Genomic DNA, 996,521 nt, shown 5'->3' with positions numbered 1-996,521 from the left:
TTGATAATTCAAAACAGTCATGAAAATAGCCGCAGAAATATGCAAACAGGAAAAACTTCTTAGCTGTGTAAATTACCAACGAAAAGTTTATTTTTACAGTTTCCACTTCCAAAAATAGTGATAAAACATTTGCATTGTTCTTAATTAAATGATAATGAGATAAACAATATTTCATCAGACTATTTACTTAAGTTGTAGGTGTAGTGACGTGGAAAGTTTGTGAAGCCTAAGTCTCGTGACCTCGGCAAGATAGCGTTATTTACCAAACATAATATAATTTTGGTAAAACAAACTAATGCAGACGTGAGATAGACTGAGATAGGAAGAATCAGGTGATTTATAAAGTTACGTAGAGCCTTGGAGCTGCAAATACATAGGTAGTTTTAGATCAAGTACCAACTTACACTGATCAGTATAAAAACTATTTGATTAAAGTCCGGTTACAGGCAGAATAAGACCTGACCTTCCCCTTTGAGACACAAAAAATCCTTACTTGCTGTAGAAGTGTTTACAAAGGTTTTCCAAAAGATAATAAGATATTTTTAATTATTTAGTTCGATTTAGTTAGGCGTGATGCTCCTATCCCTCGTCGTAAAATTAGACTTATTTCTTATCATTGAGTCCATTTTTTTGCTCTTGTGAGTATAATACACAGGTCACTATTCAGTATGCTTTGACGTAACGTGTTAATCACCATAAGGTTTCTAAGGGAAAAAATAATGAACAGCATAGTGGCTTTCAATACAGTTGTCAACTGAGATACTGAGATATTGAGACTCGATCGAGATATTACTTATTCCAACCAAACTGTTGCGAGACGCAACCAGTTTATAATAGGTTATCTTTGTTTGTTTATTTTTATAAACACTTGCCAAATCGTGTTATCTAATCAGTTGCTTATAACCTTCGTTGACCTGACCTATTGGGAGCGAAGAAGCTGCCTACAACCAGTTTCGAGGTGATGTCCTTAGATGGATGATACCATTGAGGTTTTATTACGTAGTTGTCTGTCCGTGACTTCATCTTAGTTGAAATATTTCCCGTGATTTACTGCGTCGTAAAGTAGTCTGTGTAATTAGATATAGATAAACAAAATCACCGCTTATTCTCATAGGGACAGGCACAGAGCAAACGGCATTTGCTACGATTCCTACAAACTTGTTCGGCTACATTTACTATCTTATATATATATCTTATCTATACTTTTCATACAGGACGCATGATATGGGATATACCTGATCTTTTTGAAGGACGCTGTCAAATTATATTTTTAATTTAGATGTAGTGTTATCGCGAAGATTGTCTCCAAAAAACAAAATGTCTGCGCCGAAACGTTAAGCATTTGAAGGTAAGGTATTCGCGTTAATTCCCGTTTTCTATTATATATTAAACAAAATGCCTGAATATAGATTCACATTTCAGGGATACTCTTATTTGTCTTATACTTTACTTTATGAAGATAATAACTACGCAGGTATATATTACCTTGTAGTAAGTAGTCTTTACAATCGTGTTCAGCAATCATTGTTGTTATTGTCATCCACTCGGCTCCGTTCCAAACTCCTGTCTGCGGGAATCTTTACAAAAGGTCAACAACTCTTGATTTAGGACTGCACTCTGTAGGCCAGATCCCACGATAAGACTAGTCGCTAGACTAACGAAGTGGGTCGGAGATAAAAATCGACTAAAATTATACCGTTAGGTAGATATGTTATTTAATAGGTATCTTTAAAACTGTTGAACGTACATTTTTAATGAGAACTGATAGATTCAGGGCCAGTGCACGACTCGTGGGTAAGTTACAGATAACCTACCCGATGGTTAAGTGACAGCAAATGTATTCTGTCATTTCTTCCTATCTTCCTTTCGTTAAGTTAAGCGATACTTAATTGATGAAACCGGCATTAATTATCTTTGATTGTCTGTTATTTTTAATACAGGGATAAAGTCCGTAAAATAAGGATCGATGACATAGTAGTGGCGTGGTGACCACCATAACCACTGCTCCACAAAGGCCGTCAAAATTTTAAGATTCAAGAAACAATTTATAAATTGTCAGATTACATTATCTCCATTAAGGATCGGACTAAATTATTCTTTATATAAAATTATCTGACGATTAAAATATCTGCTCTACCGTAAGCAGAAGTTGTACTCAAAAGAGGTCACTAATAAGAGGAGTACAACAATCTCAGCATTATTGTATCTTACGACATCCTTGGGATCACGCAAACATCACAAAGAATCAGATTAGATCTGACACGGCCGACATTAATAAATGTTGACACTTTTTCTGTGTTCTTTTTAAAGTTATTTCTGTAAATCTTTTGTTCTTCTGATGTTCGATTGTGTAAAGTTTTGTGCAACTGGCCCAGTTTTGTTTGGAACTTGTGAAATATGTTAATAAATGTATGGGTTAATAAGAGTAAAGTTCGTGTAGTTAGCGAATAATTTATTATGTTTTCATATGGATGGTGTCTCCAGGCGCTAGAATCATTCTCATCTTCTTGAACTTAAATAAAAATTCTTTCCTGAAAAAATATGCTTATACACGCTATAAGAGGGATTACAGGTTTCTGTCTGATACAATCTAAGAAATGAATTTGTAAAAAAATGTTCTGGCGGTTGCAGCATGTTCGTTTTGGTTTCATGTTGAATAATACAATTCTTAGGAACTTAGATTTTCTTTGGATCTACTAGTGTTTATACTTGTAAGTGCGCAAATTTTAGATTTAGAAAAGTAAATTCTTGCTTTACAACTAATTACGTGTAAAGGAATAATTGCTCAACGATGATATTCCGAGTTGTTTGAATAAATGACCACCAATCAAACCGCCAGGAAATTTAATTCAAATTAGGGTTTAGTTAAAAAACAATTAGGTTAACTCAATATGAAAATAGAAGCAGTTACTTAACGTTAACTACCTACATGTTTAGAAAAGTTATTCATGAGTCTATGAATAGGTAATCTAATATTGCAATACTGTTGAAACGCTTCGGTGAATTCTTGGTATTTCATTTAGGGCTTCTCCTTGTCGAGTAATACTAAAATATTTTTACGAGCTGAGTTTTTCATCATAAGGGTATTCTTATATTTTATTTGACTTTTGATAGATGAATGATGAATTAGCCAAAATTATTCTTAGAATAAAGATAAGTGATGATGTTAAAAGTTGACCAATAAAACTCCTCTGCAACAATAGACACTGAAATATTCAAATAATATTTATGATCATTACTAAACTACATACTGAAGTAGTTTTATTATTCGCATTACAATAAAGTTACTGGTAAGTTTTTAATTTGATAAGATTTATTGCTATTAAAAACAATGCGCTATATTTTATCTAGCTGTCACAAGAATTTTCCCACCAAAACATACAAGATTACGCATTTAAGATGGCCGCTGCTGCACATTTTTAATGTCAGTAAAATACGACTTTTTGTGATATTTTATGCAATGTAGGCGTTTTTGATATCCCAAGCAAAATAAACCATTTACTCTTATCGGCAAGTGCTATGTATAGAATTTAGAATAAGGCCATTTCGGCCATAATGAGGTCAACACGACCAAAATAAACAAAACGAACAGACTGTTTTATGGTAAACAAGATGCCGTGATTAAATATCTTATGCGAAAAGCGTTGTTTGAATTAAATAAATCGTTTGCTTTGTAATCTACATTCTTTATTAAACAAATAATTGCTTAATGACCATAGAATTACATAACTAATAACTAAATTAATCTATTTGTATATGACATTAAGAAGGTGAAATATTTAGAAATAAATATGATGTTTATAACCAATAAATTACATTTTAAACAGGCACGTTATGACTTATACATATTAACGGACACTGGGCAAAAAATCATGAAGATATTAACCCTAAATCAAATCGTTGGCTGCCTGTACGACAGTTCTAATGGCTCGCTAACGTGCATTAAACATAAGCAATATGTTACAAGCAATTGAGAACAGAATAATGCCAATATCATACTATAAATCAATTATGTAATAAAGATAATAAACAGTAAACGACCGATGCAGGTCAGTTTTATATTCAAACACATACGCAATATAAAAATTACGCATAAACTTTATTCAGTTCACTTGGCATCGTCCATTATTTACGATGGTCTATCGACAACCCCATTAATGCACGCCAAACTTGTTCGTCTAAAAATAAAATTACTAGACTATCACTTGCAACGTTCAGTCATAAACTTGCTTTCGTAGTGAACGCATGTGTATTACGCATTGAACAATGCTTGTGAAACTCGCATTTCCAACGTTATCGTCTGATTACCCGGACGTCGACATGTTGAGGTGCAAAGAGGTCAATAGTTTTGCCACCGAGTGCATCTTGCCGCGTCGCCCGAAAAGAAGTCTCCCGCCATTGCCGGAGGACAAGGAATGCAGCAATTCGGAGCTGAAAAAGACTTGCAAGATGGTGCACAGGAGGCGAAAACATAGAAAACAGTGTCTAAAGCTACCAGCACTGCCGGAACACGACGAATGTTGAATTGTTCCTGTTGTATTGGAAGGATTTCCAATTTTGCTGCGTCTGCCTGTCACGTGCAGTGTTGCCACGCCGAGATGGCCCTTTTAAAATACCAAACGGATAGAATAAGTACAAGATATTAAGTTTATTTAATAGTGCATTCGTCAGTTTGTATTTCGTAATGTTTGTTGTTAGAAATGTTCGTTATATTATCTGTCGGCAAGCCGGTGAAAGTATGTAGTTGTTGAACAGGTTTCAAGTGTTTTGTGATTAAGCTAGTCACGCTAAAGGTGCACAAAAACCATAATTGAATCCTACTAGGTGAGTTACATACAAGATTTCTGATTATAATTAGATGATTGTGTAAAGTTCTACAACAGAAAATATATTTAATGTATATTTTAGTTTGTATTATTGTGTGTAAAGTTGAGGCCTATATTTTATTTATTTTGATATGTTAAAACCTAGATCTGGCTGATAAATATCGTTGCTAGTATAGTTAAGTATAGTCTTATGTATAAAATTTCCTTTGCCTAAGTAAATATTGAAATTACTTGAGATAAAAATGGCGGGAGTTTGTGCGATATTGTATTTGGTATTTTAATAAAATAGAATAGAATATTGAATTGATATTCATTTAACTTTGAAGAAGAATTCAATCGATGTGTAATTGTCGACATGGCACTGAGACATTGATAGCTTCAAGGTGAAATGTTAAATGAGTGTAGGTAGATACGAATGCTAATGTATTCTATTGAGCAATATTAAGCTTCGATTTTGTTTATGTAATCCAAGCACATAATAAATAATTATAGTTACAGTGTGAAATCACTGGTAAAAGTTTGTTTACGAGTTGTTATTCATAATTACATGTTGAGTTGAAGTACTCTGTCATAAAAACTGTAATAATATGTCTTTAAGATTAAAATGTCCGTGGTTTAAAGCGTAAATATGAATATGCAATAAAAATGTGAAAGAAATTTTGAAAAGTCTATAAAAAACTGTTATTTTCTGCATTTGTCTTATCTTGCCTCGCAACTGAATATAGTTGACATAATTTAGATTAATTATCTTCATGATAAAATATGTTTTCACGTCTTAAAACTCGCCATATGTAAACTAATTGTGTTTGCTTTCTTACTGATAAATATATTTAGTCTAACAGTTGATAATATTGTGGAAAAATTCTCTAAAATTTGTTGATTCTTTCAACAGCGTCATGGCAATTGTTTTTGTAGTAAATGCTAATATTTGAACACTATAATATGTGTACTGTTTTAAGCTGAACGTCCACCGCCAGCTAAAATAAGTCACTTTAGCTTAAAAAGTTAAGCCAGATAAGTACACAACAGCTGTAAGTCTGACAACCAGTGTTACCGAGGGGTATCGTGTTATAACCCAGGTAACTGTGTTGTGGAGGTCCGATTAGCAGTCGTTCCATGTAAAATACTGGTATACAGCAGCTTCTGGCGGGACCGGAAGGGGACTCCAACATAGTTGGAAGGATAGGCTGATGATGATCCATTCACCGCAAACTATGCTGGCTAAGCTAATTAATTGGAAAGTAAGGTGGAGCTAAACTTAACTAGTGTTTTTTTATCCGGCGGTGGTCGTTCGGCTTTTTGAAAGTATGTATGTATTTAATGCATCAGTAGTTATGTCAAACTGTGATATGTAAATAAGTGTCGTTACATGTAATTAAGATGTATTTTATAAGTGTCTCTTTCTTTTTTTTAATAAAATTATTCACACTTATTTTTGGTGTTTATTTTCTTGATCTTTAGAAGGTAATAGTCATAAAGTTAGCTATATTTTGCAGGATATACATATACATAGATAGTACCTACATACCGCTAATATTGAGAGAGTAAATCAAATGCCTTATAAATTAGCTAGGTACACAAATATTATAATACCTGTTAAAGATGGACAATAGACATGTTTAACATACTTACATATTTCATTAATATAATATGAAGGTAGTTATGTGTGTTATATTAATTGGTTCTTGGTTAAATATTATTTCTTTTACATTTGTAACACCAAACAATTAATCTACTACAATAAATTTTACGTAACAACTTTTACGAAAGACATTTTACAGTCACAATACATTCTCGAAGAAAGTTCTCGGCAAAATATTGCACATTGTCCCTTCATTTAGTACCTACATACATCTAAATTAATGTTTAAACAACTATAAATAATGATAACAGCATTATAATAGCATTGTAACAAGCATTATGGCTTGTTTACTGTTGAAAGATATCGAGACATGATTGATACCTTTGCTATTGACCATTCATCTTAAATGGCTAGTGACCCTATGGCTTGTGGCCTGTTTCGTTATTTTAAAGGTTAATGGAAATTGCATCATGTTTTTTGTTTATAAATTAGTTACGTCATTAATGGGATATTCGGTATAGTTAAATGACGTTAAGGAATTCAGAATTAATGTATTTTTTTAACAATTTACGTTAGCTCGGCTCGACACACCTTTGGGTTTGGCTCATTTACACATGCATATGCATACCACTATTTGGTAAATTTAATGTACCCTATAACTTAAACATATAAGTAAGTATGGTATAAGTAAGTATAAGCAAGTATGGTACTATCGAGTACCTATGAGTGTGGTAAGACTTTCATGGGATGTTTCAATCGTTACCTGAAATAAACAGCATACAAGTTGTCTGTTCGTTCTTCTCATTTGTTCAGTATACCTACCGTTATTGAACAACATTCATTCATTCATCTTCAACGCTTTATCATTCAATAGCCAAACGAATGTCATATTACGCAACTATTTCATTAATACATACTTATACTTAATACATGATTGGGTAATCATAAAAACCTTTGCGTGTTTCCGTCTTATGCCAGTTTCAATCGCTGGTTTTACATGTTAATTACATACACGTACCAATAATGCAATCAACTGGAAAATTATACGCACTTACCTATTTATTATGAACCTTTTTATATACTATTTGTTATAAGTAATCCTACTTGTATCTATACTATCTATACTAATATTATAAAGCTGAAGAGTTTGTTTGTTTGTGTGAACGCGCTAATCTCAGAAACTACTGGTCCGATTTGAAAAATTATTTCAGTGTTAGATAGCCCATTTATCGAGGAAGGCTATAGGCTATATATCATCACGCTACGACCAATAGGAGCAGAGTACCAGTAAAAAATGTTACAAAAACGGGGAACATTTTTGACCCATTCTCTCTTATGTGACGCAAGCGAAGTTGCGCGGGTCAGCTAGTGTATATTATAAATGCGGAATTTTCTGAGTACGGATGGTGTTTGTGTTTAAAAAAAAAATACTCTACGGATTTTAAAGAATGAATGATTTGGTATACTGGGATTTTATAACCTGGATTAACACATACGATAGTATTAACCTCAGGAAATATTTTTACTCGGAGGAAGTCGCAGGCAGAAGTTAGTAAGTAAAGAAGTAAATTGCAATTGCTGTTCCACTGCAGGGTATGAGCCCCTCAGCCTGTGGACTCCTCGTCTTGTGAACTTTGCATACCTTCAAGAATTATTTTGAAGAACTTAGTCTTGCAGTTTTGCTAGGTTTTGTCATGATGATTTCATCAATGCAAGACAATGTATTGTTTGGAAGTACTTTTTACAAGCTTTTTTTTAAGTTACAGGGCAAGATAGTTTGTATATTATTGAATCCATAATTACTGAATGGATTTATATGAAAATAGGCACACAGATGATCATTAATTGAATAAACAAACGGGCACGTTTTTTCAGATAAATGTTTTCACGATATGTCGCGGATAGAAGCTTAGAAATTATAAAAAAGTTGTTTATTACAATTTCTTATTTAAGGAAAATACTTTGTTTCGAGGGACAATATACCTGTGCAGGTATTTATGTAGGACAGTACCTCTGGTACCACATACCTGTGGTTTTTGTGTTCAGTAAACAACGATTGCTGATGTAATCGATTTCAAAGTACCTAAGTTTTTATTAGGTTTGTTTACATGTATCTCGTGTTTACGTTACCTTGTTTACAAAACAGTAAATATATTCAGATTCAAGCATTTCTAGGATGTTTTTTGTTTCTCTTTAAAGTCTAGACAGATTACAGTGAAATGTGAATTTTATACCATTTGTATCTCGACTGTTTTTGTTTACAGACAGCCGTAAATGGGAATACCAAATCGTTTTTGAAAGATTTTGTTCTGAACATAGTGATTAGTATATTAGATTTTTTACATTGTTATTAGGTAAACTATATTCTGGAGTGCTAAGGACGTTACATAGTTAAATCTGAATATACTGTGAGTTGAAACAAGTCATATTTTTGCTTCGAAGGGCCTGTATATAGTGAGTTTTAAATAAATGAATTGGGATAAGATACTTCGCCGGCGAATATAGTGATTTGAAAAATAGCCTTTGCTTAGTCGTTGGACTTTTAACACGCGTTGCAGAAAAAAAAGGGTTAAATTAAATTTTAAACCTTCAAGAATCAAACGTACTAGAAGGTTCTTGTGAAAGTGAGATTCTTTTTTGTTTTGTTTTCCTGCATTATTATTCTTATTAGCAAACTTGAATGGAATATTCAAGTGCAATAATACGGAGGGTGTCTTATCAAAGTTATCAATATTGATACAGATTAACGCTAAACCATTTTCGATAGTGTTCGTCATCGTACATGACACGGGAGCGTGTTTCACATAATACATAATATATCTTAATATATAAAATATACATGTCACAATGTTTGTTACCGTACTCCTCCAAAACGGCTTGACCGATTTTCATGAAATTTTGTGAGCATATTGAGTAGGCCTGAGAATCGGCCAACATCTATTTTCATACATTTTTTATTTATATGGCAAAACAACGTTTGCCGGGTCAGCTAGTTTACAAGCAAAGTTAGCAAGAACTGCTGATTTGAATTGAAAAACTATTTTTGTATTGAATAGTCTCCTTATTGAAGAAGATTAAACGCTATATAACATCAAGCTGTGGCTTATAGGAATGGAGCAGAAATAAAACACGTAGAGAAAACGTCGCGAGTGGCGGCTTATATTTAATTACGTATGTTTTATTTTATTGCTGTATTGTTTCCTAGAACGACAGTCAGTGCTATGTAAATAGTCTCGCCATATTGACATGGTAACGACATGGTTCTGATAATTCTTAGTAATGTATGAGGTGATGTTAAAGTTACATAGTTTAGAAGTAAATAACTGAGAAATAGCAAGTTTTACTTTACATTTGAGTTGCTGCTTGTAAAGTTTTATACCTTTTTGGAATGATTTTCGCCTATCTACAAATAATAAAATGATTTCCCTTTTAAAATTTGCTTTTTAATTGAGCCTCTGTCAGTCAGCAGTCTTGATTTTTTTGACATAAGAAAAGATTTTGATCTTATAAAGTCATAAAAGGTGTTTTGACCTAAATTCATAAAAGTGCTTAACCTCCTAACAGTAAAGTTATGTTTTAAAGGGTTAAAGTACAAAGTATAGGCACCACTATAGTATGAACCTAAAAAATGTATTGGGAAACCCAGCTTTGAAAATCCGAAATAACAAATTCTCCCGGTCGTTTCTTTGTTTATTATTGTATTCTCTTCAACACGGAAGAATTACGGAAGTTATTTCATAGACTACCTTGACCGCGTTAACAGTTTAGGTGAAGGACACTCGGCTGTGAACTAGAAGGTGGCCGTCTATGGTAGTTACTGTGACTTGTACATATGATTCAAGGTTAGTTTATGGTGACGGGTGTAATTTCACCGTGGATGGATAAGATAATTGGGACACGGGTTTTCACGCGATGTGGTTTAATGCTTTACGCAAAATTTCCAAGTTTGGTTGATGATCGTATTTTCCATTTTTTATTTGTAAATAGACGCTTATAAGACTATATAAAGTGCGTATCTGTACGCAATAAATAATATGTCTATTTCAGGAAAAGCTGGTAATACATTATTGACTTGATTGAGTTTTATGATATTTTAAGTAGTTAGGCGAAACCCACAAGGAAGCAAACTGTTTCTGAAAAAAAAATCCTAGATTATAGAACAATTACTAAAGCTTTTTTATATGAACCTAGTCGGCTATTTTGAATATACGAATAGTTGCTAAAACAGACACAACCAATTAATTCTTCTAAAAACGTAACTGGATCAAATTGTTGGAATGCGCCATCACCAGCTCAAATATCAAAACAAAACTGGTTTAATCCTGACAAACACTAATTACTGTACGAGAAACATCCCGAAGTATAAACAATTGTAATACAAACTAATTAAACGAAAGCGTATAATCTACGTTCAGGAATATACCCGAACTGTGCTATACGCCCACTCGTTCGTAGAATCATCGCATCATTGCGTAAAACGGAACGCTTTTCCCGCCTAATTTTAGGTGTTTTATAACGTCATCACCACTCCTTTTCGGCGAAACATTTGAGCTTTGTTTAATGTAATTGTTGGACGATAATACCAAATTGTTATTTGATTAATTACAGTATTATGTTCTTCGTTGAATTACTTAATGAAGTTATGCTATTTTTAGTAACATCAGTATTCAATCGCTTAGGTACTTTTATACGGTAATTGTCTGGTTAGAATTAACGCACGGAGTTTTAGGTTTACTATAACATTACTTTTAAATTTATGTTATTGTAAAATATCAATTTAAATAAGTAGTAACTAATAATTTTAAAATAAAAATTTTAGTATTTTTGAACAAATCACTTTTCATTAGCACTTCAGTTGGAAACAATAAAAATATCTCCGTAATTGTTGACTACATTCTATTAGAATAATCTCGCAACAATGATTCATTAAGGACTAACAATGCGAAATAAGGACAGTGACAGGATCACTTTCGGAATCAGGATGACTTTCTAAAAGGATATAAACAAGTCTTGCTTAATCCTTTTAACTTACACGTGACCATAGAGTGCACATTTCCATTATTTATTGTTAATCCTTCGTAGAATTGCAGCTGACGCAACACGTACCTTTTTAAGCGGCTGTTTGTTTTTTATCTGTGCCTAGCAACGATGAGTAAAAGTTGGCGCCAATATTTATCATGTTTTAGGTTATCTTTTTAAAAACACGATTTTCTTGATAAAAAAAAACATCTGATTTAAATGGATGAATACACAATACCTACAGTATTGATAACAATGTTTGGTTTTGTTATTGTTTTATGATAAAAGTGTACCTTTTGTAACAAATAAGTGTACGGTTTTCTCAAACTTTACAGAAGATCAAAGAACATAGACGCTGAACTAGTTCAGGTTTTCAGGCGATTCTAACCAATAGACTGGTTGATTGATGAAGTATCACTGTAAAATTGTTAAAGCCTGTTCTAAAATTGTTAACCACTTTTTTGTATGAAACCAACACAATTGGTAAAAGTTTGCAAAACTAAAATAAACTTTTATCAATTGTGTTGGTTTCATACAAAAAAATATTGAAACTAGTTCATGTTCTCACTGCCAATGTGACCCAAATTAATCAAAGTTACCCAGATTGAGTGTAATATGTTAAAAAAATGTGCTTGATTTGGGACTGAGGAGTTCAGGCAGTACAATGTCTGCCGGGTAAAAAGTAAATTAAAAAAGAAATTGATAGTTGCTAGCTTTACCGTCACTGCATTAAAAAAGACAAAAAAGTATCGTATCTATATCCGTATTTCAAGGATTAAAAACGTAATCTATGCATACACAGTTACACAGTCAACCATTTTTTATCGACCTACCTTCCTTATTCGTAGAATTATTTACTTCTATGAACAGTTGGTAAAGTAATCAATGTAAAAAACTGTTTTTACCGGTTATTATAGGTGCCTTATCGATGTCGATGTTCTGAGAACGCAAGTTAATAATAGATTTCTATTGAAATAGGTGGCACTTGAGGTTTTCACGATACCTATCCATGCAACTTAGTTCTACTAGATTAAATTTAATGACGAGGTATTCTGCGTTTTTATAAATTAGGTGCCTGCTTGAAATTTAATGATAGCGTTTATGGTCATGGCAACCATTGATAACGCGGAACTGATACTCGTACAGAAATAGAAAATTGACTTTTCTTTCTTTTTCAGAAGAGAACTGCATCATCAAGCAAACATTTTTCTTTGAGCTAGAAAGGCGTAAATGATTTTATGGTAACTGAGAAAGTAGCTATCTCCCATATAGTTTTTTCCTAGACGAAAACGTGATTTTTCCTTCTAGCATTTAAAATATAGGTCAACTTTCAGCAAACAAAACAAACAGATCAAAAGCAGAGATTTGTTTCAACGCTGATTTAAAAAGCATTATGACGTCAATGTTATCGTTCGGAAATCGATCATTAAATCTGACAGGTGTGTCATATGCTTGGGACGTGTGAAAAGGCGGGAAATTGGATAAAACTTATTGTTGCGTAAGATATATAAGTGTTTGTTATTTGGGTTATGTCAGACTCAATATTGTTATACAATTTTGCGATAACAACGTGACAATGAAATAAAGGAATAACAGAATAGCTGAATGTTCTATTAATATTTGTAGAGTACTCGATTACTTAACTCGATTGAAACTTGAAATATTAGGTATATTATGCTGGGTTTTGATTTTTATTGGTATTCATAAAAATGACAAGTTAGTAGATAGCTTCGGCATGTATGATTGTTCTAGATTTAACCCGTGTATTTCTGAAATTAACCAGATAGTCAAGACACAGTCAGCAGCGTCACTAATGTTCTAAATTCTGAATTTTGTAAGCCTCTAAAGTTGTTAGCGTATAGACATCGTCTCTATGGATTAGATCGATATTGGTAATTCTTACAAATTAAGCTACAAAATCCAATCTAATTGCATTAATAGAACGTACTATCGTAGCATCCACTTTCAATTGATTGCAATGATTCTGATTCAAATCATAGCAAATATGAATAATCATAGCAAGTAGTATCCAAAAGCGTTTTTAACCACATGTCACCCAACTCACAACAAAGAACAAGCTTCAATCATTTCCAGTTCCATTCAGTTGGAGCTAAAAGCACGTGTTGAACACGATGGTGCACTTCCAAACAATTTGATTCAGTTTTGTGCGGTGGGTTGTTGCACGATTACCATCTATTCGTGACGATAGTCGTTCGGCCACGTGTGCCACCACGTTTGCTAATATAGGGCTGTTACGGTGGCAGGTTTTAGCCGGATTTTATGGGATAAACGTCGCGTGTTGAAGAATGTGTTAGCATAGTTCACGCTAAACAACATTCGGCCTGAACGTAAGGGAGACCTGGGAGTAGAGAATACAATTTTGTTCTTGAGAGATCTCAAAATTGGCGAGATCTCTCAATATTGTTATTTATAATCTTGAGGAGCTTAAACCCCAATCTCGCGAGATTTGCATTCCCTTATAGCAATACTATAAGTTGATCGGCAGAGTCGGGAAAGGCCCCAACGGAGATAGCAACACAGCAATCGACCGAGTGGACTGGAAATCCAAGTGACCGTTGCTTAGCAGTGCTCCATAACCCGTGCTTGTTTATTTTTGGCCTTATTTTTATAGTAGTAGTATAAATAAATATAAATTACATATTAATCATGAACTTAATCTATATCAAGTCCTACACGTTCCAGCTCGCTGCTTTGTTCCGACAGCCAACAATTTTAGACCCGCGTAAGGGCACGCACCTTACTTTGATGCTCATAAGAGTTCTTTAAGGTGTGTAAGACGTTTGGTAGACCATTTAATTCTGTAATTTTTTATTTTACTTAATTTTACTCGGGTTTAAAGACCCTTTCACCTTGATTTTAAGTACTTGATTGCTCTTTGATAACATCAAAGAGATTTTAATATTTAGAATTTGTGTGTAAGAGAGTAATTTCGTTTCTTTGCTGAGAGAAATCTCTGAAAAAATATAATTCTCAAAGCCTTACACTTGAAAGCTGATTACTTAGGCTTTTAATAATATACATAGAAAAAAAACAAAATGTCTGCTTTCTTTATAACTAATACAGAAATTAAGTAAATAAGTTTAGCGATTTTTATTGCCTATGTGCCCCGATCGGTAGTGTCACCGACTGCTGATCATGGGGGTTCGGGTTCGATTCCCGGGTCGAGTTAAGTACTATTGGTCTTCTCTAATTTATATTAAAATAGTTCTCAGTAGTAGCCTGGAGTGCGGTAATATGCCTGTTAAATATGCTATTAAAATTAGGGAACAAAAGGTTCACCCCCAATCATTGTCAAAGATTTTTGACAGACGTTAACAGTAGGTAGTCAGTAGCTTTAAAGTCTGAATCCAGCCTTACCGAAAGGTATCGTGTTATAACCCAGGTAACTGGGTTGTGGAGGTTAGATAGGCAGTCGCTCTAAAGCGCTGTAAAATACTGATATTCAGCTGCATCTGGTGACATTGAAAGCCGACTCCAACATAGTTTGGAAGAAAAGCTAGGCTCAAGTAAAAGGCTTGCCCCCTTTTACATAGGACTGTCTTTGTTAATGGCGAAATGTGGGTGTATTTCATACACCTTCGGGTAATATAATGTACTAGCGTTTACCCGCGACTTCGTCCACCACCTGAGTTTTCTCATAGAAATGCGTCATTTTCCCGGGTGAAAAGTACCCTATGTCCTTTCTCGGGTATCAAAATATCTCCATACCAAATTTCATCCAAATTGTTCAGTAGTTTAGGCGTGATTGAGTAGCAGACAGACAGACAGAGTTACTTTCGCATTTATAATATTAGTATGGATTTATGCAAATTTACGTGTTTTATTTTTGCTTGAGCTTTACGAGTCTTATATAACAGTTGTTTTAGGTGGCATCCATAAATTAGGTAATCTGTTAGTGTCAATCTCAGTTCCTAGACCAGATTACTCGTACGTCATAATCCTCCGGAAGCCTGGCTAACTGCGGCTGTTTGCGTGTTAGAACGTTATTTGTCACTTGCCGTACTCCGATTCTGTACTACTATCGACTACCGACAACCGGCTAGCTATCGAAATTTTGACATTTAGAATGTACTGCCAAAATGTTTCCTATAACACCCGTCAGAGGCGCTGATCAGATTTTCATACAAAATTTCTCGATGACAGTTCGGTTGTCGGTAGTCGATAGTAGTAGAGAATCGAGGCACCGTAATCGGTGAGGTATAACATTGCATTTATCTGTATCTGGGGGCACGGAAGTGCCCCCGCAAGTCGAGCAAAAAAAAAGCGGCACGGCCGTAACATCCTTTTCTCGAAGCAATTCGGGCTATTTTTGACACCCCTATAATTTCGTAGTGGATAAAACAAGAAGCCTGGATTTTCAGCAACTAATCAGTCATTGTATAAACACGGTATATTTAAAATTTCAGCCAATTTGAACCAGTAGTTTAAGAATGACAACTTGTTAAAATTTTGAATTTTGTCACTCACTGATTCACTGACTCACTGACTCACCGATCATCAAAAGTCTAAGGTACTTCTAGCAGACTTAGAAGCTTAAAATTTAGAATACAAATAGGGTTTAGTGTCTTAATCATGGGAAAAATTAAATATTTTCTAATTTCGGTCAAGTTTTCTAAATACACTAACTGCAACAATAACTTTGTAATCCCATATAAATGTATAAGATTACAAGGTTAAATTTGCAGTTAATGAATTAAATTATTATTTCTGTAGAAAATAAAATAAATAGGTGTAAATATGTATCTACTATATGAGACATAACGGGAGGGGGTATAGGGTGGGTAAGGGTGTTTAGCCCATGAAACTGAACAACATTCCCATAGGAAAATATGTTGAATTATGAAAAAATACGGCTTTCCATACAAATTGGACTTATGTTTGCTCTATTCGCTCTACAAAAAGAAGTGAGATGCCATCAAAAACATTCTGTAAAAACCTCAAGTCTCGCCGTAAAAAGTTGTGAGATCTATATAATACCAAGTCGATTAATCTATTTAGTCTCTACTTAAAGGACCTTCTGTCTTAAGTTATTACGTATGTTATTATCATGCCAATTTAAAAAAAAATACCTTTAAAACAAATAGATCGACTTGGTCATCGCAAGAAAACACAAATTCGCCATTAACATTTCAGGAGCATTAACTTCTCGTCGTGCTGTGTAGTGTGATACATACTAATAATCAAATCATGCGATGGCCAGGTCGGTCTATTTGTTTTAGAGGTATTTTTTTTTAAATTGGCATGATAATAACATACGTAATAACTTAAGACAGAAGGTCCTTTAAGTAGAGACTAAATAGATTAATCGACTTGGTATTATATAGATCTCACAACTTTTTACGGCGAGACTTGAGGTTTTTACAGAATGTTTTTGATGGCATAATCTTTATTTCATCATGTTTTAAAGCAAGAATGTGTTACACTTGCATATGTAAAACCAATTATATGTTATTAAGTAATTAATTGTACAATATTTACTTGCGTATTTGCCTTCTTTTGTGATGCGAACCAAACGTTTCGGGATAAAATTCCGCAACTCACATTTGATTCCATTGCCTTTTATTCTTCTTGAGTACATACTAATACGAATTTAGTATCGGAATGCTTTATAGTTGCTGCCTATGTTTCATTTTAAATACTTTGATCAGTATTTGATTAAAGTCGTTGTTTCTACCCGAGACTGCGTAAAAGTTCTTACCTCATTAAGACATGCTCGATCTAAAAAACTTTACTAATCAAGTCGTGCTTATATTCAGCCGTTCAGTGTATTTTTGATTAGTTTGTCTCAACTCGATATTAGTTCCTCAAGTAAAAATCGTTAAACAAAGAGTCAAATAACATAGTTTTCTTCCGATTAATCATACACATACTTTTTAGCGCCCGTGAGATCAGTTATATCATTATTATTGTTCAATAGCTCGATTCTCTACCACTATCAACAACCGACAACCGGCTAGCTATCGAGAAATATTGTATGAAAATCTGATCAGCGCCTCTAACGGGCTCCGTAGGAACTATTTTGGCAGTACATTTTAAATGTCAAACTCTCGATACTCGACAGTACCGACTGTAGAGAATTGCGCTACACATATACATTCCACATTTCTACATAAAATCACGCCATTTTCCCATAGAGGTAGGTATTTTTATATTAATAAAAAATATTCACATTAAGTTCTATTATATTATTTTGTAATTCTTTACCTTCTTATTATTGATTTAGAATTACATAACCTTTTGTTTGGCTCTTAGTTTTATCAGAGAGAAAGATAAATTGTAGTCACATTTACAGCACTATTTTGATAAAGGAATCACATGAAAACATACTGATTTGTTGTCAGTTGATTGGGCCAAGTGTTTAAGATAAAACTTATATATGACTGAATCATAGATTTGTGAAAGATTCGTCATTTGATAGTGGGTGGAGTCATGGTCAAGGAGGTTGCCAACTCAATAACCAGTGCCTTCTTAGTTTGTGTAATGCAAAGATGCTCTTTTAGGTTTTTTTGTAATCTGAAAATTAATGTTAGCAAATACTAAAGGACTTGTAACATTTTGTTTAAAATTTAAACCTTGCTGAAGATGCTAACCAGGGGGGTATAGCAAAGATATCCATCACCAGAAGGGCTATCGCGTACCTCAGTTGTCATCTATTTGAAAGCCACTATGCTGAACATTGTCTCCTTTAGACAATAGGGATTTAGGGACAATTACATGTAACATCAAATCAGTAATGTATTGTATAGTGGCTATCGGTATGAAGTACACTAGTTGTCAAGTTATCAGATCAGTTAAATACACAGGTCGCTGTTTTGCTAAACTGATTTAAATACAAAATCTTGACTTTGTATTTAAATCAAATCAAAAAAATAAAAAAAAATCTATAAATGGTGTAAAACTGGAAATACGTTAGGTACAACTTGATGTATCTATGAGCTAGTTATTAGTAATCTATACTAATATAATAAAGCTGAAGAGTTTGTTTGTTTGTTTGTTTGTTTGTTTGAACGCGCTAATCTCAGGAACTACTGGTCCGATTTGAAAAATTCTTTCAACGTTAGATAGCCCATTTATCGAGGAAGGCTATAGGCTATATAACATCACGCTACGGTCATTAGGACCGGAGTAGCAACGAAAAATGTTACAAAAACGGGGAAAATTTTGACCCATTCTCTTAGGTGACGCAAGCGAAGTTGCGCGGGTCAGCTAGTACGAAATATTCAGTGTTTAATGCAGTTAATGTACAATCACAGACATGTACACTTATTACATTAGTAATGAGTCAGAACACCCATTCTTGTTTTGTTCGTAATCTAGTACCTGTCTCACAAGTGGCAACAAGATTGTTCTCAACAAATATGTTATCAAACGTGTCGAGTGCAGTGATAAATACTGTAATCCATACTTCGTTCAACCGATCTCATAACAATGTCTGCAACCGTTAAGTATGGCTGACTGAAATGACACTGATTGTTTTAGTATCGATATCGGTGCAGTATGTAGTTAGGACATCAATTGATGCAATAAGTGGAAGGAATCGTTCTCAAGAATACCGTTTATAATAGATAATTAAATATTGGGAATGTGTACAAGTTTATGTTAGTACAAGCTATATATTATTGCAACGAAATGAGTGCGATATTTTTTGCTTAAAACATAGTTTCAATATGGAATGTAATATGTATTTTAAAGTACACAATTTATCATTAATTTTATCAAATCAAATAAACTAAAATTAATGAGAAAAACAGCACCGCAATAAAAAAATTGCGGTCACAAGATCAACACTTTATATTATATCAAACCAGTCTATAACGGACTCGTAACATGCCAAAGGTCCTTTGTAACTTAGGTTCATCTCCTACAACTGAAAGAACTAGAATCAGGACGAAAAAGAAAACTAAAAATAAAGGACTTTTCTTACGTCATTATCAAGAGTCTCTGAAGACAATACAACATTAAAATCAAAGGTAAAAAGAAAACGGATTTAGGTTTCGAAAATTGCTTTACGTATTTGCTTAGTACAAAGTAAATCAATAGCTTTGTCCACAATTCCCAGAACAATACGCTTTGGAAAACTGGAAACTCTTTTGCTTTATTTCCCAAAGCGAGAACCTTTACACAGTCGTAATTGGAATTTTGCCTGAATTTCTACCTGAATGTTTGCAATTCTTGGTAACAAAGGTATTGTGGAACTAGATTTCTAGGTAAAGAAGGCATTCTAGGTAGTTCGTAACTTCTGTGAATGTTTTTCCAACATGCAAGGGCTTTTGTCGGCCGATTGTGTATATTTATAGACCTAGAATGACTGTTGCAAAGGAAGGAAATGTGCTGAAAGTATTTTACTTTGTAAAATTTTGTAGTTCATTTTACTGTAAACTGTTTATTGTGAGGTTTATACACCGCCATCCATGGTGTAGTACGGAAATAATGTCTGTTGTTAATTGAAATGGAATACAGGCAGTTTAGAATCAACCTATAGCAACGACTGTTTGACTGCCTCTGGTGCGGTCGGTAGTGTAACCTACTACTGACCACGAGGTCCCGGTTTGATCAAATTACTAATAGTCTTTTTTGTTTAATTAGAATATACTTATAGGAGAAATAAGACTACGTACAACAAAACGCTGGTCCCCTATAACATGGGACTGTGTTTCATACATGTCTGCCTACTCTTTTACAGCGTTACGTTAACAGGCGTGATATTAAAAGATTTGTATAAGAAAGAAAGAATAAACAAATCTATTATGAAAATACGATCTAAACATAGTAACGTAATCGTCTTGAAGCTTACGTTCAAACCACGTGTATATATTTCATTCAATACTTGTCCATTGGGAAATTACGTAATGCAACGTATGTTCGGAAAGATGGATATGATCTGTATTAAGTCCGCCTACACGAGCCCTTTCTATGATATATCATGACTATTCATATTGCGTGGGGAAACTCTCTACGTATTATCTTATTTATAAATATTTTATTGTGCAATCAATTTATTGTTAGAGGAAAGATATATAAAGCTGAAGAGTTTTTTTAACGTGCTAATCTCAGGAACCAATGGTTTGGATCAAAAAATATGTTGAATAGTCTATTTATTAAGAAAGTATGATTACTAGGAATGGATCAGCAATAAAAATGATGACGAAATCGCGGGTGGCAATTGCCATAACGCTATTGTAAGGAAACCTGTAGGTCGGAGAGTAGTTAAAATACACATTATAAATAAACACAATATAAGTCTGTATTAAAATTAAATCTATTTTTCATAGGGAAGGGACGTTTACAGAGCAGAAGGCTAAAAATGGGATTAATTTGAGGTAACATAGGACATTTTAAATCTGAAGGTGTGTTTTATTAAGTCCATATTGATGGTATTGTATTCTCCGATAACACTAACAACTAGCACAACTAATTATAAATCAAAGTAATTAAGTACAATTTTCCATGAGCGATTTCATGGTCTACAAAATTACAGGAAAATTTCGATGCGATAACTGTTGTTATAACAGTTATTTTAAGAGTTAATTGTAACGCTTTGATTATGTTGTTAATTGGAACTTTATCTCATTGTAATGTTTTTCTATATTTGCTTTCGTATAATGTAAAGTGATGTAGTGTATTGGTCATACTTATGGCGTTAATTAGTTACCAAACTAAATAAGTTCTGTAGGCATCAGTGCGGTCGAGTTGCAGATTGGTGGCCAAATAATTACTTGAAAACTAAAAATGTTCCTGCTTTGCAAAGCGTGAGAAAGTACCGACGGCATTATATTGATTGTCCTTATCGAAGGAGAAATAGTTAACAATTAAAATTGTTGCAGACTGCTTGGCTGTGTCTGATGATTGACTACTTACTAGTGACGGATAGTTAACATAACTATAAGGTTCCCAGTCTTTCTATCAGGCAATATATTCCGAAAACTTAGTATTTAGCCTTGTATGGAAGATTGGCAGCTGGTGGGGTACAACTACAACAAAATTTAGAATAGCTTATTTAAAGTGTAAAGTAACCAAAACGATAAATTTTAATCTAGATTTACAGTGCAAGAAAAAGCTCTTTCCGAAGTTTTACAACTATATTTAACTTGTGGTACAGAAATCAGAGTAAGTACATTACAAACTTCGCTATTTGTAGCGTTAAATTACCGAGTCCTTCGACCTCATTAAGAGGCAATTATCAAAACGACAACGGCTATTTATTATCACAATCGCCGTTATAATTTATAGTTATTTATAACGTTATATCTAAATCGGTTAGTGCACGCGTTATTCATGACTTAGAACAATTAGAGCATGATTTAAACCGTCAGGAAAAATAGGAGTTATAATATTATTGTATGGTCCGTGTAGAAACGTGTTTAATAACTCAATCAACACGTTTAATGGAGATTAGAAACTCGGAAGAAATCATACCTCATTATAGAGTTACTGAGGAAATATACGGAGCATATTTATTTTCTAAAATATAATACAATACAATACATGCGCGGAAACTACCTATTTGTTTATCACACGAAAGTAACATATTTATGCTACACATCCAGTGTCCAACTATTATGTAAAACGTCATCATCATCACATTAGGTTTCCTATAACCTCGACTATGATCGCCCATGGGCTGCTCTAAACAAACTTCAGCAATCTATACCAGAACTTATATGGTGCTCACTGGTCGATGAACAATCGAGTGGGTGAAATAACCTTAGCGAGGATATTCTAAAGTATTCTAAACATTACACCGGTGGCGGCATAGTCGTGTTTTGAGCTGAGCGATCAGCGATCAGCTGATCGACGTTTTACGTGTCTGTATGGATGACTTAAATTACTGAAAATTTTCATCATCAATTGCTATTATTCTCAAGAAACAATAATTTCCTGATTAGTCAACGATAACACAATTTCTTGCTGTTTTTGCTCAAGAATTTCCACGAATCGGATGAAGATACCTTGTTAATTTTCTCTCAATAAGGATGATTTAATTACGACCTAAGTAACGAGTCTCTTGAGAATAAATTACTTAAGAGAAGACAAAACTTTACTCCGTAATTCAATTGAGAATTGATTGAGTTACTTTTAATTAATATTCGGGAAGCGGATTTTGGTTGATTGGATAGAATTTGCAATGATATATATACTTCTAATGTTTAAACGTGTATAGATGACCTGAGGAAGATCGTAGGAAGCCGGTGGATACAGGCCGCATCAGATCGGTCACTCACGAAATCTATGGGGGATACCTATGTATGTTCAGCAGTGGGCGTCCCATGGCTGAGATGATGAAGATGAGGAAAGTCTGTTAAGATAAATGTATGTATGAATGAATATTTTTAAGAATATTTTTAAGCCAGTGACAGGATTTTACAAATAATTGCCACGGAAATACTTTAGAGCCGGGATTTACACTTACTATACATTTTACCCTTTATCATCTATCCACACGGAAGGAGTTGTTTGCGGTACAATTATGGTTAGTATGTACTCCTACAAACTTGCGAACTATTCAGACTTAGTAATACCTTATATTTATAATCGTAATTCACCGATTAATTTGTTTGTAGCCTTCAAAAAATGATTAATTATCCACTAACCTCGAAATAATAGTTAACTTTACGGCATGTTTCTATAATCAACATAAAACGTCATTTTTATTACATTTTTCAAGGACATTTCACACATGATAAACGTCAATAATTTGTCGTATTAAGTAATAGTTACGAACAAAGTGTGTAATTCACGATAATAGTGTAATTTCATGCACCGTACTATGTACATAATAGTCGTTATCTAAGCTGTTCTAAAGTAGTCTCAAACCTGTTAAATGTATTATCTTACTATCCAACAACTTAGAAGAGAGTGCAAGGGTCGCTGCTGTTGGAGGTATACAAATTCATAATTTAGAACATCAATGACCTACAGGTTTATGCAGCTGACGAAAACTGATCAATACAGCTACATTATTCTAGTGGGCAATATTTTTTTGATAATTATAGTGTCTCTACTAATAAAACTGAATCCAGGGGTAATAAAAAGCAATTAATCAGAATCTACGCACTAAAAAGACGTACACAGATCTTTTCTTGATCAAAAAGGTCAGTATGCATAACATTTTTATATTGGACTACATTCATACAAAGTACACAAGGTCGAAAAAACGATGGCCCATGAAAGGAGGTTATCTTTAAACACTTTATAACTAAACAATTATCATTGGGACTACGCAAATAACAGAAATATATATCCTCAAAACCTTAAAGAGTAATTAAGGCAGAAAATGCAAATCATAAAATAACACAACTAAACTAGATACCATTACTAACACTCTTATCAACAAACCAGACGCGTTCACATCAAATGAGGTGGAAACAGTCTTCACATCTCTAAGTAAATATTGAGCAATATGCATACAGTATTGCACTTTGCACCGTCGTAAACGCGAATGCAATGCAAAGTGATTTTAATGACCCACTAGCCAACTTTGTAAATGAATCATGGTTTCTGTTGTTAATTCTGACTAGAAGATATAGAAGACAGAAATATATGTTGTTTAAATCTATTTTTCTATCCAGATGACTTCTATCTACTGTTGGTTATAGACTCCCTTGACACGCCCCTTATTCAGTCCTTCACATTTGACAATCTAGTTCAAGTAAGATTTAAGAAATCACTAGCTTCTACCTGTGATATAGTCCGCATGTCTATCCAGGGTACAAAATAAGAGTGTATGAAATTTCGTCAAAATCCGTTCAGTGTTTTTGTGTGAAAGAGTAACCAATATACATACATCCATCCTCACAAATAGAATGTTCTTGTTACATGAGATTTTGAGTAGTTGAAATAAATAAAGTCAACAACAAAATTAGGTGAAGTCAATATAAAAATTGCATAAACATTGCACATATTGCAATTCCGGGCGATTTATATCACAAGTGCTAATTTCGTTTTAAATTGCTTCATAATCTACGGTCAATAAGTAAAAAATTAAATACGTCTAAATATATCTGACTTGTTAATTTTGTAGTTATTATTTTTTATATCGGCTGATGACATCAAAAGTCATAATAATAAGACAGCACACACCCATGTCTCAAGATACAGTGACGATTACCATTGCTACGATTGCGTCATACACAGCGTGTCAGCACATCCAAACATTCTCAATTACAGTACAATAAACAAACAATTAGTAATGTGAACAGAAACCTCAAATATCAACATTGTTCTTGCCAAAAACGCAACATAAGAGACAAAGGAAACGATTTCGGAAAACACTACGCACTTTACGCGTTCAAACTGTTTGTACTCGTTTATATTTAGTAGTAGCTTATAAATAGATGTTATCTCAATGTTTGTAAATACAGGTTGATAGTTTGGAAAGACTATATTTAGATAAAGAGCTTTGGGAAAATTCCTTCTAAAATAAGCAAAAGATTTCTGAAAAGAAGCTCAGTAATGTGCGCCTCTTTTTTGGATTTATTATAGCTTAGGTTTTGTGCGCGACATTGTTCACATAAAAAGCTTTCTCAAGGTTAAAAGTTGGTAAACTATCTGTGTACCTTTCATCCAAATCCGATTAGTAGTTTAACATGAAAGGGGTAACTGACATACTAAAATAATAATAGAAAGATAGATAAGATATTACAAATAAGGAAATGCTTTAATAATCTGAAATATTTTAACTAAAGTCAGCGATAGAAGTGCATCTCGGAAAACTGTGTCCTTATTTTCAGTACATATAGCTCGCGTACAGAAGTAATGTAAAGGGTCATTGAACTTCAAGTACGCCCTACATTTTGAAAGCATCCTAAACCGAGCGACAAACGTGCGGAGAAGTATTTTAGAAAACTGCGTCTCATTCAATCCATAAAGTTCGCATATGAAAGAGAAAGGCCGTTAATGACAGAGAGCGTACTACCTACTCATGTTCCATTTAACAGTTGTATTAAGTTAGGTCAAAATATTGTTTTTAACCCAAGTCTTTGTGTAATAGTTTCTTATTTGGCAAACTTGCGTCAGTGGGATATCCCAAAAAACCGCGTGGGTGTTGTTCAAAGAATTAATACACGGAAACATCTGTCTATAGTCTTACAACGAATTGCAGATAAACAAAGAATGTTTCCTTAACATTTAGAGAGTGTTTCAAAGTTTATTAATAAGATTTTTGAGAAACTATTTGCTAAATAAAGTGATGCAAGAGACTGGACTTTTATTTCAACATGGTTGCTTAGCAGTCGAAAAAATGCAACGTTTTTTTTTGTTAAAATACCTACTTGATTTAATATTGTGTTATTGCGAGGCAAAAGGCCAGAAACGCCAGGAAACTAAACAAAAATAAAGAGATTAGAAGGGAAAGGGATAGGTTTCATATCTCTTTAATAAAAACTTAAAATGGCTTCTGATATTATGTTATGAAGTGGTGAAACTGGATCTTAGTTTTGTAAAATTATTTGTTCATAAAGACTCTACTCTGTTTTGTTACATGTGCCTTCCTTGGATCTCAATTTGCTTGTATTTTTTGGGAAAAATCTAGTTGATTTAGTTAAAATGTGTGTAAATGTGTAGGATGCTAATGTTTTATCTTACACGATGTTTTTGATTCATTTAGTGTGTTTATATTTATTTAGGCTGGTGGTCTTAGCCTTGTTAAGGCATGTAAATTGATACCAGCTTTTAAAATGTTTAACGAATATTATACACTCTTGCATTACTTGTATATAGGTAGGTTGATTAGACTTGTAAAATTATATCGTTTTAAATATCAGTAAACAGATACTATTTCTGCATTTTTTTTTAATCCTTATAGGAACTCCCGAAGATTAGGATTATATTATTCTGCAGCGTGGCAAAAGCATTAAGTTTTGTTTTAACCATTGCGGTTTTCCCCAGGGAAGCATAAATGGAGGGTCCATTTATGCTTTTTGATTCACAAACGTACAAGTACCTAACTGAATTGCAGCGCGATTATCTACAGTTGGTACTGATGAGTTTCCAGAATTTGTCAATTAATGTACTGAGCAATTCGTTCTTACGGCACCCGGTAGAGGCGCTGGTCAAGTATATGTATATACAATATTCTCGATTGCTAGCCGTTCGTCGATAGTCGATCAGCGGGCTTATCACGTATCTCAGTTGACAGCTAGTGTACGTCAAATTGATGGTCACTATAAAATACATTGCTGCTTTGATGTTACGTGTTAATCACTATATTCTAAGAGAGAAAACAATGTACAGCATAGTGGCTGTCAAATGTTTGACAACTGAGATACGTGATAGCCCCCCAGGTTAATGAAAGATAAGTAATATTAGATCATAGTATGCAACTTACTAGAATATACGTAAAATCAGACCATAAATTCACGAGTTGCAATTCTCAGAACGTTTTTGATAAACCACGTTAACGACCTGTTTACCTACAATATTGCAATGCCTAACAATAGATACACTTTAATACAGTTCCCGAAGCTGTTTATATGAGGTTCGGAGAAAACAATTTACGTATGTATAATTCAACAACTTACTAGAAAGCTTTGTATGCAAGGTTCGCGGCTGTCCGAGGTATACAAAATTAAGAATTTGGGACATCAGTGACCCGTAAACTTATACAGCTGACGGTGACCTGTTTGATGCAGCTATTTTATTTTGGAAATGCACAGAATTGGTAATTATAATCTTTATAAATTGTGAATGCCGAGGTTCTCTACGAAATAGTCGGATTGTACTAACTACAAACAAAATATTGGCAAGCTACCCATTGAATTTGTATTAGATTTTCAGGAAACTAACAAAATTTCGGGTGAATATGTTCATTGGAATAGTGGAATAGAGGAAAATGATTATTTGTATTTACTTTTCGATGAAGAGTTTCTAGGAGGTAATAATTCGATGGCCGCTTTGGAATGCTGGGTTTTTCCTTTTGATAGTTTAGTAGTAATGTTGTTATTGATTCCGTATTGTTTTATTGTTATTTTTCTTGGTGTTTCTCTATTCTTAGAGAGATTTTTGAAATGCTTGGTGTATTGGTAATGCTTTCAATAGAATAGGTATTATCATTTATATTGGATTTAAATCCTAGACGCGATGAAACTTTATGTGATTCATAAAGTATTTATTGGCAATTTTTTTGCCACTGCTATTGGAAATGATTGAGTTTTGGAACTTCATGACCTGGGAAAAAGAATTCTCGAGCTTTAGTAAAAAAAAAAATATATATTTCTAATTTTGCTAAAACAATAGTTCTCTCAGGCATAATTAAAAAAAGAAATTAACACTCACCTAAAATAATAACTATTATAATACACGAACTCATGACTTTCAATTAAGGTTATAGTGTAAGGTTCAAGCCACTTGGATGTGAACCCGTGACCTCCCGACATGACCAGTCGTTACCTGGCTGAAAACTTGTATTATGTAGGTCTTCGGTTTATGTATTGTTTGTTACTATATCATTTATTGTTTAGTAATAATTTGTTCTATTGTGAGAATTTATTGTGAGGTCATAGGTTTGTTTGATTTTCAAGGTGTTATTATGTGTTCTGGTATTGTTTTCGATTTGGGTACACCATTTGGTAGGTTTAATCCAAACTCTCGGTCTTTTTCACTTTGGATTTTCAACTGGTTATAATTTAATAGAATTGGCACTCTTTGTTATGATTCCAGTAAGAAGTCATTTCTACTTACTTCTATTTTATTCATTTTGGCACTTGTTGCGCCTACATTTCTTAGGAGGAAAATTTATAAAAAATGTTTTGCATCTTAGTTAAAAATGCAGAACAGATCGTACACACGGTGAAAAGATTACAATACCTTATTTATTACTAACGTCTAAATTGGGTACATCATACAATACTAGAGGTGTGTCTCTTGGAGTTATGTTTATGATATATACATACATACTCTCAGCCCCTCCCACGTCACTCCTCAGACATATAAAGTTTTAAATGAAATTGAGTGCCAACATCGTCAGTTCCAGTTGACATGTAAACACGTTTTATGATACTTGTCACGAGTCCCTCTTAACACCTTGTTTACATTTTAAAACAATGAACGTGATTATTTGTAACTCTGTGGAAATTTTATTGTGTTTACGTTTTTTTAGTAAGTTTTAACTTCTTAAACCGTTAAGATTTTGCAAACAGTATACGCATGGGCTACAATCTGTATCAGATGTGAAAATGCATGAAATTATTCAATAACAAGTTTGGGGTCTTTCTCTAATGAGGGATAGCTACTATAAAATAGGAATGATTGGCGTATAATAATATGACAAGAGACTTATGCCTACAGTGGGTACGGAAAAAGATGCAATCAAAATCAAATCATTTATTCATTTAGGTCAAATATTAACACTTACGATAGTCGTTACAATTACTGAATCTACCACTAGCTGGGAAAGGGAGTAGGGCCTTATGAGAAGAGCTAGCAAGAAACTCACGGCCACTCTTTCAATCGCCAAATGCACAATATACTCCTCTAATATCTTAAAGAAAAAACATGGTACTGTAATTAGGTTTCTGATTTGTGCTAAGTGCGGTCATCCTATTATTCTTGCTTTTTTTCTCTCGTTGCCGTGGCTCTGCTGGGCAAGGGTCTCCTCCCGAACGAAGGAGGGGTCCTTGAGTCCACCACGCTGCTTATGTAATTCTATCATAATTACTTTAAAATAGATGATCACAGATACACAGTAGCATGTCGTAAGCACACTCATTTGTTTATTTAGACTTCAGAACAAGCTTCAAATAAATACAGTGAATATTGAATCAAAGCTGAGTGGGTTTATTTCAACACTTAATTTTAAATATGAACTGTTTGTAAGTAAATCATCGGTTTGTTTGTTTTTGTTTAAAAATACTCGTGATGTGGACGTTCTGATGAATTCATATGACTGTGAGTCAAGCGGTGAAGAAATAAGATATGATCTAAAAGCTGAGAGAATTTCTTAGTTGCTAGGATTTTGTAAACGGAATAGAGCAAATTGTTCTTTTTATACGTTATCTTTACAAACTATTTAAGCCCCTTTATATATAAATTTTAAGTACCAATAGATTTGACTCTATCTTTTGATCCCTATTTATATATAGATATAATGATAGCTAAAATGAACTATCTTCGCTTTTTGACACCTCGACGTGTTTATGTCAAACATCTAGAATTAATTTTAAAGAATGTTTTTAGTCACCAAGACTGGATGTTAAGAAAAAAAAATCGGCTAAAAAAAGAACACAAAACTTCAGCTCAATCGTGTAATATTGCAATCTACTCGATATGTATTGTAGTTAGTTACTTGCAAAACGTTTTAAGACAGAGTAACCATCTGCTCCAGATGATATCACATTACATTACATTGTGTCATCCTCATGTCACATTCATATGTGTCATTCAACACGTGCTGCAGCTAATGTTATGCCAGATCTACTGTGGCTCAAAACAAATGCATCACTTTTGCTGTTTGTTTAGTAGAGACTAGCTTTTGCTGGCGACTTGGTCGGCGTGAAAGTTTTCCCGTGGTAAAAAGTATCCTATGTGTTAGTTTAGCGTAAAGACCATCTGTATATCAAATTCCATTAAAATCCGTTCAGTCGTTTTCCGTGAAAGATTACATACATACATCAGACCATATAATAGTCGTACTTTGGGTTGATTTTATTTAAGTTTTTATATTAAAGATCAACGTGTTTCAGCCAATTTACATCTTGCTCAAACTAGAAAAATAAAAACCTCCATACAAAATTTCGTAGTTTTTGTACTTATCGCGAACAGGTAGACACGGCGCGGAATTTTTTCACATTAAGTTGAAAGTGGAGTTCTTTACCTCTACCTACATAGCTTTACCTGAAACATGAAGATGAGCCTTACCACTCCGTAGTAGTAATTTTGTATAGATGAGTAAAATATAGTTATAGAAACATCCAGTACGCAGTAGAACACTATTAAAAGCGAACATTGAATAAATATTTGCGTGACCCAGTGATAGTAGCCTCAGTTCACAGTGTACTTTGTATCTGTTTATGTTTAGTATTAGAATAACAGCTTGTTTATAATAGAAAATATGAAATACGTGTTGCAACCACACCTAGTCTTTAGTCATATTTTCACGACGGTTTTCTACTATAATTATAGTTTTGAGAAACAATTATAATCTACTAAAGTCTATGTTTTTAGGTGAGTCACGTTAAAATATACTGACGCGAAGATTTTTTGGGTCCTGCAAAGCTTGGCTTATTGAGTCTGGCTTTATGAACTTCATCAAGGGACGAAAAATAAAATTAAGAAGTTAACAAAATTAAGAACTAACTTTATTAAGCTTTTAGAAGTTTCCTGTGTTGAAACTACTTAAGTACTTAATATAATTAAGCCCAAGGATTTGATTTCTTTGCGCCCTTGCCCATGTATAACTACAAATTGTTATTCGAAATAGCCCTGAAGAAACATCTAGATTTGATCTCACACCTTACGTAATACTCGATAGATATTCCCTATAAACGTGCGCAATAATCTTAATAATACAATAAAATGCACACTATATTGATCACGTACGCCACATACGTGAATCTTGTGGAACGACCTGGATGCATAAATATTTACCGCTGGGTAACGATCGAGCGCTACGCTTTGTACGCAAACGTTGCATTACTACATTTATATGCTTGTTCAAATAAATACAACATGTAGGCACGAGCCTCTACAGTCGGTACTGTCGAGTATCGAGAGTTTGACATTTAAAATGTACTGTAAAAATAGTTTCTACAACGTCCGCTAGATTTGATAATCACTTTTTCGTACTTTTGTTGATAGCTAGCCGGTTGTCGATAGTCGATAGTGGTAGAGAATCACGTCACTCGATACTCCTCGGGAATAGAGGTCTGTTTTGGGTTGACGGTTGTTTATACTATGGTATTGAAAAGAGATTAACCCAATAACCTTCCACTGCTGGGCAAGGGTCTACTACCCGATCGAAGGAGGGGTTACGCCTTGAATCCAACATGTCAACAAAGTGCCGGTTGGGTGACATCTCACGTCTAGTCTAAATAAATGAATTAGGCTAGAATAACCATTAAATTACTGACCTTTAGACACTGGCTGGGAAAGATAATTTCCCACGCTAATCGTAACTTGTGTACCACAAAAGTTAAAAATACCTTGGCTACACCTAGCATAATCCAAGAAAACTTATAATACGTTATATTAGCCGGCTAGTAATAGATAACATAATTATAGTATTAGGGTGTAGTAGATTTGCAAGTTTGTTACACGTCTATCATTAATTCATGTTTACTTTCAATCGGCCTACTTTCACAACCGGCTCGCAAATTAATAGTTTAGGGAGAACCCGCATGTTGGGCTATCATGTATCTCAGTTGAAAACTTTTTGAAAGTAATTGTACTGTACATTGTTTCCTCTTGCAGATTATAGTGATTAACACATGACATTAAAGCAGCAATGAACTATCGAGTATCGAGAGTTTGTCAATTTAAAATGACTAAACAATTAGTTCTCACGGCACCCACTAGAGGCGCTGATAAGATTTTCATACAAAATTTTTCGATAGCTTGCCGATTGTCAATATTGGTAGAGAATCGCACTTCTGCGCGGCTATCACGTATCTCAGTTGAAAACTCTTTGAAAGCAATTATGCTGTACATTGTTTTCTCTTTTTACACACGTTACGTCTAAGTAGCAATATATTGAATATTGACTATCAATTTGACGTACACTAGTTGTCAAATGAAATACGTAATTCGTACTGGTTTGTGGGCTTTTACCAACGGTAACCAGTAATTACTGATTCGGTTGAATGTAAATGAGAAAGGATAGGACAAGATGCGAAATGTATTATTCATAAGTTCTAAGATGGATGTCATTTCTATGTTGTAAGGGTGGTGTAGGAATACATTTGGGTCAGTGTAAACGTTTCAGTAAGCATAGGATATTTTGTTATAAAGTTTATACAAAGAAACGTAACGAAATCAGGTGTATCTATACTAATATTATAAAGCTGAAGAGTTTGTTTGTTTGAACGCGCTTATCTCAGGAACTACGGGTCCGATTTAAAAAATATTTCAGTGTTAGATAACCCATTTATCGAGGAAGGCTATAGCTTCATCTCTTATCTTATCATCACGCTACGACCAATAGGAGCAGAGTACCAGTAAAAAATGTTACAAAAACGGGGAAAATTTCAACCATTCTCTCTTATGTGACGCAAGCGAAGTTGCGCGGGTCAGCTAGTATGTAATAATATATGTATATCGTTAAATTATTGGGCATTATAAAATTCGGCTTACAAAAATAATAACAAATTAGTAATTAATTATTAATTTATCAGCATTGATATTCTAGTCTCTATAGATGCAAAACATATTTTAACATCCAAGAAGTAAATTCAGTTCAAGAGAGTGATTTCATTTTATTTGTTTCAACATCATCTAAAATACCTAGAAAATAAAAAACGGAATTTTATACTTTTTATTTTCTTACGAAACAAACAGGATGAATTGCTATTATTCTTTAAGCCTAAACAAAAACAAACTACCACAATACTGAACTTTATACTCATTTAATCATTCTAGGTTAAAAACAACTTATTTTTCAAACCCAATTTCTCCAGGCACCAACGTATACAAAAATAGGCCAATAAATCTACAATCGAGGAAACAAATATACACTCATTCTTTGAATCGGCTTTTCGGTTCTTGCTTTTAGTTTAAGTAATGTTCATTTATTTATATTTTAAATCGATCTAGTAATGTTGGAAATAATTTTATAACGGAGAAAATAAATTGCCGGAATCGAATTAGGAAGATTGTCACTTTTGAATGCTAGAACTTATTTAGGTGTACCCCAGTGAAGTGTTCTTATGCCGTGAGCATTTCTTTCCAACTTTCTCTTTTTCTTAATAATGAAGATTTATTGAATAAAGATAAATTCCTGTAAATGGAATGGATGTAGCCACCTAACTAGCAAACTAGATGAAGATGTGTCACAGTACGAACTTCTAATATAGCAACTTATAAAGTCTCATTAAATATTATATTGCTCAAAACTTAAGTCCTAAAGAGATTAGGCAAATTACCACAAATGCATGTTTTTGAGCGTCGCCATGGCGTCTATCAACGATCAAACTGATTCCTAAAATATGTCAAAACAATCAAATATCAAATTCCTTTTAAATACCACAACAATTTGAATTGCAAGATATAATGTGAAAGAACACAACCACATTGCATCAGCTGTCTGAAGTCTGAAATTCAATCACATTCCAAGCTCATACAGTGTCAATTGACAGGTCAATTTTGGTCTATTTCGGTGTTCCGCACTGTCACGTGTCATCTTAAAATAGTTTATCAATTTTGGTGTAGCAGTTCCAACGATTAATTTATTCTTGTATGTGATATTAATTCCCAAGAGCATTGGTTGTAGTTCTAAAGTGGGACTGATTTAAAACATTGTTAGATGTCATCATTATTGATTTGACTCTTTAGTTCAATGTAGTCGATTGTTTCATTCTGATGTAATAGTGATTTTTGTTTTATGTGAAGAGTTACATCATTTAGGTGTTGGAATTCTTCATCTGGTTTGGTTGTTTCTTCAATTGACTTTGATAGTAAAATCTTGATATAATTCTTTAACTTTCTATATCATAAAACATTCCTTCTTTGTCTTTAATTTTATGTTCCTTCACTAAGATTGTCATACGAAATTGCCTTGCTTGGCAAAGTTACTACCAAATGGTAGACCATCTTAGGTCACCTAGGTATTCCACGGTTACTTCATAATGCCTCTGGTAGCTCTGGTCTATCCATATGTACGACTTGGTAGCTGGTACCATGCCATCTTATAATACGATATTCTCGTACTTAGAACAACGCACATAACAACGAAAAGAATGACATCTTGCATCATATTTTTTGATATTTCGAATAAAAAATCATGTGCGTCATTAAATCCAAGATCTATTACAATTCAATTTGCAATGAAAATATCAACAATATATAAAATGCGGAACAGTCAAAGCTTGAATCTCTTTAATCAGGTTACCGGCGCGGCGCGGCCACATGTGTTTTGTTTTCCTTGATAGTGCCAACACTCTGGCGCCGGTCTCGTGAGTGCATGTCATCACAGCACTTGTGTGGTCACCGGAATTATATGCTGTTACGTCATATTTAACTTTAGTTCGTTGGTTTTCTTCTTCTGTAAAGATTTTAGTGTTATGTTATGGGAGCTAAGGTAAATGCTTGGATTGGACGTTAACACATAAGTTGGCATATCTGCGACTCTAAACCTTCATTAAACTATTGATATCTGATTGAATTTTGTTAGTTTCAAGTTATGTTATAATAGTCGTAATATGTAACTACATATTTTTTGGTATTAAATAAACAAGTAAATTAATCTACATATACCTAACAAGCATATAAATATCCATAAGTACCTAAGTAATAGCAATGCCAATAAAGGAAAAGTCAGGTTCATTGAACTTTTAAAAGCAAGATTATCAATTACTCTTTTCACTGAAGTTCTTTTTTCTAAACCCCTCTTCCCTTCTCCTTCATAGAAAAAAATATACAATGTATGTAGTGTAAAGCACAGTTTGATTCTAAACTTTTGACTGTCTTTAATAAACATACCTTATAACGTAAATATAGAATTTATAGTAGTTTATAGTTGTCAAGAAATGCTCTAGGTATATTTGCCAGTAGGTATAGTACTGGCTAGACAATGAGCCAGCCACCTGGCACGTTGGCACCTCGCCATCACTTAATGCAACTTTGTCGGTCACTCATCATCGTATTTGTGCCAAACGTGACTCTACGTTTACAATATACCTAATTATAACTGGATAGTGTGTATATAACTGCATGAGAAGATATTTATTTACCCGCGACAAGATTATTGCAGATTTATATTTTAGTGTGTAATGAATGCAATCGTTGGATAAAAGTTAGGAAAGCTGTCTTTTATTTGAAATGGATAAATATATCTTCCAGTCTGTTGGATTGCCTTGCATCAATTATCTAAATACTATGTTCACATATTTTGTAAATAAGCAAGTGAAAATTGACCCGCTATCATACAACCACCTTTGCGAAAATTGCCATAGGTTGAATTTTTACACAGAAAAAGTGTTTTCAGTGTGTTTTACGAAGTTTGATTTAAATTATGTATTTTTTATCCCCCATCCAATCCCTTTTATATTAAAAACACCTGTCTAAATTATTTTTGATTTTCTTTCTAGTTGTAATAACTACAGAAAATCTTCTGAAAATCTATTTGTATAATATTTAAAAAGACATAAATTTGTGGTACGGCAACAGCTGCTGTGTAAAAAACGAGATGACTAACTGAATGACACACCGTATACAAAACTGTGTGAAGTGTAACATTAGCACGTATTTCCCGCACCAATGTTGTTTTCATTATTATATCCGTCTGTAACTTCTAATTGTGACCTTCTGGGACTAAAACCTTGTGTACAAGCGTATGAATAACTAAGATCTTCCTTGTTCGCGTGAAAAGAGTTCCCTTGGTATAAGTGAGTATACCGTTGTATACTATATCATATCAGAATAGCTTTTCTTCCAACTATGCTGGAGTCGGCTTCCAGACTCATCGGATGCAGCTGGATACCAGTGTGTGATATTTACATGAACGACTGCATATCAAACGTCTACAACACAGGTACCTGGGTTATAACACGATACCCTTCGGTAAGACTGGTTGTCAGACTTTCAAGCTTCTGACTACTGTTAACGACTGTCAAAGATCTTTGATAATGACAGCCGGGACCCACATTTTAACATGCCTACCGAAACACGGAGGAACTCGATATGTAACTAAAAGATGGTCACCCATCCACAGAAAGACTTCGGCAAGCGTAGCGTAACCTCAGAGGTTAATCTGCTCAGCTGTTGTTAACTAAGCCACGAGTTCCTCTCCTCTTGAGTATACCATATTAATATGTAAATCCAGGTTATAAACTATATGTGTCCATTTCTCTGCTCAGTAGTTTCTGCGTGTAAGAGTAACAAACATACATAATTCCATCCTAACTTTTTACATTTATAATAGGAAGTCGAATTACCTGCAATTTACAGTTTCTCGTAAACTAGTTAAATGTTGCTGTTTCAGTCTGTTGACAGAATTTACGCCGTTGTTATCGTTCTAGCAGATTCTAGATACTCATTGCTATAAGTAAAATACAATTAAATTGTAATTATCAAGAGAACGTAACAATTAAAAGTTACTGCGAAGAGAGAAAATGTGCTCTGGTTTTTAGAAATGAGCAGTGTTAAACGGTTTACAAAAAGTTATATAATAATGGTCGTTAATGGTCTTACCGTTTGTATTTGAAATTTTAATTGACTTTATCGTTTACAAATGTCCAATTCCAGTTATGTAACTTACCCAGTAAGGATTTAATCATTTTACGTAAGCCTGAAAAAATGTGAGAAAAAAGGAAGAGGGAGGAAATGCTACACCCCCGGTTTTTTGAGTAGGTACATTTAGCGGTAGTTTATCTATTCAACAGCGTTTAAAGTCATATAAAAATACGCTATTGAATAGATATCAGAAACCGGGAGTAAATGGTATAAGTATATTATTATGTATTAATGGCATACCATTATTACTTAATACATACATATATTATGGCATTAAATGGTTATAAACAAATTTGTACGCAATTTTTTGTCATATTCGCTTTCCACGTCATGACACAGTAACCTGTTTCACAGCTGAAAGGTTCAAAGTTCAGTTGTTAGCATGACGGCATGACGACATGACGGCATGACTCACTATTTACTTGAAACAAGGTTTGTTTAGAGTTGTCCTAGAATGTGCAAAATTAGTGTCAATTGCTCTCGTTTGCAGGGCTGCTACTGTTCCACTGTGATAATTTATACATGAGATGAATCAGTTGGATCTTTATAGTTAATAATAATAGCTAATAAAGTTAATAAGCAGTGCTATTTTGCATTTTTTTTGAGGCATTTTGATTTATTTTGTAAAGAAACATGCAGCTATCTCTGATTTTATACGTGAACGATTTACGGCTTTTTACTTCAAGATATTTTTTCAGGGAAAATAGTATAAGCTAAGCATCATTTGAGCCTTACATTTCAGATTCATCATGAATTCTAGAAAACAAATCATCTACCGTATACAAAAAAAATAATCATTGAAAAAACCTAGACAATAACTATGAAGATACCCAAGGCCAAAATAAAACTAGCAAGATATGACAGCCCTGCTTCCCTGGGCAACAATTTGTTTACACATCAAATTACAATATTTTGGTGTACAGTAAATATGACGTGATCTCACCTTTTGATGTCGACACTAAACATATACGTCATTGCCTTCAATCAGGTGTTCTATGTACTTTACATGTGTTTTAAAATGCGTGGGAGATTGTTTGTGTTTATTTTTTTCTTTTGAAGTAAAAATAATTATGAGTGAAGACTTCCTGGTGAATCAATTTCTAGTCAAGGTTTAGTATAGTTTTTTTACTAAGGGAGTTTTTTTGGGGAAAAGTAGTTTTCGAGACAAAGCAGTTTTCAAACAAGTATTTATCGCATTCGTGTCGCATTAGTGTTAACGATGAAAACAAAACGTCGAGAAGAATAGAGTTCTTCAAAACAGTTCTTTAAAGAATGTAAAGTACTAATTTTAATTTGGTCAGCGATGTGGATTCAGTTCTAGCTCTTTTTCATCACGTAAGAAGACAACAGTAAGACAGTATTGGTTTATTATTTTGTATATTTTGCTATTAATACTCGCGAGAATCAATTTCAACAAATAAAGAGCTACACAAATATGAAACGGATATCAAAATAAGTATTTGCATATCTAATTTAACATAAATTTTCGATCTAGAATATCGTGAAAACCAGTTTTATTTATACAATGGCGATTATCATATTTATTTTTGCAGAATACAAAAATATGTGCATAGAGTGTTGGCCTTCTAGACTTTGTGTTTCCGTTTAGCGGTTCTGAACGTGAGATACTAATAGATGGACTAATTTAGGTAAACTAGATTTGGTTGGTAGACCTTCAGGTAATAATATAATAAAAAAAAATAAAAATCATTTATTAACAGTCCACAGTTGTACAAACATAAGATCAGTAACTTAAGCCACACTAGGCATAGCCTGTTTCGTGGCCAAAGATTTAGATATGGGTTACTCATCCACAGTAATATTAGAAAAACATGTATTTGAGACTAAGGTCAAACTTACAAATAAACCAAAGCTTTTTATAATTCATAAAAAAAAGATGTTGCCCTAAAAAAATAAGTGATATTTCGACGTTAACAATAATTAAGACCACAGGAACATGCCTTTGCAACAAAGTACTTAACAAGGCACCTTTAAGGCAATTCAGAAAACAAGAGCTTAGCTTGAACATTCTAGTTTTTTTTAACACTATGTATGCAAAAAGTCACTACTGTTAAATATCGGTCAGGACGACATTATTACCTGTCAATTATACAAAAGTAGCGCAATTACAATTCCTGAAACTATTAACTAAAACTCGGCCACAACCAAGGGCAATGACAGCTGCGCAGTTATTCACGACCATTATAGACCGATTCAAACGAGTGGCGAGCCACAAATTCGAGGATACATCAATCACCATTATCTGTTAGCTTGCAAAGTCCTTAATTAACGGGTAAGGGTGCACACATAGCTATTTATTTAGCTACTAGCTTTTACCCGCGACTTCGTCCGCCACCTGAATCTTCTCCGGGTAAAAAGTAGCCTATGTCCTTTCTGAGGTATCAAAATATCTCCATATCAAATTTCATGCAAATTGGTTCAGAAGTTTAGGCGTGATTGAGTAACAGACAGACAGGCAGAGTTACTTTCGCATTTATAATATACGTATGGATTCTTTGTATGAAACTATTGACTGAAAAGCACTGTGCTTGTATCTCCTGTGAATCCAATATCAAGCAGCATCGGTGCAGCACCGTAAGCACGGTGTCACCTGTAGCGCGATATACTACAATCGGTACTACCTGCGTTTGACATTTAAAATTTACTGCAAAAATAGTCCTTACGCCCCCCAAGGCGCTGATTTTCATACTAATTTTCTCAATAGCTAGTCGGTGTGTAAGACAGTGTTGGAGAATCGTTTCTATATCCGAGTCTTCGTTTTGCTGACGTCCTTACGTTAGTTCGACGCTTGTTCTGATGGCGGTGAGGCGAAAGGCAATACGGTGACGATGCTTTTCCATGTTGATATGTGTGCTATGACCGTAAGAATCCCCTCTGAGTCAACCAACACTGGAAAACACTGGTTTTTTATAGAGGAACCTAGCGTAAGATATATGATATGACAAGAACGTTTTTATTGGATGAAATTGTATATGACATTAATTATAATACTAGATGGATGGAGAGTAATCACATAAGGTTGAAAACTTTGCAGAAAAAAAAATGCTTGTGCCCACCAGTGGGATACTAAAGTTAAAAATAAACGAAAAAGGTATAAATTTTTTTCAAAGTGATATTTTAGTACAAAGATAGTGTAAGGAAGGTATTGTGAGAGTATTTTAGAGATGCTGACCACAACTTATAATTATATTATGTATTATCTATATTTACGAAATCAACAGGAAATTTGGGACGATTTGTCTTGAAGAAGAAGATTTTAAAATTCCACATAAATAAATATTATTTTGTGTAAATAAAGATAAGACATAAAACTTTGTATATCAAAGTGTCGTCTCATTTCCTTAATTTTGATAAATCTAATTGAGGAAACAGAACACGTTAGACATCTTTAATGTCTTGAACAAATTCTCACATATTTAGGTAGATATCAAAATTGCACTTGTTTTACAAATCAGTCTTAGCAAAATAGAAATAAAAAAATGTTCTATAGTTTCACTTTAAAGTACTTTATTTGCAAAATGGACATGCGGATAGAAATTAAACATGCATGTTTTACATTCGATTTCTTGATGTTTCGGCACAGGTCATACTAAGCATGGTTGCCAGTTAACTGATTTTTTAAGGTCTTTAAACTTTCGCAGTTTGTACATATAATACAAGATTGATAACGGGTCTTTAACACGATTCGAATTTGAGGCCATATTTGCTGCCTGACGTATCCATCTGCAATTTGATCGATATAAAGAATCGAAACCTTAAAATTTTCAACGTATTAAGGCCCGTTAGCAATTTTGTATAATGCGTACAAACTGCGGTAGATTAAAAACTAAAAAATCAGTTAGCTGGCAGCCATGGCTAGTATGACCTGTGCCGAAACATCAAGAAATCCAAACAACTGTATCAGGTTTTAGAACCAATACTTATAAGGTAATTTCGTCATTCAACCTCAAGCTACTTAAATTGATGTTTGAATGACGGCATGTCGTGTTCTGATGAGCACGATTAATTTGTACTCATTACAGTGGTTTAGTCACTGAGCGTCGAGGTCTGCGTGCTCTATGCTTGATGATGATTGTTCAGATTGATGCGGTTATGAAGGCGAAACAATCAAGGCTTCTACGAAATTATTTTTGACGTTGTGGAATGATGACTGGGTTTTTTTAGTCTTGGGGATTGGAGGAAGTGGTTTTAATTGGTTATGAGCAGGATTTTTCTGGTTTTGGGGTTTCTTGGTATGTTTTATGTGTTTGGGTTTGATTCGTTGATATTTTTCGGCATCTTTAATAAACAATAGACAAGGAAAAGGATTGATTTTTGTATTTGCTTAGTTGCTTAATTCTACCCATATTACCCAGTCTGAAAAGATGGAAGAACAAGTTAAGTAAGAACTTAGTAAAAATGATACGTATGATAACAGTTTCAGATAAGTAACAACAAAATGAATTAATGTATAATAAGAATTCCTAATAATAATTTCATAGTTGTCTATCTGTAACATTCATGTCCGACAATAAATGCTCATAAAGTTTATTTTCTAGAATGATTGTAATTTGAAACGACTTTCTTTCTTTAAATTCATAGTATAGTAGCACTTGAGAACATTAATTGTAACAGATCGTTCAAGGCCTATCTATTATTGTGATGTAAACATTTGTAGTAGATAAACGCTATCACGTTGTTTCTGGCGTGATTTGGCACGCGTGTCTGTTCCATCGTGCTTACTCTTCATACTACGTTGATATAATTGTATACAATGCCGGGCAATCTATACTATATAATCTATACTAATATTATAAAGCTGAAGAGTTTGTTTGTTTGATTGTTTGTTTGTTTGAACACGCTAATCTCAGTGGTCTCTCACTGGTCCAATTTTAAAAATTATTTTAGTATTAGATAGCCCATTTATTGAGGAAGGCTATAGGTTATATATCATCACGCTACGACCAATACGAGCAGAGAAGCAATGAAAAATGAAACAAAAACGGGGAGAAATTTCACTCATTCTCTCTAATGCAAGCAAAGTTGCGCGGGTCAGCTAGTGTAGGGATATTTATTCCAAATATTCTAAAAAAAACCCTTTTCAAACAAAAAGTTTGATGATTTGGGTCAGTTACGTAGGTTTTTGTTGACGGCAATGATTAAACAGCTATGAATGTACAATATTTTCTTGAATTAGACCGTTTGCTACACGTTCGATTATATGAAAGCAGTAAGGTGTCGGATAGGCAGTCGCTCCATATAAAACACTGGTATTCAGCTGCATCCGGTGAGACTGGAAGCCGACTCCAACGTAGCTTGGAAGAAAGGCTAAGCTGATATAATAATTGAAATCAGTCAGAAATGACATACCTACACCTTTTGCATTCCCGTAAAATATATAAAAGCAGACATTATAAATAATAATCAGTGTATGACATGTTTTTCTGCATGTTTACTGCATGGCCCGCCCACCAGGAAGGAAAGCGGGGGTCTGTCGGGCTCGGCTAGACTTTCCGGCTAACTTGGGCATACCGACTAAAAACCTGACGATGTTCCTTCTGAGGTTACCATAAGGTGGCCAGGGCGCAGTACCTCCAATCGGATACTCCGCGTCCCAATGTTTTTCGTAAGTCTAAGATTTTCGCTAAATACTTTCTTTTATAAAGTGCGTGAGTATTATCTACTAAAAAGAGAGTTTTATCAAAACTGAAGATTTTAGTTACCATGTCGACTATCAAGTTTTGCTTTTGTTTGTTAAAAATATTATTGTTTTATCTTAATGTTTGTTTGTAACCGGTCGGGGTAAAGGTCAACATAAGTTTTTATTTACTTAAGATAACTATCATTTGTTCGTGTGGAAATTTCTTTGGCTAATGTAAATATTTTTGAATTGATGTCCGTTATTCATAGTTGATTGCAATACATAAAATACATATTATTATGGTATTCTGATACAAATCAATAGTATTAGGGTCAGCGCAGACCAAGAGGAGCGCAGCGGAGAGGATTTTTTTTACGCGCTAGAAAATCAACTTTAAATTAGTAAAATAAAGTGCATAATTGCTTGAACCTGACAAAAAATGCTCGCGCGTCCTCGAGGATGCGCGGGTATCCCCGCGTGGCATCGCGCCGCCGCCGGCATCGTACGAAAAATTTCAATGATGTTACTGAGTTTAAAGAGAGAGAACGTCATTTTTATTCTTCTTCAGTCAAAAGAGCAATTATAATCATGGCCCAGTCTACTATCGTTGACGAATTTTCACAAAAGCTGGCCTGTTTAATGAAGAATGGTAACCTAGAACGCTTTCCTCGCGCAGGCTCGAGCAGTCGCGAGCATGCTCGAGCATCCGCGAGCCGTAAAGAAAATGCTCGAGACCGCGCGAGGATTATTCCGGTCTGTCTGCGCTGGGCCTTACTGAGCCTGCTTATTTTTTGCAATTATTTGGCAAAATTCACTTCTATTTTAAGAATTAGAGAAGAGTGGAGCCTAGAAGATATAGATATTGAAGCAAAGAAAACTCGGAACCGAATTCCAACTTTTCTTTGATTCAATATCTATATTTTTCATCTCCTGACCTGAGTTTTCATTTCCGGTTACGCCTATAAAGTAATATTAGGAAATTCGCAACATTTTCATACATTTAGTAGCTACAAATAAGAAAGAATCAGTTAAGTGTATCTAAGTGATAAAACAGGCATTATTTATGCAAGCACTTAGCATAATTATATACTTTTTATAACAAAACAAAACAAATCATCCAAATAATAAAATCTTGTATACATAGTAACTATTATGTATTAATAAAATACGAGCATTACGTGTTTGATATATTTATTGACAGAGAATGCCAAATCGTTATATGATTAATATATGGCATCTACCATAGAGTAGAAGGAGTTTAGGTGGAGTTTAGGTTCACCACATTTCTCCCCTCCTAACCTCTTAGCTGTTCTGCTGAATATAAGATGCAGCCAACACCGCCGTTGTCGGTGCGGATCTCATAATGAAGTCGGCCTAGACGTCTTGTGATAGTACCAAACTGCCAATGGTGCTTAGCACTCGTGTAGTCACGGGCCTGTACTCGTTCGCCGACTTCCAACTGTCTGACCTTGATCTCTTGATGTTTTGATGTAGTTTTTTTATGGGTGTTTCTAAACATGCAGTGTAATGCTGTTCGAACTTCTCTTCCAAACATTAACTGATAAGGTGTCTGACCATTCAAGTTTGGTGTCCGTCTGAGGCGAGTTTTTACCATGACAAGTTTCTCTTGAAGATTACCCCTTTCTCCCTCTAAGCTTCGTAAGATTCTCTTGACTGTTTGTACGTATCGTTCAGCTTGTCCATTGGTTGCAGGGTGGTATGGAGCAGAGGTTTTGTGCGAAATCATACAGTCTTTTAGAAATTTTTCGAACTCTCCCGATACGAATTGTCGGCCATTGTCTGAGACAAGGAGTAGAGGTGTTCCATAGGTGCAAAATAGTTCTTTCAATTTTTGGATGCACCAAGAGCTTGTCGTTGATTTAGTAGGTATAATCTCTGTCCATTTCGAAAATGCGTCTACAACTATTAAAAGATAGTATCCGTAAACAGGTCCGGCAAAATCAATATGAAGCCTTTGCCAGGGGCCCTTTGGGTGTTCCCAGTGGTGTAGTGGTGCTTTCTCTGGTTCATTTTGTTGTAATCTACATGTTCTACAGGACTTAACTTTTGTTTCGATATCATTGTCAATTCCTTTCCAGTATACAAAACTGCGGGCCAGTAGCTTCATTTTCACAATGCCCGGGTGACCGAGGTGTAGTTCGTCCAGCACTCGTTCGCGTAATGTTTTTGGGATTAAGACTCGCGTTCCTCTTAGTATACATCCATCTTGTAAAGTAAATTCATTATCATTGTAACCGAGCGTTTTAAGTGATCGGCCAGTTTGTAATGCGAGTACTAATGGTGTATAATCGGAATCAATACTTGTCTCTTTCGCTATGATATTTGGGTTGACATCAATGGTATGTATTTGTTGAAGTTGAAAGCTGTAATTCTGGTCCATTTTGTTTGCCTTTGTGTTTTCTACTGGGAACCTGGATAGGTAATCTGCATTTGAGTTGTTAGGCGAAGTTCTGTATTCAATGTTGTAGTCAAATCCAGATAAGAAATGAGCGTAGTGGAATAATCGCATTGTACTCATTGCTGGTAACGTTTGATGAGGGTGGAAAATTATTGTCAGTGGTTTATGGTCTGTCACTAGGATAAATTTTCTACCGTAACAATAATAAAAGAACTTCTTCAATCCCCAGTATATGGCAGTAGCTTCTTTGTCAATTTGGCTGTACTTCTTCTCGCTATCCGATAGTGTTCTGGAAGCGAATGCTATCGGTCTTTCTGATCCATCTGGGAGTCTATGTGATAGTACTGCTCCGATTCCCAGTGGAGATGCGTCTGTTGCAAGAACCAAGGGCCTCTTGGGATCAAAATGTATAAGTACTCTTTCGCTTAGAATTTCTTTTTTAATGTGTATAAAGCTCTGTTCGCATTCTGTAGACCATCGAAAACTAGATTCTTTCTTGAGTAAGTTGTTCAGTGGATTCGTGATCGATGATAGGTTGGGTATAAATTTGTTGTAAAAATTTGCCATTCCAAGAAATGTCCTCAATTCTGCGGTGTTGACTGGGCGTTCTGTTTTAATTATTGCGTTAATCTTTTCTCTGTTTTTGTGTAGACCTTCTTTGTCGATAGTGTGTCCCAAATAGTCGATGCTTGTTTTGAAAAAGTGGCACTTATTTTTGTTTACTCGTAGGTTACTTTCTTTTAGTTTGTCTAACACGAGCTTAAGTCTCTGTAGTAATTGTTCTTTGTTGATGCCTTGAATGATGATGTCATCAAAGAAACATTTTACACCTTCGAGATCTTGAAGGAGTTTATCCATAAATTTCTGCCAAAGGCTCGGCGCGACCTTAACGCCGAACATTAGGCGGTTCACCTTAAAAGTGCCTCGATGCGTACTTAGTGTTTGTAGCATTGCGCTTTCTTCATCCATTGTCATGTTGAGATATGCCTGGGTGATGTCGAGTGTACAGAATAGTTTACCTCCGTTCATCTCTGCAAATATATCTTCTATCATAGGTATTGGATATTGTTCATCTTGTATGACTTTATTTAGTGTAACTTTATAATCAGCGCACAATCGGATACTCCCATTCGGTTTGACAACTGGTACCACTGGAGTACCCCAATCAGAGTGGTCGACTTTCGTGATGACACCCTGTTTGCATAGTCGCTCGATCTCTTCATCCACTTTGGTTTTTAAAGCGTACGGTATTCTACGTGGTTTGATAAAAATTGGTCTTGTGTTTTCTTGTAGATTTAGGTGTCCTCTGTAATTGGGTATTTCGCCTAAGTCGGATCGAAATACTGATGTCTTGTAAAGTTCCAAAAGCTGGTCTAATTCTAGATTTTCTGATTGCTGTAAAGTTTTTATATCTGCTAAATTTAGAGTTTCGAGTTCTTTCATCCAACTCCGGCCAAAAACGGGGTCAACGTTGTTGTTGATGAGGTATAATTTACCGTGAAATTCTTTTCCTTGGCATCTGCATTGAACGTATGCAACACCTGCAGGTTCGATTACTTCGCCGGTATATGTTTTGAGTTTTATATTAGTTTTAAAGATTCTTTTGCCGATTTTCAATTTTCTGTAGTCTCGTAATGACATAGAAGTAAGTGTGGCTCCAGTGTCAAATTCCATTTTCATCTTAGCATGTTCAATGTGTACCGTTATCATGTATTTTTCGGATGTTTCACCAGATATAACATTAATATCATTCCATTCATCATCATCGCTTATCGCTGAGTCGTTTAATTGATTTATATCCGGTGTAGTCTTACTGGGCTTCGCATCTGAGCGCCGTTGTAGACACACACTAGCTAAGTGTCCGACCTTCTTGCATTTATAGCATGTTATGTTTATAGCGCTACATTTCTTGGTTTCGTGATTTAAACCACAGCGGAAACATTTCCCTTTTAAATCTCTTGGTGTGATTCCTCTAAAAGGAGATTTTTTTGAATTATTGTAGGAATCAGTGGAAATTTTATTGATATTGTCACTACTTGGTTGTTCATTCGGAAGCATTGATGTATTTTCTGCTTTACTCATTTCAATAGATGTTGCAATCTGTGTCAGGTGTTTAAATGTACATACTGTTCGGTCTTGTAAAATTTTTGTACGTGCGTCGCTATCTTTCAATCCTCTTATGAGTTGAAGAGATAAAAAGCTTTCTGAAATGTTTTTCTGGCAGTGTTGACATTTAAATTCGCAGTTGGTAGTGAGCTTTTTTAAATCTGCGGCGTATTGCGCTACTGTTTCATCCGATTTTTGAGTTCTCGATATAAATTTATGTTGTAGAACCCATTTGCTAGGTTTTGGGTCTAAGTAGTCGTCAAGTGTTTCAGTAATTTCGTTAAATGTCTTATTCAATGGTTCGTCTGGTGCTATTAAATCACATAATTTTTCATGGAGTTCTGGTGATAATGTAGACAGAAGAATATTTGTCTTCATGTGGGGCTCAGTAATTTCATTAAGTCTAAAGTACACTTCCAGACGTTTTTTAAAGTTATTGAACGTTTCTGATTCATGTAAAGGATTAAATTGTATTTTTGGTATAATCTTATGGTATTGGTATATTCTATGTTGGTCTTCCTGTCGCTGACCTTGAATAATGGTTTTTTTTGTTAACAGTTTTGATACTAAAATAGTGTGAAGTTCTTCGAATTCGTAGCCGTAATTTTGTTCGTGTAAATACGCTGTTTCATCGTTATCATCTATGGTTTTGTTTTCTATCTTCTCTTGTAACTCTCGCAGTGCTGTTATGGTGTCCTTCAAGGCTGCGGAGCGAGCGGTGATGTCCTCGTCAGACATCGTCGCCCTCTGCTCGATGTAGGTATCGAGTCTGGTGAGCATCCCACGTAGGGTGCTCCGTTTTTTACGTAGCTTTTCCATTTAGGTTCAGTTTTTCCTCGTCGCCAATATTATGTATTAATAAAATACGAGCATTACGTGTTTGATATATTTATTGACAGAGAATGCCAAATCGTTATATGATTAATATATGGCATCTACCATAGAGTAGAAGGAGTTTAGGTGGAGTTTAGGTTCACCACAGTAACTACACATATAATGACGTCACAGATGAACTGACTTTATGCCAATGCCACGCAGAGGTCTTTGGTACGATTCCGGGGTTCGACAAAGTGCTATTGATCTTTTCTTATTTATATGGGACTATTTCTCATTAGTAGCTCGGAGTTTAGTAAAGTGGTTGCAAATGACTTGCCTCCTGCTACATGGGACTAAAATTGTAAAGAACAAAACATCTATTAAAATCTATTAAATAACAAATAGGCAAAGGTAGATGAAATACACCCTGTATTTCATCCACCTTTGCCTACACTTTCGGGTATAACAGACGTGATATTATGTACGTATAATAAAATCTTATACACACAGTAACTGCATACATTATGACGTCACAATACACGAACTGCCTTTAGTCTACCAGAACTAGTTTCGGCTGAAAGTGTAATTCATGAGTGTACGTCATAATGTACGAACGTGATCGCTAATAGGATAAACAGATACAATTACACACAAATTGTTTGAGATGACATGTTTCGTCTATGACGCATAGTTGTTTAGTAATCATGAGGAATTTGAAATTTGATGAGAAGTTAACTGAAAAGGCCTCAATGTTCTTAATTAATACGTAAGCTTTCGAGGGCTGTTATTATTTTCAGAGTTCCCGTGAATTCAGGGAGTAAAGTCGTTTATCCGTTTGCAAACTACTTTTTTCTGTTATAAAACATGCTTGCTGTCAATAATACAAAGAACTGACCCTGGTGATTAAGGTAGGCATTCAGGTCAAATATTAATTTTCAGTTTTCTATGAAAAATATTAAAAGACTGTCCTAGAGTTAGACTTGTATCCTCCAGGCACTAGATCAATCGGACGTATTTCAATAAAATAGACTTTTGAGCTACCAGAGAGTATTTAGCTGTGAGTGCAAGTTAAGTAAGGAGTCTTTATAACCTAATATTACAAAAGAAAGGATAGAGAGCTGTTTAGGAGTAAAAAGCGAATTGGAGGAGAAAGCTAAGAACACACTTCCCTTTGGGATTCATGGCAGAGACAGAGATGGAATCCAAAAAAAAATCTTGTAGGTAACATAATTCGTTATATTTTGGTATACATTGTAGTCGAATCATATGATTAGCGGGTCAGAACTTACGTATCTTTTGTTCCAGATAAAGTAGAGGTCATCGCATACCTACGCACGTTATCGTGTAGGTAATATAGTAATAGCCTATTTTGATATAATTAGGTAAATTCAGCTATCTCTGACGTAGGTATTATAGGTAAGAGTCGTAGGGTCATAGACCCTGATAACGAGTTATTCGTAGATTATACATATTTACTTAAAACTGGTTCTTTAATTTTTGTCCATTTGAGAAACCTAGGACTCTCGATAAAATAACGGAAGATTAAAAAAACTAGGCGTTTGTAAACGTCATAACTTTCTTCAAAATGTACCTACACGCATTGATATTTTTGTTTATGCAAATACTGACAAACATGTCTTGAACCCTATTACTAAGCCTCCGATGTCTGTCTGTCTTCCGGCTGTATCTCATAAACCTCGATAGCTAGAAAGCTAAAATTTTCAAAATGATGTATTTCCGTTGCCGCTATAACAACAAATACTAAAAATTCAAATTCTATGCTCTAGAAATCTTAAAAACTTTTGTACAACTCTACTTAAAGTTGAAATGGCATGCTTTAGACGGGATATTGTACGTTCTACGTTTTTGTACAAGATAGACTTACAACCACTTCAAAAAATATTTTTTTTCCATTTCTCTGTTTTTTTTCTTATTGACTGAAGGGTGAACGTCATCAACAAGATACCTATCACTCAATGCATTCATGACATTTCATAATAATCATAACACGAACTAGTGATAGAAACAACGGTAATTTGGGCGTTTCAAACTGAAAGATCACGTTTCCATCAAGGCTCCTTCTCAGACAGAATCAACAAGCATCATGTTTGTATGTTTGTATGTTTGTACAGCCGCACGACACGAGCGTCTGACTTTCATTCTAATTTGTACATGTAATATTGACTTTATGCAATTTTTGTACACAACTGTAAATTAACTACGCTTTACTTTTGTAGGTATCGTTATTGCGGTGTAGGACACCACGTATATCTTAAAATGGCGAACTTTGTCGCTCTGTAGCGCGATTCTGAACAGTCGGTAGTGTCGAGTATCGAAAGTTTGACATTTAGAATGTACTGCCAAAATAATTCGTACGACACCCGTCAGAGGCGCTGATCAGATTTTTATACAAAATTTCTCGATGACAGTTCGGTTGTCGGTAGTCGATAGTAGCAGATAATCGAGCTACAGATGTCAATAAATTTCCGCCTGTAACTATGTATTTTTAAAAAGAAATTCCCTTTATTTTTATAAAGGCTCCACTAAATAGAACTGAGTTGTATACATTAATAAAAATTCTTAGAGTAAAATATTTTTTTATGAAACTGAAGGCGTACTTACGTATTGTTAAAATTCATAGTATCTACATTTATATAAAAACTTTAAAAAGTTTAGATTTCTATTAAAAAGTAATAGATTTGCGTATTTCTATTTGGCTTCATAGACTAACCTTTAATTTGTAAAGCGAAAGTTTGAAATTAGGTTAACATAATCCACGTTTCATATAAAATAGGCCACATTACTTTCTCACGTGAGGAAGCTGGGCAGAGTAAAATAAACATTCTTATCTATGAATAGTCCCACCCGTGGCCGTCCGAAACCGCACACGTGAATGATAGGCCATAAATAGTTATCTATTCAGTTATCTTAGTACTATGAACATAGTTTATTGATTAAAAACAAACTGTTAAAGCGTATTTATATGGACTTTGGTTTATAACTCTTGGGTCATCTGGTTCTAGGTATGTGTCAATATAAACACTGTGTTTGTAAGAATAAACCCCAAACAGTAATAGAAAACCATTTTTTTTTAGGATTCCGTATCCAAATGATTAAAACGGGACCCTATTACTGAGACTTCGCTGTCGGTCTGTCTGTCACCACGCTTGTAAGTATAACTTTTTGTGTTTAATACAGAATTTAAAATGACTACAAATATTGATGAACTTTATGATGCTTATTAATCTTATTTCAGATCCGAAATACAGTACTGTATCAGCATTGAATTTACGGCAAAAAAAAAACGTAATTAAAAAAAAAAAAATGAACGAATAATAACTATACAGCCCTGAAAACAGACCCACAATTCACTTGCCTTCGGAAATTACTCCATCCTTGATGAACATCAGCCTTCACAAATATATACACTATTCATAATGTAATACACCATGTGCATAGGTCATGGCAGCGGCAGCCCATCGTCCATGGCGTACCCTTGATCAGCATCGATCGGTGACCCACATAACTCACATAAGATATTTATTGCGTAACCTCTAAGGTGTAGATGAATTACCATCGGTTTTGTTCAGCTGTAGTTTAGGTTTAGTGATACGTAAGGCTATGACTAAATAATAATATGTTATATTGTGCAGTGCAGTTTAAGCTATGTGGTTTGAAAAATAACGCAGAATGGTAAATGGTGAGCAAATAAAATAGTGAACATTTTAAACATTGTACATTGAACCCAAAGGTGAAGGCTGCCTTTTAAGAAATTCAGTGCAAATTTGCTTTTAATATTATTGGTGCCATGTAAAAGGAGGCGCACCGCTTGCCATATACTGGACACGTTTCTTAACTCAATGCTACTATGACGTACATTCCAACACAATTTCTGTGGTGAACCTAAACTCCACCTAAACTCCTTCTACTCTATGGTAGATGCCATATATTAATCATATAACGATTTGGCATTCTCTGTCAATAAATATATCAAACACGTAATGCTCGTATTTTATTAATACATAATATTGGCGACGAGAAAAAACTGAACCTAAATGGAAAAGCTACGTAAAAAACGGAGCACCCTACGTGGGATGCTCACCAGACTCGATATCTACATCGAGCAGAGGGCGACGATGTCTGACGAGGACATCACCGCTCGCTCCGCAGCCTTGAAGGACACCATAACAGCACTGCGAGAGTTACAAGAGAAGATAGAAAACAAAACCATAGATGATAACGATGAAACAGCGTATTTACACGAACAAAATTACGGCTACGAATTCGAAGAACTTCACACTATTTTAGTATCAAAACTTTTAACAAAAAAAACCATTATTCAAGGTCAGCGACAGGAAGACCAACATAGAATATACCAATACCATAAGATTATACCAAAAATACAATTTAATCCTTTACATGAATCAGAAACGTTCAATAACTTTAAAAAACGTCTGGAAGTGTACTTTAGACTTAATGAAATTACTGAGCCCCACATGAAGACAAATATTCTTCTGTCTACATTATCACCAGAACTCCATGAAAAATTATGTGATTTAATAGCACCAGACGAACCATTGAATAAGACATTTAACGAAATTACTGAAACACTTGACGACTACTTAGACCCAAAACCTAGCAAATGGGTTCTACAACATAAATTTATATCGAGAACTCAAAAATCGGATGAAACAGTAGCGCAATACGCCGCAGGTGTGCGTTCGCGCAGCGGAATGTTGTTGAATTTAAAGATATTAATTATGCAGATATTTAGTGTATGACGTCGTATAATTGTGTATGGTAAAAAAAAAATTGTGTACGCAGCCATTGTGGAGAAATTCACCAAAAACTGATTCCGCTGGGCGAACGTTGTCCTGGCGGAACTTATTTTAATCCATAGACTTTAGAAGAAAAGAGGTGTGTCCAAAAATTAGTGTGTATTTGTGTGTAATTGTGTATGTATGAATAAAATGAGTGCATGCATAAACTTCGGAGAAATTCAAGTTTCCGCTACGCGAACGTTTGGCCATTAGCTAGTTTTCATATAAAGCGCTTACATAGAGAGCTGTAGATTTTTACATACGTTGTTTTGAATTTGTTTATATTTGTTTAAAAAACAGATTTAGAAAAAATCGTAGGGCTTAAAAGATAAAAATATAAACGTAAAATACACTTAATAGGTCTTAGTTCTTAAAGTATGCACTTTGGGGTCTAGATTTTCACGTTTATACAAACCTTGTAAGTATCTGAAACATGTTGCCAAGTATCAATGATGTTCCGTTAGTAATTAAAGAGTTAAAGGACAATTTTACCATGAATAGATCACTGTTTACAAAACAGTCAAATATCACGACGTTCTAAAGGAATTGCATGGTAAAATGTATGCCAAAAATTAGTTTATTCATTCAACTATTCACATGCAAAATTTCATGTCATTAAATTTAGTAATTAAAGAAATCAATTAAAATACTGACGAAGCATCGAAAACCTACATAACCCGACCAAGTTCGGATAGCTACAAAAAAGCGTCCATGCAATATATTTAGGTAACATCCCAAAATTTACCGTATAATACCGGTATTGAATTGGTATAGGTGATAACACAATTGTTGTTTCAATATAATTTAAAGGTCATTTATTTTTGTACACCAAATTGTTGTTCAATTGTTCTGATTTTTCAGCTCCAGAATTGACTGGAATAATTCCGGAGTTCCGATAGATATTCACATTTTTTAAAAGTTAATATTTTGATTTAATTATATTCTTGTGAACGCACGTAATTTAACGTCTGTGGAATATTCCACAAACTGCTAGTCGAACAGGACGCGCGCGGCTTCCCGCTTGAAACGGTACTTCCATCCTTGAAGAAAAGAGAGGGCAATAATATGTAATATACTTAATAAAAAAAATTTTTGTACACGGATATTTAAATAGAAAAGTACTTGTTAATTGAAGATTTGTTTTTATCGTAGATAGTTGGGTTATTATTAAAAAAATATTTTTAATTCAAGAAATGCAATTGTTTTATTTTTTCCTAACGCTTGTGTACGGAACTGTACCATATTAGTAAATACTATATTGGAAGGTTAAGAACGTCTCTTAGATATATGGCTGGGCCGCTTTTTTGTAGCTATCCGAACTTGGTCGGGTTATGTAGGTTTTCGATGCTTCGTCAGTATTTTAATTGATTTCTTTAATTACTAAATTTAATGACATGAAATTTTGCATGTGAATAGTTGAATGAATAAACTAATTTTTGGCATACATTTTACCATGCAATTCCTTTAGAACGTCGTGATATTTGACTGTTTTGTAAACAGTGATCTATTCATGGTAAAATTGTCCTTTAACTCTTTAATTACTAACGGAACATCATTGATACTTGGCAACATGTTTCAGATACTTACAAGGTTTGTATAAACGTGAAAATCTAGACCCCAAAGTGCATACTTTAAGAACTAAGACCTATTAAGTGTATTTTACGTTTATATTTTTATCTTTTAAGCCCTACGATTTTTTCTAAATCTGTTTTTTAAACAAATATAAACAAATTCAAAACAACGTATGTAAAAATCTACAGCTCTCTATGTAAGCGCTTTATATGAAAACTAGCTAATGGCCAAACGTTCGCGTAGCGGAAACTTGAATTTCTCCGAAGTTTATGCATGCACTCATTTTATTCATACATACACAATTACACACAAATACACACTAATTTTTGGACACACCTCTTTTCTTCTAAAGTCTATGGATTAAAATAAGTTCCGCCAGGACAACGTTCGCCCAGCGGAATCAGTTTTTGGTGAATTTCTCCACAATGGCTGCGTACACAATTTTTTTTTTACCATACACAATTATACGACGTCATACACTAAATATCTGCATAATTAATATCTTTAAATTCAACAACATTCCGCTGCGCGAACGCACACACGCCGCAGATTTAAAAAAGCTCACTACCAACTGCGAATTTAAATGTCAACACTGCCAGAAAAACATTTCAGAAAGCTTTTTATCTCTTCAACTCATAAGAGGATTGAAAGATAGCGACGCACGTACAAAAATTTTACAAGACCGAACAGTATGTACATTTAAACACCTGACACAGATTGCAACATCTATTGAAATGAGTAAAGCAGAAAATACATCAATGCTTCCGAATGAACAACCAAGTAGTGACAATATCAATAAAATTTCCACTGATTCCTACAATAATTCAAAAAAATCTCCTTTTAGAGGAATCACACCAAGAGATTTAAAAGGGAAATGTTTCCGCTGTGGTTTAAATCACGAAACCAAGAAATGTAGCGCTATAAACATAACATGCTATAAATGCAAGAAGGTCGGACACTTAGCTAGTGTGTGTCTACAACGGCGCTCAGATGCGAAGCCCAGTAAGACTACACCGGATATAAATCAATTAAACGACTCAGCGATAAGCGATGATGATGAATGGAATGATATTAATGTTATATCTGGTGAAACATCCGAAAAATACATGATAACGGTACACATTGAACATGCTAAGATGAAAATGGAATTTGACACTGGAGCCACACTTACTTCTATGTCATTACGAGACTACAGAAAATTGAAAATCGGCAAAAGAATCTTTAAAACTAATATAAAACTCAAAACATATACCGGCGAAGTAATCGAACCTGCAGGTGTTGCATACGTTCAATGCAGATGCCAAGGAAAAGAATTTCACGGTAAATTATACCTCATCAACAACAACGTTGACCCCGTTTTTGGCCGGAGTTGGATGAAAGAACTCGAAACTCTAAATTTAGCAGATATAAAAACTTTACAGCAATCAGAAAATCTAGAATTAGACCAGCTTTTGGAACTTTACAAGACATCAGTATTTCGATCCGACTTAGGCGAAATACCCAATTACAGAGGACACCTAAATCTACAAGAAAACACAAGACCAATTTTTATCAAACCACGTAGAATACCGTACGCTTTAAAAACCAAAGTGGATGAAGAGATCGAGCGACTATGCAAACAGGGTGTCATCACGAAAGTCGACCACTCTGATTGGGGTACTCCAGTGGTACCAGTTGTCAAACCGAATGGGAGTATCCGATTGTGCGCTGATTATAAAGTTACACTAAATAAAGTCATACAAGATGAACAATATCCAATACCTATGATAGAAGATATATTTGCAGAGATGAACGGAGGTAAACTATTCTGTACACTCGACATCACCCAGGCATATCTCAACATGACAATGGATGAAGAAAGCGCAATGCTACAAACACTAAGTACGCATCGAGGCACTTTTAAGGTGAACCGCCTAATGTTCGGCGTTAAGGTCGCGCCGAGCCTTTGGCAGAAATTTATGGATAAACTCCTTCAAGATCTCGAAGGTGTAAAATGTTTCTTTGATGACATCATCATTCAAGGCATCAACAAAGAACAATTACTACAGAGACTTAAGCTCGTGTTAGACAAACTAAAAGAAAGTAACCTACGAGTAAACAAAAATAAGTGCCACTTTTTCAAAACAAGCATCGACTATTTGGGACACACTATCGACAAAGAAGGTCTACACAAAAACAGAGAAAAGATTAACGCAATAATTAAAACAGAACGCCCAGTCAACACCGCAGAATTGAGGACATTTCTTGGAATGGCAAATTTTTACAACAAATTTATACCCAACCTATCATCGATCACGAATCCACTGAACAACTTACTCAAGAAAGAATCTAGTTTTCGATGGTCTACAGAATGCGAACAGAGCTTTATACACATTAAAAAAGAAATTCTAAGCGAAAGAGTACTTATACATTTTGATCCCAAGAGGCCCTTGGTTCTTGCAACAGACGCATCTCCACTGGGAATCGGAGCAGTACTATCACATAGACTCCCAGATGGATCAGAAAGACCGATAGCATTCGCTTCCAGAACACTATCGGATAGCGAGAAGAAGTACAGCCAAATTGACAAAGAAGCTACTGCCATATACTGGGGATTGAAGAAGTTCTTTTATTATTGTTACGGTAGAAAATGTATCCTAGTGACAGACCATAAACCACTGACAATAATTTTCCACCCACATCAAACGTTACCAGCAATGAGTACAATGCGATTATTCCACTACGCTCATTTCTTATCTGGATTTGACTACAACATTGAATACAGAACTTCGCCTAACAACTCAAATGCAGATTACCTATCCAGGTTCCCAGTAGAAAACACAAAGGCAAACAAAATGGACCAGAATTACAGCTTTCAACTTCAACAAATACATACCATTGATGTCAACCCAAATATCATAGCGAAAGAGACAAGTATTGATTCCGATTATACACCATTAGTACTCGCATTACAAACTGGCCGATCACTTAAAACGCTCGGTTACAATGATAATGAATTTACTTTACAAGATGGATGTATACTAAGAGGAACGCGAGTCTTAATCCCAAAAACATTACGCGAACGAGTGCTGGACGAACTACACCTCGGTCACCCGGGCATTGTGAAAATGAAGCTACTGGCCCGCAGTTTTGTATACTGGAAAGGAATTGACAATGATATCGAAACAAAAGTTAAGTCCTGTAGAACATGTAGATTACAACAAAATGAACCAGAGAAAGCACCACTACACCACTGGGAACACCCAAAGGGCCCCTGGCAAAGGCTTCATATTGATTTTGCCGGACCTGTTTACGGATACTATCTTTTAATAGTTGTAGACGCATTTTCGAAATGGACAGAGATTATACCTACTAAATCAACGACAAGCTCTTGGTGCATCCAAAAATTGAAAGAACTATTTTGCACCTATGGAACACCTCTACTCCTTGTCTCAGACAATGGCCGACAATTCGTATCGGGAGAGTTCGAAAAATTTCTAAAAGACTGTATGATTTCGCACAAAACCTCTGCTCCATACCACCCTGCAACCAATGGACAAGCTGAACGATACGTACAAACAGTCAAGAGAATCTTACGAAGCTTAGAGGGAGAAAGGGGTAATCTTCAAGAGAAACTTGTTATGGTAAAAACTCGCCTCAGACGGACACCAAACTTGAATGGTCAGACACCTTATCAGTTAATGTTTGGAAGAGAAGTTCGAACAGCATTACACTGCATGTTTCTAAACACCCATAAGGAAACTACATCAAAACATCAAGAGATCAAGGTCAGACAGTTGGAAGTCGGCGAACGTGTACAGGCCCGTGACTACACGAGTGCTTCGCACCGTTGGCAGTTTGGTACTATCACAAGACGTCTAGGCCGACTTCATTATGAGATCCGCACCGACAACGGCGATGTCTGGCGCCGACACCTCAACCAGGTGTTGGCTGCATCTTATATTCAGCAGAACAGCTAAGAGGTTAGGAGGGGAGAAATGTGGTGAACCTAAACTCCACCTAAACTCCTTCTACTCTATGGTAGATGCCATATATTAATCATATAACGATTTGGCATTCTCTGTCAATAAATATATCAAACACGTAATGCTCGTATTTTATTAATACATAATAATTTCTAATCATACAAAAGTATAATGCTTGACCTGGGAATCAAACCCGAGAGTTCAAAATCGGCAGTTGCATACACCAATGCTAAAAGTTGCCTATCGTAAGAAAAGTAAAACTCTTGTTTTACAAAAAACCATTATACATTTATGTACTACACTCGCAAGCGACTAACAAATAACACCTTAGTATGAGCTCGTAACGTTATTACCTATTCAGCATCATAATGCAAGGACCACTCAATTTTGTATTGTAATTCGTTTCACCTAGTTATGAAGGATGACAGGTTGGAAGTTTGATCTTGAATACACGATTATTTTATAGTACATGATTAGGTAACTGACCTACTTATGACACATGTTACAGTGCCTCGATTCTCTACTACTATCGACTACCGACAACCGAACTGTCATCGAGAAATTTTGTATGAAAATCTGATCAGCGCCTCTGGCGGGTGTCGTAGGAAACATTTTGGCAGTACATTCTAAACGTCAAAATTCGATAGCTAGCCGGTTGTCGGTAGTCGATAGTGGTAGAGAATCGATGTACTGGAAACTACATTAATTATTTAACCTTTTTGATTCAACGTCTTATTTAATTTGATAGTAAACTTTCCTGTCAGCACTTTTGTGCACTGATTCGAATTTAACTTTTCTTTATTTAGAGGCTTTTATTACAGTTATATGTTAGCTCCGTTGTGACTTGTTTTTAAATAGTAGCTATGATATTATATTAGACAACAATACTACAATAAGTGACTATTGCCCGGTTTCCGAGTACATTTAGCGGTAGTTTATCTACTCATTAGCGTTTTTTTAAATATACCTCAATTATTATTTGAAGTAAACTAAATGGATCTATTTAACTTTGATATCTCTTCTCTTCAAATTACTTTGTCCCCATCGAAGGGACTAACGCTAATACTGAAATAACTACTTTCCTAATATCTAAGGATGTTTACAATAAAATAATCTGTAATTAGGAATATACTTACATTTGTTTTTGTATATACAATGGGCTAAATACTAATGAATGTGGTCCAAATTTGTATAAATTAGATGTAACAGTCTAAACAGCAAGTCACGCTGATCGTCAACTTTCGAAACAAAACACGAATGATTGTCTGTTACAATTGATTGTATCAAAATAAATGTCATCAATGAATTGGGATCATACAATCTATAATAGGCATACAGCAAGTCATGTCTATCACGATGTTATGTCATGAAATACAAATAATTCACTGCTGGGGCGAAAGTAATTCTGTCTGTCGCTTCCTTACGTCTAAACCATTGACCCCCGGTTTATAAGGTACATTTAGCGGTAGTTTATCTATTCATTTAACGCTATTTAATAGATAAACTACCGCTAAATATACTTAGAAACCGGGGGTGAATCGATTTGGATGAAATTTTGTGCAAAGATAGTTCGAGACAAGAAAAAGGACATTTTTTTTATCCGTAGCAGTCCCACTGCTGGGCAAGGGTTTCCTCCCAAACGAGAGAGTAATTACGTCTTGAGTCCTTTACTCTGCTAAATATGCGGGTTTGGGACTTTGTTGCATGCCCTCAAGTAATGTATTGTGTTAAACAATTTTCTTAAAAAGGACTTAATATAGTCTTTAGCCCGGAAATCGCACGGGAACAGACTTTCCCGCATTAATCCCGTAACTACAGTTCACGCGACTTGAGTCACGGGCCAGGCAATTGTCGAATCAAAATAAATACAATCAATGAATCTGTAGTATGTTGTAAGATATTAATAAAAATATCACATGAGCAGAGTATTCTATATTTTGTCATATGATATTGTGAGTAATTGAAACCACAAGATTTCGATCGCGTGGTTTTCATTGACGGCGACGAAGTTACGTCGCGCCGGCGCCAACATGTTTAAAGGTGTCTCCTACAACCACAAGGGTTAGATATTCCTTTAAGTTTATAATATAAATAAATTTAACCCAATAATGTCCCACTGCCGGGCAAGAGTCTCCTCCCGTAATGAGGGAGGGGTTAGGCCTTGAGTCCACCACGCTGGCCAAGTGTGGGTTGGGGACTTTAAGTTTACGTGTCAGGAAACCTGCTGCTTAAGGTAATTTGTTATGTCCATTAAACTAGACTGGTACCAGCTAAGGAGCACGGTTAAAAGCTCATATGACATACTGAAATATTTTTTTATACCTTACTTTCAAGTTAAATCTCAGTCGGTTAATATGGACCCTGCACCCTACGTGGACGTTGAAATGATATCTAGTAACTATGAGCCCTCTTTTACTGACGTAGCGTAGCTGTCTAAGCTTGTTAATTAATTAGTGAAATTAAAACTACTTTACTATCTTTCCAAAAACATTTTCAAAACAAAAAACCCAATTAGTTACATTTACTCTACTAAAACACATTAAATAATATTTTTATGTCCGTATTTCCGTAATGTCTGTCGTAAAATCCTAAATACAGTGATAAAATCCGGACCAAAGTGTCAATATTGTGTGTATATTGTGTCGATCGATAGAAACATCTTAATACTTTGTGATAGTTATAGTTAAGGTTGCCAACTTAATTTAACGAAATAGAGTAAAATCTGATTTTAGAAGAGGAAAATAAAGAACCCAGTGTCAAAGTTGTTCAAGCCTTAAGGGTCTTTTGTCATGGCTTAACGATTGTTATCTTAATTGACAACGACCGGGATCGGTTTTTAACGCGCCCTCCGAAGCACGGAGACGCTCAGTTCAACCATCACTTGCGGTCACCCATCTATGGAATGACTGCGCCAACGGATGTTTAACCCACAGATCGTTTACCGACCGGTGAGCACAACTGGCTATGAGCGGCTTGTACTATGGTAACCAAATAACTGATAAACATACTTATATACTTCTAAATACATACTTATATAGATAAATTGACATCCAGGCTCAGAACAAATACTCGTGCTCATCACACAAAGATTTGTCCCGGGTGGAATTCGAACCCACCACACGCAATAAATCAAACAATAAAACCTTTATGCTTAAACACGAAACAAGGAGAAGAATTCCGGGAAAATACCGTATTTCCTGGCATTCCCACAGCCCTATATGTAGTGCATAAGTGCGTAGAAGCCCTTTGTTTACCTTATAACTGGAACATAAAGTCATATCGCGCCCTGATTGAGCTCAATCGTTACATTTTACGATTATTTGTGTAGTGTACTGCGTAGTAGCGAACATTTATGTGTTTAAGAAATCCGTGATATCCAGGTTTGGTTAGAAGTTGTTACTATTTAGTTATTATGAGGAAAACAAACATATTGACAAGCATTGCGATGTCAAAACAATTTGGATGTAAAGATAAATATTTAAATTCGTCGAAAGGAAAAGTGATACGATTCGATTTTAACTGGGAAAGAAGTATAAACACCATTATGCTTTTAATTTAATGTTTTTTGGATTTTTTTATGATAAGAGGGGTGTAAATGAAGTAAGATAAGTTTGTATCGATTGGAGCAAGTGGCGTTTTTTGGGGTCTGCTTACTCGTATGGGAAAATTGTATGATTTTTGCTATGTATATAATCTTTTGACTGTAATTTAATTCATAAGACATGGAATACAAAAATACAACATTTTCTAACATAGAACAACGATGAATTGTTTGAATGAATTTCAAACAATTTAAAAAGACATGTTTATGCATCTACCCACATACAGCAACCTACATTTGACTAACAAATCCACGTGCATAAAGTTTAACCAAAAACCATTACCGCAACCTTTAACGAACTGAAAACTAAATCAAAAGCTAAAACGCAATTTGTATTGCGTCAAACTCAGGTTCAAACGACGGAATTGTGGTCATACACCACATCCGAACATAGTCACTAGGTGTATAATATAGATTGTTTACTTCGGGTACTGTGTTAAGTATGTATAGACGAAATTAACGATGTTTTCGTACAATTTTCATTGTCATAGTAAAGATACGTTGAGTTAATAAAACGTTTTAATAGTTTGTGTGTTTTTCGTGTGAGTCTATTGTTTTTGATTTGCGTTCATTGAAGCTATCTAAAATATTAAAATGAGTTTTTAAACTGTAGTGGCTTGTCTGTAGGATCTTAAACGCGATAAGATTTTTTTTCTTAAGCCCGACGTTTCGACCGACTTAAATTGGTCTTAGCTGGTAGTTTTTGATATTAAATAAATAATATAATAATTGTATAATTGTAGTTAAAATAGTCGCCTAGTTATTCATAACTACAAGTTTTAAAACATATAAATTTCTTTAGTATGACATTATACATACTGTGCTCATCAATAATCGCTCATTTAGGTACATAAATCTTGCTCGATTCTATATCATTTAGCACAATAAAACTTCCTATAATAAAACAATATTTTCTACCAACTACACTCTTTTTTTAGGTACACCAGACCCATAGGTAAACTGACATCACCAGTGTTAAAACAAGCATGACGTTATCGTATTCTAAAGATTCAACGTACATTTGACGTCAGAAACTACCTTTGAAAGCCGTTTATCTCGATATATAAGTTTACGAGCATCGTCTTTACAAGTTTGTCGAACTTTCACGATAAACCCAAGACTTTCCGCTATGAAATATAAAAGTTTGATTGTACTACTTCTAAGAAAGGATTTCGTAGTTGTCATTGCAAAGTTTTTATTAAAGGGAACTAGAAATTCGGTACCAATGTTTTTAGGAATGGTACTCATAAATGAAAATACGGTGTAAATCTTTTGTTATTTAAAAAAGTAACAAATTTATTAACATCGTAAACTTTAAGTCATTTTAACCACTATTTTTTTTCCAACAATCGGAAAATAACAATAGTATACGTTTCGTTTCAATTTTCAGCAGGCTAAAGACTCGTAGCACGATTTTCTAAGGGCGATATTATTCACTAGGAGCTTTTGACGTTTAAAATTACTTGAAGAACAGTTTTATAAAATCTGCTAGGGGTGCTAACGAGTATATCACGCAAAATGTATCGATAGCTAGTTGGTTGTCGATAGTCAATAGTGATACTAACTCGCCCTTCTACGTTCACAGAAACAACTAATGTTAGACCGAAAACTTAAACAATGTACCATTATACTGATACGTAGACTGCATTAGTTAAATGCGTTCACACTCGTGTTAAATTTCAGTAATATCCCGAAACATATTTGTGTCACTTGACTCACGGTTGATGACAATGCGTGGTCGAAATACACGCATGAAATTAGTCAACGTGGAAACACGACTGCATTTAATTATATGACATCAAATGGGAACATTAAGTAGGTCAAAAGTAGATATCAAAAAACAAAACAGAAGATATGAGAAAATGTCTCTTTTGAAATAAGAGTATGTAATTTATCATTATTACATACATACATACAAAAGGCAAGGCAAAGGGGTAGACGGAGATATATTACAAATACATCCACGTTATTCTTGTGTAATAGGGGGTGAGCCAGTTGCCATGTAATATGGGGCACATTACAAAATTCCGGGCTTACTATTCAGAAACATTTTAATATTCAATTCGTTTCTAAATGACAAACAAAAATAATATCTCATTTATAATATTAGAAAATATAGATATGATTGCTTTCATTTTTGACGTAAGCAATTCATTTCGGTACAAAAATACTGAATGAAAAATCCTCGAAACATTTTTCATAGTAAAATCAATAAAGTTCATTGAATACTGAGATTATGATAGAACATAACAGTTGTTACGTCAGTCGTGATCCAGTTCAGTAATGGGAATAGACCAGGGGGTTAATGAACCTTCAGTTGTTCAAGGATACGTGTAAGGAGTATTTTCGTACATTGTTATAGACCGTGTCCACATGGAGCAGAATCAATAATGGACAGATTAACTTTATGAGTTGAAGATTTGGTACCATACCATGGTACTGTATAGGTATATATTCTTTATGAGTACTACTGTACCCCGCCCGATAGTGAATTGAAATCAATAATCACGTAATAGTAGTTGCAAATAAGAAGTAGGGATTGAGTTGAAGGCTTAAAGCTAAACGGATGAAGCAAGGTACTTTAATAAAAATATATATTAAGTAATGTAAAAGTATTGTTATTATTAATTAATTACAATTTTAAAAAACCTAAAGAGTCATGAAAGTTTGGTTAAAGATTTTTATTCCTTGGCTTGGTTCAGAGACCCACTATTGGTGGTTCAACCTTGTTTATGCGGGTGACACTCATGGGTTCATGTACCACCAATGTTAATTTTTGCCGTCAATAAATAGTGACAATTTAAATCTGCTGTTGCATATTTATAACGCTCCATAACAGAAGCCTTGGCCAAAGAAGATCAGGTATCTAATCCTTTTAAGCAGAAGACTATGATGTCATAGCTCTTCATCTTTCAATAACATTCGATCACACGTTCACGTGTACAATAAATAAATGGTGTTGAGTTATGACATCATGACTAGTGCACGACTCGTAAAATACATGTGTATAACCTTTATAAATAGAGATGATATAACTTTAGCCTAGAAATTTGGAGTATCTTGTTAAAATAGTTTGACTACTCGATAAGAAGTGACTATTTCAAATACTTAACTAACTTGTTGATGCACTCAGATGCTTGTAATTCATTTAGCTCTAGATTATAACAATACAAAAAAGCAAAACTTTCATGAAAACTTGACGACGCAGCATTGACGACGGATCGCAAAAAACTTTTACACATTTCATATTCAAATCTTTCCTTGCTCTAAATGTTTCTTATATCACTATTTAGATCAAAGCTAAATTGTACTGTAAGAAACACTTGTATTATCTACCAACTTTTTTGTGCCGCTTATGATAGTTACTAGCAGTATGGTGAAATAAGAAAGATCATACAAATCCTTTTTAGATAGAGATTTCTGACATTCCGAACACGGGTTCGGAATGTCAGACACCTCTATCCAAAAAGGTTACTTAGGTTACTATTTGAGTAAAAACCAAGTTTGGGTACGGACCCAAACTTGGTTTTTACTCAAATAGTACAGTGTCATTATTAAAAAAATATTTTCATTACTTTCAGCCAAAACTTCATCAAAAACGTACCTAACATCCTCAATTCGAAGACACGTAACAAATATCTTCGAAGAAATACCCATATCACTCCATTAAATAACCAAGAGTAACTCATCCAAAAATACCTGTAAGTACATACATAAAACATACGTTTGATACCACACGTGAGTACTTCTCTTACGTCAGAGCTCGTATTTAGTCCACCGCTTGATGTAAACTAGATTACGTTACCCAATCACGGGATACGGTTCCCGGTAGTGCTAAGAACCTTTGCAGACTACCGACTGTTGAATGATGGTTCGAGATTTTAAGAGTAAAGACTTGTGTGAGTGCATTCTGTCAATTTTGTATGTATACGTTGAAAAGCTGAACAAATTTAAACAAATTGTATGGTCTGTGCTCTACTTGTTACTGATCAGCCCCTTTTCTGGATAACTGAGTTAGTTGACAAGTGGTCTAAACTTTAGTCTTTGTTCAATTGTAATTTGATTTGAACATATTTTTTTAATATGGCGGTAAAGAAAGATACTGAGCAGTGATCAAAAATATTATAATAATTGAAAACCAACTATGAAGTTAGTTACCTTAAGAAATCCGGTAAACCAATCATGTGATTATGGGCGCTGTATTTCAACCGCATTTATAACAAAGTCTGTGGTCTGCGTCGGCTCTAACACAATAATGAATAAACCCTGGGTTTGGCAGCAGCCTTCAAAATCTAATATACATGGGATTGAGGCCACAGTTCCTGGAGGCTATCTATAATTCAAATTGGCTGCGCTGCGCTGCTCAAAATAGCCTCAGGTTTATTACGAATGGGGTTTTGAGGTGGTACAGTGTAGAACATTTTCATTTTGCTGCACGAGTTAAAGTTTAAGTTGATGGTAACTCATGTAAAACATTACCAAAGTCAACGCCGTAGTTCGTGAAAAAACCTCGTTGGATCATCATTTAAACCGACCTCGTAGAAAGGAGTAGGTTTTCAATACGATATTTTTTTTATAATCATAATTCGTCTTGTAGTACGTATTCGGTATCCTCGGTCTTAGAAGATACCGAATACTTTAGCTTTGACTGTAACTCTAAAACTACTATCTGTAAATCACACAATTGCATTGTAAAACGATAATGCCTCCCAATTTCAACCACCAAAACTGCACATAAATAGCGCTTGATATGAATTAAGGTACGTAGTCTTTCTCATCTGCTACGACGCATAAAGAGTAAAGTACTACCAGACAATGAACTCTAAATAAAGACAAAGGCGAGACGTTCAACTCTATTTGATGATGATTGATTCAGCTCGGAAACCCTCAGATCCGCTTCCTCGTCTCGGACGTCATACAACACCATTAAGTCCGATTATCCAATCCATTATTTCCTTTCAAAAATAACTACCATACGACCGAAATAGATACAGTAAGTGTTAGGTTCGTTGCACACATAACAACTTGTAAATAGCACCGACTTGTTTGATATTTTCTGTGCAATATTTTTTACTGCAATGTTGAATAGTAAATTAGCATGCTAAAAACATTTCTCAGTGCCTAGGCTGTTGGAGGTTAGACGTCAACCAGCCAGGTCAATAACTAGATGTCAACAAGTGGTGAGCCAGAAGAACTAAGCCAACTTGTCTATCAGTGCTGTAGATTCACATTTGCGAAGTGATTCACATATTTTAAAATAATTAGATACATTAAAAAGGACCTAAAATTAAGATTGTTTTTAGTAGATTTTGATTATTATTGTGTGGACTTATGAACACCTGTGCTAGCAGGTTTTAGCTTTTAGCGCAAACTTAAAAATTTAAAGCTCAAAAATCTGAGTACTTCAGCAAATTTGTAACCTTTTGATGTAAATCAAAAATAATAAGGATACATTTAATGATACGATATATGTGTGCTACGATCTCAAATCAGTCCTCTTTCCGTTTACGTCAGCAATCGTTATAACCAGTAACTGGGCTACTACAACTGGGTTACAGCTTTGTTTTCACCTATTTTCATGCAAAATGTTTCATGTAACCTCCTTCTGGCTTGCAGTTATTGCGGCTGTATAGTTGACGAGTATCGCTTGATATTGCAAGTTTTAAGAGGATGAAGATAAGTTTGATTATGGGATGCTTTTGACGTAAAATAAGTATTAAGGTATATTGAGAATGTAGTTCGATTTTCGTTTGTAATGAAAGCGTAGTTTAAATTGGATTGGAGTTCTGGCTTGTAATCCATTAGTTTTGTTAAACTTATACGGAGCAGGAAGTAGCTTTGGTAAAATTATTATAAGACAGACCTAGATCAATTTATCGGTGTGTTTTTATTAAAGACTAACCTTAGGGTTCTAATCACAGTTCATGGACCAATCTTATTGCTAAATAAGTTTTTGGCGGCATGCAAAATCAACAGTCAATTGGTTTGAGTAGTTTTTCCCTTCTTTCTGGGAGGAGACCTTTGCCTAGCGGAGGGGCAGTATTAGGTAATGTATATTATTATATAGTATAATATGTTTAATAGTTTCATTTTCAGGAAATACAGTACATATGATTGTCACTCTATTATTACGGAACATGTTTTATAATTTGTCGTATAATTATGTGGTGTTGTGTAACAGCTATGTAGGTGATTCACATGTTAACACGTGTTAGTTCTGGATTGAATAACACATCCTGATTGCTTGTCAAGGTCTGGTTGCTAATGAAGTTAATTTCTGGAAAATCCTAGCTGAAAAAATGCGTTTTGATAAAATTTTAGAAAACTAGTAAAAATTAAACAAAATCAGTATTATTTTAAATTCACGTGAACCTTGCAAACATACAAATAAATAACTGTCACAAAATAAAGTCCTTTTTTTTGAGACCTCGCGTATTGGGTGGCCATTTTATTAACAGTTTTTTCTGTTGTGCATATGAATTTGTGGTTATTTACGATATAATATTGCATAAAAATTTAACGTATTACCTAGACTTGACATATCGGTACAGTTTACCCGTCTGACTTTTTCAGTACTCAGTAAATAATTTTCCCCTGTAACAAACAACAAATCCTTTATCAACTATCATTTCAGCAATCCTAAAAATAGTCTCCCAATTTCGCCATGACGTTACACAATCAAAATGTTCGTCGATTACTTCTAATTATGTGTTATCAGTTATAATTCGTATCAATATAGCCTGCGGTGTGCTCCAGTAGTATCCAGATATCAGCCACTTAACAAAACCACTTGTAACCGGTTTACAGCGGTTATAATCTGTCTATACAAATTGGAATTGCTTCAAACTTTGTTATTAAATACTAGAGCATGCTCGCGGGTTTGTTTCACTTTTTTAATATAACGACTGATATACTTCAAGTTGTAAGCTCAGGAGTAAGAATTAAATCGGCGTTTCGCCAATTATATGGTTGATCTTATATAGTAAAAGGCGAGTCCGTCCTAGTTCTCCATGATAATTGACTAGTTAAGAAACCGAATTTCAAGTGACTGTTGAGAGACACAATTTTTTGTAGAATAAAATTTTGCTGTGCCCTGGACTTGAACGTGAGACTTTGTGGTCATAAGTCGCATACATTACTATTTGGCATATTTATATAGTAACCAAAAAATAATTTGTGAATAGGTCCAATCGGTAGTGTCTCTGAGTATGGGGTGATTTACTTTAAACTTGTTTACAAATTAAACTCTTACATTTTATCAACTTTTATCACGACTTCATGACCTACTGTATGGAATATTTCCAAAACAATGTTTACCGAACATTTCTAGGAATTAACAAGCTCTTATCTGTAAGTCGGATACATACTTAAGTGACACTTAAGAGGTGTATGACATACACCCACGTTTTGCGAATGTGATGAAAGTCACATGTAATAGGGGGCGAGTCTATTGCTGAGCTATTATGGGTAAACTTTAAATAGTATCGAAAATAGAGAATGTATCTAATACCTACTCATAAGTAATATTTGATATCATTTGTTGCCATATTATACGCAAACAAATAAAATTTATTATTATTTTCTATTTTATTCTATGAGCTGTAGAAAAGGCAAGCCTTAGGCTACCCAATTTAATATTTTATATCCAAGGTATAGGCTTATAATATATCCAAAAACATTGGAGAAAACTATAAACAGCACTTTTTCAGACTCTGGAATTGAACCTGAGACCTCGTTTCCCTCCTGACAGGCTACAGAAACTGCCTCGAACTTGAAGTTACATAGAAAATAATGGGACAGTAATGGGTTAAAAAAATATTAGAATATTTTTGTTGAAGTCGCCAACCCTGATTATACTGTTGATATTTATAGTACTTATACATAGTTATATATTGTAATTATCGAATGAAAGCGAAAGGTACTGTAGTAGACTATTATTAAATCCATTTTATCTATTCAATGATAACCTTAGATACGCTTTAACGAATACTATTGTTCAATCTAATCTAGTGATAATAGTCTAGAGTAAAAAATAACAATTGATTACTTTAAGAACTTTCGTTATTACATTTTTTTGAAGAAAATGTGTTTTTAGCCATAGTATAGTGATAGTTAAATAGTTTACAGGATTTAAATTTTAACTCGTTGTCTGACTAGCGCTCTTTTATAATCGGATATAGTCCGTATTGCTTACAGTTCAGGCACAAGTCAGTTGTGATTCATAAATATTCGCTATTTCGCCAGCCAGAAGTACGGATATAGTTCCCAAATTAAGAAAATATCGATCGCTGGTTTGTTATTAGTAGTATATCATCTGCACTTTATGACTTCACTAACCCCCGGTTTCTCGGGTCCATTTAGCGGTAGTTTATCTATTCGATAGCGTTTAAACTCGTACAAAAAAATGCTATTGAATAGATAAACTACCGCCAAATGTACTCAGAAAGCAATCATAAGTTATCTAAAGGACTAACGTAACGTTTTGAAACATCCTGCTCCACTTTCTCGTATTTTCCGTCAAACAATCAAAACCCCGTAACAAATAAACCACAAAAAATGACGGCCTTTCAGTCGCCTACACTGTACGCAGAGGCGTAGTACTATCTACCACGTGACGTCCAACACGCGGCTTGCAAAAATACCGCTCACATTGTTTCTCTCCCGTCACGTGAAATTAAAAAAACATTACCCAAGCCAATTTATTTTAAAACGTCTAAATATTATTGTAATGCTTTAAGGAAATTCGTCTACACGTGAGGGACATAATATTATGTGGATCGAGGAAATAATAGATGTAAAGTTTAATATTGGTTTGATAAAGTCCTGTTTGTTTTTAAAAGATCTCATGGATGGCCACGTGCTTCCCTTTCTCTACATCCAGTATGCTTACCACGTATCTCAGTTGACAACTAGTGTACATCAAATTGATGGTCACTATTCAGTACATTGCTGCTTTGACGTACCGTGTTAATTACTATAGTCTAAGGGAGAAGACAATGTACAGCATATTGGCTTTCGAATAGTTGTCAACTGAGATGCTTGATAAACCCCAGGTTAGTAAAATGAAAAGTGAAACACTTCCTCTTCAAGTGATGATAGAGATATAGTAACGATAGTAGTAAACTTAGGTCTTTTATATTAGCACAGGAAATTTGTTTATTTTCTTTTATGCAGGTTGTTCTAAACCCAGATGCGTTAATAAATAAAATTCTACATCAACACCATCATCATCATCATTCCCAATTTGTTTCTACAGTCTGCAAGACATGTGCCTTCTCTCAATTACTTTATTCATCCTAATATGTACCACTCATACGTTTTCCTACAAAATTCTCAATTCTACATATCAAAAGGTAATTATCATTATAATGCTTAATTTATAACCGAAATAGTTATTCTACTCGTGTACCACCCAAAGAGCACTGTACTCATAACTTTCTACACCAATTGACGCGCAGAATTTCACATTCTGAAACTAGTTGACCCTGAAAACCGTTTATTTCAGTGATAACAGACTAACAACGTCTAATGTAATAGAATTAATTGTCTCATTCATAAACACAACTAAATGCCGGAAGAAATTCGAACAACTGTTTTATTTTAAAGCCAATTTACGCATGAACACTATATTTTTAAATTTAACTCTTGAATCTGTTCAGACACACCTTTTTGTGTGTTTTTCTGTGGGTGTGGTACAGAAATAATTTATTTGACGTCAAAAGGCTCGTTACTTTTGTTAATAATAACATTACCTGATTACGTCTGTGCGTTTGTAAAAATAAATTAAATCCATTACTGTTTTGCTGCAAAGGAATGAGGTAGTTTTGTATTGTGCGTTTTTTAGATCTTGTTATACCGAAAGGTGTAGGCAGCTTTTGGTAGAAAATTCTGTCTTAGTAATAGCTAATTTATTCATTACAAATAGCTTATCTTGTCCCACTGCTGAACAAATGTCTCACTCACCCATTTCTTCCGAAGCTCCGACCAGTGCTTTTCAAATGCATCATTCATCCCGACATACGAGTGGTAGATTCGGTAATTGTAACGACTATCATAAGTGTCAATATTAGACCTAAATGAATAAATGGTTTGATTTTGACCCAATTGAAGTTGTTGATCTTTATTTGGGTCTCCCGCGTCTGCGATGTCCATCTATTTACAAATGGTTATTTATTGTATATTTGAGCTGTGGCCTATCGTTACATATCGGAAATCAGACCTTATGAAACTGCGGGATTTTATTGGGAATATACCAACATGAATCGGAAAATCTTTAAAGGAAATCGTTTAATAGGAACATTTGATAGTAAGAAGAACAAGTAATAGCAGTCTTATACACTGAAAGTAGTTCTACTGACGTGGTTCGCTAAAGTTTTGGTTGTGAATGTGACGCATTTCGTGAGAATGGCAGTCTTATACAATAACTTGTTTTAAAGAGGCTGTCAGTTAAGGTTTCTGTAGTTAAGATACAGAAATATTTACTTGACGTCATAAAGCTTATTATTCGCTTGCATCAAATCATCTTGTCTTAAAATAAAAAGCTGTATCACTTCCTCCAGCCAATATTTGCGTCAGATGTTAATTAGCTATCAGTATATTTTTGAAAACACTCAGGTGTGTGTAAAACAAGTAGATTTTTCTTCACATGATATTTTTTCGATTAAATTATCGTTTTCCCCCACAATTATTAGCTCAAATTAAAATGAACGAATTCCTTTTATAATTAGTTATATCTTATTATCATTTGTTCCAACGGTGAAGAAAAACCTCGTAATGCGACCTTGCATGTCTGACTCCCGGTTTCTGAAGTACATTTAGCAGTTGCTTATCTATTCAGTACCGTTTAAACTCATATAAAAAAAACAGTTTTAATAGCTAAACTACCGGTAACTTGGCATGAGAGTACTATAACACAGTTCTTAAATAAATGCTAAGTCCCTAACCGCACACTTGCACTAACCCCTTTTCATTACGGAAGGAGACCCTCATCCAGCAGTGGGAGAGTTATGACTGAAAATTATTTTATTTCGAATTCGTTTCACTTTTAAGAACTATCAGCATAAATTAACTTTCAAGTTCAATTAACAATACATAAAGACTAATTAACACGGATCATAAGACATACAATATGATAATATCATCATTAATATGTAAGTACACATACCGGAATATAATTTTAACTTGTTGTTATTTATACCCGCATTGTCGTTACATATTTATCATATGTATCCGTGTATATTATGTACCACTAAGTACTAGGAAGTGTCTGTAATTCTTTTAACACTTTGGCCAAGTCAAAGCTTGCGCCTAATATCCGGATGGTTAAGGCTTGGTTACATTGGTAAGAATTTCCCGAAATATATAAGTAAATTACGCAATTTATGTATATAAAATAAACTCGCAGGCTGTATATAGTGCTGAGGTGGTAGCAAAGGTGATTAAAATTCTTCAATTAGCTCTTTACGAGATGTCAAACATGCTTTTTTTGTCTTCTTCTTATCGTATGGTAAGTGGTCAACCTAGTGTCAAAGTGTCAAAGTAAAATGTGTAGATCATATAGGTAGAAATGGTAAAGCATGAAATTTCCCTAAGGAATACTAAATTTGACATTAAAAATGTACTGCAAAAATAGTTACTACGGCGCCCGCTAGAGGCGCCGAAACGCTTTCCATACATTTATTTTTTCGATAGTTATCCAGTTGTAGGTAGTCGATAGTGATAGAGAATCGCGGTATAATTATGGTCCGTCAGTAGGTACCTATACTTGTATTGTGGCAATCTCCCTCTTACGTTAATATAATTAGCAGTGTCCCATAAATGGTAGTGTTTATCCCTTTCTACCGAAAAAGGGACCAACGTTACTTTGGGAAAATATGAGCCTTAAATTGGTTATCGACAGTTGCATATTTTGACACGGGAATTTAAAATAGTCACAGAGCGCTCGTGGACAAAAATATTTGACATGTTATCAATCGTCTCTTAGCCGGAGTTATGGCAACAATTCAGAGCGGTGTGTTGCAGAAAACGTGACCATTTCACAACAGTAGTTGGATACTAATTCATCACGTGTAGAATGCCTACAAACGATTAGAATACCACTACCGTGCCAAATATTGTGCTAATAGCATTTTGAAGATACATCGAATTGGTATTCCATGGATTTCAAGCATGTACTTACATTAGGTTTTTTTAAAATAATTGGGAACTGGCTTCAATCAAATATCTGTGTTATCTACAAATTATTCTAATTCTGATACGATTTGTATATGCATTAAATTATTTAAATGACAGTACCTATCTATCAAAGATCAAAATCATATGTATTTGCTGTTCTACTATACATAGTATTGTACAATATAACGTAATGTTCAATATGATTGATCGTTAAGCTTATATTGTGCAAAATTATGAATCCAGCAAACTTTTATTTTATTGTAAACAAAAAAATCCCAATGTTTGTAAGTCAAGGACCATCAAATAAGTTAAAATTAATATCAAAAATTTGATCGAAATGCGACACTGTCTTATCGTAATATTGCCATCACTCTATTGTCACTCAGATCAAATAAACATTGTGTACAAATCTTTATTTAAGGAAATGCTTGACAGCAACAATAGCGCACGCGATGAGAATAGTTTACGTTCGGTGTGGCCTCGCCTTATGATAATATGCTCTATATAGACCGAGCGGAGGGACGGACTTGGCTCATCGTGAACATAATTAAAATATTGCGCAGTTTCTTCGACCTTTACGATTGTATTGCTTATTCATTGATTACAGAATCCCTTTTGCTTTGATCAGACTTGTATCTCGAAGACGAACAACGAAGGATATTTTTTTATAGTTACTTGTTTTTTGCTTTAGTTAATAAAGACTTTTGTTTTAGCTTGTGAATTTACCACTACTCTTAAAACCTTAAAGTCGTCACTAAATCGTTATTTAAAGTTATTTTAAATATGATTACGATCTGCTATCGATTTCGTTTAAGTCTAAACCAAATTAAAAAATGTTAGAAAGCATCTGAAAAATCGTCCTAACTCCTTAAATGTTGCAATATTATACTTCGGGTACTGTATTTTTTATAAATTCAATTCCCGTTTATACGTCAGCAGAGATTCTAACACTATAGAAAAAAATCTAAGCTTATATAAAAACAAGCTGATGCGCAGTACTAAAAAAAATACAATCCTACCCTGCGTCATCCGACAATGGAGTTCTAAATATAACAGCAATATAAAAATAGTTTGTCATTGGCTAAATGCACGTGCACAAAGATTATCTCAATAACAACTGTACCAAACTATTTGCAAAGAAAAACAAACGTATACGATCTCCTTGGGAATTAAAACAGGCAGATTCGTAGAAACGTAGTTTTTTTTTGTTAAGTGACAGTCAAGGCTGAATGATTTGGTTGTTTGCTGTCAAAATCTAATAGGATTCTGTTTTTTTTATCTGGCTGGGGTTTTACACTGCTTATGTTAAGAGCTGGAAAATCGACACTAAATTCAAGTGAATTAATAATTGTATTATATGTTATGCGAAGGTAAAATTTAAGCAGAATGGAGGAAATGCGTTAAAAATTATAATTATAATTTTAAACAGCCAACGATTTGAATACTCGAAATAAATTTATAAGGTAAAGGATATTTGAATTAGAATACAAAAAAAAGGTGGTTTTTCTCAGTCATAAATATTTCGGGACAAAAAAGAAGGAAATGTTATTTTAGGTTTATTTCTCACAATTTTCCCCTTTCTTGATTATTTTTGTATATTTATTTTCCTTTATATTTCTAAATGAATCATGTCCATATACAAATATCACCCAAACCTGTCGTGACAATGACCTTAGCAAAACATAATCGTACATTCTCACAGTGATTCAACGATTAGTCATATTTCCAAATTCCGCCGAACCCATAAACTCATTATCAATAAAGATTTCACTAATACATAGTAACACAGTTCATTATGTCGTTCGATCAAAGATTATTTAAACCAATAAAATAAAATATAAGTACGTAGAAAGAAAGTTTTACGTCGCATTTGTATTAAAATAACTACAGTTACTCACAAAAGTCTTAAACAAATTATTTTAAAGAAAACTAGGCTCTTATCGACTGTAGTAGAGTTAGGTTAATTAAAAATGACAGCTGTCACAATTTAAAGTGACATTTTAGTGACTTTATTTAACTCTGTACGAGTTACTTGGATTGAAAATCATTGACGCTATGCACTACCAATGCTGTGCTGGAAGTAGGACTGTTACCTATTTCTCCTTTAGCTGAATCACTGAAAGAATTTTCTTTATATGTCTCTGTGGACTTTAAAATTATTTTAAGTTAGTATTTGGATACATTATATGAAAGGGTGCGTGTTCCTATTTATGGACACGTAAAGTTCTGAATTACGGGCTTGTATCTTCTTCTATCTACTAATAGAAAATCCAACTACATGAACATAAAATTACTTACCCTGAAGATTTTTTTTAAAATGTCAATTTAAGGGATTTATAGTCCACTTTCTCCTCGACTGTACATTTGATACAAAAGTGCAATCTTATCCCTTATCACAAAGTAAATACGCAGTGATAAAAGAATAATTACAATAAGTTCCTTTTACAAGATTAAATAAATACTTTGTTCGACTACGCAATAAATACTTATAAATCCAATGATTAAAACTTCCTTCATTTCATTCAACCGTAGCTGATGTCTGAGTTTTTATTACGTTCATTCTACCTATTTTTTAAAAAGCCCTCTTTTTGAAACATCTTTAATATTCCAAGTTTTCCCGAAATCGTTCTTCTACGCATAATTTTTCAAATTTTATTGCAAAACTTTTGTTTCGTTTTGAAACAATTGCGTAATGTTGAAATTCTTTTAACATATTTTTATAGTTAAAAAGAATACGCGGCTGTCAGCCATAATCAACAGTCCCGCCCATCATTACACACTTAAATTACGCAGAAAATTAAAAGTAAATTAGCGATGTTATGGAACACACCTTATTTGCGTTTCACAGAAAGTCAATTAAGGGCGAATTTCGACGAAACTCGTAAATTGTGGTCCCATAGCATAAATTCTGCTTAATGAATGAACAAGTGAATGAAATGTGTCCCACCTCTAATTAGTGACGTCAACTGGGAGTAAACTGAACTGTCATTAATGTTATTAACTGCGAAATAGGCAGACATGTCTATTCCGTTGCCTTGACCTACTTCGATAAAATGAAAAAGAATAATGCGTAGTCTGTGGAAATATGAATCATTTATAATCTATTTTGAAATTGTTAAAAGTTTTTTTTTGGGAAAAAGATTGATTCCCAAATTTATTTGTTTTTTATTTTTAAAGGCACGTGTCTTTACGTTACTATGTGTTAATACATATTGATTAAAGTCGACCTGACATTTATTCGGAGTTCTCTTTACCCATTTTCTTGTATGTAGGTAAATCCAGAGATAAAAATTAAAAATAAAATGGTCTGCCTGTACTTCTGATTTATTACAGTAATTATTTTTTTATGTTATCTACATATATCCCACAAACATTAAAGAGATTGTAATGTGTTAATTCGTATTCGAAAATAATCCGAGACTATTGTGACAGCTGCAAACATTATTATAAGTACTTTTAGAATGGTTTATTCTTTCTAGCTTATAATGTATTGTTATTAAATAGGTTTTAACAACTACTTTGATTGCCCCTGTGGCGCAGTCGGTAGTGTATCCGACTACTGATCATGAGGTCTCGGGTTCGATTACCGGATCAAGTAAAGTTCTATTGGAATTTTTTTCTAATTTAAGTAAGAATTTTTCTTATTCGTTTGGCAATGTATCCGGCAAATAGGAATAGGTTCACCCCTGTGACATGGAACTAACATCGTTAATGGCGAAAATTGGGTATGTTTCATACACTATTCTGCCTAAACATAGAGGTAAGACAGGCGTGATATTATGTATGTTTAAATAGGTAACTACTACGTTACGTCGATGAAAAATTAATGGTGGCAAATAATGTTGTTCTAATGTCAAGAATGTTGTCAAAGTTCCCGCCTAAATTCTTTTTTTTTGCTCATGTCATTATTTCAGACACCGGTCACCTCTTACTATAGAGCCTATATAGAGATAAGATATTCTGCCTATAGAGCCAAATGAGAATAAGGTTTTGCTATGTCTGCTACTTACGGTCCCAAACAAATCGTAAAAGTAAATCGAATGGAAGGGTGAATGTTTTGCTAAATAGACCAGAAATCCAGGTTCTGGCGGGCGGCCAAATGTAGTACAATTTTTAATAGAAAGAAAGCTTACCTACTGAGATTTTATTATTGTTTTTATTTATCTTATGGTCGTAACTGTTTTACAGTTGTAGGCATCAGACAGACTTATTTTTAACATTAATTGGTTTGGTGGCGTTTTGAAAATTCGCGAGTAATTTTGGTAAGCATTTCCAAATACCAAAAAATTGAAAATGAGTAAAGATATGTACAGGTATAAAAATATATAATTAAAAAATGCAATAACTGAATACATCAAATTTTAGCTTCTTCGCATAGGAGACCAGACATACCTACACACTCAATCATATTGGTGAAGTCTTGCATAAAGATAAGGTACGTGGTACTCGTACCCGGCGGTGCTGTATGACAAGATGTTTGTACGTGAATGAAGTAAAGACATTTTGTCGTTAGTCTCGTACCAAGTGGTGCTCTCTGGTCCCATTTTTATCGCAATAATTCAGGTGACAAATTACTGACGTCAATATTTATCTTAACAGAAAGTAATTAAACAAATAAGCTTTGATAAATCATAATTAACACCTGTTTTCGATACGTAATCTTTGTCGACTGAAACTAAATAATTGATGAGTGAGATGAGAGACACTGATTAAATATAACGTAGTCATTATTGTTTTTAATATAAACGCACATAACACACGTATATAGACACAAATATCAAATAATTGTTTGTATATAATGAATTTTATGTATTTGGCGGTACATAAATGTAAGTATATACATATATCACAATTATAAGTTTGACTGGTACATAGGGATAACGAGTTATATCTCAAATTAGTCGGTTAGTGGGTTTATGTCACAAAAATATAAACTGAAAATCCCATTTGCAAGTAAATAATAACAATTGTATTACATAAACGCATTATTTTATCGTACTAAATGGCTGAATGAAAACATTACTTTCGTTAAAATGTGTTAAAATTATCTTTGGCCTGACCGACTAACGATTTACAGCATTTATTTCAAAACAGAATTCGTGTAATTTACGTAATATCGTGCTATTTTTATTAACTACATAATATGTTTTCTTTAACGATGTTTTTATCTGTGAAGTAAATAAGATTTTGTAGGCGACTGTTTTTGAATTGCTGTTTACAAATATTATTCTAAATTCTAGAGATTGGCATTGCAGGCTTTTCAAACTAGTTGCTTCATGCAACTACCTGCAGAAAAGTGGCACTTATCAAAAGTTTTCAGTTTCAAAACTTTCATTGACACTATAGTATACGATTTATCTAGATAAAAATTAACATTTCAGTGTTAGTTCAATGACAAATAGCAAACAGACAACTTTTCACTGCATTAGCGGATGAATGAAGTTCTTATTTATACATTTTTCATGCTTCCGCGGTGAACCTTGCACACAAAGTTCTCTATTAAATTGCCGGACCACAGTGCTGTACATACAATAACTAATCAAGTATTACATAAACAAATTAGTTTTCCGTTTGAAAAACTTTATTTAAAATGACAACCGTGTGAAGCGGGGAAGTGTGTGAACGTTCCGTTGCGCACAATTGAAAAAAAAATCACAGTGTGTTGGATGTTTTGTAAACAGCCAGTAGTGATTGTTTGGTTTGAAAATAGAATGCCTCGTGTGTGCCTGTGTAAACTTGTGGACTGTTGCTATGCTAATATTGGAGACGTTGTAGATATATTTTGCTAGATTTTATAGGACGGTAGGCGATGGTGACTAAAATTTGATAATTTTAGTTTAAAATCTAAAGTAACTAGGAAAAGTCTAGGCCCGATTTCCCCTCTTCTAAATATGTATTAGATTTGTCACTTTATATACAGGTCATTTTCGGAATATTTTAAACTTATTTATTAACTGTGAAAATGGCCTTTTGTGAGGACTGTATTTCATACCCTCCTGAAAAAAAATAACGGGAAAGTTACAAGAGTGGTCAGCAACTTAGAAAAATAAGAACCTTTAGACTATGTTAAGAACACTGTTTATATTTTCTTACCTAATAAATAATATCGATAAATATTCCATTTTCTACACTATAACTCTATATCGCGAGAAAAATAGCAATAGATTTTATTTATGTATTAAAACGTTCTATAACGTAAAACACATTTCGGGCAAAAAAACATGTGCGTTATTCACAATACAGTTGTTAAAAAAAATACATAAAGGAAACGTTTACGGCGCGTTTAATGTTTCAACAACATTTTATTACATCCAAAAAACCTTTATTTGTCTACCTTTGCCAACTGCCACCTGTCTAAGGGCCCCATACAACAAGGTTACCAACCTCAAAACGTAACACGATCTTTGCTCCATACAAAGTGTCTATTTAGTGTCGCCACTGGCTAAGTATAGTCACAAGCATTTTCATTCATCGTGGTTAGCGGTCAACCTATGTCTTTACAATCTATCAAGACTTCAATTCTTAATTCTGTGTATATCTAAGATAAAGTAGCAGTATCAAATAGGCCCCTTTCACTAAATAAAGGCTGCGGGTCACTGACTTACTAAATTCTGAATGGTGTGTTCCTCCGCCATGTGCGAACTTTGTTATCTCTCTAATAAGTTCTTAATGTATAGTGTTAAAGTTGTTCAAGCCGCCGTATAGCTTTTGACGTCTGTTGGATTAACGTCCGCTATCTCATGACAACAACCGGGAACATCTTTTTACATGCCCTCCGAAGTACGGAGACGGTCAGCTGCGGCTGTCTATCTACAGAATGTCCGCGCTTAGGCTGCTTAACCAACTTTACCGATCGATGAACGCAATTAGCTATGAATGCCTGAAATTTGCAAACCTACCATTATGCATATAATAACATAAACAGGCATGTAAGCTATATACATATTTTTGCTCGCAACATTACCAAGCAACCTCTAGACTGGCGCGGGAATTGAACCCGACCTTGGCGGAGTCAAAGTCAATGTCATTGAACTATTTAGGTCGAGTAACTCGGTACTGCGCGGGAATTTGGCTGTTAGTGCATTGAATGATGAATTGAGAATGTCGTTGGACTGCGCAGTTGTATAATATATACGGGAAATGTTACGAAATAATTATGTGATGTAATTAAACAGATTACTTGGTTGTTTTTGTTTTGTTTGTATTTTTGTTTATGTTTAGGACCAATCACTACACAGTGTGTTAGGCTCACGATTGTCCAAATATATTTATCGATATAGGCATCTAGTCTGAACTGCTTGCGACACCTTAGTACCCTGCCACTCAAATTAGGACATTTTCAGAGATTCTTTAAGTTCAAAGTCTTAAAATTGTTTATTTTTTTTGTTGGTACAAAAAAAAATGGGCGGACTAAAACACCCATTTTTACATAATAAAATCAAAGTTCATCATTTCAAAAGGTATGTTCTAAAATTATTTTTACGAAAATTAAAAAACTCTATGTCTCTTCTCTTCTATGTTACCGGGAATATTAGTCGCGAAGGCGTGGCATTTTATTAATAGTAATTGGCATACCAACAATATAAAAATACGGCAGTTAACTAGGGGTATCAATTTGGTCCAGGGTCCATCCACTAACTCACGTTTTGTAGCGAGCGGTGGAAAAATCCGCGACAAACATCGTAGCTCTTTTGTGGTAGTCTTTACTATGACTATTCAACCCCAATTGATCAGTAGAGGTCAATAAAATGTTTATAACTCAATAAAGACGTTTATTTGATCAAAATTGTATAGAATTTCTGCTAATGAGAATAATTCCTGCTATTTTGTTGCTTGCTGTCCCACGAGGCTTTATTTTCGCTAATTTAGTAAGTACACAACTTAAAAAAAATTATAAAATGTGTCTCACTGCAAACGTAGAGTAGGTAAAACTAAACCCAACTATTTATGGATCACGCATAATATCTATTTCATATTAAAATCAGAGCCACGACGTTTCTAGCACAAGTTCTAACTAGTAACTACCCATTACGATTGCCAAATTTTATTTATTAAAATTGGTAACTTTATTTAGGAGCAAGACTACACAAAATAATATAAATTGTCTAAATCCTATTTTTGGAGTTACGCACTTTAATAACTAACCGGATCATTAATAAGTTCATGTACACCATTCTAGAATCATCACCACGACACACGTCCCATGGCTACCAGTACATTCAAATAATACGCTACAAACATCACGTTCTCTTTCACCTTCAGATATACCTTTCAACGCCCTTATCCCACTTGGCAGACACACACACCTTCACTGTAAAGAGACGATGTTGGACAATCCTTCCCGTTTGAGTAACATTTGGCCGAGCTTCCAGACTTAATATAGTGTTTACCGGAAAGTAGTAAATTTGGCGTTTACCTTCGAAGATACTGGCATACTGCCAGGATGGGGTAAAATACTGGAATCAGGGATGTGGAATTATTAATATTATTGGGAATCGAATGCACTTGAGACCATTTTTTCGGGAAAATATAGCACCTATTATATTAAGGTTTGATGACGTGTGAAGCCGTATACTAGTGAAATAGATTTTGCTGTGATCAATACGTATAGTAATGAACACTTTTTGTGGAAAAAATAATGTATTTACAGCTGTAAAGAAAATCTATTGCCTTCATATGTAAGTATGTATCGAATTGCAATTAAACTTGATGCGTAGTTAAAATATAAGATATAAGATACTAGTAAGTATCGCAAAATATATATTATTAATTAATGTAAAGCAGAGAATACAAAAATAGCCGCTTAAACACAAAAAAAGTAAACAAACTAATTCAAATTAAATTTCCAGAACAATCTGTACAATTATTATGATAGGTATCCCATGACAGTACACCTTGTATAAAACTGTTTACTAAGAACCGTTAAGTATTTCGCTCGAAGGAATTTGTTCAAAGCGTCACTCTATTGTACACCTGGTCATTGACCTGCCTCAATGTTTTGGTCGATTTTCATTCTTACTTACAACTGGTTCTAACCGTCTGACCTCCATAATTTAATAAAAAACATTGGTTCTTTGATACAATAAAGATGTAGAGCTTTTTGAATGTTGGTTTTGAACAATAACATCTCGAGAACTCCTGGTCCAATTTGGAAAATTCATAAAATTGTAGAAGTTACATAAATCTTGAGTGTTCATCTTCGTGAAATTGCCTATGCATTTATTTGTAAATTACACGAAGAGGCAGTCGCGGGGTGAGTTTATAGATACATATTATGTTGGTTTGAATAAGAGAAATACATTGAATAATATCAAGCCTTCGGGCGGCTTGAATAACTTTGACACTAGGTTGACCACTAACCAAACGATAGATAGATAGAGGAATACATTGAGAATGAAAGCCACATTCATCACAAATCTTGGCTATTTAACTCACACTACGTCTTTAGGGAGTAGACACTTTAGCCGCTATACATATAGAGTAACACAGTAGAGCAAAGCTAGTCAAATAATATTTATAAAAGAAAACAAAAACTACAGTCTTCATCACAGTGACCTTTAAATAACCAGTGGAGTAAAAGCATGTTAAAAGTAAATAACTAAAAAATGTAACAAAACATCAGGAAAATAAAACTAATTTAAACGACAACCCTGAGTGAACTGTTTGTTTTTTGTCCTTTTTTGTCGTTTACAAACTGCGCAGTATATGAGAGAGATGGAAGATGGGTTGTACGTTATGTGCTGTATCATCACAGGTTGTTATATACGATATGCGTTTTGAAAAATGTTTGACTCATTGTTTTTTGGTTTCAAGTGGTATGATAAAAGGAAAATTGTTGTTTTTCTGTCTCATCATCGCAAGCTTTATATATATTATTATGCAATTATGCAATTAAGTTATCCTGTCAAGATCTTCAGGGAACTTCAAAGACATTGTTGTGTCAGGAAAAAGTTAAACATTACTTCCGGTTATGTTACGGGTGAAGAAATATGAATCTAATTATAATGTGAAATTAAATTTCAGGTGAAATTTTTAAACAAGGAAGTTTTAATAGTTTTTGCGAACTCGTTTCCAATAGATACTGGTCTACTGTTATTTGCCACATTATGTAATTATATGATATTTTGGTTGAGGTGCTATTGCCAAATTGGTAAGAAAAACACTAGGACGTATCCTGCAAGAGTTTGTAGAGCTTACAAAAAATCGGAATGGAATAAAATTTACGCCAGGACGCGTTAAAATGTTATCAAAATGACCTAGCGAATCTGGGTTGGGTGACCAATGTAGACAATATCGTGTGGATATAGCAATAATACGTATATTTATAACTAGCTGAGCCGCGCAACTTCGCTTGCGCCACATAAGAGAGAATGGGTCATAGTTTTCCCCGTTTTTGTAACATTTTTTACTGTTACTCTGCTCCTATTAGTCGTAGCGTGATGATATATAGCCTATAGCCTTCCTCGGTAAATGGGTTATCAAACACTGAAAGAATTTTTCCAATCGGACCAGTAGTTCCTGAGATTAGCGCGTTCAAACAAACAAACAAACAATCGAACAAACAAACTCTTCAGCTTTATAATATTAGTATAGTATAAATAGCTATATATTTGGAGGGCGTGTCGTCTGCCCGTCAGCGTAATGGCGCGACTTTGGCACACGCCGCGTTTCGTCACCAGATATTATTGACACTCTATCGACATTTCCAGATTTATATTATTAGTTTTGGCCACCATTCCGTCTGTAAAGGTCAGACGGTGGATTTTGTGATTCATTTAAATAATAATACGAATGAATTTAGTAAACTAAAGTCGCGTGATCTTTCGATGAATTCTGGAAATTCTAGGGATTTAAGAAGTTATTACTTCTATTAATGAAAGGTTCTTACGATGGTAAGCTATTTCAACCATTACTCGCTCCATTTTTTTTTTAAACTTTGACGTAAATGACGCGTGGAAGCCTCTACCTCGCAGCAGGTTGAAAAAGATATGCAAACTTATAATGATGAACTCTGTATAACTAAAACAGTTTGGGAAAAATACTAGCTGAAAAAAGATGTGAAAGCCCATAAAACCTTTAAATAAACGTGACGAAATTAGGTAATAATTGTATTTTAAGCATTTAGGTACAAGCATTAAACATTTTATTGCAGTTCTTAAATATATAGCCGCGACAAAGATCATAAAGTTTATTTTTGTTATAAATATCTGACCGACTTGTAAATTAGGTTGTATATTAAATAAAATGGTTTATTATGATAATTTGGAAATTACTTTGGTATTAATTGTCAACCTATGTGAAAAAGATATATGTGTATGAAATTTGCAATAACCTAAATCTATGTAGTTAGACGGAAAATATTCAAAGTCATGTAAAATGCCTGTCTGTCAGTTCAACTTTTGTCATCAAGTGTTAAATTAGTCTCCACCTGTGAAACAATCCGGTCATTAACATTTTACGTGTTCGAAGTACTTTTATAGTTGTCTACAGAAAAGGGTATAAATTCTTGTAAGCGTGAGCAACTTCGTCACACTTTTGATAACCCTTTAATCCTTCCTACCTCTATCAATTTTATTTTGTTACAATAACTACAATCTTGAACATTTTTTTAAGAATAGACGATTTTATCCTGTCGCGCGGTTCTCTTCTACTATCAACTGACGAAAACCAGCTAGCTGTCGGAAAAATACATGAAAATTTGTTCAGCGCCTCTAGCGGACGTCATGGTAACTATTTTTGCAGTACATTTTAAATGTCAAACTGTCGATACCACCGATCCTAAACAATCGCACTACTGTAGAAGACGTTAAATTACTTTATTATAGTAATCAGTGCATACGAACAAATTTGTACGTTGTGCAGATACTAGTTTGTATATATTATTATATTTGTTGTCTGCGTGAGGATATTTGCGTGATGAAGTCACGCATCTTGGCAGCTGTCACCCGACATACTGACATTTAGTTGCCACTCATGCTGCGGTGTTGAACGATGGGCTATTGGCACTGCTTGTTTATTGTTCGATGCGTTTTGACACTTTGTTGTAGGGAATGTGACGTGAGTGTGAATTTGATGTTGTTAGTATGCAGTTATGTTATTATTATCAGCCTTTACGGTCTTATTGTAGGGTAATGGCCTCAATACCATCCTTTTGTCAACATATTATTTAGGTATGTCTTATAATGAGAGAAGAACGTTCAACATTTTTCATAAGCTCCCACCTTTTTCTTAGAAATCCCTATTCGACAGCTTCATATAATTTCTTCATTCTTTATATATTAGACCTACACAGGTATTATTACCGAATATCTGTGTAGTTAAAATTCTCAGGTTTTTATTGATAATATTCCATCACAAATTGGAAAAAGGCAACACCACTTTGCTCGTCTTTGAAATCGATCTTTGCTCATGCGATCTATCGTATTCAACATCACTACAAGGGCAGTCACATGTCATATAATAAGAAATGCATAAGTTACTAACAACTATACATAACGAACTACATAAACACTGCCTTAATCTTTCCTTCTATTTACTACATAAGGAGTAACAATATTACTCAAAGCCTTGTATAATTTCTATAATTTTCTCAGTCAAGGTCCTTTAACAATAGATTAACATAAGTGTACATAACAACTATTATGTACTAAATTACTTGTTTTTATCATTTACTTGAGAATCACGTGAAGAAAAACGCCTATTATTTGTGTAATTGTCGGTTAAGGTGCCGATTGTGTTTAAAATAGCACTCGGTTTAGTTTAATTATATTGTATATAGGTTAGAATGAGTTGTTTAAGGTTTCTTAAGTATTATTGAGTAACTTGCTATAGTAAGAAATATAGAGTCATATTGTTGTTTCAATAGGAACTCGCTAGAAGATATTATTAATAAGTTTATTTTGACATGAAATATTTTTTTGTACTACACGATAAATCTGGCCTCTACTTGTAACTTTTATTGTCTGCCTTCCGACATACTGCGCCAAAAAGAGTCTAAATACTTTGGTAAAGTCGTAGGTCCGATTAGGAATCGAACCTACGACTTCCAACGCAGTGGTAGCGGTGTGGCATCTAATTTTACCATTGCGCCTCGATGATAATCTCTAATTTTAACCGACATCATTTGCTCAAAATAGGTTGCACAAAGTACATAAATGTTACAATTGTTCTTTCGGCTGTTAGCTACATATTAACAATTCCTACTGCTAAGAAACATATAACTCGAATACCAGTAGGTATATAGTTACGGCAGAACTAACAATTTAATCTGCTATTTAAATAACTTACTGGAACAGAGTTATAAACAAAGGCATGTTATTTTTAGTGTCCACTCCGTATTATCGCAATTATGTAGGTGTTGCCATGAGATTTATCTACTTTAATAACTGTAGTTAGCGAATGGTTGTGATAATATCCTGGACTATATAAAATACCTACTAAGTGTACGACCATAGTATTATTTTACTATATATCTGAATTAATAATTTGGGTAGATTTCCTGTTATATGTATAAAATCACGCATATTTAAGAGATAGGTAGAATCCAAAGCACGCCACTTGCTAAAGTCCCTACAAACTTCTTTAACATTGTTCTCTGCTAGTAAATAAAGAAAATCGTTATCGTATAATAATTAACTCAAAATTCGGAATAAAAGACTCAATTCTATATAAAACGTTACAAATTGTACTATATTTAACCCTCGATTTAAGCCGCATTTTACGTAAATCGTATAAAACATCTATCAAAAAAATTATCCCTTTTATTGTTCAAGCATTGAAACTTCAATTACTTAAAATACATATTTGTTATTGTGCATGCCCGTTATTTTCGCAAATAAAGTCCGGTGCGGTTATTTATAGCACAGAACTCGTTATTAAATGTTTTTGTACAATATCGAAATATTACAATAACAAGTGGTTGCTATGTGAATATAATCAACAATATTATTACTAGCGCTTATCAAGTAGAAAGTTTTACTTTATCGCGTGTTGTTTGACCTTGCCTCACTTGTGGATACCTATTGTTTAATGAGTTATTTATATGCTGGATAATTTTGTATAGGGACCAGTCGTATATATTATTTTTCCTTTACTCTTAATAATGTTAGCGGGTGTAGGTTAGTGTGGTCTTAATATTGTAAGGTTAGGTTACCTATAACATTATTAAGACCACACTACACCTGTTTTCTTTACACCTATAAAGAAACACGGGAAATGGCAGATAAATAAAATATGACATTTAAGTAGAGTTTGCGACTGCGGTGCGTATTTGAATCCAGTAACGTAATTCTCTACAGTTTGTAAAATTGAGTAACGTGGTTTTGACATTTAAAATGTACTTCAGAAATAGTTTCAACTGCTCCCGCTAGAGTCATTAGATTTTTATACATTTTTTTTCGATAGCTATATTTAAATGTCAAACTCTTGATAATCGAAAATACCTACTGTAGAAAATATCAAGACTCAGTTAAAAGTTGTTTCTCACTTTTTCCGTCAAAAACTTCTCGGTAATTTCCCGAGAGTTTGGAAACTAGTAACTTTGCGTTTCGTAATACTCGAAAAGCTGACGGCCTCGACACTATGTACGCCTGTTCTCAAGTAGACAGTGTTTCTGTGAATTGCACGTGCACTTGGTCACTACAACTCCTTTACTGCCGAATATTAATTAGGGTAAAACTTCGGTACATTGTACATGATATAATACAAAGTCTGTTGCGTGCACTGTCTGTCCCTATGTTTGCTTAGATCTTTAAAACTATGCGACGGATTTTGATGCGGCTTTTTAATTGAAAGAGTAACGGTATTTTGAAAAATAACTTTAAATCGGGCAATGCCGGGGTCGTTAGTATAGTACAAAAATCTGGAGTCTATAGCCCCTAAATAATAATACATTTTCCTTCCACAGGTTATGTTATTGTATGTTTCCAGACGGTGACTAGATTATTTAATATTATCTCTGTACCCACAGTCAAAACAACATAATATTATTATCTGTTTTGACCAAAAACATCCTTATTGGATTCGAGTTCGGTGAACAATATTTATTTGGGTATGAGTAGTTATTGGACGGGTCCAGAAATAATTTATTCTTACGTTTCAATTGCAAATTGTATTATTTTATATAATTACATATTATTACCTGTGACGATAGTAATAAGATGTGAGTGTAAATTAGCCCCGTAGTTTTGTTTTTCCTATATGTTTTAGAATCCATGCTATATTTTACGCTTTTATCATAAACCCTATACCCAATCATTGGAATGTCATCGCATTTCTAATCTTATGCTGTATTATTCAATCAAATCAGAGATGGCTGGATAATCAAAACGCGTTCCAGAACGACGGGTCAGAACTTATCGCTATTTAGGAAATTCGGGAATTCGGAAGCTGAGGAGGCCAGGCAAGAAAAGTAAATATTTGTAAGTTATTTCAATTATAATAAGTAAAGTAATAGTAATAGTAATTACTGACCTTAGACAGTAAAGAACCGCAAATATTTTTTTTGCGATAAAGCGTTAACTGCGCAGTTGGGAGAAACCCAATATCTCATTATAAGTTGACTGTTTATTTTTATATCACAACACTTTAATCCTCAAAAAAACATTTTTACCAATACTTTTTCTTTTAAAATATCTTTAAATTTTAAAATCAGGGACCAAGTTTTTTTGTAAACAAGGAAAGTTGAATGGTAAAGAAATAAAAACTTTTTATTTTCTTTTACTACTGTTTTTGTGCATGTCTATGTGTATGTGTAAATGACGATGATGACTAATTTATATCATTAACATGAACCTTGTACATTTCGTTAAAGGATGATTCAAGCTTACTATACCTCTATAAAAACAAGTCAAGCATTGTATAAAATTCTAGATTAGTATTGAAATAGGTTTGCGATAGCAAACTTGAAGAGACGTTTTCTATTTTTATTGTACAAATGTTAAGCATCACCCTTTCTCTTTTTCTTTTACTTTTGTAACTAAAGTATGTTTATAATATTTTTCTAGAAAACGCTGATTTTAAACCCGAAATAGGTACATCTTATTCACTGTTGTCTAAAGTTCAGTTTAAAACCGCATATTTTTAAACCAACAACAAAAAAGGGCCAACCCATGCCGTTCTAAAGTCCAAAAACAACAACATTGTTAGTATATTATCACTAGCTGACCCGCGCAACTTCGCTTGCGTCACATAAAAGAGAATCGGTCAAAATTTTCCCCGTTCTTGTAAAATTTTTTACTGGCACTTTGCAACTATTGGACGTAAAGAATTTTGCAAATAGGACAAGTAGTTCCTAAGGTTAGCACTTTTAAACAAACAAACAAACAAACTTACAAACAAACTCTTCGGCTCTATAATATTAGTATAGATTAGTATAGATATGCTCCGTACCAATATTTCTAGAAAAGGTTGATTTAAAAACCCGACATATGTACATCTTATTCACTGTCTAAAGTTCACTTTAAAACCGCAATTTTTTAAAACAACTACAAAAAAATACACAAATGGCCAACTTATGCCATTCTAACGTCCAAAAACAACATCAAAGTTAGGCTATTAGCATTAGTTAAAGTCACGGACCTTCTACACGAAAATAACAACTACATGAGTCATGCAAAGATCCTTTGAACTAAATCCGATACGAAACGTGTCAAGTGGTCAAGCCGTATTTTCCTCAAGGCGAGACATTATGACTAATCTATTTGACATTCAATCATCGATTATAGCTCCTTAAGTGATTGAATATTAATTGTTACGCAAGTTTGTGTTGGAGACACAGTTACGAGCGAAGATCCGACTTATATTATAAATGCGATATTTGAATGGATAGTTGACAGTCAATGTCGCCAAAACGACAGACCGAATTTTCATGGTAGACAGATAGTTTATAAACCGAAATATACCGTGATGCCTGCTTGATTACCTACTCAAATTTCCGTAATAACGTAAAAACGGTCATGGACTAACAGCAAAGTCACCGACCCACCGGCATAATGTTGGTGAAACTTTATTTCAAAGGAATCATGTCAGTGGTTTGTAGAAGACTGACTTTGAAGAACATACGTAGATGTCGATATCAAGTTTGTATAAATAAATCGCACAGTAAAATTACTATGGTAAGTTACCTTCAATATAAACTTACACACTAACCATTTATAGTTGAACGTTGAACAATTTGAAAATAATAACACTATGTCTTTTCATACATACATATTTCATTTGTAATTTATGACAGTGAATAGATATTTTTGCTCACAACTGTACATCCGGTAGGTCAGGCCTATAGGGAAACGGTAACAACAATTGCCGCAATTGGATCGCATTTGAATTGTAAATGTTCGGTTAAATACCTTTGTATGAGTAAAGGTTTTCCTCCACTAAAGTAACTGAATATTGATGTTTTCATAGTATTTTTTCATTATTTTGTTGAAATTTTCCTTGAGGAAAAAGGTTGGCTTTTCGCTCCGTAAATAAAGAGAGCGTTCACCTTTTTGAGTAATGGTTTCGTCGAACATAAATATAAAACTAGCTTAGTAGTTGTAGTACAGATTTTGATGCAACGATAAATATTCTGCAGCCCACTTTTGTATAAGGCATTTTTTTCAGAATTCAAAATTATGTAGGATTTTTAACATAATAGACGTTATATTTTATTATTTTCTATATTAAATGGCAATGAAATTATTATTTAATTGTTTTCTCCGGGAACTATGTAATTGTTGTTTTGATGTTTAGTATGTGCATGGGTTAAAATAGAACTAGTTTTATACATTATTTATTAAACCTTCATATTTCTCTATGTATTCCGCTTCCACTCATACTTTAATTAATAAATCACCTCACATAAACTAAAAGGAAAACCAAAGTATGTCACACACTGTTCTAGAAAGATTCAAGGAAAACGTTTAATCACAAAGTCTGTAGATACTTGTAAATATGCAGATTATAGAGACCTTCCTAATCTTATCCTCTATTAAGGCTTCTCATTGTTTTTTTCTTGATTTGTTTACTTTATTGTTTACTGGTTCCGTGATCGTGTAGAATACTGTAGAAGGAAATTTGCTACGGACTTTTCTTAGGGAAGAACTATGCAGAATGATAGTTATAGCAAGAAGTAAATTACCCTTATAAGATAGTTGAGGAACAATGGTTTTAATGTAAGCATAAAAGACGTAATGAAAATTAGATCAGTGAAATTTCAAGCTCTTTTTTTAGAATTAAATATAATGTTACTTACTAATAAGTCTGCTAGACGAAGTCGACTGCGTTGATACGTGGTACCTGTCTTATCAAAAGCTTTCAATATAAAGCAGTGGCACGATTCTCTATCACCATCGACTTTCAACAACTGATCGCTATCGAGAAATATTGTATGAAAATCTGATCAGCCTCTAGCGGGTGCCGTGGGAACAATTTTATCAGTACATTTTACATTTCAAACTTTCTACCCTAGATAGTAACGACGGTAGAAAATCATATTACTGGATTATGAAGTGATAATGCTAGAGGTAATATTTTCAGTTTTTAATTAAAGGGAAATTTTGACCTTTCGACAGTCCACCCTTTATCCTATTGTTTTTCTACAACTTTCAGGTCCAGAATAAACAAACAACCTATTTTCGGACAAATAATATCAAAAATAAAATTCAAAACATGTAAAACATTACAGATTGAACGATAATATAACAAAGTATGCCAAAACCAAAACAAAAACACACAAACACGTGTTCATTAGATAATGATCACTGAAATGTAATCTTGTGACTTGTAACAATTGTTTCTTATCGTGTACTGTGAAGTATCAAGATTATCTCTCGGATTTATACATTTTTGTAGTTATATCGGTATATGTTATGGAAAATCTTTTCCGTAATGCATGTTAAAGGAAGGAGTTTTGTTTAAATTTTAAATATTTTTTTACGACTTATATCGTTAGAACTACGTATAAATATATATAAATATCTACATGACGTTTATTGTGTGATATAAACTGAATACTACCGTATTTATGTCCTGAATAACTTCAATATCAAATTTTTAAGTTTACAAAAATAATAGTTATAAATCCAATCTCCATCCTAGCTCAGTTGCTGAAACGTTAGACACTTTTCGAATACATTGTCAGAATTAAATGTTTAGGTAGATACCGGAAAACATCTGGAAAACGAATATGAGTTATCTTTCTTTTACTCTAAGGATCAAATTTTATATCGCCAGTCAGAAGCGTCAAATATTTTTATTCAATATTCAACGACCGACAAACCCTTACATGTTCTATATTATAGTTAAATTTGCGCACGTCGCATTCATAATATCACTAGTACCTACCACTTCTATTCAAACTACACATTAGTTCATACATTCTACATAAACATTTACTCAAATTCAACCAGTTGATCCTCTTACGTCACACACAGTCTTACAATATTAGCATCAGTACCGTATTTTTTTGACAGTACATAAATCAGTTGGTAGATCAAAGGTACCCTTGTTTAATGGTCCTGCTGATTGGCTCACAGTTTGGCAGTCAGCCATATTGCAAGCACCGCAGACATCGTGGCTACATACAGGGAAATCTGTAAAAATAAATGTGATGGGATCTTATTTGGATTATGTTGATATGCTTGTGTTGATTGAGAGAGTGTGCAGTATGGGTAATTCGTTTTTGTAAAAAATAATATTTTAATGGTATATTTTGGATGCAAATGAGGTAAGGGAAGTTTGTAAGGGTCGTACTAAGTGGCGTTGTTTGGTCTCCCCAATACCTATAGGAAGAGAGCGCGATATTATGTCTCTATGTATGTATGTAATTATTCTGACTTGCGATCTAAAAAATGATCCTACTTGCTTCAATTCAATCTTTAAAAAGACAGTACATAAAAAAGCGCAATTCATTTACAAATAAAGTTTTCATTTTTTTTTCACAGCTGAGCACAAGAATAGTATTCGTTTTCGCAATTCAACCCAGTTTTATTCCATAACATACCTTACTGCCAATACCTCCAGCGATACCAAAATATGCCAAAACTTGAGTCACAAGACAGTTTTTATCTCACGTATCGAGATATAGTACAGAACATAGAATTTCGCACTCCATATCATCATTATCACAAATTCCTTGTTTTCCCACATACCTAAATCTTAGTCAGATGTCTCAGGTCTTATGTTATCAGTAGGTTTACTCTGGATACTCGAATTCGATTCCAATCGTGTCGGATTCGACTGAATGTCAAAATTGTACTTTTAAATTCTAAACTAGTATACTATTAAATGCTGACTGAGAATTAAAATAATCCGAATGAAACAATCTTTGTTTACACAATATAAAAGCTTCACAACGTTAAGCTGCACAACCATTAAATACCCGGTTTTACTTAACGTTTGGAAAAGTGCAATACCTGATAGGGGATACTAAGTTTGTCACCTGTACAGTGTACCCTAATTTAGAACAAAGCAATAAAATATGATTTCATTTGATCTTATTGTTTTCACATAATACAACAAGGTTGATCAAAGGTTATTTGGGAGTTTTATAAGTGTACGCCTTGACATAAGCTCGAACCCGACACGATCGGAATCGAATTCGAGTATCGGTGGTAACCCAGCAGGTCACATGTTTGTAAGCAAGTTTGTTCTCTGTCTAAGACAATCTGACAATCTATAATGCGTTATCTTACTGGGTGTGTCTCGATTAGCACTTGAGTTAGATACGTGTTGTTTGATAATGTTTTATCGTTGTTATTGTACATTGTAAATAAGAATAAGTATCGATTACACATGCCGAGTACGATTCCAACTATTAATTAGTTATAGCATTTTGATGTAATGATAGGTCTTTGTATGGAGAGATTTACAATAATTTGGAGAAATCAAGCCTTCAGATCAGTGTAAGAGACGGGAAATTTCACAGACTAACTACTAGAAAGCTTATAGATACTTAAAAAAACTAAATTGCTTAATTCAAAATACCATTATCAAACAAAAAATATTTAACTGAATTAACCCATTAATGTCTCACTAACCTACTTGGTCAAGGGTCTCCTCCTAGATTGAAGAAGGTTTTGCCTACCAAGCTGGTTGCTTTCTCTTAGGTAATATAAATTATAATTCTTTCAGAAATAAAGGCATAATCATGAGTTTGGTTCACGTTGTTCATGTATTGCACAATATGCCCGTAAAATACATCAGCTACTATATTTACTTTTATACCTATCTTATCATAAAAGGTCTTCCTGTAATGCATCATACAGGTTTCAACTCCAACCCACATTTGCCCATTCATAAAAACTTTTACATTTACAACACCGATATATGATTTTATCTCTGAACATTCTAGATTAACAATAATGGTGGAATATTTCGCTTTTATTTTAACACTCAACGTGGGCGTTACTATATAGTGCAAGTTTTTATCAAATAAATAAGTTGTTTTTTCGCTTTTTCTGAAACGTTTACTGTCGGAATATTACTCTTAATTCTATATGATGATTCGTGTTTACGAGTGTTTGAGTGTTATTATTTATATTGTGCTAAATTAATAAATGCTTGAGATGATTTAGTATACCTACTTTTAAGTTTTAATATAGAAATACTAGAAAAAGTCGTAAACTAGTGGTTTCAATAAAAAAAAATACAATTTCGAGTTCTCATTGCAAAGAAGCGTGCCTGCCTCCGTGGCGCAGTGGTTTATGTCACCACTACCATTGCGCCGGTCGGCCATGGGTTCGATTCCCACATAGAACAATTATTTTTGCGTTATTTGGGGTCTGGTTGTACTTTATGTCCGTTGTTTGTATGTTTGTGAAAGTCCCTGCGACACAAGAGCAATTCTAGTGCGCGAATTGCCTTAAAATAAAGAAGTTGGTCCTGTTAACCTGTACAAAATATGAAAGTCATGAATAATCCCGCGGGTTCACTTCGAGCGGGTCTAGTAAACCAGACTCTTTATCCGATGCCTTAGACTTCAATATAATATATAAATATATAAACACATAAAGAAACACTGTAGATCAACAGACACGCTCGTACCACAAGTGTTCAATGTCATTTGAGGTCATTGTCTAGGTCAAATATCAGCAGACGGATTAAACATTATCGTTAGCTATTATGTCTCACAAAAAACTCTGTTTGTAGCATTTAATCTTATACACAAGTGGTCTTAAGATATATCGTACATACCTATAAATCTGGTTTAAAATTATAAAGGTTTTGTTTGTTTGAATACACTAGTCTTCGGAATTAATACGTATATATAGTGTATAGTATATACATATTGTCACTTCTGTTGTACTCGAAGGTGTTTGATATCACATTATCAGCAATTGAATACACTACCAACCACAAAAAGTATGTTTTTCAGGCTAACTCTTTGTAGCCTGGATTATAAACTTTTCGAAGAAAATTAAGATTATTGTATCCGGTTTTTTTGCTAAGAATGGCAACTACTGTACGACGTTACGATCTACAATAGTGAAGAAAGCACATTTAGTCGCTTTTTACTAAAAACTCATCGGTTAATATACTGAGCAAAATTGTCCACACCACAGCTCTAGTCTTGGCGACGTCTTGTCTGCTATTTGTCCCGCTGGCACAGTATGTACAATGCCTTACAATCACTCCCAAAACTTTTTATATCCCACAGTCAATGCCCCAATTATAATACCTTGAAGTTCCTCACGATTTGCAATAAACTACATTAATTGACGTGAACATTTGCGTCACAGAGCTGACATCGTTCTTTGCTGATTCTCCACTCCTGAGTGTTGATTTCAAAGCAATCTGGTTTAAAATATATTGCACTTATTATTGTGTATTTATATAAAGCTTTCATCTCCTTATAATTGAGTGAGTTCTTTATATTTCTTGGTACTTTTTTGTGAGTGGTCGTGGCCTAATTGTTTGGATGTGATCAGTGTGGTACGGCGATGTAAGGTTTGTTCTATATTTGGATGGACCACCGCTTTTAAGAACGAAAGAACGTATTGAGGATTATATCTGATTTGTTGTCTTTAGTTAATAAATAAATTAGTAGGTGATTTTATTGAAAACAAAATACATTTTTTTTATTCAAGGTGTACAACAAATTAGTAGAGATCCTTGTAATTCAGAATTAAGAAGATCAGTGACACGTAGACTTACGCTACTAACGCTTGGATGTTTGATAAAAGCTACTTTATTTGAAAATACATAATAATTTTAGTTATAATCCAGTCAGAGCGCGGATACTAAGGTTCTCAAGTAAGTGGTCGTACTATAGCAGCTAGATGGATAGAGACTGCAGACATTTAGGAGCTGCTTCAAAATTAGGCTTTAAATACGACGTTAGCCACAACACTCGCTCAAGAAAGACAAATATTAGCCAAGTCTAGCGGGATTTGTTCAAAGTCTAGGTGAACGTAATTTGTGTGCATAACGGTCCATAACATACGATTTGAAGATATGTTGGCTGAATTGCACACACTTCAAAACATGATTTCATTGGATTTTTCCATTAGGTCGATGTAAAAGTTTCTGTGTTAAATCGAATCTAGAATTCCTTTGATTAACTAACCATAATCTGGACATATCACATATTTGAAGATAGTCTGTTAGATCAATCACTACTAAGCGGTTAACTTTCTACAGTTTATGAAAAAAAATCTTACAATTAAAATGATGTGAAATTCGAATGAGGCAAGGAAAGCTTCTAAGGATCGTACCAAGTGGCGTTCTTTAGTCTCTGCCTACCCCTATGGGAGAAAGACATGATATTATGTATTCATATATCTTATTAACTAAATTTATTATGACCATATTTTATCATTTCGCAGTTTTTGTTCGCACACGTGTTCAGGCTTTAAAACTTGATTTATATATTTGAACAGGTGGTTGGAGAGTTTCCTCTGTTCCAAATGTTCATGTTTGTTGTGGTTTGGCATTGTCTATGGTGGGAAATACACCAGTACTAAGCTTGTAATATGATCAGTGTTCCGTCATGGAAACTTTTGAAAAGAAGCTAACGGTATCAAAGATCAACAGACGGTATTAAATCCATTTATGCCACAACTACGTGCCTTTTCAAAAGGCTTGCAAAACTCGCTTTCGAGCTGTTATAATATTACCATAGTCTTTTCTACATGTATATTTTGCCAATGGGAATAGACGACCATGATCAGTTTTTCTCCTTTTATATAAACGTGTAAGATTTGTGGTACGATATTTTTAAATTTTTATACCACTAGCAAATTGAGTTGTACAAGACACCCGACCAAAATCATTAAAAAAACACTACACCAAACTCCCTCCTCGTTAAAAGTTCTTTGACGTCATTTGGAGATTAATCTGTCGAGACATTTAATACCTTCCCAAATCCCCAAAGGTTCATTACTCTTTTCACTTCTTAAAATCATCCAGACGTTGATCGAAGCCATATCCCAGGATCCACAAATAACCCCATTTCGGAGACAGCGCGGCGTCCGCATGACCTTAGCGATATATTTTTTTAGAATCGTAATGACGCAAATCCACATTTATTCCTAAACCAATATTTCAGCTGTCTTGTCTAAAATTGTATCGAGGACGCGTAGTGACAATCATGAGTCGTGTTGACATCGTAAGAGTACGAGAAGCGAGCTTACGCAGCTTATGAATCCGTCATGAGATTTGGGAGGGATTGATGAATATTCGCTGCAATTTTCGTCAGGGTATTTTATTAATAATTCAGGTATAATCATGTATCAATCAGGGTGATATATAATAATTAATAAACATGTATTATAAAAATCCGGTTCTCGAAAAAAAAATACTTTAGCATCACGAACCAAACAATATAAATATCGTTGATGTTGACAAAGTAACACATTGTAAGGATATCTCACAAACCACTGGACAAATCTTGTCTAGATAAAATTTAAACGGGACAATATAGGAAACACCTATCGAAAAGTATAGAATATTTTGCCACTATTATCTACAAAGTAATAGAAAATTCAGCACCAAATTATAACAAAAATAAATACAAAATTTCAATAAGTAATATGAAAAATTACATGTATTTGACTGACTGATCGAAATTTTGTAAAATCCGTGAATTACTTCTCGGTTTCTTTAGATTCAATTCTTACAGCTGTATAAACAGAGCTTCTGTAATGAAAAGACATTCATTCAAATTCAAATTGCTTTTTTCAGGTCAAGTTTTCAATAAGGCGACGTTTACCATTATTTTATAATCGTTGATGATTTATGAGTCCATAATGATCATTGGTAGAGGTTAAGGTGGTCGCCACGCCACTACCATGCGTCGAGAGGTCATGGGTTCGATTCCTACACGGAACTAATATTTCTGCAATCCACAAATAGTTTTTTTGAGTCTGGTTGTACTTTGTGTCCGTTGTTTGTATGTTTGTATAAGTTCAAACCAAAAGCGATTCTTAGTGCCGGAGCTATCTTTTTTTAAAGAAGTAGTAAGTAAGTCAATAATTAATAGGTGATAGTAATAGTTCCTCCTTTAACCTCGGGTAACCTTTTTTTGCGGAGGCAGGCAGAAGCTAGTAGAATATAAAAATGAATTTTAAATACTATTTCCAAATCTGTAGAAACATTCATGACATCAAATTCGTAGGTATTCTAAATACATACAGTAGCTCGATTCTCTACTACTATCGACTGCCGACAACCGACCTGTCATCGAGAATTTTTTTATGAAAATGTGATCAGCGTATCTGACGGGTGTCGTAGGAAATATTTTGGCAGTACATTCTAAACGTCAAAATTTCGATACTCAACAGTACCGACTGTACAGAATTGCGCTACAGCAGGTGTTACTTTGTAATAATTTAACTGTTTGTTATACAAATCTTATAGTTTTGTTTCTATTTAAATTGTTTTGTTTGTGTTAGTTTTAGTGTTCGTGTTAATCGTTCTCTGTTTTAGAGTTCAAGGTTCGCTTTGAAGTCGTTTCTTTGAAATCTATTTATAGTTAGTTACGGATTGATGTTAAACCGTTGATGATTTAATTTATTTAAATTGGTATATAAAAGTTTATATTGCCATGTTATATGTTATTTGTATTCTAGCCCATGTAATATTGGAATATAGTCTTCATCTTCTCATTTCATTTTATCTTCATTCATCTACGTTGTCATTTATTACTTTTCGTATAGTTTTGCTAATATTGAACATTAAACAGTAAAGTTAAAAATCCTTGGAAGTTCAATATTCTGACTCTTCAAAAAAGGACCAACAGATAGATAGACAACTTAATCTTTTGCAAGTTTTGACAACTATTTGAAAGCAACTACGCTGTACATTGCTTATTTCCTTTTGATTATAGTGATCAACTCGTTATGTCAAAGCAGTATTGTACTGAATAATGATCATCATTTTGACGTGCATTAGTTGTCAAATGAGATACGTGATAAGCTGCCAGCTAGGGAAACTGGCTCGATAATTTGTAGTTTAAAAAATAAAGAATAATCCTGCGTCTTTCTGTTAATTGTCCTGCTAGCTGAAAGAGACGCAGAATACTAAATCAATAAGTGCAACAGGGACACATATATATATAAAGCTTTAACAAATCCAGATAAAATACGGATTTTCCTGCTAAAACTTAAGACCTTCATGACCTGAAGTGGAAATGGGTCAAGTGCGATCGTTACGACTGTCTTGTGTAACCGAATTTATTTTGTAAACAAAATATTTTGCGAAAAATATTTGGGTTTTCGTGAAATTTTCCTGTAATTTACCTTGGTACCCGTTTTAAGAGATATTACATACACGCAACTGTTTTCGTATCAGGTATATAGAGACATCAATTGCTACGATCCCTACATACACAATAAGTTCTGAGAGCAAAAAAAAAATAGTAACAGGATTAAACTTTTTGGAAAAGGATAAATTTCTTTTGCTTTATTTATTTTATATCGCTATCTACGAGTACTCGTGCTGTCTTTAATTTTTTTTGTATTATTTCCATGGATATAGACGGGAATGGGAATACTACTTGCGAGGATTCTTTAATTTACGTTAACGACCTCCTATCTATCTCTACCGCTATTTCTACCTATCCTAGATTTATATCAGATTCCGAACTAGGCAGTAACACAGTACAGTACCTAGCACAGTAGGTAGTAAAAATATTTTTTTGAATATTTCCATGTCACAATAATTGGACTGGTAAGCAACCAAGTTGTGAACCAGTATAACGCTTTTCTGAAAGGTATCTATATAAATAATAAATCATTGAAATGTATGCATAACTTTAGAACAACAAATTGTATAATTATTTTCTTTGTTGTAAATGTTTGTAACTGTCAAGACTAGATTTGTATGGTATCGATGGGAGCAAAATTCCCATAGGAATGGAATCAACGGTATAAAATAGTGCTATACCCAGACAAAGTGGGCCAATGCACTAGTTTTATATAGTTAATTTTGTAGTTTCAAAACTACGTCATAAATCTCGAATATTCCGAACAAGTTAACCTCGTGAACTTTAGACACGTGAATGCAGAAATGTACGTCAGTGTTGCTGTCTCCCTCTCTCATGCAGGAGGGACTGAGACAGAAGGTGTGGTACAGACGAGGATATCGATTAAAGCATCCCTTGCTGTCCTTTCCTGGAATAAACTGACACGGGGTGGAGGTGAAATACAATGTAATATGGATGCAAGTAGGTTGCATACATTTTGTTATGTGAGTTTGACGTTAGTTGGGAAGGGCAAAGGGAATGACATTCGTACATTATTATTAGCAAATGTCTAGTGAAAAATATATTCTTCTTCCTTTTAAAAATATTAGATTGATTACAATATGTATGTTCATTTCTGTCTTGATTTAGATATTTTCCCGACCTTTTCTGAAAGTATCTGAATGAAAAAGATTCGTGGTTTCCTATTCGGTTGCTCTCATACATTTGGACTAGGACTAATGGTTCTTTTTAAACATTAACACTGTTTGCGATACGAAACTTCGTGTACCAGTTTTCCTATCCCCAACCAATTTAAACATCAAAACTCGTTAGAAGACACAAAATTTTACAACAGAGGAAAGTTCTGAGACGTATTGTACGAAAACTCAGACGTTTGTTAGCCCATTACAAAAAGCTTTAAAGACTCACGTGTAACACATCGTGGGCTGGAAGTTGAGTCACATAATACTTGTATATTACTGTATATCTAAAAATTGACTCGAATCCAACACTCCATGTACAACAGATTGTTCAGGAAACGTGTAAAAACTAATAAAAACATCGATTTCTTGGCAGTGAGTTTCATTGGCTGTTATATGTAAATTGTAAACATGTTTAGTATATTTGTTACTGATTTGAAACACTTGAGTTATGATGAGTAGCTTTTGCACGCGGATTTGTTTACTAAGACTTTTTAAAGTTTATGTCCTTCCCCTGTGTATAATGTCATTACCCTGTCCAGTATAGTCTTAAGCGTTTTCTTCAGCCGCTTTAAGCTTAGTAAGCCGCATAACTTATGGCTTTTATAATATGACTAGCTGACCCGCGCAACTTCGCTTGCGTCACTTAAGAGAATCATAATTTTCCCTGTTTTTGTAACATTTTTCACTGGTACTCTGCTCCTATTGGTCGTAGCGTGATGATATATAGCCTACAGCCTTCCTCGATAAATGGGCTATCTAACACTGAAAGAATTTTTCAAATCGGACCAGTAGTTCCCGAGATTAGCGCGTTCAAACAAACAAACAAACAATCAAACAAACAAACTCTTCAGCTTTATAATATTATTATTATATTATTATTATTATAATATATATAATATATATTAGTAATTAGTAATTAGTAATTTTTTTTTTTTTTTTTTTAATAACCCATATCTGTCCCACTGCAGGGCAAGGGTCTCCTCCCAAACGAGGGGGAGGGGTTAGGCCTTGAGTCCACCACGCTGGCCAAGTGCGGGTTGGGGACTTTGCATGCCCTCAATAAATGTATTAAACAAATTTTAGGCATGCAAGGTTTCCTCACGATGTTTTCCTTCACCGTTAGAGCAAGTGATAATTATTTCTAATACACACATAACTTCGAAAAGTCATTGGTGTGTTGCCTCGGATTCGAACCTGCTACCACTTGCGTGAGAGGTGCCAACTTAAACCACTCGGCTATCACTGCTTTATACATAGTATTTAGTAATTAGTAATTATTAATTAGTAATTAGTAATTAGTAATTAGTATAGATATAAGCCGCAACGGCATAAAATGATTTTCAAGAAAGTATATAAGATGAAATCCTTTCTGGGTGTCTGTCTATTCGCGAAGTAATCGATATCGGATTTTCATGCGGCTTTCAACAATCCCAATTCACTTTTCATCAATCCCTGTCTATCAGTTCTCGAGGAAGAGGAAGGTTCTGTGTAGAATAGCTTTTTATTCCGGGCAAAGGCTAGTGTGTGTCTGAAAAATAAAATTTAAGTTAATTGGTTCAGTCGTTAAGCCGTATAAATGTAACAGACAAACAGACAGAATAACTTTTTTGTAATGATAAATGTATCGTATTAACAGCAATAAATGTGACGTATACGTGTGTTGACAAACAGAGTATATTTTTCTACGAGTAATTGTGTTTGAGATGACTGTCCAGGAAGAGTCGAGGTCGCACACGTGTCTCGTTGAAGAACAAGTGTAATGAACGGTAAAAGAAATATGGGAGGTCTTGGGAGGCATTCAGAGGATTTACGAGTTGTTAAGTCGAGCATGGGTGAAATAAGGTGTATGAATATGTAAGCCATTGGCTACTTACTAAGTGATGAACAAAAATAAGATTGCTGGTCTGTCAAATCGTTGCGTTTAGGCATAAATGCTGTCATATTGAATTAACTTTGTAGTTTGCTACAGATTTCATGTTTGCGATACATTGTTACAATTCGCTTAAACGTAAATGCATACGGTATTATTGCCATGATAATATTGTTATTAATTGCCTCATTTGAAATTCTCCGCCCTTTACCGTATCTTACGCCAATAACGTTAGTCTACTCTGTCACTAAGTAATATTGATTGCCTAATTTGAAATTCGGAGTATTCCGCCTTGCACTAGATCTCTCGCCAGCCATGTTGTCTACCTCATCATTAAGTACCTACATAAAGAGTGATACAATTGTTTGTTTGTTTGTCGTATGGTGAGTGGTCAACCTAGTGTCAAAGTTGTTCAAACCGCCCGAAAGGTTTTGACGTGGCTTAACGACTGTTATCTTAGTAGACAACAACCGGGGCCGACTTTTAACTTGCCCTCCGAAGCACGGAGACGCCCAGTTCATATACCACTATGCGGTCACCCATCTATGGAATGACCGCGTTAATGGTTGCCTCACCCACAGATCGTTTACCGACCGGTGAGCGCAACTGGCTCTAAGTGATACAAGAAACAGCGCAGTTTCCGGATAATGTCAAATATTGGCAGTATATTATTTTCCTCATTGTTGTTTAAAGTTCTGTCGAGCTGCAAACAAGAGAGGACCTAGAAACGATACCTACAATCTTTGGTGTTCCAGATGATATGCACAGAAGTGGCCTGGCAAGAATATAAACATTTGCAAGTCATTATCATTTTCTTGATATAATAATAATGACTTGCAAGTTAATTCGTCCATTTTCATAATATCACTTCTTTAATAATTTTACTATGTAAATTGATTTTATGTGCTAGATTTTTATACTTTTTATTTTGGTATGTCGTCTTTAATATATGATTAAGCGACTTTTATATTACCAACCTTAAGTGCACGTTTGGTGCAGTGATTAACGTGGTCACCTCGCTGCAATAACCGTAGCGCCGTATGTGATGGGTTCGAATCTCAACCGGGATATTTTTTTGTGTGATGAATGTGTGAATTGTCAAATGAGATTAATTTATTTTATGAATGAATTAAAATCTAGAGCACTTTGAGAAACCATAATTTTCACTTTGCCTGGGCTTTGACAAGAAAAATCAAGATGAACAATACATTATTGCATTTATTCGCATTTATTATTTACGGACTAAACGTAAGTCAAAACTACGTCATTTTAATTATGTCATCAGAGTATTTTTTACAAATTAACTCCCATTACCAATTTGTAACTCAATGGCACTCATCCAACCCCACTTCCTCATATTTGGTCTATACCACAAACCATTTCACCCAGACATCATGAATCTCTTCTAATAAATGGCCATTATGTACATAAAACGTAGGTGTATAAAAATAATGTCGTAAGATATGATATTTATTCAATTCTTGTGTATGAGTCAGCCACGGCCCCCGCAAGTCTGTGGATTTTTGCCATATCCACTGATTTATAGGTTCTAGCTGTTGTGTGTTACGTGAAGATATTAGAAGATGCTGAGAATATGTTGGCTTTTTTATTTGGTAGTTAGCGGTCAAGCTAGTGTCAAGGTTTTTGATTTTGTTTATGGAGTATAATAATTGCTGTCTTACGTCCAGACATGTTATATTAGTAAGAAAAGCTATGTTTATTTTTCTTCTTATTTCAGTAAAGATGCCTATATTTTTATAACAAAACTCCAAGCAGTGGCAAAACTAACCACGCAAGTGGTCGTAGGTTTAAACATGAAGCAACATACCAGTGACCCACGGGTGTATTAGGTACTATCGTAACTTATTTAGTTCGCTAAAACAAATATCGTAAATTATCAAACTCTCGAAGATTTTAAAACAATTCTTATAGAAATTCGTTGAGGTTGACTTATCCGCAATATGATATAATCAAAGCCTTCTTTCTCATTATTGTGTCCCTTGCTTTATTACATTGAAGGTTCTTAGAGCATCGTTTCCCGTTTATCATAAGCAACAGTGACATAGTTATTAAATCATTTTTCAAGATCATATCCGTTGATACTTGTCCATCTAGTTTTCACTTATTTTCACTTTAAAAGTGTTCTTAGCAAGTTATAATTATGTTCAGAAACTGGTTAATACGGCGATAGTAATGCGAGTTTCGATATTAATATACTAAGAAAGTGGTTTATAATCCAAGGCTGTATTCGTGAAAATGTGGAGCTAGATTTTTTGTCTCTGGAATTTATCATACAATTTTGGAAAATCGAATCTCTTTTGCTCATAGAGGTTAATTTGTGTAAGTCCTTAAATACATACACTAATTTTCTTAATTTCTAAGCCATCTTGACATCGATAGAGACTATGCCACTGACAGGAAATCCACATTGTACACAGTGTTAACCATGATTTAGGTATACAAACACTGTCTTACTAATAAACGTCTCGTATTTGTTATACCGTTTTCTGTCACTTTCAAACAATTTTAAAACTGTATATGAGTGAAAAAGACCAAACACTATAAATAAATATAATTAGAGTTTACACAACGTTTATCAGTTAGACAAGCAATACATGAACAAAAAGAGCAGCAAGCTAAGAAATAAAGGATATTTTGTATTTGATTAAATTAGAAGAGTAAAATACAGCAATATGCCACAACAATATCCTCTTTCAAAAACAGGATACGTCATAACCTTTCTTATCTTTCAGTCACAGGACTTGTCGTAAAAATACGTCGGTTTTGATAAGGCTACCTAAAGAAAAGAAAGCAACAGGGGGAAGAAATACGTCATGAGAATCGTGCGGTAAACGTTTGACGTGATTCAGAACAAAATATTTTAATATTATGTAATGTTTTGGTTTCGTATTCAATTATATTTTTGTAACTGTGATATAAAGAACGATTGATTTATTTTAATTATTCGTAACATTATTACAAGATTGTTCTTTTACTGAGAAAATCGAATTCGATTCTTAATTGGGTTGTTAAGTCGTGAATTGTTCAACCAAAATGCTTGAGTTGTGTATTTTATTTTCGTTAAAAATGTTTGGATTAAAATTGTGATAGACAGAAGCACTAAGGCACTATGGTGTCACTATGTCCCATCTCTTTATTAAAATGTGTTTTTTACATCATATAAAAAGTAATTGAGACTGGCAGTTAACTAAACTTTAGTGTGAATTTCAACGTTGATCTGTAAAAGGCGGTTTTCAACTACTTACAATAATGATAATTTGATACTATAAAAAAAATGTATGTTACCTACAATTGAACGATGTATATTCAACTAGCTGACCCGCACAACTTCGCTTGCGTCACATAAGAGAGGATAGGTCAAAATATTACCCGTTTTTGTAACATTTTTCAATGGTACTCTGCTCCTATGGGCCGTAGCGTGATGATATATAGCCTATAACCTTCCTCGATAAATGGGCTATCTAACACTGAGAATAGAATTTTTCAAATCGGACCGGTAGTTCCTGAGATTAGCGCGTTCAAACAAACAAACAAACAAACAAACAAACAAACAAACAAACAAACAAACTCTTCACCTTTATAATATTAGTATAGATAATGAAAGTAACAAAACACCAGTCATCGACTAATCCTTTTCACGATTGAAAACAATATTATTTTATTCACAACAATCATTTCAAAGCACTTCAAAACATTAATACACACTTTGAAAATGAATGGACACTCAATAAAATAATAGCAAACGCGTAACACTTAAGACTGTATGGCACCAAACATATCAGTATGACTAGCTTACCCGCGCAACTTCACTTGCGTCACATAATATAGAATGGGTATATTTTTTCCCCCGTTTTTGTAACATTTTTGACTGGTACTCTGCTCCTATTGGTCGTAGCGTAATGATATATAACCTGTAGCCTTCCTCGATAAATCGGCTATCTAAGACTGAAATATTTTTTAAAACGGACCAGTAGTTCCTGAGATTAGCGCGTTCAAACAAACAAACAAACTCTTCAGCTTTATAATATTAGTATAGATTACAAGATTCTACCCAGATTTATGTTTGTACCACTTTCAGCAAATTTACAAGGAAAAGATTAAGGCGTATTAATACTAAGTCGGATTTTTTACCAGATTGGAGAAGCTTTACTTTCGAATCCGTGGATCAGTCGCGTATTACTTAGAAATAATATTATCCTTTTCAAATACACGTTTAAGAATTTTGCCATATTTTGTAATCTTCGGCGTTTTGATTTTGCTTTAAATGAAGAAGGATGTTTTCTAAGTTGACTGCCTTAAAAAACGAAAAATATTTTCATTTACAGTCACGTACCTATTTGAGTTTACTGGTACGTTATATTAGAAGCCCTTTTATCGATTTTGAAGAAATAAGTTCAAGTTCAATATACCTCTATGGTATAGAGATTTGATAGATATTTAGACCTATTATGATGTTACCATTCATCAGGGATATATACAGGGTGTCCCAAAACTCAACGATAATCCGAGACAGGATGAAAGGCCAGGTCATACCGGTTCTAGAAAAAATAAAAAAAAATTCCATATCACTTAGTTCAGCAATAATAGACATTTTTCAAAAAAGTTAAAATTCCACACCCTTTGGTCGCATTTTCAAGTCCTGTGATCACCAATGTCACAATTTCGCTGCGTTTTTTTTTATTTCGTGATCTTTATTAAATATGCTATTAATCGTAAAACAAACTAATGCACTAAACATTGTTAATTTTCTAAAAAAAGTTAAGTTTTAGTGAGTCATGGTTCACAAAAATATCGTTAGTTAACTTTGACGCTTCATATTAGAAAAAAAATGTACTACACTACCCTTGGCAAGTTATTTCAAAAGTTGGCGCATTTAATCAAGATTACAAAATGGTGCAACACTTGCCACTTTTCTTGCCAATAAAAATGTTATTTTTATTTGAACGAAGCATGTCCTCACAGATGGATCGGACGCAGTGGTTGAATTTTATGGCCTCATCGCTGCCCCGATCTAAACCCAGAGATATTTTTGACTGGGAATGCATAAAAGAGAAAGTCTATTCGAAATAAATACAAAATCTATCAGAACTTCGCCAGAAAATTGACACAGCGTCAGAAGAAATAATACCAAGGAATTTTGCACAACTGGTGAAAAGGTCTTTTTTAAGGCGTTGCAGAGCCTGTATTTGTGCCAGAGGAAAACAATTCGGAATTACTTTAGTTTATGGAGAAAAATTAAATAAGAACCATGGGTCGTTCAAAATTTTTTTTAATTATTAATACCTATTATGTTTATTACATTAAATATTGGTTATGGACTAACTCAATTACCTCTTTACTAAAAATAATTGCTTTCCTCTGGCACGAATACAGGCTCTGCAACGCCTTAAAAAAGACCTTTTCACCAGTTGTGCAAAATTCCTTGGTATTATTTCTTCTGACGCTGTGTCAATTTTCTGGCGAAGTTCTGATAGATTTTGTATTTATTTCGAATAGACTTTCTCTTTTATGCATTCCCAGTCAAAAATATCTCTGGGTTTAGATCGGGGCAGCGATGAGGCCATAAAATTCAACCACTGCGTCCGATCCATCTGTGAGGACATGCTTCGTTCAAATAAAAATAACATTTTTATTGGCAAGAAAAGTGGCAAGTGTTGCACCATTTTGTAATCTTGATTAAATGCGCCAACTTTTGAAATAACTTGCCAAGGGTAGTGTAGTACATTTTTTTTCTAATATGAAGCGTCAAAGTTAACTAACGATATTTTTGTGAACCATGACTCACTAAAACTTAACTTTTTTTAGAAAATTAACAATGTTTAGTGCATTAGTTTGTTTTACGATTAATAGCATATTTAATAAAGGTCACGAAATAAAAAAAAACGCAGCGAAATTGTGACATTGGTGATCACAGGACTTGAAAATGCGACCAAGGGTGTGGAATTTTAACTTTTTTGAAAAATGTCTATTATTGCTGAACTAAGTGATATGGAATTTTTTTTTTATTTTTCCTAGAACCGGTATGACTTGGCCTTTCATCCTGTCTCGGATTATCGTTGAGTTTTGGGACAGCCTGTATATATCTTACGGAATTAGTTTAGTGTTTTTATATTGATTATTAATAGTTATCTATTTTCTTCTCTACCATAATAAATTGTTGACGCTCTCTGTGAAACTACCTACTAGCTACTTCTGTGAAACGGGAAATAGTTGTTTTATGCATGTAATAATTAACTTAATATTGTATGTTAACGAAAGCTTTTGAATGATTCTTAGCTTAATATTCCAAGTTAATGAAAGCATTTTAGCGATTTTCCATTCCAATCCGTGACTTTATAAATACACCTTTATCTCTATATTTATTACTACAAGCAACATATTCCTCGAACTGTTTAAATGTGTTCGATTTTCTGGGTCAATGTTTTGTGAAAATTCTGAGAAAACGTCAAACGTTTGTCGATCTCGTTATGATGGCGAGAAACGATCGTAATGTGTCAACGTCGGTGATGGTTTCCTTTGAAAATACGTGATTTTATGCCATTTTTCTTATGAATGGTTGATTTACTGTTGATATTCGCGAATTCGTAGAACTTGTTTGGAATGATAGATGTTTATATTAAAAGAATTTCGGGTGCAGACAATTATGACTGTCAAATAGTGATTTTCTGTGCTCGCGCAGCTTTCGTATCTTCGCTGGAACAGTTTGCTGGTGAGGCATTGATTGAGCGCCGCCTCGTCGTTCGAGTTGCCTTATTTTACACGAATGTATCAATATACGATAATGTCCATCTAATTTCGTCTTCGCATAGAATATATTCTTCTTCTATCCTTTCCTTATCCTGTATGGATATTATTATGATATAGTCGGATACACTAGGCATATAATTTTAGTCATTATTTCTTCATGTAATAATTGTCTGTCAAGGGGTCTGTTTACTATGATTTCTTGCAGCATCGTCTTCTGCCCGCAAAAATATATCGAATTATACTCTTAACAAAAATACATACATTAAAACGTTTTAAAACATATTGTTGTTTAGATAACTTTAAAACTCTTTGAACCCTTTTATTTGAAGTGTTATTCTCACGTAAATCATTTACTTTGATAAAGAACTCAAAAATAACAACCAATTGAACAAGGCACCAAGGAGTCTGGACTTCGTCTCACACGCCAATGACGTCATAGAGTTCATTGACCTCAACAACGTGGAGAATTTTCTTACGGTGTTAATTTGAAAAGGGCGTATTTTACTTTGACAGTTATAAGACATGTTACCTTTTTGAATTGAGTATTTTTTGTTTTCTTAGCTTTGAAGTTCACATTAAAATTTTAAGGACGCTATTATTTACTGAAAATTACTTTATTAAATAAATTATGTGGTTTTTACAAGAATTATTCAGTTAATTGTGATGTTTCTTGGGTATTTTATGAGATGGATAGTTAAATATACGGGTATATTGTGCTATTAAGTTGTTTAAATGGGTAGTGGGGAATGCAAATCATTTTTATTATTCAGGTATATTAATGGTAGACAGTTAAAATGCTTGTAAATTATGCTGATGGGACTATTTGCGTGGTTATACATAATATACATAGATACTAAATATAATACATAGTTGAATAGTACTATAGCGCTAGATATTTTTATAGTTTTATGTGGAGGGGTGCTAGATTAATATACGATTTCACACGATGTACATTGTTTAAAAAAAGTCAATTTGGTCTACTGACGTACTTATTAAATGTTACTATAATTTGGCTATATATAGATTTATTCCACCACGACTATACTTTACATTGTTTTCTCCTTTAGATTATAGTAATTAACACGTTACTTCAAATCACCAATGTACTCAATAGTGACCATCAATTTGACGCACACAAGTTGTCAACTGATATACGTGATACGCATATTGCACCTACGTCACTTTAAATACTTGTTGTTAATAAAAATCTCATATTAACTTTAAAACTGACCAATTACTATCTGAATCCGCTATCAACATAGTAATAATAAAATAAAATACCTACATAAAGCGAAGTTTTCCATTACGTATGAGATATGAAACATCGTATGTTGTTAAATAAATAATACATTGGCCTATATCGCCTATTTTTTATTTACAGTTGTACACGTGTCGGTTTAGTATTTTATAATACCATGCGAGTTGAAATGTGACTCGAAATTGTAATACAAAGAATGAAAGCTTTAAAAGGTTACTGATTTTAAATTTTATATTATTTGCCCGTGGCGGGACACGGGTCATATAGAATAAAACATTTCTTTCTTTCAACAACTCATAAAAAAACTGTCATGCAATTTTAAAATAAGAGTGTTTTGACTTATAAAACTTGGAAAAATATTTCAGATACCCGATTTCCATATGGGGTGATTCAGGCTATGTGGTGTGTTCACTAAAAATTACCCAAGTTGGCTGGCTGTACTGAGTACCAAGATTTTGACATTTAAAATGTACTGCATAATTAGTTCCTACGGCGTCCGCTAGAGGTGCTGATTAGATTTTCATACAAACTTCTCGAAAGCATAACGCGTCTCTACCATGCGTTTTTTTCTTCTGGTGTAGATGAAGAGGCTCTTGGATCAGTGTGTTGTCTAGGAAATCGAACCTGAGCCCTCACTATTAGCACCCGGTTACACTTCCGAATGCGCCAAAGAGGCAGTCTTAGAAGTTGAAGTAATAAGGTTACTAAATAAACAAGTTACCTACAAGTAATTATGAACGGAACGGTAGTATAAAATGAAGTCAAACTTCCTACGGATGTGCTACTAACAATCGATGGGAGCGCAAACTATTTGTTGATAGTTATCAAACATCCGATACGATTGCAATCAAACATTATTTATAACTGTACAGCTATTTATTGGCCTGTCAAATGTCTAATATACCTGCTTAAGGCTATAAATATGAAACAACGTGTTGTTTTTTTATGTTTTCTGAGCCTTTCAATTGATGAGAATTGAAGTTCATTAAGAAATTGGTAGGGTCCCTTAAAGTTAATCTAATTTGAATGCATCAGGTTCTGAATTTACCAAAATATTAAAGTAAAACGAATTATAAAATATAAATACTTAGTAAGGTCCGTAGTAGATTTTTTTTATAAAAATATTCATGACAAAGGAACAGATTTTTTTTCATTTTATAGTTGTGTTGGTTCATCAATGTGGTAAATAAAATATCAATAAGTTAAGAGCTAGCGGCAAAAGAAGAGTGACACTTAGAGGCACAAGATTTGTTGTTTCAATCATAAGCACATACAAAAAAATATGTGATTAATTTCGTCTAATTCTCATGAAGGCATGATTTATAACGATTTAATTAATACATCTTCAATAAAAACTGGTTCCATTCGAAGTTTTCGTATTTTCTATAATTAGATACATTTATTTATACATTTATATATACATAAATAAATTCATACAAAGCACGTCTTTTTCCTTGTCTCTGTCCCTGAGAGAACATTACTTGGTAAGATCCCTACAAACTTAACTTGCTTCATTCACATCCATACATCTTGTCATACAGGACCGCCGTTTACGCCACGCACCTGATTTTTAACCGAATTCAAAGAGGAGGAGGTTCTCAATTCGGCTGGTATATGTATATTTGTTTTCTTATGTATGTACACAGATTTCGCCGCGGTTTCTAAACCGATTTATAAACAAACTAGCTGACCCGCGCAACTTCGCTTGCGTAAGATAAAAAGAATGGGTCAAAATTTTCCCCGTTTTTGTCATATTTTTTATTGCTACTCTACTCCTTTTGGTCGTAGCGTGATGATATATAGCCTATAGCCTTTCTCCATAAATGGGCTATCTAACACTGAAGGAATTTTTCAAATCGGACCAGTAGTTCCTGAGATTAGCGCGTTCAAACAAACAAACAAACAAACAATCAAACAAACAAACAAACTCTTCAGCTTTATAATATTAGTATAGATAAGATAAGAATAATAATAACAAACAAAAATATGTTTACAAAACAAACCACAGGGTTTTCCATAGGAATTTACTACATTGGGATAAAAGGATAATACTAGTATTATTGTTTTATCCTAATTATTATAATAATATACTGTTATGGGAAAACCGTTGTGCGAGGCAACATTTTAATTACATGGGTTTTCGGCTTTTGATAATGTTAATTAATTTAGTTTTGTGATAAGTTAATTTAAAGGTGTTATGTTAGAAATAATATTTGAGTAGTTTTATTTTTATATATTCCTCTGATTATTTAGATATAAGTCTAATAAATACGTGGTGTGTACAGTTATGGATTCGATTCTCAAGAAAGGTAAACGGCAATTAGGTACTTTCTTTCATAATCTTTTAGAACATGCTAGTCTGGAGTTAAGTGGCCGATTTTAGAAAAGCGCCACCCTTTTTCAAATATAAAAAAAATAATTTTAATTTTTTAATTAAACAAGGGCCACCTCCCGTGATGAGGAAGAGGTTAGGCCTTGAGTCCACCACGCTGGCCAAGTGCGGGTTGGGGACTTTGCATACCTTCAAGAACTGTTTTAAAGATCTCCCGGACATGCAAGGTTGCATCACGATGGTTTCACCGTTGGAACAATTGATAATTAATTCTAATACACACATAACTTTGAAAAGTAATTGGTGCGTTGCCTTGGGTTCGAACCTGCGACCACTTGCGTGGTACCAACTTATAACACTTGGCTATCACTGCTCAAATACGAACACTTTATTCACATCTGCTTATACCTTTGGAAAAACCAAGGGAGCGTTATTTTTTAAATAAAAAGCTTAAGTTTATTTGAGTAAATCTTTACTAAGAATATAATTAGCAATGTTTTTAAGACGCTACGTCGTGACGCTGCGACCTTCACGGCCGAACAATTGGTAATGATAACCTAAGGTTATATATAATCTGTGTGAAATATCCGGGAGTCTTAGATATGGAAACTTCGAGAAACTTAACAAAAGTTAAGCTAATCTGTTAGTAGGATTCGATTTTCGGGTCGAGCAAAGTGTTATATTAGTTTTTTCTAATTAGTTATTGATATTAGAATATTTATCAATAGTAGCTCGGAGTTAGGTTATTTGCCTGGTTTATGACCATAGGCTTGACCCAATTTACATGGGACTAACATTGTAGACGGTGTACAGTCTGCTTTACATCTGCAGGTGTGATATTATGTATATAATCATATATTTAGCTGCTAAATGTTTATAACATTTCCAGAAAACAAGATAAAGAAAATATAAAAGAAGCAAGTTACGGTATTTATGACGAAATAATTTGCATTGATAGCATAATTTAAAGTCATAAATATCCAAATTATCAAGAAATGCATTTAACGGACGTCATTGAAAGCATAAATATTTCATAACCAATTACGCAAATCACAAAACAATAACTTAGATTCTTTGCTTATCAATAAAAATAATAATATTAACAAAAAAACGTTGATAAAATGTGTGTGTATGTGTGTTACGTGTATGTTACGTAACTGCTTGTCCCGTGCGCGGAGTATCGCACGTCACAGTTGATTGTACAATCTTGAGATAACTGGCTTGACGCTGACTCTGTATCGTGTTTTAATTCATTAATTAGTTTGTTTAGTAATAACGTAGATGCAAGGTTATGTTCATTGTATTTTGAAAAGGTGATGGGTTTGTTTTATCTTCTGACGTTTTTCAAAGATTTTCCAGTTTTCTTAGGAAAGACACTATACTAATAGTACTACAACTATGAAAAAATGAACAAAACTGAAATTACGATTTAGTAGGTGATTATAAATTTTTCTTTTTATTTAAATCAATTTTCAGCAATTCATAAAGGCAGCGTAGCTTTAAATCAAAAATGCACAAAACGTGAGTTACGATTTTATTCAGTTAAATAGTCTAAATAATCTTTTTCTCAGTGATACCATAAGAAAATATACTCCATGTTTTTCAAATCACGTCTCGATCTGCCAATAATATAATAAATGGAGATAACGAAATAGGCCTCAAAAGAATAAGGTCGCGACTCATCATTACCAAAGATTTATCTACAATGCAATTTTTATTAAAATAATATACAAATACTGCAATACCTAGTCAGCTAATCACAGATTACGTAATCTAGTATAATCCAGTTATGCTACACAGTCAGCGAGACAAGTGCAATGACGATTATGTGTAATTCGATGCCAGACATGCGCCGGCGCAGGTGATACAGCATTATTTTGTTATAGTTGAATGACTGATTGATTGTTTGTTTGTTTGTTTAACATATTATTTCTTAATCTCACACAGAAATGTTTGTTACAGGCTTACAGGTTAGCTTGAGGCCAGCGTCATCAAAGTAAAATGCATGTTGCGTTAGTGTTAGTTATAGATAAGTAATATATAACGCGAAAGTATAAAAGTTATGTTTTCTAGGTATTTATTCAGATTTTTTTGTTTAGGCAATTTCATTTCACTACTCGGAGCTGTGTTTGGTAAATAACTATATGGCTGGCCTCTCATATATACCTCCGAAACCAGCTAATCGAAGAAAAGGTAAGTTTTGACAAGTTGAAACAAAAACCAGAGCAACTGCCACCAAATAATTTGAACTGATTTTCGATAGCATTTGGCTGTTTACTAGAATCCGTACCCTACCGTTGTTACTAAGTTACAGTGTTCACATAATCAAGTAATGTATCCACGAGTAATTGAATACGTTTAGTGACATGTGTCAGATTGCGGCGCCAGCACTTGTTGCTAGGCTTATTAGATCATAGCTACACGTGTTTGTCGTTATAGGCTTAGTACTGCATGGCTAGAAGCAGAGTATAGTTAAATAACTAGGAATTTTATGATTGGCAGAGACTTTAAACAGACTATGGTTGAAAAATTTGTGGACTTTACGCCCAAAAACTTAAAAGCGTGGCTGTTTAGTGTCTAGAAATTACATAAACTCTCCGGAATACTGTAGCTCGATTCTCTACTACTATCGACCACTGACAACTGACCAATCATCGAGAAATTTTACACAAAAATCTGTTTAGCACCTCTACTGCGCTCCGGAATAACTATTTTGGCAGTACATTTTAAATGACAAACACTCGATACTCTACAGTACTGACTGGAGAGATTTGTGCTACGGTTCTGTCTGTATGGTTAGTTTTGGCCAGGCAATGGTATTATGGTTCATTATGGTCATATACAGCCCACGACCGTTGACAGCTACCGCGAGCTCCCTATGATTCTTTTATGACTTCCAGTCTCGACAGATGGTGCTGGATACTACTATTTTCCCATGGAGCGACTGCCTATCTCCTATCGCCTCTCAAGCTTCTGACTACCGTTATCGACTGTCAAAGATCTTTGAAAGTTATTGAGAGAACTTATCAGTAGTTATCCTACTATTATGTGAAGGACTATTTAAGTATAAAGGTTTCCTCAAGTTGTTTTCATTTACCACAACTAAGTATTAATTTTCCTCCTAAATTACCTTTAGGTATGCAAGTTTGTTTACCATGTTTTTCCTTAATGCTGCTTCTTTTACCTGTCCTCAAACTAGTAGTAAGTAGTTATTATGACTCAGAGAATGATCGTCTCATCCTTTTAAAGGTAAATAAATACACAATTCTGTTTATAGTATAAGTATAGTTACTATAATGTTATGTATGACAAGATGTAGGTATATGAATGAAGCAAACGAATTTTGGCAAGGCTCGTACCAAGTGGCGTTTCCTAGTCTCCGCCTACCCTATGGAAAAAGGCGCGATTTTGTGTAAAAACTAAAATTGCATTCATTGTATGCATAATAATGTGAAAGGATGAATACTGAAAAATATCTCAATTTCAAGTAACGCTTATTTACAGTACATTTTCAGTTGTAAATTAGGTATTTAGCACAAACAGATTATTTTTTCCTTGATAAAAGGTTCAAAATCGACTCCGTAATTTTGGATATTGTACTGTACAAACAAGGTTTACCTCATCATTAAGTTATTTATATCGACACAAAACTAATAATATAATTAATATTTTGACTGCATACCGGTTTGTTTAAGATCAAATAATTTAATGACCAATTGGGTTCTTGACTGGGTTAAAATTATTAAACATGTACTCGTAAAAGGTTCATGTAAAATGATCAGGGGGCCTATCACGTATTTCAGTTGACAATTATTTGAAAGCCACTATGCTGTACATTGCTTTCTCTTTTAGATACTAATGATTAACACGTTACGTCAAACCAGCAATGTACTCAATAGTAACCATCAATTTGACGTACACTAGTTGTCAAATGAGATACGTGAAAAACCCGCTGGCCACGTTATTTTTTTCGTAAATAATGTTGGAATTGTAATTATTACATACTGAAACATTTTATTTGATACTAACGAAAATACGGAATCGTGACGTCACTGCACTATATTTCTATAGTAGCTGATTTGACTGTTAACAAGTACCCAATAATTATTGACCTATTTAAAGTCCTGCGATCAGTAAAAACAGAGTTAGGACTGAATAACATTAGTTGCATAATAGGTTTTCTACTAAATGGTTGAACTATATTTGTACTGCTTAGGATGCTACTTTCGAACATATCAAGGAAAATAGAACCTTACAAAAGGTGTTTTTTCCTTCTAAGTGCTGTTTTTCCTCATAATTCTAGGTGTTTACTTACAAAATGTTAAATATATAAACAGGAATGTTATTGTTATTTTTGCTCGCAGTTTGACGCAAGAACTGCTTATCCGATTTGTATAAGGCATTCGTTAATGTTTAGTTATCGACTGTTTTGGAATATTGGACAGTTTTCCTTACTCCAAACAGCTTATAGTTCAGTTCAGAATGCAATGATATAAAAACATTGAAAATTGAGGTTTTGTTGCAACGGATAAGGAAATAACAACACTGTTAAAAAGAAAAACAGTCACAAAAGATGTTTAAGGCTCGACGCTTTTGAGGAACCTAATATTTTAGGTAAGATCACAGTTATCTTGGACAGTATTGTGGTTGAAATTGGCCTTTAGGAAGTCTATTGCAATTAAATAAAAACCTCCCTATCTAGTTGTAAAAAAAAATATAAACGAGCAAATCCAAAAGCATAAACAAGTCTTTTTTAAACCTAAACAAAATCACTTGAAACCTAAATTCAGCAAAAATAATTTTGTACAAATTAATGCTTATTTACGTAATATTAAATTAATAGCAATTATTGCAATTCAGCGGCGTCAAGTGTATATCCGGACATTGTACCTGCGCATGTCTCGTCTCATATTACGAAGGCACGTGTCAATAACTGGTACATGCCCAAAATTGGGTCCTGAAGAAAGAAATGAAAGGAGTTTGGTACCAAAAATGGTGAAGTAAGTGGTCACTAGTAATTGACGTTTTACTTACAAATTGTACCTGTTTTATTACCTGGTTGTTAATTGATGAAAGGCTTTTAATGGAATGTTAAAATGCACTTTTAAAAAACTGTAGTTATTCTGAAAAAAATACTGTTTCTTTTCACACAATAATTACTTACAATGGCAAAAAGAAAATAATATTTATAATTTTAGATAGGAAATTTTCTTCGTTCAATTATTTTATATACTTAACTTAAATTACGTACAGGTAGAACAGAAGCACCTAAATCAAGATTAAATTTATGAATACTAAAGCAATGGAAAAGCGATAGCAGCTTCATTCCCAATCTTTTACCACTATTTGTGCCGCAATATAATATTCCTATCAATTTACTACCTGAGCAATAATATGCCGTTCTTCTTTTTCTTTAACATTGGTACCGTTTTTAGAAGTTTTAGTCTAGTGGAATCATCTCTGCTTTCACTCCAAAAAATATTTTTCCTACCTGTAATTTTGCCCAATAACTCTACAACATAACCCCAATAACACAACTTTCATTTTTATTATAACTATAAACCTGAGTGCATGTGCCAAAACCAGTGAACTACGGACACGTGTGTTCACGGTTTATTGCCCCTACCACGTGGAGAGTGTACGATTACAATAACTACACAGTTTTACGATACTTTTATAACGATACTTGTACCGTACTAATTGATTTCTCTTATCAGACAAGCCAAGGACATCTTGCCTCCTGCCGATTTGCCTCTCGTGTTGTTTGAAATTTGTTTAATTGCTATTTAAGTAATTTTTCAACTCTTTTGCACTCCATCCATACCAGACTTACTGATTATTATGGAAACAGAAATAGCTCCTTATTCGTTGTTTTTTACGCATTTATAAACAAAATATCCTGTGCCAAGCTCTGCCACTGGATAGACAGGCTTGGAAGGAAAGAGGTGAGGCTTTTGCCCAGCAGTGGGACACATAAGGGGCTCATAAAAAAAAACAGACTACTGCAATGATAAATCAAAAATAACTTCTACCCAACTTCTTTTTTTCTCTATTAATCAGTGAAACAAAGTCAAGCAAATTAAACTCAACGATAAAGTTGTGAACAATCACTGTTATATTCGCTAAAATTAATTGGTTATTCAATTTTGTTAAATAAGAGTTGACCGCATCCAGTTCGTTACGTAATAAAAAACTATAATTTAAAAAAGAGGAACGAGCGCCTAATTAAAAACCAAATATAGGAGTAATTATTGTACATGTTAAGTATATCGACCTTGAAAGATTCTTGACCCCAAACAGAATTAAAAATCGCATATTATTTAACAAACTACGTTTCATACGCAATTACGAAACTTGATTTAGATTATATTATCATATTCGTCAACTATGATATGAAATCTATACTAATATTATAAAGCTGAAGAGTTTGTTTGTTTGAACGCGCTAATCTCAGGAACGACTGGTCCGATTGGAAAAATTATTTCAGTGTTAGATATCCCATTTATCGAGGAAGGCTATAAGGCAATATATCATCATGCTACGACTAATAGGAGCAGAGTACCAGTAAAAAGTGTTACAAAAACGCGGAAAATTATGATCCATTCTCTCATATGTGACGCAAGCGAAGTTGCGCGGGTCAGCTAGTATGATTATAGAATTATCTGCGACGTAACACTGAGTCTTCTGAAGGTTAAATATAAAGTTTCATTGAATGAATATTATTGAATTGCGTTATAATTGTCATGACCCTGTGGTACCCGTGATTCTGATTATTACGTTCATTCATCGTTTAGAACGAAGACAAACCCTTATTGATACAAAAAACTGTATTGGTTTTCATACATTTTAATCTTGATTGCTTTTTTAATCACCAAATGTAAAAGCCGCCGCTTAGATCATGCTATAGTAGTATAAATAGTACCGTCGTGTAGAGAATTTCAGATGCATACTATTTTTACGGACTTAAGTTATTTGTCAAAAATCGAAATTCACAAATGCCTCAGAAAGTAGTTTATCTCGTATAAACCATCTTGGTACACATACACGTAAATACATTAGTTTGTCTCTTCAATCAATGGCCCACAATTCGTTACGATATTTTTTATTAAGTTTATGGGAATATTAAAAACGACTTTTTGTCGATATTGACAACTATGCCCTTACAAAGTAAACGATAATTAATCAGTACTGTGGCCTTTACTAATCGTTTAAAATGAATCTATTAGTGATTTCAAGGTTTCTCACGATGGATGACAAACAAAAAATCATTATCAGCACATCAATGCTGGCTATAGGCGTGTCCGATAGAACTCATCAACGCCTTCAAATTCATATACTATATTTAGTCAAGGAATATAATATTAGGTCGAGGAAAAAGTATTTTCGCATTATAGTATGTATGAACTTGTAATAAAATCTTTTCTCTACACAAAAAAGCTTAATATTTTGGGTACTTAACAAGCTCACTGAGAGAAACCTAATGAACCGTGTACTCATTTGTGATTCTTGAAGCCAAAGAGATTTTATTACTAGTTCATACATACTATAATGCGAAAAGACTTTTTCCCAGACCTAATAGGTATATTATTCGTTTATATTCCAGGTACGTCTACCCTGAAGCTTTACTTTCACATACTAAGGACATATTATGCTAAACTTTTTAAAAGTTTAGCATAATAATAATAATAAATACATACATAACATCACGCCTATTATACCCGACTGTGCAGGCAGAGGTGTACGAAAATACACCCATTGTGAAATATTATTTTTCTTTGCTGGACCGGGGAATCAAAACCGAGACCACTTACAGACAGCCTATTCTACCTATAGCGCTATGGTGGCAATGATCTATAAAATAAGAATAAAAAAAATGAACTTTATTACGTCTAGTATTTTCTTTCCCTTGCATAATTGAACGTAAAAACTCGTCACCAAAAGATAACGTTATCAGGTTAAATAATCATGGATTTAAAACATAATCAACCGTAGTTAATCTCCGTTTACTTACCGTAGATAGCAAATTGAATGCCGTTAAGAAAACCTCGGTTATCGCGGACTAAATCTTTTATTGCTCTGACTCACGGCAGGATTTTTAAACAAATATTTTCTGTAATAAAATCGTTTTGTTGTTACGTGATAAGTCACTGGGCTTAAATATACTTTTTTGTTTGTCTGTCTTAGTAATACAGGTATACTTTCAGCTGTGTGATTCATATTACGAAAATAGTAAATTTTTCATGCGGAATTTTAACCTCAGGATATTAAGAAATATATTATAGATATTAGCCCCAGACACTCCGGTTCTGGTTGAGTTTGTCTCCAAAAGTCCTTAATATATTAAAAATAAAAGAAAAGCTTATTAAAATTAATCAAGTACAACGGCTTTTTGGCCTTTTTTTTCTACCCATGCGATTTTTAAATATCTTTTATGCTCCAGGTCTCATATTTTTTTTTTGGTTTTTGGAATAAACCTTCCAAACCTTCGAACGAAATGACAAAACTCGTCTCGCTGTCGTAATAGATCTTCATTCAAGCTTTTGCGAGTTGCGTTCCGAACTCTACGAATTACTTTTTCTAACTTTAAATATTTTAAGTCATCCCAGAATGATGGTCAGAAACGCGATCATTCATTTTAGCAAATAATAACAAGTTGCAAGTGTTTTCCCTTAATTATTGCAGGTGTAGCAGTATCGGAAAACCCGCGCATCAAACGGTCTCGTGAACGATTCATGACACATCGTTTAGTAATAATTACGTAATGGCCGAAACAATGTCTTTATTGACATTCACACGGATGACGAGAGGAGATTCTTCGTACCTCGAAGTAAACATATCTTGAGAAATATCCTCACAATTCGTAACAACGCCCATTGATAAATACCAAACATCACTGACTAGATTCTAGTTATAAAATTCCCCTTTCACATGATTTGAGTTTAGGTGAGAAATAAAATATCTTCGTAGAAATTTACAGCGTCAATCTTTTTTTTTGTTTACGACTATGGACTATGGACCAAGTTCGATTTCTGAGTTAGGTCCTATTAAATTAAGTTTATTTGTTGTATAAATTCTAGGGGAAGGATTCTTCTTGTTCGGTAAGAGTTTTCTTTTAAAACAAGAGAGGGTTAGGAATTTAACCTACTACATTTCCTAAATGCGTGGTAATTTTTTGAAGAAGGTATAATATAGGGATAAAAAAATGCTTAACTGTTGGTATTTGTTTTTTAAAAATATTCCTCTTTCAAGATTAATTTTGAAGTAGGTATATAAACTCATTTGATACACAGTTCGTTATATTTCATGTAGTCCCAACAAAACAATACATTATAGTCATTCATAACATTCTTTACATATTTCAATCGGTCACGAGGCGCCTCGAGAGAAAAAACTACAAAAATACCAAAAAATGCGATTTTAGACCTTACAGCATTTTATTAAGGTTCATATTAACTTTTTAAAAGAGTATGTTGTGATTATGTGCCAATTTTGTGTCAAAACATTTCGTTTATTTCAAAACCTTGGCCCGATGTGTTTGAAATACGGAGAATCTGCACTTATTGAAAATGTATTTTGTTTTTTTCAGACCACTTATGCACAATAACAACTACACATGCAAGAAGTTATCATAAACACATTAACTAGTCATATTTCTGCCGTACTTCATTAAAATTAACAACGAATTTATAACTATTTTTCAGGAATCGGATCACAAAACGCGGACAGAATAATTGGTGTTAAAAAGAAAGAAAGAAGTAAGTATTTTTGACATAACAAATACGAAACTACGAACATTTTACAAAGTAGATTTAACGAACAAAGATCGGTAATTATCAAATGCATACTGAGAACATCGAACAGTCTTATACAAATAAGAGGTTAAGAAACTTTTAGCCAACAAGATGACGTAAATTCCTTCTCATTTTGCAGTTAAATCCACACTCTGCAGACTATCAATCAAGAAAAACATAAAGAGCCCTATTCGAATCAATAAAAACAAAGTAATAAGTGCCCTTGGTACCAAACATTGAGAGGTTATTAGGGCGCAAATCCATTGTATTCAGTTGATCGAATGCGTATGAAGTAATGGACCCAACATGTATGAAGTAATGAAGCAATGGATGAAGGCCGGATGAAATGCTTTAGTTTTGGTATGACTCAGTTACTATGGAGTGTGCACAATGCACATGACGTTTTAAAACGGGTAGATATCGCTTTTAAAAGCGTATTTTTTTTTGTTGTGGCATCTTAATATTAACGGTCCATATTATAATACGCTGATGAATCCGAATTCTGTGCAGAAATTACATTTGAAAAGACTTATATTGGATTTCAGTTTAACCTACTATCAAAAATTTTGATTGAACATTTTCATAGAAACAGTTTCATAAAATAAAAAAATCATTTTTGTATTTTGAAATCACAATCAATTACTTGATTTGATATATAAGGGAGTACAAGAACGAGAAATCTTTTTTATTTAAGGAATTAAGTTTCTTTGGGGCAAGTTATAGTAAAACAAAGACTTCATAAAATTCATGACAGCAATACACGTTGTCTTTCTGCACTGCGTTTGTCGATCGTTTCAGTAGCGTTCGCTCTGCGTCTTTACAGCGTTTGAAGTGCAGTGAGCTATCGCCTTAAAGGTCGTAATGCCGACGACTAGACGTCTAGACGAAGGTATTTCTTTACAAAATAAGTTTTTAATTGAACTAGTTTTTAATTCTGCTTTGCGGTGATTCCATTTTGTATTTAAAAGGTTTAATGTTTTGTGTTTGAGGTTCTCAGTTAAAACAATGTCGTTTTTATTTTGATAAAATACTTTAATTAAGTAATTACTTTGCCGATGGGGTAATTGACCTTTTTGATAAGTAACATTAGTGTTGGTTTAATGAACGGGTATAATTTTGATTGAAATCTTTACAGTAGTTTTACATGAAACATTTTTTAACCTACCTAATTAACTTACAATATTATAAATAGACTCTTTTTAAGCGCTTAAAGACTTGTAATTCCTAGGGTATCTAAACCTTATTCATTGCCTTTAGTTTTCGGACAATTTAGCTGAATTGATACAGCTGCTGACACAACAGATCCAGTAAATTTTTGAACAAAAGTTGACTATAATTTTTTTTTATATTCTTGAACATGTAATAATAGTTTTGTATTAATAAATTTATGCAAGAGCGCATCTTTTATAAAGCATGCATAAATTAAAATCTTGGGCCATATTTTATGTTGTCTCAAACCTTTAGACTTACCTATACGAATAACAATAATAAGAAACAGAATTTAAATGAGTAGGTAACCAATATTTAACAAAAGTCTGAATGTCGAGACGCGGTTTGACATTGAATCGAGATGATTACATACAAATTGTAGACAAAACCTGATTTGTATGCTTTACGGTTTTTGTTTGTGACTTTTTTGGTTAAAGACCAATGAATTTTATGTTTTAGAATTCCAAAAAGAGGATTTGCTTTAACGTTCAGTGATCGTTGAGTGCAAAGTAGATGTGGAAAATTTCCACGGATTTAAATCTGTAGAAGCAAAGGTTTCGAGAATCAATTAATATTTAAGTAAAAGTAGGAATCTAAAATTGGTTATTTCTCGTAGACGTGGGAAGTCAAAAGCTTGTATGGAATAAATAAAACTATAATGTCATGTCATGTCTGTCTACACAATTTGCATTCGAAAAAGTATCCATTGATCCATAACAGTTTTTAACTAAGAATTAACCATTTACTAAAATGTATTGGGTTATATGCGTTTCAACAAAAATTGCGAAAAGAAAATTCCATAGATAAAAAAAAAGATTTTATTTTTTGGTTTATTCAGCTTGAACAAGAATACAAATAATTTTATTACCTTTAAATACAAGACACGCTATTCAAACCATATATTTAAACAAACATGGCACATATTTATATCACTAAGACCTTGCGAAGGTCCAAGGTGACGCGAATATTCCCAGGCTCCTTACGTGTGGAGTGCGCACATCCTCGCCAGTAACTCAGTGCTGACACACCCTCGCGCGTTATGGGTCAGTGTCGTGACCGAAATAGAACCAGGATGTCCACCACTGATTTGGATGTAGGGCTGACAGATAGTAAGGAATTTATATTGAAAGCAGATATTGATGAATTAAAGTTTACTTTACATATTTACTGCTTATGCTAGTGTTTCAATTGCCTTAATAAAGAGACAATTCGGGAAAGCTAAATCAAGATAGAATTTATAAAAGCAATTCATAGATTCTTTTAAAAGTTTTCTAGTGGTACGATACTAATAGATTCTGTCATTGTAATTTGTCCGACAAAGGAATACGAAATTTCAAATACCTTTGCTGAAATATTTACTAAAATTGTCTTTCATTATTACCATGTTTAAATCTGTGTCAGAAAAATGGTGTTATGTATGCGTTTTCATTTCAAGGAATACCCAAAACGATACCTACTCTTGCATAAAAAAATTAAAATATTTTTTCTTTAACATGAATGCTATCTATTGTTAGGTATGAAGATTGTTTAATCTAACTAATAAATAGGTACTAATACTTAACTACATATTTAAGGAGTAAAATTCTTTAATCATTAAATAAATAATTGTCTAATACCGACAAAATTACTAAACTCCAAAAGAATGCCAACTAACAAAAATTACGAAATCTTTATAATTTTGAAATCATTGCGCATATTCAAAATTATTTATAATTAGTTATTTGAATTGAAGGACGTACCGTGAGAAATATACGTGTGAACAACTTGTACACATATAAATATTTTAAATTCATTACTTAAAGTATATATCAAATTGTATTATTTCGTAACATTTTATTAATGTCCTACCTTCCTTCCAGCCGCACGTGTATACTTACACTCATTGCGATCTTTGGGTTAAGCAACCTTGGCGCGGTCATTCCATAGATGGGTAGCCGTATAGTGGTATTCGAACTGAGCGTGTCCGTGCTTCGGAGGGTACGTAAAAAATCGATCCCGGTTGTAGTCAATAAGATAACAATCGTTAAGCCATGTCAAAGGCCTTCGGACGGCTTGAACAATTATGACACTAGGTTGGCCACTAACCATACGATGAATAAAAATAGTGTCCTTGCGATGTTCAGCCATGACGAGTTTCATTGAAACTAGACAACTGCGCAGGAGTTTTACTTTGGTCATAAATAAGTTTCTTCCATTTTTTGTTTGTTTTCATATCCCAATGAAACGATTAATTGAGACGACCGGTGAAAAGTCAGACGCAGTACCGACACGACTACTTTACGTACTCTACAAAGCACGGAGATCTTTCAAACCAATTTCCAGAATTCGAGCAATCACTGAAAATTCACAAGACAAAATTCTCACTTTTAAAACTCCCAGCAATATCATCATCAATATCAATCATTGAAAAATCACAAAAAGTACTTTTCCAACCGTTTCTTAAATATGTATGATATAACTACAGTTTCAAAAATACCTCTATGACGTAAACACACATACATACAGTGTCAAGAGTCCCCGATAATACAGGATTTACCGTAATAATTCCATAAATAGAGCAAATCTATACAATACATTTTCTCCAGTACATGTTTTATAGGTTACCTTCAAAGCAACATGTTAATAAATGCACCGTATGAACTACTAACGGTTGGATAACGGCTCCAACTGAAAATTATCACAAAACGTAGAAGACCTTAATACATGAATTTGAAAATCGACGTTATAAAAAACACACTGAGCTTACGTCACTATTTGGTCACTTTTGAGGTCAAATAACTGTCCCTGATTGGCTATAGAGGTCATTTCGAACTATGGGTTCATGACCTTAATATAAACTTTGGTTTATAGTTAGTATAGGAAGCCGAATTTGAAGGTTATAATTTCCATTGTGCATAGTTTGCTGGCGCGAAATTAGTTTCAGAGAATAATTATGGGGTTGAGGTTGGTAAACTTGGTCGCTTTGTTTGAATTAATGTATAGCTAAATACGGTAGCTAAATTAAATTAGTAATTTTACCTTTGCAGATATGTATATTTGCCAGAAAAATTATTTGCATGAAAGAATTCAGTAAAAACTTTTCTATTATATTACTAATTAACTAACAATACGTTTATAACAGTTGTAGTTTAAGTTATATAATTATTATATTAGATGGACATATGTTATCCCCTTTACTCGCTTGGTTGTCCCACTACTATTCAATATGAATTTCAGATAATTATTATGCTTAATTCGAAAAATCGTAATAAATAAACGTTATCGCTTGGTTAAACCCAATGTTTGTACGATACACCAGCAACCACGTGACTCCGTCCAAAGCATGCTTAAGTAATGTACTTCGCAACGTAATTTAATAATCATGCAATATAATAGTTTGAAAGTTAAGATAAAAATAATAATTAACAATGATTCTTAATTCACGTGAGACCGGTTCACACTTTGAATAATATAATAACTTACTGGTTTTAGTGAGTCATCTTAATAATAATAGTTGCCACTTTCATAAACTTTATATTATAAAAGCGTTTTATTGTCTGTCCTCCTACGCAATTTACCTGTAGCGCAGTTCTCAACAGTCTGTACTGTCGACTATCGAGACTTTGAAGCTTAAAATGTACTACCAAAATAGTTTATACAGAGCCCGCTAGAGGCGCTGATCAGTTTTTCGTACCAAATTTCCCGATAGCGGTTGTCAATAGCCGAAAGAAGTAGAAAATCGAGCTACAGTTTTGAATTATTTATATCTAATATTCACCTATTAACAGTGTTAATAACATAAATAAATAATCCCTAATAATAAAATAACAATACTTACTTTATTTTTCTATCTATAAGTTTGTTTATCCGTTTATAATTATCAATCTATTTACTTGTCATACTTTTACGGTTAAATTACAAACCAATTTTGATGAAAGTCAGCACAGCGACATCTATAATATCCTGGTGACGGTTATGGAATACATTCCCCAAAAAACTTTTTACGTTCGTCTGTGTAACACTTTCTCGGCTAAAATACATAACCAATTAAGCCAATATATGCGATAAACTACATTCCGGGTCATACAAACACTTTTTCTCCAAACTTCCACGAGAACCGCGCGCAAAAGCAATTTAGAAATAAAAACCGTAATTATATTATACTTATTATCTTTCGTTAATAATTAGATTACACATGTTTTATGTCATGTCACGAAGCATTACATCATGGTGTAACGTAACCTAAGTGTGTTGGTGCTTTGCTCTCGTCACTGCATCTCAATAGACGATCAATAAAACATTTCTTGTGATCGTTTCTTGAATAACGTGTTTGATCCCTCGATACATGTTTTGATGTAGTCTGAAACTGTTTTAGATGAACGTTTTGTGTCGCGAGGACGTCACCATTATGCAAACAACGGACATAACATAATAGATAATAATATTAGATTTGTAGAAAAGAACTAGATGACTTGCGCAGCTTCACACAAACTTATAAAATCCTATCTTTACCAGGGTGATAATCACATATCTCAATTAACAAATATTTGAAAGCCACTATGCTGTTGTACATTGTTTTCTCCCTTAAAATAAAGTGATTAACACGTTACGTCAAAGTAGCAATGTACTGTATAGACACCACTAGTTTGACGTACACTAGTTGTCAACACAGATACGTGATACGCATACTGATAAATCATCTCCATGTTAGATGTCCGCAAAATCAATTCTTTGCTCGTGAAAACGGCAATACTTTTTTTGACATGACAACCTCTTTGTAATGGGTAGGTAGGAATAATGCTAAGGAATACAATAATAATTATAGATTCAGGAACTGTAAAACAAATTACTATTGTGATTTAAGTTAAGCGGCCATTGTCCTGCAAATAGTGAAACCTAATTATCTGTAAGTCATACAAGAATTTATCCTTTGTTTACTTACGATACTTTTCGACCTTACCTCTGCCTCTTTCCAAGCTATTGGTAGATTCAGTAATTGTAACGACTATCATAAGTGTCAACATTTTACCTAAATGAATTAATGATTAGATTTTTTCTACCATCTCACTACTCAATTATTTACCTTCCATACCACACCATCTACAAAGTTTGTTTACAATGCAATCAACCGTAAAGAATAAATGCCGGTGAAATAAAACAAGCTCTTACAATAGATGAATCATTCATGCACTCAAGGAATACACTCCTTAGTTCCTGTGTTGCAAGGGATCTCGTGTGCGTTGAACCATGTCATTGAGCCTACATTCCAGTCATGATTGGGAGGAATTCCTTCTTATTTTGACACGGTCTGGTGACGAAACGATTAGAAACTTTGAGGCCTCAGGTAACTAAAATTGTCCGTATAAAGAAAGGCAGTGAGAAATAATTTTGAAAAGCTTGGTAATCTAGAGTACCATGTGTCAGATGATGCTGTAGAAATATGAGTACTACAAAGTATAAGACCATTTTAATCATGCCGAGTATCGTTGCATTTGCTTTCTGAACTTTTTGTTGAGTTCGGTTGCGTTTAGCTATCAGAAGTACGGAAAAAAGATCAATGGTCTTAAACAAGAATCATGATAATATCAACAAGCAATGATATATGTAGATCATCAAAAATAATTTCACTCATAAGAAATCAACGAATTGACTTAACAGGCAACCATTTATAAAATATTAAAACATTCGGCCTATTTTTGGTATTTACCCAAAAAGTCTTTAACCTAAAATATGACCACAACAAAAAATTTGCTAAAAAAATGACACCTCGTACAAAACATCGATTACTCCACACCACGTGTTATCAAAGCCATGACCTAGAGCTTGATAAACGAAATCGATATGACAGCAATATCTCGAAGGTCAGACATCATTGTCACGGGACTCATTGAGACAATTGTCTCATTTTAGCGACTAAGTCATTGTCCTGTAGACCACACTAGTGCGCTTTCATTTTTCTTTTTGCTTTTTCCTTAATCTTAACACTTGCAAGCTCGTAATCAAAATTTTAGTCTATTAAATAGATGCACCCCAATACACATTAAACAATACAAAATTGCATCCTTCAAAGAACGCAAGCTAAGGCCTAAAAATTTAACATTTTAATGAATTATTTTGATAAGCTCAGAGCACACGCGTACGGTGCATGTTGACGTCTAACCAAAACGCACAGGTGCGGACGATAAGCTGTTAGTGACCTTTATTGCGTGACGCAAGACGAATATTTTTTTCTTCTAGTATTATTCGTGATTAAAATGGTTGATTTTGACTGTGAATATGCCCTTCTCGACAGACCATATCAGGCATGAGCACAAAAATGTTCAGGTAAAATTTCACTAAGTCATTTGTAAAATTTTAGCGCCATAGAATGCACTTTAATGTCTACCGAGTGGTAACGCTGGTAACGAGTGGTAACGGTGGTCATTAACATCTAAAAATTAATTTAAAATCTAAATTTTAGATGAACAGGAAAGTGCACTAGTGTGGACTAATGTCTTCTGCAGAGTTATTGTCCTACATAGTTCTGTATTGAGACCCGGTTCACTTTCAGTTCCTGTCTGATTAGGATCAAGGAAATTGAACGATATATTTAAGGCGCTATTGTAAAGACGACGTGACGTCGACGAGACGACGAGAATAGGTATGGAGTTATTGAACCCAATTTTGTAAGTAGGTAGGTTATTTTTTTTTGAGAATGATTGAATGGGTTTGTTACTGGTTATAACCAAACGACAGTAAGTATAAAACTGTAGGGGCAAATATATAATAACGGTAAAATACCGACATGAATATAGTTGATTGAAACGTTCTCTTATTTTTCCATAGAAATGAATCGAGGTCTGGTTTTATTACTTAGTAGAGAGCCGCGATGCACCTAAATTATATTTTCGTCGATGTCAAAATTAAAGAAGCCATAGAAAACAGCCAACAACGAGTTATGTATGAAATGTGAAACAAATGTCATCAAATGGATGAAACAAGCGCAGAATCGCAAAAATGGCGTACTGAGGGAAGGCTTTATTCTTTATTTAACAGTGGGTATAAATGGCTTAAATTAATCGATAGATAGCGCCCGCCCTACAAGTTATGTAAATATTATGATAATATTTTTAAAATTGCGGAGTAACTAGACAGATTACTTGCAAAAAGTAAAGATAAAAAGGCGTCTGCAAAAAAAGGAGATATCGCTTACAATGATTATTAATTTTTGAAACTGTTAATTAATATTGGTGAAGTGTGATTTACACTAATTACAAACAAAAATTTGAAAAATCATTATCTTTAACTAACAGCGTGACTTAGCTTTAAAAACAAATATTTCCTATTTCAATATCGATTCGTCACAATTTTACTATAGATATTTATCGCCAGCATAAATATTTTACAGTTGCAATGATAATACGTATAGATAATAATACAAATATTATCTTATGAAAGTCTGGCGCCGGATAACAAATCGAGAAACCAAAACACCACAGAATGTTTTTCAAAAACTTTTTGACAACTGATAACGTGGGGTCAGGTCACCAAAATTGCGTTACCGTCAGTCATTGTTCAAATATTTTTGGAAACAATGTAACATTGTTTGACCCGTTTCCGGAATGTTGTATTAGTCGAATGTTTGAAACTTTTGAACAATGGTGGTCGACAATTTCGGGATAATTTCTACCAACGATATTTTTTACAGACTTACTTTATCTTTTCACCATCTAATTTTCGTGTTGAAAAAGCCATATCGCCGTACTACCCATTAGAAATAACATTGGGCAGGAGAAAAAATATTAGGAATTTAAAATTGTACTAGATTTTTTTTACCAGCTTAATCTACAATTAAATTTTGATCATTCTTGAAGAAAGACCTTCGCAGAAAGGGCTTCTAGACTTACATATTGTTAGATTTCACTATGATAAGTATATTACGTCTGCTATTCGTGTAATAGATATCATTATAGTAAAAAAATACAACAGAAAAAAAAATAGAACAGTTTTGCAAGAAATGTGTTTTAATTAGTTTAATTCTTTCTGGAGATATATTATTACGTCCTCCAGACAATTAAACAAAATATTAATAAAACAAAACCAAGGAAACACACACGTTAAAACCACATGTAATTCCCATAGTGGCCACAAATGACCGGAAAACAAAAGCCAATCAGTTAGATAACATAACCTTGAACGTTTGGTGTAAAAACCTATGTTTTATCAATTTTATACACCGGCTGTGTCGCAGTATGATGATAAAAACTACCATTGTTGCGTATAAGGAAGTGATGGAATACATCGTCATTATGACATAGGCTTACAGCTTTTTTAACATCTGAAGTGATAAAGACTGCGTATTATCATGATATTTATAAGCCATCCAAGGGGTTTGAAGCATGAGATTTTAGATAAAATTTAAACTTAAATCATTGAATCTAGCAGACTCAATTACGGATCTAGTGAGAGGTAGTACCGAAGGCACATAGGTCCTAATAACTTCGTTTTGTATGATAAATTAAAATATATAGCCAGCTCATATCTACTCCCTGATTTCGATCAAATACGTAATTTTGTCTCCATTGTGTCATGTGCTTCTTCTGATCTAAATCATATATTTATGCTCCACACTGCCAAAGCCTTCATATAAAAGCAGTTAAAGCCAAAATTTGCTGTGATGCGTAAATCATAACCATCGCGTATTTGAAACCATCTTTAAAAAAATCTCCAGATTCACTTCATTCAATCAATTCATTTCGCTAAAATAAAAAGCCAACCAAAATAGCACAGCCCTAAACATTCACTAAGAACAATCATCTTATTTTTAGACATCCTATTTTTATCAATTGAATGATGATTGTTTTATCTGACCGTCTCTGATCGTGTCCTGGCGGCGAAGTGACCACTTGACGTCAGAAGTTATTGTATTTATGCGCAGTTTCGGCTTCAATAGCCTGTTATTTATCTGGTAATGTAATAAGGATGTCTGGTTCGTATTTATTTATTGCAATGATAAGTAGGTTAGTGTGTCGATACACTGGACAAGAGTGAAGCTAAAGAACGACGATTAGCGAGACCTAAAGGAGGAATCTGAATTCTACTGCTGAGGTAACTGAGTGACTAATTATTATTTGTGTCAAGTAATTTAAAGGTTTAATACATACTCGACAAGAAGTCCTATCATTGGTATGTAGTTACGAGTGATATCCTAGATTATGTAGTGACATACCATCTAAGTGAAGACAAGTGTTTTTAGAAAAGGACTATTTTGTCAAGCAATTTGAAAGTCAAGTACTTTAGATACACAAAACACAAAGTACCGATAAGTACCGTGAAATCGCGCGATGACTTTTAATGTCATTACGACTGATTGGTTCACAAAGTTTTGAAAATATTAGAATTTTTTTTGTTTTATTTTTTTCTGTAAGTTAACCAGTTCAATGTTTATAAAGCTATTGGTTAAATTTATTTGTCGATCGACTTAAGTCCAGCTTAAGTCAGTAAGCTGTGTAAGTTATGGGAAGGCCCTCGATCAATATTAGACTTCAGTAAGTATTGGAATTTATAAACTTTGGCAACGGTCTGCAGTTTATTAGATTATAAAGTTTTGCAATAAATAATTGTTAATATAAATAAAGATACTCGATTGTTATAAATATATGGAACGGGAATTCCCTTTTCTTACTTACTAGTTATCTTATATCTGTATGATTAACAGTCGTAGTATTATAAATATTATTTTACTTGAACGCTTTTACGCCATTGCAATTATCTTCTTCAGTAGCCTCACACTTCAGTATTATATGTAATTCAAAATTAGTAAAAATATCAAGAAGTGTTATTTCTCCAAAACATTTACGTAACTAAACTCTCCTAATTCCCACCTAAAACACGGTTCCCTATCTAAAAATCTAGTCCTAAAATACGATATTAACGATGATTTATTCAAGACGTCATGACATTTAGAAACCAAATAACTTTATCTAACACCATCCAAGAATAATAAATCGGAATAGAAATACAGTCAGGTAGAGTCCTATATTTAGTGAATTAAAGTTCAGCAAGTCTGAACCCATCTGACCTTTAGAGCGAAACTGGCGGCTATTTGTGCGATGTAACAGTTATATCATTGGATACGAATACTTTATTTAAAATAGATAGGGACTGAAATAGCTGTTCCTGTTTGATTTTAGCGATAGTGATAAATATTGAAGTAGATATATGCCCGGTTTCTGTGTACATTTAGCGGTAGTTTATATATTCAAAAGCGTTTTTTTTATATGAGTTTAAACGCTATTGAATAGATAAACTACTGCTTAATGAACCTCTGAATGAATCGGGGTTAGTGATTTAGAAACCATCTAAGATCTTTGTGTCTAAAGTTTGATTTCTGAGATAAACTTATCATCATTGGTATAGCCTTCCTTGCGACAATTTTGGAATCGGCTTCCAGTCTCACCGAATGTAGCACATGTAAGGAGTGAAAATAAAAGATGGGTCACGGAAAGAAAGTAACTTGAATAGCTCATTTTTTTTTATAAGCGCTTACGGTACCGCGATTCTCTACCACTATCGACCTACTACCACTACCGACAACCGGCTAGCTATCGAAAAAAAATTGTATGACAATCCGTTCAGCGCGTCCAGCTGGCGTCGTAGTAACTATTAGTCAGTACATTTTTCAATGTCAAACTCACGATACTCGATGGTTCTAATTCCAATTGTAGAGAATCGAGCTACAGAAATCGGGATTTACCCTCAATTTGTCTGCATGTTTAGCAAAAGAATTGACATCTCCAACTTGTATTCGAATCCCACCCAAGACAAATATGTATATTTGTGTGATAAGAACGTAACTCCAGTTACTATACCTTGTAATTTGAAATCAGATGCCGGCCGTGTGAGTTGTCCAATGATATTTATTTATTATTTATTTATAAACTGCGCTGTTGTTTTACGTCAATTACATTGTCATAAAACATTTCCTCTTACCTATATTAATTGAATAGTCTATTAAAAGCTTATTGACGTACAATCTAATAATAATTGAACGTAGTACGTGGGTGCATATCGTGATCTGATCACGAGTACTATGCGTAAATAAACAAACTGTACGCGGAACTGTTACTAGGGACTGTTATTTGTGTAACAGGTTCCGGATAAAGTATTTAAACAATACTAAGGTATTATGAAAAAAACGAATTGGTCTGTTCACTATTGATACAATTAGGAGCCTAATAGTACAGTTAAAAGCCGGGTTTAGAATGTTTACAGTTCCAATTAGGTACATAATTAAATTTATATGTTGTCTTGTAAAAAAAATATGTATACTCCAATTACTGTCCCACAGCTAAAGTTGTCTCGTACTGTATGTAAGTGTATATAGGTTTATATAATTTAGGCCGTCTCTATGATGCTGTTCAAATGTTGGCTGAGGACTTTGTATTTACAAATGTTTTAATTATTCTCAGGTGAGCCAGTGTTCCTGTAATATCTCCAAAAAATATACATATGTATATCTCTACAACGCTGCATCTTTTTATTTTGTCACAAGGAAAAGAATGAAGTGAAAATTTAGGTGCAACAGGTACATACCTAAACTAGTTTCGTTTTGAAACATGGCTCCAATAATGGAACTCTAAGGCTTAACCTAGTCTCTCATTCCGAGAGGACACTCGTGCCCAGTAGGACAGTAACGGGTTAATTCTTTTATATCAACTATCACAAAGCAGGCCCAATAAACACAATACCTCAGTGAAAGCTCAAACAATCCTACCGGAGATACGGCAAACAATACACATTTAAAACAAAGGGCTTTTGTTCACGCTCCAAGGAACCCTACCTTCGCAACTGATCTTAGAACTATGACGTATCGATGACGTCACTATTATCAGCCAAGATTTTCTTCCAAACTGTGTTGGAGTTGGCTTCCAGTCTCACACGATACAGCAGAGTACCAGTGTTTTACATGAAGCAACTGCCTATCTGACCTCCGCAACCCAGTTACCTGGGTTATAATACGATACCCTTCGGTAAGACTGGTTGTCAGACATTCAAGCTTCTGACTACTTTTAAGAACGGTCAAAGATATTTTAATGAAGCCAGCCGGGAACCACTATTTAACGTGCCATCCACGGAGGAACTCGATATGTATAAGATGGTCACCCATCCACAGAACAATCTCGGCAAGCGTGGCTTAACCTCAGAGATCGATCCGCGTGGTTGTTGTTAACTTAGCCACGAGTATCAATGACGTCACCGTTTGGTATTAATAGTTGATGATACCGAAATATCGTGATGTTTTTTTCTTCACGTACAGATTTGGCTTGTTGCGTCAATGTTTGTATGTCTCGTTAGACGTATGGATTAAGGTCTGTTTGTTTGCAATTGTGTCATATTACAGCTATTAGTATGACGTGTTCTTACGATTATTTTTTAGATAATCGATTGGGTCTATGAAGAGAACTCGGTTTGGATGTGAAACTTGAGTTTGTGATATAATTTCATATAGGCTTCTTATCACTGCTACCTTTGTGTTTCAACAATGAGAATAAATGATAACTCCTGTAACACTCAAAACTATACAAAAGTATGTGCAGAGATACAACTGTGATAACATTGGTCCCAAAATTATTTTGATTTTTTGTGTTGTTGTTTTTGTCATGTTGTACATGAAAAAATCGTAACCGGTGCGTGCTACTCATAATCGGTGGTCCTGTGTGAAAAGATTTATGGATGAGAATGAGAGAAGGGAAGTTTGTAAGGATTGCAACAAATGACGTTTTTTGTCTCTGCCTACTACCTAAGGGAAAAGACCCCAATCTACATGACCAAACATAGATACTTCATATAAGACTATGTTTCCTTTAAAAGAAAACTCCAATATTTCGTAAGGAATACCTACAAGACACCCACATGCTAAACCACGTTTTTCACGAAAAATAATCTGCGAAAATGCCTATTATACTACGAATTACGGTGTAACCTATATCCGCGACACGTGGCCCATTTTATTGCCTATTTGGGCAGCCGCCAGATGCGACATTAACTCGGCTATAACAATGGAACAATGGGCCGGACATACGGTCACCGTTTCTGCAAAAATACGTTACTTTCTTTTATTATTTTGAATGGTTTTTGCTTGTTATATCATTGAGAATTTATGATAACCTTTTTTGTTATGTTCTAAGCAGGTTCAGAGGTATGTCTGTTACGTAAACGAGTGTGTTTAAAATAGGTCCTTAGTATTTTGTTTAAGGAATCAGCTATATAATGGTTTGTGATAGTGGCTAAGGCTAAAATAATTTTACCTGGATATCAATTTATGACTTTTTAGCCTAGTAAATAACTATTCTATGAGAGAAATCAGGGAAATAATATCATTGTGATAAAAGTACATGTTTGATGTTTTCTCAGCAAATAGCCCTAGTCTTTCACGGCTTATGCGCAGAACTGATTTAAAGCTCCGAAAATTCACAACTCCGAAAAAACAATTTTGCTTATAGGAATAAAATCATTATGCTTATTATCATGGAGATGGATTATCCATTACGTACTCCATTATTCATGTCATTAGCAAACAAACATACATACATAATGACAGTACCATACTTACCATTACCTAGTAAGTGAAGCCACAAAGATAAATTCTCAGAATTCGTTTGCGGTAAAGCCTCGGATTACAAGATTCATCGGATCAAAGAAAATCGTCAATATACGAAAGATTCGTGGAATCTAACTAAGCAGAGTCAAAGGAAACCAATTTCCTTTTTGGTGGAACTTATCGCTATTTCTTAGGTATTTTAGAAGGTTCTGTTGAGCCTTTAGATATGCGTGGAGGATAAATTTGTATTTATCGAATACTTTTATTTGTTATTTTTGTGGATTTTACTGCTTTGTTTTACGAAATATTAGTTGAGTGTGCTTTAGATGGTTTAGGCTAAACATTTCTAGACCTACTCTTCTCTCTACTCTACTTTCGTCTTTCATGCATGATGATAATTATCATCATATCAGCCAAAAGACATCCTCTGCTGGACATAGACGTCCTTTACAAAATTCTACAACGATATTGCATTTATAAATTATATATTATATTTTATCTCCTTACTGTTTATTTTCATACACGCGCACCGGGCACTATCAGATAGGAATAATGTTACTTAGAATTTTGTAGGTAAATTATGGTCCAGAAAAATTGCAAGAAATCCTAGAAAAGAGAAAGAAGATAAATATAAACTTATGTACCTCAACATGTACTTAAGTCAGTCTTTATCATTTTAACCTGTATCGTAGCGACAGAAATAATAAGTAACTTAAGACTGCATATAGTTCCTGTATTTGGGCGACATATTTTTGGAGCAGACGCACTGGTCATGATAGTGACCGTATTGAGAAGGACAATTTTGACGTAAATAAGGCTTTTATCAAGGTGAATGAATGAAATGATTCACAACAAAGAAACGTGCTATACTGTCAAGGTATTTTGATGTAATAAGTGATAATGTGAAGTCATTATTTGGTTAAAGCACGTATATTATGATGAATGGAAGGAAAGATGAGTTTACTGAATACTTCAACGTATTGTAGTCAGAATTTTGATAGGTTCGGAGATATAATCGATTACATGACGTATACTGATATTAACAATATAAAAAGAAAGTAACTCAGTCTTTTTGGCGGTCTATCGTCGTCTCTATTAGTTTTTATAAATGCGTTTATTTAGATGTAAAAATAATGATTATTACGGATAGTTTTCTACGGGGAAATTCATCTGACTATAGCGATTCTCTAGAATCGATTAGGTTAAGAGTTTGACATATCAATTGTACTGCATAAATAGTTCCCACGTTGCCGCTAGAGGTCAGATTTTTATTCAAAACTTTTCGATAGCTGGCCGATCGTCAGAAGTCGATAGCATATCAAAATTTATCAAAAACTACTATCAAAAGCATTAATAAGTTTTTTAAAAATAAAACAAAATTCTTATGACGTTAATACAGATTTCTTACCAAATAAAGTAATGTTTATAAACATTAAGATCAGCGTAAGTAAAAGTGCGCACGCGCAGCACTGGACCAATAAAGGTAAGGTCAAGTTTGTCGCAGCGGCTTATCGACTGTGTACACACGGCCTTATTTGGTTATCGAGTTAATTTTGGCTGCAGTCTTGATGCTCAATGAAAGTAAATATTTAATTATAGTATTCTGTAGGATTGTTTTTAAGTAAAATGTGTTGTAAGATATTATGGTTGTTGATAAAAAACTATAGAATTTTATTTTCGAGTATGTTGACTGTAGAACTTCTCTGTAAAACGTACAGGCTCGGTTTTAATTTTATGTTGAAATTTGATGTAATGATGATGAAATCGACCTCTAAAAAAATATAATTGTACTGTATGAAAAATCTTTATTTGGAACCAAAAAGACATGTAATGTAAAATAAACTCTCAATAAAATTGAAAACTAATTTAACAAAACTTATCCTAGCAACCTATTACCATTGTTTAAAGTTAGATAACAGCATTTCAATTGTTATTCAACCAAATGAAGCTAAATGTATGTTAAACCAATCTAAGAAAAAACAGTAATAATAAGTAGCTGTAAATTCTGTATTCTCTAGAAGAAAACAAATAAATATTAATGCACAGATTACCTATATTATAAACTAACGTGTTTTGTATAAATATACACATTATACCGACAAACCGGAAGGCCTAGAATAAATGTGAAAATAATAGAAAATTCTATGTAATATAACAGTAACTTAGACGTCTATTTCTTTTAAGCTTATGTGTGACCGCGTGTGGTGGGTTCGAATCCCACCTGGTACAAATTAAATTTGTATGCTGATGCTGAGACCACGTGGTTAGCAGTCATATACACTACCACCTAGATCAAAGAGGCAATATTTTTTTAACCCTTTATCACCCAACTGCTGGACAAAGAATTCATCCCGAACAAGGGAGGGGTTAGGCCCTCAGTCCCTCAAGCTGGCCAAGCGAGGGTTAAAGACCTAGCCCGCACTAACAAAACTTTTAGGCATGTTAGTATCTTATAGACACTTTTAGATAAGGATTTCTTTATTTAGATCACCTTATGATATCGATGTATCACCGTTGAGCAAGCAGTAGTTCGATTTCTTTTTCATGAATCTATGAACAAAAAATATCTTCGTTTCCAATGTATCTAATTTTTGCTTTTACCATAAAATATTCCAAAACGTATACCGTATGACTAAGAGTTACTTAACACAACGTGTGACCACGCTTGATATCACGGAGAACAGTTACGATATTTTATTCATACGATAGTCCCACGGCACGAACACCTGGACGAAATCTCAATGGTTATTGTCTACTTTTGTTAGGATATTCTTTTGTGAACAGAGTAAGGGATAACGAAAGTGAATGGAAAAAAAAGCAGCAAAGATTTGGGGATTTTTTTTTTGGTTTTTTTGGAAGATTTGTGAGTTACGATAATGGTTGGATAGTAAATTCTGATAATATGATGTTGCAGTGGCAGAAATACATTCAAGTTCTACTGAAAATGGGGTCCGTTTCGTGCTAGAGAGTAGAGACGCTAATCAGTGGCAAGATTCTCTACAGTCGGTACTATTGAGTATCAAGAGTTTGGCTTAAAAATGTTCTGCAGAAATAGTTAATACGGTCTGGTTACAGGCGCTGTTCATATTTTCGTAAAGGATTTTGCGGTAGCTAGCCGGTTGTCAATAGTTGACAGTGGCAGAGAATCGTGGTACAGTTTTTCATACACAATTTGTAGTAAGTTTGCCTTTATTGATAAAAGTTGAAAAGCGTTCCTCTGCATCTAGATTTACTATTAGTTAGTTAGTTAGAAAAGGTAAGCCAAGGATAGCTTAACAAATTAAATTATTTATAATCGTGATTTCCTTTAATATTTTTTCAATAATTCATGAATGAAGCATCCAAAACAACACCAATTACAAAGCTGTTGTGTTGATGAAAAAATCAATTCATTATGCTTAAAATGGAATTGATTATGACATTGATGTTTTATACCAACAACACAAACACACGAATTGTTTGCTTTGTTTTTAACAGTAGCTAACAAAAAAGTAACCAGCGTAGTAGTGGTATATAGTAGTAGTTTAAAAGTAACTTGCGATCGTCCTTAACTTTTTCCGTGGACTAAAGTTTTCACAACATTCTTTGTTACTGCTCCACTCCTATTAGTGATAGCGAGATGTTATATAGCCTTTAGCCTTTCCTAATAAGAAGGCTATTTAACACATAAAGAATTTTTCATTTCGGTCCAGTAGGTCCTGAGATTAGCGCGTTTAAATAAACTAACTCTTCAGCTTTATACATAATTAGAACCATAGACAACACGCGTTGAACAAAAAGGATCTTAAAAAATACAGTAAATTTGAGTTAGCTACTAAAAAACATCAACCAATTTAAATATTTTAAATAAACACAAAGCATACGTTAGAAACATTTACACGTTTCTCTCGTCTGTTTCCAAATTACCATATGTATGGAAACAAAGCATAAAAAAATACTTCCATACAAAATGTTGGAATAATATCTGTCTATTTAGTGACGACTTTAAACAATAACATTACCACTTTGGGCAATTGAAACTAATTAAAATATGTTTGAGCCAGTTAAACCCGGCTTATGTTTTCATAGAATTTAATTAGAAGTTATTAATGAGCAGATTTTTCCGGTTATAAGCAGTATTTAAATGGGCTTTCGGTTCTGCGTGAAAGATCAGCAAACATAACATTTATAATTCCAAAAAGACACATACGAAATGAAAACTAGATCACTTAAGACGTTATGATTCTATAGCAGTAAAGCGTCTTCAATGAATGCAAAGGTGCTCAGTAGAAAAAAGATGTCAGTAGTGTAAAGATGTGAGATTACTTACGACTTTTTTCAACTGTGGATAGCGAAATTTTAATTGAAATTCACACGGTTTCTACCGTTTAACTGAATACACATTTGATTAAACTACTTTTACTGATATTATCGTGGTTCACAGTGATACAACAGATTATTTCTATACCTTTAAGAATTTAAGGTAGCAGTTTGAAATTTTACCATGTGACGTGATTAAGTGACTGACGTGAATAGTAATTTGATCAGCACCATTCAATAGGATTATAATTCACAAGACAGAAAGCAGATTAATTGATTTATTGGTGTATTATAGCATGTACAAGTAAGAATAATTAAACTAATATATTTCAATTTTTTTTTCTATCAGCCGCGACAACTTTTGTGACCAAGAAGTATTAATATAGACTCTCTTTGGAGTTAATCTAACAAACAGATAGTTTGACCTTCCAACACCAGATGAGTGATGACCGAGTAAAGAATCTGGGAGTTTCCCCTTATACCAGTGGTTTCCAACCAGTGGTCCGCGGACCACCAGAGATCCATGGAAGTCAAAATATGGTCCGGGATTGATTTTAACATTTTAAATGTTCAGGATGATAATTACACTTTATTTTTAATATACTTACACAGTGGCCCCTGTTAATATAAAAGTGGTCCCGGACTAAGAAAAGGTTGGGAACCCCCGTCTTATAGGTAGTACCTTTAAAATCAAGTAAAATGTGATTAAGGTACCTAACATGGGCATGAGATCTTTGACAGTAGATATTTCGTTCTTCAAAATTTGACCTATCACTTCCAGTCAGGGGTCTATCAATAAATTGCCAATTAGCCCCAATTAGAATATACAATTTAGAACATTTTATAACCTCTTTAAATGCTAACCATATTAACATGGCCGTGCGACCTCTTTGAGCTAATAATGAGAGAGACAATAACAGCTTATTACACGGTCTACTGGATTTGGGCTTTATGAAATAGAACAAGCATGTATGATGTTATGGCAGACATATAACTGAGAAAAGTTATGAAGGTAAGTTTAATTATACTATACATAATAATATGTATATTAAGAGACCAAATATCGTAACTATAGTGGCACTTACCGTTTAGTTTTTGTGGTTAGGACACTCATTTTGGCTTGTTGAGTTCGCCCTTTAATAGATAAAATTATATATTAGAGTTTTATTTATGAAAAAACAATATTTTGCATTTCAATGTGCGATTCTCTGTAGTCCGTATTATCAACTATAAGAAATTTGACAATTTAAAATGCACTTTAAAAACAAATTCTACGACGAAAGGTACTAACAATTTTTTCCTCAATAGCTAGCGGGTTGTCGTTAGTCGATCGTGACGGAATTCTTTCAAATGTAGGGACAACGAATTTATACTGCGATTTTACGTACCTATACTTATCGTGACTTTCTTGATGCCATCCAAATGGACTCTGATATCAGTCCAACCTACTTTCCACCTCAACAACAACAGATCATAAACCAAACAATAAATGTAAATATCACATGGCCACATATTTATTAAACTTTACACCAAAGGACGTATTCATACACACCAAAACGATCCAAGACCTGCCGTAAGAAAGAGATAGCGCTATACAAACCATATAGCGCCGTCTCTTTTTCGCGATAGAACATGGGTCGCATTAGCAGAATTCGGCCCCAGGATTTGGCCACTAACCAAAAGCGGGCAACATTGTCTGCATACAATTTTATTCAACTATGATATATTATTTTTGGATCGGCATCAGATTCAGTCGATCTTGTGAGGTTTTATTTGTGATTCGGCTAGACAAGTGTAGTTTTAAATTAGATGCTCGTACGTCAAAAGGGTATTTTGGTGATATTTTCTCGTAAGAATAGAATTATTTTATCTGTTCTATGAATATGATCATGTTATCGTCGCATGCGAATTCGTATATTTTTGTGCTTAGTACCTAAAGTTTGTAAAAATACTGGCATAAAAAACTAAAGGTATTTACGAAAATATTATACTATAGAACGAAAATTTCTATAACAAAACATTATAATATAGTATCTACGTTCTACATTATATTATATCATGGACCTCATGCCTCTTTCCTATAGGTCTTCAGAACGCCATTCGTCACCACTTAGTTTCAGGCACACGAGACTGCCCATTACGAGTTACAGGCTAAGTAATAAATGCGGCCACTGATCTTAGGGACTGAGTCAAGCCCAAATGTTACTTACCTATCTCACTAGCCGTCTACCAAGCGCCGCGCCATTGACTGGCCTGTCTGTATCGCATTCATTCTTGACTAATTTTCACAGTTTTAACAGTACCTGCGGAAACCCATATGCATTTTTTTTCCGAATAAACCAACTTGTTAGTGAATTTGACAAAATATATACCTAGTCAATTCAGAAAACGAGTATCTCCAATTTCAAATAAAGCACACGTTTTGCCTACAGTATAATTTATTGAAATCCGAACCTAATAAAATGTTAATCGTATAGGAAAGTTTTCAAACAATCAATTTACAACGTACTTAGTATACGATACTGTTACTCAATAGTTAGGTATTTTATTACCTAGAGTTCACGTTTAATGCATTTGTAGTACCTACGGTCACGGTTGTTCCTCCACGTGTATTTACTACTATATTATTATTCAAAAAAGTAGTTATTTTTCTTATGAGTTGCAATTTATTCACACCCCGATTTTTGTGTTATACGTACATAGTATCACTGTCTGCCATACATTAAGGTGTAAACAGAGGTTTAAAACACGTTTCCCCGTACACAATATTAGTAACCGGGCACGTTACTAAACTCCAAGCTACTGTTAGTAAGTGTTCTAATGTAAAGAGAATACCAAATAGCACTTTGGACGACCTGGAAATCAAACCCGAGACCTCATGATGAGCCGTCGGATACACGAACGACAGCGCCAAAGAGACAGTCAGCTATTTTCCTTCAGCATAAAAGCAAGTGACAATTATTTCTGCATAACTTTGGAGAGGCCATTACCTATACCACTTGTGTTTATAAAAAACTATTTTATAACAAATTAAAAATAATGTAGGCACATAATAAATCAATATATGGGAAAAAAGGTTATAATAATATTATTATTATAACAAGTGAGTGCAGTGTCCACGTGAAACACTTACACGTGGTGTGCGATGTCGTAAGAAGGCATTGTTTTAATATTGCATAATACATTTCAATTATAACTTGTTGGTAGGTATAGATAAGGTAAGATACTGTAATAAATTAAATGTTAAAATATTGACATAAATACATACATAATTTCAAGCCTGTTTTACCTGAAGGTGTTAGGCAGAACTGTATAGAACACACCCACATTTTGGCATTTTGGTACAATATTAGACCCGTGTGATAGGGAGATAGCTATATACCGGGCAAGTTACGAAGCTCCGGACCATTACTAAGAAATACTATAATACACATAAGAAAACTAGGTCTATTGCACTTAGCCCGACCCGAAAATCGAACCCACAATCTCGGGATTAGCACAAATATATGTAGATAACCTTAAACCTAATTATGACGATAAAATTACCGAAAGAAAATTATCTTCCTAATTTTAGCGTTTATCCACCAGAGCTCTTCATTTCTCAAGGTCGCAAAGTAACTTACTTCTCCGATTAAAGTAAAAAGCTAATAGCCAGTCATTTTCTCCATAAGTATGTTGAGGTCAGCGCACAATTAAACCTAATACCTATAGTTTATAATAGATAATTAATTATACTATAATTACTTGTTAATTTAAATGTTATTAACTACGATCAAGCGATCAGTATATTTGAATCAATTTTAGATCTGCAGAAAGCAATTGAAACGAAGATGGGCCTGTATATTGTCCGTCTTCTGATTCTGGAAATAAAACTTTTATCGTGTCAAAATAATGGGTCTTTGGGCGTTTCGCACCACACTCTATTCGCCCCGCGGTGCGAATCGCCCAAGTACTGTTTCTGAATGGGTCCTTTCGCACCGCAGTGGTTGGACCGGGGCGAATGGCCTAAGGTATATTTTTGAATAGGTCGATTCGGACCGATGACAAAATGAATCAATATCCCTTAAGTAGCTCTGATTTGGACTCATAAAATTCCAATCGACAATTCATACAGGTGAGAAGAAAAGTGGTAGCTGAGAAAAATTCCTATGGCATAAGTTTAAACACAATTTAAACATGGCATAGTCGTATTGATTTTATTAGATAATGATGATTTTAAATACTACAAAAAGAGAAATCAACACAAAAAAAACACAAGTTTTAGTAATATGGCTACTTTTAACTAACTTTGGATAATCACAGATTATGATGTACATTACAATCTTCTTATAACTAGTCTAATTTTCAAAATCACAGGAACTAACTTTAACATTTTATGTTGTTATGTTGAGTAATATTTTGTGTTCGGTTGTACCATAGAACATGCATTCAACAACTCAATAAAAAACTTGTGGTCCGAATCGACCCATTGTAAGAAGTTATTGGGCGATTCGCACCGCGGTATGAAATGACCCATTCAGAAATGAGACTTGGGCGATTCGCACCGCGGGGCGAATCACTTGCGGTGCGAAACGCCTAAAGACCCAAAATAATGCCCCCGGATCACCCCGGCCGGTTGAAAAAACATCAGCTGAATTCAGTATGAAGTCCAGAAATCGGTTATTGAAAAATAAAACAGGCTGTGCCGACATTTCTTAACGTGGGACAAGGACAAGACAGAGAAAATAGAGAAAAGATTCTTGGAGGACAAGAAAAAGAAGAATAAGGAAAAGATCCCGCTATTTCAAGAGTTTTTGATATTAAAACGAGGGCGAAAAATACTTTATCCGATTCAACTCAACGGTTAGCAGTTGCGGAATAAGCACATAAACATATTATATGTACCACCTAAGTAGTTATTATATTAATAAGATAATAAATACATTAATTATATTAAAGATATTATTTGTCGTCACATAACGTGACGATGTCAATATATCACTAGAGTTATCAGCGCGAAGAAAACAATAAGGTCAACGTACGGACATGCGTTGCGAATACAAGTCAATGTAGATTTATAATTAACTTTATAAATGTATGTTTTATGCTAATTTTATTTAATTAAACCGCTTATTTACCTGTGTAAATATAGGTGGCTAATTATAAATTGGTTTCCATTGGTAATAAGTGTGTGGAACAGATTTGTCACTAAAAATAAAAATGTACAACTTATATTATTCGATTTGTAAAGAAATTTATGTTTCTCGCACCTGGAATACGTGAACACGACCAAAATCTGAATCATTTCTCATTCTAAAAGAGAACAATATTATAGCTTATTATGTTGGCCATTTTTAACCCCTAGCAATTACAACAAAACGTATAACAATAACGTTAATATATATATTTTTTAAAACCCATCTTTGTCCCACTGCTGGGCAAGGGCCGAACCCGAACGAGGGAAGGGTTTATATTCCAGTCGTATATTTACATACATATGTATGCATAATGCAGTACCTGGGAATGAAAAACCGGCATTGATATCACATTCCTTCAAAGTGTGATTATACCTGCCTGGCGTCTACTCAGTCCTATCCAACGGGGAAATACATCCCTAATTTGTTAACATAAAAATAAACGTTTTATGCAATAAAATGGCAACTCCTTTATTCAATATTAGTTTTCCCTATTGACATAACAAAGTGTAATTATAATAAAACTCATAAACATTCAGTTTTTCCCCCGTTCTGTGATGAGCTGACGATGACATAATGTTTGTTTGTTTGTTGTAACTAACGTCATTAACACGCAATCAAGGACACGTTGTCATAGACTTTGTCTGAATGATTTGTTATAATCTATTGACTGTTAAAAGATGTGTCATTGAAACGTAATATCAAAGATGATGTGAGGATTTGTCGATAAGTTATAAAATTTTTGAATCTTATTACGTACGTACAGTTTTGCCCTCGTATTTAACCCTTTGTTGAACCACTTTTCGCCATTGATAGGCGTTAAGGTTTTATAATATTTATAAATAAACTGTTATATTACTTAAAAAGTAGTAAAGACAATCAGTTGTATGTCACTGATTTATTTATTTTATTTTATGTCACTATATGTATATAGACTGGACTAATAAATCAATTTAATTTCAGGAAATCAAGACTATCATTGTCTTTCACTGTTAAACCATATTTTTATTAAGGCAAAGGACTATGGGCGGAATCGTCCCCACCCATCAACAAAAATGAAATGTAGCTCAATTGATATATCTTGGCAAGACGATATTTTTATACTATGGCGACATTGCCCAAATGCAGTTCTCATAGTATCTTACGTTTAAACAAATATCTCGTTAACGTATTATTGACGACTAATTCCAAAATACATGCTCATTTATTTATTATAGCTGGGTATATAATTATATAGCTGCTAGCTAGTATATATATAGCTGGGTACAAAATAACCCCCTCCCCCCGCTCTCCAACCCACGATTTTAGATCTGATCAGATTTTAATCTGCCAGCGCATCTGTTAGACAGCATTATAATTGACGAGTAAAAATAATTATTGAAATATGAAATCAATAACATGTATTAACCATATAATGGAAATGATATAAGTATATACATATGAGTGCCTCTGTGGCGCGGTCGGTAGTATATGCGACTGCGGTGCGAGAGGTCTCGGGTTCGAATCCTGGGTCGGGCCAAACAGTATTTTCTGAGATTTTCTGTTAAGAATTTCCTAGAGATTGCCCGGAGTTAGGAAGTTGAGGTCGAAGACCTCCATGTCTCGGAGAGCACGTAAAGCCGTCGGTCCTGCGCTTGACCTCTCACTGGTCGTGTCGGTTATCCGTCCCACCAAACTATGAGAGTGATGGAGGCGCCCATAGCCAGTTGCGCTCACCGGTCGGTAAACGATCTGTGGGTTAAGCAACCATTGGCGCGGTCATTCCATAGATGGGTGACCGCATAGTGGTATTTGAACTGGGCGTCTCCGTGCTTCGGAGGGCACGTTAAAAGTCGGTCCCGGTTGTTGTCTACTAAGATAACAGTCGTTAAGCCACGTCAAATGCCTCTCGGGCGGCTTGAACAACTTTGACACTAGGTTGACCACTAACCATACGACAAACAAACAAACAAACATGGAATAGAGAGTGTACCTGTGTATTGTGCACACACTTGGACACTATAAACAAAGTCCGGCACAGATGGCCAGTTTCAATGAAACTGACCGCCGTAGCCGTATATCGGCTAGGAGGACATTATTATACATATGAGTTAGTACTGTAATATAACAATAATGTTAAAATAACCTACAAATGTAAAATAAAAATATACGTTAAATAATAATTAGAAATTGTTTTTTTTTTTAATATATATTCCCACTGATTTATCAAAAACAAAGGATTTTAATTAAATAGGGGGCACTTTATGAACGCGTTGGTATCAGTTCCATGTTTGTTAGTAGGTGGGGACGGAGCCCATACATTTTTGCCCATAGTCCAATCTTAATGTCGGAAAGAAGCTGTTTCTTCCGTTTATTCATGCGTGATTTATACTTACACGTAAGAACAAGTCCATTTATACTTCATCTTGAATTTACAAGTCATTTGTACCGAAACAGTGAGAGACAATGTTTACATTGCGACTGCTTTCACAAGGCCGTTAGCCGAAAACAATGAGACGAACAAATAATGGATATAAATAGATGTTCCTTTAGATAATTACGACACTTCCCTTGTATTCCTTCCATTGTATTTTTAAAAGAGGACTTTTAGTAACAAAGCTAGGCGACTACCAAGCTAGGTTAGGTTCTAACCATGAATTTCGGTCATCATTTACAATCATTTTCAGAACAATAGCGAATAGTTTGCAGCGCGATTTATTTTGACACTAATTCGACTCTTATAGACGACAATAGGAAATTATTTCCTTTACTAGTACGACTAAAAACAGAAACAACCTAACAGTTTTGAACGTCTTTTAACTGTCACTATGGAGACACACACCTTCACCCTCACCTCATTTAAGTACAAATTATTTTACATTAATTTTTTAAGAAGGTAACAAAGAAGTATTGAGAATTCATAATCGCACTGAAGATCGAATCGGTTCTACAAAGGTACTTCTCAAAATACTATCTTAAAAATTCAATGTTTGTAGATTAAGTACCCAAAATATTATCTTTAACAGAATTCATAGCTTCAACTCTGTAACTAAGTACACACTGAACACTGTATATTTCAATATCGACATTTTCCCAATGCGTGTAAATGTAAAAATAGCGATATCTCGTTCAGATGACATCTTGAGATTTGTCTGCAGATGTTAGTTAGATTAGTTTGGGTTTTACACAAAGATAAGAATATAGTAATACTACACCTACTCTTGTTGGTACATTATCTAAGATCTTAGATTGCAATCTTTTGACGAAGATGGATTTATTGTTATGATGATTTCTTTAACAATATTGTTACCAAGTGCCTTAAGGAGCTAGAAAAATGTATGAAATAGTGCATTTTAATAGGTAATAGTTAAAGAATATTTTACATATTATTATAAAAAAAAAATTGTAACAATCACATGCTATAATAGCTAAAGCAGTTTTTCCTAAAACAACGAACAGAAATAAAAGAAACATGGTTTTTTATTTATCCTCTTCTCCCCCCAGTTACGAAACTTCGAAATGACTTTGAAGGATCATAGAAGCGGGATCCATTTTACCCCACTGTCCTTATTTTAGTTCAATGAACTCTTCATGATAGACGTCTTCCCTTGAACATTATCATATTTTTTTAGCGTACGTAATTTTCTTTTTAATTAAAAGGTTATCATTTAATATTTAAAAAATTTAGAAATAGTAAATCTCGTTCGGGATGAAACCCTTGTCCAGCAGTGAGACAGAAACCTGACAATCCTAAAAAAGTTAGGAAAATTCCGCTCTTCAAATAATGTCACTGGCTTGAAGCGTTCGAGAATATGCTGATTTCTACTTTTATAGGTAAAAAACAAATAGAAACGCGAGAAGGACACATTCGTAGCCACGTGCACACAAATCGTGCTGTCTACGTGTATTATGATATAGGTACATACATACATACATATGTATACACAGTTGTGCATATAATACGCTATATTATTATGTATAGATGTAAGCCGGTTGCTATCCGATCGATTTTATGTAATACATAAATATAGCGAGTAATTCTGTGAATGCCTTGTGTATAATAATAGAAAGGGAAGTAATACTTTTGTGTTTTTCTTCTACTGAACAGAGTGACTCAATTCATGTAAAAAATCATCCACTAGGTCAAAGGTAAATCATTATACGAGATGGATATATCCTGTATAATATGCAGCATGTTTAATTAGAGCAAATTTATAAAAGGTATTATGAAAGAATGAATAATGAAATGGTATGTATTTTTTCAATTAAATTCGCTTCAATTCATTTTAAAAATTAACAATACTGCGTTTCAGTATTAAGAATTATGACGTATATTGAAATAAATATATAATAACGTCAACAGTACTATCTCTCTATCAATCAAATTGCATAGAGCACATCGTTCCTATAAACATACAGTACCATCGAACAGTATTATTATTATAAGTAGATGTAGCAAAGGTCAGAGGGTGTGGCTCTGTGCTATGTCTGTAATGCATTTATACGTTGCTTGCCAATCCCCCGCGCGTTTGCGTCTGTTTACGTCTTCATTTTAATAGTATTATATCGTGATATTTAGAGTATTTCCTAGGCTGAAATATAGGTTACTTTATTACGGAATAATTTAGATTTTTATCGATGAAAGAATTTTTAAAATCGGTTTAGTGGTTTCAGAGATAATACTTTAAAAACTATTACACGTATATTTCACTTTTTGTTAATAATTGTTAGTGTTATAAATGAAGGGACAGTTTCACAGCTTATGCATAAATACTTGATTACCTATCCCATAGATAGCATGACACTTCATGACAGCAAATGAATAAAAACATGACTGTCAACTAACCCCGTTGATAAACTATCTAGTATTTATTAAACAGTGCTGAATCCGGTCATAAGAACAAACACTTAATTTTCTTTTAGGTCGATTATAAATCTATATATCGTGATGTTATTGTATACTTTTAATGACCGAAATAAACTGTGGTTTAGTAAATTTTCCACTATCGTAGAGCGATAAGAATGTGTTAGTTTTTGTTAGATTAATTATATTATCGAATTTCAACCGTTGAAATTATACCTACAGTTAAAAAATTACACTCACTTTTACATTATTTTGAGAGCAACATTTCATTTGAATAAAAAAAATCGCTTATAAAATTGCCTATCTGATAAAACTGCACGGAAATACCAAATAGTTATCTAAAGGTAATAAATCCACCAGATAAGTCTCCATTCTCATTTAAATCCTAATAAAATTATTCTAACCTGTATGCGAAAATTTGTAACTAAGGATGTATGTATGTTTGTTACTCTTTCACAAAAAAACTACTCGACGGATTGTAATAAAATTTAGTACACGGATAGCCTAAAACTTAAGTTAACACATAGGAAACTTTTAACCCGGATAATTTATGTAAACAAAGTCGCAGCAAAAGCCAAGTTATATCTAAATGTATTTCTAAAATGGTTGTTCCGTATAAAATACTTCCCAAAACACGATCGTTTTACGATGACTTGCATAATGTTATATCAAACAGGTTATTATAATTTTTCCGTGACACAAAGCTAACATAACATAGATTATTCTTTGTGGCTATTATATTTAATTTCACATGTATGTAATTGTTTGCATGTAATTTGCAGGCTTGACCTCTATTCGTTGTTATGTCAGTAAAATTGTTGAGAATTTTAATAGGTAGGTATATTATTTTACTAGCTAATGCTAGGGACTTCTTTCATATATCAATACATTATAATACGTAAGATAAGAGTAATATAAAATAATATTTAATAACGAAATTCTAAATCCCGTATATATGACTGTTGTCGAGAAATGCGAAATCTACTGAACATATTTGCAAGATGTTTTCATCAATAGAGTAGATCAGAATAATTAATGAGAAAAGTTGCGATAAATAATTTACTAAGATTTTTTGTAAATTATCAAAAATATTATGAGAAAAAGAAAAAGGAAAATATTATAATTGGTGAAGATAATGTCACTCGTTTCAGTTTTGTCTTAAATCCGCTTGAAATCTACAATTCTACATACATAACTCTCTACTAAAGTAGTTGCTAAATTCCTAGGCCATTTCTAGTCAGGGATTAAACTCATTAACGTTTCTTTCTTTCCGAATGACAATCGTTTCAATGATTTTGTAAAAGCGTATCGAATAATTAATTTCGCATAATTAATATGAATATGTAGTTTGTTTTATTACTGTTATTTTATATAACAAATAACGATCGTGAATCATTTGTATACAATAAAGCAATTATTTTGTTGTGAATATCATTCTCTATTATTAAGTGTAATTTCCCAGTTTTGTTGACTATGTTTGTTGTTGGAAATTTACCTTATTGCTCACATTTTATTCATCTTCTTTACCGCTCTTAATGTTGTGTGTTTTGTTGTTAAATTGCATAAGAATTGTTGTTATTGTATTGTTAGATAACATACAAACAAAACGATCTTTTGTTTGAGAGCGCTGACCCAAAACATTGATTTGTATCGATACTATTATCTTGCTTGACTACAAGATTTATCTAAGTCTTTTCTGTGTAATGCGAAGTAGGATGTTGGCAAAATTCTCTAAATACTATTTTCTTTCATAATATTGACATTATTAACTTGTTTGGTTTACAAATAGGCGTCGCTAAGTCACAGAAGATTGATGTTTGCGCCATCCTATCATTTGTGAAATACTCGATTGCCTTACTTTGATTATTTATGTATTGACATTGATAAATTGTTTACTTGTTTTTGTGTAATTAATCGTGTGTGTTAATAGTTATTCCGATATCGTTATTTCATCATTAGTGTTAATGTTGTTTGTCAGTAAACAAACTTTTAATCAAGTGTTCATAGACCTTGTTTCAGATAAAATACAACTGCGTAATGCACTTGTGTTTTCTTTAGCACAACTGAGCGAAAAAGGAAACTGCCCTTGATTTTATTCAATGTTTGTGAATGATGTCAAGGTGTACTTACGTAGTAATAAAGTAAAGACGTAAATCAGATAAAAACACATTTTTATTCCTCAAAAACTTATTCTAACTTACACCTACATTGGCATAGACTTTGGCGTTACAGCGTTATTTGGTTTCACTTCACAATTGTTCCGACACTTTTTCCGTGAGCGTCAAGTTCACTAAACTTCTCCTGGCGGTTCTAACTTCACGGTCCACCTTCAGAGCTTCCAAGGCCCGAGGGTTGAAGCCGAACAGCCGGCCGGGGCTTCATAACTTCATCCGTGCTTCAGCGGCCTGTCGATCAAGGCTCCTCGTCCTCAGACAGGGACGGCAGAGCCAAGGTGCGGCGCAGCTTCTCACGCCGTTGCGGGGAGATGGACTTCTGACGACGGAGGCCTTCGGTGTGCAGGACGTAGGAGCGCTGCTCCTGCTCGAACACCTCCTCGGAGTCATCTTCCACTAGCGCGGGTAACGCGGTGCCGCGAAGCTTCTGCCTCCTCGGGCAGTCCGTGGCGATGGAGTCCATCTCACGGTGCTTCAGCGACGGGTACACATCAGCGTACAGAGCGGCAACAGTTTCTAGTTTCACAACCATGTTGGATACTTAGAGTGATTTGTAATGTAAGGGAAAGGTTTTTAGATCGCGACGTGCTCTCTTCGAGTGCTCGTGGCAGAGTGCGGGGCGGCGGAGCGGCGCTCGTATTTATACCTCTCGCCAACCGTGATAAATTGGTTTGTGTGCACTCCGACTGGCGTCACAGCGCGTCTGTGTGTTTACGCTAAGGTTCGCGTTCACTTGAGCCGTGTAAAAACCGTTTCGCTCGTAGTACGCAGAACACACCTTTGTTATATTTTTACGTCTTTTTTCAACGTAAACACGTGGTTTCTTGATTGCCTTTTTGCTGTAATGTAGTTTCTCAGAACATCTGCTTCTTATACTTTCATGTACGCGAATCGCGGTCTACGAGGAAGCTGGGATTTCCGTCTGATTTTCGTGCGCGGATTTCGGCTAATTTTCTTGGTAGTGCAACTAAATTAGTTTTGGGCGGCGAGAGGAATCGATCATGTAATTTCCTACTCCTAATTGACTTCCTATAGAGAATTAGGGGCTTTGTCGGAAGCTGGCACCATTTTCTTTTCCTTCAATCTTATGACCTGAATAAAGACACTACACGAAATAACATCTAATAAAAAATCAGTGTCTCTATGCATCTAACCTTACAACATAATGGAGATGGGCAGGTATAGATGCATAATGCGCTGAGCTTGACCCGCTTCGCTTGAAGCCGTACAAGTGAGGATGGTAACACTCCACCGGCTTTCTGACCTTCGAATACAAATGGACGTCATGTTTCCACTGATCCTTGCACATTGCACATTAATGGTGCATTTATAGTAAGACGGTTCTCGAAAACGTTCGCCCTGTTTAGTGCAGGTATACTATATACTAATATACTTATACTATATATACTACTATAATGTAATAATATTATAAATGCGTAAGTTTGTGAGTATGTAAGGATATTTGTTACTCTTTCAGGCAAACACTATTGAACCGATTACGATGAAATTTGGTATGTAAGTAGCTGAAGACCCATAATAACACACAGGGTACTTTTTATCACGGAGTATTGGGATTGGGATTTATTTTGTCCACACAGTCGAAGTCGCGGGCAGCCTCTCGTAAAGTATATATGTGTATAAGTACATAAGGGTTTCGCTGTATTGTGCTGACGTCAAACTTAGTGTTATTTGCGCTGGACGAAAATTTATGCTACTCGTAATAATTATAGACTTGTTTAATTTGTGTTTTAGAGGTTTATTTAATGTAACTGCAGATGCGGTGCATTATTTATCTTTACTATTATTATGAAGAGAGAATGAGAATATTGCAAGGTTTTCGAATCTCCGCTGATATTAGAGATATCGTTCACTATTTAAAAGATACTATAATAGTATACCAGAGGACTATAGTATAGACTGATATCTATACCCTATATACCCTATATACTATGTATAAAGCTGAAGAGTTTGTTTGTTTGAACGCGGTAATCTCAGGAACTACTGGTTTGAAATGAAAAAATATTTTTGTGATGAATAGACCATTAATCGAGGAAGGCTTAAGGCTATACAACATCACGCTACGGCCATTAGGAACAGAGTAGCACTGAAAAGTGTTAAAAAAAACAGGGAAAATTATGACCCATGCTCTGTTATGTAACGCAAGACGAGGCGGACTACTAGTTTAACTATCGTTGAATAACTTAATTAATAAGAAATTCGTAAAAATAGATTGTTAAGAATAATATTTAAATTAAACTAATTAAAAATAAAATTTCACAATCACATTCAATGTCTTGAAAAAGTCCCTGATCTAATCATACAAGATAGTTAACTATCTATTTCTCATAATAAAGATAATTATAGAAACATTACTTCACTTTTACATACATCTAGATAATTAAAAAAATTAATGTATAACAAATAAGTAGTTTTAAGATTATTATTTTGATAACAACAACAATCTGATAAGCACTGATGACCTAAATTTGTGTTGTGTTTCGGAAATTGAAACAATACAATAAATAATTAAACATATTTTAACGATTTTCATCACACCTGCTATGTCAGAAGGTGTAGGCACGGGTGTATCGTAAGCTAGGTTGACTGTCGGTTGGGTTCATCTTCACGTATTCTGTTTTGTCACCCGGCTAGGCAGTTTAATGCCGAACTGACTGTGTATAGAAAGAAATATAATCATGTTTCATGTTTTATAATTTCAGTAGATAGGTTTTAGTTTGTTCAGTAGATAGATTAATAGAAAGTAAGCCTAATGCCATATCATATGCCATTAAGAAAAAATCGGTCAAGAATCGGAAAACCCCATCGAAATTTTCCTGCATGCCACATCCGTCCACAGAAGCATGGAGAAGAAAAGTTTTCCAGATTAAATATTGTTTGATTGTATAATAACTTGTGATTAAATTTTAATTTAATTTAGATAGCAGTTTAAATGCCTTCGGTCATAAACGTTAATTGGTAACATTTTACATAATGTTTTAAATATTATGTCAATTATCAGGCCATTTAGCCAGATACAAGTTCTTGAAAATTGACAATATTCATTGATTGGTAATATGATGCAAACTTATGCGTTACAAATTATTGTGTTTAAAATTGGTCGGTAAAACTGCACATCGTGCCTTCGTAAAATTGGTTAAGAAGTAAGCACTACTAAAAAAATTACTAATAGTCTAGCATAAAACAAAAGCATAGTGTATGCTTGTATATTATCTTTATATATATAATTCTTCCGTAAGTGTGTATGTCACTGAACTTCTCTTAAACGACTGGAACGATTTTGATGAATTTTTTTGTGTGTGTTCAAGGGGATCTGAGAATGGTTTAGATTTACAATTTTGTCCGCTGGACAATGTTTTTTTGACGTGTAGACAGGACAACGTCTGTCGGGTCCGCTAGTATATCTATAAAATTGTCTAACTAACGCAAGTTCCGTCAGTATGTCTATCAATTCCGTCGGTAAAACCCACGCCTGGTAAATACTCATGTTTCGGCATTCCCTGCACTTTGTTATTGCAACTACTAATTGAACTAATTATAAAAATACGTGCTAAAAGGATTTTAAAGGTTACTTTTAAATTTGTTTTAGTTCCGTAAACAGTTTATTTAATCAAATTGTATTCGAGAAAAATAATTTACTTTGCAACTGTATCTTTTTATTTCAATATAGAGTTACTGTTGAGGTTTTTAAACTTTCGCATTGCGTGTTTATTATCAACTATTAGAATTAACATGTCTTAGGGATCACACACTGGATGTTTCGGCATTAGACACAAGACCACGGTCAATGTGACCTACATATAAGTGTCAAGCGATCTAATGTAATGCACGTTTGCGTTGAATTGTGTACAATATTACGTAATATTCTTTAAAAGATGAAATACCCATTTCGGTATATCCAGATCAAAAAAACCTTGTATTAGAAACTAACTCTACTAACATATTCCGCAACAATTTACAAGTAATTTTGAATGTCAAACGCCTAAAACTTTCAGTGAAAAACACAAAGAGCACACAGCTAGAGCTAGCTAAGACGCAGTAAATAAGTATTAAAGTAAATTGCATATGTAAAGACATTACTACGTCGTAAGGCCAACGACCTTTATTTGTTTACTTCCTATACATACACGTTACGTATATAATATATAATGAGAAATACATGAGAGAACATAGTCCGATTTCGGTGTTTTGTAATAGAATGGTCAGTGCGTGATTGAATGCTGTATTCGTATTTTGATTATTCTATTGTAATAATTGTGTTAACTTTAGAGTTGTCTTGGTAACATAATGTGTGTAAATACACTTTTATGTAAGACTACATAGTAGTAATACTTGTTTAAAGTACTCTTAGTAAAATATGAATAGTAGGTAAAGTGACAAAACCAACGCTTTTTACTCTGTAAAGAAGTTTACTTTATGGATCCATTAGCTTATACCCGTGGCTTTACTCTGTTTGTTAAAGATTTATTAGGTTATAAACTTTGGTTATAAATTGGCAGATCATGCTAATAATTTTTCAAATTCAAATTCAAATTCAAATGTCTTTATTGCTAAAATTGTGGTAATACAATAAATGTGATCTTATAAGTAGGAAGTACAGCACAATCAAATTCAATTGACCAATTGACATATTTTTCACTTTAATAATATTAATTTATACAGCGTTGATAAATACGTAAAACATTTTATTGTTATGTTATGATTTTTTTTTGGGTGATACATATGGGAAATTTATAAACGCAAGTATTTTATAACCACACAAAAAAACCCTTATATCATCCAAAATTCCCACCAAACATCAAAGGCAAAGAAAAATACATTTCTTGATCCGTCTCTCTCGAAGCTCATATATTATTGATTCTTTCCTACATTGCCCTCGGAGTCAATATAGTAGGACACAAAATATCTACAATAAAACGTCGGGGAACCCCTAGAGGGTCCTAAAGTAACCCCAACCCTAAAACCCTCTGATAAAGAGGGGTGCAGAAATTTATGAAGGGTTGATCTCTGTTTTTTAGATGGAGAGCAACAAACGTGTTGTACATACAGGTGTAATGTGAGATTTTTGGGAAAAAAATAGGGCTCTGGGTTTTTATGTGTCTCGAAATTGTGTTTTGAGGATTGGATGTTGGGGATAGATAATAATCTTGAGCAAATTGTGTGAAAATATTGGTTTACTTTTACGAACCATTAAAAATTTTAAAACATTGTATTAAGACTGCTTCAGTATGAACTTTTAAATTGTTTTATGTTTTTAGACATACACGTAATATCATGTCTTTTTCCCGTATGGGTAGGCAGAGAAAAAAGATCGCCCTTGGTACATCTTTATAAACTTCCCTTGCCTCATTCACATCCATACATCTTTTTAAAAAAGAACTTAAAGAAAAAAACTTGACCACGGATGCACGTTATACGACACGTAAAAATATCTTGATATTGTTGTTAAATTACTTACTATACTAATATAATGAGTTGGTAACAGACATCCATATTTTACAACATTGCAAAGTAGTTAACTAATATACTGACCAGTTAAAATTAACTATAATCCATTTACTAGTTGAAAGGCCCGGTTAACTAACCATTAATTTAAGTGACAACGACTGAAGTTAGACAAAAAATCTTTTGAGTGTTTTAGTACTCGAATATATTTTGTTAAAGTTTAACTCCAACAAGACTGTTCTATCGTTCTAAATTGGTATTATGTATCTAGTGAATATATTTATGAAAGCAACTGTATAAGAGCGATTTCCCAATACTATCAACGAATCACAACTTTTGTAAGAAAATATGTTTTTCACTTCTCAGATCTTGTTTCAGTACTCACTTGAGATAATGAGACTAGAAGATCAGCGCCTCTAGTGAGTGTCGCAGGAACTATTTTCTTTTTAATTGTGTCACTCTTGACACAGACCCTTTCGGGCCCAATAACGAGATATCATCCACATTTTTAAATAAATATACTTTTAAGATAATGTTATTTCTAGTAATCTTATGACGAGTTTATTCTTCAGGTACTACCTGTCTTTTTAGTCCTGAACCCGTATTTGGCCAGCGTGGTGGACTCAGGTCAAACCCTTCCCTCATTACGCGAGGAGACCCTTGCCCAGCAGTGGGACATTATTGGGTTAAATTTATTTTATTTTGACTTGTCTTTTTAAACATCTGATAACGCGAAAGTTTAAAAAGTGCCCAATAATGTTTTTGAAAAAAAAAAACAAATATGTTAAGCACATCGTAATAACAGTGTTACTTAACATTGATTATAGCGCGTTATCACTGCAACAGAAACCGTATGAACTATAATAGCAGTAAACGGAGGTGATAATTACTTAAAGACAATCGCACTCCTTTACTAAGAAAATTACAATTTATCGAACAAATATGACCTAACTCTATTACAATGGGCTTGTCCATTACTATTACGGATCTTGGGAAACTACTAGAGTTTTCAGTCGATACATTTTCCCATAGAATAATTAAAAATATGTTCGTTACGTTTTCCAACTTTTTTCATTATCATTTTATGTAATGCGTTGCATATTGTGTAATTAAGCTCTACTGTTTGTTGGATAATAGTTCAGTAGCGCGATTCTGAACAGTCAGCACTATCGGGTATCAAACGTTTGACATTTAGAATATGCTGCTAAAATAGTTCCTACGACGCTCGCAAGAGGCGGTGAACCGATTGTCAAACAACATTTTTCGATGGCTAGCCGGTTGTCGGTAGTCAATAGTAGTAGAGAATCGAGTTACAGAAAGATTAATTTTGATGTTCTAAAATAATGTCCGCAGTTTTGTAGAAAGTCCTGTATGCAATTCAGAATATTGAACTTCAATCATCCGCAGGCTTATGCAGTTGACGGTGACCTGTTTTATAAAGAGATTTTTTGAAAATAATAATTACTTAAACTATAATCTAGACAAATCCTGAATTTCAATTAAGTCTCTTTAAGTTTTCGGACTATGGCGTGATAGACTAAGGTCCGACTTTTATTAATCTAAGGACGCTCATGATCAACTGTGGAAGTTATAAGTTAAAACCCAGCAATTCATATTAAAGTTTGAACAATGTAACTGTCTTATGTACCTAAACTGTATAAAACAGTATTACGAACAAGTGACCTCTTGCCTTATATAGCAAAATGTGTGAATTGAAATCATCACTAGTGAGTCATGCTGTGTGAAATATTTTACAAAGTAGATAACAAAGCGGTATTTTTACAGTCAAATAGGACATTATTTAGGTTATTAGGAATAACTGTTTACGGCCTGATTAACAGTACTTTAATTCAAATTTATATGGTACGTAGGATTTTATTTTTTAAGCAACATGCTTAAAAAACATAGCAAAAGATCCACATTGTATTGTCAAAAAGGTTTTTTTTAAATGCTGCCTTAAATAAATTTGATGAAGATTCCAGTGAGAGACCCTGGGCTTAGATTAGAGGTATAGACTGTCAGTGCAAAACCGTGATTTTATAAGAGTGTTTACTTAATATACTCACTGAATAAACAATAGTAGCAGCTATTCTTGAAAGCAGGTATGTAACCCTGTATGTTGTGGTAAGGAAAACCACGGTATTATTATTAGATAGTCATATTTAGTAACAACATTCCCGAAACCATTGCTTTAATTCTTATGTGCGTCATTTATCACTACATAGTATAAAGCAAAGTCGCTTCCCGCGTCTGTCTCTATGTCTGTAAGTATGTTTGTATGCTTAGATCTTTGAAACTACGTAACGGATTTTGATGCCGTTTTTTTTTAATAGATAGTAGATAGGGTAATTCAAAAATAAGGTTTATGTGTAAAAGTCGTAAAGTATTTTTTGTAAAATAATTGTTTAAATCGGGCCAAGCCAGGGCTGGCCGCTAGTTTGTTATAATGCATGCTAAATTCAGACCGAAACATTACTTGTGGTTAAGATTTAATTATTTGTTATGACTAATAAGTCATTCAGCTACATTTTAGTTGTTATAATATCGGTGAGGTTTCATGTTAAATGAATAACATGAAAATCCATATTGAGCAAGTAAATACCAACTTAATCATTGGTTTATTACTTCAAGTCTTTCCAGTAATTTCTTTAACCGTTTATATAATAATTAATTTATTGCTTATTATTATGCGAATAACGTTGCGTATTGAGTTCTATATTTTTATAGCTTTGTATATTATAGTTTGTTCTCTGAATTAAGAAGAAACTCAAGAAAGCTCTAGTGAATCTATTCCTAAGAAACTACAGAAAATACTATAGATACATAATATCACGCCTGTTATACCCAAAGTTGTATGCAAAGGTAAGTAAGTATATGAAATATACGCACGTTGCGCCTAAACAATGTTGAAATCCCTTGTAAACGGTTCTCTACCGTTATTGACTATCGACAACCGAATAGCTATCGCGAAATTTTGTTCGAGTAATTTATCAGCGCCTCTATTGGATGTCATAGAAACTATTTTTGTAGTATATTTTAAATGACAATCTCTCGATACTCGATGGTGCCGAATGTAGAGAATCGCGCTAAGCACTCGGTTACACTACCGACTGGGTTACAGAAGTGTTAAAAAATGTTATATTCATTGTTTATGTATGGACAAAACATAATAGAAATCAAATTCAGTCTCATTTTGATCTAATTTCCGGCTTTCTTCAGCCTATCTACAATATAGTACTTGACTTTAAAAAGGGGTCATGGCTCAAATTAATTTCAGTATTCTATATCACTGTCTGACCTAAATTACTAATTCGGTTTGGCTTTATATTAGACTCTAGACTGATCTTATCACTTGATAAGATATTGAAGAAATGGATGTTCTTTGTAAAATTGGCCAGTGAAGGTGAAATGTAGAGAATTATTTGACAGAACTTTTTGGTTACAGAAGAGAACTCTTTTATGACGATAAATTCTTGAAACAAAAAAAAAACTAATATTATCGCGATCAAATATGAAACCCCTTTAAAAGCTAATCCAAGAACTTTCAGGCACGGATAATCTATCTAATTATAATTTCCACTTGAGATCAATATATTATTATATGAAACTGTTGATAACTGACTGATGGACAACGAACAGTTGAAGCTAATAAGTTAAAATTTGGTATGAAGATTCCATACGCAGTGTAGAGGAGCACCAAGAGATTTTCCGCACCATTTTTTGAAAATCCCCCAAGAGGGGCAAAATGGTAAAAGATTTTCAAGATCACCAATAAAAAATGCTGCGGGATAGACAATGAAAGATCAACGTTTAGTTTTAACAAAAAACTTTATGCACTACACACTAAAATCCCACTCACCCATCTTTATCCCAAATAACTACCTAAAAATATTCCGTCCTCCCTACAGCCACACCTCTCGGGAAGTACTTTAAACAACCTCTAACCAGTTCACACACCTTCGAGGAGCACCTCCGACGGTTGAACCTCGTGACCTTCCGAGAGGGCGCGACGCCCAGACGTCTGGCCGGGCCTTGAACCGCCCGCCAGTCTGGAGCCGGGGGCCGGGATGAAAGCCTTGGACCGACAAATTTTATGAAAAAAAATGTGTTTCAAAAGGATTTTATTTCGATTTAGTTTGTGGGCGACTAGATGAAAAAAAATTAAGTGATGATAGAATAACAATCAAAAATAATTTTTTAGTTACTGAAATGTCCAACTCAGAATATAATATCAACATCTAACGTAACGTAAATATAATATCATCATAAGTTTGTACCAGGAGATAAGTATAATTTTTGATCGTATTCACTAATGACATGCCGTACATATCGAGAAGGCCGTAGCATAGACAGTTTCCCTTGAATCGTGTTCCCTTGAATGAAGTCTCTCCTGAATACTCAAGTTTGTCAAGTTACGTTTTAGACGAAATCGTCTAAATCGTTCATAAAAACAAAACACTGTTTTCAATATCTTCCATAAGTCGCTCCCTTGAACTGTCAATACTAATTTTAACTCTGGGAACAACGAAACCTAGCAGTGAAATTAACAACAAATTATTTGATAAAGGACGACAGGGCAAGTCACAGCGCATAATCAAATTGACATAAGCTCTCAACCTAAATGCTTACTTTAAGTAAAAGTATGACATAATTTTCTGTTCCATAAATATATCAATAATAGCTGACCCGCGCAACTTCGCTTGCGTCCAATAAGAGAGAATGGGTGAAATTTTTCCCCGTTTATGTAACATTTTTTACTGGTACTCTGCTTCTTTTGGTCGTAGCGTGATGATATACATATAGCCTATGTCCTTTCTCGGGTATCAAACTATCTCCATACCAAATTTCATGCAAATTGGTTCAGTAGTTTAGGCGTGATTGAGTAGCAGACAGACAGACAGACAGAGTTACTTTCACTTTTATAATATTAGTATGGATTTCTTACAAATAACAATTTATATGACGGTAATAAAGTTCTGTATATATTTATTTCAATCGCTTGTGGCCATGGAAGCGATAAGGCCCTCTATAAAATAAGATTAGAATTATGGCTTGCCGCGATTTCGCCAATGGTTTCCATGTGTGTATTAATGTCAAGGCGAATTTTCTAATATTGATAGTTTAGACTAGATATTTTTAGGTTGTTTTTACAAAATATTGATAGGAGAAACCTTGAACTAGAAACTGAATTAACTAAAACTAGCTTACGTCGAAGGTAAAAGTATTCAAGTACACTAAAATCCAATTCTTTAGTGTTTACGGAAAATTAATCGACGCCTCAAACTATCTCCAAAGAGCGATTGTTTTTCTAACTCCATTGTAGTTTAGAATTATTTCCACTCCGTTTCCAACACCACTTTTTATTCTCTGTTGGATTGCCCTTAAAGGTTAAACTCAGGCATCCCATTACAGGACCTATTACACCTACGTTTTGCCATTTTACTAAGGCATCTCTAATAGTCATGTAACACAAGTCAAACTATTACTTTCTCCCTACACAAAACTCTAAAACAACCAACTTTCTTACAGGAAAACTAAACAATACATTAGCTGAAAGACGTTTCACTGAACAAATATATTTGTAAGACTTTCAAAACTTACATGATCAACATAATACCATTATATAGCCCAAAATATCCTAGCCTAATCTATCTTGAATACAAACAAGCTATACAAAAATCTAGGCCACAATATTTGCTAACTATCCTATGACGTCAGAGCTCGTATTTGCGTTCGTCCGCCATTTTGGGAGGAGGGAGGATGGAAGTACGTCACAGTACCCCCTATTCTCCCTCCCCTATACGCACATAAACGTGCTTTATTACGCTGACTTGCAGAACAATTAACCTATCTCTGGAACTGAGAGAATGTTCTCGTCAGATCGTCGTGTTTTCGTGAGATGAAACGTGGTTTAGAACTTTCAGTAGCTTGTTTACGCATTTGGCTGTTAGACATTCGGGTCGGGAAAAACGAATAGATCCTTCTAAATAAATTACTAACAGATATGTGGCAACTGTTAAGATTATGCGACGATTATAAATTTACTATACCGTTTTTATTACCCGACGTTTAACCTTTTTCATTGTATTTGGAACTAATTTTGAACAGAATTAATTAGCGCTAGTCGCGATAGTTTAATGATTAAGAATTTTTCATATCGCCTTAGTAAAAAATCATTAGTGGTTTGTAATTGCTCTGCTTATTTTGGCATTCTGGCGTTCAAATAATTAGTTCACAGAAATTATATATTAGACTTTTTATTGAATATTCACCTCTTACCTACGTATTTTTTTATAAATATACAATATTCACCTCAAGTCAACGTATTTTTGAGATGAGTATCGTCAAACGGGATTTCCCTTTAATTAATAAAATCAAACAACCAAATGAGGTTTGGAAACAGCAATCAATATTTGCGTCAACAACGACGAAGGCACTCTAAGCCTTACCGGAAAGAGTGCACTAACGTCATCTTCATTAAGTTAAATACTGCAATATAACTTAATTGCGGTATCATTGAAGATATAGACGTAAATGAGATGTTTCCTCGTTTGTTACTTTATTGAAGGAATCCGAGGTAGCGGTAAATTAAGGTGATGATAAAAAGTTGAAAATTATCTTCAAAGGATTCTGATTTTCCTTCCTTATGGTTTATACTATGTATATTATGTAGTCTTAAAAAGAAAACCCAAATGTTTATTTATATAAATATAAGCTTTCTCATTTGTAAATAGAAGCAGGGAATTAATAAATCTTAAAAACGATCACTATAATTGTTTCAATTGATCAAAACTGAGGCAAGATTCCATTGACTTCTGGAAGTCATGTTTGTATCAGTTAAATTATTACTGTCTTACCGGTTAGAGAAGAATTTCATGAGAGTAAATTAAACTTATTTTTGACGGAATGCAATATTCCAAACCTGCTTTTGGTAGACTAAAATACTAATTGATTTTTAACTATGAGTGGAACCCATTATTGAAGAAATAGCAATATTAGATTAAAATAACAGACTCTATTTTTATTGTTTTTATAACATCAAAAACAGTCAAAACGCTCTCGAAAATTCACAATACTTATTTTAACATCAAGCTTTTCTAAGGTAATATTCTCTCATGAATACGCCCACGCAACCAGTATCACAATAAGAAATAATCACCCGACATTTAAACGTTAATAATTCCTTATTCCTCCATTTCCTTGAGGCATCGTAAAGTACTATGTGTAAGACGCTCCAGGGAAATGAACCCGGGTTATACAAGGGTTTGTGGGCGTTTCGGCTTCCTAAAATATTCTTCTCCACTGAGAATACATTAATAGTAGTTATGAGATGAGGTTTTAAGGCTTTTTTGCTCGTTTTGACCGTATGTTTCGCTCGCAAAGAACGGTAGCCTTTGTCCTTAAGCTAGACTTGCTATCATTATTTAGTTCAGCTAAACGTAGGTATATTTTATACACTTCTGTCTACAACGAACTACTAATTATGTATGTATTTATTTATAGTTTATATCTTTTACATGAGATATATTTTTTACCAAAAATAACTTAAAGAGTAGCAGACAATTTGCGTGTTATACCTACTTGTACAACTATAGAGGTATATTGTATACTTTGTATGGTGTTATTATCTATGTATATTTATTCTATTAATGCAAAAGATTGCGTAATTGTTATCTAATCACGCCAATATTACTAACCTAATTTTGATGAATAAAAAATATATTGATAGTTAAACTTTAATAGTTTATCTCCTAAATAATAAACGTTTTACCACGGGAAATTATTTTGACGTAGACGAGGTAAAAAATTGTTAATTTCTTAGAAAAATACTGTTGCTTCAACAAGTATAAAATAAAAACTAAAACTTAGAAGGTTTTTCTAAAGAATTCCCTCTTTTCTACACCTAATGGACTTTCCTTTTAAAAGTAAATCACCGAACACTTTCAATAGAAAAAGCAATCTAGATTTTTCCGCTCAATAAAGAGAACCTATTTGAAAAACCTTTTTTCGTTAAAGTTTGATTTTTTTGTCAATTTATCATATTCACGTTATTTTTCATCTTTTATACCTGACAGGTATGTACCTAGGTCCTGAATACTTTTTACCGAGCCTTGTATTGTTGTCTCAATTTAACACTGGGAAAATACTACTAATACTACTAATAAAGCAATCAATAATGACTACTTTAAATGATTGAATTGATTAAATAGAACTCGAACCTTCCTAATTAGCAGCCACCACTACCGTTTTTGATCACGGAGGCATTTGATTACAAGATAAAATCAAATCATGTTTGTCAAATGTCGACACACAATATTATAATATGATAGTTTACAAACACTGAACCTACCACCAACACAAATAGGGACATAGACCGAAGTACAGCCTTATGAGAAGTACTAGTGACTTCTTCTTCTTCGTCGTGTTAATGGCTTTTTTTTGTAGCCTCCCCGCGGCGCACCCTGGAAGCAGCTAGGTTCGGTAACGCAGAACCTAGACTGACTAATCCTTTCACCACAATGGTACAAACTCGCTCAAGCACTAGGCAAAACACCCGTCCTAGTGACTAACTTACTATAGTTACGGTACCTATTCGTATGGTTTTATTCCTTATCTCAATACCTATATACCTAGTGTTAATAAAGTCCAATAAATAATAAAAAAACACCTTGATATGGACAGATCCATTATCTTGATAATAATTGTCCCGTGAACAACTCGTGTTCGTACGGAAAATCACTGACCGCAGGCGCGAGGTACGTAGGCAATAAAAGTGTCGATTGATTTGAAAGAATACTATAAATTGATGCACATCAACGCATGGTTTCTTCCTATGGGGAGTTTCCTATTCGTATTACGGAAGATTTTCTTAGACATGAAGTTTGAAAAGTAGTTAACGACGAAATTTCGTGATTACTTTTTGGTTTTTAGGTCATTTGTATCCGTCTCTCTTCAAACGAAATAGGAGAATATTTTTCAATAATTTGAATGGTTTCTTTCCACACGTAACAGTAATTTGTAAAGCCTATATACATGTTTTACATATTATTATGTCTGCGTGAAACTTTTAAAACCGTACCTACTTTGAATTACCCGATATTATTCTATTTAGTCAGGGGTCTATTTTTATACTGGATCTAACCAAGAAATCAACTTGTAAAAGAAACGTATTATACTACTGGCAAGTACAATTTCTTTGTTGACATTATGCACTTACCGTCCATTACAAAAAAAAAAAAATACGACATTTGAAACGTTATTTTGTCTCAAATCACTTCCAACTACGTCGTAATCTATTTACCGTCAACTAAGTACTTCATCTAAGATTAACATGACCACGTTAATTCACAATTGCGCATTACTCCGTGTCAACTGGTTTAAAACCGTGACTAATTCGTGACGCGTAACTGCGTAGTTAAGAGGTCTACGAACTCTGCTACGTAGAGGTGGGTTCGTAGACCCTGGAAGCCTCGGTAGGTTGTAAATATCCCGCAAAACTAATGAAGGTATTCTTGTGGACGGAAATGAAAAATTAGGGTGATATTTGTTGTTTATGTTTTGGAGAAAGAATTTAATGTGTGGGTCTAATATTAGTTAGTTATTTATTAAGAAGATGTTTGCGTTTTAGTTTTTGGGATGTTGTATTCAAAACCTTTATACTTTTTTGGAAATTATTGTACTGATAAAAAGTTACATTCCTCCGAAAAATATGGGCTATTATTACATATTATGTACTTTCATAATGTCTGTTATACCTAAAGGCTTAGATAGAGGTTTATGAAATACAAAAAAAGTTTCGTTTATATTATCCTGAAAATTATCATGAGACCATCATGGGGAAACCTACAGTTCAAGATATGACGAATTTACGTCTTCCCTTAGAAATTAACCTAAAGTTTGTTACGTCATCTCGATTGTATTATAAGTTTTAAAACATATTTCTGAATTTTCAGAAATTACAGCACAGGGCTTTGTACGAAATCAACTGTAACAAATAAATCTTTTGAGAACACGATAAATATAATGTTCTGTAGTGTTACCGTGAAACAGACGCGTCATTCATGCGTTTCGATTTTATTAGGAAATTCGGGGATTCGAGGAAACGTAAGTGCGAGACGTACTTTGGTAAAGTTTGCGACTGAATATATGCTAGGAGTTTTTATAGGGCAGGAACATGATTTTATGTCTGTTAGTACAATTTTTATTAAAGGTAATTTATCTAACTTATTAAAACATCATGTCGGAAAACAGAAAGGATACCGATATGGGTTTTTTTCTCAGTAGGTATTACTCAACTAATGGAATAAAAATCTACAGGATAGTTGGTAATATGATTTAAAGGATATTTTTTCATACTGTATAATAATAATAAAGGTATGGGCTGAATTGCGTATATTCCGCAAGTGTTACTCAATAAACTTTCCTTATAAACAATACAATAACCAATAACCCATTTTGTAACGCAAAAACAACATAAATTTCAAGGAAAAGTGCAGCCAACAGGTACAAATTAGGTCGTAAAAATTTATAGCAATAAGCCTTTTTATATAGTGCAAAAATAGACGAAACAGTAGCTCGATTTCCTACCACTATCGACTACCGACAACCGGCTAGCTATCGAGAAATTTTGTATAAAAACTTATCAGCGCCTCTAACGGGCGTCGTAGGAACTATTTTGACAGTACATTTTAAATGTCAAACTTTCGATACTCAACAGTACCGACTGTAGAGAATCACGCTACAGTAATTGGCAAATAGTTCGCCTCCCGTGTAAAAGTCGTTGAGTAACCTCGGTTGGCGATCGACCAAATCATATCTGAGGATAATGCTCTCTGGTTTTTACGATTTAAGAGTTTTCGTGGGAAATGTTCTATAAATATATATTATACTGGTGACCTGATGCCATTTCATAATAATAGAATTTGTAGAAATATTTTTATATCTTCTCACCTGATTTTCTGAGAAGACGTAGGTTGGAAGCTATAAATTCTTGTGGATTGTTATAGGTAAGTACTATGACGTATACGAAAAGAAGGGCTGGCTTATTGCTGATTACACGGTATAATATCAACGTACTTACAAGAAACTCTCGTTAATATTACGTTTTAAACAGAAATAATGGAATCAATTAAACAAGAATTATTTGGAGATACGAGTATAGAATTTACTTTATCACCTAAAAGATACAAAAAGGATCCGATTTAACATTTAATGGCATTAATATTAATTGGTAAGTGACCTTCACTATTACGAAATCAAAAATTTGATTGCCGGGATAGGCAATTGTCAGATTTCCCAATATTCTATCAAAAAAAATGTTAACCACTATTCAGGGTTTGCTTTTTATTTGTTTAATATACATATATCAGTAGGCTTATCTCATTACGTGGTACCAACTGGCAGTGTATGCATTTCACACTTCCATTACAACTTTTTATGTAACAAATACGATTTAACAAAAAAATCTTATTTTATATTTTCTTATTCTTTACAATAGATTCACAAGTGCGTATTACATAATAACAGCAGTCCTTGAATTTGAACCTGAGACTACTAAATAGATACTCCGTACAGCTGTTTTCACACAACACAATAACTAACACGAGATTTATAGGTTTTCTTCGTAAATTGCGTTCATTTATCTTTTTAGCTTAGTCTAGTGTAACGGGAGTTTACTAAACCATCGATAAACATACACTTTAGTTCCTGGTTACTATCTATCGTAGATTGGAGTGGTGCCAATCTATACTAATATTATAAAGCTGAAGAGTTTGTTTGTTTGTTTGTTTAAACGCGCTAATCTCAGGAACTACTGGCCCGATTTGAAAAATTCTTTCACTGTTAGATAGCCCATTTATCGAGGAAGGTTATAGGCTATATTATTATATCATCACGCTATGACCAATAGGAGCAGAGTACCAGTAAAAATGTTACAAAAACGGGGAAAATTTTGACTCATATTATGTAAAAATTAAAATAATAGCAATATGTTCATTACAATTGTATTAACAAGAATATATGTACTTCAAGGACAGTGGTTAAAGTAGTCGCCACTGTGTTCGGGGGTTCGAGTCCCACACGGAGCAATATTTTTGCAATTATAACTTTAGGTTAGTGTTGTTGTATTTAGGTCGTTGTTATCGTATCGTTGTGTTTCATGCTTGGTCGTGGCAACGGTGGTGTTATCATCCGTACTTAATATAATATTATAAATGCGAAAGTCACTCTGTCTGTCTGTTACTCAATCACGCCTAAAATACTGAACCAATTTACGTAAAATTTGGTATGGAGATATTTTTTATTGATTATTTGATACCGGAAAAGGGACATAGGCTACTTTTTACCCCGGGAAAATAACGCATTTCCATGGGAAAATTCAGGTGGCGCTAGCAGTCACGGGTAAAAGCTAGAATTTCTATAATCTAGTTTCCAGCCAGGTTTTTATTTAAATAAGTACAGTTCGTATGCTCTGGTCCTGTCTAGGGCATGGATCAAAAAAGAGTAAAGTCATTTAGACCATCGTTTTGGGTGTTATTACCCAGTCTGGGCACTTTCATAGACTACGTATTATTATTATTCAACTTGCCCGGTCATGGTCAATAACAGATTCAATAATAATATTCACAAACATTCTAAAAGACAAACAAACTTGTATAATATGCATACATTTACATGATAATACGTTGTCTCCATGTAATGGATAGAACGTGCGCAGGTTTGCGTACGCAGGACTGGAACATGGCAAATAGGTTTCATAAAGGAATCATCTATGCATTCTTGTACCATTGTTACTTAACTACAGAACCGAGAGAGATGATGATGATGAGATGACTTTGGTAGATTGATAGTGTTCTCGGCCATACGGAACTGGACAAGTGCGCAGCTACAGAAAACAGAAGCTCGATTCTCTACTACTATCGACTACCGACAATCGACCTGTCATCGAAAAATGTTGTATGAAAATCTGATCAGCAACTCTGACGGGCGTCGTAGGAACTATTTTGTCAGTATATTCCAAATGTCAAACTTTCGATACTCGACAGTACCGTCTGTACAGAATCGCGCTACAGATACAAATGAAAGTATAAAATTTTAATGTCACCCGTTGTTTTTTTACGCGCTCGCAACTAAATCGAATATGAAAGAATAAACTAGTGTTGATTTAATGAGTTGCAAGCAATCGGTAGCCATTTTTCCTCAAAATGATTCTGAGTGACTCTACTACCCCTTAGACAATAGTTGGTACAAATATTAAATAGTAATTTTCAGGTGGATTTTTTGTAATAAACAATTGTAGTGCGATTCTCTACCACTATCGATTATACACAACCGGCTACCGTAGTAACTTCTATTGCAGTACATTTTAAATGTCAAACTCTCGAGTTCCGACTGCAAAGAATGGCGCTACTGTACAAAATTATTATATAATCTTTTATAACAGGCCCAGTTCCTCTTTCAGACCATCTCAGAGACGCATACTATTATGACGTGAGCAGACCAATTAAAATAAAGTACAGACAGACTTCCCAAATCACTCGAAAACTTTTTCATATTTAAATGAATGAGTGATTTTTATGCGTTCCTCATTTAGAGCTGCGATGCCGAGAGCGTGTGTGGCCGCGTGACTAAACGTATCTACACAGTAATAAGACATAAGCCAAAACTAATATAATGATCATCTTTTCTTTGAGATTATGAAATTATTATCGTTTGTGTAGAGTTTTCTTCTTGTAGAAAAGAAGCATGTAATCTATTTTATAATGCGTGTAGGTGTACAATGTACAAATACCTCCGTGATCCAAGACAAGAACTGACCGTACATCTCGGTCCTAGGTTAAATTCCCGGACAACCAATTGGACTTGTTTCGTTTGAAATTCTCCTGTAATAGTCCGAAAGGTCGTTAAGTAACCTTATGTAAATGGAATGGCTCACTATTTATAATATTATTATGGGATCTTTAAGATATGCTAAGAAGGATATATGAGATAGAAAAATACCTCTTTGAGCAAAACAGGCATAAGATATAAAAACCATTTCACAGGACGTTAAATTAACGAACCCATTCAATTACCTTTTTTCATTCATTATTAAGGGACTCATTCACCGTTTTTTCATCAATTAAATAGCACATTACATTCGGAATACTCTTACATCTTCTCACGAAGGTTTCGCACGTTACCGGTCCTATTTTTTACAAGAACAATACTAGTACTTGAGGCTTATTTTCATTGGCAACACTGGCTCAGGTGTTCGCTCACACGGTTTGTTTTGCACATGTTGTCCGGTCATTGTTTACTGCAAACCATTGGCTAGGGTGTCGCCTTCTATTCCCGGGATGGGCAGTTTACTTATTTATCTTGTTGTGTCTGTCTGCAAATTTTTAGTGTAGTGGGTTCGATTTCTGTACTAGGTGATGTGTGTTGAGGAGTTCTGCTTTTGGTAATCGCTTGTAATTTGATGAACGATAAGAAATTTTATTATTAATAATTCGTCCTAAAAAATAGCACAGCCTAAAATCAAGGGCCGTACTTTAATACAGCCTATTTTACCATAGTCTTGTGGTAGATCAATTTGGGATAAATTGCAGAAGTTTTGAAAATTTGGGATTCCATACATTTTAATTCGCTTTTTCCCAATTTCAGCTTTCCCACATCATATCTTTATCATTCGCGCCGCCATCTTCGACAAATGGCGCCGAAAAAAACAACAAAACCTTACAACATTACCATCATTGACCTAAATAAACCGATAAGAACCAAAACAAAGACGTTCCCACAGCTTTCTCAATAAAAACTAGCCTAGTAGTCGTCAAGGCTAGCCACCGGCCAGGTCTAGACCAGTCTGAATCTAGATGTACTATAAATATACACGGCCACTGTCAGTTATGGCGGTCCCATGAGGAATGGTATTATTATAGAATGGTAAGTTTGTTTGGGGCCGTTATTTTATACAGGCTGAATTTGATGGCTAAGTAAAATACTATCTGATCTGAATAAAGTCGAATAGATAAGTTGTTTTTATTTGTTTTCGAACACCACATTTTAAAGATTATAGTTGCAGAGTTATGTATCTAATATCTTAATGTAGAGAAAGAGACTGAAAGAGAAATATTTACGAAGGAGCAAACATAGATATATGCTATACACATAAACCTTCTTTACGTTACGCAGTCGATACGATGCTAGGTACTTTGAATACAATCGACGATTCTATCCGTTACCTACTTATTATGATAATTATAAAAGCAATAAATACATTATTGCTTGTATTATCATAATAATGAAAAATATCATATAACAATAATACTAGTGCAAAATTTTATTTCCTACTGAAGTACCTTCAAAACAATATACAAACCGAAAAAACCAAAAAACTTTGGCAATAAATTGAATAACAAATCATCCTGTAGGTGTGTCAGTGAACAGTAATGAATGGCATAACTAAAGTAATATTAATGAAGTAGTCATACTCGTAGCACAAGGAACCTTAACTTTATTCCCATGGCTATTTAAAGACTATGTTTTATTCCTTTGAGACCCGTTTACAACTATGTATTATGCCGACCAAAGCGTTTTTCCATGATAATTATTTTTCTTAAGAAGACAACTCCCGCACTTAGAATTACTCTTTTGTCGCGGGGACCAGACCCGAAACAATTATTTGTGGGTTGCACAAACTCTCACGGATCGAACCCACGACCTTTCGACGCATTGGTAACGGCGGCGTGGCGACCTATACCTCTGCGCCACAGACGCAGTCTAAGATCATTAAATCTCCCATTTTTCGATTGTTCTTACCGACTCTCGATATTTATCCCTAGATGAAAGACATCGATAAATTACACACCAAAAAGGTGTTGTTAATTCGTAGTTTTACTGATCTAAAGTTACTAAAATCAGTTCAAAGCTGAAAACGATGGATAGTAAAATTTTGTTACTCTGTTTGTCGCTTTCTTTTCCATTCGTCTGGTTGCCAACTTGTTATAAATCGATATAGCTATAGTTTACGAGCCATCTAAAGTCTGTCTAAAAACACCTACATTTTATTTAAATACGTAAACAATCTTAAGTATAAGCATTCAGATGAGAAGTATTCCTAAATATCATAAAACAAAATTTGAAAAGCTACTTGTCAAATACTTGTCTAAACGAGGTCACCTTTGCAACTTGTGTAGCCCATAAAGATACTGCTTCAGTTACCAAGAGCAATAGAAACTCATCATTAACCAAAAGTTAACCGAAAGATCTAATTACCAGTTAGCAACTAATCAACAAATAATAATCAATAGAGAGTCTAAGGGGCCTCTCATTATTAGTCAGTGTCATCGATACATCGGGACAGTAACACTTGGTGACACCTTCCAGTTACGTCCACTCGCGACTAATATGGCAGATAATAGAACATTATCCAATAATGTACGTTATGTGATGAGGATGATCTTTGAGACCACTTAAAGGCAAGAGGGGAAATTAATCCCTAGGTTCATTAACTTCTTTTTATTTCTTATCTTGTCTACTTTAATGAAGTACTATTGCCTTTTGTTATAAAACAATTTTCAACTAACTTTCAGACTGAAAAATACTGTTAACATCAAAAAATTTTGAGGGAAGGATGTACAAACAAAATTTGAAAGAGTTTGTATAATACAAAACTACCTTCGATCAGTCCTAAAACATTAATGGAGAAATATTAGGTCGGGGAAAAAAGTCATTTCGCATTATAGTATGTATGAACTTATTTTAAAATCCTTTCTCTACACAAAGAAGCTCGGTATTTGGGTATCTCACGAGCTCACTGAAAGAAACCTAATGAACCGTGTACTCATTTGTAATTCTTGAAGCCAAAGAGATTTTATTACAAGTTCATACATACTATAATGCGAAAATACTTTTTCCCCGACCTAATATATTTGTTTTGTATGAAAAGCAAGCCTAGCAATAGCTGGGTCACCATTTACATATCCATCTATGTTATTCTGAGGTAATACTATCCTCTCAGCAAAATATGACATAGTAACACAAGTGTCATATTTCCAAATCTCCCCAACTCACCCTATCGACGTGAAGGGACATTTGATACAGTACATTATCCCGTGTCTCGTCGTGACGTCACACCATTGTTACTATGTAGCTAATGTTAGCACCGTCACTGTCTGTGGGCGTTATGTAATGGTGGTCTTATGGGACGTTCTATCTGGATTTAACTTAATGAGAAAATACTTCAGTGTGTTATCTATTTCAGAAGTAAAAATAGATTTTATTCTTAGTTTTTTTTTAATACGTTTCGGTTTCTTTTATGTAAGTAGGTTCTAAAATAACTTGGCAACTAGTGTCAACTGACAAATTTCTGAAAGGAAACTTCAATGCTTCACGTGCACCTAGAGTGTAAAAAAGTGTCATTCGTTCTCATTACTAGACAGTAGGATATTTATTTACCAGCTTCTTAATATAAATAATGTAGCATAGGTCCATTTTAACCATTTATCCTGTACAATCTAAACTTAAACATACTCTTCAATTACCTTCTTTTTTCCATAGTGACAAGAAACTCTCATTTCCAAGTCTCCCCAACTCACCCTATCGATGTGAAGGGACATTTGATACAGTACATTATCCCGTGTCTCGTCGTGACGTCACACCATTGTTACTATATAGCTAGTGTTAACACCGTCACTGTCTGTGGGCGCTATGTAATGGTGTTCTTATGGGACGATCTATCTGGATTTAACTTAATAAGAAAATATTTCAGTGTGTCATCTATCGCAGAAGTAAAAATAGATTTTATTCTTAGCTCTTCTTAAATACGGTTTAGTGTTCAATTAGTAGTTCAATGAGTATCTAAAATTACTCGGCAACTAGTATCAACTGGCCATTTACTGAAAGAAAAATCCTGAATTCTTCGCGTGAACTAAAAATCGCTCCGATAAACAAGAGTATTCTTTCTCGCGACTTAATAGAAAGAAGGATTTTTATTTACTAGTTTCTTGATATTTTCTGTTGATACTAATAATATAGCATAGGCCCATTTTAACCATTTATCCTCTACAATCTATATTTAAAACACACCCTTCAATAACTCTTTCCTTCATAACTCCAAGAAACTCTCATTTCCAAGTCTCCCCAACTCACTCTATCGATGTGAAGGGACATTTGATACAGTACATTATCCCGTGTCTCGTCGTGACGTCACACCATTGTTACTATGTAGCTAATGTTAGCACCGTCACTGTCTGTGGGCGTTATGTAATGGTGGTCTTATGGGACGTTCTATCTGGATTTAACTTAATGAGAAAACACTTCAGTGTGATCTATTGCAGAAGTAAAAATAGATTTTATTTTTAGTTTTTTTTTTTTAAATACGATTCGGTTTCTTTTATGTAAGTAGGTTCTAAAATAACTTCGCAACTAGTGTCAATTGGTAATTTTATGAAAGGAAACTTCAATGCTTCACGTGCACCTAGAGTGTAAAAAAGTGTCTTTCGTTCTCATGACTAGAAAGTAGGATATTTACTTACCAGCTTCTTGATATAAATAATACAGCATAGGTCCATTTTAACCATTTATCTTCTACAATCTAAATTTAAAACACACCCTTCAATAATCCTTTTTTCCTGCCTAGTTACAAGAAACTCTCATTTCCAAATCTCCCCAACTCACTCTATCGATGTGAAGGGACACTTGATACAGTACATTATCCCGTGTCTCGTCGTGACGTCACACCATTGTTACTATGGAGCTAATGTTAGCACCGTCGGTTTGTGGGCGTTATGTAATGGTGGTCTTATGGGACATTAGGTCTGACTTTATCTTTTTGTATCTAGGAGAAAATTATTATGGGAATAAGCTTTGTTTTGTTGCCGAAAATAAACACTCAGATATACATGAAAATGTTTAGACGATATTTTTGGAAGAAGTTTTTGGTAGCTTTATTCGATGCACAACTGTCACGTTACATTATCGATTATTACAGATTCTCTTTTCGTTGTAAGTCAAAAAATAGATTTTCCGTAAGAAAATCAAGAAAAAAAAACCAACCCGTTGATTAGGTACAGTTAAATATACACAGAAAAAGAGTTTTGTCAATTTTTATCCCACTGTTTTGGTCAAAAATAATGAGAGTCACAATAGTACAGTAGCTGCGTGCAAAATACCTTTCCCGCATTGGCCTTTTCAGCCACGAACGAAAGTGCACTAATTCTACCTGACGTCACCTTAATCATCTGCAATAGATGTATTCAGGCCATGTGGTGCGAGCTGTGTTTGGTTGACAACAGAAGGAACAAATAAAGAAAAAATAATGTGTATTTTTTGAGAATCAAATATGTACAAATAACTTCATAATGTATATTTCAAGATTCTGTTGTCTCATGATTACTGAAAAAAAAGATTTTTTACGTACGCAGCATGATTAGCAAATAATTATATTTACAACAATGTCAAAGTGAAAATGTAAACAAAATGTCCCATTATGTCAGTTAATCGTACTTGAAAAATATTTACAAAAACTCACGTAATAATGGAGGAAAATTACAGCAAACAGCTAAAGGACAAAAACAGTTATGAAGGTTTAAATTGTTGTTTACGCAATTGCGTTCGTTCATAAAATTTTCGATAGGTAGGGACTATTGGACGCGATTAAACATCAAAATTTTGCCAGTTGGACATTTGGACTACTAATTAAATTATTGACTTTATATAAGTGACTTTAGTTAACTGTAGCGCGATTTTCTACCTCTATCGACTGTCGATAACAGGCTACCTATCGAGAAAATTTGTATGAAAATCTGACTTACGCCTCTGGCGGGCGCCGTAAATACAATTTAAATGTTAAATTCTCGGTACTCGATAGTGCCAACTACACGGGATATCAATAATAACAAGGAAGAAACACAAAAAGGGCCGATTTCATACATTTGCTGTCACTTTAGCTCATTTTTTTAAAGTACCTATGTTTGTAACAGAAAACCGTATTCTTTTACATGTCTCATAACGACTAGGTATTACCTATTCGATGACAAAGCTTCCAATGACTTGAAAAACACTTTCATAATGTCTACTCATGCTTCAGACTTCAAACTTGGAAATATATAAAACAACAAAGGGCTTTCCACAGAAATATATACAATAATTTCTATTTATTACTTTAAACCACTCTGAATAATAAATTCAAAGTGCAAAATGTTGTGACGTAAATATACTGATTAATGAGGAAATCCCTTTACAGGTAGCCGATTTATATATGTTATGTGACACGTCTCATACAATTTCGAAGAACACGAAAAATTCCGTCTTCACCACATCATGGCTACATCATGGCTCTCCGTCAAACGGTTTATTGTCTTATAATGGAATATTAAAGGCAAAATATATCTAAATTTCCCCTAAAGACTATAACATAATCCTTCCTTCCAACATTTTCAATGTAACTAGTGCAAAAATTTAACCTATTAGGACTATTTCGCCAACATCGCGACGGCTAAATCTGCAAAATCTGCAGCTGCACTATTCATCTGGAACCACATTTTATCTCTGCGTCGTGGTGTGGTTGTGGTACGTGAAAAACAAGCCTTACTGTCCAACTGCTGAACGAGGGTCTGCTTTTAACAGGCATTGATTTTGACAAGCTGGCCAAGTACAAAACTTTGCATTAATTAACATTTAGTAGGTAGAGTACGACCAACGAGCTATATGATGGATTTGAAAACTGCGTATAAAGGAAGTTAATCCAAAATAGGTTGGTGGTCAGAACTTTAGCCTCCGGGTCATAAGGAAAAAGTCCTATGACGTACACACGTAAAACATTACGATGTTTACTATTAAAAGGTCGTAAATGATACCATTACTTTATTTATGGATCAATCTACGTTTCCTGGACATAATTTGATGTGCTCTTTAGTGTGTTGGAGTTGAGTCAATTTTGATCTTTTTATGTTATGTAATTTTGTATGACTGACATCCTGGCAGTAATAAAATTGATGTTTTTTAATAGTTTTATAATTATGTAATGTAGACACTATAGCTGCAAATAACTAGCAGTATGGGTGGCATTTGAGCTGAGCTTTACCGACGTGAAGGGTGTGATAGTATTCCTAAGTGGTGATTTTCTACCATTATAGACTTTCGGCAACCGAGTAGACATCGACAAACGTAATTTTTGTAATGAATTGAAAAACTGATATCGCTCCTAGCATATTTTGCAAGATCTATTTTTTAAATTTTAAGCGCTAAATTCTGCTCGTTGTTAATTAACTGAGCGGTTCTAAACTAGATATAAATTCGGTTACTCAACTAAGAGCCAAAAGTCCAGGTCAAATAGTTTTTTTCTTACCAATGAAAGTTACGATAACTAAAACTACCTAAAATATTTCAATAGATATGATACCGGAAAATTATTATTATTTATCATACAAAAGTTTTATAGTTTCCCAGAACTAACTAGCTGTTATCTAAAAACTGAATGAATTGATACAAAATATTATTGTTTTCTCTTATCTACCGGTCGCTAACAGCCGATTAATGGCACGTAAAAACCCCGATTAATTACTTATCTACTGGTATCTATACACTGCGTATGACAAATATTAATTACGTATTATTTTAATATCAACTGCACGAGGTTTGTACTTCATAGGATAAAATCATGCATCTGTTGTGCAATTCATTACAGTCTGTACTGTCGAGTATCGAGAATTTGACATTTAAAATGTACTGCCCAAATAGTTCCTACGACGCCCGCTAGCGGCGTTGATCAGATTGTCGTAGCAAATTTTGTTGAAAGCTAGCCGGTTGACGGTAGTTGATAGTAGTATCAAATTGAACATTGATGCCCGTAGCGTTCAAGATTCCCGATATTTGATTAAAAAAATGATATGCATATAGTTTGACCAACCCGGGCTACAATAAAAAAAATATCTATCCATTATGTTAAATTTGAGAAAGTATATTTATTATATACCTACTTTCAAATGAAAACAGATTAGTCAGTGGAAAGAGAAACAGTTTGTTTCGTTAAAACACAGCTAATAACCCTGACAGCTCTATCGAAACAAAAGGACGAGCCTTATCACACCTAAAGATTGGGACCAGTCGTCTATTAAGAACAATTACTAACTGGCGTGTACTTTATAAAGTTAAACAAAAAACAACAATAGCAATAAAATAAACAATAATATCTCATAAATAATTCCTACGTCGTAGAGATGTTCATAGAGATAGAATTATGTTCACAATAATGCGTATATTAATGAATTAATGAAGCACTGTTCAACACGTGCACCTTATAATATATTCTATGTATTGATTCATAAAACTGTTGTATTATTGATCTTTAAAACACCTGTGTAAAGCTTTTTAAACGAGCTTGTCTTATATATTATTTTCTTCTCTCCATATAATTTGCTCTGTCTTTGAATGTGGAAATAATTATTAAAATCAAGTAATTTTTAAATATTGAATAATTCAATATATAATTCTTGCTGATATTTGACACTTAGGTCGTGACGACAGATAATCGTGTAGTTTTAGGTGTCGTGGATTATATGTTTAAATGGAGGTGTTCACATATAGAACGACGATTTTCGTTTTCGATCGTTACGACGTAGCTTAGTGGGAACGCGCCCGTAGATGTTGTTAATTGATTCGGAACTATCTTTATTAAATTTAAATCATTAAATATCAACTTGAAATTCAGATCAAATTATTTTAAATGTCAGCGTGGAAGCCATTTTTATTTAATATTTTTCAAATACCAGTTTTAACGGATATTCTGTCTCTTGAGACGAATAATTAATTCTGTAACATTTATTTATCACTTGTCTCATTAAATATAAGTCAAGATAAATAATAAAAGTTAGCAGAAGAACAATCAAATAATAAAATAAATAATAAGATCAAGAAATTAAGTTAAACATATTATTATAAAATCAACCTCTAGCGTTTGTTGTAGGAACTAGTTTTATCTGGATGTCCAAATGTCGCTAGGTTCAGTAATAATAAATTGACATCGTGGCACATTAAGTATTTGCGTATTTCTTCTGAATTAATATCAACATTTGTTAGGTTTTGGACCACTCTTAAAGCTCAATTCTCTGATACTATCGACTACCGACAACCGACCTGTCATCGAGAAATTTTGTATGAAAATCTGATCAGCGCCTCTGACGGGCATCGTAAAAACTTAAAAAAAAAACGGCAGTACATTCTAAATGTCAAAATGTCGATAGCTAGCCGATTGTCACTAGTCGATAGTGGTAGAGAATCGAGGTACTGTAACGCGATTTCGCATATCAAAACTGTTTCTTCGACGCCCGCTAGAGGCGCTGAACCGAATGTCATACAACATTTTTCGATAGCTAGCCGGTTGTCGGTAGTCGATAGTGGTAAAGAATTGCGTATAAGGTATCTTTACAACTGGCAACTAGTGTATTCAGAAACGTGTTCATCACTATAATCTAAGAGAGAAAACAATGCGCAGCATACTGACTTTCAAATAGTTGTCAACTGAGATGAATAATAATACACAATAGCGTATTACACAATATTATTGACAGTTAAAAATTTATATTGTGTAATAAAAATATATAATATTATTGCCGATATGATTGCGCAACATTTTTGTACATAAAAATAACCGATGTTCTTCACATTGATACACGAACAAAATTAAACCTTATAAATTGACATTAGTATATTGATTAATAGAAATTACAGGAACCCCCTTAAAAACAAATAGGTACATATAATTTTATAATATTACGAGTATATGCAAGTCATTTAAGTCCATATTTTATTTGTCAGTTCAGGATTCTTTGTAAAACAACGAAATCAGCATGTCAAAGTGAGAGTTTAAAGGTACATATTTGTCTTCTCTGTGTGTATTTGATATAAGAAAATAATACTCATGATGAAAAGCATGTATAATTTATTTTTAAAAATTTACTGACGTTTTCTTAAAACATCGTGATGAAACTTTGCATAAAAGATCATCAACAATTTTCCTGAGGCTGCAAAATCATAACCCGCACTTAGCCAGCGTCGTGGAATAGGCCTAACCCCAACGGTAGCAGACCCTTGCCCAGTAGTGGAACCTTGCCAGTAGAGCAATGGGTAAAAAAAATATCGAAAACTCTTAATGTATGTAACCTATAATGATCCCTTATATGATGACTTTGCAATCTTTGATCCGTAGACGTGCGAGTTTTCCAAATTACTAGTATTATTTAAAAATGCTGCATCAATAGTCTATTAATTTGTGATTAAGTCTAAAATTATTCAATTTATGGTTTATTGAATTCACAGTGTTTTAAACTTATAGCTTATTTAAATAACATATGTAATTGCTTATTATGGCCACTCCTACACATATCTCATTAATCGTTTACACGTATTAATTAGATATGACATCGAAACATTAATTAATTATGTCATTGGTACAAAGATAATGTAATACAACGATCGTGTGATCAATCAGAATCTCGTGATTAAATTACAAAGTAGCATTTTCAATATCGAGGACCGATTTTTCGAGAAATTATTTTCACTGTTCGACAGATTCTCCCACGCCTTTTACATATTATATCATTTATTTATTTATAAGGCATTTATAACAGAATAAACATAAATAATTACAATGGCCGCCTTTACACACACGCTCTATCGGGCGTTCTTAGGAGCGTACAGGTATTTGCAGGTGATTTTCTTCGCGGGCGCGGACAGATGAGCGTGGCGCGCGCTCTTTCCTTTCTCCTTGCACACCCTTTACAAGCACGCTCTTTCATGCGCGAAAGAGCGTGTGTGTAAAGGCACCTAATAACTTCTGTAGTTAATATAAGGGCGTTTGCTTATGCCAATTACAGTCATTCTTAAAATGTACGACACTTATATAAAGTACTAGCTGACCCGCGCAACTTCGCTTGCGTCACATAAGAGAGAATGGGTCAGAATTTTCCATGTTTTTGTAACACTTTTTACTGTTACCTACTCTGCTCCTATTGGTCGTAGCGTGATGATATAAAACATGCTCTTTTTTACGAAAAATATTCTCAAAATTATTTATATCTCTTAGTATAACGAAGTCGCGCTAAGACATATCCGCCATTAAAACAGTTGCCATGGCAACGGAATTTTGTTAATTCAATGTCATTATAATATTGATTTTTCGCGACTTCGTTGAATTTTCTGAATTTTCCCGGGAAATGCGTCATTTTCCCGGGGTAAAAAGTAGCCTATGTCCTTTCTTGGGTATCAAAATATCTCCATACCAAATTTCATGCAAATTGGTTCAGTAGTTTAGACGTGATTGAGTAGCAGACAGACAGACAGACAGACAGACAGACAGACAGACAGAGTTACTTTCGCATTTATAATATTAGTATGGATAAGATATCTGACAAAAATGTAAAGCCTTGCACGGATTAAGCTATGGCAAACCTTAGTTATAATAATATACAAATGCTAGTCCATACCGGGTCAACTACTGCAGTTAACGGATCCACGGGAATGGCTCAATGGACATAGAAAAATTCTCCCTGAAGGAGGCAGAGAAAGATTTGTGGTACAAGAAGTAATCTACAAGAAAAATGTAGTGAAACTATAGTAAGCGCTTCTTGTTCCAATCGGTTCGGCAGTTTCACAGATCACTCTCTACAAACATGCTAACAAATAATTGAACAAAGTTTACCTTCTTATTAGCTATATAAACATTATTATACAAACAAAGATGTATTAGATAAATAATTCAAATGTCATTTGCGTATGATTTAGTTATAAATATTCAACACTTCAATGTGTTCGTTGACCTATTTGACATACGAAAAGACGTAGTTTTTATTTTTCGTTTCACTCATTATACTGTTAAGTTATGCGAGTACAGATCTTAGTGAAATATTTGTTTTCTTTCGAAGAATTCGTTGAAATATTTTTTAAATACCTTAGTAATTTTTTGCGTAAATGGAAACTCCGTGAGGGGACACCCTGGAAAGAGATAAACCGATTATAGGCGAACGATGTCTTGCAAAAAGATTAGTAGCGGAGTACTCGTAACCGGCGGTGCTGTATGGCAAATTGTATGAATGTCAGTTAGGCATGGGAAGTTTTTAAGGGTCGTACCAAGTGGCGTTCTTTGGTCTCTCCCTATCCCTATGGGAAAAAAGCGTGATATTATGTGTAGGTATTGTAATTTATGCGTAGGAATGTAGACCTTGATTTTATTTTCGAGACATTAAAGAGTTAGTCCTTTTTGAAAGCTACTATTTGAATATTTACTTTATTTATGTATATTTTTTTGGGATGTATATTCTTCCTTAGAAGAATACGACTTACCAGCAGGATGCTGGCTGAGTGAGCTTGACAATTAACATTAACTTAAAAACTCCCAATCGCGCCTACCGTTTCCTTACGATTTTTTCTTCACGGTTTGATCAATTTTTTTCTTCTAATGCACATTGACTTCGAAAAGTGATTAGTGTGTTGCTCTGCGTTTGTCCATGTTGTCTTATCTTTATTGCTAACCGCAAAAGTGATTTAAAATAGATGGTTATTCCAAAATAAAAATTGGAGCTGTGAAGCTAAATTAAGTTTTTAAAATTGATGGACACTCTAAATTGCGTGGTCATTTACTGTCGTTATGTTAAATGAAATCAAATCATTAAGTAATTGTCATGGCAATAATCTGACAACTTTTCTGGAAATATGTTTAATATAAATATAATAGCAGGTGGTAAAGAACCGTGTTTACTTAGATATTGAAGTACCAAGATACATGTTAATCACTAATCAAAGCAAAACTAGCAGAAACCCTGAAATATTTTAAAGTAAACAGGAAAATATGTAAATTATAATAAAAGAAAAAAAGCATTTAGTACTTGTACTTAATGGAAATTTCTATACTCATTAATATATTCTATTAGACTGTTAATAAAAACAGAGTTTATACAAGGTGGAATTTACCTTACGCCTAGACGATCATAAATATTCATAATATTATTTATAACTTACTAGGGAACTATAAATAACGACAAACAACATAATTTTAATATTCTTAGTAATTGTTCTTCAAAAAGGTCAAGTGCGTAATGTATGTAATCAAAGGTAAGATACTACGTATGAATGTGAATGAAGGAGGATTTTGTAGGGATCACAAATAGTGACGTATTTTGACACTAAGTTTGCCTATGGGAGGTGGACTATGGGAGTTAGATCGCATTTTATTTATTGATAGAAATATAATCCCGTCCGAAACGCAGTGGTTATAATAGTCACTACGTAGTACTTTTACCCCAGAAAGTCAATTTTTTTTAGAGATTTTTTACATTGTCCCTTTACACACACACTCTATCGCGCATGAAACAACAATCGCGCATGAAAGGGTGTGCGTGTAAAGGAAAAGGAAAAGACCACGCGCTGCGCTCATCTATCAAGCCCGCGATGCTTTCCCTCGCGTAATCCTGTATGCTCCTAAGAACGTGCGATAGAGTGTGTGTAAAGGCGGCTATTATTTAGAATGTCTAGTCCTGTGCTGTGTTTTAAATCTGTCTGAAATACGACACTGTAACCGACAAGGCTATTCATAAACTAGAAACACGTAACTTCAAAAGCAACTAGCTCGTCTATACTTTTATCAATACATGAATATTACACCACTCCATTACCTAACTCCGTTATCACAAAATTGAAATCCAATCCCGTAACGAAAGTGTGCGTAAACAATTTATTTAGTTGACGTCGTTTTGCGTCAGACGTACAAATCTAACATCCGTGACACTTGGAGAGCCTTATCAATGACGTTATCAGTCGCTACCATGTGATGACGTAGTTTGTACGTAAGTGGCTTTGTCTGAAAACCGTCTGCTTTAGTTTGTTGTGTAAAATCATTAAAGGAATAAAGTAGTTATACTAGGTCGTGCGTTGGCTGAGACGTTTTGTGTATCGCAATAAATACCTAATTAGATTCTATTATGAGTAATGTGACGGCACATAAACCATCGTAAATCTATAGTTATGGTCACGAGCAATACAGAATAGTCTTTGAAAGTATCGGTTCTAAAAAGGTTTTTACCTCCGCAAGACACTTTAAACTATTATGTTACTTTTTATTGGAATAGGATCACGGAAAAACACGTCATATTCATCAAAATGCAAACGCTGCATATTTTATGAGTTGTCAAATTACCACGAGGCTATTGATAATTAGGAATTGCATAATATATGACCGTAAATAAGTTTACCACAGACGCTTATTTAATTACTTATTGTAAGTTTCCTAAAACACTTTATCAACTCAATGAAGTTTTAAAGATTCGATTTCAAAAGCAAGACGCAGTGTTCAAGGTGATTTATAGCGGGAAAATAAATGGAATCAATCTTATATCAATCATTTGTCAGTAGACTAGGAAAACTCCGTGATGTTTTCAAAACTGTTTATGTCTGAAAATAGCATTTTTTCTGCTCTTTGAATATTTTGTTTCAGGCGATCAAAATAAATAACATTTTGTTTAGTTCAAATATGAGTGCTGATGTGCAGATGACTTTGAAAAAATCATATCAGTCTTGACAGAAAATATTTTGGTATTTTCCGCATTCAAGTTAAGTCTACTTTGTTACTTAAAATTTTTCTTATGGTGTTAACGACCATTACCTACAATTTATACTTACATACATGTATAATATCACGACTGTTATACCCAAAAGTAGCAGAGGTAGGTAGATAGGATTTATACTTATACCCTATTTTAGGTAATGATTGTTAATTGCTACAACCGACAGTGACAAACCAACACAAAATAATCTAGAAAACGCATCAGTTTAAATATGAAATACAGTACAATAAAGCTTTTGCTTTTCCATACATCCATTTTATAAATCTTTCAGATCACCCACATACAAAAATCTAGCTCCATTTTAACACAATGAACCAGACAATCTCCTAGATGCGCGTAGCCGCGTACACAAATCATAATGAAACAATGTATTACAATGTGTTACGTACACACGATCTATAAAACTTATTAAAGCACTCTACTAAGTCGGTCGTTGCTGACGCACTTACATAAAGATGAACGATAATTCTGCGCGTAAAATCGCACTGTATCGCTTTTGATGATATTAATCGTCCTGGTTTAGTTTCCGATAGATTTTCTTTAGAATACGTAATGTATTGTGAAAATGAATATACCGTTTTGGTTTGTTTTATTATGCTCTTGTAGGAAAATACGTTATTACGCGAATATGTTTAACGCAAGACGGGATTGCATATGGCTGCTTTCAGTTTTATTCATTTAGAAGTACGGGAATATTAATTGTCTTTAGTTAAGTTATAGTGTTTGATAGAAATGTTGAAAGACAGTTTGCCGATTTTTGTCGATAGCTCACGATAGGTAGAGACGATTTTTGTTTTAATCTTTACTAATTTAAAGTTGTTGGTTGTAATTGAAGATATATCTAAAATCGAAAATTAAATCGAATATCTGCTAATTATTGGTAAAACTCTACAGCGATATATTGGTTTCATAACCTTATGAATATACATATGTATATGTACTAGCTGACCCGCGCAACTTCGCTTGCGTCACATAAAAGAGAATGGGTCATATTTTTCCCCGTTTTTGTAACATTTTTTACTGTTACTCTGCTCCTATTGGTCATAGCGTGATGTTATATAGCCTAAAGCCTTCCTCGATAAATGTTCTATTCAACACAAAAATATTTTTTCAATTCGAACCAGTAGTTCCTAAGATTAGCGTGTTCAAACAAACAAACTCTTCAGCTTTATAATATTAGTATAGATATGTAATTTCATAACTTCAATCGGACTGAAAACTGGCGATCTTTCATCGCATGTTCTTTGCTATGTCGTAAGTTTACACTAAAGTGTTGCCATTCCATCAAATGGAAATAAATATGTTTATTTATCGTCAGTTTATTCTATAAAATACAAATCGTAATGATTTTTAAAATGTATGAAATGAGATTATTGACCTTTCCAAATTTTTTTTGCAGATAAATCGTTTATTTTTGTTCCTCTTGGAGTAAATTTTGTACCAATAAATTATAACCTAAATTCATTTAAACCTAACTTCATTACCCAAACTTAATCTATACTTATAATAAATCTGTAGAGAGGTCAATTCTGTACATTGAATATATTTAAAAAAAAACCAATGGGGGATGTTTAGTAACGGATACTGATACCGAATCTGCAATTTATAATTTTCTTTTCTGTCTGTCTGTCTGTCTGTCTGTCCTCCGTCTGTATGTGACGCTATCACGTAAAAACTACCGGATAGAATGCACTGGAATTTGGTATATGCATAGATTAAGTAGTGGAGCAGTTTCTAGGATACTTTTTATAGCATAAAATTTCAAAAAAATTTAGAAAATTGAAAATCTATACTTATAATAAATCTGTAGAGAGGTCAATTCTGTACATTGAATATATTTAAAAAAAAACCAATGGGGGATGTTTAGTAACGGATACTGATACCGAATCTGCAATTTATAATTTTCTTTTCTGTCTGTCTGTCTGTCTGTCTGTCCTCCGTCTGTATGTGACGCTATCACGTAAAAACTACCGGATAGAATGCACTGGAATTTGGTATATGCATAGATTAAGTAGTGGAGCAGTTTCTAGGATACTTTTTATAGCATAAAATTTCAAAAAAATTTAGATAATTGAAAAATATACGTAGAAATCGTTTGAACCTGCGTTTCCCTATAGAGACCATAGATGGCGTTACAATCCATTTCACAACATTCGCATAAAGTTAACGCGGCGCCTGCCGTATCGATACCTGTTGTTCGCACCAACCAATAGATGGCGTTATAGCTCGCAACAAAGCATGTTTTTTCTAATTAATTTGTTTTGATGGCTTTATTGTAAAAAAATACCTTTGAAACATGCTATACATTTATAAGATTTTTAAACATAAATGTTGTATGATATATTACACAAAAATGTTGGTTTACGTGGGTCCGGTGCGGTCGGGATATCCTAGATGGCAACCGAGTAATTTCGTTTGTTGTTCGCCGCAACTAACAGATGGCGTTGTTGTTCGAAACACATAACCAAATTAATTGGTTGCATTAAGGAAATAAATTGTATAGCTATGAAACAGACTACGTGGTAAGTTTTAAAAAATAAACAACGGATGATATATAAAAAATAATTACGGGTTACGCGGTTTCGGACGTATCATCGCAAGTAAACATTATTACGCGTGTGAAGAGCTCCGGCGCAGATAGGTCTGTCTGTACCTATTATAATATTCTGAATCCAGACGGGTAAGCAATGGTCAGTCTATAATAAGGTATTATATTTTACACTGTAAACTGGTACGGATACAGACGAGAGCGGAAAAGAAGGTAACCACAGGAAATCAGGCCTGCCTGAGCCTGTGTCACATTGTGTGCCCTTCGGGTCCCTTTCGTATATAACCATTAGATGACAAAAGAGTTGTTAGCATTTTTATGTGTATCGAGTGCTTCGCAATTCGCGTGCTCAAACGAATAAGCAACAGTACGAAATTCACGCGAGCGGAGCCGCACGGGTCAGCTAGTTGATAAATAACACAATATTTTAATTTATCCAGCTAGTAGGTATATGTGTTTAGATTTTGTTCTAGCTATTTACTTAGTGTTTAAAGCTTAGTTAACAACAGCCGCGCGGATCGATCTCTAAGGTTAAGTAACGCTTGACGAGGTTGATTTGTGGATGAGTGACCATCTTATACATATCGAGTTCCTCCGTGTTTCGGAAGGCACGTTAAATTGTGGGTCCCGGCTGTCATTTTCTAAGATCTTTGACAGTCGTTAACAGTAGTCAGAAGCTGAAAACCAAAGTCTGACAACCAGTCTTACCGAAGGATATCGTTTTATAACCCAAGTAACTGGGTTGTGGTGGTCAGATAGGCAGTCGCTCCATGTAAAACACTGGTATTCAGCTGCATCCGGTGAGACTGGAAGCCGACTCCAACATAGTTTGGAACAAAGGCTAAGCTAATATATATATGTATATTTACTTAGTGTTTCAATTATATTGAAATTATATTTACGCATCCATTACATAACATTGAAAGTTATTTTTATACTAAAGTGGTACTTGGAAGGAGGTTCAAGAGGCTAGTCACAGACGTAAACGGTGACAAAGAACTCATTCACTCACTGCAGGGAATCCTTTTATCTTGAGTACATTGACGTCACAATCACATTTAATAATAAGTTATTCTATAAACCTGAGCTATTTCTAGGTGTCTTTATGACGAAGGATATCTTGAAGAAGTACTCAGTGAATAATACCTATAGATACTAATTTTATAGAATACTTTAACATGAGCATAACTCTTAATATTTTATGCCACAAGACACTTAAAATGACATACATGCAAATAGCAGGATCATACATACTCACTACAGTCACTACAAGTCAAGTCTTGATTCCATGGAAATACATAAGTAAAGACTTAAAAACTCCACTTCGTGCCGAATTCAGGGTAAAAGTCTTCTTCCTTCTTCCAGCAAATTATAAATTTTTAAGCAATTATAAAATATCGACAAATACGAATAGCTGTTTTAATGCCACAATATTCACATTAAAATTACTTATATACCACATTACTTTGCAAGTAAGTTGACTTACTAACCCTTCCTATTAACACTTAAATGTCATGAACTTCACACTATAAATAAGTAGTAATTAATTGTCTCCATCAATAAATAGATAGTATTAATTACGTATTTCGTAATTCTAAACACATGGGACCTTGGTGATGGTCATTCACAATGTCATCGACTGTTCGTCGTGATTAGATAAATAGATACATTGTATGGTACATAGATAAATGGAATGTGGTAACTTTACCATTAATGTCACCAAAATCGTATTTATATATACATAGTGTCTTCATAACTTTTAAACTCTCGCGTTGCATGTTTAGTGTATAATAGGATATGGGAATTAACTTGAACTAAAAATTAACGAAAATTAACGGGACCTTGCCGTGGTCGCAGGCTGACTAGCGTTCGGCTGTTCGCGTTAATTCCCGTATTCTATTATACATTATGCCTTTACTCTATTGTATGTATGCAACTGCAGGTAATTATGTATGAGTACTTCTTAAGAAAAAAAAACTTCCTAAAATTGTTACTATATCTGTCATCGAACCTAATTAAGACGGCTTTTAAACTCAAAAGTTCAAAAGCCGCGTAATTGAATAAAAACCTGGAACTTCCGACCAAAAGAAGTCTCTCAACCTCAGAGAGAGAGAATCCTGAAATGGTAATCATTACAACTCCAGAGGTTATATTAGGTCAGGGAAAAAGTCTCTTCGCATTATAGTATGTATGAACTTGTAATAAAATCTCTTTGGCTTCAGGAATCACAAATGAGTACACGGTCCATTAGGTTTCTTTCAGTGAGCTCGTGAGGTACTCAAATATCGAGCTTTTTTTATTTAGAGAAAAGATTTTATTACAAGTTCATACATACTACAATGCGAAAAGACTTTTTCCGGACCTAATATTTCACCTGTTGAGTACACAATATACGTGAAAGTATAGTTAAATTTCTATTTCCGTCTACAATTTCATTACAGCATTTGAACACCAATACCTTCAGATCAAGCGACTAACAGAACAAAGCCCTTTTTATTTACAAATAAAAGGTGAACGTACACGTTTTTACGTGAAGCTATAAAGACAACAAAAGGTTTTATAGTAGGCGTTAATAGCCGCCCGCATGATTACGTAAACATACGATCTACATCGTTATTTAAATTTAATCAGATCGGCTTGTACTTTTCAGGAGTTTGTTACAACAAACGTAAGTATAAAAGGTACCTTGAATTGAGAATGTCTGCCATTTGTAGATAGTAGTGAGGTAAGCCCAAGATACCTATGATACTTTGGGTTTTAAATTTTAAAACTGCATGACTAGATTAAATAAGAGTGCTAAACTGGCGCGTATGTTCTTGTTTTTCCATTTTTTTTTGGAAAATATAATCTATATTTCACACTTTAATAAATATTGAGTAGTATGGCAGATTTTTTTACTTCATTTCTTAAGGACATGCAATCGACCCGCACTTTATGGTACTTATATGTTAAAAAAGGGAAGATTTGCAAGGTTAATCAGTAGTCATTTGGGTAGACTAGTTAGTCTAATAATATATCGAAGACGCTTTAAAGAACTTCGGTTTCATAGATCAAACTTTTCAGCAGACACTTAGCTTGAAATAACATAAAATTACCTTACATACCTACCTATTTAATACCGCATCGGTTACAAAGCAGAAAATCCTTTTAATAAATCAAACAGTAAACATAAATGTTAATCTTTAGATAAATCAATTAATAACGCCAAAGAGTAAACATAACCTACACACAATTTCCAACCATATCACACACGTATACAGTTGAAAATTCTTTGTTATAGTGGCTGAGGAAATCCAGCATTAGCATTCACGTCATCACAAAGTTAATGCAAGTAATACGAACTTTTTTCAGTACAGCATTTTACATATTGCGTCAAAACAAATTAAATCAGTAACGACATTTTGTACGGTGAATTTTAAGTGTTATTGGTTTTCATTGATGACGTGCATCTACGTTGTCACATGCACTGCAGGGGGCGTATTGTAGGGACGTAGTAGCGTTAGCGTTTCCTTTTATGGAAACTTTTGTACTAATGCCCTGCTATACTCGTAGCTCTTAAGTTAAAGATTGGTCTGCTCGTAGCCGTAAATCATAATGTAGCATCTTAGCCCCTATTGGAGTCACAAAATTGGAAAATACCTCTAGTCGATTAGCATTTATTGTCTTGTCGAATACAATATTTTATTTACATATCTACATGCATAAAATGAGTACCTTTTCACTATAGAATAATTAAAAAAACACCACTTGCTATGCTATAGGCTTTTTTTACCTATTTCATATACATTCATGCATGTTATTATACGATTCCCGGAAAATAGGCTCTTGACCTCTCTGAAAAACAACGTCCATACTTTTTCTCATTCTTAGAAATTATCTTCACTCTTTCACCGAGGGAATAGGAAAAATGATGTTACCATGGACATTCCTATTAGGCGAGTAGCAATATATCTGCGAGGTTGCCATAGAAACGGAGATGTAAACAAGCCAATTATACGCGCAAAAAGTACGCTACTTATGAAAAAGCTGTAATGAACCGTGTAACGAGTACTGACGTACTAAAGGATCAGATAATGACAAATGGCTCTTTATTATTTATGAAACCGTTGCCAATTTTTGTTTTGGTTCTGAGAGTCTTTGATTTCAGGTTTACGTCGTAGGTAGTTCTAATGATATGTGAGTTGGATATTATTTTTGCGCATTATTTATTAAAAATATTTGGAAGTATCTACTAAATGTTTGTGGTTAGGTTTGTCATGAAATCACAACGTCTACATTTTTTTATTAAAGATGCATGCGCCCATGATCACGACTCTTCATAAACAGTGGTTGAGCATCAAACGAAATACGTAAAATATTATGAACAACCGAACGCCTTAAATGACATTGGGTTCTTATCTAAAACAAGCCCTTTATTTCTCAACAAACAGAGACGGTAACAATTTGAGATAGAATTTCATTATTTTTCTTCTTCTCCTTCTACGCTTTTATCAAACTCTAAATGTCATTATAACGATGTATGGGAATTAGCATCTTTGTTTAAATGAATATTATTGATAAAGCTGAAAAAACACTGTAACGTCAGTGTTTTTTTCTTACTGTTTGTGAAAAAGTTAATATTTGCAGTTTCGATTACGTTACAATAATGGCCATTTAAAAAACTGCTTCTATTTTTTATTTCAGAAGTTGGCTGATACAATTTACTTGTATAATTTCTACAATATAGTTGGAAGAAAGGCTGATGATGATTATTTTCTATTTCACAAAGCTATGTTTCCCTGACCCTAATTACGAAATACTGACAGATTCCTAAGTTTCACGAGCATAACCCCAATCTATTGACGTACACCCGTTTTATTGCAGTGGAAATCGAGCCTACGACATTATTTCATGATGTTATTGTTAGGATAATGTAAAAACTTTAAGTGCAACCACAGATTTAACACTATACTGCGTATTTTTCCTTTCAGTAAGAATTTCAGTAATAAGCAAGTTATTCGTAATACGTTCACGTAAACACAAACATACCTGCGTCAAATGTTATTATTTAACTAAAAATACTTCGCGACTCCAAAAATATGCTAATCTATTTGTTACGGCTGTTTCCACCGTCACGTCAATTTAACATTATCATAACATGAACTTTGTCAACAAATACTGATCTAGAAATTACTCACGCTAATAAGTTGGTCATGTTTTGAAATATTTGTAATTCAAGGTAGTGGAATAAACTGTTTGCCTTCAGTAGAAGAGGTCGAGGGCTCGAATGCTAAAGCATGTAATTCTTACTTAAGAGTCACTTATGTTTTTGAAACCAAATGGAAGTACTACTTTCCGGAAGATTCTTTATACGAGTCTTGAAAGGATGCAAAGTTAGTTAGTGTTATGGACAAATATCTAGAAATATAAATTAAACTCATTAATGTCCCAAGGGCTGGGCAAAGGTCTTCTTCTTCTTATTGTATGGTAAGTGGTCAACCTATTATCAAAGTAGTTCAAGCCGCCCGATAGGCCGTTGACATGGCTTAACGACTGTTATCATAGTAGACAACAACTAGGACCGACTTTTTACGGGCCCTCCGAAGCACGAGACGAGACGGTACAAATACACCTATGCGGTCACCCATCTATGGATCGACCGTGCCAAGGGTTGCTTAACCCGCAGATCGTTTACCGACTGGTGAACACAACTGGCTATGGGCGCCTCAAAGCAAAAGGCAAAAATCTCCTCTCGAAATGAGAAGGGTAAAACGGTGCGTTAACTTTCAAATTCTCCGTGGCGCAGTGGTTTAGGTCACCACGCAGCAACCATTGCGTCGGGAGGTCGTGGGTTCGATTCCCACACGGGACAATTATTTGTGCGATCCACAAATAATTGTTTCGGGTCTGGTTGTGCTTTGTGTTTGTTGCTTGTATATTTGTAAAAGTCCCCGCGACACAAGAGCAATTCTTAGTGCGGGAGTTGTCTTTTTAAAAAGAAAAAAAAGAAAAGAAAGAATTTAATCTGTAGTGGTCATGCAAATGATGTATTAGCAACACGATTACCACTTGCATATCTAATTAAATCGAGATTTAAATCACCCACATTTTCATAACGATTTCTTAAATTTCATAACTCTTCAGACACTATTTGATCAGGTGCAACACACGTGTTATTTCGTTTTCCAACTGGCTACCGTGTCGATTGATTTTGTACTATTTAGTTTTATAATTAAACACTGCGTTAAATTATGAAGGTATTGTTTTTGACTGTCTGTGCGTCCGTGACCTTCTAAGTATTGTGCTTCTATTCTTGGAAATGTGGCTCTAATTGAAGGTATTCTTGTCTGTTGAAAGGTTTGCCCTAATGTGATGTAATGTAATAATATGTGCATACATCTATTAATATACCGGGGCTGTTTGCGAAGAGACGTCGGTTGGCCTTTTTGTAATAATGGGTTTAGAAGATTTTTTCTTGAGTGTATTTCGTACTTGATCGATACTATTCTTCAATATGTTTGCTGTAATGGCATTATAGTCGTTTTAAGTTATAAATTTTTATTGGGTACATAATTTTGCCGATGCATCACCTTAATATCGGGGACAACCCAATAAAACCCAAACGATTGTTTTCACATCGCTCTGAAAGTACATAACTACATACCCCTATCTAATAACTGAACTAAAAGACGATTGATCTAAAAAGATAATATAATCTGAAATTCAATAATAACCATCACAATTATATACAGCTAGAAATTGAGGTCAAAACGTATATGTTACAAATCTTTTACATTAAATATAGGTACATTCAAAATTTTTACGATAGCCAAATTCATCATTCGTTCTTCAAGAACGACAATGACGTGCCATCAATCGCAATACATCTTGAAAACAAAAACAAAAGAGTTATTTGTAATTTGTACAAACAAGTCAAAACAAACATAACGATCATTAGTAATGATGAATGTTAATACTAATATAAAAACATTAATTACGTTGTGATGATTTGTCCTTGTTTACACTAAATACGTTTTAAGAATGTAACGTTTTTTCACATGATTATGTACAGTACAATATAAAAATAAATAAATAAATATGTCTGCAGGTTTAACGAAATCTTAAATGGTTTAAAGTAGAATATCTTTTACTCGCATTATGTTAAATTACACCTGTTTTAGGTAAGGTACGGTAAGGCCAGGTTCAGCAACTTGTTCAAAATTTTACTATGTTGCTGGTAATGCCTCGAAGTAATACCACTACGAGGCCTTGAGTTCGATTCCCAAGACAAATTTCTTGAATTATTTCAATTATTTTTCTAGATATATAGAGCTCACAGTGTACATGTGTTGTATCTTCTAAGTATAATAATTTCAACAAATTATTCGCTACAAGGTGAACAAAATAACAATTATCATGTCAAGATGGGAAACAAATAACAATTTGTATTGAGTACTCTGAGGTATGTTTATTCAAAATTATATTTAGATACTTGTTTCTCAAAAACAATGGAAATAAATTGAATAAAAGACACATATAATTTAATTAAAACATAATTGAAGATATAAGTCGCAATACTAAACGCAACACAGTCTAAGTTGTGAAGATTTTTTTTATAAAGTTTTTATGAAAAAGGCACAACTCTCGTATCTTTGAATTGCGAAATCTACATTTCGTAACTGCATTAAATTCAAAGTTATCTCTAAGCCTGAGGTCTGCATCACACCACTTCTTATCTACGGCCACGCGATAACCGTTATCAGTATACAAAGTATACAAACTAACAGAACTACCGGCAAACCGCCCCTTGAGGAAGCCATTCATTTAAACGTTATATATAAACTAGGGTATAAATAGCTACGAAGACAATAATTGTAGTATCCATATTAATATTATAAAGCTGAAGAGTTTGTTTGTTTGTTTGAACGCGCTTATCTCAGGAACTACGAGTTCGAATTAAAAAAATATTTTGTGTTGAATTGACCATTCATCGAGTAAGACTTTAGGCTTTATAACATCACGCTAGGACCATTAGGGGCGAGGCGGGGCGGGGGAGTAGTAACGAAAAATGTTACAAAAACGGGTATAATTATGACCCATTTTCTCTTATGTGACGTGAGCGAAGTTGCGCGGGTCAGCTAGTCTTTTATAAGGATCTTGGATTATATAATACTCGTAATTGCTTGGAGGATGAAGTTACGAGTACAGTTTAGTATTAAACTATTTGTTATTACGTCTTGTGTTGTCTGCTTCGCGAACAATTTCAGTTGCATAATATCAAAATACATGTATAAAGGGTAAGGATTGACTTAAATCACGCCTTTATCCTATGAGAGTAGGAAGAGATCAAGGAAGATCATAATGTGATGATCCGTACAAATCTCTTTTTGTTCACATTTAAAATAATACAGTAGGTAAATCAGTGAGCAAAGACCAAAGGACGCTACTTGATATTATATTTGCTAAACCTATTTGGCTTTATTTGCAACCATACATGACGTCAAATTAATATATCATATTCGTTTAGGAAAGCAACGAACGAAATTTTTCGAAAGAATATATCAGATATTTTAAAGTTTTTTTTTGTAGTTAACTAATGATAAACAAGACAAGACACACAGAAATGCAAGCTCTATGTAATTTTTTAAAAAACATTATTTGAGTATAAATTCAAAAAACCTATTAAGTATTATGTAAAATAAATAGTAAAAACAAAACACATTCTAAGTATTCACGCATTATTTTTCGAAATGGTGACGAACAAAATATTACCCACTTGTGTTATAATAATATATTATTATAAATAATATCCTTACACTAATGTTTACAGTATAGTTAGTTTCATGATTCACTATTACTCCATTAGTAAGACTATTTCGGCGAAACGGAACATTATGGTAAAGTAAAATAACAAAAACAGACCAATATAAAGGTTAAACCTGCATAAACAAGTTGCTAAATATGGCTAAAGGAAAGGCCTAATTAATAACTAATTAGAAGCTATAGGAATATCAATGGGGATTTGTGTGGTTAGATTTCTATAAACATGTCTTAAATTAATGTTGACAGCACGCTTATAGGTAGTAGTGTCATAAAATTTAGGCTTATCTATGTATACTAATATTATAAAGCTGAAGAGTTCGTGTTTGTTTGTTTGTTTGAACGCGCTAATCTCAGGAACTACTGGTCCGATTTGAAAAAAATACTTTACTCTAGAAGGCTGAAATATTTTGAAAATTATAAATCATGTATCAATATAGGCGTAGAGTTTCTGCTGTTAAAGATAACTAGAAATGAACCTAAAATGTAAACCTAGATAAAGCTAGCTGTTGATCAAGTTAACTACAACATTTCATTACAAATCTCTTAAACAAATTCAATTTAATTATTGCAAGTAAATTAATACAATTGCTGTTCAAGTCTTAAGATCAGATAGCACTTTAGTGGATAACTTCTATGAGTACCACGAATCTAAAGTAAATAAACATTTACGTAATTATTCGTATTCTGAAACTTGTATATAATAATATGATAAATACACTTGGCAAGAAATAACATTTTAATAGGCGCCCAAAGCCAGTTGCGCTCACCGGTCGGTAAACGATCTGTGGGTTAAGCAATCCTTGGCACGGTCACTGTATAGATGGGTGACCGCATAGTGGTATTTGATCTGGGCGTCTCCGTACTTCGGAGGGCACGTTAAAAGTCGGTCTCGGTTGTTATCTACTACGATAACAGTCGTTAAGCCATGTCAAAGGCCTTCGGGCGGCTTGAACAACTTTGACACTAGGTTGACCACTAACCATACGATAAGAAGAAGAAGAATTTGCCATGTTTTATTTTATTCTGAACTGTCAAAACGCGTGTGGTTTTGGGTCTTCCTGTATAGTTTCATTAAATAACTACCTATATGAGTACCTATATGATGTTTTAACAATGTGACTAATATTTGCGGTCATTTTGACCATCTGTCGAAACAAAGGATATTCCGGAATATCATACGATGGTTACGTCATGACATAGTAATGTTTCATTACTATGAGTACCTATTTACGTTTATGTATGCTTTTGTACTTGTACATGGTAGTAGTAATAATATAAATGCGATAGTTCAGATGGATGTTTGTTAATCCATCACGCTCAAACTAATGAACACATTTTGATAAAGACATAATACTTGCAATCAGAATTAATACACGATTTTTCACTTCTACGGACGAACTAAATCGCGGGCAAATGCTCCAAAACCAAAAGTTTCCAAAAGTCCAACAACTTAGTAAAGCCTTGCTGGCGAAGGTATATTTAATTCAGAATTTAGAACATCAGTGACCCGTAGACTTATGAAGCTAACAGTGGCCTGTTTGATACGGCTACGTTTGGGATATACACAATATGCACAGATTTTTTACTATAAAGTATAACCTAAAGTGATCGTCCATGCCAAGTGTCTCTACTTACGAGTAGTTATCTGAATAAAGTCTAGTATAATAAATTGATGTTATGACCTATTGTGAGTATATGCTATTTTCATACAGTTTCCGAATGTAGAACTAACTCCTACATAGTGATTGTGTAACAGAATATCCAGATGATTATAAAAGACTACTTTTTCAATTTACTACAATTGATACTATTTTTATTACTAGTTTGATAGCGTAATGATAGCCTCGCTATGACACGTATTGATTTCCATACGAAACAAATATTTGTGTGATTCATAGATAGAAAATAACTAGTTATAGCCACTTTTAACCAGAACCAGTGGATTGATAAAAAAAAGAAATTTAATCTATTGGAGTTTTACAATAGCCTACCAGTCAAATCAGCTACTCTTTACGAAATGTCAGAAACACATTTTAGTACCTATAGAAATACGACGCAGTGGCTATGTCATATTTTCGTTGGTATCAAATGAGTGTCTAATGAAATGTTTCAGTCTGTAATAATTACAATTTCAACATTTACGAAAAAATCCACATAGTACGAGTTTAGTAATTTTTCGTTAACCCAGGCAACTATCCTATTTATGGTTCCAAGGATACGCTATAAGAGTCTTTGGTCAGCTGAACGCACTGCCTTCTGAGGCCCTAGGCCCATCTGCCACAATTAACTTTATTCATAAAGATTACTGTATTGATAATAATATATACAAGCAAAGATGACGATAACATAAAGCACGGCCTAATTTACAGGAAGTCCATGGGAGAGGTCTAGGTAAAGAAAACTATTATCTCGACAAAATCTTTCGGGTGCAGTGAGGAGCGGAAGCGAGTATGTATCTACTAAGATAAGTAGCAGATACTATCTGTTATCAGAACAATAACACTGATAACAGGTTTATTATTATATCCTTATCACTAACTAGTATTTCGCACGTTTTATTTATAGACCAAGAAGTCATGTTGGGTTTTTAATTAAGTAACGGAAATGGATGTTTGTTTTTAGATGTCTAATGTTTTAAGGCTAATATTTATTTAATTACGTAATATTAGGTCGGGGCAAAAGTCTTTTCGCATTACAGTATGAATGAACTTTTTCTTCTCTACACAAAAAATATCGATATTTGTGTACCTACCTCACGAGCTCACTGAAAGAAACTTAATGAACCGTGTACTCATTTGTGATTCTTGAAGCCAAAGAGATTTTATTACAAGTTCATGCATACTATAATGCGAAAAGACATTTTCCCCGATCTAATATTTTGACGAGCTGATATGATATTATACGTAGTAATATCCGCTAGTGATTTGTTCGCAAAAATCTTTTGGCTATTGGTATTTTCTTGCCTATCTAAATAGAAAATATCCTGTGTAAAATGTGAGATTTTAAGAATAATAATTATAAGTATTACGAGTACTGCTATTTTTCAATAGCAAATAATCTCTTTTATATTACGAGTCGGTCTGGTGTAATACAGAAATGCAACTACTTAAGAACTACTGTAGCGCGATTCTCTTCTACTGTCGACAACCGGCTAGCTATCGAGAGATATTGTATGAAAATCAAATCAGCGCCTCTAGCGGGCGTCGTAAGAGCTATTTTTGTAGTACATTTAAAATGTCTTATTTTCGAGAGTCAATACTCGCCGACTGTAGAGAATCGCGCTACTGCTTATGCATAGCGATTTTTAGTTAACAAAGTAAGTATATTTTTTTGGCATAGAAAATAGAACTTTCTAACCCTTTCACCTTACATGCTATTTATTTACCTTATTTACCTTACATGCTATTTGTTTGTTTATTAAACTATGTTTAATAAACAAACTCTTACACGTGCATGACCAAAGTAGGTACATCAAAAATCGCAGCTTAGTGATAAATACAGTTGAGAAAAACATATCTTTACTTTGTTGCCATCTACAACTTAAGTATCAACTACATACACACATAATATCACGGTTGTTATACCCGAAAATACAGGCAGAAGTGTATAAAATACAACCAGATTCCGCAATTAACAATATAAATCCTATCCCATGATATCTACAGGGCACGTTACAGAACTCGGGGCTTCTATAGAGAAATGTCCTTTCAAAAATCAGAAAACACTAACAGTACTCCACCGGGAATCTAACCCGAGACCTCATGGTCAGTAGTCGGATACACGGCCGCTTCACAGAGGCAGACATCTAATCACTTATTTATATAATTCAATACTTAATGAATGAGTAATTCCACGTGTGTCGTTACATTTCGTCACACGTTATCAAGAAGCGTGCCCGATAGACGCAACTATCGTTAATTAGCTGAGGAAATTAATTACGTATGAATCATTTGCATGAAACGATAACTTATTATACCTTTTAAGTATACGGTTACAGTTACGACCAGGACTAGCTATTGCTATTTAGAAACGGTTACCAGGCGGTAACGTCACTAGAACTGATGATTCTTTTTTTATTTGTTGTAAAATTAAAACTTTATTTTATTTTATTATCATACATTGTTTCAGTTTTTAGTCAGAGTCAAATTTAATGCAGATTTTCGGCCACAATACTTTTTTTCCAACGTATTATTGAGCTATTGAGAAGATATAAATTTATGCTATAGACATTATCGTTTTCTGCAAAGTGGAACGATATTGTATTTAAAAATTATCTTCATAGAATTACTATCAAATCGCTTAAGATCTTTGAACTTAGAAAATATATATGTATATTTATTCTCTGCATTTAATAGATAAGAAAAAAATCCCGCCGTTTTCCTTCGCCACATCTTCGTACATACAATCTGAAGCGAAGTACTACATTAAATATTTTCATTTCATTAAATTTGCTGATTCCTTTACTCTGTATTTATTTATAACCACAGCTACTTTAATGACAGTTGTCAGAAAAAAGCATTATACTTTCTATGCTATAGAGTACCATAAGAATTTAACTCCTACGAAACCAATATATCACACTCAGGTGTTTGCCTCAAATTTTCCTACGTCAAACTTCTATTAAATATTTTCACCGAAAACCATTGTTTATTTACATAGCGAAGCACGTAATATCACCCACATTGTTCGTCCTAGAATATCAATCAGTAGTTTTTCATTCACGTCTTGTTTTCACAGGTGTTCGCTTGTCTGTCGATCTGTTTGCGCAAACACGTTTATATTAGTATTTGTGTGGTTATTGCGTCTTTCTCTTGTTTTTAACAGCTGAGTGGATGTGACTGTTAATGCGTAGATTAAGTCTTTAATTAGCTAGTTAGTGTTCTGCGAAATATATCTACGTTGTTACTGCAGTATGAAGTATGATATGTTGTGACTGAGCCCAGCTGAGATTTGTTGCCGGTTTAGTATACAATAAGCAAGGTGTGCGGCTTGTAGTACATGTATCAAGCCGCTCGCCGCCAAGTGGTGGTGAAAACGTGGCGAAGTCACACGCGGCGGTTTAGTATGTTTGCCAGCCCTCCTGGCTACAGAGTCCCAGATAACATATCCCTCGACTCCACCCAGAGTACAGGTGTATGCGTAATGTATTCCAACATGATAAAAATGGTTTGGTAGACAAATTCCCGCAACACATTAACATGGCCAAATAGCCTCAAAACATCTAATGATTGGTAGCTACAAGAAAACCTGATTTATCTACACTCTACCATATATTATCTCTTCATCGTCTAGTTTTGTAGTACTAACGATGTTAATATAAAGATGCTCAAGCCAGCCGGCCGCTGCAGTTTGTTATGATTACCGGAAAACGGAAAACTTATTAATACCGACCTTGGCTTGAGGTCGAACTAGCACGTTGTTGTTTATCAACAAAACTGGACAACAATCGTCTTATCACGTTCTGATAACAAACATCCGTAATTTTCCTAAACATTACAAAAGGCTTTCATAAAAACTGTGTCACAATTGAAATGTTTTTGAAAACAAATTGAAAAACAAAGTTATCTATCGAATATAGGTTTGTTTTGAAATAATGTTTTTCGTAACAATGCAGTTGTTTTTGATGACTCATTTTTAAGTAAATAACAACAGTTTTATGAGTCACAAGAGGCACTTGTGTATGTCTGAGTCACTTTACTTCATTCATGATTTCTTACATTTTCATAGAGGCTGTAACGTGAATCATTTGTTTTTAACCGTGAAATAGAGCAAATAAAACGTGTGATAAGAGGTAATATTGTGTAACGTAATGTTGTGCAAATATGTGCAATTAATCACGCTGATTAAATAGAAGATTGTAGTCTTTTACAGTCCATTTACAATGGGAAGCAAACGATATAAGCGCCAAATCGTATGTTGTCTCAAATACCTTCTCTCTTACCAATGACGTTTGATGATTTTGTTACTCAATAACGGCAATACTACAAGGATTTTGATAACATTTTTGGTACACAAATAATGTATAACTGGATTAACGTTTTCGATATTTTTTGTATGCAATTTTTTTTTTAAATTACCGACATAGATTGAAGTCACTCCTAGGAAATTAGTGTAATGCCCTAGTTTAAATAATTCGGGTTTGAATCAAGTGCTGCAACCCGCTGCTATATCCCGCGCAAAGATTACGTAAGGCGACATTTTAACCAGATATAGGTACAACAATACATTGTATTTCATAAGCCTTTAAGGTATTAATATTGTGTCCTTATTGCATCAAAACAACAGCAAATGAAACTAACTGTTTATTTGTCGTAATACCTAGCACAGACATTCATAAAACTTTGTCAACAAAACAAATTATGTGACTCCTTAACTCATAACCTGACCTCAACAACACTGACCTATTTCAATGACATTTCGCATCAACAGGAATGTATTTTCAAAGAACTTTACATCAATACGAAACTGACATCAAAACAAATGTAGAAATAAACAAGTTTGAGATGAATAATAAGGTGTAATGAAAACAATATGTCTGCGGGTAAACAGACAAAGGTCAGGAGTTAACGCGTTGATTGTATTGAAGGGTATGCATCTGTTGTTTTGTTATATGTGTTAATGTTGAATTGTGGTTAGTGAGGTCTAAATTAAATGAAGTAGCTAATACATAAACTATGCTCGTCAAAGCTGTGTTGTTTGATTTCAGTCTACTTCTTTTATTTATTTTACCAACAGGGTATAGTTACATGTAACGGTTACAGTGTGTAAAAGTTGTATGACATAAAATATTGGAATGAATCTGTCCCAAAGAACAGACATAAAAATCACTAAACCCAACTACTAAATAGGCACTTACTGTATTGGTGTAAATGTTACAATACTATTTTATACTGTGTTGATATCCTAATCAGGAATCGTTATGCAATAATTAATAGTGGGCCGGTGAACCCCACACAGAGTTTACGGGAAAATCAACCAGTGATTTACAAAGTATACTTTCATAAATTCATACTTTATACGAAATAATAAGTTCAGTGAATCCCATTCTCAAAAAACATTGATGATCACATGCTATAACCATTGAAAAAAGAATTTTCAGGAACTGGACAGAAACAGGAACATTATTAGTAATACGTCCACGAATCGTTTAAAAACCTATTACACTCAATCAACACTACATTTCAGCGGTACATTGACTGCATCATTCACTCTGATTCTATGAAGATTACAGTATGAGTCAAATGCTTCTGAAAATTCAGCCGTTTAGGTACCTACTTATTGATTATTAGCTATGATAGTGAGTCGGCCAGATGTTAAAAAAGTACCTGTTATTACGTGAAAGAAAACCACGTGCAAAAGGCATGTTCCTGAGTCATATTTTTAATAATGTTCATATCAGCGATATGAAATCTATGTATCTATGTTTACTAAGAAACCGGTTTTGTGTCTTTGCATAATCCGATATAATAATGTACCTAAAATAATGTAATAACTAAACAATGAAAAGGAATAATTACGATACTTACGGTACTGGTAACGCCATCTATGAACAGCAAGAGGAAGCTTATGTAACTTTTCGACTGAGTTGCGGTATTCTACGACAAACAGGGCCCTCTGTATTTCTTATTCTGAGGTCCTTAGCGTAGTTTATACCTTCCTCCAAGTGCCTCTAGGGTTAGAACATCTATTGTTGTCCCTCCAGACTCCAAATTATTAAAAGGACCACTTTTTGCCCTTGACTTCCATAAACTTCATTGCTTTCTCGTCTATCTCTATGGAAACTGAGTTTACTATCGTTTATTCTATAGTATAACTAAGCAATTAGATAATTAACCTCGCTAATTAAGTAAATAAAAGGCTGGTATTGTATAAAATTGGTATAATAAATGTATTAACAAGTCTATGACGGCGTGTGTGACACGCGTCGTAAGGTACAATGGTTGGCATTTGGCTGCGCCCGCGCATCGGACGCGACATGTGTATCAACGGCGGACGGTGTACGCCGATGATTTCGCGCGCTGGATCTTTTTCAGGAGAATCTGGAAGTATAACATTGATTTAGTTTAGTAGAATGACTGAAGTAGAGTATAGCAAGGACACCCTTTTTACATTGATTTTATAAAGTCTTTTGTCGCTATTACGCTCCACAAGAGCGACGCAAACAGCGATTGCAAGATTGTCTACGAAGTGTATCGAAAGTTGAAAGTTTTCCAAAAGATATTCTCTAAGATCATTTGTTCAAGTGAAATCTGGTTAGGTGGTCAGAAAAGATCAAAAATGGAGGACTAACAGTTCCACATAAAATAGGAATTTGTTTAAATATATGGAACTTCTAGAAAGCCATTTCTAACACCAATGCAAGACAAAGACACAAGACCAAAAAATGCATAAAAATTTACTGAAATCTAAAATATTCCTTACCATATTGTCATGGTCGATCTGCCGCTGCTGATTCTTCCTTGAAACAGCGGCAGACGGCACCGGCCTCCTGGGCGGCTGCTCTCGTGGGGGTATGGAAGACTTCCTCGTGTTCCTGGCGCTCAGGATCTTCGTGAGGAGGATGTGGTTGTGCCTCTCGATCTCACGCAGTCGCTCGTTCGTGAACGACATGTTGATTCTACGAGTGGACGGTACGGATACTGATCTGTAACGTGAATTATACAGTTAGATAATTCCGAGAGCATCGACGTATTTTTTTTAAGATTAAGGTATTGTAAGTTTTCACTGAAACGATTAATTGTCGTTCTTGGTGGTAGAGTATCGTGTTGCCTAAGTATATTAGTAATTTTATATGCTAATATCTTTTGCTCTGCTATACTTTCCGTGACAAGGCATGAAACGTTAGTATGTTCGGTATGCTTTACTATGTAAAGCAGTAACATAAGGTACTCAGAGTAACGTAAATGGTAGTCCGACAGAAATATACGACAAACTCGGTTAGAAGACTGGAGAAGAATGGCCTAGAATCTCATTTTACGGAGATATCCACCAGTGGAACGGAAAGAAAAAAAAATGCAGGCTGTGTGATCGTGATGTTGTTTAAGAATTATTTGTATATTTGTCACTTTCCGTTATCTAGCTACCTACAGTACCTACTTAAGTTTATCGCACGTAGTTTCCGTGAACAACAGCTTAGTTACCGGAATTGTGTCCTGTGTAAGTGCTTTGGAATTTATTTGGGCCATTAACTGATTACTTCGAAACAAATCTAATCTCGTATTGGATTTAGTGATGAAACATAAAAAACCTAGAATGCACATCGTGACACGTTGCACTGAACAAACATTTATTTACCTAAGTGGTTTTGTCGAATTCGTACGTAAGAAACATCCGTGAACAAAACAGACTACCTACTTAATAGTAGTCTAGTAGTGGTGCCTACCCGTAATTTACATATTTTAGCAAAATAACAAATTTTGGACATATTCGCATAAGCTTTTATTCTGACAAAGTCTCTTACCCGAAACTCGTAGATCTCCCAGATACAGACGCCGGTTTATCACTAGACATACAAGACTGACTCTTGGACAGTTTCATAGAAGACGACTTCGTCATTATCTCTTCATTTATTTCACTTATCACTGTCTTAGACTCAGTCTTCACCGACTCCTCTTCCTCCTCTTCTTCTCCCTCACTCTTGTCTTCCTCAAATTCGTCAGAATACGCGTCTTCTTCATTATAACTCTCTGATTTCTCATCTTCTGACTCGTAGACACAAGTCTCCACGCATATGTTCGAGGGTCTCTTCACCGCCCCCACGATGCACCCCATCTCGGACAGGTCCTTGGAGAGTTCATCGACCTCGTTGTTATTTTCCTCCTGGTACCGTTTGGATTTCATGGTTTTAGAGTCGCCAGATGAATACTCTGTGTCGATATACTTCACGTCTACTTTCTCTCGGCGTGACATACTGAGGAAGCGTGCATATACTGTGGTCTGCGGCTAGAAGAGAAGTAACAAACTAGTAGCTACTTGTGCGGGGTAACTACGAGAAGATAAAATTACACGTGTGCCAGTACGTCTGCTAATTACAATATTAACCTTCATGGATTTATTTGGTCGTAAATATTTATATTACATCGTGATGCGTTACGTACAGCTATTAAATAGGTTTTAATGGTTCGTCCCGACCACCACCGGACGTTCAATGACTGACCGCAGGAGTATTTAGTCTACGTCAGAATATTTGATGTTCTACACGTGCCAGTGGCACCTACATGTCTCGTGTTGACTTATTGATCTGTTCTTACTACATAGTTGAGTACTTTGTGGAAACTAGGACGTTCGGGGCTTTGGGGGCTTAATGTACACAAATACACAATTTTTAAAAGTAGTGCGATTCGTAAACTGTACATCACATACGTAGTCATAACTCATTTGTAATTTAAGGAAAATGTAAATATTCTAATCTTGCAAGAGTATCAGTAAGATTTTCTATAAATTTCTGCTTAGTTAGATATCCTTTAGAGACAAATCACAGATTGACTCGTCTTTGTTTTGGTCGAAGTTTTGAAACGTAGCATCATATAGCTTTACAAAGGAATCTTTCTCACTCTACTAACATGCAATAATTGTAGGCATTAGTTAGGTAAGTATAAATATTATTAAAGTAGGTAAATACAATAGCAAAATATCCTTACCACGTGCTTTTATATGCAGATAAAAATCAGGCGCCTACTAAAATACTCGTAGCAAAATTATTTATCTACCAACTGTTGCTCGATTTGTTACTCAGTCTTATAAAAAATTTAATTAAATGTAATGTTACTAGAAAACGGTTGTCAAAGAAGCACAAATAAAGATCACAAATGAAAAGCTCCGAAAATATCAACAATAGACTCAATGTCAAAATGAATTTGTTTGTAGAATCTTACAAGTGTCTCCTCGGGAACCATAAACGGCCAGTATTTACCAAGATTTTTTGGTAAAAGTTATTTTGACTAGAAACTTTGTTTTTACGTTATTGCAGTATTATTTGGTAAATAAAAACTTTCTGGAAAATCAATACTGCACTTAGCAACTGCTAAACAAAAGTCGCGCGGTTTGGTAACTAAGTTTGCGTTCCGTTACTATGTGATGTTCCTCTACACGCAAAGCAGAATACTTCAAATGATGTTGATTATTTTTATTACTTTAAAGAAAATTATAGTATAAATATGTTAATTTATATTCTACAAATTAAATAAATAATACTATAATATTTTCGAAGCAATTACACGACTCGTACATTGATTTGTAGAAACGAGAATATCCTCTTGTTATCATCGGTCGATGTTGACATTTCAGAGGAATCATTCACTCACTCGTTCATATGAAAAGTACCTCTGGCTGAGAGATTCGTGTGTGCGAGATAATGATTTTTTGATAAATTCTGTGTTATTTAGTTAGATTATAACAAATTTATCGTTAACAATGGTGACGATTATAAAGAACCAACTGCTAAAACATCTATCAAGGTACGTACTTGTCGTGTTTTATTTGAATACGTATGAATACTATGGTTTTATGACTGTGATATTATAATTAAATTATTATTCAGTGATTAGAGTAATTACACGTTAAATCATTGTATGTAGCATCTCACATGTAGTTCTCGTGATGATGAGAATCGTAATTAACTTGGCAAACATGTTGCGCTTTGTTAGATATATTTATGTATTTGTTATTATACTTACGTACTTATCTACTGTAATGTTTCTAAAATGTCTTTGACACCCGAACAGATGATAAAGCAAACATACGATTATTTAAAAAGTTAATGACAACCACAGATTGTGGGAAGACCTCAACATTTTTTTTTATAGAAACTGTTTTTTTTTTTCAAGTTATTCTTATTGGAAGAATAAGTTAAACAAACCTGCCAGTGACGTGTTTCTTTATCACTTGGTCAAATTTGTTATTTGCTAACTTATTTTGTATTTTAACACATGTATTTGTTTCAAGGAATCTTCGAAACCTTGAAATATTTAATTTATGTCTGTATTGTTTTTCATACTTAGTAGTTACACTTCATTGATAAAGATGTCTAAAATGTTAATTTGATAAGACAAGTAATAATTGCCTAATCGAGATTGTAGTGTCTATCATATATTATTTTTAATATGAACAGTCTTACATACATTACTTTATTTACATTTTAATTTGTTTAAATTAATAATGCATTTGAGGAAATGGACAGGAGTTTATAATAAATTACTTATTAATTAGCTTATTTATATATATTATTATATTGAGTTCAAAGGTTCACTCCTCTCATTCTAGGAGGTGACCTTTGACCTGAAATGACTGGGTCATGTTATAAAAAAAAAATACATTTACCTATCCTTGTTAATTTCCATTATGTTATCATAGTTTTTTATACTACATATATGAAACAACTTAAATGTGTCTATGTTTACTGAATGTAGACCATATGTCTCCCATATGTATAGTTTAATGTACATACTAAATTATAAACACATTGTATGTACAGTAATACAATAAAATAATTTTAGATTTCAACCACCCACAAGGCATTGTAACTCCAAAAGAAATTTAGTAAAAGTATTTTTTTTATACACAGTATACAGACAGTATTTACAACAAACTCAGATTTATTACTAGCTGAAATAAACTCAAAAATAGCAAACTCAAACTCAAAGTTACCAATTTTCCATAATAATTATTGAAAAAAACATAATTAAATAGCTTAGCTAATTAAGATATAAATATGAAATTGTATTATTAGTTTAGTTTTCCTCCATCTGTTTTCAATAGTATTATTACACAATTGCATCATTCCATTCCATCACTTTCACATCTGTAATAAGGTTTTATTTTTACTATTATTCTTCATCCTTTGCCCAAATCCTTATCTCATCTATATTGACGTACATATTATGAGGTAGTCCATCTAGTGCACCCATTCAAATAGCACTTAGCCTTACTCACCTATATTACATAGGACAAATTCCATAAAAGTACAGTAATACTAATCTATCTATTTTTCTAACCCAGGTTCACAAAGAATCTGTCACCAGAACAGATCTCCCTCTCAGCATTGCGAGGGTCTGGTGAGCTGCAAGACTTGACATTGGACGAGGAGTTGCTGACAGATCTGCTGGAATTACCGGGATGGGTGCGCCTCACATCGGCCAAGTGTAACCGAGCTTCCTTCAGAATACAATGGACCAAGCTCAAGACTGTCCCTATTGTTCTGGTGAGTACCTTGTTGTTGCCCTTAAGTTAGATATTATTTGGGAAAACCCTTTTATTTCAAGTACATAGTTTGGTTTCCCATAAGATTCCTGATAGATCAAGATGTAAAATTTACTATCTCATCTAACCCAATATTACAAAAATTGGTAATTGAGCAACCTATTCTAAAATAAATTTTAATCCCATTTGCCAAAAATCATGACTCAGTCATAATTTTTTGCAAATGGAAACATTCATGGCAAAGCACATAGCAGGTACCTAATGCTAACATCTTTTGTCACACACAGCTGATGGTAAATTACTAATATAAGGTTGACTCTTATTTGTGGTTTATTTGTATCTAAACAATAAATCTACGAAAGACGAAACCACTATTTAAAACAACTATCCTAATATAATATATTCTAAAGCTAAAAACAGAATTTAACTATTTTGTTCACATACAAAAGTAACTGGAGCGAGAAAGTGACTTGTTATCACTTAAACATTCATTCACTCTAATAGCATAAATAGGTATGCGTTATCAACGCGGTTATCGCTGTAACGGTAAACACTCGATGACATTTTTGTTTGATAATACATTTTATTGTAATTTTTACGGTTTATAAGTAAATAAAACTCCCTTTACGCAAATATTTTTTTACATTTAAATAAATCGAATTACGATCCTGTCCAAACCGACAGCTTAAAAAAATATTTCGTTACTGATCAACACTAAGGTTTCAAGGCCAAACAGCAAAATCGATTTTAATACAAAAAAAAATTAGCGCTTGTTCGTTTTTCCAAAAGTTAATGCAAGTGAATCCCGTACAATAAATTGTAGATTTTTTAAAATAGTCTTTTCGTCTCATTAATGATCAAAGACCTCTCTCTTGTATTTCCATTTCCTTCGGTCGTTTGATACGTCTTGACATATTATATCTAGGAACATCAGAGTCCAAATTATATTTAGATCTGAAAGATTTCTTAAAATAAAAATATTTTAGTATATTTATTTTGTCCTTCATTTCCAAACAAAAAGCTTTTATTTCGCAATATAGTCTCTTTTTCTTTGCGGAAGTGGCGTCCACGTGTACAATGCTGTTTGTTCTATCCACCCACGGGGCATGCCACGCGACCCTTTGTCTCCTATTCTAACTTAAATCCGACTTTTATAAGTTAAAACAATTGTTTATGGACATCCTTTTATCAAAACATTACATTTTATAGCTACTTAATTAAGCTTGAGAATTAAAATCGCGTCTTTAGCGGAAAAGAGTCATAAAATAATACCAATCTTAAACCACTTAAGTCTTTTTTATACCGAAATTGCAATACACTTACAATGGCAAGTATTACTGCTCAGTAGAAGAATGACGTAAGAGATCGTTATCATAAGTCTACTTATACCGTTCTTCCATTGCAAAGTATCTTTTACATTGTAGCTAAGACTTGTGCTTGCTATGTTGGCAGCAAGTGACACATTGTCACCCGAATAAGGCAAGTTATTTTCGTGACTAGAATAATAATATAGATGAAAAGACGTGTATCGCAATTTCAACTGCGCTATCAATTATGGATTCAATTAATCTCTGAAGAACTTGTTATGTTATTGCCTGGATCTTTTGGACAGCAAGAATTGTTAACAATGAGATCCCAACATCCAAATTAGGGAATGCAATCCCGACTCGAGATCGTCAACTCGAGATCCCTCGCGATCAGAAATATCAATCCCGCGGGATCCCGAGATTTTCGGGATCCCGTCTAGTTAGTAAAAATAATACAATTCGAACGGCTTGTTTAATGTAATATGTGTGTGATAGTGTGATGAATGCAATAAATTATTATTTGAAGGAAAATACAAGCCTTTATTTTTGAATATTACTAACAACGTAACATAATTAACAGGTGTAATAACATGAACATAATCAAAAAAGTAGGTGTAGCTCCAGGAGATAAAATAAAAAGTAATCACATGGCATTTTGAAAGTAGCCTCTTAAAATACAAAGTGTATCAATAGTACGAGCTTCTAATCGGCATCTTAAGTCTATTGCAAAGTAGCCAGCTGCTGAAAATGCCCTCTCCGACAATCCCGAACGGGATCTCGTCATATTATGCTTCGGGATTGATCCCGAAAAAATACACGGGATCTCGCGAGATCGGGATCCCGCGAGATCGGGATTGCATTCACTAATCCAAATTCAATCTTATCCAGTATTCATTGACTTAAAGCTGCGAGCTTGGGCAATGAAAGAGGAAAAACTGGCGCCATGAAACTACTAACTAGTCATGCTTACAATTTGGCTTTTTTTGTGGAACATACGTATTTTCTATATACCTACCTAATCTGGGATTCTCCATGGGTCTATATTATTCTTGTATTAAGGTGACTGCATTGAAAGCAGCAGTAGTCCAAGCCGCATGTCTACCGCGTTCGTCGTCCCTATTTTTCAATTAAAACAATTCCGTCTCTTCCGTGAATCATCGAGCAGTTCCTAGACTAGTCTACCATTATTGTTGTAAACTTAATTAAATAAAGTGCTCACTAATTTCCTTTTGAGTATCGTGTAATAAACGTATATACGATTCAATTCATTCAATTATCAATTTGTACAAAATGCTAGTTTCCTTTATCTTTAACGTACAAGGGACAATAAATGAACTGTCTTTTGCCTTCAACAGTGTCCGTGTTGAAAGATTTTCTGAAGTAAAAAAGTAAAAAGGTACCGTAGGAAAATAAATTAAGAACATTTTAATATAAAACTATCGATACTCGATAGTACTGATTGAAGAAAATAGCGCTGCAGGTTGCGAACAAACTGCATAATCCATTCCATAGTTTCAATGTAAAGAGGTACCAAACATCGACACATCTGTACAAACTTTTGCACTCATAACATAAGTACGTTACCAGCAACAAAATAACAAAATTGCGTAACGATATTAACTTCATAGCCATTAGAATTTTACCTCAACGTCATCGTATTATCGCAATAACGGTTTGAAAACGGTTGTTAATTTGGTTGCCTACGACGGCTACGATATAGGCACAGCCTTCTGTATGCGTCCGCAAAACCGCAGGATACAAGACGGATATTAATGTAGGGAATCTCTGTTCTCTGTTATATTATGTAATACTGCTTCTGTGCTTTGCGTAGCATTGATTTTCCTGGATAAAATATATGAACAACGTGAATTTTCACTCAAAGACGAGCTTTCAAGCTTTTAACATTTGAAGATACAAAATTTCATTGCTTGGACTTCTAGTCAAAATTTTTAAGGGCATATTTCGTCTACAGTCTATATCGAGTTGCAGCGTTTGTAGAATTGTCGGTTACTTACTTAATTTTATTCGTACTGAAAGAAAGAAACTTTAACTTTTTATAATAATACCTAATCGATATGATAGCGGCAAAATGGTCCTTATATTATTATGTAAAATAGGTGTAAGGCGTTGCCAGAAATATTACATTTCGACAATATGCCGTAACGAGCTGACCCAATATTCTTGGACCTTTTCAGATTTTTTCGGTCAGCACTCGATAAAGCTATTATACTTTTGTACGGCTATCTATGTGTAATGTCATTGTTCTACGTCCCTTATTATGTTCTTGGGAATAACGTTATTACGTGTAATGAAATAAAACAAATGTCTGAAATGCCGATGTTTGTCTTTGAACAGGGCTCTTCCTTTTATGTGGTTAGCGGTTAGACTGGTCTTAGTTTTCTGCCCACTCGAAAATATGGCCCACTGTTTTCTAACTAGGAATACCTACAAAGCCTTGCTTAGGTAATACCGTGCTTAACCGTTGTTAGAATCAAAATTAAGCTAAGGAAAAATAATCGGGATAGGTATCTATACCTCATGTATAGATATCCCCATTACTTATCCTTAGTTTTTCATCAGCGTAGACCACGTAAACGCAATGACAACGAATGTTCACCATTTATCTGCGTATACGCTACTAACCCCCGGTTTCTGAGTACATTTAGCGGTAGTTTATCTATTCAATTGCGTTTTTTTGTATGAGTTTTGACGCTATTGAATAGATAAACTACCGTTAAATAAACCTCAGAAACCGGGGGTTAAACTGTTATTTACTAACTACCTTTTCCTACACTAAATATGTAAATGTGGTTATTTCATCGACGATGTCCAGTACAATGTTTCTTAAGAATTATATAATTGTGAATACGATTTTATTTTTATTGTAAATCATAGTTTATAATACTTACTTTGTTTAATCATGTGAAATCTCTTGTATGAATAAATAGTTACATTTATATATAAAAACAATGCATGTGTAGAAAATCAAATAACGCGCATTTAAAACATTGGTTCTAAAAAGTTGCTATAAAACTCTAGCCAATCTCTAAAGCCAAACAAACAGCAGTAACATTTTTAATGGTAAAGTTAGAGTTTACGTTTACGTTTGTTAACAAGGATTAGTGCGACACGACGTCCGACCTTTTACTTTTAATCGCCTTTGTGACATTAAGACTTTGTACGTTCCGTGTGTGTCTAATGTAGAAAACACTATGTTTTACTTATTACTTTACGCGGATTTTCTGTTTGTTTTGACAAATTAGTGCTACAATTGGCTTTTAAGGTTTGATTACTTTTTCTACTATTTTTGTCTAGATCTGCCTTATTAAGTCGAGATATGCCAGACTGCCTCCGTGGCGCAGTGGTTTAGGTCGCCACGCCGATACCATTGTGTCGGGAGGTCGTGGGTTCGATTCCCACACGGGACAATTATTTGTGCGATCCACAAATAATTGTTTCGAGTCTGGTTGTGCTTTGTGTCCGTTGTTTGTATGTTTGTAAAAGTCCCCGCGACACAAGAGCAATTCTTATTGCGGGAGTTGTCTTTTTAAAAGAAGAAAAAGAAGAATATTATTTTACTGATAGACGTCTGAAGTTGTTATGTCCCACTTTCGCCGCTTCTAGATACTATCCATGAGATAGTTTATCATATGGTATTTTCATTTATTTGCTGTTACGTTATTTGGCAAATAGGATATTTGACAATTAGGTTCAAATTATAAAGCCGAAGATAATAAACATAAGCTTCTTGTCACATTTAACTAGTCCAAACTTAATGAAAAATCTAGCAAATCGGAGAAACAATTCAGTGCATAGTTTAATCTTAATTTGCATACAGGCAATTTAAACTTACGAAAGCCAAAGTCCATGTTTATGTGTTCTTTTCAGAGAATTACTATATATCAGCGATAAGTAAATATTTAAATTAGCCGAACAGGTGCAACGTGATTAAGTAACAAATACGAATTCACTGGGTTAGTGGGTAGGAGGACTTGATAGGCGGTGGACTGTATCTTCATAGTACGCAACCTGATTGATACTTTAATTGAACTATTCTTAAGGAAGATGGTCCTTCTGATGGCTTGTGTCTAGGCTGTTTAGGTTTTGTTCTACTTCTATCCTTTTTATGAATCATAGATTTTTGCCCCCGCCGAAAAATAAACCGCTCCTAACGTCACTATGCGTCCATCTTTCTTTTAATTTGCTGCTGCCAGTAGCAGTTCATCATTTGATTTACTGAGCCAAGCTTCAAGGAACTTGTTGATGACTTGAAAGACTTTCACAGCATTTGATTCAGTCTAAAGTATCAAAATTTTCCTTTTTCTCTAACATCTACCGTATATTCGTTTCATGATTCTTCAAATGGAAAAGAAATGTGAATATTTTGAGCAATTCTTTAGATACTCCAAGAAAATCTAGCTTTTGACTTAGCTATTCAATATTCTATGCACTTATATGCAATAGTTATACAAAACAATTTCACACTACTAATTATTATCATTATACCGCCTCAGTTCTTAGTGTCGTTAGCGTACTGCCGGCTTTGTATGTTTGACGTGAGTACCTATTATAAACGTTATTATGTAAATTTGACTACGGCATGGAATTGGATAACGTGTATGGAGAGATTGCTCTTTATATGTCATGATTCGGTTAGCATATTTAATGTATATTCATTAATATACATTTTAGTAGTGAAGATGAAAGCTGCTGTTTACTGGCTCTAAAACGAAGGATTAAATGGCTCTGAAAATGAGTAGTGGGATTTTCTTTTTACTATTTTCTTTTTGCCATTATTCCAATTTATGACATTCATACATAAAATGACGTATTCTGCCAATCTTCTTTCTTATTAGCTTTTCTTCTCCTATCCATAGCACCGTAACAACGCGAGAATGACTCTTTGACCTACAAATTATTTGTTAACTCTTCTTTAGGGCGGGACTATAAGAAACACGGTAAAGCTTAGGAATCTTGACCATAAAGCCTTTAGAAATCTGGTCACATGTTTTAAATCAAAATTTTACTGGGGAAACAAACTTGATGGATTTAAAAACGTAATTAAAAATGCACCAATGAGCGTCGTCCGTGGCTGTAGTTAGATAGACGTGACAGCCAACTAATCTGTTCAGCCAGCACTAGCTTAACCTTAATTAAGTTAACCCAGTTTCCTTGAATACGTATTTAAATGGGACATCGTGTTTTGCTGATGATGCATTTTTATGGTCTACTACTAGCTGATATCGGCTACGTTTCCTGCTTTTTTCAAGGTATTTTATATAGCTCGTTGCACGTTCTCTGCCTACTCCACTACTATGGGAAGAAGACGTGATTCTTATTTTCAAGGTATTTCATGAAATTCTCCTTTCACGTTCTCTGCGTACTCCTATGGGAAGAAGACGTGATTTTATGTATGTATGTATGTATGTTCTTTTTCTAACTCGAAAACATGATGTTAAAAGATTTGGCAGATTTTTCTACAATTCACCCAATGTCAACCTTTCCTGAGAAACGTATTCAAATACATTTAAGAAAATGTTGATACAATTTCTTAACTTTGACCCCAAAAATTCCTCTATCTTCCACTGAATATCTTCAAAATTTACACATATTTTCTTTCAGATACTGAAAGAGCCAGTTTTCTAATTACATACATAATAATCACGCCTGTTATACCCGAAGGTGAAGGCAGAGAAATGCACTCACCTTTCGCCATTAACAAAGTTACTTTTGTAATTATCACTGCAGTATCATAATAGAGTAGCGTATATAACCCTATTTCTCCTCGCCTCTTATGTTATAATAAGAACGGTAACACTATTAACTATCATTTTACTTACTGATTACTTGGGTAATTGGGTGGCAAAGGTCAGCGGGCAACTGTTCCGTGTAGAAGAAAACCGGTTTCAGTGTTTAGTTCAGACATTGAGTTGATAGTAGCCAACTGCTTAATTCATAATAGTTTCTTATATTACATTTCGTAGAGGGCTTGCTGTTGGAAAAGCGAGCTACCAAAAGTACTACAAATATTTTAAGCCAATAGGTACATATGCATTTGCAGCTTTTGAAAATCAGAAAATAGTGCTTGATACGTTGATGCGTCGTTAAGTTAAGAGTCTCTCAGAATTGAGCAAGACCTGGTTCCCCGTAGGACTTTCTAGGATTAACTCCTAAAGGGTGTGAAGAATTGCAGGTTTCTGAAAATTAAGCTCAAAGATCCATGCACAATGCACGACCTCCTCCTTACGTCTATAGACAACAACAGCCAAGACACCAACCCCCGATGTCGGATAAACATAAGAAATACCGTGATGATTCGCTAGTTCCACTAAGCATTTCGAACAAAAACTCACAGCGTATCTCCTTTAGCAAACCCCCACACGTGCCTAACTCTTAAATAAACGATATTCCTAATATATTGAGCGTACGTGCTAACGCCAGTTCGTGTAATAACAATAATACATGTAAACCGGCTACTAGATGTAGCTACGTGCTGTACGATTTACAGAAACGCTATGTTGCATGACGTAAACATTGTTTGTTTACTTGTGTTTGCACTTTTTATTGATTCTGTATGTAACTGGCGCGTTATTGTTCACTATGTTTACGGGTAAACAATGAGTGTAATTGGGTGGCTATTTGATTCAAGATCAGTGTATACTTTTGTAGTATTTGTACTTTGATATATTCTGCGGAAGGACATACATCATGCCTTGTGTCTGTTTGCTGCTACAGTTGCTACGATCCATACAAACTTTGTTTTATCCGCGTTCATACATCTTGTCATACATACAGTTATGAGTAATACTGTAGAAAGAAAATCAAGGGTAAAGTTTCGCGTGGCCTGTCTATAGATTGATAGCATACCTCGGCATTCAGTTTGAGCTGAACCTGAACGTTTTTTGTTAAAACGGAAATTGTTTTACTAAGCCTTCAGTTTGATCAACCTTGAAATTACATTGACTTACCAGTTACCACACAAAAGATTTTTATATCGAGTCTAGTTGATCTTTTGGAAAGTTTTTCTAAGCATTTGATTTGTAGAAATTGAAAGAAAGAGGTTAAAAAACGTTTCTGCTTTGATTATAACAATGTTTGTTCTCTTGTAGTAAATATTTTAACGGGTCATGCTTTCTTGACAGACTTTGGTAGCCGGTAGCCGTTTGTAGTCGGTCCCTTACACTCGAGCAACTTTGATGAAACTTAACTAAGGTTTGCTTGCTACAAACTTTGTTTGCCTCGACCCGTTTTAATTCAATTCCAAGAGGGTCCTTTTGAAAATTAACACACGGACGGTAATTTTCAACGGAACTGAAACTTGATGTTGGTTTACGTTTTTATTATGAAGTTTTCTTTGAAGAAAATGGTTATAAGTGCATATTTAATTACGAGTACGCAGAAAGTTAAGCGAATGTAAATTGTAATGAGACTTAAAATATTTTAAGTCTCATTACAATCCATTATAAGTGGTTATAAGTGGTTAATATGAATAAACTCAACGTGTTTTTATCGCCATGTAAAAAGAGTTACATAGAAGTAGTTTAGTCGTAGGTATTTGATGAAGCCTGTGTCCTTTGCTTTTGCTCGCTATCTTTCGTTTGATGAAAGGCACATAGATTGTTTATAAGTAAATTATACTAAATATAACCCCTTAATGTCCCACTGCTTGGCAAGGGGTCCTCCCGGCATGAGAGACAACCTTTGAGTCCACCGCGCTGGCCAAATGCAGGTTAGCGACTTATAACCCTTATTAGGGATTGTTAATACTTAAACCCGTGAAATCTTTTTTTACGAACAAAGTTGTGTTCAGAAGCCAGTTAGTATAATAAAAACTCTTCTTCTCGTCTTTCAATCAGACTCGTATCTTCAGTAGTTGTATATTTCTGTGAATTCCTCATGTTTATTGTACAATTACGTCGCCAGTGTCCCACGTTGGAGGCAATCAGTGAAATGTTACGCCTCAATTGCCTTTCACATGTAAATTCGCTCCGATTGTTCAGTACTGTGGTTATGTGTTCTTATTTTGTGAAGGCTGATCATTTGTATGTGCATAATTTGTTAGTAATATCACGAATTTGTTTTTGATATCAATAAATTAAGCTTTGAAATATTAGGTTTTGTATTGATGAGTTTGGTGAAAACCCCGATATATCTAAGAGTTATTGTTAACTCGAAAGAGGGCCGCTCTCAAGCCTGCAACAGTAATTACATATTTGTGATTCCGGGAAATCTGGCTATCGGAGAAATATCCTAGACAGTTCTTGATAACATTTATTTGAATCGTTTTATCTGAACAAAATAGCTTCGCAACAATTCATTCAAGGTCACAAAATAATTGCAGCAACAAACAGCTACGTACTTACTACAGAACTGACAAAAAATCTATGTATCTTAACTATTATACTCAACTCCACCACTAAACAGGCTAGCCAGCTAAAACGTGCGTAGACAGGTTTTAAAAACCTTACGATCTCCGTCCAAAAAGTCTAGCCTTTTTTTTCCCTGTCCTTATCCCACGTTACGCGGGATCAGCACAATATGTTTTCTTGGTTTGGCCCATGTTTTTACAATTGACCACCTGCTTGGCGGCAACACTCGTTGGGAATAAAGTGACTTATGATGATGCTCTCCGACCGATTTTGGCCGCGGCGACCACTTCAATACCTAATCTTTTTAACGTTGATGCGCCCTAAGATGACTGCTACAGCCAAGCTTTGCAGAGAGCTCTCGGGCACGTGAGTTTTACCGCTTACTTTTTAAAGCCTGGTTTAGTGTCTCACTGCTGGGCAAATGCCTCCCCCCTTTCCTTCTAAATCACTCTATCGGCGGCAAGTTCCAACCAGTCTTCAAATATGTTCAGGTCATCCTGTCATCTACGTTTTATAACAATTCATCACAAAAATTAAAAGTAACAGAAAGAAAACCACGAAAAATGTTTCCAACGTCAACGCAAGCCTGAGTCGCCTAATTGTTGAATATTACAAGAAAAATCCTGAACAAACAGAAAAAGTAAGAGTTTTGGTATCTCGCAATGAATAATGCATTGACTAGACGGTCCACTGAACGCGACGACCTTCATCTTGCTACAGTGATTATGTTTTGTGTATCCTGTTGGTACTGGTTTAAATTGATGACTGTCTTTTCACTGTTTTAATATTGATAAAATGAATGTATAGAAGAAAGATACGTGTAGATGGATTCGTGCCTTTAAGACTGAGTGAAGAGTACGGTGCACATTTAAGGCAGGCGGGGTACAGATAAAATTGTCTTTTACTTTTAGGAGAACAAACTTGACTATCAGTGACATAGTTCACACTCAGTCTAAAAAAAATCTTCCGTAGATATAAAGATTCATATCAAATATTATACTCGATTTATCTAACAGAATCATGTCTGGAATTTGAATATATTGCATAAGCAAGTCATGATAAAACATATAATTATAAAAGGTCTTATGACTACTTTTTTGACAAAACCAAAGTATGTACAGTTTAAGTGAGTTATTGAAGTAGTAGTAAGTATACCCCTTACCATTAACCCCTTTTTTAACTTAATTATTGTATAATCATAAAACAACTCTTCCATCTATAGTCAGCGTTGGTGCTTTGTTCAGTTATTTTACACAATACAAATATTGTAATTTCTTAATTAATTAGTGTATCCCAATTAATAGACTGTGTAGGTCGTTCTAAGAATTTCAACGCGAAATTATGTTCGGATCCTAGCCGCTAGCTGTGGCCTTACAATAAATTAGTTTTCTTAATAATAACTAAAAGTTTATTTATGTATCTGTATTATAATAATATAAGCAGTGGTAGCCGAGTGGTATAAGTTGACACCTCCCATGCAAGTGGTCACAGTTTCTACCCGAGGCAATACACCAATGACTTTTTGAAGCTATGTGTGTATTAGAAATAATTATCACATGCTCCAACGGTGAAGGAAAACATCGTGAGGAAACCCTGCTTGCCTAAAATTGGTTTAATACATTTATTGAGGGCATGCGAAGTCACCAACCCGCACTTGGCCAGCTTGATGGACTCAAGGCCCAAACCCCTCCCTTATTACAGAAGGAGACCCTTGCCCAGGAGTGGGACAGTCATGAGTTAAATTTATTATTTATTTATATTATAGTAAATAAAAAAAAAGTTAATCAGTCAACCACAAAAATAAATAACAGAAATATTCAACAATTAATTAAATATTTAGCATCAATTATTTAAACCGCAATTCAAATAATTTACAGTTTCCTCTGAGCATTGTTGAAATCCTTAACTCATTGTTTCCGCTTTTTGATAACTGCTTCAACAGTGAACAATAGAACAAGAATGTCTGTCTATTGTCTGGTCAAAGTATTGAATACTGCCAATTGCTACTTGTGGTAATATTGTGGAGTTAAGTCCTATTTTTGGAGGTCATACGACGACTCGCTGGCTAGTAAAGAGCCTTGGATTGCACGATTTACCTTAAGTATAATTGAAATTTGAGAAGATTTCCAATAAAAAGTAACCGTAGAAAACAAGTAATCGTCGACGGTATAAGACTGACGAGTAAATGATGCTCTAATCAAAATTTTGGGTGCCTCCGTCACCTGCGTACATTGCAAACAAGTCTTTCTACTAACGCGATTGACGAGAGTTTAAGGTAAAATGCGTGTTCGCGTTAATTCCCGTATTCTATTAAAAATGCAATGCGAGAGTTTAAAAGTTATGATTTCTACTAAGTTGTTGGACTGCAAGATAGAGGCGAAATCCGAGAACAAGCAAATTAGTTGTCCACTTGCCTTATGAAAGAATTTCTACAAATAAACATTTTTTATTATTTTATTATTATTTTTTTTATTATTATTTTAAAGACAACTCCCGCACTAAGAATTGCTCTTGTGTCGCGGGGACTTTTACAAACATACAAACAACGGACACAAAGCACAACCAGACCCGAAACAATTATTTGTGAATCGCACAAATAATTGCTCCGTGTGGGAATCGAACCCACGACCTCCCGATGCAGTGGTATCGGCGTGGTGACCTAAACCACTGCGCCACGGAGGCAGTCAAAGCATCCTTCTGTGCATTGTGCTAATTAGATCTCTCTTTGTTAAAAGCCTTTATGCTTTATTCTCATACTTTGAAATATATTTTACTAGGAAATAACTCTGTCTTTCCGGGTGTAAACACATTGGCGAATATTGCATGAGTGCAATACACGCATTACGTTTTAAAACGCCTCCTTGACATAGTAACTTAATTGACATTCGCGAATGATATTGAATGCTGTAAATCGATATTGGATAATCACAGAAAGCTATGGGTACTATCGACTAGCAAGCGTTTGACATTCAAAATTTTCATCGTCGTTTAAAAATAATTTAAAGACCATTAGAGGCGCTGATTAGTATTTCATACACTCGTCGATAGCTAGCTGGCCATCTTCAGTCGATAGTCGTAGGAAATCCCCCCTTTAAGTTCAGAGAGCTTCCAAAGTGCAGCGAAAATACGAGCCCAACGCAATTCTTACACGGAAAAGACTACTTAAATAATACGCCTGGGAAGTCTTCCCTATCTCTTACGCAGTTATATTCACTTATAAATACGGCCTCTAATGCCGTGCCAAGCCCTGACAGTGTGCTTTAATAACATAACTTTGCATAATGCGTATGTAAATCGTGACAGCACTGTCTTACATTACTGTTGAAACTAAAGTTTTGTTCTACAAGTTACGGTAGTTTGTTCAACTAAGCCTTAGTAGTCTATTGGGACTGGAAGGGAAGAGGGTTTTGCTATGACTGTAGTCTTGTCCAAATGTTTTGTAAGTATATGATGAAGCCTAGCTTTATATTTGAATTAGGAAGTAAGAGATTGAAAAAGAAGTAGATATAATTCAACTTCTTATTGATATTTTCCCAGGTTGTTTTATTTTTGTGTTAAACCTGGTGACAAAACCTTTCAACTGTTGCGTTATTTGAATTGTTTGACGTTTCAAAGCTGATTACACTGGCCATGGACCCAAGATTCTGTATTGTCTTAGAAGATGCTTAGAAAAATGTTAGTTTATTTTCCATTCAGTGCCGAACTCTACAAAAACTGTTATAAAAACCTATAGTTCAATCAATCGAGCAAGTTTTTTCATAATATTACAACAGTCTAGAGTCTAAATTTTCCCTTTTACTATAAACAGGATAATAAACACCTATACAATTCTCAGAATCAATGATTAATAGCACGTCTATCTGTTATTCATGTACCTACTTAGAATTAATATACCATATTTACATTGATCCATTAAATATGCATGGTCTCTATAATGTAAACAACCGTATATTTTAACACCTTTAGATAAGTTTTGGTTAGCAATTAACCTGACGTCTTACACTTTCATTACAATCTATCTACAGAACAAATTCGAAAATAGTTGGTAATTTCCGATCAATTAAATTTTATTCATTCAACTGTATTTATAACAGCGGGCGCAGATAGATCGCTAATGTTAAGATACCATTGCCAAAGTTGTTCCGTGGATGGATGACCATATAACACATACCGAGCTCCTCCATGTTTCGGAAGGCTCGTTAAATTGCGGGTCCCGGTAGTAATTTTCAAAGATCTTTAACAGCCGTTACTAGTAGTCAGAAGCTTAAAAGTCTGAAAACTAGTCTTATTAAAACTAATATCTAATTTGAAACTAGTCTTATCGAGGGGTATCTTGTCACCCAGGCAACTGAGTTGTGGAAGTCCGACAGGCAGTCGCTCCATATAAAATACTGGTACTCAGCTGCATCCGATGAAACTAGAAGCCGACTCCAACATAGTTGGAGAAAAGGCTAGGCTGATATTGTATTTTAAACACATAGCAGTTTTTAACTTGCACTTTCGATCAGAAAAGTCCAATCAAAATCCATTCAACAATTCTCGCCTTACGTCCTACAAACACACACAAACATTACATTGAATAATACGCTTGAGGAAAAATTACCAGTTTTTATAAGGATTCCTTATTGTTTCGTCTAACACGTGTTAGTCACGGCTTTGGGAATACCAGTCGCGGAATGAGCCAATAAACGTATATGAATCTAAAGGAATGGCTATTTTTTCGTTTTAGTATACTTTATACTTGCGTCAATAGATTTTGTTACGTATTTAGATATTTTCAAACATGAATACTGAAGTCAGATTATTTTTATTGTTTAAGTAGCTTTCGCCGGTAACTTCATTTGCGTAAAAGGATTTTCCGTGATGAAAATTATTACAAAGAAACTGCTACACAGATTTTAATGAACTTTGGTATACCAATAGCTTTTAACTTGGATTAACTTGTAGGATACTATTTCCCCGGGAAATCTTTTCATGCAGACGAAGTCGCTGGTAGCAGCTAGTTTTGTTATATACCTACAACTTTTCAAACATGAAATTGGGAACATTTAAGTCATGTTATTCTTGAGCATTTTGTTTTTATATGATTACTATCTCTACCTTACTTGTCCGATCCTAAATGGATACCCGTGTCCAATAAATATGAGACAAATTGCGGTAAAGTACTGCTTCGGTCGAATATTGAATCAATCAGGCTTAGGAGATGTCTTCCCAAAGTATTTCTTATAAATATATAAAATAAATTATACATTAATGGCCCACTGCTGGCCAAGGGTCTCCTCCCGTAATCAGGAAGGGGTTAGGCCTTGAGTCCACTACGCTGGCGAATTGTGGGTTGGGGACTTCACATTCCATCAAGAACTGTTCTAAAGAACTCTCAGGCATGCAAGGTTGCATCACGATGTTCTCCTTCTCCGTTGGATCAAGTGATAATGATTTTTGATACACGCATAACTTCCGAAAGTCATTGGTGTGTTGCAAGATTCGAACTTGCAACCACTTGCGTGGGAGCTACCAACTTATACCACTCGACTATCACTGTATAAAGTATTGCTTATTCAATGTTAATACACGAACTGGTCTTAGCCTATCAAGTTTCATAACTTCATACTTATCCCGCGCCGTTGTAAAAAATATAGTACCACAATAACAAAAGTCAACACTTTTGTTTTTTCTCGGAGATTTTCCCATACTTTTGTGACCCCATAACCTATTTACCATAACGACACACTTCGCCGGCAATATGGCTGTAATATCAATTCATACGGGATGAGAGACGAACTTTTGACGACATCATAAAACAAACGGCCCGTACAATGTTTCTATTTATAAAAATCTTCATAAAACGTGTTTTTATGTTCTTTCGGGGATTCCCCTTAAAGTATTTTTAAAGATTGCCATTATCAATTAATTAAGTAATTGTTTTATCATTCATTTTTGTTTGAAGCGCTTATAGCCACTTACGTTCCTTGTCGAAACGATCAGTGAGTTAAGCAATCCATGGCTCGGACTTTCGACTCTCGAGCATAGTATTTGAGCTGGGTGTTACCCCTTGCGTTTAGTCGAACCCGGTTTAAGATAACGTAAATAGGTCATATCCATGTTCGAGGCGCTCATAGCCTGTTGCGCTCACCAGTCTGTAAACGATCTGTGGGTTAAGCAACGCTTGCCGCGATCAATCCACAGATGGGTCGCCGTCTGGTGCTATTAGATTTGGACGTCTCCATGCTCTAGAAGATGTTAGATCGTCTCAAATGTTATCACTTTAACAGCCGTGAAGCCATGTCCAAGGCTTTCGGTTGGTATGAGTAACTTTGACCACTAACCATACGATAATTAAATAATAATCTCCTTGTTTGAATAGGTGTGTTGTCCAATTGGTCATAATTGGGGTTTGACCTACATTGACCGATACGTATCTTGTTTAATGGCATTAATTTTAAACTGACCAGGTTTTTAAATTTTAGAACCGCAACTAGGAATTTTTTGGTGTCCTTTTCGATTATCTAATACTTATTACCAGCTAGCAATGGACGAAGATACCTACTTAACCGTTTATTAGCCAAAAAAGTAAAGAGTTACTAAAGGTAGATAGAAAACTATGATTATAAAAAGAAGTAATTAGTGCTATAGTTCTCAAATCCTATCAAATGTTGCTATATTCTGATTACTAAGTACTCCAATTTATTGTAAATTATAGTTAGCCTGTACTGCGGTTAACGTAATTACCTAGGTTTCCCGCTGCACTTAGCTACCGAAGTGACTTGCATTTAATGCTATTAGCTATGTGAATACTGATTCTGATTCATATTAAAGTCTTAATAAAAACATGATAGGTTGTTTTACACTTTTAAGCTATCGTGACTTGGACTAGTACCTACCTAATAGAATGAAAACTAGTCTAAACTTTTCTCTTTAATGAAGATACTGCCAGCTGACATTTTCCTTCGGCGCGAAATTTTAAATGCATTCAACTTCTTTCAGTTACCACACTGAAAGAAAACTGTTACATACTCAGATGCTTGACAAGGTCACGTGCTCCGAGAACTCCCTCTTCGCTAGATTTGTTCATTTGTTGCATGGTCCTGAAAAGTTCTAGAAAGGCGAAGCAGTTTTAACACCTGTGAAAAACTACGAATTCTGGTTTCCCCACGACGTTCTTGTATAAACATTATGATAGACTTTCTGACAAATAGTCTCATACTACTAGTCTATTAATACAGTTTTTAAAAGTGCAATGATTGTTTTCAGAATCTCGACGAGGTGCACATAGCGCTGGAAGTATGTCAGGAGCCGCGCGTGATGAATCCGAGCGCGGCCGGCGCGCTGCCAGTTCCGGGCAAATATAGCTATATACATAAGGTAATGTGAGCAAAACTGTTTGATTCATTTCCGTAATTTAACGAATGAGATGTAGAGTAGAGTAGCGAGTAATTTAAACGGTAGGAATCTTCGTCATGAATTTGACTGACCAAATACTCTTAAGTCTTATAGATTACAGTAAACTAATAAGTGGTCGTTAAGTACTTATTGGTTTTGAATATTTAAAAGGTATTTTCTTGGCCTGTTAGGCTGTCAGTCTTTCTGTTTCATAAATCTTATGTTATCAATAGGTACTCTTTTGTCTTAAGTACTCGTATGATTCTGTTATTACATTTTGACGTTTTTCAGGTAATAGATGGAATATCAGTGGCTGTGAACCACGTGCAAATAGATTTTAATTGCGAAGCTTTCACCAGCAGTGTTCAGGTAAATATTACAACATATTCAAACTTCTTATTTAATACATTTTTCGTTGACATATTGAAAAGTATACATTTTGAGAAGGATTTGAGCTTCAGCTCTTGTTATACGAGTAGAAAAGCCTTAATCAATACTAATATTATAAATGCGAAAGTAACTCTGTCTGTCTGTCTGTCTGTCTGTCTGCTACTCAATCACGCCTAAACTACTGAACCAATTTGCATGAAATTTGGTATGGAGATACTTTGATACCCGAGAAAGGACATAGGCTATATATCATCACAAAAGGAGCAGAGTACCAGTAAAAAATGTTACAAAAACGAGAAAAAATTTCACCCATTCTCTCTTATTGGCCGCAAGCGAAGTTGCGCGGGTCAGCTAGTAATCAATATATCATCTACTTGAAAAATAAATTACAATAAGTGCGTGCACGTATACGCATTACGCGCACGTACATCGCATACCATCCGTTTAAGCTTTGTAAGAAAATATCTGCTATAGCTGAAAATACGTCGTTTCACTATATTATTGTTATATTTCACAAAGAAGAAGAAGTCTATACAGACATGAGAATTAAATAATAAAGTGGCTATTGTTTTATGACCAACTTTACAGTATAGATTATAATTATGTGTTAATTACACCGATGAATCATGAAAATGTATATTAATTCCTACTTGAAGTCTTATCAAGCTACAACCTAATTGAGTACTAGAACAAAAGGTTTATTATTATACAATAAATCATACATTGTTTATAAATTAATTATAATAATAATCAAGACCAGCATTAAATTGAAAAATAATAATAAGTAATGAGAATCATTTTAGTGCTTATTGTTTTAAAGTTAATTAAATATTGATTGATTCATTATTCGACTTGGGTTTTCCCGTAAGCAATTTTAGTTTAAGTTATTGATCGTAAATAACAAAATAACTGCAAAGTTACTCCCTCTGTTAGATTAAGAAGTAACCTCCATAAATAAATGTATGATACTTAATAGAGTTTATAAATAAAGGTGTGTGTTAATATTTCAGATCTCAAGAGTGACGGTGGAGTCCCGCACGCCGGAAGGTCGTAAGGGTGACCTAAGACTGACTAGAATCAAATCACCTGACACCGGACAACTGCTTATATTTAAGGTACCATTTACAGCAATATTTTTCATAAATTTGATAAAATAAACAATCAAAAACCCTTTCCTATCTATCTATTTTCTATTATACGTGTCATAGGCAAAGGTCTGGCCTATTTCTTCGTAAGCATGCATACACCCTGAAAGTTAGAAGTTTTTTTTTTGCGATGTATAATTTTATAGTGTAATGGTTACAGCCTTTACACCTGTCCCAAGTATTCATTCAAGAAAACAATTATTTGTTTAATGAACATGTCGAAAGTAATCGCGGTTTTACTATGTTATTTCTGACGCTTTGATATCTATGTTTTCAGGAACTAGAATGGCAAAGTGCGCGTATAGAAGCGAAGGCGCATGGTGCAGCCGCCGCGAATCTACCGCCTTTGCGACTGCTGCTCGGAAATACACACTGTCGGATCGTTATCAAAAAGAGATTATCAGGTAAAATATTATGAGCTCCTTCAATATTAGTACTAAAATGTCTTTAATTAAAAATAGTAAACATAGCTTTCCGTAGATATTTTTTAACTGATGTCTGTGGTGTAAACAAGTCGTGTCATAACGTGTCATTTTGAAACTATGAAAATATTTATACATTTGCGTCTTGTGATAAGCAATTGACAATATAAAACTTTGTAGTTTCGCTATTCACCTATGTTTTAATTGTAAGTAGAAAGCTGCTTTAATGCATTGTTTCAGACTGCTCAGTAGTCGGTTCTCGTCTGGCCATTTGCCCTGAGCCTCTAGCGTGGGCCCTAACAGACGGTCAGCTCCGCGCCGCCCTAGCATGTGCTGCGGCGTTGGCACAACCTGTACGACGGGCCACGGCTGCTGCTACTAGAGCTAAAGCACTTAGGAAGGTCAGTTTATTTTACACTTACGATGATAAATTGCATTGCAGTCTAGTCAGTAATCGAAATAGTATTTTAGCGGTTTATTCCACTTGTAATCAACTCATGGTTACTACACTATGCAAAAATGTGACCGTATTTGTGGCTGGCTGTGGCTTTAGTTTACATTACAGGCAGTTCATGCACATATACGTCACATACGAACATACTCACACAGTGAAATTAACAAGTTAATACTTGTAAAAGATACTAGAGCAAATTCGAGACTTCGAATTTAGCAGTAATGAAATTGCTGAATTAATTTAATTATATATTCCTCTATCTGACGCCACCTGAATTATCTGCAATAGATGGACACAGGCCAATTAATGAAAAAATGAATGAATGAATGAAATTGCTATGCTAATAAATCTTGTTACTTCTCCGTCAGATCGAAGAACCCCGGGAGCCAATCCCTACAAAGTCAACGTCTGGTGAACGAGATATATTGGCGCGAATGTTCGCCAAACATGACGTGCGAGAGACCTCGTACCATCTGCTCGCGCCAAGAATCGACCTGCATCTGTGTGATGACCCTGGATGTAAGTAATACGCACTAATATCGAAGTTATTGTATTATATATATTTCACGTGTTTTGAAGAAAAACACGGATATCTGTTGAAATAATCGTATGAACGTATGCATTTTGAAGTAACGTATACGCACGTGCACGTTTATACGTGCCGTAAATGCGTATAGGTAACGAGCGTATCGCGAGCTTTAAGTCGTGATGTTGTAAATTATCCAAACTATGCATATAATATTGTTATTCATTGAAATTTCTACGGCACTTTTTTATAACCTAATAAGCTAAAGTTTAAGCTTATTAGGTTATAAATCCAATATTAGTCTGAACCGAAAATATGCATTACTTTTGTATAAAATCGAATCCCTTTTTATATTGTATCCTATGTACTAATAAATCTGTCTGTATATTTACAGTGGGTAGATCAGAAAAGCCGTCGTTATCAAACGGTGGCGCACTTCAAGTAACTCTAGTAAGCATGCAGGCAGATCTGTTCCCTTATCACAAGGCTTCTGACGACAGGAGACATTGGAGAGGGTACCGGTTAGTACACAAACGTTACTTTTTAATAATACTAGTGTTTTAAGTGTAAAGGAAACATTTCAGAAAGTTAATAAATAGTATTTTTTTTATGAAATTAAACTTATCTAACATGCTTTTCGCTAGTTGAAGGTTTGAACACTCACGTCTCTCTTATTCTGAGATCTGCTTTTGTATAGAGTCACTTTTATTAACCAAGCTATCTGCATCTATAATTTTCATACCTATAGTATTTCATTTAATTCTATTAAACAACACAAAGAGCGTGGTTTTTCTTCTAGTACTAAAATAATTACTTGTCCAACGATATTTAACGAATGTTCTGCTATTATGTTGCGTAGGCAGTCGCCATAGACGCAGTTTATATATATCTAACATAAGTGTATATTATTTTTAGAGAAGCAGCGACGCCACACAGTCAGTGGTTGTCACAAGCTCTGTCTTCCTTCTGCACCACGCTGCTCGACTCTCTCGACCCACGGCCGCTTACACCTAGTAATAAAGTAAGTAATCATTCATCAAATTAATAGATCTCTATAAACAATAAACATGTATTGATACTTTAATCAATGCGTGGAAAAGATATGTGCGTTGTGCCATTCGTTGTAGATGTAAAAATGAAGGACCCAACGGGTAGTATACGAGTTTTTGACATAATAATATGCACGCTTTGTAAGTACATACGTATTTACACGTGCACGTTCCGAAAGGCACAGCTGAAACAAACAATTTAATAAGAATGCACTTAATATTCATAATATTTATTTACAACTTTCTATACATTAGGAAGTGCTTATATCGATAGCACCTTCATAGCCGCTATTTAGTGTTACATAGTTACTGAATTTATAATGAATATTGTTCTGTTTGGTGTTCAGACGAGCCAGAGCGAGAAGGTCGAGGAGCCGGTGTCGAACGGCATCAAGCACAAGCAGCCGCCCACACAACACAGCGCTTCCTCCGCTCCGTCCACTAACACTACTACCTCACAAGGTAACACGCTCATCTTAATATATTTAATTCTTCTGTAAGTGTGTATGTCACTGAACTTCTCTTAAACGACTGGACCGATTTTGATGACATTTTTTGTGTGTGTTCAAGGGGATCTGAGAATGGTTTAGATTCACAATTTTGTCCGCTGGACAATGTTTTATTAATTAATTTTTAATTTATTGGACAGGACAACGTCTGTCGGGTCCGCTAGTATTAATCTATAATTTTAAAGTCTAGTGTATGTTACTGCTGATAGCGAGGTTGCAATTCGACTCCAGTTTCGTAGTTGTCGGCGAAGATATATTGTCTTATTTCTGAAATTTTTGATGAGATTATATGAACTAAGATTTCTGATCATTATTATTGGTTTGGTTACAGCATCGCCGACGAGAACGCGAATACTGCAACAACTCGGCAAGCTGATGACCACGTGTCTTGTACTTAGGATAGACGACTTCACTGTTTATAAGGTAAATATCATTTATGAAAATATTAGAATTGAAACTAAATGATAGCGGCCAAATTATTCCCGAAAACCCGCTTTCACAAATTCTAAGTTTCTAACACATAACTTGTAACAAGAAAGAATGTGGACAGTTGATTTCATACATTTGTTGACACTTTACTTAACAGAAAGGTTATCTAACACTTATTGATAAACTGTGATGCTGGGCCTAAGTCTTTGTAAAACCAAGGTGATTATAGATGAAAGGTAGTACATAGTTTCGCATGGCATATGGCAGGTATCGACGGGCTCCAAGTCCCGCGAGGCGCCGCGGCCGCTGGTGAGCGCGGAGAAGGCCACGCTGCCGGGCGACGCGGGGCTGCTGCACGCTGAACTTACCTTCTTCTATTATCCGGGAGACGTGTGCTTCCCTGGTAGGTCTACAATATCACTGTACTGTAAATTTGTAAATGGCTATTTTGTTTGCCCAGGGATATGATTGTGATAATCTCATAAAGGCTAAAGAAAGTATCAGAAACAAATGTTTATACTAGAACGTATCTGCATTTGAATATGCAGGAACGTATACGGGTGTATACGTTCGTACGATTTTTAATGGGGATAAGACACGTGATTGTATTATTTGTGAGCTAGAAATTAGAGGGCTTAAATTAGTAATCCATAAAACTAAAGCCCCAAATATGGTGTCTTTAAATGACTTGTTACTTTGAACCCATGATGGTCCTACTACTGGGCGTAACTGTAGTTAAATCTCCTCCCTGATTGAGAGAGGAACTTTAAATATATGATCACCTTAGAACAGTAATTTTTTTTTAAAATAGGTACTAGCTGACCCAGCGAACTTCGTCACCTAAAATACGCAAAATTAAATGTCTATTTTTCAATATTTCTTAGAGAATTTCTTAATATTTTTTTCCGTGAGAACCTTCTCCTAATAATAACAAATACAACACAAAAAGAATTAGTAAAATCGGTCCAGCCATTGATACTCGAGAAAGGACATAGGCTACTTTTTATCCCGGGAAAATGACGCATTTCCCGGGAAAATTCAGGTGGCGAACGAAGTCGCGAATAATTAATATTATAATGACATTGAATTAACAAAATTCCGTTGTCATGGCAACCGTTTTAATGACGGATAAGCCTCCTTATCGCGACTTCTTTATATTAAGGGATATAAATAATTTTGAGTAATTTTTTTCGTGAAAAAAACATATTTTGTATCATCACGCTACGACCAATAGGAGCAGAGTAACAGTAAAAAGTCTTACAAAACGTTGAAAATTCTGACCCATTCTCTCTTATGTCACGCAAGCGAAGTTGCGCGGGTCAGCTAGTTTTTATATATATAGATCTGTATAAACAAGACAATTTTATTTTCAGTGCCAGCCCCTAAAATGTACGTGCAGTTATCACCAGTCCGTATATCGGTGGACGTGCCCAGCGTGGTGTGGCTGGGCGCCTTCCTGCCGCACGTGGCGCGCGCTCTCAAGCAGGAGGAACCCGAGCAGGAGGAGGGACTGCCTCCGCCGTATATGGATGTTCGGATGGAGGCTATTATGCCCAAGGTACGGCATATATGGTACTTAAGATATATACTTACTAAAAACTACCGGGTAGCCATAGTGAAATTCGGCATGAAAAATTAATTAGCCCTCGCGTATTCCACAAGATGAAGAGTAATTTATAAAGTTTAATGCTCCCTACTACGATAGTACCGAGTGTAGAAAATCGTGCAGTAGGTGAAATATTTTGAGTTGGTTCAAAACTTTCATGTACTGCGTTTTCGAATACTATGTCCAACAGTGGCGAAGGGTCAATATTTATAGAAGGCAAGCCGGAGCTATAAGTCATTGTCTAGGTATAGTACCTACATATGGACATCGTAAGAATGCCGACGTAAAAATAGCGTATTACTGCATAATAACAATAAGAGAGTATTATCTACATTCAACTACAGTCTCTTATTTCTCTTTCTACAGTCTAATAATACATAGGTACCTACCATGCTACCTAATCATGCTTGTTTTGTATTTAGTTATAATATGTTAATAAACAACCAGTGCACACAATTTAGAATGTATTTATCAGCAATAAAATACCAAAAACATTACACAAAAACATACAAGAACACTTTTATAGAAATGACTTTAACCTATAAATCTAACAAAATGAATATATTGTACTCCAATGGATACATGCAAAACAATTACTGTTTAATACACTGATACATTCACAGTTATGCACAAACACATTTACTAAGGAATAATGTTGTAATAAACACAAATATTCTAATTTGTTGTAGAGCGCGCGAAAGATGTAAACAGTAAACAAACATAACCTAATGTCAAACTGGTGAAGAATTTAATGTTCGACTCATACTTATGCAGGATGCTTAGCTTATATTTTGCCATCTCGCTGTTGCACGCGGCTCGCACCGCGACAGAAACATGCGTAAGATCATGTGTCCGCCGCGGCGCGAGCGCTGTAGCGCGAGGCAACCCGCTCTTCCTCCGGCTTGCTCGCCACTATGCAGCGCGGTGTAAAGCGCGATCCAAAAGGTCGTAAGCGACATCGCCGCCATAGTTTTTATTGTACGCGATTCCCGATCAGCGCCTCCGGCTTATTTCATTATTATTACTTCACGTTGCGTTTTTAGCGGCGCGTAATTTTTAAAGGGTAGGCGTTTTCGTACTATTTCGATTAGATTAATGATTCTAGTTAAAGATTACGTTTTAAATATTGATGATTATTTATTAATTGTGTATTATTTGGCAATAGTAAACTCTTAATTTAACACTAATATTAGGTCTGTCCAGAAAGGGAAGCCGGTAGGAATCGAGATGTATGGAGCCTTCGCCACTGATGTCCAAACACGCTTGACATCAGTGTCTCTAAAGTTCGTATAGTTCAATAAAACAATATTTATTTTTTCTTGTTGCAGATTGTTCTTGAAGCAGGATCAGAACACGTCTCCCAACAGCGAGATAGGCCCAAAGAGTTACAGATATGTACTGCCAGAGCAACACTTACGAACGTCAGAGAATCGCCTAGAGCTAGTGAGTTTCTTATACCAAGAATGATATACTATAAATATATTCAGACAGACAGGATTTAAACATTATTGTCATAGATTTGTGTGTACAGTGTTTTCTATTTAGTACCATTGGTTAAAATTGCGAATTCTATAAAACGTGCAACACACTCAATGCGTGCAATTGGTTTTTATAGACCGATTACAAGATACGTGTGCGTACTAGTCTTCGAGCATTGTACTAAATCGACAGTGTTTCCAGAGAATAAAATGAGTTCAAAAATAAACGATGTTAAAATGAATCCTTGTAATTTTGTTACAGATTCAGCCGGTACGCGTGCGGATTTAGCGTCTATACTATCAGCGTTACGTAGATCAGCGCCGCCTCGCGGACAGTTCCCATGTGCCGTAGACGACATGGACCCCATACATGAACAGTTTATATTACATGCTGACAGTGAGTATTGTTTCATATGGATAAAGACAAGATGTATGGATGTGAATGAAGTAAAGGAAGTTTGTAAGGATCGTACCAAGTGGCGTTCTCTGGTCTCTGCCTGGGAAGAAGGCGTGATTTTATGTCTGTATGTAATGATGTGTATACGAATTAATTCTAATATAAATGTGAAAGTGTGATTATTTGTCCGTCGTTCACTTAAGAGCTCTTTTCGCAGATTTTATAAAATTTAAAAAGGTCATATATTATGCCTAGAAAAAGAAAAAATAGGCTACATTTTTCCGAAGGTATAACCGCGAAAACTGAGTAAGAACATCATAGTTACGTATACCCCTTGACCAGACAGCAATTTGCGACGCAGTGAATTTAAAACTGTATTAGTTGCTTAGTTCAGCGAGGCATAAGTAGATTATATAATAGAAGCTAATCATTGTCTGTATCTATTAAATATCAAATTGTTTCATATACTTTATAGATCTGGACGACATAGACCGCGGCACATCCATCACGCCGGAGCTACTGTGGCGAGAGAACAGGGCTGTGTGGTGTGCAAGAGTCGAACCTCTGTGGGCAGACTTCTGCGGGGCGCGAGCTACTAATTATAAGCCTGCTCCGTTGTTGGATGCCACGCCGCTCACTGCATGGGTATGTTGATATTGTAGTTGATTAGTGTGGATTTACTTGTTTGTATTAAATATAAGAAGTGGTTACTCAACCTTGATTATATCAAAGCGTACCTAATCTGGGTTTGTCTTTTAAATTTCTTCTAGCAAATGCCGTATAAATAATCTACAAAACTTAACAATTTAAAAGACATATTTATGAGCGATGTTGTATAAAGACATTAAAGTATTAATATGTAAACAAACATAGTCAAAATATTATATATTGATTTATATATTGACTTCATAGAAAATGATAACAAGTTTAGCTTAAAGTTTTTTAAGTGTAACATTATTTTATTTTACAATAGATATGCTTTGACGAGAACATGTCTCGTATCTGGGTGGTGGCGCGAACATGCGGCCTGGCGGGGTTGCAGCTCAATCACTACCAGATGCTGTTCCTCATGAGACAGCTGGAGCGCATCTCCGAGATGAGCGCCTGGTTAGCTCATGATGCTGAAAGACAACCTGATGCTGAAGAAGGGTAAGACACCTTTACTATTTTCTTCATCAGTTTTTATAGTTTCTTGGGGTATATTATTTAGAGAACCCTACTTTTGATAAGGTACTGGTATAAAAACTTCGCTATCGGCTAAAAATAGTAATAAAAATATTTTTGTTAAATATTCACCGCAAAAGTAACGTAAGTATAAAAGGTTTGAGCTAAATATTGCTTGACCAATCGTAATCTATTTTTCGTATGTTAATAAAGTATACATTAAAATTAAAATTTCGTTTACGTCTCATGGTATAATGCACGTATACTTCTGTATACGTACTTAACTTCACATATAGGGCACATTCCGACTATGTCGACAGATAATCGTGTAGTTTTAAGTGTCGTGGCTTTTATGTTTAAATGGAGGTGTTCACATATAAAACGACATGATTTACTGTTGTGTACGACATTTTTTGCAGTAACGACAGATTATCGTGACAGTGGGGACGGCTAGATACGACAGTTACTAAACGATATTTTTTTTTTGACGACAGACAATCGTTATAATGGGAACAGCTAGAGACGACAGTCGTCCAACGATAAATTAATCGTTGCGACATAGTGGGAACGCGCCCATACACAAGTGCGTCAAAATTTCAATTCAAATACCCTCACAAAACAACCCTGCTTACTTTTTTCTGTCTTTTTCTCAGGTCAATAGTAATAGGCGTAGTGGTCCCAGCAGTGGAGTTAACATTCGTGCTTCCATCCAACTGTCCGGGACAGGAGTCTTCCAGAGATCTAGACAGCGTACCGCTTGACTCTTCTAGCTTGCAGGACCTTAAAATGGGTGAGTGACACTATAATTTTTATACTGATATTGCTAGTAAATTATTCTTGATTGATGATTAAAAAAATGCATTTGTCGCAATCGCCTAAATTGAATTAAAAACCTCTATTAATCTTATTGGCCGTCAAATCCAATTCTTTTGTGAGATGAAATTTAGCGCTTTCAAAGGCTGACTAGTGGACCTAACTGACCATTATAACTGTATTTAGTGTTGTTCACAATTACCAGAAGTAATTAGTTTTTTAATTATCACTCAAGACTGTACCAACATGAATTGATTTATTGTAATTGGTCTCTCTCCTCTGCCTCTACTTAATTACTCTTCAACCTGTTCATAGTATATGTAGTGAAAGTTAATTAATTATTATGAACTATATATTCTAACTGTCACTGGATAAACTATGTATTCTTATTTAAAGCCTGTTAATTTAATACTAACACGCGAGCAAAGCCGCGGAAAACTTTTTGTTAGTAATAATTTATTTTTGTTATTACAATCACTTTAATACAAATGAGACTTAAAAACATAAGACAAAAATACATAAACAATTACTTTTAAAAATTAAGCATACGCGTAAGGTATACGCGCACGTATGTATACGTGGTTTTACAACGCCTAAAATACAGTAATAATTCATAATTGTATTGCAAAACTAAAAGGTGTTGAAAATTGGGCATCTATTTCTGTAGTATTTTACTTTATACATCGCAAACCGGATGCGTGCATCTACAAATAAGCGTACGCGTTTTCAATAGCCTCAGTGAAAGTCTGTTAGTGCCCGCAATTTGTATGTTTGTTAAATTACCTAAAGGCAAGGGTATTTTAGAGTGCCGTTCTTTGGCCTCTGCTTATACCTATTGAAAATAGGTGAGATTTTATGTATGTATGCAAAAAATATTTTATAGAGGAGTCAAAATTTAACAAAATTATAAAATTTAACATATAATTTATTAAAGTGATTGTGTTATATATTTGGTTTGTTTCTTGGTCCCTCCTTGGTCGCCTTCTCTTTGGGGTGTTCAGAGCATCAGGCTATATCCACTTTAGAGGCGTCCACACCGCTCGAAGATAACTGCTGTAAGTCAGGTTTATGTACAAACGCTTATATTTATAATTACAGCACAAATAACACATGGTGGTGAGGAATGGGGCACTAACTAGACATTATATTATTATATGCAATAAAATTGACATTTATAACATTATGTTTTTAAAGAAAACACGCTAACAGTCTGCCTCAAAAACTGTAGACTCATTTTCACGATGTTACAAAATGTCGTTTGCTACATTATTTCTTCATTAAGGCTATAATTCTCATAGTCTTATGAAACTCACAGCAAGAGTTATGCACTGTTAAATAGTCGGAGCGCCTCATGAAAATGGCATGGGAATATGATTCGAAACATTACTACTACTACTACTTTCCTAGCTACTTTCTTACCTCTTTTCTTCTCTATTTCACGCTTCTACCTTTTATCTTTTTCTCAATTCACACAGTATTAACTAATATATAAAGTTATTTATAGCCATATTTTTTTATATGTCGAGTCGGCACTGCTAAATCTTGACAAATCATCGCTACAAAACGTTTTAAACTCATTGCCGTCATTGTCAAATATGCAATCATTAGGCTGCCTGTCCACCGAAGCGGAGCAAGGCTGCGGTGCGGAGAAACGGATGAATACTAACCAATAAGAGTGCACAAAATCTCCTCTCCTCGTGAGTAGTTCTCTCCGATTGGTTAATATTTCTCCGTTTCTCCGCACCGCAGCCTTGCTCCGCTTCGGTGGACAGGCAGCCTTACCAGCGGCACTTTTACTAAGCAGCCGAAGCTTTGAAATTAAAAGTTTAAATGTTACACTATTCATTATTTAAAAAACTAAACACAAAATATATTTAATTCTAGCATTAAATCAGACTCATTTGACTAATTAAATACGTACTTATACAGCAGTACTAATGTGCTAATATTCCAGTAGGTTCAGAAGCGACAATGGCGCCGTCTATGATGGACCGTGACAGCGGAGTGCTGGCCACCACGTCGGTGGAGGTCTGTCAGCCGATACCTATTGAAGAACCACCTCCTCCTAGTCCTGGACTTAGTTTTGGAGGTAAGTTCACAAACATGTGGTTTGTTTTTGACTTCATAACCTATGGCGCGTGTGATGATACCTTATAGCTATTATTTTCATAAAATACAAAGAAAATCTAATAATTAATGCGATTAGAATAGACTTAAAGGATCTTAATGAATTGGATAAGCAACAGAAATCGACACATAAAGCAGGAATTTAAGTGAAATTGGGAAAACATCTGTATCGAATACTATGACGTAGATACGAGACAAAGGTGAACAAATAAAATGATCTGCATTTAATACCATTTTGTCTGTTGTCCCTACGGGTTTCTTTATTTCAAGCTGTCAGTAGAGTATAAGCCACGTCAAAGGTCTTCGGGCGGCTTGAACAACTTTGACACTAGGTTGACCACTAACCATACGATAAGGTGTAGAATATTAAATTAATGTTGGTTCTCAGGTTTCTCATCAATGCGTCGCGGGTTCACGTCGCTAGTGACGTCGATCGACAGCGCGTTGACGCGAGACGACACGCGCAGTGACGCAGCGTCCACCGCGTCGTCCGACAGTGACCGATACGTCGTCGTCGGACTCGCCGCCGAGTCGCCTGATGATGCTGATATGGCATTCAGGTAACAACTTCAAACTGAAATACATTTAGAGCTTTTGATAGCCAAAGATGAATTATAGTCCAACTAGCTGACCCGCGCAACTTCGCTTGCGTCACATAAGAGAGAATGGGTCAGAATTTTCCACGTTTTTGTAACACTTTTTTAGTGTTACTCTTCTCCTATTGGTCGTAGCGTGATGATATAAAATATGTTTTTTTTTCAAGAAAAATATTCTTAAAATTATTTATATCTCATATATAACGAAGTCGCGCTAAGGCATATCCGCCATTAAAACAGTTGCCATGACAACGGAATTTTGTTTATTTAATGTCATTATAATATTGATTATTCGCGACTTCGTTCGCCACCTGAATTTTCCCGGGAAATGCGTCATTTTCCCGGGGTAAAAAGTAGCCTATGTCCTTTCTCGGGTATCAAAATATCTCCATACCAAATTTCATGCAAATTGGTTCAGTAGTTTAGGCGTGATTGAGTAGCAGACAGACAGACAGACAGACAGACAGACAGACAGACAGACAGAGTTACTTTCGCATTTATAATATTAGTATGGATTTGATTGAAAAACACAATTTATTTCTGAGGTTTGACTGATTTTCTTTCTTTCGCAAGCTACTCAAATTAATTGATGAAAATCTTATGATCTTATGTTTGATCTTTTTGTGTCTTTTCACAAAGAAATCAAACGTTTTAAATTACTTAGATTTTCACACATCAGTATATGAATGAATAGCTATGGAATTAGTTCATTTAAATCGAGTGCCCAATAAATAACCTACAGAGGCCGAAAAGAAATTAGTTTTTATTATTAAAAAAATATCAGTGAACCACTTCTAATACATTTTTTATTTATAATAATATTAAATTATTATTACAGAGAGTTTGAACACGGTCGTGCATCAAGCGGCGTGGAAGTAGCAGCCGAAGTGGTAGAACGTTCCTCGTCTCCCAGCGATCATTCCGTCACCAGCTCGTGTAGGAGACGAGATGTGGTATGACTAAGTCTTATAATCCTGCATACAAACTGATAGAATTATTTCAAGCATTAAAGTTGTAGGCCTGAAAGATCACTGTACTGAATTGCTTGTGGCGGCTAACACAACTAAATGTGAGATTGAAAAAGACACAAATTATGTTACGCATGCATAAAAGATGTTCCCCTTTTTCGACATTGTATATATTAATATTCAACTAAAAGTTTTTTCTTTAACACTTAATCCTTCTTTCGTGCACGCACTGAGTTTAACGTACACGTGCAAACTTACGTGCAACTTTACTTCTACGAAAACTATCACTAAAAATGTTGGTCCTACTTCTTAATCTTAAAATGTATCGTAACCAAAACTACAATAGCGTGTATAAACTACAGATATCAACAAGTACTTGGCGTTTAAACAACATCCACATAGTACAACAGAGCGGTGGCGGGAACACGTCACTGCGGCTCGCGGCCGACGACCTCAAGTCCGACGAGTGTTCCGCCATACCGTGGGACGAGTTCCAGGTATGTGTTTATAATTTAATGCTGTTTTTTAATATTGTTGGCTGTTTGAGGATGTTGTATGTGTATTGTAAATGATTGAGACGGGATTTTGAAGAAGTTTATTTCCTTGAAAGTGGAAAATTGTACGGATAGTTGATGAAAATTTGTTCTGGTAATTGAAATCTGAAGGTTTGAATTACGCGTTTTCTAGTTAAAAACGTTATGTTTAATTGACAATAAATGTTAATATGAAATTTGGTGCGAGAGTTTGTCGTCAGTTAGTTAAACTAAATTCGAATTGAATTTCTCTAATTAGGTCATATTCCGACTCATCTTTACTTACATGGCGACATATGACATATATGTGACAGACAGTACAAATATTTTTACAGTATGCTACAACTACCTCGAACAGCCACAAATAACGTTTGATGTTTTAAACACACATAAATTGTATTGGAAAAATGATACAAAAATATATATTACTTGAAAATCTTAACATACTTTGTCTATTAATTTACTGGTAAGCCTTTTGTTTTCTACGGAATCATTTTTCCAATACAACAAATAAATGTACTAATTTCATAAGAAATCACCTTTTAGAACATTTTTTTACACCACGACTCAATTTTGTTCGAAATAAAGATGAATCCAAATAGTTTTGAACAGTATTTATTAAAGTCTCACTGAACACAGTCGTTAAGTATGGCAGTTTTACAAACGAAGCATGAAGATAATTACGGTCCTGTTTATATTTATTTTTGAAATACATTTTAATTGACATTGATGTAGGTAGACAGTGTTATTGATGGTACAGTTAGTAGTACGATTTCATTCGTCTTTCACTTACTCTTCTAGTGATACGCCTGTTTAATGCAGCGAATTTTAATTATTTTATTTTTATGTATCTTTCTCTAAAACACTAGGTATGTTTTTATCAGAATTACTAATAGGACTCTACATTCGTGACTCTAAAATATAGGTTCGAATAGACTTAACACGGCACTACTGTGAGTGCTAATTGAACGATATAAATATGTAAGGTAACGAAATATTCTTAGTCTTATATATTAATCGTTTTTGGATCGTCCACATATTTAAGTACGTACGCGCTTGAATACGTACACGTATACGTATACTCGCGAAAGGTTCTGCGTAAGCTCTGAAACATAAAAAAGAAGAAGGTTTACGCAGATTAACCGCCTACTTGCATTTATTCCTGAAAGCTTCAAGAATTACTATATAGGGACATTCTCAAAAAAATATTTCATTGAATTAAAGTGGAAAACGAATGAATTTTCAAATAAAAGTAAATCAATAACATTGTCTTCCCTCGCTCTAAACTTCAATCCTGTCCTTATCAGTGTAGGATTGAGTTGACGAGTGATAACACGAGGTGTGCATGATCGTATCATACCATAACCATCGTATATTGTACCCGAGGTGTATCGCTGTAAGAAATATGTTGGGCTTTGGGTGTACAAGCGAGCTAATGTTGGGCTACGGGCTATTCTCTAAACTCTAAGATAGATTAATGACTAGTTAAGACTGAAACATGCAAGAGGTTTATCACATCCTAAATCTGCAAATAGATTTAAATAAACTCCATATTCTCAATTCCCGATTTGCAGATTGAAAATGTCATTCAGTTAAGGCATTATCATGATTTATTTTTCGATGTTTTTATCGTATTTTAATACGATTGTTACTTAGGAATAACGCATAATTAAGCAAGCTGTTTCCTAAAATAACATTCAAAATACTTACTTTTATTTTTAACATATATAGTGGTTCACGATTCTTCTTCCAAGCTCTTTTATCAATTATTGTGCTGCTAGTTGGCAAAGCCTGGCTGTGTCGCCCAACAATACCTCGCTTCTAAACCTTCCCAAAACTGGAATGCATCCATTTTATCTCTAACTATATGTGTCTATGTGTGTTTTTTCCTCTATGGCAATTCCCGCCCGCTCGGCTATCGTCAAACGAAAGAACCGTCTCAAGGTATTTAACATAGATCTTATAGATCACGATCTATGGATCATTTGACACGATGTAGTGGTATCATTATGTTGAGTGCCCATAGTTGTAGAGGATATGTGTCGTAGCCAAGGGGGTTTGTCTGTGTACGAGTGAGTGAGACGGAGATGTTTCTGTCACTGACTAATGTACTAACTAAACAGTGCTTGCTTGCTTCTGAAACTGATAAAGTTATATATACAAGAAGCCTTACTACAGTTTTTTGGTGTTCAAATAACCACATAAGTTGAAGGTACCTTAGTTGTTGTCAGTTAAATAAAATGGCGATTATTTAAACGACCATGTTCTGATAAAAAACCGCTGATAAAAAAAATATTAGCGTTTGAAATTAAAATATAATAGCAAATTGACAATAAGGAGTTGTTGAATAACAATTTTATTATATCTTTGACCTTAGCTAGAAAAAGAACAATAGCCAGCATTATTCAGCTCTTTATAGGGTTGCAAGCGAAATACCTTCAATACATGAGTAACAGTAAATTATTAAGACACAAGCCTTTATTCCACTAAAAAGTGACAAGAAACATCTTTGCAAACCGCTTCATTGCTATCTTTACACATCTGCCATTTTAGCCACACTAACGCCATCTGACGGAAAGGTAGGAAGCAAACCGCTAACGCACGCAAACTTTACACTGTTATAATGTTGGTCCAATGTTGGAACAAAGCTTGGCAGTTTTCTGCCTAAATAATGCATGCTAGTAATATAATTTAATTGATTTGTTATGTACTGATGGAATTAATGACTTTAGTATTCTAGTATTACTTTGTGACTACTATACTAATTTAGAAAAGTAAAATTAACATATTGTTTACAATACATAGGTTAACTTAATGATGAGTATGAGCTAGCTAAAAGTGAAAATTCTTCTTATTTTCGCAGACAATATCGGTCAATTTATTGATCTGATAGACTACTCAAAGCTAGTCTGATACAAATGATACAGACAAGTAAATTAAAACACTACAAACTTATAAAAAATAAGTATACCTTTTTAAACATTTTGAACAATCCAAAACAGTACATTTAACTGACATCCACAACTGTCACTTTGACAGCGTACGTCAAATGTCAAACAGCACAGATAATAAAGGAACACAGTACACATAAATGTTGCATGTTTGTTGTCGCATGCGCACATCCCTTCATCTTCATCCCGCACTAGTGATACGTTTGTCGAGTGTTGTGTTGTCTTACTCTAGCCCTTACTACCGAACGAGTACAAACATATTTGTACTAGAAAACGCAAAAAAAAAACTAATTAAAAAAAACGAAATTATAAAATAATGGAGGTAATGACCGGTGGAGGAGTTTGGGAAAGTCTGGTATAATAATGGGACAGTATGGGTTTAAATGTTTAAGTGACACGGATTAGCTCCTGGTTAAAATGTTGCATTTTCATTAAAAAAAAACATTGTATATTTGCAAATTGCAAAAACATTATATTATTATCAAACGCTGCTTTTATTTAAGTCCTCATTTCTATGATACAGTACCATGACAATATTCAATTTTGTACCGTCGTATTTAAATTACCAAAGTGTTTTCTGTCGTGGAGTCTAATATTAACTTCACATCTAAAACTTAACACACACGTAACACTCATCATGGGATTTCAGAACAAACTTAATGTTCTACAACTCTTCATATAAAGGAAACCGATTAGAGAACACACATTGCACACTTATCAAGGGATTCGGTACAAACTCTTTACATTTTACAACTCAAAAAGGAAACAAAAAATGCCTTTACATTACAAACGACTTGCCATTTAAACGTTCGGCAGTACCGGCTGTACCCCGTGTGTCGTGCCCCCCCTCCCTATAACCGTGCCATCTGAACACAGAACAAGTTTTCGATGCGCGCGCGCGCGTGGTCCGAGCCCGCCGCCGACGGGGACGAGCTCGCCGCGCGCCCCGCGCCCAATGTCGCCGCCAGGCTTGTTAGGACGCAGCTGCCGAGGCAACCAGATGAAAAGGTAAGAAAAGAAATATTATTATATTGTTATCATTAGTTAAGCTTCTGTTGCCTGAGTGACAGTGTATGTGACTGCTGATCAGGAGGTTTTGACCAGGAGTTTTGCGGTTTTTATAAAAAAATTTCATCCACAACTACTCTAGTCTCGGGTTCAATTCCCGTGGCGGACAATGTTCTTAATAATAAAGCCCGTTTGGTCACACGCCCAGTAAATGACAGTAAGCTATTACAAGAAATCAATTCATTATTCGCTACACTTTAAATTATAACAGGCTTGGTATTAAAGTGTTTTTGCACTTTTAATCAATTTTGAAACTGTATTAAATATGAGCCAAAAAAGAGAAAATACTGTATACAATAGTATACATAAATAATAATCAGGGCTTCGACGATTTTTATTAGAAAGTGTTAATTTATTCTCAATCTGTTTATATTCCACAGGGTCAAGTATCAGGTTTGGCTCCGTATGACGAGTTGCTAGAGGCGCGAGTGCGTGATCTGAGCATAGCTCTAAATATGAGCACTGCACTAGCGCTCGCTGAACTGATAGAAGATGAAGTGGTGGCGCCACCTATGCCATTGGAAGTAAGTAATACTTGGAATATATTCCACCAAATAACATTATAGTAAATTTTTTCATTAGATTATTGAATGGGAGACATTTTTGTGATGAAAATTGTATGTAAAAAATGAGATTTGCAACATTAAAGCTTCTTAAAGTGTGAATAAAATTACATCGTGTGATGTTGGACCAATATGCAAATATTTGTGTCTTAAATTTGCTTCAAAATATACTTTCCTAGCTACTGGAGCTACATAAACTCTTAGCAGCTTCAAATGAGAACCAAGTACTCCCTCATATACTTGTTTTATAATAAAAACCGAGATATTTTATAAACATGTACTAAACTTTCAATTTCAGGTACTAATAGAAAACGTAAAACTTCACCTAATAGAAGACCGTCCTACCCGCTCAATTTCCTCCCCTCCACCGCAGCCCTTAGACGTAGACCTGACAACATTACGTATGACCCGCGACACAGCTGGGGTCGTGAGACTCGGACCCCCAGTATCGACCCCCTCCACTATAGCCTCCCCCGCCACCCCCCAGCCGACCCCAGAGCTGGACGAAGCCAAGGATAAGATAGACAGGCTGAATAGAGAGAATGAGGAGTTAAGGAAACGACTGGTCACGTTGAGCAGGATAGCTGAGGATAATCGCGAGTTGAGAGCGTGAGTTGGTTTTTATGTTTTATATTTTTGAAACTGAAGCTGTTGTTTACGTTCTTGTAAGTTGAAGAAATTAGGTTTAAACATATATTATGTTTGTCATTTCTCATCGCTTAGGACGATTTTCAGTTTATCTAGACAAAAGGTTTAAGTCTCTACGGCTGGCTAAGTGTAGTGCTTTCGAGCCGTTTTCACTCAGATTTTCCAATTAACTGTGTGTGAGTGTGTCTGTGTGTTTATTTTTATACTTGTAATAACATCTAGTTTCTAGGAATTTAAGCTCAAAATCTTGTTAAAGCAAATCAAGATGATGAAAAGATAATGGTATTGTTTCAGTAAAGTGGAGGAGGCGTCCGTGCTGCGGCAGTGCGTGCACGCGGCGCAGCAGGAGGCCGCCAGCCTGCTGGCCGACAAGCAGGAGCTGCTCGAGGCCATGCGGATATTGCAGGTAACACCATTGTATCCAAGCATAAAGGCTTACGTCAATTTGACGACCACTGTGCAGTACACTGCTGCTTTGTCATCACGTATTAATCACCATAATTAGAGAAAAAAGTCATGTACTGCATAGTGGCCATTAACTGAGATACACACTAACTCCCCCGGCCATGTAAGTAGGCTATATAGTTTTATAGATGCTTCCAGTATTCTGAGCTGAAAGTACTTATAGTACACATATTCTTCAATTAATTCTGTAATAAGTATTCATGTATCCGTCAGAAGTCTATTTTACACCGTAAGTTTAAACTTGCTTATTTATTAAACATTGTTATTCCACTGGTTAAAAATGCGTTGGCTTATTGAAAATATGTAATGTATTGATTTTTTTTAATAAAATGTCTTTCAGGAGCAGTTATCAGGTGGATGTCGCGGAAAAAGATAGCGGTCGCGAGGCGGTCCGCCGCAGGGCTGCCTCGACTGCACGGCGTGCTGCGGTGACCAGCAGACGTAAACGTGTACTTTTGACAACCCTACATCCCTTGTACATACTAGATGCTCCCCATATCTATATGATATAGATATTTAACTATACGATGGATATTACTCGGTGGAAAATACTTAAACAATATATGACCTAACTACTAACATTTTTCTCATACGGTGAAATCAAAGCCATCAAAAGTCTCTTGCTATGATCCCAGCTGAGAGATTATTGTGTAAAGGGAACTATCAGAAATTGTATATTTCCCATGTCAAGAAACCTAACTTACCCTCAGTAGGTATTTACATTAAATAATGAAAACGATAGCAGTATGAGCTAAGGCCACGAAAGAGACCTTTTGCTAAGCAATGGGATGACGCAGTCTAATAACAATTTTGACTTAAACCAGACGATTTTTGAGACAAATATAAAACTGGGTTGAGACGATAGATCAAGTTTTGCAAAAGCGTATACGCATACATTTCAGTATACGTAAATTGCGTACGAATACGAACGTGAAACAAGTTATTGCACGTTATACGTGCAATAACTTGTGTGAAATTTTTCAGTATTTTCCTCCGAGTAGTAAATAAATGTTAGTACATAGTATGATGCCAATGAATTGTCAAATATAAATAGAATTTGAGTAAACGTCTGCGATTTGTATACATGTACAATATATACTATGGATTTAGTTCCTGCTTTGTGTTATACGCTTATACTAGACAATGCAAGAAGGATTTAAATCGTCTTATTTACTGTGAAACTTATGACCTTTTTCCATTGAACATCTTTTGATTATCAATTAATTTTGTTTCTTTAGTGTTGTATGTTTGTCTCGCTCGAATCTACGTTGTGATGTACGATAGAGCGAGAGAAAACTATAGCTTGAATAACAGTCTTTGCGCTAGGCTTATACAGTGCGTTGATATATTTTCGTTCAGAGTTTTATAAAGTATGAAGATTGGTGAGATTTTAACGCATATCGAAGAGTCATGTAAGATATAAGAGAGAAAAAGATACAGGTTTGTGGATGAAATTGGAATAATAAATAGAGTGCAATATAATTTTTCAATTACTTTCGATACTTATGCATATGCTTCGGCCCTGATTTGTAAACATGCTGATATCATCACAAGTACTTATTGTGCGCATTTATGATTAATATTAAGACATTATACAGTGTTTGATAACACGCCTGGTTACACCCTAGCACTGCCATACACCCGATGCTATCATTTCGAAAGAACTAATGAATTTAAAATCACTTAGGCCCCTTTCGCACTAGCGGTTAACCGCGAAAGCGGCTAGCCGCGCGGTTACAGTTTAGTATGCAACCGCTTGTGATTGTACGCTCTTAACCGCTATTAATTGTCAGGCTGTTGGGTGCAACTCCGTAACCGGGGTTAACCACTAGTGCGAAAAGGGGCTTAATGTTTTGTAATGGCGGGTCTAATTTTGATCACTGAAAACATAGAAGAAGAAGAAAAGAATTTGAATTTGAACATCAGCTTATTTTGATATTCATCATTATTCTGTCAAACATTGTGAATACATAAATCAATTTTTTTGTATATCTTGGCAGTCTTAGGGCTAACCACAGTCTTCCTTTAGCATATCATAATACATTCGTGTATTAGGCTTGAACACATATTCGGGCCGACACGTCGATTCGGCAGTATTTATCGAACAACAAAACCGACTCGAAGCAATTACTGTTTAGCTTGAGCCGATCGAGTAGACCCCATCGTCACAATTCGGTTTAAACATTCAGACGCGGCGATGTGGAACGGCATTTTTCATCTACATATGTTCGAATTTACCGTTCGGCTTAGCCGTTTAATGCCGAACCGAATATGTGTCTAGCAAGCTTCACCCAAAAAGTGATACTGAACATTTGTACATTGCCAAAATAGTTTCAAATTGCAATATTTTTTTATACAATAAATTTTATTTTTTTAATTATTTTGTTTTTATGCGATTTTCTGGGTAAATTATGGATTGGCCGTGATCTTATATGTAAAATATTATTAGGTCGGTAAACTGCGGTATTTAGAATAAACGCTAATTTATTTGGCTGCGACTTAATATTAAAAAAAATATGTAGATAGGTACAGTACAGTCAGATTATAAATTTACAAAATCATTATATAAATTGGTAGTACATACAATCTGGCTGTATAAATACGGTATATACATAATAATCACAAATAAATTGGCCATATGCGTATATAATGTATATTTTTAGTGTAAGTAACAATGTAAAATGTTGTATTTATATTTTCAGGCCCCAATCCATTGTAATTATTGTCCTCCGTTTTTAATGTAAGCGTATTTCTTTTAGGACGAAAATGTCCCTTGAGTTTATAATTCGCACCATTTAACTTTGTGTCTGAACAAATAATTTTGCAGAAGGCGAAAAATAAATACAAGTATTCGAGAGCCTCCGTGGCGTGGTCGGTAGTATATCCGACTGCTGATCATAAGAACACTAGGTTATTCCAATGTGGGGCGAAGTTCGATCTCTTCTAAATTATATTTAAATATTTTTCAATAGTAGCTCGACGTTAGATATCTTTGCTGTTAGTGGCGAAACGTGGATGTATTTAATACGCGTCTGCTTCTGCTAAATCTTCATGTATAACAGGCGTGACTTTATGTATGTATGTAGGCACAAAGTTAAATAGTGCGTTTTATACTCTGCGCGATAATTAGGAGGCTCAACGCAAGTTTGACTTGAATAGATTAAAAAAAGTATGTAAAAATGTTGACAGTTAATAAAATTTGGAAATGCATAATTACCTCATTAAAATTATAGTTAAAAGTAACATTTGTAGATTATTTTCGTAATTTTTATCTTATAAAAACATTCATAAGTTAAGAAAAATTGTTACAGTTACATAAAAAAGCAGAAAATGTTTCGCTAGCAGTTACATTTATACTTTTTTCAAGCTACTTAAAATGTTTTTCTAACAGACATGCTCTTGAAAGTAACTAGTTATTTGGGTTCCGTACCCAAATAGTACGAGAATTCTATTCTGCCGTCCTCTAACTATAATGCCGTTATCTACAAAAACAATGTTCCGAGATATTTGATAAAAAGGGGCGAGAAAAGAAATATGCAATGCTGTTTCGTAACTATCTGGAAACTGCGATTTGAAATATCTTTAGCAGCATCTGGAAACAGCATTGCATATTTCTTTTCTCGCGCCTTTTCGCGAATATCTCGAAACAAAATGCCGTTTTCCACAAAATTGTTTTAGAGGACGGCAGTATTACTAAGCCCCCTTACGCACTGGCTATTAGCCGCGCGGTTACAGTTTAACATGTAATCGTCTGTGATTGTATGCTCATGAATTCTCATATTAAAATGTAACCGCTGGTGCGTTAGGTCGCTAACCCTCGGTTTCTGAGGTTCATTTAGCGGTAGTTTATCTATTCAATAGCGTTTAAATTCATATACAAATACTACCTAAGATAAAATACCGCTAAATGTACTCAGAAACCAGGGGTAAGATTTCGCTGTTTGTTTGACAAAAGGCTGTATCTCATGAACCGTGAAAGTAAGACAATTGTATTATTTTTGATCGTGAAGTGTATTCAACATAAAGCAATAATTAAGGAACAAAAACTAATGGGGTACTGTATAATATGTTACGAGCACTATTGAGGCTTTCGATGTAAAATATGGCTGTTTTGCATAAAAACAAAACAGATATTATATGTTGGAGAAAACACAGCAATGATTATGAAGAAGCAATCCCTATGATTCTGAATATTAGTTGTTCAATTGACTAAATGTCGGTCAAATCTGTCAAATACCTGCTCTTTCCGGTCACCAGAGGGCGGGGGACTTACTTTACCGCCAATATCGCTGTCAGCGCCATTGCAGTCTTCATCAGCAAGCTCCTTGATTCATTGCTGTGTTTTCTCCAACATATAATATCTGTTTTGTTTTTATGCAAAACAGCCATATTATATGCCTTCGAAAACACAGCAATGATTATGAAGACCTGTTTAATATCTGCTGGTGAACAGGAATAACTAAACACAAGAATGCAATGTGAAATAAACATGTTGAAAATTCTGAATTTAAAGAAAAAACACTATTAAATTCAATCTCTTTTATTAACTTAAAAATTAAACAGCATTAAGTATAATTTATCACTTTACCAGACTAAGATTGGCAATTATTTCAGTTTTATTGCAGAAATCACTTTCTTACTCATCTACAGTAACAAAACATAAAAAATTTAATTATGTAACTAATTAAGTATAATTATAACTTTTGAACACAAAAACTAAGAATAAATCAATTATAACTTCACTTCTTATATCCTAACACAACCATAAGCAAAGTAGACTCAACATCATCAAATGACATGTCTATCAGTAACTATAATCAGTAACTATAATTTAACATTATAAATTCACTTAAATCTTCTAATTCTTAATCTCTATTGACTGGAAGATTGGTACTGAGATCATCTTGGAAATAACACTACTAAACTATATGAAATTACTAAATAGGTTTAAAATTATCATATAACTGACCACCTGCAGTTTCTTCATTGACATCTCTAGTTACCTCTTTACAGTAATATTTAGAAAAAGTCTCCATGCACCTCCAGTTTCCTCTCTCTAATATTTCTTGTACTGGTCTCCTATCTAACCATCCCCGGGAAGCTACAGCCGATCTAATACTACCTGGAGCGGCATCTATCTTGACTAATTTGAATACTGAACGCACCCAACCCGCAATTATTGTCTTGGATGCTGACTTGATCTTCCCAGTGACAGAGATAAATAAAGATCTTATCTGATTATTTTGACTTCTTCTGGCCTCTGATGCCTTAATATACTGCTTTATAAGAGTGACTGGACAAACACTACTGTCCTCATGTCTGAGAAGAAGCCAACCTGATTGTCTATGAGAGCTAGAATCAGTCTTTGAACCAAAACTGGGCCAGAAGGTTATAGTGTCCTCAGTCTCTGAAAAACCTTTATCACCAAGTTCTAAGAGGGTAAGGTCATGCAGTCTTCGGCCAGAAGCTAATAACAACACTAGAGCTGTTCGTCTACTTATATCAAATAAGGAACCTGAACAAGAGGATGTTTTTAACCAATTAAATAGAATCTTAACGTCCCATATTGGCGTCTTTGGTAAGGGCGATCTAGGAACTGAGATGGCTATTGCCTTTAACACCTGTTGTATGAAAAAGTTTTTGGACAAGCTATCGCCAATGGTCGCACAATACGTGGCTATAGCAGACTTGTGTAACAAGATCGTATTATAGGCAAACTTCTTTTCAAGAAATAAACTAGCTAAAAATCTGGCTACATCTCTACCATTAGGGTTCTTACAATTGATGTCCTGTGCTCTACACCATTGTACCCACCTCCTCAACGGGGCATTATATGTGCTTAAAGTTGAAGGACGCCAACTCTTCTTCAGCAGTTGCTTCTCCTCCCTGCTCCAGCTAGCTATGTCTTCCTCCCACCCCCAACTTTCCACGCCTGGAGGTTCAGCCTGTCTACCTGGGAAGGAACCTGGCCCGTTGTCCAATCCACCAATACTTCTCTGAGGTTCTCTATTAAGAGCGGAGGGGCTAGTGCTCGTGCCTGGAGATCGGGGTACCAGAAGCACTGAGTCCATTGAGGTGCTATTATGACAAACGTCCCGATTGCACTGTTCAGGTGTTTGAGTACTCTGGGTATCATGCTGGGGGGAGGGAACACCCATGCGTTCTGATACTCCCACGTTCGGCTGAAGGCGTCGTAAAAATCTGCCGAGCCATCTTTTGAGTTTAGCGACACGTACCTTGGTACTACCGCGGTCTCGCCTGTTGCTAGCAGGTCTATTTCGGGAATACCCCACCTCTCGAAAATTTTTGCTGTCGCTGGTGGTAACAGATGCCACTCTGGCACTGGTTTTCCTCTTGAAAGGCAATCTGCTATACCGTTGAGAATCCCTGGGAGATAGAAGGCCGTCATTGTTATGTTCAAACGACACGTCAATTCCAGTAACCTGGTTGTCAGACCTAGTAAATTTAGAGATCGAGTTCCGCCTTGATTCCTGATGTATGCCACGAGTGTTCTGTTGTCTGACTGAACTAAAATGTGCGCATTTTGTAACTGAGAACCCTGGGATCTGATAACTGCAAAGACGGCATACATTTCCTTCATATTGCAATGCCATTGTCTTTGGTTGAAGGCCCATCTGCCTGAAATGTACTGGTTGTTCAGATGTGCCCCCCAGCCCGCATCCGCTGCGTCTGTTGTCAAGAAATGGGTAACACTCCTCTTGATTAGTGGTGTCCGACTGTCTCCTACCGTCCTCAACCACCACTGAAACTCCTCTTTCACCGCTGGACACAAAGCTTTTCTCTGGCCTCTCTGGGTGAATCTCTTCAGAAAAAGCTGTGTCTTGCGACAATGTATTCGGCCCTGAGGGACCGCATGGTTGGCGAAATTCAACATGCCTAGGATACGCTGTAGCTCTCTCAAAGAGCAGCTGTTGCGATTCAAGATGTCTGTTATAGTTCTCTTTATACTGAAAATCTTTTGAGTGGGTAATGCTATTGTCTGCTCTTGGGTGTCCCAGACCAGGCCTAGGTATTCCAACCTGTGTGTAGGCTCTGTTATTGACTTCTGGTAGTTCACATGCCAACCCAGGGATTCCAATAGGACCAGCGTTTCCGCAACCTGGCCCACTAACTTGGAACGGTCCTGAGCAGCCAGAAGATAGTCGTCTAAGTATACTAGGACCCTTATACCACGGTCTCGTAGTAGACTGGCCACCCAGTTTGAAACGGCTGCAAACGTTCGGGGTGCCGACGAAAGGCCAAATGGCAGAGATGTTAGTTGGAGGATTTCTCCATTGTAAAACACTCTTAAAAATCTTCTGTGAGTCTCCGCGACACTCAGATGAAAATAGGCTTGGTGAAGATCTATCTTCACCAGCCAATCGTTGTTCTGCAGGAAATCTACTACATCCACCTGAGATATCAGTTGGAAGTGCTTCGTGGCAACAAAAGAATTTAAAGCCCTGAGGTCGAAAATTGGCCGCAAGCTGCCGTCTACTTTCTTTACCAGGAACATTTTTGAAAAGAAACCTGGATTCGGATGAAGGGGTTTTTCTAAAACTCCCTTGCTCCTTAGCTCCTGAACCATCTTCGTCATCTCTGGAGTAACCTTTGTGGCTAACGAACCTAAAAAATTGCTGGTTGGGTATTTCAGGGGTGGCTTTCTTAAGAAGGGTAGGTGGTAATTTGAAATTGTCTTTATAATTAACTGACTGGCTCCCAATTGGAGCCATCTCCCTATGGATGCTCTGAGGCATCCCCCCCTGAAAGCCCGTTGACAGTCAATTGTCCTTGGTCTTGGGGTTTGAACCTCCTGTACCCTGGTTTGAACGACGGGGACGAAAGGGCTGAGTCCTACGAGAAGTATTCTTAAATTTGTTCTCTTGCTTTCTAGTCCTATCCTTATCTTTGTTGGCAAACCTCCTATTTTGAAATGAATGATCACGTTCTGGAACTTTCTTTTCCTTTAAATAACTAGGGTTATTCAACCAAACTTGGGATCCACCAAGAGATTTTATCAAAGGATGTAGTGCATCTCTACTAAATAAGTATTCCGAGGAAGGTGGAATCTTCTTTAAAGCGGCCTTAAGGTTTGTATTACTAATTTCCTTAAGAATACGATCACGCCTGATTTCTATAGACTCTGACCGCTTTCCACAAACAAGCTGCATAATTGTTTCAGAATTCTTAAAAATCTCTGACCCGTGACCAAAACTACTAGAGAATTTTTCGCATAAAGTAGCTGGATCTAAATCCCGAGGGTTGGCACTGGCCCACTCAAGAATAGATTGCAGCCCTGACCTAAGTAACTCTCTTTGTTCCAAAACCTTGTTTGATAATCCTGCTAAAAAGGCTTCAGTTGGAGCTAAATAATCCTTACTCTTGTTGCAATGACAAAGCTCTTCATTAACACTAAGACCTGTAAACCCGGGAGTTGCTAAACAACTCTGTAACAATCGCTTATATCTTATACCTCGCCATGCCTGAGAATCAAAGTATTGTAACTTGACCAATTCACTAAATCTATCTTTATCACTAGCCGGAATAATCTTTCGGTCGTCAATATTCGTATTTATGCAACCCCAGTCTAAAGCCAATGATGGCGGCTGAGTTGGAACCGTTAAAAAATTTTTTGAACTACTCGCCGGTGCTGAACCCTGTGGTTCCGAAGTAGCACCTGGGGCTACCGAACTGTTGAATAACTCCTGTTGGTATAAGTAATTAGAGATATACGAAACTTGGGATACTAAAGAGTCTATACGAGGATCGGAATTATCATGTTTGTACTTACGTTTGCGAGACGTAATTCGAGCGCGTTTATTGGGCAGAGGGGATGCTGTGCCCTCCTCAAACTCCGAGGATGAGGAGGAACTAGTATCTGTTGCTCCCGAGCTTGACGATTGTTCTCCCAATGAAGCAACAAAATCGTCTCGCTCTACACTCTTATCTCCGCCACTTACTGGTTCCATCGTACACTGCTGTGTTGATACTCACTTTAAATCACTTTTTCAAACCGAACTATTCACACTTTACACAAATTTATTCGATAAAGAAAAAGTTCAACTTATTCGTTCGAATCACAAGAATGCAATGGCGCTGATAGCGATATTGGCGGTAAAGTAAGTCCACCGCCCTCTGGTGACCGGAAAGAGCAGGTATTTGACAGATTTGACCGACATTTAGTCAATTGAACAACTAATATTCAGAATCATAGGGATTGCTTCTTCATAATCATTGCTGTGTTTTCGAAGGCATATAATCTTGTATTATAGATAAGTACGACATTTCTAAAAAAGCACATGTTTAATGTTTGTGTAATGCGACATGTGACCTTTTAGAAATTGCGTACTTGATACTTGTAATCTTTCAATATTATTTTAGTGCCAAAAGCGCGGACTGTATTTTTAAAATAACTGTTGATTTAGTTCTTTGGATTGTTTTCATAATACAGTGTTTGTTTTAGTACATGAATGACTTAGGCTAGTCAAAAGTTTGACTGATACCTCCTTGTAAAAAAATATATCCATTTTAAAAATCAGGTAAAATGTTTTATTGTTGGTCCAGAAAACTAAATCAATGCATAATTACGTTAATTTAAAAAGAGTTTGTAAATAAAAAGTTTTATATTTTTTTCGAATGTAGCAATTATTTTTTTATTTGGGTAATTTTAATGGATTGTACATAATTTATTGAGGTAATGTGATGTAGCTATTTTTTCAGATCTTTTTACTGTTTATTAGAATTTAGATTCATTGTGAGGACTACATTCGTATTATTTGATGGCGTGTTCGGATACATTAAGAACTTGAAAATATAAAAATGTTTGTTGAAGCCAAGATAAGTATCTCCTTATGTACAATTTTAAAAAGGTCAAATGTTTTATGTCTGATAAACTGCGATAACCTGGACAAAACTTTGGAAGGAAAGGGGGTGAGACCATTGCCCAGCAGTGGGACACTCAACGCGGCTAAAGAAAATAAAAAGGGAAATGAGACGCTCTTTTTAAAATTGTGTATTTGAAAGTAAAATATACAGGGTGTCCCAAAACTCAACGATAATCCGAGACAGGATGAAAGGCCAAGTCATACCGGCTATAGGAAAAATAAAAAAAAATTCCATATCACTTAGTTCAGCAATAATAGACACTTTTCAAAAAAGTTGAAAATCCACACCCTTGGTCGCATTTTCAAGTCCTGTGATCACCAATGTTACAATTTCGCTGTGTTTTTTTGAATTTCGTGATCTTAATTAAATATGCTATTAATCGTATAACAAATTAATGCACAAAACATTGTTAATTTAATAAAAAAAGTTAAGTTTTAGTGAGTCATCTTTTTCAAAAATATCGTTAGTCAACTTTGACGCTTCATACTGAATAAAAAATGTACTACACTACCCTTGGCAAGTTATTTCAAAAGTTGGCGCATTTAATCAAGATTTCAAAATAGTATAACACTTGCCACTTTTCTTGCCATTAAAAATGTTATTTTTATTTGAACGAAGAGTATCCTCGCAAATGGATCGGACGCAGTGGTACAATTTTATGGCATCCTCGTTCCCCCGATCTAAATCCAGTTGATATTTTTTACTGGGAATGCATAAAAGAAAAAGTTTATTCGAAATCAATACAAAATCTATCATAAATTAGCCATAAAATTGACACAGCGTCAGAGGAAATAAATGCAAGGAATTTTGATTGACCGGTGCAAAGGTCTTTTGTAAGGCGTAGCAGAGCCTGAATTCATGCTAGAGGAAAACAATTCGGAATTACTTTAGTTTCAGGAGAATAATTAAATAAGATCGGTGGTTCGTTCATTGTTTTTTTTTTTAATTATTATAACCTATTATGTTTATTACATTAAATATTTGTTATGGACTGACTACATCTTTACTAAAAATAATTGGTTTCCTCTGGCACGAATACAGGCTCTGCAACGACGTACAAAAGATTTTTTCACCAGTCAAGCAAAATTCCTTGCATTTATTTCTTCTGACGCTGTGTCAATTTTCTGGCGAAGTTCTGATAGATTTTGTATTGATTTTGAATAGACTTTTTCTTTTATGCATTCCCAGTAAAAAATATCTACTAGATTTAGATCGTGGGAACGAGGATGCCATAAAATTGTACCACTGCGTCCGATCCATTTGCGAGGATACTCTTCGTTCAAATAAAAATAACATTTTTAATGGCAAGAAAAGTGGCAAGTGTTATACTATTTTGAAATCTTGATTAAATGCGCCAACTTTTGAAATAACTTGCCAAGGGTAGTGTAGTACATTTTTTTTTCAGTATGAAGCGTCAAAGTTGACTAACGATATTTTTGAAAAAGATGATTCACTAAAACTTAACTTTTTTTAAGAAATTAACAATGTTTTGTGCATTAATTTGTTATACGATTAATAGCATATTTAATTAAGATCACGAAATTCAAAAAAACACAGCGAAATTGAGACATTGGTGATCACAGGACTTGAAAATGCGACCAAGGGTGTGGATTTTCAACTTTTTTGAAAAGTGTCTATTATTGCTGAACTAAGTGATATGGATTTTTTTTTTTATTTTTCCTATAGCCAGTATGACTTTGCCTTTCATCCTGTCTCGGATTATCGTTGAGTTTTGGGACACCCTGTATAATATTAATATCTGAATATGCCCATTACTCCTACTTAATATAATAAAAAAAAACTATGATATCTTTGAAAAATTCAGTGAGAAACATTTTAGAAGTAAAGTTTTGATAGACTAATAGGTATTTATATACATTTTAGTGTAACATTAGCCCAGTTCAGTGGTTTGTATACAGTGTGACGTGAATGGAATTACGCTGTTTGTGTTTTGTATTTTAGAAAGAAAACGCCATTTACTTTATTACATGAGACTAACTTTGGTAATGGCGGCCACACTTTCAGGTACACCAGGCGTGGTATTATATATTTAGAAATTGCCAGATATCAAATCAAATCGTTAGTTCATTTAGGTTAACACTTATAAAAGGCGGAGACATTGCAATTTAGGCTACGTCTTTTTTTAATTTGATGGTTTTGAAATGCATAATATTTAAAATTCCTCTGTCTTTCTAAGATACAAACATATTACAGCGGCTATAATATCACTTGTTAAAATGCAATGTATTACATTCGGGGTAGCTCTATATATCTTACTATACATTTATCTCTTTTCATATGTGTTAGGGTTTAAAAAAAAACTTGTGCCTGTATTAATTAGGTACATATATCCGCTTTATGGTTGTCGCTGCCTTTTTATACTCTCATCTATTTAATCGATGTATTTGTAAGAGAGAAAATTGTCCTTATTTGTCGTCTTGTATTTCACCGGTTTTACACCTTCTGGATAAGTACTAGATAGCATAACTGATGACATTTTGGCAGCTGACGTTTGCTGTCAATTTGACATCAGTTAAGCTCTCAGACTTATTTATAATCTGTGAAACTTATCTAAAAGGGTTTGAAATGACATTTAGTTTTAATACTTTTTTTGTACTAGGTATGTATAGTTATGAATGAGAGAAGCTACTTTTTGTTTGTTGTAAAATTAAATGTCATATTAAATCCACATCTTCTATGTTTTTTGTAAGTGTTGATTGAAGCCGTCTATCCATTGGTATGCTGTTTCTTCGGTGAATTTTAGTATGACGAACAAAACCGTTCAGAAACATGTACCATAATGTTGTTGCGATTTGTTTAGTTACGAAGGAATTGTTAAAATTAAATTCAATATTCTATATCTGTGCATTTTATTTTGCTATCCTACATTTACTTATTATACATTACAGGATATAGTACCTACATTCCTCTTCACCGTATTCAATGATAGCGTACCCGGGCTGTTTCATGCCTGCCGTGAGCTTATTGATGGCCAGCAAAGTCAAACTTTGTTTTGAACATATGACTGCAGTCGGACAAACAAGTCAGAAATTTGCATCGTAAGCGTATGTGCAACAGTAAGGAAACACCTAAAGACAATTTTAGTATTTTTCATAATCAGAACTTTCCACTATGTCTTAGTAAACGATTTCTGGGTCCGCTTGGTAAGAAGTGCAGGGCGAAAACTTTCGCGCTTCTATCGCCAGATAGCTAGATCAGACAAACAAGAATCCGCTGTACTGGATCTACGTGATTTTTTTTTTTAATACTTGTTCGGCAATTTGTGTTTAAGTTAGTTGGCGGCACTTATAATGTAAAAATGAAAATATAAATTGTTTTCTACAACGAAGTCCGTTTTTACAATTCCAGTTCACTGCAATAAGTACCAACAGTCATAAACGTATATTTTTTAAATAATGGCATTAGTTTAGAAAGAAATAGAAATCAAAATAAGCCTTAAAAATAAAAAAGGGTAGATGAAATATCTTGAGGAATATCCGAACGCTTCGATTGACATATAGAAGTTTGTGTTGCCAGTTACATAATATTACCCACAACTAATGGTAGAAGAATGAACTTGTGTCCTCGAGATCCAGTATACCGTCAAATTGTCTGTCCACCTTAAAAAATATTCTGAACGTTTATGAAAACGTCGTTAAAATTTATATAATATTGGACATGACAATTGTAAAAAAACCGATTGTTACAAAGTGAGAAGGAAACATAATAAAGTTTTTTAAGACGATCGTCAGTCATGGATATGATGTATCTTAGAGTATGATATATTACAGATTAAATGGATAAATGAACATCGCCTGCTGGCTGTGCCTGTATTCTTTATAATAATTTTGAGCAATATATAACATGTTTATTTATTAAGGAACCGATTATATCGACATCGAAGACATCTAGATTCTAGACCGTAGCGCAAATAAAATTTGTACATAGTTCAAAAGTAAACATTTTACCAGATAATAAAAAAAGTAAAATTATATAAGATAAATCTTACTTACTTATTACTTCTTTAAAATATTTATCAGTACTTTCAACACTAAGTTGTTTTAAAGCAAGGGTAAATTAATATTATGTTCTAGCAATAAAGACACACGTGAGACTAGAAGTGGGAATAACGTGACTTTCAAAATGTGGCAACATTTTTAGTGATGGCCGATGTTTCAAGTTGAACGGAATGCCAACGACCGTTGCCGAATTTTAGTGTTGAAATTATACAAGTTTCTCATAATTCGGTGTTTTTTATGTGAATATTGTATATTATTTTAACTTTTTGTGTGAAATTGTGTGTTTATTAGTGACTAAATTCTCAGTGTTGTTCGGTAAAGAATGTTTGTTGTGCCCTCGGTGTAACAGGATCACTGGATAGTAAAATATTGGATTACGGATTTCTGTTTATTTAATTGTTGTGGACAAAAGGTGAGTTGACGTCGTATGATTTAGTCGTTACCTGAGCTATTTGAGTGTCGAGTGTCGTTTTTTTTCTGCCACGAAAGCTGAACGCGTGATAGCGACAAGCGTTCGCCCGGGCGCGAGATAACGGAAGATTATAGTAGATTGCAAAGATTCTGATAAGATTCCTTGGTTCACGACATTGCAGAGCCTTGAGCACACACCATAAAGCCAGTTTTACGCGTTGAACAAGCCTAGTGTACACAGAAAGTTGTTTAACAGTAACAAACACTGAATTGAACATGCTTCATGCTCTATTTCCCACTGAAAACTTTGATATAAATTAAGAAATCGCAGTGAGAGGTATTTACGTACCCATTAGTTATTTCCGCAACACATTCCCACTTAGTTCTGCACCACAAACTTGCTAAAAAGTGTTTTCTTTTATACAAACAGAGCCACAGAGGTTAGAAAACTGTTTTGAGAATTTAAATGTTGAACTTTATGTTTGAATCGTTGTTATTCTTATTTGTTTGATTCTGTGTAATGAATGAATCATACAAGTTTGAAAATAATGTAACATTTAACTTAATTAACATGACACATCTCTGTTTATTGAATCACAATAAGAAAGAAGGTTGTTATTAGTCACTAAGTTATTACAGAGTTATTTGGCTTTGAGCCTGTGTCTGATGGTCATACAGAACAATAATTATTTTCTCAGGTATTTATGACATAATGACATTTTTTTCTGATCAGAAATTTTCCCACAGTTGTAAAAAATACTTCTCTTTATAATAAAAATGTTACCATGATGTGTAATATTATTTTTTATAATGGTAAACATTTAATGACTGTCTTCATCACTTGACCTTTGCTTCATAATTTAGTAATAGGTATTCTGTTTTTTGAACTAGCAATTGCATATCAAACAACTAAAAAATCACCTTGCTATATAATTATCAACTACTTGAAATAGTTCTATTTTGAAAATGTAGCACAAATTTTATTTCATATACCTACCTATACATAATCTCAACCCTTTTCTCCCAGAGGGATAGGCAGTGACCAAAGAAAACTAAACTTTCTTTCAAAATTTAAATATTTGTATGATATAAAACCTATTTGAATAACTTTTAACCTTGGTCTTCATGAAACATTAGAATGAACAATTGGGTATTGATATTACTATCATAACCCACATGTTACGATAGTGTTTGATGACATCACTCACATGTGGCACCTTGGCAAGGCCATTGTCTGCCAAATGTTTAGTACATTTATCATGTATCAGTTATGGGTATAAATTCTTTTATAGTACAATAGCTTGTTTCTTGGAGGCCTGCCGTAATGGTATTTGCCATCGAGATGCTTTGATTGAACATGGGTTTTGACTGTATTTATGTGTAGGTTACCTGGTTGTAGATGTTTGAGAGATAATAATAAACAAATTGATCAATACAGTTTTTGATTACACTCACTGCTGTTTTGCCTAAGAATAGAACTCTGTAATTACAATGCATATGATTAGATAATTGGTTACCCACTGCTTCACTTTGGCTTGGAAGTAAATTTTGAATTACAGTCCCACTGCTGGCCATGGCTCTTAGTATGAAAAAGGAATTAAGTCTGAATCTACATTTGACAAACTCTTAAATAACATTTATTTGTTGCATAGTGACAAATAACAACCTACTAAAGTATACCTACTATGTTCCACTGTTCCACACATAATTTATTTAATTAACTGTTAAACTGTTTATGCAGTATAGTTACTTTTAACTAGTTAGTTCTTCAAGTTTGGCAAACTTTATGGTCACCTATTTGGCAAATGTCCATGTTTACAATCACAATTTTATGACTCTTGTTGTTTTTTACATAAACCTAGATACATTTCTAGTCAGATATCTCATTATTATTTATTATCTCTTCAAATGCTATGAACTGTTCTATATCTAGGTTCATACACACTAGCGAAATGTTATACACAGTTATTTTTTACGATTCTAATAAAATTTGCTTATAGTTCCAATAAATAATGTTTTTCTATTGATAAAGCTGTTATTATAATTTTATTATTCATTAATTTTATGTTATATTTTATGAAATTTCTGTTCCCACAGCCTGACCACGAAATGTGTTTATTATGTTATAAATTGTACAAAAAATATTGAAATATTCACGTGATAGTTACGAACTGGTCAGTCAGGAACATTTAGTGAAAATATTTAAGACCAGCTTACTCAACTGTCATTAGCTCATTACCAAATTAAAAAGTAATTAACGTCCATTTATTTCGCGCAACTAAGCACGCGTCGCTTCGAGTGTGGACAAAAAACGATAATGTACAATTATTCAAAGTCGGTCCACATATGAATCATATCGAAACGTAATTAAAACTAACATTTACGACGAACGAATTGTAACGGTACTTGAAATTGCCACTTGTCTTTTTTTTCTGAATAATTTAAAGACATTTATTTATGTTGGTCATACACGATCAAGTGACTGTAAACTTGTATTGTGTTGATGATTAATATTTGTTCTTTTGATAGGCTTTTTTAATTATAAATTAAAGCTACATTGTCCCCAACAAACATGGGATAGTCTTTATCAAAGTAAGTCGAAAGATCTTTGAAAATTGTGGACAAAACCGGGACAAAACGTACTAAAATAATTAACAGTATTATACATTTTTTATTTCGTAATTTCCCCCTTTGCCGAGGTCACACTTGTGTCCGATTTGGAAGCCTGAAAAATTCCACCAGTCCGTCTGACCTTAAATTACAAGCATCGCTAGTTAGATTGCGTAGATGAGGCGGTAATCGAACCGTGTAATTATTCGTAATCGATAGCGTCAGTTTACACCGTAAGCCGGCGAAATCTTCGTAATCTTTTTACTTTGAGACTGTAAAAAAGTTAGCTTTTAGGTTGAGAAAAAACTAGTGCTATAACTGTGGGTAGTTGACCAAACTGCTGTTCATTATTGCAATAATTTGGGAGGTAGATCGTTGTATTGTACAGCAGTGGCGAAGGGTCATTTTTTACAAAAGGTAAGCCGGAGCTATAAGTCATTGTCTAGGTAGGTATAGTACCTACCTACATATTAAGTACATCGTAAGAATGCCGACGTAAAAGTAGCGTATTACTGCATAATAACAATATGAGAGTAATATCTACATTCGACTACAGTATCTTATTTCTCTCTACAGACTAATAATACATAGGTACTTACCATGCTACCTAATCATGCTTGTTTTGTATTAAGTTACTATATCTTCAGTAGTAACACGTAGGTAACACAACAGCACATATTTAAGTAAACGTATATCGAACGATTGATGATTGTCTCGCACTGGTTGTTTAATAACTTATTATACAAGCAATTTAGAATGTATTCATCAACAATAAAATATCAAACACATTATGGATAAACGCAGAACACTTTTATTGTAATGAGTTTAACCTATAAATCTGACAAAATGAAAATTTACTCTAAAAGAAACATGCAAAACAATTACTGTTTAATATACTGATACATTCACAATTATGCACAAACACAATTATCAAGGAATAATGTAGTAATAAACACAAAATTCTAATTTGTTAGAGAGCGCGCGAAAGATGTAAACGGTAAACAAACATGACCTAATGTCAAACTGGACAACGTTCCACTAATACTTATGCAGGATGCTTAGCTTATATTTTTCATCTCGCTCTTGCACGCGGCTCGCACCGCGACAGAAACATGCGTAAGATCATGTGTCCGCCGCGGCGCGAGCGCTGTAGCGCGTGGCAACCCGCTCTTCCTCCGGCTTGCTCGCCACTATGCAGCGCGGTGCGAAGCGCGATCCAAAAGGTCGTAAGCGACAACGCCGCCATAGTTTTTATTGTACGCGATTCTCGATCAGCGCCTCCGGCTTATTTCATTATTATTACTTCACGTTGCGTTTTTAGCGGAGCGTAATTTTTGAAGGGTAGGCGTTTTCGTACTGTTTCGATTAGATTAATGATTCTAGTTAAAGATTTCGGTTTAAATATTGATGATTATTAATTAATTGTGTTTTATTTGGCAAAAGTAAACAATTAATTTAACACTAATATTAAGTCTGTCCAGAAAGGGAAGCCGATAGGAATGGAGTTGTATGGAGCCTTCGCCACTGTTGTACAGCAAATAAAAGACCTTAACGTCCATTTAATTTCTAGGTACCTTAGTTATAGATCGATTATAGAAATCAACTGCTATGCAAAAGGCAGAAAAATGTTGCCAAATAGCACATCTTAAGAGTAACCTATCGGAAAACCAATAGTAGATTTGATAAGAAACATACAGAGCAAATATTCATAACATATTAAGGTGTAGGTATAGCTAGTTGCTAACACTGTGTATTTTCCTTAAATATATTAATCAGACTCTAAAACATCTCACCTTTAAACCCATCCTCTAAGTAAAGACATCACGGGCTTGCAGATTATCTTCCGAAACGCCCGGCGGATTATATTTAAGATTAATCAACGATGAGGCGTTAACATGATAATCTTGGAGGCCTAAAGTTTTCACATTACATGCATTCCTATGATTAATGCTCTGATAAAACTTTAAACATGGTTTGTTCTGTTATTAGATCGATAACCTATCAAATCCTTCTGATTTACTAAAAGATAGAATTAATCTAGCCACGAGAAAGCCTTCTGTTTTATTAATTCACGTCTAGGTAGGTTAATAAATTTGTACGAGAAAAAGCCTATACATATGTATTGAGTTTTACAATAAACACGTTTATCGTGTCGTTTAAAAATAGCGTTTTAATCTAAGAATAATTGTCAGATAGGTAAGTAGACTTTCTTATCACTTTTATAACTTAAAATATTTTTAAACGATATGGGCGATAATTGCTCCAATTACATCGTTTTTGTGTTAATATTTATATGACCCTCCGAGTCATACGTGACTTATAATTATTTTATACATTTTCAAGACTACAATGCATCTGCTTATAATCGAAAAACTTTATAACGAATAAAAAAAATGTAATGACAGTTTTTAATTTTAATAACCGCATAACTCAAGGCAAACTGAATCAAGGCCTAACCTCTCCTTCATTACGGGAGTAGACACTTGCCCAGCTGTGGGGGTTAAATGTATTATTATATTACCGCGTCAAAACTTCCAAATATTTGTCCAGTCAGGTATTATTCCGTCCTAGATGAAAGGCCTCTGCGGAATTTGGGAATGGGATAACGGGCGATTCAGAGAGCAGTCGGCGGACGCAAGCCAAGGTCGATGTGCCTGTCGCTGGACCTGTTCTTACGACAACCGCTTTGCTAGCAAACTAACTAATATCAGTACACGTTACGATTTACACAGTACGAGGCGCTCATAGCCAGTTGCGCTCACCGGGCGGTAAACGATCTGTGGGTTAAGCAACCGTTGGCGCGGTCATTCTATAGATGGGTGACCGTGGTATTTGAGCTGGACGTCTTCGTGTTTCGCAGGGCACGTAAAAAGTCGGTCCCGGTTGTTGTCTACTAAGATAACAGTCGTTAAGCCACGTCAAAGGCCTTCGGGCTTGAACAACTTTGACACTAGGTTGACCACTAACCATACGACAAACAAAGAACAAACAAGTACACGTTGCTTTTTTAGAATGCCGTGTAAGAGCTATAGGTAAATATTGAAGGGCGTAAGCATTGCTAGTTAAATTAGTTCCGTCTGATTGTAGAAGTTATAAAATCTATACGACTATTTATGTTTACAATTACGAACAAATTTTTATTCTGACATATAAGCAGAAGTACCGTTATATCTTACCGACCCATTCATGATAGGTTTTCGAGATTATAATATCAGTTCTATAGAATATAACGATACTTTGCTTTATGCAATGCTTATTGTTATAACTGCGTGGAAAACCCGGTAATTACAATAGATCCTGTCTCGATAATTATAATCTATTATTTATAAACTCACAACGACATTAATCATTGCAGTGACAATCTCCGGTTTGTCACATATCTTTTAAACGCCTGCGACCACGGCGAGTACAACCTGCGCCGAAGCGTTAGACATTTTAAGGTAAAATGCGTGTTCGCGTTAATTCCCGTATTCTATTATACATTAAACATGCAACGCGAGAGTTTAAAAGTTATGATCTTTCAAACGCTTGCATAGCAAATAGTTCTGTCTCAAATCAACTGAATTGTAAAGTATGCATTGTCGTATAAAACTTGTAAACTCAACGATACTTTTTGCCAACTAAGTACTAAGTATCGCATTGTGCAATAGGAGCCACGACAACTTTTATTACTGTTTTATTGTCACCAAGCAACGAATGACTCATTCGAGGACAAGTGGAACATTTCTGACATACTTCTTGCACCAACCAATATTATTTATCATTGGTTTGTTTACTGCAATCTTTAAATAGACTAATAAACACAATGCACGGGCATTTGTCATCTTTATGATGTGAAACTTAGTCGAGAACGTGACTTGTTAAAAAGTATTTCAATAGATTCTTCGCTTCTTACATAAAATCACATTAAAGATAATTTATTGTAGTCTTCACTAGCAATATTGTAAAATTACTTGTACCTAGGTATATCTCCGGTGAAATAAGTTTCTCAGTAACCCAGATAAATGAATACAAGAGCAGTCTAAGTACAGGTAATACCTACGAGTTGTTAGGATACTTTGTTAGGACTTCCCGGAGCTTAGTATTACTGTATTACCCTGAATAAGGAAACGTGAGGCTCACATTTGAGGTCGTTACTCCACATAACTGGGGACATCCTTACGGCATTCGCTTACACAATACCGGCCTTGGTACGAGAACGATGAACTTTGCTAAAGTGAATAATATCGATCGCCAAACGTTTGGTTACCGCCTCGCCTTTTTTGCTGTCCCAGTACCTCGTCATGCGATTGTGATTTGAATATAACCACTACCTTTTGATTAAAACAATATATCTAGTCCAACCATAAAGAAATCTACCTATAGATACGTGACAGTACAATTCTCTCCGATAATAAATTCCAGCCGTGATTCATAACAGTCTACTTAACTTCGCAAAAATAAAAATAAAACCAAGCCTCATTGTGCAGTAAAATGGAAAAATTGTAAGTCACAACTTCGCTAGCAAGACAAAAGAATATCTGAACGAAAAGACTGACCCAATTTCCGCCGGAATATTTTTAGATCAACCTCTTTTCAAATGCAATTTCCGTGCCAAAAACAATTTAGCAAAACATCTCGAATATTTTAAGATTAGTTCTCACCTTCAACGCGGCTTAGGTTCTATGTTTTAATAACAGAAACGTTCAAGCTCAAGGCGTTTGTTTCATTAGGATCGTTTATCATAAACCTCGACATGTCAACGACTCGAGAGGCTCGGAATAGAACTTCCTAATTACTTAGTTGTCTCAAATGGCAGTTACGACCGCTACTCACTCAACATGGTAAAAAACCTTGCCCCTGACTCATTTTGCATTGCTAATATTATAACTGGTTATGGCATATGTTTGGGGGGAGTCCACAACCCAGCATATATGGTTACTAATGGATTCCATTTGAATCGATCTGACGAGGATTAGTCTTGAACGCTCGACGTTAAATTCCATTTACGCACTTGAATTGGATACGTCGTTCAGAAATTATATTAAATATCCGTAGAACGGCGCCATTATTATTGCGAAATTCCTTACATATTTCTGTTGGAGGTCGTTCATATTGTTTTGGGATTTCGCTCCAGCTGGGTTCCGCAAGCTTTTTCAAGATAGCGTCGCTCTCTCTCGTGGGATCTAAAATGATAATGATTCGTATCACTTACCTGCTTGACTACACCGTGCATTCTCATGATTATCGTAATCATCCAGAGTGCAACTAGGCCAACTCATCTATTATAACGCGCGCATCATCATGTGCCTGTCAAAAGTGTGCACGCCATTGTCGTATTAGGTAATGGCATGAAAGGCTAGTGGTCGAAAACCTCTCGGTCAACGTGTGTGATGTTACGTGAAAACCTTGGTGAAATTGTTTAATTTCGAAACTGCAGTGATTCTGCGGCCGTCGAATAACTAATGATAGTGGAAGCACGCTCCAACGCGCGCGTATGTTGCAACACCAGCAGGCACCCAGGTTATTTCCGGAAGCGCGTGGAAATTGTACCGTGTGCGGCTTGTCCGTCCGCCGCCGCGCCGGTTTCTGCAATAGACCTTGTGTTGCGATTTCTGGACGCTCGTAAAGTTTCGTTTCCTGGACACCATTTCCCTCGGCGATTGTATCGGAAACCTTTATTAATTAAACTGTCTTAAGAACAATTTGTTTTGGGCTTGTCTTATCCTTTAATTATGGATTCAAATGAGGGCGGATAGAAACTAAACTCGTCCATTAGAGCTGTTAAACTTTCAGGGTTCGGTCTCGGTGTCCTTTAATCTATCATTAGCATAATAATAACTTTAGTAAGTTTGAATTTAATTAAGTAGATAAGCGGTATTTCGATAGACGGTGTATTCGTGGCTATGAATGGATCCATGTCGTGATTAGATTTTTATGGTGGCATTGTAACCGCGGCCGCACCTCGCGGCTTAGTATGCGTGAAGTTGGCAAGATTAGAATAGCCCAATTTGTGGTGGAAGCCTACTTATTTTTCATTTGGCCTAGATGCTTTAGGAAGCTTTTCTTTTGAAGTTTTTATGTTAGAGATATTATAGTATCATTGAATACAATATACGTTCAGATTCCGGGTTATTCCACTTAACTCCAAAAAAACGTTCCACTTTAACTCCAAAACAGTTTTAATAAATATTTTATTTAAATATAATTAATTCCACCTTAACTCCAAGAAATCAGCAGAAGTAGAGTCAGCAGCTTAAAATATTTAGCCATACGGATGACATGGATGCAGAGGGAGCAGTTCGAGTCGCTGCACTACGCGCAGGTGGGGCGCGTGAGGGCATTCCTCGCCACCGTGCGTTCTTCCTTGCTCGCGTCTCCTGTCTCCCACGACGATGGACGATCTGACTGCAAACACGACTTCATTCGTCTGCCTAAAATAAATTTTCCACGCGGACGAAGTCGTGGCGGCCTCTAGTGCATAAATAAAATAGTATTTACAATTTATTATATTATACAGAACTTAATACCTTATACTTGTTATGTTTTGTTCAGGCTAAATTTATATTACAACAGTAATGAGATACAAGAAACTACAGTCCACCAGACGTGGAGCTATGTGCCTTCTAAACGCATACTTGCTAACCTCACTTCTTGGGGGGTGAATGCTGGCTGATACAACAGCGCCTCCACACTTTGATGGTCAGGCCCTGAATAATTATAATATTGAACATCCAATCTTATTACGTAGTAAACATCACTTGACTAAAATTATAAGAACATCGAAGCGAACAGCGCGTGTATTCCGACAACGGCACCATTTAAAAATTACTAGGACGTTTGGTATATGGGCTTACACCAAAATATCGTCAAGATATAATTTTTGCTGCTGACTCTACAAAAACTCTTTTGGAGTTAAGTGGAATTGATGTAGGGAAATATTTCTATCTGTAAATTATTTTTTTTTATTGCTTTGGAATCAAAGTGGAAATAATGTATGGGATGTTAAAGTTTAGAGAACAATGGATTTGGAGTTAAGTGGCATAACCCCAGATTCCACCTCTAAGGCCTTATAATCATACATTCTTTCTCTTTTCTTAATGATGAATCCTAGATCTATCGCGTATATAGTGGAAGCAGTTAAGCATAGCCAGAGACAACCTCAGATATGTGCTATACATAACTTGTAAGTAATGCACTTAGTAGGTAAGTAATAGGCCACCTCGACGTTGTGGTCAAATACCTTTCTTGATTCATACAGAGGTATTTGTTCAAGGAATTCTAAATAACCACCAGCATATAATTGCAAGCATTTAATATGAAACGTTTAATATAATGCACCTGTGTTTATTATAGGAATTGAATGGATAGTCTATGCCTTGTTCACATATTTAACCTCATTTACTTACGTAATATCAGTGTGATAACTTCCAATTAAGTAAGAATGTTGTAGGTACTTTTTCTACATAGAGACAGGACTTTCTACTACAAAAGCTGCTGCAAATGGCTGGACTGTACTGCACGTTTGTCTTTGACAAATAATTATCTCGGTGCCCCTACGTAATTTAAAAATAAAATTTACCGAAGTGGGTATTATCCTTAAAAATACACTATATTTCTTCCGATACAAAATTATTTAAGAAAAGGCCTAACTGTACTCACCATTGTTATTAAAATGCTTTAAAACAATACACGAAGCCCGCATATTATACAATAGACTAGACCGGCTACCTACCAGTAGATAAAGATATATCGATACACTAACCCAGTTACACGACTATTACGTTATCGTGGACAATGCTAATTGCTGAATAAAAAGTTACGAAATGCTCTACTGGTTTTGAATATGCTTATATTTATTTGGCTTGCTATGCTTCGTAGACGGTTAATTTAGATCATGTTACATTGTACAAAACTGGATTTGTCTGGGCTGAGGTGCAGATTTTTAAGACTCCATATAGGTCTCTTATATCCCTCTAGCAGATATCGGCTACCGCGGTCAGTTTTGATACCATTGAAACTGGCTTACGGTGCAGGAATTTGCCTATATATGTCCATGTATGTGCTCAATACACAGGTTTATTCTCTGTTCCTTCACTCTCATAGCCTGGTGGTTAAAAAATAATTTCTTTATTTCCTAACCATCCAGAAGAAGTATTCTAAGCAGGAACAAATTCCTTACACTTTATGGGCATCTTGAAAGTGGCTGTTTAATACTTTTTCCAGTTTAACTACAAGCCATTCAACTTCCTCTACGACAAGTTTGATGACTTTAACATATTCATGGCAACTCGTTATACGCTTACTGTTTTTATTTTTTACAACAAATTCCATTCGTAGGTCTAAAATGTCGTTTACCTTTTAAAAGGATGCTCCAAGGTCTCCCCTACAATCAAAACACCAATAAAACGTTGAAACTTCTTCCTTTATTGATCAAATTCATACTTGTTAGTTACACGTACGTGTATTATAGTCCTCGGACTTGCTTCTAACGTCAATTTAAGGAAAATACGACCTTTTCTTATAATTGTTAGATTTTATATTTGCTTGTAAAGGTTCTGAAGACACATTTAATAAAATTGTACTTTCTGCAAAGGTGTTAAAGTCCAGATTTCTTTGTTTTAATGTCGATAGGCTTTATATGCGTGGGTCGGCGGTATTTTAATGGGACCGCGGCCAGTCAGACATGTTATTTTAGTTACGTTTCGCTTTCCGTTACCGAGCTACAGGAAAGAGATTAAGTATAAACAAATTGAATAATTGGCGACGGTTTGACATCAAATTAAGATGTATTCGGTCAACGGAGAAATGAGAGAACTGTTATTATCGAAAGTTGTAATTTTTATTCACCCTCGGGCTTTTATCGTGTTGATTGTACATTCTGTTTTTGATGAGAATTATAAAGACTGTGTGTTAATTAATAGTCCTCAATACCTTTCAAGTAGTAATACAAATAGAAGCTTTAAATCCTCTTCTAAAACAATAAGTGATTGAATACATACTTACATATGTGGTGTACCTACTAAAGACTTGTTCTCTTACTTTATTCTGTAAGAAGACTTCAGCAGTAGGACAGTTGTTGTTTCCATTTACTACTTATTAATGAGTAAAGAATCTACTATTAACTACAACGTCTTTACGTCGACCAATAATCTTGTTCTAATGCTCAGCTTAAACTAATCCAATTGATGGCAAGATATCAACTTACCTTGAAAAGGCAAACAGAAAACTTTAAACCTATATAAATATGCTTAATGAACCGTTTCGTACGGTTAATCTTTAGTCAACATTATGTTGAAATTCCACTTGGTAAACACCTTTTGGTATGTCGAAACCGCACTCACTTTTGCGGTTATGAAGCGTTGTTCTCAAATATTATATGTGCTTTCAATAACGTGTTCAGAGTATTTTGTAAATAAATGTTCAGAGCTGGTTTTAAACAGTTTTGGATGGTGATCTAATTGTGCAAGAGTTATAGACTATTTTATAGATATCCCGTCTTGCTCGGTACATACCTATTCCTTGCATTTTCATAAGAATTTTTATGTATGTTTTTTTGGGACTGATCACGTTGCTATATTTTTCTTTCGAGACCATGCTGTGAATAGAAGCAGGCTTTTACTCTTTTAAGCCTTACGAGGTGTTTAAACGAAGTTTCTCCATCATTATTCAGTATCCTTCTATTGCAGATGATTTAGGTAGCGTCACAAAAATATAAAAAACTAATTCTGAGTAATGAAAATGTTTTGCTGCGGCAAAAATCAAATCGTTTACTGTGACATAATAATATCTTCTTTCTTAGATCCCAATTGATAACATAAATTCTACATATGCAAGAGTGTCCGATATAGGGCAGCTCTGTGTGAATATATTACCGAGCCTATTTGGACCTTGCGGTAATCCCCTCGTTTTCAAAGGACTATGTGATCAAAACTAAGCCTGTAGCCTTACGTAAGCTGTTTGTTCTAGTTTTAGTCGTTTCAAGGGTAATGGGAGATTAAGCTGCTATCGTGAAACCCTTTTACCTCAAGTACTAAGAGCTAATTGACCTTTGTATTCAATTATGCACTCTTTGAGAAAAGTTCCTGTCTTTTGAAGATTACCCCCCCGGTTTCTGAGGTACATTTAGCAGTAGTTTATCTATTCGTTTAAACTCTTTAAAACGCTATTGAATAGATAAACTACAGCTAAATGTACTCAGAAACCAGGGGTTAGTCAAATCCTACTAGTGGGAGTAACATAACGACTGTTAAGTAGTTCTCTGTTTTTAAATATGAATGATTATTATGTGACTTTTCTTATATGTATTTGGCAGCCTTTGGTACGAAACATAGTACATGTGACTGTAGGCCTTACGACATTTATGTTACTCTCTGTCTACACCTTCGGTTATTATAGACGTGATGTTTTTTTACGAAGGCTGTATAAATGATATAATCATTACGTGGTAGTATATTAATAGCTTTTGAAATTAATTAATTAATTCTATAAACTCCATTTTATTGTCCATTCTCGTTATAAATATTGTTAATATCAGGTAATTACAGTTACCTGCCTAATTAAAATGTTGTTAATAGTTTTTGTATCAAATTACGGTGAATATTTATATTAAGTACATACTATACACTAGGCACTAGGCAGGTAGGAAATTGAGTAATTACAGTATATTTTTTAAATTTTGTGCTATGATTGTTACATATTGTTATCTTCACAAATATTTTGGAATGTTTAATTGACCTAATTATTTGTATTGTTTAATCTACGTATCATGCGAATGATAAGTGATTGTACAATGATATGATATCATTAGTAATCAACTTTATATTTAGATATTGCAATAATTAACGCCTGTTTCACCTTTATAAATATAAACAACCTTATTTTATAAGTATTTGTGGATCGCACATATATTTGTTCCTTGTGGGAATCAAACTCACGACCGCTAGCGGTGGTAGTGTCATAACAACCACTCTATCCACTACGCTATAGTCGACGTAACATCACATACATCTGTACACCTTACATAACTAGGTTGATACCATATTTTAAGGGCAAGGGCTTTTCAGGTGCCTATAGCCCTTAAAAGATGGTAATTGTTAAGTTAACCAATACTTATATATAGGTAGTCAACGCAGCTGTTACTGACCTATTAATAAATATATATTTCACAAAGTTAAATGTAATATTCCGTTTTCGTTTGTGACCTTTTATTAAACATCTCGGTGTCTCGGAAATGGAAGCCCTTTTTAGCACCGATTCCGAAAGCTATTATCCGAAAATAACAATTCAATTTGTTTCATTGTAACTTTACTCGGCCAATTTTGAGAGCTTGGGTGTTAAAATTAAAAGCATTCGGTCCTTTTTGGAATAGAATTATTAATGAGATTTGTGTCGCAACGCAAAATGTCGGATGTCTCAAGCCCTTTTCCCTTAGCTAAATGACTCCAATCCATTATTCTACTAATTGTCCCTTGTCTGTCATTTATTTAACAACAATATTATTTTTAATTTTTGAGGTACTTAATTCCCATGTGTTACTAACGTTTGACCTTGACACTGCTCACAGACTCAGAATATATTTGTTTGTAATACATCGATGTCTTCCTGAAAAATAGGTCCTTGGTCTTCCCCTTGATATTATAATAACGGGTTTTCCTTCTTGAAGTTAAGCAGAAACGATAAAGTCAAACAGAATTTACCTACTTTTTCTAAATAAATCAATATTATCGGACAATTCAAACACGGTTATTTGATTTCTCAGCTTGGACTATGGTAATCAAATAACTAATAAACATACAAAACAACCAGGCTCAGAAGAAGTTCTCGTACTCATCACACAAAAATTTGTTCCGAATTTGGGATTCAAACCCATCACACGCGGCTCTACCGTATTTGCGGCGAGGTCACCACGTTAACCACTGCACCAAACGTGCAGTCACTATGGATTGAATTTGTCTTATGGTGCCCTTATACAGAGGTCATTGTCACATGTCCCGTAGTGAAAACCCAATATTGAATTGTCCAATAGCCGTTATTTACAAGGCGAGTGCACAACCTTCAGTTTTCTATTGAAATTTAATTAAATTACGAGGTTGGACACATGTGCACTGAATATATTTTCAATTATAAGATATCCTTGGCTTTTAATAAACAATGTGATTTGTGAAAATATTGATTGTGATTTGATACTTATTATTAATGGATTTAGTTTCTGATGTCAATTTGTAGGTCACTTATTGTGATGGTTCTAAGTGTGATAGATCGTTGTGAAATGTTACTTCAAAATTACACCTGTCTAAATAATATTGAATCAGATATTCTTTATCGATATCTCTGTTTACATCGCTTTGGTAATAAAGTAGAAAATATTTATATAAATAATGCAACTTTTGATGATGCGATCATGCGATACCTCGTTTCTGTGTGAAATATCAAAAACTACCAAACTGACTCACCCTTTACGAAGATATAATTGCTTAGTCATATCGCTACTCTTTTACCATCTTCCAAGAATAGATTCCTCGACTATACAAGACGATGATTACTTAATATGCTGTATACGATGACTGACGCCTTCTTCCGCCGAACGCCACTCATCTTGCCAATTTGTAGTTCTGCACGCAAATTATTGCCAACCTCGATCCACATCTGTCAAATTGTCAGCGTAGATAACAACGAACCTGTATTTAGTGGTTATAGTTTGATATGTGGTTTAGAAATGTGGTGCCTGGATTTGTTGCCTGCAAAGCTATAGTTTTAAACTGGAATGGTGATGTGCTTCAGGAAAAGTAGGAACCGACTTGAAGGACTCATTCTTACGTGTTTATTAAGTTAAGTAAAACCATGGTGACTTTTGTACAGACTACTAGAAAACTGTTCAGGAAAATATCTCCGTGTTCCAGGTATAATTCTAAAATGCACATGCAAAATACTTGGGCGGTGGGGAGGTAAAGACTGAGGATATTACCAAATATGTACGTATTGTCATACACAGTCATCAATCACTTTTGCATGTACAAACTACGTTTCTTTTTAACCTAGTCTGCTTCATACTCCGACAGCCATTCAACAAAACCACAATTAAATAACACAAATGCTGTAACACTTGTTACAATTCATTGTTTCACCGCACGCCACGTACGGACAACAGTTAGCCGGCGGGCCGTTAATCATATCCGTGCTTTGATTTAGGTACACCGTCATAAGTTAAACGAGCGGAAAAGTGGCTTTATGTGGAGAAATTTACATCGAAATTTATGAGATCCTAGCGTGGTAGTCCACTTTTTCATTTGGTAGAAAATCGTTTTGGTAACGCTTTGATATTTATGTGGGTAGGACATAAATTTCAAAGCGGGCTAACTAGATGGCCATTTTATTGAAGTTATACTTAATGCGAAGTTTAGGATCAAAGATTTTGTTGTTCTGGTTTCACAAATTTCAATGTTGTGTTCTCTTTCTATCTATGGGATAGGGGAAACTAGAAGATAGCTGTCTTCTAGTCACTTCTGGCTACATGGCAGCCAGGTTTCGGACAAGAGATTGTTGGTCATTGTCGCCTTTATATCATTCTTATTGAAACATAAAGTACGAATTCATACTGACTAATTAAACAACTATAAAGCAGAAGCGTTAGTGCTAAACCTTTAAAACTAAGTAACTGCTTAAGCTCCCAGACACCTGAACGGTTCTTTGAGTGAACGGATTAGTGTTCGTAGAAAGTTGAAAAAGTCCATTAAAACTGGACGCTTCCCCGCTCCTGCATAATCTCTTTATGTTAAAAACTATCGTTTCACTCTTTTTTCAGAGCTTAAACTAGTCTCTTTAAAAGAAGTTGCATTAAACTACTGTTAAAACTTTTCAATTCAAATTAAGTGCATTTGTTAAATAGTTTTTCTCGCTATATTCTTAAATGACCCCCGGTTTCTGAAGAACATTAAGCTGTAGTTTATCTATTCAATTGTGTTTAAGCTCATATAAACATGACAGAGTTGGAATAGATAAACTACCGCTAAATGTGCCTCAGAAATTGGACAGAGAACTATGCTTCCAAACGCAGATAGACACAGCGAGCAGTTATTAAGGATTGACTAGTTTAAGCAATTTGAACGAAAATAGATCTTGGTGACCACCTATCTACCAACTCTTAGAATTGTTCTTTAAATAGAATTATGCGGGTAGGTGAAAACAAAGTAGAAGCATCCTCCTTACAAACATGCTTTCTGAATCTTATTTTTTATTATAAATCATTATTAGAGAATTTCGCTTTCGCCTCCGCTCCGCCTTCGGTACTCCTTCGTAACCTAAGACCGAGTACACCTCGTATAGTAACACGGCAACTGACACAGTCGTCGCTAATACAATTTAGAGGATTGCGGTCGACACCGACTTAGCACTCTTGGCCTCGACTCGCTGATCCGTTTGCTTACATGTATACAGGTCGTGTGGAATTTTGCAGTGTTCTTTTACAATGAATTTTTTACCGTTATTAAAATTAAAGTTTGAATGAACTTCAGACAGACCCCTCTTAATGTCAAAGTTTACTCCCACTTGTGTGATGTTTTTTGTTCATCACTACAAAAATCGTAGATCCAAAATAAGAATGATCATAATAAAGATCGACAATTGATCCCTAATGAGAGTCCCCAATGAGACGGATGAAGAAGAATTCAAGTGAATTTCTTCGTGTTTCATTACAAATCCTACTTTCTATCTCCAATGCTCCGATGAGCAGACCTTCATAACGGTAAAAAATATTTGAACACACAAATCAAAGTAAACGATTAAAGTTGAAGGCTGATTAACTGTTGAACGGAATCTTTTGTTGACATTTGCACAACATTTTATTGTGTACATCTTTAGACTAATGATCTCTGTATTATGACGACATTACTGTTGCTATAATACTATTTAAGCAGGGTTAAAATGTCCCCTAACATTATTTGTCAGTTAAAACTGGTTTTATCAAAGTGACAAAGCAACTGTCGTAAAATTCACAGCGAATCTAAGGGCTCAGTCCGTTCAAAGCAACACCTGCGTTTTAAAATATTCAACCACCCTTTCTGTACCCACCACAAATAGGTACAGCACACTACATTATAGTAACAACAGCGCGGGAATTCTCCAAACGAAGAGCCTATTCCGCTCTCCCTAATCATTAAAACCAGCACCTTTTGGTCCCAAACAACCTAACTTCGAAACGACCCACAGAAAATTCGACTTTATTTATCTAAAGTTAAGGTTGGATTTGGAAAAATGGGTTGTTGTTACATAAAGTGCTATGATGAATGGATGACGAGACGAGGGTTGGCCAAGGACGTCCATTGTCAAGATCTGGCCCGGTTTGCGGGATGAACTGGCACCCAGAATTATAGCACTTGTGTTGTGGATGGAGGTCAACTCTGTTGTTTGGATTAAAAGCGGTATTACGGTGGGGATCAGATGGTTTTTAAGCTTATGGGTCGAAAAACGGAGACTCGGCTCTTCATGATGTTATTCATTAGGTATACATTGTACCGGATGAATTTGGTTCCCGCATTTCTGTGACTTAAAATAAGAATATTAAGATAAGTAACTACCTTAGGTAGTTTTAAATCTAGTAATCTAGGCCAATTATTTTGCCTGTAATCAAAACGAAATCAGGGGGTTACCTAATATTTATTATAAGGCTAGGTCGATCTTCTAGATTTCAGTAATAAAGTATTACTAGATATTATGAAATAAATATGGCACATGGATAATCGTCATTTAATTGGAAAATAAGCACACATCAAATTACTTTAATAGAATCCACCATTTTAGATCCTATACCGTTATGCGTATTATTCAGACTAGGTTGCCTTAACTAATTGAAAGTCAACTTATTCTATCATTATTGTCTCTTAACTGCGTTTAAATTGTCGTCGACTAATGATCTACGCCAACGAATTTACGTTCCAGAAACACTTAACTTACCTAATTGTTTTCTGCTGTAACGAGAAGAATTAAAGAAAAGGAGCTGAATACAATTTTGTTAATTCATTTAGGTCTTGCTCTAGACCAGTGGTTCCCAACTAGTGGTCCGTGGAAGTCAAAATATGGTCCGCGAATGATTTCAGAATTAAAAATTTTCAGGATGATTATTACACTTTATTTTTAATATACTTGCATAGTGGTCCCTGCTTACAAGAATAATATAAAAGTGGTCCCGGACTAAGAAAAGGTTGGGAACCCCTGCTCTAGACAATTGTACCTACCTATATCTGGGAGTTAAGGAGTGGTATCAATCGGCAGGCACTTATCAGACAGAAACTTACTTCGATAGGGAAAAGCTCTGGGAGAAGATAAGTCAGAATTATCCGTTGTTATTTTGATATAATTAAGTACCTACGAATTTATGCCGATGATTCTAGTGATCAATACACCTAACAATGTATTTATACTAATTGCGAAGCAACTATTTTAATTAAAGTGGCTGTATGAGTCACACAACGTACCTGCACAAATTAATCAGTATCGGTGTAACTACAGCTGTGTTTATTGTTTAGATTTCATCACTATGATGCTGTTTTCGTCGATGCACCCATAGCTATGTTCATTTGAACTAGGTTTTACCTTATTAGTTTATTTTATGAGTTAATTGTAAACATTAATGTATTATTTTGTCCTGTTTGGATTACAAAAGCGTGCTATTTTAGGTTTAATATGTGCGAAGGGCCGTTAAACTATTGTATAGTATTATACTCCAAAATTCATCTGGGAATATAACTACCTACCTACTCCATATAGGTGCCTACGTTTAGATAATGATACCGAGATCTCTACTTTTGATTTATGCGCAGTAAAAGCGTTTGTGTGTACCTTCGCTTTTACCTTGACATATTTATTATACATAAATATGTATGAGTCCCATACTTTCCGTAGTCCGACAAACCTGAATACGCTAAGTCGGTCCCAAAAGGGCAGATCTATCTTTTGATCTCAGATGTACAAGAGAGCACGCAACTGCGTACTTTAATAATTTATTCCTGTTGTAACAATGGACTAAAAGCTCAAAAAAGGTAGGCAAGTTTCCTGTTGAAATACTTGCTAACTTCGCTCATTCTCTTTGAAACACTTATGTAGGGTAGCTCAAGATTATCGCGATGTTTCAGCCGGTTTTTTATCCCGCAAGGACAAAAGAACTTTTGTGCTGGCTGTGATGAAAGTTATTCAAATATCTTCGTGGTCGAGAAAAATAAGGAAAAAATGTTTAGTGTTTTACTTTAGGACGTGTTGCCTTATTTTGCGGGTAGATCGAAATATAAATGAAATGAATGAAATGAAAATAATTTTATTGTTGGCAATAAACAAATATAAACAATAAAAAAAGAGAACAATATGTGCACGTATTGCCAACAATGAGGCCCTCATTCAGCTATATGCTGCAATACCACGAAGATATTGCAGCGCTGGTTTTCAATGAGAGCCTCATTTTGAGCGATACTGTTACTTATCTGGTTACTACAGCAAGTATTAGGTCTTACTTAATATTAATAATAATTAATAATTGAACAATGATAATTAAAACAAAGATAATTAAAAACAAAAATACCGATTGTGTATGTGCGTGTAAATATCAGTTAACATAAGACATAGCTTAGTATACGATTAATTTGTGTTATTGTTCAGAAGTTGATTCTGCCCTCCGTTCCACTTGCGTGTGATGTATCAATATAGTATTGGTGTTTTTTTTTATTATTTATTAACGCACAAGTAAAAAACAGGACGATTTCATTCATAGCCTTGTAAATTAATCATAGTTTTGTAATCAGTAGTTAGTTAAATTTTCGATTGTAGGAAGGAGTAGATCCTTTGATTACAGGAGGAAGGATATGAAAAACAATTTTGTAAGGAAACTGGCGCTATGTCCGCCGACGATCCTGAAGGTTTTCGTCAGTTGCGATTAATCAGTGCTTACGAATGGACGTGCGATTTCTGTGCTTACTTTCTCGATAATGGAATAAAGGTTTTTAAAAATATATTTAAAAATTGTCTACTATTCCTGGAATATTTCGGTGTTTTGGTGTTCTACAATAACATGTTTGTATTTTGTTAATTTTAGTTTTATTATTTTTAAATGTATGTATTTTTTAATGTCCGGGCATCGTTAAATCAATCTACCCGATTATAATTGGGTTTTCCTGTGGAATACAACTCAGACTTTGGAACCGTGCCCGGAATACAAAAAAGCAATAATGAGCCTACTTCTTATGGCAGTACTTGCGTTAATAAACGTGATTGAAGATACTGCTATGAGCTTCGGAGTCCATGTAACTGAGTACATGAATCCTCGTTTCCATGACTGCTAGCTAATTTGAACGTAGTACGCGCATCGTAAAGTGTCAATTGAGACAGATCTTCATAATGATTGTATGCGAGCCACACTCCTGGCTACCAGCCAGAACTGAAATACTGTTGTGATTCCCACTCCTACACTCTCTTTTACACGGTTACTATGTAATGATTGAATATGATTCAGTAACTACCAATTTTTGTATGAATATCGTACTAGAAGTTGCTGTGAGTATGAAGTCGCGTGGTTTGTGCACTGTACTTCTCGGTATCAAAATCTGTATTCATCAGTATTTAATGTTGCTTGTATAAATGTACAGAATAGAAAAGTACAGACGCTAGGAGATCTGAATCACTACTAAATATATCGTGAACAGCCGATGCTGAAATGCAAAATCTATTCATGCAAAATTCCAATCATTTGTCATCAATAAAGAGTATGTTCGTGCCACATGCTATCACGAAAACTGTTCATAATAAAGTAATTAAAAATTGTGTTTTCCTTAATGTATATTGTGTTATATTTACTAAAACGTGTTTCCCTTTTGTCCCCAGATCTAGTGCAATTAAGTGAAGTGTGATCATCGATGAGACTTGACTGAGTCTTTGAAGACAACAAGCGTCGTCACGCTGCTCGGTTTACTTACATGTAAGTTTATTTATGTGCTTCTTTTCAAATTTATAAATAACTGGACGTGAATATATAAAGAATTGAGCTTAATACTTAAACATTCTCCTTTATCCTGACTGAAAATGCTGGGTCCGGGAGTTTGTTTGTTTGTCGTATGGTTAGTGGTCCGGGAGTATCTATTAAGAATGGAAGTCCATGGATGAATTTTCTTAAAACTTTAAAGGGCTAGACTCTGTTCCTGACATTGTACGAGAGTAATAAATATATGCGAGGAAAAGATTAGGGCTTCCCTAGATCTAAAATTATAGATAACGATAATTTTAAATGATGCTGTTTGTTATTCAGATTTTTAGGTCGTTGCCACGTTGTCTTATTGATAAAAATCTGGCCAGTTGATACAAATGCCTATGAAAGAATCCACAGCTTATTGATTAAATGGTGAGCTGAGGTGAGCTGATTGACGAAGGTGTAGGTAGTGATAGATCACTATAACAGTTGCTACAATATATGTATCTCGAAATTAATGGACAATTCTTTCGTACCCAACATGATTCATTCTTAGCAGGAGTTGAAAAAAAGCTAAGTAAATATGAATAATATACAAAGAGTAAACAAACCAATTATGACAATCGTGTAGGTTGCTATTCTTTATGCATGAGGTCGGAACATTGGCTCGTACTTGAACTTGACCAGATGCTGATCCCAAGTCGTGTCTCTATTATTATAATAGATCTATTTAATACGTAACTTTACTTTGAAATCGTTATTATTTAGCATTCCTTTAGCTTTTTCGTATTATGTTGAATGAAAGCTTTTGTTTGTGAGTCATCAGTTGAGCCGTTTTGGCTATAATTTCCAGGTTATTCATACAAGTGTCAATGGCCCATACGTTGACCTAATTGTTTAGGGTTTTCAATGCTTGCTTTTTTATGTAAAATCGGGAAATATGACGAAGTCTTACCAATTAAAAGTGTTTTCGTCAATAATACAAATAATTATGTAATTATGAAGTATAGGTGTCGGTAACCGTCAGTGATTCTCTTTAAACAGTAATAAATTCTTCATAGAGAGACAACACAGCCTCGAAAAATATATCATTATATAAAATAGAGACACGTAGCACACATTTGGTAACGGTAGACCAACTCGAATGAGACGAAATCTACCGTACAAATGCCAAATTGGGCGTCCTACCCATAATTTGTACGGACCAATTGTAGGCACCCCCAATCATGTAATAAAGCACGGTCGTTGCACCCGGCGTCGCCTGCGCCCGCGCCGCTGTGCGACAATTTACGACGGCTCGTTTTGTTGTCTGTCCGTCGCGGATGGACGGAGATGCGCCCAACGGATGCGACCAGGGTTGACCACGATGTCTAGTCTAATCTCTTTATCACCTTTTTTTAGATAAATCATTGGTGTAGTGTTATAACTCAGTCATATTTTGATACATATTTTTTCCTAAAAATATTTTTTTATTAATATCTAGTAAGATGTCAAGGTCATGCCTAAGTGTATTCTATAATAGCTGTTTCATTCTGTACTCTAAACTTAGATCTGTAAAAAAAACAGTGAAGGTTTTTGACTCATAATCAATTACAGCATAATAAAATCAGCGTATCATATGGGCGCAGTCTTTAGTCACTTTTACGTAGTAATTTGTGTTATCTAACATAGTATTGTACAACTAGTTTATTGTAGGGCAAGTCCACTTCAAACGAAGAAACACTTAAGACTGTAAACTAGTAGCTAATCTTGCTCACTTGAAGCTTTAACTTCCCATATAAGCCTTTTCTAGTGATAGCTAGGAATTACCTTTTTATGGTAGTTTTTTTACAATATAGTAATTTTTAACTTTATTTTTTAATAGACAGAGTACCATAGTTGCGCAGGTAACTACATTTATTTTTGGAAAATGTCCCCTTTGACCCCTTATTATAATGATGCATATCACACTAAAAGCAGAAGAAATGGTAATCCCTTGAATAGACTTGTAACATCCTTATCTTCAGTAGTCTTCAACGTCACTTACCATCAGATAAGATGGGAAACAGATGCTAAATACAATATTTCATTAAAAACCTCATCACATGCTAATGTTTCCTCCAGCTATGTTTCCGTCTACGTACGTCTTGAACTGTTCACGGCATTTAATTTTTAACTATTTTGCTATCATTAAGTTTGCCTTTAACACTGTCATCCTTAAAAAAACCTATGCAGTTCAACGACCTCTCGCATCTTGTGCTTCACATCACCCATGATCAATGTTTGTACGTGCCCACTGAGGCACGAAGACGCTTAGTACAAATACGATTAAGCCAGTGCCACCCATCCATAGACAGACTTCCGCTCGTGTGTTTACAAACCTGCGTTACGTCTTTATCAATGAATGAACTTTTGAAAGAGTAGAAAAAGTGATATCATGAGCAATAGATGACCAATGTGTCAATCTTGTGGTGGCAGATTTCAGGAGACTGCCTTCTGTTCATCACGCCAAAAGTAGTTTATACTACGCGAGACACGTAACCCTCGAACGGGAAGAGAAGTGTGTTTATCTTTAAAAAATATTACTTAAGTAATGAATGATATCGTATTTTTTTCAAATTACGCATAAATAATAATAACTGGTTTCATTATGAATGTAATATTATCAAGTTGAACCTCTGAGCTTACAATAAAAGCTATTCATAATTTGCGATAACGCTCTGCAAAAAGGGATTCCCCAGTCCCGACATTATTTTCAAACATATCTAATCAGTTTTTACACTTCAGCACTTACCCATACTTTTCTACCCAACAAAGAACCAATAAGTCATAACCATTAAAATTCATAGCTCAATAATAATAGCTAATAAAGCATGTGTTTATATAGCAGTCGTGTCAATTAGTATGCTGGCTACATAATATATTGTTTACAATAAAGAGGCTAGCTCACGACCGCTCGTGGCGTACGAACGTGTCGTTTGAAATTACGTGCACTTATGTACGTGAAAATCATTAGTTTATCGATTATGTTGGCGATAATGAGTGTGTGGCGCCAATCCGAATCACAACCTATTTGAACGTATTACGTAATAGAGTATTGAAATATATAATTTATATATTACAAGGGGATTTCCATAATCAAGAATATTTATCTAGACGTTTTAGCACGGGTCATCGTAAGTTGACTGGTTTTTGAAAATCATTTTAAAGGACAAGATGAGAAGGAGGAAGAAAGGAGAAGAGAAGAAGAGAGGAGAAAGGAGATGATGAGATGGTTTCGTTGTGGAGTGATTTATTAAACGTAATAGTTATATAACTTTCTGGTAGAATTTGATGCAGTAAATTATACATTCTGGTATATCCTTATATTTGGTTTATTAACAAATGACGAGTACAAATTTTATGACGCTATCAAAACCAAATAATTTATCATCACGTAGGTCAAATAGTTCGATTACTATACCTAGTTGTTACATTTACTGAATCAACCACTAGTTCGAAAAAAATGGACCCGTACAAAGAAAAATAAAACCTATGTCCATTTTATTATAAGTACAGCACTTGTTAATGAAATTATTATACACTATATTTGTTAGTAAAATAGTGTATACTTATTGTTCAACCGACCATTACACTACACCTTAATGACGTGATGAAAGATGAAAGTGTATGATTGACATTGTTGAGTTATGATGGATTGTTCTATGTATCGACGTATTAATACACGATGATGCACAGAAAATACACACCTAACTTATAAGAACAAATGCAATAAAACTTTTTATATGATCATTTACTCGTATTATTTTTGCTTAATGGTCGTATGTGCAGAGTAAAAATTCTTGATCAATAGGCTATTTTATATTGTAAGAGAAATTACTTATCAGAATTATCAAAATCATTTAAGACTTGTTTAATGCCTAATGGATAAGTGCCCGATGACCTGAGCAAATGTATGAAAAAAATCAATCGTACATTTTTCACTGAATAGTCTTACAAATACCAAAGAAGTGGTAAATCCGTTCATTAGTATAGAAATACTGACATAATGATTGTGACGTCATACGTTCAGTAATTCCGATATTATAACGTCAGAAAAATATTTTAAAACGTTCTCTATTTCTCTTGTTTTTCAGTAACAGTTGAATATGTTTACGCTCGTATTTTAAATTGGGTCGTTATTTTCACCAAAGCTAATGTGCGAGCTGAACCATGTAACGAGAGTAAATTGGATTTTACTTTTTGCATACAACTTTTACACTTACGTAAATGCTGTTTTTCAAATTCTGTTCCGGCTTGATTTTATACGTCGCTAGTACGTATAAAATCAAGCCTTGTTCTCATGTGCTGAAGGCAATAAAGATGACTGGCTTCGATATTTACATATATTATATACTATTACTATTCTCTCTCTTTACTTGTATCTATAAAATATTTTCTTTAATCAACAGGATATAAATGTCCCTCAATTTCCTTTCTATTAGATTCCGCCTAGTCGCACATCATCCAAACAAAACCATTTACGCATAACACAAAACATTCCACACAAATCAAAGCACTTGTCCTCATTGATACCAATTGACATCACCGACACCCGACAATTAAATCGTGTATCAATTCACGCGAACTTTATTTGAACGATTTTCTAGTTTAACAGACGTGTTAATAAGCGCTTCGTATTGGCGCACTGTTACGCATGCGCGCATGTTACGTGAACGGCCGCGCGCACTCACGCGCATGTCGCTAGGCTACCAGAATGCGCGCCGCCGTCTGCCGTTTTTTTGCCGTGTCGTGTATTGTGCAAGCATGGGAATGAGATTATAATATGGTGTGATGATTGATTTTGTTGTAAGAGGTCATGGTGTTTGTAAATTTGGTTTATATAAGATCTTTTTGTAAATCAACTTGTTTTTAAAAAAGGGAATAGAATAGCAGAACGAATCTAATATAATCGCTTGAAAAATGGCTTTTGTATAATTTTTAATACCTAGGTTTTATGTGTTTACACTTTAGAAACTCGTTTTTACATAATGTCATCGTTTTACCTGCTCGGAATTATATTTTATTAAGGTATCAATCATTAATAGTACATTGGAATAATTGCGTCTTTTATAATATAGGAAAACTAAAATATCTACGTTTTGCCACAAAAGCTTATCTAAAGAATCTTTACACCCACCATGTCTTAACAAGTTATCTTAAGCCATGTAATATACGCCAAGCTACTGATCAAACGTGTGCAATCTTTAAATTCCTCTTTAAACATTTATAACAGAAAAACCACACTTTCATTCATTCTCAAGCCAATTTTACATCAATACAAGGCGAAATAAAAAACACATAATTAGAATACTAACCAAAGACAATGTAAATCATTCGACATAAATACAAAAAGTGCAATCATTCACGTATTGTATCCACACATCGATTGGAATAGACCAGTGTTTCTGAACCTTTGGTCCGCGAGTCCGCGACTAAGCGCCTTTTTTTCTTTACTCAGCCTAAGATTCTTTTACATTAGACATTAGAATTAGTAAATACTAGTTGACCCGGCAAACGTTGTTTTGCAATAAAAAGAATAAAGTGTCACTTAGGGGCATGAAAAATAGATGTTGGCCGATTCTCAGGCCTACTCAATATGCTCACAAAGTTTCATTAGAATCGGTCATGCCGTTTCGGAGGAGTACGGTAACGAAAACTGTGACGCGAGAATTTTATATATTAGATATGCTAGAATAGAAAATACTGACTTACATATTTACCAAGGGGTATCGTGCCCAGTAAACTGGGTTTTGGAGGCCCGATAGGCAGTCGCCCCATTTAAAATGCATCTAGCCCAACTCCACCTGTTAACACTGGAAGCCGACTCCAACATAAAAGAAAAACTAAGCTGATGATGATCTTAGTATCAGATGAACTTTTTTTGGTTCTTTGTTTGCTATGGGCCCGCAGAATGGACAAGTTTGAGAAACGCTGCGATAGACAATGTACCTAAGTTTTTCATTACCACTTGTTAGATAAGAATGTGAATTTCTACTTGCGCGGGCGCAGACGACCTCGTGACGTAACAATGGTGGCTAAGGGCGTGCCGTATACTGTGAATTAATTTAACAAGTTTATTATGTCATTGTGTTTGAAGATAGTTTCTCTGAGTGGGTTTATGTTTGTTAAGAAAGTGAAAATGAGGGAAATGATTTATTGATTTAGTTTTTAGAAAAGATTGAAGATTTCGTTTTATGGATAAGTTTTTTTGACCTTTAATTTTAATAGCGTTTAAGACCCGTTACATTATAATATTATGTGTACAAGTCGCGAAAGTTCAAAATCGTTAAGTTTGTTTGATCTTTTGTTTTTTTTGCTACAGTTTTCCCTTTATACTCTCCGTCATGTCCAGAAGCTCGGTTTACTTTCATTTTGTACTTGTTGCATATTGTGAACGGCTCGTGCAAAAGCCTGTCAATTTCCTTTAAAGGCGACTAAATGAATCGTTTGGTCTGAACTAAATTACTGCCTTCATTAACAAAGCTTTTAACTTGGAACAATAATATTTCATTAACAAGAGAAAGTAGTTCAATATCAAAGTCGGCGCAGGTTGCCATTTCCTTCCGTAATAAAAATAAAAAATGATCGGATATGTTGGGTTATGTTCGGTAATTTTCGTAAATATTTTCGCTCATGTTATCGCTTCGACGGCCGCATGTATGGTTCCCACGTCGAATTGTTATTTGACATGCGAATAACTAATAAGTTGGCCGAATGTATGTACTTACTTTCACTATCACTGTTTTCGTTATTCATTTCTCGTATTTCGTATTATAATTTCTGAGTAAAACGCTTTAGATCATTAATCATGATATTTGATCTGATAGAAGCAGATATTGATAGTTACTTCTTTTTTGACGGAACATCAACTTTTACTCTCTATAAGCAGGTATAAATCATTACTCATTTTTATGTCCTGGTTTTTAGCTTCCAATAAATGTAATAATAGTAAAATGTGCAATGTTACTATTTTACATTCACTAAGCTCCGATTTGCTGTGTTAAACTCCGAATCATTTAAAGGGTAACGGATACGTATCTTTCTAATTAATGAAATAAGCGAGGTTAATAGGAGCTATCAACTTTGTTTTATGGTTAAAACATTGGAATTCATATTTACCAGTAAAGCAAACTTAAAAGGTCCAGTTAAAAGCTATCAAAATACAATTTATTTCCACGTAATACTCGTAAATACAAGAGCTACATGATTCCGCGAAACATGTCGCATTGCACTACATTGAGTAATTCGGTCGTTACAATGAAAAGTTGTAATATTTAACGACGCAATAACCAATCTTTATTTTTATACCGTCCCTCTTCGACATAACTTTGGTTTAACGATATAAATATGGTTGAAAACGTATTTACGTAATAAAACCCGTCATTCGGGTGAAATAAATACTACATTCGCGAGAATGTGTTTTATGTGTTTTGAATCTTTTCCTTAAAAACTATCTTAAATTAGTACTACATAATATCAGTCGGTAATGAACGTCGCCATACAGTTTACTTAGGAATAAGAATTCTTGACGTTTCGGCGCCCCGTTTACACTATCCGTGGTCGTAAACTGCTTATCCAGTTGCTCAAGGACGATGCCTGAGTAACAGGCTTGGCTAGCTTTCTATTAGTAAAAGAATATTTCAAATCGCATCAGTAGTTTTGGAGATATTCCGTATAAAAGATACTAAGTTAACCTTTTTATGATATTGGAATAATAATAAAGTTTATTATACTTAAGTCGGTGTTGGGGTCACAAATTGAGGACAACTATGAATACCGATTTAGAATTTATAATTATAAAGAAGAGAGATTTGATTAGTTCTCACGATTGTAAGCTGGTTGTAATCGATTGATAGCGTATAAGATTCATTCATTAGAATATGAATAGATTCCACGGAATCACGTGTCATGTTTCGGTCTATCCTATCTAAGATTATACAATATCTACCTAGTAAACTTGGATTGATTGCTTTTAGTGTCACGTTGCAACCAGTTTTGAAAAACTTTTTAGCAGTAGAATAGATAATCCTACTAGGAATGTCTTGTAGAGCGAGCAAACTCTTTTTTTGCGTGGCTTATGTATTAAGCATACATCTGATTTGATGACAATTCTTAATTTTAATTGTTGGAGTTGTATATGTATATTTATTTATATATTGCGCTCCAGCGACTTATTCTCTAATTTAATATTAAATAAGCTCAACATACAAAATGAAACACGGCTTTATGTATAAGTTTACCCAAGCAACTGAATAAAACCTTGATCTTTTAATAAAAATGCACCAAGCACAACAACTCGGGTGTTTATAAAATACCACAAATATTACGAAAAGTATGCGATCGACACAATTTTAAAACCAGTACATTATTACTCAATATTTCTTAATTGCATCCCATTAAATGTTATTGCAATATTTCTATGGAAACTACAATACTTAATGGTAAATGATAATGTCCTATAAAATTATGGTGTAACTAATTGTTAGGCTGTTTAATGATGAAGCTAAAGTTTTATGTTTTAATGTTACGAAACTTATTACTTTACTAATATTGGTTATCATATTCTTTCTTTATTTTCTTTCTTCTTGTATACGAATGTGTTTGCAATATTTTGCTTGTATTGTTGTTGTAGACTAAACTTTACTATAATGTATAGTTATCCTATCTTGCCAAATCAAATTGGGCTTACCAATTTCATTCAAAATCTATCTACACTTGTGTCTAAAGTGTGACGTAAAGTTAGTGTAATCGTAAGTGTGATGCTTTGGAAGACTAGTCACCCCATCATCCCATGCAATGTAAATAGGTATTGGTAACAGCAAAATTATTTATTTGAATGTTTATGACCTATACAATGCATACTTAGCTGAGAATAATAAACACAGTCATTTAAAGCATTTTACAATATTCATCCATAAAACATTACCAAAAAGATCATCCATTCTCTTTGCATATAACCACAGTATTCAGTGTCGTAATAACTCAATTATATTCGTGTACCGATTGTTTGGATGTGGTCTGAACTGTAATCGCACTGGATTGTACTGCGGAGGTGTTTTCACACGGCTATCACGGCTAGACTCGGCTCTGATTGTATTATTGTATGAGGGACACTTATCACTAGGCGTTAATTCTATGGACTACGCAGTTTTGTTGAAGACTAAGTATAGCGTAGGATTTTTTTATTGGAATAGTCAGTTGGTCTAGTTTTATCAGTGACAATTGGAGGTATGTTAGTAAATTAATTGCTTTAGTAGGAAACACATTGATAAATTATTATACATTTAATTTAACACAGATACTTTGGATATATTTCAACTTACACAGTACTAATATGTACGAGTTATAATTATTTTGTTATCATGCTATCATGCTAACCAATTATCCGCGTAGATAACGCGGATAATTGGTTATCCTGTAGTAATGTGATGTAGGAATTGTAAACAATTTAAAAGTTTGAATAGTTAGTAGGGAGCCTTGTAGAAACGATTCGCGGCTGGTAGAAAAATAAAAAAATCTTAATTTAGGACACCTGTAACCCAGAGACTTATGAAGCTAACGGTGACGGCCTGTTTCATCAAGCCATTTTATTTTGAAAATTATTCATTACATAAATCGGGCATGCCAATGCTACTTAATTGTCAGACTATAGAAGATATTTTTTTACAGCAAACTTCGTACATTTATATCTATAGTTTTATAGATTAATTTCACCAAGTAATCTAGTCACGCTCACAGTTCACTGGTTCAACAAGGCAAGCCGGTCGTCACTCAAATCGCAATGACAGTTTAAGTGTTATTTGATCTGAATACCTCTCGGCTTAAGACAAAAGCCTTGATCCCTCGGCATTATCTACAGGTGTTAATTCATTAAATGTACCATTGAATTGTCGACATGAACACCTGTCTGCAACTGTAACTGTGACACAATAAGCCTGTACGCTATAACGGATTGGTTCTCTGTTAAATGTTTGAGTCAGAATTATAGTCTATACAATAGACCTTACCACACACTACTACTTTTTATGTTTTTCTCGTTACCTATATCGTCTTTAAGTTGAGAACCTAGATCTTTTTACGTTTAAAATCTAAATATTAAGGCCAAATAACTAGCCTGCCGTAATGAAAATTCGTTTTACTAGATAACCTGGTGTCTGACCGATAAGTCCATTCATAAAAAAATGTCATTCGCCGTACAAATTGTGACTCTTCAAAAACATCAATGTGTTGATGAATCAGCAGAATTTAAATTTCTACTATAATAGCAAATTATAATCACTGGTTATGTCAACTTATGATTCACAGTCGATACAGTCAAGGTAAGCCGTAGCATGCGGTGGCAAGCCGTGGTAAGCCGTGACTAATTTGTGTTTACGTTACGTTATTGTTTGCCCATGTGCTTCTCTTCTGATTGTTCACGAGGTTTATTATAATCGTGGTTACGTATTTATATGTGTTATGTCAAGTATGTATGTGTATCTATATGTTATCGAGTTCAAGCGATATGTGGATAAAAATGAAATTTCGACGACAACTTGACCTTCACGCCTGTATTTCAAAACATACTGCAATTGTAACATAGGTTATGTATCGTTCAGAATATTCCTCCTATATATTAGGGATTTCAGTAAACAAATATTCTATTTTTTGTGGTTGTATTTCACGGAGCATTATTACCCGGGATCTCAATATCGACAACAGTGAAAGACGGTGTATCAAGAAAGGGCTTTAGTGAACCTTGTAAGTTCACAGCCGGCTTGAAGCTCCCTCAGATCCGCCTCCACTACATCCTTCCAGCGGTACATACACACAATAAATAACTCATAATACAGCTATAATCATTACACACTCTCCATACTAGGATAGAAAGTGAGAAGCCATTTATTACATTAGCAACATCATAAGTCTGCGTACAAGTATGGACAGTTAATAGCACAAGATAAACGTGGAACGTAAACGACATACAATGACACGCGTTCTGTAATCAACCGCAAACGGTAGAAACGTTTAAGAGATTGTATTCACTGGACTGCGTTTATGCAACGATTTAGGCTGGGATTTTGATATGCGCACCTAGCACGTGTTAGATTTCTGGAGTTTATAATATGCACGTACTTGTGGATGTCTTGGTTGTTAAATGGGCGATAGCTAACGACTGTGTATGATAATTTTGAAGCTTAAAAGCTGTTTTTATTTAGGTGATAGTCTAAAGTTACATTTGTTATACGCCTCAGTACTCAAATATCATCCGAATCCATGAGAAGCAGTGAATGGACATCGGATGGAAGCTAATGCGATTTTTGAATTCTGCAGCGCCCATACGATTTTTTTGTAGTACCACTATCGAAATTCGAATTGATAATTGTATCAGAATGTTATATATTGTAAAAAGCGCGTATGGCGTATCAACGAGTACACACTCTAGTGTGAACAACTTCTTACACCTGATGATCCAACTTTATAGCATGCGCAAGAGCACCTATTAACCATTTGTCATAGTAATTGACGTACGATTAAAACATTCCTTATTCGTTTGCGGCATAACTATTTTATACATACATTCTTACACATTAGATGTATTTTCATGTTAAACTCACAATGTGTTGTGTTATCTAAGTTGCCTCTCCATCCTTTATTGTGCAACATTAAATACCAATGAATCTGCAATTAAAACTGTTCGAGCATGTTTATTGCCCATTGCACTAATAAAACGTGTATTAATGTCGATGTTTAGATAATAACAAACACATTAAATAGGAAAAGTAAAAGTTATATCATTACTGCATATAGTTATTTTATACTTTTACGAGGATATACTAGTGCACATTTTATTACAACAACTATAAGCCTGATAAAGACAGATTAAATCAGGGTGTCGACAAAAATTTAAGACGGTTTTAAAAATTTAAATCAAATTAGATTTTGCAAAAAAAATATTAGTATATTTTGACTCTCTAAGGAATCAGCTTATTTTTTTCTTAAATCAGCCTAAATCTTTCTAAAAAAGCAGCCTGAATCGGACACCAAACTTCAGATTTCCGTGACACGATAAATAATTCTGCCATAGAATTCGCTATGAATGAGTGAATCACCAATATTTTTGCAAAAGCAATTGTCCCGCTAGTTACACAAACCGCTATGGAGCAGCGGAAATGCACGAATGTTGCCGAATCGGGCGGAGAGGCGCGTGCGCATCGTACCCCTGTACCGTTAGGAACACAGCGCGCAATGACATTGCGACTAAACTATTGAAGGGTCAACTTATAGTGGAACTGGGTGGAAAATTGATATAGAATTTTGAATGGTAAAGTGGGATGAAAAGCGTATTAGAGTAATCAGGATAGGTGAATGGAAATGAGAGAGAAAACAAATGAGGTTACACAGAGGACGATTGGACGGAAGCCTGGAGAAAAAATTGTTTAATCCTTTGTTGTCCTCCCGCAGGGCAGGGGTATCTTCATCAGGCCGAAATTAGGTCTTAAGGATATTAAATTTAATACAGGAACAAATCTGAGTTTTAAAATCAATCAGTCCACATAAATAAGATTGCAATCTTATAGTACAAGGATAATCATAGATGATAAATTCTTGATGATATCATAGACTCTATTGTTAGGTAGGTATCCTTCAGTAACTAACATTTCAATTACGTATTCATACGAACATTTTATTATAGAATATTACGCCTTACAATCGCCACAAATGTTGGTTTCATAACACATCTGTATAAACCTGCAATAAAAACCATTATTACATAAGTAAAACAACTAATTTCAACTAAAATGGTATACATCATCTAGATCTTCATAATAAAAGCTAATTAATACGCGCTCAACGACGGTAGATCACCAGTCTCTGAGTAATACACGAACGCTCTCCGAGTAATACACGAACGAATGACGGATGTATGCGTACGCGATGGCATAAACTACCGATCGGCCATTGGTATGGGAACAGTGAAAGTGTGTGTCCAAGATATTAATAGTGTTGCAGTTTATACGTTATGAAATTGATTATAGTATATGAAATTCTTTGGTGATGGGAAATAGGATGAGCTTTCGATGTGTTGGAAATGTTTTGGATTCTTATTTCATCACTTAAACTGTGGCTCCGAACATTTTTCTTAGTTAGCTATTCGTAATTGTTTCGTACTGTCAGTGGTCGATTTAATGTCGAAGTTGTTTAATGCGCCCGAATCATTTGCATGATATGGATCAAAGCCTAATATCTTATATAACAACCAGAACAATCTTTTAAAAATCCACTGAGTCTTAAGAATAGTTTTAATTCCAATAAACGGCCACCTATTTATGGAATGTCTAGGGCAAATGTGACTTACTAATCAAAATCAAATCATTTATTCACTTAGGTCAAATGTTGACACTTATGATAGTCGTTACAATTACTGAATTTACCACTAGCTCGGAAAGGGGTTAGAGCCTTATGAGAAGAGCTAGCGAGAAACTCACGGCCACGGCATAATTGTTTACCGATCAGCGAGAACAGCTATTTCTCAAAATAAGGTTATTTTTCAAAACTGATACTTCACCTAAATCAGTTACGTCACAATCAGGTTCTCGGTAAACAAGTTGGAACTGAAATTGATGAGTCACCCATGAGTTGAGTTTCCATCGACCTTGCGGCCACTTTACAAAATTCTTTGGCGTAAAAAGCGGATATTGGGGCACGCCTCGCGCCCTTGTCGAACCGGTGGCCTGTGACATATTGTACCTACCTGATTTTGACTGATGGTTATTGAGCTTCGCCGGGATACTGTATTTAAGTTATGTGTTTAAAGAGAAATTGTGAAGTTTATGTTGAAGAGGGCTTATGCAGGTTTTGATATTTCTGTTTTATGAATGAAAATGATGTTCTGTAACATGTAAGTATTTCTGTTCTGTTTTAGTAGATGAACAGAATTGTAAGGCTTCAGAAAATAGTCGGCATTGCTAGAAATTATGATGTGATGAACACTTTCAAAAAAAAAAAAAAAATATTTTGATTATGTGTGTTCAAAAGATTGAACTCAAAGTGATACATGGAGACACCCAATGAGCTAGTATATTACTGGGTCAGGTGTTATAATAGATTGAAATAAAGGTGCTGTAAATCAAACTTTGGTTTTTACAACACGTAAACTTCTTCGGAAAATCCTTAGATTTAAAAACCCCTTCGTCATTGAAATCTCCTATTTATATTACTCATTGGATTATTAGATTGGTTAACTGAATTGAATATTGATTTATGTAAATAACTCTTCAATGAAATACAGTCATTTGCATTTTAATATGGCACAAACAAAACTGTCCGTTCTACAAAAAAATATACAGATCTAATAACTACTTTTGGTATAAAAAAGAGCGTGTCTATTAAAGTTTGGCGAAGCTATTTAATTTGTAAAATATTGTATCTTTTTGAAAATATAACAGATTTAGTATTATTTGTATCGGTATAAAAACTCTTTCCTGATAAAAATAAAGTCATCTCATTCTCTATAATATGTACAGTCACGAGCAAAAATAAGTATACACCGCCAGAATTTCAATCGTATTTTGTTTTGTGCGGAAATATCAATTTAAAATTTCCACTGTACCAACAATGTTAAACAAAAAAGCTCGAGAAAATAAACACAATGTCAAGTATTATAATATCGTTTGATTAGAACGAAGCCGTTTGATTGAATGAAAACTCGTGAACTGACCTACATCTGAGCAATTTCCGTCGCACACTAACAATAACCATTCTATTCGTAGATACAGATCTTGTTTGTTGTCTGTCTATTTATATTTATACTGTTAGATTATAAAACATGGCTTTGATAATATTAAATGCTTACTTTAGACTTGTTGACCTTTCAAGAAAATATTGTTTTCTTTTTAGGTATTTTACTGTATGACGGTGTACTCACAAGACTGATTAGAATGTTAACATTAGTCCCTCGTGATTCTAAACAATTTATTCTTACTTCGCCTTTTTAGCAGTAAATTCACTCTGTAGGTATCATTGACCATCATTTGACCTAAATGATTTGATTATTGATTTTTTTTAATAGTTATGAGTGAAACGATTCCAACATTCACTGGCTGCCCAATATGTACGGAAAAGTTCACCATTTTTATTATCATGCATAAATGTATCATATAAAAGGATTTTTATGTTGTATAATATTTAATACTTAACAGTTCTACGTGATAATTTGTCTACACTATCCGATAAAGGACTGTATAGTAACTATTATAATATTTTATCAACAAAAATGTTCCAAGTCGTTTTTATATCAAAACCACGCGTGAAACTCCATTCGTTTCAGAGCGTACGTACAGCCGTAAATAACTTAGTTATGTAAACGTATGACATTTTATTACATAAGTACATAAACACGATCCAATATGGCCGCCAGTATAGTAAATACTCGTAAGTTATCGCGTGTCGAATTTTAAATATGCATTTTTAAGTTACAACGTATTTAAGTACATATGACGTGATGGTAGTAAACTGATTATAAAGTTATTTTATAAACATATTCTATATTACCATCAACTACCGTATTCCCAACCATATCATAGTATAAGCCTTTTAAATATAAAAGTAGTATATAGTAGTATAATAGTTATGACTGTAAAAAAGCATCAATGTTTTCGCATATAAGTGTCCTTCCGAAACATCGTTCTAAAAGAATGAAAACCATTATGATTGTAAAGTATAATAAAAATCATAAATATTTCCGCATAATAATATGATGTGCTATAATCCTATATGAATATCTCTATATTAAAACCATACTTTTAACTACTTAACGTCTCTAAATATACGTCGTTATTTTATGTCAATTCCAGTAATCTAAAGTCCATAACGCGCAAAGCTATTCAGTCGTCAGCTCAACCATTCCACGTCTCCTCTTAACGAGCAAACCATGAAAACAAATGTTGGCAACTTAAATCCCGTTTTCTTTACTCATATTTCTAAAAAAGGTACTTTGTTTGTTTGTACGCGGCAGTCGCAAAGCGACTAAACTATTTTGTCTTTACTTTCAGCGAGCTATGTTACCCTTTACTAACATAAGCACTATTGCCCGGTTTCTGAGTACATTAAGCGGTAGTTTATCTGTTCAATAGCATTTTTTGTATGAGTTAAAACGCTATTGAATACATAAACTACCGCTAGATGTACCTCTAAACCGGGGATAAAACTTTTTTTTTTTCGTGGGGATATACTTAATGCGTACACTGCACTGAATGGAGCGCAGGGTTAGGGTGGAACTTCCACCAGAGTGGCGGGTATACTCCGAAACGTAAGAGCTTTCGTCTATAATAGTCGTCATTTCTACAAATAATATCATTTCAAAATTACGACATTTAAGTCTCCCTTTTAAAATTAGCAAAAAAGTAAAAAAAATCTTCGTATGTAACGGCAAAAGTCGCGAACAGAAGCTAGTCGGTCGTTTGACCAGTATTGACTAGTATTGACCAGTCGTACCGCAAATATGAAAGCCGACGCGCTAACAGTGAGCCGCGGAGAAAGGTGTATAATCTCATTACAGGGTGAAGGTAATTCTTTTAACTGACGGCCCTTGTTAGGACTTGTGTGGTCTAAATACTTGAGAGGAGCGATTATAACCATATTACTGTCATTTACTGTATTTTGTTAAAGTACTACACTAGTAAAGTTATGGCTTGATTCTCAGACTGGTGATTCGTTTTGTAATGCCATATTGTATTATATATCAGCTTAGCCTTTCTTCCAAGCTATGTTGGAGTCGGCTTCCAGTCTCACCGGATGCAGCTGAATACCAGTGTTTTACGTGGAGCGACTGCCTATCTGACCTCCGCAACCCAGTTACCTGGGATAACACGATACCCTTCGGTAAGACTGGTTGTCAGACTTTCAAGCTTCTGACTACTGTTAACGACTGTCAAAGATCTTCGAAAATGCCAGCCGGGACCCACAATTTAACGTGCCTTCCGAAACACGGAGGAACTCGATATGTATAAGATGGTCACCCATCCACAAATCAACCTCGGCAAGCATGGCTTAGCCTCAGAGATCGATCTGCGCGGCTGTTGTTAACTAAGCCACGAGCTCCTCATATTAATGTATCTTCCTCCCTCCTCCTATATAAATGCTCCTCATATAAATGTAATGCCATATTGTATCTTCTGAAATAATCACCAAAAAGTAAGAGACTCGAGGTACTAAATAGTGTTAGATTTTTTTTTATTTATACTTTTACGCTTTGTTTGATTGCCTACATAATGCTGCAACTGTTACTTTGAAACTGCTGTATCTATGAGACTTTGTAGATCTCTTGATAAAAACATACGTAATTTCCACATCAAACCACGTAACATGAATAAATACGATTATAGACGAACAATAAATCTTTCAAGTACAAAATTCCTATTTAAAAATCACATTAACGGGCTGTTCGCGTGTACTATATTGTATATTTATTCATATCAAACGATAATCGCCAATTAACACTATTTAATTAGACGGTTACCGAACAACCGTGAAATGCGATTATAAAAATTTACAACTTTCTTTGCTTGTCGGTAACTGCTTTAGTACTTTTTATGGTATTTATTGCGTAAGTATTAATTAGTGCCTTTCGTAGGATATATTCGTGAAGTTATGTGATAAATAGAATTATACATTAAAACGCATAAAGCTTCAGTTATCTCTAAAGTAACAAGACGCGATAGTCACATGGCAGTTACTACATGCGATCTGCATGTAGCATATTTAAACCACCCTAAGGTGTCCTTAGTCTTAGTCATTACGTACTGACGATAAACGCAGTCCACCACATTTGATAGCTGATGGTATAGAAATAAGATAATAGGTATAGAAATTAAGGCTCTGTGCAAAGAAGGCATGGATAATCCTATCAGTCTCATGCCATTTGCTCTTAGTCCGGGAGCACTTACAAGATGCATACAAATAAAATAATTAAACACAAACCAAAACAATACACAATTGATAAGACTCGTTTCTCCTAACTACATCGGACTAGTACTGTAAATGGCGGAACGTGTATATATTTCATGCAGCTCTGCCTACACCTTTGGGAATAACGATGTTATTTAAGTAAAATTAAGACATTCCCGCTACATCTTATACCTTGGGTAGATAAAACGCTGAACAATAAACCGTAGCGGCGGTCTGCGCGCGCGCATTGTCAGTACATCACAAAACTAATGTGTTGACACTGAGCGATACTGTTCTGTAGTTACGCACGTATACTGCCTCTGTTACGTACACTATTGTTCTATAATGAACGGCAATAGTTATTAATTGCTTTTTACGTAGAGATTTAAAATTATTCTTATGTTTTAAAAAAGGTCAGGTGCGTAGTACTCGTAACCGGTGGTCCTGTATAGCAAAATGTATTGATGTGAATGAGGCAAGGGAAGTTTGTAAGGATCGTATCAAGTGGCGTTTTTTGGTCACTGCCTACCCTGTGGAAAAAGGCTTGATTTTATGTATTTAAAAGAAATAATCACCATTGTAGTGTCTGAATAAACTAATTTTAAACAACTAGTTTTTTAGGCCTTTACATCTGATACGTTGGCAATACGATGGTGAATAGTGTAGTAATAGTAGGAAATGTAAAGGATACAGTTAGTTTGTCGATAACATGTATGGGTAATTTAGTAATTTGTGCTATTCATAGTCATATTAAAATTCAGAACTTCATTTAAGTAATATAACTATTTTCCAGCAACTTTTATATTTCGCATTAACTTCGCTAAATACTTAATTATATTGACCTCAAAGGTTAGGGTTTTAATTCTCATTAACAGCGCATTTCTAAAGATCCATAAAACTACTTGAAGCTTCTATCTGAGTGGTTCTTGATTATAATCAATACTGGTTACAATATACTTTCTGGTGTAATGAAAATTTTACTAGACAACTCGAAAGTACTTGAGATCTTCAGATAACAAAGTTGCAACATGCACTTTATGTAAATGGCTGAACTATCTTCCTAGTAAACTAACTGGCTGCTAGGGCTAAGACTAAATGAACGGAATTTAATAAACATTTCTAATCTTATCTTCTATCAAGTTGAAACTTATTTACATATTTTAATAAGCGGACCCTATAAACATTGACCTGGACGAACGCTGAGCCTGATCGCAACTTATATCTTTGACATTATATTTCAGTCAATACACACAAATCTTTAATGAATTATATACTGAAATCTTGCTTATGAATCACTCTTTGGCCATTGAAATGTAAAATTATTAAGGCCTTAGCTTGCGTTTTCTTTTTAAACAAAATTTTATTTTTTTATGTTTAGACCTCTACACATAAAAATATAAACTTAAGTTAAAGGTTGTGGGGTCGCCATCTTTGTCCCCCTTGCGTCCTCTAAAAAACGCTCCTCTAAATGTAACTTTTCAATATCCTATCTTGTGGATAGTGAAAACAGCATCAGATTCCATTCAGTAGTTTCGGTACATATCACGGACAAATAGCCGCTATGCAACTTGGTTTTATAATAATGTTGTAACAAAATGTTCATTACTAAATTCTTCTATTTATGTTCATCCGCCACCTGTTTCAGAACAACTGTTACTCGATGTTCAAACTGAGGTATTTTGATTGTAATCGTTTCCCTTGCTTAGTTTAATGATATCTCCAATAATAATGTCGATGCGATCTTATCGATGTGTTCGGGTTGCTTAGATTCTTGTTAGTTTAAATTTTATTTGGGGAATAAAAACTTGGTTAACTTTAATGTGTTCCAATAATCATACATTTGTCCAGTGGATTTCATTTGGCAGACAAGATCATGAACCATAAATTAAGTAATATACATATTTGTCTAGGTTCTTCCCCATATTCCACTTTTGAACAATTTTGATGATTTTACTGATGTTTCCCTGTATCAGAAGAAGCGAATTTTAGTCAGGCTGATGATGCTTTTTTAATGGAAAACCCCGGTTGTAAATTGTCTCCATTACTGGTATTTCTACAAAACTGTGTATTTGCAAAGTCTCTTGCGACATTAAAATCTTATCTTTTTACAAACACTACACCATAGTCCTTAGAATACACCTTCTAATGGTTATCTCCTGTTATCGTTGCCCTTCACATTCTTTTTACCGTAGAATATTACATACAAGAACATAAAACTATCTCAAAACCATTTCTACAGTTAAATCTTAGAAATTATAACTGTAAATACATTTTTCGAAAACGAAAGTCGTTCAATAAAACATTTAATTGCCCATCTTCGACTATGGTTAATTGCAGCCAGTCCGAGGTTTGATTACAGTGTGGTTACTTTAATACTCCACTGCTATGTGCAAGTGGTGTTTACGTGAAACTGACTTCTACTGTAATGTTAGTTATTTTTACTTGCATACAAATACGGTAGATTATATAGGTATTGAAAATATAACAGCGCTTGTCTGCTTAAGCCTTTATTATTCTCCGACAAATTTTATTGGAGGGTAATGTTCTTCCATTATAACATATTAATGTCCTTCTGTGATTCCGAGCTCTCAATATAAGTGAGGTAAAGGTGTCTACAACAAGGCAAGTGCCGGGTGGTAAACTCGACACCCTTCAAGAACCGTTTAAAGACTCGTGCGTGCAATTTCATCAGATCCTTTACCTCTAATTACGTTTATACGTCTACTTAATACATATAATAAATGATTAAGTGAAAAATTAAGTGATATACATATTAAAATCTCGGAAAAGAATAGGCTGTTGGGTTGGCAGTAACGCTTTTTAAACAATTTTAACTTTTTTAGTCCTTAGTTTGTTTTAATGGCCAATCGTCATCATTAAAGTGTAATCTAAATCAAGAAAATTTTGGTCAAAAATACTCTTTAATTTAATATCACTTTGTTAGCATCAGCTGCGGAAAATAAATTTAACTTTTCTTTGTTCCGGTCTCCGCGTTTTTAAAGCTTTCAAACTTTATTAATTAGTAAATATTTATTTTTTATATGAGGAAGTTTTTAATCAATATTTTGTAGGTATTTCTTTCATCTATGCTATGCTCCTAGTAAAAACTTAATACATTATAGCCATCGGCAAACCTTTACAAATCTGGTACAAAAATATCAACGGTAATCAACCATGTGAAACTAACTACACCAATGCCGCATGGTTATCAGTAGACCGGTCCAATAGTAAATCAAATGGATTAACAAAAGCTTTCAAGTAATATTAATCTTATAAACGACATAGTGACCTTTATACCACAGAGAAACGCCATTATAACAACTAAAACTTATTCGACGCGTCTAAGTTCCTATACATTCATAAATTTCCCCTGAACACTCCATAAAACATTTGCAGAGATAATAAAACAGGTTTGTAGTAAGAAATTCTAGATATTAAACATCTATTGATAGAAAGTGTTCGTTTTAATTAGATTTCTGTTAAATGATTCTCGCTCAGTCTAGCGGTATTGAAGATATTATATTGAATCAATGTCCAACGGCTATTAACGTAATCATAAAATAATTACTGGTTATTAAAATTTCCTTTTTATACTACTGGTCGGAAGAAAAATAAAAAGCCATTTTATTTAACACTAATGTTAAGAAAAATTCTATTGTACTGTTCTATAGAACAAATGAAAACTATACTAGCTGTCTTTTGTTCATTAAATGTTATAAAAAATAAAAAAAATAATTCGTACCAGTATTTCAAAGTTGGTCACTCGAGTACGATTGTGGTGATCATTAATTTTACAGAGGGACATAATGTCGGCCGCAAAAATTTGAATGGGTGAATAAATATTGAGTTTAAAAACACAGGCTTTTCACTTGTTGGAACCTATTTGTAATTTAGGCACTGAGTTTATTTTGTTCAAGCAATGTGCGCCGAAGTAAAGCCATTAGTGTTTCAAACCTGTGTCGAAGCTTTGCTCACTTAATTGAGTGCACACGCATAATTAGTTAGCCATTAAATTATGCTTTTAACTTCACCGTTTATGCATAATTGATTACTCTCGTTCAGATACTAAGGTACAGAGTTTCTTGCGTTATAGTATAGTCATAAATATTAAGATTTCTCGTTCCTATCGGAACGGGACTTGAAGGAAATGCAAAATAGTAATTTAACTAACTAGACTTATTAAGACAAACGGCAGCAGAGATGACCAGTTTGTTGTAAGAGAAGTATCTGCTTTGTAGTTAGTATACAGTATAATTATTATGATGGCACATATCCTGCTACAAAATTAGTTATTGCCGGCTACACATGCTCTTGAATTCTGCTGAATTTCAGACTTACAAATTATATTATTGATCATGGCAGATATTTGAAAAGCCAACTACTTATGTATAAATTTACTTGTTTACTATAGTAACGTATACTTATTGTGAAGCGACAAAACAACGTCCTGACTGTAAACAAATACAACACATTAAACAGAATCAAGATCTAAAAGTGGCCATACAAGGCGGTCGGTATCGTAATAAATAAATTAAAGTGTGGCCGGCGTTGGTCGCGCATCGCCGTAAATCGGCCGTTACGTATGAAGCGTCCCTTCCTTGGGGCAGGTCCGAACGACATTCCGTCGCGGCCATAGATTACAGCTTTATGACAGATGCGACACTATGCACTCACCTTTATATCTTTGACCTACGAGATACGTGTGAAATGGATGTTGACATAGACGTGTCGTTTGACATTTGGTTTAGAGGCTATTATGAAAGGCTGTGTTTGAAATAGTTGGGAATTATTGTTATACGTCTTTTATTCGTCTTAAATCGTTAAACGGCTCTTAAAATCGATGGGAACTTTTAAGTTATGATACCTTGTTTGTTTACCGACGTTTCGATGGAGTTATATCGATCATGGTCACGGACTCAACCTAATTCTCAATGCGATTAGAACCTGTTTAACAATTTAGTATTCTGTGTACAAACCGCGATTGCTTAAAAACTCTTATTTCATTCGTATGTTATTATTTTCACTTTAATAACTAATCGGTCTAGGTCAAAATGACCTAGTGAAAGTCTTAAATAAATTACGTACCTACTTTTTATACGTCGAGTAGAGACATCAGTCATCATAATTTTATGTGATCCAGTTAGCGTTGAAATGGTGAAAACTATTTCTTCTTAGAATATGAATTTGAATGATAGTTGTAATTAAATAATTCAATACTTTTCGAAGATTAAAATAAAAACTTCTTAGAAACGCTCGATTGATTAACTATACATAATTACACTATTAAAATATCCTTTCACAGACTTTCTTAAAAACTTCAATCTCTACTTATATTACCATATCTAAAACGTTTTATCTTAACGCGATCGTAAAATTATATTGCAAATATTCACAAACACAATTGACCTCAAACGGCTATTTTAAATAGAGTCATTAGGACCTTTAGGCACTTAGAGTTCAGTGACCTGTCTACGTATTTATCTAATCACTGGTTGTATAATACAGGTTTAATGCATTAATTAGATGGTATGGTATACCGCAATTTGTTCCTATGGACCAGACCCCGGGGGGTAAAGGTCTTGGCTTGTGTTACGGTATTTTGAAAGGCTGTTGATTATGAAACGTGATAATATTAAGGTTTACTTTCAGGTTTGCGTTTTTGAGTTTCTATTTCAAAGGGTGTGAAAAGGTTTGGGGTAAGGGTTACTAAAGAATATGATTATTCATTTGAAATCAAGTTGCGTTTTACATTTGGATGTTTTTCAATTAAATGTAGATTTGATTGATTTGTTGTATTTGCGAAGTTTTTTAAGGATGTTTTTGATTTGATTTGAAGTGTATGTTGCAAGTTATAAATAAATTAACAAACTGAGTAAGTACTATGATCTGTTATTAAACTTAAGTTTGTATAAGTAATTCAATTCAATATTTTACTTAGTCGTGTTATTTTTATATTTTTAAGGTTATCTTGTGTTGATAATACGCAGTTGGTAGTTTTAATCTAATGTTTATACTATGTTAATTTAATTATAATTACAAAACACAACTTCCGCGTTACTAATAAAATTTTAAAGCCGTCCTCTCCTTGTCTTTATTGATGTGATAAACAGAACTATATATTTACATAAGGTACATAGTGATCATTGGGCGTTCCTTATTGATTCGTTTAATAGCTATGAATACAAATGTATGAACTACGAGTAGGTGGTTATAGAGATGATGTAAGATTCCATATACTGGTTGTTAATAATACGTAAATTAGGTGTTTGTTTGTTTACTTGATCACTATTTATGTCTCCCTTTATCTTAGGATTTCTCGTAATGTAAAGTAAAAAGAGATGAAGCTACAGGAAAAGGATTGTTCTTTAAGCTTGTAAAGTAAATAGTGTTTTAAATGTATCTTTTATGAAAGTTGGTTACTTTTGTTGTATTATAACTGTTGCGTTTTTATTGCTTTACTTGATAATAGATTTTTAATTTCATCTTAGTTTACAGCGGAGTTTTATATTTATTTCTGCATAACTAAATATTTTAGGCCAGGTATTATTTCATACAAGACAAGGGAGCTCGTTTAACCGTAATGGAGAATGTTAACAAATTTGGATTATTAGCTCTCCATATTCTCTGTTAAAAATAAAAAAATACTAGTGAAGAATTACTTTGATACGTCAATTAGTTTCCGATTTATAAGTAAAACAAGTTGTAACCGCGCGAATCGGTGTGACGTCATTGTACATTACGCTAAGTCTGGCTCACATAGTCTTTTTTAATAATATTTACTATTATTACACTCTAAATGTAATAAGCAGACGAAAACACAATAAAATACTGCATAAGCTATTACATCTACGGCTGGAGACTTGATATTAAGCGGGACGCGGCCCGCGCGGCATGGTGTACTATGACGTCACGCTGTTAGCGGGACTCGATATTTTTTGAAACTTTGAATGCTTGTAAAATCAAAACTACTGGGTATTTTTGACTAAAACAAAAACTAGTTTTCATGTACATGTACAGGCTTTACTGAGTCAAAATTTCAAGCGATTTGGCATACCTAGTAACATTCTCCATTGTTTAAAATTAATGACACTAAATACACAGTTCAGCTTTGAAAGTTTTCCCAAACAAGTATCAAGAAAGTTTTACAACTAGCGATTATTGATCGAACTCCCTGTAACCTTTGAACCCAATTAGCTAAGTATTTCCAATAGGATAGTCAAAGGAAAGCACCAAAGCACTGAATTGGAAAGTTTTGTACCCGTTTTAAAAATTGTACGTAGGTACTAAGTTGAAACTTTGTGTATTTACTGTCCAAAGTTCAGGCTACCTTGATTACGTTTGTTTTGAGTTTTTCGTTTGAAAATTTGTTCTTTGTAGACAGATTTTGTCTGTTCAATCAGTCCTGCTGAAGTGAATTAGGATTGACCTTTTAAAAGATTGCATTTTTGTTAGGTAGCTTGATAATGTCAGATTTATAACATCAGATGTGTTGGGAGACAAAAATCAAAAGTTGAATAACACAAAGGTAAAAATAAATGACCGACTGATTGCATAGGGCAAGTTACTGTGGTCCAGAAGAGGTCGAAAATGGAATGGTGTATATAAGAGGCTAATGATCCTGCTAAAACGATTAAGATTGCACCTAGTATCAGTCCATAAGAACTTTTACCAGTCATTTCTTCGGTTTCAGCCCTTGCATGTAACTGGGTGTTTCGGAGTGTGAAACATAAACTTGTGTTGTATTTAATCTCTGACGGTGCGTGTTAACAAGATTAGTGTTAATTGTGCGCTTACGTTAATTGAATTGTGGAGCGAACCACGTTGAAGTTACTTAGTGAAACGTCGGGACATCCCAGCCGGTGTGGACTTTTTGTTGTGGGTAGTTTTTATTTGTCTTTAGCGCCGTAGAGCTCCCAACTAAAGGGTCCTTTAGTTAGGAGTACCAGTACAATCATTTTTTTTATTTTGTTGTTTATTGTATTGTTACTTAATCTTGATATTTCGATTTCGCTCGATCTTACAAAGTAGTACAGCTAGTTAAAATTTCGACCAAATACAATGAGAAAAACAATTTCTCAAATACCATTAAATAAATAAAATTTCAACTGGTGATAACAAATAGATGCCTTATTGTCTGTATCTTTATTTAGTTAACCTAACCCATGCTTAACTTAAAGCCTAATCCTTGTATCATTTCAAGAAGATACTCGTTCTCACCAACACGTTTAATGTATTTATGAGTTCAGTCGTAAAAAAGTCAGTATCAGATGAGACATCAAATGATTCAGCAGAAACGTTTATATCCTTGTAGAAAACATTCCCGTTACGACTTATACAATAGAATTAAATGTTGTAAGTTTGTTGAATGCTTTCGACCGGTTCAATATTGGTACGCTTGATTGAACATTCTGAACTTTTGAACGTAAGCTTGAATTAACGAGATCATTATAAGTATTTACAACTGTTTGTACTATGTACAATAATTTACTTTTTAGAATGTTTTTATTGTTAATTTTGCTGTTAGGATTTTAGAAAATTAACCTTTACACTTTACTGTAACTTATACATACCGTGCCTAAATAATATTTTAGTTAGATCTATACAACTGACTGTCTTTTTCTTTTTTGGGAATGAAAAGATTTATTAACGCAATTGTCGAATAATTTCGTATCCTGATTCATAAAAAAGACACAAAGAAATCACCACTGTAAGTGCTTGTTCACGTTGGAACTCGCGGGCGCGGTGGCGGTCGCGAGCGCGGGGACGTGGCGATTTGTGTTCACGTTGGCCGCCAGGCGGGCGTTTGGCTCAAACTGGCTCAAACTGGTTGAACTTACTTGACGTCGCGAGTGAGTCGCGCCCGCCACCGCTAGTTCGACGTGAACACACACGAACATCTTCACTTGTTTGATATTGGCGCGAGCGCGCCACGCGGGCCGCGCGCGACGCCGCTAGCTCGCCCGCGACTTAGTGCTTGTTCATGCCGGCTCCACATTATTGCCGTGAATTCACGCGCGTATTCTCGCCGTGAATTCACGGACCGACTCCATGCCCTTCACATTCACGGAATGCTCACAATAGTTCGAAGCCCTCCGCGAAATGGACGTAGAAGCTGCTGCTGCGATAACTTTATTTGCTGTGTCCCTATACCACTATATAGATGTCAAAAACAAGAAAGTTGTTGTTCCTCACACCATTTTTCTATAATCTGAAAATTTGAGCGCATTATACGGTCCGTAGGTACCCCTTTATAGTCCAGAGTAAACTGCGCTGGGGCCGTGAATGTGTATGTGTATGCGTGAACGCCGCGCGAACCCTTTGTCACGGGACTTTAATACCGACTCTGATCGGGGAACAGGCGTGAACGCGCGTGGACCCCGTGAAAACCGTCCACATTCACGTTCGCGTCTGTTCACGGAGCTTCACGGCAATAATGTGGAGCCGGCATCACGTTGGAACTCGCGGGCGCGGTGGCGGTCGCGAGCGCGGGGACGTGGCGATTTGTGTTCACGTTGGCCGCCAGGCGGGCGTTTGGCTCAAACTGGCTCAAACTGGTTGATCTTACTTGAAATCGCGAGTGAATCGCGCCCGCCACCGCTAGTTCGACGTGAACACACACGAACATCTTCACGCGTTTGATATTGGCGCGAGCGCGCCACGCGGGCCGCGCGCGACGCCGCTAGCTCGCCCGCGACTTAGACCGCGCGAACGGTTTGTACGTGAACACTTCGGTACATCGCCATATGTTTGATATTTCGCGACCGCGCCCGCCACCGCGCCCGCGAGTCAACGTGAATGAGCACTTAGACCGCGCGAACGGTTTGTACGTGAACACTTCGGTACATCGCCATATGTTTGATGCCGGCTCCAGATTATTGCCGTGAATTCACGCGCGTATTCTCGCCGTGAATTCACGGACCGACTCCATGCCCTCCACATTCACGGAATGCTCACAATAGTTCGAAGCCCTCCGCGAAATGGACGTAGAAGCTGCTGCTGCGATAACTTTATTAGCTGTGTCCCTGTTAATGGTAATGCTCTAAAAAGAGCATTTCAGTTTCATTTTGCCAAATATACTCGCGCGACTCCATAGCGCGCGCACAGACACTGCAAACGACCCTTTATAGTCCAGAGTAAACTGCGCCGGGGCCGTGAATGTGTATGTGTATGCGTGAACGCCGCGCGAACCCTTTGTCACGGGACTTTAATACCGACTCTGATCGGGGAACAGGCGTGAACGCGCGTGGACCCCGTGAAAACCGTCCACATTCACGTTCGCGTCTGTTCACGGAGCTTCACGGCAATAATGTGGAGCCGGCATCATATTTCGCGACCGCGCCCGCCACCGCGCCCGCGAGTCAACGTGAATGAGCACTAAGAATTAGTTACATTGAGGGTTGACAATATTAGGAATAAGTTCAACTTCTGATTAAAGTCCGACAAACTCATTTGAACTTACCAAAATACATACAAGTTGCCATCTGGAAAAAACCTATTAGCATCAATTCAACTGTCAATTGCAAATGAGTTTCCTAATAGTCTGCGCGGAGTGCGTAGGCGTGTGTAGTTCCCATTCCTAACTTGTGTAGGGAAAATCGTATTAGTGAGCTCACATTACCGTAGCCGTTACGATCGCTACTCGCTCGTGGACCCCAACCTTGACATTATTAATCGTTTTGCCGATTTTGGACCTTGGTAATTGTAGTAGATAAAACCTGGCTGTATGTTGTATGTAAGTTGAGTGCTGTATTTCACTTACCCCTGGTTTCTGAGGTACTATCGAACCAACTGATTCATGACCCATTTTGCCGATAATTCGCTTGACACCGTCAAAACAGTAAGAATTTCGTCTCTATCGTCAAAGTTGCACTTAGGACATTTTAAACATGCATACGACTGTGTTATGATGTATCTACGACTACATACAACTTTGACCTTTGTTATTACAGGGCGTAGATACGTTTTCGATAAATCACTCTTAATTTGAATGTAGAATGTAAATAGTCTAAACTCTTTTCACTACGTAAAAACCTATTTGTGTCAAATATCAAATAGCACGTCATTTAGAAATCTGTGAAACGATTAGGGTAACCACTATAGTCATTGCCCATCATACAGTGATTGCTAATGTTAAGGAATAATACGTTTATTTTAATTTCTAAAGTAACCAGTTCAAATTAATTGCGATATATGTCACTTTTAGAATATTGGTAACATTTTTAATTTCTAGAACTCATGTCCGACGTTTGTGTGACAGGTGTGTAGTTCGAAAAGAAAAAGTAAAAGTTTGTTGCAATATTTGTTAAGGATAACACATTTGAATTAACAGTATTCGCTAGTATTTCTGGTTTTTAAGTGTTTTATATTGAATTAATATAAAGTTATTGAAAGGACTGATGCTATTTCCGAAAGAATAATTAAATTGCGTTTATAATAGAGTTTATGTCAATGTTTTACTAAATAAAGATACTATTGACCAAAATTGTGTATCAATTCCTTAACCGGGTAATAACTATGCTGGTTACCCTATATTATTGAATTTTTATAGTTACATTATTTCCTATAATGGCTGAATAAACCATGCCCTGAGTGGGTATCGAACCCACTCCTGACGCGTCGCAGTCGTAACATCAACCCACTACGCCACGGAGCCTGTTGAAAACGGTAGCAAAGCATTATTGTATTGGCGCACAAAGATTTGTACAATAATGACAGATAACAAATTCATCACCAAGGAAACGAAGGTTCAAGCCAATTTCGACCTACGCGTATATAGACGCGTTTTAGAAAATGAGCACATGGTGGGTCATGATTCAGTTTGTTCGATAGTACATTTAGCGGCAGTTTATCTATTCAATAGCGTTACGCTCGCTTATTAGCGTCGCTCATACAAAAATAACGCTATTGAATAGATAAACTGCCGCTAAATGTACTCAGAAACCGGGGGTAAATGATATTTCGACGCAGTGCAAAATAATTTTGCATTTGGATTCCTATGTGACCCTTAGAGACTATTTCACGGTTTGTAAGTGTAAAGTTATAAGTATTTCGGATTCGCGTTGAATTACTATTTGATAGGGTGATCAATGAGAATAAACGGTCATAATTCCACCTGATAAGCTAGGCAATACTTGTTCATAAATGGTGTTCTCTGATTACTGATACTCGGGTTTCGGCGAAAAAATGCTAATATAATGATACTTGAGTCGATACATGTATATTTTAAGACCTACCTGACACGAAAGCCTTCGATAGCACAGGTGTTAAAATTCTTCTCTAGTCACATATTTGTAAAAAACTTTAAATCAATCATAAATTAATTAATTCTCGTAGTTTATCACACGATTTCAAACATCAACAAGCGTGATTTACGACGCATTAATATTCGACCACCAATGCCTTATTTCACACAAATCAACATGAATAAACATAAATTCTGTAACAGTCAATTCAAAATTCATTCGCACGTTTGGCAAAGTTGTTAATTTAGTACAAATTTCAATTAGGTTTCGACAAGACGTTCAAAGCTTACGCAACGTATTCAAATAGCTGGGAAGTTTCGAGTTACTTTGTAACACTGGGTTGAATACCGACGGTTTTAGCACCTGCTGAAATGACATGGGTTTATACTTAACGAATATATTTATTTGGCTTGCTTAGTGATGTGTTACGTAAGCAATATATTATTAGTTTGACTAATGTTAGTTTCTCCCGTCACGTCGTCTGTGACAAAAGACCATCTGATTATTTCTGAGAGAACATGCTGCCTATTAAACTCACGAAAAATTTACTTATTATTCTATTATTCTAGACTTATTATTCTAGTCTTTTTACTCAAGCATAACACCAAAATCAAAAATGGTTGACATCTAACTACAAGTGGACCTTTTATAAAGCTTATGAATGCAGGATAAAACTTATCCGATTGTCATGAAGATTGTAAACAATGGAATAGAGATAAACACAGAAAAATAATAAGAGGTGTTGATTAAATATTCGTCTTCTTTTTAATGTTTTGCGAGCTTTTGTGAGTTAATCATGATTATAATATATCAAGCCCTGACGTCTTTCTTATTCTGGAAAGAGACTTCCGTGGCAGTGGGATAGAAATGAGTTTAATCTGTTTAGATTTAATGTTATTGAAATAGCATCTCTGTCTTTTTAGGTATTTATATTTAGCTTACTTTTACAGTCGTCTAAAGGCATTTGACTCTACGACACAAATAAAACAGCTAGCGGTAAGTAGGCACAACTTAAACTTTACAATAAAAAACCTGTAGACAGCTTCGACACTAGTAAGTAAAACCAAAATGCCAAATCATAACGAAGACAGAATGTTCTTAAATGTTCGTATAACGTTCCTGTTCAAAGATATCCTTGCTATCCATCAGTAAGTTGTCTGACAAGTTAATCCCCGGCTCCGGTTATCTTTCGGACACAGTTGGTTAGTTCTTCCCTCCGGCCTCGCACTCTTTGTGTACTCACAATGGCGTCACATTGTCTGTGCCTCTGTGCTGTAACACGTGGCTGTTTGAACACGGATTTAGGAAGGAAGGAATAAATATGGTTGTATTTTCAGTTAAAAATTTAGTGTGGCGTATTTTTCTTTTTCTTGCCTAAGTAGCAATAGAAAAAAAACGAACTCGTGAACTATGAACACAAAAAAAATTACAAATATTATAAGTACCTGGTCTATTACTAAACATGTTGTCGAAACAAGCGTTGAAGATTCGTACATAGTCAATTATTCTTTCATGAGGTAACTTTTTCACTTCATGGGGAGGGGGGACAAAATAAATTTAACCTTATCATACTTTACTTACTTAACACTTTAAATAGCGATAACATAGAAGAAGTCCTTTAAAACATCATAAACCAGATTTTGATAACGCAGGCGTGATAATTTACGGCAGTAATAGCATTAGATATGTGTTGTATAAGTATAGGCCGTACATAAATACAATTTACCGATACAGATCTTATTGAATACGCTCACACGTTTCTCTGAACGACTCTCTAGGGAACTTTTATATTGATAAAGTTAATGCTTTGTAGATATTGTTCGGTACTGATCCTACCTACATCCTAAATAAATATTTTCACCTATAGGTACTGCTTATGGTTCTAGATCATTGGTATAGAAGACTTTTTCATAAAAGAGAATTTCGTACCTACGATGTGAATCCGTTTTACTCATAAATTTTAGAAATATATCTGAAGAAGATTCATTTGAAAAGACGTCATAGTTATGGTTTTACATATGTAGAGCGATTCTCTAAGTATCGAAACTGTTTAACTGTCCTGCTGTTTGCATTTTGATACATATGGGACCTAGAGGCTTACTCCAGACGAAGCAATTGAACGAAATACCACAGACGTTTGCAGACAAAAATAAAAACAAAAAACAATCAGTCGTCCGAATCTGTCAGAATAGTCGGGGCGTGCTCATGACGTGTCTCTTATCTCACATGGACACAGTCCCCTGTTCCCACCCCTATCTCACCCCCTACCCTCGTGTTGATGACGTCACTAGGTCTACCGCCTCGACCACTGCGCCGTATATATGCGATACTAGATGAGTTGCTGAGATTTCAATGTTAAACAGAGAGGGTTGAATCGTAGTGGACTTGCCCGATTACTGAGCATGATATGTATGAAAACCCAGTATTATGCCAACGCATGTTCGCTTCACTTCAAAGAAAAGTTCTTGGATACGTATTTATAATCCTGAAGGTATTTTAAATATACTAGTAAGTAAAGCTACATATATACGGTATATAATGCTGTGTAAGTCAACACATAAAATTACATCGCTTTCTATCGTAGCAATAGCATACGATTTCAAATGTATTTGACTACATTGGAACAGACATAACTAAATTGAAGCTCGTGTTAGTTCTATCTGGGATCTGCAAATGTGTTATTGGTGAATTTGCATACATATTACCCACCTATGTCTGTGAAGACCACATACAATCTCGGAAACTGGATAAATAGGAACTGTATAGATTTAGAGAATGTTGGCCTGATTACTTTGATTCGGGAGTACGGAAAACTGCATGAATTTGGACAGGAATAGAGTATTCTTGTAACTGATTTATTATTTTTAGAGGTTGGCGTTTTCCATGATACATGTAGTTACAAGTGTACGATGTAGTTTTTTTAAAACAAATTGAAGGTGCCTGCTGAGTAGACAAAGATATTGTTTTATTTTTAAGTTAACTACTATATAACTACTTCACTTCTCTGGCAATCTAGTAACTAGCTAAGCTCAAAACAGGAGTTTCAATTACAAGAAAAGACGTACAAAAACTTAAAGCTTTTGTTTACTACGAAACTGACGAAATACTTAAGTTAAATTAATTGTTATGATAGAACCAAAACTATAACTAATTACCACTAGGTATACAAGTTCGCTTTCCAGTATTAACTCCGGTTAAATACACGTCCTTCTCAGTATTTCTCCCGAGGCTTCTCCATACCGATATTGTTATTGTTCCTCTAATTAATATCCTTTATACAATAACCTTTGACACCTTAAGGTACCGCAATCAACTATTACCTACAACGAACTACTACTACTTACAAAGAACAATGAAACCAATAACTTTAGGTTCTTAGAACAATTGTTTAAGCTTCTGTTGTTTTGTTACTGTTCAAATTGGATATTTTGAAGTTGGATTTCAACGAAGAAATCGTTGAAAATAGTTCGGAAATGTTTCTGTCTTATTTTCATTGGAAAAGTTCTTGTTCCTACTATCTGGATATGTTACCGAACTCTGATACTACTGATATACCAAGAATTTCGTATTCTCTCATTTTTTATTACTTCGATCAACCATCATTATCTAGAAATACGTATTCTGCAATTGAATTCATCACCTCTGTTACCGACAAATCAATTTTAAAGTAAATCTCAAAATACATATAAGTATTAAAGAACTATAATATCGTACATATCTCTATCCCTGTCACTCGTTTTAAGTGTGAAAGAGACAAACATACACCAGTCGCACTTCTCACGGGAACTGTCTTCCTAAGTTAGCTAATACACGTGCAGTTTTATGGGTTTCATGCAGGGGAATGCAGCTGGACCAACATTAGTTGTAATGGCGCCTTGTTCGTGAGCCTTCCGCGTTCGACCGACTTTGTGTGCTTAGTTTGATATAAGTGTGAATGATTTATTATGTTCATGTAGTTTACAAAGATTTGTGGGTTTTTCTTATATGTAGCTATTACTTTACACTTTAAATTTGATACAATTAACTATGAAACACTTCTGCTCTAGAAACGTTTATTGTATAACTCTTATTAGAATCTAGCGGAATTCAAAATTTTGTTACAAAGTGTATCAAACCCATTTTATGTAGAGGTAATTGAATCTGTTAGTTCATCATTATACATAAGCCCGTGATAGTCATGTGATCATAGATAAGTAGTCATATAGCTACGAATTTAAGAACTTCATATTCTGAATAAACTACACTTTCAAATTCGGCATATGCAATATATTTATATACTTTCTAGTCACACACAACTGTCAGTTAATTGTAATTGAAACCTGAATTAATAGTTCCATTTCCTATTAGATATTAATAGGGTCTAGTAAACAAATAAAAAACTACAACAGGTGCAGAACAGATGAACGTAACTAGCAGATGTTAGAACTAGACAAAAAGGTTTAATAAAATCAACCACCTGTCTTAAATTCTCATTAATAGGTAAAGAATATTATTATTACATTGTTAACGACATATCACCTTATTTAGAACGTTTAATGTAGACGTATCTATTTGTAATTGACTCTAGTAATTGGACGACTCTATGTTATTATATTGTCTGTTCTTTGTAAATGTGTAAAATGTTCGCACACCTTTTCTTCAAATTATTTTCATCATTCTTTCGTTTGATCAGTTGGTTATTAGGTCCTAAGTTTAATGTAAGTCTTTGTACATGTCTGCTAAAACTTAATAACAACCCGGTCTTTCTGTTCGGAAGGCCCTCAGCTCAAACCTCATCTTTGGAATAATCGTGGCTAATGTTACTTAACACAAGAAACTTTTCGATCAGTGAGAGCAACGTGCTACGAACGATCATATTTGTAGTTCAATATAGAAAAATCTATGTGTAAGCACCCATTATAAGGTTTCTTTCTCTTTATATAGAACTGTACATATGCATATTTTTTCTTTTATAACTGGTTACATAAACAGAGTCGTTTACGTCAATATCTTCGCATCATAAAAACCTCTTATCTGCGTAGAATTCCTATAATTACCGTCGCATCTCCTCCATATAAGTCATTTTATAATAAGTAGTAGTAATCTATAAACATCAAGTACATAATAAGTCGATTGTAAGACTATTCTTACTGCAAATTCACAATTAACTAATACAATAGGCACTGTGTGAAACACACTAACACGCTAACTTGCATGAATCAAGTCTAACATTCAAGGTCGTGTTCTTACAAATTGATCTCTACACACGATAAAAACAACTCTATACTCAATTTCCTTTGACACAAAGTCGAAATTTGATTGATTTTTCTCTTAGTAAGTGTAATAATTAGTGGTTTTTCGCCATTTACAATTTTAAGATACCATTCGGTGTTTGCGCCTTCGATAGGTCGAGAGTCTTTTGCTATAAATGTCTGTGTGAAGCCTGTGGTTCGAGCCTTGAAGTTCTATTCAATTGTGCCTGTGGATGTGTGTGTTTGTTTATTTACCAAGGTGCTTACAATGAGTCGAAAAGTGTCTGGAGTGGTGCCAAACAGTCGATAGTTTGTTTTTATTTTGTTTCAATATCACCTATTCGGTAACATTTTTGCATATCTCGGAAAGTTTCAACGTTCCCAGTTTTATGGATAGAATTGATGTGAAATAGAAACATTACGTGAGATGAACACATTATGTGTAATTGAGAAAATCTCGGCGCGTCAATTTGCGGTGACCAAACCGTGTTTCTTGGGAATTTTGTATGATGCAATCATTTTGTCGGATCAAAACAGTTTCGACCTTAGAATAAAATAGAGGTTATAAACTATGCGAAAATCTTAATAAAAAAATAGGATATTGTAGCAAAAATCTGTGATCACAAAATCAATTAATACATACCTTGCAGAAAAAACATCTGTAGCAATTGAATGATAATAATTCTCCTTTAAAAATAAGTCTTAAAATGATTCAATACTCCATAAATCCATCTTACTTATATTCCAGTGTTGATGAAAATGAAATACCTCCGTTATTAGAAGTTCAGTGAACAATATTTGAAAACAATAAGCATTTATCCGATGAAACGTCCCCTCGGGACTTAAAATCGTTGACCCATTTTTCAACTTCTCCTTTGACTTTGCAAATTGTGTTATACATTTTCATTACGACTTATATCCAGTGACTTGTTACGAAAATAAAGTGTTTATAAATATTGTTCCCTTGAGATTGTAGAGTCTGTAAAGTTTATTTTTAAGACTTAACTTTGATGTAACTATTTTTGTGACATTTTACTTTGTCTCATGAGGATAGTTTCTTAGGTCCCGTGTAATATTCGCTCGAAATAAATGACTACTAACTTTAGCGACAGTTTATTTTTGAGTTAAACTCTAAAGTCTCTCGAAAAAGGACTCAAGAACTCAAAGGAACCTATAAAAGAACCGCAAAACTATAGCGTAAATACTATGGCTCAAAAATACGATGCCATATGTAAACAGTAGCAGAATCCTATTACAAAACATTGATGACATTATCCAAGCAAACAAAATAAGCAAACGCTAATGCTTTCCTCACGACTCATTGCAAAATCTATGCTAAATAGTCGAGTATACATAAATATTTGACGTCTGATGAATCAATATTACAATAGTCTAAGAAAATAGCACATCGAATTACAATCATCCTTCTCTTTTACTCTTCAGCTTAACTTCACAAAACAGAAAGAGATAGAAATAATCATATTCAAATGAGATCCTTAGTGTCACATTGATACAATGTTATTATAGCATCTGTATTGTATGCTATAATACAATATTTCGTATTGGAAGAGAAACGGTCATTATGTTGTCTTTGAAAACGATAACTGCTATTGACATTAGTATTATGATATTTGATACTACCGCCATTTCTCTTTGATAGACTCATACGTGTCATAATTTTCAATACGCTGTAGACTCTTCTATAATGAGGAAGCTTCCTATCGTGTCTATTGAAATAATTATAAATTACCGTACTAAGTGGCGTTCTATGTGATTGTCCTACTTCTATAGGAAAAAGGCGTGATATTATAAATGTATGTGTGAGAAATGATAATTTCGATTAAAACATTTAGGTGTATAAACTGATAGCCAAAGGTCACAATTCTGATTCTAGCCTAATGTTTTTTTAATATTCAAGTTCAACGAACTATACTAAAGAGTCTAGTGCTGCGATTCTTGAAATATCGAGATGAAATGGGTCTTTTAGCGTGTGCCAAAGTAATAAACATTAGTGACGGTCCGTCATCGCCACATCATATTCTCTCACTCATTAAGCGCCGTATTAAAATTCAAGGTTTCATTTTATCTTTGTCGTGTAAAGGTCCTTCTGATATTACGTCATTTTAAATATTTTTTTGTATTAACGTGGACGTAAATTCCGCAAAGACACCGTCACACGATCCTAAAGATATGATTTTTATTTCGATTACATTATTTTTCCTGTTAGTTTGAAGTTGCCAGTTGAAATATTCTATTCGGTTCTCTGCAAGGTAAAGATTTTTTTACATGATTTTAGATAAAATTATTTTCTACTAGCTGACCCAGCAAACGATGTCTTGCCATATAAATTTAAAGAAAAAAATATGGGGTATGAAAAATAGATGTTGGCCGATTCTCAGAATCGGTCAAGCCGTTTTGGAGTAGTACGGTAACTAACATAGTGACATGGAAATTTTATATGTAAGATTTTATTCTTAAGTCTTTTAAATTCTTGTTAAATACTATAATTTATACCATAATTTAGCCGGTACAGGTTTTTATTCATATCTATTATAAAATCTTCCACGTCGGTTTTCATTCAGCTTCTTTGCCACAAAAAGTTTGAATAAAAACGTTACCTTTGTATTCTTGTATCGGTATCTAATTATATTTGTAATTTATGATTTTATAGCTAATTTGGTTTTTCAATGAGTTTTTGTAGAAAAATATGCCTGAGTCTGTCGTAGATGGCACAAAACTAATTGGTATTTTATTCATAGTTAATTGAATATTGTTCGTGTGACAAAATTGATTCTTGCCAACTGCGTTGGGAATAAGATGTCTACGTTAAAGTCTTTAGTTATCGTTACGTATACATTTTCGAATGGTATTCATCTAGAATTATAGATTGACCCTTCAGTCGACAAAAATATAGTGTCGTGAGCACGTTCTGATTTGTCGAGTATAGCCGACCGTAGTGGTCAAAGGGTTAAGAACGTAGTCGTATCCACGTTAAAGTCTTCGCTTATCGTTACGTATACATTTTCGACTAACATCTAGAATTATAGATTTTCTCAGCACATGCCCTTAGAACCGTAGGCGTAACGTAGAAATATTAACAACCAAATATTTCCATCTACAAAATAAAAACAATCTATCACAACTCCAGAATTCTTAGAACAAAAAAGAAACAATCACATAGTTCCACCTGATCATTGTGAAGTGATCCGGCGCGAGTGTTTACCAATTACCATACGTGTGAGTCGCCAGTGATCGGCGCGTGCGCATCGCGCCATGACTCGGTGCAGGAGGAACCGGTGTAAGGGGAAAATGCACCATGTCCTGCAATATGTTAGGTAATGTAATTAAGTTTTGTGATTTTTAAGGTGTCCGATTTTTTGAACTGATTTGTTTTTTTTTGTAAGTGAAAGTGTGTTACAGTTTAAAAACGGTTAATTTTTTTTTTGGTTTCCCATTTTTTTGAAGTGATTTGTTTAATTTCTTGTAAGTGAAATCGTGTTCTTATATTTTTAAAAGGGTGTTTCTGCGTAGTAATGTAGTGATAAGGTGTATGATTCGCGTTCGTGATTTTTGCTAGAGTATTTCTTTAAATACGTTTTCAAGTATTAACGAAGAGGGGAAGGGGGGGTATTTTTGGTGGTGTTGTGTTAAGGATTATTTTCACACGTAATTTTCAGTTTTATAAACGTGTTTTCTACGGCGTTACAATGTCTGGCGGGTATCGGCTGAGTGTCGTGCTATTTATATGCAACCGTGATATCATTTCTTAAATACTCATGTTTATTTTTGTAATTACTACTTTTGTGAATCACGTGCTATAATATTGAGAGCGGTGAATATAAAACGGATGACCTATTTGTTATTAATAGGGATGTCAAATCTCTTAGTGTTGGATCTTAAAATATGAAACTGCTCAATATTTGGAAATAGATCTTCAAGATCTAATAATATTTCGGAAACTAATATTTCGGTGTTACAGCTGTTTTTTGGCCTTGAACTTCTCCAAATTTTAAAATGAATTTCCATTATTCTGAACAGAGCAATTTTGGGTATCTTCTTAGTTCGAAGGTAACGTTTGGATAGCAACTCAGGGACATAACTTAAAATGGTTTTTACCTTCAATTGAACTCCGGCTAGAAAGTGTCAGAACCACCGTAGAATAATTGTTGTAAAGATTGTTTCAATCTTAAAATCTACTCTTTACATGTAACCACGAAAAACCAAACCATACATTAACCTTTCACACTATATATAGTAACTACAACACATGTATCAATATTCCTATTATAATTAAATCAAGCGGCATCGCAAGGTGCTGTTCAACCTTGCACCTGACATTCACAATTAAGTCATCGCGAGCTACATATGTACTGTACTGTACATATGTTGTACGCAGTACGTCATCACGCTAATTGTGTTAGTGCACTCGCGTTTGTTAACGTGCCTTTATAATAAGGCGGCTTGGGTTTGTTTAATTGCGAGATGTGATTGGTGTAAGGAATCTTGTGCAGATTTTTAGAAGAAAGTGTTCTGGATTTGGTCTTTTCTTTTTCTTGTGTGGAGAAATAGAGGTTAAAAGTTCTTCTTAGCGTGTCGATGGCAAACAAATTATAGTATATTATTAAAGCTTACAATAGTGTGTGACACTTTCTGTCTTGTTATATACTGCCAGCCCAGTATTCAGCTACGTGTACGGCGTTTTCTGGGTTAAAAGTCACAAAAACATTTGATTTTTTGGTATATAATATACCTAATTTGGATTGGGCTTGTTTGGACGCCTTTTATAATAGACAGAGAATAATTTATTGGTTTCGTATTTTAGTAGACTTATTAATCTGTCCATTCCCAGCTGAAGTCTCAACACTTAACACACTACCGACTATTGTTTTCTTTCATATGGCTTTCGATATGTACTTCCCATAAGGATAGGCAGAGACCAGAGAACGTCACTTAGTACGATCCTTACAAACCTCCTTTCCGTCATTCACATCCATACATCTTGTCATACATGACCGCCGGTTTCGAGTACTATGCCTTCCTTTTCTTTACGCCTTCATTTTTACAAAAAGTCGTTAAGACTCATTTATCCAAATCACAGCAGAGATTTGATCAGAATCATCTGATTGGATGTACACACCTTCAGACGGTCGCAATTCAACTAGATAGCATCTAAGTGGGTAGTTAACTCGATTGCTTGTTACAGCAGCCCGTTTAGTACGGATTTAAACGTGTTAAGACGCCTACTACATTAAACAGATGTATTTACTCGTACCACGTACATAGTTTACATTCTAAGAGGAATTTTCTACGTCTTTTGTTGTTTGAGCAGAAATTATTTTCGGTCGTTGTTCTCACCTGTTATTAAAATTTGAGACCAATGTTGCCTTCATCAGCTGTTAAATCAGTTTCTATCTAAGATTTCTTTTAAGGAAATATTTAGTTCTTGTTATGACATAAGATCTGCAAATACATACCTACGTATACTTATCTAACTTAATTCGTTAAGGGATAATGAATTAAGTTAGATTCTTTTGATTGATGATGTCCAATTTTATGACACAGTACGAATTGAGTCGGAAAATTGTTTGAAATTAATATAGCTACAATATTTCTAACTACGGAAAGGTATTCTAGGCGTATTTTACCGGAAACTAAACTCTAGTATAATTAACTAGAGACCTACGTCTAAAATAAAGGAAACTTCTAATAATGACTTTTTAATTTGCTCATTATAATAAAGTACCTAATAAAATACCTAAGCTAATTTACCTTGTACAGATTTATGATGACATAATCTCCTCACCTTGGATCGCGTTGGACAAACATGCTCATCTTAACGGCATATTGTATTGTGTGTATTATACTTAAGTCATCTCGAGATACTTCTACTGTCACTGATAGATAAGGAATGTTTTTTATATAGTCATCATGGTTATAGTCACCTCATTTTGAAAAGATATTTGTAATTGTGTGATCATTATTATCTTACGTAGCCTGATTCTACGCATTGCGGAGAGTAGGCCTCTTTTTTATCTTTATTGTGTGATTATGAGATAATTAGAATACAAAAAAGTATGAATAAACAGTTGTCTAAACAAGTGTTTTGTCATGTTTTACCATGAAAAGGTGTTTTATATTAGGCTTATAGGTATACTTTTTATACACACTTACTGAAAACCACCAACGATCTAATAAATGACGGCGGCAAGTGTTGTTTAACTTTCGTTTGCCGACCTGTGAGACAAAATTGTAAAATTTATTTAAAAAAAGAAGACTTTTGCTTCGATTGCATCTTATACTCCACAAACATCATTCGTATGACGATATTTAAAATTTCGTTTAAAAAAATCACTTTGAACAATTAGCTTGTCATCCTCTACAGCGTAAATTCCTCGTGTTCTCTCATTCACACTTAACACAGATCACACACAAACAAGCAAATAATATATTCAATCACCATATAATACCATGAGATTGATTTTAATTTCAAATGCACATACCATCGCGATGAGGCAACGAAGGTTACGTAAACCTTCGCTGTTAAGAATAATATATGCTATTACATATTTATTTATATGAAAAACTAACTCATGGCCTGTGATTTTGTCCGCATGTAAAAAAAACAAAGGTAAAATTGATAATATTCTATGTGGCGCGTCGTTTCATTTTATGTACCAGAATATAGCAAAAAGTAGCTATGTAGAAGACAAATAATAAAAATGCTACGATCTAATTTGCTTCGTAGCACTTATTTCTCGCACCGAGCTTAGTTTTAGTGGAAACGGTCGCGTCGTTTTATAGCAAAGGTATTACATTCTCGCAGCATAGCTTTATAGCACATTTTTTTTATTATTCTGGTGGAAAGGCAAGCTAACTGTCGCGTACTATGAACGATACAAGTCATAAACTATCTGTGTACCAAATTTCATCAAAATCCATTCAGTGATTACACGTGAAAGAGAAATTAAACATATTAATGCAAACATCCAAACAAACTTTCATTTATTTCATAGGATGTCCCGTGGTTGTAATTATGCTGTCATTATGACTGCCATTAGTTTCTTGTTGGTAAGGTCAAGGGCGCAGAGGTTAACTATACGCTGTACAGGTGGATTGACGTGTTTATTTATTGCTATACTTTGTGGATTATGTTCTTGGGTACGCTTTTAATGAACATCAATATGTATAAAACTCTTTCGTTACTGACTGACTGATGGACAACGCACCGTCGAAACTACTGAGCGTAAATAGTTGACATTTGGTGTGAAGATTCCTTAGGGAGGGTAGAGTAGCAATACAGGAGCATTTCTTGAAATTTCACGCGGGCGAAAGCTGCGGGCGGAATGTATATCTGAAAACCCTTTTGCTATTATTATTGTATACTAGTAACAATAACTTTAAGGCCGATACACTGACGGCCTCTACTGTCGTAGTATTATTGATATACTACGACAGGCCATCAGTGTATCGTTATACCCTCGAGCCCCTAAATTAATCTTAAGACCTTTCTCATCTGCATCTTTTTCAATAAGACTACGAAATCTATATATTAATAATTAACTAAGTTATATTAATATATTCCCCGGCGTGTTCGTTATACATTACGTTTTTCTGCTTCGCCATCTTACAGTGAATAACGCACCTTGGCATAATGACAGTGATGGATACCCTCGGGGAACTGTCCGGGATTCCTTACACGCGCTTAATAAATGCTAAGGAACCCAAGATACACCTTCCTACGCTTGATTATTTATATTTCTTTCTTTTGTAAAAGTCCTTCTATATTTTACTGTTACGCATATTTCCTTATATCTTTCAATGTAATAAGATCAGCTAAGGCCGGTCAATGTTTAGAATTCGTTCTCTTTCGTTAAGGAGCCGTATATGTCAAGAAATTTTCTCCCTATGCTTTACATTAGCAGCAAAGTAATCTATTGATGTCCAAAATAAAATTATTTGTTGATTTTGACTGTATGAAACAGGTTAGCAAAATTTTTTTTTAAGTCCAGTCAAGAGCCTACGTTTTGGCAGTATTTGGTACTTGTATTGGACCACCAACCTTTATGAGAAAGGTAAACAAAATTTATTGTCAGGTCCCAGGTCCAGTCAAAAGTCTACGTTTTGGTAGTATTTGGTACTTATAATGGACCCCAAACCTTTACACAAGGAAAAGATGAAACAATTTACTCTGATACCTATTTTGTATTGTCTACAGAGGGGCGGTGTGTGAGTGTCGCACCGCCATGTCACACCACAGCGACGAACAGGCGCTGCTGACAGTCGCCTCTGACTCGTTCTGGGAGCCTGGTAACTACAAACGCACGACCAGACGAGTGGATGATGGCCACAGACTATGCGGGGAGCTCCAAGCCCTGGTGCAGGAGAGGGCAGACATAGAAAAGACATACGCGAAGAGCTTGCGGGGGTGGGCGAAGAAATGGAACGACCTTATTGAGAAAGGTAAGTCTTTTGTCTACTCCTTGTGTATTCTGATTGCCTGGTAGTTCAAATCATGTGACGTGAATTTCGTTGATGAAGTTTATTGACAGTGTCCGGGAATGAAAAGCCAATATTTTCCTTGTATTTTTTAAGTCTGAATTGGTAAAAATAAAGTTAAGTAAAATTTCAGATTGGACAAGATATAATTATCCGTTGAGGAAAACAATTATAATTGTATCCAGGATAACAGTAATTATTTAACAATCTGTTACGTTACAATTGACATACAAATTATTATTTTCCTTTCAAACAAAAAATGTAGTTTCGTACTTAAATAGCTCAGGTTTCGTTAATAATTTATGTACCTACATACCAATCATTTAAAAGGTCATTCGTAAAAGTAGTGATTGTAATAATTCCATACACTTTCCATCAAAAACTCAGTTCCCTACAAAAACATTATTCAAGCAGAAATATTAATGTGCTAAGCATTAATTGTCGCGATAAGCACCGATACACAATCAATCTCTCTCGTATCGTCCTAATGTACCAAATGAAAATGTTCCATTGTGTTTTTGTTCGAGCCAAATAACAGGACTGTATCAATATCCCGGCTATTGTTGTAAAAGATAATTGTATAATATCTGTATTTACAACTGCGCATTGTGGATTGTTGATTTTTTGTGCTTTACTCGTCATTGTTCTGAATTTAACTTGACTGTTTAACCTGGGTTTTATTTACGGTAACATATAACCCTAGAAATATAATATTAAAACATTAGAAAGGGTTTTATGTTGTATTTTTCTATCTACTTAGGGTGAAAAATTCACATGCAAACGTTTATGGCCTGATCGCCAATGAAAAAACTGTTGTCTTATTGACAATGTCATATTTTGATGGAATAAACATATTTCTTCCAAGGTTACTCCATGCCATGACTATATTCATAATGACAATAGAATTTTTACATACGTATCAAATTGCCAAATACTTTATATATTGAAATCTGTGTGATATAAACAAACTAGTATTAGAAGTATTTTAACTGGTAAATAAACTAATAAGCGAAATTATTAAAGGCTAGACTTTACTGTCCTCGTAAAGCTAAACCACCTAGCTTTAATTAGACAACAGCAACCCCAGGCTGAGCTAATTAAACCGTCACAAGGTTTTAGTAAACAAGCGAGCGCGATCGATATGTCGTTACTTTAAATCTTTTGTAGCATTGCTAAGTTTACGGTAATTACACTAATTAGACCAGAAATGCATGACTGTAGTTTAGTTAAGAACACCAATCTGTTGTTGTTTGTGTTGCTGTATTTATCTGGGCTATTCCATAGCTATTTCTGGCTAGTCTATTTGGGCAATTGGCCCTATGGATATATGAGGATCTATTTAATAGAGACTTTCTCTAAATCTTACTTAAGAGTTCTATAGCAGCTTCCTTGCGTTGATAGCATCGTGATTTGAAATTAATTAATTATATATTAGGCTTTGATTTGATCTTCAATTTTCAGTATTAAGAAGTGTTCGATCTTCTATTATCTTCGATGATGGATCAAGCATGAACGACCATTATCAAATTTATCAATTATGACTATTGTATGACAACTATCGTGTTAAATGACTCGATGCACCAGTACATTGCTTCTTTATTTTCTTTTGGTTACTATTTAATACCTGTTTTTATAATTTCAAATAGAATGTTGCAGTCGCCCCTCAGACTCTGGCCCTTTGAGTCCGAGTGATCTTTATCTCCATATTTAAAAAAAAACAGGTTCTGCAATATAACTCCGGCTTGCTCCCCTTTTATAAAACTTAAAAGCATTTAATATCAAAGCCATTCTCAACTAACTGTTCATCCATAAATTCCTAAAGTAGTCCATACAATTATGTATTGCACGGTGACACAGTCACAATGCCGTGGGAATGTTCTCTCTTCGTGTGAAATACAACCGATACACATTCCACGACGACTATCAGCTTTTATATAACACTGTATATAGATCATATCTACAGACATTACCAGATCCATAGGGACCCTTAACAATCACTCCAGACTCTGGACAAATCCTGTATCATAACAGGTCCATGGGGACCCTCGACGATCACACCAGACTGTAAACAAATCCCCTAGCTTCGTAAAATAAAAATATTTGATACAATTATACAAGATACTGGACAAATCCCTCAGCATTGTACATTGTACAATTCAGGGTAATTATATGTTTTTGATGAGATGTAAAGATGTGAATAAAGCAGGGGAAGTTTGTAGTATCGTAGCTAGTGGTGTTCTTTGGTCTCTTACTCTCCCATGGGAAAAAGGCGTGGTTTTATGTAGTTATGATATGTTTATTTTTTACAAGAAAGAGTATGCAATAATACGAGGGTGTTCATAAATAAGTTGTTATGTGTTGACGTATTAACGGACGAATTATCCCCAACTAGCAACTAGTTACAATTAATGGTGTGTTTTGTGCTAATGTACGGCACATTGTGGCCTAATCCATTATAAACCCTCTGGGATAAACGCTTTATATGCTTGCATTATAATTTAACATGAATATGTACGAAGAGGGAGCAACGCCTTTGGTAATGTAACCAATGCGTAGAAGAGCCTTTTTGTCAAGGCTTTATCTTAGATGGGTCACTGATTGTCAGAGCATTTCGCGCATATACACATCGTAGGGTACTTTTTTGTTTGAATAGCCGTCGTTTAATAAAAGTTTGTACCAACTCTCAAAAACCAGAAGTACTAGGTACATTTTTATTATATTGGCTCTTACTGCAGACTATAAAATTAGTGAGAATAGTTAAACATAACTCTCGATACATACACCCTAAAGACAGTTTCAAAGCTAGAGGAACTATTAACATCGAGATCTTAGTGATCAGCATTGTAGATCGCCTATCCATACTAACAGTTGTTGTCATATTACGCATATAATAAAGCTTCAATTTATACAGAACCCTACCTAAGAAGCACGAAAGGTTCTTTAAACCGGATATTTATTCATGTATTCCTCATTGATTAATCAAAGGACTCAAGATGTCGACGTTATGACATGAATGCGTAATGTTCGCATCAAAAGCTGAGCAATATGATTCTTCATTATGAATGTTCTTTTATAATTAAATTGATATTGGTTCCTTTAGAGATCATACGCCTATAAAATCACATATTCTTGCTATATGCGGTAGGATAGAGAACAGAGAACGTTTAGTGATTTAAAACAAAAAAAGGTATTTTTCAGACATCGCTTTTCTAAATTTTAATGAAACGGCGAATTGTTTTATTAATTGTGCTTATTCTCTTGCAAGACGAACATAAAATCAGTATTTTTCCCAAAGACGAAGGCAAGAACTCAATGATCACCATTTGCTATCATCTCTGCAAACTTCCTTTGCTTTATTCACATTTGTATCTCGCTGGTAACAATTACTACGTTCTATTACAATAAAATACGTTATTAAAAGTCGTGGCAATAAGCTAGGTATAATATATGTAAACTTACTAGACTAGACTTACTTTACCAAGCGTTAAGCAATTTCAAAAGACAAAAATATGCTCATGTAATTTCTTCGAAAAGATTTTAAATGAAACTGTTCATGCAGCGTTATTAATTGGGAAACAAAGGAAAAAAGGGGTTGTTGTCCAACTGGTTAAACTGGGCATTACGCCACTAGAATGTAAATTTACTGTTATTTGTTTACCTTTAAAATGTACTTATAAATATGAATCGTATTTTGTCTGCCAAATGTAGTTCTGAATGGAGCTGCAGCGCCAATTCTTACTAGATAAGTATTTGAATGGCATATTTTAGATTCTAGTAAAATAGAGTGGGATTTGAATAAGGACATTGACCTTTTTAGTATGTCTGTGTCTTATGGGTTCATCTGAGAATTATTTTAACCTCAAGCTAGTATTTTTAACTCTTAAGTTATGCAATATAATTTAAATTTTGTTCCAAAATCGAAGTTGAGTATTCGTCTTTTTTAAGGAGCTAGTTATAGTATAAACTTCAGCCAGCTCATTTTATCAATATTTAGAATACATCAGCGTAACCAATAAGAAAAAAAACTTAGTACTTACACTAGTGTAACCAAGAGTCGATTGCTGTTATTTTCTAATAATGGACTGATAACTCAGTACAAATATTACATCGCGGTCCATACATTTTGCATGAACGAATAAAATTTTAGCCAAAAAACATTTGCTGCAATATTAATCTTAGAAATTCCGTAAATCCTTAGGGGATGATCAAGAACCACATTTTCTTAAGACTGGTTGACGCTACACGCCTGAATATTTAATTTTCAATTCCACCCGGCGAATGTGTGTAATGCTTGTTTCAAACTTTCGGTTCAAAGAGTCTTACTTCGGAGGTAAGGACCTGTTGATGGGAGTGCTTTTTCCATTACCTATTTATTTTGTAATTCACCACTTTGCTACATATTTATCCTTTTTTAGATGTTGTTTTTTTTAAGATATCTACCGCTCTAAGAGTTGCTCTTGTGTCGGACTTCTACTAACATACAGACAAGGGACACAAAATACAAGTGGTACTTAGTGCAGTCTTGTGACAAGTCTTATGTATTGCAGCCCTAAAAGTTACGTTCAGTATCTATCGAATCACTACAGGAACTCTTGTCCATGTAAGAATTTAAACCGGTATTTCACGCTTTAGCTATATAAACTTTGTAGATTTGACAATCAAGAACTGTTATCAAACTTCCTAATGATATTTCATCATATTTTCCGCACGTAATAATACAATGTTTTTGTGTCTTACATAAACTCAGTACTATCACTTTTGCGATTGAATCGCAGTAAATGTCCAAGCTCCAGCACTATATTACAGTAGTCATAGCATTAGTTATCTATTTATACGACTTCTCTGCCGATACAAGTGTTGCGGTACTCGTAATCTTATTAGGAGTTGTAAACTGTACAGCCCAGGATCTAAGCAATATCAATAGAATGTTTTACGCTTATGGCAGCTCCAGACTTGTGCCGTACATGCTATAAAGAATTGTGCCCATAGGTCTCAGTTTGAGGAGCATTCCTCTCTCAGTGCCAATGTTTAGATCATATGGTTTATCACCTTAACTATTCTATTTTCCTAAAGCTTGCTTAATTTTTACGGCATCTACGCTGGCAGCAACACCGCAGATGTAAAAATTAAGTGCTGTAAGAAAAGACTCCCTCTTTGAACGCCGCTTATTCTTCTCGACAGCCATCTAACACTCGCATTCACGCCAATCCGCGTCCGTTCAAGGCGGTAGTGTGAAGTCACCATTTGAAATATATTCAGGCTATGGTGAGGTTTGCCATAGTTGGGAATATTCGTCGTTGTAAACGGCACGTACGATACCGGTTCCATGGTAAGAAGTGGACCGTGTTCCGTATACCCTGGACTTCGTAACGTAATTGTGTGGCATTCTCTCACTAAAAGTACAATTGTCATCTATTGAGATATTATATAATTTACAAGTTTAACTCAACAATTAAAATAAAAAAGTACCCTTAAGTTTGTCAATAAAAAAATAACGAACGAATGGCAAATTTATCCCGAAATTTAAAATTACTCTTTTTCTTTTTCTTGTTCATTCGGGTTCCGTAAGACTATTGCACTAGTTTTCACACACGGTCTTTACTTAGTAGAACTAGCAGGCACGTAGCATACCGTTTAAATATGAGGAAACGGACCGTTTAGCGGAGGTTAGAGGTTATGACGTTTGCAGTGTAAACGTATGGCTACATTAGAAAAGCAATGGCTACCTTAAAGTCTGTACACATTCGTTTTGATTTATGGAAAACGTGGAAATGTTGAAGTGTTAGTAAAACTATGAGGAAGTTTGTATTTTGTGTTTTCACAAAACTTTTCGCTCTAATAGAACTATGCATTTTGTTTGTCTGTAGTCCCGCATCAAAAATAATTTAGTAAGACGTGCCGTTTAAAAGGGAATTAGACCTTAAATAGATTTCGTATTACGCAGGCTTATTTTAACAAACAGAAATATATACATTTGTCAACATATCGTATATTACATTCTTTTAACAAAACATTTAATAAAATAGACATATTTTTTTCTAAAGTTGTATATTATATTATTATAATAATAAAAAATATGTTGCACAAGACGCATGACGCAGGTTTACACGCGTTTTACTGTTATAACTGGAACGCTGACTTTGCGAGACGTGGAAACCGCTAACACGAATTCTTTGAAAACGTTTGAAGTTTAAGCACATGTGCAAAAATAGATTTAGTTAAAGTAACATTACTTTTCTTGTAATATTTGTTGTTAGGCTCTGTATCAGTGATATAGTGCAAAACTACCTATTACCGAACGATCACGTGGTAATTTAATCATAATCTACAAAATTCAAATATAATTCAGAATGAGGATCTACATAGTTTCAATATTATAGAATGCAATATGTAACTATCACGCATATCGATTCGCAATCTCAATTTATTTCACTGATAATAGTAAGTAGGCACTAAAAGAAGAGAAAAAACTAAATTCAAATATTTTACCTCAGATTCCATTATCAGCAAAGTATTAGTGCCATGGCCTTGACTCAATATTGCATCCCCGATACCATAATCTTATTCGTATCGCTTATCACACTTTTTATTACAAATAAATGCATAAAGACCTTGTTCTCGATATCGCGATAATAATTTCCAAAGCATTCTTTAATACTTGCACAATTGTTCTGAATATAGAAAAATTGATTAACAAATTGATTATTATAATTATTCGATTCAGTTGGATCGATAGCTGATTTATCGATTAATGATTAAACACTTGATAATTTAGCTTAACACTCGTTTATTCTTGTGGCTTTGGTTGTGTACCTAAATGTCAATGTCAGTCAAACTCATACAGTATTTAATTCCATCTGAATGTATGTAAAGCCTTTCCAATGATAAAATAGTTATTGCTGCGTCAAGACAGATAATATTTAAACAAAACCTTGCATGCTTAAGAGTTCTTTGAAACTGATTTAGTAGGAATACAAAACCTCAACGTTCACTTAGCTGGCGTGGTGGACTTGCGGTCTAAGCACTATCATTTTAGGGAGAGCCCCTTGTCCAGTAGAGGGACAACAATGGATACGAATTAAAATGCGTGCACAAACAAATAGACACGCAGATAATAATTGTAGTATTAATGATTTATTATCAATATAACCTATTTCTTGATAGTAATCTTAAACAGTAGTCATTAATTATAAGATCGTGATCGTATTACTAAAGAAATCAATCTAACAAACTTGCTGCTTTACATGCTACTACATTATCGAACGAAAACAAAATTTTCTTTATTGTGCAATCGAATGTATCATGAATAAGTTATTTATAATGAAATGGAAAGTTTGGTCAGAATTTCAAGGATCGGTAGCACGATCGTGTATTCGAATCACGGACGAAAATTGGTCGATTGAAACGCGTGCGCAATGTAACGTGCCGAGAGTGTTGCTTAGGGTTTGTGCACATTTTAACTTGGTATAAACATCGCTACGAATTGTACGAAGGCTGTTGAAGTTTGTTTATACTCTGGCATGGTACTTTGACTAATCATTATACCTCAACAAATTGTAATATTGACCGATTGATGATATACATAGTTTCTTCGGCTTATGCCCGGTTTCTGATGTCTATTTAGCGGTAGTTCATCTATTCAAACTGTCATGTTTATATCAGCTTAAACGCTATTGAATAGATAAACCACCGCTAAATAGACCTCAGAAACCGGGCATTAGTGTGTAGTAAGGTCGTTATTGACTTTGTTTCTACTCGAAAACAGGAGTTTTTAGTAAAACTAGTGATAATTAAAAGTCCTATCCAGTCTGTCAGTACGTCCAAATGTGAACAAACCTTAACACATCTCATTGGCCGTTTTAAATATCGAAAGTGTCGCGATTGGCGCTATTGAATTTAGAATGGTATGCGAATGGGTCATCGAGTCGGTGCAGCGTTACGTCACAGTCAATCTTGTTGTTATGAAATGCACTTGCGAAAACCGCAGCCTACAGACTGATGGTTCCTACTTTATAGTCGTACAAATTAAAAACATTTAAGAATTGTAGAGGGTATTAAGCACACGGTTGTCCAATGATATAGGCTAGTCTGGAGTGCTGACAACATGTTGGTACCATTCGATTTAACTTAAGGCATATTATTGTATGTATACTTATAGTCCTAAACTTCAGCTTTTTTTGTACCAGACCGTGTAGGCGGGACTGGCTAACTTAATTAAACGTCAATACTATTGTAGTAAAATGCAATGCCTTTAAAACCAAGTCTTTCGTTATGTTTGCAAACTATAAATTCAATAGTGGCGAACACAAACACATTCCAGTGACAGGACATGACATGAAGAAAATTATTCCTATGATTGTTGAAGGTGTTGGTATAAATCACTTCGATGGGATCCCGTACGCTCGTTGAAACTGTAGTAACCTAATGTTCCCATAGACTGACAGCAGTGCGTAATATTTCTTAGATAACATGAAATATAATGTACTAGATTATGTCTCAATGTGTCGTAGATACCGTTGGTCTTCTTTCCAGTTAATGGTACAGTTTAAATTGTGGTGGTATGTGCTAGCAATTGCATCAAAAGAACTGTTTTCGTACACCTTCAAATGTTGTGAATTTCTGAATTAATTGAAACCGGTATGTAATCGACCGTTCAGAAGAATGAAATACTTCCATAGAATTATTTATTTCTATTCTTTAACCTATTCTTGATAGATCTATACGAAAATTCATTTTGTGCACTTACTTGGTTACCGCAATTTTTTTTGACACAGTTTGTATTTTCCCGTGCAAAGAGACTTCGTGTCAAAGAACTTAACATTTTAGACGTGTAACTTGTTGAAAGTTGAAGACTCGTGATTTTTCACTGTGTCGTGAAAATTAATATTCTCGTCGAGTTGTTCAGTTAGACTGCAATCTACTTGCTTTATCACCTCGCTTGCTTGCAAGCGAAATCAGAAAGTGAATCGGTTAAAAATATTGCGCTTTTACTTGTCCGGTTGACATGTAGATAAATAAATAACAAATCGAAATTTTTAATAACAATTTCTTACGTTGGTGTTATCAAAATAAGAAATTCTTCAACATATGTACATATAATCATTTACAAATGAGCTTACATCTCTTCAAACTCAGTTTTTTTGTTTACAGCCCTAGTTTACTCCATACTTAACTGTTCGTAAATGGCTTATTAATGACAAAAATAAAACATCAAGGATGAATATACCACTTCATCACTTTTGGCATCAATTCAGCTCCTTAAACCATCAGACACCCCAAAAATGGGCCTCAAAAGTTTCACTTTCAAGCCTGTGAAAAATTACAAGTGATTTATCACCACCATCGACTGCACTAACCGGTCCTTCACTGCAAGTGCAATGAAAGTTATTATGACATCGTCCAAATTGGTACCGGTGATAAACTGGGCAAGTGGGCAGGTTTGGCCCTCGCGTGTGTGACATTTTGATTCGATCTTAAAGGAAAGTGTAATGATCGGCTGGATGATGTTTATGGTACCGACTTTTTATATAATTTAAATTGAGCCTTTGATGGTATCCTTTTTAATGTCGTGGATTGCCTATATGAGTAGTAGACTGTAAATATGACGCTGTTATGTCATTGAAATTTCTAGGAACGTTTTATTCAATGTAGGGCCATTTTGTATGCAGGTTTTTAAGGTGTAAAACGGTCTTACAATTCTAACTTCTTTTAAAAATGTTACTGTGGAAATTCCTCTGTATGTCTGAGTGTAACGTCTTTTAAAGCTATACATACTATTGAATGGTTTTCGGTGAGCTTATTTATTATACTTATCGCATGGATGGATATATGCGTGGTACCTATCTATGAGAGACAGGACTGGACTGGACAGAATCTTAGGTCCTACGATATTTAAAATCTTACATTAAAAATGCACGTTCTTTTCTATCAATTTTACAAGTACAGTAAAACCACATTTCACGTTTGAATCTAGTTTGAAGCACGAGGATCTGACCTCGGTTGAATCTGAGCCAAAGTTATGACATGCTTCGGTTAAGTTTAGCATATATTCTGTAATCTCACGGAGATTTGCCCGAGCATCGCAACTACCGCTTGTAGTTCTAACTTGTTCCTTCATAACTTATATACAACCTTGTTGCGCTAGTTTTATGCGAGTCTTGGAACTTTTTGACGGTTTAAAGTAACGGTTAGAGGCTTTCCGTATGCATACTTTAAAGGTACTGAGTAAAGAGGTAGTTACGGAAAGTCTTTTAAAGTGTATTTTTTATGGGTTTACGGCGAATTCTCTCTCGTTCGGATGGAAACCCAAACCTCTTCTGTAAGAACTACTACAATTTTTATATTTAAGAAAAATTGCGTTCAGAATCAATTTCAGGGCCAATGGTTATAGCAATTACTATGGTCACAAAGATAGTTTCTACCTGTATTTTTTCAGATAGTATGATGCCACTTGTCACAATTTGTGAATAAAGTTTATTTTGTGTCACCTTACTGATTAGTTGTTTTCCTCCCCAGGCCCAGAATATGGCACAATGGAAGCAGCATGGAAGGGCGGCATGGTGGAGGCTGAGCGTCTATCAGACTTGCACCTGAGCGTGCGCGACCGGCTCGTCAATGACGTCATGGCGCAGATCAAGAACTGGCAGAAAGACACCTACCATAAGGTCAGTAACTAGATCAATGCAGTACGAGAATCAACACAGGCAGACATTGTGCTAGGTAAACGAATATATTAAAGACATTATGCATCCTTTCTACAAGGTTTAGGATTTAGGAATTCTTAATACTACTTGCCATACGTATTTTCGTTTTTTATAATGTCATGATTCAGACGATAGAACAGATAGCGTTTTTTCTCTATGATTTTTCGTGAGATAAAACACCTATAAAAAGATCCATGTACTAGGTAAAGACAGTCTGCCAATTCCCCAGTTTTATGTTGTTAAAATTGTAACCTAAGCCGACTTGAATTGTCCGAGATTTCCAAGAATATTTTCTATTATTTAATTCTCATACTGCATAGTGCTGGTGAGATAAATGGTGCGAAAACACACGGCTCTTGAACTAACTTGTTGTTTACGTGTCATTTACTACTTCCACAGTGTACATACTTATATACTTGTACAGTATATATACAGTTGTACTCTGATTTACTTCGCGACGTTTTGTTATAACGATGTTGGAACTATAGTTTATTGCGCTTTCATTTGTATGAAAGCTTTCCTTTTATTGTTTCGTTAATTTGTTACGGATAAATGGTTAAGTTGTTAAGAATTATAACTGGAGGTTCATGGCTGTGTTTATGAATATGGTATCCATAAAGAAATACTGTGAAGTGTAATATTTAAACTGTTTTTTCTAGGCTCGGGTAGTCTTCTAGTATATGCAGAGTTAGGCTTTAGTCTGTAATACTAGGTAAGGCAGAGTAAAAATTCGACGTTTTACTTTACAGCGCTATTCTAACTACGCCATTCGCGCTTCGTTTCCCATTAGCAATGATGGTCATAAAAAGTATACACACAACTTCGAAATGCCTGTCATCTTTTCGTATAGTGTACTTAATCCTTTTAAATCAATAGCAGGGTTATATCACTATTACTTCACACATAACTGGTGCTTTAAAAATCGTGTTATCAATCAATAAATGAACAATCCATGACAGTCACACATTTATAACCTCAACAATAAGGTCTAATGTCCAATTGTTTCAAATACGTAACTTGGCCAGCTCGTATAAGATCCTAAGTTATGATTACTGTCGTCGGCAGTCTGGCTTCGTGCCAAGCTGATAAACTATTGGTGTAGATGGGAAGTGTGTGATGGACTCCAATACTATGTTATAAGGTTTTACTGAATATTTATTGTACGTGGTTTGAGTATAGACTGTTATTGTCCTAGCAACCAGCCTGTAACATAACCGTTTCTGTTTTAATATATACTTTTAAATGTCTCTTCAAAGCACAGCCAATCCAAAATACAATTTATAGACTGACTTCTTTCTACAACATTTTCTTTGTAAATAGACGAATAGCTTGGTAAAGTTTGGTTGACTAGATACTTGAATAAAATGTGCAGTAGTAGTAATTAGATCAATAATTAAGGCAAAGGGTACTGAAGAGAATAAAATAAACCTTTTAACAAAAAAAAAATGATCACCTTACTTATCTTGTAAGTGCATTTTCTGTATATAACAATAAATCCATCACTAAGATTTATACAGAGGAAGTAAGAATTACTCAATAATGATCACATTTCAACCGCATATCAACAATAATTACGATATCTCGCCTCTCATCCGCCATTCCGAAGTAATCAACTTTTATTAGCACTTTCCTTTTCCTTTTATATCTAAATCAATAGGAAACGAACGGATGAAAGTTTTATGTTCATATCAATATTCATTTTCTTGTTGTTAATTTGTTTTGATTAATTGCTAACTTTGATAAAATTAAAAATATTTAAAATTTTATAAGGAGTTCATTTAAAAGTATTTTTCCCGTTTTCTATCTCTCTTTGCCCAGAAGTTGAAAAAGCACTTAAACCTCGAACTTACTTTTACCTCGTAACTATCAGGTTTGTCTTGGTTTGCACTCAAAAAAAATTTGAATGCTTATTTTTGTGCTAGACGAAGGCTTCTTACATTCCTTTTTATCTATAGTCTACTTTTCTTAGTTGAAAAAACTAATCGGGCATTTTGAGTAAAAATATTGTTTTCTTATTCTCTAACTGAAATGAGATGCGCCTAGGTAGCGATTAAGTTTTTTAATCATTGCTACTGGAGAAGGGTTTCTCTGAGCAAGGGAGGAGCCTTAACTCCACCTTGTTGGCCGCGGGTTGCAAACAAAATATAAATAAACTTTCACAGAAGATTTCCTCATAACTATTTATTGGGTCTAAAAACGATTGGACTGTACAATAAATATGCACGTCCATGAATACCAATCTAGATGAAAACGCCTTTCTAACTTGAGACCTGCGTTTAAATTGCACAAGTGATGTGTTGATTTTATTAACATGGCGTAATGGTGAATAGCATAATGAGGAGACATTGACAATGTAATGAGTGATTCACTGCTTAGTTTATTACTTAGTTAGTATTACTTGAAATACATGAGGATAGGTGGAATACTTGTGTAATATGTTAACCCCTTTCTTCGCCTTTCTTCCTCACGTAGACGTCGGTTGAGGGTTCGTACAAACACAATGTTCTTAGGGACCATGCACACTATGACGCTGACGTACGAGATAGATGTTTCTGTGTATTAGGCGACGGACCATGCGCTTAACCTTAGTGTGGAAAAGGAAAGGTAGCCGTCTAATCCAATATCCCCATTGTTTATATTTTACTGTTCAAAAAATTCCTTGATATCATAAACATTATCGGTTTTTTATAAAATGACAAGTGTAGTTAATAAATCCGCATTGTAATGTAAATAGACATCGAATGACGTAGGCGTAATTTCCTTTGAAAATGATCTATATCTATTGTTACTATGAAAGATTATTAGTTAATCATACCTATTTATCAATTTACAACTCTTTATTTAGTTACGAAAGTGATAATGGACATTTTTACCGGTATTACATGAACGGGTGTAGATATTTTATGTGTCCTTGTACCGAGTATTATTGTAATCCATTGTTTTTTACCGCGATAATCCACTCTGTTATCAGAACCGGTCATAAGTCGTGTCATATTGCTTCTTGTAATCCGGCTAGATAAGACTTGATGGAAATTCCAACAAAACCATGATTGTTTAATATGAAACTAATTGTTTGCAAATAAAGCACGAATACTTCAAAGAAATCCTTTTTACCGGCGCTTTTCAACCGACTACTGAAACTACCATAAGTTTACAATGGAGATAAACACTCGTTAAACAATAGTGACGTATAAGATTTTCTCTCGTAGGTTTTAAGTAAGTAGTGGCAGTGGCTGCAATATAATTCTTAATATTCTATCTATCTCTTACATCTTATGAAAAAGCAACTTGCGGACGTAACATCAGGCAGTATCAAAATAATCGCTGAAAAAAAGTATTTTTTGCAAGACGCAAACAAAGTTCACCCATCAAAAGGCGTTATTTATACGACCAATGCATTTGTGAAATCTTCAATACTCAAACTGTCAGGCTGTATACTACATATTATCTCTCGCTGTAACTCCATACCGCTGAAAGTTCCCGTCTCTACTACTTTATAGGGTTGCTGCAAGTCCACAACGAACTTAGCAGCTAGATATTCGATATTGTCCAAGTTTCGGAAACTAATTAATTATTGAATCTTACCCGTTGTTTACATGAAACAACTATGTTTTTCAAAGAAAATTAATATTGGTTGAACTTTGTTACTTCTGGAAAGTAGTATTATTATTCTAAGACTTTGTTAAATAAACTTGTTATACAGTTTATAGTTATAGAGACTTTCCTGGAAAAGTAACAGTTATTTAACAAAACATAGTAACAATTTTCTTCCTCAAGCGAAGCGTTATACTCACTATATATTACTCCTACATAAGAATTCCTATCCTTAACACAGTACACACACAATATCGCTTTACAGGTTTAATCCTATTTTGTGAAAAAAACATTGCTAATATCTAGTTATTTTAAATACCTATAACATTGTTGTTGATAGTATCACTGGTCAGAGTACTAACGAATACTTTTTTAGAAGTACTGCAGTACTGCTTATTCCTCATACTAGGAAGAGCTTACATAAAAATATGAAACATAGCATATAAGACTCCAAAACTCATCCACATAAGGCAAGTACATACATTATTTACTATGTACCAGCCCTGCCATACATAGTGTCTTATGAATAAACCAGGTGGCGATACCGACGCGAGTCCGGTCGCGTCCGTGACAGACGGACGGAAGCACGCCTTTATGTAATGCGTACATGTAATCGTGTGTAGTGTTGTTTATTGTGAAATACATACTAAATTGGAGCGGTTTGCTTTCTTTTGAAACTGTAGGTGCCATATTGATGAGATGGACGTTTGAGCGCTTTAATTGAGACGTGACTCGGGTGATAAGAGGGCAAAGACAGTGAAAAAAAAATTATAGGAGAGGTGATACGACTTAGTTAGTTGCTTAGGCATTGATTGCAATGAAGAGAAACATATCAATATTACGTTAAATAATTCAATTTAAAAAGAAAATTAGAATTTGCATACTGGCTAGTTACCCAACTTCAGACAGATGCTTAAAAACGTTAAGCAACTTCGTCCTTATGCTGAAATATCCTTTCAGAGAAGCCTAGCAAGCTGACAAACTTACACTGCTCATTCAGAGTTTTGTGTCTTATTTGATCAGTAATCACAATATATTACTACAACAAAGTAGGTAGATTATTGTTATTCCGACCTTATATTATGTAGGATTATGCTATGCATACCATAAACCAAGTAAACAAACTCACTTTCGCAAAGCAACGATGACAGTATGACATACCTACACAAATATTTTCCAGACCAAACGATCCGCTACAACAATGGCATGCCCTATTAGCATAGGACGTACATCACCCACAGTGGTTGAAACAAAGTGCAATATATTTACATAAGTGCCTGCGACAAACATAAACTTATGTCGATGGACTGCGCTGACGCAATATCAATGTTAAGAGGTTTTAGCTCATTAAATATGGCATGCCATATCGCATCTGACTGTAGTGTGTTTATTCATAAGGTCCAATAACTCGACGAAACTATTTCTAATGAAAATTACAAACAACTGTCTTTTCATGGAGCTAACTTAAAAAAATACTGTTTAATTGAAGGGGATATCATTGGTTTATTTTATATAAGGAAGCTAATTTACCTAAGAATCATTGCCTAGCAAGTACAAAAAAAGAAATTATATAAACCATGTTCTTGGAAAACAATCAATCAACATAGTTTCACATTGAATTTTCTTTTTACATAAAGAAGATGTGCTAACTACTTTGCCATTAACTCATTAATTTACGTTCTATGCGCAATATCATCATATTTTTAATCAAAGATCTTCATACTTTTATTTCAACACGCCTAAATAACTTCACAGACAAGTAAAATCAGAGCCTTTTGACCCTATCTCGAGATGAGATAAGATCAGATAACGTGAGACAATCGTGTCAGCCTTCAAGATCTTGTGCTGATAAGACACGGTTAGATAATCGCCTGTCAATAATTGACTTGTCTACAAAAACTATGCATTTTGATTACTTGTTGAGTTCATTTGAATACAATTCAAACAGTAGCTGGTTGTGGGACGTTTTTTATTGGAGTAAATTATTTTTGAGTAGTTAGATGATGTCTACTTTTGTACCTCTAAGTTACGTAATAAGTACAACTGGTATAATAAGAGTTAGCACGAGACTCTATTACTGTACTGCGATAGCTGAATTATGTGAAATCGAATGTTTATTGATACGTGGTTAAAGGTTTTGAACGCGCTATAGAATAGGTATAGTTAAAAACCTAGTTCAACAAACAAAATTTTTCATTGGATCTGCTTTCTTGGCGATTTCGTATGCCATCTATTGTGTTTGATGCTTGAATATGATTTAGATTATGGTTTTAAGTTTGTTGTGAAATATTGGAAATTGTAGTCAATTAATTCGTTTCTTTAATACTTTAAGTTTCCACTTCAGTGGAAGATCTACGGTGTTGCAGTATATTTTACACAGTTCGAACATATAATAGTAAGGATTGGACTCTATGCATCAGCCAGACGTCTATACGGGAACGTTCACGGCTAGCTATTGTTTGCTAAACAATCCATTCTGTGCTTGCACACGCACGTATCTTTTAAGTGAATAATAGATATTAATTCCTTTATCGCTACTACTAAAATACAGACCTTTAATGTGTTAACTTGGGGTGAAATTAAATCCATACTAATGAACATTCTGTCGGTGTGTTTCACTTTATGCATACCTATACCTATACTCATATTTTTTCTCAAAAATCTAATGAAAGGTAGAACAATGTTATGGTCATTGGTTATGATTGAAATATTTTAAAGTAACTCGTTGGCAGTTGACATACACCAATATAAGATCAAAATAAGAAATACTAGTACTATTCTCACCCAATATAAACTGAAAATTTCGTATCAAAAATACCCCGTTCTCCTCGGATCGCTGACAATACAATCTCGCTATATAATCCTACCTGATGCTGCGTTCCTCTGATCCGACGTAATGAGACCTCTTGAACCGAATCCTCCCTCTCGATGTACAGACCCTTAGACAAGTACCCACTTGTAGATAAATAAAGGAGAAAATAGCCTATTGGAATGTTCTGGAACGATACCTATTTTATTAAAAAGGTCGTAGCTCAATTTGGATGTGTTATCTATAAACCCATTGTTTGTTGGTATCTTTCAGTTCTAAACTATGACTAGGTATCTGTGAAATTCTATTCTTTTGATGTATAATAGCTTTAGAATTATATACTTTTGACCTACATTAGTTTACTACATTAGATTAGTTCTCTGAGATATTCTGACTATTCTTGTAATGAAGCTAATTTGTATGTTCAAATCATTAATGGCAATGCGGCCAGCCTTTTGGGCACGTTTCCGACCGATAGCGATGCGGACAAATTCTACGACGCCCCGTAGAGTTTGAGTCAAAATAAATTGATAAGTTCTCCTCTCCACTAGATTACTACCTATATTATTACTTTCCCTCGTATTTCAAGTTGAAGTCAAGCTTGCGAGTGTTTCTTTAAATTAAATAGCTGCAGTATATCAAAGTATAATTAACCTCACTCCTCTTACAATAAACTGAACTCCGCAAAATCCGCAACCACAAAACGCGGTTATAATCGTCAAGATGTAAAAGCGGGATTTCCTTTTACGAGTTTAGTACCAAAGGTCCGGAAACCACACATCCCTCTTAACCTTCATCAAATTCGTCACGTCGACGTCCCTACAGGAGGGCTATTACGTAAGGTACCTAGCCAGGCGAAAAATATGGCCACATATCATTATTCCAAACCTTATGCAGCTAGCAGGGCGTTGGAAGGATCAAGGATCGGCGCCGGCCCTATTGGATCTAGGTACCTTTTACCTTGCAGTTGACAACTATTTGAAAGCCACCATGCACTAGATTGTTTTTTCCCTAAGAATACAGTGATTAACACGTTACGTCAAAACAGCAATGTATAGTGACCATCAATTTCACGTATACTAGTCAACTGATAGAGGTGATAAGTCCGCAGGTTGGGTTGTGACGTAATAAGCTACTGCTGACGTCACCGTCTGCCTTCTATCGATAAAGGAAATATTGCCAAGGCTCGGATAGCGGTCTATCTACATCTGTTATGAGTGCTTTTTATGGCTCTAGGGTTGTTTTTGAGTGATAGCAGATTTTTAGTTTTGAAGAAAGTGTCTAGGTTGATTTAGTTGCTGTAAGTAGGTTCGATTCCCACACGGAGCAATTATTTGTGCGATCCACAAATAATTGTTTCGGGTCTGGTTGTGCTTTGTGTCCGTTCTTTGTATGTTTGAAAAAGTCCCCGCGACACAAGAGCAATTCTTAGTCCTTATTTATAAATAACCCTTAAATAATTGTAAGTTTCACAATTCAATCATTAACGACGCCTTTGGTTACGTGCCTCAAAATGACCGTTATTAATGTAGCATAGTTTATAACTAGCATATTGTTGTTGACAATTTACAGGTTTAAAAATGTTTCACAACTCTGTCATTTTGATTTAACCCAATCCCAATATTAATAGGCCACATTTAATTGTGGCCATAAAAACATACTTGATTTTTTTTTTTCATTAATTATTAGAAATACCTCGTTCTCTCCTGATAATGACCTGCTATATCAGTGCACAGCTTTATTAATGAGTCCCATTACACATGACGCTTTGGTTAATTGTGGGCCCGCCCTGAGAGAAAGACCCCTAGTACCCGTACAGAATAATTGCATTACTCCCATGAAAATTGCGTTGCGTAGAATATTCATCTATCAATTTACACAAAGAAGCGATCTTTAATATTCTAGGGAGAAATGATGCGATTATGAAATTAATATGAGAATTCTACACTGGTTTATTTATAGATTTTCTATACTGGGACATCAGCATTGATCTGAAGCTGTTGGTTGTCTTTGAAGAGCGTACAGCAATACAGCAATTCTTGATGATATATGCTTAAAAACCTTGCGCATTTTGATATTTTTGGGTCTTTAGGACGTGATCATGATCCATGTATACGAGTTCTTCAAACGTAGTAACTTAAGGAGGAAATATAATAAAACAAACATTTTAATCACCATCTCCCAAACGAATAAAAGACAATGACAAATATTAACCTTTCAACTCAAACTTGGAACATGAACGAGATAAGAGTTCTATGAAAACAATTCAGTACCTGAAAGTTTTCAACCTAACGACCCAATCATAAGTTTGTCGCGCACATTGAATTTAATATCTACTACAGACGACTGTCGTATCAAATTGCTTATACGGTCTCTAGTACTTTGTCTCCGCGATGTCGAGGAAATTCAATTAGGTTTTAAACTTTCATCTTTCTATAAAGTTAAGTATTGTTCTTGTTTTGTTGTTGTATTATGTTTCAATTTTACTTTGTGTGGTTGAGTTGTTTCCGCTCAGTAGTCGGTAAACCATCTGTGGGTTAAGCAATCTTAGCGCGGTTATTCCATAGATGACCGTATGGTGTTATTAAAACTGAGCGTCTTCGAGTTTCGGAGGGCACGTTAAAAGTTGGTTCGGGTTGTTGTCAAATACGATAGCATTCGTTAAGTTAAAGGACTTACGGGCACTAAAATAAAATGAAATAAAATCTACTGCGCGACTTTGCTTTATGATGGACGTTAACGTTGTGTCTTTGTAAGAGTAAATAACTTCCTACACATTACACCTGTTTAGCATTGTGCATATTGGGCGTAAGACATGTAAAATCACTTAAGGTTATTTATTTCTTTGCTTTGACACTGATTTACGATAGTTTTTCGATGATTGACATGACAATATAATAATATTGGAATAATCGCCACTTGAAATATGGTCAAAAAATATTTTATTCACCTAGCTGTCGTCATTTCACGTCTGGTCGAGATGGTTTCTAAACTAGCATAGTATTTTTTAGAAAATTTCCGTCTAATCTCGTAAAACTTTTACAGCATTTAGAACATGTCTCGCTACAACCCCTAAAATAAATGATTAAAGTTTTTTCCATTGCGGCCAACATTTTGCGGTAAAATAAAACATTTCTACTACACGCACGCTTAAATAATAAAAACTAAGCTCTAAGACACCCACACGGACTAGGCACGTACAGCAACCATTTTAGTTATATACGATCCTACGTACTCGGAATATGGAGCACTATTGTTGAAAAACTTTATATGCTTTTTAATTGGATGAACAACGCAGTATCGGACTCCCTCGGGTATTGTTTTATGAGTTTGGGTAATAATTGGACAATATTTGGTTATCTTTATAGCCATGTTTTGGGTTTATTTGTATAGTCTATTTTAATAATGACGTGCATTTTAATAACTGACTATCATAATTACGAGAAAATTTTATTACTCAAAATACGGAAGCTAAGAAAACAAACCAATGAACCTTTTCCCGTCGTGCAGTGATTAAGGTAGTCACCACGACACTGCTAGTGCGTCGAGAGGTCGTGGGTTCGCTTCCTACACGAATCAAATATTTGTGCGATCCGCAAATACTTGTTTCGGTTCATAGTGTCCGTTGTTTTATGTCCCGCTAGAAGTCCCCGCTACACAAGAGCAATTCTTATTGCAGGAGTTGTCTTTTTAAACAAAGAAAGAAAGAAAGCTAAGTATTTTAAGGGCTATCGTAAACTTTGTCAGCAATTATACAGAGAAAAACCTATTACAATCTTTTGCGTCATTCAGATTTAAGATTTTTACCATACCATTGCTTTATTTCAGCAAACATCATCATAAACCTAAATTACCTTATTACTCAAAACCCAAGAATTTTAACACTACTAATAAAATTAACTTTGTTGATATAAATGACAAATAACATGAAGACACGCAAGGAAAAATAGGCTTTATTACATATTATGAAGTGTTCGTTATGTAAAAGAATTTAGAGTGAAGCCAAATGATATTGATGTATTAAGGTCGATTATTGTATGCTGTATTTGTTTCATACCATTTGAATGAATGAATTGTGAATTAAAGGACTTGATTGTATTGACACGAAGTAACGACACTTGCGTTTATTTTCATAAAGATGATCTACTATCTTCTTCGTACCTATATTTGTACCTATCTTTCTATCTATGTATCCCACTTCTACCCACTGTTGAATATAGGCTTCCCCCTTCGTACCTACTCCATTTTTTACGATCCTGCGCTTGTCTTATCCATTTTATCTTCTAGCAATACCAAAAATCTATATTTAACTACTGCAATTTAACTGTTATTTCTCGGAACAATATTAGTAAACAAGCACATTTGTAAAACTATTTTTTTTATCTGTAGATCCCAAATTATTCAATCACGTATAGAGGCCTTATAGTTATAATACTTGGAAACATTATATCCAAGAAAATGGAAGAATTTGTGCTTGGATATCTAAACCATAGATAGGTCCTAACTATTGTAGAAGAATATAAATCACTTCGTTACTTCTAAACCACCCACAGTTTCCTTAACTCTTACACCCAGCTGTTAAATCCTACTCACGTATCAAACAGATCCGAACAAATTATGCCTACGTTGAATGGCATACGTCGTTTTTAAGTATACACTTGACCCATTAAATTCATATTTACATACATTTAATAACTCGTTGGAAATATAATCACCATATTATACAGTTTGCTAGACCACCTTAGACGTAAACGTATTTAAATTTCACATTCAATGTTAAGATTCGCTCATACTGGGTTACATTGTGTTTAATATTGTATCACCACATCGTCTGTTCGTGGTAAACACAAAAACTACTGAACGGATTTTGATGCGATTTTTAGCAATAAACATAAGGACGGTTTAATTGTGATTGAGCAAAGTTAACCCATACTATTCCTCTCCGGCCTCATGGGCAAATGAGATTCACAACTAATTGCCAAAGAAGACCTAACATTTTTGCTACCCAACTAGGTGCAAAGACAATTGATTTTTTTCTACTGCATGGCATGGATGTGCTTTCGTGATGAGATTGGGTTAAGTCTGAATCTACATATCCTCAAATCTACCATACTAGGCAGTTCGTGGACCTTGCAGTCTTTCTTTGAAAGTTTGTATAAATAATTGTGATTTTTCAACTATTTAGCGACGATTGGTCCTGCATAAGAATTGCAGACAGCTATAACATAGTCCAAAAAAAATACGGCTGGGTTGAGAATTTTCTCCTTTTTTGATGTGATATCATATCGCTATTAATTCCAGTGTGAGTGTATCTCTGTATTGATAGTAGGTACCATCGCCATCGAAGCAGCAGGTGTGCAATAGTTTCAATAACCGACATAACCTGTTACAGTAATATTTTTAGAATAGCCTACTGCGACGCACAACGAATAACATACTTTTTGTAAACCCGTTTACTTATCTCACCCGTTATTTCGTTCGGTACAAATATTTGTTTGCAATGGCTTTACATTTTATTTAGTTGTATTTTAATTAAAATAGTTGCGGAAACCATGTAATATTTTGCTCACAGAGGTTCAGGTTAGGTTATTCTTTACTAAATATTGTGGACTTCTCAGTGCCGGCAGCTTCTGGCATCTGTAGAAGAGTTCTGTGTTTCGATCGTTTGTTCAGAGTTTCCATGTTTTGTAAAACTTTTATATTTACTTTACAATATATCTATTAACGGATAACTAAATGCCACATACCTATTATAGTCAATTACACCGTATTTCCTATAGGCAGAGACTAGATCATTCATTTGATGATATAAGTCTAATAACTATTGGTTGCAAATTAAGTGATTCAAAAATATTTCCTAGCCCCCAAATAACAAAAAAGTCGCATCAATTTATTTGATACTTTATCGTTTTTAGGGTTCCATAGGTACAATATTTATAACTTTACCTATTGTTTATATATTTAGTATGGTTCATAATACATCAGTCTATTTATAACACAGTAATATATTTCTCTGTTATTATCCTCGGAATAGAAACGTTGAATTGTGACAGTGGATGTTTTATTCATAGTCCAACTGTTGCATGCTGCTTACTTTATGATATTTGACTTGGGTATTCCATTCACTGTTTATTGAAATAAGCAGTAACAGCCTCGTTAATAGTTCTATCTTAATTTTATTAATTTAAAATTACTGGTTAGCTGTTGAGGATGGGTCTTCTCACGGAATTATTAAAAAATAGTATATAACAGTTTCATAGCTTGGAAACGGTTTCCTCCCTTAATGAGAAGGAGGTAAAGCTAAGACCATCACGGTACTTTAGTGTGGGTGAGTTTGCACGATGTGAGGTTCGACGAGATAATATAATTATTTGTGATAATAACCATGCATTGTTTGGCTTCTCAATATAGTCTTTCGACCATAGTTCACCGATTTGAGTCTAACATTAACTAAAGCAACTTTCATCGGTTACGGTTCACCGACTGGGGTTTGTCTTATTGATCATTATGTCTCAACTACAGTAGCATTGTAAACTACCGAAAGTTTAATTTATATGACCTCAAGCTTCATTTACTTAACTATATTTTTAATTAAAATATGTTAGTAATTTAGGTCCCTTTCATAAGTAAATAATAACAATCTACGCAATTTCCACAGCCTAATAAACAAACACGCGATTTAGCAAGAAATGCTTTAGTTAATTTAATATCCAGTTAACATGCCTTGTTTAGTGCAATTAATAAATTAGTTAACTTTATTGAACGTAAACCTTCGTCAATTGTTACACAAGTTATTGCGTAGGTGTTTATTTATAGATGGTTATTTATGTATATGTTACTGTAAAAGCCCGAACTGTGGTAAATCCTAAGATTTTCCGGTAAAACCTAAGATTTACCAACTCTCAATGGTAAAAGTCCGAACAAGCCAGAGTTTAAAAACTATGTTACGATATATAAAAAAAATCTCCTTCATAACTATGTTTATAACTATTTCACGGTATAATTATATACTGTGACATAGTTATAAAGAAGGAATTTTGGGCATAGCGACATGGGTAGGTTAGGTCAGAAGGCTAAGGCCACCTTAGCCTTCGTCGTTATTTTTTTTTAACCACCCAGAAGGAGGAGCCCCGCGAAGCGGGGCTCCGGCGACATCTCGATATCATCAAGTGAATATAGGTAAAAGTTCGAAATAAAAGAATTGTTCGGACTTTTACCATTGCGAGTTGGTAAATCTTAGGTTATACCGGAAAATCTTAGGATTTACCACCGTTCGGGCTTTTACAGTAACATATACATTTTATTTATGATCATAATCTTATTTATCGCGAATATTACTAATTTAGATTCTAAGTTATGTTTGACTAGCGGCCCGCTTCGGCTTACGCGGACCTTAACAAATTATACACTAATACCTTTCTTGAGAATCAAACTGTCTATTTGGTAAGAACCGCATAAAATCTGTTCCGTAGATTTTGAGTTTTTCGTAAACGAGCAGACAGACAGACGCGGTGAAAAGTTTAAAAATATTGTAGCGATAGTGATTCTGGTAATTCAGAATTTGGTTTGGATAACTTCCTTTCTTAACCAAATTGATATTTTAGGTATTAATACACAATATTTGCTACAGCTTAGAGTTATAAATCAGGGATATGTATCCTATAAGATTCTAGTAAAAAATAACCATGTATTTGTTTATAAAACTTTGCGTTTCGTAGGTTTTATACATCTAATTTTATTTCATAGAAACCACTGAACAGATATTAATTAAACGTTATATCTGAATCCAGCGCACATCACAGTATAAACGATACGATAGCGAGATATAAATGAACTCGTTTAATCTAGAAAAGTGCTGTTTTTATACCCGCCAGTTTAATAACTAGGAAAGTTTGTTTTATAGAATAAAATTGCATATCTCTGTGATAAGGATAGATTCAACGTTCGCTTAGCGTTTGATTGTACTGTGCTAATATTTTGTGTATGACTTGCGTAGACTCATTAAAATAAGACTAAGTATGGCCTTTGTGTTTATTTTAGAATGCTAGAAGCAATATTGAAGAATTTCATAAAAAGAACGATATATTACAATATTTTATTAAATTGACAACGTTAGCCTAGTCTGCGATTCCCCAAACACAGAAATAGATTATTAGGTATTTATATTATTTGTAAACCGAAACTTTACTAAACAACTCATAAAAGTGCGTTAACTACATTTCATAGATTACTAAATATAACCTAAACAATGAACATTATTATTCCATAATCTTATGAATAATATTCAATCGAATTTATTAAGTTAATATAACTTTTACTCTAAATAAAGTTAAGTTAACTAACAAGCTAAACAATAATTCTGTCGCGATTTAGTTAACCAATGTCGTGGCTTGTAGATCAAATGAAATCAGGACGACTCAGTACAAACGCCTTGGGACTGATTAGATGATTGCTTGATGCGAATTTATCGTATCAACTCTTGTACCATTGTGAATGATATATGGTTTCAGTTGAGCTTAGGTTCTTGTAATTTAAAGTGAGGAAAACAACAAACAACAAAAAAAAATTGTTTTTGATAGATTCTTGTTAATTTCAGTTAAAATATTAAAGTTTGTGTGATCGTTATTCGATGATGAAAAAGAAGCTCTTCAAAAAGTTATTTCTTGCAATAATCGTTATATCAGGGCCTAGTTGATAACGCTGCAGCAAACTATTCAAACAAATATATGTGTTTTATACAAGCTTGCGTATCTAATATGCTGTCCATCATAGTGCTGCAGAAACATCAGAGAAAGATGCTCTAAAACAAGTTAGATTCACTTAACCAGTATGCGAGAGCGAGAATCAAGAGACTAGGAATGGAAGCAGTACAAAATACTACCACGAGATTGATCAGGCTACAATTCTTACCTACTATTAGCGTGTAAACAGTACTAAAACATTAACTAATACAAATAGAAAATTCACCGTCCGTTAACAAAGTCCACACTTTCGTTCGCCGCCAGAATGTAATGGTCAAGCATTGAATATGTAACGTTATCGCGAAACGTGCCCGGAGATGTAATCGTGGAGATATTTAAACTCAGCACGCTATACGAATCTCTAAGATTATAGAGTTGAAACACAGAGTCTGAAAAGAAATTTTATATCTCTCTTGTAAAAGTTTAGGCATATTTTGTTCCTTGACTTTTTTCAGTTTGAGGACACGTAGTTAATCTAGCACAGTTTAAGGCACCTTGAAAGAAAAGGCGGACCCAAATACGCTCTTGGAACCATTCAGAGGTCTTTGGGCAAAAAACAGTATGCTAGGGGCAATTGTTACGTGAAATCAATTTGTGAGGAAACTAGATATGAGCAATTTACATATGTCAGTAATTCGATTGTACTAATAACGCATTCCTTAGAATCTGACTTCTGAAAACATGCTGAGCTCAGATCAGAATGTTGTCTTATCGATTTTATCATTGTAACAATGCCCGGGTTCTAATCTTAATATTGTAACTAATCACTTAACTTGATTAAAAACCAGATGCTATATTAATTGGTGTACTTTGAGATACTTCTGCTCCATAGTATCTTAAATAACCAATTTGTCCGTCATACCATTTCAAAATGGTCTATTTCAAAACTGGAAATACGTCCGACCTTTTCTTAAATAAACACGGCAGCTATTTCGCTATGTAAACATATTATGTCAGAAAGCAATTTCACTTAACTTTGTTTGATCGACCTGCTCCTCAATATAATAAAACCTTATTATCTTTTACCCACAACTCTTCAATTCACATTACTCGTTTTCGTTTAGTTTTTAACCGTTTTAGGAAATGAAAATTAACTTCCTTCAATTGTAATTTGCTTATGCAAACAATGTAATAGTTAATTAAGGTAGTGATTACACTACTACCATTTTTTAAGTGCTGTAGATGTTTTAAATCTAAGATATCCTTTATTTCGCATACTTATTACATGTGTTTAAAATCGTCACAGGTTTTTTTGTTATCTACCACCGTTTCAGACAAGCTGATGCTTGTGAGAAGAAACAGCCAGAAAATCACTCATCCGAAGCCGATAAAATTGGAGAACTTTATACTTTTTGAAAGAATTTATTGTCAGTTACAGAAAAATTTAATAATACAATACTTATTCCACAGTGGTATTCGGTAATATTTCACCTTAAAAGTAGCACAAAGCGACAAACATCTCTATGACTTATACATTTTCAGTAGTCGTACAAAACAAGTCGACAGGTAACTTCTTTCGTGTTCAATGAACAAGAACACGATAACAAAGCAGTTTTCTACTTATTTTTGTGAATTATTTATCACGACGCCTCTTCAAAGTTAGCGCTGGCACCTCGCCAGGTATCGGGGGAAAGAGTGAAAATAACGCCAGTGACCTTTGAACAGCGGGCTCGCCTCACCTTGTCCGAACAAATGATACTTGTATGGACAATTTTATTGTTAGACTATGAAGATGTCTGCCTTTTTAGGGATGCGACGTTTTGTTAAAAAATGTATGTATGTAGTGAAATTCGTGTGCAAAATTATATGTGAGTTGTTTGTGTTGATATTTTATCAAATTCGGTCGGTTCGTTTTTGCGTTAAAGATCCCAAGAACTCATTCATTCATTTCAGCATTTATATTCTTTTGTAGAATACTAGAAGAACTGCGCAACTAAAAAATAAATGACTTTATCATCCAGAATCCTATTACAAAAATTCATCCATTAAAATCCATTTATACTTGCAATCTAAAAACTAGTTCACACGATGCTAATCATTGTATCATTAACACGCGAACTTGATTAAAGCCGAGTACACATAGCGATGCGTAATTTGCGCGTAATGCCAGATAACTGGGCGCAAACGCGCAAATATGCGGAACTTGCGCTCTAAGCGCTAATCGTACATCAAACATGACGCACACGGGTTAGTGTGTACAGGTATTTGAACGTCTTGTTGCTAAGGAGCTGTATGAAGGAAGAAAATACTTGAAAACAGCTTAAGAAAAGTTATTACGAACGGAATTCTTTAGCGGCAGTGGCCCCGCAAGTCGAGCAAAAAAAAAGCGTCACGGCCGTACCATCCTTTTCTCGAAGCAATTCAGGCTATTTTCGACCCCCCTATAATTTCGTTGTTAAGTAATATTATGCCCCTTCGTCACCGCATATTACATTAAAATTTCTTTAGTATAGGTAAATTTTAATCGTTAGTGTATAATATGATACCCGTTTTATGCACCAATCAATAGCTTAAAGTTGTTAAAGAAAGAATATAGGTAAAGGTACTACAAATTCTGTTATTGATAAGTTAGTTATTGTACCTATATGTTATTTGGTTAGGTTCAATTTGTGAAACACTTTTGTTATTCTTAAAAGCCTTATTTAATATATTAATATCAGTCTTACAACATTATCAAGCTTCATTTTCATTATCTTTATAAATATAATTCTTCTGTAAGTGTGTATGTCACTGAACTTCTCTTAAACGGCTGGACCGATTTTGATGAAATTTTTTGTGTGTGTTCAAGGGGATCAAACATTGTCCGCTGGACAATGTTCTTTTATTTAATTTTTATGGCAAAACAACGTTTGCCGGGTCAGCTAGTATAAGTATAAAAATAATATACTACACACTCGAATTTTATCCAAAAATTTTCGTATCAATCCCACAATACATGCATTGTATCTTTATCAACTCAGAATACTGCAGTGATGATATCACAATATGGAGTACAAATAGGTCCATAGTATGACATTATCGGTGATAACGCGTGATTGATAACAGACTGCACGCCGATACGATCTGATAACGACACTCATGTTTATTTTAATACCACGTATCTCAGTTTGTGGGACAGCTAGTATTGCGGATAAATATGTATCAGGACATTTTGTATATCTTACCGCAGAATTTCTTCGCGCGGGAGATACTTGCGTTCATATCACTATTTTCATTGGTTATAAAACATGCTGAGAACGGTAATTTGTCCTTCTTGGTTTTAGCCTTAATCCAAGCTTTTTTCTCTACTTATAATATAATGCTCTTGCTGGTTGATAAAAGATCAATGTAAACGAAAATCTTCGGTCTAGAAATTGTTGGTTTAGTATCATTCAAAAATGTTGTAACCTTTAAAAATCTCTATTGAGTATAGTAAACATGCTGCGTATTGATATAGTCAATATTTAACTGCATGTTGTCATTTCCACGAAAATGACGCGTTATTCAAACGTATTTACATTTGTACTAAACTCAATTCGCGGTTTCCGTTCAATAGAAAATTGAATTTCAGTATACACATATTGAATGGCCCTCGAAATAGACTCGATATATTCCAACTGTACCGTCTGAAACGAAGGCTTAATTACAATATCCAATCTATTCATATTGGAGTTTCTAACTTAGTTGGTTTTACAATGTACAGTTATTTATTTTAATTAACTTAGTATATTTTCACATGCTTTAATTGTCTTACTTCTACTGAAATTTACCTTTGATTGTGATTGAGGTAAGAAGAGCATACAATTTCTTTTGTCTAGTGTAATTATATTATATTGCCTGGCCGATAAGCATTTGGCCAGGCAATATGATGTCGCGTCGCATTGGAAATATAATATTCGTAAATCTCGACATTGCTTCCAATGTGTCTTTAAATTTTAATATACAATTTCAAAATAGGCTCATCTCACGTTACAAATTTAGAAAACATGATGTGCTGGTTTCTAAAATTGTGGGTATATTAAAATATATTTCGTGGTTTTCTGAAGTAGTGTGTGCAAATTACCGCAAGCAAAATTTCGCAATGGACCGGCGTTTGTGTTCCGTTTCCAGTGTAGTGTAATACCGGTGTGTTACCCTTGACGTGTCCGCTAAAATATTTGAAGAATTATTACAACCTAATTACTTAATGATTATGAACCACGACGGTTTAATGATATCGTTATACTGGAAACGTTTGAAATATCGCCGCTAAAAAATAAAAGCGTGAAAATAACAGTGATCGCATTCACCTTTTATGCTAGTGGTTTGGGATTCAAAATCTAGTGAAAACATCAATTATTTTTCGATATTTTAACTGCACGTTTGGCGCAGTGGTATAAGCGGTCACCTCGCCGCAACAACCGTAGCGCCGCGTGTGGTGGGTTCGAATCCCACCCGGGACAAATCTTTGTGTGATGAGCACGAGTATTTGTTCTGAGCCTGGATGTCAATTTATCTATATAAGTATGTATTTAGAAGTATATAAGTCTGTTTATCAGTTATTTGGTAACTATAGTACAAGCTCTGCTTAGTTTGGAATCAAATAACCGTGTGTGAGTTGTCCAATGATATTTTTGATATTTATTGTGTTTGTTAGGAATTAACGGTAAAGGAAAACACGGCAAAACATTGTTTAGATTTTAACATATGTAGTTCTTAAAATAAAGCGAAGTCACCTAAATCCGAAATGCACGGTGTGGTAAACTAAAAACGACACCCCTCTCTCGTTACTAGATATTAATAAATGAACCTAACTGTGAGACAGTGATAGGCTAAATGTATAATTATAAATTCGTAATTTACTATAGTCATCGAAAGTAGTGTATATTGGTATGTGGTCTACATTGTTATATGATCAAAATTTGTTAAAAACATGCTAAAACAAGATATGCACAATCGTTTCAGTAAATATTACAAATAATTGCGTCCGTAAATGCCAGTTCACGATTGTTATACGACCGGCCATCATCTGTCGCAAGGTTATACACACAATACAGATGATAGTGCTACAGCAGTCCGACACGAAGTGCTTAGCGATCCTATTATTATGACGACTTTGTGTAGTTACGATGCAACATTGTAACTAAACACTGGTGTACGATAAAATTCATAATTAGAAATTATTGTTCTATCGGTGAACGAAAATATTGTGAGGAAATGTTGTAAATCCGACAGTAATTTGAACAGTTTTTTTTTACAAATTACGTCCCCAATTTGCACTTGGCCACTTAGGCCAGTATGAAGGACTTAGGTGTCCAGCAGTGGGACTGTTTTTAGCGCTTTCGTTTTATAGGCCAAAGGCATAAGGTAGAGATGTATAACGAATATTTTAACACAAGTGGATTAACCCAATTAGCATAGTATAATTAGCATATTAGTTATCAGTCCGATCCTGGAAACAGATTCAAAATTTTGTGATCGTTGAACAAAGTAAGAAGTTCTTCGGAATTTTGAAAGGATCTCTACTGAAAATCTTCAAAAATGTGACGCTTTTTGAAGATGTTTATTTTGTAAAGATTATTTTGGGATGGTCTCGGGCAATGTCGTGTCGAACTATAAATATCTAACACGTTAAGTTTATTTATACAAGAATAACAGGATGTAAATGACTTTTAATATAATTTATACAAAACATTCAAATTATTATCTAATTTTATTTTCGAAAAGCTACAACCATGTATCACTCGATATATCTAATGAAACGAAAATTTACCATCCAATACATTTAACACTCTCAATTAATTAGATTTGTCATTGTTTATACGTCTTTTCCTGTGGCCAAAGCAGAATTAAAAAAATATACTTAGTTGTTAAATTATTTTTTACCTTTACTGTTCTAAAAAACCTGCTTTATTCATAACATTTAATAGTTTAGATTGACGCATGGCGAAATTTCGACCTCATGAAACAAAATTTTTGATACTTACAACTACATAAAGCCTCATTGTTTTATTGCCTAATGTAATGTACTAAACACCTTACCTAGGTATCAAAACAAGTTAATCTACGTAATGTCTCAATAGTCTTACATAATTCACGGATGAGTTGGTATGCAACATTACGATGCCTCTCAACGAATGGACAAATGCATTGTACTTACTTGAGCAAATATTTTACTGCTTAGGTGAAATATTTGTGGTAAAGACTTGTATTAGAGTGTTGTGTTTGTTAAATTTGTGTGAGGAAACTGCAGATATGAGAGTTGTTTAAACACTCGCATAACCCTAAAACTTAAGCCAGCGAAGACCACTACTTTGAATAGGTAAGCCCCATAGTAAATAGTGGGACCGTAATGGTATAAATATTATTTTATTTTGTTAGTTGGTCTACAGTTGTTGGGTAAAAGTCCCCCGGCAGCATTTATGGATAAAAGTACGCGGCTTCCATAGCAAAATTACTTTAAATAATAATAATTGTATTTACATTTGTATCTCCTGCGCAAAATAAACAACAAAGAAAAAATAATAAACGATGCCTAACATTGGCAACGCATTAATGTCAAGAGATCATTAAACAACACCTTAAGCTTTCCCATATATTTTCGTATCAAAAATTGTAAGCGTAAAAACAGCGAATCACTTTTTACGTCGCCGCAAAGTGTTTTAAAACCTTCAGAAATAAGCTCTCCATTATACAGAGTAATACCCTGAAAAAAAGACGAAAAGCCGCTTTTAACGCTGAACAAGCCGTACAACATAGTATCTCCTGAAACTTTTATGTTCGACACCGCTCCACACATTTCGCTAAACGTTTAAAACTTTGCCTTATTCTCCACATTTTCGTGGAACATTCGCACCGTATTTACCTTTATTTTTATTTATTTGTGTACACAAAAATACTCTGTGTTTTGGCGTTTTCATTGCGAAGCTTGCACAGGTTTTCCATGTTGATCTGTAAAAAGTAAAGTAAAGCGAAACGCCGAGGGGTGCAGACGTTTGTTTTTTCGTGTAAACTGTTGCTGGGCCTTGCTTTTGAAGTGTTTGGCTTAGAAATGTTGAGGGAAATCGCTCTTGTTTTCGTTGCGAAAATGAAAATATTGCTGTGTTTGTTTAATGACTACGATTGAGAGTAAGTACGTATATTCTAAACAACATGTGACTTTACTGTTTTATGCGTTCATTAAAAGTTGATAGCAGTTTTTTAAAGCAAAGTTCTTTACCATTTTCTCTATTATATCACGCAATTTTCTGCCTTGATTGTTTTATAAAGCCAAGCCTGGGTGGAAGCCATGACTACTTATCAAATACATCTTGTCGACAGGCATATTTATAGCTTCTTTCACAACAAAGCTCAACATTATATAATGAGTAAAACATACCAAACTAATCAGGAAGCAGACACCAAACACTTACAATGCAGCCCGTAAACGTGAGGAGACAAATAACTTTCTAGCGAGACTTAACGCAGGCGTATGCGGAGGCACGCATGTTCGCGCTTAACATAATTGAATCACATCAACGTGTCATGGATACGAGTAATGGAGACTATTTTAAGATATGCCATTGATAGTTGGACTTAAGTGGAGAGAGAAATAGGTGTTAGGAATTGATAGGACGCTTGGTTGAAACTTTTAAGAAAGTTTGTTGTGTTACGTTGGAGTACTGATCGGTGCGAATAAAAATGTGTTTGCTATTTTGTATGGTATTACAGCAGAGACAATGCAGTTCCGAAATGGGTTTTTTCCTTTATTATTATCATGAGATATGCTGGTAACTTATAATGTTTTAGTTGAACTTTCAAAAGACAGGTGACTAAAAAAAAAAACAGAAAAATTATCTTCGGCTTTTAGTTAGTAAAGGTGTCATTTTAAACTTCAAGTCAATGTTTTAATGACCCAGTACATAATGAGGCTTGTAAATAATTAACACAGAAGTACGTTGGACACTTAAAGGCCAATCGATCGTAATTTTCATGACATAATTGTTCAAACAACGATTATATCGATTTACGCTTTATTAGTCTAAGAAAATGTATGTCACTATAATAAATATGAAGAACCACGAATTTCTTTACAAATGTACGAACAAATTCTACCGTATGAACGGTGATAAACGAAATTACAATAATTTGTCTTGTGACATATTCAGTGCCATTCTACAGAGATTCTTATTTCTACACTTTTATATATTCTTCTATATTCTCGAAGTGAGGACATACGAGAATACCACGTAATATTACTAAAAGTGTACTCCAGTATATGTCACCATTTTCTGTGAAATACAGCTTGTCACACTTTGAAAAATTCAGCGGTGAAAAGTTGTTCTCCCGTTACAAAATTTTCTTTAAGAGGTTTCAATGTCAGAAGGTGTAAAACTAAACTTTTAAAAGGTCCAAAGTTACTTAGTTTCTTTTAACATAAAAGGCTATACATCTAGAACTTGAAGTATTTCGCTTGGTGGTATACTTTACCTTCCCACAAGGAACGTAAATTATGATTAGGTATCCTGAAAAACTTTGCGTATGTTCCAGGCGTAATAAATATCTATTTATCTACATCAGTAATTTAGTTGAGCTTATGAAAATAGAGTATAAGTAGGGTTTCTCTTTTAAGGCTTCCAGAAAAATATTGGAGATTATTTTTACATGCGAGGGCGTCTTATCTTAAAATACGTTTAAGGTTTTAACTTACTGCACAAAATCATTTAAATCTATCAGCGCGTGAAGTGTGCTGCAACAAATAGGTTACCGTAGGGTAATCTTTAAAAAATCTCATAGCATTTAAGACCATATGTATACAGAAGCATGTTGTCTAATCTTTATTTCTCATTGTCCACAGTCAATGATCCAACTAAAAGAACGCAAAGAAATGGACGAGGCGTTCAAGAAGGCGCAGAAGCCATGGGCGAAACTCTTGCAGAAGGTGGAACGGACCAGGCTGGAGTACCACACGGCGTGCAAGCAGGAACGGACCGCGCAGAATCAGGAGAGGAATGCTAGTGGCGACAGCTCGCTTAGTCCTGATCAGGTCAGTGGTGCTCAGACTAGGTGGTACATTACGGGTAAAATACGCTTTTTAAGGTAAAAGGGAATAATAGTCAATAGACTAGGTATAACTAAAATTCATGTCTCGCTTTCGACTTGATTAGTACGTTATAATCTTGGATTAAGACTACTATGATATACGAAAACTGTCCGAAGATAAATCTTGGTACTGTTTTCTCTTCTCTTTCCACTCTCGTTCTTTTCTCACTTCGAAGTTTCACTTGTAAGTGAGAAAAGTAAAGTAAATATCTGGTAAACGGTAATTGTTTTTACAATCTTATAATACAGCCTCACTAAAACGGAGAAATGGGGCTTTTCGCTTTACTAAATTAGCACTCAGCTTGTTCTAGGGCTTTCTTTGATCATTACCATCAAATATACTTTTGAAGGAGAACCTTCAAAACATCTCCACGAATTCAACATAAATACAAAGAATTCGTTTCATATTTCGTTAACAATAAATAAAATAACCGTACACTCGGTTACGAAGCTTCAAACAAATATATGGTTGGTATTGTAGCGTTCGTTCATTCGTACATATTCAGAGCCAATAATCCGCACAGTGTGTTTGTTTGAGCTCGAACCACTGTGAAATGTTTACTGGAATTCACCTAGGAAATACGCGGGAATATATTTTACGAACATTATTCTGAACTACATTTATATACCCCGAGGGTACTCACGATAATATTGTGCAAAATATGATAGACTATTATTTAACTCTCGGTTAAGTAAGGGATAAACTACCCAATAGAATAAGTGACAGAAAATGTAATGAAACTGCATCTGGTACATAACCACTTAAGCCTTTTTTTAGCTGTATTTTTTAAGATTTCTTTCCCCGTAACGTCTAATATATGAAGCACTAGCTGACCCGCGCAACTTCGCTTGCGTCATATGAGAGAGAATGGGTCATAATTTTCCCCGTTTTTGTAACAATTTTCGTTGCTAATCCGCTCCTATTGGCCGAAGCGTGATGTTATAGCTTATAGCCTTCCTCGGTAAATGGTCAACACAAAAATATTTTTTCAATTCGAGCCAGTAGTTCCTGAGATTAGCGCGTTCAAACAAACTCAGCTTTATAATAATTGTATAGATAAGAGAACCTCGTAGCTAAGTAACAACCGCGTGCATCCATCTCTAAGGTTAAACTACGCTTGCCGAGGTTGTTCCGTGGATGGGTGACCATATACTATAATATAATACTCATAACTACTTAAAAGAATATACAATTAAACTAACACGAAATTGTACCAAATACCACTAAATGGGTATAATATTAACATTAAATACGAAAATAATGTAATTAAAACTACTTAAAAGAATATACAAACAAATTTATTATAACTAACACGAAATATTTAGTGGAAACTATTTCAAATAATATCAATTCGAAAGAGTATAACCTCAACTGATTAGAATAACGTAAGTAGCATAATAATCAAATTTCGGTTAAGAATCTCCAAAGCGTAGGCTTACCCAGCTACAACATAAAACGTAATGATAGTGCGATTTAATATTGCCAGTAGCGCCATCTAGTGAGAGCGCCAGTGCAACCGCAAAGCGGTGGAGCGGTTTCTTCCGATTGTCGCTGTTTTCCATGGGAATGAGATATTTTCCCGGAGTAAAAAGTAGCCTATGTCCTTTCTCGGATATCAAAGTATCTCCATACCAAATTTCACGCGAAATGGTTCAGTAGTTTAGGCGTGATTGAGTAGCAGACAGACAGACAGACAGACAGACAGACAGACAGACAGACAGAGTTACTTTCACATTTATAATATTAGTATGGATATGGATTTTCGTGACCTACTTTAAAAAAAAAAAGAGATGTGGATGAGAGGATATAAATCAGCTATCGTAATATTGTGTCAGAAAACAGGTGATGATACCAATATTAATTTATGATTCAAACTGTTACTAAATATCCTTTAAATATTCATCAACACTTTCAAAACATTTGCTAATATCAGCAAATATATAGGAAATATCAAAGTAAAATTAAATGGATAGAAATATTGAATTATTAAATTTTGATTTCCTTAGCATATTCATGTATTTTTCGAAATAATTTAGACTTGTGGTTTCAAAATGTCCAATATTTTGGCATATCACATTGGAATAATATTGATAAGATGCAAGATGTAATATTTGAAGTATCTGTTTCCGTATCACGAGACTTATCATAACAGATTGCACGCTAGCCAAGGTAAACACAGTTACCTAACATAGGATTTAAATAAGTATAAGTTTAAATTGGTTTAAATCAACAAATAGTTCTACGTTACCATACGTAAAAGAAGGCTTCAACATTATGCTTGTTAACAAACTTTATAAGTTTGATAAATAACCGGACGAACGGATAATCCGGTACGAATAACGCCGCGTTACACGATTCGCTTCGGTAGGACTGGTTATATCTATTAATCTTCTGACTACTGTTAACGACTGTCGAAGATCTTAGAAAATGACAGCCGGGACCCACAATTTAACGTGCCTTCCGAAACACGGAGAAACTCGATATGTATGTAATGAAATGACATTTCATTAATCTGTGGTTTTCAATGACGGATGATTGTCAGATAATTTTGTGCAAATTTATTGATATAAAACTTTTGATTTGATTCCATTTAAGAAACGATGTAATTCAGGAAGTGATATTAGTAAACTTTAATTGTCGTTTTATAAGATATTTTATTCAGGATTTTCAAAAATAAACCATAATTTGTTTCTCTGAAAACACAAAGGTTTGTTTTATTTCATACGTCTTTACAATAACAAAACAATTATCAATTTCTAACACTATAACAATTATCTCACCTGAAAACACAAAGAAACGACAATTAAAGTTTACTAATATCACTTTAGTAGACCACTACACACGATATGCATTTATTACGACTTCAAAAACACAGAATGCAACTGACTTTATAAAACTAACAAAAAAAGTCCTAGAGACAGATGAGATTGGAATAATTTTGACAGATCAATATCCGGGCATCAATTCACGAGAATTTAAGCAATATTTGCAGGAGAATAACATCAAACTAATCTTTACAGCTGTCAATACACCATTCTCTAACGGCTTGAATGAGAGATTAAATCAAACTATTGTGAATAGGATGAGATGTAGAATAAATGAGAAAAATAATAAGAAAACATGGACAACAGTAGCAAGAGAATGTGTACAGAAATATAACGAAACCGAACACTCTGTTACAGGTTTTGCACCAAAATATCTACTAGATGGTACAAATGTCAGTATTCTACCAAATGAAATTAAAACAATAGAAAAAGAAGATAAGTGGATTGCTAATAGAAGATTAGCATTAGAGAATACAATAAAATCCCACAAGTACAACAAGAAAATATTTGATAGAAATAGAAAAATACAAAAGTTAGAGATAGGAGACAGTGTATATGTAGAAAATGGGAATAGACTGAATAGAAAAAAATTAGAAGAATTAAGAATAGGCCCTTTCAAGATAGTAGAGAAAATATCGAACTCCATTTATAGGATTGACACTGGCAACAGAAAAACGGAATCAACTTTATTCCACGTAACAAAATTACAACCTGCCACAACAGAAGCTGAAGAAATGGAAGTAGAAGAAAACGAATATGAAAATAACTTATAGATACCTACATTATGATATACTATTATTGGGAATTTTCTTTCTTAGGGGGGGAGATGTAATGAAATGACATTTCATTAATCTGTGGTTTTCAATGACGGATGATTGTCAGATAATTTTGTGCAAATTTATTGATATAAAACTTTTGATTTGATTCCATTTAAGAAACGATGTAATTCAGGAAGTGATATTAGTAAACTTTAATTGTCGTTTCTTTGTGTTTTCAGGTGAGATAATTGTTATAGTGTTAGAAATTGATAATTGTTTTGTTATTGTAAAGACGTATGAAATAAAACAAACCTTTGTGTTTTCAGAGAAACAAATTATGGTTTATTTTTGAAAATCCTGAATAAAATATCTTATATGTATATGATGGTCACCCATCTACAGAACAACCTCGGCAAGCGAAGCTTAACCTAAAAGATCGATCAGCGCGGGTATATACTGCTAAGTATCACCTTGGAAAAACCTCTGCAAGTTGACTATCAATTGATAGAATAATATGTAGATATTATGTATTTCACATCAGATGAGGTGTTATGAATTAAACATGCTACACTGACGCATTTTGTATACATATTCATAGTTTTGTAAGTATTTGTCATTATGAATTACTAATAGATTGAGGCGCTTATAGTCGGTCGGTGAAGTAAGCAACCTTTATAGAGGTCAGTCCATAGATAGGTAGGGTTTGGTAGGTAGTTAGCATCCTGGCTGATTAATTGTGTATGCTGGACTTCTGAATGCTTCAGATAAGTGTAGGATAATCTATTCGTGAGATAAAATGAGATAAAAATTTTGAAAGCAATTGTCAAAATTCTACGTGATTAGCATCTACTTAATCAGTAGTGCTAAAACCGTGGTCTAGCCACTTTTTTATTATAATGATAACAAAAATAAAGTCCAAAACTCATTGAGTGGCATGTGAACGACTTTGATTTCTAGTGAAAAATCAAAGATAGTGAGTAACTAATAGTCCTTATTAGACGTGGTATCTATCACACATTTTAAGATAGTTAGTTCTAGGATGTTTTTCAAAATTAATCAATATAAATAAACATTAAATCGATGAGTTTCAAACACTTTCTCCCACACTCATCCGAATGACGTACGCTTTTCAGTTCCGCATATCGTTTCGGACCGGCGGATATTCGTGAATCACTCGGCATCGCAATAACGCCCGCGTTACACCCGTGGAATGTCGGTGCGATGACCTGTTTTGTACATTTTCTAACGAATTCCGATCAAATATGGGTCAGTTGGGTTTTGATGAGATTTCAGCTGTTCAGTTGGTACTTAGTATAGATCGGTATACGTGTTTGTAGCTATAGATATTCTGAAACAATAGGTGCCTTTATACACACGCTCTTTCTCGCGTGAAGCACCAAAGGAAAGAGCGCGCGCCAAGGTCATCTGTCAAACCCGCGAAGAAAACATTCGCGGGCTTGACTTGTATGTGTCTAAGCAGTACCTAAATAATTATAAATCTGAAAGTTCAATTTCACTGAAAAGGTGGTAAAGTTTACAGTCAAACTTTAGAATGTGCTCAGCCTCAGTCTATAGTCGACTGGCTGAATTATTCAAGACTAATAAATACAATATACATAGTAAACATAGCTTTATTGTTCCAGCTCTTTATACTGTTTCGGAGAAAACAACCAAAGTTATAAACAATACAATTATATTTCTTCCAATTAAAATAATTTATATTAAACTTCGTGCTTACTAACAAGCAAAACTTGCTACAGACTAAACAATAAAGCTTGCTACACACGTATTCGGTTTGGAAATATTTATCAAACAAAAAAAACGATTCGACTCACTTGTTCGGCTTGTGCCAATCGGGTTTATCTACACATATTCGGTTTTGCCGCCTGACAAGTGCCCGTTTTCTGAGTACATTGCCGTAGTTTATCTATTCAAAAGCGTTTTTTTATATGAGTTTAAACGCTATTGAATAGATAATCTACCGCTAAATGTACCTCAGAAACTAGGGGTAGGCTGTATAATGCCGAACCGGATACGTGTGCAGCATGCCTCATACACTCAGCTTCCTCAAACAATTCCACTCAATAGCTATTATATAGGTATTATTATAAATTCTATCCATTAACTAAAATATAATACTAGCCAATTATAGCGTCGTAAAATTAGAAGCAATCATATGAATGACGGCACTCCCTAAATGACTTTCTTTTAATCGTGTAGGCCTACTTATGTTCTTTACAATATCTTTAAATAGCAAATAAATAACTATACAACTATTATAAAAAGAAAGCAAAACTTTAGTAAAATTGTTTAATGTTGTAGGTGTTAATCTTAGGTTACACTAAAAACACTGCCTGAATTTAAAACTTAGGTAAATTAAACTCGATGGATTTATTTATAGTTTGCATATTAAGTACGATTTAATGTGGTAATTAACCAAACCCAGGCGAAAATGTCTCGGGGTCTCTATTTCCTATATATTATAGTCTGAACACTTGCCGGTGACTATGCGAATATTACGGAAGAATTGCAGCCGTTCCATGTGTTGGACACCACACAGATATAAACAAAGCCTTAAAAGAAGAGACATACAGACTAAGATTTTTTTTACTGCTCTGATTAAATACACAATGTTTAGTCTTTATCGATCAAATAAAAAATTGATTGAAAGTGAAAAAAAAACTGTTTTAATCGGAGCTTATACTATGTCTTTTTAGCAGGACAGTAAAACGATACTTTTCATAGATTTTTGAGAGCCGACATGTCTGCTGACACGGTCTCTTCATGTTCATTTCTCTCAGTTTAATATAGCAGGTATGAACGGAACTTAAATGGGTATTATAGGCCTACTTTATGTTATCTTAATAAATTGATGTTAGTAAAGAAAGCTACGCCCCGAGGCTAAGTTACACTTTGTGCTTTGAAACTAAAGAAATCAACGATTAATTGGTTTCATAAATTTTGTTTATGTATTCGTTTTGGACATAATGTCGGTCAATACTTTTAAGTGAGTAATTTAACCCGTGCCCAGCAGTGGGACAGTAATGGTTACCACTTACTTACTTATTAATATTTCTACGTCTATTTAAAGACTGATTTCTTTTCTCTTAGATGGGAAGTATCAAGGCAATCATTCTTTATTTCTTATTATTATTTGCCTCTCACTAGTCGTGTCCGTTTTGCCGTCACACCGGGCTATGAGAATAAAATAATAAAGAGTACCTGAGTATTGTGCTCACACTAAGACTTGGACACTACAAACAAAGTCCTGTACAATTGTCTGGTTTCAATGAATCTGGCCGTTGTAGCTGAATTTGGCCAGGAGGACATCGTTATCCTGATACTGATTTGGTGTTTAATATAATAGGACATCCCTGGGAAAGGAATAATATTCAGACCTTTTTGTTGAACAAAAAAACATGCCTGCTAGCAAAGCCGACAAAAGCAAGTCTTAAAAAAATTATGACAGATTCCACTTATTTTCCTATAAAATAATATCTCCCATCGTCCAGTCTTGTCTTCATTTAGTACTGCCATCAATTTAAAAAGTTTCAAAGAAAAGTTGTGTTCATTAAGCGAGGGGCTCCACAAAGACGGAAGACAAATTGGAAAAGTGTTGACTTTTTCACTTGCCCTTGACAGTTTTTGAGATGGGTCGCTTTGGGTCCGAAGGAGTTGAGTCTATATTTTTAACTAGATCTTTTGTTTGTAGATGTTTGGTTAAGCCACTAACGTTTTTTTAAAGTATAAGGACAACGTAGTTTAAAGTTAATTCGATAAATAAATTTAAAAATGTACACTTTAAAAAGGAAACTTACTTATTACGTGTTGTTAAAACGATTATGAAACCTATGATTTGTAATATAAAATATTTTTTTATTTATTATGATTTGTAAAGTACAGTTGGTAAAATATTATTATATTCATATGCATTCCGTCATTAAGGCTACAGGGCCAATTTTGTGTTCCAAAAAATACAATACGTTCTTACTATCATATACTTGTTATTTGCATACTTTTTAAAGTCCAGCATACTTGTAGCGGCTCGCTACATACAGCGACATCTACTGGGACCACCGCGCAACCAACCACCACGCGCAGTGTGACTGACGTCACAAGTCCTAGATCGCGCTATCGAAGTTTGCATTGCAACTGACTATATATACAAGTTCCCGACTACAACAGTCGGGCAGCCTAGGCCCACCAGGCACGATCACCTCGCCTGGTCGGAGGATCCTCCCTTTGTGTCGGAGGAACATGATCACCTCGTTCCTCCACAGTGGTGACCCCGACGTGATTGGAAGCAGCCTTCACGAAGATCAGACCAGCAGCAGCAAACCTTCGCACCCTCATCACTCCTCACTCCTACAGCAGCAGTCGTACAACTCCAGCCAGCATCTTCGGCCACACCAGGGCACTCCACGAACATGTCGCTCACGCACATGACTGGCTTACCCTACGGCCTCAGCGGCATCCAACCTGGGCATCATCGTCACGCTACTCTGACGCACCCAGGGCACCGCAACGCTTCGTCTCGACTCACCGCAGACAACAAGCACCTCGCCCCGACTCACTGGGGACACTTCACCGCACACCGCACCTCTCCGACTCACTGGAGTTAGCGGCATACAGTTCCGACTCACTGGGACTAGCGGCATACAGTTCCGACTCACTGGGACTCATCAATGCATGGCACTGGAGAGACTGACTGACATGAAGAGAAGATCGACCTACGGTCTGAGGGGGAGTGATGTAGCGGCTCGCTACATACAGCGACATCTACTGGGACCAGCGCGCAACCAACCACCACGCGCAGTGTGACTGACGTCACAAGTCCTAGATCGCGCTATCGAAGTTTGCACTGCAACTGACTATATATACAAGTTCCCGACTACAACAGTCGGGCAGCCTAGGCCCACCAGGCACGATCACCTCGCCTGGTCGGAGGATCCTCCCTTTGGTTGGAGGAACATGATCACCTCGTTCCTCCACATACTAAGTAATAAAGTGTTCACTGAATCAACCGTGTAACAGAGCTCATAACTTATGTACAAGCTCATTAACCAGGAACATAACGCCTTTAACTCGTTTCTTTAATTCGCTTCACTTAACCAATAACTACATTGTAACGAACGTAAATTTAATGTACAAAACTCTTACTGGCATTAGGCAGAATGTTTGTGTCTGATCGTTTGCAGACTTGTACGTTTGCTAACAGAAGCTAGAAATAATGACTCAATGAGCTACGATTAAGGTAAAAATAGACGCAATATATTGGAGAAAATACAGTTTTACTGCATTTGCAGTGCAGATTTTTAATCGACGTTATTGCTCAATCGAGCACAATATATTATTTGTGACGAGCGCCTTTGTGATGCAGTTTTGCAGCGAAAAAATTGACTTTTATTCAGTTTTTATTTCATGCTTACATCATATCGCAAGTCCCGTCGTATCTCTTTTCCAAAGTCATCAATAAATGCTTAATATGAGATCTCACTCAGTTTTAAATGTGTTCAAATTGTATAGCTATTAATAGTCTAAGCAACGTCGAGCCTTTAACAAGTGTATAGAACTAAGCTTACAATATGCCGCAGACTATAGTCTCTATACAAAATATCCCTTACACACAGTACACAGTATATGTAAATGTAACAAAGTAGATGTACCCGCAGTGGTTATCGATCCTTCCTCAGTCCAAGTTCTTCGTATACAACTTAACTCCATTTATTTTCTTGTTTCCAACTTTTTATGCAGTAGGCCTGTTGCAACTTTGTATTCAATTTATTTTCTTAACTCACATTTTAAGTTTGTTCTTGAAGGCAAACGAAGCCTGTTACTTTTATTAAAGTGTCTGTCCTGGAATAAATTATTTCTTTGTCGTATTGTCGTATATTTTATAAATATGCACTATGCAGATTATATGATGACATACGATCAGAATTCAATTTGTGGCTGGTATAAATTGTCAAAATCACCCGTTACTAAAGCAGAAACCTAACTAATACTATAGATGCAAAAGTCTGTACGTAAGTCTATTTCGATGAATTCGGAGAGATAGTTAAAACCCGCGATCATAAGTAGCAATTGTTATTAATGGGACTGTAATAGGGGATGAAATGTAGCATGCGAGCGAAGCCGCGAGTACAACTAGTAATTAAATAAATCTTCTTTTGATACTTGCCTGCAACTGCCACTTTTGATTATCATTATCCAGACTAAGACCGCTTACTAATTCAATATGCTACTCACTCGACTTCTCTCTTTATAACTTAGCAAATATTAAACATAACTTCTTGTAATCTACAAAGAACAAATCAGTATCGATCGAGCAGAGTTCTTTGACCAGTGTCCCCATTCGGCAGAATATCGACCGACCTCACACGAATTATTTACACACCTCCACTATTGATTCCATCGCCACTTCTTTACAACTTCATTATTAAGGCTTCAAGTGACTTACAATTACATGTTTTATAACAAATAAATTATAGGTTTTGATACCCAAAGTTTGTTTTACAAGTTTTAGTTCGGTAACTGTTTGAAAGGATACTTTAAACTGCCATTTGAAGTATCGTTTTCGTGTTTGGTGATACGCCTACAGCGGACTTAATCCAAAAATATTTTATAGTTGGAAAACTTAGTAAAGGACATTGTATGTAATCACGGCTGGCAATGACATAACACATTGCGATTATAAAGCGTCAGTGATCCGCTGTTCTAAACATCTGACGGTGGTCTATCTAATGTAACTACTTTATATTTTAACTACAGAAAATTATTAATTGTTATTTAGATAAATCGTGCATTTCAAGGCTCTCTGATAACTAAACATGTCCAGTGCACTACTAAGTATATGCGTATCAACATGCATCACACTACGCCGATTCATCTCCGTTCCTAACTCGATCGCGTATGGCCATCGTGAGCCTGGCAATCACGTTTCAACTTTCAGTGATTGACGCTTTAGTGCCCCGTTCAGTAGAAATTTCTGTTGACGAACTGTCTGTTCGACATTCATAACGACATTTCGCTGAAACAGACATAAGCATAACTTCCTATTTTGAGTGTCGGTTTGATCTACATAAAAGAGCTTCTGGTGACTACAAATATAAGTGCTTCATGCTAGTTCTTCTTCAGTAGGTATGCTAAATAATACATGACACGTATGTAGATATAAAAACGTGCGAACTACGTCATGATCAAAAGAATGAAATGAATGTGACAATGTGTAAGTACGAGCAAGAGACTCCGATATAATGACATGACTTAGTTCGCAAGTGTCAAATGGCCCAAGTTATAGTAACATTTTTTTGCGACAGTACTTTCCTACACTTGTTTTAAATTGTTAAATCGTGTACAACATGATGTAATATTTCAAAGAACACCGCCTTATCATATTCGCTGGCGTCATTGCTCACTCTTATCAGCGCTATCACTATGCAGAAGAATACAATCTTGTTTTTGCGAGAAACTCACAAAACACTTGTATAAGATTATCTCAATGATTTTAGGCCTCGTATAAATTTTCAGTAAACATGCATTATCTTATCAATTGCTTGCTTATTTCAAGGGAAATAGACTCCACCTTACTTTTGCAATTTTCCCCTCTTACTGCTTTTTTATACTTACACAAAAATCATTTTAAACCTCCTCTATTCCATTCTCGTGCCATTTTTACGAGTAAGAAGTAAGTTTGAGACGGTAATTAATACGGTTATACCCAGTTGTGGTCACCGCTGCAACGTGGTAATTTGGGTGAACGATCTATAGGTTAAGTAAATCTTATTGCGGACATTCTATTGACAGCTTGACGACTTTGCCACTTTGACACTAACCAATGAACAATACGAAAAGAAAATGGATCAGCATTAGAAACCTTAAATAGGAACGTGTCAAGGCCGTATCCTAGGAACTGTAATTTACAACGATACTAGAATTTTTCTTTCAAATTTGACGACGCTAATGTATGTCCAGAAAGCGCTTTATCAGACTGTTCATATAGTTTTCAGCAGAGGCCGATGTAAATAAATAATCGGCGTCTGGTTATCTCCCGAAATAAAACACTTGGCGATGAGTGCCCACGTCATACGCCCACCGCCTGTTTATATCTTGCCGATATTAGATACACGAGACTGTGTTCACATCACGAGACCAACGTATTCTTTTCTAAGGTTTGAAGTACCCGTGAATGAAAAAGAATGCGAGTGTAATTTACTTTTTATATGGATGTAGCTGCATGTTAGACGCAGTGGTTAACGTGGGCTCGAATACCCTATCCATAATTAAAAATAGTACTTGTACCAGTCTACAAAGCATTGCAAGCTATATAACTTTCATATAAGAACACAATCATTCCTTCAACAATCAACCAATCAGACTGCACTCAGCGTATGTACAATGTACATTGTACATATGTGTGCCATGTATGATAGTGGCCTAATTAATACTAGACCAATACTTAGCCTTCTATTAAAACAACACCGTTTCGGGGTAGTAGTGCTCAAACAAAATATCTTACTACATAACAAAGATTCAAACAAAGCCATTGATTTTTATTCGACATCATTCCGATTCCGATACGCGTCGAAGACACAGCCCAATGCACTCTAGCGACCATTTGAGTGATAAATGGTAACGTTTTGACCCTTTCCTTCCTCACATAGTGACCCTTCTACAAGGACCTGTCGATGACAATTTGTATTTCCTAGTATATGTAGGTATAAGAATATTTGTCTTTAAGGTTTTGGCGTCGCATTTCGACATTTTCATGTTGAAAATAATTATAATGGACTAGCTACTGACTACGATTTAGTCTACAAGGAAATATTCCTTAGGCTTAACAGTACCTTATGTGTTAAATCAAGTTATAAACTAATATTATGGCGAATTCCCTTAAAATGTTTGTTCGGTTGTTTTTGTGTGAAAGAGTATCAAACATCATATCCATCTTTACAAACGGTCCCATTTATAAACTTGTCTGCCTGTCTCAGTAACTGATTCCCGCTGGTCCTTTTAGGTTTGATTCTAGACAATCCTCGAGAGGAGTAAAGTTTTATTGAGTTCTAGTCACTACTAGTGATGATAATTTCTCAGTAAAAGGCATAAGTTTTATGCATTCACTTGTACATCCTATATGTTTACGTAAACTATGTTGTATATTTGCAACTGTTATATAGACATTTTAGATGTTATATGATTCTAGTATTAAATACACACATAATATCACGCCTTTTCCCAAGGTAGCAAGAGACCAAAGAACGAAATTGTACATGTATTTAAACTCATTGGTTGTGATACGTCTTTACATATACGCTTGTTCCGATCATTTCAGGACAAGCATATTGGTGATCCTTGCCAAATATAAAACAAGATTTTCTTCCAGATTCCAAAAAAATATCTTTACGACAAAAAGCTACTTCAATTCCTAAGTTAGCTACACAAAGACAGATATACCTACTATCCTCAAAGTCAAATTTGAAACTGGCGATATAACTTAATATTATCTCGGCGCCGCTCATCGCTTTGAACTCGTAAAATATCGCGTCAAAAGCGAACGAAAAAATGAATAATTAAACGGGCGACCTTATTTCCTTCGAACTGTATCTACTACTATACTAAATTGATACAGTTTTATCGACTGCCGTCAAAAAGATGTGATATAAGAGCTAAATTTGATTAGTTTTGTAACTAAATGTTGTTCAGCAAAATTAGATGTATCGAGTAGTTTGCCCAAGCTAATTTCGAGTTAATAGAAACCTGACTTCTTTAGCGCATTGAAGAATCTTTTTATTTTATAAATGTGTTAGTATGTTTGCTTAGTTTAATTTTCATTCTTATTTATACGGTATAACCTATTGAGCTAGGCAGAGCAGAGGCAAGGCAAGGCAAGCATAGGCAAGAAAGAATTAGGCAAGGTTAGGACCTAGGGGGAAGTCCCTTGTTACTAGATACACAGGTAGAGCCGCGGACTCAAACTAGTTTTACTTAGGTAAATTGTGTCGTGCTAGAAACTTCATATCTAAATACAAATATTAATAATAATATGTAGAGTAAAGTGATTAAAAGCAGAAACTAGTCAGTAGTGAGTGTTATTAGGAAAGTTATCTAGGAATACACGAATGTGAAACATGTTTGTGAGCAACACTTGAAATTTTAACTGGGTTAATATTCTGTACGAATATGCGTACCGTTTCCGTGAATGTTGCACATATTCAAATGTATGTTGTGTTATCCTTGTTGCGTTTTACAAATAGGTACAACGTTTTTGTTGGCCTTTAGGTTAGCTCAAAAACCAGTACAACTCGATGCGAATGAGTGTGTGATACATCATCGAACTCTTGATTAGTGCTCAGCTCAAACTGCCTCCGTGGCGCTAATCACGAGGTTTCGGGTTCCATTCTTTTTAATTTATAAGTATTAGAATATTTATTAACTGTACCCCGGAGTTTGTATGTAGCTCATAAAAGTCAAATTTATAATTGGATATAATTTAAGAGGCTCAAACGTCAAAACCGTTTTCGTTTTCCAACTATTATGTTTTCGTACTGGATTTTATTTGACCTTTTACATATCATAATTTTGTCGAAAAAGGTTACCGAACAAAATTGCCGCCACAATTTTCAGAGACGATAGGCGTGGCTTGAAGTATTCTGACGTAATCTCGCCCTATATTCAGATTTATTTGTATCTACTATCGCATGCGGGTTTGCCCTATTTTTACTCATATATAAAAGAAGCCAACCTTATCTTCTTAGCCTGTGAAATCTTTAATTTTAATAATATTATTTTTAACAAAGTTACGGTTCTTACTCAACCAAAACAAAATTACTGAATATAAATATACATACATAATATCACTCCTGTTATACTGATGAGGCAAGCAATGGTTTAACCATTTCATACACCTCTGCCTAACTTCTCAACATTTTTGATGAAACTTTGCATTGTTGCAGCTTGTAAGCCAGAGTAACACGTAAACTATAAGAATCCTAGCTTTTGTCTGTGACAAAGCTTATAAAGGCCTGGTTTTTGAGGTACATCTAGCGGTAGTTTAATCATATTTTATTCAAACTGTATTTTTTATATGAGACTAAACGCTATTGACGCTATAGACAAAGTCTTACGCAAGTGCTAGCGTAATTTATCTGAGAAAATATTGAACAAAGTTTCGGGTCTATAAAAATTGAACTAAGTTTCAATGTTATAATATTAATTGCTACAGAAGTAGGATAATATAAACTTTGTTATTGCTTTTGGACGTGTTTCAACGAGGGGATTTTCTGAAAGGAATAAGCAAAGAAAGACTTTTATCATCCGAACTAATATAAATGCAGAATTCTTTATTAAGACTATTGTTATTTTGATTGTGTATTATTTTCAGTAGTATCTTTCAATATCATATCTCTAGGGTTAAACTTCCCCTTGTTTACAGCCTTCACCATTTCCCTCACACTATTGTTCGGTGTATTTTTTAACATGATACAGGGAAGTTGCAACTGCAAGGAACATTTGCAGCTTAAATTTCCTTCACAGTGATACCTCTGCTCTTGAAAACGATAGCGTGAAGTTAGATATTCTTCCTTGTGGATTACACTATTATGCTTAAAAGTGAAAATTGGTAGTTCAGGCACCAGCGCGTTAACACTGAAATAAGAACACTTATTTGTAGCTACATTGTCCCCGACAGACAAATCAAAACAAACTACCTTCCACTCTCACTGAAACAATTAACGTTTCACCGCATTGAACCGTGGTATATCATTATATCATTACGTGCCACTATAATCTGATACTGATTATTCAATAGTGTTCAGCGACAGCTGATCACGAAGATGCGCTCACGCTACGGCTAGCCATGACATAGTCGAGATGCGCGTCATCGTCCTAGATCCCCAGCAGGTAGCTTGGTCTCATTGTCCTCTAGGTGTGACAATAGATAGTTACTGTAATGTAACTTTTTGTTTGTGTGTGTTTTTTATGGTTTTTATTATGCAAATACACATTTTATTTATGCGTACAGTTACAATCAACATCACCATAATTCAAAATTTTGTTCTACTACTGGGTGTAATTGTCTTCCTGTGTGTGCCAATCGTATTAAAATTTATTAAACAAAACTATGTTTCGGCATCATATATACTGGTACGATCGGGGAAATATAGAAAGAATCCGATTAATGAAAGAATACTTTTAGGACTAACTTTCATATTTTGTAGATAAGCAACGGAAACATCTTGTAAAACAAAACAGACGGCGTCAGTTTTAAATGAGAAATTGATAAAATTCTTCCAATAATCTATCAATTTGATGGCAAATTTCCAACCATTGTTCATTACATAACCTGATTTCCTCATCAATTCCCATTACAATTGGGTCCACGTTACCTTGCAGATAAAATTGATCTCTCCAATTATTGTACACACACATATCGCAATGTCACAGGAAAACCGTCATTATCAGTCAAAGGGCAGGACAGGCGATGCGAGACGACTAAATTGAACTCAACCTTTCAATGACATACTGAACAGTATCAAAATTATCTTTTATTGTATGGCTATTTTATCATTAACCATGGTATATAATCAAAATCAAACTATACTATAACAGGTATGTGCGTATGGCGCAAAGGTTAAGATGATAACTTTACGTTAGCTTATTTAACTCTTGTTAGTCATAGCGTCATGTTATGCCAATAGCCTTCCTCTATACATATTAGACTATTTAACACATAAAATATTTTTTCGATTCGAATCAGAAGTTCTTGAGATTAGCGCGTTCAAGCAAACAAACTCTGCAAGCTACATATTATCGGTATAGATTTCTTCTACATCTTGTTAAAGACAATTAAATATTATAATGAAGAATGGATACTCCATTCTAAACTTATTGCGGCCAAAATAACTTTGTTTCTCTAATAAACAAGAATATGAAGTTATGTCCCGAATAAGGATAAACCTAAATAGAACCCAGTGGGACGAAGCCGTGGGCAAACGATAATCCCTTTCATAAACTAAAGAAACTTATTTGTAAACTTAGGTGCTGTTTTACACGTGCCACGACTTACCTACTAGAAATATAATAAAAATCTATTGTTTTTAATCAGTATCTAATAAAACATTGAACATGAATAATTGCGATTTGCTTTTTATGAACTGTTTATTGCAACAGGAATTTTCTTGATTAGATTTCCGTTTATAAGCCGCTCTTTGCGTTTCAAGTTATTTCTTTAACTAAATAACTTCTCTGAGATCATTTATTCCATAGATATTTTTATATTATACACTTATTTCAATTTATTGAGATTTAAGTTAACCTCTCAAAGTAGGATGGCTTTAGGGGTAGGGATCCATAATAAGCTCAGTAAATATTATTTACAAAGTACCTAACTTTGAAAATAAGAGAACTTTTGATTCTGGGTTAACCACCATACGAAATAAATATTGAAACTACAATTCTTTACAATAAAGATATAATTTTATGTGTTTACAAGTGGCGTGTCATTTATAAAGCAACAACCATGACACACAAACAGTATGGCGTCGAGACCCATCACGGAGATGTATTGTTTATCTTTTATACTACTAATTATGTACACGTAATAACTGTAGGTCGTATCACTAGAAGACAATCGCAAGATTACATCTTGTTTGAATTGCAGTTATTTTTTGGATGATAATTTACCCAAATTCTTTTTTTTGTTATAAGAAGGTTTTATATTGTTTTTAACGTCGGGTATCGATATAGGTTTAATTGCGGCTGAAATATATCATTATCCTCATCACCTGTCTCTGCTCACTGCAAGACATAAGCGCCCTCTCGTTTATACCAGGCATCGTTGTTTTAAGCCATGTCCTGGTATCCCCGATAAAATCAAATGTAATTAACGATTCATTCGCAATCCGCCCTGGTTTTGACGTAATTATTCGTAAAATACAATCCGCTATCCGAAATAACATTTATCCTATTCTAAAATAAACAGAGCGACTGGTTAATGTGTGGAGAAATTTGGAAAATATAAACAATATTTTCAATTAACTTTTTACCATAGAACTGCACCACATTAGACGTTTTCCCACATTTATCAAAGAGAACTAAAGCAAAGAGAAAACTGTAACAGACACCAACTAGTTATTAAACATAGTTGTCACGAACGCTAAAACACTAATTATCTTGTAACTAGACGTCCAGCGAACTATACCGCAATTCTCTACCACTATCGACTATTGACAATCGGCTAACTATCGAATCGAATTTTGTATGTGCATTTATTGCAGATTAGCGCCTCTAGCGGACGTTGTAGGAACAATTTTTGCAGCACATTTTAATTGTCAAACTCTCGATACTCGACGTTTCCAATTGTAAAGAATCGCGTTACTGTAAACGTAAAGTATGAAATGTAATAAAATGTAAGGGAGTTTAATTTTTTTTGAAAAGTTAGTATACATGATGAACCAGCTTTAATTTTTATGTATAGTGAACCTTCGGACTTCGCAAGCTTGTGATAATGTCAAGTTTTTATATCGACTGATATGACCGGGCAAGATTCGTTTTACGGAATAATGGAAGGTTTTCGGACAATAGCAAAGTAAATTTATGTAAGATTATTGCGGTTTTATACAAACTATAGACAAGCGCTACGATAAAAAAAGTACTATCATCTATACTTATAATAAATCAGTAGAGAGTTCAAGGTCAGGTTTTTTCCTGTCTGTATGTTACGCTATCACGTAAAAACTACCGGATAGAATGCACTGAAATTTGGTATATGCATAGAATAAGTAGTGGAGCAAGTACTGGGATACTTTTTATCGCATAAAATTTCATAGATTTTTAGAAAATTGAAAAAAATACGTAGAATTCGTTTGAACCTGCGTTTCCCTAAAGAGACCATAGATGGCGTTGCAAGCCATTTCACAACATTCGCATATAGTTAACGCGGTGCCTGCCGTATCGATACCTGCTGTTCGCACCAACCAATAGATGGCGATATAGTCCGCAACACAGCATGTTTTTCCTAATTAATTTATTTTGATTGCTTTATTGTTAAAAAAATACCTTTGAAACAGGCTATACATTTATAAGATTTTCAAACATAAATGTTGTATGATATATTACTCTAAAATGTTGGTTTACGTGGTTCCGGTGCGATCGGGATATCCTAGATGGCAAATCGAGTAATTTCGTTTGTTGTCGTTGTTCGCCGCAACTAACAGATGGAGTTGTAGTTTGTAACACGTAACCAAATTAATTGGTTGCATCAAGGTGATAAATTGGATAGCTATGAAACAGACTATGTCGTAAGTTTTAAAAAATAAACAACGGATGATATATAAAAAATAATAACGGGTTACGCGGTTTCGGACGTATCATCGCAAGTATACCTACATTATAACGCGTGTGAAGAGCTCCGGCGCAGATAGGTCTGTCTGTACCTATAATAATATTCTGAATCCAGACGGGTAAGCAATGGTCAGTGTATAATAAAGTATTATATTTTACACTGTAAACTGGTACGGATACAGACGAGAGCGGAAAAGAAGGTAACCACAGGAAATCAGGCGCGCCTGAGCCTGTGTCACATTGTGTGCTCTTCGGGCCCCTTTCGTAAATAACCATTAGATGACAAAAGAGTTGTTAGCATTTTTATGTGAAGGTGTGTAGTGCTTCGCAATTCGCGTGCTCAAACGAATAAGCAACAGTACGAAATTCACGCGAGCAGAGCCGCACGGGTCAGCTAGTTTGTTAAATAAATTAGTCATACTACAGACTTCATTAGTACTCATTTTCATCTAACTGCAATAACTTAACTCAGGTCATCATGACATGCCATTCGACCATAAAACTCTTGTATAATCTAACATACATAATTCAACACAAAACAATAATGAGATTAAAAAAGTCGTGTAACTACATCAAATGATCTGCAAGTCCGAAACCGCTAATTTGTGGCACACAGACACAGTAATCGGTTAAATTCCAGCACAACTTATGTGATTGGTAAAAAAGTTGCGATTACCTCGCGTGCTCCAATTATCATGTTCTGTGAGGGTACGGTCTCTGTGCAAGCGAGTATTCCATCTGTGGTATAATTGCTTGCACGTTAGTACTTATGTAGAAGAAAATGATAGTAGAAAACATTACATAAAATCACGCCGCAATCCCTTTTGCCGTAGGTAGAGACTTGTGATCTCTTCAAACTTCCTTTATTTTGTTTACGTTCATATACTTGATGATAAACATAACCGCTGGTTTTGAATACTGTTGTATAAAGTATGTACTATATTAGCTTCAAAAAGCATTTGTGACATCCTGTCACAATTGCTTTTAAGTTTTTTTTAAACATAACTGGTTCTTATACATTCTTAGTAAGCGTGCCACAAAGTATACGGGTATTTGTTTCCGTACTCACCGTTTCTCATTATATTTAAATTTAAAGACAGCTGAATCTGTATAATATATTGAAGAAACCGTTTACCGTTTCGCTTATCGCTTCCCGCTCTCACTGCGTACCCCCACATGCGCAGACGCAGAACATGTATTAACAAGTCTATTCCCTCGTTCCTCGCTACAGTTGTTCAGATTTATGAGCCAGTTATCAAGCGCTCTTGTTAAAAGTACTTTAGTGGTGCATTGATACGTGCTTTTACGTGCTCGTAAATTACTCCTGACTTTAGAAAAGTGTACAATTTCGTTGTCTCTCTCTTTTAATGGTGTTTTATATAATTTTTTTAAACGCCTTGGAATAAATTATTTTTACACTTTTATTTCTGTACAAAATTATTGATAGAATATTCCGCTTGGGAAATTTTCACGTTAAATAAGGTCCGTTTTCTACTCAATCAAGAATCAAAATCGAATCATTCATTTATGTCAAATACTGAGACTTATAATAAAACAATGATACAGAGAGTGAATTTACCGCCAACTACGTAGAGCAAATTAAAGCTGGCAAGAAACTCCTAGCAACTCTTTTTAAAACATGCCACAGCCAAAACTGCAGAGCTAAAGTTTTTTCCTATTTAGGCCATCCCTGTTTTCAGGACTTAATATGCAGCATCAAAGACATAATAGCTTTAAAGAGACGACTATTCTTTTTTTAAAAACAATTGCACTACTGTAGAATAATATATCGCCTTCTAATCAACACTCAAACCCTTACATCAGTTACACAACACATTTCACTCAGTATCATTCCATAGGTACTACAAAATGTATTACTCTCAAAATATTCATGCATTTACGTAAGGTACTTGTAACTCACGTCTTTGATAACGCTGTCGTTACTGACACAATCGTGCCGTTTGATAACTGATAACGCTTATCATTATCAACTTATGAACCGTAACTCGAGAATAACTTCGAGAATACGTTTTTATTTGCAACAATTGTATAAAATAACAAATTCAATGTATTTTTTTTTGAGAAGTGTGAGAGAAACAGTTTTTGTTGATTATCTGCGAATAGTATTGTCGTTTATTTTCGCCAATAATTTCTAAAGAGCAAAATTTTATATTTATTCAAAAACGTATCTCAAAAACGTAACAATAATTTCTTTAATATCTAATAAATAACGTAATAAAAGAAAATAATCTAAATATCTTAAATCTAGTCTTAAAATCTGTAATAAAGTTAATACCTTAATTTTAGTAAACTAAAATTTGAATGTAGGTACAGTCACGAGCATTAATATGTAAATAGTACATCGCAATACCTGTAAAAATCGTTCCAAGTACACAAGCACTAGGAAAATACTCTTCTTACGGAAATTGCGTATAAACACCAGTATCCTTGACAGTTATTAGGGCTATTGGGCTGTTTGAGCGGCTATAACGTTCCCCTGCCATCATTCAGGGCCCATTTGAGTGCCACCATTGTGAATTAATACGACAACCTTTTGCTATTAAAGCTTGCTGTTTGAAGTTCAACTCTGAATTTTTGTTAGGTCATTCTACTAGTATTTTTAGCTATGTTAAATGTTTAGTTTTGTCCATATTTATTTTCCTAATTAATTAATACTAAGATCTCTTGCACTGTATCAACTTTCGAACGTATCAGTATTTTTAAAATAGCTTTCGTAACATCTAAATGGTGGTGAATTGGAAAAAATTTCGAGATTTACAGGTGCTTGTTTGTAAAATTACGCTATAAGTTTATGATTGAAATGAGTATTTTTTTTATTGATTAGTTACTTTTCTGATTAAAAGAGAGGATCCATATTTTTGCTCATGACTGTAAATCAATATCTTAGTTCAATTTTCGAGTTTCAATGACTGTACATAATTATATCATTTCGACTTTCGAGTTCAAAATTCCTCCGATTCAAAAAACTCAGTCATAAGACCTCCTTATATTGACTATTCAATTACTTACCACATGTTATAAAAGTGCAGTTGTTAGATAACATTATATAAACGTAACAGTGTACAAGTGTATGTTTCCGATATGGTCACGCATCGCCCGCCGTCTCGAGTAATCGCCCAAATTATCGACACTCCACTTCCACATGCAATATACAATGTACAAATGTTTTGCAGAAGAATAACTTCTCACATACAGACTGCTCTTTCACAAACAAATCTTTTCTCTACGCAAAAAAGCTCGATATTTGGGCACCTCACGAGCTCACTGAAAGAAACCTAATAAACCGTGTACTCATTTGTGATTCTTGAAGCCAAAGTACCCAAGTATTACAAGTTCATACATACTATAATGGGAAAAGACTTTTTCCCCGACCTAATAATAATATGATGCATACAAGAACAGTCGAACAAAAATGTTACCTACTGGGAAATATAAAAAAATCCTTCATTTTTACAAAAGTCGTATTATGATGCCTCACGTTCTAAATACATTTCTCGATTATAATAATGCTGAGATTTTAATACTCTGCATACTTAAACGCTTGATTTCCAATTTGTGGTTTGTTTTCGTCATTTGTGGTGAAAAGATTTGGGTGGTCGCACTTCTGCACTACCACACTAGTCGGAGTCCGAGTGTCGTGAGCTTATACGAAAAACTTAATCCACATAAATATATAAAATAATTATGACCTTATCTTAAATATGGAAGTAAATCATATACGAGCATCACATATGAAAAAATAAAAAAGATTGAGCTCTTGAGTCTCTTAACCATTGTCTAATGAAGGAACAAAATTACACATTATTTTTATTTTAGGATTTTTAGTAAGTCTGACAGCTAAAATCTTGTATTTTATCGGAAAATTTCTTTCCCGAATGTTCCATAAAACATTTTCCCTACAAAATCTTTAAACAGTAAACAACATTAATACTATTGCATCTTGCTATCTATTCACCTGTGCTCGGCATTGGAACGATTACGCAACACTATTATGTAGCCCACATCCGCTGGGTTATTGATGTATGTATCCAACTCACTGAATATATCTTGAATAGACTTGCATCTTGGGATACTATTCAAAACATATCTTGTATCTAAGGCCTGATAGACTGGAATCAATTTGGAATAGTGGTTTTGGGAATCCGTTTGACGTACTAAAATGGGTTCTTAAAATTATATTTTTAAGTTGATATTAGTTTATTAACATGGACCTTTATTCTTTAAAACCGTACCGTATATTTAAATGCGTATTTTCCGAAAGTATTTTTGTGCAAGACGGCTTGCGCGAGCGACTTTCAATAGATTTCCTTCAAGTAGTGTTTACTGACTTGCAGCAAGTTCCACGTGATATACGGTACGTAAGATACGGTTGTTTTTTTTGCTGTCAGTGGTGACAGTCGTCAATTGACTTCTGCACGGAATTGCGGAAACTATTGTCAGAGTATGTGAAACATCCACGATTCAATTGGTCGGTTTAATTTATAAAAAATAAGTAAAAGTTTGGGGCATATAAACTAATTGAATACCCGTATGCACGTATGACTGATGTGCTGCATTTATATATTAAATAATTCTTATATTTACCTATTTACTCTGGTTTCTCTATTAATTATCCGTTTTAGTATCTGATTGACGTGTACCCAAGCAATTTTAGTACAAATATAGTACCCAAATAATAATAGATAATGTACTTACCTAATTCTGTTACAATTGGCTTAAGAATTTACTCCAAAAATGTTTCAAAATCTGTTTTTCACGATGTTTTCCCTTGCAGGGTGAGAACTCCAAGCGAGGACATGAGGTACGTTTGTAGTGTGAAGCCTTAACGCAGCGGTACTGCTTTAATTATGCACTTCGGATATCTTCGGCTACTTTCGGAAGACACGAACACACTCCAACTTTATAAAGAGCATAACCGTCATATTTGAAAATGGAAAGACTACCGATGATTCACGAAGGTTTCCGATGGTTTACGAATATTTCCGAAGGTCTCCGAAGGTCCACGAAGATTTCCGAAGTGCATTTTTAAGATGGTACCATTGCGAAGTGTTGTGGGCTTAAGCAACGCTGCATGAATAGAATACGGTTGCAATTTGTTGAAATCACTACGAGTACGCAGCATGATATGCGTTACCACTGTACTTTACCATCGACATACCATCACGACTGTTTGAAACAGCGTATATCATACACTAGTACACTCATCGTAATAACAAGATTTGAAAATGTGTAAAAACCGTTTCTAACGGCACCTAGATTTTATGATCTTTGAGATTATGTAGGTAAACATAACTTTAAATCACGTAAAAATTACTACTTAACATTACGCCTTTATTGCCTTTTACATGTCCTACAAACTTGCAAAAATTGTGCAATCGTAGAAAAAGAGTAAATTGTTAGACAAATCTGTGTCTCTAATATACACATTTGCACAAAAAAGCACTAGTTATAAAAAATACTCCGGACTTTAAAACATAAAATAGTATCTTGATTCTACGAAACATACTTTTCTTACAATATCTAACCTCATTTTCAAACTTAGAGACTAAGAAAGAGGTTATTTTGCCCACTCCAAAGATAATAATCTATCGTGCTCCTTTGGGAAAAAGTATATTTCACACTTGAAAAACTTGTTACAAAACTTTTAGCTGTGAAACGAGTGTATTTCCTTAAGTTTATCTACCCTTAAAACTCTCCAAACTCAAACTTTACGACTTGTATTAAACTAGGAAACAGTTTCTTAAACAATGATGGATAAAGGCTGGTTTTACACCAAAGATGTTGAAAGACGCGATGCGAGGAAATATTCTACTAAATGGATTAGCTAAGAGTCTTTGACAATGAGCTAATTTCATTGGTGTAGTTTTGTTTGTTCTTTTGCTTGGCTGTCTTGCACATCTCTGGTCAAAACGCAGCCTTAAATACAGTGCTTTAAGCTATTACATGTGCCTTTTACAATTTCTGTGCATACGAATGTTGCTAACATTTTGAATTGAACAGCTTTGCATATTTCATCGCAGATTATTTAGGTTATTATTACAAGAGCCTATCAGAGGTCCGTCGGGTTGAATACCTAGTCGCTCCGGGTTACAAGAAAGATCTACTCTACAGGTTTAACTGCATATTTTGTCAGACGCGTTTTAATAGCAATTATAAAAACATATTTATTTAATATAACAATGCGGTTTTTATCTAATATACCATCTACCAGAAAACTCATCTATTGCACTGTAGTCTAGTAGACCCAATAATATCCAGAAAACACCACGGTTTCCTCGCGTAAGCACAGCAGCATAGGTCTTCAGTAGACTGGAGCGTGTATAGCTGTCAATACGAAGACATGCCACGATCTATCTGATCAGGTAGGAAGAATTTACCAGAACGTATCATCTTTACATCTAGTTAGTGGTCAGCAGAAAGATGAACCTAAATTGTTCAAGTCATACAAATGGCAGCTGTATCATCATCAGCCTAGCATTTATTCCAACCATGTTGGAGTCGGCTTCCAGTCTTACCGAACGCAGTTGAATACCAGAATTTTATATAGAGCGGCTGCCCATGAACCTAAATATACGATAATAAACATTCAATGTGTATTTCGCGTAAATAACTGACTATACATGTAACATCTGGCAGGCAGTATCAGACAGTTTCACAGAATCACTTCCCATGGCTGAGCCAAGTGAGCCAATAACATAGTTTCGATGTCGCGGCTTTCTTTCCCCTCCGCCGCCGCCGCCAGCCCCGCCACGCTGTCTCGCTGCGGTTTGACTAAATCATTCTAATACTGAGAGAAAAGTTAGACTTTTTGTTTTATGTGGCTTTTATAACGTTATTGACATGTTCGACAATTTCGTTTGATGTATTACGTGGAAACTTTTAGGTTTTTGTTACGTGTTACGCACATATTCGGTTCGGCAATATTTATCGAACAACAAAACTGACACACACATTTTCGGTTTTGCTGTCCAGGTAGGCCAATCTAGGCAAGCCTAATCTAAATTTCGGCAAAAAAATTTCGAGTAATGCACGAGTATTTCAAAATGATAGGATACTCATCCATTTAGCTCACATACCTATAATTGGTACATATCTGACAGATCCTTCTTATTTTCCTTCCTTCACTTAATTTAAGTGACAAAGTTGTAGGTATAAGTCATCTGATCTTTGGCATAGCTTTCATAATGATGTATTCATTGAAGGTAGGTACTTGGAGTTAGAAAATAACTAGATAAGCATTTCTGGGTATATTGAAAAAATATCCATTGGTAATCTTTTGTGGATTGATCAAATTTTTAAAAATTCTTAAAAATACAGCGTTGTTCGATTTCTCGTAATAACTTGCTAAAAATAAATTTGAGCTTCCAACAACAACCTTTTTCATAATATCAATCATTCGTATATTTTGAGCATAGGAAACGTTTGCATAAATTATGTGAAGTCATCAATATCTTTATTCAATCAGAGGATTGATGAAAATTCACGGAAAAACGTTTTTGTTTTGAAATTTCACGAATAAATAATACCTGGAATATGTTGTTTTATAAAAATGCGGCTATGTTTTTATTTCTATGGATATTGGACAAAGGATTTCAGAACAAAAGCGTTGCCAACAGAGTAAGCGTTTTTGTATATTGTTCTAAACAACAAAAACATAATAAATCCTTGTAATAGCTGCGAGAGTGTACGTTCAATACTGACCAACACTTTTTTAATGGACTTTGTAATTGCGGAAAGCACTGAAATAGGTTTCCTTTTTGTATGTTCTATGAATTATGAAAGTGGATAAAAGTCGGAAAAAATGCCTAAAAAAAGGGTAAAGGTATTTTCATTCTTCAGGATCCTAAAAGATCCATCCAAAATTAAATAGGACTTCCACATAACTTTTTATATGCTTCAAGAAGTCTAAAGTCATTGTCGGCCATCAGTAATAGAAATTTAGACTTAGGAATTGTCATCTAAATATTATTGAAATTCGATTTTGAAAATTTTCAAGACAATCTCAATTCAACCAGTTAGATCAACAATCTATCTCAGAGTGAGAGTAGATAGGAACAGTATCTCATACTGGAATAAGAACTCTAGTCATGCTTATAATACAACATTCCGTTGATGTCTACCGATTACTTGAACAGTAACCGCGTTATGTGCGCGACTGAACGGAAATTGAATCATAACTGTCGCGCTGTACACAACTGTTATGTACAAACGTATATACGAGTATACAAGTACAATTGTAGCAAACCAGTGTTACGTCTCTCTCGTTTTATTATTGTACTGATTACTCGGCTCCTGCAGGTCATAGCGTGATTTTATAGCCTGTTTAGTAAAATCTACATACATACAATACATATAAAAATCACGCCTTTTTCCCATTCCCTTCTTCACAAATACGCCTGATATACTTAACAAAAATATTTTTTGAAGTTTGTCTGGTAGTTTCAGAGATGACCGTTGAAATGAAAAGCTTTTTTGTTTTTTAATATTAGATGGTGTTGCTTTTGGGCGTAGGGTACTGTAAACGACTTAGACACTTTACTTTAGAAACTGTAAAAGGCGTAAATAGGATTTGTGTCGATTATGTCGTAAACTAAAAGTAAAAGTGAGCGAATAAGTGCGCGAAAGTCATATTTTCGGAAACTATTTTGAAAGTATATGGAGTCCAAAATCACCAAAAATCCAGAAAGCTAAGAATACCAAACCCAAAATCTATCTCAAAATCGTCAATCGAAGGCAATAGTTAGCCGCAAGTATCACCATCGTAACATTTCCGATATGTTTGTGTAGGGTCGTCATAGTTGCCTCGTGTCAACAGTTGGGCACAAGTTGAAGTGAACTCGTACTCGACAGTGCCACTAACTAATATTTGAATAGATTACACCAACAAACCTTGGACGTGAAATGTTTGAGTTACATTATGAGCCAAATATGTCGCCGGGTTGTGATTTTAACTTAACTTTTACGTAGTAAAGAATTTCATGTCTGAAAAGTTTAGGCCTTGGTATTTATAGCAACTATGCTGCTGAAACTGTTTTTTTAGGTTAAAAAGACACATACAAAACATAATCTCTTGTCATGCTATTACTAATTTGATTAGTAATGATGAATACTTAGTAAAATGACACACAGAAAACTATTGAAACGTTCCAAAAAACTAAATGTTAAAAAGACAAGGATGCTGTAATCCTCCGATTGTATCACAAACTAACGAACTTTTCTAAAGAAATGTAACGTCTGAAATAGTTAATTTTGGAAAAGATATACAGGTTTGTGCTAAAGCGTAGATATAATAACATCTTCATTCTGCAACGACTCTTTCCTAAAACAAAAAACATATTATGTACATTTTCTTTCCAAAAAACACTTAACAAAACATGTCATGTAATACATTACCCGTAAACTTCGCTAAACGTAAGCCCCTCGTCACTCGCAGCCCGTGATGGACATTTGATTGCCACAATTACTCCTAATCCTATTAAAACCTTACGGCCCACAGATTCTATTTTTAACAACGAACCTGTTGTGATTGTTTTTTAATTGGCAGTTTAATTAAACAGATTGGACAGATGGACACCGACGCGTATTGTGTGGGTAGATGGATATCTCAATGGTAGATTGAGATTACAGTGATTGCGGAATCTGTAATTAGTTTAACTATAGACAATATGCAATTTAATTACAATGCACATTGTTTATGTTAACTTTCGTTATCTTACTGCTGAGCAAGTGCCTCTCCTTGTGAGCTCCGTTCTTCTAGAATTCTTCTGCTTGACTACCTCCATAGCGCAGTGATCAAGGTCACCACGCCACGGTCGTAGGTTCGATTTCCACACAGAACAAGTATTTGTGCCATCCACAAATAATAGTTTCGGGTCTGGTTGTGTCCGTTGTTGGTATGTTTGTAAAAGTCCCCGCGACACAAGAGCAATTTTTAGTGCGGGAGTTGTCTTTTTAAACGAAAAAGAAATCTGCCTACGTGTTTCAGTTTGTTCTGCCTCTCTTATTCCGCAGGAGGTCTGCTGCGGCAACGTCGAGGTGATATGTAACTCGTCTCAATCATAATAATATACTAGAAAAAAGAATAAAAGGTCTTCTGCTATGTAATGACCAATTGTTTCTTGGAATTAAAACAATAAATGTTGTAGCTTCTACCCGAGTGCTATTTGTATATTTATCTACAAGCGATGAATCAGTTATAATTGCTAATGGTAAATGTGCAGTAAAACACGTCGTTTTTATTATATCGTGCTTAGGTAATAAACATCGTGTTGTAGAGTTATTAAAATGGTGCATGCAGCAAAAGTAATGTAACTCCGCGGTGAGTTTTAACTGAAAGTTGGCATCGCATGAAAATAATTGGCCAGGTAGTCGTTATATTTCCAAAAAAAAAAAACGTCTTTTTGTAAACCTGAGCTTTGAGTAGGGATATGTTGTTAAAATCTTATTAACAAGTCTTATTGACATGGGATTATGAGAACTGTAAGAATGGACTAGCAAAGACTTACACACAACCAACAATTTTTGAATAGAATTCGTTTTTTTTTAACCTATTACTCAGTCTCTGTGACTCCTTGCTGGGCAAGAGTCTCCTCCCAAATTGAGGGAGCGTATAGGCCTTGAGTCCTATTAAATACTTTCGAGTTTAAAATATCATAACTGTTGCTTAGCATTTTAATCATTTTTTTGGGAATGCAGTTTACTCTTGATAAAAAAAATACACAATTCAATGCTGCCTCTCTTCAATTGCGATAACAACTGCAGTACGATTTTTATTTCTCTCTTCATCCAGTAAAACAACACGTCTCCCAACAAATAGTTCCCTACGGCGCTATACATACATACATATACACACGGTATGTATGTTACACACGGCCGGGACAGAAGTCACCAATGACGTTTAATTTCCTCTCGGGTTCGAGTCCAGGCTGTTTTCTAGGTCATTGCCTGTCCTACTGTTTGTTTGTGTCGATGTGTGACATGTAAGAAATAGTGTAGTAGTATTTTATATTTTGTTTCGATATGTTGTTTAAATCGAGGTATTTTCAAGCAGAATCAGAATATTTTTGTGGTCTATTTCTTTGTACTTTATCCGCGCGGTTTAGTGACTCAGGGCAGAATTTTCATACAAACATGCTCTCTTCTAACCTTTTCTATTACTCCTTTTTACCCTTAGAGATATGTTCTGTCTCAAGTCTATCTCTGTACCAAATTTCATTATAATAGTTTCAGTGGTTAAGACTCTGCTGTTTTGTCTAAAGTAATTAAAAATGAAACTATGAAAGGGAAAAAGAATCTATCGCTAATAAATATTTTTATTATACTCAGAAAAAACACATGGAAATTTTCCAGAGCTATAACAAAATCAATTGTTTTTCTTCACAAACAATATCTATTACCAATATCAAGTAACTTTATAATTAAAAGTTTTTACATAATTTTCTCTGAACAGATATAAGATACGTATAAAACGGTAAAGTGTGAGGGTAGGGTCGTAAGGGCCCGAGGCGTAGCACGTAATCTGCCGCGCAGGTACCTCGGGCCCACAGTTTTGTCGCATCATTGATTCGCACCCCTGCACGTAAAGCACTTACCTAGGGCTGACACGTGCACATTAATACGTTTCTGCAAAACAAATTGTATGAATTTTAATGACAAATGGGGTTGTGGCTAGCCGGATACGGTTTTGGCATACTTTTCCCAACCCTTGCGTTTAATGTAATTTTGGACGGAGTAGAAATTGTTGTTGTTGAAAGAGGAATTTGAAGTTATTAGTCCGCAAAACATGAGCTCCTAATATGTTAAGATTGTGTCGTATTTAGTGTCGAAGTATTCTTTAACACACATCGTCATCAGTAGTAATATTCTCTGATTTAATGATCTGTGCAACGCCAACATAAAGATTCAAAAGTAAGAAAGTATGTCTATCATTTTTATATTCTCGGGAAATGTGGTCGTAAAAACGCACAATGGAATAATGAGCAATTAACAGACACTAAGCAGTTCTTTAAGTAATTTATTTTACGTCCCATCTGCAGTTAAGTCGTTCTGACCGTCGTTTTTGTAACATTATCTGACGGAAGACCCTCGCTGATCCATTTGCTAATTTTTACGTCACATTTACGATCCAATTTTATAGCAGTTTTACTATCTATAAGTGCGTAAAAATGCTATTAAATCGCTTCAGTAAGTAATGCGTAAATATGGCAAAAAATATTCAGTATTTTTGTACCCTATCAGGTGGGGTCAATCTATTTTGAAACAGCCCGAAGGTGTGATCGAAATTCGGTCTGTAACTAAATTTGCGAGTTAGTTAAACCCTGGGCTTGTTTGTCGCTGAGGTAGCCATGATGGATGGTGCTTGAGGCTCGATACCGACGTCTACTTTACTTCCGATACAGACCTCTTGTACGTAGAGAACGAAGATTCTCAGCTCGGAGATGAGTTGACTTTGGCTATTGATTTATGGACACAGACATCGCAGGTATAGAAAAAGATTTTTTAACTGAAAGACAGTTTCGTTGAAAATTCTTCTATATGTATATCATATCAAGCCTGGAATACCCTAAGGTAGGTAGGTAGGCAAAGGTGTATGGAATACACCAACGTTTATCCACCAACAATCATACATCCCATGTAATAGGGGACGAGCCTATGGCCATGTACCGGGCAGGTTACTATTACCAAACTCTGGGTTACTATTGGAAAAGATTCGAATATGATAATTTGTGTTGAGAAATATCAGGACTTACTTGACCACTTTTCTTTTTACATATTTAATTACTATTTTTGTTATGACTGAATTTTCTTTATTTTGTTTCTATTATGTTATCTTACTAATAATTTTGTTTTTTATTTTCAATGTACGCAACCAAGCGGGTGCTACTGGTAAGGTTACGTGTATAATTGTGTTGCATAGCGCTAGTGTATAATAATATAATTGGCTATTATGCCATTACGCGGTGCGTCGCCGGTCGCTGCGTGTGCGCGTTGAACACAATGTCTGAAGCATTCGCTCATGGTCACCCTTCATTTGATTGTAAATTAATAATACTATTGTTTTGCTTAATGAGGATTATTTTAATTGTTTTTCTTTTGACTTTGACAGATGATGCGATATTGATAAGTGGTTACATCGTTTTATTATAAAAGGACATTGAATAAAGATACAGAAGGAATCGTGCATTAGTTTTCACATCCATATGTTTCGTCGACCACGAAATTCATTCATTTATTGATAAAATATAAGTTTACAGTTTATCACCAAATCACTTATATCTATACTAATTGTACAAAAGGTTAGGCTAGAAATCTTATTAAGTATCTAAACAAAAAAAAACATTGTAGATAAAATGCTATTCAACAAATACATACTATACATAATAACATTATCACTTTTATCTCTTGAACATGTTCAAATAATTAGAAATACCATTTAAAGTATCATGTATGGAGTCAAAAAATATATATTTTGTACTACTAATAAACGTCGTTTAAACTCTGATTAGTTATACAATTTTTTGTCTTTTTCACTCATGTACAGTTTCAAAATTGATTGAAAGTGACAAAACATCATAGTTAATCAGGGCTTACGCGATGTTTATAAGTAAGACAGGAAAAAAAGACTTTATTTCAACTTCACTATAGTATCTTATTTATAAATTCCCATTTAAAGCAATAGGTTTTCTAGTGTTTAAGTAATTTTGCTCTTCCTATATAAGGCTGCTAATATGATCGTATTAATCATACTATCCTGTATAAACCCATGCATAATATTATAATGCAACGGGTCTTAAACACGATTGAAAATTAAAGGTTATAAAGAACCGTTACATTATAATATTAGGTCGGGGAAAAAGTCTTTTCGCATTATCGCATGTATGAATTTGTAATAAAATCTGTTTGGCTTGAAGAATCACAAATGAGTACACGGTTCATTAGGTTTCTTCAGTGAGCTCGTGAGGTACCCAAATATTGAGCTTTTTTGTGTAAAGAAAAGATTTTATTACAAGTTCATATATACTATAATGCGAAAATACTTTTACCCCGACCTAATATTATGTGTACAAGTGGCGAGAGTTTAAAATCGTTAACCCACTCATTCGTTACTTCCTTTAAAAAAAGCTATATTATCACTAATCAACGTAATTAATTAAGGTATAAAAACCTCAGTTTAAAACGTATAATATGTCAGTGTGTTTGTAATAAGTAAATTAGCTCGTTGTAGCACCTAGTACCTACGTACTCTCAACGCTGGCGGCGACCCGCGATTTCATCCAATTAGTGGTGACGCGACAACCCTACGATAATAGGGCTACTGCGCGTATATTACTGCGATGTACTCTCATATATGGTTATATAGTTGTTGCTATATTTTGTGCTATAGTATACTAATGTTTGTTAAACATAATATTTAACTTTTTTCGCGCGTTTCATGAAAGTGATTTTTTGTAATGCGAGAAATGTTTCCCTCTTAAACAAAAGTAACAGATTTTAGTAGCTATTTCAATAAAGAGTATCAATTTATTCTACCAAAAGCTTTGAATAAAATCTAGTCTCACTAATATTGTCATATGACTGAAGTAAATAGTCAGATAGTTATTTAAAAGTGTACGGCGGAAAGTATTCTTGCAGTAAATTTTGCTTCTGAAGATAGGAAAGTGAAATGTAGAGATGTATGGCCGGATCTTATACGGGAGTATATTATAATGTATGGCATGTTATGAAACGCGAAATGATTTAGTTCCGCGCGTTATCTGCGCACTTTGCTACAATATCAATTAGTGCGAACCCTCGCCAAGCTAGGGTTACCAAACGATACAAAAATTACAAACATGTTTTGATTTATTTTATTCTATCTAAATCTAAAAAACAGTTTGATAAAATTGAGATTATTTTCGGAATGTGTATTGAGTAATGAAAAGTTAAGATTTTTTAAAAATTAGTCTTTATTATCTTACAGCGATAAAATTAAACAAAAAATTCAAAATACGTAACAAAGCATACGATTTACAATAATAATTACAAGCAAACTGCGCACAAATTAAACAATTCCTAAATAATCTTAATATATACAAAACCATAGTCACCGTACCTACAAGTTGGTATGTCTATATTGTCTATACGTAGACATGCCCGTCGCCGGCGGACGCGGCAATTTGCGACGACCTCCCCCCCACCGTCTCCCCCTCTCGCAATTTTGTAATGTTTATACGGACGCTACCGCACACACACCCTGTATATGTGTTTTGTGTTTGTCACGCTTTTGTTGGAGACACCCTGTATCCTCAGATTATAGGGTTTATCGGGGGTTGGGACTGATTATGATTGCTGGTTAAGGGGTTGCCTTTAAGGTTTTTTATAAGATGTTACAAATATTTTTGGCGCTGAAATATGTTAGATTGATCAGGTCTGATATTTCCAATATAAAACTCCTTTAGTTAAGGAATCATTTTGACATTATGTGGAAAATCGTTTAACAACGAAATTTCCTAAAAAAAGAAAGGGTTTTTTGCTTTAAAAGAAAAGAGTTCACGTAGATGTTCATTCAGTAAACTAGAATATTTACTTCATAATAATATGTGCTTCATGTAAATAATTAGATTATCTCGTGTAGTCTCATCGTTGGAAATACTCATATCATTGTCATAATGAGTGAAGACAAAACTTTACACGCATCACATCCTAATCGTCTTACAAAAACATAGTCGAAATATATGCTTCATCACGCAACAGATTATTTATCTCCTCTCGTTATTTATTTTTATTACATACTTACAAAGTGATTTACAGAAACTACTGCAGAATTTTGCTAATCAATGTGCTGATGCTGACTTTATTATAATTAGCTTGTCTCGTATTTGTCGCATCAACAAACAACACTATTTAAGTTTTTGAAACTATCTCGGTTACACATAATACAAAATTGCTAACGGGTCTTAAACTCAAAGAAAATGTTAAGGTTCACGCCTAAAATTTCTCATCGTGACAGTCAGCCCGTGACCACGGTCTGACTGACACGGTCGATGTAATTTAATCAAAACAGCAGCAAATAAGGTATCGTTAACCTTAAAATAGCAAAATAAAAGGAGAATCTTTAAAAAAATTGAAGAGACATTTGCCCAGTGGGACAGCACAGCCTAATAAAAAACCCTAAACTGCTCATCGATTTTAAGACCCGTTAGCAATGTTGTATTAGACCGCACTATAACATAACTATATCAACCACTTCTAACAAAACTCCTTCTATTCCAGGTGAAGAAAATGGCAGAACGCGTAGCCAAATGCCGTGAAGAGGTATCTAAAAGTAGAGAGAAGTATCAAGCTGCACTGGCCGAGATCACCGCGTACAACCCTCGTTATATCGAAGACATGACGGGCGTGTTCGAGCGCTGCCAGCAGATGGAGGCGCAGCGGCTCAAGTTCTTCAAAGATGTGCTCTTCAGCTTCCACAAGTGCCTCAATATTAGCCAGGAACCGACGTGAGTATGAGATTGTTTTGGAGTACAATGTCCATCGTCGAATAAAAGTGTTTTGTTTCTTTCACTCCTTAGCGAAATGAAAAAGAGAAACATATTAAAAAAGCTTTTTAACTAAAAAAGGTTTATAGTGTGTTTATGAATAAGAGGGTAAGTATACACCTGCAGTCTGAGTGCACTGCAGGGTTATGTGTCTCTTCCGCCAGAAGGGCGGGCATAGAATAAAAAAGCTCTAGGTAAAGACCTACATATTCGATGTTCGACACCTTATACGGGACATTGAGGCGTCATACAACACATACCTTACCATATGAAACAACTATTTGTGAATCGTACATATATTCGTTCCATGTGAGAAACAAATCCACGATCTCCCGAGTAGTGGCGTGGCGATCACCTTAACCACTGCGCAAAGGTGGCTTTCAAAAAATTAACTAGAAGTTTACAGATTAAACTTTCTTTTAAACGATTTCGATTAAACTAAAGGAAACTTTATTAATTCAACTGCTACCAACAAATTTCAGATTACCGCAAATATACGAAGAATTCCACCACACGATAAACAACGCAGACCACCAAAAGGACCTGAAATGGTGGGCGAACAACCACGGCGTGAACATGGCGATGGCCTGGCCACAGTTCGAGGTAACGCACCATACATTGCTGGCTATAACCCCCGCCTGCTACTTCACCACCCCACTTGTCCCACAGAGCAAGCAATGTATACTACTCTATGCGATACAGTACTCTGCATCTAATTAACAGTATGCTTTAGGTAGGATAGTTGCATTTTAGGTACGTATGCATTTGTTTGCGGATTTTGTTAAACCATGTGATAAGGAAGAATCGAATTACTGTGTGTTTCTTCTGTGTCTAACTAGTATGAATAAAACGAGAGATATTATGATAAAGTTACGTTAAATAACATAGGTTGGATATGATTGAAGTAATTATTGCATCTTTTATTACTATTTGAAACAAATAAGCCCATAAGCTTAAATATTAATTTATTTTTAATTGAACATAAGCCTGCCAAAGCGTAGGTAAACTAAATAAAATGTCGGTCGTATAAAATGGGCCAAGACCTCGATATTTTGAACATTAAAAATGAATATTACTGAAATAGAATTATTCTAGTTACAAATATTTATTTCTTTTTAATAGAACATACATACATAAGCAATCTCGTGTTCCGGTTAGGTATTTTAACATGGTTTAATAACAATCTGTACAATTAGACTTATGCAATAGTCTTACTAAGGGCATTTAGTCGTACTAGTATGAAAACTAAGCATGTCTCAATAGTTGACTATTCTAAATTTTCCTTACCTTGCTTAGATTAATATTATTTATTACTTTCTTAGAATTATAATTTAAGTAAAGATATTCCTCCAAAATTCTCTTTAGACCCTCATTATTTAATAACTAGCTTTTTCAAAAGACTTTACCGTTAAAATCAGTAACTTAACTAAAACGGCATCGTTAAGGCAATTACAATTTATAGAATTAAGTATTTTTAATTAAAATTTGAAATGAGAAACAACCGATTTCTTAATCTTTTATAATATTAGGCGAAAGAAAATCTTCTCAAAACATTGGATAGTCCTGTCCTAGTAAAAAATCAAAATAAATTCTAGCTAGCATAAGTCTGACACCGATCGAAGTATAAGATAGATACGTACCGACAATCACAATCTTTACCTCGTAAATAGACGCGTTGCAACAACGGATTTCCTTTCAAAATAAAATGTTTATGCATTTATAACTATGTAACCTTAAAAACTAAATATTTTTATAGCAACAGGTCAAGTTCACCACGATCGTTTTAATTCATATTTTAATTAATTTTCGCAATCGTCCGTTATAGTTTTTAGACCGCGTCCAAAATTTTAGATAATGCATTTTTTTACGCACGGAAGTGCAGTAATATGAGTTTAGGAAATAAAAATTCCAATCATTTTATGGTATTATACAAAAATATAAAACTTATTAGTAGGTCAGTCAGGTTTACACTCGTACATAACATTTTAAAAGCGTGTTCTTTATGAAAAATGTATAATTAAAGTAGGACACTCAACAAAGACACACAAAATCAATGTAATTACAAATCGAACTAAAGGTATCGTTAATACAAGGACGATGACCCCTCAACGGATCCGATACGTAACAAATACTTGGTGGAAGCGAGTGAACTGATGAACCGAGTGCTTGCGACCGCACGGCTGCCACTACAGCGACCTTCAGCGACTGCCTGGTCGGAGACCACAGCCGCATGGTCGCAGTCGTGGTCGCAAGCGATCCACCGCTTGAGGCTCGCGCTGCCAGCCGTGTGCTTCGGTGTGGATGAGAGGTCGTGCCGCGTCGCCCCATCCGTCTCCAGTAGCCAGATATATGGAGGCAGCAAGTTTTACAGCAACCCATTGATGGTACGACCACGGTGTAGGTTCGGTGGCTATATGCACTACCGGTGATTAACGTGTGGTCAATACCACAGTATAAAAAACTTATGAGCAGTAGAGAAATTTCGATGACCTTTCGAAGTTTCTGGACTGTTTCTAAGCTTGTATTTGTACTGTGTCAAATATTGATCACATAATACTTCGTGTGGATAGAAATGAGCACGGCTTATCGACTAGGTGATCTACAGTGGATTTTGTGGATGCGGTATTAGGGAAAAAACGGCTACTTTTTGTTTTATACCACGGAACATTAATCTCGTTGCAAGTTGCATGAGTATTGTTTACACCAAATTGTATATTTATATCTTAATTATGTTCTAAAAAGTAAGTATGAACTATTTAAAATATTGTTAAAAATATTGGTTTAATAAAAACTGTTTATATTTTCCACAAAGTGCACTGTATATCGCCTGTCATAAAGCCAGCACTCAAACGAGTCACGAGAGTTGCAAACGCACTGAGGGGTAATTGATGGTGTCACACGAATATACACCGTGATGGTTCGTGTTAAAGAACAGTTTTGTTCATAGATGATCATTGCACCTCTCATGGAGCATTCACACTAAGTCCGGTGACAGGACATTGACATTTTGGATGAAAGCACTACAAAATTGAACAAAAACGATACACAGAGATACAGAAAAATTACTAAGTTGACGACAATGAACAATTGACTGAATTTAAATCAGAAGTTTTATTGAAAAATGCACTCATTTTCACTCTCATCCACACTGAAAGTACGGTATGGTTGCAACGAATGATACAACATAGCAAACGTTAGTTTCGCACGCAAAACACGACTACCATTTCATAGGTATACGTTCAAAAAACGACAAAAATCGGCATTGTAAATATTTAAATTAAAAATAATAGTGTATAGACGAGACATTGAAGCTTGAACTTAGTTTTATTTTTCTATTTTAGTTTAATGGCAATCCTGACATACCTTTCCGCCAAAAATAAAAATTTTAGCAATATTTTTTTATACTTCCCAAGAGTTCTTAGATTGGTTTTTAAAAGTGTTTCGTATATAACTCTTTAGGATAAAACCTTTGTTCAAAAAGGTCCCTATGTTTTAGTTTTTATTGTCTAATAGCATGTCTTTCTTTCTTTCTTTCCCCTCCAACTAGTTAGTTATCTTCTAACGTACACAGGCTTTCTATGGACGTGTTATTTGTTTATCTAATTTGTTTAATTATTTTTTTTTACTTTGAGTTTGCATTGCGCAACGACACGTTGGGAATAAATAACAAAAACTATGCATTTATAAAATATGTGAAGATTTTGACACTTAGACCCAAAATCTGAAACTTTGTTTGAACTCCAATGATTGTTGAGATTTTCTGTAAGAAAACTTTTCAGTATCAGTCCAGATGTTTTCCAAAAAGTAATTTTATGTCGAAAAAAATAAATAAATATGCATAGTAGACGAAAAAAATAAAGTTTATCATCAAAATTGGTATCAATAATATCATATTCCCAACGCATCGTTGCGCTCGCCATGCCCGCTTGTGACCGGTGTATCGGTGACCCAGGAGTACACCGAGGAGTTCCGAGACATCGCCAAGGGCAAGTCGAAGGAGAGCCTGCCCACGGGGCCCATCACCTTGCTCAACCAGCGGCCAGTCAGCGAGGATGTACGTTACTACAACATTTACGTAATACGCGACGTTTTATGAATCACAATGATGGTGTACTCCAGCCGGGTTTTATAACTTGGCTCTGTTCTTTCAAGATATTTTATTTCAGTTTTCCGGTTTGAGTTCAAAAATTGAACCGGGTAAAATGTTTAAAAATTGAACCAAATTAATTGTTTCTTTACAAAGTATAAGTAAAAATTGTGTCATATTTTATGACTATAAAACTTGTTTTTACTTTTTAAATAGAATAATGAGAAAAAGTTTATTCTTAACAACAATAATTTCGACCAAGGGTTTCAAATGATAAACTGTATCTACAGTTTTGTACGTAAACCATCGCTGTTGTACGTAAAACGACGTGCAAGCACGCACCACCATCGACGTGCGATACACATAGTCTGAGCACGAACAACCGTTCGTTCAGTCTACGTGTACACGATTCAAATGAGAATGAACATCTAACGCGCTGCATTGGTCGACCGTACAAAAAAGCTTTATATTTATTATTATTATAGAAATTTAGTTTACTAGTAAAAGCATGATTCGGGTCTAAAAGTAGTTTGAATGGATGAGGACATTCTCATTTCGATCTTTTTTAGTTTTAAGCGCTTTTTTATGTATTTTTTATATGTTTTTTTTTTTATATAAATGTTGCATGATGGATGTTCCGCTTCTGTCTACAGTTTATGCATATTGGCATGAATTAACATTTAACATACGTTATTATTATAAATTATATCTCTTTATATATTTTGATAAATATCTAAGTAAAGTATATGTTTTTACAAAAATAATCCCCGAATAAATTGTCTATATTATTATAATATTTTATACGAAAATATTGAATGGAATGACCAATTTTTGGCGCCAAAAATTCATAAAATAGTAAAAAATTTTTCAAGAGTAGACGCATAACTAATCACAATATTCAGTCATAGTTTTATTGGTCCTTCCATTCAAGTAAAAAAATAAACAACCCAACAAAAAATCTCATACTAATATGCCTGCCACATGTATTTCAGGAGCTGCCGCCAATCAACGCCAACAACAAAGCAGTGAAGGCCACCAACCACACGGACGCGGCGCCCCCGCCAACAACTGTCGCCAACAACACCAACAACACCAACAACACCACGGCCAACAACACTATCGATAAGAAGAGCATCAGCGCACCTATTGCAGTCACGTAAGTGTAACAACACTAGTTTACTTTTCACTAATTTCAAAATTTAGTGTCTCTAAATATTATTAAAAATCAATCTTTAGTATGATGTGGACTTTTTAAACTTTTGCCAAATGGCACTGGAACGGTTCTGTGAAACACTGCATTAAGGCCATTATGCTTAACGGATACAGTCAACTTGGGTAACTTTGAATCATTTGGGTAACATTGAACGTTGGAATTTGAACTAGTTTCGATTATTTTTTGATATGAAACCAAGACAATTGATAACAGTTTGCAAAACTAAAATAAATCTTTATCAATTGTGTTGGTTTCATATGAAAAAATAATCGTAGCAAAGAGCGCGCTGCTTTCCCGCGTGTATACCTGTATGCTCCTAAGAACGTGCGATAGAGTGTGTGTGTATAGGCGGCTATTCCCTTCCTTTATATCCTTTCCTAATCCTCATTCCTATTCAGCATCGAACGTTTGGAGATATTCGCGTGTGGCGCGGGGTACCATCCCATGGGAGGTACAGCGTCACTCGGCGGCCACCTGGTGCGGCTCGCCATGCGCCCTGACTGCGGGAACGCCTCGCGGTTCACTATCTCTGATATGACTGACCATTACGTACAGGAGTTAGTTTGTTGATAATTATGTTGTAGATTTATTTTATTGAGTAGTTAGTTGATAATAGGTGTAAGTTTGTATTTGAAGTTGTATTAAACTTGAGATAAAACTAGGGACTTAAAATTAATGTATTAGGTAGAAATGTATGTCATTGTGTTATAACATCGATTACATCTATGAAATGTTACTATACCTACATTTCCGTCCAGATTTTCGTAACGACTCATCAAGCATTGATAATTTTAAATATAAATATTCAACTATACATTTACTCACTTACTCATTAAAATATATGAAGCTGTGAAAGGCTTATAAAGTGTTTTGTTTCTTTCACTCCTTAGCGAAATGAAAGAGAGAAAACCTATCTAACCTAACTTCATATATTTTCATTATTAAACTATCATTCGGCGTTTTCAGAACACACAAACATTGAACAAATAAATAAGTTTTCAACATTTATAATTCCAGTAACGGAACAGCAGCCGCCCCCAAGTCCAACAAGACGTCCCCCGCCAAGGACAGCACGAAGGGCCAGGAGAACCCGTTCGACGAGGACGAGTGGGACGAGGAGTCGGGCGGCGCGCTCACGGACACGGGCGAGCCCGGCGTGCCGGTGCGAGCGCTCTACGACTACACCGGCGCCGAGAGCGACGAGCTTAGCTTCCGACAAGGTATACACGGACATATTTATTATTATTGTGGGTCTATATCATCCCACTGCTGACCAAAGGCCTCTCCTATAGCTTTCTACTGCAAATCTCCGGCGGTCTGTATCCATTTCGGGTTCTCAAACTCGTCTCTCCATCTTTTACGAGGTCTTCCTCGCCGCCATTTCCCGGTTGGCGGGGTCCACTTATTTTTTATATACATGATATTTAATTATTTTCTTCTTATTTTATTTTTGATTGACACTGTATTGAGTGTGGGCGTAGGGCGTTATCCACAACGCTGGTTAATTGGGACAGACAAAACGCTTTCTGGAGGCGACGTCAGGCAGGCATGAACTGTGTTGTTCAGCAGTTTAGCTAGTAAAAATAGATTTCTAACTTGATACTGTTTAGTATGATTTCTTAACTTTCATTTGTTAATATGTTTGTTTTTTTAGCACCTCACCGCACTTTACCAATTAATAATTACCAATTATTTCATTCCGTGACAAAATATCCGTATTTCTGCCTTGCTAATCTAGTGATGTTTAATTTTTCAGGTGACTTATTCGAAAAGTTAGAAGACGAGGACGAACAAGGATGGTGCAAGGGTCGGAAGGACGGCAGAGTGGGACTGTATCCGGCCAACTACGTCGAGCCAGTGGGCCACTAGCCCAGCGCTGGGACCACAGGCCCACTCCGCCGCGATTCACCGTAGGCCAGCCACACACACTGTCAACACGAAGTGAAGCAATGCTGGCCTTAGACCTGATTGAACTACCGCTAACTTGTATAAATTACAGAGTCTACTAATAAAATCACTAGGTGGCGTTGTTACACACACGTAACAACACTAGGAATAATGTTGCTAGCAGCAAAAATGTAGAGTGTCTATAAAAGATGTTATAACGACCAGAGATATCGAAGAATACTAGGACAAAATAGAGATGGGTACTATGTATAATGAACTGATAAAAAATATAAATTTAATTTGTTTAACAGTAGATAGTAAATAGTCGACTGATGTTTAGCTGGCATACCCGTACATACAATGTATGTATCGCTCACGCTTTCACCTAAGGATAATACATCTCATTGGTACTACTTACTCACGTAAGTAACACCAATGTGATCTTCAAGCTTGTTAAAATTGCACATAAATAATAATATCGATGGAATATAGCTTCTTTTCATGAATATTGATGTAAATAATGATTAATAGATAAAGTACAGTTAGTGGTGTTCGTTCATTTCTCTGTGGAAGTAAATCAATCATGTATTATGTTACGATATCATATTGTGCGCGTGACGGATTATAAAATTAGTTTTATTTTGTATTCGCGAGTCACGATGTAGTCATTATAATAGTAACAGGTTTAAGTACATTCAGCTATAACATATTATATCGTATGTGTTAATCTATTATAGCTATAGAAATTAATTTCATACAGTAAGGGGTAGCCGTCAGCTTTAATACGTCTTATGAATGTCACCCGCGCGACATCGAACCCCGAACCTTGTGGTATGAAGCACTTTTTGATGTATTTAACGAGACGCTTTTCTAAAGAAAACTTTTGGACCTAAATTTTTGTACGTTTCTATGTGAAAAATCCAATTCATTTTTTATCGTTCAGTTGAAAAGTAAGACGGTTTTGGATATTTTTGGATGGAACTCTTTGTAGGTACAATATGAAAACCAAAAATTGTTTACTTGTATATTGTAGTGACAGTGCGCGTCCGATGTCACAGACATTGCTGTATCTGAGCTGTTTCCTTGCTGAGTACATGCACAGTAGATGTACCGTGCACGTGCCTCGTACAGAGCATGCACAGTAGATGTACCGGGCGCGGCGACGACGCGACGAGGTGTATCGACTTGTAATTAGCAATAATTTGACTAACTATGCGGCCGCGCGTCGACATAGTGTATCGGTTGTGTATAAATGTAAAGAACAAATGTTTTGACTTAAGTAAACTCAAACTATTCTATTGCAAGTTTAGTTTCAATCGATTAGTTGAACGTAGTCGGTACATCTCCGATATATCGACGAGGAACTTAGCTAAGCCAAAAAGTGTACGCCAATATAAATAATTAGATAACAGAATATACTTTTAGGCGGCAATGGGATTTATATTTTTGTGATATATGGTACTCAGTGACACTGCACTGTAGTTTGTGTTTATGTACATACACGATTATTATGTATCTCGTCGTGCTTATAGAATATTTATTTCCCATTGTATATAATGTAAAATGCATTAATGTGTATGTAAGAGAGCGCGGGGCGCGTCGGACTGAGCGAAGGCCTAATTTTGCGTAGCGGCCCGTTTTCTAACTTCCATTTACATTCACACGCGCCCCGCGCTTAGGCTAATGTAACAATAACGATTATTAATTAATATATTACGAGAAATGTTTAATCTTTTCTTTTTCCCTTTTATACCTCGTTTTAAATATTGTTGTATTGTGTAATTATTGTGTGGGGAGTGATCACGTCGCGGTCCCGCCTCGGCTGTCGCTCGTTAGTCCGTAGCTGTTTTGTTTTCATTGTTATAGGTTCAGCGACCATTTGTGAGAAATTCTTTGTATTATATAATTATCAAAGAGGGTGGTTTTGGACCACATATGTTAATATATTATGAATATTGGTAAAATAAAATTGTTACATATGGTACTGCTGTGTTTTATTCAGTTTCCTTGCAAAAATACCTACATTAACACAAATAATATTTTTTACCACGTAATTAAAAATTTATGAGATAATTTTAACTTTGAATGTAATAAAAAAACGAGTTGACAATTTTAAAAATCTCTTTATTTGATGGAACGCAAGTGCACTGTCACAGGTTATCGCAGCCTACTGCCGTACATTGTGAACAAACTTAACATTAACGCAGAAACATCAACAATTAAGGATTTATCCCCACAAATAATACATTAATACATAAAAAATAATCATTGTGATCTCCTGTGACGAGTTATTAGCCATTATTACATATAATTTCAGTCAATATAATGTCGACAATTTTGGTACACATAGCTAAGAATACACATCTATTAACACGTATTGCACGGACATCGCTGAACGTACAGCAATAGGCTTGTATTCACATGTTGTGGTGATGTCACGGTCTAAGCCAAGCTAAACACTACATTTAGGTACTTTCAGGACAATCGCTGTGAAGTGGTCCTGACAGTGTGTGTTCACAAAAATATCAACACTATTCATAAATATTATAACATTTTGTATTGAGGACACTAACTACAATAGTACTTAAGATTAAATTCAACATCGAATGATGTTAAAATAGTCAATTTTAAACATATAACCACCTCACAGCTATGCCTGTACTCCGCGGCATACGAAGCTTTACACTTCCTGCAAAATATAAGGCGAACCAATATTGCTATCGTTCACAGTGTAGCGGGCGACAAGGCGACATCGCGCGACATCTAGCGACGCGACACATCGCAACGTGAGCAACGTTATGTGCACTTTGTGCATATTTGGCACAAGTAATCTCTTTGCGCGACTACTACTAAGGTCACAGGTTCGAGTTTGTAGCGGCACCAATCAACTTTTACATGATTAATAGAAAAGTTCTAATTAGTAAATTAGAATATTAATGTGTTGTTTCATCAACTTTAGTTGTCGTATCAATACTTAAACTTTAATAGATACATAGTCTATAATAAGCATGATTTTTATAAGAACATTCAAGAATCAAGTCACATTTTTCCTGTCATTCTACCGCTACAAACATCCCTAAACCGCGCGCACACAATCATAACCCGCCCGTGATAAATGCATTACAGAAAATTAACGTATATATTTACAACAACTACAGGTATTTACATAAATAAAGGGGTTGCGACCCCACCCTGATATGTGAACATAAAACATGTACTTATTTACAAATCATACAAAGACAGTATGTAACAATATAGTGGTGAGATTCGAACATATATTATTATATTTTACATAAGAACTGTATAGCGTTCTAATGTATTTATAGTAAGGTTGTAACGGACCCCAACCTAGTCTTCCAATGAATAAAACTTTTGCACAAAATTACGTTAATAAATGCGCAAAATTTAATGCGAAGTACTTAACAAAATTTTCGTTTCCAACCAGTCTCAATTCTACAGTAATGTGTAATTGTCATCAGTTTAGGATCCGTTACACACCCTTATGTATAGTTGTGTACGCGGGAATATAGTTTAAATAATAGTGAGTTGACTTTACGTTGTGACAATATCATAAAAATACAATCCGTACTAGAATGCACAATTTATATTACGCTTAAAGTATGTCACCATAATGCCATCAAGTATATGCAACAAATATTTTACTGTCATTTATGAAGACAGAAATAATGGGCAACAAATTATTTGACGCTTATCAAACAAGTTTTGAAAGAATTACGTCAAATTAACTAAACCAAAAACGTTTTTAGTCAAGTATACAACATTTTTCAATAGTAAAGAGTATTTTGTATAGTCACAACGTGAAGCTTTGCTCACTGAACGATAATACATGTATAGTATAAGTATAGCTAACAAAATAACTAGACGACTGTAGGACTTTACACAACATACACGTAACACATCGTATTTACATCTCCACGTACCATTATACTAAATTATATCATATATAAATAACGCTATGCCTGCCCTACCTAATGTACAATGATTTTGTGAGATAATTATTATAAGCCATGAAAAGAAACACGATCAACATTTTTTACGATACAATAGTGTACGCATTCGTGACGTCACGAACTATAATTAAATATATTCGTTAATGCCAGAAGATTGGCTCTAAACTCGAGTAAAACCACTCGCATTTGTAACTTAACAAACACATTAAAACAAAAGCCAATCAGTTAAAATTACTGAATCGATATTGATCAATTATGGCTAAATTGTAAATTTCAACTCGGAGAAGGACAGTTTATGATACGTGTAAAAGCATGGTCATAATAAAATTAATTTAAGGTTGCTCAAAGATGATTATTAACTTTCACTTATCTAAAATTTTCTCATTTTGAGAGCCAAATCTTGCCTATTAATAATAGCTTAATGAATCATATATTTCATATTCTCTCACAAAATCACTGCGCAACAACCCGAGATCATGCCATACATATAACAGAAGCGTTTACACCGGCGAGTACGGAAGTAACCAAGATACGAACAATTTATACAAGCTTGGATCAACTTCATTACACCTAGTTACAATTACTAGAAACGCTGGAACGATTCTGACAATATCTTTGTCATTTATGGCCTCCATCTTGTTGAGGCTTAATTTTATATATATTACCCTTATTTGAACATCAATTTATTCTCTTGTTGTTTCAGAAACTGTAACTGTTTTACTAGATAGTCTCATGTAAGAGCCATGTCAGCATGTAAAATCTATTGCCATATATCAGGCACGGTAGCAAACTCTAAGCCATTTTAGATAAAAAAAAACATTACCCAACCAGGGAGTCAAATTCTGGCACTTGTGATGAACAGTTTCATGCCACCACTTAAACTATAGAGACAGTGACCATTAAGTAGACCATGGGAGTCAAATCCTGGAACTTGTAAGTAACAGTCGCATACACTGTCAAAACACTTACAATGACTTACATCTTTCAATTTGTCTTCTGATGTGCATAACCACATTTTGAAATTTAAGGATAATTGATATAAAACCAAACCTTTCTCTACAATCCACGCAGTACAGCGAGCGTCGAACCTCTCGTAAACTTTCGAGTACCGATAGTGTTCGGTATCGAGTCGTGAAGACTGTCGTGACACATCCCACGTGGGAGGTGAGCGGTACTGTCCAGTTCACTGTAGACAAGCTTGTAACTTCTCTATCCACTCCTGAGCAGCGTTCGCGTCGCTTGCACAGAAGTTGTACGTACGACGACTCGTGCGCAACTGAAATAAAACGGGATAAATTAATGTGTGAAACGGTGAAGGATGCTCCCGGCAAGAGATGAGTACTTCATTCAAAAGAATCATAAAATAGAACATTTTACTATTATTGATATAATACTCACATCGAAAAAGGAGCGATCGTCGCATTTCTTCGGCGGTCCGGGAGCTGGCGCCGCTTGCGTCACTGTTATCACTTCTGCTAGATCTGAAAATAAAAACATAAAAAAATATGTATATATTATATTTGTTGGGTATACAACGAGTTGGGAACAAAATTAGATTTTGCAGAAACAGTATAAAACTTACCAATGAAGCCTTTGCAATGTGAGTCTTCCATCGCGTCATAGTACCGCAGTTGATGCTTGATGGAGTCCAATACGAACCATCTGAAATAATATTTTCATGGTAAATATGGTATGGTCATAGGTAAAGGTTAGGATATATAATATTATGTGTACAAGTCGCGAGAGTTTAAAATATTCAAAGGTTTGTTAAAATCCTCGGTGTACCTTTGTTTCCATCCCTTGAGCAGTGCTCCGCGCTTGTACAAGTGTCCCTCGTGCGTCCTGTTCTCCGCCACGTTCGACGAGAACTGCTCGTAGTACTGCTGAGACGATGATTGTAATGTCGCTACACCTATAACGTCAATCATTGTAAGCAAATAGAAGAGAAAAAGACTAAATATTTTCATCTCGTTATTTATACGCAAAAATAACTTTCGAGTATTAATTTGGGTACTTTAGTAGTCATCCAATTAATTATTGAAGGAATAATTGGTATTTTGCAATTTTGGTAAGGTAACTTTGGATGACATTTTATTTATACAAGTATATTTAAGAAATAGCATGGATTAAGCATAGCACGACGTATTACAAGTGGTGTATACATGGGCGTACACTCATTTGCACGTATATGTTTATTCGTATACGCATAATAATCACACTTTTTTTTTTTAGTGTGTGTGGTAAGTATTATACATTAAAGTGTGATGTCAGTATGTGTACGTGTACCCACCGGCGGCGAGCGGCGGACAGAGCGTGTCGGCGTCGGGCGGCGGCGGCGCCTTGTACTTGGTGCAGGGCGGCGCCCACATTGTGTAAACATTATAGTGTGATGTCAGTATGTGTATGTGTACCCACCGGCGGCGAGCGGCGGACAGAGCGTGTCGGCGTCGGGCGGCGGCGGCGCCTTGTACTTGGTGCAGGGCGGCGCCCACATTGTGTAAACATTATAGTGTGATGTCAGTATGTGTATGTGTACCCACCGGCGGCGAGCGGCGGACAGAGCGTGTCGGCGTCGGGCGGCGGCGGCGCCTTGTACTTGGTGCAGGGCGGCGCCCACATTGTGTAAACATTATAGTGTGATGTCAGTATGTGTATGTGTACCCACCGGCGGCGAGCGGCGGACAGAGCGTGTCGGCGTCGGGCGGCGGCGGCGCCTTGTACTTGGTGCAGGGCGGCGCCCACATTGTGTAAACATTATAGTGTGATGTCAGTATGTGTATGTGTACCCACCGGCGGCGAGCGGCGGACAGAGCGTGTCGGCGTCGGGCGGCGGCGGCGCCTTGTACTTGGTGCAGGGCGGCGCCCACATTGTGTAAACATTATAGTGTGATGTCAGTATGTGTATGTGTACCCACCGGCGGCGAGCGGCGGACAGAGCGTGTCGGCGTCGGGCGGCGGCGGCGCCTTGTACTTGGTGCAGGGCGGCGCCCACATTGTGTAAACATTATAGTGTGATGTCAGTATGTGTATGTGTACCCACCGGCGGCGAGCGGCGGACAGAGCGTGTCGGCGTCGGGCGGCGGCGGCGCCTTGTACTTGGTGCAGGGCGGCGCCCAGGCCTCCGCGCAGCGCTCGTGGCACGCCGCGCCGCAGTCCACGCAGCGGACACCCGTCTGGAGCGTACACAATGATAAGTTTATCGTGGAAACCTCCTTCATCCTCCAACCTTCATTTATGAGTGAATATCCCGGAGCACGTACCTTGAGCGGCCCCCACAGCAGGTCCTGGCAGTGGTCGCAGCGCGCGGGCGCGGCGGCGGCGGCGGGCGCCCAGCGGTGCGCGGGCGCGGGCGGCGGCGGCGCGGCGGCCAGGCGCCCGCGCACCAGCACCTCCAGCGTGCCGCGCTTGTGCCAGGCGAGCGTGGCGCGCCGGACCACGCCCGACGACATCGACGAGTTGCGCTGGGGGAGAGGATATAAACTTATTATTCTTTCCGTATAGGCTTCGAGAAAACGCTACACAAGGTACTCATTGCGTCGCTCTACGCCACAAAGCGTCACGCGACGCAATTACCCTACACCACGCAGCGCGACATTATAAATTAATATGAAATGAACACAAAAACAACAGAGCGATTGAGCGTCATCCCTTATTAAATCTGCAATCATCAACGGCATGTCCAAAAATATCGAGCGGGAAACGCAAGCCGATTTGCATCCACCCACCCCGCTCGCAAAACGATGTGTCTGCGGAATCTGTTACTAAAGTCATGTAAAGTATCTCACCTGTAGCTCCAACGTGTTAGGCAGTTCAAGTTTATCCCATCGCACGCGCCACTTCTGCGGCAGGTGACCAAGTTCTAGCTCCAACTGTCTGATGCGCTCCAGTAGACCGGTGAACGCGTCCGGCATACTACGGGCTATGCTGTCGTAGCTATACGGAAAATGTATTTATATTAATCTAATAATCCAAAGTTAAAATAAATGAGTATATTATTAAATAATAATTATACAGAATTAAGTTTGTAAGATTGTAAGATCTCATAATTTAACAAAACCAATAGTTTTGTTAAATTATGAGAACATAAATATAATTGTTTTAATAGATTTATGAATGAAGCAAAACGGCATGTGCCATGCGTGCACACTGCACGTGCAGTTTGGCAAAAACAGTCTTGAAACAGATCTAAAATATAAGCTTGTTATATGGCAACACTCCGAGTGTCCCGTCATATTAGAACATGTTATGTTATTTCGTATGTTTGTGGTTGTTAAAACTGTTTATGTCCTGCTATAAAGGGTTGCCATTAAAAGCGACAGTGGCGCCCCTAAAAGCACTTTTTTGCCAAGCTGTATATGGCTTAATATGTATACTTATAATAATATATTTTCCATTTGTAGGCAATGTAGCACCCGCATTTTTGATGTTTGAAACACAATTTAGATATGAATGATTAACTTTTTTCTTTAATTTGTTCTATATAACCAATGGAAAAAAGAGTAGTATTTATATATTGTATGAAGTAACGTACCCCTGCGCCACCAGCCTGCGCGGCGCAGCAGGCAACTCATCACTGGTGAGCAGCTCCAGGTCGTAGGGCGCGCCGTGCGACAGCTCCTCGCTCGTGTAGTACTGCCACAGCTCCAGCGCGCTCACGCACGATACTGCGCGGAGCACCTGTGTAATACGGATGTTTAATATAGCGGACTGGTCAGGATTGTCGTGATAGTTTAAAATCGTTGACCAGTATTGAAAAGAGTAAAATTGAATATAATTAGATGATAAGGGGCTGAAATTTTGTATAAAGTTTATAAATATGCCTCAATCGATGAATTATGAACATGACTGAGGTATTTTTCTATATCGGTATCGAAAATTAATTGCCGTGATCGAAAATAAAACCACCAATTATCTACTAGAAATTTTATCTTACGGCTCCTACACACAATGCACTGCCATGGCCATTTGTTGTGCCGCGCGGGTTACGCGGCTGGCCGGCGTCATTTGTTCCTAGCATTTGAGCGGTTATGTTGAGTTTTAACAGCTTCGCGCGGCTTGTGCCGCCGGCATGCGTGTAGTAGCCATTAGAAAGATGAAATCAAATTGCATAATTGTCAGTGAAGACCCGAGGTCAAACACAGGTTATTTGTTTCTTCAAAAATCTAACCTTAGACCACGAAATTAGATTACTATAAACTTACAGGATTATCCAAATCGGGCGTGTATAAGAAGTTATAAAACAGCGGCGACTTCTGATGGTGTCGGTCGATGTAGTCGAAGAGCGAGTGTCCGAGCTGCGGGGTGCGGGGGCCGGTGCCACCTAGGGCTCCGCTCCCGGCGCCACCACCACACTCTTCTTCTGAACCACCCCCTGTTTCAACACCTTGCTCGCACAGGTACACCTATAAAAAACACAATTTAAATAAACATTGTTAGGTTAAAATTGACTGAATTATACAGGATAGCCCTCGAATTAAGTTATCAAAAAAATGTATGTTTGAAATTTTTTTGAGAAAATTATTAACGGGCACGTGCTTTTAGTAAATTCGTTCAGTTTTGTTCGAAACTTCGCTCTTGAACACATCTTTGATATACACAACATAACGGACCATCCGTCCGACATTTTTTTACCGTTAAATGTATTTTTAATCAATAACAACGAGGTATGTTACATTGTAGAATATAAATTATACCTAAAATAAAGTCTGCTAAAGGAAAAATAGTCTCAAATTTAACGAGTTTATATACAAACCATTCTATTAGTATCAATCCGTTTATCATCAGCGGCCGTGATGCCGAGCTCGGCGCGCTGAGCCTCGTTGTCCAACAAGAAGGTGCGGAACCGACACGACACCGTGTGATACGCGATGAAACGTAGGTAGTACTCGTTGAACTCGAACGCTAAGGGAAACTGTTTTTGTAGCTGAAAGAAATACAGTTTTGTTAATTATCATTGGTTATTATTTATTCTGTATTCCAAACTAAACTTAAATTGTTCTAAATATATAATCCAAGACAAATATCGATCTCAAAATACAACAAATTATTTGAAAATTATTGGTTCACTATAACATGAAATTATGGAATTGGTCCTCAGATTACTCATATCAATATTTTTTCATATTCTGTTGAATTTGTTTAAAAATCTAGTAATTTATACATTTTGGATAGTTTATCATTAATAATAATCGAAGACTATTAAGCTACAGCGTAAATTAACCGCCTGAATACAAAAGAAAAATGCTAGTCAATCAGAAGACGTGCACGTACAAAAACGTAGACATCCGTATACGCTCGTAACATTCTTATTAGCTACAAAACACGAGTTAATAAACTATAATTCAGTAATCCATACTAATATTATAAATGCGAAAGTAACTTTGTGTGTCTGTCTGCCTGCTACTCAATCACGCCTAAACTACTGAACCAATTTGCATGAAATTTGGTATGGAGATATTTTGATAACCGAGAAATGACATAGGCTACTTTTTATCCCGGGAAATGCTGCATTTCTATGGGAAGACTCAGGTGGCGGACGAAGTCGCGGGTAAAAGCTAGTAAATATATAAAACGCAATCTCTGTGTATGCCTTACCTGATGCACAGCATCTAGGAACATTAAGAACGTAGGCGTGAATCCTTGCTGTGGCTGTGCACCTATGTTCGATCTCTGTTGAAACTTGTGTCCCAATGCTAGCCATTCTTTCTCCACTAGGATACGGAAACCTTCCAGTGTTCTGTAGTATGGTTCGAGGCATATTTGAGCTAGTGATGATATCTGCGAAGAGGAAAGTGGTTAAGTATATAAGAATAATAATTCTAGTCTCTTATCTATCCATCAGTTTCTATTGACGATCAAGTCAAATTAGAAGTATCAATCTACGATACACCAATTGAATTGATACCTGCTTAGATGCAGCCTGTTACATTGAGTGAAACTGATTTGCAAGATTATTTATAGTACTTTCTGCTTTTTTTTTTGATCTGATATCTACAAGAGTGAAACAAATTAGTAAATAATCTCTTAAACGAATACGGCAATGTGGCGTTGAAACAACTTTGCTAAAAAACTTTTAAATTAGTCGTGTTATGTTATTCATACCTGTGCAGTGGCGTCCCAGCCGTCTTCTAACGACAGTAGCACGGAGGAACCTTGTAGATCTAGCAAGTCTACAACTGCCCCGGATAGTTGGAACAATTGTCGCAGCTGCCATAGCCAACCTGACTCTTCTATTAACCTGTGATAAGAACAAATGTATTTGTAAAGATACTAGAGTGACATCAGATTTTTATTAATAAGAGTTCATTTTCCTAACTTTCATTAGGTTCAAATGTCAAGAATGTAGTATTAGATGAAAAGATTTTTTGTTTAATTTTAACAATGTTTATTCTATTTCAAACATGGGTGTAGCTTGTGAAACATGTCTTTGAATCATTTGTTAAAAGAAAATTTCAAAAAGCGTAATGTTAGGAACATACAGGCCTATAAAAGAATGAAATGAGATTTTATTTGCAAGAATGCAGGTACAAAAATATATAGAATTTGTCACGTTAGTATTAAATAACGCGTACGAATGTACCTGAGGAAGCCGGGCTGGTCGGCGGCGGGCGCGGCGGGCGCGGAGGGCACGGCGGCGCGCATGAGCTTCTTGAAGGCGTGCTTGGTGCTGCGCGCGTCGGGGTACTCCACCGGCACCAGCTCCGCGCCCGCCACCGCCAAGCTCGCGCCCGCGCCCTTCTCGCACACTACATATAGTGCCGCCCGGCGGACCCCGCCCGCACAGCCCGCCTCGCCGCATACTGCACGATAATAACATAAAACTTGCAGAAAATATACATTTTTGTAGGTTGTCAAAAGGGACAACAAAGTAAATTCAGATCACAAAACTAAAAATGCATTAAAGACGGGCACGTTGCGTACGAGTCACGGTTACGTAGTGTAAATAAAAATAGGTTTAAAATTAAGTGTAGAAGTAATGACACACGACATAAAAGTAACATCTGTCTCAATAATAAACATAAAAGTAACATCATTTTATATTAAAAAACCTGAGCTATGTAGGGTATAAAATCGTTATATAAAAGGTTAGCACTGGACACTTCAAATGTCAAATGGTTACATATTAGTATTTATTACAAAAAAAAGTTAAATGAACTAAAAAAATAGACTTGCGACACTTACCAGAATCAGCATCAGCGGTAGACAGTCTCTGGCGGGGCGCGTAGAGGTCTAAATGCGAGGGCTGCCTGCGGTCCTTGAGCGAGCCCCATCGGCCGAAGTGCCGCGCCGTGCCGCCCTTGCCGCCGCTGTTACGACCCAACACACTGGCACAATATATTCGCTGTTTTATATGTACACCCGGACCCGTGTGACTTGTTAGCGGTGATCATGATTGTTAATAACTTATGATGATAATTTTATTAAGGTTTATGCTTGTTGTCAATAGAGCACCTGGTTATTTAAAGCATAAGATATGGTTGAGTTAACGGTTAACGTGAGCGCCTTTATGAATTTTAATAAACTTTATTACGAAAAAAACTATCAAAACTTTAGTGAGACATAAAAGAATTTGATAAACAATAAGAAATCAAGCATGTACGTGTGACGTATACGTACACATGTCACTAGTAGTACATGAAATTATTTTGAGTATAAGACCTAGCCTCCGTCACAGAATTTAGCTTTAATAGACAATCAAAAAGGTACAAGCGTCGTGATTCTCAATATGTAGAGTTATTTTCGTAAAAAACCGCACCCCGAATTTCCCAAGTATCCCAAGTTCATGTAAAATAAAAAAATGCAATAAAGCAGCTTTCAGTGCATTTTGCAATAAAACAAAAACCCCACGAGCTGCCATATACCATTTCATCTAATGAAGAAACCTGGATAAACTAAAACATGACTACAATGAGAGAGGTTTAAATCAATGGTTAATGATAAAAATGTCAATATTATAAGAAAATGATTGTCTTACCCGAGAGTGCCGGCGGCTTTAGTCAGTAACGGTGTATGCGTGGCTTGCTGGTCCTCACAACATAGTAGGAGTGAATCCAGGCTTAGGCTCGAGTCCTCTAAGTCACCGCGTGATGCGGGCGTACACGCTACTAACGTTGCTAGATAACGTTCCTGTAGAAGATATATATATTCAGTACATTGTTGATGAAATCTTGCTATAATCAGGCCGTTACAAACGTGCGAACTACGTCATAATCAAAAGAATGAAATGAATGTGACAATGTGTAAGTGCGAGCGAGAGACTCCTATAAAATTACATGACTTAGTTCGCACGTTCGAAATGGCCCGCGTAACATTTTTGAGAGGAGTGGGGGGTAACAACTACCCCTGAATCCCTCCCCCATTCAAACTCGGTGACACTTTTAGTGGGACTGTAATGTGTTAAGATTATAGCCTGAAACGAAAGTATGCGTAGTATTTATTAGTGTAGGTACCTGTTCTAAACTGGAGGTAGTTTCAGTACCACTCTGCGCGGTGCCTTGCGTTTGATGACTTGATTTTAACATGCCGATAACACCTTTGTGATGTGGCGCTGCTGACCTGCACATAACAGAACACAGTATAGAATTGATTCTATAAGAAGTTCACGTAAAATTAGGACTAACAAAATCTAAGGTGAAAACCACCCTATCGATAAAAGACGTGTTTTTTTTTGTTTTGGAAAGCTCTAAAATATCACCAGATTTTATTGTGCCAAAGATAACATTCGATGCAAAAATGACAAACAAAACAATTTAAGAGAAAGTAATCACGATTAATCAGTCAGTAATATACAGTAATAAAGCATTATGTATGGTAAATTGTTTACCTAGATAGTGTTGCATGTGTCCTAGGATGTCTCCACGTGATAACAGGTAAGCGTCCCTGTCGATAGCAGCGAGCGATGCGTCGCAGAGAGTCATCGCCGAAACTCTCCGGCACGGGGATCACTGCTGGGTAACTGAGCAACAAATATGATGGATATTTAGTTTATGTATGTAGAAGCTAAAGTATTTATTGTAAAAGATACGAAAGTGTTAAATAACACGAAAATCTATGGCAATAGCTGGTATAGATCCAATTTTTTTTGAGCAGTTTATCTGTCGTATGGCTAGTCACAGTGGTTAACCTGGTGTCAAAGTTGTTCAAGCCGCCCGAAAGGCCTTTGACATGGCTTAACGACTGGTATCTTAGAAGACAACAGCCGGGACCGACTATTTACGTGTCCTCCGAAGCATGGAGACACTCAGTTGAAATACCATTATGCGGTCACGCATCTATAGATAGATCGCGTCAAGGGTTGCTTAACCCAATGATCGTTTACTGACCGGTGAGTGCAACTGGCTATGAGCATCTCAAATAGCAGTAAGATGTCAGTTCAAATATGGTGGAATTGTAAATATTCAAGTTTACCTCCTGCAGATGGTGTAGGGCGCGTTGGCGTGCGCCAGGCGGAAGGGCGGCTGAGCCAGCCCGCACCTGGCCCAGTCCCGCGCGTACACGCGCTCGCGCACGCGCTCCAGCGTGCGAGCCGCCGGGCTCTCCGCGCTCTCCGCGCCGCCCAGCTCCAGCTCCTCCACTGGACAACGTAAACAAACTTATACAACACCATATAAAATAGAGGTATATTTGTAATAAGAACTTCTTTTTAATATCTTTTACAGTAAACCATGTTAAAAAATTAATTAAAAAGAGAATTGGCGGTATTCAAGCGCACGTAAACTTGGAGACGTACGTCTTCATAATCTACCCGAAAATAATTGATTTCATACTAACGACAGAGCTTTATTCACACCAAAGTTTGAAACTTATAGCAAGACTTAAAAAGCTAGTCCTGGATTAATTGCCATATTTCGGTTCTTCACTTCAGAAACAATGATAACTTACAAACCTAAAACAATTTTAAATTAATTTAACTTTTTACTTACATGACAGTGTATCAGCAGACAGTGAAGACATGAGTGGTGGTGAGGTGAGTGACCGCGCGTCAGCCGATGGCAGGACATACTTCTGACGTTTGGACGGCTTCGGCTTGAGCCCGGCTTTACGAGCAGTCTTCAATAAGGTCTTCTTGGCGAAACCCCTAATAAAACAATATTCGATATTTATTATCGATAGGATTATTATAAGTGAAGTTTAAAGATTCGCAGACATCCTCCTTTGAAAAGTATTCTCAAAAAGATTCTAAAATGACTAACCTTTCTCTTTAAATAATTATAAGCGCCATTGCGTCTCGTATTTTTTAACAAAATATCCTATCTAAGCAAAGCCGATCAGGTGCACCTATTATTATCTAAGTAGAAATAATCTTAGCAGGATTTGTTTCAAATCTATTTAGATATCGATTGATACAGCATTGAGTCATTAATACAAATAACTGACCAAAGAATAGTTTAAACAAGTATTTTTAGATAGTTTAAACGAGTTGAACGTTAAAAACTTTTCCAAAAAGAATAGAGATTTTTCATCGTTTTGTAGTTAAAGTTCTTAATGGTAGTACTTACTTGAGCGTGTGATGTTTAGGTTGGTTATGTTTAGGCGGCGGCTGCGACCGGGGCGCGAGCGCAAAGTGCATGAGCGGGTGCTCGGGGTGTCGCAGACGAGCCACTTGTTTGCGGAACGACTCGACAGCTTCGCTGCTCACCTCCTCGTCTAACGCCACCTAGTGATAGACAATGTCAACTTTTGTAACAAAGGGAGGGACAGAACAACTAATCGTTATCAATAGTTTTGAAATAAAAGGACTTTTTCGATTACAAATTTAATACAAAAGATATATACATATATTGCCATATTGCTTTATGTGATATTAGAAACTAGTAAATGTCGTGCTTTTATAAACTTATTGCGCAGTAACCACTTTAGAAACCAATACTTAATTTTACAAGGTAACATAGTTGCGATATAAACCTGAATATGGAGGTGATATTTAATAATGTCTTAAACAAATAACAAAACTCGATCTAACTGTTAACGCAACAAGGTTTGTTGTTGTTTAATTTAAGTTTATGCGTTCTTACCTTAATAAGTTGGAAGGTAGCGGACCGCAGTTGCAGTCCCTCTTGCAGTGATTGTTCAAGGTGCGGCAGGTAGTGCGTGCGGACCGCCTTCTCCCGCGTGAGCGAGCACAGCGGGAACGAACGTACCACTGTCTGTTCGCACGCTGTGGACATGCACGTGATAGTGTTACACGTATTATAGGGGTAGGTTGGGAAGAGATTTTTTATTTACCCTCGTTTCCAGATTCAGGGAAAGATGACACGTAAATTGCCATTGAATTAAATAACTTTACTAATAATATTAAGGCCATTATAAAGCCACAGACAACTTAGTTTGAGTGGCAAAAGTTTTTTTATAGCCGATTCATAAGGTAAAGATTTTTCTGTAAACTCGATACCGAATTTATAGTATACCTTCTTAGTAGTTTATCATATGAAAAGTAATGTTGAATTCTTTCTTGTAGTATACATCGATAGTAAATGCAAATAAGAATTAGACGATTACTATGCAGAGCAAATTTTTGGTAGCCTTGAGTGTAAACAACTCAAGAAAAAGTAGCCGTTTATCATTTTCAGCCGTTCGTCATCATTTTGATTTGTGGTGCATGAAAATAAGCTCGTAGAACTTTGAAGTTCGTATCTAATACAATGGGATTTGAACTCACGACCATCAACTCGATTAGCTCGTTACTAATCATGTATCCTTATAGTTGAACTCACCATAAGGGTCGACGGGCGTGCCCTTGAACACGATCCTGTAGTTGGTGAGGAACAGCGCTCCCTCGGCCGGCAGCAGCGGGCCGGGCCGCCCGTCGCTCACCAGGTAGGCGCGCAGCGCGGGCACGGCCACCGCCTCGCCCGCCACCAGCGCCGGCGCCACTATGCGCGGCTGCGGGACAGATCGCATGGATGTATACATGTTCTTGAATGCGGATTTATGTATAATAACTTTTAAACTCTAGCGTTGCATGTTTAATATGTAATAGGATACAGGAATTAACTCGAACACGCATTTTACTTTAAAATGCCGAAACGTTATGCATTTTAAGGTAAAATGCGTGTTCGCGTAAATTCCCGTATCCTATTACGGATTTATGTATGAAGATTTGGTATGTACCTACGATTTTTCTTTTGCATCGCAAGCCTGTTCGTGTAAATGTGTAGGTATGTTCAAAATTAACGATAGTATTTTTACATTATGGTTTAGAAAATCTGTACGTGATTAAATAGTTTTTACTTTTACCTACCACTCATAAGTAATGATGAGTTTTTATGGATTTCATGTCTTGAATTCCAACACCCCCGAAAGCGTTATTTTCAGTATCTACGTGTGTTTACACAGTTGATTCACTTTCCATTGTAATCTGACTGTATACGTATTATATGTATCCTTGGCTTAGTGTACATGGATATGACAAAAATGTTATGATTGCAAAAAAGTGTATATGTGATAAACTCGTGCCATTATAAACGTGCGAACTATATCATAATCAAAAGAATTATAGAAAAGTGACAATGAGAAAGTACGTGCGAGTCTGAAAAATGACATGACGTAGTTAGCATTTGTAATGGCCCAAGTATTTTATTACTTTATTGCAATGTGTGTGGTGCAAAAGTGTAGCTTGATGATTCCTTAATACGTCCAAGGTATCTTTGTTAGTTATTAAATGATAAAAAATAGCTGTGAATGATTTTTAGACTTTTCTACGTCCATTAGCAACTGTTAAGATATAAAATGAAGTAAATATGATGATATGATTTATAAATATAACAACAGTATTAGCGTACTATTATTTCCAAAAATAAGAAATAAAAAGTGTTGAATAAGAAGTGTTTTGTCACATTTAATCAATTTTGAAATTGTATAAGTGAAAAAGAGCAAGCCTAAGTCAGTAAGTTTTGAGACAAAATATTTGGCTATATATTTTAATATCTCGATTGCGATGCCAGTATTAAAACTGTATTAACTACCTAATATAATGTGTAAAACATTTAATTGAGGAAAGGTTGACGTCACTAATAAAATTAAAAAAACGTTTGAAAAACAAAATGCGTTTATTCTGATCGATAAACAGTTAAGCGTCATACAAAATAATACAGAAATATGGCATGCATGTCGTGTTTAGTAAGAAAAGAAAATATTATTAATTATACACTGCAATCAATGGATGATACATTGTTTGTCACAGTCTACTAAGAAATCATAAAAACAAGCAAGAGCAAAACAAAACAAATTATTTTTGAGACTAGATAACGTATTTGGAATGTATATCATTTTAGTAGAGGTAGAATTTCTACCTTTAGGTTTATAGATAGGGCGTCTTTTCAATGTCACTAACTTCATCATTCAGACAGATAGGAAATTTGCGTATGTACGAACGTCGTACGTACGTGCGTGTATCTATACGAATACGTACACGTATGTAACGTGTATACAATAGATGTTGATAATATTAAGAAGTCGATTCTGACGTACGACGGATTCTGAGGTACATTTAGCAGTAGTTTATTTATTCAATAGCGTTTAAGCTCATATAAACATAACAGTTTGAATAGCTAAACTACCGCTAAATGTGCATCAGAAACCGGGCATAAAAGGCGTACAGAATATAAGCTTATTGACATCAAAAAGACACCCTACAAATCAACACTTTGAATCATCAAATACAAAACACACCAAGCCTATAATACTTCACAACTCAATCGGCAAATCATCGTTATAAATAACAAGTGTGTTTCTGCCTACCTTCTGTACAGGGGGTAGGCGGCGGGACTCCCGGGCGACCGCGTCTAACGTCTCCAGGTGCATGTGCACTACGCCCGGGATCATCTGGTGCAGGCAGCGCACGTGGTCCGCTGTTACACCGCCTTCTGTACACACCTGGGGGACAAATAAATGTAAACATATGAAGAGAAGTTTGTAGAGATCGTAATAAGTGGAGCTGTTCGTCTCTGCCTTTCCTAATTATTTTTAAGCCTGGCTATCTTTAAAACATATTTATTTATTTTCAGACAAATAAATATATAAACTAATTAACTGTTTAACTCATAGGTCGGTAAAAGGTCAATGGTAGCGGCAATTGTATAGTAGCAGTAGCTAGGAGAGTTTGGAAATTATTACATTTTTGAGGAAATGTTGTAATGTTTTAGATCAATCTCCTAGTCAAATTGATATAGTTACAGGCCTATTAAATAAATCCTAGCAAATATTAAAGTACTCTGAAGTTTAACTTACTTTGTCAACAAATCGGGAGACCATTTTGATGACATTATTGCCGGCTTCTCCAGGATCCGCTTCTTCGAACCCTGACTCCGCGTCCACACTGTCTGATTCCGCCACACTAAAAAAACATTAAATTATTTTTAAACATTGCTTATCACTTTCTAGGCGTAATTACTTAGTGATAAAATACAACGGATTTTATCAAGTCAGCTCGATTTCAGAGGTAGACTCACTCATATTAGGAATTTTGGAACGATGGGTAATGCGTTGGGCACATAGCAGTACCTAAGCAAAAAATACGCTGGCAATATAATGTAATGTATGGTCGTAAAAACTCACTTAGTGAAGTTTAGGGGTATTATTTGATTTCTATTTGCCTGTATCATATAAAAGCAATAAAGTCTACTAGTTACCTATTAGTAATACTATTGCTAGCTCTGTCGGCATCGTCTCCTCTCGTATCAGCTCTCCGTCCAGCGCCCTCTAGCGGCAGTAGGAGGTAAACCATCCTGTTCGCGTAGTGTATCGCTTGACTGTACAACGTTGATTCTTCGCTTTGTATTATTTCTCGCTGTTTCTCTGTTTAAGTGAGAAATAAATAATATATAAAAATGACAATATGTGACTTTTCTTTTTTACGTGAATACGTAATATGTGACTTAGGACAAGGTGGGGAAAGGAATTTTACAACCTGTAATGTTCAAATCCTCATTGAAATAAGTAATCTTGTACACAGGAATGAACATTATGAAGAATTCTTAGACAATTTAGGCCACATTTTTATAGCCAGAAACGGAGAAAACATTTTTGTTCTGAATGTATTGAAAGTGCATGCCATTGCTCTTAAATGGGGAATTGTATTTTTAGATCATTTTTACAGTTTTTTCTTTACCTTGTGGTAAGCTAGGCCATAGCCTCATTTGTTCCGCGGCTATCTCTAACGCACTCGGTTCCTGTGCTTTTAGTAGAGATATGTATTCTTCGTCGTCTCTGTAACAAAAAACATAATATTTATTAAATTTATATACAAAACAGTACAGACGCACTCAATGCTTGAGGCATTTTTGCGAGTCTACGTAGAAATGGTACAGACTTAAAACGTTAAACATGTTTTTGTTTGTACGTAATAGCACCTGAACAACTTGCACGCACGTATCACGTACACGTATACGCGAAACTAATAATCATATGTACTAATCAAATAATTATGTTTTTTTTTAATAGAATTTTCTTGATTTACTTTAATATTATGAGAAAGCATTTCGTTACCTTGGACTAGGAACCCTCTGATGTGTTGGACTAGGTAGGTATAATGCCTTGATATCCCTCTGTACGTCTTGGTAGAAAGCAGCCTCCCAGAACTGCTGGCTCGTCCATACAGGATGTTCCTGCGAGCAAAGCATAGGATTTTATTTCTTTGATACTAACCACTAATTTTTTGATAGACATTCTTAGAATAAAGTTCAAAAAGTATATCCAAAGGATTGCGGTAATTAAGCACCAAATTTGGATTTTTTTTTGTTACGTAGGTATATCACCAGATAATAATATGTTAGTCTTAAGTGCAGTATTGATGCAATATCCTTGTTGCTGTTATCTAGAACCAGATTCCATGGAGCCACTTGAGAATAAATCTAAATTCTATACGTATAAAATACAAACCTGTATACACATGTAAGCGTACTGTATGACGCCGGTGCACAGCTTGCGGCAGTACGCAGTGGCGAGGGGCAACATCGCCGCCGCTATCGTGTGCTCGTCCAAAGCAGTGGCCGACTGCAACGCGCAGTTCATTAGTCTGCAACAATTGGATAATTCTTTGTTAATAAAAATTAATCTACCCTGAAGCATGTAGTACTATAGTCGTACTATGTATACCTAAGATTGTGTGAATTAGGAATGATTGTCATTTACTCCAACGGTATAGGAAGAACTTCGTGATGAAACCTTGCATGCCTAAAAATTATTAAACGCTTTTCTAAAATTCATGTAGTCTCCAACCCGCACTTGACCAATGTCATGGACTCAAGACATTCGATTGTGTCAAAATTTTAAGGCAGATTATTAAGAATAAACATCATACATCCTTGAAAGACATAATTGCTTAATTCCTGATTGCATTCATCAGTTTCTATGAAAAAGTCTCCCCTATACATTGTAGTTTTCAACAAACGTCATAAATATAAAAAGTAGAACAAAACAAAACGTATCTAGAATGTTAAATATATCATCTACGCGATTCATCATCACATACCAATGTTTTACAGCATCGCATCATCAGATATAACACAAATGGCCAGTGAACATGCTACATTTTAAATTGTCCTTACAATAATACATGAAGGACAACTTATTGTTTGTTCGTGTTCAAGCAAAAAGTTCTTGAAAAGTACAGTTCCAGTGTTCTTGTAGCAATGGTTTCGAAAATTAATTAGCATTAGAGATACGATGATGAATAACTCAAAAGTAGGAAGGTCCGGTCATCAGTCTATACTTAAATGAAACCAATTCGTGTACCAATCTTTGTCCCATTGCCATGTCTCAAATTCACGTTTGACCGAATCTTCAAACGCCAATTTAGTTTTGTTATCTAATCTAATACATCTTTACATTTTAAAAGACTTTCTAGATACAAATTGGATCACTGAAGCTGCTTTCTTATAGCTAGCTACCTACATTCAGTTGCAATACTGTGTGTATGTAAATAACTGCTAAATAAAAAAATGAAACTGATAAATAACTTTAGCCATTCTACCAGTAGGATATACCGATTGAAAAACCAATTCAAACCTGCTATGAAACAGTTCTTGTCAAGGTGATACCCTTTTCCACTTTCTAAACGAGCAAAGTCAGGGGTCGAAAGCTAGTAATAGTTTATATATTGAGGATGATCATGTAAATAGAATCATTTGCAGAGGAAGGTCAAACAAGTAAAATGTTGAGAATTTTGGTATTGGGTCTAGTACTGTTCTACGCCTTAGTTCAAGTGCAGTCTAATGGCGACATAGTAAGTTGTTGATATCAAAATATATTTTATTAAAAATGTTTTTTTTTTTCTAAAAGCACAATTTCTATTTAGCCTATATTAGATGATGATTTAGACATTTAAAAATACCACCCAAAAATATTTATGTTCTAAAAACCACTTATTTGAAAAACCGCAGGTGCTCCTTCCTTATGAGTCAAAAAGTGTAATTTTTCTCTTCTGTCCAGGGTCCAGGCTTGTGGAAAGTGAAGTACATAAAGAAATGTGAGACGGATGCTCATAAGTTCAAGTTCGACATCAACCAGAAAAAGATAAACCGCACGCACGACGGATTCAACGGAAACATAGTGCTGGAAGAAGCCTTCGATGACAAATTCGGAGTAAGATATTTTATAATTTCAAATAAAAATGATCAATTCTACATATAATTACTAGATCCCATAAAGCGCTAGACGCCGCAAGGCACCGATTTGATTCCGAAAAGACTGGTTTCTGGAAAATATCCATGGAACTAAAAACTCTATTCAAGTTGGAAAAATTGCCTCGAGTCTTCAGAGAGCTGTTGGATCCTAACTTACAGTTCTGTTATTTTGTCTAAAGCCATATCCGCCTGCCTATAGTTTATTTCTAAAATCTTTACCAATACAAACCCTAACTTCTCTTCAGGTCCGCGTAGACGTATGTAAGCATGTAGACGGCGGATGTAAACAATACCAGGTGCTGACTGACGATTGCGCTATCAGCTTCATGAAAAAATATGCCGAAGGAAACGTGAAATCCTGTCTCGAAATAGCTGGTGTGGAGCCAGCAGACTTTCCGGTCGAACAGGTGTGAGAAAGAGAAAACAATACTTATAGCAAATAGTAGATAATAATTGATCTTTAACTATCACCATTTCTATACTTTTTCGTCGTTTACTTTCTATTAGTCATGGCTATTTCTACGAACAATTAAAACGTTGACAAAATATACTACTAAAACAAAAATATACATATGTTCCGTGTGGCTAATCTGATGCATCGGCAATGCAAAACTTAACCATAGCAGTCCAGCTTTAGCTAATTTGTTATTTCTGTGATAACCTGAGAGAGCCTGTTAATTATGTATTTTGCTTCTATTTCAGGGTGAATATGGGCTGAAAGACTTCGTATTTAACTACAGCGAGCTGCCAGAAGATGGAGTGTACGGAGAGTTCTGTGCCATGTGTTACTTGCTAGAAGATACCGTGGAGGTAGGCTGCGTCGAAGTGCACGTTGAATTCAAGGAGGTTGAAGAAGATGATTACGAAGAGTAACAAGAAAGCTAATTATTAGTATATGTAGTGAAGAATATGTATTTTAAACTTTTCAATGAACAACTATTATGAATATTGTTTGATTTCTAAATTACATATTAAATTAATCATGTGTTTTTAAATTAATACATCTCACATTTTGCAAGCTTGTTAGTAGGTACCGAGAGGGTTGGTCCTGCATATGGGACGCTCACTGTTGACCCAATAAAAAATAAAACAAAAATGGTCGGTGTCAATAACAGCACTGTTTATGACATGATCATAAAAATAGGACTGAAATGACAAGAGACAATTTCCTCTTAACTAGAAAATCTATATACAGAAAGCTGTAGATGTGTAATACTAAAAGGGAATGAAGTTATAATAGAGAGCATGCGTACCACAAATTTGCGTACTACAAAACCACGCGAGATTTAAACGTATCAAACGCACTTAGAAAGTTAAGAAGACAGGTGAGATATCCGGAAACGCATAACTAAAGAAAAAAAACTGAATCGTTCCCCAAACTATAAAATAAAGTAGAGCAATTGACGTCGTTTAACTGATATTAAGCGACGGCTAAGACATGCGTTCGGGCTTAGCCGGGTGGGTTATGTGGTTTGCTAGTTTTGACCTGGCCCATACAGGTAAAATCCTAAAAACATTTTAAAAAACGTAGTGTCGTAGACAGTTTGAAAATTACCACCTGTTATAAGGTAACTTACTACTTAAGGTAGGCTTACTTAAAATACTATCAGGCGTAAATGTAGAATCCTTTTCGAGTAACTAATACGTATTGCGTAATAATGAATTGGCGTTTGTTATTAAAACTACTCAAGGAATATGAAAAAAAAAGAAATTCTTTTTGCCCCGCTGCCGCTTTTTCCTAGGACATCGCATGATTATTAACATTAGCTAATGGCAACAGCGAAATACGGACGAAAATATATAGCTCTTCGATAAATTTATTGGAGTCTATTGTAGAAGAAGAGTGATTGCAAACGGCCAGTTTTTTGGTGATTTCTGACAATTCTCTTCAGTCATCATATAGATAGTTATAGTTTACCATCCTATACTAATCGTCAAGGTTAGGAAACAAAGGATAGACCTTCACCATAAGATTTTGAATCTAACGATACGTTGTCACAAAACGATGTACCTTTATATCATGTTAGCAACACAATATCAGATATTATCAAATGACTATTGATCATGCCATATTATTAAATTATTCCTATACATTTACTAAAAAATATATTATGTTTGTTTGTTTTAACCATTTGCTGAAGTACCAATAAGGGTCGGTCTTCACAAACTGCTTAAGGCAACATTTAATTATTCTGGCTTTTAAAGGACAGTAACTAACTTTCAGCTCTTTTTCCCACCTACTTTAGGGTACGACTGTAATGTAACGAATTAAGCTGGATACTAATTAATTCAACCTCAAAGCGACGAGATTAAGGTCTACGCAACTGCGTTATTACTCTGTACTATACAAACATATTTTAATGTTATTCTTCTTTACCAGTTGTCCATGTAAGTAAAGTCACAGGTCTGTACTACATTTGCTTTATATATTAGGCACGCTGAAATCAACAGAATCATTACACAGAGTTTCATCAACATAACAAGAAAAATGTTAAAAGTTCTGTTATCGTTATTGGTATTGCAAGGAGCTTTGCTATCGGTTGATTGCGCCGGTGATATTGTGAGTTTCATTTGTACTTAAATGCTTTCGAAAGGCATATACGAATAGTAGTTTCGAATGCTTACGTGTAACAAGATAGACAATTTAGATAACCAAGAATACCTTTCAAGTGGATGACAGCAGCAGTGACACCTACTTACAGAAATCGTATCAAGAATCGAACACTTCATCTTCACAGCATCCGGTAATTGTACTAGTAACTTTATCATAATACGAATGTTTTTATATTATCCAGGGTTCCGGACTATGGAATGTAAAGTACATAAAGAAATGTGAACTGGAGAGCCACGAGTTCAAGTTTGATATCAGTCAGAAGAAGATTAACCGTACGCACGATGGATTCAATGGTTATATTGTATTGGACAAGCAGTTTACCGATCAGTATGGAGTAAGTTTAACTCAATATACGGGTGATATCTTCAGTAGTCACTTAATTGCAAAGCACGCCACCATGATAAGATTTTTTTTTACAAAAAAAGCAAGGATACGTTGATTTACGTTCACATATTTTTCTTAGAATTTAAGTGCCCACCTAAATGTTGACGGATAGAAAGTATTGTATCCATTTAAATTATAACTACGACAGAAATCGCCTCGAAATACAAGCATTTCTTTTTTATATTTACAAAATTTTCTAATGCTTTTTCGTGCCCTTTAACATGTGTATTTTATTTTTTAGATCCGTGTGGACATCTGCAAGCACGTAGATGGAGGATGTAAGCAATACCAAGTGCTGTCTGACGACTGTTTCATCAATTTCCTTAACAAATACATCGAGAACAACGTGAAGACTTGTCTCGAAATAGCTGGCGTCGACCCCCCAGAATTTCCGATTGCCGCGGTAAGTCAATATTTTGTTAAGAACTTAGTAATGAACGTTAGAAATAACAACAAAAGTTGTTACAAAATTAGATAAAGGAATAAAACTCAACCTTAGCCATTTGGCACAGACCAGCACTGCAATCAAATTCAAATTATCCTTTATTTTGTTAACTGCATGCAACATTTTATTGTCTTTCAATCAATTTAGAATCAAAGATGAATACAGCTTTGTATGTGCTTTCACGTGTCTGCACATGCCTCTAGCTAAATAGTACAGAGTATCACTTGTTTTTAAGATTAGAATGATGATGACGAATGGCTGAGATCTAATAACTGTGCTAATGATATTTGTGAAATTGTAGCCAAAAGCAAATCAAGATTTAACTCTAAGTTATATTTTCATTTTCAGGGTGAATACGGCTTCGAAGACTACGTATTCGATTACAGTGAGCTACCTAAAGACGGTGTTTATGGAGAATTCTGTGCCATGGGTTACGTGTTAAAAGATACCACAGAAGTGGGCTGTGTGGAGGTGCATGTGGAGTTCAAAGCAGTAGACGAAGAGTGCGAGGATGATTGTGATGATGAAGAATAGTTCACATATTAATTTAAATAGTGTGTTCAGAAGAAATAGTATAGTGTGTTCAGAATCTTGAATTAACAATAGTTATTTTAGCTTTTTAGCTAACTGACCATGTGTTTTAGTTAAGTATTATTTTTTATTATATTATTAAAGTGGTGTGTTCATTTTATTTCGCGTTTTTCTTTTTTAACTGCTTTTTATTATATTTTGAGGCGGTGCTAAAGCGTATAATACGTAACTTTATATACATAAAAATGAAAATATTACAAATCTCACCGTGAATTTCGACATAGCGTTAGCTGCCATCGCGCTCAAATGTACCAGTAAGTACCTAGCAAAGTACCAATAGGAGCATCTGGTATAATAATTATAAAATTCACGAAATTCCTTTGCGATTACATCTCACAACTATTTGAAATATCCCATTACGAAAATGCATGTCAATACGATAATGTATTGTTGACGGAAGTTCGAAATATTTGCACGAAACTTCTCCATACTGAAAAGATACTACAGAGCTTGATTTACCATGATACATTACATAATTATAAATATTGAAATGGGTTTCACTTATTGTTTGTTTGAACGATAAGAACACCTGCAGAATTACTATTGGTATATTTTTTGCTCAATCATTTACCTAGAATATACAGTTTAAGGAATGTCTTAATATTGTGTATGGAGAAATACACAAATAAGAGACTCCTGAAATCATGCTCATTATAAATTGAGTTTCCATTCAAATGAAGTCACGTGAAAAATCTAGCGATAAAGTTATATATTAAGAGTGATCGAGTTGATAGAGTCTTTATACAGTAATTGTCTGTTCATCAAAATGTTAAGGTTGTTCATTTTAGGTATATTAACATGGGGTGCCTTTGTATTGGTGGACAGCGCTGGAGACATTGTAAGTGTGTAATAGAATATATTTTAAATGCAAGCCCTAATACCATGACTTATTCTTGAAGATCATAGCAAGAAAATGCAGTAAAAGCAGTAAAATCAGGCTTATTTTATATTCCACAATTTTCGTGAAATGTATCAATTAAGACCCCACTAACGTGATTCATTAAATTAAAACCCAATAAAAATATTCAGCCTCTTTCAGGCTTTTGTTACAGCTTTAAGTAAATGCTTGTTATAAATACGCAATTCTAATGGTGACATTTATTATTTCCCTAATTCGAAATATGTGTGTTTTTGTCCAGGGGCCCGGCTTATGGCACGTGAACTATATAAAGAAATGCGAGCAAGATAACCACAAGTTTAAGTTCGAAGTCAATCAAAAGAGGATTAACCGCACACACGACGGATTTAACGGTCATATCGTATTGGAAGAAACATTTACGGATACGTTTGGGGTAAGGATATAACAAAAGAAACACATATTATACAACAGCAGGGGAACTCTTTTAGGGATTCTCATCTGCATCAATGTATAGAATTTAAAATTCTAGTTTCCGTTACTGTAGCGTACGTTTAATATTTGTAATAAGTTTTTATGACAGTCAGATTGTTTTTGTACGGTAATTAAATGAATACAAGAGCTTTTTGAGTATGTCGTCTTACCCCCGGTATCTGAGGTACATTTAACGGTAGTTTATCTATTCAATAGCGTTAAAACTCGTATAAAAAAAACGCTATTGAATAGATAATCTACCGCTAAATGTACTCAGAAACTGGTTAGTCATACTTCTAGATAAAATTTCTGCTTTCATGATACTAACACACGCATTTATCAAAATTTCCCAGATTCGTGTCGACGTATGTAAAAACGTAGACGGCGGATGCAAGCCATTCCAGGTGCTCTCAGACGACTGTTTCGTTAACTTCGTCAATAAATACGCCGAGGGCAACGTCAAAACTTGCCTTGAAATGTCAGGTGTGGACCCACCGGAGTTCCCTGTGGAAGCGGTAAGATCGTAGCCACATTGAAACTTCTACAAATGTAACGTTACACTTTAAGATTAACGAACATTTGAACTCACTACGCTTTATAAATAACAAACTAAATCGTTTTGGATTGTTATCAATGAATCAATTAGACTTGTTTGACTCTATCAAAGGCCTTTGATAGGCCTACAAAGCAAATTTTGCTAACAATTATAGTGAGCACAAGGAACAGTTAAGATTGTACTAGATCTCGCGAAGATCATCGTTTCCAGCATTCTGGAAGTTCTGTTTTGGAATTCTATTTTAACAAGTCCTTCACAATAGGGAGACATAGTTAGCTCTTCTATAACCATAGTTCTAAATGATTCGTGCCTATATTGTTTACTGGCCGATCAATTTCGATAGTCATAGATATTTTTTAATTTTCAGGGTGAATACGGTTTTGAAGACTACGTGTTTGATTACACAGAGCTGCCGTCTGACGGCATGTATGGCAGCTTCTGCGCCATGTGTTACATGCTCGATGACACTGAGGAGGTGGGCTGTGTCGAAGTGCACGTCGAGTTTAAAGAGGTCGACGAAGATTGCGACGACTGTGACGATGAAAAGTAGATTTGTAGCTGTCACAGCTTATTTACTAAATATCATAAATGTCTTTGCATTGTTAAAATATCGTGGAGTACCTAAGTGTCGAAATTTCGTGATCACCTTTATTTAATGTTCTATTTTTGATCCCTATAACACAAAGATTATGGCAATAAATAATTCTTGATTAAAGATACATGGTATTTTCAGTTATTGACCTTATTCCTTTTTAATTTGAATATTTGCGAGCTAAGGCAGGTCAGAACAGCTCAGAAGACAGGACATAAAAATAAGTTATGAGACCTTATTTTTATGGCCGTTTATCACCATACTAATACTTTAAATGGCTCACAAATGAGTACAGATCTAATCATACTCGGTAGAAAATATAACAAAAAAAAGAAAATAACACATACTAGTTAGACTTAGTCTAAGAAAGAAAATAATCAAGCCAGTATTTTTTGGTAAAAGCTGAGAACGTCTTTCGTTGTACGAATAAAATCAGTATGTTACTTAGATATTTTGATTTGAGAATAACAAAAATGAAAAAGAGCTGTTACCATCTAGAGTTCTATTTACCAGGCTTTTGTAACCATTTAGTCTGCACTACAATATTTTAGTTCGGGGAAAAAGTCTTTTCGCATTATAGTATGTATGAACTTGTAATAAAATATTTTCTCTACACAAAAAAGCTCGATGTTTGGGTACCTCACGAGCTCACTGAAAGAAACCTAATGAACCGTGTTCTCATTTGTGATTCTTGAAGCCAAAGAGATTTTATTACAAGTTCATACATACTACAATGCGAAAATACTTTTTCCCTGATCTCATATATGCAGTCCTAAAAGTAAGGGAGTACTCAAGTACTAGGATGGACTACGATGGACCGTGATACAATACATACACAGCTACTCACGTATCGTATTACGGTATTGCATCCTCTCGCCGCTAATAAAGAAGTCAAGATTCTAACAAGGTAATAATCAAACCCTTCAAAGTTGCTGCATGCAGCCATGGGGGAATGGGTCGAGCATATTATCACTCAAAAAGAAAATTATAATTCTATTTTTTTAAATCTTATTCTCGAAATGAATACAAATTTCAATTCAGTTATGCACGTTTATCTTAGCCTCTATACCATAAGTGAGATGTTGTTTGACACAAGAGAGCCCAGGTAGCAGAATTTGTCTACTACTTCCAAAGGTGAACCGTCAAGCAATGTTACGCTTTAAAGATAGTGCAAAACGAGACATGTGCACTTTCAAAACATGAACATTCAACCTGGGAGAACTCAGCTAACGATCGTGACACCTAGAGACATGCCTTAGCTGACGGTATCACTGCCCACGATACCACCTGGCTCAGCCACCTAGCCCAGAAACGTGTCCTACGAAACCAACGCACCGCAACCATCTCATCTTCCTCTGGTACTTTTATCTGTCGCAAATGTGGTCGCGGTTGCCACTCCCGCATAGGCCTTTTCAGCCACGAACGAAAGTGCACGAATTCTACCTGACGCCACCTTAATCATCTGCAATAGATGTATTCAGGCCAACGATTGATTGATTGATTGATACCATAAGTGTCTGTACTAAATTCGTCGAGCTCACTCACCATCTAGAACAAAACTCGAGACTTAAGTAACCTAGTGTGATATTTTAAAATACGATAAGCTTAAACCGTGCTACTAAACACAGACAAATACATAAACGATATTTTAAACATTTCTGTTACTAACGAGAGAGCAGCAACAAGCCTCTCACCAACAGTATTGTTCGTGTGACATACATCAGCTTGCGTCAGAAAAGAACATATACCTCACCCCTCCATCACTAAGCAATTTAAGAGCTTCTCCTATAATTAATCTAGGAATTAATAATATGTATTCAACTTCCGATCCATGCAGATTGATAAAATCTAAATTATGATAGCGCTCTCACATGTTAGGATCACGTTATTTAAGTGACTACAAGTGAACCGCATTTGACATTGTTATAGGGGCGAGAATGCACGTGACTTTATTTTTAACGGTGATAACCGGTGCCTTTGTATCTGTGCGATGCTTCGGATTTTTGCTTGTAAGTACTGACCTATAAATCAATATTTTCGGCGTATAACGACTACGTACGAACGTATACGTGCACGTCCGTGTACGTTACATGTATTGCTATGGAAACATGCGAAGGGGATTATGGAGACGGGGTAATAAACATCAAATCATCCTAACCTTCTCAAAAAAGAGCAGTTAAAAAAGAGAGTGAAACACCTTTTCACCGATTGTCAATAAACTAACAGTAGTTTGTTGTGTGACAGTACAAATGCTACAGACTGCATGTATGAAATATTCAAAGTTACCCTTCAACTTCCTCAGGGTCCAGGGATGTGGTTGGTAGAGAACGTGATGAAGTGCGACGACGCAGACCAATACAAATGGTACGGTAACATCACAAGAAGAAAAATGAACCGAACTCACGATTGCTTCGACTTAGACTTACACTTTGAGGACGAAGTTAATAATAACTACGGTGTAAGTACAGCCTTTATGGTCTGAAAATATCCATACTTATGTTATAAATGCGCAGATATGTCAGCTTGTCTGTCTCTAACACTTAAATAACCAAACTGACACAATTCATCAATAAAATCACGATTCTAATATTTTCCAGATCCATATAGACGTATACAAGAAAGGCGACGGCGGCTACCGGTACATACAACAGTTCTCAGATGAAAGCGCGTGCAGTTTCCTCAACAGATACGCCAGGGGTAACGTGGAGAAAGCATTAAATCTGGCAGGTCTTGATCCACCAAACTGTCCTTTACCAGCGGTAATATTCCTTACTAACTTTACTAATTCACTTCACATAAACAGCAGTTCGATTCAAAACCAGCTAAAAATCGAAAAGTTTCGAATGAAAATATGAACAGCGCCTCTATCGGGCGCGATAGTAACTATTTTTGGTAGTGTATATTAAATGTCAAACTCTGAATACTCGGTATTACCGACTGAAGAGAATCGCGATACCGAATAGATTTTAATCCGTGGAAGGTAGACGCTTTCAACAAGGGTCTCCTCCCGGAATGAGGGAGGCGTTAGTAGAGTTAGGCTTTGAGTCTTCGACCCTGGCCAATTTTGGGTTAAGGACTTTTACTTTTAAGATCTGGTTTTAGATAGGTTTAAACCTATACTATTAAATTTATTTAATATTGTTTCCAGGGTGACCATCATATAAGAAATTTTATATTCAACTACAAGGAGATAAACGAGTTGGGTCTGTACGGGTCTTTCAAAGCGCTTGTCTACTTTATGCAACGCGGCAAAAAGATATCGTGTAACAAAATGTTCCTCAGATTTGAGTAGAGATTAATAGAATGTTGACGTTTTGTTTCATGGACTGATCGTTGCAAATAAAGTCTTTAAGACAGTACATATTGTATTATTGATATTTTTTTGTGCCCATTCCTCCTACTCCTGAATCAGCTTTTTGTCTTGCCAGTCCTCTTCTAAGCCTTTAATTTTGTAAGGGTTAAAGATGTGATGATGGCCTAGTAGTCAAAAGGCTGTGGGTTTTAATCCTACCGCATGAATTCGTTATGTTGAACATACAATATGATCAAAAAGTTTATTAAAGTATAGCTTTGAAATATTTTTTCAATGGATTTATTCTCTGTGGTCGAGCAAATACCCCTTAAAAAATTACATCATACATTTTGATCGTAAAACGTTTTTACCATTCTTAGATGATTCATTTGGCATACAATTTGTAATAAACAAATCGGCGGTTTGCAACAAACTACTTGCACAAAATGCGAAACTATTCCATCAACCATCTAAAACATTATTAGAATATAAACTATTTTCGGTCAATGTTCACAGATCACGCTCAGCCATTTTTTCCACTGGGGAAAGTACATTACTTTTTGAACTTCAGTGAAAGCTGTATTGAAAGTTAAAATGAACATAATATTATTATTTGTGCTTATGATAATGTGTGCTTTTGTTTCAAATTCATGATAGTGAGTTTTTTTTTACCGTAGTAAGAACCCGTAAAAACATGTAAACTTTCTGTGGGGTGGTTTAAGATCGAATATTAAACTTGATTTTAAAGCTATGATCAACTGCCTTGCCCGATGTGGAAATTAGCAAGCCAGGGAGAGCAATGGAAAATTCTAGTTCTAAATAGATTCTTAACATAGCACATAGGGTCACTGTGTAAACCGAAAGATGCTTTGGACCTTAAAATAAAATTAAAAAATATATACTTCTACGTCTAATCTATAAGTAAATAAAATTATAAGCAAAAACAGTTTTAGTTATAATAGCACATATGTACCTCGATAATATAAAAGTATTAATTAATATTTGATATTGCTTTCTGCATATCGTTTATTGTAACTTCATTATTTTTTGTAAAAGTCCGCTTCTCTAAATCAAACGTCAAAGTTTGGCGAGTTTACTTGCAATGAACACTAACTGTCATGTTTGTTTGAACAAAATAAATACAAAATAATAAACTGGAAATCATCGCTGCCATAACGCTTAAAATTTGACCAGTTTTGATTGACCTATAGGGTGAGACCCTATATTAAATAAAACCCAGAATGGATACAGATTTTGAAAACAGGCTACAGTAAATAGCTATGGGGTTGTTCTGTATGAAATGAATCGACAGGTAATCCATATGATAGCTCGGCAGTGAGAGAAATAGCCCTTTGTGAATAGTGTCTTAATTGACAATTCTAGTAAAAAAAAGGTCGTGATTTTTTTGTATTTACTGGCAACTAAAACTTTTATTCATTTATTCATCTTTACAACTATTTTTACAGGTTTACCCCAATACAATAGTGCAGGTACATCATATTCATTATTTATCCTATACTTACTTCCAATTTATAGGACTGAGATTAGCTAGAACACAGTGTTATCTACGATAGCCCATATCACACAGCCAACATAGAAAGCAATTTCAATAAAAAAACTCTCATTGCTATCAAATAATCTAGTTATTTTATAATAATGGTTTTCACTTCCGATATGCAAAGGGAAGAGATAAAATCAATATTTTTATTGCATTTTTGCATGAAACATATGCAACTATTTAACTCGGTACAATGGAAATGTGGTTGTTATTTGTTGTTAGTGAATGAAAAATGAAGATTATAATATTTTTATTTGTTTTAGTATGTATTTTTGTGTCGGTAGCCTGTTTGGGGGATATGATTGTAAGTTTAATAAAATTTACTATGATTCATTAGTTCTTCACCGCTAGCCATTATGATTCCGTGATTTTTTTAAGATCCTTAAGTCCTTTTTGCACAATTTTCGTTTTCACATACTACTTCTATTAAAAACATTTTAAAAAATTGTCAATACTCGACTACTCGACTAAATGTAATTTATAAATCTAGTTTACTGAAAAACTAAAAATTATGAATGCACTTTATTTTAAAGTTGATTTTCCAGTGCGTTAATAAAATCCTATCCGCCGCGCTCCTTTCTGTCTTTGCTGACCCTTAATCCTTCCCATTACTCACCTCCACCTGTAATGTGAAGGGCTAAACCACGAGTCGCACATTTATAAAGTACCTATGTAAATAATATCATTTCTAGGGATCAGGTCGTTGGATAGTGACGAACGTGGCACAATGCGAGGACGCCGACCAGTACGAGATACTGATGGACCTGAGTCGTAGGAAGATGAATAGAACTCACGACTGCTTCTCTTGCCATCTCAACTTTGAGAGAGTCATTAACGAAGAATATGGAGTGAGTGAAAATCATTTTATTAGGTTTGTCGTTGTCTGGGCGGTAGGGTATGTGTTAGGTAGTAAAGAGGTTTTGGGCCTAATCCCGGGTCAATTAATAGGTATCTCCACTTTTCGTTGTATGTAACGTAGCTGGGCTACAGTGAGACTTTGACTTTTCTGGTATTGACTTATGTGATATTTGGCAAAAAGCTTGCATCTCAGAAAATTTGTTGATGTGTTGTAATAGTCACCCGCTAGCACAATTTGATGATTGTAACGACTAATGGGGACTAGATGGAAACAACTAGAAATAAAGCCTTAGGGCGCGTTCCCACTATGTCGTAACGATTAATTTATCGTTGGACGACTGTCCTCTCAAGCTGTTCCCATTATAACGATTGTTTGTCGTCAAAAAAAATATCTTTTAGTGACTATCGTATCTAGCTGTTCCCATTGAGTTGTCATAGTTGTTACCCTACAATAAAACCGAAATAAATCAGCAATGACTCGAGCCCATAAGCATCCCACCCTCATAAAGGATTTGTCCTGAAAGTTCTATTATAGCAATCCTAAATTGAAATGATGTTGCAATTAAAAATTAATTTTATTTCAGGTAGAAATAGAGACGTATAAGAAAGTGGACGGTGGTTACAAGCTCTATCAGAAGTATATGTATGAGAACGCGTGCGGATTGATCAAGCAGTACGCGCAGGAGAATATGGAGAGGGCACTTTCGTCCGCCGGCATTGATCCTCCAGACTGTCCTATACCAGCGGTAAATATAACATGAACTCTATCTTGCTTTTTAGAGTAAAAATAAGAAGAAATATTTCCATTATAGTATTTATTTCACGAATGTCGGCGACCCGTTGACTAAAGTTGGCGACTTAATGTTTTATTTTTAAAGAATCTCATCAGCGATTTGTAGATTGCCTCTGAAATTTAGCCGCCGACTATTGAATAACCCTAACTCTATTTTAAAAATAACTTCAAACTAAATTATAAACAAAATCGACTGTCGTTTATATTTTTTACTCTGCGTCAAAAAGGTATCTGTTTATTGGTTACAATATGTAACTTACGTAACTTATTTAATGTATAATAGAATACGGGAATTAACGCGAACACGCATTTTACCTTGCATTTTGCGCCGAAACGTTAGGCATTTTAAGGCAAAATGCGTGTTCGCGTTAATTCCCGTATTCTATTATACATTAAACATGCAACGCGAGAGTTTAAAAGTTATAATCACGTAACTTATAATTTCTCAGTTCATTGCGAAGACAGACCTACTGACTTTTGCTCTACTTTAATATTAATTATAAATCTGTTTACAGGGAGACTACACTATAAAAGATTACGTATTCAACTACGAGGAGTTAAAAGATGACAATATGTATGGATCTTATCAAATCGTGATGTTTTTAACTTTGGAGAAAGAACGGTTATCCTGTATAGTGTTATACTTGACTTATGAAAAGAAAAATGATGATGATGACGATGACGATTATGATGACGAACGGTAGATCAATTGAAAATATCTGGACGAAATAAATAATGAAGTATTTAAATAGCATTGTATTTTTTTTCACCGGCTTCAAAATTGAGGAGGTGCGATGTCCGAATTATTGTTTCCTTTTTTATTTTACAATTAAATGCTTTGCCTCTTATTTGTTTCCCTCTGGATCAGGCAATGTCTAGTGGCAATAATTAAGTACCCACACATTGAATAGCGGCCACAAAACTCGTCCGCATTTTGTGTTGGCGTGTAATAGCCGCGATTGGCCTTCAATATGTTCCTTTTTTTTGGTATATAGAATTTGTTCATCTTCTTTAAAACGCTCGAAGTTATTGGACACGGGTAGACGTCTGTTTACTTTATTGAAAACACTGGGTTCAACTTTTAACGTGAATTCCGGAAGCACGGAGACGCTCAATTCAAATACCACGAAGCGACTAGTCACGGAATGATCGAACCAAGGGTTACTCAAATACACAGACCGTTTATTCACCGGCAATCGCAGCTTGCTACGAGTTTCTAACGCCCGGTTTCTGAGTACATTTAGCGGTAGTTTATCTATTCAATAGCGTTTTTTTTTGTATGGGTTTTGTCGTTATTGAGTGCGGCACTTATAGCTGTAGTGTTACCTGACGACGAGCTCGAACTGGTGGTGGTGCAGCAGGTGCTTGTTGCTGGGCAGGCGCGCGGCCAGGTCGCGCACCAGCGCGTGGCGGGCGCCGGGGGCTCGCAGTGCCCGCAGCACGCCGGGGAACGACTTATAGCTGTAGTGTTACCTGACGACGAGCTCGAACTGGTGGTGGTGCAGCAGGTGCTTGTTGCTGGGCAGGCGCGCGGCCAGGTCGCGCACCAGCGCGTGGCGGGCGCCGGGGGCTCGCAGTGCCCGCAGCACGCCGGGGAACGACTTATAGCTGTAGTGTTACCTGACGACGAGCTCGAACTGGTGGTGGTGCAGCAGGTGCTTGTTGCTGGGCAGGCGCGCGGCCAGGTCGCGCACCAGCGCGTGGCGGGCGCCGGGGGCTCGCAGTGCCCGCAGCACGCCGGGGAACGACTTATAGCTGTAGTGTTACCTGACGACGAGCTCGAACTGGTGGTGGTGCAGCAGGTGCTTGTTGCTGGGCAGGCGCGCGGCCAGGTCGCGCACCAGCGCGTGGCGGGCGCCGGGGGCTCGCAGTGCCCGCAGCACGCCGGGGAACGACTTATAGCTGTAGTGTTACCTGACGACGAGCTCGAACTGGTGGTGGTGCAGCAGGTGCTTGTTGCTGGGCAGGCGCGCGGCCAGGTCGCGCACCAGCGCGTGGCGGGCGCCGGGGGCTCGCAGTGCCCGCAGCACGCCGGGGAACGACTTATAGCTGTAGTGTTACCTGACGACGAGCTCGAACTGGTGGTGGTGCAGCAGGTGCTTGTTGCTGGGCAGGCGCGCGGCCAGGTCGCGCACCAGCGCGTGGCGGGCGCCGGGGGCTCGCAGTGCCCGCAGCACGCCGGGGAACGACTTATAGCTGTAGTGTTACCTGACGACGAGCTCGAACTGGTGGTGGTGCAGCAGGTGCTTGTTGCTGGGCAGGCGCGCGGCCAGGTCGCGCACCAGCGCGTGGCGGGCGCCGGGGGCTCGCAGTGCCCGCAGCACGCCGGGGAACGACTTATAGCTGTAGTGTTACCTGACGACGAGCTCGAACTGGTGGTGGTGCAGCAGGTGCTTGTTGCTGGGCAGGCGCGCGGCCAGGTCGCGCACCAGCGCGTGGCGGGCGCCGGGGGCTCGCAGTGCCCGCAGCACGCCGGGGAACGACTTATAGCTGTAGTGTTACCTGACGACGAGCTCGAACTGGTGGTGGTGCAGCAGGTGCTTGTTGCTGGGCAGGCGCGCGGCCAGGTCGCGCACCAGCGCGTGGCGGGCGCCGGGGGCTCGCAGTGCCCGCAGCACGCCGGGGAACGACTTGCGCGCGTCCGCGTACCGACACTCGAAGATCGCCGCGATGCATGACCGCAACACCTGTGCCATCCAAGTGGTTAATGCACAGCAATAAAATGTAGTAAAGATAAATTAAATATTTAATCCAAATTCAACCTCTAGGGCTAGTTCAGACACGGCGGAATCTGTGCGGAGCGACCGCGCGGTTCTATATAACATGGAATCGTACCGAACGTTCACATAACTCCGCGCGGTAGCCACTCGACCGCCGGAATATGAATTCGCGCGGTCGCCGTACGGTTGTGTTACTACGACGCGTCTTCGGTGCGTTCAGTAGCTACGCGTCGTCCGCGCGTAACGCACGCGTGTCGATGGATCGTTTCGACACCGAACTTTTTATTGATGAAAAAAGGTATCAAAAGATGCAATTTCATCATTGAACGAAGCGACTCACGCACGCACGCACACAAAATGTTTCGCCTGATTTCGACTGATACCATAAGAGTTTAACGACACGAAATAGAGTGCTAGCTATGCAGGCACAGTGTATAATCAGCTCACAGCCCGATGGCAAAATCTATACACATAATAAACCATTTACACAAGCCCGATCAGCAAGCGACCGGCAATATAACCTAAGCCAAAACTTCAACACGTAGGTAATAAATGGCCAAAATAATATTGCTGCTACTTGTAAAGACGGCTAGTGGTACACACCTCAAGACGTCGAGCAGAATTTGTGAGCAATAGATGATTGTATTCCGTAGCTCCAGTAGGCGGCGCCGCGGGTGGAACTATGCGAGCTTGTGGTGGCCGTAATGCCGATAATCTGTAATACAAAATTGATTGATCATTAGTACACAACTCTCACACCAATATACAAATAAGTATCAAGTGAGTTTTAATATAAAGAAATTTCAAGCACGTAGACGATAATCTGTTAATCATAAAAGTCATTTAAATTCAGAAGAGATTTAGATTATGCTCATAATAGCCGCAGGTCAATAACCTCCAAAGCCACATACGAAAGGCACCTGCCTGTTTAGCGAAAAAATAAACTATGCTGTTTTGGTACTTAAAATCAAATGTTGTATCTTAAAAGGAATATAACGTAAATCATCATACTTGGTTTGACTAGTCCTAGCTTGCACCTCGCGCATGACGTCACGCACGCGGGCAGCGTCCAGTGGGGGGAGGGGGGGCTGGTGGATACGAGATGATGCTCCTTCGGGGGGACGGAGGATACGCTGCTGGAAGGCCTGAGGAATAACATAAAAATATAAATCACTATAATTAATATAATAAAAACAGCGTCGTTTCAATGACATAAAAAAAACGGTTGTGTTTAGTTTTGTGATGATTTTTACGGTCAGTATTTGTAACGGTGATGTTATTTAAAAAAAAAAGCAGTGCATGGATAGGCAAAAGTTACAGTCAATTATGTATATAGTCTTTCTTATCAATATACTAGGTACTGTACATACCTGTGGATTAGGATTTTCGTTTAGGTGTAACTGCATCGCTAGATCCTGTATATGTTGCAACTCCAGTTCGGGATTTAGAGCTTCTAACCTAAGTTGTTCGGGTAAATTTCTGAAAAACAAAATACTTAGCGTATAAATAATTTTCTATTTCAAATACAACTATGCCAAAAATGTATATTCCAAAAAATCAAAGTAGATGAGTGATTTCATGTATGTACGAAGTAGCTTCCGTCCGCGACATGAGACACAAAAAAATTTCAATGGTAAAAAGTACACTATGTTATTCTAGGTTATACTAACTAACTAACTATCTGTACATGTATAAAATTTCGTTAAAAACCGTTGAATAGTTATTTCGTTAAAGAGAAACTTACATAATATCGATCCTTTTCGAACTTTCGCATTCATAATTCAAGCTTTAGGGTTACTAAAAAGATAGGATACTCACTGCACAAGTTCATCCCATATATCCGTAGCCCTCCATGGCGGACCGCGCTCAGCCACCAGTCCGTTGAAGAACATGGAGTCCAGGAGACGTACAGCGAACTGGCACGCGGACAGACCGCGCGCGCCCAGGAAACCCATCTTGTGGAATGTTAGTACGGGGGACGGGTGGATGCGGATTATTGTTAGACAGTGCCTGAAAATATAGAAGAAATTGTGAGTGAAATATTTGAGAGAATATATCATGTATTTTGACTGAATAGTAGATGCATTTAGAATTAAATAATGTGGTAGAAATAAATAAATAGAGCAGTTACTACACTCCAACCGAAAATTACATTAGACAATATATTATTATATAGTTATGTATTATACTTATACATATTGTTGCAGATGGTTTGATATTTTCATTATTACGAAAATGATTTCAGTATTTTATGTCTTGATCAAAGAGATGTTGTATTCCATTCGTAGCTTGATAAAATTACGGAAACAAAAAAAATGTTGAGATGCTACACGCATAAAATAAATAGCTTTGTTTTATTTATTTTACAATAATAATCAATTAAAAAGTAATATGACAAAATAACTTCCACGTTTCGTGTAATAAATAAACTTTTATCCAAATGCTAGCTATCTTTCGTACCTATATCCCTGCAACAACTTCGCCAAAGTCCTCATAAACACAGCTCTGATCTCCTTATCCAGCATATGTGGCAGTGACGACGCGGGTGGTGGCGGGGCGAAGGCCGAGTCCGCAGACCGCAGCTCCGGCTGCAGCACGAGCGCCAGGGCCTCTTGCAGCGAAGACAACAGCTTGCCTTCCGGACGGGGAATGTTCACACCAGCCGGTATGTGTAGAGATCCTACGTCTAAGTCTGCTACTATTACGTCCAACTGGAAGAAAAACATAATAAATATAGTTTTTGTATATTGTATAATGTTTGCATTAGTACTTGTTATTCATTTTTATAGACTAAACAAGTGGGTTTAAAAATAAAGTACTGTGTATATTAATCACTGAAGAACTCTGTACATGACGTCTTGCTATTGCTACTTAAACTGGTGCTTAAATTCTACGTACACACGCCTCCATTTCTCCGACTACAGTCAACAGTGGAAGACTTAGGGGTTAAAAATCGGAAATTGCTTCTTTTACACTAACAATCATCGTCTAGTAGTGTCTTTTCGGAAGTATTTGGCCCATTACAGCATATCGTGTAAAAATCAACCGAAAGTGTGAGCAAGTCACATTTCGTAATACCACCATAATAATTTAACTTACCAGTTCTGACACCTCCTCCTTCAAACTGGAATGCACTCCAATGAGGAAAGGCGTCGGCGTGGCGAGCACTTCGGCCAGGCCGGCCGGCAGCAGCGGTATGTACACGTGCGCGTAACGGAACGGGAACATGAGCGCGGCCAGGGCGCGACACGCGGCCGCCAGGCGCGCGGCTGCCAGAGACACGAGGAGGACTTTGTGCTCGCTCATCACTGCGCACCAGAGGGTAACGGAGTTGTGGATACCTGGAATGAAGAGTAAGTTAGGTTAATTACACATTTTTATACGCGATAATGATTAGTATAGGTATCTAGAAATATTTTGATAATGGGTAAAACATTGAGCATGTCTACTGAGATGAAGACTCAGCAAACAACTTGTAATTCACAATTAGCAAACAGGCAGCCATTTCAAGACAAGTTGAAATATTTCAAAATGTTTAACTTTTTGTTAAGAATTAACCAGTTACCCTGCTTAAAAAGTCCATAACAATATTTTTAAAATCGCAGCCGTCATGGTGCCATTGAGAAAAATACGCGTGAAAGTCATCAGGTCAAAAAAACTTCTTCACCAGTAATTTCAACAGTTTGCAAACTCCTTACCAAGTAACCTAAGCAGCATATAAACAGCGGTGTGTGTAACAGGCATGGGCGGCGCGGCGGGCGGCTGCAGCGCCTGCCTGTCTCCGGCGCCGATGCTGAACCGGACCTGCGGCCCGCCCGCGTCCGGCACCAGCACGCCGCCCACCAGGTTACCGACCAACGTCTCTAGAGGTACACCTAGGTTCTCCACCCATACTGTGTAGATTATTCCTAGGCAATTCTGTAAACAGAAAGGTATTTAATTAGCTACAATAGATATCATTTGATGAAAAGGGTGGACACAGGTAATGTCCATTTGCTAGCTGTATTCTAATTTCTAGACATGACAGAAAATCCAGTAGGTAGTGTTATCTGCACCAAGCCTGACTGGACGTCTCATGCAATCTTTTAGTAACGGACCTCTGATGAACCAAACTTTGGTACTCCGGGATATCTTTCACAATCGCTTAGCAGAAAAACTCAATCAACAGGAACTTTTGTTACAGGGTCTAAACCTTTGTACAACACTGGGTATATAAATTGTACTTACTCTGAAGGTGTCTATGTAGTCCTGGCGGGAGACGATGACGAGACACTTGGGCGCGTACATGATGCTGTGATGAGTGATGTTCGACACCGGCCGAGAGGACTCCAGTGACTCTTCGTCCTGGGAACAAAGAAGAAAATAAATTAATTCATATATCGAAAAATGTTAATGGAAAACAGCAGGGCGGTATAAGTCAAAAGGAAGGTTATTTAGCAACGGGACATTCCGATAGCCTAAAGAAAATAGAAATTCTTCCTATAGTATGAACTTGTTAGAACAAGGCCCAACTGTTATATCACTACAACTGTCCAGCCTCTTCACGATCATTCTTATATTGAACCAAATAAGCAAAACCTCAAAACAAAAGGCAGAATTTCAAAATTACTCAGTTTTTTATCTCATGTTGAAAACCATAATAACTATCATAAAACATGCCATAACCAGCAGAATTAAACCAAAGCGTGGTGTTATTAAAATGTAAAATGAGATTTTTTGATACCCTCTCCACCCCCCTGGGGGATGTTCGAGGGTGTAGCGGGCGCAGACGAAATTTCATTTTGTCGTATGATGGCCCTAGACACGCAATAAACATATTTTATAACGTAACACTTACGCCGCAATTGAATTTGTAAAACGTTGTAAAATATGATAGATGAATTTTTGAAATATGATATTGAATTCAGGATACATTATGTGTAGAAAAAATAAATATGTAGAAGGAGGAATTTTCAGGCAAATCAGTTGGTATGTTAAAAAGATATTTATGAATAAGACTAGTAAAAATATATACTTGAAAATATTTAAGCGATGTTTGGTACCCTATCTTATGTACGGCACATTTAAATATGGAAGTTATGAAACTACTCTTATATTAAAGTAATAATAGTAAAACTATAAATAATGCATTACTTTTGAGATTATTCCGAAGGACATTAAAGCACTTATTGATAAAACTCGAGTGCTTATCGATAAATGGAATATCGATACAGTTTACGATACCTAGTATCCGAGCTGAACAAATGCACTCATATTTAATTTTTAAATAGGGCATGGCGATTACTTCTGCGTATTCGAAGTAAATCGATATTTTTTGCGTATATATCAACGAACGGGTTGGCAACGGATAAGCTTCCACCCCAAGAATTACTGGCAGCTTCTAGGATATCTCATAAACCTAAAATAGTTCAAGATAATGCACAATAAGACTGTAGATAGAGGTACTTAACACGCATCTATGCACTGACAAGAATTTTGTGAGTGCTATTACCACATCTATAGTATAAGTACGGTTTATTTGTTCCTGTGCTTCTTGTGAAAAGATCTACAATAACAAATAATCCCACATCTTCTACTACCAATACTATAAGGTTAGCAGTTAGCAGTGAGCTAATCGCAGGTCGCCGGCGCCGCTTCCGCCGGCGACGCGGAAGCAACGCAATCATAATAATGATGAGTTCGACACTGCGACACTGTACACAAGAGGTTTTTTGCTCAGGGAACTTTATAGCAGCCTGTATGAGCGATGAAAAGCCGGCGACTGGAATATTATGTGGGAGACAAAACCATAGGCGTTGGAGCTTTTACTACGTAGATAGTTTGTTTTATATATTACCAATTTTTCTATTCTACCCGTAAAGAAAAGTAATGTATTATTATTCTTTACTTGGATACAGTCTAGTATCTTTCCAAAACTATACTCTATTAGTTCGGCTGTATTTACGTTAAAGACGGCCAAAGAAAAAGAAATCATCACAATTTATAAGATTGTGTACATTATATTATGCTTCAGTTATAGACTAGACTAATTATAAGGAATGAAAAAGGAAGGAAACTGAACTATTTTAATCAGAGACTTGAGAATTTCTATAAATAGATCGTTATACCATAATAACTACTAACTAAGTGTTAACTCATAAACAAACAAGGTAAATCCACGTGAATAAAAGACCACACATGAGAAGCTAATGTGGACTTGTTTGAACACATGCCGTCGGTAAATATTAGTCAAGTATCTTATTGCGTCACTTTTAATGTAACTGTACTTAACAGCTTTTATTAACGATAACTAATATAATACGATGAAATAACGCAATCAAAAATATTCAGGACGGTCTTTGGTCTGGCGTTTTGGCGCAGGCAGGCCATCTTGCCGAAAGTAAACTTACTCTCTATGTATAAGTCATACGATTTGATATGGAATAATGAATTAAACGTGACACGTCCGAAATACAAAAAAGCGGTGCAAAAAGTCAATTAAAACACAGGTCATATCGGAAAACGATCAATCAAAACATGCTGTGACAGGGTTGGCATAATTAAGTTGATTCAAATTAAAAAGGTTTGGTAAAAAGTATACTGGGATACATGATGTGGTCTACCAAAAGCTTTACCAATGTGAATGTATTCCATTACAGGTAGACCAAGAGATTGCTAGGTAGTATCATGTTAGTATTTCATTCTTATATAACATACTACGTAAGGTAGAGCGTGTATGGTCGGTATAACACCAAAATAAATCAAAATTTGAAGGATTATAAACGCCAAAAACATTCGAGTAAAACAATAAATTTTAATAAAATCAAAAGCAAAGTTGCGTCGACATCAAAACACTCACTTCGACGGCTTCCGTGTTAGAAACAATTACCATAATTTAAGCTCCATTTATTACGAAAAACACGATAAAAGGGAATTTCAGAAAACACAGAACACTTTGAGGGTATTCACAAAAGGTTTAAAGATTCATACAAAATGAAAATCCTTGGTTCTCGAGTGTTCCGAGTGGTTCTGAAGTAAGGTTTAATCCCCATTGAGTTCTTAGTGAAGTGAACTTGAGGTTAACAATGTATGGAAACTTTGAAAAATATTTGCTTTTGAAGAATCCGAAAACGGATTTCTTTGTTTATATCCTTTAGTATAATTGGTAAAATGCATTGTATATTCTACGCTTAAGACTTTTGAATAATTAAAATGCGACGATATCATCCAATTATTACCATGGATAAGTTGGCTGCGATCTCTGATCCCAAGTTTTAAAAGGGACGACCAGCTACAGAACGAGGTAAATAAAATAAACTATTTAAAAAATCAACTGATCAAGGACGCTTTCGAAAAATACTTCAAGAGGCTAACACCTCCAGATACAACAAAGCAGCATTTGCACAAACATACAAACAAATCCATCACGAGTTCAAAGGAAGCTTTAAATCAGGACACCCATGCGGGCTCTTATTTCACACACCACCCTGTGGGGTATCCGGGTCAAAGGGAGACAAAAGCCTTGTAAAACAAAAGACAAGCAGTGGTTGCCAAATATCGTAGTGAAACGGGATCAACGACTTGTGAACCCCAATACTTACATAGGTCAATAGGTAACGAGAGGTTACAATAAGAATACGGATAAGAAGAGAAGGATAGAATTTCGTCATAACGTGTGTGGTTTAAGTAAATTGTTTTTGTATACAGTGGCTAATTTGCAAAATCCGGGACGCCAGAATATGCATGATTTTAGGTTACGGCTTCATCAGTTCGCCTTCTGGAATCGTAAATTGCCATTGTACACTATAAAGTCTAAATTGTATATAGGCGAAACATCAGAGGATGCTGGCATTTAAAATCATAGTTAGGATGACTTTTAAACTATAGGTTGGAGATAGTGTTCGCCGAAGTTTATTCCATGAGAATGAATGATACTCAATATACGCACTGACTTTCTGAAATATACGTAGTATACCTCTAGTTTGACGTTATTATTACTTTTTTCAGGAAAGTCCATATTATTCATTGTTACAAGAAATCGTTTAATTATTATTTTCAGCAATTTTAATTCCACGATTCATTTTTTTTTAAATAAGGCGGACTCAAGGGAAAAAAACTAATTATACTTTATTTTCTTTATCGTTAATGATGTAAGGGGCACGTAAGATTTTCATTAAGTTAAAAATAAGGAACTACGTCATTAAGTTGAGAAGCGATGAGGAAACATCCCTTGAACAGCTTCTTTTTAAATTGAAGCCTCTCCCTTGGGACCGAACCTCTGTTCATTTATCCTGTACAGAATTTTGGACGCTTATTTATTTATTTATTTATTTATTATGGATCTCCAACAAGAAATACACTTTACAAAAACAACAATTTTTCTTTCTTATGATGAAAGAAAAGTAGAGTTCATCATTCTATATGACTAGGCGTTGTGTTTTAGTATTCTGCTATTTTCTTCCTTCTTTACGATCGGTTGCTGGTTGTTAGTTTAAGAAAGTTTGTCAAGACATTTTTCTTTGTCTTTCTACAAGTATTTTTTTTTAATGGAAGTTAGTAAGTACCTATTTGAGGTGTCACATTTGTATCTTTACGCAAAAGCAAAGTAGTCCCTTCACATTTTTGCAACAGTGTTGTAGTAGTCGTTGTTGTAACAGAAATCCGAAAGAGGGGCCTTTGCTCGGGACACAGAAATAAGCTAATTAAAAAACACAGAATAAAGATACACACATATACAATTCAATATAAAAATAACGTTATTTTTGTCTGAAAGTAACACAGAGTAAATCTCCAAACCACCAATAGTCTTCACAGACCTCAACTAATAGGTACAATAAATCACATAGCACTAAACAGTGTTCAATAATCGTAGCACCGTCATTGTTAACATAACATAACTAATTGATGTACACACGGCACGCGAGTGAATGCCGCTAATGGATCAATTAATCGCATTCAGGTGGAGGTGCTAATGCTAGCGGAGGATTTAACGCTATTAGAAGCAAAACATTTCCATGGTCGACAATTGAGAAGATTTTACAGTGTTGAAAATGATAATGGAATGGAAAATGACAATGTTAGGAACTTATCGAGAGTTAAAGATTTGAGTTTTACGAATGAAAATTGCGATTCGAAATGCATCAGCGTTTTTTGACGACCAAATTTGAGCTTGGCTAGTTAAATATTTACGAAGTGCACAAGACGATAATTTCAGAGTTTTTCCGCAGAATGAATCTAACAATATCTTGAACACGATTTTTCGAATATTTAAGAGTACAAATTTATTGCTTAGCTAAATACAAGACTTCGGCCATTTACACAACATTGATCGTAATTTCAGTAACGTCTGTAAATCCAAAGAAAACGCCATTATCATTAAATCGTTAAACGCTGTCTTTAAGACCCAAGCTTAAAACACATCGTTGATGATATAAAATCATAATTTATACAATAAACACAGTTATACATGTAATTCAAGAAAACTTATGTTTACTTGCGTTCATGTTATGTTGGTTGACACCAAGTTGTTAACTAACGAATACACGACAAATTATGAGTCATCCGTACAATTTGTGATTAATCAATGTTATTTATGACTTTTTGGATAAATTATGGATAAGTGACGAATAACTTTTCTGATAGACAAAAGTGATAAGAAATACATAAAAATACCTGTAAAAAGTTCCAACCAATATGACAAACTCAATACAAATCTTGTGATATTGTACCCTAGAATAGTTTTCTATATTACTACCTTTACAACATACAATACAGTATTATTATCATAGCACATATTGGAATATGCAGAGCGTAGTCACGGAAGTTCTCGTAAGTCTAATTTTAATCTTGCATACATCAAAACCTAGTCTAGTCGTTTCTTATAGTGTGTATACCTTTTGCTAGCTACACAAGTAGTAAAAACCTCTAACCTATAGGACTTGCGACAGAAGACACTTTTAGGCAAACAGAATCTCCGAACGAGACGATCCAACACAATTTAATCACAAAACCAATCTCGGATCGTGTTACCTTATACTAAAACGTGTAAACGCCGACTGTGGACCATACATCACACGTTATCAGTGAAAACTAAACCATTTTCCCTATAGAATAAAGTTGAATATCTCTTGCATTGATTAGAACAAAGAATCAAAAGTAATACTAAGTCGTATAGCTATAAATATAAGGGTGAAAATCGTTTGTATTGTGTACAATGCACTCAACACTAACCATCGCCGTTTCCTGCGTTCAAAGCGCGGTTTACTTACACAGTTCTGCATGTAAACAAACTTTTCTAGATAATTATACAGAGCCGGGATGTGGATAATTGTAAACATTAACATGTTGAGAAATTGGTTATGGTGTTAATTGGGTGCAGCACGAGACTGTGGCGCCGGGCGGTGCCCCCTTTGAAAAGATTAAACTGTACCTAATATCTTTTCTACATTTTTAAAATACAACTCCCGCACTTAGATTTGCTTGTGTCGCGGGGACTTTTACAAACATACCAACAACGGACACAAAGTACAACCAGACCCACAACAACTACTTGTGAATCGCACAAATAATTGTTTCGTGTGGGATTGAACCCTCCACCAATGATGCAACGGTAGCAGCGTGGCGGCCTTAACTACTGCGCCACGGAGGCAGTCCTATCCTATGGTTCGTAGCTTTGAAGTGATCTAGGATAAGTGTAGTTCCTTCTTCGCAACTCAGAATAGGACGATACTGAGAGACTTTTGATTAACGGCAAAGAAAGCATAAATATTGAACGTAAAAAATTGATAAGCCCCTCGTGGTTCAGAGTCACGAGTTATTGAGTAACTGTAAATATAGCCTGAAACTTGCAAACAGTGATTGAAGATACTTTCAAAGCTCGAACCGCATTTGGCCAGCGCGATGGACACCAAGAAACATCATTCTAATTCCGGGAATTTAGATAAAATTACCAGTTATCTATAGAAATTAAAATGAATCACCGAAATATACGTGCATAACTTTTGAAAAACTACATTGGATAACTTTTTAATATGTTTGTAACTGTCGGGACAAGGTTTGTATGGGATCGATGGGATCAAAAATGCCACGGGAATGGAAACAACGGGATACAATTGTACTATAGCTGGACGAAGTTGGGCCAGTCTTCTAGTTTATTGTTATTACGAATCAAGTGTATTTCGTAAATATACTAAATTATTGTAAAGCGTATACCAAATACTGTTTATATACTTCTGATCTAATTGCACTGCAGCCACGCAAGGCGCATTAAGTCGAAAACTTTCAAGGCGACACGTTCACTCCAAGTTGCTACTGTATGAGTAGCAAATGGACACTTGCGCCGATTATTGTATTGCGAAATATCGTATCTCGTTTTAACAATGGATAAATAAAAAGGACAAAAGTCACGTTTTTATATGAAGTAAATTATTTATAGAACGTATTTCGTAAGTGAAGAAAATTGTAGTTTTATCTTTTGTATATGTATGATTTTGTTTTTTTTTTTAATTCCGGCGTTGCATGTTAGACATAACAGTACCACACTTAAATATCTCCTTTTTGACTTAACGCGAGCAGAACCACAGGTCAATTAGTTAATCATATCACAACAACGACAAACCCAAAAATTCTGCAACGAACAGAAAAATAGACGACGAAATCGTTTAATTTCAGCAATTTCATTGACAAACCATCCTAAAAACATCATTTAGCTCAAAACATTCCCACGTACCAAGGTTGTACGCGACATCTAAAACGCAATTCCTTCGAAATCATAAAATACAGACGCGCAATTTATAGAACAATGAACATTTTTACGTCTAGCCTAGGAACTGGGGCGAGTGGTGTGACGACCCAATTATTTTAATACCTACCATTATGCTTTTGACATACTACTGTGTATGTGCGGTTTAATAAGAAATGACGTCAGTTTCCTTAATAACTATAGCAGACAGTCTGGGTATCCGTAAATGTTTTGGTTCTTCACCCAGAATCCTAATCTCAGTGACTAGAGTACTAAAGATTAATATTACGAAGAGGTAGGTATGTAATCTTTATTATTTTCAGGAAACGCAATTTTTGTTTACAGTTAACATTGTTACTTGTAGTCAAAAGATATAACAATTCTAATCAAATGGCGGTCCCAATGTATTTGTCAAAAATATAGCTCGACATCGAAACAAAAAATCTTTTATATTCTGTAGTTTCTTGTCAATTTGTCATTACGTTTCGCCGTTCTTAATCACTGCATCTAAAAATACAATCGAGCAATTTTAATAGCCAATTTTCTCTTGAACAAAACTAAACAATTTCCCTTAATACTGTCGCAAAATATTGCTTGTTTACAAGCTTCAGTGGTTTGCATATTAAACCATATTAACATAAATAATTAGCGTCTTATCATGCATGCATTACCGCAAGTTTAGTGCAGCGATTACAAAATGCAAATGGCTAAACATTAGTTGCAGCGATCGAGAAAATAGCCATCCATTAGTTAACATTACTTCCAATTAGCGGCTAATTTCTAATGTTGACTTTAAAAGTATTTACATACTCCTATAACATATTTTCTATTCTGTTCATTTATATAAAAATGTGCGTATTTTTCTGCTACAATTTACGGTAACCTATCTACAGTTATCAATACAAAACAAAGCGGAAACAGCTCAACTAAAATTCATGTTTGTTCCTTTCCCCGGGATATTTTTAATTTGAATTATACTATGAAGATAGAGAAAAGAAGATGAGGAGAGTGAAGTAACCTTTAGCTTTAGCTAATATTGTTTACATTGAATCATTTTAAATTAATGATATTCATGTCTAAAAATCTGTATATTTGTCGATTCCACGTGACAAACAAAACCTCTAAAACTGTCAACTGATTAATGTTTTTAAACTCTCGCGACTAGTACACATAATATTATAATGCAACGGGTCTTATACGCGATTGAAAATTTAAAGGTTAGGATACCTTATTTGCTGCCCGACGTTTCGATCGCATTACAACGACCGTGGTCACGAGCTGACTGATGTGGCTGCTAAGCGTCGTCTTCTTGCGGCGCGAGTTTCGACGCCTACCCTCACTTGGTTTTCACTTAGTGTACATTGTTCGGAATTGTCGGTACTTCGACACACAACACTAACGACGTCTTTACACTGGCGCGTTACGTCATGCCGGCGACGGCTGCACTTGCTGATGACAGGATTCCACGTAGATGATAAACGGTATCCCTCTTCACGGTTGAAATTGGTATGTTTTTTGATTTCAACCGCTTCTCGTACTATCCTGGAGTAATAGTGACGATCTGTGGAGAGGACCCGGGGTTGATGTAGCTCGATCCAGTGATTGGTTCCTGCTTCCAACAAGTGCTCAGCTATCGCGGATTTGTTGACTTGCCGGTTCTAATAAGGTATCCTAACCTTTAAATTTTCAATCGCGTATAAGACCCGTTGCATTATAATATTATCTGTCAACTGATATCAAAAATTGCACCAACTAATTCATACTACATTCAGAATCGTATGCAAACTAAGTCAGAAAGCCAGTGCTATTTCACAGTACGATAACTGTAATCGGTGGCTGTTCAAACAGGGCGTATATATCACGATATATTATTATGTACACACCTGTGTGTGGATTGTGGAATCAGTAGGCACTTTGTGGTGCTTGCATGTCCGGTAAATGGGAAATATTTGGAGTATGTAGTAGTAAATAGTTGCGGCTTTACAAGGCCATTTAGTTTGTTTTCCATGGATGTAAATAAGCGGGAAACATTTGGTTTATTAAACTGTATGTTGATGGACATATGAACATTTGATTAAAAGACAGGGTGGTGCAAAAAATAACCTTTTGATTCTTCTACGTAATCAGAAGCATGGTGAATGATTAACAATATAGGGTGTAACCAATGGCTTCACTGTCAATCGTAGACTTTCATTAACTTCTATCGTTCAATTGACCTCCAGTATAAACTATCGAACAATGTCTTCGTAGTATAATACAAAGTCGCTTTCGTATGCTTAGATCTTTAAAACTACGCAACGGGTTTGATGTGGTTTTTAATAGATAGAGAAATTCCAAAGAAATGTTCATGTATAAATATTTTAAAGGCTTTAGGCAAATTGGACTCAAGGCCTAACCCCTCCCTCATTACGGGAGGAGACCTTACCCAGCAGTGGGACATAAATGGGTTAAATTTATTATTTTTATTTATTTTAGGCAAATTAACTTTTTGAACCGTGCCAAATCTGGGCGGGACGCTATTCCTACCATAAACTTTTCATTTAACACATAATATTAAGTAAAGTGAACTAGATCAAAAGCTACGACCATTTTATTTCTACACCCATAACGAGGGCCTCACAGCTCAATTCAATTATATCTACGAATAAAAACTCAAGCCACAACAAGATCGTATTGTGTTATAATTGGAGGAGGCATACCCACTAAAATTATCAAGTCGTGCACAAAAAGTAGTAGTTCTAAAGATGTTAGTATTATGTTAGTTCGTTTCATGGGGTTTGAAATGTATTTGTAGATATTACTAGCTCTGGCCCAAATTATGTGTTAATCCAGGTTATAAACAATCTATGTACCTACTAACCAGGATTCGTTTAGTGGTTATTGCATGATTGGGTACCAAGTTATTAACTTTCGCATTTATATTTTACATATTTCACACTGTAGAGCCGTATATTAAACCGGGTGTTTTTACGGGAGGTTTGATAAGCCAGCAAATGGCCTGTTTGTACGCTATGACGAAATTTAAAATGATATTCCATTTACTCTCATGTCGAATATAGAGGAAGAACTACAACACTTAAACGTTCAATCAAATGGATATAGGTAGATCTTTTAGTGCCTATTCTAATCTCGCCTAACTGAATTCTCATTCGTAATGTCAATAATACATGAACTGAAAAAATGTGACCGATAAGATTAGGGTATCTTAATTTATTCGTAGAGTTGATTAATCGTTTAAAACTTGATATCTTTATACAAGATATCTCACTTAGCAACCATAAATTTAAACGACAACATACAAGTCACTTGTCTTACGGTAATAAGCACGCCTTTGAAGCGCCCATAGCCAGTTGCGCTCACCGGTTGGTAAACGATGTGGGTTAAGCAATCCTCAGCGCGGTCATTTCATAGATGGGTGACCGCATAGTGGTATTTGAGATAGGCGTCTCCGTGCTTCGGAGGGCACGTAAAAAGTCGGTCCCGGCTGTTATCTTCTAAGATAATAGTCGTTAAGCCATGTCAAAGGCCTCTCGGGCGGCTTCGACAACTTTGACACTAGGTTGACCACTAACCATACGACGAACGAACGAATCACGCCTTTTATACCCAAAGGTGTAGGCAGAGGGCCGATATGAAAATAATACACCCACTATTCGCCATTTACAACATCTGTCCCAAGTAATAGGTGCCAAGCCTATTGCTATTTACCGTAATTCGCACGAAAGCAAACTCTACTATTATATAAATAAGAAAAGTCTAAGGGTACTGCGTGTCATAACAAATACCATAGAAAACCTTTTGTTTTCTTCGATAAACCTAATAATGTTGTTTAATGTTGAGACAAAAACTTAACTAGCTTGTACTTAAAGGTTCACACCCGAAAGCCTTCCTTTCTTTCACTCCACGGAACATAAGCTATCATACTCCAAAATTGACTAAATTAGCTCAGTAGTTTAACAGTGAAAGTGTTCCAGACTTTTAATGAGTACAAAACTAATTAATATCCCTTTAACTACAAACACGAAACTAGTAATAAATTCGACTAACTAGTACAAAATGTCAAAAGTTTTATGAAACAATTAACGTGTGTAATTAAGAGGGCGTCACACTCTAGGTGACGCGGGTTCGACTCCGGCCGGTCACTGGGGACCGTGTGACATAATTACTACGCATGACAGATGAATTGATCTTGTGATATGAGGGTGTGGTCTAGGTGGAGGTGTGTAGGCTCCTTTACAATAAAAACATAATAATGTGACGATTCTGTTAATTACACAGCCGGTAATTACACGATTTGTAAAATATTGAAACAATTCTTCTCTAAAGGTATCCTTGATTTATATAATTTGAGTAGTTAATCCCCTCACTCGTTCCCTGAGACCCTTGCCCAGCAATGGGACAGTAACGGGTAAAAAAAAAGTCTACTCACCGCGCTTTACTAAATTCTCAGTGAAAGAAAGACTTAAGTGATCTGAACGTTCACACCATATATTACTTTCATCCGTCAAAAGCTCGAGTCATCTAACGCAATCTCAACCGCCTAGGCAATACACAAGGACATTGACCCTGCCAATATCAATACAGCAACCCTGCTCGCTACCCTACAGCTAACTCTAGTAACGGTAGCTAACTATAGTATCTATCTACTCTCAGACAAGAGTGATAAATAACGGGGAGATTAACACGATCATGTATTATTTACTTATGCTGTTCCGACCACGTTGCATCGTGCATGGTCTGCGCTGATTAAATATTCATACTGTGCGAAAGTTTCTGTGCAAAGTAGGTAGGTTAATGCTAGGTTATTTGACGCGTGATTTACTAATGTTCATGGTGCCTTTGACACTTTTCGGGATGATTTTTGGTACGCACATACATGTCAAAAAAAGCATTTTTTCAATGAAAAGAACACTGTTGTTCTATAACATTAATTATGTCAATATCGGGTTCGCTAAACTAATTTTAAGTAATCAAACCGCCGTACTCCGTACGTATGTAACTTTACTGTTGCTAGTCATATTCTTTATAATTTGTATTCATATTTTTTTTTTTAAATGCGTCTTATTTACAACCCCCTTTTATTAAAGTGGCTTAAAATAAGTTCAAAAAGAAGTTTAAAAGATGTAACAATCTTACATATTTAAACAACAAAATTTTGGACTACAGACTTTAACATATTTGTGCTCTACACTGTACAAGCACATTTTCTCAAGAGTCCTACAACTTTGTAGCCCATCATTCTCACTTTCAATCTATCAGCACAGTACAATATTTACATGGCTTATTTCATCGTTGCACTGCAATTCTCATCATAACAGTCAGTACACATTTGGCCACAATATGCGACCCACATACCGCGTCCAGTGCGCCCGTCGAACAATTCCGTCTTAGGCAAGGACGTTGACCTCAAACCACGTTAATATCAGTACAGATATAGGCGAGACGAGTTTATCGCGATATATTCGATACACATATTGGGAATTCTGACGATAAACTTATTCCGGATGTGGTGTAGATTTGTTTAGTATTAAGTCTAGATTTAGATTTACACAAATCGAAGATTTGCCGTCGAGATTATGTTATAAATCTGGTACATTTATGTAAAGTAACTAAAATGCTACATTCACTCCTCTGCATTCTTATCAAACGAGCTGTTATCAAATATGCACGAGTAAGTCGCATTATATGAAAAATAAAAACAATAGACATAATTTTACGATAACTAACCACTACTGATAAAAAAATAACATATTTCTACACGTTGAAGCTGCATTAGATTTTACAATTTGTTGTTTTTACTCTACTATAACGAAAATGCTTGTAAGAAAATCAGCACGTAACAAATTCTCAAAGACAACATATTATCCACCTCCTTACACTGACCGAATAATCCCCAAGGGAACTGAGTACTGCACACTGCAGTTTACATACACTTTAGCCAGTAAAAGCCGAGCTTCGTACCAAGCTATAACTCAGAACAAACTCTCATGGGAAGACTCACCATAGGGTATAAATGAGAGTGGCTTCCTCCCTTCTGCTAATACCGTGCGTCTAAGAATCTTGCAATCTATTGTATTATTTATGTGTATTTGTAGGGCGTTCTAATGATACGGTTTGTTGCTATCAAAGTTTCATGGGAGCAGTTGCTACAGGGTGTTTTTGTTGCCACTATTATGGACCTTATTTCCGGATCATAGCTAATTCCGACGATCAACACATTTAACCGATTTGAAATAGATCATGAGTTTTAATAAAATAGGCAACTAACCTCTGCCCTTCGGCTCCATACGCGTCCAACGCTATTATTGGTGCCAAACATAATTAAAAACCAATCAGTAATTTCTAGCATCCATCTTTTTCGTGTTCATAATATTAGAAAAGGCAACCATTTCAAGTGCATGACTAGTCATTTTTGCAGATAAAGAATGCTTAAATATTCGGGCCAAAACTTTAACCTACGTAAAAAGAACAACGATACACTTTTAATACCGTATCGTCCATAAAATTACAATAACGATACCGTTTTATATCGATTATAAAAACGCCTGTTGTAGCACAATTATGTATAATCGATATTCGATATACTACCAATAGGTCTATAGTGACGTAATCTCGTAACGGACGGGACTACACCCGCGCACATTCACGCTCGTTAATAAATAATAACCCATCAATGTCCCACTGCTGGGCAAGGGTCTCCTCCCGGAATGAGGGAGGGGTTAGTACTAGGACCCTTTGATAACAATGAGAGAAAGGCGTGAGGTTGTGATGATAAATGTAGGGCATTGTTGAGTCTGTGAGAGGTTATGGTTTGGAATTTGAAAACGTTTTTCGTGGGGTTTACTAAAAAAATTGTTCAGGCCGCCTTCCTACGTTAGAGATTGTCGCAGTAAAAATAGGGGTAATATAAATATTAATATTAATCGCTCAGCCTTTCTTCCAGTCTCACCGGATGCAACTGAATGTCAGCCTCTCGTCCTAACCCTCTGCGTTATAACACGTTACCCCTCGGTGAGACAGGTAACGAATGTCAAAGATCTTTGAAAATGACAGCCGGGACCGATATAATTCAAAGAGCCTTCCGAAACACGGAGGAAATCGGTCTGTTAATAAGGATACCCATCCAAAGGCTAACCTCGACAAGCGTAACTTAACTGCGCAACTATTGTTACTTCACGAGTCCTTCTTACATTAGTATTAATAAGAAACTGTTTATGAATAAAATGTCAATCATCTGTTCTCGCAATACTACGAGTAACATTCCGACTGGAATAGAGTACTGAATGGCAAATTTTCACGTGTCAAAGTGCTCAACTGTCACAAATACGCGTTGACGTTTTTATTTCACAATTCGCTGGTGGTTGAGCACCGTGGGCACTCGGCCGTAGTTTATGTAAATACACGTCTGATGCAGTGGGGACTGGGGTGCGGCGCGTATCTCCGCCGTCGCGTGTACCGTGCTATGTAAATGTGTGACGTCATTATGTAATCTTTTATTATATAGTATTATGCGGTTAGTGTGTTGTTGTTATTACGTTGATGGAACGCTATGATTGGTATTACAGAAGTGTTTAATTTAAAATTTGGTGTGCGAGACATTAAGTTTGTGATACAGACTCCAATCGTTTGTGTATAACTGTGCCTAAAGTACTGAACAACATTGTTAAAGCTAAAGGAAAATCTGGGAGGCCGGAGGAAGTTAGAAAAATAGAAAGAAATCAATGTCATGAGACAAAGTGAATCCATTCTTAAATGTTAAATACCCTTCAATAAGCTGACATTACTGGCTGATCAGATTGGTCAGTTAGGGAGCAATGGCAAAATTTTGAAAAACATTGCTTTTCTTACACTTTTTACAATGCAACATAATTAACAGATTAAAAGTAATATCTAGCAGTCAGCCAAAATCCTCAGAACATCAACACGAAACTGAGAAATTCGCAAACGAAACACGCTACGAAATTTCTGGCAAACAGAATACAAATACCAAATTAAGCCTGACGAAAACTACATTCAGGAGTTTTGTACTTCTGTAGGTACAAGTGAATCAGTATTCCGGACTAGTCACGTAATACCACCGTTACTACGACATTTTGAGGGTAGAACGCGTTTATCTGAACAAATATCAAGAATATTCAATACAACGTGAAATATGACCGGATTTTTTTTGGTTTTTATTTATAAGTAAAACTAGGGTATGCTGATTTATTGTTTAAATTTAAATATGGTATAAATAATTCGGATTGCGTAAACTTCAGAGGATTTCGTTGAATTGACTTCAGTTTAAGTTTGGCAACGAAAAAGTGCACAAAAAGGAGTAGAATTTTTCAAGTATGTCAAACCCTAGAAGTTACACCCTTTCTTCTGAAAACCAACCCTATGCTCGCATATAATTTATCTAGTAAGACTAGGTACTGTACCAATTCAGTCTTTCTATGATTACTTTGCTTGTGACCCTTCAGAAATCACATCTATCGCTACTTTCTATCAACTTCTCTTCCAATAAACTATTATTTTCAAACATCTACAAGCACCACTCGTAACTTCCAAGTCTCCCCAACACGGCACGCACCTGCCTCACTTGATTGTTCCCTTCCGCCCTTCACAACGTAGATAAAAAATATCTCCCTACTACCTACCATATGCAGGCGTGCGTGACCGGTAATAAGAAACAGTGGAAACACGACTGTGGAGGCATAAAGGTAAGGCAAGGTGTCCAGGAATAGCGATCACTATCAACTGGATCGATTCTAATGTGGTTCTTATGCAGATTCTTGGTAAAAAAAGGGGAATAGGAAAGAAACATTTCTTTGATATTTTTTCGATAAGTTACCTTTAATTTTGTAATCTACATAACTAATACGCCCAAATGTTGTACAAAGCACGGAGTGGTACAATTTTAAGGCAGGTAAAAAAGCCTTTCCTTTCGTCTCTTTGCATTTGACAGTAGTTGATTGTCATGCTACTACTTGTAATCATTTAAGTAATTGTTTGTACAGACAAATAGCCTGGATTTGATACACGTTGTAATCAAAGACATAGTAATATTATAGTCTATTTATTTGTAAGTTCAAAGTACTACGCACCGGTCATAATTTATTTAACATGTTAACGGAAATCACTAATCAGCAGAATCGGTAGACGGAAATCCTTCGAGTAAATTTATAATGGGCATACCCATTAAAATAACAGATTAGTTGCAGCAAATGTTAATTTTAGTATGTATTATGTAAATTAACTTTATCAGGCACATAACAATACATATACGTAAGATTGGAAAACAAACACAATTATATTTATTTTCTATTCTAATCTATACTTGGTAGACACATACGAGGCCTGCCAAAAACTATTATTTCCGAAAAAACATACTTCCGGTATAAGTAAGACACAATTCCATTTATCCCGTTAATTTGACGCACATGCCTGTAATTTACAATTTACACTTTCTAACATAAGTAATCAATAATGACAAAAGTATTCATTTTGAAAAACACAAAATTGTAAAGCTATAAAGAAAAGAAGACAATCAAAGGGCATCGAGTCCTCTTATTTGTACATACAATATCCTTTCCTAAAACATATTTAATGTAATTTTTTATCAAGTTATTAATAACTATATGAGTGAATGGTTTCCGCAGTAGGGTATTATTTATAGTATAGTTTTACGAGCAGTAGCAGCGGATGAGCGAGCGGGTGTTTCACTATAAAATGTATTCTCGATAGTGTGAACTAGATAGCTACCATCTTTGATCGTGGAGAATGATTGGATGGTAATAAATCATGGAAATAAGGGCGTGAGTTGATATTGTATATAAACACTTTCAGTTAATCGGACAGCAACTTTACAAAGTAAAAATATTGTGGTAAAAATAAATTAACAACAAGACAACATATCTAAACACTTTTGTTTCTATCAATCATTAAACTATTGAATAATAGCTAAATAATAGTCATTGTAATTAATAAAAAGTAATTTTTCTAAAAAAGGTATTTCGGTACCGAAAGTTAATACCGTCAACGTTTGACACCAATAAATTATTTGATGACTGAAATTAAAATTCTGAAATTCGCTAAAGATAAGAAATCCCCATAACTTTAACTGCAATAATAAAAATACAGTACTAAAATAAATTATGCATATTTTGCTACTTCCACTCTGTCAAATTCAATCTATTTTGATGGCTAATTCATAATCATATTTGACCCAATCCAAAGGTGGCGAAATATTCTTCCAAACTTTTGCTGCCAAATTACAAGTTCGTTCCCTACGTAAATTCAGGAGGTATTTGCTTTCCGTCAAAAGTTTGACTTGACTGCACAAACTTTGACCCATTTTGAATATATTTAAGGCCATGAGATACTAGCTTAGTGGGGCTTATAGCGGGTATTCTTGCTTATACAATACTTTGGTAATTGTCTACCCCAATATATCACTACAAAATAAATTCATTACATATTAAAACAAGTTCCACCAAATAAACACAAGTACCTACTACTGAACGAACTTACACACGAGAGATAGGCAGAATGATTCACGAGCAAAGCTTTAGTAAATAACGAGTACAACTGATAACAGTATTATTTTTAATCAGTGATATAAAAAGATGAAGAACATAGAATTTTTTGGTTCCGAAACCCAGGAGAGCAATGTCCGCTACTAGCTATTCTCTTACTCATACACATTACAACATCTAATAGGTACATCGAACAATAAAGGTACGAAATACCGTTGCGCTCTTTTTCTCATCTGAGTCACTGCTATTTCATTACAGTCGATTAAGTGTTCATCAGTTTACGTGTCCTGTCTAGTAAGGCTTACAGGATATTCTACGCTGTAATGCTCAAGTTTATCATGTATAAAATCAATAAAAGGGATGCAAGAAAAATAAAAAAGAGTATAGCTACTAATACACACATAACTTCGAAAAGTCATTGGTGTGTTGCCTCGGATTCGAACCTGCGACCACTGGCGTGGGAGGTGTCAACTTATACCACTCGGCTATCACTGCCTAGTAAGTACTAGTAAGTGCCTGCTAAGTATTAGAAATAATTATCACATGCTCCAACGGTGAAGGAAAACATCGTGAGGAAACCTTGCATGCCTAAAATTTGTTTAATACATTTATTGAGGGCATGCAAAGTCCCCAACCCGCACTTGGCCAGCGTGGTGGACTCAAGGCCTAACCCCTCCCTCATTACGGGAGGAGACCCTTGCCCAGCAGTGGGACAGTAATGGGTTACATTTATTATATAGCTACTTATGACATTCAATCGAGTTTGATACCATCTTCCAATCAAATAATTAAAACACAGGTTTACTTTTCGGATATTTCTGTTGTATTCAGCTTTCAATCTTCATTTTATCAATTAAATGCTAAGCTCCCACGCCCCAAAAGCTAATCCCAACACTCATTATGTCATTTAATTTCACGATCTATAAATAAGCTACTTATATCGTAAAATCGCTATACCATTCCGCGGCTTTAAGTCCGCAATCTTAATCGCAACAAACAACTTCGCTGTCACAGCGAGTTATCTCAACTGTGCACGAATCTTGTCAAAATAAGTCAGAAAATTCAAATCACCTGATCCCCCACGCGTTCTGTAAACATTTGAGGAGGGTAAGGTACCTGTTTACTTCCGTTACTAAGAAGGTACGTAGGCAAAACGACAGCTAGTGACAAAAAAAATGTTTACATGGAAAACGAAACATGTGTGGAGTTTTGAGTGAGTGCACTAAAACAAAAACACTTTGTTTTGTTTGAGTAAACAATTCGTCTGTCTGCAGAAGTTGTTTCAAAGGAAAGAGATACGAGACGAAAAATGGCTAAGCCTAAATTCAAGCAGTGCATCGCTAGAATTTCGGCTTAGCAATTTCTCGAAAGTTGGAAGCCGTAGTATGCGTATTTTCGGAGTATAAGCAAAGTATTGCATAGAGCAGCCGTATTTTCAAGACATATTATAGCTATATTTCGTAGCCACCAAGTTTCAGAGATTATTATAGCTATATTTCGTAGCCACCAAGTTTTGTACTAGACTGAATGATTCTTTCAATGATATCCGTACATTTTTTGGCCGAGAAACAAAAAGTTGGATGATCAACAAAATGTACATATTTGCTGAAACAAATAAGGTATTTTTTGTCATACTTTGCGGAACATTAGTCACGCAGCGAATTGACCAATCACAATTGAGTGCAACGTTTTGACTTGCAGAACGAATTGCCACTTAATAACGTCACTGTTTAATAAAGTTCAATTATAAACATGTATGACTGGACGTGTTCACGCAAACTAACACGACTTTTAACCCAGGGTTACCAGGTTCTATTGTACTCAACCCCTTACACTACCATTCTCTTCCTGTTTTATTTTCACAGGCAGAACAATTTTCAAAATGACACTACTATTCTGTCTAAACATCTTTTGAGAAATCTCAAGCTACCCCTAAAGTCACCCCAATACCCGAGACCGGCAAGCTTTTCAAAGCACCCTTCACCCTTAAACATCTTAAACCACAAACCAAAACCTTACTTCCGTTTAAAGATTAACAACAAAATTGAACAAACCTTTGAGGAAGGATATAAAGCACCCCTTATTGTTTCAAAGGTTAAAAAGAAACCTTCTCAATTGTAAACAACTGATATTTATTCATCAGAAATGCAATTTCAACTTCGGAAATGGCATCGCAAAATCATCACATGCTTACATATTGGACCTTTGACTTTTTACTATCTAATAAGGAAGCAATACGGGCAATGCCGTCGATCGTAAAAAAACTGTCACAAAGATTTATGTAGAGACAAAGTTTACCATCAAATAAGTAATCAGATAAAATAGGATCGTATGGCTTTAGCTGGCTTTCGAAGACGGGAGTGATAATGGGAGTAAGACAGTGTACGCTTGGCTGTTAATACTGGAAACTAAAACTGTAACTCAATAGTAGAAATAATTGATAGCATCTCGATAAGCTACTTCGATTCTGTGTCATTGCTAATAATACAAACTTACAACTCAATCACAACGAAAACTATCGCATGATCAGGTACTCACTTCTCGAAATGTTTAGACAGTAACAATACAAAGAAAAACACAGCTGTTATTTTTTTATCGATCACGCAACTGCCAGAACGTTCCTTAAGGATAGGGAAGAAAGCAACCAAACTTGTAACCGCATTACGGCATAAATATCTCCATATCATGCACAAACGCAGACGAACAGGTACCAACATAAAGGTGACTCACGATGCCATCAGGCCCATTTGCCAACAGATTGCTCGCCGTGACGAGAATGCGATCCACTCCGCTGTCATTAACGATCATACACTTAAATCCACCCTTTATTCCTACACACCCAAGGTCGATATTTCTATACACAACACACGAAAGCAATTAGGGTCGTTATCGTGATGAGTAAGATTATTGGCGGATTCTTGTACAACGAATTTTTTTTAACAATTATTTTGTTCGTTGCGTAAGACAATTAAGTTTTGAATACAGTGTCACGTTTTTTACTTTGGTTATTTTAATGTAATTAAATAAACACGCGTTACGCTTAAAATATTGTGTTAGTCATACTGGTGTGACTATCTAGTGGAAAAACTCATCTACTATGCGCTAATGAGTTCATGATTGTATTCACAATATAGACATGTGAAATATGAGTAAATGCTGATATTTTGTTAAAGTGGAAGTAAGACTGAAAACTGGTCTAAGCATAGAAATGATGAAGTCAAAGAAACTCCATAAAAAAAAACGAATATTGTGCCTAAATTGAATTACCTGATACGTGAGCACTGACTTGGGCCACTAAGAGTAAGCTTAAAAAATAGGGCAAGATAGATTACTAAATAAAAACTATGTACTATTGAACCGTCAAGGATGAAAAGTTTCATTAATCAAACTCTTTAAAAGTACACCACTCGATAATGTTATCACTGACAGTAATAGTTACTAATAGTCTGGACAAACTATCATTCAATTCCACTACACAGTGACAAGCATTCCGTTGAAGTTTGTTGCCATTATTTCCAAGTAATAGTGGGTAATGGTAATAAATGTAACGAATGACCTAATCCAACAACCCACGGACCACGGTGTTGAATTGGAACGACTGCACCTGTTCGTTAACCTGTTCTAACAAGCTGCTAACGAAGTAGACAGTATCTTGAGTTATTATATTTGCTGTTAATGTAAGCTTGAAATGTCTAGATTTATTACAACTTTGGAATATAGGAGAATATAATATACTAGCCGACCCGCGCAACTTCGCTTGCGTCACATAAGAGAGAATGGGTCAAAAATTTTCCCCATTTTTGTAACATTTTTCGTTGCTACTTCACTCCTATTGGTCGTAGCGTGATGAAATATAGCCTATAGCCTTCCTCGATAAATGGACTATCTAACACTGAAAGAATTTTTCAAGTAGTTCCTGAGATTAGCGCGTTCAAACAAACAAACAAACAATCAAATAAACAAACAAACTCTTCAGCTTTATAATATTAGTATAGATATTCTCTGAATGCAGATTTTTAACACCTAAACTATAGAAATAGTTTAAAATGCTGAAAGATGGGCGCTGAAGAAATGCTCAGGTCCTGCGCGGGGCTTTTTTATATAGTGGACGGACTAGGATAATTGGGATTCAAAAATAATCCTAATCTGACTGTCATATCACAGCTGTCATATCAAACCTGCTGCTAAAATATGACAGAATTCATAAATGTAGATAATGCATAAAAAGCTTGCAGAGCTCCTAATACGTGGCGTTCTTTAGTCTCTACCTAATTTTGCTTATCCTTCATGCAGTGGGATGATGATAATATAGACTTCAAGTTTCCTTGCATTGAAGGGTGCAGCATAAATTATTTCAATAATACAACATTTTACTAAACTGCAATCGCGAAAGTAGCAAAGAAAATGTATAACAACTTCCTTGTGCTCATGTAGGGTGTAAGAGAGACGCAGTTAAGGTACAAAGCAGAAACATCGCATAGCTGTTTGGTTAACCGCAACCTCTGAGTAACACGACACCCCGCGTACTTCGCACTTGTCGCCGCATACTGCTTTATATGTTTACTTCAAATTTCAAATTTAACCCATTAATGTCCCACTGCTGGGCAAGGGTCGCCTCCCGTAATGAGGGAGGGGTTAGGCCTTGAGTCCACTATGTTATGTCTATGTTTACTACTTAGGTGTAATGAATTTATGGTGAAAATTTTCTTGAGATTCTTTATACGAGGTTCAAGCTGTTATATTAATGTGTGAAGTTGAGCTGGTCCAATATAAGGATCTCAACTCAACGTAAACTAGCTACAAGCCGCGAAAATACCTTATGTAGAGTAACAAATTAAGGTATGTATTATCAATTCACATTCGGCTATGAACTACAAATGATAATAATATGCTTGTTTAAAGCAATATGTAAAACAACATCTTTCAGAAACAATTTCTTACAGCACTCCATATCTCAATTAGTACCAGAAACATCACAATCCTTCTGTTATTACCACCGGAAATAGGCTTACTATAAGAAGCCTACTCACAAAAAGTATTGCCAATTAAAACAGCGTAACAAATCCTCTTCAACATAAAATCTTAATCAAGACCTCCACTAACTAGCCAGTACGTAACAGTAGTTAACAAAACCGCAAAGCTGTTAAACTGTCAGTATATAAGTTACGGCTTCAAACAGAGCAACACAAACGCCGGAAACGTACCATAAAAATAAACAGTGAGTGTGTTCAAAGAAAGCAAACCTATAAATTGTGTGCTCGTCTAACTGGGGAGGGTAAACTAGTAGTCTTTGAGACGTAGGGAAAAAACTTTACTAACATCATTAAGATTGTAAGAATCACAGATAGGAAAAAGTAAAGTTAGTAGCTCATATCGCTCCTTGAATACAAAAGGGCCACAAATCGAAATCTATAAATTTTACAGGACAAATTTTTGAAACTGTTTTTTTATAACATTTCATATATTTATTTATTAAATATAAGATGTTTATATATCATTAGATGCGTATTTTTTAGCTCTATCATTCCACAAAATAAACTTTGTAATAGCTGTTACCTATTAAGAGAAAAAAGCATATAAGTCCCTTTTGCATTCAAAATTTGAACCAATATTATCAGAAGTATGTCAAAAATTAAACACAGTTTTACAAATAAAAATGGTTAATTGTACTTTTTTGGTAAAAAAACCGTATCAAAAAGTTTAATAATAATTACTTAGTAAAACAAACTGAATAGACCAGGAAAACATTGTATTAAACAATCTAAATGAAAAAATCTTAACTTTTTATTAAATAAGTAAAATTATTGAGATCAACTTTGTGCGTAACTTTCATTATTTAGTAAAATTAAACATCAATCATCATCATCAATCAATGGGTAACGTGACGAGTAGACTGAGTGCAGCAGGAGTATTAAAGAAATAAGATAATAGAAAAGGTTTTTGAGTTTTATAAGCCTTTATATTTAGCATTCGAGGATTATTCCAAAGCTTTTGACAACATTACTCATTCACACTCCATCCAAGTCCTACTTAAAGATACTATGTAGAATCGAACCTTCATACATCATACTCATCAAAGCAATAGACAACAATATCATTCCAAATCCAAAGAAGCGTGAAACAGGGAGACCCGCTATCTCCCAAATTATTTACCAGCACCCTCAGATAAATTTTCAGGAGCCTGGCGGTGTTATGGCAATCAAAAGCATAGTTGTAAGTGGTAAACAGTTAACAAACCATTGTTTTGTAGATGACATAGTCCTCTTCTCTTTTTCGGCATCGGAACTCGAATCAATGCTCAAAGATCTGAGCACGGCAAACCTTCAGATTGGACTGAGTAAGAACCGTACAAAAACCCAGGTTATGACCAACAACACAAAACGTAGGGTCGAGGTAGACGGGCACGTCATAGACTATGTCGACGAGTATGCTTGCTAGGGGCAGATAACCTCTTTTAACAACCGACGGGACAAAGAGTTGGACAAACGTGTCACAAGTGCCTGAAAGAGATCCTGGTTCAGGAAAGAGCTAATGAAGGGTAACCTTCCACTGTCACTGAAGTGAAAGCTCGTCGACATGTTTATACCTACTACCCGTCCTTACCTACGCTGCCCAAACATGGTCCCTTACGGAAAACCAGAAAGAGCCAGAGAGCGATGGAGCATAGTATATTATGCATCAAAAGAACAGATCACGTCCGAAATTATATACTGCGTTCCCAAACTCGCATAGCCGATGTAAGGGAGAAGACCGCCTGGCTGAAATGGAACTGAGCCGGCCACGTTATCCATATGCATTCAGAAAGGTGGACCCGCATATCTACCAACTGGATGCCAGAAGATGGTCATAGCAGACGCGGGAGACTTAAATGGAGATGGTGGGATGACCTAGACGCATTTGAAAAGGACTGGTCGGATCTTGCCCCTGAAAGAGGAATTTGAAAAGAAAGGGTGCCTCTTTACTTTGCCTGCATCAAAATGTATTATTTTGTTTTTAAAATTGTAACGAAAACTAAAATTATTATCATACCAAACGGTCATATTTCTGGCCTTCCCATTCTAGCACGCTAAAAATGATTATTTATTCCACAACAATTTAATGCAAAAGGGACGTATTTCAAAATATGCTACTGTTATATTACAAAATATAATAACAAATACTAGTGTTTGAATGCAAAACAGTCGTTTTCAGAAATATGACACTTTTGCATTACAAAATATGGTAACAATTAATACTATAGTTAGAATGTAAAAAGGACGTTTTCCAAAATATGGCAGTTTTGTATTGTAAAATATAATCACATTAACTTGAAATTTTGCTCCCAACACAGACATATTTTGGATTGTGGCACTTTTTCATGCAACTGCCGAGCATTTGCGTTGAATCTCCGGGCGCAACTCAAAGAGTGGCTCTTTTGCACTGACATTACCTGTCAAAGTGAGCTAATGCAAAAAGGGCAGTAAGTCAGTGCAGCCATAATATAAGCAAAAATGATGGGGGTTTTTTTTTACTATAAAATATAGTCGGTTCAGGTGTCATTTTTGCAATAAAACGATTTTCATTTTTTTTTGAGTTGTGGCCCTTTTGCATTGAAGGAGCGAATTATGTGTAATGAATGGGTGCTTTTAAAAGTATTTGAAATCCTACTTGAATCTAACAATACATAATTTATTTATAACGAAAGTTATGTTTGCCTCGGAAACAGTTGATGCAATTTCTTCTAACAATACGTCCAAAAATGTTTTCGTGACCATTGCTTTTTATAGTTCCTTTTATATATTAAAGACCCCAAAATATACCTATGTTTACATGAAGAGTAGTCAAAAATAATTTTTATAAAGGTAAAGTTGGCAAAATCATACAATTCCTTTCATAATCGTTCAGAGCCTTATCAGGACTAATATCTATTTTTACCCCTACCACATGTTTTCAGACATCAACACATGATGGAAATGATATCGCAACATTCGAGTCAGCGTCGAAGCGGAAACGCTCGGCGTTGGCGTGGAGCAATGTCACTCGGTCGGTCAGATAGTTCAGATACCGCGATATTAACGTAGGTTGTGCGCTCAGATTGGGTCAATGCCAATTACATTGGTAAGGGATAAGTAGCTTGTAAATCATAGTAATAGTCTAATAGCCTTAATGCTGGGCAACTACTGTGCACTACTTTCAGACAATGATACTTGCTTAAGATAAATTAATGAAACTAGTTTTTCATTCAATCTCTCTCAAACCAATTATTTGTCCAATAAATCTTAGGCAACATAATACTTTGCGACAATTTGCGACTAGGATATTACGGGTATTTATTCGTTTACCTAACGTAAAAAAAATAGCTAGGTAATTAGTATTTCAAAGAAAATCTAACCAGTAACATGCAAAAGCTCAGGTCAAATACAGTTTGTCATCTGTCGTATGTTGTTTTCACTAGAACAATAAGTGACACCAGGAAGAAGTCATAGCTGGTTATAAGTTTGAAGTACTGATTTATGCATTGGTCTTCACATCTTTTAGTTAGTGCTAAAGAAGTAGACTCACCTCGTCGGCCGGCTTGGTGGGCGTGATGGCGACAGTCTCGTTGAAGCAGAGACACGCGCAATAGTGTCTGTTGGCGTCCACGTCCGTCAGCACGGACACGTAGAACCGCGGCTCCGTGCGCTCTGTCGATAGCGCCCATCCTTGCGGCTGGCAGAACTGGGGAACAAATTCTATGGTTAATATTCTGATAAAGATAGCAATGAAAAACCTTTTTAAAAGAGTGAAGCAGAAAAATATTTGTGTAACTTAATAAGTTACCAATCCCCAACATGCACTTGGCCACCGTGGTGGACTCAAGGCTTAACTCCTCTGTCGTTTGGGTGGAGACCCTTGCCCAACAGTGGACAGTAACGGGTTAAAAAAAACTTAATCAGACAAATGGATGAAGAGTATTTAACTGTCAGTTAGGTACTGGGAAAATCAATCATTCAGCGTTCCTCTAATATGTTCTTTACGTATTCTAACAGCAACTCGTACCATATCAAGCTTTTTAAAAGATCAAAACTTAACTGTAATACATAATATCTAATAGCCTCCACCCTCGTGACCTTTCAGAGACAAGTATCGTTAAAGTATCAATATTTCAGACGTGACCCCGTTCATCCGAGACCCTACACTTATTGAAGTAGTTTGGGTCCTTCCACTCAAATGCCTGTTCCTACCTCAAGTTATTGCCGGGACGCCCGACCACCTTCTTCCCATACCATAGGGTATTATACTTTCGTTATTAAAACTATAGAAAATATCGACTACCAACAATATTAATACAATAACCGAAAGGAAAAATACTCGTAATTTTCACTGCCAAGTCACTGATTTGCATGATAATTTCGTACTTCAATCAATATTAAAACTAGAGGAATATGCTGAGCGGGGCGAAGTATATTCTAGTAAGTGAACCTTGCATTACATTTAAAACCAGATCTGGTACTCTAGGAGTTTCATTACATACCTTCTTTCCACTATATCCTGCCGTTCAATACTTTAGTAATGCCTTCTTTATTAACATGAATTGTATCATAACAGTTCTCAAATAACAATTATTTATCGTCCTTCGTCTACCGCAAAGGTCAACGAACGTTCAATCTTATAGGCGTATTTCCGTACTACAGTCGATAACGGTACCTATTCGCAATAAACTATAGTAAGTAACTCTTGGTATTCTCTGAACTAATGTCTTTATGTAATCGCGGAGACGTGCCAGCGTTGTAATCGTTTCCGATTAACCATGTTTGTTTAATCAATACGGTTGTACATCGAACCGGCTATTTGTAGAATCGTGTGAAGCCGAATAAGTTTACAATACTGGGTGAGCACGTTTGACATCATTTCGTTGTACTCAGTTGCAGGTTGACATTTTGCAATACTCCATAACTTTAGTTCACTATATATCTATATATATAAAATTCTTTCGGCACTGAGTGACTGACAGACAACGAACAACCGAAACTACAGAACGCAAGAATTTTGGCATGTATGTTCCTTGAAGAGTGTAGGACAGAAGAGCACTAAGAGAGGATTTTTGGAAATTCCACGCGGGTAAAACCGCGCTCGGAAAAATAGTTAATCATAAATGGCATGGAATCGGTAGTTCTATTCACGACATATTATTATTTGTAAGTAGATTAGAGAGAATCGAATGAAACCACTTTTATAAGAACTCTTGTGAAGTCTATCTGTCTGGGAGTATTCAAAGCTCAACAGCGCTTATGAAAATTCAATTTTGAAACATTGCCAGGTACTTTCACAATAGGAAAATCTGAATTCACACTTGAGCCGAACAATTTATTCAAGATATTGTTTTGAAATCAAACTACCTAGCAAGTTCTTTTGCCTGCCTGTATCTTATGGGACTACATTCAAGACGATCCGGGTTTTATTTCCGAGTCAAATCAATGATACTGAGATTTTAATTCTTACTGAAACAACCTCCAGAGCAGTCTGAAGCTTGGGACAGTCTCAAGAAAATAGGAACTAATAATAAATTAATCGACAAAACTTCTACCTCTGGCTAACCCTTTCTACATAACAGTCGGCGATGTCAATCTAGCCTGTCCGCCTACCTATTACTAGTGTAAGTGCAGCCTTGTATTCCAATAGGCTGTACTCGTATCAGACCCAAGTCCTTTAACTGTCGGTATCAAAGCAACAGTCAACGCGTATCAAACACTGGCCTTGCGCTACTTTATAGTGAACACTCGTTTAAATCAAATGAACTTTAAGTTAAGTAAGTACATATAGTGCTGCGTAAAGGTCTCTAGTTCGAAGTTTGCACCTGATTTTTTCTGAGAACTCATTAGTTTAGTTTTAAAGAAACTGTGCCTTAAAGCGACTATCGGTTATATTGTTAAATTATAAAGTATTTTCAATGAATTTATTACATTAGTGCATTGCTTATCTCAAGTTTCGGTCACGCGTACATATTAATGAAAATGACACATAGGTCGTGATAAATTGATTACTCATACGATTACTTTTCAAAGCAGCAAATCAAAAACACTAGCGGTACAATATTCTCTAATTTTAGGGCTATTTCTTATTTTTTAGTATCACAGGCAGGTTCATATTCCTTAAAATGCACATAGAAGCTGTTACCACGACTTAGTGAATATTTAAGAGAAAAACAGACCAATACAATGAGTGCCGAAGATTGAGTGCTCTACTTAAATCAATAAAAACAGGATGTTGTACAAAAACAATACCTATCTACTTGGTTTCAAATTATTCATTATTTATGTAACAACTATGTACAATTTGTTAAACAGGCTCCTTAACTAATAAAACATAATCTATTTGTATAACTAATGACAATAGTTTCAAATCGGAGTGCACTTTGTCCATGATAACAATGTGTGTAAACCCCGCGATAAACTGATTGTTTCCTAGTATCATAGTTAACACATTGTTATTTTCAAAATGTGTTTAATCAAACGGACTGGATCATTATAGTATTAACTGACGATAACTTCCAATAGAATTCAATAGGTTACTTTAGAAAGGCGTCGATACGATAGTTTTTGGAACGTTTATTTATTAGACAACTTATGTTTTTCTTTTTAAAAATGTCTAAGCATTTCTAGCTTAGCATTATGATATGAGAACCAATTTTCAAATCAATTGGCCAACCTAAAGTTGTTTAAGCTGATGCGCCCCAAAATTCCAATTGCTATCTTAATATACAACCGATAACTTGCAAAGCACGGAGACTATCCTTTCAAAACCTACTGAGCAGTTATCTATGATACATAAACTACTTTAAAGGTTACTTTCTATGCCGATCGTTTAACTACACTATCCTTTCAGTACAAATAGCAACGAACTCGCTTCCCAATCTAAAATTAAATTAAACCAATCAGCCATTTCTCTTTGCACTCACTTCCAACTTTCATCTAAAATGGTATTGTACTAAAAGGGTACATTCCTAGTAAAAGCTGTAACAATAGTGAGTCGGCAACAGTTTTCTTGTGCCTTTTCTCCGAAGAGATCGTTACTCTCCCACTTACTTCACAGGAATGTAATGGCCGACTGCTATTTGCAGAAATGGAAAAGTTCGAAGGAAAACAGACTTATGTTGGATTGTTTGCAAAAAAGTTTCCGTGTAAGCCGTTGGTAGGCTTTAGTTTTGTAGGCTTGCAGATTATGTGGAGTATGTTTGAGTAGATGGATGATGATATTATGCTGGTCAAGTAATATACTAAGTTTTCTCACACGAATATATACTACTGGCTATAATTAAATTAGATATATCGGTCACATGCCGTCTGAATAGCGTTTTCTATTATGGCAGTTAAATATTATTACGGAATTTATTTCTGAGGCGTCAAAAACAGAAAGCTTTAGAAAAACATGACATATGGTTGCAATTATAATATTAGCCTCGGTTTTGTTCTGAATAAGTGTCCGTTATCACGTGGAATTTTGACACTAGTTAACATTAATTTGCTAGCACTTTATCTTTCGGATAGGTTATAACATACTTATCCAGAAATCGTAAAATATCCCTTAGTCGGTTAAAGAAACTATGAACTACTTTTATTATTGTCTCCAATTCTATATGTTCAGTATAAAAAACAACTTTCTTTATTCTTCATTGAAACTTTTATTAGCAACAAAATACTATTTTAACAAGATTATTTAAATCGCCGGTCATTAACCTACAAAGTGAGATGTCGTTGACAGTGGGACCTTGACCACGTACCGCGGCATCACACAAACAATAAGAGTTTTCCCCATAACAACACGTTGGAATAAACTCGTTAATCTCGAGTGGCAATTAATGACGTCACTCGAACACAACGCGACGTGACGATAAGGGCGGCTATGTGTTGCATTGTGAAATTGTTTATTACTGCGTTTCGAAATAAATTTTCATAACATAATTTTAACGTTAATGTTGACCTACATAGCTAAAGAAAAAGATTCTGCCTGTTTCTACATATCAGAATCAATCAATTAACAGTAGTCTAAAAATACTTGTGATAAGAAATGTCTAATGCCTATCCAGTTTCCAGGATGGCTAACAATAATGACCTAGGCTTTTGCATAAAAGCTGGATAATATTTCATTTTCAAGTGCGCGGACACGTCTAACCCCTCGCCTGAACCGCAGATCGCCACTCGGTTAAACAACAACAAAAATAGTCTATACTTCATACTATAAACCATGACATTGATGTAAATCCATACTATAAGCCATGGCATTCGTTTAAAAAAATGGTCATTCTTATCACAGCACAGCAACAAATCTCGAAAGTCATTCAAACATTCCTTGGCATCATAATCACTACAGAATTTCACCAGTCGCTTCGGCGTCTCAGGAATTCCGTCCGCGAGTCATTAACGACGGGACATGTCAAAATCTAGACGTGCCTATAAAAAAAGTCCCACTGCTGTGTATTATTCACATCTGACAAGTGATAGATAAGTGCCGGCTGTTTACGATCACGCGTTATAATTGATTTCATTGCGGTGTGTTATTCGTGATGTATTTAAACTTCAAATTATAATTGTAACTAAATATTAACCAATATCTTTAAATTTTCGCTGCGCTTATGACCTCGAAATTATATGCCGTATTTGTAAAGACTACAATGTGTCCATGTCCACTGTCCATCAAAATTGAAAAAATAGAATAAATACGCATTCATTATCACAGACCATCATCAGTTCTATCAGCCACATAGCCATACATCCTATGTAGTTTACTTAAACTAACAAATTTTTCAAACACTTATTTTACCCATGTATTATTAAAATAGTAGTAAACTTACCCATCCTATACCGTCGTGGAAGGGAGTATCGTCCCAATTGGTCTCAGGAAACCGCTGGAGGACTACGCCACTGTTCAGACCGCCCCCTGAAACAATGAAAATTTACATGAAAATCACAGATTTAACTAAGGATATCAACTATTGACATTATAATCAATTTACACGTCCATTTACAGAAAATGTTTAGTTTATGATATTTTCAGACCAGTAAATTTCCAAATTGTACTGAGTAATATTCATTAACAAAAAGATATATGTTGGCAGAATACTATGCATTTTGCTATAGGATCCCAGCGGCATAGGTGTGATGAAAAAATACATAAAGTACTTCTTCTTTACTTTTCACCAGGTTTCGATGAAAAGTGGATCGTAATAAAATAATGGATAAGCCTATTCAATACTTAGTCACAATTTTATCCCAAATAGAATTGCTTTAATAAGCCTTAAGCGTTTTATCGCTAAGTTAACTATAAGCAGCTAAAGCCTCTGAAAGCTTAATTATAAAACTAATGAGTAAACCGGTAATATACGTAAAGAGGATTAACCAGAACTCGCGATAAGGTAATCTGCCGGTAAAATAAAGGTCGGCCACTTATTAAATAATCTTTTAAGGTCAAGTTTATCGATACTGACTTACATTACTTGCATTATGCAAGAGAGCAGTATAATGCGAGCATACAACGACATTAAAATATCAGCTGAATTCTTCGTACGTTTAATGTAAGTAGGTACCACATTTTAAATTATCTTACCAGCTTTTTAATTGTCTACCCGAATATTTGTAAAGGACGATACTCTAAAGTTGTCATGCCAGTAGATATTGGCGAATTAACATTATATGCCAGGACCAATTATTTAATTAACAGAATGGTTTGTTGTTGGTAACCATCAGCCTAGCCTTTCTTATCAGTAACCAGTATTTTACATGGAGCTACTACCTATTTGATCTCGACAACGCAGTTACCTTTATAGGTTATAACACTACAATATAGGTTATAACACCATATCCATCAGTAAGACTGGTTAGAGTTATAGAGTAGGCAATACTCATAGTACATCTGTGAGTATTCCTACTATATAGGTATCTGAAGGTTGCACAGGACTTTAAACAAAACACTATCACTACAGAAAATATTCAACTCAACATCAAAGTTAATAAAGGTCATTACCTCACTTTCCCCTTTTCATAAGAGTCCACGAAACAACAATCTAAGCGTTAAAACAATAGAAACAAACACCGTGGATCATAAGTTTACGTCACAGCAGAAAGTAAATCATAACATCAAGGTATTTAACGTTCTTAGAAAGCATGGTTCCGGTGGCGCGCCGGCGCAGGCCCTACATCGAGAACAATGTAATCGACGCTATATTTATGCGTAACGGAACGGAATTTGCATTTTACATCGCGAATGGAATGAACCAAAGAGGCTAGTGATGTACGTGATATCGAATCGAGGAATTAAGAGTACACAATATTATCGGTAAATATGCAGAGAAAAATATGGCTTTCCTCATCAGGGTCATCCACTGTGTTTTTTTAATGCAGGGCATCAGCCTTTTAACAAGAAAATTATACGACTTAATTTATATTTTGCAGCAGATTATGAAGAAAATATTTAAAAAACAATAGCAAGTGCAGCATTGAAGAAAAGTGAGTAGTTAATAGTTATTTTACGTCAAATATCAACGCGATCTCGCTAAAAGGACACAAATCTGTACCAAAAATCGATAGTTTAAAACATCGACAACATTGCATTGACACCACAACGGTCGGTCATACAATGAATGTAGAACGGTCACTACAATAAGTGGAGTCTCCATATTATCTGTGGCACACGTCAATACACCAAAACATTCGCTTATTGTTGTAAATAGGTTGTCTCGTTTACAAATGAATGCTAGCTACCGTGTATAGTTTTAAGGTTAGTGTAATAAATAACAGTTAGGTGTATGAAAAAAGTTCAGTGTCAGTGTTAATGTGGAGTTTACCTCCAAGCACGAAAAAGAAAGTATGCATACACATAAAATCACGTCTTTTTCCGATAGGGGTAGGCAGAGACCAAACCCCGCCGTTTACTAGGATCCCTACAAACTTCCCTTACTTACAGCCAGATTTACAAAAGTAACAGCCAAAGTAGAAATAGCAGTAATATTTGTCATTTTTATTTTACCACTACACCTTGGTTTTAACTTTCTGCTGTCATACAGGACTGTCGATTGCGAGTAGGTAGATACTACGCACCTGATAGAAAGAAAGAATCTAATAGATAGTATTTTAACACTACAATGTATTAAAAGTATAAATTAAATATATTTTGGCTTTTGCGATAAAAATGAGAATTAATATTTCTGACTTAAATTTCAATTCTTAAAAAAATTCACCAAAATAATTCTGACGCGAGGGCTTTTATATTTTTTCTCAGCTTTAAAGGGTGTCAATGCCCTTAGCGAAAGTTCATAACACACTGGCATTGCACGCAAATAACATAAATAATTGAAGGGAAATCCTGTTGGAAAGTTTTTAATTTGCTTTTATTGGAAACTGAATAACGAAAAGTGAGTTTTATTATGAGCAATCTAGGTATAATGACTCGTGTAAATTTATAGTTTAGTTAAGCATATTTGCGTTATCCTGATGACTTAACTCGTCATAACGCTGGGTAATAATAAATTGAAGGTAACAGAACGATATATAAGTATGTAAGTAACGATATATAACCTGTATGTAATGCGTGTCTTTGCTATGAATATTGTAACAGGCTATAATATCAATTCAATTATAGTAGCATCCATGCTAATCTTATGCTTTTGTTTTACTTTCACGCGAAATGGCAGCACGAAATTGGCATGATACCTACATTTTTTTACTGGGAAACAGGCTACTGTTTTAATAAATAAGTAATGCAGACGAAGCCGCAGGCTTAAGCTTGGTAATCCGTGTATAATTCCTACCAGCTCAAGTGTGGCTAAGTAGGTTATACTACAAGTCTAACCTGATCTAACAAGAGCTTACGGTTAATGTGAAATAATGCGGTATGTATTCAAACTCGTTTAATATCCAATGGCAAGTAGGAAAGATTTATCACAAGCAATCCTTAGAGCACGACTTAAATGGAGCAAAATTAACTCTATAAGACAAACCATGTTTTTATGAGTTTTGGAAGTCATTTCAAGGCAGTCCACCTAGAGCACCCGTTCTAATAGCACCTAGCCTAGTCCACGAAGAGACCCTGTCAAATTTAGGTGAGTAAAGCTAGGTGCTATTCGAACAGGTGCTTTAACTAGATGGACTACCTCTTCATTTCACCGTAACAAAATATTTTAAAATAACCTTATTTAATTATCAAATTATCGTTTAATATGCAGCTACTTGCTTTAAGACAAACCCAGTACATACAAGGTCTGAATACACTATTAAACTTAAGTTCTTGAACAAATTCGTCCGATTCCAGATCCTTATCAAGCAATTATTTCGGTACTTAATATGCATAATAATGAAAGGCACGATTTCGGACGATACAATGACAGAATAACAGTCATTACACACGGCTATAAAGATAAATAATTACATCGTGAAGAAGAACCACTCTTATAAAACTACCGCGCATATTTTAGTAGCTCTTGAAAACCAGTCTCGTTTTTTAAATAAACCTGTGTTTATTGATCCCTTTGATAAAGCTGGAGTTTCATAACATAATAATTAATGGTTTTGCCTAGATTTGCTATATATGCACACGACACTATACTTATGTATGTATATTATACTGTAGCTTATTTAAGCTTATATTCTTAAAGTATACAGGAATAAATTTTAAACCGTTTAAGCGAACCACCGAGTCCTAAATTTTTAGCGTTTTACAAATAACTCCGTAAACCAGGTAGACGTCACTGGCCTGTATTCATCAAAAGCAGATGATTAAGGTGGCATCTTGTATGATATAAATTAGTGCACACTGCACTTTCGTTCGTGTTTCAAATCATAAATTATGGTCCAATACATACAGCAATTTCGGAGATTACTCCTTACACACCGTCGCACAAATTCCTCAGATTATTTTTCCTTAGAAAACAGTAGTGTATAAATTACATATGCATGTAGCATAGATGAGTAATTATAAGTATTATGATTGTAGAATCAATTTCAAGGCTTTTTTCTTAAGACTGTGATGAAGAATGAACACAGGTGCGTGCGCGTACGCATAACGGGAAGTATCCCAGTAAATCTTGTTGTAATTGTGATTGTTATGATGCAAAGAGTAACTGTTCATGATAGACATAAATATGTGGAAACTGACAGCTTAAGATTGGAGAGATAAGATTATGATCTATAGATACTACTAATGGAAGATAAGGTAGGTAAAAATGGGTCAAAAGAGATGCTGTCTGATTCTTCTTTTTCAAATTTCATCTTACTATTCCAAGTATGCTTACAGGTTTAGGTTAGGTTAGTGCACGTTTTTGTGTAAAACGTCTGTTACTGATTACAGTTAAAATTTGAAACCTAAATCAAGGGTACCTCCTTTTTTGCTTTTATTCCTACTAGCATTATAAATGCGAAGGTTTGAGAGAATGGATGTACGTACATATGTTTGTATTTCACAAATTAGCACAAAAGTTACTTTTTACATCGGAAAATCTAGTTACGCGTACGATCTCGCGTGCAGAAACCAGCGTTAAATAAATATAGCTCTATTGATCATTTTTCTTCGGTATTAAGGCAAAGTAACAAGCATTTTCTTTGGTAATTTATTCAAATTCCCGAATAAACAAAGAAGTAAAACAAAATTAACATTTATTATAGCTCCTTAGACCCTCAGCGCCACTCACCAGGTCATCAAGAGCTCCAGAGTATAAATTCAACAACAAGCGCTTGTACCCTTGTCTTTTATTTGTGTCTTTATATAGCAACATGGCGTCCAAGTGGGTCAAGGACAGACGAACGAATGGGCAGACGATTTAATTAGACTAACGTTCCTGGAAGACTTAGAACACTTGCAAATTATGTAGTTTAATTAGTGATGTTTGTTAATAAAAATACAAAAAAGCTACTGGTGTGGTTTTTAAAAAAAAGGCGCAATTTTGTTTAGTTCATGTACGTAGATTATTATATACCTAACTGGTATGCGAAAGATTTAGACAAAATAAAAGTAAAGTGATCAACTTTTATACTGATCTGAAGTCATTGTCCAATAGTAAATATGGATGGTAGCCTAATCCAAAACGGAATAACGGGTTGGCCACGCGCAATTTGGTCATCCAGGCTATGCTCTAGATCGGTATAGGCTAGAACAGTATAACTGTATCAAGAATTTATCGACAACACATGATGGTCAAAATGGTGTAAAGCCTAGAACTAAAATCTTCAAGGACTGCTTTTTCCCCTTCCACAAATACATAATTCTTGAACGATAGATTAAAATTGTCCATGTGGCTTATATATCTGCTAAACAGGCTAGGATTCTAGCCTTTACAAACAGAAATATTCCACAAGACTTATACAATTCAAATCGCAATCCATCCGTTTAGTAAGACGAAGTATTCCGTATTGTTTTGTAACAAAACTTGCAGAGTTTATGCACCTCATTGAACGTGATGGCTTTCCGCCCAACTGGCTATGAATACCGTTTACCGTTCTGATCTTAGGTCCAGCGCACATTGGCGGCACGGTATGCCTAAGGATTGTAGTTAATTTCAATATTGAATAAATGTTTGTAGTATGTAATGTGCTTAGTAGATTCTAGGACGCCTCAAGTATGACATCGTGACGTTTAAGTAATCATTGAATAGCGTATGTCATGTACTGCACGTACCCAAAGGCGATGCCGTGGCTTTCTTGGGCGGGTGCAGTACCTACATGACATTCCTATCCTAGGAATGTCGTCGTAGTTATGGCAAAGGGTGCCGCGAAAAGTCCATGACATTGCATGTATGGATGCGGAAAGATGTCTTGCTGTGTTTCCTTTGAGCGTAAGGCTCTAGGGTAGTACCCCCACAACATTATTAAATGCAACGATTACTACAAAGTTGTAAGCGATTTGTTAAGAAGTAGTTGACTGCACTCTACCTAGTTGGAAAGTTGCCCATATACAGTAGGATCTATAGTATTATGTTAATCAGGGATAATGTATGAGTTTAGATGCCGGTTTCTTCATTTACAGATATATAAATAATACAACAATAACTTGAAAGGTCAACAGTATATATATAAGAGAAAATCCGTCCAAACCCCACTTACTTATTGGCTACCGGTAGTGAAACCGATCACATATTATTATTTTTACTAGTCTCGAGGATTGCTTCCGGCAAATAAAGTTTATCGATTTGTTTAATAACTTATTTATTTTATGATATATTAAGTTTATTTACTAAGTATATTGTATCGGTTAATCTACAGGCAAGCTTTTGCTTTTAGACAAACTTAATTTTAAAATACTCGATAAGCTGAATACCTTGGTAACCAAGTTAGGATTTCAGGCACTAAAAAACCCAGGAATAAATATTTTCAGGAGATTTATAGAACATTCACCTTACATTTTAAGCTGTATATAAAATATTACCCAGCGCACGGCATTTAGCAGGTTATTTCAGACTGAAAACTTATGAATAAAACATTTTGTTGTTCCACCGGGCTTAGCGTCCGGGGTCCGGTATTCCTGCCTTTTGATTTACATGAAAAATATAGTCATGCGAGATATTTTATAACATAAAGGATGGAAAATATTTTTGAAAAGAATATTTCTTTAGTAGTTGGGGATATTTGTACTGATCTCGAATTTGTGGTAATAAATTACTGTGTTTGTGAATCTCTAGTTTAGATGTATTATGATATTCGTTTTGCAGCAGTAAGCATGATTTATGCTATAGTTCACCCCATACAAAACATTGGGTTTCTTGTCTACATGGAAGATCGTACATTTTAAGATAATGGATTAATACCATTTTAGTCAACTTTACGATCGGGTCACTTAAAAGAAACGCTTCGAAAATCTTTCAAGCGATATTTTAAAAAAACTTATTTCGAGCCAACCAACGGCAAAATATCCATGTAAAACCACAAAATATACAATAATCCATTTATCAAAAACATCCATCAAAAAATTTAAAAAATAACCGAAAGTTGTAAGTAAACAGAGCTATGTGCGTACTTCATTATGTATTCATCACAAGCTTTGAGTTTCCGAGGACGCGATGCATATTGCCAGTCACGTCTCGGGCGACGTTTTCAAATTATTTAAACATACTAACGCGGTTTTTTTTACTGTATATTCACTTCGCTACCTGTTATACGCAGTAATGTAACTTTTTACACAGAAAGAATGCGATAACTGCTCGTCAATCGTACCGACAGTACAAAATGGAAAGAAATGCTACTTTATTTTAAATTCCTTAGGTTAACTTTGCACAGTCGTATTGCGTGTTAAAGGCAACAAGAAAAGGTTTTATGTTTCAAGTGATATTTTGATGCATAGAATCTGTTTAGGACTAGAAACTATACTCAAACTTTTAAGTTAGAAGTTAAAGGAAGTTTGTAATTATTCTAACAAGTGGCATTCTCTGTTCGCTAGGATATATATATTATGGGAAAAATCGTGATTTTATATATTATGCATACGCTATACCCAAAACTATTAGTAATACATAAATAGTTTCAAATATCATAATTTTATCAACATTTAATCTAGCCCGTATTAAAGTTTTCGTCTCATATTTCAGACAAATGGTATAATCTGAGATATTTTTAATATTTTCATATCTTCCGTATAACAAAGCCTTGACATTAACGATATTATTGCCTTATTCTTTCGCACAGAACGAAAGATAGATTGGTTATTAAAACTCGTTCATCGGAAAGTGATTACGGGCCGATTCGTACGGGAAATAGAATCTTAATCATAGCATGTTCACCTGCACGAACTTCATTAACATTCATATGTGGTAAAACGTAGCCGTCGTTTTTTATTCCGAATTACATCACGTTAACTGTACTATGACGTCATAGTGCTGTAATCGATTCAGTATCTTGGGTGTGAATTGGCTGCAAAATTAGATAGTTTTGTCCTTGAATTAGTTACGTATTATTTATTTACTTATTGGTGCTTGTTGAGTGTGGATGTGTCCCAAAGGAGAGATAATATTATAACAAGGTCACTGCGGTCTGTCTGTACAATATAACTGTCTGGTTCAGCATTTTAGGATGAATAATTTATTTTCGGGTCAACTTTTAGCAATTAAGTTTTATTTTTTTGTCAAATGTAGAGGCATAACTGAAATGTTGAAAATGTTGTCATATATGACTTCATTTCTAAATAATATGGGTGCAGACATTGACAGAACATTACATCTTTAATAGTGCTTATTTTCTTTTCGGATTATAAAAGAGTCCAGCGTAAAATATAAATAAGCTTTCCTCACGTTTCTTAAAGAAAATATTAGCACATTATATTGTAGAAGTATAAATCACACAATTCACCACACTCGGTAACATAAAGTGTATAATATTTACCGCTCTAAGTTAACTAATAGCCCTTTACAAGTGGCTTAGTAGTGTTGGGTCCGAGCCAAAAGTTCAAGGCACTGAGCGACGGCGTGTGGAGTTTTTTTTTAATTTTGTTGCCTTTATCTGGATTACTATGTTAGTGCTGCAATTGGCTGATAGGAAAATAGGATTTCTGGATTGAAGTGCTGATGGTAAATAGGTACAAAATGTCTATTGTACAAATGTATGCACGCTGCTTACGGTTAACAACGATACTATCTAATTAAAGAAGCATGGTTCGAACAAAACTCCCAAAGTTTAGGGTATAGCTAGCGCTTCTGAATAACATATTGAAGCTCTTTAAAGCAAAATAAGAGTTTTCTATTGAACTAGACAATACAAGAGGTTGCATTAATGAAGTGCCATTTCAATCTTAACTAAAGAAAAGGTATTCAGTATATATTTAAATGTCCGCAATACCTGACCTTACTATTTCCAAAATCTTCAAAATGTTTTAAGCATTCCTATCATTGAATTTATTCACCAAAATCGGCAAGAATCTAACCAGCTGGTATAACATTAGCATCTTCATAATGCAATTAATCGTGAAATATTACAAGGTTGTTGTTCACGGTCATCTGGTCATCATCCATTAGATATACCTTGGCATTCATCTGCTGATTGTTATTGCAATTTAATTATTTACATCACGATCGAGGCTTCCTGAAGACGTAGCTTATATTTAAGTATAGCTTATATTTAAGTAGACATTTTAACTGATAAAAGCAAGTCTTAGCGTATGTCCTGCCATGGGTAAAAAAAAGCTGTCACGAAAATGACCTGATACCTACCTAATTGCTGTTGTTAGAACAAACACATGATCAAAAACCTTAGGGACAGTAAAGTTACAGTTTATAATATTAGGTCGGCGAAAAAGTCTTTTCGCATTATAGTATGTATGAACTTGTAATAAAATCTTTTCTCTACACAAAAAAAGCTCGATATTTGGGTACCTCACGAGCTCACTGAAAGAAACCTAATGAACTGTATACTCATTTGTGATTCTTGAAGCCAAAGAGATTTTATCACAGTTCATACATACTATAATGCGAAAAGACTTTTTCCCCGACCTAATATAAATGAATTGCATCTAAAATAAGGAAAAGCGGAATTCAATATAATGTTTGAGGTGTAAATAGACATCGAGCGACATTTAAAGCCTCTATAAATCTAGTCTGTATTGCTAGTGTTCAGATATGACTCATTTTGATACCTATCGTTATTGTCCTTTTAACATAATATTGTAAACAATGATAACAGGATATACGCCTATTTATTTATGGTAAACAAATGACACCTGGGAGACTATTGTGATATGAATTTATCTGTAAATTAAATGCAATGTTTAGTTCGACCCTCTGATACTAACTATTTAGTATTTTGATTTTTGATCAATTGTAATTGTAATTGACCACTAAATATCGGTAAAATTTATAAATCTAATAATAATATACGGTAATTATGAACGTGATCAAATAACTTGCCCGGGAATAATTGCTGTTTTGAGGCAGGTTGCACTGGCCGCTGTCACAAGCTCAAGAAAATAATTATGCAATGCGAAAGCTTAAAAGTATTTCTAAAAATATACGATAATTAAAACGAATAATTAATCAAGTTACGTTTAGTCTTAGTTAAATGACCTCAATACAAAGTTATTACCTTTCTCCAAAACAATAAAAAACACGTTCTACAATAGTGAAAGTGATCAATCGAATACAAGTTACAGTTACATACAACAACACAAGTTTTCTTTTTATACATAACTCTCATTAGTATTTACTACGATCAGTCGAAAGTGACCTCGAAGAACGTTATTCGAAGCGGATCCGGTATTTCTAGAGGAATCCGGATCATGGTACTTGGAGTAGAAGCTCGAAATAGCAGCCAAGCCAAGATCTTTGCTCCGAAGCTTGCTAGTTATAGGTATCGATTGGATACCTCTCTTTCGAGTTTTGCATTCCTTATTAGGGATATTACAAGGGAAGACTGTAACATTTTTACAAGCCTATCTACTTAAATAATAACAGCAAAAGTTTGCGTGTGTATTTCAAGGATAAACCGCTGAATCTATTTTGATGATATTCATGGATATAGTTGAAGAACAAGAATTAAATATATTTTTATTTCCTCTCTCCTAGCTTCCTGGCCTTCATCATAGGTTTTCACTGTAGCCTGATTTTTTAATTTGTCTACCAAATTACACGAAACGTTGTGGGGCAACACGTTATAGCTATAGATTTATTATTAAAGGTCGTTGGTATACCATTAATATGTGTTAAAATCATTACACTAAAGAATAATACCCACATAATACGACATAATACAATTTGTACCCAACATTATTTGCCATTAAAAATAACGATTGCGACATTTTTTTTATCACAATCGCTCCACTGAACATTACGTATCACTTGTATTCGGCAAAGGACAAAAACTGTTCAGCCTCTAGGCATTTTTTTATCGCTGGCAACACACAAGTTTAACGACAAGAAAAAGAGATTTAGCAAAAAGGTTTAGGTAAGTGTTGACTGAAGAATTTGTCGCGAGGAAAATCTTTTATCGTTTTATTTGACGTGTTTTCAGAAAACTATAACGATATCTGAGAAGTTTTACCGTAATATTTTTACGATGATAGCTAACTCCTGCCCACGATTACGGCTGCATGAAAAGATTCCCCGGGATTAAAAATTCTATAAATCTGTGAACTAGTGCTTTTTCGTGAAAGAGTAACAAACATACATTTATCTATCTTTACAAAATTTCGCATTTATAATATTACTTTTTTTACCTACCTACCACAAAACAACCAGTCAATGTGTTCGTTTTTTAACAACTGTTAGAATCTAAACCCTAGGGCACAATCAGATATCTATCCACCTGACCTGAAACTATTCAATAACACACAGCCTGAGGCCAACAGTCGACCTAACTGCAAACCCTGGTACAAAGTATAACCATTTGAATTGCATAACTGGAAGGTAAACCAGTTACAGTGGTGTTTGGAGGCCGAGCGGCCGGTTTTAGTGCAGCATCCTACTGCGCCACGGATTTTCAACTGTTACAAATTTAAAATAACAATGACTAAGTTGAATTTTTAATCATATCTTATTTTTAAGAGGATTTCAGATATTTTAGGTGATACTTATTTTAAGAGATAACTAAAATGAGCCTTTTCGAATGACTTGTACAGATGCTCTAGTGTAATAATAATCTATTAAATTATAAAAATGACAGGATGACAAGAAATCGTCCAAGATGACGATTTAACTAAAATACGAATTACGTAAGCATCATATTATTTTAAAACAAGGTTATATTAATACCTATTAAAATAACTAAACAACGTAAAACATGTTTAAACTTAAGGAAACTAACGGTTACGAGAAGTGTGCAGGCAAATAGGGAAGTTGGGGTACCATCGTTAACACATAAAATACCTACTCATACTTTTATCGATCCACGGAACCGCGGAATACCTATATATCTCGCTTCTTTTCCTTTAGTAATTAAGTCAAAACATATATTTCTCTAACTATATAAAAAATGGAGCAAATACATCATATAAGTTAGCATCACCCATCGCCACATTGGTTTAACAGAAAACAGATCTCGAATTCTTGTTATTTACACATATTTTCATTCTTGAATAGTAATTTCCTGTGCCAATCAATTTGTAAGGTAGCCTACATACAGAAGAATGCCATTCTTTTTACGAAAACCTAGATTCTTAATTATTTTAGTACTTGCAAAGTTTGAACCAGCAAGGCAAAGAGCGCGGTAACTAAACAGCACAAATCGTGAAAAACGTACATAAAAACCGAAAAAACAACAATTTTCAACGTAACCTTTAAAATCCAACAATAGTATTAACAATAGTGCACTTTTTATACATTTCCTATATAAGTGACATCATAATTACGTCAGTGTTCGCACGATGCTACGACGGCGACGTTAGTCACACGATGTACAGAACAAATGCAAGATCATTGTTACAAGTTCGTAATGTACCATCATTAATGTGGTTCAGTTTGTTTTTTAAGAGTATAGTATTACTATTGGGGATTGTTATTGCTTTTCTTGAAGCGCATAAAGCAATATACACCAATCAATTACCTAACATTGAAATACGGTTACATTTCTGTTAGAACAAGAAATGATTCTTGCTTTGATCCACCTATATTTTTAATACTTCTTCCAACTTGACGCAAAGTCAATTATTGGCTAATTTTATTAGAACTCCTCAAAGAACTTGGTATAATCTGTTTGTCCTTAGTTATAACAGTAGACTTATAAAGAAATAAATGGTTTTGAAATTTAAAACTAGCAAGGTGGGTAAACTGAATCCCACATAAAACGCGTATGAAAATTTTGAGTGTAGTTTTGAAAATGCAATAACATTTATTTGCTGAAATATTTATTTTTACAGTTAACTAATTTAAAAGTTTACATTCCTCTCATATTACCGTTCCAACCTTAATAAAACTACGTAAGTAACCTACTGCTTTTATTAAAAGTATCAAAAATAACCTTCGGCGAGTCCAAATTCAATTTCCTTAACGTTAAACATAATAGGCAATAAAAACTACGCAGCCTGAGCACTGCGTATGTATTGTTAGTATATAATATAGCTAGTAAGTATATAGCTAGGTCATATTGTTATCTGGAATTCGTTCAGCTGTACCAGGCAAGGCATAAATGATGATTTATTTTAACTATAGTAATATTTTTGAGGTAAATTTAGTTCTTTTGTACGGGTATTCTACGAAACTGAAGAACCTATTAAACATTACAATTCTTTCAATAATAATTATTACTTAGACATTGTACATGGCTAATTGGTGCTAGTTACTTTTATCCTAGACATTTTCCTAGCCATACAAAAGGACGAAAAGTAGACCATACTATTATTATCAGGGAAGACCTTCGTCCGTACGCATCGGCATTTTAATGACTCAAGTCAGTCAATGCACACATATTCGTAATAGTGAACACAAAACAGGTAAGTAGGTACGTAATTTAAAATACAGTATTCATTGACTGGAAACATTCAATTTCTATGGTAATATTGGAATGAATCAGGCAACTGTTTATTTCTGCTCGAAGACTAGTGGACAAAGGGCGTGGAGAATAGATATTTTATACTTTATAGACTCGAAACCGTAACAGACCACCTGCTTTAAATCTATTGGTGGTTTTTAGGGGCACTGATTAGTCCAGAAATAGCGATATTTTGCCGATAACTTAGACTAACTGGTTTTATTATGCAAATAAATAATCAGCTACAGAACTGCACACTGAATTAATGTACAATTAATTGTAACTTAATCTAAATCATATGACCTAATGAAATATCTTGAGATCTACCTCTTACCTCTGTGTTGCATGATCAAAATGGGAACCAGGAAAATGTCGAAAAACCACGCTATTATCCCTTACTATTCCTAGCTCCTAGCTTTAACTGCTAGTTACTACTACTGTTTCTATATGTCATTTTGCCGTTTTACACGAGGTTCATCATAAAGCATTACCTTCTTTATTCTCTCTCGAGAAGAAGAAAGAGACCTACTTTATACCGAGGTTTCAACACGATTTTCAAATATACCTTCGTCCAAGAGTCAACCATCCCACAGCTTAAATAAACCGTCACATGATCAGTACATGAAATGCAATCAATCAAATCACTCAACAACCCGTAAACATTCACTGCTAAGTATCTTCTATCGTCCGTAGTGCGTTAGTGCGTACCATCGTGAGTGTATCGTGGCGAATTCTTCTCATGATTTATATGAACACCGTGAGATTGTAGTTAACTGAAGTAGGTAAGTAGTCCGGATTTAGAAAACAAGATTCGAAGCATTATATTTATAGTACAATTTATTATTGTGACATCGAAAACCTACTGTGTAAAGGGCTGTAAAATAATGTACATCACTTGCAAATAAGTGCTGTATAACGAGCGCAATAAATAATTCAACAGATTATGTATGAAAACATCTTCAAAGATTTATTCCCAGCTTATTAATTAGGTGTTATCTACAGCTGTAGAAAGCAAATAAGGTATTTAAAATTATCGTTTGCTCAACTAGTAGAGTAGATTCTTGAATGTTATGATTCAAATTATGTACGCTTATATTACATACCTAGGAAGAAAAACCAGTATCAATTTCTTAAATAATAACAAAACAAAAAGACTATTTCCCCAACAGCAAAAACTCCAAAATCGATAGCGTGTATCATGATAAAATTCCACGCACAATATTATCGACGTCGAACTAATTGTAATGAAACATAATTTGGTTTCACCGCACAAAATACGGCATGCATTCATTCAATTATGCAGCCGCCGAACCACAGAGGACTCAAAGGGCCTTTCAGCAAAAAAATATGGCGGAATTTCCCCCCAAAATTTAATGGAGATATGACGAGCTACCTAATAAGTGGTGGTTCGATACTTCGTAAACATAATTATACGTTTTTGAGGGCGACGGGCAGGGCTCGTGAAATAGGTCAATCACATCAATTACTGCTCGGCCGAAGTTCATTACGCACTATTTTGGGACGCACCCTATCTATAGAATAGATACATAGAAGCGTGTCGATCGACTTACCTGTGATATGTACGTGGCTACGAGCATATAACGTTACCAGAAACATATTTTAAAATTTGCTAAGCATCAGAAAACAAGGATGGGGGGCCCTATACTCAACAATAAAATGGAAATGGGCTAAACAGAAAGATAGATCAGAAAACAGTTTGAGTTAGCATACTCTAACTCCAATAATACGTGATAGTTCAATTGATAGCTCAACGGTTCATTATAAATAAACCCACCCTGACAACCGCTTTGATATTATTTTTATGCCCTTAAGGCCCATAAGTACCTAGGTACTTGCAATGAAATAATATGATTATTTACAAAATACAAGGTATGTTATGAGGTAAAAGCGATACATCATTCATTAGTCATTACGGTAAAATCCTATTGTTTTGTTCACGTATTCACGATACTGTCTGTAAAAGGAACAAGTAGTGCAACATGTTATTAGTTTACTAAGGTCGTATTTATACTAAAAAGAGCATACTGTATAAGAAAGAGAAAGGGCAGAAGAACCATTTTTAGGGAAAGTTTCAAAGCTTATTAATACAAGTCGTAGAACTGAATATAAAGCTAGATGTGAGAGCAAATGGATGAAAACTCTATTTGATACCTACTCATTCTGAAGTGGACCTTAAATTTTAAAAAACTAGTCCAATAGTTTTACTGCATACGTTTGACTATAAACTTTGGGATGGGTTTAAACCAAAAGAAGCAAAGGCTCAACTTTATGTTGAATCCCTATTATAGTAGAGCACTAGAGCATAAGGTGAACGACATCCTATTCATTCAAAACTAAAACAAACTGCTCTACTGAAAGCTCATAAAATTTTCATAGGCTAAAGCAACCAAATGTACAGAAACCTTGAACATTGGGAGTTTTCCTATTGTTTTCAGAACAATGTACTTGCCACAATGAAGATACACAGTGCTTTAAATATTAAATGTACGGTTTTATTTTTTTTCGTCCTTTTAAATTCGCATTTCAACCCCATTTTTCGGATTTTGTTAGCCTTTTTTCGTACTTTTATAGATACAATATTGCCTGAAGCAGACGGACACTAGATACTTAGATATAATTTTAAAAAAACATTTAAGTATGCCTACTTGATACGTAATTGGGTAGCAAACTATACAGTTCTATTACCACGTAAACATCCCAAAGAATAAATATCATACATTCATAAAATCACGCCTTTTTCCCATAGGGATAGGTAAAGACCAAAGAACACTAGATACGACCCTTTACAACTTCCCCTGCCTCTTTTACATACATACTACCAATTTTACAGAACAACTACAGCAAGCCCATCAAGGTTAAACTATCCAAACATAAATAATGGTAAACTAAACACGATAGCAATAACGACGAATGTCACCATCAATAATGAGCAGGTGGAGGAAACGCCGCAAGGAAACTGCCACGATTGACTGATCACCTTCGTAATCACGTCAGTCTTGCTTCATATCAATTGCAGGACGGGTATTACCATGATATACTATTTACCAGTATTAGTGTTTAATTGTTCGTCGATTGATGCGTTTGATTGACGTCTATCAATCATCAATTTATTTTTTTTTACCCGTTACTGCTGGGCAAGGATCTGCTTTCGATCGGCCTGAAGTCCACCACGCTGGCTTAATGTTGGACTGGTTGAACTATGTGTCCATTATTTGTATGTATGTAAAAATCCCCTCGACAGAAGAGAAATTCATAGTGGGATAGTTGTCCTTTTAAAAAGTAGAAGTAGTAGTAGGAAAACATCGTGATGAAACGTTAGAATTGAATTGATCTGTTCATGATCTACTTAACTATTAGAGCAATAAAAACGATCGACGTCGATTTATCAATCAAATCTACCACTGCTTGACGACCAATCGATCTAAAGTCTAGATAGATAGGTAATACGTAATACGCAACTATCGATGGATAATCAACCGATCGACAGTCGATTGCTGAAACCGATAGCATTGCTACCTTGTTGACAGTCGATATAAGAGATAAATAATACCTAGGGTATTTATTGTTTTGAAAATATAAGGCCTGAAATATTGAGTAGACAATCTCAGAAAATAAGGATAAGAACCTCTCAAGTCAATGTATTAATACAAAATTGCAGTTCTTTAGTAACATTGAAAGTTTCTTCGCACAAGAAGGGTAATCTGTTCAGTAGAAACGAAGAACCGGCTTTACGAAGCCCTCAGTTCCAGGAAGTACCGCGAGGCTTTTTGTTCAAACTAATGAGCGCTCGGCGAAAGGATCATAATTTTTACAATATTAATAAACTCACGTTACCAGTTTGCAATAGAAAGTTTAATTTCACTTCAATCTAGTTTTGTAGATGAATTATTAATTAAGTTATATGATACGCCTATTGGTAAAGCGAAATAGATATCTTACTCGGCGGATTAGTATCGGAAGTTATTTAGGAATTGGCATTCGATATTATCATAGGTTGTTAGGAATTGCTTGAATGTTTATCTTATGTTAAGCATAAGACGTCGATATATACCCGTACTTAACTAGAGAAAGCTAAAGATTTCAGTGTCAACGTTTATCACCTTATCTCAATAAATTTCCCCTATAAACTTGAAAAATCGTGTTTATGTCATGCAAGGTAAGGCCTCTCGGGGACAAATACCTGGACATCATTGCTGAATTCAACCACGACACACCTTACAAATTAAACGTCGGTTTTAGAATAAAAATTGTCAAAAGAGAACCAATAAGAAGTAACTCAAAAATACAAGCAAAATTAATATGTACTCATTATCATGACGTTCGTATCGCGAAAAAGATGCAATTAGCAGTATATAAGATGAGATCAGACTCAGACTATTTAACGTGGAACGCACCAAGGCCGAACGAATTAGGCATCAATTCTAAGAGGCGCTCTATGAATCTATTCAAAGTAATGGCTGACTATATTGTTCTTGATATGGTTAATAAATTATTTTCAATTGTAAAGGATCCTTGGATGTTTTAAGTAGGTAGGTAGACTTTATAGATTAGTTGTTCAATGATTGGTTAAAAAAAACTTTTTTGTTACCAACGAAAAAGCGTTATCGCCAATTAAATTTCGCGCAATGTTTTTATTTCTTTTGCCGTGATAACATTAATTAGTTACAGAAAAACAGATGAAAATAAATATTTAAGGGGGTTCCCATACATCAAATGTGACATTTTTTGCAATTTTTATAAGAAATAGTATGAAATCCTTCGTGCGCGAATTCAAATCGGATTTGGTTAGTTTAATTCGCATTTTTTTGGGGGTTACCTTTAGCCAAAACCAGGCTTCTTAAAAACTATTTAGATAAGACTGGTAATTATCACTTCCTTTAGCCAAAATAAAAAAAACAACCAAGTTCAAAGCCCAGCTGAAACAGTAAACATTCTATTTTTAATTTTAAACAACATTCCACGTTCCACAAACAAGGAACTGTAAGTCTATGAACTAACCTATTTAAAACACAGGCATTGGTATGCGGTGCAAACAGCCTATAAAATGAAGCCACAGATAACTAAGACTGTCAATGAACTTGATGAGTCATGAGTTATCTATACAGTTAATTGATATAGGGGTATGATGGTTTAATATTAAATGTATAATTGAGGGACTTTATGAACAATTACTGACAGGGATACTTTATACAATTACCTAGGTGTCTAGCTACCTCAAATACAAAACTGAACTTAGTGCATACTAAAGCTATTATATTAGGATTGGACTAACATTCCTATGATAAAATACTAAAGGAATATTTTAAAATGATTTTATAGATATATTTTCCTTCATTCAACAGGTAATTTTAATGCCTATACTGTGTATGGAAAATACATTGAAGCCAATGCAAAAACCCCTGTATTTTGAGAATAATGATTTTTAAAATATGTATGCATTTTTATAGTGGAATTTATTGGTTGTAATTAAAATATATTAATGTTCCCTGTAGATAAAAATTAACAGTCATAATAAACTAGGTAGGTGACATAAATATCTATAAATAGGTGTGTTTGTGATAAAGAGAATATTTTAACAAATAAATAATATTATAAGTAGGCATGCTTATTTTCACTGATAGTTGTTTCCTTATCAAAGAGCTATTGGGTTAAACAGTGATCTAATTTAATTTATCCAATTAATATGGGCAAATAGAAATATCTTCCTACATAGTTCACACATTCACACAAAATTATTTTAATTTTGAAAAATAAATAGCAGTGTCTTTGATAAAAAAAAAAAAATTAATTAGGTAGGTATAAAAAACAAATTAATATGGAAACATTTATGGTAGTATTCATGTACAAAAGCATTTGTATTAATTTATTGCAAGTTAGTCATGAAACATGCTTCCATAATGGTCAATGCCCATAAAACATTAGCTTTCTACCAGTTATTGTCTCTATGGCCAGTTTAATTGTGTATGTGCTTGTTACTGGCCACTTTAAAAAAGTAATTTAGGAATTCAGTCTTTTCTCTGAACAGGAAGGTCCTATATTTAAAATTCCTTGAGTTGAAATATGTAATGATTTTGATTTCATTTTTAATTATAAATTTTAATGCAGGAATGATCTTTCAATATCTGACAAGTGTAATTTAATTAGATATAAAGTTGTTATGTACTTATGTACATGAGATAACGCTAATAGTTGAACAGGTAGGTACTAAAGACATCTGATAAGAAATCTCAATTTCTTCAATACTCTTATAACTTGTAAAATTGTAATTGGGTATCAGGAAGATCATGGTCTGCCTTTATCTAGATAACTTCAGTAATATAATTTATGCAAAATTTTAAACATTTATGATGTATTCAGTCTGCCGTTTTTACATTGTTCGTTTTTCGCGCCACATACGTCCGCGTAATTGTACGTGATTAGAATAATATGAGGGTAAATTGGTTGAAACATACAGCGATACTTACTCTCCTTCTCGTGGTCGAAACCCACTATTACGAAGTAGTCGACGAGCCTGGACATGGCACTCCTACGGACACATTCCACCACAAATACAACAAATACACTTCGTAATTGGATTACACCAATTTACACACATTTTATACACAATACCGCTCGTTTACACATATTCATGGCACAACTCGGTCACCGATACCTTCGTATATAAAACAACCACAATTTTGCACACCATACACTTCACGGAATGTAAACAACACTTTCATTAATCGCGAACTAAAGAATTTCAGCTTCAATCCGAGAAAGATTATAGATTGTCCTGTCGAAGAGGTTATGCACTAATCCATGTAATAGTACAATATTTAATGAAAATTTAAACTAGATGGGCACGTCCACTTTAGATCTAATTAAAAAGGTAACGGTTTACTCCTACAGTTGTAAAATTCAGAATACTTTTTGTTATCAAACGTCACTGCGGCCGCGGCCCATCGCTCGTCCGTCGGACATTTCTAAAAAAAACTACTGAGTAAGGTACATGAATTCTACCATTGCCATCAATTGCCTATGTTTACTACCAAGTACAAATCTACACCATACCGATTACCGAGTTTGTCGATATTTATTTACATTTATTCAACTGAACGTGCGTTTATCAAAAAATATTAACCATATATGGTATTTAAAACCAAAAGTCTTCTGCTTGCTTTAACATTGCTTATGACAAAGGGGTTAGGTAATTTAGTTTCATAAGCAGACGTTTAGGGTTGATAAAAAATATTAAATGAGTGTAGAACTTTATGTTAAAATAAATAATAAGCGCCCAATTTAGATGGTTTAGAAATATATAAACTATTAAAAGTAAAAAACGTGTAAATGCTATTCAGATCTGAGCCAAGCCTTTGCTAATGTTCAGCCAAGCAAGCTCATAAATCATCTTCATTTCATGTTTTACCTATTGTATACACTTTCTTATTTTTATCACCCCTAAAATCTCCTGGTTAACAGACATTGGAAGAATATAGAATTAATTGGTTAAAAAACTGCACATTTGACGCAGCGGTTAACGTGGTTGCCTCGCTGCAATATTACCGATGAGCCGCGTGTGGTGGGTTCGAATCCTACCCGGGACACATGTTTGTGTGATGAGCACGACTATCGGTTCTGAGCCTGGTTGTTAATTTATCTATTTACGTATGTGTTTAGAAACAATGTTAGGTAAGCATGTTTATCAGTTATCAGGTTCCAATAATAATTATTATTGTATTTGTTGTTTCAAATTTTCCCAAAATTTCTAAAGTCCCGTTTAGAATTTATCCAGGGGATCCCATATAAATATAATACCTACATAACGAGAGCTGAGTTTACACACTTTACACTTCAACGTGTGGGTATCTTTCTGAGATATAGCAGTTGAACTTTGCCTTTTTGGATCTAGAAAGCAATAAGCTTAATTTTATGCAAATAACAATGAAGTAATGTATCAAATTTAATACCGCAAATCGTGTAATATATTGTCTGACAAGTTTCGCTAACTTGTACTCTCCATTTATTTTTCTACCAAACTCAGAACTTAATCGTGCTTAGCAACATTTTATACGTGACGTCTACAGTTTTGTTTTATCTGTGCTTGTCAAAATTCGAAAAAAAGCCAACGATTTAAAAATGATTGCTAAAAGCATTCTATCTCTTTTTAGATTAAGGATAATATAGAAGGTCCAAAAGAGACGCTACGTATGATAAATTATACTTTTGTATTTAGTGTTATTATATCGACTGATAACGCAAACAATGTACCAAAATATTATTGATGTTTGATTTGTATTAAATTTATTAACCTTATTGTTGTAAATTCGTGTAAAGCGCCACTGAAACAATGTCGGATGCCCCAAGTCAACAAATACCAGGCTTGAAACAGAAGAAAGTCTTTAAAATTATAGTTCTTGGTGACTCAGGTGTTGGTAAAACATGTTTAACTTATCGGTTTTGCGAAGGACAGTTTTTAGATAAATCGGAGGCTACAATCGGTGTAGATTTTAGAGATAGAAATATTAAAATTGGAAACGAAGAAATAAAGGTAAATATAATTTATTTTTAACACGTAATTATATGAACTGCTACTGCGTATTCACGCCGTCGGTTCATTAGGCTTTCGCAATTTAAGCACAGTAGATATTGTAAGAACTGTTATTTTCTCTACCTTCTTCCCGTGAAATAACTGAAACTTAAAACTCTGCTGTTCATAAAAAAATAATAAAGAAAGAAATGGCGTATCCGATACGCCCCTCAATAAAATAACACTTAAGACCAAGAGACACTCTAGGCCCACTTTACTGCCATATTTATCAATACTCTGCATAACAGATAAGCATGCAATGCTAGCATACTATGGTGGATAATATGCGGTTACAACTAAATGGATTGTTGAGGGTTCATATATCAAATATTCATACATACTTAGATCACGCCTCAATGTGAAGACTAATCATGCTTTATAATATTTAAGTTTTTAAAGACAGATTCTTCTTAAGACAGTTGCATAGAAACAAATACCAATAATGTGTTATCTTGTTGGTATAACATTTTCACATAACACAAGTAAGTCACACTCTTATGATTTACATTACAGTTGCAGCTATGGGACACGGCAGGTCAGGAGAGGTTCCGCAAGTCAATGGTGCAGCATTACTACAGGAATGTACATGCTGTGGTCATTGTATATGATGTCACTAAACCTGAGACATTTCATGTAAGACATTAACCTGCTTAATTAATAGATGGACTTTTAGTTAAATGTGAGGAGAAATAGAGGCTTTAAGTCTGCCTATTATTATGTTGGGACCCTGAGTATTTATTTTGCAATGCATGGTTAGTATGAACTTCAAATCTCCTGTAAAACAACATTTGCATGGTCCCAATGAGTAGGAAGAAAGATTCTGCTTGATGCTGAACTTATTGTAGTATTATAATGTTAACGAAGTCATTTACATTTACAATGATACAAATATTTCTCCTTTTCCCCAAAGGGGTATGCATAGATCAATGCTAACTAAAGTCATCTATTGTTTAAATACACAGATAGACTTTACCATACACACTTTAGTTTAAGTTTCAAGTTATAATTACTTTGCATCTTATCCTGCTTTATTAATTTCAGTCAATAGCAAGTTGGATGCAAGAGGTAGAATCTCATGGTCTGATGAGAGCTCCGCGCGTCCTGGTAGGAAATAAGTGTGACTGCGGCACTCCTGAGTCACGACTAGCGACCACATACGCACAGCGACTAGCTGATAAATATGGAATGCCTGTAAGTTGCCTTGTACATAATTTTGTCATTTTTTATTCAAAAGCATCAAAAATGTCATAACAATTTGATATAATATTGAAAAAATAGTGGAACTAAGAACAACATCATTTTTAAACCATTGAAAATAAAAACAGCTTAACACAAAGTTCATTAAGATAAAAGACTAAATTTATATTGACTATAGTTAGTTAATATATAACTAACTGTACTCAATATAAATTTATTAAATCTAATGTTATACCCATTGTTATCTTGTGAGTTAAACTAAAGCATTGATAATGTTCAAAAGCTGTTTTTTAATGTTTAATATTCACATAAAATCACACCACAAGTAGATAATATACAATAATAATATGTATTATTTTAAATGTTAATTATAAATTATTTTAAATGTTAATTATAAATGATTGTTGATTGCAGTTGTTTGAAACATCGGCACTACTAGACTCGGAGTGCGACAACGTGGAGTCTATATTCATGACGCTGGCGCACAAGCTGTACTCCAAACAACCACTCAGGGTGGTTAGCGTTGAGGTAATAATATACAACCATTATTTACTTCGACTGTTTATTCATGAAAGAAGCAAAAGAAGTTATTTATGATTGTACCAAGTGGTGTTCTAAGTCATTAGCCTACCTTATAGGAAAAAGGCGTTATTTTATGTCAATGTAGTTTTGTTTATGAATCCAGGCAAATTCTTAGTGAAGTTATCCTAAATATCCTCATTAAAATTGTAGTGTTGTCTATTTATAACACCAAATCTCTTCTTCGATTGACAAATATTAAGAGCTATCATTTAAATATTCAGAATTGAAACTAATAACACACAATATTTTTATATTTAAAAAATTTAATGTGTTTATTTTCCAGGGCGAACACGGTCCAGCAGTGGTAACACTACCACGACAGAAACGTTCCACAAACACCACGTCCAATGACAGTTGCCTGTGCAGCTAAACTACGTCACTACATACAAACTACGTAATGTACTACTCACGGTATTCAATATCCGTCTATAATACAACCCTATGTGTGAGTGTATGATAGAATATTTTAACTAAATATTGTATGAACTTGACTACTTTTATGATGTATAATCATGAGCGTAACTATCAGTCAGAAAAACATTACTAACTGTAAAAAGATCAGTTAAAATTAAATATTTAACTTTAACGTAAAAGTGTTTTTTTAGCTCATGACTGTACATCTCAAAGGCTTACTTTCCTTTACGCTGTTGTTAGTGGAGTACCCTGTCGGTACTTTACTAAATAAAAAAATCTACCTGGTGTGTCAGCGTCGCAGTTCAGTATCACATACTACATCGTATATAAGAGGTCAACGTCAGCGTAGAAGAAATTAAGCCTTAATTAATGTAAAATAATTTACTATATAGTTCAAATATTGTATGCAAATTTGACTGCCATCCTTTTTAGACGCCAAGAGGGTCAAATATTGACCTAAAAATGTCAAAGTCAAAAATAACTTTCGGCCACTTATATGACCAAACTTAGGCTGTGTCGTACAGGATTTTATTAAAAATATAGAACTTAACAATTTTAACGTCGTAAAGAATTTTAGCAGTAATATTATAGTCCCAAGTAAGAGGGAGAATATTAATTAATAAATAATGGCTGCTTATTATATTACTTATGCCCAAAATAAGTGCGAAATCTTTATATTTCTTGACATTTTAGCGCAGATTACACTGGCCGTGGTCACCAGCAACCTAAACATACTCGGCTGGAATGTTTAAATATGCTTATTCGCTATTGAAGTAATATCATCATCAGCATTGTCCAATGTCCATGTATTGCAAATGATTTTGGTGGCGTCAAATAGAGGAATATTTGTATCGAAGAAACATCTTCGTTCGTAGCTAAAAATACATATACGGGAGTGAAAACCGCGACCGCATTTAAGATCAAAGAGCCTGAGGTCTTTAAAGAAATGTACTATCAGAAAAATATTAATTTGCTATCTATAATGAGTAAAGCCTAGGGACGTTATTGCAAGGGGGACCTGTGCCCAGCAGTGGGAAAATAATAGGTTGTTCAAGAGCTAATTATGAACAATTATAATAATTTAATTGCTTTTCTATTTATTGCTTTTATATTGAGTATTATATCATTCCATGACTATTCATTTATTTAAATGCATTTGTGTAAGGTGTGAAAGATATGGGTGTCACAAAGAAAGAGAAACAAAGAGTTTCTGGCAGCTTGAATGTTAATAAAAGAAAATTATTTGAAACCCGTCTATTAAACCGTATTTTGATCACGAAAATATGATGAAATTTTCATAGATAGACTTTAAAATTATATATTTATTTGAAAAACAATAAATAATGCCCTTTAGCATGCTAATTAACGCAACTGACTACAGAAAACTCAGTGTGTATATTATAATTTTATTTAAATTTTAATTAATAAACTACGCCTACAATTATAACTCTATTACGCATTCTTGAAGGTTCCTTATATTTTGTAATATGTGTTATATTATAATCTTATCGTAAAGAGTTCGGTAGCTATACTAGCTAGTTTACTAACAATAATATAGAAGTAATAGATAACAAATAATACCAAAATTTATCGTCCGAAGATATCCAAAGACTTTACGCTAAAATTAATAAATTGATCTCAAGTAAACAACTGAAATTATTATTAACTCTCAGGTTTTTCACAAGAGCACTGAAAGTGGCTTATATTTATCCAATTATGTTGCAGATCCAAATTAAGATAGATTCAGTATTTTTATGAGACATAGAGAGAGAAAGATAGTTGTTATGGATCTTGTTGTAGTTTGAAGTCTTCACTTCTGAAGACCACATGGTTTAAATAAATAAATGGATACGACCCTTATAGAGCGAAAATTCTGACTTGAGATCTATTTATTAAAAAGGCCCCTAGAAATACTCAAATTAATAGTATTGTCGGAATTTTAGTGTAGAAGCTAGATATTTGTGCACACTGCCTCTAAATAGTAGTCAGTACAGATAGAATACGGAAAATGTATGCCCCAAAATTAGATTATTATTATTAAACCCATTTTACATGAAGAAAGTAATTTTTAATACAAAAAACTGGTAGCATTTGTCACGCTACTACCATATTTAATTGTAGATGTCACAATTTAAAAAAATATATGCTACTAGTGGCATACATACCATATAGTTTTTATAAAACAGCGATTAATCACCTTACTTTACCCTGTCCTGTGGTTGCAGGCAACCCAAAAAATGTGGCAATTAACAAAACAGCAATATAAAGTGCCAATCTTAGGCAGTTATAAATTTAAATACTAAGGGCCAGTTTCACGATTTACGGATAAGTGCAGGATAGCCTATCTGGTGGGTAAGCTTGCAGTTAATCAAAACAGCTGTCATTATCCATCTGATAATATATTTATCTGGCTTATGACTAAATGTCATATAACTAACCTGGTGGTTTAAGTCGGCCCAGCCTTTCTTCCAACTATGTTACTACTGAATACTAGTATTTTACAAGGAGCGACTGCCTATCGGTCCTTCACAAAATAGTTACCTGGGTTATAACACGACACCCTTCGGTAGGACTGGTTGTCAGACATCTGGTAGATAAAGTGACAGTAAGTAAATCTGTCAAAATTCACCTTGATAAGTTAAATGGTACTTATTCGTAAGTGTTGAAACTGGTCGTAAATATAATTCAGTTTAAAACTATTTTGTAATGTGTGTATAATGTTCAAAGTAAAATATAAATTGAAATATTGTCTTCAAATATACTTTTAAATGATTATTGAAGATTTTATGAATTTAAAGATTGTGTGAAATGTAATACTTAATTTATTTTTATATAAGTCTAGTGTTGTAAGAAGGTACTGTACGATTCGTGAGATCATTGAGATTATAAATCATTTTACGTTGTTATCAATTTGACTTTTATTTTATCATAATTTTGACCATACATCTTGTCACACATGACCGCCGATTACGAGTACTAATCACCTGGCCTTTTTGCAAGACATCGCCGATATGATCTGCGTTTGTCTTTCTAGGGCGTCCCGACATTCTTTGGTATCTGCCTACTAGAGATGAAACGGATAGCAGTTTGGCCGGATACCGGATACCGGATATTCGGCCTACCACCTGGCCGGATAGCCGGATATCCGGCCGCCGAATATTCGGCAGAACTTAGAGCGCTTGTAGACATCCGTTTTTTTCACCGGAGAACGGACCGTGTTTTTTGCCGGATAAGCGGTGGCGTAGGGTATATAATATGTGTACACGCACCGGACATCGGTCCGGCGAACAATTTACGCCGGATGCACCACCGCCTCCCCTCGGCGCGACGGACACCGGTCCGGTGTAAGAAAGAGCGGTCGGATCATCCACGCGAGTGTATTGGTGCGTGTTGACGCTGCCGGACGTATTGCCTGTTTTCTGTAAATTGTGTGCCGTCTACCTGCGTTCTTTTAAAAAATGCCCTATGAAAATCAAGTTAAGCCTCAAGAACTGATGCAGCAAGATGATTCCCAATCTTCAATTGTTACTGAATTAAGTTCAATCACAACGCCTGATTACGATTTCGATTTTTTCTAAAAGTCCTTAATTTATTTTTTGAGTATAATAAAACAATTACTACCTACCTACTAAATTTGTTTTAATTAATACAGGTAATTCGGTATGTAACGTTTTTTTTTTTCGAATGTCCGTTATTTGTGTAATCCAATCTTTAGGAAATTTTAAGAAACTATTTTGAAAATTTTTGTTTTCGAATCGGCAGTTTTATTTTTATAAGCCTTCAAAACTTGTATGAATGACCTACATATATCCATACTACGCTGCAGAATTTTTGTATAGCGAAGGTCATTGCACATAAAGTTTGAAGCTCCATAACATTAAAACTATCGATCTACTATTCGGCCGGATGTCTATCCGGCCGAATAGTAGTTATCCGGTATTCGGCCGGATAGTATTAAGACCGCCGGATAGGCCGGATACCGGATAGTTACCGGATATCCGTTTCATCTCTACTGCCTACCCCTATGGGAAAAATATATTTTATACGCAATTTTGACTATTAAGGTAAAAATTTGAATATTTGTATTTACGTAGTGTTCACTTATTTACTTCTAAGATTAAATATTGCATATTAATAATTATAAAATTCAAGAAATTTGCTAATAAAATAGCCAATTTATATTCCCTCTTCCCTTAAATATTTATACTGTAATTGTTTTCAAGAAAAGCTGTGGTAATGTATAAAAGTTTCATACAACTTTCAAAAAGTAAGTTCTGACCCCGACGTGATTTGAACACGCAACCTTCTGATCTGGAGTCAGACGCGCTACCGTTGCGCCACGGAGTCGTTGTAAATGAGGTTCGAAATTACCGTCCATTTATACAGCAGTGTCTAGCTATAAATAGATAGCGTGGGAAGCGGACAAATTTTCGATTTTCAGGTAATGTGCAGCTGGGATCTTTTTATTCTACTTCGACTTTCTTTGAGATTTCATAGTTTCTGAATAAGTATTGATTAATTTATGAGGTGGAATTCTAACAGTTATGTGCAACTAGTCATTAGTGTTAGGGAGCCGAGGATGTAATAGCTACGCTATGAAAGTATTTGACCGTTACCACGAATACAAAGCGATGTAGCGGTGCGAGATAGATGTGCTGTCAAGAAACGCCGCCGCAATAGCACCACTCGCGACTATCCATAGCATGCATCCTTCCATATAGAAAAAACATATCTCAGCTGAATCCGTTTCCACCAGTGCTATGCTATATGCGTCAATGAATATGATTGGTGAATATCAAACGCATCCATAGCAACATAGCATCGCACATCTTTGGTGGAAAGGTACCTACTCTTATTCAAGTAGGTATACTAGTACTGCTACTACTAGTACTATACCTCATTTAGGTATTTCACATGTTACTATTGATCTAGCGATGTAATCTCAAGCCCATCATTGGCCGTGGCCATTTGATCAATATGTCTGATTGTTTTACGTTCGGACGGGTTAACTTATCAATTTCATGGCTGGCTAACGGCCGTTAATAAGGTACAGTGGTTGATTTACGCAGAAACTACCTGGTACGATTACTTTCTCCGATTAACCCTGCAACTTCAGTGTAAGGAAAAATAGACAAAACACTAACCTGGATCCAAGGGAACAGGGGTGGAAGGATACCGCCAATGACTATCGAACGGGGCCGACCGGCTGACAATTCTTTTATGTGTTGATTGTATACAATAGAATTCACTTGAGACCCTGAGTTGAGGGGGTTACCCCCGGTTTTTGAGTACATTTAGCGGTAGTTTATCTATTCCAGTGTTGGGCAAAATTTAGTTTGATTGATGATTGATGATTAAGATTAAATTATTTATTCATGACTAATGAATAATGACTAAAAAAATTCAATCATGAGTCGTGATTGATGATTAATTAGTGTTAGTGTTAGTTATTCAATCATGACTAAAATTTTAATGACTAAAAATAATAGTTAAATAAAACTAAGCTTTTCAAGTCTACGTTCCATGACTGTTGATTTGTTAATCACAGGTTTTTAATTAAAGCTAGTTTTACAACAGAATCAGTTAATTTTTTTTTAATTTACACAGGTACACATTTGCAAAAATAAGTTCGGGCTAATTTAGTTTAAAATAATTTAAATTGCTTTTTAAAACTACGCGTTTTGAAAATCAAATTTTATAAATAATGGAATTATCTTCTTTCAGTCAACTTAAGGTGGTGATCAGTTATAGTTTTGTAGATGTGTTCAATTAAACTAAAATTATGTCACCTGAATTTTTTTTTTTTAGTTTAATCATCATACATAAATACAATAAATTAGTCATCAGTCATTTAATCATTAAATGATTGATGACTAATTTATTTAATCATGATTATGATTATTATTTTTACTCATGATTAATTCAATCATGACTAAATAATTCATGACTAAATTAGTCATGACTAATCAATTGATTGAAAAAATTAGTTGATTGACCCAACACTGATCTATTCAATAGCGTTTTTTTTGTATGAGATTTCACGCTATTGAATAGATAAACTACCGTTAAAAGTACTCAGAAACCGGGGGTTAGTGATCCGATTCACTTATTTTTACAATTAATTCCAATTTACTTTTATTCGATGTTATCTTGCGCGCGATAATTTGCTACTACCGCCATACTGGTTTTGCGTTTATAAAGAGAATGCGAGATTTTGAATCTCTTGCGCATTTGCAATCCACCAATCACAGATGAGTTGACAGATGTGCCACAATCAGGAAAATAATAAAAAGAATTTGCGTATGTACGAAATTTATTTAATTTTTGTACAGATAAACTCTATATTACTCTTGATAATTATATTACATACCCTTGTTTTGGAGACTCGGAACTAGTCAAAACAGCAACCAGATGTTACAATGTCCGTGCAACTTACTCTGAACATTATGACTTAGAGATGTTAGAAAGAACGAATATTTTGTATGTGCTGTGAAAATATGCTTGAGTGAAGGTGTTCAACCAAATCTAGATAGCCTAGTTATCAAGCTAGGAATATTATTGACGATAAATAAAACACATGAATAATTTCATTATATTAATTTAATTAATAAGAGAACATAGACAGCGTTCGCCGGTACAACCACAGGCGCCGCCTCGCTCGGCGGACCTACATGTAATACTAAATGTGACGATCACATCAACACGGTATCACATCAACGATAAGTCTGAAAATACAACAACGGATACAGGTTTGTTGTTTAATATAAATTATACGACATATTATATGATTTGAGAATATCTGCGATTATCTGACTATGATTGTAACGTGTGCCGATTTGGAAATTAAATAAAACCGTTTTTTATACTCTTCTGTCTGTATCTTTGGATATAACAGGCATCGTTTATCGTTATTTTAAGTACAAGGAATCTTCTGCCGATGCGTTCTGGGTTTGTTACTACTTTAATTTACATAATATAGTTTATATATTTGTATTATTTCAAATCGACACACTGCCTACTCCCACTAGACTTAAGAAAAATATTTCTGATCTGTTAAAGACAAATATTATCAAATGAGCATTACAATCTGCTAGCCAATCATAAAGGCCTACACTAGCGACTTATTGACGCGTTTGCGATTGCAAGTCTTCAAGAAAAAACACTTTATACTTTAAAAAAGATATAATATATTTGAGATTTTCGACAATTATTTAACAGTTAAACATCATAACAATTAAAATTTATGAGATCTAAAAAAATATAACAGTCGAAAATCTTCAGAATAAACATTTATATACTTCATAAAAGAAGTTTTCAAATGACAAAATTGAATGTAAACTTTGGTAATTATACGCGCGGGTGTTTTGAAACCGCACTTTTACAACGAAAGTATATGAAGGTCGCACTCCTATACAAATATTTTCATCAAGTCTTTAATGGCTCTCTGAAGAAAGCATTTTACATGAATATATAATGTACAAGTTATATATAAAGGGCAAAGCGTTACTTAATATTCACAGCAACCATTATGTTATTAATTTCAAAATCATTAATACTATTACAAATTAATAGCTAGTACATGGAAATCTCTATATAATATATTTGAAGGCATAAACTAAATCAATTTTCAGACCGACATTGTTATAATCTAGACACATAATGAAAATTAAAGTCTATTAACTATGAATGTAACAGCAAATCTCTTAATTGAAACAGCGACTATATAGTCTAATTTCTAATTGAACATTAAATTTATATAAACTATAGTAAAATGAACAACACACGGACACAAAAACCTAAATTATAAACGATTGCACTAAGATCGTATTAATTAGGAACTAAATTAATATTATTTAAAATTAATAGTGGATTTTAAGGCTACGATTACTCCCTTATTCATAAACATTAAACTCTGTCCCTTTTATTCCCACTGTAATTAGAAAGAGAGAAAATATGCAAAGCACTGCTTTATTTATAATGCGAGCACATGTATGCTTGCTAGTCGTGCTACACACATGTTCGGCTCGGCAATATTTATCGAACAACAAAACCGACTCGACTCTCTTGTTCGGCTTGTGCCGATCGGGTTCATCTACACATTTTCGGTTTTACCGCTCGGTCGATTAAAGACGAACCGAATATGTGTGTAGCAAGCATTATTGTTCTCTTTCACAACACAATAGAAATGGATGTCAAATATATTTATAAATAAGGAAGATAAACGTACAAATACCGATGTTTTAAAGAGTTCAGATGATAATAACTCCATGGATTATAATATAACTAGATAAACTAGAAAGCTTTTTTCATACTTGAATATGCAATTTCGAAAAGAACTTAACTCTCGTCTTCGTAACGTGAGATACGCCATTTTCGAAATAGCATACGCATTTGCAGATCTTTCTAGAAAATATTTGTGGCTCCAAAAGGCAGAAGTGTTAACTTATTTAATAAAATATTATTACAATCGCGTGATCTAGTGCAATCTTTGAAAAGTATTACAATTTTAGCGTACAAAGGCGTATTGTAGATGATTTATTAAAATACGTTACAATTTCATGTTGTCGTCTCGCTCTTATTTACTGAAACTAGAGTGAGATAGATAATGTGGATCGTTTTTAAACTTCATTTAGTGAATTTTCTGAGCCGATTCTTTTCCATTTGATGTTATTGGGTAAATAGTTTTGCCAAAGACGAACCCATCACTCATTCTGGGTGTTTTTTACCCAGTAGTGGGACAGTACTGGGTAGACGTTATCAGAAAACTGTCGACATTTCTCCAGTTAAGCTATCCAGTACTTATAAGTAATTTTCAACATTATTGTAACGTAATTACTTTGAGCCTTTATCTATAAAATAATGTTATCAAAGCTGTTTCATCTTAACTTGTATTTGAAAAAAAAAACACGCCGTAAATGACTATTAGATTGTTATATTGAGTCGAAAATGTGGAGATATGCGTAAGATAGTGTACGTGGCAAATTCGGTTCGGCAATATTTATCGAACAACAAAACCGACTCGAGGCAATTACTGCACTTGTTTGGCTTGTGCCGATCGGGTAGTTTCCTTCGGGTCCGATCGTCACAATTCGGTTTACACATTGCATTTATCCCGAATCGAATCTGCGTGTAGTAAGACTAACCCAAAATATATAGTCAAATTTAGTGTTGTCTCACTCACTCCTATTACATATCTAATTGAACAGAAAGGGATAGACATCAACTATTATAAAAAGAAATATTACTGGTTTTTTTAAAGGTTATATTCTCTGGTCTCCGCCTACCCCTATGGGAAAAAGGGGGGATATTATATATGTTTGTATGTATTACACAAAAATTCCTATCTCCTATGGAGTTATTTTATTTTACAATTCTAAAAAACAAATGTTATTGTGTTAACTATTTATGTGAAAGTGTGTTTGTCTATCGTCAAAACGGCTGCTTAGATTTTGATGAAAATTGGCAGGGTGATAGATTTATATCGACATAGGCTACTATTATCAACGACAAAATTTACAACGCGGGCAATGCCGCATACATAAGTAGTTTTACAAATAACTTTTGAGAATTAAATAATCGTTTAAACCTTCTGAAATCAAAATATATTTCGAATCTTCCTTTTATCTGATATAAATTACATGGTATGGACTCAAACATATTATCATCAGTATCATCTATATTCGGGTCATTACAAACGTACGAGCTATGTCATACGTAATTTTATTCTCCTCTTGCTCATACGCGGTTTACGAACGATTTATAACATTATCACATTCCTATAATGTTTAATACTATAACGTAGTTCGTACGTTTGTAATCACCCGAACTGGCTTTTTTAGGACACGGGGATAATAATATATATTTAAACTGTCTAGTTTTATCGACAAATGTATATAAGTAAATACTAGTACATCATATTCAGCGTGTTGAAGTACAATCACGAGTAAAAATACATACACATTTTCAAATTCCATGCAAATAGCAATTAAATTTAGCTGAGGAATCAGTTTTTCATCTACCCGCATAAATATTTTTACTAGTGACTGTACAATCTTTGATACAATCAGCTGTAAGTCTCAAAGATCTATAAAACGATAAGGTGTTATCACAAAACGACAAGGTCTACCTATAGTATCATTGTGGTGTCCTTAGAGAGGGTATCAAAGGTTCTGCCATGTGGTGGTGACGAGCACGTTCGTGTCGAGGGCTCGGGCTATACGCTCGTGGAGGCCGTGGCTCAGCCACAGCATACGCATCGCTTCGTAGCGGTCCGGGCATAAGTGCAGCGGGTTGCCTCGGCGAAGACCCTGGAAATAAAGTTGTAGAGTGAATTGATTGAATTTGAGATTTTTTTTGTGCGTATACGTTTGTATACGTATTTACGTATGATATTTGGCTACGTCGGTCAGTTTAATTGAAACCAGCTAATTGTGCAGGACTTAGTTAATAAATGTGTGTAGAGTAACTTCTGTTTAGCATACAAATATTCAAGTGGAATTTGAATCCACAGATTCGAGGCAAACACGCTGTTCGATGACTAAGTTCAGTGACTAGTGTTCGCTCTCGTCGAGGGAGCATTTGGCACGTTTGCCTCTGGATCTCCAGGAGGTTCCCTGTGGTGTTAGAAGGTACCTGGTCGGTCTCGCCGTAGGAGTCGAGGTAGGGCGCGGGCAGCTTGGCGCCGCGCGCGGGCGCCGCCAGCAGCAGCAGCTCGCACTCGCGCACGCGCAGGAACACGCCCGCGCCGCCGGGAGTATGGTATGTTAGGTACCTGGTCGGTCTCGCCGTAGGAGTCGAGGTAGGGCGCGGGCAGCTTGGCGCCGCGCGCGGGCGCCGCCAGCAGCAGCAGCTCGCACTCGCGCACGCGCAGGAACACGCCCGCGCCGCCGGGAGTATGGTATGTTAGGTACCTGGTCGGTCTCGCCGTAGGAGTCGAGGTAGGGCGCGGGCAGCTTGGCGCCGCGCGCGGGCGCCGCCAGCAGCAGCAGCTCGCACTCGCGCACGCGCAGGAACACGCCCGCGCCGCCGGGAGTATGGTATGTTAGGTACCTGGTCGGTCTCGCCGTAGGAGTCGAGGTAGGGCGCGGGCAGCTTGGCGCCGCGCGCGGGCGCCGCCAGCAGCAGCAGCTCGCACTCGCGCACGCGCAGGAACACGCCCGCGCCGCCGGGAGTATGGTATGTTAGGTACCTGGTCGGTCTCGCCGTAGGAGTCGAGGTAGGGCGCGGGCAGCTTGGCGCCGCGCGCGGGCGCCGCCAGCAGCAGCAGCTCGCACTCGCGCACGCGCAGGAACACGCCCGCGCCGCCGGGAGTATGGTATGTTAGGTACCTGGTCGGTCTCGCCGTAGGAGTCGAGGTAGGGCGCGGGCAGCTTGGCGCCGCGCGCGGGCGCCGCCAGCAGCAGCAGCTCGCACTCGCGCACGCGCAGGAACACGCCCGCGCCGCCGGGAGTATGGTATGTTAGGTACCTGGTCGGTCTCGCCGTAGGAGTCGAGGTAGGGCGCGGGCAGCTTGGCGCCGCGCGCGGGCGCCGCCAGCAGCAGCAGCTCGCACTCGCGCACGCGCAGGAACACGCCCGCGCCGCCGGGAGTATGGTATGTTAGGTACCTGGTCGGTCTCGCCGTAGGAGTCGAGGTAGGGCGCGGGCAGCTTGGCGCCGCGCGCGGGCGCCGCCAGCAGCAGCAGCTCGCACTCGCGCACGCGCAGGAACACGCCCGCGCCGCCGGGAGTATGGTATGTTAGGTACCTGGTCGGTCTCGCCGTAGGAGTCGAGGTAGGGCGCGGGCAGCTTGGCGCCGCGCGCGGGCGCCGCCAGCAGCAGCAGCTCGCACTCGCGCACGCGCAGGAACACGCCCGCGCCGCCGGGAGTATGGTATGTTAGGTACCTGGTCGGTCTCGCCGTAGGAGTCGAGGTAGGGCGCGGGCAGCTTGGCGCCGCGCGCGGGCGCCGCCAGCAGCAGCAGCTCGCACTCGCGCACGCGCAGGAACACGCCCGCGCCGCCGGGAGTATGGTATGTTAGGTACCTGGTCGGTCTCGCCGTAGGAGTCGAGGTAGGGCGCGGGCAGCTTGGCGCCGCGCGCGGGCGCCGCCAGCAGCAGCAGCTCGCACTCGCGCACGCGCAGGAACACGCCCGCGCCGCCGGGAGTATGGTATGTTAGGTACCTGGTCGGTCTCGCCGTAGGAGTCGAGGTAGGGCGCGGGCAGCTTGGCGCCGCGCGCGGGCGCCGCCAGCAGCAGCAGCTCGCACTCGCGCACGCGCAGGAACACGCCCGCGCCGCCGGGAGTATGGTATGTTAGGTACCTGGTCGGTCTCGCCGTAGGAGTCGAGGTAGGGCGCGGGCAGCTTGGCGCCGCGCGCGGGCGCCGCCAGCAGCAGCAGCTCGCACTCGCGCACGCGCAGGAACACGCCCGCGCCGCCGGGAGTATGGTATGTTAGGTACCTGGTCGGTCTCGCCGTAGGAGTCGAGGTAGGGCGCGGGCAGCTTGGCGCCGCGCGCGGGCGCCGCCAGCAGCAGCAGCTCGCACTCGCGCACGCGCAGGAACACGCCCGCGCCGCCGGGAGTATGGTATGTTAGGTACCTGGTCGGTCTCGCCGTAGGAGTCGAGGTAGGGCGCGGGCAGCTTGGCGCCGCGCGCGGGCGCCGCCAGCAGCAGCAGCTCGCACTCGCGCACGCGCAGGAACACGCCCGCGCCGCCGGGAGTATGGTATGTTAGGTACCTGGTCGGTCTCGCCGTAGGAGTCGAGGTAGGGCGCGGGCAGCTTGGCGCCGCGCGCGGGCGCCGCCAGCAGCAGCAGCTCGCACTCGCGCACGCGCAGGAACACGCCCGCGCCGCCGGGAGTATGGTATGTTAGGTACCTGGTCGGTCTCGCCGTAGGAGTCGAGGTAGGGCGCGGGCAGCTTGGCGCCGCGCGCGGGCGCCGCCAGCAGCAGCAGCTCGCACTCGCGCACGCGCAGGAACACGCCCGCGCCGCCGGGAGTATGGTATGTTAGGTACCTGGTCGGTCTCGCCGTAGGAGTCGAGGTAGGGCGCGGGCAGCTTGGCGCCGCGCGCGGGCGCCGCCAGCAGCAGCAGCTCGCACTCGCGCACGCGCAGGAACACGCCCGCGCCGCCGGGAGTATGGTATGTTAGGTACCTGGTCGGTCTCGCCGTAGGAGTCGAGGTAGGGCGCGGGCAGCTTGGCGCCGCGCGCGGGCGCCGCCAGCAGCAGCAGCTCGCACTCGCGCACGCGCAGGAACACGCCCGCGCCGCCGGGAGTATGGTATGTTAGGTACCTGGTCGGTCTCGCCGTAGGAGTCGAGGTAGGGCGCGGGCAGCTTGGCGCCGCGCGCGGGCGCCGCCAGCAGCAGCAGCTCGCACTCGCGCACGCGCAGGAACACGCCCGCGCCGCCGGGAGTATGGTATGTTAGGTACCTGGTCGGTCTCGCCGTAGGAGTCGAGGTAGGGCGCGGGCAGCTTGGCGCCGCGCGCGGGCGCCGCCAGCAGCAGCAGCTCGCACTCGCGCACGCGCAGGAACACGCCCGCGCCGCCGGGAGTATGGTATGTTAGGTACCTGGTCGGTCTCGCCGTAGGAGTCGAGGTAGGGCGCGGGCAGCTTGGCGCCGCGCGCGGGCGCCGCCAGCAGCAGCAGCTCGCACTCGCGCACGCGCAGGAACACGCCCGCGCCGCCGGGAGTATGGTATGTTAGGTACCTGGTCGGTCTCGCCGTAGGAGTCGAGGTAGGGCGCGGGCAGCTTGGCGCCGCGCGCGGGCGCCGCCAGCAGCAGCAGCTCGCACTCGCGCACGCGCAGGAACACGCCCGCGCCGCCGCCGCACGCCACGCAGTGCGACACTACCGCGCCCACGCGCTGCACGTCCGTGCCGCGCCCGCCCTGCACCATACAGCGTACAAGATATAATACAACTAACGTAAAAAACAAAGAAACTTATCAAAAAACAATGCCTACACGAAAAACTGACTAAATCGTTAACCAAAAGATTGCAACGCAATAACAATAATCTCCCTAAAGGTATCGAATTCGAGCTAATGTCAAATCGCAACTTTAGATACGCAGCGCATGATCGAACACCAGTTATTATTGAAAATAACGTGAATCTAAGGGCACGGTAGTGCCCCCGCCAAGTCGAGCCAAGCGAAGCGCGAAGGCTTTACCTATCTTTTCTTGAAGTGTATCGTCATTTTTTTAACCCTCATAGAGTTGGTTTCCGATGTACCAGATAGTTCTTATCCAGGATATGTTTTCAATAATAGACTAATTAAACATACAAAGTCTCAATTGAATAGCTCTCATACTTTACAATTTATTGATATTTAAAATACACCGATTCCTAACACTTCAGAAAGTAGCCCAATATGTTTACTGATATGTACAATTTGTGAAGTTCGGGTCGGTAGAATTCCGCCGTGTAGATTTAGAGGCTCTACATGAGATCTCAGTCAAGCAGAGGAGCAGTGATAGCCGAGTGGTATAAGTTGATACCTCCCACGCAAATGGTCGCAAGTTCGAACCCGAGGCAACACACCAATGACTTTTCGAAGTTATGTGTGTATTAGAAATAATTATCACATGCTCCAACGGTGAAGGAAAACATCGTGAGGAAACCTTGCATGCCTAAAATTTGTTTAATACATTTATTGAGGGCATGCAAAGTCCCCAACCCGCACTTGGCCAGCGTGGTGGACTCAAGGCCTAACCCTTCCCTTATTACGGGAGGAGACCCTTGCCCAGCAGTGGGACAGTAATGGGTTAAAGAAAAAAAAAAAACATGAGATCTGTTACTGCTTCACTGGGCAAACCTTATGTGATCGGCGTCTTGACAACATTTTACATAAAATGTTTTTGGTGAGATCAAACTATCCAAATAGCTTCACTTTAAACCAGAGTTCAGATATGCTTTTATTGCCTTTTATCCATACTTCCATAATAATATTATAAATGCGAAAGTAACTCTGTCTGTCTGTCTGTCTGCTACTCAATCACGCCTCAACTACTGAACCAATTTGCATGAAATTTGGTATGGAGATATTTGATACCCGAGAAAGGACATAGGCTATATATCATCACGCTATGACCAAAAGGAGCAAAGTACCAGTAATTAATGTTACAAAAACGAGGAAAAATTTCACCCATTCTCTCTTATTGGACGCAAGCGAAGTTGCGCGGGTCAGCTAGTTTTTAAATAAGTAAATATACAGCCTATTCCAGCCGAACTTTTTGCAAATTAAAGAACCTAAATAACACCTATTTAGAACATGCTATGCAGTAACTGAATGAATATATGAAATAACACATGGACACAAACAGAAATAAATCTTCAGAGTAGTTTTTATACCTTCGAACAATACCAGTCATATCTTCTACTCTTTGTAAAATATCAAAATCTAGTTTTAGTATAGTCATACTGATATATTGATGTAATTTATGATGTAAATAATATTTATGTGATCAAATGAGAGTATAATATATTATGTTCTTTGTCTAAGTAATAAATAATATTATCTTCAACATTATAAACTTCTAAATTAATAATAAGCACAGCCTAAGAATTTAGAGCAATATAGTAATGCAAGTTTTTTAAATGAAGAACCCCTATTACATGGGGCTAACATAGTCGATGTCAAAGCGTGGGTGTATTTCATACACCTCTGCCTACACCTTCGGGTATAACATGCCTGATAATACTTCATCTTTACTTCGTCATTGTAACTTCCTCTATAAATTATTTAATTAAAAATATGTTTAATTTTAATGATAGTGACTAAACCAAGACTTTCGTAAAAAAAATATGACTTAGCCAAATTATAAATTTACCAAATACAAAAGTGAAAATAACCTATATTTTTCAGTTGGCAAAGTAAAGACGGTATTAAAAATAAAATGTAGACTCACCCTCGGTATATCAGCTTGGCAGCAATAGCTCTGGGAGCACAATATCTGTCCGCACACGAGACACATGGTCGGCTTCTTACTGTCCTCACGTTCGGAATTAGGACAAGAGAACTCCGACACGATATTCATTAACTCCGAGAAATCATCCGGTAAAGATATCAGTTTTGGCGGGTCTTTAGGTTCAAGTACTACCGAAGGCTTGATCAAACCACTGTACCAGTCTTGAGACAGCTTCTGCCAATCCACTATCCGTCTCCTAGCGTCCAATGTGTCTGCTAACTCCGAGAAAGTCTTTGGCAAGTCCAGGTATCCACACATAGTGTCCCACGTGTCTCCACCGACTACAGTCAGCTCGGTCGGAGGCTGTATATCACTCAAGAAGTGGAAGAACAGACAGCAACACCTTAAGAACCTATGACACTGACTTTTGACCTTATCCCAAACATCTTCCGGATTCAATCCATTTTCTAAAGTACCTTTACGTAAAGTATCCATTAGAGGTAATAAGAATTGTAGTTCGGGGTGATTTTTGTATTTTTCCATTTCAGCTACAGATATGCTTTTGCAGAATGTAAGGTCTGTGACCATTAGGGCTCGGGTTAATTGTGCTCTGAAGCATTGGAGGGTGATTTGTTTGGCGAAGTTTGTTGGTCGGGCGGGGCCGGCGCGCTTGCAGAATAGCGCCGGGGCGGAGAGAACGAGGGATACTAGAGTACCGAAAGGTTCATGTGCGAGAGGCGACGTTCGTTCTAAAGTGTTAAGTGAGCTTAGTGCGTGGTGTGCGATATGTTTGGGCGAAGTCCAAGTGCCTGGTAGTGAGCCTGCTAGTCGTATGAGTGCTTGTAACGTGTCTCTATGTCTCGCGGGCAGGTCGCCCAGTAATGGTCTGTTTTCTGCCTGTAGTACTGCGTTGGTAGCGATCACTGTGTATGATGTGGCTCGGTATATACCCGCGCTTGATGCTAAGCCGCCGTATTCTGAGATTGGAAGAACCTGTAACAAAATGTTGACTTAGTATTTGCCAAAAACGCATTATTTTCAAATGAAGAAAGGGTGTTTTCATTGACTTTGGTGGCATTGATTGATTTCGATAATTCATTAAAGACAAACTTCGGAAAACAGTTACTAACACACGATGATTGTTACCCGAAATCAGTTTTCAACTCATTCTAGCATCGGTCGAAATCCATTGACGATCTATTGACAAACTCTTATAGCAGAGCAAAGACATCAAATTATGTTGAGGACATTTTAAGCACGTATAGTTTTAAGGAGGTATTATCGTAGGGTTCTTGTTACATATCTATAGTACATATACCATTAATAAATACTAATATTAATCACTGAATAATACTTACATTACCAAAATCTTCGATCAACGTCTTGATCATATCATTATACGGAGGTATCTCTCCTTCAAAATGTGCCAGGAACTCTCCAGACAGGAGGTTTTCAGCGTGAGTGCTCACGTACACCTCCGACTCATCAGCGGACTCCTCCTCCATGTCGGAGGACATCGCCCCCACGGAGCGCGCTCGCGCTTGACAGTGCATCTCCTCACAGAACTCCGTGCATATATGCAAAGCTTCCGAGCTCACTTGGTGTTTGAGCTCAAGGATCATGTTGACGGACTGCTTGTACATGTCCTCGGCCAGCGGGGGCGGCGCGCCGGCGGGCAGCGCGGGCGCGGGGAGCAGGGGGAGCGCCGTGTTGCACAGGCGCTCGCACAGAGGACACAGATATTCGCGCTTTTCCACGTCGAAGGCGGCTGGCTGACGGCCGCGGTATGGTCTGTAATAGAATAATCTTTTGAAATATACGTAAATTATTTTTTTATGATTTGTTTTTCATTTGCAGGGAACTTAGCAAGTGGCGTTTTAGTTAACCCCATTTACGTTTATATATTTGTCATGTTGACTCATTAGGTGCCTTTACATACACTACACATTCTTTCACGCGTGAAACAACAACGAAAAATGCGCGGCGCGCGCTCTTTCCTATCGACTTACATGTCGACTAATAGAGTCAAAAATACAGCTAAACAGATTGTCAACCTTAAAATAACCAAGTCCAATTTTATCACCATATTTCACTACAAGAAGCATATTATTTCTTGAACTAAAATGAATCGTATCTTTTAAGAAAGTCAATAGTGCAGTGACCTCCTGTTCTCCTTGTCCTGCACGTTGTCGACGTAGTTCTTCCAGCAGTGCGCGTGCAGCGTGTGTCCGCAGCTGGACACGTGCGGCTGCAGGCCCAGGCCGGCCGGCAGCCACGACGCCTTCCACGCGTCCGGCACGCGCCCCACGCCGCCGCGCCGCAAGCGGTTCAGCACTGACGACGGTTGCACGAACGCTACCAGCACTAGCGGGTCCGACTTTATGTCCACCCGCGCCTGGAACAAATACATATCATTATTATTCACTCGAAATGATTTTTTTACACAAACATGGAAACTAAGAACTATTAATACATAAAATATTATGTATTCTATTCTACTATATAGTCAGTAGTCAATCTAAATTGTTCAAGCCGCCTGACTGACTGCCTCTATTGAGCGATCGGTAGTGAATTCGACTGTGAATCATATTAAAGTCTGTGGTTTCCGTGTCCGGCAAAGTGTTATTAATCTTTGCTAATATTATATTAGATTTCTTAATAGTCTCATGGAATATGGTAACGCGTCCAAAATGTAATAACAGGCTCGCGCCCTATCACATAGAACTAACATATAAACGATGAAACGCCAAACTTAAACCTATAGGTATGACAGGCTTCATTAATTTTGCATACAAAAAAGTTACAATTAATAAAAAATAATAATAAATAAACGACTACGCACTTCTTCCTGGCACATGATACAGACGCGGGCGGGCTCGGGCACGCCGCCGCCCCACACGCCCAGCGCCGCGCCGCAGTACAGCGGCCGGAGCTCCTGCTCCTCCGGGGTCACCTGGTACAATACACATTATTTCTTAATACAGCAATACTAGCTGACCCGACAAACGTTATTTTGTCATAAAAATTTAGATGTGGACAACCCTCATCACTTAGGGGTATGAAAAATTCCATCCACACATTATTAGATGTAGGTTACCGGGTTTTTTTTAGTGACAGCACCACATAACCCGGGTTTTCCCACCCAAAAAGATCGGGTATCGAAAAGGACTTTTTCCCCTCGAAAACACAAAAACAAAGGGTATGAAAAATAGGTAGTAGCCGAATCTCAGGTTCATTAAATATGCATATAAAATTGAGTAAAAACCCATATTAGCTTTTAAATACAAGCTTAAATACTGAATATACTTCTTACCTCAGTAGTAGTTTCTTCAAAAAGTGTTGCGTTGTTTGATATGAAGTTGTTCATCTGTGTTTTCATTTGTGCCATTAGTTTAGCTCGACGCTCAGCCGCTAGCTTCGCACGGCGGCTCTTCTCCGCTTCTATATGATTAAAACATTACATTAGTTTCTATATATTAATACGTGGACGTTGGACACCTTTTTACGAAAATTTGCTCCGACGGAGAAATATGAAATTTAAACAAAGCATATCATACCATCATGCATTTGTCAATTTTTCAACAGACATAGAGTACTGATATATACATAGAACACTGTTTTATACGTTTACTGTGGTCTTATTAAATATCAAACAGAACAGTTTAATCTATTAGAAGGATTGGGATATCATATCCGTGTTTCCAGGCGCAAGTAAAGCCGACTGTCTTACTGACTTGTTTCGTTTCTGACAAATATATAAATTGAAATTGACCTTTCAAGCTCTCACAGCTGGTCTGTATTCTCAATAATTAAAGATTTATAAAATGTTGTAAATCTAGATCGAAACAGTATTATATAGAATATTTACCAGCAGCCTCATCGTTGGCAGGCTTCTCTTCTTCGTCTACGTCCATATTCTCGCCGTCACCCATGTGTTCGTCGTTCTGTCCGAGTAGTGACCTGAAAAGACACAACACAATTTCTGTTAAGTTGTTGTTAAATAGTTATAGGCTAGAAAGTTTGTATAAAATATATTTCTGCGAAAATTGGATTATTGTTTTGGTGTTTGAGGCATGTCGAGGGTAGCAAAAGGCCTCAAATGAAAAGTCCAGTAATTCAACTCTAAGCCATATTCTAGTTATGTTACCGTATACCTTTTGTTATTCTATTAGGTCGGGGAAAAAGTCTTTTCGCATTATAGTATGTATGAACTGGTAATAAAATCGTTTCTCTACACAAAAAAGCTCGATATTTGGGTACCTCACGAGCTCACTGAAAGAAACCTAATGAACCGTGTACTCATTTGTGATTCTTGATGCCAAAGAGATTTTATTACAAGTTCATACATACTATAATGCGAAAAGACTTTTTCCCCGACCTAATAAGTTAAGCCTCTTCTACTGCCTTAAGGTAACAATACTATATGCGTTACAAATTGTCATCTTGTTTAAGATCCGTTCAGAAATGTAGCACAATAGTACAAACTTCATCTTGTGCAGCACCCAGCGCAGCAGGTGGCGGTGCGCCTCGACCCGGGGGCTGGCGGCCAGCTTGTGCAGCAGCGCCAGCAGGCCGGCGCGCGCCGCGCTCTCGGCGAAGGCCAGGAACTCGTAGTGCCCGCTCTCCTCGTCGCGGAGCGCGTAGCCGATCAGGTGGAGGGCCTAGGAGAACAATTATATTTAGTACTGTAGACTAGTTTTATTGGGTAATAGTGTATTATAATAAAAAATTGCGTCATGACATCTTTTCGTTACTAGGTGGATCCACATCAAACTATCCAACGCGCTCCGATCGCGCGGCTATATCACACTAAGGAACGGTCGGCGGATACGCTGAAGCTTCAAACACGAGCTAATTGCGATTATGGATCAAGGATCACGGGATCTCTAAGATGCATCGTTTCGGGTAGCTCCGGTAATAAATACTTTGGATCTTTTAATTTTAGTACGTATAATAGTACACGTTTTGTATAAGCGTTCAGTTTTCATTAACAAGTATAAACACATGATGATCTATCCAATGAGCCTTATGCTTGGGTATGACGCAATATTAATGTGCACGTGACTTTCAAATTGCTTGTATAAACTAATACGAAAATCACGTTTGGTAAAATGGTACTGCAAAATTTTGTACACAATATTGTACACACTCAGATATTTCTTGAAAAATAGGAAAATAACACCTCACAGTACTATATGTATATATATGACACACATATTATTTAACTACACACCTTGTGCACTTGCGTCTCGGAGAAGGAGCGCGCCCGCAGGTCGAGCGCGCGCTCCAGCACGGCGCGCAGCACGTGCAGCGCCGCGTCGCTCTGCAGCAGGTTGGCCAGCAGCCGGAACGGGGCCGCCAGCTTGGGCAGCGCCGGCGGGGGACAGCACTCGGGGAGACCTGGGCGAAAGACACAAATTAGTATAACCTTGTAAGAACAAAAATGTATATCTACTAACATCGTAAGAGGGTAATTTGTATTATTAAAGTGGCTCATACAAATATGAGTATATTTCTTACGGTATTTGTCACGTATACAAGAATGTAGTAGTTTAGATATCAGCCGTAAAAAAAATATGACTATGATTGGTACATGAGCAGTGTTACACATAAAGGATTCGTGCCAACAAACAGTATCCAAGTTCAATTGTCAAGTGTTGTCTCAATTTTAAGCATTCTATGAAACTGTTCTAGACCTATATTAAAAATGCATGTTTTTATCAGGCAAATATATAAAATTAAATTAAATATGCAAATGGACGAAAAATATGGTGGTAACAGAAAACTAGGTAAAATAAACAAGTAATGCCCTCACCCGCAGCCTTCCTCCTAGTCCTCTGTTCCTCTTCACTCCTGGACAGCTCCTCCCTGGTGTAGTGGTAGAAGAAGGTGTCGTACTCGTCGTACAGGTGCGGCTTGAGCTTGTACATGCCGCGGTTGTTGCCGCTCGACGGCTTGATGAAGTCTGCCACGTCGTGGATCACGGCTTCCAAGCCAGTCTCGTGCAGCTGGTCTTCGGGGAGAGACCTGGATAGTATTTTTTTTTTGTAATGTACGTTATTATTTAATAAAATTTAAAATTACAATTTGATGTATGGAGTCAATCCATAAATGTTCTATCATAGTAATTATGATGATAGTAGAACAGCATTTAACCTAATATAACAATTTTTTAGAGTAGATATAAGTAGTAGTCGTGTAATGGAATAGATAATGTCACTTAATCAATGCGGGTTTCTTTTTGTTTATGTATTCGCTAACTAAAATAACCACGATTTAGGATATTACACAAAAAAATATTATTCTCTTACCTATTAAGTTCGGAGTGCGGCATAGGTTTGACGCAGAGCATCTGTATGATCTCCTTCTTGGTTCGGTCTTCATTGGTCACTTCACCCACGCCGGGTACGTGGCGGGATCCGACAACTGTAACATAATACAAAAAATATAATAAACTGAATGTAGTTGAAGTCTCGAGTTCGTGTCCGTTCTTCACAAAAAGTTATTCCTCAATTTTTCTTTCAGGAAATTGTTATGAATGTTGAAATTAAATTATTAGTGGACTGAAACATTAGATTAGGCAAAGATTTGATGCTGACGAAAATACGACATTGTGACGTCGCTGTCATCGTATTTCTATACCAAAATGTCTTTTACCGTTTCATAAAAAGAAGCTAATTTTACTGACAGTGAAATCTGTAGTAAAATGCCGAATGAGGCAGTTTAAAGTCGTAAACCTCCGAGCCTCAGAGAACACGTAAAGTGTGTGACCTCTCACTGTTCGCGTTGGTTAAACATCCCGCCCAGCTATAGTAGTAGTGCACACAACTCTCTATTCCATTACTTGAATACTGTAGACACAGCATCCTTCGTGGTTTCAATAAAACTGGCCATTGTAGCCTAACATAGGCAAGAAAGACATTACGACTAAACTAAAAGTACACTTATCAGTGACCAGCAATTTTGTCAAATAAAGAATTAAAAAAAACTAACCAGTGATAAGTACTCCGAGGAACTCCTCGACCATGCTGATGGTGTGGCGCAGGGTGTCGTCCTCAATCCCGCGCTGCTCAAAGTCCGTGGCGGCCCACTCCAGCAGGTTGAACTTGTTCAACACGTGGATTATGAACTCGTTGCTCTCGATCAGAGAGGCACCGATCTACAAACAAAGATAAATTAATTTAACCCAATAATGTCTCACTGCAAGGGTTTCCTCCCGGAATGAGGGGAGGGGGGTTATGGCTTGAGTTTACCACGCTGGCTTAGAGTGGGTTGGAGTATTTCATATATTCAAAAACCGTTGTAAAGAACTCTCAGGCATGCGAGGTTTCATCACGATATTTTCCTTCACCGTTGGTACAAGTGATAATTATTTTAACTAGCTGATCCGCGCAAACGCATGAAGAGATAATGGGTCATATTTTTCCCCGTTTTGGTAACAACGCCTTCCTCAATAAATAGCAGATCCAACAGTAAAACATTTTTTCGATTCGCACCAGTAGTTCCTGAGATAAGCGCATTCAATCGAACAAACAAACAAACTCTTCAGCTTTATAATATTAGTATAGATACACACATAACTTCGAAAAGTCATTGGTGTGTTGCCTCGGGTACGAACTCTCGACCACTTGTGGGAGGCGCAACTTGTATTATTAATATTACTCATAATCTGCAATTGTCCCATACCTGCAACATAACAACGTCTCTGTCCAGCATCTCGGCGCGACACTTGACGTTCTGGTAGAAGTACAGCTGGTTGATGAGCGCGAACCCGTTGCGGCGCCACATGCCCGCGTGCACTTGACCTATCATCGCCATTGTTTGCAGCACCGGCTCTGTGGAAGAAGAGTTGTTTTTGTATATGCTTGTGATGGCTGTTAGGACGTTTTTTGTGATGAGGGTATTTGGCAAATTAAATCTTTTATGATTAATTTGATTGAGGTGATGGGACAACTAAAACTATTTTGTCTCTTGTTCCATGACGGGACCAATGTGATTATTCTGGTGCAGTAGGTTCCATTACTGGCTCCATCACAGAAGAAATGGACGTGAGATTTCGGTTTACTGTAATTTGTTGGACAGTTAAACAACTAACAATGCGGATAAATAAAGACTGGTATAAAGCAAAAATATTATATGCAAGTCAACTGTAATGTTTTTAAAAGAAAGTGATCTCGTAAATAAGATTATAAGACGTGGCTTAACGACACCGCCGCTATTACACCTACATTACCTACACTCCTCCCTTATCTCCGTCATTTATTTTTTTACAAACTCGCAGTAGCTTACTGCTACGACATTCAGAAACAAATTTACTTAACACGTGCTATAATAAACACATATAAAGTCACCCCTTAGGGGTAGATCAAAGAACAATATGTGATATAATATTTTTACCGATGAGTTCATCCGGCGTAGGCTTAGGTCTGTCAGGTCGCTCGAACTCCCTCGAGTGGTAGGACAGGCCGTGCTGGTGCAGCAGCAGGTGCAGGCCCGCGATGTAGCGCGACAGTGGCCGGTGGATCGACACCGCCTCCACTGATACGTCGTACGGTATCACTGACGCGCTTTGGTTGCCTAGCTCTGGGGGAATGAAAATGTAAGTTTATATTAGTTTATTTGGGGATAAGACAATGTTATTATAAGGCTAATTTCAATAAGAGATTGGAACAAACTACTGTTTTTTTAAATGTTCTTTACAAACATTTTGGAATAAGGGTTTCATATATTACGGCACCAAATCTACTGAAATGATATGATAATTATTGTAACAAGGTAATAGTATTTTATAAACCCAACAAACCTAAGAATAAAAATCCATATATTATGAAGAAAACAAAAAGAAACAAGAGTAATAAGTTCTTCACCTTTATCTTTTTCGTTATCTGATGATATTGATGTTGCAATGATACAGGTTTATAACGTGATGAAAATTTAAAAATATATTTTTTTACACATAAGTTTCAGTGACCTACCAGCTACCCCTATGTATGTAGATTGTAATCTTGGATAATTTTTTTATAAAATTCTACTGAAACTATGCCCCACAAAACCGCTCATACGCATTTTGTCCGTGGAAACCAAACCGAACTAGCATTCCTACAAGTTGTAAATAGTTTCAAACAATGACGTTTTAATCTCTCACCTCTTACAACTTTAGGCGGTGGTGTGTAAGTATCGCTGTGTTTCTTCAACGCCATGCGGTACACGGCGGTGGCGAGGGTCTTCTCTGCCGCACACCATTCTAACGACAGCGTGATGCTATGCGCCAGTTTCACGTGGAGATTGAATGCTGATTCCCATTCCGGCTCGTATTCCATGTGTTGACCCACCTGAGGACGTAAAAACATTTTTAGTAATATTTGTGGTGTTGAAGTATAAAAAAACTAAAATATTCTAAAGGTATTTTTAAAATGTTGATCTTTGTGGAATGTCGTACTGCGGACTATTAACATTGTTCTGTACCCCGAGTTCTCAAAACATCATGATTCTTACATATGGCTATGTATAGCCTGTTATACCCGAAGGTGTAGGCACAGGTGCAAAAAAGTGGACCTTTTATAGAATAGTCGAAGACGCAGCAGTTATTTAGATTGAAAGTACGTCACTTTATCTACCTGCGGATGGCATGGGTTTGAGTCCTATACAGAAAAAAATATTTCTGTGACCTCAGAATACTTTATGTCGATTGTATTGCAATATTTATTATGCGGAAATTAACTTTAAAACTAGAAAATCTCAATAATAACATTACCTGTCTAACAACGGAGTCCATGCCCTGCATCATGACGAGCAGGTTGAGCATGAGCGAGATGCCGTGCATGAAGCCCTTGCGCAGCTCGTCGTCGAAGCTGGCGGGCACGGAGCTCAGCAGGTACTTCACGTCGTACAGGATGAACTGCGCGCGCTTGAACGCTATCGGCACGTGGTTGCGGTCGAATTCCAGACGACCCTGGAATTAAATATGTTATGTTATACATAAAATTTCTATGTCACAATTTTAGTTATCGTACTCTCCGAAACGGCTTGACCGATTCTCATGAAATTTTGTGAGCATATTGAGAATAGGCCTACATCTATTTTTCATACCCCATAATGACACTATTAATTATTATTATCATTTAACACACCAATGACTATTCAAAGTTATGTGTGTATAAGAAATAATTATCATTTGTTCCAACGGTGAAGGAAAACATCGTAATAAAAATAAAAAATACAAGAAAAAAAACACGGGGACACTCCAATACATATTTTTTTCATTTTTAATATTTGTTGTTATAGCGGCAACTGAAATATACATAATTTGTGAAATTTTCAGCTTCCTAGCTATTTAGCCTAGCGGTTTATGAGATGGAGCCTGGTGACAAACGGACAGAGGGTCAGACAGACAGCGTAGTTAGTAATAGAGTTCGGTTTTTACCCCTTGGGTACAGAGCCCTAAAAAGTAGTTGATACTTACATTATTACACCGGGACATACACTCGCTGACGAATGTGTTCATGACGACGTAGAGCGCGTCGTGCTTGGCGATGAGGTGGTGCGCCAGCGTGGGGGTCGTGTACAGCTGGACCGATAGGGAGGAGATGGAGAACGAGTGGTCGTGGTCGTCGCGGATGAAGTCCTTTAAGATCGAACCTGTAGCAAAATATATGTACTTTAAATGCCGCCAAACAATTTCATTACATAGTAGTCATTAGTAGTGAATGATTTTAAAGCAGGAATTCATTACATAGACAGGACCATGGGCAAGTCTGCAGTCATTCCCACCAGACTTCGCAATTAAAGGTGTGTTTCATTAGTGTCGGAACGTCAAGACAATTTGGCACACACCTAAGTAAGATTATGTGCCGATAGGGAGGGCTATTTTTTTCGATCACCAGTTATGTAGGCTAAATCAGTTAACCGAGTGTCATTGTACATTGGATCATGTAGTGACATTGGATCTACGTTCTGTTTGTTTCCTACTACAACTCATTTGTGTTCAAGTTGTTTACCGGCACCGCTGGCAACTAAAGAATATTCTTTTAATGCTCCTCCTGTTATATCTATATACTCTGTCAACTTAGTACAGAGCCTCGGATTGCATGATCAATCTAAAGTTGAAATAAGATTGTGATGTATGACTAACCCCCGGTTTCTGAGTACAGTTAGCGGTAGTTTATCTATTCAATATTTTTTTATATGAGTTTTAACGCTATTGAATAGATAAACTACCGCTAAATGTACCTCAGAAAGCGGGGGTTACTAAAGTAACCGTAGCAAACAGGCAACCTGCATGAGTCGTCGTGTGAATGACGTTGTAAATTAAACATTTTGTATGCGTCCGCCATCAGAACCTTGTCCGAACTATAAGCCATCAGTAAAGAAAGATCACTCACCATAATTCTTAGTGAACAAAATGGCCATGCTCCTCTTAGTGGTATAGTCCATGAGCGTGGTGGCAATGAGCAGGCGGTGCCAGGCGGTGCGCGCCGCCTTCCACATGCGCGAGTCGTTCTGCATGACGCCCACGGCCACCCCGCCGCCCGCCACGCAGCTGGCGCCCCACACGTCCTCGCCCAGCGCCACCTGGCTCACGCCCAGGCGCAGGCTCTGCTCTTGACTCACGAAGTTTTGTAGCCTGGTGGAGTGTGTTACATATTGTTAATAAATATACAATATAAAAGTCGTGTAAGCTCGGATTGGTCGCACAGTGTTGCGTGTTTTTTACTGATACACTGTTTCGAAATTTATTGAAATGTACAGTATACAATAACTGATCAGATCTTACACGACCTTTATTAGTAAGACAGATAGTAAAGTTTGGTACAGAAATTGCTAAAATTGTTTTTTTTTATGAATTCTGGAAAAACCTGCTGCTCGACTCGGTAATCGAATCCGACTTACACGAGGTTACACAAGGACAATCAACGCATTAATATGTAATAATGGCGCAATAATCAACGCACTAAAAACTTGCTCACGAATTGCTCAAAAACCGCAGTAAAATCCGTTCAGTAGAGTCTATAGCGAACAGACAAACTTCGTTGGCGTCTTAACATAATATAGACTAGATATAATATGTAGTAGTAATGACAGGAGAATAACACTCACCAAGTCAGCAGCTTCATGGCGAAGGTCTGGTGCGCGATGACGTGCGCGTGCATGACCAGCACCTTGAGGCTGGGCCCGTGGCGCGACGTGAACCTTTCGAACATCGCCGTCGAGCTGAGCAACAGTACACGTCACCCCCACTACCCCATGGGCACGACTTTACCTTACGCTAACGGGAACTTGGGTTTTTAAGTACTTTACAAGAGTATACGGGGAAGCTGGTAGTTTTATAAGTTTCAATTTTACGTATATGGGGTGTTTTAAGTACTTTGCCGGAAATTACGGGGAAAGGTTGTGGTTTTATACGTAAAAGTTTCGAATTAACGTATATAGGATTATTTTTGTAAATTACAAGTAAGGATATACGTATAGCATTCATATACGAGGGAACGTTTGTAATTTTATACGTTAAAGTTTTGAATTTACTCATATGGGTTTATTTTTGTAAATTATAAATAGGGCTATACCTAAAGGCTTCTAGTTTAGTATAGTTTATAATGTATACGGGGTCTAGTTATTATTTTATGTACACGGGGAAAGTCTACTTTGGAGTACGTTTGCACGTACACCGTGACAATCTAAGTTTAGGTCCTACTATACGTACACGATAAATAAAAGTAGCGAAGCAAACAATTTTCATTATATGGATTGACTATTAAGAGACCGTAACCAAATTTATGTATACGGGCAATCATTCACGTATACTAATTAATACGTACTAGGGCAAATTAATAAAAAAATTACTTTATCGAGTTCTTTAAAAAAGGTAAGGGGGTGATATAACTGTTGTATTATACACAAATAAATCAATAATTTTACCAATAAGCCATTGAACACTGAAAGCGTTGGCAAAAGACATTTTTTAGCATCAACCAGGGTTATTTAGAAGAGAGATAGATAGATGTTTTTACTCCTTCACTAGTTGGTTGTAAAACATCCATGCAGTTAGTAAAGACGTGCCCGTTTTTATATAAAACACAGAAGAAATAAGCGAAAGAAATATTATACAAGAAGCTGATGTGGTCTTACAATTTAGTAGAGAGCCTTATGTACAAGGTTTAAGACATACAAACTTCGGAATTCACAACATCAGTGACCCTCAGTGAGTCGCTTGTTTAATACAGCATTTGTTTTTTAATGTAGTGAATTATTATTTATAATCTAGATATATCATGCGTTGACTCTCTTCTAAGTTGCTAGACGAAAGAATGTAGCTAAATTACGTAGAATAGTGACGTTATGATGGAGCCCTTCACCAGATGAAGGTAGTAATTCTCGCACTTTTGGATTTAGAAAATTATAACATATAATAAACGTATGAATACTTAAACCAAAAAGTTCAATTCAATGTAATAAAATTGTTGCATGAAAGACAAACAGTTCGAATGATGGCGAAATAAATATGGTTACTATAATCTTGAGTAAACTACCGTAGAAGTAGTGAAACAGATATACATCGTAAACTATTTGTGTATATTATTATTTTAAGAAAACTCTAAGCCCCCTATGCACTAGTGGTTAACCGCTAGTGTGTAACGGAGCAAAGTAAAATAAAATGAAACTCTAAACTCGTTAAAACATTTGACTGACGAAAAATAACTAATATTGAAATGTATGAAACTAAACAACGATTATTGAAAATAATGACATTATTTTATTGTGAATTGATTTTAATTTACAAGCGCAAGAAAAAGATTATACACACACCTGAAGCTCTTTAGTAGAAAATGTAATATTTATAAGCGCAACACACTTAAAAAGACCTTCCACCACAGAAAACTTAAATATATTTAAATTGTAATATTTGATTGAGCATAAATACTTAGTGAAAAAACCAGCGGGTTAGCTTACGAATTAGACCCTTCGAAAGCGAAAGGTCTCTTACTTATCACGAAACTTTTGAAAATATTAGTCATTAAAAATTTTACATTACTATAATAACACCTTTTCTTAAGACTGCTATATCTTTTTACCCACACAGACGTAGTCGCGGGCAACAGCTAATTATTTATAAAAACAATCATGTTTATTGTTGGGTGCCCCATAAATATATATTTGTTATTATTTCTTGTTATAGCGGTAACTGAATATGAATCACAGTAATTCGTCCCAATGTCTGTCATTTACGCTAACCTAACAATGCCTTTTATACTCAAGCAAAATATGCTCAACCAAGTATTTAGATAGACAATTATAAGTAAATACTTACATTTCTATATCGGTCTTGAGTTTGTCGCATATCTGGAAGGAGTTGCACTTGACGAGCGCGCGTCCCTCGCGGTCGATAAGGCTCACTAGTTCCAAAGAATCGCGCTGACCGCATTTCGTTACTCGTACTAGAGTTGTTATTACCTGCAATGGAGAAATATCCTCTTGATATTACAAAATAGAACGGCTTTTTCCCAAAGGGGTAGGCAGAGACCAAAGAACGCCACTTGGTACGATTCCTACAAACTTCCCTTGCCTCATTTACATCCAAACATTTTGTCATACATGACCGCCGGTTATGAGTACTACGAACCTGACCTTTTTGTAAGACATCTACTATATGATCCATGAAATATATTCAAAGTTTTATAATAAATAAACTGTCACGCGGTCAGCAGTGTCTCTAACTACTGATCACGAGGTTTGATTCCCGGGTCAGACAAAGTGCTATTGGAAATTGGAATAGTAACTCGAAATTTGGTAACGTGTCTGGCAAATGGCAATGGGCTCGCCAATACGCTCAACATACTTTGTTAATGCCAAATTTGTTACAAACATGATTAGCTCTGAGTATGTTACCTGATCAAAAGTGTGAGTTTCATCATTGTAGAGTACTGTGCAGTAACAATCTGGTTGGTCCAGTATTTGGAGAAGATCGCGCTCTGCGTCTTTCAACCTGAAACATAGAAGAAACAAAATGTAGTTTTCCGACTAAAATATTAGTCTTGTGTAACGGACACTATTTGTGGCGTGTACGTGCTAACGTATACCATAAGTGTTACATAAACAAGTCAATTTTAAAATGTCGACATTTGTACACATCTAAACTAATATTATAAAGCTCAAGAGTTTGTTTGTTTGTTTGAACGCGCTAATCTCAGGAACTACTGGCCCGATTTGAAAAATTATTTCAGTGTTAGATAGTGCATTTGTCGAGGAAGGCTATAGGCTATATACCATTATGCTACGACCAAAAGGAGCATAGTAGCAATAAAAAATGTTACAAAAACGGGGAAAATTTTGACCCATTCTCTCTTATGTGACGCAAGCGAAGTTGCGCGGGTCAGCTAGTATAATATAATAATGAAACGGGTCTTACCTTTAAATATTCAATCACGTTTAAGATCCGTTGCATTATAACATTACCGTAACATGTCTAATCGACCTAATAAATCTATAAACAAGGTCACATTCTACGAAAAATCTTTCGATATTCGGCTACAGCGACAAGTTTCATTGAAACCAGACCAATGTGCAGGAATTTGTTTATAGTGTCCAAGATAGCACAATACACAGGTACACTCTAATACCTTTCTATCATAGCTCGGCTAAACCGACCAGTGAGAAGTTAAAGAGGTAAAAAGTATATACCTTAAGTCATTAGGTAGTCCAGGCGCATGGTCGTGTGTGAGCAGCCGCAGACAGTACGACAGACAGACCGACGCAACTATCTTCATGCGCTCCACTACGTCTGGTTTAATATTCACTTCCGCTTGACTGTCTTCTTCTGACGCCTGCAAGGAAGGAACAAATGTTTCATAATTCATTTTAACTTTAGAGGTACGGGTCCGTCTAGCAAATCGTCACTTTTATTCCACCGTCCGTCAGCCTATAGGTTTCTAAGAGTGCACAGATATAATATGTACACAATGTAAATCTATAGCATCTGCTTAGGTTTTATCACGGCACGATAATTAGTACATGAGTACTTGGGGTCGGGTTCACTTGCATCGAACGACCAAGCACTTTGATAGCATCGGTGGCGCTGTGATTAAGGTGGTCACCACGGCATAATCAATGTGTTAAGAGGTCTTAGGTTCGATTCCCACACATAACAAATATTTGTGCGATCAACAATAGTTGTTTCGGGTCTGGTTGTACGTTATGTCCGTTTTTTGTGAGTTTGTAAAGGTCCCCGCGACACAAGAGCAATGCTTAGTGCGGGAGTTGTCTCTAAAAAAATTGAGGTAATTTTGATACATGGCATGATATGTACATCACAGCTTATCAGACAGAAGCATCTTCCATAGCAATTATCATCGTGAAAATAAACACTGCTACACTAAAAAACTCATTAGCTTCTCATAAAATCCATTAATATAATACATACAGCATGTAATTCACAGAAAGGATCCCTCTTCCACGCCTCAGTATCGCCGCAGTCGCAACAGCCACCGCCGCTGGACTGACCCATCTTGTACTTGTGGTGCCTGTGAGCTGATACCTTGAAGCACTCCACGCATAACACGCATGTGTTGTCCATACCTGGAACATGTAGGAGTAAATTAAATACTGCCATCAGTATCAATCCCATGTTCAGAAAGTTGGTGTTCAACTACAAAAGCTAAGATAACTTGATTGGTAGACTGAGACTTAAACCTTTAAGATAATATAATTAATGTTACACTAAAAACTCATTTTAGATAGATCGCGTTTTCACTTGTATGCAAACATTCCCTAGTTAAAACTTGTTTTTACTAAATGCTTTCGTTAAAACTAAAAATAACTAGTCAACATGGCGTCTAAGATACAGGCTCGGCCTAGTTTAGACGCTAGTACCCACTTAACTATAATTGTGTATTTCGATATGTACGGCAACATCTTGTTTTGTTTTGTTTTGTTTTTTCCTAATAAACATTTTTATTTATTTATTTATTTATTAACACTAGAATTTAATTCATTTCACGTTTTCCTCAATAAATAATACTTTTTGGACTTCACAATCTTAGCAGCTGTGGGCAAAATATCTGGTAGCGGAAAAAACTCCCACTCCGTTCAATAAATGTTTGAAGACAGGATACATTTAAATCTGATCTTCCACTGAAAGCGGTTTCTTCGTAAAAGTAACAAATTGTAATCAGCCGATTGGATGAAATTCTTCGTCTTGTATTAGTTGAAATGAAGCTAAGGATTTATTTTCAAAAATTTAAGTTAATCTTCTATAGTTCTTTTCGTTATCTCTTACCGCATTCTCTGCAGCTATAAGCCGGGTCTCCCTGCTTGAACACTCGTCCGCAGAGCGTGGACCGCCTCGGCATCGGTGGCTGCGACCCATCGCTGTTGCCCCACACGAACTGTTCCAACGGCTGGATCAACAGCTTTGTTGCTAGCTCCTCGTCGAAAGACCAGTCTGAAACACGTGGGTCACTACTGTTAGCTATGATAAAAGTTGAGGTTTATAGCATCGCGATACATTTGGTTCGTTCTTACATTGTATCGTGAACCAAATTAATAAGTAGTAAAATACGTTTTTTTATCAATGCTGATTCTGTTCTGATTTTGTAATTTCTAAGTTGCCAGAAGAATAACTGGATCTAAGTGATTTAATAATTAATTTTCAATTTATAACAACTGTTTATTTGAGTTATTGGCATCGATGTTATTCTTAGCATTATGAGGTGCTGTAAAGACTAAATGGAGTAAGTGTTTTTGGATTAATGAAGTAGAATACAAGTAGTTGCAATGTTTGCATCATAATTCTAATTCTTATAATAGAAATCGTCGTCAAAATAACATTATTTTATGCGAAATTAAACTTTATGTGATGTAAACAAGAAATGCATTAGCCTCATAGCCTAATACCTACTTCTAAAGACCATAAATTTCAGAAAAACCACTTTATATTTGTAATTTGTGGATAAACAACATTGCAGTTACACTACTGAAAATTTATTTTTAATAACATAAAATCGATTTAACTTAATAAAATGGTCAGTAGAACAGCTCCACATGTTTGTCAAAGAAACTAAGGATTAAAACATTTTAAGTTCTAAAAAAAAATGGCAATTTTATACTTTGAAAACTCCGTAAAGAGCCTTGGCATGCACGATCTTTCTAGATTACAATTATAATTCTGTTTATTTACCAGAATCTGCGGGTCATTGTTGTTTTTAATTCCGAATGTTGTCTACTGTATCAGCCGCGAATCAAGCATATAGGGCTCTCTACTCAATTTTCGGACCGGTAACGTTAAAGCAATCACGAGTACAGGAAGTACCTACTGTTTACTAGAAAGAGTCCCTTAAAACTTCGCGATCTAGTTTATTTATATCTATCACTACACGGCAACTGTTACACTTATGTCACTGATTACACACAAAGAAATATAAAGCCTATGGTTTCTTATAACTTGTAATACAAGCCAGTTATGCATAATATGTGAAGGTATTATTATATCGTAGGTAATATACTTCTTCCTTTATGATAAGGACGAAACCCTATCAAGAATTTGTCATATGACAATAAAGCTGCTATTGTCCAGTTAAAGATATTTCCTCATTAACATTTTAACTTAAGCAATTGGTCTTTACAAATCACGATATTTTCCTCCTCGGAGGTTAATGACCTGTGATTCTGAATCAACAGAAAATCGTAGACCATGCCTTTAGTAACATAATACATATTAGACAGACCATAATCTTCTCTTATATACTCACACACTGCCTAAGGCCTGAAGGAAGCCTTCAATAAATACCCCACCATGATCAAGTGTATTCAAGTGGCCGTGAGTTTCTCGCTAGCTCTTCTCATTAGGCTCTACCCCCTTTCCGAGCTAGCGGTAGATTCAGTAATTGTAACGACTATCATAAGTGTCAATATTTGACTAAAATGAATAAATGATTTGATTTGATTTCAACCAAGTGGAACTGTTATTCAGCACTGCATATTACCAGCAGCAATATATCGATTTATTCACAAGTTAAATGATTTAACTCGTCCTCCATTTGACTTCATTAAGTCAACGACACAGCGGACTAAAGTCACTGGGTCAAGTACGAAGAAGCTACGTCCGAACTGCTGCTGGCTTGCCATCGACCCGTGGTTGATGCTTTGAGTACAAACGAGTGTTGCAAGTAACTTTGCTAAAATAAAAGTTTGTGGTAATATCTGAACATATTCAAGCGCACTGTGATCATTAACATTTTTGCTAAGTTTCTAGGGTCTAGATAGAAAAACATAACTTAAAATTAAAATACGCTTAGCAGTAATACTACAGATTGTTCACTCACCTAAACAACTCCTATTCGGCTGGGGCGAGTATATCCTGGGGACAGTCACCCTCCAGTGATCGAGGAAGTGCGCTGGAGCCAGTGCCCCCTCCTCCATCTTCGTCTTCCATAGCTCCACGACGGCATCAGCTCGCGATGGCAACGTGAACCTGCCGACCACTTCCTCATCACTCATTGTCACTAATATCCACTAAATCAGGTCAAAGTTATTCCTATCATATTTAGGTCCGGCCTAGATGTTCACAAATCTTGAGGAATGGCTCCGATAACTTTGTCTCGTGATTAATACTTTTCAATCAGTCTTAGTACGATTAGATTGTCTTAAGCCGATTTGAAGGGACTATATTAATTTTTGAATTCAGGTTACGTTCTTTGTTGTTTCACTTTTACAAATATTTGTATCACGATCAATATAAAGATACAATCAGGATGATTTTACAATGTTTGTACTACTTTGTTTATAAAACACAGGTCTGTTTTAATATGAAAAGTTTTAAAAAGAACCACAGAGTCATTACGGCCTACGGTCACGGTGGCAAACAGTGCACTGCCACAAAAACTGGCATCACGCCACTATGAGAATCCATTCTATATATAAAAAATCTAAACAAGAATAAAGATCAAGAACAAATAAAAACAATAAAAAGTTAATACGCAAAATAACATTTATTCGTTCTTGTATAAAGTTCAAAGTTGCATGAACAGGTGACCCGTAAGTTAATGATGATATAAATGAGTCATATTGCCAAATGTTTGCATTCTTAGTACCTACTATATATCATTTAAAGGCAATGATTGACTTGATTATTTATTTCAATATGCATAGTCCAAGTAGACTTTCAAATCAACGTAATTTTAATTCATAATCAGCTGTCTTTTTTGCTATGTTTTTGTTTCTCAATTAATGTAATAAGGAAGTAGTATTATCTAAATTATAAAATCTAGAATTATTAACATATTTAAGTCCACCAAGTTTTTTATACGAAAAAAAAATCTTTGTGATATTAGCAAAGCATATTATTCTGTTGCCTGAGATATTATATTACTTAAATTAAATGGGCATATTAAAAATGTTCAAGAAAATAAAACTATAAATAAAATTACACTCAGAAAACATAAAATAAAACAAATAGGTTATAAATGTCAGCTTATTATCATGAGCACAAGACTAATTCGACAAGGTACTTGTATTAGGACCACTCTAAATAAGCCGACCCTTATTTCCATAACGAGTTTTACATAGATAGTTATTAGTACTGTGTAATTAAGAAATTAGAAGCGTCGAATGACCTGTAGTGAGATAGAAAAGGCGAAGTAAATTGTAGAGGAGAGCTGTAGAAGAGATGACTGGCGAAAAAGGGCAAGTCCTATACTAGGTACATAAAAGTTGGAAATGATAATCGTGTAGTTATCTCCATATAAGAGTAATGTGAATGTAGCACCGCGTTATGCAGAAAAAAATTTATTTTTAAATTAAAAATATAAAGGATATTAAACAAATGTTGAAAACAACATTCCAGAAATCTAAACCAGGTGAATATTCTGGCATGTTCTAGAACAAAATCTTAAGCTATTAATCCCAATACATCGTTTAAGCAAAAAATATTAAAAAGACAAAATACATTTTTCGAAAGTTCAAGCAAATACATTACTCCAATTCTTCGCAGTCGGATAAAAATAATGCCGATAGACGCAAACACCACCCGAAATACTGAACATTTATTAGTGTAATTTTAAACAAAAAATAGGCCAGACATTCTTTATAGTTGTGAAAAACAGATTTGCACAGCCTAGTTTCTGAGATAGCGACGGACAAAAAGTATTTGCGGCTGGACTTTGGAATGAGAAGGTTTTATTAAAAACTCGTTTTTTTTTATTGGATTGATATTTTTAGACATAGGAGCTATTTAACTATGCCTGGCAACAGGGCTTACTCTTGCTTTCTTGACGTAATGTCTAAGCATATCGGTGAGATACAGTTTTTTTTTATTTTCAGAGGCTGTTCAGTCTGTTCACGCATGTCGTGCGTGCCTTACGGGCAGTGTAACGAAAATATTTAAACCGTTCGCTGATAGAATCAGAACGATACACATAAAAAACTAATTATAATAACTTCTGGCACGTTAGTATTCCAAGGCCGAGAAAGAGTTTTCTTTTTACGACAGCCGAGGCCTTTATCCAGTTGATGCCTTCAATTATTATGAGAGCTCACTATATTTTCTTTGCGTGTCCCATTGCATCCATCATCTCACTTACATAAGAACTCTTAAAATTCTGTCAGTAATATAGTAAAAGGCAATTTAAAGGTTTGAATCTTATATTTCGACGTTTCGACGCAGGTTACGCTTAGGCATTTTAAAGTAAAATGCGTTATACTCCCATTGTAGTAGGTTCTTCAGAAATTCATTTTTGTTTTTTTTTTTGGGGAAATGATAAACAGTTTCGAGCTTCGAGGATAATCAAACCTTTCAAATGATTATAAACTGTTGAATTTGATAAATTTAACAGCTTAATATAACATGCAACGCGAATGTTTAAATGTAACGATCAAAGTTTTGCTTTTAATTTATCTAACGATCTTACAAAGGGAATTATCCCAAACTCTCTAACATGAAGTATTGATATTGTATATAAGAATAATATGAACCGGATGGACAGTGTCAGTCAGGTAACTGAGTAACTTGGTACGATAAACAAGAATTTAATGTAAGCTGTTCGTTTATCTTAGTAACTCTATACTTTCGTTTTGCTTGTTCTTCCTATTGATAAGAACGTATTTGTAAATTACTCATAACACTCTCATAGGGTAGGTTTTATAGATTGCACTGAAATATTATGCGATTTTTTTTATGTATTAATTACTTTAATAGTCGATTTTTCATTGCCATTCTATTAGATTAATACTATTTCCTAACGTGCTTGATAGTTCCGCTACAATGTCAACAAATAATCAGCCAAATTATTTCTCTCAAGCAGACTTCCCCATTTCCATCCATGATGTCATGCCAAAAAACAAAGAATTCCCATTTTCATCAGACATTTTGGAAATAATAGTTTGTCTTCGACGGTCAGATGTATTGATAAAAACCTTTTAAAAATCGTTTAGGTAGTATTCGAAGATTACTATCAAAGAGACAAAGTTGTGTCAAAGTTAATGATAATATACCTAGTGTTAGCTCGGAAGGTTGTTGAGGTCGTTGACATTGTTATTGTGTAATAGTTCTAGAAATTTTAATATAACACTAATGACATTACTAACGTAAAAACTATTGCGTTGCATGTTTATTGTTTACGTAGAAACTAACCTCAAACAAAAAATAATACTTATTCAATTACATTTTTAACTAATTAACACTAGATAATGATGTTAAATTTTAAAAAAACTATAAAAGACATGAAGCAGTACTCTTTTTTTCTTACTTCATATCTCATTATGGTCTGCTAAGGATGCTTGCTAGTCTTTAATATTTTTCTCTCAATTCGCTCTGTCCTATAATACATCATCTTCGGATACCTCATCGTCACTTTGTCTTTTGCGCTAGATTTTTCCGAAAATATCAAATTGACTTAAAAATATACTTTTTTTTTACTAATCTTAATAAGCCTTACAAATTATTATGAAGACATACTAATTATATTCTAACTTTATTAAAATATTTTTTTGTTTAGGATCCAGGGTACAAAACATGTTAGAGCAAAATTCTGGATTGCGCAATATTATGAAAAGGCTCTCATGCCTATTAATTACAAAGTAAATAAAACATAACCATTAGGCAGGTCACTGATACATTTACGCTATTGGCATAGTTTGTTTGTTTGAATGCGCTGATTTTTTTTTGTGTAGTCTATTTATTGAGGAAAGCTAGGCTGTATAAGATCATCCTTTGACTAATAGGACGAGATCAGCAATACAAAAAAATGTGTAGAAACGGAAAAATTCCGCACGGACGTAGTTGCGGGCGGCTGCTATTTTCAAGATATTTGCTGTATGTTCAAACGCAATAACTAACAAAAATGAAGTAAGGTACTTCTTTACGTGTTTTACGATTCCCCAGTAGGGCGAAAGTACTAATAAGCTTTTCGAATTAATATTATAATACTCTCGATAGTCTGGAGTTCCTTAACGTGCCAGGTATTTGGTCATAGGCTTGACAAATAAATGGAACTAACATTGTTAATGATGAAACTGGTTGGTGTTTTTCCCTACACCTTCGCTACTTATATATGTCTACAAAACTATATAATATCTCAAATGAGCTATCACAATTCCATACATCGTGATTGAATTCGTACTCTGTTGCCAAGCTATCATCTAAATCCAACACATTGATACGTGTATTTCGTACAATATTATTATTGGCATGCATAATCACTTCCTTGTTTGCAATCTTTCACGTTTTATTTGTTGTTAATTTTATCTGCCTCACTATATGCTATTTTTAGATTGTTAATTAGAATTTCAGGTATCAATAAATCTTGTTGCGATGCATTAGTGTGTTCAATAATAATATAATTAAAAGACTTGACACGTAATAACTGGTATTAATCACGAATACAGTGCAATAAATCCTGCACATAGTAATATCAACACTAGACCAGGTAATATAGCAGACCTTTAAATAAAAAAAAACAAACCTCACCTGCTGTAGCGCAATTCTCAACAGTCGATACTGTGAAGTATCGAGAGTTTGACACTTAAAATGTACCGCTAAAATAGTTCCTACTAAGCCCACTAGAGGCGCTGATAGGATTTTCGTACAAAATTTCTCGATAGCTGGCCGGTAGTCGGTAGTTGAAAGTGGTAGAGAATCGAGCTACTGATAGTCTAGCTAGATTATAGATCAATTTTTAGTTCTTATTTAGATATAGTGATGATTGTTCTTCAAAGAAAAAATAGAATCGTATGCAAATATTGTTCTGGAGGAATCAGAAATGTCTTTACTAAATACAGGTCTCTCTTCACCAACAGTGTATTCCGAGGCTTAGAATCTAGATCATTAACCACAAAAACTCGGTCAAACATCCCTGCACCGATATTTACACCTTATGGTTTATCACATAAAGTAGAAATTCGTTTGATGGTGTCGTTGGCAGATTGCCAGTGGTAACCTTTTCAGCATCACTACCTGTTCCCCGTGCAGACCTTGGGCCCGACACTGAACTCATTCCGCGAGGTCGAAGTTCACGCGAGCAGAACCGAAGTCTCGAATGTGTTATGTAATTAGAAACTAATAAATTGTGCCGATTGATTGTAGAAGATATAGGTAATAAGTTTTTTTTTATTTTCGTAAAGGTATGTTTATGAGAAAAATAGAATTAAAAGGATGAGATTTGGTAAATTTTACACAAGGAACTGCAAAAGATAGGGGAAAAGTCACGGCAGAAACTAAAAGATTAATAATATAGCTTTAAACTAATCCCATTTAGCACTTTATGTTTTGTTAAGCACGCTAGAGAACATTTTTATAAATCGTCCAATGGTCAGAGTTTCAAAAACGCTGCTTTATACAACCAGCATAAACCGACAACAGACTAGATTTTCATAATTAACGAGTAAAAAGAAATAAATATAAATGTAGACAAAGAAGAGCCCACTGTAGCAGAACTCGTCGGAAGAGCCAATTATGTATTGCACACAAGTACTACGTCATCAAAACATGAAGACAATGCATTCAGAGAGACAATGGACTAATATAGATGTTTGAATAAACCGAGAATAAAAGTTAATAAGAATCCGCGTTCGTTCGTGTAATAAACTCATCTCCCTTTCAATACCAATATGGACGCCATAAAAACTGGAAATTGGAAAAGCTGAGTAATCCGGAAGCGTTTAAAACCGACGAGGTTCTCGATTCCTTATAAGAGAATCATGACATTTTGTTAATTACAATTTATTATTTTAAGAATTTGTCGAACTTAAAATTAATATTGTAGCCTGACCAATTACGGACATTCGATTTCATGTGATCTGTAAGAATCTAGAAACTCCATTGCGAAATTAGCACACAATATAATTCTTGTTCTAAATATAGAATAGGGAAATAAACTGCATTGCGGAAGTAAATGGTACAAGCTAGGGAGGTCGCTGGAATACTTATATGGTGATCACATTATTTGCTGTACTGCACATGATTTACACCTTGAATTTCCTTTTAATATAGCATAAGACTTTTGCACCAGACTGAAGTAAAATTGCGCTATAATTTAAGCGTCAATTTCTTGAAAACAAGAAGTGATATGTGATTGACTGTTATCCTGTTATACTGTGTATTACTGACTACTTGAATGCAATGTAGAACTGCCAAAAATATGACTCAAGACTGCAGTGACAGAATTTCCTCAGCTTATATGGCAAGGTAAGGCGATGCTGTGAAAATGCTGTCTTATGCACTTTGCGGTTGAAAATTTCATACAAAGCACACCGAACTTCTCAAGTTAATATGCTTACGATTAGTTTGCAAGTGGATGATTGCTGTAACCCCCTGCGGAAGCAATTCCTCTCGCTTTGCGTCAGGTCTAGTAAGATATTATTCAAAGACAGAATCTATGCAGGCTTCAATCAGTTACGTATTATTATGTAGCTTAATACATACTAAGAAATGCAGACGACCTCTTCAGTCAACCGGGGTGTAAATGACATAAAGAAAGCTACCTATAGAATGAACAAACGAATACAAAATTAGGTGGACAGTAATCAAAACCCCCTACTTCATTCAATTGACTTGTGGGTACAATCTAATTGTGATCGAGTGGTGGTTTGGTTGATAGCGTCAATCGTTTTTAGCCTTTTATCTGTTGGTTTTAAACTACCTGAAATAACACGTAAAAATACATAAGAATAACTTATTACAGCCATACTGCTGGGTAACGGTTTCTTCCCGGAATAAGGTCAGCATTGAGTCCACCAAGCTGGTCCAAATTGTGGTTATCAAGGCGTTAAGCACTTTTAACCATTTTACCGTCAACGAGAGATTCATTCAACAATTAATACCCCTTTCAATTCTGTTTTTTTTTTATGTAAGAATTGGCATCTTGAGCCGATTAAATAACTGATTTAGCGATAGATACGCTATAATTGCTACAAATAATGAGACTCAATATTCGCTAACACACTGACTGAACGATACCGGTCAGGTAACTCATATTAGAAATGCGCATTAACTCTACTACTTTTAATAAAATGTACAATATTATAATTTTAAGGACTATACCTACTGAAGGCATATTCAAAATTAACTAGCGGACTGGCCCGTCCGGGTATAGTACAATTTTATCCAGTTGATTCTATTCCCTTGGCAATTTTCTTTCATAGATCCCATACAACCCTTGTTAAAAAGATATTAAAAATAATTATCTTTAGTTGTTCAAAAGTTATGCACGTACATTCATTTCGGAGAATCATTTTAATTTATATATAGTAATTTCCGTTAAAGCTAGCGTACTGACTTGATTGGTTCATTAACATGACAAGGAATCTATTTAAAGATATGATTTGTTTGCGATGATCTGATAGTAATGGGAAATATTCGTACCTTGATTTAGTCGCACGCATTTTTTTTGTATAAGTTTTAACGCTATTGAATAGATAAACTGCCGCTAAATGTACTTAAAAATCGGGGGTTAAATATTAAAAAAGCCATCCGAAGTGGTTACGACTTAATGTCTTTGCCTCGTGAAAATAGCTGGACTCATACTTGAATGGTAAACTTAAGTCCCAGACTTATTATGGGAAAGACCTTTGCCCAGCATTTATATAATTGTAATTTTTTACGGTTTCAACGTAACGTATGCGTCGGTTTGGTCTTATTAGTTTGGAGACATTGGCGAACATTTTATTCGACCGAGTAAGAAATGTCTTTTAACATTTTTCCGTTCACAAATGGTCAATTTGGCTATTGAATTAAATGCATTTACTTGTATGTTACTACAATAAACTATGATAATATTTATTAATTCGTCGACGTCACGTACACGAGTGCTTTTTCCAATAACTCGAGAGCCATCGCACCGATGATAAATCGATATGTTATGTTACCGAGGTGCTGTTAATTGATTTCATTTGAATAAATATTTACCTAAAGAGTAAGGAATATTAATAGCATAACGGAAATCTTTATGAATATACTTTTGAGAAGACTTCTATAATAATATTATGCTCGTATGTTTGTTCCGTATGGACGCTAAAACGGCTGAACCAATTCAGATGCAATATTCCGGGATATGATATGGATTTTCCTACAATCAAAATCACAAGTTAAGCGGCGACCATTAGCTAAAGAAATGTAATTTTTAAAAGATCTCAGTAGCTGATTCCTTTTTTTTTTCGTTTTTTAATCCCACTGGTGCCCACCAAAGGCCTTTCCTTTTCCTTCCAAAATTCCCTATCTTGTGCAATTTTCCTGCACGATACTTGTATTCTATAAAGGTAGTTAAATCGTCGTACCATCTGCGGCGTGCCAGCCTAGATATAGTTTCATCTCTTGGCGTCCACTCCACTAATTCATTACTACTGAAAGAATCACGTAAACTTCAAAATCCATACTACAAAATCTACCGAAAAAATTCAAAGTAGAATTGAATAATAAATCAGTTGAGAACGTTCAAATCAATACTTGTATCTAAGCAACGTCTAATTAATAGACATCATCCCTGTTAACAACACGATACCTGCGCCCCGAGGCGAATAACGAAGTCTCGACGACGTCTCCCGTTTATCAAACTACCCTACTAATTGGAATGGACTGATATTATATTTCCGCAATCTGTAATTATTCAGTTTGCTACGAGACTTGAATATTTTTAACGATGAAATGTTGCACTAATTGAAAATTTATAGTTTTGGAATTTGTTTTAATAACGATTTTAACTTGGTGACGCCCGCAGTTTTGTAGTACAGTGGTGAAGATAGTTAAAATACTCCTGCTACAGCACGCGACGGTCATGGGTTCTATTCACACATGGAAAAAATATCTGTGAGATCTACAAATAGTACAGTACAAACCTAAGTGTGTTTGTTGTTTGTATTTTTGTATGGGTACAGGGTAACAATGCTTAATTTGGGAACTAAATTAATTCTTAAAAGCTGGAAGTGCCTTTTATAAAGACAAATTGAAAAAAATGCGAACCACTAATTATAAAACAAACAACTAACGAACGTGAAGCTAAATTCCGCAGTCTAACTGGCCTGTTTTAAGTAAAAAAGTGAGAGTGTAATAACTCCGGAACCATTTACTTTCACTCTAAAAAGTGAATTTGTAACAAAATCAAATGCATAAAGACATGTTCACAGCTGGCTGTTTATACCATACATAGCTATTATTTAAGATCACACTGTAACATCTGGTCAAGAATGTCTTTGCCTATGGATCTGTCCGATCAAATAATAGAGACTTTTGGGTATGTGATGCCGACCTTCTCCAGCCAAGGGCGCCTTCACCACAGCTGCACTGTCTGACAGTCTCGGCCCACTTATATCCCAGATTTCTATATAAAAAGTCAAGTAGACAACCTTTGGATTTCTTTAATTGCCTAAACCCTTCCTGAAATTACAGTCTCCCGCGTAACGTACTTGAATACGAGCGAGCGCACGCACGTAGCGTATACGCCCGTCTACGCTACGTATATCACCACGTTATTCTTCACACCATATTTTTAAGAAATATCGCAAATCACACTCGTGTAAACACTCCGGAACAATCTTAATACAAATCGTGTCCGTCTGGCGTGTTATCAACAACGTAATTATAATAAAACGTCGTCACTGATAACTCATACTCGTGTATGACTTACGTATGTTACCGTTTTAGTTTAACGTTTCAGTTTTTAGGAGAATACATGTAAATCACTGAATAAACGATTTTAAAAAAAAGTTACTCTTACAAGACGATTCGTACAAAACTGCCTGACCCATTGTCCCATGTGTGCGGGAACGCGACGCGAGGCGACGCGAAATGGAGAATGTTAACAAATTTGGATTTTGAAAGCGGGCCGCGGCCCGCGCGGCATGGTGTACTTTGACGTCACGCTGTTAGCGGGACTCGATATTTTTTAAAACTTTGAATGCTTGTATAATCAAAACTACTTGGTATTTTTGACTAAAACAAAAACTAGTTTTCATGTACATGTACAGGCTTTACTGAGTCAAAATTTCAAGCGATTTGGCATACCTAGTAACATTCTCCATTGCAATATACGAAGAAACGTCACGTCAGCGTTGTCTTGCGACAAATGTGACTTGCAAACGCCACAGACATATTTAAAACCACGGCCTACATCACTTCTATATAGCAGTTTGCGACGAAACGGGATAGTATTTTGAATGCCTTATTTCGCGTCGCGTCGCATGACATCGCGTCGCGTTCATCGTTCTCGTTATGCTCCGCACTTTCATACAGTTTTACTTCACAGTCTTAATTTGTTTGAGTAAAACTCTTTACACACATACTAGTTGGTAGGTCTGCAGTGTCGAGAAAAACCAGCAAGTAACAACGTATGTTAGTACCCAGCATAAGACACCGTCTGAACGACAAAAGCGACGCGACACCGCAAAACAACGGCCTACCTTACTTGCCTCTTAGGTAGAACTCTGCGACGGGACGCGAGGATTCTCCGCATCCGTTCAGATCGCGACGAGTCGCGTCGCGTCGCATTGCGTTCCAAGCGCGCATTGGACAACGGCTCAGACCTGCGAATATATCTTTGCAATAATAATTACTACTGAATTTCACCGAAGTGAGGAGACAAAGAAAAATATTGACATCAGAATATGATGCTTTACAAACGAAAGTTCCATGAAAAGTTACTTTTCGGGATAAGACTAATGACTCAACTACCAGCAAGTAATATTGACAAAAATCGATTTATTTTCGATAATGACGTAACAAACAAGTTCGGGCAACCATATTCGCCTCTTTAGGTCATCGCACTTTTTAGATGGAAAAAAAGTATTCTAGTATCCTTCAAAGACTAAGCAAGTGTGCAAAACCTAACCGGTCTAACAAGAACAACTTAGTATTAATTATTCTAAAAAATATGATACGTATGAGGATTTGATTATATCATCGTATTATTTTAGTTGTGAAGCGAAATACGCTCGTTAACACAGTTCTACTTCCATATTAAATGTTCGTGAGCATGAAATATTATACAATTGTTACGGAGGAAACTTATTATAAAAAGTTATCTTCAGTCTAAGAAATTTTCGGATATTCGGTTTTAAAAGGACTGTCGTAGCTTTCAACTTTTTAGTTGTCATGATTAATATTGAATGTCACACGGAAAATAGAAGCAATTTGGTAGTTTAAAACGCCTAAGTTTGCTCTATGTTTCGGTACAGGGTTTACTAGATGGTCTGGACGTTGTCTGAAGCTGTCAGTTTAATATTATTTCCTATGAACAACCGACATTTCCGAAGTTCATCATCGTGTTTTTTCCGTCAGTGACAAGTGGTTCGTATATAAGTAACTGAATGTTTTCGGCCGAAAGAAGACAAATAACTCCTCTTCAAAATTTCTTATTGCCTCCAGCCAAAACTTATTTTATTTATTTTTCTTGTCCTTATCCTGCGTTACGTGGCATCGGCAAATGTTTTCTCTCAAAAACATGCATCCCTGACCAAATCTAAAAAGATTTCGCTGATGTTTTTACAACCGGCCGCCTGCCTAACGTCGATCCATCTTGGGAAGAAACGTAAAGAATAACCAAGTAACGTCATGGAATAAATCAATTCCAAAGTTCCTTATCACGCAATATAAACTAGCAACTGTAATGCTTACCGTTGACATCGGCTTGTTTATTTATTACGCGAACAAATATTATGATAACTGCAAACATATTGAGACAGTAGCGTCTTAGTAAAGTTCTTTAGCCTTATATCAAGAATGTGTTCTATTCAATCATAACTCTGCTGTTTTAAAGATCTCTCTCATAAATGTTTATTGTCAATCAAGATATTATAGAGACGGAAAATAACGAACTACCTACATTTTGCTTCGAGCCTCAAGCAACTGATTCCTTGAAAGGTATTTCTATGAAAAACGGATGTATCAGTTATTGTAGTGAACTACCATTTCAAGAAATACAATTTATAGACAGTAATGAAAATTATTTTTAATTATCTCACAAACATTTGTTACGTAAAACAATTCATACAAAAACAATCTACACATGACATTTTAAACACCGATACGTTTAGTATTTCTCATTATCAGTACTTTAATCTGTTAAAATATTTATACATCAGTATTAAAATTTAAAAGGTTACCTGTCGTGAAGGTTGAGCATGTTATAATCTGTCCGTGAATTCTGGCAACACTTTGACACTAAACGGAGATATAGGCGGGTTACTTTGACCACAGACGCACAGTCTAAATTACGATCAGGCACTGAGAGATCATCACTATCATAGTCCTCTTTCATTTTATAACCAACAATAAAAAATGATTCAGACGTGTATATTTAAAAAATTACAAAATGTAGTCTCGTGTTTTAATAATACTAAGTGTTTTTTTACAAAAAAGATTCATGAAAATTTAGTTTTTCGATAAAAAAAATCACGACCGGATTTTTCGCGAACACATTCGTACACAAACAGTAAAAGAAGGTTAATTGCATTTATCTAAAATAGGAAATGTTAGTAACGAGACGTAATCTTATCGTAACATTATCTGTGTTTGTGTGACAATGTCCTTTAAAAATCAATATCAACGATTGATTATTAAAATTTTCAAGGTTTCAATACGTAATAAGCTTTTATTTGAGCTTATCCGAATGTCAGTCGGGTCGTAAACGTCTTTGGATCTCAAGGGCGGAGTATCAAGGTGGACTTGTAAACACAGCTCGCACGAACAGCAATTTTTTGCTTAGTCACGGCTGTTTCAGTTGATACTTGTACGGAAACGTCTCTCGTATTGAAGTATTCAAGACTTCAAACTGGTAATTTTAGGTTTATCTATTTTCAGTGTTCCAGGTACGATAGCTACAGGCACAAATATTTGAATTCCTACAAGCAAGTAGGTACGCATTTTTGAAAAAGCCACGTCTTATGTCTAAGTAAGGTACATTTTGCAAATTTCTAATGCAAATTACAATAGAGTACTTGCTAGAGTTTTATATTCAAGTTGAAACATCCCCTTATTTCATTTAATGAATAGATTTTTTTGCATAATTTCAATTAATAAATAATTAAAGAATGAATGAATCACTTTCATGAGGCTTTCGAACTCAAAAAGGTTATCAACTCAGAACTAAAACAGTCCCAAAACGTCATCTCCAAAATTTCCTTCCTTTTCATGACGATATTTTATTCTTGTTTCACACTCATATTCCGAGAAACGTCATATCCAGGATGACAATGAGAAAATCGGATGCAGCCGGCGATTCAAATCGCAGAGTTCAAAGAACAGAAATGCATTCACATTTCACTGAAGTTTTATTTTTGCTGAAGTGAATCGTATCGTGGAAATTTTCAATAACTGTATGTTTGAAAGATCCTCTAGATTAAAATCGATATACAAAAGATATTATCTATACTTATAATTTTAAAATATAAGGTGGTGCAGTTGCAACAATCAGTTGAAATCGAGTTCTGCGATCAAAGCGTGTGAAAAATCTTGAGAAAAGTGATTGTGTATGTCATGGATTGCAATCATGAAGACAATTTGATAGAATGGTGTTTTTTCTTTCCAGTGTAGTCAACCAACTTAATGTGGGTAGTTTTTCAAGAGACCAGAAAGAGTTACCCTTGGCTGTTACCTCGAACAACCGGGCCCGTTTCCACGTGCCTCACACAGCCAAATACGAGTAAATAAAAGTGATAATATGATAATAGTACTTAAGAGTCAAGTGGTAAATTGCTGCGTGGTGTGATGAGTACCTACATATTCAGACATGATAAAATTTGTCCGAGAGCGTTACAAACATTTGTATGAAATGAGAAATAAACATTCTATATGATGACTAGGTTCAGACAAAATCTATCGATCTCGGAATTTTATCCAAATCGATTAAGCCGTTTTGACTTTTGACGCGAAAGACGCATAAAGCCTCGTATCCACTAGGCAACATTTGACGCGCGACATGTTGCTCAACATGTTTCGCAACTTGTTGAATGTTGACGCGGAACATTTGTTGAACAACGTTGTCTGTCCACACATTCTTCAGTCGTCGACAACATGTCGCCAGAGGAACTTGTGTTGATTTCAGCGGCAGTGGTTATAATTTTATCGAAATCAAAAAGAAGATTGTTGTGCGTCACGTCTCCACTCGACAACAATTGATGCTCAACTAACGATGCACTTTAAACAAACAACAAGCCGCGCGTCACGTTGCGCGGTAGCTGGCAACGTCGCGCGCTGTTGTGCAGCGTTGCCGTACATGTTGAGATTCACGTGTCGCGCGCCAAATGTTGCCTAGTGGATACGAGGCTTAAACCTACAAAAAACACTTTACGCTGCAACGCAACGTCATCACCACATAGTATAAAACAAAGCCGCTTTCAAATGTCTGTCCCTATGTATGCTTAGATCTTTAAAACTACGCAAAAGATTTTGATGAGGTTTTTGCAAAGACAGGGTTAATGAAAAGAAATTTTTATGTGTAAAAATTTAAAATGTTTATTTAAATAACTTTTTAAACTGAGCGAAGCCGTGGGTCGCTAGAAAATACAGGCGAGTGATACTGCGAGACACAGCTAGTCATTGACAAAAATAAAATCAACTTATTTCAAACTACCCACATACATCATAAATAAAATCTCTGTAGACGTTTAAATGTGTTTAGAAGAATCCGACAATTTGTTGATACAGTGGGGTTGTTGAACTGTAAATATAAACGTAGCGGGGCGACCTATTTACGCGAACTATCGACTAGTTGATAGTAACGTCACGTTACCTAGCTTTTTAGTACAGATTAACGATTAATCTATACTAATATTTTGATAGAGATAACTTTGTTTAGACGGTTCATTCGCTAAAACAAAAAGGTTTTGGAAACACCAAAAATATCCGTAGGTGGACATGATTAACAAATACTTATATTTAATTCATGGAAAAATGTTAAATGTACATAACGAAAAATAATATAATTAACTAGAACACGGAAACGGATAATATCAATATATTATGTGTAGCAAATTAGTGAATACTGGGTGTATGTAATGATATACGCAAGAGATGGTACACCTTAGTTTATTCAGAAGATGTTTGGGAAAAACGCAGCGAAGTTTTTAAAGTTAGCAAGCTTGCCTTCATTTCTTCCAGACTCTTTTATGACTGTCAAACAGTTCGTTACCCCAAGACAGATAAAATGTGAGGAGACCCTCTTAAAATGAGAAGAAACGTAAATTTGTCCTTCTTGACTTTAAAAATATCAACCTGACCAAAAATCGTTGAGAAAAATGTGCAATGCAGAACAAGGGAGCTATCATGTATCTCAGTTGACAACTATTTGAAAGCCACTATGTTGTACATTGTTTTCTCTATTAGATTATAGTGATTAACACGTTACATCAAAGCAGCAATGTACTGAATAGTGGCCATCAATTTCACGTACTTGTCAACTGAGAAACGTGATACGCATACAGATTCTGCAATCATTTACTTGGTAAATAGGTAAGTCATATGTAAAAATCATTATGTATAACTTTTATAATTAAAAATCACCACACAAGTTCCTTGGACCGTGTTAGTCATTCTATTGACCTTACATTTGTTCTTGTGTACTTTTGACACCTAGACACGTAGTGTCGCTGACCATTTAATAAATTTCTATCGTAAATAAATAACACTATTTAACATAATGAGTTCAATGAATTTTCAATTTTTTTATTGTTTCAAAGCAAATTCGTGTTCATTTCCATATGCATTAATACATAATAAACTAATTACTTTTTAAAGTTATTTGTAACACTGCCAAAAATAGAGACTACAAACTTTCTTTTAAGAATTTTTTATTATTTTTTTAACGCGTTACTGTCCTACTGTCGGGCAAAGGTCTCTAGGTAAGAGCTTAGGCCATGAGTCCACTACGCTGGGTAAATGATAATGTAAAAAAATCAGTGATTAACTAAATATTTAATTTCAATCTTGATTTATTTAATTTCCAACACACAAATCATCTCGCTCATCAAATTCTGCGCGTAATATTTTATCACTAGCGGACCCGCGCAACTTCGCTTGCGTCACATAAGAGAGAATGGGTAAAATTTTTCCCCGTTTTTGTAACATTTTTTACTGGTATTGGTCGTAGCGTGATGATATATAGCCTATAACCTTCCTCGATAAATGGGCTATCTAACGCTGAAAGAATTTTTCAAATCGGACCCGTAGTTCCTGAGATTAGCGCGTTCAAACAAACAAACAAACTCTTCAGCTTTATAATATTAGTATAGATATGATTCTGCTGATACATAATAATAATACAATATCGATAAGGTCGTTGTTACATGTGCTAGATCAAAATCTAGATTGTCTACATTTTTTACAAACACGTGCGTGAGGACTCGCGAGAACAGTCTTTTATTTCCTTCAGCGAAGATATGATCAAATTTCAAAAAGTCTAAACGACAAAATAACGATTTAAAAGATTTTTTGCTTAAATTCTATGAAAATAAATATATAACTCAGACATTTCCGAGATGCTATTGACCTTTCCAAAAATAATAATACGTACCTATATTTCGCTAGCCACATAAAGTCATTGCAATCCATTTTAACACTTTCAACCCGCACTGTATCACTATCACTGCTATTGAAATACTGAAATACACTATTATACCTAAACAAAAAACACTCGAAGAATCTGGGCAACTCTTAATTTATTCAAAAAATTCAAAAGTAGCGTTATATTTCATTCAATTGTAACGGTCGACTGTTCATTATTTTCTAAAATTCCGTTAAAGAGGATAATTAATTCTAGACATATAGTAAACAATTGAAAATAGTAATTACTCATTTCAAATAATGCGATACAATACCGGTAGTTCAATTCGATTGAAAAAATCACTAACCAAAGTACTGTGACATAAATTATGTAAAGGTATTTTAATTTTAGCACGCAAAGGTTACTATTTTCCCTACTTAACAGTAAATACAACAAATTCCGAGTTCCCAATTGTAAATATTATACCATTTTATCATATAGTGGCATTCAAATCCACTGAACAGTTTCGAAACCGATTCGGGACTAATAATAGAAGCTAATCCGCACTTATTTATATAGATGCAAAACTTGTTTTTAAATATACGATTTACATGACCTGACTCATTGTGATAAGACTTTCAAGATTGCGGGAGAACTACGACTTTTTGATTAAGAAATAAGAGTACAGTTAAAAAAATAATCTATAACACGATAACTAGCTGTAACTACAAATCTTCTTTATCTTGTCCTTATCCCACGCTAAGTGGAGCCGGGAATCCATTTTTTTTTCTCAAATGCTGTCAACGGATTTACAGGAAATCATCCTTGGGAATAGCTTTCACTATCTGCGGGCTAATGACGTATCTCAGTTGACCACTAGTGTACGTCAAATTGATCGTCACTATTCTGAACATTACTGGTTTGACGTACCGTGTTATTCACTATGGTCTAAGGGACGAAACAATGTACAGCATAGTGGCTTTCAAAAAATTGTCAAATGAAATAAATCAGGTCATAAAGTACTTTATTCTACTAAAAGAGTAATGTTTTAGGAGGAACAAATCCTTATAGTCCGTACTTTCACGGTCCAGCTTTAAAATATTATAAAACAAGTGATACTATTACGAATAATATTATTATAGGGGTGATATCTGAGTGCTTTTAATTAACAGCTAAGTGGATGTGGTTAAAATGCATTATAATTTGTACCACACAACATGCACTTCAGAATGCTGAAGCTATTTATAAATATGTACAGTTTTTCAGTCGATTTCAAAATTAACTAATATCGAGGCATACGACTAACTGAAAGACGAAAACCAAGTTATGTTTTTCGCCTTCAGAAAGGCAATATTATACAGCTGCATTCTATTCTAGGAATCATATCATATGCTGTTTAGGAATCGTAACGTAATCCGGGAAAATGAGTCTAATTTATTTGCAGGCTTTGGCTTTTATTTCACATTCGCATAAATATAAAATACGTAGGTCCAATTTCACAACTGAAGCAGAGTATAGGATAGCCTACCTTAAGACAAAATGACAGCAAACGTATGATTAAAACTGTCAAAATTCTTCCTCATAAGCCAACCTAGTCTTAGCCATAAGCGTATACATTAATACGTTATACTTAGAAGCTGTATGTACCTGTCAGGTGGAATCATGTCGGGAGCGTCCTCTTCCATAGACTCATCGCCGACCTCCACCTCCAACTGGACTGCAGGCGGGGAGCTCATGTCCTACCCGCTATCAAACCCTGCAACAAACAATAACGAACATTGTTATTAAGTCCTGACAGCCTCCGTGGCGCAATGGTTTAGGTTGCCACGTCAAAACCACTGCGTCGGGGGGTCGTGGATTCGATTCCCACACGGAGCAATTATTTGTGCGGTCCACAAATAATTGTTTCGGGTTTGGTCGTGCTTTGTGTCTGTTATTTTGTATGTTTATAAAAGTTCCCGCGACACAAGAGCAATTCTTAATGCGGGAGTTCTTTTTAAAAAGAGAAATGTCATATTCATATACTAGCTGACCCGTGCGGCTCCGCTCGCGTGAATTTCGTACTGTTGCTTATTCGTTTGAGCACGCAAATTGCGAAGCACTCGATACACCTACACATAAAAATGCTAACAACTCTTTGTCATCTAATGGTTATTTACGAAAGGGACACACAACGTGACACAGGCTCAGGCAGGCCTGATATCCTGTGGTTACCTTCTTTTCCTCTCTCGTCAGTATCCGTACCAGTTTACAGTGTAAAATATAATACCCTATTAAAGACTGACCATTGCTTACCCGTCTGGATTCAGAATATTATTATAGCTACAGACAGACCTATCTGCGCCGGAGCTCTTCACACGCGTAATAATGTATACTTGCGATGATACGTCCGAAACCGCGTAACCCGTAATTATTTTTTATATATCATCCGTTGTTTATTTTTTAAAACTTACCACGTAGTCTGTTTCATATCTATGCAATTTATTTCCTTAATGCAACCAATTTTTGGTTATGTGTTGCGAACTGCAACGCCATCTGTTAGTTGCGGCGAACAACGACAACAAACGAAATTACTCGGTTTGCCATCTAGGATATCCCGAGCGCACCGGACCCACGTAAACCGACATTTTTGTGTAATATATCATACAACATTTATGTTTGAAAATCTTATAAATGTATCGCCTGTTTTAAAGGTATTTTTTTTTACTATAAAGCAATCAAAATAAATTAATTAGGAAAAACATGCTGTGTTGCTGACCATAACGCCATCTATTGGTTGGTGCTAACAACAGGTATCGATACGGCAGGCACCGCGTTAGGCCCAGCGCAGACAGACCGGAATAATCCTCGCGCGGTCTCGAGCATTTTCTTTACGGCTCGCGGATGCTCGAGCATGCTCGCGACTGCTCGAGCCTGCGCGAGGAAAGCGTTCTAGGTTACCATTCTACATTAAACAGCCAGTTTTTCGAGAAAGTTCGTCAACAATAGTGGACTGGGCCATGATTATAATTGCTGGTTTGGCTGGAGAAGAATAAAAATGACGTTTTCCCTCTTTAAACTCAGTAACAACATTGAAAGTTCTCGTACGATGCCGGCGGCGACGCGAGGATGCGCGGGAATACCCGCGCATCCTCGAGGACGCGCGAGCATTTTTTGACTGGTTCAAGCAATTATGCACTTTATTTTTATGATTTTAAAGTTGATTTTCAAGTGCGTTAAAAAAATCCTCTCCGCTGCGCTCCTCTTGGTCTGCGCTGACCCTTAACCATATGCGAATGTTGTGAAATGAATTGCAATGCCATCTATGGTCTCTTTAGGGAAACCATGGGTTCAAACGATTTCTACGTATTTTATTCAATTTTCTAAAAATCTATGAAATTTTATGCGATAAAAAGTATCCCAATACTTGCTCCACTACTTATTCTATGCATATAACAAATGTCAGTGCATTCTATCCGGTAGTTTTTACGTGATAGCGTAACATACAGACAGGAAAAAACCTGACCTTGAACTCTCTACTGATTTATTATAAGTATAGATGTGATATATGAATATGATAGGTGGAATTTGCTCTAGGAAATCTTTTCACGCGGGCGTAGCAGAAGCTGCTACGATGCACGCTGCAGAAATTCTGCTACGATGAAAAAGGACGTAGAAAAATTAAATTAACATACCGATTTTTGTTGTTCTCTACAATGAAAGCTAACGGAAACATCAAGAAAATTGAAAAGTATGTACCTAGCTAAGTAGCGTATTTAATTCGTAAAATTTAAATGAATTCGTCACACCTCTAGATTTGTGTTTATAAATAGATGAACTGTGAGTGTTGAAGCAATTGGAAACAATCAGCTCATGACCTCAAGTGTAATGTTCTTATAAATACGTTGACGTCTTACGGGAATTCTTTACCTGGTTTAATTTAATACGGTACTGAGCTAGATGCTAACGAACTACTAAAACACTTCATAGCTACTCGTAATGGAGAATGTTACCTAATTTTGATTTTTAGCACTCCATATTGTCGTTTAAAAATAAAAAATACTGGTGAAAGAATTACTTCGATACGTCAATTAGTTTTCGATTTATAAGTAAAACAAGTTGTAACCGCACGACGCTAGCTCTCGATGACGGTGTGACGTCACTCTACACTTGCTCAGTCTGGCTCACACAGTCCGCTTGCGGTCGCGCGCTCGGTGCGTTGAAATTATTCCTAAATACTTTTAAAAATGTTCAATTCAAATACTAGGAAATCATATGTTGTGCCTAAATGTAATTTAATATTATGTAGGTAAGTACATTAGTAATAATAAATAACTTCATCTTATAATGAAACAATTTCTAACCGGATTGATCGCGAGTTTATTGATTTTACTGTGGCAGGAAAAATGAAAAATCGATAAGTATGCGATTATTTCGGTTAAAAACTGTTTCATTATAATATGCAGTGATCTTAAATATCTAACATTATTACTTATTATACCTATGTATAATATACTAGAAGCCGCCCACGACTTCGTCCGCATGAAAACCTTTCCCGCGTAAATCCCGATCCTTCGGGAACTCGAGGATAAAAAGTAGTCTATGTGTTATTCTGGGTCTTCAGCTATATATCAAATTTCATCGTAATCGGTTCAGTCAAATTTGCGTGAAAGAGTAACAAACATCCATACATACTTACATACGTACATACATACGTACATACATACGTACATACATACGTACATACATACGTACATACATACGTACATACATACGTACGTACATATATACATACATACATATGTATATACGACGTACGTACACACATACGTACATACATACATACATACATACATACATACGACGTACGTACACACATACGTACATACATACGTACATACATACATACATACATACATACATATGTACGTACATACATACATACATACGTACGTACGTTCACACATACGTACACACGTACGTACATACATACATACAATGACATATGTATGTCATTGTATGTATTACTTATGTATTTATGTATGTACATATGTACATTCTCACAAACTTTCACATTTATAATATTAAGTAGGATTTCGGAAGCAACAAAACCTCTATTTGTTTCACAAATAATTCGCCACCATTATTCAATTTATTTCAGTTAGATTATCCGATTGCCCTTTTTAAAATCCTTTATCCATTTTATTAATCGAATAGTATTTACTATTATTATGTTTTCGTCCGCTTATGTATAAAATAACTTATTATTTTATACATAAGCGGACGAAAACACAACAAAATACTACGCAAGCTATACTAAGACTACCAAAATACTAAGCGGGACGCGGCCCGCGCGGCGCGGCAATGTAGTATGACGTCACAGCCGCTCACGCGGCTGTTAGCGGGACTCGATATTTTTCGAAACTTTGAATGCTTATAAAATCGAAACTATTTGGTATTTTTGACTAAAACAAAAACTAGTTTATATGTATGCATACAGGCTATACTGTGTCAAAATTTAAAGCGATTTGGCATACCTAGTAACATTCTCCATTGCGCTTCCCGGTCGGTAAACGATTTGAGGGTTCAGCAACTTTACCGCTGACATATCACAGCTTGTCCGTGCTTCGGAAGGAACGTAAAAGTCGGTCACAGTTGTCGTCATCGAAATAACAGGAGTTAAGACATCTTAAAGGCCTCTCGGTCGACATGAACACCTTCAAAACTAGGTTAAGCAACAACTTGGTTAACCATACGGTATAATACAAAATAAAACGTGCGGGACTGCTTTTCGTATTTGATTTGTATGTAATATTTTTTGAATATTTGGTCATTATCGGGTACCCGGAGTCTTTTTCCCGATTCTCTTATCATAACATGAGTCAACCGGCCGGCTAAAATGAGAATCGCCACTGATTAAAATATAAATTCATAAAATTTTGTATTATACCTACTTATTTTCGAAAGGTTATCACTTATCAGCCAATAGTTCCTTGGTGTCAACATTTAAAAACAACCCGAAGGTAGAAAATGCGTACTAGGTAGGTATTGTAGTTGAATTTCAATAAATATTTCTTCGGAAGAAAACTTATGGCCTTTCTTGTTTGAATAATCGTCGCCTATTTCATATCGACACACAACAAAATCATGCCTGTAATATTTACACCAAATAGGCAATACTGTTAAATCTTATCGCAAATATAGAAGAAATAACATTCTTGCCTTTCAAGCACATAGTTTAAATTACAAGATATCAAAATGCATAAATCATCCATAGCGGTGTGAAATTGTAAAGCGTGAGAACGTGTTCCATTGGCTTGTCATTTCATGCAAGTGGATGTAAATCATTTGAGCTGCATCGTGTGAAAATGTGCTAATCCGTTACAATTACATTTTATTCAACGTTTAACAAAGCGCTTTATAGGAGGAGAAACATAACAAGTCCAAAGATTCATAAATAAGTAATATCATAAATTGTAAAGTAATATTTAACTCGTTAGATACGTTTTCACGGCTAAACTGCATAAACGATATTGATGAAATTTAGTATAGAAATGCTTCAAGAACCGAGGGCAAATATAGGCTAATATATTTGTTAAAATTATACTTCTATGCTGCTAAAATCAATGATGACACACAGAAAACATCCGACGCGGCGCGGGTCATCGTTATACCATATCTCTTTGGCAGAATATTACTATCTATGTTTAGACAAAAGCACATTTTACTATAAGAATTACTACGTAGTTACGCGTATGTAATTGCGTATGGTGTATAAATAACTAAAACTCTCAAGGGCACAGTTGTGTCAATATACTATTCGGAATTCCAGACGGATTTGGGAAAAGCTAAAGACGCACTACAGTTATCGATATGATGACGTCAGGCGGGCTTTTTTTAACCCACTACTCGCGAAATGTGGTGGAACTTTACAGATATACAATATTTCAGAATGTAAGGAACAAGGTCCTCTCATCCTGGAGCCATAAGACGGTCACATCGAGATTTACAGCCAGTGTAATCTGTCTCGAAACGAAAAATCATCATCTAGGGTGCATGGAACTCCTTCCATGCACCATAGATGATGATTTTACGTCCTCCCCGCGGCGCGCCCTGGAAACAGATAGACCGGTAACGCAGGTTCTATGCTGGCCAATCCTCCCAAAAACTTTGACTCACTAGACTCATCAAAATCATCTAGTTATTAGGCATGGCCATGTGTCAATATAAGCGGAATTCGATAGTCCGTAACGTTTTGACTGAATGAGGAAAGTTGAACATCATCATCAGCTTGGATTACGATCATGAGAACCTTAAATAGAGAATAACCAGTAGTTTGAAAAGAGAAGTAACAATAATCAGGAAATACAAATTATCAACAGGGACCAAGTGCCAACAGGATCACAAGACCACACTGAGCACTCTTATTAGAAATAAGATATTATTTATACCTAATTATTATTTATTATCAATGAGTCAGGTGCTCCCGTATTGAGAAAATACCCATAACTTAATTTCCTTTTCATAGATATTTAGGCATTAAAATCTTAATTGGATGCTTGACACTTACATTTTAATAACAAAGTATTTTAATTTTGGTAGCTAGTATAGGTAAGTACTAAGTACTGAAACTGTAAATGTGAAAACTAAGCAGCAAGCATGTAGTTTAATTTCTGCTTGACCTAACAAAGGTACATAAAAGAAGATCCTACCCATATTATATACTTTATTATCCATATTATAATGTATTTGTAAACAGATAGTCATGTTCATTAGGTCATAAGGTACGGTCATTGACCTTGTTTCCCAAACACCTTGCCCGAGTTGAACACTCATTAATTATCATAATATTATTGATGAATACTAATATCAACTTTATTACCATATAATAAAGTTATTTCTTGAACTATGAACCTTTGACTCATAATAATTATTATTGTCAATGGCCAGAAATATATTTTTTAACTGTTTCTGGAACCCATCGCTGGGCAAGGGTCTCCTCCGGAAACAAGGGAGGGGTAGGCCTTAAATTCACAGTATAAGTTAGAAATAAAAATGCTTGTTAGAATTTTATTTTATTAGTCTTATGTCTGAATTAGGTATTATCATTAAGGCTAAAGTTTTACCCCATAGTCAGTCTTTTAGAAATGCCTAAATATTAATACTTTTTTTCTTATAATTCATATCTTGCTAAACTAGCATTAAAGACAAAGGGAATTTATATTATTGTTCATACAATAAAGAGGATATATTTAAGTTAGATTAAGAACAATAAACAATACAACTATTTAAAGAGTAGTTAAATATGGAAAATCCTACATACCTAATACTGGACCTGTAAAGCTTTATTTTTTTTTCCACTGTTCAGTAAAGAATAATTTTATTACCAGTGTTATTATGACAATAATTTGAGATATGTGAAAAAAAACAATTAATTCATTACAAATTATAACAGTAGAAAAGATTTCTACACCTAGCAAATTGTAGTTTTAATTTAATTCAGTATTTGTTATTTAGTCATTTAGCATGAAGATAATTGAAGTACTGGCACCAAGATAAGCAGAGTCTTTGAGAAATCAAAAATGTTAACTTATTTAGGTAGATAACTCAGGTTATGAGGGAATGAAACTACCTGGCTCAGTAAGATTTTAATATTTGTAAAGAAATACTCAGATTATGAATTTTCTAGGCAAGCTCTTATCAAAAATAAAAATATGATAATGACATCAAATAAATTAACTGCTAAAATTACTTCCTCATATTTCAAGAAAGATAAAACCAAATTTATCAACTAGGTAGGTAATCTTAGATTATGTCAGTAGATACTAGGATTTGCCTGCAACTTCACTTGCCTAGTAAGATTACCAAAAGTATAAAGATTTCCTAGTATTATGAAGTATTTGATTAAATATATCTTCCAAATCTGTGCAGTGGTTTTAGCAGCAAAATGTAACAAGACAAACACTTTCACAAACTTTTACATGTTTTAACATTTTTAATCTGCTATTAAGATCGCAAAAATCTGCGAATGTATGGTTCAGTGTAAGGGATATTATTATAATCTATATCAATTTAAACATGCATAATGTTAGTGTTAACTGTTTAGATAAGGAAGTCAGGAAGTTATGACATTAGTAGATAAGATTGCACATTACTATTATGTACTATATCAATTAAATCTACATATCATCGAAGCGTGCTTGACGTAACATTACGTTTCATAATTTATCCAAAGTGCAACTCAGACTTACTTTTATTTGCATCAATCAATCAATCAATCAATCAATCAATCCAATTAAGATAAAGGAACATGCAATAAGACCAATAAAATTCTACCGATATTTACTTAATAATTACAAAATTATGTAATAACATAAAAATAAAATTATTCCTGTAAAAATCATGACAAGTGGTGAGCTGTTATTTAATAAAATTTATTAAAAATAATCTTCTCAATTTTCATAACACAAGACCGATCATTGTATAAAGTTTTATATAAATATTTACATTTAGTTCGTACAGAACAATGGAAAATGCGCACATTTCTACGCTCATAGTTTCATCGCCAGTTCTTGAAGGAATGAGAAATTATGATCCGAATTTAGATTTGAATGCATGATAAAACCAAACTCTCACTAAATGCGCTGAAATTGTCGCAAGAAAATCCACAACAAAAGAAATATTCATTACCTTCACTTTCTCGAAATGTGTTAAATCATGCAACTGTCACAGAGCTTCCACTGAGAATCGCACAACACACATTAAACTGTTCAAAATTAAACAACAACAACGGTTCACAAATGCACTTTCATCACAAAATTTTCACGGCAGAAAAATTTCATGACCATTGGCACGAATCCACGAAAATTTTTGACATTTCATCACAGTCCGATGAATACACATCAATGAATTTCCGAGACAAAGGTGAATTTCGTATATATTACGATCAAATAATCACTTTTTAGTGAATTTGTTTTATTAATTGGTGGGTATGAATTAGAAATTATGATTTAGATAGTTTCTAAACAATAAAAATAAAAATATGCAAATCTATCGACGGATACTCGGCCGACCGATTGTGCTAGTGATGTGCAGTGGCAAACAAGTTTACCGGTATGATGAGATTTTTAGTAGTACCGGTTTTTAATCGACAAATTAAAAATAATTTTCAAGTTAAATCGTTCATGACATGACACAATTATATTATTATAAACTAGTCTTTTTAATTAATATAAACCTATTTTAATGAAAGAAGAATAAAACACATCAATTCAAAAATTAAACAGACAGTTGAGGACTGGGGTTTACTATAGGAAAAGATGTCTAATATGAAAAATCCTGAGTGTAGACCCAATGAAATGCTGTCCACCCTTGTGAACTTGTGAAGACCATACATAGAAAGTCCAGTAAGACCACCATGGTCCACACTACATATAATTGATTGATAGCTTTTAGACTTTGACGTTGCGTGTTTATTATTTTATAGAATAAATACGCTTCAGGGTGATCAAGCTGGTTTATAAAAGTTAAAGGACTTTCAGGGCTGGAAGAAGCTGATCGGTGCCGTATCGCATCGTGAATATGCAATAAGATCCAAGTGTTAAGTTGCTAGTTTCAAACACGATACAATATCATTCGTATTTAATTCAAGTAAAAAGTACATGTACATTCAGTTTATTTATTTCTATAGATAACATTATATGCTTTGAAAACTAACACATCTCTACTATTACAATAAATTATTCCAAAAAATTAATTTACTACGACTTAGGCTTAGGGGGTGTGGAAAAACCCAAGGGAGGGTATTTATTTAATATTTGCTCCATGGTTGAAGGATAAAACGCCATGAATTTGAATCGTTCACCCATCTTCTCAGGGTCGACGAGCATATCATAGCACATTTGAACTTTTTCTCGATCTTCATCGGTTTTTGCGTTCTTTAAGAGAATCTGAAAATATATGATTTTATCGGTAAATGTATTTCAATATCATAAGTTCATAACATTAAAAAAAGAGAGTTTGCGAAATAAACTTTTATGTGCAATGGTTCAGTAGGTTCATTCAGAGTGTTGATTTTCTGAAGCATAATAACTTTGGTTTTGAAGTCCCTTAAATGTGAAATGCTTGAAGCTTGACCTAGACATCGTATTAGGAAAATGCAGATGCTTCTGGTACACCCAGAAGCATCTGCATTTTAACCTCCTAGAAGTTGTAACCAATATGATCTATAGCCATATCTTTCTGATTTCATTACCTCTAATCTAGCAGGAGCCTGACATCTCTCAAGGAAGTCCTTCTGCTTCACAGGTCCCATGACGAGCGCAAAGTTCTCGGCAGTCGGTATCTTCGCTGCTGCTATCCTCAGCTGGTGGAAGTCCACGTCGGCTGTGAGGTCACAAGTGCCAGGGTTCTCTAAAGGGTTTACTACTTGATGTTTGTGGAAGGCCTAGAAATAAGGCAAAAATAACTTTTATTTATTTAATTTCCACGTCATTCAGGAAAATGAGAGTTACACTGACTCTAACTATTTTGACGATATTCTGAGCAGTGGCGCATTAGGCGTGTTGTCAACACTGGAAATAAAAATGTCTGGACACTTACCTAGGACGTTTCACTGTGCCCAGTTCAAAATAACGAGAACCCAACTGGCAAGTCAGTAGCATTTATAATGTTAAATGGAGCTCTAGTGGCACCAACAGACGGCGACAACAAGCCTTATTACAATTGAATCGAAATATAAGTGACATCACAGTCTTACCCTAAACGTATCACCCTTCTCTCCTTCATGTCCATAATCAGCTATCAAAGCTAATCCACCAAACTGGTCTACTCTATGAGCCAACTGCCTTGCAATACTCATAGCCCGGCCACTGATCTCCAGTTCAGTTTTATCGCCAGAGTCCAAAGGAGGTCTGACTAGTGTCCTAACTGCATTGTTGGCTTCTGCTGATATCCTATAGTACAGTTTATCTTGACCGTCGATGTCGATGAGGAGTTCTCGCCAACCGTTTTCGGTTTTCTAGAAGAGATATAGTATTTCTAAATTAGCAGTTAATGTTATGGTTTTTTTTTAAAAGTAATTATGAACAAAGGTCAACACGTAAGTTACGTACGTATACGTGCACGTGATTCTTAAGACCCAAATATTAGTGAAGTTTTAGGCTACTATTTTATTAAATATAGATGTTTAAGAATAAAATATTTTTTTTATAAATGCATATTTTGTGAGAGGTTCTAAGCATCTACTACAGATAGCATTGCCGCTATCAACTGTTTTTCAAATAACTTACCTCAAACTTGTGTATTGGGAGGACATCAAAGAACTCATGAGCTATATACCAAGAAAAGTTATTTGGCACCTTCTTCAGGTCATTGTACCAATATACCTTGATGCCACTGACAGTCTCACCCTGGAAGTAAAGTAAAATTTATTACATAATTTGCTGGCAGCAGCTGTAATGACTTGATTGCAACATCTGTTAATTATATAAATACAAAAAACTAAGGAAAGCACTTTTGTTTTTTACTCTGGATCAGAACTTGTAAGTAAGTATTCGGATATTATATACTAAAACAGTTTTAATCTACTGGTAAGCAGTAAAATGACAGAACCTTACCTCATAATTATGCGGTGAGTCAAGATCCACCTCCCGGTGAGAGATACAAATTCTGTTAGCTTGTATTGATTGCATTGTTGATGAAATTTCAACAAGGTGCAAGCTCACATCTGGTGCTCTATAGCCCAGATTATTTATCACCTAGAAACAAGTAAATTCAGTAGTGAGACAGAAGGAATAAATAAATAAATATCATTGGACAACTCACACACAGTTATTTGATTCTAAACTAAGCAGAGCTTGTACTATACTAACCAATATCTCGTAAACATACTTATATACTTCTAAGTACATACTTATATAGATAAATTAACAACCATAAATATTGATGACTATTTTCTTTTAGATGTAGCTAGCATGAATGAAGTTGTAACTTACCCTTAAAATATCTAATAACAAAGTGCCTTTACCCGGTCCTAGCTCTACAATCTGTAGCGGCTTCCCTGTACCCATCTTTTGCGTCTCAGCATAAAACCATATACCTAATATTTCACCAAAAAGTTGAGATATTTCGGGCGATGTGATAAAGTCTCCTTCTTGACCAATTACTTCTTTTTTCATGTAATATCCCTCTGTAGGGTTCGTGGCAACGATATGCATGTAATCAGCAACACTTATAGGTCCAGCAAGCCTAATCTTCTCCTTCAGAATTTCCATTATACTTGGTGTAGTTCCTGGAGCAGGCATCTTAAGGGTTTTCGGGTCTGGACGCTTCACTACCTTGTAACCAAATCCCCTAGATATAGTTTGGGGTATCAACAGTTTGTTGCACATCCTAAATACTTGCCGAGAATTCATTTTTGTTCAGAAATAAATAAATACGATACCGAATAAGAGGTTATGAAGTTTGTTTTGAAAATGTCATTCTATGATTTTGACAGCCAGCTGATTTCGAAAAATTATTGATTTTTTCTTCGCTTTCAGACATAGCAAAACATAATAGAGATTTTTACTAGGTTTGGTACTTAAAAAACCTAAATTCATTGAGAAAAGTGATGCGTTTTGTTATTAAGCATAATTTTAAATATTATGTAATCTGTACTGTTGTGGTTTAAAAACATGTGTGTTCTGTGGTGTAGTGCTGCACTTTTACCGATTGTTATCGAAAATATTTAGACCGGTTGCGTTTGTACGTTTGGATACATTTTTATCGAAATATAATCTGGGCGTCTAGCGTCTGTTTACATAGGATTGTATCAGAAGTATATTAGATGATTTTTGAAAATCGTAATTTACAGGATGCTCATTTCCAATATTATTTTATGCAAGCCAATAGCATGTTTTTTTTCATTGCGGGATATTGTTTTTGAACTAATATAGTATCATTTTGATAACTAGTGATGGATTTTGATGTGTGTATCCAACAAATAATTTTTGCGAAGTGCGAAACTGTCAGTCTGTTACTGTCAAACCTGAAAGTGTCAAAACTGGCAGGTGTATATAGCGCGGTGGATTACTGAAAATCAATGAATTTAATTTATTTACTCGTGTAATTGCCTAGTTTTCAGCTTATGTAACATTAATAAGTATATTTTAACCGTTTTTCTGAGCACATGGTGTTCAGTTAATATAAATTCGTTATCTGTGCATTGTAAAGGTTATGTTTTGGTTCACCACGTGAAAAATACCGACCATACGTCGTAGTTATACACAATCTTTAGTTACAAAATCTATTAAAATGGGGCAAAATGATGACGAGTTCTATTCAGGGGTGGACGATGCGAGAAATAACAAAATAAACAAAGATCCACCAGAACGTAATGGCCGAATAATCGTAAGAAATATATCCTTTAAAGCCACGAAGGAAGCTTTGAAGGAGCATTTTGCCAAGTTTGGAACTGTTAATGAAGTAAATTTATTGAAGAAACCTGATGGAAAGCTTGTGGGATGTGGTTTTGTGCATTTTGCGGATGTTGCAATGGCTGAGAAGGCTATTGCTGCGACAAACAAGAAACCATTCTTGGGTGAGTACAATGCTTACTTTGTTATGGTTTCTTTAGAAAGATGGTGGTATAAACTTTGTTATGCTACTACAAAAACACACATCATGAGTAGAGAGTAGTACAGAATTAACAAGTATTTAGCTAAGGGATTAAGAAAATAAGAAATTGAATCATGAAAAAAAAAATTGAAATTGATGGACTACATATTACAAAAAACTAAATGTCAGAAATAAGTAGATAATTATTCTTAAAAAAATAAACAATTAATGAAAGAAGTTCAGTAACTAGAATGACTAATGAATAAACAAATGTGCTTATTTCAGATCGCCCAATACATGTGGCATTTGCAGTGCCAAAGAAGAGTTATGTACAGAACATGACACAGAATGCTGACTACAAGCCCAGGTTTAACAGTACTGCTTCTGATGATGATGAGAAACCTAAGTTTAAGAGTAAGTTCTTGATATACAAGTACACTTCCCTATTAGTAATAATGGCAATTTACAATCCGCCTAAGTCCCAATTTCCTGGCCATTGTTTAACAATATTTATACTAACCATGTGGAATAATCTATTCTGGTCTAAAAATATCAAATGGAAGCTGGTTTTAATTTTACTGCAGCAAAGTACTTTGCAAGATGATACAACAAAAGTACTTCATACCATTTTGATTGTTAATAAATTACTGAATTAAAAAATACATTTCTACACTAACTACCTTAAAGTAACCATAAGATAGTACAATATGGTTGTTTACAGTTACGGGATCATCATTTTTCTTCTTTATATTGCAGGAGAAAACACAGAAGGCACAGAAAAACAAAAAGAAGACAAAAACAAAGTAAGAGTAAACCGCAATGCTCGTCTTATAATACGTAACGTCTCATTCAAAGCTACAGAAGACACTTTAAAAGAGCATTTTGCACCTTATGGTGATATATTAGAGGTCAAATTGCTGAAGAAACCGGATGGAAAACTGGTGGGATGTGCGTTTGTACATTTTAAGAATGTACCAATGGCAAAGAAGGCTTTGTTGAATACTAATATGAAGCCATTTTTGGGTAAGAATTTTTTATAACTTTATTTGAAGATCAAACTTAGAATAAATGTTATTTTAACATAGATAAGAAATGACATAGTTAATTCAAATAAAAAAAAAATTTTGTTCACCAATTATAATAATATGCTTATTTGAGCACCCTGAAATTTTGTGTTTGTAAATAAACTTGCTCTGTTTTACAAAAAAACTCGAAAGAAGGACTAGATTTAGATCTAAAATCTTTCATTCTCACAAATATGTTTTTTTTTTATAAAAATCCAAACACATATCCACTTCAAATTCGTAGAATTCTTCCTACACAATAACATTCGAACTTCTTACTAAACTTCTAACTTCTTTAATTACTGTTACCATACATCCATACTTAATATTTTTCCATAATTCCTAAGGGCGTCCAATATCAGTGGATTGGGCAGTGGCCAAGAACAAATACATGCAGCACCAGGTGAACCAGCAGTTGGAGATGGAAGAGAACATCAAGAAGGAGGATTCAGACAGTGATGATGATGACCAGAAACCTTTGAACATCTCCGGAGAAGATGTCAAGGCTGAGGTCAAGAGTGAGAGTGAGTGATTCTTTATTTTGTTATAAGTATTTTGCTTGAGGGAAGTAGAGATAGCTTTTGTTAAGTAGACATATTATTATGTATTATTCATCAATTTAATGAAAAATGGGGCCATTTCTCGATTTAAGAGAGGTTCAATACCAAGTTAAGGTTGGAATTATTTACTGCTGGAAACAAATGAACAGAAAATGTATTGTTCTTTTCCTAAATACAACTATTCATACTAAAAAAAACTTACACCTTGTTCCCATAGAGAGTTCAAAAAGCAGTGGACTACTTAATCCTAAAATTCTTGCTTCAACCACATTTACTCATCTTACACAATCTTAAAATCATGGAATTCAAAAGATTCAAGGCCTAGCTAGAACCTAGATTTAAATCTGAAGGACATTTAAATCTGAGGGACAAGAAAATAATCTTTGTACTGCTTTTTATAGATTTTAAGTTTTTGAACAATTCTTCTGTAATTGCAGGTGAATCTGATGCTGATTCAGACAAAGAGAGTGGCACAGAGGACGAAGATGATGATGATGATGATGAAGATGAAGAACAGGAAAGTGATGAGGAACAAGGCTCAGAGGATGAAGACAAGGGTGAAGACAGTGAGGATGATGAACAGGACGAGGATGTGGAAGACGAAGAGGAAGGAGACTTCAAACAAGAGAAACAACGGTATGTATAGACTGCTTGTGATAATATGAGGTATTTTCCATTTTCCGTTCTAGTTGCCGTGTTGGTAGAAGGCTGTAGCTAAGTGTTCCTTAATTTTTTTAAAAATAGTGTTAAGGTAAATCCTGGCTACCTTTCCACCTGATCTTTAGGCTTGTGTTTAAGTATAGGTTTTAGTAAACAACTAATGTAAAGGATTGATATAGAATTTTGATAAATTAGCGTCACTTTTGAGATGGTAATAATACGAAATAGTTTCGATGTGAATGTTACTAATTTGTTTCCGTATAGAAAATCAATGCAATTATTAATGAAAGAGTATGTTATAACAATTTATACTATTCAACATAATTGGTAAGATATAACCAACGTAAACTCTATGCAAATGGACATACAATTTCAACAATATTTTTTTCTACACCCTATGACAATAATTTTTCAACCAAAAGTAAAAAATCTTTTCTTTCACAGTACAAAACTGAACGACGCAGAGGACGGCTGCACGGTGTTCATAACGAACATTCCGTTCAGTGTGGACAACGATCTACTGAAGGAGTTCGCTGAGAGGACCGGCCCCGTCAAGTACGCGCTCATATGCGTCGACCGTATGACTGAACACTCTAAAGGCTCGGGATTTGTTAAGTTTGCTGTGAGTAAAGATATACTGCCAATACTCTACTTAGTACCGTTACTGTTACGTCAAGTCATTTCAAATTCTTATTTAAAATATCCTTTATCTCGCTCGCACTAACACATTGTCAATTATACGTTTCATATGAATATGACGTAGTTAGGGCACGTAGTGTGTGGTTGTCCCGCAAAAATTACTGAAAGGATTATGATGAATTTTTCAGACAGTTTTATAATCAACAATATAACCTGGATTTAATTCTTTCAATATTTAAAAAAGGTTTAATTTTAATTAATATATTTTGATTGCGTACGAGTACCAACCATTCGCCAATGATTTTTACAATTGCCCTTTAATTCCAGGATCAAGAGCACGCAGACGCCTTCCTCTCGCTACCATCAGATCAGCTGAAGCTTGAAGGTCAACTTCTACAAGTAAAACCGGCGCTGAAAAAAGAAAACTTACAGAAAGGAAACAAAAAAGAAGCCAAGGATAATAGGAACTTGTATCTTGTTAAGGAAGGAGGTAAGTTTACAAAACTACGTTTTTTAAACTTTTTGTGAAGTTACCTAATTTTTTTTATATATTTTTGCTTGTCATCTGGGCGGTGAAAGAGCGCTGTGTGACTCGAGGTTTCAGATTGGATTCCCGTTTTGGGCAAAGTGCTTTTAGCTTATCCTCAATGATATCCTGGAGTTTATAAACTTGACCTATAGGCTTGGCTAGGATTAGAATCAATAGAACCTTGTGCGACCCGGGAATCGAATCTGAGATCTTTGCGTGGCAGCAGCATGTAATACCGACCACGCCACAGAATTGGTCCATCTTTTATTGAAATTAATTTTCGAATTATAATAAGTCAATATCAATATCTATTTGTACGCATCTAGTCTGATGATACTATTGATGTATAGTAATTAATGCCTCTTCTATTGACAGTGGTGGTAGCGGGCACGAAGGCAGCTGTAGGAGTGTCAGCGTCAGACATGTCGAAGCGACTCGCGCTGGAACGTAGCAAGACGCAGATGTTGAAGAATTTGAACAGGTAATATTATATTTATATCTTATTATTCATTATAGGTAGTTTCTGCCCGTGACTTCATCCGCTTGAAAAGATTTTCTGAGGTAAAAGTAGCCTATGTGTTAACCCAGGTTTATTATGTTACCCGTGTACCAATTTTTATCAAAATCGGTTTGGTAGTTCTGGGATTAACTAACATCCGAACTTTCGTATTCATATTTTCATATTTTATCGCCTCATAAACACCTGAATGACATGACGCTTAATTATCTGAGATAGACAAAACTTATTACTACTACTTACAAGACTATTTACATGATACATGACACTTTCCCAACAGATTCGTATCCCGCTATCGGCTGGTGGTATCAAACTTGCCGGCTCACTTCGACGACAACAAGCTGCGGCGCGTGTGTGTGAGTGTGGGGGACAAGCGCGCCACCGTCACTGAGTGCCGGATCATGAGGGACCTCCGGACTCCGCCCGGGAAGGATGGGAAACATCCGTGAGTGTAATAAAATGTCTGAATAGAAAAGTTGATATGCAAGACACACACACACACACACACATATTCCGTACGGCATTTTTTGGCCTAGCCGAGCAGCAGAACCGAATATGCACAAGCCGAACAAATGAGCCGAGTCGGTGTTGTTCGATAAATATTGCCGAACTAAATAAGTGTGTAGCAAGCCTTAGTAAATATCTATTATTCCTCTTTAATAAAATAACATTAGGCATGTATTTGGAGTCTATATAAATACATTTTCGATTTATGGGACAGACATGTTGTTGATTTTTAATTAATGCTTTAATAATCAATATTTAAACCGCAGCAAAGTTTTAGTTACGTGTCTTTAGTAAAAGCGTTAGAGGAAACAAATAATTAATAATAGCTTGTTTTACATCTTTAGGTCAAAAGGCTACGGTTTCGTGATGTTCACTCGCCATGAAGACGCTCTCGCATGTCTAAGGAAATTGAACAATAATCCAGACATATTCGACAAAAACAATGTAAGTATATACCGAGACGAATATTTTTTGATTTTTTACTTTAAACTAATTGCCTAATTGTTTGGAACTGGATAAACTTTGGCTTTTGTCTCATAGAGTATTTAATTCGAACTATTGTTTCCACAGAGGCCAATAGTATCATTCTCAATAGAAGACAGAACAGCACTGAACGCAAGAAAGAAAAGATTAGAAAAGTCCATAGCAAATAATCCATTAGCTAGAAAAGATGGCAACGCAGACGACAACAACCCAGGTAATAACAGGAAAAATAGTAAACGGAAAACCAATGTGGCGCCGGATGAAAGCTACGCCGCAGCTAAACGAAGGAAATTCGGCAAAAATAAATTTAATAACCAAAATAATGATAATGGAGAACATTCTGGAAATTTCGTTAAGAAACCTAGACATGATGAAATGGGGGAGTATACAGGGTTAACGGCTAAAGAGGGGGCTCAACACAAAATGAGGAGTAACCATAAACTAAGGGCACAAGCTGATATCCATAGACAAACTGTCAAAATGGAGAAGAAGAAGAGTATGAGATCGCAGCGGTTGAAGATGGCGGCTAAAGAGAGAGTGAAACTACCAAAACAGAAGATTAATAAGAACCCTAATAAAAAGAGGAATAAGAAATTTAAACCTAAGAATAAGTATGAGTTACTTAGGGGCTAGTTTAACAAATCATCTCTCTATAAACAGGTATATTTTTGTATAATAGAATACGGGAATTAACGCGAACACGCATTTTACCTTAAAATGCCTAACGTTTCGGCGCAGGTTGCACTCGCCGTGGTCGCAGGCTGACCTCAGTCTGACCTCATTTTAAGGTAAAATGCGTGTTAGCGTTAATTCCCGCATTCTATTATACATTAAACAGGCAACGCGAGAATTTAAAAGGTATATTCTTACCTTATTGAAGGTAAACTTGGCCTTCAAATTGACCGAGCATTGTTTAGATTTACTGGATCGGAGATTTCCTGCACAGTGATTGGTCAATTTGCGGTCTCTTCCGCCAAGCTCTGCTTTAATGGAAACGCATCCTTACGATGTACGGCTACTGGTTTCAATTAATCAGTATATTTTAATTATTCCATCGATGTATCTCCTTCGAGGTCAGAATTGTTCCGCATATTTTGTTGTAAATAAATTATAATCTAAAATGTTGTCTTTCTTTTAACGCCTCTTATTACTAGTAAAGAAAATATCCAAAATTAAGTACATTATTTATTTACATACCAGTAAAAATGCAACTTCACAAAGCTTAAAATATATTATGCGTGTTTTTCTATGAAACTAAACTCATAAGTAGACCTGATTTAATTGAAATTGTTTTAAAAATGCAACAAACAGCGAATGTTCCATATTTCTTTGTCAAAAGTACTTTTGACCGCAAACATTTACAAGAAAATAAAAGTTTGTAGTGTTAAGATACATAAATAAATGCACTATTTTAGCGTGTGTGTAGAAGCGTATACATCCGTATACGCACTTGTACGTGCTAGATTGTATACAGCATTAAATTGTCAGTTAGCAAGTAAAAAGTGTCAATGTATAATTAAATAGTAGAAAATACCAGTAATAGGATATTACTTTAGAATAAAGCAACGTTTAGCACGACTTAAACCATTGGTGAAGTTATTTCTTACCCACTGTTTAGTTCCACGAAGCACATCAAATAATGGAGAACCTCTTGCTTCTTGCATCATATTGACTTGAAAGTTCTGAATTAAGTTCAGATTGAAAACACACGATTCTATACAATCGGTACTACCGAGTACCGAAGGTTTGACATTTAAAATTTACTGCAAAAGTAGTTTCTACGACGCCCGCTAGAGGCGCTGATCAGATTTTCATAGACTCGATAGCTAGCTGGTTGTCGATGGTCGATAGTGTCTGTGGTAAAGAATAGTTAATTATTATGGCCTGACTATACATACTATGCTAGATATTTATTTGTCTATCCTCCCACTAATATTATGACTTTAACACGCCACTCTCCTTCAAGTGAGAGTACAATATCTCTCGGTATTCTTCCGGGTGACGCAGGTAATGTTGCACGTGCGGTGAACGGTCCCAGCATTTGAAGTTGCACTGGAAAATAAAAAAGATACGTTAGATACATTTAGAGATAATTTAATTACGAATTCTATGTAACTATACTAACACTAGAAAGCTTTCACTAATTAACAGTTGAAGTCTCCTAAAAATAATACTCGATTATATTATTGTTATTTCAAGAGTGATTTAATATAGCCATAAGTATTTTTTTAAAACGTGGCTGATATTAATATTACACGTAATGTGACATTAATGATGTGATTTGCTTGAATAAAACATCCTTATTTAACTTAAATTCACTATACCTACCTATATAGTCGTATATTAGTGACATTCAAAAATTATGCATTGTAGAATTTATTTATTCGACATTCAGAAGTCAAGTAAGGTAATTATTATTATACTAAAGTACCTACTTATACAAGTATGCTAATGTCTAATCGCTTTCTTATAATAATCGTTCCTTTTTTTCTTTAATTTGTTAAGAATGGATCTTTAATAACGGAATTCGGTCACTGGGATTATGCATTTGATTATGGTTAGATTAACATTTCGGCGCCCTGAGGCAATATCCTACTGGTATCGACTACCGACGATAAGAACCTCTAGCTGACGCATTAGGAAGTATTTTTGCTGTAAATTTCAAATATCAAAACTCACCATAACACCGACTGTAGAGAATCGCGTTTTATGCTACACTGACCGCGGTCACATATTTACTGATAAATAAATAGAAAATATTTCAGTTTACCTTGATGCCCCTCTTCTCCCAGGACGCAGCAACGGTTCGACTTCTCTTCTCAGCTCCTACCGGGTCAGTCTTGGACACGAGGAACAAACCCGGAGCCTTGCAAGGGTTCGCGTGGAACACCTCCGTCGCCTGAATGTAGTGTTTCGTCGCCACGTTGTGGAATATTCTCATGTGACCTCTGTGGAGTAGAAAAGTTAATACATTATAACATCGGCAAGGAAAAAGATCTTTCGGTAATTCCTACATGCTGTCGGAAATGGTCGTAAAATATCGTCAAGATGATAGTGTATTAATACTAGTGGCCATAAGGTCGGGTTCGATTCCCTTGTCGAGTAAAGTGCTGTTGGTCTTTTCTAGTTATAAAATATTTCTCAATATTAACTAGAAGCTTGGTAATGTGTCGTGTAAATGGCAATAGGCAGCGATGTATTTCATATATCTCGGCCTACACCTTTGGGTATAACGCGATGTACTTTATAACTTACTTTATATAAGCTCTGAAGGTCTCCTGCAGGAACTTATTCTTTGGGAATACAGCGGTGGGGAAGCCGACAGGGATCTCGTGAATGTCTGCGCCGGAATCCCACACCTGGGCACCTATGCGGTCTAGCACTGGCTGGAACCTGAAAAGATGCAAAAACATTAAGAAGAAAGAAACCGAATTCGTTTTAGATTTTGTTTAAAAAAATACGTCATTTTTCTACTTAAATTCGTTGACATTCAAATCTGCTCAGAGAACGGTCAGAATTCCGGAATAGGTATAAGTAGGTACCTAAATATAGCCACAGTTTGGTGATCATTCATACACGATACAATAGGTACATCTTTGGATGCAGTAATTTAAAGAAGTGCCACAATGTCTCTCAGTATTATTTAGTTTGTAAGTCGATAAAAAGATAATAAGCTACGTAATAACTTACCTCTTCTGATCCTTGGTGGTCTGCACTAACAGTTCAGCCCAGACATACGCGCCGACAGAGAAGCCGTGCACCACCAGCGGCTTGGAGCTACCACACTCGTTTACTTCCAAGAACCTTAGTAGGCGATCTGCTATTACCTAAGAAAACACTACTGATTAACAATCACACTTATTGGCTTCATTATTTTATTACGCACAGTTTTAACTTTTGTCTGTACCTAATTGGCGAAATTATAATCCAAATCTTTGTTTCAATTTCCGAATTAAGTATAATGGTTTTCAAAAAAACGAACAAGGCAGATTTAAATTCGCTTGCTGAAGTACTTACCTAAATACTTATCCGCGTCGATATGATATTGGATCTGTACCGAAAAAATTGGCTTAGTGCTTAGCTTATCTTGAAAGGTTTTATGAGTCAACCAGTCCTTGGAGCAATTTGTTGAGGATTTTAACAGTAAATTGGTTTGTTTATCTACTTATTCCGAACTTATTGCGAAAATATTGCAGGTTGGTGAACTATCCCAAACCGTATGTGAAAGTTTGTGAAGTTGATAAGTCAAGGAACCTACCTGTGATCCCTTGACCGGCCACATGAGCTGCCAGGGCGAGCACGACACAGCAATGACGTCATACCCGTGTGTTAAGTACAGATCTGCGTATTTCTTCACATGCTTCGGATTGGCCAGCATGAAGTTCATCATGATACATAGCGGCTTGCTTATTCTTCGGTTTAAGCTGTAAGCAAACAACTGGTTAAAAAGGACCTTACTTTCTAGCGCCTACTTAATAAATCTAGTGATGGACTTTTACAAACAATAAGAAAGGGAAAAATTAAGACCATACGCGACACATATCTACATAATAATGACACCCACAAGTTTCTTTTAGGAATGGAACGCACAACTCCTAAATATACAGAATTAAGGGCATCTGAGAAATATCGCAAAGTAAAAAATATTTAAGGTTCTACATTTTTATTAAACTTTTCTCACTGCAATTATTATGCAGTTTCGCAGTGTAATATAACCTTGGCGTGTTATTTAATCACAAAAAATATAAGAATATGACAACGTAATTTATCTAAATTATTATCTAATTTGCATAATATTCCTTGAATTATGTACAAATTGCAATAATGCAGCTAGTTATGGTAATTTTCTATTATTTCATATTTTCATGACGCTGAAACAAACGTTTTTTAGTCATTGAATTTAAATTACAAGTTTTCTTAACTTTTTAAACAATAGAATACTTGGGAAGACGATAAGTACTTACCTAATGCGTGGAAAATAATTAGTTCTAAACTCATGAAAGTTATTGTTTAATTAATACCAAAAGGAAAATTCGTTCAAATCAGTCTACTAGCTATACTATACTACTATCGCTCGGGATATCCTGGATTCTTTTCACTTAAAAACCCTATATTCTTCTCACTTTCGGAGAGATTATTATGGAAACCAGATCTTGTTTTGAGATATGTACCTGTGTTATTTCTATTTTAATTGAGTATTTTTGTAAGAATAGAGGAAAAGAAATAAGCATGAAAGTGTCACAACCCGTCACAAGCAAGATTTCACTAGTGGTTCATTCCTAGCAGTCAGGTTTGTGCAAGCGATAAAAGTACTTACTCCATAGTCTTAGGGTCGACTTTAAGTTTGACATCGTCGTTACTAAAGTGCTGCATGTTTTGGGTAAGGTTCTGTGTGTGTACTCCGCGGTTCACTCCCACTATTGAGATAGGCGCACATGAGAGATGAGGCCGAGTGGACTGAGAACAAATTAAAAAAGAAATTATCTGTAAGTATAATTAATTTAATTTATTTAAGGTGTGGTGTAGGTATTGTACGCACTAAGGCACTTGTCCCACCGCCGACGATGAACGAGTAACGAGTGCGTAGTTGTTTAATGACAGCTGGTTGCTCTCTCGGCGTGTGTTCTAATCATGGAAGAATTAGTACTAACTGGAAGGATCACTAAGAATTATAACATTTTCAAGATACAAACTATCCTTAGTGTGCATCAAGAGTAATAAATAATGTATAAAACTACTTTTGATTGTTTTTATACCAAAATTATGTTTAATGAAACAACAATTACCGAATTTAAATTCAGTAATAATCTTAAAATTACCACCATAAGTTACAAACATTATACAGTGGCAACTGTTAGAGAGGGACAAAGGCTCTTAAAAGTAAGTCTCACTCGAGTCCGTTTTTCGAACAGACATAAAAACAAAACAAAAGTAAACTCTATTAACGAGCAGTAAAGTATGAATTTATTTGATATATTTTTCTTAGTGATTCTTCCAGTCATTTTTATTATTCCGTGGTTCTAATCGTTGGGCGAGTCCATTTTTGACAGCTTGTCGCTTAGCAACAAAACTAGTAAAGCGGCAGTGTCATCAACTATTAGTATATGCATCTCTTTTATTTACACGGAATGTCATATCTATTGTACGTTTCTTGAGCGAGAAAATAGTCGATAGTTAATCGTTTACTCGCTGTTGGTGGGACAAGTGCCTAAAGATCTTTGTGAGTCTGTAGTAAGTAGTTAAAAGTTTCTGTCACACAAAATTATTTGGTGCGTAGGTACTATAGCTACTAAGTTGTGGGTACTAATGTGTTGACAACAGAGACAATGCACAAGCAGACTCCCAAAAATAATTTGTTAATAACAAAAATACATTTTCTGTAAGAGAATCGAAAAAATGTTCATCACAAAAATTCTTCTGTGTGGATCTCGAACCCACGACACGCTTGCAGAGTACCTAGTAGTAGATTGTTGACCATCTTAACCATAAGATTCGGTGATGAAGAGCACCCATTTGGACATCCATTTTAATGAGAATCCTACCCAAGTTTACAGCTAAAAAAACAATCAATGTTTTACGTTGCAGTCATGTGATTGTTCGCAGCCATACATCTTTATTGATGTCATATTACATCGCATAGTTGTGGTTGCAAAATTATATAACCAAGATCAAATATCACAGGGAATGCAAGCTTAAAACATTGCGGTTAGGGAGATAGTCGTCTAAGTTGTAGCTGTTAGTAGACTCGCTACGTATTAAAAAGAGACCGATGGAACTTCGTGGGATTCTTTGGGTCCCATACAAATTCCCAAATGAGCTATTAGATATTCTCATTTCCAGAAGAGACCCATGGCCAATGCCTAGTAGGGCAGATTTTTTCTTTCGTTTATACCACCTCTAGAGTCGGGTTTCTAGGCCTGGGACCTAACAAAAATGTAATGAGTTAAGTTAGTCTTAAATCGATCACGCTCATGATTACTCCACTATATTCATTACATTCACAAAACAGCTGTTTTTCGTAGATGCGATTCCTTCTCACCTCGTAAACCTGTTGTTAAATACTACTGTGTACTTAGTCATATAACAATACTCACATTCAAATTGTTAATCAACCCTCTCCCGTGTTTGAAAGTCAGACAAGCAACCGTCCGAAGTCTACACACCTCCATCGCGACCTCTGTCTGGATCTACAAGTAAACAAAATATACAATTCTAATTGTCTGTGTATAATTAACAAACGATAATTAATAATTTTGTATACTTATGTCAAAATTGTAACTGCATTGAATATGTAGAACATCTTCAACTGCATAACATAGAGGTTGATTGATTTTTTTAAGCTACATTTTGCTAAATTTCTAGCATGCACGGCTCTTCAGTTGTCGTTAACGGGTATTGAAAGCAATGAAATCGGTGAATTTTGGGGATGATTGTTCCCTAATACGCTAGAGTGCATATATTATTGAAGCATCAGCGTTCATTAGTAAACATGCGTATTCATTTTAGGTAGTAGGTATGTTCGTCAATTGGGGATTGTTGCTATTAATTCCCATCTTTAAGACTTGCTGAATGAAATCGAGTAAGAGTACAGAGAGTATCTAAGAATAGTGTAGTTTATAACGAAGATAGGTAACGATAAGCAACGTACTTTCAGTTTAATTTGCTACAATGCAAGTTACAAGCGTTAACCGTGACAATCAATAACTCACGCCTACATTATTATGTTAACTGAAATACAGATTTGTATGGACCTTTGTATACAAACGTCTGTAGGAATATCTTGATTGAAAACATCGATAAATCATAATAAGTTCTGTCTGTGGGACCAATTATTCTATTTTGTTTATTGTCCCCTCCTGTAAATCGTTTGGTTGGGAATACGGCGGACCCTATATTTTAGGGACGCTCACCCTTTGCGTACGGACTTCACAAAAAAAAGAACCGTGTACGCAGTATTTAAAAAATCAATAATATAACAATCTTCTACAGAGAAATTAACTTCTGATAGCTATTTTATAGAGTGCGATAGTGAAAGATAGAATTGTCCAGTCATAGTCATTGGAAATAGGTCAATTAAATTGTAAATTGAAAGAGTTCGTTGCCTCTCAACTAGTCTCAACAGTTGCTCATTTGAATCAAATAATTGTACTCAAATACAAGTTTTAAATACTATCCAAAGTTTTCACTTCCTTATTCAATGTGAGGTTATGTTTAACACAATATAAACATACATTTTGTAATCCCTCACTTTCGATTTCGGTTCCGGCTACTATGTTGGTAGAATAATAAACACAGCATACATTATACTCTACAATGCGAATACCTACCTTTTTATATTAAAAAATCACTTTCGAAACACATAAATTGGGATCACAGTATAAAAATATTACGATATAAATAATCACAGTGTTAAAATGTCAAGTAAACGATTGTGGAATGTGGGCCGTGCGCCTGCGCACTGCGGACGTGTGGTGCGCGGGCGCTTCCAGTCGCGACTGAGCCGGCGCACACGAATTAGGTTCAAGGGTATAATGAGGAAGCCAAAATATGTATTAGCTAGTCTGTAGACGCGGTTGTCGCTTGGTTAGGTATATGCTTCGTATATTAAAATTTGTGAAAGAGTATAACTTTTTAGACAGGCGCTTGGTTTGTTATTGAGCTAAAAAATATATTGCGTGCTGTTGATCTTTACGTGTGTAGGTAGGTAGGTACTTATAAAAGTGACAAATTCCTTTGTTTCTTATGGGAATCCTAGCTTAAATTTACCCCCGATTAAAATTTAAGTAAATAACTATACCCTCTTATATGCTGAGAGTTAAGTATGATTCCGGTCTCAACCAAGCCATTATTTTCTGGCTCCAATATGTAATTCGGGCCATTTTAACCTACCCGTTATCGAATAATTAACTAAGAGAAATTATGGAGACCAATTAAATTTATACTTTGTAACAGAGAATTGTCCGAATTGTCTATTAATTTCTGCACAACGTGCAAACAGACTGACAAACGTACCGATACTATTCTGTTATAACTTGGTGGTCCTTAGATCATGAAGGATGGAATGTCGTTGTACCTATGGGTTAAAGGAGTTAAATAGACTTCCTGTTGTCAACTGTCGTTAAGGATATAGGACAGTATTCGTATAGAATGTAGAAGTCTATTTTTAGTATTTTTTAGTAGTAGAAAATAGTACTGCGATTTTTACGCCATTGTAGTAAAAGAGAAAAATGAATAAGTTTTATTTTATCTTAATTATTTCCACGCTGGAACTAGAGATTAATTAATGATAACAACTTAAAATTCATTTCACTTTTTTTCATGTGGGAATGGGAATCAAATCCACGATTCTATAGAATATGGAACGGTCGAAGCGAGAAACCTTTATTTATAACGCTACTTTTTCGTGCTATTTTCACATAATAGTAGTAAATGAATCTTTAAAAGTTTCACATTATTATATTTCGAAGTGCATCGCTTCTGTCTCACTAACCCCTGGGTACTTACAGACATAATGTTATAAGTAATCAGAGAGTCAATGACTTAAGAATTCTGCACCCTTAGTCTTTCGTATGGCTTTCTTTGAAGCTTCGATTAGTTTGAGGCCATACAATCTGTGTACGAGTTGTAAATTTAACTTGATTATGTTCCACTTGTATGTATAAAGACAGGTCATTGAGGTTTTTGAGTTTTCTGGAACTCCATGACTCATCGCTTGAGTTAGAGAGAAAACCCGGAATTGGCAACACTAATATTCGGACAAAAGTCTATGTCTGCGTGGACACAATCTGTTTATAACCTGTAGTTCAGTTAGTTTTCCAGAATACTAGGTCATTTATGTAGAATATGTGTTTCAGTATGACACATAATTAATTTTACTATTTATTGTATGTATAATATTGTAGGATAGACAATAGGATTTTTTCAGACATGGTTTTTGTTATCATATATTATTATTAACATATGATAGGCGCCCATAGCCAGTTACGCACACCGGTCGGTAAACGATCTGTGGGTTAAGCAGCCCTTGGCGCGGTCACTCCATAGATGGGTGACCGCATAGTGGTATTTGAACTGGGCGTCTCCGTGCTTCGGAGGGCACGTTAAAAGTTGGTCCCGGTTGTTATCTACTACGATAACAGTCGTTAAGCCATGTCAAAGGCCTACGCCAAAGGGCGACTTGAACAACTTTGACACAAGGTTGACCACTAATCATACGAGAAGAAGAAGAAGATTAAAATAAAGGTACAAAATAAAAAGCATTATTTAGAAAAGTGTATTTTACTATAATATTAAGCTACAGTGCATACTTAAACTAACACTATCATATAAAAATCTTACAAACTAAAACATGATAAATTCATAGGTTCTAATACTTTAGGCCTGATTCACATGATACGATACATGACGATGATAAAGGCGCATTTACACTGTATAGGAAATGACAAAATAAAATTGTCGAAAATGTAAATGACCCGAACCAAAAAAATCACCCCTTAAATATAAAATGTTGGCAACACTCAAAATAGTGTTGCCATAAAAATGATTTTATAAATGAATGTTTAGGTTTCGTGTCGATAAGTTTATTTCGAAAATATATAAAGAAAAAATACGTTCAAAGAATAGTTATTAGAAATAACGATTGGAAAGTATTTATTCGTTTAAAAGTTACGGTAATAAGGCACGGGCTAAGTCTGTGAAATAGTTTAAAATTTATTTAAGTAATAGATAGGTAACGTCCGGTTTCAATAACATATCTTGGAACTACTAGATAACATCTGTAATATTTCAAGACAATTCCATCCCTTACTAAAGTTATGATATTGAAACTAGCCGTTGCGTTGCAAGTTAGTAAATATACCCATGATTGTTCCGATCAATACATTGGTCATTCAATTTTGCATTCTACGGGATCAACCCTCATCACATAAGAGATACATAACTTAATTTTTTCCATTATACAATAACAATTTTGAGAGAGAAGAAAAATTACCAGTATATTTTCTTGTAAGTTGAAAATCAGTTAAATCTATGGAGTCCGTTTTAGCTCCCCCATACATCTCTTATTGAGGGTATACTAACAAAATACTTCAAAACTACATGACATCCGAAAGACCCAACTATGAACAGATAGAGAATATACCTTAATATAAGGAGTGAGAGTTTATAATCGCATGCGCATCTTCTCCGGCTGGGAGACGAGGCCGTACGCGTCGAGGTGGTGGTAGAGGGCCGCTACGTATTCTTTGGGGTGATGCGTGTAGTGCTGCACGTGGGGGGATTTGTCCCAGCACTTCCAGGTACACTGGAAAAAGGAAATTAGATTGATTAGTTTGGAAAATTTTTGTTTTAAGTATATAGGAGTATATTTAACTGTGTGGTAAATGTCGAAATATAATTCTTGAGAAAAAAAAATCTCCAGCAATAATTAATGTTTATAACAGTTCGTAAGTGATTAACGTTTTTAAACTCTCGTGACTAGTACACATAATATTATAATGCAACGGGTCTTAAACGCGATTGAAAATTAAAGGTTTGGATACCCTATTTGTTCACCCGACGTTTCGATCGAATTACATCGATCGTGGTCACGGGCTGACTGATGTGGCTGCGTCGTCTCCTTGTAATTCGAAACAAAGTCGGGTGTCATCAGTTGGGTGAACAAATAAGGTATCCAAACCTTTAATTTTCAATCGCGTTTAAGACCCGTTGCTTTATAATATTAAGTTTGTAACTAGGTCAAACAGAACTAGTTTTTAACATATTTGGAAATCATGTGATTTTTTCTTCCCAAAATTTTAATAGAAGACCCGTTTGGTGTTCTTTTTCGTGCATTAGGCCTCAAATCTTACTGACCTTTTCTGAATACACAAGAAGCATTATATCAGGACAGTTCTAGACTGCTCTGTCATTTGGCAAGCCTAAACACACATATTTAATAAAAAAACTAAGTGTTATATACCTTAATGCCCATCTCGACCCAGCTATCATGCACGCTACGATTGCTGCGCTCGGCTCCGACGGGATCACTGCGCGACAACAGGAACAGCGCGGGCGCGCGGCACAGGTTCGTGTGGAACAGCTGCGACGACCTGATGTAGTGCGACGTGGCCGCCTCGTGGAATGTCTTCATGTGGTATCTGGAGTAAAAGATAAAAGGATATTGTGAGTAATTGGGTACTACTGAAAAATTATTACACTTGTACTCGTAAAAGGTTAATCTAAAATGCTCAGGCTATTTTTTTGTTAATAATGTTGAAATTGTAATTATTACAGACTGAAACCTTTTATTATTTGATTCCAACGAAAATACGGTATTGTGACGTCACTATACTATATTTCTATTCTATAATGTGTTTTTAACATTTCATAAAGAGTAGCTGATTTGACTGTTGTCAAATACCCAATTGTTAATTGTCATTGTGGCCAGCAGCGAGGTAGTATATGTGATGGCCGCACCGAGGATTTATATTGGTATGGTATGGATAATTAGCTCTTAAGGTGGGTAATTACGCTAGAGGAGCCGAGCATGAGCATAGCACAAGTTCATGTAAAGCAACAATAATTATACTCTGCTTTGTGTTCCGCTCCTGCTCGGTTGGTCTACCCTAGACACATCTTTACATGGATATGTTATTCAAGTGCTTACGCGGTTACGCCTCTTCTAATAAGTCTGTCAGGTACGTAAGCTTTTCATATGATAATTTACTTTAAAATAAGGAGTTATCGATCATTCAATTTTTGGTTATTTTAAGGTTTCTACGTAATTATAATAAGACTCTAATTCTCATTAATATACTACCTGTCCAATACTGAATCTTAACATTTTTATATCACAACTGTATAACGAACAAGTTAGATAAACTGTCTGGCATTGAGCATTATCAGTGTGTTGTGTACTGTGTGTCATGTGTCGTGAGCCTAGGAAACTAGATATATTCGTTATCAATGTGACATAGTTACTTTGTAGGGAACATGCACTTTGTAATTATTGTGTATATGAGTTTATTTTGTTTGCATTATTAATAAGGTATTGATTGATTTATTTACTTTAATTACACTCTTTTGAATTTCTAGAATTCTGTTTTGAAGAAGTTCTATAAAAAGTATACCTAGGTACTTTTGGCATAGATTTAGCAAAGAATTTTCTACTTTTATTCAAAACTATAGTTTTGATTTTAACGCATTCAGGAAAATTAGAAAAGCAACAGAAAGGGTAACGGAAAGTTATTTATAAATGTGCTTAAAGTGTTTAAAGTTTGATAACAATTATCAAACTTTTTTCTGAATTTTACGTTAAATAATTAGCATTTATCAAACTACATCATAATTTACTGTTTAAACGAAAACAATAGGAACCTACAACATTTATTATTTAGATAATTTGAATAACAATCTTACTCAATCTTCACCAACCATAAATCTATTACTACTTATATTCTCTTAGATAATATAACTACATGTACAAAATCGCCTAAACAGTAGGTCATTGACTCTTACAGCAGGTCGTTTTTATTGCCGCCGGCCGGCACGTGCGGCCTTGATGGTCAATCGCGCGACTACACCAATATTGTGTTATTTATCATTATGGGATATTAAACGAGGTTTCATTGTGGTTTCTTCCGATGGAAATGTATTATAATCGAGTTGCAGCGTTTGTAGAATAGGGATGTTTCCAAGGTAACAGAACAGAAATTATAACTAGTCCGCCAGTCAGAAAATTTAAAAATATTAGTCACGTATTTTTTTTTCATCAAAAACCAATAAAGTGACTTACTTAACAAGCATTAAGTTATGGAGTTGGGGTTAATGACGTCACGGTGCTGTATATTTTATACTCTAACGTGACGTCACGCGACTTTTCAACTCAATGTATCGATGTAATAATTTGATTATGCACAAAAAATATAAATACGTGAGTAATTATTTTTCACAATCTACTAGATGGACTAAAAAAGCAAAATTAGTCGTCAACCCTATTGTACTGCCTTTCTACCTTCCTTTCCCTACTTTTACCGTCAATTCTACAAACGCTGCAACTGGATTATAACGAGTATTATTTCAAAAAGACGGTTAAACCCCATAGACGGAATATCCCCTGATCTTATATCTTAAAGATACTTTTTTTGATACTAAAAAGACTTTTGCTCAATAGAATAATATTGAATACAATCTTTATTTAAATTAGGAGTTGTACAATACAAACTTATACTCGCTAAATACTTTACTAGTGTAATTTTTTACATTAATTTAATGCTCAATAATTAAAGGTTAAATTGAAATTAGCTGTTACGAATTGGTTGTTAATTGCATATTTACTTTACACACTTCAATTATTTATGCGACCCACAAACAAATTGTTTCGGGTCTGGTTGTGCTTTGTGTCCGTTGTTTGTATGCTTTTAAAAATCCCTGCGACACAAGAGCAGTTCTTAGTGCGGGAATTGTCTTTTTTAAAATGAAAAAAAAATATATCTGATGTAAGCGAAATTTAAAAAAAAATGTTAAGTTATAGAAAATATTTATTTTCCTTGATTGCCGAAAGACTGTCGTGTTTATTCAAAACGTAACTTAACTTAGTACAATCGGTGCTAATAAATAAATCATTGATAAAATAAAATCTCCCGCATCTACCACACGTTTCCCACGCGTCGAAGTGATAGTGATAACGATTGCGCAACTGATAACAGTATCCTAAATACGATTAAGTGATAGTAAAGTCTTTGACCTACAAATGACACTTTTATTTTTGATAATGTTTTATTGACATTAATCGAGCGATTAAGTATTTAAGTTTTTTCTGTAACACGCACTTTTTGTTGATAAGTGCGTGAAGGAAAATAGAGAAAAACATGTTATTAAGCTGAGACAATTCTAGAAGCTAGAATTCTAAAGTTTAATGTTACAACACAATGCTTAGTTGTCGCTCATACTATTAAACATTGGTATCTATTTTATGTTCCGTTGGTTTAAAGGTAGTCTACAAGTCACCGACCAAATGCCTATTAAAGATCAGAAAAGTCTGCCTGATCCCGGATTCGAAGCCGAGACCTCTGCGCGGCAGTAGCACACACTTCAGACACACCACAGAGGCAGTTTAGTAATATAATATTAATAATGTATTTATTACTACGTGTTTATTACTTACTCCATATAAGCTCTGAGCGTCTTCTGCATGATCTGGTTCTTGGGGAACACGGCGGCGGGCACTCCGATGGTGAGCTCACTGATGTCCGCCGCGGAGTCCCACACCTGGGCCACCACGCGGTCCATTACTGGCTGGTAACTGGAAATTGAGAACAAAAAATTAGGGTACGAATCAATATAAATATTATCCATTTCAGCTGTCCTATTGTTCAAGATTGGATCAAGGGAATTTTTAAACACACAGGCTCATCCGAAAAGATGCACAGGGCCGGCCGCCCCTTCCACCCTCGTCTGGCATTGAACAAAAATGAAGCCTGATTTAAAGGAGAATGGGCAAAATAGTATGGAGCCTGGGCGATCCGCGGCCAAACTTGATTTTGGTATTTTTTAATGTAGTTTGGTCCTATAATTACTGTGTAGAAGTTTTATTGCCGCGACGCACTTATATGACGAATAAAATACATTTTTGTATTTGAGCACTTTTAATAGTATAAAACATATTTTGGCTTATATTCGGAGATTAAATAAAAAGTACTATTTCTTATATTGCATACAAATATAGACATTATTAATATTCGAACTATCATAACAAGTAAATATTATATAAATATCGTAAGAAGTAAACATCTTGCTCTTCTATAACATATTCACTGAGACGACTTATCTGTTGTTCATGATCTTCTTCTTATTAGAAGAAGCCTGTCTTGAATGCTCAGCTCAATAACGAGGCGTTCATAGCCAGTTGCGCTCACTGGTCGGTATACGATCTGTGGGTTAAGCAGCGTTGGCGCGGTCATTCTATAGATGGGTGACCGCATAGTGGTATTTGAACTGAGCGTCTCTGTGCTTCGGAGGGCACGTAAAATGTCGGTCCCGTTTGTTGTCAACTAAGATAACAGTCGTTAAGCCATGTTAAAGGCCTTTCGGGTGGCTTGAACAACTTTGACACTAGGTTAACCATATAATAGATAGATAGATAGCATACTAACTACGAGCTTACTTCACTTCATACATCATCATCATCTTCTGACAGATTAGTAAAATCGTCGAAAAAAGGCTGATCGCCGGTGATACGTTGGAATGCTGCTCTTTGTCTATTCATATTGTTACGGTTGTTGTTTATAAGAAGATGTAACGTTATTACACAACGTTCAATGCATTACAGACACGAAATAATCGTTATTATGTTCTATAAAATTCTATTATATTTACATGTAAATATATTGTTACCTAAAAGGATTGCAATGAAACGTTCTTAGTAAAAGTTGTTCCTAGTTATCATTACTTTAATTTGACACTACTTTCATTAATGGCCGCCGACCGCCCAGAAGTGCCCATTCTCCTTTGAACTGTATTTCGGAAGTCATGTTAAAAGTAGACTAAAGCTGTGGCGTTGGAAAACTTGCTTAAAGAATAAAGAAAACCAGTGATTGGACCTAGAATCCCCACATTTTGATTATCTTCTTTTTTAATTTCACTCTTTCAATTTGCCTTTTAATTGTACAAAACTTCTAAGGACCTTTCGGGTCCAAGGGTGTATTTAAATACTCACAGTTCAGGATTGTTCATGACATGCACGCAGACCTCGCCCCACATGTAGCCGGCTACAGAGAAGCCGTGCACCACCAGCGGCTGATCGTTCTCGTTCGCCGCCATGAACTTGATCATGTCGCCGGCTACCAACTGTGTAGAAAAATGAGAAACATTTTTAAGTTTTGTACGAAAGACAGGAAAGTCTCGTTTATACAAAGAAAGAAAATTTATATAGAGTTTAGAGCAAAAGTATGGTTCTCACATCAATTCTAAAAACACATTTAAATCTGTCTATAATATGTTTAAGAGCCACTATGTACATGTAAATATTTACATAAATAGATATTTCAAATATATAAATTTATCAATAAATAAGTTGCTTCAGAAGTTTTAATGAGCGTTTAACATACACACCATTAGAAGTGACAGATAAGTGTAAACTAACACGACTACTAACTTGCCAATATTTTTTTCTGCAACTTGACACTAAGACGTACATCTTCATTACGTATTTCATTCATTACCTATCACATTTGTAGCAACATCTAACAGTGAACGATGTAACTACAAACCTTGGCAATCTTAAACGAGAACGAACAACATAGAGCACAAGCGGACAAGTCGATCACCAGGCCGGGTACAAACCTGGGAGCCCTTGAGCGGCCACATGAGCTGCCACGGCGTGCACGAGATGGACAGCACGTCGAACCCTTGCTCCAGGTACAGCGTCGCGTACTTCATCACGTGCTTCTGACGAGCCAGCAGCCAGTTGATCATTACGCAGAGAGGCTTGTCCACGCGTTTGTCTAGCCTGGAGGGAAGAGAGTTTTGTTATTTTTTTTTATCTAAAAAAGACTACTCCCCTACGATTATGAATTGCTCCTGTGACGCGGGGACTTACAAACATACAAGCAAAGGACACAAAGCACAATTAGACCCGACAGTTATTTGTGGATCGCACAAATAATTGCTCCGTGTGGGAATCGAACCCACCAGCTCCCGACCCATACTGCGTGGCGACCTGAACTACTGCGTCAGGGAGGCTGTCTAGCCTCTTTCTGTGTCCCACTGCTGAGCAAAGGCCTTCCCCCTAGATTTTTAAATATTTAATTTGTTTCTAAATATAAGTAATTATTATATGGTGCGTTCACGCGTTTATCTAGTACATGAAGGTAGATTTATTTGTGAAGTATGAAATTTTCAAGTAAATGGTTCCTATTTCTAGCTTCTGTCAGAGTATTTGGTCGCGTAGAGATTTCCCAGTGTAAAAAGTTTACTAGTTATGTGACTGCGTGTTAGTGTAGGTTGCTATCTGTCTGTATTAGTTTATAATAATGTGTACACGGTTTTTTGCGTCTTTACGTAAGAAAACAAAAACTTTCACGTTAAAGGAGAATGGGCAAATAGTATGGAGCCTGGGCGATCCGCGGCCAAACTTGATTTTTTGTTTTTTTAATGTAGTTTAGTCCTATAATTACCGTGTAGAAGTTTTATTGCCGCGACGCACTTATATGACGAACAAAATACATTTTTGTTTTTGAGCACTTTTAATAGTATAAAAACATATTTTTGGCTTATATTCGGAGATTAAATAAAAAGTACTATTTATATTATTGCATACAAATGTAGACATTATTAATATTCGAACAATCATAACATGTAAATATATAAATATCGTAACAAATAAACATCTTGCTCTTCTATAATATATTCACTGAGACGACTTATCTGTCTTGAATGCTCAGCTTAAAAACGAGGCGTTCATAGCCAGTTGCGCTCACTGGTCGGTAAACAATCTGTTGGTTAAGCAACCGTTGGCGCGGTCATTCTATAGATGGGTGACCGCATTGTGGTATTTGAACTGAGCTTCTCCGTGCTTCCGAGGGCACGTAAAAAGTCGGTCCCGGTTGTTGTCAACCAGTGTTGGGCAAAATTTAGTTTGATTGATGATTGATGATTAAGATTAAATTATTTATTCATGACTAATGAATAATGACTAAAAAAATTCAATCATGAGTCGTGATTGATGATTAATTAGTGTTAGTGTTAGTTATTCAATCATGACTAAAATTTTCATGATTAAAAATAATAGTTAAATAAAACTAAGCTTTTCACGTTCCATGACTGTTGATTTGTTAATCACAGGTTTTTAATTAAAGCTAGTTTTACAACAGAATCAGTTAATTTTTTTTTTTAATTTACACAGGTACACATTTGTAAAAATAAGTTCGGGCTAATTTAGTCTAAAATAATTTAAATTGCTTTTTAAAACTACGCGTTTTGAAAATCAAAATTTAAAAATAATGGAATTATCTTCTTTCAGTTAACTTAAGGTGGTGATCAGTTATAGTTTTATAGATGTGTTCAATTAAACTAAAATTATGTCACCTGAATTAATTTTTTTAGTTTAATCATCATACAAAAATACAATAAATTATACATTTAATCATTAAATGATTGATGACTAATTTATTTAATCATGATTATGATTATTATTTTTACTCATGATTAATTCAATCATGACTAAATAATTCATGACTAAATTAGTCATGATTAATCAATTGATTGAAAAAATTAGTTGATTGACCCAACACTGTTGTCAACTAAGAAAACATTCGGGCGGCTTGAACAACTTTGAAACTGGGTGAACCATATGATAGATAGATATGAGTTACGATTATTGTTCATTTTGATGGCATTGCAATCGTTATAAGAAGATGTAACGTTATTACACAACATTAAATGCATTACAGACACGAAATAATTGTATTTGTTCTATGAAATTCCATTATATTTACATGTCAATATATTGTTTCCTGAAAGGATTGCAGCGAAACGTTCTTAGTAAAAGTTGTTCCTAGTTATCATTACTTTAATTTGACACTACTTTCATTAATGGCCGCCGACCGCCCAGGAGTGCCCATTCTCCTTTAAATAAGCTGTTTACTTCTCGGTTTTAAATGTTATTTTACAAACTCAAATATACTTCGAAATGTGCAATCATTCATTATTATGCATCTTATTTTAACGGCAGAAGTATTTAAAAAAACCTACACGCAGATACTATCTGGATAACTAATATTTACTGGTAATTGAATCAACAACCTTAAGGAGCAGTGATCACCTTAACTACTGCGCTATGAAATCCACTAACTTTAAAACATATTCTTTGCATTATTGTCTTAAATTACTAGATGTATGGATGTAAATAACCCAAGGGAAGTTTATAAGGATCGTACTAAGCGGCATTCTTTGATCTCTGCCTTCCCCTATGTGAAAAAGACGTGAATTCATATACATATGTATTGTCTAACAAGTTAGGTCACAATGCCTACATAAATGTGTACCGTTGATTAGTTAGATAGGTATAGATTGATATAAATAGCTGTAACGGCTGACAGCATCACGTGTGCCATTGTGGCCTGATCTTTGTCTGACGAAACACCGGACGTATTGTTTTATAATATCATTCACGTGGTTTAGAAACTAGGTACAGTGAAGGGTACTGATTAGTGGCGGTCTCATTACTATTGCCTAGAAAAGCGTGATATTATACTAGCCCATACAGTTTTTTTGTGTGATCCATCTTTGATTTTGGACTTAGATACATGCCTATCACACCTGTTTTACCCGAATGTGCAGCGGCAGGAGGTGTATAAAACAACTACGTTTCGTCATTATCAATGCTAGTATCCTGTAATAGGTGGCGAGCCTACTGTTATATTCGATTTGATTGACTTGTTTATTCAGTAAATAAAAAAATATATAAAGTATTTTCTGGTCAAAGTAAAAATCCGCTATAAATTAACAAACACGAAAAAGATTATGACCGTATTTCTCTTTTGCATATTCACTAGCATGCGAATAATTCAATGTAACATAGTACCTATACTATCCTTACGATATCCTATAGCTAATTATGTACTTCCGTTTATCTTTATTATCCTACCTAATCGCAATGAAACTGCAATAAAATACATACATATCCTGTTTTACCTACGATTTCCAGATCAAAACCAACGGCGGTAAAGTCTTATATGAGTTACATTTCCGTACTCTACAGTAAGTGACCTTGGAGTCAGTTTACAAAAACAAACAGCTTAAACTAGACGAGGTAGCGAGCCAATTGCATTGAGTAATTAAAGAGTTAGGTCGTTCACGTGACGGGCTAATAATACCTACAAGACCTAAACTAGTGGTTAGTTGATAGTTAACAAAAGAACTGGCCCTCACTCATTAGCAGATCCAGGATTTAGGAAGACATTTGAGTTAAAAACGATGGCTGATTTTGGATATTTGAAACTCTTTAGACTTGCCCCTGTCTGTATAGAAGTAGTGTGAGACTAATGATTTTGGGATGGCCAAAGTCCCCTAGACCCTAAATGGCCTGGCTCCACGGCGTTACCAAAAGCCTGTTGCAGTCCATTTCGTGGCCAAGCCGTGGCCTGTCGTGGACCAAGGATCTTTGTTTCAACTACGTTTATTTGACCGCCAAGAAAACGTGGACTTTTTTAAGTAGCAGTCTTAGACATGGAGAGTTTTGTCTTGGCAAAAATAAGCATTTGAAAAGTAAATTATGAAACTTATAAAAATGCTTCTATTTCTTTTTCCACAAAACTTCATCTTGTTTGCAATAGGTACTTACTTCAAGGTATTAGGATCGGCTTTTAGCTTGACCTTCTCGTTGCTGATGTACTGCATGTTCTTGGTGATGTCTTGCGTGTGAGCGCCGCGGTCGAGGCCCACCATCGCCACGGGCGCGCAAGACAGGAGCGGACGGAATGAGGCCTGTGGAAGGAAGAAGAGTTTGAAGGACCAGCAGAAAAAAAAGGTAAATGACTTGACTAGAGTATACAGAGAATCAAGCTTAACCTCGACAAGGGTTTTACCCCCGTTTTCTAATATACATTTAGCGGTAGTCTATCTATTCAATAACGTTTGTGCTCATATAAACATGACAGTTTGAATACATAAACTACCGCTAAATGTGCCTCAGAAATCGGGCATTAAAATTTAGGTCACTCAAAACAAAATCCTGGTTTCGATAATATCGGACTTGAAGATAAAATATAGATTGCAAGTAAATGACCACCAAGTTCAGCTTCTTAAACGTTCTTTTGAGTTGTTTGTTTGTTTGTCGTATGGTTAGTGGACAACCTAGTGTCAAAGTTGTTCAAGCCGCTCGAGAGGCCTTTGACATGGCTTAACGACTGTTATCTTAGTAGGCAACAGCCGGGACCGACTTTTTACGTGCCCTCCGAAGCACGGAGACGCCCAGCTCAAATACCACTATGCGGTCACCCATCTATGGAATGACCGCGCCATCGGTTGCTTAACTCACAGATCGTTTACCGACCTGTGAGCGCAACTGGCTATGGGCGCCTCCTTTTGAGTTGATTTGATGTTTACAAAACACAAACTGTAGCCAAATTAATAGCTAAGTAATCACTTAGCTATTAATTTGGCTACAGTTTGAAATCCTTAAATGGACTTCGCTGATTCTTCGTCTGGTGATTACTAAGACTTGAAAAATACAGAAACACACATACAACTGTGTATTGCCTAGCAGTTAAAACTATTGCCAATAATGTTCCTAACTGTCTCAATGAGTCAATAAATTGGAGGCCAATACATAATGTGTTGCTCAATATCAGGCGTTTATTGCCACTATTGGTAGCCAATTTGAGTAAATATGTTTTGATTTACAAAACGGAAATATAAATTACATAGGTGGTAAAATTACTAGCATACCTATATAAAGAAATAGATTAGTATTCAGTTGCGTTTTGATTTATTTTGGTAATATTTAAACTGTCAATTTCCAATGATGAATAATTTCAACATTCATTTTCAGGAAAATTTATTTATCCAGGTCAAATACTAATGGTTAGTAATCATTAGAGTATATTAGAATCGATTAAAATAAATATGTTTAATTCACTAAGTTTTAAACAAGAGAGAACCAACTACAGATTCACTGTAACCAATCTTATTGATGCTGTATGAATTTCTTTCTTGCAGAAATCTAAAAACATGGGATATGGCTTGCAAAAATTAACTTGACTTGACTTTGACTTTGACAAAGCTATTGAAACGTACGGCTTGCGGGATTCTCCTGTACCGCTAGCAGTCACTAAAACGATCAGGTGTGCAATCCCATAATGCACCAGAAGGTAATCTCTTCATTAAGATATGGCCAGACAACGGTCAACCCAAATCCCACCTGCATTCTTTACGTTACAATTCATCGCAGAAGATATAGAAAAGAACGAAAATTCCTCAGCGAAATGTAGCCTAGCTTAGCCTAGCCTTAGCCTGCATACAAACAATACACTGAAAGTAATTGGTCACGTAACTCCGCTCCACTACAGTGCAAATACAAGTTCAATGTCAGCCCGCCGGTCAAGTGCGAGCCGATAAAAAACCCACGTGCTCGCCGGCTGATAATATGAATCATTAATGTTTATCTACTGAAGCGATTATAAATGGATCTCTTATATTTCAATATTGATTGTGGTTAAAGGAATCTGTTGTAGAGTTTCAATCATGCTTTGACTTCGACGAGAAAGCCACTGTCGTCCAACAACTTAGAAGAGAGCCTTTTATGGAGAGTTCGCGGCTGGCGGACGGAGGTATACTAACATTACATACATAAAATCACGCCTTCTTCCCATAGGGGTAGATCAGAGACATATCTATACTAATATTATAAAGCTGAAGAGTTTGTTTCTTTGTTTGTTTGAACGCGCTAATCTACTACTGGTCCGGTTTGATATTTATTGCTATATATCATCACGCTACGACCAATAGGAGCAGAACACCAATAAAAAAAAATATTTAAACGTAAATAAATATGGTGTACTAGGAGGTTGCCCTGGTTCGTCCAGCTGTAGTACAATTCTATCCCGTTGATTCTATTCTCGTGGGAATTTTTGATCCTATCGATCCCGTACAAACCTTGTCCTGACAGTTACTATCATACAATATATGTTAATATCATACAGTTACTATACATAAAAAATTGAACTATCCAAAGTAGTTTAGTTGTTCAAAAGTTATGCGCATTCATTTTTATTTATATAGATAGTTTCAAAATTAATTAACCTAAGGACAAGACAAGACCTTAGTCTACCGACTATCACAGTGATAGTCGGTAGACGTAAGACTGGTAAGATTTGCGTATGAAGTCTCTTCTAGTTACAATTTTTTTAATATTTTTTTTTTATTTGGTAGAAGGTCTTGTCTTGAAGATGGATTTATCTGTCCGGAAGCATTATTTTAATAAATAATAAAAACTGCATATAATAGACATCACTTTTTTACAATAGGCAATAAATAATCGGTTCGCAGACGTTTTTATTTTACACCTGTTCAACATTAATTAAATGTCTTGTCATTAAGAGGCTGTAATTATTTTTTATATTTAAAATATCATTCTAGTAACACTCGAAGACGTAAGCAGGGTTGTATGAGATTACGCATTTCACTATTTACATTCCACCAAACTTAAGGCTTCAAATTAACATCTAGTTTTGCCCGACCGGCGAATTAACCTTGAATTAAGCTGTTGTATACATTACTAGACTTACAGTGAGTATATATAATGTGACGCATATTGCATTTTAGAGCAGATCAGAGGAACTAAGTTGTTTTGTATAGCGGTATTGTCGGAATGACTGCATTTGATGATAAGCGGAAATCATCGTTTGTTGATGTCATTTACTGGTGAACTTGAATGTATGGTGTCTGGTAATTATATACTTACTGTGTTTTTAAAATACATCTACTGAAGGATTAAAATAGGCACCTGTGGTTTCTACATATAAACTGAGCTGTCAATGGATAAAAAGTACAACTAGACCCGAAGCTACGTGTGGATCGCCATTATCAACGGGACTAGTGGGATAGACCCATTATTTTGTATTCGTATAGGGTTCGTATTAATAGTTTTCAGCTTCTGAGAGTATGCAAAGCTGCCAAACCATTGAAGATCGAGGTGGTCTCAAGGTCTAAGCTCATTTCGGGAGGAAACCCTTGTCCAGCAGTGGGACAGTAATGAGTTAAAAAAAAGTGCTACCAAAGAGTACCAAGTCGATACCCGGCTATTATTATGAACCTTAGGATGCAAACGCGCATTCTACAAACGATATTGTGCACTTTATTCACAGTGAATGGACAATAAACTGTCCACACTACACTGCACTCATAAATCTAGGTTACAATTGTGGTCATATCTTTAAGATCCACGGAAGAGACCGATGTTCCCCGAGAATGGACACGAAATGGACTTTGTATCTCGCCTACGTTTCGCAAGACTGTGTCTATTGATAAAGTGAGTTAGGAAATTGTCACATACTGAAGCAATATGCTACAGTACATGGCCTATACTCACATAGACTTAAATTAAATAGCTGGTTGTTTCGGAAAATAATAGGAAGTGCAGACGTATAATAATACAGTCGAATTAAGAAGCTCCTCCTTTTTTGAAGTCGGTAAAATACCAATTTCTTAGCTTAATTTTAGTTCTAATACAGGTCCTTTAATTTTTTTTTAAACGCTTGAATGCAATCATCATTTTTGCTTCGATTTGCTTGAACGATTAGGAGCAAGTTGCACAAGCTGTTATAACAAAACGCATTTTATATTATTTATCTTATCAGTATTGACTGTAGATACAATAAAACAATGCAAAAGTTTACGAACAAAATGCTCCTACAAAGTCCTACATAAAAGTGCCGGCGCCGGTCTATAAATTTCAATACGCCACTGACCTATTGACTTATGAGAAACTCAAATAAAAAACCAGTAATGTCCAGATCAAACCGATTAATTTATTTCCTAGCAACGAGCACGAGAATGCGTGGCGCATATCACTCGGCCAAATCGTGTTGGCTCTCGATAGAAATGGCTGGTAAGTCTGGTAACTTTGTTGTGGCCGCGCCGCGCGCCGGCTGCCGGCATTTTCCACGCACCCACGTGGCCGGCCGGCGAAACACGTAGATTGTAGTACGTTTGTATTTCTACGGTTTTACGACTACTGTATGAATTACCTTTTAATATAACACGACTTCATGAGATGCTGATTTGCGATAAGAAATAAGGTACTTTTGACTGATTGAAGCAATTTACATCGGCCGCGATAATAGGACTAAAAATCTGGTTGGAATGTTGAGAATAATGTAGGTAGGTATATTGGGCGCCAAATAACTTTGTCTGCAAGCAGGTATGAGAAAGAAAACTAAAACAAGAAACCTAGGAGCAAAGTACGGCCGATTGTAGAATCAAGCCCACTTCAATTAAACACCAGAACTATCGTTTACTGGCACTTGTAAAAAGACTTAGGGAAACTAATAATACTTAATTTTTAAAATAATTACACAAGAGTTTAATGTGAAGAATAATTCTATGTTCATACGAACATCTTTCATCTTTCTAATCATCTCTCCCATAAGATATCAAAGGTAGTTTTATTAATTCTTAGACATTTTCACGTTCACGGTATTATTATACACTTAACCTATGATATGAGGTGATTGCCCACGACAAGGATGACGCAATAAGTGCATATTATTTACTCACCTTCTGCCAGTAATATTTATTATTTGTAAACATGTTGTGCGCACACGCACTACGACTAAAACTGGATTAGAAACCTATTTCCGCAATCTTTTACTATTGAAACTAAAGTTCATAAGATATTATATTTTCATCTTTAAGAGATTTTGACACAGACATTGATAGACAGGTATCAACTTGGACAAATGATTTCAAAAACCTATTCGACTTACTAAAATTAGTCGGGTTTAAACACCGAGTATTAAAGTTGAAAATAGTGTTACACGTTAGTCTAAGAGTCATGTCAAAGGGTAACAATTATTTCTAGAATTGGTCTTAGAATAGTTATGATCGTGACCTATCTCAAGAAACCTTTGTGTGTGCATTCAAATTACTATACAGGAGAGACATACGCTATATTTAGAATACTTAGCTTATAAAGGGAAGTCGGATATTAAGAATAAACGACACATGTTTCTGGAGAAAAAAATGCATATGGGTACGGTTTTTAATGAAGTTTTTCATAAAAAAAAACCATTTCCTACGTAATTTTCATGGCCGCTTTTCCTCTGGAAACTATCAGTTAGGTTATTAGACACTTATCTGTCTTCAAACTGTCTTTAAAGATCGTAATTTTTCGTTCTATAGAAATAAAATAGCTATCAGTAACATAGTAGTTAGCTATCAGTTCAACACATATCAACACAAATCGTGATACTATTCTATGGTGTACTCTTTGCGTGCTCATTGCATCGCCACGTGACCGTGACGTCACAAGCGCAGTTGCCAAGTGCACACACATTAATACGGAAACTTATCTACTTGTATGTATCTATGTACGCAGTTGATAGGTCCCACTTTGTTGCGTTCTAACTATTTTAGTACCGGTTTATGTCTAGCTGTGTTGTGAACTAAGAAATGATTTATGTGTCAAGGTTATGGAAAAGTCTAGATTTTTATCCAGATGTGCTCTGAAAAGGGATTAATAGATTTTTATAATTTGTTCCCACTTAATCCTTGATATTCTGCAGAACAGCTTTTTGCTTGTCTTCTAATCCTCCACCCATTGGTCTTTTTCACTTATAACGAACAATGAACAAATTGGGCTTGTACAAATAATATTTTCTAGATCTAATTGTAAATTCAACCTATTCTTTACAGGGCAATCTACTATTGTACGTAGGAAATTATGCAATTATTTATAGGTACTGCTATATAACAAGATACATCCATGCATCAGAGAACATAATAATTCGATGCACTTCTATAAAAAGAAACTACATATGAGACGTAAAAAATCGACGTAAAGAATTGTTAGTTGCGAATTATACAAGACAGCATGAGAAATTGGAACCCTTAAGACAAAGAAACTGTAGGTGCGATTCTGTACTACGGCAAGGACAGAGTGTAAACAAAAATAGAATCTAGGGACTCGTCCTAAAGCACGCGCGATGCGATTACCGCGCCGCGGTGACTACTAATTATTTTATTATATCTAGACAAAGAATAGTAGGATACCCTTGGAAATAGCGCCAGGACAAAGAAGTAGGTATTAGGTAGTCGTTTGTTTTTGTGCCGTTCGCGTGTAGCGGAGATCAGAGAGGCTAGAAGTAAAACGTTGAAACGTTAAACGTTTACAGACGCAGAAACAAAATTTCAGAAATGATGCGATTGTAAAACATCTTTACCTATTTGATTGGATAGCGCTAAAGCAGCCAGTGCTAAAAGCATATGGGCACCCAGTAGTTAATCTCTGATTCTCGTGAGTTAATCGTGTCAAAAATATTGTTTTATATAGTAGATATGAACATGTTAAGATAGGATTCAGGACCCCCGTAGCTGTATTAGGTCAGAGGCACTCTCACTCAGATCGTGGGCCCTTGCCATCCTTTAGTAGCAATTCTGAGCTTTGAAGACCAAACATTTTTATTAAAGAAAGGATACTGTCTTTTAATCATGTTCCTGATTTTTTTGAAGCAATATTATGACTACGGTGTACTACTACACTATCGGTGAAGTCAAAATTGTACAATTCTTCCCAATGTGAGATATACGATGTGCGATTGTGTAATTGTAGAAACGAGTCTTAATTGCCTCCGTACACTTGGTACAGAGCTCTTCTATTGGTCAATCATTGATCGGTATGTGTCGACAATGTAAGGTTATCATTATGTGCATGAGAGAAAAGTTTGCTGCTATGAAGATACCGAATAGTTGCTCATATCGTCATATAGATGTAATGGACTGATTGGGTATTTTTGGTCTTTGATACTTCACATCTTAAGCTTTAGAACTTGTTATTTATACTAGATACGTTGAAATGGAACTCGAAAGAATCTGTTAATTTTCTCAGACTTTCGTCAAAGTAGACATTTTCAAAATCATCGCCTTGCCAGATTCAGAAAATGTTACCCGTTTAATCACAAATAGATTTTTGTTTTTTTCAACGTCCCACCCCCGGGGAAGGGTCTTCTCCCAATCGAGAGAGGGGTTAAGCAAGGTTTTATCACGATGTTTTCCTTCACAGTTAGAGCAAGTGATAATAAATAAGTAAGTAATAAGTTTTTAAGTAGTTAGTTTATGTCTAAACAATAATATTATTGTAGACGATAGTTGTGAGTGATGATAATTTATCAACAATCTAAAACAATGGGTTGAAGGACAATCAATATTCTCGCAAATTGTTCCCATAATATTATGTCTACGGTATACGTAAAGGTTACATAATAAGTACATAATAATGTGTCACGGCTCTGGAAAATTCGATTCCCGATCGAGACAATTCTATTAATATTATTGAAGCTTGTACAGCTTCAACAGTACTATTAAGAGTGTTGAGGCGCTCATAGTTAGTCGCGCTCATGGATGAGTGACTGTATAGTGGTGTTTAGACCGAGCATCTTCGTGCTTCGAAGGGCACGTCGGTCCCGGTTGTTATCAATTAAGATAACACTTGATAACAGTCGTTAAGCTATGTCAAAGGCCTTTCAGAGGTCAAAGGCTTGAACAATTATGACACTAGGTTGACTACTAACCATACGATAACATAAAAAAGAGTGTTATCATGATTTCTCAGCCTCAGTTTTTTAAAGGAATGCTTGAAGTTGATGATTGCAGTTAAAATAATAAAATAAACTTACGAATTTCCCATTGCCTCGTAGACCACCTTTGCTGGATTTCACGGCGAGCGATACAGCATTTTTCAACGCACTCATTTTCACTACCTGTAACAAATATATTTGAGGATGAGACAAACGTTAGACGACGATGATTATAATAATATACGCACATTTGGATACACAATAAAGCCGCTTTGAATTTAGTCGCTACGAACTGACACCAAAATGTACCAAACCAGGATTAGGTCCATTAACTTCGTCACAAAAAGGTCTAGTTGCAGTCAAATGCATATGAACATTGCAAGAGCAAAAAATGTTACTTAATTTGTAACTTCTCTTAATTTAATAAAATAGGTGACTCATTTCTAGGGACCGGTTTTCCTCGTTACATATCTTTTCAAAGGGTTCCCGTACATTATCTGATTATAAATCAATTGTAACGTCACGATTTAATTATCAATCCTAGTTTTCTGGCAGTCACACACGTGCAGACAGATAATTTGAAGGAAAGATTAGATATGGGTCGCGTGCGCATTGAACGTAGTCCACCACGTTAATGAATCATGAGTGTAAATGACTATGAAAAACTATAACTACAAGCGCTTATATTTGACCTACCTCTGGTTTCTGAGGTACCTTTAGCGGTAGTTTATCTATTCAATAGTGTCAAGACTCATATAAAAAAACGCTATTGAATAGATAAACTACCGCTAAATGTACTCAGAAACCAGGGGCTAGCCACTTACATACATAACATGCAACGTGCATTTTAGATATATCTTCAATAATTTTCCCCGTTTTCGAAACATTTTTTACTGGTACTCGATGCTCCTATTGGTAGTAGCGTGATCATATATAGCCTATAACCTTCCTCGATAAATGGGCTATCTAACACTGAAATGTTTTTTCAAATCGGACCAGTAGTTCCTGAGATTAGCGCGTTCAAACAAACAAACAAACAAACTCTTCAGCTTTATAATATTAGTATAGACTAGCTGACCCGCGCAACTTCGCTTGCGTCACATAATAGAGAATGGGTCAACATTTTCCCCGTTTTTGTAACATTTTTCACTGCTACTCTGCTCCTATTGGTCGTAGCGTGATGATATATAGTCTATAGCCTTCCTCGATAAATGGACTATCTAACACTGAAATAATTTATCAAATCGGACCAGCAGCTCCAGAGATTAGCGCGTTCAAATAAACAAACTCTTCAGCTTTATAATTATAATATTAGTATAGATTAGTATAGATACTAACGCTACGGCCAATAGGAGCGGAGTAGCAACGAAAAATGTTACAAAAACGGGGGAAAATTACGACCCATTCTTTTGTAATGTGACGCAAGTGAATTTGCGCGGGTCAGCTAGTAAATAAGTAATATCATTGGACATTTGATTCCAAACTTAGCAGAGTTTGTACTATGGTAACCAAATAAAGTGTTGTAAGTTTACGATTTCAAACTCTCGTGACTTGTACACATCAAGGCAACGAAAATAGTCTCGTAACCTGTAATTTTGGATCGCATTTAATACCCGTTGCATCATAATATTACGTTGTGACTTTATAACTTACAATATTATATCTAAGTTTGAAGAAAAACGTGCCTTATCAGTTTTTACTAAACTACGCATTTTTTGTACTGTTTTAAATATTGTGCAGACAAATTGATGTCGATTCATGTTTATTACGCACTTGGTAGTTAAGCTTGCGGCTAGACATTACGCGACGAGGTAAATTTATTAATAACTCATTTATGGTATACTCTTCCATACTATAGATAAGACATAGGTATAAATTGATAATAAATGTAACCCGTTACTGTCCCACTGCTGGGCAAGGGTCTCCTCCCGTAATGAGGGAGGGTTTAGGCCTTTAGTCCACCACGCTGGCCAAGTGCGGGTTGGGGACTTTGCATGCCCTCAATAAATGTATTAAACAAATTTTAGGCATGCAAGGTTTCCTCACGATGTTTTCCTTCACCGTTGGAGCATGTGATAATTATTTCTAATACACACATAACTTCGAAAAGTCATTGGTGTGTTGCCTCGGGTTCGAACCTGCGACCACTGGCGTGGGAGGTGTCAACTTATACCACTCGGCTATCAATTGATACCGGAACTTAAAATGACTTTTCAACAAAGACTTTACTTAATAGAGGAACGACTTCAATTCGATTTCGATTTTGTACGTGACTACGACCGGTGTAACTCGGTTGAAACGTCGGGCAATAAATAACATACCTATAATCTTTTAATTATCTCCACGCATGAGACTTATCGTGCATCTTAGTACATACTAGAGGAAGGATTAACTAATCAGCTACAAAATCTATATCAGACGATTTTACAATAACAAAAAAGCGTAATTACAAATGCGTATTGCGTAGTCATCGTATAAAATAGGTGAATATTTTCAAATGAGTATGTAAAGTTAAATAGTAGTTGTAAAACAATAAGGAGGCATGCTGACTCGCTGATCTTTGACCCGCGGGCAGACGCGGCTTATCACAGATACATTCATAGTCTACTTGACGATGATTTCATTTCTTTGTTCAGGTAATATTTTATAAAAAAAAAATTATGTCTCACTGCTGGGATAGGGTCTTCTCCCAAACAGGAGAGAGGTTAGGCCTTGACTCCATGACGAATTTGATACACAGATAATTTATAACCCAGCTTAACATATAGGATACTTTTTATCCAGGAGAATCACACAGAAAAACACAGCTTAGTAGCGGTGGCCAGAAGCTAGTATTTAATACTTTATCTATTATGAATTGCAATTGAGACAATAAAGCTAAATAAAGTAAAGTTGAATCATTTTATCTGGACTTTGAACCAATGCAATTAATGCATCTCTTATCAATTATGCAACTGTAATGGTAATGTTACATGTAACTGAAAAAGTTATCATGTAGACTTTACAATATGTATATTATTTATTATTTTTTATTACACCTTTATGTGTCCCACAGCTGGGCAAAGGTTTCCCCTCTTTCCTTCCAAACCTGTATGTCCCGTACCACACTTTATCATTAGTAAACAACATCTCTACAGTTTATTCAAATAACCAATAGGTTGATAGACCACATGATTAAAAAAAACATACCAACATTGGCAAATATTGGAGAATGTTTCCAATGCTATGCACAGACTCTTTAGTTTATTAAGACTTTGTATGTAATAACTATTAATTGAGTTACTGCACTTCATATTTCAAATTCAAATACCCTTTATTACATAAATTCCTTATAGTTATAAGTACAATATTTAAAATCCTCAAAATATATTTAATTTACAAAGATTGCTAAAAAGCTCTTGTAGTAGTCATAGGATTTGCCTGCATATTCTGGGTATAAGATCTATCACACCATTAAATTTTACCGGGTTTGTTTACAATTTAAAACATAATAATATGTAACAATATTGAAAAAAATACACACAACAAAAAACATCACATAGAAATAAAAATTATTTATATCCATGTTGTAGAAAGTGGCCAGTAACATAGTAAATGAAAATTGATGCCAAACATGTAACTGTCCATCACACAAATAGTATCAAGGACAGATCATTTTAGATCAGTATGAAGATAGTACTAGAAATAAAAAGGTATTAGATTATTAGATAGCTATTTTCTTTTTTTTAAAGTGACTATGGTCCGCAAGAGTGCATAAAAATATCATAGTTTATTTTTTCTGTGTTTAGTATTATAGGAACCTAATGATTTTATTATCCTGAATAATGATTGAAATAAAAAAAAAAATTGTGCCCCGAAAGAGTAGATATTTTTTGTAATCATAAAATATATTAACAGAATATTTCCCTAAATTTATACAGAAAGGATAATTGTTTTTTTTTTCTTAAATATCATTTATGTATAAAATTGTTAACATATACATAAGTGATCCAATTATTGTAATTAGAAGAATATTAAACTTAGAATCGCCGGTGATTTGTAATGTACAGTTACACACAAGAGTAGTAATTACCTACATTATCTAGTAACCCATGATTAATATGAAAATAACAGTTAACATTTTAAACTATTATTGCAATGCACAGGAAACTTATATATTAAACTAGAAATCTATAATTCTATATTAATATTCCGACGCGTTATCGTAGGTTTCGAATGGAAATGGAATTTATTCAAACACTTATTTTAATTGATGTAGTAAACTCACACAACTTACCGGAAATTACTATCTGCTGAGTATTAATGAAGCGAAAGAACTTTGAACTTAAATTTCACTATTCTCCACAATTACCACTACAAAAACTACATACAATATTTCACTGAAATAGCATACACGCATCAAGTGCGTGATTTGACGGCCGGAACGGAACAAACGAAATGAGATCTAATGAGACGGCACGGTTCAGAAACTTAGTACGACTTGATACGAATATAACTTTTAGATAAGACTTATGGAGATTTAATTTATTTTGTTAGTAGTTTGGTCTAAAAATCCTAAACAAAAATTGGTTATAGATGATTATAAGCTGTAATCATATGAGAATTGAACTGCAGCTTCTACTAATTTCATATTTTCACAGTCCTGTCCACATACAAAAAAACATTTGTTTTCAAAACGAAACCGTCGACATCAATGTCATATGTCAAGTGTCATTTATCTGTCACAATAAACTCGCGTGTCGCACTCGTGGTGTTCAGCAAAATATTTACAATTTGAAATAAATTATGTTTATATAGTGAAAAGAAGGAATAAATAACATTCAACATGAACGAAAATGACGGAAAGGAATTCACACAATTGGGGGTCAAGCCATGGCTGATTAAACAGTTATTTTCTTTAGGTTAGATGTGCTGTTATTTTGCACGTAAACTTCGTCGCATTTTTCTACTCAAATTTCAAATCACTATCTGAAATATTGTTATTCCGAGGAAAGATAGTTGCGTATATCGTCGGTTGGAGTGTAGCAAAGGGTGTGCAAGGCGACTAGGACTTAGAAAAATTTTCGAAAATTTTCAAAAATGTTATATATTGTAATTCTTTTGCTTTTATCGTATAGATTGGCTAAAAATAAGCACTTTTTGTCCTTTGAGTTTTTTTGATCCGACCCACCGTTTGCCGACAAAATGGGTTTGAAGTTATCGTCTGTTAATAATTCCTTTTGTTAAAATATCCATGTTATGTTACATTTTTCAGGTATAAAAAGTCCGACGCCCATTCAGAAAGGTTGTATACCACAGATATTGGCTGGTGATGACTGTATAGGCGCGGCGAAGACGGGTTCGGGCAAAACGTTTGCATTTGCACTACCCATATTGCAGAATTTGGCTGAAGATCCTTATGGAATATTTGCATTGGTTCTTACTCCTACACATGAATTGGCTTATCAGGTAAAAACATCTTCATCTCAAACACATTCTGACTGAAATTATAGTTCTGATTACTTCATTTCACTGTTATAAAAAAGTAGAAAATAAATGGTACCCATCTACAATGGTACTGTAAAAATTTCACTACTTAGTGGATGCTACACTCCAACCAAGTGTATTAAACCATAAACGAAGTTAGCAGAGTTGAAGTGATGCTTAATTCAGGTTTCCCATCTGCCTATATCTAGAATAGAAAAAGTTTTTATAAGAACAGAATCATATCATCTTATTTATTATTCTTTTAGATTGCAGACCAGTTCAGTATTCTCGGCCAGCCACTCAAGCTCCGAGTGTGCATAGTAACTGGAGGTTCTGATCAAATAGAGGAGGCTCTCAAGCTATGCAAAAGACCACACATAGTGGTTGCTATGCCAGGGAGATTAGCAGACCATATATCAGGCTGTGATACATTCAGTTTGAAGAAAATCAAGTATTTGGTTCTGGATGAGGCAGATAGGTAACTGTTATGTATTTAATATGTTATAAACTGAACTTCTCTGTATTTTTATGGTAAATTAATATGAGATAATCTCCAGACTTCCAATAACTTGTGTAAGTTAGTAATAACTTTCCTTGCAAATCTTCTTAGTATTAGAGAAACTTCTCTTTGTCAGAGAATAAACTGTATAAATATCCATGTAGTAGTTTTCTAGTTTATCTTGACAGATACAGATAGACATGTTGGATACTGTTTCTTAATATATATTTTAGTGATTCATATTAAGTTAGACATAGCTTATAACTATTATAAACTATCATCTTCATTTCATAACATGTTAGAGTGATTGCTATGGTACTTTTTTAAATTTCAGGTTATTCAGTGAATCATTCCAAGACGACTTGGAGACAATATTCAATGCCCTGCCAGCCAAGAGACAGAACTTACTGTTCTCTGCTACCATTACTGATGATGTCAGGGAGTCTAAACTACTGCCTTTGAATAAAGATGTAAGTGTTTTAATAACAAGTTACAAAATGCATTTCAAAATATGCCATGTTTATTTGTAATACTAATACTAAGTACTAATGCTTTCTGACTTATGTATGATTCAGTTTTTAAGCAGATTTTACAATAACTTATTGTCATGTTTTAGACTCACACATTAATATTGGAATTTAACTAAAATTACTTGTGCTTTATATCTATTTTGGACAACTCACACATGGTCATTTGATTTATATTTTACGTTTATTTGATGTGAATGTGTGATCATGAAAAAGTATCATGTATTAATACAGATTATAGACTATGTTCCAAAATCCATCAAAATCCATTCAGTTTTGGCTTTATTGAATAAAAAAGATCTATCCACTATGTTGACATTTTAATTGATTTTAACAATAGTAGGATTAAGTCAGGGTGATTAATATCAGTATCAATACACTATTTAACATTAATTAAATTAAATGTATACAACTAATAATCCTGGTTGTTAATTTATCTATATAAGTATGTATTTAGAAGTATTATAAGTATGTTTATCAGTTATTTGGTCATAGTACAAGCTTGCTTAGTTTGGAATCAAATGACTGTGTGTAAGTTGTCCCACGATATTTATTTACACATGTATTCCAGCACTTACTCACCTGGTCCGAGACAGACACTCAACTAACAGTGAATACGTTAGACCAGCGATACGTCGTGTGTCCGGCGTACGCGCGCGACGTGTACCTAGTGCAGACCTTGAGGAAGTACCGAGAGACCACGCCCAGTTCGCACGTCATCGTGTTTACTGATACTAAGAAGTGAGTACTACTTTACTTTTACTTACTGATCTATGTGACTTAAAGAATACTTTTTCACGGATTCTTTGCATTAATTTGATGACTGTTAAAATAATGTTTGAAAGTAGTGGTTCTAGACATGCAAACAGTACCATAACTTCGTCGTATGGGTCAAAATATGTCAGGATACTTGCAGCCCTCTCAGGCCTCTCGTATCGACCATCTCGCCACCCTATATTTACTTCACTGCGTGAAATTAAATGCGGTATTTTCGTGGCTCGTTTCTTATAATAAGTGTGTTGATGGTAACAGAAAAAAAAGATCGCCAAAACACACATTTGTCCGTTTCTGTTGTTGCTTACTAAAGGAACTGTCGTTAGGTTCATGTCTCTGAAGTCTGACATAATTTCACTAGCTCTAATGAGACACAGAGACAAACTAACGTATTACAAAAGCATCATAAAAACCTTTTACATTATTACTTATCTTATATTCTACGTCATTCAAACTAAACTAAACCCAAAATTATTCTTCCACAGAGAATGCCAAGTCCTTTCAATGATGTTGAACGCGATATCGATGGACAACGTGTGCCTGCACGGGTTCATGCGACAGCGGGAGCGCGTGGCGGCGCTCGCGCAGTTCCGCAGCAACCTCAAGTGCACACTCGTGGCCACGAACGTCGCTGCCAGAGGACTCGATATACCGACAGTTGATCTAGTTGTTAATCATAAACTGCCGCTGGAACCTAAGGAGTATGTTCATAGGTATGATGTCTTTTTAACTGTAAATCTTTTACGATAAGGTTTTCATTTCGTATTGAATTGTGCAAGTCGTATATTGTTGATTTTCCAACCAGGTTACGGTCTCAGCCTGTTCCGCGGCGGAGTGGTTTAGGTCGCCACGCTGCTACGATTGCGTCGAGAAGTCGTGGGTTCGATTCCCACACAATTATTTGTGCGTTCCACAAATAATTGTTTCGGGTCTGACTGATAAAAAAGAAGGTTAATTTAGTTTTCTAAATGGTAATAAGTGTGGTCTCAATATTTTAAAGTAATTAATAACATCCCCCAGAACTTCTAATGCAATGACAATGGCATAGGCGTCTATCATGTACCACCTACTAATCATAATAATGGTTTTTAGGGTAGGTCGTACAGCTCGAGCAGGCAGGAGCGGGATGGCAATATCTTTGATAACCCCATACGATATCCTGAGACTCGGAGAGATAGAAGACGCTATCAAAACTAAGCTTACAGAGTATAAAATTGATGGTAAGTTTCATTCTCACTAAGAACGTATACGTGTACGTGTACGTCGATGTATTAATACGTGCACGCTTGTTTGTAAAAACGATCATGATAATAATTAAAAAAAAAATTGGTAAATTTTACAAGCATATTAAGACTTATGCTAGGAATTCAATGAATTCCGACTGAAAAGACTCATAAGTATTCTGGATTCATTCTGGGAGTTAGGTATTTTATTATGTTATATGCCTCATTATTTGGGCATTACCACTATGAATATTCATTATGTGTGGATGAAAATTATGAAAGAAAAGTCCTCACATCTCCTTGGTCCTCTGATTAGTTCACTCTTTACTTCCAGACGACGAAGCAGTAAAGATCTTCACAACAGTGAGTGTGACTCGTCGTGAGCAGGAGGCACAGCTCGACAACGAGGAGTTTGAACAGCGCAAGCGCAACTATCGCGTTAAGCGATGGATACAAGCGGGCGTTGACCCTGACATGATGGAGGAGGGGTAAGAATACTTTTAATACATTAGACTACTATCTTAACATTGAGTCCCCTCGACGCAGTGGTTAGTGTGGGTGCTACGCCACAACAAATGTCTCAGGAGGGCGCGGGTTCGGGAAAAGTGTGGGAAGACGAACACGAAACTAAAATGTGCGCCATTGACATTAATTGTTGTTTTGGGTCTGATTGTACCATGTGTGTATGTGTTCTCTTCCTAAAAATGAAGCCTTAAAACTCATTTTCACTCTCAGTTCGCGTGAATTTAAATATCTGTTATGTTTTTAGACTCTTAAAATACCTGATGTATCAATATTTACATAATTACTAGTCATTTAAAAAACACTTTAATTTACAGTTTGGAAGAAATGCGCCGCAAACGAATAAAGGCAGCCAAGAAAGCCAAACTCGCAAAGCTAAAACAAGTCCAATCTCAGATCAAAAACGAGGATAGCACTCAAGATAGATTACATAATGAGACCGAAGACATTGATGCGTCTATCAAAAGTGGTTTGAAGAAAGTAAATAAAAGTTTAATGAAGAAAGACGATAGGTTTAAGAATGTAATTGGAAAGATAAGTAAGATTAAGAGAAAGGCGGATAATGTGAAAGCTAAAGAAGTCAGCGATAGTGCTAAGAAAAAGAAAGTTAAAGTTGTTAAGTGAATAAATATGGTTACACTATTTTGATTTTTTCTATTTATATATCCCAAAATGATGGTTGCGTTTCAGACCCGTGTTGGTTATGCTCAAATCACACATATGGCAGCGGTTGCGTGGCGATCAGATTAAAATTTTAATAAATCGAAACTTAATATAAAATTTAGAAACCAAAATTGCTTGCATAGCTCGAGGCACGCCCGTTTTCAATTCGGTGTCGCACTTATTTTTTATTGTTTTAATCAAAAGTATTGTCCCTTAATTAGGCGAGGGTTCAAAAGGATAAACGGGTTGGTTCTGGAGAAGTCATCACGTGACTCATAGACGATCCCTAAGGTATCATAATAAATGGTGAATTATAATAAATGAAAGTCACTAACTAAGTAGTTAATAATTTATTTATACATTGTAAAATTACAAATAAATATAACAATAATACATTTCATATTCAAGCATTTTCGCGTCGATGGCAAATGATTTGGCACAAAATTTAAGCTTTCGCGTGTTATCTTATAAGGCCTGGCTATTTTATACCTTAAGTAATAGAAATATTCATGTTTTTACGACATATAAATACACTTTTGAAAAGAAAACTATGTATGTACCTATATTTAAATCATTTTAACATATGGTATAAATATTACAAAAAGGTCTTTACTTGGTTATTCGTATTTGCGTTTATCAATTATTATATACCATACATTGACCATATATGTATGTACGTATGCATGATATATAAATGATATGTAAATAAGATATATGTGTCGCAATAACATGTCACAAAATCATTAATATCGCAATTTTTACTATACAAAATTCATATAATGATTCTTATAATTAATTGTATGTGTTTTAGTTCGAAATAGCGCTACGTGCCATATGTACGCTAATAACTTGATAAAGTATCTAAATAACATTAAAATCACAATAATATTTAACTACACTACTTAATGGAATAACGATTGAAACTTAAAAAAGTAGAACGTGATACAATTTTGAGCAAAATTATAAAAAAAAAAATCTAAATTTTGTTTTCTAAGTTCATTTTCAAATACCCACTTAGGTGAGATTTTATTTGGCTATTTGTATTTGCGTATACGGGTGTACGCATTTGCGTATTCGGTTTTTGTGTTTTCGTATACGTCATGTCTCATTTACTTACATGACGTATTTTAAAGAACTATGAAGTTTGAAAAACACAAATACTTAACCAAGTAAAATCTCACCATTTAAAAAAAATGCTTACAGTACTACTATTTGATATCTCTTTTTATCATCAAAGTGGCAAAAAGAGATAAAATATAGCTAAAGAAAGGCCGCTCTCAGACCTGCCATAATGTTACACGATCAAATAAAATTACTGGCACAATACAAACCCTTATTGGTCAGTAATATTGTACAACTAGAGTCCGCCTACGACTTCGTCCATATCAAGCCCTTCCCGTGTAAATCCCTATCTCTCGGGAACTCCGTGATAAAAAGTAGCTAATGTGTTATTCTGGGTCTTCAGCTACCTACACACGAAATGCCATAGTAATATTTGCGTATCGCATTTATAACATGAGTAGGATATTTGACCGTGTAACAGCGGCCTAACGTTATAGTCAAAATATATAAAAAAAACTTAAAAATGATCAATAACATAGCCCTTACTGAATAGAAGTAAGGCCGATATATGTTTTAAAACTAGTATTCTATACTTTTGTAACGGTTATATAATGTTATAGTATAAAGTATATGTATACTGTCTCACTGACAAACATCGTGTAAGCTCTGATTAGTTATAGTGTTTTGTCTTTTTCTCTCTTAAACAGTTTTAAAATTGAATGAAAGTGACAAAACACTAGCAAATCACCTACACGACGTTTTAGTAAGACAGATAATGTAAAGCGTTATTTTATTTAGAATTTGAGGTTATTTTCGCTGTAAAAGCGAGTGAAGGGATATCCTATTGATTTATTTCCAATACACCATACAGGCCGGCTAGACGAGACGGAGCGGAACAGAGCTCGAGGAAGTCTTGCATTCGCTTCCACGACTATCTTATTGCTTTTGTATGAGCAAGTTATAATTTATATAATACTTTGGAATACGGAAGGCTTATATTTTGATAAATTATTCCTCGATAACCATGTTAAGGGTCCTTTCCTCGGCCCCGCTACCGTATAACATCTTATCTCCAAAGTACGACTTGATCTGTATTTTTGATTTAAGGATTTCTATGAAAGCTTATAACAAAATGTAAAGTTTCGTAGACAATTTCAAAGCGGAGACGGCAAGTCACTTTAAAGCCTGGTTGCCACCGCGAGCGGAACGGATCTATTAAGATTTAAACTCGCAAGCGCAAACCGCATACATTGGGATTCCATTTTGTTAGAAATACAAATATACAATTTGCGCTTGTGAGTTTAACGAAGTCGGTAATGGGCCCGTTCCGTTCGCGATAGAAGCTTAAGACCAATTGAAAAGACAACTGCAACCATTACACGTCAAGTCAGTCAGATTGAAGAGTGTGCGGTTTGCTGCCGCAGTCTGCCGTCTGCGGTCTGCAGTCGTCTGCAAAATTCTACTTTAACAGGTGCCCAGGGTTTCTGCTCAGTACATTTTCTTATAAATTGTTTGTAGTACATATTTGAAGGCTAGTGTACTTATCCTTTTAAAAGTATAGTGAAGATTTGCATCTTTTTATATAAAATACATTTCACTGTATTAAATAGGAAATTAGGTTAGTGCATATATTTTTAACCAGCAACCAAAGGCTGGCTTCGCCAACAAAGTATTTACTAAAACCTCGTTAATCACTTTGTCTATTGGTGAAAACCGTATGAAAATCTGTTCAGTAGATTCTGAATTTATCGAAAACAAACAAATAGACAGATGCGGCGGGAGATTTTATATTAGGTATGTGTAGCGATAACTTTGATGTTTTTCAAGATGCAAATCTTAACTATTTTAGTGAAAAATGTGACTGTATATTATTGCTGTAAATATATTTATAATTATATTAATATCGTGCAGGACGTATCATGATAATAATACAATATTTATTTGCGTTTATAAGGCAAGCATTAGCTTTTTATTTGCCATTAAAATATTACTTAATTTTTAGATAAAGACATCCAAAATTTTAATACTTTTGGATGTCAATAAATCAAGAATTAAGTTTTAAACCCCCCTAGCGTGCAAATGTGGAACTAACAGTTAAAAGTTTCTTCAGAAAGTTGACTTGAAATATTCCGTCAAATATAATCATAACTTTTAAGGTAAAATGCATGTTCGCGTTAATTCCCCTATTCTATTATACATTCCGTCAAATAGTCGTAAATAGGTAATAATTATACATCAATTTATACGTATTAATTGCGTACGTAATTTACGTCCGCAATTTTCAATTTTAACAGAAGTAACTTTGACAGTCTAAAATGTCAGTTCTATTTAGATTAAACGTAACGTGTTTGACACTAACATATATAATTACCCTCTTATTGATAAAAATATATGAAGTTATGAAAGGCTAATAAAGTGTTTTGTTTCTTTCACTCCTTAGCGAAATGAAAGAGTGAAAACATATTATAGTAGCTTTTTAACTAAAATAGGTTTATAGTGTGTTTCTGAATAAGAGGGTTATGCTTTAGCCATTATGTAACTATGATCATAGAAACTTAACACTGAAAACTATCAAACAATTAGTTTCACAACCCACCACTAGAGGTCTCTCATATAAAATCCTTCACGTACCGTGTTTCATGTTACGTCCTTCACAATATTGCGACATTATTCCGACATTTGCAGTAAAGAGTTGATCGTCGCGTCTTTGTTGCCGTTGTTCGCTTCCAGCACCGATTTTATTACTTCCTTGTCCATGCTTGGGAACATTTCTTCGATCTAGAAGAAGGAATTTGTGAATTAGGTATTTTTTGGGTTGTTCAGTGTGTTTTATGTAGGTTAATAGGTTTTACTCGAAGGTGTGGGCAGACATGATTGTATGTAGTACATTAACATCTTACTAAATGGCTTCTCTTCAACTCTTCACGAATGGGACAAAAATCTATGCGTTGCGTTTATTACCATATACCTGGCAATTTATCAACCGGGTCATTATATGAGTAGCAATACAGAACAAAATACGGGAAAAGCATAAAAACACTGTCCATCCTGCCATTGCAATCCAGGATTAATATAATAAACTCTTTTTCCTGTCATATTTTCTTTTTATACACAAAAATTTTGAGTCACTCGTTTATTAAACGCGTTAACTAGATGTGACTACAAGTAAAACTTGCAAGTTTTCACTAGATGTCGCTAAACACAAACCTGTTGCAACTGCTCTGGTGTGACGGGTGGTTGTTGCGGCGGTGGCGCCATCTGTGGCTGAGGTGCTGGGTATATCGGCATGGCGGCGTAGCCCATACCCGTGCTAGGTACCACTAGCATGGGCGGGAACGTCGCCACTGCTGCTGGACCCACCTGTTATTTACGGATTTGTGATATAATTATTTTAAAGTATTTTTTACCCTCAGCCTTTTTGGTTGAGCCTATGTTGCGGCGTCGAGCATCGCACCCAATGACGACGACACAATGCAATCTTCATAAACAATATACCATACGTTCATCACTTAGATTTTAGCAGTGGGTGGAGGTAACGCATTGTAATGGCTTCGCCAAAAGGCTGTGGTTTCTTTTTTCGTGATTGTTTATTTCGTTAAAACAATTAAGCTATTTAAAACATGAATAATCCATCCAAATCAGCATATAAAATGTTAACTAACCCAACATGTATTCAAGTACGTCTTAGATAATTAACAAAATTGGAATAAGAATAATGTTACTTACAGAATAACTCAGCACCAAGTTGATAACTCCTTCTTTGCCGTCGCCTTGTTTGCCGTTCAATGAGAACCAGTTGTCGTATGTCTCACCCTAGAAGCACGTAAAAAATCATCTTAGTTGCATCACATATCTTTTATTAACCTTCTTATTCTACCTGAGCTATTAAAAAAAAACCCTGTGTAGGTACTAGGTACATATCTGTAACTACTCATACACACTCTATTGTTATATTAGCCCAGTGAAACCAATAACTGATTCGACCGGTGAGAAGTCAGGTGTAGTAACGACGGTTTTACGTGCTCTTCGAAACACGGAAGCCAATTTCTTGACAGAAAAGCTAAAAACTCACTTTTTGCCCTGGGATTCAAAACCGACCGCGCCATAGAACCAGTCAATAATAATTGTACCTGTAAGACAGCCGGCGGTATATTGATGTGCGTCCACGCAATCAGTTCGTCCATAGTGAACGAGCACTCGTCGAATATCTCCAGGTATATCGAGTTCACGCCCGGGGGAAGCAGGCTGGGAATAAAAACGACGGATATAGTAAGTGGAAAGAGAATACAATGAGTTTATAATCGATAATTTTACTTCGCAAATTGGTTAATCAACTCTCGATCAGGGGCATCAATAAATCAATTGGCCAAGGTTAAAGACTGAAATAATTAAATATTTTTTAAGAGGTTTTTAGTAAGTGTTTATTTCAAAATAGAAGTAGAATTATATCACGATTACTTTTATAAAAAATATATAAAACAATTGGTGTGGCTGTACTTGGCAATCCTAATTTACGTTAAGTTTACTCGGGTTTATCGCTAGAGGGCGAACAGTAAACAGGCGGTTTTTGTATGAATAACTCTTGGATTTTCTATTTCATTCAGTAGTTGTCGTTATCAACTTACCAGTGAATGACCTTGTTCCACCTGGGGGTCCTGCCGCCGCTGGGGTCGGTGTGTGTCTCGTAGATGCAGTGACCCACGCGCAGACGCACGTACGGGTCCATGCGGGTAAGGCCTGAACCAGAAAACTTTAATTACATTATTGAAGCCAGGCAGGCAGGTCTTAAATTTTAAATTTCGTAAAATTTTTTGCTTTCATATTTTAGTCCTCCTAGCATGAACCCCATTGAAAATACAAAATTTGCACAAACTAGCAGTTACAGTACACCGTAGGTAAGGAGTTAATACAAACATTTAAAACTTAGACGCTGTTTGCCATCGTTTTAACAGCTAGAATACTCTAAAACACGATTTTAATAGGTTTCGATTTATATGTCAATTGTTAATTAATCATAAGTCTATCAGTATTTCCATTTGAAACTTCTGATTTGTCTTGGTCCAAATTCGTCGTCATTTCTATTATTACATCATAAAAAATGGTACAAAAAAGTCATGTGTTTTTGTTTATTTATAGCAACTTGTTTGGTCAGTATCATACTGGTTTATTAGAACATCTCATTTGCATATTATCTCACAATAAAAAAGAACTACTAAAAGTAAAATGTCGGTGTAAAGTTTGTATTTTGCGTCGCAAAATAATTAAGTACAAGTTCTTAACAGCGGGTGTTTATCCGACGTGTAGGTAACACGCTGGTACTTCAGTTTTTATTGGTGTAAGACCAGAATCTACAATATTGATATAATTTAAACATCATAATTCTCAAGTAGGCAAATAAAGCTTAGCAACACGTTTAGCAAATAATTTTTAATGTACACCGATTATGGTCCTTCTTTACTTGTAGTTGATAGTCTATGGAGTGCTGTGCGTATGTATGAATTTCGTGTGTAACATACACGTGGTAGAAAATATTAAAGGGCTATGGAGGGAAACTACTTTTAATATTGAAGAAACCTTAATTTACTGAAAGGATGATTAAATTGAAAGTCATGTTTTAATTTTATAACTGCCACTTAACTTTGTATCAAACCTTACCATAGTTTTTAGATAGTTTCGCCTGTGCTATCGTGATGCTGAGCCTCGCTGTAAGTGGTGGACCCTGTGGAGGGAGCTGTAACAAACAAACATGATATTTTATTATAGAGACCAGACCTCACCACAGTCACACCTTTCAACTAATAGAGCACACGACTTTACTGACTGTTATTATTCAATAAGCATCTCCGTGCTTCGAAGGGTACATTTTAAGTCGACCCCGCTTCCTGTCAGTTAAAATGTTTACCTAGGTTTAATGCCTTCCTGACAGCTTAAATAACTTGCATGATTTTCTTTATAATATGATTAACTTTTGATACGAGAGCTGTTATTATTTAAAGACTCGCTCCGTACTACGGACTGCACGATTGAATTCGGTCTCAATTGTTGGCAATTCAAATATCAGTCGTCAAGGCACTAACAATTTTAATACTAGGTGGACCACTAACCATGCCTACGATAAATAAATAATATCATATTCGTAAAACGCTGTAGAAATAATTTAAACGATTTATATACCCGCTGTTATTTCGCCACATAAAACCAAGCTTTACTTTTAATAATTTAATTAGACTGGAACTAATACGCAGTCGGTAAAGTTCTAGAAAATTGTGTTGACATTATATTTGCGTTTAAAATTCAAGACTAAAAATAAACTAGGAATGTTCTTCACCTTTAGTGTTCGTTTATTAGTTTGTAATCTTTTATCTCATCAGTAATCGCGAAAAATAGTCTAAGCTATTCGTTTTAACACCACCTTGAAGGATAATAATATATTTATTTATTTATCAAAGCTACAACTCCGGCCACAGATATCAGCACCAATGAATCTGTCCGATCATAAAATAGACATTCGGACATGCGATCACGCCCTACCCTAGCCACTTCATCTTCTCCTTTCCAACAGCTATTTATAAGATTCCTATCTACTTATACTATTAATAAAAATATTTATTTCGCATCTCAATGGAGAATGTTACTAGGTATGCTAAATCGCTTGAAATTTTGACACAGTATAGCCTGTATGTATACATATAAACTAGTTTTTGTTTCAGTCAAAAATACCGAATAGTTTTGATTTTATAAGCATTCAAAGTTTCGAAAAATATCGAGTCCCGCTAACAGCCGCGTGAGCGGCTGTGACGTCATACTACATTACCGCGCCGCGCGGGCCGCGTCCCGCTTAGTATTAAGTCGCCAATCGTTGTTGTAGGTGTAATAGCTTGCGTAGTATTTTGTTGTTTTCGTCCACTTATGTATAAAATAACTTATAATAATAGTAAATACTATTCGATTAATAAAATGGATAAAGGATTTGAAAAAGGGCAATCGGATAATCTACCTAAAATAAATGGAATAATGGTTGCGAATTATTTGTGAAACAAAAAGAGGTTTTGTTGCTTCCGAAATCCTACTGAATATTATAAATTTGAAAGTTTGTGAGAATGTACATATGTACATACATAAGTACATTAGTAATACATACAATAACATACATTTGTCATTGTATGCATGAACGTATGTGTGTACGTACGTATGTATGTATGTATGTATGTATGTATGTATGTACGTATGTATGTATTTACGTATGTATGTATGTAAGTATGTAAATATGTATGGATGTTTGTTACTCTTTCACGCAAATTTGACTGAACCGATTACGATGAAATTTGATATATAGCTGAAGACCCAGAATAACATATAGACTACTTTTTATCCTCGAGTTCCCGAAGGATCGGGATTTACGCGGGAAGGTTTTCCATGCGGACGAAGTCGTGGGCGGCTTCTAGTATATTATACATAGGTATAATAAGTAATAATGTTAGATATTTACGATCACTGCATATTATAATGAAACAGTTTTTAACCGAAATAATCGCATACTTATCGATTTTACATTTCTCCTGCCACAGTAAAATCAATAAACTCGCGATCAATCCGATTAGAAATTGTTTCATTATAAGATGAAGTTATTTTGTTATTACTTATGTACTTACCTACATAATATTAAATTACATTTAGGCACAACATATGATTTCCTAGTATTTGAATTGAACATTTTTAAAAGTATTTAGGAATAATTTCAACGCTCCGAGCGCGCGACCTCAAGCGGACTGTGTGAGCCAGACTGAGCAAGTGTAGAGTGACGTCACACCGTCACCGAGAGCTAGCGTCGTGCGGTTACAACTTGTTTTACTTATAAATCGAAAACTAATTGACGTATCGAAGTAATTCTTTCACCAGTATTTTTTATTTTTAAACGAGAATATGGAGTGCTAAAAATCAAAATTAGGTAACATTCTCCATTTCCTTTTGAATGTAGGATTCCCAAGGAGGTTTGCAGGCAGGCGGCCTGTCATAAATATGCATGTTTCTTTATGTAATGTTTTTGAAAACGAAAACATGATGTGCCGACTAATGCCGACTCTACTTAACGTAGTATAAGGTCTAGACGAAGACGATTAAAGCGTAGAAATACCATTACGGATTTATTTCCCAATGAGTTAGCTATGCCACAATTATTTGAGTGTATTTATTATTATTATTTTTATTATAAGCCCGTATCGTCCCACTGCTGGGCAAAGGCCTCCCCCAAAGATTTCCATTGTAGCGGTCCAGCTCGTCTCTCCATAAAAGATGGAGAGACGAGCTGGACACCTTCGCACCAGAATGGTATCAGACCGCCGGAGATAGGCTACAATGGAAATCTTTGAGTGTATATACTTTTTAATTATTTTTTAATTTAACAAAAATGTAACTTTGTTGCAAAATCATCACAGACACATACAATTACTTTTGTATTAAAGAAAAAGTATGATAGAAATCCGTAGCTCGCTATCTTTATGTTACTCTAAATTTGTTACCACAGTCGACAGTTATTTAATTAGCATACCAGTTTTTAAACTAGTTAGATTAGAAGTTATTAAAACTTCTATAAGAAAAGCAGTAAAAAGTCGTTCAATGTGGTTTGTTAACATGTTCGTTTTAACGACGAACTATGTTACTCTATGAAGTACTTTATGCCAATCAGTTTGATATTTTGATATCATGCATCAGTTGAATGCAGTTATGTTGAATTAGTTTACTTATCCCTGGTGTCTAAGACACATTTAGCGGTAGTTTATCTATTCAAATTGTCATGTTTAGGTATGTCAGCTTAAACACTATTGAATACATAAACTACCGCTAAATGTACCTAAGAAACCGGAGGTTAAGGATAGAATAAAATTTGTCTATAATTAATGGTCTAAGATTATTTAATGAATAGAAATAACTGCAATAACTCACAGTGGCTCCACTAAGCTGTTGTTGTAAAGCGAGTGCTGCTTGGTAGTCCGTGTCTACCGTGTCCGCAGCACCGTCAGCTCGAAGGAAACCGGCTGGCAACGGGCCTAGGAGTACCTGTGAAACAGACATACATATGTTATTTACTTAATAAAAAGATTTTTCGAATTAGCTCCACAGGTCTTCGAGTAATTGGGGAACAAAGGAAACATGGAAAGTATCGCGACAAATTCAGAACCTCTTATTTTTGAAATCGGTTAAATATTGTCTCTGCCGTGCAGTTCTTAAAATAATCATCGAGCCGTTATATGCGCAATAGTGTGTTCTAGCGCCGCAAGTCACAGGTTTGATTCTCACGCAGAATAAATATTGTAGATGAGAAAATGTTACTGTAGTTCAGAATGTTCAAAAAAGAAAATTCGGCGGTCCTGTATGACGAGATGTATGGATGTGAATGAGTCTTTTGGTCTTTACCTTCCTCTATAAGAAAAAGGCGTGATTTTATGTAGGTATGTATATATGATCAATCATAACAATTTTCCTTTTACATGTTCATACACAATACAATAATACAGCATTGTAATATAACATGTATCATATGTTTACTACAACAGATAATAAATGTCACATAAATATAAAAATAGAACACTAACAACACAAAATATTAGTCATTTATCTAATGATTTTATTATCAAGTTATGTATTTTTTATTCAATTAGATAAACAACTAATAGAGGTAGTTTGTTTGAAACAAAAAATCTAAATAGTCTTTACTTTTTTATAGCTTTGTAGATAAAGTATATTTAGTTAGGTATTTTTTACTGTCTGAGAGTTTTAAAGACAGTTTTTGAGGGCATGAAAATTTTCCATACTGCAATTAGCCAGCGTGGTGGACTTAAGGCCTAACCCATCTTGCATTCTGGGAGAAAATTCTTGGCCAGCAGTGGGACAGTAATGGGCAACACTTAATTTTTGGAGACAGTTTCCCAGCAGTGTTCAAAATCACAAATTAATAACATCATTGTTTGGTTTTACTAAAAATAACACATATTCTTATATACAGTATAAATTTTTTACCTTATCTATAAACTAATAAGGAAAAAATTCGATGGTTATTATTTCCAACTAGAGGCCGCCCGTGGCCCTTCCCGTGTAAATCCCGATCCCTCGAGAACCCCGGGATAAAAAAACTAACCTATGTGTTATTCTGGGTCTTCAGCTACTTATATACCAAATTTTATCATTATCGGTAGTAGTATTTGCATGGAAGAGTAACAATCATACATACATACTCACAAACTTTCGCATTTATAGGAAGTAAAATAGGATATTAACAAGAACAAAGTGACTCTTCATACTACATAGACAGCATACAAATACATAAAAACTGAAGTAACATATATTGCTAGCCTTGCTTATTGATCGCAAAACTCTTGAAACTTTCTACCTCACTACAAGTTGAGAGCATTGTGATTCACTCCATTGTGTCTAGTGTGTAGTATAAAACGCAATTGACGTATACAAGTGCTGTACAAACATAATACTTGATATAAACAACGCTTTTACAAAGGTTACGGTGTGACCGTTTCTGTACTAGCATGACTTAATAATTAATTCGATTTGGTTATTGTGTATCTAATTTTTGTTCTATGGTTCACTTTGCTATATGATGTAGTAAAACTATGGGTTTCGTTTGTATGAACAAGCTATGCTCGCAACGGGCAGATTTGAGTAACTATCTTTGTGTATGATATTCAGTGTCATGACTTAAGGTATTCTCAGGAATTACAACAGGCAGATTTGAGTAACTATTTTTTTACGATAGTCCATTTCATGAGGAAAGCTATATGTTATCTTAAATCAGTCTACTTTTTATGGGAAGAGTAATCAATGCATTAAAACTAGACCTGATAACCCAATTTTCTTAGTATGGTAGATTCTAGGCCTATGTCTGCCAGGAGGAGACCCTTGTCCAGCAGTGGCACAGTAATAGGTTATAATTTTATTCTTAGAACTGAAATGCGATCCTGTCTGGCAAGATGTATGGATGCGATTAAAGCAATGGAAGTTTGTAAGAATCGTAACAAGTGGTGTTCCCAATCTCTGCCTATCCCTATGAGAAGAAAGCATGATTTTATTTATGTACATATGTATGATAATAGCCACTTCAAAAATATGCATATCGGTAATTCTTCACTTCAAAAATAAACATATATGACTCAGAACATATGCTTTATCTAAGTCTGTTGTTAAGATAATATTGGATAAGGGATAATAACAATGATTCATCTTATGTTTTGTTGATGTTGTCTAACCTCAGTCTGGGAGTATACACAAAGAGTGCCTTTTATAGATTTTATTTGCACTTTTCAAAGTCTTTATAGATATTAAACATACAAAGGTAAGAATTAACAGACGAACAGAATGTCTGTTAATCAATTCCACCAAAACTATAGAATAGATTTAAGATAAACCTTAGTTGTGTTGTTGTTTATGGAATAGAATAATCCATATGCTATAGAAAATACTGGCTTACAACTGAGATTTTGTCCATGACATGACAGAAGCCACATAACTATAGTCGAATGAGAGTCATGGTCAAGAGCTAGTCTTATATAATTTATTTATATGAGGTTTATATACTTCAGAATTAACTAAATGAAGACATAAGATTGTTTATAACATATTTTATCATTTAAAAACATACTTCAGTCAATCTATAATAAGCACACTAAATAAATAGTTTGTAGATAAATGTGGGGAGGGATTTCGTAATTTGGTTATAATACATACCTCATTATTAACGAGCGACATTTCAAATTCATCAGATTAAAAACAAAGTCACATGAAACAGATTAGTAAATAGATTCATGTGAGTAATTTGATATCGCAAAAAATACTAGAACATGTTTTTTGTCTAAACAAAAAAGTATCCATATTAGCAATCAACTCTCAACCTGTTTTGTGTAAAACAAGTTTAGAACCAACTACTTTTTTATTAAGCATATAATATATTGCACAATCTTTTTTTACTATTTTTAAATAAAAATCGTTGTTGTTATTCTACTGACCTTTATATTAAGTAATTAAGATAGTCGTCAAGTGAGCAACAAACTTGATTGTTTTAGAATAACGCAATAACAAAATTTCGGTGAATCATACAAAAACATGTGATCCAATTAGCCTTTAATTTAATTATTGCAATAAACATATGATGGTTCAAATGCAAATAAAATAACTAAATGGCTTCTAAAGGTTATTGGCCTTCTCTTTGTCTAAAACATCCGGACTTTCAGGAATAAATAGGATAGTCTGGAAAATCCCGACTACTACAGTTAGTTTATTACAACGAATTATACATGTAAAAGATATCCTTCTTTATTGCTATCAGAAGCCGGTCCAAATATTCCATGCCCAAATACCAAAACAACGTTCGTCATAACAATTTTCCTATCAAATAAACGTAATAATAATGATTCACACTTTCGCGACTCTAATTTATTTCATACGATAAATAAGCGTGGGAAACTTACCCTGCGACGCCGCTCCTCGTTCCTATCACTAGGCATTGTCGATGTCATGTCTACGAATTGTACTATTTCTTCACAAGAGTAAAATTAAATTGATAATTTCTCGCAAATCACCAACTGCTGAGTGCAAACAAATACGAGCTCGAGAGTATGGACGTCACAATGAATGACAGCCCGATGACAGTTCGTAGAGGTGAACGCGCCTAGTTTACTGTTACTACTTTTAGCATTATTACATTGATTTTGATGTGTGAGATACCAAGATAACAAAAATAAGAAATAAAAATAATTAGAATTAAAATTTAATTATTTATTTCCAGGAGTATTCAATTTTAGATTTTAATTTGTATTTTGTTATTTTTAACCATATGTACTCGACTAAACAAATAAACTCATTCATGCTTTAAATGTGGTTATCGCAATTCATTGACCTAGAAACTTACGTCTACAGAAAATAAATGTCAAAGAAATCAAACAAATCGTTTGGTTTTTCTTGTTTGTGTTGATTTCTACTTGCTGAATGGACTAAAAAAAGTGTTATTTGTATCATTTTCAGCTTTGTCTAACGTACTTTTGTGTCCATGAACTTTCGTTCTTGAAATTTCATGTTTCCAAAACATATGTTGACTTGATGTGAATTGGTTATTATATCGATTTTCGTGACCTGCTGCGATGGATATCATCAAAACACCTAAGGTAAGTCTAGACTATTATTAAACTTAGCTATACTTCAAAAGAGGATGTCATACGAACCGAATTTCATAGGCATTTTATTACATTTGCTTTGACTCCCTTGTGTGATGTTACTGTTTTTATTTTGCCATTTTATTTTTATAATATCATAATTACGACTTTCAGATCTTTATGTAGAAGTAAAGAACCACTTAAGTACTAAAATAATCGCCATCGTCATTGTATTAATAAAGTACATACCATTAATAATGTTTGGTATGTGTTGATAAAAGTTATCATGTTCCCTTATCTGTTTTGAGTGCAAAGCTGGGATTCACGTTATGACTGTATCTAAATGCGTATTTAATATGCACTGAGTTTTACTCAAGTTTAAAAAAAAATAAGATTCTTAAAAAAACAAATTGTCAATGTTTGAAAAACAAGCCTGATAATCTATTCTTGCTGCCATTTGAATACAGAAAAGGAAAACACTTTTTTTATAAAGTGTTTTTTTTTAATAACTTATGAATCATTCAGTTGAATGCCTATACTATTAATATGTTCTATTTATGGCCTAAATTGATAACAAATCAATGTAGCATTGTTGCAGTCCTTTCAATATTAAATCTTTTATTATAAGTCCTTGAAGTTAGATTGTATTACTCCTAACACTGGCCTGTATATAAATATAGAATAAGTGGGTGAATGCTCACTCCCATTCACCCTTTACACAGTACCCTACATTATGTTACCGGCCAGTATTATAAAATTTTCTTTTGCAATGCCATGTTTGTTGTAGTGAATGAATGGAACCAAGTAGACTGTGGTTTAACAACCAGATCTCCCTTTTAAAAGTAGACTTCCTGTGAAGTTTTTTAGTAGCCCAATACTGATTGGACTTGTAAACTGGCCTGAATTATGAATTACAGTCACAATAACTTATATTATTTCATTATCTTGTAGTGCAATTATTCCATGTTTACCGCTTAGGGGTAAACATGGCAACCCCTCTTTCTATAAGTTTCACTTGTATTTCGTAAAATTACGTCATAACTTGTAACCACCCTCAATGTGTTGCTCGTTCATTTACGTCAAACAACAACACACGTGCTTGAAATTCGGAAATGCATAATAAATTGCGGAAATATCGCCGTCTCTTTCCAATCACCCGCCGGTTTGTAGTGCCGTCTTTTTCTTACGCGCATGCTCCGAAAATCTGATCTCTGCCCTTTGGCGCCTCAATATGGACCTTACGAAGACACAATAGGGCATTTCTTCCTTTGAGTAGAGAGTTTCACATTTGTAAATGCGAATATTTTGACGATAAATAACTCTGATTCCCGATTATTGTCAGTTGACTTCGCGCCGCCACGGAGGGTAGACCACTCTTCTGCGAGGGCGGGAAAATTTATTATAACAATTTTGGTCATAACGGGTCTCTTCGCGGGATCTAATTGGAAAAGTTTCTTGTTTCGCGTTCTCATTGAAACAAATGAAAATGTATAGCTTTTTACCGAGTTGTGCCTGAATTAAAAGTTTTCGAACTGAATAAAATAAGAATTCGGAAGTAACATGTGAGAAGTATAAATTTTTTTAAAGTTTGTTTGAGAAAAGTGTCAAGTAATTTACTAATTTCTAAAGAAAGAAATACTGTTCTAAATAGCTAGTTTACAATGGAATAAGTTTGTTTACCGGAAGTTTCGGGTGCATTAAGATATGGCGCTTAGTTCGTTGACTCCATCGAACATGCTCGGCGAGCTGGGCCGGCTAGCAAGTTGGCTGAAAGGCGACTGCCTTGCTCCCGAAGAGTATGCAGGTCTTGCCGTTACAGAGAAGGTGAGACTTGCCCAGGTAGATTGAGCTTGTTCATACTTTTTATGTTATATCAATAGCTCCTGTTACGTCTTTAGATTTAGTCATTACTTATTTTTCGATAAAGATAATAGCTTTCTCTTATCTATTAGTTTAATGTTAGATTAATTAAGTGGCTATGTTAGGATATTTAGGAACGATCTATATCGACTAAAAAATCGTGTACCAAATACTACAACAGCATACTTACTTAAAGATCAAAACAGATCTAAATGTAATTTTCATTACAGAACTTCGTACTCTAAGTATATCTTCGAAATATAAAACTACTCTTTTCGTTTAAATCCGTCGCCAAAGTGGCAATTATGCATGTTACCATCCTCATATGGCTGCTTCTTTTGAGCCATTAAAAGCGTGAGCCATTTCCCGTTTCTGACTAGCGCTAATTTGCATCACTTTAAAGCTTTAGCATCTACTTAAAAATCGCCAAATAAAAGCCCAACAATAAACTTTACTCCTTATTTATAAGTTAGTTTAAAGACAATACTGTCTTCGTCCCGTTACCGTATATTGAAAAGACAGAAATACTTTCGCACGTCACTTAAATTTAGTGACGTATCAACATTTGCTGCATATTTGAAAGATCGTAGTCCAGCATCTTTTAACCAGGTTTCCTAAAATATCTTGTCTAATCCCATGGGAATAAGTACGAGAGAAGCTATGTATCCCAAAGTATATAATTCTAACGTCGATACGTATCTTGTTTTTCCGGAACCGATACGGCCATAACTTGCAATCTGAAACTTTATACGTCTTGACCTACTTGAACAGTTTTCAGTTCAATACTCTTTTACGTAAGATCACAGACAGTAGGGATTACGAGTGTTCGTGACAAGCAACTGATTGGTCTCTGCGTATTAAAGTTCAAGAGAATAGAATATTACTTTTATGTTGCCGTGACTGTAATTGTTTGTTGTGTTCAGAGTTCAAGTAATATCTATTCTATGCAAGGATTCAGGGAAACTTTTATAGCAAAAGGTGTTCCGAATGCTGCTTGTACTGATTAGTACTCTGTAAACAAGAGACGCGCTTCTTGGAAAAATCAATAGTAGTCGGAATGTCAAATTAATTTCAATAAACAAACTCAATGCACAAATATGGCCACTCAAAACGTCTGTAGAGTAACCCAAGCTATCCAATACTAGGTATTCTAGTACACTCGATCAGCAAAAGCAATTCCGTCTAGCAAGCAAAAGTTTCAACTTTATAAAACTAGAAAATTCTGCAGCAGAAATTGAAGGAAAACATCTTGATTAAAAGGGAAAAACTGATTTAAGTTACTTCCACTGTTCCTGGTCTATAAAATCAAGATGCTACACACAGCTTAATATAAACCCGAGTTTACGACATCCAAGGGAGTCGATGGGCTATCTATACGGCCGAGATTACATTGGCAGATACTTTATACCCTTAGCAGAACCTCCGGAGGGATACAAGTTAAAACGCCCTGAAACGTCACGTCCCATAGGATTGATAGCTGTTCTGGTGGCCAAGATATACTACTATTAGTCGTTTCTTTGTAGATTTAACAATGGAAACAAACGATATTGTTTTGCTCTAAAAAATATTTTTTCCATTAGTAAAAATTGCATATAATTCCGTTCAGTAGAATTTGAGTTGATCGCGAATAGACAAACGCAACGGGAGACTGTTTTGTAAACCAAGACTTAGCTACAAGATTCTCGGGTCCTTTCAGTTCTTTGTAAGTCATCCATGCGATTATACTAGACTGACTCTTGTCGGTGCATGTTCTTTAGTATACTATAGAACATGAGAGAATAGTGGTCTACTCCTTTTAAGTTCCAGAGACACGCGGCACAAACTACTAGTCATAGTTTGTGTACGAGATAAGTATTACAGACGTTTCCGTTGTTATGTTAGATAATAGTGTAGGGAAGTTGTCAGATGGTCGTGATAGCGAATGGAACATTAGGAAGGATTTGTTATGCTCTTATGTAGGATTGATTGTAAGACTTTAATGAGCTATTATACCGGCTAGCGTTTATTGCTAATTAATCTGTTGTAAGTATGTTAGGCACTAACCATGGAGAGTTGATTAGAAAAGTACACGCATGCCCACTAAAGGTTTTTATAATATTTCGGAAGGAAACATTGCTTGGAAGATGTACCTATATTCCTTTCCGTGCCATATCGTTTTATTTGTTGATTTAAGGATTATAGCTATAAAAGCCCAGGCTACTGAGAATTTATTAACAAAAGTTTACATTTACACTTATTAGCTCCACAAATCTGAAATCGTAATTAGCAATCATATACAAACGAGTAAACGGTCGTTTGGATCATTAACTATAATAAATGTCGTCACGTTAAAGTTTAATATTTTTATTATATTCCAAACAAAATGTAGCGTATTCAAAAGGAAAGCAAAATCCACGTGGGTGGGACTACAGCGAAAACCTGTTATCAATAAATACACAGACGCCGCTGTCCATTTGAAGGATAAATCCTTTGTCCTTTTACGAGTCCCGAGGGAAACGAGATTATATCGTGTGTAGGTTTCTAAACGGCACATAGAATATTCTAGCGAAACCAACTATCTTTTTTAAGATTTATTTCGCCTATTTTAGGCTTTACTCAACATTTTACTTTCGCCCGCACTTCTTTCAAGCACTCTCGTCCGCTAGCGCTTCAAAGCCTGAAATAAAATGTTTCCTCTCGCATTTATCATACTAAATAATAATATGAATGCTACAAGTTAAGAGGAAAGTCGTGTTACGGTTTCAAACAAAGTTTTGTTAGGTGTTACACAAAAACGATTGATCCCGTTGGTGTTGAAACTTTCGCTATCCATTAGTGTCTGGTCGAAAGTGTCATGGAGCTGAAAGCTTGTGGAACTCCCTTGAGTGTGGCTTTTGACCTCTGTGCATAAAGCCAATGCTGCCCCCCAGGCAAGAACGTTCTACAACTCCCAGATAGCATCTACGTCCTACGTAATTGAAATGGGAAATTGAAACTACCCTCAAAGCTATAAAAATGCTCTAGATGTCTTAAAATCAACGGTAATAAACCTAGATAGGGAGATATAAAAGTAAAATGCGCAGTAGATCGGCTCAAATCCCATATGTGGCCTGACCCGTTGGCTTTAAGTACCGCGGCTTAAGTTCGAAGGGCCAAGGCCTCGGTAAATGCCACGTCACCTTATCTATGGCTTTTACTTTACAGTTCAGTTATTTGACGGCCCGATATTGGTTTTCACGGACCATTGACTCGACACTTACTGATATACTTTTGGTTTTATTCTTAGCTTTCCGATAAGGCGGAAACTTCGGATGTGACTTTTTTCCTTATTTTTAGAGTCTACGAGACTTTACTTTTTCTTCTTAATTTCCTGTCTGTAATAATGGCAACCGATGGCTATTACGCCCTACACTACTTAATAATGAGATTCTCATTCTCAGCAACATGTTTATTGCTTACATTATACGTAAAAATGTTAAGGGAAACAAAATAGGAGCAACTGACACCGCAACTCGTGGCCTACGCAAAACAATTCCAAGGGTTCGCCTCCACCAGTGAAACAACAAACAAAGCAATAATGTTCTACCTGCAAATTACTCCCCGTCCTTATTGTTTTCAACATTTTCCTAGAAAATATTTTTCCCTGAAAAGTAATTGCACGTCAATTCGCAATTTATTATCCCGTTGTTGCAGTTCTAATTGGCCTTTTTGTAGAAAACTCCAGGCACCATTAGTGGTCCGTATAGAAGTCCGACAGCACAATTAAATTGTGTGCGGGAAATGTTTTGCTTTTAAATGCTTGGGTAAATTCCTTGAGGATAACGAGGTATTTCATTGCTTTTAGTGCATTTAGATTAAAACGTCATTATCATGCTGTCCTTATCTGTATATGAGGTCGGCGCAATATTTGTTCTCCCACAATTACCTACAGTCGATTTATCGATTGTTTTTCTTTTCTCCCCATTTCATCTTTTACACCAACCACATTATATTTACTAGGGCTTGCCTCTATCCTCCCACTATTATTCCCATCTAAGATTACTGTAACATGATATATTTACAATACAGCCCTTTGGCTACTTGCAATCGATCAAATGTCAACATGACCTCGATCACTTAGCGCTTTTTCTGCGCCTTCTGGACAAAAGCTGTTATCAATATCTCTTACCCCTTTTGGGGTTTCAAAAACACATGTACTGTTATAAACCCTCGACTTTTTGCATTAAAATATATACTTTTTTAATATCACGCCAGATATACCGAAAGATAGAGTTGTATGTTTAATACACTCTTTACAATGTTAGTCCCAAGTGATAGGTCTATTGCCATTTACCGGGCATATTACTAAACTTCGAGCTACTTGTTGGCAAATATTATTATACTAATTAAAATGCAATTAAATAACATAACGGAACTAAAATATTCCAAATGGTTTTTCCATTTGCTTTAATTCGCTAGCAGAATTATCGTTGAGCTTTAAAGCTGCTCTTTGCATCTGCAAGTACGTCACTTGACCCGATTTACCTAACACTCGTAATTTACTAAGTGTCAACAAACAGTATGAAGCACCGATAATGGAACAATGAACCTCGTTAAGATAATACGGATTAACAACATTTAGTAATTGTACAAAGGTTGGTTGATAATACTTGATAACGATGTTTTTTCGTCTAAAGGGTGCATGCACTGATTTATTTGACGGCGTAATGATGAAATAACTTTGTAACATTGTGTAGAGTGAGATGGGTAGGATTCCCACATGGAACATACATTTGTCTTTTTGCTAAGTCCTTTGGGATACAGAATTTTATTTTGTTACTGACTAGCTGACCCGCGTATTTTAAAGTACCTAGTTTTTTGCTTCCTGTGCTTTCAAGATTGACAAAAGAAATAAGCCGAATCGGTCAAGTTGTTCTTAATACGCGCTTACTTCTTAGCAACTTATTTGGTGATTCATTTCTATTCACATAGTAATTGAAAACGATTTTTTTATTGAATTTATTTTTAAAATGCATCAAATTCAGAAAGAGAACATTAACTTCTTAAAATATTTCTGATCATAGACATTTAGTCGCGTGTCAAGTCGGAAACCGTAAATACGCTGACCAAATGCGGTTTTTATGACTTCAGAGTCCTTCAAGAAGTTTTACAGAACTCCCAGGCACGTACATCCACTCGTCGTTTTCCCTCGACGCTGAAACGAGTGAAGTAGTATTTTACTTATAGCGGAATTGATGCGAACCTTTTTAATACATAGGTTGTAGCCTTGTGGTCAACTTAGTACGAACTACTTTGCTAATTTATAACTGGAACCAAGTTTTACGCTTTTTCTAAAGTACTGAGGCGCAAATCTTGTTCTGTTTGGCCACAAATCTATAGACTAGCCACGAAAAAAGTAGCTTGCCTATTTCATTTACTTCTTGGACAATCGGCTTAACCCACCTCAATGTGGAAAGAGTAAGTAAGTGCTAACATCATTATCATTCCTGTGTCCACCTATTGCAGATGATCCAGGTGGCGTCAGAAAGAGGAATATAGTACTAACGACGTAATGCAAATTTCGCAATTTTCGCTAATTTATTTACTCCAAAAGATTGGTCAGAAAAATCTAGCATAAGTTCGATATGAGTTGATTCTGTAGTTATGAATTGTTCGCATATAAAATTCATAAGCTGAAACTCCCAGAGATTCCGCTTTTCTATTTATATTAAAGTTTTCTTGTTTTCGTTGAGTGAAATGTAAATAATAAAATACAGTTGTCCAAGAGTTCAATATGATTTCAATGTTCATGTTATCTGTTTTTCTTGTTTTACAAGATTTCCTTAGTAGAAACTAGTATTTTATAAACATTTTGTTAACATGAAGAGTACTTTTTAATACAATTATGATTAAAGAAAGATTAGGTGGATTAGATTTATATTTAAACCAAGACTATCCCACTGCTGGGCAAGAGTTGAGCTCTAAATGAGGGAGGTAAGGCCTGGCTGGCCAAGTGCAGGTTGGAGATTTAGTATTTATTAGTAGTTAGTTAGTTTATTAGTACCCTCAAGAAATGACTTTGGATTACATCTTTAAGACCATTAATCTTTTGTAAGCCTTTTCATGGACTCCTTATATAGAGGTATAATAAAATGTAGTTACAACACGGCACCAACGACTTTTGCCTTCAGAAATAATAAAGCTAAAGTTCTCAAGTCTTGTCGCATAGTTTGAACATTTTTAAAAGAGAAATGCTCTAGATATTTTAAGACAGCGCGATGTCAAAAACTTTTGACATAAAGAAGTCATGCAGACGGGGTTGCGCCGTGCATTTTAAATAGTTTTCAAGAAGGATTGCGGCCACGGCTTCTGGTGTTCAAAGTTGTTACAACTAACTTCTTCTTACATTGTTCAAAACTTGATTTTAGTTCCGTATATTGAGGGAGTTAGGTGACTTCCGTCTAATTTCCTAGTTTCTTTTTTGTTAAAGTGGTATTTTGTGAGATTAGTTGCCTCAATTTTCTTATTATTTTCGTCAGATGATAAAACTGAAATGGCTCATTTATTGTCAAATCGAAGAGTTATACGTGTGCTCTGGCACTTTTTTAGAGGTATACAAAGCAACGGGTTTGCCTACTAAAATTGTTTTACAGTTCTTCTTGAATGTCAGGTTTATCCATATAAATTTTGACGGACTATGATCTAATCTCTTTCATAGTGAAGAAAACCCATGTCCAAGCTGGGTCAAATATATTTTATTCCGTGTCCGCAAATATTGTCGATGAAACCATTCAATTTCGTGAAGATATCACGGATTCGGCCGTTCCACTCCTTCAAAAGTAGCACTTCACTGAGATTGAAAATATCGATTGAGGAACTTATTGTTTGCTCGTAGCAATAATACGATCTATGGGTATTGCCATTGTCTTTCCCTTTTGCAAGCCGATTGAGATCTCAAGTGCTTATGGCCTTTTGCTGTCGTTAAAATACAGGAGAGTAGACGGGTATTGTAAAAGCAATCCTGTTGGTTTATTTTACTTTACCTTCTGAATTCGTGCGAATGAAATGTTTTTGTGTCAAAATTCGCCTGAGTCTTTCTACGAGATGTTACTTACTGCACTAAAGATTTTAGTTAGTCGAAATTCTTGGAGCAATGATCAGATCAAACAATTTATTAATATTTAAAAACAAAATGATGTAGCGCAAGTGACTAGTGGTTACACATCAACTACAGATTGTGCCGAATTATACGAGTAATACCAATTGATTGAACACTGAACGCCGCGTCACATACTGAACTCGCCATCAAAATAACTCTATCCTCCTCTATTCGATAAAGTTAAACAGAGATAGCACCACATCCGATTACAAATGTATGTCTTTCCTCAGTACGAACACTGTATAATACATAAGCGGCTTGTTCTATAATCCTTTCAAAGGGAACTGCCAAAGGAAAGGTTTCCTTGGAGATGTTTTATGGTTTTCGGTACAAAGACTGGCTTTGAACACCTTAAGAGTATCAATGATTTGACTTTGACTTTGTTTAAAATTTCCGTCATCAATTTTTACTCTTCGAAGTAAAACTTGACGGTAGTTGTAAAGAATATTTACATGCCTGAAACATGTTCCTTTCTCGCGTGGAAGCAGGATCAAATTTTTCAATGCCTTTGGTTGTTTACCAAAGCTTCTCGTTCTAACAGCATATATCGATGCAGATCAATAAAGATAAAACGTTCTTCCACCAGTTGCGGGCAATATACGAGAAATTCTAAAATTGCTTACGCTTCACTCAAATGCCTCCCATCTAATATCTATAAAGAGAAGTTGATATCAGGAATATCCGATATTCGTTCAGCAAATCGTTTTTCCGATGAAATTCGTTCGCATGCCCGCAAATGAAACTAATTTTATGTGTAGCGTTTTTTGTGATGCCTCAGGACGACAAGCGACGACTGACGTGGGAACAGCTCCCGCATTAAAAAAGTCGCTCTAAGCGATATTTTCTCTTTTATTTTCATTCCAATAGTACAGGCTCTTTTTAAAATGTAATTACATTAAAGCTTTGATATTGTAATAAAATGGAATGTTTAATTTAAAGATGCAAATGTTTTTCTTCTTTAATATTGTTTTAATACAGTGAAAAGAGATTAAAATTCTCTATCTTGTTACCATGTTAATTTTTAATCAAAAACATCTTGTGCTTAAAACAGACCTCAATACCCCGGAGGCTGGAGAATCTGTAAAGATAAGAGGGAAATTAAACGGCGCATCGTGAAAATATTAATCCTTTACATAAAAAGTCCGGGTGGCCGCCACAAAGGCATTTTTGTGTCCCAGATAGGGCTGAAAAAATGCCTTTTGTATTCCTTATAACTTCCTCTGGGCTCCAGTATGCCTTTATATGGAAAAGTGCAAACTTCCGTCGTCATATGAAAGTAGATATAACTAAGGCTTTATTAGGCTTCTGGATTATGGCTTCAGTTTAAAATTGTAACGAGATGAAACCTCTACCTACTTCTATGTTAAACCTGTGGCATATTTCTTGTGACTCGATTATTTGACTAAATAGTTGCCACACCACTTGTACTGGTCTAGATGTGGGTTCGGTGGTCACTTTCACCAAGTATTTAGTACTCGAATATCTGCTTCAGAATTTCTTGTTCATAATTAATAGTATGTTTGTCGGTACAAGATTAATTCTAGTACAAGAGATGGATACATTTCCTATAAATGGCTATAAAGATATCTAACGATCTAAATCTTGAAATTATTTATAAGGTTTTAAAGTTCACGTACAAAGAATATACTCAAAGTAAAACGTTCAACGTTTAGTTTCTTATTCAATAGAAACAATCTTCCGATAGGATCTTCCATGTCTGTTTATCGAGCGAGCTAATGGTCCATGAACAAATAATGGTTGGTTTAATTGAAGTCGGTGGTACAGTAAATTGACTTAGACGACCTATTAGGTTGATCGTTTGTTTAACCCTGGAGTGTTGGCTGCAGAATCGCGTTAATGTAAACTCTAGTCACCCGTGCTGAGGGGAAGGTTAGATCTTTATTTAATTGTTGGATTTTAACGCTTGTTTACCTTTCTTCCTGTCTAAACATCTTGCGAGTAGTAAACATGCCTATTCTTGAGAAGATAGAAAGTAATGTCATGCCTTTACTTAAGTACCAAATCTTAAGATAACAGTCATGTTAAAGGCCTTTCGGGCGACTTGAACAACTTTAATACTAAGGTTGACTACTAACCATACGATAAAAAGAAACAGAACCAAATCAATCCAATTATAGTATTGTAACAGATGATAAGTGGTACCACTTCAAACAATAGTTGAAGAATTGTGTCAACAAACTCGATACATTGATCTATAATTGCAAATGTCGTACATGTCAATTCCTCGTCTGTTATTCCCATTGAAGCTAAATAAACGACACGTCGAATGCACGGGGGTGGCAAGGTAAAGCAAACATTAATTTCCGAACGTCAGGAATAACTCACCTCACTCACATTTGCGTGCCCGGCGGCAATAATCATTTATTCAATTTATTGTTTACTTACATTCCAGAGAATTCCACCGAACATTCTTATTCAACGAACGTTACCGAGGACTTAGTCGATAGAATATCGATTACCGCCTACTCTATCTATAAGAAGTAACATCATTATTTTACTCGTTAAAATACAGTTCCTGAATACACAACCCTTTTTTAATACTCGTATTTTATGGTCCGTTTAGCGAATCATGAGGTGAATAAATATTTATTTTCTTCTTATAAAGGATGTTTTTATGTAGCCACGGATTCACGGGCACGTACATTTTTCGAGGGCACGTTTGTTTGACGTCTCAGGCGACGCCTTTGTTTTCCATTACAGCACACCTTTTGTTCTTTATTACGGTAACTGAGACTATTTTTCTTTGTAAAAGGTAAGATAAACTAATTATGAGATTCTCCATTGTGAGGCTTCTTCGCTTAATGGAGTTTGTTAATGCGTGTCCTCTCTATTTAGTCGATGTTTTTAATGGACGTGCGTTGGTAGATATCTATACTAATATTGTTAGGATTAAACTTATTGTTTGTTTCGAGGTGAGTAATCTCGGAGACTATAGAAAATTCTCTTACTAATAGCATAGATAACAGAGTGATATACAAGCGGTCAAAGGTTCATCACAGAGTAATAATATATCTTTTTTTAAAGGAATGTGTAACATCTATGGTTGGTTGGTTTTATAATAGTGAAAGAATAGTTATAAATACGATTGATGATAGCTTTGGCGTGAAGGTGAAAAGTGATTTTTGATATTAACGATTAACGTTTTAATAGCAAAAGTGTTCGTATTATCGGTAATCGGTAGAAAATTGTTTTATAATGTCCTTTTAATTGGTATTACGAAGTAAAATTATGTAGAATTGTGACATCGCGATATTTTAAACTATTGGAATTTAATGTGGTTTGATCGCGTGCGTATGCTTTTATTTTTTTATGGAATTTGATACTGAAGCTTATAGCCTTTTATCGTGATTTGCTCCACAAATGAAATTCTCTACTCATCCCAAATAAAAGTGATATGGTAGATAGGAACGCTTGTCCGCACCAGTGGGGACACCTAGAATGGAAAAGTGGGGTAGTCCTGAATTTAGCGCAAGCTACTCGGTAACGAATAATGGGCAACTATCAAGTGTAGGCAATCGCGCTACAGAGAACAAGTTTGTTAAATACTTACCCTGACTTCGATGGACCTTGCCTATCAAAATAATAGTTTTTCATGGGTACATAAATAAAATCACGCCTTTTTCCACAAAACCATATGGGAAAATGAAGTGAATTGACAGACATGAAAATTTACAAAATGTAATGTATTTTACATATATTTTAAACATTTTTAATATTCTTCTCATATTCTTATGTATTGTGAAAATTTCAAAAATTCTCAGCGTTGTCGTTATACGCGATTCTACTCGGTTAGCTGACACTGCTGACAGCACTCGTTTGATATGACAGCAGACATTTATACAGGGGTAGGTCGGCCTTGAGGGGATGTTCGCTGTGACATCGCTTATAACTTTATTATTTCGACAGGGACGTTTTATTTCGGTCCGGTTAGCTGTATATCACAAGGTTAGATTAAGTTCGTGGGTTAAGTAATACTTGCCGCGGTTATTCTATAGATGGGTGAGCGCTTCGTAATTAAATTAAGCATTTCATTCAGAAAGCATGTAAAATTTCAACTTAAGCTGTGGTGGTTAAGATAAAAATCGTTAAGCTATGTTAAAGCCGGCCCTTTGCCGGATGTGAAAATGTAGGTATTTTGTAAAGTACCATTTAAAACCTCAATCCTTTTATCCTAATCTCTCACATTTTGGTAGGAGACCTCTAGTGCAGCTGCGTCTTTTTTTAATGTTAGATAAACAAAAAATAAAACAGATCTCTTTAGTACTTCCCAAGATGAAAACCACGTGAAACAAACAAACGAAAAATGTCTTTATTATATTGGCATATATTTATAAACTAGATACAGTATCATGCGTGCAGATTAAATAAGATTACTTCTCCCTCATATTTGCTCGTTAGCGAACGATTAAGTGGTTTGTAATTATATTAGAACGTTAACGAGATGATTGAATTAGTAAGTTGAAGATATATCAAGTATATGTATGTCTTGAAGAGTGAAGGTAACCTACCTGTTTTTGTTCAGGGCTACTATTTCAAATGAAATGCGTGAATTTGTTAATAACACTAAGGTTTATCTTTTTGAAGATTTGACTTCTCTAAATCACTGTTATTTCTTTTACACTATTTATTAAAAACAATCTATCATGACACGTCTTAAACCTGATGCGATTATGCGCTACAACATACATATCTTTATATCTACATGCATTAACTTACACAAAAAACTTGACGAAAAGCAAAAGACAAAAGCATAAAAACGTAACGTTAGGGATTTTGGTTGTTTGACAATCAGGTACTACAGGTCACCGTGTTAAAGTGATTATATTAAAAAAGACAGTTAACTGCCTATCTATGTTTGTTTGCTGTTTATATCCAGATCTGTCCCACAGGAGATGTCGGAACCAATTTAAACCTTCATCTCTCTTAAGAGCTTACCTGGCCTAGATGTAGAGCAAACTTTCTCACTGGCACATGGTAGAGGCAACGTTGAGAAAAAAGATTTTTCTCTAAACTTAATAAGCAACCTCTGCCGCGGTCATTCTTTCGATGGGTGTGCTTAAAACTAGAGCGTTTCCTTCGGAGGACATTTCTTTAAGTATAAAGACACGTGACGGTGTTAGTTGCTTAAACTTCAATGTGTGACTACGAATATCTGCTACTTGAAAACTAAACTTTGAAAATTTCGCGGCAGAAAATCCTTCGAAGTCCGCCATTGACAAACTTCGTGAAAGGAACTACAACCGGCCCCCTATCTGTGTGTGAGTTAAGCAGAAAGTCTCTAACAAGCGCTTTTCAATCGTCAGAAACTACTTCGCCAACAAGAAAGTTTCTCAGTTCCTTGCTGAATATTGTAACGCGATTTACTTTGGATTAGAGGGGAAATTACGAAGACTGAACACACGTAGAGGTAGACTTGAATAAACATGTTTACCTGTACTCAGGGTTGTATTTATAACACTCACATTTTACCGTCTTTACGTTTGATTTCACGTTAAGGCGACGGAAACTGCTACCGAAAATATTACCAACGAAAATTAACGCCTCTATGATTCAAAAACAGTCATATACTTGTATTCCGAAATACCGCGATAGATTATCTGATAATTGCGCGTCTTGTTTGCCATATTCAGTTCCAGTTTCAACGATACCAGCCAACGAAGTTGATAAACTCTAATATTTGTAACAATCTCAACAGAAGTGGTTCTTCTCAGCATAGAGAGGGTATTACCCCCATTGTAAGGCTCGTTATATTTGACTTGTGCATACGGTATCAGGCACATGGTTCAGAACAATCGTTGACATTAAGGCGCATACACACTAAATTCGAGTTATCTCACAAAACAACCGTCTTCCGGGGAAAACCTCACTTGTTCAATGACTGATCGTTTTGTCTTGGTCTTTTCCTAAGTTACTTCCGAGTGCCGTGTGATGTAGCTTTGCCTGTGCGAAAGCAGCCCTAGGCAATAAAGCCTTTTCATGTTTGCAGTGGGAATGCAGCTTAACACGATACGCGTAAGTCTTTTCATTCCCCGGTCATGGCACGGTTACCGTGTCGTGTAAAGTAATTAGTACTTTAACTTTATGAGCTATTTCGGCAGCTTTTACATGGCAACTGTGTTGATGCCGGTGTGTTGTCGGTGGTATAGCGATGTTTTCAGTTTAGCACACGTTCAACGCATGTATGAACCTTTGTTTCTCTGGGTATAGTTGATTTCTGAAACATATTACATAACTAGACACTGTTTCGAAAATCCAGTCTTCATAGTTTTTTTTTCGCTATTGTGCAGTAGATTATGACTAAACTCACTACAATCTACATGCTTGAAAAACAGAACAAAACTGTTTCCCAAATAATCGTGTACCACGACTAACGTGGAAGCTGTATAACAAGTGTTTGAGTTCGTGTATTATTTCAATGTATATTTGCGAACGTTACCAACAATAATGATAATGTTGTTCGCGTGGGTTTGTTACGTATACAAATAATGTTCGCATTAATATGATGAGTTTCGGCAAATATTTGAGTAAGGGAATTGAACCGTATGATTCGAATGATGGAATTTTAGTACGAATTCATAAATGAGTGTTATTTTTAGCTGTTATTTATAGAGAGAAATAAAGTAAAATAAAATAAGTTAATTTAACCCATTAAGGTCCCACTGCTGGGCAAGGATCGCCTCCCGTGATGAGGGAGGGGTGAGGCCTTGAGTCCACCACACTGGCCAATTGCGGGTTGACTTTGCATACCTTTAAGAACTGTCTGATGTCGAAATATAAATATGTTGCGCAAAACGTAAGTGCCTAGGTCTAAGAGACCCAAGTCGTAAAGTGTAGCAAACGTTTCGTTTTCTTAAAGAAAAAATTCTTGATTTAAAATCCCAAAAAATGTTTAATCATCCACTATCCAATTGGTAGATGGATCTCAGATTCTGCGATAAGAATATAAAGAAAAAATCATTTTGTGGAATAAAAAACGTCAGTCTGATTTTTTCAATCGGTTGCTGACTTGCTGATCTCTTCACATAACGACTAGTAATCAAGACCAATATTCTCTAACTAAGGTATAACTGTAACTGAAATCAATCGCTTCGCCCGTGACCTCCACCGCTTGGAATTTGAACAGAGAAAGCGCGCAATGTTATAATTTGTCCCTGAAATCATTGTAAGCGTTCCACTAAACGATGAAAGATATTTCATAAAACATTCGGAGAAAAAAATATTTAATGATTTAGGAAGAAAAGGGACATTTATTATTACGGATTTCTGCTTTATTTATTTTTAAGAAATTCGTGAAATGAAATGCTTTTTGTAAGAAAGAATTCAAGTCACAGTTTTTGTTTTGGTTGTTGTAATTTTAAGTGATTTGGTCTTTAACTCGGTACTCATCAAGTTAAAGAAATACAATGCAAATGCTCATTGTGGCACGTGTCCTCTTGCTCACTCTAAATCACACCAGCATGTTACCTATATCATTATTGAAATTTTATTTAAAAACTCTAATTATGTCTGGATATAGAATGTCCAGCAAATACCTCCGCAAATGCGAAGTATGTCCACACAAATACTGACTGTCAACAATGTGAGACGGTTTTTGGTTGTGCCGGCACGTGTCTGCCTCTCATTGGACCTATAGATATAAACAGAGCTTCATAATGCATACACAATGACACAATTCGTAACATTGCAACTGTTGGTAACATTCCAAGCATGACAGACAATGCTTATTACTTCTACTTCCTCTTATCGTATGGTTAGTGGTCAACCTAGTGTTAAAGTTGTCCAAGCCAGTTTAAGCCACGTCTAAGGTGACGTGGCTTAACAACTGTTATCTTAATTGACAACAACCGGGACCGAATTTTTACGTGCCCTCCAAAGCATGAAGACGCGCAGTTTAAAGACCACTATGCGGTCACCCATCTATGGAATGACTGCGCCAAGGATCGCTTAACCCACAGATCGTATACCAACCGGTGTGCACAATATGGGGGCCTCAACAGATTTAAACACAGCTTCATAATGCACAAACAATGATACAAATTGTAACATTGCAACTGTGGGTGTGGATTCCGAGCATGACAATGCTTATCTACTGCTTATATACGAGAGTCATTAGGGAAATGTTCACGGTTCGAGTGAATTGTCAGCCAGCTGAGTTGGTGCAGTGTAGGAATTCTTTGAATTAGATCTTGCTTTGTTTTATTACTCACGAAAGCTAGGTTTATTCTTTACAATCTCTTGGGTAGCGCAACATATTACGGAATATTTATAGGTACCGTAGGATTTCGGTACTCTATTCAAGCAATGGCATAAAGCACCGTAATTAAATTATCCTTGTGTGACTGTTCTTGAAATATCATAAACATGATGAGGAAATCTTACATGCCTGAGAGTTCAGAATCAGTTCTTGGAATAATGCATAATCTTCATTTGACCAGCGTGCTCGCCTCATGCCTAAATCTCTTTCTCGTTCTGGGAAAAGATTCAAAAAGTAAAGGAAAGCTGTGTTATAGTAATAAAAGTTTATGATATTAAAACTTTGATTATCCCATGTCTCTACAAGCGATAAGCATTTACCCATGGCACTAAATTCGTTCTGCATTTTCAGTAAAACCTATAAACAATGATATAATAGTTCTAGAACTATGCATATGCTTCAGTCCACTCCACTTCAAGATGTGGACGTGATGATAGGTTTGATTGGTTTAAATCGTGCCTAGGCATGCGGGCACACGATCAATTAGATCCATATGTCACTAGCAAGACGTACGACCATCGTTATCTGAATAAATATCTCAGGATGGATTCTAACTGCCAATAGGGATTTTGAGGTAACAAAAAAGATTCCAATTAGTTCGTCATTCAGATAAATATCTAGGATTTAGCTACTGATCAGTTGTGTCCTCCGTTTTTTTATTAAAGTTTATTTGTTGCAAAGCAATAAACGAAGCGAACAATCTTCAGCCGGCGTAAATAGCTTTCACACAAAATACACTTTTGTTGTGACATGAGAAATAAAAATAAAGTATTCATGCTATATAACATAAGACAATTTCGTCATTTGTATAACTACCCTCACCATTTCGCTACTTCGGGGAAGAAAGGGCGTAAAAGCCACTTTTGGCCAAAATGAGTTAATAATGCAACTTTGTTTAGTTTTCGACGCTCTATCGATCTGTATATTTAAAATTTCAATATTCCCAAAAAAATGGCTTTTACCCCCATGATTTTTTTCTCACCAAAACCATTTTTATTAAAAAAAATTGACGTATATGACATTATTTAATTATTTCAAATTAATAAGGGCGTATCACCATAGTATGAAAGAATATTTGGTCGTAAATACAATATTTATTACGTATAAATTAACTTAAATTGATAAAATAGTGGTATGTTTGTAATTTATTCTACTAGGTAGGTATTTAGTTAAGATACAAATCAGTTTTATTCATTCATAAATCAAATCAGATTGACAATAATTAGTAATCTTCTTTTTTTTCTATTTCCTTTTCTGTTTTTTGTTTCGTTTTCTTACTTTTTATTAGATGATAATAATTATTTATCACAGTTAACTTAAAATTTAAATTAATGAAAATAATCAAAGTTCAATTCAATTAAATCTTTTCTTTTGTTTCACTATTCATGAATCGTGTGCATTTAACTTAACAGGTAGGTAACCTAATTCGTTATAATAAATTTTGTAATATAGAACTATGATAAATCAGATAATAATAATTATTATGCTATTATTTTTAGCTTCTATGCACCTTAATTTCAATATTCACCACATTAAATCTTACAAAATTATAATAATTGTAAGTTTACTCACGATAGTTGTTATAAGTGGTGCAGTCATTACGACCTTTTCACTGTCTAAAGATGGTTTATACGACACGATGTATGTTAGCATTATAGATATTTGTGGATTTACGTCCTATAGTACGTATTTATAGACGGTGTAAAAGCCATTTTTATTAAAATTTGGGTCGTAAATCCAACCTATCTTCTAAACCATAAGGTCTACTTAAAATTAAGCTTCTTGATATTAAAGAGCACTTAAATGCAAGTAAATATCACCAATTCATTCAAATTTATCTATATTGGAAAAAAAGTTATTTTCCAAAATTTAAAAAAAAAATCGTTTTTTCGCTCCCCTGTAAAGTTGCTATTTTGGCTTTTACGCCCTTTCTTCCCCGAAGTAGCGATTTAATAGTTTCGGCCTTAATATAAAATATTCCACGATTGCGGTAAAAACGTTTTAACGGTAGCACAATAATAATATGCTTTTATCCTAAACCAAAATATATTCGGCGACCCGAAATATGGAGATTATATTACGGACCGTAGAAGTTAGTTTATAAATTCACACGGAAAAGCCGATAAACCTGTGATATTTATACTAAGTTTTGATCTTTTTAGTAAGCGTAATGCTCGAAAATTCAAGTACTAAGAACTTTGTATTTATTACCTAGTGTTATTGAACATTGGGTAATTGAACGTTGAAATATATGTACTTTCTTAGGATTTTTTAGTGTGCTTGGTGTCATATTTTTGTGCAGAAATTGTGTGATACAACCTATCAGTCCGTCTAACTAAATAAACAAGTTGCAAAATGTTTGGAGATCGTAGAAATTTGAAATAGCAAAATGTTTGTATTCCACGGAATATTGTTTAGACCTTTGTTTTTCTAAAATCATAAATTCTTTCTTAACGTAAATAATAAATAATAGAAAAATACTCATTTTCCTAGAAGAGACATGGTTGAAGCGATTTCCAGAGGGACTTTCTGATTCGAAAATATTCCAGGAATATTCCACGACGTAAAAGAAAACATGATAATTATAAAACAAAAGCTTTTTTAAGATGTAAATGTTTCTAAGTGAAAGTTATTTTTGTGTAAACCAAACAAGTTATTTATACTCATTGAGTTAAACACGCAAAAAAAGTATTTATACAACTTGATAAACATCTATTGAAACTTTTGCTGAAGAAAATATTGTAGCGAGGAGCAACTTGTATAATAAAAGGTTTATTTCAAATAGGTTAGCAAGGGAATGTGGGGAATGGAATAAATTCAAAACAAATTGAATCGGCTGCATCCGCATTTACCCGTCAAAGGTGGAGGAGAATAAAAGTTTGATGTATTCAGGCCAACCCTGGAACAATATACGTTTTATGCGCCAAGATTCGTTTACCGTCCGCGAAACTTATGAAATATTCTCGCTTCAAGGTCTATGATATTATTTTGGTTTCATTCAACTACGAGCTTTCGTCCGCTTTTCTGCGCCTTCAAAGATTTTCCGGGAATAGAGAGAGTAGTAACGTATTTTGATATGAATAAATTCATTTTATTTGTGCAGTTTCGTAGTATGATTTACTTATATGGCTAAGTAATAGTTAAACAAACCAACTTTCATTAAACATAACTTTGTGAAGATTCTTAATGTAATTATGGTAGATGCAAAAATAACTAAGATAACTGGACATTTATTTTGTAGTTCAAGCCGTATAGGTTGACCAAAAAGAAACCTTACTTTTTTGCGTGGACTATTGGTTAGTGGTCCTACTATTGATCAAAGTCTTCCACTTTTTCGATCCAAATGGGCATGGAGGCAAGTTACCTGTCATTTTGAAATGCGTCCCAGTCAAACCGGCTACGTTTGGGTCTGTCTCATATCATAATTAAATTTATTCTGTAGCGACGGAAAAGACTTCAGTATTTCACCCTATAACTCCTCCATTTTCCATATTGTCACGAGACAACCTTACTACTTGACCGTATTATGTTAAACAGGTTTCCAGACCAGTGGTCCGGATAAACACGACAGATAATAATTGTAATATTTCCAAATGAACTCACAAGTGACAAGATGAATTGTGAGTGTATGTATTAAGGAAATTATGTTGCTACTTGACATTTATTTATGCGGCTGTATTATAATGGCGAACATTAGACACATGATCGATTGTTTTTTTGTATCTCCATAGTTCCTAACCCGCAATTTGTTGACGTAATGTGCTCAAGACCTAAACCCTTCCTTGGATCGGGAGAAGACCTTTGTCCAGCCGTAGGACGGTCCAAAAAAAGTATCAATAGCGTTAGTAATTAGGAAGTTTATGGTAATCTTCAGCTGTTTCTGAACCCCAGTTGACGACAGCCGAACATTTTAAGGTAAAATGCGAGTTCGCGTTGATTCCCGTATTCTATTATACATTAAACGTGCAACGTGAGAGTTTAAAAGTTATGACGATCGATAAAGATTAGGTTATAAAATCCTACAATTAAAATTTTCTAAATCTACTCCTAATATCTTCTTCATATTATTTTTTCGTAACCCTATTACCCTACGTTTACATAAACGTGTTTTTGGTATACGAATTGTACTTAAGCGGCAGACCTCGTTGCCTTTCCCGAAAATTTGGCTTATTCAAAAAGCCGTCAGTGTTACAACGTGTGTACCAGCTGCCGACGCGTCGATATTAACCAATGAATACGTTAGTTTGAGTTTATTTTCCTAGAATTTTTCGTAAATTAATCTTTCTGATGGCCCTGTATCTTTTTGCAGTTCGAAATTACATTATGGTACTTCCTCTTATCGTATGGGTAGAGGTCAACCTAGCGTCACAGTTATTACAGCCGACTGACGTGTTACGTGCCCTCCGAAGCACGGAGACGCCCAGTTTAAATACTACTATGCGGTCACCCATTTACGGAATGACCGCGCCAATGTTTCCTTAACCCACAAATCGTTTACCGATCGATGAGCGTAACTGGCGCTTCAAAACGAGAATCTTATTTCTTATTGTATTTACCTGTCGCTTTACGCTTGGTAGCTGGTAGGTATATTCTTAGCCGTGGTCAGTCCATTAACGCTAGGTCTCTTCAAATGAAAGCTCACCAACTTTTTGCTTGGAAGGGTATGACGACCCGTTTTTGCTAATTAAGCCAGCAGTCGCCAAAGGTTTTCGGAAAAATGGCTTAAGCTGAAAAAGCCTAAATACTGGACTTATGGCTGGCTAATTAATTGAAAAAACCAGACATCATCATCATTACTTGATTCTTTGCAGTGTTGCTTTTTTTAGAATTCAGGGCTTCTTCAATTTATCCAATGGACTATTCCAGTGGTTTCTGGAGTGTTTATTGTAGCCACAGCACATTTATTTGTAAGAAAATAGGTATTCGGAGTAATTACCCTCTTCCCCAAAATTAAGGTCTTTAGAAAATGGTTAATTCGCCACCAGTATTTTTACTTTCTAAATATTATTCCTTTTAATAATTTTCAGACAAGAAGAAGACGATCCATGATTCAACTGCTTGTATTTTTTTTTTTTGTAATAAATTAGGTTTCTGAGTAATTGTACGATATTATTTTCGTTACAGTATTGTAATGTTCTTTCACATTACAAATAATAATATTTGTGGACCTGTTCACGTATGAACGGTTTCTTTATTGTATTGTTTGACTTCATGCGTCATTGAGTCTTTACAAATGTTATTATATTTTATTATGTGCTTTGTTTGTAAGCTTTTGTTGGAGAATTTATTAATATTAGAACATTTAGGATCCTCGGTATTCGATTTATTTTCGTTCTAATGTTATACTTCAAAGGGTTTCTTTGAAGTATAAAATATGTGAAGAAAATATGCTGTAAGATTTTGATAGCTAAGTAGTATTCGACTTTCACGCTAAATTCTGAAGGACTCCCTTTACTCATTGCGGGTAATATAAGGTAGGCACCTAGGCAGAAATAAGTAAATTTAAAGAGAGATGAACGAATGGACTAGAGTAGTGATAATAAATATAAATATTGCCAATTCTATTCGTAACCATGAATCGAGAAAACAATTTGTACTAAAAACATATTTTTTTATCGTATGTTTTATACCCATTGTTTAGCTGTAAATACGTACATATTTTTCACTCTATGTTCAAAATGGGTAGCGTTTCTGAAAATTATTGACGCCATTTTTATCCGCCTACGTTGAACGGCAAGACTAATGTTGTTCACGTGCTCGTACTGTATACGGGTTTAAAATGTAACTGGACTATATGTTTTCAAACCCATGCATTTACAGCTGTAAGCATTTTCAATGGAAGCTGAACTTTTGTTCAATTTTATCAATCGGCCGGTCGCCTATTAGCCGTGGCAAGATTCCTTTTTTTATTGTTTGATTTTTTTCCATAGGCTTACAAGTCTTTTGCAGATTAGTTGTGAAAATAGGGAAGATTCCTGCCTCATTTTTTAAGCTTTTCTATAAGCTATTTAGTTGCTAGCAGTCGCGCTTTGATAACATTTCTAATTTGTGATAAGTTCGAAGAGTCATTTAAGTTTAAAAGTTTAATAACTATGCGACTTAAAGGTACCGGTAGCTATTCAAGCAGTGGCTAAAATCAGGAAACTGGTACATGTATTTGTTAGGACTAAATAAATTGTTAGTACATCGTTACCAGTGCGAAATTACTCATAGTATTGTCATAAACCTTTACAGACAATAACTAAATGCGCGCTAGACAGAAACCAATTTCACAATAACGAGACTATAAAATCTGTTATGATCGAATAGAAAGTGAGACAGATTAAACTATACCGAAAACATGCTTTCATAATACAAAGGCGTTTATTGCCTGGCTTACCGGTTGGTGAACGGGTTGAGTTGAGCAACTGATTCAGTTTGGACCATGGCTCTTTATTATAATTAGGCTTGTATTGAAGGTTCGTGTGTTTCAGATAAAGGACGCAGTAAATGTTCAACCTTTCAAAGAAATTGTGGTGGTTTTGAACATTCTAACTTACATAAAATCACGCCCTATTCCCATAGGAGTTGACAGAGACCAATGGACGCCACTATTCACCTTTCCTACGAACTTCTTTTGCTTTATTCACATCCATACATCATGTCATACAGTACCAGCGGTTACGAGTACAACGCACTTGACATTTTTGAACAATTTTAGTACAAGATTAAATTATTTAGTGCTGATGGATAAAAAATGCGGCAAATACTGCGTCACTGTTTTCTAAAACTGTACGAATTATGCAAACATTCATCAGATCTATGTCACTTTGATATCTCACAATCTCTCCATCTCTTTGTTCCATCTTATCTGCATTTAAAACGTGCCCGTTTTTCTAAAGGCTGTTCTAAAGCATTGTAAATAAAAGCGAAAGAACGAATTGAATTACGAGCGAGCAGGTTTAATTAGAAGCGGAGGAAACATTCTAATGAAGACATTGACAATTAAGTAGATACATTTTCCTTAAAAGAATGCTGGAGTTCCCGACCTCTTTGTTTCATAAACATTCACTTTATATTCTTAAGTGGTGCTTGATAAAGGTATTTTACGAAATATTTTTAGTACGGCATCTACGTTGTTATGTAAGAGAATTTTCTCTGTGTGGGTTATTTTCTTTTTTGAGATTTTTTCGCCTCGATAATGTTAAGGTTGTATGAAAGGGATATTGGTACTTATGTTTTCTTTTTGTGTCTTGTACGCACAATTTCACCACACATTTTCGGGTAATAAGAATTTTGAGTGAAGATTGTCGATAGGTATTCTTTGTTGAAGTTTTATAACCTTCAAGATCAGAGTAGCCCCATTTTTAAGTCGTTCTAATTTCACGTTCTCAGGAAAGTCCAGATTTGCCTTAAACAATGCTCAGAGTGATGAGCGCAGAACGAGTAATTATTTTATTTTATGACTGTATCTAAGCTGTTATTTTTTAGTCTAACTTCCCCTATAGAAGTATTCCAATCGGCACTTGGCTAGCGTGGTAGACTCAAGGCGTTCTTCCCTCGTTTGAAGGAGACCGTTGCCCGGCAATTGAAAAGCTAAAGGTTTACAAAAATAAGAATATGTCGTATTTTTTACGAAAAATATATAGATATGTTTGTCGAAACGTTGCTCTATGTAGTCAACAGACTGAATATAGTTGCCTCGTAGCTTCGATTGACAGTGTCGTAGTCGATCGTGCGTTTCAAAGGGGATGTTAAGTAATTACATCCAACAGCACATTTCATGATTGAAAACCGAATGAAGTATATTTTTAACTCAAACGAATGGAAGCAATTTGGGAAATTGAAAAGTTTAATGTTAGTTATGAATTCTTTGACACTATGATTAAATTAACCAGTCAAGTGTGAGGTGGACTTTGTTAAAGGTCTCTTAAATAACTAAGAATTTTGAATGTTTTTTGACAAGGGATTTCATTATCGTTTGACAAGCATTTTCGTGTAGGTGTGCCAGTGATTTACTAATAACATTGGAAAAATGATATCAATCTCTTGCAAGTAATTTCCTCTAAATATATTACATTTTAGCCCTAGAATATTCTACTTCATACTAACTTAACCAGTTTATCCCCATTCCTACTCTTACGTCAAATTATGGATGAAGGAGTTCATAAAATTGAAGTACAGCTGTTTCTGCCAGTAGAAGAATTTCCAGAAATTGGTTTTACAGCTTCAGAGATCTTTTTATTCAAATACACATAAGAAACATATCTCCAATTTTCAAACATTAATTATCCAGCTGCCCATTAGTGCTTGTCAGTGTAGCACCCTTATTCATCTAAAAATAAACATCAAGTCTTTGCCCTAAGGTCTAAAGCCAATGTCTTAATACAAAGGCTCTAATTTAGTAGCTTTATAAAACAGCTTCATCATCCCCTGATTTCTTACTAAAATAATGCCTAAGGCGAAAAACCTTCAGTTTATTTTTAGCTTTCCTTGTAACAAGTATTAAAGTTCAAGTATTTTGTGCGAGCCTAATATAATAGAGTTAAAGAAATATTGTAACACGGAGATTTACTTAGGATCTTGTGTCAGGTTTTTTGTAGGTAATAAAAGTATTTTTCGGCAAGATAAAAAGAAATATGCGTAAGAGAGCTAAGTACAGCACCTTTCAAAAATACGTCCACAAACGAGGAATTTCACGTCCTAAAATTCATTTTTTTACACCTAAGGCTTGCTACACAGTATATTCGGTATGGCACATTCGGTTCGGCAGTATTTAACGTACAAGAAAACGGATTCGGCTCGGGTCTTGAATACTAAGTTATTGATGTATGTCGTTTCTTTCTTCACAATAGAGCAAGAACTGCACAGCTGTTAAAATATTTTAGTACAAAACCCGATAATTTCTTCAGCAACGAAAGATAACATACAGATTTATAGTATTTTACTATATAGTAATTTAACAAAAACCCCAACCACTATCAATGTTAAGGTGACTTCTAACCGATATTGAAATTGAGACGCCTATTTTAAATTTGAGTTTAAACAAAGTAATTTGCAATCAAAATTCTAGACATCTTGAGAAACAATTGTCGGTAATTTTACTTTAACTTCAAATATAGCAAGTTCATCGTCTGCTTCAACAAAGTCAACAATTCGATTACACGTCTCAACAATGCTAGCGTTTAGACCAAATCGTTGAGTTAATCAAATTAAAATTAATTGAGAACTCGCCCTGTTTTGATAACGTTATTATAGTCCAGTCATTATAGTAAGTTCACCTCGGAATTCGAGATACCCAGCTGTAAATAGAGTGCGGAGAGCGCGCGGTCACAGGATTATTTCAGGTCAACCGGTGCCTTCGGTTGAAAATGCGCCATATATAGTTGATGAACTATCGATAAATCAATGATTATAAATATTATTCCACCCTCTTTTTCGAAAACGGTTAACCGTAAAAAAAATGTTTTCAAACCAAATTTGTAGATCATTTTATACTGTACAATATTAATAATGGATACAAATAGCAAACATTCCATAGGAAATGAGATATTTACAAAAAAAGCGCAAAAAAACGGTTTTTGGGACCTTTGACCTTGAAATTTTATAGTTGCGTACACCCTACCATATGTAGGTTTTGAGACAACTTTTAGGATGTCAATATACAAGTATTTACAGATTTACAGCTGGGTATCTCGAATTCCGAGATTCTTACCTAATTTAAGCTTAAATGACTGGACTATTACTCTTAAGATTATAACCAGAGAAATTTCTTTGTTTTAAGATTTATTTTATGTATTGCTAAGGTTTTGTTTCTTCTTTCTTACTCATTTTTACATACTGTCTAATAATATAATTGTATTATTCGTTGGCTTTCTAGCGGCCTGTCCTCAGCCTGGGTTTTAATCCACACTGCTGGTTATATGCGTCAGCTTGGTGGGACTCAAGGTCTTATAGCTCCTTTATGCTGGAAGGAGATTCGTGCTCAGTACTAGTACAGTAGTATGGTTTTATTACAGCTTATGTAGCATTTTCAAAATCTTTAACTTTTCCAATACAACTTTTAGTTGGACGCTCTAATCTTCAAGTTCAGGCTCTTTGTGATAACGGCGGACGACATTTATCTCGTATCTTTTTATCATCATAGTATGCGTAAAACCTTAAAATACCATTGTTCTCACAATTAAATAACTTTTTAAACGGCATATTTTGCGATAGGCTGATTAAAATGCACTGTTAAATACAAATTAACGCAAGTATTACCAAATTGCAACACAACAATACGATTGCATCATAACATTCGATGCTAAAACCACAAAGTTTGCTATAAGGCCTGAGTTCCGTGCCTAATTCCTCACTCAACAGATTAAGTACTCAGCTTGTATTAAACTTCACCAGGCTTATATTGAAGGAATGCCACTTAGAAGTAAGCTGTAAAGCGCAGCGATTCTTATAAAGATTAGCTGTCTAACAGTTGGTTGTGCACGAGGTTATTCTAGCGTTGCCTTGTAGTGTTTTTGTATGTGGTATTAGTTTGTACCAAGAACTGTATGTGTGTATTTCCCTGCTTCTTGTAAGACCTTTTACAGAACGGGCGAATTCGCGCGAGTTTGTTCGCTCGTTATCGGTTACCGAGAAGGCGCCCATACTTCGCGTCCCCAAACTTTGCGCGAGTTTAAAGTACGCGTGATGCTCACACTTCTCGTGGACAGAAAGTACGCACGAAATACACGCGAAGGAATCGCAGCCAAATCGCTTCTTCTGTACGAGGTTTAAAAGTATAATACGCCAGCAAGTTTATTTGTGTATGCCAGATTTTATTTGATTGTGTTGAGCTATGGAATAAAAATGTTACAAACATCTTCACGAAATTTTGCGTTTAAATTATGAATATGTATATGAATTGATTTCCTGTCAAAAAGCTTAATTTCGAGTTTCCTGTATTGGTCAAATGAAAATCAGTACATATACTAAAAAATGTTAATAGATTAAAATGACTACCATAATATTATCGTATACTAAAATATTGAGAATAAAATGTAACCTCCTCAAGCTCTGGTTGTAACGACCTTCAAAGTATCCCATTAACGGGAGAGAGTCAGCACAATGTGGCTATAACGATGTTGCATGTAAACGCTAGGGATGTAATGGTTCAACGGATCCGGACTTGCAGGTTATAAAATTATATCAATACCAATATTACAGTCAACTTTGAATCATTTGGGTAACATTGAACGTGGGAATTTGAACTAGTTTCGATTATTTTTTTATATGAAACCAACACATTTGATAAAAGTTTGCAAAACTAAAATGAATCTTTATCAATTGTTTTGCATATTTAGAGTCTTTGTTTGTTACGCTTTCGCGGTTAATACCTTGAACTTAGAAATAAAAAAAAATCTTAAAAGACTAAAAGCTCAAAAGACGATGACACTTTCTGCGAGTGTGGAGCCGCGTGGGTAAGCTGCTTTACAATTAATTATATTGTTATCACCTTAAATTAAATGATAGCTTCAATTTATTTTATCGAAATGCTAACATTTAAAGTTAAAGGCTGCGTGTAACACAGCATTCGACTTTTAAGAATACCATATTTTTCTTTTCCTTCAAATCTTTCTTAGACTTCCACATTAGGCTTCTGGAAACCTGAATTTTAATAGGTACAACTAAAGTTGAAGTCGTAAATATATCCACAAACATTTTGTTGCACAACAAAACGTAACTGCATACAACATCCCTAACACACAGTACCGTAACATTATTGTCTAAGTAATTGCCACTTGACATTTCAGTATCATTATTTTAAAATAACGAGTTTGTACTAAACAAATGTTTAGAGTGGAAATGCCATATCTATTAAATTGATTAATGCTTGTTTTGCTCTCGCCGGTCTCTGCGGGCGATGTGTTGTGTTTTCTGTACGCTAAGAAAGTTATAGAGATAGCGATGTTGTATATCTTAGTTCGGAGTTTCATTTGACATTGTGGAAGCATTTTACTTTCTACTTATAGGTTTAAAGTATAGTAAAAATTTGTTAAGCTGTTATACTGTTAACTTGGGTATTTCAAATTAATCGCTACGATTCGATTCACACATTTTGGCTGGTTAGAGCGGCAACGAAACTCTGCTACTGGAAAGCTAGATTTCGTTCTCCAAGTGTACTTCATCCAGAAGTAAACTTGGAGAACAAAATCTGTTTCAGATACAGATCATAAGGAACCTTTGCCTAGCAGTGAAATAACACAGGGTAGCTAACCATAATAGATTCATATGTAGGATATTGCATATAAATCTTAATTTCTAGCCTTTCGCGTTGCAGGGATATAATGATAAAATAGAATACGGATATTAACGCGAACACGCATTAGTCCATGGAATGCCTAACGTTTTGGCGCAGGTTACGCTTGCCGTGGTCGAAGGCTGACTGGACAGACATTCTCGTATTCTATTAATTTATTGACTATAGACATCTCTATTCAGATATTAACTTATTTAGATCTATGGCTATATAGGACTAGACTAGTTTGCGTGTCCCCACAGCCTTCAGAACTTTCGTTCTTTTATTTCTTCCTTAAGAAAATGGGCATAATAATAACCTTCCGACTAACCTCTAACTTATTGCGGCTATTCACACTATAATTCACTATTCTCGGTATAAATCAACCCTCTGTCTTGAATAAATTGTTTGCGGTCATCGAACAATCACCCTCATTATCGCAAGGCCTATAATTCTTACGATACTCTTGTGTTTTCTTAATGGGATTTTTTGTAGGCCGTGCATTTTTCTAAGAGATTACATTATTTTTCCTTTAAATTTTTAGGCGTTAATAGCCAGTTGCGCTCAAAGAAGCGTGGAAATAATACAGTATAATGTTATACAAAAATCTATAGCGATAAATGATTTCACCACACGCGGCAGTTTGTTCAAACTTAGTAACGGTCAGTTTCAGCTAATAGGAAAGCATTTATTTAAATAATGAAATAAGAATAATAAATGCCAATAAAGCATAATAAGAGTGCAGGGATCGTAGCAAATAACGTTCTTTCATTTGTACCTACCCTAAAAGTATTGGTTTTTATACATTTGTTCTTAAATATGAATTTCAAAGAAATAAAGATGAACAATGCTTTGTCCACCATAGCTAAAAGCTAGCCAAGTAGGGGATTGGCAGTCTACCCCAGTAACATAATCGGCCAATATTTGGCGACCCATTTGGCATAGCTCCTCTACTCCATAGCATTTGTGTCCTAGTTCCCAGTTAATAAGTGTGCCGTTTTATGTCAGTTTTAACACAATTTCGTAATGTGACTAGTGTGCTAATTTGGATGCGAAATTTCGGCAATGTTGAGAGTACTGTAGTTTAATTAAGTCTAGAAGTTCTGTGGAACTGTTCTCTAGGCAGTGTTGTAAATACCGATTGTCTTATTATCAAAAGTTTAGATATACATTTACGACGCGTAATGTAATTTATGGAGAGCATTGTATGCAAGATGCGCGGCTGAAGAATTTGTAAAAAATTTGAATGTTGAAGTTTATTGGGCCGTAGACTTATGCAACTGATCTGTTTAATACAGCTACTCTATTTTGAATGAATCCTAAATTATAAACTATAATCGTGCATGCTAAATCTCACAACTAAGTTGTCAGACTGTAGTTAGTTAGTCACCGTGTCACTTTTCCTTGTTCCGTTTATTAGAGTCCGATTGTGCAACAGCCTAGTTTGAGCTCGCAATAAAAGAGGATTGACAACGTTGCCGCGGATTGCCAACGTTGCGGACTAGGCCAGGCTGTCAGCTGCAAGCTGTCACTCAACTCTATTGGACGCTGATTAGCGTTCGTCGCAGATTATAACACGGCAGATACAGAAAGCCTCCGAACTAGTGTTGATATTTGGAATTCAAACTTTAGTTTAGGCGTAGGCTCAAAAACAACATTTAAAATTGTCCTAAAAAAAAACTTAATGTGTCTTTAAGAGCGTCACGCATAAACATGATAGTTGTCAATGTATACAAAAAGATTTTTAAAGGTAGCTCCAAAATTATTAGTTTGATCTGGACCACAATGAAATGTAATCACATGGGAAGCACCTCGTTTAAAAGTAAAATAATACATAAAATTCTACATAAAAAATACAGACGCTACCTCCTTCTTGTTTTCAGGTCGTTTAAAAAAGGTGGCATAAGTATCTTGTTAACCTAAAGATAACTTAGTTAGACCTAAAAATAAACCTAGTTTTGTAATTAGCCCAATGGGTTTAGCCCTGATGATAAACTGTAGGCTAAAACCAAATAGCTTTTGATCATTAGTATCGGAACTTTACCTATGTGGGTAGAGAACCGACGGTATCCAATTACTTAATAAGCTTAATAACTTACCTTTGCGTTTAGTACAATGAACTTGAATCATTTATTACTGGACTACCTTTTGCCTGTGGTTTTACTCGCATTGAAAGTTTAAGCATATGTCTGTATGTGTGGGAGAAGGAATTCCAATCAAAGATTGAGTCGTTTCTGAGATCTTTCTCTTCAAACGAAGTTTTTGTCTTTATTATATTAGTTTACTTTTAAACTAAGTATACATTAACGTACATAAAATTACGCCTTTTCCTCTATAGGAATTGACCAAAGAACACTTGCAACGATCTTCACAAACTTCCATACATGTTGTCGTACAGGAGCGGTTAAAACCTCATAGCGTGATAAGCAGTTCATGTTACCAGATAAAAGTAGAACCCCGAACCATCTGTACATTCTACAATTAATCACAAATATGAATTAAATCTACGACCTCCTGTCGCGGTGTACCAACCACCTTTCTAATACAATACCAATTTAATTAAAAAACGGTTATCGTAATACGAATATTCTTTGTTAAATCGAATTCAAGAGTCCTTCAAGGATAAAGTTTTTCTGTATAATAGAATACGGGAATTAACGCGAACACGCATTTTACCTTAAAATGCCTAACGTTTCGGCGCAGGTTGCACTCGCCGTGGTCCCAGGCAGACTGTCTCAGAGTCTGTGTCAGAGTCTGCCTGGGACCACGGCGAGTGCAACCTGCGCCGAAACGTTAGGCATTTTAAGGTAAAATGCGTGTTCGCGTTAATTCCCGTATTCTATTATACATTAAACATGCAGCGCGAGAGTTTAAAAGTTATAAAGTTTTTCTGTTCCTTAAAATAATTTCGTAAGCTCGAGAAACATTTAATTTAATTTCAGAATTAATTAAGATTCCTTTCTTGAAGTAGTTTAAGACCGTGTTATTTATGAAGATATTTAATTTAATTGTGTAAGATCCTTTTGAGATTTTGTTTTTGTTAATTCAACTATGGCTGGTATTTGAATAGCGATTAGTTGGTGCGTGCAACTTCGGCTCGCTGACTGGCTTTCGCTTTAGTGACTAAAGTACTATGTTCATGATGAATAACGAAATAATTAGTGCCATAACATTTTTTTGGGAAGGGTTGACCAACGACGGAACGGCATAAGTAAAAAAAAAGATTTTATGTAATCCACACTTGGCTAGGTTGGTGGTTTCACTAGTGTGGTCTGAAAGAGAACCTTGCATAATAGTGAAATTGTTTTGAGATTTTTGTTTACCAATAACGGTATGTAACTATATAAATGCAAATCCAGACTTAGCAGTTTTTCTCAAGTCCTAAAGTTTTCTTGATACAAACAGCCTCCTATGAAACTTGGTATACTCAGCATGGAAACTTCGAGTTCTAAGCGCAATGAGAATTTGTAGTAACGATACTTTTGTAGTTTTCAATGCTTGAACTAGATTACTTAAACGTTGTTTTCCATACCAGACCTTAGCATAGGCTTTTTAAACAAATATTTTCCTTAGGGCAAGTTTCACGACTTACACGTTTGCTGTCAATATTGCATGGCAGCAGTCGCTTGAAGACTACAATCGTTGAGTGTCGAAGATTTGAGTAGACCTTAGTATCTATACTTCTATACTAATATTATAAAGCTGAAGAGTTTGTTTGTTTGAACGCGCTAATCTCAGGAACTATAGGTCCGATTTGAAAAAATTCTTTCAGTGTTAGATAGACCATTTATCGGGGAAGGCTATAGGCTATATAACATCACTCTACGGCCATTAGGAGCGGAGTAGCAACGAAAAATGTTACAAAGACGGGGAAAATTATGACCCATTCTCTCTTATGTGACGCAAGCGAAGTTGCGCGGGTCAGCTAGTCACATAATAAAGGAGCTAGTTGTTATTGCAGAAATAATTGGAAACAACGATATTTACATAGTTGTATTATATCCAGAGTCCCTAATAAACTAAATCGCATTACACGCCGTTGAATCAGTGACGATCGCAGCAAAAGCCTTTTGTTGCTCTACATACGATTCTAATTAGACGGTAGACCTCTCTCCTCATTCAAACACTGCAAGATAGAAGGTCTATGTAAACTGGTGGTGGTTGGTAATGATAGCTTTGTTTCTGTGAGGGTATTATGAAATAATGCTGCTTGTGAGAATAGACTTGTGAGGATTGTGTTTGTTATTTGTGATTGTGTTATATTAATTGTCTTTTATTAGTGTGATATTGCATAGGGATTTATAAGAGCGAAGTGATTGACTTTTCTAGTCGTTTCTAGGGCCGACAAAGTCATAATCATAAGCATCTTAGTAGTTCAAATGATTGTTAGTTTAATTTCAAACCCAAGGCATTATACTTAAATTGGGTTTTAAGATACCCTAAAAAGCAAGAAAATTCTCAAATTTTCAGTACTTACAGACGTTAATCGGCATACTCCTATTCTCCTTTTGTGTTTCAGTACCGTAAGCTATGAGAAATAAGGTTCTGAAACTGAAAGTGCTGAAAAAGAAACTTCCGGTTGTCGCTGTTAGTAAAGTTTGTCATACAACAGTAAAAAAAGCTGTTAAACTTATACGTTTTGTAACAGTTTAGTAAACTGTCAGGAACAATAAATATAGATGAAATAAGAACACTTGTCACACGCAAGGAAAGTTCATCGTGAACTATAATAGTGTGGCCGCGTGACATCTCACATGAAAATAGTCAGAAAAGTTTCTTGTATATGAAATGTCTATGCCAAGATTAGATTTATTTTGTTGAAGAGATATATGTACATACTTCACTGCTTTTGTAGTACAAACGATAGTGTATACAACCGCGGATCGCGCGCTTTTACAGTTTTAGGGGAAAATAACAATTGGATTCTTTTAGATTGTGAAACTGCCAGTGAAATCAAATGTTAGTAACGATATATAGCAGGTGGCGTTCTTAGTTCTCTACTTACATCTATGGAAACAAGGGTGTCTTTGTATGAAACTTTGTTAAATTGAAATTATTTATCACTAAAAGCCTCGTCACTACAGCCTTTCAGTGATATGGTATCGCACCAATAGAAAACTTATAGCCATCTGAAGAAAACCGATTCAAAGAAATACGAAAAGTCGAGGGCAATTTTCACTTAGTCTATGTAATGTGCCCATGACACTGTACAAAAACGCGCCCAGTCACTTGATAAACGAAAGTATTATACGAAGCAGACACACATTAGCCGATTGAAAGAAAAATATATTTCGTTTCGAATAAGGGTCTTGGGGTCTGTGTAAGGAGTTTTCTTTTGGTTTGTGTTAAAGTGCCATACAGAAAAGGACGGCAGGGCATGTCGTTTCGTGTTCGACTTGGTGGGGACACTGCCGTACCTCCATTAGTGATTTGGTTCGTCATTTTTGAACATAAAATATAGGTAGCTGAAATGTTTTTGGTCTCTTTCCTACATCTAAGTTGAAAGGAAAGCTGTAAGGCTTCTATGTACTAAAATAGTGCAATGAAGGTACAAATCAAGAACACAAAAAAAAACAATAAAGTTGACACCAAATTCTCCTTTTTGGCCACAAAATTCAGGTAAAAAGTTATCAATACTGTTAAATAAGATGTATTTCGAATAGTATACATTTAGTAAAGTAAAACTTTCATCAATAAATACACACACTTTTCATATCCACACTTTCATTCAGTCAAACATCAACAAAATTTTATGCAATCCGATTGAAATGCATACAATAAACAGCTCAAAAGCAACGTTCCCATTTCAGAGCTAGTAATTACTATGTACCTATTCATTTCGTCGCCGAAAGCATTCGTGCATCTCTGCGTCCCTGCACAACCCGGCCAATCTGTGCAACATGCAGCCTTGGGGCGAAATAATAAAAGCAAATACTAAGTTTGCTTTCTACAATCTATATAAATATCACCGAAATGTTTGTGCATAGCTTTTGAACAACTAAACTAAATTGTAACTATTGGTACAAAGTTTGTATGGGATTGATGGGATCAAAATTCCCATTGGATTGGAATGAACGGAATAAAATTGTACTATTGTGTTTACTTGGACGAAGTCGGGCCAGTCCACTAGTCTAATATTAATATATAAATACAAATAATCACCGAAATATATTTATGTACGCGCATAACTTTTGAACTAAACTAAACTGTTTTTTTTATATGCTTGTAACTGTCGGGACAAATAATAAAAGCAAATACTAAGTTTGCTTTCTACAATCTATATAAATAAGAATCACCGAAATGTATATGCATAACTTTTGAACAACTAAACTAAATTGTAACTATCGGTACAAGCATTGTATGGGATCGATGGGATCAAAATTACTACGGGAATGAAATCCACGGGATATCCGGGTGTAGTCGGGCCAGTCCGCTAGTAAATAAATAAATAAGATACATAGTCTATTTTCCTGTTCGCTCACTATCTGTTACGGAGTAACTGGTAAATATTGCAATGAATTTAGTATTATGCCTGTAGGGGAGATAGAGAGAAAAGCTGCAATATTGATATATTCGTAAGATTTTTAGGTTGTTAGTAAATTTAGGGCTTATATAAAACCTCTATCAATATATACCTGCTTGAATAGCTTGTAAACGTAGCTCGACCTTAAAGTGAGTATAAGTGGCCTTCCCCAGTACAAGTTTAATAACCATATCTAATATTATATTAAAATCAGTTCAGCAGTTTTAACGCAAAAAAGAAAGCACATTAATAATATGAACATGGGTTTCCTCGTAAAACTTTTCACATAAAACCTGAACTAGCAAAATTTCGACTCACATTTGCAGTATTTCGTTGAAAATACAAGCATTTTGCGAAATGCGTGTAATTCTACGAATATGTAGCAGGCCTAATTCAGCCCACGCTCTCTCATTCCCGGACAAATTCGCTTCATGTAGATCATATTTTATGACGAAACTTCATAACTTTTGTATGAACTTGACGTTTTGCGTCGGCGACATGGAGAACAATTAAGAAAGTAACTTATTATACTTGTAAACGCCTGTAGGCTTAACATACCGCGACTTTTGGCAACAAAATGAAAAATTAATTACAAAATATTTCATTATTTTTTAATTAAATACAAATTGAATAACTTTTTAATTTTTCTTATTTTTCTATTTGTAACGATGTATGGTACTTAGTGTCAATGTTCTAATTGCCACCCAAAGACTAAAATTTAACTTGCAATTCGGAAATTAGAACAGTTCAGTATACCACTAAGCAGCGAAAAAACTATTCAGTATGTCCGCCTTAAAGATTGTTTATGTTTAACTCTCAGATCTTTTAATGTCCTATGCAACCAACTAACTATCACGATAGTCTTATGTTATTCTTATTATTTCTTAGCTTCGTGGTTATATCTACCTAAATTAAACGACGGGTAAGACTTACATACTCCAAATAATGTTTTCAGTAGACCAATTTCCAAACTAAATGTTATTCTTTAATAACGGTAGGAGTAGCCGCGGGATATTCCTAAAAGAAAATTTCGTATTTTCCCTAATTTGTATTTTTAGTCGAAATAGTTTTAGGTAGTGAAATATTGTAGGAGTTCTTTGTAGAAAAACTCAATTAGGATCCGGTTTCCCGAGTCCGTCCTTTTACACTCGAAACTTTAATAGGAAATTATACCGGACGGGAGAGATGACTTTATCTTTTCAAACTATATTTTATCAAGTTCATTTTTAACTCCTTAACGTTCATACTTTCTGGCGTAATATTATAAAGAAAATATGTTTATTTTGCATTAAAACGTCGGAACTAGTTAGGGTAAACTTTGAAAACAATATGGGAGGTGGAAAATTATAGTCTGGGACATAGGACATGGGCTTCTTTTTACGGTAAAAATGGTCAATAGGGTAGAACTTATTTAGAAAACAGATAGATTATTGAGGTGCTACTAGGCTTTATTAAAGGCAGACTGGTAGAAAATGCCATTGGCATTGAGATCCCCGTTATACAACTGGCATTGAGTTATGCAACTCTGTTTAAAAAGTTTTAAATAAATAAATATATTACGTGTATGATTAAATTGATCAGTGCCAAATACATCTACGCTGCAGGATGTTTGACTATAGCAGCTATACATCGTTGAATCAAAGAGGGAAGACTCCAGACACTTGAGTCAATATCCTGTGAGTAAGAGCTAAGTGTATTTATACTGCGTTAGGGACACTAGAACTGTATAAAGGAAGGTAGGTATACAGGGTGTCCCAAAACTCAACGATAATCTGAGACCGGATGAAAGGCCAAGTTATACCAGTTCTGGGAAAAATAAAAAAAAAAATCCATATCATATAGTTCAGCAATAATAGACACTTTTCAAAAAAGTTGAAATTCGACACCCTTGCTCGCATTTTCAAGTCCTGTGATCACCAGTGTCACAATTTCACTGTGTTTTTTTTAATTTCGTGATCTTCAATAAATATGCTATTAATCGTAAAACAAATTAATACACAGAACATTGTTGATTTAATAAAAAAAGGTAAGTTTTAGTGAGTCATGGTTTTCAAAAATATCGTTAGTTAACTTTGACGCTTCATATTGAAAAAAAAATGTACTACACTAACCTTGGCAAGTTATATCAAAAGTTGGCGCATTTAATCAAGATTTCAAAATGGTGCAACACTTGCCACTTTTCTTTCCATTAAAAATGTTATTTTTATTTGAACGAAGAGTATCCTCGCAGATGGATCGAACGCAGTAGTTCAATCTTATGACTTTCTCGTTCCCCCGATCAAAATCCAGTAGATATTTTTGACTGGGAACGCATAAAAGAAAAAGTCTATTCGAAATCAATACAAAACCTATCAGAACTTCGCCAGAAAATTGACACAGCGTCAGAAGGAATAAATGCAAGAAATTTTGCTTGACTGGTGAAAAGGTCTTTTGTAAGGCGTTGCAGAGACTGTATTTGTGCCAGAGGAAAGCAATTATTTTTAGTAAAGAGGTAATTGAGTCAGTCCATAACCAATATTTAATGTAATAAACATAATAGGTTATAATCATTAAAAAAAAAACAATGAACGAACCATTGTTCTTATTTTATTATTTTCCTCAAACCAAAGTAATTGCGAATTGTTTTCCTCTGGCACAAATACAGGCTCTGCAACGCCTTACAAAAGACCTTTTCACCAGTCAAGTAAAATTTCTTGCATTTATTCCTTCTGACGCTGTGTCAATTTTCTGGCGAAGTTCTGATAGGTTTTGTATTGATTTCGAATAGACTTTTTCTTTTATGCGTTCCCAGTCAAAAATATCTACTGGATTTTGATCGGGGGAACGAGAAAGTCATAAGATTGAACTACTGCGTTCGATCCATCTGCGAGGATACTCTTCGTTCAAATAAAAATAACATTTTTAATGGAAAGAAAAGTGGCAAGTGTTGCACCATTTTGAAATCTTGATTAAATGCGCCAACTTTTGATATAACTTGCCAAGGTTAGTGTAGTACATTTTTTTTTCAATATGAAGCGTCAAAGTTAACTAACGATATTTTTGAAAACCATGACTCACTAAAACTTACCTTTTTTTATTAAATCAACAATGTTCTGTGTATTAATTTGTTTTACGATTAATAGCATATTTATTGAAGATTACGAAATAAAAAAAAACACAGTGAAATTGTGACACTGGTGATCACAGGACTTGAAAATGCGAGCAAGGGTGTCGAATTTCAACTTTTTTGAAAAGTGTCTATTATTGCTGAACTATATGATATGGAATTTTTTTTTTATTTTTCCCAGAACTGGTATAACTTGGCCTTTCATCCGGTCTCAGATTATCGTTGAGTTTTGGGACACCCTGTATACACTCAGCGGCAGAAAAAGTGGCCCAAAGCAAAACTACGATAAAACTTTTTAGAATATCAATATATGGTTACTATTTTGGCTATAACTATTAGTTAAACAGTTTATACACAAGTTTAGTTACAATTTACTCTAAATAGTCGTAATTTTTAATCAAAAATGGGAAAAATTAAAAAATACAGCTTTTGTCGAAATCGCTTACTGAAAGTTTTTGCAAAAACCTAATTCTGCACCAAAGAAAAAATCTAGTTTATACCGCGTGTTACCTCCTCTAGCATTTATGGTGACCTGCATGCATTCTGGCATGCTTTGGAGGATGTTTTAATTACTTCTTGAGGAACTTTATCCCACACTCTGACTAGAGCGGTTCTTCGCTCACCAAGTGATTCTGGTGGGTTGGGCAGTGCGCATACACTGTTTTTTAGCATGTGCCAGACATGTTCTATGGGGTTGATGTCTGGACTGTGAGCAGGCTAAGCCAGTTTTTGAATCCCGATATCAGCAAGGTGCGATTCCACAACGCGGGCGCTATGAGCGCGCGCATTAAACTGCATTAGAGTTAATCCTCCCGACCAATGAAATCCATAAGTGGTACAACATGGTCTTGGAAGATTTCTTCAATGTACCCGGCTGCTGTTAGGCGCTGATCTACGATGACAAGCTCCGTACGTGCCTCCAAACATACACCTCTCCATACCATAACAGACCTACCTTTGTAACTGACCGTCTGACGTGTTGTGTTGGGAAAAAACCGTCCTTAATGGCGTCTTTACACTCTCTCACGACCATTTGGTGCTCTTAATGCTACTCAGCACTCATCGGTTAACAAGAACTTGCTCCATTGGTCGATAGCCAATTCACATGTTTACGAGCAAATCGTAATCGCGCAACTCGATGGTGTCTCTCGAGTTCTGGTACTCGGGTTGGTCTTCCTGCCTGTAAATTACGTTCTTTTATCCTTCGCCTCATGTTCCGTTCACTAAGAATGACTCCGCGTGCCGCTTGAAGCCTCTAGTGAATCTCAAACGCTGTCAGAAAGCGGTTTCTCAGCACCTCGAGGTTAACAAATCGGTCATCTCTTGCGGATGTACATCGTGTTCGTCCAATTCCTAGTCGCCGCGTGTAGAGACCAGTCTCACGATACCTCCTAATCGCAGACCTTAAAGTGGTACGCGATACATTGAAAAATGCAGCCACCTCTCAATGGTAATGGCCCTGATCGGACAACAAGTCCACCTAAGCCACTTGTTCAGCAGTAAGTGGCATCTTCAAATCCTTTCTAAAATCTAAATAGACCAATAATCAATAAAAATCATAAAGAAAATCGTTTCCGTGCAGCAATATTTCAAAATACAGAATTCAACTCACCTCTCGAATCAACACTGAATTCAGTTCTAACACACATTGTTAGAAAAAGGCCTTCCGTCACTTAAATTAATCTGAAATTCAACACTTCATAACACTAAACAGATCACTTCGCAACTACTTACAACAATATATCTTTCATATATTACTTAATTTGTTTACAAATTCACGATAAGCGCTTGGGCCACTTTTTCTGCCGCTTAGTGTACTATATACCTATCAATTACTTAGTGGTGAAGATGATTGGTAACCGATTCTTTGTTCTATTTTTTGTGTGAAAGTTGATGCTTCACAGAATAGCTGCAGATAACACAGGTCTTTTAAAAATCCTAAAAAATAGGCATTCGTAGTGATAAAATGATTATATATTGCTTTAAGAATGTTGTTTCTTCCAATTTTTTTTTAATATCACGACTGTTATTTTACTACCAATACCTCAGCATATTTAGGGAAAAGGAAATTCGGGTCATTAATTTCACATTACTGGACACAGGACAAGGTGTAGAATTTAGGGATAATCCGCATTTCCCGGATATCTGCTAACCGACAAAGTGCGGCTTTACGTGCGGTTTCAAAGCTAACCCATTCTCTTTGTCTGCTAATTATTTATTGGAAATACCTAGTATCGACTAGGAAATTAAACCATCTAGCTGTTTGCAAATGTTTGTTGTCTGGCATTTGCAAGGAAAGGCTAACGGCAGTCTTGTGAGTTGTGTTTGTGCCTTCCAAAAGGTTAAAGAACTCTACTTGCTACCTCTTCAAACTACTTTTTCTTTATTCACATGTATGCGTCATACTTTTAGCCAGTTTCATCTATCAGTCTCTTCTCAGAATAATAAGATTTTATAACATTTACAAATGTTATTTTCTTCAGACAAACTTATCAGACAGTTTTCATTTCTTACTGCAATTTACAAGATAAAATATCTTTGTTCAGCCATTTTCAATGGTCGTTTAGCAAAATATTCAAATTGAACGACTGATACGATTTGCCAGTTGATCGTAACTGTGAGTGAGATAACGAAGTGTGTAATCTGATCAGTGTTCTATCGTCTAGTTGATCGATACGTTGAAGACTGCGCGACGGTGCTAATACACTCGTTTACTTAATACTTCTGATACTCAGGTATTTCGCTGTTTAGGAAGAAAATTAGGTAGGTACTTGCTTGATTCCAATCTTAATAGAGACGGTTTGATTATGTCAATTTGTGAGACGAATACTTGAAAATGGAACAATGTGTAAAATAGCCTATTTATTTACGTGTTTAATATAACTTTTCATATAGGGTAGGCAGAGGCCAAAGCACGCCATTTTGTGCGAACCTTACGAACATTTATTTGTTTATAAATAAATTATTTAATGACTCCTGCTAATATCCTATCGATAAACTTTAATGTAAGCAGGCAGGTTCTTAGTTAAAAATAAAATAAAATTTGGTATAAGGAATTTTAATATCTACGTACTGACCTTAGAATATTCAAAATCAACAAATTAAAGGTCAGGTTCACCGCGTTCGTTTAAAAACGACAAACGTCGTGTGTGATCGCCTGAAACTAATTTGGCGTGGGCCCGCGGTTTCTGAATGTTCAACCCAACGTTTAATCCCGAAAAGGACACAAAAGGGGGTTCCCATTGTGCAAATTTTCGCAAAGGATGTTAACCGGCACTTCAGAGACCCTCGAAATTGTGGGGATACCGTTCTGCCGCCGGCGACCTTCCAAACCAGGGCTCTTTTTATGTCTCCGTATAATTCAAGTGCTTCCACTTTTACTTTGTATTCAACTATTCGGAAAGTTTCATTTCACCAGTAAATTTGGAAGAAATGGTCCAATACAGTCTGTATTGGGGAATTTTACGTTATATTTCGAAAACTAAGATTTTCGGTTGTAAATTCTGCATAACATTTGCTCACAATATTCTTGCTGCATGCATCACGCACTTTGCTTCAGAATGCCTAACGTTTTGGCACAAGTTGCACTGGCAGTGGTCGCAGTCTGACTGAATCAGTGATGACAGAATTCCGTCTATATGAGGCGAATGTTAAAAGTTATGATTCTTGCAACATGTTTGTTTCCAATTAATTTATTGTAGCATAAAAATTCTTGTCTCTATACTAACAAAAGAAAAATACATAAAAGCACCAGCATTGAGATTTATATTCCACGAATCCAATATGCAGTTTTTGATAAACTATTTGTATACACAAAGCGTTATCAAATTCTATTGTGCGCTGTTAACGGCTTTGTTTTTTCCGCTATGTCCACATCCAGTAAAACTAAATCAAACAAGGGTTTTACGCAAAACTTTCCGTCGCAGTGAGCTCAATTTGAGTTGTTCAGTGTTATTTATACTAAACAACCTCTGTTGAATTAGCTACCCTTTACGTCGAGACCAATCCTTGGACCTTTTTATACCTTCTTAAATATTTACGGAACGGGTCGTTGGGTGAGGCGAGACGTTTTGTGCTACATATGACTTCCCTTCATTATTACTACATAGTACCTACATTTACGGCCCGAAATGAAACGTCGCCCAAATTTACCTAAGTAATGATTAAACTGCGTTTTTTCTCTTTCAATGTAGTAGATTATGTTCTGTCCGGGGGTTTAAATCTACATATGACCCTGCCAATTGTTGTCTAAATTAGTCCTGTGGTTTTGAAGTAAAATAATGACTAACGTGCATGACTTATATAGACATAAGTAATAATAATATTATATTCTGGTACTGTTTATAAAACTGGTATTATAGAAACAGTTATACTTATAAAAACAAGGAGAATGGAAGCTTTATTCGAAATATAATATTTTCAATTATTTAAGAAAGAGACAATTCCTGCACTCAAAAGTGTTCTTGTGTCGAGGTGAGTTTTACAAACATACATAAATAGACACAAAGTACAACCAAATCCAAAACGCGGCACGGAGTCATATCACTGCGACATATTTTAATATTACTACTTAAAATTGTATACGGAAGTATCCATCTTTCTCTCATATTTATTTCAGCCACTTCATTTTACACGGCATAATTTATCAATTAAGTTTTACGTATTTTATATTTTAATTTCAGTTCCGCCCATTAATGTTTGTTACTTATTGGGAAATTAATTTCCTGTGCCTGACAAGGAAAATGTTGTAGAGTTTTGACATGTTTCATTTTCAACTGACGCTTGAAGAAACAGTTGTTTTAAGTAAAATATCCTTAATTAGCCATTTTCTAAGGTTAACTGTGATGTTTAAAGTTTCTGTATCAATTTACTGCAAGGCAAAAACCTCTTTCCCTTTTTCGCTACTGATCTCAGCCACTCTTGTCTAAATCTTTCCAACATATTCTACAAAGTCATTTTAATAATGCTCTTCCAAAATCAGAACAAATTTGATTTTTCACAATTTGCAACACCAATATTTTTCGTTCCCGGTTAGATAAACCTAGGTCATAGTTTAAACTAACTCAACTAATCACAAAGGATTCTTCTTCTTCTAAGTTTTGCAATGTAACTGTGTTATTGGCCTTCTGAAAATTACCCTAACTGCCTTTAAAGACACCGTAGCGTGTAAAATATTCTGTTTTTGTACACGACTCCCTTTTTGATTAATTGAAAGCAATTTGCCAGACGGTAGGTTCATTTGCCAAGTGTAATATGACACTGTAATTTTGGCTTGCTGTTAATTTAATATTCCCGCGCCACGCAAGCTGAATTAACTTGCTATTATTATAATTGCTGGGATTTTTATATTAACACGCTTGTGTAATGTATTTTAATTTACTGAATGAAGGCTTTTCTTCATTATCTATAGGTACATATAAAATTACTTGTAATTTGTTGGAGCTTGTCCCGCAGGCAGGTATCTGCTCAACTACGGAGCCCATTGATTAATTACACACTACTAAAACAGTTTTATAATCGAATTATAATCAGAAGTTTTTGAGTTCATCACATTAAAAAAATTAAGTAGTGTCGGGGACTACGTTTAATAATACGTTGTATTATTTAATCTGATGGCTTTTACTTGGAAAATAAGTGTAAACTTTATGCAAATCTAGTCCAAAAATCACACTCTACAGCGTAAACGATTTAAATCTCATTTTCTGGCAAATAATATTACCAAATCCTAATCTATTTAAATCTATTTGCTCAATATAGTACGAAGTGTCCTCACGAACCGATTTCGATTAATTTCTTTCTGTACGGCCGTGGTTGAACGTGAGAGCAGATTAGAGCTCAGCGCAAATCTAAGGCCTCTACATACAGTACGTATTTTACCTAGACTTTGCGTCAAGTAACACATACAAATACGAGTATATGGAACTTATGTGTTGTTTAAATTATCACCCATTTTAGTAAGCATGTGTTGCTCCTTTACGCGGTTCGTCATAGTGAACATAGCATAGTCCAAAACTTCCTTCCTACGGAAAACTGGATTTTTTCACCTGAAACAATTTAAGCGTTGTTCGTAATCACGCTTGTTGCGTTTGTGACGTCACTTTGCGTTTGACATTCTCGTTTCCAACCTGAAAATTATAAACGTAGTTTTATTTTTTGCGTCGCGTTGGTAATTCATGTTGGTCTGTCAAGAACAATTCCGCGTCAAAAATACGCCCAGTGTGTAAAGATTCTGAAGGTTTGCTCAACAAATTGCCTTGCAAGTCGTGCCAATTTGTTATCAGAGCGTCTGAGATATTTCTCCGCGAAGGTGGGTCAGCTCAGCAATCATGTTAAGAGTTCTTAACGAAATTACTCCCAAGATGTCGGAGATTTTACTGAAAATATTAAGATGTTTTTCTAGATTTTATTTAGTACTTTAATATTGTTCTGGAAGATTAAACTACGTAAAGAAAATTATGCGGTGTTTGTTTGCTACTTTAGGACCTGTTATTGCTTTTTCTGTACCTAAATATTTTTTTTTTGAAACAGAGTTTAACAATTATCTGGGAGTAACACCAAGCTAGATTTGATTTTACAAAAATTAATATCTCAAAAGTAATAATTAATTTTGTATACGTAAAAATACGCCTTGTTCCCATATGGGTACGCAGAAACCAAAAAACTCCACATGGTACGATTCTTACAAACTTCTTTTACCTCATTTACATCCATCCATCTTCTATTCTTTTTACTAAATATAATATCTCCTCATCACTTAAACTACCGCGTTATACTATAAGTTTATATTCCTTATCACACTTTATACTTCAACTGGTTCTAAAGGCAAATTTCATCAAAACTTTCGCAACATCAAGGTGAATATAGATTAGAGCATTTTCTCGAGCATTTCTGTGTAATGTTACATTCTTGTGAATAGTACAAAACAAGTAAAAGCTCAGTTTTCCAAAACTTCTTGAAATATAACGTTCCGAACGATCGGCGTAATGCTCACAGCGAGTATGCATTTTCTAGAATCATTTCCTTGATTTTTGGGAAGAAATCGTAGCCCGCGCCCTTACGAAATAATACGCTCGTTGGTATCAATTCTCGTTGTCACAAAACCACGAGCGTGCTCGACGTCTGATTCGTGAAGGGTGATACACTATAGCGTATCAAGCGGTACGTTGTTCTAGTACAAGTAAATGCTCTAGTCTATACTCACCTTTATACCAACGAACAGTTCGAAACCGACTCGGAAACTCACCATTCATACCTATAACTATTAGCACAAGGTAGAAATGAGAACACCAATTATACAGAAAATAATTGGTGTACCGTTCCAAGTATCGTTCTTCTATAGTCCAACAACTTTGTACTAAGCTTTGTATCAGTGGCGAAGGCTCCATACAACTCGATTCCTACCGGCTTCCCTTTCTGGAAAGACTTAATATTAGTGTTATATTAATTGTTTACTTTTGCCTAATAATACACAATTAATTAATAATAAACAATATTTAAAGCGAAATCTTTAACTAGAATCAATAATCAATAATCTAATCGAAACAGTACGAAAACGCCTAACCTTCAAAAATTACGCTCCGCTAAAAACGCAACGTGAAGTAATAATAATGAAATAAACCGTAGGCGCTGATCGGGAATCGCGTACAATAAAAACTATGGCGGCGATGTCGCTTACGACCTTTTGGATCGCGCTTTACACCGCGCTGCATAGTGGCGAGCAAGCCGGAGGAAGAGCGGGTTGCCTCGCGCTACAGCGCTCGCGCCGCCGCGCCGCGGCGGACGCATGATCTTACGCATGTTTCTGTCGCGGCGCTAGCCGCGTGCAAGAGCGAGATGGCGAAATATAAGCTAAGCATCCTGCATAAGTATGAGTCGAACATTGTTTACCAGTTTGACATTAGGTTATGTTTGTTTACTGTTTTTTCGCGCGCTCTATAACAAATTAGAATATTTGTGTTTATTACAACATTATTCCTTATTAAATGTTTGTGCATAACTGTGAACGTATCAGTGTATTAAAGAGTAATTGTTTTGCATGTTTCTATTCGAGTAAATTTTCATTTTGTCAGATTTATAGGTTAAACTCATTTCTATTAAAGTGTTCTGCGTTTATCCATAATGTGTTTGATATTTTATTGTTGATGAATACATTCTAAATTGCTTGTATAATATGTTATAAAACAACCAGTGCGAGACAATCATCAATCGTTCGATATACGTTATCTTAAATATGTGCTGTTGTTTTACCTACGTGTCTACACTGAAGACAGAGTAACTTAATGCAAAACAAGCATGATTAGGTAGCATGGTAAGTACTGTAAGTAGGTACCTATGTATTATTAGACTGTAGAGAGAGAAATAAGAGACTGTAGTCGAATGTAGATAATACTCTCATATTGTTATTATGCAGAATTTTACGTCGATATTCTTACGATGTACATAATGTATTATAGGTAGGTATTATACCTAGACAATGACTAATAGCTCCGGCTTACCTTTTGTAAAAACTGACCCTTCGCCACTGCTTTGTATGCAAAGATTGCTAGCGGAATTATACAAAATTCAGAATTTAATACATTAGCAACCCGTAAGCCTGCAGGTGACGATGGCCCGCTTGATACAGCTACTCTACAAGATAGATTCCGTGACACAAAGGTCAAGGTGTTCACCACGCCACTACCAGTCGAGAGGTCGTGGATTCGATTCCCACATGGATTAAATATTCGTGCGATCCACAAAATGTTGCATCGGATCTGTTTGTACCTTGTATGCTTGTGAAAATCCCCGCGACACCAGAAACGTTTTTAGTGGGAGTTGTCTTAAAATAAAAAAACTTCAAGACGCAAGTCTTAACCCCTCTTTTGTTTGGGAGGAGACCCTTAGACACGGTTTATAAAAAATCTCGATAAAACGTGCATGGCAAGGTTTTGTACTATCTTGGCGGACTATAACAAAGTTACAGTATCAATTTCAATGTTCGTTATTTTCTTCGCAGGTAAGCAGTTAAGGACACAAGACGACACTGTGGCAAGTAAGTTTACGCTCTCATGAAATATTCATGACATTAAACGTGGCTTTACCATGCTCTACACAATAACAGGAATGCTTAAGCAATTGTTCTGAAAATAACGCCGATCTCAATTTCCATTGCGCTCTCGTGAGATTTTCATTATTCTGTGGACATTTTCACGCGAGAAAAACGCGCAATGTAATTTGAATTTCATTTGATTAGGAAATGTACGTGGGCTTATTGTCTGGTTGGCATTATGATTTAAGGATATTAAATATTCTCTTTTATATGGATACTTATAAAAGATAAGAGGTTGAAAGACGTATTGAAAACGCCTGGAAGAGCTTCTGGTCCATGAAGCATCTAATGAAGGGCAACCTTCCACTCACCTTAAAGCGGAAGCTCGTCGACATGTGTATACTGCCCATACTAACCTACGGTGCCCAAACATGGTCCCTGACTGAGATTCAGAAGTCCAAATTGAAGGTTTGTCAGAGAGCTATGGAGCGTAGCATTCTTGGAGTAAAGAGGACGGATCACGTCCGGAACTCAACGCTACGCTCCAAAACGCGCATAGCCGATATAGGCAAAAAAACCGCTAGGCTAAAGTGGGATTGGGCCGGGCATGTTCACCGAATGCACACCGAAAGATGGGCTAACATTGCCACGAAGTGGACGCCACAAGATGGTCGGCGTCGAAGAGGAAGGCCTAAACGGAGATGGCGGGATGACCTGGATGCGTTCCTGGATGGATGGCCAGACGCAACAATCGACCGAGGGGACTGGAAACTCAGGGGAGAGGCCTTTGCTCAGCAGTGGGACATAGAAACAGGCTAAATAAAAAAAAAAAATGGATACTTAAGTGATTTTCGTAAAATTTTACGTACTTTGTTATATGCTTAGCTCAAAGGTAATCCTATGAATAAATTATTGCACGAAATGAAAACGCACGAATCATATCTTTGATTTGGTAGCGATCATTAATAACTTAGTTTAGTTTGCTTGACGTTTCGGCACAGTTTCTTCTGACTATATTCTCAATCTGAGTTGTTCAACTTTCAAGATGCTGCATACGACTGAATATATGAACTTAACTATACGATAGACATTCACTCCTTCTAAAACACTTGAATTCAGCTGCATCCAGTGAGACTGGAAGCCGTCTGCTACATAGTTGGAAGAAAGGCTAGGCTGATACATATACTTATACTAATATTATAAAATTGTAGAGTCTGTTTGTTTGTTTAAACGCGCTAATATTAGGAACCGCTGGTGCGAATTGAAAAATTCTTAACACCACGCTACGACCAACAGGAGCAGAGTAAAATGTTCCAAAAACATGGAAAATGATGACTTACTCTCTCTTTTGTGACGCAAGCGAAGTTGCGGGGGTCAGTTAGTTGTATAATAACTATACTATACTTATAGATGTTAGTACAATAGCGTATTAGTTTCCTCTACAAACTAATTAATCCCTAGGTTATTAAGGCTAGGCATTCAGTGCAAGTATTCCTTAGAGCCGCTCGGGGCTTCATTTTTCCGCTTATTAATTTTATATCCTTTTCCTATTAGTAGCTCAAGTTATATTTTATTGCCTTCTGATAATTCTTCATAACAGTTTAAAGTGTTGGAACTGGTATAGGTTTGTTTAATAGTTTAAATAATTACCAAAAATGAATTAATATTTTAATAAGTAAATTATCAGTTTCGTATTTCTGTAGTCCTGATTCTCCTAGAATAATTCTGAAAAGTTGGACTTTTAAGCTAAGCTTTAAATATTAATGGACACGTTACTTGAATTACCATAATTTTATCTTCTTGTTCCTCCAAATACCTAACCAATAAATTAGCCTTCAATAATATTCAATATATCTAAGCTTCACAGTTTATCATACAGAATATCGTTTATTTTATCCTTCTAACGAAATATGTAAAGTTTTTTAAATTATACCTTTAATCTTTTATAGAGAACAGTCCTGCGTAAGAGCATTATTTTCTATAAACCTACATTTACCTATACTTTAATTTAAAACCATGCCCTACCTGTCGTTCGCAACATAATATCCATAGTAATATCTATCACATAGACTATATAGCGACAGGGATTGTGTCGGATTTGCTCTCACATTATGAATGAGTGCCCCGGCTTGCCGCTATATGCCTACGATTAAGTGCTTGTTCACGTTGGAACTCGCGGGCGCGGTGGCGGTCGCGAGCGCGGGGACGTGGCGATTTGTGTTCACGTTGGCCGCCAGGCGGGCGTTTGGTTCAAACTGGCTCAAACTGGTTGATCTTACTTGACATCGCGCGTGAATTGCGCCCGCCACCGCTAGTTCGACGTGAACACACACGAACATCTTCACTTGTTTGATATTGGCGCGAGCGCGCCACGCGGGCCGCGCGCGACGCCGCTAGCTCGCCCGCGACTTAGACCGCGCGAACGGTTTGTACGTGAACACTTCGGTACATCGCCATATGTTTGATATTTCGCGACCGCGCCCGCCACCGCGCCCGCGAGTCAACGTGAATGAGCACTAATATGTTCTTGTTCACTAATACCTACTTTATATAGTGATATGACCCAAATATAAACATATGTTATCCCTTGATCACATGCTTAGGAGCTCTGAAGTGGACTGAATTTGTAATGTAAGTTATGAAATTTATTGAAAAAATGCGCGTAATTGCCTGTTTTTTTTTTGGCTGAAGCACACGCAGTGACAGTAATGGTTTTAAGCGATGCTTTTGTCGTAAGAAACATCATCCTTAGCTTCTCTTTACCCATTGCTTTAACCTTCGTACACGCCAGTCGATCTTTGCGTCATATTCACCATTATTTTATTGGTAATTCATTTGTTTTGATAGATGTGATAATACAAATTAATAGATTTTCTAAAAGTATAATATAAATCAATTTTGTACGAAAAACCTGAGTTAAAGCAAGACACTGAGTGCAAGACATTGTGCTACGGGAAGATTTGTTCTTAGATAGCAAAGACCTTCCCGTTTTCAATATACTTCTATTACAAACCAGGTATTCTAGAACCTTCCTAATACATGTATGCATGCAATATAAACGAATAAAGTCACAGGTGGAATTTAGTATTGAACACAGGTCGACCATATTGGCTGTAAGTTTAAATTTACGTACAATATTCAATATTGTAGGCGACACGGTACTGCATTGATAATGTTTCGTATTCCCAGTGTAATGCAAGATGTTTACCGCAGTCTCGCGCGCTCATGTTTCGGCGGTTTCCGTGCTAGTTCGGGTATTTTAGTTAAAATTTGGGTTATTTAGAATCTGATAATAAACGGTTTTCTTGCTATGCAGTTAAGATGTATAGAATTTAAGACGCTCAAGATGGAAGTTGTTTTTTTTATAATCCTCTCAATTTAATCGCAATGTATAATGGTTTAATTATGGAAAGATGGGCAGCCTCTACAAGGAATGGACTACAGTTACAGTTACGAACCAGATTACAATTTTGTTCTGTGTCGTAAAAAAACTAAAAACTCAAAATCGAAGATCTGAGTTTTTCAATTCCACACACGTAACGTATAACATTGGGCGGTTTTTTCACAAAAATATTATACTTTGTAATATGCAAACAAAAATTTTCATGTCGGTAGTACTTTTAAATCCAGTATCCGGTATCACAGTTGCATGAACGTTACACTGCATACAAAGTGCTGCCACCTGTCGCGTACAATTGGTAACGCAAATAGAGATGTGCTTCATTACCTCTGTTTATCAGTCGTACGTTTGATTGATTGTACCATTATGTTATTAAAATCCTATTATGTTTGTACGTAGTAATGCGGTGTTTAAATTATTATATTTTTTATTATAGCAATTAACTGTATGTTCTCATCATTTTGGAAATAAGGGACTTATGTATACATTTTCTTTTTGGGACTCTCGGTGTAGACCACCATTCATGCGGCGACTATCGATTGGTACATAGCGTTGCCCTGTATATTTCGTAAATTTCGCTAAAGTTGTTTACGATCGTAGTTGTATATGCCACCAAAATTAAATTAAATGATGAAGGGCGGAAGCCGATACTGAAATGTAATTGGCACTATTTTTTTATAGTGATTAGCTTTACTAAAAATTGTTATCGTGATTTCTATTCCTATATTTTACAAACATAAGGATCGAAACTAATTCTCATAAATTCTGAAACAAGTAACTAAAGAAATCTTTTTAGTATCCTCTATTTTCCAATAATTGAGAATAAAGTAGCCATTACCAATATATCAAGAAAAGCAGCGCCCGAAGCGATGCACTTAACAAAATAAAAGCACTTTTCAGTTAATAAAACTTGCAGTCGGAATGGAAGGGGAGCCACAGTCCATTACAGACTAAGTGCGGCTTGGGACTAGATACACATTTTAACAGAATTAAACTAACATGCAGGTAGGTCTTCCTTATATATTTATTTTTAAAAAGCTCGTATATTTAGCGTAGGTAGAGCACACGTAATATGTATTTTAAAATGTTCGAAATGCGCTAACACGTATATATTACTAGCTGACCCGCGCAACTTCGCTTGCGTCACATAAGAGAGAATGGGTCAGAATTTTCCATGTTTTTGTAACACTTTTTACTGTTACCTACTCTGCTCCTATTGGTAGTAGCGTGATGATATAAAATATGCTTTTTTTTCACGAAAAATATTCTCAAAATAATTATATCTCTTAGTTTAACGAAGTCGCGCTAAGGCATCTGCCATTAAAACAGTTGCCATGGCAACGGAATTTTGTTAATTCAATGTCATTATCATATTGATTTTTCGCGACTTCGTTAAATTTTCTGAATTTTTCCGGGAAATGCGTAGTTTTCCCGGGGTAAAAAGTAGCCTATGTCCTTTCTCGGGTATCAAAATATCTCCATACCAAATTTCATGCAAATTGGTTCAGTAGTTTAGACGTGATTGAGTAGCAGACAGACAGACAGACAGACAGACAGACAGACAGACAGACAGACAGACAGAGTTACTTTCGCATTTATAATATTAGTATGGATATCAGCTTAGCCTTTCTTCCAAGCTATGTTGGAGTCGGCTTCCAGTCTCACCGGATGCAGCTGAATACCAGTGTTTTACATGGAGCGACTGCCTATCTGACCTCCACAACCCAGTTACCTGGGATAACACGATACCCTTCGGTAAGACTGGTTGTCAGACTTTCAAGCTTCTGACTGCTGTTAACGACTGTCAAATTTCTTCGAAATTGACAGCCGGGACCCACAATTTAACGTGCCTTCCGAAACACGGAGGAACTCGATATGTATAAGATGGTCACCTATCCACAAATCAACCTCGGCGAGCATGGCTTAACCTCAGAGATCGATCCGCGCGGCTGTTGTTAACTAAGCCACGAGCTCCTCTGCGCTAACACGTATCCAAGCAGTTAATATTCAAATATATGTCACCTACCTCACGTGGCGACGGTGTGACTACGTGGTGGATACGTAGCCAGCGACGCCGCCATGGCGTCCTAGTGAGGTAGGGCTCTAAACGTAATTTGCGCACACCGTCTAGCAAACAACCTTTGGCGTAGGCATTCGATAAATGGATGATTGCTTAATAATAATATCTCATCTTTGTGCCAAATTTTACCAGTTACCATACGAAAAAATGCACCTACGTTTTGCCCTCATATTGACCCGATGTAAAAAGAGGCGAGCCTATTTCCAAAAATTTCAAAATTTTAATAGCAATTCATCCCACTCGGAAGTCGAATCTTATATATCGGACAACAGAGGCAGTTAATTCTTTGCTATTTCTTAAAGGAATACGAGGGCAATAGCTAGTTCGTGTACAAAAACCAGTTTAGCATTAACTAAGAAGCTTTATAGCAGTTTAGGGCGTTTTTAGTGAGATTTTATTTCTTGCCTCAGTTAATTCTTCGACCAAGGCCTTTAGGGATTAATCAAACGTACCCATTTCCTTCAGTTACAACTGTTACCCGAGCTCCTATATTGTACACAATAAATCTCCCGTTTCACGCGTTTAAAGCAAAATTTGTATACACTTTTTTATTGTAAGTATACTTTTTGTAGACTCTCTGACCCCCGGTTTCTGAGGAAGATTTTGTGGTAATTTATCTATTGAATAAACTCATATATAAAAACGCTATTGAATAGATAAAGTTGAATAGATAAAGGTAGTCAACAAGTGGCAACACTGAGTGTGTAAAGTAAACATTGTGCTCCGTATATTTTGCGTATTATAAATAAAACGATCACGTTAAACAATTAAAACTACAGTAAATTGTGAACTACTCAGTGAAAACAATAAGTAAAAACGTTATCTCAATATAAACCTACCTAAAACTCTAGAAAAAACAAGTTTTTAAAAAACCTAGTGCAAACTGTTAGAGGACAAATAGTGTCAGTAAATAGTGCAATAGAACATAAATAGTGCAATAAAACATTATACCTCTTTCCGAAAACTATCTAAGAACCATTTGTGACTATTATATGTGATTATTGTGCACAAAAAGTGTTTTCTCAAAAAAAGTTCAAAGCATCTGTCAGTTTTTAAATAATTTCAAAATACACCAGTCACTCATAACGATCTTTTACCTTATAAATATTAAAACCAAACCATTATTTCAACGCAACAATTATTGTACAATTGGCGCATTCTGCAACTGCAGCAACAAGCAACGAAGTCGCAGGTTCGCGTCTCAACCTCAGCGATCACTTTTTGTATGATTTTAAAATGAATACAAATAAACACCAAATGGAATCCACAAATGTAACAGTCCGGCGCACCCGCTCCACCTATGATAAATCTGTTAAAATCGATGACAACATAAACAAGTCATTGGACGACACCTTAACTGTCAGCTTTTCTGAATTATCAAGCGATGAAGAAGATAGTCAACAAGAACAACTAGTACCGAAGCTAAATAATAAGATTGCTGAACTCGAAAAGGAATTAAGAGATGCTCACAGTAAGATAGAATTTTTAACATTAGAGAACAATAAATTAAAGGAAAAAAATGAAGAGATAACAGCAAAAGTAGACTTACCAAAAAAATGCTCAGTTACACCAACTAAAAAAACCAAATTAACTCCTGCGGAATTGCATACGGAAAGCAAACAAGAAGTGAAAGAAACAAAAATCAACGATAAAAAGCACCCAAAAAGAAAAGTTTGTAAAGAAAAAGCACCAAATCTAGAAAGACGCGAGACGAGAAACCATATTTCCCAAAAAAAGAAAGTTTGTATAGTCAGCAATAATAGAAGAAATAATATCCTTTCCGCAGCGGAAAAAACATTAGATACTAATCAAACTGAAATTTGCCATTACTTAATGTCTAATTGTAATACAGAGCAAATGCTATATGATTTAAATATTAAAGTTAAGGATTTTACAATGAAAGACTTCTGTATCATCATGATCGGAGAAAACGACTTTAATAAAACAAGCGATTACTTCCAAACAATATTCAATATCAGAACCACTATCCAAACAATATCTCATACAAACGTGATAATTTGCGCGCCCACATACAAACTAGGATACTATACAAACATGTTCAACTGCAGGGTGGAGAACTTCAACAACCTTCTGTACCTTGATATCCTAACCAACGAATACGCATATTTTATAGACACAAATAAAAACCTAAAATGTGATTACACAATGTTTGGAAAAAAAACGGGTCAAATATCCAATAACGGAATATATACGATATTTAAAGATATCAACACAAATATTGAGCACATACTCGAAGAGAGTAAATTCTTACAAAACGAAGAAGAACACCTACATACGCTGAAGCTCGATCTGAACACTCCTGAAGTAACAGAAAATACTTTTCGTGAATAACTTTGAAGTCCTGTATCAAAATATCCGCAGTATTAAAAACAAGATTCACCTACTTCAATCAATCATAGAAGAAAGAAATAATCTGCAAGTCATCTGCCTCACAGAAACGTGGATTACACAAGATAAGTTAGACTTATTGCAATTGGATGGGTTTAGCTTAGCATCCATATTTCATAGGAAAAATCACGAAGGTGGAGGGGTATGTATCTTGTCTGATAAAAATATTGATTATGTTAGACGTGCTGATCTAGAGGTCGTCACGGTAGAATTTGTATTTGAAATGTGTGCGATAGAAATTGTCAAACAAAGTCTAGTCATTGTAGTTATATATTGGCCACAAAAAAATAGGCAATCTGAAGTATTCTATTCCTCCTTTAAAAATCTCCTACAACTAATTATTACTAAAGATTCAAAAAAAGATATAATAATAGGTGGCGACTTTAATGTTAATTTCTTAGAAAACTCGAAAGAAACCATCAATATATCAAATCTACTGAAAGAATATAACTTTTCACAACATGTAAAAGAACCAACCAGAGTCACTGAAAGTAGTGCAACTTGTATTGATCTATTATTTACAAATTTTAAGACTAATAATATAAAAATAGAAGTAAATGACTTTGGAATTTCAGACCATAAAGGAATAATAACTAGTATACCAAATAAAATATTAAACAACCAAAAACAGTGGTACATAAATAAAAGAATATATAGCGAAAAAAACTTAACAAATTTTAAAATAGAATTAGGGAAAATTATCTGGGAGGATTTGATAACAAGTAATAATAATGTAAATAAAAACTACGAAATATTTCACTACACAATAGCCAATATTCTCAATAAATGTATACCCCTAACCCATATCAAACTCAAAAATAAACCTAAAAATACATGGCTGACTACCGGAATAAAAAAATCTTGTAAACACAAAAGACTACTGAAATCCTTTATAACATTAAATAATAACCCAATTTTAACTAGATATTATAAACAATACGAAAAAACACTAAAAAGAATAATAGCTAAATCTAAAAAAATAAATTACATTCGCCAAATACAAGAAAGTGATAACATACAAAAAACTATGTGGCAAATAATAAAAGAGAAAACTAACAAATGTGTCGTTAAACAAAAATCTAACCTTAAAATAAAAATAGAAAACGATATTACTGATAACCCTCAACTAATTGCAGACACATTTAATGATTTCTTTTTACAAATAGGGGGCAAACCCAGCACACAATCTGGACGACCTCCCCTAGACATGGTTCAGAACTCAATCTATATTGACCCCGTAGACCACAAAGAAGTAATGCTCATAATATCAGGCCTTAAAAACAAACGTAGCTTCGGATATGATGAAGTACCCTCAACACTCATAAAAAAATGCGCAAATGAATTAACGATCCCACTTACCACTCTCATTAATCAATCATTTAGCGAAGGAATAGTTCCAGATCGACTCAAGATCTCAGTTATAAAACCAGTGTATAAGAAAGGCGATAAAACTGATTGCACTAATTACCGCCCAATAGCGCTCCTACCGGCCTTTTCAAAAATTATAGAAACCGCGATGTCAAAACGTCTTTACTCATTTTGCGAAAAATATCAAATATTTAGTGACAGTCAAAATGGGTTCAGAAAAAACCGATCGACCTCATACGCAGTGTATAACTATATACAAAAAATTCTAGACATAATAAATGAGAGAAAGTATGCTATTGGTTTATTACTCGACATGAGCAAAGCGTATGACAGAGTTTCTTACAAAATACTTCTCAACAAACTAGATGGCATTGGTGTGCGCGGCGTGGCCCTTGACTGGTTTACTTCTTACCTTAGTAATCGCACTCAGCGGGTAGACATAGAAAACTATAATTTCCAAACCGGAGTAATCAGTAATGTCGAGTCACAGACAAAAGAAGTAGCCAACTCAATACCACAGGGCAGTGTACTTGGATGCTTACTATTTTTAATATATATAAACGACCTGCCCAAAGCAATTGAGGAAGATAGTATCCTGTTTGCTGATGATATTTCTATAGTATTTCCATATAAAAATATATCTGGTTTAAATAATGATATAGATAAGATTTTATCATCAATAACAAAGTGGCTAGAGGACCACAATCTTGAATTAAATTTAGCAAAAACAAAATTAATACAATTTAGGCCACATCAAAAAAGTCCTCTAGACATCAATTTCACTTTCCAAAATGAAGTCATAGAATGCGTAAATAGCTTCAAACTATTAGGATTAAATATTGATACAAATGTAAATTGGAAATCTCACATCCAAATGATACGCGTAAAATTAGCTCGTTTCACTTACGCACTATACGAACTTAAGAAATCTACTGACCTTCTATCTGCCACTAACGCATACTATGCATATGCCCATTCATGGCTCCGATATGGTATAATACTATGGGGAAATAGCACCGACGTACCTATACTGTTTAAACTACAAAAAAAATGCTTACGTATTTTGGCAAACATAAGTGGTACGGAAAGTTGCCGACCTTATTTTGTCAAACACGGTATCCTCACGTTAACGTCATTGTATATACTCGAGATAAGTTTGTTTGTAAAGAAAAATATCAACATTTTTACAGTCAACGAAGACAACTACACACAACCGCGTAATCTAAGAAATAAAAACAAATTAGCTTTGCCTACTTCTAGCCTATCTATAGTCCACTCTGGTCCATACGCTATGTCAATTAAAATATACAATAAAATACCAGGAATATTAAAAGAGATATGTGAAATAAATATTTTTAAACGTAGATTAACTAAGTTCCTCAAAGAAAAATGCTATTACGACTTACAAGAGTTTTTTGAAGATAAGTCCAAATATGTATTTAAGGAAACTACAAATTATTAAATAGCATTAAGAAAAAAGTATTGTTATTGTCAGAGATATACCAAAGATATATAGTAAAATAAAAACAAAGCAGAATTGTATATATAAATATATAGATATATTGTAAAAAAGTTAAAACATCATAATAATATATAGTTTATGTAATATGATATATTCTCTACCTAGATTTAAAGAAGATATTTTATGTAGAACAATAATAATAGATAATAAGATAAGATTAAGACTGTTTAGTATAAGAAATAATAAAACTATATGTAACTTGCTACGCCCTCGCAGGGTTCATGTTGACACTGTACAAAATATTATGTAACACCTTTGTAACACATGAGAGCAATAAAGAATTTGAATTTGAATTTGAATTTGAATTTAAACTGCCGCTAAATGTACTTAGAAAATGGGGGTGAGTACGGTCGGTAGTTTACAACTGTTGATCGTGAGGCTTAGGTTTTACGGCGTTGGTATTCGATCAAAGTGCATTGATCTTTTCTAATTTACATTAGAATATTTCTCATAAGTAACCCAGTATATACAGTAAATACAAACCAATATTACATAGGACTAATATTGTTGATGGCGAAACGTGGGTGTATTTTACATACAACTACCTACCCTTTCGGATATAACCGTGATGTGTGTACTTTTTGTATGAACTTTTTAACTTTACTGTAGCGTCGTGTTTTCGTCTCTTCAATATATTGGAATTAATTAACTTGCACTTTTAAGTTAATTTTATACTGAAAATGGAAATTGTATTTTTAGTACGTGATATTTTAAAAGTCTGCACTTTGTGATTTATTACTCTCATTTTGATTTTTGTGTGGGTGATGGGAATGATTTAATTAAAATTGAGTATATGAACGTATGTGTCGAATGCTGGATGACTTATGGGCCGAAATAACGATGAAGACGACGGCCAAGAGGAAGACGGCGGCGAGGCAGACCCCGAATTCAAAATAGATACAAGCCGTCGGAGATCGTTTACAGGGAGTACTTTGCTCAGCGGTGGGGCGATAAAGGCTTGTAATGTAATGTAACACTAATGTAAGCTTTACTCACTCGACTGCTATGTAAACTTCTGTGATGGTGAAGTTGCCTAGGATGACATTATGAGGCACGCAAGTGCACTTAAACAATAATCTATCTCCTTGTCAAATAAAAGTTATAAATTCAACAGAATCTTAACAGACGATGTGACGAATGCAGGATGACTAATGGGCCAAAATAACGACGAAACGGACCCTGCCAAGAGGGAGACGGCGGCGAGGCAGACCTCGAATCCAGAATAGATACAAACCGACGGAGATCGTTTACGGAGAGGTCTTTGCTCAGCGGTGGGGCGATAAAGGCTTGTAATATAACACTAATGTAAGCTTTACTCACTCGACTGCTATGTAAACTTCTGTGTTGGTGAAGTTGCCTAGGATGACATTATGAGGCACGCAAGTGCACTTAAACAATAATCTATCTCCTTGTCAAATAAAAGTTATAAATTCAACAGAATCTTAACAGACGATGTGACGAATGCAGGATGACTAATGGGCCAAAATAACGACGAAACGGACCCTGCCAAGAGGGAGACGGCGGCGAGGCAGACCTCGAATCCAGAATAGATACAAACCGACGGAGATCGTTTACGGAGAGGTCTTTGCTCAGCGGTGGGGCGATAAAGGCTTGTAATGTAATGTAACACTAATGTAAGCTTTACTCACTCGGCTGCTATGCGTAAACTACTGTGTTGGTGAAGTTGCCTAGGATGACATTATGAGGCACGCAAGTGCACTTAAACAATAATCTATCTCCTTGTCAAATAAAAGTTATAAATTCAACAGAATCTTAACAGACGTCTAAGGTCAAATCTAGGGATCTTTGAGGTCAATCGACAATCATAAAGAACAAATATCCCCTTACCGTGACCGTCTGGTGTTCGTGCCAAGAATATGTCCTGGATATACCCTTGAGGACGCAGACATGTTATGTTTATACTCGCATTAATGAGGATGTAGCTTTATTTGCGACGTGTAGACTGTGGATTAGTCTTAAAGTATTATTTAAGGGTAATGTGCTTTGTAAGTAAATTAGCTGTTGCGTTCATGTTTATAAAGAATTCTGCACTTCTTGTATTGTAGCGGGATTTCTTTTACCCCTCGACTGTTCCGCTTGTTGGCAAAAGTCTCTTTCTGAATGAGGTATTAGGCCATATGTACACGACGTTGGCCAAGTGCGTGTATTTTCAAATGATAAATAAAATGAGTAGGTTTGATACATTAACTAATAGTTAGTGGAAATAAGATGGACAAATCTATACCTACATAATAATAATATTCGTATTTATATGCGTTTTATAAAAGTCGTGACGAGCCGTTCCGAAAAATACTCGAATTTACTTACCAGTTACATAATAAACCTGATAATCCCTAAACCGGTTTCATATTTAAAACACAAATATACGTCTAAAAACAACCGTACAGAATAAATAAATAATTTTACATTTGAATGTTTTTATATGAACCTGTGGTACTGGAGGTCCTCTTTGTGGGTGAATTTTGACGAACTGTTGAAAGTACACAGATGAGTTTTTTGTTGTATTATGTTTTATTGTTTTTCCCTGGATGAGTACTTTTTACCCGTGTTTTGCGTAGCGAATCGGGTCGTGACTAGGTGTGTGTATGAGTGTATACTAGAGTCAACCCGTCACCAAGGTCGATTGAGTTTGTTTGTTTTTCTCTTTAGTATTTTGAAATTTGGTAACGTGCCCTGTATGTTCAGTATATTGTAATAGGCTTGCCCCTGTCACAAGTTGCTAAAGTTCAAATGGCAAAATGTGGAGGGTATTTCATGGTGTGCCTACACCTTTGGATATAACAGGCTTTATGTTACGTATGTAATTATGTCTACTCTACTCTAACTCTATCCTTCATTAAAAAACAAATCAAAGGGGTATTAAAAGAGTATGCGTAATAGTTTTAAGGTGTATATCCAATCGCCAGAGGCTCACACCGTTACTAACAAGTTTGATCAAATACTACGCCAACTATTACCTAGTTACTGTCCCTCATTAAAACTTTACTACAATGCCGTGTAGGAATTAATGGTGCGGTTACAACGGATTTAAACTTATAAACGGAATATCAAGAAGAGTTCGGTTTATTAAATTTTCTTGTAAATCTACGTGAAGTAGAATATTTTTATGTTCGTTTTTCTTTGATAATAATACGAACAACATATATAGCATGCATACATAAAATTTCGCCAATTGTCCAGAGGGGTAGGTAGAGAGAGAGTGTACAAACTTCCCTTGTCTCATTCACATCCATACATCATAATTTTATAATATTGTATATAAAAAAATGAGGACCATATTTTCTCATAAATTATAAAACTTCGTAAATGTAATTTTTCGTGTTGCATGTTTATCATTACTTGTTTTAATTAAGATTATATACAAGCATGAGTCTCCAAATATTCCGGCTTGAGCGAAAAGCACGCCAGCTGCCAATATTCGAATAATTGCTAGCTCGGAAACGGTTTATAGATACATTAGCCTATCCCGAGACCCGTTGGCTTCCAGTAGATATTCTATGCCATCAAAAACATTCTGTAAAAACCTCAAGTCTCGCGATAAAAAGTTGTGAGATCTATATAATACCAAGTCAAGTAATCTATTTAGTCTCTACTTAAAGGACCTTCTGTCTTAAGTTATTACGTATGTTATTATCATGCCAATTTTAAAAAAATACCTCTAAAACAAATAGACCGACCTGGCCATCGCATGATTTGATTATTAGTATGTATCACACTACATAGCACGACAAGAAGTTAATGCTCCTGAAATGTTAATAATGGCGAATTTGTGTTTTCTTGCGATGACCAAGTCGATCTATTTGCTTTAAAGGTATTTTTTTAAAATTGGCATGATAATAACATACGTAATAACTTAAGACAGAAGGTCCTTTAAGTAGAGACTAAATAGATTACTTGACTTGGTATTATATAGATCTCACAACTTTTTATGGCGAGACTTGAGGTTTTTACAGAATGTTTTTGATGGCATCTCACTTCTTTTTGTAGAGCGAACATAAGTCCAATTTGTATGGAAAGACGTTTTTTTTTTCATAATTCAACATATTTTCTTATGGGAATGTTGTTCAGTTTCATGGGCTAAACACCCTTACCCACCCTTTACCCCCTCCCGTTATGCCTCATATAGTAGGCACCTATTTACACCTATTTATTTTTTTATTTTCTACAGTAATAATAATTAACTGCAAATGTAACCTTGTAATCTTATACATTTATATGGGATTACAAAGTTATTGTTGCAGTTGGTGTATTTAGAAAACTGGACCAAAATTAGAAAATATTAAATTTTTCCCATGATTAAGACACTAAACCCTATTTGTATTCTAAATTTTAAGCTTCTAGGTCTGCTAGAAGTACCTTAGACTTTTGATGATCGGTGAGTCAGTGAGTCAGTGAATCAGTGAGTGACAAAATTCAAAATTTTAACAAGTTGTCATTCTTAAACTACTTGTTCAAATTGACTGAAAATTTAAATATACCATGTTTATACAATGACTGATTAGTTGCTGAAAATCCAGGCTTCTTGTTTTATCCACAACGAAATTATAGGGGTGTCAAAAATAGCCCGAATTGCTTCGAGAAAAGGATGTTACGGCCGTGCCGCTTTTTTTTTGCTCGACTTGCGGGGGCACTTCCGTGCCCCCAGATTTCGACTACAAATTCGTTCAAAGTCAACACCGTCCCCGTCGCATGTAAATTGTTTATTTACGTACAAAATTGTACATAATCCACGTTTATAAGCCCGCTTCTCCAAATAAATTGGAAGCTAAACCTGTTAGGCCAAATCCGTTTTAACGCGAATTATAATTTTATTTCAACTTCCCCTAGACAGATGAATATCATTTGCGTAATAAATCTACTTTATCACACGAATGTGTATCTACAAACGTAAAATGGGCTTCGGCGATATTTTTATCGAACAACAAAACCGAATTGCCTTTTCTTGTTCGGCTTGTGCCGATCTGGTTCATCTACACATATTCGGTTTTGCCGCTCGGTTATGTAGATTTATCCCGAACCGAATACCGTGTGTATCAAGCCTATTCCACTTTTTCATCCAAGATGTGTCAAGTTCATTTCTAATCTCGGATTGTCCCTCGTCACGTTTCAACATTTTAATGTATCTAAAAAGGTTACGTCTCGACCTTTTTACAGCTCCAACACCATTTTAGAAAAAGTCTCTGCATTTTAGAATAAAAAGTTGTTTTGACGCAACGTCATTTTGTAACGTGTAATTTTATTTAATTTTGTGTTAACATGGCTTATTTGGAGATAAGTACCTCCTCCTCCTCCTCTGAGACCATTTCGACTGAAAGAGTTTGTGGATGTCCGAAACGTGGGCGTGGTCAACTTGTGGCGAAGACTGGTTGTACAGACGACGACGATGCTGTTGCGGCACTTCCCGACGACTGGGTCCCTCGACGTAGTGGTGCTATCCTCACGGACTACCTCAAACAACGCGAGCTAGATCATAAGAACATTCACGAGACTATCATCAAACGTGCCGCAGAAGTCAACGGTGACAGTGATGGTAAAATACGTGCGCTTGCAGAAAACCTTCTAACTCATATCCACCAAAACCAACTCGACATAGACTGCTGTGTTGAAAAGTGTGGGTCCACCATCGGACCACTGACTAAAGCGGCTCGTGATGACGCCCTCAGATGCATTCACAAGTTGTGGTCACAACGCATCGAAGACATGGCCGACTTTAAACGTGAAGCTTCTGCTTTAGAAAGGGAGAGAGCTGAAAATTTAAAGAATATTCTTCGGGATGAATTTCATCGGCTCATAAATGTTGCACACATGACCCCTAAACACTTATTACACGATTTTGATGAACGTATTTACGAAATCAATCAGCAGCTTTTGAGTAACTCCAGGGCGTTTACTGAACTTGAAGGTCAATTAAGAGTTCAAGCTGATGAAAGCGTCGTACGTGCGAAAAGTAATCTCAATCAGCTAGCTATGGGCATTAGCGTGGTGTACAGAGGACGTAATTCACACAGTGCTATCCGGCATTCCTATGAAGACAAAATATTACAGCGACGATCGTCGAGTGCCGAACATATACGTACCTCTGAGTATTCTATAGGTCATTCTTTTCTCGGAGACGTAAAGGAGATAGATGCTTGCGTTGGCCGACTAGTACAAGCGTACCGTACAGCAGTACTTAAAGTTTTTACTGGATATTATACCAAGCTAGATGATCTAGAGAAAGATCTTTGCTGTCATTCATGCACAACTGAATGCGCAGATAAACTAATACACGAAGCTTTAGACTTCAACAGTTTGATTGAAAGACCGATGCACCGTTTGTCTAGCTTGAACAGAAAAAAGACTCCGAGCAAGACTTTGATGGAAATAACTGGTACAGATGTTAAAACTATGAAATCAAGCTTATTGTCGTTGGGAGAATGTCTGCAAAATACCTATTCGATATTAAATAACGCGGGTCATCTTTGGGACTCTCATATATTACGCTCTGCTCTTGCCCAGAAATTAACCATAGCTGCTGTTGAAGATCTTTTAACAAGCCACGACACTATTGAATTGTCGAATGAAGTTCCTCTAAGCATTGCTATGGAGCAATTGAGATGTTCTCCCGATGTAGACAAATTAAATCAACAATACGATGCAATTATTATAATGTTATCTCGCATCGCTGAAATGTACTTACAACATAGCGAGGCTGAACTGGGACGGCTGGATGAGTTTATGAATTTACCATCGCATATGGCTAACACTTTGCTCTCGGAATTCGATGTGTTTCTTGAGAAGTATCCTAGAAATCATTTGCAGTCGACTGGTAGCGTAGTCAGTATGCCTCCGCAGTCACCAAGTCGCAAATCTAGTGGGCTCGGGCAGGCTCTACCTCGTGCAATATTACAAACAGAACTTCAAGAAGTAGCATTGCAAAATTGGAGGAATGGCTTCCTCGAATCGTTCCAAGGTAATATCTCGTTAGTGCCAGAAGAATTAAGACATCAAGCGCAACTGTGGGTTGAAGAACGTAGTACGACTTTACACATGCGTTATTCCTTAAAGATGATATCTCATGGTATACGTGTGGAACGAGTTAAGGCTATACGAGACTTGCGTCTTGCTGAGCTGAAGTACCACGAGTCCCGGCTCGAGTCCCACCTCGAAGCAGTCAATTCTCTTGTCGAACGTCTGCCATCAGAAGCTGCAGAGTTTGCGGGAGTAGATGCTCCTTTCTTGTACCCATTAGTTAAATGGATCGATCGTATCAAGGCCTCAGTTGAAGAACTGCTAGCCCAAGATCCACCTGACATGGAATTAAGAAGATTTAAAATGGCAAGTTACGCTCCCCGGTTGCCTAAATTCCGTCAGCACTTTGAAGCGTCGCTTGATACCGCCGTAGCTGAGTATAAACTGCATCTGGAGCAAAGAGTACAAGAAGTGAGAATATCGAACGTGCGTTTTATATCTCAGATAAAAATGTTCAGTGAAGGAGGACGATACGCCGCACAGGAAGCGTTGAAAACGTGTGCTGTTTTAACAAAAGCGTCTGAAACGCTAGAAGTTTGCGGTCAAAAGTCATTAGAAGCGTTGAACCATCGCCGAACACAGATATTGTCTTTAGCCGATGCTCAGTTAACCCCGTTGATGAGAATGTTGGACGACACGAGCAAAATGGGGAATAAGCAACAGGATAAAAATAAACCTCCGCCAAAGAAGAAATGAAATTTCTACATAGTATATTTCGTTATTATAACATTTCCTCAATTTTTTTCTGTTTCATTTAAGACACAGTTGTCATGTTCCGTTGAGCAGTAGAGCCAGGCTGAGACGACGTGAAAGCGGACTACATTACTTTGTGTGACTTTGTGGGTAATGTGTCACACAAAACATGTAGGCACTCTCAAGGGAGTGTTTTGTCTCCTCGTCTCCCGCTCTCGAAAGCAGAATTCATTTCAAGTTACTTTGTATTTCTGTACACCACAATGTATTATTCTTCATAATGTAACACATACATCATAAGGTTTATTCTATTTATAAAGTTTTTTTTATCAAGATGTAAAAAATATCGTAAGATTTTAGAACTGCATGGATACTGCGAGCATAACATTACGTTTTGTTTCTTGTGTTGATAAGGAGAAATTAAAGAACGCAAAGATACCAACATAGTTAACAAGACATTTGAAAAGGTCGTGACAAGTAGCTACGACCTTTAGAAAGTTCTTGATTATTTTCGTTTAAGTAAATGATTTTTTATTAGTCGATATCTCGACGAATAAAAAAACATTTACTTAATATAGTTGTGGAACCAGAAACAAGTATTTACTAAGTTCTGTTTCTATATCTGCTGATGTACACGCTAATTCAGTACCAATAGAAATTCTGTCAGGTGGTCTAAAGTTTCCGAACTATGTACTTCGAAGCAATATTCGGGACTTCGGGAGTAAAACGCTGTTAGGCATAAACTGTTCGAACAGTTCTAAGAAATGTAATCCTGGCGTGCTTGTGACGTCATAATTGCCGAGTACCTTGCCGCAAGTGAACGAACAACGTTGTTTTGCAAATAGTAGAGTTTAGTCCATGATATGGGTTACTATCATACTAGATTTGATTCGGTTATTATTAAATTGTTTACTGTTACCAGTGTGATTTCTGTGATGCCTTAAATTAATGTTTTAATTTAAAGCTTTATCAATAGATTTTTTGGGATTCGCTTGTTCAGTATCTGTCGGACTTTAGGCCTTATATAGCTCAAGTAAGGCATTTAGAATTTCCATTGCAAAATTGTCACTAAATACAAAAATTTGGAGCGCCCGTAATTTAAGATGGACCCTCGAGTGTAATTACCCTCGTTTCCTATCTCCGCTTCTGAAAATTGTAGCTGTTCTATAATTTGAAGAGGCCTTAAGCGTGGTTTTGCCTCGAGGCTGAACCTGCACTGAAAATGAAAGCCAAACAAAATAAATGTAACTCAATAAAACACCTACCTGTACTATAATCTCCGGAATGCAGGCGACTGTATTGTGGTATGTTTTCACTAAAGTAAAGCCGAGCGAAACGGAGCTGTGGAAAGTAGATGAATATTAATTTAGAACTAGACAATTAGATCTATTTAACTGTATCTTTACTTTGCACGTATCTATTTGTGGATTGCACAAATAATAGGTCCGGGTGGGAATCGAACCCACGATGCCATCGGAGCGGCCTGACGACGACCACTGTGTTATGTCATAGCCTTGTTCTGGTTTTCTGTCTCCAAAGATTTCCAATCAGAAAGTCAATAAGTGAAATTATGTGTCATGCATTTGTTTAGAAAAAGAGCTTAAACTGTTATCAGCCGGACTGGCGATACATATCAACAATGTGACTGAAAACAGCACATCATATCTCTGCTCAGTCTGCTCAGCTTCACAATGTACGGGGCGCGGTGTTACCTTTCAGTGTCCTCTAGAGTGAGAGAGATAGCAACATTTAACGGTGAACGTGTTGACTTTTTATTGCACGGTAAAGCTTGATGGATAACTGAAACGGTCCTCTTCCGAGTGCTCTAGCCAAGGTATATTTTGCCAATTTTTCGCTGTCACTTCGAGTGAATTCTATTATTCTGCATTCTAGTCACGATAGTGTCATTATGACAATGGAAATAAGTACTAGACTGTAGTTGCTTACCGGTGGACAAAATGCGACTTATTTTTTTTTTATTTGTTTGATTGAATGCCGTGTTATTGACGGAATTCGGCATAAAGCCTAAACAAAAGGACTAAACATGGGTAGGTACTAAGAGTAGCTCAGTAAACGAATAATGGAAATCCCTGCAATGATAAGCAAAAGCACAGAACCTGACACTGAGATTGGATTTAGCTCTAAGCTAGACCCCTTGTTTAGAGACCTTAGACGAGCAGAGGTGCGGTGGAACAGTCATCAATAAAAAAAATACTTTTTTGTTTTGAAAACACGTTATCATTTTAGAACAAAATTCCGATATTTTTTGTTACAATTTTTAATCAAAAGTTTTAATTAAAAATCTGCTTGGAGTGACGTCCGAAAGGCTTAGTGTGTGGCGCGGCTTAAAGTTTATAAACAAATTATTTATTACGGCGAATAGGTATACTGACACATTGCTTTAAATGGGAAAGTAGGAAAATGTAGTCTTATAGCGCAACAAAACATAGTAAGCTGATTGGTGAAATTGTTGAGGTGGCTGCAGAATGTGTACAGAGGATACTATTGTTATATAGATGCACAGCCCTCTTCAAACCCTAGTGTCGTACAAATTAGGGTTGTAACGAAACGATGATCCGCATCAATATAATTGTGGATTTTCCTCAAGAATTTACATATGTTCTAGGATCCGCAAAACTTTACGCGAGTTAATGAGGAGTTCTTTCTATGAATGCGTTCGAAAGTCTCGCGTAAAAGATATTTAGTAAAGCAGTTTTACTGCTTATAGTTCAGGTAACTTATTTGCTGAATGACCTGATAAATTATGTAAGAAAACCACTATCAGAAGATCACCTGATAAACGATCACACACATACATTTCTAGAAGGGGTGAAACTGGGTCTAAATCTCTGAAAAGCTTCACTATCAGAACTTTTTAGAATTTAATTTTCAAACCAAAATATAAACATCTAAAACTTGAATATTACATTCATGAAAGCCTCAATTCTATTACTCTACTTTTGGGTCAAAGTGTGTCCTCCATTTTAACGACATCACTGCACTCAGAAAAGGGTTTCACCCGGACATAATGCTTTTTCTAAATGTTGTAGAATGTGTCTCAACTCGTACCCACATGTTTTGTAGAGCTAAATGTTAGTCGGATTAGTTGGGATTTATCTTGTTTCGAGGTTTAAATGTTTCTGCTGTTTTGGAACTGAAATTGGTTCTAATTTGAATGGTTGTTATTCTGGGTGGCCGCTTAAAACGTAAACCGCAAATATTAGTTATTATAGTGAGCTTGACGTCACTAACCCTGTGTCTTTAATCATCAAATAATTATTTCGGGTCTGGTTTTACTTGTGTCAGTTGTTTGTATGTTTGTAAAAGTCCCAGCGGTTCAAGAGCAAATCTTAGTGCGGAAGTTGTGTTAAAAAAAGTGCGCTTGAAAGCTATACGAAATTAATAATAATGTGATAAACAAATTATGAATATTCTGAAGGCAATCTCGCCCTACCGTTTCCCGGACGTCCTATAATTTAGGACAAATTCAGAGTAATCCGAATGGAAATCATAGGTGGGACGCAAAGCTAGATGTTTGTCTCGTAGTAATGTTTACGTAGTAATCTTCAGCAGTAAATGTTTATGTGATCCAAAGAAATTATTTCAAGGGCTGTATCAATAAACCTTTGAGCAGTCTCATTTCTACTGTGAGAAAAGGACAGTGCTATACGTTCCGTATCATTCCATCTCTTTTCCACGCTAGAAATAAACGTTAATTAAAGTGTCATGGTACAGTCCCTTGTCTGATTTTACGTATCTCTGAAAATATATTTTCCTTCTCTATAATTTCTCCCAAACAAAGAAAACCTGGCCGAACGACTGGGACGTGCACATTACATAAATATTATTTACCTACAACGCTTGTAAATGTACCCCCTACAAAGGTATATTATCGCGATACAAACGGAATACAAATGAGCCAAGTAAACAGATACGATTTTATACAGCTTTTCTTTTGTTTTTCCTCTACAAATGTTGAAAATAAAATGGAGATAAGAATTGCTATTTGCAACTGTTCGATTTGAGCCTAAGATTATTCAGATGTGATACCCACATTTGCTTCTCGAGGTGCCGGTTCATTCTGTGTGATCTATCTTGGTTCAGATCAACCGATGTCTGAAGTGATTGATGGAAAACTGTTTAAATCAGCCGTGATACAATTCTCGTAGAATTATGTACATAGCGTCTTGGCCTAGTACTTATAAATTTTCAGGTTATACAATGGCTGGACATGACGAAACAATACGATTTGTTGAATTATTTTATCTATAGTCAAAACAGATTCATTTTGTGTAAACAATAAAACCAGGACAAAACTATTCTATATACTAAAAAATAACAGCATGTGGACTAATAATATTATGATACTTCTATAATATAAGTGCGTGGTTTTCAACAAATATAACTACAGTATCAAAATGTAATATAATATTGTTTCTTATTTACTCATTTACTAAATATAGTTTTTGTTATTGTTTCAGGTAAGCCGCGTATCCTGATTCTGATATGAAGTTGATAAATTTAGCTGTCGTTTGGTTTGTAAAAAACTTTTATGCGTTAATAAAGTTTATAAGAAAAGCTCATAATATAGTAAGAATAATTGCCTAAAGAAAAACTGAAAGTGGTCCTTGAACGAAACTTAACTGGAGAATTTTTGTTGACAGTTAAATTGTTTGTAGATATAACAATAACAGGTAGTCATTGACTATCCGCTTCTAGCCTCCATGGTTTTATTTACTTACGAATTAAACTACATAAAAATGACGCCTTTTGAGTGAGTAGAGATCAAAGATCACCACTAACGAAAGTGCCAAATAGTAGAACAGACTGAGCATGCGACCACGGCGAGTGCAACCTGCGCCGAAACGTTAGTAGTTAGTACTTATTTAATTCATCATACATTAAACATGCAACGCGAGAGTTTAAAAGTTATAATAGAACAGAAATAAGTAATTTTGCAGCCTTACCTTTAACCTAACGTTCTCTCGCTCTTTTCAAAATAACCTTGCCCCTGAAACATAACCCAAAACATCAATCATTCAGCCTGTGCTAAGTTTAGTGAGACCCTAATCACTCATTGTCCCGGCTGTGATTACGCCGTATCGTTCGTATTAATATAACCGGGTACAGGTCTACTCTGATACAACGAAATATTAATATTAGATCGACCCCTCCTACGTAGACTATGGTAACCCCAAAATGTCAATTTTACAGTAGAGCTGTTTGAACATATAAAGTTGTATAAAATTTTGTTCTGTTTATATATTGACTTGAAAATTACTACGTAGACTAGTTAACAATTGCTCTTCAAGATGTTATTATATTTTATAAGGTTATTTTACTAGTTTTTGAGAAAATGATGTTACCATATTTTACTTCGTGCATTATGTTAGTAATTTTATCGTATGTACTACTTGCCATATTTTACATCGCAAAATAAATATCTGCTAATATGGTATATACAACTTACTACTTTTTACATGGTAAACCAATTAAGGATTTTAGTCGTTAGTAACACTTACTACAATATACGTTGGAATATTTTTAGGTTTCCAAATATAGTAAAACACAAAATATTGTTCAATCAAATTTATTTTATTCACACTATCTTCATTCTTACAAAATATTAAACAATATAAAAAATATGTGTCAACCTTATATTTTATATCTAAATTATAAAGTTATACTTTTAATAATCATTGAGATCAACAACAATATCAGCCTTTTAAAAAGTACCGTCAAACATAAACAATTTTTTTTACTTATTAAATAAAAAAAAAGAAAACAAATTGTAATTTCGGAAATTTTTTCATCAGATTTCAATGAAAAACAGTTCTAATAGTAAACATAATAGTAAGGTAAGGTAAAGTAGGTTTGGTATGCATAACGAAAAAGATCTATAGCTGCTTAATGTCAAAAGGTGAAAGAGATGCATGCAATAAAATGTACTAAGTTTACTTAAGCTAGCTATGACCAAACTATTGTTTATTGGGCATGTTGCAGTGTTTGCTTTTCCTATTACAGGTTACACAGAGAACCATGGCAAAAGTTGTTATATTCCAGATTTAGAAACTGAAATTTTAGCTGATGAAAACAATAATTTAAGTACTCCTTGCCCATCCATAGAGTGTGATTTAAATCACCTAGATAGTGACTGCCATAATAATCTCTGTCCATGGTTCGTTTCAAATAATACGGAAGACATTATGTCCATAGACTCACCATTTGTGTCACCAAATAGTTTAGCTTCTACTCCTCAAGCAAACACTCCACTCTCATGCTCATCTGTAACGGCTACACCTCTGTCCAATTAACGAAAACTTCCAAGAAAAGACAAAGCAAATATAAGAAAAAGACACGTCTCTGAATGGATTTACGTTAAAAGAAAAGTTTTCAGGAACACCGGCAAGGAATATACGAGTTGTAATAGAACTATTAGGCCTAAGAAGTCAATGAAAGCGCCATGTCCTCAAACATGTCGCATGAAATGCTGCAGCAAAATTGACGAACAAGAACGCTTAAACATTTTTAAAAATTTCTGGGACCTAGGTGACCGATATATACAATGGAATTATATTGCAAATCTAGTAACTAAACAAGGAAAGCGACGGGTTTATACAGATAAACCATCAAATCGAAAATATACATTAAAGTACTAGTTCCGGGGCCATACGACCATAATAATATGACCGTTTCCTATATTGACGTATGCAAGAGAATGTTTCTGGCTACGTTTTCAGTTAGTGACCAATTTATATTTACGTAAATATAAATAAAAAAAAACATTCATCATCATATTAACTTGTACTTGTACTCTTGTTCGTTAATTTTGCTGCAGCATTTCATGCGACATGTTTGACGACATGGCGCTTTCATTGACTTCTTAGGCCTAATAGTTCTATTACAACTCGTATATTCCTTGCCGGTGTTTCTGAAAACTTTTCTTTTAACGTAAATCCATTCAGAGACGTGTCTTTTTCTTATATTTGCTTTGTCTTTTCTTGGAAGTTTTCGTTTATTGGACAGAGGTGTAGCCGTTACAGATGAGCATGAGAGTGGAGTGTTTGCTTGAGGAGTAGAAGCTAAACTATTTGGTGACACAAATGGTGAGTCTATGGACATAATGTCTTCCGTATTATTTGAAACGAACCATGGACAGAGATTATTATGGCAGTCACTATCTAGGTGATTTAAATCACACTCTATGGATGGGCAAAGAGTACTTAAATTATTGTTTTCATCAGCTAAAATTTTAGTTTCTGAATCTGGAATAAAACAACTTTTGCCATGGTTCTCTGTGTAACCTGTAATAGGAAAAGCAAACACTGCAACATGCCCAATAAACAATAGTTTGGTCATAGCTAGCTTAAGTAAACTTAGTACATTTTATTGCATGCATCTCTTTCACCTTTTGACATTAAGCAATTAAAGATCTTTTTCGTTATGCATACCAAACCTACATCTCTCGCACTAGGAAAAACAGAGATGACTTTTTTTCAAAAATAAAAGTAGTTTATCAGTTTAAGAATGCAAAAATGTAGGTAAATAATAAATTTTCGTACCTAGCTAAAGAAAGTCTCAGCAAAACAAACCAACACAAAATAATAAAAATAGGTACATATTTTAAAATTAGTAAATAAAGAAGCATACATACTGTCAGGAATATAATCATTAGAGGATTGGTTACAAGTGTTAGTATTAGCAGAAACATCTACTAAACTATTAGATATCTCAATGTCACCAACACCAAGCGGCCAACTGGGGTGCAAAGTATCCATTAAACTATTTATTTCTTCTAAATCTGCTCCGGGGGGCAAAGGAGAATCTGAAATCTAATAATACCAACAAAAATCAATATAATATGAATAAATCAATAATATTTAGAAACGTAATATATCGTATATTAATTATCTATCCACTGTGAATTGTGGTAAGTATTAGATACAATATTTATTTTGGTGTAATTTACGGTGTAAAGTATAGCAAGTGATTGTACAACATAAGGTTTCCTTATTTGGTCCCATGGAAAATATGGCAACTATCACATACATTACATGAAAAAATGTGATTTCCGACGTAAATGATGGTATGTATCACTAACCATAAAATACGTCGGAGAAATGAGCAAGTAATATAGCACACACAGCTTCGACTTCTTTACGTTTTAAGTATTTAAAAATTTATAAAAAAGCAATTACTGAAGTAAATGAGTAATAATTTAATACCCATAGCTAATATTTACCTGGTTTATCTTCTGTTATACCGCTAACATAAAATCGGTTGACGGCTAAATTTAATATAATGTTTGATCTAGTCGAAATTTTCTTACCTGTACTATACATTTTATATCTACCCGTCATTATAAAAGTATTATAAAGCACGTAGAAACAATTTTTCGTAAAACCCAGCAGATAAACTGCGCACGTCGCTTTGTCCGGCGTGAACGACGGTTACTGATACTTACAATGCGCTCGCGACCGCACGGCTTCCCCGCGCACCCGTCGTAAACGGTGGCATCGACTCTCGCAATATTTTACATCGTGGACGTTCAGAACTTGCCATATTATACGGCTGAGAAAATAGACTTCCTGAAGGAAATTCGTTACAATTTTTTTTTTATACGTTCTATAACTAATTTAATATACATTCCCGTAAAAAAGAAAAAAATGATTTTTTGTGGGTTACCATAATCTACGTAGGAGGGGTCGAGATGTGTATGTTCGTACATGAATATAAGGTTCGTTCATCAGATACTGGCCGCCCTAGGTGTATTTTACGTGTAGGTAAAGAAATAAAATATGGTCTATACTATCACTTAATATCATCCATACTATTTTTATCCATACTATTGTAAATGTGTGTTTGTGTCTCCTATTTTCGCAAAAAGAAATAGTGACTGGTTAAATAGTATTCCGTGTTTCTAAGGACGCACGTTAGGATGTTTGAAAAAGAAAATAAATAGAATTTTATGAAATTTGGTGTCATTAAGTCTATAACGTTAGATTATAATTGGATTCATTTTGTCTACGTTCATCATATAAACGGGCAGAAGAGAGTAAAGTATGGTTCTTCTTAAACGGCGCGGGTAAAGCCACGGGAAACAGTTAGTATAAGGTCATAAACGAACAATAATAGGACTCCAGTCTTAAGATATTACGGTCTACGTGTTACGAGAATATCGTAGCAATAACAATATCGAGATGTAATTATTACTTATTTATCAGAATCGGAACAGCGGTATATTGGTTTCTTTGTGGCTATCGGGTAATGTTAGTTGAGTAGTTTTACTGCCTGTAACGGCGTGTACGGGAAATTATTACGTAGTTTTCTTTATTTCTGTTTTGGTTGTGTACCTTTTTATTGCAAGCCTGAAGAGACGATTAGAATTGATTTATGCGGTTTTTTTGCGATTGGATAAGTATTAGGAAGCTTATTACATGTCATTTTGTCAGTTGTTATCCATAGGATAGGTTATTCGATACTTATCTAGAAGCTGCAGTAGAACAGGCGCTCTTACTTCCTTCTAGTCGCTCTAATTGGTCTTCTTAGCGCCAGTTCCACAGTTTCTGAATTCTTCTTTTTTAATTTTACAGTGGAAACGGATTTAAATTTTCTAAGGTTTTCCAAACTACAAAAGGCATCTTTCTTTAGCCCAACGGTAACAAAAAAAGCTATGCAGTTTGTGTACAGGCTATAAAATTACTCATTTGAATTGCAGTGATTATATTGTTTTTATATTATGTCATATTAATTCATGCTCATGGCTATTCAATTTAGATTTAATTCAATTATTCCCACTCCCAGCTTCTTCGTTCACTTTTAATTAAAGTCTTGGCGTATTTCTAAGTAGTTGATCCTCGAGAGCCGCCGGGTGTCAAGCTCGGTGGGCTCTCCGCGTCATGTCCGTTGATCCTAGCTTATACGAGTAGTGGACATCTAGCTGAGTAAGTCCAGCTAGCTAGTGGGACTTAGCTGTAATATTCATCTGGAATTGTAATTTATAGCGATTTTTTGTATTCTGATTTGTAAAAAATATGTTGATACAAATGCTTGAAAAGTGATTCTGCGACATCGTCCGCGCAAAAGGATATCCCGGGGTAAAAGAGAAGTCCTTTATTTTAAACCAGGTTTTAAACTGTCTGTGTACCGAATTTTATCACAATTCGTTGAGTAGTTTTTGCGCAAAAGAGTGACAAACTTTCGCAAGATATACAATATATGCCTGCAATTTAATTAAAATGCTTCACAAGCTTTCGCTACCGACTTTGTTGAATACCTTTTAGAAGTAACTCTGAAGAATAATCTCTCAACAGACATGTTAAAAGAAATTATGTAGTAAAATAAATAAGATTTCAAAATACAAGCTCAATAACAAATAAATGTTGTATATTTGTTACCATAGAGCCGTAACGATGGATCATGTTCCAAATAACAGCTATCGTAATAAAAATATGAATACATTTCTCCTTTCTTCGCTTCTACGCCGGCTCCACACGTTGGCCCCAACACTCGTACCAACGTTGGACTGCATACTCGGTGAGGCGTACACACGTTAGCTAATAAACTAGTTTAGTCCCGTCAGATCGCGAGCGTTGGCGCAGACTCCTTTGATGAAACCGACACGAGCCGGCCAACCACCAACGCTCGCCCCAGTGTTGGCACCAATGCAATTTTCTAGATCCACACGTTGGACGTATCGCGTTGGAGCCTATATTGGGGCCAACGTGTGGAGCCAGCGTTATAGTAACACATTATAATAATATTTCTTTATACATTGTTCGCCTGTCGACTTGACCTGTCAGTCCGAAATAATGGCCGGAGGTATTGTAACGTATCGATTTTATTGTAATAACAAGGTCGGACGTGTCATAACTTGTTCGATTTAAGACATGTTTGGGTATTCGATTCTGTTCACGTTGCTATGAAGACACGCTTTGAGGAGTTGAACCTGTCGCTCGTGAACGAAAATGGCTTAAGGATATATTGATGTTGAAAAGTATATTTGAAAAGTACTAGCAGTTTGTTTGTTTGTACATATGTCATTTCAAAACGAAGCGTCAAATTGACAAGATTTTTAAACGGTTTTATTCCTGTAAGGACAGTCGGAGAGCTGGAGAAGTGGAAAGAGCCTATGTTATATTTTAGTTTTATCGGAGTTCGATACAAGTAGGCAACTACTATAGATATAAGTAGGTATCATAGAACGGGGTAATATTAGGAAAAATACCCCATTTTTCTTATTTGATATAATAAATAAGTAAATCGCTCGCACTAAAAGCTAGCGCCGAGTTCACCGGTCTTGTAAAAAAAATTGAATAATATAATTGACCTTAAACATGCCCATTTTTTTCATTTTAACGTATTCCCGTATTCAAAAGAAACCCAGTTTTACTGTACATTTTTTTTGGAAGAGTTACTCCTCCTTGGCTCTATAGGCAAAGCCACGGGCTACAACAAGTGTTTAATAAATTATCTCAAAAATCTTGTAATCCTGTTGTCTTATTACAAGCCTACATAAAACATAGAAACTAGGTCTATAACACAACTTCAAGCCATATCATTGCTAAAGGGTGCACATAAATAGTAGTTGGGGTAATTTGGGCACGCACTTTGACACTTAGGATGAATTCCCTAAATAAGGTCTGCAAGGTGAGCTATAAAGAGCTCTGACCTTCGTAGGTAATGGCATATGTTGTAGAGGTATAATTTTGAAGGCTCTCTTTAGTAAGGGACAAAATAAACGTGGTTGATATTATCTCGTTGGTGAAATGTATAGACGCAATTTTTGTTACTGGTATCGCTACTAATATTATAAATGCGAAATTAACTCTTTTTGTTCGTTCGTCTGCCTGTCTGTATGTCTGTGTGTCTGTCTGTCTGTGTGTCTGTCTGTCTGTGTGTCTGTCTGTCTGTGTGTCTGTCTGTCTGTGTGTCTGTCCGTCTGTGTGTCTGTCTGTCTGTGTTTCTGTCTGGCTGTGTGTCTGTCTGTGTGTCTCTTCTCCATGCATGAACCGCTTAACCTATTTGGATGAAATTTTGTGCAAAGATAGTTTGAGACCCTAGAACGGACATATGATACGTCAAACGTATGCGGGTAATAAGCCATGCTTCACGCGGTGTGAGCTACGTGATGCATAAACCTAACACTATACTTAACACTCGTGTTAAGCGTGAATGGTGTTAGGTTTATGTTACCTGACACAGATATTGATACTGCCTGCGGAGCGGAAAATTGAATAATATTGCCCACTGTTGGCCAATCTCCTAGAATAAGAGGCCTTTACCTCTGTAGCTTCTTGCATAAGTTAGAGTATTCAGAAGATAATTGTCTTATAATATTTATTTGTCAAGTATAGCATGTACCTATTGCCAGAAAAATATAAGCACTGAAATGTTGTTTCAAAAAACGTTTAGTTACATACATTTTGGCAGTCTTATATTAATACGCACTCAACTTTTAAATAAAAGTTGAGTGCGTATTAATATACTGTATTTATCGGACATTATTTTTACCTCACTTTGCCCTTTACCCTACTTTCCAATTACAAAAAGTAATAAATGTTACATTATTTACTTATTCACAAAGGTATTACTATCATTAATACCTTATTACAATCTCTTATGATAACAAAGGGTCACGCTTACGTTTGCAAAGGCTCGCCATGAATAATTCTCAGACCTCATTAAACAATGTTATATAAAATTAAAACGGGTTTATGTAATGTACTGGACAGGGGTATTCTCAAAAATGATATCAAAGAAGCTTATGAAATGTCTAATGAATTAGTGATTAGTCTGAGTTGAAAGTAAAATTTGTATGATTTTTTGAGCTAACGAAGTAGTGACCCTTACTCCGCTCTTTAACTTTTTGTATCTGTATTTAGAAATCTCTGTCATACATTGAGATATTATATTTCGTGGAATAGACCTAGAATGTTCCCTGGAACTTAATCTATCTCTCAGCTAAGCTTTATTCAAATTAATAGGTTTAATCTGTGACAAGAGTGGATTTTTGTATGAGTGTTATGTTACAAGATAACCATAATAATATAGTTAACAATAGTCGATTTTGAAAGCGTCCTTGCGGCAGTGGCTACCTAGCACCTGGGAATGGAAAAAATATTTATAAGCTATTAATTCACTTCAAAGTTTATGTGTAAGATTAAGAACAAAGGACAAAGCTATACGGTTACAATTGCCGGGAAGATAAAGACACGACCCTAATAATGTAGCACAGAAAACTGAGCACTCGTCTGCGCTACTGGGAATTAATTAGGAACCCTAATTCTGACCCGGCTCTGATTAATACACCAAGGGTATATACTTTTGTACTGATTTACAGATTATTTACATATATTACTCGTAAACTTTGTCTGTGAATTAGGCTTAGACGCAATTAACGTACAACACGCATTTTATCATGAAATGCTAGACGTTTTGGCGCAGATTGCACACACCAACATTCTTGTATAATAAACATGCAACGCAAAAGTTAACAAGTTATGCTTAAACGCAAACTCCTGAAGTCTTTTTAAATCGCTGATACTGACATTTTTTCACACCAATTCTTGTTTAATTTTATTTTCTGACGGGTTTATATTGAGAAAATTAACGACTTAACCAAATTTATTAATACTAAAACAACGAAAATAAAATTTTATTTAACCAACAATTTGAAACTTGAACATAAAAGTAACGATGTTTTAACGGATTAATGTCAAATCAAATGTCTGGGGGCCTGACTTTTCGCTTTTTATTGCCGTCTCTAAGAATATAATTAAAAGAAGCTTATACCCGCGGCTCAGCCCACATTATTTTTTATTTAAATAAGTAGCCGATATCCTCTGGTTATAGTCAGACCTTACCTAATTATGAAAGGCAGCCTTTTTGACGTTAAACAGAACATAACAATTTCGATTTTATAAAATTGGTAGAAAATAAAGATCAGGTGGCTTACTCTCCACAGGATCGAATTTGAAATTAATCGAGTCGGAATCGAGTTTATGACAGATCGTACTCTTAAATATCAAATTAATGCGTGTTTTAATGCTTGTTTAAAATGAAAATAATGTGAATCGAATAATCCAATAAGTTACACTTACTACTTTAATAATTTAGCCTTAAATTATGCGCTAAATTGTAGTCTAAGGGTACGATTTCAAATTCGATCCCGTCGGGGGTCCGAAAAAAATAACCCGTCACTATGCTGCCAGGAAAAAGAAAATTGTATTCGAAAAAAAAAATGTCACATTATAGTTTTATAGCTGAGATAACTAGTCAGTCTTTTTTTAGAGAACAAAATAACAACACAGCTACGTGTAGCGAAAATAATACCATTAGGCGGTGAAACAATCGTGTTTTGGTAACTACCGAACAATTGTTGTGTCAGACCTCAGTAACTTGCGTACAAATGTGTACTAAAACATAAATAGTAAACCTTCCTTTATTTTATTCGGACACGTATTCATGACTTATTCCTTTTCGGTTATATTGTTATACGAGTTTATTTAGATAGACAGATTTTCTGACAGACAGAAAAAAGGAGGCAAAAAATATCTAAAGATCTAAGAATACAATAATCTTGGGTTATGTGGTGATTCCACTAAAAAACAACTCCGGTAGCCAAACATCTGCTGCGTGGATGGAAAGGCCGTGGGTCCTAAAAACTTCACCAATGCTTTCCATTTGCATCTCACTTCTTTGAGGTTCTACGCGGAAGGCTCGCTCCCGTATTACATGAGACTAACATTGTTATGGGTAAAACGTGGTTATATTTTCATACACCTCTGCCTACACTTTCGTGTACAACCGGCGTGTTATTATGTATGTATTTTATATAAAAAATCTATAAAACAAGTGCGGTGCTATAAAAAGTGTACCAACCGCGAGTGCAGTTCCCACGTCATCTATACTATTATACTATTACTATAATAATATTGTAAAGCTGAAGAGTTTGTTTGTTTGATTGTTTGTTTGTTTGTTTGTTTGTTTGAACGCGCTAATCTCAAGAGCTACTGGTCCGATTTGAAAAATTCTTTCAGTGTTAGATAGCCCATTTATCGAGGAAGGCTATAGGCTATATAACATCACGCTACGGTCATTAGGAGCGGAGCAGCAACGAAAAACGTTACAAAAACGGGGAAAATTTTGACCCATTCTCTTAGGTGACGCAAGCGAAGTTGCGCGGGTCAGCTAGTAACAGAATATACACTAACCGAATATCAAGTTACTAGCAATTCTCGTGAAAGATAAACGAGCGTTTTACTCGTAGTTCGTAATTTTATACCGGTGTTGATTCAATACTGCTCTAATGGAAACTTTGATGCAGAAACACGAAACTTTTGCAACTTCTTTAGTTCAGTGTTGTTGGGAGTTGTGTGTCCAGATTTAAGGGTGTTTTCACATTTGATAATATTGGTGGTATAGTAATAGGTATTGTTACTTTTTGTATTGATTTTCATTGGTTTGTTAGGCTATAAGTTAAGGTTTTTAACACTATTGGCTGGTATATAAATCCTCGTTGATGTTTTAAATGAAAATCTCTACTTTTATCTTATAGGTAACTAGTGACGCGGGACTGTATAAATAAATAATAATAAATGTAACCCATTACTGTCCCACTGCTGGGCGAAGGTGACGCGGAACTGTAACAAATATATAAACGTTTGACGCAAATTTTAACTAGAACAGAAACAGTTATTTTTGGGTCGCACAAATATTCGGTAGTTATGGGAATCTAAACTACTACATAGAGGTCTTCATCTGTATTTAGACTGTATTTTACTTATTTGGTTAAAATTATGACTATGAATGAAGTAATTACAAATACATTTATAATTGAGTTCTGCATGAATGCTAGAGTTAATTTCAATTTATATCAACAAACTATTCAATAACAAATTTCTAGAGAATTAATTAAAATAATCAGAGAAACAAATAAATGAAACTACTCGTACTGTCGCCTTCGTTCAGTTCATTACAATAAACAGTCGACTTTGCAATTAATTAAATGTTAAAGAAAATGTAAAATGGATTCTGTTCTACCTTAGTTCTATACTTAGCTTCTTTTTCTTCTTTTCGCAATCTTCATTACTGGATGTCGTACCTGTCTTCGAAATCCTTTATAGAGGAGCTGATGTACTATTTCAAGTTCACCATGTTTCCGGCTTGCCGTAAAGCATTATCCTTTTAATCACCTTTATCAACTACTTCTTTGTAGACCAGAAAATTGTTAAAAAAGTTAGAATCATATGGTTAATCCAAGATTTTGGTTCGTCTTCATATCTTCTCGCTCTCGCTCTACTAATAGTCGTGTGTATACAAATTGTGCCTCTATAGTTCCAGCGGTAGAGTAGGTATCGGACTGCCGATTACTAGGTCCCTGTGAACTTCTCAGTTGAGGCAGTGATGAAAGTATTTTGCCGTTTTTAATACAATATCTGGAATTCTAGTCTAAAACCTTTAATACCCAATTGTCATTGGACAAACCAATTTGAACCAAAGAAAATTTTCACCAAAAATGTACGGGTATTATCCATACAATGGACAATGGAAAGGTATATCCCTTTCAAATCATTTGTCAGTCCATCGCCTTTGTAGACTACCTATATGGAAATTGCCTAAATATCTCACATGATTATCCTTTAGGCATATAGCCTTTAACAAAGGCAAAATTTCACAAAGGAATAACCCCCTTAGGCATTCTGTTTTAAGGTCTATTTTAGAGGAGCAGGGTTCATATTAAACAGCTGGTATTCTGTCTATGTCTTTGATGTTTGCTATGAAACAACTATGTATATGAACGCTGTTGAAGCCTGAAATGTAAACTGTTTGAGCAAGCATATACGTAGGATATGATAATTAATTAGCACCTGCTTTAGCGTACATTATTTTATCATCTTTCCTTTTATCTTGTGTTCGTTTTATACCAATTAAAATTTTGCCCAACGAGTCTTTTATTTTACGAATAAAGGCTATATTGCTTTATATGTTTGAGGAAATATTCTCTAAAATTTAACTTGTTCTGAAACACATTTTACTACGATATAGTTATATACAATTTTCTTCACAAATGAATTATATCGCTTACTATATTTTATCTACCTTCTATCAGTCTATCACGATTTAACTACTAAACTGCTCAACAGAATTAGCAGGGTACTAGATCAATTCCTAGGCAAGTTAGTACAAAAGTAGCAGCTAGCAAAAGTTAGTACTACATGAATAAATAGAAACTGGACATTTCAACTGAAAATATCCAAGACCTCAAAGCTCGGGGCGACGAGGTAGATTTGAAAGTAGACATTTGTTAACGTCAAAAGCCTTCAAAGAGAATATATATTATTCTGTCTCTTTAAACTTCACTTTGAATTTGCATTTTGCTTTAGTAACTGCTAGAAAATTATACAGCAAACTACTTCTATGTAGAATTTATCAAAGGGTTATATTATTGTGTATTTGAAATGTGTTTTTGTTACAAGTTTGGTTTAGACGTTTACTGATTGCAAAATATGACCTTAAGATGGATGCAGTGAGGCGCAAAATGTATTTTGAGACAATGTTACGGTTGTAACGATTGGTAGTCTGAAACGCGTGGAGACTGCAACCGCAGACAAACTTCTATAAAATTGGATGCAGCAAACAGTCCTAGAGCTATCGCCCCGAAAATCAATTTTATTAAGATTTATAGAAAACAGTGGTATCCCTAGTCTATAATCAATTTCGGATTTGTGTCTATAGCGAAAACTTAGGTTAGTTCAGATAATATAATCCATGTGAAAATCCACCTCAATATTTTTACGTTTTATTTATAAAAGATGATCCTATTAAAAAAAATGACGTTTATTATTAGCATAATGCAATTCAGGCGTCACTTGGTTGTATCACGCGACGTTGTTATTACAAAACTTTTGTAACGTGTTCGTGTATTACCCTACCGTTCACCAGTTGGAAACTAACTATGAACACTTGTGTCTTCGCACGGCGAGCTTCAAATTGAAAACTTTTAACCGACGTGGAAAGTAGTTTTAGGGAAATTGTTATTTGGTTTACGCTTTGGTTATTGTTGTTTTTTATTATTTTTATAAATTCTGTAGTTCTGATAGAACTGTAGGCCCGCATACAAAAAAAGGACAAAATCATGATGGACATAAAATAAGTCCGACAAAAGAAAATAACCGCGATTTCCATCAATTGATTAATTTTATTGTCAACGAAATTATTTTATAGTAAGATTTATAAATAAACAACGAAACAACATTATAAATGCGAAAGTCTACTATACAATCATACAAACAACAGACATAAAGTACAACCGCACACATAATTGTTTCATGTGGGAATCGCCCTAGACGCAAACTATGTATTATCGCATATTATTTATTTAATTATAAATAATTATGTATTTCTAGGTTGTCTAAAACAAAAATAGTTGATTTGATAGGCTGTACTATTTTATCAAAAATAACCACGCGAGCAATTAGCTAGTCTGATGCAAAGAAAACATTTATTTATACCAGTTGGAGGTTGAAACCTCGTCCAACATAGTTCCAGTTTACAGTTTTAAATTGTTCAGAAACATTCCGAGCACAGTTCATATATTTTTCAAAAGCCCCGTCTGTATGTGTTGTAAACAACCGGCAAACTCGTTTTGCATTTAATTAAGGCTCGCGAAAAGTTTGTATGGAAACATACTTCAACTGGCTGCTTGGTTTGATATACGGACCTTTTGGACTTTAAAAACAAGAAGTGGAGTAATTTGGTCAATCAGGTACTAAGTCAAACGGTGTCTGTTTTTTCTAACCAATGAAATGTTAGTTCATTGCTGTCTCACTGCAAAGATCTCTTCCCAGAATAAAATAGTATTTAGGCTTTGAAGTCCAACGTCCAGCGTATAACTAAGTAGTGTTCTTGAACTGTTTAATGAACACTCCGAAATACAAGATTGTATCACAATTTTTTCCTTATACACACATAACTTTGAAAAGACATAAGTGTGTTGTCACAGCTACAAAGCCTAGACCAGCGATGATCTGTATATAATTGTATGACTTTCTAGGGCGTCCGCACCCGTTGCCGTTTTAACTTACTCTGACTTTTTATCTTTACAGTTGGAGAATGTGCAGCTACTGGACAAGTACAATCTGCGGAACCCGTCCAAGGGTACCCTGTACTTCGCCACCACACACCTGATCTTCGTCGACCATGAGATGAGAAAGGAAACATGGGTAAGAAAACGTATTTGTTCTTTATCGTATTTTAAAACTTATATACTACACAAATTATTGACTGGTTGACTGTTGCATACAAGCTACTACTTTCAAGGGATTTTAATTTTTAACTAGCGGACTGACCCGAATTTTTGCATTCCTCTGGATCCTATACACACCTTGTCCCGACAGTTTCAAATATATTAAGAAAAGATTTATTCAATTTAGTTTAGTTGTTCAAAGTTATGCGCGTACAAAAATTTTGGTGATGCATTTTTAATTATCTACATAGGTTGTATTAATTTTCAAATTAAAATATTCTAAGTCTACTTATATCATTCGGAAAACGCAAAACACTTATATTAATCGCGCAAAACATTATTGCGAGAACAATTTTAATGCATCGCAATTCTTTAAATCATAATACTACATTACATTGCTGAACGGGTTTCAAATGCGATGAGAATATTAAGGTTACGATACCTTATTCTTAAAACACTCTTACTACCTTATTCTTAAGTTCTGATCATTTCTTAAAATAAAACAAAGTCTGCAACCGTCACTTGCACAGCGTGTTGGAGTCTGCTCCGTTATTTAATTACCAAGTTCTTATTTAACAGCTATTTCCAATAAGCACGGAAACGTCTTATTGATTGTTGTTTCCAATTAACTCAGTTTGAAGAGGTATTTTTTGTAATGTTTCCTAGAATTTTTCAAACTCAATATCGAAGATCCCTAGAGCTAACAAACAGTCAATAAGGTTCAATATTATACCAACACAATTTCATGTAACATAACCTGTGATCCAAAATTGTGATCCAATAACCATTGATTTTCCTTTACCTTGCCAAAGGAATATCACCTTTAATATCTATTAGCTTAGCCTTTCTTTGAACTACATGCAGCTGAATGCCAGTGTTTTACATAGCATGGCGACTGCCTATCGGACCTCGACAACCCAGTTAGGTTACAATACGATATCCTTCGTTAAGACTGGTTGTTAGACTTACAAGCTTCTGACTACTGTTAACGACTGTCAAATATCTTTGATAATGACAGCCCGGGCCCACGAATTAACGTGCCTTCCGAGACACGTAGGAACTCGATATGAATAAGATGGTCACCCATCCATAGAACAACCTCGGCAAGCGTAGCCTAACCTCAGAGATCGATCCGCGCGGCTGTTGTTAACTAAGCCACGAGCTCCTTCTATCCTATCTTTCGAATATCACCTTTAATTTCGTTAATAATTAGAATAGCCGAGTACAAAGATTAAGATCACGTTTCCACTCAATTAAAGCTCCCTGCTTTGTACGGAAGTAGTTCAATGAGATTAGAATCGGAACAGAATCGGGTTTCTGTTCGTTTCGATCTATTCGGATTACATTATATCACAGAGTTAATTAGTTTAGCTTCCTGGGCGGTTGAGGAAAAGATGCTATTTTTAGTTTGAAAATCCTTGAAATGAGAGTACTAATGTCTCTGAAAACGATTGCCTATTGCTGCCAATGTCTGTCACACTGCGGCCACAGGTCTCCTTCTGTAATAAGAAAGGGCTTGCAATATGGGTTATAATGGCTATCACCTAAGCTTCTTAAGTTTAGGACGAGCGTCGAACTAAATTGAAATGACAGCCTACCTTACTTAAGAATACTATTACGCCGGTACCTTCCTATCCTATTCCTATCAGGCGCGATATTGTTCAAATAAATTACCGTATATATGTTTGTGTTTCCAGATTCTCCTGATGCACATATCGTCGGTGGAGCGGCTGCCGATCACAACCACAGGCTCCCCACTGCTTGTTCGCACCAAGACCTTCCAGTCCGTGTTCTTCGTGATACCTCGCGAGAGAGACTGCCATGAGATGCATCAGACGCTGCTCCGGTTGAGCCAACCAGGTAAATATTATATACATTTACATTTATGATGGGAGATGTGTATGGTTGTTTAGAGAGAGAGAGAGAGGGTCTCGAGATGATTGCTAGAACCTTTTGTTTGAGGTGAACCCTTATCTAGAGAATGCTTTTGATGATCGCGTAGGTATGATGTAAAAATATGCTTTTTACTCCATGCCTTGAAATAAATTCTGGTTGTGTATGATTTGCTGGTTTTAAAGTCACGTTTTTAATAATGAGATCATCACGTTGACACCGTCACCACGTAAACTCGAAATTGCAATTATCAGACAACATTTAAAAACTATTTATACATACTATTTATACATCGTTCTAGAAAACAAAGTCTACTTCGTAAATCATTCTGGGGTATCGTTAGCTAAGGCTTTCTCATATATTATATAATTAACGTGAACACGCATTTTTCCTTGAAATATTTAACGTTTTTATGCTGGTTGTCGTGGTCGCAGGCCATATGCTTATAGGCTCGAATGCTAATACATTGCATTTCTGAATTTCCAGTTCACATCGACGAGCTGTACTGCTTCCACTACAAGTCGACTCCGGACGACTTGCCCAAGTCAGCGGGGTGGAACTTCTTCGACATACAAACGGAGTACCAGAGAATGAACGTGCCCAACGATCAGTGGGTCCTTTGTACTGCCAATAGGGATTATGAGGTCAGTAATTAAAAACTTTTTTTCTTAGACTTGCTGGTGTTAGCAACGCTACCTCAAGCAGTTCAATAAGCGTTTTCGATATATGACGTTAAAAAAAGGAGGAGGTTTTCAATTCGACTGCATGTTTTTTTTCTTTATCTGTTTGTTACCTCATAATTTATAACTGGTGCTGATCTTATTTAGAATTTGCTGAACTTAACGCTTTCAGTTCGATGACGAAGACAAGCTATTATGAAGTCTGTTAAAAAAATAATAGCAAAATGCCTTTACAATTTTTTTTAGATATTTAAAAAAAAAATGTGAACGAATTTCGCTATTACTTTTTCGACTTGATTTGGACTTAGTTGAAATAATATAAATTTTATATCATCCCATTTGTTAACTGTACTCTTAATTTGATCCACGCTTAAATTTAATGGGAGCGTGCAATATTGTACTAATATTATCTTAACCGTTATGTTGTATTTTCAGCTATGCGACACATACCCAAGCGCTGTGTATGTACCGGCGCGCGCTTCGACCGCCGTTCTCCTCGGCAGTGCCAGCTTCAGGTCTCGCGGCCGTCTTCCCGTACTTGCCTACCTGCATCATAATAAAGCAGCCATTGCGAGGTGCAGTCAACCGCTCAGTGGATTCTCAGCCAGGTACTGTGTACTTACTTGACTGGTACAGATACAGACTATGATGTTGAGTGTAGACCTTAGTCAAGAATGATTTATGATATCTAATACCAACAAGAAAATTAACATTACTTAAAAGCAAAAGAGTCGAAAGCGAGTCGGACTCCGCTGCGAACAAAAATAAACTTCTTTTTTATTTAATTTATGCTAAAAATTTTGTCAAGGGCTATGGTAGACTCGATCGGAACCTTATATTAATAACAAAACATAAAAAATATTGATTTCGAGTCGACAACATATAGATATCTATCAGCAAAATTCGGATTAAAGAGAATTTCGTTAAATTCTAATGGCACTTTCAAACAAACCGCAGTCTTCATATTTATTATGTTCTTCAGTTGTTAACGTTTAGCGAAAATGTTTTTTTAGACAAGTGTTACTATTGCCATGGTTGTCGTAGAAAAATTCACCCGGGCGAAGCCGGTTTTTTATCTAATTTGACAATATTGTAAAGGTAGCATCTCATGTCATATTTTATTCACAGTGAAGTATAGAATGCATTATTTGTTTTTTTAGATGTATGGAAGATGAGCAGATGCTCGATCTGATCAGACGGGCGAACCCGAACTGCGGCTACATGTATGTTGTCGACACCAGGCCGAGGGTGAGTTATGTTCACATTTATCTTACAACAAACAACAGATTACTCTCAATTTGCACTTATATTAGAATGAATTTTAATTGAGATTTTTTCTTCTGGAGACTATAGTTATTTTTTTTATTTAAAAAATACAACGTTCGCCCTAAGGATTGGTCTTGTGTCGTGGCGTCTTTTGCAAACATAAAACGGGCACAAAGTACAACTAGACCCGAAACAACTATTTGTGGAACGCACAAATAATTGTCCCGTGTAGGAATTCAACCACGACATCCCGATGCGATGGTAGCGGCGTGAAGACCTTAACACCTGCGCCACGAAAGTCACGTCATCTTAGAATCAGAATCATTTTTTCTTTAGGGAGACTATGGAATATTGAAAATATTTTTGTTTTCAGATCAATGCGATGGTGAACCGTGCTGCCGGCAAGGGTTATGAGAACGAAGCCTTCTATGAAAACATCAAGTTTCAGTTCATGGGCATCGGCAATATTCACGTCATGAGGAAGAGCCTCCAGAAACTTGTTGAAAGTAAGCACTCAGTTGTATTTCTAGTAAATAAAAATATTTTACATCACATCTATACTAATATTATAAAGCTAAAGGGTTTGTTCGTTTGAACGCGCTAATCTCAAGAACTTCTGGTCCGATTTGAAAAATTCTTTCAGTGTTAGATAGGCCATTTATTGAGGAAGGCTATAGGTTATATATCATCACGTTAAAACCAGTAGGAGCAGATTACCAAAACAAAATGTTACAAAAACGGGAAAAAATTTGTGACGCAAGCGAAGTTGCGCGAGTCAGCTAGTATTTCTCTAAAAAGAAATTTTGTATGAGAATATGCATTTACTTGTTGTTTTTCTAATATTCATGTTTCCACGTTCATAGCGGCAAATTATACTTTATCTGCATAGTAATAGCGCTTACAGCCAGTTGTGCTCAACGGTCGGTAAACGATCTGTTGGTAAAGCAACCGTTGGCGCGGTCATTCTATAGATGGGTGACCGTATAGTGGTATTTGAACTGAGCGTCTCCATGCTTCGGAGGGCACGTAAAACGTCGGTCCCGATTGTTGTCAATTAAGTTAACAGTCGCTAAGCCACGTCAAAGGCCTTTCGGGCGGCTTGAACAACACCAGGTTGACCACTAACCATACGATAGACAGATAGATGCATAGTAATTTCCTCCTGAGGTGGCCCAGGCCTTTACCGTTTCTATACAATACTGATTTTGTTTGTATTTAATTTCAGCTTGTGAACAAAACACACCGACAATGTCATCGTTCCTCAGCGGTTTAGAGTCGTCGGGCTGGTTGAAACATATCAAGTGAGTTTTAAATTTATATCGACAACTTGTAAACGTATAAACATAATAATAAGTTCTGAACATATTAGGTCGGGAAAAAAGTCTTCTCGCATTATAGTATGTATGAACTTGTAATACCTACCTAAGTGAAATATGACTAGCCGAAAAATTTGGCTATATATCATTATTCCATGTTTCACTTCAACCGTCACTTGGACTAGCGGAGCGCTGGAAGGGTTGACACGCCGTTCCGATACATGCGACAATTATTTTTTATTATTTAATTATGTCTAGCGACAATTAATGGTCCCGTTTACAATATTTCGTGTTTAAAAAATGGAATGTGGATATATTTTAGGCTGGCTATATTTGACCCAGGTACCTTATATTGTATCATGATGTAGACTAAAGACCTGTGGTTGTTTGCAGGTCGATCATTTGACCAAGGTACCTTATACTGTACCATGATATAAACTAATGGGCTGTCATGTGCAGGTCGATCCTGGACACGTCGTGGTGGATCGCGTGCGCGCTGGAGAGCGGCGTGAGCGTGTGCGTGCACTGCAGCGACGGCTGGGACCGCACCGCGCAGGTGTGCTCGCTGGCCGCGCTGTGCCTCGAGCCGCACTACAGGACCATCAACGGCTACCAGGTAAACACACATTAGCGTAAAGCATATATTCCCAGGCTTTTATAGACTATCACCTCGTTTTATAAAAAAGAAAGACACTTTTTCCCATCCCAGTCATCCTTAATTTTGAAGCGCTCATAGCTAGTAGCGCTCTCGGCGCGGATTCGTTGGCCATGTAAAAAGGCACAGACAAACGTCTTTAAGCCATGCCAAAGGCCTTGAACAACTTTGACACTAAGTCGACCATTAACCATACGAAAAAATACTATACCTACTTTTTGTTTGTTTTGTTTTTTATTTGTTTTTAAAAAGACAACTCCCGCACTTTTTGTCATTTATTTTTTTTGTTATTTATCATTAGAGTTTGAAAGCTCACACTTATTGGTTACGGTGATTTGTCTTTACAACTCGTATACAGTTTCAAGCTTGAATAAAAATGACAAAACATTGTATAACTAATCAGAGCTAACACAACGTTTGTTAGTAACACAGTATATCTGCATCAACTTTCGGTACAAGTGTCAAAATATTTTAAAGTTTTTGTTCGTGTGGTTCAGGCGCTGATCGAGAAGGACTGGCTATCGTTCGGTCACAAGTTCACGGCGCGGTGCGGACACATCGCGTGCGACGGGCGCGAGCGCTCGCCCGTGTTCACGCAGTTACTCGACTGTACCTGGCAGTTGTTGAGGCAGAGACCTGAGGTATGTAGTATTACCTGAGTATGACTAGATTTAGCATAGCATTAAGCGTAAAATTGGTAGGTAAAATAAAAGTAGTTTTATAAAATTGTGTTGGATGAAAATTACACCCATTATAATTATGTACGAGATCTCGCTATTAGTACACAAATATTACTAAACAATTTGCTTATGTACCCCATATTAGACGGACTCTGTGGCGCGGCCGGAAGACTATGCGACTGCTACACCAGTGATCTCGGGTTTGAATCCTGGGTCGGGCCAAAATGTCTTTTCTGAGATTTTCTCAGAGACTGCCCGAAGTTTGGAAGTTGAGGTCGCAGACCTCCGTGCCTCGGAGAATGCGTATAGTCGTCGGTACAACGTTCTCATGATCTCTAACTGGTTTCGATGTGGCGTTTGCGCCCATGGCTAGAGTACCTGCGCCGAAGCATGATATGTATCATAGAAAAAAATCTTGTATGATATTTAATATATATTTTTATGATTATTACAGGCGTTCCAGTTCAACGAGCGGTTCCTTTTAACGTTGCACGATCACGCGCACGCGTGTCAGTACGGCACGTTCATTGGCAACTGTGAGAAGGACAGGCGCGATCTCAGGTGCGTCACCTTGAAACTATGACTAGAAGTTAAAGCGATCCTATTTCTGTAATGAGAAAGAGAGAAAGCCGTTAATGGTGTCTAGCGTTATCCTGCTCTCATAGTCGCTACGCTTTAGCATATTACTTGGTTAATTAATTTATTCTAACGTTGTGCGCAAACAAATTATTCATGAAGACAGTATGTCACAGTACATTTGCGACACATCCTAACTTGGTGTTATTAGTCAAATGTTATATTGCACGGACCTAACGAGACCTTTAAATAGGTATTTAATCTACTAATCATCATCATCCAGTCTCGTCGGATGCAGCTAGATACCAGTATTCTATCCTATTGCCTATCGGACCTCCATAATTCAGTATAACACGATACTCTTCGGTAAGACTGGTTGTCAGACTTTGAAGCTTCTGGCTACTGTAAATGACTGTCAAAGATCTTTAATTGTATAACCCTCAGGTTGTCGGAGCGCACATTCTCGCTGTGGGGCTACATGGCGAGTCATCTGAACGAGTATAAGAACCCGCTGTACAATCCCAAGTCTCACCCGGACGTGCTCAAACCAGACCTCAGTGCGCAGAGCATCAGGTATTTAACAATTTTATCTGTGTATAGTTCAACCATTTAGCCACTAATGTCCCCCTGCTAGGCAAGGGTCTCCTCCCGTAATGAGGGAGGGGTTAGGCCTTGAGTCCACCACGTTGGCCACGTGCGGGTTGGGGACTTAGTAATACGAAATTTAGAATTTGAAACATCAGTCACCCGGTGACTTATGTAGCCAAGTGCCAGTTTCCTACGACAGCATAATTTCATACACAAAATTATATATCCTTTTATCGAATGGTTAGTGATTAACCTAGTGTCAAAGTTGTTCAAGCTCCTTGAAGGCCTACAACGTGGTACAACTGTTATCTTAATTGACAACAACCGGAATCGACTCGTTTAATCATATTATCATACTACAAGGTTTACTAAGTTTGGAATCAAATGACCGTGTGTGTGAGCAATGATATTTACATATAACGTGTGTACGCTAAGGTTCTGGCGCGGCATGTACTGCCGGCACGAGAGCGGCGTGCACCCGCGCGAGCCGCTGGGCGACCTGCTGCCCGCCGCCACCGAGCACTGCTCCGCGCTCGAGCACCACATCAACTACCTCACTAAGGTACCCGCCCTTATACATATGCCACTCGTTCCATAACATTACCCCTGTTTCAGTTGAACGTGTTTGAAAATATACCCAGGTCTCGCCATCTACAGTGTTAGCCTACTACTATCTACGCCTCCATGTATAGGGGGCGAGCGTTTAATATGCTAGCCAGTGGCCACGTTACTAAACTCTGGACTACTATTTAATTGAGAATAACACTAAAATAGACAATAAATCAAAAGCAATTTGTCCGACATGGGAATAGAACACGGTACCTCGCGGTCAGCAGTCAGATACCCTACCGACCGGGCCACAGAGACAATCGTCAAAAATCTATGATACAATATAATGTCATGGAGGCCTCCATATTAATATGACAGCCTTCTGGCGCAGGTAATGTAGACGTCCACAAGAACCATTTGAAGTGCACGCCGTTTTCTGAGAATTAAGCTAAATGCCTAAACCAAATATATTAATCGTCGTACATTTGTTACAGCGAATAACGACGTTCAAGAATCTCCTATCAGGCAAAAAAGCGGAGAAAAACAAGGAGTCAGCCGTCGTCAACTATCAGAACGGCAACGTGAACTCCGTGGAGATAGAGACCAAGACTGAAGCGCTTCAGATCGATAACAAGTAAGTATTAATATACAACGTGCCGCTCCAATGGCTTATTTCCTTCAACGTATGGGTAGGTTTGGGGCTTAATAATCATGTAACAAATAATAAATTATCATTGTTGGCCAATTGAAAAAGAAATAATGTCACACATACTAAATAATAAAATAATGTGATCAAAACTGCATCACTCTGTACAAACAATCAAAGTACATCAAAGCTGCCCGTCCAATAGCAGGACGCTAGGAAAGAGATGCTTTATTGTTTTAACATTCTTTCTCATTTTAGTTTCATTGATTCGAATATCATATGACTCGTTAGCCAGGTGAACGAACTTTACTTTAGTTGATTATGTGGGAATTTGGGCTGTGGAAATTTGTAAATAAAGTTAATTGTTAATAAGTCGATAATAAATAATAATAATACAAATTGTTGTACTTTACATGACTAAGAACCTCTAGCCCTACCCATACGTTGAAGGAAATAAGCCATTAGAGCGGCACGTTGTATAATAAGATATGGGAATAAACGCGACCACGCATTCGCACTCGCCAAAACGTAAGGCATTTTAAGTTAAAATGCGTGTTCGCGTTAATTCCCTTATCTTATTATATATTAAAAATGCAACGCGAGAGTTTACAAGTATACTTGAAGTGTTAGGCAGATCAATCTCTGAGGTAAAGCTACACTTGCCGCGTTTGTTATGTAGATGGGTGACCATATTATACATATCGATTTACTACGTGTTTCGGAAGGCACGTTAGTTTGTGGGACCCGGCTGTCATTTTCAAAAATCACCAGTCACACCAAAGAGTCTTGTGTTATAACCGAGATAACTCTGTTGTGGAGGTCAGATAGGCAGTCGCTCCATGTAAAACACTGGTATTTAGCTGCATCCCGTGAGAATAAAAGCCGTCTTTAATAGTTATTCCCTGGAAGTCACGTACGTAGCTTGTACGCAATCAAATATCAGTATTCTTTTAGCTATTGCAGTCATTCGAAATTGCTTGCCCGTCTTAGGCTGAGTTTCGACTAGAAAAATTACACGAATTTGCTCTTACGTATGTTTTGTTTTCAGATTGCTGTATGAGTCTGGTGGCACTCTGTCCGAGTTGGAGTGCGCTAACCACGACCATCCCCTCAAAGAAGCGACCTCACCCAAACCTAACAAAATACCACTCATCACTGAGGTATGTACCCTATTATAGAACTAAATGTCCTAAATAAAGTATATTTGACTGTTATTAAAATTTGCTGCTCATTATGGATTGGCGTATATGCTCTTTTAGTATTGTATCTATATTACCAATTTACCACAATGAACTATCAAGAATTTATGTATTAAAATCTAATCAGCGCCTCTAGCGGGCGCCCCAGGAACTATTATTTGAGTTGATTTTAAGTGTCAACTCTCGATCCTCGATAGAAAATAAAAAACTTTGGAACATTGCGCTACTAAAAGTAGTTTACTTGTAGTACGCGATTTTTTAACTGCGAGTTCTTTCACTCACAGCTAAAATAATCCGTCTCTAGTACAAATTTAATGTCCTGGTTGACTATTATACCTACTATGGGTCAACAAGTAAAAGTATAATTTGTTTCTCAGAAGTCGGACGACACAATACCGGCTAACTTCGCGCTGCTGGAGAAGGAAGTGAACACAGTCGCGTTAGACTGGAAGAGCATCAAGAACGTCACCGAGTGTAGTTGTTCCACGCCTTTAGATCACTTCAGTCGGAAGGTAATGATTCAAACCTAATATTAAAAGAACCAATTTATACTGTGACTTAGGACAGAATTTGACATCCGTACAACCTTTCATCCCCTATTTTATCCCCTTGGGGGAGAATTGATCAAAATCCGTTCTTAGCAGATGTCTACGTCATAATATCTACCTGCATGCCAAATTTCAAATGGTTTGAGTTATGCTTTGGTTGAGTTCTATAAATATATTTAGATTAGCTGACCCGCGCAACTTCGCTTGCGTACATGAGAAAAAATGGGTCACAATTTTTGCCGCTTTTGTAACATTTTTTACTGGTACTCCTATTGGTCGTAGCGTGATGATATATAGCCTATATAGCCTTCCTCGATAAATGGGCTATGTAACACTGAAATAATTTTTGAAATCAGGCCAGTAGTTCCTGAGATTAGTGCGTTCAAACAAACAAACAAACAAACTCTTCAGCTTTATAATATTAGTATAGATTAAGTGGGCGGTCGCTGGTAGCAAACAGCACCGACGTATAAGCGCTGTGAATCAAACGTTGGGAAGGGTGCTGCTGGCGAAGAGCACGTAAGGTCGATTGTGTAACTTCGGGATTAGGCAGAGGGCGCGGGTAACCACGGGCATTTGTCTCTCTCTTTAAGTGTTACGAATTCATTTTATTTCGTTTATAAGTCGTTTGTTTATTATTGCATGAAGTTAAGGATTGGGTAGCTGTGTGTTGGGTACTCAAAAGTTTTTGTACATCGTTCCAGCACCACTGCTGGGGCTGTGGTCGCTGCGTGTGCACCCGCTGCGTGTCGAGCCGCGCCCCGCTGGCGGCGCTGGGCGCGCCTCGAGCGGCGCCGCTGTGTGCCGCGTGCGCGCCGCACTCGCCCTCCGCGCCCGCCACGCCGCCCATACACGGTCTGTATACGTCTGTATACACTACAAGAAGGGAAATATAACACGCACAAACATGTTAAACAACCGTTGTTTGTTTGGTTCTTGCGACGGCTAGACTTCATGTTACAGCATATAAGCAAAAATTTAAGAGGCTCTTAAAATTACTTTTGTTACACCTTGCACATAGAGCTGGACTTATTTACTTATCTTTTATGTATCCTTTTTATAGTTCTGTCTCTTTTTCTCACTTGGCGAAGTATAGAGTCAGAGCTAGAAAAGTTTGCAGTATATGCTAACACAGATTAACAAGCAGAAATCTCACAACAATGCTTAATTAATATCTTTCTATCAATATTATAACGAAAATTTTATTTCTACAGATATTGTGACGCCGGCAAACTAGAACATTCGAAGAATAGAAGAGCGCTTCTGTCTTATTCTGTATCTTTTATCTATTTAGTATAATTTATTACTACCTTTCGAAAGTAATAAGTATATTTAAGTAAAATTTCCGACAATATCAGTGTCAACTACCCTTAGTTACCTCGTAAGGCTTACTTACTCATTTATTCGGGTCGGTAAAGCCGGTAAAACCAAGTATGTGTAGATGAACGTCCGGGAAAAATGTCGCTCGACATAGCCGCGCCTGAATTTTTAAACCGAATTGTGACGATGGGACCCGAAGGAACAACCCGAACTGTACAAGCCGAACAAGTGCAGTAATTGCTTCAAGTCGGTTTTGTTGTTCGATAAATACTGCCGAACGTGCTGACCGGAATATGTGTGTAAGCCTGAGTGATTTTGAATATTGTATTTTACTGAGTCTTAAAAACGTGAAATTAACACCCTAAATGCTCAAGCAATGTTAAATTCTTTCTATGAAATTAAAAGAAAGACAGGAATAATATATCGCTCACTCATTTGATCCCAACGAAAATACTACAATTGTGACGTCATATGCTAGCATTTTCAAAAGCGTTTCATAGCTGATTTGATGGTAAAATACCCTGTCATCTCATATTCGCGAAGTGTCTATTTGTACATTAAAAGTGTTCAGAAATATTAATGCTAACTTTGCGTAACTGCGTGTGCGATTGCGGTTGTATTATGAAATTTAAAAGAGATTTTACGCTCATATCCCGCTACCCACACGCACATACCACGCAATCCATGTTTCGGCTTGAATAACCCAAAATTAAAATACATAAGAAAATATTTAAGTGTACTGCTTTCTAGACATTTGAAGAGTACCTTTTGTAAATATATTTCCATTTCAATATGTTTATTAAAATGTACATTTGTATAGGAAATATTTAATTAAGTGTATTCAACCATTCTCCTGTCAACTTGTGATTCAAAATAAATATACTAGATGAAATATCTGAATCTTATTCTTAAGGAATACCGTGTTATATTGAAAATATAAAAGTAATAAAAAAAATCGGACCAGTGCGAGTGTCGAAGAAAAAACTAACGCACGATGTGTTCCGTACAATAATTTTAAAAACAGCAAAAAGTCTTGTATGGAGGCACCCTTAAATAATCTTAGTCTGGTTTTTAACCACGCAATATGTGTAACTGTAATGATTCCTATAGCCCAATTTCCATCGCGAGCGAAACGAAGCGTAAACTGCATACTTTGAATTCATTTCAGTGAAAATACAAGTTTGCAGTTTGCGCTTGCGAGTTTAACGAAGTTATCAATAGGTCTGTCCCGCTTGCGGTGGAAACCAGGCTTTATATTTTCTTCGCATATTATTTCATAATATTAGGTCGGGAAAAAGTCTTTTCGCATTATAGTATGTATGAACTTGTAATAAAATCTCTTTGGCTTCAAGAATCACAAATGAGTACACGTTTCATTAGGTTTCTTTCAGTGAGCTCGTGAGGTACCCAAATATCGAGCTTTTTTGTGTAAAGAAAAGATTTCATTACAAGTTCATACATACTAAAGTGCGAAAAGACTTTTTCCCCGATCTTATAATAATAATAATCTTGATGTTTCAAACAGTATGAAATATTTTAATTACAGGGGCATCTTGCATTTATTGCCAATCAGCTTGTTTCATGTACAAGTAAAATAGTTATTCGCATTTCAACACTCTAAGAGAGTTCAAAATAAAATTGTACCATATTATCTTAAGTGCATCTATGTTAAGATAAAAATGTTAGCTATTTGTAAATATAGGTAATTATTGTTCAAATTGTATTGAATTATCAGATTTAAAATATATGTATAGCAGAGAATTTTGTCTTTTATTTCAACATCTGATCTTTGTTTTGCTGTCTTGGGTTCGGTTCTTACATGGAGCTTTGCTTGATTGCAGTTTCTTTTAAGCTACGCATCTACTGGCAGAATAAATATTAAATATATATGGCACCTAAACAAAGATTCGCTGTTCGCAGTACCATAGAAATTTTATTTATTTTATTGTATTGTATGGTTAGCGGTCAGCCTAGTGTCTAAGTTGTTCAAGCCATAACGTGGCATGGCATAACGACTGTTCTCTTAAGTGAAAAAAACTGGGACCGACTTTTAACGTGCCCTTCGAAGCGCGGAAACGCTCAGTTCTAATACCACAATGCGGTCACCCATCTATGGTGGATCGCTCCAAGGTTTGCTTAACCTAAATATCGTTTACCGACCGGTGAGCGCAACTGGCTATAGGCGTCTTAACTGCTGTCTGTTAATAATGGACTATTGGTTATCGACACCGCTTAGCTATTTTGTATGAAAAGATCACCCATCTGAGCTCAACTCAAATACTCTACTATTTTATTGAATATCGGCGCTAAAATCATGAACACCACATATGTACATGTAACACAAGCCATTAAAAACAATCTTTAATAATAACAAACTAAAAAGCAATAAAATCGCTAACAAGCAATTAGCAAGAAACATTTACAAACTGAAATATTTTTATTCTTTCACATCACTTGCAACTGAGAAGGCACAATGTTAAACCGACTGGTAATATTGTTTACAATAATTTATTTAGCCACTTGCCAAATAAAGAAGAAAATTGAAGTAAACATAGAAAAGAATCGAATGATGGGCATAGACACTACTCATGATACTAAAATCGATAAAGATACGATTATAACCCGAAATTTGAAACTCGAGAAACGTAATCGTGGACCTAAATGTAAGTATTTAAGTAAATAAAATAAAAAAATTTAACCCATTAATGTCCCACTGCTGGGCAAGGGTCTCCTCCCGTAATGAGGGGTTAGGCCTTTAGTCCACCACGCTGGCCAAGTGCGGGTTGGGATCTTTGCATGCCCTCAATAAATGTATTAAACAAATTTTAGGCATGCAAGGTTTCCTCATGATGTTTTCCTTCACAACAACCCAAGTTCTAATCATGTGTCTAAAGTCCCGTGCTATTGTCGTACATGTTATTCCATAATCTCATTTTTCACAACTATCATGTGTCGTACTGTAATAGTGGCATAATGTGAGTATTGTGCGCACTTATACACCATAAATAAAGTCGCAGCCGAACCTGGGTTAGAAAAACAATTTTTAATAATATTTGTTTATAGTGCATAATTATGTTACTGTAAAAGCCCGAACTGTGGTAAATCCTAAGATTTTCCGGTAAAACCTAAGATTTACCAACTCTCAATAGTAAAAGTCCGAACAATTTTTTTATTTCGAACTTTTACCACTATTCACTTGATAGATCTTAGGATTTACATTATCACAGGGTAAAAGTTGATAAAGTCATATCATAACGTGTTATAAAGAAGGAATTTTGGGCAAACCGACATGAGTAGGTTAGGTTAGAAGGCTGAGGTGCCACCTTAGCCTTCGTGGTTATTTTTTTTTATACCAGCCAGAAGGTGGAGCCCCGCGAAGCGGGTTTCCGGCGACATCTCGACATCATCAAGTGAATAGAGGTAAAAGTTCAAAATAAAAGTATTGTTCGGACTTTTACCATTGAGAGTTGGTAAATCTTAGGTTTTACCGAAAAATATTAGGATTTACCACTGGTCAGGCTTTTACAGTAACACATACATACATAAATAATACGACGCCTTTTCTCAAAGGGGTAGGGAAAGTCCAAAGAACGCTACTTGGTACAATGCTTACAAACTTCCCCTGTCTCATTCATGTGTTAATAGTATAACTAATTTTTAGCGTTGCCTAACAAATTGGAAGAAGAGGGCGAACCAGACTGGTCATACAGCTCGATTCCTAACGAAATAGCAGATCACGTCGCTCAGTTTAAAAAGAACATGACTGAATGCCTCAAAGAAGTTCAGAGTAACGACAAAAGGCCTGTCAAACGTCTCTCACCTAAAATGGAGTCCCCGGTCCATGGAGAATGCCTCATCGCCTGCGTTTTAAAGCGTAATGGAGTAATCCATAATGGTAAAATAAATAAAGGTAAGGAGAACAGCGAAATTTTTAAGAGATGTGTGCATTTTTTTCTTTTTCAAAAGTCATTTCCCACACTAAAAATTGGTCTTACACAAAGTACAACCAGATCCGAAATATTTGTGGATTGTACAAATAATTGTTCCATGTGGGAATCGCACCCACGACCTTCCGACCTACGCTTCCACCTCCTCCAATGTAAAAGGCGTGGCGACCCTAACCAATGCGCCACGGAGGCATAAAAAAAACTTATCACTTGTTTTAACGGTAAAACATCGTGATGAAACTTTGCATGTCTAAGAGTTCTTTACCACAGCTTCTTGGAGAAATGTAAATTTATTAGCCCGCATGTATTCTTTTGTCCAGAGTTGTGGACATAAGGTCTAAATTCCCCCCCCAAATTAGGGAGGAGCCCTAATTGGAGGAGAGGGAGAGGCCACCTAGCAGTGGGAGAGTAATCATTTTTCATTTTATTATTAAAGGGAAACAATCGATGTAAATTTAAATCGTGTATTAACTTTGTAAATGAAACTTGTAAATAAAAATCAAGAACAACTGAAATTGAAAAAACCTATGTTGTTAATTCGCAGCCCGTTGCATTACTGCCTATTTATTTCATTTTTATTCAAAGTGAGTAGGTATAGAAGTAAGTTTACAAAAAAGACTGATAGTAGATCATGTATCAAATACAAAATTTCCTAAATTCCAGATAATTTGCTAACGTTGGTGAGTAAATTCTTCTCTAAAGACACGAAAATGATGAAGAAACTAGATAAGAACCTGGACCGTTGTATTGAAATGAGCGTACATCAACAGGACGAGTGTCAGCTGGCGTCCCAACTCAACGACTGTACCAACGACCTAATGGCAAGCAATAAACACAAACTTACTGTCAATTATTAAAACGACGCTTAAAACTTGAGTTGTAGTTTTATTTTACGCGATCCACTTAAAAAGATAGGTGATGGGCGGGTGGTGTCACGTCCATCGTCTATGGTGTTTGATGCCGTCACTACCCACCCAGGCGGCATCACAAACGTAGCCGAGCATGGCGTGCGTCTTGCGGTACTAGCATATATCGGCTATCCCGGCGCACGTCTTCGCTGAAGAGGTTTGACATGCTCCGCGGTGGACCACATACCCCGCTTGAGCAGTCACAGCGCGGCGGGCATCTAGCCGAGCTAATTTTAAGGCGGCCCAAAGGATTTCGTTCATCGCTAAGGAAAAAAAAGGGTTGCTGATTGGATCTTCATATATAATAGTGTGTCAGTAACCAATAGACCACTATTAGAAGACATTTATTTACAGACAGCAGTTAAGGCGTGAGTAGCCAGTTGCGCTCACCGGTCGGTAAGCATTGCCGCGGTCAACCCATAGATGGGTGACCGCCTAGTAGTATTTGAACTGGACGTCTCTGTGTTTTGGAGGGCATGCATCAAGCCGCTCCTGGTTGTTATCAATCAAGATAGCAGTCGTTAAGCCACGTCAAAGGCCTTCGGGCGGCTTGCACGTCTATGACACCAGATTGACCACTAACCATGGCGTCAACCACTGCGCGATAAAAGGTTTTTTAAGAAAATGGTACTTTTAGTATAATTACTAAGACGAAAATACTTTTATTTTAAAAAATAGCGATTGATTAACATAAACCCTTTTCCGATGTAAATAATCTTGCTATCGCGCATAGTTGCCTCGCGTACCTACAAATGTCCTAAAATCACGTATTCGAAATACATTATGTAATATTTTATCCTTATATAGTTATTAAAATAATATGCATTATTAAGTCATTTTGTTGATTCCGTTACATATTTTGTATTAATCTATACTAAAATTATAAAGCTGAAGAGTTTGTTTGTTTGTTTGAACGCACTAATCTTAGGAACTACAGGTCCGATTTAAAAAAATATTTCAGTGTTAGATAGCCCATTTATCGATGGTTATAGGCATATATCATCATACTACGACCAATAGGAGCAGAGTACCAGTAAAAAATGTTACAAAAACGGGGAAAATTATGACCTATTCTCTCTTATGTGACGCAAGCGAAGTTGCGCGGATCAGCTAGTTGTGGTTATAAATTCAATAATAAATAGTAGATTATTCATATGACTTATGAGTATAAGAAGGCAATTTCCTTATTCGGTTCCAGTGTCATTTAACAACCTATTATAATAATAGTATTTCCTGTAGTAGTGAACGTCTTTTATGTTAATTAAAGTTGATTTTTATGGAGAAATATGTTTAATATAGCAATGATTTTGTTTTGTTTGCCTTCGTTTGTACAAGGAGGGACGAGTGAGTATTTGTTTATTATTAAAATTATTTGTATTCACGTTTAATCGTAATAACCGTAGCGCTGCGTGTGGTAGGTTCGAATCCCACCCGGGACAAATCTTTGTGTGATGAGCACAAGTATTTGTTCTGAGCCTGGTTGTCAATGTATGTATTAAGAAGTATATAAGCATGTTTATCAGTTATTGGGTTACCATAGTAGAAACTCTGCTTAGTTTGGAACCAAATAACCGTGTGTGAGTTGTCCAACAATATTTATTCACTTTTATTTTTGCAAACACTCGGACTGCTAAGTTCACAAAGCTGGTTGCGGCTCATTGATTCTTCATTCCTCAAGAACTGTTTTAAAGAATCCTCCAGTACACAAGCTTTCGACATAATGTCGATGATGTGTTCTTTTACCGCAAAATCCAGTGATAACTGTCATAACACACGGAACAAATATTTGTACGATTCCTATAGTTGCTTCAGGTCTGGTTGTACCTAGTTTCTGTTGTTTGTGTGTTTGTAAAAATCCCCGTGACACAAGAGCATTTCTTAGTGCGGGAATTGCCTGTAAAAAATACATATATATTATGTTTCTATAACCCTCTTTTTTTATGACCTCAGCCTTGTCTTCCTTATAGTCCGCTAATCGCCATGGCGATAGAGTTGTTTCTGTTTCTAAAGCAGGAGACTAGCATTCAGTTTTACAACCACACCTGTTGGAATAATAGGTGCCTTTACACACACGCTCTTTCGCGCGTGATTAGGAGCGTAGGTACAGGATTACGCACGAGAAAGACGGCGCGCTTTTCGTTTCACGCTCACGTTTTCTTCACGGGTTTGACAGGTGACGCGCGAAAGAGCTTGTGTGTAAAGGCACCAAATATATTTTTAACTTGCAGATGAACGCAAAATTTTCTTCAAAAATTTGACGTGGTCTCAAGATTACGGCCGGCCGGTGACTGAACTGACCGGTGTGCAAGATCTTGAACCTGGAACAAATTTTAATTTATTTTTCGAAGACACGCATTTTAATTCCTTCAAGTATGTTAAATTTTATTTACGAATGAATTGACGTATACCTTCTATCTGTACCTATTACGTACCCATGTTGTACTAAGAAAGAGCAATCATAATTTATTATCTCTGCATCACCCTGAGGTACAGTGGCAGAAAATGTCCTTGGCATTAAGAACAATAAGTTTTGTACAGTAAATAAATACTGAAAATTAACACATAATCGAACGGATGTATTAAAACTAACTTAAATATGGAAAATATTCATTGCAACAAGCATTCCGTAGTATTGCTATTATATGCTCCTTTCAAGCATAAAAATACATGTACGAGGAGGCTCCCACAATGCCTGTGGTCAGAGACTAATGTATGTAATTTGCTATGATCCATAAAAACTTATTTGAAAGAACCGCCCGAGCACTGCCAGGTTCTACGCATTTAGCCATTTTGTACAACATCGCCGACATCAACTGCATGCTGTAATAACATACATTTTATAATTTTAGGTGTCGAAGCTTTTACTATGGCACAGAATTCGAGACAGAATTAGTAGATAAAGGGATATATTCCGAATTAAAAGTAAGTAATGCCAAAATTATTAATGGGGTCTCCACACGCTCTGCAAAATCGTTGTCAGGTTTTCGTCAAAGATTTTTTTGACTGATTTCGTGGCACAGTGGTTAAGGTCAACCACATCCTTGCCTTTCCGCGCGCGTCAACTGTTCCAGAGCGTTCAACATGTTTATCAACTCTCCTTCGCTCGGAACGCAACGAACACACAAAATAATATCATGATTCATGGCCGACTCAAATAACTGAATTTCCATTGAGGCGCGGTTAAAAACAGACTCCGGATGGAACGGGCCGCCCCAAGTACGAGCGTTCCAGCCAACACCTTGGCATTCCAAACTGATAACGTGACGTGTAATATTTCGTGACCGCGCCCGCCACAGCGCCCGCAAGTCAACGTGGGTGAGCACTTATCCAATTCGCGCGGCCGGAACGCGTTATTGTGTAGCGATGTTTCAATTTGATACACAAAAACGACGAAAAAATTGTGAAATAATAAGAAGAAAAAACAGGAATAAAAATAAAAATGGACACACAGACGTAGAAAAAAGATAGTACTTGTAAGACTTAAGTATATAATTATAATCTTAATTCTATTAATTGCAGATAAACAATGTGACAGACGATATGAGTGATGTCTGGATTTGTGAAATAAATGAAAAAAATGTAGACAAGCTTATAAGGTTTAAAGTACGCGTCGTGGGAGCAAGTAAGTACATTTTTTAATTATTAGAAGCGGGAATTATAACTATGAACTCTAAGCTCCTTAACGCATAGCGATAAGGCACCTTTACACACACACACTATCGCGCATGAAACAACAATCGCGCGTGAAAGAGAGCGCGTATATATGGTGTACAAGGGGAAAGGAAAGGCTGCGAGCCGCGCACAGCAGTCAAGCACGCCAGGAAAATCGTGAGCGAAGAGCGCGCTGCTTTCCCGCGCGTAATCCTGTACGCTCCTAAGAACGTGCGATAGAGTGTGTGTGTAAAGCTGACTATTAGGGCAAGGCCACATTGTCAGTGCGCCGCGTCATCGCAACGGATCGACGCATTCCACGCCACAACTGCGTTGCGTCGACACATGTCGTTTTTAGACTTGGCTTAACTTTGTCTAGAGATTTATTTACAATTTTTTACAAAATGTTTTTGATGGGATTTGTTTTTGCAGAACCCACACAAATGATTCTCGTGAACGATGTAGTGTTACCAACTCGACGTGTTGCCTCAGATACTAAGCGCGAACCGACGCGTCATATTGCCGAGTATCAGTACAACGAGGGCGAACGTGTTGAAGTGGCGTGTCTTAACCCATATGCAAGCTATTGCACTCTATACATGAACTATGAATACGCTAACTCGCTAGATGGTAAGTTTTTAAGTTTACATTAGAAAATCCCACCAATATTATAAATGCGAAAGTTTGTGAGAATGTATGTACGTATGTATGGATGTTTGTTACTCTTTCACGCAAATACTACAGAACCGATTACAATGAAATTTGGAATGTAGATAGCTGAAGCCCCACAATAACACATAGGATTTTTATCCCGGAGTTCCCGCGGGATCGCGTTTTACACGGAAAAGGTTTCCCCGCGGACGAAGTCGCGGGCGGCCTCTAGTACATACATAATAACACGCTTTTTTCCCATAAGCGTAGCCAGAGAGAAAGTCCTTTATAGCCTATTTCTGTCCCACTGCAGGGCAAGGGTCCTCGCCCAAATGAGGGGAGAGGTTAGGCCTTGTGTCCACTACGCTGGCCAAGTGCGGGTATTGGACTTTGTTTCCATTTATTCTTGAAATTATTTTTTTTTGCATATGAAGTAAAAATTTAAATTGTTTTATATATCTTTTACAGAAATGTTCCAGAATATTTCAAATTACGCTAGAATTTCAGTAAACACTAAATTACTAAGAACACACAACGACACTGAAATGCTTTGCTCTTGCAGATGCTCTCAAGCACATCTTAATACTGATTTAGAACTAAAATTCATTTTAAAAAGGAAACACGGTAAGTCATCTTTTGCTACTGTAACTTACATACATACATACAATCGGCGCACTTTTATGTAGGTATGTTTTTTTCTCTTATGAGTAGGCAGAGACGTGAGGACGCGAGTACAATCCTCGGCGACCTCAGGCCTCGGCGACATGATCAGTGTCTGCCCCTCCCGGCGTTTCCATTTACTTCCACACAGTAAATTTTATTCGATATTCTAACTGTAACTTATTTAGGCATCGGACATTAACGCTGCCCCAAAAGTTGAAAAGACCCACTTACAAACAATAACACACAAACTAACAGAAATAGAAACGGAGATAGAAATATTTTTATCTTCAAACAGGTATAGAAAAAATTGCACACAAAAGCGTTTTATTTCGCGGAGCTTTTAGGTGCCTTACACACAAGATATAACTTGCCCGTGATGAAAACGTTCGCGGGCTTGACAGCGCGCGCTTTTTCCTTTGTTGTTTCACGCGAAAGAGCGTGTGTGTAAAGGCACTTAATACTGTAATAGCCACATACACATGCCGCGCAGAGCTAAATGCTCGAATCAATCGCTCGAATGTTAGGAACAAATGACACCCGCACACCCGACGGAAATGCCGCCGGGACTGTGCCTAGGAGCCCTAACGAAGCGACATAGAAAAATATAAAAAATATGGGCTGGTGCGTCTTTCTTTACTGATTCCGGTAATATATATAACTCAGTTTCGACAAAAAAGATGTATCGTCTTTCCAACTATCGAGGGCGGAATGAAACAAATCTTATATGAATATTCTAACTAAAATGTTGAATTACAGATATCATAACTCTTACCATAAACGATAATATTATAATCCGTGGAACGCGGATGAACCGTGGAAACAACACTGCAATATATTACAAATTAGCATACTCTGTTAAAAATGCTACATTAAAGGTAAATTTTAAAATTTACCAGGATTCTGTTGATTTAACAGATTTACCTGAGGCTACTTTAAAGACTGGTAAGTGTTTTAATACTCAGTAGCTAAGCCCCGATGTTTCTCTCGGGTTTCTTGTGGTTAGGTACTTCGCTTCCAATGGTTGCTTTATTACACCAAAATTTATTTGCAGCTATTTAAACCCTTGTACTAACCTAAGAGATGACACTTTAAGCTCGTAGATATAATTCCAACATAAAGCACAAATTATTACTGCAAAATACGAGTCAAATATAATATATATATCTACCCAATTTTAGAGAATAATACATCACTCAATCTACGTTTCAATCAGACAGAAAAATTAAAGAACGAAAAGATAATCATTTTGGCAGTCTCTAGCCATTTTTCTGAATCAACTCATGTGGTGGAAGAAGTCCAATTGGGCTTCACAGATATTAACGCTTATTATTTAACAAGTAAGTTTTTTAATTTATTACATGAATTAGCTTTTTCCCGCGACTTCGTCCGGATGTTTGTGACTTAGGACAAAATTTTCATACATACTTTCATCCCCTATTTTATCCCTTTGGGGGTAGTCCAGATCAAAATTCTTTTCTTAACCTACGTTATAACATCTACCAAATTTCAGCCCGATATGTCCAGTGGTTTGGGCTGTGCGTTCATTCCTATGATTCTTTTGGTTAGCTTTACACGCACACTCTATAGTGCATGAAACAATAATCGCGTGTGAAAGAGTGCGCGTGTAAAGGGAAAGGAAAAACCACGCGCCGCGCTCATCTGTCAAACCCGCGGAGAAAAAGAAAGAAAGAAATCGAGAGCGAAGAGCGCGCTGCTTTCCCGCGCGTAATCCTGCACGCTCCTAAGAGCGTACGATAGAGTGTGTGTGTAAAGGTGGCTATTATCTAAAATCAAGTAACGGTCGCAGTCTCCGGTAGCGGTCTCCCATGTCGCTGTTGCGGCAAAAACCACCACTTTAAAGCCATTCTTTTAAAATCTTGCAAAATAAACTTGATTGAACGTTAAATTTATAGTTGTAAGCAAGTCATTATCTGTTTTTTCAGACCATGGCGAGTTGATCATGTTGGGTATACCGCAGGGTAACGTATCAGTAGAAATGCATGAAAATTATGGTAATAAGTACATATACTACGAATATTACAATGGTGAACAGTTGAAACTGACTTGTAAGGCTTTAACCATAGGGGAGTTGAAGTTTGAAGGCAAAGGTAACAAACATACTTACTATTGAAGTGCGACTTCCTACTCTCGATACTCTCGAGTCTTGCTTCTCGTTTGAAGTATAAAATAACGTCAAAAATGGCTCCTGTTAATAAGCTATTGATTAGGTGTTGCATGAAATAATCTCGACTTCTAAAGCTGACTGTTAATAATGGAGCTATCGATAAATTTTGTATGAAGATCCATTCAGCGCCCTTGTATCACTAACCCTTCCAGACATTAGTTTTAAAATATAGTTTAGGTACATTTTATTTACTCGATAGTACCGACTGTGGAAAATCGCGCTGCTCATTTTGATTAACTTTCATTTACTGAATCCTGACTGAATCTTATAACAAGTGTTAATTTTCAGTGACTATGAGAGACAACATTACGATAATCTACAATTTAAGGAAAAAGCACCACAAAACAAAAGTTATATGCAGTTTAAGAAGTATAGCACTTGAACAAGGAACTCTTAGGATGAAAACATTTGGACAAATTCATGTTATGTTCAGCTTTAAAGATACTAAGTACAATAAAATTGACTTTTTGACTACAACGACGGAAATTTCTTTACCAACATCACGTAGCATTGGTTAGTATCCTACGATTGATATAAACATTTTTTTTATGACCCATTTCTGGCCCATTGCAGAGTGCAGGGCAAGGGTATCCTCCCAAACGTGGAGGTGTTAGGCCTTGAGTCCACCACGCTGGCCAGGTGTGAATTGAGGACTTTGCATGCCCTCAATAAATGTATTTAACAAATTTTAGGCATGCATGATTTCCTCACGATGTTTTCCTTCACCTTTAGAGCAAGTGATAATTATTTGTAATACACACATAATTCCGAAAAGTCATTGGTGTGTTGCCTCCGGTTCAAACCTGCAACCATTTGCGTGGGAGGTGCCAATTTAAACCACTCGCATCTTAATCAAACTAAAACTCCCGCCAGCAATTTAATCACCGGGAGCGGTTTTAATGCGATGTAGCTAAGTTCGTTCAATAAATGGACTACCGCCTCAAAAATATATTTTCAATTCGAAGCAGCTAGTTTCTGAAAGTTTAAACAAACAAGCTTTTGAGCTTTTTATTATTAGTAGGCAAAGTAGGTATACGTGCATAGTAAAGTAGTTTGTGGTAAGAGTGAAAAAAGTAATAAGTATTTCAGCGCCATTGTATATAGATACATAGGTACCTGGTACATATTTGATAACAGCAAATACCTATTTTTTTTCTAAATGTGATATTTACGCGAAAAATGTTTTCTGTGGACCTTATATTTTGTCAATTTTATTCAGGAAGCGACGAAGAAATTGTTCAGCACTTTCAGTTCTGGATTCCGTTGTTAGTGGGTATATTACTATTGATAATGACTATTAGCATCGTAGTTGTATGCTCAAGAAAGAGACAAAAGCGCTGCCAGCAGGTAAAAACAACTATTTTAAATATCTTTGACTTTTCTACCCCAAAACTGTGACGCCGTAATTCACTGAATGTACTTAACTTATTTATTACATTCTTTAAAAAATCAATTATCGACCTGTAAGAAAAGTAGCGCTATTTTCTACTCCTATCGACAACCGGAATTTTCTACTCCTATCGAAAAATTTTGTATGAAAACTTGATTAACGCTTCCAGCGGTTGTCGTAAGAAATAATTGCTTAATACATTTCAAATGTCAAACTATCGATAATCGATAGTAGCGACTTTAAAAAGTCGCGCTTCAGTAACGCCATTCTGTATAGTCGATACCATTGAGTATCGAAAGTTTGACATTTAAAATGTACTGCTAAAATAGTTCCTGCGACGCTAATCAAATTCTCATACAAAATTTCTCGATAGCTAGGCGGTTGTCGCTGGTCGATAGTTTTATGGAATCGAGCTACAGATTTGAGTGCCCCAAACTTTGTCACGTATTTAGATTAAAGCGAAATAAAAATCTAAGCCTGAACTTAAACTCTGTATTGTTTATGATTTAAGAGTGCACCAGTTGAGACCTGCGCTACCAGACATGTGCTGGATATGCAAGAGATACCATTGTACGAGTACCCTAACTGCGACAGCTTTAGAGCAGAGCATGTAAGTATTAACAACCAATCTGAGTACCGCTGCTGGGTGCCGCCAATCAAACTATTTTCAATGACTACCTCCGTGGCGCAGTGGTTTAGGCCGCCACGCCGCTAGTAGTGCTTATGATTTATATACTAATTATCGTTTACTAGAAAATGTCATACAAATCAGATGCTATCATAGCATTTAAACTCTCGCGTTGCATGTATAGGATACGGGAATTAACGCGAACACAGCTGACACCAGTTAGCCTGCGACCATGGCAAGTGCAACCTGCGCCGAATCGTAAAGCATTAATTCTCGTATCCTATTGTATATAAAAACACATACTTTCAGACTCCAAACCCCTGAAACCACGTTTGGCATTGAGTTGAGCAGTACGTTACAAATTGTATCGAACTTAATCCCATGAATATGACTCTTCTCTTTTTGTTAAAAACATGACACTTACAATTCATTAATTATGTAAAATTTCAGGATGAGCACGTGTACGATCTTCCCGTAGTCAATCGAAAACAAGTAAGTAATCATTGCATTGCATGGTACATCAGATATTTGTTAATATTTCAAACCGATTTTTGCGAAATTCTGCACGGACAAAGTCAAAAGTTCAAGGTCAAAAATATACTACTTTTTCTTAGGATTCCGTACCCAAAGGGTCAAATCAAAACCCTATTATTAAGCTTCTGCTATTCGTCTGTCTGTCACCAGGCTGTATCTTAGAAACCATAATAATTAGCTAGCTGATTTTTTTTCACAAATCATGTATTTCCGTTGCGGCTATATCTGTGAGTCACCAGTTATAGCCAACCTCACATGCCTTCATATTTGTTCACTTCATTTATTTTATACTTGAACTAAACAACCTTGCGTCTGATTTCTGAGGAATGTGAGAAAAAGTAATGCATGATGTTTATGATTTCAGTTTTACATCAAAAACAGTGACGAATAATCTTTGTAGATACCAAAAGTTCATATGTCACTAACTTTTTTCATAAGAGTTACAAACATACATAGATCGATTATAATACGCTATCATAATATTTTCTAATGACCCGCGCAACTTCGCTTGCGTCACATAAGAGAGAATGGGTCAAAATTTTCCCCGTTTTTGTAAAATTTTTCACTGGTACTCGGCTCCTATTGGTAGTAGCATGATGATATATAGCCTATAACCTTCCTCGATAAATGGGCTATCTAACACTGAAATAATTTTTCAAATCGGACGAGTAGTTCCTGAGATTAGCGCGTTCAAACAAAAAAACAAATAAACTCTTCAGCTTTATAATATTAGTATATTAGTATATAGTATAGTATAGATGTTCATATGTATTTATTAATCATTTCAGAATGAACCTCAACCGCCGTATATATACGACTACGCAGATCCGAGAGGCTAATTAACTTTAGCCGTGAGCATTTGTATTTAGTCGCGGCGAGGCGTAGCAAAGGCACTTCGAGGTCAATGACATGGCTGATGGTAACCATCGAAGATGATCGAAACAATATTATCTAGCTGTCATCCAGATTGACAATGCTACTAACTATATAATACTAGCATTCTGGGTGAAAGATGAAAACAAGCGTCAAGCACTTATTGTACTTGACATAAGGCTAAGTTCATATATATCGACCGAGCGGTACAAGATCGAAGTAAACACCTAGTATCGTCTACATCACCGCGCCGAACCGCGCGTCGCGCTACGACCCGCGCGCTACTTCTTGAACGGCGAGAAACCGCCCGGTTTCTTGGTTCTGTTACCGCGTGGTGATGTAGACAATATTAGCTGTTTACTCACAATCATATGAACTTAGCCATAAGCTGATCTCGGTACCTATTTGGTACAGCCGTGAGACACTTCCTCAACCATTTTACATTGTGATGTACTATGTATCTTTCTTGTGTCTCTGTGCTGGTTTTACTAAAAAAACTTAATTCTTTCTTTCTTTCTTTACCTCACCGTTTATTTGATTGATTTTTTTATATTAGGTCGGGGAAAAAGTCTTTTCGCATTATAGTATGTATGAACTAGTAATAAAATCTCTTTGGCTTCAAGAATCACAAATGAGTACACGGTACATTAGGTTTCTCTCAATGAGCTCGTGAGGTACCCAAATATCGAGCTTTTTGTGTAGAGGAAAGATTTTATTACAAGTTCGTATTGTGTAAATATTTTATTATTGTAGTTTAATTTAGTTTTTTTAGGATTCAGTTAATAAGTCAATTAAAAGTCATATTTGTAAACTGTTATTTTGCCAAAGATATAAATGTGAAAAAAAAATTGTAGATTGAATTATAATAGATGTTGTTTGTTTTTTCTTTATGAAAAGTTTGTTGAAAATTAAGCTTAAACAATGTAAATGGCCTGACAATAAAATGTATTTGTTTTTGTACAAATTGTTTATTTTTTCTTCTTTAAATTGTGCACTTATTATCTGCGTACCAGGTAATAAGTAATAATGTGGAAATATAAGTTCTTTTTTGATATTTCCGCCAGCAAACAGCTGTTTTTTTGTGGTCTTTGAGCAGATATACAACGAAAATAATAGGTTATTGATAGGTACATACAGGTTACATCCTCCTCCTACAGGATCCAATTTATGTATATTATAGTGGTCGTAACTGTAGTACCTACAATATCTAACACAAGAGGAAGGGACATGTGGGCGTGGCGCGCGTGCCATATGAAGTATGTTTAGCTATACCTACCCGAGTATTACCTTTAGAGATGCCACTAAAATACGTAGATAGAATTCCGACATAAAGCACAAAATATTAGTGCAAAATGCGAGTCTAATATCATTGAAATACGGTTGGTCATTTTAATTTGTAATAGTCGTTTATTCCTTTTCATATTTCAGTGTGCGTTAAGTAATGTCATCGGCTGAGTTTGGTGACAGCAATCTATAGTAAAATAGTATGACTTGTCTTTTCCTGTTGTGTTATTTCCTGGCTATAGTATTCAGATATTCAAAGAATAATAGTTATTTAATTGAACTTGTAGTAAAGAGTTTTTATGCAACTACGTACTTATTTTTACATTCAGCCTAGATTATTTTTTTTTATTCAACTGTCAAAATTTGACATAACGTCTTATTGTTTGTTTTGTTGATTGATTCAAATAATATTTATTGAAATTATTATTATAATAAAGTTTCAAATATGTATAGTAAGAGGAAAAAGATCCAGCAACACGATGTTGTGTATGACAATAACACGAGAGATGAAATACCTAAACGAGGGTATTACTCGGAACTTGTGGCCGAAATGTCGAGAGAAGACCCATCGAAGGAAGTCTGTGCTAAAAAACGTATGAAGCTCATTTTACAGGTACTGTTCGCTCCAAAACTCAATGAAAAAAGTCAAATTTTCATAATACCTGTACACCATAAAATGCCATAAGTTATAATAATCATGGCTAAGAAGCAAAATAACCTTTACAATGGAAATTTTAAAAAATCGCTGTATACGAGTATTCCTAAATTCACTGTACTAATGTTTCTAAATAAATTTACGACAGAACCAATTCTCGTGCTCATTACATGAGATTCATGGGCAGTATCGCCTCCCAAAATATCACCAGCTATTATGAGAAGACCCTATATATTACACACGTGGCGCTATGATTATTGCGGCGAGGTGACCACGTGCACTAAACATTCAGTTAAAGTAGAATATCATTTATTTTGATATATTTGCAGGCAAAGACAGATAAATTAGCACCTACGTTAGTATCCTTGCCGAAACCTCAGAGGATGAAGATTCTGCTGCCTCCCGGACGCTGGACCACGTATAGAGAAGATGAAAGTATTGTAAGTATAAGTACTATTCAGTAGCTAGTTTAACCCATTAATGTCTCACTGCTGGGCAAGGGTCTCCTCCCGTAATGAGGGAGGGGTTAGGCCTTGAGTCCTCAACGCTAGCCAAGTGCGCGGGTAAGGGACCTTTATAGCTTCAAGAACTGCTTTAAAAAAACTCTTAGGCAAGCAAGGTTGTATCACGATGTTTTCCTTTACCGTTGGGACAAGTGACAATTAATTTAATATTAATATCTCTCGCGAGAAGTTTGTGGCTGCGATGTATGGGCGCCTAGTACCTCGGACGCACAACTACGATTTTGCGCGAATCGATTCGCGGCGAATTCAGCTCTTCTGACACGGTCTAACTTCTTACCAAGTAGATGTAAAGTCCATAATATTAATACAAGTGCTTTACGTACCGTAAGCGACGACTACGCCGGATTGTAACCGAATTAAAAAAAAAGATTGTCTTCACGAATGATTATGATTCTAAACGTGAAGTCCTTAGTTTGATCTCTACGTATCTTATCCGAAAGGGCACATTCGAGCGAATACACCTACATTTCGTTCAAACATTATCGCTTTCAATACTCGGAGTTTCTAAACATATCCAATTGTATTTTGTTACAGCAATTCCCGTTTGAAACGTTTGTACCAAAACTGCAGTTTCTTAGTATTGTCTTACCAAAAGAGTTACCCAGGCTGGTCAAGATTGAGCGGTTAAGAAGAAAGTTTCTGGCTGCCAATATGAAGGTATTCCTGAGATTTTTTTTTCAAAATGATAGTCGTGATGATGTATCGGTAGTAATTATAAACTTTCGGGTGGGACCAAGAAATAACCCTGACTTCGGCCTCCGTGGCGCAGTGGTAATAAAGCAACGGCTTCTGTAGTCAATTTAGGTGGTCACCACGCCACACACGAAACAAATTTAATATTGGTGTGATTCACCAATAGTTGGTTCGAGTTTCGTTGTACTTTGTGTCCGTTTTTTGTATGTTTGTAAAAGCCCTCACGACACATGAGCAATTCTTAGTGCGGGGGTTGTAAAAGAAGTTAAAGCAAAAGTATTATAAATTCCTAAATGATTGGTTAATTTTAATAGATTGGAAAACTGGCCAGGAGGACGTTTATTTATTTTTTCTCTGAATATGACTCTGATGACAGCTTCTAAGGCTAGATTACCAAATAATAGTTTCTTTTTTTCAGAAAATGCTTCGTGAGCTAGGTATCCAGCCGTATTGGCTGTTGCCGATGGAGGAGTTCAAGATCACCAGCCAGGAGCACTACGGACTATACAGTCCATTCCCTAAGCTATCTTTGGAGATCTTCGATAATACAGATTTTGACTGTCGGTAAGTTGATATTTTTGCGAACTATCGTACTTGCGTAAGTCTTTCCGTTTGTCAGTAATTTTTTCACGACTGAACCTTTCTTTGTCGTATCCTTATCCTACGTAGGATAGTTGACATGTTTCTCAAAAATATACTGTCAACGGATTTATCAAAGTTTGTTCAACTTCCCATATTCCTAACAACCCTCTATAACCCTATTCAACCCTCGTTGGAAAGTCTTTCACGACTTTTATTTAATTTTACTTGATGATGGTTAAAGAACAACATCAAACACATTTCATTTTATAAAAAGCGAGCGAGTTGCAAGCGAAATTACCTGGTTGCGTATTATGATGGTTCATATGCGTTACTGAAAGTCAAGTAACGATCGCAGTCTCCGGTCGCAGTATCATGCCTTGGTTTCCTGCCTGTCTCGCTTGTAAACTGCCGCCTTTATGTAGTAACCTGTCGTGCATATTACCGTCTCTGTGCAATGTCCTAAAGAACTTTGTGTAAACACGACCAACGACGGTCTGGGAACGCATTAAATTAGAAAGTGTTATTTTTTCCTTCAGTATTCCAGAAGAATGGCTGTCCTTGGGCATGATCGAGGGTGAACAGCATCCATGTCCAGGCCTAGCGTTTATTCCAAAGTTTGACTGCAAACCGAAGTTTAATGGTGACATCATACAGAATCTAAATAATTTGTATGAGGTATGTTTTTGTTATTACTTGTTTCAATCATCACTGCTGGGCTCGGGTATCCTCCCGGAATGAGCTATTATACTCGGGCCATTTCAAATGTGCGAACTAAGTCATATTATTTTATCGGAGTCTCTCGCTTGCACTTACACATTGTCACATTCCTATGATTCATTTCATTACGACGTAGTTCGCACGTTTGTAACGGCCTGAGAATAGTCATCATAGTTACGCTCTACTACTGGCCTAAAAAAGGAGACGCAGTTACTCAACGAGCTTTTTTCTTGTGCCACAATATGTTGCCTGACGATACTTATTTGTTCAATTTCACAGTGGACCAATGTTGCAGCGTTCAGTTACGATTATAAGACTGAAAAGTGGGAAGTGATGGCACTTGATGGCTCCAAGAGGCATTATGCGTGAGTAAACATGAAATTCTTCGGACTGTGGTAGTATTTTACCTATACACATTTATTCAACAACCCAAATGTTCAACTAACCTTCCGCGTGTGGAGAGGTAATTACGTATATTATGTGAGATCGTCTTTGCGTGCGATATCGACATCAACGACAAAATGCAGGAGAGTAGCGTGAGGTAGTATGGTCATGTCCAGAGGAGGCCAACAGACTACGTAAAAAACAAGGCACTACAATTTTCACTTCCAGGTCGTAGATTCAGAGGACGGCCCAAAACTAGATGGGAAACTGTAGTGCAAAAAGACATGAGTGTTTCTGAGGTGTTCGAAGACGATGTTCAGGACAGAGAAAAGTGGAGGGAAAAGATTAGGAAGGCTGACCCCACAACCATATATTATGGGATTCATAGCATGGAAGAGAGAGAGAGTCTTTGCGTGCGATGTTTTGATCAACCGTGAGTTGGGATCACTTGGTTGTAAGACTGGACGAAGGTGCGAGGCGCTTATATAGACAGTTGCACTCACAGTCGGTAAACGATCTGTGGATTAAGCAACCCTTGGCGCGGTCATTTTCACTGAGCGCGGTTTCAACTGAGCGTCTCCGTGCTTCGGAGGGCACGTTAAAAGTCGGTCCCGGTTATTGTCAATTAAGATAACAGTCGACAAGCCATGTCAAAGACTTTTCAAAGGCTTGAATAACATGGACACTAAATTGACCACTAACCACACGAAAAAAAAACTTTGATAAGATTATTGTTTAAACTTATTTGTGTTGTTGCAGAGTACCTCGTATCCGACTTATGTTCAAAGCAGATGACCCTGAAACGTTTGCTATGAGAGTCAAGTTCGCGGTCGATCTACGGAGAGAAGTTGAGAATAATCTACGGTTTGTATTAAGCTGTATTAATGTATGTTGTAGCATGTTATCTCTAGGTAAATGGGTTTTCAAATTTTTTGTTATATGTTTTACAATGTGTAAAGGTTCTTACGATATAAGACTTTCTTCCTATGGTGACGTTGGTCGCATACATCGGTTGAGTGTATGATTAGATATATGTATCTACATAATTTTCTGTCAATGTACAGTGACTGACGGCAAATGTTTGACTATTACGCGACTGACGTCTGTGTAAGAGGAAAATAAGCTTTATAAAATCTGAATGTGCGTAGATCCTGCATCATACAATTCATGATACATCACATGTTGTATGCCACAATACATTATTCTTATTAGATTTACCAAGTGAATAGTGGTAAAAGTTCGAAATAAAATAATTGTAAAACCATTGAGAGTTAGTAAATCTTAGGTTTTACCGGAAAATCTTAGGATTTACTACAGTTCGGGCTTTTACAGTAACATATACACACCATACTGTCAGAAAAGTAATCAATAAAGTCATATTGTTTCAGTTTCTACCTGTACCTAGACTGTTTGTTACTGGACGGGCTGCCGATGATACCTCGTCACTACATGCCGTCCATCGTGAAGATGGTGTTGATACACCGACAAGCAAAAGAAGTTGATGAAGAACAATTACAAGTTTTAATCTCTGAGGTTTGTATCTTATGCGGATAATTTTGTAAAATGGAGAAGTCTACTGATATTGAAATCAATATTTTTATGGCAAATTTAACAAATTTTAGAAAATGTTCGGTTAGCTTGGTATGTGTAGACGAGTTTCAGCTGTAAAGCAGTGAAATGTAAGTTATGTAAAGTGGTGACCCGCGCGGCTTCTCCGTCCACCTTTTAGACGTCCCAATTTTTCTTAATAATTCTATCTTTCACGCGCAGAATGTGCCTACACCTCCGATTACCGCCATCGTTTGTATTCTTCTTAAAATACATAACATATGTACATATATTTTGAGAAATATTATTTGTGTTTGTTTACAGGCAGAACTACTTTACAGAAAAATGGAAGGCAAGATGAAGATCATCTATACTATACAAAAGTACAAAGATTTGTACAACTTTATAGACGTTCCGACTAAGGACTATGTGGCTCCTGTGCCGGATTATGGTAAATAATAATCATTCGTCTTGCGTACATAACATTAATTCCTTTAAGTATGTCATCTTATACGTACCGAAATATAATTTATGTAGTTTGTTTGCCTTTTGCCTGTGTTTCGGAACTCACTTTAAAGTGAGGGTCCCGGCTGTCATATTCAAAGATCTTTGACAGTCTTTTACAGAAGTCAGATCCTCGAAAGTCTGACAACTAGTCAGACAACTGGGTTGTAGAAGTTCTAGAGAGGCTAGCCGCTCTCGCTGTTAGGTGCTAGTGCGTAAAGGGCTAAAAACTTTTTTGCACCGAGACGTAAAATGAACCAATCTCCTAGGACACGTGGCGTTAGCGCCGTCGGGCGAAGGGTCTCAATGATACCGGATTCCACTTAGCTCTGTGGATATAAGTCGCCAAATATGTCTGGGACATCACTCGTCATCGCTTGCCATGTTAAGGGATATTAAATTAGTCCCCCGGTTTAAATGTAATATTTGCAATTCAGGCAGATATCCTTGCGTGATGGAGGACTTCCACGGCCGCGTGGAGTATAACCAGTGGTACTCACTGTATGTGCTCACAGAGTCTGTCTCCTGCATTCATCTGGTGGTCGAGGAGTGTCTCAAGGTACCGTGTTGGAACCACTTCTAATTATCATAATGATGTTACTATGTTAAGTTTTAATGATAATACAAAATAATACTCAAGGCCTAACCCCTCCCTCATTACGGTAGGAGACCCTTGCCCAGCAGTGGGACAGTAATGGGTTAAATTTATTTTATTTTATTCAATTGTCATCAAAAAAAAATGCTTTTTCTTTTATAAGACGCCTTAAATATCACTTAAAATAATCTTAAAGCATTCAGGTTTTTTCAATAAACATGCTTTTATATTTGTTTGTTTCTTTTGTCTTTGTCATATTGTATTCTAGTAAATAATAAACGTTAGATGTACTCAAATAAAGGATTTTTATCAGGTGGAGGGTATGCTCTTCTTTACTGCTAACTATGGAAGGAATGTGAGTCTAGCAGAATTTGATGCTGCTCAACAACATTGCACGTCTATGGTGAGATCTCATAAACTTACCTTTCTTCAGGGCTAATTGGCCTTTTTGGGTCTAAAATAAAGCCAGTAGCAGTTTATTCTATAACTAGCTTTTGCTAGCGCTTTCAGCGTAGTTTGTGTTTTAGGACAGAATTTTCACACAAACTTTCATCCCCTATTTTGTCTCCTTAGGGGTAGAATTGATCAAAATCCTTTCTTAATGGATGCCTTCGTCATAACACAGACCTGCATGCCAAATTTCAGCCCGATTCGTCCAGTGGCTTGGGCTGTACGTTGATGGATCACTATGTCAGTCAGTCAGTCACCTTTGAGTTATTATATACTAGCTGACCCGCGCAACTTCGCTTGCGTCACATAAGAGGGAATGGGTCAGAATTTTCCACGTTTTTGTAACACTTTTTTACTGTTACTCTGCTCCTATTGGTCGTAGCGTGATGATATAAAATATGCTTTTTTTTCACGAAAAATATTCTCAAAATTATTTATTCTCAAAATTATATGTCCTTTCTCGGGTATCAAAATATCTCCATACCAAATTTCATGCAAATTGGTTCAGTAGTTTAGGCGTGATTGAGTAGCAGACAGACAGACAGACAGACAGAGTTACTTTCGCATTTATAATATTAGTATGGATTTCGATAATAATAAATAAACGGGTCATTAATGCAATGAAAACATTAAAGTTACTTTATATCTTTATTTTATAAACTAAAAACCTTTGAAAATATTTTAGACTTAGATTTTAGAGTCTGAAATTTCTAATTGGCCTTGAAAATTATTAATGTTTTAGCCAAACATATGTGACCTGTTTGCACATAATACTTTTATGTTTCAGATGTTAAAATACCTGAACATAACTTGGCTGAACAGCACTGCGCATGCGATTCGAATGTCTTTCAGAGATGTTGGAAAAGGGTGCGTCTGACTTACTCTTGTTTATTGTAAAGCTTGTCCACCTGCTACCATATGTTATTATGTGAGCGGCAAACTCACGTATCCGCTCTTTGACCTAGAGTTCTCTGCAAAAATTGGCAATATAAACCCCAGTTTTCACCATTGATGCCTTGGTTAAACTTGCAAGAGCCACCTGCATACTTTGGAATTACATTTTGGTGTAAATACAAGTGTGCAGGTTGCGCTTGCGAGTTTAAACGAAGTCATTCATTGCTCCGATCCGTCCGCGGCAAAAATTGGGCTTGTGCTATGTCAGGGCATATCAAAACGTCAGATAGCTTAGGAGTTTAGTGGTCGAGAGGGCCGAAATCGGTCGCAAAACATCATCATCATCAGTCGGTCAACTTTGTAAAAATAAAGTTTTTTGACAGCTGGTTCAACATATACGAGAAGAAGTGGGAGTTCTACGGGGTCAGCAAACTGTGCAGGTTTATGCAACTGGTCAGATTTAGAATGCAAGTAAGTTAAGAAGATTACTATCTTTATCATAATAATATTACCTGTTATACCGCAAGATGTAAAGGTGTATAAAATAGACCCTTATTTCACCGTTTTCAATGTTAATTTGGAAAACATTTACCAGTCGGACCACTAAAAGCCTCAGAATTTTTCTTTTCAGCCTCATGAAAGTGAATTTTCTTGAGACTGAAAAGAAAAAATCTATTTTCTTGTTGTTTGAATGTTATAGTTGTATCTCGCACAAATAAAAAAAAATCTTCGTTTAGTAAATCCTAATGAAACTTTGGATTCTATACAAATGTAAAAATAGTCATTGAATGCATGTTAGTATTGTCGAAATCTTCTTTACCACTTCCTTCCAGTACGCTCTCCGGTTCTGCATAGAGCAGTCCATGGCGATGTTCGTATACATGTGTGAGACCCCGTGTTTGTGCACGTATCGCTGTGAAGAGGACTACGAGTGGGATCCCAACGACCTCATCAACACTCCCTTCCGTGCTGCCACTACGCTCTTCTACTTCCATCTCATGATGTCTGAGAACGGACCTTATTATACTACTGATCCTGCCCAGTTTGAGGTTTGTGTTTTATTTGACTAATTTATCATACTCATATTATAAAGCTGAAGAGTTTGTTTGTTTGAACGCGCTAATCTCAGGAACTACTGATCCGATTTGAAAAAATCTTTCAGTGTTTGATAGTCAGTAGTGAGTGAAAATCTAGGGCACAGTAACGTTTAGTTCTCTAATGGCAATAATGTCTGCTCAATTTGAAGATATTTAAGGGAGTGTCTTTTTCGACAATTTTAAAAGTGTTTCGATTACGAGTAGAGCGATTTTTGTAATTGATATTATAGAAAAACAAGCGTTTGATATTAAAATTACTTAAAGAAAATAGTTCTGGAGAAATACTTCAGTGCTGATAAGTTTTTCTATAAGTATAAATATTATACTTCTACACCATACGCTTTTGCTAATGTTTGGGGCAATTTCTTAGCCAAAACAATGTATTTTTAACAAAATAATGTATTTGTAACAGTAACATACACATTTTATAGCAGACGACCAATTTTATTATTTTCGATTTTTCAGTTCTTTTTTACAAAATTCATAGCCTGTTTCATATTTGCAGATAGTAATCCAACGTTTATTCCGGGAGATGCTGTATCGATGTCACTTTATACCTCAAGTACATCCCATGATCATGACCGGCTTGGTCTTCGACAAGGAGTTGTTCCTTACATCTATTGGTGAGTAAACCTAAATCAGATAATACCTTGCACTGATTAATTATTAAAGATTTGAATAATAACGTGCAAGGAGTTTTCTAAGGGCCTCTCAAAATGGGCTGTTGATTTAATATACGTGGAACTTACCCCTTAAGGGAGTCTGATGTGTAGTAGCTAGCTTCAGAGAGGCAAGCAGTCTTCTCGTCGCACGTTACACACGCGGAATTGGCAGGCACTCATGTGGTTTTAGTGGATATGCCCGCCCTTCTGGCGAGAGAGTCTCACATAACCGTTCGCTCTACCCAGGGAGCACAGTATGCTTCACGCATTTCACCACTTGAACAAAAGGCTATGTTAACCCTAAAGCTACTTCAGAGTAAACATCGCCTTTTTTTCTATGCCGGATTGGTCAATTATTGAGAAAATTTCCAAATAATATAGTAAATCAATATAAGGATATGCAAGAGGCATACGCTCAGCAGTGAACACACATATGCTGCTAGAAGAAGAAAATAGCAAATCTCAACACTGCGTCAAATAAACAGTGTATATTAATTGTTTTATTCTTAGGTCTGATGGAGCCCAACGTGGTGGAATACAGGGAGAGACTACTGAAGGCTTACAGGAAGGCGATAATACCGCTCAAGGCTTATATGAGGCAGTATGAGTGCTACAGAGAAATATACATGCTTGATATTGAAGCTTATGTGGAGTAAGTTAAAAAAAAACCGGGTTATTAGACAGTTGGTCTGGGATTTGATTTCTAACTGAAAAATGAGTGATGGAAGTTCAAGTAGTCGTAAATATAATTTTTATATAGAAAATGTGTGACAGTATTGGAGATTTATCGTGGGATTAGAAATGTTCTATAGTCAGTTTATCTTGGGTTCCGTTTCAGAAAAAAATATTTTTTGGAATAACTTCAATTTTTGTTTAAAATTTTGTTCTTAACATGTCAACGACCCTTATATCGATTTTGTGTAAATAATCCTTATATTGGTGACTTCACTAACAAACACTTTTCACTTATCGGAAAGTTGAGCATATAAATCTCTCTAAGCTCAAATATACTAAGAAGATTTTTCAAACGGTAACGAATCGTTTATTGGAATTTTAGTTTGAATTTTGATTATTGTTTCAGGAATTTCCGCGAAGAGAAACATTCTCACTCTGAGACACGCGAGGAGGTGCAGAGTCATTACGACGCGAAGCAGGACTTGATCTGGCGGCTGCCTCAGTACATCAATATTGGACCTTTTGCTATCAATGTGGATACGCTTAAAGTATGTTATAGCTGATGAACAAAATATCAAACTAATCATGAAAAGGGTAATATTTTTATTAGAAGTAGCCAGTTTATAGGCGCTTATAGATAAATACGCTTACCATATGATGAACAGTTTAGGCCAAAGGTTAAGCAATTTTTAACGTAGGTATTTCACAGGTGGGTGACCGCTAAATGGTTTTTGAGCTAAACGACTTGCGGAGGGCACCCTAAGGGTTTGTCCAGTTCACGCATCTAAGTTGATAACTATTTTAAAGCCACCGCTAGTACTCAATAGTGACCATCAATCAACTGAGTTACGTGATAGCCCTCCAGGTCATTATCCATTATGACAACAGTCGTTAAGCCATGACAAAAATTGTCGATTGGCTTGAATTACTTTGACAGTTTGACACTTGGTTGACCACTAACCATACGGTAAACAAAAGCTATATTATAAACAATGGTTGGTGTTACAGCAACTACTGGTAAACAAGCGTGCAGACATCATCAAAGCGTTGCTAGTGATGTGGTCTGAAGAAGTAAGGATCGTAGTCGATGACGTCATTCAGGCGTACAAGAGTATCATGCGCAAACTAGGCGAGAAGCCTAACACTATAGAACACGTGTTCGAGATTAGGGAATGGATGGAGTCTATACCATTCGCCTTGAAGACGCAAGAGGATATTATGAGAAGAGTTCATACGGTAAGAATGTTTTTCAATTTTTGTCGAGCTTCGTGTCACTGTCTTGATGGTGATAGCAATGGCCGCCTTTACGCAGACGCTCTATCGCGCGTTCTTAATAGCGTACAGGATTACGCACGGGAAAGACAGCGCGCTCTTCACTTACGATTTTCTTCGCGGGCTTGACAGATGAGCGCAGCGCGCGCCCTTTCCTTTCCCCTTGCACACCTTTTACACGCAGGCTCTTTCACGCGCGATTGTTGTTTCATGCGTGATAGAGTGTGTGTGTAAAGGGGGCTAATGATTCAAAATGTTTGTCGCGCTGCGTGTCACTGTCTTGATGGTGATGGCATTAAATCTTGACGTCGTACTCCGGCAATGTCTATTGAGTGGTGGTGACTAACTGCGGCGAGCCTAACTCTAAACTCTAATTAATTATGTTAAAATAAACTTTCTATAGTCTTAGTGAGTTTTGTTGCCCTGAGAAGGAAAAAAAACGTTACAATCTGGTGTGAAAGTTTTTCCCCCGTCTCATAAGACGATGATTTATATTAATAGCAGTTTCATACAATGTTGGCTATGGATATTTAACCACATCAACGTCCATCTTTACTACAATAAAGAGAAAGTAAGAAATATTTTGTATTCCATACAAAAATACAAATAAACCTTAGAATTGACTTCATTATTTTGCAGGACTATGAAGTTCTTGATGTGTTCTTCTTTCCTCTGGAGAACGAGGATTTCAAAGCTCTGTGGGAGGCCATAGGGTGGCCGCTTCAGATAACAAAGCAGGTCAGTACGATAATTCCTTTACATGCAGTTGACGACGGATGAGAAACGTAGTTTTACTTTCGTATTTCCTAGCTGTTGCGACAAATGATTCGTACGCTTAACTGCAAATCTGATTAAATTCAATAGGGTGATAGACTACATCTAGAAAAAACTTGTCTTAGGTTTAATTCAAGTCAACAAAAGTACGAACATAAATGCATAATTAAAAATCCTTGTATGTAAAAACAGGCGGAGGCAACCACAGACTTCCTGGAAGAAGAACAGGAGAAGTTCTGGAAGCTTCATCAGTTAGACGAACAGACGCTGTACGACAGGATCGACATGTTCACGGCACAGTGCATGCAACTTACACTACAGAACGACTTTGCTAAGGTGAGTGAAAAATCCAGAATTTAATTTTGTAAGACTAAGTGCTTTTGGTCTTCCATTTAGGCTTCCCTGAGGTACTGTGAGAATACAATCCTTTCTCCCCCCTCGGTTCTTTTTCTCATATTCTTCCTCTTGAGTCCTCTAAGGCTTTTTAAGTTTTCTGTTTAGTGTGTAGTATCTTGTAATCACTTTTTAAAAAAAAATATTAAATAGATTACGCAAAATGAGAAAACAAAAGCTCACTATATTTTCAAGCCTGAAGTCTGATATTTTACCCAATAATCTACTTCTATCTACCTATTCCATGGTTAACAATCTTGTAATGTTATTAATTATTCAGGTTCACGAGATAGCGAACGACATAAAGAAAGCGTGGAAGGGCATGAAGGACTCCCAGGAATGGGGCCGTGTCCTCAACCAACGGCAGAAGCTGTTCCAACAGCCCGTCGTGCCGTTCACTGATCTCAACAAACTGGTCAAAGAGTTCGAGCCGTATAGAAACCTGTGGGTCACTGCTTCAGGTACCATAATCCAAAAACTTTCATTCTTTTCATTTCAGATCATTATTGTAGTCAATAGAAGTAGAGTTTGTAAGTTGATTAGATACAGATCCTTGGAGCTACCGACCTGGTTATTAAAACCATTATAGCCTGTTTAATTAAAGAATATCACGTGGTTACGTATCATTGTAAGAAGTTTGAAGACCGCAGGCAATCTTTGAATAATGGCAAAGTCAAAGCTCTTCTATACAATTCTTATAAAGAATTAACGAGAATTTGTCAGTTTGTATAAGAGAGTCCTCCTTAAGACCACCAGGTATTCTAAAGATCTGGAGTATTCTCGTGGTTTCATCATAAGGTATTATGTCCCAAATGAGCATATGCTATATATAAAGCTGGTAGGCACCCTAGTTACACAATGATTAACCTTTTTATATACTTAACATGTGTTTTTAATGCTATTTCTAGAGTTCCTTAAGTCCCGTGAGGTGTGGTTCGATAATCCTTTGATGTACGTGGATGCTGACACAATAGAACCTCTAGTGAATGAGTACTACAAGACTATTATCAAGTGTGTGAGAACTTTTGCTGACCTGCCTAAGGTTCAACAAGTCGCCACTACTATACGGGTGAGAATAGATCTTTATTATATTAGTTAGGTCTATCTGCGACTGTAATATTGTTTCGACGCTGTTTAGAGCTCGTATACAAAACTGCGATAATGTACAAGCCCACACGACGCATCGAAAGATTTGTTTGTTTTGCTAACACCTTCCTGTTCAAAATTGTGCCGATTCACGATTGTGTGCTCATGCTCCGACGTAAATTTATATGCCCAATTGCCACAATAAATGCTAATATATTATATTTTTTCATTGCTTCCGATTATTATTATCGATATTGGCAGCTTTTCTCTACCGCTACAGCGCCGGCTTCCCTATTTTGCCAGTCATGTTTTGTATCACTCTTGTTCATGTCAACCTGACAAACATTATTTAATGATCGACCCATATATTTTTTTTAATATCTTACTGAAGATCAAAAAGGCTACTAACATCTTTTTTTAGGACGATATTGATGAGTTCCGGCCTCTGATACCGGTGATACAAGCTGTAAGGAACCCTGGCATGAAGGAACGGCATTGGAATGAGTTTATGGAAAAAGCTGGTAAGAAAAATAACTATTTACTTTTATAATCTGGTTGGTAAATGTATGCCACTGCAGATCACGCGGACTCGGGTTCGATTCCCGGATGGGAGAGAGTGCTTTTGATCTTTTTTTCTTTGTATCAGATTATTCTTAATAGCGGCCTGGAGTTTGGCCTCGTGGCTATATGGCTATAGGCTGGTCCCCTTTTACATGCAACTAACATTGTTAACGGCAAAACTAGCGTTACATCAGTAGGTATAACCGGCGTAATATTATGTATTTGACCTATTTCGAAAAAGATACATCTTGCGTGTGTCTAAAATTCATCATATTTTTTTCCGTTGCTTTCAGGCATAACCGTAACGATGAACGAGAAACAGACATTCCAGATGTGTCTGAAGCAAGGCGTGGCCGCTCATGCTGAGCTGATCGCCGAGATCGGAGAGCTGGCCAGCAAGGAGTACGTCATAGAACAGACCCTCGACAAGATGCAGAACGAATGGGCCGCTAGGGCCCTTGAGATGACTCCATACAAAACTACTGGTGTGTATTTTTTATTGGTTTCTCCTATTTGAACCAGGTGTCGAAATTGTTTACGTCGTTCAAAGGCCATTGATAACCCTTATTAGCTGACTTCAGAAAATGGAGAATTAGTTATTGTCGATGTTTCTCACTTCATAACTTTTTACTGGGTAAACCGATTTTGATGGTACTTTTTCTGTTTTGGAGGATAGTGCTTTCCGCGTGGTTCATTTAAGATTGATCTAAATGGATATATCCATGATTAATGCATCATTTTCTATACATGGATATATGTACATGGAAGCTGGTCATGTTAGGTTGCCACTAATGTGATATGAATGATACTTTTTTTTTTAGGCACGCATATAATGAAGATTGCAGATGATACTCTACAGTTATTAGACGAGCACTTATTGGCGACACAGCAGCTTGGCTTCAGTCCTTTCAAGGCGGCCTTCGAGCTGCGCATCCAGGAGTGGGATGACAAATTGCGCCTCACGCAGAAGGTCGTTGACCAGTGGATTGAGTGCCAGAAGTTAGTAGCACAAACTTGCAAGATTTTAGCAATTTGGATGGTTATTATGCGACACAGAATTCTGTTTTTGGATAAATTTCTGTTTAACTTGACTTTTACTACCTTGGTTAATTTACGACAATTGTCAGCACGACCTTAGCTTAGCTTAGCTTTGGCCTTATGATCCACGATTGAGCTCTTCAAAGCATTTAAGTGGACAGCTCAAATAAAATTACTCTTAATTAGGTACTACCCATCTATGAAGTGGCAGTACGGCGTAGGGCTCTTCCTCGTTTAGGAGGAAACCCTTGCCCTGCAGTGGGACAGTAATGGGTTAAGAATAAAAATTGTATAAAGCAATGTAAACATTACAGGGAATGGATGTACTTGGAGCCCATCTTCACATCTGAAGACATATCTCGTCAGTTGCCGCTAGAAGCCAAGAAATACGGCACTATGGAGAGGATCTGGCGAAGAATTATGTCGTCTGCTCTTGCATGTCCTAAGGTACGCTTCGAAATACATATCGTACTTAGTTTTCAAATACTATGCTTACACTTAACTTGCTGCGTTCAACAGTTCTAAGGTCATTCATATTCATCATATACAATCCTAAGGCCCGGGCAATTCTGCTGAATAAATGAATCCATGCACGAGTGCATATGGCCTTACAAAATTTTATTATGTCTATTTTACCTGCTTGGTAAGGTTAAAACAATAAGATGTGTCCCTGCAAATCAAAATGCCCTCTCATCTACGAACCAAAACCATAAATGCGTCAGTGTATTTATCGTATCCAGTATATTTTATAAAACGCTTGTGCGTTACAAACATGTTAGACAAATAAATTTTTACCTTCTTCCGCAGATAATGATCATCTGCCCAGACAGCCGTCTGCTAGACAGCTTGGTAGAAGCTAGACACTTACTGGACGTGGTGTCCCGCGGTCTCAACGAGTACATGGAGCTCAAACGGCTGCGGTTCCCTCGCTTCTTCTTCCTTAGTGATGACGAGCTTCTGGAGATCCTGTCCCAGTCGCGCAACCCTCGCGCTGTGCAGCCACATCTTAGGAAGTGCTTCGAGAATATTGCTAAGGTACATTATTACTTTAGTACTATTGATGATGATTGATGGCCAAGTAACTTTGAACCACCAAGTAACGTGTTAGTCACTATAATCTAAGGGAGAAAACAATGCTCAACATAGTGGCTTTCAAATAGTTGTCAACTGAGATACTCGATAGCCACCTGGAATGGTAAAGAAAGGGTAAAAATATTTGGAACTAGCTGACCCGCGCAACTTCGCTTGCGTCACAAAAGAGAGAATGGGTCAGAATTTTCCACGTTTTTATAACACTTTTTACTGTTACTCTGCTCCTATTGGTCGTAGCGTGACGATATAAAATATGCTTTTTTTTCACGAAAAATATTCTCAAAATTATTTATATCTCTTATTAAAACGAAATCGCGCTAAGGCATATCCGCCATTAAAACAGTTGCCATGACAACGGAATTTCGTTAATTCAATGTGTCATTATAATGTTGATTATTCGCGACTACGCTCGCCACCTGAATTTTCCCGGGAAATGCGTCATTTTCCCGGGGTAAAAAGTAGCCTATGTCCTTTCTCGCGTATCAAAATATCCCCATACCAAATTTCATGCAAATTAGTTCAGTAGTTTAGGCGTGATTGAGTAGCAGACAGACAGACAGACAGACAGAGTTACTTTCGCATTTATAATATTAGTATGGATAAGTCGTCAGTTTAAATGTAAAACACTACTCCAACGACTTTTTGAAATTAAATGTGTATTAGAAAATTTACAGTACTTTAAAAATTATTGTTTTTGTCCTTCAGGTCACCTTCCAACAAGACCTGAAGATAACTCACATGCACTCTAGCGAAGGTGAGATAGTAGAACTGAAGTACCAGTTCTATCCGAGCAGCAACGTGGAACAATGGCTGTTACTGCTTGAAGATACCATGAGGCATAGCAGTAAGTAAATAAATAATAAATAAATATTGTGGGACAACTCATACACGGTCATTTGATTCCAAACTAAGCAGAGCTTGTAATATCGTAACCAAATAACTAATAAACATACTTATATACTTCTAAATACATACTTATATAGATAAATTGACAACTGGGCTCAGAAAATATATTCGCGCTCATCACACACAGATTGTCCCGGGTGGTATTCGAATACACCACGCGCGACTCTCTTTCTCTCTCTTCCTGGCTATTCATCCCATATGTTGGTGGAGTCAGCCATACGTAATCTTTCCACTACGACCTATCCTTGACGTCGTCTTTCTTAACCTCACATGTCTCCATATCTCGCCGCAACACTTCTGTCCACGTAGTACACACGATGTAAATGCCCAAATCACTTTTTTTTGTTTGTTTGTCTGTCTGTCTGTTTTTCAGTTGGGCTAGAGCTATCTTTCGAACAGATGGACGATTGGAATCAAAAAAAGGATAATTAGACTTGTATGGGAATTTGTATAAATTCAAAGTATAGACTTTTGTATTTGGTATTTTATCAACAACCACATCTACAGTTCTTGCGTGGAAATTTAAATACCCTGAAGAATTACGTAAAACGGTTGTGGGAATAATGATCATCAGCACTAATGAAATCAGATTACATCAGTAGTATGATTTCTTGCTTACAGTTCGGTTAACTCTCGTGAGAGGCTTAGAGGAGTTATGGACGCTACCTCGTTCTGAATGGGTCTTACGCTGGCCAGGACAAGTAGTGATCGCCGGCTCGCAGACCGCGTGGACGGCGGGAGTTGAGAACGCTATAGAAGAATACAGAATGGAGTATTTCTTTGATGAGAATTTACAGCAGGTATAGAAAAACTAGTTAAAACCCCGTTTGTTAAACAATCTATACTTTAAAAGTGCTGTCTCCTATTTTGTAAGAAGTTTGATTGATTGGAACTGGCGAAAATTAACAAAATCCCATTTTTCGGACACTCTGGATTGGATGGATGGATATTTTATGTCAGAATTTAAAGGAAGTCGCTGTTCTATGAAATTACACTAATGTTGCCATGAACATATATCGGTATATAACACATTGTATTGCCAGTGACAAGGACATACGAAAAATGTTATGTGAAATGGGCACCGTCCCGAAATTTTTAATCTCACTAATCAAATCGATCAATTTGATGAGTGATCAAATATATATTTTTTAATGTATTTCCAATTAACTGTATGTTTCATTGTCCTCAGCTCGATAGTCTCCGCTCGCTAGTGAAGGGTGACCTGACTTTCTTCCAACGAGAAGTGTTGTGCGCGCTCATCGTCATTGAAGTGCACGCTCGTGACGTCACACGCACGCTCGTCGACGAGAACGTGCGCAACGTGTCCGACTTCCAGTGGATCTGTCAGTTACGGTACAACACTTTTGAGACTTTTGCTTTTGTTGAATTTGAGAATGTTTTATGGATTAACGCGATCCTTCTCGCTTTACGTTCTTTGCGAATGGCTTCCTTTATGCTATGCGTAGTCAACACTTAATTTAAAACAATGATACTGTTTCTGAAAACCGAAGTTGATAATATACTTCATGTGTTTGACTACCGATTATACTCTTTAAAATATAGCTTGATTAGAATGACAGATGTCAAACAGTGTTGACTAGGGTTGTAGAAGTATTGATCGAAATCGATAGCGAAAAAATCGAATCTAAAATAATTATGTTCGATTCAATTATTTTTGAATTTGCTTTTTACGAATTATTGTTGTGAATCTTATTGTTTAAGCAAATTCGTATAGGACGACCAGCCCTACTTTTAACACCGCACGGAGACCTCCTAGTTTAGTATTAATTAGGATCAATTAAATAAAACAATGAAAATAGTTAAATAAAATTAATTTATTCAGTAAATGGTGCAATTCTGATGATAGGGATGAGGATGATAGTAATATACTGATTTACTTCTTTATGAAAAATAACAATTATTGTTAATATTGTTTTAATCAATCGATTTACTCTTATCTATTGTGTCTCCTCACTAAAATTTTTGCAACATGACGTAGCCTTGTAGAGAGGTTGAAAATTATTAGGTTTATTTTAAGACTAAAGAAAATAGTACTGATTTTTAGTTTAAAGGCTAATTGTATTTAATTATTCTGATTTCTTATTGGGGATCTGTATTTAAAAAATAGTTATAATGACAAACAAGACAGATTTTTCGTGTTTCAATTTGTAATACTCGTTAGACGTCACTACAAAGTTATGTTCTCTGTTTTGCTTAGAACTGTCATTTTAATCAAGCTATATTTTAAAGAGTATAGGAGGTTCGATTCCCGGATAAATTTATGTAGATGTGCTTTTTCATTTTCTTTTAAATTCTTTCGAGACTAGCCTAAATTTAAGCTGCGTCAACAATAAGGTCATCCCTTATCACAAGGGAGCAATCATGTAACATATCATTCATACTTTCAAAAAGTATAAAAAATCATTTCTTGCAGATACTATGAGATAATTAAGCCCATGGATCCTTTGGAAGAGGGCGAACTACCTGAGATATACCAAGACGAGGTGAGACTGGACACCTCCGCGTTCTACCGCCAGTTCAGTCAGAACCACTGCGATGTTCGGGCTTTGAACTCCATCTTCACTTACCAGAATGAATATTTAGGAAACAGGTATGAAATCTCTTTTTTCAATTGATTCGCGCAGGCTTTACAAAATTACATTCAACATCTCAATCACTCATTGGTTGATTTTCTTCATCATCCGTTTAGTTGCTTTCAGGAGAAATCAAATAAAATAATTTATTTAATTTAGATAATAAATGAAATAGCGCAAAGAAAAAGTAATGAATTTGTAAAAACTTTATGTATCTGTTTCTACTACTAAAACGCCTGTTTGTATTTTTTTTAATCGCATTTTTTGTTATGGCTTGTATTATCAGCAGATATGTATTATTGTGCAAAATTTTGAGTCGTATCCGTTTCCGTGCTTCTGTTGGACAACTAGTATTCCCTATATTTTCCAATCCTTGATCATTCATTGCGTCGGATCACCTAGGATTTGTATAAATAGTTAACTATTGTTACAGTGGTAGGCTCGTGATAACTCCGCTGACTGATCGTTGCTACCTAACTCTGATGTGTGCGATGCATCTCAAGTTTGGAGGCGCTCCCGCCGGACCAGCTGGTACCGGCAAGACAGAGACCACTAAGGTAAATATCCAACATGTCCTTTGATTGACGACATTTGGCCAACGATACGTTTCCCAGTAGTTATTTAAACAGTTTTCCCGCTTTTCCAGTTTTTCGGTCCGAATTCAATGGAATAGGTATGATTTTTATTTCAAGGAATATTGATGGAACATAGGAATAAGGAATATGGATATTTATTTTATTTCATCATAGGTACTCCACCTAATGAAGAACTTGAGTCTTTAACTATTATTGGTTTTGATTTTATTTAATTAAACTCTATACTAGAATATTTAAAAACAAACTGTTCCAAAATGATGGTGGAAAGTAGGTATAAGTATACACAAGTTGACCAAGTGAAGTTTTTCTTTTAAGAAGTGTTTTTGAGAACTTTTAAGGCGCCCATAGCCAGTTGCGCTCTGTGGGTTAAGCAACCGTCGGCGCGGTCACTCCATAGATGGGTGGCCGCATAGTGGTATTTGAACTGAGCGTCTCCGTGCTTCGGAGGGCACGTTCGGTCCCGGTTGATGTCAATAAGATAACAGTCGTTAAGCCATGTCAAAGGCCTATGGGCGGCTTAAACAACTTTGACACTAGGTTGACCACTGACCAACACTTTGACAAATGAAATGAATGAGAACTCTGAAGCATTTTGTCACTGTAGATCCATTTAATAACAAATTGTTTGGTACACAGGATTTGGCGAAAGCTCTGGCAGTGCAGTGCGTGGTGTTCAACTGCTCCGATCAGTTGGACTACATGGCTATGGGCAAATTCTTCAAAGGATTGGCTGCGTCAGGAGCTTGGGCATGCTTCGATGAGTTCAATCGTATTGATATTGAAGTGCTCTCTGTAGTAGCACAGCAGGTGATCTTACAAATACATAAGTTGCTATAGGCTATAATACTTACACAGTGTTGCCAACTACGAGATTTTATCCTGAACCTCGTGGGAAAAGAATGTTTAGAGAATCTGTAATATTTTACTTAAAATAAAAAGAAGAATTGCTAGCTTGCAACATTGACAACTTGGCTAATCTCTCTAAGTACTCAGTCTTGCAAAAGACAGTCAGGCAATCAAAAGTTAGTCAGTTTACATAGGAGTATGATTTTTAAATTTATTAACGACCTCCGTGGCGCTGTGGTTAAGGGTTTGATTCCCACATGGAACAATTATATTATTTGTGCGATCCACAAATAGTTGTTTCGAGTCTGTTTGTACTTTGTGTCCGTTGTTTGTATGTTTGCAATTGTTTAGCAATTTTTAGCGTAGGAGATGTATTTTTGAAAGGAAAAGGAAGAAAGAGAAATAATTTTATGTATGTTTTTCTGGTGTGTGTTCAGGTAGTCACCATTCAAAAGGCACAGGTGCTACGTCAGGACAGGTTCATGTTTGAAGGCGTGGACCTTCCACTCAAGGCATCCTGCTCTGTATTCATCACAATGAACCCTGGATATGCTGGTAAGCATCTGTTATCTGACCCTATAATACAAGCTATGCTTATTTTAGTGTAACACTAAATAATGCAATCCAAATATATTTCGAACTAGCGAACTGGCCCGACTTTGTCCGGGAATTTTATCCATTTAGATCCCAAGAATTTGGATCCCATCGAAGAATTATTGAACTTTGTTTAGATGTTTAAAAGTAATGCGCGTACAAACATTTCCGTGTTATATTTATTTATATAGATTTTAACTCTCAGGTCGTACGGAGCTGCCTGATAATCTGAAGGCGCTGTTCCGTCCCATCGCTATGATGGTGCCAGATTATGCGCTGATCGCTGAGATTTCGTTGTTCTCATTCGGATTCTCTGAAGCCAAGATCCTAGCTGGAAAGATCACGACTACCTTCAGGCTTAGTTCTGAACAGCTGTCTTCACAGGTATATCATATTATAATCATTTTTGCCGTCCAAACGAGTGGTTGAGAGAGGGTTCAAACCTATGACAGCATTTTCATGACTTTGCAAAGATGTGTGTGTTAAGAAATAAGTGATGCTTGTTTTACCTGTATAGGAGATTGTATAATGAAACATTGCATACCTAAGGCCAGAAACCGCGTAAAACGGACGCCCGTGCTGTCCAAAAGTGTTCCGTTGTGGACAGATTTTTAGGAGAACACGCGAAATTTAAATATTTTTGAAAGGCTGCAGTGTCCAAAATTTACCTTTGGCCTGCTTGGTAGACTTAAGGCACTTAACCTTTCCTCCATTCCGGGAAGAAGCTCTTGCCCAGAAAACATAGTATTGGGTTAAATTCCATTTGTTTTTAAGTATTTCCAATGTGTATAGGACCACTACGATTTCGGTATGCGTGCCGTGAAGACGGTGATCACGGTAGCCGGCAACCTCATCAGACAGATGCCTGACGGAGACGAGAGGCAAATCGTGTTGAGAGCACTCAGAGACGTCAACGTGCCCAAGTTCTTAGCTGACGATTTGGTGTTGTTTAATGGTGAGATAAAAATAGATTTATTTAAATTAAAGTTCAAGTTTCAGGTTATAAAAAGTCCATACATATAATATATTATTATATACTTTAGTTTAAGGATTAAACTACTAAGAAGCTAGACTATTAAATTAATTGTAAGGGCCTGGCATAGTAGTTAAGATCGTCACCCCGCCACTACTAGTGGGTCAGGTTTGATTCCCACACGGAACGAATACTTGTGCCATCCAAAAATAATTGTTTCGGGTCCGGTTGTACTTTTTGTCCGTTGTTTGTATGTTTATAAAAGTCTTTGTGATACAAGAGCAACACTTATTGCGGAAATTGTATTTATTTTGAGAAAAGAAAAGAAAGAAAATATAGGTGACTCTCTTTAAAAAATCTCGTTACTACAGTGTATGTTTAAATTGAAGATTGTAGAAAGATCAGCCTATGCGTTCTCGCTTCTGTATACTACAATAGCAACAAAGCGTAGTTAAAGGCATGTTTATACGCAAAAACAAAAGAACCACACTAACTAATATTACTAAAGTATTGAAACTTAAGCACTTTCGTTAATTTCAGGTATTATATCTGACTTGTTCCCTCGCGTGGAGATCCCGGTGGTGGACTACGGTATCATGGAGCAGTCTATAAGGAACATGCTCGTCAAGCGCGGATATGACGACTTGTATAGTAAGTTTAAAATGAACATCACTGATTAAGTGTTTATTTAATGTGTTTAATCTCTTTACCTACAGTGAAAATATGAAATATTTGCTTGGAAAATTAGTTTTGTGATGCTTTCTGACAATTTCTTTAGCGATGACCTGAAATACAAGTGACATAGCCTAGTTTAGCACCACCCTCCCACAATAGTCAAATTATATTACTTACAATTGCTAAACTCTTTGTGTGTGATAAATCCGAAAAAAACTTCCTTATCTAGAAAACACGTAACACCGCTGGTATTCTGTCTGACTCCTTGTTTTTTCATTCGGATTCGGTTCAGTTGGTCTATTTTACTACCTGATTTTGATGGTGTTATGGACGAGGAATTTAGAGTCAATATATGCGCCCAAATGAGTTAGATGTGATTATTTTTTTCAGCTTTCATATTCAAAGTGATACAATTGTATGAGACGACGGTGGTGAGACACGGTCTCATGTTGGTTGGACCTGCTGGTGCCGGTAAAACTAAGGTAAGTTATAGTATTTCTAAAATGAGAATTTCACTTCATATTTAGGCCCCTGCCGCCTATCTTCTAGCACTTGAAACCATCGGACGGATTTATTTACTGTTTTTTTTTAATGGTAGTTTCCATACTTAAATTGTTCAAATAACATTCCGGCTTATAGTATAACGCATCCCAATCGGAAAATGAATAAGTAGTGCCGGCCAAGTGCGAGTCGGTCTCGCGCACGAAGGGTTCCGTACTATCATCATTTATTTTTATGAAAGGTAATATACAAGTAAAACAGACAACGGAGTCATAGTAATAGTGTCCCGTTTTACCTTTTTGGTACGGATCTCTAAAACTTACCCACGGTTAACTATCATACATAAGTGACTAGCAAGACAATTTGTCTTTAATTACAAAAGTGGAGATCCCAACCAAGGCATAAAAGATTTTCATATAGTCATTTTGATTGTAAAACAGTGCTATGAAGTCCTTCGCGACGCGTTAACCGCGATCAAAGGCAAGCTGGCGCCAGACGGGTTCCCCTTCACGCCAGTTCATACGTTTATCGTGAACCCCAAATCTATCACCATGGGACAGCTCTATGGGGAGTTTGATCTACAAACCCATGAATGGTGAGTATTTAAGCATAGTAGTAAATTACTAAAAATAAAAGTCTATTCTAGCAAAGAATGAGGTGTACGAAACTGTGAATGCATTTAAAAACCTAAAAGGCACTACTCTCAGATTTGCAACGTTTCGATGTTTTACACAACATGAAAATACTTAAGTGATCCTATTATAAAATATATTGCGGTTATTAACGTAAAGATGTATTATTTGCTTCGAATTTGCTTGAAGTTTCGGCAGAGGCTTTGCTAGCCGCTATCGATACTGACTTCTACATTCTTTGTCCCACTGCTGGGCAAGGGCTCCTCCCGAACGAAGGAGTGATAAAATATATGATTTTTTATTAATATTGATAATTCATTTAATTAGGACTGACGGTATACTGTCAAGTTTAGTACGCGGTGGAATAGCGGTGGAAGATATGGACAAACGTTGGTACGTGTTCGACGGACCTGTCGATGCGGTGTGGATCGAGAACATGAATACTGTACGTTCAGTTTTCTCATACTACTATTATATTCTATTCTCATAGCCAGTTGCGCTCATCGGTCGATAAACGATCAGTGGATTAAGCAACCCTTGGCATGGTCAATCTATAGATGAGTGAACGCGTAGTGGTATTTGAACTGAACGTCTCCGTGCTTCGGAGGGCACGTAATTAGTCGGTCCCGGTTGTTGTCTACTAAAATAACAGTTGTTAAGCCATGTCAAAGGCCTTTCGTGCGGCTTGAACAACTTTCACACAAGGTAAACCACTAACCGTACGACAGAATAGAATAGAACTATTATATTAACAGAAAATGTAACTGTTGCACAGAGGTCTCGGGTTTGAATTCGCGGCTAGGCAAGTTCGTTGCGCCACAGTGTTTCTGTTCAGAAATTCTGCTGTAACACACTTTGCAATATTGGCATCAAACCTCGTGACGGGCAGTCTCATGCACAATCGTTCAGACCATATTCTTGTTTTTAATACATAGTTGTTACTAGCAAAACTGTATATTATACTACCTCAGGTACTAGATGACAACAAAAAGCTATGCCTCTCAAGCGGTGAGATCATGAAACTGACAGATCGTCAGCGCATGATATTCGAAGTAGCCGACCTGGCTGTGGCATCGCCGGCTACCGTGTCTCGTTGCGGCATGGTGTATCTGGACACTATGGTAGTCGGTCTACCTCCATTGGTTAATGCTTGGATGAAGAGCAATCTGCCACCAGTAAGTATTTGTAAATATTTTTTGTCTGTTCGTTCGATTTTTAAGGTGCTACCTAGGAGATGAAGATTACTGATATAGAAATATCTTGTAGAAAGCTGAATAAAGGCAGAACTGCAACTTTATTTATTTGCTAAGAACTGCTTTTGGAAACCTATTTTTTTGGATTATTTATTAAAATTTTAGCAGCACAAACCAGCTGTTACACCTCAATTCCAAAAAAAAGGGATGCCGCTTAGTGGTGTTTGAGCATCTCCGTGCTTCGGAGTAAAATGTATGTCCAAGTTGTTCTCAAAGACCGCAGTCATTTTACCATATCGCAGACCTTCGAGCTGCTTGAACAACTGTGACACTAGGTTGACTCAACTGATATTATAATGAAATCCAAAACTATTTTGTGCCTCTAAACAGATAGCAGACAACATCCGCAAGATCCTCCCAGGCATCATCACAACGTACCTGTACCCTGCGCTAGAATTGTTAAGAGAACGTCTTACTGAGATCGTGGGGTCCATTGACTCGTCCCTAGTGCTGAAGTTCTTAGAACTGCTGGACTATAGGCTCAGACCGTTGACAGGGAAGGATGATCGACCTCCACCAGGCCCGCCGTTCTTGGCTACAATGCGTAAGTGACTCAGAGATTGTGTTTTATTTAAACATTGTAGGATCGTTGCCGAACGGTGAAGAAGAAATAATGTGATGAGACAAGGCGAGTGAGTCGTGAACAGTTCTTTACGGAATGCAAAATCTATTACAAACTTGACCTTGAACAGTGCTGTGAAGTCAACCTACTATTTGAAGAATAGCTCTTAGAGACAATAATGCCGATTGACCACGAGAACAAGACGCTGGCATCTACCTGTCCACGATTAGAAGATATGGTCTTCCAATTTCGGCTAGCAATCATCGTACTCTCATTGTCTTTGCTGTAATGGCTGCCTTGAAAATTTATTCTAATGGTATAAATTAATCAATTCGCTAAGGGTAAGCATATTTTTGTATTTACAGCTCGTCTAGCACCACTATGGGTAGTCTGGGCAGTGATCTGGTCGGTCGGAGCTACATGCGATCATAATGGACGCGCGATATTCTCCGACTTTATAAGACAGAAGACCACTGAGGCGGGACTTAAGCCGCTGTTCCCTGCCGCTGGAAGAGTCTATGATTATACGTGAGTGTTCATTAAATCTTTATACTTTTATGTATTAGAACTTTGACTCCACAGAATGGTGTGTGATTACTTGACAAACAAGCAATGACGTAGGTAAGCCCCTTCTGACCATTCTTAAAACTCTGATTATTACTGTTAATATAGAGTTTTCTTGAGAAAAAATCTCAACAACTACCGAAATAAGCTCCTCTTAGTGGCTCTTAGCTAGAGCTACCACGTATTATAGTATGATAGAAAAAATGCGTTTCTGTTAATTATAAATTATTTATTAGTGGTCTAACTGGTGCTATACAAAATAACAAAATTACTGAACCTAATGCGTAAATAAATGTTTATAACAGTCTTCATGACGGTGGCTTCACTGATTTGACGGAAGACGGTGAACCGGCCGCCCCTTACTGGTACAACTGGATGGCTACTCTTGAACCTTATGAAGTCGACCCGGAGTGGCAATTTGCAGGTACGAGGTCTTAGTGTAACCTTATCTATGACATATATCTCCAAACAAACGTTCTATCGGCAGATGTACGTATCTACATATAAATGGATATGATTGGTGGATATCAAACGCATCCATAGCTATGTAGCATAGGACATCTCCAATGGAAAGGTGTAAAGCAATCCTTTGAGGTCTTGATAAAGAATAGTTTCCTGAAAGTTATCCATACTAATATAATAAATGCGAAAGTAACTCTGTCTGTCTGTCTGCTACTCAATCACGCCTAAACTACTGAACCAATTAGCATGAAATTTGGTATGGAGATATTTTGATACCCGAGAAAAGACAAAGGCTATATATCATCACGCTACGACCAAAAGGAGCAGAGTACCAGTAAAAAATGTTACAAAAACGGGGAAAAATTTCACCCATTCTCTTTTATTGGACGCAAGCAAAGTTGCGTAGGTCAGCTAGTTAACAATAATTTCAAAGAATCTAGATGTTTTTTTAAGTCTTTTTCAATATACCATATCTGAAAAAGAATCGTTCTACTCCCAACTTGTCTTCAATTTTTATTTCACAGACATCGAAGTGCCAACACTAGACAACGTCCGTAGCGCGGCGCTCCTCGGCTACAAGGTGCAGAACTGCAACCACGTGATATGTGTTGGTCCTACTGGTACCGGGAAGACTGTCACCATCACCTCCAAGCTATCACATGGACTGCATAAGAAGTTTATCTGCGAGTTCCTCGTGTTTTCTGCTAGGACTTCTGCTAATCAGACGCAGGTAAGTATTTTAGCGTAGGGTCACATCAGGTTGTTAATTTCTGTGTATATAGAGTACTACCCCAAGATATAAACCTGTCTTTGTGAGGAGAGGTTCCTCGGTAATGGTAAGTATCAATCGAAAAAAACATAGATGATGCCGAGTGGCTGAATATATGTAGTCGCTTAGATATTTTTTTTGCTAAATTGCATTTAATAAACTAATATCAGGCGTGATATTACGATGTCCATATGCAATTGAACAGTCTATTTGTAGATGTAGTTTATGTTAGACTGGCTATTAATGTATAAAAATATACTTTCCTACTATTCTTTGTCTTTCAGGATGTGATAGACAGCAAACTGGACAGACGTCGGCGTGGAGTCTTCGGCCCTCCTCCTACCAAGCGTCAAGTATTCTTTATAGATGACTTAAACATGCCTGCATTAGAGGTTCGTTTCGACCTTGTTCATATCCGCAGACAAAAAAATCCTGTGATTCTTTAGTAAAACTGGCCGTAAGAAATCTAAATTTTAGTTAAATTGTTATACTATAGCGTATATATGTTTTTTGCTTTTGCAGGTGTATGGTGCGCAGCCACCTATTGAATTACTGAGACAATTTATGGACTTCTCAGGTAATTCACTTGCTAATACGATATACTGAGAATGGCTGAGATATCTTCAGAAAAGACAGCTCTCATTCCAAATAAAAGTATTTTTTGAGGATAGGATTGCATTACACCTGCGAGTCCTCTTCAATCTGCAATTCGAACTACTTTTCTTCAAGATAGCGTAACACAGGACCACGTTAAAAGAAAACAGACTACAGTTTATTCAATGTCTTATAGTACGTTTAGAATGTAAATAACCTAAGCACTAGCGGTTTTGCAATTATATTCACATATAATTTTTATTTATTTGAAAAGATTTTTAGATATTATGTATACTACTGACATGCGTAACACTAATTTCGTCTACCAGGTTGGTATGACCGCCTGAATATTGGTGAGTTCAAGACCTTGATTGATGTGGGTATCGTGGCAGCGATGGGTCCTCCCGGCGGCGGAAGGAACCCCGTCACTATGAGGCTCATGAGACATTTCCATTACATTTCCTTCACTGAGATGGAGTACTCCAGTAAGGTAAGCATTGAAATTTATGTTTTTTTTTATTACGAATAACTTTTAGTATTAAAGATTGTGAATGTAATGTAATGTGTTATTTAACTGCACGTTTGGCGCAGTGGTTTAAGCGGTCACCTCGCCGCAACAACCGGAGCGCCGCGTGTGGTGGGTTCGAATCCCACCCGGGACAAATCTTTGTGTGATGAGCACGAGTATTTGTTCTGAGCCTGGATGTTAATGTATCTATATAAGTATGTATTTAGAAGTATATAAGTATGTTTATCAGTTATTTGGTTACCATAGTACAAGCTCTGCTTAGTTTGGAATCAAATGACCGTGTGTGAGTTGTCCAATCATATTTATTTATTCATATTTATTTATTAAAGGCAATTATGAGTAGTTCTAATGGTGAAGGAAAACATAATGAGGAACACTATTAGAGAAACTATGCAGACCTGAAAGTGTTTCAAACCGATTATGAAGGAATGCGAAGTATCGAAAACGTTCTCAGTCGACAGTTTTACCCTTCCCAGTTATCTGGAGTCGAAACCGAGACCTTGAGACCTGGAATGTAGACCAGTGGGCAGTCAGTTCAGGTCGATGATTTGTGTCTTAAAAGTAAGCATTTTTTTCTTGACATGAAAAAACATCTCTATATTGTTTCAGTACGGTATCTTCAGCGTGATCCTAGGCTCTTGGACGCGGAACATAGACAAGAAGATCACGGTCCGCGAGGCGCCCATCCTCACAGCCTCCCTGGACATCTTCAACCAGCTGGTGGAAGAACTGCTGCCCACTCCGACTAAGTCACATTACACCTTCAATCTGAGAGACCTTAGTAAGGTGTTCCAGGGAGTGCTGATGGTGGATCCTACTTTAATTGAGGTAGGTTCATTAAAACTTGTTTGCTTACTCTCTATTTATGGACCTGTTCTTAAGGTTTGATTTCAAAGACGGCTCGTAAGCAGGTACTAGGCTATTTATTTCATGAACTATTTTATTCTAGCAATTAATTATTATGGTTAGCTGCTTAAATAACTCCCTTTCTTATATCTTGTTCCAAATTATATATGTTAAAATTATAATGTAGCTGTAATATTATAACAGAAACATTCAAATAGTTTAAAGGTTTGCATAAACTTGAAGACTGTACAAAGAGCTAAATGCATCAAAAATAAGAATTGTTGGGAAAATGTAGTGTAAAGTTGCTAAAAAGCAAGTTTATCCGAAATTAGTTGAAGTTATTTATTATCTGCAGTGCGAAGACGACGCGATTCGTCTGTGGTATCACGAGCATCAGCGCGTGTATCAGGACCGACTCGTTAACGATGAAGATCGCAAGTGGTTCCGAGAGTAAGTCTACAAAAGAATAACTCAGTTAAAAATAAATGATTCCGTTTATTCCTATAGTCCGGAGGAACTGAAGAAGCGTTGACGCTTGTTCTATGGATTTACTTCGATAAAATAGCTTCAGTTGTCGCGGGACTACGAGACTCTCGGCTAGTCTTTGATTAAAATTACCATTGTTTACTTAATTGGTTTTAAGTCTGGGAACTTGATATTAAATGCCTTTTCTACTTCACGTTTTATTTATTTATTCTTTTTCAGATTATTAAACAAGAAGATTCGTGTAAACTTTGGAAAGAAGCCAGATGAAGTGGTTGGCGGGAGACTGATGTTGTTCGGAGACTTTATGGACATTGGTGCTGATGATAAGAAGTACCTTGAGATTACTGATCAAGAACAGGTAAGATATTTACTCTTTTTTGTTAGAACTAGCGTGAGCAGAAAACGGCAATACTGATTTTTTATATCTTATTGCTGGAAACAAGGTGTTTTTTTTGTATTTTGAGATATTTAACGCCGTATTCATACATGTGTATTTAGGACATGCTGGTAACTAAAGTGGTTTTTTCTTTCCCGACCCACTTTACTGGTGAAATCGCTTTGTATTTTGTAAACGATATGAAAATTTTAGCATCGGCAAAGCGCAATATATTTTGGTAGCTATTTAACCTGGCCGAAAAATCAAGAAAAGTTATCTGCACAGTGCACATGTAAATTTCCATCATATTAAAGTCTAATATTAAACTTGTATCAACTTGAGCATGTTTTTCAGAAACTGTTTAAGTATGTTAAATATATTATGTATCTTTATATTCCTAGTTGGACGACGTGCTAAGCCACTACATGGATGAGTACAACTTGGCCACGACGGTGCCTCTCGACCTGGTATTGTTCGAAGACGCAATATCTCATCTGTGTCGCATCGCACGCATCATGCGACAGCCTATGGCCAATGCGCTACTACTCGGCATGGGCGGCTCTGGTCAGTAATCATACTTGTATGCTTGTTTATTCTTTAATTTACTCTTCCAGACGGGATTTCTTTGCCAAAAAAGAAGCTCGTATCCTTCCCATAGATATAATATATCGCCTGCTAAATCTATATAAACATAAATGATCTTGGTCACGCTATCACGCCAACGGCTTCCTTGAAGTACGGGGATGGTTCTTAGGGAAAAAAATGATTAATGAATTATTTATTAAAAATCAGCTGTCAGGCGATACGAAGTTTGCAGGGCAGCTAGTGGATACGTCAGATCATATTTTTGTCGTGAAACAGTAATATATCAACTAGTTGGATAAAGTATTCAGGGGTAAGATTGTTATTGTTATTTAGAATAAATAAATAAATAAATAATCTCCTGGGCAGGACGTAGTCTACTTATTTCAAGAAACTAACACTGGCGCTTCCGTGGGTATAGCCAGCATTAAGTGGCTCCGTCAGTCTGTTATTTGTTATTCGGCTATTATAAGCAACAAATAAAATCAATATAATTATGTATACAGGTCGTCAGTCCCTATCCCGGTTAGCGGCAAACATGGCGGAATTAATCTGCATTCAAATAGAGATCACAAAGGCGTATGGCAACAGCGAGTGGCGAGATGACCTCAAACAGACCATGTTGAAGGCGGGCGCTGATAATAGGGGCACGGTCTTCTTGTTCTCTGATGCACAGGTACATAACAAAAGACTAGGTTTATCTATACTAATATTATAAAGCTGAAGAGTTTGTTTGTTTGTTTAAACGCGCTAATCTCAGTAACTACTGGTCCGATTTGAAAAATTCTTTCACTGTTAGATAGCCCATTTATTGAGGAAGGTTATAGGCTATATCATCGCTACGACCATAAGGAGCGGAGTAGTAACGAAAAATGTTACAAAAACGGGGAAAATTATAACCCATTCTCTCTTACGTGACGCAAGCGAAGTTGCGCGGGTCAGCTATGGTTTATATTAACACTTTACCTAGTAATCTACTCCCTTCAGTATAGGGTAGATGACTACCAGTCAAATCAAATTCTCTTTATGAAATGTCAATAATACATTTTGGTATATAGTACAGCTGTCACAAATACTTCACAAAACAGACTGGGTTAATTGTCTTCTTCAATGCTGCTTGAACCTTCAGGAATAATAAACGTTTGACACCTTTATTGGACTATAATAGCGTTTTTAGTCAAATCCTTCAGAGTCGCATATTTCGAGCAATATTTGATTATGAACTGGAAATCTCAGATTATTTTCCAAATCAAAATTTGAGCTGAAACCATCTGCGGTGCAGTCACCTTGGTAAAACCTAATATTAAAATATAATTATGTTACAGATCAAAATGGAATCTTTCCTGGAGGACTTAAACAATATCCTGAGTTCTGGAGATGTGCCAAACATATACGAGGCTGAAGACTTTGACAAGATATATCAGTCAGTCCGTCACGCTGTCATGGAGATGAACCTTCCAGCGACGAAAACCAATCTGTTCTCTTGCTACCAGCGGAGGGTCCGCAGTAACCTTCATATCGTCATCGTTATGAGTCCTATTGGAGAGGTAAGACTTAGGTTAGGTACAAACACAAAAAATAAAAGCAATACAAAACAATATCTGTTTGTGGATTACAAAAATCCTTGTTCTGTGCGTGAATCGGAAGTACGAATATAACGCGCAGTGGTAGAAAAAATATATTGAATCCGATGATGGCATACTATGCTTTTAGAAATCAGGGAATGTGCTAACATCAACAAAATGATATCAATGAGTGTGTTAATTACAATGATATGATTTTATACTAAAATACAATGTTGTTTCTACACATCACTTATCCAACATAGTCTAAACCATATAATTCTTTGGCCGCAAATAGAACAGGTTCTTACTACAAAACGGTTGTATCAAAATGATCAATAACATTTCATGATATAAACTCGTAAACTGTTTAATGGCAATATGCAATATTGATCGTCTAATGGCTATACACTCAGGACATCTTTGCCTAGTAATAGGACGGCAAAGTATTTACCTGGAAAATATTTTGTCTCCAGATATTCCGTGCCCGTCTACGTCAGTTCCCGTCGCTAGTGAACTGTTGTACTATAGACTGGTTCAGTGAATGGCCCAAGTCAGCGCTGGAGTCGGTTTCGTTGCATTTCTTCATGAATATGAGTGAACTACAGTATGCTTCAAATGAAGTACTTAATGCTATGGTGGTATGTATACAAAATTGTGTGCCTCTAAGTTACTCACCTGTACGGAGATTCCTCCTGTATTTAAGTATTGAGTTACAGATAATTTTGTTTCGCACAATTTTAATCAAGCTAGTAGATCGGTTCTAGTGATTATGCAAATAAAGTAAAACTCAAACGGTATTACGAGTAGCAGATACAAAGATTTCTTCAAAAGCTGGTTGGTGTTATTATTTGCTTCTCACAAACATGTGAACAGGCGGATTCAAACCTTTTCTTTTTCCTTTTCGGCCTCTGCTATTTAAATTTCTTTATCCGAGAAAACTAATTTTTATACTCTTTATGGAATGGACAATATAAAAAGACATTGTAGAATAGACTATAATAAAAATTTATACTTCCAGGCAGTATGTTGCTTCGCCCATCAATCAGTAGTGGACGCGAGCGAACGTTTCAAGCAGCAGTTGAACCGCCTCAACTACGTCACGCCCATGTCTTACATGGAAATGCTCAACGCTTACGCAGAAATGTTCAAGAAGAAGCAGAATGCTATACTGAACGAATCTAATGCGCTGAAGACTGGTGAGTTACGAATCATTGACTTTGAATCTACCCGATATTCTTACACAAAAAGATTAAGAAGAAATTACGTCAATTTTTGAAATTGGGAAATGGGAATATTTTATGTATTTTCCAAACACATTTCTACCTCTATCTGTGAATCGAGTGAATAAATGATACTCAAATATAGCAGCTTGAAATTTGGTAATGTGCCGATATATTCAGAGATAGGCTCGTTCCCTATTTTTCCCCTACAAAAAACTGGAGTGTTTCGATTTCTACGTTAATTTTCTGGTATTATCTGACTTTAATTTGGAAAAAATCAATAGACATATCTTTGAAATGTATTACATTAAGAATTAAATATATGACGTACGTTATCGTTTCTACGAGTTTTTCTTAAACCCAGGTTTGAACAAGCTGAATCAAACCGAAGTGGAAGTAAAAGAGCTGCAGATAGAACTGGCAGAACTGAAGCCTCTCATGGAGAAGGCGGCTGATGAGACCAGGAAGGTCATCGACCAGATCGCCATTGATACTGTAAGATATTCTAATTTATTTCTTAATTTAGGACCTGCTAAAATGATAATAATATGTCTTCGATGATCTTGATATGATAGGTTTCTGGAAGCATAGGCGCCGACGGCTAGCGACCTTAAAGTCCGGTAGAGGCTTTACCTAATAGTGAGATGGTAACATCAGCCATGGGACGCTAACATAGGCTAAAAGACGACAGTAATTGACAAAGATGAACGCGTCCATCTTTTTTATCATCTACCAAATAAAATGGTTTTGAATACTAATGCTACATGTAAGTATTCTAATTATGTAATCTTTTAAATACAGGCTATAGCAGAAGAAGCTCGCGAAAAAGTAGAGAAAGAACAAGCTAATGCCGAGAAAATGGCGACAGAAACAATAGCCATGGCTGAAGATGCACAGAGGGACTTAGGCAAGTCGTATTATTGAATTTGATTTCCAGTAACCCACCGATATTTGTCGTATATACCTTATAGATGGGTGGGCAACTGGTTTATGACTACATGTCGGCGAGCGATTATAATCATAATACTTAAATATCCAAACAAAAAACCGTTTCTGTTAGCCCCTCCTCGAAGACAAGCAGATTTTTCTCAATTTAGCAATGATTTTGAATTTTCTTGCATTCAAGTTAAATTCTTTACACGATGAAGTTTTGTAGAAAAAAGACAAAGTGCTCATTTTTTTCGAAAACAATCGAGTAGTATCGATTTTTATAAATCTTGACTAATCACTTTTGCAATTTGTATCGAAACGTCCGTTTAGACATATAAGGTATCCTAACCTTTAATTTACAATCACGTTTAAGACCCATTACATTATGATATTGACTATATTTGCACTTTAAACTAGTGTTGACGACCAATTTTATGTACAGAGGAGGCGCTTCCTGCCCTCCGCGCGGCTGAAAAAGCCTTACAAGAGCTAAATCGTAACGACGTCGTTGAAGTGAAAGCTATGAAGAAACCGCCCGGTGGAGTCGTGCTGGTCATCGAATCGCTTTGCGTTGTGTTCGACATCAAACCTATCAAGGTACACTTGTAAATACGAACTAATATTTATGATGCTTTCATTTATCACAGTTATCAGAAATTATGTCCACCTAAAAAATTAAGTCTTCACTCTTCAATCAAAAAGTGAAGACTTATTTAACCCAAAGGTTGACTGTAGAGAATGCCTTGATGCATTAAGTCCGCCTATGTACCACTACTGTACATGAAGTTTAAATAAATAAACAAAAGTTGCCTAAAATCCTTGATTGTCAACAAAAAATTAGATGTGAAGCAATTGTTAATGGTTCCCACAAATGTATTTTCTGAGTTACAGTTACAACTACAAATCCTGTACAAATTGGCAATAGCGTGGTGACCATGTTCACTACTACAATATAAATTAGCATCTCCATTTCAATTCATGTTTCATTTCTTTCTTAGGAACCGGGAGCTTCATTCGGCGAGAAAGTCCTGAACTATTGGAAGCCAGGGTCCGCGATGTTGTCAGACCCCGGCGCCTTCCTCGAGTCCCTCATGAAGTTCGACAAGGAGTCCATCACTGAGGACATGATTAAAAAGCTCAAGAGATTCATTGCTAACCCTGATTATGATCCGGCTAAGATTTTGAAGGTATGTTTTTAATAATCAGTATGGACCACCAAGGTGTTCTACCTTTGTGGCCCAACTGCCGTTGCGTGACACAGTTTCAGAGACTCCAATGGTTCGATACTCGTATAGGGCAAAAAACTATTACGCGGCGTTTATTTTTTAACCCGAATTACTCAATTATCTCGCCATGAATATTATGGATGAGAAAGTCTGTCTTTTTATGCTTGCACAGCTAAATTGCTTAGCCGATATTAATATCGCACCGGAAGAAGACCAAAAGTATTGTTTTCACCAATTTCACACGAGCTGTGCTCGCACGACTGAAATAAGCCGATACGACTAATATTACTAAAATAAGCAATATCCTTGCAAATTGTTAATTCTATATTTTGTACTTAGGTATCAAAAGCGTGTCAGTCACTATGTATGTGGGTGCACGCTATGTACAAGTTCTATCACGTCAACAAGGCTGTTGCGCCTAAGAAGGCTGCCTTGGAGAAAGCCACTACTGACCTCGCCGCTGTTGAGGGTAAGACTAAAAATTAAATGTAATATTGAATCATTTCTTATAGAAGGTAGAGCTGTTGGGAAAGCTGGCAAGAAACACCACATTTTTAAATTTTAATCTCTAAGCGCTTGTTTATACAATTTCAACACAAAAAATCCGTTTATCATAATTCAGGTACGAGATTGAAGTTGATTTGTGCAAGTAGTTTGTACGGAATACGCTAAGCACTTTTTTGTACTATTTCTCATCACTGGCCACTCGGTTGTGTATAGTCGATAATGGTTGGAAATTTCAGTCATAATCACTTTTTTTATAACAGCTATGTTGGCGAACGCGAAAGCCAAGATGCAAGCATTGCTAGAAGGTATCGCAAAATTGAACGCTTACTTAAACGAAAAAGAGGAAGAGAAACGGAAGATGGAGGAAGACATCAACCAGTGCTTGGCGAGAATGGACCGTGCTAATAGGTAAATTACTAATGCCCGGTTTCTGAGTACCTTTAACAGTAGTTTATCTATTCAATATCGTTTCTTTTTATATGGGATTAAACTCTATAGAATAGATAAACTACCGCTTAATGTACCTCAGAAACCAGGCGTGAGGGAATTCTGTAGAACTATAATAACTTTTACTCGGTCCTTTATAATCCCTCACGATGTTTGACCCCTTGACTTGATGTATGTCTGTCTGTGTATCTCTCTATAGCATCGTACCACCTAGACGAGTGAAACGATTAAGATCAGTGTTTTTCTCAGGATATTATGTTTTCATTTACATATCCACTTATAGATTCGGTAGTGGTAAAAAAATCCGTCCTCTGGGCTGCGGTGTTCACTTTGTCGAGTGCCTAGTGCATCTTTAAAAAAATGGTAATGTCCCAACTAGGCTCCTGAACGGTTTGTCGAGCGAGCGAGTCAGATGGATCAAAACTATCGCAGATCTGGACGTGGCCATCGTTAACCTTATTGGAGATATATTGCTCAGCGCATGTAAGTTATTATTCTGTTGGCAATTAATGTAAATAAACGTAGAAACCACTTACGAGAGAGTAGAAGAACATTTTACGAGTGCAAAGAAATAAAATATTCTCATAAGATGATGCCAGTTGTACACCTAGGGGGCTATTGCGTAACTCGGTTGACAGCCTCTTAATAGCCAGTATTCTGTACATTGATTATTTTCTAATATGGTGGTGAGTAATATGTTAACTAAAAGCAGCCAAGTACTGCAACTGGCTATCAATTTGTTGTATACTAGTCGTCAACTTAGATACATGTAGTTGAATGCATGCAAAATACTGAAAAAAATAGTTTTTAAATTGGCTTGACCATAAAATTTATACCACCGCATATTTTTTACAACTAAGTCTTTAGTAATTATATTGCTTTTGTAGGTGCTGTTGGCTATGTAACACCGTTTACCGATGAGTTTAGAAGAGAACTTCTAGCTGAATGGATGAAGTGTATAGAGGTTTGTAATAGTTTGGCATCAATATAATTGCATCAGAGCTCCTATACGTACTTCCATCAGCCAACTTATTCTCTTGACCCACGGCCCTGCTTGCATATACGTATACTCTGTCCATTATATTATTACTCTTTTGACAGCTCACGCTCATAAAGTTTTGTATTGCTTACGTGAATATGTCATACAATAATATTTGTACTTCATAGTCGGGTACAAGGCTAATCCCGGCTTGCATTGCATCCACGGTTTATTTAGTAAGTTAATGTTCATGTTCTTTTACCAGGTAGAAGAAGTGCCACACACGGTCGGAGCCACACCCTTGACCACGTTAGGAGATCCTGTCCAGATCAGGTCAATCTATGATCTTGAGATTTGTATTATTCTTATAACGGAAACAAAATTTTGCCTTTTTTAAATATTGTAGGTAGAACTCTTATTCAGCCATTTCCGAGCAATAAGCAAATGCTTATGAAACTCTGTCCTGTCGTGTGGTTAGTGGTCAACCTAGTGTCAAAGTTGTTCAAGCCGCTCAAAAGGCCTTTGACATGGTTTAACAACTGTTATCTTAATTGATAACAACCAGGACCGACTATTTTCATGCCCTCCGATGACAGCGCTAACGGTCGCTGATCATTTACCGTTTAATTTTTTGTATTAATTAAGTTTAAACATTCTTATCATAGATGTATCAAACCGCGTCACGTTTGGCTAAAATGACGTTATTTACTAGATATATTTTTATAGAACATGGCAGATGTACGGTCTGCCTCGTGACCCAATGTCGGTGGAGTCAGCCGTGCTGATGTCCAACTCCCGACGGTGGCCGCTCATCATAGACCCTCAGACTCAGGCCAACAAGTGGATCAGGGCTATGGTAATATACACCATGTTTTGTTATGAAATGGTTGGAGCTTGTAGGTACCTTTTGTCTGGGAGAGTGGGGTATTTTGTAGAGCTCAAGGCTTGGAATCTTTTGGTTTAAACACTCTAGTGGGATCCGTTTTTAGTTTTTTGTGCAGTAAATTGTATTTTTTGAAGTATAAAAGTAAATGAAATTAACGGAATTACTTTAAAAAGATAAATGAAATAGAGAGTGTATCTGTATGTGTATTATAACTTATTAAGACGAAACTGGTCGTGATAGCAGAGACTTGGCGAGTGGCGACCATTTTAGTTATTGTGTCATTCTCATTCCTTTATAATTTTTCATATTTCTAGGGTAAAATCGAAGGTCTAGTAGTATGCAAGCCGAACGACAGGGATTTGTTAAGGAACTTTGAATCTGCACTGAGATTCGGCAAGCCAGTGTTGTTGGAGAACGTTGGGCAGGAGCTGGATCCTGCTCTGGACCCTGTGCTTAAAGTAAGTAGGCAATATCATATCAATACTAAGAACTACTTACGTAGAAAACTGTCTTTAATCACCAGTGACAGTGAAGGATTAGCATAGTCTAGTTTATATTGTGACTGACACTGCTAAGCTTAAGTATGCTTAAATCTAAATTGGTTGGTGGGTTTGTGAGTCTTCTTCTACTTATAATATGGTTAGTAGTTAACCTAGTATCAAGGTGATTCAGGCCGCCCGGAGGCTTTTGAAAAAGCTTAACGACTGTTACCTTAATTGACAATAACCAGGATCGACTTTTTTCGTGCGCTCCAAAGCACGGAGACGCCCTGTTCAAATACTGGTCAAGATTTCAAATATTATTTAATGGTAGATGAACATAAGGTAACATCTCCCTCCGTCTTATGTCTTTCTTTTTTACAGCGTCAATACTTCCGTCAAGCCGGTCAGTTGGTGCTAAAGTTGGGAGACTCCCTGATTCCGTTCATGCCAGGCTTCCGTTTATACATCACGACGAAGCTGCCCAACCCCAAGTATACTCCGGAGACTTCGGTCAAAGTGCAGATTGTTAACTTTGCTTTAGTGCCAAGGTTAGATGCTAAAGCTACTTGTGTGAGAAAAAGACATGCAATTATACTCTTGATTTTTTCTTCTTATCTTTAAATGAGTAGAAAAGTATGAGGCGTCTGAAATGTGGGCACAAATCACAAAATCCGGGTCATAGGCCAAAGAGTCTCATTATAAAACTGATCGCGGTTATAGTAGTTATTTTAAGGGAAACGCCGGAAAATGAAAAATACGAATGAGTTTAATATTACATTGGTGTGCAAAATAGAGAGGCAGTTATATTCTTGTCTCTTTTATTTCGTAAAATCAGTAGACAAGTTTTAGGCGTCTGAAATATGGGCGCAAATCACGAAATCCTTTTACGAAATCATTATAAAAGTGATCTGAATGACTGATCGAAAGTATGAATAAGTGATTGTTGTGTTAGACTCATACAGGTAGACTTACTAACATAATGTTTAATATTTGAGTTTGGTTTTTACCGGTTTTTCTAACAAAGTTCTACATTATAGTGGTCTAGCAGAACAGCTACTCTCTATAGTAGTGGCTCAAGAGCGGCCCGATCTGGAAGAGTTGCGCGGTCAGCTCATCGTGTCTCGAGCGCAAATGGCGTCCCAACTGGCGGAGATGCAGGCCGACATTTTGTACGGCCTGTCCAACAGCGAAGGCTCACCCGTAGACGACATACCACTCATTTTGACTCTCGAAGCTATTAAGATTAAGAGTGCTGAGATTTTGGTAAGTGAAATTCAACTGCTTGATGTTTTAATAGTTGATATTATTATTCTGCAATGGATATCTTGTCTAGAGTAAGGTCTTGTGACCACCACACTGCCCAAGTTGCGTATTGAATTAAGGAATTTCAAAAGTTTTTAAAGCTCCACAACACATTTCTAATATATGGAAATAAGCAAGCTAGACTACTAATAATGACACCAAATCACAAGGTCTCGGTACCAAATCTAACTGCACGTTTGGCGCAGTGGTTTAAGCGGTCACCTCGCCGCAACAACCGTAGTGCCGCGTGTAGTGGGTTCGAATCCCAGCCGGGACAAATATTTGTGTGATGAGCACGAGTATTTGTACCGAACCTGGATGTCAATTTATCTATATAGGTATGTATTTAGAAGTATATAATAATGTTTATCAGTTATTTGGTTACCATAGTACAAGCTCTACTTAGTTTGGAATCAAATGACCGTGTGTGTGTGACCCAGTGATGATAATTACATATTTAATTTGTCCACATTTTCAACTCCTTAAGATATAATAAATTGCTCAATTTCGAAGTTACCAATGTGTCGTTCAATTGCAGATCAAAGTAGAAGACATAGAGCGCACGACCATAGAGATCGACATAGCTCGTGAGGACTACGTGCCGGTGGCCAATCGAGGCCAGATTTTGTTCTTCTGTCTATCAGACATGGCGCACGTGGACCCCATGTATCAGTACTCGCTTGAGTGGTTCGTGAAGCTGTTTGTGAGGTCCATGGCTGAGACAGAACCTAATGGTAAGATCCTGCCGTTCATACCTTATTAGAAAAAAGACTGATACTCCATATAGGTGTGTTGACTGCTTGTCTGGCGTACGTATTTTGCGTGCAAAAAGTGGATATGGGATTTCACTTCTTAGACCTGTATTTGAGTCAGTTTGTGAAACGGCTGATTATGACCTCGGCCTTTTGTCGAAATACTGTCTTAGTGAGTTAGGTATGGGAAACGAGAGTGTACTGTGCGTATACTTCCCACTATTGACATGTTATATCTCCGGGTCATTGGGCTAGTTTTAATAAAACTATTAATAGATATATTGTTAGGGGTAGCTGAAATCAGTGCTGTGCCTAGCACAGCGTACACTGAGCTGTAGCCCTTTGTTACATATAAAGGAGATCGGCAGATTTTGTACAGCTTAAAGTTTGTGTTGTTTCGTAACAGAATTTGTACCACTTATTAAGGGGACTAAGTCACCTATTTTTATTTGGGAGTATTATTTTTAGAAGTCCGGATTAATTAGAAAGTATTTGTTTATTTAAATAATCATTTTTGGTCTAAGGCTTATATTTGTTGACAAATAAAGAAAAAGAAAATCTCATGAGACGTCACTGTTACTCTGACGTCTACGCATCCGCTAATTTGCTGTTGTTTTGGATTGTGGTTTTGACAGCATCTGAGCAATTTAGCGAACTATCGGGGCTTCTTAAAATGGACATAACTTTTACCTCCCAACTTTTAAAAATATAATAATTTTAAAATAAGCTTGTCTATCATATTAGCTAAAAAGTAAACCTAAACATGACATTTTATAAGCTGTACGAATTCTTCATACAAACCTGCCGTTCGCCTTTAATGTACTGACTAGATACTAAGTTATGCTAAGTTTTATTTTGTGTAACAAAAATACCGCGACTTCGTTATCTACGCTAAATAATGCGTTGTGACGTAATTGATTGAGTGTCTAGGAGTGAAGAGCAAAATGTGGCTAATTTGATTTTTCTTCATATTTTACAGAGGACATAGTGGAACGCGTCGAAATAATCATAGAGCACTTCACATTCTTATTATATCAGAACGTGTGCCGCAGTCTGTTTGAACGTCACAAGCTTCTGTTTGCGTTCCTACTCTGTGCCAGAATACTCCTCGATAAAGGAGTCATTAGGTTTAATGAGTTCAACTTCTTGTTGAACGGAGGAAAGATTGAGGAGGTAAGTAGTGAAAGTGAAGGTATTTTGTCAAGGGATTTGAACGTTCGATAACTAACTATGCAGATAAAGAAATGTGTTTTTGAAAATATACAAACCAACATTATAGCCTAAAAACCTTTTGATGTTGTTTTTTGTCTTTATCCGTCGTTAAAAACTTACAGCCCTGCTTCTCTAGGACCCCATGGCGGCGTCGCTGGCTACGTATCCAACCAGTTAATATTGAAATGTATGTCACCTAATTCACGTGGCGACGGTGTGGCAACGTGACATTTCAATACTAACTGCTTGGATACGTAGCCAGCGACGCCGCCATGGCGTCCTAGTGAGGCAGGGCTCTTAGTAAAACAGGGTCAATAGAGGTTACCAATTATTAAACCTTCCAATAATATGTTTTTAGTTGAATTGGTAGCTAAATATATTGGAAGGCGAGACCAGATATTGGTATTATCCTTTATACAAAATATATTTGTGCATTCATCAGGTCCGTTTAATTGATTTCTGTGTTCCTTATGAAGACTCTTTCATGACAATTTTAGTATTTCTACGAGACCTGTCTTTCTAAACATTGTCTTTTTCTTCCAGGAGTCAGATAACCCAGAACCGAAATGGATATCAGCTCGTATGTGGATAGACATGCAGCAGCTGACCTCAGTCGATACTATGAAGAGTTTCATGGAGGAATTCCTCAGGAATATCAAGTTTTACAAGACTTACTATGACTCGCTGAGTCCTCACAAGTAAATTTACTTATTTTAGCATCGAATCGTAAAATTTGTTTTACTTTTCATTTGAGGATTATCACCCGAATAATAAGAAAGTAAATAAGGGTTTTTTTAAATAAAAACTCAATGACTTGGAATTGCTACCGATAATTTCAAAAATAATAAATAGTTTTCACCAGAGTTCACCGGTTAATAATCTTCCGTTTTTGTATATTTAGTTTAAACGAGTTTACAGTATCTTGATCACAGACGCTATGGAAAACAAAGAAAACGGAACTAAAGTCTTAAATGATAATTAACTTAGAGACATTTACCCAAATTACGTTTTATTTTTCTTTGTAAAATTCCCTTATCCTTTTCCCTTCCTCCAGACTCCCGTATCCCAAGGACAATCAACTGGACTCATTCCAGAAGCTTCTGGTGTTGAAATGTCTACGACCGGACAAACTTATACCTGGCTTACAGGTAAAATTAATTTATACTAACGGCCAAATGCAACTGTGGCGCAGTCGGTAATGTTACCAACTGCTGATCATGAGGTCCTAGGTTTGGTTCGCTGGTCTCTCAATAGTGGCTCAAAGTTTGATAACGTGCACGGTAAATGGCAATAGAATCGCTTCTTTTACATAGGACTGTATTTCATACATTTCTGCCTAAGCCTTTGGGTACAACATGCCTGATATTATGTATGTGGTTATATTTCTAAAATTTATTGGTTTGTTGCCTGTGAAAATTTACTCCAGCAGGCGACTTAAAATGAAAAATTCAGTATTGCGCAAAGGTCTTCTTTTTGTGGCCACAGCCCTCTAATATTATCCGTTGCTCTAAACTAACTAATTGATGTACTATTTATTTCCGATACAGGATTACGTAGTGACAGGCTTAGGCGCGAGGTTCGTGGAGCCTCAGCCAGCCGACTTGGCAGCTTTGTATGCTGAATCAGACCCTCTGGCACCAATCATCTTTGTACTGTCTACTGGTACTGATCCAGCCGCTGGTAAGTATTACACAATGATTAACCACCTAAAATAAATATAATTAATTTAATCACATCAAAGCGCGTTGCGTTGATCAACGCAATGAGTATATTTTCGCTCTTTTAAAGGAGTGCGCGCGGCGTCTCAGAGTCTTGGGGAGTCTTGAGATATTAAGGGTTGACCATTACTATCCCACTCTTGGGTACATCTTTCCTAAAGGCGAGAAGTGACTACTTTTGTTCGAATCAAACCTTAGCTTCTGTCGGCAGTCGCATGCTGCTCAGGCCTCTTTTTAAAACGTTATGTACTTTTCTATTTAACTCCGTTACAGCGGTCTAAAGTGCATACTCATGTTTCAGATCTGATGAAATTCGCGGACAAAATGAAGATGGGTAAGCGTTTCGAGAGTATATCGCTGGGACAGGGCCAGGGTCCGCTGGCTGAAGCCATGATGAAGATAGGTTGTGACTTCGGTAACTGGGTGTTCTTCCAGGTAACGTACCGTCAAAGAACACTTTTTAGTTATAATATTAAATATTTAATCATAATTTGGATGATTGACTTCAATTCTATAATAGCTTTAATTTGGAAATTTTGGATTAAGTCCTGTATATTTTACAAAGAAGAAGACAATTTCATTTTGAAATTTTTGTGTCGCGGACTCTTTAAAAAACTAACAAAAATTTGAGAACTTGCGAGAATTCTGATTACAACTGAAATTCAAATCCACGTTTCGAAAGGTACGGTATAGTGACAACCGCAACCACTGCGCCATGGACATTTTTATTCTTCAATAATGTTGATATCCTTTTTTTATTCTCTGGTCGTTATAAATTCCAGAATTGCCATTTATCTCCATCCTGGATGCCAGTGCTGGAGGTGAACGTGGAACACATAGCCCCAGAGCTGGTGCACAAAGACTTTAGACTGTGGCTCACCTCCACACCCTCGCCGTTCTTCCCGGTGGCTTTACTGCAAAATGGTTTGTTTTATTCAATAATGGAATACTTTATATTGTCCAGAATACGTATATTTTGTACTAGCTGACCCGCGCAACTTCGCTTGCGTCACCTAAGAGAATGGGTCAAAATTTTCCCCGTTTTTGTAACATTTTTCGTTGCTACTCCGCTCCTAATGACCGTAGCGTGATGTTATATAGCCTATAGCCTTCCTCGATAAATGGGCTATCTAACACTGAAATAATTTTTCAAATCGGACCAGTAGTTCCTGAGATTAGCGCGTTCAAACAAACAAACAAACAAACTCTTCAGCTTTATTATATTAAGCTTTATTATATTAGTATAGATTTCAGTTGCGTATTTCAATTAACAATACACAAGTACGATCTCTATCCGATCATTCCGCATGGGGGTGTTTGCCCACAGCTTCTGTCGTTTGGGCGCTCACAGAAACAATCTTGTTAGAATAACTGAATAGCGTTTTAGTCTGATCGAATCCAAAATTTGTGCAATCTTACGTATACGTTTTCACACGTACGCCCGTACTATTTGCGTGTACCTACTTTTCAATTGATCAAATTATGTACTGTAATGTTTTGATTTCAGGTTACAAAATGACAGTGGAGCCCCCTAGAGGTATTAAAGCAAACTTGCTGAAAGCATACATGAACCAAGTGCCAGATTTCAATGATTACTTCAACTCGAATGATGCGAAAGTTCCTAATTTTAAGGTAACACTGAAATACTATTTTGGAATGTTATGAAACTTGGTTTAGCTGTAAAGCACGTATTAGAGCTAAACCAATACAAATATAAAATTAAAATATTTTGATACAAGCTATAGTTAAGAGATAAAAGAAAATGTCACGCTGATGCATTTTCGAAGTTATTTGTGTATTTTAATTAAATATCTCCTGCCTGGAAGTTCTTCAAACAATCTGTTAAGGAATTAAAAGTTTCCATTACGCATATCTTGTTCTTGGTGGTGGACTAAAGACCGAACCCTTTTCTCGTTTTCACCCGTATCAAGATAAGTAGTAGTTAGGCATATTCTTATCACCTTTATATTTAATTCCACAGTGGCTGCTATTCTCCCTATGTCTGTTCCACGGCGTAGTACTAGAACGACGCAAGTTCGGCCCCCTCGGCTTCAACATTCCCTATGAGTTCACTGACGGAGACCTTCGCATCTGCATATCACAGCTACACATGTTCTTAAATGAATATTCTGAAGTGCCACTAAGGGTAAGTATTTTAAATTACTGATTATAAGATAATTTTTATTCTACCACCTCTTTGTTGCGGCTGGTAGTGTATCTGACTGCTGTAGTGCAATTCTGTTCAATCGTAACCATCGAGTTTCGAGAGGTTGGCATTTAAAATGTACTGCAAAAATAGTTTCTGTGACGTCCGCTAGAGGCGCTGATAAGATTTTCATACAAAATTTTTTGATGGCTGGCCGGTGGTCGATACTCGATAGTAGTAAAGAATTAGGCTACTGATCATGAAATCTCGGGTTCGTATCCGTCCGTATCGGAAAAATTACTATTGGTGTTTGCGCAGTTCAATAACATACCCGGTAAATAGCAATAGTTTCTCCCCTTATCAAATTGTACAAACGTTGTCAATGGCGAAACGTGGGTGTGTTTCATACACCTCTACATATTTGGGTATAAAAGGTGTGATTATGTATGAATAGGTGCCTTTACACACACGCACTATCGCGCGTGAAATAACAATCGCGTGTGAAAGAGCGTGCGTGTGAAGGCGGCCAATGTCTTTGCAGATGTTAACATACACAGCGGGGCATATTAACTACGGCGGTCGTGTGACCGACGACTGGGACCGACGGTGTCTGCTGTGCCTGCTCGCTGACTACTACAGCTCAACTGTACTCAACGACCGATACACTTATGATGAGTCCGGCGCCTATAAGCAGGTAAATTCTGATTTTGCGATTTCATAGGGCCTATAAAATACTACCAGATTGCCTTGAGTATCATTATTTTAGTAAATTGTGTGGTAGCATGCAATGTAATGCTCAGATATATTTTTAATTAAGCGTCCAGCAGTTTTGTAGATTATTTCATACAATCCTATATATAATATACGTATAAATAATACAGCAGACAGCAACCCAACATGTCTACCGTTGTTGTACTGTAGTCTTGGATTCGAATACTGGGTAAGGTAAATAAAGTTGCCCCCTAAATCCTACTAATATTTAAATGCGAAAGTTTGTGGGAATGTATGTAAGTATGGATGTTTGTTACTCTTTCACGCAAATACTACTCAACCGATTACAATTAAATTTGGTATATAGGTAGCTGAAGACTCAGAATAACACATAGGGCACTTTTTATCCCGGAGTTTCCGAGGGATCGGGATTTACACGGGAAGGTTTTCCACGCGGACGAAGTCGTAGGCTGCCTCTAGTTTTCCATATATAAATGTTCAAAGAGCTCCTTACCTCAAAGAATACTGTAATAATTAGATCATTGAAAAGCCAGATTCAACAGCCTCCTTTTTCCACAGCAACACCCATCACTGAACATCGAGGAGTACACGAAGTACATAAGAACATTGCCTTTGAACGATGACCCCTCACTGTTCGGTCTTCACACCAACGCCAACATCAGTTACGCCATGTCTGAGACGAACGTAAACCTTAGTAAGTTTACTATTACGGTTCTGTACCCAAAGGGTAAAAACGGAACCTTATTCCCAAGCCTTCGCTGGCTCTCTGTCTGTCTGTCTTTCTCCAGGCTGTAGCTAGAAAGCTGAAATTTTCATTTGAAGATTTCAATGATGTATTTCCGTTGCTGCTATAACAACAAATACAAAAAAAATAAAAATGTAAAATATTCAGAGGGGTCCCCTATCTGGAAACCTATGCGGCCGGCCTTATATTATGTACAAGTCGCGATAGTTGAAAAACGTTGATGTTATAGAGTTTGTACAAGTGCTGTTATATTACAGAGACGCTACGAGACCTCCAGCCTAAGGAAGTGTCTGCCGGGGGCGGCGCTACCGTGGAGGAGATCATTGAAAAAGCGGCCAAAGATATCCTGGAGATTGTGCCCCTTCCTCTTGACATACAACAAATTGCCGCTATGTGAGATCATGCCTCACGTATTATATGAGTTTAGATTATATTTTGGCTCTGTCTCTTTGCAATCCATACTTACTAATATTATAAATGCGTAAGTAACTCTGTATGTCTGTCTGTCTGTCTGTTACTCAATCACGCCTAAACTACTGAACCAATTTGCATGAAATTTGGTATGGAGATATTGTGATATCCGAATAGAAAGGACATAGGCTACTTTTTATATATTATGTGTCGAGGCAATGTGCGGATATTAATTGATACGTATTCATTCAGGTACCCGGTGTCGTACAAGGAATCACTGAACACTGTGCTAGTACAGGAGGGAATCAGATACAATCGACTGCTAGGAGTCATAAGGAACTCTTTGAGGTAACTACCTTATTTTTATTTCCTTAATAGTCAATGGCGCAGTGAACTATATAAATAAGTATATTAAAGTTATATTATACTGTAGATATCGTATATTGATAGTATGTGGGTAATGACCGCGCGCTTTGAAGTAGTATAGTGGAGGAGAGGGTCCAGCTGATCGCTACAGCTGCGCTGTAATGTCAAGATATTTAAACAAAAAAAAGAAAGCCTCCTCCTTTTTGGAGTGGGTAAAAAAATTGATTTGGTCTGTCATGTTTTCTTTTTATTTTAAATGTTTGATTTCATTGTTCCAGGGATCTCCTGAAAGCTCTAAAGGGTTTGGTGGTGATGTCTGAAGCGTTAGAAAACATGGCTGGCAGTCTGTCGAGGAACTCTGTGCCGGTTATGTGGAGCTCTAAAGCTTATCCCTCGCTTAAGCCTCTTGGTAAGCTTTGGATATTTAATAAACCTGGTTATTATTATAGCTTAGTAAATAACTTTTATAAAAACTATTACAAAATCATTGCCGAATCCGAGTCAGGTTCGCTCAAGAAGGGAATTTTTTCACGTTTTCTATTAAATTTGGCTTTGGCTCGAAGAGCCATACTTTTATATTTTTTATAGTGATTTGGGAAATTAATCTCCTGTTATCATTTTAAATGACTAGCTACCATGGTTAATGAGATCCAGCCTCATATACAGGTGGACAAAATTTTAGTCATGAGGTCCAGTTTTCAGTTTTGAGGTATAGAACCATAAAAAGTCCTGTCACGAAACATTTATGTGGTGGTGGTATATTTGCCTCGACAAAAAAGCAATATCAGATTACTTTCAATGTAATAGAAAAAAGCAAAGTGTCACTCGCTTTTGTACTCTAGCGGCATGGACCAAAGACTTGAACCTGCGCGTCAGCTTCATGCAAGAGTGGGCAGACCAGGGCATTCCCAAGGTGTTCTGGATATCAGGCTTCTACTTCCCACAAGCTTTCCTCACTGGAGCGCTGCAGAACTACGCCAGGAAACATGTCATTGCTATTGATACTGTGGCTTATGGGTTTGAGGTTAGAATGTTGCTTAGAAAATATTGAAAGATTCGTAATACCAAGTATTTGTTCCCCATGTAAATGCCCGAGGGCTTAAAAACAGTAAACTTGGTTCCCAACCTGGATTTGGCCATTATTGTCAAAGTTCAAACCATCTCTTATTTCGTTAAAATAATGGGTCCTCTTACGAAATAAGAGATGGTTTACACCTTCGGCTTGGCAGTTAAACATAAATTCATTAAAGCATAATTTTGTAAATTAAATAATTAATCAGCTTACCTTATCATTAGATGAAGGAACGTTTGAAAAAAAAAATTGTTGAATAATGTTGATTCTTAATATTTATATTGATTGTTGTACACACGACAGGCACTGCCAGCTCCTCCACAAAAGAAGCCGGAAGACGGGTGCTGTGTGCGAGGTCTGTACCTGGAGGGCGCGCGGTGGAATGCGGCAGAAGTGACCCTTGAAGAGAGCAGGCCTAAGGAATTGTATACAGGTGGCTTTTTAGTTATAGTCGAACTTTTACAAACGTGCGAACTGAAACATCATTATGTAATTTTTATCGGACCCTCTTGCTCGCATTTACACGTCTTATATAGATCTCCCCTAGTACCCTTTTGACTGCCTTCGGGGCGCAGTGGTTTAGGTCACCACGCGAATACCATTGCGTCGGGAGGTCGTGGGTTCGATTCCCACACGGAGCAAATAAATGTGTGATCCACAAATAATTGTTTCGGGTCTGGTCGTGCTTTGTGTCCGTTGTTTGTATGTTTGTAAAAGTCTTAATGCGGGAGATGTCGTTTAAAAAAACCCTAAGATTGTGTGGTTCGCATTAAATTGAAACTGCAGCGCCATCTGTTAATACTACTTCGAATTATACAAGGTTAGCGAGGTGTATCTTTCGGTGCTGTAAAATATCGTACTCGTAGTTCAAAATGTTGCAAACAGATGGCACTAAATCTGTAACTTGTACTAAAAAGTTAGTTAAGAACGATAGTATGGTTTATAATATAACCTTTACTTGCAGATATGGCAATCATCTACATGAAACCCGAACAAGGGCACAAATTACAACAGAATCTATACGAATGTCCCACATATAAGACTTTACTCCGGGCCGGTACATTGTCGACTACGGGCCACTCCACTAACTACGTAATGACCATAGAACTGGCTACACATAAACCCCAGTCACATTGGATTAAGAGAGGAGTAGCTCTGTTCTGTGCGCTGGATTTTTAGAAATATTTTTTATCTATTAATGTGAACATTGCAACATGCAGTGATAGATTTTATTTTAGTAGTGCCTCCCGCGCAAGTGGTCGAGGGTTCGTACTCAAGGCACCAATAAACCAAACACACCAATGACTATTTGAAGATATGTGTGTATTAGAAATAATCATCTTGTTCCAACGGTAAAGGTAAACATCGTGATGCAACCTTGCATGCCTGAGTATTCCTTACAAACAGTTCTTGAAGGTACGCAGAGTCCCTAACCCTAACCCCTCTTTAATTCCGGGAGGAGACCCTTGCCCAGCAGTGAGACATTATTAAGTTAAATTAATTTTATTTGTTTGCTGCTGCTTATTTTATAGATGACCAAATAATCTGCGGAAAATATGACTAGATAATAATCATGTCAGTATTGTGAAAAACGTGTACGTAAAACAGATTTTATACGTGCACGCTTTGTGCGTATATGTATGTATATGTTACGGTATATGAAGCAATCGGTAATTATGTATAATTACCGGTAATTATAGATAATTACCAACGCACATGGTAAATGTAGTGGAGTGTAGCATAGGGTACGCAAGGAGACTAGGACTTCTAAAGTCCAAAAAAGGAACTGGGCAAACCGACATGGGTAGGTTAAATAATTGTTTCAAACCCACGACCTCCCGACGTAATGGTAGCGGAGGGCTTGGCGACCACTGCGCCACGCAGGCAGTCTCTGATGTCTGTAATGTTACATGATTTCACGTATACGTAGACGTATACGGGTACTGTCGTATACGTTGATAAATAACTATTTCTTTACACTTCTCTCTCGTATTATTGTCATCAAATATCAAATGACTTGTGCGTAACAATTTCGGATTTCATACATTTCAGACATTTGTATGGTCTTTTAAAGAAATTGCAATATGTTATAGAGGGTTATTATTGAAATGGAGACTATTATCATGTAATATTGTGTATTATTATAATTTATTGTTTAATGAAAATAAACTATGCAAAAATTGCGTTTGTATTATTCATTACACACGTTTTTCATAAAAATATTTTTTGGAAAAGGTTCAAAATAATCTTTAAGCACGCAAATGTATCTAAATCGATTCAGTCGTTTTATGTAAATAAAGTAAGTGATAATAAAGATTATTTGTTTTGTGATACTATTTCTAAAGTCATAAGAAAAGCTAAAATATGAGCCCTAATTGCTACAACTTTACTAACGAAGTTTGATCCTAAATATGATTTATTTCCTTCAGGTCAATCCAATTATTGTACAGTAATTAGGTTTACCCGCTTTTTGCACATCGACCTCATATTAAGAGAAGAACCTAATTTGAAAAAGATGCGGATTATATAGCTAGATTTTATTGCTTACCTGCATTTTATGGTTTGATCAGAAACCGAAAACAGCGTAATTTAGAAAGATTCACCCGATTAATATATCGCATTAATAATACAAAAATGTAGTAACTGAAAATACATCGCCACAATTTTTAGACTTAACACTTTAACTATACCTACCATATTTTTTTGAATCATTGTAACAACATTTTCACTTAAATTTTGTTTTTAAAACACATAAAACATTTGGTTTTTGTAATAAATGTTTTTCGTCGATTCTGATAAAAGTTGTATTTTGAGTTACAATACTATTGTATTATTCATGCAATATATATAGAAGGGAAAAAGCCTAGATTTTTAGACCCTACCTACGTCTTACGGTCTAGCTAATGCGTTATTATCAGGTACATTACCTAGGTAGTAAGAGATTTACTTTGTTAATAGAAAACCATTAGTACTTAGTTCGATATCAGGGATTTTGAAACACTTTGAGACCTAACAGTCGTTAATACTAATGCATCCACTTACGTGGTAGTGAGAAATGGAGAAAAGAGGCGTATATATTGAACTAGCATAATACAAGTACAAATCTATACTAATATTATAAAGCTGAAGAGGTTGTTTGTTTGTTCGTTTGAACGCGCTAATCTCAGGAACTACTGGTCCGATTCGAAAAATTCTTTCAGTGTTAGATAGCCCATTTATCGAGGAAGGCTATAGGCTATATATCATCACGCTACGACCAATAGGAGCAGAGTACCAGTGAAAAATGTTACAAAAACGGGGAAAATTATGATTCACTTATGTGACACAAGCGAAGTTGCGCGGGTCAGCTAGTCTTTGTATAATAGGCTTTAACGCTTAACACACACGACGTTTGCATTTTGAAAAAAGGTCTGGTGCGTAGTACTTGTAACTGGCGCGTGCGGTCTTGTATGACAAGATGTATGTATGTGAATGAGGCAAGGGAAATTTGTAAGGATCGTAGCAAGTGACATTCTTTGGTCACCGCCTGATGTGATGATGTGTCGTCCTGGCCGATTTATAGTGACCAAATGTTTGCACAATACACAGGTACACTCACTGTCCCTTTACTCTCATAGTCTGGTGAGACGGCTAAACCGACACGATCAGAGAGAGGTCAGACGCAGGACCGACGGCTTTATGTTCACTCCGAGGCACGGAGGTCTAAGACCTCAACTTCCTGACTCCGGGCAATATCTGAGAATTTTTAAACAGAAAATCTCAGAAAAGACTTATGGGAAAAAGGCGTGATTTTATATTGTTTTGTTTTTACTCAAGTTTGGTCTTACTTATCGTCTTGTGTACCGAATCAGTTAGGTACACAAGACGATAAATAAAACCAAACTTGAGTAAAATTTGTAAAATTAGGTAGTTAAATTAGGTTTGCCCCGGCCCGATGGGGAAAATAGCCGGTAAATCAAGAAATGAACGACTGGGCATGAGACGAATCTGAGTTTAGAAAACTAACAAAATGTAATAGACAAATTCTAATACTGTTAATCTACCGTTACTTCAGTAGCACTTCACAAACATTACTAAACCAGTTTACAAACAAACAAATGTTCCCTACAATTAGTGCTACTACCTCGTTAATACAATTACTTCGCGCCGTACTTGTGTGTTTTATTTCCTTTTACTTGCAATTCTATTGCACGTTTCTAACGCTATTTTTTATTAAACTACGTGATCTTGTCTCCTTCGTTTAATACGAGAAATAGTGTACAAAGTATGGAAGTAATTAAAGTTCTACTAGTCTTTCCTATTACCAATATATGTACTTAGTTAAATATAAAAAGGTGGCGTAGTAATTGTAATTCGGTTTTTTGTTTGGCTTTATCTGAAACTTTACCTTTGACGGCCTCGAAGGCGCATTGATTAAGGTGGGTGGCACGCCACTACAGGGGGTTGTGGGTTCGATTCCCACACAGAAATAGTTTTTTAAGATCTAGTTGTACTTTGTGTCCGTTGTTTGTACGTTTGTAAAAGTCTCTGGTACACAAAAGCAATTTTAAGTGCGGAAGTTGTATTTTTGGTTTATTGATTGTTTGTAGAAGTTTACGCGACAAACTACTAAGTGCAAGAATTGTAGTTCAAAAAGTAGATAAGATTGTAGTCGCGAAAATAGTTTGTAACACACGTAACATGTAGTTTCCACAACACAGAATGCTTAGTGCATGAGTTGTCCTAAAAAGTAATTAGGTATTTGTATCACAAAAAACAGACACGTAAAAATAAACATTACGTTACTGAAGTCATAATGGCTAGTCTTTTCGTGAATATACTTCCACTATGTTGTTTCCAGGTGACCACATCATCTTAGCACGGGCACTCAACACACCACATTTTAGACGTATGCAATTCTAGCGACGCTCTTGCAAATGAAGATGCCAGTTTTCTTGTCAAAACTGGACATGACTTATGACTTCGTATGTCAAGGGACATACACGTTTATACACGATTTACGGACCAGCCACTTCGCTCAAGAAACCACAGCACACTTGCTGCATATTGTGAGGTTCAGACTGTTTCAAAAAGTATAAGAAAGCATTGTATAGTGGTCAGCCTAGTGTCAAAGTTGTTCAAGCCGACCTAAGTTAACGACTATAATCTTAATTGATATCAACTGAGGCTTAAATTTTACCTGCCTTTCAAAGCATGGAGCCCTACGGCCGCCAATCTATGGAATGACCGCGCCCAGCTTAACGCACTGACAAACTAACCGGTGAGCGTATCTATGAGTGGCTAAAACATCTGAATCTATATTTTTCAATTATGTCCCTGGCCATTTGAAAGGTAAATCAATAGCAAAAAATCTACGAGTGCGTATGTACTCAATTACATAGCATCGCAAAGGCCAAACTTTGTTTGATTTGTTGATTGAAATTTCAGGTAAAAACGCACTCCATGCAGTCCATGCAATCGGCGCAGTATCTTTTAAGTAATTGCACATCGTAAAGATACTACAATATTACTTACATTTTTAGATAAAAAGTATGAAATTTTAGAAAGTGATGCAATCTATACAAAATTTAGAAGGAACAAAAAAAAACAATGAATGTTTTAATGAAATTAATTCGATAGTAGGACTACCTTACCTAGAACCTTTTTATCCCAATTTGATCGAACAGAATCCGTCTATTGCATATTCTTTATTAACCACGCCCAAATCATGTCTTTTTGAAACCCAATTCAAATTAATTCCGACCTTATTTTATTACATGAAGGAGCCTGATTGAGTGATAAAACAGAAACTTTTATAGATTTTACCATTCCTTTTAGGTATGGTGTTTTTTTACCATAGAATTAATATTTAGGTAATCTTTGATAATTAGATTAATTAGGTTCACTTAGGTAGGTACTTTCTGTCCATATTTTTTTGTTTTAAACTATAATTCATGCAGAACATTGTTATAATTAACCACACAAATAAGGTATTTCTAAAAATAGATTTTACATTTTTGAAGACTCCGACATATGTATTTTTTTAAATGATTGATCTGAAATATTATTATCAGTTTCCTATAATAGGTATAAAGTTCATGTTTACGCGATATGCTCATTTCACAGCTTCTACTATAAATAACCTATAAATGACCTTTCAGCTAAAATAACTTTCAGCTTTTGTTATAAAACATTTAATTAACACCTACTCTCAAAGAAGTCAAGCCACAAAAATCTTGCATACAAATAAAAAAGCGGTGGAAACTAATTAAAACTCGAGTATTACTCAAAAGTACGAGAATTTCTTTATTTCATTTTCTTCGATTCTTTCCTTCTAATTGCTGGGCCATTGTACGTCTTCTGCACTCAGTTATTATTAAATGCTAATTAATTATAGCCGAGGAAAACATTTGCTGCGAATAATTTGGGAATAAAACATTTTTTCTTGTATTTGCAAAATTGGAGGCACAAAATGATGATAGATTGCGAGAATAATTATGTGACTTGGTGATTGAAATGACGAATCAGGGCTGGAGGAATTTATATTTTTGTTACGCTAATTATATTTATAGACACATATAATATTTAAAATGCACTCACCATTTACTTTGCCATGTACGAGTAGGTACAATGTTAGTCACATATACCTATTATGCAGGAGACTATTGCCATACTCCGGTCAAAGTTACAGCTTTAGAGACAACTTATAAGGAATTTAAAAATCTTTTTGTTTGTCTCCAAGTTTTTTACGATACCCAAATGTCACTAAAATCAGTTCAATAATTAGTTTCAAAACTATAATATAAATAAAGACTTTTCCTATTTATACTACCAGTAAATATTCACGTTTAACCTCAAAAAGCAATCAATAAAATTAAACTATAAAAAATTCGTAAACTCGCTACACAACAAACTCCTGATCTGTTTGAAGACTGCCAATATACGTACGGAGCAGTTTCAATTCCGTCTCGGTTCATAGATAGTGTAGATACTGGAGATAGTACTATTGTACAAACATTACCGTCCGTCTAGAACGACCACCGATATTGCGAGTCACCTGTTGAGGGACAGAATTAATTCACTTGTCGGTTCCAGCATTTAGAAGTACTTACTATTTCATTTTATTACAAACTAGCTGACCCGCGCAACTTCGCTTGCGTCATAAGAGAGAATGAGTCAACATTTTCCCCGTTTTTGTAACATTTTTCACTGGTACTCTGCTTCCATTGGTAGTAGCGTGATGATATATGGCCTATAACCTTCCTCGATGAATGGACTATCTAACACTGCAAGAATTTTTCAAATCGGACCAGTAGTTCTTGAGATTAGCGCGTTCAAACAAACAAACAAACAAACAAACAATCAAACAAACAAACAAACTCTTCAGCTTTATAATATTAGTATAGATAAGTATAGATGGAGGATTCTCTCATTGTAAGATTGTTGTATTTGAAGAATAACTGGAATGCTTTAGAAGAATCTCTTTACATTTCCTTCGAAGAGATTAAACTATTATTTAATACCCGAAACAAAATGAAAAAACATGGAGGGAACTAGAAATTGTTTACTTGTTACAGTTTTATAAAAACCAAAGGTGGCTAACCCACGGTTTCTGAGTACATTTAGCGGTAGTTAATTTAATCAATAGCGTTTTTTATATGAGTTTTAATGCTATCGAATAGATAGACTACCGCTAAATGTGCCTCAGAAACAGGGGGTAAATCAACCAAAGCTTTTAATCTATGAGAAAATCGAAATTTCGTATTTAATACTTAGGTCACTACTTATATTTTGAGCCTTGACGAATCTGATTGTTTTAGACCTCATTTGGTGTTTTCATCGTAAAGTTAGACCTTTTTGACTACTACATTCCTAAGAAAGTTTTGAAAACTGCGCTGAAAATATTTTCAATATCGTGGATCGAAAATTGTAAGTGTGCGGGAAAATGATATTAGGATGTTAACATTTTCGTGCAAATATTTTTTACGACTTTTGACGTGACTTATAGAAACAGTCGTGTCTATATCAACTTATTTATTATTTTGGTGATAAAGTCCGATCTATTGAAAATTTAAAACGCTAATATGTAGAGTTCTATCATGATTATTTTTCCCTCACCAATGAAATTCCTGAAGGTCGTCCAAGGTCACCAGTTGTGTCCGGAAAAATTGATGCTGTGCGAAAATTTATTATGCATTTTCGTTTTCTGGCACATCAATAGATGGATACAATCCTATACATTATTTCCACTCTTAGATATAAAATATTTGGAGAGAACATTTCCGTTTAGAAGTTTTTTTCTAAATTAGCCAATTTTTTTTCTACAAGAATTCGCAAAGGTACTCTCGCCGATTAGTGCGAACAAATGCTTGAAAATTCTATCGTTTTGCTTCAAAATACATGTATCAAATCGTGACAGACCACAGATCTAGGATCTATGCGCATGAGCCGAAAAGTAAACGTCAGTCGACTTTATGGATGCTTTAAGATGAACCAAATCCAGAAAAAGTTTTTCGCGCACGAAGCACTTCGAAACAAATAGTCCCTTGATTTTTTATTAAAACTTTGTTACGGCCCAAAATGTCTTTAGAAAAATGTAGAATGGTTAATTCTTATTGATTTACAGTCAAAAGTTTACCGAAAGACTGGTTTAAAATATGGTAAAACCACAAAATCCCACAGGTCGAGTGCCATACGGGCAATGCCCGCCCTAACGCATCTTGTTAAACAACCGGCTATTATGTGCACGAAAATAATCGAATAAATTAGTTTCTCGCCATACACTACAGTTTAACATTAAATGACTTTATTTAGTTCCAAAACGTCAAGAATAAATAGCATTAACCTTGATTTTTCATCGGCACAAGAAACAGGTTATGCTTTTAAACATCCTGTTTTTGAGGGGTCTTCGGGAAAGAAAAAAAAATATGAAAAAAATATTTCGATCAGATAAAAATCTATCTAAATCATGCATCAAAATACCCGAAAACACGATAAAGTAGTTTTCACTCACATATTTACCGTTTTTCATAGTTAGGCTCAAAATATAAGTAGTGGCCCACGTACTAGTCTGCGTTAACAGACAGACAGACGGACGAACAGACAGACAGTCGATTGGCATTGACGACTTGTTTGGAAATTGCAATGTTAAGTTAAGTAAAGTCAACTGTAACAAGCATTTCGTCTTTATCTTGCATTTTTTAAAACACTCCTACGCTGAAGTAAGGGTCAAACCCTCTTATTCATAAAAATATATGAAGTTATAAAAAGGCTTATAAAGTGTTTTGTTTCTTTCACTCCTTAGCGAAATGAAAAAGAGAAAACATATTATAGTAGCTTTTTAACTAAAATAGGTTTATAGTGTGTTTATGAATAAGAGGGTAAATCTTTAGCAACTCAGATTTTTCGAAGTAATGTGTCTGCAAACAATACGCTGTATCTCATCGTCACGGTCAAAGTAAAGTCATAAAGAAACTTTATATTATCCCTAAATTAGAAACATCAATATTTTTAGAAACACCTTCACATGTCTGCTACAACTTTGAGTCGCGAAAGTTTAAAACCGGCCAAGTGTGAGTCGGACTCACGCACGAAGGGTACCCTACCAAAAAAATATGAAAAAATCACGTTTATTGTATGGGGACCCCATTAATATTTTATTTGTAATTTTTTCTAGTACTTATTTGTTATCATCACGCCAACGGAATACATAATTTATGAAAAATTTCAGCTTTCTAGCTATCACGGTTTATGAGATTCAGCCTGGAGACAGACAGACAGACAGTGGAGGCTTAGAAATAGGGTCCCGTTTTACCTTTTGGGTACGGAGCCCTAAAAAGTATATTTTTAACTAAGTTTATACGACTAACAAAATGTCACTGAAGTAAATGTTGTTTTTTCATTGTGATACATACAGCCGGGGGCGGTAAATTCAATTAAATCACTCCAGTGTTATGAAGGCGGGACATTCAATTTGAAATGCGAGCTGATATGCGACGTGCATCAACAAATATGATAGCTATTTTAGTTTCATTTGTTTTGCGCGTATTCAAGCAATGTAACATTTGATGTACAACCCACGCATTCTGCACAAGCCTACGCAGAAGCTTTTTGAAAAACTGACAATGAAAGAATTTGTGTATTTTTGCGTCTTAGTAAACTATGGACTTTGGTGCATAAATTAATGTCGTCAATATGAACACTGACTGGTCTTACAAGACCGTAATGACCTTGAATGAACCGTAAAGAACCATTCCATTAGCAAGGAAAGGTATAAAATGTTATCTGTAAAATACGAACTTTTACTTACTGTTCGTCTGTCTCTTCCCGTACTGACTGCACAAACGCTCGGGTAACTCATTACACCAGTAGCTCCATTCTCTACCACTATCGACTATCGACAACTGGCTAGCTATCGAGATATTTTACACAAAAATCTGTTTAACGTCTACCGGGCTTCGTTAGAACTATTTTGCCAGTACTTTTAAATGTCAAACTCTCGATACTCGAGAGTTCAGACTATACAGAATTGCGCTACAGCATTACGCATCGTAACACTAGTACAGTACCTACTGTAAGGACAGAAAGCCTCTGTGGCGCGGTCGGTAGTATATGCGACTGCGGTGCGAGAGGTCTCGGGTTCGAATCCTGGGTCGGGCCAAAAAGTCTTTTCTGAGATTTTCTGTTAAGAATTTCTTAGAGATTGCCCGGAGTTAGGAAGTTGAGGTCGAAGACCTTCGTGCCGTGGAGAGCACGTAAAGCCGTCGGTCCTGCGCCTGACCTCTCACTGGTCGTGTCGGTTATCCGTCCCACCAAAGTATGAGAGTGATGGAATAAAGAGTGTACCTGTGTATTGTGCACACACTTGGACACTTTAAACAAAGTCCTGCACAGATGGCCAGTTTCAATGAAACTGACCGCCGTAGCCGTATATCGGCTAGGAGGACATTATTATTATTAAAGTACCTACTATAAAGGACGGAAATACTTGAAATACATTTTAACATGTTTAGTTAAATCTATAAACACTAAATCCAGGTTCTAATTTGCGACACCTCTTCGATAGGACAGTCGCAACTAGTTCACGATCATGTCCCTGCACACGTCATAATATGCAACAATGTGCCGCTGATTTTAACCTCGTTATAAACCCTATCCACGGCTCTATTGTTCCGCGTTTTGCGTTGGATCCTGTTTAAAATACGAGTACAAAATGTTATTCAAATGTAAAAGGAGTTTACTTTGATACTCAGTTGAAATCTAGTTTGTGGGTACGGACTATTTTGTATAGTTTTTAAAGACAAATGGATAGATAATTGCTTTTTAAAAAAAACCTAGCATTGTTAGGCAGGCATCAGGCTGCAATTCCGTCTATTTATTGTGTAATAACAGCATTTTTTTTAATCTTATTCATTTGTATATACAAACTGTCTGTTATTTAACGATGTGTGAGCTCTGATCAGTTAAAGTGTTTTACCTTTTTTACTTATGTACAGTTTCAATATTGATTGAAAGTGACAAAACACTGGGTAAGTAAGCGATAGTACCTATTATAAAAGTATAATACTACTTACTACTACCTACTACTTACCCAGTGTTTTGAAACGTGAAACGCGAAAAACCAACTTTTATTTAGAATGGAGAATCAAATATACACTTCCTCTGATAAACTAAGAAAGTTTTTATCTCGGTCAAACAGCACTGAAAAAACAAAATAAGTAGGATAGGTAAAGAATATCCTTGAAGACAATATTACGTCCCATTTGGATTAAACTAACAAGAGCTTTTCATCAAAAACAAAAACATATATCTCTTTCGGACCACCAATAGGTACTCTCTAGTTTTATCTTTTAAAACCTTTACGTATATTTCAAAAGCACATTATCATTACTTAGTCACGCTGAGCTTACGATATCAAAGGTATCTTTATGTTAACGTATAATAATCCTAGATTATCCCATGTTTTCATCTCACTTAAAAGCCGTGTACATCGGCCGGGAACGCTGAAATATTATAAAGTTTGTAATTTTTCAAACAGAATGTGATAGGGCAAAATTTTCTTAATTCGGTCAACAAAATGATGGAGCAAATTTCTTAAGGGCTATTGTCTATCGAAGAACTTATGAAATTAGTCCGAAATACCTAGACCACGAAATCAGCGACGCAAAACGGATGATTGGCGTAAATGTGGTTTACGTGTTACACTGGGTTCTTCCTTGTTCAAAGATTGGATTTAAAAGTAGTAAAAAATTATAATAGTGACATTTAAGATGACTAATCAAGAATTTGTGAGTTGACACGTTAAATAATGAGTTAGTTCTGTAAATAAAAAATTGTGAACGAAGAATCATAGCAATATCGGCAATAAAGAAATTGCATCCCTTTAAAGATTACCTACATCGAACTCTTGTGTGAGAAGCTAAGGTCACATAAGTACCACTCGATTATATTATAAAATGTTTTGGTTATTGTATTGTCTCCTTAAAATATTATTATACAGTAACCCTACAATGCCATTAGCGATGTTTTATTTCAAAATATTTGTATTTCTCAATGCAACTAGTTCGAATAAGACTTCACTGGTAATACAATAATGAGTGTATCTGAAGAATAACAATACAAAGAAAATTTGCTTTAGAAGATTTTATTTTTTATTTTTGTTTATTCAGTTGTTGCTCGAGTCTGATTGGTAAATAATCAGTGAAGAATTGAGGTCGTATTTACAATGTACAATAAGGTAAATGACTAGTAGATTTTCTACAACTATCGACTATCGTCAACCGGCTAGCTATCAAGAAATGTTGAATGAAAAATCTGATCAGTGCCTCTAGCGGACGTCGTAGAAACTGAACAGAAACCGACTGTAGAGAATTGTGTTACAACAAAACGATTTTGACACTTGGTCTTTTATTTTAAACTTGTTTTTCATGCCCCATGTAAAAATTCGAGACCTTTGACAAAAATAACATCATGAAGAACTTATAACACAGGCACAATTGGCATACATAACATCGGTTTAAGCCAAACCAACAGAAAAGATTGAAGATTCTTTTAAAAAGTTACTAAGAATTTCCTTCTATTTTGAAGACGGTTCAAAACGTCTCAAAACTTCTCAGTTTTACCGATTTTTCATTTAGATTTTAACTAAAATATGAACACTGCATTTTTTTGCAGTTTAGTTAATTCAGTCAACATCGCTAGCAATTTATGCAACACTACGATTTATTTTATCAAAAAATCCTTCCCCGTAAGTGGTAAAACGTGCTCTTTGTAAACTAATAAGATTTTAACTGAAAATTTCAGCACTTAGCTGTTTTTAAACTAAGTTTATCGAGTGAAATTCAAAGCTTTTTGCTCATGCATATTTGATCAAAGAACGTTGTCAAAGGAAATGTTTAATTGCATTTATCATTTGCTAAAATATTTTAATTTTATCGCTTCTAAAATTGGTTGATATCTTTGAAACCTTATTTCAGTGATTATTTATATAACCCTTATAATAAGGGTATATTAAGGTGTTACTTCTACTACATTGGCGGCTATTCGAAACCGACAGCGGGAAATTTAAGAAATATGTATTTTTAGGACAAAGGCTTTATTTGGGTTACCCACTTTAACATACAATTCTTAGTTTTACAGATAATTAGGTCTAGATAAATATTGTATGCTAAGGCTCTCCACTAAGTAGTCGGACTATAGTACCTTCTCCCTTTTGAAGTCAGTAAAAACAAGGTTTCAATTCCACAACACTACACTATGATATTATTATCTATAATTTTCCTTGTCACCGGACTAACGGGTAGATGTAGATTGGTTCATAGAAAACCATATTTAGGTAATTCTGGATTAGACACGGTCTTCCACAGGTTATTAATTGCAAGAGTAAACAAACTAATATTGTGCTTAAAAGGTACATTCTATTCGTAGGTGTGTATTATTTTTATTTACCCTAAAAATGTAACGAAAATGGAAACATAAACTTTTCGTGTAGGTTTGGGAAGTTTATTCGAACAATCGATATGTAAGATGGATCGGTTGACCTGTATTAACAAAATAGCCGAGCAATCTATCAACCGGTTATATGTATCGTAGTGCAGAAGTCGGGTATCAGTGCCAAATTCCATCCCTCTTATTTATAAACACACTATATACCTGTTTTAGTTAAAAAAATACTACAATATGTTTTCTCTTTTTCATTTCGCTAAGGAGTGAAAGAAACAAAACACTTTATAAGCCTTTCATAACTTCATATATTTTTATGAATAAGACGGTATGTCTTTATAATGTACTTGGGTTATGTATCCATATACATTTTTGGGAAGTGAGTTTGTTTGCTTATGTGATACACATAAGCAAACAACACTATTACGACAAATCTACTGAACATATTTTGCTTATTTTTTTATTGTCATACTGCTTCCTAACAATAGAGGTTAGGCTTTTAGTGCAGCACGTTGGCCAAGTGCGGGTTGGGACTATTCATGCCCTTAAGAAATTTGTAGAACTTGGAGGCCAAAATAAGCGTGATAATATCCATGCGAGATTAACTACTAGCTTTTACCCGAGGTACTTACATTGCGTATAAATTAAATAGAACTTAAATTTTAATATGCATAATCGTATCTTTCTGTGGAATTTCATAGTAAACAGTTCAGCTATTTCGACGTAACAGTGTAACAAATAGACATTCAGAGCTACTTTCAAGTTTTATAAATATATTTATGTACAGTAACAATACAGTGACATTTAGTTCAAAAATATCACTACAACAAATCGTTGAGTAGTTGGTACATAGAAGAATAACTGCAGTACATTTGCGAAACATATCTAAGTGACCTGTCGTTCTCGTACAAGTGTGTCGTTTGTCAAACAAAACGCAACATACTTTGTGTTCCAACTACACTATACTTATGATAATATGCTTTTAGAGAAGACATACATAAGAACTGATTTATTTTCAGTGGTATAAATTACCTCCCACGCAAATGGTCGCAGATTCGAACCTGAGGCAACACACCAATGACTTTTCGAAGTTATGTGTGTATTAGAAATAATTATCAGTAATTGTTCCAAGCGTGAAGGAAAACATCGTGATGCAATCTTGCCCGAAAGTTCTTTAGAACAGTTCTTGAAGGTCTGCAAAGTTTGTTTGTTTGTTAGTTGGTTGCGGATTGACGCCGCAATTGGCCAGCGTGGTGGACTTCCACTGCGCTACGGAGGTTGTCATTGGTTTTTAAGACTGTGAGTGTAAGAAAGTCAAATAAAAAACGTTTTTGAAAGTCTGTTTATAGGAACGTTTGATAAATGAATATCTATAAGATTAATAAGTTCCAGTATCTTTTGAGAATATACAAAGTAGCTAATTATCTTCGCTGAAAAGTTTTCGAATTTCAGTATTGTATTATTTACAAATTGTACAAAGAAGATGTAGTGATGAAGTTTCCGGGCTTACAAAGAAATAACTAGCACTAATGAATTTACTTAGCGACTGGGCCTGAAAACTGAAATGTTATATTTGAGTCCAGTTCTTCTTCTTCTTCTTATCGTATGGTTAGTGGTCAACTTTGTAAAAAAGTTGTACAAGCCGCCCGAAGGCCTTTGACATGGCTTAACGACTATTATCGTAGTATATAACAACCAGGACCGACTTTTAACGTGCCCTCCGAAGCACGGAGACGCCCAGCTCAAATACCACTATGCGGTCACCCATCTATGGAATGACCGCGCCAAGGGTTGCTTAACCCACAGATCGTTTACCGACCGGTGAGCGCAACTGGCTATGGGCGCCTCCAGTCCAGTTCTAGAGGTTATGAAGATTGGTAGACGATTTATCACACATTTCAACGTTGAAGGAAAGGATTGCGATAAAACTTTGCAAGCCTTTGAGTTCTTTAACACAGTTTTTGAAGGAATACAAAGCTCTCAGCCCGCACTTGGAAATTGTTAGACTAAAAGCCTGACCTCTTCCTCATTCCGGGAGAAGACCTTTGCCCAGCAGCGGGAATAGGTGAAATATTAATTAATTTCTTTTAATAAAATGTCAATGTAATCTTGTCCCGCGAAAGACGACATCGTTGGAACTGTCCTTAACAAACCATTACAATAGCAAACAAATGTATATGCTATCAATGCCGTCTATGATCTACATTCATAGGCATTATTTCGCGACCATAATATATGTAAATTTACCAGTTTTTAGATTACCATAGTACAAGTTCTGCTAAGTTTGGAATCAAATAACTGTGTGTGAGTAGTCTAATGATATTTATAAATGTTTGGCATCAACTTAAATAAAAAGTACAGACATATCCGTATCATATTTATATTATAACAGGATTACATTGGAAACAAAGCGGGTTGTTATAATGAGCTACTCTTTGTACAAGCTACAATAATCATTCATATAAAATTCGCATGATAACAACTCCCTTTGGCATTTCGCTTATACGTAACGAGAGTTTTATTTCGTTATTTTTATGTTTATATTTACAAACATTTATTTTTATTTAAGCAACGATAGCCGAGTGGTATAAGTTGGCAGCTTCCAAGCAAGTGGTCGACGATTCAAACCCGAGGCAACACAACAATAACTTTTCGAAGTTATGTGTGTATTAGAAAAAATATCATTTGCTCGAAAGGTGAAGGAAAACAACGTGATGAAATCTAGCAAGCCTAAAAAAATTTCTAGTACATTTCTTGAGGGAGGACGCTTGATACAAACGTCACTAAACCACATTTAGCCAGCGTGGTGGATTCAAGGCCTAACCTATCCCTCATTCATAAGGAGACTTTTGTCCAGCTGTGGAACAGAAATTAAATTTACTTTTTCACCGAGGAAGGAAAATTTTTTTTTTTTTTTTTGGACAACTCACACACGGTCATCTGATTCCAAACTAAGCAGAGCTTGTACTATGGTAACCAGACAACTGATAAACATACTTATATACTTCTAAATACATACTTATATAGATAAATTAACATCCAGGCTCAGAACAAAAACTCGTGCTCATCACACAAATATTTGTCCCGGGTGGGATTCGAACCCGCCACACGCGGCGCTATGGTTATTGCGGCGAGGTGACCACTTAAACCACTGCGCCAAACGTGCACTGGTAAATTTTGTCATTATGTGCATAGCTAGTAGGTTAAAAATAATTACATTGAGGTATTTTAGGCTTCCCTGTTATTTAGACATTATGTAAAACAAAGTAGGTAGTAAACGTAATTATTTTTAAGTATAGGGTCCAAGGTAGCTTAGGTTCTTTATCAGTACAATTCTTATGAAAACATTATTTATAATGACTGGGTTTATCGTTCACGTGGATGTGCATGCACTGTAGATTATGAGGTCCCTATGAGGGATTGGTGCTAAGTTTTCCCATTAGATTATAGCAATGATGATGGGATTCTTTATATTTATGACACCGGGCTAACCCTCACAAATTATTTACTAAACCTTGGTGATCGCGTTATCTATTGGTGACAACTGCATCAAAATCTATTCAGTTGATTTTGGGTTTATCGTATGATAATTAGGAAGTTATTCCTAATTTAGATAAAATTAGGAAGTGAAAGGTCTTTAACGTATTATGATTCCTTTAATTTTATATCCAATCTTTACATAATATCATACCTATTAGGTAGACAGAGACCAAAGAACGCCACTTGGTAAGATCCTTATAAACTTTCCTTGTCACATCCTCATCCTTGTCATACAGGACCGCCGGTTACGAGTACTACGTACCTGAACTTTTTTCAAGACATTTTACTAAAAATATATGTCCATTATTTTTTGTTACTACACGAAAATAAAAATCATCATATCGACAATAACTAGAATTTTCAGTCTTTTACACGTAAACTCTAAATGTTCAATTTTAAAACATGTGTTACTTCTCACAATAGCAAGTTTACAAACACTTTTATTTTCAAAAATATATACAAAAGTACTTATTTTTTGAACATGTAAGCAACTTAAAAACTCTCACTTTCACACGAACAACACATTCGTCGTTATTTTAACAGTTTAGTATAAAAAGTTCCGTCAGCCGGCTAGAATGGGCTATAACTCTTTATCTGCCACAGTCCACGCTGAATTTAATTAGCCCGTATTTTGTAATAGTTGAAACCCTTCCATATGTTGTATTGTATATGTATTTTATTAAAGACTTTTACACATTGACGTTTAGGTATAATGATGAAGACGTTATGCAGAGGAGCAATATCACTACGATAAACGATTCCTACTACAGTTGACAACCGGCCATCGAAAAAAAAATGATGGAGCTTTAGGAAGTATTTTTCAGTACAATTTAAATGTCAAACTGTAGATACTAGACAATACCAACTGTAGAAATTCGCGCTACAGGAGCCATTTTGGAGTCACGAGTTACGAGTGGCGTTAAGAAAAAATAATAAATCTCATGCTAGATCTGTCTTTTTATTGTGTATTGTACTGACTGTGAACTAAGTTTTCAATCAAAATATCTTAGTTTATATGACATGACATACTTGAGTCTGACTTTACTAAAAAGATAACTTTAGAATTTCTTGCATCCGCAAAATCGTTACCTTTGCATCGCCGAGTAGTCGCATTGTTCTTCGTCGCGTCTGATTGCATCGCATCACGATCGTCGCTCACATAAGGAGAAGTCCTTAGGTCATGAAGGACTGGATTGTCACACTCGCCTAGTTAATTATTCCAACATTAATCTGGATTATTCCAGATTTATTACCTTTTAACAGACTAGTGTGTAGATAATACTAAAAGCTGTCATTAAATTTAGGACCCAAAATTAGAGTAAATTTGTGTAATTATATACGTATAGGTAATACGTAAGTTGGCACCTCCCACGCAAGTAGTTGACTGTTCGCAGCCAAGGCAACATACCAATGTCTTTTCGAAGTTATGTGTGTATTAAATATAATGATCACTTGCTCTAACGGTGAAGGAAAACATCGTGAAATTAAATGTCTATAATAATGTTATGACATTTCTTGAGGGCAAGCAACAAAGTTTCCTACCTGCTCTTCCCCATTCTGAAGGAAAACCTTACCCAGCAATGAGTTGAAAAAACAGGGAAAAGAAGGTTTAAATATGCGATAGCAAATAGATTCCCATTGTCACACGTGCAATCAAATTTAGATTCAGTTTCGAAAGCCCTCCATCAAAATTCATACAGTTTTAGTTTAGGATACAATACAAAGTAGAATTCAGTTTTCCGATAGTTTACAATTTATTTTGCATTACTTTTCGACATTGTAATATTCAATGTAGCTGATTTTATGTAGAGATTTTGAATAAAGGACATTTTCAGTAGAGCCTACTTAGTAGGAGATGTATCCTGATTTCAAATAAATTTAGCGTGTCATAGTAATAGTAAGTAACCCGCACTTGGTAGCGTTGCGGACTTACGGTTTAGCCCCTCCCTCATTAAGGGAGGAGACCCTTGGCCAGCAGTGAGACGTTAATGGGTTATTAGACGTTTATGGTTTATTTAATAGTATTTATTTAGAGCTAATTTGCCAGCCATGTTACGTCTATGAAAGGTCTAAAATATTCAAAACTGACCTTTGCAATGCCACTATCATCTTACTAATATTCAATAAGTAAAATGTGAGAATACTCTTTACACATCTAGCTTTAACCTGGATTAACACTGGATACTTTTACCTGGAAACCTTTTCACGCGGACGAAACTGCGAGCATAAGATAGTATATTTTTGTATATTTTAGTGAATAATTTTTCACGATGTGGGTACATACTTACTTATAGAATAGATGATATCACATAGCATAGTAATTTGCAATTCTGAAAAGGACTTAAAAGGAACTAGCTTTTCATAATTGCAAAATACTATCTACTAATTATCGTCTTTAATCATAATTAATTATTATTCATATCAAATATAATAAAATTGTCTTCTTCCTACTTAATTAATACAATTTCGAGTAAGTACAAAATCTAATGAAATTCAAAAAATATTTAATGAATCGAAAATCCTTAATGAGTCAGAAGATATTATTATTCGTTTGATTGAAATTAACTTTTCATTAATAAAAAGACATCTGGGGTCCATATTACGACGGATGGATTAGTGTTGGATAGATAGTGACAGTACAAATGTGTGTAAACATTCGTTTTTAATTCCACCTGATAAGCAAACCGAAGCCATAGCCAGTTGCGTTCATCGATTGGTAAACGATCTCTGGGTTAAGCAAACCCTGGCGCAATCGTACCATAGATGAGTGACCACATGGTGGTATTTAAACTAAGCGTCTCCTTTTGCTTCGAAGGGCACGTAAAAATTCGGTCCCGGTTGTTGTCAATTAAGATAACAGTCGTTAAGCCACGTCAAAGGTATTCGGGCGGCTTGAACAACTATAACACTAGGTTGACCACTAACCATACGATAAGAATAAGAAAAAGAAGGAAACCGGTACTTATTCACAAGTGATGAAACGACGTTATTCTGCTGGTTCTTCCATATATAATATATATTGCCTCTGTGGCTGGTCGGTAGTAAAACGGACAGCTGATTATGAAGGCTTCGATCGAGGCAGGTTCGATTCTTGGGTCGATCAAAGTGCAATTGGTCTTTTCATGCTTGTATTAGAATATTTGTCTATCGTAGCCCAGGAGCATGGTAACGTCTTCGGAATATGGCCAAAGCTTTGCCCTTTTTTTTTACATGGGACTAAGATTGTTAACGAAACGCGGGTGTAACAGGGGTAATAGGTATGTATTTGTACGCTCAAAAAAGATTATGTGTGTTTTAGATGTAAATAAAACCAGATAATTCACTTCATCATTTATTTCATAACATAAATACGGGTTTAAGCTTAAACTAATACTTATTCCAGCTATCGTTAATCCACAGTGACTAGAATTACAATGTTTATTCATTTAAATTAACTACTATAAGATTTATAACAATAATTTACATAATAATCGCATTTAACTGATCGTTTATTTAACTTTTATTCAATCAAAATAAATAAATAAATGTAATATTTTAACAATAAATAAATGTTTTATAAACACCATAAAAATACATTCTCTTTTTCAAATCACGCCTTCTAATTCATTTTAAATATTCGAAAAATGTCTAAATTAAGTGAATTACGCAGTCAAAAATTCTTATCATTTATTAATTAACTGTTTGTTTGGAAACTTGCGTGGAAATTCTGAAATATAATTAAATTCATAAAAAGGAAATAAACAAAATAATAACAACGCAAATAAAAAGTAAATATGAATCAAAAACAAGATTTCCATATGAAAATTGGCTGGATTTTTCACATGAAAATCCTCCACAACACAATTTTATCAACAATAAAAATTATTCATAAAAAATATTTTTACTAAAATTAATCTTTGGCACCATTAAACCAAGTAAAGCACGTTTCCCACGAAAATTCCCAGTATCGGAATCACTTAACTATATAATAACAAAACTATTTAATTGTCCATATAGTTGTCGCTGTCGTCAACTAAATTGTCTTCGGCCGATCGTTTGCCGAGGCCGAAACTGAAACGGTGCATGTCTCTCTCCCTTTTGCCGAGGCCGAAATTGAATTTGCTGCTGAGTCGCTTGCCTAAGCCGAAGTTATAGTTCCTGGCGCGTTTGCCCAAGCCAAAGTTGTACATCGGTAGCCGTTTGCCGAGGCCAAAGTCATACATGCGCGCGCGTTTTTCTTCAGAAGTTTCGTCCTCGGCGAACCGTTTGCCGAGACCGAAACTGTAAGGACGAGCGCGCTTGGTTTCGAAACCTGTGAGAAGAAATTTACTGTTTAATTATTGAAATATTTTTAGACGTCCTGAAATGTTTTTCGGAGAAATGACTTCAACATTATTTATGTTTGTTTATTCAACCTCGGTAGTACCAACAATAGTGTATACTGCTGATCAGGAGGTTTTATATTCGGACAAAAGACGAAGGCTATTGAGTTTTCCCAATTTATGTTGTAACTTCTGTATAGAAACGATATATCCCTACTGTTGTATGGAGCTTAGATTGTGAACAATAGAATGTGGCTGTGTTTTCTACACTTGCGCTTTCATCTTCCGGTATGACAGGTGTAACACGACTTGTTATAACCGAAAGTGTAGGTAGAGGTCTATTAATATACACCCAAGTTTAAAGGTTGTCATTGAGTAATTAAAAAAGAAAATGTAATTTTGGACCAAAATTATCTTTTATCTTATGTCAAAGAGCTTGCATGTCGCCTATAGTCAATATGGTGTTATAATATTTGGAATATAATTATAACTACCTATAGTTATACTAGAAATATTACATTTCACACATACCTGCATCATCATACTGGTCGAAGAGTTCAGCAAGAGCTGCCTGATCCATATCGTTAACCACTTCATCTTCAGACTGGTCCTCGTCTACGGAGCGCTTGCCGAGACCGAAGGAGTAAGGCCTGGACCTGTACAACAGAATAAGACAACTATAACTAACCATTCCATCGCGCATAAAAAATCAAACCTATTTGAATCTATGCAAAGTCCCCAACCCGCACTTGGCCAACGTGGTGGACTCAAGGCCTAACCCTTCTCCCTCGTTTGGGAGGAGACACTAGCCCTGCAGTGGGACAGTAAAGGGTTATAAAAAAAAAATTTGAATCTGTTTTCGCCTCCGTGGCGCGGTGGTTTAGGTCGCCACGCCGAACACTTTCCCACATTCCCACACGGAACAATTATTTGTCACCAATAATTGTTTCAGGTCTGGTCGTGCTTTGTGTCCGTTGTTTATATTATTATGTTTTTAAAAGTCTCCGCGCACAAACAGGGGCACATGTCTCAGGTGAGCCATCAATTAATTAAAGCTACAGACTTGACGTTGATAGTTCAATCATCTGTTCTATCTACGTTTACTTTAAATTCGACTCTTGGGAAGCTTAAAAAATAAATAAAAATGTACTTCTTCTGTTTTCTTCGTGAAGAAATAAAGGAGAAAAAAGATTAGCGAATAAAATTACCTCTTTCCTAATCCGAAATTGTAGACAGGCAGCCTTTTATACTCCGACACATAGCTGTAAGCTCTCTTGCCTAATCCGAAGTCGTAGTGCGGGGATCTCTTGGCCAGAGGCGCTACATGCACACTGTGCGGATCCTGTGCCTCATGGGGAACTTCGTGAGGGTCTGCGTCGCTCTGCATCCGCTCCGGAGCGCAGAAGACCACGCCGAGCATGAGGAAACATACTGGTAGAGATGTGTACATCATTCTGCAACAAGAGAAAATTGGTGGTTATTGTAAGTGTCAATTGTACAAGTTTTTTTGAATTTTTTGCCGATTTTAAAAAAAGGATGAGGTTCTCAATTCAGCTGTTTTTTTTACATATAAACTGTATCTTTTAGTTTGTTCTCATTACTTGTTAATATTGCTTATAAAAACTGTCCATGTACTCTAAGCAGTAAAGTAATTGGACTTCTTTTTAAAATGTCTCAGTTCGATTCCTTGGTGGTTAAAATGTGTACCGTATTCTAGAATGTTCCTGATTTCCCGGTTAAAAAGATATACGCAGATCAGGGGTGTAAAATTGATTTGAGGAATCATTCATACCTTTACGTAAAGTCTGCAACAATATAAAATTCAAAGTCTCTGCCTTGAATTCTTTGAAAATCTCCCGATCACACCGCACTTCAAGAGCTAAACAAGATTAAAAGCCTAAACTGATAAAAGTCTACAAAAAAGACACTAAATCAACCAATAAAGTCCAAAGGCGACTGTTTTTCTACACAGTTAAGAGATAATTCAACTAAACGTTGGCCGAAAGTAGGACTTATCGTATTTTCCTTCCTCATTTGATCGCAAAAGGTTTTTTTTTCTTTAATTTTATTTATTAGACCCTCGAACCGTATGAGAACGTTATTGTGTTGCTATTTCCACGGTATCTCTTTGTTTGTGAACGAGGTACTTTTTGTAGGAAAATATTAATATCAGATGTTATGAAATAGGGAAGAGTTATTATAATTCTTAGAGGTCGTTGAACTGTTATTTTTTCAATATAAAAGTTAAATCTGGGCTTTACGCTCAGTGTTATCATAATGTTTTCATGTCATTTTATAAGTTTTAGTTTAGAAAATTCTTATAATTACGTTGTTTCACGCCTTTATCTTTACAGTCTTTATAATCAAATTCAATTTAATGTTTTGAAATTATTTGAAAGTGACCAAAATGTCTGTGTGTATGTAATCAATGCTTACACTACTTTACTAAATACTAAGAACTCCCGTCGTATTAAGTGTCCAAAGGATTTAAAGAGTCAAAAATCAACAATATTAATTAAACTCATTTACATTAAAACTACAAAACTCTTTCCAGTTCTACGAGTTTTCAGAAAGAACTATTTCAGATACGTGTTAAAATCTAATTGGAAGTTTTCACATATTTGCAGTTCATTAGTTTCAAAACTTTACCAGCGAATCCTGAAAAGTGTTACGTTTGATAAAGTGTGGAATCTTTTCAATATGGTCAAAGTACTGTTTCATATTTGTAAGTTTACTTTAATCGCTTGCTTCAATGTTTAATAGCTGACCTGCACAACTCCACTCGCGTAGAAAGTCTCTTTCCTGAAGCCATTGGTGTACAAGTTACCTTTATTTGAAGCTTCAATATTATTTTATTATTTATTATTACTGTGAATTTCATGAATATTGGTAAAGCCATTTAGCCATGAAAGCGTAACAGACAAATGATGACATGTATAATTATTTTGGCTGTATGATAAACTTATACCCATATCTTTGATCAGCGTAGCCTTTCTTCCAACTATGTTGGAGTCGGCTTTCAGTCTCCCCGGATGTAGCCAAATACTGAAATACGAAATGCGCACATAACTTCTAAAAGTTATTGGTGTGTTGCCTTGGATACGAACCCTCGACTATTCGCATGGGAGGCGCTACTTAAACCAGTCGGCTATCACTGCTCTAAAATACAATGTCATACTAAAATAGAATTCAAAGATTTTAATTTAAAAACACACTGGGCAGAACACACAACAATATGGATATTACTTGAGACAAAACAAATAACATTAACTTTTGGTTTTTTGTCCTAAAAAAACAAAATCGGATATCGGCCGCCCTCCTGTCTCTTCGTTAAACAAAACGCTCATGTTTTCCACTCTCCCACTTTTATTAAAGGACACCTTTTGAGCTAGACGTGGGACGACATTTGCGTATGTTAAAACCGATTTTGTAACCACTTGGAAGATTATTTTTTATTATTCTATAGTAATATTGTAAAATTGTGTATGTAATACTTAGATGTCCTTAGTAATATACAAACGTGAAAGTAATTGTGTCTGTCATTTTTGCAAAGTTTTACAACGATTTTTTGATAAAATTAGGTAAAAGTGCAGGTACATTATTTCAATTTAAACGGGTACTTTTGATGCTGATTTTTATAGAAAGCGAGCAGGTTAAATTTAAGCTGTTCATTGTAACTCTGAAGAATAAAATTTTTATAAATCCATTTCAGAGGTTATACCTACTTTATTAAATTAAAAAATATTTTTGGAAACCCACACAGATGAACATACATAAAAATCGAATATAGTACCTCATTTTTGAAGTCGGTAAAATGTGTATGACCGCACATTATAGTACAATTTAATAGACGCCTAATTTATTTGTTCCCACAGTTGTTTACATAAATGAATGAACTTTAATCTACTATCTTTATGAGGTAAAATTTACGAGCGCACTAACTGCATGCGTCGCTTACGTTAATTGTAACAAGTTTAATTTTGTTCATTAGTGTAATGTCCTGAAAAATGCGGTCGAACGAAAGGTCAATTAAAGTCACCAATGTTACTTTTGCTACAGTTAATTTTAATCTTCGAATTACTATTGAAATTGAATCCAATAAATGTCCCACTGCAGGAAATAGACATTCTTTCGTAATGAAAAAGCGGTTAGGTCTTAGTATATCCTAAGTACATACTGGCCAAGTCCGGACCACTTTGTTTTCTGAATACCAATATTTTACAAGGAACGACTGTCTATCGGACCTCCACAACGCACTTTCTTGTGTTATAAGACGATTTCCCTCGGTAAGACTGGTTGTCTCACTTTCAAGCTTTTGTCTACTGTATACGACTGTCAAAGATCTTTGAAGATGGTAGCCGAGACCGACAATTTAACGCTTCTTCCGAAACATGGAGGAGCTCGGTACCTATAACATGGTCACCCATCCACAGAGCCTCAAAGATGGATCGTAGGCTCTACTTTTTTTATCTTTGAGTCGTAGCCTGAACTAATTGATTTTGATTTTTGATAGATTTGATAGTGATTAATTAAAGATTAGAAAAAATATAATAAAATATACTAATTAGTCAAACATCCCAAATACGACTCAAACAAAACTATATTAAAATACTAATCCTTAAATCCTTGAACTTATTATACAGATGAGTGAGGGTTTTATTAATAATAATTTATTTTGTTGTTATTTTCGTTTAATAAATAAACAAGATAATATATATGTAGAGTAATTCTCTTGTAATCAAGACATGACAAGTTGAGTGGCATAAAAGTAATTGTTTTTGTTTCGCTCGACCGATTAAGATGCCCTGATTTTTATATACGTACTGACTATAAATAACTTTCACAAAATATATCGGTATGAAATAATATAAGAACTTTTATGATGCCTTATTTTAACTATATTTATATTTTTCTTTTGTGCATACTTAAGAATGAGTCACACCAGCACATTAAAATATGACTATTAAACATACTTACACATACTATTGCATTTAATTTGTGTACTTATGCTGATAATAATAGTTTTTGTTTTATCAAAATCGGGTCAAAATTACCGAAGTTACAGCGTTCTAAAGTTTCACTGCTTTTTTAAATTTGCGTTGCTTCGCGCGCTATGCGCTGACGTCACGTCACGACTGACACGCTTGTTCGACTGCGGGTGATGCGGAGTTTTGATTTGAAAAGTGATTTGCATTCAATATTTAAAGAGTCTGTGTATGTGTTATAAATTTAATCATCGTGTTTTTTGTAAAATAAACCTCCATTAAGATATCCTCGATCTCGATCGCCACCCACACAATCTTCAACTAGACTCAGGTAAAGAAAGTTGAACTCGTATACTACTAATAATATTTTTGTGTGTAGTTAACAATAAAATTGAAAGTTTGTTGCAACTGACATTACAAATAATTAGTGTTACGTACCTACCAAGTGTAAATTTGGAAAACATAGTTTTAAAATAATATTATAAAAAAAAATTTTCACCCCTGCCTCTGACTTTAGTCAGGTTGATGGCTATCATATAAACGCATGAATCTACTCTGTAGGTAGTCTTATATGATTGGGTGGGTAATGAGAACTTTTAATTAAACAAACATTTTAATTTTGATATTATTAGATTGAATAAACATGGGTTCTTTTTTCAAAACAAAAAACCAACGCCAACTCAACCGCCGCGCTCGGCTCGCCGCCGCCTGTGAGGTCATTGAACTGCTCATTAAATAGTATCAACTGTTTAGTAGAAGTTCATTGCTAGGTAGGTATGAACATGATATGGCATCTTGATCTTGAGGAAGTGTTCAAAAGGCAATAAACTTCTATTTAACATTTGTGCTTGACAGTATCTGAACCGGCCTTTAAGTTTTAGATTAGGTGTCTTTTGCAAAAATATAAAACAGTTTACATGGTACAGAAAAAAACAATTTTTGGGGTGTTTTTTCACTGGAGTTAGTACACATAGGAACAATACAATATTTTCTAACCATTTTGTTTGTCCACTATAAGCAAAACAAATTATCTAAAGCGAAACCGCGAGAGCACAACGAGCCTATGTAGGTATTGGCAAGTACTGACGAAATAGCAGTGTCGCGAGATGACGTCACACGTCCGTGCGGCCGCTTCGCCGGAGTTTGGCGCGAAGGCCATACTTTGACGTTTAATATCTCGGTCATTTTTGAAGATACGAAAAAAATAAAAACAGATTTTTTATCCTTGAAGTACCTAGTTTTTAAATATGCTCATAACAAAAATCATTGGTGTGACTCATTCAATAAATGAATGTAAATATTTAAAATTGTGGTCAAAATAAAACTATACTATAAAATCTTTTTATATTATAAAAGTTAAGTAAAAGGTTTATAACGAAAAGAACTTTCAAATAATTAACGTTTTTGAAAGTTCTTAAACTTTCGCGACGTGTAAGCGCTCGAACGCTATTGAAGATGAAAGGTACCTTATTATTTGTTTATTAACCGTCGCCGTACCGACCCCAATATTTGATACAATTATTTCATAGTCATGTAACATTTTGCTAGATATTTGTAGCTTCTCTACAATAAAACTTCTATTCAAAATTGGATGATGTAACACTCACATACAGTTTATAACCTGAACACATTTTATACTAGCATATCTTTTCACGCTGACAAAATTTGGGCAACAGCAGTTAACTATCATTTAAAAACCAAAAAAAATGTTTAAGACCTTAACAAACGTACATAATAATATTAACCTCAGCAATTTCGTAGTAATCGAAGAATAAAAACTTTAATTTTTAAAGTAGCCTGAAAATAAAACCTGCACCCAAACGTCCTGGCTTCACAATTAACAACCTACTTCGCAAACAACAATTAGCGTGAAATACTGGGAAGTTTCTAACAGTGTTAAAACACTGTATTTTAAGTGACGACAATCCTAGTTTTCACGTTAAACTGTTCCTGACAGACGATTTTCGTAATTAGAGACCAACAAAGTTTAGTTCGCAAAGAGATCACGAGATGTCGCTTAAGTTGTTTTTAGTTTAGAAAGTTCTGTCTGTGGTTCAACTGAGCGTGTTTCAAAGTCAAGGGTAGGACGGTAATTGGGATAAATACAAGACAGCTTAATTATGTGGTCATTGAATAAATAGTTTTCTCTTTTTGTATTAGTCCTTGACAGTCTTTGTGTGGTCGGTGGTGTGCTGGAGGACTGCTGACCACGAGGTTTAGTGTTTAATTCTCGGGTCGGCAAAGTGTTCATGAACTTTTCCAATGAAATTCGTTTGAATTCTAGAATACTCCCAAGTAATATCCTGGAGATTGCTAACGTGTTGTATGACAATATTTAAAATCGCTCCTTATTGCATGGGTTTCTGTGTTTAAGAGCAAAACTTTGGTGTATTTTATTCTACTCTATCTAGTACCTACAGCTATAGGTGTAAGAGATGATTAGCATGAATGTCTTCGAGTCAAATATAGTAGTCAGTTTATTCACTGTGCAGTCTGAAGAACTCCAATTTATTCATAAAATTGTTAAGCCGCTTTAAGAATCAAACCTACCTCTTATATTTCTTAAGCCACGTCAAAGGCCTTTAGGTGGCTTGAATAACTTTGACACTAGGTTGACCACCAACCATACTACAAAGAAAAAGTCCTACATTCATCCTTTTACAAGTTCCAATAAAAATCTAAAAGTACATTGACCGTTTAACCGCAACTAGGAAACGTGCCCTAATAAACGACCAACATAACAAGACCTTTCACTCACCCTTGATCCCTTACAAATACGGTTCATTTTATCTTGGCATTTAAGAGTATCTTAGTCGGTACTATGAAAAGGAATGCTAGTCTCATTTAAAATTCAATCGTAAGGTTTTGTAAACAGACTGGGCTATTCCCGGAACTTATATTGGAATAGTGTATCTTGTGAGAATTTTTAGCACACGGTTATTTATAGTTTTGCTGTTGTCTGTATCTTTTGCGTGGGTTGCGGAAGATTAAATAGCCCGTATTCGGTTCTGGGTACAACTATCTTCCAACTATCGTTGTCTTATAGACTCTTAACAGTTTAGTTTTTTAGAATATTTTGTTCATTTCTAAATCTATCAATTTATAGGTAATTACTGGTCGGTTAACGATCTGTGGGTTAAGCAAACCTTGGTGAAGTCATTCTATAGATCGGTGATCGTATAGTGGTATTTGAAGGCGGCGTCTTCATGCAACGGAGGGCACGTCAAAAGTCGCTCTCGGTTGTTGTCAAGATAACAGTCGTTATGCCACGTCAAAGACTTTCGGGCGGCTTTAATACTTTGACATTAGGTTAACCACTAACCATACGGTAAGAAGAAAAATGTAAACTACAAAAATCGTGATGGAAATTTTATATAATTGCGTGTAAATATACCGGAAAACATAGAACATTATTAATTACAAATTAAAGAAACTAAATTTTGAATAGTGTTAATTACACTATCCAAAATTTAGTTTCTTTAATTTGTTTATCATATTAATATAAAAGCTTTCGTAAAAAAAGATATTACATAATATAATTAGCTACTTCTTATTCCTTGTATTACAGTTGATTAGTTCGTGTAGTAACACGTTTACTGAGAATTATTAATTGTATTTAGTCAAGTAAAATGTTTCTGATTCTGTTACACAACTTACATAACTTTGTAAATGTTGTAAATGTATCAAATTATTGGGAAATTAGATCCGATATTGATTTGTGTAAGGTTCAAATACCGGTAATGGAAAGATGTTGTAGATAAACTTGGGTTACTTTGTTTAAATTAAATATTGAATTACTAAGAAATAGTAAATTATACGGTGTGTTTACGAACTGATAGACTATAAAAAAGAGGTTAACGACCTAAATACCTATAGACTTTGTCCCTCACATGTCAAATGATTTTCATAAATATATAAATACATTATATTATATAAAGGCATACAAAAAATTACGCCTTCGAGATCAGAGAACACCACTAGGTACGATCCTTACAAACTACCTTTGCTTAAGACACACTCATCATACAAATGATTTTCCGAAGTCGTGATTTTACTATAATATGCAATAGAATACAGCTGAGTATTAGCTAGCTGCAGCGAGCTCATTAAACCCAAGAGATAATTCAAAAAGAGTCTTAACAAATGGTTTTTAAAACCACTAAACTATGAGTCCTCGAGTGTCAAAAGGTTATGAAACTGAAACTTTATTAATGATAGTGTTAGTTAAAATTCTCATTGTAACACTATGATAAATATTTATACTGTATTTTAAAACCACAATAAACAAATAAATCACTGTTACACAACCGTAATGCAAAAACATTTACCCAACACCAAAGCAATACATACAGACAGAAACAATGACAGACTTGCAGTATGGCTAACTTGTATAAGGTAAAGTTTCCATAGTTGTGTAAGTACACAATATAACTGGACTGTCGAACTGTGTCATGCTTCACTATTGAGTTGTTCTCATTCTGTTCGAGGTACATTACAGTTGTGTTTGCTTTTAAGGTATAAGTCGGTACAGCTAGTTAGTGCAGTCAATGTCTGCTACATAAACAATGTATTTTTAAAGACAATTCGCGTTCTGGTGGATGAATGTAGAACTCATTAAAATACTTTTCCGTCATTACAATACACGCCATGATTCCTAAGTAATTAATCAATGTATGCCTATAAAATTCTTCCGTTAGGTACTGACTGACTGACTGATGGACAACGCACAGCCAAAACTACTGAGTATAGAGAAGCACTAAGAAAGGACTTTTGGAAATTTCCTCCCCGAAGCGAAGGTGAAATTCTACGTGGTGACATCTTTTAACAAACTTATTGCAAATAAACCCTATTGCTTTCATTAAAGTACTCTCATCCAAGAAGCAAACAATCTAAAAAACACATTCAATATTATACCTCCAATAATAAGGAAAAATAACTCCTGTCTCCCAACAATCTAATTAGTCAAAAAGCCATAGAATCAACTGCGGTACAATAGTACAAGTACCAGTGCAGTAAAATTGTACCAGTAAATGCATTGTACACATGCCAACAAAAACTTCGACCTTCCCTAATTGGGGTCAAGAAGGCCTCCTGCATGGAGATCGTCACAATATATCACTAAAGCCTTATTTGATTAACACTAACAGATGAACGACAAACAGGAAAAGCGCCTCTATTTGCCAATTCACTCGTGTAAATATGCTTTAGTGAAAATAACCGGATCTTATGCAGTGGATGTAGCGATCAAAGTCCTATTGAGTGAAAGAGATAGAGCTATACGGTTTGTATAGCGCTGTCCTTTTTTCACGATGGGTTTTGGATAGCTTTAAAAAAGAGTAGGTAAATATCGTCGGACAGTTTACACACGGTCATCTGATTTTAAACTAGTCAGTCTACGAGAAAATATTTTTAAACTACCTAACCTACATAACCTTGTTTGGCCGAAATAGAAAATTGTAAAATTGCTATTGAAAAATGAGGGTTGTAGTAGGATAAAAACTAAGGGTTTTAAATATTTTTTATTTAAAATCAAGTCATTACCTAAAAAATATGCAAAATACAAATAATGCTCAGTATTATAGTGGCGGGTTCGAATCCCACCCGGGACAAATATTTGTGTGATGAGCACGAGTATTGGTTCTGCCTGGTTGTTAATTAATTGATATGAGAATGTATTTAGAAAAGTATATAAGTATGTTTATCAGTTATCTGGTTACCATTACTAGCTCAACTTAGTTTGGAATCAGATGACCGTGTTAGTTAAAACAAAATATTCATTTATGGCTACCCTCATCGTCTAGGGTATCTACTGTACCTATGGGGGGCAGGTAATTAATAATCCGAATTAACACTAGGTACTTCTAAACACATGAAATCTCGCCAAGCAAGCAAAGTCGTGGACAGGAACGAATATGTACGGTCAACTCCAAAAGTTGCTGAACATATTCAATCTTTCGAAACCCTATATTTGTAGTATTACATATTATTCCATAGAGAAAACACCTGACGGAGATCGAAATGATTACTTCCAACTAATTCTACCTGGTCTTGTTCATGTATATGTTACTGTAAAAGCCCGAACTGTGGTAAATCCTAAGATTTTCCGGTAAAACCTAAGATTTACCAACTCTCAATGGTAAAAGTCCGAACAAGCCAGAGTTTAAAAACTATGTTACGATATATGAAAAAATCCTCCTTCATAACTATGTTTATAACTATTTCACGGTATAATCATATACTGTGACATAGTTATAAAGAAGGAGTTTTGGGCAAAGCGACATGGGTAGGTTAGGTTAGAAGCGAAGTTCCCACCTTAGCCTTCGTGGTTATTTTTTTTCAACCACCCAGTAGGAGGAGCCCCGCGAAGCGGGGCTCCGGCGACATCTCGACATCATCAAGTGAATATAGGTAAAAGTTCGAAATAAAAGAATTGTTCGGACTTTTACCATTGCGAGTTGGTAAATCTTAGGTTATACCGGAAAATCTTAGGATTTACCACCGTTCGGGCTTTTACAGTAACATATACATTTGGTAATAAACAGGTTTCGACTGTACTTATTCCCACAAAATGTACGACATGTTTTATTCTTCAAAAATGGGCACAAACACCGCTTAAACTCATTTGCAAAAGAGCTAAAGAGTAAACGTGTCTCAGAAAATAACTTTCCAATGCAATTTAGTGTCACAAAGCTTTGTCTAAGTTTGAACAAACTTATGTTCTTTGATAGTTGTTCTTGAAGCTTGATGCACAATAGGCCTTTACATGGAACGGAGAATAAAAGTTTGTGGATGAAGACCTCATAATGTGGTGCAATATGAAAGGCATTGTGGGCATATTTTCATTTGGACGCAGTTTTGTTCGTGTAGTATACTTCTAGCGGTGACGAAATATTATAGTTGTAGGTATACTTCCAAATATTATTTACTAGTAACTTGCACTGGTTTGGGCCAGGCTACACTGGGTTAACCTAAAAACATTATATTCTAAAACCTTCTTTTAGAATCACTCAATATATTGATGAAAACCGCATGAAAATCTGTGTGTGCGTTAGCTCTTGTATAACTTTTTCGCCTTTGTATAAAGATTATCCGCCGTAAAATGTATCAGCTTATATACTTTTTTTTTAAATAACTCTCACACTTAAATTTGCTTTTCTGTCGCGAGGAGTTTTACAAACATACAAATAACGGAGAAAAAGTACAACCAGATTTTTTCAGATTTGAATTTGTGGATCGCACAAATTATTGTTCCGTTAAGGAATCGAACCTACGACCTCCCGACGCAACGGTGTGGCGAGCACTCTCTACCACTGCACCACGGAGGTAGGTAGTCGTGTGTACCAAATTTTAAAAATATCTGTTTAATATATTTTTACGTGGTAGTAACAAACATACATACCTTTGCAAGCTTTCGCATTTACAACATTTTTAGACTACGGACCTATGTTTTCTTGTATCAAGTTTAAATAAATTAACTAATGACTAAGTACTACACAACCTAATTATCTGAGCGCGGGAAGCTGCATGACTGCACTTGAGTATAATTATAATACTATAAGCTATATACACATTGCTAATTCGATCTATATCGGTTCAGTAGTTTAGTTGACAAAGTGCATCAAGTAGATAAACAGACAACATACGGTAAACAAGGTTATGTTTATATTAACTATTAGCATTTGCCCGCGACTTCGTCCACTTACGTAGCTTGTGACTTAAGGCGGAATTTCCATACAAACTTTCCTCCCCTATTTTATCTTCTTGGGGGAAGAATTGATCAAAATCCTTTCTTAGCTGATGCTTACGTCATAACATCTACCTGCATGTCAAATTTCAGCTCGATCCGTCCTGTGGTTTGGGCTGTGCGTTGATAGATCATTATGTCAGTCAGTTACCTTTGAGTTATATATATTTAGATTGAAAGACCAATAGCACTGTGTCTGACCCGGGGATCAAACTCGAGATGGGTCAGCAGTCATGTACACTATCGTCCAGACCACAGAGGCGACCGTATAGACCAGTATTTTTTTTTGACCCATAGCTGCCCCACTGCTGGGCAAGGGTCTCCTCTCCTAAACGAGGGAGGGGTTAACCTTGAGTCCACCACGCTGGCCAAGTGCGGGTTGAACAACTAAAGGCGGAAAATCTTTTCACAGCTAAAAAATCACGGTCAGATATCGAAGTTTAAGAAGGTCAAAGGCCATGAATTATTTCTTTCTCTAACCTCTATAAAACTTGCTATAGAATTGCACCGTACATCCATTTTTCCTCAAGGGTCATTTAATCTCTATGAAAATGGAAACCGTATATAAGTTAACTGCTAATAGGGATTTAAAAGTTATGACGTCTTTCGATGATTATATTTTATTCACGAATAAAACATTTATGGTTTGTTCGCTGAAGGATTAGTTCTTAGAAAATGATTTTTTATACGAGTAACGTCCGAACCTCGTGGTGCTATTTTCTACTTTATTGACTATGCTTAACCGTTTAGCAATCTACAAATTTTGTGTGATAAAATGATTAGTGCCCCTAATAAATGCAGCAGAGCCATTTTTTTGGCAAATTTAAAACGCATAATTTTCGAGTTATTCCGGTCTGATCCCCCAAACCGATCCACTACCAATTAATATTATTTTTTAATTCCGGTCTGATCCCCTTTCAACTTTACCATTCCGGTCTGATCCCCTTCCTATATTTAATGGATAAGTACAGTCAATAAAAAACAGATGTTATTCACTACTTTATAAAAAAAAATTGTAAAGGGAAGTTCAAAGGTTTTTGGATATAAACGTTTGTTAGTCGATTACTGTTGGGTTATTTTAAGAGACGCTGATCAAAATCAGTTTAAAAAAAAAGAGTGACCTGTGCCATTTTTGAGTTTTTGTGAGTCTCATACAAAAAAGTTTTGGTAAAAATATGGTATTTTTATACATTTTTAAGTGTAGGTATTACATTAAATATCTCAAAAAGTTGACGGACTTCAGTATATAACTTAGGGTTTATAATCCTATCGATACACATTAGTTTCATCTATGAGTAAAAAGCCTTATAAAGTATTGAGTCAGTTTTTATTTATAGAAATAAAAACTGATTCGAGTTACAATCATCGCAGATTTATATTATTTGGTCTTTTGAAATAGAAGTACTACCTATATAACATTATAACAGTAATCACATTATCGCACAATGATTTTTGTTAAAACTAGGATTTGAAAAAAATGATATAATAAAAAAATGTAAACATAAATCAAATAACAAACATCAAATTTCAATTATTAAATACTGATATAAAATTATCACAGTAATCATATTCAGTGTAGAAATAAGACTAATACAGTCTCATTAATAACCGATTTCTCAGAACGACATCACGAACTTAACTCATCAATAATTGGTTACTTTGGAATCAATAGACAATACATTCACACACCAACAGCCTATTTTGCCGGTAAATATATTACAAAAGCTTCAGACTTTGCCGCAACGATGCCAGAAATAATTATCACTTGCTCTTACGGTGAAGGAAAACATCGTGAGGAAACCTTGCAAGCCTAAAATTTGTTTAATACATTTATTGAGGGCATGCAACGTCCCCTAACCTGTACTCGGCCAGCGTGGTGGACTCAAGACCTAACCCCTCCCCTCGTTTCGGAGGAGACCCTTGCCCTGCAGCGGGACAGTAATGGGTAAAAAAAATAAAACAAATAAATAAATAGGATTCAACTGTTGAGCTAGCCAAAGAAATGAATAAATCTAAATAGACTGCATGTTCCTGAAATACTAAGAAAGATTTGGAGATTTCTGGGTCAAAATGTATAGAGATGAGATTAATAAAAATATATATATTAATTCTATAATATAATCTAATAGAACCTGTATACATATTTTGTTATTGACTGTCCTAATAATGTGATAATAGACAGTCAGGGTATCCGATCGGAATAAAATATTTAAATTTATTATAATGTTTATATACGGGGGATCAGACCGGAATAGAAAATAATTTTAAAATACTAGGGTATCAGTATTGGGGATCCGAACGGAATAACTCTAATTTTCGATAATCGATAGTATCAACTGTTGAAAACCACGCTACTGATGAAACGATTTCCACAAGAAAATGTATAAGATTAAAAATCGATCTGATTTCAGCTATAAGCTAGCTTTGTAGCAGCATATCGTATCAATTTAATTTCATTTTTGACTTCACTTTAAAACCTGCGCCAAATAAATGGACGTACTTACTTACATATTCAACAACAGTAAGTACTAAGAAATTAATCGATTTTCATTAACCGCAAACCACAAACTTGATTGACGAAGCATTTATCAAGATAAACGGGACGAGATACCTCAATACATTTAACTTGCTAAGTACATAGCCCTTTGTATGGTCAGCGTATTTCCTTCTACGGTGTCCCTTCTTTCGCTCGATGAGTCCTTTCTGTTAATCGTCTTACATTTATAAGAGAAAACCACTGAAGCATGCCCTTTAACGGGTGTGAGTATGTCTTGTGGACCGCAAATATATTTTATCTAGCTGTTTAGGAGGTTTTTATAGATTTTTTTGGGGAATTTTGGGGTAAAATAAATGGGGTAATGTGGTGTAGGTAGTTTTTGTTATGGTTTCGTTTTTATACTTACTCAATTGCTTTGAGAGTAACTTGTTGCGCTTAAGCACATATATTATGTACTAGCTGACCCGCGCAACTTCGCTTGCGTCGCATAAGAGAGAATGGGTCACAATTTTCCTCGTTTTTGTAACACTTTTTTACTGTTAATCTGCTCCTATTGGCCGTAGCGTGATATATAGCCTATAGCCTTCCTCGATAAATGGGCTATCTAACACTGAAGAAATTTTTCAAATCGGACCAGTAGTTCCTGAGATTAGCGCGTTCAAACAAACAAACAAACTCTTCAGCTGTATAATATTAGTATTAGAAGTATAGATTATGAATAAAGCGTGTTGTTGTGCCTGTAGGCACTATAGCAATTTGGTCGTAGAAGACACTAGCTATTACACAGGCAAATAACTTATCTTGTATCCTATTATAAAAATTGCTATTACGAATGTTTTTGCGGGAAATAAAATTAGAAGAAAATGTATGTATAAAAATCTAACGACTCTTTTTTCAGATAAATCATTAATTTATCTGATCTCTAATTTTTTACTACTTCTACGTAGCTATAAAAGTAATCTAATTAAATAGATAAATAATAAAAAGCGTAGATTTGTCCTCCAGTCAAAAAGTTTGCTATAAAAACAAATGAAACGCCCCTGTAAATATTATTCTGCAAAGTCGGGAAGGGTGTTTGTACCTTCAAGAATGCCTGTGACCGCATATCTCTTTAATTTTAAAGCACTCTCCCAAAATAACCAGTTTGTTGAACAAACGTTTGTTTTTGAGTGAAATTTAAATTATTTTGTAGCCGAGTTTTAATGCCCCGTTTTGCTGAAATCTTGTTAAGTGATATTTTTTATGAGTAGTTTTAGTGTTGTTGCATATTTATGAGATTAAGATCTTTGAAGAAGAGCAGTAAACCTAAGATTTTCTGTGAAATGTTTTTGATTAATGTTATTGTAAAGGTCACATTGCAAAAGCTGTGCAGATGTATATAATAGATGCTTTTATTATATCATCAGTTAAAGAGGTTATTATCATCAGTTTTTTAGGCTATAATTATACTACATTCTCAGCAATAATGAACATTTATTCTTTGCAGAAAATCGTATGTATCTGCCTCAAAAACTAGAATGTTTTTTAACACGTGAATCATCACATTCAAACATGTAATATAAATTATCTTAAAATCAAAACCAAACGGACTGCTAATTTAGAAACACTTAATAATAGGTATTCATAATCTCTACAAAAGTCATCTATTTTTCTCAAATTAGATTTTTTTGCTTATCCTAATCAGTGACAACAGCCTGTATATTATATAACACCATCATCTATAATACATCAGCTGCAACAACCTGGATATTACACAACACCCTGTACACAGTAATCCCCATAATCTCAAACACCATACATCAACCCACCATAATAATAAACTTGTCAAGCCAAGTGTATGAAAATTATCCGAAAATTACTTTTAAAATCTTCGTACAGACTGTCATAAGAAGTTAAGCCTTGTATCTGAGTATCGCAAACGTGCCCTATCTAAGATCTGGTACTCAAGAACAGGTGAGCTTGGTTCGAACGTATATTGAAAAATGTAGTTCATAAAAGTGCTTTCGATATTGGCTTTAATATGTTAAGTTATTGTGAAAAATAATCTGTTTATCTAAAGGATTTCTTTGCTTAAGTAGGAAGAAACTGTAATGTTTTATTTTAATTATATTTTAAAAGAAAAGTGGTTATAGGAAGTAAAAATGTAAAATAATTGATCAATGCCATGCTGCCAATCATATTTAAACTGATTTCATGTTAAAAGTTCGATACAAAATCTACTGAAAAAGTTTTCTTAATATCGAAAATCGAATACTAATACTTAATCTTATACTCGAAACATCGTGATGCAACCTTGTACGATTTAAAGTACTTTAACACATTTCTTGTTAACGTGTTAAGTCCCCAAACCGGCCATGGCCAGCGTGGCAGTCTCGAGGCCTATCTTACCTCGTTTTAAAAGAGACCATTGCCCAACATTGGATAAAAACAAGTTACTACTAATACTTAATGAAAATAACACCTTTTAAAAAATAGAACAAGCCCAAATAATTATTTTTTATACTTTCGTTCTGCACTTGACGTTTCTTTCAAAGGTATAATAAAAAACAATTTTGTTTCCCTTTGACTTAATCTAACGAAAATATTAAATGTCCGTTAACTTAATAAAGTTGTTCACCCTTAGTAAATAAAAGAACCATGCTTTGAAAAAAAAGAGAGTGAGTGGGAATTAAGGCATCTCAATTCGGAAGAAACCTTGCCTAGAAAATAGGCAGTAATAATGGGTTAAAGTAAATTTATTGTGAAAGTGTTAGCCGGCAAATGCCCGGTCGGTAGTGTATTCGACTGCTGATCGTCGCGGTACTATTCCCGGGTCGACCAAAAGTTAACTGGTCGTTTCTAATTTAGTTTAGAATATTTCAATGGAGTGGAGTGGAATAGAGTTTGGTAACGTGCCCGGTGAATGGCAATAGGCTCGCGCATTGGGACTTACGTTGTTGATAGCAAAACATGGGTGTTCATTTACATTATACGCCTCTACCTAAGCCTTTGGGTAAGTTTGAGGCTCAGAGCAAGTTATATTTTTCACTGGAACAATGCCAGTGTTAGTGCGAAATTCCTGAACGCAATCGTTGAGACGGTCCCAAGAAACACTGACCAACCTGTTTTTGTCAAAAATGTACGACAATTGCAAATAAATTATGAGGTAAAAACAGTTCACACGTTAATTTATGTACCTGCATACCTAAATCCTTTCAAATCTCTTGAGAAACCAAACCTGCGAGAAGCATTTCTTCGAATACCCAAACAAAAACAAAAATGTTTGACCATTTTTTTCTTCCAATGTTATTCCGATATTTACAGTTGTACAAAGGCCTATTCGATACACAGTTTACGTTACGACGACGTGGAACAAAAACAAAACGTAGTTTTTTTACAAAGGTATGTAAAAAACGTGGGTACGCTTGCGTAGTTACGATGTTAGCAGGGCTGTGTGTGTTATGATCTTTTTGTTACTTTTGTTTTGATGTTATTGGTGGAGATTTGACCTTAGCTAATATGATTTATGTTGTTTCTATATAGTGGCAGTCAAGATATAGGTTTATGTATAGTTCGAAAGCTTTGTTTCTGTAGTTAAGCGTATTTGAGTATTTAAGTTACTATCAACAGTGGCATTCACCCAAACACACATTTGAAGTTTGCTTCAGCCGAATTGCGCTGGCTAAATGACAACTTATTTATCGCATGAACCACAATCCAAAAATGTCTGAAGAAAGTAAACATATATTGTGTGCGTCAAAATGCACACCATATTATACCGTGTATTACCAAGTCAGTATAAAAGTGCTTATGTATTTATGTATATATGTATTTATTTGGGAGAACAAAAAATTGTACAATGTGTTTTATCAGTAAATAATTATACACTTTACTTAATGGCAGAACTTAAATCAAAGTGCAATTATATGATTAAAAATGTGATTTGAGTAGATTTTCATGAATACATATTCAAAATACAAATCTCAGCAGATTTGAAGTGCGAATTTCATTAACATAATATTTAAAGATATTTTTCCTCATCATCACGCTGTAAAACTCCAGAATGAACAGTATGTGAAGCCACGTAAGTCAGTGTTTCACAAATGAATACGTCGGCACGAGTGGGCCGTGGGACTGGCTTAAGGCCACGCTCAGAAAGTAATTACCGACGCGTGGCTTATCTCACTGTGAGACGATACATCGAACGTGTGTGTAACATGAAAATATGTGTATAGGAAGAAAAATTGTATAACATAGCTTAGATTTTCATAGGTTTGTAAATGCCTAATACTAGTAACTGGTAGAAATTGTTTTACCCGCAACTTAAAGACTGTTAGCAGAGCTATATCATATTTTCGACATCATCAAACATAATTCAACATTTCAGCCGATCCCAACAAAGCCTTAAGAAATTATAGTTTAAATTAATAATAGATAATGAAGGACTAGTGATTCTTGAGAAAAGTGTTAGTTGAAAATTTATGTAAATTATAAGATGCATGAAAGTAAATTAGGTAGAAGTAGCAAGTGGCTTATTTACGGTACGGTAGTTGAGGCTAATATATACCGTCTTGTGAACTAGACATACGTTTATACATATATAATTATGTACATATGTATTAAGTCATATTCGAGACGTAATCCGGTCATTCACGTTGTGGACTCTTTAAAGCTTAAACACATAGAATATAGTATAGAAACACCAAAAGTCTGTTTAAACTTATTTTACACTCTTCAAACTGATACTAAAAAGCTTTCACACAAAACATAGTCAAAACATCAAAGTATCAATAACTTTAAAACATTCCTTGTAACTTAACCTTACACTTCACAAAGTTCTCAGATCACATCTAGTTTAACAATTCTTATACAAATAGACTTGTATTCCTCAGAGAGTAAACTTGAGAGATGATCTTCTAATTTCATGTTCAAAATTAATTGCTACTGACTGATGGATGAATTAAATTATGTTATTTTATTACGAACTTATTGCTAAGGTAACTGTTATAAGCTATTAGATACTCCTTATTTTAATTTGTACCGATAGCCTTATACACCTTTGGTCTCCTACACAATTAATAATGATGTTATGTTAATCGTATGTCGAGTGATCTCAGGTGGAACCCTTAAGGGTCTTATAATACACAAAAGTTTTTCAAATATTGTGTGTATTGGAAATAATTAATAGTTGCGGTAAAGGAAATAATCTGGAGAAAGCCTTATATGACTTAGAGTTTTTTTGACAGTTTCCGAAATAATACACGGTCCTTAGTTCGCAACTGGTCAACTGGTAAAGTTCAAAGTCACAGTGCCCAATGGTGGAGCAGTTATGTATTTTTATTCACTATCTTAAACCTGACTTCAAAACTTGCCAGCAACAAGTAATTAAGTATTTAGCAATAAAATATTACTGTTGTTACTTGAGACTATCATTTAGGGCGAAACACGCGTGAATTAATTACACCTTCTAAAAAACGTGACGTCGTGTGAACAGAAGTTAAATTCTTTCAACTCGATAGTTTTTATCTAATTTCCAGTAAGTGTTTGCTATTTCAGGGCATTGTACAAGAGGATTAAAGCGATCGTGCATTATTAGCGTTGTTTGTTGTTTGTTTGACGTTAGACCAACGTTGCATGTGGTCGACTTGAGACTGCCAAATAACGATTAATATTTCATGGTCTTTTACATTCGTGTGCTAGGTTATATGAGACTTATAATTACTACTTGTTATATTAAGGCATGAGGTTTTAAGACATGATTGTAGACTCTGTATGTTTTCAATAAGTAAGAATTAAAGATATGATTTTAAGCTCTGTACTCCTTCAATTGGTAAAAAAAAAAGTTAACAATGTACCAAGTAAAATGATTGTACCATATCAAAGAAATAAAAATTTTTGTTTCAGTTTAAGTTTACAGTATTTTTTTATAATGATAGGTGGTAGGCAATATCTGTATCGAGGAACATTTTTAGTAACTTATGTCCATAATTTTATATGGCTAACGATTATCGTATAAAACAGATGTGTTCCTAAAATATAACACTTAGCTAACTTTTCAATGGGCTGAATATTGTAACTTATTTCTATACTAACATAATACTGCTAAAGGGGTTTTTCTACTTGTAAACGACAAACTCTCAAAGTACTTTCTGAATTAAATATAACATAAGGATCGCTGTAATATAAGTGAAATAACCACTACATATAAATGAAACTGCAAAACACAACTATAATATTTTAAAACAACGAATACAAAAGCATTTTTAACACTAAACAACGTAAGTTGCTTAAAAAACATAACACTTTAAACAACTTCAAGACGTTGACTATAACAAAAGAAAGAAATCCGTATTATTTTACCCACAACAAGTAAGCACATAACTTAACACTATAACACTACTTTAGTCACCCGTCGTACCTTGCATTAAATAATAGATTTACTTGTACAACGTCCTCTGTTTATTTTAAAACACGCTCCACTCGTGGGAAATCTGTGTGAAGGGTCATTTCAAGTTTTCTATTAGTCCCTAGTTTTAGGTGACTTGTAATTTTCACGTGGTTTTAAGTTTTAATATTTAAGGGTGTGAATTGTGTTTTATTCAGTACTTGGAGGGAGATAATTATAGGGTATCTGGGTGATTCTTTTCTCACTTGAATTTTTGGGTGGTTAACTACACTACAGTGTAGTAGTCTAGGTAACCTACTGTTCATGTGCAAAGGAGGAAAGTATGGCTTATAATCATTTTAGTAATACGTTTTTTGGTGTCTGCTCCAATAATCCAAGTGTTTATCAAAATGTAGGTCCGCTATTGAAAATATTCTAACACAAACCGGTAAATAATAACCATATCAAAATTCCTAAATAAAAATTGAACTAGACACACAAAAAAAAATATTTTGCGCAACACAGGAACCAAACTTGGTCCATCATCTTTCACCTTCACCTCGAAAAATCTATAAAACATAGTATTCTCAAATGAAACTACAAAAAACACTTAGTTAATTTAAAGAACAGTTTTTTTCTACAAATACGAAAGTGTAAAAATAAATGTTAAACCAATTAGCAGGCCATTAAGTAATTATAAAAGCCTTCTAATAAGGTTTGCTGGGAAAAGCAACATTTTTACCACAAAGCTACCGGTAGCAATGCAATTAGCTTGCGACGGTTTTACACTACATTTTCATTGAAAGAACTGTATATTGGAAATATATTAGACTGCGTGTTTAAAAATATTTTTTTTTATTTATAACATGTTTTTCTGTTAGTTTTATAAATAAGTATGAGTTGTAAATTTTTATTCAGTTATTGTTGATTTATTAATATTTGATACCAATTAATTGTGTAAAAAACCTTTCGGAGCTGTAGTTTTCTGCTAACCATCCCTTAAAAATGCATATAATTCCTTCGCCTAAAAATTCAAATCATTCCATTTGCAATATCACACGACACACTGCAATCTTAGGTAATTTTTTTCATGTAGGTATATCTAATCTAATCCTAAAATATATAACCTCAAAAAATAGTTACCAGTACATATGTAAGAAAATGTTATTTATAACCCGTAACATAAAACTTGTCTGAACCACTTTCTATCAAACTTCACAACCCCAATATAAATATTTGTCTGACCAACTGATATTGGTTCCGTCTGGCTATTTGTGCATAACACCTACGGTGCTACGGAATACTAATGTGATTCGAACGTAGCGTATGTGGCGTAGCTTTGTGCTACGTCGTAGATGGTGGCTACGCCGTAGACGATACATGTGTTATATTTTACTGTAGCTATCTTGAAAGGTGCAGTATATATTTTAGTGGCTCTAATTATAAAAAATGAACCCATAAGAACTTTTTTGCGAATACTTTTTGATCTTTTGAAGCAATGGGTATTTATAAATTTATACGTATGTGTCCGAATTGCGCCTTATTCCCATTGGGGCAGGCACAGAATAATGAATGCCACTTGCAACAATAACTATGAATTTGTTTTAATAATCAACTGACCGCAAAAAAAAGTAATATTATTTTTCAAAATTACAACATATAAGTTATTTCATCACTTAAATAGACATACTTAGTTAGTGAAACCCGCAAGAGCTTTTTCAATAACATCCCTCTTCTCCTAATAAAGTAATGTCTATAAAGTAAAGAAAAAATTTTTTTACTTAAAAGTATCTGGAGTTAATTCTTGTGTTCTACAGTGTAAATAAAGTTTCAGCCCATATTTTGTACAAGGTCAAGTAATAACAACACAACCTCATAACCTACAGTTTTAATCTCGCGAAGACAACTTTGATAGGAGAAGGCAAGACAATTTGCATGTAAATAACTCTCTTATCAGTTTAGATGGAGACGACAAAAATAGATTGTTACGATACGTCAATAATTTTTCTAAAAATAGCCTTACGTTATTGGAATTTCAAAATTTGCATGTGTACTTACAGGTTAGTTTTTTTAAGTTTTTGTAAAAAGTAGGTTTAGTGGTTTTTCCTCTTTGTAACTAAGTACACACAGTGAATCATCAATACATAATTATAAATAATATATTGGCAGTAAAAAAGGCCAAACCGTGCTAGTTTCTTGCCGTTTCTACTTCTTTGAGCAACCAGCCATTTTGAAACATTGTCAAAAATGTATGACTATTTCAAATACCTTTTATACTAAGTTCACGAAATATTATAATTATGAAAATTTTGAATTCGAATCTGTGCTTATATTTCTTACGTTGTGTTATAAAACGTCCAAAATTATTTATATTTGCCAATGGTAATAACAAAATACTTGTTTTAAATATTATATCAATGTATTCACTTCGTCTATGTATGGTAAGTAGTGATTAGCAAGAAGCGTAAGGATAGATTTGAGTTCGATTTTGCACCGATACTTTATAAATAGCAAAAAATTACTTATTATACTAGTATAATAAATAATTTTAATACATTACTGTCCCACTGCAGAACACGGGTCTTCTCCCAAAATGAGAGAAGGGTAAGGTCTTGAGTCTACAATACTGGTCACGTACAGAATACAGACTTAAGATTCCTTCAAACACTTCAGAATTCTATCCTACACGTGTTATTTTTCAATGTGTAAAAAGCATTTTTAATTATTACTACTACGGTTTGACTTCTCAGGTTAAGCTACGCTTACTAAGGATCTTAAGGATTTACGCTTAATAAGGACTTGATCTATGGGTGGGTGAATATAATTATAATTATCACGTTCATCCGTGTTTCGAAAGGTACGTTAAATGGTGGGTCCTGGCAGTCACTTTCTAAGGTCTTTGATAGTCGGTACTAGTAGTCAGAAGCTTGAAAGTCTGACAGACAGTTGATGTATTATACTTCATACACCTCTGCTTAAACCTTCAAATATAACAAGTGTGATGTATGTTTGAAAATCATAGCTTAGATTTTTAACCTAGAACCATCTGTGTGGAGGCAAATGACTCTCAAAGAGCCTTAAGGTTTCAGACATTAAAAAGGATTTCGTTGTTATTAAATGCAAGTGCAACCGCGAACAAAAGCTTGTATTTCATAAATGTTACTTAACACCAGTTGTTCCTATAATAATTATTCAGATTATCAATTATATTCGTTGTGCGCTATAAATCAAATGAAACATATCCTCTGTACAAATACGGTAATTAATAACGATTTATTTAACAACACCCTGTATTTGTTACTTTACGATGATTAATGGAGCACCATATATTTCACTGTAATGTTTACTACTCTTTAAAAATATTTTTTGAGATATATTGATAAATGAAATTGTGACATATTATGTATTTATCAAGCAATTCCAACAATAATGACTGATCTGAACTATAAACCTATTTTGTCCTACTTTTAAAATATATTTTTTTTGCTAGGTAGGTATGCTAAATTAGTTAAGTGATCCCGCTTTGGTAAATAGTATTATCAATAATTATAAGAGGCAAAGATAACATTATAAAGATGAACAAATTTTCTAATTATACTTAATTGTCAATCAAAAAGATTTTTATAGAATTTTAGAATTTTTGTGACTTCCATTACCGGTTCATGTTAGTTTTATTTTTAAAAGCATAATAATATACATAATATAAAATAATAATACACGGCCCATAATTTTTTCCCAACCTATACCACGCTTGATAATATTGTGATACTGCGTATAGAGGTATATTTTTGGTTGTAACCTCAAAACATAATATCATAACTTAACACAATGATCTATGAAACTTGCCAACATTCAAGTTTAGAGGTTAAGTATGCGCGATTGACTTACTTGTATGATCACCGCGATACTTGGAAACTTCATACATTTCACCCATATGTATGAACGTTATGTGTGTATGAAATAATGTATGAACTAGTGTCGAACTTCAATCGTAAACGTAGTGAAACTTGAAGTGATTATATTTTATTTTGTATCGTGGGAATGAATTTTCGTATCAAAGTTGTTGTTAAGTTTATTATATAGCCTTATTTCTTCGGTTTATAGCCTTAAATGGACTACAAATATATGGAGAGATAGATATCGTCTGTATTGAATTAGTTTTGTCTATCTTAGAACCGTAAACTATTATACGTACTTTACAAGATTATTATTAAAAAGTGAACAATAATGCACGCGAAAATGACAATATCATAATCAGTGAGCTGACTGTCACTGCACGTAAAACCTGTTCTAACTCGTCTAACACATAAAGGTGTCCAAGATTGTGTTACTTTTCACCGAACTACCCTTTATACTCCCCCCCGTTTGTCTGTCTGCACACTTAGAATGTATTGAACGTAGATTCATAGGGAAAAAAACAAAAAAAAATGCTGTTATGAAGGTTAAGTCAACTATTTGTAAAGGTTTTGTGTAAAAGTAACTCCTCAAACCGTGTGAAAATGGTATGGGTCACTAAATAGAGGTACCTAATAAAACTGCAAATCGGCATTAACGCAAAACAAACTACGTGACTCATTTACAGACAGAAATAGTCCAATTACATTCAAAAAGCTCTTCCACTTACACTCTACAAAACTTAAAGTAAAAAAAGAGCCATCGCATCGCATTTGTCAATATACCCGCCGGATGAAAATAGCCAGTAAGCAGATTGTGCTTAGTTAAGTGGACTGCCTTCGACTGTGATACGTTGACAGAGGACCGCAAACACCGACGTTTGTTCGCATAATAGAACCTTTTTATAAGTCGCCGTGATGTAATCGTTTTATGTGGGAATTTATAGGAATTTTAGTACTGAATTGAGAGTTTTTGTGATTTGAGTGGTAGTGTATGGGAGTGTTGATTTTGAAGTTTCGGATTTGAAACCCGGGTATTTAACCAATTTTTTTTAAATAGTTGCCCGGTGGTTGGTTTGGTTTTCAGTACTTGCTAAAAGTCTCGCTCCGTGTTATATGTAACTAATATTGTAAAAGGAAAAATACTGCTCTTTTTCACATACCTCTGTCTACACCTTCGGGTATAATATAGGTACTTGGCGTCATGCTATAAATAACTGAAAAAGTTAACTGGTTAGTTGAAGGTTTTAACGTAACAACCGCAGATACAGGTTTGACGAAATTATTTCCAATATCAAAATTATTTTCATAATAAGATATTCCGACAATATAGGAAATGCTTTAGCATCAAAAATTATATATTACACTGTAATCAAAACTAAAGTCAAGAAATTAAAAACTCCAAGCGATAAAGTGAACCCTTTAAAATATGACTACACTGAACGTGAACAGTAACTAGACTACGTAATATCTTCAACATTTTCTATTAACTACAAGGAACTATGTTTACGCTCGTATCGCACAAACTTTTATATGTTAAGTTTTAATCTCTAGTTAGACTTTCAAGCATGAGAGGCCGGCTTGTTTATTTCTTCAAAGTTACAACTTTATGGCTGTATAGGTAAATTAAAAGTTTCGACTATATTTTTCACTGATAGCATCAGCAATGCAGACTAGTCTTTATAACTTGTCATATGGTAACGGTAGTTTGTTAAACATTAGTTCCTTTTAAGCATAAAATAACTCAATTACTGCCTTACTGCTGCAAAGTATTCCCAGAATGAGAGAGGATAAGGTTAAACCTACCAATTTGGCCAAGCGCTTTCGGACTTGCACATACTAGAAATGCTATGGCAATGACTTTAGTATATAATAGTTGTTTCGGGGCTGGTATATTGCGTCCGTTCGTTGAGTTTGCAAGAGAATATTTGGTTCAAGATAAATATTATAATTTTGACACTATCGACAGTATCTATACTATAGATATTAATCATCATAAAAAGTTACCTGATAATGAAAAATCACTTGTAAAGAAAAAAATATTATCAACGATACTTTGTCCTTAACAAATTGTTCCGCTTTTCCTACAAAAGTGTTGAGAAACTATTTTTAAAAGTATCTTATTTATAGAGCGCTCGTATTTTTATCAGAGAGGTCAAATCGTTGTGAGATCAAAGTTGCTCGTACAAAGGTTTCTACTGGTAACCAGAGCCTTCGAATAAAAAGGAGTGACAATTTTCCAGAAATAATGTAGTGAAGATTCAGTACGAAATTACTTTGTCACTTGACAACTTTAGGAAGTGATGTATTACGTTTATTGCAATACATCTGTCGGAGAATGACAATTTTGCAATTATTTTACGAATAAAATTGGTGTGTGAAAATCAGTAGTATTTCCTTTTAGTCATTCATCATCTGACAACAAAAACAAGAAATTATGTAGTCAATTATTTTAAGGAATTGATTTTATTCATATAGAAATAACATGTGATGAAATATGGTAATTTTATGCTCGATAAATACAAAAAATTATGTGTACGAGAGAGTTTAAGCGTTAGTGCACATTTCAATAGGTCTTTGTCTTGGATGGTACGAGACTTGGTCCTATATCCGGTTTTGGCAAAGGCTTATCTCTTTCGACATTAAATTAGATCTTAATTGGAAATTTCTTATGAAACTCAAAAAATAATTGCTGCACTTTTCATACCGGAAGTAGCAGGGTGATCACACTTTAGGTTCATAAAATAATGTCACGGAAAATCACGAAATTTGACACGCACTTTACCGAAAATATATTGATAATTTGATCGTTTTTAATTTAGCAAACAATATGCGTAACATTTAGCGAGATCGCGAGTAGCAATCTCGTTAAATTTAACGATTTAATCTTCGTTACAAACGGCATTTATCGTTGGATATCGTTGGGTATAAAACGGTAGTGAATATTATCGTTATTTTTATGAGACGAACAAGATGTCTATTGTTTTTATGAAGCGTTAATGGTTCTGGTAACATTCGATATTACTTTTCGAGTGGTAATAAAATCACTTTGTTGACGAAACTCAGTAGTACGAATCTGTACAGTCGGGTCGAGTATCCATTTAAAATGTACTGCCAACATAGTTTCAACGACGTCCGCTAGAGGCGCTGAACCGATTGTCCTTCAACATTTTTCGACAGCTAGCCGGTTGTTGGTAGTCAACAGTGGTAGAGAATCGCGGCACGGTTATACTTTATTTAGTAATACAACCAGCGATATTTAGACCACATTAATAGACTAGTATCAACTTGGAAAAACGGTTTTGAGATCCCATTTCTATAAAAAAATATTTAAGACTTACACGTACACCGGCAAGGTTATATCTATACAAGTTGATTGCACGTATTGATGAACGCATGATTTCCTGTAGTTAGGCCAATGATAGTAATACGACCTTATTAGCTAGTTTTGATTAGTTTTTACAAATAACCCTTTTTATCCAGATTAGAATTATTTGAAGTTATTTTGAAACACAAAAGCAATAGGTAATCGAACAATAATAAATAGTTCTTATTTACCTTTATATTCCGATTATAGATGATTTTTAATACATTGTTGTAGACGATACTAGCTGTTTACTTCTATCCTGTATCGCTCGGTCGAAATTTCCGCGCGGCTCCGCGCGATCATATGAGCTTAGCCTTATAAAGAGATGTGAAGAATTTCGTGAGTCTATAGAGCTGATCTATAAATATATGATAAAAGGGTCTATTCTGAGCTATTTGTATAATCCAACAATTATGTTATTCCTTACCTTCTCGACTGTTAGAGCTGAAATAGCGTTTCCTATTGCTCTATTATGTAGTTCAAGGTATTGGGTAATTGGCTGTAGGGCTATCACTATTTATACAAACTAAAAAATGTTACTATTTTTTTATATTTAAATTTGACAACGCATATGGCTCATTAGTTAGGCACGGGGTCAGCCTATGTGTATTTAATTTACCTACAGATCGTGGTTTTGATAACGATGGGGTTAAAAAATAGGTAGTCTAGAGTCTTGAGCTTTTTCGTTCAATGGTTCAAAACCTTTTAAGAGAATATGACTACTTAGTTCATACAAACTTACATAAAATCACGTCTATTCTCCACAGAGGTAGAGTCCAAAGAATTTAGAATTTCTGACTATTTTGTATTTTTTACCATTATTTCACATTCAACAAATTCATGATTTTTAGTAGGAGATTTGTATTTTCACACTTAAATTTAGACCGGATGTGGAACAAATCATAACAATAATTTTAATCAATCCACCGAAATGAGTAAATTTGCAGTGCGTTAACCCTAAACATCTGATAAATACAGTTTGGACGTAGTAAACGCATTGTGTTTAAACTGTCAGTTGCACCACTCGCAAAATGATTCGATGTTCAAATACTACTATGATTACGATGTACTATTTGAAAGCTTGAGCTGATAAACTGTTGAAATTGTAAATTTCGTGTAAATATGAGTATTTTATATTTCTGATATCTATACTAATATTATAAAGCGGAAGAGTTTGTTTATTTGATTGTTTGTTTGTTTGTTTGTTTGAACGCGCTAATCTCAGGAACTACTGGTCCGATTTGAAAAATTCTTTCACTATTAGATAGCCCATTTATCGAGGAAGGTTATAGGCTATATATCATCACGCTACAGCCATTAAGAGCGGAGTAGTAACGAAAAATGTTACAAAAACGGGGAAAATTATGACCCATTATTCTCTCTTACGTGACGCAAGCGAAGTTGCGCGGGTCAGCTAGTATTATTATATGACTATCAAGTACTCTCAAAACTTTAACTTCATTATTTATTGGAAGACTATCAGCCATTCTTTCAGTAGTCTCTCTGCAGTCATTTAAAGCATAACGATATAATATAATATATGTAGTACTTATCCTTTTTCCTTTGACAAACAAAAATATACGCTTTATCATCACAAACCACGGCATAATGCCTCTCCGTTACCAAGCGTAATGAAAATAACACACAATTTATACAATCAAATCAAAACATTCGGAACAATTTCTGACAATAGATAACAATTCCATTTATTAAAAAGAAACATTTATGTTCTTAACAAAAGTATTCAGTCAACCAATCAACGCTCAATCAAATAATCTACATATTAAAAGAAAACAACACCCTATATATCGTTCAATTTCAAACAAATGTCAGTTAAATGAAACCGGCCAAGTGCGAGTCGGACTCGCGCACGAAGGGTTCCGTACCAGAATGTATATTAAAAAATTAATAATGACCGAAAGAATACAAAAACAACACGTTTATTGTATGGAGACCCCTCCTTAATATTTAGGTTGTTTTTGTTTGTTGCTATAGCGGCGGAAACGAACGGAACGGAAAAACACCATTTGTAAAAAAAACAACTTTCTAGCTATCGCGGTTTATGAGATACAGCCTGGATACAGACAGCAGAGGCTTAGAAATAGGGTCCCGTTTTACCCTTTGGTTACGCAACCCTAAAAACAAAATCACTCACTCAATAACACATTTCTGCTCATTTCTCATTAATATTCGAATGTTCTTTTCTTTATTTCGTATTCAAATATGAAGCGATTGTTAAAGGTCGCTTCTAATTGGCGCGGTGAGCATTTCCTTAAGTTGTTCAATAATACAGGCTGTTGATTTTAACGTTCATTGTTTCATTAAAGTTCAGAGGTCTCAGACTTGAGTGGGACTGCTATTTTATGTGGAGTTTGATCTTGACTTTCGTATTGATTTTATATAAGAATGAGGTGAGAAGTTATATTAGTTTTATAAGAAATTGTATAGCTTCTACGATAAAACTGAATTATTCTGCTCTTTTTTAATATACGAGTAATATAGGTATTAAGACAAGTTATATGCGGACATGACAGTGATCCCAAACTAAGGAGAGCTTGCAACTATTACACATTATAAATTACAGAGTACAAAATTCCCATACTATATAGGTATACAAAGTTTATTTCAGGTACAAGATCGTAAAATGATTTACATATCACAAAATCACCTCGACTTCAAAATAGACCTTTAAAAATATCCACTAAAAGATCGTTGCACTTTCAATAAAAGAAGGGCTTAAGTGCTGCTATATTTGTTCTGTCTTAAGTCTTTGTTCCTCTGAAGATGCGGCGGTAACTGCTCAAACAATAGAGTTAATTAGAATTGAGCTGCTCAATAAACATGACTCACGTATAATTACCGACAAACAATTGGAGTTTACCTTTAGAAATTGAAAAAAGCGTAATAAATAGAGTTTATTTATAAATTTAATTTTATAAGACGCTCTTTTAAAAGGTCATTATCTTACATCGATGCAGTATTTTTATTTGAGGAACTTGGCTTGGTAACAACAACTGAGCGGATCTTTGAGGTTAAGCTATACTTGCCGAGGTTGTTTTATAAATGGGTGAAACTGGAAGCCTTAGTTGAGTGATTCCGATGCACTATTTTTGATTACAAATACCAAATATAAAATTGCATTAACGCCAAATTATTTTTGTATTACATTATCCAAGTTTAATTAACCCACAAATTGAAGCAGACAAGTGCAGAAAATAATTGTGTCCCTTTAGAATATGCATCCAATTTTAAAAGTAATTTAAATTACGTCACTTTTAACCTATTAATAAAAGACTAAATCAACCAACTTCCAAAAAGGAAAACAACGTCTAAATTATTGTTTTTATCATGTACGTGCGTCATAAAAAGTTAGAGATACCGTGTGCTTGTTGTACATTTTTCAAATCGATATATCTTACCCGCCGGACCGTCGTCTGTGGAGCCGTTAAAGCCTCGTAAAGTCCGATCAGGCGACACAAAGCTTTTGATTTTATATCTAAGTCAGGCTGTTTGTACAATATATCAGTTTTATATGCTAAGTGACTTGTTGCTTCGGAATATGTTTATATCAAAGTTTGAATATACAACGTGCCGCTCCAATGGCTTATTTCCTTCAACCTATGGGTAGGGCTAGAGGTCTTTAGTCATGTAAAGTACAACAATTTGTATTATTGTTATTAATTACCGACTTATTAACGATTAACTTTATTAACAAATTTCCACAGCCTGTACATAATCAACTCGAGTAAAGTTCGTTCACCTGGCTCTCGAGTCATATGATATTCGAATCAATGAAACTTATTAGTTGTTTAACTAGATGTTGAAATGTAAAACAATTTGTTGAGAAATTACTATGACTGTGTATAAATAACAAAAGTGTGTGAAGGTACGGGAATAATGTATGTATACTAGCGGACCCGACAGACGTTGTCCTGTCTAATAAATTAAAAATTAATTAAAAAAACATTGTCCAGCGGGCAAAATTGTGAATCTAAACCAACCATCAACATCGGTCCAGTCGTTTAAGAGGAGTTCAGTGACATACACACTTACAGAAGAATTATATATCTATACTAATATTATAAAGCGGAAGAGTTTGTTTGATTGTTTGTGTGTTTGTTTGTTTGAACGCGCTAATCTCGGGAACTACTGGTTTGATTTGAAAAATTCTTTCAGTTTAGATAGCCCATTTATCGAGGAAGGCTATAGGCTATATATCATCACGCTACGACCAATAGGAGCAGGATACCAGTGAAAAATGTTAGAAAAACGGGGAAAATTATGATTCTCTTATGTGACGCAAGCGAAGTTGCGCGGGTCAGCTAGTATATTATAAAGTTTATAAAGATTGTACAGCCAGCTATCGAGACGGAATTTTTAAAACATGTATATGTGTTCTCTCAACCCATGGTTCGTAAAGCGGTCGGACATAGGAAGGAGTAAAAGTAAGGGTTGTGGAGTGCGTAATAAGGCTCTCTCGCGAAAGGGTAGCAATCAACATGCGACGTCTTATGTAAGGACCTCTTAGACGGTTAATGTACCTCGCGGCTCTTCAATCTGCTTGAATGTATGTCACACCGGAAGGGAAGGTCGTTGAACTTTGTTTTTTTTTTTGTAGCGGATGTTTTTAATGTATTGTTTGCTAGTATAGTTATATTTTAAATACTTCTAATGCAGCTTTTTGTAAACCTTTCTAGGACCCTTGCTTGGTAAGGAAACTGCAAAGTTTAATTATTTATTTAGAAATAAATTAATAAATTAGCCTAATATATTTACATACATCAAAACTTGTTAAAAGTTATTTGGTTTAGATGAATATTGAGGTTAAAATTACAGCACAAACTCCATCAAGACTCTTCTATCTATATCAATAATTTCGTCAAGGGGTATGAATAACAAAACATATAAAATATAGATTTCGAGTCGACAACTTGTTTCTAATGGCACTGACAAACAAACCAAAGTCACCATCTTTGGTTCTTCAGTCATCGACGTTTGGCGAAAATATTGTTTTTGACAAGTGTTGCCATTGCTACGGCAATTGTCGTGATTGCCGTAGCAAAATTCACCCAAACAAAGCCTGGTTTTCAACTAATATTATAATAATATTAGTATGTGCTTTAGCTTAATACTATTTAGAGAAATATAGGCGTTATATAACATTATAACTATAGACATTGTATTCATGTGCGTGACACGTGTGGTTTCACGTTACCATCGATACGTCACTGTGCCGACAATCTAACGCATTGTGGGTAGTTCCATATTAATATTAACTATATTAATATCCCATTGTTTTATGTTTTATTTCAATAGGTCTATGTTGTTTAATATCAAATGATTAATTTTAGGTCTCAATTAGACCTTTAATTGTACTAGAAATTGATTATTGTTTCCCTGTTGGGCGTGGGATAGAATGACTGAATCAAAAGCCTAGTCTTTATGTTATTGAATTTCAGTAAATGCTAGAGTATTTAAAAAATAGTAAGTTCTATTTAATAAACTCAAAACATTAATAAATAATATTTTTGAATAACGCACACGTAATTTTATTTGATTCCAAACTAAGCAGAGCTTGTGCTTTTAAGAAACATACTTATTTACTTTTAAATACATACTTTAACTACAGAAAAGAGCGGATACAGAAACTAATGCCTATTTAAAAGCATAAACTATCTTATAGAACTGTAAAGGAAAAAGTGGCTTTACAAACTTAGAAATTAGGTCCACTAACTTTCACATAAATTGCCTTCAATACACTCTAAAGGTTCTAAGAGTATTTCACACGCAATACAACCTCTTTCAAGCCCTTCAAGTGAACTAACTTAAACTTCTGAACACGACCGCTAAGAGAGAGACTAGAAAACTACTAACTGATTGACTGATTTATTTTGTACATGGTACATTTATGTATATAAATAATATAGTTAATTTGTCTGTCCTTGTGATTGCACGGTAAAACTATAGAACCTATTTAGATACCTCTAAGTGATAGATTTTAGGAAAAAAATTGTAAAACATTTTTTTCCAAGTCAGTTAAAATGGATAACGAAGAGAGAACTTCTAAGAAACTTATATACCTGTAAAAAAATCTAGAATTGATATTTCGGAACTTAGTACTTTGCTCAAATTTAAACTTTCAAAGTAGTCTAATTTTGCAAATCCATAGTTTTTGCGAAGAAATCCGCGGCGTACCAGCTATCTCGCGAAAAAATACAACTACCCGCTAACACGTTTCAAACTCACGAAGCCTGTTTGTGTTCCTTAAAAGCCTTATTTGTAAGACTGATACATTTCGTCACGTTCGTCATATAAAACTAACAGCGCAAACACTGTGAGTGCTTTTAACGTATAGTTTTCTTTAAGGCTGTACAAAGATATACTTCAAAATAATGGCTTAACTATTTGTTTGAGCAAATTGGCCCTTTTTAGTGTGTGTCGAGTTTTTTGGCAGCGTGTGTTTTTTACCGATTAGTAGTCACTAGTGTCAAAGTTGTTTAAAGAAATACCTTTAAAGAAAACATAATGACTATTTTTATTATTAACAAGAATCAATAACGATTTTTTATCGGCCTTCAAAATATTTCTGAACATACCATGGTTTGCTTTACCCATGTAGCAGATAAGTTATCCGAAAGTTCTTAATTGGCCAAAAGACTTTCGATAATGTTAATATTTCAATTTAAATCTATTTTTAATATTTGTTATTTCTTGACGGAATCCATATTGTAGGTCACTAACAAAAACCAAGGACCATAATTTTTTTTTTGCCAAATTACGTTTTGAAGAAGGTGAGGGTCCCAATACATACTTGGGTATTAGTGCCAAAGAAAATGAATTAGCCTAGTAAGAAATGTCTGGGAAAAGACTTTCAGAATAATACTACATTTTGTAAGGTCCAAGACCAAGAACCAATTACGCTAAATGCCCAACTACTTGTAATAGGTATTAAAGAGAATAATTCAATTTAGTTTTATGAAACCTTCAGCGTTCCTTGAATATAATCAGCCTTTTTATACTAAGAAAAGAAAGCTAGATTTTTTCAAAGAAATATGGTAAGCGATCGGCTTCATACGCGGAATAAAATCTAGGTTGTTATTTGTTTAATGTTTTGATGTTTCAGGATCATATTGAATTAATAAAACAGCAGACCGATAGCGCAATTCCGTACATTCTAGTCGGTACAGTCAAGTATCGAACGTTTGACATTTAGAATGTACTGCCAAAATAATTCAAACGACGCCCGCCAGGAGCGCTGATCAGATTTTTATACAAAATTTCTTGATGACCAGCCGGTTGTCGGTAGTTGATAGTAGTAGCTAAAGCAGCTCAATTCTCAATTACTATCGACTACCGACAACCGACCTATCATCGAGAAATTTTGAATGAAAATCTGATCAGACCTTCTGACGGGCGCCGTAGAAACTTTTTTGGCAGTACATTCTAAATGTCAAAATATCGATAGCTAGCCGGTTATCGGTAGTCGATAGTAGTAGAGAATCGACGTACAGTTTCACGCTTATAGATACATACCTGTCGGATAGTCAAACCGATTGATAAATTGACAGCAAATGTATGAAAAAATCTTTACGACACAAACATAGCCTTCTTTTTTCTTGTTTAGCTTCGTGGTGATACTGACTTTATGCCTAATTCGCACAGTATTAAATAAAATATATCAAAAAATATTTTAAATTGTATTTTCCCGACCGCTTAGCAACCATGTTGTTTATCTGTTTCCATCTTTTTTGATAAATCATTTTTCAACAATATTTTTATTTTGATGTTCTTTCACGGAAAAGCTACTAAAAAATGTCAGATGAAAACAGATATCTAGTTTAAACCCTATTTTTAACATAGAATATTTTTTATCCTAAAAATACTTTCTACACGAGCAAAATCTAGTCGAAAGCTTCCGGGACATTACGCGAGTATAGGTGCTATTCAAATATGTGAACTTAAATAGCGACTGAAAAGGGTTGACAGTTCCGTCATAACGTACTCAAAGTTCTTAGAAAGGTTAAACTGAGGAGGACAAATCTTGACTTTTATATTACGTAGCTGGAAGATTTTGAATCGTGAAGGTCGTGGCCGATGAAGATTTTTTTTATTTTGATTTTCAGATACATTTCCCGCACGAAGATTTGCTCTTGTGTTGTAGGGATTTTAACAAACATACAAAAAAGTACACAAAGCACAACTAGACCCGAAACATTCCGTGTAGGAATCAAACCCACGACCTCCCGACGCAATGGTAGCGGCGTGGTGACCTTAACCACTGCGGCACGGAGGCAATCAAGTGTCTTATTTATAAACGATAGCTTGTAAAGTTCCTGTCTATGCATACTTTAAAGAATGTGTGTGCGTAAAACTTACGACAAATAAAAATGTACTTTGAAGCTAATCCTTCAATTTGATTATATAAATCGTTTGCTATTTCACCGGTAAAATTGTACCAAATTTCAATAATATTTCAGGAGGTCATGCTTGAGAGAATTTTCCGTATTTACAATAGTCGTTAATTATTGGTATCATGATATAGTTCCTGGTATTTTTTATGATATAAACGCGAGTTGCCCGTTGGCACAACCAAATTGAACCTACTTCTGAGTTTTGAAGAAATAGATTTTCATTTTCACATACACAGTCAAAACAGTTTTACATAAGTAATTCCTAGATTCCTGTGTAATTCTAAGATACATACAAGTATAAGCTAGCGGCTAAATCATTATACATTCAAGCAACAAGTTGGTTCGTAGTGTTCGTAGACTAGTTTTATCCCCAGGAAGCTCTCCTTCCCCTGCTTCCTGCACTGCGGAGGAAGTGCGATATCCGTCTGATATCCTGTCTGTCTGTCTGTATAATCGTAGCTTAGATATCAACTTTGTTAGTGAGTAGATAGGCCTAGTTATATACTTCACGACATATGACGATAATGTTTTCACGGTCATATAGTTGAATCGATTTTCATGAGATACTGGAATGCCAAGATCAGAACAAAGATTTCCTTGTTTCTTAAATTCTACTTTATTTTACCAAAATTACACGCGAATTTTTTCTCATGGATGTAGGCAGACACCAAAGAAAGCCACTTGGTACGATCTTACAAACTTTCCTTGCTTCATTCACATCCATACATCTTGTACAAGACCGCCGGTTTCGAGTACTACGCACATGACCTTTTTGCAAGACCTCAACCATATTATATGATCTGTGTATGTCTTTCTATATTTATAAATGCGAGTGTATTCATTTTATGCGAATGTATGACGCCTTATAGGTTACTAATCTCATTGATAGAGAATATAAAGTATAATATGTAGATTATATTGTAATATGTAGTTACTACAAAAAATTATAACATACCTTTGATACTTTGAAATACCAAATAGTAGAGGAAACCAATACAAAATTCAATTGATTATTCGTTATATTGGTGAACTCGGACACAAAGGTAATATTGTAACTAGTTTACAATACGAATGATGAAATTCACAATTCAGGCGGTGCTTTTGATCAATTTGTGCTAATTTGTAACAGTAGTGTTATTCAGTCATTGTAGGTAGTTAAATTTTATGAATTGATTAAATATAGTCATATTTTTTTATAACAATCATACTATTCTATGGTAATATTATAAAAGTGTAAGTGTGTTTGGTTGTCCTTATTTCGCATCAAACGAGCTTTGTCGATGTGGGTGAAATTATATAGAGTGTAAGTTACATCCCGGAGAAAGACAGAAGATAGGGCCTAATTCCCAAGATTTCGCCAGCAAAAGTTATGATATTTGTACTCTTGAACACAACATTTTTACTACCTAGTATTAAATATTATTTTAATATGAGTAAACATTTTCGTCCCAAGGAAAATCGAATCGGAATCTTAACCTTCATTGGCCGATCAACAAACGCTTTATTCTGGACTATAGCCTCCTACACCAATAAAGTTCCAAGTAATAGCCGATGTAAATATTGATAGAAATCTCGGTGTAGGAGCTGTAAACAGACACACCGGGTGCAGTGGGCGTTGAATAAAAAAATAGCCTAATAGCCGACAGGAATAGACGAGAATAGATTAAATATTTGAAGTAGTTCTTGACTTTATGTTACAATAAATTTTGGCTACTATTTGTTTATTTTGTCTTTATTTAAATAGAAGTAGTTCAATGAATTGAAAACTTTATTGTTACACAGACAAAACTAGAATTTAGTATTTTTAGTTTAATTGTATTTAAACGGCTTTCAGTCAGATTCTCACAAAATTACGACCAGACCTAAACAAACGCGATTTGCAGTGATCCCTACAAACTTCTTTTGCTTCATTCACACATACATACATCTTGTTGTACAAACCGGCGGTAACGAGTAATTTGTTAGAATAAGTATAAGTTAAGAGAAACCCAAAACTAGAGTTGAATAAGTTTATACTTTTGAAGTAAACGGCTATAAGTAATTACTCTTCATGTTCCAAGTTTAGGCCATATCAATATACAATTATCTAGTCAATCGAACTATAAGCTATATTTTTCCATTTTACGTGGGATATTGCACTTTGTCAAGAAAAAACTTTACATTCTCCACTCATTGTGTTTCTACTTGTGACGTCATAACTCACAAACACAGACTTATGAATTATATTCAAGGTATACTTTATGGGGCTGTCAACAACTTCACATGCTTTATTTACTATCGCTTATGGTGATTAAAAGGGTTGAAAACGGTGTGTGGAATTCAGCACTCTAAATATAATTTTAAGGACCACTTATAATATACAATAATTTCCATATGGTAATAAAAACACTTATGTTTTCCAGTCACCAATAAAAATGTAGTAAGATGTTCATCAGTTGACGATAGTAAAGGGTTAAAAAAAATTTTAGATTATTTTCGACCCATGCCTGAGACTCATAGCCTAACCAGTCCCTCGTTCCGAGAGAAAACACTAGCCACCAGTGGGACAGTACTTAGTTTATTAAAATATTTAATAATATTATATGGTTGCCTTTTCATTTTTAAACTTGAAATCATCAATTTTTTTTTAAGCTTGTACTTTCACTCGTGAACCTCCCCATTATGCTCGCACAAATAAATAGCACACTTACGCCATAGTTTACACCGTTCATTATGTAAATTACTAATAAGCTTCAACGCTAATATATGCCGAGAATAATTCACATATATTCAAATGTAACCAGTACCGGATTTACAGTTAAATACACGAACTAAACACAAATCAGTTTAAACAATTACATACAATTATGGTAATATCGCTTGTAACTTAGCTGCTTTTGGCTTCACTGTGTATAAATTTAGTCTGTGACAGTTATTAATGTTCTAGCTACTACCCGCGAGTCTGTCCACGTGGTTTACAGTTCGGTTTTTGTTATATCACGGTCAAAACCGTGAACGAACCTAGATATCGCCCGTGTGAAATGATTTCCCGGAAAGATAAGTATTTTATTTGTCCAGGTTAAAAAGTATCTAAGGATAGATTTTATCAAAATCCTTTTAATCGTTTTGGCAATTTGAAACTTTGACTGATTTATTGTTTGTTTGTTGACCCTTTCTGTCGATGAAAGGGACACTATGAAAAATTCATGGACGCAGCATTTTTTTTCTTACACCAAATTTAAAATGTATTTCTTTAAGTTATATACTAGACAACACTAGAGATTTTAGGCGACGTCATTTTTATCTCTAGCTTATCTTATAAGTTTTAAAATATTGTTTTGACAAGTCAAATGAAGCCTCATATTGGCACATTTTATAGGACTTAAGACCTAATAACTGAATCCCTCTTAGTTTAACGAAAAATTTACATTTCAACATCTTCAATGTATTGCTATAAAAATAAATATAAAATTATCGTAACACTTAATTTTCCCGTAGAGTCGCTTTTTTCTTTAAAACGTTTTTTTACCCCCACGGCGACTATAAACTCTGGGAAATGTTCCGAATGTCTAAAAATGTATACATTTAATAAATCTTTTCACCCCTTTTGGTAAGGTTTAAGATATTACTGCACCTTTGGCGGTGATTTTGTGTTGAATGACAATGACATATTAAAATGGGAAAAAAGGAATTTACAGGTAAAAACGGGGTTTTTGTGTGTTTGTCTTAAGCTAGTTATATAAATGTGTCTACATATATATAACTAGCTTAAGACAAACCGAAAGGTTGATAAAACAGTGTGTAATTTTAACTATCGTTATTGTAATAATTAAAAAACAATGGGTACACTCAAGTTATTGAACTAAAATATGAGGATTGTAAAAGATCTCAAACTAAATTATTGCATAAAACCCCAAGTTAAGGAATAACATGGCTCATTAGTAATTCTCTACCGCTATTTACTATCAACAATTACTGGCAAGCTATTGAGAAATTTTGTATGAAAATCTTATCAGAGCTTCTAGCGATAGCCGTAAGAATTAAAATTTCGGTACATTTTAAATGTCAAACTCTCTAAACTCGTTAGTACCGACTGAGAATCGCGCTACTAGTATTCTTGTCAAAATATTACACAAAATATAGTATTAAAGACACATTTTTAATAAAATTTCCTTTTCTCATAACTTTCGCAGTGGGGATACATTATAATTTTCATAGTAGCTCTGAATATTAAAACGTTAATTTCGTTATAACTTCATTACGTTACGGTAACTGTTATTTATTAAGCGTTTTATTTTAGTTTTTTGCGTTATTTTTCACTCTAGGGTGTGATACAATTAATTTTAGTAGCTTAATAACTTATAGGTTTGAATTAGTTACTTGCCCGAGGGATTGGTTTCGATTTCTGGGTCAGACAATTTAATTATAATGAGTACTTTTATAAAAAAATCAAACATAGAGTAATGTGATATGAATAAGTCGCCTATCCGTAATTTATCAGTGAGATTAGTAACCTTAAGTAAGGCTAGGAAAAAGATAGTCATGTCACCAAGACAATTTTTTTCCTAACCTTAGGTACTTAAGGCGTCTTCTATTTTTTCATGCTCCTGAAAGTGCTTTCAGGAGCATGTAAAACAGGAGACGTTGTTTAATTTCAATCATGGCTCATTTTGTTTGAAGTCATTATAGGACTTAAACTTTATGAAAGATTTTCTACTATTTGGAATAAAACAAAAAATAAAATATTAATTGGAAAGGATTGCTATCACAAATTTAGGTAGTATCCTGTATTTTATAAACTTTAAAAACAAACACATAATTCTCTTTAACGTTTTACCTGTGTACGTAGTTTGTAGAAATAATTTGTAATCAAAGAAAACGTTTAAAACAGTAACGACTATCTCAAATACTTCGGCTTTATCTGTTGATAAACTTAACCTCTTGGATACCCTTTGAACTTGAAAAAGCCGTCTTTTATAAACAATACAATCTTATCAAAACTTTTCTCGAAATACATGAAAATATTTCACCCAGCTGTGGCTTTCCCATGACTATTAAAACGACGACTGACAAAGGAAATACGAACATTAGGTATTTATCTGATAAATTTCCTTTCCCAAATTCGTAGATTTTTAACTTAAGGTTTATTTTTATTAGGTACTAGTAAAACAATTGAAAACTGAAGTTGTATCATTAACAATATGAGTACTAATTTTTCGGAAACTTCAGAAGCCTGTCGAAAATATCATCTTGGTCTTGATCACAAATATTTTTTACGGTCTTATAAAACTAGTCGTAATAAAAATGCCGTCTGAAATACGGGTTTATTATTTGATGATGAACTCCTTTTGGGTAATCTAATCCCTGGAAGTCTAAAAATTCATTTGACATCACTGAAAGTCTAGAAATTCATTTGTTCTTTTGCTTTATTCACATTTGTACACCTCGTGACATATGTCTACCCGTTACGAGTTAAATATAAAAGTATGCATTAAACTAAATGAAAAGCAGGCTAAATAATAAATCCATGATCTTTACATAGCTCTAACAGCCAATAACAGCTAAGGAATAGGTCGGTATCGTTATTTAATACGTTATTTTGTTAAGCTGTCGTTATGCCAATATCAATTAATTACAGTTATTAATATTGACACCATGACAAGACAACGGATGGTCCATTTAATTGTGTCTGTCAAGCCGGAATTGAGGACTTCCTACTGAGATTTGTGTGATAAACACGTACACTTCTTGATTGTTATGGTGAAAACATTTATTTTATTAATGGACTTGCGGCCAGCCCCGGCTCCTCCGCCTCCTCCGACTAAAATAGTGTTTTAAATAAACTACTTTTTACATATAACCCTTCATTCGTTCGTCGTATGGTTAGTGGTCAACCTAGTGTCAAAGTTGTTCAAGTCGCCCAAAGGCCGTTGACATTGTTTAACGACTGTTATCTTAATAGATATCAACCGGGACCGACTTTTAACGCGGTCTCTGAAGCACGGAGATGCAAATACCACTATGCGGTCACCCATCTATAGAATGACTGCGCCAAGGGAGATCGTTTACCGACCGATGAACGCAACTGTGCTCTATACTTTGTAGAGATAAGCGACTAAAAGATTATATTATCGAATGGATAGTATACCCTAGACTTGAATAACATGTTTGCTAGCTCGATTTTCATCATGACTCATTTTAATTTTGCAGAAAAAATTATTAATTTAATTTTATGGCTTGTTTTTAGATCATGGCTTTTATAATATCTCTTTTCCCACGATCTATCGCCTGTCAGGTTTTATCTACATTCGTTCAGCTGTTTTAACATGCATAAAAGATATAATCAACACATTTTATATTTGTGTACTTATTCTCTTAGTAGTTATTGACGTTTATTTATTACGTTTTGCACGTCACTGGAACCAAAACCACGCTATTAGCTAGCTCACAATTAAATCCGTACCAAAGTAAAACCCACGCGTTCAGCGCACTCGTATTACAATATTCAGTAAACTTGCCCCTTCATTACAGATATATGAAGAATGTACGAACTATACGTCAAGGCGCAGCGTATTATCTACACACGAATTGTTGAAATTAGATGTTAGAGGTGTTACACATAGGACAGAAGGAATCGCTGCGGCTTTTGGCCAACATTTTATGTTTTGAGATTGAGTGACGCGAGATGAAATGCTAATAGATACTGTTCTTGCTGCCGCACGCAATTCACGCAAGAACAAATATTGTATATTATAGATATGACTGATTACATAAAGACCAATCTCTTTAAAGTAAAATAAGATTTAATGACACCATTCTACGGTGACATACTTAAAATGTTGCTAAAACCAACAAAAAATTCAACATATTTGAGAAACATGTGAAAAATGAAAATGAATATCTCTGTTTCAATTTTTTTACTTTTGAATGTACGAAACCTATTACAAAAGTTTTCACTATAGTATGCTTGCGCCGTATAATTTGTGCGTAAGCGTTTCAACGCGAGTAATGTGAAGTCTCCCTAACAGTTTCTTAGTAATGATACCGCCCGCATCCCGGGGGTTAACTTGAGCAAATAATAAGATAACACATAACACTGAAATAAGTTCTCGCATAGAGGAAGTACTACTTACGTACTCAACATAGTTGTACTAAGAGATATATACCTCTTGCATATTACATTTCATTTCGTGAATGATTTTTAATTTTTAGAATACACTTCTACAACAAAATCTCATAAAAAATGTGCGATAGTTTACTTGGTCTGAACTTTTAAATTAAAGATTTCAAACTCTCGTGACTTTTACACATAATATTATAATGCAACGGGTCTTAAATGCGATTGCATATTAAATCGATACAATTTGATCGAAACAAATAAGGTATCCTAAACTTTAATTTTGAACTTTTAAATTGTTCATTTACACACCTAGTGCAAGTTCCTTTAAAACAAATAAATAGTATGCTTTCATCATTTTCTATATAAATTAAGCCTAACAAGCCTCATTGCTAACAAGGTAACGAAAATTTTGATGCGAATTTCGCACTTTTCTACTCGTGAACTATAAATACTGTATTAGGAAAGAATGTTTGTCCTTCTTTTCTCGTTAAAACGAACGAACCGATTTCTCTATTTGACAGGGTGATAGATGGTTTAGGGGAAGAACAATGGCTATTATTATTTTAGTAAAAAACATTTTTCGAAAGAGCCGTGAGCATTAACTAGTAATATACAAAAGAAAGAAATTGGTCCAGATTTTGGACTGTAGCGCTATTTTCTATAGCCTACTATTAAGCATTGAGCGAATTCTACATTGATAATGTAGGTAAATACTTAAAAAAATTGTTCTTACGGCACCCGCGAGAGGCGCTGATAAGATATTCTTTCGAAATTTCTCAATAGCTAGCCGGTTTTCAATAGCCGATAATAGCAGTGAATATACCTCATGTCATAAAGAAAATCTGATGCCTATAAAATACACAGCTAAAATTATTTCAATAAAAATTCATTTAAAAATTCACCTAACCCTTTAGATACTATTAAATATTTATCAAAGGTCAAATCACGTCTGCGTCGGTGTCCGCAAAAGCCTTAAAATAAACAATTCAAACGCTATCCACTTAGTAAGCGAGATGTTGATCGCTATAATTCTAAAACAAACTGCGGTTAAAATAAATGTTAGTTTGTCAGGTCTTAAGATTACAGACTAACGGATTAGTTGGATAGTTCTAACTTCATGACAAGGTAGAATAAGTAGATAGGCATCGTACCATTTTCTGAGGTACATTTAGCGGTAGTTTATCTATTCAATAGCGTATGCCAGAAACCGGGCATTAGACAGGTGCTTAAATATATAACGAATAAAAACCTATTGCTGTTCCGTTGCTGGGCAAGGATTTCCTCCCAAAATGAGGTACATATGTATTATTAGGTCTTGATTTATACTATTATACATCCCTTCAAAAACTGTTTCAAAGTCAAGTTATCCTAATAAGTTCAATGTAAGGGTCGGGAATCCGGAAGATCGTTATAATATGAATGGAATAATGCTTATTTTATCCCAACATTTCTCAATGTTAGCTTACTTACCCAGCACTATCTAGTATTTAGAAATGACACAATTTGGAATAACAATGCAAACGGCGAAATCTAGCTTTATAATCACCTCTGCCTCCCTACCTTCGAAGATAAAAGATTAGTCTGATGATGTTACATTTAAGACTCTGTATGTGGAATATTTTTATTCATCCCTTTTTTAGGAACTAACTTTAACTAACCAGGTAAGGCTTACATTTGGTTGATATAACAAGAGCCTAGTGTCATATAAACCTAGTAATATAAGTATATTACACGGAAACACATGGCGTCACTGTCTCCAGCCAAAATATTATCGAATTAACATCGTAATGGCGTAACATGTAAATGAAATTTATCATAAACACATTACTTAATCAACGTATAACTAGATAAGGCATAATATGTAGAATCCTGTGGCAAGTGAGAAAGGAAAAAGATCTTTTATAAGCAGTTTTTTGTGGTTGTATCATACTGATACTTTTTGTGCACAGTTCAATGTGTTTTTGTTTGGGTAGTTTCTTCCCCAAGACATAATCTAGCACTTAGACAAATTAATTGACCTATTAATGTCCCACTGCTGGGCAAAGGTCTCCTTCCAAACCAGGGAGGGATTACGTCTTGAGTCCCGCCACGGTGGCCAAGAGCGTTGGGGACTTTGCATACCTTCAAGAACTGTGTTAAAGAACTCTCAGGTGTGTAAGGTTGCATCATGATGATTTCCTTCACCGTTAGATTAAGCGTATCACAGATGAGACATTATTGTACCCTTCTTAATACATATATGCACTATATGTATTTATATGTAATAAATACATATAGTGCGAAGTGAAAATCATAGAAAATATGATAGTAAAAATATACGAAATAATATATCTACTTTGCATGTCTTCCACGTCGCTCTTTGCATTATACCAACACAAAAATATCCATGTTTCAAATCTTAAGACATGCAAATTTCTAGAAAGCACGTTGTAGAGGAATGTTTTATTTTTCAATATTGAGTTAAGCGGAATAACTGAAGGTGTTTTTTAATAGAAAAGTACGTGACTGAGTTTGGTGCACTTGTAAATAAGTAAAAAAATGACTCGATTGTTTAAGTCATAAGTTCTAAAAACCTACAGAAATGTAACATCTAGACCTACTAAATACATAGTTGAAGAAAATACGGAAACCATAGAAAACCTTCGGCACACACTTGGCCTCTAGTTAAACTATTCTATTCTGTCGTATGGTTAGTGGTCAACCCAGTGTCAAAGTTGTTCAAGCCACCCGAAAGGCCTTTGACATGGCTTAACGACTGTTAACTTAGTATGCAACAACTGGGACCGTCTTTTTACGTGCCCTCCCAAGCACGGAGACGCTCAGTTTAAATGCTACTTTGTGGTCACCCATCTATAGATTGACCGCGCCAAGGGTTCCACCGATCGTTTACGGATCGGTGAGCGCCTCTAAACTAGTTTAACTATGGTTTACTTAAAACAATAACTTAAAAGGTTCAAAAAACTTATTCATTCCTCAAAAACTGAAATATGTGGTTTCATCCTTATTAGTTTGTAAAGAAATAAATATTCTTCATGAAATATGTTTCTTTATGTAAACTAATATTATTGCTTCGTAGAACTTTAATATGACCTGTTTTTCTTTGTAATAAAATATGTTCTGATACAAGGAATAGTAATATAGAGGCACATTTGTTTGATATTAGACTTTTGACAGCCATATATTATTATTTTGTTATGAGTCTGGTGAATAAACATATACTTAGCTTATGTTAAATGTGTATTTTTTTATAATATTAAAATGAGATTAACTTATTTTAAGCATTGTCAAAAAATTGGTAGATTTGATTATAAAGTAAATCAAAAAATTCACCGTTAAAGGAAAATGTCTTTATCTGATATCTATTCAAGTCAATTATTTGAAATAAATTAGCGATTATCTTTATTGCGATATGCAAAACCAAAATGCTTAATTAAGGTCAAAATAGTTTTTGCGGTGGGCAGGACAGATTTTATAAATTTTATTTCATTTTGATACAGTACAAATATAGTCAAAACCAAATAGCCCTTAATTTATACTAGAAGCTCTGTATCATGAGATTTTACTAACACTATAATCGATCCTTTCGGCGACGCCACTGATATATCTACACACAAATATTTTCTTGAAATATCGGAAAAAATAAGGCTCTTTAAAAGACCATAATTTTTTAAAAGTACATACTTTTTAAAAGATCATTATCCATAAAATTATCATATCCAGTATTTACCCATGGGATAACCGTTTCAATTTCCATCCTAATTCAATTGAAAATTGACATAAAGTATCAAAGGGCTTATTAATTATTTTCTTAAAGGGGGATCGCTTTTAATTATAATACTTAATGTAATTATGAGACATAATTTTGTGTATTTTCTGCGACCTTCCATGTTGTCGCCTTTTATACGATGGTTACTTAGGAAATAAATATTATTTTACAAGTTTATCTATAATAATAATAATAAATTTAACCCATTACTGTCCCACTGCTGGGCAAGGGTCTCCTCCCGTAATGAGGGAGGGTTTAGGCCTTGAGTCCACCACGCTGGCCAAGTGCCCAACTTCTTATCTATAATAATGATGTTAAAATGTTAATCTATCTAGTATTAAGCTTATCTATTTAAACCTAAAAGTTGTGAAGATTCAAACTAACTATTCAAACCTGCGACGTAAAATTGAACACGAAGTCAAATACGGGCAACTTATTTTAATCGTTGTATAAGGATACTCAAATTTGAAACACTAAAATTTCCATACCCTTCAATCCATTTATAGTACCCCAAATGAAATCAAATCAAATTATTTTATTTGTTATCATAGGTATTTATAAAAAGGATATTATAAATATAAGTCCGCTGTACTTTGTCACAAATAACATACAACACCTAAGTACCCATACGAGAATCGAACTTTAAACTACGGAAACAAAAAAACAATTAATTCACAATCAAAGCCTCTTGAAACCCGTACACTAATTAAACAGAAAATTTTAATTTAAAATCACGTCATGCCCTGTCATGTCAGCCGTCATGCTCGATATCGCAGGAGATAAGCGAAGTGCTATACATTGTACCACTCGTGCATGACGGGCAGTATGAGTCAGTAATTGCAATGTTATGTATTGTGCAATATTAGTTTAATGTTACCTAAATGCAGGTAAAATTTTGGATAAATATGTACATTAGTAAAAAATCTAGGTCTCTTATCAGTTGATACTAGAGACCCGCTCCGTTTTCACTCTTAACAAATTACACATTAAAACTTCGGAATTCGTTTTCGTTAAATCCATGATTATGTATTTAGTCGATTTATCACACAGACAGACAGACGTAGTAATTAACGGTAAAAATCTCAAAGGTTTTTTTGTTCTCGAACAAGTGCACAAATGAAAATGGGTAAACCAATTTGGAAATACTTTCACATTGTGCTAATTTTTTTTTATGGACAGCTTTTTTGCCGGACATAGTTCACAGACAGGGGGGCTATCACGTATCTCAGATGACAACCATTTGAAAGCCACTGTGCTGTCCATTGTTTTTTTCCTTAGATGATAGTGATTAATATGTTAAGTCAAAGCAGCAATGTACTGAATAGTGACCATAGATTTGACGTATACTAGCTGTCAACTGAGATACGTGATAAGCCCGCAGGAGTTAGTCACAAATAAATCTGCGACGGATTGAAAATGACGGAATTTTTCCTCTGACGTGTGTCCAAGTATCAATCACTATCGACTATTTGAAATTGGAACGAAAGAGCTTGATACTTTTAGCACTGAACTTGCACTTCAAGTTCCGCTGCGTTGTTACCTAATCAAACTTAAGCTTGTTATTTTAATTTTACAAAGACGACAGTCTGTCTGTTATGCTTTCACGTCTAAACAGCGGAGTCGACTTTCATGAAATTTTTACTGCCTCCGTGGTGCAGTCGTTGAGGTCACCACACCATTGCGTCAAGAGGTCGTGGGTTCGATTCCCACATAGAACAACTATTTGTGCAATCGACAAATAATTGTTTTGGGTCTCTTTTTACTTTGTGTCCATAGTTTGTCTGTTTATAAAAGTCCCCGTGACGCGGAAGTTGTCTTTTTAAACTAACTAAAATTATTCAAAACGCATTGTAATCCAAAACAATTCAGTTCGAAATTGCAATACACCTGAAAAAAACACCTATAAACATATTGTTGCACGTATTCTAAGCAGCTTTTGTTTTAATAACATGTTATCTATTTAACGGATAATTAATACAGCTTTAGAGCTCGTTTGCATACTCTCATTAGCTAATTATAATACACTGACTTCTATTATATTCACTACTATTTTCTGCACGTGACTTTTTACGCCTGAAAACGGTTTTTCGGGGTTAAAAATAAATGAATCTAAAATTATGCTAGATACTAACTCAATTTACAAGCTTCTTGGTACATTCGTTTAGGATCTGTGATGCCATAATAGGCTCAAGATTTTTTTGGAATATTCAAAAATAATCAAATTTGTTAAGCAGTTTTGACGTGATTGACATCCACATCAATTCCGAAATCCAAATGAAAACATTTATTTATCAGATCATACTGACAATTAATTTTGACTGTCAACGAATAAAATGAGTGTATTTTTTTACGGAAGTTTAAAGTTCGGCCAATGAGATGAGCTAGCAAGATACTCCTTGCCATTATTTCTGACTGCCAAATTGGTGTACAATATAATCAAACTCAGGACCTCAAGCCCATATTACGTACACCACCACTCGGACCACAGTATACATAAGTTTATAACCATTTGTGTTTCTTAGTTGATACCATGTTGAACTTCAGAATGTTCTAGAACTTACTGTTTAGTTTCAAAAGGTACTATCTCAGACCGGAATCGCCTAAGACAATGTCGGTGTATGTGCAGTAACTGCGTAACTTGGAGTTCAGCTTTGTATACTGTACAAGATTTTGAAAGTTACGGTACATTGAGATTTAAATATCGTTTTAAGGGAAATAAAGTAAATTATTTTTTAAAGTTCACGAAATTATTAGTTATTTTTTCAGAATGAGAGGTGGGTTAACCTTTGAGTACAACTCATTGACCAACTTGGGGTTCACAGAGGTTTCCTCTCATTTTTTTTATGTTATATGTATATTAAAATTTGCTTTCCGACAAAGCAATAATAAATTACACAAATAGGTTCCTAATTGTGAACTTGTCATTCCTTCACGAACAATTTTAAAAAACCTTCATTAATGCAAGTTTTATACCCGATGTTTTCCATCTACATACGTTAAAGCAAGTTATCATCAGTATACTAGCACTATACTAAGACAGGATTTTTGGCAGCACCAAAAAAGAGGGAAAAACTCAGCATCATCATTAAAAAATGTTGTGAAAACGGGAAAACAAGTCTACGCAGAAGAAGTCGGCTAATAATTAATATAATATGTTAACTAGTCACTAATGTATGTCCTGGGTTTTGTAGCCCCAAAATCTATTGTGGTAGGTAAATACCACAATATCACTGCTTATAATTAAAATACTAATATGACATAATGAATGGGTGTTTTCAATTTACATTTAGTAGCATTTGATCAAATGTGCCGACTAATTAGTAGTGAGTACTTTGTACATTAAATGTTTGAAACGTAATAGTTTTTGACAATTAGTGTCCGTAATTACTGGTTTGTGCCTTTTTAGTACGATAATATTGATAGTTTTTGTGTTTTGATAAATTATTATTGATATCTGTCATACGTATAATTGCTGACCACAATTTTTTTAGGTACGATTACTGGGTCCGGCTAAGTGCTGTTTTCAAATTTATATAAATACACTTTTTTAAACTATAATTGATACGTTTGCGTATAATTTACGTCACGCACCTTTTATAATTTCCGGATCTTTAACTATGATTACCACGTTAATTTTATACAAATCAGTCTAGTGCTCTAGCAGTAAAAGCGTTACATATAGACTTTTATAATTATAATAATATGAAGCGATTCATTACTATCGTTTAGCATGCTAGTTATCGATACATTTTGTATGAAAGTCTGTAGCTCGATTCTCTACTACTATCGACTACTGACAAGCGGCTTGTCATAGAGAAATTTTGTAAGAAAATCTAATCAGCGCCTCTATCGGGCGCCGTAGGAACTATTTTTGGCAGTACATTCTAAATGTCAAACTCTCGATACTCGACAGTACAGATTATACAGAGTTGCGCTACAGTACCTCGATTCTCTACCACTATCGACTACCAACAACCGGCCAGCTATCGAAATTTTGACATTTAGAATGTACTGCCAAAATGTTTACTACGACACCCGTCAGAGGCGCTGATCATATTTTCATACAAAATTTCTCGATGACAGTTTGGTTGTCGGTAGTCGATAGTGGAAGAAACTGTCGAAATTTTGACGTTTGAAATGAACAACAGAATTAGTTGCGTCGAAACCTGTTGAAACCGCAGATCTGTGCCTCGATTCTCTACTACCATCGACTACCGACAACCGGCTAGCTGTCGAAATTTTGACATTTAGAATGTACTGCCAAAATGTTTACTACGACACCCGTCAGAGGCGCTGATCAGATTTTCATACAAAATTTCTCGATGACAGTTCGGTTGTCGGTAGTCGATAGTAGTAGAGAATCGAGGCACAGATCTGCGGTTTCAACAGGTTTCGACGCAACTAATTCTGTTGTTCATTTCAAACGTCAAAATGTCGACAGTCGATAGCCCGCCTGCAGAATATCTCGCTACAGTAATATTTGATTTCAGTACTTCAATTAAACTTCAAACTTTCAAGATGTTATTACTATTTTGCTTGAATCTACCAGATCTAATTGCAGTTGTACTGTGAAGCTGTAAAATATTAGCTAACTGTTAGCTCATGTATCTTGATTTAACTGCAAATTTCTTGGGTTTCGTATATAGTTGTTCTAAGACTATTTTAGCGTAAGGAATGAAGATCGACTCGCTTACAAATACCTTTTAATCCTACTTAATATTATAAATGCGAAAGTTTGAGAGTATGATGTATGTATTAATGTTTGTTACTCTTTCACCCAAATACTACTAAACTGATTACGATGAAATTGGCATGCATGTAGCTAAAGACCCAGAATAACACATATACTACTTTTTATTTCCGAGTGATCGGAATTTCCACGCGGACGAAGTCGCGGGCGGCTTCTTATCATTAATATTTAGACTTTCTAGGAAAGATCAGTAAAAACAAAATTAACTTTGAATTAAACCTTTAACCTAGACTCAAATAACCGTCTAGATATTACGAGCTAATAATAACTTATCAAAAACGATACTTTTGCTATTTTTTTGCAATGTAAACTAAGGCTAGATTAGAAAACTGATATTCTATTTAGCAAACTTAATATTTTTGATAAATTTGACACTAAATTGAGAGCTAGGAAAGATATCAAGTGTCTTGAAGGAAAATTTTGGATTTCATTACTTATTTATAGAATAAAAGTTTTGGTTATTTTTGTTCTCTGATTTCTTGGAATGTTGTATAAAGATCATCTTTATCTTAATATTATTGATAACATCGGTTCTTCGAAGTAGTCATCGCTTATTTTGTGAATTAAATCAACACCATGTATTTATACGTTACGATATGTTTTAAGAGTGATGTTGGTCCTTCCGTGAAATGTACTCTATCTATCTTTAAGCTAAATCGGTCAAACAATTTAGCTAAATTGTAGAACTGTTAATTAAAAAAGGCAGAGTAAGTTAAATTTTTGAAATTATATTAATAGTTAATACCATTTTGAAATTTAATAGTTCCTAATATTATAAAAGGAATTCTTTCCTGCTATCGATTAATTATTTTCAGACCAGGAAAGGTATTTATCTGATACAGACAAAACAGCGGAGACACAATAAATTCTTTAAACAAAACTATTCCCAATATCGTAACAAAACGTCAAAAATACTTGAAACTCAGGTTTAACACATTTCGGAATTTCCCTTTAAAATTCATTGTGAATTGTAGCACTTTTCACTGACTCTTATTATTTGCTTTGTTAACTTTCACACGATCCCTTCAACTTTGAAACAAATATGGAAATTGTATGTTTGTCATTTGAGGTGGCATTCAAACTCTTCAACTTTTGCTTCTTGTTTTAATAAAAGGTTAAAAACTTTTATAGGCATTGAAACTGGCAAGTTACCTCATGTTTCTTCTGTAAACTTTCCTCTAAATAAGTATTATATATAATAATAATATAATAAATTTCACTCATTAATGTCCCACTGCTGGGGAAGGGTCTCTTCCCGTAATGAGAGAGGGGTTAGGCCTTCATTTCACTGGCCAATTGCGGGTTGGGGACTTTGCATACCTTTAAGAACTTTTCTAAAGAATTCTCAGGCATGCAAGGTTGCATCACGATGTTTTCCTTCATCATTGGAAGAAGTTATAATTATTTCTGATTTTTAATTTCTTAGGGTGGGAGTTGACTTTTAAAAAACTGAAAAAGTTAAGATCAATATACATTGCAAGAATCGCAATGAAAACACCAAGCACACTAAATTTAATTTTAGACTAGCACTTAAGTAAAGTTTACTTTATGTCTTCAAACATCTTTGAATAACAGTCAAACAATTCCTCAGAGACGACTAAATAATGTGATTCTTATAGAAACCACAAAGGAAGTCAAACGCTGGGAAAAATCTTGCCCATTCGTTTTTGTCCTTTTCGTAAACGGGTGAAATGGACGTAAAGCTAGTTGCCCACCGAGAACATATTACTTGAAAACTATTTTGGTGAAGCATAACGAAAATAAAGAAGAATTATTTATAAGAATTAAATGTACTTATGGAATATCGTAACCTTTAGTAAGGGGTTACTATTTTTGTTACCGTGTTAGCATTTATATGCATGAGCATGAAAGTACACCAATAGTCTTTTGTACAGGTATAATGCTACAAACATTAGAGCATTTTTATGTGTTTTATAAAAATTATTGACCGTCATTTTTTTTTCGTTAATTGTTTGTTCCTTAAGTCGTCCGTGAATAATTTCTACCGCAATTTTTTTACAGAAATCATAACTTTTAAACATTTGCGTTCCATGTTTATTATTACACGAACATGCATTTTACATTCGATTTTTATCCAGAATTTTTTAAAACTCCTACATAACACCTGAATATTCTCAGTATATACCGGTCTTTAGCCATTTCCTTGCCTCAATAATAACGTAATTAATTATCCGTCCGACTTTTACAACTTCGGGATGACTTGCTTCAAATGTACGGAGTTTTTCTGTTTCTTATTTATAGCCGTTTAAACGACGATGCTTTCAATTGTATACCTTTTTTAATGTATTTGGATAATAAATCGACAGCCGTTTAACCATTTCAAAGTTTGAGTTAATTGAATTTATGTTTCTTCGAAAAGTAAGCACTTAGCAAGTCATATGAAGTTTAGGGTGTCGAATCGTGTCGATTGTTTAACAATATATTCAATCCGTTGGTTGTAATAAAACTCTTGTAGAGAGCTAGTTTTAAGATTTATAGATGTGTAACGTATGGCGCATTTAAAAGGTACAGTATTTTTTTTTTATAATACAATCAGTGAAAACGGTCGATGCAATTTGATGGAAATGTCGGGCAGAAAAAAAAGGATCGTAAACCTACAAATTCTCGTCGTGTTTAAAACTCGTGAGCAATTTTGTATTAGAGATATAGTTAGCTATCCTATCCTTATTCAGAAGTGCTCAGACTGACGATTGACATTGTGCTATGATTGCAACAGACACGTTGTTAATTGGTTGCAATTCCTATTAATTGATAAATCTTGTAGCAGTATTGCTTACAAGAAAATCACAGTTGTATCTGTATAGAAAGAACTGTGATCGAATAAAAAAAATCATGATGAGACAGAACTGATTAGCTTGTTATTTTCTTCAGCTTTTTAAATCAAAGACAAGTTACTTTTAGCATATAAGTTAAGTTTCAAGTTAAACGACTTAAAAGTGAATTTCATTGTGTGTTCTTTAAAAAGCCTAATATTTTAAACTAATTGCGAACACGTACGTAAATGGTAATTCTTTATAGCCATCTTGATAGCGCTGTTGTGATTGACCTTAAGACTTTAACTAATTCAACTTTGACACATCCGCAAACTTAAAGCTACTAATGGGTGCTAAACATACATAAACCAGACTTTGTCAAAACAACTGTATTGAAGTAAGTTATTATAGCACGGCCAAAACGTCAAGCAAAGTAATGCGACTAAAGCCTTGTAAGTAAATAATTAAACAATATATTTTAATTACAAATTTGTGCGTATGAGCTGATGAAGCTTCTATAAATTTAAAACCTTTATAAGAAATAAAACTGAACTACTTTTTTGTAATATTAAAAGGTGTATTTCTAATAATCACTTGTTTTAAAGGCTAATTCACGATGATTCCCGTTCCTATAAGTTCATATATTATTCTTGAAGCATTTTAAGCATAAGATTTTTTATCTTTTCATAGATTACTTTTAAAAAACTAGATGAATAAAATAACAAAAACGTAACGTTCTACCCGCGTGTCTGTCTATCCAACTTCACAACCAATTTTAGGAAAACTGGCAGATTTTTTTCATTTCAAAGGAAAAGGTAGAAAGCGAGATTTTGGCAGGAATATTTTTGGTGTATAATCAAATATTCATTATATAGTTAGATATTGTAACCGAAACTTGGAAACCTAGATTGAGATTGTTCTAGAACCTAACGGAAGATATTTTTTTTATTGTTTGTTAAAGGAAACCAAAATTTAGGGTTCCTTAAAATTTTCATTTTAATATAATCGACCGAAGTTTTGACGTTAACGCAACTTTTTTTCAAAATATTTTTTGAGTAATATTTTTTGTTCATATTTTGATTACTTACCTATTATTCTGAAATTACTAATTAATGTCATATTTTGTTTTATATCTACATTTAGCCGTAAGATTTTAAAGTAATTTTTTTTCAATAATTAATAAGTAAATAAGTACTAATTTTAACAATTCTTGTATTTTATAGCGTGATGCATGTTTATAAAGCTTTAGAAACTAGAATTATTGTCGATATGATGTACTTTTGGTGGCATAGTTTACAGTCTTTACCCTAGAGTGTCGTTCACGAATGGTGTCAGTTACTATTAATTGCTACATACATATATTATCATTGTATTAATATTTTCGATACATGACATGCGATATTTGAAGGCAGGTAATAAAATGGGGTAATTTTATTACTATTGTGGCTAATATGTCCTGTTTAAGTATTTGATTAGTAGGTATTTTTAAATTGATTCTGTTTTCGAGCAGTTTATCGACCGAGTTTAATTTTCGTTAAATAAGTAACGGCTAATTTTATAATTTTGGATTTTTTCCCGATGTTTTTTTCATAAGAAATATTTTTTTTTTAACCAGCGGTTATTGAAACCCACTCTCTGGCTCAGTTTCGCCAGGTTATCAAATTCTCTCAAATCCCCTATATTTAAGAACGAATAATTTGATTTGCTGTAGTATATTAGGAAATAAGATCACAACCGCACAGCTTAAAGCGCCACGATCTTATTTTTTATATTTCTTCAAGATTGTAATTTTTTTTATTGATGAAAATGACTAAAGCATATACCATACTTATTTCTTCTTTTCTGTATTGAGTTATTTCCATACTGTGCTTTTATCGCAAACAAAGTGTTTAAATTATTATTTTTCTCTAAAGAGAAATGCGTGATATTTCCAAAGATTTTTTTTATTTTATACGTCTATAAAATTTGTAAAATGTTTACTTTGATATCATTATATTTTAAAGGCCTATTTACCTGCCCAAAACTCCGAAAAGTAAAAATGGTAACGTAATTTAAAAAAATCGTCAAATTGATTTGATATAGTTTCAGACATAAGGTAAGCTGAAGTCAAGTGCAGTAGTACTCCTTAATTAATTAATTAGTCACGCTATGTAGGAATGTAGTTAAGAGGTGTTAGTTTTAATTTAATTAAACTATGGTTTAAACTCTCTGTTCATAGTACTTGAGTGCAGATGAACTTAACTGAAAGTTATGAATAAGTTTTGTCAGAATAGTTGTTTAATTTAATCATTAAGGTAAATTATAGTACAAAGGTAATAGGTATATTTAATATTACCTAAATGTATTGGTTCTTGGTCACAATTTAAGGTATTGATAGGTTCATTTTTTGTAACTAATTTATGAGTTTCTTTTTTTTGTAACTAAGAAGGGATATTTTGGGAAGTATGTGAAAAATCCGCTTGTCTATTTTGTTGCAAGTTGCAACGATTCCTTAAGTGTGTTATGTACATTCGATATAGGTATTAATTAAATACTTAACATTTTATGTTGATATTTTTCTCTTTTCCCCAAATATTAAACATCAGAAAAATACTTTTAAAATATGTTAGTTACTTATTTAATAAAATAGGTATTTTTAAGCAATTAATAGTGAAGTACATATTTAAGTTAATCCTTCCCACAAAATAATTTTCCCTTACTCCAAAAGCTCATACTATTTCATATTGTCTACACTATTTCCTATACCAAAATTATTCCAATTCACAATCATCAAAAACCCCATACCAAAAAAAATACCCTACCAAAAATTCCCAAACCACATACAAGACAATAAAACTTTAACAAGTTTCCAACTTACCTTATTCCGTCGACACGTAAGGTTTCGCACACACTTACTAGATGCGGCTTACCTCGCGCGCGGCCGCAAAATACTGTGCCACGATCGTGGACCCATGCCTTTATATAGCTTTTCACTGGCCAATGGGCGTAGGGCGGGCGGGCGTTATCAAACTCATAGAAATAAGTAGTCAATTGAAAGAAATAAGCACTTTTTTCATCCGTATTTCAGTGATTCAAAGATATTATAGTAAAGTTCTGAAAAAGTTTTTCTTTAGTGTTAATTTGGGAATGTTTTCAGTTTTTTCAGCTTTGGAGTAAAAATAGTTGCGGATTTTCGTAGGTGTTTAATTAATTCTTGATTTGTAGACGTGTAATTATAAGGAAGTTTTTTGTAATGGAATGATGCAGGAAAGCTTGCGGGAATGAAAATTCTTTAAACTGTTCTTAAGGGGATGCAAAGTAATGTGAAGCTATCTCGTATCTCAGTGGACAACTGTTTGAATGCCACTATGGTGTACATTGCTTTCTTCCTTCTACTTTAATGATTAACACGTTATGTCAAAGCAGCAATGTACTAAATAATGAACATCAATTTGAAGAACCCTAGTTGTCAACTGAGATACGTGATAGCCTCCTAGGTATGGTTGGCGTGGACTCAGGCCTAATCTTGTCCAACAGTGAGAGAGTTATTAGATAATAATTATATTAGTGAGTTTAAGACTTTCTTTAAATAATTAATTAGTTTTACATGTTAGCCTGTAATCTAGGTTATTCTGAAGCGCTCTTGTTGTGTTATGAAAGGGATGTTTGATTGAAATCTCTTCCTACATATTTTGGGCAGTTAAATGAAAATTGTTGGTTCTGTTTGGAAACAAGTGAAACTTTCTAGTAGAGCCTCTGAAACTGCTTTACAGGTACATTTTAAATACTTAATTTGAAATGATTGTCTATTATTATGGCGTAAATAAGTAATTTCTGTTGTGGGATAGGAATGAGTGTCAATACAAAGACACTGTTACTACTCGGCGAGTAATTTTGAACATGTCCGATTATTTAAAACGGCTCTTTATGATGTAAAAAGCTAAACTAGTTCAAATTTTCAACATGATCGTATCAGAAAGTAAAATGACAGATAAATCCTTTTACTTTATCAGTTCAACAGTTAACAACTGCCTTTTCTAGAGTTTTATTTTTTCCAACAAAAGGAGATTTAGGCAAGAATTAACTTCTTATTAGCTGTTATCTACTAAAGCACTTCGTAAAACTCTTTTTAAAACCCTAGAAAACTTTTAAAAGAATTACATAATCCTTATGTAAAATTGCCTGATCTAAGAATCGTACCCGTTACTTCAAAATTAACTGTCACATCCATTATTAGGACTATCTTTTTCTTGACCTTATACCAAAATCCTTGAGTTTTCCTTTCTTATATCAATGACTATATAAAAATAAAACCGGCCAAGTGCGAGTCGGACTCGCGCACGAAGGATCCGTACTATTTAATTTGAATTTGAAGCGTCTACCGGTTACCGTTTTTAATATTGAGCAAAAAAATACGAATAAAACACGTTTTGTTGTTTGGAGGACCCCCCTTAGTATATTAATTTAAAAAAAAATTGTATTTGTTGTTACAGCGGCCACGAAAATACATACTTCGTGAATTAATACATAATTTCAGCTTTCCAGCTATCACGGTTTGTGAGACACAGCCTAAAGACAGACAGACAGACGGAGGATTAGTAAGAGGATCCCGTTTTACCCTTTGGGTACGGAACCCTAAAAATATATACATCTTATGTTTTTTTGAACTACACTTTCCCGACCCGGTAATACAACTCTGGACTGCCCTTTCTCGTTTTCACACCTACGCTGAACATGAAAAATATATCCGCCATTTATATAAATTAAATTTTCAATTAAATTAAAGAGAAGGCTTTCATAATAACCTCGCGCATAAATATTCGGGATTAAGAGAGAAAGAATAATGAATGTTGTTATTGTCAGGCTGTATCATTTTAATTTGGTATTTAAATAAGGATCTGCATATTATTGTTAATAATTAATTTGTTTATTACTTAATTGGATAAAATACAGTTAAATTTACCAATGAATTTCTGTTCAAGGCCACGATTTTAAAGCTGTCACAGTTTTTGAAAATCCTGTAAGCATTATACATGCGAAAGTTGGTAAGAATGGTTGTATGTTTGGTAATCTTTCACACATAAACTACTGAACGGATTCCATGAAAAATTGGTACGTATACCGATTTTTTAAATCGGGGTTATCAGAATTAACAGTTTTTTTTAACCCGTTACTGCCCCACTGCAGGTCAAGCGTCTCCTCCCAACAAGGGGAAATTAAATTGTAGTTTAACCATGGAAATTTACTTCATGAAGACAAAATAGTTAGTGGAAGCCAGACATAATTTGTTGCTATTTAAGGCACTCCTAGGATATGAACCTTCGACTTCTCAATAAGCAGGCGAATGATAGACACTTGGTTATTAGGTTATCAGAACCTAATATAAATAAAATCTATATTCACTTGGATGATTTCAACGATTGCCAGTTCCCCCTTTCTATTTCGTTTTTTATTAGATAACGAGAAAATCATTGGACGAATGACATCACGAAGCTGGAATAGGGTAAAAAGCATTCTTGATACAATTTTTTCATATTAAGAAAGTACTACTATTTTTTACCTATAGCTAACAGTCTTGTTTACTATAATTTAATTATTTGGATTAGTAACTAATAATGTTTTAGGTCGTAGAGAATAAGATTTTTTTGTAAAAAGTATACTTTAAGAAGTGAATTTTTGTTTCCAAAGGACTATGGGCAAAAATGTATGGGCTCCGTCCCCACCTACCAACAAACATGGAACTGATACCAACGTGTTCATAAAGTGCCCCCTATTTAATTAAAATCCTTTGTTTTTGATAAATCAGTGGGAATATATATTTAAAAAAAAAACAATTTGTAATTATTATTTAACGTATATTTTTATTTTAACATTATTGTTATATTACAGGACTAACTCATGTGTATATACTTATATCATTTCCATTATATGGTTCTTCTTCTTATCGTATGGTTAGTGGTCAACCTAGTGTCAAAGTTGTTCAAGCCGCCCAAAGGCCTTTGACGTGGCTTAACGACTGTTATCTTAATTGACAACAACCGGGACCTACTTTTTACGTGTCCTCCGAAGCACGGAGACGCCCTGTTCAAATACCACTATGCGGTCACCCATCTATGGAATGACCGCGCCAAGGTTTGCTTAACCCACAGATCGTTTACCGACCGGTGAGCGCAACTGGCTACGGGCGCCTCAATTATATGGTTAATACATGTTATTGATTTCATATTTCAATAATTATTTTTACTCGTCAATTATAATGCTGTCTAACAGATGCGCTGGCAGATTAAAATCTGTGTGACGACCTATTCCCATGTACCATATAATGGATATGATATGAGCACAACTTCCTACAGTGCGACTGCCCGTCAAGCATGTACAGTAATAGTGTGCAATAGTATGTCTATCAGTTGTATTCCCATCTATTAGCACATACGAATAATATATGCGCGATCTAACATGTCTAGATTGTATTCGCGCTCTTATTAGCCACGCATTATTTATCATTTTACATTTCGTAATTGTAAAGTAAACACCGATAACACAAAAAAATAACACGTGAACTGCAGTGAACTGACTGTGACTAAGGTTCGGGCGACTACCTGCCTGCGCAAGAGCGTGGGTTGGAGAGCGGGGGGAGGGGGTTATTTTGTACCCAGCTATCTTTATGTGCATGCGCTGTGCACTAATTAATAAATAAATGGGCATGTATTTTGGAATTAGTCGTCAATAATACGTTAACGAGATATTTGTTTAAACGTAAGATACTATGAGAACCCCATGCATTTGGGCAATGTCGCCATAGTATAAAAATATCGTCTTGCCAAGATATATCAATTGAGCTACATTTCATTTTTGTTGATGGGTGGGGACGATTCCGCCCATAGTCCTTTTTACTTTTAATATCAATGAATAATATCTATTCTTAGCTGAAATTACTTTTGAAATAATCCCGGTTATAAACTACAGATGTAAATATTTACATATTTACAAAATGTATTTAGCAGTTTTGTGTGATTGGTTAAAGCGCAGACATATACAAACTTTTCGTCCATAATAATATATATTATTTATCTCTTGGTTTCCCCAGCAATCAGTAGTTTCGGCTACTCGTCAAGTGGACTAAAGTTCTATTCCAAGGGACAAAGTGCCAATGGGTTTTTTTTAATGATCTTAATAATGGCCCGGTGTTTGAATATACACGTTAACAACTGCTATGTGACTTGGACTGCATGAGACTGGTAGTAAATGGCTACAAAAGTGAATGCTACACACACCCCTACCTACACTTTCGAGTTTGACAGGCAAGATGATATAGATAAGTTTATTTATTTCGCATTGGGTACAAACCTGCAAAGGTAGTTGTAAGGAAGTTATATATTAGCTTAGCCTTTGTTCCAAACTATGTTGGAGTCGGCTTCTAGTCTCACAAGATGCAGCTGAATACCAGTGTTTTACATGGAGCGACTGCCTATCTGACCTCCACTACCCAGTAAGCTGCGTGAGATAAATCTATAATATAAAAATGAATCGCGAAATGTGTTGGTAAGCGCATAACTCAACAACGCCTGGACCAATTTGGCCAAATCTTTTTTTAAAATGTTCGTTGAAGTTTAAGGATGGTTTTTACGGCGAGAAAAATTTGAATTATCGCTGGAAAAATCCTAAAAATAACCCTTTTCTTTTTCTCATACAAATGATTTGTAACTAAAACGTAGTCAATTTGAGCTTTATTGCTATGGTATAAAGTTCATATCAAAATTACATGCACTCACTGTTGTCTAAGCAATGTAGGTGTGTTCCTAAAGTCAAAGATCGTATCTGTCAAAACAATGTGCGTGTGTTCGTTGGAGCACAGAATACATAGTTGGAGGAGTTTAAATGTCGCGTTCCGAAACTCGCGTTTCTTTTGTATTAGTTTCGGCACGCGAGATAAAATGCATCAGTTTCCACGTCATTACATCAGTCAAACAAAAATCGCGTTACCAACAGTGTTTTATTATTTTTAATATCCAAATTTTACGTAAACAAAATAATTCGTACGGCTTAAAAGGATTTGACTTCAAGTCATATCAAATTAAAAAAAAAAAGTTGTCTGTGACCTAACCTATTGAGTTTGCTTTTGTCAACTAATACACGAAACAAATTCGTATATCGTGGTGACATTCAAAGCACACATCAACGTTGAATCTTGCCATTCAGTGAAATCTATTAAATACATTTGCAAATATGTAACCAAAGGGAGTGATAAGGCTGTGATTGGAATGGGTGCAGAGAATTCCAATGATGAAGTTACCCAATACCAAATGGGCCGCTATGTCAGTAGTAATGAAGCAGTTTGGCGAATATTTTCTTTTCCTATTCATGAGAGACACCCTTCTGTTGTTCACTTAGCTGTGCATTTAGAAAATGGACAAAGAGTGTATTTTACAGCACAGAACGCAGTACAAAGAGCTGCTCAGCCACCATCTACTACATTAACCAGTTTTTTTGAGACATGCCAAAACGATGATTTCGCACAAACATTGCTATATTCTGAAATGCCAAAATATTATACCTGGAATCAATCCTCAAGGAGATTTATACGACGGAAACAAGGAAAACCAGTTCCAGGATATACAGATGTATATTCCACCGATGCGATTGGCCGGATTTATTCAGTACATCCAAGCAATGATGAATGTTTTTATTTACGACTGCTATTAGTCAATGTACGTGGCCCAACATCATTCCAACAGTTACGAACTGTTGATGGTGAATTGTGCGGATCCTACAGAGAAGCCTGTCAACGTTTGCAATTGCTTGAAAATGACGCTCATTGGGATCAAACTCTCAATGATGCTGTAATATCATCACACGCTCATCAAATACGAACATTGTTTTCTATAATCATATCTACATGCTTCCCATCAAACCCAATTGATTTGTGGATCAAGTACAAAGATTATATGTGTGATGATATTTTGTATCAAATACGGAATAGAATGGGAAATCCAAATATACAAATCAGTGAAGAAATTTACAATGAAGCATTGATTTCAATTGAGGACATGTGCTTGATAATGTCAAACAAACTATTAATTCAATTAGGCCTGACCGCGCCCAATTGTCCAATGCATGATGCTTTTAACCAAGAGTTGCATCGAGAAAAACTGTATGATCTCAACGCTTTGAAAGAATTAATTCAAACAAATCTTCCACTGTTAAATGAACAACAGAAGTATGTATTTGAAACTCTTATGAAAGTAACAAATAATGAAACTGGAGGGATTTACTTCTTAGATGCACCTGGTGGTACAGGAAAAACTTTTTTGATTTCATTAATATTAGCAACTATTCGCTCACAAAATAAAATTGCACTTGCACTCGCTTCGTCGGGAATCGCAGCAACTTTGCTTGAAGGTGGTCGAACAGCCCATTCAGCACTGAAATTGCCATTTAATATGCAAAGCAATGAAACTCCAACCTGCAACGTTTCGAAGAACTCTGCAATGGCAAAGGTTTTGCAGCAATGTAAATTGATTGTTTGGGATGAATGCACGATGGCACATAAAAAATCTTTGGAGGCTTTAGACAGAACCTTAAAAGATCTACGGAGCAATAATAACCGATTTGGTGGTGCAATGATTTTATTAGCAGGAGATTTTCGTCAAACATTGCCAGTGATTCCACGATCAACGCCAGCTGATGAACTCAATGCATGTCTAAAGTCCTCCAATTTGTGGAAACATGTTAAAGTAGGTACTACATTTAAGCAAGAATATGCGCGTCGTGTTCCAAAATGACCAATCTGGAAACATATTCTCTAAACAACTCATTGACATTGGTAATGGCAAATTTCCTATAGACATGTTGACTGGCTGCATTAACTTTCCTCAAAGTTTGTGTCAGTTAACTCAATCAAAAGATGAACTTATTCAAAAGGTGTTTTCAGATGTTTCTCAAAATTACAGAAACTATGATTGGTTGAGCGAACGAGCTATACTGGCTGCAAAAAACATAGATGTAAATGAATTAAATTTCAAAATTCAAGAACAATTAATTACAGGCGAATTGAGGATATATAAATCAGTTGATTCGGCTACTAATCAAGATGATGTAGTCAACTATCCACCGGAATTTTTAAACTCGCTGGATTTGCCAGGATTGCCACCTCACAATCTTCAATTAAAGGTTGGATCGGTGGTTATAATGTTGCGAAATATCAACCAACCGCGTCTTTGCAACGGTACACGGTTAGCGATAAAAAAATGACTAAACAATGTGATAGAAGCAACTATACTCAAAGGAAAGTATGAAGGAGAAGATGTTCTCATACCGCGCATCCCAATGATTCCGACTGATGTGCCATTTGAGTTTAAACGACTACAGTTTCCAGTGCGGCTTGCTTTTGCTATGACTATAAACAAGTCCCAGGGGCAATCATTAAGTGTTTGTGGTATTAATCTAGAAAACCCATGTTTCTCACATGGTCAATTGTATGTTGCCTGTTCCCGTGTTGGAAAACCATCAGATTTGTTTATCTATGCGCCTGGTAATTAAACAAAGAACATCGTATACCACAAAGCACTACAATGATAATAATAATAATTATGATTCACATGACTAACAATAAAGCGATTACTTACTTTTAAATCCTTATATATGTTGTATTTAATTATTTTTTATTCACAACGTCCTATCACCAGGGTGAAGGTTCTGTTCAGGAGATTTTTTTTAAATACGTAGGCAAAAAAACATTTACAAATCTTTTTGACAGGACGAAGTCTGTCGGGTCAGCTAGTTAATAAATAAATTTCGCCATAATTTTTTATCTTCCCAGAAATCAAGAAACTGCACATTGTATTGGACGTACTGGTCAAATCAAAACATTGTTATTTTAAGCTTATTTCTTTGTTATAGTTGCGCAACTTATGTACCCCATGGGAAATCGGTGAAGGAACATCGGCCCATCGGCTTGTAATGAAAGATGTTTTTTATCATTTTTCGTGGCTTTTGTTAGGTTTTTGATAAAAAATTCCAAATTATTACAGTAGGAAGAATAGTCTGTAGTACATAGATTGTATAATTGGCAAGCTTAATATTGTGCAAGACAAGAAAGCGGCCAAATGATTTTATCCAAAAGTGGAAGCCTAGTGTAATTTTTTCAAAGCCGTCGGAAGCTTTTAAAGTATTGTATAACGACTATGTCTTAATTAGATTAGGAGCTGAAGTGGTTGCCATGGTCGAAATCGATCGGAGAGCATCATCCTCATTTTAATTGACAAGTTCGGAACCAAACCTCAAGTTGGTTTATTAGTTCTTTGATTGGTTTGACTACAGTTCAAGCACCACTAACCGGCCATCTATCTATGAAATGTCCGCGTTTAAGGTTGCTTAACCCACAGATCATTAACCAACCGGTGGCTTAATAATCATCATCATGACAGAAAAAAGTATCATTTTCCTAGCAACATAATAATAGAAGCACCCACAACTAATTCCACGAACTGTATATTAGGTGTCAGAATTACGCGTAATTTATGTACCAATGATAATGATGGTAGATTAAGTTATATTATCAGGTGTTATCGAAACATGGAACTTCCATACCAGAACTACTACAAACTGATATTATCTATTTTTGATGGAATAGATTAGGGTACCGTTAATATGTGGAAAATATCTTAAAAATGCGTTAATGTATGTGGAATTGCGTATGCAAGTAAGAGCAGACGTATGTAGACTTTTCAAGAAAGAATTCTGAAGGAACTTTGAAGGAAGTGTTAGCTAGTCGATAACATACCAAACTCAAATAATCACATGATTGTTTGTAGAATTATCAGATTTGCAACATTTCCTTAGAATGTTTTCTCAAAGTAACAATTACTTCTAACGCAAACGTTTTCTAAAAGACATGTAGACTTTTTTAATCCGGGACTACCTCAGTGAACGATTAAACCACTTGTCTAGAACACGTTATCGTATTATCATAGTAAGTATATGATAATATGCTATAGAGCTATCAAAAACTATTGATATTTAGCAATCTAAGTGGTCTAAAAATAAACCCGTGCGGGGTAATACCCTCAATTCTTGTCACTCAAAATGATAGTCCGAAATTAGATTGATGCGATACAACTGTTTAACACGAAGTCTTAACTGGTCACTGGTTTTATTTGTATTATTTTTGTCCCGCGCAACTTCGCTTGCATCACACAAGAGAGAATGGGTCATAATTTTGCCCGTTTTTGTAACATGTTTTATTGCTACTCTGCTCCTATTGGTCGTAGCGTGATGATATATAGCCTATAGCCTTCCTCGATAAATGGACTATCAAACACTGAAAGAATTTTTCAAATCAGACCAGTAGTTCCGGAGAGTAGCGCGTTCAAACAAACAAACAAACTCTTCAGCTTTATAATATTATAATATAATATTATAATATAGATTTTTTTCAATAGAATCCCGGAGTTTCAAAAGATGGGTGTATTTAATACATCTTTCACTTTTCCATGCTATGAATCCCACTAGGTACCTAGTGGGGTCAGGCTTCCTGATTATTCTTGTACACTTTGCTCTGTTCTGAACATAGTCTGCGAAAACCTCACACTCACTCATATCTTTTTGCACTATCGTTTTCTTAATTATGATAATAATGAATTGAAGAAATGTAGCTGGCAGGTTACTATGGAGCCTGGGTCAATCAATGGCTATTTTTTCGTTATAAAAGAAGTGAACATTTTCGTCAAACCTTTGTCATTACAATTTAATGAACCCACCACCAAAATATGCACTGGAATTAGCCGTGAATATATTGCGGCTTAAAATAGCGTTGCTAAAGGGTAATAGCACATAGGACATTAATTTCAAGCGTTTGGTTAGCTGATTAATTAATCAGTGGTATATGGTGTATTTGCGATACCGCGGATTTCGGCCGGTCAAAGTTAATTTAATGGCTATTTTATGATTAATGATGACCGTTTTCAATAACCGATCTTTAGTGAGGTCAGGTGTCGCGTAGATAAGGTGATTACTGTTTGTTTGTAAAATTTTGGCGATGCAGGATCATCTAATTAGCTGAATTTTTACATTCATAGTACATGTACAATTGTACATACATACGTAATAATGAAACATGAATGTTAAACGACAATTTCCAAACGAAAGATGTCACTCATCTGCGTGAAACCACAATGATGTCAATGCCTGTGAAATAATTATGATGGACTGATTTTCAAATAAATTGAGGTAATATTTAGAATTGACTTGCAACCAGTGGTCTTATATGACATGATGTATGAATGTAAATAAAGCAGAATACTTTATAGTAGTGATCTTAGCAAGCGGCGTTCTTTGACCACCTGAAAAAAACATGATTTTATTTTTGTGTGTGGAAATTATTCTATAGTATGCTAATTAACCTTGTAATAATAAACTTCTCGCCATTTTCGTATGTATTACGGCCCTAACACATTGACAATTCTCAATGGCAACATTTAGTAGAATTTTCATTATTATCACGTGTCGGTGTCATATTCAGTGCATTAACTTGAAATTTGTTGTGTACTCTACATGAAGTTGGCTAATAAATCACAATCTTGTTCCTCACAGTGATATTCTTTAAATTATAATATAATAATTTATACTAATATTATAAAGCTGAAGACTCTGTTTCATTGTTTGTTTGTTTGTTTAAATGCGCTAATCTCAGAAAGTACAGGGCCGATTTGAAAAAAAAATTCAGTGTCAGATAGTCCATTTATCGAGGAAGGCTATAGGCTATATATAATCACGCTACAAACAATAGGAGCAGAGTGGCAATAAAAAATGTTACAAAAAAGGGGAAAATGTTGACCCATTCTCTCTTGTGACGCAAGCGAAGTTGCGCGGGTCAGCTAGTAAGGTATAAAGTTCAATAATTTGGAAAAGTGCAGCAGTGTTTTTACTGTAAGACTGTCTAAGGGTCCTTTATTCGATTCTTACGCGGTACTAATTTTTAGCCACGAATAAGAGTTGCTACGGCTAATGTAACCTGCGCTGAAACTTCAATTAATCCAATGTTTAATGCATGTTTCCTGTAATTCTCGATAAATATTAGATAATACTTACTTATAGTTGATTTGGGTCCAGCTGTGCATTTTGTCCTTGATCTGTACATAAAAAAATCACCAAACAACATTTGGTACTATTTCGTGTTCTTTTTAACTCCAAAGTTGACAAAAAATCTTTACGTTAAAAAAAAATCTCATACACAACAGTTCAACGCACTAATCAAAATTTATCATATAGCTCCCTAATACCAGAATGTCATATGTCCATGGCCTTTAACCGTTGCATGTGCTTTTAGGTAATTGTGTTAATTGATCTTATTGACACTGAGTGCCTCACCTGATTACTGTCAAATGCATCTCATATTAGATAATAGAGGCACGTGTAAGTAATGCTTTAGAGGTCAAGGCTCTGCTTAGCGTTTGATGTAAGTTCGATTCTCGGATGAAGTAAAGTGTGAATTAATTTTACAGCAGTTTTTCAGTAGCAGTCTGCGATTTGGGATTTCTTTTAAATTTTAAAAAGAATATAGAGATGAAAGAAAAGTTAGGTTAGTTTATTGGTGGTTCCACATAACCCCCCTCTCCCATTCAAAGCTTCATCATCCTCTTCAGCTACTCAGGGGTTTATATCGCAAGCTAGATGCAGATAAAATCACCCTAATTAGTACCGCATGTGACGTCATAATACTCTATAATTCCTAGCAAACGGAACTGTGACGTCATCATAGTCGTCCCACGCCGATGCTATCTCTTAAAAGAACTGCGGTTTACGAGAAATAAGGTTAATTTAGTGCGGAGAAATTAAGATAAGATGGATAAAATTCTTGAGAATCTTAGATCTTAGTTTATGAAGACTTTTTGTAGTGTACAGTGTTGATTTATTTTATCGTACTTACCAAGTTGTGGGCGATTTCACAACCTACAGATGAATAGTAATTGGATGGACTTGGACAGATTTCATACACTTACCAAACATACAACCATGATTACCATAGTACAAGCTCTGCTTAGTTTGGAATCAGATGACCGTGTGAATTGTCCCAAAATATATGTTTATTTAACAGTCACTTTTCAAATTTTGAGACTGAAGCGTCGTCATTGCATTGTTATGGAATTAAAGAGGTAGATAGATGTACCTATTACTCAAATAAGTTACCATTGTATATTTTCTCACAACAAAAAATGGACAAAAAAATAATGCAAATAATATTATATTCTAATTACCAGCAAGCCACACAGAAAAATGGCCATGAGACTATCTTATTATCTGTAGTAGTGTTAAGATGACTTATCTGAACCACAACCCTACATGACATCAAGTCACCAAACGCACCATAAAAGCATTATTTCAATTCAATAATTTACTCGCACATTCCGGTCTAACAGAAAAAAATAAACATGCCTTCAGGAAATACCGATCACAAAACAATAGACCTCAATAGGAAATATTTATAAAAACAGTCCTTTAATCCTTTATTAATAAATAATAACATAAAACCATAATAAAAAAACGCTAATTGTTCTGGACGCGATATAAATAGCTGAACCAAACACACGTCAAACAGACTTGAGAAAACAGTGACAGAAGAAACTAGACAATAAATAAAAATGGTGTCTTATATCACTATTACAATAATACTAGGAATAAGTGTAGAAGTAATCAGTGAGTTACAAGAGAGTGAAATTTCAAGGCATTGGATACCATTCGTGAACAAACTAGGAGAAGAAGTGGGAGGGTACTATAAAATAGTTAATTCTGCGCCTAAAAGAAAACGCTTAGTGCAAAAAGTCCGGAGACACGTCTACGATGATATTTTGGAAAATGAAATTGAGAGTAACAACTACGATTATATTGAAAATAAAGATTGGTCAGACATACACAGAGTTAGTAAAATTGTCGATAAAAGACACAGAACTTATGACAAAGAAGCTGAATTATATCAAGTAAATGGTCTTTTTGCGAAACTGTTTTCGAAAAGAAAGGAATCTGTTGAAACTTGGGACGATTATAAACTAAATGATTATAATACTTATGAGTTGTTTAAGAAGGAAATGAAGAGTAATATACTGTAGAAGAAAGAAGATAGTGTTTAGTGTTGTTGTGTTGTCATGCTTTCTCTTTTACTCATATGAAATGACGTGAGATAGAACTATGAAAGGCAACTAGTGATTATAAGTATAGTGTTGTGTGTTTTAAAAAATAAGTCTCAGTAATAGATTCGTGTTTTTACTATTTAGGTAGAGACTCTAAGAAGTACTGAGAAGCATTATAGCCAATTATAGCGGTAGTATTATAGCCAAGTTTGAATTTGTGGTTCTCAAGTGCAAGTAGTATGACATTACTTGTCTTTTTGGGATAATTGTAAGCTTCGCTTAAAAGTCATCGTAGCCGATATAATATTGCTTACAATACCAGAAAGAATGAATTATTTCATGAAATGATTGAGTAAACTTGGCTGTTTTGAACTTTTTATGAAAATTGCGATGTTTGTTTAGAAAATTATATTTTGTGGTTTTACAAATATACGATAATCATATTTGATTTTGTAAATATTAAATAGTAAACTTAAGTACCTGTCTTTTATTAATGATAACTTTAGGTGGGTATGGTATTTGTCCAATTTTAGATTTTTAATTCGATTGTACAAACACATGAGTTTTCCTTAATTTCTGTCATACATATCTATATAAGTCACCTCCTTTTCTCGTAACGATAGGCAGAGACCAAAGAACATTTTCTTTCAATTTCCCATTAAATGTAATTTAAATTGCTTCCCGTTTTAATCCCGTGCAGGTGTCAGCAAGATTCAGATTCATAACCTCCCTCGCAGAGGTAGCGATATCGTGACAACTAACTATTATGCTACATGAAATTGTAACTTAAAACCTTAAATTTCTTGTTGTTTTAGTACTTTAGTAATGTTGTTCAACAGTCGTAATACATATATATTATTCTAGCTTCTGCCCGTGATTTCGTCCGCATGAAAATTTTTCCGGGGTAAAAAGTATCCCTTACGTTAATCCAAAAAAATAAGCTATCAAAGTATTAAATTTCATTAAAATCTTTCCAGTGGTTTTTTCGTGAAGATGTGTGATGTACATTTATCCAACCACACAAACTTTGGTATTTATAACAATATTAAGATTATTATTTTCATTATTTAATCTCTGCCTTACCTTACAGGAAAAAGGCGTGACTTTTAACTACGTATTCATAATCTTAACAACCAACCCTTTCTAAAACTAACTCATAACACCACATTACCCAAATCTCATAATTCAGATATTTCGAATCACACTATGAGCATGTGTGGGCCGATGACGTAGACTTCCCACGCGCTAAAACCTCATTGGCTGATCATATCAACTCTGACGGTGGGCGGTATTCTCGCTAAGGTTAAGTATCTTTAAGGGTCTTTTAGCGTTATGTAACCTCTAGTATGATAGGTTTTTACTAAAATTGCCTTTAAGATTTGTACGTGACGTGATTATGATGACAGGCTATTTTTGGATAAGGGTTTTTGGGAAATTATTCTGTCTGGATGAATTTGGAAGTGTTGAACACTGTTATATTTGGATTCCTATAATAATATGAGACATATATTTTTTATGACTTCTTAGATCCACCAGCTAATCTTGCAGTCCATTATATTTTGTTGTTGGAGTTGGATTCGAACCCTGAAGCTCTCGATCGTAAGACTTCTTACTACTTAGTTACCGCTGCTCAGCATTTATCTACTTGTATATTTACAAAATGACTGACGACATTATTATAAAAATCAATTTATTGTTATAGAAACTCGGTTCATTGCTTTTATAGTCCAAACCTCAGTTAATATATTAATATTACTGCCAATAACCAAACGCTATAGTAACTGTTATTGTTTCAAAACAACCTTATATTTATTAAAAAACATCTTAGGTTAGGTACTTACTTTTCTTCCCGTGTAATCGAAAAATCACCTGTAATATAACTGGCAGGTTAAAATTTGACCATCCGCATCTGTTAATTAAAAGTAAAAAACCAAACGTAACGTTTTCCATATTAATTTAGGTTTTTTTTCAATTAACACCAGTCTAAAACAATGACGGTTCAATATCGTCCGCTCGTATAACGTAGATAGGACGAACCAATCCGAGATAAGGCGTGGGTTCGATCATCGCTGTGACGTCACGGGTTTCACCTCTACAGTGTATAATAGGCATTATATACACAGCTGTGGAACACGTAGATCAATATTTTTAAAAAGACAAGTTATCTTAGTAAAAACTACTACTATGAATCGTCATTATTGTCAAAATAATGTCCTGTGGGAGGACTAAACAAACCCGGTATTTCTGTTTTTTTTACTTGGAAGCTATATTAAAAGAACACATGTATGGGAGTTCTATAACATCAAAAAAGACGTGCTAAGGAACCTTCTGGCTCTTATTAAGCTTGTATAGTCCGACAACATGATAGAGAGTCTTGAATGCAAGGTTAACGTGTTGTGGAGGCCTACTAAATCCAGTTGACGGTGGCCTGTCTGATACAACAATTTTATTTTGGATAAACACCAATGCTCTCTACTGAGTTGTACGATTTTATAACTTCCAAAACTCGTCTATAATATCGATCGATCTTAATCGGATTAAGAGTAAATTGTAATTGAATTAGGAAGTTATGCATTGTGCAAGTTCAAACGAGGCTTTTCACCAATTAAATACCTAAACAACATTTAATGCAGCCTAAATTTCTCTTTGAAACAGTAACAGTAGCTAGCTCAATGAGAAGTGAATTAATTACTAATAACCTAATCCTGTTGTTCTAATTATTTGGAGCCGTCACGCTGTCATTATCGTGCGCTGGGTGCAACAGAGCAGCCGTCAGATGTCAATACAGTATTAATCAATAGAGGAGATAGCACATGGGATGTTTAACATAGAGTGAATAAAATAGGACATTTTTCGTTACGTATCACTTTTTTTATTTTATTTTTGTTGTAAAAGAAACACAACTCCCGCACTAAGAATTGCTCTTGTGTCGAGGATGCTTTTACAAACAAAGAACGGACAAAAAGTACAACCAGACCCGTAACAATTATTATTTGTGGATCGCACGAATAATTGTTCCGTGTGGGAATCGAACTCACGACCTCCCGACGCAATGGTACTGGCGTAGACCGTGGTGAACTAAACCACTGCGGCAGTCATTTGTTTAACACATCAGTTACAGATATATGGTAAAAACATTAGCCTCCCTCTCCTGCCAGTGGTCGAGGGTTTGAACCCAAGACGCCAATTACTTTTCGAAAGTTTGTATTATATTATAATAAGTGCGTATTGAAATAATTGTCACTTGTTTTGATAAAGAGAAAATAAAGTAAAAACTTTAAAAAAATATAAGTACAATTATTACGTAATCTTTAAAAACAAACTTAGTTTGCACGTTTTCAAAATGCTTAGACACTCGCTCTTGTGCTATAGTAACTTGAATTACAAAACCGTAACTAAAAAATATGGTTTTAATTTGAATTACAAAAAAAACTTGAATAGTCAAAGAAGACACAATGACATAGCATCGGTACAAACTATGAGCAAAGTATGTAGTTTTGATACTAAAAGCTTAAATTCTGAAAGTTTCATGTGCACGTATCCTAAAAGCTTAGTATAATGCACAGATGAATTTACACCCACATAATGCCAGTCACGTCAGAATATTTGTTACACAGCCTTTTGTTGTTCAGACACATGTAAACTTATTTATTAAATGAATAAACAAGTACCTACAAAACATATTATTTTGATAATTTATTCAAGTTTTGATCTGTAACAGAGCGGTGAGGCGAGCAGTGATAGCTGAATGGTATTAGTTGGCACCTCCCACATAAGTGGTCGACGGTTCGAACACACGACACACACATTGACAATGAGTTCCAAAGTTATGTGAAAAAAATATATCACTTGCGCTGCCGGTGAAGGAAAACGTCGTGATGAAACCTGCCTAAAAATTTGTTAACTACGTTTCTTGAGGGCATGCAAAGTCCCCAACCCGCACTCCGTCAGCGTGGTGGATTCAAGACCTAACCCCTCCCTTGTTTGGGAGGAGACCCTTGATCAACAGTGGGACATTAAAAAAGCGACGATTTTCTACCACTGTCGACTTTCGAGTACCAAGTTACTATCGAGATATACGAATTCTACTAACTGAAATCAAAAGTGAAAATAAGTACGATTGAAAGTCCAAACAAAAACAAAAAATATGTAAAATTATTTCCTGCTACGAAGAAAAATAGAAAATTGGTTTATCAGTAAGCTCACATTATTTTTTCTCGTGTGTTACATAGATATTGAAAAACTAGATACCTCACACGTAACATGAAACGTATTGAGTTAGTTTTAGAAGTTTAACGTTTATAACATAACAAACTAATTAAATTCTGTGGGAAAGCATCACGCATGTTGGAAATATCATGTTTTTAATTTATGTTTTTCATAGACAAATTATTCGCACATATAATTTCGAAACGTTAAAAAAAATTAGCTATCGAAAAATGTATGAAAATCTGTTCGAAACCTGTAGTGGAGGCCGTTGGAAATATTTTTACAGTACATTTTATTTGTCAAACTTTCGATACTCGATAGAACCGACTTTAGAGAATCACACTACAGTAGTCTGTACAGCGATATCTAGCACATTTACTCAATATCTGTGGTATGATACATACATCTTTAGCACTCAGTATCCTAAACGGCTTGTTACGCAAATGTATTACGCAAATGGATTCGGTTTTGTTTCAAAGAAAACTCTATTATTTTAAGTACAAATGTGCTTCGATGATTTGATTTGATTTTGATAAATTGGCTTGACTCTGTCTGTCTGTTCTGTCTTATAAATATAGGGTTATGATCAGCCTAGGTATAGGTGAAGTAATCTCAGAAAGGTTTTAGTTTTAGACCTCTTTGTTGTAAAGATGTAAGAGTAATATAATAATAATATTGTCAATACGACACATTGAAAGATGTTTAGTGTCCATAGACTAGTGATTTCGATATTTCAATTAAAGCTATAACAAAAGACCATAGTGTAGTAGCGGTGTGGACACTTCGTCTCTACTTCTGCGAACAATTGCAGTGGGTTCGATTCTCTCATGGAATAAACGTTTGTGTGATCCATTTACAGTTGAATCGGGCCTAGTTGTAAATTGTGTCCGCTGTTGGTAGGTTTGTAAAAATCTCTGTTAAATGCGATATGTGCTTACCGCAGGAGTTCTTTTCAAAAATAAAAAGTTCGCTAAATCTATTAAGTATTTAAAACACTCTAAAACTTATAAACTGTTGTATTAGTTTAAATTACCAATGAGACATACAATGTACTGATTTTTAAATTGTCTGATCAGACTCTAAGAAACTCTTACCATACAACAACAAAGCAAACCTCAACAGAACTACTCACCAACTAAAAATAAAACCTAATACCGATATCTGAAGGAAATCTTAGAAAAATGAACAAAGTTCTAAACAGTCAGCTAACTCAATATCCTGTTCATGGTAAAGTATAAAGCAATTTTAAACTTCAAGTGAAATTTAATAAAGAACAAGCAGGACATGTTGTAGTTGATATTATTGCAAGTTATTTGTAATCGGAAATATCTTTGTGAAGTGTACAGCGATTTGCTGCACTCGGTACTATCGTGTCGCTTGCGTATTGGATGTGTAACAGTTACACAAATTAAAACTTTCAATATACGAACGTTAATCCATACTTACTAATATTATAAATGCGAAAGTAACTCTGTCTGTCTGTCTGTCTGCTACTCAATCACGCCTAAACTACTGAACCAATTTCATGAAATTTGGTATGGAGGTAGGTTGATACCCGAAAAAGGACATAGGCTATATATCATCACGCTACGACCAAAAGGAGCAGAGTACCAGTAATTAATGTTACAAAAACGGGGAAAAATTTCACCCATTCTCTCTTATTGGCAAGCGAAGTTGCGCGGGTCAGCTAGTTTTATATATTTTGTTCGATAGTTGTATTAATAATAGGAAGATGTCTTCTTGTCGTATTATAATCTGGTACACTGTGGTGTATTTTTTTCAATATGGTTAATATTTAGACAGGAACCTTTTGATTGGATTTGGTTTAAAGTCAAAATTATTTGTTTAACGTTGACTGACTAGTTCGATAGCACTTCTTAGTAGTAGTTCTTACTACTAGTAGTATCTATCACTATCTACTAGTAAGAAATTGTGGGAAAGCAAAAATATTCTAATGTGTAAACTAGGATATTAGCGCAAAAATCCTTTTCCTGTTTCCGACGTCTTTCGCCGCGTATTTTTGTCCAAAATCTGTCATCCATCATTTCGCAACCAAATGGATAGCCTGGTAAAATTTTCAAATCTCCCTCTTACTTCATTTGCGTCCCTTCAGGTTTTGTGTATTTATTTTGAATTACATAAGTATATCAGGAGCAGTGATAGCCGAGTGGTATAAGTTGACACCTCCCACGCCAGAGGTCGCAGGTTCGAACCCGAGGCAACACACCAATGACTTTTCGAGGTTATGTGTGTATTAGAAATAATTATCACATGCTCCAACGGTGAAGGAAAACATCGTGAGAAACCTTGCATGCCTAAAAATTTGTTTAAAACATTTATTGAGGGGATGAAAAGTCCCCAACCCTCACTTGGCCAGCGTGGTGGACTCAAGGCCTAACCCCTCCCTCATTAGGGGAGGAGACCCTTGCCCAGCAGTGGGACATTAATGGGTTAAATTTATTATAATTTATTATTGGTATATCTATTTATCTTATTTTTTAGTATATTGAAGCTACGTGGTCGCAGTGCTGTGCATGTGTCTCCTCTCGGAATTAAAAAAGTTAAAGCCCTGAATGCTCACTAACTGTGAGGTTTAATTCCTTTGAGGACTGATTATTCATTAACGTTACATTGTAATTAAGTCATTTTTTGACGCTAGCTTGCTTGACTTTTAAGCACAGGTTCGATATCTGTTTTGTTGTTATAGTGCAGGCTCTAGTTTTAAATCAGATGTTCAGAAAAGTTGTCTAAAGATATTTCTTTATATATTACTACAACTTAAATAATATTCCATTCGTCTCTCATGCAGTATTATTAAGGTCCGTCCGTAGTATTTAGCATTGTATCCACCACGATGTTCCACGAAATTAATTTGAGCAGATTTTGCGGGCGGTAGGGGACAATAATGAGGCACTCAGCGCTGCTTTGTTTGATACACACGGATACCAAGAATTACTTACAATACTTTTGTAACATTCGAATTTAGTCTTTGTTTTTAGTATCGGGGCTTTATGTAGGAATGATGCTTCGTTTCTGAGGTTCATTTAGCGGTAGTTTATGTATTTAATACCGTTTAAACTCGTATAAAAAAACCGAGCATAAGTCATCTCCGCTACCATGATGTTTAAATCATGACTTAGGAATACAGTTCTTATATGAGTAGTGCCATAGGCGTGACGTTGCCGAGTCTATCTCTTCTTAAAACAAGAGTAACTTCCAAATACTGCCTTCACGTCGTCTTCAGTAACACGACTTTCATTAAGACATGACTTAGAAATAAAGTCAAAACGTGACGTTACGAAGGCCACCTCTTCTTAAAACAAAAACGATTTTCAAATACTACATTCGCTTTCGTCTGCTACCATGGCCTCCAGACACGTGACGAAGGAGTACAGGACCTACTAAAAAACAGGTTTATAAATCAAAACATTAAACTCATATCTAAAAAAACAACCATGTTGTTTTACACAACGGTTCCGTATGTCAGTACTGGAAACAATACACGAGTTGTGCTTGGATACACACTGCACGTCGCTGGCATCGCGTATTGCAGGCTGTACTATCAGCAAAAGATACAAAAACCACCCTTTGTTTAGATGAAATGCTTTTTGAATTGTTTTAATATTTATTGCACTGCATTTCCTTACTCATTTGCAAATAAATACATGTTTGTGTAATTTAAGTTTGGCTTTACTTTTTTATATTTGGCGCATTGACCGGAAGTAGGTGCAGAAGAAGACATTTTTATTTCATTTTCTTGGTATCTCTATGAAAGAAGTCGCATGAAAACTAGTATTTAGTGCATTTGTTACTTATGAATGCATAAGTCAAGTAATACATAGTAGTATTTTCTATACGGTAAACCCGTCCTAACGTTTTGAATGTTTGTTAAAACTGTATACAAAATTTATTTAGATTTTTCCAAATATAAGGTGTGGTCATTTGATAAGGCTGTTCGATTGGACGTGTTACAGTAACAATAACGCAGTATTTTTTCCAGTTACGAAATGTTTGATACCAATTAGAGATTTGGCCTATCAGGATAAGCATAAAGAACTGTTGAATCAGTCGAAACCATAATAATACAATGCAACGGGTCTTAAACGCGGTTGAAAATTAAAGGTAAGGATACCTTATTTGTTTACCCAACGTTTCGATCGTATTACATCTACCGTGGTCACGTGACCAAATTTCAATCGCGTTTAAGACCCGTTGCATTATAATATTATAGTTTCGAATGCTTCAACAACTGTTGGACAGGATAAGCATCGGGATATATTATGTGTTTAAGCCGCGAGAGTTTAAATCGTTCATTCGAAACCACTTTTTATTTGGAAGTACTTAGTCGTTCTAAAATATTTATTTAAATATTGCAGGCTACTTTTTTATTATTTTTCCTATATTACAGCGAACACTTCGGAAAGTGTCCTCAAATATGCTAATGTGAGATATCCTGATTATTTATTCAGTTCAAGCTTTAGAATCTGTAATTACTTGGCAAGTTCCCTACAACTTTTATATTAATGTACCTAATTGCAGTTTTATGAGAATTTCTATTGATTTCATATTATGGTTTTGTTTTTTCCTTTCAGTAAATCCGTGAGATTTTGTATCACTTAGTAGAAAAGACAACAAGATATTATATTAGGTATATAACAACTTCTAATGGGCGCTTAAGTTCTCAAAGTTTGGCGTTTCTAGATTAGTCCAAGACTAGTAGATGTGTATTTACCATGTTTATTTTGAAGTAAAAGGTCAGTCTTTCAAGTAAACGTTTAAATAATATATTTAATACATTACTGTATCAAATACATAAGGACATCGAAATTTGAATTGCCTGAATAATTACATTTTATACATCAGAAAATAAAAGAAAAAATATTTTGTTTCGATAAGTGCCTTCGACACTTGACAACGCCATGGTAAAAAGACAAAAGATTTCAATCAATTACTCTACAAAACATAGGATTTAAACATTCATCCAATGCGAAAACCCACACACATTATATAACGCCCAAACAAAAATTAAACAAATATCCGCCATTTTTTTGCTAACGGTCCTCCATATTAACGTATGTTGCGCTACCGCGGTAACGTAACATTATTATGAGTCCTACGCACATCGGTACAGCCACTGTTGTATTTTTAACTTTCCAATATCACATGCTTTAGGTTTTTTTTTTTAAATGAATTGTGTTATTGGCTTTTGTAAAGGACGCTTTGAATGCGTGGATGTTTTGTAAAAGTTTGTTAGGTTGTGGTTTTCAGCAGGTGTTGGTTATATGAATGAATAAAACTACATATTTGTATGAGTCTTCTCTTCCTGCTAGATAATTCTTTGAACTTCCTAAATAGGTGATGGACAATTCTAGATTAAATATATATTTATGTTTCCCAAGAGGATTTTGAGCCAATACCTGTAGCTCGATTTTCTACTACGAGCGACTACCGACAACCGACCTGTCATCGAGAAATTTAGTATGAAAATTTGATCAGCGCCTCTAGCGGGCGTCAAATAAATATTTTGGCAGTACATTCTAAATGTCAAACTCTCGACAGTACCGACTGTACAGAATCGCGCTACTGTCAAGTGACAAAAGTGATCGTTTACATGAAACTTATTTTAATGTCGTTGTCAAAAACATATGGCTGTCTTAATATAATATGTTATTAATCAATAAAAAGTTCTTCTTCGAACTCCTTCAGCTTTTTTCTACACTTATCCCGTTCCGTAGATTTAGTTGACACTTTTATGAAAACAAGAGACAGCCATTATATTCAAGTATTGTTTCGTTTGACAAACAATACTGAAGAGTGACATTTGATACGAATAATATTCTGCCATTACGGTTCTATGCAAATAAACGGAGATGGATAGAAAATATGTTGTTCTATGGTGACCTCAAAATTGAAAAATTGTCTTGAAAAATGTATATTAATGGGAATACCGATGACTTAACACTTTCAAAGTGAACGAATTATGGAGTTTGCCTATGTAGAGTCATAAATAATATTGCCACTTGGATTTCATATCATGTTTGATAGAAACTCGATTATAAACTCTCGAGACTTGTAGACATAATATTATAATGCAACGGGTATCAAACACGATTGAAAGTAGGAGGTTATGATTATACCTCATTAGTTAACCCGACGTTTCCTTTTTAACCGACAGTTTCTTTTCGTATAAACAATATTTAGTTAAATATAGATTGATTTGATATATCGTAAAGGATTTTTTACTTACGTTTAATCGTGTGCTCATTTAAAGTTTAATACTAAATTATATTTGACCTACAGCTCATTATTTATAATTTACACAAATTAATGAAGTTGCGTAAAACTTATTCAGATTGCACCGATATCGTTTTAAAATTTAAATTTTTGCATATCAAATATTGTATCCTATGAATAATTCATCAAAAATTTCATACCATTAAATAATATTCACGACTCAAAAGGCTTATAATTGGGATAACCACTAGTAATTAACTAATATTGGTAATAATTTTGGTAAATTATTTTACCGTTACCGTCACAATTTTGGCGTGTGGTTTATTCAATTTGCCGTTTTGTTTGATAGTTTCATTTGATTAATTATTTTCTGAGATTTGGGATGATATGTTATTTTGCAACAATTTTCGAAATTGAGATAATTTATTTATGGTATTTTAAGTGACATTATAGTGGTAATCCTATGTTTATTAAAATGTTATATGCTCGTGGTAATCTCTTTGTTTGAAGCTAGATACAGTTAGCCTAAATCATAAACCGCTTAATTGATGAAAAGATATGTTATCCAAGAAAAAATCTCGCCCAAAGACAAATAACGAATTTTTCTCAATGCATCCAAACAATATGATATGCCAATTCGTTTTTTAAAGAAATAAATTATCTATTAAATCATTTATGTGAATTCCCTGAAACATAAATCTTTAGCTGGACAGCAATGACCTTTAAAAAATACTTTTGCAAATAAGCGTAAGACAAAAAAAAACATTTTTGCAAGTGGACAATGCAGATATTTTTTAAGAGTACGATAAAAAGAAATAAAACTGAGATTTGTCAATGTCTTATAAGCAGGTGCTTTGAAAACTTTTAACTGAAAACATTTCAACAATTCGTCACTCTGAGCCTCTGAATTAATGAGTTAAAATGTCAACGTTATTTGAATAATTTTCCAAAGAATCTTAGTTATTAATAAGAACAACAATTTACAGATTTACAAAATTTTTAAATGAATTAAAGTAGACCATATACGTTCCATTACTCCTACCGCTGGGCATGGGTTCCCTCCAGTAACTCATTACGGGAGGGAATCTATGCCCTTCCCCAGGAGGAGTTACATGTTGAGCGGGAGTCCACTATGCTGGCCAAGTGTGTGATGGTTATATTTAGACATGAAGGTATAATGACAAATGGCCTTTTTTCACTTTTCCGACAAAATGTGAATTCCTCAGCCGTTCCCTTATTTAAAATTTAGGAAATTCGGAAAGAAAACATCTCAATTTTATATAAAAAAAACACGTTTATTTACAAAAAAAGGAGTCAATAAATCACAGTGAAGAGTATTTACAAAAATATTAACACAACACTTAGACTAATAAAAAATATAATATTTTAATTATAATAATTAAATAATTAATTAATGATTATTTGAGAATAATGAGTTTTAGAACTTTAAAAAGTGAAGTTAAGAAAAACATGATACAAAATGTGCGACTCGATTTGTAATTAGTCGATTTTAAAATGTGCTTCCAAAATTTTGAATATGAGTATTATATTTTCACTCTATATAGGTTAGTAATTAATTAAAAATAGAACAAAAACGTGTATACGAAATAAAAAGTTTTGTGAAAATGGCAAATAGCTAACAATAATTTGTGATGAAATGTCGCACTACAAAAATGTGAAAATTAAATTGTTAAAGTATTTTTTATGTATTTTAACCCTTTTATCGGCAACGTATATCGGTAACGATATCAAGGAAAATTTATTTTGAAACAACAGGGTCATAATATGCCACCGAATAATTTAAACGCAAAAAGCTAAGAGAACGTAGACCAAAGGTAGGCAAAAGAACTTACTCGACTGAGATTCTAGTAGAATCGTAATCAAAGCGCTAACGCTTTCGCAGTCGTGCGCGGGAGTATTTTTAATTGTTCAAATTCCTAGGCACCAGCTGACAAAAATATGGGTACCTAATGGGCACAAAGCATAAGTCTATTGGTGCTTTTTTAATATTGTGTGTGACGTTGACGTTTAAAGGGTTAATAACAAACATTGCTTCCTAACCGCCTCAAGACCACTTATTTAGAAATAAATAGGCACATTTTACCTTTCGTTTCTTTTTAACAGACTGATAGATAACATTCAATTGACCAATTACAACTAATTAACAATTCTCTTCGAAAAAAAAATAAGTTCCTATTTTTATATCAATCGTAATTTTAAAATAGATCCCACTTTATAGCTATTAGAAGTCTTAAAATTATAAGTATACTAATACCGAGGGTCCAAAATAATTAAATTTATTTCTAAAACACACTCGAAAACACAAAAAGCTTCTTTGCACCGCGTTTATATCTTGAATGAAACGACTAACGAAAAATCTTACATTTTAGAATAGTCGTTTGATTAAAATACGTTGGAAACGCGTTTCAAATACAAAAGAACCCGTGTATACCCAAAGTACGAAACAACAAAACACAATCTGTCCTTGTCCATCACTGGAATTTAGTCTTGTTAGAAAGAGACAATGATATTAGCCGTAGTACTGAGGGCTTGGTTGGAAGGTGTCTGCCCGCCGGTCTATTCGTACCAGCGCTGCTGTTTTGGCCGGTGAGCCGTGGTGGTAGATCCATTTCTTGCCGCCAGCGTGACCACCCTTTGCTTGGTGTGCTTGTGCATTCTTTCCGTGTCCGTCATGACCTCCGGCCGACTTATGACCCTGGAAGTACAAAAATTGTAAAGAAAAGAAATTAGTAATTGAAAAGAAATTTAGATTTAAAATTCTATAAGGTAACAAAATAGTAATTTAAATTGAAGCGTTCTCATATTCCACTTGTTAGAACTATATTGCATCAAATTGATATATTTTTGACTAGAAAACTCTAGTTGTTTTCCAGTAGACCTTAAGATTTGCATTAGAGACTCACTTTCTATTAATTGGAAGTGTACTCTTTTCAAAACAATATTATAGGTATATTCGGTGTATGTAGTGAATATGTTTCTCAACAAAACAGGCGTTTAAATTAGTCGTAATTTTGTATTAGTCGTATTTTAGTGTAGTCGTATTTACCCTTGACATGTGCAAGTGTCCTCCTTTGGCGAAATGCCCTGAGTCCCCACGGTGGTGCTCCTCGTGACCCGCCTTAAGGTTGCCTTGTTTGAAGTGACCGCCCTGGAAAAAACACATCATATTAATAACGAACGTATAACTTATATGTATGAAAGGACACTACTGTAAAATAACTATAGTTTACGATTGTAATAATTTTTGACAGTAGTTCCAGTTAGCATTACCTAGCAAGTATATTTTTACTTAATCTTCCTTTAGTAACTAACTTTTAAGGAATACCATTAAGACCACTAAATAATGGTAAAACGATAAAAATATTATTATTAATTTTACTCCTTTATTCTCAGAAGGCAGAGTACCGATAGCCTTTAAAGCTACACGATGCCACGATTGACAATATTTGAAAGGTAACATAAAGCATTGGTAAAAGTAGTGACAAGCGGGCAGTCCATTGTCTACAAAACACCAAGATCCTCGCATCTCTTTATCGACTTCTACCTCTTTGTTTGCTAGAAAGAGAAACAGTTGGAATCTTCTTTAGACTTTCCCAATCTAACGTAGAAGCAAGCGATAAAGAATAAACAATTCTTATAAGTCTTTTCTTAGCAAATAACAAATGAGTGACTTGGTATAAGCGACGCATCTATACTTACTAATATTATAAAGCTGAAGAGTTTGTTTGTTTGATTGTTTGTTTGTTTGTTTGTTTGAACGCGCTAATCTTAGGAACTACTGGTCCGATTTGAAAAATTCTTTCATTGTTGGATAGTCCATTTATCGAGGTAGGCTTTAGGCTATATATCATCGCGCGTCGACCAACAGGAGCTGAGTAGCAACGAAAAATGTAACAAAAACGGGGAAAATTTTGACCCATTCTCTTAGGTGACACAAGCGAAGTTGCGCGGGTCAGCTAGTATCGTATAAAGTTCTTTAAATCCCTTCATATAAAACAGAGAAATATTCACACATTTTATAATGCAGTAAGTTAGCAAAGTGCAACCGAATGTGTCACTTTACGAGCATATTATGTTAAACTCTCAGACATGCAAGTGTTTCATATGCAGTATTATTAATCCTTAATCATTATACAGAGTGTTGCGTTGTTGGTATTACTTTAAAGCTAACTGATTTGTAGTGAATACTTTAGAGACTGCTAAAATATGAAAAATCTTTTTCTTTTCCATCGCAAGAACTGATTTTCTTAAGAATAAAACTGAGTATGTATGAGAATATAGCAAGGGAAGTTGTTGGAAGATGAGAATGTAGGGATTGGAGTAAGTGGCGTCCTTTAGTCTCTGCCTAGCCCTATTGGAAAAAACGTATGTTTAAAATTGTGATGCTGTTTTTAAGTGACCTTATATTCCCCATTTTTTGGTATTTGTGTAGATTTAAACGGTTAAAGACATAGCAATGTAATACAATCTACTAGTACACGTGGATATACCATTTCGTAGTTTAACCATTTTAATATCTTAGTTAACCTACTAACAAAGTAAAGAATCCTCGTTTAATATTTTTCTTATTACGCAACCCGATTACACGGTTAACTTTTAACACCCTGTATACAGCGATAATGAAAGCCCTGTATAATCCCTACAAATACTATTTTCATGTAAAGCTGCGATCGTTTTAATTATACAGGGTCGTTAAGTTAACTGCAACTTAGCTGAGGGATCAAGTAAGTTACGAGTAAGTTAATGGGTACATAAACCTCAGTTTGCTTGCAATGTAGTTAGTGCGTAGTTAGTTTCTTTGTAGTAATCGGTAAATAAGAATATTGCATTATTTTGGCTTTGATTAAAATATTGCATACTAAGTTTGCTTTAACCGAAATCTAAAATAAATATTTCAATTACGTATGAGTAATATTCTTCACAAAATTCTACCAAATAAAAAAAATACAGAAAAGAAATGCGCGTCGTGCATTTTTTTTTTTAATTCGTGCAACAAAAGAAATCAAAAATATTCTACGTTTCCATGAATAATTGCAGTTCCAAAAATTATCACCAGACTTTGAATTACTTATACATAATTATCTCTAATTTAATTAGGTCAAAACAATCCCGAAAAAAATGACCGTATCAAACTATCTTAGTAACTAGTAAAGCAAGTACCTGACCATCTCAATCAAGATCAAATATCTATTAATATTGATTGTGAAATATTTGTATCTATTTGAATACAAATAAAAAAACGGGACAGCAAATAACCTCAAGTTCAAACGTGACTCCAAATTTCACACTCTTATTTAAATTCATAACGAAAGGTCAAATATTTAACAAAAGCTATAAATAAACCACCACTTTCCCCGACTCGAGCATCGAACCTTGTGCAACGACACAAAAAACTAATATGAATTCAGCCTTGAACTGTCACGAAGGAACAAAAAAAGTTCTAGAAAAAGTGGGTTTCAATCTAGAACGAATCACTAAAGTCTAGACTGAAATTTTGAAACATCACGAAACATCCTATTTTGTCAACACATATTTCAGTTACAGGTCAATGCACTGAACAATCGTTTTTGCTCCTGAAAATTAAATAGATTTTTGCAATACTCCTTTTGAAATACAAATGTATTGTGATCGATTGATCATCAAAATAATTCAGTATATATTTTAGCATATAAAAATCTGTAATACTTTTCATTTAAATCTTGGTATATTTTTTTTATAACCCAACGATTCGTAAAAGTACGGAAACTGTAAACAAATAACTACCTGGCAATTTTTTTCTTGCTCTTTTTATTTGACTGTACCATAAGCGGTTCTAGTAGGTCTAGTGGTTAATACATTATTTGTAACTTCTACTAACGCAATGTGCCAGTATTTGCTTTATTTAGAACTAGCTGACCTGCGCAACTTCGCTTGCCTCACATAAGTGAGAATGGGTCATAAGTATTCCCCATTTTTAAAACGTTTTTCGTTGCTACTCCGCTCCCAATGGGTGTAGCGTAATGTTATATAGCTTATAGCCTTCCTCAATAAATAGGCTGTCCAACAGTAAAATATTTTTTTTCAATTCGCACCAGTAGTTTCTGAGATTAGCGCGTTCAAACAAACAAACTCTTCAGCTTTATAATATTAGTATAGATAATGAATTTCCCGTAAGTTATAGATTTAAGAATATGAGTGTAGTATCTTATGTCTGAATTAAAGCCTAAGCTAAATTCTAAATGGCCTACTGACCCTGAAACTTTCACGAGTATTGTTCTTAAGAGTTCGCTCAAAATTTAATGATAATTTCATGTTCAGGAGACATTCAATAAAATGTACTAAGTACTTCTGCTAAAGTTAATATTTGTAAAGTAGAAGAGTTACCAAACATACAAAACAATGAATTGATATAAATGAATCTTGTACGGAAACTTGAAATCATGACCTTTAGACATTCATTAAGTAAATAAAGTACTAAATTAATTAACTTCGTTCTCGTTAAAATTAAAGATAAAGAATAACCTACATACATTTTGTTCTCTATAAAACTCTCAAAATATAAGATTATTTGTTCCTGAGTTTAATGTGTAGTGCAAACAAACCTCTCTCAAAATGTCTTTCTTTTTTTGGAAAAATTGAAAAAATAAGTTGAACCTATTGCAAGGTAGCATATATATGGGTTATGTATAAATAGTTGAGAAAGTACATGGATATTAAACAAGTCCTTGTCTGTTTTTCGTCGACAAAAATAGTTACAAACCACCCATGTTGACATTTCCACAGCACGTAACAGATTTTCATCAATCACTAATACCTGTACTTCAATTTAATAAGCCACGACAAATTACGCCACGAAGCCTTGGGACGCGAAACTATTGCCAAAACTAATTTACATTAAAGTGACAAAGAAACCCGATTACACACTTAATAGAACGTTAATCAAACAATCTTAATTGATATTTCCTTGGGAAGGGAAAACAGGAAATCGGCTTGTTTATTTTCAGTTGAGTTTCTATATTAAGATCGGTGTTACGTGATTTGAGAGAGATTTTAAATAATTATCCAAGATCTAATTATTTTTTGTGTGTTCTTTTTAATGGGCTTTAGTACCTTGTGTAGTTTTCATATAAGTCAAACTTGTGCAGAAAGAATAATAACAAGCTATGGTTGATTTTCATCATATTAGTCGTCAAAAGTATTTATTACTGTGCACTAATATTGTATTCATTTTTGAAGCCAAATGATAAAATATAAGTATAGACCCTTTCAATCCATTCATTAGAACTCCCTAAATAGAATTCGGGAGGGTACACTAGAGCTTGCAACTACAGTTGTCTGCATCCTTACCCACACTTAAGACTTATCAATTGAAAGAGTTTATCCCTTTCCGTTCAAGTTACGAAATAACTAATTCTACTGCAATCAATTAATGTTTAGAAATGAGTATTATTAATTAAATTTTGTATGGGGAAAGTAGTTGAAAGTGATAAAGAATATATTTCATACCTTCGAGTGGCCGTGCTCATGGTCATATCCCCCATGTTTCTCCTCCTCGCTAGAATCCCCGTCTTCCTCAAAGAATTCAACTTTTTTCTCATATTCCTCTTTTTTATGGATGTCATGGCTGCCTTTCGTGCTATGTCCTTTCGAATGCTTGCCCGACTCTTCATACTAGATGTGTTTGGGGCAGAAATTATAAAAATATTAGACATTTCTTGTACTCGTATTAGATACATTGGGCTAGCCAGAGATCAAATCCTGTATTCCAATTGTATCATTTTAGTTTATATGGGGATCGAACCCAGTAGAGCAAAACGATTATTTATACAGTCTTATTGCAAATGACGTCTTTGTTTCTGATAATTCTTGGTCGATTTATGCATTGTCGTCCGTTTTTTGTGGTGTTTTCAAATCACCACCCAGAAATGGTAGTCCATGACACCAAAGCTACCATTGAAGAGATTTACCGCAGGCAAATTTAAACACTTGAAAAAAAATCGTGTTAATTAAATTAATTTCATTTGAACTCAAACAAAAATCAACATATTTTGCAACATACTATAGTAGCATATTCATCTGACATTCTATCCGTTAATAATACAACAGTTACCAAATGAACCTGGATCACACTTTGTTTCAGTATCTATTATAATATTCTATGGTTCAATTCCCAAACCTTGGCATGTTTTTTCCCGTGTTCTTCATGGTGGTGTGCGCCGTAGTGGCCGGCCTCCTCTTCATGATGCTTATCGATGCCTCCGTGGTCATCATACTTCCCCAGGTGATTTTCCTTCTCGTGATAACCCTTCGCTGACTTGGATTCTTTGTGGACGCCCTATAATATACAATTTTAATATTAGTATAACGAAATGGTAATTTTTAAACCGCTTTTTGCTAACGGATCGTTTTTTCGCCGGTTTTGCGGTGGTGTAAGAAAAAACGATCCATTTTGCAGGAAAAGAATGAAAGTATAGCAGTGGCCTTACACACCTGCTTGGTTTATATCATCAACTATTAAATTGATGATATAAACCAAGATCAAACTGCACGTTTTCTTCCGAAATCTAATGATTTCGGAAGAAAACGTGCAGTTTGAATTTCTTATAACATAGAATATGGTATAAAGTAATGAATACTATTACTACACAGTATAGTACAAAGTAATAATAATTATGCTAATTTAAATATCCTTCAACTAAGACTAGAGATCATAGCATACATAACTTTTTCTACATCATATATTAACAATATATTGGCTGTAGTATGTTTGTGACTATTTTTATAGTCATTACTACGTAGTCATAGTATAACTAAATAGTCATACACATACAGAAATTTTAAAGCATTATAGCCATTTCAAGCTTAAGATTATAATTTAATTCAATATCTATAATATAAGTAACTTATATGCTAATTCCACAATCAAACTAACCACTTACAACATACGTATTTTAAACTTTATTCTGTTTCTTTACAATGTGACAATGACGCAATGTCTAGTGTATTTCTAATAGAAGCCTTCAAAATACCTATTGTATTAAAGACAAACATTGAAAATACACGTTACCTTTAGGTAAGTTGTTCTCGCTTTAAAGATGAGAAAACATCATACCTTTGCTAGACTAGGTTTTTATACAACAATGTAAATAAACCTAAAAATATATATAATACTTACAGGCGATATTTTATCAACTAAAAATAATATTCTTTCTTGCGTTCGCGCTGATCTTCATCTAAATTTTCGTCGCCGCTGTTTGAAGATTCTTATTTAACTCTTTATTATAGTAGGTGCTGATAAGCTAAAAAGCTATCTTTTAGTATAGTTTTATCTCTAAGGAATATGTCCCATATAGATAAAACTATACTATGACTTATCATAATAATACATTGTATATTTCTATAAATTATCCATCAAATATATTTCTTACATAAAACTATCAACCGGAACAATAGGACCTTAGAATAAGTCATTTTGAACTGTACATCGTTTAAATACATCAAATTGCTTGACGTTGGTGCTCAAAGTACAATTCTTACAACATTCGTATGTAACTTGTATCTTCTTACAATTTATTCAAAACATCTGAAACGCTGTAAGTTTCACAATTTTCATTCACTTACAGACTAGCGCAGAAGATTAAAATTGAATAAGTTAGTGAACTTAATATGCAACTGTCGCGAACTTTTATTGTTTTAAACTACGAAGACAGTTAATCAGAGAAACTAAATGCTGCTTATAAAAAGATCTCAGACATTCTAAATTTATAACGAAAATATGAACTACTATTTACCTAAGGGTATAAAAGGCCACTTCTACGACTTATACTAAGTGTCGGATAACTTAATAACTTACAGATAGAGTGACGTGACGAATTTAAAACATAAATATAACTATTTGGCGATAATAAATACTGGTAAAGTTTAAATTGACAGTATTTCTCATTTTTACCTTCCGTACAGGTAGTAAGTAATTGGCAATCATTAACTATATAAATATATGATTTGGTTTCAATAATACACGATATGGTTAAATTATAGTACTAATTTAGTCTTGTTTCGAACAAAACACAGCAATAAAAATGTTACATAGGAAAAACAGGTTCATACATTTTTGTTGACAACTGAAAAATAAACACTCTTTGTTCGCGTGCCGACACACGCCAAGCAAACAAAATATTCTGTAATAATTCTTATTTTCATGAAAAAAGACCACGCGTGGGTACAGTTACAGTACAGTAATATTCAAATGTGCTCCCTTTTTGGAGCATAAAACATGTTAGGTCCATGACCTGAGTTTGAATCAAATCAAACGCACTAACGCAATTTCTTAGCTAGTATATAGATCAGAGTTTGAATCTGTAAAACAGAATTAAAGGGATCCAAATTCCACCATACGTGCGACGAAAAATGGACACACAATTAAGTATACATGATTCTTTTGAGAATAAAGAGTTAAACGCTATTTTTTATCATTATTTTTTGCCTTACTTTAATATTTTCAGAAAGTCATACAAACGTTACTTACAATTCTAAACGGGTACAAAGGCGATGAAAATGTCAAAGGTTACGATACCTTAATGGTTACATCGTTTTAAAATTCTCATCCTGTTTAAGACAGATGTACAAATAATTTAAAAACTTGTATACAAACATTTGACAACGTTAAAAAAATATACACTAATGAAACCTTTTCAAAAATCAGTATACAACATTTTAACCCGGAACAAAAATACAGATATAATGCAATCTTTACATAACTAATAAATAAAAGTGTTATATAAATAAACCTATTGTTATATATCTAAAGTTGGTATTTCGTGGTGCCCTCCTTTCACTGTATTTTCAATACATTTCATAGTTTTGTAAGTGATACACAGATATTGTTTTTGTTTGTTTTTCAAACGAACCTAAGCGGTTGCGGTTTCGTTATTATTTGAAACTAGATAGCCGAGTGGTCGCGGTAAAATATTTCAGGTGATTCTAGACTAAAAAGTTAAGTATATACGTTTTGATACTGGTCTACTTTGAAACTATTTAAACTTATCCCGCTAATGTCCTCCTGATTGCCAAGGGTCTTCTCCAGTGGGAGGGGTTTAGGCCTCCAATCCACCGCGGTAGCTAAGTGCGTGTTGGGGACATGTGTTAGACAACTTTTAGGCAAGCTAAGTTTCATCACGATTTTCTCTTTACCGTGAGTACACGTGACTCCTCTTTACAAGTGATAATTATTGCTAATACACACATAACTTTGAAAAGTCATTGGTGTGTTGTATTTTCTACTATAATGATTTATTTTAAACACTTCAATTAATATTTTTTTTAAAGTAAATATTTACATTACACATAAAAGAATTTTTTTTAAGGGTTTTATCTACATTGGAGCAGTTTTATGTTGTAATAGCTACAACAATATTTTTGTTTTTTTTATTTAGATTGAAATCAATTGTGGTTTAGTAACTGTTTGAAATAAATCGTGAGGGAACTAGACCAAAGATAAACTGAAAATTGTTCTGCGTAATACGATTTGTTTATGAAACTAAAAAAGGACAATTTCAATTATATTTTCAGGAAAATATAACCCAATTTCTCCAATATTCTGGATAAATATCAAAAGGAAAACAAAGTAAATTGAAATATACTTTAACCGCGATTGAATATATATTGAATTATAGTAGTTGATTTTTTAATAAAACTATATTAATTTAAAAAAAACTTCATGGCGTATAAGGTTTGTCGACCACTGATAAACCGCATTACATGTCTTAAAATGTACCTAAATACGATTTATATTCAGCGATATCAATTTCCTGTGTCATCGCATTGATAAGACGACCGGCATTGCGCATTAAATCAAATAATCAATTAAATCAATTTATAGTTATCAACTAACATATTATTTATGATTATAAATATTTTTTTTTTATATGAGTCCTTCTACAAACAAGCACAAAGTATCATCATTCAGTCGTCATCAGTCCTACATTTGTGGCTAACAAAAAAAGAATTTGTTCCACGTTCCACGTAGTGACAGCAACGCCGCAAATTACATTTCGTAATATAATTTCTTTGACTTATAATAATTAATATAATTATGCTAAATCGAATCATTGAATAGAGCAATTGTAAGCCGTTTAACATAAAACAGAATAAACGATTCACCATGAATAGCCCTAACAGAAGGGACAATCACTTCAAACACCATTCACACAGAGAGGAGAATGTTTTCAATCAATATTTTAGTTGTATATAACAACAAGGCAGATAGAACAATACAAAACTCATAACAATTTGATAACAATACTGCATTGTCGGTAAAAACATTCGTCATAGCATTTCGTAATCTTTGGGACGTGTTTTTCTTTATGCGTTTCCTCTTAACCTTTTATATTCTCATCTTTTCCTCTTTCAGCAAATCAGGCAAATCCTCAATCATATTAAAATAGAATAAGTTTCTTAATTTTTTACATCCGAACGGATAAAAATATAGATAAAATGGTTTAAGATCATATCCTAAACATTTCTTTTAGGCACGAAACAAAGTCCCCAAACCGCACTTGGCCAGTGTGATGGACTTAAAAGGTCTCCTCCCAAACGAAATTATCGTTTGACTCAAATCTTAACTTCGTTTGGGAGGACACCCTTGCCCAGCAGTGGGGAGCAGCGATGTCGCGGTAATAAGTAAGAATTAATAACAAATTTAGCCCCTCACTGTCCTATAGAGCCAGGAGATTCCTCTTGGAACGGGAGAGGGCTTAGAACTATCAGTTTGGCGTAGTGTGGGTTGGAGACTTTTATATTGCAGTTAAGAAATATAACAGAAAGATAAAAAGTAAGTATGTTTAAAATAAAATGTAATTTAATGGCAAAAATAGATCTTTTATTTTTCAAAGAAATTATTTTATATATTCTGTTTGTTGTACACTGAACTGTTGCAAAAGACATTCAAAGAAAGACATGCTTTACATTCATAAATCTTCAAACTTTCTCATCACATGACATTATCTAATAATACGTAGAAATTCACTCCATCACGCATTTTATCTTGGTTGCTAGACTTTTCGGAAGGAAACTTTGAGTTTTTTCACAGGAATTCTTTGCTTAAAATCCATATTTGTGTCAGTGCCAGTGTCAAATTAGATAGTTGACTATAACTACATGCTCCTTTTAACCCATACACATTCATGCATTTTTTAGTCTATAGTCAACATTATTCACTCATCTAATTAATAGTCATCTCAAAAGTATGGCTTTTATGAAGTATCTTTAGTCTATTGCAGTGGTCACCAACATCATTTTTTGCGTAAATCTTAATTTTTTTCTTTCATCACTTGTGAAACAAAAACTTATAATAATATTATTTAAGTCTCGTAGAACTATTTTTATTATGTGTTCCAATTTAATGATCCATTATACTGAAAATATAATCTCATAAACTGTCACATTAGAAAAATAACATTAAATGTTTAGTCCTGTTATTATAATAATCTTAAACTATTGTGAAACAGGTACTAAGATAATGTGATTATTATAACATATTACATTCGCGACTGGAGACAACAAGCGATCCAAGTTCTACCGAGGGAAAGAGATAGCAATATATAGTATGAGATAGCGCCATCCTTTTCTAACGGCGGATTGCTTAGACTCCTGTTATTTTACGAGCTAAGTGTAGTTTCTAGTGGTTGTTATAAATAAATACAGTCAACTGTGGCATCTTTGCTTTGTCGTGGTAACTTTACCTATACAATTAATTACAAATATGTTACAGTTTTTTAAACGAAGACTTCTTTAAAAAAATATGAATTATGTTATTTTTCTTTTTTTTATATCTTCCGCACTAAAAATTTATTGCTCTTGTGTCGTGAAGACTTTTAGAAACATATAAACAACCGACACAAAGTACAACCAGACCCAATACAATTATTTGTGGATCGCACAAATAATTGTTCCGTGTGGAAATCGAACCCACGACCTCCCAACGCAATGGTAGCAGCGCGGCGACCTAAGCCACTGCGCCACGGAGGCAGTCTATAATTATACATTCACCAAATTCAAATATAAGTGAAAATCACTATATTTTTCAGATGGAAAAGTGCATGATAGTGGCCTTTCCACGGCACATCCTGAAAGCAGCTAGGTTCGGCAACGCTGACTAATTCCCTCACCATATTGGGAGTTGGTAAAGTTATCATAGCAAAGTAAATATGACATAGTTGACGGTACATACATTGTTAGAGCACTAACATAACACTTAACTTACGTCAAAATAATTATAGTACCAAGGTTTGCCTTTCTTAAACTCGTGCCGACGCGTTTCTCTAATTGGCTCAAAGTACTGCTGTTTCTACACGACAAATTGTTTATTATAACATCATGTTATAACCGAAGATATAGACAGAGGTGAAATACACCCAAATTTCTCTTTTCATAAGATTAGTCCCATGTAATGATGGTCTATTGCCATATTACTGGGCATGCCACCAAACTTGATTATTACATATGGATCACAAAATCCCAATAGCACTATGCTCGACTCAGGAATTGAACCCAGGAGCCCGTGATCATCAGTCGTATCCATTACTACTCTGATTAAAGAGGTAGTCAAATATTTTGATATTATGCTAAAGGTAGGCTATTATACTTAAGATAAATTATCGTACTAGTAATATTATTTTTCTATGACTATGTTAATAAAGCTTTTTTTCGTGAGTAAAACTAATGAAAATGCTTATTTCTAAACTACGATAAGTGACCAAAACTACATTTCGCAAGGCACAGCAGTTGGCTTTCAGCATCCACTATTCAGCAACAACATCATTGATTGAATTTTAGCGATGTCTTCGCGTTTTATTGACTTTATGTCGATATGACGATTACCTCATTTGTAACTATGTTTTGCAGCTACTAAATTGCAGATGCCAAATACTTCTAAATACTATTAAATGCTAACACGTTGAGATCTACCTAATTAATTATTATACGTCTTAATATTTAAAATTACTACTACGAAATAGTGCAAATCTAGGTTTCATCTAATCAGCTTTGTAGAGATTATTTACGTATCAGTCAATCGGAGACAAATGTAGTTGCGATATATTTAGCTATGTAAAGTTTAACGTGAAGTATACAAATAGTACTCAAAAAATGCATGGGAAAAAAAATATGCTATAAGCAAATCTTCAACTTTTAACATAATAAAAAGATTAAAGGTATAAAAAAGTAAAATTAAGCCCAGAGTACTGAGAAATAAAATAAAATAATATTATTTCATCCATTACTATGCACTGGGCTTATACATATAATTGCCTTTTCAGAATGAAAATAGACCCAAGTCTACTTACGCCTGATAACAGCAATGTCTTCTTTACCATCTCATATATTATCATTGGGTATTATTTGTATATCGTTTTAAGTATCGATGGTATCACCATCAAGGTTACTGGACTAGTCTACTGGTAACTACGCACTGTCAAATATACTGAACAAATCTACATGTTATGCATACTGGTAATCATACGCTGTCGAATATACTGAGCTAGTTTGATGGCCATGTACGACGTACGTCAATATTGTAAGCTATTACGTCAAATATACTGAACAAATCTACTTGTCATGCATACTGGAAGCCTCTCTTTGTCAAATATACTGAACAAATCTACTTGTCATGCATACTACTAGCCATAAACGGTCAAATTTACTGGATGCCGCATTGAGTTGCAGGTTTGACCGTCAATTGAACATGTATGGCTACTGTTAAAAGATTCACCGCTTTATTCATAAACGTATAATTATTTTCTCTCTCTTTCGTTTTGATTAGGAGTGAAAGAGACAAAAAATATCTTTTATCGTACGTTAGTACGAATAATGCGGTTGAAATCTCGATATTTTCTTTTAAAGTGTGAAGATATTAGTCCTAATATTTTATTAAGGTTAATCATATGAAAAGTAACTTTGTTATTTACTTCATAGGCTTTCTTTCCCTCCTCTCCGTGCTCCTCCTCGTGCGAAGAACTGTACTCCTTGCCACCACCTGGGAAACAAATAATAATTGTATTAATCACTTAACAAGTCTTAAAAGGCATATTTATGGAAATATTTGTAACACACCTTATTGGTGACTATTTGTTCAATGTTAGATAAGTATTTTTCATTATTTACCCAATCAAAACAAAACATTATTATCAATACAATAAATTGAAGAAAAACGTGACGTCACACTTTGCGCAGTTAGAATCTAATGCTAAGCTAAGTTCCGATTACGTAATTAGCCCCAGTTTCTGAACCTTCTTGCGATTTATACCTTATTTTTTTCAGTCATATCTTATTTATTCATAAGGAAAAAGAAAACCATACTTTTTTTATTTATTTTAATGATGGAATATAAAATAAGACGATAAAAATAACTTCGTTAATTTTCAATTCAATTTCGTCCAAATTCAATTCATACATTTGGCGACTTCTTTTTTAAATTTATTTCGGTAGATAGAAATGCACAACAAATCCACCACACTAAAATCACATCAAAGAATTGATTTGACATCGACATGCAAATCTATTTGCATTCAAATCTATTCATTCGTTTGAAATACTAAAATACTGTCACTAATTTGATTAAAAATAAAATCCTATGGAGCTCGGTGAGCAAAAGTGCGGAAAAAATCTACATTTTAAAAATAGTTTTTGTGTTTTGTTATGCAGATTTATAAGCCATTGTATGACATGTGTGAGATGGATTAAGTTCGAATTAAAACCGTTGGCCTGGTTTATTTTTCTACTATTTATTAATTAAACTAATATAGTCCGATAACTAAGTATAGAGCATTGGTATGCATGGTTTACCTAGATTATAATAAATTATGTATTTCCAAAAAGATGTAGCTAAACTCAAATAGGCCACCGTCAGCTGCATAAGCCTAAGGGACACTGGCGTTCTTTATTCTGAATTTCGCATACTTCTGCCACAGGCGAACTTTGTTTAAAAGGCTTTTTTTAAACTTTTTGGGCTATAGTTAGTAGGTTCGGTGTCCACCGAAGCACAGTGATGCTCGGTTAGCTCAGTGAGCCACCACCCATATGCCTCGCCATAATATATTTAAGTGATCTCCAAGCATAATTTGAAAGAAACTAATTATTTTAGGTCGTACTTTATGGATGCTATAAGGCCTGTATGTTGAAATTTGTTATTTTTTGTTTCATTGTGATTTTTAAAAGTTACATGATTATAGTTCCCGTATAAGAACAGTGTTTGAGATAACAGAGCACATACTACTCTTTATGATATTTAATTATTTACTAATATTGTATGTCATTTGTTGCGTGTTGCATGTGTGCGTAGTCTGCTTGTCGCTTAAAATAAATAGTATGTATTTTCGTTCCATATCTTTTTTCTTTATTAATTATTCTTATATTGGTGTTGGTAAATTATTTTCCCAAAAAATTAAATATGATGATAAGAAACTATTCCAAAATCTAGTCTTATTTATTCATGTCTAATACGCAACTACAAAACGGTAGGAGACAGTGATAGACACCTATGTAGATACAGTCTCGAGCAAAATACTTTAATAATTGGAGTATTTGTCTTTCAGTACCTATATTTCCAAGTTACAGTACCTAATTTATTAATTTCTTTAGTTTTAATTGGTACGTTAGATGGAAAAGAATACAAAAAAAAAACCGGGGTGGTTTTAGTCAAATCTATGTAACAAGCACCAATATATCCACTCAACTGACGCAGTGTTATTATGTTATAATAGCTTCCGCCCGCGACTTCGGCTGAAAACATATCCCGTCGTAAAAAGTATCCTATGTGTTAATCTAGGTTATAAACTATCTATGTAACAAATTTTATTAAAAGCCATTCAGATATTTTTTCATGAAAGAGTAACAAACATATCCATCGATCTATCCTTAGAAACTTTTGCGTTTATAATATTAGTAGGACTTTTCAGTTACAGAATTGCATTGAAAAATACGTGCCCGTATACATATTTCTGCTCAAGACTATGTCTTCATTTTTACGTACGCGTGCTATGTGAATTTAAACCGAGTCTGACAACATTGTGATGAATCAAAAACAAGATTTCTTAGAACATACTCTAGGGAATAAACTCGTGTGAATAGCAATAGGAACGCTAGACGAATCACTGGATATGATATGAACCTAGACTTGTAAGTAAAACGAACTTAGTATATATGTATGTTTATTTGTATTAATATGACGCGAAAACGGCTTGACATAAATTTTAGCGGGATTTATTCTAATCGATTTAAGTCTCTTTTAATATTCAATGTTTTTTTTTTACTTTGTGGCTATAATGAGAGATATAAGTGTATATATAAATATTGGCACAAAAATACACATAATTTTTCCGTACATACATAAATTCACGCCTTTTTTTCCATAAAGATAGGTAATGTCCAAAAACTTTATATGCAACAATCCCTACTACTTTAAGTCATATGACATATTCTTCTGGCTCTTTTTCGTCTCTATGCCCGAAAATAAAAATATCAATTTAATTACCAGGAAACCCGAAAAATCTTTGCAGGAATCAAAATTGAAAACGCGAATGAAAGTTTGTACGGCATCTTGGTTGTAACTTGTAATTAATTAATTTACATTCTACTTCCAGAGTTGCAGCGATAATTTATATTTGATTTTAGCCTTAATATTTTTTTTTCTTCAAAGACAACTTATTTCCCGCATTTGTGTTGCGGGGACTTTTACAAACACAAACATGAAACACAAAGCACAACCAGACTCGAAACAATTATTTGTGGTTCGCACAAATAATAATGGTTCCGTGTGGGAATAGAACGCACGACCTCCCGACGCAATGGTAGCGGCGTAGTGTCCTTAACCACTGCGCCACGGAGGCAGACAACCCAATTTGAAATCATTTTAACATTTTTATATTAGTAAAGACTACTTTTTTTTCTGTTCCAGGGTTTAGACAAAAAACACAATGTCTATTTATCTGTAACAGACAGATGGACAGATACTTTGCATTTATACATTTGATATGTAAATACGCATATTGGATAACAAGGGACTGAAACAAAATTTTAATAATTTTATTGCAATAATGAATATTTTATAACGTTTTGTCGAAAAATGTGTTTACTAATTTTGTTCTTATTTCACTTCTATTTTCTCCAAAACTCTGCAAGATAATTACTGGTTCCTAAAGATCCAAAGTAGGGTTGTCACTAGAGACTTAGATTTAATTTACAGTAGGACAGTAATAGCTGCCGTCTGTGGTCGTGTCTCGACGCAATTCAATTGCACTACGACACCCCTACACAAGAAAATATCAGTAGGCTAAGTCTGAATTTATTTAGATACCTATATTCTTGCATACGTATTGTGTATCGCAGTTGATTACTATTGTATTTTTTACGTAAATTTGATAGTCGCTGTACAGTACATTGTCACCTTAATATAACATATTACTCACTCAATCTTTTAGAAAAGATGCAATGTACAAGTGGCTGCGGTGGTCAACTATGATACAAGAGGACCTCTAAAACTTCAATCTGTTCTTAAAAGATTACATCCATTTGCTGTATAAAATTACCTTTTTTTCTCGATTATAGAATAATAATTGCTATAATGACATTTTGATTTATTCGAAACTAACTGACACGCGCGGCTTTCCAGGTTTTTATTGTTCCATCCAGTTAGAGATTGACTTAAGTAATAATATAGCCGATGCATATTCCCGGGTAGACTGTCTATCCGCAAAATGTCATTAATATCATACTTTTTCGATATTAATATAGATTAAAGTAATTATAAATTTAAGTAAACAAGAACAAAAAAATCTCAAAGGCCTTTATTTATTCATGTCAATCTGTTTTTTGGTAATATTATAGAGTACGGGTACACGGTCGCGTTATAGTTTCATAATAACTATGAAGGTTACACGATTTACCATTATTTGCATCTACGCAACTCATAGAAAACTAGTCGTTTTTATTTTACCACTTTCTAGAGTATTTTTAAAGTTATAAATACAATAAACATGGTCGAGTCAAAGCCTAACACATCGCAAACTCTTAGAAAAGAACCTTGATCAACAATATATTATAAAAGGGTTATATTTATTTATTTTTGTATAAAGTAAATAGGATAATACAGCTTCGAGTTTTCAATTTGAATGTATTTTAAAACTATTTTAACAAAGCCACTGGGTTTTTATATACAAAGTAAACTAAAGTTTTAACGGTTTTAAAGGTGTTAAAGACATATAATTAAGTACGTATGTATATAAAGTAATGGCAGTCTATTTTGAGCATGTACTAGAATCTGTTCTAGTTCAAAGAGGTCTGCCTCTTTGACCAAAATGAATAATAAACACAAATGCACAGAAATGAATAATAACATCAGACCGCGTTTATCTATTACTTTTAAATCACTGCGGTTTTTTTTGTTGAATGGAACTGCTGGTATAAGTCTGTATAGTAGTTCAACCATACAGCTTTTTATAAACTACTTAGCCTTATCTAAAATGGAAATAGTGAGAAGTAGATTTAATTCCCGTATAATATTTTACTTAAAGATTTCTACACTGTAAACAATATAGATTTAAGAGCCGTATATTAGAAGATGTTATTATTTATTTACTAATCCATATCAACTGTTGAATTATTCCTTCTAATCTTTTCAAAGAAATTTGTTTTCTTAGAAGATTTTAAGTACCGCTCAACATAAAATGAAAAATATATTCATTAATTAGTACTTTACTTTAATATTAATTCTAAACCGTACGTTTTATAATGTGACAAAAAATATAAATTTTTGCTAAATATTTTCATCGTGTACGAAAATGCGTTTAAACGTAATGTAAAAATATTTAATACTGAATTGCTCCTGGTTTTAATACTACTAATGTAATAGATGTGATGTTTTATAGTTATGATAGTATTAATGATTAGATATTATGATTGTTACTGGCATAAAAAACGCCAACACAGCAGAATATAATATTTTCATAGAAATTGAGATTCACTTTACCCTGAGAAATCTGCCGGCAGATGGAGTTAGTATTCATAAGTTTTTGCATCTCCAATTTATTGCGCCTAAACGTTATTTAAAAAAAAATTGTCGAAGTATATTTTGATCCACGTTAAATTTCGAAGTCAAGAGACAAACAGATAGTACTTTTATGGAAATATCATGTGAAAAATACTTACAAAACGTTAGCAAAAAAACGTTACGAAAACCGTAAATCAAATATCGCAAAGAATCGCATTAAAATTCCTTGACGCAATTGATTTTCCCATAATTAGAACTTTCACTTAACACTTTCATTGTAACGACATTATTCACGGCGGTCCACAGCGTGCCACGGTGTTTGAAGCGGATCGGTTCGTTCTGTACGAAGGTCGGAAGGGTTAACTTTTGAAGGGAAAATTGCTGTTTGTTTAAAGGAAAGTTTAAGGTTTTGTTTTGTATGTTTTATAATACATGCTTAAGGTTAAAAAAGTAATTATGGTAGGTTAAATTGGTTTACTTTGAGTGTCAAAAATCAACTCGCAGGAATGATTTTTTTTTCTTGTTGTGGTATGCGCGATGGGATATTCAAAATAGAATTAACTATTCGAAAAAAGTATTTAGGTACTCATAATATTGGTAAAGTTCCACTTGATGAATTAACTGCTTGTTTTAATGAAAGAGCTAACGGTAAACGGTAGAAGTTATTTTGTTACTTTTTAGGGTAAAATTAGATTCTGGGAAAGAACATAAGCTACATACAATATCCCGCGAACAGGCATAAGCCAGTATATTATCTTTACTAATATTATAAAGCTGAAGAGTTTGTTTGTTTGTTTGAACGCGCTAATCTCAGGAACTACTGGTCCGGAAATTTTTCAGTGTTAGATAGCCCATATATCGAGGAAGGCTATAGGGTATATTTCATCACGCTACGACCAATTGGAGCAGAGTATCAGTAAAAAATGTTACAAAAACGGGGAAAATTTTGACCCATTCTCTCTTATGTAACGCAAGCGAAGTTGCGGGGGCAGCTAGTTATAAATATAATATTATACCTCCCTATTTAAACCAAATCAAGAGTATTAAGACCGCCATTAATTAAGTTCCTTTAATCATGAACAAGAAACATCAAAACAATAATATCACCCGGGGCCACTCGTCAATCCATTAGCTGTACATTTATCTATCGACCGCAGAAGTCAATTTAGATTTCATTCAATCGTCACTTTCTCTGCCGCAATAAATACTCGAACAAAATGTTTGTGAATGATTATGAAGTCCTTTTAAATGTTACTTTGGATATTTGTTTATATTAACTGCTCTTTCAGTGTCTGTTTTAAGTAATAAACTTCTTCCTAACAGTTATCTAACTGCCTTAGTTAGATAACTGTTAGGAAGAAGTTTCAGGTCAATTTCACTAAACAAAAAATTATCGCTGCAGAACTTTTTTCATAGCGTCCATGTGTGTGCACGGTACATAGGTTCACTCTCTATTCTCTTACTCTCAAAGGCCGTTGAGACAGATAACCGACACGTCTAGTGACAGATACACAGGACCGACGGCTACAATTGCTCTCCGAAGCACGGTGCCTGCGACCTCAACTTCCTAACTTGGGGCAATGTCTGAGAAAATCTTAATAGAGAAACGCAGGAAAGACTTTTCGGTTCTTTTTAAGGTATCTTCCCAGTTGTTCCCTCTAACACTGTTCCCGGGTTAGCAACTGAGAATACAATTAGGAACAAAATTCCCAGTTGTCACCCTGGAGGACAATGTTAGAGGGGATAACTGGAAATTTACCCTTTTTAATCTCTTAAACACATTTCTTGAGAGCAAGCAAAGTCTCCGACCTGCACATGGGGGACTCAAGGCAGGGATTAAGCCTCGTTCGTGACTAGAGCGTTGCAATGGAACAGTCATGAGTTAAAAAACTGTGCACAGATTTTTAGAATGTACACCGTTACACTGTAAACAAAGCCTGTAAAGCCTTAATCCCTAGTCTATTGGCATAATACCGATAGTAAACTCCATGCTGGTAACTGGCTGTTGAGTTTATTCTAACAGAAATTGGAAATACATTGCTCTAAATTGAAAATCTTTCTCATAATAAATACCGTATTTTACATTTATTTTTGCGTATTTTAAGGAAATCTTTACAAACGTAACGTTGTTAATTTGTACATCATTATGATATTCTGAGAAGAAACGAAAAATTCCCTATTTAAAGAGAGAATTTTACTTATTTATAATAACACGCCTTTACATTTAAAAGCAGTAGTATACTAAACCACCGTTTCATTGCCATTTAATTTGTTAGTTCCATGTTATAGAGAGCGAACCTATTACTACATAGGGAACGGAAACTAATAATGTGGAATACTAGCGATACCAATAGCACCTCACCCTTTTATCGTGCTCAGCAGTCGCATAAACTGATAGTTTAGTCTTTTTGGTTTTTCCTTCTGCTCTTTCTTCGCAGAAGTAAAAAGCAAAAATAATAACTGGCCGAATTTGGACTTGTATAAGTATATTTTTAGTATCAATATCGTTCATTCATCTTGACCTTTAAGTTCATAGCCAGACATATAATCAGATCATAAGAAATCGTTTTCTTAGCGCCACGGATCACTACACATAAACAACCGAACTGTAACGAAACAAGACAGTGTATTTGTCTGTCTGTATTATCAAAATCAAAATCAAATAATTTATTCATTTAGGTCAAGTGCTGACACTTATGATAGTCAATGATACAGAGAGTGAATTTACCGCCAGTTCGGAAGGTAGGGCCAATGAGAAGAGCTGGCAAGAAACTCCTGGCCACTCTTTTTAATCGCCGAAAACGTGGCCTGTATATATATATCTTTTTATCAGGATATAACTGAATTAGGAAGAATATCAGTTCAATCAGTGCAGTAATTCACCCGTGAAAACATAATAGCAATGATAGCTACCAGCCTACAGAATTGTGCATGAAACCTCACTAACATCACTTATCAATCAAGGCTTTTCTTGATAAAATAAAACTTGAAAGAACCCGTGGCTTCAAGCTAGCAAGCTTTACTTGAGTTAATCCGTCAGTTAATATTCAGCAATGCGTAAAATGAAATGCCTCTAAGAGATTGATATTAGTCACTGTTTTCCTCGTGTGTGACTCACACCAACATTAAAGAAAATATATACTTAGATTTCTTTTAATTGTAAAAAATAATAAGACAGTATTATCTATAGCTCATATTTGCTGTAAGAAATTCTGAGCTAAAAAGATATAATGAATATTTTTATCCATTTTTAACCTTAAACTATTAGAAAATTACTGAAATGTTTATTATTAATCCGTAAAAAAGCATATTTTATATTTTTAAGTAAGCAGACTATAAGTGTGTTGAATACCTTTAAATAATTTAACATGATACATGCATTAAATATAAAAACAATTCAGTGTTAGCTTTGTGGCACAAAAAAAAACAATTTATAGATTTTCGAAATCATGTCAGTATTTTTTTAATTACTCTCCCTAAAATCAATTTAAGAACTGAATATACAATCGATATTTTATTGAGAAAATCTGTTTGCTGACATACACTGAAGCTTCATACAATCTCTAGGTATATCCAACTCTAGCTCCTACATCTAAAGTTATCGTTAAATTCCGTAGATATTCACAAGTGATTCTATCCTTTGTCAGAATAATCCAATCTACAAGTCGATGACGTCACACAGGCTTTTATGCCGAAGTTGGACACACATTGGCCGGTAGACAAGTGGGACAACATTTCATATGACTGCACTTTGACAATAGGACAAGAGTTTAAGCCCTAAGCTAGTCTAGATTGTTAGTAGGATTATTTTATAGAGGATTAAAAGCTGCTTTTGACGCCTCCAGATTGTCCCCTCGATATAAGAGTACGATTTGAATATATTCTGCACCATGTAAAAGGCAAACATTTAGCATATACCAGACAAATTATTCAACCGCAGACTAACATTTGAGAATATTTTGCTACGAGTTAAAAAAACCCCTTCAGGTGCTTCAGTGATTTAAAAAGTTGCGATTTGAAACCGAGACCACGTGACAACATACATAAATGCTAAAACTATTAAGAATTAGTAATGATTCCAAAACTTAATCTGCTTATTCGAAATATACATATACATCACATAATATAATAATATATGTCATACCATAAGTAAATTCACTCACATTCGGAATTAATTTGCGTAGTGTAAAGTTCGCCCACGGGCGGGTGTACCCGCATAAATGTCGATATGTACTTACTAATTAACTTTTACAGAGAAAACGGCTTTTAAAGAGTGAATTTTAAATTAGTACCGTTGTATTTTGTTGGTTGCAGTACCTTTAATTATACATTTTGAATTTGTGATGTAAAAATAGTACTAAGAATCAGTATCATAGTTTATGAATAAGTGATAGATAATCTATCTCTTAAATAAAATGACAGCTAATGTATGAGTTCCTGATTTTTATAACATTTTTATTGCTGATCTTTCATGTAGAATTCCTCCCCCTTTTTTCCCCCTGCGGGAGGGAATTTGCGTAAATCCTCTCTTAGTGTTCCTCTACATATCCTAAGGAATCTTCATACTAAATTTCAGCTTTCTACGCTTAGTAGTTTCGACTGTGCGCTGTCCATAAGTCAGTCAGTTAGTTAATCAGTCACTCAGTAACGGAAACAATTATGTATTATATTGATTTGATACTAATTTAGAAGTTGTCAAACTCGGATTAATTTTACTCTATTCATTGGACATTTATTACCAAAGCTAAAAATAGGAAAATAATACATGCAACGCGAAAGTTAAAACGAAATCTTATCCTATATTATCTTAAGGAAGTCTAGTTTTATACGCCTCTACATGGAAAAGTACAAATTTTCTTTCAACACAAGAAGAAGCACCCAGGGATCTCCCAGATGGGTATTTTTTACCTATTGTTAGGCCAATAATGCTTGTACTGAACGATTTCCGGTAGCGTTTTGATAAAAAGTGCCGATATCTATAACCACCTGCGCCATGACCTTTCTCGGTATCAAATCTTACTATACGAATTACAACCAGTTAGACGTTATTTTATTTAGTCAAAGTCGAAAACTAAGGTGCCTGGGTAACACGAAATATTTTTTAAGTGGCAAATTTCGCATGTATCCGAACAGCGTACCTTCCAGCCTTCCAGTGCCCTGCTAGTCGCCTAGTGTCGCTTAAAGTGAAACATGCATGAGGTTTGTAATTGGTACCTTATGTGCTCAAAAGTGATATGTGCCCAATCGCAAAATCGGTTCAAGCAGTTCGATTACCAGGCCGAGCCATATGCTTTACGATTTTCATTTGAATGTTTGTAAAACAACTTTCTTTGTTACACATATACCTGATTCACGACAATAGGCTTCTTATTTCATGGGAAAGTATAGCGACATCCTAGAATAAGGAAAGTGGTACTAATATTTCAAAAACATAACAACGTAGAACAGTAATAGAGTCATTACAGGAAGCCTGAAATTAAACTGAAAATCTAACACCTAAGTTTCAAATGACTAAAACACGGAAACTAAATAAATAATAGAAATAGTATAATTTTCCCTCAATTTCTTTTCACTTGCGGCGTAAAATCAATTCGTTTTACTCGGAACTTGTGGTCGTGGGTTCCGTGCTTGCGTTGCGTAATTTGTTACCACAAATATGAGTGCTGGGCGCTTGGGTAATATTAATTCAATTATGGAGTATTGTGTGAGAGCAACGAACTGAAGCAAATACGAAGATAGGTGTTTTTTTCGCTGTAGATTTTGTCAACAGAACTTTTTTCATTAATCGGTAGATTTGTAGAGAACAAAAGTTACGAAGTTTGCTTAAAAAAAATTGTTGTTTCTAATTTGTTTGTATATAATCAAATATTTAAATACTCACATAAATAAATATATATGTTTGGCGAGTTTACAATGCATTTAGTTTTTAGCTTCTTTTTAATAAATAAACATTATAAAAAAAACAGTTGTTCAATATCGGATATCGGTACACGGGTTAATCGGAATTTATTCTTAGATGCCAAAAACATTGCTAATTAACTAAATAATATTTGTAAGAAGAGAATACAAAAACCTCGGATTTCTTCCTTTAATCTATTATAGTAAAAAAGCGTTTCAATAAAGCAATATCCACAAAAAAACTAACAAGGTAAGTATCAAAAAACAGCAATCTAATTTAAAGTATCAAGAACATCCAATCCGTTCTATACCACAAGAGCATAAAATCAATCTTAAGTTAACGCAAGAATCATCTGCGAAGTCCACCTTTCGTAAGAAACGAAACTTTGAAACGTGTCTTAGATATTGCAAACACCGTAACCTTAGCTAATGCGGTTAATTGTGGTTGCTTGAAACCTTTGTAGCTGGTTAACTGGTTAATTTTGAAGGGCTGACATTGGGTTTTTATGAAGCTTAAAATTGATAGATTAGGACTGAAGAGTACTTGTTGTTTTAGCAAAAACGAGTTGTGAGCAGTAGGTTCTGAATTATGTAGTTTATAATATTTATCGAATTAAATAGTTGTAACTGCAACGTAAAATTTATAACCAATGCAGAATGGAATGATTTTAACTTTGATTGTAAAATTATATTATAAGTGCTAATAATGATCTTTTCTAATTAAGATAAGAATATTTTAAAATAGAAACCCGGAGTTTGGCAACGTGCCCGGTAAATGGCAACAGGCTCACCACTTATTGCATGGGACTAACATTGTTAAGGGCGACACTTGGTGTATTTCATACCTATAGGTAAATCAGGCGTAGCATTATGTAAGTGCGTATGTACTGAAAACTAATTCAAATAATATCTTTAGCATGGAAAACGCGTTGACTTCAATTAAGAACATTTCTAATGTAGAAAAATAGTCATCACATGCATCAAGAATGACCTCAAAGAATAATCCCAATAATATATACAAAGCGTATACAACACCAAAGTATCAACATTTGCAATCGCAGTACTATTTTAAAAAATCCGTTGGATCATTCTTTTGTAGAAATGTCACAATCCTTAAATATCGATTTAAAAGCCTATTGTACGAAACCGGATTTTATTTGTAATAAACGATCTAATAAGAATTAAGTAAGAAGTGTAATTGTTGAACTCTAACCTACAGTAATCTAATTAACTGTAATTTAAATGTAATATTTATATAATTTTACTGAAAAGTAACATTTAGGAAATAGTTAATCAATTTTTGGTCACGTCATAGTTGAGGCTGGATAATTAATTGAATTTGCGTATAGCGCAATAACAAATTGAAACAAGATATTATTTGTATACAAAAGTAGGTTACTGCTTTTGGCACATTTATCTTAAGACCTGCGTCCGCACCACACATATTTGTATGCTGAGATCACGCATGTAATACCCGACCGTCTGGGTAGAGGTGTGTCAAATACACCTAGGTTTCGGGCGAGTCTATTGTCATTTTCCCAGCATGTTACGATACTCGGGGCTACTACACATATAAATATTTAAATATAAATTATGAAATACCAAAAGCACTTTACTCGACCCGGGAATCAAATCCGGGACCACGCTACCGACAGCACCACAGAGGAAGTATGACAATCTATGTCTTTCTCTGGGATAATAGGGGTTTAGTTTTTTAGGGGTCTTGATCATATGCCACAATTGGCATCCTAATTAAATTGCACAAAAAAGCGAACCGAAGAAGCAATTTGTGAACCCGGGACCCAGTAGTCGGCAATGATTGCTGAACCATATCTAATCAATGAGCCGTTACTGTTTAACAAAGACACAGCACGTGATCTGTTTTAAATTAGCTATGGCTTTTAAAGAAACATCTTTGGCGTCATCATATTAGGCAATTAACTACTAGTGTGCCCGCGACTTTGCTCGGAAGGAACTCGGAAGGAATATTCTACTGCTTCGTCTATGTTCCGAGGTAATAATAAGTTTAAGATTTAACCCCTTTAGTTCTTCAGTTTGGCCTTGCTAAAATTTTATGAAATAAAATGTGTTGCATCTTAATTTTTTTCGTAAATAAGATCGTAAGATGGAATCACTATTTTATATTACAGGAATTAATTTAACTTTACTTTGACATCGGTTTACGTAATACAGGGCAATATATTTTTAATATACTTATATATTTTTAACATAAATACGATATTTGATGATTTTTCCTATGTAAATTAGAATTAATTGGCCAATTTTTAGGTGCTTACCGAAGCTCTAAGAGGGCATCACTACACTAAGATGCATTCGGGCGTTGATTCAGAAACAATGATTTAACAAAATAAACTTTTTTATTTACTCTAAAATGATATTAAAATGCGTTAAAACCTTTGTCATTATACAACTCGGAAACAGATAATAGCTGTTGAAAGCAATCAGTGCGATTGATTAATATAGTGTTCGCGAAATGAGGGTGATACAGATATTGGGCACTGATAACGTTATCGTAAAGCTTTGTAGTTCGCTGTGGCATGCATGAGCTTGCATGCATATGAAGTATATGCACGGTTACATTTGTTTTTTTACCCAGTATGTGCGATAGTGTATCATGCAACTCTGATCTTAAAAGTCTGACGTTCAATTTTCAAGTTGGGCTCTTAGCCCAACTTGAAAATTGAACCTCAGACTTTTCAGATTGAGATTTTTCTTTTGGTTTTTATAATAGTAGCTCAGAATTAAGTCGCGTGGTATTTGGTATTGTCTTTTGTTCCAGTTATAGGAGATCAAGTCTATGAAGTGGGCGTATTCAGGTCCACTTCTGCATATTGTTCCTTTAGATTTAAGAGACGAAAAGTAAAAATATCAAAGTTTTAAATACATTGAATTCAAATAAAATATTTACTTTTCTTTATATTGTATATTCTATATTGAAATAATATTCTTGGATATCTTAAACTAAGTATTATTACAAAAAATGTAAACAGTTCTTTGGTTGAGTGGATGGGTAAACTTTTATTAAATCATGTTACGGGTGAATGGATTTGAAAGACACATATATTATATAAAATACTATGTGGAATATGTACCTAAAATAAGCTTTATTTTTCTTTGGCTGATTATAAAAGGGTAGTACACGTTCGTGAAGTTAATACAAAATCGACTAATTAGAAAAAACTATACGACTATAATTTGCATACCAAAATTATAACGTGACTCTCAAGATAGTTGATGTGTTTTTGTCCTTTGTTATTACATTAGTCGATAGTCAAAGATTATAAGGCGAGGAAATAACTGCTGAAAGAACTTAATTCGAGGAAAGAAATAGGCTGTGAATAAACATTACGATAAAAATTCGCACTCATTTAGAATTATCCAAAACAATCGATTCGGCACCTTATACAATAAATATTACAATCGTTAAGAATATTATGCTCAGTACCAAATTATGAAATAAAATAAATATCTACTGTAATCTTTCCTTGTAATAAATTAGCTTGAGTCGGCGGCTACGCCTGCTTTGGCTTTGGTTGACAAATTCTTATGTACGAATTATTCATACATTAATACTACGCTTTATATACCCAAAAGTGTAGAATCCCCAAGTTGCCTATTGACAATGTTAGTCCCATTTAATAGGGGGTGAGCCTATTGCCTTACTTCCAAACTCCGGGCTACTATTGAGAAATATTCTAATATAAATTAGGTAAAAAAGGCCTTCTCGGGTTCTCTCTAAGGATCTCGCGCTAGCAAAGTAATATTTACTTTGTCCAGCCAGAAAATTGTACCCGAGACTTCATCAATAGTCGAATTCACTACCACACCACAGAAGCAGTCCGAGTTATATAATCTATCATTATTGGCTTAGCCAGTCAACCAGATTCAGCTGTTTTGACATAAAATAAGGACAAACAAACAAAAAAACCTTTTCAGGTCTTTTATATTACTATAGAGAGATCGCACTGTGTCATCAAACTAGATAAAAGATTACAAAAACGCGTCTTGTAAACATTTTTACAGTAAACGAGTTTTGTCCAAAGATGCAATGTTACGGCCCACTGGCCACCCAACCTTACTGACACTGTGTTTTAATTGAAAAAATAATCATTTTTTGTCGAGTTAGCTTCTAATAGAATCATTTACGGGAGTTTTTTAACTGATTGCTATGACGAGGCTTAATGGCCATCGATTTTGTTTGAAACGTGAGTATTTGGAAGCAAAGTTTATGACAATTGTTTTATTATTGTTTGATAAAGACTAAACTTATCATCATTTTGTTTTGGTAGGAATTAATATTTTTTAAATTAACCGAGACTATTACATAAAAATGTAACATATTTCGAAAAGATAATGAGTACTTTGTAGGAAACACCGAACTTGCTGGGATAAGATTCGCACGAGACCAGTAAGCATGGAATAGACATAGAGAAGTATATTGGGCTCGCTATTCTATTATACTTAGGTAGATAAATAATACTGCTAATTATTTTGTAGGAATTGAACCAGTTATATCTGTGCTTCAATCGTAGTATATGCGCCGTCTAGCCTAGATCTATTTGTCAACTACTGGATAGTGTTTGTCAACAATTTATTTCAGATTCTCGACAAGAAATCAACCACAACTTAACTGAAATATCGATAAAAAGAAGTAAATAATAATAAACCTTTAACTTGATTTTTTGTTAAATAAACCGCAAGTTTAAGAAATGTTAAATTGAAATAATATTTTTTCAAGAGTGACGATAATCTTGCTTAGTTCTTACACATTTTATTTGTTACTTCGATTTATTCCTTGTCCTATTGTTTATAGATTTCGTAATGAATCATCGTTTTTTCATAATTTAAGGAGATAGAATTTGGATACATACATACACAATTTTACTTCTTTTTTCATATAGGGGTAAGCAGAAACCAAAGAACGTCAATCGTCATGCTTCCTTTGCCTCATTCACATCTATACTTGTCATACAGGACCGCCGGTTACGAGTACTACGCATCTGACCTTTATGCAAGGCATCGCCGATATGATCTGTGTATCTCTGTTTTATTTTATTTAATTTGGCAAATAAGCAAAAAATACTGATCTCTTCCTTTGGTCGTGAGTTTCTTCCTAGCTCTTCTCATAAGGCTCCACTCCCTTTCCGAGCTAGTGGTAGATTCAGTAATTGTAACGACAATCATAAGTGTCAATATTTGACTTAAATTAATAAATGATCTGATTTTGATCAGATTTCGAATATTTTTAATTGATGACTTAGTTCGACTGTTTTTGGAGAAAACAGTTTCTTTTGACTGAGGTTCATGCTTTATTTTAGGACAGAAATATTCATTTAAAAGAACTCCCTCCCCAATTATTACGAACAAAATGTCAGTATGTCAACTAACGTCAATCACTACATTTAATAGGTTGTCGGTATGATCATTAGTTTGAGGAAAATGCGATTTTCCCTCGCTGTATTAGTTATTTTCATCAATAAAAGTCAAAGTATTAGTATATTGTATTTTATTGTTCTCTATCTCTGAAACGAAAACCTTGTCGAAGAAATTACGGACCGCCTAACCAAAAACCAGCCAGCATTTTTGCAAAAACTTACTAATAACACCTTATGTTGAGGGAATAAGGACTAAATTCGCTTAGGAAAGTTTTTTTCAACGGTAAATGGAGTCCTAACGTTCATCCGAGTGTTTTTGACCATTCCAATTTTCGACAAACTTCACGGAATACAGAAATATTTTATTTATGTATTACATTTTCGTGTATGTAAACTTTATGGAATATATCTAAGGTCAAATACATTTGTGGTAATGTAACAGTTTTACGACAGACTTTTTCTATGATGATAGGTGTATGAACCGACTGTGTAGGATGCATTGAATTTCGTATATTGAATTTAAGTTTTCATCTTAGAAGATAGATAATGTAGTCTGTCCAGCAACGTATTTTATATATTAGTTTATTTTATCTAAGTTGGGTTGTAGATATTTTTAAGTAAAGAGTACTAAACTTGTATTCTTGTATATTTTCTTCAAACTGAAGAAACGACCTGAATTAGTTTTAATCGCTACGAATCCAGCTTGGTACGTTTTCTTTCAGCAACTTAAGTTACTTACGTGCTTCTCGTGCATTTAGCAGAAATTATCGGGTTTCTTTCTTAATACAAATGTTACGTTTAACTTATGGAAGACCTCTATGTGTAAGTCGATCGTTAGATGCAGCTAGAAAAGTTTTCCTTCAGACACTTTAATACGAAAATTATGAGTTTTGTTCAGGCAATTTAAGTTATTTTTGTAAGATAATAAGTTAAATTAATTGATTAATTAAAGTAGTTAGCTTACTTGTTTATTATTACTTTCCACGACGAAGACATAACAAAAAAATCTATTAGCATTTATACGAAATCGGAATCAAGATTTTTAAAATAAGGATGGAATTTGAGATTAAATTATAGTTAATTGATAAAAATTATATTAATTTCAAAATTTACCGTGTTTAAACTTGGTGTTATGTATAGAAAATAAAGACTTACCCTTCTCCCGATGGTAGTTATCATGCTTAGGCGCAGCTTTGTGTTCAGTCGAGGCCACCACAGCATCAGTCACGGAGTCCGTATTGGCAGACACAGCATCAGCAGCCGAAGGTACTGCCTCCGTAGTATCAGTCACTATGCTGTCCAGAGCTGATGGTTCTATCGCTTTTTCTTTAGCCCTTTGAGCAGATACCGTCTCAGCCACTAACGAATCAATAGGAGCAGTCGGCCTAGTCTTCTTACGTTTCTTATTCTTCCTCTTCTTAGGGAAGAACAACGTAGGCTCTCCTTCTTTAATATCATTCTCTTCCGGTACCATAGAAATTCTCTCAGTAGCTTCCGCAGAAGTAGGCTTCACTACATATTTAGCAGAATACTTATTCTCTTTCACCTTTTTCAATTTCGAAGTTTTCGGTTTCGGTTTAGCTCGCGGTTTCATTGTCGTTGTTTCCTCAAGTTCGTCATCGTAAACTATGTACAATTGAGGGTTCTTGAATACTGATAGTTTTCCAGTTTCAACTTGCTTTTTACCCTTCTGTTTCTTTGTTCGTTGCGGTAAACGTGTCGTGGTAGGTTTGGTTCTTTCTGGTGTCGCTAGATATTTGTCTTCTTTATTTATATCTTTGTAATCATATTCTTCATAGTCAGGCACACGTGGTTTCTGAATAATTGGTTTGTGATCAGCGTATTTGTCAAGATGCTCGTTTATCGGCTGTCCGTTAAGCCTATCTCTTTCTTGTTCTTCTTGAGTTATCACATCTTCTTTTAACTTCTCATTGATCACTCTCTGCTCTTCCGCATGCCGTTCTTTCAATTCATCAACACTGTCTAATATACTTGCTTTTTTGGCCTCATTTTCACTTTGTTCGTCGTCAGATGGGTCAGGTTTGTGTTTCACTGTGCCTTCTTCTTCATAATCAGCTTCTTCTTCGTACTTCGGGCTTTTTTCTGGCGCTGGTGTTACTGGTGCTACAGTTGGACGCGCGGCCTTTTCTTTCTCCTCTTTTTTCGGCTCAGGTTTTGCCTCCTGTTCCTCCTCTTCCGACCTGTCCTCATCTTTCTTCTGTTCAGCATTTTGCTTGGCTTTTTTAAGAGCTTCCACTACAGGATTCGGTCTCCTCGTTATAATGTTAACAACACCATCGATATCAGAAATGTCGGTATGGTTCTGTACTTTCACTTTCTCTTCAGGTTCGGCAGCGGGTCTGTTAGTGTCGGACCATTCTTTCTTTTCAAAATATTCCTCACCATCGCCTTCTCCTTGACCCTTATCATAGTACTCTTCACCTTCAGGTTCAGCAACAGCTCTTAGGATAAAATTGACAGGAGGTGCCAGTCTTTTCTTAGGCTTAGGCTTTGCTACCTGCACGAATTCTCCAAGCTGTTCTCCATGCTTATTCTTGAAGGGTACCCAATCAGGGAACAGATCCTCCACATTGGCTTCACGTTTAGTCACATTTTGCGCACGCACTACTCCGATACTCAACGCGTCAGAGTTCAAAACTACATAAACTAGTGTAAAGTATATCGGTAGCATTTTAATGGAACTATTGATGCATAACTTGATTGTTCACAACGCGGAGTTGATTGTACGGCGGCGCGCGAACAACTGTTCGTGTCTGTCAAAACTACTATTATTTATATTGTTTGTAAAACGATTCTCTTCGCTACCACAACTACACCGGTTAAAGAATAGAGCGGAACTGTCTTGGTGCCGTGTTGTGAGAGAGATCGATGAATGAATAATGGCGAAGAAAGTGCAGGACCTTAAACTATAGTCCTTTGTTTATTTGAAAGATGATTTATTATTATTTTTAATTACGAGTTGATGTAATAAGATTGTTCCTTCTAGTGTTAGGATAAATCTTAGAGAAAATATACATAAATATTGATCGGTTTGTGTTGTTTTCTTTGATGTTTAAGTAAAGTGATAATAAATATTTTGTAACTATTGTTTTTATTTATGATATTATTTCCTGTAAGGGTAAACCTACTGTCAACTGCAGCGGAGAAATTCAAATTAAACAACAAAAGACCTAGTAGACAAAGAGTAGGCCGATAGTGCGCAAGCGCAGGTGGTAAGAATTCTTTAAAGAGCTGAGTTTGCAATACACAGTGTTCAACAATGCAACCATTCCGGCGATATAAATGTGTGCACATTTTTTAATTCCACCAGTAGAGTTTGTTTTGGTAATATAAATTCAAATTTAATTACTTCTATCATGACTATAAGCAAATAAGTTAAGAAATATAAGACTTATTAGACGTTTCGTTAGAAATCTAATATTTTTTCAAAAAGAAGATGTATTTTTCAAAAATGCAAAAATAACTTAACTACACGTCGTCACATAATCAAACCCCTTCGTTTGGCGCCTATGGAATATTATTTTAATTAAAACTACCGTCGTATCCATACTTTTCTAACCGATGCCTAAACGGAGACAGTGCCGTGAAATCTTCAATCTTCAGTGCAAGAGTGCAAATAGACGGGCGTTCAAAATATATCATAATAATGTCTCGATTCTTAATCGCGACTGCAACAATTCGGAAAAAAATGCGTTAATGTACGTCGTGGGCCTTTTTAGCCCGTATCTTTTCCCGAACAATCTAATTAATTGATTGAGGAGATATATTTATATTTTGATTTGGCTAACTCTATATTTTAATCATTTGTTATTTAAATTTTTTTTGTTCTTTTATGAAAAAGTGACTGAATATGTTAGATATTCAGAAAAAAAAAATTAAATAATACATTTCACTCTTATGCATTCGTTTCACTTTTTTATCGGTAATTATATTTTTAATAAGTTAATAAATAGTAATATATTCTGGTATTTGAATTACCATGAGCATTAAATGAAATGCGTCATAATTTCGCATTTTCAAAATAAACTCAGCACCAGAGATAGCCCATAAATAATTACCAATTTAGAAACTTTAGTCATAATTATTTGACAGGTCACTGCATATTTAAACATAAAATACTAGTTTATTTTTCCTTAAAAAAACACCAATACTTTACACCTTTCACATACAACCACGCAGCTACAAGTATGACGTCACAAAAACTGCCGCGTTTCAACCGCAGCGTTTCCCTTCCCGTCTACAACCTCAAGGCTGCATTGATGAAACAGTCTCGTGTGACGATCAAGACAACCAAGCAACTGTTGCGACAAGGTCAACGACCCCTGTCCGTCTTCTGAACCGAATTACTAAGTATAGCGTTACCGCGTCATGTTACAATTGATTTCGAGTAATTGATTTTACGGTACTATGTGTAATTTTTTTGTGAGCCGTGAAATTGTTTGTTAGTTCTGTTTGTGCACGTAGATGTAGATGTACCACGTTTAAATACGGTGAAATGTTACTGTTTCTGGAGTGCATTCGGTAGTGTGTGCGACTGCCGCGCAGAGGTCTCGGGCTCGAGTATCCTATGTCCGGCCATAAAGTTTTTTTTTTGAGTTTTACTGTAAAAAAAATCTCAGATATTGGGCACGTAAAGGTCAGTCCTGCGCCTGACCCCTCACTAGTTGAATCAGTCTGGCTAACTTTTCGAATTTATGTGTTTATTAGAATTTAGCATTTCTTGAGGGCATAGTCCCCGACCCGTATTAAGGAAATGCCTCCTGTTCACCTATCACGAAAAAGACAACTCCTGCACAAATGCGGGAATAGTTTTCACGTATCGCTATTAACAATATCAGTTCCATATTATACGGGGCAGGCTTACTTGCTTTTACCGAACACGTTACTAAACTCTGGACTATTATTTAAAAATACCAATAGCACTTTTCCCAACCTGGAATTGATTCCTAGACTTCATGATCAGCAGCCGGATGTTCTAGCGACCGAGCTATGGATGCAGTTAAAAGGGTATATTCCCGGTGTCCACCCCCTGCTTGTCCACCCCGGGTGGACAGAGACACAAATCTTTTAAAAAGTTCTCGGTGTCCACCCCTGGGGGACAGTGAGAATTAATTTTAAATTATTCCCGCTGGCCACCCCGGGTGGACTAAGACACGAGTTTCATATTACCTACTACTCTCGATGTTATATATGATATTTTAAGTGATCATTTTATTCACGACATGCGAATGGGACTTGTCAATGGGGACTTCAAAATTGATTTATTTCTAGAAAGGATGAGGATGTAAAGATTTTTCTGTGACTTTGATTAATACCTATTGTGATAATTATTTGTGTAGATTGCAAAAGTAAAAGATGTTGATAATATGATTAAGCTATATACCTACTAAATTAATTTTGTTATAATTATTTACACCCAATTCCAGCAAGCGTGGACATTGAGAATGTTTATTTAAGCAGTGGCTTTGTCCACCGGCGGTGAACATCGAGAGTAGTACCTAATATGAAACTCGTGTCTTAGTCCACCCGGGGTGGCCAGCGGGAATAATTTAAAATTAATTCCCACTGTCCCCCAGGGGTGGACACCGAGAACTTTTTAAAAGATTTGTGTCTCTGTCCACCCGGGGTGGACAAGCAGGGGGTGGACACCGGGAATATACCGTTAAAAGTAGAGCATGCAGGAAATTGCCATAATTTATAAAAAGACTTAATAAAGTTTTGTTTACGTTTGTAATCGAACCACGACTACATTAAGCAATACATACTAAACATTCAAATGAAAGTGAAACGCGAAACAATTATATCAACCGCGGAAGTTTATCTTTTGTGTACATAGTTTTGTGTTAGCACTGAAAACTGAAATGTAATTGTGATCAAATAGCAAATAGCTTGTGAAACTAGTGAAGTAATGTTTTAAAAGTAACAGTAATAGTTTCGTTAGAAGAACGTTTCGAATGAAAAGTCCGTGTTTATATAATTTTATTTTATTGATGTCCTTATAGAATCAGTTTTCGCGGCTCGGTTTGATAAAATGATTACTGCAGTCTCCAGTGAAGTGTGTTCGCGATACTTAGGAACATTTTGCTCTTCCATCACTCTCATTATTAAACGGGAGAGCGAGTAAACCAAGGCGCTAATGCCTTAGTAGCGTATAATCTGTAGCACGATTCTCTACAATTGGAATCACGGAGTATCGAGAGTTTGACATTTAAAATATACTGCCAAAATAGTTTCTACGACGCCCGCTAGAGGCGCTGAATTGTCATACAATTTTTTTCGATAGCTAGCCGGTTGTCGGTAGTCGATAGTGGTAAAGAATTGCGGTACAGTGCTGTTGTATTAGGACTAGGGCGGATTCAGAAACATATAACATTATATTATAAAAATTTCGATCTAAACTAAAAAGCTTATGCAAATTGCAAGATATTTTTTACCAGGCGAGTTCGCTAGAAGTTTTTTTAATTAAATCGCGGTATTCCGTCGATATCTAAGGTTTTAATTAATATTAGCCTTGGGGTTGTTGCGTAAATAATTAATAATTATAGCGTTCTGCGTGATGTTTCCGCTGGTTTAACGATTTATGATAAGACAGGGTGTTTGTTCAGGGTCTGTGAAAGTTGATTAAGTTTCTATGATTGGCATGGTATATTTTTGATTCTTGTTCTCTTAAGTAATGAAGAAGAATATAATAAGATGCAGTATCTAACTACTGTAGATCTGAAAGTTGCTTTAGCTTAACAACTGAAAGACATGGGTTCTGACTGCTTGAGATTAATAGTGTAACAAAGTAATACATTTTCGACTCTTGCTTCGAGTAATTCTTCTTCTTATCGTATGGTTATTGTTCAACCTAATGTCAAAGTTGTTCAAGCCGTCCGAAAGGCCTTTGATATGGCTTAACGACTGTTATCTTAGAATTAATAACCGGAACCGACTTTTTACGTGCCCTCCGGAGCACGGAGACGCCCAGCTCAAATACCACTACGCGGTCACCCATCTATAGAATGACCGCGCCAACGGTTGCTTCACCCACAGATCGTTGTCAGACCGGTGAGCGCAACACGACAACGATCTGGCAGGTATCGTAAAAACGAATTATTTTGTAGATTTTAAATGTCAAAGACTCGATACTCGACAGACGGCCTCATATTTAACATTTTCGATGATAAATACATCATAAAGATAACGACAACAGTAGGGCATGATATCTAACCAATTGATATAATATAACATTAAACCTTCTAATTTATTTCTATTTAATAGTGTCATTAGGTTCAATGATTAATTACATTATTAATTAGTCTAATTAATAGATCACTTACGTGCTCGTATAATAATTCGTCATTGATAACAGGACAAAACATAATTTAATCAGCTTACATATATGTATATAATTTACATACCTAGTATTCCTACTGTCTTACTAATATTATAAATGCGAAAGTGATGCTTGTGATTCAATCACGCCAAAACTGCTGAACGAAATTTTGCACATCATTGATAATAATGCATACAAAACTTTTGTCTCAAAAAATCTCTCCATATGTACAAGCGCAGGCAGGAGCTAGAATAAACGTATGCTATGTCTCGGTGGGATTACCCGAATGAAATCAAATCTATGTCCTTTCTCGGGTCTTAAATTATCTTTGTACCTACATACATAATTTCCTCTAAATTGGCTCAATGATGAGAAAGAGATAGACAGAGAGAGATATATTTGCATTTATAATTTGTAAGGAAGAAGGGATTACTTTTTACCTACAGGAAAACATAGTAATAATAAAAGTGTTACACAAGCCACGGCAATGCACTAAAGTACGTCTCGTTTGTAAAGTTAAACTCCAGTTTCATGTCGACCATTCAGTTTGTCGTGCTCCGTGGATAGGCTATAACTAAAGGTAGCCAAGAAAATATTTAATTCTTTAAACTTTCTTAAACCAGGACTTATGTCCCGTTTCTGAGGCACATATAGCGGTACTTTATCTATTTAAACGCTTTTGAATAGACAAATGTACCTCAGAATTTAGAGGTTAGTTAGTTAAGACAGTCTAAGCTAGTTAAAATATCTTGTCTTCTTTGGAAATGGGAGACGGGTCTTAGCATACCTTCAAGATCTTTAAAAAAAAATCTCAGCTAGATTTTAGTGCGTTTTCTGAGAAGATTTTCTTTTGTATCGTTTTTGTATTTAAGTGTATATGCCTATACCACTTGGCTAACACTGTCTAGCAATAAGAAGAGATGCTATACGTAGCATACGCATATTATATTTTACGACTGTTAAACTAACCTACTTAGAACATTTTAGATTTGTGTACTTAACTGACTGACCCCGTGACACACATAGCATTTTAAAATACTGATAGGCTTGAAATTTATTTTTATTTGATTATTTGGCTTCATACTTATAATTTAGATAACAAGCTATGCCTGGCGGATTCGTTGCTACTTTGGTCCCGGAGGTCTAGAATGATGACAGTCCACATTCTTCTTCATGTTAAATGTTAAATCTAGCAAAAATAACCAATTAACAAGAGATAAAAAAAACTCTTGCATTAATGTAGGTAGAGTGTTGGATGTTATAATCCATATTTTATTCAGTCTATAAGGAAAGGATGTGTTCATTTGACATTTAAACTATCAGCACGAAAATAAAGATCTTTTAAAATATTTTCTTCTTGGTTATATTTTCTATAACAGCGTCAATGGATCGGATAGCCGGTGATGGCGGGGTAACGTAATCCTTACCGCAAGTGGGCACTGAGCTGGCCAGATTTACTGTCCATACAAACGACCACTGCATTGTAAAAATATACTCTTAGATGTAAAACATAGATAAGGGTGTGAGTTAGATATGAAGATCTTTTACAGACATATTTTGCGCTTATACGAATTAAAGCAAGAGATTTGTATAATACTGTTTCTGCTCAGCTAGCAAAAAATTTACAGTTTAAGAAGTAATTTCTAGGTTATTAAAAATTAGTTCATACGGTATCCGCTAGGGGCGCTGATTAGACTTTCGTACAAAATTTTACGATCACTAGCTGGTTGTACATGGATGATCGATAGTAATAGAAAATCGCGCTACATGTTCTTAATTATCTGTGTGCCAAATATTAAAAAATCTTTTGTATTTTCAGTATTAATACGCAGCAAAGATAGTAAAATATTTCGCCTGTAGTACCGGTTTAGCTATATCAGTTACTTGTTATTCAGTTTCATCAAAACTTATGACCACAATTAGCCACCTAATATTATCATATATTAACCATAAAACCTACCTATAGTTATCATGTTTGGACGTTTAGGGCGTCATAAACATGTCCGAGTAACAGCGGCTACCTATAAATGAAACTTTATCAACAGTTATAAATATTTATGATAGAGATATTATTTATTGAAAAAATACATTATCAACGTTTCGAGTGCTTTAATTTTGGACATGATTAGTCATGTATTGTATTGTCTATCCAATTTTTAGATGTGTTTTTTCGTAATAAATAGTATTTTTTACAAATCCTGATTACGTACCCACCATAGAGTTGCTTCTTGTAACTAATTACCCAAAAATACCCATGAATTCATTTACCCATAGGAGTAGGCAGAGACCAAAAAACATCACTTGCTACAATTCCTACAAACTTCCTTTGAATCATTCGTACTTCTTAAACTGTACTGTAATTTTAAACCGCATTTCTATTAAATCTCCGGAATTTAAGTTCCATTATCATTTCAATGCTCTTAAGAGATAAGGTAGGTTTTTTTAAACAAACCCCTATTTTGTTGTAAAGAGTCATAGAATTCACTTAGAGGTCTTCAAAGTTTCAGTTTCCAACAAGTTTCTCAAATTCAATGACAGAAAATTGACCTACAAAGCCCAGATTCTCGTGCTCAGCTAAGACCTCGAAGGTGGATTGCATCGTACTAAATCCGGTATCTAATGAATGATCTACCGACATTTAGCAACCACTATTATTCAAATATCCGTTCCACGTTGTAAACGTGTTACCCGTGAATAACTAATTTTACACTAAAACCTGAAATTTTGAGTAAATAAACAAAAAAGTGTTGGATTATACGCTAATCTTGAAATTCGGTTAACAATGTTACGACTTCGAAGGAAGGAAGATGTCTATATATTTAGTCATGTTTTAGATCATTCTTAGTCTGTACTGAGCTAAGAAAGATTTTGTGAAAACAGCAAGAGTAGCACAATTTTATCTCAGACTGTGAAGCGTTGATTAGTTTTATCTAGGTTTTAACATGTTTCGTAAAATCTGTACTATGCACTCTGCAACTCAGAAAGAGTAAATTTTAATTGCGGGCGTGATCTTAGGTATATGTCGTAATTTTTGGTTGGTTCATTGTCGTGAGAGTTAGTCTTATACACAGAAATTAGAATATGGATACCTGTAATCTCATGCTTATTCTTTGGCGACAGCAACTTTTCCAATCTATAGCCATGGAGAGAAAATACTTATACCGCCAATTTAACATACAGTTCCTTACATGCACACCTACTGCTACCTCTTAAACATCTTGACAATCCGTCATTTGGACAAAGTAAGAACAACTATGTACCTATCTCAGTCAATCGCGCCAAAACTTCTGAACGGATTGCGATGGGGACATGGGTAGTTCATAACATGTTTTCATAGGATTTGTTTCATATGGTCGAAGTCACAGGCAGGAGTTAGTCTTTAAATACAAACGCTTGAACAAACAATGAATACTACAACGGAAGTTCGTGATCGCGCAATCCTCTGTTCAACTAAAGATCCTGAGTATATTTTCACTAGAACCCCGTAATAATAGACCTATTGTGCATTTATTATAATAAACAAATAATAATATTATAGTTTTCTACCTGCCTTAACGGATTGACATCTAGGCCCCAGTTTCTGAAGATAATTGATTTTCACAGTTCATTCAAATAAGAACAGTAAAATTCTAGCGCCATTTGACAATCGAAAACTGAGGTTAGCCTAGTTTTCTGGTTATCATAACCAATATTTCTCAAGTTTAGGCAATGAATTATTGAAGTTATAATTTTTTTAAGGTAAATATCGAAATTCAAACAGGTGGGCCTTGTCCCCTAAAGGCTACGGTTCGATTACCAAAAATTGATTACCTGATCGACCAAATCTACACGCAAAAATCGACTCTAATACTCTACAGATAAGGTTGGAAATCAATAAACGATACTTTGTAACACGAAAACGTCTTTTTAATTCTTAAAAGAGAAATAAACAGACCGTATTCATTTAAAGAATGACTCAAAACTATTTCGTGACTTATTTTCACTGGAGAACATTAATTTGTTGATTTATTTCTTTATTTCATGGTACTAAAGTGTTATATCTGTTTTGAATTGGCTCACTGTTACGCAAGTAGGTGCTGTATGGATACAATCGAACTGATTGTCAAATATCTAAAGAATAAGATGTGGAAAATTGACTTTTATTTCGAACGTTGAATTGCTTCATAGTTTTCTGTATACAAGCAGACGATTGGCTAAACGAAACAAGCATACCGGCACCGGCAAAAATCAACTTTTTGGACTTACCGTTTCTTGATGAATTAACTAGATACATATGTCTGTTTCGTTTGACCAACTGTCTGCCTAACACCCTATATATTCCTCTTTGCTATTTATTACATTATAGTGTTCTATTGAAGCGGTGATAGCCGAGTGGTATAAGTTGGCACCTCCCACGCAAGTGGTCGCAGGTTCGAACCAGAGGCAACACACCAATGACTTTTCGAAGTTATGTGTGTATTAGAAATAATTATCACATGCTCCAACGGTGAAGGAAAACATCGTGAGGAAACCTTGCATGCCTAAAATTTGTTTAATACATTCATTGAGGGCATGCAAAGTCCCCAACCCGCACTTGGCGAGCGTGGTGGACTCAAGGCCTAACCCCTCCCTCATTACGGGAGGAGACTCTTGCCCAGCAGTGGGACATTAATGGGTTAAATTTATTATATTATTATATAATGTATTAATCTTTAAAAATAAAAAAGTCTCTTATATTATTATTAGTGTTCTACTGCTGGGCTAGGGTCGCCTCCCGTAATGAGGTAGGAGTTTGGCCTTGAGTCCACCACGCTGGCCAAGTGCGGTTTGGGGACTTTGCATACCTTCAAGAACTAAAGAACTCTCAAGCATGCAAGGTTGCATCACGATGTTTTCCTTAACCGTTGGAACAGGTGATAATTATTCCGAATACATATATAACTACGAAAAGTCAATGGTGTGTTGTTTGCACCACTTGCGTGGGAGTTACAATGTTATACCACTCGGCTATCACTGCTTAACTTTAAGTATTTTTTTATTAATCTGTAAACACAGTTTACAAGCTAATTACACTAGCATTAATTACTTGCATATTGTTTGACCTTTAAAAACAATTAAGAGTGTTAAACAAGAGTTATCTTAAATTGTTTTGATAGTTACTAGGTCATAATTAACTAAAATAATGCAAATACATTTATCAGATGACATTTAGATAATGTGAACTAAATAAATGATATAAAGCAGCATACGTATTTTGTGTCATAGCTCTGATGTATTGTTTGAGTAGATCTTTGCTAAATATTATGAAAAGGTTCTGTAGAAAATTATTATTTAGTACTACGATCAAACTTTATAAACCTCGAATAAATAATTTGTAAATAGAAGTCCTAAAATAAATTAAAGGAAACCTATAATTTTTAAACAATTGCATTTAATCAAAATTGTTGTCGCTATATTCAAAAATATGACGCAACGAATACTGTATGTATTAAAATTATTAGCATTAGGTAAAACCGGTTTGTGAAAGGGAAACGCCGGGAGGAGGCGCTCTCGAAAGGCAAACAGATCTAATGGCGATATCATTGAAAAAAATCAGGTGCGTAGTACTCGTAACCGGCGGTCCTGTATGACAACATGTATGGGTTTGAATGAGGCAAAGGAAGTTTGTAAGGATCGTACCAAGTGGCATTCTTTGGTCTCTGCCTACCCTTAAGATAAAAAGGCGTGATCTTATGTATGTATGTAGGATTGAAAATATGACAGTGTATACTATGTATAGAATATATTTCTTACGCTGGCTTTACAGTACTCAGCTTTCGCCCTCGTGCAAATGAGGTCTAAAGGATTTTCAAAACTAACTACAGATCTCTAACTCTGTCACATCAAATATAATTATCAGTAATATATATTATTTTAATGTTCCCGTTTATCTCAGTTTGTTAAACTAACCTCGTAGAAAGGAAACTTACTATTTCAATAGATTTAGTGGAATAGTATCCGTTACTGTGTGTGTGACCATATATTTTTTTTTATAAAAAAGTTTAGTGTGTATAAAAATATCGACACGGGTAGCAATGTAATAATCTCCAATAAAAAAAATACTTATAGAATATTATATTAGAACTTACTAAAATTAAATTATTTATAGGTGATCAAAAGCTTGTATTTTTTTGTTCTGTAGTTCGCTATAATTTTATTTTTTTATTATCCGACTTCGAAAAGAGGAGGTTCTCAATCGCAACGGATTTATTTTGATTTATTTATATTGTATGATTTATTGATAAAAACTGTGTTAACATAATGTATTCTCAATTAAAATAATAATATGACCTTTGAAGAACATAGCTGTTCATTTTTAGGTAACTAAATGTTTTTTTTTCTGTAAAATGAAAAAAAATATTTTATCTTTTTAGAACACTCGTAAAAGACGTTATTATTTTATCAATTTAGTTTCTCCAACTCATATTTTTTTAATAAACATTCTTGAAGTCGGTTTAAAGTCGGTGACACATTTAGAGTTTCAAAATGTACAATGCATTTGTATTTAAATTAAAGCATGTTTGTGCTTGTTTCTTAACGTTTTTATTCATAAGTTCTGTAGGCCTCGGATTGTATTTGTATGAAGAATCTACGATTAACCAAACGGAATTAGTTCTCACTTTTATGGTAAGTCTTATACTCAATCTTACTAGTTAGTAGACAGTTAGTAAATAACTATATAATATTTCTATTAGGCCGGGGAAAAAGTGTTTTCGCATTATAGTATGTATGAACTTGTAAAAAAATCTCTTGGCTTCAAGAATCACAAGTGAGTACACGGTTCATTAGGTCTCTGTCAGTGAGCTCGTGAGGTACCCAAATATCGAGCTTTTTTGTGTAGAGAAAAGATTTTATTACAAGTTCATACATACTATAATGCGAAAATACTTTTCCCGACCTGATATTTTGATATATTAAGTTTATCAGGTGGTCACGGGTTCGATTCTCGGACAAAAACAAATACATTAAAATTAGATCATTTTACGTTCTATGTATGACGTTTACGTTTTCACATTAAAGTGAATAATTTTGAGTTTTGATTGATTCTTTGGATGTCTGTGAAAGAAATAAAATTGTTTTCGACTCTTCATCAAATGTTGACACTGTAATTGTTAGAAATACAGTTAATTTGCACAATAGTAATATATTTGGTATCCGTTATTTGTACAAGTTATGCAAAACAAGATTAATTCCTTGTGCAGGAGTTGTTAATTTTATTACTCAAATGCGCAAAAAACACTGAAATAATATTTTTTTATCATAAAAAATATGATTAGGCTTCTTATAGTTTATAAGTCTGACTTATACAATTATCACACAACATTCGGCATTGTTCATATAATCTCGAATAAAAATAGTTGTTTTCTCAAATCCATGTAGTAAAAAAACATCAAAAACATGTGAAGGTCATTATTAAAATGGTAATTATAAAATAATCTGTCTGTCAGTCGATTTGTTTGGTCAATATAATAAAGGAGATCGGCAGATTTCGTACAGCTTAAAGTTTGTGTTGTTTTAACAGAATTTGTACCACTTATTAAGGGGACTAAGTCACTTATTTTTATTTGGGAGTATTATTTTTAGAAGTCCAGATTAATTAGAAAGTATTTGTTTATTTAAATAATAATTTTTGGTCCATGGCTTATATTTGTTGACAACTAAAGAAAAAGAAAATCTCATGAGACGTCACTTTTCGTCTGACGTCTACGCATCCGCCAGTTTGCTGTTGTTTTGAATTGTGGTTTTGACAGCATCTGAGCAATTTAGCGAACTATCGGGGCTTCTTAAAAATGGACATAAGTTTTACCTCCCAACTTTTAAAAATATAAGAATTTTAAAATAAGCTTGTCTATCATATTAGCTACCAATTAAAACAAAAAGTAAACCTAAACATGACATTTTATAAGCTGTACGAATTCTTCATATAAACCTGCCGTTCGCCTTTATGAATATGTAAATATTATGAAAGGGAAAGTTAGTATCGTACTTACGGTGCAACACTGTCACTTATGCAAAAATGTAGTTTTTCAGGAGAAGCATTTTAAACTTTGACACCTCCCACAACAATAACTTTATGTGATATTGATAAGATGAATACATCAGCGAATACTTTTAACTTTACTTTTGCTTATATAATGATAATAGTAATACAGTAGTAGTGCTTTAAATCAATTACTACATAAGTAACTCATTTTTGCATTTTTTTACAAAAGTGACATTATTGCACCGGGGGTGCGGTATGTCTAAACAAATGGAGTTTACTCATAGAGTGATTTTTCAATTTTACAATGCTTGCCTGTTCGCTTTGATGACTAAATGGCTGAACCGATTTATATTAAACTAGAGGCCGCCCGCGGCTTGGTCCTTGTGGCAACCCTTCCCGTGTAAATCCCGATCCCTCGGGCTCCGGGATGAAAAATAGCCTATGTGTTATTCTGGGTCTTTAGCTACCTATATACCAAATTTCATCGTAATCGGTTCAGTAGCATTTGCGTGAAAGAGAAACAAACATCCGTACACACATACATACAAACATTCTACAAACTTTCGCATTTATAATATTAGTAGGACTAATTGAGACGCGCTGCTGCGCTCTCAATAATGAAAGCAAAAAAAATGTCATGTCTTATACTTACTTCATGAAACATTCAATTGGTATAAGGCTTAGTGTGAAAGCGTAATATTGGCGACAGCAAAGATTTGATAGAGTTAATGGTTAATTAGAGAACTGGTTTTTCCAAAAATATAATTCCCGTATTTACAGATATTGTTACTTTCAGGTCTTTCGTCATGGGGACCGAGCGCCAGTTGAGAACTCTTTACCATATGTGACAGATAGGAAGAAAGTCCTGAAATTGTTGCGTAATGTTGGATTTGGACAACTTACGAATGTAAGTAAACCTCTCCACAAAAACTATTTACTGTAACTTTATTCAAGATCAAACCACCATAATGTATAATAGAATACGGGAATTAACGCGAACACGCATTTTGTCCCAGGCAGACTGTGTCTGCCTGGGACCACGGCGAGTGCAACCTGCGCCGAAACGTTAGGCATTTTAAGGTAAAATGCGTGTTCGCGTTAATTCCCGTATTCTATTATACATTAAACATGCAACGCGAGAGTTTAAAAGTTACGATTTCAAACCACCATAGGTTTGATCTTCGATATTCTGATTTTCCAATTATCTCCGGCCTTCTTCACAACCAAACTTAATTTATTTTCAAAATAATTTCGTCAGTGTACTTATAGGCGAAGCTGGCAGTATTGGATAAACATAAATTATACCATATTCTGTAATATTATAGTACGTCTAACAATCGTCGAGCTATCTACTTGTATGGACAATTATACAAGCTCTGTATATTAACTATATTATATGCTCAGTTAAATGTGTATCAGTTGCAAAAATTATGGCAACCAATCAATAAAAAAAACTGTCGGCACGGCAGTACCCTCGCCAAGATGAACCAAGTGAAGCGCAAGGGCGCTACCTACCTTTTCTTGAAGTGTATTTGTCCTTGGAAGACACTAATTTTCACTATTGATTTCCTCAGGCCGGTAAACTCCGAAGCTACAAAGTGGGAGCCTTCATCCGGCGTCGCTACAACGGTCTCCTATCACCTCAGTACAATTTCTCAGAGATCTACATTCGCTCAACTGACTCCACAAGAACTAAGATGTCGATCCTGGCTGCTATGGCTGCGTTATACCCTTCAGAAGACAGCATCTGTAAGGACATACCTGCGCGTTCCTGTGAGAGGAATAACTGGAATCTAGTGCCGTATACTACTGAGCATCCGAAGTATGATTATGTGAGTAATAGCTTTGATGTGAATGAAAAAGAGATGGGGCTATAGGTGTATTGTCGTCTTTTTCCAACAATTGGATTAGTTTAGCATCTAGTACTGACCCAAAGTTTTAGTAGTCTAAGTATTTAAAACATTTTCTTTTTCGTTACGCTTGTAGGCAGGTCTAACGACGCTTAGAAGATATCAGATTTAAGAAAATAGGATCAGAACTATTGGGACTTGAAAAGTTTTGCAAATGAACAGAGTGATAGCTTAATTTTTGTATCATTTCGGCAAAAGATTCATGTCGAAGAACAGAACAAAAATAGCTTTGACTTACTTTATTGTATCGGTGACTTTTTAATTTCCAGAACTTAGCTATAGTCAACTGTCCAAAATTAAAGAAACGCTTCGAAGACGCTTTCGAAGGTCCTGCTCCAGAAATGTCCAAGTATTTCAAGTTTCTGGAGCGCTGGTCGAAAATTGTGGACTATAATTTTACAAAGCAGCCCAACATGGCTTACTTTGTCTATGATGTGTATAATGCACAGGTAAGCGCTTTCTTTTAGGTTTTTCTATAAAACTTGTACTTTCTAAATCCCTAATTAGGTTATAGGCACTGTTGCACGAGCATGCAAAAAACATAATTTATCAATGTGCACTAGTGCGTTTTCATATTATTCTATTTCTATTTTATTTCTAATTAAGAATTGCTCTTGTGTCGTGGGGAGATTAACAAACATAGAAACAACGGACACAAAGTATAACCAGACCTGACACAATTATTTGTGGATCACACAAATAAGTGTTGTGTTAAATTTTACTTTTTATTCTATCTAGTTTCTTACGTAGTAACGACTTCAGCTCAAGCTACATACCATATTCATTACAATAACAATATCTAATCCATGATTTGTCATTTTACATGATTTTAAATAGGTGTTGAATCTTTTACAACTATCTGCCAGTTAAGTCAGACGCAAGCTTACGTCATGTTTTATTGCCAATAAATTATCAAATGAACACATATTTTTAAGATAAGCCTAGGAGTGCCTATAGGGAGGAAATTAGAGAAAATCTATCCGGAGATAGAGGAGGCGGCAGGCGCTGCCATAAATGGAGTCTTCGGCACAGAAGATCAAGTAGTGTTGGCAGCAGGTAAGAATTTTATCTAATAATTATATTCGCATTACCAAAATACAACTATGTTCACCAATGGTAAAGAATATTACATGAACTAAACTACTGTAGATATTGTGTGCAGATTTGCAGAATACAAAGTATACTTTTATATGGCGCTCAATACTCGGTTAGCGAATTTTTTGCTGGACATTTTTGTACCCTCCGTAGCATGGTCTAATGACGCCAACTTTCGCAAAGCGGTCAGCTACTAAACATAAGTTTTAAAAATCAGTTTATTATTTATTTTTGAACTAGCTAGATGGAAAGCTAAGCAGAATCAAATACAAGACTGCTATAAAAACTTTAAGTTCACCATAAAATCGTATCTTTTTTCAGGTGTACTCCTAAATGAGTTCTTCGAAGTGGCTCACAAGATCATGTCCGGGGAAGACGTACCTCGAGTCCACGTGTATTCGGCACATGATGTCAATGTGTATGACCTTATGGCTGCCACTAGAGTTACTCCGAGACAAGGAGTGCCTAAGTATGGAGCGTTGTATGCCTTGGAGCTGCGAAGACTGATGACTTCTGGGGAGTATATTGTGGTGGTGAGCATTGTTTTGTCATGTCCTTATTTCTCGTTAATTGGGGTCGGCACAATATTTTCGTTCTCAAATGCTGTAGAGAGATTATGCTGATGTTTTGACAAAAGCAAATAATTTATTAAAATATTTAAGCATTTAAATAACACGTTATCATCGTTATAATACACAGCCCATTTCTACCCACTGCCGGCACCTATTGCCTCTACGCTCCCCGATCTAGCGATCAAATTTAAATGACTATTTAACTAATGTTATTCTGTCAACACCACGGTCTATGGTGCTATTCAGTTCCTCCTAGGAGCCGACAAAACTTCTATTGGGTACATACATTTTGGCTTCAATCGTTAAAAAAATTCTGTGTCCATGTCTCCCATTAAAATGACACAATTCCTAAATCAAAACTGGCGTAACAAAGAATCATTTCCGAAATACATAGCTTATGATCACACAAATATTTATTAACTTCGACAAGTACAAAATCGTATAGGCTAGAGCTAATTAACGTTATAGTAGGTATATCACGATGATAACAAATGAAAACATTTCCCTCTCAACTTTCAGCCCGTATACCTTAAGACACCAGACAAAGACGAAGTCACGTACCTTCAAGTAGACGGCTGTGAGGGTTTCTGCAACTTCACCACCTTCAAGAGTCTGGTCTCCAAGAATGTGCTGGATGTCAAGGAGTGGAGGAACCAGTGTGGATGGACTGAGGACCTTGAGGTGGATTATAAGCTTTTTGCTTGAGAGTCAGTAATATTATATACGAAGCTGTCATAGTCAAAAGGATTGTAGGAATATGACAATATGATTAGCCTTTACACACACACTCTATCGCGCATGAAGCAACAATCGCGCGTGAAAAAGCGCGCTTGTAAGGGGAAAGGAAGACTTTTACAAACATACAAACAACGGACACAAAGTACAACCAGACCCGAAATAATTATTTGTGGATCGCAAGAATAATTGTTCCGTGTGGAAATCAAACCCGCACTGGTAGCAGCGTGACAACCTAAACCACTGCGCCCGGGAGGCATTTTTCTATTTTTTTTTTCTATTTTTTCTAGTAAAAAAAAGACAACTCCCGCACTAAGAATTGCTCTTGTGTCGCGGGGACTTTTACAAACATACAAACAACGGACACAAAGCACAACCAGACCCGAAACAATTATTTGTGGATCGCACAAATAATTGTCCCGTGTGGGAATCGAACCCACGACCTCCCGTTGCAGTGGTATCGGCGTGGCGACCTAAACCACTGCGCCACAGAGGCAGTCAAAGTCTCACGTGCTTGTTGTTATAAATAAAATATAACTTGAATAATTAATTATTAATTTATTGATTTCTAAGATAACAGAAGTAAAATGTGTAAATACTTAAATAATAAAGATGTTTTATTTTCCGACATTAAATACTGAGGGTCAATGACTCAAAAACTGATTTAAAAATCCATAAATGACCTCAAACTTGAACTGTATTCCTTGCATCGGAAGTAAATATTAAATTAACAAGTTACAACTGTCAGACACCACAGACGAGGGTTCCGCACATAAATCTATGGGATAAATAATTAAATTATAGCCAGAAATAGTATCTAGGCATTTACAATAAACATTTTGAGTAGGTAGTTAGCCAGTATCTAGATTAGTAATGTTATAAAACATATTCCTTTATTACTGGATGATAATATTTTATTTTTTCTAGTACAAAAAATCTTTAAAAGTCTCGCGCGGCTTGCGTCTAAAATCTGTCTTATTTAGGTACTCTAAATACAATTATTTAGAGTACCTAATTATGACAGATTTTTGGAACAAAACGGCATGTGTTTGACCTTAATTTTAACCACCTCTTTGCAAAATAATATCAAAATCGTTTCACTCGTCTAACCGTGAAAGATAGACAGACAGATTTTTATATTAAATATTAGTATAGGTACCTCAAAGCGATTGTTTAGTTCTCATTATTTTCCGATCAAGAAACTGACCGCGTCACGCTATTATCAGTGAAATCCTTCGGAAAAAACCTCTGACAAATAAGCTTGAAGCAAAACTGACGTTTCTTTGAACCTTTCATAGGTTTTTCTACTAATAAGTAAATGTGATTTTTGTACGTCCGTCACGTTCGTGCTCCGCGCGATTCTCGAAGGACTCTCATTCAATCTGTTTGAACGAAAGAATTTCTGTGATATATCAAATAAATGTCGGTGCCTCTGATACAGAAATTTATTTTAATGCTTGGTTTTTGTTATTACGTGTCTGTACAGTGATAAGCATAATTTAGACAGATATTTTTAGTAATAGTAACTTTCGGTCGGAATTTCTCTTTTCTAAACTTGTATTTATGAAAAAAATAACATTAAAATACTCACGATATTATTATACTTATTTGCTATGAAACTTTTTATATATTATTACTTATGCATTTGAATATTTTATTAGTAAAACGATGAAATAATAAAATTATGTATTAGTAAATCGAATACAAGGATAATTATTTACAAGTTCAATGTCGAACTGTCGAATTTCTTAAAGTTGAAGCATCGTTTTCATTTGATTATTCTACTTAAATAATAAAATATACAGACACATCGTACGTCACAAAGATTAGTCTGAAATCTTAATTTGGTCTAGGATTTAGTTCTAGATTATAATATTTTGTTGCTTCAGCCGGAGGTGCGGGGGGTCCTGCCTTGTGTTTATTCGTCGTGATTGTTTGTTATTTTAGAACAAAGGTAAGTATTGTTTTAACGTAAGTTAACTATAGAAAAATAGGAAAACGTATTTGTTTACGTATGTTTGTTAGAAAACACTAATTTCCGCACATTATTTCCGTTGCCATCTACGCATAATGCTTATTATTTTTATTGTTATTAACTAACCGTATTAATCCCGACCTACAGGTAAATTTTTAACAGTCAGACTTTAACTTTTCATAGAGCAAGTCGTAAATTTATTTAACAGCTGACATATTACACTACCACCCACGAAAGCATTGAAAAACACTTTATTCTTAAAATATTCTTTCGTAAAACAAACTTGAACAAGAACTGAATTATACTTACTTTTCAGACGGAAATATGAAAAAGAAAAGAAGAAAGAAATTGGAATTGGTTCTTAATTAATCTGACTGTAAGATTTCTATGGAACAGGAAGGCCGTTGAGGTAATGAGACAAAACCTTACAATTTCCCGGACAGAATGAATTCTGTGCCTACGCGGCTACGAGAGACGTAGAGCTTTGGAATTACATAAAGCTTGTCTACATACTGGATGTGCTACGATTTCGTGCTACGACTGCCGCTGTGGCGCAGTAGATGTAAAAACAACTGCCGCGCGAAGATTGCTACACACATGTAACATTCGGTTCGGCAATATTCATTCTTCTTCTTAAAGTGCCTCTCCAACGAGTAAAGGTTGGCAATCAGCTCTGCATATTTCGTCTTATCCTTTGCCAATATTAATATAATATTATATTAATATTTGCAATACTAATTGTCGAATCACAAATCCGACTCGACTTACTTGTACGGTTTGTGCCGATCGACAGGATTTTCGGTGCCCATGAAATAGACGTATATTATCAACTTACTTATGTTGGTCGGGTAAGTCTGAGAGCCTATTACAGTCAGATATGACACCTAATTAATACATTAATTATTTATTAATCATTTGCTTGGCGTTTGAAGCAATTAACGCAACCATGCATTATGTAGTATTTCGTAAATAATGTAGGATCGCGTTGATTCTGAGTTAATTTGTCTGGACATCTCTGACAAGTTATAAGATGATTATGAAGTACCTACGATTTAGAACGAATATTAGGACGTATGGCCGAAAAATTGTAAGACATGAAAGTAATAAAGAATTATGAAAAGAAAATAAAATGAAAGCTTATATACAATTGCTGTTCTTTAGTATCCATACCTACTATTTATTTTATGATAAAAGAACATGCAATGATTTTTATTTGTGAAATTATTTTAAAAGCTGATCATGTAGCTCTGCCCTACTAAAAGTAATCTTCATACAAAATTAACTTAAATAAATCTTTTCGTTAAATTCTACATCTGCGTACCTCCTAGAAACGTTAAAGAACGTAGGCGGCGATGAAGGAAATGATAAGCTGATGGCCTAGTCTTAGCTCTTCCGTTTAATAAACACTCTCATTACATGCATGTGCGATGTAGTTTCACTAATTTTAGTGTCATGGCGTAATGTTCATTGCGGTATTTAGATCAGCTTTTGACCGACCTAATATATAAACTGCCGTGGCGCGGTCGGTAGTATATGCATCTGCCGTGCGAGACGTCTCGGGTTCGAATCCTGGGTCGGGCCAAAAAGTCTTTTCTGAGATTTTCTGTTGAGAATTTTTTAGAGATTGCTCGGAGTTGGGAAGTTGAGGTCGAAGACTTCCATGCCTCGGAGAGCACGTAATCAACGTTTCAATGAAATTGACCGCCGTAGCCGTATCGGCTAGGAGGACATTATATAAAATCCTCGCGTTAAAATAGCGACCTTTACACGCTATATCGTGCAGGAAACAACAACCACGCGTGAAAGAGCGCGCGTATATAAAGGATCCGTAAGAGGAAAGAAAAGACCACGCGCCGCGCTCATCTGTCAAGCCCGCGAAGAAAACCGCGAGCGAAGACGTGTGCGTTCGCGCAGCGGAATGTTGTTGAATTTAAAGATATTAATTATGCAGATATTTAGTGTATGACGTCGTATAATTGTGTATGGTAAAAAAAAAATTGTGTACGCAGCCATTGTGGAGAAATTCACCAAAAACTGATTCCGCTGGGCGAACGTTGTCCTGGCGGAACTTATTTTAATCCATAGACTTTAGAAGAAAAGAGGTGTGTCCAAAAATTAGTGTGTATTTGTGTGTAATTGTGTATGTATGAATAAAATGAGTGCATGCATAAACTTCGGAGAAATTCAAGTTTCCGCTACGCGAACGTTTGGCCATTAGCTAGTTTTCATATAAAGCGCTTACATAGAGAGCTGTAGATTTTTACATACGTTGTTTTGAATTTGTTTATATTTGTTTAAAAAACAGATTTAGAAAAAATCGTAGGGCTTAAAAGATAAAAATATAAACGTAAAATACACTTAATAGGTCTTAGTTCTTAAAGTATGCACTTTGGGGTCTAGATTTTCACGTTTATACAAACCTTGTAAGTATCTGAAACATGTTGCCAAGTATCAATGATGTTCCGTTAGTAATTAAAGAGTTAAAGGACAATTTTACCATGAATAGATCACTGTTTACAAAACAGTCAAATATCACGACGTTCTAAAGAAATTGCATGGTAAAATGTATGCCAAAAATTAGTTTATTCATTCAACTATTCACATGCAAAATTTCATGTCATTAAATTTAGTAATTAAAGAAATCAATTAAAATACTGACGAAGCATCGAAAACCTACATAACCCGACCAAGTTCGGATAGCTACAAAAAAGCGGCCCAGCCATATATCTAAGAGACGTTCTTAACCTTCCAATATAGTATTTACTAATATGGTACAGTTCCGTACACAAGCGTTAGGAAAAATAAAACAATTGCATTTCTTGAATTAAAAATATTTTTTTAATAATAACCCAACTATCTACGATAAAAACAAATCTTCAATTAACAAGTACTTTTCTATTTAAATATCCGTGTACAAAAAAATTTTTTATTAAGTATATTACATATTATTGCCCTCTCTTTTCTTCAAGGATGGAAGTACCGTTTCAAGCGGGAAGCCGCGCGCGTCCTGTTCGACTAGCAGTTTGTGGAATATTCCACAGACGTTAAATTACGTGCGTTCACAAGAATATAATTAAATCAAAATATTAACTTTTAAAAAATGTGAATACCTATCGGAACTCCGGAATTATTCCAGTCAATTCTGGAGCTGAAAAATCAGAACAATTGAACAACAATTTGGTGTACAAAAATAAATGACCTTTAAATTATATCGAAACAACAATTGTGTTATCACCTATACCAATTCAATACCTGTATTATACGGTAAATTTTGGGATGTTACCTAAATATATTGCATGGACGCTTTTTTGTAGCTATCCGAACTTGGTCGGGTTATGTAGGTTTTCGATGCTTCGTCAGTATTTTAATTGATTTCTTTAATTACTAAATTTAATGACATGAAATTTTGCATGTGAATAGTTGAATGAATAAACTAATTTTTGGCATACATTTTACCATGCAATTTTTTTAGAACGTCGTGATATTTGACTGTTTTGTAAACAGTGATCTATTCATGGTAAAATTGTCCTTTAACTCTTTAATTACTAACGGAACATCATTGATACTTGGCAACATGTTTCAGATACTTACAAGGTTTGTATAAACGTGAAAATCTAGACCCCAAAGTGCATACTTTAAGAACTAAGACCTATTAAGTGTATTTTACGTTTATATTTTTATCTTTTAAGCCCTACGATTTTTTCTAAATCTGTTTTTTAAACAAATATAAACAAATTCAAAACAACGTATGTAAAAATCTACAGCTCTCTATGTAAGCGCTTTATATGAAAACTAGCTAATGGCCAAACGTTCGCGTAGCGGAAACTTGAATTTCTCCGAAGTTTATGCACGCACTCATTTTATTCATACATACACAATTACACACAAATACACACTAATTTTTGGACACACCTCTTTTCTTCTAAAGTCTATGGATTAAAATAAGTTCCGCCAGGACAACGTTCGCCCAGCGGAATCAGTTTTTGGTGAATTTCTCCACAATGGCTGCGTACACAATTTTTTTTTTACCATACACAATTATACGACGTCATACACTAAATATCTGCATAATTAATATCTTTAAATTCAACAACATTCCGCTGCGCGAACGCACACAGCGAAGACCGCGCCGTCTATCCCATGCGTAATCCTGTACGCTCTTCTAAAAACGTGCGATCAAGATCTCTGAAAATACCAGCCAACAGAATTTGAAATTTGTTTGTTTGTTTGTCGTATGGTTAGTGGTCAACCTAGCGTCATAGTTGTTCAAGCCGCCCGAGAGGCCTTGACGTGGCTTAACGACTGTTATCTTTGTAGACAACAACCGGGACCGACTTTTTACGTGCCCTCCGAAGCACGGAGACGGTGAGATTAAATACCACTATGCGGTCACCCATCTATGGAATGACCGCGCCAATGGTTGCTTAACCCACAGATCGTTTACCGACCGGTGAGCGCAACTGGCTATGGGCGCCTCGTGAAGAATTTGAAATAAAAATTCAACATCAAATTTAAATAATTTTATTTACTTATCCTTATCATAAATAGTTTAACATGCATCCACATACGACTAACATGTAAATCAAGCGCATTAATGCTACAAAAACAACTGTCAAATAAAAATTATATCAAAAGTTACACTTCAGTGCACAATGCTGGATACACCATAAAATAACAAAAAAATTACATTTCGAAAATAAATCGAGAAATAAAAAAAACTATTTAAAATTTTATTTTTGTTTTTATTATGGCACTTAAGTATCTATAGCACATAATACATTTATGTGGAAAAAATACGATATTAATTTATAAAGATATACAAAAAGTTTAGGTTATAAGAAACTATTGGAAGTCGATAAAAAGTTACATGACTTAAGGTTTAAACGAATCAACTACATTTTGTCACAAGACCGTACATTCTAGAATACAATTTCACTGTACCAATTTGTCGACAATACTTTTATTCCTTATTGGGAAAACAACAAGTTAAAAAAACTAAATTATTATACATTTTATATTCCAAAATGTACATATATAAAATGATGGAATGATGTATCGATACATGCTTTGTTTTAGTCAATAATTTAAAGGTAAAAGGTCCAGTCAAAACGTTTGGAATTTAACAATTTAAATGCTATGAATTATAAACGTACTTTTCTCTTTCTAAAGAGAGATTCTGAATTAATGAAAGACATACATATTTTGATACATTTCTTTGCTTCAAAATGTAGTTAACTCATTAGTTAGTTTGTATAAGGATGATATTTTACGTGTGTATACATATATTCGAGATTATCATGCAGAGTGTAAAAATATACAGCCGTGATTCGAATCTGTGACGCACCGTACCCTATTTAATATCAAAACACTATGCGATCTAAAATTAACTACCACTATTTATTATATTTTATATTTAAGTGTCACAGTTAGGAAGTCAACCGTTGGATAACGTCCATAAAGATACATATAACCTCCAGATAAGTATCGTTTAATTTAACTAGTACAAATAAAACTCGTCTTATATGCTTTACCTATTAAAATAACATATGGCTAAGCAATTGTTCCTTAAATCAACTTCTTTTTATTGTTATTTATGAATGCATAATATAAATGACTTTACTGCAACGGCAATTTAAAAGTATAATAATATATTTTTAATTCAAATGTTTAAAACATTACATTTATTATGTGCCTTTATACGCATACACCGTATTAAAATCTTAGAACGCCTAAAGAATTGACATGAAAATGTCGCGTTCTTTCAGTAGTAAATACAACACGAATAAAGGACTATACAGCAATTGACTCTCTAACTGTTCACTAACTTGTATGTGCATTTTTTGTGCCAGCAAGTGTAATTTACCGTCACTATAATGTGACATAAACATTATTGCACGATCTTGCTTCATAGGCCACTTAAACTAAGTACCAACTTATTACGAAACTAATTTTTTCAATAAACTCGAGTTTAACGTCAATATTTTTGTATATTTTAGACCCGTATTTATCAAAAAACAGTTTCGTGATAAGGATTTTGAAAATTAAATAATAATACTAATTAATATCGTTGTAAAGCAAATTAATGGCAAGAATCAATAGCATCACTAGATTTTTTAATAAAAAAATTTAATAACAATTAATAATTAAACAAAGAAATAAATTAATGAGTATTAATGGAATGAAAGCTATCACTTTCAATGAAAAACACCAATTTGTCTTTTACACTTCAGTGCAACAAAGAATACCACTAAACTATCGAATTTTATTTTTCACCAAGAACAAAATTGAACTTAGTTTTGTGATTTATGGCCGAATGCTCAAGCGATACTCAATTTTGATTAACACTTAACTATTGTTACTATAATGTGAAATTCTGAGAGTCAGTCAGAATTGGGAATCGTTGGATCATTTAGCTAATTATTTGTGAAAAACTAAAATTCGATAGTTTATTAATAATTCTTATATTAACATATTATTATTCAAAAATACACACCTACATTCTAGTAAAGCAGTTTAAATATTTACAGTTTTTTTATAATTATTTATTATTTTACGTACAAAAACGCGTTAATCTCACTATAACGGAACACTTAGCAATGTCTACTGTCGAATATATTAAATGGAATAATTAAAATATATTATTAAGCTTTCTAGATTTTTTTTCTCTACAATTGACCTCCAAAGTTTTCAAAATAATAAACTGTAATAGTTATTTTGTGTTTATTGAATCTTTTAATTTAAGACTGGATTTTAGTTATCAATAAGTCAATAATTTTTACAAATACACTTCATTTTTTATAGATTATCCCTCTTTTTTCAAAAATGAATAAAATTACGAATTATTGACATCATAATTACTTCAGAGGTCAAAATAATGTGCAAATGACTGCAAAAAAATATCATTATAATATCAACAATGAGATTTTTAGGTATAATGTTCACAACTAAACATTTATCGAGGTTAAAGCACCTATATTTATTCAAATTAAATTACAAAACAAATAAGTGCAGAGAATATAATTTTATCCCCCATAATTTCCAAGACATACATAGGGTACATTCTGGTTTAATTATACACTACAGAAATGATAAATGAACTGTTACTACGAGGAAAGATTTTCCGATATAAACACAGGGTTTACAATAATCCATATTTTTGTGCTTGAAATAGGTAAGAACAAACATTATAATATTCATATCATCCATCTATCTAAAATTTCAATGTCCTTAGCGTATTAGAACTTGAAATTATTATTGGTGTTCTGCACTTATTTATTTTGTGACTTAACCAACAGATACCTCGAAATGAGGTAACAAAATCGGTAAAAAAAAAGCTTCAAGTAAATTTTAACAATCTAATTTAAATAACAACTAATTAATACTTATATCAATGTACTATATCAAAGGGGACCTATTTTAACATCAAACAACAATTTTGCCGAGAGTTTCTTGTAAAAAAATAAGAAAGTAAAAGTATTAGTAAAAATCTATTATTTCAGTCGTAATCCTATTGTTTTTTTTTGCGTAAAAATTACAAATTACCTTCGCGTATTTTAATTATTTTGTAAGTGAGATTCGCAGTACACATCGAGTTTTACAATTGCTTTTACAATATTTTTATACAATAATGATAATGCCTTAAAATGTACATTCCGATGTGATATCATCATTGTTGTACCAATCTGAATTCCGCAAAATTATAACCGCGGAAACATTTCAAACCACTTTTTTAAGATTTTTACACTTCTATCGTTTTGCGAAATTGACTTTATATAAATTTAGATTACATATAACGTGACTTATTATCTATTTCTGTCAAAAAATAACACTCGGTGCGCACTATTCGCATTTTTTCGGCAAAAATCCTTAATCGTGCGGCGGAATAAAATAATATATGTATACGTTATACTTTTATTGCGCCGGACGTGTAACTATGGGTACATTTAGTGTTGTAGAAAAAATATTAATAGCTATTTATGTGTCGATAGCGATATAGGCCTAGTACCTAACTACGCGATTTGTATATGAACTGTACTTGATTTTGTAATTTCTTCAAAGATTTTTAAGACTCAAATCCCACTATTTTATGTAATTTAGTTTGATAAAATGTTAATTTTTTTCTCATATTAGAAACTTTTAAGCAATGTTTTCGGCGAAACTACGAGAAATTTCAGAGATTTTGTGACTGTTTTATATTTTAAATATCACATTAATCGGTCTATTTTCGCGATATAAATTACGAGTTAAATTTATTAGTCGTATTTGCCGACGTTTCAGTCAAACTAACATTGCATTATTTACAATTGCAATACTGTATTGTATTGCCATTAAGAAAATTTCTGTTTAGTAATAGTGTCTTATTCAAACAGAATTTTTTTGTATAGTTGGCAAAATGGGTCATATTGATGGGTTACAAAGTCAAGTACAATCCAAATATTATTCCTTCGGATATTACAAATTGTAATTATTTCATACCTTATATACTAAATGTCGAGTGTCAATAATGTGCTTAAAATTATTTTGTAAACTTTATTTATTACAAAAAACACTTCATTTTGTTTCTGTCATTATCACGTTTGAAAGTCCGAGTTTAAATTTTGTTTTATCTTTATCCGATTTATTATTAAAAATGTACGGTATATTAGTTTAAACGAGTGAGAGTTTTAATCGAAATACAGAATATACTCAAAAAATTACTTGGTTCCCTATAGCCTGACTTTAACAAGCTATAATAACAAAGTACTTAAATAGTATTTCAGTATTTCCGATAGATAAGAAGATTAAGAATACATCGTAAAGTTTCAAAGTTTTATCCAATGTTATTTTTCTGCATAAAATGAGTTTTTCATTGAATTACTGCCTTTAACTAGTGCATAGTCTGCTCGTATAATACTAGCATACCGTATATGTGTCGAGATTATTTTAACTTTGTCGTAACAATACCTTTTGGTAGGTGGACTTTTCGAAGGACCATTCAGGTCGAGACTGCATTAAGATATTAGTCAGTAGGTTTGTTAGCAGCAAGTAAGTTGACGTTTAATTTTTTTCGAGTATACGTAGTACTTCAAAGAAATACCTGTAGTCCTTGCGATTCACTTCTTTAAGTTTTGACAAAAAAAAAATTTTGGTTATATTATAAATGTGTAACTTTAAGTAGAATCATAGAAAATAAAATGTTTTGAAAGAAAAACCGTATTTGGAAAGGTTTAAAAAATTCGTTTATAATCCGTTTGCTCATCGTCTTGCGTGAACAGAGAACGGGACGCAATGCGACGTCATGCGACTTGTATATTTGAAGACACGAGTAACCGCGACGTTGACACGTCAGATCTCATCACGTCACGTCACGTCACGTCACGTCACGTCACGTCACGTCACGTCACGTCACGTCACGTCACGTCACGTCACGTCACGTCACGTCACGTCAGGACACGTTACGTCACATCACATGACATCACGAAACGTCACGTCACGTCATATTTTGATACACTTCAAATAAGTGATTATTAATATAGTGTCCACATAGCTAAGTGATGAGGCGCGGCGCGTGCAGGCCGTACAGGCGGCGCGCTAGCGGCGGGCGGTGGCGCGGCTCGTCCGTGGCGTGCGGCGCCCAGTCCTGCAGGCGCGCGCCCGCCGCCAGCCGGTGCGTGAGGCGGTGCGCGATCGAGAACCCGCCGCTACCTTCCAGCTGAGTTAGCACGATGATCACTTGCCTGAACAGAGAAAGATCCCAATACATTCATTCATTCATATCGTATGGTTAGTGGTCAACCTAGTGTCAAAGTTGTTCAAGCCGCCCGTAAGGCCTTTGACATGGCTTAACGACTGTTATCTTAGTAGACAACGACCGGGACCGACTTTTTACGTGCCCTCCGAAGCACGGAGACGCCCAGCTCAAATACCACTATACGGTCACCCATCTATGGAATGACCGCGCCAACGGTTGCTTCACCCACAGATCTATGTCAGACCGGTGAGCGCAACTGGCTACGGGCGCCTCAAGATTCCAATGAGTCGCGGTATTAGTCTGTCCTACTATCCTTCTTCAGCACTACAGTTACACGCCGTAACTCATCATTGGCCCGTGTCCATCTATTGCAGATGATTCAGGTGGCGTCAGATAGAGGAATATTTGTAATGAGGGAAAAACTTCGTTCGTGACTTAAAAGGCCTATGCGGGAGTGACAACCGCGACCGCATTTTTGACAGATAAAAGAGCCCGAGGTCGATGGTGGGTTGGAGACACGTAAATGTTATAGTGTCCGTTTATGTGCTAACTTGTTGAGCCAGGCGCTGTCGTGAGTAGTGGCGCCGATAATAAGGTAGTTGACTACCAGTCAAATAAGCTACTCTTTATGGAATGTCAAAAATACATGTAATATAGAAATATGACATAGTAACGTTGCAGTGTCTTATTTTCGTTAGTATCAAATGAGTGTCTAATAAAATGTGCAATAATTACAATTTCGACACTATTACTGAAAAAAATTGCAGAGCGTGAGCATTTTGGATGAACTATTTAAAAGTACTAGTTTAATATTTTTTCGTTAATCCAGTCAACTACCCAATTACCTGTGTAATGGTGGTACAGAGTCGATAGTTTTGAGCTCTCCCCGGGTGGACACGACGTTGTAGCTCTCTTGACAGTCACATTTCACGTGGATCCACTTGTCCGTGTGACGGTTTTCAACCATCACTACGAGACCGGCCCAACCCTGGAACACCAAAAAAAAGATTTTTGCACTGAAATCCTAAATCTGAACTTCGCAAAAGATTTTTTTGGCAAAAATCTCACAACAACAACTGACCAGCATTGTGAATCTTAGGTTTATTTAATTTTGAGACTACTCTTATCAAACAATGGGACATCAATTGAATAATTTTATTTTTGGTACTTATTAAATGTACGGATTTTGGGGTCCGATCATGATTTTCTTTTGTTTAGTTCTTTATAATTTCATTCAATGGCCACCCTTTGCAATCACCACTAATCATCAGTGCCTAAGAACAGAATGGCTATGCCTGGACTATTATTTTCTTCTTTGAAAATAGTCAAATAGTGGCCTACGTCCCTTTCTGATATTATAATCTACTATCCTGTCAAACTTTATCCAAATCAGTTCAACCATTTTGTCAAGATGGACAGTCGCAATTTTAGAGTTAACTAACTAGCTCGGCGAACTTAGTACCGCCTAACAGTTGATTCTTTTATATTATTGTTTTGTTTTTTTCATCGTGCTTCAAGGAATATTATTAGAAAAATAATTAGGTAAATGGGTTCCGTGCTTGAATTTAGTGCTTAGCAACACATTTAGCGATTCCTTTCTATACATATAAAAAAAATTATCGTAGTTTCACCAACCTTAGTCAAATAATAAGCAGTCATGCCCTGCCTGCCTTCATGCCTCTGTCCTCTTGCCAGCGTCAAGCCAATAATCGCATCAGCTAATATATGTGGATGTAGCGACGGCCGTTCCACCGACAGTGGCTTGGACGAGTGCGCGGCGAGCACGTGACGAGGCCAGCCGGAACTGTCTGCCAGCTCAAGACCTGTATGCCAATGATTGAAAGCCAAACAGACTACTAGGTAGAAGCCTTTTTCTAACATTTTGTGGCAGCCGACGAAGCCTCGGACCTGGAAACGATATGATCATGTTATTTGTTCATTATATTTAAGGTTTTTTACATGACATTTAAGTTATAATCGATTTTTAGGACATGTATAAAACGGAGGTTGAGTGAGCGAGATGGGACTTGAGAAATAAGACGATTCCGTAAAAGTATGAGAATACATAAAAGTTGAAAATTACAGACTATGACATGTATCTGTAAGGTCAAAATAAAGAGAAAATTTATCTCCAATGAGATAAAATTCTGAAATAAATCGATATTAGACGATTTGGTGGAAACTCCAAAACAAATTCATGATACGAAACAGGTGTAATAATTATAAAAATATAAAATACTTATGGCATACCTGTCTCTTGCTATGCGCAACCAGTTTGCCAACTTGCGCACTCGGCCCCGACTTCGTTCGAAACACGACCACACACAGGTCCAGCTGAGATCGTTGACTTTTTGCTGAATTTCTGTTGTATGAAAAATAATGTCTTTAAAAAAATTAAGTTTCAATATAAAACCCAAATATTGTAACATTTTCTGCACAGGTCGCGATAGTTCAAAATGAAATATTCTGAAATATCTATATATTATAGAAAGATTAAGAAGGCTTTCCTCACTAGAATATGGGATTCAGGAAGAGAAAGAGAGAGAGAGAAAGAAAGGTAGGGGGAGAGAATTCAGACAATTTCTATATACTTCAATTTGGCTCCTATCGTATTAATTCGCTCCTCGATCGAATTAATACCTAGTACCTACCATACAAAATTAATTTCCAAGGAACATACAAAAAAAATAATTACAATAGTCGTTTTTTTTTCATCTATACAATTGTTAATTTATTTTTTTCTATCAACCTTAATTTACCTATTATATAACTGTCTGATAAAATAGTCTAGACTCGTGCGCTCCTCATAGAGTAGAGATAAATGTTATACTATTTAAAATTAACTCCTACGACGTTAAAGTAAAGTTCTTATTTGTATAACAAGACAGACACTACTTTTGTTAAAATTAAGTTACGTAAATCCGTTTGTCCTGCGCTTGAGCTTGCACTGGTCCCACCGGGCTATGAGAAAAGGGCAATAATGAGTACTTGTGTAGTGTACACATTTGGGCTTTGAACAAAGTCTCGCACCGTTAGCTAGTTTCAATGAAACTGTATGCCATGGCCGAATATCGGCTATGAGGATATTAAACCTACAGAATACATTTTTTTTTAACGCGGAATGCTTTACGCTTGTACCTGCACCCTGGATGGAGTGCAGGGTTATAGAGGACTCTCCCGCCATAAGGGCAGGCATACCCACTAAACCGCCACGTGTGTCCTCACGGCCGCTTGTGGCGGCGTGCGGCGGGATAACTGCCGAAGCATGTACCGCAAGTCGCACGCCACGCGGTTGCCCCAATTTAGGGGTCCCTCACAGAGGCTGCCCAAAGCGCCCTATAACTCCGCATGCCAATAGGCCGGACACAACCGTTTTTTGACTGAACTATGACTGAAATTGACTTGAACTATATTGACTGTGACTGAAAGACAGGTAAGAAAATTCTGCATGAAAATTGTAGAGCCTTTGGAAATATCTTGAAACGGGAATACCAGAATAACACTAAAAACGAAAGAAAAACTGCGGGATATAGCTAGTTTAAAAAAAAAAAAGGGAACTCGTGAATCTAGTTACACTAACTAAACATTTTCTTTAAAGTATAATTCATTCAAATTTATGATAAAATAAATAGTACAATTAATTCGTAGATAAGGACATCTCATTAGCATTTTAGATAAAATAATAAAAACTACAACACTATGCTTGATACATTCAATAGTTTCCGAACAGAATATACTTGTAGTTCAAATAGAATATAAAATAAATAAATAATTTTAGTATGAAAAAGTGACATGGGTGTCAAATTGTTAGGAATATTGTTTCTAACATTTCTGTGCGCAGTAATGGCTGTCACAGATCGAAGGGATCCGGCTACAAAACAGATAGTTTTGTTCAAGAATATGACAACGGTAAGCATAAAAATAATGCTCGAATATACATTAAGGGCTCCAAGCATCATTATCGTCATCATGAGCAGCGCGTCCCACAGAGCCGATGCGCGTTCTGTGAGTTGCGAGCCGTAAAAAGGTTTGAGAGATAAAATACTCGCTTCTCACGCACAAGAAAACGTAGTACAAACTCTTTGAAGTTTTGTGTGTATAAAAATAATTATCCCCTGAAGGAACACATAGTGATAATAATTTGTACATCCATACCATACAGAACTGTCAATACTCCGACTAACTCCCTAATATTCTAAAAACGATGGATAACTAATGTATTGCAAAAAAAAACACATTTCTATATTTCTATTAGAAAGAGTAATAAAAATCCCTTTCAGGGCCCCATCGCGATAATGACGACAGCCGCAGGCGCACCGATCAACAGACACGACACAGTAACGTTGAACAAACGGCTGATATTCAACGAATTCTTCATGGATACCCTCACTCACATCGTGAGAGAAAGGATCCCGGAGAGAGTGGTCCACGCTAAAGCGGGAGGAGCCTTCGGGTACTTCGAAGTAACACACGACATCACGGACATATGTAAAGCAGATCTATTCAGTAAAATCGGTAAAAGAACACGTATAGCAGCAAGATTCTCCCCAGCAGGCACAGACAGAGGTGGCTTAGACACGGCCAGAGAAGCCCGAGGTTTCGCAGTCAAGTTCTACACCAACGACGGCAACTTAGATTTCGTAGGATTCAACACACCCATGTACGCTTACAAAGACCCCCTACTTTTCACAACTTTCACAAGAGCAGAGAAAAGGAACCCCGTTACGAATTTGTTAGATCCCAATATGCTTTGGGATTTTATTCTATCGAGACCGGAGACGTTTCATTTCTTTTTGATCATTTTGTGTGATCGTGGCATACCTGATGGATACAGACACATGCCTGGGTTTAGCATCCACACTTATCAAGTAGCAAACAAGCATGGCAAGTCGTACTTCGTACGGTTTCATTTTCTCACCGATCAGGGGATAAAAAATTTGAAGACAGACGAAGCTAGGAGGATCAGCGGTTTGGACCCCGATTACGCCATAAGAGACTTGTATAACGCTATCGCCAATGGTAACTTTCCATCTTGGTCAGTGTACATACAAGTGCTGACTGAAGAAGACGTGAAAAACGCAGGATTCGATGTTTTTGACGTGACTTTGATATTACCTTTAGATAAGTATCCATTAAGGCCTGTAGGCAAAATGGTATTGAACAAGAATCCTAAAAATTATTTCGCTGATATCGAGCTGTTGGCTTTCTGTCCGGGGAACTTGGTGAAGGGAATTTTGGGAGCACCTGACAAAGTTTTTGAAGCACGTCGACTAAATTATAGAGACGCTCAGTATTATCGCTTAGGTGGAAACTTTCACCAGATTCCCGTGAATTGTCCAAGACATAAGGCGTTTCCGTACAATCGGGACGGTCAACCACCAGTTCATGGTAACATGGGAGGTATACCGAATTATTACCCAAATTCTTTCAACGGCCCGGTACCTTTCGATGAAGAGAATGCTGCTGAACTCATACAAATATACCAAGACGAACCTGACAATTACCAACAAGCAAGGGAACTGTATATGAATGAGTTTTCTCCTGAAGAAAGACAGAGAATTGCTGAGAATATTCTAATTACTTTAGTATCGGTTGCCAGGCCTTTACAGGAACGAGCTGTCAAGTTTTTCGAGTTTATTCATCCGGATCTAAGCAATAAGGTGTTGAGAGGTTTGCAAGCGAATAATACTCATTAAGGTTATGAATATTAGACTACTAATAGCTATTTTGAATAACTAAGGCGCCGAACACATCGCTTCATATGAAACACATCGGTCTGCGTTCTGCGTTGAGAGTTGTTAGTAGAACACAATGAATAATCAACACAAGAAGATATGGCATATCATACTATTCCATTGAAGATGGCTGTCGCCAAGCTCGCACGATGACATTTAACGCACATTAAAATATGAAAAGCTAGTCATATTTCATATGGCACGCGCGCCACGCCCACATGTCCCTTCCTCTTGTGTTAGTTATTGGTTAAAAAAGACTGGTTGTTTTGTGTCAACATACTTACAATTATATTATTTATTCGAACACACAATAAGGAACTCAGACCGCCACGCTGCCAGTGTCACTAGCGCCTAATTAACATATTATTATCTAGATTTTTAGTTGGCTTATGTTCTGCCAGCGCTAGGCCAGCTTTTTTTCTATGTCACGATATATTTCTGCTACGTTCCTAACAATGGAATATAATGATATTTGGTATCGCAAATTATTCAAAGAAAATGCGTAGGTACTGTAAAAAAATGTGCTTATCATTACTTGTACGTTACCTTTGAACATATTAAAAAAGATAATTTATACATTTTGTTGTATTTTTTTATATGTTTTCTCGAACATAGTATACTAATTACTTTCAGTCAAAAAGATAATAAAAAAATACACGTGTTTTCAGCTTTTCTAATCAAAAAGGTGAACAATTGGTCGAGCCGCGAAACGCATATTCTATCGGGCCAAAGACAATTTAATATTTATAATATAATAGAATGTGGGGTTTCACGCGAACATAAAATTTTACCGATGAATGATGATTTATTTACGTGGGCATAAATTTTTCCGCAATCATCACTAATCACTGCGAGCACGTGCACGTAAACGCTGGGGTTCCAATGGATTATAGCTAAGGGGGTCGGTTTAGACTCCTCGGCACTAATTAAACACAAAGGTGACTGACCTCTGTCCCTCCTGGAACAGTGTGAAGTCCACTTCTGTAGGCTGCGTGGCGGTGAGCAGTAGACACGTGAGGTGGCGGGTCGATGACATTGGAGGTAGGATCCCGGCTAGGCGGACTTCATGCCAGCCGACACGGACCTTGCATATGTCTATGCAGTCGAAATACCTGGACAAAAATCTTAAGCTACAGCTGAGATATCTCTAAAACATGTCAAAAGTCTGCACGTTTGGCGCAGTGGTTTAAGCGGTCACCTTGCCGCAACAACCGTAGCGCCGCGTGTGGTGGGTGCGAATCCCACCCGGGACAAATCTTTGTGTGATGAGCACGAGTATTTGTTCTGAGCCTGGATGCCAATTTATCTATATAAGTCTGAATTAAGGAATATGTAAGTATGTTTATCAGTTATTTAGTTACCATAGTACAAGCTCTGCTTAGTTTGGAATCAAATGACCGTGTGTGAGTTGTCCAATTATATTTATTTATTTATAAAGATTTATTTCCGGACACAAAAAAAGCATAAGTTGCGTAATACTATCTAAATAACATACTAGTATCTGTGCTATCTGGACAGAAAAGGAGAAAATTCGCATTAGTGGAGATAGCTGGCCACTACATAGAACATTGATAGATTTAGAAAAGATTATGTTAAGTTCATCACTTATTTATTTTTTATATTAACATAAAAAACGTAGGCACCTGAGTCAGTATACTGTGTTGTTTTATTGCATGCATGTTTTAAACATCATTTTGGAAATAGGTATTTCATCGCCTTGACAATAAGCGAGATCGAAAAGCAGAACTTTTGCATAACTTCCTTAGCGTATAAGGTACATAAACTTTACAATGAACAGTACTTACTTGAGCACATCATCAAAGCTGATCCAGAAGACGCCTTGATCTCTGTCTATGTCAGCGGTGGGAGCGTGTGGGGTGACGGCCCTCCTGGCGGCATCAGTCCATCGAGCACAGCCCGCGGCCCAGGCGCCGCGCCACGTGTAGTGGCCCCAGGGGTTGCGCAGGCGCAGCAGGCGGGTGGGCGCCACGCCCCCGCCGCCACACACCTCCACCACGTCCAGGACGGAGTACGCGTGACGGGGGCGGAGGCCTAGGCGCTGGTATTCTTCTTCGTCTACCTGCGTATTGGAAGAGAATAGAGTATGAAGACAATCGAAGTACCAAACACGAATTAAGTAATTAAAGATAATAAGAATATCAAAATTTACTACTTGACATTAAGTTATTCTCTTCTCGGTAAATTAGGTCTAAAGTAAAAGATCTAAGAATTTCCAAATTGTCAAGTTTCGACCTAGTCTTTACCGTAATAAAACACATTGGCAAGTGACCTACATATTCTAATACATGTATTCTCAAATATAAACTTAAAACTTTCAATCTTAGAAGTAAAAAGGAAAAAATCCGTAAACATGTATAAAAATGTCGTTGTATGTTTCGTGGTAAACGAAAGCAGCTAGTACCGTAGTTGACAACATTTGGTCCGCCATTTTGTGAACAAGTTCATTCCTGTTCGGATTGCGTTCGAAGTGACTCATATTTTTTCGTCTACGTATTTACTGCTGGTCTGGTCGGCGTTACTTCAGAATCATATGGGATAGGTATACAATAATTATAATTTCTTACCTTCATATTACCACCGCCACAGCTAGCCCCCATTAGAAAGCAAGCCTGTCTAGAAGACAACAGCTGTGCCCACACAAGGTCCCGGTCTAATTGTTCCAGAGGGGCGCCTCCCCCCGCCCCTCCGGCACCTCCCGCTTGAAGAGATACGGACTCGCATGGTGCTCCCGTTAGTGTACATAACCCTATGAAAAAAAGTTGTATATAAGTACACACATTATGCAAATAATATTTGGCGTTTTATTAGGTGTTATGGAGTTCAGCGCCAGTTGGAACAGAATATTTTTTTTCTGATTTCTTCCGTCAACACATCTTCGTGTTGTTAATATTGTACAACAAATATTGCTTTTTACTTGTGGCTATAGATCGCCAGCGGTAGAAAATACTTATTAATCGATATTATTTGATATGTTTTACAATATTAACGAGTAAATCAAAATGTATTAAAGGCATCAAGGATTAATTACTTAAAGTGGTAACACCCAAACGGTACAAACACAGGCTCTAAAAGTCTATACTTATAGTCATAAAAAGTAGAGGAAAACTATAAGGCTTTGTTCTCTTACCTTCAATAGCTCTGCCTGAAACTAAAGCTTCGTAACATCCGTGTAGTTTGGCAACCGCTTTCTCGATCAGCGGCACCCATAGTTGTTTCCTTTTAGCCTGGAAATAAAACAAATAAATACAACCACCGCTAACTCGGATAAGGACTATTATACATCTAGGACACTAATAACTTTTTCTTTTGTTTTTTTCTTTTTTCTAAAAAAGACAACTCCCGCACTAAGAATTGCTCTTGTGTCGCGGGTACTTTTACAACATACAAACAACGGACACAAAGCACAACCAGACCCGAAACAATTATTTGTGGATCGCACAAATAATTGCTCCGTGTGGGAATCGAACCCACGACCTCCCGTTGCAGTGGTATCGGCGTGGCGACCTAAACCACTGCGCCACGGAGGCAGTCAAATATAATAATAAAATAACTCGATTTAAGATCCCTAAACTGTTACGTATAGGTAAGTGATACCTAAAGACTATTGGAATGACCATTAAAGCACCGTTAACAAAGATACTTTTTGTGTTTGGTGTCAAAACCGTCCCCTAACCTCCCCCAACGGTCCCCTAACTTGGTGTTTCTTAAAAATCTGTACATACGATCACGTATCTTCGAAAAGACTAGGAGTAAACGGAGACTCCTAGTCTTACACAAACTATCCCCTAACTTAGGAGTCGATTTAAATTGATACAAACCTGTGAATAAACAAGGTGTCCCTTCTTATTAGCGGGCAGTAAGTCGTCCACGGTGACTGTGAGCCAGCGACCGTCTTTACACAGTCGCAGCTGATAGGCGCCCACGCTCGGCTCCCCGCGGACCACCACGCCGCGGACGAGAGACGAACGTTCCGCTAGAACTGCCAGCGCTGATAGTAGCCAGCAGTTGCCGAGGACACCTGGGAAGAAGAAACATAAAAAATTAAAGAATGTATGAAAAAAATATATAAATATTTCTGCGGCCTTAGCAGCAGTGTATGCAACTGTTATTATAGTGTTTGACTCTCGGTTCGGACAGAATTTGATAGGTTTCCATTTAGTAGTTACCTTGAGAGATATCCGAAGGTCTTGGGTCTCTGAACACGACCCAAGGTAGCCGGTGGTCGGCGTCCACGTGTATCTGATGGGGACGGAGCCATCTTGTCGCTGCGCCCGTCTCTGCTCCCCCGCTGTAGTATAGCGAGCGAGGGGATGCTGGGAATGATGAGTCTACGTACGGTTCACCCGTCTGAAAGAAAGAGAGAAAATATTTTAATTTTCTAATATAATATTAAAGATTTGTAAAGAAAAGTTTGTCAACAGTACAATATGAATTATACTGTGTACAAAACACTGTAAAGAACTGCAATAGTGACAAATCAAACTGTTGACTGCCACGAACCAGTAAATTAAAAGTTATATTATTAGACAAACAATATTATCAAATGTTAACAATTGAAATGAGCAAGGCTTGATTTTCTTGCCGTTTCTTTTCACGAGTTGAAACAACAGTTTTTCCGAAAATGTGGTAAATAAAAAATGTTATGACAATTTCAAATACTTGTAAAAGTTTAAGGAACAAACATATTTGACTTAGAAAAGCAAGAGCTAAAGACAAAAGGTTTACTTAAAATAATACTAAAGCTATTAAATGTCAACACTTACCGAAGCACATTGTGCCAATACTTCTTGCCACTGCGTCCACGCGTGGCTTTCTTCACTCAGTCTGAGAATCTCCATAGGCGTGCTCTCTTGTCGCTCACCGTCTGAACCTTCCGCTGAAAAAAGCATTTATATTTAGTACCCCATTTCCACTATCTTGTGTAGTATAAGTGAAACACAACAATTATATTTAGTTCCTCAAAAAATCTGGTATAAGCATTTGCTTATCACCAAAGTGTGTGATAGTTCAAAAACTAGGCAACACACAAATGATTTGTTGAAGCTATGTGTGTTTTAGAAATGATCAACATTTTTATGTTTAATAAAAACAACGCAATGTTTTAACTTCAATTATCAAACAGAACAGTCGTTTTTAACAGTCCGAATATCACTAGAAACAGTCATTCTTTATATCATACGAAATATTTTCTTTTCACCTCAAAACATACCAAAAATTACGAGAAAAATACTTCAAAATGGCGTATAAAAGCTTCTATTTCTACTCACGTGAATCCTCCGAGTCGAGCGAGGGCTGGTCGGGCGCGGCGGGCAGCAGGCGCGTCTTGGGCGACTGGCACATGTCGCACGACACGGCCACGCTCTGGTTCATGTACGTGCACTCCGAGCACGCCCACTCCGGGACCTCGGGCCTGAGGACAAATAAAATGGTGTTTATTTTTATATCTATACAAACATTATAAATACAAAAGGGAACGTACAAACACGATATGACGTCGCATTGTGCTACAACACTACGTCGCTTATGTGTACGAGCCAAAGGACTGATTTTCATTTCTTCTCGCCTATACCGTCGAAGAGATTTGCATGAAACTTGGCAGAATGATAACTTCTGCTCCAAACTTCGCACGCGTGACGAGATTTCGCGATTTTGAAGCATCACATATGATAATTCGGGTTACAAATTATTTCCATGTATCAAAATACAAACAAACACTCATCATTTCGCATTTATAATATTAGTAAAGATTTGCAAAAAATATTTACTAAAAGAAATGTGAGCAGACCTTAAGGGCAAAACTTCAGCAAAAACTGAAATAATATATAAGTATTTCATTGGTTAAACGCCTAGTTTTCAAGATTTTGTGATCTAATAAGAAATCAGTTATATTTAATTATACTTACTTAGGTTCGGGCGGTGGTGTTTTGTGTCTTGAACCTCGGCGAGGCAAGGCTGGCGTGTGACGCGTGCTCCTACGAGGGGACGGGCTGCGACCACCTGAATACACAATAAACACTTTACTAAGTTGAAATCAAATAATTTTATAAACGATATTGAAAATTAATCAAAGACAATTTTTACACCTCGGCTAGTTTCTTAGGAACCAATTACCAATTAATTCATTCACTTTATTCAATTTCGTCCATATCCAGTCGCATGGGATGGCATTTGTTACTACCACCCTCGAAACAGACAGCTTTACGCGCCACCAATGCCTGAAGGTCAACGACCTCGACTTCCTAACTCTGGGTAATTAAAGAGAATTTGCTCTTAGGAAGACAAGAACAACGTTTTTCCGACCAGGTAGGCATCTGCTCAACAGTCCTATACGCTTTTATACTATTAAAGTAAAATTAAAAAAAGAAAATAAACTAATCTAAATAAACTATTAAAGTTATTAATACTCACTGGCGCCGTGGTTAGCATCAGTGGTAGGCACAGTGAGTCCATGTTTCGGTACCGGCGGAGTCTTGCACGCGAGACATAGATTCGCTGATAACGGGTTCTGTAGGGTACATGAACTGCATGACCTGAGAAATAAAGAAATAATCGTTATTTAGTGATGTTTATTCTCGTTTTTAAGAATGAATTAGACGAAAAGTAAATAAGAATAAAGTATAAATTAAGAAAATTCCGAATAGATTTTTATAATCTGAATGTTACGAAGTATGAAGACGACCGCTGTCTCTGGGAATCACCGTTATCATTATTGTATGATAGGACGACTGGCTTTTCTGTCAATTTATATTTATTTTACAACGAAAGTTTGTGAGAATGTAGGTATATTTGTATGTTTGTTACACTTTCACGCAAATACTATAGAACCGATTACGATTAAACTTGGTATATAGGTAGCGGAAGACCCAGAATAACACATAGGCTTTTTATCCCGGAGTTCCTGAGGGATCGGGATTTACACAGGATGGGTTGCCACGCGGACGAACTCGCGGGCGGCCTCTAGTATATGTATATAAATAAGTACCAGAAATTATGCGGTTGAGGTCTAGAGCCGGCGCACGCAGCGCAGGCGGCGGCGGTCGACTCGTTGACGAGAGTGCAGCGCGTGCACGACCACGTCGGGACCGAGCTCGGCGCCGGGGTCGGCTCTGCCAACATACAAACAAACATACTTAGATACTAGATACATTGTCAAATTTATTTTTCATTAATGGACGTCGTTCGTACATGCTTGCCAGCAAATGTAATATGCATAATAAAAACAAGCCGTGCTTGATCAACATCATAAACCTACTTTTCTGAGCATCGTTAAAATGTCGTATCGAACCAAAGAAAAAAGTTCATCATAATAAGCGTTAATAACCGATTTACATAAAAAAATTGTTACTGGTGCTCAGCCACCATAACATATTAGGCTACTTTTGAATATTTCTTCAAGTATAATCTCTAAATCTCTCTAAATTCAGCAACAGTTTCCGTCACTCAGACGTTATCCCGGGAACTACTTATCTACCGTACAAAATGTTGAATCAATGGTGTTATCATAAGGTAACTTACCAACAGCAAACAATAGTTCATCACTATTAAGGTCATGGTCCAACGAAGCGATGGGCACGGTCAGTTTCTTGGGCTCACTGCGATTGCCCTCCATTTTACTGCTACCGCTCGCTTCTGAGCTATTACCCATTCTTGGACTGAAGGAAAAGATAATAATATTATAATTTATGATCATGTGATATAACGACTTTGACATAAAGAGGAGCTCGTCATTCAATAACTCTTTACATACATTATTCTAATTTAACTGAATTTAAATCTAGTGAAAAAGTTTATACGCATATGCGTGCACGTATGCGGTTAAAATTATGAAATTGCACTTTATCTCAGATCTCTAGACCCTGCTTTTTCAATTTCAACTGAAATAGTATACAGTATATGGGGGCTTGATATTTTACATTTTATGATTTTTTATTTCACCGGTACACCTGAGCGGGTACTCTGATATTGTCGGTACTTTCGTAGGCAATAAACTTATACTAGGAGTAACGTAACTTACCTGTTCAAAAACTTCAGTAACTGAAGACAAATTACTGACAAGATAATAGCGTTTTCTAAGACAAATAATAATATATGAAGTAAAACAGTCACCTATTATGTTTCCCATCAACAACATCCCTGGTGGCAAGCGTGACGGCGGCGTGCGGCGGCCGACCGCTGCGACACACGTCGCACCAGCGCGCCCACCACGCGTTGTACGCGAACCAACACTCGTTGCACTGCCACATGCGGTTCTCGCGTCTGTGTGCAACACGCAATGTATAAGTAAATGCGATGTTTGACCGCTTTTGAGGCAGTGACGCAGGTGTGGAGAGTATATAATTTTTGAGATAAATTTGATTAAGATAGTTCATAATATCATCTTAGGAACAACTTGAACTCTACAAAACTGTAGTCATCCAAAGATATAGTGTATCTAGCCTGTCAAGAATTAAAGAATAGAAATAAATTGCATGTAAATAAATTTTTACGTGTTCCCATTCTTACGTGTTCCAAACTTCAACTGGGCATATGAGATTTAAGAATGTGAAAGTGAATTTTTCTTTACACGCCGAAACAAATTAAAATAAATATTAAAGCTTCACTTACGAGGCTAATTGCTGTGTAGAAGGCACTTTGGACGGCTCCCGAGGATTATGAGACACCTTTCCAACCGAAGGCAGCATATTAAACACCTTAGGCGGCTCCCTCTGGCCTATATGTGAGGTCCTAATATTAGTAGCAACCTCATTCACTGGCGATATACAGTTCTCCGCCCCTAACAACTCATCTATTCTCGCATAATCACCATCACTTATATCATTAGAATATAAAGCCTCATTCTGAGAATTACTCATCACCGTCTTCGTATCCTGAACGGACACGTACGAATACCTAGTCCCGTTATTATTAACTTGTAATTGCAAATTCAAATCTTTGTACTTTCCTTTGTTAGGCAGTGCGTATATCACACCTTCGGCATTCGTATCCCAACTGCACTCTTTATCTATCACATCTATATTATTCTCGTCGATCTTCAAATCCTTCCTAGGGTCTGGCTTCGTCAAACTCCCGCAGTAACTGGCCAAAGACTTTTGGTAGTCGTTCAAACTTCGTCTGCTCGATATCACTTTGCCAACTGGTCTTTCCGCGTTCGTCTGTTCGGAGAAAGAACGTCGGTACGTTGGGCGGATTTCTGGTGAATTCTGAGCGCTGATAGATCTTCGGAAGGAAGCGCCTAGCGTTGTACTACCCGTTGGCCAGTCCGGGACGGTGATCATAACACCACCTGAAGTAGGTAGCGATGTCGCGCCATCCCTGCCGGCTGCGGTCTCATGTCTGCCCAAAGTAGTCACACTTAGACCTCTAGCATTAGGAATCCTTGCAAGAGGAGACACTCTCGGCGACAAACAAGCTTCACAATGAGTCCTAATACCAGAATTCTCTAACGTACATTTGCTACACGACCACTTTTTCAAATGCAAGCCCTTACTCTGCTCTCTCTGGTATTCTTTCACATAATTTAGCTCCCAATTGGACTTACTCTCGTTACACTTTTTCGGTCTTCTGGTCACTGTATGGAGACTCCTTAAGAACGACTCCCGAGGGTTGACTTGACCATATCTTTCAGAGACCATTAAACTGGTGGGTCTGTTTATAGTCCCCCTTCCAGTCTCGTCGACCTTCCACCACTTGTGCTGTGAGTTGATCACGGATCCATGGGACAATGATCTTGTGACGCCATGAGCGTGGTCAGTCAGCTGAGTGGGAGAGAGACGGAGAGATTGCAGATCGAGATTCAATCGGCGACCGTCGGAATAACTCGTTGTGGGCTTATACGATGATGGGACAGCCAGGGTGTTGGACCTTATCATAGTGTTGTCTGCAAACATATAAATGGAGGTAAATAACGAATACCCTAATACTAGCTTGAAACGTTATGTGTTGTTGGTTAAGTTTACCTTGAGCAGACTTTTCTTTGTCCGTCATCCCTGAAGCTTGATCCTCATCATCAGAAAGCCTGGAATGAGAAAAACATAAAGTTATATAATTACACATAGTCATGACTATTTCTCCAAAAAATGGTCTAAATGATTGATCTCGATAGCTCGGCTGTCCAAAACCAAAACCTAGCAAGGGACATTTTTACTCAAACACCTTTTCTTTAACCAATATTTCTAAAATTTTTTGCTGCGTCTTTTCCAAAAACACCTGTATTTCTATCTTATATAGAATCAAAGTTATGAACATGCTTAAACCTAGCAAGTGCCATTCGTACTCGGAGGTTACAAAATCAAAAAGCTAGTAAGTAACATTTCCAAGTTCAAAATCCTATCAAGTACTATACATGCTAGGTTTTTGAATTTGCGAATTGAACTTACTAGGCTTTTGAATTTGGAATTGGTATTTTACTAGGTTTTTAATCTTGGAAACGTCCCGTACTTTGTTTAAAAAACTACTGAGGTATATAGCAATAGTAAAAGCAAAAAAATAGTAAGTCACCATGCGGACCGGTGCGAATGTAAATAATGTTGTTTATTTTATTCTTAAATACAATACAAAATATTTGTTTGTCTGTCTGTCTGTCTGTCGGTCTATCTGTCTGCATATTATTTATAGCTGACCCGTGCAACTTCGCTTGCGTCACATAAGAGAGAATGGGTCATGATTTTCCCCGTTTTTGTAACATTTTTGACTGGTACTCTGCTCCTATTGGTCGTAGCGTAATGATATATAGCCTATAACCTTTCTGGATATATGGACTATCTAACACTGAAAGAATTTGTCAAATCGGACCAGTAGTTCCTGAGATTAGCACGTTCAAACATACAGACAACAAACTCTTCAGCTTTATAATATTAGTATAGATAGTATTATAGTATAGATAGAAACAAAAACTACTCGACGGATTTTAACGAAACTTGCTACAGTTATACTTCATACTCCTGGGCACGTCAAAATATACTATTCATCGCGCTATAATCAGTAGGAGTAGAGCAGTGAAAGGAAATGTTGAGAAAACGGGAGAAGTTACTTGATTTTTTAAGTTTCTGTCGCGTGTGCAGCCTCAATGGTTAATGTTACAGCGAAACCAGGTATAACGGACATTTCCGACTAATAAATATAAATGCGAAAGTTTGTGAGTATGTTTGTGTGTATATATGTTTGTTACTCTTTCACACAAATACTACTGATCCGATTACGATGAAATTTGGTATGTAGGTAGCTGAAGACCCACAATAACATATAAGCTACTTTTTATCCCGGAGTTTCCCAGGGATCGGGATTTACACGGGAATGGTTCCAAGCGGACGTTTATAGAAACCAATTGAAAAACCTAGGTAGAGATGTTACTAGGTTTTTGCTATTGGATAAACATCATACATATTTTGAAGTATCTAAAATAGACATTAGTAAGGCACATAAAAATTGTCTAAATGCACTTGTGTTAAATTTGACTATTCCACAAAGTAAAACAATTTATAATTATTCATTAGGAAACAAGACAGGTATAAAAAAGTAATTCTAATCCAAATGGCAATAGAAAATCTTTCAGGTCTTCTCCTGTATAATTAGGTCAGATGCACTTGCTAGGTTTTGGTTTTGGACAGCCGAGCTTTTCCAGAAAGAATTATTTTTAGGTGACATGAAATTAACTGTAAAAGTATGCGCGCAGCAATGCGTCGCTTTTCGGTGTGAAATGACCCTAATTGTATTATGCATCACTAATGCCTATCATCACTATTGGTGCTTAACGGTGACTGTCCTATATAAAAGTAAAGAACAATATAGTGCGACTTTGTTGACAGATAATGTGACTTCTACAGTAGAACTATGTTTGTGCTGTACCTGTAGACGGGCGCATGTGGCGCGATAGCGTCGCAGGCGGCGCAGCGCCACGCGGCGGACACGTTGCGCAGTCCGCACGCGCACCGCCACGCGCGGGACGCCTCCGGGGCCGAGCCCACGCACGACCATCCGCTATACAACATGAGAAAAAATGTATACAGACATAATTTTAATAAATGCAAATTTTTGTAATAATCTTAAGTAGCATGTTGCAAATGGATACCTACTAGACAGATTTTATAATTTTGTTAGCCTTAGTATATTATGCTTAAGTTGAGTTATTGTGTGCCAAATGTTTACTTTTTTGTAGTAACTAAATACTATACTAAAAGTAAATAGTCTGAGCCTGTAAAGTGTAACTAAAATGTGAGTAAACCACTTAAGGCAAAATATCATATAAAGAAATCAGTTGAACCTTTGTTTGTGAATTCTATTGAAACATATTAAAATCTTACAGCACAAAACAATTAGAATTAAATAATATTACTTTTCCACTATAAGAATAGGTCAACAATGTCTATGCTTAAGTTATTTACAGTTTACAATGCCGTGTGGGTGTAATTCACAACAGTTAGCAGAAACACCTACACACAGGAAACAAAAGCAATCCTACAAACAATAAACTGACCTTTGAAGAAAAACCACTGATTGTAATCTGTTAAAATGAGTGACGTTTATGCAAACAAATACTAGAGCAATCAAACCAAGATAACAAAATAATTAAGAATAAAGTTTATTATAAAGTATTGTTATGGAATCATTAACCTTACCAAACTTTGTATTTCATTTAGGGTATCATTATCACAACACATGTTGGAACAATTAAAAACTATTTTAACTTAAAGTTATAATTATTCTCAATATCAGAATAAAACAGCTATCATGCAAGACAAAACTGAGTAGAATAAGTCCACAAATTAAAAAAGAAATTGTGACCATAGATGTTTTGTCATTTCGAATTTCATATTAAATTATCGTTTTTGGCCATAAGAAACATCAAGGACATTGTTTTAACTGCACGTTTGGCGCAGTGGTTTAAGCGGTCACCTCGCCGCAACAACCGTCGCGCCGCGTGTGGTGGGTTCGAATCCCACCCGGGACAAATCTTTATGTGATGAGCACGAGTATTTGTTCTGAGCCTGGTTGTGAATTATCTATATAAGTATGTATTTAGAAGTATATAAGTATGTTTATCAGTTATTTGGTTACCATAGTACAAGCTCTGCTTAGTTTGGAATCAAATGACCGTGTGTGAGTTGTCCAATGATATTTATTATTTATTTATTATTTATTGTAAGAAAAAACCAGTATCCTTTAAAAATTCTGAGAACTATTTAACAAACAGTATACACTAGTTATTGCCCTATAGTTAATTCATTTACCTAGTACAATATGTTAGTCATTGCCCTATATAATGTGTTGTATGACAGCAAATGATTACTTAATGAAAAATGTGATAGTTTGAAACAAGTTGTCAGAATTTACCTTTGACCTATGATATTATTAGACGATTAATGATAGAACTATTTTATCACACTCTACGTCATACAATTCTCATTCAATGCATAATATAGTAGGCAATGTAGACGTCAACCTTATCTGATAGAAAGCTAATCTTTATAGTACATCTCATACATTTTGTATTAAAAGAATGTACACTTTATTTAAATGTATGGTGCAATTTTTAAAACAAATACAAAAATTACTGGATGAAATATGAAATAAACCCACTGTTTTACATGCATTGCCAAGTTTTTTTTTTAGTTTTTCATAGTTATACAAACATTCTTGACAAAATAAACCACATAACCATATTTTACAGAATACCAACCATCAATGCAACAATGACACTCAAAACAATGAACCGTCAAATACAATGTCAACCGTTTAATACTGTATTCCATACAACTGACCTGCCCAATAAGAAACGGTCAAACTTTTGGGGCAATTTTTGAAGCACAAGATTTTTTTATTGTTTATTGGTTTAGCTGTGAAGACATTAAGTGTGATTTCTCATAATTTTCACTCCTAAGTAGGTATATTAAATTAACACTTTTTAAATATGCTGCGTTTTTTCTCTTTATTCTTAGGTTCCTAATGTTTATGACGCTGGACTTCTAAACAATTGGTGGGCAAAGGTCTCCCTTGAAACTTCCAGTAGTGTCTTTCACAGGCTGTTTAACACCAATCTTTCAGTCCGATGTCCAAATTTTCAATATATTAGGTGTACATTCTATTATGTTACAATCACTCAAACCTAGTAACATTATTATGTAGTTACAAAGTTAATAGAACCAATTGTAAAACACTAGGTGTTACAAACATATAGGTACATAATGATAGTTATAAGTACTATTCTCAGTTTTACTCATAGCTATATCAATGAGAACATCCTTGATACAAATGTTATGTAGGTTTACAGTGTCATTTTACATAGTTAATGAGGTTAAATTACTTTATACCCAGATATGTCTTTTTAAACACTAAAATACTAGCATTTGTAGCATAAATGAATGGGATAGAGGTGTTTCCTTATTATCCCTTCCAGCATTGCAAGCTTGATGCTTATAAATATGAAATCATAGAATGGTATGGTTGTAAGAATGTTAGCTATTTATCAGTTTACTTTGAAAGACAAATTACATTGAATTTTCTTATTAGATTACTTTCAGATCACACCTTGGTTAAACTAGTACCATCTATTTAAATTGAAAAAAATATTTTGATTTGTTGTAAACATAGGATGGGCAACAGCACAGACAATCTAATTAAAAATTTAAACTAAATAGGTATCTATAAGATGCCTTTGTCTCCTGCACAAATTCTGAAAATAACACTTGAAAAGGAAATGTAAATAGGTACATATTATACCTATGTATGGTATTTAAATAGATAGTAAGGAAATTAATATTTTAAAGTTATAAGCATAAAAGTGGTAATGAACAATAAATAACTAAAATGTTGACTTGAACTCATGAAACTGCTTTGTTTAGGCACAGAGTAGAACACAAAAATAAAAGTAAAAAAAGATCAGAAGTTTGAATTAAGAACAATAGAAAGAACTAGGTCGAAAAATATAAGCAAAGGTAAAGTGTACATACTTCCCTAATGTAAAAAATATTATGGGGAGTTAGTAAATTGAATTACTTGTCACCTGAGACGAAAACAGAGAACTTCTAGGCTCAGGACACAGCCAAATTCACACGAAAACTTAATCCAAATGATAGTTCGATTACATAGAACTGAATAATGATTGTCTTGTAACAATTGGACTGACCTACGATACATACCTACACACATCGTGAATGAGCGACGTTCAAAATCACATTTTTAACACAATTGCTGACACACCAATACCAAAAACTGCACGTTAACATCTAATTTACTTAATGAACTACCTTCCAGTGCGCGCAACAATGTAATACAATAGAAATATAACCTAAAATACGGGTCACGAAAAATCGATATTTTGCTGACAGAAACTCACAATGACTGTGGCAATTACATTAAAAAAAACACACCTGTTAAAGCAATTTTCAGTGGGTATGACGATCGGTTCGGACCCTGGTGTAGTTCCCTCGCTTTTTCCTGTTCGGGATGTATAGTCCGGCGATGAATCTCGACAATTTTCTTTAAATATACCACTGTCATGACTCGATACCCGCTTTGTGCCACATTTTAAACACTTCACACTCTCTGTTGGATTGATTTGGCCGCACGTCTGACAATGCCATTGCAGCACCGATGCGATTGAGCCCATTTTAATTCACACATGGCTATGATACCATAACAAGGCGTCGTTTTACGAAAACAAATTCAGATTTGAGAAAAACGAAAACAGCTGATCCACCATGTTGTTTGTGTATAACTTTTTTTTATGTAGGTACGCGACGCGACAGGAAACAAATTGTTATCGGTTTTATCGGTATTTTTTATTTTTATTCCAAAAGTTCGAAATTATAATTTGATTTAGATATTAAACAGATTATTTAATAATGATTTTAAAATGTCTGTAAAGTTCTAAATAAAGCCGTTAACAGAAATTAAAACATGTAGGAGCGACATCTCTTCAATTAAAGAGAAACTAGTGGCAAAATATGGATTGTTTCTTCATACAAAGACAGATGGCGCTGTTCTAAATAATGTTGATAAAATAGTTCCGCGATCCGTATAACATTGTGATTATTACAAAAAGTTAAGCATTAATATATTTTAAGTCGAGTTTAGTTTCAATGAAAACAACAGCGATCATCAAAGCAAAGGAACAATAAAAATACCTCGTACTAATCAGATAGCAAGAAAATATTTCCCATGTAGGTACCAGTAGTAGTACCTACCAGCTTCACAAAAGGACCATTCAGATTAATCTTACTTAAAACTTTTAACGATAATACACACGTAATTTACGAACGGCGCCGGCTTCCATTACAATAATACTTACAAAATTTATTAACCAGCAAAATACGGGCAGCATTAAAATAAAAACACATTAAAATTAACGTACGCCACTATTTACACTATCAATCATGAATGATTAAAAAGTTGGAATTTCCGAATCGCACGCATTCATATCAATTCGAATGCAATAACTTTCAAAAAACCTGGATATTATTCGTTGATAAAATTTGAATTATCGTTACGCGGCCGCAGTTACGTAAAAACGGATTTTCATAAAGCACTCACAAGGGTTTTGCCACGAGTTCAGATTTTGGCAGGACAGATTTTGGTGATATTCTTTTGCGTCCCGACGGTATTTATTATGAACTGATTTTGACAGCTGAAAAAAAGCTAATGTAAATAAAAGGCCACCGAAGAAAACTGTACGAGTATATACCTACCCTAATTCACTGAAAAAACATGCTTTGTCTGAAATAAAAATCAACCGCTTTGTTATCGTCAAAAATATTTCCACGAACTGAGTTGAAACAGAAAGTGCTTTTCTTTGTCTTCTTCCCTCTGACACTACAGTAGGATACTTCAGAGGGGTCATATTCTCTACAGTCAGCTGACTAACTATCGACAAATTTTGGCATGAAAATCTTAGCGGGTGTCATGGGAACAAATTTACAGTACATTTTGAACGTAAAGTTTTGATATTCGATAGTACCGACTGTAAAAAATCGTGCTACAGTAGAGCGACTCTGAAATGTTCTGCACAAATAGTCAACAATCTGACAACGACCGCTAGAGGCGCTGATCAGATTTCCATACAAAATTCTCGATAGCTACTAGCTAGTCGGTTGTCAATAGTCGATGGTAGTAAAGAATCGAACTACAGTTGTCCCGATTTCCTGCAAAATTTGGCATCCCTGCTTTTATGGGGTGTGCACATCTACCCCCATTTGCCTATAACAGTCTATAGTACTTTAGCAATAAGTCATTTGGTGCCTTCGTAATGTGTTCCGTGTGATAACAGACCTTTTTTGATACTTTCGCGCGCAGTTTGCGTAATAGGCTTACATTATTCTGTGCTATTATAATATGAAAGGCTGTAATAGGATAGTAACGTATCGATAGCTATAGAGCCTTTGGACAAAGTGTGTCGGCTTTGGAGGCATCGGAGTGGGTCCGGTCATTTCTATGCGTACTGATTGGTAGTTGGTACTGCATTGTATTCATTTGCAATGGTAAGAATTTCAAATGTAAGTTACTATACTTGTTTGGAAAAAATATATAATAATTATTGCAAATGTCTCCTGTTAACACGTTTGCATAGTAATTACGACTATGGCCAATGAGTTACGTACAGCGAAAGTTGAAGATCGAGATTAAGAAATAAGTTCTCTAACGGTGAAGGAAAACATCATAATGAAACCTTGCAGGCCTAAAAGTTGTTTAATACATTTCTTGAAAGCTTGCAAATTCCCCAGCCCATACTTTGCTAACGTGATGGACTCAAGGCCTTATTCCTCCATAGTTCGGAAGACACTTGGCCAGATTACTGAGACAGACATTTATTGTTTGAAAAAAAAACAGATAAAAAATATCCTCTTGTATTAAGTAAAACATACACCTAACCATCACCTACACCACCACCACATATTTCTTTATTTCAATACAATACTAAAGCTCTAGAACACTACACGCCCGCATTATCCTTGCAGTACAAAGTGCATGGAGCGTAAAGTCAAAGTGCTACCGATGTGAGACAAACGGACTAGTACCACAGAGTACTTAGAACTAGTGCTGGTACATTGCAACTGCGCTTAATAGACTCATTAGAGGCCACTAAGTCTAAACGGACTATAAGAAGATTTGTTACAGTATTTTTTAAATACTTATTCCTAACAAAAATTGTATCATGTGGCGTTCTTTAAACTCGGCCTACCTATAAGGGAGAAAGACCTGACTTTATGTATGTTTACAGTAGAAATTATGTTTATTCTGTGGTTAAAAAATATCAGATTACTATTCCAGTTCTAGGTAGATGTCCGCTCTTATGACGTATTAGTTTCAGTCCCTGATCTTGATTTACGTACGAATTGGATTTACGTCCCTTCAAGAACTATTTGAAACCCTCAAGCCTGCAGGCATGGTTTTACCACGATTTTTTTCTTTAAGCGTTTTTTAAACATGGTTTAGATGCTTTTTTTAGCGCGTTAAATTGCCTAACGTTTTAGCGCAGGGTGCACTCGCTACTATACTAGTCAGCTTGCGACCACGGCGAGATTCGGTCACGCGGCGTATTCGCGTTAATTCCCGTATTCTACTTATTATACATTAAGGTTTAGATGCACATAACTTTAAATAGTCTTCGCTCTGTTACTTTGCATAGAACTCGAAACCATTGGTGTGGGAGGCTTTTCACCAGCTATACTGTTTAACCATACGAAATACCCATGGAATATAAATCCATCCTCTCTGAGTAAGTATATCACATTACAACAGTACATAAAATTAAATTACACCTCCCTATTTTATTAACGTCGGCTTTAATGGTACAATTTGGTCAATAATTACGGGACATTGTCCATTGCGCGGCTGCTAAGTGGTGATGAGAGGCAATTCGGTGCAGAACCACCGACGTTAAATTATGACTTGCATCTGTCAAACACATATGGCATTGTCGATGACAGTTGTACGTTCCAGTTGGTTTATCGCCGACATGTTTGTTTACTCATTTGTTATGTTAATTTGGTAATTAATTAGTATTTTGAATGATTTATTAGTAAAATGATGTCACCTGACAATAATGGAGTGTGATTAAACATAGATAAAGTAGAAATGCAACAATCTTTTAACAGAAAATGTATGCTGCTTATAGTAACTTCTAAAAGGCATCCTTGCTGTGATATTAAAGAAACTGTGGTCGCTAATGCGACTGCTGAGTACAAGTTCTTCGGTTTAGTTCCCTATCTAAAGATATTATTCAATTTATTGTTAAGATTTTTATAATATCAGTTTGTAGTCTGCTAATGTGTCCGGTAGATGGCAGTAGGCTCGCCAAATGAGACTAAATTAAAACTATTTCAGAAAAGTAATGAGTGTCTAAAATGCGTACTGTAGGGGTAACTTGAGATTTATACAGATCCCATAGTAAATTGTGAACGATTATAGATTTCGGTTTACCCGCTAAACTTTAAAATATTTCAGGTCGGTTATGTCACTTTTATTGGCGCTGCAACTATGATCGATTAGTTATTTTTCTCAGAAAACACCAAGCTTTTTCCCTCCTCAAAAAATTTACACTAAATACACAAACTGATAAACAAACAAAACTCTCCATACTTACAAAATTAACACAAAAACAAACAATAAAACGAGTTATTTTCATCCGTTTTACTCCGAAGTGATACAATTTCGTTCACAATACACTCCATCAATCTTGCTCACATGCAATACATTTTTACATTATTTTTTTTTACCAAAACTAATCTGTTTGGAAGCTTGCATGAGACATGAATAGCACCTGTGGATTTATTGTTCTATGACCACCTAGTATTGCATTTTAAACCTTAAAGTACAAGGCATAAGGTTGATAATCGTTTGGTCGGTTTTTTCAGGTTTCAGTACATTTACTTCAGTGAAATAATCCGTCTCTATCAGCCGGTGACAGTTTTATGTTTTGTGACGAAATGCATAGTTTTTTTGCTTCATTTGAAGTTATTGTTATGAGGGTAGATGGATTTTTTTTCCTGTTTACGGAGAATTACGTTTGCGTTTATTAAATGTTTTGAAGGAAAAGTTCGTGTACAGCAAGATGTATGGATGTGAATGTAGCTAAATAATTCTGTTGGGATAAGAGCTAGTGATGTTGTTTGTTGTCTGCCTACCACCTTGGAGAAAGGAGTGACTTAATTTATGTACGTATGTAAAGAAGAGTTAGTTATTGTTTAATCTAAGTTTCGAATTAAGTAGTAATAACTGTGTTATTTTCAGATTTTTTAATGTTGGATTTCGGATGTGTCCGATAGATGGCAGCACTAGTTTTATCTTGTTGCACAAACTGCATAAGATAATTAATTAATAAACATGTAGCGGCTCGCTACATACAGCGACATCTACTGGGACCAGCGCGCAACCAGCCACCACGCGCAGTGTGACTGACGTCACAAGTCCTGAATCGCGCTATCGAAGTTTGCACGGCAACTGACTATATATACAAGTTCCCAACTACAACAGTCGGGCAGCCTAGGCCCACCAGGCATGATCACCTCGCCTGGTCGGAGGATCCTCCCTTTGTGTTGGAGGAACATGATCACCTCGTTCCTCCACAGCGGTGACCCCGACGTGATTGGAAGCAGCCTTCACGAAGATCAGACCAGCAGCAGCAAACCTTCGCACCCTCATCACTCCTCACTCCTACAGCAGCAGTCGTACAACTCCAGCCAGCATCTTCGGCCACACCAGGGCACTCCACGAACATGTCGCTCACACACATGACTGGCATACCCTACGGCCCCAGCGGCATCCCACCTGGGCATCATCGTCACGCTACTCTGACGCACCCAGGGCACCGCAACGCTTCGTCTCGACTCACCGCAGACAGCAAGCGCCTCGCCCCGACTCGCTGGGGACACTTCACCGCACACCGCGCACCGCACACCGCACCTCTCCGACGCACTGGAGTTAGCGGCATACAGTTCCGACTCACTGGGACTTGCGGCATGCAGTTCCGACTCACTGGGACTAGCGGCATACAGTCCCGACTCACTGGGACTAGCGGAATTCGAGTTCCGACTCACTGGAACTCATCAATGCATGGCACTGGAGAGACTGACTGACATGAAGAGAAGATCGACCTACGGTCTGAGGGGGAGTGATGTAGCGGCTCGCTACATACAGCGACATCTACTGGGACCAGCGCGCAACCAGCCACCACGCGCAGTGTGACTGACGTCACAAGTCCTGAATCGCGCTATCGAAGTTTGCACGGCAACTGACTATATATACAAGTTCCCAACTACAACAGTTGGGCAGCCTAGGCCTACCAGGCATGATCACCTCGCCTGGTCGGAGGATCCTCCCTTTGTGTTGGAGGAACATGATCACCTCGTTCCTCCACAAACATTAATGAATAAAATATTGATCGATATATTGTCAGAGAGCTTAAGTAAAAAGCCATAGCTATATAAGTAAAAAGTAATAAACTAGAGAATTCTATCATTTTATAAACGGCCACTAATTCGAATTTATATTGTGCAGTCGTATTAATTAAGAAATGATTTGTCTTTAAGTACTATACTAAAGCAATCTCTAGTCTAGAAAAAACCTCAATCAATTTCCCAATGCACCTGCTCCCTAAACCTCAACCAGAGACAATCTCTCCAAACTGAATCAAGGAAAAACCAAACCGAAAGAAAATTAACTGGAAACAGGGGAGGGGGGAACAGATCTAAAATGTAATGTGAAGCTTAGAATAACGGTCGGTAACGGTGCTCGATTGTACGGCAAAAGGCTACGAGAATTACTTCGACCGGTAGCCGATGATTTCTTTGTACCACTCGATTTAGAGACCGTTTATATGACACTGGAGTTACTATATATTTTTATCGGACTGTTTACTATACAATATTATACATGCGAAAGTTTGTGAGTATGTATGTATGTATGGATGACTGTTACTCTTTCACGCAAATACTACTGAATCGATTACGATGAAATCCTACATACCAAAATTTCATCGTAATCGATTCACTAGCTGAAGACCCGGAAAAAGACATAGGCTACTTTTTATCCCGGAGTTTTTCTCGGGAAAAAAATGAAACCCAAGTCTTTACGATCGGATATCTGCCTCTTGGACTGCAGAAATAATCTGAGTTATTGTTCTCGACTTAAAATTGAAGCAAATAGGACAGTTTCTCGGTACAGTCCTTCCGAGAAACTGACAGTATAAACATTGAGCTTTATTACATTAACTCAATTTAAATATTTGAGTTAAAATGAATTTCAACGGGAAAATGTATTCTTCATTGTTTTAACATGTACGTAATTTGATAACAAATTGTTTTAAATGAATACTAAATTTTAACTACGATAAGAGTATCTTCTAAAAAACCAACAAGCAAATGGAATGCGTATAGTATTGTATCTATTATACACACTATAGAAATATTTCTAAAATTCCAATCTATAACAATCTAAGCAAACCTCGTCTAAAGCCACAACAACGAAACGTCGAACTATCAGCCATCTTGAACCATCCGTCAAACGTATTGCATCGCGGGCTTAATTCTGAGGGTATCTCGACAAACTTCAAACCAAAACATACCTTAACATTAAAGACATAAAGTTTAAAATCAAAAGTAGATGAGAAAGGTGTAGAAACCGTCATTACGTCACGATGTATGGGACGTGATGAATCAGGGGACAGTGTAAACCCTTCTGATATAGGGAGAGTGAACGAGATAGAGATATTCCGTAAGCCTTTCAATGAATAATGTTACGAAGGTGACGAAATAGCTGCTGTTTGGTTGCTGTTATAAAGTTTATTTATTTGCCTCAAAATCCAAAATTTTGAAATAAGTAAGTTTGAGCTATGTATATAAAACTCTTTCGTTACTGAGTGACTGACTGACAGACGACGCACAGCCGATACTATAGAGTGCAACAAGCTGACGTAAACACTAAAACATCAAGAGAGAATATTGTAAAGTCTTTTATACGCAAGATCAGAATAAAAACTGAAAAACTAAAGACCAGGCGAAGTCGTGGGTGGCCGCTAGTTTTATATAAGCTATCTTTGAATCAGAGCTGTGAGCTTAGCTGTTGTCATTTCACACTACGGTAAGTTGATGGTCATAATATAGATAGATATTTTATTTAGATATATTTTACTGTGTATTGTGTACAGTTAAATATCTTCGTCAGCCTTTCTTTCAACTATGTTGGAGTCGGCTTCCAGTCTCACCGGATGCAGCTAGGTACCAGTATTTTACGTGAGGCGACTGCCTCTTGGATTTCGGACCTCCACAACCCAGTTACCTAGGTTATAACAGGTTACTCTTTGGTAAGACTGTACATACACTGAAATATCATACACAAAGAAAAAGCTACATAAATACTTCAATAGTCTGGTACGCCACAGTTAACTCTTCCCAAGGGAGAGTAGTAACCGAGGGGAACAAAGAGATAAATGCACGAAACAATGGGATTAATATCACGCACATGCCACAGTACTAAGATAAATACATCCTTGCGATATTTATACTAGATGATCCCGGCTTCCCTCGTACATACTCATTCCTTAGTCCAGCCGCTTTAGGTGCAATAAATTAAAAACTAGTTCAGCAGTTTATCATGCGTCTCAAATATCTAAATTTTTTTGATAATTGGTTCTTTACTTACAGGCCATGGCGAGTCAGAGACAGACAGACTCTCGCATCTTAATGCAGTTTGTCTAATGCACTTAAATCGGGAAGACGAAGAACCCTAAAAGCAAAATTCACGCAAATACTTCATTTTAATTGGTTGTAATTGCTTTAGGTATAATTATAGGCATGTACTTTTGTGAAGAGCTCATGATTCAACGTGTTTAAAAGCTTTCAGTCCAAAATATGTTATTTTTTTAACTGCAGTGACTTAGTTATGTAATTAACAAATTCTATTCTTTATTTTTATTTTAGTTTACTAATCAAACCATTGCAAGTTACTCGGTGAAGGTGATCTTAGCCTATAAGTACATATGTCTCAGACTAGAGAATGTAGTATCTTGCATCATGTAAGCCGATCCTTCGTCGTGGGATTGCACAAAAGCTGTTTGCACAGTCCTCTTTGCGACACGATTTCTGAACGGAAATAACAAATTGTTCGGACTTATTGAAAATACTTTGAAAATATTGTTTTGTCTTTTGTTGATATTTGTGAGAACGATTTGATACGCTTTCCAGGTAGACTGGGTAAATATTGTCCCATATTTCTTGAAGTAGTAGTTTCTGTCCGTGACTTCGTTCACGTGAAATAATTTCTAATATTAAAAGTATATAATGTATTAAAAGTATATAATATGTTGTAAGTATATTTTGTATATGTCCAATTTAATTGAAATTTTTCACAAATTTTTGATTGTGACGGCGTTACTAACCCATCACTCGAGCTCCCGGCTGTAAGTGCCTCATTTAGAAACATAACGGAGATACTTGCTTAAATACCTTAACAAATGATTTCTACAATAACTTTCAAAATCTTATACCTACACAACCTACAATAAACTAATTACACGGACGAGGAACAAACCGTGTACTAGTCGCAATTTAGAAGGATTACATCTGACATTTACGACATCGTAAATTTCTGCATCCCCCTGCATGCCCCTGCATCCCATCCCTTCCGTAAAGTGCATTACCTGCATTTCCCTTGTGTCCGCCGCTCGCCCCCATATTGGCAATTTTATTTATATTTTAGCACGCAAGTGCCTTTTATTGGGGGTTGTTCGGCATGAATTGCAACGGAGGGTGTTCTTATCTTTCAAAATGGGGGATTGAGCGTGAAATATTGCTGCAGTGTAATTTTGTGTTGTTTCAAAATGGACAGTGAGATTGAAGTAATTAAGAATGTTTGTAGTGTGTTGTTAATCTGCGTTTGTAAAAACTAAAGCTAAACTTAGTAAAGTCACTGTAGTTGGAGAAAGAACAACATCTCTACTGTTGTAAGCTGCTGCAGCAGACGGGAACTGAGACCTCCAAAAGAAGAGGACTCCACAAAAAATATATGGGGAATTAACTTTTTTTTCCATGGTTTTGCATTGACTATAACATACTATAGCTGGAGAAGTAAAACCATAATCTATTTACACTATTACTACAATAGTAAGGTGTGTAATAAAGTCAACAAAATAGCAATGTCAGATGTCTATTAGTTTTAGTCATAGTTATGAAAAGCAGACTCCCAAAAGTGACTGACCCAATTTTACTCTGCAACCTAACTCGAACTTTCTAATAACAACAACCTCTTCTACCAAAGAGCAACAAACAAACCAAATAACAAAATCATACAGCTCCAGAATCACTGCTTACTTCAAATTCAAACAATAGAGACGATGTTTAACTTGAACACCGAAAAGCAACTTTAAATACTACTAAATAGTGAAGCAAACAAGCCGAGTCGGGAGCAAAACTAGCACCTGGACACATCTTAACTTGGTCTCACTAACTTAAACAAGTTGTCACAAGTTAAGGTACATAACTTAGCTCCGAGCGATAGCTTTTGTTCCCAACTTTCTGGAGTTTTGGACTACTTATTGTTTTCCAAGTTGCATCGTGCATTTCTGGACTTAAGTATTCTGGAAATCTGGTGAAGGATTAGAGCTGATTAATTTAAAAGCTTTGTTTAGAAAATGTCAAGCATTTCAAGTTTTAAAACTTCAGTTTTTGTATATAAATATACGTGGGCTTAAAAACTGTGTGAAGGCTAGAAAAGCATCTCAAGTTATTTTTCCAATAATACAGATTAACAGGTTCCCTGTCCCATGAATCATATGTGATTCATGGGACATATTTTGTAACAAGGATTGTACGTTCATGAATCACATATGATCAAATTTAGAGCCAACTTAATGCCCCTTTTTTAAATGGACGTAGCAGGTTAATGCACATTTTTAGTATTGGGACGTATGGAGTACATCCTCTTGATTAGCAAATCAAATAAAACCACAGTGATTTATCAAATTATTTTAACAATTTACTACAAAAAAAGAGTGGGACATATACGATAGAAAAAAGTGGATTGTATGGGGACAGGGAATCTGTTAAAATTCATGAAACGGAAAAGTATAAAAGATTTGTTCCAAAAGAACTAACTACATCTACAAAGAGTAAAAATATTTTATTGTTGTATCTTCACAATCCTAACACACATTTACAACAGTAAATATTAGAAATAAAATACTATAATAACATTTATGGATATCCATCTGTATCGCAAACAGGAAAAATAAACCACACAAAGAAAATTCAATAGATTCATATCGCATGCAAGATCCATCACAATAAATCAAGTTGTCGTATACGAGTAGAATGATATCCTCAGGAAATACCCATACAATAACTTCATAACTGATTCGCACGCAAAACCAGAAATCTCTTTCAAAAATTCGCTCGAAAAAATTGCTTCATCCGCTATTGGCGCCCTAACGTGGGGCGCAGATTAGTAACACACGGTGTCGTGAATTTGTCCTAGTCAACGTTTGATAGATTGTACTAACCATTCGACTACTCCTGTTTCATATTTAAACGTAAAATAAACTTTATTACAAGGACATAAAAGTCAGAAACAGTCCCACGTTGGGCGCCAATAAATCTCTATACATCTTTCGAGTTACAATTGGATTCGGTGGAATTTGGGCGAACTAATAACATTTGACGTGTCTATTTTAGTTTGATGTCTTCTCAGTTTTATTGAAAAATGAGGGTTAAGTTTTTCGTGGCAGTATTCTTCCT

At 35.4% G+C, this 996,521-nt stretch overlaps 24 protein-coding genes, 1 long non-coding RNA gene and 1 other non-coding gene across 43 annotated transcripts; 12 read left to right on the top strand and 14 right to left on the bottom strand.

Annotated features, from left to right (window-relative positions):
* Window positions 1–155,065: 155,065 nt before the first annotated feature.
* Window positions 155,066–155,713, bottom strand: LOC142980467 (uncharacterized). The gene has a single exon (XM_076125865.1). The coding sequence runs from the start codon at window positions 155,615–155,617 to the stop codon at window positions 155,324–155,326; it is 294 nt and encodes a 97-aa protein (XP_075981980.1). The 5' UTR covers window positions 155,618–155,713; the 3' UTR covers window positions 155,066–155,323.
* Window positions 155,714–208,357: 52,644 nt separating this feature from the next.
* Window positions 208,358–211,472, bottom strand: hmw (hemingway). Its single transcript, XM_076126016.1, has 4 exons — window positions 211,134–211,472; window positions 209,954–210,435; window positions 208,915–209,137; window positions 208,358–208,532 (listed from the first exon to the last, which is right to left on the bottom strand). Exons 2-4 carry the CDS (start codon window positions 210,400–210,402, stop codon window positions 208,476–208,478), a joined length of 729 nt encoding a protein of 242 aa, XP_075982131.1. The 5' UTR covers window positions 210,403–210,435; window positions 211,134–211,472; the 3' UTR covers window positions 208,358–208,475.
* Window positions 211,473–211,811: 339 nt separating this feature from the next.
* LOC142980727 (bridge-like lipid transfer protein family member 3B) lies at window positions 211,812–255,289 on the top strand. Of its 4 annotated transcripts, none has more exons than XM_076126286.1 (29): window positions 211,812–211,949; window positions 213,490–213,691; window positions 230,618–230,728; window positions 231,038–231,115; window positions 232,147–232,251; window positions 232,559–232,685; window positions 232,944–233,104; window positions 233,526–233,676; window positions 234,078–234,204; window positions 234,599–234,704; window positions 235,080–235,194; window positions 235,573–235,664; window positions 235,938–236,073; window positions 237,044–237,228; window positions 238,605–238,719; window positions 239,017–239,151; window positions 239,627–239,796; window positions 240,125–240,300; window positions 240,969–241,105; window positions 242,130–242,183; window positions 243,086–243,217; window positions 243,644–243,815; window positions 244,690–244,804; window positions 245,182–245,316; window positions 249,180–249,311; window positions 249,752–249,895; window positions 250,233–250,543; window positions 250,877–250,988; window positions 251,388–255,289. In XM_076126286.1, the coding sequence occupies exons 1-29, from the start codon at window positions 211,906–211,908 to the stop codon at window positions 251,421–251,423; spliced, it is 3,816 nt and encodes a 1,271-aa protein (XP_075982401.1). In that variant the 5' UTR covers window positions 211,812–211,905; the 3' UTR covers window positions 251,424–255,289. The 4 variants fall into 4 exon arrangements, with proteins under 4 accessions (XP_075982401.1, XP_075982400.1, XP_075982402.1 ...); XM_076126285.1 differs by having other exon boundaries at window positions 243,083–243,217; XM_076126287.1 differs by lacking the exon at window positions 242,130–242,183 and having other exon boundaries at window positions 243,083–243,217.
* A 9,779-nt stretch (window positions 255,290–265,068) lies between these two features.
* Synd (protein kinase C and casein kinase substrate in neurons protein Synd) lies at window positions 265,069–410,333 on the top strand. Of its 8 annotated transcripts, none has more exons than XM_076126270.1 (13): window positions 265,069–265,363; window positions 286,816–286,909; window positions 330,535–330,779; window positions 341,331–341,479; window positions 365,457–365,645; window positions 389,420–389,446; window positions 400,897–401,123; window positions 401,645–401,765; window positions 403,256–403,546; window positions 405,115–405,216; window positions 406,242–406,405; window positions 407,480–407,682; window positions 408,219–410,333. In XM_076126270.1, exons 3-13 carry the CDS (start codon window positions 330,563–330,565, stop codon window positions 408,329–408,331), a joined length of 1,803 nt encoding a protein of 600 aa, XP_075982385.1. In that variant the 5' UTR covers window positions 265,069–265,363; window positions 286,816–286,909; window positions 330,535–330,562; the 3' UTR covers window positions 408,332–410,333. The 8 variants fall into 8 exon arrangements, with proteins under 8 accessions (XP_075982385.1, XP_075982388.1, XP_075982386.1 ...); XM_076126273.1 differs by lacking the exon at window positions 265,069–265,363 and adding an exon at window positions 280,907–280,925; XM_076126271.1 differs by lacking the exon at window positions 265,069–265,363 and adding an exon at window positions 285,866–286,008.
* On the top strand, window positions 365,654–373,529 carry LOC142980721 (uncharacterized). The gene is made up of 2 exons (XR_012959896.1): window positions 365,654–369,524; window positions 369,612–373,529. It is a non-coding gene; the product is annotated as an uncharacterized LOC142980721 (long non-coding RNA).
* Window positions 410,334–410,452: 119 nt separating the features above from the next.
* Sbf (SET domain binding factor) lies at window positions 410,453–445,407 on the bottom strand. The gene is made up of 29 exons (XM_076126267.1): window positions 445,283–445,407; window positions 429,199–429,334; window positions 428,806–428,924; window positions 428,429–428,526; window positions 427,950–428,115; window positions 427,549–427,654; window positions 427,060–427,194; window positions 425,034–425,202; window positions 424,335–424,477; window positions 423,819–423,976; window positions 423,243–423,397; window positions 422,728–422,893; window positions 422,144–422,275; window positions 421,770–421,875; window positions 421,295–421,446; window positions 420,502–420,644; window positions 419,900–420,119; window positions 419,422–419,557; window positions 418,915–419,097; window positions 418,073–418,243; window positions 417,522–417,722; window positions 416,852–416,997; window positions 416,106–416,253; window positions 415,581–415,781; window positions 415,361–415,493; window positions 414,106–414,232; window positions 413,903–413,982; window positions 413,719–413,801; window positions 410,453–413,596 (listed from the first exon to the last, which is right to left on the bottom strand). The coding sequence occupies exons 2-29, from the start codon at window positions 429,328–429,330 to the stop codon at window positions 413,504–413,506; spliced, it is 4,002 nt and encodes a 1,333-aa protein (XP_075982382.1). The 5' UTR covers window positions 429,331–429,334; window positions 445,283–445,407; the 3' UTR covers window positions 410,453–413,503.
* Window positions 445,408–446,371: 964 nt separating this feature from the next.
* On the bottom strand, window positions 446,372–503,268 carry LOC142980720 (myotubularin-related protein 13-like). Of its 2 annotated transcripts, none has more exons than XM_076126278.1 (12): window positions 502,769–503,268; window positions 482,723–482,808; window positions 477,454–477,609; window positions 450,904–451,020; window positions 450,375–450,594; window positions 449,776–450,017; window positions 449,137–449,387; window positions 448,495–448,686; window positions 448,047–448,155; window positions 447,688–447,821; window positions 447,280–447,391; window positions 446,372–446,643 (listed from the first exon to the last, which is right to left on the bottom strand). In XM_076126278.1, exons 1-12 carry the CDS (start codon window positions 502,833–502,835, stop codon window positions 446,455–446,457), a joined length of 1,875 nt encoding a protein of 624 aa, XP_075982393.1. In that variant the 5' UTR covers window positions 502,836–503,268; the 3' UTR covers window positions 446,372–446,454. The 2 variants fall into 2 exon arrangements, with proteins under 2 accessions (XP_075982393.1, XP_075982394.1); XM_076126279.1 differs by having other exon boundaries at window positions 446,373–446,643; window positions 502,781–503,268.
* A 1,218-nt stretch (window positions 503,269–504,486) lies between these two features.
* LOC142980641 (putative Ras-related protein Rab-33) lies at window positions 504,487–509,985 on the top strand. The gene is made up of 5 exons (XM_076126145.1): window positions 504,487–504,843; window positions 505,396–505,515; window positions 505,924–506,073; window positions 506,494–506,607; window positions 506,945–509,985. The coding sequence occupies exons 1-5, from the start codon at window positions 504,643–504,645 to the stop codon at window positions 507,029–507,031; spliced, it is 672 nt and encodes a 223-aa protein (XP_075982260.1). The 5' UTR covers window positions 504,487–504,642; the 3' UTR covers window positions 507,032–509,985.
* A 1,365-nt stretch (window positions 509,986–511,350) lies between these two features.
* On the bottom strand, window positions 511,351–511,422 carry TRNAW-CCA (transfer RNA tryptophan (anticodon CCA)). The gene has a single exon. It is a non-coding gene; the product is annotated as a tRNA-Trp (tRNA).
* A 2,235-nt stretch (window positions 511,423–513,657) lies between these two features.
* Window positions 513,658–517,830, bottom strand: LOC142980749 (E3 ubiquitin-protein ligase UBR2-like; the record flags this gene model as incomplete). The annotated part of the gene is made up of 2 exons (XM_076126327.1): window positions 513,658–517,382; window positions 517,708–517,830. Coding segments are annotated over 2 exons (270 nt in total), but the record flags the coding sequence as incomplete, so codon positions are not given.
* Window positions 517,831–517,840: 10 nt separating this feature from the next.
* On the bottom strand, window positions 517,841–568,998 carry Ubr1 (Ubr1 ubiquitin ligase). 3 transcript variants are annotated; one of them, XM_076126212.1, is made up of 28 exons: window positions 568,585–568,998; window positions 560,563–560,671; window positions 552,848–552,961; window positions 542,278–542,426; window positions 540,234–540,398; window positions 539,379–539,533; window positions 538,640–538,782; window positions 537,848–537,944; window positions 537,270–537,412; window positions 535,061–535,174; window positions 534,346–534,587; window positions 533,427–533,602; window positions 532,719–532,916; window positions 532,110–532,296; window positions 531,362–531,547; window positions 530,651–530,799; window positions 529,958–530,123; window positions 529,276–529,390; window positions 528,780–528,991; window positions 528,198–528,364; window positions 527,450–527,625; window positions 526,833–526,924; window positions 526,278–526,405; window positions 525,807–525,917; window positions 525,127–525,359; window positions 524,323–524,755; window positions 522,965–523,957; window positions 517,841–520,945 (listed from the first exon to the last, which is right to left on the bottom strand). In XM_076126212.1, the coding sequence occupies exons 2-28, from the start codon at window positions 560,649–560,651 to the stop codon at window positions 520,619–520,621; spliced, it is 5,460 nt and encodes a 1,819-aa protein (XP_075982327.1). In that variant the 5' UTR covers window positions 560,652–560,671; window positions 568,585–568,998; the 3' UTR covers window positions 517,841–520,618. The 3 variants fall into 3 exon arrangements, with proteins under 3 accessions (XP_075982327.1, XP_075982328.1, XP_075982329.1); XM_076126213.1 differs by having other exon boundaries at window positions 535,061–535,153; XM_076126214.1 differs by lacking the exon at window positions 552,848–552,961.
* A 554-nt stretch (window positions 568,999–569,552) lies between these two features.
* LOC142980673 (protein arginine methyltransferase NDUFAF7 homolog, mitochondrial) lies at window positions 569,553–572,393 on the bottom strand. Its single transcript, XM_076126185.1, has 6 exons — window positions 571,890–572,393; window positions 571,512–571,652; window positions 571,185–571,304; window positions 570,653–570,913; window positions 570,149–570,340; window positions 569,553–569,843 (listed from the first exon to the last, which is right to left on the bottom strand). Exons 1-6 carry the CDS (start codon window positions 572,307–572,309, stop codon window positions 569,655–569,657), a joined length of 1,323 nt encoding a protein of 440 aa, XP_075982300.1. The 5' UTR covers window positions 572,310–572,393; the 3' UTR covers window positions 569,553–569,654.
* A 529-nt stretch (window positions 572,394–572,922) lies between these two features.
* LOC142980496 (RNA-binding protein 28-like) lies at window positions 572,923–579,572 on the top strand. Its single transcript, XM_076125921.1, has 11 exons — window positions 572,923–573,475; window positions 573,778–573,906; window positions 574,249–574,515; window positions 574,904–575,080; window positions 575,554–575,752; window positions 576,221–576,398; window positions 576,743–576,905; window positions 577,320–577,425; window positions 577,742–577,906; window positions 578,313–578,412; window positions 578,539–579,572. Exons 1-11 carry the CDS (start codon window positions 573,190–573,192, stop codon window positions 579,082–579,084), a joined length of 2,316 nt encoding a protein of 771 aa, XP_075982036.1. The 5' UTR covers window positions 572,923–573,189; the 3' UTR covers window positions 579,085–579,572.
* A 51-nt stretch (window positions 579,573–579,623) lies between these two features.
* LOC142980497 (transmembrane protein 53-A-like) lies at window positions 579,624–587,093 on the bottom strand. Its single transcript, XM_076125922.1, has 8 exons — window positions 586,779–587,093; window positions 585,546–585,638; window positions 583,769–583,908; window positions 582,710–582,875; window positions 582,142–582,278; window positions 581,707–581,844; window positions 581,222–581,399; window positions 579,624–580,503 (listed from the first exon to the last, which is right to left on the bottom strand). The coding sequence occupies exons 2-8, from the start codon at window positions 585,618–585,620 to the stop codon at window positions 580,387–580,389; spliced, it is 951 nt and encodes a 316-aa protein (XP_075982037.1). The 5' UTR covers window positions 585,621–585,638; window positions 586,779–587,093; the 3' UTR covers window positions 579,624–580,386.
* A 1,608-nt stretch (window positions 587,094–588,701) lies between these two features.
* Window positions 588,702–612,157, bottom strand: LOC142980582 (transmembrane protein 53-like). The gene is made up of 8 exons (XM_076126044.1): window positions 612,001–612,157; window positions 607,824–607,907; window positions 599,774–599,916; window positions 595,774–595,939; window positions 595,148–595,278; window positions 593,597–593,734; window positions 590,411–590,588; window positions 588,702–589,753 (listed from the first exon to the last, which is right to left on the bottom strand). The coding sequence occupies exons 2-8, from the start codon at window positions 607,896–607,898 to the stop codon at window positions 589,613–589,615; spliced, it is 972 nt and encodes a 323-aa protein (XP_075982159.1). The 5' UTR covers window positions 607,899–607,907; window positions 612,001–612,157; the 3' UTR covers window positions 588,702–589,612.
* Window positions 612,158–612,446: 289 nt separating this feature from the next.
* On the top strand, window positions 612,447–617,390 carry Dbp45A (putative ATP-dependent RNA helicase Dbp45A). The gene is made up of 9 exons (XM_076126183.1): window positions 612,447–612,625; window positions 612,979–613,172; window positions 613,457–613,668; window positions 614,024–614,159; window positions 614,788–614,957; window positions 615,476–615,703; window positions 616,083–616,210; window positions 616,548–616,701; window positions 617,053–617,390. The coding sequence occupies exons 1-9, from the start codon at window positions 612,550–612,552 to the stop codon at window positions 617,357–617,359; spliced, it is 1,605 nt and encodes a 534-aa protein (XP_075982298.1). The 5' UTR covers window positions 612,447–612,549; the 3' UTR covers window positions 617,360–617,390.
* Window positions 617,391–617,733: 343 nt separating this feature from the next.
* LOC142980509 (toll-interacting protein B-like) lies at window positions 617,734–631,099 on the bottom strand. Its single transcript, XM_076125943.1, has 8 exons — window positions 630,934–631,099; window positions 627,404–627,517; window positions 624,116–624,191; window positions 623,086–623,197; window positions 622,591–622,705; window positions 622,187–622,273; window positions 621,668–621,820; window positions 617,734–621,238 (listed from the first exon to the last, which is right to left on the bottom strand). Exons 1-8 carry the CDS (start codon window positions 630,979–630,981, stop codon window positions 621,128–621,130), a joined length of 816 nt encoding a protein of 271 aa, XP_075982058.1. The 5' UTR covers window positions 630,982–631,099; the 3' UTR covers window positions 617,734–621,127.
* A 290-nt stretch (window positions 631,100–631,389) lies between these two features.
* Mtmr6 (Myotubularin related protein 6) lies at window positions 631,390–731,209 on the top strand. Of its 3 annotated transcripts, none has more exons than XM_076126039.1 (18): window positions 631,390–631,626; window positions 717,393–717,509; window positions 719,230–719,392; window positions 719,912–720,069; window positions 720,541–720,713; window positions 721,266–721,353; window positions 721,745–721,877; window positions 722,597–722,672; window positions 723,147–723,303; window positions 723,840–723,983; window positions 724,477–724,583; window positions 725,043–725,171; window positions 725,622–725,748; window positions 726,230–726,369; window positions 727,430–727,541; window positions 727,958–728,092; window positions 728,833–728,983; window positions 729,343–731,209. In XM_076126039.1, exons 1-18 carry the CDS (start codon window positions 631,603–631,605, stop codon window positions 729,363–729,365), a joined length of 2,157 nt encoding a protein of 718 aa, XP_075982154.1. In that variant the 5' UTR covers window positions 631,390–631,602; the 3' UTR covers window positions 729,366–731,209. The 3 variants fall into 3 exon arrangements, with proteins under 3 accessions (XP_075982154.1, XP_075982153.1, XP_075982152.1); XM_076126038.1 differs by lacking the exon at window positions 631,390–631,626 and adding an exon at window positions 632,956–633,438; XM_076126037.1 differs by lacking the exon at window positions 631,390–631,626 and adding an exon at window positions 632,956–633,453.
* A 670-nt stretch (window positions 731,210–731,879) lies between these two features.
* LOC142980581 (uncharacterized) lies at window positions 731,880–734,271 on the top strand. Its single transcript, XM_076126043.1, has 3 exons — window positions 731,880–732,111; window positions 733,110–733,358; window positions 734,059–734,271. Exons 1-3 carry the CDS (start codon window positions 731,922–731,924, stop codon window positions 734,250–734,252), a joined length of 633 nt encoding a protein of 210 aa, XP_075982158.1. The 5' UTR covers window positions 731,880–731,921; the 3' UTR covers window positions 734,253–734,271.
* Window positions 734,272–735,544: 1,273 nt separating this feature from the next.
* LOC142980600 (uncharacterized) lies at window positions 735,545–745,802 on the top strand. Its single transcript, XM_076126071.1, has 14 exons — window positions 735,545–735,647; window positions 736,532–736,673; window positions 737,153–737,225; window positions 737,823–737,925; window positions 738,387–738,584; window positions 739,074–739,229; window positions 740,025–740,210; window positions 740,447–740,605; window positions 741,212–741,376; window positions 741,742–741,966; window positions 742,673–742,800; window positions 743,355–743,453; window positions 743,922–743,963; window positions 744,794–745,802. Exons 1-14 carry the CDS (start codon window positions 735,590–735,592, stop codon window positions 744,842–744,844), a joined length of 1,785 nt encoding a protein of 594 aa, XP_075982186.1. The 5' UTR covers window positions 735,545–735,589; the 3' UTR covers window positions 744,845–745,802.
* An 805-nt stretch (window positions 745,803–746,607) lies between these two features.
* Window positions 746,608–798,519, top strand: LOC142980689 (dynein axonemal heavy chain 1-like). Its single transcript, XM_076126217.1, has 86 exons — window positions 746,608–746,775; window positions 747,147–747,257; window positions 747,876–747,998; window positions 748,453–748,598; window positions 749,153–749,291; window positions 749,613–749,698; window positions 750,477–750,581; window positions 751,106–751,250; window positions 751,590–751,716; window positions 752,207–752,328; window positions 752,678–752,767; window positions 753,602–753,681; window positions 754,092–754,179; window positions 754,542–754,757; window positions 755,311–755,428; window positions 755,978–756,119; window positions 756,549–756,690; window positions 757,151–757,378; window positions 758,054–758,152; window positions 758,381–758,524; window positions 758,862–759,042; window positions 759,490–759,650; window positions 760,089–760,188; window positions 760,522–760,713; window positions 761,050–761,227; window positions 761,581–761,713; window positions 762,074–762,301; window positions 763,064–763,202; window positions 763,886–764,064; window positions 764,454–764,617; window positions 765,699–765,875; window positions 766,292–766,415; window positions 767,091–767,261; window positions 767,738–767,855; window positions 768,100–768,278; window positions 768,687–768,849; window positions 769,408–769,518; window positions 769,933–770,024; window positions 770,484–770,638; window positions 771,003–771,120; window positions 771,647–771,850; window positions 772,259–772,472; window positions 772,856–773,018; window positions 773,360–773,478; window positions 774,041–774,246; window positions 774,570–774,677; window positions 774,808–774,862; window positions 775,209–775,369; window positions 776,018–776,236; window positions 776,610–776,704; window positions 776,960–777,098; window positions 777,518–777,680; window positions 778,205–778,374; window positions 779,024–779,245; window positions 779,737–779,901; window positions 780,282–780,459; window positions 780,848–780,978; window positions 781,285–781,390; window positions 781,856–782,010; window positions 782,412–782,600; window positions 782,979–783,108; window positions 783,407–783,554; window positions 783,973–784,076; window positions 784,481–784,557; window positions 784,838–784,905; window positions 785,299–785,428; window positions 785,773–785,916; window positions 786,322–786,488; window positions 786,978–787,203; window positions 787,781–787,976; window positions 788,974–789,167; window positions 789,750–789,904; window positions 790,261–790,354; window positions 790,754–790,886; window positions 791,226–791,359; window positions 791,707–791,848; window positions 792,432–792,556; window positions 792,906–793,070; window positions 793,612–793,764; window positions 794,361–794,496; window positions 794,805–794,940; window positions 795,211–795,306; window positions 795,603–795,733; window positions 796,167–796,348; window positions 796,700–796,829; window positions 797,361–798,519. The coding sequence occupies exons 1-86, from the start codon at window positions 746,608–746,610 to the stop codon at window positions 797,573–797,575; spliced, it is 12,555 nt and encodes a 4,184-aa protein (XP_075982332.1). The 3' UTR covers window positions 797,576–798,519.
* Window positions 798,520–817,184: 18,665 nt separating this feature from the next.
* Window positions 817,185–876,734, bottom strand: AstA (allatostatin A). The gene is made up of 4 exons (XM_076125889.1): window positions 876,665–876,734; window positions 819,366–819,611; window positions 818,689–818,813; window positions 817,185–818,147 (listed from the first exon to the last, which is right to left on the bottom strand). Exons 2-4 carry the CDS (start codon window positions 819,608–819,610, stop codon window positions 817,837–817,839), a joined length of 681 nt encoding a protein of 226 aa, XP_075982004.1. The 5' UTR covers window position 819,611; window positions 876,665–876,734; the 3' UTR covers window positions 817,185–817,836.
* Window positions 876,735–901,669: 24,935 nt separating this feature from the next.
* On the bottom strand, window positions 901,670–935,562 carry LOC142980708 (uncharacterized). 2 transcript variants are annotated; one of them, XM_076126245.1, is made up of 7 exons: window positions 933,843–935,562; window positions 916,316–916,383; window positions 914,633–914,697; window positions 908,530–908,688; window positions 907,860–908,024; window positions 903,421–903,522; window positions 901,670–903,069 (listed from the first exon to the last, which is right to left on the bottom strand). In XM_076126245.1, exons 1-7 carry the CDS (start codon window positions 935,377–935,379, stop codon window positions 902,931–902,933), a joined length of 2,235 nt encoding a protein of 744 aa, XP_075982360.1. In that variant the 5' UTR covers window positions 935,380–935,562; the 3' UTR covers window positions 901,670–902,930. The 2 variants fall into 2 exon arrangements, with proteins under 2 accessions (XP_075982360.1, XP_075982361.1); XM_076126246.1 differs by lacking the exon at window positions 914,633–914,697.
* A 10,420-nt stretch (window positions 935,563–945,982) lies between these two features.
* LOC142980562 (prostatic acid phosphatase-like) lies at window positions 945,983–952,843 on the top strand. Its single transcript, XM_076126012.1, has 7 exons — window positions 945,983–946,671; window positions 948,825–948,935; window positions 949,603–949,860; window positions 950,208–950,387; window positions 950,874–950,994; window positions 951,355–951,566; window positions 952,125–952,843. The coding sequence occupies exons 1-7, from the start codon at window positions 946,531–946,533 to the stop codon at window positions 952,308–952,310; spliced, it is 1,209 nt and encodes a 402-aa protein (XP_075982127.1). The 5' UTR covers window positions 945,983–946,530; the 3' UTR covers window positions 952,311–952,843.
* A 5,977-nt stretch (window positions 952,844–958,820) lies between these two features.
* Window positions 958,821–985,490, bottom strand: sol (calpain 15 small optic lobes). 2 transcript variants are annotated; one of them, XM_076125990.1, is made up of 21 exons: window positions 985,167–985,490; window positions 981,646–981,777; window positions 979,758–979,816; window positions 978,406–979,678; window positions 977,908–978,057; window positions 977,317–977,453; window positions 976,784–976,907; window positions 976,210–976,331; window positions 975,705–975,798; window positions 975,069–975,211; window positions 974,565–974,677; window positions 973,968–974,148; window positions 973,620–973,819; window positions 972,929–973,025; window positions 972,366–972,547; window positions 971,586–971,860; window positions 970,728–970,892; window positions 966,296–966,407; window positions 965,681–965,953; window positions 964,891–965,033; window positions 958,821–964,031 (listed from the first exon to the last, which is right to left on the bottom strand). In XM_076125990.1, exons 1-21 carry the CDS (start codon window positions 985,403–985,405, stop codon window positions 963,842–963,844), a joined length of 4,404 nt encoding a protein of 1,467 aa, XP_075982105.1. In that variant the 5' UTR covers window positions 985,406–985,490; the 3' UTR covers window positions 958,821–963,841. The 2 variants fall into 2 exon arrangements, with proteins under 2 accessions (XP_075982105.1, XP_075982106.1); XM_076125991.1 differs by lacking the exon at window positions 985,167–985,490 and adding an exon at window positions 984,936–985,156.
* Window positions 967,889–969,931, top strand: LOC142980634 (catalase-like). Its single transcript, XM_076126129.1, has 2 exons — window positions 967,889–967,954; window positions 968,326–969,931. The coding sequence occupies exons 1-2, from the start codon at window positions 967,889–967,891 to the stop codon at window positions 969,739–969,741; spliced, it is 1,482 nt and encodes a 493-aa protein (XP_075982244.1). The 3' UTR covers window positions 969,742–969,931.
* Window positions 985,491–996,521: the final 11,031 nt, after the last annotated feature.

The sequence above is a fragment of the Anticarsia gemmatalis genome, chromosome 18 (genome assembly GCF_050436995.1).
Source record: "Anticarsia gemmatalis isolate Benzon Research Colony breed Stoneville strain chromosome 18, ilAntGemm2 primary, whole genome shotgun sequence".
Classification (NCBI taxonomy): Eukaryota; Metazoa; Arthropoda; class Insecta; order Lepidoptera; family Erebidae; genus Anticarsia; species Anticarsia gemmatalis.
This window is presented reverse-complemented; position numbering and strand designations above follow the sequence as displayed.

Coding starts and splice junctions, on each gene's coding strand:
- LOC142980467 (XM_076125865.1), bottom strand. CDS start 155,617: ATGGTTGTGAAACTAGAAACTGTTGCCGCTCTGTACGCTGATGTGTAC.
- hmw (XM_076126016.1), bottom strand. CDS start 210,402: ATGTCACGCCGAGAGAAAGTAGACGTGAAGTATATCGACACAGAGTAT. Junction 209,138..209,953: donor GGGAGATCTACGAGTTTCGG/GTAAGAGACTTT, acceptor TTCACGTTACAG/ATCAGTATCCGTACCGTCCA. Junction 208,533..208,914: donor AGATCGACCATGACAATATG/GTAAGGAATATT, acceptor TTATACTTCCAG/ATTCTCCTGAAAAAGATCCA.
- LOC142980727 (XM_076126285.1), top strand. CDS start 211,906: ATGGTGACGATTATAAAGAACCAACTGCTAAAACATCTATCAAG. Junction 231,116..232,146: donor CTTTCACCAGCAGTGTTCAG/GTAAATATTACA, acceptor TTAATATTTCAG/ATCTCAAGAGTGACGGTGGA. Junction 250,544..250,876: donor GATAATCGCGAGTTGAGAGC/GTGAGTTGGTTT, acceptor GTATTGTTTCAG/TAAAGTGGAGGAGGCGTCCG.
- Synd (XM_076126268.1), top strand. CDS start 325,593: ATGACTCGGTGCAGGAGGAACCGGTGTAAGGGGAAAATGCACCATGTC. Junction 389,447..400,896: donor ACTCCAAGCGAGGACATGAG/GTACGTTTGTAG, acceptor CTTCTATTCCAG/GTGAAGAAAATGGCAGAACG. Junction 406,406..407,479: donor AGCGCACCTATTGCAGTCAC/GTAAGTGTAACA, acceptor TTATAATTCCAG/TAACGGAACAGCAGCCGCCC.
- Sbf (XM_076126267.1), bottom strand. CDS start 429,330: ATGAACTGCGCGTTGCAGTCGGCCACTGCTTTGGACGAGCACACGATA. Junction 421,447..421,769: donor CTACCTCCAGTTTAGAACAG/GTACCTACACTA, acceptor TATCTTCTACAG/GAACGTTATCTAGCAACGTT. Junction 419,098..419,421: donor GCTGGGACGCCACTGCACAG/GTATGAATAACA, acceptor TCCTCTTCGCAG/ATATCATCACTAGCTCAAAT.
- LOC142980720 (XM_076126278.1), bottom strand. CDS start 502,835: ATGTCCAGGCTCGTCGACTACTTCGTAATAGTGGGTTTCGACCACGAG. Junction 450,595..450,903: donor ACTACATAGACACCTTCAGA/GTAAGTACAATT, acceptor TTCTGTTTACAG/AATTGCCTAGGAATAATCTA. Junction 447,822..448,046: donor ACGAAAATCCTAATCCACAG/GTATGTACAGTA, acceptor GTTATTCCTCAG/GCCTTCCAGCAGCGTATCCT.
- LOC142980641 (XM_076126145.1), top strand. CDS start 504,643: ATGTCGGATGCCCCAAGTCAACAAATACCAGGCTTGAAACAGAAGAAA. Junction 504,844..505,395: donor TTGGAAACGAAGAAATAAAG/GTAAATATAATT, acceptor TTTACATTACAG/TTGCAGCTATGGGACACGGC. Junction 506,074..506,493: donor CTGATAAATATGGAATGCCT/GTAAGTTGCCTT, acceptor TGTTGATTGCAG/TTGTTTGAAACATCGGCACT.
- Ubr1 (XM_076126212.1), bottom strand. CDS start 560,651: ATGAGCTCCCCGCCTGCAGTCCAGTTGGAGGTGGAGGTCGGCGATGAG. Junction 539,534..540,233: donor TTATAGCTGCAGAGAATGCG/GTAAGAGATAAC, acceptor TACATGTTCCAG/GTATGGACAACACATGCGTG. Junction 531,548..532,109: donor ACCGCCTAAAGTTGTAAGAG/GTGAGAGATTAA, acceptor TCATTCCCCCAG/AGCTAGGCAACCAAAGCGCG.
- LOC142980673 (XM_076126185.1), bottom strand. CDS start 572,309: ATGAATTCTCGGCAAGTATTTAGGATGTGCAACAAACTGTTGATACCC. Junction 571,653..571,889: donor TGTTATTAGATATTTTAAGG/GTAAGTTACAAC, acceptor ACTTGTTTCTAG/GTGATAAATAATCTGGGCTA. Junction 571,305..571,511: donor ACTCACCGCATAATTATGAG/GTAAGGTTCTGT, acceptor CTTTACTTCCAG/GGTGAGACTGTCAGTGGCAT.
- LOC142980496 (XM_076125921.1), top strand. CDS start 573,190: ATGGGGCAAAATGATGACGAGTTCTATTCAGGGGTGGACGATGCGAGA. Junction 573,476..573,777: donor AAACAAGAAACCATTCTTGG/GTGAGTACAATG, acceptor TGCTTATTTCAG/ATCGCCCAATACATGTGGCA. Junction 575,753..576,220: donor TTCAAACAAGAGAAACAACG/GTATGTATAGAC, acceptor TTTCTTTCACAG/TACAAAACTGAACGACGCAG.
- LOC142980497 (XM_076125922.1), bottom strand. CDS start 585,620: ATGGAGGTGTGTAGACTTCGGACGGTTGCTTGTCTGACTTTCAAACAC. Junction 583,909..585,545: donor GGTTGATTAACAATTTGAAT/GTGAGTATTGTT, acceptor ATTTGTTCTCAG/TCCACTCGGCCTCATCTCTC. Junction 582,876..583,768: donor GTCGACCCTAAGACTATGGA/GTAAGTACTTTT, acceptor GTTTGCTTACAG/CTTAAACCGAAGAATAAGCA.
- LOC142980582 (XM_076126044.1), bottom strand. CDS start 607,898: ATGAGTGCGTTGAAAAATGCTGTATCGCTCGCCGTGAAATCCAGCAAA. Junction 599,917..607,823: donor TACGAGGCAATGGGAAATTC/GTAAGTTTATTT, acceptor TTCCTTCCACAG/GCCTCATTCCGTCCGCTCCT. Junction 589,754..590,410: donor GGGTCGAGATGGGCATTAAG/GTATATAACACT, acceptor TCCTTTTTCCAG/TGTACCTGGAAGTGCTGGGA.
- Dbp45A (XM_076126183.1), top strand. CDS start 612,550: ATGAACGAAAATGACGGAAAGGAATTCACACAATTGGGGGTCAAGCCA. Junction 613,669..614,023: donor GTTCTGGATGAGGCAGATAG/GTAACTGTTATG, acceptor TTTAAATTTCAG/GTTATTCAGTGAATCATTCC. Junction 616,702..617,052: donor CCTGACATGATGGAGGAGGG/GTAAGAATACTT, acceptor TTTAATTTACAG/TTTGGAAGAAATGCGCCGCA.
- LOC142980509 (XM_076125943.1), bottom strand. CDS start 630,981: ATGACATCGACAATGCCTAGTGATAGGAACGAGGAGCGGCGTCGCAGG. Junction 624,192..627,403: donor AACAGCTTAGTGGAGCCACT/GTGAGTTATTGC, acceptor TGTTTGTTACAG/CTCCCTCCACAGGGTCCACC. Junction 621,239..621,667: donor CACCAGAGCAGTTGCAACAG/GTTTGTGTTTAG, acceptor TCCTTCTTCTAG/ATCGAAGAAATGTTCCCAAG.
- Mtmr6 (XM_076126037.1), top strand. CDS start 633,319: ATGGCGCTTAGTTCGTTGACTCCATCGAACATGCTCGGCGAGCTGGGC. Junction 721,878..722,596: donor CCTCCAGAAACTTGTTGAAA/GTAAGCACTCAG, acceptor ATTTAATTTCAG/CTTGTGAACAAAACACACCG. Junction 728,093..728,832: donor TAGATCACTTCAGTCGGAAG/GTAATGATTCAA, acceptor ACATCGTTCCAG/CACCACTGCTGGGGCTGTGG.
- LOC142980581 (XM_076126043.1), top strand. CDS start 731,922: ATGTTAAACCGACTGGTAATATTGTTTACAATAATTTATTTAGCCACT. Junction 732,112..733,109: donor ACGTAATCGTGGACCTAAAT/GTAAGTATTTAA, acceptor ACTAATTTTTAG/CGTTGCCTAACAAATTGGAA. Junction 733,359..734,058: donor TAATGGTAAAATAAATAAAG/GTAAGGAGAACA, acceptor CCTAAATTCCAG/ATAATTTGCTAACGTTGGTG.
- LOC142980600 (XM_076126071.1), top strand. CDS start 735,590: ATGTTTAATATAGCAATGATTTTGTTTTGTTTGCCTTCGTTTGTACAA. Junction 736,674..737,152: donor ACGCATTTTAATTCCTTCAA/GTATGTTAAATT, acceptor TTATAATTTTAG/GTGTCGAAGCTTTTACTATG. Junction 737,226..737,822: donor GGATATATTCCGAATTAAAA/GTAAGTAATGCC, acceptor TATTAATTGCAG/ATAAACAATGTGACAGACGA.
- LOC142980689 (XM_076126217.1), top strand. CDS start 746,608: ATGTATAGTAAGAGGAAAAAGATCCAGCAACACGATGTTGTGTATGAC. Junction 749,292..749,612: donor ATCTAAATAATTTGTATGAG/GTATGTTTTTGT, acceptor TCAATTTCACAG/TGGACCAATGTTGCAGCGTT. Junction 766,416..767,090: donor GCAAGACAGAGACCACTAAG/GTAAATATCCAA, acceptor TTTGGTACACAG/GATTTGGCGAAAGCTCTGGC.
- AstA (XM_076125889.1), bottom strand. CDS start 819,610: ATGATGTACACATCTCTACCAGTATGTTTCCTCATGCTCGGCGTGGTC. Junction 818,814..819,365: donor AATTTCGGATTAGGAAAGAG/GTAATTTTATTC, acceptor TCTGTTGTACAG/GTCCAGGCCTTACTCCTTCG. Junction 818,148..818,688: donor CGACCAGTATGATGATGCAG/GTATGTGTGAAA, acceptor TTCTTCTCACAG/GTTTCGAAACCAAGCGCGCT.
- LOC142980708 (XM_076126245.1), bottom strand. CDS start 935,379: ATGCTACCGATATACTTTACACTAGTTTATGTAGTTTTGAACTCTGAC. Junction 914,698..916,315: donor AGGGAAAGAAAGCCTATGAA/GTAAATAACAAA, acceptor TTTGTCGTGTAG/AAACAGCAGTACTTTGAGCC. Junction 908,025..908,529: donor ACGGGAAAAAACATGCCAAG/GTTTGGGAATTG, acceptor AAACACATCTAG/TATGAAGAGTCGGGCAAGCA.
- LOC142980562 (XM_076126012.1), top strand. CDS start 946,531: ATGTACAATGCATTTGTATTTAAATTAAAGCATGTTTGTGCTTGTTTC. Junction 948,936..949,602: donor GATTTGGACAACTTACGAAT/GTAAGTAAACCT, acceptor TGATTTCCTCAG/GCCGGTAAACTCCGAAGCTA. Junction 950,995..951,354: donor TCAAGTAGTGTTGGCAGCAG/GTAAGAATTTTA, acceptor ATCTTTTTTCAG/GTGTACTCCTAAATGAGTTC.
- LOC142980634 (XM_076126129.1), top strand. CDS start 967,889: ATGGCTGTCACAGATCGAAGGGATCCGGCTACAAAACAGATAGTTTTG. Junction 967,955..968,325: donor TGTTCAAGAATATGACAACG/GTAAGCATAAAA, acceptor AATCCCTTTCAG/GGCCCCATCGCGATAATGAC.
- sol (XM_076125990.1), bottom strand. CDS start 985,405: ATGGGCTCAATCGCATCGGTGCTGCAATGGCATTGTCAGACGTGCGGC. Junction 974,678..975,068: donor GCTCGACTCGGAGGATTCAC/GTGAGTAGAAAT, acceptor TGCTTTTTTCAG/CGGAAGGTTCAGACGGTGAG. Junction 972,548..972,928: donor TTCAGGCAGAGCTATTGAAG/GTAAGAGAACAA, acceptor TTTTTTTCATAG/GGTTATGTACACTAACGGGA.